The sequence below is a fragment of the Lissotriton helveticus genome, chromosome 3_1 (assembly GCF_964261635.1).
Source record: "Lissotriton helveticus chromosome 3_1, aLisHel1.1, whole genome shotgun sequence".
NCBI lineage: Eukaryota > Metazoa > Chordata > Amphibia > Caudata > Salamandridae > Lissotriton > Lissotriton helveticus.
The window spans coordinates 216537369-217690801 of NC_136061.1; the positions used below are offsets into that span (position 1 = coordinate 216537369).

The following is a 1153433-nucleotide window of genomic DNA, read 5'->3' on the forward strand; positions in this document are numbered from 1 at the left end:
ATTTTCCCCGGAGTGCTCCCCTACGCAGTAGCGTTTGTTCTCTGTACGGGGTTGCGCCCAGGGGAGGAGGGGGGCTCTCTACGTGCCTTCGTCCCTGCTGATATACCTTAGAGGTTAGTGACTTTGCTTATATGTCACTGACAGCCTGACATTTTCCCATAGGATGTGCCTATCTTTCTAGTGCCATAGGGAAGTACTGTTGAGGATAGATCGAGGGATACATCGCCCCCCAAAAAGTTGGAGGACCATTTAGCCTCCTGCAGGAAGCCCACCACAATTAGAGGTAGGTGTATTGTATTAAGGCAACAAAAACTAGGATAAGTTTGGGAATCTGGAGTTTAATTATCCTATCCTATACATATATATTTTTTTTCCTTAGGACCACCATATCCTACCATTATTGGGATTAGATTTAAACCCTCAGTGATTCCACACCGAATCAAGGTTGTGGGCCATCATCCACGATCAATATTAGAGGTGCGTCCTTAAAAGTCATCTTTTCAATAGGTTTACTCTAAATCAGGTTGTATGCTCTGAACCTTTGACGTCTTCTCCTTATAAAACAAAGGAAATACTACCACTTTTAACTATGAATAAGGATTGAAAATCGCTATTCCTTCTTGACGAGTCGTATGCAGCTTACCACGACAGAATAATAAGAGGTATTTCAAGTTAATGTGACTAAAAACATTTACATTTTACTGTGTCAGAATAGTCTGGCATATAGCAATACCCGACAGTCATCCTTGTTTAACAAGGATATACATATATTTTTTAAGGAGACTGTTCTGGTGGATTCCCTCATAATATATGATATTTCTTAAACAGGGGACATGTTGTACACTTATTTATAGTGCCTAAACGTTAGTTGGAAAAATACATTATATATATCTTCCAATATAACGAGCTTGTTCAACAGAAAGTGTGCAGAGCGAATGGTAGTTATGTGTACCCAGTAGCTTGAATGTGTTGGAAAATAGTCCTTGGGCCCTTAAATAGTTATAATATCACATCATTGACATTGGTTGTTCATGAATGATATGCTTTGTAGCATTGTTTATACGTACAAATAATAACATGTTTTTAATCTTGATGTTATTATGTGTTGTTTTGATGTTTATAATAATATGTTGTTTGATATATTTTATTATTTTTTGTTTCTTAATAGGCATATATGACATTGTGCCACAGCTAGGAGAGACAATAATAATTAATGTCCTGAAGAAGGTGGTTCATAAATAGATTGAGCCCACCGAAACGCATTGACACCCTCTTTGCATGATTAAATTCAAAGAACGTCTGAGTCTAATCACATTAGAACTGATATACTCTAACAGAATTGATTCAATCAAACTAACCGACTTGATTTTTTTTAATGTTTCACTTGTTTCTTGTCCCTCGTGTATTTTAAATATTATGTCTGTAACGTATGAATTTGTTGATACACATTTTTTAATTGGTCTATATTTGGTTTTGAATTTTATGAATTTGTGATTTTAATAAAATAATTTTTGAGATATTATACTTAGTTTCTGTCCATGTGTTTATCATTGATTCATGGGCCCTAAATTCTAAATACATTTAGTAAAATTGAATGCTTTTAGTGATTGTGTATGATTGTTTGAAGTGCAGTTTGACCTTTGTTATTTATCACCCAAGAGAAAAAAACTTTTTACATTGATTGTATTAGGTACCCTGTCTCTTGGCGAGTGGGGACACTCCCTTCTTGTTTCACAAATTTTGGGTGGGACAACATTGCAAAGGTATCCAGAGGACTTTCGTTCCAACACTCAGAGAAACATAGGAAGAGTGGGTTTTATTTTAGAGAAGAGGAAACTAAATGGTAATTATTCCTAAGCCTAGCAGATAGCTTCCATTTTGGGGCAGGGACCAAGCAAGTTGTAACATCTACGGAAGGAAAACCACCATCTTGTATAGATCCACATACTCCTTTTCCCAATTGACAACTGTTAACCTGACATGGATTCCTGGTCCTACACATGTTGAGAACTTCCAAATGCATTCACTATAAATCACACTTTCTGGGAAGGCAAGGAGTCAAGGTTATGTAAATCTGGTAATCTTTTACATGGGGAGAAGCAGCTAACCCACTAGTAGTATGGGTAAAGAGTCTGTATTATGACTAACCTTCCATCACGGATAGATAGATGGAACAGAGGCTCTGAGAAATGAAAAGAAACTTTCCTTCAGATAGATAAAACATATGCTTAATATCTTAGTGAAATAAGTGTAATGAATAGCAAACATACTAGGCATTTACGGAAGGCAGATATAAAAGAATGAGTATAGTTAGATATGCATTTAAGGATTCTTGCTCACATAACACTAGAAAGCCTACTGGGAGAGTGGAATGCCTTTATTCCTCAAACAATCAATTTTATAAATCTTTGAGTAGAGTGATCCTCTGTTCTATAATTTTTGGGAGAAAGAAAGTTTTTAGCAAAAAGTAGTCCACATTGTTAGTTTTCATGTTTATGCCTCATTTAGGAATCCCTTGTTTATAACCTCAACGAAAATAGTATCCATTAAATAGGTTTAGAGATCCCTCAAAGTCACAATATTATAGCAGTTATCCCAATATAAAAATTTATTTTTTAGTCCTAACATTCTTCTTCACCTTGTAAGAAAAGGAATTAAGTTTCAATTCAACGTATTTTTGAATGTGCTCCTGCCACTTCAATCCAGCATTAAAGGTCTGATGAAGCAGTCTTGTGCCTGTATGGTGGTCTACTTAGTTCACCTAACTTAAATCACACATGCATCAAAAACACAAACCAAATTAGATTACTGCAGATGAAAAAACAAGCAAAGATCAGAAAATAACTTGTATTACAAACTTAAAAACAGTGAGCATAAAAGTATTCCCAAAAATCGAAGTCAGAAGCAGCCAAACTGGAGAATCAAAAAGTAGAGATGGTGCAAATGATTTTGAAACGCAATTAAGCCAGCCTATGGACTTTCTCTTATATTTCGGCTACTAAGAAGGACCCTGCAAATGAAAAAAGGTATATTGGATTGGGATTAGTAAAAGAGAGGTGTCTCCATCTTAATACTTAAATGATGTGTGCCCAGCCTTCAACTGGTTAATATGAAGATGATGAACGTGGAAAAGGAACTCAACACTAAATGACCCCCATCTACAGTGATGAAGTGTGACAGTAGAACAAACTAGTTCACTAACCTTGTCACAGATAGGCAGAGGTATTAAATGTGGAAATTTGACAAGACTTTGGTTACAATGTACTCAGACACAGGTCATAAAAAGTGATTTCAAATGCACACTGACTTTTTGTAGCTTGTCTCCGAACTTGGAATACAATTTATGTATCAAAACGTTGTGTTGCATAACTACAGGGGATTTTGCAGAACAAACGACTTATTGAATATTAATTAGGCAAAACACACTGCTACTAGAATGCTACCTAATGAATATTCTTTAGGCAGACCAGACTACTACTAGACAGCTGTGATTGGTCACAAACACAGGGATGGTGGCCTGCAAGGAACAGCAGACTGTCATCCCTGTATTTGCAGTCCCAAATGGGTACCATTTCTTTTTCTACAATGTAGCTCATGTCCCTGAAATGAACTGGTGCTGCTTCAAGAAAAATAAAGTGCTTCCCATTGAAGAATAAATCGGAAGGTGCAGGACCATGGCCTGCTGCACCAAAGGACACCTGACCATATTTACGAGGAACGTGTTCCGACTAGACACTTTGCTCTTGGCGAATCAATTACCACCTCCTTTGTGTTGTCAAAAACTTATCAGTGGTTTACAACCGCAATTGTTCTCACAAATCATCGATAAAACCATTGTGACTCGTAATTAGGTGGTAACGCCTTTTAACACCCCCGCCACAAACAGCTGTGATTCAGAATGTGTCCCAAAAGTTATTTTGTGAGTTGGAAAGGCTTTTCCAACTCGCAAAATGGATTTAGTAAATCAAAAAAGTAATTATGTGGTTGCAAATAGTTTGATTTTGCCAATCACGGTTTGCTTTGAACATAAAGCCATAAATCAGATAAAACTGACCTTGAAGGAACTCCTCTGACTCCCAGTAGAACAAAATATCTTTTTCTTTACAACAACCCCACCGGAAGCATCAGAACGTACTATACGGCTCTAATTTATCAAACCTAGTATGCAACGGTTAACAGAGAGATGTCAGTGCGCACATGGTCCAATGCACCAGATCACTCTTTACCCTAAAGTTAGGGTACAGCTAAACAACCTAATCTTCTGGGAAAAACTGTAAAAAAACTCTTTTAGATAATCCTTTGTTTGTTAGATGGGCACCAGCGCCCAAGGGAAAGCAATATAACTGTCACATGTATGGGTCATCAACATCTCCAGAGAAAAATCTGCTTCCTTAAGGTTAATTATAGAATAATTGCTTTTAGATAGGTATTACTCCGGACACAGTTTTTTCTATTGGCTTCATATTAGTGAGATGCCTCTGTGTTATAGAATCTGAATAGAAACCTTTACTGAGTCCCCTCCATTATTCTTATATATTTCATAATTCTCATTGGGCATACTCGAGTTATTCTGCAAGCTACGTTCTTTAGGGTTCAGATGGTCTGCAGGTCTGGCGCCCACCTCCAAAGGGAGGCAATGCCTTCAGTCTGAAAATAGAGGATGTGTAGGTGCATGGCGGAGCTTTGGTCTTCTATAACACATGCTCATATCCCTGATCTAGCATTCCTTTCTGTTTTGAGATCTTATCCAACACAGAGCATATCATTGAGCCATGATAATGGAAGTCACCAACTTCTTGTAAAATGAAGCGCATAACTATGAATCATTACCAGAAAGCAATCTTGAGAGCCAGATGCTGGTCTTCTAGATATTAAATTAATCAAAGTAAGTTAAATATATAAATTTAGCACAAGCAAAAACTACTTCCCTGATGAGCACCAAAACACAGCAGATTGATGAAAAAGTTCCTCACGTTGAAAGCAGAATTACAATCTTAGAACAAACTGTTTCAGATTTAGAGGGCTAGCAGGAAAATGTTTAGACAGAAGTAGAAAAGCTCTAGAGATATTCTGTGGGTCAAAAACAAATATGAAGATATGGAGAACAGAGTTAGGACTATGTTGCGATTTGTAGGTATACCTGTAAACCGTAAGCCAGGAAACTCAGCGGTTGAGCTCGTCTAAGATTTGATTAATATTACATTTGTTTAGATTTTCAAGGTGAATTAACTGCAACTAGAGCTCACCACATATCGTTCACAACCTCAAGCCCTTTATCTTGTCCTTGAAATACACTGACTGGCAAATTACAGAATTAAAGAGAAAGTCCTTCAGCAAGCAATTCAGAGTAAGTCATTTAATGTAAGCCCTGTATTTGTTCTTTATGTTTTTTTCACACATGTCTGTCAAGACTGGCAGAAAGAAGTAGGAGTTAAAAAAATGGATTCACAGATTTAATAAACTGGGCATTCAGGCTACCGTGTTTCAATAAGCTAAACTATGACTTGTTATGAAGGCGAGACAACAAACTCAGATCAATAAACCTTGACAACCTCGCTGGCCACTGTAAACTTGCCCTCTCCTCCCAAGCTGACTTGATCGAGGTGCAATCACTCACTGACGCCTACAATTTGACCATCGTCAACATCAGGGATGACATTGCTACACTCCAACTTAAAAATGCCTCAACAAAAATATTCAAACCTTGGTATAATGACAACCTAAACACGGAACGCCGCAACCTTAGGGCAGTTGAATGCTCCTGGCGATCCAATCCCTCCTCGGACCAACTAAAACTCCTTAGAGATGTCAGGAGCCTCTACAAAAAAAGAGATTAAGAGCGCTAAAGCTGACCATTTCAGACTCCAACTAGACCAAGCGGCAAACGGCCCAAGAAGCTTTTCGAATTGGTCAAACAGCAATCAGTTATAGGTCCAAACCTCTCTGACCCAGGTGGTAAAGAATTTGATGCTTTCTTCACAGAGAAATCAAGACTCATCTCCACTGACCTCGCCTCTAAGAAGGCACTATTGCCCTCCTCTAGTTCTGCCTCATCCCTTGACATCTTTGAAAAGGGCAACTCAACCATCAAGAACACCAAGAACAATGTGTCATGGGGCACCTTTATCTCATTTAGTGAAAAAGACATCCACAAGAGTCTTCAGAATATCAACCCTTGCAACCACTTCGGTAAACCGTTGCCTCCGGCAATCTTCAAAGAAATCAAGAATGCACTAATCCCCACCTGAACAAGGATTGTAAATGCTTCCCTTTCTCAACGCATGATCCCCGACTGCCTAAAATCAGCTCAGGTATTACCTATACAAAAAAAAACCAATGCTGACAAATCTGATCTTAATAACTACCCCCCCATCTCCAACATCCCCACCCTAGCGAAACTCCTAGAAAAATTTGTTCAATCCCAACGTTGTGCTCACATAGAGAATTACCAACTTCTAGACCAGCATCAATCTGGTTTTCGAAAGGGGCACAGCACCTAATCGTCCCTTGTTCACGTTATGGATGACATTAACAAATGCTGCCTCCAGATCCTCCTTGACCTTTCCTGAGCATTCAACACAGTTAATCATGACAACCTCCTATCCATCCTGCAAAACAGAATGGGGTTTTTGGATATGGTGCTACAATGATTCCCATCCTTCCTTCATCACCGATCACAACTCTTTGTGAGGCAAACCACTCTCTCTTCCAGCCCTCTCCAGTACTCATGGGGATCCCCCCTTTCTCCAATCCTCTTCAACCTCTTCTTGGAACCTCTTGCTAACTCCCTAAACTCCACGAACATTCTCGTCCACATGTATGCTGACAAAACACAACTCTATTTGAAAATCTAATTCCCGGAAAGCATCACCTCACTCAACACTATCCTAACGTCTACTCAAAATTGGTTAAAGGAGAACCATCTCCTTCTCAACACCTCCAGACCGGAATTCCTGCTCATCTCCCCTCCGAACCACATCCCCAAGTTAGACCTCTGGCTGACTCACCTCACTACTTTCAACTGCAATCCGATCATCATAGAATCAGCCAAATCTCTCTGAGTCACCATGGACAAGCACCTGAATATGAATAATTATGTCAGCAATGTATGTAAGGGAGCAAACCACTTGATGAGAACTCTCAGAAATATCAAACCTTCCCTGCCACAAAGTGATTTCAAGCAGGTGGTCCAAGCGCTTGTCTTGCAGAGGCTAGATAATGGCATTGCTACCCTATGTGGCCTTCCCAAATACGACCTAGCTCCACTAAGGGCCTCACTGAACACTGCGGCTAGATTGGTTACAGGCACCAAAGGAAATGAGCACATATACCCAGTCCTAAAATATCTCAAATAGCCAACCTATGAAGCACAAATTCAGCTAAAGATCGTCGTTCTGGCACACAAAGCCCTTCACTTCAATACTCCCAGGTACCTGGCACAAATACTTGAACTATCTTGTGAGGAGAGAGCATCAAGAAGCGCCACCACTTTCCTCTTGAAACCACCCATCTTTAGCAAAAAGAGAACTTATCACCGAGCCTTCTCCGGTGCGATCCCAAGGATATGGAACTCTCTTCCGCTGGAAGTACGCAGACTCTCCTCGACGACAGCGTTCAAATTGGAAGCTAAAAGATTCCTAATGAGCAAATTGTTACCTTAAGAGGGCTAGGCCCACTTTGCTGTGTGTCATTGTCCCTGCTAACATGAGACCTCCATTTGATATGGCTCCTTTTTACTGCTTATTATTACCCCCCTTCGTTACATGCTTACACCTGTTTATTGTATTACTTTCCTTTTCCCACTCGATGTTCATTATGTCCTCCCTTCCATCCTATTGTAAAGCGCTCTGATATCCTTCGGAATCTTGTTCGCGCTATATAAAACTTAATAAATAAATAAAAATAAAATAAATAAATAATGGATATCTTGCAGGCAATACATGCAACTAAGAAATATGAGGATGTAAATCCCCTTAACTACAAATCATTTATCATAAAAATGAAAAGACTTCTAGATAGAGTTTACTCCTGCTATCCATAATTTGTCTGTTGTATAGATTAAAGTAGCAGTATTGCCATTGATTATATTTCTGTTTTCAGCCCTGCAATAGTTCTCTATACTAAATACTTTTTTACAAACCTTCCCATAACCACCTTAATATGGTAGAATAAAAGCCCCAGACTGGCATTGGGCAATCTTTGTCTTTCAAAAGAGGCCACAGGGCAAGCTTTACCTAATTGATGCCTGTATTACTTTGCAACCTTTGATGAGGTATAGCACTAAATGAGTTTGATTAATTCCCCTCCTTTGTATGATAACAAAATAGTTACTTACCAGTCGGTTTAATTTTAAAGCTTGAAGAATTTTCTGAATTCACATGCTGTGCATTATTCCACCATCTGGTGGATGATACTGGAAACTTAGGTTAGTCCTCTTTCTTTTTTGCTGGGCATCATCTTTGACCATTTGGTGCTATTTCCATCCTCTTGTGACGGAAGATGTGCACCCTGGAAACCTCTGTGCGTGGTCGCTATCTTTAGATTCTTTTATTCCCTTGGTGACTTCTAATTTTCCTAGCTTCTCGCCAATTTTAGGCATTGCAGAGTGCAACCCTCCTCGCAACGGCTCATTTTTTTGGGAGTTGGAGGGTCCCATGTGGATCCAGAAAATTCCTCAGACTGCAAAACTACTTCTATTGGTAAGTAACCATTTCGTTTTGCAGCATGAATCCTTTTATGGATTCACATTTTGTCCATTAATTTTGCAGAAGTAGTCTTCTCTTGGAGGTGGTGTTAAAATGAATTTGAGTTTGCAAAGAGTTATTTCAGCACTCAGTTTCACTTGTAACTCTTTATCCACCTTGATGTCCATGTGATAGTGCTTTCTGAAAGAATAAACTGATAACCAGGTGGATGTCATTTATATGTGACTTATTGACATGTTTACTAAGAATGGTAAGGTGATCCCTTTCTTCTTAGTGGCATGAGCGTTAGGTCTGCTTCCTCACGGCGACAGAAAAAAAGGATTTAACTCGACTGGGGTGAATGTTTGATTTGCTCTGCATTTCATCCATCATCCGTGTGTCTTTTGCTTCCTCGTAGCAGCACTCAAATATTTGCACTATCCATCATGCAATGGTGCCCTTTGTTACAGGTAATCCTATGCAGGAATCAGCTAAGGATATGAAGAACTGGTTTCCCTTTCTAATCTCTTTAGTTCTTTCCAGGTAGTACATCACTGTCTTGCAGACGTCCAGCGAGTGTAAGGCTCTTTAGGGCCTGCGTTTTTGGCTATTTGTTTGAACTGGGATAGGACTTTGAAAGGAAGTGCGGGTTTGTACGGATGATGAGTCTAACCTTTTGCATTTGTAGGTAGGGAGTCCTGGGTGGTTAGCGCTGGCAGTTAGCTGACCCTACGTAGTAATGTGATCGCAATTTGGAAGGTGTTTTTTTAAGGTCAGGTACCGCAGTTCTGCCTTAAGCAGCAGTCCAAAGGGTGCCTTCATTAGTTGTGGGGGTACAGGTTAAGGGTCCACATTAGTGTTGGTGCAGACTTGGGTGCAGCTAGGCTCCTTGCCTGTTTTAGAAACCTTTTAATCATGAGTGATGTGGGGCGGCTCCTTAGGTGTCCTCTTGTTTGGGCTACTATTGCTGCCAAGTGTACCTCCAATGAGGAGCATGGTAGATTGTCATCTACCCGGTGTTTGAGGACCTGGACTACTGTGGTGTCTTCAGTTCTGTAGTGAAGTAGTTCTATAACCATGCACCACAGATTGTATCTCGGGCATTTTGCAGAATAGAACCTTCTTGTACTCTGTCTTCTTGCCTCTTTTAGGATGTTGATTGACCATTTTGAGAGGTTCAGGTGGCCAAAAGCTATGTGCTTAGGGGCAATACTGCCAGATTATATGTGTTTACTTCCAAGTGGTGGACTTTTCCCCTTTGCGTGGAGAGATGGTTGTGCCTGGTTGGAAACCTTCTAAAAATTTTCTGTGCTATCTTCCCCATGAACAAGAACCATGTTTATTTTGTGTACTATGGAGCAATGAGGATCATCATCATGCGTGACGGCTTGCACTTGCTTATGGCCAGGGCTATGAGCAGAATTGGTGGAAAAACGTATTCAAATCTCCCTTACCAGTCTATCAACAGGGCAGTCCTTTGGAGCATTGGGTTTATGTGTTGGTGCCTGGTCGCGGTCTTGATATTTCACTTTTTCTGGTGCTACGTAGAGGTCGATCTAGTGTTTCCCAGTGCGTGAAGAGATCTTGGAGGGGTCTAATGTATTGTCTCGCTGCTGGCCTGCAGAGTTACCTGGCTGAAGAGATGGGTCCTCTGGGAAGCAGTCCTCTTACTTTGCCATGAAAGAGGATTTGTGCTGTCTGCAAGTGTTGCATCGCTGGTGGCTGCTATTGCAGTATGGTGCTAGGATGTCTGAAGTGCCGTGCCCAGGAAGCTTTCCCTCCCGGCTAGTCTTCTCATAGGGCCTTCTATGGGGGTGGCCTGGCCCTGCCATTGTCCTCCTTCAACTACTGGAGTATTTCATCCACTGCAGTGCCAGATAGGTGTTCTCCAATGATGGGGAGGGGGGGTTTATGATGCTTGCCTGCACCTTGCTTTTGAACCCCGAAATCCTTAGCCAAACGTGTCTTCTCAGTGTTTTGCCCATCACCGTCCACTGGCTTTATCTGTGGCGCGAAGGACAGATTTCAGGCACATGTGGTGATTGTCTTGCCTTCTTCCACTAAGGCGGGTGCTCATTTTTGGTACTGCTCTGGGAGGTGCTTAATGAGGTTGCCCAATTCTTCCCTTTTTAAATTTTTTTATTTTTTAAAGATCTTTATTGTCCAACATGTACAGTACACAGCATTTAGCTTACAACCCAGCCGGGCCAGCTGCGAGTAATGAATATTGTAACAAGTGTGGTAAAGGAACACAGCTTTGAGGTCGACAACCCTGGGGTTCGGCAGCGTATATCAACGTGTCATTACAGCGTACAATCATACAAGCATTCAATGTAATGAAAGTGAAGGTCTATGGGGTTTTTCTCATTTTATCTGCGAACTCAGAGTTACAGCGTTAGGTTGGCACTCATCAGCGTCTTCAGTTGAGGCAAAGTCTATTATGACACTCGTGTATCGTTAGGAAGGGTATCAGTTGAGTTCGACCTTCAGCCGGGTATTGTGTTTCAGAAATGAGGGATGAGGCCGCTCAGTGTCCAAGTGTGTTGGTGAGCGCGTATCTACTTAGTTCGCCCACCTTAACAAGGGTGACTGATGTATGTGTTGTTACTCAGGTGAAACGACTAGGTCATAACTGCCATTCCCAAAGATCTCATAGTTCATGAAATGTAATACTCTATCTGCAAGGGCTTGGTCTAAAAGGAAATAAGACCAAAGTATCAATAAACCATGAAACCGTAACACAGGTAATACAAGGGATAGGTAGGGGTGGATGGGGGTAGAGATAGCCATGTGCTCGGGGGGGGGGGGAAATGTGGTGTTAGTGTGTCGGTCGCGGTCTAGTGAGTGGGCAGGTGGGAGACCGAGGGAGGGCAGTTATCTCGTATGTCAAGTGTATAAAAGGGGGGGGGGAACTTCACCATAAGGGTTCGCCGGGCGTAGCGTTTCAACGTCATGTGGGAAGTGTTCAGTAGTCGGATCTATTGTTACAGCGGTGTATGCGGGGACGTGGGTGTGGGAGGGGCAAGACACCCGCTATTGGTAAAAGTTCAAGCAGGTGATACACGGTGGGCGAGGCATGGTGGCTGGGTACGTAGTAATCGGTGCACTGTGTGTGACTCAGAGTAACCATTACAGGGTGGGGAAGGGGGGGCAGCATGCAGTTCTTCATGTGATCCCCTGTTCCACACATCTGCTGGAAGGAGTGTAGGATGTCATCCCAGTGTTGTGCGATGGGAAATTTCCTGAGCCCCGCCGTCACCTCCCGCCATAGGACAGTGCTCTCTGCCCGCACCCAATTCACCAGCGATAGGCTCCAGTGCCGGATGTGGGGGGGAGCTGCAGCCTTCCATCGCCTGGTGAGCAATCTCTTGGCCGTAATTAGTCCGAGATCCCAGTAACGGGCCTGGACTTTGTTTAGTCGTGTGCGTTTATACAATCCCAGTATGCAGGCCTCCCATGTTTTTGGCACGTGTTCCTTGGTGCAATGTCGAAGTAACGTAGTCACCTCATCCCAATACTGCTGGAGGGCAGGACATAGCCAGAGCATGTGGAGGAGGTCTGCTCCCAATAGTGAACAGCGACCGCAGGCAGTATCAGTGACTGAAAAATATCTGTTTATCTTGTCCGGGGTGAGATATGCGCGATGCAGTATGTAAAGTTGTATGATTTTGAAGCGAGGGTCGCGGGGGATGTTCACTGGACCAGCCAGGATCATAGCCCACTCTTTGTCCGTCCAGTCCCTCTCCCTGTCTGTCGCCCACTTCTCCCGTAATTGCACTGTCGTGAGATGAGTATGGAGAAGGAGTGCCTGTGCTAGCCAATGGATTATGTGTGTGCCATTACTCATGACATGAAGGTATTGCATAAAGTGATGTGTGGGTAGTTCACCAGCCATGTCCCCCCAAGCGGCAGTCAGTGCATGGATGAGGGATGCATGTAATAGGAACTGTCCAGCCGGAAGGGATGTGTCCCTCACGAGATCCGCGAAGGGTAGAAGGGCGCCGTCAGAGTATAAATCTCCCAGTGTTTCCACCCCCGCGGTGGTCCAGCTTTGCAGCCGTCCGGGTCCCCGCCGTGGTCGGGGTGCCCAGTAGTGGTAGTATCGGGGCATATGGTACTGTTGCCCGGGTCAGACGCAAGCAACGGAGGAAGCATCTGCGCGCCACTGCGAGCAGTAGTTGCTGTGGTCGGGGAGTCCGGGTCAGTGGATGGAACAACACGTGAATCTGCAACAGGGACCAGACAGCGGCGTCTGTGGCTGTGTCTTCCAGGTTCTTGCCACCTAGCCAACCTGACACCCACTGCATTTGCGCCGCTAGATAATATAGCTCCATGTTGGGAACAGCTAGTCCGCCCGTTTCAGTAGGCATATAGAGTTTCGTCAACGCAACTCGTGGCCGGCCTGTATTCCAAATCAGGTCACGTATCAGGACCTCGACGTCCCGAAATACCCGAGTAGGGACATAGGATGGAATATTTGCAAAGTAGTACAGTAGCCTCGGTAGGACTATCATCTTTGTTAGGGCTATGCGGCTAGGAACGTTCAGCGGTAGTGTCTTCCAGAACCCAGCCTGTGCTCGGGTGGACGCGATCGCTCTCATCAGGTTCCCCTCCAAGATATCCGTGGGGTCTCGGTAGAGGTGTATCCCAAGGTACCTAAACGTCGCGGGGTACCACTGTAATCGCTCGCCCCCGATGCGTATCTCGCTCTCGGGAACGTTTGGGTTAAAGGAGTAGGCCCCTGATTTGGCCCAGTTCACCTTCAAACCCGACACCTCCTCGAAAGTGCTGAAGATATCAGTCAGGGACGCCGGAACATTACTCAGGTCGTTGACATACAACAGGAGGTCGTCATCATACAGTGACACCACATGTAGCCCATCCGCCATTGGTATACCCCAGCCCGCCCCTTGGGATCGGAGTTTCGCAGCCAGGGGTTCCGCAGCTAAGGAGAACAACAGGGGCGAAAGGGGGCAGCCTTGTCTGGTGCCTCTCCTCACATAAATAGGGTCAGAGAGCAGCGCTCCAGTACGGACCCGGACTGTGGGTCTGCGGTACAAGAGCCCAACCATAGTTTGGTAGTCGTTCCCCAGTTCGAATTTGTCCATGACCGCTCGCAGGTAAGGCCATTCCACCGAATCAAACGCCTTCTCTAGGTCTAGTACCAGGCACCCGGCTCGTGGCCACTGTCGTGTGGCGTATTCTTGTAAGCGAAATAGGCGGCGAATGTTGTGGGACGTGTGTCGCGTCGGTACAAACCCGTTTTGGTCGTGATGCACCAGCGCGGGAACCATAGGGGCTAACCTGCAAGCAAGTGCGGAGGCGAGGATTTTGTAATCTGTGTTGAGGAGTGCTAAAGGGCGGTAGGATCCCATCCGTTCGCTGTCCCTTCCAGGTTTGAGCAGAGATACGAGTGTGGCCTCATTAAGTGTCGGGGGCAAGGAGAAATCATCTGTAGCCGCAGAGTACATCCGTACCAGGTGGGGGATTAGGATGTCCGAGGTGGCCTTATAGAATTCAGCTGGCAAGCCATCCGGTCCCGGAGACTTGCCATTCGAGAGGTTAAAGATGGCATCTCGAAGCTCCTCAGAGTCCAGCGGTGCTCCGAGGTCATTCTGCTGTGCCGCCGTTAGGGCGGGCAATTGTATGGTAGAGAGATAGTCAGTGATGGCATTCGGTGGGACACGCAGTCGGGAACAGTACAGTTCCGAATAATGACCCGTGAACGCCTCGTGTATTTGGCGTTGGGAATAGAGTAATCTGCCGTCCTCCGCCTGTATTGCCGTTACAGGGGTCGAGCGATCCTCCCGCGCGATCAGCCAGTTTAACAGTTTACCAGGTCTATCACCCTGTCTGTGGACCCGGGCGGAATGTGCCGCAAAGTTGACATTACGCAAGCGGTCTAGCAGGCGGTCATGTTCCGCCTTGGCCTCCGTCAGCCGGGCGACCGCATCCCTCCCCTCAGCATGCTCAAGGTCCAGTAGTTCGGTCTCTAGTCACGTCAGGTCCTGCTCTAGCTGTCGTCGTATGTGCCCCTGTGTTCCCAAGCAGAGTCGCCGGGTCACCACCTTAAAAGCATCCCATTCAGTTTGGGGAGAGGACGCCGTGCCAGTGTTGAGGTCAAAGTATTGAGCCATCTGTGTGAGTAGGGAATCTCGGAAGGTCGCGTCTAGTAAGAGGTCCGGTTGGAGACGCCAGGTGGGGACAGGAGGGTGTGGGTCGTCCCAGGCGATGACCAGCGTGTGTGGATTATGATCTGAGTGTGTGCGGCCCATATATTGCAAGTCACGAACCAATGGAAGAAGATCGGCGGAGACCATGTATCTGTCTAAGCGTACATGTAGCGCATGCGCACCTGACCAGTAAGAATATGTTCGTGTTGTGGGGTTGCGTGCCCTCCATGCGTCGTGGAGGTCCCATTGCTGGGCCCAGTTGAGGAGGGCTTTCGTGGTGACGTGTGCTTGTGCATTGGCCGGGGGTGCAGTAGATCTGTCTAGGTGCACATCCAGGACGCAATTGTAGTTGCCTCCGAGGTTCCACGGGAGCCCATGCCAGGACGCCAATGTCGTGGAGAGGCTCTCAAAGAAGCTGCCCTGGTCAGTGTTTGGGGAATATAAGGAGGCAAGCACCACAGGGTGTCCGTCGAGCCTGCCTCGGGCCATCGCATATCTACCCTCCGAATCTATCTGTGTGTCTATGACTGCCCATGGGGTGCCCGGCCGTATCCATATAAGTGTCCCGCGAGCATAGGAGGAGTACTCCGTGGCGTATATTTGCCCGCGCCATCTTCGGCGCAGTGTGTGTATCTCAGTTTTGTTTAAGTGTGTTTCCTGTAGCAACGCTACGTGAAATTTGTGGCGCCGTAAATAAGAATAGATTTGGTAACGTCTCGACGGTGTGTGCATGCCTCTTACGTTCCACGTGCATATCCTGATCTCAGCCATACTTACTATCATGGCAAGAAATACCCACTTCACCCGCCACCCATCCCTCAGGCGGGTGCCTCCACGAGACTCCCGGTCCCCTCCTCCCACCCATATCAGACACCAATATCAGCACAGAAATAAAGAGTATGAGCAATTCTCCGAGGTTGGGGGTGGGAAAAAGAACAGGGTGTGCAAACAGTGCTAAACAGTAATGGATACCAAAAGGTCGGCTACTCAACATGTCGCCGTCCAAACACACCAAAGAGGCAATAGAACAATATTCAAGTCTATGGGGTAACGTATGCTAGTTACAGTTCTGGCAGGTAGTTCAAATCAAGAAAGGGGGTCGGTGGCCCTTCCCCGGGCCATATGTCATTTACACCATGCAGCCAGTGTCAGTGGTCAGGAAAGCAGTGCCTTCTGTCGTGGGGTCGCTTGTTTGACCAACCACGCACAGGGATGAGAAGTAGGTTCCATTTCCCAGGGCCCCGGGTTAGAAAGGTCCCCAAGCGATGTGGGCGGCTGGAATAGGGGAGAGGGGAAAAAAGCATTGCAGTATGGCCCCGCCACCACATCACCCTCTCAGTGTCCATATGTCTGTGTGGGTACTCACTGCGCCAAGGTCCCTCTCTCCGTCTCCAGGGCAGCAGGGAGTGTCTCAGGCAATGTCTCATAGGCCCAGCATCACAGTAGCTGTCTGGTCACTGGTACCAACCCTGCCGCCCCGGCAGAGTCTATGATGTTTGCATGCGTGGTTTCAATGGAGCATGTCAGCCGTTTGCGGCGTAATATCCGGTAGATCTACGGACAGTTGAGAGTCCGGTATCCCGTAGATAGCTTCATCATCGCTCGGGACCATTCGCGGGCTAGTGACGTGGATGACGTCCGAAGTTGGTGAGGCGCTCAGTTGGGAGACTCTTCGGAGTGCATCCCGTTGCTCCTGAATCATTTGGTCCGTCGGCGGGGAGTGACGCATCGATTCCTCCGGTCGGCCAGTCCATCGGTCCCTGTTTCTGCGGCGGCGGCGTGGCCCACGGGTCCGAGGTCTCATCTCAGAGCTCTGTGGCTGTCTGGGAGCCGTGTCTGTGCCGCTGTCAAGCCATTCGCTCACCTCTTCAGGAGTGTTAAAGAAGTAGGTCTTGTCGTGCGCTACTACTCTTAGTTTTGCAGGAAAGAGTAGGGAATATTTAAGGCCTGCTGTGCGGAGACGCCGCTTTACATCCAAGAAGTCGTGTCTCTGACGTTGCACTTGAATGGTGTAGTCCGGGAAGAACATCACGGTAGTATTGTCAATGCGAACTTCCCCTAGCCGTCTAGTTTCTCGCAGTATAGTGTCTCTGTCCCGATAGTTCAGGACCTTGAATAGTAGCGGTCTCGGGTTAGAGACGGTGGCGCGAGGTCTCGTGGGTACGTGATGTGCCCGTTCCACCACAAAATGGGGCGATAGTGTGTCTTCAGGCAGCATATCTCTCAGCCAGTCTTCCACTCGTTGAGCAGGACGGTTGCCTTCCCATTTTTCCGGGACCCCCACGAGCCTGATGTTGCGTCTCGCCCTCCCTTCCGCATCCTCAGCGCGGTCTTCTAGGAACTCCACTCTATTCAGGAGGTCTTGAACTTGTGTATCAGTTCGTGTGACTTTGGGGCTAAGCTCCGCTACCGTGCCCTCCAGCGTTTTGGTCCGGTCGGCCAGTTTCTTGTGATCGTCTCGTAGGTGGGTGAGATCTATGGCCACACTGTCTATTTTGGATTCTAAGGACGTCCTGGTCAGTTGGAGCGATTGTTCCATTCGCTCCATGGCGACGAGCACGCTGTCCAACCTCGCGGTTACTTGATCAGCAGCCATCTTGTGTAGCGACTTATCGGTTATTCCCTTCGGTGGGGCCCCTCCGGTTCCAGTGCGAGTTCTCACCCCCCCGGACATGTGCAAGGCGACCCGACCAGCAGTGTAGACCAATTTAGTCGGGGGATGAGGCGGTTACTGGTGCACGGCTTCGGCAGTGCCTGCGGCCCGCGGCGTGTTGTCGCCTGCGACGGTTGTCGTGGATGTAGTTAGCCGGTCCCTCGTGTGCTCTTCGTGTCTGTTCTAGGGGTAGGCTTGCGTGGTGGTATTTCGGAGCAGGTGTCTGGCAACAGTTCCGAGGGGGTCGTGCTCACTGCTGACAGCCGACCGCGCGGTAGCAAAAGGTCTTGTGGTCGTGAGAGCACCAGACCTCCCCTGGGCAGGCGGGGTAGGCCGAAAATCGCCGTGCATTTGCCGGTGAGTCTGTAAGCGTTGAATCGCAGTCTCAATGCATTTCCATGTGTTGTAGTGGAGTCAGGACCATGTGGTGGTGGGCATCTGTGTCGCAGGGGCTCTCAATGTGTGCGTGGCCCTTTCCTCCACACTGGGCCAAGAGCCTCCACCCCGTGCCTCCTGTGTCCCCGATGTGGTCGGATGTTCGGTGGGGGCGCGGTCAGTCAGCCGCCGCCAAGGCCCTGCTTTCCTGCCAATCTCAGGGAGCCCAGAGGAGGGGAGTCCGCAGCGCTCAGAGCCGGGTATTGCCTCTTCCAGCAGAGCGTGTCTCTCAATGGGCGAGGGACGTCGTTAGGGCCGCAGCGCCGCTACGCGTGGGTTATGGTGTTGAGTTCAGTCTCCCAGGAGTAGAGGGGAGTAGGGGTCGGAGTGTCCAGACGGCCCCCAGGTCGCGGCCCCGATGTGTGGAGAGGTCGTGGAGATCAGGCCGCGCGGCGAGGCCCAGGTGGTAGGCCCAAGCCGCGGTCTCTCGTAGTATCCTTCGCCGTCTGGGTGGCGGCGAGTCCCGCCAGTAGCTCTCAGGATAGGCCGGTGCTGCAGCGTCGGGTCTCCGGTACGAAAATCGGCCAGAGTGTCGAGTATGTCTGCATGGTGGTCCGCCTGCAGTTTCAGGCGGTTCCGAGGATAATTGGCGGAGAATCGGCCCGGGAAAGGGGAGCTCGGCTCGGAGCTCTACCCGGTTGCGACCTCCGCCATTGCGCGCCTAGCCACGCCCCCCTGCCCAATTCTTCCCAATGCTTATGGGCATACCGGTTTAGGACTGCATTGGAGTTTGTGATCCTCCTCTGAGTGGCTGCTCTTCCATCCATTTTTTTGTCCTACCACCTCCACCCTCTTGCTCTCTTTCTTGGGTAGAGGACCCATGGAAGTGGAAGCATTTTCTCTGTTCATTGCCATGTCACCTATGATGGAGTCTGCTGTGGCTTTCCCTCGAATGTATAGTGGGTCTCGGGAGGAGTGTTTATACTTTTTCTCCACTCTCAGGGTCACAGCCATGCAGGCTGCTGGCGCTCTGAAAGCCTCCCTTCCCTAGTACAGGATGCTGTCCCAAAGCATCTTTTCTTTCTATGAACTTGAGTGCCTTTTCCTCTGCATTGTTTGTGGTTGGAGTTCTTTTCTTTGGAGCCAGGGCCTTGAGGTCTAATGGTTCCTTCTGCCTCGCTCACTCATTCTACGACATCATGCTTTTTTCTGGGAGGAGACAACTGCTAGTGTCCTTGTATCAGGACTTGTGGGTCTTTGTGTTTCAACTTTCCTACAGTCGACAAATCGTTCGTCAAAAATGTAGTATTTTGGGCCTTTTGAGTCCAACGATTTTTGGTCGCTCCCACCTGCTTTCTCCCAAGGACCTGAGATCTTTTTTAGAGGTCTCTTTGATGGACCACGTGCCATTTCTCTGACCTCTTGGTTGCTGTCCGACCCTTTGACTTGAGGGCCTATGGTGCCATGTCCTCTGCCTCGCTGGACTGCACAAAATCTCTTAGGGATAAACTCTCTTCTGCGCTCCAAGGTGGCGAAGTGTGCATGTCCCTGTTAGGCTCTACTCCTCAGGGTTTTCTGGAAGGACTTTGAGCATGCCTCGCAGCCGTTATTGTTATGATCCCTGTGTAAGCAGAGGTTATAGAACTGATGGTTGTCCTTGTGGGCAAATTTGTAGTAGCACTTGGGCGGAAACTAAAGGGAGTGTTTTCCATTTGCTTCGACGGGTCCACTGGTCTATTGATGCATTGTCTGACAGCTTGTTCATCCTTCGATTTGTTGCTCCTGGTTCGGTGTTATTCAGTTATTTGTCCTTTTTTCTTCCAATTGTCCCTTGTGGTAGATCTTTTTCTCTGTCCTCAACGATTATCTTAAGAAAAGACCATTTTTATAAAACCTTTGTGTGAAAGCCACAGGTATAAACAGACGCAAACACAGGGTGCAGGTCTCGAAGAGTTTATTATCCTTCGTAGACAGGTCAAGAAGATAATACAAAGAATGATCTCAGCCACAGCAGGAACCTGACCGCGGCGGCGCTCGCTCAGGCGTTCACCTTAGAACCCTCGCGGCGGTGACATTCTAAGTGATGTCACCGTGGAGCGTTCCAAGGTGCGACAGGTGCAGAGGGGTGATGGCTCGTCTAAGCGGACGATACCACACATCCCCCTTCCCTACACATCAAAAGCTGTGAGTATGAATAAGAACATTGCTAGAACATAATAAAGAACATTAAGTCACATATTGCTCCAAATGTCCGGGCGGCCTAACCACCCTACGTCTAACTCTGGGGGCAGGATGAGCCATTTCAGGGCGCCTCTCGGAGTTGAGTTCACCTTGTGTCTGGGACTCGTCCACTCTTCCCTCCTGCCTTACAGAATCTTCCTTTGGGGGGTGATATCTTACTACTCTACCCAGATTCCAAATTTTGCCCTCCTGGGTCTTCACTGCATTCTTGAATAACTTGACAATCTTCGTAGGCCTGCTGTACTCTGACCAATTTGCCTTCCCTGTGGGTGCTCTGATTTTTATGTCATCTCCTACCCTGAACCCCGCATCACGGGTGGAATGTACTCTATCAAACCTTTTCTTCCTTTCCCACATGGCTTTGCTCTGCCTGTCTACTGCTTTTTCCTCTCTAGAGTGATCTGTCCAACCCTTGTTCCAACCCATCCACCCAGGTGATAGTTTGGTGTTGGGTTTTCTCACCCTGAGTAGTTCAAAAGGGGTTGCTCCCGTCGTTTGGTGTTGAGTCATGCGGTAGGCTTCCAGACGCCTTGTGACTTCTTCTCTCCAGTTGAGGCCACTGGTCCTAGCGAGTTGGATGATGTCTTTGAGAGTCTTGTTAAATCGTTCTACCATTCCATTGGTTTCAGGGTGGTAAAGCGCACATCGCTTGTGCACGATACCATAGCTCTCAAGGAAGTCCTTCATCTCCTTGGAGCATAGCTGCACTCCGTTGTCCGTCAATAAACTGCTCGGCGTTCCTTCTCTGAGGAATAACTCCCGCAGAAACTCGACAACAGTTTTGGTGGTGATATCTGCTACTACTTTCACCTCTGGCCACCTTGAGTATAGATCCACTAGGACCAGGATGTATGGTGTGCGTAGTTCCCCCGTCAGTGGGCCTATGATATCCAAAGCCACTTCGTCCCACGGTCCCGAGGGAGGTGGTCTGCAAACCATGGGGGGAGTATGTTGTTTCAGGACCTTGTCACTGACCGTGCAAGGGATGCAATCTCTCACTTTCCTTTCGATCTCAAGGTCCATGCACGGCCACCAGTAGTCCTCTCTCATTCTTTGTTTAGTCTTGGTTATGCCCAAATGCCCATCGTGGGCTAGATCCACCAACTGTTCTCTCAATACACTGGGCGGGATCAGCCTTGTTCCTCTAAATAGACATCCGTCGTTTTCAGAGAGTTCTTCCCTTATTATCCAAAATGGGCGTAGAGTTTCGCTCTGTTTGTCTTCATGTTTCCATGTCCCCTTCAGTCTCTCAAATACTCCCATCAGTAGGTTGTCTGCTCTCAAAGCCTCTTTCCACGATTCTTCACTGACGGCTCCTTGAGTGATCACGCACAAGCTTTCATTTTGGAAGTCTTCTTTGTCGTCACTACTCCTGTCCTCAGACTCGTCTTCCACCTTTTCTTCTACAAGTCGCGCGAGACAGTCTGCCGCCAGGTTCTTCGTCCCCGGTACATATTCTACAGAGAATGTGTATTCTTGCAGATTTATCACCCATCGTCTGATTCTGCTCGATATTGCGCCCAGTCCCTTCTTGCTAAATACTTCAACCAGGAGCTTGTGATCTGTACGCAGAGTGAACTTGGTACCCCAAAGGAAATCTCTGAATTTGCCCATGGCCCAGTGTACTGCCAACGCCTCGTTCTCAATCACCAAGTAGTTAGTCTCTGACTTTTTTAGTGATCTGGATGCAAAGGCTTTAGTTTCTTCACCCTTCTCTCCTACTTGAGAAAGGACAGCTCCTAGTCCTTTTGAACTAGCATCAGTGGTTACTACCGTTTTCCTGTTAGGCACAAACGCTCTCAGGCTGGGTGCTTCTGCCAGTGCTCCCTTCACCTCTTCAAATTCTTTTTGACACTCTTCATCCCATTTGAACGTGATATCTTTCTTGAGCAGGCGTCGTATGGCAAATGTCCTGCCTGCGAAGTTCCTTACAAATTTGCTGTAAAATTCCAGCATTCCTAGGAATGACTTTATCTCCTCCTTGTTCCTTGGGGGCATCAAATTTGTTATGGTGTTTTGTAACTCGGTTTTCGGGCGGATGCCATCTTGTGTTACTGTGTGCCCAAGAAAGTCTATCTCTTTGCGCCCAATCCTGCACTTTTCCCTCTTTACGGTGAGACCTTGCTCTTTGAATCTCGCCAACACCTGCCTCAACCTTCTGTCATGTTGCTCTTCGTCCTCTGCAAACACGAGTACGTCGTCCTGGTAACATAGGACGCCAGGGATTCCTTTTAGTATGCTTCCCATTATTCTCTGGAACACCGCAGCCGCAGAGACCAGCCCAAATGGCATTCTCTTGAACTTGAATGCACCCATTGGAGTCATGAACGAAGTGAGTTCTTGCGAGTCTTCGTGAAGCTTGATCTGAAAATAGGCTGAGGTGAGATCCAATGTCGAGAATATGTTTGCGCCTTCCAGCATACTCAACATCTGCGTGATATTGGGCAGGGGAAATTTGTCCACGACCACCTCCTTGTTAAATGCCCTGAGGTCGATGCATAGACGGACTGACCCGTCCTTCTTCCTCGCTGCGACGATCGGCGCAAGCCATTGCATTGCTTCCACGGGATCTATGACCCCTAGCTTGCACAGTTTCTCCAGTTCCCTTTGGACTGCTTCTTGGATGGGCAAAGGGAGATTTCTCACTTTTGATACCACTGGTACAGCATTTTCTTTCAGTTTTATCCTGTGGGAGTAGTTCTTCAAACACCCCAATTCTTCATTGAACACCTCTTTGAAATCCGTCTCGATGCTGTCTCTGGTAACTTTCACTTCTCTTATTAAAATTTGTGGGGTTTTATTGGGGTCAAGATAAATGCCCAACTCCTTTTGTGCTTTCCAACCTAAGATGTTGTCTCCTTTAGAAGATACATACACCTTCACCGCTGTGAGTCTATTTTTCTACTCTACCGTACACCAGAAGTACCCCTTCATGCTGATGGGTTGATCACTGTACCCCCCTGGTCTTATGTCCATTCTGCTCAATCTGATTTTGCCTTTGGCCACCCTTTTAAACTCTTCGGCATTGATGATCGTGATCTTTGAGCACGAGTTGAACATGGCCTCAATGCTGATTCCTTCAATCGTAATGGTGTCTTTTGGACTGTTGATTTGCCCGCTCTCAACTTTCAGGATGATTCCGTCACACACACTTTTTATGTTTTCTCTTGTCTGCTTTCTAAAACCCTGTCCACTTTTGCAATACTGTCGGAAATGGCCCTTTCTTCCGCATTTGTTGCATGTGTACTTGAGCGCTGGGCAATCTTTGTCGTTCGCCATGTGCCCTATCTTACCACACCTAAAACAATTTCCTTTAAAAGTCCATCCCACTCTTCCTTCCTTCTGATCTTTTTGACCCAACTTCTGTCCTTTGATTTCCATTACACTGTCCCCTTCTGCCACTACCTCACTCACTTTGGCCTTCCCTTCGCTGTCTTTCCCCTCATTGTCATGTTTTATCTCGCTCACACATTGCATCATGTGCTCTACCTGTTTGGCAACGATGAGTACTTCTCTTAGTGGGGGGTCATCCTTGAGCCACAACTCCTCCCGCATCCGTTCCGTTCTGCACGCTAATACAAACTGGTCTCTGATTCTCTCTTCGCTTGAACCCCCAAATTTACATGTTGCAGCAAGCTTACGCAAATCAGACACAAAATCTTCAATTGATTCCCCTTCCTTCTGTCCCCTTTTCCCAAAATGGTATCTCTCCATGATGGTGCAAGTCTTGGGAAGGTAGTGTAGGTCCAGTTTCTTAATGCTCACTTCAAACTCATTTAGTCCCCTTGCCTCTTGTGTTCCTAACTCTGGGAGGTGTTCCAAGACTTCTTCACCCTCCGCCCCCAGGTAGTAAGCTAACAAAGCCACCTTTCTTTCTAAACCGAGGTTTGGCCCACACACAACCGCGTAGTTCATGAACATTTTCTTCCATTTCTTCCACTGAATTGTAGGTTCCCCTGGGTTCACTAAAAACATGGGGGGTGGCGTCACGTTCTGCATATTCTACTCTAAAGTGGTTTCAGAAGGGCACTATTAACTATAGTATAAGTGAGGTTGTACTATACAGAGAATCAAATATCATCACAAGAATATACACATGCATTTTCACTTGTATTACATGTAGGGAAAGAAAAAAAACTGCTATGGTGCCACAAGGTGGCGCTGTTACTCTAGACCTCTTCGTGGAAAATGCTCTCAAAAGTTTTTGCCAAGTCACAATAAAGTGGAGGAGTGAGGCTAGCTTGGGGTGAGCAAGGTCTTTCTACTTCCAGCCAGATGCAGTGTGCAATGTTCACAATGTTCCCACTACAGTGCAACTCTTAATTAAACAGGATAGTCTAATGTTTTGTAGATCGGCGCGGTGAGCTCCTGACGGCTAATGGCACTTAGATCAAAATTCTTTCACTCCGGCTTGTCTACACGCCAAATGCAGTCAGTCACTTTTACACGGACAGTGCTCCGTCACTCACGCCACACCCTTGATAGGAGTCCCGACGACACGCTATGAGCTGCGTTATTTTGGGAATTCCATTTTCATGTCACCCCCGAAGCACTTCTCTTCTGCCGCCCTGGCGTCTTCTTTTCTTCCCTCACACCCGACTGCAATGTCACATTCACACGGAGAGGTCCACCTCACTACTGCTTTCATTAGGGTTACCGCACTTAGTATCTGCTAAGAGTCTCTCGAGACAGTCACCTTCTGCGCAGAAATGGGTTGCACTACGAGTACTTCTCACCATATGATTCTCTATTCTCGTGAAAATATTCAGTCACACGCTTGCAGACTCAGTGTGTCACTTGTTACTCACGGACTCCAGCTTTCAACTGTTCTATTTGTCCGTCACATCTCCTTTCAGCCTCGGCAGTCCCCTGTCACGACGTCACCGATGTCTCCTCCGCCAGGCTCTCGTGTTGAGGTCAAGGTTTCCTGATATCCCGTCCTCGTCGCCAGTGTGAAAGCCACAGGTATAAACAGACGCAAACACAGGGTGCAGGTCTCGAAGGGTTTATTATCCTTTGTAGACAGGTCAAGAAGATAATACAAAGAATGACCTCAGCCACAGCAGAAACCTGACCGCGGCGGCGCTCGCTCAGGCGTTCACCTTAGAACCCTCGCGGCGGTGACATTCTAAGTGATGTCACCGCGGAGCGTTCCAAGGTGCGACAGGGGCAGAGGGGTGATGGCTCGTCTAAGCGGACAATACTACACTTCGCTATTCCTTAAATCAATCAGATATCCCCTTCAAAAATTAAGAGGGCATGAAAACAGATTCCTTTTATTAGGTGATGTTTTAGTAACTGAAAATTAGAAATCAAAAGGATTATGTTATTTACCCTGTAAGCATCTGTTCTTGGCATTTAGTGCTTTAGATTCACATGCTTGCATAAGTCCGCCAGCTAAGATTGGGCTCGGATGATTATAAGTTGTTTTTGTTCCAAGAAGTTTTCCTCGAGTCAAGAGGCTGGGTGACTCCTCCACTTGGTAATACTGCGCATGGTCATCAACGGCATATTCAGATTGTTTTGCCGTGGGTAGATGAGAATGTACATATTAGCAATGAGATGTTCATGCAGTAGTATGTTATAAGTATATAAAGTGTATGAACTGCAACCTACACAAGGTGTTTTGGGGGGAGAGGGTTGGCGCATATGAATCTACAGTACAACAAGCCAAGAATAGATGCTTACAGGGTAACATAATCTGTTGTGTTCTATAGATGCACATGGTTTGCACAGACTGTAAAGCAGCCCCTCTCCCCAGGTAGTGGTTAACCTGTGGGAGTTGCAGTTGTTTGAAAAATAGTTCTTAGTACTGCTGATCAACATTGGCTTGTTGGAGTGCAAAGACATCCACACAATAGTGTTTTGTTAAAGTGTGGGGAGTAGAACATGTTGCTGCTTTACAAATATCAGCAATAGGAATATTCTCTAAAAATGCCATGGAAGCTCCTCTTTTTCTAGTGGAGTGTGCTTTAGGAGGAAAAGGTAAAAGCCTTTTAGCTTTTGCATAACAAGTTTGGATGCATTTAGGTATTCATCTGAAATGCCTGATTTAGAAATTGCCTTTCCCATAAAAGGAGGTGCGAAGGCAATAAACAATTCTTTTGTTTTTCTCAATAATTTAGTTCTATCTATATAATACATTAGGGCCCTTTTGAAATATAAAGTGTATAATGCCCCTTCTGCAACAGAGTCTGGTTGCGGGAAAAAACAGGTAAGTCAATCTATTGACTAATATGAAAATTGGAAACTACCTTTGGTAGGAACTTAGGATTTGTTCCAAGTAATAACTTGCCTCTATGTAAATGGAAGAAAAGTTCCTCAAGTGTTAGTGCCTGATTTTTACTGACTCTTCTAAGTGAAGAAATAGCAATTAAAAAGGCAAGTTCCCATGATAAGTATTTCAATTGACAAGAGTGAAGTGGTTCAAACGGAGGACCCATGAGTCTTGTTAACACAATGTTTAAGTTCCACGCTGGTCCAGGTAGAAGTCTAGGAAGAATTACTCTTTTAAGTTCCTCCATAAAGGCTTTATTAACAGGGATTTAAAATAATAAGTGCTGTCTATTTTGCGAACATGCTGCAATAGCTCCAATGTATGTAAGTGTATGCCAACCTTGTGGTTTGTAAATGCAATAAGTAATTATTGTTTCTACTTTAGCATGAAGAGAGTGGTTTTCTTTCAGCCAGAACATAACATTGACTTATGGTGGGTTTGCGAGCCTCTTTAAGAATGTCCATACATTCTTGAGATAGATTTAAATATCCAAATTCTAAGATTTCAGGAGCCCAATTCCAAGATTAATTTCCTTGGTATTGGGGTGTCTCAGTTTTCCTTGGTTATGTGTAATAAGGTCTGAGTTGAGGTGAAGCTTTTCTTGTGGAACTAGAGATGGTTCCAACAGTGTTGAAAACCATGGTTGACGAGACCAAGACGGAGCTATTGGTATCATGGTAAGAGATGTATGCCTAAGTTTCCTGACCACTAGTGGAAGTAGTGAGAGAGGAGGAAAAGTGTATGCAAATATCCCTGACCAGTTCATCCATAGAGCATTGCCTTTGGAATGTTGGAGTGGATACCTGCTTGCGAATGTTAGCATTTTACGTTTTCTTTTGTTGCAAAGAGATCTATTTGTGAAAACCCCAATTTCTGAAAGTACGGTAGAAGAACTAGGTGGTGGAGTTTCCATTTGTGGCCTTGTTGCTGCGTCCTGGAAAGAAAGTCTGCAATTTGATTGCTTGTCCCAAGGACAGGCACTGTTAGAAGGTGAATGTAGTGATGTATTGCTAAACTCGATATTTTCTGTGCCAACTGAGACAATTGGTAAGTGTGTCACCCCGTTTTTGTATATAATACATAGCTGTCATATTGTCTGTTCGAAATAGAACAACATTGTGTTATAGGTGAGGTAGGACGGCTTTGGCTGCTAGATGAACAGCTTGCAGCTCTAGGTAACGGATATGGAGATATTTATGTTTGGAACCCCCCCCACCCCCCGAACCGTGAGGTTTTGGAGGTGTGCACCCCAACCTATCATGGAAGTATCTGCTGTTAGGATGATTTGCAAAACTGGGTCTTTAAAAGGCTGCCCCTTAGATACATTTTGTGTATTCCACTATTTCATAGAGTGATGTGTGTGGCTGTTCACCAACACTAGATTGTAAAGTTGACCCAGTGACGGAGTCCATTGATGAGAGAGACACTCTTGTAGAGGTCTCATGTTAAGTCTGGCATGTGGAACTATTAAAATACAAGATGCCATCATGCGTAGGAGTCGCAGAAATGTTCTGGCTCGGATTTGACTCCATTTGAAACTGTTAAATTAATGTTACTATGCTGTGTATTCTGTCTACATTTGGGGATGCCAATGCTAACTTTGTGTTGAGCATTGCCCTTCGCTATGACTATATGTTGGCTAGTTTTAGATGAGACTTTTGTAGGTGGTTGGTAAACCCTAGTTGATGTAGTAATTTTAGGGTGTGTTGAGTCTTTTGTTGGCAAATGATGTGGCTGTTTGCTTTTCTCAGCCAGTCGTCTAAGACATGAATGTTTTCTCTGCGCAGATGTGCTGCTAACACTGCTAGACATTTTGTGAATACTCTTGGTGCAGTGGTATTACCGAAGGGAAGAGCTTTGACTTGATAATGTTTTCCCTGAAACCTGAGGTATTTCCTGTTTGCGGGATGAATAGGTATATGGAAGTAGGTGTCCTTTGGATCTTAAGGTAGCCACAAAGTCTCCTTTTTGTAACAAAGAAATGCTCTCTTGAAGTGTGACCATATGGAAGTGTTTTGATGTGATGTAATGATTTAATGGTCCGAGATTGAGTATGGATCGTAGTTACCCATTTTTTTGGGGAATAAGGAAGTATAGTGAATGAATTCCTGTTCCCTGAAACTGTTTTTGAACTGTTTCTATTACTCCTTTTTGTAATAGAGCTTTTTTCTTGTTGCAGGAGAATTTGATGTTGACTGGACAGTTTGTGTTTTCGAGGTGGACTATTTGGAGGAGTTGTAATGAACTCCAGACAGTAACCATGTTGGATAATATTCTACACCCACTGGTCTGTTGTAATTGATTTCCAAGTGGTGAGAAATTATTGAAGACTAAACTGACAGGTGCTAAGTGGTGTGAGGGATAAGTAAGGAAATCTTTGTTATTGGTGTTTGAGGACAGGGTATTCTTCCCTCTGCTTCTTCCTTCAAAATCTATACGAACCTCTGTAAAATGTTTTTGAAGTAGAGGTTATCCCTTGGATTTTGAACGCTGACCCAGTGGTGTCTGAGGAAGCAGATCTTGCACCCTGCTAGTAATTGGGTCTACGAAAGGAACCACGGTATGTATTTGTTTCTAGAGCCCCCATTGATTTTGCGACCTCTGTATCCTTTTTCATTTTCTGACGGGCTGTATCCACTTGGGTGAATGTTTTGTCGAATGTCCTGATATCCTTCTCCTATTGGTGAGTGAGGAGACGTATCACCTGCCGCAGATAAATGTGGTGAGTGAGGTGGTGGAGAAGATGGTGTTTGTGGGGTAGGTGAAGATGGACTAGGGATGTACAATAGGCTAGTGGCAGCATTTTTCCTCTTCTTTTATAAAGGTTGAATAGGAACATCCAAAACTTCTTTAAAAGACATTTGCTTCTTAATAGATTGTTATGCTGGTTGGAGCACTATCCTTTTAGTTCCAGGCTGAATCTCGAGTCTTTACATTTCGGTTAGAAAACGAAGCATTTCAATGGCGGGAGCTTCAGTTTAGTTGGAGCTGTGGTTGGATTAGAAATTGACTGTTTTTGTTTTGGTGCCGAGACCAAAGATCGAGGGGCTGTAGGCCCAGGTGTGGAGGAAGTTAGGGCCCCTGCTGCAGGCGGAGAACGTGATATTGCCCAAAAGCCTGCATTCCGCAACTTAGCGAAACTTTTTGCTTGTTTGCGTTCTCAAAATGCGTGTTCCCGAGATATTTCCCCCCGAGCACGCAAGCAGCGATTGCGAACAGTAAAAAAGCATCGCGAAGAAGCAATTCCGCGTGTTCGCTGAGATTTTTTACCATTTCGCAGAGATTTGCATAACGCGATTACGCAAATTCCACCCACCCCTAATCTGGACCTCCGACTACTGAACAAAATGTTAAGAAAATGTGAAGAGCATATGAGAGAAAAAGAATTTACTCAAAATGTATGCGCACAACTAACATATCAGAAAATCTGGGATTCTGAATCTATTTGATAGGACAGATAAATAGTACATTACACACTTAATTAAAACAATTACTTGACTAGCTTACTCCTTTGGCCCATAATACAGAAACTGCAAACACTTTCATGACCCTACATGCACAATGTAAGCCTTTATTTGTTTTAACAGAAGGGTTTTAATTACTTGTGCAGTAAACTATCCATTTGCCTGAAAGACCAATGTGTCAATTTTTATTTATTGATAAATCTATACCTAGATGTCATAGTGTATTGCTTATAGGTATGGCTATAGTACATTAAAAAGAAATCCTTAATTTTTCCCTTGCCCATGCAAGAAACAATTCCTTATTTTCTGTTGAATGCATTGTAAAGCCCCTTCCAGTTCAGAGACATAAGCTCCACAACTACCAAAACAGTGATGAATACCATGCATGTTTTGTTATGGTGCTTGGAAAACAAACAGACACTATGTTCAGTGAAAGTCCCATACAAAACCAGCGACACACCTACTGGCAACATTTAATACAAAACGTATGCTGTACGATTGAACTAAGTTTGATAAATGCACATTCTTAGATAAATGCAGTCTCATAGATAAAAACGATCAGCCTTTATTCTATTACAAAACAATTTTTGCAACAAAAGGTGCTCACATTTGTTAGTCTCTACAGCCAAGCAAGTTTCAAAATATGGAAAAACAAAGAAAATGTTGTTTAGGTGAAATGCACATATTCTTGGAAATTTAAGAAAAAGAACACTCCGTTCTACCATGAAAAAACTATACTTTACGCCATAATTCAACTACCCAAGTGAAGCTATAGTTAAGCAGAAGAAGCAAATTTTAAGATATCTCTGATGAAAAAGACAACATCCAGAAAGAGGTCAGTATGGCCGGTCACGCTGGTCATTTCTGTAGTCGTTTCTGAGGAAGACAAAAAGTATATGTTACAGATCTCAAAAATACTATGTTAAACATTTAAGCTTCGCACAATAGCAACCCATACATATTTTTTCCATACCTATGTCCAAGACAACAAACTAATATGCGTTTTAATCAATGTCCTAAAAAAGAAACAACCGAACTGTTAAAGGTTTGATGTTTGCAGCCTGTAAATCACAGTAGAAATAAGTAGCAAAACTCCTTTAGCTCTAAAACCACCCTAGAAACATCTCTGTCGATTTCACTGTTCCAAGGAAAGAAGGTCTCTGTATTTCTTTCTCCCATATTTATGCCCATTATCAATTATAACTTGTGGCTGGACTAATTTTAACCAACAATAATTCATTTAGGACTAAAATACCATTCACATAGAAAAGGGTGCTTTAGATGAAGAAATCTGTACAAATTTAGTGTAGAATGATTACTGGGGTAGTGTTATTGGAAGATGTTCAAAAGTACCAAATTTAGACTACACCACTACATGGAATTGTTTCAGTGAGGCACACAAGGACTAGCTTTATTCTGGGTCATTTTTAGAAAACGTCAATGTGCACAGTCACACGTTTTGCGCATTTCTGTTAGATGATTACATGAAAAAAACCAAGAAACAGGTTACTTTACCCTTGCGCAAATTCCTTCCTTTAAAATTCAGCCCTTTCCAGGTATCAACTATAAACTTATTTTTTAAGCAGTAAGCAGGTTCCTGGCACCAGACCACATTGAGGACAGAGTGATGCCCGAAGTGCATATACAGACTCAGTTATGCCCGTGTCGCCCAATAAGGATATAATAGATGGAGTACTGCCCAAATTATCCTCAAGTAGAAAGGCAGTAGGGCATAAAAATAGGAGAAAGTCATCATATCCAAAATGTTACTTACCCTGTAAGCATCTGTTTGTGGTATGTAGTGCTGTAGATCCAGATGCTCTACATACTCCTGCCATACAGTGTTGGCCCTGAATGTGGGCAAGTTGTTTTTCTTCAAAGAAGTCTTTTGAGTGACAAGGTATTTTGACCCCTTCGCTAGTTGGTAAATCGCATGGGCATCAACCCCATTCTTTAATTGTTTTCTTGCACGGCAGGTGAGGATGATTGTGGAGCAACGCAATATATAGATAGATGCCCACGCAAAACAGAAAGTTATAGAAGAGTGATTAGTGCAGCAGTCACAGGTGTCTAGGAAGGAGGGTGAGCTCATGTGAATCTGCAGCCCTACATGTCATGAACAGATAACTACAGGGTAAGTCATATTTTCCATTCAAGGCAGGTGTGGCTGTCGATATACATCTCTGCACAGACTGTACAACAGTTCTCTCTAAAAAGTGGTGGCTAGCCTGTGGGTTTTGAAGAGGACTGAAACAGCATACTGAGTACTGCCTGGTCAACAATGGCTTGTTGCCGGGCCAGCACAACCACACAATAAGTGTTTTGTTTAGGTGTGTGGTGTGGACGATGTAGCTGCCTTATAGATTTCAGCTATAGGGATGTTCTCCAAGAAAGCTACAGGGCCCCCTTGTACGGGTAGCTCTATGAGGAATATGCAAATCCTTTTTTCTTTTGCCTTGCACCTTTGGCTACATTTGTCTATCCATCTGGTTATGTATGATTTAGATAGAGCCTTCTTTTTATGGGGTTGGAAAATGCACCAAATGATTTATGCAGCTTTCTCAAAAGTTTTTTTCTGTCTTTATGCCTCATATCACAATACTCCCAACCAACCTTGCCACCGCAAGTTCCTGGTCATCCCTTGCACAAGTACGACATGGAACACCACTAGCCCCCTCTGGCCTCCTGTCCAACTAACTACCTTCCAACCCAGTCAGCCTGGTCTGAAACCACTACCCACGCCTTGCTGCATGCTGCCTATTTAGGTAGCAGTCAAGCATGCCGCTGATACATCTGAAACTATCCTAAGACTCAAAATTGACATCTGCTTTCTAACTGAAACCTGGCTGAATGACCCTTCGTCCCCTCTCATAAAACCCCTCACCCCTCCGAGCGTCTCAAAAATTTGCTGCAACTACAAGGATCGCAAGGGTGGTGGGATTAGCCATCATGCACAAAAACAATCTTTGATTAACACCCCTATGCATCAAAAAATACCCTGCTTTTGAATATTTAGGAGATCAGCTCTCCTTTAAAGGCCTCAACCCCATCGGATTTCATGACATTATCACCCTCCAGAGGGAAAACTCCCAATTCCTTTAAGACTCAACAGAACTTATATAGCAAAACTCCCTAAAAGGAAGCACAAACATTATACTAGGGGACACAAACCTGCACCTGTACAATGCCGAAGATCCAATAGTACAAGCCCTATCCACCCTCCTAGAAGCGAACAATCTCACCCAATGCTGCAATAAGCAAACTCAAGACAAGGGCTCTACCCTTGACACAATCATCACCAAACATAAAACCTTATACCTCCACTCTATACTACCCTCTGACTGGACTGACCGCCACCTAATTCTTTTCGATCTCAATACCATCCAACCTAAGACGCTCTCCAAACCATCTGCCTCAAGCACTGGGCGAGGAACAAACATCAAATACTCCAGGTTGAGTTAGAAGCATTAGTCCGCTCCCAAATTTCAGCCCCACTCACCCTGACCTCCGCTGATGACCTCACCGCCCACTACAAAACAAAAATGGCAGAACTCCTTAACACAGTCGCCTCGCTAAAACTCAAGGAATCAAGGGGTATCCCCCTCTCAGCAATCCAGAACACTAACCTCTACCCCTTGCAATGGAATAATGATACGACTTTGAACGAATTTGACTATATTCCTGAAGAAGCCCTCAAACTTGTTGCTTGCGTGAAGCTGACATCGGACATCTCCGACCCCCTCCCTGCAATGTTTGTAAAAAAAAAAAAACTTCAATCACATCTCAACAACATGGACCAAAATCATCTCCTCCTTATTGAGCAGCTCCATGCCGTCCTCCCTCAAACTCAGTCAAATCACCGCCCTCATCAACAAAACAGACGCTGACCAGAATGACAGTAACAATTACAAAACAATTACTAACCTCCCTTTCCAGGCCAAAATCATCGAACAATTCATGCCAGCACAACTCAACAGCCACCTTGAAAAATTCAACAGGTATGACACCTTCCAATCTGAGTTCAGGAAAGGCTGCAGCACATATACTTCTATATTGAACGTCACAGACCTACACAGATCTCTGGACGAAGGCCAGGCCGGCCACTTAGCCCTTCTGGACCTCTCGGCTTCCTTTAATACTGTTAACCACGACATCCTCCTCTACATCCTCTCTCACCACAGAGGTATCAATGGGCCTGTCCTTCAGTGGTATGCTTCCTCCCTGAACTAACGCTCACAGTTAATCAAATCAAACAACTCCACCTCAAAAGCAACACCAGTCTCTCAAGGAGTTCCCCAAAGGTCAAACCTGTCTCCTGCCCTATCCAACCTCTTTACGGAACCCCTTTCAATGATCCTGAAACAAGCAAGAGTTGCTTACCATCTCAATGCAGATGACACCCGAATCTACATTAACCACGGCACAAATTCTGACGCAGTGTGTGAGAATTAATGAGTGGGTGGGGCTGCGTCGGCCAACGGACGTGCGCAGCACCAGCGAGGTAGTGGCCGCCGCGAGCACGGAAGGGGTTAAAATCTCATTAAAGACATTCAGCACCTAAACACCACTCTTTCCACGGTTCAATCCTGGCTGACTGTCAATTATCTTAAGCTTACCCAAGCAAAACAGTATTGCTGTTCATCCAACCAAAAGATAAATCCTTTCCATAGATATTTGGCTTGACAACCTCACTGCATTAAATAGCAAACTATAAATCTCCAACTCTGTAAAATCTCTGGGGATTACACTTGACAAAAATTCTCCATGAAAGACCACATTAATCCCTCAGCTAAAAATGCCCTCTACACGTTGAAACAACTAAAAAAGACCTAAAGACTGTGGTACAATCCTTAGTACTCTTCAAACTGAACAATGGTAATGCAATGATCACAGGTGTCCCCAAAACACACTTAGCCCCTTTGAAAGCCACACTTCATGCTACAGCCAGACTACTGTTGGGGGAAGAGTCGCTTGAATCACATCACTCCTACTGTTAAGAAACTGAACTGGCTACCAATTGAAGAAAGATGTATTTTCAAAACTGCTTGCATAACCCATAAAGCTCTCTATGTTGAAAAACCAGTTTACCTCACAAACAAACAATCAAAAGCCAGCCAAAAGAGACCTCGCTGAAGTTCTAACACTTTGCTCCTGATTTCTCCCAAATCCAAGAAAGAAAAATTATGCACCAGCTCCTTCTCCATGAATGCTTCCAGAATTTGGAACTCGTTGCCTCAGGACCTACAAGACAATCACTAATTCCCTGATATCAAGAAGAAACAAACTTCTACTCAAATACCTAAACCCTCTCCCCTAAATGATCCTATTGGTCTGATGCTTCTTCCGTGCACCCTCCTTCTCAACTTGAGTACCACTAGGGTCCTCAATCAGCCCCATTTTATTTAATGTCTACATGCGGCCATTACTGGATGTTATAAAAGCCAATAATATAAGTGTAGTTAACTATGCCGACGACACTCAACTGATTGTGTCCTTGGATGGCGTTTATGCAGACTCCCAAGAAACTTTCCATAAGTGTATGAACGAAATGGCGTCTTGGTTGAGAAACAACGCTCTGCAATTCAACAGTGACAAGATGGAGATCTTGCACTGCGGGGTGGGTAGAGTGGCATCAGTCTTGCCCTCTGACTTCTGGTCCATTCCTACAGATATACCTCCGGTTCCTGTGACCATGGTTCGTAACCAGGGGGTTAGCTTCAATGAGAAGCTTAACTTGGAATCACATGTAAACATCGTAGTTATACATTGTTATGTGCTCATCAAAGGGTTACTTAAGGTACTACCACTATTGCCGCCACGGGTCAGAGGCTTAGTGGTCAGGAGTGTTATCCATAGCCGTCTGGATTACTGTAATGCTTTGCTACTGGAGTCTCCGTGATATTTGATCTTGCGGCTCCAGAGTATCCAGGCGCAGCAGCAAAACTGGTCCTGATGAGAATGCGCAGGTCTTCTACTCCTCAAGCCTTGGCTAACCTGCACTGGCTTCCAGTGAGACAGAGGATACTGTTCAAGTCCTTGTGTATTGCCTTTAGAGCGCTTCACGGACTCGGACCCAAACCGCTTCAGGCTAGGTTTGGATGGTATGTACCGGCACGCAGTTTGCGTTCCTCAGCAGCCAATTTGGCAATTGTTCCAAGGATTAAAAGATCTACAATAGGGGGACGAGCTTTTGGCGTAGCTGCGGCTTGCTTATGGAATAGCCTTCCCCCGGAGCTGCGGCAGATACAGGATCTGCTGCTGTTTTGTAAGAAAGTAAAGACCTGGCTCTTTCCCAGAGTTTAATAGCCGGCCAGTTATTTCCTGCAGTGCATTCTTTTCTCAGTCTACAGTGTCTTAGCGCCAGGATGCCCGTAGGGTTACAGAGCGCTTTACAAATATAAATACATACAAATACATACTACCTTGGGGAAAAACTGACTCCACTCTCCAACATCCACAACTCCCTCAGAACTATATTGTGTGCATATCCTACTGTCTGTAGTATACCTAGTTTTATATGGTAACTATGTATCCTCTATGTACTCTTTATGTAACTTGCGTAATTGCTGCTATACAATTCATGTAGGCGACTGTCTATTGAATGCCTCTTTTTATATTGTTACGATGCACTGCTACTTGCTTTTCATGTGCCTCATGTAATTGCTGCTTTATTGTTCTCATATCCTGCTGTCTATTGTATACTTTTTATACTATTACTAGGTAATGTTTTCTGCTCATATATAACTTGTGTAATTGCTGCTGTGCTAACTCCGCGAAGCGCTCTTCTACCTTCGGGTAAAGTTCACGCTATACAAAACTCAAAAGATAAATATAGTATATGAGGGCTTGTTTACATCTAAGGTATGGAAAGCCCGTTATGCAACCGAGTCAGATTCTGGAAGGAAAACAGACATTTCAATGGACTGTTTAAGATGGAACAGGGAGACCACCTTTGAAAGGAATTTGAGGTTGACGCTAAGGTCAACCCTATCTCTGTGTACTTGAAAGAAAGTCTCTTCTAATGGTAATGCCATAGCTTTGAGACTACACTAATTGCAATAGCAGACTCTAGCAGACTTGCCCTAGATGATTGCCAGCCAGCCATGCTGATTCTACTGGATTAATCAGACGCAATCGATACCATCTAACACTCAATTCTCCAACAGATAGGCTTCCGAGGGTTAGCATTGGACTGGCTGGTCGGTTTTCTCAAAGACAGGGTTCAAACAATCTCTATAGGGACAGTTCATTCTTGCACTACACTGCTGAACGAAGGTGTCCCTCAGGGATCCTCCTTGAGCCCTACACTTTTTAATATCTATGTGAACCCATTGGCTAAACTCATTAAATCCTATAGGTTTTAGACTTTCTCATATGCAGATGACACACAGTTCATCATCTCATTTGGGCAAGACATTGAGAGAATTAAACAAAAATTCCTCACCTGTATGAAAGAAATTGCGACTTGGATGTCTCTTAATTGCCTCCAACTCAATGCAGAAAAGACAGAAATTACACTGTTTGGCATAGCTCTGAGCATAGATAAGGACGACTAGAGGCCAGCAGAATTAGGACCTGCTCCTCAGCCGACTAGATCCGCAAAAATCTAGGCATAATCTTGGATGCGTTTGCTCAAAAAAATCATTAGATGGCTACCACTGAACTCACCAAGACTCTCATACAAGCTCTAATTATGTCCCGCCTGGATTATGGAAATACCTTGTTTTGCGTTGTTAGAAAATTTCTTCTCACCAAGTTACAAGTGGTCCAAAACACAGCAATACGTATGATTAAGAACCTACTCCCTAGCACCCCCTATACTCGGAGACCTACACTGGCCTCTCATAAGAAAGAGATCGCTTTTCAAACTGCTTCGCCTAAGATACAAGTCTTTATCAATACCAGGACCAAAATACTTATGCAATAAGCTCACTCCCTACATTCCAAGTAGAAACCTCCGCGCTAGCCACCTATCACTCTTATGTTCCTGAGCATTCATACAGCCAAATTCGGAGGACATGCCTTCTACTAGCTTGCCCCACTCCACTGGAATAAGCTTCCTCTTTCCATTTGCACAGACCCAACCTTGGTGGAATTCAAGAAACGTCTGAAAACCTGGCTTTTTTAACCATCTCTTACGAACCTACCTGCCCTACAGTGCCTAGATACCCTTATGCGGATGATCCGTGCGCTATACAAAGAATCAAATTACATACCATTACTAGCACGTCTGACTTAAGTGATGGCAACGAGGAATGCCACGTTCCAAGAAAGAAATTGAAGGGGCAGGAGTGGAGGGGACTTGGAAGAGGAAATCCTCTTCTATGGAGTTGACATTGTGGTATAAGACTGCTCTAGATACCTGCTCATGGTGAGATGTGGAATCATCAGGAAGTGAGGATCAGGATCTGTGTCACCTGGAGGGCCCATGTCTTAGGAGTCCCAGGCATCACCATGTGGGGGTGTAATGTAGGCATTCAACCCCCTACATGTATCCCCGTGTCTGAGTGCAGTGATCCCTGAGTTGTGGATGAATGGGGGTAAGGTGGAGAATCAGGTGGGTATAGGCAGTGCTGTGGTCTTGTTGGAGATGCTGGGGGTGGTGGTAAATCAATGTTTGGCAGAGGGCTGGTGGCTTTGTCCAATTTATTTTGATGTTTCATCAGAATGGGCACATCAAAAGCCTATTCGTAGCTCAGCTGGCATGTAGAGGACTGTGGGGCAGTCACTGATGGGGAGGTGAAGATCCAGTCCATTAGTGGGTGAATCACAATGTGCCATTGCCGAGGGTCTATCTCGTCCTAGCGTTTTTAGAGGATCAGTTTGACGGTAGTCGGCGCCAAGGGTTTTGAAACCAGAGCTTAAGTCTTTGGGACTGGTGCTCATTTCAGCCTTCGACGCAAAGGATTTTGGCTCCGACGGGCAGGTCGGTGCCGAGGCTGGAGTTAACAGCGCTAGTGAGCTGCCTTTGATGGCTTCTTCAGCACCGAGGTGAGGCTGGGTGTTGTGTTCAAAGCCGAGGCTCAGTGCCGACCATGGCCCAATGGCAGTGGCGGCCCAGGAAGCCGTCCTCTGTAGATCCAGAGATGTCGGATGACCTTTGTACTGGGCTGCTCGACAGGTGAGAAGTGTTTAGAGAAATGGAGAGGAGGAATCATACTCATGAATATTTGTGCAGGTGGAAGGTCTTCAATCTCCAGGTCAGAGCCAGAACTAACATTGGGCGAGAAAACCTCATCAGTAGTCAATAGCTGTGCATGCTGTTCACACTCGAGGTGCTGGGTACCATGAGGTCTGGGGTGCCCTCCTACGCAACATCTCAAGGTGACAAGCCATACGATCGCAGCAAGTCTTTTTTTGGAGCGGAAAGAGGGCAGGCATCCTAGTCATGCTTGAGCGAGAGGCAGAGGTTAGAGACCTTGTAGAGATTGTTCTGGGGATACTTCATGTGGCACCAAGGAGAGTATCTGAAGGGCGTCCGTTGTATCACAGTCGAGGCATTGTTAAGAAAGGAGGAGACGAAACAGAGAAGGCCCCGAAGGGCTAGACCCCATGAGGGGCAGAGGACGACCGTAGAGTCACTCGAGGCAAAGGGTCCAGAGAGAGAGCGAGAGAGAGGGAGAGAGAGAGCGAGAGAGAGGGAGAGAGAGAGAGCGAAGCTGTGAAAGTTGACAAGAGCATTACAACAGTGCTGACCCAGGGCACGGGAGCACACGTCTGAACCAAACGACAGAAAGAAAACAATCTAACAATGGAGTCGATGCGCATGACCAACAAGATAAACAACTTGCCCAGATATGGGAACAACACTAAATGGCAGGAGTACGAGAGCACGTTTATCTCTCTAATAGAATGTTACGAAAAACAAGTCACTTATTTTTCTATTGGATATTGACTTCCAAAAACTCGTTCTTTGAACTCGAACATAAGCACCACCATTGGTGGAGGGAGAGGATTTAATATTTAATATCTTAAATTAAACCGTAAAACTGCAAGGAGGTTTGTCCAAACTAAGAGTTTTTGTACAGGAACGGAGGGAGGCACAAGTCGCTGCTTCATAGATTGACTATATTGGAACACCCCTTCACAGAGCTAAAGTTGCTGACATGCCTTTAAAAAGAGTACGTACAAAAAACCTCAGGGGGCCTCGTATCTGACAATTCTCAATATTTTATACATAAAGAAAATCTGCAAGATAACCTTTTTGATCATTTCCCCTAAAGGGATTACAAAGTCAATGAACAGACCATGTCTAATCTAAAATCGGATGAACTATGATATTGTGACTCAGTACGTCCAGAATCCAGCAGGTAGTCTTTCATCCTCCTTTGATGGATGAGGTGGAGGACAGAAAGATGCTGAAGAGACAAGTTTATACCTATGAAACCTTGAAGGCATGTTCAGTAGAAATTACAGATTTGTTCTCAAAGTGGCGGTATCCGAAAAACTAGGGAATGGACAGCAGACAGAAAGGGCTTGCAAATTAATTCGTCTTAGCTGAAGTAATAGCAACTGAAAAGCAATGTTGCCATGTCCATTATTGAGGAGATCATGAATTCATGGAGTTGAAAGGAGATCCCATTAAAAAATAAAAGAACACTATTTAAATCCCAATGTTGTACCACACTCACGCTACAAACCTTTAACCCCTCCCATGCTGTCATGAGCCACGGTTCTCGTGTGCTCATGACGAGGTCAGCTCGTCATGACCGTTAGAACGCTCAGGTGCGGGGCTAATTCCCCTCCAGTGCTGGGCGTTCTAACGAACGGGTGTGGTCATGATGAGCTCAGCTCGTCATGAGCAACGAGGCGCTGTGCGCGCCCCTCCTCCCCCCAGCACAGCGGGGGGAATCGGCCCCGCAGCCAAGGGGTTAAGGATTATCAAGAATAGGAATGTTTAAGAGAGAATAAAGTGAATACAAACATGAAGATATAACAGCCATATCACCTTTAACTCTGTGTAGTTTGTGGCCCTTCTCAGCCAAGTGCACATCAAAAAGGAAGGATGTGAGATCTCAGCCAGTATACACAAAGCTACTGAGTGCACAAAAAACAAGAAAATCTGACCATGTACTTGTATGACAGTTCAACAACATCTACTACTCAATAGTACATCTGTAATTTCCTGTGGAAAGACATTACTCTTTAAAGGTATCCTTTCAAGTTCCACTTGTCTACCAAAGGAACTGAAGGCTACCAAAGGAGGGAGGCGAAATGTAAGTTTTATACACTATAGTTCCCAATCATGACTGAAAGATTGTTCCCCAATGAGGAAATCCGCCCCAACATTTGGAGTCGCAGCAAAAAATAAATAAATAAATAGAAGGGCTAACAGTTGAACTTTTCTGTCTATTGAACAAGATCATAGACTTATGGCTTCCGTATCTAAGATTCTGGAGGAGACCACCCCCTCTTCACACAGGCATTTTTCTTCTTTGTGTTGTCTCTTATTATTTGCACCAGGCATCCCCAGAAGAGCCAACCTTACATCTCTCATCTTGAAAAGATTTAGGAGCAGGAGACTTGCCCGATGCAACCATAGATCATGGATATTCCTCCTAGATGAACACTTCTCTCTAGGATGGAAGCATCTGTCATTACTGACACCTGAGGCAAGTTAAGTTAAGAACAGCTCTCCAGTGACCAGAGATGCTGATGCTACTGAGGCTAGAACAGAGACAGAGGCAACATGATTCTGAACGACCGCATCCCTCAATACTAGTCCCATTCAGCTTCAAATACTCATCAAACTGTCACATAAGTAAATTAGCGTGCAGAACTAACTGAATGCATGTTGCCATTAGAACTAATGACCCCAAAACTGCTCAAGCGGATTACAGTTTGCAACCTGCACAGCCCCTATAAAACTAATACTCTGATGGAACAAAACTCACATTCTGAACATCTATTGAAAACACTGCATCTTTCAGTATCACAAAACTAACTTTAGAGAGGAAGCTTTGAGTATGGATGAAAACCCCAACAAGGCTGATAAGCGACTGCCACTGAGAACACGTTGGTAAACTACTTTGAGGCTGAGAAGCATTCAAGTAGCAGCTCAGCAAGCCGGCAGTACTTCCCCAAAACCCCCACACCATTCTATCCAATCAGGAATTGCCTGTGCTTTAGCCTTATTGGAATGTGCAAACAAGCATCATGCAAGTAGAAAGATTCCATCCACTCCTTGAGGGGTAAAGCTTAGAGAATGAGATTAGGGTACCATCCTAAATCATTAATTTCTTAGCAACTTATTTAAGAAAATACATATCAAATACATAACACAAACCTCTATCCGTCCTTGTAATTATGAAGTATTTGGTGTTACAACCCTCCACTGTGTGTGAGCCACATGGTCAGTAAGCAGGCAGTCTGCTGTATCAAAGTGGGTGGAAAAAGAGTAAGGCTGTAGGACAGGCAGGGGGAAATGGTCGGGCAGTCTTGACTCCCAGCTCTCCAAATGGACTGCTAACTGGCCCCAGACTTGGAACATGTTGGATCCTGGAAGCTTCAGAGCGGTTTTGGTGGGCATGACATGGAGAGGGAGGAAGATGAAGAATGGCATTTGCTTTCTTTTACCTGCCCCTCTACCTCTATAGAGGAAATCAAACTACTTTTAAGGAACCCGAGGCTGAGAAGTTGCTCTGGTCTTTGAGGTGGATGGCTAAAGCTGTTAAATCCCTGCAATGTTGGTGGAAATTCCTTGAGGGAGAAGCCAGCCCAAGAACTCTAGCTGTGGCTTTACTGAACTTTAAACATTCAATCGAATTACCCATTGTCGTTCCAAAAACTCTTAGGCCATTGAAAAGGTACGCCACTGGGCTGTGTCTGTACATCACTCGAGAAACAAACTGTTCCCTTCCATGAATGAAGAGGGTGAACTGAGAAAAATGGCTGATCAGAAGGGTCCGCTTTGTACTTCTAAGAAGCAGCGTTGGCAGCCACACAACAACTAGAGTTGTTCCCATACTTCTCTGATGAAAGAAAGCAAGGACTCATCAAATGTATGCTTGGCTGTCACCTATCTCTGCAAATAAAGTTGAAGGAGGCTCAAATCATATGCCAGGGTATCTATAACATGTAGGTAGCCATTTGATAATATAAGAATGTGATAATATAAGAATAAAGTACATGCTCCTCTGTAATAGGTCCCTTACATTTTAGGAATACCAATTCTAGCAAAGTATCCAGGCCACTAGTATTCTGTAGGTCTACTAGTAAGGTAGTCAGTCAGTGGTGTGGGTAGAAGACTCTTTTGTCATCCTAATAACCCAAGGATTCTCGAACCAAAAGAGAAATGTCCAGAAAAAAAGACATTTTTGTGAAAGGTTTCCTGCTGCAAAACCTTTGGAATTTGAGAATATTACAATTCATTTTAAGTAATGACCGAGTGCTTGTGAGCAGAGCTCCCAGATCAAACTCATCACAGGTGTCTGTACGGACTTTATTGGCAAAGAGAGTAGCATCATTGTCATCAGTGTCAAGGAGGCTGAAGGCAATGACTTCGAAGTCTTGGAGATCGCGTAGCCTCAGACTAAATCGAGACAAAAACTGCAGCGGACAGGGCGCCACAACTGCACTCTTGGGAGTCTTCAGTTCCTGAGAGTCATTTTGACAAATGGTAACCAGTACGTCCTGAAAATCTTCTATCTGGGCCATAGAGCCCATGCAGAGGGAAAACGTAATAGAGGAACAAATTAGTTCAGAAGAACGAATAGTTTCTTACTGGTAACTCCAGTTCTTTCATAGGAGAATTTCCATTATAATCATAAGCACTGAATAGTCCTGCCCACGTGCATGAATCTTATAGCACTTTTTCACACTATAGCTTCTTAGGTGTAGATGATCCCCTTTCTTCAGTAAGGTCTACACAGTCACTTAAGAAAACAAATATTTTGCAGCCTAAAGGACTAGGCTAGAATTGCACAATTCTTCATCTTGTACTTAAAAAAGGGGCCAGGAGAATTATATGTGTATAATTTCATGATGTTTTAATGAAACAGCATAAATCTCTTTCACAAACCCTTTTTTGACAGACCATAGAAATGAAGGGAAGCAGGACAGAGTAGCCCCATGGGCTGTCATTATAGGAGTTAAGAAAAGAGGCTGTGCCTTTAAAAACCCAGGGAACACCAGTATATCATCATGCTGAGCAGGTGGCAGTTACTTCAGTTCTTTTTTAGACAATGCGTGATGATATATGGGGTCCATGGTTACTTCTGTGCACTCCAACGGGGAGAAGTATGGTTGCTTCTGACTATAATGGAAATTAACCTACAAGAGAACTGCAGTTGCAGGGGAAAAAAACTATTCATTCTCTCGTGGGGGTTTCCATTTATAGTCATAAGCACTGAATAGAGTAGCACGCCCATCCCTACTTAGAGTGGTGGGGGAAAAAGAGTGAACTAAGGTAGCTCTTTAAGCAAATAGATCCTAAGTAAGGCCTGCCTTACTGGAGCGTCTGCTCTAGCATCAGAGTCTAGGCAGTAATGCTTGGTGAATGTATGAACAGATCTTCATGTGGCTGCTTTGCAAATATCCTGTATAGGAATATAGGTACAGCGCATGACCCCTCATGGGTGAGTACTATGCTCTATAAATCCCTGATTGATTGAGATTCACTCAAGCAGCAGTAGCTGCTCTACCTCTGGTGGGGTGCGCTTTTAGTTTCGCTGAAAGTGTCTTGTTGTCTTTTAGATAGCACAATATATTACAGGAAACTATCCATCGGGCAATGGATTGCTTAGAAGTGGCTAATCCCGTATGAACCGGACCTGAGTCGATAAACAGTTCATTCGATCTGCGGATATCATGTGTTTTATCAAGATAAAACTTCAAAACTCTTCTCACATTTAGAGAATGAAAAGACCTTTCTGCTGGAAATGAGAGGATCTGAAAGAATTCTGGTAATGATATGGTCTGATTAACATGGAAATCCGAAATAATCTTAGAGTTGAATTTCGAGTGAGTTTTCATAACCACTTTGCTAGAGTGAAAAATAGCGTATGGTTCATGAGAGCATAGGGCTTAGATCTCGCTAACCCTGCAGGATGATGTGATCGTCACAAGAAAAGCGGTTTCCCATGACAGATGTTGTAGAGATGCCTTGTGTATCTACTCAAAAGTGTCCTGCAAGAGCCGTGAAAGGACTATAAAAGTCACCAGGGGTCTGAAGGACGCCTAATGGGAGGGAAACCTTCAACCCTTCAAGAAAATCCTTGATTACAGGATTTTTTTTTAAAAACACTTGGGAAGGACGTTTTTCTGTAAGCAGTAACTGCTGCCAGGTGAACCTTTATAGAAGAGAACTGCAAGTCAGATGCCAGATGGAGTGAGTATGGAAGAATGACATCTTCCTGGCATGTTGTAGGGTTCACGTTCTTGGAGGAATCCCGAATGCAAGATCTCTTCCACTTGTTGGCATATGCAGAACGGGTTGAAGACCGCTTAGCCTCTTTAAGGATGTCCATGTTGTCTTGCAGCAGATTCAAGTATCTGTACTATTTTAGCTCAGGAAAAAACAAGTTACTTAACTGTACACTATGGTTCTCCAGTATTGTTATCTTTCATAGATTCACAAGCTTCTATCTTCCCCATCATCATGGTGGGAGTCTCACGGTAAAAGAAATAGATAGCAGTAAAAGAAAAAACTGCCTAGGTACCATAGCTACTATAGACTTTGGTATCCCATTATCATCATTATGTGGACCAAATGTTAGCCAATGAGACGCCAGCCCTGAGATCACACTCCCCAGCAGAGCCATCATACATCAGATTTCCAGCCCATAGTGTGAGCCAAGGAAGTAATCAGAGATAAACAAAAAATGGTGTACCTGAGAAACGGGGAGGCGGGTGGGTCGCATGTGAATCTATGAAAGATATCAATACAGGAGAACCATAGTGTACAGGTAAGTAGCTGAAGAGCATTCCCCCAAGATTCTGGCTCAGGGAATCTGCTTTCAAACTGTTTGCACTTTTTGTTGTTTCGATTGGCAAACAGGTTCAGAGCTGGAGTGCCCCGTATGCGAAATATATGAAGGAGTTGATCCTTAGTCAGTTCCTATTTATGACAAACACATGTTGATCTGCTTAGCGAATCAGCTCTTATGTTGTGTTATTCCGGGAACATGTTGAACTTGCAGAGATATTGTGTATTAAAAGCCAATTCCAGATTTTTTTAGCTTGCGCTGATAGGGGCTTCGATCTTGTTCTCCCGTTTTAATAGATAAAACATTGTTGTTGTACTGTCTGTCCTGACTAGTACTGGAGAATTGTGAATCCTGGGAAGAAAGGCTTGGAGGCTCAAGATCACCGCTTTTAGCTCCAATATATTGTTGTGTAATTGAGCCTCCTGTTTGTTCCAGCATCCTAGGTCTTGAAGGCTCCCCATCCCTGCAATGAAGCATCTGTTGTCATTATAAACTGGGAGATTGAGGCTTGAAGATTAACTCTTCTGATAAGTTCTGTCTTATTCCCCACCATGACAGCACCCCACTTATTTGAGGATTGATGAGTATCCGATCCTCGAAGGAACCTTGATGTTGCACCCATTGAAGGTCTAGAAGTTCTTGTAGCGGCTGCATGTGAAGCCGCCAATTTAGAACTAAGGGGATGCAGGATAACATCATCTCCAACAAGGATTTGAATATCCTTACTGAAGTGGCCTTTCTTTTCTTTAGATGTGAAGTTAGCTTCAGAATCTTTCGGATACGTTCCTGTGAAGGGTACGCTTTTGCTTCTCTGGTTTGAAATAAGGCTCCTAGAAATTGAAGAGACTGAGATGGAATTAGAGAGGATTTTTACCATGTTTATCCTTAACCCCAGAAACTAGAAGAGATTCATGCAACATTCCAAGGACTCCAGAGTGTCTTGATACGATATGCCTTTTATCAACCAATCGTCCAGATAAGGATATATCTAATGACCTTGCTGCCTCAGAAATGCTGCAACCGGCCCCATGCATTTCGTGAACACTCTTGGTGTGGATGGGAGACCGAAGGATAACACTCTGAATTGGTAGTGGCGTCCTGCCACCGCGAATCTGAGATACCGTCTGTGTCGTACACGGATTGGAATATGGAAGTATGCATCTAATATATTCCTCTCTACTCAACATCATCAGAATTTCTTGAAGTGATAGCATACGGAAAGATTGTTTCCTGATGAACTTGTTTAAGCCACAGAGATCCATTACCTGTCTCCATTTGTTTGATTGCTTTTTCCATATGGGGAAAAAATGCGAGTAGAATCCTTTCCCTCACTGTTGAAGAGGGACCTCCTCTATTGCTCCTTTTACCAGAAGAGACAGAATTTCTGCCTTGAGGGCAGAGAGATGTTGCTGTTTCCTGTGAATGGGAGAACAATCTGGTGGTCTGCAGAGGAGAGGTGTGATCCTGGCAAATTATGTCTAGCACCCATCTGTCCGATGTTACAGACAGCCATTATTGGTGATAGGCAGAAAGGTAGTGGGTCTGATGGAGGGTGTGGAATGACAAGGCGGTTGGTTCCTTGGAATTGTCACTGCCTTCAATTGTCGTCCTGTAATTTTCATCTTGCCGATGACTTTCGTTTCGACTGTTGTTGGTTAGACGTATTTGAGGATCGTAATTGCTGTGTATTTGCATATTTACGGTATCCTTGTTGATGGTACAGCTGGTACCTATTGGACTGATAGGACGAACGCTGTTGAAAGTGTCCTCTTGATCACCTGCCACGAAAGGACCGAAATCGGCCTTGCTGCAGTGAACCTAATGCCCTCGCCGTATCTGTATCCGTCTTAATACCCTGCAGGGCATCATCCACGTGGCTTCCAAATAAATTTTCTCAGCCAAAGGGCATGTCTACTACCCAAGTTTGTACTTCCGGTCTGAATGAGGTAGCCTTAAGCCGTCCCTGCCAGCGAAGTGCTATGGCTCCTGCCATTTGTCTGAACGCCACCGCTGATATGTCCATGGCTATGTCTATGGATTCTGAAGCTGCTCTAGCTCCATCCTGTAAAATTAGTGTGGCTTCTTCTTTCTTATCCTCCGGTAGATGTGATAAAAGAGGAGCTATATCCGACTACATTTGCCTGTTGAAACAGCTAATTATGGCTAGTGCATTTGATGCTTTAATAGAAGCTGCTGCCATGACTGCAAAGCGTTCCATCAAGTTTCCTTCCTTCGTTGTCAGGAGGAGCTGAATATGTAGCCGATGGATTCTTTGATCGTCTTTGTGCAGCTTGCATCACCACAGACTCTGTCCGGGGATAACCAAGAAGACATGCCGGAGAGGTTTCAGGAGCCCGATACTTTTTCTCTAGTATGGGAACCGAGGCTGCGACGGAAGCTGGATTCTTCATAATTTTCAATCTCTCATACCGTATATGTTTTACCTCGGGAATTGTCCTTATTGATTTCCTAGAAGACTTTTTGAAATCATATTGGAAATATTCTGTTTCCTTAACCGGGTTGAGGAAGATCGGACCTCTTAGAACCTTTTTGCATGAGTTCATGGAGTTCCAGGATGTCCTCTGGTGGAGATGTCACCGGGGAGGGTGATGGCGATGGAGAAGATGGGATAATGTATTGGTCCCATTCATCGCCCACAGGCTCGTCTTGGCTCAGTTCTCCTTCCTCAGGTTGGTCTTCAACCTCATTGTCAGGTAAGTCATCTCTGATGGTAATGACCCTTACTTCTGCACCGGAGGCGGAGGCTGCACGACCGGAGCCTGCGTGATTGGTTGCTGCTTACTTGGAACTTCCACCGAAGAGGTATTATCTTCAGAGAAGCGACGATAGTAATCATTAATCATGCTCCTGAGATCCGATACCAGTGATATTGGCATAAATACAGACTCCTCTCTGACACTAGGTGCATTATCCTCCTTCTCCTCATAGTCGTAGGATTGTTGAAAAGATTCATCTTTTTGAACTGGTTAGAGGTCAATCTTTAAAAGAGAAATCCTCATGCACTTCTTGATATTCCTCCTCATCAGTGTCGTGACTTTTAATTTTCAGGATGAGAAGAATTGTATGCGACCCCAGATGGACTTTCCTCTTCAGATTCCTGCATCTCAAGAAGATTTGACGGAGGCAGTGGAGACATTTTTGTCCAAGAACAAAATTCTGAATTGCCAGATCTCTCCGTGGATGTGCGTAACCTTTTAATAGAAATCATCATCAGAGATCTTTTCAGTGGAGATTTAAAAGTTGTTGTTAACAGAGCAATCGTCAATGAAAACGATGACAGTGTCAAAAAAGTAATCGTCGACGTGGTCGTCTTCGTACCCGTCGACGACCCAACCGTCGACGGTGTCTTCGTAATCGCCGTCGACGAGGTCATCGTTGACGGAATGGTCGTAGAAACTCTTTTCTTCATCGACGGATCCGACGACGGAGCCCTCGTCTCTGAGGACTTTTTGACAGGAGTATGAGGCAGAGATGAGGAAAATGACTCCTTTTCCTTAGATATACTGATTTTTTGCTTTTTTAAATCAGATTTCGCCTCATCAGCTCCTCCTTTGCGTTTTGAAGAGGAGTGATTCTGAAGTTGCTTTTTTCTTTTGGAGCCACAATATTAGACGTGCCTCGCTATCCTTAAGTGTCTTTGCTGAGAATGTCCTACAAAGTTTGCACTCCTTAGGGACGTGCTTTGGATAGAGGCAGTATAAACAATCCTTGTGGGGGTCCTCAGGGAACAACCTGGCCTTCCCACAAGATATAGATGGTCTGAAAAGTCTCTTTTCAGAGGTTTCAGATATTTTGAAGAAAACTTGAAAAGACAATACCTCCGATCCAGAAGGAAATGCTGTAAAATACATGTCAGAAGTTCAACCAAGGGAACAAACTGAGCAAAGCTCAGGGAGACTCCTTCTCACACGACGGCGGTTGGAAATCTGAGGTATGATATGATGCTCTACTGGGGAGTGTGAACTCAGGGCTGGTGTCTCATTAGCTGACATTTGGTCCACATAATGATAATACTGGGATACCAAAGTCTATAGTATCTATGGTACCTATGCAGTTTTTTCTTTTACTGCTATCTATTTCCTTTACCGTGAGACTCCCACCAAGACGATGGGGAAGATACAAGCATGTAAATCTATGAAAGATTCCATACTGGAGAACCATGCTGCCAAATTTAGAGAGAAGAGATTGTAGTGTAAAATCTGGCATCTGAACTTCGTTAGCAGGTCTAGTCTGCTTGGCAGCTTGAGATGTGGACGGACGGACCGGTGACGGTGGTAGTGAGCCACCATTCACGTGGCCACCCCAGAGCTATTAGGATCCTCTTAGTTCTCAAGTGAGACAGTTTGAAGAAGACTGATTGAATCAGTGGAATCTGCAGAAAAACACAGATAAATCTGTCGGACCAGTTGATCCATAGTGCATGCCCTAGTGTCTTTGGCTGTACTTCAAGGCGAGCCAGCAGCATTTTTTGTTTTCTCCTGTGGTGAAAAAGTTAACGGCTGGGGTGCCCCACAGTTAGAAGATGTTTTGAACAATGTTGTGTAAGACCCACTTGTGGTATTCTTGTAGAAGCCTGCTGAGAGAGTCTGTCTGACCATTTTGGACAGCTGGAAAGTGAATTGTGGTGATCGTTTTGTCCCTGGCTCTGACCCATTTCCAGACTCGTCCCTACCTGCTTGTTGAGGTAGTACATGGTGGTTGTATTGTCTGTCTGAACAAGCAGGGAGTGGGTTTTGAACGACTGGTGAAACCACTTCAGTTCTAAATGGACAGTGCATAGCTCGAGAATGATATAAGTTGTCGCTCTCTGTGACCACTTGCCCTGAATTTGGAGGTGGTCCATGCGGGCTCCCCATCCCAGTAGTGTAGTATCCGTCACACTTGTTTGAGGAGGAGCCTCCTGATTAAATGCCATCCTTTGAAGCAGTTTTCTTGGAGAGCACTACCATTTTATGGGACAGCTTCGCTTGAAGGGATAATTCTATCCGGTCATTCCAATTGCCTGTCAGATAATCCCACTGGTCCTCCAGACATTTCTTCAGAAGTTGCATGTGGGGACGAACATTTTATGTGAGGAAGATGCAGGAGGCCTTCAACCCGAGAAGAGCGGATGCTGCTCTCACTGTTGGATGGGAGACCTTCATGAGAGTGTGACACTTCCGAAGGCTCGATAAGCATCTCTCCTCCGAAGGCTACACTCTTGCCTGCATTGTGCCGATGGAGGCTGCAAAATAATAGTAAGGTTTGAACCAGGACAGACGTTGACTTTTTGAGGTTGACATGAAGGCCTAACCTTTGAAGGTGATTGCAAGTCCAGTTGAGGAGAAGCTCAGCTTCCTCAGACATTGATTCCTTGATTAGCCGATTGTCTAGGTTGGGTAGACAAATATTTTGTGCTTTCCGAGATGGGCAGTCACCACTGTCATGCACCAGGAGAATGTTCTAGATGCAGATTGCAGATCAAATGGAGGTACTGGATACTGATAATGGCTTGCCCCACTAAGAACCTCAAGAACGTTTGGTGGTTTCTGGAGATTGGAATGCGACAGTATGCATCTTGAATGTCGATGGAACAGAGCAAATCCCCCTGGTGTAAATGGGGATAGATTTGATGTGATGCCAGTATCCTGAGCTTCTCTCGCCAATCCACTTGTTGGCTGTTTTGAGGTAGAGTATGGGTCTGCATTCATTCTTGTCTTTCTTTTTCACCAGAAAGTACCTGGAATAGATGCCTGTCCCTCGTTATTAGTGAGGAACGGGTTCCACCGCCTGCTTTTGTAAGAGGATGTTGACCTCCAACCGTAACAATGGTAGTTGGGAACTGGAAGGTTTCAGAGGGATGGACGGTGGAGGACTGGTGAACCTGAGGCAATATCCATTTTGCACCATTGTCATTACCCAGGCACTTAGTGTTGTGTTTTGTCACTCTGCCAGATAGCGAGATATGCTGCCCCCGCCCACTGGTGTGGGTAATAGAAGAGGGGGAAGAAATAATAATTTAGGGTTTTGATCCTCATGGTTGCATGCATCCTCGAACAGGCTGCTGGGAGGATCTACCCCTAGCCTGCATCCTTTGGAATGACTGATAAGGTCGTTGGTGCTGTTGTTGTCCACCACCTTGTTGATGTCCTTAAAACCACTGAGGGGTTGGAACCCTGTGAGAATAGAAACAGCGCTGGTAGAGATGGAAAGATGTTTTCTGCTCTCTAGGTCTTTTTAAGCCAACTGCCTTCAGAGTCTCTATTTCTGCTTTAATTTGAGCCATCTCATCATCTGCGTGGCTTCCGAAGAGGGTAGTACTGGAGAATGGAAGGGTTAAGATTCTCTGCTGAGACTCTAACTTGAGGGATGTGAAGCAAAGCCAAGAGTGTCTTTGTAGAGCGACAACATGGCAGTAATCATATGGCCCTAGTAGGAAAGAGTCTGCTGCAGCACAAATGATTTGATTAGAAACCAATAATCCTTCTTTCAGGATTTCCGTAAAGTCTTCCCTTTTATCTTTTGGGAGATGTTCTACAAACTGCTGCATGGATTCCGATAGTGCCCTGACATACCTGCCTAGAAGGGCGGTTTCACTAGCCGCTTTAATCATGGCTGCCGCCATACTGCAAGCCTTACAACCCATGGAGTCTAACTTCCAACTCTCTTTATCAGGAAGCACGGTCTAAGTAGAAGTAGTGGCATGGCGTTTGTTTGCTGTTACTACAACAACTACGTCTGGTGTTGGGTCAATACAGAGAAGAGCAGGATCTTGTTCAGGAGGGCAATATTTTGTCTGAAGCCTGGATGGAACTGGCTTAATGAAGGCTTATGTTAAGAAAAGATCCATAGCCGTTTCTAAGAGACCTGGCACAAGTGGCAGCAAAGGTCTTGATGCTGACCTATATTGAGGTGTTTCAAATAGCACTGATGTTGTTGGTGTTGGATTAAACATTGCAATATTATGTTTTGCAGCTCTCTTCACCAAGACCTCTTGAAATGTGGTGATATCATTCAACGGTGATATGCGTGGAGGTAACACGTCTGAAAAAGTGGACTGTATCATGTGGTAGAAGTGGAATATGAATAAGTGGTATGTTTGGATCGAGACCGTCGTGAGTGGTGATGATGGCGGGAGTGCCTGGAAGATGGAGATGAGCGCATTGGGCTATAATGGTGGCAACCTGGAATCATCAAGTGATCTGGAATGAGATCTGCGCTTCAGTGTGGGAGTGACTGATGCTGGTGGAGTTGGTGGAGGACATGGTGGTGGAGGTAGAGGAGATGGTGCTGGCGGAGGAGAACATGGTGACACCTTTGCAGAAGGGGAGTAGTTTCTGGAGTACTCTGAATCTGGAGAGAAATACATACGTCTCCTCTTCTTTCTTGCCTCTTGCCTCCTGTCACCTTGACGTTGTCGAAACGGTTCTGTGCGACAACATGCTTGTAGACGGTGATTGTTGATAGCACCTCGGTAGGGACCTCAGCATCAATCTGGATGGTGACTATAGTGGAAGCCTCGTATTCAATGGGCTCCTCAACATCGAACGAGGCCTGGGTGTTGACAGTCGAAGTAGATGCACCTTGCCTCAGCGCTGATCTGCGGTGCTTCCTCAACATTGACCAATGAATTGACGGCAAACAGGAAGGTGCAGTACCTCTCCTCCACGTAGATCCTCTCGATGTCGAAAGGGACCAATGGCATTTTTCTGCAGTTTTCTTCCTGGTGTGCCCTCCAGAGACAAATGACAAAGCCCTGGTAGACTATGTCTGTTGTCTTCTCTGCTCCTCTGTAGCATGGGAGGCTAATATTCTCCCTGTCCTTCAGGGAGCATCTCGATAAGTTTCTGCAGTGACAAGACTCAGGAACACAACTCTCTGGGAAGCAGATGATACACACCTCATATGGGTCTTTAGTCTTTTTTCTCCCACAGGCTGGGCATTTGCCAAACAGAGGTGGCATTTTTCTGTCAAAATACCTCTATTTTCTGTCAGAAACAAACAGAAAGCCTGAGAGAGACCAAAAACGTCAAGTGAAATGGTTGTCAATAAGATTCAGTTGAAAGGTTTGAGGAAAAAAGCCAATAATTGCCTAAGCTTAATCCTCCAGGGGTCTGTAAGCAGAAGCGGGAAAAAAAAGAACTGAAGCAAATGCCACCTGCAAAGCATGATGAGATACTGGTGTTCCCTGGATTTTTTAAGGCACAGCCTCCTCTGTCCTTCTTTCCTTCATTTCTATGCTTTATCAAAAAAGGGTTTGGGAAAGATGTATGCTGTTATATTAAAACATCATGAAAGCATACACATATATAATTCTCCTGGCTCCTTTTTTAAGTACAAGATGAATTATTTGGCCATTGTAGTCTAGTCCTATAGGATGCATAATATATTCATTTCTTTGGTGACTCTGCAGACTTTCCTAAAGCAAGGCAAACATATACACTTAAGAAGATATATTGAGAAAAAGTGCTTGAGGGTCCCTGAACATGTGTGGGACTATTAAGTGCTTAGGACTATCAATGGAAAACCCCTGAAAGAGAACAAGTTACTTACCTTCTGTAGCACCTTATCTGGTAGTGACTCTATCTAGCCGCAGATTACCTTATCTTCGGATTATCCCCAGGTGGTGGAATGGAACTGGAAATATTTTCATGAGCTGTACCTCTGCGTGCTGGTAGGTGGCGTTGTCCGCTCTGGAAAAGATGTTCGCGGTGCCTGTATAAGCGCCACGTCGGCGCGCCAACGTCAGTTACTTTTCACAGCTTTCTGCGCCAGAACCACAAAGTACAGTGACCACTGGTGTGAAAAACAAATCCCTCAAAGGTGAAAGCCCTGTACCTAGAACTCTGTTTGCAGAGTGAGGAGGATGGGTGGGTCAGTAAGGAATCTGCAGCTAGACTGAGTTTCTACCAGGTAAGGTTTTACTGAAGTTAAGTTACTTGTTCATCTAAAGAGACTTCCAGCTGCATATTCCTTACCTTAGAATAGATACCCAAGCAATACTTCCCCAGAGGTGGGCCTGTGAACCAAATTTACACGAGGAAGTCCTGCAAGACCGCACCGGCAAAGTGCCCCTGTAGGAAGCTGTCTCTGTATATACTATACCAAAATGAGGTATAGTGTGCACAGAGTCCAGTGGAACCCCAAAGGTAGGCAGAGGAAAAAGTAGATAGCTCCTTACTCTCTATTTGTGGTAGTGTGGGTGAGCAGTAAAGCTGTATCAGAGGGTAGTGTAAAGCATTTGTTGAACACACTCAATCAGCAAATGATGTCACACACTCAAAGACTGAACTCAGACCAATTTTGTTTGTATCAAAAATAGTATTAACTTATTTTATTTCTAGAACCAAGCTAAGCCTGGCACAGGTAAGTGAAATAAATGTTTTGCAAAATATTATGCAGCTGTTATAAGCGAATGCACGTTCAAATGCAGTTGTTTTAAATACAGGTAAGTCAAGGTATTGAAATGACTGTACAAATTACTTTTTAGTTACTTTTGGATTACTTTCTTGATTACTTTTTCTACTCAGTGTGATATACCTAGATATCACACTTGGACATTTCCGAAAAAAAAGATAACTAAATACAGTTTTGCACTATTGTACTTTTTGCAGGTTTCCATACAAATCAACCCCACACTTAAAACATTTTTCATAGAAAAATAGCCAATAGGTTCGTATAAGGAGAAATGAAGTTAACGGTTACCAGGTAAGTGTCAGGATTCTAGGCGGGTAGCGCCTACTTACTTGGAGAATGGACAACTCCCATAAGGCCAACAGAAAGGAGGGGCTTTATAACGAATGGCAGAGACGCACACAGGTGTGCGTAATTCCTTTGTGTTTCGACGCGACTCGTGGTCGCAGCGCTGTCCTGTTTCCAGATACGCCTTGCAGGAAGCGCGTTTCCTGCTCTTGTTTTCTCCAGACACAGCCGGCGTCATATCTCGGACTGGGTGCGTTGAACGATTCAGTGTTTGCTGTGTTGGTTTCAACGGTGCGGCGGCCAGGAGTTCCCTGCCTGCACACTTCCTTGTTGTTTTGGGCAAATCCCTGATAGAGCAGAATGTAATGGTAAAGGCTAACCACGCATTACCGTTCCTATGTCTTCCTTGGAGGCAATTGATTTTTTTACTCTGCAGAAGCAGAGTACCATTATGCAGTATAGAGCGGAATGCAGTGGCGAATGGTTAACTACACATTACCGTTTCTATTTCTTCCTTTTAGAGCGGAAAGCAGTGGTGAAGGAGTAATAACGCTTTACCGTATCTAGCTGCTGAACACTGAGGTGTTTACAGTGTGTCTTCGTTTACTTTCTTTTCCTTTGCTTCACTGGAACAGTGGGGATCATAATATCAGGCATATACTGAAATCCTTTTCTGCAAGGGATTGAAGCAGAAGAAGCCAACGGCTTTCAGTTCTTTTGTACGGGTGACTATTGAGAATTGACAAGGACCCTCTTCAGTTCTGGAGATACAGACACTGAATAATTCCTAGCCATTTTATTTTTCCTCATTTGGACGTATATTGCCTTTCTATGCATTATAGGAAATGGTAGGTATGTGGGCTGCCTGTCATGCCGTCCTGACGAGTTCAGAAGCGGTCGCTCCCTTCGCCCTGCGCCTGTGCGGTATCGTTACCTGCATTGTGTTTCTTGATCTGCATTGTGTTTCTTGATCTGCCTAACTGCCGCCTAACTACTCTGCATAGCGCTGCAGCGCGAGTGCCATTGCGACATTATTGGGACATTTAAAAAAGCTTCTGGGGGACTGTTGACACGGCGCTCTAAGATCTCTGCATTGGAACGCTTCGGGGGCATTGTGTTTACGGCGCTTTAAGTTGTAACTCTGATTTCAATAGCGCGACTCTGCAGTAAGCGTAGTCAATTACCTGAGCCCCAGCCTACCTCCAGTTTAGTTTTCCCTACGCTGCCGCCATTTTAAGTTTGTTGTTGTTGGTGCCTCAGAGCCCGGCCCCCACAGCCCGCCCCGCCTCCCAGCTGACCCTCCCTCGCCCCTCCCCCTCCTCCATCCATATATGACAGATGCATTCTCGCGCAGCGTCCACGCGCAGCGTTCGCGCCCCAGTCGCGCCAAAGGTAAGCCCGTCTGCGCCCGTCCGCGCCCAGCGCCTGTCCCCCTGGTCCCCGCCGCGCCCAACCCTCTAGAATCACATATGATGCCACTACTCTCCTCGCCCTCAATCCCGGACGTTCACCACTATGCTACGTAGCTACTCCTGGACGTACTCACGGCCCATTCGCCTGCCACTCCTGCAAATTCAACTGCTTCAGGACCCTCTCCAAACCCACGTCCCCCAAATACTGCTCCGACTCTAACCGCCTAAAGTGCATCCTGCTCAACACCCGCTCGGTCCACAGACACGCTACAGAACTCTGGGACCTACTCGACACTGCGTCACCTGACATCGCCTTCCTTACTGAAACATGGATGAACACTTCATCAGCACCCGACATCGCCATAGCCATACCGGACGCTTACAAGATTATCCGAAAAGACCGCACCATTCAAACAGGAGGTGGCATCGCCATCATCCACAGGAACACCATTAAAATCACAACCAGCTCCGACGACAATCTTGCAACCGCCGAACATCTCCACTTTCAGATCCACACCGACCCCAGGACCACACTTAGAGGCACCCTCATCTACAGGCCTCCAGGTACCCGCACTCAATTCAGCGATGACATCACGGACTTCGTCAGCCCACATGCCCTCGCCTCCGAGAACTACATTCTTTTAGGAGACCTCAACTACCACCTTGATAACAAACACGACAACAACACCTCCACCCTTCTGGACAACCTGGCCAATCTTGGACTCAAACAACTTGTTGACACCCCCACCCATGTTGCCGGTTACACGCTCGACCCTATCTTCACCTCCAGCAAGCACATCTCCTTTGACCGCACTACAGCTCTCCACTGGACGGATCACAGCTGTGTTCACTTCAGCTACAAAACAACCTTAACCCACAACCGTCCACAACCTATTCCTCAGAGAAAGTGGAACAAAATCACCTCAGACCAACTCCTCACATCACTCAACCATAACCCCCCCACCCTCTCAATGGACCCAAACCAAGCGGCCACCAACCTCAAGCAATGGATCACCCACAGTGCTGACGAATTAGCACCCCTGAAAAAGCACCAGATGAAATTAACCAGCAAAAAAGCTCCCTGGTTCAATGACGAACTTAAAAAATCCAAGAAGCTATGCCGCACCCTGGAGAAGATATGGAGAAAAAACCCAACCTCCGACAACTTGGCCTCCCTCAAGACAGCCACCCGCAAACACCACCAACTGATTCGATCTGCCAAGAAATCAGCATTCAAGGATCGTCTCCACAACAACACCCATCAACATCGTCAAAGAATTCACCAACCCCACCGCAGCATCTAACGACATCACTCCCTCCCAAGACCTCTGCGACGCGTTGTCCTCCTTCTTCTACGACAAAATTGCCGACATCCACAACAGCTTCGAGAATTCTCCCAGCGATCAACCCTCCCCACCCCCCTCAGATCCTACTCCGCCAACTAACAACCTTAGTGCCTGGAACTCAATCACCACTGAAGACACCATTCGCCTCATGAACTCAATCCACTCTGGCTCGCCGACCGACCCCTGCCCCCACCACATCTTCAACAAAGCTGACTCCATCATCGCACCCCATCTCCGTGACGTCATCAACTGCTCGTTCAACTCCGCCACCTTTCCAGAAAGCTGGAAACACGCCGAACTCAGCGCCCTTCTGAAGAAACCCACAGCAGACCCCTCTGAACTTAAAAACTACCGACCCATATCCCTCCTCCCATTCCCGGCCAAAGTCATCGAGAAAGCCGTCAACAGCCAGCTCGCCGCCTTCCTTGAATCCAACAACTCCCTTGATCCATCTCAATCCGGGTTTCGAGCCAAACACAGCACCGAAACCGCCCTCATTGCAGCGACCGACGACATCCGAACACTCCTGGACAACCGAGAAACAGTGGCCCTCATCCTACTCGACCTATCCGCCGCTTTCGACACAGTCTGCCACAGCACCCTTATACATCGCCTCAACAACATCGGCATACAAGGAAAAGCCTTGAATTGGATCATCTCATTCCTCGCTGGGAGAACTCAAAGAGTCCGACTTCCCCCATTTTACTCAGAGGCCACCGAAGTCATCTGCGGCGTTCCACAAGGATCATCACTCAGTCCCACCCTCTTCAACGTCTACATGAGTCCTCTCGCCTCCATCGCGCACCAACACAACCTCAACATCATCTCTTACGCCGACGACACCCAGTTAATCCTTTCCCTCACCAAAGACCCCAACACCGCCAAAAGCAATCTTCACGAAGGCATGAAAGAAGTAGCAGAATGGATGAAACTTAGCCGCCTAAAACTCAACTCGGACAAAACGGAGGTGCTCATCCTAGGATCTTCCCCCTCAGCTTGGGACGACTCTTGGTGGCCTTCCGCGCTGGGCACAGCACCCACACCCACAGACCACGCACGTAACCTCGGCTTCATCCTAGACTCCTCTCTCTCGATGTCCAGACAAGTCAACGCAGTAACGTCCTCCTGCTTCAACGTACTTCGCATTCTCAAAAAAATCTTCCGCTGGATCCCCCTCGAAACAAGAAAGACTGTCACCCACGCTCTGGTCACGAGTCGACTGGATTATGGTAACACACTATACGCCGGAATCACAGCAAAATTACAGAAAAAACTCCAGCGCATCCAAAACGCGTCAGCGAGACTCATATTAGACATTCCTCGCCAAGATCACATCACCGGACATCTAAAAGACCTTCACTGGCTTCCCGTCAACAAAAGAATTACTTTCCGCCTTCTCACCCACGCACACAAAGCCCTCTACAATCTAGGACCCGAATGCCTCAACACTCGACTGTTCTTCTACAAACCCACCCGCCAACTAAGATCGTCCAATCAAGCCCTCGCCGCAGTCCCGCGCATCCGAAAATCCACCATGGGTGGCAGATCCTTCTCCTTCCTAGCTGCCAAGACCTGGAACTCACTCCCCACCCACCTCCGCCTTACTCAGAACCACATCTCCTTCAGAAAAGAACTTAAAACCTGGCTATTCGACAAATAATTAACATAATGAAATAAGGAACCCCTTCCCCTAGCGCCTTGAGAACCTCTGGGTGAGTAGTGCGCTATACAAATGCCCGAACTTGAACTTGAACATGATATAACTAGAGAGATGTTGTCTTTAGAGGTGTTTTAATGTGCTACCTTATGCCTTGTAGATACCTTTTATAGAGGGTGTGATTCCCCTTTGTATGACGAAGAAATGGGATTTCTGTCAGATGTACCAATTACTTACCATCGGTAATGGTGTATCTGGTAATGACGATTCTAGCCGCAGATTCCTTAACGTAGAATTATCCCCAGGCTTGAGACTGGATCCGGATAACTCTTTTTTGCCACAGCATCTCTGCGCTCCTGGGGTGGCACCACGGAACTCCGCACTGACGTCGTCCGCGGGCATGAAGTCAGCGAGGTCACATAAGCCCCGGCCTGCTAACATCAGTTTGCTTCGGAGAACTTTTCCGCGCCACCACGCGGAGCCAGTGCAACCAAACAAACTGTTAGAGCATGGGAACAGTGTGAAATAAGTATAAAAAAGAAGAAAGGGAAGAAATCCCTGGTGAGCAACAGCATCACAAAAGACAGTGTCCGCACTGCAGACCAGAACACCTATGACTGAAATAAGAAACATGGCAGCAGCCCACAGGACATACCTACAAGGGGAGGGAGACACCCTCCCAGGGGACAGAGGAACTCAATGGACCTGCAAGAAGGGCAGCAGATCGAGAAGACCGCAGTCACAGGCAAAAACAATAAGGGGAGAAGGTTCTTCAACAGCCCCTCCAAACAACCCCTCCAAGCCACGCCGAGACCCCGCATGAGCGAGGGACCTAAGCACCACCCAAAGACCTCCGCCCCAAGATGACTGCTAGGAAGGAGAGAACTCCAGAAGCAGGGGGACACAAAGGACACAGGAATCCACCCCCACAAGACCAGCCAGAGCGCACAACCATCAGGAGGGAAGCGAACAGGACAGTCGAAGAGGGCAGCCACCCAAGGGAGGTGTACACAAAAATGTTAATCAAAAGGGGTGAAGACACCCGGAGAGTCCAAGCCACCCAAGGGAAAGCGAGAGCTGAAGACCCAACTGAAGAGGCAGGGCCCCCGTAGAGGCAAGACACCCAAAGGAGACCAAAGCCGAAGGCCCAACAGGATGAGCCCTCGCAGAACGGGGAGGAAGGGCGGGTCGTGAAGGAATCTGCATCTAGAATCGTCTGTACCAGATACACCATTACCGAAGGTAAGTAATTAGTACATCTGATAGACACTACTAGCGTAGAATAGAAACCCTAGCCATACCCAGAGGGGAGGAGGGACTGCGAGGAGAGCCCCCCAGCCCAGAGGAACACAGAGCCCCAACAGGGGTTGCAGCAAGAGGCAAGGGAGGATAGAACAGCCCCCACAGAGTATGGGCCACCAAATCCCGGAGGAGCGAAGAAGACTCCGCAAGAAGCCAACGACAGTAGCCAGCAACATAGAACATCACCCCCAGACCCAGCAAAGGGACCATGGAGCGGGAAGCACCTCACAGTAAAGACAAGAAAAGAGGAGCAGGCACCGCGGCCCTCTGCGGCAGAACACACACACCACTACAGTGCACCGCCGGGACCCCGGTAGAGGGAAACGGAGGGACACATAGCACTTAGAGTACAAGGCAAGCTAAGTCAAAAGAGGCCAAGAAGAGGACCCAGAAAGAATCGGCCCAGAGGCACAACCCGGGACAAACACTGGGCATCGGCTCACCGGAGCCGACACAGAAGAAGGCCAGAAGGAAGGCAGCAGTGCCAAAACGAGCCAGACCAACCGTCCCAGCAACAAGCAAGACGGGGCCATCAAGAAAGAGCCCAGCGGGGGGACGACCGAAGGGCGCCGAATCACGAGGGAGAGAAAGAAAAATAAGAAAGGCCGCCCTAGGCGGCATACACTGACCTCGTGGAACCAAGGAACCCTAGAGGGCAGACACCGCCGCCTATCGGAGAAAAGGGACTACACAATAGCCAACAAGTACCCCACCTGGGGTAGGACACGTCCCAAAACCCCACAGCAGAGGAAAAAACCAAAAGGCCAGCAGACAGCACCGCAGGCGGCTTACCAAGCAGCCAAACATACAAAAAAAGTTGAAGGGCCGAACCAGCAGCCGAATGCACAGCGAGGACAATCTGGCCTCAAAGACCCACTCCAACCAAAATCAGACACACATGTAGCCCCGAGGAGTCAAGGGAAGAACAGGAATCCAACCACCCAGGGTTGAAGGGCTGACCAGCAACCAAGCGCCGAAGGGCCACCAAGGCAGGCTGCAACCAGAACCAGACTGAAACAAAGACAGCGCCCCAACGGAGCAAGGGATAAACACCTCCCAAAGAACACACCAAAACCTAACACCGAACTCACGGAGGAGGGCGGAGGCCCACAAGAAGCTGTTGAATCGCAGAATCCGCGTGGGTGTTAAACAGAACCAAATCGATCCCGGAAGTTTTCAGGGAAGTTCCATCTCGCAACCAGGTGTGGCGCCGGAGGGCAACCGAACATGCCATAGCACGGCCAAGACAGTCCGCTACATCCAATGCGGAATGCAGAATGTACGACGCCAACTCGAGACCATCGAGCACATGGCTATGCAGGTCTGCCCCAGCCCCTTCCGCGGAGATGCGGGGCACAAGGGCATCCGTGGAATCCCAGAGGGCAGCTGTGGCCCGAGTCAGAACACAGAGCGTGTTGAGCGCACGCAGAGCGGCGCACGAAGAGGCAAAAACATTACGCCACCAAGAGTCCAACCAACGGGCCTCCCACGACAGGAGGAGCAACACCAAGGGCAAAGATAGAAAGGCAGCCTGAAGAACAAGGCCCTGGGCAGAAGGATGGGAAGAAAGGCAAGCGGGTCCATGCGGAGCCAGACGGTGGCGGCGAAGCAATGGCTGAGGCACCGGGTCCCCTGAAGCAGGGCGTCCCCAGGCCCCCAAGAGGGATTCATGGAGTGACACTTCAAATAGAAGCAAAGGCCCCCCCACCAGAGCCCTGGTGGAGAACCTCCAACAAAAGGTCAGGAGGCACCTGCACGACTGGGAAGCCCATCTGCAAAATCCAGGCAGCCTGGGGAAGAGCCCAGATAAAGGCGACGCCCACCGCCGACGGACCACGCAATGGCGAGAGCAAGTCTTCTGTGGGCGAAGGCTGCAAGCTGAGCCACCCGTCCCCACGCCCCGCCGGTGGAAGGAAAGGCCCACACAGAAGGGACTCAAACCCCACCGAAGAGTGAGGAACCTGAGGGCCCTCCGGAGAAGATGAGACAGCCGCAAGGGTGGCGTCACGCAAGAGGCGGAACCGCGGTCCCGGAACCCGTGGCTGCGGGGACGGGGTAGACATAGTCCCAGAGGGCGCTGCAGAGAAAGTAACAGGGTGCCCAGACTCCGGCAAGGAACAGGCCAGAAGGCGGTAATAGTCCAGACATGAGGGAATGTCTGGCGAAGCGTCGACATACCGACACCGAATAAGCGCCGGAGAGACCTTGATGCGTGCCGGAGCGTTCTCTACCAGGACCGGATCCACCACCAGCGCCATGTCCCCCCAAAGGGTCGGGCTCACCTCCACAACCACCTGTCGCGCAGGACAATGCGATCTCGGCGAAGCCGAGCCGCGGTGCCGAAACGGCGCCGGCACAGCCCCGGAGGGGCCTACCACTGGTGGAGAGGGATGTGGGGAGACCCCCCCCCCCCGAACCGGCCTCAACCCGCTGCGCCATACGGCCCGGGGAAGAAAGACGCTGGCGCCAGCTCGGCCTTTAGGAAGGCATCCACCTGTCCAGAAGGCCGAGGGGAACCTGGGGAAGAGCCCCGAGTCCCGGCACCCCCCTGCGACGCCACACGGAACCCCGTAGGGCTTCGCGGCAAGGCGGGAGTGCCATGGGTCGAGGAGGGGGACCCCAAAGGGCCGCACCTCGGTGACACCACATCACCCACTCCTGAAACCGCACCGAGCGGCGCCGGGGATGGATCCTCCGGCAACTCCACAGCTGGCCCCACGTAAGGCGAGAGGGCCACGGAAGTCTCAGGGGGAGGGGCGGGGCAGAGGAAGGCCTGCAGAGCCGCAGCGTAGGCCTCCATCTGAGCCTGGGCGCCCCTTCGCTGGGAAACGGCAGATAGGGGGCCGACGTCTGAGGACGCACGTCCCGAGAGGAACTTGCGCCCCCGCCAACAGAGGACCAGGCCCTGGAGGCAGACTGGTAGACTTACCCACCGGCGAGCGACGTCCAGGGGGCCGTGGGAGAGGGAGGCGGTGCAGTCGAAGGTGGTGATTCATTCGCCCAAACACCACATGCAGATGGGATGAGGGTCCGTCACCGACATCGGACGCGCACACTGATCACAAGTTTTAAAGCCCGAAGGCATTGCACACAGTTCCCCATGAAAAAACGAGGGAAGGCCTGAAAACAGGCATTAGCAGAGTAACCAGATCCGTGTAGCACGCGGAAAAGAAGAAAATATATGTCAGCGCGCCGGGGCTTATGTGACCTCGCTGATGTCATGCCTGCGGACGACGTCAGGGCGGAGTCCCCTGGTGCCGCCCCAGGCGCGCAGAGTTGCTGTGGCAAAAAAGAGTTTTCCAGATCCAGTCTCACGCCTGGGGATAATTCTACGTTAAGGAATCTGCGGCTAGTAGTCTCTATCAGATACCATATGAGAGTAGAATACTGGTGTTTGTTAATTCATGGTGATTGTTATTTGTTTTACAGGATCCCTTTCCCCGCTGTTCCCTTCCTCTCCTTCCCTCGCCTGATCGCCCTAACACTCAGTGCCAATATTCAGAGTTGAGGATGTCAGGAGGTGGACCCTTGTTGCTTCAACTGTATTCAGCGGAGTTTCAATCTCTGAAGAAAGAGATCTCTGACAGTAAGTAATCGGTCTTTGGGGTTGAGCTTCTGGGGTTAGAACAAGGGTTACCCCAGGGTCAAGGATGCACTCTTGTTACACCCTCAGCGGCACAAGAGTGGCCGGGTGCGAAGTGCTGAGGCCCAAAGATATCCACTGTAAGATATGGGTCCTCCGGTTGGTGGCTGCTTACGAGCAGGCCACTGCGTTGTGGGCGCAAAATTCCAGGTGTTAGGCTCAGGGCAAAGAGGGATCCTGTTTAGCACAAAAGGTGCACCTGCAGCGGCAGCTGGGTGCAGAGTGCTGTTTTGGCGTCTGGTGCGCTGTTATTTTCAATAGGGATTTTCTGGTTTCAACAAATACTGCAGGCTCGGGACGAAGATCTTCTGGAGGTGACCACCGGTTGGAGAGGTAATTTGGAATGCCTGGGGATGCTGGTGCGCCATCTACTGGGCCACCCAAGGCTGTGGTGCTTCGGGTGCAGGGGTGTCTTTAGGCATCGGGTTTCTCTTACCAGCACTGGTCGCGGTCGGGGAGAGTCTCCAGAAAAAGGCTGCAGGTTTCACTTAGAGATTCGAGGCAGGTCAGACATCACCATATCTTGGGTCAGAATCGCAGGGGAGACCTCCTCGTGGTGTTGGGCCACTCTAACTTGGGCCGTGGGCGACGTGTGCAGAGTGGTGCAGACTTGCGGAGTTTGCCAGAGCTGGAGTCTAGGGTTGAACAAATCCGGTGTTCACAGGAGATAAGTCTTTTCTTTGGATGGCAGGCCAGGTCCTCGGGTTCTTGAGGTTGCTGGCTGGACACACAGGAGTTTTGAGGTGGGGACAGGCCGGTAGGGCTGGGCCAAGTCAGTGGGTGCCCTCCTCTTCTTAGCTATGGCACGGCTGTTCAGTCCTTCTTTTCTTGTTGGTCGTTGCTCGTCTGAGGAGGCAAGGTTCAGGGGTGCCCCTAAATACTAGATTTAGGGGCGTTACAGGTAAGTAAAAGGTTGGGACCAATGGGTCCCTTCCTTGGGGTGGGTACACCCCGAGGAAGGGGTACACTCCAGTGGGAGGGGGGCATATGCCTCACTCTGGTTGGCTGGGTCCCCCATCTGAAAGATGGTGGGGACAGAGTTGTGCTTCACCTCGTCTCTACCACTTGAGGAGTGGGGTTGGCAAAGGTGGGCACACCTCCCTTCCTCAATTGGTTTTCCCGACGGTTCTCCCGCCCAAAGTGGGGGGTTAGAACCGGTGGGGACCAGTTGCTGGAAGCAGCAAAAGGCTTGGAGAAGCTCACAAACGCAGCAAGCTTTTAAAGCTTCTCCTTCGTGGACCCTGCCCATCCTGGGGGAGGAGGCTCGTCCCAGGATGAGCATTGTTTCTGGCCCCGAGAGCAGCAGGCTCTCGACCCAGGGGTCCAGAAACATGTCTGGTGGTAGGAGCTGGGGAGCAGCCACTCAGCCTGGACACTAGTGTTAAGTCATTTTTCAGGGGGCATCTCTAAGATGCCCTCTGTGTGCATTTTTCATTCAATCCCATACAGGCATCAGTGTGGGGTTAATGTGCTGAAAAGTTTGATCTCAAACTTCTCAATTTTCGTAATGTCAAACTCCCAGCACTATATACTCTTAATGGCATTACTTCCCTTTACAATGTCTAAGAATTGGCTTAGACACAGTAGAGGTGCAGGGGTCATGCACCTGTACCCTCACCACTGGTATAGTGCACCCAGCTAGAGGGTTGGCTGATCTATGCCAGGGCAGTGGGTTGTAGGCATGGCACACAGGGATGTGTGCCATGACGACTCTTCCCTTTGTTCTGCACCAACACACGCAGCCTGCAAAGGCAGTGTGTGAGTGTGAAGGTACAGGGCCTCTAAGGGTGGCACAATAAGTGCTGCAGGCCTTAGAGGCCCTCCCTGGTCACATTGCCCTCGGTACCTGTGGTACCATTCACCAGGGATTGACCTGTGGCAAGAGAGTGCCAATTGGGTTTGGGCACAGTCAATCAAAGTACATCAGCAGTTCAGCAAAAAGTGCAGGCAACCATGCAGAAAGAGGGCACTTTCTCACAGCCTCTCCCTACGGACCTGACTGTCCAGACAGTAGTGTTTGGTAAATGTGTGCAGGAAAGCCTACGTTGCTGCCTGGCAGATGTCCAGTACCGCAACTCCACGAGCTAATGCAGTAGTTGAAGATTTAGCTCTGGCGGAATTAGCTTGCAAATCATCAGGGGGTTGCTTTATAGCCAGTTCATAACCAGATTTTGATGCAGTGGATGATACATCGTGAGTCTTTTCTGTACGGCCCTTCCCTTCATCACTCAAACAGACCCCATGAAGAGTTGCTCGTCTGTCCAGGAACTCTTGTGTAAACCTGGGTAGAGTTCGCGGAGTTACGCCATGCGAAACTCCGCGAAGTGGGGAAAAAACTCAGCCGCGCTACGCAGAGCTCTGCAAGTGGCGGAGTGCTATAGAAAAATGCCGTAGCGATGATTGCACAGTGACGGATGCTTGTCTACACTGTGCAATCATTGTGAACGGCACTATGCACGCTGCAAGCTTTCCTTTTCTGCCGCTCGAGGAGATTGTTACTCGAGCTGCAGCGTTCTTAACGCGAGCGGTCGCAAGCATAAGCGACCACTCGCAATGAAAAACCTGACCCCCCGGCGTTGAGAAATCTCACCGGCAGGTTTAATTTCCACGCTCGCCAACTTGATGTTGACGATCGCGAACGAGGAAAAATCTCGCCGGTAGGTGGATTTTCCTAGCTCGCCAACTTGACGTTGGTGAATGCGAGCGAGGAAAAAACTCTGCTCCGTTGCGCAAAGCGGAGTTTTTCAGACCTCCACGTAACGCGGAGTGCGGGAAACTCCGCGGGCGGAGCAGATTTCACCGCCCAGGGTTACTCTTGTGTGCGATCAAGAAAGAATGACAACATCCTTTTGAGTCCAGACTTTGAAGTCACGCCTCTTCCTTGAAGGGATGAGGTGGAGCATAAAAAGTAAGCAGAGTGATAGACTGGCGTACGTGAAATGGAGTTACCACTTTCGGAAGAAAGGAAGCTCTCGTATAAAGTACCAGTTTGTCAGGGTAGATGGCACTCTCCCCGGTAGCTCCTCTGCACCTGACGTCGCCGCTGAGCCCTCAGCCTGGGTGTTCCAGGCTACTGTCTGCTCTGTGTGCTTCAACGCGGTAATTGTTGACCTCCTGAGTGTTTTTTATTGTTCTCATTATTGTCATTGGTTGTGCATTTGTATCCCATCTCACTGTGTTCTTTTCTGTTTTTCCTGCTCATTTACTTCATTGCATTGTATTCACTGCCCCTCTTGCAACCTCTCGCTGTTCCCATCTCCCTGCTCCCACTGCTGCTGACCTGCGGCCCCTCCCCCGTGCCCTCGCCCATTAACTGCCTCCCAGCTGAGCATCCCTCCCCACCCCTAAAAATGCCGACCAATGCGTGGTCGCGCCACTGGTGCGCCGAAGGAGCGCCTAAGTTAAGCCTGTTTGAGCCTATCCGCGACCCGCCGGCGACCAGTGCCGGGAACCCCGGCTCCCCAGGGCCATGCCAATATGACGCCACCACCCTCCTCGCTCTCAACCCTTGGAAGACACTCGGACTGCCAGGGCGCCTCACCAAACACCACCCATGGACCTTTCTCCTGCAGACACTGCCAACGTGCCTGCACCATCTACAGTGCCCCCATGTCCACCGCAGGCTCACGGGACGCCCGGGCAACCTAAGCCCTGACTAGCATCCTCCTCAACGTGCGCTCCCTCCACCGACACGCAGTAGAGATCTGGGACCAGATCGACAACTTCGCGGCCGACGTCGCCTTTTTCACGAAACCTGAACCAACGCCACCTCTGGCCCCGACATCGCCACCGCAATCCCCGACGTTTACAGGAGCCAGAGGAAGGACCACCTAAACTGCCCAGGGGAGGACTCGCCATCGCACACAAAACCTTCCTCCGACTCTCAACCTCCAGCATGAGTGACCCCCACTCCAGCACAGAACCCCTCCACTTCCAGATCCAGACCTCACCTAGTACCAAGCTCCACGGCACCCTCACCTACAGTCCCCCGGGACCCCACTCGAGGGCCACAACAGCAATCACAGACCTCGTCGAACCCCATGCCATCACCTCCACGGGCTACATCCTACTCAGAGACCTGAATTTCCACCTCGACAACCGCAGCGACCCCGACTCCACCGCCCTCTTCGACAACCTCTCCAACCGCGGACTGAAGCTGCTCATCAACACCTCCACGCACAGAGCAGAACACACCCTGGACCTTATCTTCGCAGGAGGGTCAAACGGCCACCCCACCCAGCCCCCCTGGACCTACCACCACTGCGTATATTTCATCTTCAACACCACCACCGCACCCAAACCGGCCCCACGCCCGCCACAAAGGAAGTGGAGCAAAATCACAGAGGACCACCTCAACTCCACCCTCCTCCTAGACCCCCCCGACCACCACGACTGACGCCAACTCCGCAGCCAAAGAACTCTATCGATGGATCTCCAGATGCGCCAACAAAATCACCCCCTGTGCCACCCTGGCAAACAACACCCCCTGGTTCACCACGGAACTCCAAGTCACCAGGCTCACCCACAGACGCCTCGAGAAAATACAGCGAAGCCGGAAAACCACAGAAGACCGAAACAACCACAGGAGCACCCTGAAGGAGTACCACCATCTCATAAGGGACACCAAACGGACCATCATGAAGAACAAAATTAACACCAACGTAACAAACGCCAAAGAACACTTCAACGTCATACAGCAATTCACCAAACCCCCCAGCGATGCCACGTATGTCACACCATCCCAGGAACTATGCAACAAGCTCAGCACCTACTTCCATCAGAAGAGCAAGACCCTCTATGACCACTTCAGCGACCAGACGCTATTCACCACCCCTTACCCCCCGCTGACCACCAGCCGACCATCACCACCTGGACTCCCGTCACTGTGGAACTCATCACCAAGACCAGGATGAAAACCCGGTCTGGTGCCGCTATGCACCCCTGATCACCACACATCTAGCAGAAGGCCACCATCGCCCCCGAACTAGGACGGACCATCAACGCCTCCTTCCAATCCGGCACCTTCCCTAACTGGAAGCAGGCAGAAATCAAGCCCTTCCTTTAGAAGCCCACGGCCGACCCTACGGACCTGAAGAACTACCGGCCCATCTCTCTGCTCCCGTTCACTGTCAAAATCGCCGAAAGAATCGTGAATGCCCAGCTGACCACATACTCGTGAATGCCCAGCTGACCACATTCATCATAGAGCACTCCAACCTAGACGCCTCCCAGTCCAGATTCTGCCACAACCACAGCACCGAGACCGCCCTCATCGCCGCCACTGACGACATCTGCATGCTACTCGACCAGGGACACACCGCAGCCCTCATCCTACTAGACCTCTCCGCGGCCTTTGACACCGTCTCACACCACACCCTCGCACCCAGACTGCACAATGCCGGGATACAAGGAACCGCCCTCAACTGGATCCGATCTTTTCTCTTTGGCAGAACTCAGAGGATCAGACTTCCCTTTCATCTCCGAACCCACAGAGATCAACTGCGGAGTACATCAGGGATCATCGCTCAGCCCCACGCTCTTCAACATCTACATGGTGGATGTATGACATTACAACGCATGCTTTTACCATGCATGCCTTTACAACGCGGTTTTTACAACGCATGCCTTTACAACGCATAGCGCTTTGGGGTGCTGGATAGTGAATAGTTTAATTTACTATTCCAACTCCAGTCCCCGTGGATAGTAGGGAAGGTGTTGAATAGTAAATTAAATCTATTCCCGATCCTAGAGTGCCCCCCAGCGCAATGCGTTGTAATGGTTTGCGTTGTAAAAGTTGCGTCGTAAAGGCACTGCGTGGTAAAAGTTGCGTTGTAAAGGATGTTTCCCCTAAATGGCCTAACTCGCCACCATTGTCAGACAGCATGGGCACAACATAGTATCCTATGCCGAGGACATCCGAGGCCTGGATGAAGGACAGCTGCCTGGAGCTCAACACTGAGAAAACAGTGGTCCTGATCCTGGGACCCTCGACCTCCACCTGGGAAGACACATGGTGGCCCTCAGCCCTCGGGAGCCCTCCCACCCTAACAGATCACGGTCTGAACCTCGGCATCATCCTTGACTCCTCCCTCACCATGACCAGCCAGATCAACGCAGTCACTTCCACCAGCTTCAACTGCCTCTGCATCCTCCAAAAGACCTTCAAATGGATCCCCCCGGAACACAAAAATACCGTCACCCAAGCACTCTTAACCAGCAGACTGGACTACGGAAACGCCCTCTAAGCCGTCATCAACAGAACCCATCTACACAAGCTCCAAACCATCCTGAATGCCACGGCCAGAGTCGTCCTCGGGACCCCACGGCACAAATCCACCTTCAAGTTTCTCACCCACACCTACAAAGCCCTCCACAACATCGGACCCAAATACCTCAACGATGGAGTCTGTTCCCATGCACCCAAAAGAAATCTCCGATCCGCCGACCTCACCCAAGCTGAGACCCCCTCCGCATTCGCAGAAGCAGCCAAGACCTGGAACAAGCTCCCAGTTAGCATCAGACGCTCCCCGAGCGCTCCCCGAATCTGCACATTTTCAGGAAGAACCTCAAGACCTTGCTCTTCGACTGAGCCGTAGCAGCTAACCTCCCCTCCCCTCCCCCTCCCCCCCAGCACCTTGAGACCCTCATGGGTGAGTAGCACGCTCTATAAACCCCCTAATTTAATATAATGAGGCATAACAAGGCCTGAAGCTAACTGCCCCCTCCGGCCAGATGTTACTGCAACCAGGAAGGCTGTATTGAGGTTAAGGTGCCCGAGTGTACAATTATGCAGAGGCTCAAAGGGAGCGTACAAAAGGAAAATGAGGACGAGATTTCAATCTCACTGGGGCATAAGAAAGAGAGAAGGTAAAAACAAATGTAAATCTTTCAGAATCCAATTTACAATAGAGGATTTAAAGAGGGATGGCTGATAAGGCAACTGCAGAAAAGCTGAAATGGTGGAGAAATATCCCTTCAGAGTACCCAGAGAAGAGTCCTGCTGGGCAAGGGAAAGGATGAACAAGGGAACCTGAGAAAGGGGGGAAGAAAGGGGATCAAGTCGCTTTCCTTTGCACTATGCCACACAATTTGCTCAACAGCAGGTGTAAGCCGTCTTGGTAGAGAGACACCTTGCTGCCAAGATAACATCAGACTTCGGGAGGAAGGTTGAAAGCTATCAACTGCTGCTGCTCTATTCCCACGCAAGAAGACAGAGCATTGACAGGTTTGGTTGAAGAACCCTCGTCCGCTGCTGCAGCAGAAGGTCCTCCCAAAGAGGCAGGCTGATTGTAGGACAAATAGCCATGTTCAACAGCTAGGGATACCAGACTGTCTGTGCCCAGTCAGGAACTACAAAGATAACTTGGGCCCAGTCGTTCCTGATCTTCTAGAGAATTCTGGGCAGGAATGGTACGAGCAAAATGGGATACAAAAAGCCTGAGCTCCACTCGAGATGAAAAGCATCTCCGGGCCAGAGCTCCTTGAAAACTCCAGCTCGCATAATTGCCTGAAATTGTGCGTTCTCGTCAAATCTAACCAAGGCTCTCCCCCTTCAGAAAGAGACCTTGCATCACCTCCGGATGGAGACGCCATTTGTGATTTGCTAGGCATCTGAGTTCGTATGCCCTGGCATTCCGAGAACCCGCTAGGTGATGAACCACTTGGGATATGCCCAGACATTCCAGCAATGTCCAGAGACGCAGGGCCTTTCGACAAAGGGTTCACAACCCCACCCTGCCTTCTCTTGATAGAGGGTAGAGAGGCCTTTAATGCCAGCCAGAATGCCCAGAGCTCCAGAAGATTGATGTGGAGTATGGATTCTGAGGTGGAGATCAGAGATACCACAGATCTCTGATCTCCAACTCTCCCAGATAGATAGCCTCCCCATCACAGGAAAGATGTATCTGTCACCACTGTTTGATCTGGTTGGATAAGGGAAACTGTTCTGCCGCTGACCCAATAGCGGTTCGTTAACCACCACCTCGGATCTTTTGCAGTTCCCTCTGAGATCTGGACAATGTTGGAGAGATTCCCCTGAAGATGCGCAAGTTGGAACCTCGGGTCCCACTGCAGAGTCTGCATATGCCAGTGGCCATGTGTCACAAGCAGGATGCAGGAGGAAATGAGGCCCAGCAGCCTCAGAGTCAGTCACACCAAAATCCAAGATAGAGGCTGAAACATCGGTGTCATAATCTAAACTTGCTATTTTGGAGAATATGCCCGAAACTGCACCGTGTCTAGAATAGCTCTGATGAAAGGGAGTGTCTGACAGGGAATCAGGTGTGACTTTGTTGATAGTGAACCCCACTAAGTGCACAAAGGTTGTTGTAGTCTTGAGGTTGGAAAAACAGCCTCGGCAAAACTCAACTTCAACAGCCAGTTGTTGAGATAGGGAAGACTGGCACCCCTGATCCCCGCAGATGAGCTGCACCCACCGGCATTACCTTGGTGAACACCCGAGGGGCGCTAGTGGGGCAAAAGGGTATCACGGCGAACAGGAAGTGCTCTTGGCCAACTGTGACCTGCAGGTAACACCTGTGGGTATGCAGGATATGAATATGGAAATATGAGTCCTGCAAGTGCCATCCAGTCTCCTGGGTCCACGGCAGATAGGACATGAGCAAGTGAGCATTTTTAACTTCTTCTTCTTGAGGAAGAAGTTGAGAGAGTGTAGGGTTTAGGTTGGGACAAAGTCCTCTGTCCTTCCTGGGCACAGGAAAGTAGCAGGAATAACAACCACAACCTACTTCTGGGGTCGGCAATTTCTCTTTGGCTCCTTTGGTCAAAAGAGCTGTCGCTTCCTGGCGCAGAAGAGAGAGGTGTTTCTTCATCAGTCTGTGGTACGTAGGTGGCATGGAGGGAGGGAGAGTCTTGAAGGGGACTATCCCTTCGGACAATCAGCAAAACCCACCTGTCCGATGTTATGGACTACCAATGGTGCAGGTGATGGCAAATCCGGACACCCACTGGATGCCCATGATAGTAAAAGTGCTCCGCAAACAAATGATGGACGGATAGTAAAAGGGCAGACTAGGAGGGTTTGAAGGCTGGGGCTGCTGGGAGGGTGGTGGACTGACCCGAGCACTGGCCACCCGAACCGAAAGTGCCAGAAGGTACCACATCCATGGGCACACAGAGACTGGAAAGTTTGCGTGCCATAGTAGCCTAGGCAGGTAAAGACATGGCTGTACTCGAAATAGTTGGGCACAAAAGGCCAACTATTTTGTTGTTGGCCACGAAAAGGAGTGAAAGGCGGATTGACGGTGACGAGTGGCCATGAAAAGGCCCAAATACCTGGCTGTAGCCCTGCTTTCCTTAAAGCGTTCCAACACCGAACCCACCTGATCTCTGAAGAGATGAGATCCATTAAAGGGTTTGTCCATGAGTTACGTCTGGACACCTCCAGAAAAGCCAGTAGTCCTCAACCAAGTGTGGCATCACAGGGTCACTGTCAACGAAACCGCTCTGCCCAGTCAGTCCGCAGTGTCTAGTCCACATCCAATGCTGAACTTAGCTGCATCCCTCCTGCATGCAACAGCCTGGGAGAGCAAAGCCTCGCTCTCCTCTGGGACAGAGGCAGCACCTACGCATACATATCCCACAGGGCTTGGAAGTAGCAGACTGAAAGGCATAAAGTGTTTGCAGAAGCAATGCTAGGCTGATGAAAGAAAACATTTTCTTGCTTAAATTGTCCATCCTCTTAGATTCCCCATCCAGTAGAGTGGCTGAAAATGCACCAGGATTTACATGCGAAGTGGAGGCTTGAACAAATAAGTCCTCTGGGGTGTGTTTTTTGTGAGGAATTTGGGGTCCCCTGGAGTGGGGCAACGGGAAATTATCCTGTTCACAGGAACCTGTGTGTTGGGCTTGGACCAGGTCCGAAGCAGGACATCAGTTAAGTGCTTTATTGAGCAGGAGAACTGGGTTTGGAAGGGCACACTCCCAATTGAAGCACTTCTGTCAGGATATTAGTCTTGATTGCCAACAAGGACAAACGACAGTCCAGGACTTCAGCTGGCCTGCGCACCACCATAGCAAATAAAGGTTCGTCCTCCGTAGCCACTGTAGGGGGAAAAAGCATGACAGTATCTGCAAAAAATGTCCTGTCCACTGGCTTCACCCATATTCTCACACCAGTCCAAGGATTCATAAGGCTGGTATTCTTCGGGGTCCAGTGATCCCTCCCATTCTTCCCCGAGTCCTAGCCCACAGGAATAGGGCTCATGCTCGGGTCTCGAAGGCATGGCTCCAGTTGGCATCAGATGGCTCCCCTTGGCTTTGTGTTGGGAGTCGGGGGATGTCGCTCCCAGTAGGCGCCAGGAGCGCTGGTCTCTGGACCGGCGCCAGGTAAAGTCGACATGGCACGACTGGCATGGAGCCAGATCCATCCTTGCACCCCTAGGGCCCTGATAGCGCTGGATCCAGTAGTGGCCCCTCCTGAACACGTGGGGTTAGAAGGCGTTCCGGAGGGAACAGTACGCTCAAATATGAGGCGCATGGCCTCATAAAACTCTTAAAGCTGAGCGGGGGCCGGTCCGGCTCTCAGAAACACGGGGAGGCACAGAGTCGCCCAGGCATTTACTCAACCACAGAGCCAGGCATTGAGTGACACTCCCTTGTCTCATCAGCCGATGGACGAGGTGAAGTTGAATCACGCTTCAACTTCTTCATTTGTGGGACTGAGACTTACCCGAATGGCTTGACGACTTATGCAACATCCACCTGGGGCTTCACGGCCGCTCCTGGGACCTTCCTCTCAATTGGGACCTCGAGTGTTGCAGCGTTGAGTTGCCAGGAGCTTGAGAGATTGGTCTATCAAGGCCTTCAGCTGCATGGCGCGACAGTTGGGAGAGATCATCATGTCACAGTTCCGTTGAAGGCACCAGAGGCAAACAAGATGAGTGTCCACCACCGACAGACAGGCGCCACAGGGCTTGAAGTTGGACTTCTGAGAAGACATTTATGCACACCAGGAGGTGAGACCTCAAAAAAGACTTTGAGAAAGCTTAGATTAAAAGAATGAATGAATTTAGGGACTTATAAAGTGTGCATCTACTACTAGAGTGTAACGGCGCTGAGTACAGAAGCAGGTGGACCAAGTTAATCACTGAACAGTTGGGTTGTCAGATGTTTACAACATTTTTCAATAACCAGGATGCTTCTCAGGGATTCAGGGAGAGCAATCCAATGTCTAGCAGCTAATACTGAGCATGCCGAGCCGTCCCATTTTTTAAATTTGGTAGGAGGGGTACACAACAGAAGGGATGAAAGGGATCTCAGAGATCTATTGGGGCAGTCATGGAAAAATCTTACCTGTTTATTTTGGGCTAGTCCTGTGAAAAGCGGTGTGTGCGACTGTGAAACCTTTACAGATAACCCTCTTCTTCACTGGCAGCCAATGTAACTGGTTGCGCTAGCGAGATAATGAAGTGCATTTAGGCAGGTTAAACAGGAGGCGTATGGCCATGTTTTGTACCTTTTGAGGTTTTTGTATCAGGTAATCCGGTGAACCAAGGTACAAGATATCAGCATAGTCAAGTTTCGACAGGATCAGAGCTTGGACCACGGTTTTCTGGGCATCCCAGGGAAAAAATGTTTAAACTTTCTTTAGCATCCTGAGATTTCAGCAAGAGGTTTTGATTATAGCTGTGATCTAGGGCTTAACCACATCAATGCTGATGGTATTCCCCTCCTATGCTGAGATTTGTTGATTCCCATTATTCATGACGAGCTGGGCTCGTCATGAGCGTGCGAGGAGGCTACTTCATGACGAGCCCAGCTCGTCATGAGTGTGGAAGGGGTTAAGGGATAGTTTAGTGGCTATAAGAACTCTCAGTTTCCAGGCCATGTCAGTAGGAAGGGGAGGGAGTGAGGGGAAGGGGGCTGTGCAATCAGCAGGTCATGCAATGCACCTGCCTAGCAGAGGATTATTACCAAACATTAGGACCTCTGTTTTATCAGGGCTGCACTGTAGGGCATTAGCCCTCAGCCATCCCATCACAGCTGATAGGTAGGCAGCACTGTTGGGAATTTTCCTGGCTCATTATTACTGTAGGTCAGTAGCAGCTGTGGGTCGTCCGCATATGAGACGACCCAGATGCCAAAGGAATCAATGCAATGTACTAAAGGTGTCATATAGATATTAAAAGTGTGGGGCTCAGGGCAGAATCCTGAGGCACTCTGTACTTAAACTGTATTATTCTGATGCCCAAAAAATTAAGCCAAACAACTTTTTCCCTATCTTCCAAACAAGACCTCATACAGAACCACGCCTTCCCTTCTACTCCAATCTGGGAGATACGAAAAAGCAGGGTCTCATGAGACATCGTGTCAAATGCCGCCGAGATGTCTAATAAAATTAACGCAACATTTGGACCTGCGTCCAGAGCAGATTCCGTACTGTGACTGGCTCTAAAGCCAGCTTGAGATGGGTGTAGAAGATTTTTACTGTCAAGGAAATTAGTTAGTTGGAGATTCACCACTTTTTCAATCGCTTTAGCTGCCCAGGGAAGCAAGAAAATGGGTTGGAAGTTAGATTATCAGGGTTTGCCTAAGGTTTTTTTTTGTAGTAGGATCATGCTTGCTTTTTTCCAAGCATCCTTAAGTGTAGAGTAGTGGTAATTAGTTTATGAAATGTAAAACCTAGGCAGTCTCCTCCGAAGCTCACGACTTCTGAAGGAATAATGTCACAGGGTGAGCCTGATTTGCAACTAGTGATTAGTTTTTCTTTGTCCTCGATTGAGGAGGAGCCGGGGTGAATTGCTGAGTATGTCCAGGATATGGAGTGTGAAGAGGTTAGTGACCTTAACTGAGTCACTAGCTTGTGCTACTAGCAGTTCATCCTGAATTTTCTGTAATTTTGCTTAAAACAGAAAAGTGCTTGGTTGAGAACAAAGGGAGGTCAGGGTTCGATGGAGGGCGCAGTGCATTTAAGGTCAGTGGAAGTGGTTACAATTTTAAACATTTCTTCGGCAACGTTATTAGCTTTATTAATTTTGTTAGTATAAAAGGTATGATGCGCCATTTTAATGTTTATGTGGTAGGTGCTGTGGACTGGTTTGGACTGTCCTTTGCTAGAGGCACTATATTCTTTCCGTAAGGTGCGCTCAAGTTTCTTACAAGATTTTCTCTCCTCTGAGTTCCCTAGGGAACCAGTGAGCAGACGGTCTGACTCTGGGGGTCCTATTGGTGGTTGTGGGCGCAGCTATAGAACGGCCTTAGATAGCCAGTTGTTGACTCTATTTATGTCAGCCATACTGTTACCTATGAGGGAGGGCCTAGAGCCAACAAGAGTTTCCTTTCATAGAGGAATATTGATATTATTCCAGGCACGATTGGTGGTAGAGTGCCATTTTCTCCCTGACTGATTTGCCAAGGCCTAGGACCAAGAAAATTGAAAAAAAAAGCGAACAGACCATGTAACCTCTTTTGGACTCTTTAGAACAAAAGAGGTGTTTGTAAAGATGGCATCTATCGTATGGCCAGATTTATGTGTATGGCCTGAACGGGTGCAGAGTCAGAAACTCAGTTAATATGGCTGACATAGACTCCTTTGAATTGTCTAATTGGACATTGAAGTCACCATGCATAGTGAAATTAGAGTAATGAATAATGTTATGGCCCAAGGCAAGGGGGATCAAGTTAATAAACTCACCATCATAGCCTGGGGACGATATACAAGGACCCCAGTAAAGGAACATTGGGCACTGAGTGAAATGATGAAACCTAAGGCTGCAATGCTGACTAACTCATCCAACTAAAAGGTGGTACATTTGAGGGATTTTTAAACACTATTGCCACTCCATCGCCTCTCCTGCCAGTATGATCTATATGTATGCAGGAGTAGTCAGGGGGCAGTGCTTGGATAGAGAGTGGACATTAATAAGTGTTGCTTTAAGAGTCTTAGAGCTATTTCTGTGTTCCTTTCATCACAGATTCCGAGGGTGAAGTTGTATTTTGCAGGCGCAGCAGCAGAGATGGCCCTACGCTTCTAAATGGCCATGGTTGTTACAATGCCAGGTGGAGGGCCGTAATGTCAATAAACTCTCTGAGGTGTAAGAGATAGGAGAGCTCACCTTTGAGGTCTTGTATTAAGTGACTAAGCGCTAGCTCTTCCCAGATGGGAGTGGAAAGAAAAGAACAGACGTCAGCGCGCCCAAGTGACACTAATATAGGCACCGCGAACTACACCACCAACTGGTGTCCAGGGGTACTGCTCATGAAAAACATTCCGGATCCAGTCTGACTCCTGGGGATAATTCTAAGGTAAGGAATCAGCAGCTAGAAGCCTCTAGCAGATGCTTTCGATAAAGATTCTGTGACTTGATACCTGGACCTCAGATGAATTACCCATTCCTTATGTGAAGGAGGAGGTGTCTTATTATGCTTTTGTCAAGTGTTGTGGAGAGTGACTTCTAAATGGAGACCGGACTTTCAGAGAGTAAGAGATTCTTCCTTTAAAGTTTCTAGAGTCAAATTAGCCTTCCGCTCTCATTTGACCAGATGTGCATCACTGGTGGGCCAGTGATGCACATCTGTTTGCATCACTTGAATCTCATAGTCTTCAGAGGATACCTGGCTGTAAAAAACTGTGGACAAAATAGCTTCAGAAGAGGAAAGACTACAGACTCCACAATGAGAGGTGAGGAAAAGGAATTAGCATCACGGGCTACAGAAGCTTTTTATATGCACCTCAGACATCAACACTAGGATAAACAAGACCTCCAGCCTCAATGTCGTGTGGTGGCGAGTAGTGTAGATGACCTGCTACTGTGATTAGAAAACATTTCAAGATCCAGTCCAACGTGTGGAAAGAGTTCAAGAAAAGAATCTGCATGAGCCAAAATTAATTTCAGCAAATCATCACTTATGTTCTAATAGATTAACATTATATATTGGTTGATAGCTTCATGACACCAACAATTAGAAACACGGATGCACGTGAATGGCAGATATAGGTCATCTTTAGTACAGGCTGTGATCTTGAGCTCTGACTTTTGGCAAACTGTCTTCTCATGTGTCAAACCTAAACTGCTCCTGTGTGGTCGGTATAGGTTCATATTACTGTTATTCAGTACTGGAAACTATACCTATTTAGGTATCATTCTGCTGCTCATTAGCAGACCTCAGAGGGTTGGAACATCTCTTGAACGTCATCCAACATTTCACTTTTGGACCAGACAACAATTCCACAGCCTACCAACCAAGTACAAAAACTAGGATAGCTTTTCACCAAATTACTCAAACATGGTAAAAAGAGACAAACAACTATTTCTTTTACATCTGCCTTCCTCACTTGTCTCTTAAGAACAGCTTCTTGTCTACCATGACAACTGAAACTCGGAACCATAAGGCACACACAACAGCAAACATATACAGGATATTATAAGCTCTCTACCAATCATGCACAAATGAAATAGCTTTTTACCTGAACATGGGAAAGTATATGTAAACATGATTTGCTTTCTTAAAGCTCCAGCTTTGCTCCAAGATTAAAGGCAGCAACAAGGTTGCTACAACATATTTTGAATATTACTTCGAATCGCAAAGACAACACAAAATGCTTCCCACATATTGCCCATTTTTAAAAACTTACTCTCTACTAACTACAGTCCACAAAAATCAAGTTATGTTTCTTTAACTACAGTTCTCCAGCGTTGGTTTTTTCAGAATTCATATGCTAGAATAATTCCCACGGTCGAGGTGGGAGTCTCACAGTGACATTAAATTGCAATATAAAACTTTAGAATACCTACAAGGCCAATGAGGTAGGAGTGAACTGAGCCTTCACTGCCACCAGAGGCCATGTACTTCATATTTTGTAGCACAATTTTGAAGCAGAGATGAAAGGGGGACATGTAGGAAAGTGCCCTTTTTTGCATGGTTGCACCCCACTTTTTGCCTAATGTTGATATACTTTGACTAAGTGTGCCCTGGTGTGAGAAGTTGGCCTGATGTGCAGTGCTCACTGTTCTAGTGATCACTATATATCAGTCCAAACAACCCTTATTGATGATTGGTTGTAAGTCAACCTTATAGACCAGCTATCCTAGTAGCATGGATACGAGCAGTCTAAGGCTAAGACTCTAGAGGGCGTGTTAAGCCAGCTGTTTCACCATCACATTACCCCTTGAACACCCAGTGAAAGGACACCACACAAGTTGTTATGAAAATAAACAGTGTATTTATTTATAACAAGACTACCCTGGCTCTTTATGAGACAGGGAGCTAAGCACACAACAAAACTCTTACGAAAATACTTTTAAGTTAGCACGTTACACAAATGCCCGAGGGGCACGAAAAACCATATACGCTAAAAGTGGAATGCGAATTACTAGCAGGTAAGTAACAATTCTAATAGGCTTTGGAATCGCTAGGACTGGACTAGGGAATCGTTAGATTACTACTAGGAGGCCCAGGGGACTCGGGTGCAGAGTGTGCACTCTCACGCGGGATGCGGGACAAAGTCTATGGAAGCTAGAATTCACAAAGTTAGTGTTCACGGGCGAACCCGACCTGGTAGGGAGAAAACGACAGTGGATCCTGACCCTTGGATAGTGAGGCTATGCTGGGACACCGGAGTGCCGAAGTTACCTAGCCCAGGGGCTGCAGCTGCATAGGTCTGAAAAGACGTCGGGGATCTCGTTGCCGGACCAGGAGCCTGGAAGGAAGAAGTTGCTGGCAGGCGACCAGTGAAGGAAAGTTCGATGGATCCAAGCCTGGATCAAGGAAGAAGAAAACCTGAAAGCAGAGGGGACCAAGTTCTTGAATCACTAGCCAGTGATTAAGTGGGCACCAGGATGGCACCGGGCGAAGTCACCGCAGTCAGGTGAGTGGGCGCTGCTGGGCTCTGCAGTCTCTCGGACCAGGAGGCGTTGTCGGCGACCAGGATGGAGGTGCGAGCTGTCCCACGAAGGATGAAGTCGTCGGCGTCGAAGTTACCCAGGATTGGGCAACAAGCCTTGGCTAATTCAAGCCCACGCGGTGGACTCAAAATGGCGTCTTGAGTGGACCAGGAGGGTCCGGGGGGCTCCTCTTCTGGAAGGGAGCAAGGGCCAGTCTGGAGCAACCAGACCAGCAGCAGAAATGTCGTCGGGCGTCGTCAGGAAGGCCACAAGCCAACGGGCTAGTAGCCAAACAACGCGGTGAGCAGCGGAAAGCAGAAGGGCCCCCACGCAGATCGTGGAGATGCTGGGGGGCTGCTCTTCGGTGCTGGAGCTGCTCAGGGTGGGGGCTTCTCGGACCCCAAAGCACTCACCAGGAATTCACTCGGCGGGCTTGCTGGAAAGAAGTCGTGCAGTCTTGCAGATGGCCGGTCCCTTGAGGTCTCGTCGCACCCACGGTTCTCAGCTGGGCTGTAGAGGTGGGTAGAGGTCAGAGGTGCCAGGGAAGCCGGTTCTCGTCGAGCTGGGCAGTCGGATTCCGGAGGAAGGACTTGCAGCAGACCGCAGTGTTCTTAGATGGTGCCTGCGGATGCAGGGTGACTACTCCTTAGTCACAAGGGAGAAATCTTAGGAAGAAGTCTTGAGTTCCTTTCGCAGAAAGTAGTTTCAGGATTCAAAGATGATCTGATTTGGAAGGGGGCCAGTCTCTACCTTTATCTGGGAAAAGGGGGCTGGCACGCGACTAGGTCCTGCCCTATGGGTGGGACCAGGAGGGGGGTGGTTACACCCACCTCCTTGGCGGGCTTTTCCCCAGGCCAGGGGCTGGAGTGCCCCTGGAACTGGTTCCAGCCAGCCTATGCACAGTGAGCACCGGGGTGCCACGTGCAGTCACCTTCCTCTAAAGCCCTGCCTACCTACAATACACAAAACCCTGTCTGGGACGGTGCTGGCACCGCCCCTGGCAGGAAACCCTTTGTCCTTATCTCCTGCTCTGGGAGGACTCCCAGCAGCAGGAGGGCAGACTTGTGTCTCGGTGGCAGCATCCATTTTGTGGATGCTAAGGCTCTGTCTGACTTTTAACCGGGTTATAGGTTACATGCATGTCGTGTCCCTCTAGAAGGGTGGAATGCTAACCCCGTCGCCAGAATTGGCGAGGGGTTAGTATTCCAATTCGTATGACACCTTACTCGACATGTTTTGATAAAGCGATACCAGAGTTGGCACATAACCGCGAGGATTATAATGCACTTAAGAGTATATGGTATGCGATATCATGGAAACGGCTAAGGGATGGATCCCGAAAGCCGCAGACAGGCTCAGCTCATGCTAGAGCACCATCTCACACGATTCCAAGCACTCTGCCTTCAGGATTGTTAAGGCCTGCTATAGGAGTGACTGATAGGAGATCTGCGTGTCCATTTTTAGGGTTAGATATAGGTATACTATATCTAAAGCAAAGGGTGAGTACACCACCTTGCCCCAGCTGTCGTGCAGCCAGTTGTGTCAGTTTTAGTTAGTCAATCCAGGGGTGGCATAATACATGCTTCAGCCCCTGGGAGACTTCTGGGTGCACCTCAGCCCTGGGTACAGGGACTTGGAGAGGGCCCAGTGCCAATTCAGTACCTGAGTACAATTTGGATAGAGAGAACAGCTAGGCTGTGGGTCTGATTAGCAGGCCCACAGCCAGGGAAAGTCGTAAACCAGTGCAGCAAAAAGCAAAAATCTGGGTGATCATAGGATTGCAGACCCTACTCTCCTACATGACCCCCCCCCCAAACTTTGGGACAATAAACTAACCTTGACCAGGTGAGTCTTCTTGCTCTAAGTGGAAATACCTGGAGAGCCCATCAGCATTGCTGTGATCAGTCCCAGGTCTATGCTCCACTGTAAAATCCATCCCCTGTAGGGAAATGGACCACCTAAGCAGTTTGGGGTTTTCACCCTTCATCTGATTTAGCCACAAGAGGGGCTTATGGTCTGTCTGAATGGTGAAGTGAGTGCCAAACAAGTAGGCCCTCAGCTTCTTCAGGGCCCAGACCACAGCAAAGGCCTCCCTCTCAATAGCTGACCAATTTTTCTCTCTGGGTGTCAACCTTCTACTAATGAAAGCAATAGGCTGATCATTACCATCAAAATTCAGTTGAGACAGAACAGCTCCCACACCCAACTCAGAAGCATCTGTTTGGACAATGAATGGCTTGGAGTAATCTGGACTCTTGAGGATAGGTGCTGTGCACATGGCCTGCTTTAGGTCATTGAATGCTTTCTGACAGCTTGCTGTCCACTGAACTTTCTTTGGCATCTTCTTGCTTGTCAGGTCATTAAGGGGGGTCACTATGGACCCATAATTTCTGACAAACTTCCTATAGTACCCAGTCAGGCCCAAGAAAGCTCGAACCTGAGTCTGGGTGATTGGAGGAGTCCAGTCCTTGATGGCCTGTATCTTACTCTCCAGTGGCTGAACCTGGCCTCCACCTACAAGGTGGCCCAGGTATACAACCTGTGACTGCCCTATCTGGCACTTTGTGGCCTTGATAGTGAGGCCTGCCTTTTGCAGGGCCTCTAACACTTTCCTCAGGTGGACCAGGTGATCCTCCCAGGTGGAGCTAAAGACAGCAATATCGTCCAGATAAGCTGCACAGAAGTCATCCAGCCCAGTGAGGACTTGATTCACCAACCTTTGGAAGGTGGCAGGTGCATTTTTCAGTCCAAAGGGCATTACCACAAATTGATAATGCCCTCCAGGGGTAGAAAATGCTGTCTTGGGTTTGGCTTCCTCAGCTAACCTGATTTGCCAATACCCAGCTGTCAAATCAAATGTGCTTAAGAAGTTGGCAGAAGCCAATCTATCTATAAGCTCATCTGCTCTTGGTATTGGGTGGGCATCAGTCTTAGTGACTGCATTGAGGCCTCTGTAGTCTACGCAAAACCTCATCTCTCTCTTACCACCCTGGGTGTGAGGCTTTGGCACTAGAACTACTGGGCTAGCCCAAGGGCTATCTGAGGGCTCAATGACTCCCAGTTCCAACATTTTCTGCACTTCAGTTTTGATGCAGTCTCTAACATGATCAGGCTGTCTGTAGATTTTACTCTTGACAGGCAGACTGTCTCCAGTGTCAACATCATGGGTACACCAATCAGTTTGGCTGGGTGTCAGAGAGAACATATGTCGAAAGGATTGCAGAACTTGCCTGCAATCCTGTTGCTGATGTTCAGTGAGGCTGCCACAAAAGACAACACCATCAACTGACCCATCATCAGGATTCTGAGTGAGCAGGTCTGGGAGAGGGTCACTCTCTTCCTCCTGTCCCTCATCTGTGGCCATGAGCAAGCTCATGTCCTCCCTGTCAACATATGCCTTGAGCCTGTTAACATGGAGCACTCTGAGAGGGCTCCTGGGAGTTCCAAGGTCCACCAAGTAGGTAACCTCTCCCTTTTGCTCAATGATGGTGTGGGGCCCAGACCATTTGTCTTTCAGAGCTGCTGGGGCCACTGGCTCCAGCACCCACACCTTCTGTCCTGGCTGGTACACAGTCAGTACAGCCTTTTGGTCATGCCAAGCTTTTTGAAGTTCCTGGCTGGCCTCAAGGTTTTTAGATGCCTTTTCCATATACTCAGCCATCCTGGAGCGGAGACCAAGTACATAGTCCACTATGTTGGTTGCAGGCTTTTTGAGAGGTCTCTCCCATCCTTCCTTCACCAAACACAGGGGTCCCCTTACAGGATGCCCATACAGAAGCTCAAAAGGGCTGTAGCCAACCCCCTTCTGTGGGACCTCTCTGTAAGCAAACAAGAGGCAGGGGATCAGGACATCCCATCTTCTCCTAAGAGGTTCAGGTAGTCCATGAATCATCCCTTTCAGGGTCCTGTTGAATCTCTCAACAAGCCCATTGCATTGTGGATGATAGGGTGTGGTGAACTTGTAGTTCACACCACACTCTTTCCACATGGCAGTCAGATATCCTGACATGAAGTTTGTACCTCTGTCAGAAACGACCTCCTTAGGGAAACCCACTCTGGAGAACACTCCAACTAGGGCTCTTGCCACTACAGGGGCTGTAGTGGTCCTAAGGGGAATAGCCTCAGGATACCTGGTGGCATGGTCCACCACCACCAGTATAAACTTGTGTCCTGATGCTGTCTGGGGTTCCATTGGACCAACAATGTCAATCCCCACTCTTTCAAAGGGAACCCCCACCACAGGTAGTGGTATGAGGGGGGCCTTTGTTGTGCCACCTGACTTACCACTGGCTTGGCAAGTGACACATGAGCGACAAAACTCCTTGGTATTCTCATTCATATGGGGCCAGTGAAAGTGTGAGACAAGCCTGTCCCAAGTCTTTGTCTGACCTAAATGACCTGCAAGGGGAATCTCATGGGCCAAGGTGAGAAGGAAACCTCTCAGAGACAAGGGGATGACCAGCCTCCTGGTTGCACCAGGCTTGGGGTCTCTTGACTCAGAGTACAGGAGTCCATCTTCCCAGTATACCCTGTGGGCACCTGTGGCATTCCCTGCAGCCTCAGCAGCAGCCTGCTGTCTGAGGGGTTCAAGGGAAGGGCAGCTCAACTGTTCCTTCCCCAGGTCTGCTCTGGAGGGTCCCCCTGAGCCCAGAAACTCAACTTGATCAAGTTCAAGCTCTTTAGGCTCAGTTTCCCTCAGCTCTTCTAGATCAGCCTCCTCAGAGACTTGATCCTCAACCTGGGGCAAGGGGGAAGGCAAAGCCTTACCCTTACTGCTCTTCTTCTTGGGAGGTGTCTGGTCCATAGTTTCAGGATCCAGCACCTGTTCAGTGGGGCATCTTCTGGCCTGTGACCTAGTCACAGCAAGCACATGGGCTGGCAAGCCTAACATCTCCATGTGAGTCCTCTGCTCCACTTCTGACCATTGTGATGACTCCAAATCATTGCCCAACAAACAATCAACTGGGAGGTCTGAACTGACTACAACTTTCTTTTGTCCCTTCACTCCACCCCAGGAGAAAGCCACAATTGCCACACTATGACTAGTAGTGACATTGCTGGCATTGGTCACCAGGAAATCAGTACCTGGCATGATCTGTCCAGGGTCCACAAAGTTAGGTGTCACCATGGTGACACTGGCACAAGTGTCCCTATAGGCCTGAGCCATTTTGCCATTAATCAAAGGTGTCTGCCTGTATTTGCCCAAAGTATTGGGACTTATCTCAGGGGACATATCCATATCCCCTGTACAGACAAGGACAGCCTGAGTGAGTGTGCCAACTAAGTTGTCAGACCCCTCAGTACCCAAGGTTAACCCAACTAATGCCTTGGGAGTGACACTACCACTACTGACTGTACTAGGGGGTGCAGTTGCTTTAGGAGCTGTAGTGGCAGGAGTTTGTCCTCCTCTTTTGGTGCACTCACTAAACCAGTGAGATTTACTTTTGCAGTACTGGCACCACCTTTTTGACTGGCCTTCTTGAGTCTTCTTCTTCTGGGAAGCCTGACCCCCACCCTCTTTGGTTTGTTGGGGACCTGGTGAAGACTTCTGGTCATTTTGCTCATTCTTAACATTACCCTTCTGGTCTGCTTTCTTCTGACCACCCTGGTTCTGGTTCTGGTTCTGCTTGATCCTTGTCCTGACCCATTTGTCTGCCTTCTTTCCCAATTCTTGGGGAGAGGTCAGATCTGAATCAACAAGGTGCTGGTGCAGCAACTGGTTCTGACAATTGTTTAAAATTTGTTCTCTCATCATTAGATTATACAATCCTGTGTAATCTGTAACCTTGCTACCCAGCAACCAGCCCTCCAAAGCCTTAGTGGCACAATCCACAAATTCAGACCAGTCCTGAGACTGAGTTTTCTGGGTGTCTCTGAACAGCAACCTGTACTGCTCAGTGGTTAAACCAAACCCATCAACCAGTGTATTCTTCAGGACCTGGTAATTGTTAGCATCCTCCACTCTTGTAGTGAGGAGCTTATCTCTACCTTTACCATCAAAGGAGAGCCACAGTATAGCTGCCCACTGACTCTGGGGAATGCCCTGCACAGTGCAGGCCCTCTCCAGAGCAGCCATCCATTTCTGGATATCATCCCCTTGCTTAAAGGGGGGCACTATTTTAGTCAGGTGTTTAGTATCTAAACCCTTCTCTCTATCTCTTGGGAGATTGCTGCCACCAGTGGGAGCTAGCCCACTCATCTGCTGCTCTCTTGCCAGGGCAAGCTTCTCTTTGGCCAGGGCAATTTCTTCCCTTTCAATCCTCAGTTCAGCTTGTCTCATCCTAGCTTCATGCTCCTTTCTCTGAGGGGAAGTAAATCTCCTCTGTGGAGGATTCCTTCTCCCCTGAGAAGAGGCATTAGAGTGCAGAGATCTATTGGAGTCCCTAGAAAGAGATCTATCTCTCCTAACTCCAAGGTTAGGCCCACTTCGGGTTAGTACTGGGGGGCCCCCAGATCCTAGCCCAAGTAAGTCTACGTTGGTCCTAGTTAGCCTTCTGACTACCTCAAGACCCTTGTCTACCTCATCCCCAGAGAGTACCTCCTGATCCTCCTCCTCAACTGCTGAATCAGTGTTGTGGAGATCTGGATCCCCAGAGGTTCCCTCTAAGGCTGGCATGTTCTCATGTAACTGAGAAAGCTTTCTGGCATCATATGTCTCTAAGAGACCTATCAGAAAGGAAGTGGTGGGGTTAGACCCCTGCTTCAGTTTTCTGGAGACACAGATCTGTCTCATCTCATGGAAACTGAGAGCTGCATATCTTGAAGTGACCTGTGGGGGGTCAACACTGACCAGGGGAGTCTCAGTAGAGTCCCCCTGAGTCGACATGCTTTTCTAGTGAGGTGTAAGTGGTGCACTTACCTACACTATATGTTTGCCTACTGATCCCTTGCTAGAGTTGTAGTTTAGGGTGTGCTAGGCCCTAGGAGCTACAACAGCTGGTTCAGTAGAACTCAGAGTATTCTAAGCTAAGTTATATGTACCTTTAGTACTTATGTGATCTTTCACAAGATATTCTTAGGGCATGTGTGGTAAAACAACAGCAAGCTCAAATCCCAACCGCTGCTCACCAATGTGAGAAGTTGGCCTGATGTGCAGTGCTCACTGTTCTAGTGATCACTATATATCAGTCCAAACAACCCTTATTGATGATTGGTTGTAAGTCAACCTTATAGACCAGCTATCCTAGTAGCATGGATACGAGCAGTCTAAGGCTAAGACTCTAGAGGGCGTGTTAAGCCAGCTGTTTCACCATCACATTACCCCTTGAACACCCAGTGAAAGGACACCACACAAGTTGTTATGAAAATAAACAGTGTATTTATTTATAACAAGACTACCCTGGCTCTTTATGAGACAGGGAGCTAAGCACACAACAAAACTCTTACGAAAATACTTTTAAGTTAGCACGTTACACAAATGCCCGAGGGGCACGAAAAACCATATACGCTAAAAGTGGAATGCGAATTACTAGCAGGTAAGTAACAATTCTAATAGGCTTTGGAATCGCTAGGACTGGACTAGGGAATCGTTAGATTACTACTAGGAGGCCCAGGGGACTCGGGTGCAGAGTGTGCACTCTCACGCGGGATGCGGGACAAAGTCTATGGAAGCTAGAATTCACAAAGTTAGTGTTCACGGGCGAACCCGACCTGGTAGGGAGAAAACGACAGTGGATCCTGACCCTTGGATAGTGAGGCTATGCTGGGACACCGGAGTGCCGAAGTTACCTAGCCCAGGGGCTGCAGCTGCATAGGTCTGAAAAGACGTCGGGGATCTCGTTGCCGGACCAGGAGCCTGGAAGGAAGAAGTTGCTGGCAGGCGACCAGTGAAGGAAAGTTCGATGGATCCAAGCCTGGATCAAGGAAGAAGAAAACCTGAAAGCAGAGGGGACCAAGTTCTTGAATCACTAGCCAGTGATTAAGTGGGCACCAGGATGGCACCGGGCGAAGTCACCGCAGTCAGGTGAGTGGGCGCTGCTGGGCTCTGCAGTCTCTCGGACCAGGAGGCGTTGTCGGCGACCAGGATGGAGGTGCGAGCTGTCCCACGAAGGATGAAGTCGTCGGCGTCGAAGTTACCCAGGATTGGGCAACAAGCCTTGGCTAATTCAAGCCCACGCGGTGGACTCAAAATGGCGTCTTGAGTGGACCAGGAGGGTCCGGGGGGCTCCTCTTCTGGAAGGGAGCAAGGGCCAGTCTGGAGCAACCAGACCAGCAGCAGAAATGTCGTCGGGCGTCGTCAGGAAGGCCACAAGCCAACGGGCTAGTAGCCAAACAACGCGGTGAGCAGCGGAAAGCAGAAGGGCCCCCACGCAGATCGTGGAGATGCTGGGGGGCTGCTCTTCGGTGCTGGAGCTGCTCAGGGTGGGGGCTTCTCGGACCCCAAAGCACTCACCAGGAATTCACTCGGCGGGCTTGCTGGAAAGAAGTCGTGCAGTCTTGCAGATGGCCGGTCCCTTGAGGTCTCGTCGCACCCACGGTTCTCAGCTGGGCTGTAGAGGTGGGTAGAGGTCAGAGGTGCCAGGGAAGCCGGTTCTCGTCGAGCTGGGCAGTCGGATTCCGGAGGAAGGACTTGCAGCAGACCGCAGTGTTCTTAGATGGTGCCTGCGGATGCAGGGTGACTACTCCTTAGTCACAAGGGAGAAATCTTAGGAAGAAGTTTTGAGTTCCTTTCGCAGAAAGTAGTTTCAGGATTCAAAGATGATCTGATTTGGAAGGGGGCCAGTCTCTACCTTTATCTGGGAAAGGGGGGCTGGCACGCGACTAGGTCCTGCCCTATGGGTGGGACCAGGAGGGGGGTGGTTACACCCACCTCCTTGGCGGGCTTTTCCCCAGGCCAGGGGCTGGAGTGCCCCTGGAACTGGTTCCAGCCAGCCTATGCACAGTGAGCACCGGGGTGCCACGTGCAGTCACCTTCCTCTAAAGCCCTGCCTACCTACAATACACAAAACCCTGTCTGGGACGGTGCTGGCACCGCCCCTGGCAGGAAACCCTTTGTCCTTATCTCCTGCTCTGGGAGGACTCCCAGCAGCAGGAGGGCAGACTTGTGTCTCGGTGGCAGCATCCATTTTGTGGATGCTAAGGCTCTGTCTGACTTTTAACCGGGTTATAGGTTACATGCATGTCGTGTCCCTCTAGAGGGGTGGAATGCTAACCCCGTCGCCAGAATTGGCGAGGGGTTAGTATTCCAATTCGTATGACACCTTACTCGACATGTTTTGATAAAGCGATACCAGAGTTGGCACATAACCGCGAGGATTATAATGCACTTAAGAGTATATGGTATGCGATATCATGGAAACGGCTAAGGGATGGATCCCGAAAGCCGCAGACAGGCTCAGCTCATGCTAGAGCACCATCTCACACGATTCCAAGCACTCTGCCTTCAGGATTGTTAAGGCCTGCTATAGGAGTGACTGATAGGAGATCTGCGTGTCCATTTTTAGGGTTAGATATAGGTATACTATATCTAAAGCAAAGGGTGAGTACACCACCTTGCCCCAGCTGTCGTGCAGCCAGTTGTGTCAGTTTTAGTTAGTCAATCCAGGGGTGGCATAATACATGCTTCAGCCCCTGGGAGACTTCTGGGTGCACCTCAGCCCTGGGTACAGGGACTTGGAGAGGGCCCAGTGCCAATTCAGTACCTGAGTACAATTTGGATAGAGAGAACAGCTAGGCTGTGGGTCTGATTAGCAGGCCCACAGCCAGGGAAAGTCGTAAACCAGTGCAGCAAAAAGCAAAAATCTGGGTGATCATAGGATTGCAGACCCTACTCTCCTACACCTGGGTTCCTGCTGACCAGGTAAACAGGGCCTATGTTCTTTCCCTAAACTGTACTGTTGTAAAACCCAATTGCAACTCTCTGGCAACATGTAAGTCCCTTGTGAAAGGTACCACAGGTACCAAGGGCACTAGACATCTAAGGACTCCAGCACTTTTTGTGCCACCCTTCGAGGCTCTGCACCGTTACACCGACACTCTGTCATTGCAGGCTGCATGTTTTGGTGAGAACAAAGTGAGGAGTCTACATTTGTGTGTGCCATGCCTACAAGCCACGCACTAGCTGGGCGCACTATACCAGTAGTGAGGGTACAGGTGCCTGAGACCTGTACCCCTACAGTGTCTACGTCAATTATTAGACACTGTAAGTGCAGAAATGCCTTAAAGAGTATATGGTATGGGAGTTTGTCATTACGAAGTCCACAGCACCATAATGGCTTTACTGAAAGCTGGGAAGTTTGGTATCAAACTTCTCAGCACATTAAACCCACACTGATGCCAGTGTGGGATTTAATGGAAAATACACTCAGAGGGCATATTAGATATGCCCCCTAAAAAATGACCTGACTCGAGTGTCCTGGCTGAGTGGCTGCTCGGCAGCTGCCACAACCAGACATGTTTCTGGACCCCTGGGTCGAGAGCCTGCCGCTCTCGGGGCCCTGAAACAAAGCACATCTGGGACTTTGTGCCAAGCATCCTCCCCAGGATGGGCTGGGTCCACGAAAGGGATGCTTTAAAGGCCTGCCGCCTTTGTGAGGTACCCCAGCCATTTTCTGCTCCCAGCACTGGCCCCCACCGGTATTGTACCCCACTTTGGGCAGGAGAATCAGCGGGGAAACCAAGTTAGGAGAGGTATGCCCACCTTTGCCAACCCCACGGTTCTGGTGGGGGAGGTGAGTTGAAGCACATCTCTCAGTCCCTACCATCTTGAAGATGGGACACCCAGCCAACCAAAATGAGGCTTATGCCCCCCTCCGACTGGCGGGTGGCATAATAGGGGTGTACCCACTCCAAGAAAAGGACCCATTGGTCTTGAACTGTACCTACCTGTAATGCCCAAAATGTATTATTTAGGAGTAACCCTGAACCTTGCCTCCTCTGACAAGAAGAAACAAGAAGAAGAAGGACCAAAGGGCTGTGCTGAAGAAGAAGAAGAGGAGAACACAAATTGACTTGGTCCCAGCCCTACCAGTCTATACCCACCTCGACCTACTACAGCAAAATCACAGTGTGCCCTATAGCCAGCAGCCACCCAGAACCCAGAGGACCTGCCCTGCCTTCCCAAACTAGACTTTCTCTCCTGTGAGCACCAGATTTGCTCACCCACAGACTCTGGCTCTGACCAAATCTGCGAGTCTGCACCTGACGCCCACGGCCCAAGTGGCCCGACACCACAAGATGGTCTTACCGGCGATCCTGACCTGAGATCTAGTAATCCCTGACCTACCTCAAGTCTCCAACCTATGCCTGCAGCCCCTTTCTGGAGGATCCCCCCGACCGCGACTGGAGCCAGTAAGAAAAACCCAACACAAAAGACACCCCTGCACCCGACGTCCCACGGCCTTGCGTGGCCCAACTTACCTCTCTAACAGGTGGTCACCTATAGAAGATCTTCGTCCCCGAGCCTACAGTGTTTGTTGCAACCCATTGAAAACAGGGCACCCTATGCCAAAACAGCTCCCTGCACCCAGCCGCCCCTGTGCCGCTGTGGGTGCACCTTGTGTGCTAAACCGGATCCCCCTTTGCACTGAGCCTAAGTCCAGGAGCTTTGCTCCCACAACCTTGTGGCCTGCTCGGGAGCAGCCACCAACCGGAGATCCTTGATCCCCCATTGGATAACATTGGGCCTCAGCACTCTGCAACCGGCCACTCTAGTGCCGCTGAGGGTGCTCTGAGAGTGCATCCTTGACCCTGGGGAAACCCTGGTTCAAACCCCAGAAAACCAACTCCCAAACTTAAGTACTAACTGTTAAGTCGATAATATTTTTTTCTCCCATAGGACTGCATTAACTGCTTTCTTGTGAAAATTGTTCTATGTGTGGAGTTGGTTTGTACGAAACCCTAGGAAACTACAAATGTACACAAACTGATTTACTTTCCTTTTCTCTAGGAAATGTCCAAGTGTGATATCTAGGCATATCACACTGAGTACAAAAAGTAACTTAAAAAGTAATCTGAAAAGTAACTTAAAAAGTAAGTCCAATTGTTTTACAACCAAATGACTTACCTGTAACCAATCCAATTGCATTCAACTGCATTCAAATTGTATTTAACTGCATTATTCTTGCAAACTGTTTTTATACTTACACGTACCAGGCCTGGCTTGGTTCTAGAAAATAAAATACAACTAAATAATATGTTTATACAAACAAATTGGTTTGAGCTCAGTCTTTGAGTGTGTGACCTAATTTCTTGCCCGAGTGTGTACAATAAATGCTTAACGCTACCCTCTGATAAAGCCTTACTGCTCGTCCACACTACCACAAATAGAGAGTAAGTTATTACCTACTTTTACCTCTGCCTACCTTTGGGGTCCCACTGGACTCTGTGCACACTATACCTTACTTTGGTATAGGATATACAGAGTCAGCTTCCTACAGGACAGGGTTACCGAAGTAAGTAACTTGTTATTTTCTACTTTTCCATTAAAAAGAGGAAAGATCACATTTGGCTTGGCCTTCAGTCTTTCCGAACTGAGGGACAATTATCAATCTGAAGAGAAAGAGAATTTGACTGGTCACCATGAAGATGATACAGACCAATATGAACAAGCCATCCTTCTTTCATACCTCAATGATTAGGGCATCCACATTATGACCATAGTAAAAAAAAAACACATTTAGGTTACCATAGTACTATTCTCTTGTCTCAACGATTGAATGTGTATCCTGGATCCCCTATTTGTGATGGTTCATCGTCTCTGGAGTAGTGTTGTAGGAGTGGTTGTTTTATACCCAATCGTGTTGCATCTGCGTTGTATCATGTAGAATGTCAAGTCCGTAGTGATTTCTCCATCTGTCCCATATCTTGTGGAATTTCCTCCTAGGCTTGAGGGTGACCCTTTCTGCTGCCATGTATATGTCCATTCCTATCTTCCACTTGTGCAGTGTTGGCAGGCCCGTATCCCCTCAGTGCCGCGCTATGTCCCTTTTCACAACCATGAGACCTAGAGCGCCCGTTAACAGCTATGGTCTATCTCTGTCTACCTCACTGGGACCTTATTCTTGAACTTCAACAAGTGATTTTTATATTCTTTTTCAAACACGCCTTTAAACCAGCCACCCCACACTATCTCAACATCTTCTGCCTGTAATCCTGGCTTCGCCACTATGTCAGGAAGAGGGTGACAACAGGGAGGATGATATTGAAAAAAAGGATGAAGTTAAGTTCCTGGTTGGCAATAAATGGAACAGTAACAGTACTCCAGCTACTCGAGTTCTAAATGATTGGTGCATACATGCCTACAGTAAATGTAGCTCGATACATTTTTTACAACAAAGAACCTCAAAGTCATTCAAACTTCTTGTTTCCACCCAAGTAATGGATGGTTTTTTGGCTTCTGAGCCTCTGTTATGGCCCCCCTACCCAAATAAAAACAACGGTCAGGGAAATCCCTAAAACTGATTATATCTGGTAAATGGGAGTTGAAGTTAAGCAGACACTGGCTACAATCTGGTCCAAGAGGGAAGTGTTGGATGTCCCTGGAGGATACTCTAGTTACAGAATGTAACCAGGCACCAGAATGGAACCAGATTTATTTCTAGTACTTGCTCTGGTGTGCGGGTAGCTGGTTCTATCGGACTATGCGACTGAAAGTGCTGCTTCAGGAAGTGATGGCTTTGAGGCACATATGGGCGCTACCTTACATGTCGATGTCAGTTTATTTTAACTCTTCTGCACTCTCAGAAACAGATCAACCATGAAAGAATGGAGACCACAGTGTTCCCATTTACGTTGAGGCGTTTTTAACCGTTGCAAGAGTCCACTTCACAGAACGGGAGGAGGAAGAGTGTGGAGGAATCTGCAGTTAGATTGAGTATCTACCAGAAAGAGTGTTACGAAAGGGTAAGTAAATTCTTCTTCTGATGGACACTACAAACCCCAGATTCCTCAACTTTAAGTATTCAAGTAGTATCTCCCAAAAGGAGGAAAGTCTGAGGAGTGAACCCACACCAAGATTCCCATAGGACCGAGCAGGGAAAACGCACCTCCCTGCGGACACAACTGTCCTAGTAGCACTTAGTGAACATGTGCACTGACACCTATGTAGCAGCCTGGCAGATGTCTAGGACAGGAACACACCTCGACAATGCTCTTAAAGCAGCCTTGTCTTTAGTGGAATAGGCCTGTATGCCTTAGGGGTATCCTTCATGGCTAGGGTATAGAACGGCTTTAAACACAGAACGATCCACCTGCACAGGGTTTCTCTACTGACTTCCCTTTCTTAGTATTGGCAAAATCCACGAAAATCTGATCACAAACTTAGTACTGTCTTGTACACTATGTAGAAGTGGAGAACTCTCTTCAAATCTAACCAGTGATGCCTCTTCTGCTTCTGCAGCAGAGAGAAAAATGCAGGCAGAATAATGGACTGACTGTAGGGTGATACGACGTTTAGCAGACATGAAGCACAAGTACTCAACACCATTGAGTCAGAGAAGGTGGTGGTGTATGGGGTTGTATTAGACAGTAAAGGAAGCTAGTTCTTTATGTAATATATCAATATTCATATATATCATGTAAATAGTCTATGGGTTCCCTTACTAGTGGACAGGGCTTGTTATGCAATTCCAAAGTGCTCTGTTAGGGGGTAGTGTGGTCAAGCAGCTTTAGGATTAACAAAGAGGTGTGTAAGACATTTGCAAAACACACTCAATGTTTAATAAATGACGAGACGCAGGAAGGAGAATCACATCAATTTATAAAAATAGAAAGTATCTTTATATATGTTTAGGCATCAGAGAAAAATTGTTCAGGGAAGTAGGTTTGCAAATATAAATTCTTTGCACTTTAAAAAGTGGACAAAGTGCAATTTCTGAGTTTGGTAATGTTATTATATGAAAGGAAGAACATGTTCTGCAAACTGGTACAGTACGTCGACTTACAGGACCAATCTCCAGGAGTTAAGGTAAGTGGCGGGCAAGGCCTAAGGCAGCACCAACCGTGCACCACCAGTGGCCCGAGGGTGGCCGGGTGCAAGGTGCAATTCAGCGTCGGGAGCCCAATGCGTTTCAATGGGGATCAGTCTCTTTAAAAAGAATCTGCAGGCTCTGGCTAGGACGCCATTCGGGCTGAACAAGCGAGTGGGCTCAGGCCTTGCGATGCTCAGGAACACCTTTGGGCCTCAGGGCGTAGGGTGCCAAGGTGTCTTTAGGCGTCAGGTTGTTTTTACCAGAGCAGTCGCTATTGAGGAGGCCTGCATGCAGAGGCTGCAGGCAACGTAGGGGAGTCCAGAGGGGTAAAACCACGATGGACTCAGGTTCTGGAGCCTTTCTTTAGAGTTTCTTCTTGAACAGGTATGCTGTTCATGGGAGTCTTGAGGCTTTTTCGAAGGCAGGCAGTCCTCCAAAGTTTCTGGAGTCAGAGCTGCAGGACAAGTTGATTTTGGCGCAATTTTTAATGAAGGCTGCAGACAAGCTGGCCAAGTAGAGTGCCCTCTTCAATCTTCTTCTGCTTTGCGGCTCCTCTCTCTTCTTAGGTTGTCAGTATCTGTTTCTCTGGTGCCAGGGACTTCCCTAAATACTGTATTTAGAGGCGTTAGGGGAGTGTAGGGTTCTGTGGGCTAATGACCCTGGGGTCACTACGCACATTATATGACCACTTCCTGTCAGAAGTGAGCATTACTCTGTCCCAGAATTCCTAGGCATGCCATCACAAATATGGCTATCTCTGATAAGTAGTGTCTACCTCGCAGTTAGCCCACCTTAGGGATGGTACACGCCTGGGGGTGGCTTGCCTACCTGCCTAGCTAACTTTCCTGCCTGTTGAGGTACCAAGGGGGCTCTGGACAGGGGCAGTGCTTCCTCTCCTGTGAGGGGGAGCCAGAATCCCATTCCAAAGGTGACGACTCCTTTGAAGCTTCCTAGCCCAGGTAGGCTAACCAGCAGTTCATTCTGTGGAAGGGTGTGTTACATCCTCTTCCTGACAGGCTTTTGTTCCTGATCTCCTAAGAGCAAATGGCTCCCACTCTAGGAGGTCAGAAACTTGTCTCAAGTGGCAGGCTATCAGAATCCAGTCAGCAAGCACACCAGAGGCTGGTAGGTTTTCAGGGGTTTGGTAAATCCAACACTGGCATAAGGGCAAATTGATCAAGACTAGATGTTTGTTACCAAACATCTCTATTTTCCATGAGGCCATCATGGAGCTGGGGAAAAAGATTAGACACAGCACAAAGGGATGAATGCCATGTTATGTTTTCACTTATGTCTGCACCAAGACACGTAGCCTCAATGGCAGTCATGCATGTGCTTGGTGATGAGTCACTGAGGGTGGCATAATTTGTATTGCAGTCCTTACGGCCCCTCTTTAGTAACTGAGGCTCTAGGTGCCATTTACTAGGAGCTTACAGAGGGTGCTAAAGGTTTGCTAATTGGGTGAACAATTGTACAGTTTTGGGAAATAGCTCTGACACTGGGGACCTGGATAGCAGGAACCCAGTGCACCTTCAGTCTAAATCACATCATACAGCAGAAAAAAGTTAGGGCAACCATGTCAAAAACGGGCACTTTAATGCAGACAGCGTCAGCAGCTCAGGAATGCAGAAGCAATTGCAATCAGAAATACTGCCTTGATGGTGAAACGTTGTACAGTGCAGCGTGAAAATGGGTTTGAAAAGTGTCACTGAAACACATATACAACTGGTGACTGTTGACTGAGAAGGCAAAAAAAGGCAGAAAAGGCAGACATACAACTTTCAACTGTGCCTACTGCAAAGCTCTGCTGGGGTTAAGACAAACAAAACATTTTATCGATAGTCCTCTAGAGGATTCGGTTGACGGACCGACACATCCCACATCCACTACTACAGCAGTTAAGTTGAAACCACTCTGTCTCCACGCATGAGGTGTAGGTAGGTAGTGGAGGTTTGGAGGCAGGACTCTGCTATACTGTTGAGAGAGGAAGTCCTAGTAAAGTGGTAGATGGATCAGTGGGCAAACTCTGCCCTGATGCGGAGAGTGGAAGTCCTACCAAAGATGTATAAGCTCAACTGATCGCCTAGTGCAGTCCAAAGCTATCAAGTAACATGAGCCTGGTCTGCCATGAAAATAGGTGTCTTACAAATCCAACACAACCATCAGTCTCCTCAGTCCAGGGCAGACAGACGTTGGGACAGGGTGAGCATTGTGAATTTGTCATTCAGAAGGAAGGAGTTCAGTGGGCAAGGATAAAGGATACGACGAAGGACTCCGTCCTTCTTCAGCATCAGGAAACAATGGAAGAACGAAACAGCCAGCCTTGATCCCTGATGCTGGCATCTCTCTGTGGCTCCCTTGGCCAAGAAAGCTTAATCCTCCCCTCTAAGTATGGAGTAAAGTTTCTCTGGGAGATGTTGAGGTGTGGGAAGCATTTCTGGGGGATGTGACAAAAAAAAGATAGGGAGTACCTGTGTTCTAAAATCTGGAGCACCCACTGGTAGAATGTGAAGCTCCTTCACCTGGGTAGGTAGAGGGTGATCCCTTACCTTCCACCAGTGCGTTCGTGAGTTGCAGAGGATGATTTAAAGAGGTTTTCTTTGTAGCAGCTGCAGGAGGGGGTTTGATCGCATGTGGCGTCTAGGGTGCCTGGACGTTGTTGGTGTGATCCCTTGCCTCTACACCAAAAGGATGGAGAGACTTGGTATAATTGTGGTACACTGTGGCGCTGACTCTGCTGGTATCCTCTGCAAAAGCTTTGAAAGGGGCAACCTTTCTGAGGGACTTCAGAGCAGGTGGCGCTAGGCCTAGAGAGTGTACGGTGGCCTTGCTCTCTTTAAAACCGTCTACGGCAGAGTCTGCCATCACTCCAAAGAGCCTTGAGCCATCAAAGGACATGTCAATTAAGGATTGGTGGAAGTTGTTTGGAAGGCTAGGTGAGTGAATCCATGCGTGGCATGGAAGCATCAAGCTGGTCCTGAATGCCCTACCCAGTCAGTCGGTAGTGTCTAGACCTGAACTATGAAAGACTTCGCTGTGTCCTGCCAGTCTTGAATGAGGTTTTGGAGGGGGAGCCCAATGTCCTCAGGGAAAGTTGGCAAGATATCCGCCACTCTAACAATGCATGCAAGTACATCTCCAGGAGGCAGCTGGTGTTGACTAGCCTTAGAGTAAGGCTGGCAAACAAGAAAATGCGTTTGGCAAATGTCTCCATGTTTCAAGTCAGTCTAGGAAGAGAGGGAGAGAAGAAGGGGGAAGACTGGAAAACGCATTGTGATCGGGACTATTTGTAGACTTCTGCATGACAAGGATTTCCAGGGCGGGGTTTGAGGTGAGGAAGTCTGGATCCCACTGGAGAGGTCTATGCCATCTTGCAATCTATCTATTGACTAGAGGGCTAGATCCAGGTTTTGCCCAGGTGCCCAGGAGTACACTTGACCGGGTCTCGTTAAAAGGGAGAGGCTTTTGATTTATCTGACGTGGGTGAAGGACCTCAGTGAAGACATTAGTTTTGACCTCGGTGGACGGTATTGTGTGGTATATCACTTCTGCTGCCCTCCGAATCCCCGTAACGAAGGAGACAAATTCCTCTGTAGCTGCAACACAGTTGGCGTTGGGGGAGGAGTCTGCCAGCGGTGACCAGACTGGCAGAGACCTGAGATCCGTAGGGGCTAAATTAACTCTAGAGGGTCTCGGGGGAGTACCACACATTTTATCTAGCGCTGATTTCAGCTCAGAAAGCTGTTGTGGTGTCGGTAATGGGAAGCCAAGGCGCATCAGGAGCAGTATGTGAAGGGGGAGGAAAACCTCTCCTCAGCCTACAGGCACTTATAGCGTCACACAACTCTTAATGGTGGAAGCAGCAGAACGAAGGAGAGCAACGTTTGGACTTCTTTGGTTTTGGAACTTTAATTTAACTGAGCTTTGTGACTTCGAAGACTGTTGGCAAAATTGGTTTCAGGAGAACGCCTGCACCATCGACTATGATAGAGACTGGGCCTTTTTTTTTATTTCCGCCGGAATTCTGGGACGGCAAGTTTAGTTTGGAGGTCGAAGATGGCCTTTTGGTTCCTCTTCATGCAACAGTCACACGACACAGAAATCGTGTTTGGGATCAAAATTCCCAAGATTCATTCTGGCCCTTGGGGGAAAATCACAAGGTGGGAATCTGCAGTTAGAATTACCAGGACCTACTGCAGAGGTCAGTCAGATCGTATAGGAGGTTGCCATACAAATCTAACCTTCTCACCAGACTTCGGGTGAGAATCCAACATTTGAATGTAACATTGTTGAATGTTGGAGCACAACTCCAGAAGTCAGACAGTATAGCCATTTAAATATACCAGCTGCTTACATGGAAATTTTAAAGAAAACAAAACACCAAATCAACAAGAACATGCTACGCAATGAAATGGAATAGGTACAGCAGATGGGACCAAAATAACAGACATGATCCAATTTCATGTCAAAAGGATGTCTATCCTTTCATACACCTTGCCCTTAACACAGTTAAAATTGTAATTTCATTTAATAAGGTCCATCTTGCTGCAATCATGGCTTAAAAGAAGGCACCAACTCAAATGTCCCTTTTCAAGGTTCCTGTAGTGAAAAAGGTCTAAAGAACTGGTTTCCTCCTCTAGGAAAACCATCACCACCTTGTGTACTCAATGTCAGAGCCAGCAGACCAGTCCGTTACTGCTGTTAAAAAAAAACACTCTTAGAAAATCCAAATATTTATTATTTATTTACACATTTGTTAAGGTTTAGCCACATCCAAACAGTGTATTTCTAGATTGACTGTAGCATGTTTTTTTTAATGCTGCACATTAGTTGAGAACTCTTTCTCGGGTAGACCGACAGTATATTCAACTGGAGGAAAAGCAGCCACAACAGTTTGACTCAGAAATGTTGCATTAGCAGATGTGTGGCAAGCTGCCACTGGAGGTCAGCGCACACATTCAATAGACACTACTGCCTAGATTCAGACAAAGAAAGTGACAGTAAAGTCAGTCAGACTACTGTGAAGAGTCTGTCTTGATAGTAATGAACTAATAATGATCTTAGTTTCCTGCTTCATAAGGCCAAGAGAAGCATTTGGAAAATTGCTCCAAGCTTGCTACTCCAAAATGTATGACTATTGATGAGGATCCTACAATGACGAAAAATGGTTACTTACTTGTAGTTATGATTTTGCATTGTAGGAATCTTCACTGAAGTCATAAAATTCCCACACATTTCCCTGGTTAAGTTATTTTGGACATCCAAAGCTTGTTATCACAGTGTCAATCATCTTTTCTCTATTTCTGACTGTAAAAAAAAATGACTGATTCTGAGAGGCAACGACCAGTACAGGGGATCATGCATAGAAGAAGCTCCTGAAGACTTGCAGACAGACAGTTTTCACAACTTTACGATATAAGACTATCAATATTTTCCCTCTATGTTACACCATTTTTAATATTTCAGATGATCCAATGCAGTTTGGAAATAGCATCTTCAAACTATACATTAGTCTGCAGTTTGGACAAATCTCCCTTAGATAGGCTTCTCAAGGGTGTTGCTCCTCATATGGCCAATAGCACCCTGTGAACATTATTTAATGGACATGTATTCGATATGAAGTATTCTGGGGACAACACATGCAATGTGGAATTATTCTAATGTTTATAACAATCAATGAAGGTCCTATGGTCTTCAGAAGAGGTTTAGTTTTCTTCCTGGACCTACTGCCCAGATACTAGAATAGAGGGTCAGCTTCTGAAGAAAAAGAAAATAAATGGTCTCCAGGGACAACAAGGTCTAAAAATGTTCCTATATGTACTATAGTAGGTTAAAGCTTCAGTTTCATCAAAAGTGGCAGTAAATCAAGTTCTGAAGTTAAAAGAAAAGATGTCTATGACAATTCCCTTTTTACTTGATGTGTGGTACAACATTTGAGCTATGAAGTCTAAAGAGGAAATTGAGTTCACCTCTATTCACCTTGGGATCCACCTATCAGCTAACAAAAAGATGGGTAAAACATACATGCTAGTATGGTAAATAGAAACAAAAATCTGCTAATTTAACATCACAACCAAAGGAACCCCAGCCTAACAATAGGGAACAGTTGACATATGTAAATAAGGGAAAGATCCAATGCTGGAAGACAAGGAACAACTTATGACAGATCAGTTTATAAATGCAAAAGAATGACTAAACATCACACTCACCTTCCACCCATTTTACCTCCATATCCACCTCCTCGGTCGCCACCTCTGCCACCACGACCCCTGAAGCCTCTATCTCCTCCATATCCTCCCCTCCCACGATCTGTAATACAAAAAGACAAAACAATTAAAAACGTTAAAAAAATAATAATAAAAAAACCAACAGGACACTAATAATTAAAGCCACAGGCGAGCTGTTCAGTAAAACAAACAAAAACATACATCCATAGTCACATCATTAAACAAAAGATATACAGTTTTCAAAAGTATATTTGGTCAACAAGACTTTTGTGACCATTTATCAATGGTAACTCCATCACTAAACCAATAACATGCTCTCTAGAACTGGATCTTTCAAAGATGCATTCATGTGCTTGATTCATTCCCAATCATAAAGGTGGGAGTCTCACAGCAAGTTTAAAACAGAAGTGTAAGGAAATGCCTCTTTTTGTATGGTCACCCTCAAGTTTTTCAACTCTTGTTGCTGGTTTTTCGACTTTGTGAGAGCACCGAGGCCTGCTAAACACACATCATTGCCAGTGCCCTGATCTTAAAGTGTATGTCAAATTGGCTATACCCAATTGGAAATGGATAACTTACCTGCAACTCCCTAGTAAATGGTACGCTGTTACTAAGGGCAGGTAAGTTAGAGGGCCGCTCATGAGCTTGCAGCACTAATTATGCCACCCTGGAAGTTCCTCACATAAAACAAGTCCTCAGTCAGTCACTAAACACTGGTAGAGCAGTCGTGCATTGCTAGCCTAACTTTGCCATTGAAAGCAATGGCAAAGCTACTACTTGCCCTGGACATGTGTGTTAAGTTACCCATTAGGCAGGCCTACCGAGCCTTAAAGGCAGGGTGCAACATATGACACAGGCAGGATATATACTTTACATGTCCTAACAGTAAAATACACAAAACAACTGTTTTTACTGTAGAAAGACTTGGTTGCCCAATTGGTGAGTACATTGGTACACACTTGACCTCTCCGCTGTGTTAACTAATGAACGGTGTGACCAAAGTGGGTACTCCAAGTTACTAAAAAACTTGTTACGTTAATCCTCACTTGTACTGCAAGTCAAAATTAATGTAACTTGTACCAGTGTGCAGCTCTAGCAAAGCTGTTACCTTGTTGCCTTTAAAACTCCTGTGCCTCCCATGGCACACATCAAGCCTGCAACATGAGACAGCTTCTGCGCTCCTGGATAGAAGAGTTAACGACTCTCAGGAAGCAGAACAATGAGGGACTGCAGGCCAGCAAGGTGTCACCTCCCTACTGCAGAAAGCCAATTGGGTGTTAGCCCCAAAAGTCAGAATTCAAAGGTGCAGCAGCCTTTGAAGGGCAAATGTGTAGCACCAGGGGGGATGGGTGCCCTATGGTTGAGGTAGACAGGCTGACAAGGTAGGCAAAGAGGAGGAACCAGTTGCCAAACAGGTTTCCCCAGGGGCACGTAGCCACACCCCCAGGGGGGAGCTAGTGAGGTCAGTACACCAGGAGTAGAGTCTTGGCATCTTGGGAGTGGGCAGAATGGTGCATCCTGGGATAGCAAAATACCACACTTCACAGACATTGATCACCAGATGGGAGGGCACCTGACAGCCTATTGGCTACCAACTGCATCCTACCTTGAGGGCACTTTCCGAGCATAAAGAGGGCACCCAAACTTCAGATCTCGACCGACTCAGAAAAAGGATCAAAGAAAAGCAGCCCTGCTGTCCTGAGGAAATAGCGAAGAGGCTGCACCGATGAGGACTACACCTGCTGCACCTGGTGGCTAGCAAAGAGAGGGACTGTCTGCCATGTCTTACTCAGTGAGAAGCCATCCCAGAGCCCGGTCAAGCCAACAGAACTTCAAGTGCCAGCTGACTGGCTTCCTGTTTTCCAAACAGGGGCACAACAGCTGAAGAAGCCTGCTGGGGCAAGATAGTAGACCAAAATCTTAAAGCTGATACCACCACCGCTGTACAGCACTGAGCGCCAAGACCCGGCATAGAGAGTTGCACTAGGGTTAGCTGATCCCAGGATTTCTACGGGAGAGTTGCTAGGACCCTCAGTAGGAAAGTTATCACTCCAGGATGGGTTGGCCTGTGACTGAGACAAATGGCGACTGGTTGTCCATTGGTGGCTGGACTTCGGCCACACCGGAGATGGCTTTGTATGACATCAACCCTGCAGCCAGGATCCCTTATCACCTTTGTGGATCAAGGAATCCCTTCAGGAAGACCCCGATCATGTCACATCCACAGCATCCTTAGAGCTTCTTCAGTATCTTTCATCCCTTGAATCAGGACCACGCCATAGGAATCCATTGCTATGCAGATATAGAGCCTAGAACTGTTGAAGGCCTGCTTCTCCTGTGAAGGTAACTGCTGTTGACTTTGTTGGTCTCTCCGACTGGCTCCCTGCCGGACTTGGTCACCCCAAGTACTTCTAACTGACCGCATCGGCACTTAGCAAAGTTTCCCTTTAAAATATTTCTAAGTGTCTAATTCATTAGCGTTCCCAAGCTTATTCATGGTTGAGTGAAATTGCTTTGATTATTGCCTGTAAAATCTATACCTCTGGAGCCCTCCGGTGGATTTTTTTCATTCTACTTTCTAAATTCTATAAAATACAGTCTATTTTTATAAATTGGTGTCAGATTTCTTGAGTGTCATGTAAATTTTTTCTTCAATTGTTTTGGTGCTGTTGAATAAGTTACTTACCTTCCGTAACGATATAGCTGTAAGAGACAGATTACTTATGGATTCCTCACCTCAGAATTACCCTCAGGCGTCAGACTGGACCCGGAGATTTTTTTTCCTCAGCAGTGCCTCTGCGCGTCGATAGGTGGCGTCGGTCAACTCCGCGTTCGCCGTTGGCATTGTGGTCGCCGGAACGACGTTGCGGTATCTACTGAGACGCCGCCCCCACTGCTGATGTCAGTTCTTTACTCAACATTCCACGCCAGAAGCGCAGTGCCATGCAAGACACTGACCACTGGTGCACGAAAACTAGGGACTTGAAAAAGAGTCCCTTACCTTAGAAGTCAGTTCGCAGAACGGGGAGGATGGGTGGGGCGGTGAGGAATCCATAACTAATCTGTGTCGCTTACGTAGGAGAGCCTCTCTTCCTCTTTAGAAGGATGCAGAGGCGGAAAGAAGGTGGGCAAAGTGATTGTCTGGTCTAAATGGAAAGAGGCAACCACTTTGGGAAGGAAAGAAGGCCTAGTACGGAGGACAACTTTGTCCGGATGAACAGCCAGGAAAGGAGGTTTTGAAGAAAGGGCTTTGAGCTCACTCACCCTGCAAGCAGAGGTAATGGCAACCGGAAAGGCAGTTTTAAGGGTCAAGAGTCTGAAAGAACAGTTATAGAGCGGCTCGAAAGGAGCACACATAAGATAAGTAAGAACCAGGTTCAAGCCCACCGGGGCATCACGAAAGGAGTTGGAGGAAACAAGTGAGTAATGCCCTTAAGGAAGCAATTTACAATAGAGGACTAAGAGAGAAGGCTGGTCAGGCAGCCGAAGGTAGGCCAAAATGGCCGAAAGATAGCCTTTGAGAGTGCCCAGAGCAGAGCCCTGCTGGACCAAAGAAAGAATGAAGAGGAGAACATCTGAAAGGGGGGCAGAAACGGGATCCACAGCCTTTGCTGCGCACCATGCCACAAACTTGTTCCATCTACAAGCGTATACCGTTTAGGTGGAGGGACGCCTGGCTGCTAAGATAACGTTACAGACTTCGGGAAGAAGGTCGAAAGCTGTCAACTGTCAGCGCTCAATCTCCGTACAAGAAGGTGGAGGCGGCACAGGTTCGGGCGGAGGACCGTCCCCTCCTGCTGCGACAGAAGATCCTACCAAAGAGGCAGTCTGATCGGAAGATCAATGGCCATGTGTAAGAGTCAGGGATACCAGACTCTTTGTGCCCGATCCGGGGGCCACAAGAATGACTTGGGCCCGGTCGCGCTTGATCTTCTTCAGCACTCTGGGCAGAAGTGGTATAGGCGGAAAGGCGTATAGAAGACCGGAACTCCACTCGCGACGATAGCGTGGCCTAGTGAGTGCTGCCTTGGAAATTCCAACGCGCAGAACTGCTGACATTGCATGTCCTCTTCGGTGGCACATAGATCTAACCAAGACTCCCCACGGCTGAAAGAGACCTTGCACCACCTCCGGTGAAGACGCCATTCGTGATCCATTATGCACCTGTGGCTGAGTTTGTCCGCCCTGGCGTTCAGAGAACCTACCAGGTGTTGAACCACCAGGGATATGCCCTGTTGTTCAAGCAATGTCCAAAGACGGAGAGCCTCTTGACATAGGTTCCACGACCCCACTTGCCCGGTTTGTTGCAGTACCACATGGTGGTGGTGTTGTCCGTGAACACCTGCACCACTCTTCCCCGAACAGAGGGAAGGAATGCCTTCAGTGCAAGACAAATCGCCCGAAGCTCCAGAAGTTTATATGGAGCCTGGATTCTGCCGGAGACCAGAGGCCTCTGAACTCCGCCTCTCCTAAGTGGCTGCCCTACCCCAGCAGTGATGCATCTATCACCACTGTGCACTCTGGTTGGGGAAGAGAGAGGGATCTGGAGTCGACCCAATCCCAGTTCGTTAGCCACCACTGCAATTGGCATGCAGTGCCCTCCGAGATCTGGACGCAATCAGAAAGATTTCTCTGATGCTGTGCCCACTGGACCTTCAGTTCCCACTGCAGAGCCCGCAAATGACACCTGGCATAGTCCACCAGCAAGATGCAAGAGGCCATGAGGGCCAGTGGCCTCAGGGTCATTCTTACTGAAACCCAGAATAGAGGCTGAAAGATCGGAATCATAGCCCGAATATCCCGGACTCGCTGTCGGGAGGATAAGCTCGAAGCCGCACTGTGTCCAGAACTGCTCCGATGAAAAGAAGCTTCTGAGAGTGAATCCGGTGTGACTTCGGCACATTGATGGTGAACCACAGCGAAGGCAGGAGGTCGCCGTAGTCTGGAGGTGGGCGACGACAGCCTAGGGAGTGCTCGCCTTCAACAGCCTGTCGTCGAGATAGGGGAAGACTGGAACCCCTGATCTGCGCAGATGAGCTGCGACCAGTGCCATCACTTTCTTAAACACCCGAGGGGCGCTGGTAAGGCCAAAGGAGAGCACGGTAAACTGAAAATGCTCGTGGCCTACCATGAACCACAGGTAACGCCGATGGGCAGGCAGGACGGGGATGTGAAAATAAGCATCCTGCAAGTCCAACACTACCATCCAGTCTGCAGGGTTGGGAGCAGACAGGACCTGAACCAGTGTCAACAACTTGAACTTCTCTTTCCGGAGGAAGTGGTTGATGTCCCTGAGATCTAAGATAGGACACAGGCCCTTGTCCTTCTTGGCACCACAAAGTAGTGGGAATAACAACCACGACCGACTTCTGGGGCAGGAAGGCACTCGATTGCTCCCTTGGCCAGGGGAACCGAAACTCCCTGTTGGAGAAGGTCAGGTGATCCTCCGACATGCTATGGAATTGAGGTGGAATGGATGGAGGGGAAGTCTCGAAGGAGAAGGAGTAGCCCCTTCGGACTATCTGCAAAACCCACCAGTCAGAAGTGATGTTGAGCCATTGGGGGAGGTGACTGGGAATCCTGCCGCCCACTTGGGATTGATGGGCCTGAAAGGTCAGACTAGGAGGGCGCCGCAGAGTGGGCTTTGGTGGACAGGCCTGCTTGCTGGCTCCCAAGGCGGTGGGATCCACGTCCCCGGTCACGCAGAGGCTGGACAGCTTGCGCAGGCCTGTGGCTCTGGGAGGAACGTGGTGGGGCACCCCTTCCGTAGCCACGAAAGGAACGAAAGGCAGACTGTGCTGGAAGAGAGGTGAAAGCGAGGCCTAAGGATCTGGCCGTAGCCCTAAAATCCTTAAAGCGCTCGAGCGCGTTGTCTGCCAACAGGCGACTGACATCAAAGGGCATGTTAAAAAGCGTTGCCTGGACATCCCCCGAAAAGTCAGTTGACCTCAACCAGGCGCAGTGTCTTAGTGCTACTGACGTGGAAATTGTCCTGCCCAGTGAGTCGGTGGTGTCCAGCCCACATAGGCTGGTGAACTTCGCTGCGTTGCTCCCTTTGGTAACAGCATGGGAAAGTACGGCACGTGCCTCCTCCGGGCAATGTGGCAGCACCTGCACAACCGTGTCCCAAACAGAATGGGAGTAACGGCCCAGTAAACATGCGGTGTTCACCGACCGCAGTCCCAAGCTAGAGGAAGAAAACATCATCTTCCCAAGGTGGTCCAGTTAGTTGGATTCCCTATCAGGTGGTGCGTTAGGGATGTTGAGGCTTGGACTACCAAGCTCTCAGGGTTAGGATGGGAAGAGAGGAAAATGGGGTCGCCTGGGGCCGGGAGGTGGCCTTGGGCAATCATACTGACCTCAGAAGCCCCTGTGTTGGGTTTGGATCAAGTGCCCAAAAGGATATCCATAAGGCCGTCATTGAAAGGCAACAAGTGCTCTGAAGAGACCGCTGCGGGCTGAAGCACCTCTGTCAGGAGGTTAGTCCTGACCGCCACGGTAGGAAGCTCTAGGTTTAAGGCCTTGGCTGCCCTACGCAACACCACTGCCTAGGATGCACCCTCCTCCATAGCCACGGCAGGGGGAGATAGCATGCCAATGTCTGGGGAGGTATCCAGACCACTGGCCTCACCCAACTCCACTCTCCAGTCTGGTTCCTCCAACTGGTCGGCAAGAGGGTCCACAGACCCCTTCCAGTCCTCCTCACTCTCTCCTGTTAGCCACTCAGGGGGGCGTAGGAAACATCAGGAGAGAACAGGGGTACAAAAGTAGTGGTTGGCACCGGTCCGGACGTCGGGTGATGTCGGTTCGGCTACGTGTCCTCATCGAGGGGGAGGCCGGGGTCGACACAGGCTGTGGACACAACCTACGTCTGATGCGGCGGTGGGGTCGTCACTGGATTCGGCACCAGAGGAGGTGTCTCAAGGTCGACCGGCATCAATCAGGATCCAGGCCTGGATCCTTGGGTGCCCTGCAGCGCCGGTCCTGAAGTGGCCGACATCAAAGGCCTAGAGCACCCAACCGCGTCTGGAGGGCCCGAGGGCGCACCGGCGGAGTTGGGCTGCCCAAAGATGGAAATGCAAGGCTTTGTAAAAGCTTTAAAGCTGGGCAGGGGTCCCTCAGGCTCCCGGGAAGGCCTGAATCAACCCAACAGGCTCTGCTGGCAGAGCCGGACGACTACCTTCTGCTTCCCGCATCGGCCGACGGACGAGGAGAACGTAAAGAGTGACGATGCTTCTTCGCCTTCTTCTTGTGCTTCGACTTACCCGAAGACTTCGATGGCGATTGATGCTGGTGGCTCCATGACCTGTCACGCGACCTCCCTCTCGACCGGGACCTTGAACTGCGCGGAGCCGACTGCCGGGACTCGAGAAGCTTTGGGTTCATGGCCCGGCAGTCGGAGTATGACTTGTGGTCGCGCTCCAGGTACCAAAGGCACACAAGGTGCGGGTCCGTGACTGACATCAATTGTCGACAGGAGTCGCAATCCTTGAAGCCGGTCCGGCGTGACATCCCTCCATGCAGCTGGGGTTGATCGCCTCAAAAAATGGTGGCGCCAATAGTCGCAAAAAGTGACGCGAGGTACTGCTCTCTCAAGGTGTGCGCTGGCTGGCGCAGAAAAAGCAAGAACTGACATCAGTGCGTGTGGGCGGCATCTAAGTAGATACTGTGTCATCATTCTGGCGACCAAGTCCCCAACAACGAACGGGGAGGCGAACAACGCTGCCTATCGACACGCAGAGGTACTGCTGAGGAAAAATTTCTCTGGATCCAGTCTGACGCCTGGGGTAATTCTAAGGTGAGGAATCCATAACTATTTGTCTCTTTTAGATTAAATGCTTAACATGCTGTGAGTTTTACAGATTAAACGTACTGGAGCTAAAGAGGTTGGTAAATATATTACACAGTGAGGTCAGACAACCAAATCATATAATACACTCCATTTCCTCACAAGCTGTGTGAGTATAACCTACCTGAAAAGGCTTTATACCAGTGGGAATTTAGATGTGCATTCCCCTCATTGAAACAGACCCAAACTGCAAACCTGTTGAGTGGAAATGGAATCCCAGAGCTTTGCTCAACCTTTGGATAATTCTGTTTTTCTTCAGATTACTACCTTAATCTTGAAGAACCTTCCCTTGGGTTTTGTGTGTGTCAGTCCACTAGTACCCACTGACCTGGTTTAGTTCTGGAACCATGAAGAAACAACTAAGAGAGGTAGCTTTTTAAGGTCTGTGAGACGTGTGGTAAAATAAGGTTCTACACAGATGGCCCTCATGAAATGTGTGTTTACAGCCAAATATTTGCACAAAATGTACTGCAAATACTCAACAACCGGGAGGGTAGGCTCCTCAACCTGTAATGAGGTTATTAATAAAACATTAACTGCCACTCCGAAAGGAGCATCCTGGAGCTGGTTGGAGGCGAGTGGTGGTTCCCTGGGAGACTAGATGAGGGACAGGCATAGTTAGTCTGTGTAACTAAATATCCATGTTTTCAGCAATTTCCTGAATTTGGGTTTCATTTTCTAGCAGTCTCAGATGGGTTGGCAACTTGTTCCATGCCTTGGTTCCCAGAATGGCCACTGTTTTTTCTACTTTGGTTTTACATCTAAAGTAGGTGATTTAAGGAGGTTGGCTGATGAGGACCTGAGGGTTCTCGATGTGATGAAGGGAGTAAATCGCTCCGAGAGGTACTTAGGTCCTAGATTGAGCGAAGCTCTGAAAGTGATTAAAAGGATTTTAAAAAGTATTCTCTTGTGGAGTGGGAGCCAATGAAGGCCTTTCAAACCTGCCGATGCTGAGGACCTACGAGGCAGCTTTAGCACTAAGAACGCTACCGTGTGTTGGACCACTTGGAGTCTTTTCAAGGTTGATTTTTTTGCTCCTGCCAGGAGGGTGTTGCAATCATCCAAACGCACGAGGATTAAATCAAATAATTTTTTCAGAGATTTAATGAGGCTGAAGTAAATCCCTGCTACTTGCATTACATGTGAAAGAAAGGATAGAGCAGTATCAAAATGTAAATCTACATTTTTGGCTACCTTCACCGTGTCAGGTGGGGGTGTCGTACCCTCTGGCCACCACTCATGTGGCCGGAATGGGACATCTTTTCCTACTGGCAAAATCTCTATTTTGTCAGTGTTGCATCTGAGGTGATTATCCTTCATCCACTGGATGACATCGGATAGGCAATGTTTAAAATTGAGTTTGGCGTTAGTGGAACTGTTGTCCAGTGAGAGAATCACTTTGGTATCATCAGCGTAAGAAGTAACTTCGATCACAAATGATGAGATCAAAAAGATGAGTGGGGTCATATAAATGTTGAATAACAACGGCCTTAGTGACGAGCCCTGTGGCACTCCTGTCGTGATGTGCCGTTCCACAGAAAGAAAAGTTCCCAGGGTCACTGCTGGTCTGCGATTGGCGAGGAAGGACTTTATCCATTCAAACGCAGTGCCTGAGATGCTGCAGGATTTCAGCCTTTGCAGAAGGATAGCGTGTGAGATGGTATCGAAGGCCGCCGACAGATCGAGTAAGAATCAAAATATAGAACCCAGGATACAGCCTGTTTTAGGGATGAGTACCATAATTGCTCCTCCGGCGCTGGAAAAGAAGGCACATAAGAGCACAAAATCCTTTAAAGCACAAAAGAAAGGCTTCTTATGCAGACAAATGGACTTCTACCTCCTATAAGCAAACTGGTACGGTGCACAAAAAAACTCTTAAAACTCTCAGAGCCTTCCCTGGAAGCGAGGTGCTCGCTGGAGCCCACCCGGGCCCTTCGGAGGAACTTATCCCTGGCGCAGCAGCAGCTGCACCATCATTTGACAGAGGAGGCGAAGGACATCTGGTTGGCGTCCCAGTATCGAATATACCAGTGGGGGGATAAATCGAGTAAAATGCTACATAGTCTATGTGAACTAAGTCAGGGCCCAGCCACGGACCCCACCATCCGAGGTGCTGATGGTGTCCTGCGTACAGTCCCCGCGGAGGTGGTGGAGGAATTCTGCACTGTATACCCGTAGGGAACAAGAGGTCGTGCTTTGGGTCCTAATGGGTTCCCTATGGAGTTCCTTCGCTCCCATATAACCGCCCTGGGTCCGCATTTATTGGGTACGATTTATGAGGCCCTTGAGCAGCAACTACTGCCTTGGGACTGGCATCAGGCCGAAATGGTCCTCTTTTTGAAGCCCGGCCATCCACCAGAGGATCTGTCCTCATACCGTCCTATCTCCTTAATAAACTTTGAATCCAATATGGCTTCATGCCGCATCGGGCCACCCAACATAACATTCGCCGGGTTCACAATGCTATGGCTTTGGATCCGGAGCTGGGACGCCCCGCGGCCTTACTACTAGCAGATATAGATAAGGCATTTGACCCCCTTATCTGGGAGAAAATTTTCCAACTCCTAGAAGCAATTAGTTTCGGCCCACATTTTCTAGTTTAAGTGCGCCTCCTTTACTGTATTGAGTGAGTGTAATTCCGGCTGTGCCCCAGTTTCGTTTTATCCCCGGCCGGCCATTTAAGATTGTTTGTATTTTCCCCGTGTCTCCTCCCAGACCCCGCCTCCCAGCTGACCCTCCCACACACTGTTCCACTACACTCGCCCGTCCTCTCTTTCCCTGTGACCGTCTGGATTCCCTCCATTACGGTCGCTCCCACAGCGTTCCTCTCGCAAAATCGAAAGCCTCCTCCTCGCTGCCTGCATTGTCTGCCCTGATACCTGCTGCCTGCCGCCCTGTCACAGCGCATAGCTGATTGAACAGCAATTGGTATCGTTTTGCGTGCGCACTGCTTGTATTAATTAACGCTTTAAGGCTGAGCGCCTGCCATCGTCTATCCTCGCATTGTTTAATTATATTTCACTGCTCATAGCGGCTGATGTAACTGTGGCAGAAGCGTCTTTTTGGGAACTTAGTATCTGTATTGAGTGAGTGTAATTCCGGCTGTGCCCCAGTTTCGTTTTATCCCCGGCCGGCCATTTAAGATTGTTTGTATTTTCCCCGTGTCTCCTCCCAGACCCCGCCTCCCAGCTGACCCTCCCACACACTGTTCCACTACACTCGCCCGTCCTCTCTTTCCCTGTGACCGTCTGGATTCCCTCCATTACGGTCGCTCCCACAGCGTTCCTCTCGCAAAATCGAAAGCCTCCTCCTCGCTGCCTGCATTGTCTGCCCTGATACCTGCTGCCTGCCGCCCTGTCACAGCGCATAGCTGATTGAACAGCAATTGGTATCGTTTTGCGTGCGCACTGCTTGTATTAATTAACGCTTTAAGGCTGAGCGCCTGCCATCGTCTATCCTCGCATTGTTTAATTATATTTCACTGCTCATAGCGGCTGATGTAACTGTGGCAGAAGCGTCTTTTTGGGAACTTAGTATCTGTATTGAGTGAGTGTAATTCCGGCTGTGCCCCAGTTTCGTTTTATCCCCGGCCGGCCATTTAAGATTGTTTGTATTTTCCCCGTGTCTCCTCCCAGACCCCGCCTCCCAGCTGACCCTCCCACGCTCCGCCCCCTCCACCATCCACTTATGGCCAATGGTCCCACGCGCAGCGTCCACGCGCTCCGGCCACGCCGAAGGTGCGCCAAAGGTAAGCCCGTCTACGCCCGTCCGCGCCTCGACCGCGCCCAGCGCCAGACCCCTTGCCTCTCGCGCTGCCCAATCCTCCCGCATTACCTACGATGCCACCACCCTCCTAGCCCTTAACCCGGATCGCGCCCCCAACTGCGTCCAAGCCGCTCCTGGACACACCCATGGCCCTCTCTCCTGCTACTCCTGCAAATTCAGCTGCACCGACAACATCTCCGCTACGACCACTCCACAGATTCCCGACCCCAACCACATACAATGCATCCTTCTCAACACCCGATCGGTGCACAGGCACGCCATCGACCTATGGAACCTACTAGACACCATCTCTCCAGACGTCGCCTTCCTTACGGAAACATGGATGAATGCTTCCTCCGCACCAGACATCACCATTGCCATCCCTGAAGAATATAAGATCACCCGCAAAGACCGTACCAGCCACACAGGAGGAGGAATCGCTATCGTCCATAAGAAATCTATCCGCATCTCAACCAGCTCTGACGCCAACCTCGCCAACTCCGAACACCTTCACTTCCAGATCCACATCGACCCCAAAACAACACTCAGAGGCACCCTCCTCTACAGGCCACCAGGACCCCGCGCAAAATTCAGTGAAGACATCACGGACTTCATCTCTCCACACGCGCTCCCCTCCAAAGATTACATCCTGCTGGGAGACCTCAACTTTCACCTTGAAAAGAACAACGACCGCAACACCGCCACCCTCCTGGACAACCTCGCCAACCTCGGACTTAAACAACTAGTCACTTCCCCCACCCACATCGCAGGTCACACACTCGACCCCATCTTCACCTCCAGCAATCATGTCTCCTTCAGCCACACTACGGATCTCCTATGGACCGACCACAGCTGCGTTCACTTCACCTACAACAAGCCGAAAACCATCAACCACTCCCAACCTATCCTGCAAAGAAACTGGAACAAAATCACCACGGACCAAATCTCCGCATCGCTCCTTCGAAACTCCCCAGCCCTCTCTTCTAACGCCAACGAAGCCGCCGCCAACCTCACCCTATGGTTATCCAACACCGCCGACACCTTAGCTCCACTGAAAAAACGTCAAAGCAAACCTGGCAGCAAGAAAGCCTCATGGTTCAACGATGATCTCAAGAAGTCCAAGAAACTCTGCCGCTCCCTTGAAAAGGCCTGGAAAAAAGACCCAACCACCAGCACCAAGGACGCCTTCAAAAGCGCCACCCGCACTCACCACCAACTGATCCGAAAAGCCAAAAAAACAGCATTCAAGGACCGACTTGACAACAACGCCCACAACAGCAAGGAACTTTTCAACATCATCAAGGAATTTTCCAATCCCTCGGCCAACTCCAACGACATCACCCCCTCTCAAACCCTCTGCGACTCCCTAGCCTCTTTTTTCCACAACAAGATTGCAGACATCCACAACAGCTTTGACAACCAACCCGTAAACCAACCCACCCTAACATCCGCTGACCATCTTTCCCCTGTAAACACCCTTAACGCCTGGAACCCAATCTCCACTGAAGACACCATCCGCCTGATGAATTCCATCCACTCAGGATCCCCCACAGACCCATGCCCTCACCACATCTTCAACAAAGCAGACTCCTTCATAGCACCGCACCTCCGAGACGTCATCAACTGCTCCTTCAACTCCGCTACCTTCCCAGAAGACTGGAAACACGCTGAACTCACCGCCCTCCTGAAAAAACCAACAGCGGACCCCACCGAACTCAAAAATTACCGCCCCATCTCGCTTCTTCCATTCCCGGCCAAAGTCATCGAGAAAGCCGTCAACAACCAGCTCGCCGCCTTCCTCGAAGCCAACAAATCCCTCGACCCCTCACAATCTGGCTTCCGAGCAAAACACAGCACTGAGACCGCCCTCATCGCAGCAACAGACGACATTCGAACTCTATTGGACAATGGAGACACAGTCGCCCTCATCCTCCTCGACCTCTCTGCAGCATTCGATACAGTCTGCCACAGCACCCTTCTACAACGCCTCAATAACATCGGAATCCAAGGAAAAGCACTTGAATGGATCACCTCGTTCCTCACCGGAAGAACCCAGAGAGTCCGCCTTCCTCCATTCAAGTCCGAGACCTCTGAAGTCATCTGCGGCGTACCTCAAGGATCCTCACTCAGTCCCACCCTCTTCAACGTATACATGAGCCCCCTCGCGACCATCGCACGCCAACACAACCTCAACATCATCTCTTACGCGGATGACACTCAACTGATCCTTTCTCTCACCAATGACCCCAGCATCGCCAAAACTAACCTACACGAAGGAATGAAAGAAGTTGCCGAATGGATGAAACAAAGCCGTCTGAAACTGAACTCAGACAAAACAGAAGTCCTCATCCTAGGCACATCCCCCTCTGCTTGGGACGACTCCTGGTGGCCGGAAGCCCTCGGAAAAGCACCCATCCCGACAGACCACGCACGGAACCTTGGCGTCATCCTGGATTCTTCACTCTCAATGAACAGACAAGTCAACGCCGTATCCTCTTCCTGCTTCAACATTCTTCGCATGCTCAGAAAAACATTTCGCTGGATCCCCTCCGAAACAAGGAAAACAGTCACCCACGCCCTGGTCACGAGCCGACTGGACTACGGAAACACCCTCTACGCAGGTACCACCGCTAAACTCCAAAAGAAACTCCAACGAATCCAAAACGCCTCAGCCAGGCTCATATTAGACATCCCACGCAACGAACACATCTCTGGTCACCTTAAAGACCTCCACTGGCTACCCGTCAATAAGAGGATCACTTTCCGACTGCTCACCCACGCACACAAATCACTCTACGACATCGGACCAGATTGCCTCAACTCTCGACTGTCCTTCTACAACCCCTCCCGCCAACTACGTTCTTCCAACCAAGCCCTCGCCACTGTACCTCGCATCAACAAGACCACCATGGGTGGCAGATCCTTTTCATACCTGGCTGCTAAAACATGGAACTCACTCCCCGCCTACCTTCGCCTCACCCAGAACCACCTAGCGTTCAGAAAGCAGCTTAAAACGTGGATATTTGACAAATAATCCTCCTCCCCTTCCTAAGCGCCTTGAAACCCTCTGGGTATGTAGTGCGCTATACAAATTTTATGACTTGACTTGACTTGACTATACCAAACCTATGGCCTCTGTACGTAAAGCTGGCCATCGTTCCCCTTTCTTTCCCATTAGCCGAGGCACACGTCAAGGCTGCCCCCTATCCTCTCTCCTCCTTGCCTTGGCTGTAGAGCCCCTGGCGGTATGGGCTCGTGGGGATCGGGTGCTCAGAAGCTTTGACTGGCCACGTTCACAACCAGACCGCATTGCGCTCTACGCAGACGATGTCCTGTTTTTTATGACCGACGCCTGGATTTTAGGCCCACGTATTTTGCAGATCCTGCCAGGTTTTCAGCCAGAACTCTGGGCTTCATACTGACCCCGCTAAATCAGTGCTGTTCCCAGTATGTGGCCATCACGGTAGAGGCACCGGGGCATCCCAGTTAAAACATGCTACAAAAGGGTTTCAATATCTGGGATTATATGTGTCCCCCTGTCCGCAGATTTCGTGGCCACGCAATATAAACCCGCTCCTCGCCAATCTCCATGATGAGACAGCTGTCTGGTCATCCCTACCGCTTTCGTTATACGGACAGTCGGCAATTTTTTAAATAGCCTCTCTCACCTGGGTCTTCAGAATTTCCCGTACCACATACTGCGGGCGTGGTTTGCACAAATTAACATCTTACACAATACATTTTTATTGGGGGGAGGGACAATTCAAGTGGCACTTCAGACCTGCATGCAATCCACCTACTGCGGCGGTATCGTGGCTTCGGATGTATACTCCTACTATGTTGCGGCTCATCTGTTAATCATTAAGAACTGGTGGTGTGATTCACCTACGGACCAGACGTTCGCACTTGAGCACTGGCCATGGGGAGGACTCTCCTCCTGCAGCTCCTTTACAGTGTACAAAGCCTTGACTTTTTGTCACACACCAGTCGAACAAAGATCTGGCTGTGGAGGTACACGGTTCGTCGTGGGTGATCCACTAAAGCACTACAAGTACCAGAGTCCCGAGGGGCGATCCGGAGGAGGGGCTAGCGGTGTGCGAACCATTGATGACTAAACACAATACGGCTCCCTTGAGCTTTGGGCCGACGGGCTCTTGGACGACGCACCTGCGTGCCGGTTCTGGCATCGAGGCCTTTGACGGTTGTGTGGCGGCCTTCTCTTCCACCCCTAACGATCTTTCTCTACTGATGAGGGAAGTTATCCCGAAACCCGAGACATGTCTCGGGCGATATCCTAAAACCCGGGACATGTATCGGGTCTAGAGATTCATCAGTCCAACAAGTACCGACTTGCACCCACCTGGGTGATCCACTAAAGCACTACAAGTACCAGAGTCCCGAGGGGCGATCCGGAGGAGGGGCTAGCGGTGTGCGAACCATTGATGACTAAACACAATACGGCTCCCTTGAGCTTTGGGCCGACGGGCTCTTGGACGACGCACCTGCGTGCCGGTTCTGGCATCGAGGCCTTTGACGGTTGTGTGGCGGCCTTCTCTTCCACCCCTAACGATCTTTCTCTACTGATGAGGGAAGTTATCCCGAAACCCGAGACATGTCTCGGGCGATATCCTAAAACCCGGGACATGTATCGGGTCTAGAGATTCATCAGTCCAACAAGTACCGACTTGCACCCACCTGGGTGATCCACTAAAGCACTACAAGTACCAGAGTCCCGAGGGGCGATCTGGAAGAGGGGCTAGCGGTGTGCGAACCATTGATGACTAAACACAATACGGCTCCCTTGAGCTTTGGGCCGACGGGCTCTTGGACGACGCACCTGCGTGCCGGTTCTGGCATCGAGGCCTTTGACGGTTGTGTGGTGGCCTTCTCTTCCACCCCTAACGATCTTTCTCTACTGATGAGGGAAGTTATCCCGAAACCCGAGACATGTCTCGGGCGATATCCTAAAACCCGGGACATGTATCGGGTCTAGAGATTCATCAGTCCAACAAGTACCGACTTGCACCCACCTGGGTGATCCACTAAAGCACTACAAGTACCAGAATCCCGAGGGGCGATCCGGAGGAGGGGCCAGCAGTGTGCGAACCATTGATGACTAAACACAATACGGCTCCCTTGAGCTTTGGGCCGACGGGCTCTTGGACGACGCACCTGCGTGCCGGTTCTGGCATCGAGGCCTTTGACGGTTGTGTGGCGGCCTTCTCTTCCACCCCTAACGATCTTTCTCTACTGATGAGGGAAGTTATCCCGAAACCCGAGACATGTCTCGGGCGATATCCTAAAACCCGGGACATGTATCGGGTCTAGAGATTCATCAGTCCAACAAGTACCGACTTGCACCCACCTGGGTGATCCACTAAAGCACTACAAGTACCAGAGTCCCGAGGGGCGATCCGGAGGAGGGGCTAGCGGTGTGCGAACCATTGATGACTAAACACAATACGGCTCCCTTGAGCTTTGGGCCGACGGGCGGGTCTAGAGATTCACCAGTCCAACAAGTACCGACTTGCACCCACCTGGGTGATCCACTAAAGCACTACAAGTACCAGAGTCCCGAGGGGCGATCCGGAGGAGGGGCTAGCGGTGTGCGAACCATTGATGACTAAACACAATACGGCTCCCTTGAGCTTTGGGCCGACGGGCTCTTGGACGACGCACCTGCGTGCCGGTTCTAGCATCGAGGCCTTTGACGGTTGTGTGGCGGCCTTCTCTTCCACCCCTAACGATCTTTCTCTACTGATGAGGGAAGTTATCCCGAAACCCGAGACATGTCTCGGGCGATATCCTAAAACCCGGGACATGTATCGGGTCTAGAGATTCATCAGTCCAACAAGTACCGACTTGCACCCACCTGGGTGATCCACTAAAGCACTACAAGTACCAGAGTCCCGAGGGGCGATCCGGAGGAGGGGCTAGCGGTGTGCGAACCATTGATGACTATACACGGTTCGTCGAATGGGTTGGCACATGCGGCTGATGCAGGTGATGCCCTTATGGCACGCTAATTATCTGCATCAAGTGGCTGCACTGAAAGGGTTCCGTCAGTGGAATCTGATTGGTATTTCCACCTTGGGGGATGTTATGCGGGGCAGCGTCCTTAAGTCATTCCAGCGACTACAGGAAGAGTTCCATCTCCACAAAACTCAGTTCTATAGGTACCTCCAACTGCGTCATGCCTTGACTCCTTCGCTTGCAAATATACCGGAATTCCATTAGTTGGAAGGCCGACTTCTTATGGGGGATCTACGGGCACACAAAATAAGACAGATATACCAGACGCTGACGTTGCACTCCAACACGGCCCTACAAAAAACAAGGAGGGCGTGGCAGGATGACATACCAGACTTGACTGATGATGACTGGGCGGAGGCGATAGCTAGTCTCCCTGGTGCCGCAGTTGCATCCAGATACTGTTTTATACAGTTTAAATATGTGCACCGCATGTATTATACTCGTCTACGTCTTTGGAGGATGGGAGTTGTGGCATCCCCCCCAGGGCTTATGATGTGACAGGGGGGAAGGGACATTTCTCCAAACCGGTGTGGAGCTGTGTGGCCCTACATCCATTTTGGCATAGGGTATCGACCGGTCTTAAAGAGGTTTTGTCATGGGACCTCCCACACAATGCCCGTCTGTTTTTACTTCATAGTACGGAAGACATAGGTAGGAACCGATATAAGCAGCATCTTCTCTTTCTCGCCCTTACAATCGCCAAACGGGATACTGCCCAACTATGGAAGGGCACCACTCCGTCGACAATGGGGAAGTTGCGATGAGAACTAGATAATTGCATGGGTGCAAAGATGGCGGTTTTTCAAGCGAGGGGTAGCACCCAAAAACATAGGAACATTTGGTGTTGTTGGGCCACCTACCGGGGCATCAATCTCCCTCCTCTATCATCACAATCCCAGTAATAGTAGTCCTATGGGAGGTTTGCAGACTACAATGTATAATGTATTGTTTTGTCTATTCGGGTGTGCGGGGGTACTGACATCTGCTTGCCAATGTGGGAGGGGTGGGAAAGTCTGTGCCCAGTTTTGAGTGTATTGTTATTGTTTTTTGTTATGCATACAAATCGTACCCATTGATATTTCCAGGTCTGGTAACTTCGTGATAATGTATCTCCATGTGGATTTTGTTGTGCTTTTGCCCTCGTGGTACTTTCTTAATCTAACAAAACATGTTTTTTTTTTAAAACAACTTTCAGAGCCATCTCTTCCTTGCCTCCCACCAAGGCACTGTAGCCCTCATAACCTGCTTCACCTTCAGTGCCGACTTTATCACCAAAGATCTCTCCTTAGAAGACCAATTAACTTGAAGCAAGAAAGCAAGCACTCGCAATGACATTAAGGGAGTCTGTCAATGTTAGAATTTACCTCCCCAAGTAGCGTGTTCCCTCAGCCAGCTGCTAAGCTCTTATAAACTGAACCAGATGAGCTATCTAATGCAGAAGACCCATTCAGACCTGCTTTCAGACCACTCCAACTAATTGTCAAATGCTAGGACACAAAGAAAAAAAAGCAGTTTTCTTTCTGCAGGATGACTTCGATACAGTGCCACAACATTTCCATCGAAAAAAACCATACCTTAGGGATGGCAATTACAGAGGGTTCTCATGGCTACATGGATCTAGCTAATAGTGGATTCCGACAACTTGCTGGATGTCATGAGTTACTTTATTTATTTTATTTTATTTATTTTTAACATTTGTAGAGCGCACTGGAACCCTGCGGAAATCCTGGCGCTGAGATATTGGGAGAGAAAACTGATATGAAGGATTACATGGCTGGGTCAGAGGGTCATATTTTGGGGAAAACCCACGTCTTGACTCTCTTACGGAACAACATTAGGTCCTGTGTTCTCCTGATTTCCAAAGGAAGACGGTTCCAAAGGCGGGCAGCTGTCACGCCGAACGCTCTTCCCCCCAGGGTTGCTTTCTTTATCCTGGGAACCCTAGCAAAACTGGCAGAGGATGAGCGAAGATTGCGTGCTGGTTCATACCATTTAAATCTGCCTTGGAGCGGTTTAGGCCCCTGCCCATGAAGTGCCTTGAACACTATACATAAGGATTCAAACAAAATCCTTTGACTCACCAGAAGCCAGTACAAATCCGACAGCGCTTGTGTCATTTAAGCATCTTATTCCAGACCAGAGATCCAACACTGTATATTAGATATGCTAGTCAATTGTGATCCTATTTGGAAAGCACTCCAACATGTAAAGCCAGATACAGATGTGGCACTATTTCATGGGGTCTTGCAGCAACAACTCGTCCAGCCATTTTGAGTTGCTAGGGGAAGACATCAGATTCTGTACTGTGAATGATACCAGGCGAACAAGTTACTTACCTTCGGTAACGATATATCTGTAAGAAACATTAGTTAGTTAGATTCCTTACCTTAGAATATCCTCGGGCGTCAGACGGGATCCAGAAAGTTTTCATCAGCAGTACCCCTGCGCGTCGGTAGGCGTCGTCTGCGGCTCCGCGTCCGTCGTCGGAGTCGTGATCGCCGGGATGACGTCGCTGGAGTACTTAGACGCCGCCCACGCGCGCTGACGTCCGTTCTGTACATAGCTTTCCACGCCAGGAACGCATAGCCATGCAAGAAACCAACACTGGTGCCATGAAACTAGGGCCCTCAAAGGGAGATACCTTAACCCTAGTTATCGGTTCGCAGAACGGGGAGGATGGGTGGGGCGGTAAGGAATCTAACTAATGAATGATTCTTACAGATATATCGTTACCGAAGGTAAGTAACTTGCTCATCTGAAAGAAACACGTTAGTTAGATTCCTTACCTTAGAATAGATACCCCAGCAATACCAACCCCGGTGGTGGGCCTGCGAACCAAGATCACATCAGGAAGTCCTGGAGAATGGAACGTCCAAAAAAGCCATCCCTCCGGACTTGACTGTCCAGGCACTAGTGTTGGGCAAACGTGTGCAGCGAGGCCCATGTAGGTGCCTGACAAATGTCCTGCAAAGGGACTCCCCGACCCAGCGCCCGTTCCTTCTTAGCGCCCACGTAGCCAACAAAGAGTTGGTCATCCACCTGGAATTGTTGTGTGCGGTTGATGTAAAAGGAGAGCGCACGTTTTGGGTCCAGATGGTGGAACCTCTCTTCCTCTTACGAAGGATGCGGAGGCAGAAAGAAGGTGGGCAAGGAAATAGACTGGCCGATGTGAAAGGCAGTAACAACCTTGGGCAGAAAAGAAGGACGAGTCCTCAGAATAACCTTGTCCGGATGGATGGAGAGGAAAGGAGGCTCAGAGGAAAGAGCCTGAAGCTCACTCACTCTTCTGGCAGAAGTGATGGCAACCAGGAAAACAGTTTTGAGAGTCAGAAGACGAAGAGGGCAATTATGAAGATAAGTAAGAACAAGGTTCAAGTCCCACTGAGGCATCACAAAAGGAACAGGAGGGAACATGTGCATGATGCCTTTCAAGAACAGGAGACTTGAAAAGAGAAGGCTGATCAGGAAGCCTCAAGAAGGCAGAAACGGCAGAGAGACAGCCCTTGATAGTGCCCAGAGCAGAGCCCTGCTGGGCAAGAGAGAGAAGAAAGAGGAGAACCTCAGAGAGGGGCAGAAAGTGGATCCACAGCCTGCCACAAATTTGTTCCACCCGCAGGCGTATACCGTACATACGCCTGGCTGCCAGAATTACATCACAGACTTCAGGAGGCAAGTCAAATGGCCTCAACTGTCACCGCTCAATCTCCTCACATGTAGGTGGAGACTGGACAGGTTCGGGTGGAGGACCGTTCCCTGGTGCTGCGACAGAAGGTCCTCCTGAAAAGTCAGACGAATCGGGGGATCGACTGACATAGTGAGTAGCTCGAGATACCAGTATCTTCGTGCCCAGCCTGGAGCCACAAGGATGACTTGGGCCCGGTTGCGCCTGATCTTCTTCAGCACTCTGGGCAGAAGTGGTATAGGCGGAAAGGCGTACAAAAGACCGTAACTCCACTCGCAACGAAAAGCGTCACCGAGCGAGCGCCGCCTTGGAAATTCCAACACGCAGACCTGATGACATTGCACGTTCTCTTCGGTGGCGAATAGATCTAACCAAGGCTCTCCCCACTGCTGAAGGACACCTCGCGCCAAGTCGGAGTTCAGACGCCATTCGTGATCCATCATACACCGGCGGCTGAGTTTGCCCACCCTGGCGTTCAGGAAATCTGCCAGGCGTTGAACGCCCTGGTGTTCCAGCCATGTCCAGAGGTGTAGAGCCTCCTGACAAAGGGTGAACGACCCCACCCGCCCTGTTTGTTGCAGTACCACATCGCGGTGGTGTTGTCCGTGAACACCTGCACTACACTTCCCCGGACAGAGGGAGGGAATGCCTTCAGTGTAAGTCGGATCGTCCGCAGCTCCAGAAGGTTGATATGGAGCCTGGACTTCGCCGGAGACCAGAGGCCTCGGATCTCCGCCTTTCCCATGTGGCCCCCCCATCCCAGGAGGGACGCATCCGTCACCACTGTGTGCTCCGGTCGGGGAAGGGGGAGGGATCTGCCACTGACCCAATCGCGGTCCGTGAGCCACCACTGCAGCTGATTCGCAGTGCCCTCTGAGATCAGGACATGGTCGGACAGGTTGCCCTGATGCTGTGCCCACTGGAATTTCAGGTCTCACTGCAGAGCCCGCATCCGCCACCCAGCAGGATGCAGGAGGCCATCAACCCCATGAGCCGCAGCGTCAGCATGACCGAAACTCGGGATAAAGGCCGAAAGATCGGAATCAGAGCCTGAATATCCCGAACCCGCTGCTTGGGAGGATAAACCCGAAACTACGCCGAGTCCAGAACCGCTCCGATGAAGAGGAGCTTCTGAGAGGGACTCAAGTGTGACTTTGGCACGTTGATGGAGAACCTCAGCGAGTGCAGGAGATCGGCCGTAGTATGGAGGTGGAAGACGACAGTCTGGAGGTGGGAGACGACAGTCTGGGGCGAGCCCGCCTTCAACAACCAGCGTCGAGAGAGGGGAAGACTGACACCCCTAATCTGTGCAGATGAGCTGCGACCACCGCCATCACTTTCGTGAACACCAGAGGGGCACTGGTGAGGCTGAAGGTGAGCACGGTAAACTGAAAGTGCTCGTGGCCTACCTTGAACCGCAGGTAGTGACGGTGGGCCGGCAGGACGGGGATATGGAAATAAGCGTCCTGCAAGTCCAAAGCTACCATCCAGTCTCGCCGGTCTAGGGCAGCCAGGACATTAGCTAAAGTCAGCATTTTGAACTTCTCCTTCCGGAGGAAGGCGTTGACGTTCCTGAGGTTCAAGATAGGGCGCAGGCCCCCATTGCCCTTCTTGGGAACCAGAAAGTAGTCGGAATAACAACCACGTCCTATTTCTGGCCCAGGAACGCCCTCAATGGCACCCTTGGCCAAGAAAGCCTTAACTACCTTCTGCAGAATTCGCAAGTGATCACCCGACATGCGGTGGTACTGCGGTGGCACGGCTGGAGGGGTTGCCCCCTTCGGATGATTTGCAGCACCCACCTGTCCGAATTGATGGTACGCCAGTGGAGTAGGTGATGGCAAACCCTGCCCCATACTGGCATTGAATCGGCCTGAAAGCTCAGACTAGGAATGCTTTGAGGAGGATGCTAAGGGGATGGATGTGGACTGACCGGGCCTCTGACCCCCCGCACCGCCACAGCGGTTACCACATCCGCGACCGCGTTGAGGTTGGTTCTGCGGCCTGTGGCTGGACGAACGTGTGGGGCGCCCCTTCCTTTGCCATGAAGGGACGAAAAGCAGAAGTCTGCTGGCGATGGCCAGACAGGCCCAAGGACTTGGCCATACCCCTGGAGTCCTTGAAACGCTCAAGCGCACTGTCTGCTTTGTCACCAAAAAGGCAACGGCCATCGAAGGGCATGTCCATGAGCATGATCTGGACATCCCATGAAAAATTGGCAGACCTCAGCCAGGCGTGGCGACGAATCGCCACCGTCGTGGAAATCGCTCTGCCTAGCGAGTCCGTGGTATTAAGTCCACATCGGATGGAATACCATGCTGCGTCCCGCCCCTCAGCAAGAGCCTGGACAAGCCGTGTCTGGGCCTCCTCCGGACACTGAGGCAGCACGTCCGCCACCGTATCCCACAGAGAGTGGGTGTAACGACCCGAAAGGCATGCAGTATTAATGGACCGCAACCCCAAGCTGACTGAGGAAAACAGGTTCTTCCCAAACTGACCAAGCCTTTTGGATTCACGATCCGGGGGAGCGGTCGGGAATGCGGTCCGGGACGTAGAGGCCTGGATAACCAGACTCTCGGGGTGGGGTGTACGAACAGAAAGCAGGGGTCGTCCGTAGCCAGGCGGTGGCGTCAGGCCACATTCTGATCCACAGGGGGGCACTGTGGAGGGCTTGGACCAAGTGCCCATTAGAACGTCAGTGAGGGCCTCATTGAACGGCAGCATAGGCTCCTAAGAGCTTACTGGCGGTTGAAGCACCTCGGTGAGGAGATTAGTCCTCACGGCCGCAGCAGGGAGCTACTGACACAGGAGACAGCTCCGAGCAGCGCCGTTCTGACGCTGTACCCGGACCGGGGCTGTAACCGGGGGAGACGTTGTTTAAGGACGGCGCCGGGAGTGGCACCATAGGGGTCGGCGCCAGCGGAGGAGTTGAGGTCGACTGGCATCGACCGTGATCCAGGCCTGGATACCGGGGGGGTCCTGCGGCACCGGTGACTGAATTCGGCGCTGGGGCCGAAGCGCGCCGGCGGGTCTCGAGGGCGGAAAGAAAGTCCTCATGGCCACGAGGAAGTCTTGAATCTTGCCCGGCGTTGCATCGAGCCCAGGGACCGGTGGGTGTGGAGTTGGATGCGACGCCTGCGGCTCCGGCGGGGCCGTATGGATGGTGCCACCCAAACCCTCGGCCGAGTTACGCGACCTGTGAGGGGAGTCAGAAGAGCCTCTTCGACTTCTTCTTCCCATGCCTCAACTTACCTGAATGCGAGGACTTGGAACCCAACGTGCGGTGGTGGTTACGGCTCTGCAAAGGGTCCCTTGACTTCCTCCTCGACCGGGACCTCGAGCTGACTGTCGGATCTCGGGAAGCTTACGGGACTGCTCCCGCCTAGCTTTCGAGGTTCAGGCCCGAGAGTCGGGGCACGACTTGTCATCGTGGTCGGCCCCTAGACAGTAGAGACACCGGCGGTGGGAGTCGGTGACAGACGTCACACGGCTTGAAACCGGGCATCCCTACCGGCACCAGGAGACAAAGTCGACTTGAAAAAGATAGTCAAAAAGACCAAAAAGTTAGTCAAAAAGTGACTAAGGGTACTAGCTGTTCCCGGATCTGCACTTGCTGGCGCGGAAAAAAGAAAAACGGACGTTAGCGCGCGAGGCTGGCGTCTAAGCACTCCGACGACGTCATCCCGGCGATCACAACGCCGACGACGGAAGTGGAGCCGCAGACGACGCCTACCGACGCGCAGGGGTACTGCTGACGAAAACTTTCCGGGTCCAGTCTGACGCCTGGGGATATTCTAAGGTAAGGAATCTAACTAATGTGTTTCTTTCAGTTATATCTCTACAATCACAGGCTCACTGTCAGTATCTCTATGGACCACAACAGCAGATTTACAAAGTGTACACAAGGCCACAACTTCCGCAAAGAGAAGGGCCAATAAAAATCCTAATGCACAGGACCAACGGACGGACTCCTTTTTGATACCGACCACCAGGCCTCCTGTTCCCCAGGGAATGGGGCCCCTAGAGGGGAAATATTAACTTTCTGACAGGAGAGTGAATGAATTACATTCAAGAGGTATACTCTCTCGAGTTCATTCAGTGCCCTCGACAAACTTACCCAGGTTCCAACAGCCATATATCCTCGCACAGATATGAAATGGGGTCATAAAGCTACTTCCCAATAATCAAAGGAATGAAGGTTTGTATACCAGATAACTATTAAACGCTTGTGATGATATCCATTTAGCGGAAGCATCCAATAATTTGGACTCTTTATCTGGAGGCGGGGCATTCCCTGTGGTTTGGGAGTTAGCCCTCTTACAAGCATTAGAAACTACCAAAGAGTCTAAAGGTAACTGGCCTTTGATGTAGCCTGGGTCATTATTTGCAGTCCTGTATTTCTTCTCTACCCTGGGAGTGATGATCCTAGCTTTGACAGGGTCCTGAAAGATATCCTCAGCATGTTTAAGCAGGGCCTAGAACAACGGTAAGGTTTGGGTAGCCCTTTGGGATGAACTAAGGTCTCTAACATGAAATCTTCCTCCAGACTCTTATGGAGCTCTACCCCGTGGCCCTAATTATGAGTTCAATATACCCAATATTATCATCTGGAGGGGAAGGTCTAGATGGATACAAATCAGGGTCATTATCAGGTTGAGGGACATTATAATGATCCCACGGATCAGGATCCTGTGGGACATCTTGTGGTGCATGAGTATCTAAATCATCATCATCATTCCCTGTATCGTGTGGGTCAGGTGATGGTCATGTTGGGAATTGTGCAGGTGAAAGAAGAGGGTCTTCAGAAGGGTCAAGAGAAGAAGAGTCAATAGCCACATTTTTCTTTTTTAGAGGAATGCGGTAGACCTCTGATAAGCCCATTTTCCTCTTTTCCGGAAATTTTGCAGCAAATTGACCAGTTTCCGGGTGGATTGCGATTTCTGTTTCAGTGGATTTTCGGTCCGAGACTCTTTAGCCGCTGTACTGTCTTTAGACATCGGTTTCAGCGTCGAAAGTTTCGGCTCTGAAGTTTTTGGCTCCGAAGATTTAGCTTTCTGTAGCGGCGGAACAGAGACCAGAAGGTGTTTCGGTTTCGACGCCGAAGGTTTCGGGTCGGCACTGGCATGGGAACAGGTTGAGCCAGAGCTGGAAGGCTGTTGTCTGTGCTACGGCGCCGAGCCTGAAGGCGGGGTGCTTGGAACTTTTTGCTGGTGCCGAACTTGTAAAGGAGATGACAGGGGAACGAAGGCTATTTACTCATGGTTCGTTGTGCCGGGGGGAGGTCTTCGGTATGAGTGTTAGCGCCGGATACGGAGACTTGCTCTTCTTCCACTATGGCATCCTGCGCATTCAATTCTTAGTGTTCGGACTCTTCTCCGAGGAGGTCCGGCGCAGACCCTCTTTGCTGGTACATTTCGTGACGTCAAGCCCGAAGATCACAGAGGGTTTTCTACAGCCGAAACAAATGGGACGCGTTGCAGTCTTTCTCGACCTGATCTGGGGATAGGCAAAGGTTGCACACTACGTGCAAGTCGGTGCCATAACTTGAATGGAGTCCGTTCAATCAACTGCGACTGATCCTGTCGCGGGTATTTCCGACAGCCTTCCACAAATGTTCCAATCGAAGACTTTCGAGAGCAAATCGATACACGGAAAGTGGTAAACGCGATCGATAAGAATTCCGTCGAGGGTAGTGGATTGCGCGTCGAATGGGGCACGAAGGAACAGTACCTAACCGGAGTGCAACAATTCACATTCGAACCCGATGACGGAAAAAACAATCTAACAATGGAGTCGATGTTCATGCGCACTATAACCTAAGGGAGGAGTCACCTACCTCCTGACTGGAAAGACTTCTTTGAAGAAAAAGAAAGTGCAAACATCCAGACCCAACACTAGATGGCGATCGATGCTCAAGCATATGATCTACAGCTCATATGCCTTGAACAAATATTTCTCTACAATAGGCTTTCAGTTATGTACTGTACTGTTCTGTTTTACTGGTGACAACAGGCTCTGTGATGTAATAGTTGGCCCCCTAGCCAAATATTACATTGTTGAGGACCTTAGAGGGTAGTTGCTTTCCAAGTAAAGAACAAGTTACTTACCTTCGGTAACAATAAATCTGTAAGATATATATATTAGTTATACATGCCATCCCTTAGAATTACCCACCAGCCCTCAGACTGGATCCGGAGGCATTTTTTCATAGCAGTACCCATGTGCATCGGTAGATGGCATCGGTTGAGACTGCGTTTGTCGTCAGCGTCATGATCGCTGGGATGCCGGTGTGGTATCTACTTAGATGCCACCCTCACGCACTTACATCAGTTCCTTACACGACATTCCACACCAGAAGTGCACAGCCATGCAAGACACTGACCACTGGTGCACAAAACTAGGCTCTGGAAGGGAGTCCCTTACCCTAGAAGTCAGTTCGCAGAACTGGGAGGATGGGCGGGAGTGTGAGGAATCTATAACTAATATATGTCTCTTACAGATATATCATTACCGAAGGTAAGTAACTTGTTCATCTGAAAGAGACTACTAGTTATAGTTTCCTTACCATAGAATAGATACCCCAGCAATAACAACTTCAGAGGTGGGTCTGCAAACTAAGTTCACACCAGAAAGTCCTGGAGAACTCAATTGCCAAAGAAGCCATCTGTCCAGACTTGGCTGTCCAGGCAGTAGTGTTGCGTGAACGTGTGCAGGGATGCTCATGTGGCTGCCTAGCAGACGTCACTGAGGGGGACTCCACGTCCCAAAGCAGTAGTGGCTGCCGTCGCCCTGGTGGAATGGGCGCGCAGTCCTACTGGAGGTTCCTTCTTTGCTAAGGAATAACAAATTTTGATGCAAAGAACGACCCACTAAGAGATGGTCCGTTTTTGTACGGCTCGACCTTCCTTGGCGCCCACATAGCCAACAAAGAGCTGGTCATACACCAGGAATTGTTTTGTGCGCTCGAGATAGAAAGATAGAGCACGTTTTGGATCCAGACGGTGGAGCCTCTCCTCCTCCTTTGAAGGATGCGGAGGCGGGATGAAGGTGGGCAAAGTGATGGTCTGGGCAAAGTGATGTTATGTCCAATGTGAAAACAGGTAACCACTTTGGGGAGGATAAAAGGTTGAGTTCTAAGGACAACCTTGTCTGGATGAACAGCAAGGAAAGGAGGCTTAGAAGACAGAGCCTGAAGCTCACTCACCCTGCCAGCAGAGTTGATGGCTATCACAAAAGCAGTTTTTAAAGTTAAGAGTCTGGGAGGACAATTAAGTAGTGGCTCGAAAGGAGTGCACATAGGGTAAGTCAAAGCCAGGTTCAAGTCCCACTGGGCATTACAAAAGGAGTAGGAGTAAATGCCCATGAGGAATCTATTTACAATACGGGACTTGAAAAGAGAAGGCTGATCAGGAAGCCAAAGAAAGGCTTTAATAGCCGATAGAGCCCTTAAGTGTGCCCAGAGCAGAGCCATGCTGGGCCAAAGGAAGGAGGAACAAAAGAACCACAGAAAGAGAAGCAGAAAGGGGATCCACAGCCTTTGCTGTGCACCATGCCACAAATTTGTTCCACCTACAGGCGTATACCGTTTTAGTGGAGGGACGCCTGGCTGCCAAAATAATATTACAGACTTTGGGCAGAATGTTAAAAGCTGTCACCTGTCACTGCTCAATCTCCATGCAAGGAGGTGTGGCTGGACAGGTTCAGGTGGAGGACCGTCCCCTGCTGCTGTGACAGAAGATCCTCCAGAAGAGGCCTCTGATCTCCGCCTCTCCCATGTGGCGGCCCCACCCCAGAAGTGATGCATCTGTTACCAATGTGAACTCTGGTTGGGGAAGGGAGAGGGATCTGCCGGTAACCCAATCCTAGTTCGTTAGCCACCACTGCAATTGGTGTTCAGTGCCCTTCGAGATCGTGATGCAATCGGAAAGATTCCCCTGATGCTGTGCCCACTGGAACTTCAGATCCCACTGCAGAGCCCGCATATGCCACCTGGCATGATCCACCAGCAGTATGCAGGAGCCCATGAGGCTCAGCAGCCTGAGGGTCATTCTGACCGAAACTTGGGCTAGAGGCAGAAACATCAGTATCATAGCCTGAATATTCCAGACTCGCTGCTCGGGAGGATAGACCCGACACTGGGCTGTGTCCAGAAACACTGAGATGAAAAGGTGCTTCTGAGAGGGAATCAGGTGTGACTTCGGCACATTGACAGTGAACCCCAGTGAATGCAGGAGGTCCGCCGTAGTCTGTAGGCAGGAAATGACAACCTGGGGCGAACTTGCCTTCAACAGCCAGTCGTCGAGATAGGGGAAAACTGGAACCCCTGATCTGCGCAGATGAGATGCGACCACCACCATCACTTTCATGAACACCCGAGGGGCACTGGTAAGGCCAAATGGGAGCACGGTAAACTGAAAGTGCTCGTGGCCTACCGTGAACCGTAGGTAACGCCTGTTCGCTGGCAGGACGAGGATGTGGAAATAGACGTCCTGCAAGTCCAACGCTACCATCCAGTCTCCAGGGTCGAGGGCGACGGGACCCAAGCCAATGTCAACATTGTGAACTTCTCCTTCTGGAGGAAGTAGTTGACGCTCCTGATGTCCAAGATAGGACCAGGTCTTAGTCCTTCTTGGGCACCAGACAGTAGTGGGAATAACAGCCACGACCAACTTCTGGAGCAGGAACTCCCTCGATAGCCCCCTTGGCCAAGAGAGCTATAACTTCCTGATTGAGAAAAGCCAAGTGATCCTCCGACATGCAATGGAAATGTAGTGGCATGAATGGAGGGGTAGTCTCGAAGGGGGGGGGGGGGGGGGAGAGTAGCCCCTTCAGACTATCTGCCTGACGTGATGGTTTGCCAGTGGGGGAGGTGATGGCGGATCCTGCAGTCCACTGGCACCTGGTGGCCCTGAAATGACAGAGGGGTTTGGAGGCTGCTGCAGAGGGGACGCTGGTGGACTGGCCCGCTCACTGGCCCCCTGACCCACGACGCTGGGTCCCACGTCCCCGACCACGCAGAGCCTGAACAGTTTGCGCAGGCCTGTTGCTCTGGGTGGAACGTGGTGGGGCACCCCTTTTGTAGCCAAGAAAGGGGCGAAAAGGGCGAGAAGTGGTAGCGAGATACAAGGATCTGGCCGTAGCCCTAGAATCCTTAAAGCGCTCGAGGGCGTTGTCTACGTTGTCGCCAAACAAGCGACAGCCATCAAAGGGCATGTCAAAAAGAGTCGATTGGACATCACCCGAAAAGCCAGTGGACCTCAGCCAGGCAGAGCGTCGCAGGGCTACCGATGTTGAAATTGTCCTGCCTAGCGAGTTGGCGGTATCTAGCCCATGCCTCCTCCGGACACTGTGGCACCACCTGCACAACCATATCCCACACAGAGTGGGAATAACACCCAAAACACAGGCAGTGTTCCCCTACCGCAGTCCCAAGCTGGTGGAAGAAAACATCTATTTCCCAAGATGATCCAGCTTCTTGGATTCTCTATCTGATGGGATCAGTAGGGACTGCGCCCTTAGAAATTGAGGCTTAGACCACCAAAGTGATGGGTGTTGAGAGAGGAAAAGTGGGTCGCCCGGGGCTGGGCAGTGGCGTTGGGCAATCATCCTGTGCTGGGCTTGGACCAGATGCCAAGAAGGATGTCAGTAAGGGCCTGATTGAATGGCAGTAGGGGCTCCGAAGAGACCGCTGCCGCTTGAAGCACCTCGGTCAGAAGGTTGGTCCTGATTGCACCGTAGGAAGCTCAAGGTGCAGGGCCTCAGCCGCCCCATGCAACACCACCGCGTATGAGGCTCCCGCCTCCGTAGCCACGGTAGGGAGAGAAAGCATACCATGGTCTGGCAAGGTATCCAGACCACTGGCATCACCTAACTTCTCTCTCCAGTACGGTTCACTCAACTGGTCAGCTAAAGGGTCACCAGACCCCTCCCAGTCCTCCTCGTCCTCTTCTGGCTGCCACTCAGGGTGAAAAGCAACGCCAGCACAGAACAATGGTACAAAAGGAACGCTCGGCACTGGATCCGGCGTCAGTCGGGCTCCGTGTCCAGATCAGGGTGGAGGCCGGGGTCAACGCCGGCTGGGGACACAACCAGTGTCGCAGGGGGCGGAGGTGCAGTCAGTGGATTTGACGCCGGAGGAGTTGTTGTATGGTTGAGTGACTGGCACCGATGCGGATCCAGGCCTGGATCCCTGCGGCGCTGGGGACAAAGCCTCCGGGTTTGAAGGCCTAGAACCTCCAGTCGAGTCCGTGGGGCCCGAAGACACGCTGGCGAAGAGGGGCTGCCCAAAGATCGAGTGAAGGGCTTCGTAAAAACTACGAAGTTGGGCAGGGGTCACTCTGGCTCCCAGAAAAGGAGGTACGCTCAGAGCCAACCCAACAGGCTCCGCAGGATGACCAGCACCTGCATCCTGCGTCACGTCGGTCGATGGATGCGAAGAACGTGAAAAGCGACAAAGCTTCTTCGCCTTCTTTTTGTGCTTCGACTTGCCCGAAGATAAAGACTTTGCCGATGAGTGGTGGTGATGGCTCCACGACCGCTCCCGTAACTTCGCTCTCGACCGGAGCGGAGTGGACTGCTGGGCCTCGAGAAGCTTTCGGGACCGCTCCCACAAAGACTTCGGGTTTATGGCCTGGCAGTCGGAGCACGACTTTGGGTCGTGGTCGCGCTCCAAACACCAAAGGCACACGGGGTGCGGCTCCTTAACCGATATCAATTTGTGACAGGTGTCTCAAGCCTTGAAGCCGTTCCATGGACGGGATATCCCTAGGTGCACCAGGAGTCGAACGACTCAAAAAGAAGTTGACAGAAGTCAAAAAATAGTTTGCAAAAAGTGACTAGATGTACCTCCGGATCTGCGCTGGCTGGCGCGGAAAAAGAAAGAACTGACATCAGCGTGCGCGGGCGGTGTTTAAGTAGATACTGCAAGGTCATCCCAGCGATCACGATGCCGAATGTGGAGCCGACCCACGCCATCTACTGACGCGCAGGGGTATTGCTACGCAAAAAAATTTCGGATCCAATCTGACATCTGGAGGTAATTCTAAGGTAAGGAATTTATTACTAGTAGTCTCTTTCAGATTGGATTTTTCATCCCAAGCCACAACCTTCCTTAATGACTAAATAAGATTCTTTCCTGGTGACCCTGGCAGAATGTAGAGGCACAGACAGGGTGCCTTTTAAATGCTTTTATTGAGCTTAGTCAGGCATTTTGAAAACATTCTTCGACTGTGGTCTCACGGGTCAGCAGAAACCATGGTATAGCTCGGGTCGTTATGGAGGAATTGGGTTTAAGCACTTCTTCTTAGGCATCTGCTCACTTTGGCTCCCATTGACAGAAGCAGAGTAAAGGTCCGTATTGTTGGCTAACCACTTTAGTGAAAAGCCTCTGAATGAGATTGGAACCCTAATTCCACTGTTTAGGAACACTGTTCGTCACCCTATTCTCAAAAGAGAAATGGTCTACTGGAATTAAGGGATATTCTGGAAAAGTAGTAAACAGCCTAGGGCATTCAAAATGTGCAACAGCTGTTAAATAATTTTCTAAATGAAAACATTCTTAGTAATATCCCTTAATTACAGCTTCCCCATGTTTGGTGGGGTGGGGTGAACGACATAATAAAAGTCAGAGTGCCACATTTTCAGTAGTTCAATATTACCTATTAGGCATAGACTGTAAGAAATACACCAAAATCCCAGAATTTTCCCCCATACCAAGAGAAGATTTAGCACAAACTAACCTCCTCCGTATGGTCGTCCATCATCTGGCCTGGCCTCGTCGCACTGATTGCAGGAATCCCGTCTAGCAAAATTTACATTACCACACGAACTAGATGGAAAAATAAAAACCTCAGTTTCACTCAATGTATATCCAAACAAACATTTTGCACACACAAAACATTATCTTACGGGTTTGGGCAGACCCAGTCTCCATCCTTTGGTCCGCTGCCACCCTGGAAACCTCCACGACCCCTAAAGCCACCTCCGCGTCCTCCGAAGCCCCCTCCACGAGGTCCTGTAGATTTAAGTAATTTGAACAGAAATCACAACATACTCAATCAAAACTTAGTGAGTGGACATGAGACTGTCCTTCAATTTCTGAATAGGAAACTCGGGTTAGGCTCTTATAATTGGCTGTTTTAGGGTAAAGTATGGAAAATGCTGCTTACCAGTATGCATCTGTTCTTGGCATGTAGAGCAGCAGAGTTGCACACTGTGCATAGATCGCCACCTAGTGTTGGGCCCGGATGTTTGCAGTTTGTTGTTGTCCTGAAAAGTACTTTGGAAGTCACGAGATAGGGGACTTCTCCTCAGGACCACATTGCGCATGGGCATCGGCTCCATCCCCAGATTGTTTTTCGCCATTAGGGAAATGATGGAGCTTTGCAAGAAAAGGAAGGATGCTCATGTAATTTGTATCTAATTAAGATAATACTGGAACAGACAAGGGTAGCTGGGGAGGCGGGTGGGCGTGTGCAACTCTGCAGCACTACATGCCAAGAACAGATGCATACTGGTAAGTAGCATTTTCCGTTCGAGCCATATGAGCTGCAGATTGCACACTGTGCATAGATTGTATAGCAGTACCCACTCTTAGCGGCGACCACCCCTATCTGTTGCAGTAGTTTGGAATAATGTATTGAGAATAGCCTGGCCCACATTAGCTTGTTGTTTTGTTTGCACATCTACACAATAGTGTTTTGTGAATGTGTGCGGTGTAGCCCATGTAGCTGCTCTGCAGATGTCATCTTGGGGAATGTTCCCTAAAAATGCCATGGAAGCCCCTATTTTTCTTGTAGAGTGGGCTTTAGGAGGAACAGATAACGTATGTTTAGCTTTGTGGTAACAAATCTGTATGCTTTTGACAATCAATCTAGCTATCCCAGATTTTGAAATGGGATTACCTTTGTGTGGTGGTGAGAAAGACACAAACAGTTGTTTTGTCTTACGAAAAGGTTGGGTTCTTTCTATGTAGTATAGCAATGCTCTTTTGACATCTAATGTGTGAAGAGCTCTTTCTGCTACTGACTGTGGTTGCGAGAAGAAAACGGGCAGTTCCACAGATTGATTGAGATGGAATGGAGAAATGACTTTGGGCAGGAATTTTGGATTAGTACATGGAACTACCTTATTTTGATGCATTTGCATAAAAATCTCCAAAGGCCGTCGGAAGCGGCGCCAGAGTAGAACCGAAGGGAACATTGGGGACGGCGTCCACAAGGGGCGCCGGGGGTGACACCCACGGGGCCGGCGCCCGTGAGGTCGGGACCGAAGTTGCCGGCGGCGCCGGGGCCGAAGCACCCGACGGCGTCGAGGTCGAAACACCCGACCCGCTAGGGCCTCCAGCGGGGCCGCTGGGCCCGAAGGCGCCACGGGACCCGGCTGAGGAGGGAGGGACCTCATGGCCATGAGGTACCGCTCGACCTCCTCCGGCGTCGCGCCATGCCCAGGGACCCGAAGGTGTGGGGCAGGCGGCGACTCCTGCGACTCAGTCGGAGCCGCGTCGGTGGAGTCACCCGACCCCCCGGCCGCATTGCGCGAGCGTCGGGGTGGGTCAGAGGAACGATGACGCCTCTCCGACCTCTCATGCCTCTTACCTGAGGACTTGGATCCCGATGACCGATGTCCACTCCCGGAGCTGCAAGGACTCCGACCCCGCGACCGGTCCCTCGACCTCCCGTGGGACCGGGACCTGGAGCGGCACGGGGCCGACTGCCGGAGCTCGAGCCGCTTGCGGGACCGCTCCCGCCTAGCTTTCGACGTCAGGGCCCGGCAGTCGGAGCAGGTACGGTCGTCGTGGTCGAGACCTAAACACTTCAGGCACCGGCGATGGGGGTCGGTAACCGACATCAGTCGGTCGCACTTGGAACAGGGTTTGAATCCGGGCATCCCTACCGGCACCGTCGGAGTCAAAGACTCGAGTAGAAAAATGATCAAAAAGATCGAAAAGTTTAGTCAAAAAAGACTAAGGGGTAGAGCTTCTCCGGATCTGCGCTAGCTGGCGCGGAAAAAAGAAGAACTGCCGTCAGCGCGCATGGGCGGCGTCTAAGTACTCCGACGACGTCATTCCGGCGCCAACGACGCCGACGACGGACGCGGAGCCGCAGATGACGCCTGCCGGCGCGCAGGGGTATTGCTGTGCAAAATTTTCCGGATCCAGTCTGACGCCTGGGGATATTCTAGGGTAAGGAATCTATCACTAACGAATCTCTTTTAGATTGAATAATTTGTCGCACCCACCTTTCTGATGTGATGTTGATCCAGCCAGGCAGGAATTGTTGAAGTCTTCCCCCCACAGGAGTGGAATGATGGGGGGGGAGGTGAGGAAAGTCATTGGGTAGGGGTGAGTTGTTGTTATTGCCTCTGCCTTTGTTGTTGTTACCCCTGTAACCCCCTCTCTTGTAGACCTTAGTGAATGTGGATTGACCAGGGGATTTGTAGGCAGTGGAGGGACTTTCTGAGGAGTAGCCTCTTGTGTTGCCTCTGTATGATGAGCGACGAAGGGAACATCTGGGAGCTTGCTGCTGCAAGGCTCCCATAGATTTTGCTGTATCGGTGTCTTTTTTCATTTTCTCTGAAGACACGTCAACATTTGGGCCAAATAAATGTGTCTCATCAAATGGCTGATTAAGGATGGAATTTTGTACCTCCGGTTTAAAACCTGAAATACGTAGCCAGGCATGTCTACGTAGTAGGGTGCTGGTATTGATTGCCTTTGAGGCGGTATCTGCAGCGTCTAGGGCACAACGGATGGAAGTATTAGTCATATTTTTACCTTCCTGTATATGTTCATTAGCCCTGTTTTTGTATTTGTCTGGTAGGTGCTGCATTATGGACTCTAGGTCGCCGTAATGTGCCCTGTCGTATCTTGCCAGCAACGCTTGGGTGTTGGCAATGCGCCAGATGTTAGCTGCTTGTGCCGCTGTTCGCTTGCTGGAGGCGTCAAGGAGCTTAGATTCTTTGTCTGGTGGTGAGGCCTCACCTGACGTCTGGGAATTAGCACGTTTACGTGCATTAGACACTACTAGAGAATCTAATTGCGCTGGACCTTTAATATAAACTGGATCTGTATGGGCAGCTTTATATTTTTTCTCAATGCGAGGATTGAGGACCCTAGCCCTGACAGGATCCAAAAAACCTCTGTTGAGTGCTTGATGACACCCTTAAGCATTGGTAAAATGGCAGTAGACCTTTGTGTGTCTATTAGGAAATCTTCCTCCACTGCACGGTGTGTAAGTCCACCCCATGATATTGTGCAGCTCTTTGGACTAGTAGGTTAAACCCTATAGTGTTCTCTGGTGGGGAAGGTCTGGAAGGGTATACATCATCTTGTGGGATGTAAGGCACATCAGGGGTGTTGTAATCATCCCATGGATTAGGTGACTGAGGGGGACTATTGGTGCCTGCTGGGTCATGTGCATCCCCACCTATATCGTCAGAATCTGTGTCTGCATCATCATCTGGATTAGTAGATGGTGTAGGTGAATGATGTGGTGGAGGAGGTGTAGGAGGAGGAACAATATGGGGAGGTGGTGGAGAAGGGGCCCTTAATGGAGAGGGGAAGAGGTGCTGGCACCTCAAGTGGTCTCTTCTTGGAGCTGAGAGTCAATTGTCCGGTTTTAGGATCCTTCACAAGAGTTTTCTGATTGGGATCCGGTGTAAAAAGTTCTTCTGCGTGGGCATCGAAGTTTTCGGCTCCGTAGGTTTTTTCGGCACCGAGTCCGTAGCTGGTGTCGAGTATTTTGGCTTAGGGGTGTGCTCTTTTGCAATGTCTTTCACCGGAACCTGTTTTTTTGGTTCCTGGTGTTTTTTCGGCTCCGACGCGTGTAAATCTGGCGTTTTAGGCGTTTTTTTACTCGGCTCCGAGTGCGCTTTCAGCATCGATGAGCCGCTGCCAGTCTTCGGCACCGTGTGCTTAGGTGTCGGAGCAATGGTCGGCGTAGTAGAGAAAGATGGCTTCTTTTTCGATGTCGGTATATTGCTGGCAACGGGAATAGGCTGGCTCGAGCCTGAGCCGCCTGAAGGCTTAGTGGGCTTCTTTGCCGGGCCCAAAGGCGGGGCGTGGGAAGCAGTGTCTCGGTGTGCACCTGGGCCCGAAGGTGAGGGTGTGACCGCAGCCTTTATTGAGGGTCTCGAGGAAGGGTTGGGGTCGACGGTCTTACTTAAGACCCGTTGAGCGGGAGTGATGTCCTCGACGGCGTCTTCGGCATCTGAGGATCCGATACTCTCTTCGGCGTGCTGGTGTTCTGGCATGTCGAAGCCATCTTCGAAGATGTCGTCTGGGATCGAAGCTGACGAGCGAGCCATAGTTCTCCGAGCTAGTCGGTCCCGAATGGTTTTCTTGGAGCGGAATGAGGCACACGCCGAACAGTCTTTGGCCTCATGCTCCGGTGAGAGGCAAAGGTTGCACACCAAAGCGTGGCTCAATGGTTAGAGCGGCAGACCCTGATGCAGAAGTCTGGCCCAGGACCAGGGTTCAATTCCCGCCTCGGTGGCTCTTGGACTCAATTTCCCCGGACCTGATAATTCTCGCCTCGGTGCCTAGTCTAATCATGGTTCAGAAAAGGGGGTGGTGATGAACAGAGTGTCTGAATTAAGCAGACCACTCTTACCCAGTCCAAAGATCAGGGCTTGATCCATCACCGTTATTTAGCTCACTAGTCTAATCATGGGTCCCACTCTGTGACTCTGGGCAATACCTTGCTTAATCTCCACAACGGCCCCAGCAGCGCTTGGATGCCTGACTTTACCTTGGGGGTGCCCAGGAGTGAACATTTCACAGGAAAGCCAGGATGGGTTCCACTGCGGTATGAATACAGCGCTACGAGACCCCTGGGTAGAAGTGCGCTATATAAAATACAAAAAATATAGACACAAATACCTCATGTAGGTCGATGTGGGGAAACTTCGACCCACATTGAGGACACTTCTTGAATGGCGTTCTTTCCATGAGCCAGAAAGCAAGGCCTAGGTAAGCCCGAAGGCCTTCGGCGACGACCGGAATCGAAGACTTCGAAGTGGTAGAAAATCGCGTCGATGTAGCGTGATCGAAACAATCCCGTGAACTGGGTGAGGATTGCGCGCCGAAGGAAATCGGTTCTAAACTGGAGCGCAGGAAACACATCCGAGCCCGATGGCGGAAAAAAACAATCTGGGGATGGCGCCGATGCCCATGCGCAATGTGGTCCTGAGGAGGAGTCACCTATCTCGTGACTTCCAAAGAACTTTTCGGACAACAACAAACTGCAAATATCCGGGCCCAACACTAGGTGGCGATCTATGCACAGTGTGCAATCTGCATCTCATATGCCTCGAACATATAGTTAGCAAAAACTATGGCACTCTCAGATTCTAGGACATGGGTACTCACAAACTTTCTCTCGGGGGCCAAATTTACAGTGTGGTTTGAGGCCGAGGGCCGCACCGGTGGGGGCGGGGTCAGTGGGGGAGGGCTAAAGCAAAAAAAACTGTGACCATGAGGTTGAACACAGGCCCCTGCAGCGGACGCCTTCGTCCACTGAGCCATCAGACCTGGCATACACACATCTCTCTCTCTCTATCCCTCTCTATATCTCTCTCTCTCTGTCTCCCTCTGTCTGTCTCCCTCCCTCTGTCTGTCTCCCTCTCTCTGTCTGTCCCCCTCCCTCTGTCTGTCCCCCTCCCTCTGTCTGTCCCCCTCCCTCTGTCTGTCCCCCTCCCTCTGTCTGTCCCCCTCCCTCTGTCGCCCTCCTCCCTGTCTGTCTCCCTCCCTCTGTCGCCCGCCTCCCTCTGTCTGTCTCCCTCCCTCTGTCTGTCTCCCTCCCTCTCTCTGTCTCCCTATTTCTGTCTCCCTCCCTCTATCTCCCTCCCCGTCTCCCTCACCCCGTCTCCCTCACCCCGTCTCCCTCCCCCGTCTCCCTCCCCCCGTCTCCCTCCCTCTGTCTCCCTCTCTCTGTCTCCCTCTCTCCGTCTCCCTCTCTCTGTCTCCCTCCCTCTGTCTCCCTCCCTCTGTCTCCCTCCCTCTGTCTCCCTCCCTCTGTCTCCCTCCCTCTGTCTGTCTCCCTCTGTCTGTCTCTCTCTCTGTCTCCCTCCCTCTGTCTCCCTCCCTCTGTCTCCCTCCCTCTGTCTCCCTCCCTCTGTCTGTCTCCTTCTGTCTGTCTCTCTCTCTGTCTCCCTCCCTCTGTCTCCCTCCCTCTGTCTCCCTCCCTCTGTCGCCCGCCTCCCTCTGTCTGTCTTCCTCCCTCTGTCTGTCTCCCTCCCTCTCCCTCTCTGTCTCCCTCCCTCTCTCTTCCTCTCTCTCCCTCTCTGTCTCCCTCCCTCTCTCTGTCTCCCTCCCTTCCACTGTCTGTCTCCCTCCCTCTGAATCCCTCCCTCTGTCTCCCCCCTCTGTCTCCATCTCCCTCTCTCTGTCTCCCTCCCTCTCTCTGTCTCCCTATTTCTGTCTCCCTCCCTCTATCTCCCTCCCCGTCTCCCTCACCCCGTCTCCCTCCCCCGTCTCCCTCCCTCTGTCTCCCTCTCTCTGTCTCCCTCTCTCTGTCTCCCTCCCTCTGTCTCCCTCCCTCTGTCTGTCTCCCTCTGTCTGTCTCCCTCTGTCTGTCTCCCTCTGTCTGTCTCTCTCTCTGTCTCCCTCCCTCTGTCTCCCTCCCTCTGTCTCCCTCCCTCTGTCTCCCTCCCTCTGTCTCCTTCCCTCTGTCTCCCTCCTTGTCTCCCTCCCTCTGTCTCCCTCCCTCTGTCTCCCTCCCTCTTTCTGTCTCCCTCCCTCTGTTGCTCTCCTCCCTCTGCCTGTCTCCCTCCCTTGTCTGACTCCCTCCCTCTGTCTCCCTCTGTCTGTCTCCCTCCCTCTGTCTCCCTCCCTCTCTCTGTCTCCTCTCTCTGTCTCCCTCTCTCTGTCTCCCTCTCTCTGTCTCCCTCTCTCTGTCTCCCTCTCTCTGCCACCCTCTCTCTGCCTCCCTCCCTCTGCCTCCCTCCTTCTGTCTCCCTCCTTCTGTTTGTCTCCCTCCCTCTGTCTGTCTCCCTCCTCCCTCTGTCTGTCTCCCTCTGCCTGTCTCCCTCTGTCTCCCTCCCTCTGTTGCTCTCCTCCCTCTGCCTGTCTCCCTCCCTTGTCTGACTCCCTCCCTCTGTCTACCTCCCTCTCTCTGTCTCCCTCCCTCTCTCTGTCTCCCTAGGCCTTTCTCCCTCCGTCTGTCTCCCTCCATCTGTCTCCCTCCGTCTGTCTCCCTCCGCCTGTCTCCCTCCGTCTGTCTCCCTCCGTCTGTCTCTCCCCCGTCTGTCTCTCCCTCCGTCTGTCTCTCCCTCCGTCTGTCTCTCCCTCCGTCTGTCTCTCCCTCCGTCTGTCTCTCCCTCCGTCTGTCTCTCCCTCTGTCTGTCTCTCCCTCCGTCTGTCTCTCCCTCCGTCTGTCTCTCCCTCCGTCTGTCTCTCCCTCCGTCTGTCTCTCCCTCTGTCTGTCTCTGTCTCCCTCCTTCAGTATGCACTTCGTATCCTGGGGTCTGCAGGATGTACACTGCCTCCTGTGCAGTGTACCCTTCAATGTGTCCCCTGATCTGAGCATTCGTTGTGTGCTCGGAGCTTTGAAGCATGGGTTGTATAGTATGTGCTGCAAACACTGTTCATGGTGCTGTACCATTACTGTGAGGCAGGCTTGTTATGAATCCCACACTGTGGCATGTGTTTCATTCTCTGGACCTTGGATTCTGAATGTGCCTCTGTGTGTCATGTTCTTCATGTGTTGTCATCTGTACATCTGACTGCACAGTATGTGTTGGCTGTCCCTTGTTCTCAGTCTGTGCTGTGTGGAATGCGATTGTATTTTGAGATTCGTATGCAGCTTTTGATGTGCAGTGCTTATGCACCACGTGTATAACATAATGAGCACTGTGTGCTGGTCAGGAAATGCTGAACACTTTCCATTATGCTATCCATACCTTGCGCAGGGTATTTTATGCTCTGCATTCAAAGGCGTGTATTATGCGGTATGTATTCAGTAACGTATATTATGTGTCATTTAGGCTATCCTATGTGTGAAAATCATCTGATGTGCACCTTACATAGCACTATATAATGCACTTTGCATATTGCCAAGAGCATCAGCACAGGACAGTGTGTAAATATCGTGTGCTGCACATTGTTCACTGTATATGTACCCTGTGCTATACATTGCATGTTGTGTACTCGGCATACCTATGGATTTTCTCTATTTGCCACATAATAGAACATGCTGCATAATTTACAGGTTTTTTCAACATAAGTTGAACATTGACAATGTCTATAGGTCTGGTCTTGGCGTATTGACTATTTTTATTTGCAAAGGTTTCTAGTATGTTGCCGAGAAACTCTGCTCTATGGGGGTCGGGTGATTCCCTTATCTTTCTGTCTCCCTCCCTGCTGTCTTCTGTCACCTCACCCCGAGCGTGTGTCAGCCCTGGCTGAGACAGCTTCCAGGCACACACCGCCGCACCGAGTACTTCACAGGTCTCTAAAAGACCATTTACATGTTAATGAGGCTTTGTTCTATTTCACCTCTTCTTAGGCCCCTGCAGCTCCACTGTGACTATTGCTGGAATCAGGGCCGGCTTTAGCCCTGTTGGCGCCCGGTGCAACAATCACTTTTGGTGCTCCCCAGTCCCATAACCGCCTCCTCGGATTCTCTCCCTACCACCTGCAAAAGTGCCCCTCATCTCTCCTATCAAAAGATATTCCTAAACACAGCACCCCCTGAGGTCACAGCGCCCCACTCCACAGGTCAGCCCTCAGTGCGGCCGCACCAGTCACACTGCCCTAAAGCCGGCCCTGGCTGGAATCGCCCGACCCCCTTAGAGCAGAGTTTCTCGGCAACCGGCGGTGTTTCCTGACACTAAAAACAAGCATTTACAATGCAATGGTCTCGGCATTATTAAAGGTAGAGCTATTGGCATTGCTCGTGACATTTTTCTTCATTTTTTTTAAAAAACATAAATAAATGGTATTGTCATTTACAATGGCAATAGGTGAGCATTAGAGAGTAGTAGAGAGTATTCACAGAGCCACACACACACACAAAGCTCCACACACACACACACACAGAGAGCCACCCACACACAGAGAGCCACCCACACACAGAGTGCCACCCACACACACACACACAGAGCCACCCACACACACACACAGAGAGCCACCCACACACACACAGAGCCACCCACACACACAGAGCCACCCACACACAGAGAGCCACCCACACACAGAGAGCCACCCACACACAGAGAGCCACCCACACACAGAGAGCCACCCACACACAGAGCCACCCACACACAGAGCCACCCACACACAGCCACCCACCCACACAGAGCCCCCCCACCCACACACAGAGCCACCCACCCACATACAGAGCCACTCACCCACACACAGAGCCACCCACCCACCCACACACAGAGTCACAAACACACTTAAACACCTCTAGCTAACACAAAGCCTTTCCACTTAGCATACATTAGCATGGACAGTGCACAGCCACAAACTGTCTCATCCTGCAGTAGATCAATGATACATGCCGCATCTGGAGCACCTTTCCATTTAACATGCAGGCACGCAGAATGCAACTGGGGAATTTCAAGTGCAGCAAAGCATTGTACTGTAGAGTACTAACGTATCGTGCATGTTGAGTACTAAAACATACCCATTCCAGCCATCATCTGGCTACTGTATGCACCACCAGTGCCCCCTGCTGTAGAATTCAGGAACACTGTCACCAATGAATAACGTGCACTGCACTAGAGACGACCCCATAGTCACAAGTGTGCACTATTCCGCACAAGCTTTCTCGTGTCAGGTGAGCCCTGCCCCCCCCCCCCACCATACACACATACCCGTCGTGCAGGCACCAACAGAAGCATGTCAGTGATGTGCGTGCAGAGCGCCAGAAGCAGTAAGAAAACCCTAGTGACAGGAGTGCACTGCATAAGCGACAACCTCCGTTACCAGTTCACAGCACCAGCACATCAGTGACAGGAGAGTACTGCAATATAAGCAGCACCCAACTTACAGGCGTGCACGGGACACTGCACTAAAAATAATCCCCCCTCCCCCAGTGTCAGTCGTGTTCTTCACTAGAGGCAAGCCTCGAGCACGGGCATGCACTGCACGATAAAAGATCATCATTGACAGTCGAGCACTATATCCGAGATAATCCACCCCGCCCCCAGTGGTTGTCCTGCACAGCACCAGAGACAGCACCTCACTGTACCACAGCCAAATCAACTCTTGCCCCCAAGTGACTGAAGTGCACTGCACTATAGATACCCCCACAGTCATAGGATTGCACTCTACCATACAAGTCTCCCCGTGTCAGGCGAGCCCTGCATCAGCGACAACAGAGGCAAAAGGGCAGTGACAGATGTTCAGAGCCCCCCGTGGTTGTCGTGCACTCACCAGACACAGAACCTCAGTGACTGCACTGTACAGCGCCAAGAAGCCCCTTTACATTACAATTGCCCTTTTTTTTTAATTAAAGACCCTTCACCCGTATCTCCACTAATTTTGGGGTATTCTGACCCCACCCTGGAAAGGAATTTATCCCTGAAATTACTTGACAAATAAAGTGTGAGTGGCGGTATGAAAGCTGGTGTTTGTGTTCCGTGGCTGTCTTGTCTTGCAGAGGGCCTGCGCGCTTCCGCTTGACATAGCAGGGTCGAGGGCAGTGTGGCTTTGTGGCTAGGAGGACATGGGGCAGTGCAGTTCATTTGAAACTCGTTTACTGTGTGACCGAGCGGCCCCTGCAGTATGGAGCATAACGGCGAGGGGAGGGTAGAATGTGGTGAGACACGGGACTGATGCAGGTGTGATATTCTTACCGGTTACAAGCAATCGCAATGAGCTATAAATTCAAGTGTTCTGTGGTCTAGGGGGGACCTTCCTGGAGATGGGGCACAAGGCATGAAGTACTCTGTTTAAGACGTGGGGAGCTACATCCGTCAGGGAACAATCTGGCTGAAACCAGACATTTTCAAGCACGCTGTTCTGCAAACAGTTCGCAACTCTGCTCTGTTAATTTTTTTTGTACTCTTTTCACGTCTGTGTGGATTTGGTGTGTTTGAGGTGGGGGCGGTACTCTGGGGAATAAAAAGGTGCATTTTGCAATCCGGCATTAGCATTGCAAAGGGCAAGTGAAAACATCGCAGGAAGCGAATCAAAATTGCGGGCCACAGCGCCTGAGACTCACCCGATCACAGGAAGGAGTAGGAGAGTACTCGGAGTGCCTGCAAAACATCCGGACAGCGCCGCTGACTGGGGAAAACGCTGGGAACCCCTCCCACCACCCCTTCTAGACAACACAGCACGGTTGGAGTCCGGTTTAAAATGTCGTCCAGGAACACAATGCAGGGCCACAACTCCCCCACCAGAACAAGGGACAGGAGTGGCCGCAACCAAACACGAGCCAGCTCATTTCAGCAGGAAGAGAATCCGGAAGACAGATCAGGTGAGGAGGACCCCCTCCGGGACAATTGAACAGAGTCTCCACTGGGTGAGAGCCTGATATGGGAGAAACTGGTGGCGGCTCCAGGGTGCGACCGTGCGGGGGACAGCCACTTACCGGCTCCGGTATGCTGCCGATCTGCTCCAGGCGCCTCTGTTCCCCGCACCGCGTTGTGGAGCCCCCCTTCAAAGGGGCTCCAGTTTCAGTGTGGCTGGGCTGGCTTCTCTCCTGGGCTGCGGGGCTCTCTTCCCAACACGGGAGCCTCGCGGCCGGACTCCTCTTTCTCCTTCCGGGTCCCACGCGGCGCAGCCTCACCTCGGAGAAGCTCCCCTTGGCTTGAGGTGCCGGCTGCCAGGGCGGCCAATCCCTGCGCGGCCCTTCAGATGAGCCTCCAGGCTCCGGGGCCTTAAAAAATCACAGCACGGCCCGGGGGCACGCTGGCCAATGGCGGCGCAGCCCTCTCGAGGAGGCCCCGGGCGGCGGCGGTGACACGAAGGGGGCACAGATGAGGGGTAGGCTCCCTCGATATTAATAATAAAGTAGCGGCAAGGTCCCCGGCGGGGTAGGCACCTGCCAGGGGACTCCTAACAGCCGAATCAAGGGAATCAATAACGCGGGCCAAATGCAGGGTGGGCACGGGGGCGGGGGCAGTGTTTTTACTCGCTAAATGGCGGCTGCAACTCCGAAAATGTCGGATTCGGGGGCGTGTTTTGGCGTTCTGAGTGACGGGTGACGTCACATTCGAAAGAATTAAAAAAAACACGCCCCCGAATCCGAAAGAGACGGGGCTTTATTGGAGTGACGCCTGTCTCCTCCAATGGCTGGCCTCCGTTTAGGAAGCCAGCCAATGGAGGAGAGAGGAGGAGAGAGGCGGGTTCAAGCCCCCATACTCCGAATCATTAAATCTTCTCCCGGAGACTGCTCAAGCGTAGCCTTTCGGTCCTCAACCTAAAAACACCAAAAAACAAAGTTACAATGCTCCGCGGGCCGCCAAGGAAGGCTTGCCCGCGGGCCATACTATGAGTACCTGTGTTCTAGGAGATATTCGAGGGATATTGAAATGACCAGAATTTCAGAAACCCAAACATGTCAGTAAACACAAACCAACTCTTTGACTAGCATACAAGGCTTGCCTGGGTTAATGCACACGATTCTCATCACTCTCTTTTTCCAAGTCTAGCAAATAAGAAAGCAAAGATATTTTAACTCCCCAGCATTCATACTGCTAAGAAACTGTGATGTTGGATACTTTCTAATCACAAAATGATCAGAATACACATAAAGGACATTAAACATGCCTTAAACGTAGTAAGCTATGAGACCTTAAAATGTGCAAACCTGATGAGCAGAAATTTGATATGGCATTCGGCCCTCTGAGTATAAAGCGTCTTTCTCCCAGGTTGCCAACTGCCTATTACCCGCTTAATACTGTGAACTAATAATTGCATATAATACTATTGTCATTGCAAACACCATTGTAAATAGCCATGCTAACTTGTTCTATTGTCCAACACTGTATTATCAGCAGATCTTGCAAACCCTTTTTCCTGTGTTGGCAGTACTAAGTGTGAATCCGGAAACGTATTATTCACTGATGTGCTTTTTTTTCCCTGTAACATTTTGGAGGCCAATGTGTTCCGTCTACGGCTTTCTTTCTTTTTCTCTTCAAGAGTGGATATTGTTTCAAACTGTAACTCGTAATAATTGTTAGATGCTTTTGTTAAAAATACTATAAATTAAGTGCATGAATTAATTAATGTGGCATTAATTAACAATGTCACCCTATTCTGAGAATTCAGTCTAAGCATATCAGACTTCTTGTAGGCTTTTTTACTACGTCACAGTCACCAAAAATTGTCCACACCCACAGAAGGCTGGTGCTACAAGGGAAACGTTGGTTATGTAACTACATGATTAGGTAAAATGATCCTAACTATTATATAACACTTTATTTACCCTCAGTTAAACCCTTTTTGATGGGTAGTCTATCTAATCGCAGATTCCTCACCTTTAGAATATCCTCAGGTGGCACACTGGATCTGGAGAATTTTAACAGCAGTGCTCCAGCATAGGCAAGTGCTGTCAAACAAGTAACTTACCTCTGGTAAAGTCTTATCTGGTAGAGACTAGCCACAGATTCAGTTCGCCGTGCTCCCCTTCAGCCTTACCAGCGCCCCTCAGGTGTTCACCAAAGGGATGGCGGTGGATGCAGCTCATCTGCGGCGATCAGGGGTGCCAGTCTTCCTCATCTCGACAAATGGCTGTTGAAGGCAGGTTCGCCCAGGTTGTCATCTCCCACCTCCAGACTACGGTGAACTTCCTGCACTCACTGGGGATCACCATAAACAAAGTCACATCTGACTACCTCTCAGATGCTCCCTTTCCACTGAGCTGTTCTGGACACGCTGCAGTTTTAGGCATACTCTCCAGAATAGCGAGTCCAGGATATTCTGGCTAAGATACCAACGTTTTAGTCTCTCTCTTGGATTTTGATGAGACTGACTTCTGAGGCTGCTGGGCCTCATGGCATCATGCGAACTGCTTGTGACACATGCCCACTGGCATATGCAAGCTCTACAGTAGGATCTGAAGTTCTAGTGGGTGCTGCATCAGGGAAATCTCTCCAGCATGGTCCAGATCTCAGAGGGAACTGCAAAAGATCTGCAGTGGTGGTTAACGAACCGCTATTGGGTCAGTGGCAGACCCCTCTTCCTTATCCAACCAGATCTAACAGTGGTGACAGATACGTCACTCCTAGGATGAGTAGGCTATCTGGGAGAGGTGGAGATCACAGGCCTCTGGTCTTCGGAAGACTCCGGACTCCACATCAACCTTCTGGAGCTCCAGGCATTTCGGTCGGTATTAAAGGCCTTTCTAACCTATAAGGGAAGGCTAGAGCAGGTGTTCATTGACAACACCACCACCATGTGTCCTGCAACAAACAGGGCAGTGGGGCTGTGAACCCTTTGTCGAAGGACATTGATGGAATGTCAGGGCATATCCCAGGTGGTTCACAACCTAGCGGGCTCTCGGAATGTGAGGGCAGATCAACTCAGACAAAAAGGCCTCTGGTCTCCGGCAGAATCCAGACTCCACATCAATCTTTTGGAGCTCCAGGCATTCAGGACGGTATTAAAGGCTTTTCTACCCTATTTCAAGGTAAGGCTAGTGCAGGAGTTCATGTACAATACCACCACCATGTGTACTGCAACAAACAGGGTGAGTGGGGTTGTAAACCCTTTGTCGAAAGGCCCTGAGCGCCTCTGGACATGGCTGGAATGTCGGGGCATATCCCAAGTGGTTCAATACCTAGCAGGCTCTTGGAATGCGTGGGCAACTCAGACGAAGATGCATAGTGGATTACGAATGGCACCGCCATCTGGAGGTGGTGCAAGGTCTCTTTAACCAGTGGAGAGAGCCTTAGTTGGATCTGTTCGCCACCACTGGGAACATGCAATGTCAGCAGTTCTGCACGCTGGAGTTTCCAAGGCAGCTCTCAGTCGTAGATGATTTTGTCTCAAGGGAGCTCCGGCCATCTGTATGCCTTTCCACCAATATCCTTCCTGCTCAGAGCTCTCAAGAGGATCAGAAACGACTGGGGCCAAGTCATCTTTGTCGCTCCGGTTCTGGGCTCGAAAAGTTTGGTATCCCGAGTTGTTAAGCATGGTCATTGGTCCTCGGGTCAGGCTGCCCGTTCGGAAGGATCTACTGTCACAGCAGCAGGGGAGGGTTCTCCAGCGAAACCTGTCAATGCTCTCTTGCCTGGAGATTGAGCAGCGGAAGTTGACAGCTTTCGACATTCAGCCTGAAGTCTGCAATGTTATCTTGGCAGCCAGACGACCCTCTACCAAGACTGTATATGCCTGCTGTTGGGGCAAGTTTGTGGCATGGTGTGCTGAGAAACTGGTTGACTCTCAAGTCATTCTCTTTATCTTTTCTCTTGCAAAGCATGGCTCTGCTTTGGGCACCTTAAAGGGCTCTATATTTATGCCATCCCAGCCTACTTGTGATTGCCAGATGAGCCAACCCTCTTCAAATTCCCTGATGTACATAGGTTCTTGAAAGCTTTACAAAACGTTTCTACCTTCGCCTAAATTAGTCCTCACTTTTCTGCTGTGTGCTCCCTTTGAGCCCTTGTACAACTGTCCTCTCAGGCTCCTTATCATTAAGACAACTTTCCTGGTGGCAATAACATCGGCCCGGAGGGTCAGTGAACTTCATGCTTTGGCATCCAAGCCTCTAGACTTGCACATTTACTCAGACAATCTCGTTCTAAGTATCAGAGCTTCCTGTCTGTCGAAAGTTGTCACTCTCTTTCATTAGGCCAAACCATCCTACTGCCTACCTTTTACGTTCCGCCACATCCCACCACTGATGAGGAGTCTCTTCACCATCTGGACCCAAAAAGAGCGTTGTCATTATATCCTGACTGCACGAGACAGTTACGGGTGGATGACCAACTCTTTGTTGGGTATGTCGGAGCGAAAAAGGGGATGGCCATGCAGAAATCAGCCATGTTCCAATGAATCGAGCGCTGCATTTAGATCTGCTATGCATTGGCCCAGATGCAACCGCCTGAGGGTTTGCGAGGTAATTCCACCAGAGATAAGGCTGCAGCCATTGGGCTACAACGCAGAGTTCCGGTCCTGGATATCCGCCAGTCAGCAACGTGGGCTTCACTAAACACATTCACAAAGCATCACTGCCTGGACTTTGCTCATTCGTTCCTGCAAGACTTTCTAGTGTGAAACGGTTTAGAAGATCCACCTTTGGAGAGCTTTTGCATGTGTATCTATTATAAGGTCAGGAATCTGTGTCTGGAAGTCTCTATGAGATGAACAAGTTCCCTACCTTCGGTAACGCCTTATCTGCTAGCTAGCCGCAGATTCCTTACCGATCCACCCATCATCCCTGCTCGGTGATCGGATATAAAGGGACAGGGCTGTTACCCTTTCAGGGCCCTAGTTTTTCACACCAGTGGTCAGTGTTCTTTGTGGCTCGAGGCATGGAAACTCGGAAAAAGAAGCTGACGTCAGCACGCTGGGGTGGTACCTAGATAGACACCACTCTCGTCGCAGATAATGCCATGTGAAGCCAAATGACGCCCTCTACCGCTGTGCACAAAAAAGATTTCGGACCCAGTCTGAAGCCTGTGGATAATTGTAAGATAAGGAATTTGCGACTAGAAGTCTCTATCAGATGTGTTGCTCTGTGTTGGACTCATACTGTCTCAGAAGTGAATGATTGGAGCCACTAACAAGTGCCATCCGTGCATGCAGAAGTCATTGTCTTGTTTCTTTCCCTTTCCATGGCCCATATGAACTGTTGGTGATAGTGTTCCAACCTCGAACATGAGACCTTTTTAGATGTTACAATGGTCATTCCATGAAAATGGAAAGTGGGAGGACAGTGAGGAATCTGCATTTAGATAGAATATCCCAAGAGCGTTACCAAAAGGTACATAACTTGTTTTTCTGATGTGACCAACCTTCCTGTAGGACCTGGCTGTCAAGGCAGAAGTGCTTTGTAATCATCCATACTGCAGCCCAACTTGCAGCCTGGCTGGTGTCAAAAACATGCATACCTCTATGGCTAACACAGTCACAGTGGCTCAAGCCATTGGAAAGATTTTGGCCCACTGCATAGCAGGTCTTAATGCAAAGGACTACACACATTGACAGGGCTTCCTTTGAACCTCCTTGCCCTTCTTTACGCTTGAAGAGCTGACAAAAAGCTGATCATCTACCCGGTGATCTTTCATTTAATGATGTACAAGATCAACACCCTCTTTGGATCTGTACGACTGAGCCTCTCATTCTCTTTCAAGAGATGAGGCAGAGTGAAGAATGCAGGCAAGGCGACTGATGGGCCAACATGGAAGGGCGAGATGACCTTACAGAGGAAAGACACCCACACCTCCCTCAAGAGACCTCCAAACCAAGTTGTCAGGTAAGAATATATTTTAAGTCAGTTGTCTGACAGCATCTCCAGCTCATTCACACAGCATGCCAACGTGATGGTGATAAGGAAAACTTCAGCATCATGAGCCATAAGGGGTACTTGTACCTCAACTCAAAAAGGATGCACACATATGGAATCTCAAGGCTATGAAAAGATCCTGTTGGTTGGGAGAAAACATGTGTCAAACAATTTAGGAAGTGCATCAATACCAGTGACTTTACCAGTCCAGCCATCCCTGTTTAGCACTGAAAGGACAGACAACCAACCCTTTCACTGTGTCCACTGCAAGGTCTATCACTGAGTGGGAGGAGACTCACCTGAGGAGTTCTAGATGATTTGGTCGTTCTTATTCAGTAAGAGGATCCATTCTCCACTGCAAATTGAAATTTGTGAAGAGTGCAATGGCTGCTTTGCAGTGTCCCAGAAGGCACGTACCATTTAGGCATTTTGACAGATAGTCACGGAGGACTACATTAAAACGAGCACCTTTAGGGTGCGTATGAGACCCATGAGAATTCTGGTCAATTCAATCGATTGATTTCTGTTTGACTCCAGGATACATATACAGCTGGGGGCGCGGGCGTGCCGAAGGCAAGCCTGTCTACGCCCGACTGCCGCCAGCCACCAAACCCCCTGTGTGTTTTGTCTTATAGGTAAGTGACGATGAAACTTCCTTCCATTATGTCTAGAATTAACCATTCAAGTGCAGAGCTCAGACTTTTAAATAAGCCCCTTATATTGAAGTAGCCCTGCCAATAATATGTAAAAAGGTGCCTCCTTTCCCCTTAGTGCAGGTCTCACCTGCAGCATCCTTCCCTAGCTCAAAAAGAGAAAGGGCTTTAGTCGATGTTTCTAAACAACTGAAGACTATTTACCTCAATGCCCGGTCCATCTCCAAGCATGCCTTGGAATTATGGACGCTTCTAGATCAGGAGAAGCCAGATATTTGTTTCATAACTGAAATATGGCTTAACGATCAGTCTGCTCCTGATATAGCCATTGCTTTTCCATCGCCATATAAGCTAATTAGGTTGGATAGAGCAGCCAGGAGAGGAGGGGGAATAGCAGTTGCCACGACGGATAAATCAGAAGCTACTATTGTAGATTCCCTGAATTTAGACAAGCCGAAATCTTAATTTTTAAACTTACAATGCAGTTGTCCAAAACATGGACAGGAGCCTTAGTTTATAGACCTCCAGGACACAAAGTCAATTTTGTGGATGGGCTAATAGAACTTATTGCGCCTTTTGTCGTGGGCGCATTCTTATTGGAGACTTTAACTCTCATGCTGACCTATTGCAGGACCCTGACCAACTGATATCACTGCAGACATTAGGAATGGAGCAATTGGTAGTGGGTCCGACCCATCTGTTCGGTCATACCCTAGGACCTTTTGTTTATAAATTCGACTAAGCTCATAGTTGATCAGCCTCTACAGCTTCTCTGGACTGACCATTATTTAATACATTTTAGTCTTTTCATGGACGATCCTATGGTCAGTCGTGTTAAGGACAGTGCTGTCATTAAGACCATGGCGGAAGGTCACCCCTGCCTCTGTTTCTACTCACTTTAATATCGCAGCTCTGTCTGACACAGATAGTATAGAAGAAGTAACAAAGATCGTTGAACATGCCATAAAATCTGCTTTGAATGTAGTAGCACCTGTGTCAAGAGTTAAGACCAAGAGTAAACCATCTCCTTGGTTCAATTCAGCATTGAAAATTGAGAAACTGCCTAATAGGGCAGCAGAACGTCTCTGGAGGAAAACACAAACTGCCAGTGATCGAATTAAATATAAAGAAAGCCACCGTTTATATGTAAATAACATTAAAGAGGCCAAAACGCTGTATTTAACTGAGAGGATTGAGAAAGCTGCCAATTCTAGCAAAGAGCTATATAAAATTTTGAAAGAGTTCACCGCTCCTGAAGCTATCCAACCCGCCCTCGTTCTTACGCAGGACTGGGTCGACAAAATATCTTTCTTTTTCGACAACAAAGTAAAAGCTATCTATAGATCCTTTCCCCAAGAAAACAACACTCCTATGCCTTCAGCTACGAAGAACCATTATCTGGTACCTTTGTTGACCAATTTTAATCCAGTAACTTGTGAACAGGTATCAGAAGTTATTGTTAAGATCAAGTCTGGTTCTCCAGCTGATCCTCTTCCCCCCCCGGATCTATAGGAAAGTAGCCTCATGGTTGACATGGACATGGTATGAGGTGTGGCGCCGCGGCCAGGGCGACTGACGCTGGAATCTGGGGACCACGGTTCGATCCCCGGCTCCATGTGACTCTGGGCAAAAGCTCGCTTAATCTTCCCGACGGCCCCCAGCGCCTAGAGACCCTTACGGGTGATTGTGCGCTTTACAAATGTGGACTTTACACCGAGGTTAACTGAGATTATTATTTATTTTTTTTTTTATTTTTTTTATTGAAAATCAAAAAACAAACAACATAATACACTTCACAAGGCAATAGTCACTTTCGGGAAACATGAGTTCACGGGGATTAGTTCCATAACATATGCATACAATACATTAAACATCAATTACGGGGGGGGCAGCGAGGAAACCGCGCGGTATATATAGTTAACGTGTGAGGACTTGGAATGTCATCTAGGGAGACAAGGGGATGTTAAGGGTAAAGTCCTGAGGGGGAGTACATACATTCCCACGATAAGCATTTAATTGAGACCAAATTCTGTTCCATTTCTTAGGTCTGCCCCGTGACAAGTACACCGTCTTTTCTCTGAACATGCACCAGTCCATGTTTTGCTTCCAAGCCGATATTGTGGGCGGTCTGTGGGAACCCCATAACTGCGCAATGTCCCTTTTCGTGATCATGTTACCAAGGGTCGCCCAACAGATCTGCGCCGTGTTATAATCATTCGGCTCCCATACATTAAGGAGACAGCGTCTGGCCTCAGGTAGGAGTGAAACCCCCGTGACCCTTTCCATGGTGGCATGTACTCGGGACCAAAACGCAGCCACCTCAGGGCATTCCCACAGTATATGGAGGAAGGTACCACTCATACCACACCCGCGTTTACACAGACCTTCCACAGCGTACCCCATCCTTACCAGACGCGGACCAGTAACATACACGCAATGAAGGATCTTGAGTTGGACGAACCGAAGGCGGGCAGGGAAGGCCACCTCCTTAGGAGAGGACACGGCCATTTGCCAGTCCTCATCGTCCAACTCCAACCCGTCAGCAGTCCATAAGGCCCTGAGGCGCACAAGCAAGTCAACTCTGTTGTTGATGAGCTTTTTATAAATCAGTGAAATTGTGCTATCAGGTACGTAGCCATCAAGGACACGGTCCTCGAGAGGCGAGGACTCAGGAATCTCCGTCCCCTTGGGGGAAGACAGACAACAAGGCGTGCCGTACCTGAACATACCGAAAGAATTCCTTATCGTCAAGCTCATATTCAATCTTATTCAGAAAAGGGGGCGGTGATGAACAGAGTGCCTGAATTAAGCAGATCACTCTTACCCAGTCCAAAGATCAGGGCTTGATCCATCACCGTTTTTTAGCTCACTGCACAATCCCAGCTCAGAACTTGGCTATATGCAAATGAGTCTGTTCCTGTCCCAGTGCATGATGGGAACAGGGCAAACCAAACTACCAAGCCAATTCTTGTACTGGGAAGGAAACAAGCTTCCGGGGACCGGTTTCTGCCATTTCAGGCGTCGTCGGCCCGGCTTGCTTGAATCCTGATGGTGCAATGAGCAAGGGACTCACATCTGAGTATACCCTTCCACGCTTATGGTGGACAAAATGATTCAGAAAAGGGGGTGGTGATGAACAGAGTGCCTGAATTAAGCAGACCACTCTTACCCAGTCCAAAGATCAGGGCTTGATCCATCACCGTTTTTTAGCTCACTGCACCATCCCAGCTCAGAACTTGGCTATATGCAAATTAGTCTGTTCCTGTCCCAGTGCATGATGGGAACAGGGCAAACCAAACTACCAAGCCAATTCTTGTACTGGGAAGGAAACAAGCTTCCGGGGACCGGTTTCTGCCATTTCAGGCGTCGTCGGCCCGGCTTGCTTGAATCCTGATGGTGCAATGAGCAAGGGACTCACATCTGAGTATACCCTTCCACGCTTATGGTGGACAAAATGATTCAGACAAGCATTTACAATGCAATGGTCTCGGCATTATTAATTGTAGAGCTATTGCCATTGCTCATGACATTTTTTTTTAAAATACAGATGACAATGGCCTTCATAGAGGATGTAACACGCGCACCACATAGAATGTATACGTCTATGTGAAAGTCAGCTTGTGTGAAAGCACACTGCATAAAGCTAGGGCATCTTACTATGAAATACATGCCGCTATGTATGCACCAGTCATCCTTTCAGGGTTACAATTATCCGTATCAGAGTCCAGCTCTCATCACTAACGACAGAAACAATAGGCAGCTCGTGAATTCCTTGTAGTTCAGACATTCCTCTGTGAGAGTTAATAAACGAGCTATTGGCATTGTAAATGACAATGCCTTTCGTTTATGTTTTGGGTTTTAAAACATAAATACAAGGCATTGTTAGTTACAATACTAATAGCTTAAACTATACCAACAGAAAAGGCGTTTCAGATATATTCAGGTCAAAGAGCAAACACCCCGACTGGCGCAGATGAAAGCACCTTAGAATAATGAACAGCAACTTCACCTGAAAGCAGACATCGTTTGTCACAAAATGAAGGGACAGGAGTTGTTAATAAAACGCACAAACAGCAGCTGCTCTTCACACAGTTGTGATGAAAGTGTGCACTTTGTGACAGGATACTCACTACACAAGGGGCGCGTGCACTATAAATCCGTTGGATACGAGGTCCGCCATTCACTGATGTGCCGAGAAGTGAACTATGTGTCTGATGTGAGGGTGGCACTCACTGCAGTGCAGGGAACAGTCAAATGCGGGAGCACTTCAACAACCTCTTTTCATTCAGTCACAGAGATTCGTCCCCACAGACAGAAAACGTGACTGTCAGTAATAAAAAACGAGATGCGATCTGCGTGCGCATTCCAAAACGAAACGAAACCTAGCGTGGGGGCGGGACTTCCGTCTTGTGCGCGAAGCCCCCGCCCACGGAGTTCCTGGTCAAGAGCAGTGCGTGATGCGGGGCTCCCATGCCGGAGAGCCCCGCGGAGGCGACAGAACACACTGGCGGTAAGTGGGCCTTGGGGGGCGCTCGTGTGTGTGAGTGTGTGTGCGCGTGTGTGCGTGTATGTTCGCTCCTGTGTGTGTGTCTCTGTGTGCGACGGCAGGGGGAGGGGGGAGTGTTTCTATCTGTGTGTCTGTCTCCGCTCGGAATGTGTACTGCACTGCCTGCGTTTTCCATGTGCCACCAGCCGCTCCGTCCTCCTTGGTCTGGAGTCTGACTCTCACAGCCCCCAAAGAACATGTATTTATGGCAGCCACTCAATACGACCGTTCTGAGGGTGCAAAAAGCCGATCGGTACCAGCAAACTCTGCCCGCCATTCGCCCAACAAATCAATCAGTGCGCCCGGCCGGCCATGTCCGCTCGTGTTTGTGCTTCCCTGGAGACAGCCAGGCCGAGCGCGGCGCGTGCCAGTCAGCGCGTGCCACTTTCAAATCGCCTCCAAGGCGATGCGCGCGGCCAGGACTGTCTCCTGGGAAGCTCACATGCCGACAATAGGGGCTCGGCGGAGACGCGCTTCGCGCGGCTAGCCGAGACCTAAAAAGGGGGTGGTGATGAACAGAGTGCCTGAATTAAGCAGACCACTCTTACCCAGTCCAAAGATCAGGGCTTGATCCATCACCGTTTTTTAGCTCACTGCACCATCCCAGCTCAGAACTTGGCTATATGCAAATTAGTCTGTTCCTGTCCCAGTGCATGATGGGAACAGGGCAAACCAAACTACCAAGCCAATTCTTGTACTGGGAAGGAAACAAGCTTCCGGGGACCGGTTTCTGCCATTTCAGGCGTCGTCGGCCCGGCTTGCTTGAATCCTGATGGTGCAATGAGCAAGGGACTCACATCTGAGTATACCCTTCCACGCTTATGGTGGACAAAATGATTCAGAAAAGGGGGTGGTGATGAACAGAGTGCCTGAATTAAGCAGACCACTCTTACCCAGTCCAAAGATCAGGGCTTGATCCATCACCGTTTTTTAGCTCACTGCACCATCCCAGCTCAGAACTTGGCTATATGCAAATTAGTCTGTTCCTGTCCCAGTGCATGATGGGAACAGGGCAAACCAAACTACCAAGCCAATTCTTGTACTGGGAAGGAAACAAGCTTCCGGGGACCGGCTTCTGCCATTTCAGGCGTCGTCGGCCCGGCTTGCTTGAATCCTGATGGTGCAATGAGCAAGGGACTCACATCTGAGTATACCCTTCCACGCTTATGGTGGACAAAATGATTCAGAAAAGGGGGTGGTGATGAACAGAGTGCCTGAATTAAGCAGACCACTCTTACCCAGTCCAAAGATCAGGGCTTGATCCATCACCGTTTTTTAGCTCACTGCACCATCCCAGCTCAGAACTTGGCTATATGCAAATGAGTCTGTTCCTGTCCCAGTGCATGATGGGAACAGGGCACACCAAACTACCAAGCCAATTCTTGTACTGGGAAGGAAACAAGCTTCCGGGGACCGGTTTCTGCCATTTCAGGCGTCGTCGGCCCGGCTTGCTTGAATCCTGATGGTGCAATGAGCAAGGGACTCACATCTGAGTATACCCTTCCACGCTTATGGTGGACAAAATGATTCAGAAAAGGGGGTGGTGATGAACAGAGTGCCTGAATTAAGCAGACCACTCTTACCCAGTCCAAAGATCAGGGCTTGATCCATCACCGTTTTTTAGCTCACTGCACCATCCCAGCTCAGAACTTGGCTATATGCAAATTAGTCTGTTCCTGTCCCAGTGCATGATGGGAACAGGGCAAACCAAACTACCAAGCCAATTCTTGTACTGGGAAGGAAACAAGCTTCCGGGGACCGGTTTCTGCCATTTCAGGCGTCGTCGGCCCGGCTTGCTTGAATCCTGATGGTGCAATGAGCAAGGGACTCACATCTGAGTATACCCTTCCACGCTTATGGTGGACAAAATGATTCAGAAAAGGGGGTGGTGATGAACAGAGTGCCTAAATCAAGCAGACCACTCTTACCCAGTCCAAAGATCAGGGCTTGATCCATCACCGTTATTTAGCTCACTGCCCCATCCCAGCTCAGAACCTGGCTATATGCAAATTAGTCTGTCCCTGGCCCAGTGCATCATGGGAACAGGGCAGACCAAACTACCAAGCCAATTCTTCACCAGAAAGGAGACAAGCTACCGGGGACCGGTTTCTGGCATTTCAGCCTCGTCGGCCCGGCTTGCTTGAATCCTGATGGAGCAGTGAGCAAGGGACTCATGTCTGAGTATACCCTGCCACACCTATAGTGGCCAAAAACGATTCAGAAAAGGGGGTGGTGATGTCATCACCACCCCCTTTTCTGAATCATATTCAATCTTAAGCGCCTCAAAAGTCTTAACATTCCCTTTAGACCAAAGATCATCAACCTTACTTATACCTATCATGTCCCATTTATCAAAACCTTTCGTCCTCCACAAATTGCCCAAACCATCTTAATCATACAACGGGGTTGCGCGGGACAATCTATCACACCATCCCAGAGCAGCAGTCGCATCACGCCACACTCGCACAGCAATTTTAGTGGGTCCAGCCAGAGTCTTATAGGGTCCCTTAGAGTATAATGCCCTGTTGAAATTCCCACCTGGCAAAAGATACTTATCCATTGCAAAGGCTGGTGTTGCATGATTGACCGCACTTAGCTGGGAGGCCCAATAATAGCGTCTGATATCCGGGAGGGCAATGCCGCCATCATACCATGGAAGAGTGAGTTTGGAGAAGGCAATGCGCGCACGCCCGTCCCAAATCAGCCGTCTCTGAAGGCCCTCCACTTCACGGAAGTAGCCAGGAGGAATAGGGTCAAAGGAGTTCTGGAGTGCATATAAAAATCTGGGGAGCGACATCATCTTGAAAAGGGCCGCACGTCCCAAGGGTGACAGAGGCAGCCGGCGCCATCAAACAACGTCAAGCCTGAGCCGCTGAAGGGGGGCTCGAAGGTTAAGGTCGTAACGAACGGCAGAATCCAAGGAAACATAAATTCCCAGATACTTAAAGCCGGACGTAGCCAACTGAATTGGGAATCTTCGGGGCAACGGAGTGAGATCTCCAGCCAAAACATAGACACATGTCTTGGTCCAATTGATGACGAGACCCGAGTTCTTCCCGAAGGAGGTCAGAACATCAAAAAGCACATTAAGGGACTTCTGAGGGGACGTGCGGTAAAGGAGGATATCATCCGCGTATAGCGAGATTCGGTCCTCAAAGTCGGGAGTCCACCGGATGCCTTTCAGCTAGGGCTCCCAATGAAGCCACTCAGCTAACGGTTCCAAAGCAAGGGCAAAAAGCAACGGGGACAATGGGCAACCCTGCCGGGTACCTGACAAACGGTTAGAAAAATCGGACGTCGGGAACCATAATGTCACTCTTGATCTGGTGTGCCCCTTTCGGCGCCACCGGGGTGCTCAGGTCGATCATCCCTTTTCGGCAAGGAATCAAGCCAGCCACTGACACTGTTCGGACGGTCAAAGAAGAAGGTTCGTTCCTCATATTCGATCCGCAGCCGGGCCGGAAACAACATAGCGTACTTGAGGCCCAGTTCTCGCAGTCGCTTCTTCACTCCCTGAAACCCCAGTCTCTGTCTTTGGACCTGAGGAGTAAAGTCCGGATAAAAGTTCACGGTGGTATTATCGAACTTCAAGGGGCCATGTTCCCGAGAGGCTTGGAGAATAGCGTCTCTATCTCGAAAATGAAAAAGCCTGGCAATAATTGGTCTCGGGGGGCACCCGGCTTCACCTTCCCGCCCAGGAAACGGTATGCACGCTCGACCGCAAAGAATTTGCTGAGTCCAGCGGGAGCGAGATGATTTAGGACCAGGTCCTCTACGAGGAGATCGACAGCAGAGTTCTCAGGATTTTCCGGTACACCAATAAGGCGCACATTATTACGCCTGGCCCTGTTTTCATGCTCCTCAAGCCGACGGGCCATCAAGTCTTGTGATGATCTCAAGTTGCCGATCTCAGTCTGTGCGTCCGTAACATCAGTGATCAGGCTGGAGGTCTTCAGATCCAACGCCTTTACCCTCTCATTAGTTTTGGCCAGATCCGCTCTAATCAGCGTGATATCCACGGCCCCAGTGTCGATTTTGGATGCGAGAGCCTCGTATTGCTGTCCCATAGAGGCCTGCATACCAGTGATGGCGCTCATGACGTCTTGGAGAGAGACCTCCGTAGGCGTGGTCGAGTCTGCCTTGGGGTCATCAAGAGCACGGCCGGTACCGCCGGGGGATCCCATCGGTTGGGTGTATCGGTCCATGACGTTAGTCTGGGTATGTCCCCCGCGGACCGGCGTCTTTGTCTTGCGCCTCTCGATTTCTGGTTTGGTGGCCATATTTGAAGCTGTGCCCCGAAAGGGACCTCTAGACCTGGTAAAAATGGCCGATCTTGGTGGGGCCAGGGAAGGCAAGAAAGAGTGAAATGTCAATAGAGCAGGAGGCCAAAATGCTCAGGAGGGGCAGAGCTCGGCAGCAGGGCAAAGCCGCGCCGAATCCGGAGTGGATCTGGGAGAGTGCCGGTCACTCGGAGCTCAGAGTAGAAAGTGAAACCGAAAGTTAGGATGAGGCCGACTGGGGAGGAATCCCTCCGGCCGTTGTTGTTCAACTACTCCCCGGCCTGTGAAGCAGCAGAGCCCCCCGGCCCCGTCCGGGGCAGGCCGAAAAAGTTGAAGTCGGTGTAAAAACAGCTCCCGAAGTCCAAATTCAATTTCGAAAAGGATGCTGAGGTCTGCAAGAGTTCATCTTCAAAAGCCCATATTCAGAGGAAGGATATGTTAAGGATATTTGCGGAAGGGCGGCACGGGTCTTGGGAGCCCTCTGCTCACGCGACCATCTTGGATGCCCGCGTAGCTCCTCCTCTTAACTGAGATTTTTAATATGTCTCTGGAACATGCTGTTGTACCAAGAAAATAGTGCAAGTCAGACCCATCCTAAAGAAGCCCACTCTAGATGCCAGTGAACCAGGCAACTACCGCCCCATTTCACTGCTGCCCTATTTTGGGAAAGTTCTCGAGGCCCTGGTAAATAAACAACTAACAAGTTATCTAGAAAGCTATAAGCTTCTTGATTCTTCGCATTCAGGGTTTCGAGCGGCACATAGTACTGAAACAGCGGTAGTTGAAATGGTAGATAACATCAGGCAGGCCTTGGACAAAAAAGAATCATCTATACTGGTTCTTTTAGACCTGTCAGCCGCTTTCAACACCATCTCCCATGACATCTAGTTACAGCGGCTCTGGGAGATGGAGGTCCGAGGGAAGGCCTTGGACTGGTTTAATAGTTATCTAAACGATCGCTCCACCACTGTGCATCTTGGTCCACTGGGAGCGTGCAGCAGACCAGTATGTATTGGAGTGCCCCAGGGATATATCTTGAGCCCTATGCTTTTTAATTTGTATGTCACCCCATTGGCCAAGATAATTAGATCCTATAGGTTTGAGGCTGTCTCGTATGCAGACAACACCCAGCTGCTGATCACTTTTGGCCCTGACCTTGCTGACACTATGATCCGGTTTCGAAACTGTATGACCCACATTGACAGCTGGATGAGCCAAAATAAATTACAGCTAAACAAGCCGAAAATTATTAGTCAAACTGGTGGCACCAGTCACACGGCCCCTGTCCATCTCCAAAACAAACAGTCTGCAATTTGGGAATTACCATCGACAATAAGCTTTCCATGAAAGCCCACGTGAACCGAGTATTGGGCACCTGCTATGCCATTCTACGGAAATTACGAAAAATCTTCAAGTTGCTATTAACTGAAACCCGTAAGCTACTGGTGCAGGGCCTTATCGTAAGTTGCATGGACTACGGAAATGCCTTATTGGCCTCTATAAATGAAGATATTTTCTCCAAACTACAGATTCTGCAGAATAACCCAGCCAGATTAATCCTGGACTTGCCCCCTAGATCACCATCCGGCCCAACTCTGAAATTCCTTCATTGGCTTCCAATTAGGAAGAGAGGGCAGTATAAAATATTGTGCCTAACACACAAAAGCTTCTAAGGCAATGGCCCTGGCTATCTCGGGAAAAAAACGAAAAAAATACCAGCCTGCCAGAACCCTGAGGTCTAGCTCGAAACCTCTCTTAATTCCTCTGCGGATCCGCACTGTGCGTAATGGAGGCAGCTCTTTTTCTTATCTCGCCCCCACCTTTGGAATAAGCTCCCGGCCCACCTCATATCCATCTCCGACAACCTTCGTTTGCGTAGAGAATTAAAAACATGGCTGTTCTCTAATTAAATGAAATAGGATCCAGGTAGTGGAACTGTCTGCAAGCGCCTTGAGACCTAACGGTGATCTGTGCGCTATATAAGACTTTTTGACTTTGACTAGTTTAGTCCTGATGAAGACCCACATTGATGTTTTTACTAATCATGTTGCATAAGGTCAAAACAACGACGATTTACATATCCAGCTTGTACTAAATCTTAAGTCAGGCAAGCACTGGAAGAAATAAACCTGTACAGTCGGGACTTATGAGTTTTTTTGTTATAGACTGGCATTTTTCCAAATCTAGTCTGTTATAGCATTTTTGAGAAACAATTCTGTTTTTACGATACTCACTGAATCATTTGATTTCACCAATTGCACTGCATGAGCATGTTTTTCACGTTATATTAGAAGCAGCCTTTTTTGTTTATGTTTTATGTAATCTTGATACAATTGTACTGAATACACCAAAGGAGCATAAAAAAGAGACCCATGTGTGTTCTGAGTCTTTTTTTGATATTGAGTGTATTGACAAAAGTGATTTATATAAAATGTATGTTTTCCTGAAGTGCATCACAAATAGTGACTAACTGAACAAGTTACTTACCTTCGATAATGATATATCTGTAAGAGACATATATTAGTTATAGAATCCTTACCTAAGAATTACCCCCAGGCGTCAAGACTGGATCCAGAGAAATGTATTCGAAGCAGTACCCCTGCGCGTCGGTAGGTGCCGGCAGTCAACTCCGCGTTCGTCGTTGTGATCGCAAGGATAACGTTGCGGTATCTACTTAGAAGCCGCCCTCGCGCGCTGACGCCAGTTCTTTACACAACATTCCACACTAGAAGCGCAGAGCCAGGCAAGACACTGACCACTGGTGCACAATACTAGGGCCCTGAAAGGAGTTCCTTACCCTTTAGGTCAGTTTGCAGAACGGGGAGGATGGGTAGGGCGGTAAGGAATGTATAACCAATATATGTCTCTTACAGATATATTGTTACCGAAGGTAAGTAACTTGTTCATCTGAAAGAGAATATTAGTTATAGATTTCTTACCTTAGAAAAGTTACCCCAGCAATACCAACCCTGGAGGGGGGTCTGCGAACTAAGTTCACACCAGAAAGTCCTGGAGAACTTAACGGCCAAAGAAGCTGTCCAGGCAAAAGTGTTTCGTGAACGTGTGCAGGGATGCCCGCGTGGCTGCCTGGTAGATGTCACTGAGGGGGACTTTTCAAAACCATTTAGCTGCTGCTGATTAATCCTCACACATTAGAGTGTAATTTGTGGTAATTTGGATGCAGGACTGCTGCCCTACTGCTAAGACAGAAGGCCCTCCTGAAGTGGAAACCTGAATAAAGGGCTAATACCCAGGCTCAGAAGCTGTGAGTTCAATATTCTCCTAGCTCAGTCTGGGGAAAAGCCTCAATCTATGATGGTATTAGTAACACATGGTTGTAGGTTTTTATTCCGGATAACATGCAACAGCCTTCCTTTGATGGACAGAAGGAAGGCTTTTAGGGACAAACGGAAGCTCCAGCAGGCTAATGTGAAGCTCTCTGCTGGAGACAAGAGTCCTCTGATCACCTCCCACCTCCATCAGTGCCTCCAACTAAGGACAGCTAGGTCTGTCACAACAGTGATCTCTGGCAGGGAAGGGAGATTAACCTGCCATGGATGAGACTCGCACCTGACATCCACTACTAGAGATCCGGCTACCTTAAGATCCGGATGGAGTGGAAGAGGCAGCCCGCTGAAAAGCCCACTGTGTTTTGCGTTTCACTGCCAGGCACACATGCACCAACTGGTATTATGGAGGAAGAGGACGCACAAGGCCAGGAAGCCTCAAAGCCATCCTCACCGATACGAAATACTGATCATCGAGCTCATACTCTGAATGACTTGGACTCACTGCAGTGGAGGCAAAGCCTGGGTCGTCCCCGAGTTCAGAACTGCCCTTATGAATTTAAGTTAATGAGTGGGAAGGTTCAGGTGGGTCTTCCGCTCATTTATGGTAAAGCCTAATGATGTAAAGAGCTGGAGGCAGTCATGCAGAGGTGGCCCACAACTGACTGTGGTGAACCCACCTTTAGTAGCCAACTGTCAAGCTACAGGAATACGTGTACTCCCGACCATCACTTTCATGAACACCTGAGGGGATCAAGGTAAGGCTAAAGGAGAGTACAGAGATTTGAAAATGTTCCTGGCACACCTTGAACTGCACAGTAGCAGAACGAGTATACGAGAATTCGAGTCTTGCAAGTGCAGAGAGACAATCCAGTCTCCTACATGTAGAACAAATGGAATCTGAGCCACTGTGCGCATTCTGAATTTGTCCTTGCACAGAAAAGACATCAACAGGCAAAGAGTCATGATAGTCTTAACTTCTATGCTCCTTCAGAATGAGGCAGCATGAAAAGTATCCTTTCTCTGAATCCAGAACCCATTCAATGGCATCTTTGGAGAACACACATATTACCTCCTGCTTCAGCATTGACACGTCCTCCGAGTTCGCTCTTAGAGCCTAGAAAAATCCACTCGCAACTGCAAGTGAGATTTTATCAGGTCGAGCTATTTTTACTACTTACTCGACCTTGCTGGTGAGTAAACTTAAGCTGGAAGAAACAAGTAAATGAGCAATTAAGACACCTTTAAATCTTGTTTTTATCGTGACACATTTGTTGACTGCTCAAGGACAGAGGTCAAATGTCAGTTTGACTTTTTACTAATTATTGCCTATCTGTTCCTGGAAAATGGTTTTAACTTTTCTTTCACTTATCACAGTTAATGGTTTTTGTCAAGTGAGCGGACAAGAAGTATGAAACAAAAGGATGTAAAATGTCAAGTATTATCTCCAACATTTAAACTGCTTGTAAATGAATAGCACAAGTATTTCAAAATATAACAGGGAACTATTTTGTAATTTAGAAGTGTGATGCAAACAAAGGTTTAAATAGGAACTAAGTAAATCAGAATACTTTACTTGGTGATGTGAAAATGACAAATATTTGCAAATTTCCAGACACTATTTTCAAACATTGTACACTATATAGTTTTAAAACCACATGTCAGTGACAAATTCTGTGGCCATCCCATTGTAACATCTGCTGATTGCAAATGAGTGTACTGCTACTTTATTCTTTAGTTATGTATTTATTAAAAGTGATAGTTTTTAAACAAGATTTGAGAAACATTCTTGCCCCCTCCCCCTCTTGATGGCAATGCAGTTAATGAACGAAGAGGCAAATCAGCGGTCATGCGTATCCTTTATGTGGCTAGATTTCTATTCTATATGGAGTTAATAATTAGTTTATTAAATCAAACAAAATAGTTTCCTGTACAGCAGACATGCTTAACTCTTGTATTTGAAGGTGCTTTCATATGTGATAAAGAAGAAAATGGTGTCTCAGTGAATTAAAATTCTTGCCAGGGATCACATAATTTAAAACCAGTTTATGGGTCAAGAGCATTATAATTAGGTAGAGTAGTGGAAACAATTATGGACCTAAGAGCCTCTTACCGAAAATGTCTTTCCTTTTGGATTCCCTACCCAGTTGTTAGGATTTAGAGTTAGGATTGCCCTCACTAATTGAGGACTGCAAATTTGGACTCTCTGGTATCGGGCGCTTAGTTAGGAAGTCCAGATCATCAAGCACAGGCTTATGTTGCCGAGCTAAAAACCAGCTAATAGGAGGGCAAGAAAAAGGCTTGGACCAGGAAGCCATCAAGGTGAAAAAGAGGGCATCATTAATTAATAGCAAGGTATCTGACGACATCAACCCTAGACAGAGGATTTGTATTAGAACTTTATTTTTCTCAATGGAGGGCATCTGCAGATCTGGCACCCCAGCTGCCCTTCGGACCTCAGCTGCAAATGAGGCACTTTTTCACAATGTTGGCCCATGGAGTGAGTCAAGCTTGTTTTCAAGGGAGGTGTCTAGCCCACTTGTATTTTGTAAATCAAGTGTAATCCATAATGAGTACAGTAAGGAGGGATGAAACCGTCAATGCCCTAATCTTCATCAGTGTTCTGGGGAACCCAAAGTGTCCCTTGCATAGGGTCAGAGTCGGAGCCAAAAAAGAAGAACTAAGCATCTGTTGATAGCTGCATCATGGCAAAGGGAACGGGTTACAGTCAAAATGCAGAATGAGGTTGTGCCTGCATGGTCTCATAGTGAGGCACTGATTTGGCTTGGGCTCCAGGAATCTTAGAGAGCAACTTTGCAGAGGATTGAAAGGCAACAGGTCAGCCCGTTTCACCCACTGTTCCTCTTCCAGGTGAGTGATGGCATTTTGCTCTGTAATATGTACATCTGCTGAAAAAGGAAAGGATTTAGCGTTATGGCCAGAGCAGATGAATTTGGTACTGGTGAACCAGGTGTATGTCTCAACATCGGCTCGAAATCCTGCGATTCTGGGCAAACCACTTAATCTCCCCATGCCTAAAATAAAAAATTATATAACAAAATGTACTAGTAGTAACTCCTTCATTTGGCACTGGAATCAACCGTGTGAAAGACACTAAGAAGATACCAACGATGAGATTTCAGAATCTTAAGACATGGAGATACAATTTCAGATTTTAATAATAAAAGATGTCTGTCCTCTTTTTGAGAAGGATCATAATGCTTACTGACCAGGAAGGACACATCAATGTGCTTGTTGGCAATTATGTTAACCATATGGAAATAAAATGTGAGAAATCCCTGAGGTAGGATTGTCTCGAAATAAAGAGAAAATTCCTTTACTTCAATGGGGGCCAATTAGAAATAACTGATGTTCTTTGTTATGGGTGACAAGTATGCCTGTGAACATTTGAATTATTCCACATGTTTAGAAGGATAGGTGAGCCAGTGTTAAAAAAGAAGAAGTTGAACCTAACAGCCTCCATATATTTCAAAAAACATATTTGTTTTACTACGCAAGATGAATCATCATGCTTCTTCAAAAGAAAGCGTAATGAAGTGTACTGCTCTCACATAGATCACAGAGTGAATGAGAATATTCCCACAAGAGCTTGACAGTGGTCTGTATTACAAAGAAACTACAAAATTGTTGTATTGTGCAATTAACATTTAATGTCTTGATTCTTGTTGAAGATAACACAGTATTACAAAGGCACTGGTTTCAACAGAAAAATCATTTCACTCAACAGTTACAGGAAAATATACTGTATAAATTAAACTCCCTTGGTTTGGAAGAGGGCAAATTGCGAGATGTGACCTACAGACTCCCAAAAACCTCTGTGGTAGTATAAAAGTAACACAATCGTGGGTCCTTGGTAAGACCACTCGGACACAGCAGGTTCAATGTAAACAAAAGAATAGTTGTAGCACCACGGGGCACTACAGCATTCAAAACCCCAGTGTGGTGATAACCTGAACCACAGAGAATAATGTATAAGTATCAAGCATAGGAAAAATCACGCCGTTGGTTCTACCATCTGGTGCCTGCTCGCATCGATTTGTATAATACATAGGACATTCATTTTGAATTGATAAGACAAGTTTTGACTACGAAATAATGTACGAACATACATGTGTAATGCTGTTGAAATGACGAAAATGGAAAATAAAGTTTAAAAAAAAAATAAAAACCATAAGAAATATCGAAGTGTCCAATGGGCCCTGTGGGCCTTGACTGGTAATACTCACTCACACATTTAGCCTTGGAATCTTCTATTAGAAAGACACTCAGAATGCACCAAACATAATAATTAAAATTCATATGAATTTAAGGATACCACCCTGGAGCAGGGGCAAGACTGATTTGCACATGACTGGTTATAAACTGAGGTGGCATGGTGGGCACAAGAGTGTTGGGTTAGAATGCTTTGCAGAGCGATTGTTCATGGGTAGACTTACTGCAAGTATTCTCCCCATCACATTTTGTGTGCTTAATTAACGAACAACTGGTTGGGAGTTCTCAGCAACTTAGTCTTAACACAGCAGAAATAAGAACCCCTTCTTTCATCTAATAATGCAGAGACCGTCCGGCTCTAATTAATGGACTGGGGAAAAGAGATCGCTAAAATGATTGATTAACAAGAAAATTCAACACCACTTTGGGAAAAGATGGTGGGTTCTCATAACTGACCTATTTGTACGAAAGACTCCCCAGCACCAATTCAATTCAAAGTGGGTAGTCCACACGATGAAATAGTTGTGATTCTGTTTTTTATTTTCAAGCTTCATGTATATCCATTGAAATACAACACCAGATTGTAGCCAACACATGTTTCATCCTACGGTAATTCAACCGTTGACTTCATCAGGGCTACAAATCAAACCTTTTTTTCTATGAGCAGAAATCTATACATTGCTCTCTCTCTCTAATCCTTCTCACCCTGGTGAGTTTTAGTATTTATTTGTGCAGTGGCTGGTGCTCAAGCCATTTTCAAGACTGTTATTCAGGATACTGTGATCCTTATAGAAAATATTGATCTGAATAAAGGCTTCAACAATGACACCCAAAGATGTATTGTGATTCATTTGAGAAAATCATAGTAAGTTCCTAAATAACATATCATTTAAGTAAAGAAAGAGAAGATACCACATTATATATATATATATTGTCACAAATCCCTCAAAGAGAGAATTAGTCCGCACTCACAAGGAGATTCTTCCCAATATACCTTTATTCGTCAAGGTTATTCAGCAATTCGGGTTACAACACACCAACGCGTTTCACAACACACAGTTGCTTGTTCACGGTAAGGTAACATTTACCCCAGCTCCTCCTATATTCTTTACAGGGCACGCCAAAAACAAACAAATTAATGCTGACCTCACTTCCTGTTGCCTTGACAGGAAGTAGGTTGGGAAATGTAGTTTTTTGATAACTCTTGCCTTTTTCAACAATCACCCATGAAAACTTTATACATTTGCTGCCCAACAGCGATTCTTATCAGCCATGACTCTGTACATATTTACATATTTACACATATAATGTTTGTCTGCTTGTCAGTATTTGATTACTTGTTTATACACTCATTTCAATTTTTATATACACTGGTGACATCTTGTTGTTATTAATCGCGCTCTCTGGTGAGCATTTTCAATTTTGTGCCCTCTAGTGGGCTTAACCACCCTCTTATTGCATTGTGTGCCCCTGTGTATCTGTACAAAAACTCTAGGTCATTTTTTCTCATTGTTAATTCAGGTACAAATTGCACTGACACAGTCTCATTAGTACCATCCTTTTCATGCTCTAATTGGCCATATCTAATCATTATTTACTATTAAACTTTTCATGAGTCAAACCAAGTCATTGTTCTTATTGCTACATTCAAAAATATACATTTTTCTTAAAAACCGATTTTTTCTACTGTTGGACTCATCATTAGGTTTAATAAAAATTTTGATTAAACACTTGGATATTGCCCTAGTCAAGATCAAAGAAAAACTGGCAGAATTGGAAATAGAGTTAGCGACTTTGGAATTAAATCCGGAACAAACGAAACTGAAAGAGGATTTGGAAAAATATGTGAGTAAACATGAGGAGGTAGTCAGAAATAGAAAACAGTCCAAGTTCCAACGCGACGAGGAGGATTATGCAAATGGGTGCATCTTTACATACGCGAAAAAGTATGATTTCTTCAAAAATCAAGGAAGTAAAGGCGCAACGTATCAAAGTGCATCTAGTGCAACATCACTAACATCCACTGGCACAAGTGAGGAAGGAGCAGAAAATCCAAACCAAACAAGTAGGGATTTTTTAGGGGATATGAGACTGGTTCTCCAACAGCGAACGTGGGAGTTCAATCAGAATCAGGGGTCAAGAGGAAGAGGCCGAGGGCGCAGATGGGTGGCAAAATCAGGAACATCTCAAAAACAAAAAAAACAACCAGAAGGGGACAAAGGAAAAAATGGCTCAGAAAAAGTGGGAACCGAAACAAGGGCCATGCGTCAGAAGAGACAGAAATAACGGACACCATGGATGGAGAATTAGTAGTACTTAACTTATCGAGTAGGAACATCGATGAGAATGAAATATCCTTATTGAAAAAGGGAATAACGTTCTGCCCAACTGAATCAATGAACATAGCACAAACCAGAATCGATATATATAAATATATCAGGAAAATCAAGTTGGCCAAAACTTTTGAAGATAATGAGAAAATGGCTAATTATGCCAAACAAAGAAAAAAGACACGCATGGATCCCACAAGTAGGGGAGATGAATTAACAACAGGGGACCTCCCAGCGTTGGTAGCATTAACCAATTTGGATACTGAGAATGAAAATGAAATGATTACTGAATCTGGAGTAATATCACAAAAAGGAGCTGGCCTAAGTGGAATGAAGGTACCATCAAAATTCTATCCTCAGCTGCCACAGGGCAATAAAATAGATCTATTCCAGGAGGCGGTCACTAAAGATATCTATAAAATTAAAAGCACCAAATATAAGGACAACCTATCGAAAGAAGAAAGAGTTGCATTGAAAAATCTAATAGATGACAAATCAATAACAATAAAGGTCGCCGATAAAGGCGGAAACATTGTTATTTTAAATACAAAAGACTAAGTGACTGAGGCACATCTTCAACTGAACAACTCCAAATATTATAGAAAGTTGGAAGTGAATCCATCAAAAGTGTTCAAGGAAAAACTTGATCAGAAATTGAATATCTGGAGTGAATCAAACTTAATTGACTTGGATGAAAAGAAATTCTTAACTACAGAACACCCGAAAATGGCGACGATATATTTCCTCCCCAAGGTACACAAGAACCCCCTTAGACCACCAGGGAGACCAATTGTGTCCTCAAAAGGATCCCTAATGGAGCCGGTGGCTAACTATCTGGATTTCTTTTTGATGCCTTTTGTGACCAACTTAAGCTCATATTTGAAAGATACAACGGACCTCCTCAAACACCTAGAGGATTTACCATGGCAACCTAATTTCCTATTGGTTACTATGGACGTTGTATCTTTATATACAAACATTGACAATCAAATTGGTTTAAATGCATGTGCATTTTTTCTTAAGGAACGTGACATTCAATTCAATCGTCATAATCAAATGTTGATTGATATGATAGAACTTTGTTTGACCCAAAATGTTTTCTTATTTGGCGAAGAAATATACCAACAAACCCAGGGCTGCGCCATGGGGTTTTCTTTCAGTCCTGCCTATGCCTGCATCACCATGGGTTGGTGGGAACAACAAATTGCATGGCACACGGACAATGACTTCTATGTGGAAAAAATTGCCAAATGGACAAGATTTATAGACGATCTTCTAATAATATGGGAAGGAACAAAAGAGGAATTTGAAGCTTACTTCCAAATCTTGAACTCTTCAACATCTAACATAAGGTTTACTTACCAGATAAGCAAGGAGAGAGCAATTTTCCTAGATACGGAGATTTATATTCGAGACAATAAGGTTGAAACAACCCTCCATAGGAAGAAGACAGCGACCAATTCAACTCTACACTTTGAAAGTTTTCACAAACCATCGGTGAAAGAAAACATACCTTATGGAGAATTCCTAAGACTGAGACGGATATGTTCAGAAGAGGAGGAATGGATTAAAACAAGCAAATCAATGGCCCACAGATTCAAGAATAGAGGATATAACAACAAAGTCATAATGAAAGGATGGCAAAGAGCCAACAATAAAAATCGAAAAGAAGCATTGACGACCAAACAGGATGCAAAAATGAACAGTGGTATCCAACAATCTGATGAAAGAAAGGTGAGATTGATTCTGGACTACACCAGAGAATCGAAACAAATTGTAAATATAATCAGGAAAAATTGGAAAATATTACAATTGGATCAAACAACTGGGAGAATAATGGGTAATCATCCCCTAGTCACATTCCCCAGAGCCAGGAGTTTAAAAGACAGATTGATACAAAGCCATTTTCATGATCATACAAAAAAGAAAAAAGGAATTCAATGGTTGAATACGAAAGGATTTATTAAATGTTTACATTGTAAAGTGTGTCAGATTGCGATCAACAAAAAAGAAGTAATGCTACCTAACAAAAAGATGTGGCAAATAAGACAATTAATTGATTGCACGAGCACCCATGTGGTTTATGTGATTGAGTGCCCGTGCTCATTAAAGTACATTGGCAGCACCAAAAATGAGTTCAAAAAACGCATTCTTGAGCACATTAGGGCGACTACAAATAAAGACAGAAATAATGCCGTCGCAAAACATATGGAGTTGGCTCACAACAGCGACTGGAAACTTCTAAAAACATATGCTCTAGAATGCATCCTGCCACATGAAAGGGGTGGAGACCAGGAAAAGGAATTGAGATGCAGAGAATCGAGGCAAATACTTAGTTTTCGAACAATGACCCCATGGGGATTGAATCAGAGCGAAGAACTTTATGTACATTTATAATCCTGACTTTGTTTTCTTCCCCCTAGGTGGGTGGATACAATTGGAGATATGAGTAGCATAATCTTTTGGAACATAGAGATGAGAGCGACAGTAGAAAAAATCGGTTTTTAAGAAAAATGTATATTTTTGAATGTAGCAATAAGAACAATGACTTGGTTTGACTCATGAAAAGTTTAATAGTAAATAATGATTAGATATGGCCAATTAGAGCATGAAAAGGATGGTACTAATGAGACTGTGTCAGTGCAATTTGTACCTGAATTAACAATGAGAAAAAATGACCTAGAGTTTTTGTACAGATACACAGGGGCACACAATGCAATAAGAGGGTGGTTAAGCCCACTAGAGGGCACAAAATTGAAAATGCTCACCAGAGAGCGCGATTAATAACAACAAGATGTCACCAGTGTATATAAAAATTGAAATGAGTGTATAAACAAGTAATCAAATACTGACAAGCAGACAAACATTATATGTGTAAATATGTAAATATGTACAGAGTCATGGCTGATAAGAATCGCTGTTGGGCAGCAAATGTATAAAGTTTTCATGGGTGATTGTTGAAAAAGGCAAGAGTTATCAAAAAACTACATTTCCCAACCTACTTCCTGCAAAGGCAACAGGAAGTGAGGTCAGCATTAATTTGTTTGTTTTTGGCGCGCCCTGTAAAGAATATAGGAGGAGCTGGGGTAAATGTTACCTTACCGTGAACAAGCAACTGTGTGTTGTGAAACGCGTTGGTGTGTTGTAACCCGAATTGCTGAATAACCTTGACGAATAAAGGTATATTGGGAAGAATCTCCTTGTGAGTGCGGACTAATTCTCTCTTTGAGGGATTTGTGACAATAATTTGAAAGCGGGGCTCTGCTTAGTAGCCCGACACCGGTGGAGAGAGCGCCAGAGGACCACGAGAAATTGAGCCAGAATTGTGTTCGATATATATATATATATGAATATCTCGTGTGACCCAACCTATTTAAGTTATTTTAGTTTAATCCACCATATGCAAAACCTGTGCCAAGACCTGTTCCATACACACTTACCCCATTGTGTAAATCAAGGTAAGTCTCCAAATATATAGCAATATGTATCTATCGTTCTAAATACTAAAGAGCTTATAAATTGTCATCAGCAAATTTATCTCATTGTAATTTTAAACAATTTATTGAAACTACCGAATATGTTCTTAACAGTTAGTATCTGGTAGCCACCACATATTTCTCATCGCTCAATCACTTGTTAATATCAATGGTCCGAGTCCAAATATATACGTAGTTTTTATAATTAATTCATAGACCATAAAACCAAAATTCCCCTCCACGTACATAAGAATATATGAGAATAAAATTAAGATTACGGTGCACTATAAAGTAAAGTGACCTATGAAAGCGGTAAATTGTACTCATATTAAACACAAAAGAAGCCTCTTCAATGGGCCCTAAGCAATCAATTGATATCACAGCATCTGCTGTAATAGTCTCAAGATCTTCAATTTAGGTCTTAAACACTCCGAGATTCGGGCTGTGTATCTGACTATATATGTAGCTTTAAATATCCAAAACTGGTCACACGCCCATAAGATTTCTGATCTCAAACCTTACCATACCAAAAATACTGGCTCAGAAGCCCCTACTAAATGTTCTAGAAAGAGAACTTTCTATAATTCTACCTGTAAACACATTGTTGAACGGCGAAATCCCCGAGAGATGATGAATGTGGCCTGTGAATAGGCTCTATGGTGGGCCGATTCATTTCGAGCATAGGAGATAATATTCTGACCAGTGGCAACACTTTCCTTAGGCCTTTCAAAATATCTTCGATTACATTTAGTTTGAAAAAGTAACTTGACCTGGAGACTTTTTTATGGTCACTATAGAGACTTTTAAGGAAGAGAACGGCAATTTGGTTGAGTCAAATACAGGAAGTAGGTAATGATAATTTCGTCTTACCATGATATTAGTTTATGTCCCTTATTCAGATTGTTTGCTCTTGTTGAAAGAGATTTTGCCTCTTTCAGAATGTACATGCATGCTGGTGGCTAGTTCATAAGCCGGCACTGTCAAATCAGTGATGTTACGATTGGATGCTGGATTTCCTCTGCCGTGTGGTCAGAAGATTTTGCCTGCATGGCAGCCTGTTGTGTGGCCGGATAGACATCTGCAGTAGATCTGGGAACCATCAATGCCTGGGCCAATCAAGTAATATCAGAAAAATACTCAACCAAGTTTTGCGTAGTCTCAACAGCGCTGCCTGGAAGAGTGGGATTGGAGGAAAGAGTACAGTAATGTCCTCGACCAGATGAGCAAAAGGGCACTGCCACTGATCGTGCCTCCGGAATCTGGCTGTGAAGTCGCTATATTTTTTGTTTTGAGCCACTGCAAAGTGGTCTAACAATAGAACTCCCCACTCATCGAAGACGTATGCATGACTTTGATGTCCAGAACCCTCTTGTAACTATCCACTTTGAATAACAGGTAGACTTTCTTATTTGATTCTTAGTATCCAAAAGCCCACCAGGTAATTGCCCACAACCAGATATTTTGTACTTCTACAGAGAGTGCTTTCAATCTGATGCCTCCCTGTTTCTTTAGTTAGAGTATTATCAAGTTATTATCTGTCTGGCTCAGTATCGTATTCATTGTGGGTCAGATGAAAAGCCCCACGGGCCAGAAGGAGCACTCTCCACTTGATAGCTGGTATGATAACTCCTCCAATGGCCTTACTCGTCCCAATCGCGCTCCCCATCCTGTAGGAGATGCATATGTGACAATTGTCTGTAACTGTATTTCCTGCTAGAATGGAACTCTTCTGATAATATTCTGTTGCCTGCACAATCATTCAAGGAAATGCTTTGCTCGACAGTTAGCTTCAGCTTGTCTTCTCTGTTGTCAGTATGACCACTGATATACATTGCTCTAGGGGTCTCATATGCAGCATTGCAGTGGGAACAATGGATACATAGGATGCCATAGAAAAGAGGAGGGAGGAGGCCTGCCAAGCTTTGATTTGCTATTGTTCAGCAGGAGATGAAATTTGTCTAAGATAGAGGGTACTATATCCGCAACCCAAAGGGGAAACATCCTAAACAACGAAGATCAAAAAACGACTTACCTGAACAACGAAGTCTGAACAACGAAGAATCACATACCACGAAGTCCAGAACCACGACTTTGCGGAACAACGACTTAAAACATTTAAAATGTTCAGAATGAATTTACCTTTTAAAGCCAGTAGATGGCACTGTTGGTTAGCATTTCACTGTGGTAAAGCCTTTCTCTTCTCGACGCGAGTAAAAACTCTATGGCTGACACATTTGAAATGGCATCAAGGAAAAGCAAGCATGGAATTCTCTAACATTAAAAGGTAGGTCATTTGTTTGAATAAATGATTTTTAAAATACTTATAATTAATTATAAGAGTATTATTTATAAAAAGAGATGTTTAACATTTGTATTTAATTTGAAGTAAAAACACTTTAACATATAAACACGCTAATAAGGGATTATTGGGGGGTGGGGGGTTCTCCCCCCACAAATAAAGACTAATTAAAGGAATTTCGTTGTACAGGAAGTCGTTGAAAAAAAAGTCGTTGTAAAGAAAAGATCGTTGTTTAAACTTTAGTGGTTTAGGAGGTCGTGGTTCAGGCAGTCGTGGTTCAGGAAATAGTTATTTAATAATACAACCCCTCCAAAGTATACACTTTTCCTTCTACATGTCAATTATGGCCAAAACAGAAGCTGCACAGGAGTTGGACTGAGTTTTGAAGACTGATATGGAGGCCTAATTTGTTTAGTAACATGGATGTTCTCCTGCACTCCTGTTTCACCTCAACGTGAGCTTTGATTTGGCAATCATCCACATACGTCTAGACAATTATCCCCTGCCTTTGTAGGTGAGCAATCACTACAACTAAAAATTTAAAGAACGTGCATGGGACTGACTTGGGGCCAAATTACTGTGTACTGGAAGTGTGAGATTCACACCATAAGGATCAGATACAGCCTTCCGATGCTTTGCTATAGGGATGTATAAGTATGTTTCTTGCACACAGGCCTATCACACGCATCCAAGCCCCTTGGATTTAAATGTCGATACAGATGCAGAGCCACTGATGGAGCGAGATAGAAAACAGAAATCTGTTTGAACTCGTGAAGTCATATTTTCATAACATGAATAATAAAATTAATAATTTGTGATATGTTTTGCTAACACAACCTAGATTAAACTCATTACATGGGGACGGTAACATGTGTGCTCATAAACGTGCATAAATGTCGCATCTTTTGTTCGTGCAAAAATAATAAAATAATGTTGTCGTTTTTGTTTTGTCATTACTAACTGCAGCAAGTTTAAAATGGCATGTGCTTATTTTGCTTTCCTTGTCTATGTGGTGTCATTTCTACTATTCTAGGTGCACATAAGATTTTATGGATTCATGAAGACTGGTAGATATAAAATGCTGCTTATTTGTTTGCTTTTGCTAGGTAACATTAGACTAATTGGGTGGGTTAATCAGTTAGTAAATGAAGGGTGGATACAGAATAAATGATATTTCTTACATTAATACTTTTCTTGTGTTTGTTTTATACTAGAAAAATAAGTTGCCTGCTTTTGGGCCTAGTTTGCTCGAGTTTTGCTAAACGATGAATTTTACTTCTGCAAGGAGCACGAGATGTCCATTTTGAAAAAGTGTTCGTCAAAGTCGCATTCACTGAACAAAAGCTGATGTGTTGTCATCATTCTGTCGGACGTGGCCAAGGTCAGAAACCGGTAGAAAAGTACAATTTTGTTAACTTGGCATCCGCGGAAGTGGAATGGAGTCAGTGAGAACAGTTGCCTAAAATTGTTGCAAACTAAGGAAGCTTTGGAACACGTACAAGAAAGACAATGGTCCTAAAGAATATGACCTAATGGAAGTTTTGAAATGTGGGTGACATGTCACTTGTCACTCTTGGACCAATAGGACATCGAGTTTTGCAGAAAATTTTCCTTTACTTAGATTAGCTAGCATAGAAAGGTATAAAAAGTCCATGCCCTAGGGTTGGGCTGGCTGCTGCTTTCTGACTTTCCGATGAGGGTGATGTGCAACTGGACTTTGCGTGGAGCACGTAAAAATCCTCAAAGAACTTTTCTTTATTTCCATTTTATTTAGCTCAGTTAGGGATTTAGGATTTAGAAATGCTAAACTTATTTTTCCTTGCTTAAACTATATTTTCTCATGATACTTTTCAAACATGCTTGCTTTAATGCTAATAAAATTACATTTATGAAACTATATTTTGAAATATCTACAATTAGTTAATAAAATCTTACTTTTGAACTCAAGCTGGTCTTGGTTATTCAGAAGCGCAGGTTACTATTAGCTAGATGTCATCGCCATGGTGGTCATTTAAATAGTTAGGTTTTGTTCATATGTTGTCATCATTTATCGCGGATGTATATAGATGTATATAATTTGTAAATAAGGTGTATATAGGTTTAATTTGACCACCTGATTCAGTAGGCCAAAATATGTCATATTTGGTTAATGGGTCCATGAGTTAGAGTGGTGTATTATGAAGTAGGTTATAGAGTTAGGTAGCGTTGTTTATGATATATTTCCTATAGGCCGCTGGATCAATTCTTCTGGTAGCAGAAATTGATGGTTGCTAAGGGTAACCAAGGTGATATGGTGGTTGCTAAGGGTTGCTAAGGTGTTATGGTATAGAAATAGGATCGATGTTTAACACATGTTGAGTTCGTTTTTGTGCTATGTGTGTACCGGTACAGATTGTGTGATGAGAAGGTAGTCACGCAAGACATCTGATCTGTTTGTGATATCGCCGTGTATCACAAGTGATATCGCCGTGTATCACGTGTTGTCGTCGTGCAACACAGTGTTGTGGCCGTGCAACACAGTTTTAGGGCTAGGTGTGAATCTTGTATAGTGAGGATTTTCTAAGAAATTAGAGCAGCATGAGAATAGGGACAAAGCGCCTGTTGTAAAACTCACTGTGATAAGAGTATTAGTTATATTCGAGCTTGAGTGAAGGGTAGGGTAACGTTGGTGCATGATTATCTATAAACAGGTGAGAGTCCTGTAGGGATACATGTTTTATATCTATAAACAGGTGAGAGTCCTGTACGGATAACGTCGTTATTTTGCTAACGGTGCATGATTTCTATAAACAGGTGAGAGTCCTGTACGGATTTCATGTGTGTTTGAATTAGGGATTTTTCCGGGTGAAAGTGCGAGTTTGTTTTGTAATTTATGTTCAAGTGGAACTTTCGGACAGTCACTTAGTTGTGCGTCCTGAGGGAAATGAGTTCATATTGTACTTGTTAGAAGGGTAGAGTAAGAGTTGCTCTACTGGCAATTGGAAAATATTCTTATGAGAATAGCGCCGACTATTCCGAAGCGTGAATACTTGAATGTATGTAAACTATCCTATTTAGAGAAACAGACAGATGAGTCCTTATTGTCATTGTTAAAAAAAAAAATAATAATTTTAACCGAGAAAGTGTTCTCAAAATGGCGCTGTGAAAAGATTTTGTGAAGGAGGGGTAAGCGCAAAGAGTGGGAAGTGAGAAACCGCAGCTGCTGTGTACGTCACAGAGACGCGCTGGGATTGGGTGACATACGTCACAAGCTGTGCTCTGATTGGTTCTTGAGCCTCTGACGAACTGTAAGCTGATTAGTTCTTCAGAAAATCTCCATTTTTATTGGTTGAGTAGAGAAGTGACGTAGCTCAACTCTCATTGGCTTGTTGGTGTGTTTCGCGCACGGATTGGTTGCTTTTGCGGAACATCCCGGAAATATTTTTCGAACGAATTTGATAATTGAATTTAACTCCTAAAAATGAGTTATCATTTCAAACACGTTGAGAAAAAGCCAACGTTGTTCCAGAAACTTAAAATTTTTATTTCGCCTGACAAGAAAACTGAAACGCGAGGTGGAAAATTACTTCATAAGTACAAAACACCTGCAGCGTATATGGAAGGTGAATATGGTTATCATACTGTTCTGTGGTTCGATAGCTGGAAACACTACACAAAGGAAGATGGTGTTTTGACTTGGCCTGATGATGGTTCATTTAATGTAAAGGTTTTGAGAAATTTGCGAGAGAAAATGAATGCTCTTAAACCCAAGCCGAGACCAACTCAATTTGAGGCTTTAGTTGAGTGGGAGGATGAAATGTACCAATTACAAAGGGAAGCAAGTGGAATTAAAAGAACTTCTAAACCTCCAAGTTGGAAGAGAGAGACACATGAAGACAGAATGCGAATGTGGAGACAGGGAAACATGAGTGAGGGACTTTTTGTAATTAGAGAAATGGTTTTAAGTTCTCCTGGTGGAAAAAGAACCGAAAAAAGAAATAGTGCCCCTTTAGAAAGTGAATCCGAAGATGCAGTCCTAGAGGAAATATACACTACAGATAAAAGGAATCAGCCTTTGAGACCTCCTAGGTCATGGTCTACTCCGGTGGTTTCTACAGAAACTTCACCAAGTGCACCTCCGATTAATGAAGCTCCTAAACTTTATCCAAATAATTGTGAAATTGTTGAAACTCCAAGAAGACCAGAATTTGAGAATATCCGTAATGAGTGTAGACATTTTTCAGTGACTCCAAGAGCAAGGGAAGCTCCAAAAAATTATGTCAGAGAAACAAGAAACGTTGAGGCTGTTGATTCTTCTGAGTATTTGAGATCAAAGGAAGAATTAATTCGACAAATAACAAAAAGTATGGAAGCTGTGACCGTTCCAGTAACTATTGGTCCTGTTCAGCCTGTTTTTGAGCAAAGAGAAGCTAATAAGACAGGATTAACTGTTCCTTTAAATGCAGAAATCCAGAAGGTTGCTGAAAAAATTTACTCAGACATATCTGAAATAAACTCTTCAAGATTGAGAATGCCAGATTTGACTTTTAATGAGGATTTATCTCCAAAAACACCGATGGGTGCAGAATCTGATGCAGAGAGTCCTGAAGTCAGGATGACTAAACCTAAGCAAATATTGAGGAATTAATAATTGGTACGATTGGTCCTGATAGTTTAAATTATTATCGAGATGATGAACTACTGTTCATTTGCAAGAGTATGCAGTGGAAAACAAAAAATAAATATGACCAGTTGGAAGAACTGGCAGCTGAACTTGAAATTGATGTGAGCAAGCAAAAGAATTTTGCAAAACATTACAGATTAGACTTTTCAGAAGGTGACATTGAAAGTTTGAACTCAATGGGAAGGATAATGCACATAAAAGACCTGATTGTTTACATTAAAAAACTGGGAGAACTGAATAAGTGGAGAGTAAAATGGACTAAAAAGAAGGAAGATGAGAAATTGGAAAAATTGTCAAAACAATTTCCAATGAGAGAGATTGCAGGTGGAGGATATGTTCATGTCCCATGGTCAAGACAGGACATACTGCTGTTCACAAATGATTTTCCGAAACTGAGGGAAAAGCCAGTGGAGTGGTATAGGCAGGTGGACAGGTTTATCAAAGTCTCAAAAGTTCTGTGGATTGATCTGGATGGATTTTTTGACATAGTTGTCCCATCAGATCTTTGGACAGAATGTAAAATATCCATAAGTTGGCCAAAAACGGAACCTGATCGGGTTAAGGAAACAGGTGCTCCAAATCCTCTTGTAATGGATTTTTATGAAAAAGTGATTTACTGGTTGAAAAACAAAATTCCACCAAAGGAGGTTGATTGGGTTAAAATAGAAAGAACAAACCAGGAAACAAAAGAATCAGTTCATTCGTTTTATGAAAGGTTACTGTTGATTTTTAAACAATACAGTGGCTATGAAAAACTAGACGAGAAAGATATGAGTCATTTCGTCTACAGATTTGTTTATGGTTTAAAACCAGAAATTGCAGATATGATCAGGAATAGCATTGTCGGATGGCAAGCACTTTCTGTTGATGACATTTTGAGAAAGGCAAAATACTGCAGTGATGAGCTAGAAGTGAGACAAAAGAAACTCAAGGAGAAAGCCATGTGGGCTCAGGTAAAAGTGGCTGAGCAACAGATTGCCAGTCTTGGTAATAAAAATACAAATTTTGTTCAAACTTCAAATTCGAATCAAGGGCAAGGGAAGTTTAAAGGTAATAATTTTGTGAGGAAAATTAATCCAAAGATTGAAGAGATGAAACAAAGATTACCTTGTTTTAATTGTGGCGAGATTGGACACTGGAGAGACGAGTGTAAGAAACCACCTAGGAATTTAAAAAGTCCATTGTTAAATCCACAGATGCAGAATGATGTTGCCTTGCAGCAACAGCTACAGATGCAACAGAGTTTAAACGAATTAAATCTTCAGCGACAGCTGCAGCAACAGGTGAATCAGGTGAATAATAACCGTCAGAATCAATTGCCACAGCCACCGTTTCCAAATTGTGGGGGAACTCAGAAATATAATTCAGGTGTGGGATTTCAAGGAGATGAACAGGTAATAAAACCGCAAAGACAAAGGGTGCAAAATGCAGCACAACAATTTTTGTTAACGGAAGGGCAGGAAAGTGATTCTGATGATTATTACTGACGGTGCCCGAGAGAGGAGGAAGAGTGTGTTGTTGGAGCCACTCTTGAGGTTGACCAGTCTGGTCCATTTGTAAATGGGAAAGTTAATGATGTAGAGATCACTTTTCTAGTGGACACTGGTGCTACCCGTTCTACTGTTAGATCAGTGGAAATTGAAAACCTACCTCTCTCTGGGGATACCATCCAAGTTGTCGGAGTAAGCAATCAACAAATCAGAACTGATTTGACTGATCCAGTACCTGTTGAAATTGGAAATTTCAAAGACAAACACAGATTCGTGGTTTGTAACAGTAGTCCTGTGAATCTATTGGGCAGAGACATATTGTGCAAGATGAATTGCAGGATATATTGTTCTCCTGAAGGAGTTGAATTACAAACGATGGAAGAAGATGGCTTGTACAGGATGACAATGATGCTGATGGAAACAGAGGAAACAAAATTGTTTCCTACGTTTGAAAAAGAGAATCTGCCAGAAGAGCTCAAGGAAACAGTAAAATCTGAAATTTGGGATTTGACTGGGAATGAGATGGGTCTAATGAAACATGTCGATCCAGTCAAAATTACACTGAAGCAGGGAATAGAATTTCCTAATATTCCTCAATACAAAATGAAAGCAGAGACAATTGAGGGAGTTATACCTGTGATTGAAAAATTCATTAAACAAGGTGTTTTAAAAGAAATTGAGAGTAGTTCTTGTAATTCACCGATCATGGGAATTAAAAAGTCGAATGGAACGTACAGGATAGTTCAAGATTTGAGAAAAGTTAATCAGATTGTTGTTCCATGTTGCCCTGTAGTTCCAAATCCAGCAGTTATTTTGTATCAGATTCCACATGATGCGGAATGGTACACTGTCATTGATCTTTGTAATGCATTCTTTACTGTTCCTTTACATCCAGAGAGTCAGGAAATTTTCGCTTTCAGATTCCAGAGTAGGACCCTCGCATGGTGTAGAATCCCTCAAGGGTATACAGAGAGTCCTTCTATCTTTAATGAGCTGTTGAAAAGATCTTTGGAGAATTTAGACTTACCTGGCAGGTCTACGTTGGTGCAGTATATCGACGATTTGTTGATAGCTGCTAAAACAAGAGAAAATTGTGTGACAGACACAATAATACTTTTGAATCATCTTGCAGATGAGGGACATAAAGTGTCTCCAGCAAAATTACAGTTTTGCAAACAAGAAGTGAAATATCTTGGTCATAGAATTGCAAAAGGAAAAAGACAGGTGACAGTTGAGAGAATAAAAATGATTCAAGCAATGCAACCTCCAAGAACACAGCGACAGGTTAGAATGTTTTTGGGAATGGTTGGCTACTGTCGACAATGGATAAGTGGATTTTCGGTAATTGCGAAACCACTACAGAGACTGACAAGGTCTGATGTGAAAGATCCAATTACTCTCAGTGAAGAGGAGATGGAATCTTTTGAGAACCTGAAAAAGAGCTTATGTCAAGCTCCTGCTTTGGGTATGCCGAATTATGAGAAAGATTTTGAACTGTATTGCAGTGAGAGAGAAGGATGTGCATTGTCTGTGTTAATTCAGAGACATGGGAATCTAAAGAAACCTATTGCATACTTCTCTGCAGTTCTTGATCCCATTGCAAAAGCATTACCAGGTTGTTTAAAAGCAGTTGCAGCTACTAGCGTCAGTCTTGAGCAGAGTGAAGGAATCATAATGGGATTTCCTGTGAAAGTTTTTGTGCCTCATTCAGGTGAAATATTACTGACAAGAGGTAAAACTCAGCATTTAACAAGCAGCAGATTGACTAAGTATGAGAAAATCATACTAGGAGCAGATAATGTTTCCATTTCAAGATGTTTGAATCTGAATCCTTCTACATTGCTGCCTGATTCGGAAATTGTTGATGAAAATGAAGTGGAACATGAATGTTTGGATGTCATGGAGTTTTGCACCAAACCAAGGCAGGACATTAAAGATGTACCTTTGCCTGAATCAGATGTTGTCTACTTTGTGGATGGCTCCTGTCTGAGGACAGAGGTAGGTGTTTTGAAAGCATCATACTCAGTCTGTACAGTTGCAGATGTGAAAGAAGCATCATGTCTTGAAGGAATTCGTTCAGCACAGGTGGCTGAATTGATTGCTTTGATTCGTGCTTGTGAAGTATCAAAGGACATAAGAGTTACCATCATTACTGATAGTCAGTATGGGTATGGAGTTGTGCATGATTATGGACAGCTCTGGTCTCAGAGAGGATATTTGACCTCAGCAGGGTCACCAATTAAAAATGCAGTTTTCATCAAAAGATTAATTGAAGCCATACAGTTGCCAAAAGAAATTGCAATTGTGAAGTGTGCAGCACACACAAAAGGAGTGGATTATATCTCAAAAGGCAATGCCTATGCAGATGAGACAGCAAAGTACTGCGCAAGAAAATGTTGTGCATATAATCGGGAAAAGAGTAAAGAAACTGATTCAAATTCATTAATGCTAACAACAGTTGTAGAAACATGGCATGAGATTAGAGATTTACAAAATGAAGCAGATGATGAGGAAAAAGATCTGTGGTTAAGATCAGATTGTAGACCACGTGATGAAGATGGAGTGTGGGTCTATAAAGATGGCAGAATAGTCTTACCAAATTGTTTGATTGCTGATATGGCTAGATTGTATCATGGCCCAGCTCACCTTGGAAGAGATTCTATGATCAGACTTTTCCGAGAGACTTGGTTCAATACTAAATTCAGAACGATTGCAGAGTCTTTTTGTCAAAGGTGTTTGTCATGCCAACAAATGAACCCAAACAGAAAATCAGTTGTAGGTACAGGGGTAATTGGTCGGGAGGGTGGTCCCTTTACCAGGTTGCAGATGGATTTCATTGAAATGCCCCTACACAATTGTTTGAAATATGTTCTTGTGATTGTTTGTTTGTTTTCAAGATGGGTGGAAGCATTCCCTACACGACATTGTGATTCAATTACAGTGGCGAAACTGCTACTCAGAGAAATCATCCCAAGGTACGGTTTTCCAGTCACTATTGAGAGTGATGGAGGAAGCCATTTTGATAACAAATTGATGAAGCTGATATGTGAGGCATTAAGCATTGAGCAGAAAATACACTGTGCATACAGACCAGAGGCATCTGGGGTGGTTGAACAGATTAATGGGACAATTAAAAACAGAATTGGAAAAATGTGTCTGGAAACAGGTGTAAAGTGGACAGATGCTCTTCCACTTGTTTTGATGTCATTGAGAAGTACACCTGATAAAAAGACAGGTTTGAGTCCTCATGAAATACTGATGGGAAGAGTCATGAGGCAGGCTTTTGTACCTGTAGGCAAATTGTTGAGCATAAATGACAGTGCTATTTTGGATTACTGTAAAAGGTTATCTGACATAGTGACTTCTGTGTCTAATCAGGTGGGAACTGAAGCACAATCAAATGAGAAAGTTCTGACACATGATTTGAGACCTGGTGATTGGGTCAGAACAAAAGTACATCGGAGAAGAAATTGTCTGGCTCCTAGGTGGCAGAAACCTAGACAAATAATTCTGGTCACTACAAATGCTGTGAAATGCAGAGGATTGAAAAGGTGGATACATCCTAGTCATACTATTCCAGTACCGACTCCTGAAAGTTCTGATGCTGAGAGTGATACTACAGACGATTCTGATTCTGAAGCAGAGGGTGAAACAATTCCGGATTCTGAAGATCGACAGGGTGGTCGAAATCTGGAACTTGTGCCTGTGAATGGAGAACTGACAAGGAAAGACCTTGAGATAATTGAAATAGATTCAGGAGAAGAAGAGAATCTATCAAAAGGAAAAGCAACTGAAGATTCAAGCAAGAAGATTAATGGAGTGAGTTCCATTGAAGACAGAGAAGCTGAACCAAAAGAAATTTCTGACCAGGAGAGTATCGAAAAGCAGAAGTTAAGCTCTGAAGTAAGGAACAGAAGTCCAGAATCTGGGAAGTTGGAGGTAATTGAAGAAGAAGAGGAAGACGAATTACCAAGTACCAGTGATGGAAGAAAGAGTATAGTTCCTGAAGGAGTGAAACTGCCGAATAGAGAAGTTCCTGAGTCAATAATTGAAGTTTCAGACTGTGAAACTGAAGAAAGTGACGTGGATGGTGAAAGTGGAAGTGCCAAGAAAAGATCTTGGAAGTCGGAGACAAATGCTCCAGAACCAAAGAGAAAATTCGTGAGAAAAGCAGATTTCTGGCCTGGTGGAAGATTGAGAGTCAGGTTGATCAAAAAACCGAAGGAGCAGGTGGAAGAAATTAGTAGTCAAAAGGGTTCTGAAAAGGAAGTTGGAGTTGGAAGAAAAATCGAAGTAGTGACAAGAAAAGGAAAAAGGATTATAAGGCCAAATCAGAAATACAAATCTCCTGAGTGGACTTATCTAGTAATTCCACCTGTTATTGACATTTACGATAATAGTCAAGAAGAAGGAGAAATTGAAGAAATTAGTGACAATGATTGAAGTACAGAATTTGTAATTGGATTTTTTTTTTTTTTTTGAAAACCTTTATTGTACAAAGAAAGCTCACAAATACGGGCCTACAACCCACGAGGGCTGGCCACCACATGGTAGATAACGAAATAAACGAAAAAACAAAGTCGCTACAGGATATGTCACCAGGAGCACAGGAGAAACAACAAAAGGCATCGAGCAATCAGCAAGAACAGAACAATAAAAGGTTAATTTTCTAATGCGGGGCGGGGGAACAGAAGAACCATGGGCCGTGAAAAAAACCAACCAGGGAGGGGCCGCGGCAAGCCGCCATCTTATGATCACAGAATGACAAAAGAGGCCATACAAACATAGATATCAAAGAGTATAAACCTAATCGGAATTTAAAGAAACGACAATGGCATCAATCAAACCGCACCTACCCGTCGCCGCCCCCACCCAAATTGAGGAGACATAATCAAAAGGGCCCACATAATAAAAGACAATACGATACGGACCCCAACAAAATAAAAGGACCCCCATAAAGGAGGAAAAAGGGGGAGAGGGAAAAAAGGAACGAAAGAAGGGACTCCCACCAAACCACGCACCCCCAGGAGTGAAAGCAGGATAATAGAGTCCGGCAAGCGACGTAGCAGAAAATCGATACCGAATTACCCAGCGAGCCACAATCAGACACACACCGGAATACGAAAGTCACAGAAACTCCCCAGGGGGATACAGGAGGAGACGGAGTCCCGAAAAAAGTGAACACACAAGAGCCATAGAACAGAAAGAGGAAATAAGTGAGGAAAAAGACCCCCCAAAACGGACAGACCCCCCCAACCCACCCCTAAAGCCCACCCTGCACCCCTGCAGAAGGCTACGGCCTACCCCCCCGCAGCGTGCCTGTCGCCCTAAATAGAACCCGAAATATAGCGGAGCAAAGGTAAGTCGGAAACAAAAGACAAAAATGGGAAGGGAAGAGAAGGAAACGAGGGATGGGAAACACACACAGACATACACGGGGGAGGGCCGGGAGACAGGAGTAAACGCACCCAGCCACCCGCCTGAGTCAAGGAGCCAAGGCCCCGGGAAGCCAAAGAACATCGAGTTAAAGTCCAGGAGCACCAGTCAGTAACACAGAGCCATACCGGGACAGGTTGACCATCCAAACCAGTGCAAGACTACCGCACACAAATGCCAGTATACATCAGCCCTGTCCTTGTTTGTCCAAAGTGGAAACGGTCCGATCCAACGAGGACCAGGCTACGAAGAGCAGGAGACAGACAGCAGGAAGATCCAACGGCAGTCCGGAAAAGGCACGTAAAGTGGAACATGGAAGATCCAGGAAAGTCACAAAGTGTATCAAACGATGCGGGCACAAGTCCAAGGATATGTCCAGAAAAATCGACCCATCTGGGCCAACACAGGAGACATCGCCGGGCAGCAGCGATCGAAAGGAAGCGGGAGATTCATGAAGGCCAGGCCCAGCAAAATCCAGCTCCCGGGCCTGAGAAAAAGAAGGTAGCACAGGAGGAGGAGGTGCCATCAAGTTCCGTACATCAGCAGACGCGGTCGGAGCCGGGGCCAATTCCGCCAGGATAACTCCAGCCGCACCCCGCGGCGGCACCATCACATCCGGCCGTGGGGGCCCCGGAGGCCCCGGAGGCCCGCCGTGAGGAGCCACCTCCGAAGCCAGGACAGGCGCGGTCACACAGAGCCGCCAGGAGAGCAGGGTGTCCAGTACCTCCTTAAGTGTAGGAAAACCTCTACAGTATCCGGCACCCGGGCCATGCAGCGGACCCCCAGCGCTCGCCCAGGCCCGGTCAAGACACCCGGGGTCGGTCGCCATTTTGAGAGTCCGACAAGACAGCGCGGCTGTAAACCTCCGCCGGGGCGGCAGCAAGGCAAACAAAGTCCCGCCGACCGGCAACAGAGCACCCCGGGCAGGAAGGAGGGCCACCAGAAGAGAGGGACTCGCCGGCCACCCAATGCCGCCGGTTCCGTTCTCCGAGTCCGGGCGGCAAAATCAAGATGGCCGGACCGGAGAACAAAGGGAGAGCAAGCCGGACACACGAGGAACTCCGACAACGGAAGGCAGCGCCTCCACCATAGGCCTCCTCCCCACGGGAATCGCCAGGAAGGACCTCCGGCCCACACGAACAACGGCCTTCCGACCACCTCCTCCGCGCCCCGGAGAGTAGATCCGCAGGCTCTGCCCGGCCCGGGAGCCGGCAAGAAGATCCAGGCCAGTCCGCCTCCGACACCCCGATACAATCAAGGGCACTGCACCGGAACCACGGCAGCCAGGATAACCGGAACAAGAGGTAAGTGCCTGCAAGGCGTCGTAGCACTACCACACAGCAAACAGGGCTTCCCGGGGCAGGATTACAGCAGGATAAATGTGAAAACCCAGGCGGGCGAACGGAGCCGAGCTAAAGCGCGGCCATCTCGGTCGCGAGCTAGGCTCCTCCCCCCTGTAATTGGATTTTTGGGTTTTAATTTTTGGCAAAAGGCTGAAGAAATCTTGTTAGTTGACACAAGGTCGAAGAAAAGTTGTTTAGTTGAGAATTTATTTGTGACATAAGGTCGAAGAAATACTGTTAGGGTTTAAAAAAAAAAAAAAAAATTTTTTAAAGGGGGGTGTAAATAATTAATTATTTCATTTTTTAAAATAGTTTTTTGTTTTCTTTTAAGGCAAAACTAATCAAAGATGCCTTATGTTATGGAACAGAATACTTCGAGATGTTCCATTTTTAAGAGATGCTGTAAGATGACTCTGGTGTGTTTGCTCATTTTAATTCTGCTCTGGGTAGTTTTAGCTGTTATTATTCCATTTGAGTTTCACAAAGATTTTCATAAAGTTAACATGACAAGCAAAGCTTCAGTTAGTCAAAACAAACATAGTGCAACTGGCACAGTTATTGATCATCAACCTAACATTCATCAGGATAAATCTATTAGTGATTTTTCAAGCAATACATTCACAAAGCTGTTGAGTGAATATGTCAAGGTAATGGATGCAAAAGACTGCTATGTCTGTGTCAAGTTACCTGCTTCTGTTTCCGAGGGAGTAACATACAATATGCTTCCTCTTACATATGGTGTGACTTGTAGTGTGTTAGCTAGTTTGTTCTATCAAACTGGACGTTTAGAATACTATTATTCAGATTTTGACGAGATTTTCGCAAATTTAAAAATTGAGGGTGCTTTGAATAAGCATAAGAAAGCGAAACAGATGAGGGAATTTTTCCTTGTTACTAATGAACTTACCTATGAGTATGCTTACAAGAACAATTTAACCTTCAAACTAAGTGCTGAGGGAAAGAAGTTTTTGAACCTGGTTGAAGAGAGGAGAGCAATTTACAAGAGAAATGAAATAGTCAAGCAGACTAAGTCCAGGTTCTGGCAGAAAGAGGATGAGAAGCTTAATGGCAAAATGCTTGAAAATGTTGCAATACACATAGACAAACCAATTAGTGGTAAGCTTTGCATTAGAAGAGACAATACACTTTTTGATAATTACTTTGTGGGTGCAAGCAATTGTGAAGATACTTATCAGATCTTGGGAGGTTGGGGATTCAAAGGTGGAAAAGATCCAATCTTTCCTGGGATTTATTTTGTTTGTGGTGACAAGGCTTACTACAACCTTCCTGACCATTGGTATGGAACTTGTTATGTTGGGATTGTTTTCCCTAAAGTGTTCCATGTTGACAGAGATTCGGAAGGATTGTTTAAAATTCACAATTATGTAAATAGGGTCAAAAGAGAAACTTTCACAGAAGTTTTGGGAGATATTTTTCAAGCAGTGATACCTTTTGTAGGTATAACCTTAAATGCAGGGAGAATCAGAAAATTGTCCACAATTGTTGGCAGATTGTCAACAGATACTGCTGATGGTTTCCAATTAGTAAATGTTGAGGTCATTGCAATCAGATCCATGGTGATTCAAGATCGCCTTGCTTTAGACATACTCCTAGCGAAAGAGGGAGGAGTTTGCGGTATTTTACATGTGCAACATTGTTGCACATATATTCCTGATGAAAGCAAGAACATTGAGATGTACATTAAGAACATCACAGAGATGCATTCTGAGATAATTCCATTAGAAGAAGAAGATTTCACTGAAAGGCTTTCAAAAAGATTCCAATCGATTAAAAACTGGTTTCATGACATTGGGAGTTCAGTTCTTGGCAAGATTTTGGCACCTTTGATTGTGATAATATTCATTTTTATTCTGACAAAAATTGGTTGTTTGTTGCACAAGAGAAAGAAACAAATGAAGGAAAAGAAAAGAATTTATAAACTCAAAAAAGAAGAGGAAAGGGAGATTGAGTTACAAGAATTACACAGAGCTCGTTATGACAATTGCAAGGCTTTTGCAGAAACAGGTTTTTAGAAATACTGACAGATGAATTTGAATCATTTTCCAGAAAGACTAAAATTTCCAAATTTTGGGTGGTGGTGTGGTGATTTGTTAATCACCAGATGAGGGAGTTGATGGAGCGAGATAGAAAACAGAAATCTGTTTGAACTCGTGAAGTCATATTTCCATAACATGAATAATAAAATTAATAATTTGTGATATGTTTTGCTAACACAACCTAGATTAAACTCATTACATGGGGACGGTAACATGTGTGCTCATAAACGTGCATAAATGTCGCATCTTTTGTTCGTGCAAAAATAATAAAATAATTTTGTCGTTTTTGTTTTGTCATTACTAACTGCAGCAAGTTTAAAATGGCATGTGCTTATTTTGCTTTCCTTGTCTATGTGGTGTCATTTCTACTATTCTAGGTGCACATAAGATTTTATGGATTCATGAAGACTGGTAGATATAAAATGCTGCTTATTTGTTTGCTTTTGCTAGGTAACATTAGACTAATTGGGTGGGTTAATCAGTTAGTAAATCAAGGGTGGATACAGAATAAATGATATTTCTTACATTAATACTTTTCTTGTGTTTGTTTTATACTAGAAAAATAAGTTGCCTGCTTTTGGGCCTAGTTTGCTCGAGTTTTGCTAAACGATGAATTTTACTTCTGCAAGGAGCACGAGATGTCCATTTTGAAAAAGTGTTCGTCAAAGTGGCATTCACTGAACAAAAGCTGATGTGTTGTCATCATTCTGTCGGACGTGGCCAAGGTCAGAAACCGGTAGAAAAGTACAATTTTGTTAACTTGGCATCCGCGGAAGTGGAATGGAGTCAGTGAGAACAGTTGCCTAAAATTGTTGCAAACTAAGGAAGCTTTGGAACACGTACAAGAAAGACAATGGTCCTAAAGAATATGACCTAATGGAAGTTTTGAAATGTGGGTGACATGTCACTTGTCACTCTTGGACCAATAGGACATCGAGTTTTGCAGAAAATTTTCCTTTACTTAGATTAGCTAGCATAGAAAGGTATAAAAAGTCCATGCCCTAGGGTTGGGCTGGCTGCTGCTTTCTGACTTTCCGATGAGGGTGATGTGCAACTGGACTTTGCGTGGAGCACGTAAGAATCCTCAAAGAACTTTTCTTTATTTCCATTTTATTTAGCTCAGTTAGGGATTTAGGATTTAGAAATGCTAAACTTATTTTTCCTTGCTTAAACTATATTTTCTCATGATACTTTTCAAACATGCTTGCTTTAATGCTAATAAAATTACATTTATGAAACTATATTTTGAAATATCTACAATTAGTTAATAAAATCTTACTTTTGAACTCAAGCTGGTCTTGGTTATTCAGAAGCGCAGGTTACTATTAGCTAGATGTCATCGCCATGGTGGTCATTTAAATAGTTAGGTTTTGTTCATATGTTGTCATCATTTATCGCGGATGTATATAGATGTATATAATTTGTAAATAAGGTGTATATAGGTTTAATTTGACCACCTGATTCAGTAGGCCAAAATATGTCATATTTGGTTAATGGATCCATGAGTTAGAGTGGTGTATTATGAAGTAGGTTATAGAGTTAGGTAGCGTTGTTTATGATATATTTCCTATAGGCCGCTGGATCACCACCATCCGAAATTCTTCTCTTCAAATTTTTGTCAGGAAAGTGAGGATCTAGAATTAACCTGTGTCACAATCAGCCGTTTCTCTTGAATTGGGAAGTACCTGAAGTAAACTCCTTGCCCTTTTTGCTTAGATGGTACCAGCTCTATTTCTTTAACAGGGAAGATGTTTCCTTTCTCAATATGGTGATTTGGTGCTCTATTGTTTTGTTTTGAAGTAATAGGCAGTGAGGGGCGCTAGAGGTCGCACAGCAAGATGGCCGCACTGCTGTGAGGCTCTGCTTGACCGAGTCATTATCCGCCCATTATCTGCTGCATCATACTTAATTAACGCTGCCAAAGGTGCTGTGGGGACTTCATATCGGCTGCTACAAATTCTGGTGTGACTAGCGACCTCTATACCCCTACCTTTGACTGCGAGCTTGAAATCTTCCCTCACCACGCTGTTTGGCCTGGAAATGGCGGCCACCGGGTCCTGGTAGGCCGCTGGACGGAGGTGCAGCCTGGGCCTCGGGAACATATTGTGGGGCCCTCCCCTTACGGGTGAGGAGTGACGTTGCATCGGCGGCCGCTGTATATGCCTCTTGGCGGCGGCTGGTACAGGGGCGGCGTTATCGGGGCCCGCCCGGCTTGAAGAGCGACCCCCTCGGTGCTGAGGGGAGCCGCGTGGGAGGCATTGCTGTTGGGGTCCGGGACTGCTGTGAAGGATCTGCGGTGGAGAGGTGTGGGCCCTGCGCCTCTGGTGGCAGTGCCCGTTGGCGCCAGATACGGTGAGTGGGTCAGTTCTGCCCGAGGCTCGGGCCGCGGAGGTGAAATCGGGCCTGGGGTTGGGGCTGCCCTCGGCTCGCTGTGTTTGTTGCGGGGCCTGGCGCTGGGGCGGGGAAGCAGCCGGCGGCCTGCGGAGATGGTAGCTTGGTGAGAGCCTCCGTGCACATCATCTTTGCGGCGGCAGCGTGGGACAGCCGTGCAGACTTGGGGCCTGCGGGGCCGGGTGATCATTCGTGGGCTTTGCTGCCTCGGGGGCGGGGGGGTCCTAGGCCTAGTGGCATACGGAGGGTGCTGAATCTCACTGCGGTGCCTGCGGTTGCGGAATTTTACCATCCAGGGCCACGGAATATTGGGGCTGAGACTCCTTCATTGAACTGTTGCACATTGCCTGGTGGGGCCCAGTAAGGTATAGTCACGCAGTGACTGGACTCTGCTGCTGTTTTTGCCGCATTTAATACGTCGTGTTTACCCGCAGAATTGACAGTTGTGGCCTTCCCTCTTCTTTTTTTCATCTACACCTTTGGGGCGGCCTGGTACCCCGATTGGATTGTTTTGCAGGCTGACGGGGGAACATTTTCATGGCTGGAAGGCTGCTTTGACTGCAGGTGAAAGTTTGGCAGGAGTGGAGTGGTACCCCAGGCCACGTGTAGAACTGCATTGCTTTCCCTTACCTATGTGTACTGCCCCTTTCCATTCCTTATATTAGCACTGATTGTGTGCCATAAGACAATGGGGAGGACAGACAAACATCAAGCTAAACTCTCCTTTGAAGCCCGGAGGGCGCCCAAGACCCCACAAAAGGCTGCCTCGGAGGCGGACACTGCATCAGAGGGGCCCCCCACATTGGAGGCAACTTTGGTGGCCATGCAGCGGACTTTGCAGTCAATTGAGGGGGCGATGGCTGCTGTTAATAATAGGTTGGTTCATATGTCCTCACAACTTGAAAAACAGAGCGCGCGCATGGGGGAAGTGGAGCAGAGGGTCTCGGCTGCAGAGGATGGCCTAACCACAGTTACGGACAAGACATTGAACATGGAAAAGGTTCTATCCCTCATCCAAGCAAAGAATGAGGATTTGGAGGCGCGGTCCCGGCGCAACAACATCCGCGTCACAGGGCTGCCGGAGTCCACAAACGTGGGCAGAATGGAGTTCTGTATGGAGCGCCTCATCACTGATATTTTTGGCATGGAACAATCGTCCAATATGTTCATCGTGGAACGTGCCCACCGCTCCTTGGCTGCTCGGCCTGTCCCTGGGGCTCCACCCCGCCCAATAATAGCTAGGGTTCTGAACTATAGGGACCAAGATACAATCCTGCGCTTGGTAAGGGTGAAAGGTACCATCGAGCATCAGGGAAATACGCTCGCGTTTTCCCCAGATTTCACGGTCGCTGTCCAGTCAGCGCGGAGGGAGTTTGGAGCCGTGAAGCAGTTTTTGCAGAATGAGGGGGTTCCATACGCCATGTTGTATCCGGCTCGACTCCGCATCGGCCGATAATAAGGTCTTCTCTTCCCCAAGGGCTGCTATGGATTATGCCAAAAAGTTAAAACGCAGAAAACATGACTCCACTGCGGCGCCTGATGAGGAGGGGCTGGGTGACACTGAGTGCTGAGAGGTCTGTGCTGGGATACATTGAGGTTCTTCTTTTTCATGAGACTCCTGGTACAGCCTAGACCCTGTCTGTGACATCCCGATACCGTGCTGCCTTAGAGGTTGGATATTTATTGCCCCCTTTTTTTTTTATTGATTTGCAGGGTTTTGCTTTTGGGCATGGGTGGATGGAGGTCCGATCGTTCACTGGTTTGCTATGTAATGGCTGGCTTGTTCATTCTGCCTTTTCTGGGTTCTGGGATGACTGTTCTTTGTGTGGGGTTCCGTTTCCCTCAGTTCAGCTTATGCCGTCTACTTTATTATGATTGGGGCCTCCGTGCTCTCCTATGCTCTTGTTCTGATTGGTGATTTAACTACAATGGTATATGGCGCCTTTTTTCAATACACGATGTATGGTTGGATATGCTGGTGTTGGGGTGGACACTGTGATTGCTAAATGCGTGATGTGTGATGCATTGTACTGTTATGATTACTCTGTTAACTCCTACTTTGTGGGAGTGTTCTGTCTCTGCGCCCCCGCATATGGGTGTACCCCAAATTTGGTTTGCTATGATGGGTGGGAGGGAGGTGTTTGCTGGGAAGTTGGTGGTGCTTTGGCATGTTGGGGGAGCTGAAGTGGGAGGGGGGTTTGGGATGTTTGGGATGAAGAGGGGGGATTGGTTGTTTGGAGGGAGGGGGGTAGTGGGGAGGTCGGGGATTTTCTTGGAAGTGATACCTTGTTGGGGGGATGGGGGGTCACTGTATAGGTGCTGTTTGGTATGTACAGTTGTTTGAAGTGTGCTGATGGTATTTTAGCTCCTGTATCTGATGGTGGGATCACTGATCTGACATGTTGCATGTTACTACACTTTGATCTATGATGGATAAGGCAGGTAAAATTACTTGGATCACTTGGAATGTCAGGGGGTTAAATAATCCAAAAAAGACTAGGCAGGTGCTGGCCTATCTGGACCGTCACAATGTTAAGGTTGCGTTTCTACAGGAAACTCACCTCACTGACCGCACTGCGGCTTTTGTGGCAAAAAATGGGCTGGGGTGCGATTGCTTCTTCTTATTCCTCGTATGCAAGGGGGGTCATGGTGTTGATTAAGAGAGATGTCCCATTTGTGAGCACCCACGAGGTCGATAAGGATGGCCGGTATATTATAGTACAGGGGAGGCTATGTGGCACGCTGATTACCATGGTTAATGTCTATGGTCCTAACATAGATGATTCAGAGTATTACAAAATGCTGTGGAACAAAGTATATAACCTGCCGGTCTCCGCGATTCTTTGTGGAGGGGATTTTAATGTTGTACTGGATCGAGATATGGATAGACAATCACAAACTAGTGCTCATGTCAAAAAGACGGCACAGGCGATGCGTGATGGCATGTGTGACTTGGTACTTGCTGATGTGTGGCAGCTGCGACACCCTGGAGTGGGGGAGGGGACATGTTACACGTATACACATAACACTTGGTCCCGCTTGGATTATTGGTTGGCGACGCGTGATGTCACTGCATGGGTGTCGCGGATCTTGCATTTGCCCTGCACCCTATCAGACCATGCACCCGTCCGGCTCGACATGCTCCTTCCTACCTATGCTCCGGCTCCATTTAGATGGAGGCTGCAGCCCTCGGCCTTATTAGATTCGGTATTTAAGGAAGGTGTAAGGGAGGCTATAGAACATTACTTTGCTGAAAATACTGGGTCTGTGCAAAGTGTGGGGATCGTTTGGGAGGCGTTTAAGGTGACCATTAGAGAGGCTTGCATAGGCCTACAGGCAGGGGTGCTCAAGTCGTTGATTGATTCCATGGGGCGGTTGAAGCGTGAGTTGGCACAGCGAGAACGACAGCATGATGAAGCGCCTACTGCAGCTACTTTAGCTGCAAAATTATCGCAAGTGGATGAATATGAATTGGCTGAGCAGGAAGTGCACCACCTAGCGCGCCGATGCAAAGCTAGATACTACGGCGAAGGTGGTAGGCCAAGGCTGCGTTGGCCGAGAGAAACATAGAGCCTTGGGCTAGGTATTGCGGGGTGAAAGCACTTACGGAAGGTGACACATCCATAACTGACACCGCTGATATACTAGAGCGCTTTGTTCAATATTACAAGGCAATGTATGGGAGTAGTAAAACCGTTAGTGAAGAGGAAATCGCGCAATATCTGGATGACATGGCCCTAGTTTGGTTGTCTAAAGGACAACACGATTATTTGACGCACCTCTTATCTGCTGAAGAAATTAGGGATGCAATCGCGGCTTTGGCGAATGGAAAGGCTGCGGGCACAGATGGATTACAGTCTGAATTTTATAAGGAATACGCTGATTTGTTACTGCCCCATCTACCAGCCATGTACGCAGAGGCGTTTGAGCAGCAACGGCTACCTGCCACACTCAGGGAGGCGTTGCTTGTCGCATCGTTGAAGCCGGGCAAGCCGCCGGATAAGTGCGAGTCGTATAGGCCGCTGTCGCTGATGAATACTGATGTGAAAATTCTCGCGAAGGTCCTGGCAACGCGACTGCGCCTCTTGCTTAATGTTATGGTGCTCCCAGATCAGTCGGGATTTATTCCTACGCGATCCACAGCACATAATTTAAGGGCGTTGTTTGCTGTACTGCATCCTCTGAAACCGGAACTGCCGGCAGTTCTGTTAGAGGCTGCAAAAGCATTTGATTCGATTGCATGGACCTACATGTTCGGCGTACTGCATCGTATGGGAGTGCCTTACTTTTTTACCAGTTGGATAAGGTTTCTATATATGGATCCGGTGGCCCGAGTACGGATAAATGGCCATGTCTCGGAGGTGTTTCCAATTAAAAGGGGCACTCGACAGGGGTGTCCGCTTTCGTCCTTGATATTTTCACCTATACTGGAGCCGCTCACATGTGTGGTGAGACAGAGACATGCTGGATCAGCGTTGCGATTTTATCAAAGGCTGTTGGCAGTGTCAATGTATGCGGATGACATGGTTCTGTATATCAGGGAACCAGAGCAATATCTTGAACAAGTTATCCGGGAATATATTCGTTTTGAATGGTTTTCGGGCCTAACCATCAACTAGAGTAAGTCCATAATCCTCCCTCTCACGCACAGTGCAACTTGCATTAACCTTACTGCCAGAATCGTCCGATTGAGGTGCTGAGTGGGAGGCGGCATTTCAGCGGCCATATTGGGCGTAGACACAGCCCCAGCGCTCTAGCACTCGAGGCTCGACTATAAAAACAGAGAATACATCTGCTCGCGAGATTTCATAGCTCTCCTGAGGCGGAAGCCGGGAGATAGACCATAGCATTACCAGCGCTTTTTATAATTATATCAGTTTGTGTTTTGAAAATCTATTTTGCGCCGCCAAGCTTTGTATTTTAATAAGATTCCTGCACAGTGCAACTTGCATTAACCTTACTGCCAGAATCGCCCCATATTCAGCCGATTGAGGTGCTGAGTGGGAGGCGGCATTTCAGCGGCCATATTGGGCGTAGACACAGCCCCAGCGCTCTAGCACTCGAGGCTCGACTATAAAAACATACGGGGATGCCTCCGCGCAGCGGACGCGGTCAGCGGGCTCGCTGGAGTCGCGCCAAAGTCGAGCCTAAGTCCAGCCCGTCTGCGCTAAGGACGGGCTGGGGGCTGCTTCTTCTGCTCCAAAATATATGCCAGGGCAGATATCTAGATTAAAGTTACTGTCACTGAACCACAGTCGCTCACAATGTCATCATGCCATAAATGTAGATAATTGGCTAGGGCCCATTTGTTGTATTACATTTAAACAAACTTTACAACCCCACCTCAGGCAGTCTAAGAAAACTATATACAGGGTCATTAATGGAGGGCTAATTAATGCACGCTCCATGTGCAAGAATGCACTACACATGTACGACTTAATCTCAGAGACCAAACTGGACTGCCTCTTAGTCACTGAAACGTGGCTCAGAGACTGGTCCAGTCCAGACATTGTACATGCACAGCCACTTGGATATCGGATACAGAGACTAGATAGACCCCTACAGAGAGGGGGGGGCTTGCTATCATACATCGAGACACCCTTAAAAGCAATATCTTGGAATTATCTGACATCAAAGGAGCAGAATGTCTAGCTTTTAATCTACAGGCCCATGACTCTTTTACGTTCTCCGGAGCATTAATATATCGCCCACCAGGACAAGCGAGCCACTTTTTGGAAAGTATGGGTGAAGTCCTCACCAATCTAACGTTAAAGGCCTCCAATTTTACCTTACTGGGAGGCCTAAACCTGCACCTTGATAGTATTAGCGACCCAAATGTGCTGTGTTTTAGAGATATTATGCATGTGTTGGGACTGACAATACTCACGGCTGATCCTACACACATAGCCGGGCATGTTTTAGATTGTATCTGTTCCAATCTTAATACAATTAGGGTTTCTACCCCCTTGCCCCTAATTTGGACCGATCATAAATTTATCGCATTCAATCTTAAAACTGAAGAAACTAAGGTCGTAAAACCAGATACAGTGAGAAACGAGAAACCGATTCCATGTTGGGCGAAAATTATTGATCACCCAGACCTACCAAATTGGGCAAAAGAAAATAAACCATCTCTGTACGGGGAAGTTGTTGCTGATAATCTTAGCTTCGAGAGATGGATGAGATCCATAGGGGAGAGACTGACCTCCGGGGGAGCTAGAAACTTAAAATCTAGACAAGGGAAAAACTCAGCTCCTTGGTTCACCAGTGAATTAAAAGATACACTGCAAATAGTGCGAAGATTAGAACGAAAATGGCGTAGGCACTATAACAACGACGACCAGGACATTTTTAAGACAGCCAGACGGAAATATCATGCACAAATCAAACGTACCAAAACGAATTATTTCACAAATCGGATTGAAGCCTCTCAGAACAATCAAAAGGAAATTTTCCGAATTGTAAACAATTTTCGAAATCCAAAATTTCTATCCCAGGAAATTTCACCCTCACAGACCTTTTGCAACGAGATTGCAAATTATTTCGAACAAAAAATTATAAATCTCACCAAAGATTTTCCTCAAATCCCCCAAACTGATGAAGACACTGTACAAGATAATAAGTCTGGGTCAGCCAGCTGGAACACCTTTGCCATGATTGGTCTTGCAGATTCTTCACAAACCATCTCAAAAATTTAATCCGGTTCGCCACTCGATCCCTGTCCCCCCTCATTGCTTCACGCAATAAAAGAAGATGTAAATCCCGTGATCAATGCCATTCTTAATACATCACTCCAATCTGGAGATGTCCCTACCTCATGGAAGACTGCTATAGTAAAACCACTGCAAAAAAAGACTCTACATGATCCATCTGTCTTATCAAATCTGCGGCCCATCTCACAACTCCCTGCCATATGTAAATGTGCTGAAACCCTTGTTAATAAGTAGCTCTCAACATTCTTGGAAACAAATAACATCCTCCATCCAAATCAGGCAGGGTTTAGAGCAAACCATTCCACGGAATCGGCACTTCTGTCAACAACGGAAACCATAAGAGCTGCACTTGATCTAGGCAAGAGGGCAGTTCTAATCCTCCTCGATCTATCCGCAGCATTTGACACGGTGTCCCATGCCATTTTATTACATCGCCTTGTCAGGGCTGGCATAGGGGGCACCGTGTTAAAATGGTTTAAAAACTTCCTGTTGTACAGAAAACAGATAACCATGCTCGGACAATTCCATTCAGAAGAGAAGAAGATTGGTTCAGGGGTGCCACAGGGCTCAAGTCTGAGCCCTACTCTGTTTAATCTCTATATGGCGCCCCTGATCAACCTTATTGCTTCCTATGATGTCAGTACTATCGCGTACGCAGACGACACTCAATTGGTCCTGGTTCTGGATGACAACACAGATAAAGCAGAACAGGTTCTGAAAGAGTGTCTGACCGCGACTTTCAACTGGATGCATGATAACCATCTTAAATGTAACTCTGCTAAAACAGAGATTTTACCATTTGGGAAAAATAACTTCTTCTCTCCACATACTTGCTGGCCATCTGATGCGGAAGCCCCACCAAACACCATCAGTGCAACACGAAATCTGGGAATAAAATTTGATGAGATGCTCTCTTTCAAACAACAATCCAGAGAAGTGGCCGCCTTTTTGTTTTAATATCATAAAAGGCCTCCGAAATTTTTCGATTTCCTGCCTCTATCAGCTCGCCGCACAGTAGCAATTGCATTAGTTACATCAAGATTAGATTACTGTAACAGTCTGTATGCAGGGGTGGCAAAATCTACCCTGCACAAATTACAGATGGTACAGAATTCGGTGGCGCGGCTGGTTCTAAGGTGGCCCAGAAAATCATCAGCATCGGCCGCCTTGGACATGTTGCACTGGCTTCCTATTCAGAAGCGTATATTGTTCAAAATTCTTGTGATCACTTTTAGAGCTTTTCACAAGCGTGGTCCACAATATCTGTTCAACAAGTTCCACAGATATCATCCCACAAGAGAACTCAGGTCAGCCACTGCTAATCTGATGACTGTCCCCAAGTTCAGACTTGCCACAAAGGGAGGAAAATCTTTGGCAGTTCTAGGAGCTAAAGCATGGAACAAATTGCCCGCCCATCTTCGCACAATTACAGCAGAACAGACCTTCAAAAAATCTCTTAAAACATGGATCTATGGCCTAGCCGAATCAGTTTACAAATCACTTGTCTGATCCTCTTGTATACAGAACATCTACAATCAGCTAAATTTTTGTTAATTTACCAGCAATGAAATCGCAGCGCCAGGATGCTCCTTGGAGCGACAGCGCGCTATATAAATACCCCCAACATCAACATCACGCGGTGTACGGTACCATTCGTGTTGAATTATCCCTTGGAATGGGATTCTGACCCTGTGCGGTACCTTGGTATCTGGGTGCATCAGGACCCGCAAGAAGTTATTAGGGCCAACTACGGTGTGGCGGTGTCTAAGCTCGAGGATCAGGTGGATCGGTGGATACGGCTACCATTGACGTTCGTGGATAGGGTTGCCTTAATTAAAATGGTGGTGTTGCCAAAAAATTTATATTTATTTGTTAATGTCCCTATTATTTTGACGCGTCATTTCTTTACTACATTGCGCTCTTTATTGATTACACTCGCCTGGGGGGGCAAGAAATCTCGCGTTGGGTGGGAGACACTGACAAAACCTTATGTGCTGGGTGGTTTTTCGGTGCCGGATATGCATTTATATTATCTCTGTGCGCAGGCACAATTTGCATATTACTGGCAGAATGCCCCACCATTCATGCCGCACATGGCTGTTGAGGCGGGCGCAGTGCACCCCATTCCCTTGAAGGCAATGATCGTGAATCCACATACAGTGTACAAGCGGGGTGAAGTCGATACGGTGCAGTGTACAGCTAGGGCCTGGGCAGAGCTTGGGAGGAGGGCGCGGTGATGACCCTTGCATGCTCCTGACATGCCCCTGTTGCATCACGCCGACCTCTCAGTGACGGGCGAAGCTGGGGCACTTAAGGTCTTGCATACCGCTGCGGTGCATGTCATGGGGGATGTTTTTGCGGGTGGGACGTTCCTCTCATTGCCCACCTTTGTACAAGATGGGGTAAATGAGGCTATGCCCACTTTTATATATACTAGGCTTCGGGCAGCATTGCAGAGCTTGTATCCAGGCTTTCCTGAAGAACCGGCCACATTGGGGGTGCTGAAGCTACTATACACAGCGAACACTAAGACCAAACTGGTCTCTCGCCTTTACTATGCCTCGCAAATAGATGAGGGTGCTGCACAGAATACCTCCAGGGCCAGATTGGTGTCTACCGCAGCCGCTGACGGATGAGGAATGGAAGGAAAGCTGTCGTATGACTGGGAGCTTTGCAGTCCATGGTAACTTTAAACTTATTCATTATAAGTTCCTGCACCAAATGTACTATACCCCTGCCCAACTGCATAAGTATGGTTTGAGAGACTCTCACTGTTGCAAGCGATGTGGTGCAGATGAGGCTGATTTTATACACCTGGTGTGGGTCTGCCCAAGAATCCTTGCATTTTGGGATGAAGTGATAACGGCATTGACTAACATGACAGGTGTGCAGATTGCGCGAGATGTGCAGGTATGTTTGTTGGGTATTGTCTCTGAAGTCCCAGCTAGAGTTCGTAAATTGGTGGTGCTGTCTCTGCCATTAGCTAAACGCAGAGTTGTCATGTGTTGGGATGGTAGGCCCGTGCCCAAGCTGGCACACTGGCTGCGAGATATGGCTTACTGCCATGACCAACTCACTTGTTACTCGGAAGGGCTACTGAGGGCGTCTAGGCCAAAGGATATATGGGGTCCATACACGGCATACGTGCTGGCACATTCAGAAGAAGATTGAATGCGTACTGAATGTATAATATGTTCTTAATGCACCGCTTTTCATCTCCTGAGCTGTTTACCCACCTGTATTGTGTGTAGCTGGACAATGTACTAGCTGACACGCTCGATGGATGGCCGCGGACACTCAGAATATGCAAGACGTCACACATGCACTGCTTTGCACCCTTATTGATATTTCTACTGTTGATACTGCCTATATCTGATCAATGTAACAGCAACCTGTTAATTATCTACTGTGATGTATGGGGGGGGGGATGTGTGCACACATGACAACTGTACTGTGTTTATGTTATTAAAATGAGAAATAAAACAAAACAAAAAAAGTAATAGGCAGTGGATTGGGCTTGAAAGAAAGATAATCTATGACTCTCAATAATTTGTACCTATCTGTGATGATTAACTGCTAGAGATTGAGGTTTTTTGTTACAATTGGTACCTATGGAGTTATTGTTCATGATATTGCAGCTGACATGGGCAGTGGGGGACTGAAGACTTCAAGGATAGTACTTATTTTCTGTCAAGAAAGGTTACTAATAAAGGATTTCATTCCTTCCAAATTTACCGATGGTATATTTCTACGAGGGTATACAACCATTCCAGAAGATTTCCTTTCTGTAGTATGTATACATTCATTTTCTCTCTCTAGTGGAGCAGTAGTCTCTGGGGTTAAAGCATGACGTTTTCTGACTGAAATTATTATGATGGACTCTGCCCAGGGCGATGCCACAGCCTCCACAACAGCTATTCCTGCGGGTGTTGTGTGTGACTACAGAGCGATGATCCTGTACCTACCCCAGGTTTAGAGAGACCAGACAATTACAAGGAAAATTCCTAGTATTATGAATAAAAGTGACAAGTAAGGTCACTGCATGACATTACATCACCACATGCATTACTTACTAATTGGCAAAAGCGACTAACGTTAATAGTGACTGAAGGGATCTTAGTCCTGATAAACGACAACGACACTGAGTGGCTGAAATAAGTTGACTTTATTTACAACAAGGGGTGGTGATGGACAGAGTCTCTGAATTAAGCAGAGTACTCTCACCCAGTCAAGAGATCAGGGCCAGATCCAACACCGTTTTTTAGCTCATTGCACCATCCCAGTTTCAGAACCTGGCTGTATGCAAATTAGTCTGTCCCTGGCCCAGTGCATCATGGGAACAGGGCAGACCAGACTACAAAAGCCAATTCTTACACTGGGAAGGAAACAAGCTTCCGGGGACCGGTTTCTGGCATTTCAGCCGTCTTCGGCCCGGCTTGCTTGAATCCTGATGGTGCAATGAGCAAGGGACTCACATCTGAGCATACCCTTCCACGCTTAGGGTGGACAAAATTATTTACAACAAGGGGTGGTGATGGACAGAGTCTCTGAATTAAGCAGAGTACTCTCACCACCCCTTGTTGTAAATATTTTTGTCCACCCTAAGCGTGGAAGGGTATACTCAGACATGAGTCCCTTGCTCATTGCACCATCAGGATTCAAGCAAGCCGGGCCGAAGACGGCTGTAATGCCAGAAACCGGTCCCCGAAAGCTTGTTTCCTTCCCAGTGTAAGAATTGGCTTTTGTAGTTTGGTTTGCCCTGTTCCCATCATGCACTGGGACAGGAACAGACTAATTTGCATACAGCCAGGTTCTGAAACTGGGATGGTGCAATGAGCTAAAAAACGGTGTTGGATCTAACCCTGATCTTTTGACTGGGTGAGAGTATTCTGCTTAATTCAGAGACTCTGTCCCTCACCACCCCTTGTTGTAAATATTTTTGTCCACCCTAAGCGTGGAAGGGTATACTCAGACATGAGTCCCTTGCTCATTGCACCATCAGGATTCAAGCAAGCCGGGCCGAAGACGGCTGTAATGCCAGAAACCGGTCCCCGGAAGCTTGTTTCCTTCCCAGTGTAAGAATTGGCTTTTGTAGTTTGGTTTGCCCTGTTCCCATCATGCACTGGGACAGGAACAGACTAATTTGCATACAGCCAGGTTCTGAAACTGGGATGGTGCAATGAGCTAAAAAACGGTGTTGGATCTAACCCTGATCTTTTGACTGGGTGAGAGTATTCTGCTTAATTCAGAGACTCTGTCCCTCACCACCCCTTGTTGTAAATATGAAATAAGTTGACAGCATAAGAGATTATAGGGCAATAATACTTCAATACCATCAGATAGAATGTTTTTAATCCTGCTAGGAGGCCCAGAATAAGTAGATAGGGACACTCAGAAGGTAGTTTTACTAAGACATTGCACAGTGGATCCCTTTGAATTTTTCTTCGAAAAACAAAAACAAGACTCTAGCGCAGGGGGTATTGTAGCATACCCTATGATGAAGCATTCCACTATTAGTGGGTGAGGGCACTTTTTACCCATCTATGGGTTCCCAGAGAGGGTGATAACTGATAATATTTGTTGTCGTACCTCCTCATTCTCATTTTGAGTGCATTAGGTTTATAGTTTGGGAGGACGTTTGAGGAATTGTACCTCTCACTCCTTCTTTTGTGTACACATTGAAAGGCAACTGCCAGTACAAAACATTATGGGTAAGTGAAGCTGAAGGAGCCTTAATGTTATTGTTGTCTGTTTTCAAAGCTTTCCAATGTAAGCCTATCATGCTGCTTTTTTTCGCTAACTGGTAGAGTTTTAAATTATTACCATTTTGCACATCAGATACTACAACGCTCTCTTTGAATAGTCTCTTCTGGACAACTAACATTCTTTTTGAAAAATCTTTCCTTGGCTTTGCTTCTAAAGCGTGCTGCCCATGAAGAAAACATATGGAAAATTGCACCCTGTGTACATACTTCCATAGACAAATATTTAACCTGAAGTCTTCTGGGGTGTATCCATGCAGGGGAAAACTATTTATGATTATCAGTGATGATCCTTTAATGGAGAAACTCCTATTCATAGTTAAGTTCTCCTGTGAGGGCACGTTTGGTGTTCCAGCATTTAGCAATTCTTTTGCAACTAGAGAGAAAAAATTCATATGGGACTTGAATTAAAAAATACCTTTCTGTACCCCCAAGCCACTCCCACGGACAGATATGTGCAGAACTGGAAATGTCAAAACTTGATCGAAATAGCATCTGGTTAAATTTAGTTATTTTGTAACGAAAGAATCCAAAAATAAGTAAAATTTTGTTTTACTGTGTTAATAAAGAACAAAAAAATGTGAATCGAAAAATGCTGCATGTCCAAAGGGTTCTGGAATCCTGCATGCAAACAATCTGTGAGAGAGTTGATGCGTCACAGTGCCAGAGAAGAAAGACTAACTAAACTAAGAAGAACAGTTACGACTAATCAGCATTCTATAATAGAAGACCAATGGGGGCAAAGATATAAAAGACAGGGCAATGTATGTAGGTAGAGAAGATTGGGGTCAAGAACAGATTCCTGAGAGATGGCCGTGTTTTAGCTCGGCTCCGTTCGCTCTCCTGTCTTGAACGACTATCCTGTCTTTTATCCTGCCCCGGGAAGTATTCTTTGATGGACTATGGAACTACGACATTTCACAGGCACTTACCGTTTGATCCTTTTGTTCCTGGGTGCCGCGGATCCTGAGCTGTGCCCTTGTCTGCTTCGGGGCTTCCGGAGCGAGCGGGCCTGACTCTCCTTGGCGGCGCCCGGGCCTGACGAGGAGCTGTGGCCGGCCCTTGGTGGCGGTTTGGGCTCGGTCGGTGAGGCCGATATGCAAATTAGACCGGTTACGGCTATCCGGGCCTGGTCCGGCGGTCCTGCGGCCTGGTGTTGGGGCGCTGCCTTCCATGGACGGGGTTGACCGTGTATTTGGCTCGTCTCCCCTTTGTCCTCCGGTCCGGCCATTTTGAGTTCCTCCGCCCATTTTGAGTTCCTCCGCCCGGACTCGGAGAACGGTGCCGGCGGCGTGTGGGAGCCGGCGACTCGCCTTCTTCTGGTGGCTCCCCTTTCTGTCCTGGTGGTGCCTCTGCCGGTGGTCGGCCGTATCCTGTTTGCCCCGCCGGTGTTCGGACGGGGGTTGGAGTTTGCCGCGGCCCCGCCGGGCTTCTAAGATGGCGGCCGGCCCCATGTCTCTCGGCCTGGCCGAGACTGGCGACGCTGGTCCGCCGCAAGGCACGTTTGCTGAATACTGTAAAGGTGGACCTACGCTTGGCGACATCCTCGCCGCCCTGCGCTCCTGGGGTACTCCCACGGTCGCACCTATCATTGACCTGGAGGAGGATCGTTTTGCCGGGCCCGCTGGGCCCCCCCCGGTGTGTGCGGCTTCATCTCTGTTGTGTGCTGCTGGAACTTTCCTGGAGGTCGTAGGCCCGGCGGCTGCCGTCGATTTGGGTGTTCAGATGTCTCCTGCCCTCCTTCATCCGGTGCTCCCTCCTGGGCTGGGGGTCCGCCGGACGGGTCCTGTCCGGACCAACCTCGTTGGATCTCCCTTTCCTTTTTTGCCTCGACTGGCCGAACGAAGATTCTGTGATTGCTCCGCCGGCTCGGCTTTCCTCATGTTGTCTTCGGAACTGTGCCTGCATTGCCTGATGTGGCTGCCGTCCTTTCCTGTTCATCCGGGTCGCGATCGATGCGGCTTGTGTGGATTGCCGATCGGACTCCCTGTTATTCACCTCCTGTTCCACATGATCTGCTTCCTTGTGCGTTGGACGACTACAGCTTGGGATAAACAAGGACAGGGTTGAGATGAACTTGCCTCGGTGGACTATTCTTTTGCGGTATGGTCGGATGATCCGTTTGGAACTGTAAGACTATGTTCCATTCTTCTTCATGTTCCTGGACTTTATCCTTGTGCTTATTCTCTTCCCGTGGGCTCTGAGTGTTCTTGGACGGGGGGGTGGGAGCTGCTGGGGTTTTGATTATATGGCTCCTCTCCCGCTGTTACTTCCCTGTTTTCCCTTCTTTTTGTCTTTGTGGTTCTTTCTTACTTTTATTTCTTCTATATTTCGGGTTCTGATTAGGGCGACAGGCACGCTGCTGGGGGGTAGGCCATAGCCTTCTGCAGGGGTGCAGGGTGGGTTGTGCGGGGTGGGGGGGGGGGGGGGTCTGTCCTTTTGTGTTTTTCCCTCATTCCCCCCTTTTTTTGTTCTATGGCTCTTATGTATCCCCCCTTTTTTCGTGACGCGGTGTCGGCATGTGGCCCCCTGGGGTGTCTTTTGCTGGCATGGGCCTTCTGGTATTCCTGCTGACCCGGTTTACTACGCATTCATTCCTCCTGTTACCACTAGCTCCTTGTGCCGGTCTATTCTTGAGTGCTTCGTTAGCCATGGGGTGCGTGCAGTGACGCTGCGTCCTTACTTTCCCCCCCCTTTTTTTCCTATGTCCTTTCATCCCCTTTTTGTCCCTCTCTCCCCTTTTTCTTTCCTCCCCCGGGTTGTTGTGACAGAGGGCTTTTTGTTTTGCAAACCTAATTTTAGTTTTGTGTATTAGTGTGTGTTCTTGTAGTGGTGGGGGGCGCTGGGCGGCGGTTGCAATTGCTATTATTGTGGGACTCACGTTATACCTTTGCCAAAATGTGACTGTTCTTTTTGCATTTTCCTGTGTTCGATACTTCTGCTTGCTCGCGGCCCGCCACGGCCCTCTGGACCTTACGGATTGCCATTATTCTGTGACACCCCTTTCTTTATTATAAAATTTAACCTTCTCTCATCCTGTTTGTGATGGTTGCTCGGAGGCTTTTTGCCTTTGCTTTTTGTAGGGACTGCTTTGATATCCGGTTGGAGCTTCTGTATTGCCTGATATGTTTCTTTCATTGTGGTGGCCGGCCTGATGGGTTGTAGGCCCGTATCTGTGAGCACTTTCTGTACAATAGAGGTTTTAAAAAAAAAAAAAAAAAAGAACAGATTCCTGGGGGAGATATATATATATATATATATATATGTATATATATATATACACATATAGATCTCTCTTTCTATATCACTATCCATCTATATCTATCTAACAATCCATCTGTATCTATCTATATAACTATTCATCTATATCTATGTATATAACTATCCGTCTATATCTAACTATCCACCTATCTATCCATATATATCTACCCATCTATCTACCCATATCTATTCATCCATCCATCTATCTATATCCTCCAGATCACTAACTTTCTAATTTACAATAGGCAGCATTAGAGAATATCGATTTTTTTACTGTACAAAGTGACATTTGTGCTCATAAGAAAAACTTTTCTTCTGAATGTTCATCCTCAATTTTTCAGTGTCCTGGTGCTTTCACCTCTACTCTGCATCTTCATGTCATCGTTTCCAGCTTTAATCTTCTTCTACTGTCTCACAGCTTTTCCATCCTGATCTTGGTTCAGACTTTTAACAACATTCAACACTGAGCTCTCAATCTCTCTTCCAAACCCAACAGCAGAAAAAGTAATCTGAAGTTGGCAACGATATATTGAGGAACTGTGGGCTTGAGTCTGTTGTTACAGCTAGTCTTTATGATGCAACCACTGGATGCTGGAATAATGCAGAGTATGTTGGACTAGAAGAAGACTGATGCTGCTATGATATTGGGTGCACAAGAGAACAGCCTTATCAGGCTGGCAATCAGCAACAGCTCTCCCCGGTGGAATGAAATGAACCATATAGTCGCCAGACACAGATATCCATAATATAATACAGAGCCAGGGTTTTTTTTGCTATGAAATCCGAAGTATAAGTACTGGCCTCTAACTACGCTCCACATAGTGTAGGATAGACTATCTTCACCTACATTTGATCAGACACAAACACCCCTCAATCATGATTTGTAAATAAAACCAACCCACTAATGTGAGACTGTCGAAAGGCAACATGCAACAATAAAAAAGATCAAACAAACACATTTATAACACTTACCTCCACCCCCACGTCTGCCTCCACTACTGCCACCTCTCATGAATTCAGGCCTCCTTGTCGCAAATGAAACTTTAATGGTAGTACCGTGAAATTCTTTGCCTAAAATAAATGGGATTATAGAACATGTGATTTACAAAGTTTTAGTGAACATGATCTCCTAAAATATAGAACACAATGCATTGCATGATTGACAGATCAAAATCAAATCATAGAAGATGAATTAAACATGACATTCGGCCTGTTACTGAAACAAGACACAAACCTGAAACTCTGTATATCATATAGGCTAGTGTTGCTTATAAGCACTGAAAATAAAATACTAGCAAAAATAGTAAGTAGCTAACAGACTGCAACCAGTGATGCCATAACTGGTGTTACCTAACCACGAAGGATTAACTGGCCAACAATCCATTCTCCTTAGTTTGTGAACACTAAAAGCCATTCTCCATTATGTAGATCCAAGCCTCTCCAGAGGTAGCAATACTGCTGGTTGCTGCGAAGGAACTCAACTCTTTGGAATAGCCTTTATGCTGGAGGTAACATGTTCTGCTGAGGTAGGTGAACTCTTCATGAAACTGATTGAGCTGCTTTAAACAGTGCCATGCGGCAGAGTTATTTTAACTTGCCACTTGTATTCGCATAGATCAGCCACCCCTTTAGCTGGGTGCACTTTCCCAGTGGTGAGGGTACAGGTGCATGAGCCCTGTACCCCTACAGTGTCTTAGCCAATTCTTAGACATTGTAAGTGCAGTAATGCCATTAAGAGTATATGGTGCTGGGCGTTTGTCATTACGAACTCCACAGTATCGTAATAGCTTTACTGAAAACTTGGAAGTTTGGTATCAAACTTCTCAGCACATTAAACGCACACTGATACCAGTGTGGGATTTAATGAAAAATGCTGCTCTCTGGGGCCTGAAACAATGCACATCCTGGGACGAGGTGCCAAGCTTCCTACCCCAGGATGGGCAGGGATCCCGATGGGAAAACTTCAAAGGCTTGCCACCTTTGTGAGCTTCACCATGTCACTTGCTGCTTTCAGCAACTAGTCCCCACTGGCTCTGACTCCCACTCTGGGCGGAAGAGCCGGCAGGAAAAACAAGTGAGGAAGAGAAGTGTGCCCACCTCTGCCAACTCCACCCCTCAGGTAGGGGAGGCGAGGTGAAGAACAACTCCCAGTCCCCGCCATCTTGCAGATGGGGGGGACTCAGCCACAAAGTGACAGGCTCATGGCCACCTCCCACTGGAGGGTAACATAATAGGGGGAGGGACCCATTGGTCTCTGGTTTTTACCTACCTGTTACACCCCTAAATCTAGTATTTACCTTGCTTCCTCAGACAGGAAGAAACTACAATAAGAGGAAGAAGAAGGACCAAACAGCTGTGCAGCAGCTAACAAGAGGAATACGCCCACTGACTTGGCCCCAGCCCCACCAGCTTGTCTCCACCTCGAACCTGCAAAACACACAAGTTGATGGACGGAATGTTGCACAATGGCAAAACATTCACCCCCAGTCACAGATCTGGGTTTAATCCATCGTTATTTTGCTCACGAAGCCACCCCAGTTCAGACATGGCCATATGCAAATCAGTCTTGACCCTGTGCCTCATGGGAACAGTCCAGCCCGAACTGCCAAGCATTGTCTTCCCTGGACCGGAATCAAGCATCCGAGGACCGGTTTCTGGCTATCAGCCGTCTTCAAAAAACAGAGAGGACCTCCCCTAGAACGCAATATGCAGTTGGGTATTAACTCCAATTCCTTTCAGATATCAACATTGTCCCACACAGAACGGTTTATTTCAAAAGTATATGTCTATTTATTATTTTTTTCATCATCAAAAAAACGATCATCGTTGCGATAGAATCATGGACATATATACAGTCAAGACTGTATATATGTCCATGATTCTATCGCATCTATGATAGCCAGGATAGCTTGACTCCAGTGGCGTAGTCCAGGGAAGACCTGGCTTGGACGTTCAGGCTGGACTGTTCCCATGGGGCACAGGGTCAGGAATGATTTGCATATGGCTGGGTTCAAACTGGAATGGCATGATGAGCAAAAAAACGATGGATTAGGCCCAGATCTCTATACTGGGATGACATTGTTCTGCATTTTGTCCATCACCTGTTGTTATTGCATTTGTCACCCCGAGTGGGACGGGTATGCTCAGACGTGAGTCCCTTGCTCACTATGCCACTGGATTCAAGCAAGCCTGGCTGAAGACGGCTGGAATGACAGAAACCGGTCCTAGGAAGCTTGATTCCGGTCCAGGGAAGGCATGGCTTGGCAGTTCGGGCTGGACTGTTCCCATGAGGCACAGGGTGAGACTGATTTGCATATGGCCATGTCTGAACTGGGGTGGCAGAGTGGGCTAAAGAACGGTGATGGATTAAACCCAGATCTGTTGACTGGGTGTGAGTGTTTGATTGGTTCAGATTGATCGATTAATCGGAGGGCTGACGGGGTTGTCGGGCGCCATCTTGGGAGTCTCCTCCCAGGTCAGCGCTCCAGTTTCCTGCGCCTTAGACCTCTTAAGCCCACCCTCATGCGCACGTGCAGCGGACGCTGTGAACCCGGGGGCAGAGGGTTCTAGGCTAGTTGCGTGTGTGCTGTGTGCGGAGTTCAGCTCTTAGCTGCACCAAATTTTAACTACTTACTTATCTGTATTTTTATCTTGTGCATCTCGTTTGGCCCCCGCTCCCCTAGCCCCGGTCCGACACGGCTTGGTGCCAATTGATCGGAGGGCTGACGGGGTTGTCGGGCGCCATCTTGGGAGTCTCCTCCCAGGTCAGCGCTCCAGTTTCCTGCGCCTTAGACCTCTTAAGCCCCCCTCATGCGCACGCGCAGCGGACGCGCCGGGGGCGCGCCAAAGGCAAGCCCGTCTGCGCCCGTCCGCGGCCGGCCGGGGCTAGGGGCCATCCACTATGCCCGTTTTATTTCTTACTCTGCCGCCCAACTTTGTTCATATCAGGCTCCCTGGCCACTTCACCCAGCCGCCCTTACACGGGTTACAGAACTCGGCCTGGCTCGGAGAAAGCCTTCATGCACTTTCCCTGTTTCCCTTCCTCCCCCAGGCCTTCCCTCTCCGGCCCCTCCTCCAAACCTTCCATCTACTGACCTTATACCCACTAATTTGGTATACCTCCTGAACACTAGGTCAGCAGTCAAGCATCAGCTTGAGCTGGTCAACCTTTTGGAGTCACATAACCCAGACCTTCTGTTCTTGACAGAAACGTGGTTCCGCGCGGACTCTCTTCCTAACATCTTAGCAGCTCTTCCCCCCCTCCTATTTTATTCTCCGTGCAGACCGTCCTGAGGGAAAGACGGGGGGCGGGGTCGCTTTAATTGCCCGTAACAACCTCCACTTTCAGGCACTTTCCTCCCCAACCATATCAGCGGTCGACTACCTAGTCGTACGCTCCACCTCCTTTCGAACCCCCATTACGTGTGTGTTAAGTTATCGTCCACCACAACCCAGCCCACACTACATTCCAGCTATTCAAGAACTACTTGCCACTCTAGTAGTTAACAATGCCTCGGTATTGATTCTTGGGGACTTCAATTTCTGGCCCAACGACCCGGCGGAAGACACCATGTCTAGAGATTTTACTCAGCTTCTCCTTAGTCTTAATTTTGTTTCTCAAGTTCACACTCCTACCCATTCCCGAGGTCACACTCTAGACCAAATATGGACTCTAAACATCCCAGTCACTACCCCCACTGCTGTGCCCTGTAAGTGGTCGGACCATTTTTTGATTTCTTTTTTTTTTTAGATCTCTGTCCTGCCACAAACGCCTTCCTCCCTAAGAACACCTGGGCTAGGAACTGGAGTAGTGCAGACATCCCCTCCCTGTGCACCTCTCTGTCTGCCTCCTGCCCCGACTTGAAAGGTTCTACCCTGCCGTCTCAAATAACCATCCTAGACGGCTGGCTCTTGAAGGCTTGTGACCAAGTGGCCCCCATGAAGCTTGTTACTATCAGAAGGGCCCACCTAGCCAATAAGTGGTTCAACCCTGACCTTAAAGCTAAAAAACTCGAAGTACGCCGAGCAGAACGTGCCTGGAGGCTTGCTTATTGTCCCACCCTCAAAACTCGTTATACTACCATCCTTAACGATTATAAAAGAGCCATCCTTACCGCCAAGACCGATACTTCTTGGACAGGATTCTTGCAGCTGAGAATCAACCAAGAGAAATCTTTGCCACAGTTCAAGAGCTGGCGTCCTCTGATAGGACATCTTCCAAGACCCCCCAGTCCCAATCTTTCTGCGACTTACTCAATGAGTTCTTCATTGAGAAAGTCGCACTTATCAAGGCCAACATACCCCCTCCCTCCCCTACTTTCTGCGACTTTTCGCTGTCACCTAATAAGTCCAACTTGACTCACATACCCTTACTGACTAAAGAAACTTATCTCCCTCTGTTAGCTCGGGTTAAGCCAGGTTACCCCGTTGACCCCTGTCCGGCCCACGTGCTACGTAGGGCCTTTTCAGATTGTTACATGCCCTCCCTTTCCCTTCTTAATGACTCACTCCGGCGGGGCATCGTCCCCGCCACTTACAAAGCAGCCACTATCATCCCCATTCTAAAAAAGCCTGGATTAGATCCCTCTTCCCCTTTAAATTACCGCCCCATTTCCCTTCTCCCTTTCCTGGGCAAGGTCCTTGAGTCTTATGTCACCAAGATGCTCAGCTCCTTTGTCGAAGACAGCGGCTTCCTTGCACCATGTCAGGCAGGCTTCCGGCCTCGACATTCTACTGAGAAGGTTGTTGTCTCTGTCATAGACGAATTACGAGAGGGGCTGGATTCCAATACCCCTCAGGCCCTCATTCTTTTAGATCTGTCCGGCGCTTTTGACACGGTTGATCATTCCATCCTTCTCTCCCGTGTCAAGGCGGCGGGCATAGAGGGCCTGATGTTGGTTTGGCTCAGCTCCTTCTTGAGCGAGCGTACTCAAGCAGTTCGCCTGGGCGATTTCACTGCCTCTCCACGCAAGGTTCAGTGCGGTGTCCCTCAGGGATCCTCCCTTTCCCCTTTATTGTTTAACCTGTACATTTTCCCCCTTATTTCTGCTCTTCAAGAGATGGAGGTCATGGTGTACAACTACGCCGATGACCTCCAGCTCATCTTCAATCTCTCTCACTCCCCTACTACCGCCCACAATCTTCAATCTGTAATGTTGTATATCAGGGACTGGATGAACTCCAATCACCTAAAACTAAACCCGGATAAGACTGAATTGGTTCTTACCGGGGGCAGTCGCAGTCCCTGGTCCCCCACCTTCTGGCCGCCCTCCCTAGGTCCCCCACCCTCACCTTCACCTTCTGCCAAAACACTTGGGATCACTCTAGATCAACACCTCACACTCCACGCCCAGATTAGCTCTGTAGTTTCCTCCTGCTTCTTTATCCTTCGCACTATCCGCAAAATTTCTCGTTTTATTTCTCACTCTGCACTAAAACTGATTTTGATGGCGATGGTTCTATCGCGCCTGGATTATGGGAATATTGTGTATAACGGTGTCCCCGCCAGTGCCCTTCGTCGCCTTCAACTGGTGCAAAATCAGGCGGCCCGCCTGATTTTTGGGTTACCTAAATCTTCTCATATCACTTCCACCCTCAAATCACTTAACTGGTTACCTATTAAAGAACGGGCCCTCTTTAAGCTGGGCTGTACAACCTTTCAGGCCCTAGCTGGGTCCGCCCCCGCGTTTATTTCCTCTGCCATCACTGTCTACCGCCCTGGCAGAGAACTACGCTCTTCCACCAAGTCCCTCCTTTCTGTACCCCGCTTTAAGAAAAGCAGGTCGGGAGGCTTGAAATTCTCAGTACTTGCCCCCACCTTTTGGAACGCACTCCCCATAGCTGTCAGATCCGCCCCCTCCTGCATTGAGTTCCGAAAGGCTCTCAAGACCCTTCTTTTTCACCAAGCCTTTCCATCCTAAATCCCTCGCCACGCTCACTGGGTTTCCAGCCTCCCCCTAGCGCCAAGAAACCGCATGGTAAACGTGCGCTTTACAAATTTCTGTAAATTCAAATTCAGATGCTCCGTCCATCACCACCCCCTTTGGTACCGCTTTGTTCGCCATAAGTTGGCAGGGTATGCTCAGACGTTGAGTCCCTTGCTCACTTTGCCACTGGATTCAAGCAAGCCTGGCTGAAGTCGGCTGGAATGCCAGAAACCTGTCCTAGGAAGCTTGATTCCGGTCCAGGGAAGGCATGGCTTGGCAGTTCGAGCTGGACTGTTCCCATGAGGCACAGGGTCAGACTGATTTGCATATGGCCATGTCTGAACTGGGGTGGCAGAGTGGGCTAAAGAACGATGATGGATTAAACCCAGATCTGTTGACTGGGTGTGAGTGTTTGATTGGTTCAGATGCTCCGTCCATCACCACCCCCTTTTGTACCGCTTAGTATACACCCTTGGCGGACGCCTCGTTCGGATTTAAAAGACCTGGTACAATTACCATCCTGGGAGATCCTAACTGGCGCGAAGAGGTCCTGATGAACGTCAGCCAAAAAATAAACTAAACACGGCTCAAGCCCCATGTCCAACAGGATGCTCCACAGCTTAGACCTGTTAATCAGGTCAAACGCCGAGGACAGATCCATAAACGCCATGTGCAAAGAGCCCTCCTTAGCCACAGTATACTTGCTAATTAATAGGTGCAAGTTGAGACATTGGTCCATAGTGCTTCTACCTTGCCTGGAACCATACTGCAGGTCTGATAGAATCTTATTGTCAATAGCCTAGTCTGTAATTTTAACTAAAACCACCTTACCCAATATTGTTACCGCCGAATCAATCAGCGATATGGGTCTATAGCACTACGGTTCCCCTCTCTGGCCTTTTTTAAAAACTGGAATGATAATAGATTGGCTCCAGGATGCCGGAAACCCATGCATAGCGGAAGCATTAGCCAATATTTTTGCCCAGCATTTAGGTTCACATTCGTATAGAACAGCAGGGACTCCGTCAGGTCCAGGGGCTTTATTACTGGAAGTCTCTTTTATAGCTCTCTCAATATCCTCCTCACTGAACACTAATGGGGCTATTGCCTGTCGGGGAGGTGGGCTAGCAATGGAAGACGTTATTGCAATGGAGCCATAAATTGCCCCAAAATGATGTAACCACTGTGCTTCTGTAATATTACAACTCTGCGCGTCATTCTCCTGAGAAGAGAAAAAGGGGGCATTTACAATAGCCCAGAATCTAGAACTGTCTTTTAAGATCTCTACAGATAAGAGGGCATTCCAGGCATCTGACTTTATTGCTGTTTTTCGAGAATGCACTACTAACTTATACGGATTTCTAAGGCTCGCTACCAAAGCCCTATCTCGGGGTATGCTTTTTAAATCTGAAATTAATAAACGATGAGCACTCAAGCACTTATCATCGAACCATCTAATGTCACGATCCCTTTTAGTCTTGGTACTAATCGTCAGATCTGCTGCAATCTGACTACATAGAACCTCAAAGGCTTTAAGGACCAAAACCTTTAGATTAGAAGAGTCAGCACACATAGCAAGGTTCCCTACCAGACAGTTAGCTCCCTGGTTTTTCCCCCTCGAACCCAAGATGCCCACACTAATGTCCAAGACTAAGATTACAGGGTTCTGGATGCTGTAAGGTGACAACCTGGCATTATAGAAAACTACTTTATCTAGCAACCTGGGGGACAAAAATATATAGTCAATAATAGTGTCTTTATTCTTAGATTTAAAGGTGGGACACCTCTCTAGATGACTAAAGCAACCAGGTTCAAAAAGATCAGCTTCAGCCAAAAGGTCCTCTAGGGCCTCCCCCCCAAGGTAAATGTTCAAAGTGAGGAGTCACCGAGTGACTATGTCCTAAGTGATCATCAATCTGACAATTTAATTCACACGAATGAACATTAAAATCGCCCATTCATAATACATGATAAAAAGTGGATTGTTTTAGCCTATATTCTTCTAAGAACAATTTAAGAAAACACAAGTGTTGATTCCTGAAAGCAGATTCCCCTGAGTTATAAAAGTTTACCAGTAATAGATTTGAGTAATTGGGAACAGTTACTTCTACTACCAAGCAGTTTGAGTAATCAACCTCTAACCTTTTTGATGAGCCATTTAGTTTAAGTGAGAGAAGGAGCACTAAACCCCCTATTGCTCTACCTACTGATGCGGGACGAGCAGGTTGAAAAAAAGACCTAAACCCATCTAACCAGAAATTAGCCCTGTATCCCAAGTTTCCTGTCACGCTATTATATCATAGGGTTTAATAAAATCCAACCAAATCGGATCATCTCTTTTTGACCTCAGGCTCGCGATATTCCAGCTAATTATGCTACAGTTTAGTTCAGTTTCACCTCCTGTGTCAATTGTAACAGGGCCCTTGGGTTGAGGATCAGCATTACTACCCTCTTTCCCATTCAGTCAATCGTCCCCGTCCAATTGTGCTAGAGGTGAAAATCTGTTTAAGAGGGGGAAGTCTCCCTCAGGCATCCCGGGCAAACAGGGTACCAGATGTGATGATGTACGTAGCCCCCTAAATTTATTCCCAAAACCGGACGTAGAACTTCTTCTGTGAGGGGGACAAGTTAGGGGCTGAAGACATCTGGTTGAGTCTGCCACCCTTACTCCATCCCCTCATCTAGAAATACTTGCTGGGGGATATAAAAAACCCAATGGTATTGCCCTGATGTCACCGCCTTTCACGGTAGACGAATACCAAAACAGCCTATCAACAATAATCCGATTATTAAAGTTGACTATAATACAATCACCAGCTATCTTTATGGGACCGGTTCCCAACCAGGCCACCCTTCTAGCCATTATGATGTGTGCAGAAATATCAGGATAGCCAGTACAATATTGGTCACACCAATGTTGCGTTTTACGTATCAGGGCCGCCGTGGATTCACTATCAGGGACCCTAACAGGGGAACCCCAACAAGAACCGCAACCAAGGGGGTGGCTTCTGGTGAAAGATTAATTCTACTACCCTTATGACTTGTTTTGTCAATCTGGGGGACCCGCTTCTCAATATCTGACAGTGACAAGCCAGCGGGTTGCATGTTATCTAAGCTAGGGATACTTTGGCAAGACTTTGCCACTGTTGCGCCTAAGATTTGATCATCCACCACTCTAGCATCAGAATTAGATTTTACCCCTCTCCCTTGGAGTTGATATAAGGGCTTGCCTAGATAATTCCCTTGCAAGATCGAACCACCCGCTACAGAAGGATTAGGTAACAGTTCCACTTTTGATATACCTTGCGTGGTATACTTTATATCCTTTTTAAAGGAGTCCAACCTCTCACATTTCTTCTCAAGGTCCTCAACACATGTATTAAGAGTATCAATAACATCTTTGGCAATGCCAGTTAATATGGACTCATACCGCTCACTAAAGAGCTCCTCTATCAAGTTCCGTAAAGTCAGTTAAAAATTTTCATCCAGCTAGGGCGACAGTTTCGTGGGTCCTTTTTTTTTACACCTTTTTGACGTTTACTGGGTTTTCTGCTGGTGCCCTGTCTCTCCTCAGGAGCCCCCTTTGTACCCAGTGTAGGTCAATCTTTATCAAGAACGGGGGTTTCTGCAGTAACAACCTCTGACAAGACAATCTCATGGGATTGGGTTTTCCTCCTTGTGTTCGGGGTACTAATCAATACCACCGGTTCCAATGGTACGGGGATATGATGTAAAGGTTCGACTGCCTCGGACCCTTCACCACAAGTTTGACCTGTACCCGAGCCCAACTCCTTTTCAGCATTAGCAATCTCCTTATTCAAGGCTACCACGTCCGAGATCAGATAAGATATTATTGAGGGAGTCTTTTTGACAAGCGTTAGGGAGGTGGCCCAGCCTCTTCCTGGCTCTTATGGGCGCAGACGGGCCCGCCCTTTGCCTGCACGCATCCAGCGCTGCTAGAGGTGCAGGCTGAATATGAAGACCTCTGGCGCCCTGTAATGACGTCCTCCACTCGCGCCGCTCCCAGGCCTCTGGGAGATGTAGTCACCAGCTGGCCGTTCCCCATACGGCTGAAACCAGGGGCAGATGCAAATTAAACAGCCGTTCCCCTCACGGCAATGGAAAGACCAAGGTTGGATGATTCACGGAGGGTAATACAGCCATACCCCTAACGGCATGAATAAAGGAGTTTTTCACGCATCACTTACACTGTCTTGCGGGGCGCTCAATCTGCGCATGCGCAATTGATCGTATCTCCAGCATTCTAGTCATTCACACATGGAGTAGAAAGGGCACCCACTTCGGCTTTTAACACTTTAGATTTTTTTTCACCATGACAATGCAACTACTTCACCTAACCACTTGGGGCACTTCTAGGCTCCAATAGTAATTCTCCTGATTGGGTTTAACCATCCCCATTAACCTGTGTTACACCATATATATACACACGTGCGATCTGGGAAAGTACTTGCACGATGTTCCACAGAACTGCTATGTTGATTGATGCACTCTATCACAGGAATGGTTAAACCAGTTTTTCAACACTAACTTTATTGTTCTTTCTCCAGTTCTTTATGATCAAGGGCCAACAGATATTGTCATTTTATTAGCCTGGTTTGGTCTATACGGTATTTTTTGTTTTGTCTGTAACGTGTATTTGTCTTGTTTGCTTCAAGTGATTCAGTCTTCACATGAGTCCAAAGCTAATAAGGTGTTGTTAGCCGAGGATACCCCACAACCTACTTAGAGAATGTTTTTAAGTCTCTATTTGGCGCTGTGAAAAAAACCTGCAGACAAACGCACAAAAACACTTACCATCAAACCAGTCGATGGCTGCTTTTGCTGATGGTGGATCATCAAATGACACTGTAGCTTCTCCTTTTGATTTGCCGGTGTCTTTGTCCGAATAGAGATTTATCATGGGCTGGCCAGTCTTCTTGTTGGTCTATAATGCATAACAAATATTTACTTAATTTTTTACACAATGACCTCTAAATAAAACTAAAATAAATACGGCATATTCCCATTCCAGTGGTTCTTCTCTTTCCCTCTCCTTCTACCAACTGTGGTGCACATTTGCAGATGCAAAGTGTTGCAAAAATAAATAAAAAAGTGAACACAAACTGGTAATCAACCTTTAGGCAAAAACATTACTCCCAAATAGATAACACTCTGAATGACTTGTGCAATAGCCTGCCACAAAATACTGCACATACTCTCAGTTAACTAAATAAAATACTATACTCCGAATCATCCTTATATTAAATATTTGGGATGCACACACCCAAAGTCCATGCTGGTCTGCAGTGGCCTGGGGGAGTCTGTAGTTGATTCATGAAGGCAAGTAATATGCCTTCACAAATGCTCCAAAAAAACAGAGCGTACACTCCCGGTCGAGAAAGTGATTTGTTCTGGTGCTTGTGGAGCAACAAACAACATTTTAATAATATTGTGTACATTGTCCAGCCTCAATTTCAAGAGCAAGAGAAAAACACAAAGACTATGAGGAGCTCAGTCCATAGACCTCGAAAAATGACTATGGCTTGAACCATAATCTGCATGTGACTTACATAAATGCATGTCCTTACTTCTGACATAAAATAAAATAAAGTATATGAACAGATCCTCATCATCCTTTAGACAGACAAAATAGTAAGGTGACTCTATAACAATACCAAGAAAAGTTGTCCTACTAGGAAATAAAGTGAAATTGATAAAGCTTTAGCTAGAAAAGGGAGACTTATTGAAGTCATGAGATACTAGATTAGCTTGTCCGTCACATGTGGGCATTTCGTTGTAGGATATATAAACTAACAACTAAGTCAGTGGATATTTATCATTACAATACAGCCAAAGTAGGAAATGTATCATGCGTCCTCTCCCAATGTAGCTGGAATAGCAGTCAAAATGTCAACTATGGTACAATCTAGGAACAAATATTTCAATACATTTCTTCTAATCCTGTATCTTCAACATTATTCGACATCTGTCTACAAGAAAGAAGGGGTAAAACAAGAATGTGGTTATGCTAAAAATAGATTGACTTAAATGTCTTTCTTTTTTTTAAAAACAGTATTTGTAAAGTGCCGTCCTCATAAACTGTTAAGATGGATAATCAACTCTTATTCAAGGTTCAATCCCTATGGTGCCTAAATCTGCAATTCAAGTATATGTCTGTATTCCACCAAACTTAGTACAAGGAACCTAACCCGCTCCCCCACACTATTTGGGTATCTCATGGTGTGGTCAATGGCCTACAATTGTAGATCACTACTTCTACTGTGAAATTCACAAACATGTCTGGCAACCGGGTAGTGTATCTAATTTTTTTATTTCTTCTTAAATGTTCCAGGATTTCTTTTTTTTCTTTGCATGATATTTTGCACTCCTAAAGTACTTTGTCTGACATAGGCAAGTGAGTACAGATAGAGTATAGTCAGTATTGAATGTAATTAGTTGAGTATGTCATTTTTCCTCCCACCCGGTAATTCATATTCATGGACACCTTTGCTATTTTACATGCCATGAAATGATTACATATGCAAAATACCTTATGATGGATAGCCATGTCATCCTTTCGGGTTTCATTAAGGTTACTCTTTACTAAATGATCTTCTGATTTCATTCTTCTATAGGTAATAGCAGGCTTGAAAGGGAGATCAGCTGCAATGAGTGGGTCAATCTGAAAGATGTGCCAACGCAATCTTAGGATTGTATAGAGTTCATGGGAATGGAAATTGTGTATAGTGATAAGCCTATTCATGGCGAATACCATTTGCTGTGTCTTTCATTATTTTTCCTTTACAGAACCATCATTTTGACTGATTTGTAGTCCTTAGCCTCCCAACTGGCTGGTTCAGAGCTCTAATAGGATACCCTTTATACCAGAATCCCTTAACTAAGCTTGGTTTGCTTCTTCAAAAATGTTTTCTTGATTACAGCTACTCCTAGTATGCAGCAGTTTGCCACATCGGATGCTCCTTTTGAGCTCAGGTGGATGATTGATACATGCAAGGAAAACACTGTTCCCCGCTGTAGGTTTAGCAGTTTCTACTTAGTCCTGTATTTCTACTAAGAAAACCAAAAACTTGATTCTAGTCAGTGCATGCTCATGGTTAATGTCCGATTGTATTAATTAGTGTTGAGATCACTGATCAATTCTTTGGGTGTTTCATTATTGTTCCAGAAGATAAAGAGGTCATCCATATACCTCAACCAATATACTACTTTATCTGTGAAATGTATATACGGTCAGACAACCTGCTTCACCCACCTACCCATACAGTATTTTTTCTATGTCTACAGGATGAGAAGAGACTGTTCATATGTTGTCTTATTTCATAATAGAAGTAAGAACATGAATTTATGAAAGTCCCTCTACACATGCAGATCATGATTAGAACCATAGTAACTACGGACTGAACTCCACATAGTGCAATTTTCACACTGAAATTGAGGTAGGGCAGTATAAACATAATTTTGAACAAGGTACCTGTGTGTGCTGAAACCCGTTAATGTTTGTGGCCCCTCCAGGATACAGCACTTCTATAACAGTGAATGCATTCTGGATATATATATGCATTGCATGGCAGGCTGAAAGCGCGAGTGGTCAAGACACCGCTCATTGGAGGAGGAGCGTGATGACAGCAGTAAGGAGCAAGTTTCCACTCACCTGCAACTCGTTTCAACCAGCACAGAGAGCGCAGAGACCCAGCAACAGGCACTGATGAGAGCCATTTGGAATGGTTTAAACGCGTCTGCCTTAGCGTTTCAAGGGGACTGCTAGCACCACCCGCATAATATTTTAATAAAACCCTTGCCCTTGAATTCCGGAGTGTGCCGTGCTTTTTCCGATGACTAGGTGGTACTGGTTTTGTGTGTTGTCAGCAAGCAGGTCGCTGACTAACGGCATACCCTCTCGGTTTGGTGCACCGTGTTGAGACCAGCATTCTTCTTTGGACATTTGCATGAACTGCAAAAAGACAGAGTCCCCCCCATCGGCTTGGACGGCCACCATGGCATGATACGCTGCATTGGGGAGAGAGGAGGAGATGCTGTTCGCCTGATTAGGATGTTGGGGAGAGAGGCTTTTTGGTCGTCCTGCTGGGCACTCAAGCTGGAGTACAGCCCATATCCAGCAACTGGAGACATCACCTGATGTGAAGTGAGGCTGTGTCACTGCACAGACACCCCTATGGACTGCATCTACTTGGCAGGCTGAAAGCGCGAGTGGTCAAGACACCACCCATTGGAGGAGGAGCATGATGACAGCAGTAAGGAGCAAGGTTCCACTCACCTGCAACTCGTTTCAACCAGCACAGAGAGCGCAGAGACCCAGCAACAGGCACTGATGAGAGCCATTTGGAAGGCTTTAAACGCGTCTGCCTTAGCGTTTCAAGGGGACTGCTAGCACCACGCGCATAATATTTTAATAAAACCCTTGCCCTTGAATTCCAGAGTGTGCCGTGCTTTTTCCGATGACGAGGTGGTTGTGGTTTTTATATATATGTATATTACATTTAATTGAAATCCAATCCAAAGTAATTAAGCCATTGTCTGAAAGAACATTACTGGATAAAGCCAGTTTTAGCAAGAGTATAAAAAATTACTATATATATATGTATGTGTGTGTGTGTGTATATTCTACATAACCTGCAGTGAAACATATGAATGTAAAAGTCATACAATCAAAGATTGCAATTTTTTGTAATGCGGTCTATGTGCTTCACCACCCAGACTCATTTTCACTGTCTTCTTCAGTCAGCATCGGAAACAACCAGATCCGGTTTAATTTTCAAGGTATAAGGAGAAATCAATATGAAAACAAATAAGGACAACCAAACATCTATGATAGGATGAATAAGGATCTTGTCAAATGCCAGTTCAAGGACATTGCCAAAGTTTGCAAAGTGGAGTAAAACCTTCAGTCTTAGATTTTCTCCCAGTGTCATGCATCAGCTTTTAGTCTCCGCTTGGTGAAATAGGGAATTGGTAGATCTGTATTATCAGTAAGTCAAGCTCTTGCATTCTCCGTGTCTCTGGATGAAGCACAATTTAAGATCTTAGCACCTTCCTTAAAAATCCTAAGAGTCATTAGAGCTTGTGAAAAGGACAACATGGCCGATTGATAATCAAAAAAAACCCTGCTGCACCTGCAATAAATCATTCTTGAAATATTTGCGAGAAAAAGAAGTGATGGAAAAATCCTGTTCTTTCTGTCAAAGTCACCGAGTATGCATGACAGCACCATGTTTAAAAAATGCAAGTTGTCATCTTAATGCCGCATCTGGGGTCAGTAGACTTGCGCACTACTCTGGAATATGTATTTGAGCTCTTGATCAAAGGTTCAATTACTGGCCTTCCACTCAGCCTTTTATACATCGGAGGTAAAAAAAACTAACTTTAAACTGAGTAACTGTTACTCAGCACTGAGAGGCCCCAAGAAGTGTATGTGTGATTCAGTAATACATGTTATTTTAATTTGGAAACCTGTCTGCTCACCTAAAAGAATCATTCAATTGTCGCCCAACAATTACAACTGTTGCAGAACTAGATGTCTGCCAGCTGTTATAAGCAACATATTTTTAAGCATAAACGTAATAGCACTTTTAAATACTCAGTAGGACACTGGTGAGATAGAATCCAGACCAACAGCGTTGGAGTTAAATCCCAAAATAACTTAGCCATTTTGCATTTCTACCCCCTTTGTTGATGATAAATTCTGCTTGTCAGGAACCGTTTTAGTTGTGTCAAAGTACCTTGTCCAATTGTTTAGAAGCACTCCTTAGAAGTCATTATTCACAGGGTTCAGTTTAATTAGCATGGGTTGTATATAGCTGAGAAACTAGTGATGGATGAAGCAATGGAAGACTGGATGTTGCAGGAAAAAGGCTACAGCATAAGCTGGGATATTAGAGAAAGGATTTAATACAACCTTAGCAGGAGCCAGCCTTTTTGGATCTAATGAGAGGCATCTCTAACGAGTTAAAGTGAACCACATATATATATATAAAAATCCCTTAGCTCACTCGCAGTATCATACAGAATGAACAAATCATAAGAGAATCATATGAGGCAGGTGTCTAATTAGAGAAAAAGCTGGAGTAGCATAACGCAATCAAAACCAGAAGTGTCTAGCCGCTATATGTATCAACAAACCATTTTGCATTTCCTAAATAGCGAATTTTAAGGAATCGCTATTTAGGAAATGCAAAACGGTATGTATGTACAAAATCGCTTTCCAATAGCGATTCCTTAGCATTCCTTAATTTGAGATTAGCAAATTGTCAATCGCAAATTACCCCTTCATTTCCATGGGCCAGGAGGCCCATAGGAATGAAAGTGCAATTTGCAATTAGCAATTTGCTGATCGCAAATTAGGGATGTTTCCAAGGGTGCAGGGGTGTCTCAAGAACACCCTGCTGCACCCCTGAAAAAGACATTTGGGGGCATATGGCGCACATACATGCCCTAAGGGCATGTATGGGCGTCATATGGCACCTTTGGTTATTATCAAAAAAGATTTTTGATAAGAATTCGCAAATTACCACCAACTAGAAGTTGGTGGTAATTTGCTAATCCTTAATGGCATTTTTTGCATTTTATTTGTTTGATACATTGCATTTAAGGAATCGCAAAATTTGCAATTCCTTAAGTGCAATCGCAAAATAAGGATTAGCAAATTTTGCTATTCCTTATTTTGCATCAAACTAGTTTGATACATTCCATTTGTCTATTTAGCATTCGCAAAGGCCGAAATTCGCAGAATTTCGGCCTTTGCGAATGCTAAATAGCTTGATACATATAGCGGTTAGTGACAACTTCACCTTGTACACAGATCATCACCCACTAGAAGTTCAGCAGTGAATGCACACATCTCTCAGGAGACCGAATGAATAATAATTCACGTAACCTCTAGGTGAAACAGAAGTAAATTGCTGTTGAAGGCACCCCCAACATAACTTTAAGAAAGATGGCTGTAAAGATTCTGAAATAGAGCCATAAGTTTGGAGACGTTTTCTGGCTTATCCCCATGTTCTAAGTGTATTTTGTGCAACTCTGCAAAGTGATTCTGGGGCCCTACACTTGTGCAGATAGAATAGCCAATGCCTTCACAATACAATCAGTCTAATCAAGGAAGCTTGACAAGAGTGATAGCTCCAAAGAAAATCTAACTTTTTGGGAATCTCCATTGAAGAAACTGCTGTCTGTCTTCCACAGGAGTGTTGTGAAATATATTTATCAAATGAATAATAGGTCTGAAACCAAACACACTACAATGTAGGTCTAATGATGTTTTAAGCTATATTATTTGAATATAAATGAATAACAGTGGCTAATGGCAACTTGCTCATTAGGTCGAGAGGAGGCTAAACTCATTTCTGCACTGGAAAAAAACAAACAGAAAACAGATGCTGCAAATGATCACTAGGTTACTAGGGTGTGAAATCCAAAAAGGGCCTGAGTGGGTGGGCAGTCACCATCTACCAGGCTTAAAGCAGTCTTTCTAAAGATGTTGGGCTTGATTCACAAAGGGTCTCCACACTCGTGGCAGAGGGGGAGTCTCCACACTCTGATTTTTTGCAAGGTCCAACCTTTCTTGATGCCCACATAGCCAAGAAAGAGCTGATCATCCACCTGGAATTGTTTTCTGCGGTCAAGATAAAATGAAAGCGCATGTTTTGCATCCAGACGGTGGAGCCTCTCCTCCTCTTTAGAAGGATGCGGGTGGCAGGAAAAAGGTGGGCATAGTGATAGTCTGTCCTATGTGGAAAGAGGTAACCACTTTGGGAAGAAAAGAAGGTCTAGTTCGAAGGACAACCTTGGACAGCAAGGAAAGGAGGCTTAGAGGAAAGGGCCCGAAGCTCACTCACCCTGCGAGCAGAGGTGATGGCAACCAGAAAAGCAGACTTCAAGGTCAAGAGTCTGATAGGACAATTATTTAAGGGCTCACAGGGAGCACACATAAGTTAAGTTAGAACAAGGTTCAAGTCCCACTGGGGAATTACAAAAGGAATAGGAGGAAAAAGGTGAGTAATGCCCTTAAGGAAACGATTTACAATAGGGGACTTGAAAAGGGATTGCTGGTCAGGAAGGCGAATAAAGGCCGAAATGGCCAAAGATAACCTTTAAGAGTGCCCAGAGCAGAGCCCTGAGGGCCAAAGTACGAATAAAGAGAAGAACCTCTGAAAGAGGGGCAGAAAGGGGATTCACAGCTTTAGCTGTGCACCATGCCACAAATTTGTTCCAACTACAGGCGTGTACCATTTTGGTTGAGAGATGCCTGGGTGCCAAGATAACTTTACAGACTTCGGGAGGAAGTTCAATAAGCTGTCAACTGTCGCCGCTTAATCTCCACGCAAGGAGGTGGAGGCTGGACAGGTTCGGGTGAAGGATCGTCCACTGCTGCTGCGACAGAAGATCCTCCCGAGGAGGTAGTCTGATCGGAGGATCGATGGTCTTGTTTTAGAGCTCGGGATACCAGACTCTTCGTGCCCAGTCCGGAGCCACAAGAATGTCTTGGGCCCGATTGATCTTCTTCAGCAGTCTGGGAAGAAGTGGTATAGGCGGAAAGGCGTATAGAAGACCCCAACTCCACTCACTACGAAAAACGTTGCCTAGCGAGTGCCACCTTGGAAATTCAAACGCGTAGAACTGCTAACATTGCACGTTCTCTTCGATGGCGAATAGATCTAACCAAAGCTCTCCCCACTGTTTAAAGAGACATTGCACCACATCGGAGTGAAGACGCCATTCGTGATCCATCATGCACCGGCGGCTGAGTTCGTACGCCTAGGCATACAGGGAACCTGCCAGGTATTGAACCGCCAGGTATTGAACCACCAGGGACATGCTCTGATGTTTCAGCCACTTCAAGAGAAGAAAGGCCTCCTGAGAAAGGGTCCATGACCCCACCCAGCCATGTTTGTTGCAATACCACATGGCGATGGTGTTGTCCGTGAACACCTGCACTACTCTTCCTTTGACAGAAGGAAGGAAAGGTTGATGTGGAGCCCGGACTCCGCCGGAGGCCAGAGGCCTCTGATCTCTACCTCCCCCATGTGGCCACCCGACCCCAGAAGTGATGCATCTGTCACCACTGTGAACTCTGGTTGGGGAAGGGAGAGGGATCTGCTGTTGACCCAATCCTAGTTTGTTAGCCACCACTGCAATTGGTGTGCAGTGCCCTCCAAGATCTGGACGCAATCGGAAAGATTCCCCTGATGCTGTGCCCACTGGAACTTCAGGTCCCACTGCAGAGCCCGCATATGCCACCTGGCATGATCCAGCAGCAGGATGCAGGAGGCCATGAGGCCCAGCAGCCTCATGTCATTCTGACCGAAACCCGGTATAGAGGCTGAAAGATCGGAATCATAGCCCGAATATCCGAGACTTGCTGCTCAGGAGGATAAGTCCGAAACTGCGCTCTGTCCAGAACTGCCCCGATGAAAAGGAACTTCTGAGAGAGAATCAGGTGTGACTTCAGCACGTTGATAGTGAACCCCAGTGAATGCAGGAGTTCCACCGTAGTCTGGGAGACGACAGCCTGGGGCAAACTCGCCTTCAAAAGCCAGTCGTCAAGCTAGGGGAAGAATGAAACCCCTGATCTGCACAGATGAGCTGCGACCACCACCATCACTTTCTTTCGTGAATGCCCAAGGGGCACTGGTAAGGCAAAAGGGGAGCGCGGTGAACTGAAAATGCTTGTGGCCTAACATGTAGGTAATGCCAATGGGCGTGCAGGCAGGACCGGGATGTGAAAATAGGCATCCTGCAATTCCAACGCTACCATCCAGTCTCCAGGGGTAGAGGGCAGACAGGACCCGAGCCAATGTCACCATTTTGAACTTCTCCTTCTGGAGCAGTTAAAATCCCTGAGATCCAAGATAGGACGCAGGCCTTTGTAGTTCTTGGTCACCCGGAAGTAGTGGTAATAACAACCATGACCTACTTCTGGCACAGGGACTCGCTCGATGGCTCCCTTGGCCAAGAGAGACGCTACTTTCTGACGGAGAACTGCCAAGTGATCCTCCGACAGGCGATGGAAAACTGGTGGCATGGAGGGAGGGGCAGCCCCTAAGGACTATCTACAAAACCCACCTGTCCAACGTGATGTGCCAATGAGGGAGGTGATGGAGAATCCTGCTGTACACTTGAAAATGGTGGCCCTGAATAGTCGGACTAGGAAGGTTTGAAGGCTGCTGCAGAGGGGGCGCTGGTCAACTGGCCTGCCCGCTGGCCCCCGACCTACGACGCTGGGTCCCACGTCCCCGGCCGCGCAGAGGTTAGGTAGCTTGCGCAGGCCTGTAGCTTATTTAAGGTTACTTGCATGAACAGCGCTGTAGGTGGCAGAGGACCAGACTATGAAGCAACAACGGTAGATCACAAAGTGGGAGATGACAAGGTACTGATAGACAGAGGTTTTAAAGCTGACTGCTTTGGGTGGAAAGGCACCAATATATCAGCTGTAGCTGCTTTCCTAGTCACTTTCAGGGGCTTAGAGTAGGAGAGGTGTATGGCTGAAGAAAGAGTGGCAGCCTGCTTTTTTGATGGACAATAATTTTACAGGTGCTTCCTTACTGAAAACCTCATAAGAATGTTTTTCTTTTTGCACCTTTTTAGCAGACTGTGCAGGAGGATCACTTCTCCCACAATCATCCAAGTAAGGGGTATCGCCAGTATTAACAGCATCTTTCTTGAAGAACTAGGGATAGGTATCACTCTTTGTTAAGAAGGGTTCTTGAAGAAAAAGTCTTACTGATGTCTCATTCGGAAGCATTACGTTTCTTCAATCCAGAAGCCAAACAGGTCTTAAAGAGAGAGCTTTTCTTCCCCTGACCCAGAAGAAAAATCCCCAAAACACACTCACTGAGTTGTAGTAGGTGAAGTTGGTTCTGCGAGGTTGTCCAGAGAAGAAAAAAATAAAATCCTGATTGAGGTAAATGTAGCAACTTGAGCAGAGCACTGTCATAGAACTCCCTCACACTTTTCGTGCAGTAAAAAGTCAGAGTTATGGTGGTCTGTAGGGGAAGTGAGTGTGCAGCTACTTGTGCTACTAAACGAACTCTGTTTTAAGGAGACTCGTCATTTTCACTTTTGTGACAATGTTAAATTATCGGGGTTTCAATGCCTGACAACGAGTGACTCAATATTCCAACTGTGGAAAACAGAAACTTCAATCCAAATATACGAGGAAAGGGTGTTTAACACTTGCTTGTGTCTTTCAACCCACCCACACAATGAAAAGGGTGACTTCTCAACCCATCAAAAACTGAAAGGGTTGTTTTTCAAACCATCTGGATATCTTTCAACCTATCTGCAAAATGAAAAATCAGTTTCTCAACCAAACAGCAACACTGAAAAGAGAAGTTTTTAAACATGCAGTCAGAGTGTTCATGCTCAAACTAGTTACACAGTATCTTGTATAGACTACCAATGATGTCCAAGCAGAAGGAACAGAAACATTTCTGACTTAACCAGTTACTTAATGTTATAATATATGTCTGTTCTAGGTATCTCTATACAGGCAGAAAGTTATGCTACACATTCCATATTGTGGTTTAATCTAAAGTAAACATCCATTCTGGGTCAGCTGTAGAGTGGTCCTTGTCCTGAAAGGCAGTAACCTGACCTCTCTTAAATAACTTATTTCAAAATCTACCTGCTTTAAGGAACCCTTTCACCTAATCACTGTAAATATCAATATGACAAAAATGTATCTTGATCACAATGTATGCCTGCCTGTAATACGCCAAATAATTATTTCCCCTTATGTCTGTTCAAGAAATAAATAAGTAGCATGCATCTTCTAAACTTTGACCTGTAATATAAAAGTTCATGTTTCTCCATCCCGACTGTAACCACCGACCCCCAACAATAGGTTATATCAAGCGAAACAGATGCAGCAGCACTGTGTGGTAACCTACTGTTGCCTTTAAGACTTGCATAGACACGTCATAAGGGGAACAGACATAGAAACTTCGACGCAACATTCTGTCATGTTCTCTCCAACAAAATATCAGCAACTATTGCTTCAGCCAGATGAAAAAGGTAGGCTTGTGGAAACATTGTGCAGTTACCTATAACTATGTTTACCACCTAAACTCAACCTATAGAGACCAAAATGAATCACAACATTATCCAACCGCCGCTGACAGTAGTACTGTCACGTCACTGATAGGGTCACTGTCGCATTCGCTAAGTTAGCATGGCGCTTGCAGCCATGATACTGCTTTTGCGCATGTTACTACACAACTTTATTTTTGCAAGACTCTGTTTATGCCTTTCACATGAGAACTGTCTGCTGTGTTTCTTCTTTGCCTGTTCCTGGAGTTTAGTCTAAAAATTGTGAGCAAGGTCGATAAACAATGCCCCTTGTTATTCTGTTCTGGTCAGGCCCTAGCACCTAGACAAAACATACCACTGCAGCCGCGGCTGATACATGTTTAGGAAAACCACACTTGGAGAGTGACCTTTCCAGGGAGAAGAGCAATAGCCACCTTCGATGTAGAAATACCATCTAAGCTCTAAGGTATAGGGTCTGCTGACAAAACCCAAAGATCTACTATTAAATGATAATACAAACTCTATCCAAGGGGAGGAAGGGGAGGAACTGTAGCCCTTTCTCCATTGTCTTTATAATATGACTTCTCCCTCCCTGCGATGCTAACTGTATTTCTGTTATGCATTTTTCTGCTTGTTGTGGCACATATACGGCATGTTAGAGCACGTTAGTTAAAATAAACATTTTAAACTTTAGTCGTGTCTCGGTCAGATCTTATTGTGGACAGGTGCAAGAGTGTGAGCGAAAAGGTGTGTCTTGTCACCACGATTCCTGAGAGATCAGGGAGTGTTGTGTTTTGGGTTGTCGAATCATTTGCTTCTCCGTGTTTGGGTAGGAGAGCGGGTGAGACACTATAGCTAGTCAGTACTGGGCTCCTGGGTACTAAGGCGGTAGAAAGGCATAGCCCCTATACATCAATGTCCCATTTTCCTGCGCATAGTTCTGTTCATGTGCAGAATCCCTGCAACAGTACATTAAGTCCAAATGGACAAGTAAAACAAGGTACTTACCTTCGGTAACGCCTTATCTTGTAGAGACTACATCTAGCATTAAATTCCTTACCTTTTGAATTGCCCCAGGCGTCAGACTAGACCCAAAAGATTTTTCATGAGCAGTACCCCTGTGTGCCAGTAGGTGGCATAGATTGGCTCCATGTCTGTCGTCTGTTTCGTCCACCCCGGAAGTGATGTTGCGGTACCTATATATGCGCCACCCAGGCGTGCTGTCAGCAGCGGCGTAGCTGGAGGGGGGTGTACTCCCCAGGTGGCATTATTTTGAAGGCGGCGGCCGCACGGCACTGGTGGCCCGTGGCGGCAGTCTTTATAATTTATTTGGGGACAGTAGTGTCAGTGTCCCCAATTAAATTATAAAGGCACCCGCCATGGGCCACCAGTGCCACGCGGCCCCCGCCCAGACATTAGTAACGTCCAGTTCTGTAAATTACGTAAGTTTGTATTGTATTGTATTACAATACAATACAATTACAATACGTAAGTGAAGTGCAAGCGCACCTGCTTGCAGAATGCTGCAGCATACGCACCATCAAGCGTAGTGGTGGTGGTGCGGTGCGCGACGTCCCGTGTTTGTGGGTCCCAGGGCCATCAATCTTGTAGCGCGCATAAGCGCTACCAATGACGGCCCTGGGCATCATATTTGTCCAGCCCCTGCACCGCGCAGAAAATGCAGCAGTGACGCTCGTCAGCACGACGCGCTGTCGACGTGAGTGGAGTCGAGTCTGGGCAATTTGTAGCAGAACTAATCCCTACGGTAGGGGCCCTGCCACCACTGTGTAGTCTACACACGACCGACGAGAGCCGGAGGTAAAAGCTAAAAACGGTTGTCCTCAACAATGGAATTTTAGGGCAAGAAAAAAGGACTCATCCCTTCAAGGTAGTAAATGTAATGTAAATTGCATTTATATAGCTCGTAAATCACCTGAAGGTCTCAGAGCGCTAGCATATCCGCCAGACAGAGAGCATAGGGCAGGAGATTTAGAAAAGCCAGGTTTTAAGGTCTTTACGGAATCTCAGATAGTTGGGTTGTGTCCTGATGAGTAGGGGCAGGGTTTTCCAGGTTTCAGGAGCTGTTTTACTGACGGCCCCATCACCGTTTCTGACAGTGCGGACTTTGGGGACCGTTAGGAACTGCTTGCTAGAGGATCTGAGAGTTCTAGCCGAATTGTGGGGTTTAAGCTTTTTTTCCAGATAAACCGGCCCTTGCCCATGGATGGTTTTATGTACTAAGCAGCATAGTTTGAATTTTATGCGATTTTTTATGGGAAGCCAATGCAGGGTCCTAAGGGAGGGCACTGATGGGGAGCGGGGAGGAAGGTCAAGCACCAATCTGGCAGCGGTGTTCTGTAATATCTGAAGTTTTGCCAGGTGGTTTTCATTTATGGAGGTTAGTAGGGCGTTCCCGTAATCTATACGGCTGATGATGAGGCCTTGGACTAGGGGCATGCGGGACAGGAGGGGGATCCATTTGAAAATTTTCTTCAGACTGCACATCAGGCCAAAGCTAGTATGCACTACTTTGTTGACATGTTCAGTCATAGCTAGCCTGTTGTCAACAATCACCCCTGAGTTCCTGACCGAGGACTTGGGGGAGGGACAGAGTCCAAGTGTAGTAGGCCACCAATCGTCAGTCCAGATCTTGTCTGCTGTTCCGAAGAGCACAATCTCTGTTTTGCTGGTGTTTAGTTTTAAAAAGTTGTTGGTCATCCAGTTGTCAATTTCAACCATAAATTTTTGAAATCTCAATTAGGTTTCAACGGGATCTGGGCCGACGGTGATCAGCAGCTGAGTGTCGTCAGCATAAGATACGGTTCCAAAGCCGTGGGATCTGATCACTTTAGCCAAGGGGGATACATATAGATTGAAAAGTGTGGGGCTCAGTATTGATCCCTGGGGAACACCTTTGTCATTTTCCTGGTAAACTATGCTTCACCTTTTAGAAAATGTTTGTCACGTCAGCCTGCAAAGTAAACGTTTGAAGTTTTTTTCCCTTTAATTCAATTTGATGCCCTCCCTCCCTTCCCCAAATGTGATTACATGGGTGCATGTATGTTTTGAACGTATGAACACATGGTATCATTTTCAGAATATTTTTTCTATATTTGAGTTTACTTTGCTTAAAATTGTAATTAACTTTTTTTACTTTGAGCCATAAAAGCGCTATCATTCAATATAGTGTTCATTTTGTCTCCTAATGGTGGGTGAATAGTATTATTGGTATAGCTCCATTTACTAGTTTTATTTTTTGACACTACCCCTTTGCCAGAGTAGAAGGAACGAACATTAGAAGCGTATACCTGATTGATTGATTGATTGATCTACATGCTTGCATGCTGAGGGCTTACTTCTCCGCAAAGCTACTGATGGATTGAATCTCACTGGATATAACAGATTCATACTTAAGGCTTTAACTGGTGGGCAGTAGAAAATATTTTAGCAGGTAGCAGACTGTTCAGCAGAAAGAATCCTATGTAAAGTAAAATTTGTGAAAAAAGTACTGATAAAAAAGACTTAGGGCCAGATGTAGGAGCCCAAATACCGGTCGGTAACGGCCGAATTCGGCCGTTACCGACCGCTATTTGGTGATTGAGATGTAGGGGCATCATTTTACAGATTCGGTAAATTTACCGAATCTGTAAATTTACCGAATCTGTAAAATAGCAAATCGGTATTTTTACCGATTCGGTAACTTCCAGATGTAGGTGGGACTCTTCTGAGTCCCAAAGGCCTTTCAGATTCGGTATTTTACCACCCAATCCAATTGGGTGGTAAAATACCGAATCCAGGTGTGCATGCACATGTGTGCATGCACACCTATTCATGTGACAGACAGACATGCCCTTAGGGCATGTCTGTGTGCCACATGGCACACATGCCTGTATTTGGGGTGCTAGAGGGTGTCAAAGTGACACCCCCTGCACCCTTGCTGAAATCGGTATTTACCGATTCTGTAAATACCGATTCGGTAATGCCCATTGATTCCTATGGGCTTCAATGCCCATAGGAATCAATGGGCATTACCGAATCGGTATTTACAGAATCGGTAAATACCGAATCTTAACGATTCGGTATTTACCGAGTCTGTATTACCTACACCCCCCCGCCCCCTCTATTTTACCACTTCTTAAATACCGAATCGGTATGATTCGGTATTTAAGAAGTGGTAAAATAGAATTACCTACATCTGGCCCCAGACCTTTAACATGAATCTTAAATATGAAATGTGTACAAGGTGCATACTTGTCACACATGTTCATCATTAGTACACAACAATGAACATAATTGAAATAGTTTCATAAACATTAAATCTGTATGTCATATGAGTGGGGTGGCCGTCATATGAGTGGGGCGGCCGTTCCTTCTCTCACACGGCTGTGAGGCTTTGGAACTCTCTTCCCTTGGCTCTTAGAGAGAACGCCAACCGGATGGCATTCAGGAAAGCGTTGAAAACTCATCTGTATGCAAAAGCGTGTTACTCCTCCCGGTAGCTAGCCACAGCAATCAGTCCAAAGCGCTGCGAGGCCTCCGGGTAGTTTGAGCGCTATATAAATATAATATTTCATTTCATGACTACCGAATTTGGTGGTTTACAGTTTATATTTCTGGGTCAGTCCAAGCTATCCTGAAATTTGTGATAGCAGCAGCTATTGTGTTCCGGTTTTCCTGAATTAACACTTATTTTGAAACACATCTGATCTTTCAGCTCCCTGGTATTGTCAAATAAAATAGGAAGGGGGTTGTAATGGTGTTTTTGTTTAAATTTCATGCTTCGGTATAATTGAGAGGTCGCACCGAGCAGTGCTTCTTACATTGTGTTTTTTAATAATTGTTTTATATAGTGCGAACTAGACCCGAGACACCGGATATCAGACCGTTTTAGATCAGCACCAGTTTCCTTACAGAAGGACATATACATTTTTTTTTGTTAGGCACGGTGAGATTAAGTGATTTGCCCAGAATAACAGGATATTGATCGTCGTTGCCAAGACTCGAACCCGCTTCCCCAGCTTCAAGGTCGACCGCTCTAGCCCTAAGGCTACATCCTCTCAAACGTGTTGCTTACGTTTCCCATGCTCTGTTTCTTTTGAATGAAGTAATACGGTTCCAATTCAACATGCTACCCTCGGTACATTCCTGCTTCTGTGACCTGTGAGCGTTTGTTTTCGAATACAGTTAACAGTGGACTCTAACCATTGAACTGACCTGCACAGCAGAACGTGAAATCAAACTATTCCAATTAGTTTCCAACATTGTGTTGCATTTAATGGAAGATATTTTGTAAATACTAATACATTAGGTGTGAAATGTTGAAGGATACTTCGAACCACACGTGATTGAGTATTCACCTTAGAGTACTCCCCAGATGCCAGACTGTACTCAGACACTTTTCTCAATAGGAGTGGTAGCACCCTGAGCCATAAGGCAGCGCCGTGTTGCCGTGAAACTCCACTTCACCTGTGACGTTTCTAAATGAAGCCACATACAAGTGCAACCCCTGCAGACTGACACCAGATATTTTCTTTCTCTGTCTTTTGACATGGATCGGAAGCTCTGCTCTCAACTTGTCGCTTTTTTTCCGGACTACAAAACTATTTAATCAGTGTTAGGGATGAATGTCCACACCAAAACAGGCTGCAAGCCATGCCGCTATTGCAGGAAGCATATCGGTCACGGACCCGCTTGTGATGTGCCTTTAGCGTCTGTGCTCATCCCAAGAACCATAATCCAGAACGAGAGACCGGTGCTGCACAGGAGGTGAATGGGGAACAGCCCTTGGAGATGACACTTTGCGCAGAGCCAGTGCAAGCGCTGCACTTATCTACGGAGGGAGGCAAGAAACACATGCTTATTTTCCGTTTTCAGTCAGTAAATGAACGTTGGCAATGTTGCAGTGATATACTGAATGCAGTGTTGGTGTATTTACGATCATTTGTTTGCTTTGAGCTTATTAAAGGCCTTTCATAGATAGTATCACTGCAGTATTGACAATAAGGATTGGGTGTTGTAATATCAGATTGAATAGTGTTTTGGATGATTAATGTCATTGACACAACAGGCTGCAGTTTTGTGTAGCAGCCTTAGGTCTGTAAAGAGGCAGTCTCAAATCGATACTGCATTTCTAGAATGAGTGGGTCCGTGCACCTTACTTCCCTTGTGAAGCCTTTACAACTGTTGAATTAATCTAAAGAAGGATTTAAGAAACACTTGCTTGTTCGCTAAGAATGAGGAGTAAGTGAAGTGCAGTTAAATAGTGAAAAATGTCTGTGTGCTGTGGTTTGGTGTGTGGGGATGGGTGGCATTTGTTTGAAAGTCACAGGAGAATGAAATGAGTCTCAAGCTGGTACAGTATTTTGTGCACAGATTTGGCATCAGCTTACTTTGAATTTAGAATGTAATTGCAAATATTTCCCAGCAAAACATGTGTAGTGAAGGTAATTTATTGCATGACAAGATGTTAATGATAGATTAGCCTGTCCCAAAAACTATTTCTTGCTTGTGGCTAAAGTCAATTAGGCATAAATCACCACAGTGCAAAAGCAATGTAAGACACGGATTGCTCATACCTCCTTTCATTATGCTCGTTGGGTCTGTTTGTTCAAGTCAATCAGACTGCAGCATTACTGAATTACTGGAATATTAAAAAACCTTACTTGAAGCTTACTTTGAAACTTGCACATAAAGCCTAACCAAACGTTGTTTTCTGAATTATCTTGCACAGGTTGTTGCTCAATTTAAGCATACTCTTCCTGCTTACAGACAAATATATTCCTTCGCTACAGCGGTAGCGTAAGAAGATATTAGGGAAATAAAACAGTCTAACAAATGGAGATTTTATACTCCCTAAACTGTTGCTTTTCGAATCACAGTTCTAATGAAGCAATGCTTAAATGTAAATAAAATGTGTTACGTTTTGCGACGGTACACTGGAGAAGCCATTGTAAGTGAGAAATGTGTGTACTCAAAGAAAGAAAACCTGAGATTTCATATTGCACTACCCTATTTCTCAACCTATACCTCTCTCAATATATCTTTTACCTCAACTCTGACTCATCTCAAACCTCTTTCTACTACTCTTTCAAATGTACTACGCTATTTCTCACCCTATACCCCTATCAATATAGCCTCAATAACCACCCATTCATCTCAACCCCATACCCCTACAATGACCCCCAAAATAGCCCTTTCGAGACTCTCCCCTACTCTACCCCTCCTTGCACCATCTGACACCTTTTTCTATACTGAGCCCCCAAAACAAGCCTTTCTAAACTCTTCCCTCTGACTCTTCCCCTCCACATCCCTTTTTACTCAACCCAGGCCTCCCACTACTGATATAACGTCCACAAAAATAATCAAAATCTTTCACTCTTGTATCCCTTCACTATCCTTTTCAATAAAAAAACAGACTAACATGTCCACTTATCAAATTTCATATGTCACTATACTAATTCACCACTAATCCTTTATGGGTTCGAGTAGCGTGCTACTCGCTGAAAAAAGCGCTTCAACACCTCATTAGGGGTAGCAAGCACCCTTTTTCCCTCTTCTATCCCTCCACTATCTTTCTCAATCCAAATAACTGACTAATATTCACCACTCAAATTACTTTCATATTTCACTATACTAATGCACCACTAATCCTTTATGGATTCCGGGGTAGCGTGCTACTCGCCGAAAAAGCAATTCAACACCCCATCAGGGGTAACAAGCGCTTCAACGCCTTTTCAGGGGTAGTATGCACTATATAAATGCAAATACAATACAATAAGGGGAGGCAAGGCTCTTTGGTGAGCGGTGAGCCTCCTCATTTTGGTGTTTAGAACTGTCCCTGAACATTACCCCACAAGAGTTCTTTTCACAAGGCTCCATTCCCAACTACCTCAGTACCAAGGGCCTCTAGTTTCAGCAGCAGTGGAGTCGAGAATAGGTTTGGTTGGTATCTTTAGGTACAGCGAGGGGGCATGCTAAGGCTGGCTTTGAAGCAGATCTAACTTTAATCTTTAAAGTTCAATGTATGTTTCATCTTTAAAGTTCATTATTTGGTGTAGCTTTTTCATCTTTAAAATTCAATGTTTTGTTTCCGGAGTGTTGTGCTTCACAATGATAAAAATGTCACAAGGCTGCAGGGCCGCTTTTAGCATTGGTGGCAGGTGGTATAACAATCTCTGTTGGTGTTCACAGATTCCCTCAGTACTGCCCTACATCTCTCCATAGCCCCTTTCTCAGATTTATTTAATTTCTCTTATAGTGCTACTCATCCCTATGTAGGGGTCGGAGAACTTTACATTACACACACATTATGCAGCAACAGTGTTTTTTGCAAGAGTTAATGAATGCGTCTCACATGAGTGTTGCAAACAACCATGTCACTGGCCTCCTCCAGGCAACAAACTATCTTATGATGTGTGCAGTCTATTTTATACTGTGTGTAATACAATATTTAAATTAATTGCATACATACTCTGTGTTTTCTGTCACAGACTGTGCCCTCATAGCACCATAAATATAAGTCACTATTCACCTAGTGCGCCAACAAGGATTCAAATCAGTGACCCTCCGGCTACAGACTTAGACATCTGAAGTGATCAAATCAACCAACTGATTTTTCTTGCAGCGCAACACATTTCCCACAGATGAGTTTACCTTGCATTCATTTTCCATTTTAGGTGTGTACAATAAGGCCGAGGTGATTGCTGGTGACTGGGGAGTGGGAAGTTAGACCTGAGGAGCGTGTAAATGTGAGAGCGATCATGAGAATGAAAGAGAGAGAAGAGTGAGAGTGTGGAAGTTAAAAAAGACGAGTAAATTTTAGTTGAAATGGGGAAGGTACTGCATGTGGAGATGAGAAATAAGGTTTAAAATACATGATATTGGGATGGAATGATGGAGTATGTCTAACGTTATGACGTAAAGTTATTCTGTGCCATTGGTGCCGGCCTGTGTCAATAAGTAGCTGTACTTTATTATTGGGTGCATTGTTTAGAGTAAAGCACACTGCAATCATTATTAGCACCTACACTTGACCAAAGAATTTCAGTTTTTTTCATTCTTATTATGACTGGTTTGGCACTTGGCCTTTAAAAATAATTTGCCCTGCCCGTTGAAAGCGGCTTTTGTCTCCAATTTTATCATATTGTGTGAAAACAAGCATGCCAAAAATTTCTGAACAAAAAAGCAGTGTGGGATTTCTCGAAGTCACTAGGCCTTGTGTGAAATGAACTTCTATATATCAATAATCAGCTGGAGGTTTTTGGCGCGATACAGCCAAGCTACACGGTTGACTCCATTGGGCTCCAGAGCAAATACGTACTTTTCCCCCAGCAACCCCTCTCCCCCGCTACCTGCCATGGGCGGCAATCTGAGGGATAGCCCCGGGTGCCAGAAGCTCTAGCTGTGCCACTGGCTGTCAGTTTCTTTTCATGACTTTCCACACCAGAAGTGCGGAGCCATGAAGAACACCACCAGTGTATCAAAACTAGGGCCCTGAAAGGGGTCCTCCCTGTCATAGAAATTGGTACACACACCAAGGAGGATGGGTGGGTCGGTATTGGATCTGTGGCTAGATAAAGTCTCTACCGGATAAGGAGTTACCGAAGGTAAGTAACTTGTTCATCTGATAGAGACTTCTAGCCACTGATTCCTTACCTTTGAATATATACCCAAGCAATAACATCCCCAAGTGACGCTCTACTAACTCATTTCAAATTCGAAAGTCCGCCAGGACTGAACGGGCAACAGTAATGTTTGGTAAACATGCGACAGGAAGCCCTTGATACTGCCTGGCAGATATCCAGGACCGGAACTTCGTGTGTTACTGCTGTGGTTGCAGCTTTAGCTCTGGTGGAATTAGCTCGCAAACCTTCAGGAGGTTGCTGCTGACCAGTGCGTAACAGATTCTGAAGCAGAGCACAACCGAACAAGATCAATGTTCGCTTCCACACCGCCTGACTTTTCTTCACACCCACATACCCTACAAAGAGTTGGTTGCCCACCCGGAACTCTTGTGTAAGGTCAAGGTAGAACAACATCCCCCTTTATGGGTCGAGGCAGTGGATTCGCTCCTGTTCTTTAGAGGAATGAATGGGGGTTGAAAAAGTAGACTGGGTGATTGATTGGCCTACATGAAACAGTGAAACCACTTTTGGTAGAATAGAGGTCTGTGTGCAAAGTAGCAGTTTTTCAGGATATACTGAGAGAGAAGATGACTTATATGATAAGGCCTGCAGCTCACTCACTTGACAGACAGAAGTAATTGCCACAAGGAAGGCTGTTTTTTAGTTAGAGAAGCCTGAGGGGACAATTGTAGAGAGGCTTAAAAGGAGCACACATTACAAAAGTCAAAACTAAATTAAGGTCACACTGAGGCATAATGAATGGTTTAGGAGGGAAGAGATGAGTAAGACCGTTGTGAAACCTATGTACAATAGGGGACTCGAACAAAGAAGGTTGGTCAGGCAACCACATAAAAACTGAAAGAGCATACAAATAGCCCTTAAGAGTGCCCAGAGCAGCACCCTGCTGGGCAAGAGAAAGAATGAAGAGTATGACTTCGGAAAGAGGATCAATATATTTTTCTGCACACCATGCCCTAATTTATTTTCCCAACGGCAGCTGTATACTGCCTTGGAGGGACGTCTGCCTGCCAAGATGATGTTACAGACTTTGGGCGGAAGGTCGAAAGCTGTCAACTGTCACCGCTCAATCTCCACGCCAGAGTAGACGGGTTCAGTTGGAGAACCCTCCCCGGCTGCTGCAACAGAAGATCTTCCCAAAGGGACACTCTGATTGGAGGATCAATGGTCATGCTCAGTAGCTCGGGATACTAGACTCTCTGTGCCCAGTCCGGACCCACATGAATGACTTAGGCCCGATCAATCTTGATCTTCTTGTGAACTGTGGGTAGGAGTGGTATGGTTGAAAAGGCATGCAGGAGGTCTGAACTCCTGCATGCCTTAATGCAAAGGCAAATAGATCTAACCAAAGCTCTCCCCACTGCTAAAAGAGCCCTTGCACACCTCCGGGCGGAGGAGCTATTAGTGATCCGCTAAAGATCTTCGACTGAGTTCATCTGCTCTGGTGTTCAGAGACTCTGCCAGATATAGAACTACCAGGGATATGCTCTGCTGTTCCATCCATGTCCGGAGATGCAGGGCCTCTTGACATTGGGTCATCCCGTTTGTTACAGTACCACATGGTTGCCCATGAACACCTGCACTAGCCTTCCCCTGATGGAGGGTAGAAAGGCTTTCAATGCCAGCAGAATCGCACAGAGCTCCAGCTAATTGATGTGGAGTCAGGATTTTGCCAGAGATCAGAGTCCTCTGATCTCCACCCCTCTTACATGGCAGCCCCAGCCCAGAAGTGATGCATCTCTCACTAGTGTGAGATCGTTTGGGGAAGGGAGAGGGTTCTGCCTCTGACCCAATTGCGGTTCTTTAGCCACCTGCAGATCTTATGTAGTTCCCTTCAAGATCTGGACCATGTCGGAGAGATTTCCCTGATGCTGCAACTGCTGGAAATTCAGGTCCCTCAGCAGAGCCCGCATATGCAATCTGGCATTTGTCACCAGTATGATGCTGGAGGCTATGAGGTCTAGCAGCCTCAGAGTTAGTTTCACTAAAACCCAGAATAGAGTCTGATACATCAGTATCATAGCCTGAATATCCTGGACTCGCCGCTTGTGAGGATAAGCACAAAGCACCGTGTCCATAACAGCTCAGATGAAAGGCAGCGTCTGAGGAGTCAGGTGTGACTACAGCACACTGATAGTGAACTCCAGCGATTGCAGAAGGTTCGCTGTAGTCTGGAGGTGGGCGACCATAGCCTGGCGCAAGCTCATCTTCAGCAGCCAGTCGTCGCAACCCTGATCTCCGCAGATGAGCTTCATCCACCGCTATCACCTTGGCGAACACCCGAGGGAGCTGGTAAGGCTTAAAGGAAGCCTGGTGTACAGAAAATGATCGTGGTCTACCATAAACTGGAGACAGCAACGGTCAGCAGGCAGGACGGGAATATGAAAATAGGCGTCGTGCAAGTCCAATGCTACCATCCAGCCTCCAAGGTCCAGGGCAGACAAGACCTGAGCCAATGAGAGCATTTTGAATTTCTCCTTTTAGAAGAAGAGATTGAAAGCTCGCAGATCTAGAACAGGTTGAATGCCTTTGTCCTTTTTGGGAACCAGAAAGTAGCGTAAATAGCAACCACAGCCTACTTCTGGCACCGGAACCCTCTCTATGGTTTCCTTGGCCAAGAGAGCTGTGACCTTCTTGCGCAGATGATCCTCCGTCAGTCGGTCATGAGATGGTGGCATGGGTAATGGGGTAGTCTCGAAGGGAAGGAGTAGCCCCTTTGGTTAATCTGCAAAACCCTCCTGTCTGATGTCATGGACTGCCAGTGGTGCAGGTGATGGCAAATCAGCTGTCAGCTGGTTGCCCATGGGGTTAAGGAGCAGACTAGTGGGGTTTGTAGGTTAATGCAGTGGGGGTGGGGTGATGATGGGGGGGCAGATGGGGGATTCACCAGACCTCTGGCCACCTGACCCGTGAGGTCTTTGGGTACTGCAGATGCTGGGGAGCATGTGTGGCATGGTGCCTGCCCGGGAATTGGCACAGCTGGAAGACTCTTCCGGAGCCACGAAAGGTGGATTGGAAGGGGGGTGGGGAGGGGAGGGACAGCTGCGAAGCCCAAGGACCTGGATACAGTCCGAGAGTCCTTGAAGTGTTTGAGAGCTGAATCTGCCTTGTCTTCAAAACAATGGGTGCCATTGAAGGGCATGTCCATAAGAGAAGCTTGACATCCCCCGAAAAGTCAAATGACCTCAGCCAGGCGTAGCTGTTGTGTGCCACCAATGTTCTTTTTGCATTTGTAACCCCGAGTGGGACGGGTATGCCCAGACGTGGGTCCCGTACTCTCCATGCCACTGGAGTCAAGCTATCCTGGCTGATGAGGGCTGAAAGCCCGAAACCAGTCCTAGGATGCTTGTTCCCAGCCCAGGGAGGACCTGGCCTGGCAGGTCGGGCTGGACTGTTCCCATTGGGCACATGGTCGAGACTGATTTACATATGGCTGGGTTCAAACTGGAATGGCGAGCAAAAAGACAATGGATTTAGGCCCAGATCTCTGTCTGGTGAGTCGTCCAGGACACTGGCATCCGCCAGCTCCCCATACCAGTAATCATCCAGATGGGCCAAAGAGTCTTCATGAGGGTCAGGGTAGCCACAAGGATTCTCACATCACACCAGTCAAAATCCCCAGAGGGCCTGTCAAGAAAAGGACACACTGTATCAGACCCGGTCAGTGCTGGCGTTGAAAGACGCTACCCCAGCTCCGTAACAGAGTAGGAGTAACTATGGTCTCTGCTCTGCCTGCACCAAAGGAATGAATCCAAGCAAACGTTGTGGGTAAGGCACTCCATAGGCGTCCACATGCCGAAATATGAGGTGTATAGCCTCATAAAATTCCTGAAGTTGGACGAAGGTTGCTCCTGGAAATTCAGGAAGGCGCGAAGCGGACTTCTGCTCCAGGTCCACAAGTGGAGTGCAGAAGCAGGGCCATGAATTGCGTCATTGTTCCTGTGCCTCGTCCGGGACTTGGACCACGTGATAAAGTCGAAGAGCACTTCTATTTTTGGGAATATTTATATTTGTGGGGCCTACCAGATGAAGACTTCGACTCTGATGACGACTGACGGAAATGACTCTGAGAATGAGTGTGTCAGGCCACCAAGATCTTTATCATCCAAATTGCCTTCAGATTCATGATGCTGCAATCAGGACAGCTCCTTGAGTTGTGGTCTGACCACAGGCACCACAGGCAAACCAGATGTAGGTCCATCGCAGACATTTGTCTGTAACAGGCCTCACAGAGTTTAAAACCCAATGGCTTCTTAGGGGACATCCCTAGGACAATGGGAGCAAAAGTGCTTCAAAGTCTGACAAAAAGGTCGAAAAACTCACAGCAGTTTGAAACTCGAAGAAAGGGCTGCTGCAAATCCAGATTAAGGTCAAAGTGGTTCAAGCTGAGGTCATGGAGAGGTTATAGCAGCTATTTCAGGAATACCCCCACACATAACATATGGTAGAAATATGAGCTACTGTGGCAGCTAGGGGTAAGTAGGAGAGCTCTGCACTTCCACCTAAAAGGCTGAAGTTCAGGTTGTTTCAAATTAGGTAAATGTGCTACTAAATAAATACTGTTCTTGACATGTTCACCCTTTTTAACAAAGTGTAATGCTTTAGTTACCAAGGGATTCTCAGCCTGACAATGTGAAATGATTCAAGCATGTGACTATATGAAAGAACCAATGCTGGCAAAGTTTAGAATCTGTGAAATGTCCTCATAATTATCCTTACAGTTCACTTGGCCTTGCACTGTGCTCCTCAGGATTGGGCAGGGCTCGAAAAATCATTTAACTTTTACTAGGCCTGCCGGTCTAATAACCTAAAAAATTTACTCGATCTAACTGAAATCAGTTTTCGGGAAGCAAAGCAAATGTGAAAAGTTAACAAGATTTAAAGGCATTTTTATTGCTCTTTCACTTTGTGAGCAATAAAGATGACTTTAAATCTTGCTATCTTGTCACATTTCCTCTGCTTTCAGAGACAGAGGTCAATAGTCAGTTTGCCTAAAAATTGCTCGCCCTAATTGAATCTGGCTCGCAAATGCGAGCAGGCAAGTGGTCTTCTTCAAGCCTTGTCCGGTCACTTTCTTCCATCCACAGTCGTGCTTCCACATGCAGGTAAGTCTTCTATTACTAAGAATATGAATATTTATTCTGGATGTGTTCCAACGGCTAATGGGTCTCTGAACTGTGAAGCAGAAAGTTGATACCTACGATCCGCCAAATAGATAAAGATTTCAATGCTCTGATTTGTAGAGCTATCAATGCTCCCTACGTTAATATTCTTTAAAATACTAACCTGCCAAAAACAAAGTTTCCTGTACTATCAATGAGAAAAAAATGAAAGCCATTCAGGTGACTGTAAATAATTGCCAGTAGCAGTATAATTATGCATACTTTAATTAAAGTATTAATTCTTCTTCTCTACCATTGTTCATCCAATATGCCTATTATCTGGTATTTGGGGTTAACAAATAGGTAGGAACATGACTGATTGTCTTCAACAATACAATCATAAAAATAATATGAATTTCTCTTAAGACTAAAAGGGTATATGAAAAAAAAACAGCGCACTATCATCAGTTTTTATTTTTTTTAATTGTATTTATTGCTTCAATGCACATTCATTACATTACCACTGACGTAACAAACAAATCTTTTAGCATTTTACACTCAGCATATGGGAATTACCCCTCATAGCGATTATGTGCAGCAATTCTTTTCCCTTTTTTAGGTCTCGCGCCTAACGTTGCAGTGCGCAGCACTGCCCGCGCAGCGAGAGACTTCATTTAGGGAGTTTCAAAACTAACCTAGGAATCGCACACGCTCGTGAGTGGGCTTTTTGTTTTGGCCCACACTATTGGCCTTTGCGTGCGTCTTTTTAACAAAGACAGCACGCAATTGGCCAAAGGCGGGCGCATTGCTCTCCCACTGGCCTATTGGTGTCGGTTACCCGCACGGCCGCCATGTGTTTTAAATTATCGTGCCCAGACATGGGAGCGATAATTGAAACCAGATGTCTAGCTGTGGCGCGCGCGCACCACTCGCAGGCTTGTTCTTTTTTAGATCCATTTCACAGGGAAGCAACTAAATGAAAGAAGGAAAGAGGTTGTGAACAGTTTCTTCAAGTCACGGTTTTCAGTAATTAATTTCGTAGGCACTCTTTGTTCCCTTCAGCACTTGTGCAGGTAGTGGGAACAGTTCTTTATTGATTATTTGTTGAGATGTAAACCTGTGGATGATTGAATCGCAGTGCACCGGGGTACGTAGCCCTTCTCAAGTACTGTGAGTACGAGTGACACGATGACTCGGACACGATGAGTACCGTGAGGGACTTGTCCCTGACTCATTGAGTACTGGTAATAGAAAGTACAGTGAGTACCAGTCAACCAGTAGCTTCCTGCTCTGAATGTAGTGAGAATCAGCAGTGCCCTGGCCCCGAACTCTGACCTCCATGCTGCAGCGTCAGGGTGATTTCATGCAGCAAACTACCCCAAAACTGCGAGGTACTGCCCCTCTCGTGCACTGTGAGTTCCAAGAACATACTGGTGCCGACACAGTGAGTATCAGCAGTACACTGACCGTAGACTCTTGAGTACTGCGCTGCACAGTCATTACATGCAGGGAATTGTTCCAAAAGAGGGACTGCTGCCCTTCTTGTGGACAGTGAGTTCCAGAAGTGCCTGCCCCTGACCACTGACTCTGAGCACCATGCAGCACAAGCACAGTCATTACATGCAAAGAACTGCCCCCAGACAGCGAGTGCTGCCCTTCGCACGCACCCTGAGTGCAGGCAGCACACTGCCCCTGCCACAGTAAGAGGCAGGCAGGCGGTGTCATTTTCTACGTGCATGAGTACCTGGGCCAGCCTTAGTGCTCACTCTATTTCACAAGTTCAATAAGAATACTGCTCCCTACACAGTTCGTACCAGCAGTACACTGACTTCAGGCTCTGAGTACTACGCTACACAATGATTAAATGTACATTCGTCACAAAAACCCTTCTCGTGCACAGTAAGTTCCAAAAAAGCGATCTTCCGAGCCCAGTGAGTACCAGCGGTACACCGACCACACCACGCTGCACACACGCAGTACACTGACCATAGACTCTTGAGTACTGCGCTGCACAGTTATTACATGCAAGGAATTGTTCCAAAAGAGGGACTGCTGCCCTTCTTGTGGACAGTGAATTCCAGCAGTGCCTGCCCCTGACCACTGACTCTGAGCCGCATGCAGCACAAGCACAGTCATTACATGCAAAGAACTGCCCCCAGACAGCGAGTGCTGCCCTTTGCACGCACCCTGAGTGCAGGCAGCACACTGCCCCTGCCACAGTGAGAGGCAGGCAGGCGGTCTCATTTTCTACGTGCATAAGTACCTGGCGCACCCCTTTGTGCTCACTGTATTTCGTAAGTTCAATAAGAATACTGCCCCGTACACAGTGTGTACCAGCAGTACACTGACTTCAGGCTCTGAGTACTACGCTACACAATAATTAAATGTACATTCATCACAAAAACCCTTCTCGTGCACAGTAAGTTCCAAAAAAACGATCTTCTGAGCCCAGTGAGTACCAGCGGTACACAGAACACCACGCTGCACACACACAGTCATTTTGTGCAGAGAACTGTGTCAGAACACAAGTACTGCCATTCACACACAATACTTCTCCGTACACAGTGAGTACCAGCAGTACACTGACAACAGACTTGGGTTCCACGCGGCACAGTCGTCACTGCCCTTCTTGTGCACAGTGAGTTCCAGAGCCATACTGTCCCAGACACGGTGAATACCAGCAGCGAACTCTCCCATACTCCGCGTGTCACCCAGCACAGGCACGGTGCTCTCTTGCAGCAACTCCTCAAGCATAGCAAGTACAAGACAGCCATGCCACAGGGCAGTGAGTCAAAGCAACTGCTCCAGATAGCTTGTGTGCGCAGCACCGTACACCAGGCACAGCAATACATGGTGCCAAGCGCAGTGAGCAGCGCCAGAACCCACACAGACTCGGGGTTTGGCTGTGAGCTGACACAGTGACTACCAGCACTGTCCCAGGCAGGCACAGCGGCGGTACCAACAGCGCAGGCGCAATGAGGATTAAACCACCCTGCTGCAGAAGTCGCCTAGATTCGCAACATTTAGACTCCTGCCTGCCAGTGCTTACCTGCAGCAATCTTCCCACAGGGAACGCCAATTGAAAACCGTCAATATAGTGAATACTGCAGTGACGGGCCTCACTCCAACCTAGATGTGCCAAGAAGCAGCCGCCCCTGGCTCTGAGACACTGGAGTAGGGTAAGGTGATGTTATACTCCGAGGATGGAAGGAGTGCAGGCTATCGAGCTAAGTTAAAGTTTTGTGATACAGGATAAGTGCACACAAAGTGCCGCGTATGAGGGTCACTGCACGTGTGTTGAAGGGTTGATGTGGTCCGACTGTGTAAGGTGTATCTTTAACAACGTGCTTTTTTGGAGTGGGTGTATTTTTCAAATTGTATTTTCTTAGTCTGCAAGTTATTGTTTATCTGTGTTAACCGCTGTTTATTATGTTTCTATATTTTGTGTGTTTGTTTTTATATGGGTACGGTTTGTTGTGCTAAATGTGCCCATGCCCATGAGCATCAAGTTATCTACTTAGAAATGTTTGTTAACTTCATTAAGTAGTGAATTTGTAATCTTAGCTTGAACAGATGTGGGAGCCGAATCCCATTATTTTACTACACCCCAAATTTACCTTCGGCGACTTGGCTCCGGCACCCTAGTTACATAGTCTGAAACGGAGAATTACTCAACTTCTAATAAGCAGTAAAAATCATGAAGTCTGGACTATCAGGTTTGCAAAGAATACTGACAGCATCTCTAGATAAAACCAGCATTTGCAATGCAATAGGTCTCGCATTTAAGCACGTTTAAGCTATTGGCATTGTAAATGACAATGTCTTTTATTTATGTTTTAAAAACGAAAACAAAAATAAAAGGCATTGTTATTTGCACTGTCAATAGCTCAAACTTGCGTAAATGCGAGACCTACTGCATTGCAAATGCTTGTTTATAATAGAAAGGGAACTAATGTAACTGCATAAACCAAGAAAACTGTGGCGGCAGTGGTGGTCGTAGCTCATCTTTCAAGGAGCAAAGTGGGTAATCTGGGACTTAGTTAACATTATTCCTTAATGGCAATCAGGCAGGTGCGTGGCAGAGGTCTGCTACTCTATTCCCCATTGTAATCTGTGGCTGTGGGTGGAAGGGTTCAGGGGTTCTCATCTGTTACCTGAGTGAGTGTAATGTCTGTGACGCTGCGTGCCAGAGGCAAGATCCCCCCAGTTATCATCATGACTCTGATGTGTGCATTCTCTCAAGCATATATCTCCATTCTTCCAGGCCTCGCTCCGCATTTTTATCTGTGCGTAAGCCCATGGCCAACCGGAGTCCCTGTGTTACTCGCTGCCAGTATGGTTGCAATCTGGCTCATGTCCAGGTCATGTGTATGAACGTGGCTGGGTCTGAACCACAGCATGGGCATTCTGGAGAGCGGCTGGTATTAAATCGTGCCAGTCTTTGTGGTGTTAAGTAAGCGCAGTGTAAGTAATAAAACTGGGTTAACTTAAACCTTGCGTTACTGGTATTCAACCAGTTCGCAGACTTGGTTGAATACGCTCTTCCATTCACCATCTGTGAAAAGGGAGGGTAGATCCAGCTCCCACTGGTCTTTGATTGTGGAGATTGCTACTGTGCTGTCTTTTTTCAGGGCTTTATATATACGCGAGGGAAATACTCTGGTGGACCCCAGATCTAGTAGTAGTCTTAATGAGTGCAACTCTTGTTGATCATCTGGGTAGGCGGGCCAGATCTCACGGACGGTGCGTACTATTTTGGCGTACTGTAAAAAATGTCCTCTAAGCACCTGGTACCATTGCCCTGCCTCTTCAAGAGTCAGGAAGGTCCCATTCATGAATAAGTCTCCTGCTGTCCTGCACCCCCCTTCTTTCATCAGTTTTAATTAATTCCTATCAGTATCCAATTTTGTCTTCACAAAGTAAACTGTATACCAGTCCAGACATGTGCAGCCAAGGATATTTTACAGGCTGAATTAAACTAAATTCACAGTGAGGTGACTGAAATATTTTTTAACCCTTCGCCATTATTTAAGATCATTACTTGACTACAGTGGACAATAACATATTGGGAATGGTGATAACATTATACACACACTGTTACAGGGCTACATCCATGTTAGCGCTCTCCGGAGCCAATAGGAGTGTTTATATTAAGAGACAGTCTAATAGTAATTTTTTGATATTCTATGGTGACAAGTGTGTTTATTTCGATGTAATTATTTTCCAATAAAATATTTAACCTTTGGCTATTGTAACCCCTTGCAAACTGCCCTGAATGCCAATTTATGTCGCTACTTTAATGCCTAAGAGTATCTATTTGTCCTGAAAAAGATTCCCAGGAGAACTGTTCAACAAGCAGAATCAGGGTAGACGCTCCTATTTTGACAATTTTGCGAACAAAGGTTTTATTAAAAAGGGCACTTTTTGCAAAACACAAAATTGGAGGTAAGGCAATTGTTTGTCAGAACACAATTCTACGTTTAAGTGACCATGTATAAATGCATTGGATTTTTTTAAAAATAGATGTAATACTTTCTTTCCACCGGTAGTGGTGTAAATAGGCATTTGCTTGAAATATCTAAAGATATGTTGTGTAGTTGAAGATAAGGTGGTTGTTTAAAAAAACATGCACTTATGTGTGTGGCATGCACGAAAAATTACAGCCTTTATTTAAACTCATGATCAGGACTTTTATTAAAACGTGTGTTTTATAGACCATGTAGTGAAGATGAAAAAAGGTAGTCACTTTGGAGACATGAAGCATGCAGACATTTTAGGTCCAAGAGGATGCATTTAAGACTTATCGATTTAAATATAACGGTGCATATATGTAATCACCCCACCAGGATCAAGCTGGTGTCCCTGCTCAACCTCCACTTGCTTCCACAACTTACTCCCGTCACACTGTCCTTCACATTCCATACGGATTGAGCAGCATTCTTACCCCTTTCTCTTTAGACAAGTAATAAGATCACAAAAATGACATGTGAAGTGTAAGAAATTAATGGCCCTTCATGCAGGGAGAAAAGGGCAGGTATGTTTCACCATTTATTTTCCAGAAATAAACCACTACTGTGGCAGATTGTTTCTACAAAAATAAAACACAATGTTGGTGTGAACTGATAAAACCTTGGTGGTCCAATAATAATCAGCATTAGTGGTGATAAAACCAACACAGATCTTTCTGAAACTGGTGCGGCTCTAAATATGGTGAGCAGTCTTCCGCCATGAGAGTGGAGTCTAGAGCCTACACTGAAAAGGCAGCCAGATGCAAAACTGTAAAAGACCCTACTTGTCTAGGATCTTGGGTAGGACTTGGGGGAGATAAGACTTTTTCGTTAGCCATCAAAGCCACATGATGATTGCCAGCTCTCGGAAATCTGGCACTGCACAGTCCAAAGCCCATCTATAAGCTCTAAGGAGTTTTAAGAGTACGATAATCTCCAAAAAGAAAGCAATGTCCCACTTTATTTGACAACCACATTGACTCTAAACAGCAAAAAGCATTGTACACCTGGAATAGTTCATCTAAACATTTGATTTGCTGTTCTTCTAGTAAAACATGCAGCATGATTCATTGTAATGTAACAGTAAACAATCTATGAAGGTTTCAAAATGAATTTCACACTTGCATATTCCCTGCACATTTTCAATGTAAAAATACAGAACTTTAAAAAGGAAATGAGGAGGAATGGTTGCTCTCTCACACCCTGCATAACTCAGTTTAATCAAAGATATGAATCCACCTACTCCTGCATAATTAGCAAGGTTATTGTGCTGTCCCAGGGAAAACAGAGGGAAACTAGTACTAAAGACTTAAAGTTGAGATGAAAGCCCTCTGCAACTGTTGGTAAAGCTGTGCACCTGCCCTCAAGTGAGACTGACAACTTACCTGCCTGCATAAGGAGCTGGAGTGTCACAGCCACGAGAAAGTGACTAGATCCACTGAATACATGCAAGGCCCAGCTGAACGGGAGGACTTGAAGGACATAATAGTGCACTGCCTGTCCAGGAGCCACATGATTCCCCAAACTTGCTGCCCATGAATCAACACCATTCTTTAGGTCAGCTATATCACCTTCACTATCAAAACAGACATTTCAATCGCCCCCGTCTCTCTCCATACCAATTATACTTACCTCTACATTCATTTTTGGGGATTTTGGGAAATTCCAACTTCGACCACAGGTATAAGGTTTCATCTAATCAGGTGGAGGAAGTGCCCTTGACTTTGGAACCCCGAGAATCAAGTGCACACTATTAAAACCGATTCCAGAGATGATATGGGTTGAATCTCCAGTGAAGTCCCTATTCTCCAGGCAGTAGCCAACTGACTACTGTACTGTCTAGTGCTTTTTGTGGGAGCTCCTGACCTATGGGCAGAGTTGGTACAGGGAAATCTCTACAACGATTGATGATTCTTGACAGAAGCTTCCTGTTTCCATAAATGACTGAAGGGACAATGGGGGTAATATGGCTCCATTCGCCAGCAACTGCGCATTTGCAGCCCACAGGCTACTGAACGTTTGCAATCCAGAGAGGGATCGTGCTCCAGTAAAGGACGAATCACCAGTGACCAGACACCATGCCATCCCTGTACACAACTGGGAACAGTCTTTGGAAGCATCTACAACTCTTTTCGGATGGTGGGCTTTTTGGACATCTGTCGGATGTGAACAGTGTGGGTTATTGAACATAATCCTTCAGTAACCAAAAAACAGAGGTAACATTAGAACCTTCAAATCCAAATGGGAAAAAACCTAACCCCCAATTGCTTCATAAAGAGTCTAGGCAGAACTAAACAGTCCACCTGTACAATAAGTACAATGATATCTAAAGACTACCACCAAGTGCTGAGGAACTACAAACACATTTGTTATTGATATTCTGAACCATAAATTCCAGGAATAAGCCATTACTGATAAACCTCACTGCATGCTACAGAGTCAAGTACTAAAAGGGAGTACCTGGTCATCCAATTTAGGTGCAATATTATGGGACCAGGAAACTAGTAATAAATGACTTCAACTCAAACGGCTAGTGATGAGTAATCACTTATTGGCTTGGAATCCCAAGAGAAGATCGCACAATAATCAACATAATACCACGAATTGGTATAGTACTAATGTTCAAAGGCTAATATCAATTACACTCATTTCAAACTCTCACTGTTTGCCTGAAATGTCAAATGGTAAACTATGCACTGTGTTGTATGTACTTTATTCGATAAAAATTATCATAAAAGCATATAGATCCCAAATTTATAAATTTAAAACAGATCATTGTACCATACAACTTAATAGATAAATTCATCATTTTTTTTTTCGTTATAAATATATTTGCTATAAAAACATTACAATTGATAATGATAAAAACAATATATAAAAAAATCGGACCTGAACACTCCCTGACTCATGCTTTTCGCTAGGAGCTTAGAACGTATTAGCCATGCACAACCCAAATATTTTGCTACACCACAGACCAAGGTGAGGGAGGAGGTGTCAGATTTTAAAATGCGTAGCGCCACCTGATAGTTCTTAGAACCCAGCTTTTTGCAAATGGGTTTGAGTCATTTGGTTCTTGCAGACCTGTATGCTGGGCATGCAAATAGGAAATGGGCGGTAGATTCAATGGGGGCTACACTGCCGGGACAAGAAGCAGCTGATGGATTATGCCGCTTCCAGGCTGCTATCATTTCTCCTAGCGGAAGAGTCCCAATTCTCAACTTCATATAGAGCACCCTGTCCCTTGGAAATTGGATGAAATCAAGAAAAAGATTCAAGTTTCCGGGCAGGTTTGTGTTCCAAGAACCGCTCAGTGAGAGTCCCCAGATTAGGAGTACGCGCCTCCTCTGCCTGTATCCATTTCCAATATGCACTTTTTAAATCTTGTTTTGGTGGCGGCGTCTGATTTGCCCATGCCTCGCCATACCCTATATCAGATACAAGCTGCCTAAGATTAAAAATCCATTTGATCCTGTTGCCTGTATCTGCTGCTATTAGTTCGCTTAGGCCAGCAGCATAATTGGCCAGCTCGGGGTCCTTCTTATACGTGCCCAAAATAGTAGGGGGCGGAGGCGTGCAATGTCCCTGATAGAGCGTTTTCCCATATCCTGATATAGGGGCTTCAATGGAGTAGAGGTTGGGAGAGAAACCAAACCTCTAAAAAACGTATTTTCCGATCTTATAAGATCGGTGGTATTCTCGAAGCCCCATAATTCGGAGCCATAGAGGGCCGAGGGAAGTGCTTTGCCATCATAAACCTTAAGGGCCGGGGCTACTGGCCTACTTACAGAGAGTTGTTGTTCTCTTAAGATTGCCCCGGACACCCGTTTGTGGTTAAGGAGCATCTTGGCCATATGGGAACTCCACTTCATAGAATTGGTGACCCGAATCCCCAAATAGTCAAAAGACTCGACTATATCAAGCGGAGTGTCATTGAGCATAATACCATTTCTAAAGCGCTTCGACGGGGATAGTGTCATCAGCTTAGTTTTGCTGGTGTTAATTGACAACCCCCGTGAAAGGCAAAACAGGCTAAACCTGTCTAAAAGTTTTTGCAGGCCACTCGGACTTTTGGATATCAGGAGGGTGTCGTCGGCGAATAGGAGGGTAGGAGATTTCTCTCCGGCCAGGGTGGGAGCATCGGCTGGGTCCTCTCTTAGATGGTCTACCACCCCATTCACAAAGAGAGAAAACAAGGTCAGGGCCAATACGCAACTATCCTAAGACAATTTATAACAACACTATGCATTAATGGATGCAAAATTATGAACTGAAGAAAATCAAAAGTAGTTACAAATAAGGTTATAGCCTCTTTGTACCTTTATGATGCCAATCTGCTTGAAGAAATCACCCACTTCCTCAGGTGTAACATCTTCTGCGAGACCTTGCACAAATATGGTATTGTTATCAGTGTTGTCCTGATCACCACCTAGGAGCAAGCACATATTTAATAGCTATTATTCAAAGACGAAGCAAGAGAATCCCAAATATCTCATGCAGCATTTTAGAAGAAATGTTCTTCAATGGACTTAGACCGAATGATAGCCATTTCAAAGTCCAGAAAATTGACCATGTCAAAGCCTTAAGCACATATTTGACAGAGCGTTGTAACTTGATTTAAGACATCTTACGTTTTCAAATTTTTTATTGACACCAGAAGACAAAACAAGAGGAGGGTCATTTTTCACATTTACAATAACAAGCACACCATTAATAATATCAATACAACATAGTTTTAACTAGATCAGAAGTAAGCATTTAATCATAAAACAGCAATACACATCAGTATAGGAAAATACATTTGTAGCCATTGCTTTCTTTTAGGCCTTAACATTCTTTACCCCCCCAAAAAAATATACTGAATTTGAGTTCAGAAAAAAGTTCCCCTAATTTTGTCCAATTTCGTCATTGATCGAACTCCTCTTATTTTAGCTGATGAGGACTCCATGATGTAAATTTCATTAACCAGTGACCACCATTCCATAATATGTGGTGGCTTTGAAGATATCCATGCCCTAGCTATAATCAATCTAGCACATGAAAGTAAAATGATGAGTAAATCTTTATGTGGGCAGTTTAACGATTGTATACCCAGTAGTAACGTCGTTACTGATAGGGATGAAAAGACCACTTGTTTTTTATTTAAAATATTTTGAAATCCAGACCAGAACTCAGATAATAATGGGCATAGGAAAAGCATGTGTTCAAGGTCTGCTGCTACCAAACCGCATTTAGGACACTTAGTACAGTCAATTGTTGAGTTATTTTGGGACCATTTTAAAATTCTTTGCGGGGTGTAGTATAGGAGACATATTGTTTTGTATAATTGAAGCCTTAGGCTGGAGGATGGTACAACATTGTTAATACTGCAAAGCGACTTAGAAATATTATGAGCAGTTATATTAACGCCCAGTCTTGTAGTCCATTTCACAGCAAGTTTTGGACAATGATCAACTTTATAATAGTTAAGGCACTTGTAACCTTCACTAATTAGAGATTTTGTCTTTTCCGTACACAGACAAGACCATATATCAGAGTCAGATACTTCTCTCAAGTTCATTTTACGTACAAAAAAATCACAAATTTGCATGTTTTTAAACCGCATATGTTCGGGCAGTTTATAAAGAAGTTTAAGTGTCTCAAAATCTAAAAAACCTGGCGTACCGTAGAAATCCCCTAAAGTATTTATACCAAGATTAGCCCATGCACTCCCAGCTCCATCGCTAAGAATTCCTGGTAGTCCCGGATTGTCCGACAGCGACAACTTGGAATGAATAAAAGAAGTTCTACCAATGATCAAGATTGAATTCCATATTCTTACCACCTCCCTAGCCGTCTTGAACTTGACCCTTTTAAAGTAATTCGGGTCATTTACTCTTGCTAGAAATTGATTAGAGTCCATACCTAACATAAATTGATGAAAATAGAATTGATTGTTAGAATTAAGGAGACTACGGAGGCGTCCAAAGAAAGTAGCAAAAAAATATATTCTGAAATCTGGAAAATTAAGCCCACCTTTATTAAATGGGAGCTTGAGTAAAGAAATCGATATTCGAGCTTTTTTATACCCCCCAAAAAAAACTACTAAAGAGCCCATCTAATTAAAAAAAATATATATATTAACACGTAAAGGAATTGACCTAAATAAATAAAGAAATTTCGGCAAAATCTTCATCTTAATAAGGTTAATCCAACCGAGAAGATTAAGAGGGATCTTATGCCATTTTTTTGAAAGGACTGACAATTGCTTCAATAAGACATCATAATTAAGTGCATTTATTTCCCCTATTTTAGATAAGATTTTCACACCTAAATATGTAGCATTCTGACAGATACCTTGAACAGGGACCTGAGGTTTGTAATTCATTATAACCTGAGTTTTGTTCAAATTTAGTTTATAGCCAGAGATGGCTCCAAAATTATTTGCTTCCTCCGTAATGGCTGACATGGCTTCTACCACATCTGTTGAATATATAGCTAAATCATCAGCATATGCTGTAATTTTAAGGATGTTCGGGCAAAATTTGCAAGGGGCAATGCGAATTTGCGTCTGGAGAGCGTTTTTAAATGGCTCCATAGAAAGCGCAAACAATAAAGGTGAAAGGGGACATCCTTGACGTGTGCCCCTTGACATTAAAAAATTAGGAGATAACGATTTAAGACATCTCAATGAGATTAGTGTTGTAAAGTAAGAGATGGTGACACTTTCCAAGTAAGAAGTTTTATTCCCCTAGCAAAGTAAAGAGGAGCAAGCAACGCCAGCAGATCTCACTGTCGCCTCATTCAATAGTCCCCCAGCATTTTTATCATCACTTGGAATCCTACGATGGAATACAACAGGATTACACACACCTCCTATTTCCGACAACCCAAAAGAACATTGTACACCATTTAGAAGACGATCTAGGAATAATAAATTACCCAATACATGCACAGATATTACAAAGTACCAATGCAGTACATGTTCCGAATATATTTCTTACACAAAAAAATTAAAGAACGAATGAAGTAGTTCACATAATTACATAATCTAGGAACCATACCGATGTTTCCTTGTTTCTTCCATCTCAAAGCCACATCAATGGAGTCAGCCCTTGAACCAGAATCAAGCTTACCATCAAGTATGTTTTCTCCTTCTGGCTAACGTTTTCCACTACCACACCGAATTAAGGAAGGAATACACTCCCCCCAACTCTATCGAAGGATTCAGATCAAATACGCAAACCCAACTCTTCACACTAATCTTACTACCTGAAACACCCTGTCTCTTCGTTTCTAATATCAAAAACAAATTCCTGATTATACTTGTTAATGGTCTCACGCACTTTGTCAAGAATTAAATCATGATTTTTTGTGATATCCTTGCTCTACTAAATGTATTTTTAAACCACTACTGGGCCAACCATGTGTTGGATTTACAGCCTTTCACAACTCAAATGGCGAAAATCCAGTAACAGAATTGGGAGTAGTACCATAGGAAAGTTAAGTAGCCATTAATGCTTTACAGTAATCTGAACTCCCACTAACTGCTAGTTGCAGACATTCTTTAATAACCTGATTGAGACATTCCAATTGGATATTTGATTCAGAATGACACAGCTATCCTTTTATGTGTTACAGCTCATCTCTCCAAATACGCTCTGAACTTAGCACTGGAAAACTGTGGTCCATTGTCTGAAACCACAAATTCGGGAAATACATCTTCTAGAAAACCAATTAACACCAAATCAAAAGTCACACTTTCCGCTTGCCTCATCTCTGGCCATATGGAGTAATATTCCATGAGAACAATGGCACACACCTCCATTTTAGTTGGCGTACAGAAGGGACCCAAGATGTCCAAACCTAACTTCTGACAAGCCCATTCAAGAAAAGAAAGTGCAATGCATGGTTTGGTTGATGTATAACTTTTGCTGCAAAGTAGTCTCTCAAAAACCAGATAGTCACCTAATTTATACCTGGCAATAAAAAATATTCACAAATAGACCATTTTATAGCAGACATGTCCAAATGTCCATTATGCCTCTTTAGTATAACAAACTGTGCCTACGCACATGAGGAGAAAGTTGCATTATCCCCACCTCATCAGTACACCATCCACCCAGGTTAGTTCCCCATAAATTGTTGCAGATTATCTAACAACCCATCTGTAAATACTTCTGGACATCGCCAAAAACATGATTTTAACATGAAACATTCAATTCGTTCACCATGTCAGACATTTTAAAAACCAATTTACTCTCCTGTTCACTCCCTGATATGGATTCACCTGGCAAAGACAATCATGACATACAATGCAACAAACAGAAAATTCAGTAATCTGGCAGTCAACCTGCCTGTCATCAATATCCCACATCCTTGAGAAAGTATATTCATCAGTGGCTTGTAATCATTTCTAAAAATACATTTTGTTCCCAATAAAAACATACAGCAGTGCTCAACTGCCCGTCTATACAATTCCCATTTCTAACACCAAATAATCCTTTTGGGAGTCCCTTAATGCTCTAGAATGGCACGCAACCACCCATGTATTTTACTCATCAGCTTGTAAACCTGCCACAAGTCTGCAACTACAAGCATCTATTGACACAATTCACCCAGTTTTGGGTTTAATATCCTATCTGGTGATACTGTTACCTACATATTCAACCTCAGAAGCTCTGAAACGACATTTCTTGAATGATAGTGAAACCCTTCTAAGTCAAGGCTTGGAGAACCATCCTCAACTGTAAATTATGCACCTGAATATCCTTCCCAAAGGCTAAATATTCAAATGGTACTACTATAAGTTTTTTGACGTGGAATGTCAGAGGGTTAAATGATCTGCGCAAAATCCGAAAAATTGTTCTTTATTTGTAGAGACATATGATGTTGTGTTATACTTAGCTTAGGTGACTTCCCTGCTACTCAGCTGGTGTGGCTCTTGGAATGCCTGATGACATAATAGAATCCTGGGTGCCTGGCTTGTGTGGAGTGGCAGTTGATGGCAGGCAGGCTGAGTGGCAGGGAGGCTGCTCCTGGTGGGGTATTTGTTATTATCTTAACTTATTTACTTGAAACTGAACTTGGAACTAAGCTTCATTAAAACCAGCGTGTGATATATACCTGGCTCTAGCACTTCGTTATGTACAACATGTTGCTATATTGCAAGAGACACATTTATCGCCTTATTCAAGGTTGCTTACAAAGTCAGTTGAGAGGCTCCTTTGTTGTGGCTGGATTTATATCACATGCACAAAGGTTCTGATTTGAGCTTGTCGTGGAGTAAGCATACAAATCCAAGAGGTATGTGTGGACCCTGGTGGGAGGTATGCTGTGGTACCCTGTCAAAGGAATAATCTTTATGTATTTTTAGTGGGAGTTTATGGTCCTAACTATGATGATCCCCAATGTTATCCTTCTATCACCAGCAAACTCGCAACTAATGTAAATATACCGCAGTTGTGGGAGGTGGGGGGTGGACTAGAACTGTGTATTGTCACCTGAATTAGATAGGTCTTGGCCACAGGGGCGGCTGCTTTCTTAGTGCTTCGGGGCGACGTCCTTCCCATTTCTTCATCATTGTACTAATCATTGTATTGCTCTCCTTAATATTACAAAGTAGACTTGTAGATTAGGATAATAATGTATTTATTAAAGTTACATGAAGCAACCCCTAGGCATGTCTACATCTGTATCAACTGCCTTCATCCTCCGAGCAGCTCCTAAGAACATTCTTAGATGGCATGGCAACCATCACTAGGTAACATTCACAACATTGATGCTGGGATACAACACATCTCCCCTTCTTAAATTTAACAAATGATTTATGTTGAAAATTACACTTGTATTTCACAAATAACATTTAACTAATGAATACATGAAATATAGATAGTACACAATGTAACATATTGTACATGAATATATGAAATATAGATAGTAAACAATGTAACATATTGTACACCAATCTATGCATATATGTGCACTGAATAAGCTACTAACATTCGTAATCATCTTGCCACTTTGGACGTTTCTTAATGTGTGGCACTCTGTTCATTGCAGGTACTTTTCCATTTCCCCCACTTGATGTTGTGCCATCTGGTTTTCCTATCAAAATAGGTATCCCTGCAGAATTGCACAATGTGACACTACGAACATTCCAATTATTTCCAACCGGCAAAGCAAGACGATTATTTAAACAACAAGCCTTCTTTCAAATCGCAGATGCTTCTTTTCTTAAATACACACGATGGCAGCCGCTGGTGCCTTCACTGTACTCCCATTCAGAAATCTGCCGCTGGTGCTGTCAAGGCACACTGATCACACACTTGTCACTAACCTCAAATCCACTTCTTTGTATCAGGTTTTCTGGTGATTTCCAAGAACTCCAAGCACTACATACAAAGGGCTTCTGGATTTGAATATTCCTTGCGCCAGGGGTTGTCCAACTCAAAATAACCAGTAGTTATAATTGTCATCTTCTTCTCCATCCCATCCTCATCGCCATTATTACAAAGTAGACTTGTAGATTAGGATAATAATGTATTTATTAAAGTTACATGGAGCAACCCCTAGGCATGTCTACATCTGCATCAACTGCCTTCATCCTCTGAGCAGCTCCTAAGAACATTCTAGGACGGCATGGCAACCATCACTAGATAACATTCACAACATGGATGCTGGGATACAACACTTAACACTAATTTTTAAAGGAGCACTTTTAAAATTAGTATTAAAAATGGCAATACACAGGAGAACTTCCACCGGACCAACGCACAGCTACCATTGTAGCTATACTGAAACCAGGGGAACCGGCGGAACAGTGTACATCATATCGGCCCATCTCCCTCATGAATGCCGAGGCCAAAATACTCGCCAAATTGTTAGCGCTGCGTCTCTCGCCATATTTATTTAAACTCATACATAGAGATCAGTCAGGCTTTATGCCCGGCAGAAGCACAGCACTCAATTTAAGAAGATTACATGGGGTGATGGAGCGTGCGGAATACCTCCAAGAACCGGCAGTGATACTCTAGCTAGACGCGCATATGGCGTTTGACATGGTCCATTGGCCATTCCTATTTGCGGTGCTGCACCATTTGGGGTTTGGCCCGCGGTTTTGTGCCTGGATCCGCCTATTATATACGAAGCCCATGGCACATGTCACAGCTAATGGCCATATATCGACATATTTCCCCTTAGCCAGGGGCACGCGTCAAGGCTGCCCGCTGTCACCACTATTATTTGCCTTCGTTTTGGAGCCGCTGGCAGAGTGGATAAAATGGGAACCGACTATTCATGGCCTTAAGTGGACAAATGATTGGGAGGATAGGATCTCCCTGTATGCAGACGATATCCTGCTGTATTTCACCTCCCCAAGGCGTTCTATAATCACCCTTTTGGATGTCTGCACGGCCTACGGGCGGGCGTCCGGTTACTCTATTAATTGGTCTAAATCCACCATGTACATACTCCATGGCCCACTGCTGCGCTACCGGACGGCTGTCCATTACAGACTGCAAAAAGCACGTTTAAATACTTAGGGGTTTACATCACAGCTAGCTCTGCAGAATTCTACACACAAAATTTGCAACCCCCACTCGAACGTCTCAAAAGGGACATACGACACTGGGAATCACTGCCACTAACCCTGCTGGGCAAGGCAGCACTTTTTAAAATGGTGGCTCTGCCCCGCTTTCTATATATTTTGGAAAATACGCCGTACCCCGTACACACCACCTACTTTAAATCGGTTGCGACGCAGGTGTCTGTTCTGTTATGAGGTCCTAAACCCGCGCGTATAGCACAGGCCAAGTTGATAAGAGGCTGGTATGATGGTGGCATAGCGCTCCCGGACATATGCCTTTATTACTGGGCGGCACAATTAAAAGTAATCAAACAATGGTTACATCTTCCGCAATCTGAACCGGCTCTAAAAGCAGACAGAGAACAGTTGGGACTGTCTGGTATACTGGCCCCCCTTTACGACAAAAAACTATCTCTCACAAAGTTTGGGCCATTGCGACACACACTCACAATATGGCATACAGCGCAGCCAAGGTTGGGGTGGCTTGGGGTATTGGCACAGCTTACTCCATTGTGGGACACAAATAGGTTAGGGAAGCTTAGGCACACCAAGGGCTTCGACCGTTGGGATGCTTTAGGCATATCTACGATTGGGGATATGTGGCAGAGAGGGGAGGTACTCCCCTATGAGACCCTAAAAAAGAAATATGATTTAGCCCCATCGGAACAGTTTAGATATATACAGATACGACACGCATTAATGACAGCACTGACACCTGACTCGTAAGTCCCAGAGGCGTCCCCACTAGAGGACAGGGTATTGACAGACAGCATGCCATCAAAAGCGACTTCCTAATTTACCGTAAGCTGGTGAATAATTTAACCGACCCAACAGGACCATTAAGGGAGAAGTGGTCTCATGACTGTGGAGAAATTCATGCTGGCACAACGTGAAATAACCTGGCATTGGAAGTCCAAGGAAGGCCCGTCAGTGAGGAGATGGAGGAATGAGCTTTTGAAGTGGGCAGGCTGCGAGAGCGTGATCAGGATGCGTCAGGCAACTAGGTCTGGCAATGAAAAATGTCTGGAGATAGCGAGGTCCTGGGAGTTAGTAGTACAAGCGTTGCGAGACTACATGACTGACGATGTGGAAGAAGAATAGAGGTAGGATGGAATTCCATGTGGATCGAATGTTTAAGTGTGGATCCTGATGGGTGGTGTGCATCAGTGCTGGAAGGTTTGTGTGTGCCCGCATTAGCAGCAGTTGTGGGGGCGGGGGGAATGTTTGAGGGGTGGGTGGTTCAGCACCGCGTAGCAATTTATTAGACCTAGCAGGCCCGGGGTAGAGATGGACAGGACCTGCTGGGAGCGTGCGAGCTTGCAGCCTGGGGCTTGACGGTGCAGGGAGGGAACTGGGTGTTGTGGGGTAAAAGCGGATGATACACGACGTTACCGACCTGTCGCCCGGACAGGGCATACACTGGGGCGTCTACCGGGGAAGGGAAATTTGAAGTGCCGCCCAGCCTCCGGGATGTGGGCTAACTGGCTGTGTACTGTATTCCTGCCATGTTACCGATGGGGATGCCACAAGTGTGTTGGTTGGTCTATTGCGTGATTTTGTTTACACTTCTGCAATAAAAATATATTAAAAAAAAAAAAAAATGACAGAGTGGCAAGAGGCGCTGGCATCCCCAAAGGAAGTAGGCATCCCCTCGCGTCTCCGTTTAGTACAATTGCGAATACTACATCGCTCCTACTACACTAGAAGCACTTTACATAAGATAGGACGGATATCTCATCCATACTGCTTGAGGAGTTTTGGTGAGGAAGGGACCTTTTACCATACCATATGGGACTGCCACAGAATAGCTGACTACTGGACACAGGTAATGAGAACTATGTCTCAATCAGAGGGCGTTTCCCTACTGCCGGAACCCAGGCGTTGCCCTTTAAATATATGGGAACCCAATGATCTTACGCGCTCGGGACAAGGTTGGATGACATTGGGTATGATGATGGCTAAGAGAAACAAAGCACAGAGATGGGGTGGAACGGAGAGGCCTACATTGGCGGCTTGGAAGAATGATATGAGGCCATGATTTCAGAGAGGGCGGTGTTTCGCTGTAGGGGCTGTCCCAAAAAAGGGAATAACATTTTGGGGGCATGGAATGCATATGGAGGAAACATCTGCGAACCTCCTTCAGATAATGACGACACTAGTTCAGATTCGGATTAGGCCCCTAGGAACAATGCATGAAGTGAGAACTCTGACCTCAACTGTTGGAATAAGGTATATAAAATACCTGACACTGTTTCTGCTGAAAGGATATTGTGCAAAATTTACGGTGTATACTTAATGAAAGTTGTGATGTATTATTTTCAAATGTGAATAAAAATATATATTTTTTTTAAATGGCAATACAATGTCAGTTCCTGGCTGGTTGCTGCTCTATGACCTTTGCTTTAGCGAGGGCCAGGCAGCCACAAACTATTTACAAGCTTGGCTTCGTGTACTTAATTTTAGCGAGCTAAGGGCTTACGTGCAACCAGCCCGGGCCTGCTGTTTTAAGGGTCTTCAGGGACCTCGCCTTGATAACGCACAAGAGTGTCACTTTTTTACGGCACCCCTGGGCGCTTTGAGCTTAAGCCTTGCACAGCTCAGGTGCCGGCAGTATGCCAATCATGCTGCTTCTGTGACGTTAACTGCCTCACTGCGCATGATCGAGATCTGTTGGAGCGTATTTTTTAAACTACTGAAGCGACTGCATCTGCAAATAGTTTACAGCTTTCCGCCTTGTCCAATACCCTCAAATATGATTTCTTGGACTCTGTTGCACAACTCCTTAATTCAGAAACTAACCTCCTTGGCAACTTCAGTTCTTGATTATGCCAGCTGTTCCCTATTTCAGAGTCTTCGTTCATCACGTTGAATGTCTAGGTCTGAAGCAGACCAGCTAAAAGCAAGTCTGAAGTATTATTACCTGACACGGTCTGAACACCAAGCCCTAAGAACGCGCTGTGGTTATAGGTAAGCTGTTTTGCTCCCCCAACAGTTCTCCTGGCAGCGCTCATGGATAGTTTGCTCCAAGAAAAGCACATCCATTCCTGCCTACAGGTTCCTGTTTGATGACAGATTCTGGCAGGTAGTTGGTGGCAGGGATGTGAGCCGTAACTTAAGAGGTCTGAGGCAAGTGCGCTGTAGGCTGTACCACAATCGTAAAGCACAGGTACTGCTCAAGGTGATGATCCCTTCCCCCCCAAAGGTCTGAATATGTCAGTAATTGTTGAAGGATGTTAAGAGGTGCATGTTTTAACTGGCAGAGTAGTGTTGAAAGGGGCGCTGACTTCCAATCATAAAATATAGTATTTCGTCAACATCCTGAAGCAGTGTAACAATGTAATGCAGTGAAATGCTTCTGCATGTTAATTAAATACTGTATTTATTTAACATGCAAAAACATTTAATTTAAGTGCATTAGAGTGACATTTATTAGAAGGGATCGCTTCTAAACATGTCATTTTTGCTCTGAACCACACTTTCAGGATGACATGCCAGTGAAGAACGAGAGAGATGATTTATCATTTTCACCTTATATGTGGCCCCGGTTGCGATCAGAGATGGGACAACATTGTGGTTTATTAGAAACTGCTAAAACAGTTTTAGTACAGCTAGAAGTATTTCTTTTAATTTCAAATAGCTCTATCAATCACATCTTCACCGCTCAATCCTGAGCAACTGGTGTATTACTCTGTGCCTCTTCATTTTTTATGATCACATTTGATTTGATGTGATGATAAAGGGGGACAGTGAAATAAGGTAATTGCCTAGGATTACACAATCAATCAATCATATCATATGTAAAGCACAATAATCACCCGTGAGGGTCTCAAGGTGCTGGGGTGGGGAATGCAGCTACTGCTCGAAAAGCCAGGTCTTGAGGAGTTTTCTGAAGGTCAGCAGGTCTTGGGTCTGCCATAGGTGGATAGGGAGGGTGTGCCAGGTCTTGGCGGCGAGGTGGGAGAACGATCTGCCGCCTGAGGTTGCTCTTCAGAAGCGGGGGACTGTAGCGAGGGCGAGGTCGGCAGAGCGGAGCTGGCGGGTGGGGGTGTAGAAGCTGAGTCGTCTGTTGAGGTACGTTGATCCGGTATTGTGGAGTGCCTTGTGTGCGTGGGTGAGGAGCTTGAAGGTTATCCACTTGTTGACCGGGAGCCAGTGCAGGTCTCTCAGGTGGGGTGTGATGTGGCTGCGGCGAGGGATGTCGAGGAACAGGCGTGCAGAGGCGTTCTGGATGCGTTGGAGCCGTCTCCGGAGTTTGGCTGAGGCTCCTGCATGGAGGGCGTTTCCATAGTCCAACCTGCTGCTGACAAGGGCCTGGGTGACTGTTCTTCTCGTTTCAGTGGGGATCCACTTGTAGATCCTACGGAGCATGCGGAGGGTGTTGAAACAGGAGGAGGCGACGGCGTTGACCTGTTTAGTCATGGAAAGGGTGGAGTCGAGGATGACCCCTAGGTTGCGTGCGTGGTTGGTGGGTGTTGGAGCGGTACCCAGTGCGGTCGGCCACCAGGAGTCGTCCCAGGCCGAAGGGTTGGATCCGAGGATGAGGACCTCCGCCTTGTCCGAGTTCAGCTTCAGTCGGCTGTTCCCCATCCATTCAGCAACGGCCTTCATTCCTTCGTGAAGGTTGGTTTTGGCGGTGTGGGGGTCCTTGGTGAGGGAGAGTATCTGCTGGGTGTCATCGGCATAGGAGAGGATGTTGAGGTCGTGCCGACGGGCGACGTGGGCGAGCGGTGCCATGTAGATGTTAAACAGGGTTGGTCTGAGGGATGAGCCCTGGGGTACGCCGCAGATGATCTCGGTGGATTCGGAGTGGAAGGGGGGAAGGCGGACGCTCTGTGTTCTGCCGGAGAGGAAGGAGGTGGTCCAGTCTAGGGCCTTCTCTTGGATTCTAGCGTTGTGGAGGCGTGTTCGTAGTGTGTGGTGACAGACTGTGTCGAAGGCGGCTGACAGGTCCAGGAGGATGAGGGCAGCCGTTTCTCCATTGTCCAGCAGGGACTTGATGTCATCAGTAGCGGCGATGAGGGCAGTCTCGGTGCTGTGGTTGCTGCGGAACCCAGACTGGGAAGGGTCCAGGATGTTGTTCTCCTCGAGGTAGCGGGTGAGTTGTTCGTTGATGGTCTTCTCGATGACCTTTGCGGGGAACGGGAGCAGGGAGATGGGCCGGAGGTTCTTGAGGTCCTTGGGGTCCGCCTTGGGTTTCTTGAGTAAGGCGTTGATCTCGGTGTGCTTCCAGCTCTCCAGAAAGGTTGCTGTCTCGAAGGAGGTGTTGATGACTTTCCGGAGATGGGGTGCGATGGATGTGCTGGCTTTGTTGAAGATGTGGTGTGGGCATGGATCTGACGGAGATCCGAAGTGGATGGTGTTCATGATCTTGATGGTGTCATCGTCGTTGATGTTGGTCCAGTAGAGCAAGCGGTTGGTGCGGATGGTGGTCGTGGGGGCGGAGGTCTCAGTGGTTGTCGGGGCGGTCGTGGCGTTGAAACTGTTGTGGATGTCTGTGATCTTGCGGTGGAAGAAGGTGGCCAGCGATTCGCACAGGTCTTGCGAGGGTGGGACGTCGTCGGTGTTGGAGCTGGGGTTGGAGATTTCCTTCACGATGTTGAAGAGCTCTTTGCTGTTGTGCGCGTTGTTGTCTAGGCGGTCTCTGAAGGAGGCCCTTTTGGCGGATCTGATGAGGTGATGGTGTCTGCGGGTGGCATTCTTGTGGGCGGCGTGGCTGTCCGGTGTTCGTTCAGGGAGCCAGATCTTCTCCAGCTTTCGGCAGGTTTGCTTGGAGGCCCGGAGGTCTTCAGTGAACCATCTGGCTTTCTTGTTGGTATGATTGTTGGAGGGTTTCTTGATCGGGGCGAGGGTGTTGGCGCAGTCGTTGATCCACTGTCTGAGGTTGCGGGTGTCGGGGTTGGTATGGTCGGCGGGTAGGCTCTGGGCGAGGGTGGTGGTTAGCTGGTCTTCGGTGACTTTGCTCTAGCAACTTTCAAATGTCACCAGCCACCACGGGTCTTGGGGACACCTCAGGCGGCCCTCTGCTGCAGCAAAGGCAATCACTGCGCTTGCAGACACTGGTGGACTGATCGATGTCAGGCAATATTTATTCCCTAATGTAGGGAATACACTCATTACTCCTCGATGCACATACCCGCATAGGTTACTGGCTCATTTCAAAGAGCCTACTTCCATATACACATGAGTGCATACATCTGCCGCGCACATTCTCTGATCATACTGCTGTTAGGCTGACTCTCACTCTCGAGGGTATGCAACCTAGGTCCCTTGCATGGCGATTTCCACAATATTCCCTGTTAGAGGCAGTGTTCCGCGAGGAACTGGCGCAAGCAATAGACTAATACGTCCACATTAATATTGGAAGTGTTCCACAAATGGTCACCATCTGGGAGGCGTTCAAGGTTTATATATGTTGGGTGACATTCTCAAAACATGCAGAGGTTCTCTGGTTCATACGGGACTGAATGCTAAAACTTGAAAAAGAACTAGCAGCGCATGAGCCAGATTTACAAAAAACATCTGGGCCCGAGAGATTGGCACTAATTAGAGGTAAAATTGATGAATACAATGAATTGGCTCAATCAGAAGTAGTTCTACTTGGGAAATATGCCACCACCAGAGTATATGGGGATGGGGAGAGACTCAGCGCTACGCTAGCAGCTCTCACTCGGCCAGCTATGGGCGACAGTGAAGTGTTGACTGTTCAAGATAATGATGGTGCACAGGTGTGGAATGCCCCACAAATAGTGTAGCGCTTTCGAGCATATTATGCTGAACTTTATACCTCCAAGAACTTAATGCAGATGAATCAGCCAAAGAATACCTGGCACACACAGCCATGAAATGGCTGACTGATTCCTAAGGGAATGGCTGATGGCGCCTCTTTGCCTCACTGAAATTATGGCAGCGTGGCAAGGATGAAGCAGGTTCATGCCCACACCTCCAACAGCATTCCTCTTCCCGCAGCTTCATTTTGTAAAGACTAATCGGGGTTCTATATTAACGGTGTAGAAATTTGAAAGGCACAAGTCCAAGTTTATAATTGGGGGATAATTCTGTCAATTGTTTGCAACAGTAACTCCATTGCTCATCCCACAAGGGAGGATCTAATTCCATGTTCCAAAGCTGAAGGATTTGGGTTGTATGATGGGGGTCTGTTCCTGCATGGCAGTATATACTAACTTCTTAGGGGAAGCCTTGGCCAAAACGGATTCCAATGCGTTCAGCGTCGGAGGGGCCTCTGGGAATCCCTCCCACATCGCGCGGCAAGCGGCCTTTAATTTATGATAGGCGAACTGCTCAGCGAAGGTCGTTTCCCGATCTTCCGTGTCTGCAGGTAGTGATCTAAATTTGCCCTCTGGATATAAATCTGCAAAGGTTAGCAGCTGTGTTCCCCCTATTTTTATCACCTTCCCTCCCTGCTCCAGACATGGTAGTATGGGGTTATCTCGCAATGGCACAGAGGGCGCGTATAACAGTGGGACATTAGCTCGCCTCTGGAGTTCCCTCCAGACCCACCGCAACAGGTCAGCAGTATCAATATCTTGCCTGGGCCGAGGTCCTTTTTTGTAGAGGGCCACTTTCAATGGCGTGGGTGCAACCGCATCCATCTCCACCGCAACATGCGGCTGATACGGTGTGGGATGAATCCAGAAGTGTAGAAATTGTGCCTGTGCACATAATGCATATAACGGCATGTCCAGAGCCCCAAGACCCCCCTGTCTAAGTGGAAGCGTCAGAAGATCCCAGGAGGCCCTGGCCTGCCCGCCAGCCCATACCAATGACAACATCTGTGTTCGCAGGGCTTTATAAAAATGCTGTGTAAGGGGGACTGGTAAATTAGTAAACAAATACAGGAATTTAGGTAATACCACCATTTTTAGCAATGCCACTCTCCCTGTAATGGACAATGGCAATTTAGACCAAATGGTCACTTTGGATTCCAGCCAGTCCATGGCCCGTCCAAAATTCAGGTTCCATATGTCCTGCAGACAGCGACTCAGCCACACTCCCAAGTATTTTACTTCCTCAGCCTCCCACTGCAAGGGGAACTCCGAGAGCACCACAGAAGTACCATCAGTAAGCGGGAATATCACAGATTTCTTCCAATTTATGGTGATACCAGATAGGCCCCCAAAACGAATACATTTGCGAAGCACTGGGTCCAGGTTGACTGACGGGTGAATGATGTACAGAGTGACATCATCTGCATACATGGAGATCAAGAGGCTCCTAGAACTGAAGCCGATTCCCCGGGCCGTGTGGTGCTGCCGAATTCTGGCTGCAAGGGGTTCCATCACAATGGCGAATAAGAGGGGCGAAAGGGGACATCCCTGTCTCGTCCCCCTAGTTATGGGAAAGCAGTTAGATATCAATCCATTGACGCGCACTCAAGCTTGGTGTTGCTCGTAGAGCAGCCTAATGCGGGCGATAAATAAGGGGCTGAATCCCATGCGGCCAAGGATTCTGAAAAGGTACGGCCATTCAAGCGAGTCAAACGCTTTAGTTGCGTCTAAGAAAATGGAGGCTGCCTGCGTACTGGGATGCAAATAATGGAGAACAGAGAACAGAGAAGAGTAAGTTATGCGAAGTTATGCGAAGTCGCTCGCCCAGGGATAAACCCGGACTGGTCCGGGAGGGCCACCATCGGCAGTAGGGGCTGTAAACAATTGGCCAGGAGCTTGGCATATATCTTCACGTCCACATTGATCAATAAAAGTGGGCGATATGAATCCAGTTCTTTTTTGTCCTTATCTGGTTTTAGCAAAGTCATTATGAGCGCCTCGCGCATGGAGGGGGGGGGGGGAAGAGTGCCAGATTCCAATGCCTCATTGTATACTGTAAGCAGACGGGAGCTAATTCCTCACTATAAGCTTTATAGAAGGCTGCGGGTAGGCCATCGGGTCCAGGAGCTTTACTCAGGGGCAAGCTCTTAATCACCTGCTTGACATCTTCAGTTGTTATGGGCAGATCCATGTATCGTCTGTGCATGTCATTAAACCAAACGAGTGCTATAGAGTCTAGGAATTCCTGCAAGTTTTCCGATTGGACCGATTGAGTAGCAGTGTATAGGGTAGAATAGAACGCAGCAAATTCCCTTAGAACACCCTCCTGCCCCGCCACGACCTTTCCATCAGGTGCATGAATAGTGTGGATGAAGGCAGTGGAGTTGGATTGTCGGACCATATTGGCAAGAGTGCGCCCTAGCCTATCGCCCTCCCCATAACGCCTGGCTTCAGCATGCTTCCCTAGAAATCTCAACTCCCTTTGAGCCTCCTCAGCAAACTCTAACAGCTTGCTCTTCAGCTCGGTCGCCAGTACTGGGCTAGCCTCAGAGCAGAAACGCTCCTCTAGTTCCAACTGTGTCATAGTGCCCCTCAGTGCCTTCAGGACCCCTGCCTGCCTTGCAATGCACTTCCCTCGTATCACCACCTTAAAGGCATCCCACAAAATGGCCTCCGATGGGACCGTACCAGAATTTAGGTCAAAGTACTCAACCACATCTTTCCTGATTTCTTCTTTAAATGCCTCGTTCATTAATGCATGAGGCGGCAATCGCCAGCTAAAAGCACGTGTAGGTGCATCAAATAGCGTTAGCGTGAGCATGCAAGGAGCGTGGTCAGATAGAGAGCGCGCCAAATGAGAAGTGTGTACCACCCAGGATGCTACGTCAGAGGACACCAGCCAGAAGTCTAATCGGGACCATGCAGCATGTTGGGCCGTAATACATGTCCCCTCACGCTACAGGGGGTGCCTATCCCTCCAGATGTCCACCAATGCCCCCAGAGAAATCAGGTCCCTTAAGGCTGCCCCAGCTTGGGGATGTAGTGGGTGAGGCGACCCCTGCCTGTCTAGGTGGTCATTCAGCACTGCGTTAAAATACACCCCCCATATTATCGTGTCACATTGTGTCGCTGCAATTCGGGGCCATATATCTCTAAAGAAGTCTGGGGAGTCGACATTCGGACGGTAAACGCCACCAGGACAACCTGTTTACCCCCTAGGAGACCATGAAGGACTATATACCTCCCTTCCTGATCTATGTGGACCTCGATGTCCCTCCAATCCAGATTTTTGCGGACCAATATAGCCACCCCGCGAGCGTAATTAGAATAGATAGCGGAATGCACTGTCGCCCAGCGTGCATGTCTAAGTCTCGGGGATGGTGTAACATTCAAATGAGTTTCTTGTAAAAAACATATGTCAATCTTGTGCCGTGACAGATAAGCATGCATGAGTCGGGCCTTCCTGTTGTCGTTCAGACCCCTAATGTTCCATGTTAATACATTAATCCTCACTGGCTGCATGATAGCAAAGTTCCCATAGTGTCAGTGTCGACGCTCCCCCGTAACCATATGGAGCTCCAATGTAGGGACCAAAGAAAGTAGAGATTGTGCGGACCAGATCAAAGAAACCAAACTAACCCCATACCACCCGGCTCCCACTCCAACCCCCCAAATAGGTTGTGTAAACCCCTCCCCAGACCCACTATAAAAGCGGGCAAAGTTGAACAATGGGATACTTACCGTGGGGGCGAGGATACAGCGGCATACTCCCCCGTTTGCACAGGATTGCTGAGGACAAGAACAAATGCCCTCCCGCAGCGGCGCAGCCAGGCCACGCACGGAACCCACTAGTTACAAAAGTGCTGATCAAAGGCCTATGCTGGCACAGCTCAAAATGTACTCACTTAAAAGACATAATATACATGGCATCAACCATGGAAATAGCAGCACAGATATGGCATCATGAGCTGGAGCAGCAAAACCCAGGCAATGGCGCGGCAATCTTAGGCTACAATACATAGAGCACTACCAATATCGCTCAATCATTATCACTTAGGCGATCAGCCGCTAGCTCCGTCCCGCCACCATTTCTCTTCGACTTGGGCCCACATATGTGTTTAGCAAATTTAAGTGCAGATTTAGCGTCTGCAAAGAAGTGGGCTGAACCATCATGCGAAACCTTAAGTTTCGCTGGATTAAGTAGAGAGTACGGGACCTGCGCCTGCATCAGCAGACGCTTAGCCGGAAGAAATTCCCGGCGAGCAGCCTTTACCGCGGGGGTGAAGTCAAGGTAGAACGATATAGTATTCCCCTTGTGGGTGATTTGACCTCGTTCCCTCGACAGTCTCAAAATGGTGTCTCTGTCTTGGTAATTCAATATTTTGGCCAGGATGGGCCTAGGCGTGCCCCCAACCGGCGGTTTTTGGCCCAGCGCCCTATGCGCCCTTTCAACTGCGAAAACTGGAGAGAGGTGAGGGTCAAAAAGTTCGTGGAGTAGGTCTGCTACGAACATTTCCATTCTAGGCATGGCTGTAGTCTCCGGAATTACAGTGAGTCTAAGGTTGTTCCTCCTCGAGCGTGCTTCAAGGTCATCGTTCTTTGGTCTTATGACCGTTAGGAGCTTGTCCATGTTCAGGAGTTGTTCTTTTGTTTCCTGACGAAATTCGTGAAACTCAATCTGCCTATTTTCCAAACTGTCCAGCCGTGTTTCGTGCGCTGTAACCTGCGCTTTTACCGTGTCCAACTTAGAGGTCAAAGTGTCCAGTTTAGCGTCAATGTTCCGTAGGCTGGAGCGCACGTTAAGCATGAGCGAGCGCAGGTCCTCCTCCTGTTCCTCCGTCGCGACATCACTCCCTGACGCGCCCTGAGTGCTTACTCCCTGTCGCGCCCTGAGTGCTTGGGTCCTGGTCAGATTGCTTGTGCCCTCGCTTGTTTTCAAATGTTATCTTGGGTTGCCTGGCGTCAGCCTTGCCCATGATGGCCGCACAATTGAACTCCTCACCTCACTGTGCGGATGTGTCTGATTGTCGTGGGGTAGTTTTCCCAAGCACAGGGGCGCCAAGCTCCCTCGACCCGCTGCCTCCGGGGGGTGTCAAAGCCCACAGGACCGAGTGTGATAGAAGGCAAGGACCCTTATAATACCAGTTGTTGCTCGCCTGCAGGGCGTTGGGGCGCCGCAAGCCGGGTATGGCCCAGGAGCCAGTCTCGCGGGTCCCGCCACCAGCTCCCAGAGGGGCCCCAATTGCTCAGGTAATGAACGATGAAGCTCGAGGGTGCAACAGGGCTCCACTGCCCGCGTAGCCACCAGCGTCTCACCAACTGCCACACAGGTCAGGGCCTCCTCCAGCAGGGGTGCCACTGCGAAGAGACGCAGCAGGCGCCCCCGCATACAAAATGGCGGCCAATAGCAGGTCCGGCGTGGATTCTTAAATGCACCAGCAGCTGCCCACAATCCCAAAGATGGCATCCACTCCCATTGGTGTTTTGAACCCCTTGGCACAGCGGCACTGCTCCGGGCCACCACAGCAAGCTCCTCGCAACTGCGAGGGCGAATTGGCCACACCACTCGCAAGCCAGCGCGTTGCTCAGTCCACAGATTAACTCACCCCGACCGAGGGAGAACTCCACAGGGCCTCCGCTTCCTCGAACAGACTGTCGGCAGTAGATCTCCGTCCCAGTGTCGCAGGCAGTACGGGCTCACTGTGAAGGACGCGGCCACGGATCTACAGCTCCGCACGCCTACTGCAAGCGACCCGGCCAGTCCTCACCCAAAATGGCCACCATCCTGGCGTTGTTCTCTTCCACCCCTCAACGTTTTACCGGGCGCAGGCAGGCCCAGGATCGCGAGCCGAGTTGTCACGTCAGCGACTCACCAACCGCTGAGCAGCAAGGTTGATCCCCGATGTGTGTCCGGGCAGATCTTCTGTCGCGGCTCCCGAGGGCAGGCCGACTCCGCCGCCCAAGGCCCGCACCACACCGAACTCGATTTTGGCGCTCCTCCAGGGCCCCGGTTCCTGCCTCCGGTCCGCCACTCGGCCCACGCACTGCACACTCCGCCACAGCGATTGCCGGCCCCTCTCGCCGAGTTTCGAAATGGAAGTCAGACGGCAGTGTGTGCCAGGGTCTCCTCTCTCGGCACAGTCCGCCACACCACCGCAGGAGCGCTATATAACAGGATTCATTTAGGATAAGTATCTCAGCCGGCGGAGCTCGCTCAAGCAGCGGCCATTTCGCAGCCCTGCTAGCCACGCCCCCCTGCCTCTCTGACATTTATTACAGTATGTCACCCAGACAGCTATGAAGTATCATTTTGCCAGTTCCTATTTCTTTGTTTCCACATATTTTTCTACATATTTTGTATGTGAAAATATTAAAATTCTGCTACTGTAATGATAAAATTGTCATTAAATGACCAAGTAAAAAAACAAAAAGTACATTCTTTGCTGTCCAATAATATGATGCATGCCAGAAATATTTAATACCATAATCCCTTCTCCATCGTAGGTTCCTCGGGAGAAGGTAAGAAGCAAGGTGGAATTAGTATGCTTGACATTTTAGATATAATGCTTAAACATGGGAGAATAAATAACTAATAAACTAAAATAAAGTAGTCACCGTTGTCAATAAAGGGCATAGTTTAGATAGTAGCAGGATAAAAGTTAAGTGACTGCCCTTAGAGTATTAATCCAGAAAACCAGAAAACTGAGGCAAATTATCTCAGTAGCACAGATGTTATAAGTGTCAAATTAAGTCACAACATTCTATTGTTGTTTTGAATCCTAAAATGGGACAAACAAGACTCCACAGTTAATACTTGGCCTAGTACAACTTGAACATCTTAAAGATCTATGGTAGAGTGGGTTGTAAAAGTGTATCAGTGCTCTACACATGCATTTGTATATTTAGCCATATATGTGTTTGAATGCCATGTATATGTAAATAAAGACCCTTTTGCACACTGGTAGTGCGTGAAAAAGATGTAGGTACCTGGTTAAAATACTAATTTTCACCACATGTATTATTCCTGACCATGACAAGTATAGAAGAGAACCATCTTGTTTGGTCTAGATGATTCACTATAAACAATGAGAGGACGAGCGGTAGGTCGGTCCGTGAAATGTCCTCTCAAACTAAGCAGCATTCATATTAAGTATGACGTTCCGAAAGATCAGTTTTTGTCAAAATCGCCAAAGAAAGCTTGTTCTGGCTACACACAAGGATAATCCCTACTTGACAAAATCCTTTTTCAGGATACCAAGACCCTTACCCATTAAAGTGGCTTGTTTCATGATTGTTTCCTGGTCCTCACTGGGTGGAAGGCTCAATACCCAATGTGCTACTGGTGGAGGACTTTGTCTAGATGTCTTTGGGATTTTTGTATAGCGCAAACTAGTCTTGAGAAATCGGGTATCAGAACGCTTTACATGAGAACCAGTTTTGTTACAGATTGACACATTAATTTTTGTTAGGCACGGGGAGATTAATTGATTTGCCCAGAATCACAGGATGTTGAGCGTCGTTGCTGACACTCGAAACCGGTGCTCCAGCTCCGAGGTCGACCGCTCTAGCCGAAAGGCTACATCCTCTCCCCTTATCTTGTGCTTATTAGTCACATTGGCATGCTCAACATCTCCTTTGAAGACACTACTTTCTGTAAATAGGAAATCTAGATTAGGCCAAAAAGGTGCTAAAATGATCTTTTGCTATCGTTAAGACAACGTATTTATTATCATTTTATTATTGGAGTCTATGAGTAAAGGACTCAAAGGACGTTATTATCTAATACGTCACTAACAAAAGATTAACCTGTTTCTTCACATTGTTGGCCTTCTATCGGTGATGCTCTGGACAGGTGATTTATGCGAATTTCTGGTCATTTTTGCATAGGCTCCAATATAACTTGTGCATTTGGAAGAGCTGTCTTTTTGAGCATCTCAAACTGCATTGAAGTCCCCTGTTGTTATGATGCTACAAAAACCAAGCAATGTGTCAAAAAAGCCCCAAAGAAAATATCCTGTGCTGTGTTGACGGAGTATAGAATGGCTACAGTGACTGCTTTGCCCAAAAATTATTAACCCTTTCGAATTAAATATCTGCTATACTTCTCTGTTTTCCTGTCTAATAGAGGAAGAGGTTATCCATCCTAATGAATAGTACCACTCTATTATGCCTATTTCTCCTGGTGATGGGTAAAAAGCTGTTGGGTATGTTCTTTGTCTCATTCTATGTTAATCTTGGAGACAGTTCGTGCCAGCTGCCTAGAATGCCGGTATTTCCATGGTGCTTATCTTGTAAGTGGGGAGTTGAATCCTTAGTACTGAAGGATATGACGTTAACTATAGCAAAGCAGATATGTAATAGTTGTATTTGTTATTGTTTCATGTAACCCTGATCATTGAAAGGTGTTCATCTCCAAAGTGTACATCGTGGTGCAAAGGTTCCCCATGGATTTATCTCTTACAGGCATATGCTAACCATGTAATACCTCCCCCATTTGTACAAAATGATAACCTACTTCTAGTTTTAAACGTAAAGGAAGAACAGAACATGTTTCACTTGTTCAACCTCTGTTGTGACACTTTTCGTTTTGAGCATCTAACTCAGTTCACAAGGGAAACTGGGAAGCCAGAGTGACTCACAACATAGGTTGTGTTTATGAATGTTAGCCAACTGCTCTGGCTATCAGTCTGTTTTCAGACTGGTCAACTTCCCCATTGTCGGGTATTCTTTGTAGTTTGGGAGTGCGCCTTTGTTGGAGTGGTGCATTATCTCTGCAGGAAGGAGCATTTCTTAGCCTGGGGCGGGTCTGTTGTCAGCTGGACACCTTCATCAGAAACCTCACAGTACTGCAAGACCTTCAGGAGTCAGACTCTGTTGCTGCCCACTGTGGCCTCAGCCCAATCGTGGGTAGCACCCCAACAGGTGAGTCACCTCGTGGAAACGGGAGCAATTAAGACACTTGCCAAACGTCTCCACCAGCTGGCCTGCTGTGGTGCAAAGTGTGATAATCAGGGAGCTGTTAAAGTAACTGAGTGCTACAAAGTAATGAAATAGGGTGGTCTGCACCTGAATCTTGAATCCTGCACAGTAGTTTGAATCCAAATGGGGTGATAAGGGGTTATCGTGCCTCAAATTACCTGAAGGAGAGACACCTGGGATAAGAGTACAGAAGAGTCAGAATATAAGGCGCAGGAGCCCGAGAGCTTGTTTAGTAATTGTACCTTTAGCGTGTTCTGTGGCGTATTAAGTTTGAGTGTGTATTAAAGTACTTTTCTTTACTAAATTAGAGCTAATTGAGCTGCTGGGCGTTTACTGAGATCTGAGCACGCAATCTACTTCCCTGAGAATTCTGCTGCCACTGAGAATCAGATGCTGACAAGGTTTTACTTGGCCCAGTTTTGCAGAGCCACAGTAAGACATACACGTACATAGCAGGTTCCACATCACATCAAGGTTTGCACCAACAATTGCTCACCAGGCTCAGTTCAGTTTGAAGAGCTTGAATGGATTCTACCCATGACACATTACCATCAGTGTAACAAGACTGGGTAGGTGGAAGGGGCACTTATGACTTCACAGAAAATACATACAATGCAGAACTAGGATTACAAGCATTGGCTCTTTCTTAATAGTCCTAAACTTCACAATGGGTAAAACAAGCAGATTCCTAATAAAGCACAGCCTCAAGTAGTGGGTGGCAAGTTGTATGGATGAACAGAGAAAGCAAAGAAACTAACCAAAAGGTTCTTCAAAGCAACATGTCCTTCTATTGTGTTGGAGTTGCACCTAAATCTAAGCGATAGTGCTTTGCGAAAATGTGGATTAACCTTGAACCAGATCCTAAATATATTTCACCAAGGGGTGCGTTTCTGATCCATGCGACAGTAGCTACTTTCTATTTGGTAAAACGAGTTTTGGGATTGTAAGGCATGGCGTCATTAGTTAACTGTGAGCAGAAAAATTTACAGGATACAATCAATCCGACAACAACTGTTAGGAAGTCAGAAAATGTGTCTGGATAGGGTCATAATTGGCCAAGAACTAATTGGATATTCTTTAGTCTTTTGTCTTACACAAGTAAAATTGTAAGACATTCCTAACATTCAGCGAAAGCAGAGATCTATTTGCTGAAGTGGTCAAGTGATTGAAGAACATAGAAAATAAATGGTTTACTAAATATGGAATTTAGAAAAATTCGTACAGTAGGGCTAGAGTATCATTGCTACTCTATGTGAATTGGACATAATATAGGGTTTGATCTGTTGTAAACAATTATTCCTGTTTTGTTGTAGTAAAGCAGTACAAACATATCTATTTTTCTTGCTATGCCTTGGTATGATTTGAAATAGGCTGGACTTTGTCACTATGTCCAAAGGATACAAACAACTGATCTGAATTTTGGAAGGTGCTGCTGGTACAATTTAAGGCACATTTCAACTAGAACATTTAGATTTGAGGGAAAAGTATGTACCTCCACCTGCCGGTGCAGATGAAAGCTTGTTACTGATTTGTGAATGCAGGATGGATTTTATTTCAGCACAGTTTCTTCTTCAGAGAGAGCTTATATTGCAATAACAATCAGTGTTAAAAATCTGGCTAAGACTTGTGCACTAATCTATGACATGATTTTAGTCTACTATTCCAAGGGTTCATGTTGGAGCTTATTCATAAGGCATCATTAGAGCACATTTCAAGAGAAGCAGCCATCCTGATAGCAATTTATTGAGCACTCAAATAGGGACTCACCCAGTTTCCCTGCCAAAGCCGATCTATGATTTTCATATCAATCAAATTATATATTTGCTTACTTTTTGTTAAATTACAAATTATTCAGCAGAAAGCTCATCTATGAGTAGGGTGTGAGGAGGAATCAGTTTTCTATTTACCCAAACAAATAAGAGAATCACTTCAAATCAAAGGTGATACGTTTGGTTGATAAATCATCTTTCAGGAGGTTTCTAATCTTATGACTATGTCTTCTAGAGTTCAGACTGGTACAGAAAACATTTTCCTGAGTAGTAACTCTTTAGTGCTGTCAGCTGGTGCCAAGCAGTTGCCATTGTTGGGACGTGACTTCACCAAACATATTGGGGTCTAACATCAGAGGGGTAATCATACATACATCAATGGGAGCCTCACTGAGGCGTGTAGAGGAATCTAAATAGCCAACAAGCAACAGATACGGTACAAAACATGTTTAATTACCTTAGTATCTTGTTAGTCATGACACTAGTTTATCGGCTAGTGGGAAGGGCAGTGAGAAAAAATATGTCCCCACTAAAGAGATTAAGTTACTTACACTGTAAGCATCTGTACGTGACATGTGGTGCTGTAGATTCACATGTTCTGCATACTCCTGCCATCTAGTGTTGGGTCCAGATGTGTGCAAGTTATTTTTAGGTCTCGCCTACTCAGCGCGCATGTGCTGCTTAGGCAAAAAGACCTTTTGCCGTCGCTTAGGATTTTCAGCCAAAAACATGGACGCGTTCCAGTCCCTTCAATGGCAACGCGTGCACGTGTGGCGTTTCACTTGCGGAGCGCGCGGCGCCATAAGGAAGCAATTACTGCTCCTTGTACTGCACGCTCCCGCAGGTGAAACGCTTTCACTCGCCCCTCCCCCTGCTGGAAACGTTTTCTCGATAACCGGTTACTCATAACATCTGTATTGCTGACTTTAGCATTACAGAACCCGGTTCGAGCCCCGGCTTCGACTCAACATCCTGAGATTCTGGGTAAATTACTTAACCTTCCAGCGATAAACACAGGTCTTGTGTGTCTTCATAGTTTGATATTTTTGCTAGTATTAGATATTTTCACATATTGCCTCTTGGTATATTAAAAAAAACAAAGGGGAATTGCTATGAGGGCACAGTTTTTTTCAGTTGTCATGTAAACTGTGTGCTTGGCAAACAAACGCGATGCAGTGCCTTTGCCTTCTTTGATATGCTGCATGGTGCTGGGCGGGCCGCTAGGTAGTGTGGGCGGGGCCGGAGGTGCGCGTCGGTATTGCTCCGGCATTGCGGCCTGCAGCAGCTGCCTTTTTTTTCTTAAGCCGGTGTCCACAATGGTATTCAGTGACAGGCTTGTGCAGGGGAAACAAGTCCTGTGCTTTGAGGCGCTTGTCCTCCTTTGCTTTAATAAAACTGATGGGACCGCATACCAGCCAGCAGCATGATGAATGAAAACCTATGTGCGCTACTGAGAGAAATCCTTATTTTATTAATCAGGGCAGTGTAGATCGATACCGCATCGCCGGCCTCAGTCGCAGCACTGTGATGTTCATGCCTGTCATTTTAAGCTGATCCTCTGGGGAGAGAGGTTGGCGTCTTGCACCTGCTGGTGTTCTCACGCCGCCATCCTGGTGATTGCACGCTGAGCCCTAAAGCCCTTTGCGGAATGAGCCCTGCATGAGTCATTTTGGAAGGGGGATAAAGGGTCACGCGATGTATGCTTCGCAGTGGGGGTCCGTATTACTTGTTTTAAACTGTAGTGTGGGTGTGTACATGCACAATCATGTGCATGCTCAGTCAGTGCACCATGGGCGCTAGTGCAAGAAAGGAAGTGGGCTTTGTGGTGGATGTTTACAGCAATATTCAGGATTTGGTGGGCCTCTTAAGCCTCTGGGCCCCGGTGCTTCTGCATCAATCAATCAATCAATCAATCATAGCATTTATATAGCGCACTACTCACCCGGAGGGTCTCAAGGTGCTGGGGGGAGGGGGTCCGCTACTGCTCGAACAGCCAGGTCTTGAGCTGCTTCCTGAAGGCGAGGTGGTCTTGGGTCAGGCGGAGGTGGGTCGGAAGGGAGTTCCAAGTCTTGGCGGCCAGGTAGGAGAAGGACCTTCCTCCTGTGGTGGCTCTTCGGATGCGGGGGACGGCGGCGAGGGCGTGGCTTGTCGATCGGAGCTGGCGTGTGGGAGCGTAGAAGTTGAGGCGGCTGTTGAGGTATCCTGGGCCTTGGTTGTGAAGGGCTTTGTGTGCGTGGGTGAGGAGACGGAAGGTGATTCTCTTGTTGACCGGGAGCCAGTGCAGGTCTCTCAGGTGTCCGGAGATGTGGCTGCGGCGGGGGATGTCCCGGATGAGTCGTGCTGAGGTGTTCTGGATCCGCTGGAGTCTCTTCTGGAGTTTGGCGGTGGTTCCGGCGTAGAGGGAGTTGCCGTAGTCCAGACGGCTGGTGACGAGGGCCTGGGTGACCGTCTTCCTGGTCTCGGTGGGGATCCATCGGAAGATCTTACGTAGCATGCGCAGGATGTTGAAGCACGACGAGGAGACGGCGTTGACTTGTCTGGTCATGGAGAGGGATGAGTCCAGGATGAAGCCCAGGTTGCGTGCGTGGTCTGTGGGTTTGGGTGTGCTGCCCAGGGCGGGGGGCCATCAATCGAGGCTTCGCGCGCGCATGTGTATGTGTGTGCTGGATGCCCAGTTTCAATACTGATCCTTGACGGATAGATGCGTGTTTGTTTCGCTCCGTACATGAAACTTCTAAATATGAGATTAATGAAGCTACAGTGTATGTCTGTGTGCACGTGCTGTTCGTCCAAATTAACGTCACAGGTTCGGATTCTCTCTGTGGAACACCTGGCCTTTCAAATTTTGGGGTCGACGGAATGAGTACCATTGAGGGGGGGGGCAGGGGGGAGGTAACTTGTTCAGCTGTTATTTCCACCAACAGAGCATAACGCAGCAAATACTTTGTAAAACAAGGTGTGACTTTTGATACATTTATTTCTTTGATCACGAATCCACGTTGTCACCTTAAAACAAAGCAGTGCCAGGGACACGAGCGTCTTATGAGGCTGGGATGCCTGGCAAGGGCAAACTCCCCTCTGCAATTACCTCGTCAGCAGGACCTGGGCAACCCTCGTTGCTGTAGCAGGTGCAGTGGCACCGAGCCCCATGGGGGTGAGTGGCCCACCCTTATTATGACTCTTATTCGACTAGGGGGCAGAGGAGCCCGTTATCCTCGGCAGTAGCGTTGTCTACGACACCATTGCTGCGTCATTACACCTCTGTTACAAATAAACAAAACAAGAAACATCAGCCAGTGAATCCTCACGGAAATCCTAAGATAAGAGAGCCGAGGCACCCCCCCCACCCACTGCCCCAGCACGCGCTACACCCTGCATCTGGGCCCAGAAGCAAGCTGCTAAGTAATCGTGAATGGGTAACATAGCGCCTGCTGCTAGCCGAAGCCAGCTTCGAAGCACTGTAAATAACAGGTGAATTGAAGCTACTTTTATCGATATCCTAACAATGAAAGCTGTGTCAGCCCCACCCACAGAGATGTAGCCGTGACCCACTGACCAGTTTCGTGAAGTAATGGCCACCAAAAAGATAGTCTTCAAGGTAATTAACTGTAACTTAAGGGGCTGAAACAGGCATGCCAAAAGGGGTTGGAGGTAACAGATAGGTCATCCCTTAAAGGAACCTCATTGCAGTGGGGGATTTGAACATGGACAGTTGGTCTGGGAGACATAGGAACAGTGACAATGTCATCAAGAACCAGTGCGCACCCTCTCTGAGCCAGGAAGAGTGCGAACCTGTAGGACCTGTGGCAATCTGGCTTGTAAAGGAACCACATTGTTGTCTGCACACACCTTGATATAAAACTGCTTCACCATCCAGACTACACAAATTTTGTGGAGGGGTGATATGCTGTGAAAACATCTACCTCCACTATTGGGAATTGAGAGGAACCTTGAAGTCCCCACTTAATCTCTATGGCTGAAGGTTAAGACATCATCACAAAAACCAGAGCAGAGTTGGCCACAGGACGACTGCACTGGTGCTAGAGATGTAAAATATTAGTGCTCAAACACTTGCAGTTCCACTGCTCGGGAACCACCGTGCAAACACTAAAAACTCTACTATAGAAAGAACACCTAATCTGTTTCATAAAAATCTTATTCTGAAAGTTCAGAGTACTTCACAAGTTCCCCTACATGTTTTTCTTGTTTTAGTCCATATAAGAGGAGGAAGCCATATTACGAGTTCCAAAAGAACGTCTTTATTTATGTTTCATCAATAATTCGCACTCCAGCCCAGCCAACGCATTTTGTCCTGAACAGGACTTCATCAGGGTTTGAGAAATTGTGTATGACTATCTGGAATCGGATTAAGCCAGTATGAGTATGGCATTAAAGGAACAGTTTCTCCCAAGTGAGTTCTGCAGAGTAATGCAGACAAGCATGCAACTGTGCCGATACCGAATAACGAATCCAGTATTGGCACCGTTGCATGCTTGTCTGCATTATTCTGGCTCAGTCTAGGCAAATCTTCCTCAGAACACGAGAAATCAAGCCTGGAGCGAAATTGTAGTGCACCAGAACGTTAGACCTCACATGAAAGCAATCCACAAGCTTTCCCTTAATGGATACTAGACAATCAAGTCCACTTTAGAAATGCCCCACTTGGCAAAGATGTCCAGGCCAACTTCCAGCAGAAAATGCTACTCGTGATCAGAAAGTTAACACCAGTTCAAGCTGCTGACTGACATTCAGAGACCCCGCCAGGTGATTGGCTGATGACTAAATCCTGGTGGCGCCCAACACCACTCCTTTAACACCTCTGGGCACAAGAGTCAAGATCCTACTCAATATCATGCACCAACGGGCATGCATGATCAGCAGTATACAGGAACTTAGCAGTGTAAGGACTGGGAGCCTTGCACCTTCCATGAAGGATGAGACTATCCTCTAGATGCCATGTATCCTATGATAAGGAAGAAAGGCACGGAGAAAAGTGTTGAGAACAGACCCTATGAACAGGAAATGCTGGGAGGGCTGCAGGTCAGATTTGTGTATGTTTATTGTCGAACAACAGAGTTGCAACTGACTGAAGCGGATGCAGCACCAACTCAGGTGACTTAGCCTTGAGCAGTCAGTCGTCCAGGTACAGATAATTTGGAATACCTGATCACCTGAGATGAACTGCAACCATCACATTGGTGAAAAGTCGAGGTTCTGAAATCAAATCAAGAGGAAGTACTGCAAACTGGTAAGGGGTAGAACTCACCACAAAAACCTGCTACTTCTGATATTACTGCAGGACCAGGATAAGGAAGTAGGCATCCTGTAAGTCGAACAACACTATGGAGTTCCCTGCTTCCAATGCTAACAGGGCCTGGGTTAAATTCAGCATCTTGAACTTTTCCATCTGGGAGCTAGAGGTTCAGGACCCTGAAGTTTATGATAAGATGTTGACAGCTGTCCTCCTTTAGAAGAACAAAGTATTACCAATAGCATCCTTGTAACCTCTCCTGTTCTGGCACTAACTCCACAGCCCCCTTCAGCAGGAGCACTGTCACCTCTTGTTGGTCTTGATTTTCTTTGGACCTTGGAGAGGGCCACAGAGGGCAGGGTTGGGGAGGGGGTAAATGAAAGAAGAGCCTGATAGTTAAGGGTATGGAACCTTTATATTATCTGAATGACATACTGGTATGAAGTAATTAACTTCCAGGCTGCCAGAAAGGACAACGCACCTCTCACAGGCCCTAGATGTGCTGGAAAAAAAATACAAACTAGGTTTGCTTAGGCTGCGGGGGATAATGAGGAGGCAAGTTGATGAATAGAATCATTGTCCTTTGTCTCTAGCTCTTTCTGTATTGCTTGATTAGAGGGTTGTGGGGCTGTTGTGCATGTGACTAGAGTGACTGCCGAAAACGAACTACATAAGCCTCAAAAACGATGGCACTGTCTGTAGTCTATTTGAGCCTGAAGCTGCTGGAGGCCCTAGGACCTGGCTGTAGCTTTTTTGACCTGTCTCACTTTCTCGCCATATAAAGACCTTCAAAATGGAGATCCATAAGAGTGACCTGTACATCTGAGAAAAAAACTGATGTGCAAACCCAGGAATGACGGTGGACAGCTAATGAAGCCCCCATCCCACACACCATTGAATCTGCCATGTTGAGACCGGATTTGATGATAAGGCAGCATGTAGGAAGCCGGCTCTTTATGTGGTATACCAATAACTAGGTGTATCGTATAAAGAGTCCAGCCATTCCCCCAGACGTGTACAGGGCTCAATGTAAACCCAAAGTGCTCTATTTGTGGTAGTGTGGTCGAGCAGCCTTAGGCCTAACACAGAGAAGTGTAAGACATGCGTTATGCACACAATGACAAATAAATGACACACAATTCAAAAAGGAGATGAAAAAAAGTTACTTACCTGTAACTACGGTTATCCAGTATTGGTATCATTCATAGATTTACATGCCTGAATCATTCCCCGTCGCCGAGGCGGGAGTCCCATGGTAATAATATATACAAAAGCAGTGCCTTAGAATTTTTGTTGTTGTAGGCTGACAGGACTATAGGCCCCAAAAGGCCCCAAACTTAGCAGCCCATCTACCTCATTATATGAAAAGAACTGAAAGCAGTTTCAACCAATCAGCTGTCAGCACCTTCTAGAACCTACCCGGCAGAGGCAGTTCTCCTCAGATTTTCCCAGCACAAGTGAGAAGTATGCATCCCTAATAAAGAACTGCTCTGCCGGGAAAGAGGGTGGGTGCATGTGGATCTATGAAAGATACCAATACTGGATAACCGTAGTTACAGGTAAGTAACTCGTTTTCTTATCCAGTATTGGGGTATCTTTCATAGATTCACATGCCTGAATCAGAATAGCAAGCAGTAAAACCATATCTGTCGTTTGCGGAAGGTGGGAGACAAAGCGTAATTATACATATCCCTCACTCAACCAGAAGGTTATAGAGAACTAAAAATGTAAATATACATAGATGCAGAAACCTTCTGAAAGAAAATAATTATATTCAGATAACATAGTTCATATTAAAGACAGCATTTGACAAACAAAACATTACAGAATATCACGCATACTCTTATGTCATGAATATAATGTGAGAGACCTTTTAAAAGTCTAACCTTAATGAAGAAGATGCTGCAGCACCGCTTGTCCCACTGCTGTATCATCCTGTGATGCCGACTGCAAGCAGTAATGCTTTGTAAATGTATGGACACTTTTCCATGTAGCAGCTCGGCAAATGTCCTCCAGCGTGACCCCAGCAAATAAGGCTGTCGACGCCGACATCATCCTGGTGGAATGTGCTTTAACCTTTCAGACTAAAGGTATGTTAGCTTTTTCGTGACAGAATTTTATTACTGAGGATAACCATCTGGCTATTGTTGCTTTCGTCACGGCTTGTCCCAGCGTGACCAGACCATAACCAATAAATAACTGGTTAGATTTTCTTATGTCTTTAGTTTTTTGAAGATAGAACTCTGGACATCGTGTCACATCAAGAGAGTGCAGGGCCTTTTCTGCCGGTGTGACAGGATCCAGGAAAAAGTCTTTAACTTTACCGGCTGGTTTATATGAAATTGAGATGGTACTTTAGGAATGAACTTTGGATTGGTTCTCAGGGTGACATAGTCCTTAGAGAAATGAAGGAAAGGCTCTGAAATTGTGAAAGCTTGAATCTCACTAACTCTCCGGGCTGAAGTGAGAGCTAGTAAAATAGCCACTTTCCAGGTTAAAAGCTTTAGTTCAGCTTTGTGAATAGGTTCGAAGGGCCTCATTAACTGTGACAAAACGATATTGAGATCCCATTCAGGAGGTGGAGGTCGGATTGGAGGAAAAACCCGAAACAATCCTTTGAGAAATTGCTTTATCAATGAGGAAGAGCATAGTGATGGTTTGTTTGAACTTTTTCTGAATCAGGATATAGCGGCCAGATGTACTTTGATAGAAGAGAATACTAGACCTGCTTTGGCTAGTGATAGCAATTAAGGAAGGATATCCTCAGGTGGAGCCTGGAGCGGATGAATATTATTTGCTTCACACCAACAACAGAATCGTCTCCATTTAAAAAGGTACGTTCTGATAGTACTCTGAGCACGGGCTTGAGACAGAATTTCTCTACAGTCTGTAGAAATCTTGAGATCCTTAAACTCTAAGAAGTCAGGAGCCAGGCGTGCAAGTGAAGCGATTGTGGATCCGGGTGTAAAATCTGACCTCTTCCCATGTCAACATTGAAATTGTCGGTTTGGGACGAATTGGAGGCTGCTGAGATAGCAGGAGCAGTTCTTGGAACCAGTACGGCCTTAGCCAGAGAGGAGCAATGAGGAGAAGAGTGCAAGGTTCCCTCTTCATCTTTTGCAGTATCCTCGGTATTAAAGGAATCGGGGGAAAAGCGTATGCATAGATTCCTGACCATCTCATGGACAGGGCATTTCCTCTTTACCCCCCCGTTGAGAAAATCTGCTGGCATAGTAAAGGCATTTGCTGTTCTGTTGCGTCGCAAACAGATCTGGAGTTGGCGTGCCCCATCTCCGAAAGATCCTGTTCACCTGATCCTGTTCCAGTTCCCATTCGTGGCAACCTGTGAGAGATCTGCTGAGGTTGTCGGCTAGAGAGTTTTGAACTCCTTTTACATGCTCCGCTCTGAAGGTTATGCCGTGTTGTATAACCCACTCCCACATCTCTTGAGCCTCCTGCACGAGGGAGAGAGATCTCTTCCCCCCATGCTTGTTGATGTAAAACATGCTGGTGGTATTGTCCGTACGCACCAGCACTGAGGAATTTGCAATTCTCGGGAGGAAAGCCTGCAGAGACAGGACAATGGCTCTTAACTCTAGACTGTTGATGTGTCTCTGCCGATATTGGTGAGACCATCGTCCTTGACTTTGGAGGTCCTGGAGATGACCTCCCCATCATTCCATAGATGCGTCCGTGGTCAGGATGAACTCCGGAAGGGTTTGGAGAAACGTGAGGCCTGGTGACAGATTGTTTTCTTTTGACCACCATTGAAGAGCTTTCCTCATTCTGGATGTCACCTTTATGTGATCGTCGAAAGACCCTCCTATTTGTTGCCATTGTCGTTGTAATTCTTCTTGCAGCGGCCTCATCCTGAGTCTTGCCAATGGGACTAGACTGATCGCTGAAGAGCACATCCCTAGAAGAGACGCATATGTTCGGACAGAAAGTGACTTTTTTGTTGAGATTAGTCTTGCTAGTTTTTGAAGTTTGTTCTGCTGTTCCTGAGACAAGAACGCCTTGCACTGTTGGGTGTCCAGTGAAGCTCCCAGAAAGGTTAACACTTGGAGGGGTTGCAGTTGAGATTTCTTTGCATTGAGAGTGAGCCCTAGGTTTGAGAATAGACGGAGAAGCTATTGACCGCTTGTCTTGTAACCTGTTTTGATGGTCCTTTGAGCAGCCAGTCGTCGAGGTATGGGAAGACTTGTATTCCCTGCGACCTCAGTGCTGCAGAAACTGGGGCTAAACATTTTGTAAATATTCTTGCTGCCGATTTCAGCCCGAATGGGAGCACCTTGAATTGAAAGTGGATGCCAGCCACTGTGAACCGCAGGTATTTGCGATGTTTGGGGTGTATAGGGATATGGAAGTAAGCGTCTTCCAAGTCCAGAGAAGCCATAAAATCCCCTTCGTTGAGACAATTGAGCACATCTGCCAACGTCACCATGCGAAAACTTTGTTTCTTCAAGAATTTGTTGAGTTTGCGCAAATCCAAAATCGGGCGCCACTCTCTGACTTCTTCTTTATGAGGAAGAAGCGAGAGTAGAATCCTTTTCCTTTTTGCGAGATGGGAACCTTCTCTATCGTATTCTTATGAAACATGTTTAAGGCTTCTTTGAACAGTAAGTGAAGACGAGGGGGAGGGGGACCCTTGGGCGGGTTTGCGGGGCGGTTTCTTTAAGAACTCCAGAGTGTGTCCTTTAGTGTGTCCTTTTTCCACTAGGTCGAGGACCCACTGATCTGATGTAATATTCCGCCATTGTTGGTAAAAGGCGGAGATCTTTGGGCCCACAGGGAGGGGAGGATGTTGGACTGGCGTCCGGCATAGCTCATTGACGTTTGTTGGAATCTCGTCCCTGATTATTTGATCTTTGTCTTCCTCCCTGACGAGAGAAATTGCTGGAGGTAGATTGCCTGTATGAAGACTGGTAATACGGCTGTTTGTACTGAGATTGGTATTGCCTGTTCTGTTGGTTGTGGTAATGTCCCCTAGAAAAAAAAACACGACCCCTTGCTCCTCTAAAAGAGCCTCTCTTATATTGCAGGGTACCAAGTGATTTTGCAGTGTCAGTATCCGTCTTGATGGTAAGTAAGGCGTCATCTATGTGCTTACCGAAGAGTGAATCCCCGTCGAAAGCCATATCAAGGATTTTTGTTTGCACTTCCGGTCTGAAGGAGGTTGCTCTGAGCCAGCCTGTCGTCTGAGGACTGCAGCAGCTACCAACTGTCTAAAGTTAGTGTTTGCTATGTCTAGGCCGCAGTCTATTATTTCTGATGCCGCCCTCTCTCCTTCCAGCACTATTTTACGTGCTTCCTGCTGACGATCTTCCGGTATCAAATCTATGAATTCCGACAGATCCGACCACATCTGCCGGTCATAGCGGGCAAGGATTGCCAGGGAATTCGCTGCTTTAATGGAAGCTGCAGCATTGGTGGAGAACTTTTTTCCTATAAGGTCCAATCTCCTGCCCTCTTTGTCCGGTGGTGTTGAGATTGGAGTGGATGGATTTTTGGACCTCTGTTGGGCTGCTTGAGATATTATAGAGTCCGGACGTGGATGGCCCACCAGACAAGATGGAGTTTCTGGCGGTGCTCTATACTTTTTCTCAATACGAGGAAGGACTGCAGGGATAGAAACGGGCGTCTTCATAATCTTAAGACCTTCCTTCCAAATGAAATCTATAGTGGGTATAGCCCTGGTGATCTTCCTATACCCCTCTTCGAATTCGTGTAAAAAGCAGTCCGACTGCTCAATAGTAACTGGCAGTTCAAATCTTGTAGCAGCCCTTTGCATGATATTGTAAAAGCCGCCAATGTCCTCCGGTGGAGAATCCGAGGGTTGCGGCAAAGGAGGTGAAGGCATGGGGATTATGTATTCATCCCATGGATCTGCAGGTGTGCTGTAATTAGGCAGCTCGCCTTCCTCTCTTCCATCTTCATCCGAAGAGGAAGTATCCTGATCCTCTTGTAGTGTGGGGTCCACAGTGTGTCTTGGCGACACTGGAGCCTGCGGTGTTGGAGGCATGGGTACATCTGCTGGTACCGAAGGCACAGCTGGCGTGGACGGTGTAGGCGGGAACCTTTGGCGATAGTCTGCCAACATGGCCTGTAAGTCCTGAACCAAAGAAGGAGGGAGATGACTTGTCTCCTCCGAACGTGGAGCTCTGTATGGTTGTCTATAGAAAGGTGTAGTTAAATTCTCCTGATAGAAATGATCCTGCATATCCTCTTCTTCAACCTCTTCCTGACATTTTATTCGGAATTCTGATGGATGCGTACAATTCCAAAGGGACCGTCTTCGTCTCCATCATCCTCATCCGATTCCTCCTCCTCTACATATGTTTCCAAAATGTGCGATGGTAGTAGCGGGGAAATATTAGAGTAGGCCTGCCTATGATAGGTCTTCAACTGAAAGTGAGTGTATGCCACAGGTGAGGCATGAGACACTTGCGGTAGAGTAGGCCAGGCTCTTGCAGGTGGCGTCTTGGTAATAACTGGACTCTTCATTGATTTAGGCGTCTTGATAAGATGCCCTGGAGGCGGCTGGCTCATTGACGGAATTGCCGTAGATGGACTCGTCGTCGAGGGGATCGTCGTCGACGGTGGTACTGTTGACGGGACCGCCGTCAACGGGGCTGTCGTCGATGGATTCTTCGTCGACGGGGCTGTCGTCGACGGGGCTGTCGTCGACGAGGCTGTCGTCGACAGGGCTGTCGTCGACGAGGCTTTCGTCGACGAGGCTGTCGTCGACGGGCTCCTTCTTGATGATTCAGTCGTCGGCGGGCTCTTCGTCGACGAGATCTTCGTTGTCGACGGGCTCTTCGTCGAAGATGACTTCGACGTCGATGGGGCTTTCGTCAACGAGGCTGTCGTCGACGAGGCTGTTGTCGACGAGGCTGTCGTCGACAAGGCTGTCGTCGACAGGGCTGTCGTCGACAGGGCTGTCCTTGACAAGGCTGTCGTCGACAGGGCTGTCGTCGACGAGGCTGTGGTCGACGAGGCTGTCGTCGACGAGGCTGTCGTCGACAGGCTCCTTCTTGATGATTCAGTCGTCGGCGGGCTCTTCGTCGACGACATCTTCGTCGTCGACGAGATCTTCGTCGTCGACCGGCTCTTCGTCGACGATGACTTCGATGGGGCTTTCGTCGACGATGACTTCGTCGACGATGGTATCGTCGTCGGCGGAATAGTCGTCGACGATGATTTTGAGGAAATTGAAGAAATGTCCTTAGCCCCAGAAGATTTCTTTGAAGAAACCTTGGCTGACACAATAGGTGAGGTGATAGAAGAAGTAGACACCGTAGCAGAAGAGCTTAAGGTGGTAGAAGTCACAGATACTGTGTGAGAAGACACCAGAGAAACAGTTTTTGCCTGGGCTTTACTCACAGTTTTAGTTGAAGATCCTGCGGGCGGAGAAGATGGAGATCCAAGAGGAGGAGACGATGACCTCCTCGTGGGTTCTGAAGCTCTATGAGAGGATTTGTGATTTTTTTCCTCTCAGGAGAAGAGCTATCTCTGGATCTGGCTCTTTTGCTGGAAATAGAAGCTCTGTCCTCATCATCTGTAGAAGATGATTTTAGCCATAGAAGAACCCTTGACTCCCTGTCCCTGATGGTCTTGGCAGGGAAGGTGCGGCAAATCCTGCAATCCTTCACAATGTGAGTGGGATGCAGGCAGTAGATGCAGTCTTTGTGCTGATCATCTACATGGACCCTCCTTTTATCACAGGTCCTGCAGGCCTTGAAAAGGGCTTTCTTCTCAGACATTCTGAAGAGAAAAGTAGAAAACTGAGTAGGCACTCAGGGAGACTCCCTTCCACACGACGTGCGGTGAAAATCTGAGGAGAACTGCCTCTGCTGGGAAGGTTCTAGAGGGTGCTGATAGCTGATTGGTTAGAACTGCTTTCAGTTCTTTTCATATAATGAGGTAGATAGGCTGCTAAGTTTTGGGCCTTTTGGGGCCTATAGTCTTGTCAGCCTACTACAAAAAAATGTTTAAGGCACTGCTTTTGTATATATTATTACCGTAGGACTCCCGCCTCGGCGACAGGGAATGATTCAGGCATGTGAATCTATGAAAGATACCCCAATACTAGATAAACACACCAATTGTATAAAAATAAGCTTTTTTAAAGATTGTTTAAGACCAAGAGGTACGTTAAAGGGTAAGTACATTTGTACATAAAAATACTTTTCACTTTCACAATTAGACAGTGCAATTTTGCAGTTCAGCAATGTTAACCAATGGAAGGAAAACAAGAATGCAGTTTTTCAGTTACGTACATGACTTACAGATTCAGTCTTCAGGGTTTCAAGTAAACAACAGGCAAGGTTCAGGTTTTCACCAAAGCTGCACCACTGTTAACCAATGGAGGCTGGGAATGATTGAAGATGCGCTGTTTACAGGCAAGTAAAGTGGTGTTGGGGCCAATCTCCGGGGGTTTAGACAAGCACTAGAGGGGCTACAAAACAGCACCAAATATACACCCTCAGCTTCGCAGAGGCAGACGGGTGCAGAGTGCCGACGCAGCATTGGGCACCAAATGCAAGCCAATGGGGGAGATCGCTTTCAGAAAAGCGCTGCAGGCTCTGGTCAGGAGTCCGGAGGAAGAAAGCCCACAGCTGTCCAGGTAAGTAGAGATGCTCGGGAATGTAAGGGACACTGTTGGTCGAGCTCCCCAATGCTCAGGGGCCTCAGGTGTAAGGGTTTCCTTAGGCGTTGGAAAAGAGTTACAGGAGCAGGTTGTGGACAGGGGGGGTCTTCGGTTTGAGGTTTGCAGGCGTTGAGGTGGAGTCCGGCAGGGGTTAACCCACGGTTGACTCTTGCTCAGAATCGCTAAGGAACCTCTGCTGGACTGGTGGGCCAATTGAACTCGGGCGTGGGTGTCCGGTGCAGAGGGGGATACGGAGGCTGTTTCACGGTTCCTCAGGCTTAGTTCTTTTTCTATAGAGTTGGTGTCTTCTGTATAGGTCCGCAGCCATGGGAGATTTAGAGTCTTTGTTGAAGGCAGGCTGGGTTTTGGAGGTCGCTAGGCCTCCAGGATGAGTCCACCCAGGGGTCCAGAAACAGGTTCGGTGGTGGCAGGCGGCCTAAGGCCAGCCAGAGACCACACCAGAGTTGGTAGGGTTTTAGAGGCCACCTCGGAGGTGCCCTTTGTGTACATGTTTTAATAAATCCAACACTGGCATAAGTGTGGGTTTAAGAGAGTTGTTTGGTACCAAACAATCCTAGGGGTCAGTAAAGCCATCATGGTGCAGGTAAACTCGAGATGTCGAGTTTCTAGACATGCACTCTCAATGGCTTCCCTGGCACGTACAATGTTAAGAATTGACTTAGATGTTGTAGGGGCATATCTGCTCATGCCCATACCTGAGATATAGTGCATCCTGCCTTAGGGCTGGTAAGGCCTGCTAGAGGGGTGACTTACCTATACTTTAGGAAGTGCTGCTTGTCATGGCACACAGGCAGTGTGACATTTAGACTTTGTTGTTTTTCTCTGCACAATGAAATGGATGCTGCAGTGGGAGTATAAATGGCATGGGGAGGGGTCCTTAGGAGACCCTCTTCAGTCTCAATGCCCTAGGTACCGGATTATCATTTACAAGGGACTTACAGAGGTGTCTGAAGTGCCAATTGAGGTTCAGTTTTAGTGAATTAGTTCTGGCACATTTTCCATACAAAAAGAGGAGGGCTGACCATGTCAAAAGAGGCATTTTCTTCAACAGCACTCAGATTTCAGCTCCATATTGTCAAAGGAAAAGACTTTCTTGACCTCAAGCATCCATGTTCTTCTATTCTCTCTCTGAATGAGCGGAGAGGATAGTCCCTCATATCTGGCCCAACGAGCAAGAAGCCTGGATGACTAGACTCTCTGGACACAGATGAGTTGACAGGAAGGGAGGATCCACTGGGGCCAGCGAATAGCGCCTCTACTTGCCTATTCACTGCCGGACTGAGGCAGGCTTTACACATGCAGCCATGATGGGTTCCAGCAGGACATAATTAAAAGGGGGTAGATGCTCCGATGTCAGTGCTAAGGGCTGGAGTACCTCACTGGGGAAGGAGGAAATTTAGGTTTTTTAGTGCACAAAGGAAAACTCATCTCCACCTCTGGAGAAGCCTCCAGACCCCTGGTAGAAGATACTGCAACTAATTGAGCTATTTATTCCACAGCTTTCTCCAACAACAAAAGTTCAAAGGATCCAAATTTGAGCCAAGGAATTCATAAATCCTGTTGCCTCTAAGTCTAATGTTCCAGACTTTAGTTCTTAATCCAAGGGTCTCAGGAATTCCCGTCAGGACCTATGCGGAAGTAGGGGCTATGTTTTGGAGAGAGGCTGTGCTACATGTGTCGAGCTGGTGCTGGTGGAGGTGACGCAGGTAGAGGCAGAGATGGCCTCGGTGCACCATACCTTTTTGCTCTGAGTGTACTTACTACCACAATACACTACCTATCCCTGAACCCTAAAAATACAGTACTACTACTACAATTCACTACCCACCCCTGAACCGTAAAAGATCTCCTTACTAATCCTACACTATCCATACCTGAACAATAAAATACCCTTGCTTCCTCTAAACACTATCCATCCTTGAACCCTAACAGCCCTTTACTCCCCCTCACTGAAACCTAAACATTCCTTGCTACCATTAAAAACTACCCATTGCTGATACTTTAAAATTCCAAACCACACATAAAAACAAATCAAAAATGAAAACCAATACTAAAATTAAAATACATATTTACAAGCGTTTAATATATATATCTTTCTCTTCATTGGAGAAAAAAGTTTAACGTGCTGTTATAGTTAGGTGTTGAAATAACAAAAACTAAAGTTTTAAAACCCCAAAAACACTGAGATTCACCAGTGCTCTCACTGTGCACTACTTATCACCTCACATTACTTCACTCATGACATCTCAAATTAAATCACTGATGATTTCACCCAGTCATTGTTTTAGTGTCCTACAGAGTTTGTAGACTTGAAGTAATTCAACATGCTACAGCTGTGGTCCAACCCATATACCCAAATCCACATTTTATTTTTTTTAAAATTATTTTTGGGTACTACAGTACTGGCGCTCAAGTGCCACCCCCATGTTACCACAGTATTATGCAAGCTTCTCACGGTGATGCTAACTTAGTATCGCAGTACCATCAAGTGGAAGCTCGAGTGACGGAATTAACGTGGGAAATCATGGGTTGGCCCTCCTTCCCTTTCTTGGCCCCCACTTTTAGTAGCACCATGAACCTTTCCAAGAAGGAGCTGAGGTAGATTTCATTTTTGGGGAAAGGTTCGTGGAGTTTCGGCTAACAGCACCTAAGTTATCTGCAAAACAAAAAAAAACACTCTTTCGATGGAACCCTGTGACCTAACTATGAATACACAGTTACGACCACCATTGTGAGATACATACACACTTTCCAATACTATCCGAATTATGTTCAATATAGTTCATAGTAAAGGTAATCTGAACTAATGGTAACTCCAAATGTATTAATTTATTATTAATTGTATGCCAAATTTAAAATAGGGCATACTCTCCCCGTTCTCCTACAGCGAACAATGATAACCAAATGATGTTGCTACTAAGGATCCAAGGGTAGACAATTAACAGTGACTTTGCATGCTGTTACCTCTTGCCATGTTTGATGCCTGTAATTGACCTACAGCTTTTCTTAATCAGTCCCAGCATTAGTTATTGGCCAGCTGTTTCCCTGAAGTAGATCACACAGCGTAACCCAACACTTAGTTGCTCTAAGCTGTTGTTTCTCTATTTAGATTGGCCATAAAGATCAGCCATCACTTGATATTTAAAAGCAATAACCCCTTCAAGGATGTTTAGCACACTTATGTATATATTTGCCTGACATTTGTTTCTCAAATAGGTTATATTCAATGCGTTTCTTCACAACTGGAAGGCGTTCTCTGTAAAAATCAGTACTCCTAGTTTCAAACTTCTTCAAGCATGTTGTCTAAAAATATTCCACGAGTCAACGGGGTAGTAAAGCCCATTTAGAGATATCATTTGAACATATTTTTAGTGGGAATTCTGTTCTTTTGTTATTAAACCAGAACTTTGGTTCTTAAGCCTTAGTAATACAACCTTTGCTTCTTTGAGCTTACCAGCATCCGATCTGTGCCCATGATCTCTTTCACCTGACAGCGAAAAGGAACATACCAAGGGGGTACCGGCAAAGAAAACAAAAACACAACATTATGTGGTTGTTAAAGCTCCTCTCCATCTCTCCCCAACCCAACTGAATATTGATCTTTTGTTATCGAGCAGCTAATGATCCCTCAGTATTACTGAAATTTTCAATAAAAAGCTTTGCTTTCTGCAGTCCTTCCGCACTTAATATAAAACGAGACTACCAATTCTTTTCTTTAGCTGCTACCCACTCAATACTACTATTTGATAATGATGTAGCAAGAAATATAAAATTACGCAATCAAATAGCAAAGAAAAATGCGATAAAACCTTTATTTTAACTCTTTTCTTTTGTCCTGATTTCACTAGTTTGATGCATTTCTCAAGCCCAAAGATTTTCCAACCACACCGAAAATCTAAAGCTGTTGGAATTTCTGATCTTGTTTGTATATTTTCCTTTAGATTCAAAGAATTGTCACTGAAACGTCGATACTTGGCACTTACCACCACCAAAATTTGTGAAGCCACCACGGTCACCAGCACTGCAGAGAAAAATTGAAGAAATGATTTTTTTCTTCTTCAAGTGCTGGATATAAAGTGATGCTTTTCTTGGCACACGTTCAGAGGAGAATGGCTGAAATACTCACTGGCAGAACATTACCGGGGCGTCCCATAACAGTGCTTCTGAACATGGCATCCAACTGAGTGGCTTTCATTATCCTACTGCTTCAGCAGTTCTCAACATGCCAAACAAAGTTGACCAATTTCCACAGAATACTTCTACATTAAAGGTAAAAGACTTAAAGCCTGTCAAGCTATATGTGATGTTATTTTAACCTTTATAACAAAGGAGCACAGTAAAATAACCAATACAATAATGTAAGACACATCATCAATTATAATCTGAAAAAACGTGGATAATTAAATGTGTTGATCAGAAAATTAAGCAATTTCTGCAACAGGTCAAATGAGTGGTTAAGCAATATAAACATGATACAGAAAAGCTGGAATGAGTGGAGAGTGTAACTTGCACGAACAAACTAACACTTCATTTTTATGAACCATACTATTTTTTTTTTTTAACAAGTGTGGTCAAATTTCCATAGACTCATACCACCACCCATTAGACTTTTCCTACATCAGAAAGCTTACACTGGCCACATAAAAGTTTATACTACACCAGTACTTATAAATAAAAGCATGAACAAGTCTATGAGTGTGCGTAACTTGCCACAGTTCACCGTAAATACAGCAATGATAAGAATGATCTCCTGAGGCGGAAAGCCGGGAGAAGCTGCAAACTGTATTTTATCTGTGCCTAAATCTTTGTTTTTAAACTCTTGCCTTCAAGCCTTGCTCTGTGTACATTTGGGCGCCGTGCAGCGGAGCTAGCGCTGTCACGTGACCCACCTTCACTCTGCTCCTACCGCCGTCGCCGAGGCCGTTGGCCACGCCCACTTCTTAGGCCACGCCCCCTCCCGCCCTTTTGGGATTCATAAGCGCTGACTACAAGCGCTCTGCTTAGACCTTATCTCCTGAGGCGGAAAGCCGGGAGAAGCTGCAAACTGTATTTTATCTGTGCCTAAATCTTTGTTTTTAAACTCTTGCCTTCAAGCCTTGCTCTGTGTACATTTGGGCGCCGTGCAGCGGAGCTAGCGCTGTCACGTGACCCACCTTCACTCTGCTCCTACCGCCGTCGCCGAGGCCGTTGGCCACGCCAACTTCTTAGGCCACGCCCCCTCCCGCCCTTTTGGGATTCATAAGCGCTGACTACAAGCGCTCTGCTTAGACCTTCTCTCCTGAGGCGGAAAGCCGGGAGAAGCTGCAAACTGTATTTTATCTGTGCCTAAATCTTTGTTTTTAAACTCTTGCCTTCAAACCTTGCTCTGTGTACATTTGGGCGCCGTGCAGCGGAGCTAGCGCTGTCACGTGACCCACCTTCACTCTGCTACTACCGCCGTCGCCGAGGCCATTGGCCACGCCCACTTCTTAGGCCACGCCCGCCCTTCCCGCCCCCACAGATTCATACTTCAATGTGTAACTTCAGGACGCGCAGCGGACGTGCGGAGCGGGCGCGCCGTCTGCGCGCCGAAGGCGCGCCTAAGGCAAGCCCGTCTGCGCCCGTCCGCGGCCAGACGGGCCCAGGGCCTTGGGGCGCTGCCCCTTCCATTACTTACTCTCCTGCCACACTTAGAGGTCTACAGCACCCTCCCTGCGCCCTTCGGTCTACAATCTGGGACCGCCTTGTATCCCTTGGCATTTCGGCTGACACACCTTGTCCTAGGCTCACCCAAAAATCCTTGTCGGCCCCCACCTCGTCCGAGACCCAGATTCGTATACTATATCTTAACACACGTTCCCTCCCCCAACATCACGTCGATATTTTTCTCCTGTTGACAGCTGAGAACCCTGAAGTCTTGTTGCTTACTGAGACCTGGCTGTCTGATCTCTCCCTCCTCGACATCCTGGCTGCCCTACCTCCTAACTACTACATGTTGAATGCCAACCGGCCTACAGCTCGTCGTGGCGGGGGGGGTGGCGGCAATCATACGTAAAGATCTGACACTTATTGCGTCTTCTTCGCTATGTCTCCCTGAGGTCGAGAATCTTGTCATCAACCTAGCAACGGAAGCTGGTGCCTTGACCCTTATCGTCTTATATCGCCCCCCCATCCCTATGCCCCTGTTCCCCGCTGCCCTTAGTGAACAGCTCGCCGCCCTGATGACCTCTTCTGCTCGCATCGCCATGTTTGGTGATTTCAATTACTGGTTTAACCATACCGACGCCGGCCCCCACGCCACTGAACTGTTTGAGGCACTCCTCAGTTTAAACCTGTCCCAGCATGTCACCACCCCTACTCACATCGGGGGCCACATTCTGGATCATATCAGGACGCAGGGGGTATCGCTCTCCTGTCCGAGTATCTCCCCCTGCATCTGGTCTGACCACTCGCTGATTGAGTCCTCTATTTCTGTAAAGGGCCTGGTTAAGCCACCTCCTCTGGAGGGTGGGATCGCCCGGAAATGGAACGCGCTTGATTCCTCTGCCTTTCTCTCCTTTCTTGTGGAGACTCAGCCCCTACCCAGTAATGCTCCTGGCGTCAATATACTGGACGCCAATATCGCCCATTGGCTTACTACTGCCAGCGACCAATTCGCCCCCCTGTCCCGTTTCCCTCGTTCACGCCATAGCAAATCCCACAAATGGTTCAACTCAACACTAAAATCACAACACCTCAAGCTACGCCAATTGGAGCGCAGGTGGAGGCGCAATTATTTTAGTGCAGACAGGGAGGCGTACGTGCTCGCACGCAAAGCATATAATAAAAGCCATCATCTCAACTAAGTCTGCTTTTTTTTCTGAGAGAATATCAACAGCCCCCAATAAATCTAAAGAGATTTTCAAGGTTCTCGGTGAATTAACATCGGACACCAGGACACTCCCGAATTTGCCTCCTTCCGCAGAGTCATGCAATGCCTTGAACACCTTCTTTATTGACAAGATCTCGGCAATTAAAAAGTCTATCCCTCTTTCCCCTCTCTCAGCTATCGCTGTAGTCCCTCCCATCAACACCTCCACTCTGACCTGTTTTCCCACACTCGATCCCGACTCTTTAGCCAAGTTGGCTACTCGGGTGAAATCTGGCTCCCCTAAGGATTGTTGCCCCCCTTCTGTGTTTTGTGACATTGGTCATGCTCTACCGCACTGTATTCTACCCCTACTCAACACCTCCCTTAATTCTGGCACAGTCCCTAGTTCTTTCAAGGAGGCCGTACTGGTGCCCTTGTTAAAAAAACCTGGCGCGGACCCAGCGGTCCTCGCCAACTACCGGCCCATCTCTCTCTTGCCTTACCTGTCTAAAATCTTGGAGGCACATGTGACTACTTGCCTCTCGCAATTCATCGAGAAGTCCAACTTCCTGGAAATGAACCAGGCCGGTTTCAGACCAGCCCATTCTACCGAGGCTGTGATCCTCGCCGTGTTGGACAACCTCAGATGTAATGCTGACAGAGGACGCCCCCAGGCATTGGTCCTATTGAATTTGTCGGCGGCATTCGACACGGTGGATCATAACATCTTACTCCACCGTGTCGAGTTCGCCGGAGTCCGCGGGCTCGCCCTGTCCTGGGTTAAATCCTTCTTAGAGGGTAGATTTCAAGCAGTTAGTTTGGGTCCCTTCAGCGCCACCAGTGCACCATCACCCTGTGGGGTTCCCCAGGGCTCTTCTCTGTCCCCCCTCCTTTTTAATTTGTATCTTCAGCCTCTTATTCACTCCCTGGGTAGTTGGGACGTCACCGTAGTTAATTACGCTGACGATTTACAAATTTTTTTTCCCCTCTCCTCCCCTGACGCCGTCACCAACTTTAAGGCGGTCATGATTCACATCCAGCATTGGATGAATCAAAATCAATTAAAGCTCAATCCTGGGAAAACTGAGCTCCTCCTCCCTGGGAGAAGCGCTTCCCACTGGGGCCCCCAGTATTGGCCATCGAGCTTGGTCCGTCTCCTTCTCCTGCTGGCTGTGTAAAGAGCCTCGGTGTCATTATTGACTCTGAGCTCACTCTTAAGGCCCAGGTGAGCACCGTAACATCTTCCTGTATGTTCCAGCTACACAGGATACGGAAAGCTGCCCACCTCTTGACCCCTGAAGCTTTGCTACAAGTTCTAATAGCATTGGTGATGTCCCGCCTGGATTTCTCCAATTCCTTGTATCTTGGCCTCTCCAAATCCCTGCTGTCTAGGCTACAGATCATTCAAAACCAGGCTGCCAGACTGGCATTTAAAATCCCCAGATGGCAATCGGCCAAACCTTTATTACATCAACTACATTGGCTTCCAGTTAGTGAAAGAATAGCCTTCAAGGTTGGCTGCCTGGTCTTTAAAGCCTTGACTGGTCCCTCCCCTGCTTTCTTGAAGTCCCTGGTTACCCCCTACTGCCCTTCCCGTACCCTGAGGTCCACTCACCTTCAGCTTCTAGTCACTACCCGGTTTAAACTTATCAAATTAGGCGGCCGCAGCTTCTCTCATCTAGCTCCCAAATTATGGAATTCTTTTCCACTTTCACTCAAGACTTCATATTCCCTCTTATTATTTAGGAAATCTTTAAAAACTCTGCTCTTCTCACACTCCCAATAAATTCTCTCCTGTACAGTCTCAGTGTCCTATCAGCGCCAGGAAACTCATGGTGACAGTGCGCTCAACAAATGCCCATTAACATAACATAACATAACATAACATGATCTACAATACTGTAGGCTCAATAAAGTAGTGGGATGCACAAACAAAAATAGTAATGGTGTGTTTCGATTTGCATAGCGTATCTGAGAAATGGTGTGTGTGTGCGTTTACTGAAAAAGCAAAGGTTAAAGTGGCAATAACACATGCCCTTCAAACTCAATGGACACGAGCCACTCTTTTTTCTAACTGTTTTCCGGATCGCATCGCCCCAAAAAGAAAAGGTTTTAGCTGAGGGGAAAGGGGGCACCTTTCCGATGCCCCAAAAAGGTGTAGGGGTCAGGGTACCACTACCCTGCCCTGTTATACCTTATTCTTACTTTTTTGTTTAATTTTCAGAACACATGGCCAGAGCTCCTGAGTCCTGTAATGGCTGATGCAACATTTCTCTTCATGCCGTGGCCTGCCAATCAGAGTGCAAACTCCTGCGCAACTCCTGGAAGCCTCTTCCCAGACTTCACTCCTATGGTTCAGGAAGCACAAAGATAATTTCTTGAAGTAAAAAAGCAGCTGCCGAAACGATCAGTCAAATATTCAATGCTATACTCCACTAAATGTAGAGTGGTACTCTTTAGTAAGACTCACTTCGCTACGCAACGAAAGGTGGCACTAGACTACCTGGAGACTTGCAAAACAGCTGGCGAGATGACAGAAAAGAGTGCGACCAGACAGGCAAATAGTCAGCGAAGCTGGAGACTGCATTCTCCCTGTACCAATAACGACTAACACTGATAGTGTATTCATCAACCGCCACACTTGCACTTGTGGCAATAACACCTTGTTAAGAACTGACTAATTTGCTGGATTTTTGCCTCAGTTAGTCACTTGTAACATACAAACTGCTATAGCTCTCTAGACCACTTCCTACCAGGGACAGCCTTAGCAGTATTCATTTACACACTGACCCACATTTGCCACTGTTGCATGGGTGGTGGATGGATTGCACTTTATCTATATAGGCGGGATGAAGGGACGTTCTGGTGAATGGATACACTTATTTATATATTAAAGGTCACCCACTGGATGCCCGGGTTGGACGCACGCTCTCTGGCTCCCTCAAGCGTTTAGGGCGCAAGCCACGGTTATGAACACTGCTGCTAGCCTATTGGTATGTTTCTTATTTGAGGAGGGAACTTTCGATATTGTTTGTTACTGGCAATTGCAGGGAGAGCAACAACAGATCATACTAATGTAAGTGTCAAGAAAATCATATATTGGATTGAACTATCCCTGATGGTGCACGGGAATGTAATACACACTCTCAAACTGATAAGCTGGAATGTACGTGGGCTGAACAATCCCTGGAAATCATGCCAAGTGCAGGTTTATATGGGCCTACACGGGGCGGACATCCCTTTTCTTACAAGAACGTCATAGGTTACCTAGAGCGCACCTGGAGACAACAGATATTTTGCATCATGCTCGTCTTTTTTCCAGGGGGTAGCTATACTCATCTGAAAAACTAGACCCTTCACATTAAAAGAGCAGGAGGCAAACACCCAAGGCCAAGGGCTGTCAGTGGTGGGATATATCAATGACACATCTTTGGTCATCCTTTACATCTACTCCGGACTTCTCTGATGACCTGATAGCTAAAAGTCATAAATATGCTGGTCTTCCTAGGGACTTTAATGTGGCGCTCTCGATGAGCTGTGACCTTGCCCCGTTGATGCACCGACCAACCCCCTAGGGAGTTGTGGCACTAAGAAAAATTATGGAGTTATATGAGCTGACCGGTGCTTGGAGAACTACGCACCCTCAAATGAAGATTTATACCTTTTGCCCTGCAACTGGGCATTCCCTGCGAATTGCGGCTGCACAGAAAATCGAGGCTGAGGAGGGGTGAGCTGTGCCACCCAGTATTCCTATCTGAAGTGCAGAAGGTTTTTTACAATGCTTCAAATGTAATAAGGCGTCAGTGTCCATGCTAAGCGTACTCTGGGATTAATTTAAAAGTATTTTTCTGTGGTGTTTGCTTATCCAAAAGCTCAGGCATCCTTAAATCAGTTAAGTCGCAGCTAGATGCATTTGAACGGGGCCTTCAAACAATTGCAGTTTGAATATAACAATTGTCGTGACCCCTCCCTGCTAGTACCCTTGCAGCTGAACAGCGGAGATTTTCACAAACCAAATGATTGCTGGTTCTACACTGAAGAAAATAGGTAAAAATCCAAACACCCAGAGAGAGGGAGAGAGAGGGCAGAACATTAGCATGGGTGCTACAAGCAAACAGACTGTACACATAGCTGGAATGTCCAGTGCAGATGATGATATCAAGATGTGCACCACAGATATTCTAAAAGTATTTTGAGACTCTTATAAGGGCTTATACTTTGCAGGGGAGCAATATGCATGACCTGACATAGCTCCATTTTTAGACAAAGTAGCCTTGGCGTAGGTGGAAGTGGACATTCAGAAGTTGCTCAACTACCCAATAACGCTTGAGGATTTTAAGCTGGCAGTGACCAATGGGAAGGCACCGGGCTATTATGGCCTCTGGGTAGGATTTTATAAAGAGTACATGGACATACTCGTACCGCGACTCCTAGATGTGTACAACAAAGCAATAGCCAGGGGCGTGTTGTACCAGCGGATAATGAAAGCTGTGATCTCAGTCCTCCCACAACGGGGACTGGACCCTGTGTTGCTCCTCCTATCCACCATTGTGGCTGTTGAATGTGGATACCAAAATATTTGCTAGGATCCCTAGAGACTACAGCCGTTAATGAAAAGGTTGGTATTTGCGGGTAAGGAGGGCTTTGCACCACAGGGATATACATCCTCCAGAAACCAGATGACAACACAAGCACAATCATTAGAGACATACATCGATTTGAAGGATAATCAGGCCTCCAGAATAATTAGAACAAATCAGAGATATTCCCATTTAGAGCCTGTGTTAATGCCTGGCAAGGGAAATATCCAATTTTGGACGGGGTCAAATATATAGTTCACGTTACTAGGAATATGGGGAAGTTGGTAGGGCAAAAATCTGGTGTAATACTTAAGTCATTTAAAGCATGAATAGACAGATGGATGCAACGCCCCATTACGATGCTCAGGCGAATCTCCATTATTAAGATGGATATTGTCCCAAAATTATATGAATGCCTCAGTGACAATGTCCAGAGACTTTTTTTAGGCAACTTCAACAGTTGCTGAGCAGACTGATCTGGGGTGGGGAAATAACTCTGTATATGTTGGAAATTCTTGACACAACCCCATGAGAGTGGGTCTAGTGGCCCCAGACCTCCATCCATGTTTTGCATGCGAGGTAAATTATGTTTCCCTGATGGCGTGCAAAACCTATGAGATGGGAAAATGTTTTAGCTTGTTTTTGTATTTCAATCTATCGCAAGGGTTAACGTGACGATACAGGTATGTGAAAATGTCAGTTTAAATGAAACACTTTAAAGTAAAAAATAAAAAAACACACATTGAAATCCACCAGTTAGAGTTAATTCACCAACTACATTTAACTCAAGCATTGGCACAGCCGATAATTCTGACTTTGGGAAGAATGTATTTTTTTTTTAACTCTGCTAGCAAAAGAAATATGCAAAAACTTAGCAAACATAAAATATATTTTTAAAAATGGCCCAGCAGCCCAAGTACCCCAGCCCTGACTTTGAAGTGCACTCCTTTGCAGACGACTATGAACGTGTGATCAGGATAAATTCTGTCACTCAAAGTCCAAAATACCCAATGGATAAAGTGGGTTAACCCCTTACCTCATTTTGGAGGCTATAGACGCAGAAGCAGAGTATAAATGAAGCTAGAACAGATAAATAATGAAGACAGATGCCCAAAAGCCCCTCCTTATGTATTGAATATGTATGGATATTTATTATGAAATTTTCGAAAACTCGAGTTTGGTAAAAGAGCTAGATTTATCCTTATGTCAGACCTAAAATTGTCTTTACATTAAAATTAAAGTTAGTTGGTGTTTTGGATGGTATGCGTTTTTCTGTTCGCAGTGGTACTAAATTCATATCATTTGTTCATTTATTTCAATGAGTCCCATTAAGGTAAGACCATCCTTGGAAATAATCTGCACATTTTGTAAACATAGATAATATTTTCACACCCAATATATTTTCTTCAATAACCATCTTTATGACAATAAAATTACAACACTAACAAAGTGCGTAAACGATTTTCCATTTTTATCTGTAGAGGACAAAACTATTATTTTATTATGTAGTAAGGCAAAAAAAGCTACCTGGATGAACTGGAAGCTGCAATCCTCTTCACTAAGAAGTTGCACACATCATGAGGTAGACACAATCGATTAGTAACAAAGCATCAGCCCTGCATTCATTAGGAACCTGTCTTTGGTGGGTGGAAGTGAACTTTTAACAATGCCTTTAGTTCACCCCTTCACTAAACACTTCAGTGTGGAAGTCATCAGGGTTTATGCCAGAGTTGGCAGAACAGTCCACCATGATGCTTATATTCAAATCAGCTTTTTCGTTCTATTTTTAAGTACACCGCTGCATCTGGGGTACTGCATTCTAATTAATTCTAAAGTAAAGGCTATATTGCGTGGCTATTCCAAATCAATATAGAATTAATTTAAGCCTCGCATGCAGGCTTTCGCTACCTCACAGTAAACGTCTTTCCAAGCAGAAGAAATGGCGGCACTAACAAACATCATAAAACAAGAATGTAGCAAACAGGTTTCATGGAACTATGAGGCCAAATCTGGATTCATTAGAATGAGATGCAGCCTTTGAATAATACCTGCAGGTATGCATAGAGTGTTCCGCCTCTGTCATACAGGAACAAATGAAATAGCCACCAATTCCACTTTACCCATATTACAATGGATCCTAGCTCATCTAGAGGGGCACCAGATGCACAATAGCCATGCAAAATAGAGAATAATATTTACCCTTTAACAGTAGCTGATTTGTCCACCACAGATGGCACTAAAAAGGCTAGAAGTTCAACTCAGGAAGAAGCTTTAAGTTGCTATGCCTTTTTTTAATGAGACAGACAGTTGAATGTATTTCATCACTGTTTCAGCTGCCTGTAGTTGGGCACACACGCCTCCTTTCTGCAGTTCAACAGTCTATCTCCAGCAGTCATGCTGCTTGCTCTAGGGCCTTTTGAAGTTGATAGATGAAAGCTGCAACACTATCATCCCCCAATGATTCCAATTTTCTGCTCTACCATTCCACTTTAAATCACCCAAGCACTAGGATGTGTCGTTTTATTTTCATTAGCTCTTATTTACATAGTCATCTAAAAGGGTTTTCTTCCCTTGCACCTCTGCTCACCGAAGTATCTTGGTCCCCATTCTTGGTTGGTTTTGCTCATTTTCCTCGACCTGCATGCAGGCTAGCCTGTTCAACTGCAGCACTTAGACTAAGTTTCATGATATGTTTAATTTCATTATAGCAACTTTTCTTGATTTGCTTGCCTTTCTATTTCTTTGCCTGCAGCTGGGCACCATCTGCTTCAACTTTCCATCAACTTTGCATCTTGGGGGCATCCGCTTTTCAAGTCATGTGACCTGCACTGAGGTCTTCCACAGGATATAAAATGGCTACTGCAACACATATGAGCAGATGACACACCTATTAGGTCTATCTAAGGCAAACCAATTTACATCAGAGCCAAACCGGCTGGTCCAACCAGACAAAATTACTATTCTGATGAGTTCTTGAGATTACTTGTATCTCTTTACTACAGCCTGACCACGCCAGCCAATGGATATTTTCAACCCAAAGACTTGCATAAATGTTACCCGAAAAAAACACCTGATCTTCATTCAGTCCCAGCTGCCAGTCACTAAAAAAGTGCTCGTCTCCGATATAGGGTTTCCTTATTAATTACCACTCAGTCAGAAACAGCTACCATATCTTTTTAGTCAGCTTTTTTGTTACCAAACACAGATGTGATTGTACAGCGGTCGTAAAGTCACATTATATGAGCGCACCTGGGTGGGGCACTTCAGGCATCTTTTGCTGATCAGGAAGTTGTCACACAACAGTAACTGTTCTAACAACAATAAACAGCCCTCAACTGCTTGTGAGAAAGGGATGGAGAAGGGCAGCCTGTGTCATGGTGAGTACAATGTGAGCATCAGGGTATTCTGAAGGTGTTAAATTGCCTAGCTTAACAGGAAATTCATGTGGGGGATCATGGGACTGTGGGGTCTTGGGTGTCATGTTTGAGAGGTTTCTTTGGATCTTCGAGTGCAGTAGAGAGTGTTTCGTTGAAAAGCTCCAATGCCGTATGGTGAGGGCAATGCATGTGAATTGAGGTAATCAGTGGTTTCCACCTTCCTGTGAATTTCTTTTCTGAGTACGATAGGTTGTGATTTACTTATTCCACGGCGAAGGTAAGTCAGAGTCTATTGAACCAGAGAGCGATAAAAAAGGCTGCACCTTTTTTATCCAGATAGAGCAATAAGTTGCTTGGCTGCTTCACCATCATTCCCTGTAATGTGTCTGTTTTAGTCCTTGCAGAGCACCAGGGTCCACTACGACTGGATGCCCCAGTGTTCACACCAAAATGGTCTAACCATGTACCCTTGTTTTTAATTATGAGTCTAGCCTAGAGTAAAGTTGCATGTGATATGCCATATGTCACTCATTTTTAATTGATTTCTTAGGGCCAGATGTAGGTCGGCAAATACTGGTTGGTAACGGCCGATTTCGGCTTAAACAGCCAGAGTTTACCGTAACATCATAATGCCGATGTACACGCGAGAGGGTGCAGGGAGGCCGTTTGTTCTACTCAAGGTAAGGAGTTGTTACAATGTGTAACCGACCGGTTGGAACCTTTAGCCTGTAGTTTTAAATCACAGAGTAGTACCTGAGCGGACCCGTTTAAGACGTTAATTAAGGCATAATTTTGCAATCATTAAGCCGAGCGTGCCCAATGCGAGACTACAATGTTCTTGGTAGTTTTCTGCATTACGTGAATTGTATTTAGGATTAAGCTTTAACTTTGACCTACAGACCAGATACATTGTAGGTCGCAGAAAGGCCCGCAGAGACATTGTATTACGTAAACATTCTGCTGCGATAAGTTTCATGCATACGTGAATTGCACTTAGGACCTAGTTTTACCCTAGACCTACGGACCAGACATATTAAAGATCGCAGAAAGGTCCGCAGAGACATTTTATTACTTAAACATCCTGCTGCGAAAAATTTAACGGCGTTTACAAAAACAAACCCGCCTTTATAATGTTTGGTTCCCTTTCGAACACAATAGCGTTATACCGCTGAGCAACAGGAGCATAGCGCAAAACAGCAGTTGCCATGTGGAGTTCAAATTGATACAGCTAACCCGGCTTTTTGGAAAATACCATAAAATCTGAATACTGGTAATTCAACCATACTCTATACTTATCCTTTCCACCAACAGATTGAATTTAACCAATCCCGACTCCATACTCCCAAGTAAGGAAACTTCGCCGAGAAAATAAGAATATCAGCAAATAAAGCTGCAGCGGCAGAATTTTTTATTGACACGCGTTTACTCCTCAGTTTTTTTGGTAAGTGCTTGATAAGACATTTGGTAAATAAATTTCCTAGGGAGCCGAGAGTATGTTTTTAATTATACGACATTCGGAAAAAAAAATTGTTTCTTAGATTGTAACTTGAAACTGACTACAGAAATCTGTGGCCCCTCTGTAAGACGTGAAGTGGAAATAGATTCGGATCTTAAGGTAATATAATACCTGAGAGTTGTAGTGTACTGAGAGGATCTCTCCAACTTTTGGAGTGAGAGTATAATAGGCATTCCTTTTTGTTCCTTTAAGGAAAGAACTCTCTCTGATGCGAGCAGCAGGATTGAGCTGGCACATCCGAAACCAAGGGTTCATTGTGTAAAAAAACCTTTGTGTCATATTGAACAAATTCATCTTATTTAAAACCTATAGCTGAGGTATGTGCTTAAGAGTATATGTTCGATATTTGTAACAACCTAATAAACTCCATATAGAGTGATTGCTATAAATGCCTTTTATACAGATAATACACATTCGTTATCGTAGGGACTATAAGTGAAAACGTGCCCGACAAGAGTGTTCTCTTACATTTATTTCTTATTAAGTGGAACTGATAACGCAAGAAAGACTAGTTACAGACAATGTATATTAGAATGTTTAAATGTTAATAGATGTGGTAAACTGCCATTTATGTCAAAAAGATGTTTTTATTGTTGTAAATACTGCCTACTGACCACTAGTGACTATATGTTCTATCTATTAATTGTTACAAACTGTCATTGGATTTGTTAAGTAATTATTTGTTCTCTGTTATTTAGAAATTGTCCTGATGAAGGTGTAAGAATTTGTATATACACCGAAACGCTGCGTCGACAACTCTTTTCTCACACAACGCCACCTGTATTATAAAAATTATTTTTATCTTTTGTGATGTATTTTAACATTTGTTTTTAACCATGTTTTTTTAAAAATTAATTGTGAAGTCAATATTGATTACTTATGTATTGTGTTTTGAATAAAAGGAACAAATGTATTTTGACATAAGGAACAAATATCTTTATTTCATCATATAATATAGTTTTGCTCACAGTGGTGTATTATTTCAGTATGGCAGTGGTATTATGTTTGTTGTATAGATTATCATTGGTTCTATTTGCTTTTTAACTGTGGATGGTTTTGGGACAGTGTATTTTTCTGACTTATCTACCCCTAGTCCCGGATTGGATTAAATAGGGGACCTCTCCAAACTTTTTTCATGTTCAGAAAGAGTTACATGGTACCTAGGCACCGGTCCTGAAAACAATCACACCTGGACATATGGTCCGACTCTCAGTTTTTGCTGGAACATGACCTAACCCTATTCATGGGTAATGTGCCCAGTGACTCAGTTGGAAATACTGGAGGCCGGTTGCTTCAGAAACATGGAATTTTTGTTTACACTGTTTGAAAGTACTTTTTGACACCACCCTAAAATGGATGTCTTAGGACTTTGCATTCTCCCACCGTCCACTCTTGGAAAGATAGGCGAGCCATTGCTGGGACGAAGTCTGGGTTAAGGGACATAGGAGTATTAGGTGAGCTCCTTCTTGCATACCAGCTGGTCTCAAATCTCAAGGACCGTACTTTTTGAATTACCAAGATAGGAGTCTATTGGTCCATGTTTGAGCGCAATGCAGGACAGATCACAGAGGGCTTAGCAAGCTGTAGCTCGATCCACATGGATCCATCTCTCTTCACTTATTCCTCACCATGCATTCAAAGATGTAGCTTAAGTGTGCCGCACAGCATTAACCCACCAGATTTGGACATGCCAGACCCACCCTCCCCCTAGGGGCCATCAAGAGTATGGCCAAGTTGCAAGGCTTCTTACCCTCTAAAACACATGCAATTTTTTTTTTTAAGTGAAAGTATTTCTCTGGGACAGGATAGGCATTGAAAGAGATTGAAACAGATACAAGAGCATAGGGAGATTGCACTGCCTTGCTTCAGGCAATATATATCGAGAGGGTGCTAGCGCCGGAGGTCCTTTAGGACTTCTCTACAGAGCTCGGGCCAGTTAGCTTTGTTCCAGGCATCCAGCTGTTTAGCAGTGCTAAGGTCTGGATATCTAATGCAGTGGCGGGCCAAGTGAAAGGGAGCAAGGTTTTGAAGCCTGGGCATCGCCGAGGCCAGGAACATGATCTTAAAAATGTTTTATTTTTGCTTGTTGACCTTAAAACCAGAGACCAACCTGAAGCGATCGAATAGGTCTGCAACCTTGGGGAGGGACTTGGATACGTTGGTCAATGTAAGGAGCAGGGCATTAGCATAAGTACAGGCCTTACGCGATTCTCCCCCCAAAAGCAATAGCCAACACTGTCCGGGAGGTCTTACTCTGTATAGTCAAGGCCATTATGCTGTTAAAGAGGCTTCTGTTGCAATAAAAAAATATTCTCAGTGAAAGCGTTCTGCTGCTTTTTGGCACTAGGAGTTTGTGGCATCTGTTGAATCTAACCCTTCAAAAATATTTATGTTTTTGTCCAGGACTGGGTCCCCTGACCTATTCACCCCCTCTAAGAACCCGATAATAACTATTTACTTGTGCATGCAAGAGTGAATGAGTGTGTAATAGGAAGTGGGGAAAGAAAGGCAGGTGACCTCGCAGCTAGAGAAAGCAGCCTGAATGGATTGATGCAGCCAAGGAAGTTGGAATTTATTACCACCACTCTTTCGATAGTAAATTTAGGTCACACACATGTATTTAGTGATCCATTTAGATTTACAGAAATCTTTAAATCAAAATACCAACAGCTTTTATGTAAATTCAGAATTTTTAATTTGATGAATTGTTTTGCAGTGTAAAATTAAACATACAGTGGAAAATTAAGTACTGCATGATGCCTACTGACTACGGTAGAAATACACAGCAAATGGGCATGTGCATCATTTACCTCTTACTTACCTTTGATGACCTGGAACAGTCCTCGCTAATACTGGTCGCAGAGACAGAACATTAACATTACTTTCACCTTACCTTAGTAAACAATTACAGGGCATACCATAACATACCACACTATAAAACGACGGGCCATACCAGCCATACCATACTATGGCAGGTCATACCATAAAATGGCAGGTGATACCATAGCATAGTATAGAATGACAGGCCATATTATACCATACCATACAATGACAGGTCCTATCATACAATGCTAGGCCAAATCTTACCATACTATACAATTGAAGGCCAGACCATACCACACCATACCGTATTATGACAGACTACATCATAATACATTATACAATGCATACTATACCATAACATTCTATACGTCGTCATACCATACTGTACTATGACAGAACATATCATACTATGCTATAGAATGACAGGCCATATTATCCTATCTCATACCATACTATACAACGGCAGGGTCATGTTAAAGCATATGATACCATACAACACAATGAAAGGCCATACCAAACTACAAAATGCCAGGCTGCACCATACTATACAATGACAGGCCATACCATCTCATACAATACCACACTCACTATACAATGGCAGGCCACACAATACCCTACCATACTATTCAATGAAATGAAATACCATTACTGTTACAGGCCATACTATACCATATCATACAATTACAGGCCATACCATACTAAGCAATAACAGGCATACCATACCATACCATGCTATGCTATGCAATGACAGACCTTACCATACGATACAACAGAAGTAAAAAATAAAATATTGACAAAGCCAATGTTTGTTAATACTTTCCAGTGAGCGGCCATGCTCTTCGTTTCTATATAGAGCCAAAGGAAAGCAAAGCAACAACAATAGCGCTCAAGAGTTACTCCTGTTCTCTCCACACTATCTTCTCAATTCAAACCTTTAAAAGTGTTGCAACAAATCTATATAATTCGATTGCTCTCCCTAGGGGTAAAAAAATATTTTATACATCAGCTTTAAACACTCATGTGGTAGCCAACAAGTAAGAAGGTATTCTTGTCATTGTGCAGATAGCTGTAAAAAAAATGGGAGACCTTATTGAGCATTACCTAAACATTTTGTGATTGACTGGCGAAGCGAAGAGACGATTGTGGCTCTGTTAGGAAAGATCGTACTCCAGCTAAGTATGATGGCCCTTATTCAATCTTTAGAAAAAGTGAGGTTGTGGTTTGGTGATAATTATGAAAAGACAGTACAAAGGCAACCCTGGAAAGCATATAGAACATTCTGTTCGTGTATTAAGCAACCTCAGCCTACACAATGATATCTAACAATTATGCTGAATATCCCGCATAATAGTCAAAAAATCTCCAACTACACTGATGGGCAATGTAAAAATTCACTTTGACCAACCATTCCAAGTCCAGACATCACTTTACCTATAGTTATTTGCCTTTTTACATTAAGTGAAATATTTGCCACTCACTTTCAAATGTTACTCTATACGCAATTGACCAAACTACAGAACTTCCATGGGCCAAGCTTAGTTGTCTCTTACAGCGCAAACAGGTCCATAAACATGATTAAATATGAAAATTGGAAAATGTTGTGTCAGAAGCTCTAATTTCTGTCACAGATAAAATTCTTACAGAGCCACAAGAACCGCAAAAATTGCTGAATACGTAATCAAATATACTGAAAAACACTGCAGATGCAATTGTCCAAGTACCAAATAAACACTTTAATAAATTAAGTTAAAAGAATCTCGGAATCACTCCCGAAAAGGCATGAGAAGACAACTTAGGGTCCCTCAACATCTCTGGTGCATAGATCACTTTACAGAACCAAAGGCATAGTTCCAAACACAACATTGTAATCATAATGCAGTCGTAGGAGAGGCCAAAGTTGCCTTTTATCCTGAAACAACATTCTAACACTAGAATTTAACATTTGCCATTTTTTGCAATTCTAAGAGAACCTGCACAATGCAAATGAATGCCTGTTTCTCAAGAGAAATGTAACAAAGCAATAAATCACTTTGAAGAGAGGATTATGTTACTTACCCAGTAAGCATCTGTTCTGGGCATGAAGAGCAGTATATTCACATGCTTTGCATACTCTTGCCATCAAGTGTTGGGTCCGGATGTTTGCAAGTTGTGTTTCTTCAAAGAAGTCTTTCAAGTCACAAGGTAAGATGACTCCTCCTTTCGGTGATAACGAGCATGGGCATTGACTCCATTGTTACATTGTTTTCCCACAAAAGAGGGTGAGAATGGGGTGAGTGAGTGTAGTAACAGATGTCTATGAATAGATAATGTAAATAAAGAGGACTGCAACAACTACAGGTGCCCGGGGAGGTGGGTGGGCGCATGTGAATCTACAGCTCTACATACTAAGAACAGATTCTTACTGGGTAGTAACATAATCTGTTCGAGGGGTGTGTGCTGTAGATACACATGCTTTGCATAAACTATATAGCAGTATTCTCCCAAAGCGGTGGGTAACCGGTAGATGTTGCAGCTGTCTGGAAAAAGTGTTTTTATCACTGCCTGTCCTACATTGGCTTGTTGGCTTGCTAGTACATCTACACAATGTTTGGTAAATGTGAGCGGTGTAGACCATGTTACTGCTTTACAAATGTCAGCTATAGGAATTTAACCTAAAAAGTCCAAAGATGCCCCTATTGTGTGAGTGGAATGAGATCTAAGGGTTATAGCTAACGTTCTTTAAGCTTTTGCATAGCAAGTTTGATTGCTCTTAACAATCCATCTTAAAATGCCAGATTTAGAAATAGGATTGCCTTTGTGAGGTGGTGTAAATGAAACCAACATTTGCTTTGTTTTACGAAAATCTTTTGTTTTTTTCATATAATACAATAAAGCTCTTTGACATCAAGTGTATGAAGAACTCGTTCTGTTACTGAATCAGATTGAGGAAAGAACACTGTCAGGGGGTCCCTACCTGCCACGAGTTCGAACCTGATTGTTGTCTCTCTTCCTTCCCGCCTCGACGCTTACAGGAGGACCGTGTTCCCTTTAAGGCGGCTTGGCTTTCCCAGGAGGGCGGGGCTGCCTCTCTGACATCACCCCCGTTTTGCCAATCAGACAGGACCTCGACCCTGATAGCGGAAGGCCGGGAGAGCAGTGGCGCGAACGCGGCTGGAGAGGAGGAAGTGCCCCAGGAGTCCGTGTTCAAGGAGGAAGCTGCCGGAGCAGGATTTCCGTCCTCGGAGACCGGAGTCGAACTAACCAGGAGGTTAGCGCCGGAGAAGCCGGGAGGCCAACGTTTCCACGCTGCGCCCAGCCACACTTCAACTGGAGAAGTGTGGCTCCGCAAGGTACGGGCTAAAATAAGGGGAGTGTTCTCTTAGGAGGGAGGAACTGGCTAAAGGGCGGCGGGGCAGTCACAGAGCGGGCATGCATGAGTGTAACGCGCTATCACCCTCACTGAGAGAAAGTGCACTAAAACGGTTAAGGTACCCGGTGATTCCCTTCACGTCCTCCCTTTCCCCTCCTGCCATTTCGCATCGTGGTTCTCGCCAGTAATACGGCGTATTCTTTTCTTTCTTTCTTTTGTCGAGGAAACACGCCCCTAAGGACCTTCTGAAGAATCCAACCCCGGGAGCTTTGTAAAAGAAGGCATCCGGAATAAGACTGTCCCTGTACTCGGACCCACGAGACTTGTGTTGTTTTTTTGGAACTCGCCTGTGTTTAAATAAACTTCCTTTATCTACACCAGACGTCCTTGGTCCTAGCAAGGACACCCCCCCCTGTCAAGCCTTACAAACACATGTAACTCAACGGATTGGTTAATATGGATAGCAGAAACCACTTTGGGAAGGAATGTGGAATTGGTGCGAAGAACTACCACATTCTTGTGGAGCTGAAAGCAGGGTTCTTCTAAAGTTAGTGACTGTAGCTCACCAACTCTCCTTAATTAAGCGACTGCAATAAGGAATGCAACCTTCCAAGAGAGAAACTGTAAAGGACACTTGTGCAGCGGTTCAAAGGGTGGACCCATAAGTCTTGTAAGTACAACATTGAGATACCACACTGGTGCCGGTGGAATTCCTGGTGGTATACCTCTTTTTAAGCCCTCCATAAATGCTTTGATGACAGAAACTTTAAACAAAGATAAACTTTGTCTGTTTTGCAAATATGCAGCTACTGCTGCAAGGTGCAATCTAATAGATGTGTAAGTTAGACCGCATTGCTGTAAGTTTAAAAGGTAACCGACAATGTTCTGAACAGAAGCATCTAGAGGTAGAATTATGTTGTTACTGCAGTAAATGACAGATTGTTTCCATTTTACTGCATAGCAAACTCTGGTAGTAGGTTTTCTTGCTTCTCTCACAATAGTCATACAGTCTGGTGGTAAACTTAAAATATACAAACCCAATGACTTCAGGAGCCAAATCGCTAAGTTGAGCTCTTTGGGATATGGATGCTTGATTTCTTCATGGTTCTGAGTGAGGAGACTGGAGATGAGATGTAGCTTTTGATGTGGAACTACTAAGAGCTCTAAAAGGGTGGTGTACCAAGGTTGTCGGGCCCATATGGAAGCTATCAACATAAGTGAGTGATGTTTGCCTGAGTTTCCGAACCAGAAACGGAAGGAGTGGGAGAGGCGGAAAAGCATAGGCAAATATGCCTGACCAATTCATCCATAGGGCATTGCCTTTGGAGAGAGGGTGTGGGAACCTGGAGGCGAAGTTTGGGCATTGCGTGTTGTCTACTATGGCGAACAGATCTATTTGTGGGTATCCATATTGTTGAAAATATGAAAGGAGAACTTGGGGATGAAGTTCCCACTTGTGTATTTGCTGTCTCCTTATACTGAGGAGGTTGGCAATTTGATTGTTCACTCCCGGAAGGTGTTCTGCCAGAAGGTGAATCTCATTTTGAATTGCCCATTTCCATATTGTCTGAGACAGGCGTGATAGTTGGAGAGAGTGTGTTCCCCCTTGTTTTTGTACACAGTACATCGCTGTCATGTTGTCCATGCGGACTAAGACAACTTTGCCTGTGAGATGAGACAGAAAAGCATTCAGCACTAGAAACCCTGCTAGAAGCTCTAGATAGTTGATGTGGAGACATCGGTGTTTGTCGTCCCAGAGACCTTGGATTGTGTAATGATGGAGATGTGCACCCTAACCGGTGAGAGCTGCGTCTGCTGTTAGCATGACTTCTGGAACAGGGTCTATAAAAGCCCACCCTTTTGATACATGTTGTGGCTCCCACCACTGCAGAGAGCGAAGAGTGCGGCTGTCTACCAACAGTAGAGCCGTTAATTGACCCTGTGACTGATTCCATTGACGTGCTAAGCATTCTTGTAATGGACGCATGTGTAGTCTTGCATGAGGTACTATGGCAAAGCAGGACGCCATCATTCCCAATAGGTGCATTAAAGTCCTGGCTGGCAAGGTTTGGTTGGTTTGTAACTGCAGTAGTAGAGTTTGGATACAGGAAATTCTGGCTTTACTTAGGGGAAGGCTAGAGCCTTGTGAGTGTTGAGAGTGGCTCCCACATGGGATTGTATCTGTGAAGACTGTAGGTGAGACTTTTGAATGTTTGAAAGTCCAGTGTGGACACAAAAAAAAATTGCCTTGCTGTAGGAGCGTTACAATATGGAAATGTTCTGACAGTATGTAGTGGTTTAACTCTCTGCAAACAAAAATTGGTCTTAAGGAACCGTCCTTTTTGGGAATCAGAAAATAAAGAGAGTAAACCCCTGAACCTTGGTAAGGCTCTCTTTAAAAGGAGAGATTGCACCTCTTTTTGAGTTACTGCAAATGGCCTGACGGCAATTTGCGAATGTGAGGTGGAATGTTTGATGGATTGTAGTTGAGCTCCAGGCAATAACCATGTTCGATAAGGTCTAGCACTCATTTGTCTCTTGTTATAGATTGCCAAATGGGGAAAAACTGTTGAATTCTTCCCCTGACAGGTGTTGAGTGATTGGGGGGGTGAGGTGATGGGGGGTGGGAGGGATGGAGGGGAGTGAGCAAGTCATTGTTTACTAGGAGAAGGGGTGTTACTTGGTGTGGCGCCTTTACCCCTCTCTCTGGAGTGGTTTCCTCTCTATCCTCCTCTGTAGAAACCTCTAGAGGGAAAGAATTGATTGTTGCCTTTGTAAGAGGAAGCATTTGGGTCTGAGGATGTTGTTTTGGACCATACTTTGTAAAATGAGCGAAGAAAGGAGCCTCTATTGAATGGGGACTGGAGCGTTCCTATAGAAGTGTCCTTTTTCACTTTTTCTAAGGATCGGTCAACTACGGTGCCAAACAGGTGTTCCTTATCAAAGGGGGTGTTCAAAATGGACTATTGAACCTCAGGCGGTCCTAAGCCATGCATGCCTTCTAAGGAGAAAGCTGGTATTCATTCTCCTAGCTGCAGTGTCGGCTGCGTTTAAAGAACATCTTATTGAGGAGTTGGGGAAGAGTTTACCCTCTTCAACTAACTGCTGTGCCTTATTTTTGTGTTCCTCTGAGAGATATTGGAGCAGTTGCTCCATCTGATCCCTGTAGGTCCTGTGTGTTTGTGATTCACCAGTGGTTAGTGGCTTAAACAGCTACTCGTTTTCCAGAGGCATCGGTAAGAATGGATTCTTTGTCTGGGAGAGGTGCATCCCCAGAGCTTTACGAGTTAGCTCTTTTGCGAGCACTGGACACTACTAGGGAGTCAAGAGGAAATTGTCCCTTAATCATTAGGAAGGAATTGAAGACATGGCTGTTTGTCTCAATATAATCTGATAATGTAGATCGCACCATTTCCACTTACATCAGCGCCAAGGCGCCACGACATTTGAGCGCTATATAAACTCATATCCTATCCTATCCTATCCTATCCTATCATATCCTAATAAACACAGGATCTGATGGTGAGCGTTTATATTTTTTATCTACCCTTGGAGTTAAAATACGTGCTCGGACAGGATCTTTAAAGATATCTTCAGCATGCCTCATAAATCCTTTAAGCATAGGCAGTGTTTGATTTGACCTGTATGTGGATTCAAGTGCTTCAAATAAAAAGTCCTCGTCTAATGTTTCTTTATGTAATGGCACCCTATGATACTCTGCCACTCTAGCATTAAGCTGTTGATAAGCCATATTATCATCTGTTGGTTATGGCTTTGCTGGTTAAAGGTCTGGCTCATTGTCTACTGGAGGGTCAATGATGTGATCATTCCATGGGTCTGCAGGCAAATGAGTATCATCATCACCATGATCCACATCTGGCTCTGTATGTGGAGCCCCCTGAGGTATTATGTGTAAGGGATCTTTAATTATTAACTTTGGAAAAGATGATGGAGAGGGATGTGGGGCAGGATAAACAGGGCTAGTAGCCATGTCCTTCAGTAGTGTCTTCTGCAGAAAGCTTGTGTTTTGCTGGAGTTTTAGCAAAAATATGTCCAGTGTCAGGATTAATATAAAGTCTTTTCTGTTAGGGATCCAATTTGGCCTTAAAGATGTCTAAAATTGGTTCTGGAGGCTCAGAAACACTGACCTTAGATTTCGGCGTCGAAATCGACCTCTTAGGTATTGGACTGTTTCGGCTCTGAAGCGTATTTCTGTTTCGAAGTGAGGGTTTTGGCTCCTAACACCATTTGTCATTTGAGCCTGATGATTTTGGGCCCGAAGGTAATTTTGGCCAACTCGTTCCTGAGCCCGAAGGCTTGACGGTGTGTTTTGGTGCTGAGCCGAGAGGCAGAGCATCGGAAACATTGTCTCGGTACCGACCTTAGCCAGAAGGCAGAGGTGGTGCAGTAGCCTTTTAAGTTTTGTAAGATGATCTAGGGGGCAAGGGGTCTTCGGTACTCATGGCACCCTGCACCGGAGGCTCATCTTTGGATTCCAGATCGATCTCAGAATCAGACTCTAAAACTAAAGGCCCTCTTTTTCTGCAGCAGACACTTCGGTCCCTTCTTGGTTGGATTCTTGCCTGAAGGTATCCGGAGTGTGTAGATGCTTTGGCGTTGAATCTCTTGTCGTCGAGCCAGACGATTACATAGAGACTTCTTGGACCGAAACGACTTACAAACGTCGCAGTCTTCCTTCTTGTGCTCCGGAGAGAGGCATAAGTTACAAACTTGATGTAGGTCGGAGCATGGATATTTGGCGAGGGCAGACTTGGAATGGAGTTTGTTTCATCGGCAGAAGGGTGAACTGACGCGGGTAGGCCCGACAGCCGCCCACGAGGTTTTCAATTGAAAATGGAGAGTTTGTCAAGCGATATGATACGGGGAGAACAGAAAAACATGTACGGAAACAATGCCGTCGAGGGCAGAGTGGATTGCGCACTGAGGGGAACCTGAAGAATGGTTTTCGACCTGGAGCGCAGCAATACACGCCCGAACCTGATGGCGGAAGAAAACAATCTAACAATGGAGTCGATGCCCATGCGCACTATCACCGCAAGGAGGTGTCGTCATACCTCGTGACTGGAAAGACTTTTTCGAACAAAAACAACTTGCATACATCTGGACCCAACACTACATGCAGGAGTATGAAAAGCATGTGTATCTACAGCACACATGCCTCGAACATATAGTTGCGCTTGGAATCTCCTTGGGAGCTCGAAATGCCCCAAGGATGTTGAATTTTCAATCCCTGCACCAAAGACTTGCATTTCCTGTTTTAAGCGGCTTGAAGTTGTGTTTACTGTAACTGCACAGGTCTGCTGTTCGGCACAAAATAAGCAGTCAGCTAAAATTTACCAAAACAAAATTCTAATATCTAAAGAAACGCCCAGGCAAAAATATTCAAACTAATCTAATCTCATCCTCCCCTCTCTATTTCTCTAATAAGTCCAACAACTTTTTTTGTTTTGCTCAATTTTCTGTTTTTCTACCCTCTTTCTCTCTTTTTTGTATGTCCATGTTACACTGAATAAATGTATACCTCAGTTTTCTCCCTATTAAGTTTAAGGCTGCTTGTCGCCTTCCACTCCACAACATGCTTGAGACATGCGTTAAGGGGGAGGTCGAGGTTTTGTCTGTTTGATGTATGAGGGAGATGATAAACAGAGTGTCATCAGAATAGGGTGTAGCAAAGAAACCATGGCAGGTTAGGATTTCTGCCAATGAGATGACAGACAGATTGAACAGTGTTGAGCTCAGTGAGGACCCCTACGGTACCCCACAGTTATGGGAGTACGTGTTTCACAGAGTCACATTTCGTCAAAGGAAAGCAACTATGTAAGAGTAGGCATGTAAGAAATCCTGCAGCAGTATTTCCTTGATCATGGACACCAACATATGTGGAGTCTTAAGAAAAAAGTTGAACTCGAAAGCAGCTCTAGCTAGGATGGCATGTAAAACTGCAATATTGTCAACTGGCTAGATCACTGATGAACAGCTTGGTGGTGATCGGAGTAGAAGAGGTGAATAATGAATCCCAATCTTAAAGACTATGATCATTCCTGGACAGAGTTAGTGTATGACACCGCCTTTTCTTTTCTGGCCATGTACTAGAATTGATAGACCTAATTCGTAACCTAGGTATATCTGGCCATGGCAATTCCAAGTCTTAAGGAACATTTACTTGAAGAGAACTAGCAGATCAAGAAGGTAACAATGATGGAAGTTCTAGAGATTGAAGAGTGGTTTGAAAAGAATCCCCTTAAGGCAGAGGTCTTCAAACTTTTTTGCTCTGAGCCCCCCTAAGCAAAATGTTTTAATGTCAAGCCCCCCGCCCCCCAAAAAAAAAATGTACGGCAAAGATTGGGTGAGGGCTGAGTGCAGGAGGCATGGCTCATGAGATCATTTCAGGACTACTTTTTGTATAGCGCATAAGCCACACTAAATATGAGTCTTTTAAAACAGCAAATGAATCAAACAAAAACAGTTATTGACCCAAAAATACTGCCACCTATAATTGAGGTGTTGTGATCCCCTCCCACTCCTGGTCCTCAACGCAACTACATTTGCTGCACAAATAAAAACTTCTGTCCTGAGTTGCAGGCTATCTCTAAATCTAATCTTAAAACAGGCCCTTTCAGAAAAAAAGAGCTCCCACATGTTGTCTTCCTTTATCTGCAATGGTTTCCTTTGTTCTAATATTAGAAAATAAGCTCCAATATACCTTTTTTAAAGTGAGGCAGTCATAATTGGGATGCAGTGAGCCCCAATGACCCCTAGGCCCCAGTGCTGCTAAACCTGCTTCACTAATGTTAGCTACTGTCTCATGGACATGGACTCCCATCTAGCCACAGACCCTTCTCTGCCATCTCCCTGAGGCCAAACAAAGGTGTCTCCACTGCATTAATATTTCCCCTCTCATGGGCTATTGCTCTGAGGCCCAAATCAACACTAGCAAGTCTACTGTGGGCCCTAATGCTAAGAAGGAAGGATAGTAAACAGCCATATTTAAGGTTTAGCTGGCTCCTCATACCTCTGATTCCTGGTGCCACTGTACGTGCAGTACCAGTGATTCTTTCTGCCCCTTTATGTTACAAAGCAGCAAGGGTGACCTGGGCTCTGAGACTAGCAAGGAAAATAGGCATCCACTCCACGGTAAGAAGGCCATAATTGAGCAGCAGTAGCAACTTACACACCTAACAGCGTTACTTGCTGCACTAATGGATGGCCTTTTATATATAAAAAAAAACCTTATATCTTCCTCTTCCTTGAAGTATCTGTCTGAGGAAGCAGTCTCTGGCCATTTGTAACTATAAAAATGAGGCCCCCACACAGTGCTTTCTCTTCTGGGCCATCTCGTTGACTATATTTGTGAATCTGACTCTTTTCCTCTTTTCCTGGACCAATACTCTGAGGTCCTAGGGGTCAAGAGGACCAGAGTACTGCATCGGAATGGAACTCTGCTAACTTCCTCCCTGCTAACCCCTGGGCTCATCTTTTACAAAAACAACTGCCCCTAAATGGTTAGCGTTGACTCTGAGGTGCCTCTGCTTGAAAGCATGGGTGGGTTGGTAGTGCAAACAGTTACAGAAGAAACAAGGCTTTTTTGTGTGCATTTTTATTTGGCGCATACTTGACCCAAAGGTATCAGAGCACTTCACATGAGCACCAGTTGCATTACAGACAGGCATGTTAGTTTTTTTGTCAGTTGCAGGGAGATTAAGTGATTTGCCCAGAATCACAGGATGCTCGAGCACCCCGTCAAGACTCAAACCTTGTTCCCCAGCATCAAGGTGACCACTATGGCCGTTACACTACATCCTCATTAATTGATTAGTCACTTAAAGCCAGGGCCAAGGGAAGTAGGAGTTTGAGGCAGAAGCGTTTTTTTGCATTGTTATGGATTTACCGCATTTGTTTTATAATCCATCATCTGTTGCATAATCTGCAGATTTTAACAAAAAAAATTGATTCTTATTCAAATGGATAAAAAGTACTTAAAGCATGGCTGGTGACATGTTCCAGAGCAGTAGAAGTCCCTTCATAAAGGTTGATTGGTCATCTTGCAGTAGCTTATTGGTGTATTTGGGTTCTAAATTGGTACTAATGAGGGATAATATATGACAGTGTTACCATCATTAAAAATATTTAAAAAAATATTGCTAACCACTAAATTGTGTCAAACTATGCTGCATAATTTACCTTTTGTTTTTGCATTTAATCAACCCTGTTGCATAATTTAGTCCTCTCTTGCCATATAATTCCAGTGGCCCTGCTTAATATATCAAAGTGACAAAGATTTTTTTTAGAGGTAATGTTATCTCATACTTATAAAAATGCTTACAACAGGTACAGTCTGATCACTTATTACCAAAAGCTATTTTTTGTAGGAAGTGCTTTTATTTCAAACAGTGCATCATTTTGCAGCAGCCTATGTTAGACTGTGTGTAATGCAACTTGATTTTATTTTTCAATGAATCTGTTTGCTCATTATTTTATATGCCGTTAGCGGACGACATAAAAACAATACACTCAGACTGGTTTGTTATTTTCTTTTAGCCAACTTCTTGACACCCAGTGACCTCTCTTCACAGCACGCCGGGCTACGTGTAAATGAAGACAGCCAGGAAATGCAATAAATAAATAAGACAGTTCCAGGCCATCTTCATTTACATGTAAGTGCAGAGACATTCGCGCCCCCCTTGGAAACCCTCCACGGACCCCCATGGGGGCGCGCCCCACAGTTTGAAGACCTCTGCCTTAAAGAATAATCAGTTACGGTAGAGAAAAAATCAGAGGCAGCATCGCAGTAGGCTGAAACAAGGTCTACTGCTGCCAAGACAGTTAAACTTATTGTACCAATAGCGAAGATCTCAGAGTCTGTTGATTGATGGAATATTGATCTGGGTAACAGTGATGTATGCGATGACTATCTGTGTGGGTAAAGTTACAGTGATAAATGCCTCAATGTTGATTGAGGTCTTGACCAGAGGATCTTGACAATGAGCACCTGGAATGGCTCAATGATGAATAAATCACCATCAAGTCCATTTCAGCCCCATTCCATGATTCGGAATTGACTGATGTTTGTCTCTCAGGGACCATAAGGACTACTTAACCATTTCCGATGGCAGTCATACATGTCTTTGTCGCCGAGCTGATTGACAAGCCTGAAAAGGACTTCTCTATAATAAATCCCCTTAGATCTTCCTCTTCTGTAGTGTCTTGAAAGAGAGGTAAGATTGCAGTACAAGGAATATCTTCTTTGGCTTCTCTGTGGAACTTCTTTTGTTCTTCCTGAGCTTCAGATCCTCCTGCTTCGTTCTGAGGCAGACACTTGCCCTGTCTTTGAGAGTTAATTTGGGCAGGTTTTAGAGAATGCACACTCTTTAGTAGTTTGGGAGGAAGGAAGGCAAACCAAACAAATGGAGTGTGGATCATTTGCTGCGTTTTTCCTCCCAGCGGCGAAGCACTTCACACAGAACTAATGCATATTTTCCCACAGGCGGCACAAAATAATACTTTTAAGTGGGAAAAATAGGAGGAAACCCTTCCTATGTGCTTAACATGTCCAATGAAAAAACAACAGTTGATGGACAGAATGCAGAACAATGTCATACATTCACCCCAGTACAGAGATCTGGGCCTAAATCCAGATCTCTGTACTGGGGTGAATGTATGACATTGTTCTGCATTCTGTCCATCAACTGTTGTTTTAGCATTTGTCACCCCGAGTTGGATGGGTATGCTCAGACGTGAGTCCCGTGCTCTAAACACCACTGGAGTCAAGCTATCCTGGCTGATGGCGGCTGATAGTCAGAAACCGGTCTTAGGATGCTTGATTCCGGTCCATGGAAGACATGGCTTGGCAGTTCGGGCTGGACTATTCCTATGAGGCACAGGGTCAAGGCTGATTTCCATATGACCATGTCTGAACTGGGGCGGCTTGGTGAGCAAAAAAACAATGGATTTAGGCCCAGATCTCTGTACTGGGGTGAATGTATGACATTGTTCTGCATTCTGTCCATCAACTGTTGTTTTAGCATTTGTCACCACGCGTGGGACGGGTATGCTCAGACCCGAGTCCCGTGCTCTCCACACCACTGGAGTCAAGCTATCCTGGCTGATGACATCTGATAGCCAGAAACCGGTCCTAGGATGCTTGATTCCGGTCCAGGGAAGACATGGCGTGGCAGTTCGGGCTGGACTGTTCCCATGAGGCACAGGGCCAAGGCTGATTTGCATATGGCCATGTCTGAACTGGGGTGGTGTGGAGTGCAAAAAAACGATGGATGTAGGCCCAGATCTCTGTACTGGGGTGAATGTATGACATTGTTCTGCATTCTGTCCATCAACTGCTGTTTTTGCAGCATGTCCAATGAAGCTTTCAAAATAGAAATCATAGAGAAAAAAAATGCCTCACAAATGGTGCTAAAATACCAATAGTGTTTAGAGATCCTTGTCAGCCAAGTATCAGCACAAGGCATACTGGGATAGGGAGGCAGCTGGAACACAAATATTTGATCAGCCTCACAGTACTATTTATCCGGTTGCATTTTCCTCTATTTATCCTTAGGTTTTCTGGTAAGAGGAACAAGTTACCCACCTCCAGTAATGCTCTTTCAGGTAGAGACGATCTAACCACAGATTCTTTACCTTTTGAATATTCTCAGGTGTCAGATTAGACATGGAAACTTTTCAGCAGTACCTCTGTGCGCTGGTAGGTGGCGTCATAGGGGTCGACAGAGATGGCATTCTGTTCTTGAAATGAAGTGCAGAGCCTATGTAGGCGCCACCCCGGTGAGCTGACTTTAGCTGTTAACGCTGTTCACACCCTCATATGCAGCAAAGTGGCTTTGACCAGTGTGTAGATTTCTAGACTGGGAATCTTATCATCGGAGAAAGCGCGATTCACAGAACAGGAGGATATGAAGGTCGGTGAGTTATCTGTGCTTAGACCTCCCCAACTGCAGATTCTTCAACTTTTGAATAGATAATATAGCACCTATTCAGAGATAGGTCTGTGAACAGGCTCAAATCAAAAAGTCCTGTAGGATACAGTGGGAAAAGGAATATGCTACTTACCAGTATGCATCTGTTCTTGGCATGTAGGGCTGCTGACATTCATATCTATGCATAGATCGCCGCCTAGTGTTGGGTCCGGATGATTGCACCTTGTTGTCCTGGAAGAGTCTTCGAAGCATCACGAGATAGGTGACTCCTCCCCTGGACTACAGTGCGCAGGGGCATCTTCTCCATCCTCAGATTGTTTTTCGCCATTGTGGCAAAGATGGAGTATAGAAAAGTAAGAGATGTCCATGTAAATGTATGTAGAAAAGTACTGCAGCTGTGACAGGCACCGGGGAGGAGGGTGGGTGATATGAATGTCAGCAGCCCTACATGCCAAGATCAGATGCATACTGGTAAGTAGCATATTCCGTTCGAGGCATGTGGGCTGCTGAATTCATATCTGTGCATAGATTGTATAGCAGTATCTCCTCTAGCGGTGGTCACCTGTACCAGCTGCAGCAGTTTGGAAAAGAGTTTTAAGGACAGCCTGGCCTACAGCAGCTTGCTGCTTTGATTGCACATCTACACAGTAGTGTTTAGTGAAAGTGTGTATGGTAGACCATGTAGCTGCCTTGCATATCTCTTCTAGGGGAATGTTTCCCAGGAATGCCATGGATGCCCCCATTTTACGCGTTGAATGTGCTTTTGGGGGAACTGTTAGAGTGCGTTTAGCTTTTTGGAAGCATATCTGAATGCATTTAACTATCCATCTGGCTATTCCTGATTTTGAGATGGGATTCCCTTTATGTTGTGGTGCAAAAGCAACGAATAGTTGCTTTGTTTTCCTGAATGATTTGTTTCTGTCAACGTAATATAGCAGAGCCCTAATTACATCTAGTGTGTGTAGGGCTCTCTCAGCCACTGACTGCAGGTTTTGGAAGAAAACTGGCAATTCTATGGACTGATTGATATGGAAAGTGGATATTACTTTGGCATAAACTTAGGGTTAGTACGAAGCACTACCTTATTGTTATGTATTTGCATGAAAGGTTCTTGAATGGTTAATGCTTGTAGCTCACTTACTCTCCTAAGGGAGGTAATGGCAATCAAAAATGCCACCTTCCAAGTTAGAAATTGTAATTCACATGAATGTAGTGGTTCAAACGGAGGTCTCATAGGTCTGGTAAGTACTATATTTAAGTTCCAGACTGGTGAAGGTGGGTGCTTTGGAGGGATTATCCTTTTAAGTCCTTCCATAAAAGCTTTGATTGGGGGTACTTTAAACAAAGACATGTGTTGTCTATTTTGGAGGTAAGCTGCAATAGCAGCAAGATGTAATCTTATATAAGAGTATGCAAAATTGCATCTTTGAAGATGCAATAGGTAACAGATAATGTTTTGGATGGAAGCATCTAATGGGTTGATTTGGTTATTTTTGCAATAAATTACAAATCTCTTCCATTTGGCTGCATAGCATGCTCTAGTAGTTGGACGTCTTGCCTCCTTGATAATGTTCATGCAATCAGGAGGCAAATTAAGGTACCCAAACTCTAAGACTTCAGGAGCCAGATCGCTAGGTTCATCTGATTGGGATCTGGGTGCCTGATTTCTCCATGGTTCTGAGTTAAAAGATGTGGCGAGAGGCGCAGTCTTTGGTGGGGAACTACTGAAAGTTTTAGGAACGTTGTGTACCATGGTTGTCTTGCCCATGTGGGAGCAACCAGGATTATTGTGAGTGACTGCTGTCGTAGTTTGCGTGCCACCAGCGGAATCAGTGGGGCTGGTGGAAAAGCGTACGCAAATCTGCCTGGCCAGTTCATCCATATCGCATTGCCCTGTGACAACGGATGTGGGAACCTGGCGGCAAAGTATTGGCATTTTGAGTTTTCGATTGTGGCACACAGGTCTATCTCTGGATGCCCCCATTGCTGAAAGAATGGTTTGAGAACCTGAGGGTGAATCTCCCATTCGTGTAGCTGTTGGCTGTGCCTGCTTAGCAGATCTGCTACTTGATTGTCTTTTGGAATTGCCCACCTCCATATGCTCTGTGCTAGGTGAGATAGCTGTGGAGATTATGTCCCTCCCTGCTTTTGTATGTAATAAATGGCAGTCATGTTGTCCGTCCGGATCAACACAGTCTTGTTGTACAAGTACTTCTGAAAAGCTTTCAGTGCTAGAAATACTGCGAGCAACTCTAAGTGGTTGATGTGCAGTGTTTTTTGTTTGATTGTCCATAGCCCTTGAACTGTGAATTGAAGTAGATGGGCTCCCCAACCTGTCAGTGATGCGTCCGCTGTTAGTACTACTTGTGGAACCGGCTCTTGGAACAGTCGCCCCTTGGAAAGGTTTTGTGGGTTCCACCACTGCAGAGAGTTGTAAGCGCGACTGTCCACCAACACTAGGTCTTTTAATTGTCCTTGAGCTTGGTTCCACTGCCTTGCCAGGCATTCTTGCAGTGGACGCATTTGAGGGCGGGAATGAGGAACAATGACTATACAGGAGGCCATCATGCCTATGAGCTGCATGAACACTCGAGCTGGTAAGGAGTGTTGTGGGAGAAACTTTTGAATGAGTGTCTGCATATTGGCTATCCTGGCTAGATTTGGATATGCTTTTGCTACTGAGGTATCTATTGTGGCTCCCAGATATTGCTGTATGTGGGAGGGCTGTAGATGTGATTTTGGGTAATTTATGGAAAACCCCAGACTGTGCAGCAGCTGGAGTGTTTGAGACGTATGGCTTGCACACTGTGCGTAGGAGTTGGCCTTTATTAGCCAGTCGTCGAGGTATGGAAACACGTGGATGTGTTGCCTTCTGAGGTGTGCTGCTACAACTGCTAGGCATTTTGTGAAAACTCTTGGGGCCGTAGTTACCCCGAAGGGGAGAACTTTGAATTGATAATGTTGCCCTTCTATTGTGAACCAGAGGTATTTTTTGTGAGCTGGATATATAGGTATGTGAAAGTATGCGTCTTTGAGGTCTAATGTAGCAAGGAAGTCGTTTTGCTGGAGTAACGGGGGTACTTGCTGTAGAGTGATCATATGGAAATGCTCTGAGAGTATGTATTGATTTAGCGGTCTGAGGTCTAGAATGGGTCTGAGGGACCCATCCTTCTTGGGAATTAGGAAGTATAGAGAGTATACTCCCGTCCCTTGATGTTGAAAAGGAACTGGCTCTATGGCTCCCTTTTCTAGCATGGACGCGACCTCTTGTAACAGTGTGATGTGTTCTTTGGACATAGGACGATGTTTGGGTGGTATGTTGGGTGGAGTAGAAGTGAGTTCCAGGCAGTAACCATATTGGATAATTTGTCTCACCCACCTGTCTGTGGTAATGGCATTCCAGACAGGTAGGAATTGTTTTATTCGGCCTCCGACCGGTGTTGAGTGGTCCGGAGGGAGTGTGATAAAGTCACTGTTTGGTGGCAGTGGAGGCTGTGGTGTTATTGCCTCCACGTCCCCTGCCCTTGTTATTGTTTCCCCTATAACCCCCTCTGTTGGAGCCTTTATTAAAGGTACTCTGGGTGTTACTTTTGAATATAGAGGAAGCCTGTGATGTGTTGCCACTTGCGGAGCCTCTGTAGGAGGTGCAGCAAAAGGAACCTCTGTGTTGTTGAAACTGAAGTGCGCCCATAGACTTAGCAGTTTCAGTATCTTTTTTCATTTTGTCTAAGATTGAGTCTACTGCTGGACCAAACAGGAAATCTGGGTTAACTGGTTGGTTGAGGATTGTGGATTGCACCTTGTTCTTAAAACCAGAGATGCGTAACCACGCATGCCTGCGTAGCAATACACTAGTACTAATGGATCTTGCTGCTGTATCAGCTGCGTCAAGCGCACATTTAATGGAAGCATTAGTTATAAATTTGCCTTCCTGAATGAGGTCGTTAGCTTTAGCTTTAAAAGGTTCTGGTAAGTGTTGCAGCAGACCTTCAAGTTCATCGTAGTGCGCTCTATCATAACGTGCTAATAAAGCCTGTGTGTTTGCAATCCTCCAGGAATTTGCAGCTTGTGAGGCCACCCTTTTGCCTGAAGCTTCTAGGATCTTAGACTCCTTGTCAGGAGGGGGAGCATCTCCTGTTTGTGAGTTGGCTCTCTTTTGGGCGTTTGCCACTACTAGTGAGTCTAAAGGCAATTGGGATTTGATATAGGCGGGGTTGGAAGGGGCCGCCTTATATTTCTTCTCTACTCTGGGATTGAGTACAAGCGCTCTGGCTGGATCTTTGAATATGTCTGGTGCATGTTTGAGTACCCCTTTTAACATAGGTAGTGTCCTGACATTTTTCTCAGAAGTAGGAAAGGTGTCAAATAAAAAGTCCTCTTCTATGGGGAGAGTGTGCATGTCCACATTGTGATATTTTGTTGCCCTATCTAGCAATTGATTGAAAAGAATGGTGTCATCAGTAGGCGACGGTTTTGTAGGGTTTGTGGAGGTGTCTGGGTTGGGCTGTGGATCATATGGATCGTTTTGGTCATCCCCTGGGTTATTTTGTGTGTCAGGATCTTGTGCATCTGGATCCTGTGGCTTATCAAAATCGTTATGAGGATCTACCCCCATGTTCTCTTCCTCATCATACTGTGAATGTGTAGGAGAGTAAGGCACAAAAGGCATATTAGGATAGAGAGGAGGAGGAGTGAAAGGTCTAGAGGGAGATGTCCCAAAGTCTTTTTTCTTTGGAGGGACAGGGAAGGAGTGTCCGTGTCCAATGGTCTCTTTTTCCGATGATAAACTGTAACCTTTCCTGTTTCAGGGTTTATGTACAGTTTAGATTGCTCCTCACTCACTGGAACAGGATGGAAGAGTTCTTCCTCAACTGTCCGTGGCCTTGGTGCCGATGTTTTTGGCTTGGTGACTAGTCCGTGACCTTTTGGCTCGAGAGCCTTAGGTCGAGAAGCTGTGTCTGTTCGACTGTTACCTTAGGGTCCTAAGCCTTTTTCGGTTCGAGGACTTTGTGCTTGTCGAAGTTCTAAACAGTCTTTTTTGGTTCGGCGACCTTCTTTGGATCGACAACCTGTTTCGGATCGAGCGGAGTCTTTGGTTCGATACGTTTATCTTGTTTTTTGTGCTCAACGACTTTTTTCGACTCGATGTTTTTGTTCGAGTCGGCGGCTTTTTCCGTGTCGACGGGCTTTTTCTGCGGGTCGAGTATCTTCTTTGGATCCAACGACCTTCTGTGGCTTATAACTCTTTTTCAGTTCTAGAGCTTTCGCTTCAATAGCTTTCTTCGGTTGGCCGACCTTCTTTTGTTCAAGAACCTTCTTCAGTTCGACGATTTTTGGGTCGACAACCTTCTTTGGTTCGATGCCCTTCGGTTCGACAACCTTTTTTGGGTCGACAACCTTTTTGGGGAGAGTGTTACTCGGGCCGGGTGTATCGAAAGGCTTAGTCTTGGGCTTCGGAGCCGAGCCGGAAGGCGGGGCTTCTGAAGTAACTTGTCGATCTCGGCTAAGGCCTTTAGGCGATGCGTCGATCGGAGCCTTTTCTTTTGGAATGAGCGGGGTTGGGGGCTGGGTACTCACTTTTTGCCCCGGCGTGATCTGGTCATCGGAGTCCGACTGGTCCTCGACGGTGACGATTTCTAGATCAGAGTCTTCTGCTTCCGGGAGGTCGTGTTCGTCATCGAAGATGTTCTCCGGTTCCGGTGCTTGCGGCTGCATCTCTTGCCTAGCGGCCCGTCGATTCCGGATAGTTTTCTTCGAACGGAATTGGGTACACGCTGAGCAAGTTTGTTCGTTGTGGTCTGGTGATGAACACCTGTTGCATACTGTATGTTTGTATGTATGCGGGAATTTGGCGTGGCATTGTGGGCACCTTTTGAACGGACTCCTTTCCATCGACAGCAATCCCACGTGGCGTCGAAAAGGCCCAACGGCCCGCGTCGACCACCAGATAGTGATGGAAAGTTTGGTCGAGTCAAGAAGTACCGAACGAGAACAATACCGTCGAGTTAGAAGGCCTTTTGGCCTTAGAAAGTAGGTTAGTTTCGATTCCGAAGTTAGAGTAAACAATCTGAGGATGGAAAATATGCCCATGCACACTGTAGTCCAGGGGAGGAGTTACCTATCTTGTGATACTTCGAAGACTCTTCCAGGACAACAAGGTGCAATCATCCGGACCCAACACTAGGCAGCGATCTATGCACAGATGTGAATTCAGCAACCCACATGCCTCGAACATGCCTTTCTCTGCAAACCTGGCTAGCCAGACAATACTGCTTCATGAATGTATGGAGTGATGTCAACCTAGCTGCCTGGTAGATGTCCAGGACAGGAACGTTGTACCTCAACGCAGTGGTAGCAGCTACGGTTCTGGTAGAATAAGCTTGCTGTCCTTCTGGAGGCCATTACATAGCAGATTTTGATACAGCGTACCATCTAGGAGATACTCTGTTTCTGCATGGCCTTGCCTTTTTGTGCTCCAGTGAACTTCACAAATACAGATAAGGAACGGTGTCACAAGTTTTGCAAGATGGGTACTCGCGTCCTTAGAACTAGTTTGTATGGGAATAAAGGGGTGTACTCACTTACTTTCCACGCCAAAGTGATGGCAATGAGAAACACTGTCTTTAGAGTGAGGAGCCACAAAGGACAGCTGTGAAGCGCCTCAAAGGGAGTGCATTCAAATACCTGAGGACCAAGTTAAGATGTCACTGTGGCATTAGAAAGGGAGCGGGAGCAAACCGGTATTATAGGCATTTCAAATAATGCATAACAACAGGTGATTTAAATAATGAGCAACAATAAAAAGGCTGGAACCTTACCAAAATAAAAGTCGTGCGGGGTGAGAGACAAATCCAACAGAACATCAGATAACTTGGCCCGAAGGGGGTCAAGCTTGCATGTGCCGTACCAAGCAGGCTATACAGATTTTGTCAAGGGACATCTGCCTGCCAGGTTGAAAGAATCACCTTCAAAAGGGAGGTCAACGGTGTTCAGCTTTTGCTGTTCAATAACCATGCATGAAGGTGAAGATACAGAAGGTCCAGGTGAAGAACATTGCCCTGTAGGTGTGACAGCAGATCCTTCTGGAGGCGTAGCTTGATCAGAAGACAGCTGCTCAAACCCAGGAGCTCTGTATAGCATACTGTTTGTGCCGGATCTGGAGTCACTAGGATGACTTGGACCCAGTCAGTCTTGATTTCCAGAACTCCGGGCCCAGTCAGTCTTGATTTCCAGAACTCCGGGCAGAAGAGGCAGGAAGGCATACAGGAGTCCAGAGTTGTCGAAAGCGGCGTCGAGCGAAGCCGCTCCGGTGTTGGAACCGGACCGAGGGGGGGGACTGGGGACTGCGTCGACCGTGGTCGGCGACACCCTAGGAGCCGGCGCCGGCGAGGTCGTAAGGTCGACTGGCGACGACCCGGATCCGGACCCAGATCCAGCGGGGGCCTGCGGCGTCGGGACCGAAGTCGCCGACGGCGCCGGGGCCGAAGCACCCGACGGCGCCGGGGCCGAAGTCCCCAGCCCGCTTGGGCTCCCAGTCAGGGCCGCTTGGCCCGAAGGCGCCGCGGAACCCGACGGAGGAGTGAGCAACCTCATGGCCATGAGGAAGGCCTCAATCTCCCCCGGCGTCGTGTTCTGCCCAGGGACCGGCGGGTATGGAGCAGGCCGCGATGCCTGCGGCTCCAGTGGAGCCGCGTGGGCGCTGTCACCCGAACCCCCGGTCGTGTTGCGCGAGCGCCAGGGGGAGTCGGAAGAGCGATGACCTCTTCAACTTCTTGTGCCTCTTACCTGAGGACTTGGAGCTCGAGGAGTGGTGTCGATCCTCCGAGCCGTGATGACTCTGGCCCTGCGACCGGTCCCTCGACCTCCTTCCGGACCGGGACCTCAAACGGCGCGGGCCGACTGCCGGATCTCGAGGCACTTGTGGGACCGGGCCTGCCTAGCCTTCGACGTCAAGGCCCGGCAGTCGGGGCACGACTTGTCATCGTGGTCGGGCCCAAGGCAATGAAGACACCAGCGATGGGGGTCGGTAACCGACATCAGTCGGTTGCAGTCGACGCAGGGCTTGAACCCGGGCATCCCTACCTGCACCGTCGGAGTCGTTCGACTTCGAAAAATGATCAAAAGAGATCAAAAAGTTTAGTCAATAAGTGACTAAAGGTACCACTGTTCCCGGATCGGCGCTTGCTGGCGCGGAAAAAGTAGGAACTGACGTCAGCGCGCGAGGGTGACATCTAAGTCCTCCGGCGACGTCATCTCGGCGCCAATGACGGACGCGGAGCCGCAGACGACGCCTACCGACGCGCAAGGGTACTGCTACGCAAAAGTTTCCGGATCCAGTCTGACGTCTGGGGGTATTCTAAGGTAAGGAATCTAATACTAACCTGTTTCTTTCAGATACGTAGGTCACTTCTGTCAGCTCTGGCTTGGACAACGAGAGGGGTCTCCCACTGACCCAATCTCGGTCCAGTAACCACCACTGCAGATCTTCCGCAGTCTCCTCCGGAATTTGAGTGTGGTAGTAAATGCCCTCTTGATGTTGAAGCCACTGAGAATTCAGATACCACTGTAGAGCCCGCATATGGCAACTGGCATATTTTACCAGCAGGATTCAGGAGACCATCAGTCCCAGCAACCTCAGATTAAATATCACTGAGATCCAGGACAGAGGCTGAAAGACCAGGATCATAGCCTGAATGTTCTTGAGGGTCCAAGGGAAAGTCAGGAAATAGAACAGGTCTAAAATGTCTTAGGTGAATGGGAGCATCTGAGCAGAAGTCGGATGTGACTTCAGCACGTTGATAGTGAACCCTAAACATAACAGGTGGTTTTCCATAGTCTGATGGTGTTGACAACTGCCTGGGGCAAGCCCATCTTCCACAACCAGTCGTTGAGGTAGGGTGAGAAAGGGACTCCTGACCTCGAAGGTTTCTACCACCACCATCACTTTTATGAACACCCAAGGCGTGCTGGTGAGACCAAGGGAGTCCAGTGAACTGAAAATGCTTGTGTCCCACCTTGAATTGAAGGCAGTACCGATGGGCCTGCAGGACGGCTGTATGGAAATAGGCATCCTGTAGGTTTAACACCACCATCCAGTTTCCGGGGTCAAGGGTAGACAAGACCCGAGCCAGTGCGAGCATCTTGAATTTTTCCTTCTGGAGAAAGGGTTTGAGAGGACACAAGTCTAAAATAGGACGAAGACTTCCTTCCTTCTTCGGCACCAAACACAAGCTAATTCTCACTCTGGCACCATCTCAATAGCCCTTAGGCCAATAGGGCTTCACCGTCCAGCTGTTAACTGGACAGCTGGTCCTCCGTTAGTCATTGCGAGACTGTGGAAGGTGCGGCAGATTGGCAATAGCCAAGTTGTACCCCTTTCAGACTATCTGCAGGATCCACCTGTCCGATGTTATAGTCTGCCAAACTGGCAAGAATCATTGGATCCTGCCTGCAACCAGGTGACTGTGCTCCTCTAAGGACAAGCTAGAGAGTATTTTATTTATTTATTTATTTATTTGAAAGTTTTATATAGCGCGAACAAGATCTTTGCAGATATCAGAGCGCTTTACAAAGAGAGGGTACATGAGGGAGCATAGTCAAGCAGGTAAATCAGTAAAGCTAACAATACAAATAGATGGGGTCAAAGCTAATCATGTAAGGCAATAATACAAGTAATACAAATAAGCAAAGGGGTCGAACAAGTAGTACAGATCTGTGCAGAGTCTTTAAGAGTCCGAAATAATAGTTCAGGTGTATTTAGCCATGAGGATAGCTTTTACTTCTTTCTTAAAACGTATTGTGGAGGAGATGAGCCTGATTTCAGGAGGGAGTGAGTTCCAGATTCTGGGTGCCATTCCTGAGAAGGAGCGTTTATAGGTTTTTTCCTTCCGAAATCTTCGAGGCTTCAGCAGAAGATTTTTTGTGCCTCTAGTGCTTCTAGAGCCGCCAGAGATTGTCAACTTCTGAGTGAGGTAGCCGGGTGAGTTAAGGTGTACCGCCTTGTGTGTCATGCAGGCAATTTTCAGGTGTATTCTGTCTTCAAAAGGCAGCCAGTTCAGGGATTTCAGGTCAGGGGAAATATGAGAGTGCTTTTTTGACCCCGTGATGAGTCTCGCTGCAGCATTTAGGGAAGCTCTTAGGGGTGCAGTAGTGGTAAGGGGGAGACCGCAGAGGGCGATACAGCCATATTCTATTCGAGGGATGACTAGTGCTTGTACTGCAGTTTGGAAGTCTTTGGCTGGGATGAAGGGTTTGAGTTTCCTCAAGGTATTGATTTGAGTATTGGCAGATGGGGCTGTGGGACGGAGCAGAAGGGAGGGGGGGAGCAGTGGAGTGTGTGCCTCACTGACCATGACTGTGGGAGTGGTGGGCATTGAAGACTAGGACGGGAAACTGCAGGGCACCCCACTGAGGCTGAATTGGCTGCTGGCACAGGGGACCCCTGACCAAGCCATGAAAGGAATGGTAGGCCTGATGAGGCTGGCAAGGCAGGGCAGGTAAGCCCAGGGAGAGTGCTGTGGCCATGCTCTCTTTGAACAGCTCCAAAGTAGAACCTGACAGGACCCCAAAAAGGGAACTCCTGTCAAAGGGCATGTCCAAAGATGATTGGACATCACCTGAAAAACCCGCTGACCTTAGCCAGGTTTCGTGGCGAATGGCAACGCTGGTGCAAATAGCTTTCCCAATGGAATCGGTGGTATCCAAGATGCAAGGAATTGTGAACTTGGCTGCGTTACAACCATCCCGCATAGCTTGGGTCAGAACATGTTGCAGATCTGGGAAATCTGGGAGGGCTTGAGCCACTGAATCCTCAAGAGCTTTGGAATAGCGGCCCAGAAGGGAACTGGCATTCACGGAAATTAGGGCCAAAGTGATGGAAGCAAATACACTCTTCACAAAGACTCCCTATAAGGGGAGGAGTTGGGAAAGGAATTCAGGATCATCTGACTCGTACACGCTTGCACCACCAATCTTGCAGGGGGACGGGTGCTGAAAGAAAATTGCTGTGTTGCCCATGGCAGGGCAGTGTCAACTCTCAACTTAGCAACTGACTGTGGGACCAGAGCAAGGTTTGGCCCAGGCCCCTAACAGTATCTGCAAGAGCTTAATTGGAGGGTAGGAAGGGCTCAGTAGACGGCTGCCATAGCAGGAGCTCTTCCATCAAGACATTTGTTTTGACCTTTAATGTGGGAAGTTGGAGGTTTTGAACTTCAGCTGTCCAATGCATGACCATGACAAAAGATGCACTCTCCCCAGAGGCCTGGCCTGGGGGTGAAAGAAACGCTGGTAGTAGGGGGAAGTGTCGATGCCACTGAATTCTTGAAGGACATCACACCAGTTTTTCTTCATGGTAAGGTTGCACCATCTCATCACCTGCATCATAATAGTTCTCAGAATCACACCAAATAAGGATTGCATAGAATAGGTTCTTCCTTGGGAAGGTAGCAAGTCAAGAGGAGGTGATTATGTTTATTCAGAAATAGAGCGCAGCCTCAGTGGGGGTCATAGCGGCAGCAACTCTAAGTCAGAGAGAAAAATGGGCCTCATGTGCTCCGGTGTTAGGGCTCTGGGAATCAGTGTGGAGCCGGATGAAGGGTAGGTGCAGGAGCCATGGGAGGCAAAGCGGTGGATTCGGAGGGTTCAACTGGCACCGAGGTCAAACACGCAGGCAGTTTCCCAGATGGAGGGTGCCTCTGCTCCCTGGGGCCTGTAGACACATCAGAGGGAGTCGTTAATGAGCCAAAGAGTAGGGCCATGGCCTTGTAGAATCCTTTCATCTGCCTCTGTGTCGCAGACAGCCCTCGAAACTTGGGTTGTGCCGGGACAAGTTACAACATGGACTCTGACATTGACAAACTTCAGAAGAGAGATTGAGAGGCATGGTGATGCCCTTGCACCTTCACAGAAGAATTTGAGATGCTAGAAGAGGCTGCTGAGTCCGGCTTGGATTTTTTATATTTTTTCTTCAAACTTAACTGGAAATTTAGGCGCGTGCTAACAATGAACCTCAGGATCCTGTGACTTTTGGCCCTGGACTGGTCTTGCCGCTGAGCCTTACGTTGCTTGTAGCATATGGTTTTGCTTCACAGTCTCATATAGCCTTTGGTTTCATCAACGCGCAGTCCCTGCAAGCACCACAAGCATACATGATGAGGACCTGTCACAGATATTTGTTTGAGACCATCCTTACAGGGCTTAAAAAAGGTCATTTTGAGAGGCAACATCACCTTTGCCCACACAAAACAATCGATGTGAGTTGTCTGAAAGTTATGAGCGGTAGCTCTGGATCCACACTTGGTAGCGCAGAAAAAAAAGGAACGGAGGCCAGAGTATGCGAGTGGCATTTGTATAGGCTCTGCATATCATTTCCAGAGTGGAACTGTGTCAGTGCTCAGTGATCTACCATCGCGCTGAGGTACCTTCTGGGTCCAGTTTGACTCCTGGGGAATTTAAAAAAAAGTAAGGAATAAGTGGTAAGTCGTCTCTACCTAGGTTTTATGCTGTAATGATTTATGTACCTTTGTGACTTTATTTAGCCTTCAATTTCTTCAAATAAGTCTTGAAAATGTAGCCTTAGTTTGGCTATGATGTTGTTAACTGCATTTTACAATGTCAGATGTAAAGTGATGCAAAGTAATCCAGTTCGCAGTTATTATAACATTTACGACTATCAATTAAGATCCTACAATGGAGAATTAGAGACCTGCGCAGGCAGTGATAAAACTGAGACAATATCAATTTAGCCCTGGCTGACAATGAAATTATAACAGTTGAAGATCTTGAGGTGCAGAAAAGGCCTCATGACCCAAGGTATCAAAGATGTGGCCGAGTCCTACAATGGTGTGATCCTTTGATAATACTACAGACAATGGGTCTGAATCTCCCGATGGGAGATTACTGAAAGATATGTGGAAACAAGATATTCAATATTTTTTTTTTGCCAGTCGAGAAGACTTATACCCTGCAGAAAACTGCTTCCTATACTCTGCCATCAATGCATTTTATAGAGATTATACAGGAACACGTCATACAGATTCACCTGTACCCTTATTCCTTGCCCTTCATCAATTAAGGTCTCGGGCGTTCAATATTTGGCCTAATGGAGAATCACTTACGTATGCTCCTCCAAATGATCAGTATGTAAACATTAGACGCCCTATTTTAGAGGGTCGTCTGCATGAAAAATAAGCTGCACTTTGAAATGAGTTGGCCTATAAAACAGATCCAGAAAGCCACTGATGACAGATGCCAGTATAATTAAAACTTTAGCAGCGAGCAGACTAAGTAGCCTATCAGAGGGTATACAAAAAAAATAAATTTTGAGTAGAAATAGCTACTATACTCTGCAGCTTTAAGCAGCACCAAAAACCTTACTCTGTAAGGGCTCATTTACTCAAAGTGCATTAAAAAATCTTAGGAGGTTCTTCAGAACACATCCACTCACTGACTAAGACGAACAAGTAAATAGGCGGATATGCTGCTAAAGATACAAAATCTTATTGCTTCTTGAGTTAATATAATGAGGTTCCTTTGCCAGAATTTCGCTATCCACATTTAATGACAAAAATAACAAGTTCAATTATTACAGAAGAATTGGAAATTGTTCTGGAATGCAGCTAACATTGTGGCAAAGATGGAAAACAATGAATAAACTGGATTTTAAAAGAAATTGCTTAAACAATGGGGAAACACATGGGCATTTGGGTTGGTTCAGAAAGCATGGCATGTGCAAGCCACATCATTCAGAGTTAGGCCAAAAGTGAACAACTTGCTTCTGCCACGTGTAGGTCAACAAATGCATTCCACTCAATCAACAATGGAAACACACTTTGTTCACAGACTGGCTAACATGGGCGACTCGCCCCACCAAAATATTGCCCAGATGGACAAGTCCACTTCAGCAAGATTACCTAGCAGGACGCCTTGCAAAGCTGAAATGTGGCAGACTGCCAAAACCAATATGAAGGTGCAGCATGAAAAATCGCTGGCAAGAGTTAGAGCAACTAAAAAAAACAATATGTAAGAAGATCAATATCAGAAGCTAGAAGTAGTAAAGGATAAAGCAGAAGGTAAACTCGTAGGAGACAATTGGTAACCTTATGAAACCAGAAAACGTGCAGTTCAGCTACGCTAACCAAATAAAGAATGTGGAAGCAAAAGTGACCAGAGACTATGCAGCACAAGCATCCCATAAAAGGTGTGTTAACCAACATTGTCCATGAGGGAACTGTCAAAATGAGAAACTTGAATAAACTAGAATGCAGCATAAGCCACCAGCAGCAACATGGAACCCCAGCAGCACAAACAGCCAAAGAGATCACAAGGTTATTTGAGCAGCTACAGGGCCTAGAAATGATCAGAGGATGCCTAAACCAGTACAGCATTAGCATGCACATGTAGCCAGATAAGTGTAATATGGGCCGCCAGCGGCAATATTACACACTGAAAAATGGGCACTGCACCATGATGCTCAACAAGGAGCCTGAGGTGGCATGAAATAAAAGAGCCAGAGGAAAGATGTTAGCGTAGTGCAAGTAACAAACAGCTGCCAGATAGCACAGTCTACATACAAAAACAAGCATTTGAAATGCAATTGGTCTCGCCTTTGGGACCTTATATGTATTTAGCTATGCTAAAACATCTACTGTTCTTTATCATGGAGGGAAAGTAAACACCAAACTGCATGACATGCCAGGCATGGGAACACATGGAGAGAAATATTGCCTTTCAGCTGGAATTGGTATGGTCCACAGCAATGTTTTTAATATAAAATCAGGGCCTTCTGTGGTCATATTACTAAAATACAAGATTTGAAAAAAATATTGTCTAAGGGTGCTCGTGGAAGACAATTTCTATGGACAGGAATCTAGAGAATGCTAAAGTGATTCTGGTATTTTACTGACCTCTGCTGGTCGTTTTCTATCAAAAAAGTTGAATAGAATCCCGAAGCCGGGCAAACCACCTACTGAGTGCGGGTCATACCGCCCGATATCGCTCCTCAACGTGGAGGCCAAAATTTTAGCGAAACTGTTGGCCACCAGGTTAATGCCATACCTCACCCAATTGATTCACCCAGACCAATCGGGCTTTATGCTACACAGGAGTACAGCGTTGAACCTCCGTAGAGTACATGGAGCGGTGGCGCGTGCACCACTGCTGACAGAACCGGCGGCCATTCTGTCCTTAGATGCCAGGATGGCATTCGATATGGTGGAATCTCTTCGCAGTACTGGCCCATATGGGCTTCGGTCCTAAATTCATCTCCTAGATACGGCTCTTATATAATAGCCCGGTGGCACGAGTGACGGCTAACGGTCACATCTCCCGTGAGATACCACTGAATAGAGGGACAAGGCAGGGATGCCCGCTCTCACCGTTGCTGTTTGCAATAGTCTTGGAGCCTCTGGCCAAAGTCCTTAGAACCACCCCATTACTCAGAGGGGTCAGATGGGGGGACAACTGGGAAGATAGAGTTTCCCTTTATGCTGATGATATGTTGATATATCTGACAGACCCAGAAAAGGGCATCCCAGAACTCCTCGCACTGTGTGAAAAGCACGGACAGGCGTCTGGATATAAGATCAACTGGACAAAATCAGCGATATATGAGCTGAGAGGTCCCTCTCCAAATCTTCCAAGCGACTGCCCACTAGAAATAGCGGACACATCATTCAAATACCTGGGGATATACGTAACACGCAATGCTGCAGATTTCTACGATCGGAATCTATTGCCACCATTAAACAGACTGAAGAGGGATGTCGGACACTAGAAGACCCTTCCTCTGACGCTGCTAGGGAGGGCAGCATTGTATAAAATGATGGCACTACCACGGTTCTTGTACGTGCTGGAGAATGCTCCGAGTTTGGTGCCACCACGCTATCTACAGAGGGTGACAGCAGTGGTGAATAGCTTGCTATGGGGCGAGCGCCCAGCGCGAATAGCACATTTAAAACTCAACAGAAGCTGGTACGACGGTGGGATAGCCCTGCCTAATATACAACTATATTATTGGGCGGCTCAACTTAAAGTTCTCAACCAATGGTTACATGCCCCGCAGGACGACCCGGCTTACCTAGCAGACAGGGCGCAGCTGGGCACACATAGTCTACTGGCACCGCTATACCACAAGGGTTTGGCGGGAAAACTAACGGGTCCAACCAAACACACAGCGACACTCTGGCACAGAGCGCAGGCGAGGCTTAAATGGAGGGGAGTCATAACGAAACTAACTCCTTTATGGGACACCAAGGCACTGGGTCACTTGCGGCGCACCAAAGGATTCACCCAATGGGACAATATAGGAATTTCCACAGTGGGAGACATGTGGTTAAAAGATGGGGTGGTCCCGTTCTCGCACCTTCAACAAAACTATAACCTGGGTCCCAATGAAACATACCGATATATTCAAATTAGGCATGCACTAATGGCAGTGATACCAGCAGGAACTAAGGTCCCAGAGTCCTCTCCATTGGAGGACCGCCTGCTTACCGATTATATACAGACTAGCGCCACTTCCCTTACATACCGTAAACTGCTGAATAACATGCCGGGCCCCCTAGATATGTTGCGGGAGAAATGGGTGAGTGAACTGGGAGACATGGGTGAGACGGAATGGAACGCGGCACTGGCGTCCCCGAGAGAAGCTGGCATTTCAGCAAGGTTTCGTCTAGTGCAACTTAAGAACCTACATCGAATATACTTCACGAGAACCACACTACATAAACTGCACAGGGCGGACCACCCGTATTGTCTGAGGGGCTGTGGTGGGGAAGGCACATTTATACATACACTCTGGGAATGCTCCATTGGCACAAATTATTGGCGACAGGTGCTGCGCACCATCTCTCAAACACTAGACACAACATTGGTACCCGACCCCCGTACAAACCTACTAAATGTGTGGGGCCCTACTGAACTGACATGTCAGGGTCAATTGTGGGCCATTGTGGGTTTCATGGTCGCCAAACGAGATATAGCTCAGAAGTGGGGTGCGGTGAAAACTCCGACTCTGGCCCAATGGTGCAGGAATATGGATGCGCTTATGGTAACTGAAAGGGCGGTGTACGAAATGAGAGCTAACCCGCGCAAATGGAATAAAGTATGGTTACCCTGGAATAAATACCGGGGAGACCTATGTGACCCTCTGGCAGAGGACGACATAGAAAGCTCAGAAGATGAGGAAGAGGAGGGATGAGAAACGGTAATTAAAATTCCATAACGAAGTAAAGCCGAGTAATCGGCGGACAATACACAACCAGGCAGGTACACGGGGGGACACCCAGAGCAGGGATGAGGAATGTATGCGCCTAGACTGGCCGCAAGTAGAACTTCACACAATTAGGTGCGATGCTATAAGTTGTCTGCAACACTACTGAGTCAAAAGTTTAGTTATGTTTAGAAAAATACAAAAGTAAGAGAAAATATGATTTCGTGGTAAATGATGTTATGGTTTTTAGTGCCGTCCTGGTTAACTTGCTGCCGGACCGGAGGTTGTCGGCTGAACAGCTGTGTAACGTGCATCTAATAACAATATTTACGAAAAGCAGCCGGCCCCAGGGTTGTAGGCATAAAGCTGTGTTTTGTTGGCAACTATCAATAGAACTCTTATGAACCAAAAAAAAAAAAAAGTTCAATAGAGGCAGTTGCCAGAATTTTTTTCTAAAAGTCCCGCAGCAGAAAGCAATTCTGGTATTTACTGACCTCTACTGGTCATTTTCTATCGAGACAGTTAAATAGAGACAGTTGAACAAGCAGAAAGCAATTCTGGTATTTTACTGACCTCTACTGGTCGTTTTCTATCAAGGCAGTTAAATAGAGGCAGTTGAACAGAAAAAAAGTCCCTAAGCGAAAGCAGACAAGTCATAGGGATGATCTCTAGAGCCCACCAAGTACATACACATACAAGTATATACTGAAGTATATACAAGAGGTCTCGAATGCTTGACCAAAAAAGGCAAAAACCTAACACTGCAGAAATGATAGCAGATGACAGCTAGAGACATGCCTCACAGCACCAGGCACCTTGAGATACTGCAACATAAGAGCTGCAAAAGCACATAGCACTAACGTCTAGGGACACCACAGTATTAGCGGTCAGGAATACTCAGGAGGTGGCAGTGTAGAGTAAATCAAGAAGAAAAAAAAACAGCCTACGGCAAATTATGTGGCAAAGCATTAAGCAGGCCCCAGCAACTCGACAGCAATAGCACTATGTAGAAGGCAGCAAGAGCATGGCATGTGCAGCACTGGATATGTGGAGAAAAGGTACAGGCTAACATGTTCATAGCTTTGCATGAATGTATACAACATGTAAAAATGCTTCCAGCCTTCTGCATTAAGCAATGGCATGAGAAGCATTTAATTTTAAACCTTTTAAATCAATGGATGACTTCATATTTAATGGTATACTTTCAGACAACAGGATTGCTGAATTTCACACCTTCAACTAATACAAAATGAAAAGTAAAAGAGTAAGTAATACTACAAAGACAAACACGACAAAGCAGATTGTTAAACTGTAAAGCCCACCTCATTCCTCGGTTAGAGCCTCTTCCATCCGTGTTGAATCCACCACGCCCTCGTCCTCCCTGTGACCCACCATAGCTTCCTTCTTCTCCATACCTATTCATGTCACGTCGGTTATCTCCTAAAAAATAATAATAAATGCCTAAAAGGAAACCTGTGACTTTCACACCATAAAACTAGTTGATTCAGTCATTAGAAATGTTGATCAAATGCGTCCCACCCCGGTTATCAATAAAACCACACACAAGTTGTCCACCTGCTTAAGAGGATGATCCTTACAATGTTTGGTACAGCGGTTAATAATTCAGTAAAATAGGAGCACACAAGCAGTACATTTAGTCTCCTGTGTTACAAGAAGCAACAGCACATCACCTTCAGCTTCCACCACCCCTGAGGAAACAATTGTAACTAACCTGTAATTGTAGTTCTCAATGCAAAGACTTTACAATTAACTATAGTTCTCCAGCACCAGTATCTTGTATAGATTCCATATACCAGTATGTAACATGTTCTCTAGTAGGATCTTTTATAGACTCATAGTCTTTGAACAGATTATACAGGTCAATAAAAGGCACAAAACAACGCTAATCTATAACCCATATTTTGATCCTCCCTATGCAAACAAGGGGTGACCTTCAGTACCTGTTCAAAATGCTATAAATAGCTATAGCTTCTTTGTATGGTTTTTAGTCCAGTCAATCAAGAATTTATTTGTTTCCACATTCTCATTTTAAGTAAGAAACTAAAAGTTTAATAAGGTCCATTATCAACATTGAGGAAAGGAGAGGAAACAGAAAATGCACTGAACTAACTGGATAGTGACCTGAGGAACTTATGCAAAACAAAAGATTTGATGAGGACATCTTGAATATTACATTCTTACTAGAATGTTATTGGACCCCAAGGGTATGACCCAGTAAAGGGCCAGAAATCGCGGAGGGAAGAAGACCTGCACAAACCATTTACAGACCAGGAGTGGGAGGCTGTGCTGGAGAACCCAAGGTGTTTCTCTAGGAACATGTGTTTCACGCTAATATATGCTGTTCATTTAAGACTGTATGGGATAGCTATATGAGGGCTTAAGACCTCACAAACACCCAGGTGTTAGAATCAATTTAGCCACTGGCTCAAGATAAATACTAAATATGATGGGGTCTAAGCACAGACCTGTGTAACCCCATAGCAGAGTGGTTTGGCAGCTGAGGTAAAAGGATGGAACTAGACCGCCTTAGTTATGTCCTTTAGGTAAGAGTTTATCCAGGTATAAAGCCTGTCCTTGGATCCCAAGCTTCCTCAGTCTGTTTAGTAGGACTGGATATGACACTGTGTCAAAAACTGCTGACATCTATATATATATAAAAGCCAAAGTATGTCAGTTTGTCCTTTATGCATTACTACACTATTCATCCGATCGGCATGAAACTTTGGGAAGTTATTGAGTACACTCCTGCGAAGGTTTCTGGCTAAAAAAAAAAAAAAAAAAAATATTTAAAAAAGAAAAAATTGTTTAAAGTTGTTGAGTACACTCCCGCAAAGGTTTCTGGCAAAAAAAAGAAGAAAAAAAAATGTGTTAAATATTGGCCCCCCGGCCACCCAGGGCCCTCATAATCTTTTCAATACTGAACGCTTACAGTGCGACTCGCTTTTGCAATGACCATCAACAAAGCACAAGGACAATCGCTGCAAGTGTGTGGACTAGATTTGGAGAATCCGTGCTTCTCACATGGACAACTGTATGTGGCCAGCTCAGGCGTCGGAAAACCTTTTGATTTATTCGTGTACGCACCAGACGGAAAAACAAAAAATACCGTGTATCCACAAGCACTCGAATAAATAAACAGAATTAAAACAACACTTTGAAATGATTTCCATATTAAAATGAATACGTTTCAATAAAAATGACACAATGTAAATTGAATGTTATCATAACAAGTTTCCTTAAATTTCCTTTCTTCTGAGATCGCAGCAACGCGCGACGGGTAAGCTAGTTTCCAATAAAACTGTCAAAGCTGAAGTACTCTGATCTAACTAACTTTTAAATCATCCATTTACTTCAAGTGGGGCTGACTGTGCAAACTTTGAGGTGGAAACCTGATTTTGAATCATTGAGAAGATGATTTCATTAAGGGTAATCAGATAACTTGCAGGTTAACTAATTTTACCCAAATCTTAAAAATTACATTAGAAGTAATATTGTTCTAAAATTGCTCAGTAGGGTTAGATCTGCATTAGGCTTCTTCAGTAGGGGAAGTAGTAATGCCTGTTTTCAACAATAAGGCACTATGGCAGGTTTTAGAGAAATATTCAAAATATCATTTAAAATTCTGTTAATTGAGGTAGATATTAAACTTAAAATGTGAAGGGGGGGGCAAGGATCTAATAGGGATCCAGATTTACAATTGTTTAGTTTCTTAGCCGAGTCTTCTAGAGATATGGCATTAAAAACCGATAATATAGGGCCAGAATATATCTTTAAGTCACTTGAGTCTGTAAGAAAGCCTTTCTAAAGTTCACCTGCCTGCCTCCGAACCTGCCCCGCACCCGCCAAGACAAGCACCAGCAGCAACCACCTCAAGTGCATCCTGCTCAACACCCGATCCGTCCAAAGACACGCCGTGGAACTCTGGAACCTCCTCGACGCTACATCACCGGACGTCGCCTTCCTCACGGAAACCTGGATGAACGCCTCCTCTGCACCCGACATCGCCATCGCCATCCCGGACGGGTACAAGATCATCAGGAGGGACCGCATCAACCAGACCGGAGGAGGCATCGCCATCATCCACAAGAACACCATCCGCATCACGACCGACGCCAACGACTCCTTCGCCGCAGCCGAACATCTCCACTTCCAGATTCACACCGACCCTAAGACGACCCTCAGAGGCACCCTCGTCTACAGACCCCCGGGACCACGCACACAATTCAGCGAAGACATCACAGACTTCATCAGCCCGCACGCCCTCCCCTCCACTGACTACATCCTCCTCGGGGACCTCAACTTCCACCTGGAGAACAACAAGGACAGCAACACCACCGCCCTGCTGGAAAACCTCGCCAACCTCGGACTCAAGCAACTGGTCAACACCCCCATCCACTACGCCGGCCACACGCTTGATCCCGTCTTCTCTTCCAGCAAGTACATCACCTTCAGCCACGCCACCGGACTCCACTGGACCGACCACAGCTGCGTCCACTTCAGCTTCAAAAGATCCACGACCCACCTCCACCCGCAACAGGTACCTCACAGGAATTGGAGCAAGATCACCGCAGACCAGCTCACCACCTCCCTCAGCCAGAGCCCACCCGCCAACACAACGGACCCCAACGAAGCAGCCCGCAACTTCACACAGTGGCTGACCGCCTGCGCCGACGACCTCGCACCACTAAAGAACCCTCCCAGCAGACCCAGAAGCAAGAAGGCATCCTGGTTCACCGACGACCTCAAGGACTCCAAGAAGACCTGCCGCGCCCTCAAGAAAGCCTGGCTCCTCGACCGGACCACCGACAACATGACCGCCCTCAAACACGCTACCCGCAAGCACCACCAGCTCATCCGCACCACCAAGAAGAAATCCCTGAAGGAACGACTGGACAACAACGCCCACGACAGCAAAGAGCTCCTCACTATCGTCAAGGAGTTCTCCAACCCCAGCAACGACATCACTCCGTCACAAGACCTCATCGACTCCCTCGCCTTGTTCTTCCACCGCAAGATCGCCGACATCCACAACAGCTTCGGCGCCCCACCCACGCACCCAACCGTCGAACCAACGCCCCCCACCGCCACCCTTCGCACCTGGACCACGGTGACCACCGAAGACACAGCCCGCACGATGAACACCATCCACACCGGATCACCGACCGACCCCTGCCCACACCACGTCTTTAACAAGGCCGACTCCACCATCGCACCCCAACTCCGGAACATCATCAACGCCTCCTTCAACACCGCCACCTTCCCGGAGAGCTGGAAGCACGCCGAGATCAGCGCCCTCCTGAAGAAACCTACAGCGGACCCCACCGATCTCAAAAACTTCCGCCCCATCTCGCTCCTCCCTTTTCCTGCTAAAGTCATCGAGAAGATCGTCAACAGACAGCTGACCGCCTTCCTCGAGACGAACGGATCCCTCGACCCCTCGCAGTCCGGCTTCAGAGCCAACCACAGCACCGAGACCGCCCTCATCGCAGCCACCGACGACATCCGGACCCTGCTCGACAAGGGGGAAACAGTGGCCCTCATCCTCCTGGACCTCTCCGCTGCGTTCGACACGGTCTGCCACCGCACCCTAGTCCAGCCCCTCAGCAACATCGGTATCCAAGAGAAGGCACTGGAGTGGATCATCTCGTTCCTCGTCGGAAGAACACAAAGAGTTCGCCTCCCCCTGTTTCGCTCCGAGGCCACCGAAGTCATCTGCGGCGTCCCGCAAGGATCTTCACTCAGCCCCACCCTCTTCAGCATCTACATGAAACCTCTCGCAGCCATCGCACGCCAGCACAACCTCAACATCATCTCTTACGCCGACGACACCCAGCTGATCCTCTCCCTCACCAGAGACCCCGACACCGCCAGAACCTGCCTACACGAAGGGATGAAAGACGTCGCCGAGTGGATGAAGGACAGCCGCCTGAAACTGAACTCGGACAAGACGGAAGTCCTCATCCTGGGATCTTCGCCCTCCGCCTGGGACGACTCCTGGTGGCCCCCAGCCCTGGGCACCGCACCCAAGCCAACCGACCACGCACGCAACCTGGGCTTCATCCTGGACCCCTCCCTCTCGATGACCAGACAAGTCAACGCCGTCTCCTCATCGTGCTTCAACACCCTGCGTATGCTTCGCAAGATCTTCCGCTGGATCCCGACCGAGACCAGGAAGACTGTCACCCAGGCACTCGTCACCAGCCGACTGGACTACGGAAACGCCCTCTACGCCGGAACCACAGCCAAGCTACAGAAAAGACTCCAGCGCATCCAGAACGCCTCCGCCCGACTCATCCTGGATGTCCCCCGACGCAGCCACATCTCCAGCCACCTGAGGAACCTGCACTGGCTCCCCGTCGACAAGAGGATCACGTTCCGGCTCCTCACCCACGCACACAAGTCTCTCCACGACCTGGGCCCCAAGTACCTCAACGACCGCCTGACCTTCTACACGCCCACACGCCAGCTACGGTCCACCAGCCTCGCCCTCGCAGCCGTACCACGCATCCGAAGAGCCACCGCCGGAGGAAGATCCTTCTCTTACCTGGCTGCCAAGACTTGGAACTCCCTCCCCATCCACCTTCGGCTGACCCAGGACCATCTCGCCTTCAGGAAACAACTCAAGACCTGTCTGTTCGAGCAGTAGCATACCCCTCCCCCCAAGCGCCTTGAGACCCTCCCGGGTGAGTAGTGCGCTATACAAATGGCATGATTGATTGATTGATTGATTGATTGGACGTGGACTTGTTACACATGCTGTGGGGCTATCTGCGCTTACAGGGATACTGCAGTGCTGTAGTAGAGGCCCTAGCCCGATGCATGGAGCGCACACTCCCCTACGAATGGGAGACCTGTTTTTTAAATCTTTGTCATAGAAGTAAGCGTCATAGGGGGACCTCCTGTTTTATTGACTTAGGAATGGTAGCGACGAAGCGGATGATGACGAAAAGGTGGAAATTCACAGAGCCCTCTCTGTCATATTTCGCGAGCATGTGTAGAGAGTACGACTGTCGCATCGATTTGGTGGACGGAGCTATTGTACCATCTTGTAGGGTATACGCCTTACCAGTCCCTGAAACAAAACACCTGAAAGACTATCTGGAACACTATATAAACATAGGCTTCATTAGACCATCCCGTTCTCCCGCAGCCTCATCTTTGTTTTTCATCTCAAAGGCCAATGGTGAGTTGAGAGCGTGCGTAGATTATCGCAGGTTGAATAAGATTACCATTCGTAACAGGTATCCCTTACCCCTCATCACTGTGTTGCTGGATCAGGTCCGCAACGCCAAGATCTACACTAGACTCGATCTACGAGGGGCCTACCATTTGGTTCGCATCAGGGCAGGGGATGAGCGGAATACAGCATTTAAGACCCATTATGGCTTGTACGAATACCTGGTGATGCCGTTTGGGCTTTGTAATGCCCCTGCTGCATTTCAATTCTTCCTGAATGATGTCCTAAGAGAATATATAGATGTCTGTGTAGTGGTGTACATCGATGACATCTTGATATATTCGGAAGAGGTAGAAACTCACAACTCTCAGGTCATGCTTGTGCTCCAGAAGTTGAGGGAACACAAATTGTACTGTAAGCTGAGTAAATGTGAGCTTGGGGTGTCGTATGTTGAGTTCCTGGGGGTTATGCTTCACCCGGATGGGTTGCGTATGTCTGATAGAAAGGTCTTAGCAGTATAGAACTGGCCCACGCCCAAGTCCCTGAAAGAAGTACAGAGCTTCTTAGGGTTTGCTAATTATTATAGACGATTTATTTTGCAATTCTCACAATTAGCAGTACCTTTGACACGGTTACTCCGGAAGGGAGTAGTATTTCTTTGGTCACCAGAGGCTAACAACGCCTTTGAACACCTGAAAGAGGCTTTCACCTCTGCTCCTGTTTTGGCACACCCTAAACCTGAGTTACCCTTTGTAGTAGAAGCTGATGCTTCTGATGAAGCAATAGGGGTCATTTTATCGCAAAGAGACCCACAGACTGGACAACTACATCCGGTAGCATACCTGTCCAGGAAGTTGAATGCTGCTGAAAAGAATTATACCATCTCAGAAAAAGAACTGTTGGCAGTAAAAAGGGCCTTCCAGGAATGTAGACAATATCTGTGGGGGGCCGTGTACCCTGTCACGGTATACTCTGATCATCGAAATCTCCAGTTTATGAAGACTGCCCGACACCTGACCCAGCGTCAGATGAGATGGATGTTATTCTTTGCAGAGTACGACTTTGTAATAACCTTTAGACCAGGGTGCGACAACAGGAAGGTGGATGCCTTGTCCAGACAAGAAGAGGAGAGCCCCTCGACTGTACCCATTCTTGAATCGATCATAGAACCCTCTAAGGTGGTTTGTGTTTTAAATGCTGAAAACTTCCTAGACAAGATACGGAGTGCTAGATCAGCTATACTCTGGGATTCCTGGGCTGCTAAGGAAGGAACACGTATCATCAAACAGGGTTTGCCTTTTGTGACTAGCCAGCTATTCCTGCCCTCAATCGTATTGCAGAAGGAGGCTTTTCAATGGTGTCATGTGTCTCCCTTGGCCGGGCATCAGGGGGCGCTCAAAACCATTCACTTGGCCCAAAGACACTTCTGGTGGAAAACGCTAAAAAAAGGATGCCAACTCTTGGGTAGCGCAATGTGATGTTTGCGCCCGCTCCAAGAACGATTGTGGAGGGAAGCTCATAACGATGCCAACCCCTCGTAAACCATGGCAAAACATCAGTTTAGACTTCATTAGCGGTCCCCCACCTAATCAAGGCAAGACTGCGATTTTAGTGGTGATTGACAGTCTAACTAAACTGGGACATTTCATTCCATGTATTAACCTTCCTACGGCAGGACAGACAGCGAAATTGCTTCTCTCTGAGGTCATTCGGCTGCATGGGGTGCCTGAAGTGATCGTTTCAGACAGAGGCCCCCAGTTCGTCGCTAGATTCTGGAAGCACTGGTGCCACGCATTGTAGATAAAGTCCTCCCTGTCCACGAGCTTCCATCCGCAAACTGATGGCCAGACCGAAAGGTTAAACCAGACTCTAAAGAAATACCTCCGTTGCTATGCAGCCTCGGCTCAGGACTCTTGGGTATCCTTGTTGTGGATGGCTGAGCTGGCATACAACAACGCTTGGCATTGTTCTGTGGGGGTGTCCCCTTTCTATGCTACATATGGGATTGACGCTAATATTCTTCCGGTGTGTCTGCCTGAGAGTGTGTCTGAGCAGCCCACGGTATACAGTAGAATGAAGAAGTTGCACACTGTGCAGCAACAGCTCACCAAACATTTGATCAAGTCCAAAAGTGTGTATAAGCGATGGGCGGATGCGCACCGTCGTGATGATCCTGATTACCAGGTCGGGGATAAGGTGTGGCTCTCGACCAAGAACATTCGGTTCAAATTGCGTAGTGTATTCCATCCTCGTTTTATTGGGCCCTATGTCATTGTAAAGAAGGTGAAGTCTGTGGCTTTCAAACTGAGGTTGCCTGCTTCGCTTAGGATCCACCCTGTCTTACATTGCAGTCTCTTGAAACCTGCATTGTCCTCGGTGCGGAGGGCTCCTCCTCCGGTCCTTATTGATGGTGGCTATGAGTACGTTGTGAGGTGCATTCGGGACTCTAAGTGGAGGCGTGGTGCTCTGTGGTACCTGGTAGCTTGGAAGGGGTATTCGGCTGAGGATGACTCGTGGGAGCAGTGTGACAATGTGCATGCCCCTGCAGCTGTACGTCGCTTTCATGCGAGGTTCCTGGCCAAGCCTGGGCCTAGGAGGCGCTGAGGAGGGGGGCCTACTGTCAGGTTTCGTGAGCATGTGCGCCTGCCTAACGTTTAGAACTACAACTCCCATGAAGCTTTGATGTAGGGAGGTACTTTACGGGGAAGCGCGCTGAGACGGATGCGCGTAATTATGTGTTCCTTTCTGAGTTCTCCTGCGTCCAGGATTGCCTTGCCTCGCTGTCTTTCTGGTTTCCTGCGGGCGGATGTTCTGCAAGGAATCCTCCTTCCTGACCGGAGCCTTCGGATCGTCCGGTGAGTCCGGTTAAGCGCGGCTGCGCTTAACGGTAGAACGGAACGCTGTGTGTCGGCCGATCACGTGTTACCGTTCCGAATTTGACCCAGTATTGCTGTTGGGTGCTGCGGAGCACAGTAGTTATCTGCTACGTGTTGCCGTGGCGGATTTGACTGCTACTTTGGATAAGCTAATTGGATAGCAGCGGAGCGCAGTGTGTGTTCTGCCACGCGCTACCGTTTGCCAGTGCTGTCTTGTATTTCGTGTTTTACCGCGGAGCTACGTGAGTCGGGTTGGCCACTAGCTACAGTGTTTCTTCCTTTGCTTATTCATGTGAGAGTGGTACAGCGGAGTTCAGTAGTGTCACTACGGGCTACCGTGTGTATATGAATACCTTTGATCCATGACAGGATTAACTTTACTCTATAAGGATTATGATGATACAATATTCCTAGAGCAACCAGAGTCCTGTGATTCCAACAAGACGTTTTCTTGTACTTCCACTCCTCTGGATGGTACTGGGTGTCAGTACACAGTAGAAAAAGCCTTGTTCTCTCGCTTCTTGATTTGGGACTATTACGTATTGATTTCTGATACTTTTCCAAGGAACTGCTTTTACCATTTTGGCTAGTACTGAAAGGAGGTGTGCTTCTGGTTACTTTCAGGTATTCCAACATCCTAGTGAGACCATAATGAGAGTAGCATTTGTAGTTGCATATGGTGTATAAATGTGTCTCATGTTTATGTCTTTCAGAGCCTATAATCCCCGCAGTTCCTTCCCCTTCCCTCGCCTTATGGTTCGAACTCCCTGTTACTAAAAATCAGGGAGCTGGTAACATAAGGAGGTGGACCCCTATATAGCAACGATCGGATCCTGTGGAGCGTAATCCTGACACTCTCAGGTACTAGCCTGGCAGAACTTAGCAGCACTTATTACAGGCATGGGAAGGCAACATTGCACCAGGAAGACACATAGGGCCTCCGCAAGTTCCCAATTGCAGCAAACTGGGACACCATCCTAAGAGACTTCCGGGGGGAACATAGCACCGTCGCAGATATGGGGTCTGCTACAAGCTGACACGCCTGAGAGACACTCACAGTACACATTTGCACACACACTACACTCCAGAACATAAGCAGCAAATAAATATATTGGGTGGAGGTTCGGGTGTTGCTCCAGTCACATTATTACCCGCCTCCCAAGTTAGTAGATCATCACACAGATGCCTGGACAGGCACATCAACGTGGCATTGACATAGATTTGAGCTCTGCATGAGGCAACATCGATGAATGAGAGAGTTAAGTAGAACACCAGGAGACACTGGTAAATATAATATACAGGCAGCTGTTACACTGGAACATGCACTATTATTTTATCATATGCTCAAAAAAAGGAAATGTAATAACATGGAATGACAAATGTGAATGTCTACTTGTGTTAATGAAACTTCTAATAAAACAGTTTAAAAAAAACAGAGGCTCACGTCATTGGAACAGATCTCATAATACTGCCTGCCTGACCACTGCATCACTGTAGTGTGCTGACTCAAGCCAATAATGCTGCATGAAAGAATGTACACTCTCCCAAGTTGCAGCACGCCAAATCTTCTCTAGAGGAACGTATGCAAATAGGGTTGCTGATGTGGAAATTGCCCTTGAAGAGTGTGCTCTCGGAGTAGAAGAAAGCGGTTTGCCCGCCTTGGAATGGCAGAATTGAACAGTGGCGGACATCCACCTGGGTATGGCGGCTTTAATCACATGTCTATCCAGTTGAGATGGGCCAAAGGCCACAAAAACTTGAGTTACGGAACGGTTTGGTGTGATGTAAATAGTACTTTAAACATATCTATGTCCAAATTGTGCAAAGACAGCTCTGCTGCAGTAGTCGGACTGGGAGGAAAGGTACAAAGGATAATTGGTTTGTTCAGATGAAACTGTGTGGGCACCTTTGGTATGAATTTTGGGTTCATCTGAAGGATGACTTTCCTCTGTAAATCAGAGAAAAGGCTCCTGGATAGTAAATGCCTAAATCTAGCTCAACCTTCTAATGGATATCAAAGCTAGAAAAGTGGCTACCTTCCACGAGAGAAATTTAGGTCTGATTTATGAATTGGTTCAATCTGTGGTTTAATGAATTGAGAAAGGACAATATGAAGGTGCCACTCAGGTGGAGGAGATCGCACCATAGACAAAACTCTGAAAAGGGCTTTCATGAACTGTTTTATTATCCTGGTCGAGCACAAGGATGGACCCTGAAGGGACCATATATATCTAGATATTGCAGCAAGAGGCACCCTAACAGATGTACGTATTACACCTGAACGAGCCAGAGAAAGTAGATATAGCAAGACTGGCTCTGTAGTTGCTTTTAGCGGGTGTAAATTGTGTTATTGGCAAAATAAACAGAGCTTTTGCCACTTTAGTCTGTAGGTTTTATTGGTGGATTGTGCTCTAGCACTTGCCAAAATGTCTTTGCAATCCTGAGGAATGTTTAGGTGATGGAATTCATTGAATTCAGGAGCCATGCGTATAATCGGAGAGAGCGTGGATCCGGCTGCCGGACTTGGCCCTGGTTCATTGTGAGAAGTGTTGGTTTGGTCCGTAGTGCAACTGGTATGGATTCTGATATTAAGATGAGTTGGGTGATTGAGTACTGCCCAGGTCACTGGGGAGCAATTTAAATAAGTCGGCATCTCTCCAACCTCATATTGCTGACAATCCTCAGGATCACTGGGATGAGTGCAAAGCGTACGCTTAAATCCCACACCATCTTATCAAAATTTAATTCCCTAATGATCCCGGGAGCAGGTACCGACTGGAGGCATAAAACCAGAATTTGTTGTTGGGGTTAATGATCCAGATGCGATTTGAGCCAAAGGTTAAAGATCAGATCTTATCTAACTCCTGCTGGTCTAGTTCCCAATTTGTGGCAACTTTCTAAGTATCTGCTGAGGGTATCCGCTAGAGTATTGTTTGTTCCTGCAACATAATCCGCCTTAAGAGTGATGTTGGTAACTGTGAGCTACTCCCACAAGCTCTGATCCTCCAAGGAAAGAGGAAGGGATCTTGTCCCTCTTTGCTTGTTGACATAATGCATGCTGGTCATGCTGTCGGTCCGAATCAGCACTGACGAGCCAGGAATGCTAAGGCAAGAAAGCTTGGAGAGTGAGGAAAATGGCCTTGAGCTCCTAGAACGTTTATACGCATTTATTTCTGGTATGCATATAAGTGAAGACGAGGGGGTGAATCCATTGGAGGATTCTTCGGAGGCGTCTGAATGAACTCGAGGGTCTGACCATAGGTAAGGAGATCTAGTACCCACTTGTCCTTTGTAATCTGTGCCCATTGGGGTAGATGGCTTGTGATGTTCGTACCCACAGGGAAGGGTGAAGGGATAGTAGCTGGCATGGAATTGAGGTCATTGTTTTTGTGGGACATGCTGGTTGTTTGTGCATATTCGATTGTTTTGAGTAAGCGGCAGAAGGTGGATGGAGGTATTGCTGCTTTTGATGTGGAGGGTAATATTGGGACTGGGAAGACTGATATTGGTGGTATCGCTGAGATACTCCTTTGTAGGAAGAAAAACCCTAGCTTCGAGCTCCTTGAAAAGGATATTTGCAATACTGCAATGGGCCTAGGGATTTAGATATGTCCGTGTCAGTTTTGACGGCCAAAAGGGCGTCATCAATGTGTTTGCTAAATAATGTATCATCATTGTATGGTATATCCAATATTTTAGACTGGACCTCTGGTCTGAATGATGATGACTTCAATCAACCTTGCCATCGCAAAACAGCAGCTCCTGCCAACTGACGAAAACCAGTGGAAGCAATGTCCATTGTGCAATCAATGATTTCAGATAAAGTGCGCTCCCCTTCCTGTAATATCTTTCTTGCTTCCAATTTTTTATCTTCTTGCACCAGGTCTAATAATAACCCTATATCAGATATTTGTCTATTGTAGTGGCCTAGGATAGCTAAAGAATTAGCTGCATGAATAGACAAGGCAGACATTGAAGAGAAGCGTTTCCCGAATGCTAATCGTCTGCCATTCTTATCGGGAGGCACGAATATTGGTGCGAAAGTATTTTTTGATCGGTGCTATGCCGCTTGCATGTCCGCTGAATCAGCCTTGGGGTGGCCCATGAAACAGGCAGGAGAGTCGTCAGAGGCTTTTTAATTTTCATCAATATGTGGTACCACGGCTGCTATAGTAGCAGGGTGCTCATGAGCTTGAGGTCTTTGTCCCAGTTATGAAAAACTATAGGGATGGCTCTGATTGATTTGCATACCTGCTCCTTAAAATCATTTAAAAAGCAATTGGATTGCTTTACTGACATAGGGAGCTCAAATCGTGGGGCAGCTCTTTCCCTTAAATTATGGAAATACCCACTGTCCTCAGACGGGTTATCCAATTAGTGCGCAGGTGGTGACGGCTTAGTTATCACAATCATCCAACTCATTTAGAGATGGATGAGTGTCATGTATCTCGCCCTCTTCCCTCTTATCGTCAGAGGAGGAGGAAGATGGACAATCTCTAGGAGGCAGAGTAATGGTAGAAGCAGGAGGCATCCTGGGGGTTGGCAGAGGCATTTGTTAATTTTGTGCAGCAGTCCTGCAACATCGCCTGCAAGTCCTGCACCAAAGAATCAGATGTTTGTTCTTGTGGTGGAGGATGAGGATGTTCCTGGATGTAAGAATAATAGTGCCGGCGGGGGCGTGGCTAGCAGCCGTGAGAGATGGCTGCTGCCTAGAGGAGCTCTCGCCCGACCACGGGATAATTGTTGCTTTCCCACCGTCCAGATCCGAATCCCGGGAGCAGAAGCTGGAGTCAGAGTCCTATTGAACCACCCCCCCCCACCTGGATTGCGAACTGGGGGCCTATAGCCCCTCAGGGATATCGCGGACGAAGTGCGGGCCTGAAGAGCTGTGGTGACGACAACAGCATGGCGGCGCGGCCCGGAGGACGATGCCTGCTGTGACTGGGCTGAGTGCGTGGGCTGACCCTCCGAGGAGTCCTGGGAAGCAGCGCCGGAGATCAGCGGTGAGGCGTATGTGAGGTGGTGAGGCCCGGCGGGGGAGGAATCGGGGGCCGTGCAGCCCTGACAGCCAGCGGAGCAATTTCATACTGGGAGAGGAGCCGGGGACGAAGTCACTCGAGTCCCCGGCTTTGAGGCCTTCTCGCGGCGGTAACGGTGCACTGAAGGAGAGACACGGGTGTTTCCCTATATCCCACCCCTCCCCACCCACCTTGGCAGAAGACCCGGTCGTCGCGTACCCGCACCCCTGGTGGAGCGACGGAGGAGAGCGGGGGATAAAGTGCCCAGACGGGCCGGAGTGCAACAGAGGCAGCCACTGCAAGGGTGGCACAGTAAGCTTCCACAAGAGCAGGCATTTGTGAGGCCCGTGGGGGATACCCCTGATACAACGAGGTCCGAGGGGAAGTCCATCATCAGGGAGAGATCTATTAGGGAGGAAGGCACGATTGAGGACTGGGAAAACGCCTTCCCCCTCCCCCCCTCGCTTGAGCAGAAGCAAGAGTGGCACCGCAAGCTGAATCAGTGAAGGTTCTACTGTTTAGGCCTGGAGGTGAGGAGAAGTGAGGCCTGAGGTCTGAGATACACCTAATCACACAATCTTTGACTGCACTGCCCTACCCCTCCTCCTACTCATTGAATGCAACCAGAAGTGTGCTGAACCACATGTGAGGGAGCAGATAAGTGGTGACTGCTCTGCCTGGCGAGAGCATGCCATAGGGGCCCCACTTGTGGTCGTGACTGTCGATCTGGACCGGGATTAGACCGCACAACGTCCAAACACAGGGAGGTCATATTGGACGGTCGTGGGAGCGACAGGTGGTGGCCGAGACTTCCTGGGCTGCACAGACACATATCAAAAACTTGCCAGTGACCCGGCAATATTAGCGCCCTTAGACTGTAGACACGCAATACCAGTCTTAGAGATCGCCCGGGATGGCGGCGGGCGGTATGGGATCAAGGGCCAATGCCCAGAAACAGCTGGCGAAGTACGCCTGGGTTAAAGGTGGAGAAAAGTGTGACTCACCTAGCAAGGAGAAGGAGGGCCTGGGTACGGGACAACTGCATGCCAAGGAGCCGACTCTGCATGATGTTATTGCGGCTATAGGGGGAATGCGTGCCTCGGTGGACCCAGCTACAGTGGAAGTATCACTACTCTGAGCAGACTTCAGGAAAATGGATGAGAAGGTCCGGGAGCTGAAAATCGTGACGAAAGCTCTACAAACGGACGCCTCGGAATTGCAGGGTCAAATGCTCAAGATGCAAAAAAAGAAAGACAGGATGGAACAGCAGCTGGATGATTATGAAGGGCGGGCCCGACGAAACAACATTCGGATACTAGGGGTTCCAGAAAAAACAGAGGGGCCTGCAGCAGATTTATATGTCGAAGACTTAATCACGAAACACTTGAAGCCAAAGTCGCTATCTAACTACTTTTCTATTGAATGTGCTCATAGAGTGCCGGGAGGCAGGCCAAAGGTGGGTGCACCTCCGAAGCAGCTCATTGCAAGGGTCTTTAATTATCGTGATCGAGACTTACTACTGCAGACATCCAGAACTGCCCCCCCCCCCATTGAAAATTGATAATTACGAAGTACAGTTTTTTCCTGATTTTACGGCCAAGGTTCAGGCCCAAAGGCGGAGTTTCCAGGCAGTGAAACGGGAATTGAGAGACCGTGAAGTGAAATACTCAATGTTTTTCCCGGCGCGGCTCCGAGTGGAATCGGATGGCAAATTTTGGTTCTTCGACTCTCCTGAGGCAGTCTGGGACTGGATCGAGGGATGGACGAAGGTGGACCGCCGGAGGGGGAATCGCCCCGGCAAGCAGGGGACGCTGACGGACACTCAATCGGAAACGCCGGCTACAGAAGCGACCTCGGAACCTAGCGGACTGGAGGAACAGGACTGATTTATCTAAAGACTGGATTGCGATGTCTCACTCTGCATAAGAGGCGCAAGTAAAGGGTCTGGGGGGGAAAGGGGGTGTTGTTGGCTGTATTACAGTGGCAACTATATATGGGGATGTTCGAGGTGAATGATGTGAATAATGTGCTGACTAGATTGATATGACGTGATATTGTTTGACCTTAGTTCTTTAAGCGCGGTGGTGATGATTATATTTACTTGATCTGTGGTTACCGTGGTTGGGAGAGGGTTGAATCCCCCTGCATTTCTAGCATGTTCAATGGGGCGAGAAGCACTCTGCTGAGTTTGGGGGTGGGTAGTTTTGAATGCACAGGCAGGGTAGCAGGGTGGGGGGAGTTAGGGGGGTTAGACGGGGGGTGAGGAACTGGGACATAAATTGTTGTTCTTGCCCTGAAATTGCCTTACTAGAAACACTTGAAGTAATCATACTGACAGCCAGACTCTGTGGCACGAATTGTTTGTTGTATTGTGTTTTTTTTCTATTATTCATGTTTTAGTGGCAGACTTCTAACCGATATTGATCTTGTTCTCTGTAAGATGCTCATAACAATGTGGACCTTATATTTGACCTGCAATGTGATGTTAGTACTCTTGACCAATAGTAGTTGATCGTGAATCAGTGCTCTCTGTACTCACCTGGAATGGGTTTGGGGGATGGGATTAAGAGGGGAATAGTACAACAGTACCTGAAAAGGCAAACCCCGGATCTGGTACTCCTGCAGGAAACACATCTGGTTGGCCATAAATGTAAAGCCCTCAACAGGTGGGGATATAGGCTTCTTGTGCATGCAGGCTACACTACTGGCTCCAGAGGTACATTAATCCTCGTTAAGAAAACCATTCCATTGATTGTACTTAATACGCGGTCAGATGCCGCAGGACGGTTTGCTGTGGTTGAGGCTCAATGGGAGGGAAGGGCTTTGAATGTTGTATCAGTCTATCTGCTGCCAGCATTAGGTAGGGAAGCCCTTGCGGAACTGGGTCGGGTACTCGCGGATCTTAGGGATGGAGTTTTGATAATGGGGGGAGACTATAACATGACGATGAATGACTTAACGGACAGACGTCCAGTACGACAGAATGTGCGACCAAATGAACTAATGGCTGACTTTACTACGGCATTGGGGCTCACGGACGTGGGACAGGAGTTACAGGGTGACTCGATAGATTTCACGTACTTCTCCAACGTGCATGGCAGCCTCTCCCGGATCGATTACTTTTTAACATATGCAGCCTCGGTAGGTAACTTCAGGAGGCCCGTGACGTTCCCTAGAGGCCTATCAGCTCACTCCCCTGTGGGGATAGACTTCACGCATGGGGCCAAACAGCAGAGTCGTACAATAGTCATTAATCCCTGGATACTTAAGATCCCTGACATACGCGAGGAGCTTGTTAAGCAAACTGGCTATTTTTTGGAGGACAATTTAGGATCCGTAGATTCAGCACAAACGATTTGGGAGGCATATAAAGTTGTTATAAAGGGACATGCTCTCTCACTGAAATCACGATTTGTAGCAAAACGGCAGGAGATAGTGAGACAGCTGGAAACTGAACTTAAAGACCTTGAATCGGAATATGCGCTCGACCCCTCAGAGGAGTCGCTACATGCACTGACACTTAAAAAGAAGGAATATACAGCCCATTAAAAGCTCCCACTATCTGCCCTTCTGGGATCAATTGTTTGTTAATAAATAATTGTTTGCAGTGGTAAAATGGTATCAGCAGGTTTTCTGATTAGTTTTCATTCAGTAACCTAATAAAACTGTAACCCAATCGGCTTCCAGTGAGTCCATACCCATCCTTACTCGGCTCGTCAGTCCAGGAAATAGCAAGCCATCTGCTTCAAAAGGAAGCGAGGCCAAGAGGAAGCGCAGTCTAATTGCGCATTAACCTTCTCATAAGGAGGCAACTTAGAGCTTCAGCAGAATCGGTCAGAGCCCGAGGTTCACAATTGTACAGTTCCAACTTCTGCAGGATACATATTTATGCTGAAAACTGCATTTTTCGGCCACTGGGATGGGTTGCAGCTACAGTGGGTGGAAACATAAAAAAAAACTGAAGTGAGATTTCAGACAACTGGATGAACGGGGTGGGTTGCAATTTCTGACTGAACACTGGGCTGGTAGTGCATGAACCACAGTGTGCTGATGTGAGATTCTCAGTGTACAAAGAGCAATAGGGCCACTCCATCAGAAATGCAGAATTTGAATACCCAACTCAAAGCGAGCATTACAGAACACTCTGGGTAGGAAAAACCTGTGCTTTGGAAGCTTATGTGCTATGCGATAACACTCCAAACACAAGGGGGCGACGCGTAGAGGGTCTCAAGAATCAAAGGTTTAGTGCATTTGAAGGCATTTTATATAAACAGGAATGTAATTGCATAAAGCCATAGGGGGCCCACAGAGGCCCATCAACAATTTGTTCAAATTCCATGACTTTCTTGTCCAATAAGCACTGGGGCTTTGTTCATTGGCAGTGAAAACAAAAATCATAAAAAGGTTCTAAGACTCGGACCACAACACTGTATGTAAGAGGAACAAAATGTTCACTGCATTAAGGACTTTTGAGACAATGAAATATTTAAATCAACATCTATTTTTTTCTGGCACTTGGCTCAGTGGAGGAGGAGCGCTGAAGGATTCTCAAAACCTAAATCTAAAAAAAGTGAGGTAATTAATAAAAAAAAAAAGCACGTGCTTCAGACAAATGAGTCAAACACTATTGAAGCAGAAAGTAAGGTCAGTGGGGCATTAAGTCAACCCCCACTTCCTAAATTGCTCCCCATCTCAAATATTCTGCAAATCAGTTGGTTGGCTTCGCTGTGGTATTTAAGAACTGGTCTCCAAGCTTGGATAAGAGGGGACACTTTCCAGACTAATGCTGCAACATCAAATGCTGCAGTCAAACATCAACAAATTAAAAAGTTATACTCTTTTTCTGTATATCAAGTAGAATTGAAATCCACCAACGTCCAACTGTATACTGAGTGGCTAGGAGAGTCATAATGATGTGGTATGTCAAACAAACGCACCATCATCTGCCAGCACAGCCTCCACTTAAAGTTAAGGAGTTCTAGAGGAGGAGCTGGGAACAGCTTTGCGGTAACTTCATTTGGGCTTGGTCTCTGCATCAGTCACTTGGCGAATGTATATTGCATCTTCTGGGTGATCAACGTCATCCATCTCGAACATGTAGGAGGCAGCTATAGCCAATGTGGTTCCATCGTTGCTGAAAGCAAGTGAGGCGATGCTGGTAGGATAGCGATGGAACTGACACAGTCGCTTCTTATTAAAGGGATCCCAGATGTTAACAAACCCATCAGAACCACCTGTTGCAAATGTGTTGTGCTGACTATGGAAGGACACAGCATTGACAGGATAAATCTGTTCTATTCCATTTTCCTTCAGCCTGTGACACTTAAAAGCATATTTCTTCTTCTGGACTTCAGCACTTGGATCCAGGTATTCCACGGCCACTCGTCCTTCGATGGAGCTCAATACGTAACCCTGCTTGTTTGGAAAGGCTCGGATACAGCGTGTCTGATATTTGAGGCTGGACTCTCTTCTCTGCTGGACGTAGCCCATGTTCCTGAGGTCCCACACCAGAACTCTGCGGCCAGCAGTCCCCACGATCAGACGATCTCCGCACACAGAGAGCATGTACACCTTATCAGGCTGAGAAAATGTGCCTGCATTGCATGGAGTCCTCGGGTCCCAGAGCTTTACTGTCTGATCCCAACTACCAGTCACAATGACGTTCACCTCTGGGCAGAACTCCACACAGCGGATGAGGCTGAGCAGGCTGTGGCTTCGGAGAATAATTGCCTGCTAATTGCAATGTATTTAAGCAGGCAGCTATTTGGACCTGTTTCTATCTGTAAATTAATTTTTGCAACATTAACAAGGTTTCTTGGCATATGCCTTCTCCCTTGTGCCCACTGAAATGTCCCGTGGTAGCTTACACTCTAGTTGCAGTAATGCCTGCCAGGGAATCATCTTAAGGTCACTGATCTACTTTCTTGCTGAGTGCTTTTGAGTATGACTACCTTCTAGTAGCCATTCTGTGGCCAGAGATCTCAAAGTGAGATAGCCACGTAAGTGTAGTTTGTGGCCCACACTGATGTTACCCTTGGTTGTAAAAGTTTGCTAAGTAACATCACAAACTTCTATTTGTAAGTGTATAATGTTGGACACCGCAGACACATAGAAGTGCCTGCAACTTCTGAGCTTTTTATTGTGATTAGTTGGGGTTCAGGGTGTTGGTTAATACTGCAAATGCTGGCAACCTTCACCCATCACTTCCACCCATAAATAGTAGTCTTACCAAGTTCTTTCACAAGTATGAACTAGCGGGTTATTGAATTCCAGTATGAGGTATGAAAACTTTTGTGTCTGATTATATATATTTTTTTCTATTTGTTCAGCCATTTGTTTTTCTTTTGTGTTGAACCACTTCTGTAGCTTTCTTTGTTTTTACTCTTCTTTCAGTAGTTTTTGTGAACGCTAAGACGACTCTACCTATGTCCACTGTCTGTATGTGACATTTTATAATGTACAGTTTTGAATAAATACATGACCTTGTGTTTAAAATGTAAAAAAAAAAAAAAAAAAAAAAGAAGTAATATAAGCGAAAAGCTCAGGAACAAATGATGGTGACGCAGACAGCTGCCCATCATAGACTGTATGAATTAGGAGACAGGGCGGGAAAGACGTTGGGCTGGCTGAAAAAAAAGGAGCAAGGTTCAAGGTGGGTGCCCAGATTGCAAACTCCTCAGGGGGACTTGGTATCCTCCCCGGAGGATGTAGCAGAGACGTTTGCGGCTTATTTTGAGAAATTATACTCGCCCTCCGTGGTTTATACGGCTGAGGAGTCACGTCAACTCTTAGAGGAATGTGCGCTACTTACGATGTCGGCCGAAGATAGGGAGTCCTTGGAGGCAGACCTATCGGATGATGAAATTAGAACGGCCATAAGTCGGATAAAGTCTGGTAAGGCGATGGGGCCCAACGGTACCCCGGTGGAATTCCTTAAAGTGACAGCCACCCAAATGGGCCCACATCTGAAAGCTATGTATCATGAAAGTTGGGAAAAGGGTACCTCCCCGCCAGACCAGAGGTTGGCAAGCATAGTTGTTATCCACAAAAAGGGCAAGCCAGTGGAAGACTACCGTTCCTACAGACCGATCTCATTTTTTAATGTGGAAGCGAAGGTTCTAGCTAAAGTACTTGCCACGCGTCTGGGAACGGCGATATCCTCCCTAGTACATCCCGACCAGTCCGTTTTTATGCCGGGAAGAAATACAGCTCTAAATATCCGTCGTTTACATAATGTGTTGGCCCGACAGGTATCATTAGAGGAAGACGCGGCTATATTGTCCCTAGATGCCTCTATGGCCTTTGATTCCATCGAATGGTCCTATATGTTTGAGGTACTAGTCAGAACAGGATTAGGCCCGAAGTTCCTGAGATGGGTACGCCTGCTATACACAGATATAGCTGGACAGGTGAGAGTGAACAACTTCACGTCTAGGCAATTTTCTCTTCGTAGGGGCACTAGACAGGGCTGCCCCCTGTCTCCACTAATATTTGCATTAATGTTGGAACCCCTGGCGACCTGGGTGCGAAAAGATGTCATGACCAGAGGGCTACGATGGTCCCCAGATTGTGAAGACAGAATATCACTATATGCTGATGACATAGTGTTGTACCTGACATATCCCTATCGCTCCATTCGAGTGGTCTTAGACATTTTTATCAATTTTGGAAAGTATTCAGGATATGCTATCAACTGGGATAAGTCGGTACTGTATATGCTCCATGCTCAGGTTCCTCGTCTTCCTGGAGATTGTGCCTTGGTAGTGGCGACGGACGGTTTTAAATACCTTTGAATTTTTGTTACACCAGACCCGGCTCTTTTCTACAAGAGCAATTCGGCGCCCTTATTGGCGCGGCTGCGGGCGCACGTCCAACATTGGAGATCCCTCCCCTTGTCACTGATTGGCCGGGCTGCACTGTATAAGATGCTTGCCCTTCCTCGCTTTCTATATATATTACAGAACAGTCCGACTAAAGTTCCCGATACCTTTTTTACAGCTGTGGAGGGGGAGATACATACATTATTGTGGGATGGACGAACTCCCAGAATAATTTGACGAAGGGGTGGTACGATGGAGGAATTGCGCTGCCCGATGTACGGCTGTACTATTGGGATTCGCAACTGGTTACGGTAAATAGATGGAAATATACCCTACCAGATGACCCGGCGTTTGCCTTGGACAGATATCAAATGACTGGAGCAGGCTATCTCGAGGCGCTTTATTCGTCCCCACGGAGTAAGAAGTTTGTAGGTCCCACCCAACATACTTTGCAAATCTGGAGACTGACGAATTCCCGCCTTGGCTGGACAAATAGACTCACTCAGATGACACCGCTGTGGTCGTCACAAAAGCTGGGCATGCTCTGTCGACATTCAGGGTTTGACAAATGGGACATGATTGGTATCTCGACAGTAGGAGATTTGATCAAGAGGTTAAGATCCTTCGGTTTGAGGAGCTGCAGAAAACATACCAGCTGGCTGCAAGTGAAGTCTTTAGATATTTACAAATCAGACACGCCTTAATGGCCGCGTTTCCTAATTGCGCAGATATACCAGAATACTCCCCGTCGGAAGACCGACTATTGGACGGACAACTGCCCTCACATATAGAAAGCTCAGTAACAACATGCTGGATACCTTTGGGCGGCTCAAGGAGAAATGGGAACGAGAGTTAGGGCCAATAGAGGAGGAGGACTGGAGGCAGGCATTGATGTCTCCGAGAGAGGCTGCCATCACACTTAGGTACCGCCTTATACAGCTCCGTATATTACACCACTCCTACTTGACGGGGACCACTCTGGCGAAGATTGGGTCCAAGACGGATGACTTATGTTTTAAGGGATGCAGACAGTCAGCTAGCTTCTATCATATGATTTGGGAATGTCCTATGATACATGGTAGATGGGACAAGATTGTCACACACCTACAGTCTGCTCTTGGCAAGACAGTCACACTGACACCACGACTGGGTTTGTTAAACATATGGGATGCTACGGACCTTATTGAGACGGACAACCGTTTGCAACGCTAGGATTCACTTTATTTAAGAGAGAACTGGCTAGGGGATGGGGTGGCGCCAGACCGCCGGGAGTTGCTACATGGAGTAAGGAAATGGATAAATGTATGGTGGCCGAGAAAGAAGTCTTTATCTCATGCTGTTATTGCTGCCAGATGGACCTTAATAGAGGAATACTGTAAACCTGCTTTGGCCAAAGAAAGTAAGTATGGTAACAGTACCTGTTCCTGACCTCGAATCGGGTCATGACCCTCAGCAGCACACCACATAAAAAACAGCTTCCACTTGAAAGCATACGTCTTCCTTGTAGAAGCTCTCCTTGCCTCTCTTAAAATATGCATACAGTCCTGCGAGAGGCCTAGATGCCCATACTGGACGAACTCAGGAACCATACTGCTAGCTTCAGGGACGGCAGGTTGGGATGGAACACCCTGCCCTTCTCTCTCGTCAGCAGATCCGGACAGCAAGGAAGCCTCCTGTGCTGTACTTTGGATAGATGCAGGAGATCCGGGTACCACCCTTGGCGAGGCCAATCCGGAGCCACTAGAATCATGTCGGTCTTCGACTTGTACAGTTTCTTGATCACCAAGGGAATGAGTGGAATCGGTGGAAAAGCGTAGAGTAATGTCTCTGACCAGTCCATCCATAGAGCATTCCCCTTGGACCCTCGTTGTGGGTACCTGGACGCGAAGACGCGGCATTTTGCGTTGTCGGCGTCCGCGAAGAGATCGATTTCTGGTGAACCCCAGGCCTGGAAGACATCTCTTATCACTTCGTCTTTTAAGACCCAGTCGTGTGCTTCTGCGAAGTGTCTGCTTAGGTCGTCTGCTTGAACGTTGAGGACACCGGGCAGATGGACAGCTGAAATTGTCATACCCCGAGCCAGAAGCCACTTCCAGATTACCTGTGCTTCCAGCGACAGAGGCCTGGATCTCGTTCCGCCCTGCTTGTTCAGATAGTACATCGTTGTTGTATTGTCCGTCTGAACAAGCAGAGAGGGTGACTTGAGCGCTGGAAAGAAAGCCTTGAGAGGTAGATGGACAGCTCTGAGTTCCAACATGTTTATGTGATACAGCTTTTCTTTCTCTGACCACACTCCTTGAACTTGAAGGGACCCCAGATGGGCGCCCCATCCCTGCAGGGACGCATCTGTCACCAACGATCGACTGGGCATGTCCTCTTGAAAAGGCACTCCCACTACCAGATGACTCCGCTGCATCCACCATCGAATGGAGATTCGCACTGACAGAGGTAGCAACAGTTTGTCTTCCCAACGGTTTGAAAACTGGGACCACTGATCTTCCAGGGACTGCTGCAGAGGTCTCATGTGCAGCCTGGCGTTCGGAACGAGGAAAATGCAAGACGCCATGGACCCTAGCAGAGACGAGATCTGTCTGGCCGTTGGTCGAGGAGTCTGTAGTAAGGTTTGACAATTAAGGAGAATGGAGGATAGTCTCTCCTCCGAAGGATACGCTTTTGCGTCCTTTGAATCCAGAAGTGCGCCCAGATAGTGTATCCTCTGTGTGGGGTTGAGGATAGACTTTTTGAAGTTCACGTGCAGGCCCAGCCTCCGCAGCTGATGTATGCAGAACGTGAGATGTTGCTGAAGCAGACTCGGAGACGTACTCTTTAGCAGCCAATCGTCTAGATAGGGATAGACGAAAATATGTCTCTTCCTTAGGAAAGCCGCTACGACTGCCATGCACTTTGAAAAGGTGCGAAGAGCTGACTTTAGCCCGAAGGGCAAGACTGCGAACTGGTAATGGCTGGTTTGTATGCAGAACCTTAGAAATTTCCGATGCTTTGGGGCAATGGGGATGTGAAAGTAAGCATCTTGAAGATCTATGGAGCACATCCAGTCCTTTTGATGCAAAAGTGGAATTATTTGATGTAACGCCAGCATTCGGAACTTCTCTCGCCGAATGAACTGATTGAGGCGCCTGAGATCTAGTATGGGCCTGAACTCCTTGTTTGGACCTTTCTTTGGAACTAGAAAGTATCGGGAGTAAATGCCTTGTCGACGCTGTGCCCTCAGGACCTCCTCGATGGCTTTCTTTAAGATTAACGTAGACACCTCCTGCATCAAAAGATGAAGACGATGGAACACAGACTTTTGAGGAGGGATGGAAGGTGGAGGAGACTTGAATCTGATTGCATATCCATTTTGCACAATATTCAGCACCCATTTGTCGTTTGTGATGTTTTTCCACTCGTCCAGGCAAAAACGAACACTTCCCCCCACCGGAGTGGGTAACGGGCTCAGGGGAAGCAAGCACTCACTGTTTTTGTTGCTGCTGCTTGTTTCCAGGTGCAGACTGTTTGGAAATGCCCCCTCTTCCTCTACCAGGACGACGCTGGGAGAAATGAGATCTTCCCTGATTCTGTTGTGACGACCATTGAGGGGTCTGAACCCTCTGCTGGTTCTGCCTCCGATCATAAGGACGGTATTTTTTCTTAAAGTTGTCCTTTCTTTTTTCGAGACCAACAGCTCTCACAGTATCGAGCTCCGTCTTCATTCGTGACATCTCATCGTCAGCATGAGACCCAAAGAGCGATTTACCATTGAACGGCAGATTAAGAATTCGGTGTTGCGCTTCAGGTTTAAGACCCGTAAGCCTTAGCCAAGCTGAGCGTCTTGCACAGAGTCCATGAGCATAGCCATGTGTAGACAGGTCGGAAGCATCTGCAGCTGCGCTAATCACCTGGTTAGCCACTAGCCCACCTTCATGAAGGATTTCAAGGAAATCATGCTGGTCTTCTTTTGGAAGCTTTTCTGCGAACCGGGACAAGGAATCCCACAGTGCGCGGTCATAGCGACCCAGTAAAGCGGAGGCGCTGGCAACCTTCATGTAGGAAGCAGAAGTGGCACACATTTTCTTTCCTACTGAGTCCATAGCTTTACTGTCTTTATCAAGAGGCACAGAGGATGATGCCGCTCCTGTCTGATTCTTACGAGCCGCTGAGACGATGACTGAATCAGGTTGTGGCTCAGTCCTCAGAAATAAAGGATCATTGTCCGGAGCCTTATATTTCTTTGCGATCCGCGAAGGAACCGCTCCCAAAGATGAAGGAGTTAAGAACTTGTGCTCCGCGGGTTCCAACAGACCTGGAACCAGAGAGAGTAAAGGCCTTGATGATAACTTCTGATGTAAGGTCTCGAAAATGACCGTTGTCTTGGCAGTAGAGACCGGCATTTCGATATTAAGTTTCGCTGCACCACGACAGAGAACTTCATTGAAAGTAATCACGTCATCAATCGGTGAAATCCTACTGGGAGGAGTTGATGACAGCGTTGGCGAGTAGTTCCTTTTTTAATTAGAAGACCTTGTCGAAGATCTAGCATCGCGTCTTCTAGAAGAGTGATGACGCGAAGACCTAGACGCCTCCTCTCCGATGGAGACTTTCTCGGAGGAGTACGCTCACGTGTTCTTGGAGAGTGTACCACCTGTACAAGAGGTGACCTTGATCTTGAAGCAAGTCTTACAGACACCGGAGACCTGGAACGAGACCTTGGAAGGTAAATTTTTCTTATCTTCCAGTCTCTGATCTCCCTCCAGCCATCGTGGCGAGATATTCGCCCCTGTAGGTGAAGGTGCTCTTGAGGGCTCTGGAGAGAATTGTACAATCCGCAGCCCAGGGCAGGAAGAGGCACTCCTGGAGGGCACAAAAGAAACCTTAGACCGGTCTTTGGACACCGTTCTAGGCCTCTTTGCTGCTGGAGACGTCGACGACAGCCTCTTCGACGTCGATTTTTCCAACGGCGACTTCCTCGACGGCGACTTCCTCGACGGCGACCTCCTCGGCGGCGACCTCCTCGGCGGCGACCTCCTCGGCGGCGACCTCCTCGGCGGCGACCTCCTCGGCGGCGATCTCCTCGGCGGCGTCCTCTTCGACGACGATTGCCTCTTCGGCGTCGACGTCAGGCGCCTCGACGGCGATGATTTTCTCGGCGTCGTGTGCCTCGACGTCGCATGACTGGGGCTCTTCGACGTCGAAACCTCTACTGCCCGGTTCGACGTCGACGTCATGGCACCGCTCGACGGCGACCTTGACTGATGTTTCGAGCCCCTTGACGGTGACCGTCGACGTCGATGAGACGACGTCGAGTCCCGCCCTCTTGCAGTCGCAGGCGAGCCAGACCGGGACCGCCTACGCTCATGTCGCTTCTCACCTTGCTTCGACGGCGAATTCTTCTTCGACGGCGAGGGATGCTTCGACGTCGACGTATGCCGCGATGGTGATTTCTATGCTGATTTGGAACACAGGTACCTTGGAAGAAGAACTGTCCCTCGAAGTTGAAGGAGACCGATGTTTTCTCTTCTCCCCTCTGTCCTTGCGCTCTTTGTGTTGAGAAGAAGGCTTCCTGGATTGAAAATCTTCTCTTCCACTCACAGTTCCTCTGTCATGCAGGGGCTGAAGCATGCTCTTCTCTCTCTCTCTCTCAAAGTCCTAGTTGAAAGCTTGCTGCAGTGGTAGCAGAGTTCTGGCTTGTGAGAAGATGGTAGACAAGCTACACAGACCGAATGAGGGTCTGTCTTGGCCATTTTTTTACCACAGGCCGGACACTTAACAAATAAGGCCGGCATTGTGACTGGAAAAATAGCCAAAAAACAGCAAAAAATTGTTGGATTAGTCAGATAATGACCAAAGACGTCGAGTAAAGACGAAAAAATTAGAGAAAAAACAGAAGAAAGTGAAAATATATCACCAACTGGCGAGCTCAATGCTCCAGGATCCTCACAGAAGGAGCCGGAAAAAAGAACTGACCTAACTGTCACCTGTGGTGCATGATGGGAGCCTGGAGGCTCACAGAGGTCTTAAAGGCAAGGCGCCAGATTTTTCTGTTGTTACAATGCAGCCTATCTAGGCTAAAGCTGCCTCTATGATCTTGCCTGTTTTTACCTTTGAAAATAAAGGTTATGTGTTTCAAAGAAAACCAAGGCAGTGTTTTCTTCTTTGCATTGTCATATAAGGTTATTTATATGTTTTATTTAGCAAATGTAAAGATTTTACAGGCAATAATGGCAGTTTTTGAGCCTAGTATGGTGTATATTGGGCTGCATATGTATATGTATATGCATATTATCTATATATATATATATGGTTATTTTATGCGTATTTATATGTATTTATATATATATATCGCAGCTCCAAACATCCACAAACAATCTGTTTGTAAGGAAAGCAGCACACGCAGGGGGTAGTTCCACATAGAATTTATTGGGGAACCTCACAGCATACGACGCGTTTCGCCAGAGGGCTTCGTCAGGATATGCAAAGAGCCGAGGCGCTCAACTCATTTAAGTTAACAATCTTACATCCGCTGTAATGATGGAAAGCAAAAAAGGACTATGTCCATGGTCACAAATTAATCGGCCATCTTAGGACGGTATAATAAGACATTGTGAAATCACATTCTTAAAGTAAATTAAACGTGTGTAAAATATATATACAAATGAAAACTATTAACATGAGTCCCACCATAAATATACTGGGAATTACATGAGTTATCAAGCCCTTGATGGGCACAAATAGTCCAGTAGTCCTTATATGCACATAAACGCCCTGTATGGGCATACCAACAAACAGGTAAGCAGTACTGAAAATTGAGGTGCAAATAAAATAAATCAAAACACTAAGCAATACGGAAAGCCTTGCGAGCACATCTGTGTACATGATTGTAATATATAACCAGAATAAAAGTGCTCTAAATACAACGGTTTCCAAAGACAGACAATCCTGTGATTATATATAGATGCACCTCTACTAAAATTTGCAAAATAGCAATTATGAATGATGCCCAGGATGGGCATATAAAATACTGCTCCTGTACGAAGGAAATCAAAATGACATGGGATGCAAGCACAAATAATAAACAAAATTTTACGATTCAGATATCTAAAAACCAGAAGTACTAAGTATATGTATTGACATGAAAGGGACCTATCAAGAATGAAGTGCTTATGCCCAGACGAATGTCCATGATAAGTAGAGATTCACAGAATTAACCCAAATGAACTGAAAGTTCTTCATGCATATTAAGACCATTCGGGTGTTTGCTCTGTAAATCAATTATATATCTGGACTCAAGCCTTCGAAGTTTAAGAAGGCGGTCACCACCCCTGATGTTAGCTGCTACACTATCGATACAGATATATGCTAACAGATCCCTGTTACTCTTGTGTTTCTTCTCGAAGTGCCTCGCTACGGGGTAGGTGACATCTTTTTTGGCAATGGCACGCATGTGCTCTAATATTCTTAATTTAACTGCATTGGTGGTACTACCAATGTAGTTTAAGCCACAAGGGCAGATGAGACAATAGATGACATATGCAGTTGAGCACGTTAGGAATTTAGTAATCTTTTTCGGTGTAGAGAGACCTGGAACTTTATAAGCCAGCGTCCGCTTGCTATGTTTACAGGCCTTACACCGGCCACATGGGTAGAAGCCATTCAGAACAGGAAGTTTGGATTTTTTCTCAGGGGCAGTATAGTGACTAGAGACCAACTGATCTCTAAGCGATCTGGCCTTCCTGAACGTCACAAGGGGATTACTGGGCAAGTCAGCTTTGATGATGTTATCCGACATAAGAATATTCCAATTCTTTTTAAGTATCTTTTTGAGTTGCCCAGCATTACGGGAAAAAGTGGTAATGAGGCGGAATGCCCCATTCGTGGATTTGACAGTTTTCTTGGGTTCCAACAACGCCTTCCTTTGCATCTTGTTGGCTCGGTCAAAAGCACTAGTTAACACTTTTTCACTGTAACCCCTTAACCTAAATCTTTGAAGACTAGCATCCGCTGCCTTCTTGAAATCATCAGGGCTGGAATTATTGCGCCTAAGCCTCAAAAGTTCACCATAAGGGATACTTTCGACCAGTTGGCGTGGGTGGCTACTGGTGGCAAAGAGGGTGGAATTACCTGACGTCTCTTTCCTGAATAATTTGGTTTGCACCATTCCCTTGTCATCTATGTATACCGTCAGATCAAGGTAGTTGACTGAACTCCTGCTGATATGACCTGTGAATTTTAAATTCATGTCATTGTTATTAAGTACGTCTATGAACACACTAGCAGTTTCTATGGGGCAGTCTAGGATGATGAACAAATCGTCGATATAACGATGCCATCCTATAATGCTGTTGTTCCACTCCGGATTGGTTAATTTCCAGGGAGCCTGCTCCTCCCACCAACCTACGAAGAGGTTGGCAAAACTGGGAGCCGAGCAAGCTCCCATGGCAACTCCAGAGATCTGCCTATATAGCTGTTTGCTGAAAAGAAAAATGTTATTTTTCAAGCTAAAATTCATAAAATCAAGCAACATCTTATTGTGTTCATAGTAACGTATGGGACGTTTATCCAGAAAACTAGCCATTGATCTCAAACCATCGTCATGTACTATACATGTGTATAGACTGGCGATGTCTAGTACCATCATGCAGTAAGTCTCTTTCCAAACAATAGTGTCCATGAGGGTCAAAAAATGTTTAGTATCTCTAAGATACGAGGGCAATGACATGACCAATGGGGAGAGGAACGTGTCCACGTAAATGGAGAGATTTTCGGTGAGGCTGCCGTTAGAGGCGACTATCGGCCTTCCCGGTGGATTAAGTATGTCTTTGTGTACCTTGGGAAGGTAGTAAAAGGTGGGGATTACTGGGCTAAGGCAACGCAGAAACAAATATTCATCTGTGCTGAGCATATTGTTGTTGTACCATTTGGATATCATATCGTGGTACTCACCCACACTTCTATTATAGTCTTGCTCACCCACCATAGTGTAGGTTTCGGTGTCTCCAAGCAGTCGTTTGGCCTCATTTTCATATTGTTCAGCAGTCAAAAGCACAATATTCCCCCCTTTATCAGAGGGTTTACAGACCAAGCCTGAATCTGAGCACAAAGTGTGTAGAGCAATTTTTTGTTTGTTGGTGAAATTGTCATTGGACCAAGTGTACTGTTTCACCTTGCGTAGTCTGGTAAGGTCTCTCAGAACAGCGTCCGAGAAGATGTCGATGGCGTCAGTGCTCATGATGGGCATGAAAGTAGATGCCGGTTTGAAATCACTGCATCCTCCTTTTTGTTGGATGTTGGAAGTGGCCAGTATCTGAGTATATGTGACTTCACCTCCCTGGCCCAAGTTGATCTCTTGATCGAGGCTCTCCATAGCCTGGAGACCCCCTAAATCACGGCATCTAAGACTTTCTACGGTATTTTCACTCCCAGACACGGTGCTCTCAATGTGCGGTTTTAATTTGAAGAATTTGTGTAATTTTAACTTTCTCGTGAACTTAAAAATGTCTATTCGAGTCTGTGCAAATTCGAAATTTCTTTGAGGGCAAAAGGATAAGCCCAATTGAAGGATGGAATTTTCTTCGGTGGTAAGTACCTTATCAGTTAAATTGATGATGGTTAAATTATCAGATTTAGTGGAGTATTCCGGGTTCAAACTTAGTTCTTTTTCTTTTGATAGTTCTTCTTGCTGCGTGTTACTGGAGGTGAACCTGGTGGATTTCTTCCCGCAGCCCCCCCGCCTCGTCTTCCTCTTGGTCCTTGGTTGTCCGGGGGTTTGCCCCTGCTGCCTTCTAGCAAGTTGTTGCGCATGACCTGGTATTCCACCTGAAAAGAAGAAGCCTCTTCACTCCCATCTTCACTGATCGCATCATCTGCGTTAGTGTCGGATTCAGAGGTTGGGGGTTCCTCAGTGTTTGGACCACTTGCCTTTTTCTTCAATTGTTTCCTGGTATGGTCATATTTTTTGGCAAAAGTTAACACTCTTCCTATTTTGTAATCATTTTCATCCCTGTCGAATTTTTCTTCTTTTCGTTGTTTGATTTTATGTTCATATTTTTTCAGACGTTTTTTAATTAGTTCACGCTTTTCTTCCAAGCCGGTCTGATCCTCTTCCTTAAGTAACTCGTCCTCCATCTCCTTGATCTGAGTCAGAGCTGTATCTCTATCACTCCAGGCAAAGCGGACTAGTATTTGCAGACTGCCCCTGCAGGATGCCGCTGTGTGTTCTGCCCAGGCATCCAATAATTTGGGGTCCGGATTCTCGTATGCTGGGATCGTATATATCCTTAGTCCTCGAGGGACACGGTCAACATCAATATAATTTTGCAGCGATGTTGCCTCCCACCACTTTCTAATTTCTCTTTCTCTTTCGTAAAGCCGTTACAAAATGGCGATCAAGGAGATGGAGGACGAATTACTTAAGGAAGAGGATCAGACCGGCTTGGAAGAAAAGCGTGAACTAATTAAAAAACGTCTGAAAAAATATGAACATAAAATCAAACAACGAAAAGAAGAAAAATTCGACAGGGATGAAAATGATTACAAAATGGGAAGAGTGTTAACTTTTGCCAAAAAATATGACCATACCAGGAAACAATTGAAGAAAAAGGCAAGTGGTCCAAACACTGAGGAACCCCCAACCTCTGAATCCGACACTAACGCCGATGATGCGATCAGTGAAGATGGGAGTGAAGAGGCTTCTTCTTTTCAGGTGGAATACCAGGTCATGCGCAACAACTTGCTAGAAGGCAGCAGGGGCAAACCCCCGGACAACCAAGGACCAAGAGGAAGACGAGGCGGGGGGGCTGCGGGAAGAAATCCACCAGGTTCACCTCCAGTAACACGCAGCAAGAAGAACTATCAAAAGAAAAAGAACTAAGTTTGAACCCGGAATACTCCACTAAATCTGATAATTTAACCATCATCAATTTAACTGATAAGGTACTTACCACCGAAGAAAATTCCATCCTTCAATTGGGCTTATCCTTTTGCCCTCAAAGAAATTTCGAATTTGCACAGACTCGAATAGACATTTTTAAGTTCACGAGAAAGTTAAAATTACACAAATTCTTCAAATTAAAACCGCACATTGAGAGCACTGTGTCTGGGAGTGAAAATACCGTAGAAAGTCTTAGATGCCGTGATTTAGGGGGTCTCCAGGCTATGGAGAGCCTCGATCAAGAGATCAACTTGGGCCAGGGAGGTGAAGTCACATATACTCAGATACTGGCCACTTCCAACATCCAACAAAAAGGAGGATGCAGTGATTTCAAACCGGCATCTACTTTCATGCCCATCATGAGCACTGACGCCATCGACATCTTCTCGGACGCTGTTCTGAGAGACCTTACCAGACTACGCAAGGTGAAACAGTACACTTCGTCCAATGACAATTTCACCAACAAACAAAAAATTGCTCTACACACTTTGTGCTCAGATTCAGGCTTGGTCTGTAAACCCTCTGATAAAGGGGGGAATATTGTGCTTTTGACTGCTGAACAATATGAAAATGAGGCCAAACGACTGCTTGGAGACACCGAAACCTACACTATGGTGGGTGAGCAAGACTATAATAGAAGTGTGGGTGAGTACCACGATATGATATCCAAATGGTACAACAACAATATGCTCAGCACAGATGAATATTTGTTTCTGCGTTGCCTTAGCCCAGTAATCCCCACCTTTTACTACCTTCCCAAGGTACACAAAGACATACTTAATCCACCGGGAAGGCCGATAGTCGCCTCTAACGGCAGCCTCACCGAAAATCTCTCCATTTACGTGGACACGTTCCTCTCCCCATTGGTCATGTCATTGCCCTCGTATCTTAGAGATACTAAACATTTTTTGACCCTCATGGACACTATTGTTTGGAAAGAGACTTACTGCATGATGGTACTAGACATCGCCAGTCTATACACATGTATAGTACATGACGATGGTTTGAGATCAATGGCTAGTTTTCTGGATAAACGTCCCATACGTTACTATGAACACAATAAGATGTTGCTTGATTTTATGAATTTTAGCTTGAAAAATAACATTTTTCTTTTCAGCAAACAGCTATATAGGCAGATCTCTGGAGTTGCCATGGGAGCTTGCTCGGCTCCCAGTTTTGCCAACCTCTTCGTAGGTTGGTGGGAGGAGCAGGCTCCCTGGAAATTAACCAATCCGGAGTGGAACAACAGCATTATAGGATGGCATCGTTATATCGACAATTTGTTCATCATCCTAGACTGCCCCATAGAAACTGCTAGTGTGTTCATAGACGTACTTAATAACAATGACATGAATTTAAAATTCACAGGTCATATCAGCAGGAGTTCAGTCAACTACCTTGACCTGACGGTATACATAGATGACAAGGGAATGGTGCAAACCAAATTATTCAGGAAAGAGACGTCAGGTAATTCCACCCTCTTTGCCACCAGTAGCCACCCACGCCAACTGGTCGAAAGTATCCCTTATGGTGAACTTTTGAGGCTTAGGCGCAATAATTCCAGCCCTGATGATTTCAAGAAGGCAGCGGATGCTAGTCTTCAAAGATTTAGGTTAAGGGGTTACAGTGAAAAAGTGTTAACTAGTGCTTTTGACCGAGCCAACAAGATGCAAAGGAAGGCGTTGTTGGAACCCAAGAAAACTGTCAAATCCACGAATGGGGCATTCCGCCTCATTACCACTTTTTCCCGTAATGCTGGGCAACTCAAAAAGATACTTAAAAAGAATTGGAATATTCTTATGTCGGATAACATCATCAAAGCTGACTTGCCCAGTAATCCCCTTGTGACGTTCAGGAAGGCCAGATCGCTTAGAGATCAGTTGGTCTCTAGTCACTATACTGCCCCTGAGAAAAAATCCAAACTTCCTGTTCTGAATGGCTTCTACCCATGTGGCCAGTGTAAGGCCTGTAAACATAGCAAGCGGACGCTGGCTTATAAAGTTCCAGGTCTCTCTACACCGAAAAAGATTACTAAATTCCTAACGTGCTCAACTGCATATGTCATCTATTGTCTCATCTGCCCTTGTGGCTTAAACTACATTGGTAGTACCACCAATGCAGTTAAATTAAGAATATTAGAGCACATGCGTGCCATTGCCAAAAAAGATGTCACCTACCCCGTAGCGAGGCACTTCGAGAAGAAACACAAGAGTAACAGGGATCTGTTAGCATATATCTGTATCGATAGTGTAGCAGCTAACATCAGGGGTGGTGACCGCCTTCTTAAACTTCGAAGGCTTGAGTCCAGATATATAATTGATTTACAGAGCAAACACCCGAATGGTCTTAATATGCATGAAGAACTTTCAGTTCATTTGGGTTAATTCTGTGAATCTCTACTTATCATGGACATTCGTCTGGGCATAAGCACTTCATTCTTGATAGGTCCCTTTCATGTCAATACATATACTTAGTACTTCTGGTTTTTAGATATCTGAATCGTAAAATTTTGTTTATTATTTGTGCTTGCATCCCATGTCATTTTGATTTCCTTCGTACAGGAGCAGTATTTTATATGCCCATCCTGGGCATCATTCATAATTGCTATTTTGCAAATTTTAGTAGAGGTGCATCTATATATAATCACAGGATTGTCTGTCTTTGCAAACCGTTGTATTTAGAGCACTTTTATTCTGGTTATATATTACAATCATGTACACAGATGTGCTCGCATGGCTTTCCGTATTGCTTAGTGTTTTGATTTATTTTATTTGCACCTCAATTTTCAGTACTGCTTACCTGTTTGTTGGTATGCCCATACAGGGCGTTTATGTGCATATAAGGACTACTGGACTATTTGTGCCCATCAAGGGCTTGATAACTCATGTAATTCCCAGTATATTTATGGTGGGACTCATGTTAATAGTTTTCATGTGTATATATATTTTACACACGTTTAATTTACTTTAAGAATGTGATTTCACAATGTCTTATTATACCGTCCTAAGATGGCCGATTCATTTGTGACCATGGACATAGTCCTTTTTTGCTTTCCATCATTACAGCGGATGTAAGATTGTTAACTTAAATGAGTTGAGCGCCTCGGCTCTTTGCATATCCTGACGAAGCCCTCTGGCGAAACGCGTCGTATGCTGTGAGGTTCCCCAATAAATTCTATGTGGAACTACCCCCTGCGTGTGCTGCTTTCCTTACAAACAGATTGTTTGTGGATGTTTGGAGCTGCGATTAATATAACGGGTACACCCCCGTTTGGTGTGCACCCGCTCACGTGTGCAGCTAGCTGGTGTTTGGAGCTTTACACTTATATATATATATATATATATATATATATATATATATATATATATAGATATATGCATATTATTGGCTATTGCTCCGGGGTCCCGCACGTGGGCGGGACTATTCAGTGCTTATGACTATTGATGAGTATCCCGTGGAAGAGAAGTGTGTGTCCCCTTCGATAGACCTAGAAATGCGGAGGGGTAGAGTAAGAGAGCAAGAACTGTAATGAATCCATGTATTGATTATGTCGGTCATTATGATTGGTATAGTGAAATAACTGTATCAGTGTCAATGGTCTGTCACTATTGCAAAGTTCAAATACAAATATTTTTTTTTAAAAAGAATAATGGTGCCTAACATTATAACAGTGTCCATAGTAAGGGTCTTCCTCGTCATCTGCTTCCTGATATTTCATTCATAATTCCGATGGGCTACGACAGCCCAAAAGGTCCCTCAACATCTGAATCATCCAGCTCATCTAATAAATGGCACGGAGAAAAGGGAGACACTTTGCTGGGGGAAGTTTCATGAGGCTTCAGAATTGCTGTTGAAGCTTTCATTCCCATCGACATCAGTGCGGAGGGAATGACTGTCTATTGACGGTGGCTTAGACGGCTTTGCCGATGAGGCATCAGACGTAGACGGCTTCTTTGGCAATATGTTTGACGACAACAGCTTTGTCGATGGTGGGGCCGACTAGTACATCGTTAATGGGAATGGTAGCGTTGATGGATTAATCGTCAATGGTGGAACCAACTTCAGAGCCGTCGGCCATGAGATGACAGCACAAGGTGCCGTTATGGACGTAGAGGTTTTCATTTGTGCTGTCGACGGCGCTGAGGATGTCACTGTAATCATGGTTGACGTAGTGCTTGTTGACGATGGAGACGACAACGAGGGCACTTTCGTCTACGGCACTTTCTGTACCTTGTATTTCAACATTGATGGCTCTGATGAAGTCTAAGAGCATTTTGAATACTTGGGAGGAGGGGATGTTGGCTCTGAAGAGACATTTTTGAGAGATTTTATGAGTTTTGAGCTTTTTATCAATTATTTTGAAAGACCCTTAATATGTGTGGTCTTTTGAATATTTCTGTCGTGCTCAGAGGTTTCCTGGTCGTGGGAACTATCCCTCTTTTGAGGTTAATAGTCACTGTCCTCACCTCTACACTCTACATTCCTTAACAGCATGATGAGGATGAAGACAATAAAGGCATTCTTCATGCGGGTCGCCCACATACAATCTCTGCTTCCCACAGGATTTGCAGGATCTGAAGAGTGCGTTTTTAAAAGAATCAGAGATGCTGGAGTTTAAAACAGGTGAAGTAAAGAAAAAACTGAGCTGGGCTCAGGGGGACTTCCTTCCACGACATGCAGTAGAAAATCTGAGAATAACTGTCTTTGTTAGGAAGGTTCTAGAGTGCGGTGTCGCTTGATTGGTCATAGTTCAAGTTTGGTTCTTTTTTTATTAAGGACGTAGATAGACTAATAAACAAACCTTTTATTACCCTTATAGCCTATTGCAAAATTATTTACTGCTCTGTTAATATACTGTGGTACTTCCACTTCGACGACGGGAATGATTTAATCATGTGAATCTATAAAAGATACAATACTGGATAATTACAAACTACCTCCAACAACACTGAAGGTAACTTACATGGGGATTATGCTGGTGATTCTGAATACCAGGTTTGAGGTTAAAGTGAAAAATGGTGCAGGAACTGAACAATATTCGGGAAGTTTCATCTAAAGTACCTGACATGAACATTTCCAATAGTTTGAAACAGTACCATTTTGTCCACTGTATACCTTGAAATCAAACAAGAGAATGTTAGAAGATTTAGTCAGAGCATCGAAATTGCATTTGTTGGAATTTGCAGATTTTCACAAAGGGAAGAATAAAAGTGGTTGTATTTGCAGTTCCTGAGGTCAGTGATGTAGGGCCATATGTATCATCAACCTGATTTGCGATTCTGAAATAGCGATTTTTTAGAAATCGCTATTTCAGGGCATGTATGTGCGTCACATGGCACTTTGAAAAACGCAAAAATGTGCATTTTTCAAGGAATTCGCAAATTACCACCAACTTGAAGTTGGTGGTAATTTGCGATTCCTTAAGGACAATTTTCATTTTTTTTTGCTTCATACATTGCATTTAAGGAATCACAAAATTTGCGATTCCTTAAATGCAATTGCAAAATAAGGAATCACAAATTTTTCGATTCCTTGTATTGCACCAGATTTTCCTTAATACATACCATTTGGCAAATTTGCATTCGCAAACGCCGAAATTCTGCGAATTTCGGTGTTTGCAAATTTGCTTGATACATATGGCCCGTAATCCCTTAAGATTTTGCAATGAAGTAAGTAACAAGTCTACCTGCAACAAACCATGCTGGAGAATCAAATTGGGCGGTACTATGCTAATAGCAATAAGAAAGTAGCAAAATACTTTTAGTTGTGTAAAATGCACCGAAAAAAATAAACTTCTTATGTTCCCAAACATGAGCAGACACAACATAATGTAATATCTGACTAGCCGAAGTTGAAATTGAGGTCTCAACCAGGCAGTCAGTCTGAGCTTAGTGCAAGCCAGTAAGACTTGTGTCCTCTGAGAAACTGAAGAAGCCCGAGTGTTTATGGAGAAGATGCTGCAAGAAAGTTGCTCTGACAGCATGACAGATCTGTTGTTACTTGCCCAAGATAAACTCTGGAACCTAGCCCACTGTTTGCTATGGTGGGATTTTTAAAAAGCAAAAGACATTTAGAACTTTGAGTTAAGGGTGAAAGAGATCAGCACTGAATATAATTTCTGGTATATTCCGCCTTCTTCCCTCTCCCTATTATGTCTCAGATCGCTGGATGGTCAAAGGAAGAAGGTTTGTGCTTGGTGACAACAGCTTAGACCGAGGGCTCGACTGCATGCAACAGAATAAATATAGCAATTTAAAAGGAAAACACTGATTCATATTTGGGGTCGAGTGCAGGTGTAGAGATTATTTTGCAGGTGCAGACAGGCTTTTGTCATGGCTACTTGCTCGCAGCCGCTCCTACTAAGTCACTCGTTGTCTGTAATTCAGCAGGAAGTGGAAGCACCCTTGAAGCAATTTACAGAGGCGCAGACAGAGGGATGTCTGAGGCAGAGATGTGGTGCAGCACAAAATAAAGAAAGACAATGAAAAAGGAAAATGAATATTTTCAATGATGCTGCTGGATTCCTAAAAGGACCAGTGCCATTTTCATTATCAAAAAGACAGCAGCATATCTCGCTCAACAACCCATTAGCATGGTGCTTGTCCTTAAAAAAGTCTGTGAAAGATGAAAGTCACTTTTTTTCTCTACTACGAACATGGTTAAATCAAATTGGTTCTTTTTCAATGAAAAAGAAAACAATATTCAGCCATTAAATCAAGCCTGTTTGGATACCTATCTTTTGAAAAAAACACTTGACATTTGTAGGTTTATATTTTTAGAAGTAATCTGGGAAGGAAAACCATTTGATTCTAATGACCATCTATATCTACTATAATAAGAACAGAATTATATCCATGGCCAGTTCCAACAGTCTCGAAACCAAGACATCAGAGATCATAACAGTCAGACGTCTATCAAATAGAATGTTTTGCTTTTGTAGCATCATTCGCCAGCACCCCATTAAAGATAGTAATGTTGTCCCACAGTGAGACAGTGTAACCGCAAGAGATACAATCCAGAAGATGGCTTCATTAGTGAGTTCCTTCAGGAATCGTTTATCAGGTTGTATTTTGAATTTTCAGTTCCTAAGCATTTCATGAGGAGGTGGCCTAATCTTCCTCTAATAAGAGCTTCAAGGTCTAGGTTATGTGAAATTCTGTTCCTCCAGCATTTAGTGCTAGGAGGAATTAATCAGAGTTAGTTTTTTTTTATCCTTGACACGGAAGACAATAACGTTGCATGTCTATTGGATAATGTCCCTTACCCTACCTCACCATATTTTCAAGTCCATCTAAAAGAATTGCCATTATGGCCAGTATTTTTAGCATAGAAGAGAGTACAGGGCACTAACATATTAATGTCAAGTCCTTTGACAGAGATATATTGTCAACTGTCAGAATGCCTTGGCTAAACTGATTTCACAACTATTGCAAGGCAGGGAGCCACATCAAATTAACTCGCCTTTCGTGTAAACAACAAGTCCAGGGCAGGCAATTGTTCCTCCATAGAAATGGGGAGTTCCTTTGATTGAGTAAAAAAGTAAAAACACTTTTAAAAGTTCTCTTTTTAAAGTTGTATTGCAACAACACGTTCAATTGCTGCAATGATGACAAAAACAAAGGAGTTATAAATTGCTTGTTTTACCTCGGGAAGAGTGACTGTAGTTTTCCTTCTGTGACTGATAAGACGGAGGCTTTTGTCCAGGTGAATTTTGATGCTGACCGTAGTTTGATTGCTGGCCGTACGAACCTTTTGTCCAGAGACACAGGAGTGAAACTGGGTTAGTTTGTTTATAATGCAACAGGAATGCAAAACCAAAGCTAGCATGCCTTATGCAATAACAGGAATAAGGAAAAATGGCATTCACTGTTTCTGGTAAACTTAGTTCTTGCTCTCCCTACTGGATACCTGATTGAGAATGCCTAAATAGTGTCGTCCTACAAGTGTACACGTAAGCTGTCCTGTTTTCTGTGTTTATTTTTTGTGTGGATATCAGTGGTGTTTTCAGAACCTTTTCAAATAAGTGCTTATCAGTGTTTATTCAGCATCCTAACCCCCCAAAATAAACAAAAAAACTATCTTCATCCAGTGTTTAGAAAACATATTTTCTTGCAGGGAGTGATATGGAGCACATATTTAAAGTAATGCATGGTATGTTGAGTCTTCCCATTGGCAAAATGTCCTTATGCTAGACTGTGTTAAGCATAGAACATCTGTGTATTACAATCACATCCTGTTACCCTCTCTCCTATCTCATTACATAGCTCACTAACGCTGTCAGGTTTACAGAGAGATTAATGGATTAAAAAATTAAGTATGTGTGCTATATTCAAATGTTTTAATAAAGACATTTCTGGACACAGTTGGGTGTCCCTCACCTACGCCTCACTGATTATTACGATATTGCAGGGGAGGTCAACCCTACCGTCAGCATAGTACCTTGCAAAACCGTAAACTTTTGAGTTACAACAGATTAATTTGTAGCACTGAATTCTAAGAAACCTGAAACTTGATGCTTAAAGTATGCTTTTCACTACTTTTCTGCACTCTTTCCCTCACTACATTAAGGTGGTGCTGCTGTTGTTGTTTGGAAATTCATAGCTGTGTAGTGTCCCCATTGCAAATGTCAGACTTTGAGTCCGTCCTAACCTATTAACAGACATCCCATTGTTTCTTGGACTTGACATTTTTTTGTTAACATTGAATGCTGAAAAACTATGGGACACCTTGCAGCTATGAATTTAGTAGTATTGTGGTAAGTCGTGTATCCTGTTTTCATCATTATCCTATGTGCATGGTGACAGCACTCTTCACAGACACCGGACACTACTCCTTGCTTTAAATGTTTACACCCTGGGGTGTTTGGCAGGTGAACTCATATCAATACTGACTTGTTAGAACAAAGGGGCTGCTCTACCAAAGGGTTTTCCCCTTTTTGAGTCTGAAATAGTACACAAATCAGGAAAAGACAAACACTGCCAAACGATCAAATAATATTTTGATATTCCCAGATTTTCTAGAGTATAAAACATTTGATCAGTCCTAAAAACAGGCTTCTACACCCTGCACCTTTAATTGAAGCACACACAACTGGACAACATAAAAGAAAGAATAAACAATATTTTAGTGACATTCCTAGACAACAAAACTCAACCACAATAATGTGAGACCAGTCGTTCTTGCGTATACCTTGTATAACAAAGCTACATTGTGCAGGCCCCTTACGAAAGAAATAACAAATCACTCCTTCTCTCACACTTTCCTTCATCTAAATGGTATTTTAGTTTGTGGTTGTGTAGGTGTCTATCAGTAGTTATATGTTTACAATGATGATGGCTGTTTCCCTTTTGGTTAGGTTTTATCCGTTATTATAGGTTTAAACCTAACACATAATAGCTGATGTACAAACAAGACCATCTACCCATGCATCAGTAGCAGTCCCTGCACAGTTCCCCATGTTTCATTCCGACATCATAGGTATAGTAGATGCTCAAAAACGGGAGTAGTGAGTACTGTGAAAGGAGAGCAAGAACAAAATGCAATGGAAACACCATGAACATAATTTTTTTTACTCTTTGGATCAGACTCCTCCTTTGTTCACATACGGATGGGAACACCATTCAAGGATCAAAAACCACAGGGTAAGTTGCAGCGGGTGTATTGAAAAGGCAGTATATGTCACTAGTCAAACAGAAGGGAACTTCCTGGCCAAAGCTGCAGTCTTATAGAAGATGTATCCAGAGAATAATGCTTGCAAATGGTATGGACAACAGTCCAGTTAATTGCGCAACAAATTTCAACAGTGGATGAATGCCCGGGAAAAGACACTAACACCACCTTATTCGGTGGAATGAGCATGTAGTTGGCTGCCAGGTCCCCTGGAGCACACCCACTTTTAGTAAAATGAGGTGCCTTAGACTTCTGAATTAGAGGGCCTTGGACATTTTCTGTTGGAGAGGAGTCTCCTCAACTGAAGAGATACAGGGTACAGATTGAAACCTGAAACACTTTCTGGTTAAGGTAAAATTCTGTCAAAAAGAGATGACAGTTCTAAGTACCATTTTACTGTAAAATAAAGTGGACAGGACAACTAGCATTCTTGCTTATACCAACAGACACCAAAAGGGTGTTTTATATGTCAAGGGACCAAAGTAAAGACTCTATTGAATCAGTGTGTTAGGTCCAAGTTGACATCTGCCTAGAAAATAAGATCACTAACTGGAGGATGTTAACTGAGATGTTTACAACAGAAATGCTTTATTTTATCTTGTAGTAAAATAAGGCCAATAGGAAGCAGTAGCTAATAGAACAAGGGATAGAAAGTAAGAAAGTAGGCAGTATGATGTTCCGCCTGACGTGAAAAGAAAGAGGCACTAAGGTAAAAAAGTTGTGTATTTTGGGGGGACGGGGTAGTGAGGCGAGAGCACCTGCTATTTTCTAACCATCCTGGCAGATGTTATAGCCACAAGAAGGATGTTTTGATGGTCAACAGTCTCAGAGAGCAGCCGTGCAAGGGTTCAAATGGTGATCAGATGACGAAGATGAGGAATAAATTAAGATCCCATTGGGGCATTTTGAAAGGCATAGGAGGAGCATATGTTGTAAACCTTTGAAGAAAAGAGCCAAAGAAGGTGAGGGAAAAGGAGGGGACAAAGCAAACAACAAAACTTTAGACAATGTTGCAAACGGAGGATCAAACATTTTGAAGCACACCAAGCCCTAAACGTATCCTATCAGCAGGCGTAAATGGTTTTGGTGGAAGGATGCCTGGCTGCCAGAATGACATCATAGACTGCAGGAGGGAGGTCAAATACTCTCAACCGTCACCGCTCAATCTCTATGCATGTAGATGAAGAGTATGCAGATTCGGGTGCGAGAAGCTACCCTGCTGTTGCAGCAGGAGATCTTCCCGGCGGGGCAGCCTGGTCGGAGAACAGATGCTAATGCACAGGAGTTTAGAATAAAATATTATCCTTTCCCAATTGAGAGCCGCTAAGATAACTTGGTCATTCCTGGTCTTCTGACGAACTCTGGTCATGAGTGGTGTCAGTGGAAAGCGTTACAGGAGTTCTGTGCTCCAATAGAGACTAAGGTCCATATGTAGGTAACTTGGAAATACCGATTCCTAAATACCGAATTTTACCGATTCGGTATTTAGGAATCGGTATTTCATATGTAGGGAATAATTCAGTAAAAAATATCGAATCGTTAATATTCCTTATTACCGAATCGGTAATACCGATTCGGTAATAATGAGTCACCTACCCATTCATTCCTATGGGCTGGAGGCCCATAGGAATGAATGCGAAGAAATTTGGTATTACCGAATCAGTATTACCGATTCGGTAATCGTGGGAGGTATTTCAAGGGTACCAGGGTGTCCAAAGGACACTCTCTGGCACCCCTGAAATGTACATGTATGCACGTGTGGCGCACATACATGCCCTAAGGGCATGGATGTGTGCCACATGGCACACTTCAAAAAGCAAAAAAGTGCTTATTGAAAGGAAATCGCTATTTACCACCAAATAAGAGTTGGTGGTAAATAGTGATTCCTTAAGGCTGAAGTGCACTGTTTTAAGTGCTACCTACATTGCATTTAAGGAATCGGTATTACCGATTCCTTAAATGCAAGGCCATAAGGAATCGGTATTAAGGAATAGGTATTTACCGATTCCTTAATACCGAATCCTCCCTACATCTCAAATGCCTAAATACCGGTCGGTAACGGTGAAATGTAACGAATTTCACTCTTACTGACCGGTATTGGGCCACCTACATATGGCCCTAACTATTTTGCCAAGCAAGAGCCGCTTTGGAAACTCCAGCACACAGAGCTGCTGACATTGCTGGTTCTTGTCAATAGCAAATAGATTTAACTAAGGTTCTTCCCAATCTTGGAAGGGTTCTTGCACCACCTCTAAATGGAGAAGCTATTCATGATTCACAAGGCATATACTGCCAAGTTAGACTGCTCTGGCATTTTAAGCCTTCAAGATGTTTAACCACCAGGAATATGTCTTGACGTTCCAGCCAAGTCCAGAGGAGCAGGGCCTCTTGACATAGGGTTCACGACCCCACCCCGCCCTGCTTGTTGCAATATACACATGGTGCTGCTATTATCCGTAAACACCTGAACAAGCCTTCCCTTGAAGGAAGGAAAGCTTTCAATGTCATGGGAATCACTCCAGAGTCATCTGGTCCCAAACTCTCCTACATGGCTGCCCCAACACAGAAGTGCACATCTGTCACTACTTTGAAATATGGATGGGGAAGAAAGAGGGGTCTGCCACTGACCCAATCGTGGTTTGTTAGCCGGAGTGAGCTGCAGTGATGACTGCAGGTCTTTTGCAGTTCCCTTCGTTACCTGGACTTGGTCGGAGGGGTCGCCCTGATGCTTCAGATCTCACTGCAGAGGCATGTTTTTCCAGAAGGCTGTAGGAGGCTATAAGACCCAACAGTCTCAGAGTTCATCTTGCTGAAATCCAGGAAAGAGGCTGGAATTACATAATCATAGCCCAGATATCTTGGACTCGCTGTTCTGGAGGGAAAGCCTGAACATGTACTATATCCAGAATAGGTCTGATGAAAGGGGGCGCCTGAGAAGGAGTCAGGTGTGACTACGGCACGTTGTTAGTGAACCTCCGCAAATGCAGAAGGTCCACCGTAGTATGGAGGTGGGAGATAACTGCCTGGGGCGATCCCGCCGTCAACAGCCAGTCATCAAGAGAGAGGAAGACTGCAGCCCTGTGATGTGTTGCAACCACCGACATCACTTTGGTGAACAGCCGAGGTGAGCTAGTAAGGCCAAAGGCGAGCACAGAGAACTGCAAATGCTCCTTGCCAACCATGAACTGCAGGTAACGCCTGTGGGAAGGTAGGGCGGGATATGGAAGTAGGGGTCCTGCAAGTACAGCGCTACCATCCACTTTCCAGGATTTAGGGTAGACAGTACCTGAGCAAAAGGGGCTATCTTTCCTTTTTCCTTTTTCAGGATGTAGTTGAGGGCGCAGTTCTTGGATAGGATTAAGGCCTCCATTATTTTTCGACACCAGAAAGTAGAAGGAATAGCAACCAAGGCCTACTACTGATACTACTGATACCGGCACCCTCTCAATAGCTCTTTTGGCCAGAAGAGCTAATACGTACTGCTGCAAGTGAGAAAGAGGTCCTCTGGCAGCGAAATCATTGGATGGTGGTCACATTGGTGGGGTCTATTGGAAAGGTAGGCCGTAGCCCTGCTGGACTATCTGAACTGTCAATTTGTCAAAGTGATTTCCCACCATGGAGCAGGTGGAGCTGAATCTTGTCACCCTCTGGAGGGCAAACTAAAGATGGTTTCATATTGTAGCAGCCTCACTGTGGCAGTAAATGGCAGTGGCCATGCTGTCTTTGAACACTCAAGCACCAAATCCACCTTCTTGCCAAAAAAGCTAGTATCATCAGCCAGATGTCTCCAGCCAGTTATAACTCTGGAGAGCCACAATGGAAGCCATGGCTCTGCCAACCAGTCAGTCATAACCAGTTTGCATCCGATTGTGAGCTTTGCAGCATCTCTCAATCAATCGCTCAATTAGTTATTTATTAAGTGCTGCTCTTCACCCCAGAGTTATCCCGGCGCTGGGGTTCAGCAATAGCTTGGGAGAATAGGGATTGGCCTCCTCCGAGACCATAGACAGCACTTGCACAACTGTATCCCACACAGTGTGGGAATAACAGCCCAATAAGCATGCAGTGTTTCTCCGATGGCATTTAAGGAAAATTGGGCCAAGTCGGCGCTGCAAAGAACGTCGAACAAAGCAGGTCCAGCTCTGTATCGGAGTCGGGAATCACAATGGGGTTGGCGCTGCTGAATCGAGTCCCGTGAAAGAGATACCGACCTCTCTCATTCTAAGGTATGGAGCTGATTAGAACCTAGAGAAACCTTTGGCAATTCTTGGCAGAACTAAACTATAGTTATAGACAGCACCTACTTCTTCCCTTGTACTAGACCTAGGTTAGGTATATTGGGGTAGGCGTATTTTAGAAGCACCAGTTGAGTATTTTAGCCTGTGATATTTATGTATGTATTTTTATATATGTCATAGCAACAGACCATGCTAGTACAGTATTATTTTAAATTACTGTTCACGCTGTACGCATTATACTTCGCATTCTGTCTAATGATTGTAGCAGTTCACCTCTCTTGCATGAGAAAGAAGACTGTTCAATAAACCCTTTTATTGAAACGCCCGTCTCTCTATTTCTGTGCAACACTCTGTAAAAATGAAGCAAGCACGATTGACTGAGTCAAATAGTTATCTATTGTTTCCACGACTCTGAAGATATTGGTCCGGTTCTAGGGGAAACAAAGTTGTCATGTTTATGCGGTTGTCAGAGACTAATCCCTTCTTGTTTATTCGAGAAAGTTTCTAGTGACCTCTGAGTTAGTTGGCACACACACAATACAGTTTAATGTACTCGATAGAGACATACTGACCTCAGTCCTTTGTCAAATCTATAGTGTATATTTTCCCAATGCGCAGAGCCTATTGGGAATATAGGAACTACACTACACCCCAGTACATAGATCTGGGCCTAAATCCATCGTTTTTTTGCTCACCATGCCATTCCAGTTTGGATCCAGCCATAGGTAAATCAGTCTCGACTCTGCGTCCAAGGGGACCGAACTGCCAGGCCAGGTCCTCCCTGGACTGTAAACAAGCATCCTAGGACCGGTTTCGGGCTATCAGCCCTCATCAGCCAGGATAGCTTGACTTCAGTGGCATGGAGAGCATGGGACTCACGTCTGAGCATACCCGTACCACTCGGGGTGACAAATGCAAAAAGAACAATTGATGGACAGAATGCAGAACAATGTCATACATTCACCCCAGTACAGAGATCTGGGCCTAAATCCATTGTTTTTTTGCTCACCATGCCATTCCAGTTTGGACTCAGCCATATGCAAATCAATCTTGACCCTGCGCCCAATGGGAACAGTCCAGCACGAACTGCCAGGCCAGGTCCTCCCTGGACTGGAAACAAGTATCCTAGGACCGGTTTCGGGCTTTCAGCCCACATATGGCCAGGTCTAAACTGGGGTGGCATGGTGAGCAAAAGAATTATAGATTTAACCCAGATCTCTCACTGGGGGTGAATGTTTTGGTTTGTTCTGTATTCCGTCCATCAATTGGGTGTCTTTTGCTTTCTCGACGAATCAAGCTACCCTGGCTGAAGAGGGGTGAAACCCCGATATCGGTCCTAGGATGCTTGTTTCCGGTCCAGGGAGGACCTGGCTTGACAGTTCGAGCTGGACTGTTCCCATGAGGCACAGGGTCAAGACGTATTTGCATATGGCCAGGTTTAAACTGGGGTGGCATGGTGAGCAAAAGAATGATGGATTTAACCCAGATCTCTAGACTGGGGGTGAATGTTTTGATTTGTTCTGCATTCCGTCCTTCAATTGTGTGTCTTTTGCTTTCTCGACCGGAGGGAGTCAGCAGCACCATGAACACCGCTACTGGACCGGTCGCCGGAGGAGGTTGTCAAATTACACCCGGGGCAATCTAGATCTACCAATGGATAATGAAGGCCCGTTGGCACCGAGGGGCAGACATGCTGGTGGCGTCCCAGTCAAAGTAACTGCCGAACACTTGGGGCCCAAAGGTGCTGTAGAGGGGTCCGTCCACCCAAAAATGAGGCTCATGAAGTCATAAAATTCACGAAGTTGGGCGGTGGTTGCTCCGGAAAAGGTGGGGTAGCACGGAGCAGACAGTGTCAGACGCGGATCCACAGGGGCCTGGATTTGGGATAAGGTTCCATCGTGTCGTCCAATGAATGGTATCAATGCAGAGAAGTTAAAGTGATTCGACTTCTTGGATTTCTTGTGGGACTCCTGAAGAAGAAAACAAGTTACTTACCTGTAACTTTGGTTCTCCAGTATTGGTAACTTTCATAGATTCCCATAACTTGTATCATTCCCCGTCGTCAGAATGGGAGCCTCGGTAAATAAAACTTACCATAGCAGTAGGTACAAAAGAAAAAGAAAGTCCTAGGCCTCATCTCATTTTGTAGCATATCCACCTCTTTTTGTAAAAGAGACCAAAAACATGCAACAACCAATCAGATTAGCCTCACCCCCTAGAACCCTCCTGAGAGAGCCTCAGATTTTCGTAGCCGTTGTGTAACAGTAAACACATTTGCTGAAGGCTGAGCTTTCCCAGGGGAAGAGGGTGGGCGCATGAGAATCTATGAAAGTTAACAATATTGGAGAACCAAAGTAACAGGTAAGTAACTTGTTTTCTTACTCCAGTATTGGAACTTTCATAGATTCCCATAGCTTGTATCAGAGTAGCTAGCAGTAAAGCAATAAAGCACATTTTGTGACATAAATATTGAAATATCTCAGTATCCATACTTTCATAAGAAGTAAACAGACATTCAAACAGTAGTCAGTAAACATTATCAGATACAAAATGGGTAGAGGGAAAGCTCACCGCTCATTGGAAAAGATTACTCATGACTGCTTGTCCGACTGCCGCCTCACTTCTTGTGGAAGAGTCCAAGCAGTAGTGCTTTGTGAAAGTGTGGGCACTGCTCCATGTAGCCGCCCTACAAATGTCCTTGATATTAACCCCAGCATTCGAAGATGAAACTGATCTCGTGGACTGAGCTCGTACATGTCTTTCTAGCGCCTTACCCGCCGATTGGTGGCAATAGTGAATTACACTTGAAATCCAACGTGAGATTCCTTGTTTTGAAAGAGGAAAACCTTTTCGAGGAGCACTAAAAGCAACAAAGGGTTGTGAAGATTTACTGAAACCGTTTGTGCGTTCAAGATGACATTTCAGACCTCTCTGGACATCCAAGGAATGAAGAGACCTTTCTCGTGGAGTCGTAGGTCGAGGGAAAAAAGATTTAAAACTACAGGTTGGTTCAAATGGAATTAGAGGGTCGTTTTTGAACTGTAAAAAAGGTTCCCTAATGGTGAGAGCTTGCAGTTCCCCAACCCTCCTAGCTGACGTCAAGGCTAAAAGGAGGGCCACCTTCCATGATAGAAACTTCAGATCCACTCTATGAATACGTTCAAACGGAGGTCTCATGAGATGAGTCAGAATCAAGTTGAGTTGCCATATTGGAGGCGGAGGCCAAACTGGAGGGAAAAAACTAAAAAGACCTTTCAGGAATTGTTTGACAATCCTAGCGGACCAGAGAGAAGGACCAGAGGCTGTCCGCCTGAATCTAGAAATAGCTGCCAGGTGTACCTTGATGGAGGTATGTGCCAGGCCTGACTTAGCCAGAGATAGAATGTAAGGCAATATCTGATGAGGAGCAGCAGAGAACGGATGGAGGTTCTCTCGGTGGCACCATAAGCAGAAGCGTTTCTATTTCGCGCAATAGGTTTTGTACTTGGTGCGCAGGCTTGAGTTAAAATCTCTTTACACTCCTGAGGGATATTCAAACTCTGGAATTCTCGGAGCTCAGGAGCCACGCTGTGAACTGGAGAGAGCTCGGATCTGGGTGCACCACCTGACCTTGGGACATTGTCAATAGAGATGGAATGGGACGTAGGTGTAAAGGCTGATCCTGAGAGAGCAGGAGAAGCTCTGTGAACCAGAATTGGCAGGGCCACACCAGTGCAATTAAAATCATTGTGCAGGGTTCTGTCTTGAGTTTCCTGAGAAGCCTTGGAATTAGGGGAATTGGAGGAAAGGCGTAAACAAATGCGCCTGACCAGGCCATCGAAAGAGCATTCCCCAACTAGCCGCGATGGTGATCCCTGCTTGCATAGAACCGGCATTTCCTGTTTTCTGGGGTAGCGAATAGGTCTATGGGCGGAGTGCCCCAACGTGTGAAGACCCAGTCGAGAGTGTCCTGATCCAGTTCCCACTCGTGACAGACCGATTTCAGACGACTCAATGCATCTGCTGTCGTGTTGAGGGTACCTGGTAAATCTTCTGCTGAGAGAGAGATTTTTTGAAGAATTGCCCATTCCCAGATCTCCTGGGCCTCTTTTGAAAGAAGTTGAGATCTCTGTCTGCCTTGTTTGTTCACGTAATGCATGGCCGTCGTGTTATCCGTACGGCCCAGGACGGTGGAGTTCTGAATCCTCGGAAGGAAAGCCTGCAAAGCCACACGAATTGCCTTGAGCTCCAGAAGATTGATGTGGAGAGTATGCTGTTCGGGTGTCCAGTGATCGCTCACTTGTAGGTCTTGCAAAACAGCTTAGCATTGCAGCGAGGCATCCGTGGTCAGAATTAAAGGAGATGGAGCAATCTTGAAAGTGAGACCTTTTGAGATATTGTCTTTGATCGTCCACCAATTGGCTGCTTTTCTCATAAGAGGAGTGACCATTAACTTGTCGTTGAACCTGCCTTCTGCCTGGCACCATTGCATGTCCAGCTGTTCCTGCAAAGGGTGCATACACAGTCTGCAATGCGGAATTAAGGGTATGCAGGATGAAATCGATCCTAGGAGAGACTTGTAGACGGACCAACAGAGATTGTCTTTTTTGCAATTGACGGGCAGAAAGAATCAACTTTTTCGGTCTTTCCTCTGATGGAAAAGCTTTGCAGCACCTCGTATCCAGAATGGACACTAGAAATTTGGCAGACCTGGATGAGTTGAAGACCCAGATGATTGAAATGCTGAATGCAACTTTTGACTGCTTTTGCAGTTGCTTGAGAAGATGGAGCTTTTATCAACCAGTCGTCTAGGTAGGGAAAAACCTGTAGAGACTGCTTTCTGAGAAACGCTGCCACCGGGGCCAATACCTTTGTGAATATCCGCTGAGCGGATCTGAGTCCGAAAGGCAGGACTTTGAATTGACAGTGGCTCTTGGCTACTGTGAAGCGTAAAAATCTCCTGTGAGCTGGGTGGATCGGAACGTGGAAGTATGCGTCCTCGAGATCCAGAGTCGCCATGTAATCTCCTGGATTCAGAAGGCGCAAAATATTGTGAAGGGATACCATCGGAAACAACAGTTTTATGAGATAGGTGTTGAGCTCCCTCAGGTCTAAGATTGGGCGTCATTTCTCTTCTGTCTTGCGAATCCAGGAAAAACCTGGAATAGAACCCTTCTCCTCGTTGAGATAGAGGTACTGGCTCTATCGCTCCTTTGATGAGCAGTTGATGAGCTTCGAGACGTAGAAGATGTAGAAGTTTTGATTCAGTGGCGCGAGGGGCTCTGAAAGGTGGGAGGTTTTGAAACTCTAATGTGTGGCCAAACCGGATGATATTGAGGACCCACCGATCTGATGTTATGATCTTCCAGCTGCAGAGACACTGTGATATCCTGCCCCCCACTGATGTTACCAGGGGTGAAGGAACAGTAGACAGAGCCGAGAAGCCGCTATTGGTGTTTGGAGGAATCTCTCCCCTGACGCCCCTGTCGACCTCTTGAAGGTTGGCGAGAGAAAGACGCCGACTGGCCTTGGCATTGAGAGTACTGAGGTTTGTATGATTGCGAAGATTGTGAATAGGAGTAGCGTTGTTGGTATCCTCCTCTGTAGGTAGAAAAACCTTTTCCTCTTACCCCTCGGAAAGGCACTTTGCGACATTGTAATGTTCCCAAGGATCTTGCCGTTTCTGTGTCCTTCTTGATGTCTTGTAGAGCGTAGTCTATATGCTTGCCAAAAAGCATGTGTCCATCAAATGGCAAATCCAAAATTGTAGTTTGTACCTGGGGGAGAAACCAGGTAGCCTGAAGCCAGCCTTGTCGTCTTAGGACAGCCGAACCTGCCAAGGCACGAAAACATTTATGGGAATGTCCATCGCACAATCGATAATTTCTGAGGAAAATCGGTCTCCCTCCTCAAGGACCTTCTTCGCGTCAGCCTAAGAACTGTCTGGCAGTTGATCCATAAATGGAGACAAATCGCACCACATTTGGCGATCATATCGTCTCAAAATTGCAAGTGCATTGGAGGCTCTAACAAGGAGGCTGGACATAGATGAAAACCTCTTGGGCACATTGCCAAGGCGCCTGCCCTCCTTATCCGGTGGTGTGGTAAGGGGTGCAGATTGACTTTATTTGAGCCGCCTGAGAGATAACAGAGTCCGGCTTCGGTTGACCAACCAGGCAAGCGGGACTATCATCAGGAGCCTTACATTTCTTCTCCAGTCGCGGTAGAATAGGATTGACGGTAGCTGGAGACTGCATCACCTTTATTCCTTCACTTCATACGTGTTCTACAATGGGGATAGAACGGATGGATTTTCTATAAGGCTCCTTAAAATCATAGAGAAAATAGTCTGATTGTACTATCGGAATGGGAAGGCTAAACCTCTTTGAAGCTCTCTCCATAAGGTTATGGAAACCTCGGATGTCTGCTGGAGGAGAATGCATAGGATCCGGTGATGGTGAAGCAGGATCTGGAATGATATATTCGTCCCATTCCCTATCTGGATCCGGGACATGTTCTACATTCCAGTCATCATCTGATGAATCTTCATCATCCTGCCCGTGATGATATTCTGCCGTTCCTCCAAAGGTTCCGGTTACGGCGGTTGAGCCATAGAAGTAGACGGAGGTGGTGGCGGTGGTGGCGATTGCATGGATTCAGAGGCCTGAGATGGAAATCTCCTCTAATAATCCAACAACATGATCTGCAAGTCACTTATAAAAGAAGACGGCATGGCCACCATACCTTGATGTGATTGTTCTTGAGGTCTATCCCGAGGAGGGAATCGTTGTTGTTCTATGAAGTAATCATCAGAATCTGAGTCCTGGTATTTCACCTGGAGCTGAGATGGACTGTACGAATCCCCATAAGGACCTTCTTCCTCCTCTGAGTACTCTTCGTCCAAAAGCAATGATGGAGGAAATGGTGTCACCCTCCGCGGAGATGTCATATCCGGTGTAATTTGGCTTCTTTTAATAGAGATGTTGACTTTTTTATTTTTCGACGGAGTCGTCCACGATGTCGTCATCAAAGGAATCGTCCCCGGAGAAAGGATCGTCGACGACGATGGACTGATCGTCAACGGTACCGTCGACGAGCTCGACGTCAGTACCATCGTAGCCGGTGTCATTGACATCATCGGCGACGTTGTCTTCGTCGACACCATCGTCGGCGTCATCCCCATCGACGTCAAGGTTGTTAACATGGTCGACAACACTTTGACAGAAACCTGCAGCGTCGACGAAGTCATCGTCGAAGTTGTCGTCGCCGCTCTCGACGTCAGGACCGTTGACGGAGCTGAAATCGACGTCTGGTGAATTTTAGCTGTCGTTGTTGACGTACCTGATGATGTAGTCGTCGACGAACGGGTTTTCTTCTACGATTTTCCCTCTTGAGGTACAGATGTTGTTTTTTTTAAATGTTTTGCCTTTTCAGTTGGAGGAGAGGCAGAAGAAGGTCCATGGCTCACCTTCTGGGCCGAAAGTACCTCAGGAACAAGTCCCTCCCTCTCCTTTACACCTCGGTGAGGAGATTTTTTGGGACTGGGCCTGTCAAACCTATCAGAGGTCTTTAGAGAGGCTTTAGCAGGAGGTTCAGTTGACGTTGAAGGGGAAGACCTACCCCTCTTTTTAGACGTCCTAGAAGATGTAGTTGAGAAAGAAGATTCCCTGTCACTAGAAATTACCTCTTTCCGTGACTTCATCTTCTGTAACCAGGTCAAAAGTCGTCCTTCCCTGTCTCTCAGAGTCTTGGTAGAGAAGGTCCTGCAGATTTTACAATCAGTGGCCTTGTGTTCAGGGTAAAAGCAATAAATGCAGTCCTTATGCTTGTCTTCAATATAAAGCCTTTTTTAAGAACAAGTAGCACAGGCCTTAAATAAAGCTTTCTCTTCCTTATCTGACACCCTGAAGAGAATATAATTGAAATCCAAAAGTTGTAGAGAAATCTGAGCAGAGCTCAGTGGAGACTCCCTTAGCACAACGTGCAGTAGAAAATCTAAGGCTCTGAGGCTCTCTCAGGAGGGTTCTAGGGGGTGAGGCTAATCGAATTGGTTGTTGAATGTTTTCGGTCTCTTTTACAAAAAGAGGTGGATATGCTACAAAATGAGATGAGCCCTAGGCCTTTCTTTCTCTTTTGTACCCACTGCTATGGTATTTTTTATTTACCGAGGCTCCCATTTCGACGATGGGGAATGATACAAGCTATGGGAATCTATGAAAGTTCCAATACTGGAGTAAGTCTGGGATTACAATGATGATCTATGTGGCAACTCCAGGAGCGGTCCAATACATCCCTCGCCAATGGGACTTGGAGCAGTATTGAGTCGTGTGCTGAGTGGCCAGAAACTTCATGGCCTGGTCACGGATGGCCTTAAGATTCATGGTCCTACAATCTGCACAGGCTGTGGAGTTGTGGTCCAATTCCAGGCATCACGGACACACCACGTGGAGGTCTGTCACAGACGTTTGCCTGAGATAGGCACCAATAGGCTTGAAACCAGTGCTTAATTTGAGCCAGAGCTTTCCGGTGCTGAGCACCGGCACTTAATTGATGTCTGGTGCTCGGCACCAGCACATAATTGTCAACACCACACTTAGGGCAGTCAGCTACAAGGTGGCGCTGCTCATGTAATTTAGAGCTGAGCAGTATAACAGTTGTTTAGGAAAACAATATCAGTTAAAAAACCACCAATACCTGCCTCCTCAGCCATTCCTTTAGCTTTGGGGACCTGTAATAATCTGAACTGTCGCATTTACATGTGAGAGAGATGGTTAATAGTTGTTTTGGCAGCGATGACGAGGCGATGGGTGGTGTAAGGTGCATTGGTCTCCTGGTCAGAGTCCTGGCAATTAATATTTTACAAATTAAGCACTGCTTGAAACCGGTTGGTTTCTTAGGGGCGCAGTCTAAAAACGTTTTTAAAAAAAGGGCCACTAGACAAACTCGACAAAAAGTTGAAAAAATTCTGTCAGAAAACGACTGAAGGGAGCATGTTCGGATATGCGCGGATGACACGAAAAAGAAGGAAATGAGGTCTGGTCACTGTGGTGCGCTTTTATACGCACCTCTTCCTTGAAATTTTTGGCACGACGATGCCACGCAGAGCCGAATGATGCCACTTACCGGCAAGAGGATTGCTCAAAAATTCTGGATCAAGCCTGATGCCTAGGGAATTTTCCACAGTAAGGAATCTGTTCCTAGAAGTCTCTATCAGATTATTATTTTACCTCACTGGTTTGTAAGAGGAAGTAACCAACCCCAAACCTTTGCCTGTTAGGGTACAATTCCATGTAACAAAATGCCCATCTATCAGTGTTAAAATAGTGTATTAACAATTCACCCTGAAAGAAAATGGTACTTTTTGTAGGTTTGCCCCCAAGGTTTTCGAATGATGCTGCTGGTTTTTCGACTCAGAGCCTGCTAACCAGACCTCAGAGCCAGTTCACTGGCCCTAAAGTGTATGTCGAATTCGCTATCCCCAATAGGAAATGGTTAACTTTCCTGTAAGTCCCTTACATGCCCTGGGTTCCAGGTAACCCTTTAAGTTAGATGGGGTGCTCCAAAGCTTGCAGGACTGACTGTGCCACTCTTCAGGTCGCCTAAGTAAAGCAAGTACCCCATTCCGCCACCGTAGACCGGTAGAGCAGTCGTGCACTGCAAGCCTGACTTCGCTATTGACAGCAATGGCAAAGCCACCAATTCCCCTGGACAGGTGTGTAAGTTGCCCCTTTGGCAGGCCTACCTACCACAAAAGGCAGGGTGCAACATATGTCTGGGTCTGGTGGCTTAGTGGATTAATGTGCCCACTGTAGGGGACTGTGTTCACCCTCATGGTCACAGGTTGAAATCCCGGCGGGTCCACTTAGCCGTTCATCCTTTTGAGGTCCATTAGATGAGTTCCATTGAGTTGGGTAACAAACATCTGTCATTCAGCGCCAAGATACCCCTGGGTGAACATGTGCTTTAGAATTACACGTTATGTCATATGACACAGGCAGGACAGGTACTTCACATTTTCTGACATTGAAACACACAAAACAACAGTTTTTACTGTGTAAAGACTTGGTTACTCAATTGGTGAGTACAGAGTAACACGCTGACCCCTCAGCTGGGCAGACTCCTGAAAGGTGCAACCACAGTGGGCACTCCAAGGTATCAAACAACTCATTAAATTAGGACCAACTTGTATCTCAAGTCGAAAGTAATGTGTCTAGTTGCAGTGTGCAGATTTAACAAAGCTGCCACTTTGCTGCCTTTAAAACTCTTGTGCCTTCCCGAGTATACATGGAGCCAGTTCCACAAGACAGTTTTCTATCCTCCCAGAGACGTGCTAATGACTCCCAGGAAGGAGAACGATGAGAAACTGCGGCCCAGGAAGGTATTACCTACCTCCTGCAGGACGACACTTGGGTGTTAACCCCCAAAGGGCAGGCTTCAAAGGTGGAGCAACCTTTGTAGGCCAGAAGTGTAGCGCTAGGGGGGAGGGCTGCTCCATTGTTGAGGTAGACAGGCTGGCACAGAAGGCAGAGAGGGGAAACCAGTTGCCAAACCAGTTTCGCAAGGGGAGAGTAGCCCTGCGGTAGCCACACACGGGGTGGGCTAGAGAGATCTATTCAGTAGGAGGAGTGTACTGCAATCTTGGGAGTGGGCAGAATGGTGCTTTCTGGGATAGCCAGATGCCACACTTCACAGGAAGTGGTCACTAGGCAGGGGGAAACCTGGTAGCCCATTGGCTATCAACCGCATCCTGCCATGAGTGCACTTTGCAAGCACAAAGCACCCAGACTTCAGATCTTGATCTACTTGGAAGAAGGGCAGAAGAAGGACTGCAATGCTGCACCGAGGGACCAGCAAAGAGAGCCTGCACCACTATAGACTGCACTTGCTGCACCTGGAGGCTAGCAAAAAGAGAGACTGTGCCTGCCTGCCTAAGGGAGGAGCTGTCTCCGGTGCCCAGTGAAGCCAACGGAACTTCAAGGGCAAGCTGACTGTCCTCCTGATCGTGAGCATGGGGACACAACAACTGTATAAGCCTACAGGGGAAACTTGGCAGCCCAAAGTCTTCAAACTGCCATGCAGCCCAAGGACTAAGACCCAACGCACAGAGTTGCACCCAAGTTTGCGGAGCCTGAGTGCCATGGGCGAGTTGCTTGAAGCCTCAGAAGGAAAGTTATTGACCCAGGAAGGATTGGCCTGTGACTGCGACAGCTGGCTACTGGTAGTCTAGTGGCAACTTGACTTCCGCCAGATCAGAGAGGACTTTCCGGAAAATCGACCCTGCAACCAGGTCCCCCTCAGCATCAACCATGTCGCATCCATAGAATCCTTAAAGCATCTTCAGCATCATTCATACCATGCATCACGAACACTCCAAAGGAATCAATTGTAATGCAGCTAAAGTTCCTGTAACTGTTGAATGACTACTTCTCCTGTGAAGGTAACTGTTCTTGAGGACCTTCCTGCCCCCCCCTGACTAGCTCTCTATAGGAGTTGGTCACACCTAGTGATTCTAACCGACTGCATTGACACTTAACTAACTTGAACTTGAAAAAGGTTTCCGTTTCAAGGTATCTAATTTGCTGATTTTGACAAGGCTTGTTCGCTGTTGGGTGAAATTACTTTGATTTATTATTCTGGTTCTTATAAAAATACAACCTATTTCATAAATTGGTGTTAGATTTCTTGTGTGTAGTGTCGATTTCTTCTACAATTGTTTTGGTGCCGTTTAAATGCTTATCACTTGTTCCGCTGTGTAAGCCTTGCTGCTCAGGGCCACTGATAACCAGGGTTGAGCTGAGGGTTCTACAGACTAAACCTACGGAACCTAAAGGGGTTGGTAAGTGTATTACACAGTGAGGTCGCACAAACACATCATATAATAAACACCATTACTTCACACACCCTTAAAAGCCTATTGGTTTTAAAATACACTTTCATAATATACAGGTCAGACCTACTGTCTCGATTTTAACTTTTCAGGAGAGGCAAAATGCACCTATGGCTTCTTCTAACCGATATCAGTAGGTTCTCACCAAAACTAAGGCCTTTTCAATGGGTCATAAGCCTTCCAACCACAAAGTGCTATATGAAAACTGTTTTTTAAGCAGAAGCGCTCAACACCTGCCCAATTTAATATTGTAATAAGACAGATCAATATGGAGAGGGAGTCAAAGCCCTCAGCGGTGCTTCTTAAGCTCCTTTGTGTTGCTCACATAAGTTTAACAGTAGCCGTCCGGTCACACGAGACCTCAAAAGGAACATGATTGCATATTTATAATCTTCACCAGCAGCGTTCCCCACACTGAGGAGAGCCCCCTTATTGCATTGCCTCTAGAACTCAAATAAGGGGACTGAATCCAATTATAAATTACTCTTGACACATTCGTCCCATATTAATCAATGAATTTATTAGTTTATCCAATCGTGGTGTTGGGTAATCTTCCTTCTTCCCAACATAGTATTATGTCATTCATAACAAGAAGAACTCATTGTTTCATTCACAAATGAAAACGATCCCATCCCAATGCATTTCGGGTTGGAGTTGCCCTTTATCAGGAGATAATGAATCTGCAAAAAGTTTTATAAAGCAGGTCAAAACGAATACCAACCAACAACCAAAATTAATAATGTTCATGGCTTTGTAATCATAATGGCCTCTCTACTGGAGGTAAAAAGTCGTCAACCAATAGTGTCAAAGATAAAACCAAAAGAAAAAGAAGCTGAGTCAAAAGTGTCAAGCCCACTGAACGAACAGTTAATCCACAAGAATGGTGCACCCAGGGTAAATCATACAAACAAAAATAGTGAATGGTGAACCACGTATGGGTGAAAAGAAATCACGCCATTGTTTCTTAATTTTAGACACATGTAAACACTGCACATTGAAAACCAATGGTGCACCCAGGGTAAAAGGGTGCAAACAAAAGAATGAATGGTGAACCAGGAGCAGGTGAAAAGGAAATCATATCAATGCTGTTTATTGTCAGACATATATATATATATACCCTGCTTGTTGAAATTTTGCCGAATCACCGTGATTAATGAAGCAAAACTTCGTGCGGATGATAAAAAATGAGCATGTCCTATTATGCACAATCGATGTAAAATCATTATAAACTTCGGTTCCTCACAATTTAGGGATTGAAGCGATTTAAATACTTTTAATTGAATTTTGAGTTGGACAATCAGTTGGAAATATTTTTGATGGAAATTTTACAACTCACACTGTATCGCACCTATTTTTGCTGGGACAACAATTTCCATTTATGACTCACAGGCACTTCCATGGGCAATGAGCCCATGCACAACTGACTACTCTAAAATGCTATAAGTAAATAAACAGAAGAAGAAAAAATAATTAACCTTACAAATCTGTGCAGACATTGAGTATTACAATGCACTATTAAGTTAAGAGTCAGGCCTTTCAAGTCTATTCAGAGTGCTAAAGTGTAGAAAGTTTCAAGCAGATGTAGAAAAAGATGAAAATAAAATAGACTGGTCACATTTTTAGAAACATCTAATTTTAGACTAAAATGTATCAAGAAAAGGGATTTGGTGATTCAAGGAGGCTTGTGAGTCTGTAGAAATTCCAGTTTGCTTACTGGATACTACTTCAGATACCAAATTAAGGTAATTAAAAATGCTAGTCTCACCTTGTGAGTCATTGCTATAACTGTCCTTCTGGGCTTGATAAGAATGCTGCTGATTAGATGAATTTTGTTGTTGGCGATAATTTGATTGCTGACCATATGATCCTTGCAAGGAAAGAGTAACAAGTCATCATTCTGCAGTATATAAAGCAACAGTTTTTCAAGAATAAAATCTATAGGTCCAGACTAAATTGCACGTGTGACTTACTGCGACCACTGAAAACAGATAAATAGGGTGCAAGATGAAAAAGGAAAGGAAAATGCTACTTACCCAGTATGCATTTGTTCTTGACATATAGAGCTGTAGATTCATATGCTTTAGCATAGATCGCCATCTGGTGTTGGTCCCGGATGTTTGCACTTTGTTTTTCTTCAAAGAAGTCTTTGTAGTCACGAGGTAGGTGACTCCTCCTTTCGGTGATAGTGCGCATGGGCATCGACTCCAACCCCCAGATTATTCTGCCGTAAGGGTGATGATGGAGTTAGTAAGAGTAGAAAAAAGATGTCCATGTATAGTGTATCTAAGTAAGATAATACTGCAACAGATAAATGTACCCGGGGAGGCGGGTGGGTGCATATAAATCTACAGCTCTATATGCTAAGAACACATGCATACTGGGTAAGTAGCATTTTCCGTTCGAGGCATATGAGCTGTAGATCATATGCTCTAGCATAGACTATACAGCAGTTATCTCCCCAGTAGTGGCTAACCTGTATCTGTTGCAGTGGTTTGAAATAGTGTTCTTAAAACTGCCTGGCCCACACTAGCTTGTTGTTTTGCTAACACATCTACACAATAGTGCTTTGTGAATGTGTGTGGTGTAGACCATGTTGCAGCCTTGCAGATGTCATCTTAGGGTATGTTCCCTAAGAATGCCATAGAAGCCCCTAGCTTGCGTGTATAGTGCCCTCTAGGGAGAATTGTTAAGGTGCGTTTAGCCTTAAGGTAGCATATTTGGATGCACTTAACTATCCACCGTGCAATACCTGCTTTTGAAATGGGATTGCCTTTATGTGGTGGGGAAAAAGCAACAAGGTTGTTTAGTTTTTCTAAAAGATTTGGTTCTTTCAATGTAATAAAGTATCGCCCTTTACACATCTAATGTGAAGAGCACGTTCTGCTACTGAGTCTGGTTGAGGAAAAAATACGGGTAACTCCACAGACTGGTTGAGATGAAAGGCAGAAACTACATTGGGTAAACATTTGGGGTTAGTGCTAAGAACCACTTTATTGTGGTGAATCTGTAAAAATGGTTCTTGTATGGTTAGTGCCTGGAGCTCACCAACTCTTCTAAGAGATGTGATGGTTAGAAGGAAGGCTACCTTCCAAGACAGAAACTGTAGTTCGCATTTGTGCAAAGGCTTAAATGGTGGGCCCATGAGTCTTGGAAGGACTATATTAAGATTCCTCACGGAAGAAGGACAAAGTCAAGGAGGAATGATTCTTTTAAGTCCTTCCATAAAGGCTTTGATAGAGGGTATACGAAACAATGACAAGTGTGGTCTGTTTTGTAGGTAAGCCGCTACTGCGGCAAGATGTAATCGTATAGACGCATATGCTAAGTTAGCACGTTGCGAGTGTAACAGATAGGAAATTATGTTTTGAGTTGAAGCATCTAGCGGATGGATTTGATTGTTAGTACAATAAATTACAAATCTTTTCCATTTTGCTGCATTGCATGCTCTTGTGGTAGGGCGTCTAGCCTCTTTAATGACGTTCATGCAGTCTGGCAGGAAATTAAGGTAGCCAAACTATGATTTCAGGTGCCAGATCGCAAGGTTGAGTTGACTGGGATCTGGATGCCTTATCTCTCCATGGTTCTGAGTGAGAAGCTTGGGGGAGAGGCGTAACTTCTGATGAGGGACTACTGATAGTTTCAACAGGGTTGTTAACCATGGTTGTCGAGCCCATGTGGGAGCAACTAGGATCACTGTGAGGGAATGTTGCTTGAGCTTCCGAACCACTAATGGAATTCGCGGGAGAGGTGGAAAAGCGGAAGCACATTTCCCTGACCAGTTCATCCATAGCACATTGCCTTTAAACAATGGGTGTGGATATCTAGACGCGAAGTTTATGCATTTTGCGTTGGTGTGTGGCGAACAAACCTATTTCTGGGTAGCGCCACATCTGGAAGAATGGGAAGAGTACTTAAGGGTGTAGTTCTCATTTGTGGATTTGTTGCCTTTGACGACTGAGCAGATCTGCAATCTGATTGTTTACTCCTGGGAGATGTTCTGCAAGGAGATATATCTTTTGAGGTATGGCCCATCTCCATATGCTTTGAGCTAGGTGTGAAAGCTGTAAAGAGTGCGTCCCTCCTTGTTTTTGTATGCAGTACATTGCTGTCATATTGTCTGTATGGGCTAGGACAGCTTTGCCTACTAGATGTAGTTAAAAAAGCTTTCAATGCTAGAAAGATTGCTAGCAGCTCCAGATGGTTTATGTGGAGTTGTTTTTGTCGTAGTGTCCGCATGCCCTGAATGGTATGTTTTTGAAGATGAGCTCCCCAACCAGTGAGCGATCCGTCTGCTGTTAGCACTATCTGTGGAACCGGGTTCACGAATGGCCGCCCTTTGGAAAGGTTTTGTATATTCCACCACTGCAGAGAGCAATGGGTGCAGCCATCTACCAACACCAGATTGGTTAACTGACGTTGAGCCTGGTTCCACTGAGAGGCTTAGCATTCCTGTAGGGGACGCATTTGGAGTCTTGCATAAGGAACAATTCGAATGCAAGAAGACATCATTCCGATCAATTGCATGAACACTCGAGCTGGTAATGAGTGTTGAGGCTGAAATTGTGATATCAGGGTTTGCATATCATGATTGGGGTATGCTAGAGCTTTGCAAGTGTCTATTGTGGCTCCTAGGTACACTTGTGTGTTGGAGAGTTGGAGATGAGACTTGGTGAGGTTCACAGTGAATCCCAAATCGTAAAGCAGCTGAACTGTTTTGTGAACGTGGTGTATGCAGTTGTGTTGTGACTTGGCTTTGATTAGCCAGTTGTCTAACTAAGGGGAAACGTGAATGTGTTGTCTTCTTAAATGAGCTGCGACTATTGCCAGACATTTGGTGCTGTAGTTACCCCGAATGGAAGAACTTTGAATTGGTAATCTTGTCCGTCCGCCAAGATATTTCCCGTGCGCGGGTGAATGGGAATATGGAAGTAGTCGTCCTTTAAGTCTAGAGTGGAAAGAAAGTCGTCTGGCTGAAGCATTATGAGCATCTGTTGTAGGGTGACCATGTGGAAGTGGTTTGATTGAATATAGAGGTTTAGCTGTCTGAGCTCCAGTATGGGCTCGAGAGACCAGTCCTTTTTTGGAATAAAAAAGTATAGGGAGTACACTCCTGTCCCTTCATTATATAATGGGACTGGTTCTATCGCATGTTTTACTAATAGAGAAAGAACCTCTTGTTTTAATAGGGTGAGATGTTCAGGTGACAATGCACGTTCTCTTGGAAGGATAATTGGTGGAGTGCAGGTAAGTTCCAGGAAATAACCATACTGGATAATTTGTATTACCCACTTGTCTGAGGTGATTGAATTTTAGACCGGTAGGAACTGTGCGAGACGTCCCCCAACAGGTGTGAGATGATCGGGGGTAGCGGAGGGAAGTCACGGTTTATTGGCAGGGGAAGTGCGGGTGGAGGTACCTCTGTTTCTTCCCTTATTATTATTTCCTCTGTAGCCTCCTCGAAAATAACCTCTGGAAGAGGTAGATTGGTTGTTATTTTTATAGGAGGAGGAGGGATTCTCTGATGACACTGTTTTTGAGCCACCCCTGTAAAAGGAGCGACAAAAGGAACCCCTGTTAGAAGGCAATTGTTAGGCCCCCATGGAATTAGCAGTTTCGGTTTCTTTTTTAATTTTTTTCTAGTGAAGTCTGGACTGCAGGCCCGAAAAGATGTTCTTTATGAAAGGGCTGATTAAGTTGCGAGGATTGGACCTCTTGCTTGAATCCAGAGATTCGAAGCCAAGCGTGCCTACGCAGTAGTATGCTGGTGTTGATGGCACGAGATGCTGTGTGTGCTGCATCTGGTGCACATTTTATGGAAGTTTTGGTGATAAGCTTACCTTCGTGAATTAGGTAGTTAGATTTGGTCTTATGCTCATCAGGCAAGCGTTGCATGAGTTTTTCCAACTCATCATAGTGAGCCCTATCGTAGCATGCCAACAGTACCGGAGCATTGGCAATACGCCAATGGTTAGCAGCTTGCGAAGCCACTCATTTGCCTGAGGCATCAATGAGTTTAGACTCCTTATCAGGAGGAGGGGCATCGCCTGTAGTTTGAGAGTTAGCTCTCTTGCGGGAGTTAGATACAACAAGAGAGTCTAAGGGCAACTGGCCTATAATATATGCAGGGTCTGTAGGAGCGGGCTTGTATTTTTTATCCACTCTGGGTGTAAGTATTCTGCTCTAACTGGGTCTTTGAATACCTCGTCTCTGTGTTTCAACAATCCCTTCAGCATTGGCAAAGTATTAGTAGACCTTTGCGAGTGCATAAATATCTCCACAATGAAATCCTCTTTTAGAGGGTCTGTATGGAGCTCCACCCCGTGATATTAAGCAGCCCTGTTGATAAGCTGCGTAGAGCAAATGTTGTCATCAGGTGGGGAAGGTCTGGAGGGATACAGGTCAGGGTCATTATTTTGATCTGGATCCTTATTATAATCTTCCCAGGGATCAGTGTCCTGAGGTATGTCTTGTGGTATATCCTGATCTTCATCCCCATAAAATTCCTCCTGTGTTTCAGGTGAAAGTGGATGTGGTGGTGAATTTGATGGTGTAATCAGTAAATTGGGATTGAGAGGAGGAGAGGGAGGTATGTAAGGGGGAGAAGGGTTAGTACCCATGTCATTTTTCTTCAGTTGTATAGGAGAATCCTCTGAGAGATCTAGCTTCCGTTTTTTAGGAAGAGTGGGCAGAAGGTATCCAGTTTTAGGGTCAATACTAAGCCTTTTTTGTTTTGGATCCAAACCTGTGTCTTCAGATGGAGGCTCCTTGGAAGGAGTATCTTTTTCTTTAGGAGTGGATTTCAGCGAGGAAGAATTGGGATGAGAGTCTTTGTGCGCCGAATGTTTCAAATCTGTGTGTTAGTTTTAGCCTGTTTTGGGTTTAAAGCTTTCAGAGAGGCTTGTTTCAGCTCCGAAAATTTCGGCACGGAGACTGTCGGCTCCGAGCTTTTAGGTGTCGAGGATTTTGGCTATGAGGATTTTGGTTTAGATGATTTCGGGTCCGAAGCTTTCAATTTGGAGGATTTCGGATCCAAGCCCTTCGGTGTTGAAGGTGTCTTTGGTGTTGAGGGTGTAGGGAGTGGCACATGTTTTGTTTTATGTTGCGGTGCCGAAGGTGTTGGTTCGGCACTGGAATGGGGCCGGCTTGAGCCCGAGCCGGAAGGCTTGTCCCTATGTTTTATAGCCGGGCTGGAGGGCAGGACATCTGAAACTTTCTCTCGGTGTTGACCCGAGGGCGAGGGTGATACCCGTGCCTTAGATTTTTGTAGTATGTGCACATGGGGATCTGTACTCACGGTACGTTGACCCGGAGTGACATTCAGGTCTTCGTCCATGTTGGAGTCGGCTTCGGACACGGAGACCAGATCTTCTTCCTCGGCTTCTGCGGCTGGATGTTGCAGTTGTACATCTTCGTCGAAGATGTCCGGTACGGAGCCGCTGCCCCGTTGCACCTCGTGGCATCGAGCCCGACGATCACGAATGGTCTTCTTCGATCCGAATGATTGACACGCTTCACAGTCCTCCTTGTTGTGTTCTGGGGATAAGCAGAGGTTGCAGATCTCGTGCAAGTCTGTGAGTGGAAACTTAGAACGACACCCGGGACATAGCTTGAATGGAGTCCGTTCCATCGACTGCTGGCGTGGTCGGCATGGGTAAGCCAGGCGGCCCGCCTCGAAGTTTCCGATCAAAGGTTTTCACAATTTACACAATGCGCATCAAATGGAAAAACGCGATCGAAAGACAATACCGTCGAGGTTAGAGGATTGCACGTCGAAGGGTTTCGAAAACAATACCGAACCGGAGCTCAACAATACACATCCGAACCTGATGGCGGAAAAAAACCAATCTGGGGATGCAGTCGATGCCCATGCGCACTATCACCGAAAGGAGGAGTCACCTACCTCATGACTACAGAGACTTCTTAAAAAAAAAAAAAAAGTGAAAACATCCGGGCCACACACCAGATGGCGATCTATGCTAAAGCATATGATATACAGCTCATATGCCTCGAACATACATTTACAGCATAGCATAGTCAGACTGGCCGCGTACCACTGACTGACGAGGAGAACGCAGAGCGTGTAGGGCGTGCTGACGTGGTGAGGTGAGGCACAGCTGGTCACAGGTGGGAGGAGCTGGGTCGTGTAAGCAGAGCAAGCGGAGGTCAAGGAGTTGCCGGAGCCGTTCTTACGCTACCAGGACTGGGGCTTCCGCAGACCCGGGGACGAGGCGGGGCGAGGTGACGGCGGTGCAGTGCTGTGTGGTGAAGCAAGACCAAGTAAGTCGACACGCGAGGGGTGTGAGCGGCGCCGCTCCTAAGGCTAAGTTCAAGATCCCCTTTCCCCCCAGTCGCATGGTGCTTCGCCCTGCCCTGCCCGCTTGACTTAACCTGCCCCCGCGTACTCTCCTCAGGTCAACTACAGAGGGCACCCACCAGCTTCCGGTTATTACCGTGGCCTGGCCAGGTGTAACGGGTACCAGCCCCTCTCGGCTCTGCGCGATCCACCCCCATCCCTCCCTCACTGCCAACATCTACCTCCCCTGCCGGTTGGCCGCTTGGGCGCTTTGGTTAAGCCTACCAGCTTTGGTTCTCCTCCCCCGACTCCCCAGGCCCGACATCCTGCTGGCCCCGCTGAGGGTTCACGAATTCACCCCTAAGTGTGACCCCACCTGGCTGGGGGGTGTGTCTCTGAGCCAAAGCACAGATCCTTGACCTCCGGTGTGGTCGGTTCGGCGGACAGGTGGCTGCGAGCGGGGGGGCCAGGGTAGGGAGCAAGCGAGCGGGGGGGTGCCCTCATGCAAAGCACCAGTAATAGCACCAGTAATAGCAGCAGCATTGGATACCTGACCTTGCGGCCACGTGAAGATAAGCCAAAGACAAAGCCAGATCATAAACCTCGCCGGGGAGACACTAGGGTTCCTCACGACCCGTACGATTCTGCCAGAACCTAGTAGAAACACCTCAGTACAGGTCTGGAAGAAGGTCCCACCATATTGGCCCCTATATCAGCTGGCTTTGAATAACCACGTCCATCAATAGAAAATGAGGAGATCTGGGAAAATAAGAAAAACTACCACTGCATTAAAACGGAAGAAATCAAAACAGTCGGCAACCGTTGAAGAGCGTCCCCCGGCTAACCACATGAGCCCTCCGGCCCTCCAGGATACACTGAAGGCTCTAAATGGAAGGCAACTCACCTGTAGCAGCAGCATGTCCCTTCCTTGTGCACCAGCGCCGAACGGTCTAAAACCCTTGACCCTCTTGGAGTACTTTAAAAAAGCTCCGGACATGGCAAAGTCCTCCTCTCTCCCCCAGCCCTTGGAGGTAATCAGGCCCTGTGTCTCGGATCAACCAGCAAAGACAAGCACGTATCTGCCGCAAACGCTGTTAACAACAACCAAAAAGCCTGCTTCACCTCCGGAAGTTTACATCTTTGGGTCCGCATCTAATGAACAGACAACTGCCCGGGAGGGCTACGTGAGGACCACTCAAAATCCCCCACCAAGTTATCTACCCTCACTGAGTCAGTTTCTTCCTCCTTATGCTACTCATAAGCAAGAGGTCTGCTCCACTCAACCGCCTCCAGTGAGCCCTACTCATAATATAAGTCCCATCGCATGGCAACCATCGCAATCAGAGATCCCATCAACATTGCCACCTCAAAACTCTGCTGCGCCAAAGGAGGTTACCCCAGTCCCTCCCCTTCAACTTATCTTCCCACAAATTCACGCGCAAAATGACCACGCTCCCAATAATGACATACTCAGGCCTCCCCTACTACATCCCAAGCTCCTCAAAGGAAAGCTTGGACTTGGCCAGTCTCCAACAATGCCAATTCTCACCACCACCAGCAGCAATAACAACTTTACTAAAATCACAAAAAAAACCTGACTCAAATGATCAATTTTTATCGGACCTGTCCTTCTTTTTCAAAAATCCTCAAAACTCTCCCAACCGGACTTCAAAGTCGAAGTTACATCAAGAAGCCCCCACAATATAGAGTGTCTGGCCTCAACTATTCCAAACCTTTCAATTGACAGTCACCGCCTTAAATTACCACTCTGATAAATTAGACACGCAGGTCGACCTACTGAACACTTTAGCATTGTTCACAGCAGGGATCGACAATTTTTATTTTATTTATTTGCTGGTTTGTATAGCACTTGAATCGACTCCAACTGGAGTATCTCTGCGCTTTTGAGGCCGGTAATAACAGAGGTGGTGGATGAGTCAGGGAAACTAGATCTTATTTGTGAATAAAACAGTTTTCAGGAGTTTCCGAAATTTAAGGTGTTCTTTACATTGGATAATAAAATTGGATAAATTGAACAACTTAATCATAGGAGCACAATCATCTTCAAAACTAGTACAGTCGGTTTGTTGTTGTTCACCTATCATTGACTCACTCTCTTCGCTTCCAGCCTTTTTATCCACTGTAATAAACGAGGTTAAACTGCTGAAGGGAGGAAGTCCATCTGACACTTCCCGCCAGCAACCCCAAAAACCCTTAAAGTTGATTTCAGAACTAGTTAACCTCCCGACAACTCCTGCAATTGGGACTCAGTCGAGTGGGGAACAAGAACCCCGATCAAGTCAGACCAACAACCAAACAAAGCCCGACCAACCTCAATGTCTTCCAATAGCATCAGCGTCGATCGAAGCATCGGCCCCTAATGCTTGGTTCGCAAGTGGGCAAACACACTCCATCGGCCCCAATGTGGCAGGGCTGTCTGTCAGCCCAGCTGCTCCTGCACCTTTCAACCACAAAATACTGCCTGTCCCCTTGCCACCTTGTAGTAAGAGAGAGCGCAAACGTCAGCGCAAACAAATAAATAAATTAAGAGCAAATCCAACAGCCGTTCCTCCGAAACTATTTCCTCTCTTCTCATCGGCATCTAACAAAAAAGCCTCAAGCGCTCCACAACTACCACCAACTTCAATAAACCCCAGTTACAGCCAACCAAAGGGGGACTTACCCCCAAGTGCTTGTCAACAGACCTCCGGTTGTAGTCAGGACTCAAACATCACACCCGCTGAAACTGTGGCATTAGAGCCACAGCCTGTTATAGAAAAACTAAGGCCTAAACCCAATGAACCAATCACACCGAGGACTACAGTCACAACAGCACAACTCCGATCAGCCCTTGCAATAACCCCACCCCGGGTGGGAAAATTTAACATTGGAACTAACCTCTCAAAAACAATCTATAATCAGAAATCAACTTCACTTACAAATAGCCAGACACTGAGGCAAGGCTCTCGACATCTGCCCCAATCCCAATGGGGACCAGACGCAGGTTCCCAAATCGACAAAACCACCCAGTCTAACCCAAGCTCACGTAGCAAGGGGACCAAACGCGATTTACAATATACTAACATTCTCCTAGCCCCCAAATATAAATCAAAAGGTCGGCATGACACCCTTAATAGGTCGAACATAATAAAATTAGTGAATGGCACCTCGTGGTTCGAAGCATTGACATTGGACGACAGAGTCCATCGAATTCCTTCCACCAAGAGGCACACAACCATTCGAGGTAACCCTGGTGTCATTTAGGTCGGCCTCTTGGGCAGGAGTATTTTTGGATCACACGGATACCTTCTGGGACTGGGGCATCAGAATCTACCCTTACTCCATCCCAGGTTACCCCACAGTGTTACTAAACCAGTCAACTACCCCGACAAAAGTTGAAAGCCCTAGATCTGGACTTAAAACCAGGCCGCACTCAATTTTAAAAAACGCGTTAGGAACAACAGAATTAAAAACATTTCCTCCAACTGGTGACCACAACCCTGATAAAAACCCAAGGCTGGGGATGGCTTCCGGCTGTCTTGTCTAGTAAAACAAAAACAGACTGACCACATGCAGTTCACCTTGTGGACCAAAACTGTAAAGCATTGGCACAAGCAAGATCTAAAGCATCTCCACCGGTAATCGTTTCAAATCCCCAGGGAGATCTTACTTTTGCATTGTGCTCATGGAACATCAGTGGTCTCCAGCAGAAAATAACCAACTCGGAGACATAGGCACATTAGAGTCTTTAGTTTGGTTAGATATCACCCAGAAAAACCCAGGGGGCTCGTATGGTCGCCTTTTTAAGGACTCTATTCGCGAAATGTCGGCGGGTGACCTATGGACCCTTAACCCTAGCACGACAGTATTTAAAACCAGTATTAAAAAATGCATCAGAATGAGATCCCTTATTATCGTCAAGGCTCATTTTGCTACACGCAGTCATGCATGGGCAATTATGAATTCTTATGGGCGGATATCCCCCGCTACCTATCTCTCTTGCACTTACTCACTGTATTTAAAACATAGCTTCATGGCTATCAGAATGGGTGATTGGTGATTCCTAAAAGATCTGCCCCCTTGGCGGCGCACCACGGAAGACCCAACGCGCAGAGGGTGCGGGAAGACAGCCGAAACATTGGAGCACGTGGACTGCCTAAGCCCCGCCCTCTTGTTAGCTTCGGCACAGCTGTTAGGTCCTTCTTCTATTCTTGTAGTTTCTTCTAGTCTCCGGAAGCAAGGTTCAGGGGTGCCCCTAAATACTAGATTTAGGGGCGTTACAGGTAGGTAAAAGGTTGGGACCAATGGGTCCCTTCCCTGAGGTGGGTACACCCCCTATTATGCCATCCTTCAGTGGGAGGGGGCAAAAGCCTTTCCCATCTGCAAGATGGCGGGGACAGAGTTGCGCATCACCTCGCCTCCCTCACCTGAGGGGTGGAGTTGGCAGAGGTGGGCACACCACTCTTCCTCACTTGTTTTTCCCGCGGGTTCTCCCGCCCAAAGTGGGGGGTCAGAACCAGAAGGGACCAGTTGCTGAAAGCAGCAGGTGGCCTGGGGAAACTCACAAAGGCGGCAAGCCTTTGAAGCTTCCCCTTCGTGGACCCTGCCCATCCTGGGTGAGGAGGCTTGGCACCTCGTCCCAGGATGTGCATTGTTTCAGGCCCCAAGAGCAGCAGGCTCTCGACCCAGGGGTCCAGAAACATGCCTGGTGGTGGCAGCTGAAAGCAGCCACTCAGACTGGACGCTAGTGGTAGGTTAGATTTCAGGAGGCATCTCTAAGATGCCTTCTGTGTGCATTTTTCATTAAATCCCACACTGGCATCAGTGTAGGTTTAGCCTGGTGGCTGCAAATAGATGTAAATGTTACGAATATGTTGCTCAAGAATAAAAAAATGGGAAGTTCTCAGCTTGACTGATCTGTAAAGAAACGATCTGGGAAGAGCTCATCTCACCTTGGTTAGAGTGGCTGTAGTTATCTTGTGGTGGATAAGAAGATTGTTGCTGGCCTGATGAACTTTGCTGCTGGCCATAACTTGACTGCCCATATGAACTGGGTCCTTAAAGATGCAAAGGTATTAAAAAAAATGTAAACCTGTATCATTCTCAGCTTCAAAACAATGCAATCAAGTCAGAACACATTAACAACAGAACACTTAACCCCTTCAGTGCTCATGACGGAACGGTTCCGTCATGAGCCTCGGTTGGCCTGTGCTCATGACGGAACCGTTCCGTCATGAGTCCATAGGTTCTTTAGAACCTTCAGCACCGCAGAGGAATTCGCGCAGCACTGAAGGGGTTAATAATGCAGCAGTGCATATGTGGAAGAGAATAAATATCCATGAATGGGCTTAAACAACAATGGGTACGCAAAAAAAAGGATTATGGTTCCTATACTGCACTTTGCGAACTCTACTAGAGTTCGAGTATACAGTTCATAACTCAAGTACATGCCATTCATTACCTTAAAGCGCAATAGTCTCTTCATGCTCTGCTGAATGGCCGCATAAAACTCCCCTGATTGGTAAATATATTTCCAATTTGTTCATTGATCACAATATCCTTGTTTGTTTTGTATCATTCAGGTTTTACGTTTTATTATTTTGCACTTGTAAACTGACATCAGATTAAAAGTGATCCCTGGCTTTTATCAGTTATCCACTCTAGTTCTTCTGCCTTCCTTAAGATGGTGTATAAGGTTTAAAAAAAAAAAAATATATATATATATATATGTATGTTTGTATGTATGTATGTATATGTATATATATATATAAATATATATTGATTATAGGATTATCCCATGCGTATTGACAATCATCCAGCACTCCACGGTAGGGTTGAAAAAGTCCTTTTATTTAAAAATGACAAATTACATCGACGCGTTTCTGGAGTCAAGCTCCCTTGTTCACGATGTATTTTTATATATCCTCCCAAATCAGAATAAGTACTTATACTCAAATAAGGCAGAATAATTAGACTGGATAGCTGATAGGACCAAAGGATTTGGAAGAACTGTGGACCATAGATGTGAACTCTTGCTCTTTACTTCTATTCCCCCCTCTGAAGGTATAGCGGCAGTACAATGGACACTAATTAAGACTGAGCACGTCAGTGCAAACTAAGTATTTTTGACTGAATTGATACATTTTTCATTATATCATAGTTATTTTTGTTGAAATGGTTTCTTTTACCTATACAAGAATGGAACCTCAGCGGGTATTCTAGGTGTACTGAGCAACACCAACAGTTTCGTGGCAATGTTTGAGGTGAAACATATTTACAGAAATGTAAAATGACAATATGGTCTAACTATCTATTTAAAATACACAGAGGATCTTCTTCATGATTTGGCGCAGGACCCAAGAGTCATTGAAGAAAAAGATTACCAATTTGAATGGTAATGAAGTCAATATTGAATTTAGTTTTAAAACTGATTATTCACACATACTTTTTGGTTATTTCGGTTGAGTTAAACAATCGGGGTATACAAACGCGAGTATATTCTAAAGCCACAGATAAAAACAATTTACTAAACCTTCAAAGCTTTGACCCTGGTACCCTAAAATAAAAAAGTTTATTTTCACAATGAATAGATATGAAAAGGATCACCTTAGATAATTTAACAAAGAAGCTAAAATTGAATATAGTGAGAGGAAACAAGATGTCATCACACAAGCCACTGAACGAACAAATACACAACCTAGAAATTAATTGAAAACGTTTGAAGGAAGGACTCAATAAGATTTAATTTTCTCTCTAAATAGTCTACCATAAACAGTGCCATAAAAAGCTTTTTAAGAAATGATGAGAAATATTGCAACCTGAAATTGGTTTTGGAGATTTTCATCAGATCCGCCAAAAGGGCCTCCTTCAAAAACTGCCTAGCCAACAACAAACACAACAACAAAGAGTTCTTCAACATTGTGAAGGAACTCTCCAACCCCAGCTCCAACACCAATGACGTCCCACCCTCGCAAGACCTGTGCGACTCGCTGGCCACCTTCTTCCACCGCAAGATCGCAGACATCCACGACAACTTCAACGCCATGACCGCCAGACAACCACTGAGACCTCTGCCCCCACGACCACCATCCCACCAACCGCCTGCTCTCCTGGACCAACATCAACGACGACGACACCATCAAGATCATGAACACCATCCACTCCAGATCTCCGTCAGACCCATGCCCACACCTCATCTTCAACAAAGCCAGCACATCCATCACACCCCATCACTGGAACGTCATCAACACCTACTTCGAGACAGCAACCTTCCCGGAGAGCTGGAAGCAGGCCGAGATCAGCGCCTTACTCATGAAACCCAAGGCGGACCCCAAGGCCCTTAAGAACTTTCGGCCCATCTCCCTGCACCCGTTTCCGGCAAAGGTCATTGAGAAGACCGTCAACGAACAACTGACTCGCTACCTCAAGGAGAACAACATCCTGGACCCTTCCCAGTCCGGGTTCTGCAGCAACCACAGCACAGAGACTGGACTCATCGCCACCACCAATGACATCAAGTCCCTGCTGGACAATAGAGAAAAGCCGGCCTTCATCCTCCTGGACCTGTCAGCCGCCTTCGACGCGGTCTGTCACCACACACTACGAACATGCCTCCACAACGCCGGGATACAAGAGAAGGCCCTGGAATGGACCACCTCCTTCCTCTCCGGCAGAACACAGAGCGTCCGCCTTCACCCCTTCCGCTCCGAAGCCACGAGATCATCTGCGGCGTATCCCAGGGATCATCCCTCAGCCCAACTCTGTTTAACATCTACATGGCACAGCTCGCCCACGTCGCCCATCGGCACGACCTCAACATCATCTCCTACGCCGATGACACCCAGCTGATCCTCTCCCTCACAAAGGACTCCCACACCGCCAAATGAATATGATACTTACCAGTATGCATCTGTTCTTGGCATGTAGGGCTCCTAACATTCATATCTATTGCATAGATCGCCGCCTAGTGTTGGGTCCGGATGATTGCACATTGTTGTCCTGGAAGAGTCTTCGAAGTATCACGAGATAGGTGGCTCCTCCCCTGGACTACAGTGCGCATGGGCATCGACTCCATCCCCAGATTGTTTTTAGCCATTGTGGCAAAGATGGAGTGCGATAGAAGAAATGATGTCCATGCTAGTGATGAAATGCAAGAAGTAATCTGCAGCTGCTACAGGCGCCGGGGAGGAGGGTGGGCGATATGAATGTTAGCAGCCCTACATGCCAAGAACAGATGCATACTGGTAAGTAGCATATTCAGTTCGAGGCATGTGGGCTGCTAAATTCATATCTATTGCATAGAATACATAGCAGTCCCCTCATTAGCGGCGGCCGCCCGTGCCAGCTGCAGAAGTCTGAAAAAGAGTTTTGAGAACAGCCTGTCCTACAGCTGCCTGCTGTTTGGAGTGCACATCTACACAGTAATGTTTGGTAAATGTATGTGGTGTAGCCCACGTGGCTGCTGTACAAATGTCTTCCAAAGGAATGTTACCTAGGAATGCCATGGAGGCCCCCAACTTGCGTGTGGAGTGCGCCCTGGGGGGACCGTTAAAGTGCGTTTAGCCTTCTGATAACAAATCTGAATACATTCAACGATCCACCTGGCTATTCCAGCTTTGGAAATAGGGTTGCCTTTGTGCGGTGCTGAGAAGGCAACGAAAAGTTGCTGTGTCTTTCTAAAGTGTTGTGTTCTGTCAATGTAGTACATTAATGCCCTTTTAACGTCCAGCGTGTGGAGCATTCTTTCCGCTACTGTTTCTGGGTTTGGAAAGAATGAAGGCAGTTCAATCGTCTGATTGACATGAAACTGTGACACCACCTTTGGAAGGAACTTGGGGTTAGTGCGTAGCACTACCCTGTTTGAATGGACTTGAATAAATGGCTCTTGTATTGTGAGCGCTTGTAGCTCACTAACACGTTTTAGAGACGTGATGGCAATGAGGAAAGCCACTTTCCATGTCAAGAACTGAACCTCACAGGAATGTAGAGGCTCAAAAGGTGGGCCCATCAACCTAGTGAGGACCACGTTGAGATTCCATACTGGAGCGGGTGGGGTCCTGGGAGGAATGACCCGCTTCAGCCCTTCTAGAAAAGCTTTAATGGCAGGCACCCTGAAAACAGAGAGATGCTGCCTGTTTTGAAGATAAGCCGCTATGGCGGATAAGTGTATCCTAATGGAAGCGAACGCTAGATTGTATTTGTAAAGATGCAACAAATAGAAGATGATGTTAGGAATGGATGCATCTAGCGGGTTTATGTTATGTGCTGTAAAATAAATGACAAACCGCTTCCATTTTGCTGCATAGCAAGCTCTTGTAGTGGGCTTCCGTGCCTCCCTGATGATGTCCATGCATTCTGGAGGCAGGTTAAGGTAGCCAAACTCTAAGACCTCAGGAGCCAGATCGCCAGATTGAGCTGGTGCGGATCTGGATGCTGAATGTCGCCATGGTTCTGCGTCAAAAGTCTGGGTGTGAGGTGCAGCCTATGATGCGGTACCACGGAGAGTTCTAGAAACGTGGTGTACCATGGTTGGCGTGCCCACGTTGGAGCAACCAGGATGAGTGTCATCGAGTGTTGCTTTAGCTTTCTTGCCACCAGCGGTATTAGAGGTGCTGGGGGAAAAGCGTACGCAAATCTGCCTGACCAGTTCATCCATATCGCATTGCCCTGCGATTGTGGGTGAGGTAACCTGACGGCAAAGTTTTGGCATTTTGCGTTTTCCCTTGTGGCAAACAGGTCTATCTCTGGATGACCCCACTGCTGGAAGTACGGGCGGAGTACTGATGGATGTATCTCCCACTTGTGCATTTGATGGCTGTACCTGCTGAGCAGATCTGCCATCTGATTGTCCTGGCCCGGGAGGTGTTCCGCCATGAGGAAAATGTTCCTCTGAATAGCCCACTTCCACATGCTCTGAGCCAGATGAGACAGCTGTGGAGAGTGCGTACCCCCCTGCTTCTGGATATAGTACATGGCAGTCATGTTGTCCGTCCGGATCAAGACGACTTTGTTGCACAGATGTACCTTGAAGGACTTGAGTGCCATGAAGATTGCCATCAACTCTAGATAGTTGATGTGCATCTTCCTTTGCTGCGTCGTCCATAGTCCCTGCACCGTGTAGTGGAGCACATGAGCTCCCCATCCCTGGAGAGAAGCGTCCGTCGTTATGATGATCTGCGGCACAGGCTCTTGGAACGGTCGGCCCTTGCAAAGGTTGTGTGGATTCCACCAATGCAGAGAGCTGTATGCCCGACCGGTCACCAACACTAGGTCTTTCAATTGTCCTTGAGCCTGTGTCCACTGATGCGCCAAGCATTCTTGGAGCGGACGCAAATGCAACCTTGCGTGCGGGACTATGAAGATGCAGGAGGCCATCATGCCTATCAACTGCATAAACATTCTCGTCGGGAGTGATTGTTGCGGTCTGAACCTTTGGATGAGTGACTGGATGTTGTCGATCCGCAACTGGTTCGGCTGAGCTGTAGCAGTGAAAGTATTTATTGTCGCGCCTAGATACTGCCGCACATGGGCTGGCTGAAGGTGCGACTTTGGATAGTTCAGTGAGAACCCCAGACTGTGAAGGAGGTGAATTGTGTGGGACATGTCTGCGGCGCACTGCTGTTCCGACTTTGCTTGAACGAGCCAGTCGTCTAGGTAAGGGTAGACATGTATGTTCTGTCTCCTGAGGTGCGCCGCCACAGTCGCCAGACACTTTGTGAACACCCTGGGGGCAGTGGTCACTCCGAAGGGTAGGACCTTGAACTGGTAATGCTTGTTTTGTATGGTGAACCTGAGGTACTTTCTGTGGGATGGGTGGAGTGGTATGTGAAAGTAAGCATCCTTGAGGTCCAAGGTTGCGAGGAAGTCTCCCTGGCTTAACAATGGAAGAACCTGCTGCAGTGTTAACATGTGGAAGTGTTCTGAGAGTATGTACAGGTTGAGGGGGCGTAGGTCCAGAATGGGTCTGAGCGAGCCGTCCTTCTTTGGGATCAAGAAGTACAGGGAATAAACCCCTGTGCCTTCTTCCTCCACCGGCACGAGCTCTATTGCGCCTTTTTGCAGCATTACAAGAACCTCTTGCTGCAATAAGTGCAAGTGCTCTGCTGACATAGGTCGTTGTCTTGGGGGTATGTTGGGTGGAGTGGACGTCAACTCCAAACAATAACCGAACTGGATAAGTTTCCTCACCCACCTGTCTGTGGTGATGGACGTCCAGACTGGCAGGAACTGCTGGAGTCTCCCCCCGACAGGTGTTGGACGGTCGGGGGGTAGGGACAGAGAGTCACTGTTTGTTGGCAGCAGAGGAACGGGAACTATTGTTGCCTCTGCCTCTGCCCTTGGCGCTGTTGCCTCTGTAACCACCTCTATTCTGTTTCGGGTACGGGGCTTGGGCGCCTCCTCTGCCGAAATGTGACTGCTGTGCCAAGTGTCCTCTGGTAGTACCCCGCGCACTTGAGCGACGAAAAGTGTTTCCTCCGAATTGCTGAGACTGAAGCGCCCCCATGGACTTAGCCGTCTCAGTATCTTTTTTGATCTTCTCGAGGGTGGTGTCAACCTCCGGCCCAAACAGTCTGTCTGGATTGACGGGCTGGTTGAGGATAGTCGTCTGTATTTCTGTCTTGAACCCTGAGATGCGGAGCCATGCTTGACGCCTTAACATAACACTTGTGTTGACTGCTCTCGCTGCTGTATCTGCCACGTCTAGCGCACATTTAATTGCAGCGTTAGAAATGAGCTTGCCCTCTTGTATCAGCAACTCAGCTCCTTCTTTAAACTGGTCTGGAAGGTGTTGTAAGAGCTTCTCTAAGGTGTCATAGTGCGCCCTATCATACCTGGCTAATAGGGCCTGTGTGTTAGATATGCGCCATATGTTGGCTGCCTGCGCAGCCACCCTTTTGCCCCCTGCCTCCAGCACTTTGGACTCTTTGTCCGGGGGAGGAGCTTCACCCGTCGTCTGCGAATTCGCCCTTTTGCGGGCATTTGAGACCACCAAAGAGTCAAGAGGCAACTGGCCACGTATATAAGTAGGGTCCCCAGGTGCCGGCCTGTATTTTTTCTCAATGCGCGGGTTCACAACCCTCGCTCTGGCGGGTTCCTTAAAAATGTCCGTGGCATGCTTGAGAACCCCCTTAAGCATTGGAAGTGTTTTCACAGTTTTTTCTGATGCAGAGAAAGTATCAAACAAAAAGTCAACCTCCACAGGGTCGGCATGCATCTCCACCCTATGGTTTTCAGCCGCCCTTTCAATTAAAGCGTTAAACGCCGCAGAGTCTTCAGTTGGAGAAGTTTTCACCCCATACATCTGTGGGTCACCGACTCCCTGCTGGTCCCCCTGATCACCAGAGTTTACCCATGAGTCCTGCTGCGCATCAGGGTCAGTATTGTCTGGGAAGTTATACCCCTGATCTTGTTCATCCTCATCTCCATGTGAGCAAGTGGGTGAAGGGGTAGGACTCCGCCTAGGCCGTTGTGGAATGGGTTCAACAAGTTCTGGCGTGTCTGGTGTAGGCTTTTTCTTCTTTAGAGGTATTACATATGAATCCACAGGCTGGGATGTAATTTTCCTCTTGTAGAGCGTTAATCTACCCGTGTCGGCTTCGATAAAATGCTCCCCTTGTTCGTCAGATAAAGGTGGTCGACCAAAACCTCCGCTAAGCTGAGTCTGCTTCAATGGCTCCGAGTCCTTGGGCACCGTACGAGGTGCAAAAGTCTTCGGCGCCACCTTTGGTGGTAGCGTATAGAGGATCGGCATGGAAGTTTTCTTCAGTGGAACACTGGTCCTTGGTACCGAAGGTGTGGTCGGCTCCGACGCCTTGTCTCTCAACCGCTTCAGGGAGTCCGAGACTTGCTTGGTAAAAGAAGCGAACGGCTTCGTCGATCCGACCGACGGCCTCTGTCCACCCGCAGGGGAAGAGCCGAGCGTCGATATTTCCTTGGATGGCGGAGGCGCGGACGCACCTTCGACAGCTGCGCTCTGCTTCACCGTCCCGGCCTTAGTCTTCGACGTCGCAGACTTCGGAGCATCAGATTTATCCGACTGCGTCGAGGCTCCAGACTTTGGTTTGGCGTCCTTCGATGACTTCGCTTCGACTGTCCGTTTGCCTGTCGGTGCGGCAGGCTTGGTTGAAGATGTCTCGACAGTCTTCTTCGACTTCGACTCGACCACCTTAGTCGACACTGGCTCGACGACCTTCTTCGAGCCGGCCTCCTTGGCCCCTTTCGGTGCCTTAGCCTGCTCGACAGCCTTCTGCGGCTTCGAGGGCTCCGAAGACGACGGTTTCGATGTAGACCCAGACGTCTTCGATGTCGATGGTTTGTCGGCCATCTTTGTTGTTTTCGATTTCGATGGTTTCGGTTTCGGTTTCGATTTGTATAGTGGAGGCTCCGCTAGTATGTCTGTAGCCGGGCCAGGAGGCGGGGCCGAGGACTGAGGAGTAGGGTCGTGGGTAAGGCCGTGTGGCGATCCCGTGACCTGAGCCTTAGTAATTGTACGTACGGGGCATAGCTCTTCCTCCGAGCTATCTTCCACGGCCCTATAAACTTCCTCGTCGTCCCCTACCTCCTCGACGTATTCTTCTAGGTCCAGGACCTCAACGGGTTCTCCGTAGTCGGCCTCGACCTCCGCCGATGTAGGTGAGATCTGCAGTTGAAGCTCTTGCTCGTCTGCTTCGGGGTCGCCAAAGATGTCTTCCGGCGCCGATCGCTGGGCCTCGAGGCGCGCCACGCGCCTAATCTTGAGCGTCTTCTTCGACCTGAATCTCGAGCAGGCCATACAGTTGGCCTCGTTGTGGTCCGGCGACAGGCACTTGTTGCATACAGGATGCACGTCGATGTGTGGGTACTTCGATCCACACACGGGGCAGTACTTGAACGGGCTCCGTTCCATCGTAGCGTCGTCCGGGTCTTGCTGCGTCGACAGGGCCTCGATGACCGAAGAGTCACCCGACTCCTCAGATATCCGACTCGAAGAGTTGGAGTACACACGAGACCGAACGCGAACAATACCGACGAAGTAAAGAAGGCCTTTTGGCCTTAAAGAAATTGTTTTATCAATTCCGAACAGGAGACGTCGAAATCACATCCGAACCGAATGTGTCTGTGTGCTTTTTATGATTTTTTATTAATCGAAATAAAGCGGACTTGACTTGACATCCGAACCCAATGGCGGAAAAAACCAATCTGGGGATGGAGTCGATGCCCATGCGCACTGTAGTCCAGGGGAGGAGCCACCTATCTCGTGATACTTCGAAGACTCTTCCAGGACAACAATGTGCAATCATCCGTACCCAACACTAGGCGGCGATCTATGCAATAGATATGAATTTAGCAGCCCACATGCCTCGAACACCAATCTTCACGAAGGAATGAAGGCCGTCGCTGAATGGATGAGGAACAGCCGACTGAAGCTGAACTCGGACAAGACGGAGGTCCCCATCCTCGGATCCACCCCTTCGGCCTGGAACGACTCCTAGTGGCTGACCGCACTGGGAACCGCTCCAACAACCACCGACCAACACCACAACCTCGGGGTCATCCTCGACTCCACCCTCTCCATGACTAAACAGGTCAATGCCCTCTCCTCCTGCTTCAACACCCTCCACATGCTCTGCAGGATTTACAAGTGGATCCCCACTGAAACGAGAAGAACGGTCACCCAGGCCCTCGTCAGCAGCAGGTTGGACTATGGAAACGCCCTCTATGCAGGAGCATCGGCCAAACTCCTGAGACGGCTCCAACGCATCCAGAACGCCTCTGCAAGCCTGATCCTCGACATCCCTCGCCGCACCCACATCACACCCCACCTGAGAGACCTGCACTGGCTCCCGGTCAACAAGAGGATAACCTTAAAGCTCCTCACCCACGCACACAAGGCACTCCATAACACCGGACCAATGTACCTCAACAGACGTCTCAGCTTCTACACCCCCACCCGCCAGCTCCGCTCCGCCGACCTCACGCTCGCCACAGTCCCCCGCTTCCGAAGAGCGACCTCCGGTGGCAGATCGTTCTCCCACCTCGCCGCCAAGACCTGGAACACCGTCCCCATCCACCTACGGCAGACCCAAGATCTACTGAACTTCAGAAAACTCCTCAAGACCTGGCTTTTTGAGCAGTAGCAGCATTCCCCACCGCAGCGCCTTAAGATGAGTAGTGCGCTTTACAAATGATATGATATGATTGATTGATTGATTGACAAAAAGAGAGACCAATATTTGCATTTCAGCAATTCATGGATATCAAAGAGATAGTAACAAGAAAAAATAAACAGATAAATAAAACTTATTTGGGGATTTTTCTTGATAGAATTGCGTACACTGTAATAATGCAATTAGGCCAACTATGTTCGACATACTGGCATCAAGCAAACTATCACAATAGCAACTACATTTTCTCAATTAATTTATAAGTTGGAAAGCCAGTGCGAAAATTGAAATTTTGGGTTTCAGAACACAAAAGCGACATTCGCAAAAGAATGTTAAGTAAAGTGAGGCTGTTCACTTTCATGTAAAGAAACCTGTTAGCCAAATGAAAATTCAAGTATTATAGACCCTCAATCCCTCTCCAGGTATGGATATTCAAAAATGTTAGCTTCAAAGGAAGATCACCAGGATGAAGATGTTGGACACTATTCAAACCAGGTAACTGTTGTGTTTCATACAGATACCCCGATATAGGCTCAGGTAGTAACAAAATCTTTCGCCTATATTTCCCCTGCCATTACACTACATAAGGGTTCTTGGTACTTACCTTTTACCTAGTTACGGTCCTGCTTAAATGACATGGGGTGTTCTCCAAAAATTAGCCTCATTCATTATGCATGAGGATTCTTGGAATCTCAGCAGTATGTATAAGGGTCATTCCTTTCGTCATCCTAAGTCTGACATGACACAGCAAGGTAGATCCCCTGGGGGTACCACTTTGGGTATATAAGCACCATATCTTTAGTGAGGCGAGAAGAGGCGAAAAAGGATTTCCATACGGGTACACTGACGCAGGACGCTGAGGTTCCTGCATGCAGACACTCCAGCTCGCAGTGGTCGGACATCCCTTGCGGGGTGTCCATCTCGAAACCAAGACGGGGTCCCACAGCCTCTCATTCAGGTAATGGGGTTGGCTTCAGCCTAAGGGGATTCTTGGCTCAACACCTGCATACATGCTAGGTACATGTAGGTACATCTAGTTAGGGTTGCCTAGTAGGAGTATGCATTATTACTGTCATGTATTTATATACCTGCCTGTATTCATTGTTTTAGCACTATGGTAGGAATCTACCCTCCTTTTACACTGTTGGTGCTTATAATCATTTATATATTTTTCCGTCTTATGGTTGTTTCAGCACACCTATTTTACACTAGAATGACGCTGGCTCAATAAATGTTTATTGAAAATGTCCTCACCGTTTATTCTGTGTATCTCTCTGAAAAAAAAGTGAGAACGAGTGACTGGGCGAAAAGTATTGTACTGTTTCCACGATCCCTGATGGGACAGAGTTGTCATGTTCGATAGTTGCCAAGAACTATTCTCTACTTAGTAAGAGGCGTTTACAGTGGCACTGTGAGCTAGCTGGTATACAGGTAAACATACCCGGTGGGGGTGTCTGTAATCAGTCTGGACCACAATCCCACAGTCTATGTTGTCTAAACGCGAAGATCCTATATAGGTTTATAGGAACTACACAGCATGACTAAATATAACAGAGTAGACATGTTGTGTTTCTTTTGATAAACCTGTGTTATATACTTTTCTGATTTTTTTTTAGACCATAACTAGGATACGGTCTAAAGTATTAACTGAAATCACGTGGGATCTTTGATATATAGAGCACCTATCTTTCTTTAGTATCTAGTATTCTTGATCAACAGAGTCTTATCTCATCCTTTCTGGTAGCTTTACAAGCTCTTACATATGCTTCACATATAACTTTAGTTCAGTCACTTGCAGCAGTTCTTTTGCTAATTTTGTTTTGCAGCTTATATTTACTCTTCATATTTTCTAAAGCGTCCCTCATTCGTGTCTAGAAGTAGCTGCCATCTGTTGCCATTCTAATTCTATGACTTGAAAATAAGTTTTATCTGTGGTTGCAATTTGGTCGCTAAACTTTCAGAACATTTTCTCCATGCTTTTTAAAAATTCCATTTCTTGTTTAGTGTTCCTTTTCTTGTTGATACCTCGAGTTACATTTGGAGGACTGCACAAACATGGCTGTCTTTGCATAGTGTTATTTTCCAGTCCTTTGCTCTTGTTCATGACCATGGAACTCTGTAACCTGAATCATAAAGACTAGCTTGTGACACAACATACCACTTTGGGTATAACAGAATGTAGAGTATGGTGTGTATGCGCTAACAAGAAGCTGTGCAAAGCACAGGCTAACTGCACTGATTTCTTCAGCAGATGGCAAACAACGGAGGTTATTACTTTTGACTCTGGGTAGTAACCAATGGGCCCTTCCAGTTGGTTGACTGTTGTTTTCATAGTACTATTGAAATATTGCATTCATAATGCAACACTGTTTTCTCTCCCCAGCAATCAAATATGCTTTTCAAACAAGTCAAAATATTTATAGTTAACTGATCAAGTCAGATGAATTTATTGTTTGGTGTGACTATGATGATTCATCTAAAGACATGACACATTCATTCCATACACATTATTTACAATAGTTCACGACTGGTTGGTCATTCCAATGTAATTTGTTCGTAGCATATTTGTATTTTAGTATATGGTGAGATATTTGGGACTTTACAGCTATTCAATGGTTGACAATATCAACATCTCAGTGAGCATATAGATACTACATGATTTTCAAGCAGTTTTCTATACGTTGGTCTTAACCTAGCGATAGAGAAAAGCTACACTGGAGCAGCATAAGAAAAGAACTGCCATTTCCAGACACGTGGAGTTCGGACACTTACGCTTCCTTATTAGATAACAAGCACTCACGGTGATCCCTTTCTGGTTCATGACACTACTAACAGTTTGCTTTCGGAGCTGATTCGCAATTAACAACGTTAATATTCTTTATGGTTTAACTTGCTGTTACTTTCTCATACAGACAGTACATCCTGAAAAAGAACTTAAAAATGCGAAATGCACTGCGGTCAAATTTAAATATTACAAGAAAATATATTATTAATTCCAAGAGAAAATATCAATGTTGGACAACAGATTAACAAATATTTTTAGAATAATGTCAATTTGGAAGTACAAAATGGTACCAAAAAACTGTACAACACAAAACAAACAAGGATATTGTGATCACTGAATAATATGTACATTTATTACACAATCAGGTACAGATTCAAACAACCATTCAGCAGTGCACAAAGAAATTGTTTATCCTTTAGGGGACACCATGAACTCAACCTAAACCACACTACATGTAAATGAAGGAAAACTGGATGGGGTAAATGAACAAAGTAAACAAGTGAACACTCCCTTTTAGGGATGTCTAACAAAAACAGTGCAGTTGCAATGAAGTAAAGCAATAGCTTCTTTTTTTTTAAAGCTAAATGAAATTTTGGAGATTGTGTAGTTAGTTGAATCTCCACTACAAATCCTGTAGAATAAGTCAGTCTTGTCTTCTTCCAAACTGTGCAGTCTCACCTTGTGAGGAGTGGCTGTAGCTGTCCTTTTGTGACTCATAAGGAGGAGGATGCTGCTCAGATGAACTCTGCTGCTGGCCATAGGTTGATGGCTGACTATAGGAGCCTTATACACAGTGGCAATTGCAGAAGAAAGTGAAAAAATGTAACATTGTGCTACATAAAAGCAAGTTCACTGCAGGAGAATGTTTTGAGATGCATACCACTACAGAAGGTAATGAAGGTAAACCAACAGCACAGGTGATGTACTGCCAAAACTGCTTGAAACAAGATCACAACTTCACATTTATTAAGTGAATAATAATACAGATATGGGAATCAAGGGTTATTTGCTTGTATAGTCGGTATCAAGGATGGGTATACTCTAGTAAAGGTTTTTTTTCCGAAACATAGCTAGGTACCGATATGAGTGACTGAGAAGGCATAATAAAGTAACAAAGTGTTGAAAAACATGTTCTAAAAAGCATTCACTAAGTTGCAATACAATTTTTGTGTTGAGATTGTGTATTTGTCCACATTATATTGTAAAACGCGTCTGCAATTTAACAGGATCATTATATCAGGGATTACTAATTTTGTTGTAGAAGAAATTGGGGCATATTACAAAATAATTTATGAAATCGTGTTCTGTGAATTTACATTTTCAGAAAAATGTAAACTAAGATGTGTTTAAGCACCAGGAGGCTATGTAGTTGGATAAAACTATGCTACATAAATACACTGTAAGTAGCAAAACATAAAAAGAAGTCAAAAGGTGAACATCAGTGACTTAGTTTGAGCTTTTTGTCTGAGATCATAAAAAGTAGACATTTAGCTAACATACTCATTAGTGACATCATACACCCCCAAACACCCCAGTATAATGTAAGTGTCACTATGAATTTAATGCAGGACAAAATGCAGCTCTTCGTCAACCTGAGGTAGAGGGCAGTAAGACAAAGTGCCTGCATTGTTCTGCCCTGCTCCTGATTAAAACATTTCTGAGGTACCCGGTATACTACCAGCACACAAGACTCATACAGGTGGAAGCTAAATGGCTTCCGCCCATTTCATTAATCCACCTGGATTTTTAGCTTTTGTGATCACTAGGTTTTTGGAGCTTTTCTCTGGGGAGTCTCACCCACGGAACTCACATTGTAATTGGGCGTGTTTACCGCGAGTTTAAGATAAAGCCGCTGAGACGCAGCTAGGGTAAGGGGCACTGGGCTGGTTACAAATGAAAATGTGCGCACATGCCTGTGCAGGCTGCGCATGTGAGATTGCGGTTGTGCACAGCCCAGTAATAGTGCACATGTAGCCTGGCACAGAAGGGACTCTGTGGGGATTGAAGTTGGTCTTGGGTAGGCCTTATAATATTAGTGGACACTCCTAGATAGGCCAGTTTAGTTTACTAGATTATCTGTAGTCTTGCTGTATTATACACATGGGGGAATTCTGTCTTAATTTGCAGGTTCGCTCCTCTCTTAGGCCTTTACAGATCAATGATCTGTCCAACTGGGGTGGAACATGCACCCAAGTTTGAATACGCAGGTCCCAAGAACATACATGTACCCCGAATGGGTTGTCCAGAGTTGTCATATTTCCCTGAGGGGAACGGCCATTGACGAACTACATCTGCAGGCCCCCAGTGCCTACAACTTCCAGGGGGGCTGTGGGAGGCGCGCGCATACCGCGTCAACTGAGGGTGCCGGAGGCCTTGAAAGCTGACACGGCCCTCCCGCAGCGCGGAACGTGCGCGGGTGTGCCTGGGCAAAGCCCGGGCCAAGGGTGGGCCCGTCCCGCGCCCTTCAGCGCCAGAAAGAGCCAGGGCAGGGCCACCCCCCTAAAATCTTCTATATTTTAGCTCCAGGTGCTTCCAAACGAAGTTTGGACTGACGAAGAAATCCGAGGAATGTACTGTTTGCTTGTTTAAGCTATTTTCCCCCCTGTTGAAATTATCCACTGACTATTTGAGGACTAATTGTGTTAATTGTTATTGCACGACGCCCTTTAGTGCCAATAAGTGAGGAGTTCACTGATATAGGCAAACGCGTCAATGGAAGGGGGATGGGGGGGGGGGGGAATCTGAGACCGCTATCCCCCCCAAACAGAGAAAGGGGAAGAAAGCCAAAAAGATGCTTAGACATGCTGCTTCTAATTGTATCCTCGATCGTATTGATTCCCTTGCTGAAGAATGTGAGGAGATTCTGATTACTGGAAAAAGTGTACATATGGGTGGGCCTACTGTCCAGCAGAACAAGGGAGGTTTGGGAGTAGAATCTGAGGATATTCCATCTCGTTATCCCTGCTATGTTCCGCACAAAACAAAAAGTGATAGATGGAAGCAATCTGGATGTAAGGGAGTCAGTAGCCCCGTTGAGAAAGATCACTGATCACAAGGGCACTGACAAGTCCATTCAAGCAAATAGTAGCCATTCATCTGTGTCTGATCTACTAATACCGTGTACTAATAAATTTTATGTTCTGGCGAATATACACAAGGAGAACCCTGTTCCACAAATACCACAAATCACTAGATCAGGAGTTGCCCCAGTTCTAAACTCTTTATCAAGCCATGTCTTAGATCCCCATAGCAATAAGGACAGAACTGACTCACAAGACATTAGTGATCTGATGAACTTAGTTTCTCTTCTAAGAGATGAGATTGAGTCCATGAAACTTTTGATTACAAATTTAACTGCTATGGTTGGACCTACATTGGATGGGGGGCTACGCACTCTTTCTAATATTAGTACAACTAAAGTTCATTTCTTCCCTTTGTAAATGTAAATGTGCTGGACTTGTAAAGCGCACAGCTGCCCGTAAGCGTCCCGGCGCTTGCTTAGGGAACCCGTCCTGGTATTCCCCTGTGAGAAACCCCGGCAGGGTGTCCACAAGGTGAAAGCCAGGCATCCCGCCGCGAGGGGCCGTAGTGGAGATTAAGCAAGCTATTGCCCAGAGTCGCAGAGTGTGACCCCGTGAGTTGAGTAGGCACCAGAGCGAGAATTGTCGAGTCTGTGGAATTTTTGAGCCCGAGACCTGCCGAGGCGGGGAATCGAACCCTGGTCCACGGTCGATCTCAGCTTCCGGGTCTGCCGCCTCTAACCACTGAGCCACGCTTCTCCACTTAAAATCTTTGAAATCTCGATCAGAAAATTACATGGCTACGGAAAAGGCAGGGGCCGGTGGGCGTAAAACCATCTCTGTGCCCACCGAAGTAGACAGGGAAAGTAGGTCCTTGGCACCGCTGAAAGACCAAAATAAGCCACCACCATCAACACCAATTAATAGGCCAATGTACCCGAAGTCGATATCAGATCAGGAACATCTGCCTGCCGACACTAGGGGAAGTGGTACAGATAGGATGGCAGATAGGATGGCAATAAAAAATAACCCACATACTAGAAGGGGGAGTTTGTACATGAACAGAGCACACAGTCCAAATTAAAATGTATATGACCAATGTCCCTAAGTTAGCTCTGGGGCGAAATAGTAATAGCGAGAGTGGCGACTCCTTAACTAACAAAGCGATTCACTGGCTGCGACATGTCAGAGGATGTCGCTCGGTAATCAGGGAGGATATTACCAAAGCGAGAAGGCTAAGTTTTCCCTCTGAGCAATACGATTCCATTGAGCTAATGTTACGGACAGAGCTACTGGCTGAAAACCTGTTTGCCCTTGAATTTAGAACTAGTCCGCCAGCACATTCACGCATTCAGTTAAGGAAGCTTTGCCTCTCACTCCAGGTCCCCTTGGTCCCCAGGCAAAGCAAGTGGAGTAGGTCTGGCGGATCTGGGTTGGAGACTATCGATTGACTCCCTCATGACTTGGCTGTAAGATCCCTTAGTGACACAGTGGGCGACCATAATAGGGGAGAAATTGTCACCCTCATAACTGATAAAAGATGTAGAAGTAGCTATAGGGACAAGGATCAACATGACAGTGTGAGTACCCCTAGTAATATCATGGATGAGGCCTCTCCTATAATTCACCCAAACATATGTCTCAATCCGGAACTGAAGAGGCAGCCCAGTATAAATCCGTCAAGTGAAGGAAATATTCGATCATTCAAGGATCATAGCTTTGGGGGGGGGGGGGGGGGGGGGGGGGGGGGAGGGGGCATGTTAATCTCGTGGAATGTAGCAGGTCTGTGTTCTAGATTACAATCGCCGGAATGGCTCACATTCATAAATGATTTTGATGTCTGTGTCTTTCAAGAGACCTGGTCATGTGAACTACACTTTTCCCAGGGCTATTTAAATTTTTTTGTTCCGGCGATTAAAGGGGCCAAAGGGCGCACGATGGGTGGTTTAACCATCTGGGTTCGCCCAAAATTATCTATCACTATCAAGGAGATATCCACCAAGAGTAATGATATCCAGCTCTTTAGATTAGATTTGGGCCTCTTGGGTTGTTTGGATATTTAGAACGTGTACATGAGGGGGACTGGGGGGGGGGGAATCCCAGGTTATAGTGGCCCTGGACTCCCTCTTCGAACACCATTCAGTAGAGAAAAGTGTAGTCATTGCGGGAGATTTACATTTCACATTTGAACCTCTGGCTGCTCATGACTGGTTTCTGGGAGATGATGATGAGGACAGACAATGGGGGGTACCGAAATTGGATCTTAAACCTGTAAAAAAGTGGTCAGAGGCTGTCATCCAGATTAATGCTATTTGTTACGAAAGGGGACTGAGGGCACTCAATGGCAGAACTTCGAATGACCGGGCAGGGGCTAACACATTTGATAATGGGCGTAATAAAAGCAGGATTGATTACGTCCTTTGTAGTATGAAGCTCTGGCACACGATCGTGGACATGATGGTCAAGGTGCAATTAGAAAGAGATCATAACCCCTTGTGTGTAATGCATCTGTGGTGGAGGTCAGAACAATTAGGGGTAGATATGGCTGAGCACGGTCTCCCTGAAATCGTCCCCTCAAATGATATGCGCCGGCTTAAATGGTCGCATGTCATGACTAACCAAAAGGCCCTGGATAATATTAGTAAGGAGGTTGAAAAAGCCATATTGGACCTAGATCATGCAAATAGATCTGGAAAAGACCCGAGATGCGTAACTAAATTGCATGACAGTCTTTTTGTAGGTATTAGGGCCCACTTTTTTATACTGGCCAAAAGCAATAAGGCTATTGCCCCTAAACTGCGTAGGTGGTACAATGATCACTGTAGGCGTGCTAGATCTGCACTAGGCATTGCTATCGGGGGGGGAGGGGTGGTGGGGAATGGATGTTGTCCGCTTAGCCAGACAGGTGTACAAAAGGTGTATATACGAGGCCAAGAAATTGTGAGATGAACTCCGATGGCAAGACCTTAAGGAAGCAAGTGATAGCAAGGATACTAGGCTATTTTGGAATATTGTCAAGTGGAGTAGGGGGGCCAGTCCGAAAACCACATTACTCAGGAAGGTTGGGTAAACTATTTTAGACCGCAATATGCGCGTAACCCTTCAGACAATGTGACGGAAGATTTTAGACTGTTTCATATATAGATAAACCTTTGAATGGTAATGATGTCTTAGTGGCTCTTAACGCAGTGGCTGGTGGTAGAGCGCCGGGACCAGATGGGGTCCCAGCGGACCTCTTTCTCCATGACAAAGTACGCTGGGGCACGTACATTATGTTATTGGCTAATGCTGTGGCCCAGGGTGCACCAGTCCCGGTATCGTGGAAAGGGGCGGTGATAATCCCAGTGCACAAAATAGGTGCTAAAACGCAGCTGGGAAATTATAGGCCTATTAGCCTGATAGACACCATCCAAAAGGTGATTGGGAGGATGACCTTGAATAAGATACTAGGCTGGGTCGAGGAAAACAGTATATTGTCCCCTTTTCAAGCGGGATTTCGCAAATACACAAGTACGATCGACCAGGTTTTTTGTTTCACCCTACTTCATTGGAAGACTGTGGCATTGGGCAAAAGCAGCCTTTATGCTGCCTTTGTCGACCTACGTGCAGCCTTTGACCTCGTCCCCCGGTTACAGCTATGGGCAGTTTTAAAAAACTAGGTCTATCTGAAGAATCTTAACTCTGGTGATGAGGCTTCACAAGGCTAATTATGCCAAGATACAGTGGGGTGGACAGGGAAAGGTCACTCCCGAATTCCCGGTAGAGCGTGGTGTGCGCCAAGGCTGCGCAATGGCCCCTACAATCTTCACATTGTACATAAATGGAGTAGTCGACCGCATGTCCTTAGTAAACACAGATGCTCCAACCTTAGCATGCGTAAAGATCCCGATTTTAATGTTTGCGGATGATACGCTTATTTTATCCAAAACTCCGAGTGCCTACAGCGTGCCTTAGTAATATTTGAAGAGTTTTGTTCTGACCGTGGTTTGTGAGTTAACGTGACAAAAACTAAACTCATGGTTTTTAATCCGCATCATAGTTTTAGAGGGAAGCTTTTTATGAATGGTCAGCAGCTGGAAATGGTCAAGGCTTTTACTTATTTGGGGATAATAAATGGGACCAACACATAGATATAGCTGCCCTAAAACATCGGCAAAATGCGTGAGCTTTAAACTTGGAGCATAAAAAATCTTTAACAAAACCGATAAAGTCTGTACTCAAAGTTTATGAAGCCAAAGCTCTCAGTTCTGCGCTCTACGGCGCAGAGCTATGGGGGTTTGAGAAATTGATGCCATTAACTCTTTCAGAAAATACGTTTTTTCGCAGCATTACCGGTCTTGCCCAGAGTACCCCATTAAAGCCACTCAGATATGATCTGGGTAGGAAAGCCATCGCGGATGTAGCAAAGCTTCGCCCTATTTTATATTGGCGTAGGCTATGGACTACACCGGAGCTCTCTCATTAGGCTGAAGGGTTCATTGATGTTATAAAATCTGATGACTTCCACAAGATTAGCTGGCTAAGGGGACTCAGAAACACTCTGGTGGGTTTGGGCATGCAAATGCTGTGGGAAAATCCTGAGGTAGCTTCGTTTCCATCTAAAAGTGCTTTAAAGGAGATGTATTGGAAGCAGGTTGCATATCGCACCTGGAGTGGCACTGATTCTTCCACTATGGCAGGGGGGGTTCCTTGAGGCAAAGCTTATCCCCAGGTTCGAATTGTACTGGGATGTTATTACGAAACCTGGAGATAGGAAGCTCTATTTCCAGCTAAAAGCTGGATCTTTGCCTCTCAAGTCGTTGACTGGCAGGTGGGCTAGTGTAAGTAGTAACATCTGCCATGCCTGTGGGAGCCAAAAGGAAACTTCCGCTCATTTTCTGTTGGTTTGTCCTGTATATGTTATCCCAAGGCGTGTTGGCTAACCCCAATGTGTAAATTATTGGGCACAAACAGTAGTGCCAAAGCGCTAAGATATATACGCACCAGCACTTTACCATTCATCGCAATAGCAGTTGCTAAATATTTGGGATGGGCATGGGTGTTAAGGCAGAACCCTAAGTTGTGATTATTGATTACGTGCCTGTTGTGTTTTTATGAAAAATTATATCTGCCTAGTATGACCATGTAACAAGCTTGACCATAATTTGTTTTAATAGTCTTTTTGTATCTCTAGAAGAATTTTACTTCTTCCGTCGTTTTAAACTTTCTTTTTATTGTAAATCATTATATGTATATAAATAGCAAATTGGTATTGTACATATATTTGTATAGAATGTGGAATTTTTATTTTCATGCTTTTATGAGTACATCTCGAATAAAGCTAAATTGACTGACTGATGTGTGCTTTTATGGCCTTTGGCCGAATAAAGTTTAGTTTGACTCGACCCACTGGAAGAAACCCTTAAATATTTTGCTTTGCAAGGTAAAGAAGCCATAAGCGTAGTAATTTCAAAAAAAGCAAATGATCACTCAAAGGCTAAAAATTATAGACATATGCTTATTAAATATGGGAGCAAATATAAATGTAAACATACTAGTAGAATGGCTAGAACAACTTATCAAACAATTATTAAATAATACCCAAACAGGGTTTATTAAAGGCAGACTTGCCAGTGACAGCATAAGAACATTCTATCATATCAAAAAAGCTTGTCTGGCTATTCCTGATGCAGAGAAAACCTTTGATAATTTGCTGTGGATGTTGGCTTAAGCAGTTCTCATAAAATAATCTTGGCAATACATTGATCCAATTGTCATTATACACTAAACAGACGGAAACAATTCAACTCAATGGCTCTCTTTCTGCAATATTTATAATCGATCAGGGTACAAGCCAGGGTTGTTCCTTTTCATTGTTCCTGTTCCTTCTTTCCAATGATCCATTAATACAACTACTAAATAATTTGCAATACATTAAGGACTACTGTTTTAATTACATGTCTTTCAAAACCGCGGCAGATATCTTAAAATTCTTGGAAGAAGCAGATAGAGTTATCCCTGCAACTTATTTACCAATTCTCTGAAGTATCTGGATATACTTTTAATAGGGATACGACTGGAATATTATCTCTTAACTTACTTTCCTTGCCTTCCCATCTTGGCAATTCGGGCCTCATGTGGCAACCTAAATATATTAAATACTTAGGAATTTGGTTTTGTAATGACCTAACTGAATTGGTTAAATAGAATGAACAGAAAACAATACCAATTGAAAAGACTAAAGATCTTCTAACTACCTGGTCCCCAAAAAATATATTGTGAAAAGGCCAAGCTGAAATGTTAAAAATGCGGATCACTCGTCTTTTAAATTTTATTTCCAGTGTGCAATCCATTCATTTAGCAAAATCCTTGTTCTCTCATATTGATAAAGTCATTAAGTACCCCCTTCCATACCGCTTCCATATTAACTAGCTCACAATTTGATTCTCCACACTCCAAACAAATATTAATGGGCATTACAAAGCTTTAGGTATATTATACAAGAAAATGGTAAGCCCACTCTCTAGCTCAAATGTAAATTCCCCTGGAACAATTGAAGATTAGTTCCGAAAATGTAATGCTATTGAGCTCAAATGGGCGACAACAAGAATATGTCTTGTGATCCCAATCTGCTTTTGTTTAAAAGAACCCCAGTCAACATGTGCTCTAGAAGACCATTTTTTATGATTTTCTGAAAATTTAAGACAGAATCTCTAAACGAACCCCTCTTTGTGATCAAGATATAATTATCTGCCTAAAACAATGGCATTCAGATGACACCACACACTCCAAAATGTATATAATCATTAATAGTCTCACACAGAAGCCCTTCACCTGATTCAAGTGAAATGGGTTAAATAATGTGCTATCTTAATAAAGGAAACCCTATCAGGAGAAACATGGAATATAATTTGTAGAAGAGCATTGTGTAACAAGACTGTTCCCCTCTCTAACACTATCGAAGTTATACTCTATGCATCTGTTACACTGGACATCAGGCAAACACACCAACTGCATTTAGTAGCTACAAATGTTGGAATTCAAGTATGCTGGGGAAATGCAGATTATGTTGTAACTTGTACGTATAATAAGCCAGAAAAGTACAAAAATTGCTGTTCAACTCACTAAAATATTTCAAATTAAAATCAAGCTAGATTTCTCAGGTATTAAGTCAATTGTTCTCCTCTGTAGCGTTGTGACTCTAAGAAACCACCTTCTGGATATTATTTTAACTGTTAAAATTATCCTTACAGAATGTAAATCATCGACTCACATAGCACACGATACCTGGTGGACGTGGGATACTTCTCCCTCCCAGGGAACCTCAAAATATCTCAGAGTATGGTACTCATTAGACAGATTTATAAATAACAATCCTCCTTAATAAGTAAATAACGACTTACACAATATACACAACAGCCAGTACTGTATACCACTCTAACTTATTTATCAATGAACCACTTTGTTCCCGTCATCCCCATTGTGATTTATTCTCGATATATCATTTTGTTTATTACTTTTCCTTTGGATACAGTGTGCATTTAATATTTAGAATGGTAAAGATCATGATCTTCGGTGCCAGATTACTGTGTTTCACTTAATTTTGAACTTTTATATTGTTTCAACTCGAACACATGTATATGTTCACTGTCTCCGCTAACACAAAAAGTGAGAGATCTGTTCGAAATAACGACAATATAAAGTTCTTCTTAGAGTCTCTTTTAAACCTTTGTGTTTTTGTTCATATTGTTTTATAAACATCTCAATAAAAAAAATCTCAAAGAGGCGCAGAGGGAATGAAACTAATTCCTATCTTAAAAGGTTCTGCACAATAGTCCAGCCAAATCAAACAGGCCAGCGCACAGCCACCAAGCCTCTGCATTAAACAGATCTTCAAACAGTAGAGTATGATCTATTTTATGTCATTTGACAATTATTCCTATCTTTTACGAACAGTCGATGGCTTGACCTTTATATAAAACAGGTTTAGGGCCAGTGTTGAACCAAACAGATATTATAAGTAGGTTGTGGTCGCTGGTACAACTGAGCACAATGTTAAAGTTGAACATCCATAATGAAATAGCCTCTGAAAATACAATAAAATCAATTGAGGTGCCCGATCCACAACCAGTGAATATAGGCACGAAATAATTTATAGGCGGGCAAACATTAAAGGCAACAACCAAATTATGTTTCTTTAAAGTATTATTAAAAGCCTTGCCATATGGGTCAATTTGGAATATTGCCTGCCTGCCTCTCCCCAGGTGTACTTCAATTCAGAGTTCATTCAAAACACCTTGCAAACTTAAACCTCTGAACTCAAGCGCCAGTGCTTCAGAGCATTTCTTGTGTTAGCATTAGCATTATTCACAAGAGTCTGTCTACACAGGGACACAACAAAGCAAGTGTCGCTGCACAAAAACGTACCAAAAATTATTGTAAGGAACAAAGCCCACTTTGCCACATTACTTTCTCAGGTTAGAGCCAGAGGCAGGGATTATTTTCAAGGCCAGATCATTTTTAAATAAATCGTTGGAAAAAGCAGGCAAAAACTCCAATAGATGTTCACTTTTACTAACCTTTAGAATTTCACAGCAGTCAAAGGTACCGAAAGCCTTACAGTAAATTTGCTTTTTAAACAAAACATCCTTTGTTAAGTGCACAAATTGTTGCTGTGCTCACCTTGCGGAGCCTGACCAAAATTGTCTTTCTGAAAATGCTGCTGGCCTGCTGAATTTTGTGGCTGACCACTGTAACTTGACTGCTGTTCATGCGAAGGACCTTTTCCACCATAGCTACAACAGAGAAAAATACAACACTAAAGTAAAAAATACAAGGCCCAGATATAATCCTGGCAAGTCAGGATTCGTTTTGAATTAATACAGCCACAAGAAATTATTTAATCACTTTAAAAGCAAAGACAAATTAAACGAGGAATTGTACCAAGACAAAGAGAGTTATATTCAAATGTGCATTTCCAAGTTTGGTGGGAGTTAGTTCTATACATCTGGCGCCACATCTGAGAATGTGCAATGTATTATGGTAGCTATTCATGAACTGACTAGGTCCTCACTCTGCATCCACAACTTTAAAGCAATAAGATAAATGTTATCCAAACTGTAAAAATAAAGAGTTCAACCTCGATGCACCTCCAAAATCATACAGAATATCGTTCACAGATGAGGATTAGCCATAATCCTCAATTTAAATCATGGGAGTTTCTATGAATTCCTAAAGATTAGACTGTCTTTGCACAAACACGAGATCTAAGGTTTCAACTTTTACAAATATATTCAATTAAAAATAATTTACATCAAAACACAAATGCCAGTCTTTTTCTAATCATGCAATAATAAAGTACATATGGCACCACCTTAAAACAGTTTCAGCAAATCTGAAAAGCCAAGCAGGAAATGGTGCTCTGATACAGTAGTGAAAATCTAACTGCCCTTTAAGGATTGTAAAACTACATTCCAAACATTCCTTGCAGAGTCCAACAGCTCGTATTAGGCGGACTCAAAGAAAAAAATAAATGATGTAAGCGAGCCACTATCTAAAAAAGATCTTCCTGCATGAGACAGGCAGGTGGGATATTTTTGAAGTCAGAGGAAATACGTATGTTGAAGAACAAGGATTACCAAGGATTACATTTTCTTCTCCATCAAAGCATCCTCTTTGATATTCATGAGCAGCAGAATACAGAGGAAAGTTTATCCACAAACTCAGAGAAGGGAACCATAAATCAAATGAGATGCAGATGAAAAATATGTGCAAAAATATTACACTAGAAAGTCTGAGCTACTAGTGCATCTTGTCCTGGATTCCAAACTAATGATCCATAAACATATACAATGATCTACACCTAGCAGGTGAAGGTTAACCAGAGCAAACTGCACAATAAATAGCAAAAAGTGTTTTCAATTTATAAATTACTCTGGTCTCATTGAAGTAGGACCTTCATTAAACCTGAGGAGTGGGGAACATATCTGCCTTGCTGAAAGTACTAGCGAAGCAGGTTGCCAGGACAATTGTCAGATTACACGAGTCTTAAATGTGTCAATAGAAAACAGGTGACATAGTCCTATGTAAAAGTGTAAAAGCAACAATTCCTGACGAACCTGAAACCGGTTTCATTTCCTTGCAGGAGTAATAGCTATAAATAAAGCACCTTCTAGGAGAAGTGATGAAGGTCTGAATTGTGTACAGGTTTAAAGGGAAGGTTTGAAAAATTTGCACAGCACAATAAAAAATGTAATTATTCAACTGCCCGGAAGAACAGTCTTCTAACTATGGAAGACCTTCAAGATAGAGTTCCTCACTATAATGGCGAAAAGGGTGTTTGGGACGGATCCTTACAATAGCAGGTGATAGCTGCTAAGTTTACTTAATATGTGAAATTTGGGACGAGATATTCCTAAATACATATTTTTTATTTTAACAACTTTATTTTGTGGCTTGGGGTGTACAGATGACATGACACTGTATTACATTTCGATTGATCATCTTGTCTACGTAATTGAAGAACAACAATTATGCTTAATGGCACAAACCAATACAGAAGATTGTAAGACATTGCTGAATCCATCTGGATTTAAGGGTTAGGTGAAAACACCTTAAGGTCCGACACCCTGATGTAATTCTTCTGTTATTTCGGAGTCTGCCCTCCAGAATTACATCCACCACAACTGCCTAGGCTGATAGAGCTTTCTGGAATAGAAAATTCTGGAATAGAAAATTCTTAACCATATTCCTCTTCTTACACCGCCATGAGAAACACTGTAGAGTAAGATCAGTCAGAGAAATGGCATTTCCCCAATCTCCCATTGAAGCGTTCCAACAGCACACAACAATACTTGTGTGCTTTGTGCTTGATCTGGTGATAGCTGTATGTTGATGAAATGAATCACATTTACATTGTTGTTTTACACTAGCGCAGAGTTTGTTGAAAGTACAAAACAAAAGGATATGAAGGCTAGCTAAAACACCATGAGCTCCAAAATCTTGATATGATTCTTCTGTCCTTTTGGAAAACTTAATTTGTATTAAGAGTTTGCTCACATAGTTTCCTTAACTCGCCAAAGATAAAATCAGTACAATTGTTAGAGGTTGAGGAGTTTCCTCGAAAAAGACTTTCTGAAGCAAATTCCTCTTCTTACACCAATATACTAAGTAAGGCAGAGACAAATCAGTTAAGGAAATCTGTTATTCCTAATCTCATTTTGTGTGAAGCCATTAAACATCTGGACATACTATAAGAAATGCACATGCACTGTACTCTAGTGTCCACATCTATGAAAATACACAATGTAATGGAATATAAAAGAGATGAGACCTCTCTGATTGCCAGACAAGCAGTTGTCTTCTGTTGCAGACATTTGTCTTGAACAGGGCAAAGCATATCCTAAGAAGGAAAACCCTTTGTTACTTCTTTCTGAATGTTCTAAAATACTGGATTATCAGTACAGAATGAACATTTTTTTTCCAAGTGACATGTAGACCTATATCCTGCAGAACAAACGGGGTTAGACACAAGTCTTGAATCATTTTAAGCTTGGATGACACCTTGAGTAGTGATCGAGTCTCTGAGTGCAGCAGTGGTGTTGGGTTCCACACGCAGAGTGTCGTCTGCACATCCACTCGTGAAATAAAATGCTTTCTAGTGGCATTATTGTTAGAAGTAATTGGTACACGGTCGGTGAATATTCCTGGGAGTTAACAGTAAGCAGGCATGATGCCTCCTCTATGGTCACATTCCGAGCTTATCCTGCCTCTGCCCTCAAAATGAGCCTGCCAACCAGTCGCGTGGTCATCTGGAGCCGGCCTGGTAGCCACAGACTACCCTGCCGCGGGAAACATCATTTACCACGAAGGCATTACCACTACTAACATTTACCACGTGACACTTACCACGCAGGGTGCCTTCCACGCAGGGTGCCTTCCACGACGTCTTTACCACGGGCTGGGGGGGAGATGTGGTATTCCTTCGAGTCGTTCTGCGTGGGCTTGGGGGGCAGAGGGGGGTTGGGGGGGGTCTCCCCCCCAAAAAATAACAAGCGGTGGGCAGAGGGGGGCTGGGGGGGGTCTCCCCCCCAAAAAATAACAAGCAGTTTACTTTAAAAAAAAAAAACGAACATAATTTTAAAAGAAAAAGGAAAGAGCCTCCCCCAAAGACGTGCCGTGTATGTCAAAAAAACAGTCCTTTTTTTATTTTGGTATACGTGTTTTGACGCTTGTTTCAATGGAGGATGGAAGTAAGGGCTCGTAGAGAAAGACGTGCAGGTAAGACGTTTCTAGGCGTAGTAAAATCCTACGTTGTAAATACCAGCGTGGTAAAGCCACTTGCGATGTAAAATTCGCGTGGTAAAGCCATGCGTGGTAATTGAAATCGTGGTATAATCATATATTCCCCTGCCGCACACTCGATCTGGCATCGAGGGACTGAGCCCAGTGAAGGAGTAACAATTATCAACTGTGACTCCCCAACCAGAAGTGGGAACGAGGCAAGTGGTAAAACCACTGCTTCCTTGTCCGCAGCCCCACAGCTCCACAGAATGAGAACTTGACTGGTCACAATGGTTCCTGCTGGGCTCTCACAAAGCTTCCACAGCAAACCTGATGTCGGGCACAGGCACAGCAGACAGCCATAACAACCAAGGGGAGGAGTAAGCTGCTATCATTCTTCACTATGATGAGAGACAAGCACAACACACAGCTAAAAGCTTTCTAGCATCTACACATTTTCAGGAAGAGACTTGCATATGGAGATACATTCCTCACCAAGTGCCTACAAGTACGGTCCGCTCAAGTATTTTAAGAAACATAAAAAGCTGGTTCGACAAAAACAAATCACTAACAGCATGAAAAGAGTTCACAGATCTCATATATCTTCGGCATTAAATAGTATTTTCTCATCAGTACTATACCCAGCTAGACAATTGTTTTTGCCCCTCCTTACCTGCCAGAGGATCCTTGCTCATAACTGCCATACTGCTCTTGCTGACCATAGGCACTCTGCCTGCCATTATTCTGCGAACCTTGCTCCTGTGTTGGCTGCCCATAACCTAATTCAATATGAAATATCACTATTTAATTTTTAGGACAGGAATGACTAAGAGATCAAGTAATATTAATAAAGCAAATAACCTCACCGGGTTGATTCTGTTCGTATCCTGCATTGCCACTTCCATAGTTCTGTCCATAAGAAGGGCCATCAGAAGAATAGCCCTGCAAAAGAATGTAGGAATGTGTTAATTTATAGATTCAGTTTTAGCAATTTATCTTAGCTCAGACAATTGCCTTTATGCTCCAATGCTTCAATAACTATAACAACTAATCCTACAAAATAAATTTGAGTGCATTGCAATCAATCAACAAAACATGCATGACGTCTTTCACCTATAATTATACACTGCAACAATGGAGTATAACACTCACCCTGGCCAGCCGCTCCTTGCGCAGACGAATTAACTCTGCCGCGTTGGGGGTTGACTCGTTCCCGCCCTCCTCTGACGAGATAGCCCCGCCCATCTGGCTACTTAACCTCCCGCCCTCCCACTCGCCTAAAGATCCAGTGACTGAGACACCTCTGAGGCGGAAGCCGGAGGTCTGTTAGCAGCGATTTTAACCTGCTTTGCATTTCTTTTAAAGTGTATTATTACTGTGCTTTGTAAACTTGTGCCATTCTGTCATAACGTTGCTTGCACTCACCCTGGCCAGCCGCTCCTCGCGCAGACGAATTAACTCTGCCGCGTTGGGGGTTGACTCGTTCCCGCCCTCCTCTGACGAGATAGCCCCGCCCATCTGGCTACTTAACCTCCCACCCTCCCATTCGCCTAAAGATCCAGTGACTGAGACACCTCTGAGGCGGAAGCCGGAGGTCTGTTAGCAGCGATTTTAACCTGCTTTGCATTTCTTTTAAAGTGTATTATTACTGTGCTTTGTAAACTTGTGCCATTCTGTCATAACGTTGCTTGCACTCACCCTGGCCAGCCGCTCATCGCGCAGACGAATTAACTCTGCCGCGTTGGGGGTTGACTCGTTCCCGCCCTCCTCTGACGAGATGAGCTCCGCCCTTTCCCACCCTAATACAACACACACCACGTGCAGCGGGCGGGCGCAGCGGGCAAGGAAAGCCCGTCTGCGCCCGTCCGCGCCAGGCCGGGCCCAGGGGCCAGCCAAGCCGTTTACCCTATTTCATACTCGGCTGATGCCCTCAGGGATCTACAATCCCCCTACCTCACACCTTCTCTCTCCACAATCAGACGCATTATTACTATCGGCATCAACTCGTCTGATCGGCGCCCCACCAGTCGTAGCACACCCCCCTCCAAACCGGCAGAGAGCGACACCACCATCCGGGTATTATATCTGAACACCCGCTCCCTGGTCAAACATCATGCCGATATCTTTATCCTTTTTTGCACCGAGAAGCCGGACGTACTTCTTCTTACCGAAACCTGGTTGACTGCAGACTCTCTCCCTGACATCCTGGCGGCCCTCCCCCCAGACTATTACATCCTCCGCGCCGACCGGCCTGGTAATCGCTCTGGGGGTGGAGTAGCTGCCATAATATCCAAACACCTCAATTTCATCTCCACCTCTTCTCTCCCCCTTCTCGGGAGTAGACAACCTTATCTTCAGCCTAAAAACTGATATAGGGGCCTTAACACTTCTCCTTTACCGACCCCCCAACCTATTCCCTCCTTCTCGGCCACCCTGACCGAACAGCTGATCAATCTTCTCACCTCTAATCCCAGATTCGCCCTCTTCGGCGACCTCAATTACTGGTTCAATGACGCCAACGCCGGTCCCCATGCCTTGGAGGTCTTTGAGGCCCTCACCAGCCTCAACCTGATTCAACAAATCACCTCGCCCGCTCACATCAAGGGCCATATCTTGGACCAGATCTGGACTCAAAATCTCACTCTCTCTCCCCCATCCGTCTCACCCTGCCTCTGGTCAGACCACCACTTAATTGACACCACCCTTACGATCAGTGGCAGAATTTCCGCCCCATTGATGGCTGGCAGCTTTTCTCGCAAATGGAGTTCTTACGACTTCCAAGGATTTCTTACGACCCTTTCCGACTCACGGCCTGCCCTCAATCTGTGCACCAACATCGACAAGCTTGAAAGTGACATAGACACCTGGCTGAAGTCAGCCAGCGACCAATTTGCCCCCTTAATCAAATTCCCCCCGACCAGACACCATAACTCCCACAGATGGTTTACGGACGACCTCAAAAAATTTAAACTAAAGGTACGCCAGCTGGAAAGGACATGGAGACGCAACTACTCTGAATCAGATAGATTGCAATACATCTCAGCCCGCAGAGACTACAAAATTGCAATCGCCTTAGCTAAATCAGCCCACTTCTCTAACCGAATCTCATTTTCGGACAACAAATCTAAAGAAGTTTTTAAAATTATGAACAAACTTCCCTCCGATGACAGAACTCCTCCAGGTCAAACTCCCACCCAAGAAACCTGTGATGCTCTCAACCTTTTCTTCATTGAAAAAATTAATAAAATCAAAGCCTCGATCCCACCTCCCCTCAGACCACCACCCCCGATACCCCCCTCAATAACTGATCCATCTTCACCGATTTCCCCTCCCTCAACCCTGCCTCCTTGGCACAGCTTGCGTCCCGGATAAAATCGGGCTCCCCGAATGATGGCTGCCCTCCCCCGGTCCTACGGAGCGTTTGTCACTCTCTACACGAATGCATCTTACCCCTTCTGAACGGCTCGCTCAACACAGGCATCGTCCCCAGCTCTTTTAAACAGACCATCTTAGTCCCGCTACTGAAGAAACCTGGCGCGGACCCAATCGAACTGTCCAACTACCGCCCTATATCGCTTCTGCCCTACCTCTCTAAATTACTCGAAGTACATGCCACTCGATGCCTCTCCAACTTTATCGAGACCTCATGTTACCTGGAGCCCAATCAGGCTGGCTTTAGGCCTTCCTTCTCCACCGAGGCTGTCATCCTAGCTGTTCTTGCCACGCTGAGGATAAACGCCAACTCGGGGACCCCCCAGGCCCTCGTACTCCTGGATTTTTCGGCCGCGTTCGACACGGTGGACCATAACATCTTACTTCACCGTGTCGAACAGGCTGGTATCCAGGGCTCCGCCCTCAGCTGGATTCAGTCTTTCTTGTCTGGCAGAACTCAAGCTGTCCGGATGGGGCCTTATATAGCACCCAAAACCCCCACGACATGCGGAGTCCCCCAGGGCTCCTCCCAGTCACCTCTACTTTTCAATCTTTACCTCCGCCCCCTGCTTCACTCACTCCGTAACTGGGACATCACAGTCTATAACTATGCTGATGATCTGCAGATCATCTTTCCTCTCAACTCCCCGAACGCGGTAGAAAATTTTCACTCGGCTATGCTTCACATCCAGGATTGGATGAATTCTAATCAGCTGAAATTGAACCCTGGGAAAACCGAGCTCCTTCTCCCAGGTTCTAGCCCCTCTTTTTGGGGAACCCAATTCTGGCCCACTGAACTGGGCCTTCCACCGACCCCCGCGAATTCTGTAAAGAGCCTCGGCGTGACCATCGACGCCGAACTCTCCCTTCGATCTCAAGTCAGCTCTGTAATATCATCCTGCTCCTTCCAACTCCGGAAGATTCGGAAAGTCAGCCACCTACTTCCCCCAACTGCTCTGATCCAAGCAATCATTTCTCTTGTGCTCTCTCGCTTGGACTTTTCCAACTCTCTTTATTACGGACTTCCTTAATCACTTCTCCACCGCCTTCAGGTAGTCCAGAACCAGGCAGCTCGCCTCATTTTCAAATCTCACAAATGGCAATCGGCCAAACCCCTGCTGTACAAACTGCACTGGCTGCCTATAGAGCAGAGAGTGGCCTTCAAGCTGGGCTGCCTCACGTTCAAGGCTCTCCACTGCCCCAGCCCCGCCTTCCTGACCTCACTCATTAATCCCTACCGTCCAAATCGCAACTTACGCTCTGCCTATCTTCATTCGCTTGTCGTACCCAAAACCAGAACTATTAAATTCGGCGGGCGAAGGTTTGCCCTTTTGGCCCCGAAGTTTTGGAATTCCCTTCCCCTGATCATCAAATCAAGCAGCTCCCTCCTCCATTTCAGGAAGCAGCACAAAACCTTCCTCTTTCCCCCACCCTGCTAACCCCCCAGTCTGTGTCTCACCTCTGCTCTACAGCGCCAGGAAACCCATGGTGTCAGCGCGCTTTACAAGTTTCATTTAATAATAATAATAATAATAATAATAGATACCAAGACACTACCTCCCAAGGCAGTCCTGCAGTACCAAATGGGCAAAATGACTCTCGAGACAGACCCGACAACCTTTCTATTGCGCCTTTGGTCAAAAGGACCTGGACTTCCTGCCGTAAAACAGAGATGGTTCTGCCGCAGCCGTCCTGAAAATGGTGGAAGATGCAGCAGGGTAGAAGAGGAATGGAAGAGCACAGTCCCGGCAGACAATTTGTAGGACCCACCTGTCTTGTGATGCCCTGCCACACCTGTAGGAAATATTCGATCCTGCCTCAGATAGGGTGGCTGTGTGCCAGCAAGGACTCCTAAAGTGATTATTAGGTTAAGGCACCGGATGGGAGGGGGGTTGAGCAGTAGGTTCCCCCTGCTGACCTCGCGGTCTCTGGGAAGGATGATCTCTTCCATGATGAAGGGCTGAGAAGCCTGGTGAATTGGAGGAGTCAAGCACCGATGGTGGAAAAACCTCTAAAAAATCTACAAAACGGTAGACGTTGTTGGTTGAATTGCCTTCGGGGGCAGACTGACCCAAGGAAACTGCTGTGGCTATGTTAGCTTTGAACTGTTCCAAGGCTGAGTCAGCTTTATCCCCAAAAAGGAAGGATGAGTCAAAGATCATGTCCATTAAAGACGCCTCAATGTCCTGGAAGAAACCTGTGGATCTCATCCAGGCATGGCAACAGAGAGGTCATGGCACCTCCCATACAATTAGCTGCATCCTGTCCTAATATATCACAAATGTTGCCTCTTTAATGACGTGAATGTGTGTGACACTTCCATCTGATCGATGTTGGTGAACACAGTTGGCAAATATCATCCTTTGGCTGTTGAAGCAGGAACCCCTTAACAAAGACTGCGGCTAAGGGCATTGTCACCACTATCACTTCAACAAAAGATAAATTGAATGTCTTCCATCCACCAGCAGTGTCAGTGTTAGTGCTGACAGACACGAACTAATAGAGCTACTAAAACAGGTTCATGGGCATTTTGTGAGAAATACATATTTCCTGATTACCGTATATCTGCAATTCCCATCAAATCAGACATATTAAGAGCAACAAAAATGTTCACTGCTCGGAAATCAAACTCTACTTGTAAAAGGATGGACTGGAAACAGATTATTTTAAGTGTTGCTCCAGTTATGACTGGTTGATGGTCAGACCATAACTATCACTGTGTGCTACAGTAAGCGGGTCCAGTGAGTCTAGTATTCATGTCCACTTATAACTTCAAGACATTCTGTGCATAAGCCAGATCAAAACATTGGCCCAAGTTCATGAAGTCAGGATGCCCACCCACAGCGTTGGAAACAAACTCCCAGTATGAGGACCTTGAATGGGTTGCTATGATTTCAAGGAGATAAACTGTCTTGTGTGCTGAGAACCTCCATTAGACCATCTCAAGGACTACATGAGCAGCTGCTTCAAATATGTAAAGACTACTGTCAAAGAAAGAAGCTGCTTAACCAACACCATAGACCTGTCCTCATAGCCCAGCCCGAAATCAAGGTACTCAAAATTCAAAAAGGAGCTCAAGCTGCTCTCTCCACGTCTTCCTCAAAGACAAGGAGATTGAGACACGTACAGCTGAAGTACCTCCACAGAGTATACTATAGCCCAACAAGGCAAAGCAGCATGAAAGAGTTTATATCAGTCCAGCCCTAGGTGTAAACTTGAGCCTGGTACCTTTTATCATAAGGTGTGAACATGTCTAATTGTAAAGCGATATTGATCACTTATTCACTCAACCGCTACTGAGGCTGTGGGCAGAACGGTAGCAATAGATCCCCAGAAGGCACTGCTGGGCTTGATGGATGAAAGGGGTGGCAAAAACCACCAAACTTATGGTGGCAATGGGGCTTTTCATTGCCAAACTGGACATAGCCACCTATTGGCGATCCGAGAAGTTCCCTACAATACTGGAATAGATGCATGGTATTGACTGGTGCTCCAGGGCTACAGAATGAATCTATAAATCACAGGAATACCCATATAAGTATGTGAAATGATGGAGTATGTGGTTGAATTATTCCCCAGACATGGGGGTGTAGGCATGAAACAATGTTCCCATATATAAGAGTTGATACCAAGTCTTCAATGAAACAATATGCAGCTGTACATGAATGTCCACTGTTTGTTTTTGTCTCTGCTATTAATACCACAATAAAAAGTGTCATAAGAAAATAAACAAGTGACAGGGTAGGTGGAATCTCAGTACGCGATGAAGAAAGTTCCTTGAAAGGCACAAATGTGTTCAGTGAATATTCAAACTCCAGGTCCACTCAGACGCTCAAATACAATCTGCTGCATAGAATGAAAACCATCCACCAGTAAAAGTGGAAATAGATTTAACAAGTGCAGGTATCAGTGTAAAACTGCTGAGCTTTTGATGATAAAAAGAAGGAATCTCCACCGAAAGACTTGGCACCGAATTCATTACAAATTAAATCCCATACTGATATTGAAACTATTCTTTCCTCCTTTATTTTATGGGGCAATTACAGGGCATCAGTGAGTAGAGAGAATTTTTTCAGGCTACCTGGTGAAGAAGCACTAGACGTACATAATACGTAGGTAATGCGAGGATGGCAACTCATCCAATGGAAGGGTTTGGAACCATTTACAAAGCTTTGTGAAAGATTCAGCCCTAAGCCAGGGAAGTGATGTGTTCCATTGTGCAACCCAGGGTTCTTTGTTTGTGCGCGTTTGCAATCATAATGTTTTGTTTGTCATGCAACAAGGAGTGTTAACTTATGGTTTGCAACAGTTCAGACACGCTCCTTATACTTCAAATGGTGTCCTATAATCTTGCTGATCAGTGGGATTAGAAAATGTGAGACTGAAGATGCTCTTTCATCCTCTTTTGGCAGTTATATTAATATAGTCTGTAGTGCTGGCAGCTGTGCTACCGTGAATTGGGACTATCTGAAGTCCGAAGTGACAGACTAAACCTGAAATTCTATAAGCCGACCCAGTGGTTTACTGAAAAATGGACATTCACTCACTCATATCAAAACAAGAATGTCCGTTTTTAAAGGTGCGGAGGACAGCAAGACCAAGGGCCTTACGAAGCTCGAATTCTGTAAGGGAGTGCCGCTCTGGCGCACATAGCTTTGCATTTCAAAACTTCCAGGTACTTAGCGCAAAAGCTTGAATTATCATGTGGTGGGAGAGCCTCAAGAAGTGCAGACACTTTCCTCCTGAAACCACTCATCCTTAGCAAAAAGAGATCTTGTCACCGAGCCTTCTCCGGAGCTGCCCCAAAGATATGGAACTCTCTTCCACCGGATTTACGCAGAATCTCTTCAACGACTGCTTTCAAATTGGAAGCCAAAAGAATCCTAATGAACAAATTCTTAACTTAAGTTGACCTAGGTTTCTCCTGCTCAAATTCATTACAACCATTGTACCTCATTTAATGCAGCTCTCCTTTACAGCATTGTGTGTCGTCCCCCCTCGTAGCCCACTATATTCTTGTTTATTGTATTACTCTCCTGATTCGATTGTCTGGGAACTATGTGTATTGTGTATTCCTATTGTGTATTCTTACTGGATGTCCTATTGTGTATTCTTACTGGATGTCGATATTGGACTTCTGTCCTTCCTTCCATTCTTTGTAAAGCACTCCGATATCCTTTGGGATCCTCATGAACAAATTCTTACCTTAAATTGGTCTAGGTTTCTCTTGCTCGAATTCATTGATCCATTGATACAACCATTGTACCTCATTTGCTGCTGCTCAAATGCATTGATCCATGGATATAACCATTGTACCTCATTTGATGCTGCTCTTCTTTACAGCATTATGTGTCTTCCCTCCTAGCCTGCTATATTCCTGTTTATTGTAGGACACTCCTGGTACGATTGTATGGGAACTATGTGATTATTCGTATTATGTATTCTTACTTGATGTTGATATTGGACTTATGTCCTTCCTTCCATTCTTTGTAAAGCACTCTGATATCCTTCGGGATCATGTTTGCACTATAGAAAACATTATAAATAAATTAAATAAATAAACTAACTAGTAATCACAGATGCATGCTATAGGGTGGAGTGGACCCCCACACTAATATCGAAAAGCAGAGCTAGAACAGGTGGTTTGCCTGATCCTGAATTCCTCTTACCTAAATTCAACAAGCAGGGTCCTTTTACAAATTTGCTACTTTTGTCATTTTAAGACACAGCCTCGACCTGTCTCATCCACAGTGAATTTGCTTGGTTCCTCACAGTAAGGACATGACCTCAGGTGGAAAATAGACTAAAAAGATATGCAAGCCTTGTGAGAATCAGCTACAGATAAGAAATAATTGTACTTCCCTTGAGAGTGTCCTGCCCTTGCTTCCTTTTGGGACAATTTCTGGCAAGCACCCTGGCGTGTCCTTATCAACATCGACTTACCCTTGATCATCTTTGGCTTGGCAGATAGTGTTAGGGGCCCTGCTAGATCACTGGTTGTTTATGCTATTCTCCTAGCTAGGAGGCAAATTTGTATAAGATGGACAGATTCCACTACCCCCTCCTTTTTAGATTGGCGGACTTCAGCCTTGGCAGCCTCTAAGCTAGATCTTATGAGATCAGGCAGCAAGAAAAAGAAAGCATTTTGGAACCTCCTGCAACTCAGATGGGGCTCAGAGTTGATTGACTGAGTTGTCTTTTTTTTCCTTCTCTCCGAGTCCTATGATTATGCTGCCAAAACACTCTTCGGACTAAGTCGGATACTCTCAGCTTGTTACTGGTAGTTTTACGACGAGGGCCATCTAGCTCTTGGAGCTTGGCAGAAGAGTTATTTCAGCTAGTTCTTCATTAGCACCCAGGCAAGTTCTGGTAACGGTAGGTGGGTCTCCACCTCCAGTCGCCTACGCCTCTCAGCTTGCTGAGTGTGGGTATAGACAACTTCAGTGCAAACTTGGTGGAGAATGAGGACTAAAAAATAAAAAAATATAAAAAAGAAATAATTGAACTGTTTGTACTGCCTGAAGTTCAATGACACGCACAGGAGAGCAATTTTTTTAAAGGCACTAAATAGCATTGTGGAGACAGCCACTCCACAAAGATGGAGGATTAACAAACTAATCTCTCTACAAACAGAAACTAGGCGGGATAACGGATGAGACATGGGTAAATGTTTGGACTGGTGCATGTAGGATAAAATCTAGGCCAAGTCAATATGCAAAAAATTAGAAGGGACAACCATTTCTGAAAAATGAATTTTTCGGGCCTGTGCAAAAGGCACAAACAGAACAGAGTCGCTAGTGGCAATTAAAACAGAGAATAAAACCCCCAAAATAAAAATGTGAAAGCGTTAAGGTGGTCAACATTAAACATGGGGAATGGGCTCCCCAGAAGATCTCTGAAGAACGTGCTTACATTCAGAAGAACTTACTTTACTGAAGTGGTTTCAAGAAAGAACCAAACTCTGCCCCATCAATAAATGTAGCTTACCGCTGGCCCTTGTCCATAGTTCTGGTTACCTTGTCCACCATACCCAGCATAGCTAGAAAAATAGAATACAATTTCACATTTTTAAAACTCTTCTAGACCGATGATTCCAAAGTAATTTAAATCAGATACAGAGCATAGGACAGAGAAAAAATTGTGCCTACAAACTCAAAAGACGTTTTTCTACAGTGTGACTGTTTCATAACAAGTTGGCTATATTAAAAGTGACATTGAATAAACTCATCAGGAAACTTCCAAAATATAAACGACAGCATAAAACAAGTTATTTTATGAGTCACTAGCTTACCTGTCGCTCGTTGCTGCGATCTCCGAAGAAAGGAAATTCAAGGAAACTTGTTATGATAACATTAAATTTACATTGTGTCATTTTTATTGAAACTTATTCATTTTAATATGGAAAACATTTCAAAGTGTTGTTTTAATTCTTTTTATTTATTCGAGCGCTTGTGGATACACGATTTTTTTTTCCCGTCTTGTGCGTACATCAGTATTTGAAAGATTATGAGGGCCCTGGTGGGTGGGGCGATATTTAAAAAAAATGTAGGCCAGAAAACTTCACGGGGGTGTACTCAACAACTTCCCAAAGTTTCCTTGCGATCGGATGAATGCTGTTTTAATTCTATTTATTTATTCGAGTTCTTGTGGATACACGATTTTTTGTTTTTCCGTCTTGTGCATACATCAGTATTCGAAATATTATGAGGGCCCTGGGGGGCCAATATTTTAAACATTTTTATGCCAGAAACCTTTGCGGGAGTGTACTCAACAACTTCCCAAAGTTTCATGGCGATCGGATGAATGGTGTTTTAATTCTATTCATTTATTCGAGTGCTTGTGGATACACGATTTTTTGTTTTTCCGTCTGGTTCGTACCTCAGTATTCGAAAGATTATGAGGGCCCGGGGGGGCGCTATTTATAAAAAATGTATGCCAGAAACATTCGCGGGAGTGTACTCAACAACTTCCCAAAGTTTCATGGCGATCGGATGAATGGTGTAGTAATGCATAAAGGACAAACAGACAGACAGACATACATTTGTTTTTATATTTATATAGATTATAAAGGCTTCCTGAGTAAACAATACAGATATAGTAACACTGTTGAAGAGTAATATAAAGGCAGGTTATTGGACAGTAAAATTGTGAAAAGGCTAATTCAGCATACTAAAACCAAGTCATTTGGATTTGTTCATCACAACATTGTATTTGAAATTAGCTATGAACAGATCAACTAATTTATTTTATTTATTCGCTTGTATAGCGCAGGAATTTGACCCCCGAAGGGGTATCTCCGCGCTATCCACTGTTTCACCTTATGGTTGACTGGTGAGCTCAATGTCCCAACCCTTCAAAAAGTAGGGAGGATACAAGAACTAATTGGAATGGTCTGTAATGATAATTTAAGGATTAAACAATGTGAACTATTTAAAAATCAAAAAACATAAGTGTGAGGAAATGGAGTATATTACATAGTGTGGTTGTGCAAACTGACCATGCAACATGCTTATCAACCCCTTTAGTGTCCTTAGGTTTTGTTTGTCAACCCAGGGTAACTGGGGCTCTGAGCAACAAAGCTTACATAAAGGACCAAGTGCAAAGCATTTAAATACCACCAAAACAATTGAAGAAGAAATCGAACAGACACCAAAGAAATTGGACACCAATTTATAAAAATAGACTGTATTTTTAGACACCACAAAGAAAAAGATCCACAGGAAGGTTCCGGAGATGAAATTTACAAGGTCAAGAAAATCACACCATTTCACTCAACCGCAAACACGCATCATCAAATTCAGCAAATTTGACACTTAGAAGATTATTGAGCAACAAACTGGGCAAATTGTAATGCGGTCAGATGTAGTTATTTGGGGTGTCCAACTCTGGCACGGAGCCAGTCAGGGGGACCAGCAGGCCCTCTGAAACGGTTACCTCCTCAGAAGGAGCAGTCTTCCAGCAGTTCCAGTCACTTTATCCTTGTTCCATTGATTCCTCTTATAGTGGTCCTGATGCTGAGGATGCAGGATTCTTAAAGATGCTCAAGGATACTGTGGATGTGACATGCTCGATGAAGGCCTTCCTTTCTCACAAAGGGGATGAGGAGGTCCTGGAAACAGGTTTGATGTGCTATTAGGTCCTCTCCGGTCTGGCAAAGTCTAGTTGCCACCGGACTACCAGTCATCCAACGTTGTGGTCACAGCCAAATCCTTCTCCGGGCTGTAGCTTTCCTCTTGGGTAATCAAGATGAACCCGGACAACTGTCCCAGGTCCAGCAGACCTTGGTGCAACTTCTTAGCATCAGGTCCTGGTCTCTGGTACTGCACAACAGCGGAAGCAGTGATCTGAGGATCTGGGCTACCACTCGCCCTTAGTAGGCTCCTTAAGCTTTTGTGTCCCTTTGCTGCGAACTGGTCAGTCGGTTGGCCCTTGGAGTCCCTTTGCTTTGGCTGGGCTCTGGAGATGACTTTTCTTTGAGCACAACACAGCAGACACAGTTTCCTCCCCTTTGCTAGTTATCAGGTGCAGTCTCTCTTCACTGGGAACTTGGTGCAGCAGGGCAGTACTCCTTCAGTCCTTCCTCCAGTCCAGTCGAGATCTGAGTTCTGGGTGTCAGGGCGCCCTATTTATGTACAGAAAGTGCCCTCAGGGTAGGATGCAGTTGGCAGCCAATGAACTACCAGGTTTCCTCCCTGCTAATGACCACTTGCTGGGAAGAGTGGCATCTGGCCATCCCAGGATGCACCATTCTGCCTTCTCCCATGATGGTAGTACTCTTCTCTCAGCATCCAAAGCTCCCGAGACCAACCCAGAAGTGTGGTTACCATGGGGGTTGCACGCCCCAAGAAAACCAGTTTGGCAACAGGTTTACCCTCTCCTTTCCTGGGTGACAGTTAATCTGCCTAAACAATGGTGTTGCCCTTCTCCCAAGGGTTCCCCATTTGCCCTTCAAAGACGGCTTCAGCTTTGAAGCTCACCTTCTGAGTCAAAACCAGTGTGACTTCCTGCAGGAGGTAGGTAACACCTCTCTACAGTGCAGGCCCCTATAATGAATATGCTACTTACCAGTATGCATCTGTTCTTGGCATGTAGGGCTGCTAACATTCATATCTTTTGCATTAGATCGCCGCCTAGTGTTGGGTCCGGATGATCGCACATTGTTGTCCTGGAAGAGTCTTCGAAGTATCCTGAGATAGGTGGCTCCTCCCCTGGACTACAGTGCGCATGGGCATCGGCTCCATCCCCAGATTGTTTTGAGCCATTGTGGCAGAGATGGAGTGTAAAGTGTAAAGGATGTCCATGCTAATGATTGAATGCAAGAGTATGTCTGCAGCTGCGACAGGCACCGGGGAGGAGGGTGGGCGATATGAATGTTAGCAGCCCTACATGCCAAGAACAGATGCATACTGGTAAGTAGCATATTCAGTTCGAGGCATGTGGGCTGCTAAATTCATATCTTTTGCATAGAATATATAGCAGTCCCTCCGTTAACGGCGGTTGCCCGTGCCAGCTGCAGAAACTTGAAAAAGTGTTTTAAGAACAGCCTGTCCTACAGCTGCTTGCTGCTTGGAATGCACATCAACACAGTAGTGTTTTGTAAAGGTATGTGGTGTAACCCACGTGGCTGCTCTGCAAATGTCTTCTAAAGGAATGTTCCCAAGGAAAGCCATAGATGCCCCCAATTTGCGTGTGGAGTGCGCCCTTGGGGGTATTGTCAAGGTACGTTTAGCCTTTTGATAACAGATTTGGATGCACTTAACAATCCACCTGGCTATTCCTGCTTTGGAAATAGGCGTTGCCCTTGTGCTGTGGCGAGAAGGCAACAAAAAGTTGTTTTGTTTTCCTAAAGTGTTGTGTCCTGTCAATATAGTACATCAACGCCCTCCTGACATCCAAAGTATGAAGCATTCTTTCTGCCACCGTTTGTGGGTTTTGGAAGAATGCAGGCAAGTCAATAGTTTGGTTGAGATGAAACTGTGACACCACTTTCGGAAGGAATTTGGGGTTAGTACGCAGTACCACCCTATTTGGATGAATCTGAAGGAATGGCTCTTGGATTGTGAGCGCTTGCAGCTCACTAACCCGCCTCAGTGACGTAATAGCTATTAGGAAAGCTACTTTCCACGTTAGGAACTGGAGTTCACACGAGTGTAGTGGCTCAAAAGGTGGTCCCATCAGCCTGGTGAGGACCACATTGAGGTTCCACACCGGAGCTGGCGGTGTTCTTGGGGGAATGACTCGTTTCAGACCTTCAAGAAAAGCCTTAATGGCAGGCACTCTGAAGACAGAGAGATGCTGCCTGTTCTGAAGATAAGCTGCTATGGCGGATAGATGTATCCGAATGGAAGTGTATGCTAGATTGCACTTGTAAAGATGTAACAGATAGCAAATGATGTTAGGGATAGATTCCTGCCATCGGGTTGATGTTATTGGCTGTACAGTAAATGACAAAACGCTTCCATTTTGCAGCATAGCATGCTCTGGTAGTAGGCTTTCTTGCCTCCTTGATGATGTCCATGCATTCTGGAGGTAGGTGAAGGTATCCAAACTCTAGGACTTCAGGAGCCAGATCGCCAGGTTGAGCTGTTGCGGATCCGGGTGCTGAATGTCTCCATGGTTCTGCGTCAAAAGCTTGGGCGTGAGGCGCAGCCTTTGATGCGGCACCACCGAGAGTTCCAGAAACGTGGTGTACCATGCTTGGCGCGCCCACGTTGGAGCAACTAGGATGAGTGTCATTGAGTGCTGCCTTAGTTTTCTTGCCACCAGCGGTATCAGGGGGGCTGGCGGAAAAGCGTACGCAAATCTGCCTGACCAGTTCATCCATATCGCATTTCCCTGCGACTGCGGGTATGGGAACCTGGCGGCAAAGTATTGGCATTTTGCGTTTTCGTTTGTGGCAAACAGGTCTATCTTCGGATGACCCCACTGCTGGAAGTACGGGCGGAGTACTGATGGGTGTAACTCCCACTCGTGCATTTGATGGCTGTATCTGCTGAGCAGATCTGCCATCTGATTGTCTTTGCCCGGGAGGTGTTCTGCCATGAGGAAAATGTTCCTCTGAATGGCCCACTTCCACATGCTCTGAGCCAGATGAGACAGCTGTGGTGAGTGGGTGCCCCCCTGCTTTTGAATGTAGTACATCGCGGTCATGTTGTCCGTCCGGACTAACACTACCTTGTTGCACAGATGTACATTGAAGGACTTGAGCGCCATGAAGATTGCCATCAGTTCCAGATAGTTGATGTGCATCTTCTGTTGCTGCGTCGTCCATAGTCCCTGCACTGTGTAGGTGAGCAGATGAGCTCCCCATCCCTGGAGAGACGCGTCCGTTGTCAGGATAATCTGTGGCACTGGCTCCTGGAACAGTCGGCCCTTGCAAAGGTTGTGTGGATTCCACCAATGCAGAGAGTCGTACGCCCGACTGGTAACCAACACTAGGTCTGTCAATTGTCCCTGAGCCTGTGTCCACTGATTTGCTAAGCACTCCTGGAGCGGACGCATATGTAAACGTGCGTGAGGGACTATGAAGATGCAGGAGGCCATCATGCCAATCAACTGCATGAACACTCTCGCTGGAAGCGAGTGTTGTGTTCTGAACTTTTGGATCAGAGACTGCATGCTGTCTATCCTGACTTGGTTTGGCTGGGCCACGGCCGTAAGGGTATTGATCGTCGCACCTAGAAACTGCCGGACATGTGCCGGCTGAAGATGCGACTTTGGGTAGTTCAACGAGAAGCCCAGGTTGTGAAGGAGGTGAATGGTAGTCGACATGTCCGCGGCGCACTGTTGTTCCGACTTGGCTTGAACGAGCCAGTCGTCTAGGTAGGGGTAGACATGGATGTTCTGCCTCCTGAGGTGCGCCGCTACTGTCGCCAGACACTTGGTAAACACTCTTGGGGCTGTGGTCACTCCGAAGGGTAGGACCTTGAACTGATAATGCTTGCCTTGGATAGTGAACCTGAGGTATTTTCTGTGGGACGGGTGTAGTGGAATGTGGAAATAAGCATCCTTGAGGTCTAAGGTTGCTAAGAAGTCCCCTTGGTTCAACAAGGGAAGAATCTGTTGCATTGTAAGCATATGGAAATGTTCTGACAGTATGTACAGGTTGAGGGGACGCAGATCCAGAATGGGTCTGAGAGATCCGTCCTTCTTTGGAATAAGGAAGTACAGGGAATATACCCCTGTTCCTTCCTCCTCCACTGGCACGAGCTCGATTGCGCCTTTTTGCAGCATCACCACTACTTCTTGCTGCAATAAGTGCAAATGCTCTGCGGACATAGGCCGTTGCCTTGGTGGAATGTTGGGTGGAGTGGACTTTAACTCTAGACAATAACCATACTGGACAAGTTTTCGTACCCACCTGTCTGTGGTGATGTTTGTCCAGACTGGCAGGAACTGCTGGAGTCTCCCCCCGACAGGTGTCAAATGGTCGGGGGGCAGTGACAGAGAGTCACTGTTTGTTTGGGGCAGAGGAACGGGAATTGTTGTTTCCTCTGCCACGTCCTCTGGTGTTGTTTCCTCGATTACCCCCTTTGTTCTGCTTGGGGTACGAGGACTGTGCTCCACCTCTAGAGAACTGCGACTGTTGACCCATCTGTCCTCTGGTGACTCCACGCGCACCTGAGCGACGAAAAGTGTTGCCCCGGAACTGTTGTGATTGTAGGGCCCCCATAGACTTAGCTGTTTCGTTGTCTTTCTTAATCTTTTCGAGGGTGGTGTCAACATCAGGACCAAACAGTCCATCAGGATTGACTGGCTGATTGAGTATGGTTGTCTGAATGTCCGGTTTAAACCCCGATATGCGGAGCCACGCTTGTCGTCTCAGCATAACGCTAGTGTTAATAGCCCTAGCTGCTGTGTCTGCGGCATCAAGTGCACACTTTATGGCTGCATTGGAGATTAGTTTGCCCTCTTCTATAAACAGTTTGGTAGCTTCTTGAAACTGCGGAGGCAGGTGTTGTAAAACTTGCTCTAGGGTGTCGTAATGCGCCCTATCATAACGTGCCAATAGTGCCTGTGTATTTGCAATACGCCAGAAATTGGCAGCCTGCGCAGCTACCCTTTTGCCCCCTGCCTCTAGCACTTTTGACTCCTTGTCCGGGGGAGGAGCTTCACCCGTTGTTTGGGAGTTCGCCCTTTTGCGGGCATTTGCAACCACAAGGGAGTCAAGTGGCAACTGTCCCCGAATGTATGCAGGGTCTGCAGGTGCTGGTCTGTACTTCTTTTCGATGCGTGGATTGACCACCCTCGCCCTGGTAGGTTCTTTAAAGATGTCCGCAGCATGCTTAAGGACCCCTTTGAGCATAGGCAGTGTCTTTACTGTCCTTTCAGACACTGAAAAAGTGTCAAATAGAAAGTCTTCTTCAACTGGGTCAGCATGCATGTCCACATCATGATTAGCAGCTGCCCGTGAGTGCATGAAATCCTGCAGAATCTTCTGTTGGGGATGCACGTGCAATGAAAGGCTGTGGGTCCTGCCCCACATTTTGGGTATCTTGGTCACCTATGTCGTCATAGGAATCTTGATGTGCATCGGGTTCATTGATGGGGAAAGTGTATTGGTCATCTTCTCCATATCCCTCACCCTCAGAGTGTTCGGGGGAAGGTGTTGGGCTCCTTCTAGGAGGAGGCTGTATAGGTTTTATCAGGGCTGAAGCGTCCTGAGCAAGCCGTTTCTTCTTCAGTGGGATAACATAAGAGTCCACTGGCTGTGAAGTGATCTTTCTTTTGTAAAGGGTCAATTTGCCCGTGTCTGCGTCGATAAAACGCTCAGAATCTTCTCCTGAGTCGAGTAGTCGACCGGAAAGTGCTCCAGACGTTGATGATTCCGACGTCTTTGGCGCCGTCGTTGGCGCCGTCTTTGGCGTAAAGGCCTTCGGTGCCTCCTTTGGCGGCAGAAGGAAGAGAAGTTTACCAGCAGGCTTTGCCGGCAAGTCCATCGGCTTCTGGTGCGACGGCGTCGGAGCCGACGTTGCAGAGGCCTTGTCCCGAATTCTCTGTAGTGAAGAGACGATGGGGGACGCGTCACTTATAGCGTCACTTGGCGCCGCCGAGGAGGCCTTCACCCTGCCTTCGGATCCGACGTCTTGTTGGCCCTTTTGAGTCTTAGACGTTGATGCTGCAGCCGTGGACACAGAGTCCTTGGACCGATGTGTTGAGCTTTCCGCTTTCGATCCGTGTGATTTTACAGTCTGCACTGGAGTCTTGTCGCTGACTTTGGCGGGCTTAGACGGCGTTGCACCGGTCGACCCGTGCCGAACTCCCTTCTTAGAGGAAACCTCCTCCGCCGACGATTTCGACACTGTCGAATCGACAGTTTTCTTCGACTTCTGTGGACCGGAGGCCGACGGAGTCGATGAGGCAGCAGGCTTTGGTGTTTTTGGTGGAGCGGCCGCCATTTTAGGGACGCTTGAGTCCGTAAGTTTCGGTTTCGGGTCGGCCATTTTAGGTGTAGTCGATACCGTTTGTTTCATTTTCGGTTTCGATACGGGCTGCGCAGCAAGTATGTCCGTGGCCGGGCCTGAAGGCGGGGCCGTGGCTTGCGGTGCGGGGTCTTGGGTAAGGCCGACTGGCGATCCCGTGACCCGAGCCTGATCCGTGTAACCTTCGGGGCATAGCTCATCCCCTGAGCTATCTTCCGCGGCCCCATAAACTTCTTCGACGTCCCCTACCTCGTCGACGTATTCAAGGCCTTGACCCACGACTCCGTCGTCGTCTTCCGGATCCGCCTCGATGTCCGTCGGGGGCGGTGAGATTTGAAGATGATGGCTCTGGCCCTCCTCTCCTTGGTCGCCGAAGATGTTTTCTGGATCCGGGGCCGCTTGTCTGGCCTCAAGGCGCACCGCGCGCCGAAGTTTGAGTGTCTTTTTTGACCTGAATCTTGCGCAGGCCATGCAGTTGTCCTCGTTGTGGTCCGGCGAGAGGCACTTGTTACAGACCGGGTGCACATCGATATGTGGGTATTTTGACCCACAGAGGGGACAGTATTTAAACGGGCTCCGCTCCATGCTAAGAAGTTGCGGTCGTGTTGCGATGAGAAGGCCTCGATGTCCGAAGAGTGATACGACTCCGTAGATTCCGACTCAAAGAGACGGAAGAACTCGAGACCGTACGCAAACAATACCGTCGCAATGAATCTAAGGCCTTTTGGCCTGAAAAAAGCTAGTTTTCTCGGTTCCGACAGAGAGACGTCGAGACCGCATCCGAACCCAATGGCGGAAAAAAACAATCTGGGGATGGAGCCGATGCCCATGCGCACTGTAGTCCAGGGGAGGAGCCACCTATATCAGGATACTTCGAAGACTCTTCCAGGACAACAATGTGCGATCATCCGGACCCAACACTAGGCGGCGATCTAATGCAAAAGATATGAATTTAGGGAGTCATTAGCACGTCTTCCCAGGAGGGCGGAATGCTGTCTCGGGTTCAAGCCCCATGTGCAACAGTTAAGGTCACAGGAGATTGAAGGCATCAAAGTGGCAACTTTGTAAAAGTTACACACTTTAACTAGTTACATTCATTTCAACTGGAGTCAGGCTTCATGTAACAAGTGGTTTGATACCTTGAAGTATCAACTATAGTCGCACCTTCAGGAGTTAGCACAGCTGAGGGGTCAGTGTGTAACCCTCCACTTGCCAGCGTTGCGACCAAGTCTTTCCACAGTAAAAACAACAGTTTTGTGTTTTTACAGTCAGAACATGAAAATTACATGGTTTACCCATCTACCCATGAAATAGGCTGCAGCCTTCCTTAGGGCTTGGTAGGCCTGCCATAGGGGTGAAACACACATGTTTCAGTGGGACAGTTGACTGTGCTGTGGCTTTCACAAGTGAAATACTGCATAACAGTAACTTTGATTTGTGCTGCTCAGAGTCAGGTCAGATGCAGCCTGCCACAGGCATTTGTGCCCCATACAGACTCCAAAAACCTTGGTGTCAAGTCAAAAGCTTCATCTGTCCAGAGCAGCATGCATTTTTTATTGAGAGTGTCCATGCTCCACTGAGGAAGGTTCTCCGGGGAAGAGAACTGCCTTGAAAGAAAAGATAAAATACATAAAACTAGCATTTTTTAAGTGGACTAGTAAGATTGAAAATATCTGCTCTTTACCATGCAAGCTATCCCCTTCATGATATTCCTCATTATCATTACTTCAGGGATGGCTTTAAAATGAGATGGGATCCAAACCAAAGAGGTGGTGAAATATTTGAAAAGTCTTTTATCTAGTGGCATAGTTAGTATAAAGGACGTTTCCTTCTCATAAACAGTTCCCAGACAGGAGCCTAGCAAATTATAAAATTACCTGTTTTCCCAAATGACTTAATCGCAGTTGGAGCAGACAATGTTCTCAATGTCACAATCACCGAGCGCAGCCCTGAAAAGGCAGCGGGTCACAGGTCTACTTATTGCAGACTCTGGCTAAGTCAGAGGTTCTTAACCTGTGGTCCGGGCCCCCTGGGGGTCCGTGAAGCCTACTCTCGTGGGCCATGACTGCTTGGAAAATTATATATTATTAACAGATTAATAAAATGTAAGTGAATAAAGAAGCAAAAATTAATTGAAGGCTAAAAATTAAGTAGGTTGCTAGGAGCAGTATAAGTGCATCAAACAGAATATAATATGGGCAGTGAGTGGACTCAATTGAATTTATAAAAAGCTCCAACATTGCCATTCAAATTTCAATTTTTTTTAAAACAGGTTTTATTCATCAAACGACACATTTGGAGCAGGGCTGTGTAACCCAGAGCCCTCTGCACAATCAATATATAACATCATGACTTTGACTTTTTAGGAGAGAAAAAATATAGCAAGGATGTAGAAAAGCAATACCCTCTTGCCATGAAGATACAGACCTCTAAGCCCATACAAAAGTTCAGGCCCCTCTTCCATACCGACACCAAGGGTGGCGCCGGCGCCTTACACGCCTTGGCGATATCCCTCCTTGCCAATGTGAACCCCAACAACATAAGATGGCGTTTAGAATGTTGCCCCCAATTCGCTCCAAGACATCTAGCAGCACTAACTTTGGTGACTGGGGCAGGTCCCAGCCCAGCACCTCTGAAAGGCAGGAGACCTAGCCCCGCGCTCACTTCATCAGACAAAGCCCGAGGCGAGAGGTCATCCAGGAACCGGTCAATCTCGTCTTCACAGTGACATTCTTTGGGGGCATTCAGCTCTGTAAAATATGTAGAGAGCTTTCGGCTATATCTAGGGAGTCTGTAAGAGGCCTTCCATCAAGGCCCACTATCCCACGAAGAGGCTGAGAGTGAAACAACCCCTGACAAAGTTTATGGAGCATCTTACTAGATTTATCTTCCCAGTCATAGATTCGGCTGAGGGTTGCCAACCAGGCAAGTCGGGCCTCATCCATGAGAAGGGCTGCATAATTCTGTTGCGCTAGTAGCAACTGCCACCGTATATGGTGCCCCCCCCGCCCCGACTACGATGCTCGAGTTCCCCAATGTTCGTCTTGGCTTGTAACAGGGCCTCCCTCCGAGCCTTACGAGCACAGCGCAAAAGGAAATGTCCCCACTCCGCAGGGTAGGCTTCATTGCTTCCCATATAGGTTCAGCCTCTGAGACCAACCCCACATTAAGCGTCAAGTATTGATCCTGCGCGCTCTCAAGGCACTCCCTATAATCTGTCTTTGGCAGGTTCCAGGCCGAGAGACGCCAGAAGAAGGGCCGCCTTGCCCAACCCATCTGCAGCGCAAGAGTAATCAGCGAGTGATCGGACAGACCCCTTGGATGAATATCTGCCTCCACCATCCGGGCCGCAACTGTGCGCGGAACAAATATATAATCAAGACGGGAGAAGGAATTGTGAACCGCAGAAAGATAAGTGTAGCCATGCGTCCCGCGCCAGGGGTCTACCCAGTCAAGCCCAGATACCAATGCGGAACGTTTTGTGACATGGCTAACCACCGCGCCCTTCCTGGGTCTCCAGCGATCCAAGGCCACGTCTAAGACATAATTCGAGTCCCCCCCCTATCACGGACAGGCCGTCCGGCATATCCGCCCATTGACACATTCCAACACCACTGGTTCCTCCCTGATCGTGCACCACAGAAACAAATAGCGTCCTTGGGTGTCGACCCACATCTTAATGTGTGTATACAGGACTCTGCAGTGAATCAAAATCGCCACCCCCGTGACCCTCGTATAAATCCGGCATGAAAAACCTGACTATAACCAGATCTCTGGAAGCAGAGTACCTTCGAGCCCATAAGATGCGTTTCCAGTAGCATAAGTATGTCAACGTGGGCCCTCTTAGCTTATTGGAGAATAGCCCCCCGCTTGATTTTAACAAGGGCACCCCTGACATTTGAGCTTTCCACTTTGAGAGTGTCAAGGGAATCCCGGCCCCCCTCAGGTGAACCAGCCATTTGTAATCCCAATGGAGAGGAGAGGTGCAGAGAAGGACGTGTGGTGCAAGCCCAGTGGTCTAGTAATATAGCAATGAAGAAAGACTTGGTGACAAAAGCATCACATTTCTATTTTTAATAGTTATTTGTGAATTAAATAAAATATTTCATCATATGTGTATTTGTTTGATGAAGGCTTGTCTCTGTATTTTGTGTGTATATTGTTTTCTGGTTCAAATTATCAAAAATGCTTAGTCTAGGGTCCCCAGCTTTCAATAATTATTCAGTGGGGGTCCTCGGATTTCAGTAGCGATTAAGAGGAGGTCAACAGAAGTCATAAGGTGAAGAACCACTGTAATTAGTTCAACAACAGCTTTAACTTAGGCTGTAAAAAGACAAATCCCAGGGCCGTAGCCACTAGCGCCACAGGCTTTCGAAGAGAGAGTATGTAACAAAAATCTATTCCCGGCCAGCATGACTGGCGTGAACCCAAAGTTACATGGAGATCATATGCTGCAAGAATGCCATTCGTTTTTACAGAAACAAAAAAATCCTTTTTGACGAACATCAAGAAAAAAAAACGAGAACTCAGTGGCAATTTTAATTCCCATGTCTATGAAAGCTCAAAAACAGAAACTAATATCACCGATGTCATTAATCCCTTAAATACTACACGGATGCCAGTTGCAGTGTTCTTGTGAACCTGCATTTTACTCTCGCTCAGTGTCATCTGGTGCTAGCTATTACAGAAAGTTTCAGGATCTGGTCTAGCATCTTGAGAGAAGGTTTACATAAGGAATCTGTGGGAGAAATAATCCATTAGAAAGGAAGGATTGCAACTCTGGGTTTTAGCTCCATTAATTATTGCAGCCCCCTTAAATCCCTTCCTCAACAGTAAATAAGCCAAGCATCTAATCATTAGTTTCCTATATTGATGAGGGTTGGGAAAGAGGGGTCCTGACAGAAGATTGGGAGCTACCTTCTTGAGCGAAACTTTCCCCCTGTCCCTGAGCAAATTAAAAACAATTTGTCACAAGGAATGTTTGTGCCTTTCGTCATCAGAGAAAGGGCCTGATACTGTGGTAGCCAAGACTGCAATATTTATGGGAAAAGGCAAAACGGAAAGAGAAAGACTTTTCTTTTTCTAACACTGCCATTCCTATATTATTAAGTGGGAGCGGCAGAGCGATTGCCAAGCAGGGATATTTTCAGAAAGCACATAATCTCCCACAGAGGTTCCTGATTAGGGACAGCAAGCAGTTCTACTCTAATCCCTGAGCAGGAACCCAAGGGGCATTTCAGTCAAATAAACAAAGATAGTCTAGATTATGGGACAAGGCATGCCTTTTTGCTTTACAACCCACAGCACTTCGATTCTGTTGGGGGCAAAAATGTCAGAGGTGTTAACCAAGATCTACCCACCTCAGAAACCAAAAATGGCCCTGGACACCAAGGATAAGTTGGTGTCAAACAAACAAACAAGCATTTACAATGCAATAGGTCTCGCAGCATTAAAGTTTGAGTTACTGGCATTGTAAATGACAATGCTTTGCATTCATTTTTTTTTTTTAATTTGCAATTGGTATATAAACATTGTTTGTGAATGGTTAGCTGTTGCTTATGCTAAGCAAAGTTGGCAGTAATATAGAGTGCTAGTCTTGCTTGTTATAAGCATGCTGATTTAAAGCGCTCTGATACCTGCGGGTAAAGTTTGCGCTATATAAAAGTGAAAACTAATAAATAAATTTAAAAAAGCCTACCTGTACCACGTCCGTTCTTACTCTGCGATGCCACATATCTTTGGGGCCCTGTACTTATTAACTGCACCCAGCTGTGGGAAACCACCATGGCAGGAACAACGTGTTGCATGGCAGGAACAACGTGTTGCGGGGCAGACACAGGCAATGTAGCCACTGTCCTGTGGCTGCACCGTGGGGTAACAGTGTAGAGCCATGAAGGCAGGCAGTTGGTAGTGCTGTGCCATAGCAGTGTAGTTCTCTGTGTATGCTGGGCAAGGGGGTTGCTATTGGCTGACAAGAAGTGGTGAGGAGGTGCCGGTCCGGTGTGCCTGCTTCCGGATCTTGGGCGACAGGTAAAAAAAAGAAGGAGGCGGAGGACATGACACCCAGTGGAATTAAGGTACAGCATGCACACTAACCTCATTTTGAAGACTCTCTGGAAAGGCACTACATTGGAAACACCGACTGAGCATATTCATTTCCCAAGTCAGTTAAGTGGTCTGAAAAAGGCTCAGGACCTATAGGTGCTTTACAAAAAGCATCACTTAAATAAATGCATAAATACACTATAGGCACAATGCTATGAATGACGAACATCACTTAATGTGAACCCTTTTCCTGCCGTTCCATCCAGCACTAATCCCATAACTTAAGGGAATCTAACGTAGGTCTAGGAGGGCCTGGTGTATTTCAGGATATGCACATAAATTATATTTGCATGCGTTGAATATCAATAGAAAACATTACCAAGTCGGTTGTTGTCCTCAAAACTTGGCATGTAACTGGCCCTTGGATATCTATATTATCACTAAAGGTACCTCAATGACTTAATAACATAGGATGTGTTGAACAATTAAGGGTTTTCATTTAGATGTAGAAACACGCATTCAAACTGCTGTCTCGGACTGTACATGCGTACAGGCATGTATGCAAGACATGCATCGCTTTGTTCTAGTTTCCTCACTCTTCTGGACGTAAGCATCCATAAGTACAGCGTCCATCCCACCTCTTTAAGCCCCCCTTGGAGCCATGGTCATGACATCACACTCCTTCATTCTAGCCTACCATTCAGTTGCATACCTTTGTAAAAGTTTGTGTGTGCTCTGGTAGTAACTTGTCAGAAAGGAATATAGGCTCTGGATAGCAAGCATTCACTACTGGAGAACAGGTAGGCGCTATCCTTCAACCGATCTGAAAAGGAGTGTGTTCCGCGGGATGACACTGGGGCAGAAGTGTGACTTGTAGATAAGCGGTAACTTAACCAACATAGGAGGCAAACCTACAAACACCCACATCCTTTATTGGGAAGACCCCAAAACATTCTGAAAAGGTAGAGAATCTGCATAAATGAACACAAATATGTTAATGTACAGCACCGCCCTGCAATGTTCCCCTGGAGCAATAGCTGATAACAGCTCCGTTGGTTAAGGTTGTACTAAAAATAAAGCATTGCAACACGTGAACCTCGAATAGCTCCGACCGATTGGCTTTGCCAGTCCTTGTTGCTAAACGAGTTTGGTTGAAATCAGACTAGCCGTCACTAGGAGAAAGTTGTTTACTTTAGGGGCTGTATTCTGAGAGTACGTTGCCAGGTATGAGCTAATTATTAGCTGACATAAGGTAGTTATGAATAGCAGTCTTTTCTGGGCAGCATTCTTCGGTGCTGGGATCACAGATCGAACTGCCACTTAGCTCATGCCAGACATCCACGTCTCTTACACCGTGGTCTGAAATTAACTGCATCGTCGTAATAATTCCATGCATATTACCCATCACTTCCTCCCTTTGTGTTATAACGCGTTGTCGCATGCATAAGCTGGTTTAGAGGCATTGCCTCATTTCATTTGTTCACAGCATTGCGAAGTCAGCATTCCTTAATGGCAAACAGCTATCTCTCTCCCCTTGTGCTAGCATCCCCCTCCTTCGTTCCCTCGCCCTCTCTTTATCTGTCTGCTCTGCTGTCTCGCTCTCTTTCTCCCTCCTCCCCTCTCAGCCATTTCCACCTTTCCCTTCCTCCCCCGCCTCCTGTGATGTGGAATGCTGCATTGATGCAATAGCTGCTCGCCTCAGGCTCCCACCTTGGTTCCCAGGGGTCCGTCCCGCAAAATGAATCATCAGCCATCCTGAGCAAACTGATGAAAATGAAAATGGCAAGGCACATGTCTGGGAGGACCAGGCGCTGAGCCTGGCTGCCTGTCTGGCAGGGCTGCTCGGCTCCAGACAGCATCTGCAAACAATGCCTGGCTGCTGCTCTTCACTGTAAGGGCACGCCTGCGTGCATGGAACGCAAAGTGCATATGGATTTCAACGTGCTTTGTTTCACAGTGCACTCGCAGGTGCTATACACAATGCAGCCAGCCAATGCATACATCAATAACAAAAGTGATCGCGGTGTGGTATTTGTGTTTACTCGATTCGAAGGAGGCAATAAGTAATCGAACAATGGAAATATATCTACATAGGGGATTGGCTTGCTGACACAGTGCAACACGTCTTGGACACAAAACGCCTGTGTCTGCACAGTTTTTGGTCATATTTTTTAAAAACTCGTCGAAATGTGCAGTAGCCCCGCTTCTCAAAACGTTGTTCTCTGATTGCACCGATTTTAACAGCTATAGACAGTGTTATAATGTGATTCTACATTCACAGCAGACATACAAATGGCGAAAATACATTTGGTTTTCCGATTTTTAAACACGTAATTCTCAATAATTATTCGTAAGTACCAATGAGAAAAAAAACACACTACGCAACACAATTCTCCAATATGCTTCTCAGTGCATCCACTGGCGTTTACTTTTAAATAAGAATCTAACAACACGCGAAGCATTACAATATAAACGTTTAAGATGGTTTTTATTCCCTCCAAGGAGTGTCGTTGTTTTCATCAGGCGCGCAATCGTCAGCCTTGTCCCCTTCACATTGTCCCGTCTCTATTTTTATCTTCTCTGGAGCAAGATTTGCTTCGGGTTCACAGACAAAGGAAGGCTGATTTCCTTTGGCTCCTTCCCACTGCGGGGCCGCTCCCCCTTCCTGTTCCTTCGCCCCAGTGCTGCAGTGTGAATCAGAAATCAATAGAGCTGCTCTAATGGCGGCTCCCCTCAGCGTGCAGCCACAGTCTGCGTCGTCCGGCGTCGGAGGAGGGGGCGAGGGAGGGCTGCTGTGATGTCAGCCTCGTTCTCGGAGTCCATTGGCCCCGGCCTCGGATGTTACGCGCGCCTGAGGGCGGACATAATTCACGGTGACGCGGGGCTCCCATGCCCGAGGGAGAGCCCCGCGGAGGCTACAGAACACCGGATTGGCGGTAAGTGAGACTTAGTTGGGGGGCGGCGCGCTCGTGTGTGTATGTGTGCGCGCGTGTGTGTGTGTGTGTATATGTGTGCGACGGCGGGGGGGTGTCTGTATGTGTGCGTGCGTGTATGTGCGCTCGTGTGTGTGTGTCTCTGTGTGTGTGCATGCGTGCAGGTGGAGGTGTGCCTGTGTATGTTTGCGCTGCCCAGGAGACAGGAGATGGCCACGGCGAGCGCTTTCTCGCGCGCGCGGCCCGCTCTGATCGCCTTTTGCAAGATGCGCGCGGCCAGCTCCTGTCTCCTGGGAAGCTGAGTCGCTGACAATAGGTCTCTGGCGAGACCGCGCTTTCGCGTGGTTAACGCCACGAGACCTAAAAAAAGGCCTACTAACACAAGACTTCTCTATTCACCATCTCCTTTCGTGCTCTCTGCGGAAGAAGATATGGGGTGTTAATTTGATATGCATTTCAGTTGCTTTTGGGAGATTACCTTCGGAAACTGCACACTCAGAGGACCTAACATGCCCCATGGTCAACAGGAATTGTTTTTTCTCAAGTGAAATAATAGGAATAGAATGCAGAGACATTCTCTCAGGCCATAATCCACTAACTGAATTTCAACTGCCCTGGGGAAGACCAGTGTACATATTGTTTAGGGTAGCCAAGACCAAGTAACGACAAGGTAACATGTAATACATTGTTATACAATGTATAGATATATACATGCATTTCATAACTAGGCAATCTGCAAGATACGTCCACCAAGGACATCTCTCTCCTCTTGTGGCACACAGTAGGCGGACGCAACTGTTGAATGGGGATACATGTACCATACGAGTCTGGTGGTGACAGAGATGGGGTGGGAAGGAAACTGATGCAGGGAAAGTCAGTGACATAGCACCCTCCTTCTGGATGCTGTATTCCTGCACAGGTTCTGAGGATGGGACGCACTGCGCATCTGTTCTGAGCGGCACGGTAATCAAACCCTATGCAGACATCCAAAACGAATTTGGGTTGGAGAGTACCCAGTTTTACCGCGACTTACAACTTAGATACACCCTTGGGCCCTATCTCACCACACTCACTGAGTTGCCAGAATTCAAACCCTTGGAAGCGAAATCGACAATGGGACTCTTTCCCCCAGGAGCTGACTATCTGTGCTATTCAAATCCCTGGTAATACAGATCCCTGACTCCTGCCTGCGGCTACATAAACACTGAGAGGAGGGTATGGGCCCGCTAGGAGAATGCCTCTGAGCAGAGTAGGAATTTCTCTAGGCTTTTTACCTAGACTACACTCAGCACTCATGACATTCGTTAATCCACACTTACCTCAGATCGATCCTTGTGAAGCTAAAAGTAGAGAAGGAAGTTCATAAGGAGCTGTACACACACACACACACAACCCATTTCATTTTTAGTGTGGTTAGGAAGAGAACTAGTTCATAGCTTGAATTACACCACTCCTTATAAAGCCAGAGTTTAATATAAACAAACAAATTCTATCATACAATCTCTAACACTACCTGGCTTCTAAATCTATTGCAGAAGTGAGCCACTCTTCAGATTCAAGCATTTGGGCAACTAACAGTATTGGTCTACTTTTAATCCAAATTTCACCATCATAAGAGATTAACAGAAAAAACTGTAACTAATGTGCAGTCCACTTTTTAAACGCCTGTACTCGGGAGATATGGCACTCTTGATATCGCTGATCTCCTTGTGTCTCGTAATATCATTTATCAACCCACTTTGCTAAGAAGGCTGTCTGAGCTGGGAGCAGTATCCGGACCTCCTTCAACTTTCGGATTATAACAAAAAAGTAGTGGTCGACCATTAATAGCCCAAAACAGTTTGTTGATTGTCTTCCACAGTATTCCTGCTTATCTGCTTACTGTCGCTCCTGTTTTTATAAACATTCAAGCAGTATACCGACTGCCTGTCACTTTGAATATCAGCTTTTAAAATTGTACTGATGGCACTTTCCCATCTATATCAAAGTCCCGAAGCTTGTACTGAGAACGTTACTGACATTTTTGGCCAATCATGATTGGGTGACTGCAGAGGTTTCAAGTTTTAATTCTGCAGCGGCAGAACTCCTACTTACCTGAACTAACCATTAGTTGAAACACCATAGTTAAGACCTTTACTCCTTTCCATCAGTGGATCGGGTAATTAAGATGAAAAGCAAAGTGAAAAAATCTGGGGCTCGGGTCAACTAAAAACTTTTGATGTACAGTCATGAAAATATTGTTTAACTTTTAGCGGGACACAATGAACCTAGCATTACCAGGGCAATTATTGGGACTAAGACGGACTGTGTCAATCTATTGCTGGCACGGAAGACTAATTTGAATTAACTATAGTTGTTGCACAATTAGAATAATAAAATATTTTTAATTTGCCTAGGCATGTAATCATCATTAATTAAGCTGCATTCGTTTCTAGTCAGGTTACCTTTTATTTTAAAACCATAACCCCAACACATAAGGTTCCCTTTAGCAACGTCCTAAACTACATCAAAGACTGTTTAACACCATACTTAGAATGACCAGGCATCCGGATTTGCTGGGATTATCTTGGTTTTTCATCAGCTCCACAGGCAAAATTAGCAGGTTAGAATGGCATGCTAAATACATACCAGTCATATATAACCAGAGGGCCATTTTTTAATCATTGCAATATACTGTAATATAATCTATATCTTGAAAGTATTAGATGAAAAAACAGGATATAAGGAATTCAGTAGTAACAACAGCGCATCCTAAAAATAGGAATCATTGGTAACATTCCTAGCATCTGTAAAGTGGGGTGCATGTCCACGTCATAAAATGACTAAACGCAAGAATATTACTGAAGGTTTACTAGTCATCACCACACTGGAAAAACGTTTGTTATGAATTCATAGTGGCCAGCAAATGTCATACTACATCTAAAATAAAGCAATATTTCCTTACATGTAAATTGTAAAAGACAGAAATTTGTCCCCAACATCAAATGTTCTAACATCCTGCGATCCCGCAACTCTCCCACTAAATTATAATCTGACTTTATGATTGAGAATAAACTAAAATTAAGTCCATGTAGACTATACCCCATTTTGCAAATCTATGCATGTCATATTCCCGGTTTTGGTCACTTCCGGTACGATATTAGATGCTATTGAAACGTTTGGTGCCATTTGTGTTGCAGATGTTTAGCAATGCAGCATGGTAGGATATTTCCTATTTTAATTCCACTAGCATTTTACATTTGTACTGCAATCGCACAGAAATACTTTTTGCTAAAGCTCCCTCGAAATTGCAATGTATCATGGCTGTACTATGACCATGTAATATTGCAATCATTACACTGTGGCAGTATACCTGCTAGATTGTATTGCTGCAGTCACATTATGTACACTTGACAATGGTTGTACAGATTGCATCACTCTGTTTATGTAAACAATGTGTAGCTAAAACTCATATTGTGAGTATCTCTGCTCTTGTAGGAACGACTAGTTGTTTCTCGTTTTGATACACTCAGACGTTCAATGGCTAGACATGCCTGACTTATGATCCTGTGTGTTATTTACAAAACGGACTTGGATAGTAAAGGATTAATGTATGAACTCTCTCTGCCCCTTAACATTGAAGAGCTAAATTTCTCTAGACCTGGTAACAAATGTCTTATTAATGCAAATTTGCACTATTTTATTGATGCAATACAATATCTTGAGGTACACTGATACAGCAGGATAAACAGCGAAAAATTTGTTTATCAAGGTAACACCATTTGAAAGATTTTCTAGGATTAGTTACATTACAGCTTGTGCATTGTTCAAGAAAAACAAACCTACATATAACATAGGATGGCCTTGTGAAATGGCAACTCATAAGAACATACCTCTGCTGCGAATATCCGCCACTGGAGTTACTATAATTTCCAGAATCTATAATTAAAAAAAATTACAAAATATTTTAAGTCTTCAAAAACATCTTTGATTTCTTTCCGTTAAGCAACAGTCAGCACAAACCTCAAAACTCCTGTTAGGGACCGGTTTGCATTTTTTGCAGAACCAGCATAAATGTCATGAGAAACAGCACTGGCTTTTACAATTATAATTCCCCCAAAATAACAAAGGCCCACAATAACCATAAATGACTGGTATAAGTCAACAACGGAAAAACATGTTAAATATAAAGTGAACGGGCACTAGGGGAGCTTCAGTCAGTTGTTTAGGCGTTTCCATGCATCATTACTTGTCCCTGCTCTAGACTCTGGGCTAGTGTGTTTAAAGATTGGGCATTGCTGCTAGGTTTCGCATGAACTGTATTTTGTGAAAGCTGAATCCATAGAAAAAGGATCCTCTGAGGGATGGTTTGAGAAATTCTGCAAAGCTTAACAGGGTTTCAACAGGTCCTTGTGTACCCATGAGTGACCATCTCTGGAGAGGAGATGTCCACAATTACAAACAGCACCACAGTTTTCGGTACCAACTTTCTCTGGAGCAGGAATCTATTGTACTGAATTAAACACACAGGTGTAACAGAAAATAATTACCATAGAAACCACAATTATATGAAAATATTCCAATGCTGCAGAACCAAGCAGAATGCCAAAACTCAGACAAGTATAAGTATCAAAGAGCATAAGGAATACTCAACAAATGCAAACTGGTTTTGCTTGCCCTGACTGGCCATCACCTTTGTATGAAGGCATGCATGGTTTAAGTATTTGTATTACATTACGAATAGTCAGAGAAACTGAAAGGCAGATGTGCAGAGTCCAAAATACAATTATTTCCCATAACGTGAAATAAACAGTATTCGAAATGTTGAATCTGAACTTCACAACAGTGAAGAAGGTAGAACTGCCTGAAATTATTCAAACTGAAAAGTGAACTCATTCTAGCAGAGATATAATTTCACTTTATTTTCGTATTTCTGTTCTATATGGTTGGTGTCTGGCCCATCATAGCATGTCCTCCTCAGGCCCTGCAACAGTGTTTGGATACCACCATGGTCTTCTGTACAGTGCCAAGAAACACAAGGTTTATTTTGATCTTGCTAGAACCATTGCAACTTGACACTTGAAGGTACGGAACAAAGTTATAATAGGAGAAAGTTGTACTGCCCCAAATACACTTGTCAATCATAGAATTGTAAAGTGCTGTTTTGCATATACAAAGAGAAATCAAGGGAACTGGTAGACCGCAAAACTCAACACTAAAGCCAATAAACTCCTAAACTGATCGAAATACATTATCAAAATTCAAAAATGGGGATCCCCAGACAGCAAGTCTTAAGTTGTCATGTGTGGTTTAGCATTGTGGACATGACAGAACATTACTTAATTTCTCTGAACACTCTTATTGTTGCATTATGTATGTGCTGTGCTGGTGTGACTGCCTGTCCACCAAGCACAATCCCTGCACCTCGCATATGTTGTTTACTAAGTGCCCAAAATAAGGTGATTGGGGTGGGAGGTGGAATTATGCAAGGACTGATGAGCTTTTCAGGTCTATACATTGCTAAAACTTGTAAAAATTAGAGATATTTTACACTACCATAGGTATATCATGGAGCAATTACTATCTCCAGTAATTTTCCACAAAGATTGGTTCCAAAACCTTCCATCAACCCACAAGTTATACTGTGACTGGAAGAGTATGAAAAAGACACAGCAAGATTCAAGTGGGGGAAGACTGGGTAACCCACTATAGCAGTGTTGCTACAGGTGACAAGCCCCTCCATCGAGAATCATAGCGCCAACTGTGAGCAGGTTGGTGTGTTTGTTGTCCCAGAAAGGCTGCTGCTTGCCGTCCGCTAATTGTCCTTTTTTCTGGTTCATTTCTTGTGGCAAAGGAGAACGCAGAGTACAACCATGGTCTCCCGAAAGCATCAAAAGCTTGGACACTACATGGTGTTTCAGGAAGTCTCCAATCATCATCCCAAGTCTACCTTGCAGCTGTTGAAGGTTGGAGGCCATGGTACCAGGTTAGAAACAAGAGTTCTCTTGTGTGCCACAAAGACTGGACAGGACATGCTGCTTGTACTCGGCAATGCTGGTGCTGCTTGGTGTTCTGCTGCACAGTATTGCTTCCCATTGACTCCCTGAGTTGTGAGTGTACCTTGTGTGTTCTCTTGATGGGCATTAGAAGCATTTGTTGTTAAGTTGAAAGGTGGTCCTCTGGGGGAGAGTGGAGGGAGACGCTTACCTTATTAAACTCCCACTGAAAATCAGTGCTGTCTCTAACGCCACTGCAATGACATGCAAATGTGAAAGTGAAGTAAGTGGACCGGATAAATGGTGTACAGGCTAACTGGTTTTTTTCCTGCCATCCGTCTTATTTCCTGCTGATTGCCACTGAAGGTTAAACATTTTTATAAACAGCTGGATTTGTTTAAGTATAGTGGTACTAATCAAACGGGATACTAATAAAACCTTAAACATGTCACAATACAATGATTAGACAAGAATCTCAGTGAGCTAGCTTGTAGAGATAAATTTAGTGGCCATATGTCTCAGGCACACAAAACAAAAACACAAGAGGGCAGTGAAAGCTCCTACAGAAAAGTGGACAGCCATGTTGAAAACTGTAGAACTTAAAATTACTCTCAGGCACAGACTCTCCCATGGTTGAAAAACTACAACCCCAATCTGTTTTTGATCATCCTGCAAACAACTCTCATGAAGCCGCCTGTATCAAGTGAAGATTCTCCCTATGGTCAGATAATCCATATTCCTCAAACAGGGATATTGGAGGCAGTGTGGCTATGAACACAGAAGAAAACGAACTTTGTACTTTTGAATCCAGACAGAACACTTCACAATTTTGTCCACAGAACAAGGAGGTCAAAGAGAAGTTATTTTCTTCTTGGCAATAAGGAATGCACAACTAGGAACCAAATACAGCTTTTGACACCCCTGATGGATCAACAGCTAAAAGTTTAAATCAGGTGCTTCCTGTCATCAGAGGCTTCGTGTTCGCCTCTACAGAATCAAAAATCTAAAGCAGTTCGATCAAACTACACATTCATACCCTATTTAAGAAGAAAAAGAACAATGATGAGGCTATCGAAAGAAGGAAAACGAGTGCACCTTCCCTGAGTAAATCAGCAAAGTAGTTACTGTCAGGGCCTATATATTAGTCCAACCAAATGTCAATATACTGCCCACTAGAGAAGTTTGACGCTCTCCTGGAAAAATCAACATCTTCTAGCTCTGAGTGGCAAACAAACTCCTGCCAAGTCACCTCTCTTGTTTTTATGGTGCTTCAATTTGCGATATAAAAAGAGTCGCAAAGAGGGCTCTCTTGATGAACTAACCCGAAATGTTTATTCTTCAGATTAAACTTGACAGACCAAAGACTTTCAGACTTGGAAAATCAACAAATCATCACCTGAAAAATATATTGGCTCGAACAAAAAAAAGAAAAGAAAAAGGTTGCAGAACTGTAAGCCAGGCAAGAGGACTTGAAGAACAGGTCAGGGCGCTCCAATTCACGATCTGCCAGTGCCCCAGAGAAACTGTTCAAGTCTAACTCTAGCACTGATTCAACACTTATTCAAAGGTGACATTCTGCCAGACTCCGAAGGCAGATACCTACCATGAGAGCACCAGTTCCAATTGCCTCATCTGGAAAAACACTGTTTAATGTTGCTGATTTCTGAATAAAAGAGAAAAGTTATCCCAACAAGCGATCAAGACTAGATCATTGCAAAGGATAAAAGATTTGTATATACCAATTCATTCTGATAAGACTTATGACATTTTTAAATGAGCAGAGAGGACTTAAGCTCTTGATTACAGAATTTAAAACTGCTGGTGCTCAGTCTTACTTTTTCAAGCAAGACAATTAAAAAAAAATCTTAAACCAGAAGTAGACAATCTTCTCAGAAGTATCAGAGGCAAGAAAAATCCTGAAACGTAATGCTTGATACAAAGGGAAAACAAATTGCTCCCCTTTTCTTTTGAGTGTACCTGTGCCAGACAAAAAGTGCACAACATGGTGCCAATCATTAGATTATTAGGAAGGAGTGGGGAGCTACTGAGTGGGATGTAGTCCCTGGAAGGGGAGGGTTGGTGGTGGCTGGTTCACAGGGGTGACTGGGGCTCTTGGGATTCGCCCATCAAAGAAAGGACAGGGAATCATTATGTATTTGCATTATGAACTTTATGAAGGCATTTAAGCACTTTATTATGGCTCAAACACTTAATAGCACTTCCTTATAAAGCACTACAAAGTAAGATTCTAGCCCTAAGGCTCTTAGGGTTCGGCCATCAAAGAAAGGACAGGGAGTCCTTTTGTATTCGCATAATGAACTTTATGAAGGCATTTAAGCACTTTATTATGGAGCAAATACTTAATAGTACTTTAAAGTAAGATTCTCACATTTTATCTCCCCAGAGGCAATGTATGCTTGACAGGGACAGTATGATGTTGGGCACTTTAGCACTCCCAAACATTTTTTTTGTTTACATTTTTTCAAGTAAAGTCAGAGGCGTTGTTAAAAGGTCTTTTTGAGCTACGAAAGAACACATTTCTACCAAGCGAATGGCTTTTATAACGGCTGATTATCAAAGCTAGTTTTTTCCACAATCCTGTAATCAACTGCTCTCAAGAAACACATTCATAACAATAGATTACAGAATTTGAATATGCTTAAATCAGTCTATTTTTAGATTATTTGCCTCTGCCAACAGTGCCCATGAAGGAGTAGTAATTTGCCTCTCCAAAAAACCTTGACCTAGAAATACACAAATGCCAGACAATGAGGGTCAATGGCTTTGGGCCAATTTTACCATTTCTTAAAAACAGTTCGTTTTCGGAACTATGTATGCCACTATGGAAGAGAACTCCTCACCATTCATCCTTTTCATATGGGTTTTAAGCCCAAAAAACTACTCTATAATGGTCAACCACTCCTCTCTGGTGAAAATTACCTCAAAATGCTGAACAACTGCTTCAATATCAGAGAGCCTTTATTTATAGAGTTCCTCTCTACTTTCTGGCCACATTGTATAGTCAAATGCCTGAAATCCTTGAACTGGCATGCAAGTACAATTTGAAAACCTCTCATCAACATACTTAACAACACTGTCAATGTGCTCACATCACTCAACAAAAACCCTCCCACCCTCTCATTGGACCCTAACCAAGCGGCCACCGATCTCAAGCAATGGATCACCCTCAGTGCTGACGAATTAGCTCCTCTGAAAAAGCACCAGATCAAATCAGCCAGCAAAAAGGCTTCCTGGTTCAATGATGATCTCAAAAAATCCAAGAAACTATGCCGCACCCTGGAGAAAACATGGAGAAAAAACTCAACAACCGACAACATGGCCACCCTCAAGGCTGCCACCCGCAACCACCACCAACTGATTCGATCCGCCAAGAAATCAGCATTCAAGGATCGTCTCGACAACAACACCCACAACAGCAAGGAACTTTTCAACATCGTCAAAGAATTTACCAACCCCACCGCAGCATCCAACGACATCACCCCCTCCCAGGACCTCTGCGACGCGCTATCCTCCTTCTTCTACAACAAAATCGCAGACATCCACAACAGCTTCAAGATCGCTCCCAGCGATCAACCCTCACCACACCCCTTAGATACCACTCCGCCAACTAACTACCTTAGCGCCTGGAACACAATAACCACTGAAGACACCATCCGCCTAATGAACTCAATCCATTCTGGCTCGCCAACCGACCCCTGCCCCCACCACATCTTCAACAAAGCTGACTCCATCATCGCACCCCATCTTCGTGATGTCATCAACTGCTCGCTCAACTCTGCCACCTTTCCAGAAAGCTGGAAACACGCCGAACTCAGCGCACTCTTGAAGAAACCCACAGCAGACCCCTCCGAACTTAAAAACTACCGACCCATATCCCTCCTCCCTTTCCCCGCCAAAGTCATTGAGAAAGCCGTCAACAGCCAGCTCGCCGCCTTCCTTGAATCCAACAACTCCCTCGATCCATCTCAATCCGGATTTCGAGCCAAACACAGCACCGAAACCGCACTCATTGCAGCAACAGACGACATCCGAACACTACTGGATAACGGAGAAACTGCGGCCCTCATTCTACTCGACCTTTCCGCCGCTTTCGACCCGGTCTGCCATAGCACCCTTATACAACGCCTCAGCAACATCGGCATACAAGGAAAAGCCTTGGACTGGATCATCTCGTTCCTCGCCGGGAGAATTCAAAGAGTCCGACTTCCCCCATTCAACTCAGAAGCCACAGAAGTCATATGCGGAGTACCACAAGGATCATCACTCAGCCCCACCCTCTTCAACGTCTACATGAGCCCACTCGCATCCATCGCACGCCAACACAACCTCAACATCATCTCCTACGCCGACGACACCCAATTAATACTTTCCCTCACCAAAGACCCGAACACTGCCAAAACCAATCTTCACGAAGGAATGAAAGAAGTAGCCGAATGGATTAAACAAAGCCGCCTAAAACTCAACTCAGACAAAACTGAAGTGCTCATCCTAGGATCTTCACCATCTGCCTGGTACGACTCTTGGTGGCCTCTCGCGCTGGGCACAGCACCCACTCCCACGGACCACGCACGTAACCTTGGCTTCATCCTGGACTCCTCTCTCTCGATGTCCAGACAAGTCAACGCCGTCTCATCCTCCTGCTTCAACGTTCTTCGCATCCTCAAAAAGATCTTCCGCTGGATCCCCCTCGAAACAAGAAAGACTGTGACTCACGCACTGATCACAAGTCGGCTGGATTATGGTAACACTCTATACGCCGGAATCACAGCAAAATTACAGAAAAAACTCCAACGCATCCAAAACTCATCAGCGAGACTCATATTGGATATCCCTCGCCGAGATCACATCACCGGACACCTAAAGGACCTCCACTGGCTTCCCGTCAACAAAAGAATTACGTTCCGTCTTCTCACCCACGCACACAAGGCCCTCTACAACCTAGGACCCGAATGCCTCAACACTCGACTATCTTTCTACAAACCCACCCGCCAACTAAGATCGTCCAATCAAGCCCTCGCCACAGTCCCGCTCATCCGAAGATCCTCCATGGGTGGCAGATCCTTCTCCTTCCTGGCTGCCAAGACCTGGAACTCACTCCCCTCTCACCTCCGCCTTACTCATAACCACATCTCATTCAGAAAAGAACTTAAAACCTGGCAATTCGACAAATAATGAACCCCCTTCCCAAGCGCCTTGAGACCCTCTGGGTGAGTAGTGCGCTAAATAAATGCTCGAACTTGAACTTGAACTTGAACTCACATTCCCGTTTGCGTGTTGCTGCTGGTGGGCATGGTCCAGACACCTTTATTTCCCAGCCATCAGTAGGAATGTTTCCAAACGTATTTTCTTCAGGGTGGTACAGTTTCCTCTCTACAACCGGTGAAACATACAATAAACGTAGTTCATTAGACCGAAGGAACGCTGAAAGCTCAGACACTGGCTTCAGCATATCTCTCAGACTGTAAAGGTTTTTTTTATAAATGAAAGGGTAGTTACAATGGAGAGGTACTTTTTGCCTTAGAGGAGGAATCATCATTCCCAGCTGCAACCTGTCCCTGGTGTAGAACCACTGTCTGTAGATTTTGTTGCATGGCTGCCATAGCCCTGGTTTTGCTGGATACCCATCGACCTGTTTAATATCAGTCAAATATGCAACGTTTTCATCAACTGTTCTTGAAATTTCTTTGCCATCTCTTCGCCTCTTAGGATTTTTCTAGTAAAATTTGAAAATCCATTTCAAATTTGTTCAAACTTACAAATAGAGGGACTGAATTTAACGGCTACTAGAATGCCAAGCTGAAGCTTGTGAGTTGCACAGTGGAACGGCAAAAGAAAAGGAATATCTTTCTTTAGGAGTGCTGCAACCCCTCCCTTAGAACCCATAATAACTGCAGCACAATCAAAATTGGCAGCTATTACTGATGGACCTGGATGTTCTGTAGACCTCATACCTACTAAATCCAAAGATAACCTCTGGATTCATTTAACTATACCATTCAGAATAAGGGGCGTGGCTTGATGCCGATGAAGTAGGAGGCTCGGAACTACACTCCCGGTTGCTAGCCCCTTTCCAGTATCATCCTGATTACGTGGACAAGCCCTGGGGACCACTGCACGAACGATTGATCCCTGGGGACAAGGGGCGCTCTGCTCGAGGGTGTGTCGCAACCTCAATAGCTGCTGGAGCTGCTTGTGGCGACTGGTGAGAGCGGCTGGGTAATGAAACAAAATGGTAGCAGAGGCCACCAACTGAGAACTCCAGCAAACTGCTGAGCACGCGGGCCCATGTGAGTCCGGACTCAGGTTCCGCCCTTGGGGAGGCCCCTGTCAGTGCAAAAAGACAGCGGAAGGCAAGGAGGAGGTCCGGAGTTGGTGCTGAAGTCGGCGTCCGCGGGACCTGAGAACTGAAGCAAGGGCGGCCACTGGAGACAACACAGCCCGCACTTTGTGCCTGAGCCACACTCGGTGCATCTTTGCGGGGCAGAAAAGACTGGCGGCTCCGGCTGGCCCAATAGGCTTGCAACCAGCCCACTGCAGGGATTGGCATCAGTACGGACTGGAACCCACTGCGACCCCCTACAAGGAATCGCCTGGGAAGGCAGGATCGCGAAGGCAGACCACAAGGCCGCTGAGATAAGAGAACTGGCAGCAGCAAAGAGACAGAGACCCCCTGGGCCAGTGGCTCTCAATCGGACGGCGTGAGTGAGCAGGAGAAGCCCTATTCCTCTGGTGAGGTTGAAAGACTACAGGTGAGCAGGCATATCAGAGGGGCTGAGGGAGAGGACCAGAGCGCTGCACACCCGCCTTAGAGAAGGGCATGAATTAGAGTTAATTGTGGGAATTAAGACCAGAGAAGCAGGACCCCCTGGAAGGGCACAGCTATCAGAGGTAAAAGGAGACTTCTCTCTGAGGCGAGAGGCAGAGGACCTGCACAGAGACAAGACAGCCGGCCTCGTACCGAGATCAATGTAAATCAGGAAACAGACTTACAAGGGGAAGATACCGAATTATGGTACAGCAGCCAAGCCCACACTGGCCATATCTGAAGAGCCTGACCTTGCTGAAAGGTGCCCATAGACTCCGGACTGGGAGAGACTAGACAGTGAGGCAAGCTACAGACCTCACACGCCCTGCTCTGAGAGGCAGAGAAGTGGGACCACAAATTACAGGCACAGGGCGGATAAGGGGACGAGGAGGGCATAAAAGTGAAGCAACCCTGAGAGAAGAAGATCCACCATGGGGAAGACTACTAGGAGGGGGGACCCAGAACTGGTGGACCAGGACCCCGAAAACATGCAGGGCTCAGGGACATGAGGCAAAGGACATACGGATCAGCAAGAGCCCCCCCTTCCCAGGTCTGACGCTCCAGGACATACTCCAAACCATAAAAACCTCAAGGATGGATGTGGAAACCAAAATAAACACTGTAAGAGAAGACTTGGGACTCCTTCGGGCTGACTAATGAGAGCGACATCAGCAACATGAGGCTGCTGATAAACACTGCAACAGACAAGCTAGCAGAGATGGAAAAGCGGGTGCACACCCTAGAGCTCAGAGCGGAGGACACCGAAAATAGATCGCGGCACAACAATCTGAGGATTTTGGGTCTCCCGGAAAAAAATTGAAGGCAACGCCATGGTGGTATACCTAGAAGGATGGATATGAGAAAATGTACCTGAGGAAGGGCCTCTCCCCCTATTTTGCCTTGGAACGGGCCGACAGAATTCCAGCGAGACCACCCCGGCCGTGGGGCCCCCCACGAGCGGTAGTGGCGCGCTTCTTGTTCTATAAAGACCGGGACTATGTGCTCTGCCAGGCCAGACTGAAAGACCACATAGTGGTGGACAATAGCAAAATCAGAATCTTTCTTGACTTTTACAGAGAGGTTCAAAAACAACAAGCATCTTTTCTGGCGGCGAAACGAAAACGACTCCAGATGGTAACCCAATACTCAATGATAATCCCGGCTAAACTGAGAGTGACGACCACAACGGGGTTGCGGTTCTTTACTATGTCACAGGAAGTATGGGACTGGATCGATCACCAAGCACCTACCGGGCAAGACCGGCTTCCACTGGAAAGACGGGAGAAGATATCGGACCGACAAAAGAGGAGCAGGGGGAAGACCAGGAGGGCCCCTACAAAAGCGGAAATCCAGTGGGAAAGGGACACAGTGGTGGCGGTGACTGCATCACTAAGTGCCTCAGCGGCCGGAGACACATCCTCACAGACAGGGATGGATCTGGAGACTCAGACCATAGCTCCAGTACTGTGGATGGCCTTAGCTTGGAACTCCCAGATGTATCCCCGGGGACGGCAGATTGCATCATTTGAACTGTATCCTGCAAGCAAGTATCAGAGATGGTAGTTGGGGGCGAGGGCAGGGCTGCTGGAGAAGCTGCGACTGAATGGCTCCTGGGAAGGTCGCACACCAGGTTTATGTAAAGTACTGGATGGGTGTAAAGCCCCGGGAGGTCAGGTGGGTTTGGCTTGCCTTCCACCTAAGTGGCTTCCATGGCCCCTGAAGCATTACTCTTTTTATTTCAATTGTACAGTTTGTATAGAGATTGGATGGGGGAGAAACACTCACTTATCCTGGGATGTGAGAATTCGGGGATTATGAAGTTAAATAGGGAAACTGCAGAGACCATACCTCAATCACTGAGAGGTCCGAAACTGGTGAGAGCCACACAGGCATGAACTGCACTAATAGATACCACGACCTATAAGCTTACGTCCTGGAATGTGAGGGGAATGCACACAATGTGGACGCTACAACGTTTCTCCTATCTGAACAGGAGGGGGTTCATATAGCCCTTCTACAGGAAACACATCTCCTGGCTCCCGAGGGAGCTGCACTACGTAGATGGCGGAGACAGGCATATCACGCTTCATTCTCTGCATTTGCTAGAGGGGCGCTAGTCTGGATAAGGGCAGGGTCCCCCTTTAACACTCAGGAGACTGGGCCGACACAGAGGGCCGATACCTGGTGGTCACGAGAAGATTGGATGGCCAGGATAATCAACCTGTATGGCCCTAACTCGGACCAAAGCACATTCCTGGCCAACACGTCTGGCACCCTACCCGATGCATTCCACAGTCCTGGCAGGAGACTTCAACTGCATAGCGGACTTGACACTGGACCGCTCCCACCCGCCGCTTAGGGATTCCCCGGTCATCAGGATAGCGAGAGCCTTCACAGAGTGGCAAACCAGATGGGGGTTGCTGGATACATGGAGGTGCACACACCCGTCGAATAGGGACTATTCCTATTTCTCACACGTACATGATCTACACGTTCGGATAGACACCTTCTTGTGCTCCACTGATATACATTCCTCGGTACAAGGGGTGGAATATTTGACGTGTACGATATCAGATCATAACCCGGTCCTGATGCGACTAAAATGAGGGCCGGGCCGACAGTCCATTCCTACCTGGGGGCATACACAGGAGTCACTGGAAGATCAGGTATTCCTCAAGGATACTATAGGCCACATAATACACTACTTATTGGTTATTACAGACACTACCTCGTCCAGACTGACAGAATAGGCCGCCTTTCAGGCAGTAGTCGGAGGACGATGCATGGGGACTTTCATTGGGGGTGCCTAAACATCCATCGATCCTTCTGGATCTCCTAGATGAAAAAGAGAAAGTAGCAGCACAAGAGGAATGGCTGCGCTGTTTTGACTATAAAAGATATATGTAACAGACCCATACGGAAAGGGACAGGTAGGGATCCCTGTTGGCCTGGCTAGCCAACCCAACCCGTAGAGGTAGCTCTAAATAGCAGATCACGCCGGGCGCCATCTATAAAGACAGGAGGAGATCGTTGTCAGGTTCATGGAATATTATGTGTCTCTTTAGATGCATTGATCGACTTTCTTGCTCCCCTCCCCACCCCAACAGAAGAAAATATCACGATTTTTGGGGCAAACATTACTGAGCAGGAAGTGCGGAGGGCCATTAAATATTAAGCAAATCCTAGCAACGAGACTCCTCCCATTCATGACTACACTAGTCCACCCAGATCAGGCGGGGTTTATCCCAGGTAGATACACAGCTCAACATTAGATGATTGTTGTCTATACTGAAGGCAAGCGACCGAGGAAATGGAGATGGAGCGGTCTTTGTCATTGATATAGAGATGGCTTTTGATAGCCTCGAGTGGGGATATTTATATGGAGTTTAGGAGCGAATGCGACTGCGGCAGGGCTTCCTACGATGGGTAGTTACTAAATATGGAGCCCTGGAAAGAGTGCAAACGGGTCGTACTATTTCAGAGCATTATAGAGTGGTGAGGGGGACATGCTAGGGGTGCCCCCTTTCCCCATACTGTTCACACTGGCTACAGAGACATTGGCTTGCCTTGCTCAATCAGGAGGAAAATACCTGGGCCTGCAGATAGGAGGAATACCCATCACATTGTACTATATGCAGATGACCTGATCCTCTTCTTGGGCGATTTGGGAGGGGAATTGCGAGGAGCTTGGGAGATTATGACAGACTTCGCTGTGCTGTCGGGGCTTAAAGTAAACTGGGAGAATTCCCAGCTTTTCCCACTAGAGGGGTGCAAGGAATCACCAGAGGGACTGGAAGAATTTGTGTGGGAACCCCACTGCCTACAATATCTGGGTGTTAACATATACCACTCCCAATTAGACCTCCAGGAGGGGAACAAAGGCAGGATGGTACATCCTTAAAAGACAGCATGGCATCCTGGGGGACGCTCCCTCTAGCAGTTGCCGGCAGAGTGGCGCTACTAAAAAATTATAGCCCTTCTATGCCCATTATACTTGTTTACCACATTACCCTTTTGGATACAGAGAGCCCAATTCATGTACATGATCTACACGTTCGGATAGACACCTTCTTGTGCTCCACTGATATACATTCCTCGGTACAAGGGGTGGAATATTTGACGTGTACGATATCAGATCATAACCCGGTCCTGATGCGACTAAAATGAGGGCCGGGCCGACAGTCCATTCCTACCTGGGGGCATACACAGGAGTCACTGGAAGATCAGGTATTCCTCAAGGATACTATAGGCCACATAATACACTACTTATTGGTTATTACAGACACTACCTCGTCCAGACTGACAGAATAGGCCGCCTTTCAGGCAGTAGTCGGAGGACGATGCATGGGGACTTTCATTGGGGGTGCCTAAACATCCATCGATCCTTCTGGATCTCCTAGATGAAAAAGAGAAAGTAGCAGCACAAGAGGAATGGCTGCGCTGTTTTGACTATAAAAGATATATGTAACAGACCCATACGGAAAGGGACAGGTAGGGATCCCTGTTGGCCTGGCTAGCCAACCCAACCCGTAGAGGTAGCTCTAAATAGCAGATCACGCCGGGCGCCATCTATAAAGACAGGAGGAGATCGTTGTCAGGTTCATGGAATATTATGTGTCTCTTTAGATGCATTGATCGACTTTCTTGCTCCCCTCCCCACCCCAACAGAAGAAAATATCACGATTTTTGGGGCAAACATTACTGAGCAGGAAGTGCGGAGGGCCATTAAATATTAAGCAAATCCTAGCAACGAGACTCCTCCCATTCATGACTACACTAGTCCACCCAGATCAGGCGGGGTTTATCCCAGGTAGATACACAGCTCAACATTAGATGATTGTTGTCTATACTGAAGGCAAGCGACCGAGGAAATGGAGATGGAGCGGTCTTTGTCATTGATATAGAGATGGCTTTTGATAGCCTCGAGTGGGGATATTTATATGGAGTTTAGGAGCGAATGCGACTGGGGCAGGGCTTCCTACGATGGGTAGTTACTAAATATGGAGCCCTGGAAAGAGTGCAAACGGGTCGTACTATTTCAGAGCATTATAGAGTGGTGAGGGGGACATGCTAGGGGTGCCCCCTTTCCCCATACTGTTCACACTGGCTACAGAGACATTGGCTTGCCTTGCTCAATCAGGAGGAAAATACCTGGGCCTGCAGATAGGAGGAATACCCATCACATTGTACTATATGCAGATGACCTGATCCTCTTCTTGGGCGATTTGGGAGGGGAATTGCGAGGAGCTTGGGAGATTATGACAGACTTCGCTGTGCTGTCGGGGCTTAAAGTAAATTGGGAGAATTCCCAGCTTTTCCCACTAGAGGGGTGCAAGGAATCACCAGAGGGACTGGAAGAATTTGTGTGGGAACCCCACTGCCTACAATATCTGGGTGTTAACATATACCACTCCCAATTAGACCTCCAGGAGGGGAACAAAGGCAGGATGGTACATCCTTAAAAGACAGCATGGCATCCTGGGGGACGCTCCCTCTAGCAGTTGCCGGCAGAGTGGCGCTACTAAAAAATTATAGCCCTTCTATGCCCATTATACTTGTTTACCACATTACCCTTTTGGATACAGAGAGCCCAATTCATGGAGTTAGATACATACCTGGTGTTGTTCATCTGGGAGGCGGGCCGTCGGAGAGTGGCCCTGCCGACATTAAAACGAGCAGCAGAGGAAGGGGGACTGGCGGACCCCGACTTTGAGTCATACTACTCAGCGGGAAAACTGCAATGGATATCAAGGAGGCTGTCACTGGAGGGAGGGTTGGGGTCTTTGCTCCCTGCATGAGATGTGCTCCTACGGAGGCTACTGTTAGGGGAGAACCACAGGAGTGTACCAATGAATTGCAAGTGATACAGCGCTGTTGGAGGAGATGCCTGCAGAGGACACAAACTCGAGTGCCCTACTCACTGGACCTCCCAATGAGGGTGCTGCAGGCGCTCCCACTTGAGGGGGCTAATAGAGAGATCTGGAGGACTGGATACAGGCAGGAGCAACTAAACTGCAGGATCTATATGAAGAAGGTGAGTTCCGGCTGTTTGCAACATTTTGGGCAGATTGGGACATCCACCAGGGCCAGTTTCTGTTGCATGGAGCAATAACAACAGCGATCAGGAAACACTGGGGGACAGGTACTGTAGAATCCAAAAGCCACGCTACAAGCGCATACATACATGGTCTTGGACTGCCGGCCACCTCCCCCCTTTAACACTGACTGAATTACCCAATTCAACCAGACAACACATGGGGGTCTTTGGAAGTCAAGGGGGGGTACAGGGCCCCCCCCCTGGCCGTATTTATTAAAATATAAAACAAATCAAAAATTTTAATCAAATAAACATTTCTGACAATTATTAAAATGCACACTTTTCAGAAGATTAGATTGACATCCGTTTCGACATGGTATGATGGGCTAACCTTAACAAATAGCTAGTACAGCGTGTTTCCTAACGTAATCTAATCATCCTGAAAATTAAACTGCATTCTAATATTTTTAATAAAGTCCTACGGCAAGGTCGCCAACCGGTGTCAGATCCTTTTACAGCTGCGCTCTCACGTTGAAGATGCGCATGCGCAACCCCAGGGCACGTTACACCCACGTGCGCTCCCTGAACTCCATTTAACCATAACAGGAGGGCCCAGACACTCGCGCACCTTAGTGACGTCATAGTGTTGTGAGGGGTGGCTACCAGCCTGAGGAAAGCGTAGACTCCCTCCCCCGCACCCTTTAAAACGGGATATCATATCCTGCCCCTGAAGTTCTGAGAGAGACCAATGGCCCCTCCCGCGGGCGGCCCCTTTCGTGAATGGGTCCGCCCCCCCGTAAGGACCTTAAAATGCTGCTCACCGATTAATGACCTTACCGCCAGACACACATAATAAATACGACATTGCTATTCTAAAAGGAAAAAAGGCCTAAGGAGAAAAAATTGTTAATACACAGCAAAGCACAAAACATATACATATACAGATACTCCTGTAAGCGGGAAAAAGGCCTAAGGAGAGAATTAGTTAAATATCACGGCACTGCACAAAATATTTACCTCTGTTCTCCCTTTGAGTAAACAGGAAATTCAAGGCCCGCTTTTACAAGCCCCCTAAACCTATAGTCCGGGACATTAACAAACCTGATACTTACCATTTGCCAGGCCCCAAAGTCTGCTAACAAGGGATGGAGGGTGGGGAAAATTACACGGCCCCACGGTGGGGCGAGGAGCGAGCCTGGGAGCGCGGGCACAAAGAGGCCGCTTCCCGCGCTCCCCAGGCTTTTAACCCTTTCGCTGCCGCGACCCCGCCCCCTCGCCCCGGAAGCACACCAGTACTTCCGGGGCGAGGGCGCGGGGCAAGCGGCCCCGAAAGGGACGGGGTGTGGGAGGGGCCGGGCCCCGCCATGCTTGCGTGGGGGCCTATTGGCCCCCCTTGTATCATGGTCTTGGACTGCCGGCCACCTCCCCCCTTTAACACTGACTGAATTACCCAATTCAACCAGACAACACATGGGGGTCTTTGGAAGTCAAGGGGGGGTACAGGGCCCCCCCCCTGGCCGTATTTATTAAAATATAAAACAAATCAAAAATTTTAATCAAATAAACATTTCTGACAATTATTAAAATGCACACTTTTCAGAAGATTAGATTGACATCCGTTTCGACATGGTATGATGGGCTAACCTTAACAAATAGCTAGTACAGCGTGTTTCCTAACGTAATCTAATCATCCTGAAAATTAAACTGCATTCTAATATTTTTAATAAAGTCCTACGGCAAGGTCGCCAACCGGTGTCAGATCCTTTTACAGCTGCGCTCTCACGTTGAAGATGCGCATGCGCAACCCCAGGGCACGTTACACCCACGTGCGCTCCCTGAACTCCATTTAACCATAACAGGAGGGCCCAGACACTCGCGCACCTTAGTGACGTCATAGTGTTGTGAGGGGTGGCTACCAGCCTGAGGAAAGCGTAGACTCCCTCCCCCGCACCCTTTAAAACGGGATATCATATCCTGCCCCTGAAGTTCTGAGAGAGACCAATGGCCCCTCCCGCGGGCGGCCCCTTTCGTGAATGGGTCCGCCCCCCCGTAAGGACCTTAAAATGCTGCTCACCGATTAATGACCTTACCGCCACAGGCCAGGTAGTTGACCGACTATCTGGCCCCCCCCAACCTAGGTCATATCTTCCTAATCAAGAAACCCTCTACCCCTGCTAGTTTGTTCCCTATCCCTAGGACATTCCTTGACTGTCAGCTGGACCTCCCACCCTGAGTAGAGACAACCCCTCCAATAATCGTCCCCTCTTCATTATCAGCCGACTGGCAATTACTGTGTTTGAACTAATTTCTCAAACCAAGTGCTGATCCTCTTTATCGAGTGATTCTTCACCGAGTGACTCCGTGCACTCGCCTAGTCCCACCCCCCTTGTACGTGCAGCCTGGGTAAAAAACTGCCCCCTTATGGTGCAGTCTGAGTCCTACCCTCGTTACCCCATGTCCTAATGCATGAGGGTGTGGAGGCACGCCTAACGAGGATCCCTGCAGATGCTGTGACCGGAGGTATCCTGGTACTATCATTCTACCCCTCCCACTGGCATACTGAACAGTCTGCTAACCATCCACACCTAGCCACTACGCTCTGGAAAGTGTTAAGTGTATGGTACTACTTTTACTATGGAAGTCACCGCTTCCTGAACAGGGGAAATGAGGCGTTGCATAGGCCTATCATTCCCGGGGTTGCCGAGGCCAGGACTGCATACCCTTGTGTACTGTCCCATCTCTACCGTTGTCACTACCAACTGGTGATCTATGCATATATCATGCTGACACTGGTGGCCCTGCGTGCACAGGCGCCATTACTGTAGGTATACAATTTCCTGTTAGGGCAAATACTGCCATTCTTTGTGAAGCAACATTCTGCTACCAATTAATGGCTTACACACCAAAACAATCAACTCTGTGTTGGCACCTCCTGCGTCTTTTGATCGCTCGCCCATCCCACTTGCGTTGTTGCTTGCCATCCTCTACCTGACGTAAGCATTCCTTGGGCTGTCCACCTGTAGTAGCTGTTGTGATGTGGAGCACTCCAGATATCCACCGTGGACCCGGCCATACATACATGGAAAAGATAAACACAAACCATTAGTGTTTCTGGCGATAACTGCTGTACACGTGCTTAGTCTTACATTGCCATTACTTGCTAAGTTTAGATAAGACGCCAAACACATACTCATTAACACTCCCAACTGCAAGTGCTCAGCACAGCCTCAGTTTGTGTCCCATGTAATGTGTTTCGATTAGTGTTACGGAGAGTGCCTTGTAGAATGACCTTCATTAGAGAATAATATCCAGTGTGCAGTACAGTGACCCCGTGCATGGGGCCCACCGTGATTACCATAGCGCCCTCATGACTCCTCAAGGACGATACACAGTGTGAAGTGCGGTGCCTACGGCACATACAAGGTTACTACAATTCTGTAGCAGACCAGGACATCACCACCTATTCCTGGTTTTCTACCCACGTCTTTTGGCGATAGGCACATACATGGTTATTACAATTCTGTAGCAGACCAGGACATCACCACCTATTCCTGGTTTTCTACCCACGTCTTTTGGCGATAAGTTTGAAAGGGACAGTCTGCTTGGCACAAGAGCCTCTTTAGTTCCCCACTTTGACTTCTGGTAAATACCATCCCAGTCAACCAGACATGATCGCAAGCATCCCCAGAATCTTAGTGCTAACATGAGATGACCTGTGAGATAAAGGATTTTCCTTCGCGTGGGCCCCCATGTGTCACTACTTTGGGTTCTTCCTAATGGCCCCCCGCTCTAAAGGCTCCAGGCCTTGTCAGGATGCCTGCCGTGGTCCGTATACCACTTACTTGATATATGGTCCGGTACGCCCCTAGGGCACTACGTATACTGTGCTAAGTTACTGCGTGTTAAATAAGTTTACTGACTGTAATTCTTTGCCTCATAGCCTCCTAATGGGATCAGAGGGATGTGTTTAGAATAAATACCTATATTTAATATCCACCTCGTGTGGTATAACTTTCATTCCCTCGCTCGAGAGATTTTATACTGGTAAAACCAAGCTGCTTTTACCTCCCTACCAGCCTTAGCCTGACGGCTGGTCTCCACAGTTACCACTAGGATAGCTTTACTACTAAGGTTGTCTTTAACCTGCCCTCCTTAAGGGTCGTTTGGACTGGTGTAATGTGCCCCCTAGAATAGTGGGCAGCGTATGTCAGGGAAACCTTCCCACACTATGCTCACATAATTTGTCTCCCTGATCTGGCTGGATCAATGTTTAAGGCCTTCTGAGCCGTCTACAAATCATCTCACGGAAAAGGAGAAACACTGCAATAAAATGTAAGAAATGCAGGCAAAACAGTGGTAACGCCTCAGATTCCCACTCAGGTTTCAATAAGAAATCCACTTGCGGGCGCCCTTTTTTGGTCCCAGTGGCCAAGCCCTGGAAGTCATCGCCACCTAAGATTCGTTGCATTCAGTAATGCATAGAGTTCAGAAGAGAAGAGTTGCTAGGATAGCTTACTCATACGGTTGTCTTTAACATGCCCTCAATAAGGGTCTTTAGACTGGAGCACTGTGCTCCCTAGACTATTGGGCAGCATATGTCAGGAAACCCTCTCGCACTATGCTCACTTAACTTGGCTCCCTGACCTGGCTAGAACAATGTTTAAGGCCTTCTGAACCACCCACAAATCATCTCAAGGAAAAGGAGGAACACTGACAAACAACTGTGAGCAGTGTAGACAACAAGAGTGGCAACACCTCAGATTCTCACTCAGGTTTCAAATAAGCAATCCACTTGATGACTCCCTTTTTTGGTCCCAGTGGCCAAGGCCTGGACGTCATAGTCCCCTAAGACTCGTTGCATTCAGTAATGCATAAAGTTCAGAATAGAAGAGTTGGATGTTCATGGGATAACCACATGACGCACCCCCCCTAAGAATGAGCAACATTCGACTCTTAATACCAGAGCCACGGCAGAATGCTAATCTAATCCCTATGTTAGGCTTTCTGCCCTGAGTTGCAACAGAACGTGGTTGACTTCTGTGCTTGGCAGAGAAACAGATTTTACTAGGCCATGTCTTTTCCTGAATGTGTCACCTGTCTTATTTGACTAAATGAGCACGTCACAGTCTGTTTTACTGGTATCTGTTAAGGAAATTGGTTTACTGGCACCAATAAGCAACCCGTAGGCCAGTTCATAATGACTTCGCTAGTGGGAAGTTGCTAAAAGGCGTCAGTGTGCATATCGCACGTTCCATATACAAACCCTTCTTGGACCAGGTCATGATCGAGTTCATACCTGCCCTTTCTTTCTCCTAGCGCTGAACTATGAAGCAAGATGTTTCGGATTTTTTAGGACGGCTGCCTTGGCCCTGTACCCCGAAATATATATTGTGTGACATAAATTTTTTGGACCATCTGACGTCCACTTTCAATCGTGCAAGGGAATAGTTTCTGCTTCTCAGTGCAACCTTGGGGTCTCCCCCTCACGCGAATAGAGGTAGAGGCCTCGTGTCACCCGAGACACCTTCAGCCACTCCTGGCTTTTTCCCCAACCTGAAAATTGCATCCCGGGAAAATGTTTCCAGCTCAAACCTGCACAAGCTAACGGTCAAAAACAAAACCCATGCCAAAACAAAACCCATGTCCCACTTGGCACTTACAGTTCCTTCTGCCTATAATATCACCCACGTGCTGCTTGTCAGGCACGAAAACTGTGCAGATTGGCACCCTTTACAGTTTATTCAAATGAAACCTCGCACACAATTGTTCTTGTTGCTCCTCCCTGAAATACCCAGCACTCCTCTGCGACCCACGTGTGATAAAATAATCACAAACCAACACTTTGAGCTAAATGATAAACCGAGAGCTTCATTACTTCAATAAACCAAAGTTAAAAGTACGTAACACATTTGAAATTTACATTGGAGGCGCCTCTCCTTCCATTTTCAACTTTAAATTCCACCCCGTCCATGTTTGCTCTCAGAGTCCCTACTCTCCCCTGGTTAGACGAGCATTATTGGCAGCAGCTCCCAGTCTCAGCTTGTGGCCATTTTGAAACTATTAGAAAGCGATAGCGGGGCACCATGGCAGCAACAGTCTACACAGACATCAATCTAATTATTCATTCAAATGATCATGTTCTGGATAATGCAAATGAGGTCCCAGATCGGTGCACACCGAATTATAGCAAGCTGCAGTGAGATTTCTCGCACGGTTACACTGCTAAGCACTTGCAGACGTTCCTATGCGCAAATTTGCAATGAAGGTTGTAACTTGACTTGAAGATACAAAGCTTGTTACGCAAGTATGCATTGTTAAACATTTTTGCCTTGGGATGATGTTATCTACTCAGCAGCCCTTGACATACGCTAATGAATGCTGCCTAATTTCACCACGTTAAAACAATGCACAGCACTTTTCCATAATATTCCTGGCGCAGTTTCCATGAACGCAGTTTCCATGATCTTAAACTCAGCGCTAACTACATGCTTCTATGATTTGTAAATTGTATATAAAACAGCGTCCCCTTCAGTACAGAACGAAACGTTCACCACTGCATATTGCTGTTCCACACTCCCACGGCTTACTTGTAGATAAGGCATGCTCTCTGGGCATTACTAAAGCATTATAGCCCATCGCAAAAAGTGCTACTGTAGCTTTCATAACACTTATTGGGTGCATATTATAAGGTCTCCGACTGTGTTCAGTTTTTTAGTAATTCTGCACTCCCACATCATTATAAACTGTTTTGTAGACTCTAACACCGCATAAAACCGTGCTAAACATTTAAGTAATTCATTAAATATATGCTCAATCTTTTCATGGCACGAATATTTTATAATAACTAAATAACGATGTTAGAACTGCAGTTCTGCAGGCCTCCTTTCTAGAAGGGCTGTTGTGTGTGTGAACGCCTGTCACCAACTTACTCATACACATAAAACATTCGAGAGAGACAATTGTGTGACCAAATCAATTGCATCCTTATTTGCCCCTAGGCCATGCAAGCACTAACAATGGTGCCGACAGCACAGTGCTCAAATGAGACATTGCTGGGAACTGTACCCTATGATACACCCATACATTCAGGGCTGCCGAGGAAGCTTTAGCGGCGCCCTCTCCCCCCTCCGCACGGCCCCGGCACTAGTATTGCAAAACCCCCGGTATGTGCCCAAGACAACAAACGTGCGCCATGGAAGTAAGCCCTCGCAGGTATCAGCGCACCGCAAAAACCACCCACTCTAATGATGGCAGCCTTCACTTGTAGCGTGCCCTCTCGAGGCAACTTAACTTAACAATGTTCCTGTATCTCCGAGGACGACGCCGCTGCTCTCCCTCGGACCGGAGACCTGAAGCCGATTCACCCGCACTTCACAGCACTTCACCCTCGCGCGCCATGATTCACCTGCAGCTTCGGGCCACTCCACCCACGTTGTCCGCTCCTTCACACGATCTAGCTCCTCCGCCATTCCGGGTGACTTGCTAGCTTCGCTCCCTAGTAGGAGACCGCACACCTGCAGAGGGGACAAAATGAAAAGAGATTACGGGCCGCTGGGGGGGCCCGGGTGCTGCAGCATGTTCCGTGGGCAAAACACTCCACCACAGTTGTCGCCCCGATGCACGTCGCTCCACGTTGCCCGCTACTTCCCAGGGCACCTGAAATGAAAAACGAGAGAAAATAACCGGAGTCCTCCCGCTGTTCTTCCGCCGTACGTCGGCTGAAAACCAGGCGATCACCGAAGCCCTTAGAATCCGCCGGCACCTGAAATAAAACAAGAGAGAAAATTACACGGCCCCACGGTGGGGCGAGGAGCGAGCCTGGGAGCGCGGGCACAAAGAGGCCGCTTCCCGCGCTCCCCAGGCTTTTAACCCTTTCGCTGCCGCGACCCAGCCCCCTCGCCCCGGAAGCACACCAGTACTTCCGGGGCGAGGGCGCGGGGCAAGCGGCCCCGAAAGGGACGGGGTGTGGGAGGGGCCGGGCCCCGCCATGCTTGCGTGGGGGCCTATTGGCCCCCCCTTGTATGGAACGGCGGAGCAAGGTCAAGGAGATAACGTGCCTATATAGGGCGATCGGTAGGAACTCTCTCCAACCTCTGACTGTACTGAGGGACAGAGGGGCAACAGATTTGGGCACTCCAATGGAAGACAATCATTGGGTAAACACGTTAGATAGAACTTATAAGATTTCAAGATATGCTTGATTCAAAAAATGTTATATACTTCATCGGGCCTACCACACCCAGGAACATATTAACAGATACGTCCACAGGCAGGATGCGAACTGCCCAAGATGTGGAGAAATTGAGGCGCACATGTTCTGGAATTGCCCAATTCTACATGTATATTGGCAGGAGGTTACGGCCATAGTGACGAGAATAAATGAGTGAGTGGTTCCCTGTGGACCGGCGCACTTTCCTTAGTGTATTTCCCCATGCATCTAAAGCGAGGGTTACTGATAGATTCCAAGACCTTGCTCTCATACTGGCCAAGTGAAATCACGGGACACAGGAAGACAACGGGGGACTCGAGTAGCTGGGTGGAAAAGAGAGCTAGAAAGTTGGACAGGATGTGAAAGTAGGGTACTACTCAAGAAGGCACGCAGGGGGATAGGGACAATGGAAAGAGCCAGAGTATGGGAGGCACCGGTGAAGGGAATGAAAAACCCGGAGCCAGACTCTGGTGGGTACTTGCTTTTGACACACTCACATCAGGGCAGTCCAACGCGTCACAATCATTACAGGGGTATACAATGAGCACACTGAAATTAATGAATACAATCAGGGTGATGCTGCGATAATAAGGACCGGGTACAATGGGGGGAGGGGGCGAGTAAGTAAGGAATGTGACTTGATCAGAGCTGTGGGAAATCAACTAGCTGAACATTAAATGGAACCTTCAGTAAGGGGATGGTAGGGGGAGTTAGTAGAGGGAGGGTCATGAAAGAAACAGTATTTGGTTGACAATGTTTATTATGCACAAAAAGAAAAGAATACCAAGGTAACTGATCATAAATAATGTGTATGACAAAACTGTATAAGGTTGAAAAGCAATAAAATCGGTTTAAAGATAAATATATACCATCAAGAATACTGGGGTGGGGGATTTATATGGCCCCAATGATGTAGATTTTTATAATGGGCAAGAAGATGTAATGTCTATTTCATCCAATGGACAAGTAGACATTAAATCACTAAAGATATACGAGCGGTGGAAACTCTGGGGGTCACAAGCCAATTAGAAGTTCTGTCTGAACGCCAGATAAACTTTGGCTCTGATTGGCTAGAAACCCCATGACTGGGCTCTAGTCAGTGATTCGCTGGGAGAGTCTTGAGCCAAAGTCAGTGTCTTGTGTGAAAAGCGCTGTATCCAAACACACGCAGCCGACCCGCTCTCGGACTCCGCTGTCGAAAATGCAAAGGAGGGCCCCGAAGCAGGAAACACTTTCTCCACTGCCTGGTCAAAGCGGTGTGGGCCGGGCAAACTAGTAATTTCTCCGCTTTCGTGCGTGGCATGATTTCCCTGTCCCACAGTATCCATCGTAGCCTTGCATCCCGTCCAAGGCAGGCCACTCGTATTTGGTACACTTTCTGGAATTGGGAGCGGCAGGTCGGCATCTCCGACACCCTGTTTGCTCCCACCGCAAGTGAGTCAGTCTGTTGTAGATAGTGGCTTATGCAGAGGTCAAAGCATTTGAAACATATGTGAACTGTGATGCGGCAGGGTTCAGTGAGCATGGGAGATGGGTCAATCGTACGGCATTTTAGCATAATTTCAATGACTTAACGTAATTTACAATAACCAGATTTAGACAAAATGGTATTGCCACCTGGCTCAATTAAAATATGTGCTTTTGATAACTAACTGCTCAAAATATCTTTGCATAGCATGTACCAGCATAATTTCTATGAGAAAGGCACCATAAACCCAGTTCCAACGGAGAACAAGTGGACGATGATTAAAAAGGGAGCAGCGCCTCCATGTAGCAGTTAGAAGAGGGGCAGCAGCAGGCACAGAGCTGGCACGTCAGGGAGAACTGGCACTTGCAATGCTTGAGGGCATAGAGTCTGAAGCATAATTTGGAATGTCTCCTAGGAATCCTCCCTTATTCTATTCAGAAAAAGAGATTTGCTAATCCCAATAATGTACGTTAAATCTGTCCTCACATGTGCTAATTTGTATCTAATTACATAGACTGAAGTACTTGAACCTATCCGCAATCAAGTGTCACTCAAAATAAGATAGTATCTAACTAAATGTAACGCATAAGCATGCAAGAAACCACTCAGATGTCACACATAAGCTATCTGAAAACTTGGCAGCTATTTAGTGACGTGTATTTTTAGTGCTACAAGGTCCCAGCCTGTGACTGAAGCCACTGTGAATATGCAAGTCATTATTTTTAACTTACATTACACAGCATAAGATAGAATGCTACAAAAAGCGCAAAAAGGTTTGAGATAAAACTATGCTTCCAAAATATAGATATTAGTAACGCCCATTTGTTTTATATAACTGTTCTTTAAAAGCCTGCACTTCACAGCTCATCTGGTAAATCCTTTACACTACCACTGAAGAATAAATCTTTGTCATCACAAAAGTTTCATGTGATTCCAGCAATTAAATCTAGTAGTGGCTCCCAAGCACCCTTTACATTTGTAGACTAACTTCCTCATAAATGCGTGAGCCTAGGAAATGGACTCATTGTCATGCCTGTTTGTTTTTTGCTCTTATTTTTATGATGTAACATGCCATCGCCCAAAAAGCTTTTTACTGATGCTGCACCGCATTGGCAAAAAGTACTGGCCAAGCTAACAGGTTAGAAAAGGTAGACCTATTGGCTGAGTAAGCGAACAAAAGGTGATGATGGACGGAGCGCTGAAACTTTTCAGACACTCACCCCCATTCACAGATCTGGGTTAAATCCATCATTGTTCTTTAGCTCATGGGAACAGTCCAGCCCGAACTGCCAAGCCATGTCTTACCTGGACCGGAAACAAGCATCCTGGGACCGGTTTCGGGCTAACAGCCCTCATCAGCCAGTCCCAGGATGCTTGTTTCCGGCAGCACCAAACCATATGTAGGGCTTTGAAGAAAGTAGGTGTGGATATAGGAGAAAATTATACAAACCACGAAAAAGCATCAGAGTTCAGAATATGTGAGACAGCTATACTTCGACAGGACATCAAAAAAATAGTTTCAAATTCTTGCTTCATCCGCATTATTGCTGAACGAAGCACAGATAGTGGCCATCATTGAACAGAAAACTGTGCTAATGAGAGCAGTCAATGGTGGAAAACCCTGCACTCTATTTGTAGATTTTGTTGTACTCGAACATGCACATTCTCAAGGTCAAAGAATAGTTTGTCAGAAATTAAGATACTGCCAATTTTCTATGGCCTTTGATGCCTTTCAGGAAACTGTGAAAGAATACATTATTGCTTATGATTCAGCACATCGAAAAAAAATAACCTTACATCAGTCACCTCTATGACAAATTTGTTCCCACAATGCCCCACGGAATAGAGTTAGCCTTGAAAAAGCACAGGAGATTTGCTGAGGTTTTACAAGGAAACTTGTTTGAATGATAAAACTTAGCTCCAAAAATGAGATGAAGAAAGTAAATATTCCAGGGAATTCCTTTCTTGGTCAGCAGAGGAGAAATGTCAACAAAATGTAATTAAAATCAATGAAGTGTCCATACATAAAAACCATACCTTGTTTGAAAGAATGAAATGCTTCTAGATCAGTGTAAATATATTTATAATACACAGCAGGTTGTTTACTTGGTTCACTTGCAGACTTTCTCACACCTTCACCTATTCCAAGTTTACTTCCTGATGTTGTTTCTGGTATTGAGAGTGATTCAAGTTTCCGAATCGTAATACGCCGCTCATCACTGGAGACAGCCTCCATTACTTAGAAAATCAGTCATGTACTGTGTCCTAGAATAAGCCTATTCTGGTATGCATTTTTTAGTCCAGTCAAGTGCAGGACCAACCTGCACACCAAAATCTTGCCCAGACTTTTGTAATCCATATCCAGGATTGATATAGGGTAGTATGAGAAGATTTCCAACGGATCTTTTGTTTGTATATAAATATACAGTATTTCTAGAACGCACACTGTGACGGGGCGGGTCGGCACCGTGAGGAATCTGAGGATACACGAGAATGGTGGTCGGCAATACATCTCTTACCTTCTCTTGTCCCCTCTCAGCAGGACGAGTAGCTAACATAAACCCACAATTTGTTAAATACCGACGAAGAACAAGGAGCGGGTGCCTTTAACTGGGACTTCCTCCAGGACGAGACTCCTCCCCCGAATGACATCACCACGCCCAGGCCGTCAAAGGAAGAGTATCCCCGGAAGACGATGTACGGCGTTACCCGTGAGGAGGAAGATTTGGAGTGGAGAAGCAGAGTGTGAGACCGGAATAACGAGGAAGAAGCAAACGAGGAGGAGCGGAACATCGCCACGAAGCCAGGAGGCCCACGACACTACGAGTCGCCCTGCCACGTTCCCAGGGGAGGAGCGTGGCTGGAACAGGCAAATTAGCGGCTGGGTAGGGAGAGACCGCCCGAATGTATAGTATCGAGTCTGTTTCACCGATCGATATTCCCTGTATATATACCCCCTGTAAATACAACCTTCCCCCCCTCTCCCTCTCAAAAGCACTAGAGCACCGAACTTTGCCTTCGTGGTGTGTGACACAGTGTGCACTTGGGAGCTTTTCTTCCTCACCCTCGGTCCCTGGTTTAAGAACCAGATTATAGGACGGTTGTCCTGATATTTCTTTTTTTGTGCTTTCTTTTGGTTGCGGCTACCAAGACGGCATACCCGACTCTGGAGACCACGTCCTCAAGAACATACAGAGGTCGACAAAACCCTCCAGACTGGCTCCCACTCGCAGAGTCAAGACGGATCCCGCAACATTTGCCGAGGAAAGACTAACAAGTAGACAGAGAAGAGTGTTGAGCAAAATAAAACCTTCTCTAAAACACCTTGGTCTGCTCTCTATTTCTGATACCCCGCCACACACACCTAGCCATAAGGCACCTGAGCGCTATACGTGGTAAAAGAGTAGCATAAAGTGAACGAGTAAGATCAAGCTGAGTTGAGGGCGCTTAATGCATTGTGATGTCATCTTTAAAGAGATAAGGTGTCAACTTTCGCATAAACTGGAGTAGCAATGGATCTTTTCAGGTCACAGGTAGAGACATTACAAGTGCTTAACACGCCATGGGGAGCAGACCCAGTTCAAATGTTTCAGCAGACAAAGAAGACAGTCTAGACGAGACGGTCTACTTAAACAATACAGAACACATGAGGTGGATCTTAAATTCATCCTGGATCAAGAGGGATACCTCATATGTTTGTCATGTTTCAAACATGTTCTGCTAGAGGCTTTATACGTAAAGCAAATAATATCAAGCATTGGCAAAGCCAATAGGTCTCGATGTTTGGACACATAGGCTTTGACAAAGCTGTGCAGCATAGACTAAAAAAAGAAGCAAAAACAAAATCCATCATCGCATTTTATTTTCCATTTGCTCAACAGAAAAAGTTTAAACACGGGCATTAAAAATAATGTTCAGACAAGCAAATCTGACTTTGCACCCCGGCTTTTATTGTATGTGCACTGAATTTCTGCTTTCCTATTTTTTTCAAAATAAAGTGCCAAATCTATGAACCAAGAAATATAAATAGTCCCATATTTTGAGAAGAGGGCATTCTTCTTCTCGTTTGGTGGTACTAAGCCCAGTGTGTTTTCGTTTGTGCGACGTGAAGTTTTTGAATGGGAGTGCTGTTCAACTACTCAGAAATATTTCTGCAGTTTGTTTTTGGTTGTGGCATACTGCGTCAAGGCCATATATGATATATAAAGGGAGAGGCTGAGACTGGCGCTTGAGAGATAGGCAGGAACGTTCAATGGAAGAGAGAGACGAAAAGCAGACCAGAGGCAGAGACAGGCACATTATAAGTCAGAGAAACTGGGGCACAGAGAGAGGCAGAGAGGCAAGTTGTGGAAAAGCTAGAGATGCAGATAGAAAGACGCCCTGGAAAACAGAGAGAGGCAGAGACTGAGGATGGTGGAGAGACGGACCGACCTTTGAAAAAGGCAGCGACAGACAATGTGGAAAAAACAGAGACTGAGACACAGATAGATAGAGACAGAAGTGGGGGGGATATCATGTGAACGTCATCACAATATATTTTACAACAAAGCATCTATGCCACGATCATGTTAATACCGGAGTAGGGTCCTACACGACACACACCGCCTCATCAAGGGGACCATCGCTATATAAATGTAATTATCATTACACACATAATATTTCATGCCTTTTGACACTCAAGTGCCAATAAACGAAACTGAACACAGCACAGGAAGGCAATGTTCTAAAATGTAGAGCACCCAGCTGTGAAACTCGTATATTTCAGCACAACAGAAGCATTTAACAAAGCTTGTTTGCTTAAAATTCAGTGGGGAGGCGTTCAGGGGTGCTTCGAACACAGACTGAGTCAAGGAATGCAAGTTTGTGCTACAATATCACCTGCTGGAAGTACAATTATGAGACTATCACAATGGAGACGTCTGTGTCAGACGTATAAGAAATGATGCTTCTGTTGATTGGCTGCACGGAGGCCTGCAAGAAAGATGGGCTGTGGCATCAGTGCTGTCTAGAGAATAGCTCCTCAGTCCATTTAAGAGATCCAGCGTTTTAGCTATACGTTTTAATGTTTAGATTAAAAAGAGAAACATTGTTGTAGAACTGGAGAATGCGCAGTGCTTTTTTGATGACACTAAATAACTAACAGCTCCATTGGAGTAGTGGGGGAAGGCACAAACAGACAAGGGGGTGTGGTGCTGGGGAGACAAGGAGGCACTGCAGCTGCCGGCCTGCACACCGCTGCTCGCTCCCGCAAGGGAAACACTGTGGGAGTGAACATTTGCAAAAGAGGTGGGACATGCACCCACCTTTAGCCATTTGCAGGCTACGATAACAAAATGACACAGGCAGCAACCAACCCGATGCGTGGGGGAGGGAGGGGGGAGTCAGACCTACACAGAGTGGTTTCAAGTGCTTACAAGAATCCTCGCAGAGCAGCGCATGCGCGCTCAGGCTCGACCGAAAATGGAACATGGGCTTCTTTCAAGAGTGCCCTGGTCAGAGAGAGCCTTGGATCTTGTTTCATGTTTATTGGTGTATATGTATTACGGTCTGTGACCTATTTTCTGCATCACTTAGGTCAGAAAAGACCAACCCAGCCGGTCAAAGATTTTCTAAAAGTCTAATGAGGTCTGTTTTTTTCTGCATCTTTTCATCCACATGAATTGTTCATTTTGTATTATCATGGGTTTGCCTTGAGGCTACAAAGCCTGTCTGGTCTGCGTCAATTACACCAGGTGGATATCTTGTCCAGCTTATCTGAAAGAATATTTTGCTATGTTATTCACTGCAAAGGCCTATAGGATGCCTTGTTTGGTTATGATAACTTCGTTGACTCTCCCATTTAGGGCGTATACCTGAAAAGTGATTAGAATTTAGGGGTTAATATAGTATGTTTTGCAGAAATCACTGGTGAAGTCGTCCCGCCCAGGTACTTAATTTTTTTGTAATGTTTGGATAACATGTCAGATTTTATCACCTGTATTTGGGGCGTCTAACATTTCTCTGTGCTCTAGATTTATCATTCTTTTTAAAATTACATTTTATTAGCTTTAGTAACACTTTTTGCGAATATGCTAGTGTTCTGTCCCATTCCTTGTCATCTATGACATATCCTAGGTTCAACTCCCATTTCATTTTAGCCATTTTCAGCCCCCTCAGAACCTCACCAAATGTCTACTGTTCATTATCGACATGAGGACCTTATGTTGTGAGGGTTTGGCAATGCCATAATTTCTCAAAGGCACACACCAATGCGCCATAGTTCAGATATTGTTGAGGTACTAAACCATAACCCTCTACAAGTGTATCTAGAAGAATAACCATCCTATCTGGAATCTATTCTCCCACCTTGAACAACCACGACCTTGGTCGGTATGTATTAAAGAATAGGTTCTGGAGGCCTATGGGGTAGTGCTGAAGCACAGAAAAGGTTTGTAGGCTTTTTAACACATCATAAAGCACCTTAACGCTATAGCCATTAATATAGTATGATTTTGGGGTCTACTGGATCACTGCCTTAAGAGTGTGTGACGGGGTGGGTCCCCGGGGGCCCCTAGAGGGGGGTCAGACGACAGACTGGTGGTCCGACCCCGCTATCTCACCTGACTCCGTTCCCTCTCCACAGCCGCCTGGCCATGACGTGGACGTGGATTGGAGGACCGGAGACCCTGATTACTGGTGGCCGACGGCGGACCAGAGTGACACCTATTCCTTTAAGGATTTGGATCTTGCACGGGTAGCCCCGCCCGCAGAGGATGACGCGCCGGCGTCAAAAGGAGCCCGGATCAAGGAAGCGACGGACAGCGTCCCCCGAGAAGCAAGCAGAGTAGGAGAGGAGCGTGTAAGTAGCGGCAACGAGGAGTCGGAGGACAACAGACCGAGGAAAGCGGAGGAGACGGAGAAGCCAGGAGGCCAACAGAACTGCGAGCCGCCCCGCCACGTTCCCACGGGAGGAGCGTGGCTACAACAGGTACGGGGTCGTATGGCAGGGTGGATGGGAAGTCGAGTCCCGCCTGTTGTCGAGTAAACTGTACAGCCCGTGTAAAGAGTCCCTGATCCCCCTTCACGAGCACTACCTCACCTTATACGCTCTGTGTATAGACCACGTGGCACGGGTTTCCCTCACTCCCGGTCCCTCACCGTGTATATGCATACCCGGTCCTGATACTCCTCTGTCTTCTTTCTTCTTTTCTTACATACGGAGACCCCAAGTCCGGAGGACGTGTGGAACCATCTCCAGAGGCAAACTGGATCCACCCCGCACCCAGGCCTATGACCCTGCGGCGTTCGCTAGAGAATGCATCACCAGCCAGAGGAGAAAGACCTATGCACAAATAAAACCATCTTTGAGAAGTCTATATAAATTCTCTGCCTCTCCTTCCATTGACTTGCCCGTTAGCGCAGTAGAGGATAGTTTAAACCCCGAGTCCCCAGCCACCCCGGGACAACTGGTGTCAGAAGTAGGTTCAGAAGACCAGACCATCTGTACCCCAGAGATGGATGCCCTAATCCAGCACATTATAAAAGGACAAGAGAAACTCGAGTGGGCAGTCGAACGGCAACTATCTTCAGCACATGCCGACCGTGAGTTGTTCAAATCCACGATCACTGCCCAAATCGAGAGCCTGAAGAATTTGCAAACGTCTTCTCTGATCTACCCGGACACACCAGCCTAGTGGAACACCGGATCAACACCACCTGTGGGAAGGTGGTAAAACAGAGACCATACCGGATCCCCGCTGCTCGACGAGCAGCCGTGAAGAAGGAAGTCCGGGAGATGTTGAACCTGGGTGTTATCAGGCCCTCGAGCAGCGAATGGTCCTCCCCGATCGTGATGATCCCGAAGCCCGACGGGTCCAAACGTTTTTGTATGGACTTTCGCGCTCTGAATGCGATCTCCTCCTTTGACACGTTCCCGATCCCAAGGGTTGATGAACTGATAGAAAAAAATCGGTGATGCCAGGTATATCACCACTCTTGACCTCACGAAGGGATACTGGCAGGTTCCCCTTCGTGAGGAAGACAGAAAGAAAACCGCCTTCGTGACCGACGATGGCCTATATGAGTTTACCGTCCTACCCTTCGGCCTCCATGGGGCACCGGCAACCTTCCAGCGCCTCATGAACCTTGTGCTGCAACCCTATCTCTCCTTCAGTTCGGCCTACCTGGACGACATAGTCATATTGAGCAGGAGTTGGGAAGAACACCTACAACACATACAAACCATACTGGCCGCTCTACGTCAGGCAGGACTCCATATCAATGCCAAAAAGTCCTGAGCCGCTTTTTCCAAAGTGAACTACCTGGGGTACGTACTGGGGGAGGGTCATATAGCCCCACAGACCGAGAAAGTGAAGGCCATAACAGAAGTCCCCTTTCCGTCCACGAAAAAGGAGTTGAGGGCCTTTTTAGGCCTCATAGGCTACTACAGGCGCTTTATACCCAATTTTGCTGAAGTAGCCTCTCCCCTGACGGACCTGTTGAGGAAAGATGTGAGGCCCAGGGAGCTACAACAACCATCCCCGGGTACTCTCGCGGCCTTCTCTGTCCTTAAAAGCACAATGACCTCTGCCCCTGTTTTGATGTCCCCCGACTTCAACAAACCCTTTGTTCTGGCCACGGACGCTTCCAATGTAGGGGTGGGGGCAGTCTTGTCCCAGAAGGGTCCTGATGGTCTGGAACACCCGCTATTGTACATCAGTAGGAAGCTGTTCCCGAGGGAGGCCAGGTATTCTACAATAGAACGGGAGTGCTTAGCCATCAAATGGGCAGTGGAGAAGCTACGTTATTACTTGGAGGGACAGCCATTCATCCTCCATACCGATCATGCCCCATTGAGATGGATGCACCAGAATAGCAGTAGGGACCCGGGTACTCCGTTGGTTCCTCTCCCTACAACCCTATTCCTTTTCTGTCCTGCATAAAAAGGGGAAAGACAATGGAAACGCGGACTTCCTTTCCCGGGTGTTTCCTCTCCCCGTTTGGGAGAGTCCAGGGGGGGAGGAGTATTGACGGGGTGGGTCCCCAGGACCCCTAGAGGGGGGTCAGACCACGGACTGGTGGTCCGACCCCGCTATCTCACCTGACTCCGTTCCCTCTCCACAGCCGCCTGGCCATGACGTGGACGTGGATTGGAGGACCGGAGACCCTGATTACTGGTGGCCGACGTCGAACCAGAGTGACACCTATTCCTTTAAGGATTTGGATCCTGCACGGGTAGCCCCACCCCCAGAGGATGACGCGCCGGCGTCAAAAGGAGCCCGGATCAAGGAAGCGACGGACAGCGTTCCCCGAGAAGCAAGCAGAGTAGGAGAGGAGCGTGTGAGCAGCGGCAACGAGGAGTCGGAGGACAACAGACCGAGGAAAGCGGAGGAGACGGAGAAGCCAGGAGGTCAACAGAACTGCGAGCCGCCCCGCCACGTTCCCACGGGAGGAGCGTGACTACAACAGGTACGGGGTCGTATGGCAGGGTGGATGGAAAGTCGAGTCCCGCCTGTTGTCGAGTAAACTGTACAGCCCGTGTAAAGAGTCCCTGACCCCCCCCCTTCACGAGCACTACCTCACCTTATACACTCTGTGTATAGACCACGTGGCACAGGTTTCCCTCACTCCCGGTCCCTCACCGTGTATATGCATACCCGGTCCTAATACTCCTCTGTCTTCTTTTCTTACATACGGAGACCCCGGGTCCGGAGGACGTGTGGAACCATCTCCAGAGGCAAACTGGATCCACCCCGCACCCAGGCCTATGACCCTGCGGCATTCGCTAGAGAACGCATCACCAGCCGGAGGAGAAAGACCTATGCACAAATAAAACCATCTTTGAGAAGTCTATATAAATTCTCTGCCTCTCCTTCCATTGACTTGCCCGTTAGCGCAGTAGAGGATAGTTTAAACCCCGAGTCCCCAGGCACCCCGGGACAGAGTGCAATCAGGGGTTCACGATTCAGTTATTTCTCCATTCACCGGTACACTATTCAGTTTTTCTCCATCCACCCATCTATTTGGTGTTTTCTCCTTCTAACCAGAGCCCTATCTACTGTATTTCTGTCACCTGACAATATAGTTTATTTAGGCCTCCATTCAAAATAGGGTGTTAAAAACGTATCCAATGGAAAATTATGACTATCCACATCCCAGACCAGAGACCTGGACAGTGCACTCAGATGTCTAAACCAATTTGCCAGTATCCAGATGGGTAGGTTAACAAAGAATATAGTAGACGCCTGTTAAAGCTGCTCCTGAAGGGGACCTGGGATCCAACGCCATCCAGACTGCACCTTGGTGCCCCCCTTGGCCACAGCTGAGGGAATAGAAAAAAAGTCTGATAGACATCTGCGAATGCCTGTGTGGTTGATGCCTGGCGCTGCATGATGGTGCAGGGCCGTTGTGATCAGTGGCGGCCCATGAGAGCAGGGCCGGAAGGACTGCGATGGGAACCAGCAAAGTATACAAAAACTGTGAGCGACCTGTAAGGGATGGACCTCAGTATCACACCCCCATGCTGCGGAACTGGCGGGGAGTTCTGGGTCACCTGGTGGCTTCCACGGCATGAACAGCCAGTGACACACCAGAGGCTGAGGTGAAGTGGCCTAATGCAGTTAATGCAGCCGCTGCCACAGGGAAGGGCCACATAGCAGATACAAAGTGCCCGACCCCCATCCCAAAGGGGTGAGTGCCTGAGGAAGAAAAGCAGTGGTCCCTCCTCCCCCTGGATGCCGGGCTGCACCTAGAACAGAAGAGCTAACAACGACCTTACCATGCCACCCCATACCCCCCCTTCTCCATCACCCTGTCATGAGCACAGACAACGCATACTGCTGTCCCGGGGAGCAAAAACGGAGCCAGGTACATCTGCCGTACACAGTGGGGTTCATAATCAATTTGTCCGCGACAGGACCCCTACCCCTTCCATGATACAGGGGGCTATTTCCTACACCACATCTGCTGCCCATTACCAGGCGTTGCCCCCCCACAGCCACCCAGATACGAGTTGACTGCGTGCCTCCCCAGATTGGACTGGACTCACTCTTATAAGCTGGGGAAAGCGTGCGTCTCCTTAAGAGGAATGTGACATGCCACCAACATTGTCACTGTGGAATACTTAAGGGCACTGCCTGCTGGTCTGCCCCAATTCCACGAGGGACCCATCCAGCTTGAGGGACTGCACATGCCTCCCCAGACTGGTAATGTTCCACCCAACAGCTCAGGGAAACCGCGGATCCTGCTCTACAACGCGGTCAACCTCACCACCTCCCCTCCTGTGAGCTACACACAACATGCCTCAGCACAATTTGGGTATGGGACTTTGTCGGGCTGCCCATTTGGGGCCATCTCAGGCTGTATCCAACACCACAGGTCAGGAAATGCCCCCAACCTTCAGGATACCCACGGAACAATCCCAGGCTGTGGAATACTCCACAGAAGCGAAGCTGGACAATGTATTCGCAGCCATTGCGGCCTCCAGATAGGATAACGGGGGCAGGTTAGATGCGGGGGCAGTGAAACTGGGTCTACAGCGGGAAGCACAGAGCGAAATCTCACAACAGAAATACACAGCACAAAACGGCTATAAGAGACCTACAACTGCAGATCTCACCAGCCATGCCACTGAGATCTCTAATAAAACGTACTTCCTAAAAAGTAGAGTTAAAGACACTGAAGATGGATTGCGTTGCAGCAACCTTCGTATAATTGACTTCCCACAGAGTGCAGAATCAGCGGACCCCACCACCTTCTTTGAGATCTGGATGTCCACCTTTACAATGCCCACAGGGTTATCGCCTTTCTTCACAGTGACATGGGCGTACCGAATGCCAGCTTGGCGGTCCCTACCCAGCACCCCCAAATACCAGGTTGTGGACAAAATGCAAAACTTCAGGAATAAAGATACGATCCTTAAAGATGCTTGTCACATGAGCCACATTGCCTTTGAAAACACACAGATTCTCCTCTTCCCAGACTGCACGCTGGCAGTCCAGCATAAGCAGGCTTCCTTCATGGGAGTGAAAAGTAAACTATAGGATGCCTGACTCATTTACCCCCTGGTGTTCACTGCAAAACTTAAGGTTGTTGCAAACCAAAAGACATACTTCAAAGAGCCCAGCGATGTCTGGGATTGGGTGGCACAGAGGCGGTATGAACAGTCAGAATAGCACCCTCCCACCCCACGCCAGCGCTACATAAGCCCCCAATTCAAATGCATGAAACTACGCTCACTCTCCTGTTATCTCTTAGAGTACACCTTACATGTATACATATTATGCTTATGAGGCTACTTGTATTCTTCTGTTTTGTTACAAGTAGAAGCTGTATCAATTAGGCCTGGGCGGAGTTTGCAGAAAGTGGCAAAGAACTCCACCAAGCTATGCGGTGTGCATTACCTGTGTTGTAAAATCAGTGCAAAAAGCATCACGTGCAGCGCAAGAGGGCGCTGCTTCTTCCTTCCGCTTGAGTAGAAGTTCTACTCGAGCTGCAGCTTCCTCAATGCGAACAGAAGGTTTCTCAACATGAGCCGTAGCGACCAACCACGACCACCCCCGTTAAGAAATCTCGCTGTTGGATTTTCCTCACTTACCGTTGACGAGCAAGAGTGAGGAAAAAAACTCTGCTCCAGAGCGAAGTTTTCCGGAACACCGCAAGCTCCGCGGAGTACGAAAAACTCAGCAAACTCCGTGAACGGAGTTGGTCACAGGCATAGCATCAATATGATTTGAAATTTCCTAGTTCACTCTTAATTGTCCAAAGTCTTGGTCAAAGATCTCAGTTCTTTACACATATACATATTAAATTTAATTGTTTCTGGTTACTCTTTTCTTCTCATAAGGAATCACCACTCATAGGAAAGGAATATTGAATCATGTATGGGGTGTTTACTAGGCTTCCAACGATGCTCAATCACATAAGAAATTGTTGCTTCACAATGCTCTGTGGAAGAGTAGTGTTCTAAATTGTTAGTTTGGAAAACGATGTTGAAGCTCTTCAGTAATTCAGAGTTTGAACACTACCTTTCTTAGGAGATGACAACATTTCACTCTAAGTAGGTGCTTTGCTGAGACACTGCCGAAGCACATTCCCTGTACATGTGCGGGAACAAAGACACTGTTCACATGACGAAGTAACAAGGAGAAATATTACCTGAGGGAGAGTGTGGAAACAAGTCAAAGACTTCCTTGTCAAGTCATTTAAAGTGTGCAACTCGCGTTACTGGCTTTTGAGACTCAAGAAGCAGGATAATCTAGACCACTGCCCTGAATTGGTTTACACTACCGCCACCATCTTCGAATTCATGCAGTAGCTGGTCTGTAGGAACTTCAATAGTTGTCTCAACAGTTTATTCAAGTAAGTTCGTCCAAGGGTACAGTGTGGGTATTTGCGTACTCCAGCCATTTTGGAACTCATAATTGACCATAATTTCTTAGACCCGACACTTGATACCACATTCCTGACACTTGGGCATATGATATCCCCCTCCCCCACAACACGAATTGCAATACATCTGTCACAGTGGATTGCACAATGTTACTTGATTTGACCGTTGGCTGACCCTGCATCTAACTACTCACGGATCTTCCTTTTTCTGCCCAACACACGATCACCACGATAGACTAGACAGTTTCCTCTGTCACTCCACCACAACTCCTAGTCACATTTGTGGGGTACCTCAGGAAGACCCTATCAGATCATAATCTGCTTCTTCTACGACTTACGGGGCGGAGGGTATACACAACCAGTACCCACCTGGAGATTACAGCCCGCAACTCCAGAGGATCCACTGTTCCACAAACCAACCCGCAAAACCATCCCAAACTACACAGCTGAAAACAGTAACACAACCGCCACGGGCCTAGTAGAGTGGGATCCTTTAAAAATAGTGGTACGGGCTAGCAGCCGAGCAAGATGGCTGCTGACTAGAGGAGCTCCGGGGGTAACGTAGCCTTCCACGCCGATCCGCAAAATTATCCGCTGAATTTATGCACCCCAAGAGCCTGCCCTGACGACCAGGACCAAGCGGTGACTACCGGCGCAACTCTGGTAAAAATCCGACATCGGGTGCAAGTGCTGGCCGAGAGCGTACTGCCGCGGCCTACTGCCCGAGTAGAGACCGGGACCTGGATTGGCGGACCCTCCCGGTGCGAGAGGCGACAGTGGCGAACTGAGCCGCACAGCGGAGCAAGCACGGGGACGACCGCGGCTTGCGGCGGAAAGAGGCACACCGCATATGAGCGCAGGAGCACATGTAAGTGCCTAAAACACCGAGATCTTGGCACAAAGAGGAACGGAGGCAAGGTGGGACCTAGCAGCAGGAGCACAGCCGGGGACTGAATTAAATTGAAGGCCCAGACATCCGAAGAGCCCGGGAGTGTGGCGGCCCACATATTAGCGGACGTCTCAAGCTATTCACGCTGCCACAGGTGGTAGACCACAAAGCATCAGCACCCCCCCTAACTGCCCGCCTGACAAGCGATCCCTGGTGCTGCATGAGAACCTTTGCAAAGACTGGCTCTGCATAGTTGGCACAATTCTCGCAAAGGGGAGCGCAACGCGATCCACTGAGTGAGCGCAGTCACAATCCTTGAAGAAGGGGGGTCAGTTAACGACCCCACCCTCCTGCTACCGCCCACTCGGGGGGCCTTTTAAGACCTTGCTATATCGAGGGGGGAGCTCTGAATATTCCTAAAGTGGCGCTATGGCAGGACGGGGCCACGCAATCAGAACACACAGTCCAAATTGGACAAATATGCCTACGGGAGGGACTTTCCGCCACTTCCAGAGGGACGGAATTACTCGGGGAAAGCCACAGAGGGCGATGGGTCCCACAAAGTTACTTTGGACGACATAATGGCGGCCCTAACAAATGTTCAGGCCACGGTGGGATCCATTTTCATGGACGTGTCCCTGCTGCGGGCGGACTTCCAGAAAATGTCAGCCAGGGTTATGGACATCGAACAGGTCAACAAAACCTTGGTGACGGACACTACCACGCTGCAACAAACGGTGTCCCGGCTCGAACTGGAAAATAAGTTAATGCGGAGAGGCTCGACGACCAGGATGGACGCTCTCGCAGAAACAACGTTCGCATTCTTGAAATTCCGGAAAATGAAGGCGCTCAAGCTACGGACCTCTATGTTGAAGACCTGATAAAGACCCGGATGCAGCCCAAAGGACTGTCCACTTTTTTCTCTGTGGAAAGGGCACACAGAGTCCCAGGCGGCAGGCCCAAACCGGGAACACCCCCCAGACCGGTGCTCTCGCGTCTGTTCAACTTCCGCGACAGAGACGCCATATTACAAACTGCGAGAGTATCCCCACCGATTCGAATCCAGAACTCAATAATCTCTTTTTTCCCCGACTATACAGCAGCGGTTTCACGGCGCTGACGAAGTTTCTTGGAAGTCAAAGAGTTGAGGGCTCAAGAACTGCCCTACTTCATGTTATTCCCTGCAAAGCTCAGAGTGGTGGCGGAGGGCAAGACGTGGTTTTTTGAAAAGCCGGAGGAAGCCCATGACTGGCTTGAAGGATGGCGACGAGTGGAAAGACCACGCCACGGGAATAGAGACCAACGCCGCAGAAACGAGACAGAAGCACCAGACAGCCAAGATCCACGACAATCGGACCTGGAGGGCTCGCAGCGGTCGGACACAAACGATCCTGGCCACTGATGAAAATTCAAATGTTCGGACAGCCACGTGAGAACCACCCACGCATAGACACAGCTGTGGTCGTGTCAGCTTTGGACACTGGTCGGAAGCGGGCTTTGGAAGGGAGGGAAAGCCTTCACCCCCCTTGGACTTCTTAACCCCGGCAAGCAAGTACACTGTTTTGGGGAGGGATGAAGCACTCTGCTGAGTTGGGGTGGCGGGCGGTTTTGAGTCCGTCAGGCAGGGAGGCAGGGAGGCAGGGCGGGAGGGTGGAACACAGGGTTGGGAAGTTTGGGTTAACTTTTTCTTTGTTCTAATTTGTTACGGCACACATGACATGGCGAACTATCCTCGGATTAACAAATCCCCACTTATCACAATTAGGAAACGGTTCACGCTCATCAATCACCACATCCATGGCAACACACACCCCAGCTGACCTCACCCAGGACGCGACTCCTGAAGCTCAGGTGACTCCCCTCACGCTATTGACCTGGAATGTTCACGGGCTAGGAGACAAAATTAAGAGGGGACTGGTGCTACGGGCCCTAAAACGCCAAGCTCCCACACTGGCACTCCTGCAAGAAACTCCCCTCACGGGCACGCAATGTAAGGCGCTAGACAGGTGGGGGTACAAGATGGTGATACACTCAGAGTTCTCCTCGTGTTCCAGGGGCGCGGGCATCTTGGTCCGGAAAAACTCTTCCTTCATAGTACTACAGACCAGGAAGGATGATCAGGGTAGATTTGCTGCACTACAGGGTCAATGGGAAGGTAGGCTTATTAATGTGATATCAGTTTATATTCCCCCGGCACTCCACGCGGTGGCCCTCCGAGCACTTAGTGACTTTTTACTTACCCTGCCGGAGGGTGACCTCCTTATTGGAGGAGACTTTAATGCCACAATGGATGCTAACTTAGACAGATATCCAATCAAGACACATGCACTTAGAGTCTCTCGCCTGCAGAGCTTTACGGAGGCATTAGGGCTTGTCGACATTTGGAGATATACCCATCATACAACACGTCAATACACGTTCCACTCTAACGCACACAACAGTCTGTCTCGGATAGACTACTTCATGATGTTGGAATCAAAGCTACAGAATGTTGAGGACATTACGATTAGGCCCAGAGGCATATCAGACCACTCACTAGTTGTGCTGACCATCTCTTACCGCCATAAATCCCATCGAAGATTCTACCCTATCTACCCTGGGTACTTACAAATCCCCAAAATTCGGAAAAAACTCCGTAAAGACACTAAATATTTCTTTGCCGAAAACGCTGCATCGGTCAGTTCCCCATCGGTGGTGTGGGAAGCTTATAAGACGGTCATTAGGCGGCAAGCGATAGCAACCATTACGGGACATAAACGGGAAAAACAAAGAGAGCTAACGGACTTAGAACTAGATTTACACACAGCCGAGTCAGACCAGGCGACAGACCCTACACCTGAGGCGGCACACTTTTTACATCTTAAGCAACAACAATATAGGGAGTACCTGCGAAATGTAACAGTATCTGCCCTTACAGCAACAAGGCATCGGATATATGATATAGGGGATAAGGCAGGGAAACTCCTGGCATGGCTGGACAGACAAGAGAGGGAAAATAGAGGTATAGTGCAATTACAGGCGGCAGCGGGACAACTCACGACAGACCCCCGGACCATAGTGAGCGAATTAGCCGAGCATTTCCGAGAGGTATATACGTCGACGTCGGGGATATCAGAGGCAGAGGCCGCAGCATCCCTAATCAATATAGAAATTCCCAAACTGATGCAGGAAGCTTCTCTAGAGCTGGAAGAGGATCCTACAGAGGACGAGTTGCAAGTAGCAATCAGTTCGCTGCAATCAGGAAAGTCGCTGGGACCCAACGGGAACCCGATAGAATTATACAAACAGCTGGCGGAAACTGTTAGCCCACACCTACTGAGAATGTACACCGAGAGTCTTGAGAAAGGCGAACTCCCGCTTGATCAACGACTTGCCACAATAGTAGCTATCCCAAAGCCTGGTAAACCTAGAGGCTAAAGATCTAGCTAAACTACTAACAAATAGATTGATAACACACCTCCCACAATTAATCCACCCGAACCAATCAGGCTTCATGCCAAATAGAAACACTGCCCTAAACCTTAGACGCCTGTACGGGGCACTGGCTCAGGCACCATCTCTATCAGATCCGGCGGTTCTCATGTCCCTGGATGCGAGGATGGCTTTTGACATGGTGGAGTGGAACTACCTTTTTGCGGTCCTCCCACATCTGGGATTTGGTCCTAAGTTCTGCGCATGGATCCGCCTCCTCTATGCAAAACCTCTGGCACGTATAACAGCTAATGGACACCTATCGGAGGCTATACAGCTGTCGAGAGGGACGCGTCAGGGTTGTCCTTTGTCACCGCTCCTCTTTGCATTAGTGTTAGAACCCCATGCGACCTGGATTAGAGGTGCACCATTATTGAAAGGCATACGGTGGGCGGGTGTGTCAGGTGTGTTCCAGGTCTAGGAAGGTGGTCATCCAACATTAGGACTCCATTTTAGGAGGTTGTGTTTTAGGGCAGTCTTGGAGAAAGGTCAATGGGCTGGAGTTCAAAAGGTAGCGAGGTGTAGTGAAGGTCTATCATGAGGGTAAATAAAGGTTCAGGAACCTATATGTAGCACAGGACAGTTTGTATGCAGTCATTTAAGAAACAAAAGGCCTTGCATAGTTTTGTGCATGTGTGTAGCGCAGTGACATATGATCTTAAACAGCGAGTAACTTTTTCAGAGTTCATACCATTTCTGTCTGACTTTTTTCATGTGCACTGTCTTTAGAAAAAATTCTATCTCATTTTCAACCCTAGAATAAATCTGAAAACTTGGATTTTCACGATTTACACGGACATAAAGACGTTTGATACTGAATGTAAACAAAATCCACCCTGATATCCCTGCAGTAAGGCAAACGGCCGTATCAGAGCTCTAGTCGTGAGCATTTTTGTTTATTGTAACAACCTATTCATCAGCTTAGCATGAATATGCCTCCTTGCTTCGGTATGATGTTATTAATTGTGCCACCCAAATCCTTTTCAACTTTCAAAGACACCTACTTATCTCCTTCTTTTTCTCATCAGTCTGTAGAGTTGTAACTCACCAAGCAGGGTGAAATAAGAAATCACTGGCATCCTCTGAAAAAAAATGCTTTTGGACCATCCTTTATCAGTGAGGAAAATATTTCCTTTTGAACTCCAAACATCACTGCTCAAAAAGACCATTAAGGAACTGAGAGGTGCACAAGTACGAACTTTCCTCATCTCGATATTCATGGGGAACTTCAAGTCTTTCTTCATTACACAATCCAGCCTACCAGAGCGTGCAAGCTGTCCGGTTGCAAAAGATTTATTGAGGGCTTAGCAAGAACTTACCTTCACCAGTAAGTAAAATAGGGAGTGGTGGGGGGGCGTGGCCAGGCGCCGAAGATGGCGGACACGTTCTGCTACCGCTCCGTGCCTAATTCCCAGATTACCCTGAACATCCTGCTGCCACGGGGCTTCATCTGGCCCCGGTGCTTACCTACTAGGCGTGCCTGGAGTCGCGCTACCTGTGGAGGGATTCCTGAGACCTGTACTCGTCCCACAGCGACCCTGTGAGCTGCTGCCTGCTACGTTGGCGGAGACCTGGGCCAGACTGCGCTGCCGCGCAGCACGATTCTGCTGCCTCCGTGTGGGAGGTGACTCCACGGGGATCCTGGGTCAGCCTGGAGCTACCGCGTCCTGTCCTGGCAATATCGCAGGAAGTTGACTACGGGAGGCGCCCCGATCCGGCGCCCTGCCCCGCGGCTGTGGCGATCACTGGCCTAGCGCTGCACCGGTCCGGGGAGACTTTCCGGCGAGGTAGGCCCGCGTGGGGCGCGGCAAGGTGTCTTCTGGTGGCGGTGGGGGTCGATCGGGCCAGGGCCCCCCTGCTAAGCTGTGCTGCTGAAGTTGTCTCCATGTGGGGAATAGCTGCGGCGCTGTCGTGCCTGCCTGAGACGGCCGCATCCTGTCCTGGGGGTCCCGCGGGAGGCGTTGGAGACCCTGCGCTTCTGTTGAGTCTCTGCCTGGGAGCTGACTGCGGGAGGGGCCTGGAACAGGAGACTTCTGCTGCGGCAGTGGGCACTACTGGCCTACCATTGAAGCTGATCAGCGGGGCCTTCCGGCAGAGGTAGGCCCGCGAGGGGCGCAGCAAGATGCTTTCTGGTGGCGGCGGGGGCCCACAAGGGTCGGTCGGGCCTAGGGCCCTCTGCTAAGCTGTGCCGCGGTGACCGGTCGGAACTGGGGCCCCTGCGACGACTGCTGCTCGGGAGCGAGAGGCGGATCCAGCGATTGTCCTTGTGGTGTGTCGGCCACATGGGTTGGGGGTCGAGCGGACCTAGGTGCCCTCACCTGCACGGGGGCGACATTTGCGGTGGACCTAAGAGGGTGGCCACGCTTGGACCTGCGGCACCCAGACTTTTCCTTGCCATCCGGCATTGCACTCCCTCCTGGAGTGAACGCAGCCTGCAGTGCTAGCGGCGGTGGCCCCTCCCGCGTCCTGGCAGTATGGCATTTCGCCAGCGCTGATCTGGAAGAGGACGGGGCTCTGTGATGGGTCGGGTGCCTGTGTGGGTTTTGCTGCAAAGCTGATCTTGCTGGGGGGCCGCGGTGGCTGGTCGGGCCCGGGGCCATTCAACATCTTGGCAGTGTGAACTTCTCACTACCGTGAGTTGGTTCATCCATTGCGCTGTCCACAGTGGCCCCCTCTGGTCTACTAGCCACCTGGACGCCCGATGCAGGGAAGAGACTGCTGCACACCATGTCCGGCCTTTGCGAGGCGTAGCTGAGGGTGAGCGGGAGAGTCCAGCACTGATCACCCAATTGAAGCTCTACACTCCCTTGCTGTCCTATCTGTGCAACGCCAGCGGAGGGACTCATTTCGCGTCTGGAGGTCGGGGCTGAGCCTGGGGACATCTTGACCGCCACATATTGCTACCCGTTGGCCGGGTGTCGCCTAGTGGACGCAGACACATGTGCTCTTTGCGGGACTGCTCTTCTTCTGGGACTACTACAGGGAGAGCCTTGCCTACTGGAGAGGTCCCGGTGGTCACTAACCGCACGGTGGGGGTCATCGTGTGCTGGCGGGAGACTGCAAACCAGAGGGGCTACTCTCGATCGCCGACGAGGCCTCTGTGTTGGGAACATAGTGGCAACCTGGCGGCCCAGTCCTACTCCCTATGAAGAGTGCGCAGCAGAATGTCATGGGCCGCTTACGTAACAACCCCTCTTGTGATGTGCCCCCTGGGGGCCAGGTTGGGGCATTACTCACGACCCCTGGGTCGACCACTGTCATTAATCCACCTGATATTGCTACCAAAATGGACTCGGTATTGGCAGCAGTGGAGCGCATCAACAGCTCCCTGGTTCAGACCCGCACATCCTTGGAAGGTCGCATGGACACTATCACCTCATATTTTACCCTCCTTTGGGCCGACCACCACAAACTTTCAGACCAGCTTCGTGACGCGGAAACCACGCTGGCGGATCTCCGGCCCCAGTCTCAGAATTGCTCTTCCGCACTCCAAGATCTGTTGGATCGAGTTTGCACCCCGGAGGACAAGGTGGATGATGCGGAGGGCCGCTCTCGCCACAACAATGTACGCGTTGTCAATCTTCCAGAAGGGGCGGAGGGACAAGCCCCGGAGACCTTCACGGAGACCTGGTTGAAGGAGCTCATGCCCCCCCGGAACACTCTCCCCGCACTTTGTGGTGGAGCGAGCCCACCGCATACCTGCTCGCAGGCCCCCTCCTGGGGCGCGCCCTCGCCCCTTCCTATTCCGATTCATGAACTTTAGGGACAGAAACGCCATACTACGGGAGCTAGGCAAACATCCAGGCCCGAAGGTCCAAAACGTCACAGTTTCTCTCTTGCCCGATTACACGGCTCAGATGCAAAGGAGGCGGACCACGTTCACTGCCGTCTGTGAGAGCGCAGGTTTGATATACAAGCGAGGAGGCTGGAAGTATTTGCCAAAAGATCTGTTTTTATTGCCAAAAGTAACAACGGTTTGGGATTCAAGAGGGTTTTCTTCAGGTTATCCTTCTGATGGTGTACTCGTTGAGCTGGATGGAGAGGTAGAGGGCGATGTCATGTGCTCCTCGTCTTCTGAATCACGGGGGTCTCCCTAGAGGCTCATAAGAGAGGGAAAGAAGAGCCGTCGGAATACTATATCTTGGGTTATTTCAAGAAGTTACACCCGTCACCACACCTTAAAGTGTTCACAGAATGTCCTGCTCAGGGTAGATGGTGACAGCAGCAATCGGTAAGAAGTCCCTAGAAAAGGGACTAGGTGAAGGGGAGGGAAGGGGTTAGGAGAAGTTAAATGGGACCGTTCTATTTCAAAACAACCAAAACAGAAGTTGCACATTCAGTGCATCAGTGCTACACGGTAATCACTTGTCCGTTTATTGGCCCTTAATTTAAGAGACAGGAAAAACACCAGAGCACCCTACAAAATGCTCGGGTTTGCGCTCACTGGTTTGACAGGGGCCGCTACATGCGACCAGAAACGAGGACCCTGCTCTCTTAAATGAGGAAAGAAAAAAACAAACCCACAATCCTAAAGGAACCCCTGGTTCCCCACCTGCCTCCCTCGTTCCCCCCCTTTCTTCCCGTGGGAAGCTGTTACTCACCGGTTCTGCTGGCCGCTCTACAGCATCCTCCGAAGGACTCCACCACTCCTCCAACCAACGCTCGTCCGGTCGCCGCTCCTTTGGTCTTTAAGGGTGCGCCGCTACATGGTCCGTCTTCTCTGCTTCGTACTCCCGACGTCCTTCCTCCTGGTTCCACGCCACCGGTCTGACCACCACCTTTCCCGTCGTCTCCTCTTTTCATTGGTGGAGGAAAAGAACTTCCGGGGTATTCTCTGCCCCCTTCCGGGTTCCCGTCAGCGTCTCTCTGTGGAGATACAGGATAGCGGTATGGATGTCGTTTTACTGCGGGATTTTGTGGGTGCCGTCGGGAGAGGGGCGCAGGTGTCTGAAGGGGAGAGTCCTCATTGGCTCTACGCCGGTGAATCCCTCCTCACACCGCCAAAAAACAGCTCCGCGACCTGGACCTTCACTACTCCCTGCTCTTCCCGGCCCGCTTGCAAATTATTAAGGATTGCTTTACAAAGTACTTTGACTCCCCTGCTGAGGCTTGGGATTGGCTTGAGGAACTTGGTCTAGCATTGGCGCCCAAATCATCTGATGAGTCCCGGCTCCGCGACAGTCCTTGTGGAAGGCGACGTAGAGGGTGCAGGGCCAAGACCACGGTACATGCAGTGTTTCAAACCCCAGTCCTGACCAAAGCAGATTGGAACGTCAGGGGGCCCTCCAGATCTCCATCTCCGGCCGGCTCTGCTACCTCTCCACCCAGAACCGGAGCCCCCGGATCCACGCCGGAATGGTCCTTAGATGCAGATTCCCCCCCACTTCAAGGTGTCACCCCACAAACGGCGGATGACAATATCTGATATTTAATCTACATCAAGGACAGACTACTATACGGATCCTAGACAAGCCTGTTTGTTAATTGCCTTTTGTGCAATGCCTCCTCTCTCTCTTTCCTCCCTTCTTATCCACATGCTTTCTTAGAGGTATTTTGAAAGGGCCAAATTATGCCTTGCTTGCTTCCCTCCACAGGTCCCCTTCTCTCCCTCGAAATCCTGCCAGTATACTGACTTGTGACCGGTATGCACGTAAGGACACCTTAGTTTTTGCTGTGATGTCCCATATTCTGTTTTACTACGATGGGGATGGGCTTTGCGCTGTCTCATTTCATTTGTTGGTCACACTCTGCCTTTCCCCCCCACAGACAAACAATGATGACAGATCCATAGCCATGAGTTGGCGTGATTGTTTGGATAGTTCCTCACGTTGGGGTACCGCTACTTTCCAGTTAAGAGGTTACAGAAGTCTACACCCTATTACTTTTCTCCCCGTTTGAGTCACTAGCCCTGCAGAACTGCCACCTTCTCACCCTCCCCATCCAAGGGAGCCCCCCGCACGGCGTGTCCCCACATCACCCGGACTGGGCACATTAATCTTAACCGCCTTGATGACGGACCTTAACGTCCTCACTTGGAATGTCAAGGGCATCCAGACACCCTCCAAGCGATACGTCATCTATGCCTATCTACAGCGTCACAAGACGAGTATTGCATTTTTACAAGAGACACATCTGACAGCCTTGGAAGCTGCCCGTCTGCGCGGCCATATATAAAGCACTCATTTGTCGTCCATGGCTAGAGGGGCCGTGATCTGGGTTAAGGCAGGGGTCCCATGGGAAGAAAAGGAGGTTCTGACAGATCCAATGGGGCAGGGGGAACGTCCTGATAAGTGGCAGACTGAATGGACAACCGATTTTACTGGATTCCCTATACGCCCCCAATGTTGCCCAGGGCACCTTCCCGAGTGACCTCTCAGGGGTTCCTGGGGGGGATTTTAACGCAGTGCTTGACGTCTCCTTTGATCGTTCCTTTCCCCTCTCACTAGTACTGCAGCCTCCTCCAGTGCTCGCCTCTTAAAAGCATGGATAGGTAATTGGGCCCTCTCAAATGTTTGGCGGGAGCGACACCCTCACTCCAGAGTATACTCCTTCTATTCCCCAGTCCATAAGCTACATGTGCGACTTGACCGCATACTCGCATCCGCATCCCTCCTCCCTTTGATACAAGCGACGGATTATCTTGGTCGGACACACTCCGATCATAATCCCTTGCTGATACACCTGGCCTGGGGAGCGTCTCCTCCGGCTCCGACCTGGCACCTACAAACTGCAGCCTTGGAAGACCCCCTCTTCCGAAGCTCACTGGAGTCCGCAGTGGCCACCTATTTTGCACTTTACACCTGTTCCACAGACTCGAATCCTCACTGAATGGGACGCCTTTAAAGTGGTGATTTGGAGCCATTGCTTGGGCCAGATTTGGAGCATTCGTAGGCAATTAGACACCTCCCTCACCTGCATTGCGGTCTGGTTACTTCAGCTCGAGTCGCAGGTCGTCACCGACCCGGCACACAGCAACGCCTCAACACTGCCCATCCCGAACGAGAGACACTCAGACTGCCTACGCTGCCATAACTATTTGGCACATTTGATCCGTTTTCACTCAGTCGCAGACAAAACCAGGAGACTACTAGCCTACCTGATTAGACAGACACACCCCCAGTGACCCATACATTTCCTCCTTGATGACCTCGGTCAAGAACACAACACTCAGGGAGACATTCACGCGCTGATGACTGACCATTATACACACCTATACGACACTGCCCTGACAAGTAATGCTCATGATGTGAGCTCCTTTCTGTACACAGTGGAGTTACCTACTCTATCATTAGATCAGACCCTGGATCTGGACACTCCTATAACAGATGACGAATTACGGGACGCCTTGCGTGCCTTGTCCTCGGGTAAGACTCCAGGACCGGACGGACTCCCAACTGAGTTTTTCAAAACTTATGTTCAACATTTGGTACCGCAATTACACTCAGTGTTCCTAGTGGCAATCTCGGAGGGGACTCTGCCTCCATCTATGTGAACGGCTAATGTGGTGTCTTTGTTGAAACCTGGTAAGGACCCCGCATCTCCTGGCTCCTACCAACCGATTGCTATCTTGAACTCGGATTATAAGATCCTGGCGAAGGTTCTTGCCAATCGGTTAGCCTTGCTAGTCCGTGATCTGGTACATTCTGACCAGAATGGATTCGTCCCACAGCGTAGCACGGCCCTGAACTTACGCCACTACTTCCGTGTGGCGGAATATGCCCCAACTGTCTGGCCCCGTTCTGGTTGCATGATATTAGACCTAGAGAAGGCCTTTGATTCGCTGGCCTGGAATTTCCTCTTTCCGGCCCTGACCCGCTTCGTGATTGGTCCCTGCTTCCTCGGCTTAGTACGGCTGTTATACTGTAATCCATCAGTTCGGGTTCGGACAGGCCCATATCTCTCAGATCCGGTTCAAGTACGGCGAGGGACACGGCAGGGGTACCCGTTGTCCCTGTTACTATTTGCGTTAGCAGTGGAGCCGCTGGCGGCTCACATCGGCACTCACGTAGATAAGGGGATTGAGCTAGGCGATGGCGTACATACCATTTCGCTTTACACAGATGACTTATTAATATACGCCAGAGATCTTCATGATATCCCTCCCTCCCTCGACCGAGCCCTTAGTCTTTTTTCGCATGCTTCTGGGCAGCGGGTCAACCTGACTAAGTCTATACTCTCCCCTTTCTTAGGGGACATCTCAGATCCGGGCTGCAGACTTGGAGGGGCACCAGTGGCCTGGTGCACCGATCCTTTTCGTTATCTAGGAGTCCAGGTCTACCGCGCCCGAGCTGATCTCTTTGATGGAAACGTCCGCGCTACCACTGCGATTCGGTTTATGTTGTTCAGTGAAAAACAACACGAAGAGAAGCTATGGGGCAAGGTAAGAGGTAAAGATATTGGAATGTAGAGCGGTACATATGGAAGTAAATACTTATCTATATAAGTAGGTGTATGTTTCCTTGGGCTTATGTTCGGACAAGAGTTAACAGATCCAAAACCAAATTTATAAGCCTGGCTTTGACAAAACGATAGAGGGATGAATTGGAGGTTGCCGTGGGCTCCTGATCTAGGGAGATGGAAAGTATACTTGTATAAATTTGCCAGGGCTGAACAGGATGCAAACTTGCTTAAGGTGTAAAGCATGCCCAGGCCTTAACTCACATTTGAGCCGACACTCAAGGCTATAAAACTTAAATCTGACAAACCACCCAAGAGGAAGAAAGGGCACTCATGATAATGGCTGCTATCTGTATATTATGCACATTTCATTGTATAATTGTATTTCACCCAGTGTTATCAGAGATATACGAGCTTACATCTTGATATGTACCAAAATGTTAACTAAAATGTATCAGATACCAATACTACTGGCTGGATAATGCAGAAGGGGAGGGACCTAAGTGTGTAAGTACTTTTGAAGATGTTTGAAATCAACCCTATAAACAAATAATGAAGCAGCCTGATGATACTTTTATGGCTGGAATCAAAACATGGAAGTGCTCTCACCAGCAACAAGACTGTATATTTGTTGCGTTGTATGGTTGAATATGAAAATGATTAGGCACAACTAGTAAAAAAAGAAAACTTCACATTTATGCATTATATAATATTCTGTGTATGTGATTGCTCTTTTAGAAGTGAAACTTGAATAAAACATTTTAAGAAATATAAATAATATTCTGTCTATTGACATGAGTGAGGGTAGGGGCTACGATACACAAGATGGCAAAGAATCAAAGGGGTGATCATGCGCACTGAGCTAAACTCACAATAAAGATATCTTGCGACACACAGTGGGCGAGACACTGGAAGCTCAAGCCAGATATCGGGATTAGCTCGAGGTACTGCTTTAACCTTGAGCCCAAAAGGAGCCAAGCTTTTAATTGCCTTCCTCCATCGCTATACCCTTATGCACAGAGTCCAAAGCAAATAATTAACATTTGACGTAAAAAAAAATAATACAAATAAATACTCATCTAGGGCTACTTTGAACAAAGTGGAACCAGAAAACATGTGATTAATATTGGCTCCCCTGCTTAACCAAGTTGTGTGATTTTAATTAAATATTTTATTCCCTTGATCCTCTTTCTTCCTTACAGCATACGAAAGCGCCTTCAAGTATCCGAGTTTAGAACACAAGCTGAAACATAATGTTTAATTTAATAGGCTATAATGTTGCTCTGCAAGCATGCTGTATTTGAGTATGGACTTAAAGCTCCGCCCATATTTTCATTGGCGTATGTCATTGTCCTTCGGAAATGGTGGTTTCTGACTTGTTAGTAGACTTGTTAGTCCTTCCTTAGTACCACCTTGTCTTCATTTGGAACTTACCATGAGGACTGGCCCTTTTACTTCTGTTGTTTCACAGTATGTCTTAGTTGGAGGCACAACATGTTTTCGTGCATTTCGAGCAGCCCAGGACAATGGCGACCACTTTTTTTTTAATGAAATAAGTCTTGCATTTACAAGAGTTTGAGCTATTGGCATTGTAAATGACAATGCCTTTTATTCATGTGTTAATTATCGAAACAGATAAATAAAAGGCATTGTCATTTAAAATGCCAATAGCTCAAACTCACGCAAATGCGAGACCTATTGCATAACAAATGCTTGTTAAAATTTGAAGACACTTTAATATATTTGATGTCATGTTTGTTGCATGATTTCCATTAAAACAGTTACAAGGGCTCAGCTCTTGCACGGACTCCAGAGCCAAGCCCGAGCTTTTTGTTTAGCCCGAACTTTTTGTTTACGTTCGCCCTCTTAATTTGTTGGCCTCGCCCACCTTTAACTTGTGACTATTTGCAGAAATGTTACCTTTGTAAAGTCACAAGATCATGGACTCTATAAACCAGTAAGTACACAGCATAACTCTTAAGTCAATTAACGAGCATTAGTACTAGTTGATCTAAAATAGGTGGTGGGCCACATCTATTCGCAATATAAGCAAAAAAGGCATTGAATATTATATATTTATATATATGAGGCAACTCATCAACACAAGGACGTGCACCGCAGCAGAAGGAAATAACGCATAGCGGAGCTCTAGAAAACGCACTGAGCCAAGGCTCTCCTCTCGTGGGCGCCATTTTGAAGAACACCCTACACCCTCACTGTGTCGGCGGCGAGCACTAGGAACGTATGCTTTCCACCTGCGGTCACTTCGCACCTACCCGTAGACATGGCTGAGCAGACTTTCGTCGCCGCCAAACACCCGAACTTCACTTTCGCTGAACAAGTAAACAAGAGCTCGGCGCAGGAGAGACTGACTGACAGTGGAAGGAGCTGACGCTATTACGTAATGATACCAGTGTTGCCAGATTTTTAGACCAGTCCCAAGCCCAAAGCCGCTCAAATATAAGCCCAAAATAAGCCCAATCAGACCAGTTTCAGCCCAAAAACCAGCCTAAACTTGCAACTCTCAAATTATGCAGAAATAGTCACCATAAACCACTTAAAGTATGAATCTAAATTCTATTCAATATACGCATAGTGGAAAGGGCTTAACTGGGTACCTGTGTTAATGCTACTCATTTTCATGACCCGTCACCACTGTGACAGTGCATAGCTGACAAGGTTTCAGATTGCTTATGTGTGACATTTTCATAATTTCAGTGTAATTATGAGTGACATTCAACGACTATGAGTGACACTTTCTTGTGTGCAAAAATCAAAGCCAACCCTCTGCAAACTGTCAGTTCCACACAACTGGCGCGCATCGTGATTTGAATGCATGCCAATGAAAATAGCTTTGTTGTTTCTACAATGACGGCAGACAGACGTGAATGAGCATTAGCCTTGACGCCGTGCCACCAACAAAATTATTTTTGGAACTCAAGTCATCATTCTATGTTTCAGTCACCCACGTTACCTCATTTGAGGTAAGAACATAGACATCATATGTGCATATATTTCAGCGAAAGGAGTAGACACACAAAGCGGCAAAAGCCGAGGCGCACCAGCATATTAATTAGAATAAGTGCTTAATGAATCGGATAACTACATATGTAATCATGTACAATGTTTCACGCACGTCCATCAGCATATAATTGTACGAGCATACAATTTTACACATACATTTATGTATCAATACTTTTATTCGGAGTGGCTGTCTTTAAGTTGGGTATGTTTTTCTGCGCTTGTATGCTTTATTCATGAAGTCTGATTAATGCATGGCTGTGCATTTGTGTCTATGTTAAGCTTGAGTTTGAGTGGGTATACGTGTGCCAGTGTATATATGTAAGTAAATGTGAGCATTTGTATATGCTCGCGTATGTGTTGCTGTAGGAATGCAGCTATGTAAGTCACTCTGTAAATGTGTAGTGAAGGAATCAACAGGATTGCAGTGTAGATATATATATATTTATTAAGGAATATAATATAACAGGTGAGAGCCAGGGAAGCGATGTCAGCGATGTCTCCCTCTCAACCGCTCTGCATCCACACTAATGTTCCACAAGGAACCTCAAACACTACACACTCTATGTTCCATTCACGAGCTATTAAAGAAACATACATAACAAAATGTTTATACAAATGCCTGTGAGCTACATTTTTTCAGTATAGTTATGTGCATGTCGGGTAGGTGTATGTCCTGTGAGGTTGCCAGTGTGTTATAGGTCTTAGGTCAAGGAAGGAAATCTGCCCCTTGGCCGCAACTTGAACTGTGAAATACAACAACAGCCAGGGTTCAGTGAGCCCTCCCGGGCCTCTGTCCCCGGCACCACTCCACCTGCTAAACCAATGGAAGCAACACCCGTGTAGGTTTGTAAAGACGGGGCAAGGATAAGCATTTACAGAAGATGTCAGAGTACGTATGTATGCTGATATATGTATGCATATTGACATATGTGACGCATGACTGTCAGAATCTAGGTAAACATTGCAGGTCTCGGTCCACAACATGCGCATTGCTGCACTCACCAGAAGACCTCGTTGGCTCATATGAAGGTGAGGGTGCACAAAGGCCTATGCCAGAACCATGCATGCAGCACCAAGGCGGCCCGTCAGTCGCCGCAGTGACCCCCTGGACAGGCTGCCCATCCTTGCCATTGCCAGGCTCACGCGCCTCCTCCGCCTCCCCCATCCACGATCAAGAAGATAAGAACAGTCAGTGCTGCGCAGGGCTGTCAATCATTGGTAGCCCTTTCGCGCGCTACAAGATTGACAGAGCACAGAGACAGCCTTTCAGATGCTAATCAGAGCATCTAACTGCTAATGGGTTAAAAATAACACTGTTTGGCAAAGTGGCAAAATACATTGTTACTCCCCAACAATTAAACGTGCCAGGAGGCACAGTGAAAGGAAAAATAACTTCCGGTCACCCTTCTTCCCTAGCACACCCTGGACCTAGAAAGCTGGTGCGCTCTGTGTTGAAGTGCATGCAGCACATGCAACAGGTGCGCCTCCATGAAGGAAGACAGTGATGTGCGTGGACATGGAGAGGTGTGTGGCGAGAATAAAATGAGCTCCATTAACTTTTAAAACAGATACGTGGTAAGAAACAAAGAATCATTACCTAAAGGGAGTATACGTTTTATGTTGAGAAACATCTGAAATTGAAATGGACGTTTGATTGTGTTTATATATTGTGGGGATAATATACTGTTTACTTGTATTCCGCGCTCGGTGGTACAAAGCGCCTATGCGTGCTTCACAGGACAGTAGAACACGTAGCACCTAACTGCCAACTTGCAAAACCTTTGTTCCTGATATCAGGTTTAGTGCTAAGACCTACCAGAGCCTCCTTGCCCACAGTGAGGATGGATGTGTAGGACTCCAGGTAGACCCGGCTGCACTGCTTGATAACCTCCAGCCCCTTCACTGTGATGTCTGAAGCGTCGCCCAGACCCAAACCCACGAGGTAGAGCATACTGGAGTCAGCGGGGGTCAGCGCGTTCCCCACAGTGAGGAGTGCACCCCGGGATCTGAAATAGTATGGGCTTGGCACCAGTAGACAGAGCACAGTATGATGCTGACAGCTGTCAGTGTTCCCACTTCCAGCCCGGCTCTCTTGATACGAGACACGGTGTCTTGGCTGCACTGCACAGCACTTCACACAATTCACACGAGTGTGGGTGTGGTCTTGGGTCCTGCACCAATCATAAGCATTGTGCTGCTCTGATGTCAGCGCGCGCTGCACGCTCATTTGTCACCGGACCTTCTGGCCACAGTGATAGGGGCACGCCACGGCCTCATCGTGGTCGGCGCCCGCCCAAGCCAGAAAAAAACGCACACATGTTTAATAGCAGCCCAATAATTATCCCCCCGCCAGGCATGGGTTTTTCCCGCACAATTGGAAAAAATGTCGCCCAATTGTGCGGGAAATAGCCCAATAAGAGGACTACAACTATTGAAGATTTTACCAACGAAAGGCCCGATTGAGGTGGCCATCTTTAAATGGCATTAATTTGGTAAACAATACAGTCGAAACCATTTTCTTTACGAACTCTGGATTTTTTGCCAGTGTTTAAAAACATCCACACATCACTAAACTAGCATAGAATTACTAAGAACACTGAATGTAGTATTGCGTCAAAAATACCTGACCAGTGCATTTGAATCAAGAAAACCTGAGCTCTGTCTATGAACTATAAAAGAGCGTTTAGAATACACCGACGTTGGTATTCATACAACGGAAACGTGTAAAGGTCAGCTAGCTCTTGTGCGCCTAGTAGCCCTCAAAGATTGATAGCTATGCGGTATCGTAACAACTGCTCATCACAGTATCATGTTCTTCGTGTTTTGCCCTCAGTCGTTCCCTCGGGGCAGCGCAGGCTCCCTCTGATTACCTAACACTAGTCTTGCTCCCATAGGCTGCAGTTGTGGCAGGGTACGCGATTGGTTAGAAATATAAGTTTTAGTAGATGCCCTATGTGTACAGCGGGCATCAGCGAGATTGGCGCCTTTATTTCATAACAGAGAATCTGTTTGCCGTAGCTTCTTCAACCATTGCACCCTTCGGTCTCCTGGCCATAGAAAGTGGATACTTAAGGGCTTAGGTAGCCAAGTACTGACAAAGGTAAAGAGGAAACTGTAGTATGCTCTTTATGTCTATCTTAGGTTGGTTTCATGGAACTTAGAATGCTTAGATGAAGAGCATTCTTATGTATTCAGTTACTGCTTGACAGCTGATGGTGAGGGTGTTAAGAATAAACCTGACTTTAATCTACAATTTATATCTATGTTTATTTACGACTTTTCATTGGCGACGAGGACGGAATTGACTGGAAGAATAAAGAAAGAACACCCTAACATCAAGCTAAGTGATTTGTCACGTTTTTAAGCTGTTTTCTGACTTTGGTAGGAATTCGAATGAAGATTGACATTATTTAAATAACTAAAGAAGCAGGAATATTTTGACGTATAATTTTTTTCATATACTAACTTTGAGCTTCCCCAGCGGCAGTAAATTTAAATGGGAGATTAAATGATTTCCCCAGCGGCAGTTAATTAGCAAGAGGAAATGTGCAGAAGGATTTATGAAAAGTTAAAAAAATTAATTCTGTCGTGAGGAAAAGTGAAATTCCATCCCCTGCGGCTGCAAGTAATAAAGAGAGATTCATAATTTTGACAGTTTATGAAATAATGAATTGTGACCTCTGTGTTTAAAATATGGGTTGGAAAGGAATGGAAATCAGAGAGTGAAAAGCAGCGTAACCCTGAAAAATAAATTGCTGTTGGTTTCAAAGCGTGACAAACGGTGAAATCTGTTACCGTTTTTCTTCCTCGTTGAGCAGTTAATCAGCGGTGTGAGCTCCTTCTTCCTCGGAGTATTCTCTGTTGTGATGACGTGATGGAATGTGGAAAGGGAATCGGCGAGAAAATACATAACTCATCGTGAGACTTCAGACGCGAGTTCAAAGGGCATGCGTCAGTCTTTGGAGAGCAGGAGCGGCAGTTTCTCTTCGCGCTGAAAAAGGAAACCTCAATTTAGAAAGGTCTCATCTCTTCGTGAAATTAAAAGTGTTTATTTTCAAATGCGTGGAAGTTTTACTACGCGATGCAACGCAGACTAATGGATTTATAAGAACAAGTGAGGAAAGTGTTGTTGTATAAAAAAAACCTGCTGTAGTTATATATATTTATTTAATTTTCTTCCTACTCTGCAATTGTTGGTTTTAAACTCGTGTTCATTTTGATGGGGGAAGTAAGGTCATGTCAAGAGTCTTAGTGTGTAAGGTATACGAAGCTTGCTAAGGGAAAACAAAGTTGTCGTATTTTTTTTTTTTTTTTAAAACAAGTTTTGTATAGATCTGAAGAAGTAAGCAAAGGTAGTGCAGTTTGGGGCAATGATAAATAGCTGTAAGAGGAAAATAAGTAATATAAAATTGGCTTAATAGCAATTGGAAGGGAAAATTAAAATAAAACGTGGTGCACTGTAATTTAAGTGGTACAAATTACAAGAATGCAGAATGTAACAACACCTCCGTTCTTTTTGAGTGATCCAGGTGAGCCAAGGGTGAAATGGAGCAAATGGAAAAAGATTTTTGCGCACTATGCGAGAGTTTGTGGCGCTAACTTAAGTGCGGAGAGGAAATAATCTTTATTAATGCATTGCCTTGGTGGGGAAGGGCAGGAGGTTCTAGAAAATTTGCCCGCTTTGTCACATCAAGAACAGAGAGGTTTGGATGAGTATGAGGTCTGTTTGTTGCAACTAGACAAACATTACTTACCTCGTGTTAGTACCATAATGGAAAGATATCATTTTGGAAGAAGGGAGCAAGGTAAAGAGGAGTCAGTAGAGGAATATCTGACTGCTTTGAGAAAATTATCTTCTACTCGTAAGTTTGGTCCTGCCAACGAGGAACGTTTGAGGGATCAGCTAGTTTTGAAATGCAGAGAAGATAAAATTAGAGAGGAATTATGGCTCAAAGATGAACCACCTCTTGACGAGGTGGTAAGCATAGCCAAGAGGGTTGAACACATGATCAAATGTGTCGATGAATTAAAAAATGACAAAGGGAAGTCTGAGGAAAAGGTGGAAAAGTTAGAAGTGAAGGAGGATGTAACACAGGTCAAGGAGGTGAAAGATAGTAAGACCTCGGTATATGAGAAGGGCAAAGAGGAAGCTTCATCGTCAGCTGTAACTTGTTATAGATGTGGAAAATCTGGCCATAAGGCGAATTCGAAGTTCTGTGCTGCCATGAGTTTTCTCTGTCATGGGTGTGGGAAAAAAGGGCATTTTGTAAAGTTTTGTAAATCTAAGGAAAAGAAAATTGTAACCAAAGATATAAAGGAAATTATATGTCAAGTGAAGGATAAAGAAGAAAAGGATTATCCAACTGATTTGGTTAAGATTGAAGGAATTGATCTGGAAATGAAATGTGATTCCTGTGCACGAATAACAATTGTTTCTAAAGAGTTTTATGAGAGATGTTTAAAGGATAGAAACAAATTAACCAAAATGGATGTATGTGCAGGAGGATATGGTGGTGCACCTATAAGCATGATGGGATATTTTAATGCTTCTATTGAGTTCAGGGAAAGAATTATAGTTGGGAAGGTTTATGTTTCAAAAGTGGGGGATTGTTTAATTGGGTGGCCACATCAACGTTTGTTGGGAGTCATTCTCAATCCAAATCCTCAGATACAAATTCAGGAAGTTGTGTCAAGCGATAACTCTTTTATGGAGGAGTTTCCCAAACTCTTTCAATCTGTTTTGGGTTGCCTTAAAGGCTATAAACATTGTATAAAGTTAAAGAAGAATGCTGTTCCTCTGGTTGCTAAGGTCAGAAGGATTCCAATAGCAATTCAGGAAAAAGTTGAACAGGAATTGAGAAAATTGCAGGAACAAGATATAATTATTTCTGTGGAGGCAACTGAATGGTTGGCTCCTATTGTTGTCGCAAACAAGCCCAATGGAGAAATAAGACTCTGTTGTGATTTGAGATCTCTCAATAAGGAGGTTGTGGTGGATAAATTTCCATTACCCAATATTGACGAGTTACTTTCATCTTTGGGTGATGCCAAGATTTTTACGACGCTTGATTTAACACAGGCTTATCATCAGATAGAATTGACGCAGGATTCACAGGATCTTACGGCATTTATCACTCCGATGGGGGCCTTCAAGTATAAGAGAATGCCGTTTGGTCTTGTGTCTGCTGCGTCGGTTTTTCAACGGGTGATGGCATCCATTTTGAAGGGTGTAAGAAAGGTGAAATGCTATCAGGATGATTTGTTGATTTATGGTGTGAATCAATAGGAGCATGATAGGATTTTAAGAACAGTTCTAAAAAGGTTAGAAAATGCAGGTTTGACTTTAAAATTTGGAAAATGTAAGTTTTCAGTTCCTGAAGTGAATTACTTAGGTCATACCATATCTGCTGTTGGTATTTCACCAAAGAAGGAGCTGGTTGATACAATAAGTAACCTGGCATCACCAAGGAATAAGGAGGAGGTTGTTTCTTTTCTTGGAATGGTGGAATATTATGGAAAGTTCATCAGAAATGTAGCTAGTAAATCAAGGGGATTGAGGGATCTTTTGGGAAAAAATAAGGAATTCAAGTGGTCGGATGTTTGTCAACGTGAGTTTGAGGACATCAAGAGTGATTTAGTTGCAGCTCCTGATTTAAAAGCTTTTGTTCCTTTTGAAGAGACTTATGTGATCACTGATGCAAGTTCAAAGGGTTTGGGAGCAATTCTAAAACAAAGAAGAAATGGACAGGAGAAGCTTATTACCTGTGCCTCAAGAAGTTTGAGAGGAGCAGAACTGAACTATTCGGTTATTGAAAAAGAAGCTTTGGCCATATTCTGGGCTTTAAATAAGTTCAGAAATGTTCTGTGGGGTCAGGAGTTTAAAGTTTGTTCTGATCATAAACCACTAAGGGAGATTTTCATGGTGAAAGGTTTGGATAATGTTTCTTCAAAGATCAGAAGATGGGTGATTGGTTTACAAGAATTTTGTTTTGAAATTGATTATATACCTGGTGTGGAGAACGTATCGGCTGATTGTCTTTCACGTCTTGTTGATGATTCTTTTGAGGTGGTTAATGAAGAAATGGATGGAGAAAGTGCAGTTAATGTTTGTGAAATTACTTCTGGAGTTATACTTGAGGAGGAATGGTTGGAAGAGTGCAGAAAAGATTGTGAGATCGTTGGTGTGATTGCTTCTGTAACGAACAATACTGATTTTGAAAAAGGTCTGTCTAAGGTGTGGCATTTGGTCAAGAATGAGTTATCTGTGGAGAATGGTGTTCTTTTAAGGGGTTCTAAGTTGATTCCTCCGAGTTCTTTGAGGAAAAGGTTGATTGAAGAGGCTCATCAAGGTCATATGGGAATTGTAAAAACTAAAGAAAGGATTCGTTGTTCTTTTTGGTGGCCAGGGATGGATTTGGAAATTGAAAGGGAGGTGCGAGAATGTTTGCAGTGTAAAGTAAGCGATAAAAGTTTAGTATCTCGCACTGCTCCCATGGTTTGTCGTGATCTCCCATGTGGACCTTGGGAGGGCATTGCCATGGATATTGTTGGTCCGCTCTCAGGTGAGCATCGTACTCCCTATTTGATAGTGGTGATTGATCTCTATTCAAGGTGGGTTGAGATTTCTTCTGTTTCTGAGGTAACCTCTTCTTCCGTTGTTGACTTTCTAAAGGAAATTTTTAAAAGGGAGGGTTTTCCTAAGTCCCTTTTATCTGATAATGGTCCTCAGTTTTGCTCTGGTATGATGGCTGATTTTTTGTTGTCCTGTGGCATTAGACATAAAAGATCTTCTGTTTATCACCCAGAGACGAATGGGACTGTGGAAAGGTTTAATAGGGTGATAAAGGAGAACTTTCAGCTTTCAAGAGTGAATGGGTTAGATTGGAAGGCGGAATTGCAGAAATTTATTTTGGCGCATAGGTTTTCACCACAGATGACAACCAAGAAAACTCCATTTGAACTGTTTAAAGGAAGAACTCCCAATACCAGTTTGAGTCCGGCTTGGATGTGCTGGGGAAAAGGGGTAAAAGATAATAGTATTGGTGAATGGAGAATGAGAGAGATAGAACTACGTCTGAAAAATAAGAAGTGTTTTGATGAAAGGAAAAGGGTACAAGAAGGGCGGGTTGAAGTTGGGGATGAAGTTAAGGTCAGGGCTCCTGTTGGTTCTTTGTCCTGGTCCAAATACTCTTGTCCCATGAAAGTTATCAAATGTTTCAATAATTCTGTGAAGTTGGAAAATGGTAAAATATGGAATTTAAATCGTGTTGCAATTGTAAAGAAATGCAATCCTGATATGGATGTTTGTGCCAGTCGGACCATCTCTACTAGTGGCACAGTGGTATCTCCTAGAAGAACAAGTTCACGTGTTAGGAAGGTGCCAACTTATCTCAGTGATTACACCTCTTAATAATCTCTTCATTCATTTATGTGTCTATTTCTATTTCTATATTTTTGTGCTGAAATGTAACTTTCATGCTTGCTTATTTTGTTGTTTCATTTGTATTACACATGTAAGTTTAATCTTAATATAAGAAAGAGGATGTGTAGTATGCTCTTTATGTCTATCTTAGGTTGGTTTCATGGAACTTAGAATGCTTAGATGAAGAGCATTCTTATGTATTCAGTTACTGCTTGACAGCTGATGGTGAGGGTGTTAAGAATAAACCTGACTTTAATCTACAACTTATATCTATGTTTATTTACGACTTTTCAGAAACATACTGGATACATTTGTGGAGAACGCTTATATTCCAGATTTATATGGGCACTCGTTTTTTTTTAAGAAGTATAATTACAACTTGCAAACCTTTTCTACCTTTTAATCCGTTCCAAAACAATAAAAGTTAACGTGGAACACCCACAAAATGGGGGTGCTAGTTGCATACAAGCCAACAGACCTTATCCAGGTGGGAGACTCCTGTTATATTCATACATAACCTTATTGTTGAAAAGCATTGTATATTATTAATATGTGCTTGTTCCACCCGCCCCGTGTTCGTGCTTATAATGGTGGCTTCTCCCTCGTGCCTGCTCCAGTTGTTCGCGCTGGAAAAATTCTAAGCTGAACATCACTGTCTCACACAAGGCCTGTGTAACGGAAAGAATACATCTTGTTTGTACCTACCTCACTTCCAGTTTCTTATTGCAACATTCATTTTGCGATATGGAAAAGGAGGAGACTACTCATTACCATGAAGACCCTACGGCTGTTTCGCCTCATAAGCTAATTTTGCAACCACCTTTAAGTAAAACTCTTGGATCTGATCTAAGAGCGGGCGGTAAACTCCGCTCCGCCGATTGAGTCTGCTGAGTTTTGTCAATCCGTGCTGTGCTTGGTGCACGGAGTTGGGAAAATCTCTGCTGCGTAGCAAAGTATTAATGGCACCCACTCCTACCCTAAGGACGTGAAATGAAGAGTTTGTCATGAACAGACCACGCAGTGCACCTGCTGCTGTTGGAACGATGCCTCCGCCATGTCAGCCTCCCGTCCAGAGTGCTTTAACACGACCACACCCTCTCCCAAAGCAGCTACTGGGGGCTATGCAGAGCTGTAAATAGGCCACAGTCTGTCAACGTGAGCCCGTTCATCACATGTAGTTAGGAAGCTCCGGCTCAGACTCTACAATTAGGAACCCACGTGGAGGCGGCAAAGGCTCAGATTATAGGGCACAGGGCTCCTGCTCCTCACCAGGCTGAGGAGGGGGACAGCAGCGGTTCCAGGCCAATGGCGGCCGGGCCCTCCCCAAAAAAACAGTCATTGCACTCTCTCTTCAGCCACAGCCAGGGGGGTGGGGATGCGATTTACAGCAGAGGAGGAGCTTGCATCACTCTCTGTATCTATATACATGAAGGAGGGGGGCTATATATTCATGAAAGAGAGGGCAGCAGGCGCCATGATCCAATGAAATAAATACTGTGGCCTGATCCTATGTGACTGGATGAACTATAGGGCAGGGCTGGCTGGGTCAGACGAATGAGCTCTCGTGTGACAAATATCTGGAGAGGGTCTGGAATTATGAGCAGAAGAGCAACTCTTTGAGGCAGTAGCAGTAAGTGATGCCCATGTTTTTCTTGAATGTCAACAATGGGGGTTTGGACTATTAAGACCCAGGACACCTGCAGAGTGTATGGCTCAATGATTTACATGATTACATCCAGGTCTGGTGCCCTCCAGCAAATTTTTTCTGGGACGTCACCTATCTGAGCGGCAACAGTACTTATTTTCCCAGCATGCCCCAGGTGTCTCTCTGACTCTTGCTCCCTCCCAGCATTCCTCTGCCGCCTCGTCCGCTTTGAGTTCCGGCAGGGGCCACACGGTTGTGCGACTTGTGCGAGGTGTAGGCGATGCGGGGGTGGAAAAAGGGTGTAAGCAACCAGGAAACTGACTGACTGGCGCAGCGTGGCCTTCAGACAGAAGCTGGTCAGCCAAATATGAATTAGACGGATACTGAGCTTATAAAAAGAAAGAGGCAGCCTGGAGGGGAGAGGGTAATCTTAGAGCCCAGAGAGGTATGGTGAATCGCCATCTCCCACAGCAGACTCACTGTCAGACTCTACAACAACGGCTTACGGGGAACCGCCTTTGCCTGGATCCGCTCTTTCCTCACTGGCTGAACCCAATGCATCAGACTCCTGCCCTTCCTCTCTGAACACATAGTCATTACTTTTGAGTAACCAATGGATCATCGCTCAGCCCCAGCCTCTTCAATATCTAAATGGCACCCCACACCACCATTGTCAGACAGCACAGACTCAGCATAGTATCCTACTCCGACGACTCCCAGCTCATCCTGTCCCTCACAAAGGAACCTAACACCACCAGACTCCGCTTCCAGGAAGGAATGAAAGACTTTGCTTCCTGAATGAGCAGCAGCTGCCTGAAGCTCAATTCAGAGAAGACAGAAGTCCTCGTCCTTGGACCGACCTTGTCGCATCGGACAACACCGGGTGGCCTATCTCCCTCTGCAACCATCCCACACCTACGGACCACACCTGAAACCGTGGCATCATACTCGTCTCTTCCCCCACCATGACCCGAAAGGTAAACACCATCTTCTCCACATGCTTCAACACCCTCCGCATCCTCCCCAAGAGTGTCATATGGATCCCCCTAATCCAGAAAGACGGTCACCCAAACACTCATGACCAGCAGACTGGACTTCGGAAATGCCCTCTATACCGGAACCAACAAAAGCCTGCTCCGAAAACCCCAGACCATCCAGAACACCGCCGTCAGACTCGTCCTGAGCATCCCTCGACAAGACCACATCACCCAGCACGTTTGAGACCTCCACTGGCACCCAGTCGAGAAGCATGACTTTCAAGCTACTCACTCATGCCTACAAATCCCTCCCTCCAAAACACCAGACCCCAGTACCACAACAAAAGTCCCCTTTTACGCACCCAAGAGAAGCCTCTGTTCTGCAGACCTTGCCCTTGCCGATACCCTTCGCATCCACAGAGCCGGGGGAAGAGCTTACTCCTACATCCTAACAAAGACCTGGAACAAACTTCCGGTCAGCATCAGACGTTTCCCCACTCTGCATGCCTACAGGAAAAACTTCAAGACCTGCCTCTTTGGACAAGATGCAACTGCACGACCCTTCTCACTTGCCCCAGCACCTTGAGACCATAGTGGTTGAGCAGTGCGCTTCACAAATCCCTGATTGATTGATTGATTGGCCGAGCAATACTCCATTCGCACATGGAACTCAGTGGAATTCTATGGAGTTTTTTAGGAACTCCATTGTAATTGTAATTGTAACTGTGTTTTGTATCGCGCCAAATCACCGACAGGTCTCAAAGCGCTACTGACCAAGTACAGCAACAAAGATGGAATGAAAGTACGTGGGTGTCTGATCTAAATAGCCGATTATTGAGATGGAAAAGCGTCCTTGAAGAGTAAGGTTTTCAGGGACTTCCTGAAGTGGAGGAGGTTGGGTTCTCTGCGAAGCGCCTCTGGTAACTTATTCCAGGTGGTAGGGGCCTGAACTGAAAAAGATCTGCCTCCTTTAGTTGTTAGCTTGAAGCGTGGGCAGGATAACAGAAAAGATCCGGACGATCGCAGGGCGCGCTTTGGTTCGTATAGCTTGAGCCTTTCTTTTACATAGGCTGGCGCCTGTCCGTGGACTGCTTTGTGACAGATACACATACTCTTGAATTCGACTCTCTGCGCTATAGGCAGCCAGTGTAGCCTATAGAGCAGAGGGGAGGCATGAGACCTCCTCGGCAATCCAAAGATCAAGCGTGCTGCATCATTCATGATAACCTGAAGACGATTGATGGAACTCTTTGGGAGGCCGAGGTACAGCGCGTTGCCATAGTCTATTCTAGACACTATGGTGGCTGATACGATGGTTTGCAGCATATTTCTCGAGAGCAAGGGGGCGAGTTTACGTAGTTGTCTGATCAAGTTGGTACAGGAGCCAACTACGGTGGATACTTGGTTGACCATCGAGAGTTCCTGGTCGATTTTCATGCCGAGGCTCTTAACACTGGGGCAAGGCTTTGGGGTAGGCCCTAACTCTTGTGGCCAAAACAAATCATTCCAGGGGGAAGTAGTGGTGGAAACTACAAGCACTTCCGTCTTATCTGGATTGATTTTCAGCAAATTGGACGACATCCAATTCACTGTAAATCGTAGAATGTCTTGGGCCAGGGACTGAGCCGATGGAGTATTATCGATACTCAGCAACAGCTGAGTATCGTCGGCGTAGTTGAAGACTTTACAATTCATATTTGCCAGGGATTCAATCAATGGTTGTAAGTACATGTTAAATAAAAGCGGAGAGAGTGCCGATCCCTGCGGGACTCCACAGGCCAGCATGCCCATATCTGAGACCTGGTCTGCCAACTGGATCTTCTGCGTCCTTCCTGTCAAAAAAGCTGTTAACCATTTAAGGGCTTGCTCTCCTATCCCACACCTAGCCAGTCTGTCCAGGAGCAATGCATGGCTGACGGTATCAAACGCCGCTGAGAGATCTAATAAAATCAGGGCGCTTGGCTTTTTACCGTCAGCCATGCATCTTAGCTCATCTAGTACCGACAGCATTACTAGTTCTGTGCTATGGTGGGCACGAAAACCAGCTTGCCGCTCCTGGAGAAGATGGTGAGATTCCAGGAGGGATGACAGTGATTTTAGTACATGCTGTTCTAGTACCTTTGACAGAAATGGCAGCTGGGAGATTGGCCTGTAGTTCTTCAGGTTAGTAGGATCTGCTCCGGGCTTCTTTAACAGGGGTCTGACGCGTGCCTCTTTGAAGGAAGATGGTAAAGTTCCAGTGGCTAATGAGGTATTTAGAAGGTCTAAAATTTGATCTTCTAGGAGCGGTATTGCCAGCCGAAGGATGTCAGGTGGGCAGGGATCGGCGGGGGAGCCTGATTTGGTGGATAATACAAGTTGTCTCAGAGTGGTGGAATCGATTTCAGGGAAACTAGTGAGGACAGGGGATGGAGGGTGTGGAGGAAGTTCGGTATAGGAGACTGGGTTGTCCTTCTTGATATCGGACAAGATGGTCGCTACTTTTTCCAGGAAATAACCCTGAAAGGTCTCACACTCAATCAGAATATCAGCCTTTCCTTCCTTCTTACTCAGCTCTTTCAGGATTTGGAAGGTCTCTCTCTGGATGTTGGTAGCCTTATTGATGCGTGTCTCATAATAATCCTTCTTGGCTGATATAATGAGCTTTTTGTATGATTGAAACAGTAGTCTATATGATTCCCTGTCGGTATCCGTTTTGGATTTCCTCCAACATCTTTCAAGGTAACGAAGTTTCCTTTTTTGTACACGTAAGCCTTCAGTGAAGCAGGGGGCTCCTTTCTCTGCACCTTTTACTTTTTGTGTTTTTTCAGGGGCTAGCTCATCGAGTGATTGCCCAAGGGTGGTTATTATTGCACCATACTTTGAGTTTAAGTCGGAGCTATCAACGAGGATAGAGGAATTCTGTTTGTATTTGGGCAGGACTTTGGTTAAGGTCTCAGAAGTTACTTTCTTCCATTGGCGTACTCTTTTTGTTTTTAACGGTAGTTTGGCCTGGTGGATATTGTGCAGTAGATCGTATGAGATAAGATGGTGATCCGACCAAATACAAGGTAAAATACTTGTGATGACTGCTCTTGGTATCGAGGACCAAATGAGATCTAGGATATGGCCTTTTATGTGGGTTGGAGCTTCCACAAGTTGTGTTAATCCAAGGGCGGTCATGGTGGTCTGTAATGTCTGGACAGCCGGAGATTGATCACTTTTATCCCAATGAATATTAAAGTCACCCGTTACCAAGATGTTTTTATAACGTGTGCATAGATCAGAAATAATGGGGATAAAGAGATCATTAAACATGGGAGTACTTTGGGGTGGACAGTAAACTGTTAGGATGATGAGACAGGAGTTATTCGAAGTAACTTTTATCCCTAGTAGGTCGACGATATTTATAGTCTCTGCTAGGATTTTGGTTACCATAAATTGCTTTTTGAAAATCGTTGCTACTCCCCCACCTCGGGTCCCCTCAGGTCGATTGTGCCAGATCATATCATATCCGCTGGGAAGGGCGGCAATGATATCCGGGGAAGAGCAATCGCTCAACCACGTTTCAGTGAGTGTTAGGATATCGATAGTCTCGTCCTGTAAGAGAGTGAAGATTTCCAGATGATGTTTATGTAATGACCTGGTGTTGAGGGTGGCTAACTTTAGAGGGGTTGAGCGGTTTAAATTCTTTCCGCTAGGAGGGTGCAGTATATGATTTTCCTTGAGAGTGGTACATATAGTAGGAGATGGAGTATACCTGTCAGATTTCAGTGCAAGAAGGTCCGCAGAGGAGTAGCAGGTGCGAGTGCCAGAGTCCCTCAGCCCAGAGCCCGGTCGAGTGCGGACGGGTGCAGACGGGCAGGACTCTGGCACGACTCCGGCGCAGATCCGGCGCGTCCGCTGATCGCGTCCGCTGCGCGGACCCATGACCGTCTGTTTATATAGCGCTGTCAATGGCCTCAGTTACCTAGCCCGACCCAAGATGGCCGCCAAACCGGCGCCCAGCGCTCTCGGCGTCAATACTCGGCCGAGAGCGGGACCGGAGCTGTAGGGAAGGGGCAGAAACAATTTCTAGGCGCTGCTGAGCGCCGGGGGGTCCCAAACACCTATCAGAATCAGGTGTGATAAATTGCCAAATTGCGAGCAACAATGGTGTGGGCTTTCGGGTGGGTTGTCCAATAAACTCACTGATACGGGGTTGCGAGGCAAAGAGGGTTTTATTATTTTATAGAGCCTCCTCTTTTGAACTGGTACTCGATAGAAAGGCAAAGGAATGTCAATGTCCTCTTTAACTTGTTTGGCGGTTCCCAGTCTCCGACTTTCCCGGTGCCATCTGGGCGTTGTAGTTCTTGCCTCCGCCGTCTTGTCTCTCGTTCCAGATTCGACCACAAAAGAAACAGAAATAAAGAAACCACTATTAGATCGCGGTTTTGGGGTGTTTGTCAGGGAAGGGAAGTGAGGGACCACACGTGCTCGTTGTTCTCAAAGTGCCGGTGAAGTGAAGGGAAGGTAACGGTGCACTGAGGGTCGGTTGCTTGGTCTTACGGTGGTTTACCCCACTTACGTCCCGCCCACCCCGTGAACTTTGACCGTACCTGCTCGAGCCACACTTCGTGTGAAGTGTGGCTGGGCGATGCGCCTCCTCGTTGGCCTCCCGGATTGTCGCGGTCGTCACGGGTCTTTCTCCCTTCGGTTTCCCCGTTCCGTGGTCCGCTGCCTCCGTTGTCACTGGGCTCCGTCCTCCGATGTTCCTCTAACGCCTCCTCTCTCCGCTGGTCCGCTCTCCAGTCCGCTCCCGGTCTCCTCCTCTGCTCACCCGCCTCCTGCCGTTGCTGTGCTTCGCTTGCGTCCTCTTCCGTCCTCCACTGCTCACACGCCTCCTCCAGCCGATGTTCCTTGCTTTCTTCGCCTCCCGTCCTCCACTGCTCACACGCCTCCTCCAGCCGATGTTCCTTGCTTTCTTCGCCTCCCGTCCTCCACTGCTCACACGTCTCGTCCTCGTCTTCGGTTCTCCTCCACTCTGCTCCTCGCTCACGCCACCACGCTCCACTCCCTCCGGGTGTAAAACACACCTGGGATCGATTTGGGCGCACCTTTACCTCCTGTTGGGGGGCGGTCTCCGGCTCCAGCTCCGCCCAGTTAAAGAAACACGGCTCCTCCGGTTCCCGGGACGTTTGGGGCCAGTCCGTTACGGGTTTCCAGGCGTCTGCGTGCTGGGTGACAAAAGAGGACACAGGTAAAGGTAAGCCGGGAGGGCCCGGGTCCGGGTCCTCCTCGTCACATCCCTCCCCCCTACGATTCTCCCGATCGGGGAGAGGATACCGTGACAAGTAGTCCGCATTGGCGTTGTCCTTCCCCTTACGGTGACGGACCTGGAACCGGAAGGGTTGCAGGGCCAGGAACCACCGCAGGACACGCGGGTTGTTCGAGATGTTTCGGCTCATCCAGGTAAGCGGGGCGTGATCAGTATAGAGGATGAATGAATGCCCCTCCAGGTAATATCTCAGTTTGTCTATAGCCCACCTGATCGCTAAACACTCTTTCTCTATGGTCGGGTATTTAACTTCCCTGGGGAACAGTTTGCGGCTGATGTACAGTATGGGGCGCTCACTGCCGGATTCGGATTCCTGGGACAACACCGCCCCAATACCGAAATCAGACGCGTCCGTGTGTAGGAGAAAGGGCTTGTTAAAATCCGGAGAGGTAAGGACGGGACTGGTCGTGATGGCCCGCTTCAGTGTGTGAAATGCGCTCCACATGGCTACCGTTGGATTCAGTAGAACCTGGCTTTTGGTGTGGTTCTTCAATGTGTCCGTCAAGGGGGCGGGTATATCCGAGAAGGAGGGGATAAACCTTCGATAGTAGCCTACGAGGCCAAGGAAGGCTCTCATTTCCTTCTGACTGGAGGGAAAAGGGGTATCTGCAATTGCCCGGACCTTCTCAATTTGTGGTTCAATGACACCATGTCCCAGTACATACCCCAGATACTTGACTTTTCGAAAGCCTACTCTGGATTTCTTTGAATTGACGTGAAGCCCTGCTTCCCTCAGTTGCTGTAGTACGTTTTGTAGATGCGTCAGGTGTTCTTCCCAAGAAGGACTGAATATAATGATGTCGTCCAGGTAGGCCGAGCTATATTCTTGATGGTTTCTTAGTACTTCGTTCATGAGTCTTTGAAAAGTGGCCGGAGCCCCGTGGAGGCCAAAGGGAAGGACGTTAAACTCATAGAGTCCGTCAGGAGTGGCGAAGGCCGTCTTCTTCCGATCTTCTTCTCTGAGAGGGACCTGCCAGTACCCTTTAGTTAAATCAAGGGTACTGATGTATTTTGCGTTTCCCAATTTCTCGATCAGTTCATCAATGCGGGGTATTGGGTAGGCGTCGAAGGATGACACTGCATTCAAGGCCCTAAAGTCCATGCAGAACCTGCTACTACCATCTGGCTTGGGCACCATTACGATGGGTGAAGACCATTCGCTGCGTGAGGGCCGGATGACCCCTAGCCTCAGCATCTCTTGTACTTCGTTGCTTATCGTGTTTCTCTTGGCTGCTGGTATTCTATAGGGTCTTTGTTTTACTGTGACGCCCTCGGGGGTTTCAATCCGATGTTCGGTTAGGGTAGTGGCCCCTGGGGTGTTTGAAAAGATCTTCTTGTAGGGACGTAGAGTGGTTTGTAGTTCGTCTTGTTCTCTGTCATACAGTTCCTCGCTTATCACCAGTTCGTCCAGTGTGGTACTTTGATTATTGTTTTTTTCCGTGAGGGTTACCACTGATACCAGAGGGGCTGGTCCCAACCATTTTTTTAGGAGGTTTATGTGAAACACCTGGTTTTTCTTCCTACTCATTTGTAACCGATAAGTAGTTTTCCCGATCGTCTCAAGGACTCGAAATGGGCCTTGCCATTCATTCTGGAATCTTTTTGACATCGAGGGCAACAACACCAATGCCCAGTCACCTACTGCCAGATGTCGCCACTTCTTTCCTTTATTGTAGTGGGTCTGCTGTCTCTGTTGACTGGACTCCAGTTGGGTGAAGGCCAGCTCCCGTATTTTCCCAAGTTTATTCCGTAGATTCTGGCTATACTCCAGCAATGATCTTGTGTCACCGTCACTTTCGTTCTCCCATACTTCTCGGGTCATCTCCAGCAGGCTGCGGGGTTGTCGCCCATATAACATCTCAAAAGAAGAACAGCCTAAGCTGCTCTGCGTTTGGCCTCGTATGACGTATAATGCTAATGGCAACAAGAGGTCCCATTCATTCCCGTTAACAGTGAGCATTTTCTTCAACAGGGTTTTCAGGGTACCATTGTACCTCTCCACCAGTCCGTCGGTCTGGGGGTGATACACTGATGTACGGATCTGGTGGAGGTTCAGGAGTTGACAGACTTCTTTCATGACTCGGGACATGAATGGGGTGCCCTGGTCCGTTAGGACTTCTTTGGGAAACCCTACCCTGGAGAATAACTCTAGGAATTTCTCGGCGATATTTTTCGAGGTGGGAGCTTTCAGGGGAAATGCCTCTGGAAATCGCGTGGCATAGTCCACGATTACCAGAGCGTATTGATGCCCCTTCCGGGTTTTGGGGAGAGGGCCAATCAGGTCCATCCCGACCCTCTCAAACGGGGTCCCTATAATGGGGAGGGGTTGTAGGGGTACTGCAGCTGGTCGATGGGAGTTTTTCCGTTGACAGATGTCACACGTCTGGCAGTGGCTTTTTATATCTTGGTACATACCCGGCCAGTAGAAGTTACGGAACACATTCTGAGTTGTCTTCTCACTGCCGGTGTGTCCTGCCAGTAAGTGTGTATGGGCATAGAACATGATTTGCTCGCGAAAGCAGGTAGGTACCAGGAGTTGTATTGGGTCGTCTGCTTTAGCTTGTCGATACAAGAGGTCGTCTTTGATAAGGAATCTAGGGTATCTCACGGGGAGGATGTCTTGTTCCGCATGGGCCTTTTCCCACGCATTGAGCAAAGTGGAATCATTCGCTTGGGCGAACTTGAAGCTCCTATCGTTTTCCCAAGGGTCAGGGGACAGCAAAGCCGGGACAGGGGTTTTATTCTGGGATTTGTTTTTCCTTAATTGGTCTTCGAACAGTTCTAGGAAATGGGGATTGTCGGTACCCAGTATGAGTGGTTCCGGTAGAGAACTCATTACCCCCACTTTCACTACCAATGGACCCCGGTCTTCTAAGTCTATGGGGACGTATGCCACCGGATACCCCTTCACATCCCCATGGACACATTTTATGTACACTTGGTCGTTGGGCATTACCTGGGGAGGCATGACATAAACATCCCGCATGACTGACTGCTTACACCCTGAATCCAGCAGGGCCTGGATTACAGTCCCATTTACGGTCACACTCACGTGATATGCGCCTCCCAGTTCGGCGGAGTACAGGACAGCTTTTGGCATATATCCCACTTCCATCGGTTCTTCTTGACGGCGTTTCTGTGGGCAGAAGCGGGCTATGTGGCCCCAGGTCCCGCAATCAAAACACTGCGGTCCTCGGAACGGAGGAGCCTCCGGACTCAAGAAACGGGGGTTTGGCAATCCAGGAGGGGCTCTGGGTCTGCGTTCTGGTCTAGGGAGTGCCTTGTGGGACTTTTCTGGTTCACTGGGCTGTAGGCGGGGCTGGGCCCGGACGAACGTGGTAGCCATCTCCATAGCTTGCTGGGTGGTTAGGTTGGAATGCTGTCGCAGCCAGCGTTGGGTCCCGTACGGCAGTGCCTCTAGGTATTGCTCCAAATATATCTTATCCATAATGTCTTCTTTGGAACTGGTTGAGGGGTTCAGCCATTTATCCGCTGCTGCTTTCAGGCGGAAGAATAGGGTTTTAGGATTGTCCCCCCCCTGACCCCGTTCCTTCCTAAAGCGCACGCGGTATGCTTCCGCATCTAAACCAAGATGGTCCAATATGATCGTTTTGATTTGTCTGTAGGGCGTCTGTCCACTGCTGTTGGCCACCTGATAGGCGGCTTGGGCTTCTCCCGTCAGTAGGGGTGCCAAAAAGAAAGGCCACTTCTCGACTGACCATCCGCATGCCAGTGCCACCCTTTCAAAATTCAATAGAAAGGCATCCGGATCTTCTCCAGGGGTGTACTTTTGTAGTGAGATGCCTGCCGGTGTAGGCGGTGGTCTGGCTTCGCGCACAGGGTTACTCCCGGGATCAGGAGTGTGTTGCAGCCCTTCTAGTTGGGTTACTACTGTGGAGCGGAAAGTGTCCCGGTCCAGTTGCGCGGAGGCGAGCTGTTGCTCCACAGCCCACCCCAGCTGTTCTTGACCTTTTATTAGGGCTTGCAACATGGCTTCCATCTCTGTGTCCTGGATGGTTTCTTCTATGCCCGCATTCTCCACCACTTGTGGGCTTTCGGGTGGGTTGTCCAATAAACTCACTGATACGGGGTTGCGAGGCAAAGAGGGTTTTATTATTTTATAGAGCCTCCTCTTTTGAACTGGTACTCGATAGAAAGGCAAAGGAATGTCAATGTCCTCTTTAACTTGTTTGGCGGTTCCCAGTCTCCGACTTTCCCGGTGCCATCTGGGCGTTGTAGTTCTTGCCTCCGCCGTCTTGTCTCTCGTTCCAGATTCGACCACAAAAGAAACAGAAATAAAGAAACCACTATTAGATCGCGGTTTTGGGGTGTTTGTCAGGGAAGGGAAGTGAGGGACCACACGTGCTCGTTGTTCTCAAAGTGCCGGTGAAGTGAAGGGAAGGTAACGGTGCACTGAGGGTCGGTTGCTTGGTCTTACGGTGGTTTACCCCACTTACGTCCCGCCCACCCCGTGAACTTTGACCGTACCTGCTCGAGCCACACTTCGTGTGAAGTGTGGCTGGGCGATGCGCCTCCTCGTTGGCCTCCCGGCTTGTCGCGGTCGTCACGGGTCTTTCTCCCTTCGGTTTCCCCGTTCCGTGGTCCGCTGCCTCCGTTGTCACTGGGCTCCGTCCTCCGATGTTCCTCTAACGCCTCCTCTCTCCGCTGGTCCGCTCTCCAGTCCGCTCCCGGTCTCCTCCTCTGCTCACCTGCCTCCTGCCGTTGCTGTGCTTCGCTTGCGTCCTCTTCCGTCCTCGACTGCTCACACGCCTCCTCCAGCCGATGTTCCTTGCTTTCTTCGCCTCCCGTCCTCCACTGCTCACACGCCTCCTCCAGCCGATGTTCCTTGCTTTCTTCGCCTCCCGTCCTCCACTGCTCACACGTCTCGTCCTCGTCTTCGGTTCTCCTCCACTCTGCTCCTCGCTCACGCCACCACTCTCCACTCCCTCCGGGTGTAAAACACACCTGGGATCGATTTGGGCGCACCTTTACCTCCTGTTGGGGGGCGGTCTCCGGCTCCAGCTCCGCCCAGTTAAAGAAACACGGCTCCTCCGGTTCCCGGGACGTTTGGGGCCAGTCCGTTACGGGTTTCCAGGCGTCTGCGTGCTGGGTGACAAAAGAGGACACAGGTAAAGGTAAGCCGGGAGGGCCCGGGTCCGGGTCCTCCTCGTCACAAATGGTTAAAATACACAGTTAAAAACAGGGAAAGACAGGAGACCTCCCGGCTTCCGCCTCAGGAGGGGGAAAGGTGCATGCAATGTCAGAATTACCGGCTACCTATTCCTGGCGCCTTTTATAGCGCTGTCAATGGCCTCAGTTACCTAGCCCGACCCAAGATGGCCGCCAAAACCGGCGCCCAGCGCTCTCGGCGTCAATACTCGGCCGAGAGCGGGACCGGAGCTGTAGGGAAGGGGCAGAAACAATTTCTAGGCGCTGCTGAGCGCTGGGGGGTCCCAAACACCTATCAGAATCAGGTGTGATAAATTGCCAAATTGCGAGCAACAATGGTTAAAATACACAGTTAAAAACAGGGAAAGACAGGAGACCTCCCGGCTTCCGCCTCAGGAGGGGGAAAGGTGCATGCAATGTCAGAATTACCGGCTACCTATTCCTGGCGCCTTTTATAGCGCTGTCAATGGCCTCAGTTACCTAGCCCGACCCAAGATGGCCGCCAAAACCGGCGCCCAGCGCTCTCGGCGTCAATACTCGGCCGAGAGCGGGACCGGAGCTGTAGGGAAGGGGCAGAAACAATTTCTAGGCGCTGCTGAGCGCTGGGGGGTCCCAAACACCTATCAGAATCAGGTGTGATAAATTGCCAAATTGCGAGCAACAATGGTTAAAATACACAGTTAAAAACAGGGAAAGACAGGAGACCTCCCGGCTTCCGCCTCAGGAGGGGGAAAGGTGCATGCAATGTCAGAATTACCGGCTACCTATTCCTGGCGCCTTTTATAGCGCTGTCAATGGCCTCAGTTACCTAGCCCGACCCAAGATGGCCGCCAAAACCGGCGCCCAGCGCTCTCGGCGTCAATACTCGGCCGAGAGCGGGACCGGAGCTGTAGGGAAGGGGCAGAAACAATTTCTAGGCGCTGCTGAGCGCTGAGGGGTCCCAAACACCTATCAGAATCAGGTGTGATAAATTGCCAAATTGCGAGCAACAATGGTTAAAATACACAGTTAAAAACAGGGAAAGACAAGAGACCTCCCGGCTTCCGCCTCAGGAGGGGGAAAGGTGCATGCAATGTCAGAATTCATGTAATTCAGCTGTGTGCAACTCCGCAAGCTCCTCCCAGGGCTAGTAAGTGTTTCCTTGTGAGTAACAACCTATGGTTGGAGGATCCTGTTGCTAAGGAAAAAAAAGATAAATACAAGCAGCAGACATTTATAAAGTGGATTTAGTACTGCAAGTTAGTAAGAGGAATTACTTAGCTCAGTTGTATCCCAGAAAATGCAATTTGATCCTCCACAAATATTTTTGCAATTTAAAGGGGAACCACCAATCCTTTGGAAAAGGTGTAAATAAGAAATGTAGGGCCTACTTGTGACAACTAAAGAAGATAAAATGTCATCTGAAAGGAAAAAAATGCACATTAATGCGTGCATTAATGTGGAAAAGTAAATTCTGCCATGTTCTGTGTCCCTACGCGTCCTCCATCATATGTTATGTGTGCATGATTAAATATGCATATGTATTCCCCATGTTCGATTAAAGACGCAATTTTAGTTGTGTCCATCTCTAGTATGTCTATTTCCAGTTCTCGTGAAAGCTACGAATATCAGGCCTATGTAAAGCTACGTTGCCACGTTTCTCAGTGTGCACGTTATTTCATTATAAAGTCCCCGTTCCTAGGCCCCAAAAGGGCCCGGACACCAGATTTCAGCTTCTGTCTCCTGAGCCCTCGCTGAAGAGCGATACAGCCCCCACCTGTGTTCCTGACCCTTCACTTACTTCCTGCCTCACAGTGCCCGGCTCAGCCTGGCTCTGCCTCTGAGTCTGCCAAGAGTATGTTATGATTCTAGTTATCAGTCCAGCCCTCCTTCTCTGCATTCCTAAGCTACTGAACTGCATCAATAGTTTCCGTCATTGTCTAGCCTTTACGTCTCCATGTAAGGGAAATACTGTATTAATGGTCATTTAATATTCTTCATCACGCACTACATGTAGAATAATGCATGCTCCAGTCTTAGAGTCCGTTAGCCTTTACCCTGATAACTTTTGGATTCTATCAACATGTTCTCTAAACATCAGATACTAGATACTGCTTAGGTACATGTCGCCCTGACTCTCCAGACTCTCCAGACTTCAGTCTCTGCTCCTAGCACAGAGTTCGTAGCCCCCCAGCTTCTCCTAGTAACACGTCATTGCCAAGTTTGCGCGCACCACCAGGTTAGAGGTCCCGGCTCCTTAGGTAGCCCCCTCCATGTTTCCGCCCCATTCATGACATATTCTGTTACGTTTGCATCACATGTCTATGTATACGCCTCTGTTACACCTACTTTCACCCTTATCTTTCGCGACTGCTATTGACCACACCCACTGCTCCGCCTATCGTATGTATTGTAATGCAACTGTTTTAGTATATATGATCGTGTATTGTTATTAAATGTTAGCGCGCTCATCCCAGATCCAGCCCCGGCAGCTGCCGGGCTCTGCCATCCTATTCCTGTGCAGGTTGTCCTGTTCCTGTCCTTTATGCTGTATTAAACCTGCAAACTCCTACTACCTCGAATCTTATTTATTGAGCTATCTGTTATTCATTTATCCATTCAAAAATAGAGGTATTATTTATTTATTTACCACATTACGATTAGAAGGACAAGAAGCATTTAGATCGGATGTATGACGTTACAACGCAGGCTATTACAACGCCTGCCTTTACAACACGGTTTTTACATTGCAATCCATTACAACGCATAGTGCTTTTGGGTGTTGGATAGTGAGTAGTTTAATTTACTATTCCAACTCCAGTCCCCGTGGACACTAGGGAAGGTTATTGGATAGTAAATTAACCTATTCCCTATCCTAGAGCGCCCCCAGCGCAATGCGTTGTAATGGTTTGCGTTGTAATGACCGCGTTGTAATGGTAGTGTGTTGTAAAAGTTTCGTTGTAAAGGTTGTTTACCATTTAGATCACTTCCCAAAATAGAAAACACCAAGGAAGATGATGAATACGGTGAGTTTTTAGAGGCGTTAATGAGTTTATAGGTCAGATTTAAACCAACCGTTAGCACCACATCACAATGCTACAATTTTTACACAAGAGGGCAAGAAAAAGGCAATTCTAGGAACAGATTTCTAACTACCTTGCAGTGTCTTTCAAACACCTGCAATTTTAGAGTGAATACTAATTAAATGAAATGAGACCAGCTTATGGTAAACACAAACAATTAAAGGATTCCATAAAGATTATAATGGATCCCAAGAAGATACAAAAGAGAGAGACGTGTTGGAAATAGAACTTTCAGCTATCGAAGCGAAAGCCCAATTATTTAGCCTATGCAAGTTCATGTCCAGCCATCAGCAATGATTGTAGCATCTGTGGAGGAAGGGACACTTTGCAAAGATGTGCAGGGAAAGTAGTAAGCCAAGTCAGGCAAGGTGTCTAGTATTAAAGAAGAAACAGCAGAGAAGTCAGAAAAAGAGCAGATGAAGAGAGTGATGCTTAAGATTATGGTCCTAATGCTAATAGAGGAAGCTGATGAGAATAACGACGAGCCGGGAGAACTTCAATGTGTTCATGAAGTGGATTTATTGGTTAAGGACAATTCTGGATCTCCACTCACAACCCTATCCAAGTCTTGTTTTGATGCAAAGATGACAAGGGTGGTACAAGATCTGCTACAACCTGACATTCAAGCTGTCACCTTTGATAGTAAAATAATCAATTTTATAGGTCATTTCGCTGTTCAGACTTATTTCAACAGAAGATCTGCCACTATTAAGATTTATGTAGCACGCAATGAGGCAAATGTGCTTGGATGAAAAGACCAGACGCTCTTGAAGATTATTCTCAAACCCAATTTTGGAGATTTCCTGTACTTATTGTGAATTAAGTTAACTTCAAGGAGAAATTTGTAGCTTCCATTCCCACAAGTATTTTGTCAGAAGATGGGAAAGTGAAAAGGATATATGCATGAAATAAAAGTGAAAAGCTGGCTGAATCAGTAAAGCTCAAGTTAAGAGGAGTGCGATTAAGCGTCCGCCAAGAATGTCAACAGCTATTGGATTGGGTGCAAGCTAATGGCATCATTGAGAGGACCGAGCTTTCCGATTGGGTCTCTCCTATTGTAATCACCAAGAGGAGTACTGGAGAGCTTAGACTGTGTGTTGACCTCAATCAATCAATCAATCAAAGACATTTATAGAGCGCACTACTCACCCGGAGGGTCTCAAGGCGCTAGGGGGGGGGGGGGGTGCTGCTACTGCTCGAACAGCCAGGTCTTGAGCTTCTTCTTGAAGGAGAGGTGGTCCTGGGTCAGGCGGAGGTGGGTCGGAAGGGAGTTCCAGGTCTTGGCGGCCAGGTAGGAGAAGGACCTTCCTCCTGTTGTCGCTCTTCGGATGCGGGGGACGGCGGCGAGGGCGTGGTTGGTCGATCGGAGGCGGACCTAAGAGCGCTTAACAGTAACATAATAGTAGATCGTCATCTGTTACCCAGGATTAACGATTTACTATCCATGCTTGATAGGGAAACATTATTATCCACTCTAGAACAAGAGGAGTGCTTACCACCAAGTAGATCTCTATCCAGTACATCAGTTTCAGAGGATGCCATTTGGCCTAGCATCGCCATCCTCAGTGTTTCACATGATCAAAGACATGGAAAGGCATGTCAGTTCTTTCCAAGATTACATTTTAGTATTCTCTAAAGACCACGGCGAACATGAAGAATTCTTGTCGGATGTTTGTAGGGTAAGAGTGTTTTGGTTCTGAGTGCGAACAAATGCTCCATAATTGAGTCTCAAGTGGATTTCTAGGGCACACCATTCCCCACAAAGGTGTGATCACAAAAGATTCTTTGGTGGAAGCTATTTCAGATGCCCCAACACCTGACAATAAGGAGAAGTTAATGTTTTTTATAAGGCTGTGTGAATATTATAGCAAGTTTGTGGAGAACTTTGTATCCACGATGGAACCTCTGAGACAACTACTAAGATATGGTGCAGATTTTGTGTGGAAGGATGAGCAACAACAATCCTTCAATTGCATTAAACAACAAATCAATAAACATCTGTTATTCAGTGCCAAAATACTCCTTATGGGGTGAGCTTGTGCTTTACAAATACACGTTATGTTATTAAACAATAAATCAATAATGCACCCGCCTTGCAACTATTCAACTAAAGGGTAACATCTCGTCATCACAGTAGATACAAGGGCATATCAATCAACCAATCAGGGATTTATAGAGTGCACTACTCACCCTTGAGGGTCTCAAGGTGCTAGGAGAGGAGTTACGGGCATTTCGTGGTCATCCGAAGAACTAGGTCTTGAGATCTTTTCTGACTAGTGTCGGGCTTCGTCTGATGTGGAGGGGGAGTTGGTTCCAGGTCTTGGCTACGATGTAGGAGAAGGATCTGCCACCCGTTCTGGCCCTGCAGATGTGGGGGTAGTGGCTAGTGCTAGGTCGGCAGAGCAGAGGTTTCTCTTGGTTGCGTGGAAGAAGATTCTATCGCTGAGGTTTTGAGGTCCGGTGTTATGGAGCCCTTTGTAGGCGTATGTCAGCAGTTTGAAGGTTATTCTTTTTTCGACAAGGAGCCAGTGGAGGTCGCAGAGTTGATGGGTGATGTGGTCATGTAATGGGATGCTAAGGACAAGTCTGGCTGCTGCATTGTGGACGGGCTAGAGTTTCTGAGGAGTGTTTTGTTTTGTCGTGCTTGCTTCCAATTGTCGCAGGAGTGCCACGGAGCCTGATGCCTAGCCCTCAGTTTCGCCCCTATCACCTCTCAGTGTTAGAACGGATAACTAACACTTAAGTGATGACTTGGGGAAAACAGGGGAACACAACAAGGTAAGGAGGGGAAGACACTGCACTCGTCTTGACAGGACAGGTTTCTATTTGCACCGGAACTGTATCTATAAGACAAAGCAAATAATTAATATAGTTCTGTTCTCCCTATCCCACTCATGTGGTGTATAGATCTGGCTATGTGTCTTTATACCTAAGGGAAGTTGTGTATAATCTCTGTCCCCTGTTATATTGAAGAGTCTTTATCTTCCAAATGATGTACCTAGAAATAAGGTCACAGGAGATTAGGTATAGCCAAGAGAGGTCTAGGTCATAACTATAGACTTGTATATAAAATGTACCTCTTAGCATTAGAGGATACACGAAAGAGATATCCAAAGTTGTACAATCCCTTGTTATATCTCACAAGGAATGTATATATCCACACTAGGAATAACGGGGCGCCAAGAGGAACCCGACGCCACTGAGTGAAACAAGGAAATAGCTCAAGCGAGCGACCATGGAGAGAAGTCTACAAACAGAGACTCGACTCTAAACCACAAACAACAAAAGGGCAAATGCGTGCTAAAGAAAAAGAGAAGGGAAATAAAGGTGACGAATCAGCCGACTCGACACCCACAATAAGCAACCAGACTAGAATACAGAATCAAGAAAGGGAAATAAATCCCGCACTCACGAACCGCAGCAACAACGCCGATGGAGGAAAACGCCAACCACTAACTCCTCGGACGCTCCCCCGTGACCCGGAACGAATTCAGGAACACTAGCTTAACGCGAAGCGCTTCCGGGAAAGTGAGGCGGTCCTAAATGCTCCGACAATCTTCCTGCGCATGTACATTACTCTCGCCTTCAGATGAGACGTTCTTGCCAACCACGTCCATCTTGCCAACCACAGCGTTTGGTTGTGACGCTGATTCCGCTCCAGGTAAGCAGGCATGACAGAATACCCCTCCCACAGCACCCCCTACCGGTTTCGGCTTCCGAGGATAGCGTCTATGGAAGGCCCTGAGTAGACGAGGGGCATGCACGTGGCTAGCAGGTTCCCACGACCTTTCCTCAATACCATATCCCTTCCAATGCACCAAATATTGGAGGCGACGACGCACGCGTCGAGAATCAAGAATAGCTCCTACTTCGTATTCCTCCTCATCGTCAATCAAGACAGGAACAGTAACTGCTGGGATACGAGTACCAGGCACAACAGGTTTCAATAAAGACACATGAAAAACGGGATGTACTTTCATAGACGAGGGCAAGGTCAATTTCAAAGCTACAGGATTTACCACTTTTGATATCACAAAGGGACCTACATACTTCGGTTTAAATTTACAGGCGCCCTTGAGATTCAGATGTTTGGTGGAAAGCCATACCTTGTCTCCCGTTTTATAGTCTGGTTCTGTCTTTCTATGTGCGTCCGCTTTGTTCTTGTACACCGTCTTGGCCCTATCAAGATTGTTCTGAATCTGGGAATGAACAGATTGGACATGATGCACTAAATCAGTCACAGCAGGAAGAAGACAGTGTGTAGTAGGGACAAAAGGCAGAATTCTAGGGTGATAACCATGGGACCCATAAAAAGGTGTAAACAGGGTAGAAAAGTGGTGGCTGTTGTTGTATGATAATTCAGCAAGCCAAATTAACTCATCCCATTCCTTTTGGTCTTGCAACGTTTGACATCTGAGAAATTGTTCCAAGCTCTGATTCACCCTCTCAGTTTGCCCATCTGTCTGGGGGTGGTGACTTGAGGAAAGACGTATTTCTATGTGCAGGGCCTCACACAACGATTTCCAAAACTTGGAGACGAACTGAGTCCCCCTGTCTGTGATCAAAACGGCCGGTAAACCATGTAACCTGACAACATTGTGCAAAAAGATCGAGGCCAATACTTGTGATGAGGGTAATTTCTGTAGTGGGATGAAGTGAGCATATTTGGTAAACAAATCAACTACTACAAGAAGAGTGGTATGACCTTTCTTCGTGCATGGCAATTCGACTATAAAATCCATGGACATGGTATGCCAGGGTTCAGGGGGGGTTGGGATAGGCTGTAGTAGACCCACTAACCCTTCATGAGACGGCTTCCCCTGGGCACACACATGACATGTACTAACAAACTTTTGCACCTCTCCTGCCATATTAGGCCACCAACAGTATCTCCTCACCAACTCAAGAGTCCTTTTATACCCAGGATGGCCCGCTATTCCTGAGGAATGACATAACTCCAGGACGTGTTGTTGCAAGGGTTGCGTAGGAATCACCAATCTACCCAGAACATAGAGCAATCCCTCCTTAACCACAGGAGATTGAGGAGCTAACGAGGTTAGAAAAGAAGGGTCCTGCTGAGCACTACGTATTTGTTCAATCAACTGCTCTTCTGAGGTAAGCCCACAAATAATCTTGCAAGGGCCAATAATCTGGGGAGGCTCCTCATCAATGGGAACTGGATCAAACCCCATGCGGGACAATGCATCAGCCTTCCCGTTCTTTCTCCCCGGCCTGAAATGGATGACGAAATCATACCCACTAAAGAACTGTGTCCATCTCATTTGCCTCATGGATAATGCCCGAGCAGTTTGTAAATACTGTAGGTTTCTGTGATCCGTTATGATGGTGACCGTGTGATGGGTGCCCAATAGGTACTGTCTCCATTCCTCCAGAACTTTCTTAATAGCAAGAAGTTCTTTCTCCCCTACCGCGTAGTTGGATTCAGCAGGAGTGAGTTTGTGGGAATAGTATGCCACGGGATGTAATTCCCCTGTAGGAGACGCAGCTTGGGAAAGGACTCCCCCAACTGCCACCTGGGAGGCGTCCACCTCCACTATGAACGGACTGGTGAGATCAGGATGTTTCAGAACGGGTGCACAAGTAAAAGCTGATTTCAGTGTTTGGAAGGCTTTCTCTGCCTCTGCAGACCACACAAAAGGCACCCCTTTACGCAATAGCTTAGTGATAGGGGACACTATATCAGAAAAGAGGTGGATGAAGCGCCTATAAAAGTTAGCGAACCCTATAAACTGTTGCACCTCTTTGACTGTTCTAGGGGAAGGCCAATCCATCACAGCAGACACCTTATGAGGATCCATTTGCAATCCGTGCTCGGAAATCAGGAAACCTAGAAAGGCTACTTGGTGTCTGTGAAAGAAACACTTGTCAAGTTTACAAAACAATTGGTTCATTTGTAATTTGTGGAGAACCGTTTGTACATGTTGAAGGTGTTCAGGGTAGGTCTTAGAGTATATGAGCATGTCATCGATGTTTCCTATGACATTTACATCGAGCTGCTCTTTCAGTACTTCGTTAATAAAGTACTGAAAGGCTGATGGAGCGTTGCACAGCCCGAAGGGCATTACTAAATACTCATATAACCCGTACTTCGTACAAAACGCTGTTTTCCATTCATCTCCGTCTTGAACCCTGACGAGATGATACGCCCCTCTAAGATCTAACTTGGTGAACCATTTGGCGTCCTTTATTTGGTCCAAAAGGACAGAGATGAGGGGAAGAGGGTATTTATTTTTGATTGTAATAGAATTGAGCGCGCGATAGTCAATACAGCAGCGTAAGCCTCCCTCCCTTTTGGGTATAAAAAAAAGAGCTGACGAGGTAGGAGACCTAGATGGTCGTATAAACCCCAACTCAAGCATATTGTCCAGATATTCTCTGAGGTACAAGTTCTCTTTTTCAGTGAGTGAGTATACTCTACTTGTGGGTATTTTGGCTCCGGGTTGTAATTCTATGCGGCAATCGTATACACGATGTGGGGGTAATACGGTGGCCTGTTTTTTATCAAACACAGATTGGAATCCACTGTATTCTCTGGGTAGTTCCACATCGGGTTGTTCCACATTCAGGGAAGAAACAAAAGGAAGGGTAACAGAATTAACCTCCTTGTCTGGTACTTTGGGACATGACACAGAGTCTTCTGACACTGTTACGCTCTCAGTGGTATTGGGAGTATTTCTAGCCTTCATATGAGGGCAGCATCTGTCTCTAAAGGAAAGCGTCGAGTGTTCCCAGTCTATCTGGGGGTTATGTAGGCGTAACCATGGCAACCCTAAAACCACCGGAAATTGGGGGGAATCAATCAAGTCAAATGTGATTTCTTCCCAGTGATTGGGTGACATAGTGAGTTCCATTTTAATAGAAGTCTGAGTGATGGGTCCGGATTTTAAAGGACTACCATCTATGGTATAAACTTCTTCCCTGTAGGTCTTATGTACAGTTGGAATTAACTGGTCTAAGGCCCAATGAGTGTCCATGAAGTTCCCGGATGCTCCGGAATCTATCATGATAGGTATGTCTATCGTACTACCAAACCAGCTGAGTTGAGACATGATATAAAAATGTCCGTTGTTTATCAAAACAGAAGAGACCATGTGTTTGATAGGACCCGAGAGAGCAGTCTCAGACAGTCTCAGGTCTACTAGTTTTCCGCCCTGCGTGAGGATTTAGGTTTAACAGGGCATTCCCTGAGGAAATGACTTGCTTTCCCACAATACAGACATAATTTGTGGTCTCTTCTCCTCTGTTTTTCAGTTTCTGTCAGGGGTCCTTTAATGCTACCTATCTGCATGGGTTCTGGTTCGTCTGTTTTTACTTCAGTCTCTGTCTTCTTTTCTCTCGGACCTAGTCTAGAAAAGTCGTATCTTCCTTTATCCCTTTTTCTTTCGTTTAACCTGTGGTCAAGTTTTACCACCAAGTCTATCAACTCAGGGCAAGTATCGGGGGGATCTACAACATGAGCAAGAGCGTCTTTTAACTCTTCTCTTAACCCCTTATAAAACAATGCGCTACGTTTACCCTGTGGCCAATCCGCCTCTACAACCAACCTATTAAAGGTAGAGATATATGTAATAAGATCTTTGTTTCCTTGTTTAAGGTGCAGGAGTTCAGTGTCGGCCGCATGGGTGAAGGTATGTTTATCAAACATCTTTCGTAATTCCCTTTTAAATCGATTGTAATCCACCAAAAGCGGATCATCTCTTTCGATTAAAGGAATTGTCCAATTAGCAGCCGAACCTCCCAAGTAAGAAAGAACAAACGCCACCTTGGCCTGATCATTCGGAAAACATGCTGCCTTACATAAAAAATGTAGCTGACATTGCGTAAGGAAAGCAGCACATTTATTAGGGTCTCCATAGTATCTTTCTGGAGGGGCTAATGGTATAGTTTGAGGAGTGACTACTTGGACTACTGGGCTAGGGGAACTAGTTCCTGCTCCTCCGTCTCTTTGTCTTTGCAACGCTTCTACCTTATCAGAAAGGGATTGGTTCTCCACTTGGAGATTGCCTATCATCCCGGCTACGTCTGCTAGAGTAAGGTCCATGGCACTCGGGAGACAAATAAACAATGGGCTTCGCGTTCTGTCGTGCTTGCTTCCAATTGTCGCAGGAGTGCCACGGAGCCTGATGCCTAGCCCTCAGTTTCGCCCCTATCACCTCTCAGTGTTAGAACGGATAACTAACACTTAAGTGATGACTTGGGGAAAACAGGGGAACACAACAAGGTAAGGAGGGGAAGACACTGCACTCGTCTTGACAGGACAGGTTTCTATTTGCACCGGAACTGTATCTATAAGACAAAGCAAATAATTAATATAGTTCTGTTCTCCCTATCCCACTCATGTGGTGTATAGATCTGGCTATGTGTCTTTATACCTAAGGGAAGTTGTGTATAATCTCTGTCCCCTGTTATATTGAAGAGTCTTTATCTTCCAAATGATGTACCTAGAAATAAGGTCACAGGAGATTAGGTATAGCCAAGAGAGGTCTAGGTCATAACTATAGACTTGTATATAAAATGTACCTCTTAGCATTAGAGGATACACGAAAGAGATATCCAAAGTTGTACAATCCCTTGTTATATCTCACAAGGAATGTATATATCCACACTAGGAATAACGGGGCGCCAAGAGGAACCCGACGCCACTGAGTGAAACAAGGAAATAGCTCAAGCGAGCGACCATGGAGAGAAGTCTACAAACAGAGACTCGACTCTAAACCACAAACAACAAAAGGGCAAATGCGTGCTAAAGAAAAAGAGAAGGGAAATAAAGGTGACGAATCAGCCGACTCGACACCCACAATAAGCAACCAGACTAGAATACAGAATCAAGAAAGGGAAATAAATCCCGCACTCACGAACCGCAGCAACAACGCCGATGGAGGAAAACGCCAACCACTAACTCCTCGGACGCTCCCCCGTGACCCGGAACGAATTCAGGAACACTAGCTTAACGCGAAGCGCTTCCGGGAAAGTGAGGCGGTCCTAAATGCTCCGACAATCTTCCTGCGCATGTGCATTACTCTCGCCTTCAGATGAGACGTTCTTGCCAACCACGTCCATCTTGCCAACCACAGCGTTTGGTTGTGACGCTGATTCCGCTCCAGGTAAGCAGGCATGACATGTTTATTCTGGCATAGAGGGTGGTTCCATAGTCCAGTCTGCTGCTGATGAGTGCATGGATGACGGTCTTCCTGTAGTCGGGGGGATCCAATTGAAGGTCTTGCGGAGTAAGTGGTGGGTGTTGAAGCATGTGGAGGGCAAGGCATTGATCTGGCGATTCATAGTGAGTGAGGAGTCGAGTATGATGTTGAGGTTGCAGGTGTGGTCCGTAGGGGTAGGAGGTTTTTCAAGGACGGGGGCCACCAGGAGTTATCTCATGTGGAGAGGGTGGACTCAAGGATGAGGACTTCTTTGAGTTGAACTTAAGGCAGCTGCTGCTCATCCAAGATGCAACGTCCTTCATTCCTTTTTGGAAAGTGTGCCTTCTGATGTCGGTGAGGGAGAGGATGAGCTGGGTTTTGTCGGCGTATGAGACTATGTTGAGACGTTGAAGAGCGTAGGGCTGAGGGAGGATCCGTGGGGTACCATGCATCTGGTCTCTGTGGGTTCGGAGAGGAAGGGCGGAGTCGTATTCTTTGTGTTCTGCCTGAGAGAAAAGATCAAATGCAGTCTAAGGCAGTTCCTTGGATGTCGGCGCCGTGGAGTCTGGCGGCTAGCGTGCAGTGGGAGACTGTGTAGAAGGCTGCTTAGAGGTCTAGTAGGATGAGGGCTGCAGTGATCGAGAAGGGTGCGGATGTCGTCAGTGGCGTCTGTAAGGGAGATATTGGTGCTGTGGTTGCTGCAGAATTCGGATTGAGAGGAGTCGAGGATGTTGTTGGTTTCTATGAAGTGCGTTAGCTGGGTGTTGATGACTTTCTCGATGACTTTGGTGGCAAAGGGGAGAAGAGAGATGGGCCTGTAGTTCTTGAGGTCTTTTGGGATTGCAGAGGGCTTCTTGAGTAGGGGTTAGCATTTCCCGCTGTCGGGGTACGTGGCTGTTCCAAGGGCGCAGTTGAATGTTTGTTGTGGTTCGGCGGCGATGGCGGCCCTGTGAAAGATGTGCGGCGGGCAGGGGTCAGTGGGTGCTCCAGAGTGGATGCTTTTCATAGTCTTTGTGGTGTCTTCTGTGGTGACCAGGTCAGGTGAGGTGGGTCGGCTGGGTGGCATCGCTGGTGGGGGGTGTTGGTTTGGGTCGGGTCTTGGTCGTCGAAGTTAGCGTAACGCGTCCTGATCTTGTTGTGGAAGGAAGAACTGAGTTTGTTGCAGAGGTCTTGGTAGGAAAGGAGGTCAGTACTTTCACTGTATCTTCAATAGATTCCATACTTTAGGGTATCCCGTCTACCTAGTCTCGAAGGAAGTGCTGTCCTTTGTAGTCACACATTCGTCAAAAGGTAACCACGTTTGGTTACCTACATGTACGCAGCTCCGGACCACTGGCACAGTCTGGAGCGGACTATAAAGGACACCACTCCCTTCCAGACCAGGAAGCCTTTACCCCCTAAAGTATAAGGAATATATTTAAGATTAGAAGCTGAACCAGGTAGGATACACCTGGGTTTTAAAGGTCGTTCACACCTTCTTTCTATTTTTCATTCCATTGACTGTTAGAAGTCACAAATACTTTGGAAGCGGTCCATTTGCCCTGAAGAATACCCCAGTCCGCGTTGGCTATTATCATTGGGGAGAAACATGTTGGCAGCTGAGGAACGGGTTCGAGCCATTATCCTTATTGTACCCTTTCTAGATTGTTTTTGTGTTACACGGTGTCCCTTCCACTAAAGGTAATAACCTAGTAGCACAGAGGTATTTTTTTATCATTGGGCAAAAACATGTCGGCAGATGAGGGACGGGTTTGAGCCAATACCCTCATTATACCTGTTTAAGATTGTTTTTAGTGATTCCCGGTCTCCCTTCAAATAAAGGTAATGACCTGTTGGAACGGAGGTTTTTTTTTTTAAAAATCTTTTTATTAACTGTGCTCAAAGTATCATACTTTACAAGACAGTGTTCATATAGCATGTGGTAGAATAACATTTTACAATACAAAGTAAGGCTGTCGTGGACACAAGATGGGCATTAAATTGTTAAAAACCTCACCCAAATCCACCCCCATCACCCTGTATTTCCATCAAGGCCCCCAGACCTTCTTCTATTTCTTAGTGCACCAATCTAGATCACGCAACCACTGGTCCCACTGCGGAGGAGCCTGCACACCCCAGCCACTGGCTATGTTTGCCACCCCAGCTGCCAGTGCCAGCCAGATCTCATTATATCTGGACCAGTCAGTGGCACCCTTGATCATTAGCAGTAGCCAACTGGCTCTAGCGGGAACGGTGAACCCACAACCGTCGCCATCGTGTCCGCGACCTTAGTCCAGAAGGGCACTATCTCAGGGCACTCCCATAAGATATGGTAGAATATGCCTTCACTCCGATATCCCCGTGCACAGAGAGCCGACTGACTTCTTCCCCAGGCATATAAGAGAGTGCGGGATTAGTATACTCGATGTAGAATTTTAAGCTGACGTGAATTGCTATCTCTTTGCAGGGCATCCTGCCAATCGTCTTCTTCTAAGGCACCTATCTCGTTCACCCATCTTTTTCACAATGACACCAGTGGGTCAGGCATGTTATTTATGAGTTTGTGGTAGATAGTGGATGTGGGGTTTTCCAGTATGGGGTTAAGGAGCAGTCGATCCTCCATATCGGAATACTGCGGGACTGACATGCCGCTCTGTATTTGTGAACGTAGAGCGTGAGTGAGGCGTAGGCAGGGGTAGTGCTGTGAGTCATGAAGATCGTATTCTTTTTACCATATGTCTCCCAAATACTCAATGCCTATTAGTTTCCACCCCCGAAAGCCATTAAACCGAGTCACTTCTACTAGCTGATCACCAAGCCATTGAGGGGTTCTGCCCGGCAGGGAGCCCATCCACCCCGGGAACTTATTTGCCTCCCTCCAACACTGAACCACCACCCTTGTGTGCGAAGGCCAGTCCTTCCGTGGCTTACGGCCGTAAAGCAATGGCTCGCAGTATCCTCCTGGCATAACCAACCGGTCAACTCTATAGGCCGGTTCCGACCGAGCCGCGTATACCCAGTCGTTGACCACCTGTAGCTGGGAGGCTCAATAGTACAATTATGTCTGGAAGGGCCAGCCCCCCATCATACACCCCTCTCGTCAGCTTGCGCAACGCTATCCTGGGTTGCCACCATCCCAGAGCAGATATTTTTAAATATCTGTATCCTGTCTTCGTCCAGTTAGTCTTATTCAAGAACTCCCTCCCTTCCATTTAATTTTTTGAGGAGGTTGAGTCCACCCTGGTGGTATTTACCTACCGGGTTGGGGAGAGGCTGCTGAGGAAGCATCACTATTATGTGTGTGAGGTTTCCTCTTCTATGAATAATTACTTTCTTTACGAACACAGCATACGCCCAAAGTCTTTGGTTTCCCCTCTGTTCCTATAATTAGTAGGCAACTAGATAGAGGGATTTATTTCTCCCACACTCTCATTGATGCTACCATATGGTATTGTGGTAGGTTTCAGTTTCTGGAGAGACATATGGTGGCCTACCCTCCTCCTCTCTCTGTGTGGTTTGGTGTGTGAGTAGCTGCCCCAGTCTAGGTTTTCTCTTTTGATTCTTGTGTTTGTAACCTTGTTTATCCCATTATAAACCCAGACTACAAGGCCCACAATTCCAAGGAAAAACATGGATTGGAGTCGCTAGAAATGTATGGACCTGAGAAACTTGCCAGCTATTTGGGGAGGGTCCCCACATTGTGGAAGCAGAAGAACTGGGTTGGTAAGGACTACCAGGAAGGGGCTGATAATGGGCAACCTGGAGTGGGAAATGACTCAGAGCACTCCAGTGTTATATGTTATGTTATTAGCTATTTCTAAAGCACACGCTCACCGGGGAGGTCTCTTGGCACTAGGTCTTGAAATGTCGTAAAGCCCTTGTTACTGATAAGCCTGTATAAACAGCCAGGTCTTAAGGAGTTGCCTAAATTTAGTGTAGTGGGATGACTGCCTAATTTCTTATAGGTGCGAGTGACCAGGTATTAGAGGGACCAGGTAGTAGATGTAGCTGTATCACAATTCTCTTGTCGGACAGTATTTTTCAATCCGATCTTTCACAAAACCTGGGCAGCTCATATGTAATGCCTTGAATGCCATGCTGCATAACTTGAACCTGGATCTTTGCGCAATAGGCAGTCAGTGAAGGTCCTTAGTCACCCGCGAGATGGAGCCCCCTCTGGGCAGGTGAACTATCAGCCTGGTGGCCTGGTTTTGAGTTAGCTTAAGCACAAGGGATTTCTGGAGGTCCAGATAGAGAGAATTTGCGTAATCCATTTTGGACATAACCAAGGCCATGATAACTTGGACCACGGCCTCGCTCGTGAGGAACTTTCTAATCTTTTTTTATCTGACCCAGTTGCAAAAAACAGGCTGAGGTCACTGCATTGACCTGCTGTTTACATGAGAGATCCTCATTGATGAACACCCCCAAGCTTTTTTCTGCTTTATTTAGAGTTGCGGGAGAGGGCATGGGGGAGCCCATCTCGCTTGGCCACCACATAGGGTTCCAACAGGCAGTTCTATTTTGGGTGAGGACTATCTCTGTTTTATCCGAGTTTAGTTTCAGATGGTTCTCGTTTATCCAACCCCGGATGAACCGCATGGAGTTTTGAAAATGCTGCCTGGTTAAGACGCAGTCATTGATCGCAAACAACAGTTGCATATCGTCGGCGTAATTGAAGATGTTCACTCTCATCTTTTTATATAGATATTGAACAAATGGGGGGAGAGAGAGGGCCCCTGGTGCACACCACAGCTTACCTTGACCTCCGTAGAGGTGTAAGGGAAGAGCCTAACCAATTGAGATCCATCCTTCAAAAAAGAAATCATCCAGTTCAATGCTGCACCCCGTAGCCCAGTGGCCCTGACTCGGTCAGCCAACAATGAGTGGTCAACCGTGTCGAAGGCCGTCGACAAGTCTAGTAGTACCAGAGCTTGTGTGTTCCCATTGTCCGCTTCCCTATGCATTTTGTTCATCACTGATGTGACCACTGCTTCTGTGGAGTGAGCGGGTCGGAACCCCGCCTGACTAGGGTCCAAAAACTCAGACTTCTCTATAACTTCACAGAGATGATGGGCGTCATGGGTCTACAGAATTTTAGCTAAGTATGGAAGAAGGGACACCGGACGATAGTTATTCATGTCAGAGGGGTCTGCTCCCACATTCTTAAGGAGCAGCACTGTAACGGTAGCGGTAGGAAGGGGCAAGAGACGAGTCTTCGTTAAGGGTTGCTTTATTTTAGATAACAAGAAGTCGGTGCAAGTAGGGCGCGAAGATACTCTTCTTAGGGACCGACTTCGGTCCGTTCGTCGTCTTCTTCTTGAAGCGTCTTCTCCTTTGGGAGGACTGGTAGGGCTTCTTCGGTATACCGTCTCCTGTGACTCCGTGGCGCCCTCAGTACGCTCGAGGCGGTAAAAAAAAAGAAGAGGACAAGTATCAGGACAAGCGTCCAGAACAAGCAGTGCAAGGGAAGGGAGTGAGGGATCCACCAATAGTGATAACACGTCTACTAGTGCAAGTGAAGGGCAGGGCAGTGGGGGAACAGTTACACCGGCAGTTCAACCCAGGGCAGCGGTCACGTCACAGACCCTCCCTTGCCTCTCACCCAACCTGCTATACGGCCACGTACCTCGCGGAGCCACACGCCTCCTTCTAGCGTGCGGCTGGGCGGCTCGTGATGTCGTTGGCCTCCTGGCTCTCGTCGTGCCGCGGGCTCCTCTCCTCCGTTCCGGCTTCCCGTCGATGTTACTTCGGTTCGCTCCTCAGCTCTCACCGCACCGTCCAAGGCTCCGTCTTCTTCTCGCCACACACCACACGTCCCGTCTCCTTCGTTCTCGCGTCCTCCGGTGAACAAGCACACCTGTTCCGCATTCACCTCGGCTTTTGACGTGGTGACAGGCTCTGCCCACTCTCCTGCCGCCGTCCAGTTAAAGGAACCACACTCGTCTTCGTCCTCGGATTCCGGCCACGGCATGTCGGGCCGCCACCACTCCTGCTGCTGCGTGGGTGACTGTGGAGACAAGAGGGGCGAGTCATGGTTGGTATCTCCTGTCTGATGTCCGGAGACAGTTAAGCGTTGGGGCGACAGGCTCCCCCGGTTACAAGCACAATAACTGCTTTTTAAAAAGATTTGGTTACCAGGCCCGAATCAATTGAGTGGTTAAGAAATTGTAACAAACAGTCTCCACAGGAGGAGGCTACGCCTCTTACGACCTCAGGGGGGGAAGTGACCTTGGGTGATCCTGACTTGACTTTCGCCATCAACTCCGTGAGATTGTCTTGAGAAACATAAGGGAAATGCGAGAGAGTGTGACTGTTCATGTTTCCTGCTGATGGGATGGTAGCGGAAGAGCTCAGAGGGATGCTCTTTTTTTATGGCATCAATCTTAGTCACAAAAAACACGTTGAGGATGTCACACAAACTCTGTGATGATATAACCGGAAGAGTCACCCTGTCTAAATTGGATAGTTCATTAACGATCCTAAATATCTCCTTGGATTTATTAGGGGCCTTCAAGATTTTACTTGTGAAGTAGCTTACTTTGGTTTGCCTTACATGTGACTTATATACTTTGAGCTGTTGGAGTTATAGGGTTCTCAGATCTGGCGAATATTCAGACCGCTATTTCCTTTCTGCTCAACGGAGGATACGTTTCGCCCTTTTTAGATCTTCCCAGAACCATTTGTTGACCTCATGGCTTCTAGTCTTTCTGGAGCTTTGACTGCGGGCGTGGATGTCCCTAGCCCCCTTTAGCCAGTTGGGGACATTTTGCTCATAGCCATCAGTATCATCCAGAAGAACCAACAAGGATTTCCCCAAGTCCCCACAAAAGTCAGTGAGATTGACCCGGGCCCAGTTCCTAGATATCGTAACCGGGCCACTAGGAAGGCCTATCTCCCCAGGCCTGACTACTGAAAAGAAGATCAGATGATGGTCTGACCACCCGCACAGAACTATGCTCAAGTTCCGCACCGGGAATTTCTAAGTCCAAATTTGTTCCAGTATGTGGCCTTTAATGTGGGTCGGGAGATTCACTAATTGTTCCAGGTACATATCGCTTAAGGCTTCTGTAAGATCAGAGGCTTGGTCCCCCCATTTTCATCATTTGTCCAGTATTTTAGGTCCCCAATCTGGAGAACATTAGCGTAGTCTACCACTAAAAGGGCTATGGCCTCTGCGAAGGTCTGAGCAAACTCCTGCATGTAATAAGGAGGCCTATATACAAGTACGCACACAAGGGCCTCAGCCGCGGATTTCAAGTGGACCACTAACGTTTCTACAGCTGGTAAATCCAGCAGATACAGCTTTGTAAAGGGATTTTTAAATTATAGCTGCGATACCCCCCACCCCCCTTTCTTTCGTTTCCCTGTTAGCTGCCAATATATAATACTCATTGGGGAGTGCTGACAGTATGTCTGGGGATGACACCTCCGTGAGCCACGTCTCCGTTAATAGCAACAAATCTGGCGACTAAGACTCCAGAAGGTTGAAGATTTTCTCTTGGTCCTTTGCCAAAGAACGCGTATTCAGGTAGATAAGCGGGGTGTTTATCAAATCTCTTTCTTCCACTGGTCGGATGGCACTAGTAGCAATGTTGTCCAGGTAGAGCAGTGGTTCCCAAACTTTTTTGACGCATGGCTCCCTTGACCTAATTGGCAGTTGGCCGTGGCTCCCCACCATTTTTTTACCGGCGCACTGGGGTGCCACAGCACACACTTTGGGAACCACCGCAGTAGACCTTTGTACTCTCTATCATTCCTATGTGACTCCTAGAGTTTATCCATTTGTATCTCTTCCTTGAGTGACTTTACAACCGGTACATTTGCAATTTTTTCTATTTGTCTCTTCCCTGTATGACTTTGCTACTTGTACATTTGCAATTTATTTCTGTTTATATCTCTTCCCTGTGTGACTTTATAACTTGTTTTTTGAAAAAGTATACGCCCAGGCAGACTTTAGCTACAAGAAACTGGCTAATTCGCAACACATTTTGTGAACAACATATGATGAATAAACAAGGAATAAAACAACAATTAGTACAATAGACTGTTATGATATCAAAAACATATTTTTTAATCTCAATTTTTTTTAAAAAGGTTAGTAAATATCACTGTGTGTATTTGATGTATACAATAGAATATTTGATACATTAATTATGAATGACAATTCCATGATACATTATTAAAACCAAAAGAGAAAAAATGATTAAAAATTAATCTTTTCGTTTAAAAATATTTCTCCAAATATTGATAGACTTGGGCTGTGTCAACGCGTTTCGACAAATCTTTTGTCTTCATCAGGACTTTAGAAAGTGGCTGCACATTCTAAAGTCCTGATGAAGACAAAAGATTTGTCGAAACGCGTTGACACAGCCCAAGTCTATCAATATTTGGAGAAATATTTTTTAACGAAAAGATTAATTTTTAATCATTTTTTCTCTTTTGGTTTTAATAATGTATCATGGAATTGTCATTCATAATTAATGTATCAAATATTCTATTGTATACATCAAATACACACAGTGATATTTACTAACCTTTTTAAAAAAAATTGAGATTAAAAAATATGTTTTTGATATCATAACAGTCTATTGTACTAATTGTTGTTTTATTCCTTGTTTATTCATCATATGTTGTTCACAAAATGTGTTGCGAATTAGCCAGTTTCTTGTAGCTAAAGTCTGCCTGGGCGTATACTTTTTCAAAAAACTATTGTTTCCCTGACCCAGGAGTCGATCCTTAACAGGGGGTCCCTGATACTTACCCAAAATGACTTTATAACTTGTACATTTGCAATTTTATCTGCTTGTATCTTTTATGTAACGCATGTAATCCTAAATCTTTATGTATCGCAACTGGTTCTTATGTAAAGCACTCTGACACCTTCGGGTAATGTTTGCGCTATATAAAATAGCATTAAATAAAAATAAAACCAAAGGGTGTACGTTCTGATACGTATCTTATTGTAGTGATTTTTCTGCTTGGTTTTAATTGCAATTACGTTTCACTGTCTCTCATGAAGCACACTTAAACCCTAGGAACCCTAGGAACCATGTGATATATGCAAAGCGATACTCTTTTGCGTCTTGTCCCGTTTTGTAAAATTGCACACACAAAAACACAATGGTCATGTCTTACGAATTCATGTAACTTTTCATTTCAGAGACAAACACGTGTGCCCAAGAAAAACCTATCTGTTCGCGCCGAGTCAGATGTGCAATCTTGGGAACGCACAAGTTCAATTAATCGTGCTTCGGAAGTCGAGGAGACAAAGTCTGCATATTTTATGTGATACAGCATTTTATCTATCTCTTCCATTAGGCAGCTGCAGTTTTAGCTATTTCGCCCACTGCGTTATTTTCTGTCTAGAAGTTTAGGAACACGCTGCACAGGTGCTCGTATTTCCATTTATGTGATGGCTTGCTACAGCCATGCTCATTTCCTATAATAAGACCCTCCATATACGGCCAACTCTTGCGCTCTTTCATAAAAATGCCAGCAAGTAAGCTACTTGCGTTAAATTTATGTGACAGGGCAATGTCTCGGAATGAATAATAAGCGTAAATAAAGGTAAATTGAAAAGTCATCCATGAGCTTTGGAAATACATTTGCATTACCTTTGTAGACAGCTTGCAATGCTTAAGCGCCACCTCCTGTTTCATTGATGAAATAGTTAAAAAGTGCAGTAGTCCAGTAAGTAGTCTTCATAGTACATTTAATGATATTTGCAAGCTGCAGAACAGTATTAAGAGTATCTCGAGAGACTAGGCGTGAATTACGAGTAATTACAACGCTTGAAAAGTTATGACGGAGACGTGGCCTAAAGGCCAGAGAGGTAGACTTTGGTACTGCGGAACAAGGCTCAAGTCCCAGGTTCTGCTCAACATTTCAGGGCAATGGGTGCACTGTCAAGATGTCCACAGCACTCTCCGTAACCTCACCGAGCTGTTAATTGAGCCATTTAAATGCAGAGGGTGAGGGCTGAGATCACGTACAGCACAAAGGAGGGGGAGGAATTTCGGCAGCAATTTCCACAACCTACATCCTGGGCGGAGGCGTCGCGCCCCTGGCTTCTCATCACGGTGCACTGAGGTGCCGCGGCGCACACTTTGGGAACCACCGAGGTAGAGGCTAACCTGGCAATCGCCCTCTAGGTCTTCCTTTCTCGGGGAACTCAGTAGCCCTGCTTCCTTTAGGGATATCTTGAGTGTGCTAGGTATAGTATGAGTTTCCCTGTTTAGAGCCAGCAAATATTTCAATATATCATAGGAGATGTAAGGGGCATAGTAACTGGCCCCGGCCTGCCACGGATGGGTGCAGATGGTCTTGCCTTTGGCGTGCCCGCTGCACGCGTCCGCTGCGCGATCGCACCATGTGAGCTCTTTTGCACTTAAATACGTTATCCAGTTGAGGCTTTTCTTTGCATTCTGGGTCCTTTAGCCCTATGTGTTCCATTATACATTCAGTACTTCCAGAGCCATAATTAAATGGAAAAAACCTGGTCTACAAACAGGCAAACTTAAGAGCCCTGGATGTTCGTTTAGAAAAGTGATTTGATGCCCCTTACAAAACACAGATACTCAGGTTCCTGAAGAGAGAGGGAAAAAATAAAGCAAAAACTGCACCCTACCCACATCCCCCAAATGGAATTGAGGGAATTAGGTGGAGGAATGCACTCTAAACAAAAAATCTGCAGGACCTGAGGAAACTGGCAATAAGAACCCGGAGGAAAGGTGTAGAACTAAAAAAAATGTAAGAGTGCTAGCTGTGGTGGAGCACAGAGGTCCTACAGGTGAGGATACGATAGGATTATGGTTTGGGCTACTAAAGGAACTCTGAAAGAGTAATTAGGCAACCATATTAAAGTTAAATGACAAGTAGAATGGTGAGTAACCCAGGAAAAAGTTGGGCTCAGAGCCCCCAAGGAGAGGTTGAAGACAAAATCAGGAGAGGGGCTTATTTAAGGGTCCCAAAAGTGGGGGTAAGGCAACCACAAAAGGTGGATCACTGCATTTAAGTGGGTTGGTACAGCTAGTGCTCAGCATTGGCAAACCGAAAAAAATACATTATTGACAACACTTCTTCTCATCTTAACATATCAAAAAAACTCCAGGAGGTGGTAGCTGACTGACATCAGTGCGGTGTCTGGAGTGCAGGATGCTGTGATGTCAACCTATACTTTACTAGATTGTTAAGCGTACAGATTTCCTGAGATGTCAGTTACCCCTGGCTCTTTGGTACGGGTTGACGCCAGGCTGTTATACTTATTAAACCTTATTTAAATCACCTTGTGCAATGTCCGAATCATCTTCCTTCCCAACATTTTGGCGACGATTATTGTACGGTTCGGGACTGGAAGTTACAGCCTGGGTAGCCCTGAGTTTGGGTGCCACTTCATGGGACCTATCGGCACAACGTGTTGGCACGACGTCGAGGGACGGATCCCAACGGCAACCGTAGGAGAAAGAAGATTTCTAGCTGAAGCAAGAAATAATCTCAATTTAAGTGTCTCCTGTCTATTTTAGATTTGGAGGAAGTTGCCAGCCTTACCGAGTTTAGCTCAAGGACAGTGTGCGAATACTCTTCCAAGGTACTGAGCACGCAAAGCTTCACACGCATCCATGTGTGAAGCTTTGCGTGCTCCGGCCTGTGAGGTCGTGTTTTCTATGTGTGGGAAAGATGTTGAATTGATGGTTGACACTGATTCAATGTATACCATCATTCCGCAAATAATTTTTAAACTACATTGGAGTGATATACAGCTGCTCCCTGTAGATATTAACCAGCGGGATACCAAGGTGAACACATTAATATTGTGGGGTAAATGAAGGATAATATCCGGTATGGTGAGCGAACCATGAGGGGTAAAGTGAATGTGTCAGTGAATAGTCCACCGATTTTAGGTTGAATGCACCAATTTGATTTGAACATTATGATCAATCCCTGAGCGTTCAATCAAATTATGGTGGTTGAGGACACCACCTTAGAGGCTTCCATTAATCCATGAGGAGGAGCGGCGGAGAACGGAGACCATATCAGAGGTCCCGTTTCGCAATAACGCGAAGAAAACCACTATACACGCCGGTTATCTCCCGGAGCGCGCTGACCCCCCTTCACCTTGCAGTTCCCCTAAGGGGTCCAGGATCAACATACACCTTGACTCTTCAAAGTTGCACATCTCAGCTAACTCGGGGGACTCGAACAACCATTCCACTTGGACCTGAGTGTCAAGCTTTCTCAGGAACACGCTGTGGTCTACTGTGATCATTCTTCACACCAGCTTCCTAAGAGCAACCTCATCTAGGACTATCGTATCAACTTGACTATTCAGTATATGCCCTGATGAAATTCCCTAGGCACGAATGGGAATGAAACGCGTTGGCTGTGCCGTTGTATGTGAAAGAAAATAAAGAATATATTTAAGAAAAGAACAGAAGACCTACATATTTAATGGACTCTTTGTGTTACTGACTTCATTGAGTGCGCCTCTCTACTCTTTTATTCTATCACCTTAGAGGATGTACTAACACGTTCCAACGTGGTATTTAAAGAGCCGCTTGGATGTTTGAAGTGGTATGTGCATAAGATCTTACTGAAGGAGGGTGCCATACCTGTGTAGCACCAACTTAGGAGAGTGCCACTTGCTGAAAGGGAGAATGTTGAGTCATTGTTGGATAACCTTCTTAAAGACTGTATCATTAAGTCTGTAGAGATTTCTCCATGGATTTCCCTGGATGTTCTTACTCAAAAGTCCGATGGCTGACTGATATTTTATGTGGACCTCGGGGCACTCAATCAAGAGTTAGTGGCTGATGTTTTTCCACTCCCTAATATTAATGAATTATTGTCTTTGGTGAAGGATGGTAGATATTTCTCAAAATTGGATTTGAGAAGTGCCTGTCGTCAGAGCAGATTGCATGATGATTCTAAGGCTTTGACGGCCTTTATTACAACTGAAGGCACTTTCCAGTTCACTCGCATGCCTTTCGGTTTGGCATCGGCTGCAAGTGTTTTTAGTGGATGATGGCTAAGATTTTCAAAGGAGTGAAGGATGTACTATATTTCCAGGATTACATTTTGGTGTTGGGAGGTACAGTGGAGAAACCTAATGCTACATTGAGGCTGGTGTTGAAGAAAGTGAAAGAATTTGGTCTCACCGTGAACAAAAATAAATGTGTATTCTTGTCTTAACAATCGAGTACTTAGGATACACTATATTCAATGGATGGTTGAGGCCAAAAATGTCTCTGTTCAAGGCAATAAGAGGAGCACCCGCCCCCATCGAGAAAGATCAGCTCCGGTCCTTTTTCGGGCCTGAGTACTATTCAAAATTTGTAGACAAGTTTGCGGAGAGGACAGAACCTTTGAGGAGATTGTTTCGGAGAGGTGAGAAGTTCTTGTGGGGGAAGTGAGCAACAAGAGTGTTTTGATGCCATCAAGACAGCCATATGTGAAGCAAGCATTTTATCTCTGTTTGACAACAAATTGAAGAATATACTTACGGTAGATGCCAGTGCCACAGCATTGGGTGTGATACTATCACAACTCCGTGAAAAGAATGAAAAGCCTGTGGCTTTTGCCTCACGCACCTTAACCAAAGCCGAGAGGAATTATTTGGTGATAGAGCATGAGGCATTAGCTGAATACTTCAGAGTCTATTTGTCGGGGTTGACATTTATCATGCAGACAGACCACAAACCCTTAGTCAAAATGCTGTCGTCTGGTGGTGCTGGCAAAGGGTCAGCTAGGTTTGCTAGGCTAGCGGAGTGCCTGCAGGAATATTCTTATGTTGTAGAATTTGTGCAGCGGTGGTGGAATGTTCAAGCAGATTGTTTGTCTAGGCTAGCTTTGCCATGGGAGTTTCTAGATTGCAAGTCTTTTATTCATTTTCAGGCAGAAGATGCAGTGCCTTATATACAGTATGTTGTGGGTTGTGGTTGTGCTGCATTCACTATGGTTCAGTGGGAGGATGAGATGAAAAAGGACAATTTCCTTCACAAGGTGTGTTCTTTGATTAGCCATAGAGCTTTTAGGTACTTTAGCGCCCTCTGTACAACCGTATTTCAAGAAACTTGAGGAGTTTTCAGTGTGTGCTTCCAATGTCATTATGAGGGGTGATCGTTTCATTCCTCCATTATTTGATATAGCACATGCGGGGCATTTAGGACAAGGTTTGACTTGTAGGAGGTTCAAAAATAAGTTTTGGTGGCCTGGGCTTGATGATCAGATAAAAAGATGGGTGGATTGCTGTGCTGTGCTTGTTGCAAAGAGAGAGAGAAAATGTTGAGAGTGAGGAGTAGGTGTGTTCAAGGGTATATTGACAATCCGCGCCAACCATGGCATACTGTGTGATTGGATTTCATTAGTACAATGGGGGAATTATCTGGCGGGATACGATTTGCTGCCATCAGTGAGGATGTGTATTCTAAGTGGATTGGTGTAAACTTTTTGAAGGGCATCACCATGAGAATTACAATTTTTATGCTTAAGGACAATTTTCAAGAAGATGGGGTCCCACATGTGTTGATGACTGATAATGGTACTCAGTTGATTTTGCATGAGATGACAATGTTTCTTAAATTGAGTGATATCAGACATTCTCGCACTTCACTTCATAACTCTCAGGGAAATGGTTTGGGGGAGAGGGTTGACAGGTTAGTGCAGGGTAACATACAATTAGCCATTTCTAACCAGAAGGATGCGGGTGCCATGGTTTGTGATAGGTTCTAGCTTATCGTACCACTACACATAGTATGCAGCAAAGAATTCCTTTTCAAGATATGCGTGGTCGCTTACCAGGTAGCAACCTAGTGCCCTCCTGGTTGAGAGAGTGGTTTCAAAATGATGGTCAAGTACAACCTGGGGGTGTGTCGAGTTGCAGGTTTGGTTTTGGGGACTAGGTCATGGTTCGGTCTGGGAGGATTGTGAGGGGCTTTTCCAAATTTAGAGGTCCTTTTCGTGTTGAGGCAATTGGCAAGTTGTATATTACTTTGAACAGAGGTGAGAAGTGGAATCTCAGGAATGTTGACCTGTATCAAAAAGGTTAACACTCTGTTAGAGAAGTGGAAGAGGGGTGTTCTAGTGCCATGTTTTTAGGTGATCATGAGGTGGTTGGTGGTGATGGGAATGTTGGAATGAGTCCGGTGGTGAGGAATGTACATGGTTCTAGTGTTGGTGATTGAGGGGATACTAGGCGGAGTACCAGATCTTGGAGGGCACCCATCTATCTGGAAGATTATGAGGTTTGATCCGGGTTGGTACTGTGGATGGGTGTATCTTTGTGTTGTGCTTTATTTCTTGTTCTTTTGGGGAAGGGAAGGGGATGTGTTGTGATGTCAACTTGTTCTTAACTAGATTGTTAGGTGTACAGTGTTCCAGAGTTGTCAGTTACCTCTGGCTCTTTTGTATGGGCTGCTGCCAGGCAGTTTATCCTTATTAAGTCACCTTGTGGAGTGTCGGGATCATCTTCCTTCCCAACACAGGACAAGAGAATTAACAAGGAAGACCAGGCAGCTAAGAGCAACAGGGGACACCAGGAAATAGTTGAGATAAGACAACAATGTTGAGAATTGGTAGAAGAGATTTAGTAGGGCCAAAAGGACAAAGACCATGAGGTCAGGGAGGAAGATTAGAAGGGCCTGGACATGGACGATCTTTCGGAGAAGCCCATGAAGTAATAATACCAAGAAGAGAAGGAAGAGCAGAAGGAAGGTTGAAGAAGAGAACACTGTGAGAAGGGTGTAGACCAGAAAGAAGCCAGTATGACCAGTATCAGGAGGCCACAGACTAGGAAGTTCTCTTCATGGGTGGCAAGGTCCTACTGACGGACCATCAGGTTAGGCTGAATGGTTGCAAGGTTTGTCAGGGAAGAAGATGTTCAGCGGGTGATGCTGAAATGTAGTTAGTGGGTGCTGGGTTTAGGATTGTGGATCATGAGTTTCTTATGTTGTTTACTGAGGTTTTCATGGTGAAATCAGAGATCCTAGTGATGGAAGTGCTGTTTGTGCTTGTGGGTCCCAATACCTGACTGGTGAGTTGAAAGACCTGGCTATTGGATCCAGCGGTGTGAAATACATCTAGTGGCTACCAATATCCAACTGGTTAGTTCTGCTGTCGGGGTGGTGGGCTCTGATGCCTGACAGGTATGACCTGCTGTCTGACATGGATCCTGGGGCTTGGCGTTTTGGAACCTGAGGCTTCTCTGGTGCACGGAAAAAGATTGGCTAGCATGAAAGGAAGGGCTGCTAGTTGGGAGGGAAATGATGATGTGGTGGTGGTTAGGCTAGTGTGGGGCAGGGCTGGACTGGGCTGGTGTGGTGAAATAAGGCTAGTGTATGGTGAGGTGTAGAAGATGAGACTTAGCGAGTGCTAAGGTCTAGCAGGCAGGGCTCGAACAATTCACTCGACCGCTCGCATTTGCGAGTCAGATTCATTCAGGACGAACTATTTTAAGGTCCTACTCGCCCTTTCTGGTGAGAAGGAAGACAAACTGACACTTGGCCTCTGAAAGGAAAGGAAATGTGGCAAGATAACAGATTTAAAGGCATCTTTATTGCTCACTAAGTAAATGAGAAATAAAAATGCTTTTAAATCTTGTTAACTTGTCACATTTGCTCAGCTTTCAGAGTCAGAGGTCAAGTGCATTTCAGTTAGGTCGAGGAGATTTTGTAGGTTACTAGACCTGCAGGTCTAATGCATTTTTTATGATTTTTCGAGCCATGCTAGCAGGGGAATATTTGGGTGGTGGGAGCAGAAGTCTGCTGGTGTTTGCTGAGGGCTGGCAGATGGGTCAAGAGGTCTCTGGTGGGTGGGGAGGCCTGGCAGGTTGGAGCACACATCTGCACTGTTTTAGTTGAGATTTGGCTGTTGGATCGTGACATTAAGCAATTGGGAACTGAGGTCTGTCTAGAGTGTCCTGCAGCCTGCCTTGTGAATCCTGAGGCCTGACTCGTGGGTGATAATGTCTGACTGGTGTGCCACTGAGTCTTTCAGGTGAGGAACGAGTTGTGACTGATGACAGTTGAGGTCTGACCAGTGAATCCTGACATCTTGCTGGTTGGAGTTGAGGCCCTGTTTGGGGTGCAAAGGGCTGGCTGGTATTTGCTGGGATCTGCTAGGTTGGGGGCTTTGACAAAGATCTAGCTGGTCAGTTCTGATGCCTGGTTGGTACATCCTGATTCCTCGCTGTTCTATCTTCATGTCTGGTTTATTATTATTGATGCTTAGTGCTTGACAAGGGCTGATTGGCGCATTGTGTGGCTTGGCTGGTGAGTGGCTAATGCATCTGCACTCAGGCTGGTGTGTCCTGATGCACGACAGGTGGGTGGTGAGATATGTCTGATTTGTCACAAGGTTTGCCTTGTGGGCCACAAGCTATGGTGGGAGAAGCCTGAAATGTTGCTGGTTAAAAGTGTAGTCTAAATAACACACAAAGGGGTAGGGAAGAGGAGAAGTATCTAAATAGTGTATAGATCGCAACCAAAGGCACGTGTCCAATGTGGAAAAACTGCTCTCACTCACAAAATTGTGACATGCTTCATCTTAGGACGTGCTACATACACTCCCGCGCAGACCAATGCCTGGGGTTGAGCAACAGGGAGGGGAAGACAATACAAACAAATACACTGTATAGGGATCAGCCAAAAAAAAGTGTAGCCAATGAGTGTTAATAGTCATCCCCACATCTGGTCTTCTTGATGGAAGGGGTGCATACGGTAGCCTGGAATGCCATCCGGAGGTGTCTGGTGAGTTGGTAGAAGTTGAGGCGGTGGATGAGATGTACTGATCCAATTTTTGTGGAAGGATTTGTAGGTGTGTTCAAGCAGCTTGAACTCACATCTTTCCTGGACTGGGAGCCAGTGGAATGCGTTGAGATGTGGACGTTTTGTGGAATGTCCAACATGAGTCTGGCAGCACCGTTCTGAGTGGTTTGGAGTTGGCGTAAGACGCAGGCTGGGTTTGCTGCTTAGAGGGCGTTTCCGTAGTCTGCTTCTGATTAGAGCCTGGGTGACTGTTCATCTGGGGTTCCTCTGGATCCAATTGAAAATCTTGCGAAGCATTCACAGGATGAGGAAGCATGATGAGGAGATGGCGTTGATATGTTTATTCATGGTAAGGTTGGTGTCTAAGGTGATTCAAGGTTCTTGGCATGATCAGTTGAGGTGGGTGGGGGCCCACTTCAAAGGACAACCACAAGGTATCCCTGTGGGAGTGGTTGTTTCCGAAAATGAGGACTTCGGTTTTGTCTTAGTTGAACTGGAGGCAATTTCTCATCCATGATGCAACATTGCTCATGCAGTTGACAAAGTTGGTTTTGGCAATGCTGGATCTGTCATGGAGAGAATGAGCTGTGTCATTAGCGTATGAGACAATACTGATACTGTGCGATCTGATGAAGTCGGAGAGGGGTGCCGTGTATACATTGAAGAGCGCTGGACTGAGGGACGAGCTTTGAGGGATACCTCAGAGGATATTTTTGGGATCTGAGGTATATGGTGCATTGTGTTCTTCTTGTGAGGAAGGACGATATCCAGTGAAGGGCTGGCCGGCGGATGCCCATGAGGTGAAGCCTTCTGATGAGTATGTTGTAGGAGATGATCTGCTTCTTCAAAGGAGGGGTGACTTCTGCATTTTTTCAGTTTACCTGGAAGGTGGCGGTGGTTAGGGAGGAGTTGATGATTGTGGTGTGAACAGGGGTGATGATGTTGCTTCCTGGGTTGTAGCTGAAGTAGGGGTCAGAATTGGCACCTGAGTGGATGGTTTTCATCTGGGTGGCAGTGTGTTTGTTAATCAGGGGTTTCCAGTTGTTGATTTACTGTTTGGCGGTGATGGTCAAAGTCCGGCTGGTTGAGGAGATTCGGGTTCGTGGGCTGAGGGTCGAATTTGTTGTAAATCTTGTTGATCTTTTGGTTGAAAAAGTTTGAGAAGTCAGCACAGAATGTTTGGGATGGGTTGATGTCGCTGTTGGTTGTTACTGAATTGGAGAACTCCTTGACGATGGTGAAGAGTTCTTTGCCGTTGTTTGACCTGGTTCGAGTCGGAGTATTAGGGCTCTTTTCTTTGCATCTAGTAGTTGTTTGTGGTAGAGGTTGAGGGCGGCTTTGTATGCAAGTCTTGAGTGTGGTGTTTATCATTATCCTCCATTTTCTCTCAAGTTTGTTTGGAATCCCTGACGTCGTTCGTGTTCCAGTTGGGACGTTTGGCATTGATACGGTGTGTGTGTGGGGGGGGGGGTGTTTGGTGCATGATGTCTGGGTGGTGTGCCTCAGGCCCTGGCTTGTGGTTCTTAGGCCTAGCTATGCATCCTGAAGTCTGACTGGTGAGTGCTGAGGTGTAGCTGTTTTTTTGTTGGATCTGGATGGTGGATCACCATAGAAAGTTGAGATCTGGTGATTTAATTGTGAAATTCTTCTGGTTGTAGGTCCGCTGGAGGCGGAGGGAAGCTGAGGTATTGGTCTTGTTCTTGATTCTGCACCTACACAGAACTATGTGCAGCAGGAAAACAGGACCTTGGCGTATAGGGGTCTACTAACCTACCACCTTAGTGCCAAAATCCCTAAACCGACTAGCTATAGTGTCTCATTCTTTCTCCTCCAAAATCACAAAGCTACAAATAATTAGACAACCCAGAACACAACACTCCCGACTCTCTCAGGAATTTCGGTAGCAAAATATACTCTTTCGCTCACTCACTCGTACTTGTCCACAATAAGAATTGGCAGAGTCACTGTAATAGTTTTAAATGTTTATTTTAACTATCGTGCTCTGTAATACAGTGTACGAGCCACTACCAGCAGCAAAATGCATAAACTCAAAACAATTAGCATTGTTACAACTCCATAGAGTTCGAACGGGGTTGACATTATATAAAGACAGTGGAAAAAGGACTATAAGGCCTAACCACCCTCCCCTTGAATGGAATAAGTTTATTATATAAAAGAAGATATCTGGACTTTGTCAGCAGACTCCATACCTTAAAGCCTAGATGTAAGGTTTACATCGTAGGAACAGCAAAGCTCTTTTCCATGGAAAGGGCTCTCTCCAAGTGGGTTTTAAAATAAGATGTTGCCCCGTAATATCAAAGTACGAGCATGCCAGCTGTGTTTAGCATGTTTTGTCTAGGTGCTAGGGACTGACCAGAACAGAATAACAAGGGGCATTGTTTATCGACCTTGCACATCGTGTTCAGACTAAACTCCAGCAACTTAGCAGAGAACGTGAAAAGCAGACAGTTCTCATGTGAAAGGCATAAACATAGTCTTGAAAAAATAAAGTCATGTAGTAATGTGAGCAAAAGCAGCATCATGGCAGCAAAGCTCATGCTAACTTAGCAATGTCGACAATGACCCTAATGGCCATATAACAGTCTGGCTAGCATCTGCTGAGGGTGGCTAGGTATAGGGGCTTTGACATTGGGCCTGATGCCAAGATCCATCTGGTATGTCCTGATTCTGCTGTGTTTGGCTGGTTGGAGTGTCACAAGGCTTGGCTGGTGCATGTTTGGGGCTGACTGGTGCACTCTGAGGCCTGACTGTCGAGATCTGATTCGTTTGTTGTGGGATCTGACTAGTGGGTTACGAGCCGTGACTGGTAAAATATTTTCTAGAAGTTCGATCCTGACTTGCTAGTGGGTCAGTCTGATTAGTGTTGATGTCTGATTGGCATTTGCCGAGGGCTGCTAGGCAGGTCAGGCAGTCTGTCAGGGGTGCTTTCACAGTCGCTAGCTCATGCCAAGATGTAGTTGGTGGATTCTAATGTTAGTATGGTAGGTCTTCAAGCCTAGCTTATGTTTAGATGTGTGGCTGGTATCTTATCATGCTTGGATGAGATGTGCTGATGCTTAGGTCGTAAGGCCTACAGGGTGTGTTGCACTGCCCAGTCACATGGGTCGTAAGGCCTGGCAGGTGGATCTGTGACCTGGCTGCTGAATCCTGCTATCTGGTGAATGGTGAGGGCTGGCCAGTGTGTCATGGGATTTGGCTAGTGTGTCATGTGGTCTGGCGTTCTGGCTGGTGTGTATTGGGGTCTGCTGGTGTGTAATGAGATATGCATGTAGGTTATATTGCTTGTGGAACCTGAGGTCTAACTGGTCAAGTTTGACATTTGACTGGTGGGAGCTGAGGTCTTGCTGATGATTGCTGACGACCAGCTGGTAGGTGGAGGGTTCTGAATGGTTTGACACAATTAATCACTGGTGGAAGTTGAGATCTGGCTGGTGCATCCTGACATTTGTCTGGTGAGAGCTGAGGGCTGGCTGGCATTTTCTGAGGGCTAGTAGGCATGGGCTTTGACATCAGGCAGGTGGATGCCAAAACCTAGTTGAGTTCTGCCATTCGGATGGTGAGTCCTGACACCTGGCTAGTATGTCCTGATGACTGGCTGGTATTTGCTGATATTTGGCATGTTCTAAGTCCTGATTGGTGTACACCCAGGCCTGTCTGAGATGCCACAAGATCTGGCTGGTGCATCCTGTGACTCGGTTACTTGGTAGTGAGATTCAACTCCTATATTGCTTCTTCTCCCTGATGGGCTATGAGCTATGACTTTAAAATTAAGGTCGGGCTGGTGAATTGTTACAGTTGGCTTGTGGTAGCTGGCTTCCAGGTGTTGAGAGCTGAGGTATGGCTGATGGGAGGTGAGGTCAGCTGGTAGATGGGGACATCTGGCTGGTGTGCTCTTACATTCAACTAGTGAGTGCAGGGGTCTCCAAACCTTTCTATAGTGAGAGCTACTTCTGAGCAATGAAAACCTTCATGAATAACTGTCTAATACAGGGATTAGATCAGGGTATATGAAGGCGAAGCAGTTTAATTGTTTCCTTGTGTTAAAGCTAAATTGAAAATATGTTTCAATGTGATGTAAGTTCTCTATGGCCTCATAAACATTGGCAGCATTATCAGGGTTATACATTCAGCATGAATAATCTTGCACCCTCGTACTTTTTGTGTGAGAATTATGTCAAGGCCTGCACAAGCACAATTCTTAAGGGCAACAATATGTGTTGGTGCTAATTACATGGTTAATTTACCCAATGCAGAAGTTGTCTCATTTTTTGTTTGCCCCCAACAGATGACCCATCCTTCTGATCTCACGAGAATTGAGCGTTATACCTAATAGGTGTATCATTCCCTTTCCACAAGTCACTAGCTATCTGTGCGGAGGTGTCCATCTAAGAGACCTTCCTTTACCCTCCTGCATGATGTCATACCGTCACATCCTTTAGTTAATGTGCTTTGGTGTGGTGCCATATTCTAGGGAAAACCAGCTCCACATATAACAAGACGCGGACCAGTCCCAGAACAATCCCGACCAGTCCCAGAACAATCCCTTACAAGCATTCTACCCACACATAAAATTCACCTGTTCCCCTCTATACATAGGAAAAATGTATCTAGATTAATTGGTCATTTTAATTGAAGTATTTAAGGTAATATGACCAATAGAAATATTTCAATTGCTTACTATACAGGTGGGACCAACACTTCTATTAGTGGCTATTGCCAGGTGCGTGGTTCGACGATCTGTTATTCTGCCTATCATAAATCCATTGTGTTCCAAGGAAGTTTCATTCACCTCAAATAGATAATTACATTTGAAAGGAATTCTCATGTCTACATCTGTCCGTTTGTCACATCCTTTTGGCTTCATTATTTCTTTCTGGTATCTGTTATAGTGGGGCAGATCTACCAAGTTAGCCGCCCCTGCTAATACCGTGCCTAATACACGGCCATGGAGACCAAAACAAGAGGCATTGTAAGTCAAAGGGATATGTAGCATGGGCATGCCCTTTTGGGTTGTGGACAGTAATTTAAAACATATCCAACAGTTAGTAACATTCATTTCTCTATGGTATTCATTCATCATCCGTACTGCCACATTATCTCTATAGTAATTGTGATGGTGTCGGTGTAAACCTATCAATGGGGCAGTAGTTGTTACAGATCGGGGTTCCTGTTTGCCAGTAGGGGCAATTTATTTTGTATATTACTATTGCAAGGGAGAGGGCTAAGCAGCGCAAAACAATAGCAAACATAACAAGAGGAGGGACACTTATGAGTCTATTCTTAAGCTCAAGCCTACATTCTTTCTTAGCTGAACATTTTCTTCCTTTCCTGAAAGGTAATAACTATGCTGTAGGGGTCCACATCTTCACTGTCACTAGGACCCCAGAGGTCACCAGTACCCGTGGGGCTCTAAAGCCAATACTTTAGTACCATTGGTTGGGTTTCGAAGACACTCTTGGTCTAACAGCAGTACATCTGTTATGCGCTCTGTCTGCTCATGACACTTTGGTGCTTTCTTCACATGGCTTGCATGAATCCAGTTCTTATGTTCTTGGCATTTCACAGCTGTGTTAGTGTGCAGCGCTACCTGAGTGGGGCCTTCCACCTCTGCTGGAGACAATTATTGCACTAGAAGTTCTTATTGTGTACCTAGTCCCCTGGATGGAGATCGTGTCCTTCAGCCATGGATGATGCAGGCAAGGCATCTTTCACCTGGATTATAAAAGATTCAGTCGCATGGTCAGAGCAATGCAAAAGTCTCTCAGCGTTGCGTCACCAATGTGTACAGTAGTATTTTCTTGGGGAGCCCCCCATGTTGCCATCAATATGCCAGTCACAATCTCATGAAGGCTCAGCTTAGTGGTGGCAATCAGAGTATAGCGCATGCTTATTAGTGGTATGGGCAATACATCTACTCAAGTCAGTTCAGTCTCCACACATATCTTTGCAATTTTTGCCTAAGAATGCATTCCTCTTCTTCATTGTGCCCACTGCCTGAGGATGATACACACAAGGGAACTTTTGTTGTATCACAGGGCTTTACATGCCACTCTACCACCGTTTTTTACAAAGTGTGGGCTGTTATATGATGAAATCCGGCGTGGGCCACGAATCTCGGAATCAGATCCTTCTGCAAACATTAGCCACTATTTGTGCATCATTCTTCTTCGTAATCTAGACCTCCAACCAGCCAGAGAACAAACAGACCACCATCAGTGCCCGTCGAAATGTGTGTGTTGGCCGGAACTCCACAAAATGCATTTGCAAATGTATACCAATGCACCTCAGGAGTTGGAAAGTGTCCTGATGTTGTGGGTGTTCCCTTACCACTGTTAAATAGTCCACAAGTAACACAGTTCTGACATATGGTCTCGGCATTATTTCTAAAATTCTCATTATACTAACATTTTGAAAAGTATCTACACATAGCATCACGTCCCAAATGTGCAGGACTATGGTTAGTAAGGGCCACATTATATACCAGATCACTAGGCAGCCCTGTCATTTCATTTGGTCCTACCCAAATGCCATCACCCTCAGTACCCTCCATTTACCATTCAACCTTTTCTTCCTTAGTTGCATTCTGTTTTAACGAACAGAGATCCATGTTTACATTGCATTCTGCTTGTAGGTTTTGCTCTGATTGGGCAACATACATAGTATTTGTCTCTGTTTGAGCTGTAGTTTTAACAGTTTGATGAGAAAAAGTATTACCCCTACTTACATCATAGGTCACTTTCTGATAGGCAGCACATTTAATTATTGCTAAAGTCCTGGGCATAGCAATTGCATTGAGGAGGCACACAATTAAGGTACAGTGTTTTATTTTAGCACCGTTGGAAGTCAAAAATCTTCTTTCATCCCAAAGTCTACCAAAATTGTGCTTACTGACCCTAACCTAGATACTAGCACATCTACCTGCTGCACAACATCCTTGCAGAGTCTACCTTAGTACCAAAGTATGACAACAAAGGGAAGACCATGCAGGGTTGAGTTTTAGTCTCAGGCCAGAGCTTCCACTGAGGACCAAGAAGAGGCCAGAAAGAGGGGTCTAGGTCACCACTTGCACCATCCACCCCACAATCTTTTCCAGTCATCAAACCTCTAAGAATGGTGCGCCATCTAATGAAGCAGGGAATAAAACAGGAGCATCCTACATTTCAGGCCCAGTGATCAAGGAAGCTGGGCAGCGAAGAGGCTATCTGGAGACACCCGAAGGGTCACTTTATGTCTTCAAGGTTTTTGAAGACCAGTGTCTAGAAAAAACACAGCACAGAGTCTCACTCCAGTGTAGGGAACTCCACTTTTCAATTATCTTTGTAATCTTATCCTGGATGGAAGACAAAAATCTTTTGTGGCGTGGAACAGGTCTGAACGAATGTAGACTGCCTAGTTTATATATATTCATCTGCCTTCCCATTGCCAGTTGTGGACAAACCTAGAAGCAAGTTTTCACTTGCAGAAAGGTTTGTAGTAGGATATAATTCCATAATGTACCACCACTTGTCAGAGTAGAGTGTGTTTTGTGAGTAATATTTGAATTTTACCGACAAAATGAAATCTCTAAAGGGATTCATTAGATATCTCTATAAAATGTAAATCTTATTACAAAATATTAGATAAGTGTTTTTTAAATAATTTATTGCCTACTGCCTCAATCTCCTTGACACTTAATTTATGGAGTATGTCACCTATTTTTCTGATGGAACTGGTATCCAACACAAACCGCTATATGTATCAAGCTATTTAGCATTCGCAAAGGCCGAAATTCTGCGAATTTCGGCCTTTGCGAATGCTAATTAGACAAATGGAATGTATCAAACTAGTTTGATGCAAAATAAGGAATAGCAAAATTTGCTATTCCTTATTTTGCGATTGCACTTAAGGAATTGCAAATTTTGCGATTCCTTAAATGCAATGTATCAAACAAATAAAATGCAAAAAATGCCATTAAGGATTAGCAAATTACCACCAACTTCTAGTTGGTGGTAATTTGCGAATTCTTATCAAATATCTTTTTTGATAAAAACCAAAGGTGCCATATGACGCCCATACATGCCCTTAGGGCATGTATGTGCGCCATATGCCCCCAAATGTCTTTTTCAGGGGTGCAGCAGGGTGTTCTTGAGACACCCCTGCACCCTTGGAAACATCCCTAATTTGCGACAGCAAATTGCTAATTGCAAATTGCACTTTCATTCCTATGGGCCTCCTGGCCCATGGAAATGAAGGGGTAATTTGCGATTGACAATTTGCTAATCTCAAATTAAGGAATGCTAAGGAATCGCTATTGGAAAGCGATTTTGTACATACATACCGTTTTGCATTTCCTAAATAGCGATTCCTTAAAATTCGCTATTTAGGAAATGCAAAATGGTTTGTTGATACATATAGCGGAAAGTCTCTAATATATAAAAAATATCTTAACAAAAGAAGTGTGGCATATATTTTGTGTACATAAATGTGTATTTAGTATTCAAACTATATGTAGTATAAGCTGCTATTTTGCATAGTAGTTATCAACTAGTCTCTACTGATTTATTTCCCAAAGACATCTTGCTATTTTGCACTAACGAAGCTCACGCAAATTATTATCGCACCTCTGCATGTTGACAGAAATCAGTCTTGGGAATGTTCTTTGATATCCTCCATTGATACAAAGTGTATTATTTCTTTTCTATCTTTTTCTGCCTTCACATGCTGCTCTACTATCCCATTTGTTTAATCTTTTGCCTCACGCTAGTTGGAATGTTCTTTCTGTAAGGTAACGATACAGGCATCAAGCTGCTGTAACAGAAACAAAGGATATCAAAATCAAGGATGTCAACAGCTAATGATATGAAAACAGATAAAGATAAGTATTTTTTTCTAAGACTATTAAACTCCAAGGATTAAAAAAACAGGGATTTAAAAAACAAAGTATGTAAAGACCACTATAAATAAATACTGGCCTCCTTGGCATTGCCTTTAATATACTATACCTTAAATAGTTTTAGAAAAAGGTTTCTCTGCATACATTCCTGTTATGACTGGCTACCTCAGGGATCTTGTTTCTCCAACCACGAACCCCTCACATCTATGACCATTTTAGCAGAGTATTTTCACTGGAAAAGAAGTTGTGACTATGTTTCCATCCCCAGTGTTCCTAATTGTTTTTAACATAGATTTCAGGCAAGGGAATCAGTGACTGGAGTTTTGGGAGGTGGAGGTCAGGCTCCCTATATCTTTTAGGAGAATTATAAATGTACGGGGCAATGATAAGCAGGAATAACTTCATAATGATGTACCAACTTAAAAAAAATTACAACTTATACTTTTATCAACTGCTGCACTAGGCACGTATCAGGGGGACTAAGAATAAAGGCAGTCGAGGGATGACTCGCCTGGAAACCTTTTTTCTCACAGCCTCACATTTAGAATGGCATCGCTAATCTCTACATCCTGTTAGGTAACTCAAAACCGATCAAGATGCCATTCAATTATAAGCTGCGGCGAGAAAGAGATCTAAATATGGAACTAACTGAGGAAGTTTGGTTCAACGTCTAGTCCAGAGTGGCAACGCTTTCTATATGCTGTGAGCCCACAGAAAACACATATAACGCCATAATGTTCTGATGGTTCTAAATTGAAGGCAATGTTTACTGGCTCAGATGCTCATTGGAAAGGATGCTGGTACAGGGATGTGGAATCCTATCGCCCAACGCCAAGAAAACATTTTTTGGGTGAAGGGCATCATGTTTTCATGCGTATTTTGTCCTTGGGACAAGTAGGCCCAACCCCTTACAGCACAAACCCTTTGGTTGCCCGTTTACAGTAATATTATGGATCATGAAAGGGCATTGTCTACACTTGTTATATGTTATGTTATGTTATATTTCATTTGTACAGCGCACAGCTACTAAAAGTGTCCCGGCGCTAACTTACGAAAGTCCAATTAAACCACACTCCACACTTAAGGTAATATTTGTGTCAATGCTATTCAAACTTATTTATGGTTCACTAATTTATTATTATTAGGGTGAGCACTCTAAGTAAATGTTGTAAGCTTGGACTGCACTTCTGACCGTGGTTTCAGTATAAAAATGTGTACACGTTTTCAAAATTTAGCAATATGAGGCTATGTATAATGCACTCTGATTAGATGCAAATATTTACCGAAGCTTGAAGGCAAGATTGATGAGTCTTTGCTTTCAAAATAAAATGTTCACAAAAAATAGGAGTAGGAAAAAAACATTTAGCTAAACTTCTGTAAAGTTTTAAGTACCATTTCTTTGCAGCATCATTTGGTAAAATGTGTTGATGTATGCTAGCATTTCCCAAAGAAATTCATAATGGAAAATAAATGTAACCAGTGTCAATAAGATTATGGGAAACAGAAAAATAAACACGCTTTGGCAAAGCCAGCAGGTCTGAAATTGGTGGTCAGTCTTTTGGTTTTGTCAATGTGTGACTTCTTTTGGCATGGTTTTTGTAAAACCTTATTGGTATGGGAGCTGCCAGGCCCTCACCATTATAACATTGGCACAACCAAACATTATTTTAGGTCTCAAAAAGCACACATTGCCACAGTAGTTCCTGGCACTGAACAAAACTGCTTTGTGTGCTGATATGCTCCTTGTTAAAGAGCAGAATGCTGTCACTCACAGTGAAACTAGCAGAGAGATATAGAGAGAGACATAATTGTAAAAAAAACAAAAGGTCATGGTTAATGCCAGACCTAATTAGGGGCCCATTTATGAAAGAAAGTCTCACAAGTGCACCCTTGTTATGTGCATTTGCATTAAGTGCAGATACACAACTTTCGTGAATTCAAAAGAATTTACAGAAGTCGACCAAGAAATAGTACTCCTAGAAAACCTTTGTTTACCTCAATTTAGCATGAGCAAATATGCATTGTAGATTTGCTCATACGAAAATCCCTCCATCCACTTTTTCCCCAACCCTAGAAGAAGTTTAACATCTGCCATTGTCAGGAATAAAGTACCAACCTTTCTCAGTATGGGAAAAGATTAGAGAAGGGTTGGTGAAACCCCTTAAAACATGCAAGTTAGTAGGTTTGCACAGACTCAAAGGGGCATTCCAACCCTGAAACTATTTCTCACCGCAACCTTCATCCCCAATATGTAGATCTGCAGAAATGTGGCAACATAAGGCAACTGCTAGTATTCAAACCCTACTATGGTATGAACCCTGGCATAATCAAAAAAGCTAATGTCAGAGCTTTTATATAATGAGATTGCTGTCTAGTTTGTCACTGCATTACATGGCACAAAAGGGACAAGTGGATTTTATTACAGGATAAGTACATTTATGAAGCAGCCTTCCCCATGGGCAAGTAGATATTTAATTAAATTCCACACCCCTGGGGTGGACTCACTCCTATACATGTAGGTAGTGGGAGTGTACAAACACACAAACATTGTGGAAAGAAATGTTGTCTTACATCAGAACTCTGACAGGCATAGAGCTCCTGCAAAACCCAGTAATTCTACTATTGGGGGATTTAGGGAGATTGCCATCTATCTTACGACATTGACAGGAAAGATACATACACATGTCCCTAATAGTGTCCAGGTTTATCATAGCTTATACTCGGAAGGCCCCTGTGGCTTCCACAGTTGCACTGTGGTGGATGAAAGTGTGGACATTTTACACCATGGAGAAGTTGTGTTTTATGATTAACAACATAGTAAATACATTTGAGAAAATCTGGCTTCTATTCAGGGCATTCATTAAGAGAGATCTGCAAATTTTAACGTGTGCCACATATTTCGACTGTGCTGCATGTCTCTTTAGCAAGGATGGCATTGTCTTCAGAAAGCCTCAGTAGCGATAGCACTAAGATAATATGACAGTGTAATGTGAGGCAACCGGCACTGGAGAAATGCTGATATTTAAACAGGAAATACCTCTTATTAGTTAACTATTCCTAGTATGAAATCTGGCATAGAATGTAGTATATAAAATGAAGTAGAAACGCAATCTCCATAACAAGTGCAAGGAATACCTTGAACTCTAATATATACATAAAACTACCCTCAGTGTTTCGCAGACAGTGTCCACTAAATGAATGATTCTCTATGCAAAACGTTTATCAACTTTAAAAGAATTAATACACATTTATATTGTGCTTTCACTCCTGACAATGAGTGATCAACCAATTTAGAGTAGGTCTACTTGGTGACAGTACAGAATATGTCTTCTTTCCCAAAGAGAGGACCTGCAGTTTTTTTTTGCAATAAACCTAGATCATCCTGGACTTCAGATTGTATGTTACAACTAGATTAGGATGAACTCAAAAAGAAAATTGAGAAAACTCCTACTTCCTCAGAGACAACAAATGAAGACAGAACAAAACCTCACAGGAAAAGCAGGCAAGATAGGTCATGTAAGTAGCAGTGACTTGGAAGAACTGAAAAAAGCTGGAAAGAGAAGCTCTAAAGAGGATCAAAGTGAGCAGACAAGGAGTGATGGTATGACACACTGTTTAACATTTAGGACTGATTAGATTACACCTCGGAAGTGTGCACCACAAGAAGAAAACGGTAGCTACAATGGGATGATGGGAAAAGCCATACAGTAAATCCAGACTGGATTAAAGGGGCTCTGCCTCAGGGCAGTACATTTTCAAGTCTACTACATATTGTAACCCACCTGACAATTTGTGCATACAAACTCTTACGTATTTCATATTAATGTTCAGTATTTACCTGAACAGAAGCAGTATTTAGAGCATGACATGTTTTTGCAGATCTAGGTTTTAATAAGGGTACATGAACAAGAATATGAATTTTCATAAACTGGCAATTTAAATCAAACTTTTACAGGATTCACAACTTGTTCATCTATAACTGGATCAACTAACTTTAGCTGTTACTTGGAGCCTTCCTCAAATGTGAATCGGTCGTGAACAACTAGACTTTTTCACCTATGGTATACTCAGGTCCAGGGATTCTTTTCCTGTCAGCCTATACCGTACAATTAACCTCGGATTTTCTAAAGCTTTTTGTGTAGACGTCTGAATTCTCTGAAGTTCAGTTAAATATTACTGTATTGAAGGAATTGATGCAGACAAAAATTAACCTAATGGCAATATTGTCGTTTACGTCCATTCAGAAAGAAGAAAGGTGATATTTTCAGTATTATCGTAGCTTAAGTCTGCTAACCATATTGCCTTACGCCAATCCTTTTCTTGCACTCATTTTTGATACCCAGTGGCATCTTTAAAGATTTGTGAGGCGCACGTTTTATTTTGGGGCTCCCTGCTTGGAACAATTTTGGAATTTATAACCCATTTTTCGCTCATTCATCCCTCAAGATGTTTGACAATATTGAATTATACCTTAATCCTTCAGAAACAGTGGCAGGCAAAAACAACCAAGAGCTCAAGCTGCCTGGTGTCTGGCAGCCAAATCGTATCAAAGGAAAGATTGATCAAGCATTGATAATAATCCATTTTTTTTCAGTGTACCAGTTTGTTACTCCAACAGTAGGAAAAATATGATAAGGATGACTTTTTTTAGATGATTAGCAGATTAGCACGTATGCACCTAGGGCATAACATTGTAGCTTTGGCTACCAAAATATTTATGATCACAAACATAATACTCTTCATTATTGGCGTTCTTGCTGCTACAGTGAACATCAAAGCAATGTTCTTAGGATTTTGACAATCCATTAGTTAAAATAGAATAACTTTCTCCGGCCCTGTCTTGTCCTTCTTCTCTGGCTAGATAGTCACCTAAGATCCTGCTGAGTAAGACAAATAAGTCTGGGTGAGATACAATAGATGAACTGATCAATAAAGAGAACACTTTAGCTTGCGACGTAAAGTAAAGGGAAAGAGGGATGAGGATAAGGATGGTGTATATACGTAAGGTATGCAGAGAAGGATAGAGAGAAAGGTGAGGTAGCCATAAGGAAATATAAAGAGAGGTAGAAACAGGAAGATGTAGGTAGTGAAAAAGAAGCAGAGAAACAGATCAGGTAAAGAGAGTAGTGGGGAAAAGAGAAATGTAGAGAGAGGAGTTAATGGCAGAAAAAGAAATGTGGGGTAAAGCAAAAAAGATAGGTTAAAAGATACCGGAAATCGAGAAAGAGAGGTGAGGTTTATGCATATGTAGAGTTGTGAGAAAGAGATGATGAGGTAGTGAAATCTATAAAGAAAGAAGTTTAGAGAGATAGTTGATGTGGAGGGGTGAGTTGAAATAGAGAGGTTCTATCCCTCCGTTTTTTGTATCTTTGTTAACTTGTGTTGCTATATTCTCCCCTGATTTTAAATTGGTGGCGACGCTTACCTGCACTGCTGTCCTCATAACTTGCACCATAATTGGAATATTTCACCGCATTTCGCGGGTCCCTCGCCCTTGGCACGTTGGCGGCCATCTTAAATGAGGGGTCATCCATTCGACGGTCTAGTCCTCATTTAGGAGGCTCGGCCAGTATAAAATCCAGCCATGCCTACGCGCAGCGTCATCGCGCAGCGAGATCGCCGGACTTCCGTCGGAGTTACGCCAGAGTTCAGCCCGTCTGCGCCCGTCCGCGCTGAGGCCGGGCTGCAGGCCGGGCTGGACTCGGCCTCTACACCGCCATTACTCTCTGAGGTAAATAGGCGTTATTCCATGTCGGAAATCCTCTCTTTCAAACCAAATTTTCAATCTTGTTCACATAGGTTCTCGCCTGAAGGTATACTGCACTCCTATGGCTGTAGGACCTGCTTAGTCTCTTTTCAATATCCATCTATCAACCCTATTAAGCCCTTTCTCCCTCAAAAACAGTCTGCTACTTCTCTGAGATCTGGCTTCCTTATTAACGCACGTTCACTCATTAAGCATAATGTGGCCTTTCATGATTTTGTGGATGAACGTCAGCCGGATTGGGTGTTTATTACGGAGACCTGGGCCTCTGACATCTCCGGTCACGATTCGCTTATGGCCATCCCTGATGGCTATTCCTTACATAGGCAGGACAGACTGGTGCGCAGAGGTGGAGGAATAGCTATTCTTTCAAAATCCTCCCTGCCCTGCACGATTAAACCTCTATCCATGCCTCAAGACCGGTTTGAAGCTCTTTATTTTTGTATCACGTGTACCCCCTCGGCCTCCTTTACAGGGATTCTGATCTATAGGCCGCCGGGCTCTAGGTCTGGCTTCTCTTCGGACTTATTAGGTGATTTTAATTTTCACCTTGATGAGGCCAACTCAAAAGATACGTTATCATTAGTTGAATCTCTTGGAGCCTGTGACTTTTTTCAACTAGTAAATAGCCCCACTCATAAGGCTGGCCATATACTTGACGGGGTATTCTTTAATGACCGGAGACTCTATACTGGCCCCCCTCTGCCTCTGGTCTGGACAGACCACCTTGCAGTGCCGTTGAAACTTGCCCTTCCTGCCCCTTGTTCCGGCCTTCAAGCTACCCCCTCACTCACTCTTAGGAGAAATTTCAGGGGTATTACGGATGAGGCCCTTGCCTCTCTGGTCCCCTCTACTGAATCTCTCTCTCGGGGAGATGCTGCTGAGGTAGCTCAAGTTTTGATGGATTCTATCTCCAATGCAGTGGAAAAGCTTGCCCCTGCATCACTGCGATATGTAGCCCGGCGTAAGCCTACGGCACCTTGGTTTTCTGACCAGCTGAAACTTCTGAGGCAGGGATGCAGGAGTAGTGAGAGAAGGTGGAGAAAATCTTGGGACCCTAAGGATCGAGAGGATCACAAGTCTGCTCTGCGGGAGTATAAACACAGAGTGGTAATGGAGAAGCAGGAGTACTTCTCCAATCTTACCAGCTCTCTTACATCTTCCAGGGAGCTGTTTAAAATCGCTGACTCTTTATGCTCCCTTCAACTCCCGGATCCTGTAGTCAGTTCGCAGGAACTTTGTAATGACATCTCAGACTTTTTTCATAAAAAGATCTTCGATATTCATGTCTCTTTGGAAGCCCATTGCCACTCTTTGTATCAGAGCATTTCTCCTGTCATATCAAATTTCGAGTCTCTAGGCAAAGATCCGCCTAAATCACTTATGGAGTTTCCTCCCTTGTCTTTGGAGGGACTGAACCTTTTACTTGACAGGATTAAATCCGCTTCCCCCATGGATCCTCTACCTCTTAAAAAACTTAAAGAGTGTAGAAGCAGCATTCTTCCTCCAATGCTCGTGGCTATGAACAAAGCCATTGTCCAGGGCTCTTTTCCATCTATATGGAAGAAGGCTATTGTGAAGCCTCTCCTCAAAAAACCGTCCCTTGATCCTGGTCTTCTTAAAAACTTCAGGCCTATCTCCCTTCTCCCTGCTCCAGCAAAAATTTTGGAGGCCCATCTTAACCTCCACCTTTCCTCTTTTCTTGATGAGTCAGAATATTTAGATAAAACACAACACGGATCCCGAAAACACCACAGCACTGAGTCCGCCCTCACGCTTGTGGTCGATAACATCCGGCGCAAAGTGGACTCTGGCCATACTACAGTCCTGGTCCTGCTTGATCTCACGGCCGCGTTCGATACCCTGTCTCCCTCCATCTTAACATCTCGGCTTAGGGAGGCTGGGGTTACCGGACCGGCCCTGAGTCTTCTGAACTCCTTTCTTCTTGAATGGGAGCAGAGAGTGATGCTTGGGAACTACCTCTCCCCTGCCAAGTCTCTGCAATGTGGGGTGCCACAGGGGTCGGCATTGAGCCCGACCCTGTTTAACATCTATGTGGCCCCCCTTGCTAGACTGGTAAGATCGCAGGGGATGGAGGTAGTGTCCTACGCCGATGACACTCAGATCATGGTGTCTCTGGCTCACTCCTCTGTCATGACATCCGCCACCAGCTTCAGGGTTTGCATGCAGTATGTGGCAGACTGGATGACCATCAATTCCCTTAAGCTTAACGGCGAAAAGACATAGGTATTGGTTTTTGGGAAGGACCAGGATGTTTGGTCGAGCGAGTGGTGGCCTTCTTCTCTTGGCACCTGCCCCACTCCATCCCAATCAGCCAGAAATCTTGGCGTGATATTCGACACCTCACTCTCCTTTTCCCTACAAGTCAACAGGACAGTGGCCACATGCTGGGGTGTGATTAGGATACTTAATAGAATCCGTGGTTATCTCTCCCCCCAGGCGCGCAAACAGGTTGCAGTCGCTCTTGTTGGCTCCAGATTGGACTACTGTAACTCTTTGTACATGGCGTCTAACAAGAGCCTTATCCATCGGCTGCAAATTGTGCAGAATGCTGCTGCACGCTTTGTTTTGGCTTTGCCTAAGACATCATCTGCCACTAAGGCCAGGAAAGACCTTCATTGGCTTCCTGTGCAGCACAGAATTTCTTTTAAAATTCTCTGCTTGGCATATAGAGCAATGGCGGAGGGACCAACGAATGCGATTGGTTTTCTACTCACTCGCCACGTTCCAATAAGATGTCTTCGATCAGCTGGACTTTTCCAACTGACTGTGCCCCGTTTTAGGTTGATGAGATGGGGAGCCAGGGCTTTCTCAGTGGTTGCTCCGCAGCTTTGGAACTCCATCCCAATTGAGATAAAAACGCTACCCTCAATTGACCTGTTCAAAAAGGAACTTAAAACTTGGTTCTTCAGGAGGGCTTACCTATGATAGAATGTTACATGGAGCTGTTATTTTGATATAGGCGCCTTGACGCCCATTGGGCAAAGTTTGCGCATAATAAGAATCCTTTCATTCATTCATTCTATCGAAAGTTATGTGTTTGATTGTGCATGAGAGATAGCGTGAGAGTTAGAGAGAGGAGAGCTGATTCTAGTGAAAAAAGGGCAAGAGATAGAGGTGGCCAGGAAGAAAGAAGTAAGGCATTTAGGGCCAGATTCATCAAACCAAAATCCGCTCGCAAAGGGCCAGATTCTGAGAATCTGGCCCTTTGCGAGCGGTATTTTTGCATTTGGGATGCATCATCCCAAATGCAAATATCGCAATTTTAGAAATCGCTACATTGCGATTATTTGCATTTAAGGAATCTCAATTTGAGATTCCTTAAATGCAATGAATGAACCATTTCAAAATTGCGAATTCGCAATCTGGGGCCGCTATTTACCGCGAAGTCTAACTACGTGGTAAATAGCAAAAATTTCGAAAAATGCAGTTTAGTGCATTTTTCTAAGTTGTATGTTACACACACACATGTCCTTGGGACATGTGTGTGCGCAACACCAGTGTACATTACCATTTCAGGGGTGCAACAGGGGGTCCTTTGGACACCCTGGCACCCTAGAAATTGCTTCCTTATTTGCGATTCGCTAATTGCCAATCGCAAATAAGGAATGACTCCCCATTAATGGGAAAGCCATTCCTTATTTGCGATTAGCAATTAGCGAATCGCAAATAAGGAAGCAGTAGAAATGTCTAAAAATATTGCGATTTCTACATGCATCCTGTTTTGCGAGTCCTTAATAGCGAATCCTTAAAATTCGCTGTTAAGGACTCGCAAAACATGACTTTGATGAATCTGGGGGTTTGAGATGAGAAGGAAATGGAACAGAGGTAAAATGAGGTAAAGGGGCGGTGGAGAGGTGAGGCAGTGAACTAATGTTGAGGTAAACTGAGAGGTGAAGTAGTAAGAGAGAGTAGTGGGATGGTGAGAGGTGAGAGAAATGTGAAGTAGAGTGAGAAATGAGATGGGGAGGCAGAGTGGTGACCTAGAGAATGAGATGAGAGAAAGAGGTGAGATAGAGATATGGAGAGAGGTGAAGACAAGATATAGATGAGTTTGTGTGAGAAGTGAAGTAGATGGATTAAAGGGAGGTCAGATGGAAAGGGAGCAACGAGGTACAGAAAAGGGATGAGGTAGAGAGATTTGAGGTACAGAGAAGGTTTCTTGTTCTACCTTTTTAAAGCAGAGATTCGACAATATTCTTCTACAGGTTGTAGGGATAGTCCTAAGTTAGGCTAGTCAGCATAATTATCCATTGATTTGATGATTGCCAGTTGGTAAGACTGGTAGTGTCAGTTGTAGTATTTGTTCCACTTAATCCTTTTTTATTAATGCCAGGTTTTCTTCACCCTAGGAGGAGCATACAATATTAATTTGTGTGGCAGCCTGTGCTGGTATTCGAAGGTATGTTTTCTGGGGATAGTGATCACTTTTCTGTAGGCACTTGATTTTATAGTGCAAGCATGAATCGCATATGGCTCTGCTCACGAAAGTGTAGCCCAGGGTCAAGATTTCGCTTGAGGAGTGTAGGCTTTTGGTGGACTGTCTTGGGGGAAAGCGGGGCAGGTACAGGGAAGTTAAATTAGATGTTGATAGGCACTCCTTCATTTTGTTAGCTAAGTTGGTTCTGTAAGATGTTGGCACATCCACTACTGGTAGATGACCTAATTGGGTAATGTTAAAGCATCCATCATTATCACTTCAAGGAAGAATGCCCGCATAGAAGGTCTTCTAAGGCATCGCAGAATGTTTTTAACTGCTTGGTTGTCTTGTGTAAATTTAAGTAAACATTGATTAGTAAAATCGATCAAGGTTTGCCACCAATATGACGTCCATTCTGTATTGCAGGCTGTATTGCTGGATTATCTGTATCAATTGGTCTTATTTCAAGATCAAAAGCAGTAGATGTAGATTGACAAGCCTCCAAATGCACACCCAAAATGGCTATTTTCGTGGCTGGTTTCTGTAATTCGTAGAACCCTGATAGAGTCACAGCTTTGATGGCCCATGTTTCCTAAAAGCATATTATGGCCCAGTTTGTTATAAATCTGGCTAAGAGAGTATGAGGTAACGCTACCCACGAGCAAGGCTAGATTTACAACGCGCTTTAAGCGTTCTATGCTGGTGATCTGTTGAATTAGTGCATTAGCGCGGCATCGCGTTTTTAAAAATTGGAGAACATCGTTTTAATACTGAATAGTGCTTTTATTAGCAATTGCCCCTTACTTGCACATTAATTGGTCCTTCACCGCTGCTTAGCGGGCCCTCGGCACACTCAGGATCTTTTTGGACGCCATCTTTGGTTGGGAAGGGTCTGGACGCCGGGTGGGCGCCATCTTGAGACAACATTTGAGTTGTCAGGCGGTCTTCTAAGACGCCTATTTAAGACGGGCTCCTCGGCAGGCTCGGCTGTATATGGTAACGCTACCCACGAGCAAGGCTAGATTTACAACGCGCTTTAAGCGTTCTATGCTGGTGATCTGTTGAATTAGTGCATAAGCGCGGCATCGCGTTTTTTAAAATTGGAGAATATCGTTTTAATACTGAATAGTGCTTTTATTGCCCCTTACTTGCACATTAATGTGTCCGCTTTAAGCGTTCTATGCTGGTGATCTGTTGAATTAGTGCATTAGCGCGGCATCGCGTTTTTTAAAATTGGAGAATATCGTTTTAATACTGAATAGTGCTTTTATTAGCAATTGCCCCTTACTTGCACATTAATTGGTCCTTCACCGCTGCTTAGCGGGCCCTCGGCACACTCAGGATCTTTTTGGACGCCATCTTTGGTTGGGAAGGGTCTGGACGCCGGGTGGGCGCCATCTTGGGACAGCATTTGAGTTGTCAGGCGGTCTTCTAAGACGCCTATTTAAACCAGCCTCATGTTTACGCGCAGCGATTTCGCGCAGCGATTTCGCGCAGCGAACGCGCCGTGGGCGCGCCGGAGGCTAGCCCATCTGCGCCCATCCGCGACCTACCGGGCCCCGGGGCCACAAACCCTGGTCATTTCCTCAGGTATAGCAGATCTGAGCTGATGGCTGTTCAACAGGGGAACTGGAAACTTAGTGGGGATTGTCATACACTCCTAGAGAGGGAAGGGCTACTTAAGATTGCGCCTGAACAAAGATACGTAAAAAGTTGGAAAGCGGATAGGACGCTTGGATACGGCCTATTAAACACTAGATCACTCCAGAAACACAATCTAGAAATCTTCACGCTATTACAAGATGGGGAGATTGATATTCTGGGGATCACAGAAACTTGGCTGGAAGACTCATCCATGCCAGACGTAGTGGCTTCTCTTCCCCCTAACTACTTGGCAATTTGCCAGAATCGAGTCAGTACCAAGAGAGGAGGGGGAGTTGCCCTTCTCTATAAGAACTGTTGGAAGGCTGAAAAAATCTGCGCCGAGTGCTTGGGAGGTGCTGATATATTAGGGGTTAAATTTGAGGCAGATAGAGATTGCTTGGTCATCCTGCTGGTGTATCGTCCTCCTAGGGCTACCCCCGACTTTGGGGATGGTTTTGTGGAGTTGGTCCATGACCTTAGGTCTCGTTATAAGGACCTATTGGTCATGGGAGACTTTAATTTCCACTGGGAAGTTTCCCCCAAGGAGGGGCAAGCTAGCCATATAGAGGAAGCGCTAACTACGCTTGGATTGACTCAACTTGTTTTAGGTCCCACTCATGATAAGGGCTACACGTTAGATCTGGTATGGTCAACTGACCCTGGAGCCGGGACGATATCTGGTCGACCCTGTGCGTGGTCTGACCACTATCTGATTAGGGGACAGAAAATAGCACCCAAATATGGAGAGAAATCTAGGCCGATGTGGAGAACTGTGAGGCGATGGAACACCATAAATGAGGAAGATCTGGTGAAAAACCTACTTAACCCCGTCGCTACAATCATTTGTGACGACAAACTCGAGGTCGTCTCCCCAGAGGGTAGTGGATAAGCTAAAATCCACCATTGACCTAATGGCACCGGCCAGAAGGGTGAAAATGGTGGACAAAGGAGCAGGAGCACCCTGGTACAACGATGAGTTGAGGGCAAGGAAGCAGGCTCTGCGGAAGACTGAGACAGCTTGGAGGCGGGATTATTGTTTGATGGCACGGAGTTTATACCAACAGGAGCTGGCTATGTATAAAAAGGCCATCATAGCACGAAACTCCGAGTTCTTCGAGAACAGGATTGCCACAGCTCGCAATCCGCAGAAAGAAATCTTTAAGATACTCTCTGAACTAAGGAAAAACAAGGAGCAGAAATTTAATTTCTCGCAGGAGGATTGCCAACTTTTCCAGGATTTCTTTATTAAGAAAATTGAGGATATCCTGTTAGAAATTTCGTGCACTCCTGCTCTGGAATGTTCGCTCCAAGTTGAGTCAGTCATGCCTAAAGCTGATAACCCTCTGCAAATCATCCCCTTGATTACGAAGGAGATGTTAGCCAGTCTGATAGGGAGGGTAAAATCAGGCTCTCAGGCGGATCCTTGTCCCCCTAGTGTCTTCAAACTAGCTATGCCAGGGATGGAGGAAGATATTCTTCACCTGCTCAATAAGTCCCTAGAAATTGGACAAGTCCCGGTCATGTTTAAGGAGGCCCGGCTGATTCCATTGCTAAAAAAGCCAGGGGCGGACACAAAAAATTAAAAAAACTTCAGACCCATCTCTCAACTACCTTTCTTGGCAAAGGTCTTGGAACAACATGTGTTGTTACATCTCACTAAGTATTTGGAGATAAATTATCTGCTAGAGCAAAATCAGGCTGGCTTTCGGGTGCACCACAGCACGGAGTTGGTGATGGTGTCTATTTTAGACGAATTAAGGTGCAGAGCCGATAAGAGGATCCATGGTGCCCTTGTGTTACTCGATCTCTCCGCGGCTTTTGACACGGTATGTCATAGTCAACTGCTGTCGCGTCTGAGAGACATGGGCATCAGGGGGCACGCGCTAGGTTGGCTCACCTCCTTTCTGCAGGATAGATCGCAGAAGGTGCAGTTGTCCGACCTAGTCTCAACATCAGCGGCCATTACCTGTGGAGTGCCGCAAGGCTCTGCCCTCTCACCACTCCTTTTTAACATCTACCTGCAGCCACTAATTTCAGCTCTGAATCAGATGGATTGTCAGATTTTTAACTACGCTGACGACACGCAGATCATTATCCAAATAGAAGACTCTCCAGGCGCCCAAACCAGGTTGCACAATATCTTAAGGTTCACAGTAAATTGGATGACTGCCAACTCCCTGAAAATCAATCCGGACAAAACCGAGGTGCTGCCCATAGCCATCCAGGGCAGTCCGTGGAATGACGGCTTTTGGCCCAGGGAGTTGGGCAAGACACCGGAACCAGCAACTGTGGTGAAGAGCCTGGGAATCCACCTCGACAACATGCTGTCCATGAGTAAACAGGTGTCTGTAGTGGTAGGAACATGCGTCGGTCTTCTGAGACAGATTCGCAAGATCTCTCATTTGCTGTCTTTCTCCACCTTAAGAAGCGTTGTGTCTGCCATGATTTTAGGACGCCTGGACTACGGCAATGCGCTGTACATAGGGCTTCCCCAGCGATTATTGACGCGGTTGCAGACGGTCATGAACGATGCAGCGAGACTGATTTTTAAGAAGCCTAGGACAACGCGTGCTTCGCCTCTCATGCATCAGTTACATTGGCTCCCTGTCAGACAGAGGGCACTGTTCAAAGGTCTGTGTATTTCACACAAGGCACTCTACGGTAATGCGCCCAGCTATATTAAAACCAGACTGGCTGGATACATCCCGGGCAGGGCATTACGATCCTCTGAAGCCACTCTTCTGGTTAACCCACGTTTCCGCCTGTCCACAGTTGGTGGACGTGCTTTTTCCACTCTGCTTCCTACAGCATGGAATAAACTTCCAACTAACCTTCGGAAGGAGCCCAATCTTTTGCTCTTTCGCCGAATGTTAAAAACAATACTTTTCCGGGAAGCATGGGGTGTGTTGTAAGTCTTGATATTTGTTATTAGTGGGACTGGTTTCTTTTTGTACAAGCGCTTAGAGACCCTGGGGTGATAATGCGCGATATAAATTGAAATAAATAAATAAATAAATATACGCTTGAGACCCGCAACAGAGCACTACACCTAGACCACTCTACTCGCCTCTACAGACAACATCTGCACCCTCCTCCACCAAGGCCACACCGCAGCTCTGATCCTACTCGACCTCTCTGCAGCCTTCAACACCGTCTCCCACTGTACACTCACCGCCAGACTCCATGACGCCAGCAAACAGGCATCCGCCCTCCACTGGATCCGCTCCTCCCTCACCGGCAGAACCCAAAGAATCAGACTTTCACCCTTCTTCTCCGAACCCACAGAGATCAACTGGGGAGTACCCCAAGGATCTTCGCTCAGTCCCACGCTCTTCAATATCTATATGGCTCCCCTCGCCGCCATCGTCAGACAGCACGGACTCAACATAGTATCCAATGCCGCAGACACCCAGCGCATCCTCTCCCTCACCAAGGACCCTATCACCACCAGACTCAGCTTCCAGTAAGGAATAAAGCAGTTGCCTGAAGTTCAACTCAGAGAAGACAGAGGTCCTCGTCCTCGAACCCTCCCCCAACCCCAAGGGCCACACCCGGTAAATCCGCATCATACTCGACTCCATCACCGCTTCCTGCTTCAACACCCTCCGGATCCTCCAGAAGACCTTCATGTGGATCCCTCAAGACATAAGAAAGACTGTCACCCACGCACTCATAAACAGCAGACTAGACTACGGAAAAGCACTCTACGCCGGGATCAACAAGTCTCTGCTTCGCAAACTCCAGACCATACAGAACACCGCAGCCAGACATGTCCTCGGCATCCCTCGACAAGAACACATCACACAACACATGCAGAACTTCCACTGGCTCTCCGTCGAGAGGAGAGTAACTTTCGAGATACTCACCCACGCCTACAAATGCCTCCACAACTCCAGACCCCAATATCTCAACAAATGAATCTCCTTCCACGTACCCAAGAGAAACCTCTGTTCCACCGACCTCGCCCTCGCCAAATACCCGCTCATCCGCAGAGCAAGAACTGGCAGAAGAACCTTCTACATCGCAGCTAAGACCTGGTACGAGCTCCCGATTGACATCAGACACACCCCCACTCTACACATCTTCAGGAAGACTCTCAAGACCTGGCTCTTGGACTGACTGGAGCTGCCTCCTCTTCCGCCCCACCCCCCAGCGCCTTGAGACCCTCGCGGGTGAGTCGCGTACTTCAAAATTCATGATTGATTGAACATTCCACAATATTAATGTTAACTCTAATTTGGGAGTCGAGGCACTACTTTTGTGGCTGACTGTGTAAAGACCTGATTGTCCACGGGTCACCAGATGTAGAAGGGAAAGGATTACTTAAATATAGTGTACTAGCCAGCACCAATGTTGGCTTTTTCCTGCAGGAGCATCGACTAACACTATGCGCTTCCCTGAGTGATCGCTAGGGCACTTGACCTGCATCTTTTTAAGGGCGCCAGGATTAGGTGCACTATGTGAGCTTCTACAAATGCTGGTGTGCTGTTGAATCTGGTGCACTGGCACAGTCCAGCATGCAGGGGTATTTCTCTTGCTCTGTTCATTTTGCAAAGGCAGTTCGTTCTTTTAAAACTAAGAAGACATGCAAGGGAGACCTCCGGGTGACTATATTCTCCTCATAGTGAATGGGGTGATGAGATGGTTCAAATTGGACTCTATAAATAGCTTCTGATAGTAAATGTTGTAAAGAGGGAACACGTTAAAGTAGATGTAATATATTTGCCCTGTTTAGTATGTAATTCTTCCCTTTGGGGATGTATCGCGGACAGAGGATGGTTGGCAGCTTATTGGGTTTGAGGCTTACTATGCCCCATGGACTTAATACCTTGAGATCCTGCCAAGCATGGAGAAAGTCTCTGGCTCTCCCAACATGTCTTTAGTAGATCTGGAGTTGAATGTCTGCTGCTGTTAGAAGTTAATTCAAGAAGATGTGACCTGAAGTGGTCCAACTGGTTCTAGGTTGCTTTGCAAAGTAGTCACTTGGTTGGTTGAGTAAATCTGTGAGGTGGTCACAGGTCGCGAAATAAGGATGTAGTTTTGCTCTGGTGATGTATCCCCGTTGTTGCTTGTGTGTGTGACATTGATTTTGAGTAGTGTTATTTTTCTGTGCTTTACATGTTTGCAGTGTGGTATTGACCGTTGTGTGTATGGGGGATTTGTATTCAGATTGTGAGTCGTGATGACTTATTTCTTCTTTTGAACTATTGTTCAGACTGAGACCTGTTGTTTTAAGCTCACTGATGTCTCACTTATTCCGTGTGCATATAGATGGAGTGCCCTTCCCAGGTGGTGGGGCTTTTGTAGGTTCAGCCACTGTTTGTGTGGAAATCGTAGCAGTGCCAAAGATTGTGTCATTTTTCAAATGTGTCCAGGATCATTAACCATTTGGTCTGGTCTACGTGCCCCCCACCTTGCCCAACGTTTCCTGTGGATTTTCTTTTGTTTTTCTTCAGCCTCTTTTTTTCCCTTCTTGTGAGTGGTTTATGTGAGTATGATGCGGACATGTCTTATTTAAGTTAGGTTGCTGCTGAGCTATCACACCTCTTGAGGCAATATTGGAACTTGTGTGTCCGCTTTCTTGAGCTGTCCAGCCAGCCAGTTGAGCCTGGGACACTTCATAGAATGTTGCTATATTGGATGCAGGAGAAGCAAGTCTGCCTGCTACTTTGTCATCTAGATTGCTAGTGAGTGGTTCAGTTGATTTAATTAGTATTGTTTGTTTTCTGGGGCCTTGTACTTTTTAGGTTTTCCAATAAGAGTAACAGTAACTCAGGGAGTCTCCATTATGTATCTCCAATGGACGTGCATGAGCACTATTTGCTGAAGTGCTTTAAATGGGCCGGTACTGAGTACCATCACTTCTCTGTTTTCTCACCCTGAGTACCGGAACTTCTTTTCAGGCAATGAGAGTACCGGTACTCCCAGAAGCAGCAGGGCTCAGGCCCTGAAGTACAGGTACCTGCAACGCTAAAACTACTGAAAATTATGTATTCAGATGGAGCGTGTTTATGTGCCACTCTGGCAGGCAACGGGTTAGTGTATTCCTGCACTGGGTTGCTCCTTCAGTGTTAGGTTTTATTTGGCATTGCAACAAGACTGAGGATGTGGCCAGAGCTGTCGACGGTGGGAATGGCGAACTAGGTTCGCATCCCGATGTCAGCTTCTCATCTTGTGATTCTGGGCAACTCACATAACCAACGGGTTTTTAAAAAAGTAAGCTTTAATGCAAATGTTCTGATTGTCATTTAAAGCGCTCTGATGCCCGTGGGCCAAATTCGCACAATATCAAACTGCCAAAAATTAGGCCCTGCACGTATGACATAGAAGCTGATGCTTGCCATGTCTCCTAATGTACGTGTTGGGAGCTGAGTGTTCGGTGACCTGGCTGAGTAAGGAGGTAGCGAGCTGAGGCACAGAACACATAAACGGGACCGCAGCTACAGCTATAACAAAAAATTCATTTAAGGTTGCCTCCAATGCAGACTTACATTTTCTTGAATGTATGCCTGTGTCTGCTGTCACATGCCCACATGTAGTGGCAGAGCTGGAAGAGACAAGCTGGCACTCTCACGCCCAATAGTAGAAGGATTAGAATGTGGATCTCATGGTGACAGTTTACAACTATCGAGACTACACCCTCTCAGCAGTGCTACATCTTTGACGTTTTGTTGTGCTATACAATATTTGTTTGAATGGTTCAAAGCTCACCAACCTCTGATCCACGCAAAAAAAAATTGACTATTGTTAAATGCCTGGCTCACAACCACACCCCTAACTCCCCACCCAGTCTAATTAGTGAGTACCGGCACTTCTAATTTCCCATTTAAACCACTGATTTGCTGGTGATAAGTTGGTTAAGAGTGGTTACGTTTAAATTGCGGTCCAAGCACCTTCGTTGTTGGGGGAGGCATGGCTTAACCGCCAAAGATGGCGGTCGCAATTTAACTCAGCTCCAAAGTCTCAACCCAACATAATCCTGCACCATCTTTCCAATAAAGACCCTCTAGCATGTCTCTTCTCCCCTTACTGATGCAGGGGAGGCCACCTTGTGAGTGATGCTGAAGGGGCAAGATTAATAGGAAAGCTAAAATGCAGCCTAGTGACCCTTGGGATGCGATGCAAGTCTCTTTTGAATGTGGCCCCAAGGCAGAAGGGACAAGGACTAAAGGGGAAGGCTGGTGGCATCTACTGGTCTACCAGAGGGATTGACGCGCTGGACACGCCAAAAACTGGCCTAGCCTCAACCCTGGGGCTAGCAGATTAGCATACAACTGCCCAATTGCCAGTGCAGCCTCCTCTTAAAGGATCACCGGAGGGCTGGCAAGTCAGCATGCGGCCTAAACCAAGGAGCCCGCGTAGCTAAGTATAAGAGTAGCTTTCTCAAAGACGAGTTGTCCCACAAGAGGAGGAAGCCCACTGGACAAAGACCCACTGGGGAGGCGGTGTTCCCCCCCCTCCCTTCCGGGGACCGGTTTCTGGCATTACAGCCGTCTTCGGCCCAGCTTGCTTGAATCCTGATGGTGCAGTGAGCAAGGGACTCACATCTGAGCATACCCTTCCACACTTGTGGTGGCCAAAACTATTCAAAAGGGGGGTGGTGATGGACAGAGTAACTGAATTAAGCAGAACACTCCTACCCAGTCAAAAGATCAGGGCTTGATCCATCACCGTTTTTTAGCTCACTGCACCATCCCAGCTCAGAACCTGGCTACATGCAAATTAGTCTGTCCTTGGCCCAGTGCATCATGGGAACAGGGCAGACCAAACTACCAAGCCAATTCTTTACTGGAAAGGAAACAAGCTTCCTGGGACCGGTTTCTGGTATTACAGCCGTCTTCGGCCCGGCTTGCTTGAATCCTGATGGTGCAGTGAGCAAGGGACTCACATCTGAGCATACCCTTCCACATGCATGTGCCGCCTCCTTGGAATGTGAGAAAAATTTGATTTTTTTCAACAAAATGTGAGGTTTGCAGTGGATTCTGGGTAGGGAAATGTTTGGGGACCCACGCAAGCCATACCTTGATGGACTCACACGGGTCTCTAGTTTTCAGAAATGTGTGGGTTTGGTAGGTTTCCCTAGATGGCCGCCGAGCCCGGGGCCAAAAATTCATGGGACCACCCTTGCAAAAGCAGGTTCTTTTGTGATAGGTAATTTTGATGTTGCCTCAATAGGTTTTGGGCCCTTGCCTGTCGCAGGTACTTGACCCACCCACGCGAGTGAGGTACCATTTTTATCGGGAGACCTGGGAAAACACTGGGTGGTAGGAAATTTGTGGATCCACACAGATTTCAGAATTTTCCCACACAGAAATTTGAGAAAAAAGTGATTTTTTTCAGCTAAATTTGAGGTGTACAGGGGATTCTGGGTAGGAAAATGTTGGGGGACCCATGCAAGCCATACCTTGCTGGACTCCCCCAGGTGTCTAGTTTTTAGAAATGTCTGAGTTTGGTAGGTTTCCCAAGAAGGCCAAAAACCCAGGTGACCCCCCCTTGCAAAACCAGGTTGTTTTGTGATAGCTCATTTTGATGTCTCCTCAATAGGTTTTGGGACCTTGCCTGTCGTGGGTACATGACCCGCCCACACAAATGAGGCACCATTTTTCTCGGAAGACTTCGGGGAATGCGGGGTGAGGGGGAATTTGTGGATCCACACAGATTCCACCACAGAAATGTGAAGAAAATGTGTTGTTTATTTTTTACAAATTTTGACGTTAGCAAGGGATTCTGGGTAACAGAACCTGGTGAGAACCAGACAAGTCACCCCGTCCTGGATTCCCCTGGGTGTCTAGTTTTAAAAAATGTATAGATTTGCTAGGTTTCCCTTGGTACCGGCAGAGCTAGGGTTCAGAATCTACAGGTGGGCACTTTGCAAAAAAAGCGTCAGTGTTCACTGTGAAAATGTTGTGTGTCCACGTGGCGTTTTGGGCCGTTTCCTATCGCGGGCACTAGGCCTACCCACAGAAGTGAGGTACCATTTTTCTCTGAAGACTTTGGGGAATATGGGGTGTATGAAATTTTGTGGATGCACGCAAATTCCAGAACTTTCCACCATAGAAATGTGAGTAAAATGTGTTTTTATTTTACAAAGTTTGAGGTTTGCAAGGGATTTTGGGTAAAAGAACTTGGTGAGAGCCAGACAAGTCACCCCATCCTGGATTCCCCTGGGTGTCTTGTTTTCAAAAGTGTGTAGGCTTGCTAGGTTTCCCTAGGTGCCGGCAGAGCTAGGGTTCAAAATCTATAGCTAGGCCCTTTGCAAAAAAAGGGTCAGTTTTCACTATGAAAATGTGGTGTGTCCACATTGCGTTTTAGGCCTTTTCCTGTCGCGGGCACTAGGCCTACCCACACAAGTGAGGTGCCATTTTACTCTGAAGAATTTGGGGGATGTGGGGTGGGTGAAATTTTGTGGATCCATGCAGATTTCAGAACTTCCGCCACAAAAATGTGAGGAAAAGGTGTTTTTTTTAACTACGTTTGAGGTTTGCAAGGGATTCTGGGTAACAGAACCTGGTGAGAGGCACACAAGTCACCCCACCCTGGATTCCCCTTGGTGTCTATTTTTATAAAATGTACAGGTTTGCCAGGTTTCCATATGGGCTGGCTGTGCTAGGTCCCAAAATCCACAGGTAGGCACATTGCAAAAAACAAGTCTGTGCCTAGTGGGCTTTCAGCTGCCCTGAAGGGGGACTCGGGGCGAGGGGGGTTTCCCCAATATGCTCCCAGAGCAGAAAGACTGGCTATTTTTTGGGGGGCTGGGGGCATTGGTATGCCCATTCTGGGCTGTCCCCACCCCACACATAAAAAAAGCCTGCGTAATCGATGATGCCTAGTGGGCTATCTTCCCCCCGGGGGGGAGCAGAAAGACTGTAATTTTTCTGGGGGGTGGGGTTATTGTCATGCCCATTTTGTGCAGCCCCCAACCCTACATGAATTTTTTTTAAATCCCTCGTTTCGAGTGGGCTTTTTGCCCCCCCCCCTCCCACCCCCGAGGGGCAGATTAGGGCTACTGCCCATCAGGGGGGGCAAAAAGTCTGGAATTTTTGCAGGGGGGGTGGCAGCATTGGCATTCCCGTTTTGGGCAACCCCCACCCCTACTTCAAATTGGCAAAAAAAAAATCCCTGGCATCTACAGGGCTTTTTTCCCCCGGGGCAGATTGGGAGCTACTGCACCCCAGGGGAGACAGTAAGGCTGTAATTATTGTGGGGCGGGGGGCATTGGCATGCTCGTTTTGGGCAGCCCCCACCCCCACACATAAAAAAGCCTGCGTAATCGATGATGCCTAGTGGGCTTTCTTCCCCCCGGGGGGGAGCAAAAAGTCTGGAATTTTTGCAGGGGGGGTGGCAGCATTGGCATGCCCGTTTTAGGCAGCCCCCACCCCTACTTCAAATTGGCACAAAAAAATCCCTGGCGTCAAGTGGGCTTTTTGCTCCACCCCGGGGGGTGCAGATTGGGGGCTACTGCCCCCATCTGCCTCCCAGGGGGAGCAGAAAGGCTGTAATTTTTGCCGGGGGTGAGGGCATTGGCATGCCCATTTTGGGCAGCCCCCACCCCTAATTGTACTTGCCAAAATAAATCTCTGGTTTCTAGTGGGGTTTCTGCCCCTCAGAGGAGGCAGATTGGGGGCTAATGCCCCCATCTGCCCACGGGGGGCAGAAAGGCTGTAACCTTGTTGGGGTGGGGGCATTGGCATGCCAGTTTTGGGCAGTCCCCACCCTAATACAAATTGCCCCAAATAAAATCCCTGGCGTCTAGTGGACTTTTTGTCCCCCCCGGGCGTCACATTGGGGGCTGCTGGCCCCATCTGCCCCTCAGGTGGGGCAGAAAGGGTATAATTTTGGCGGGGTGGTGGGGGCATTGGTATGCCCATTTTGGGCAGCTCCCACCCTCATTGAAATTGCTCCAAAAAAAACCTGGCGTCTGAGGGGGGTTTCTGCCCCCGGGGTGCAGAAAGACTAAATGTAGCCAATTTTATTGGGGGGGGGGAGCAGAGGCAGTTGCCCAAGAGGCTGCTCCCCCCTCCCTGGTGCCTAGTGGGTACCTGCCTGCTTGGGGATCGCCCTCCTGGGGCGCTCCCCTAGCAGGGATCCACTGGGGAGATTCTCCCCTTTCCAACAATACCTCTCCTGACTTTCTACGTGCTCAGGGGGCTGAGATAGCCCCCTGAGAACGTAGAAAGCTAGTCTGAAATGGGGCTCTAGGCTCATTTCAGTTTCGGTTTCACTGAAATTACGTCAGCGCGACGTGCACGGTGATCGTCATTTCAGGGAAACCATGCAGGCAGCCTCTGGAGCTGGGAAAGCTCTTCCCAGCTCCCGAGCCTGTTGGGGGTAAAGGGAATCCCTTTGGTGCCCGCACCAGAGGGATTCCCTGTGTGATGTGCGAGGACAGTCGGGGGCCGTCCTACATAAAAATAACTTTTTAATCTGTACCATGCGACTTGCGTGCCGCTCGTAGATGGCAGTTCATAGCTCACTGTGCTAAATTACGAATGTAACTCATGAACTGCGCAGAAACAACAGAATCACAATGACAAAAGCAGTAACCCACTTGGCTATCCACAAAAAATATTGTTCTTTGATTTGCATGATACACGTTCTTTGTAGCAGGCATATTGACCCTCTACGCTACATTAGATAAATGAAAACTGCTCCTAGACAAAACGCCCATCTCTCTGCAGTAGGTACATTACTAAATGACTAAAGTTAACTTGACACTTTTATTGTTGCCCGAAAACTGCTGAATATACAAGAAACTTTGCAGGATGTTTAAAACTGCTGCACTGCTACAAAACCGCCCCCACTAACAAAACCTGCCCTCCATCCTTGCACCCTCCCGGTAAAACGCCCACCCATCGCCCAATGCCCGGTATGGCCATTCTGGCCTTGGTGGTGTTACAAACAGACATTGTCTTGTTGGCCTGTCTAACAGCACTGACCGGCATGAACATGCTTTAGCTATACGGATGCAGTGTTCGACATAAAACAATGGCTTTTAATGTGTTATTTATATTACCTAAACTATGGCTAGACTGCTAGAAGAGTTGAACCTGAAATGTGTGCTCTTCAACAATCATTTCTGTAGTTTTGCAGATCAACTCCAAAAACAAATAATCTTATCTTACTTTATTTGTTGCTTCTGTCAGAGGTTTGCCTAGGGTCCGCAGCTCAATAGAGTCACAATAACCGTCACCACCACAAGCAGGAGTAAGACAGTAGAGACTAAAGTTGAGTCGATGTGTAGACTCAGTCAGTCTCACTCTCACACGACCTTACCTGCCCCACGGACCACCCGAGATCCAACTGTCCGACTCGGTCAGAGAGGAACAATTAAGTGAAGCAAGTCACTCACAGTCTGGTCCCAACCTCTAGAGCAGAGTTCTTCAAACCTTGGGGCGCGCCACCCCACGGGGGCGCGCCACCATCACAGGGGGGCGCGTACTTGACCCTAACATCTTACTTTTGTTGTCCTCCACTGTTCCCCGCGTCGCAAGTCTTTACCCATTTCAAATGGGAATTTCTTTTCATTAGGGAACTCCGGTGACAGAGGGTTGGAGGGGGGAGGGAGGGGAAGTCACTGGTCGCGCCGTGCCTTGCTTTTGTCTGCTAAGTGCTAAGAGTTCACCGTGCCAGGATGGGGTTAATTGGTGGAGCTGAAATGCTTCAGCTGCAGTGGGAGGCAGGAAGTCTCCTTTGCTAAAAACGAAAGCAAACAAAGAGACAGTCCTGTTCCTTCGTGTTCGATTTCAAAGCAGAGGAGACTCCTTGCCTCCCACTGCAGCTGAAATGACTGTTCCATAGCTGCCACGGTTTCAGATTGCTATATGTTACACTTTTATCATTTCAGTGTAATTATGAGCGACGTTTCAACCACTGAGTGACACTTTTCTTGCGAGCAAAATCAAGCAGTAATGACTAGGGAAATTTATATAAACATTAGAAATGACACACAAATTGGAGCATCAATTCAATTAATTCACTTGTATAAATTCTAGACCGCCTTGGCTGCGGAGTTTACATGAGTTATCAGATCTTTAAAAACAATGTCTGTAATATCAAAATTTGTATTGTGTTGCTTGGCTTTTGAATTCCATAGGATAACTCTGTTATTTAATGACAGAATCATACATTGACTTGAAAGTCATAATTGGCTAAATATATTTACGAACAAGCTACCTGAGAGCTTTAGAATATTGAATGGCTTTTAAATGTGACATATTGCTTTCCGTTGTCATGCTGCCACTGGCATTCCTATTTGATTATATTTTCCGAAATTCAAATGCTTTGTATGATCGTGGCGGTATTTAATTCACAGTTCTTCTTACCCCCATGCACAGTCCTCCTTCCTGTCACCTCACTCAGGTAAACTTGTGTGTCATTCTGCTCACTGTCACTTGGATCGCAGGTGGAAAAGGCCTAACGCCACTGTATGTCGATTGGATAGTAAAGACTGTGGGCCTTATAAAGTTATTTGCTGCCTCGTCACCACTGTAGCAGACGCAGTGTCTCTACCACGCTGGCGGTGGCTGGGCCGCCAAATCTACAGTTGTCTGCTGTTAAACAGACCCATACATACATGGGTAAAAGATACATCATGGCTGCAGGTCAGCCATGCCAGCATGGTGTTCTTGTCATCACTTGTGGTTCCTGATTATAGGCCTCCCAAAGCAGAAGGTGGTGAGCCCATCCTAAACTAAAATCCCCCATGCTGTGATAGTGTTCTTCTGTGGCGTGGTGCTTTTCTGCCCTACTACTAGTACTACGCAAACCTAGTCACGTAGCTCAAAAAAACTGTAACAGCAATCTATTCACGGCAGCAGCGGATAAGTGTTTAAAAAGATGTAGTTGATAACTACAGTTTAGTTAATAGATTACCTGCTCTATCAGGAACGTAATAATTATTCATGATCGTCACTGGATAGCAGCTGAGCCCGGATGTAGCCCGGTAGGCTTGGTCCCTCCCAGTCGCATGGTATATTACCGCCACAGATGTGCCATCAGTCATGCTGCAACCAATGAGCACAGCAGCTTGCTGCACCCACTCTCACTGCGACTGCCCCCCCCATTTCCCCCCGGCGCTGCACAGTGACCCTGACTCGTGAGCCAGCCAGCCTCTCTAGCCCTGACTTTGGCTGACTGGTGCAGGTGGGATCGATACCACATTGGAACCATCCATGAGCCATCTTTACCGCAGATGGTCGACGGTGCCCTGCATTGACAACGGTAAAAATCAGCCGCAGCTGGCATTAAGTTACTGTTGGAAACACCTCGGTCAGCTGCGGTCAGAGCGGCGAGTTCAGGAGGAGCAGGAGCTGCACATTTTAAGGTAAAAAAACACAGGCGGCAGCAGGAGGACCGTCGGAAGTGACGCACATAGCCTAGTATTGTGAGTCTACTTCATCATTGGGCACTAACTGCAGTGACGTTGACACTTTAAGTTCGGCGCCATGTGTGTCAGCCCGGCCTGGAAGAGTGTCTAACTTGAAACTACAGTTACATTGTAGCAGAACTAACGCGCAAGCCGCAGAGCTGCAAACAGATCTAGCAACATTATTTGTCGGATATGGCCCGTGATATGCATGTGGCGGTCGATTCCAGAAATTTCTGTCAGGTGGTGGGAAGGCCCAACATCTAAAAAAATTCAGATGGTGGGGCTCAACCTACAAAAGTTTGAAGACCTCTGTTCTAGGGTCTGGTCACCCACGCAGCAGACTTGAATCCAACTCGACTCTGCTGCCATGTAACGTCAGCGTGGCTTTTACTGCCGCACAGATGTTGGGCAATAATTTTTGCCACGGCTGTCATCATTGGTAGCGCTGGTACCTGATCGGCAGTCCCAAACACGGTGGTACTCATACCGCAGCAGGCACCACATCCCTATTGTAGGGCACAGCAGGTGCACACTTGCATTTACAGACACACACACTGCTAGCTGTAGCATGTGTAGTTAGTTACTATCCAATCATGCCCAGCCATGCTGAGCATGCTTCGTGCTCATTCACTCAGCTTCCTGGCCCTAGCCCGCAGCAGATATATACAATGTATCAAATCAAGGACTGCACCAACTGGCCCGGGGTCACCATAGCAACGAGGAAGACGAGTTCTTTCCCCCAACCAGGTCCAGCTTGCATCTTGATATCTCTGCAGGCAAAGCTTCAGCACAGAAGTGCAAGCAAGTGCTGCTCACACTGCAGCTGATTTTATTCCACCAGAGAGCTTGCTAAGGCTGACAAACAGCTCCTAATTGTGTGAGGAAGCTAAGACTATGCCGGGATCTATTAAGATCTTTAGTATGTTCTACTGTAACCCAAGATGTGTGGCACTTGGCACGGCAGGTAGGAGGTAAGGGGCACCTACTTGCCTGTGTCTACTTACCCAACAGTTGCATGGCAGTTAGTCTTGCCTAAAGATGCCACCTGGACGTTTTTTTAATGTCCAGGCTGGTACAAAAATTGGAAAAATCATTGAAAAACTGTATTTTTCCCCATATCAGTGCATACTTCAAACAGCAAATATAAGAAAACACTTTAAAAAGGGCTCTAGAGCTGCCTTAATTAGGGGTGGGCGAGCCAAAAGATTTACAAGGAGAGACGAGCCAAGAGTCTGGCTCGGATCTTCGTGCCAAGAGTCTGGCTCGGATCTTCGAGCTCATGCATGAACTGAGCCCTGAAAATGTTTCCTATGTAAATCACAGAAGAAACATCACGTAAAATCACTTCAAAATTCTAGAAAGCGTATTTCCTTAACATGTGAAGCTTTGACATTAATAACTCACATTATAACATTGCACTGAGAAGTACTTATTAAAAGTGATAGTTTTAAAACATAAACTGTTATTAGTGCACTAATATTGAAGACAGTCTTGTAAACACTGTTCATGACCACGATTATTATAGAGCTAACTTTCAGTCTATTAAACTAAGCACAATAGGTATTTGTACAACTGGTATTCTGAATTCACATATTTGAAAGTGTTTTCATGTGCGGAAATGAAAAAAATGTTGGTGAAGTAAAATATCTGACCAAGATTACACAATTCACACATATCAAGAGGTTAAGCAGCACTTTATCCAGGTTTTGTGGTTTCACCTTGTAAAAATCAGACAGGAAATGGGTATCGATTTGTATTTCGTTAAGGATTGTTTTCACCTCTTTGTGCATTTATATGCAATTTGTATATACGCTCGACCTGAAGGAGAACTTTACATGAGGAATAGCTGCATTACACATGGTCAAGTTCATTGTGTATAGGCGGGGGAGATTAAATTATTTGCCCAGGAGAAACTCAGGATTTTAAGCTGACACCAAGACTAGAACTTTTTTTTTTTTTGCATATTTTTTTATAGCGCGAACTCGACCCGAAGGTATTGGAGCGCTTTACATGAGCACCGTATTTACATTACACATTCAGGCACGGGGAGATTAAGTGATTTGCCCAGAATCACAGGATGTGGACGCGACCTTGAGGCTCAAACCCTGGTTTCCAGCACCAGCGCCGGGCGTTTATGCCAACGGACCACATCATCTGGTTCCCTAGTGACAAAGCGCAGCTCTCTGACTGTAAAGCCTAGGTAGAGGGAGGGAGGCCAGTTCAAAACTCAGCTTCTTATAGCCGAGGTTCCAAACGGACATCTTTGGAACCTCGAGCTGAGCCAGGCTTTAGACTCCAGCCTGGCTCGATCTTTCAGTGGCTCTAGCCTAATGATAAGTGAAGTGAAAAGAGAGGGAAATATAACGTTACAAATTAATACAGCTGACTGTATATGAAGTTCTATTTACATATCACGAGGCGCAGTCTCGCGCTATGAATCCAAGGAAGGATACTGAGTGCGTGATGGTTCTCGAATCCTACGGTGAAGAGATGGGCCATGAAGGCGCAGTCTCGGACAGGGATCGGCGATCGCGGCAGCTGCCAAACTGCTAAGGCGCATCTGGTACCAAAGAGCGCGGGGCTCCCTCCATGGAGCCCGGGCCCCTAGGTCCCGCCAGAGCCGGACGTTAACACCGCCTGAGGCCCACCTTCTGCTACCTTCACTTCCAGCCGTCTTGCCCTCAGCACAGGGATGCCAAATAACTGTGAGGCGATATGAGGAGGCTTCATCTTACAGCCACTCCGCTGCTGTTGCCTCTCCGTATTACCAGGTACAGGGGTGCAGTTTCGGGAATAATCTCGACATTACAGTGTGACGTTCCCGGGCTTTTCTTTGCTGTCTTAACCTGGGGGGGGGCGCACCGTCCTGGACTGCGTCTCAGGCACCCACACGGTCTTCCACAGACATTTGGCGTGCAGCCTGAGGGGCGTGCCCGTGAGACCCAGAGACTGTGCCTTCAAACATCCTCGGCGACTCTGCTGCCCAGTGGTCCCTGTGCGTTTGCCCATCTAATTGACTCATTTTGGTTTTGGTGGTCCCCCAATCCCTTTCCCTCCTTGCTCCTGTGGCTGCCCCCCTCTGCTCTGCTCCTTTATTCATGGACTTCTTTACTTTCTTTTCTTTTGTCCTGGACGCCATTTTGCTGCTGCTCTCGGCCTCTTTGTTCTCCTGACCCTGGCCCACCATCGTGTTCGTTCCCTCGGCCTTTCCCCTCTCCCTAGTTTCCCCCTTGACGATCCTCAAATGTTTCTGATTTGCCTTTTTCCATACCCCAGTATCCCTCTCACCCTCCCTACTCCCACCCAACCAAAGACAAAAAGGAAATCATCCTGGAGTGATTCTGAAGTCATCTGATGACTTCAGCCAGGCTATTCCTGCAATTGACTGGGGAAGTCATCCAAAGCCATCCTGAAGTATGCCCACAGGGCAGATTATTTTAATGAGATGACTCCTCGAGTCATCAGAGAAACTACTCCAGGATTAGTTCCCGAATACTTCAATGGAAAAGATGTGATGATCTTGTACTACTGTAGGTTGATCCCATGATGATTTCTGGATTAGGGTGGATTACTCCAGGATGGGTTCCTGATTACTTCAATGGAACACATTTGACGATAATGTACTACTCCAGAATGATCCATGATGATTTCAGGATTAGGCAGGATTACTCCAGGATGATCCTATGAGTATTTCAGGATGGGGCTGTATTATTACAGAATCATCTTGTGATTACTTCAGAATGAGGCTGCATTACTCAAGGATGATCCAAAGATAACTTTAGAATGGGACTGAGACCGTACGAGCTGATTAATTCATGATGGGGATGTATTACCCTAGGGTAGGCTGTGATACTGCATGGCGGTTTCAATATGCAGATGCATTACTGTAGGATGACCTTGATTAGTAATACTTGATTGACATACACAGGATGTTAAGAAATAGTTTTATTCGTTCGTTAGCAGAGCAAATTATTGCTACAAAAACAAGCATTGGTAAAGCCAATAGGTCTTGTCTTTTTGACCATGTGGCTTGCCAATATGTTCTGCCGATGGACTGCAGTATCGATTAAAATGAACAAGCATTGACAAAGCCAAAAGGTCTATCCTTTGCAAGAGTTATTGGCTTTGCCAATATGTTTTAGCCATATTGTACACGAGCATGGTTGTTGTTCATCATGGCTAAAAGTTAGTGGTGTGAAGGAGAGTTGCATGTCGCAAAGTGCAATGTGATGAAGTAGCATCGATTGTAGCGGCAGAGTGCCATGGAGTGGTGTAGGGCAGAGTGGCGTTGAGTGTTGCGTAGAGTAGATTGCTGTGGAGTGGCATACGTGGAGTACTGTAGGAGAGTGGAATGGCAGAGTGGAGAGAAGTGTTGTAGAATCAAGTGTCAGGGTGGAGTGGCGTAGAGTAGAGCGGAGTAGTGTGTTGTAGAATAGAGTGGAGTAAAGTGGCATGGAGGGGGTTACGTAGAGCGTTGTTGAATAGTGTTGAAGGTTGGCAAAGCATGGAGGGGTGGAGTGGCATAGAGTCGAGTAGAGTTTAATGGAGTAGAGCATCACGGAGTGGAGTATTGTAGCTTATAGTGTTGTAAGTTGAGTAGCCTAGATTGAAGATGTGTAAAACACAGAGGTGCAGAGTAGACAGGTGCAGAGTGCACTGGTTGAGTAAAGTGATGTAGATTGCATTGGTGCAGAGTAGAGTGACGTAGAGTGCAGAGTAGATTTCAGTGGTGTAAAGTAGATTGTTTCAGAGAAAACTTGCGTAGAGTGGAGTGGTGCAGGGTAGACTGCAAAAGTGTAGAGCAAAGTGCAGTGACGTAGAGTGCAACAGTACAGAATAGATTAGAGTGGCCTGGTGGGATGCAGAGTGCAAAGAGCAGTGACTTAGAGTGCAGTTGTGCAGACTATTGTAGGAAAAATCTCCATATGGTACCCTTTCTTTACTGCAGAATCATTAGCAATGAGAATGGCACCCTTGACACTAATAGGACTCCTTGCCACCAAATGGGATTTCAATACAAGGCAAGAAGGATACCTGAATCATAGCTTTATTTTAAGTCTGGTATTTTATAAATACACACACGCATATACAAATGCATATATACAGATACATACACAAACATATATATATACACATATATACACACACACGTATAAACATAAACGCAGACACACATATACATATATACACACACATATACATATATACACATATACACACAAACACACATATATACACATACACACACATACACACACACACATACATACACACGCATATATACACACACAAAAATGCACACACATATACACACACACATGTACACACACATAGCCTTTATATCACATGTACAAGGTGGAGACAAGCATACAGAGAAAGGAAGTACAGTGGGGAGGACATGTGGAAGATGAAGGCCATATAAAAATATAGCAGATAGCACATGTTTAGTATAGAGGACGCATGTCCAGGATGGAGAGCAGATTTTCATGGTGAAGAGCAGATGTGCAGGAATGTGTGGATGTAGCAGGCAAAGACTTTTTGTGGAGTAAAAAGTAGATGGCAGATATAGTGGACACTCAGAGAATGTAGAGGGTAACAAGTGGATGTAATTTCAAAGAGTGCAGAGAGTGGAGATGGAGATCAGATGTACATGGTTGCCTACGAACCCCTGCGAAGCCACTCCGACTACCCCACCACCCCGTGGGGTTTCGGTTTTGACAGAGCTATAAACTCAAATTAGGCTCACCGCAATAGAACCTTTCTTGTATCCTCTCTTCACCCTTTCTTTCCTATGCTCTCTCCTTCTATCATCCTTTGGCTAATTTCCCAGCAAGTCAATTTAGAGGGGTTTAGCTAAACATGTATACTAATGTAGCTGTATTTACTGAAACATAAGTTAAGTTTGGCTAAACCTTGGAACAGAAATGCTAATGTACTTGTTTATAAAAGTCAGTAAAATACTTTGAAATCCCAAAAAAAGAAAGTGGAGGCGGACTTGGACATTATTGTAGCGTGGGGGTGTGAACAGGCTGGAGACTTTCTATCGGGGGATTATGAACAGGCTGGAGACTTTGTTTGCGTAATGAGGGTTTTATTCGGATAAAGGTTTTACGAGTCCTGAATGTCAACCTCTTACTTGCAAAGTCTGCCCAGTCCGCGGTGGCGTCCGTTCTGGCCGAGGATGTCGTGGCCTTCCTCTTTCACTCCAACCCGGGGATGTTATTGTCTTCTTCTAGAGCCAGCACGCCGGTGGATGTGTCTTCTACTGCTCTGGCTCAGCCCCGAAAAGAGATAAACCAACAGAGGGATGCCGTCAGTTTTACTACCTGATAATAGGTTGCACCACGGGGACCGAGTGACTGTGAGGGAACTCCAGTGCTCTACAAGTATATACAGTGCTCTGTGCTCTAGGAGTGAGTGAGGAACGAAAGGGAGGGAAAGGAGGGTAGTAGGTTGCGGGACGCGGGAAAGGAAAAGGCAGGAATATATACAGTATTATACACGGGCCCCCTTACTCCCGACCCAGGCTGCCCAACGCCGCCGTACCTGTGACTCCCTCGGGAGTGTGGCACGGCGGTTCACCGGGTCGTTGGCCTCCTAACGCTCCACAGTCCTCCGCTCTCTCTCCTCCGTCCTCTCCACGTCCTTTCCACCGCTCGCCGTCTTCTTCGCTCCTACTCCCGTCTTCCGTCCACCGCTCCGCTTCCTCCTGGGTGTCGACACACCCCGAATAGAGGGCTTCCGGGCATTTGTCCAGTCCGGGTCCTCTGACGTCCTGTGGGGGCGTGGCTACATCTCCGCTGAAGGCCCAGTTAAAGGCGCCCTCCTTCATTTCATCTCTGGGGTCAGTAAATAGCGGACGGTTGTCCCAATCAGTCTGAGGGGAAGGAGGTGAGGCATAGTCAGCGATCCACTAATCGACAGGGGTTACCGCTCCCACCCCGTTACATTCCTCCCCCCCTGGATTCTCCCGATCGGGGAGAACAGGAGTTCTGGACAGGTAGTCCGCGTTACCATTTTCCGACCCCTTTCTATGAACAACAGTAAAAGCATAAGGCTGTAGGAAGAGGAACCATCGTAGGACTCTTGAATTCTGGGACTTGTTCCTCTGCATCCCTTGGAGGGGTGCATGGTCCGTATACAACATGAATGGCCGACCCTCCAAATAGTATCTTAGTTTATCTACAGACCAGCGGATCGCCAGGCACTCCTTTTCCACTGTAGGGTACTTTCGCTCTCTAGGATGTAGCTTCCTACTGATGTACAGCAGCGGGTGTTCTAACCCGTCCTCCCCCTCTTGTGATAACACCGCCCCAATCCCCGTGTCAGAAGCGTCTGTGGCTAGGGAGAATGGTTTTCTAAAGTCAGGGGGAATAAACACTGGACTAGAGGTGATGGCTTCCTTTAGGGTCTCAAACGCCCTTCTTGCTTCTTCTAGGGGGGTTTTGATGAGGGTGTTTTTGACGTTCTTTTTAAGGAGGTCCGTCAAAGGCGTCGCTACGTTTGCGAAGTTCTCAATGAACCTCCTATAATAGCCGATGAGGCCCAAAAACGCCCTTAGTTCCCTTTTTGTGGAGGGGAAGGGGGTATCGGTTATCGCCCTGATCTTCTCCTCCTGTGGGGCTATCACGCCCTCACCCAACATAAACCCAGATATTTTACTTTGGGAAAGGCGGCTCTTGATTTTCTTGCATTGACATGTAGTCCTGCTTGCTGTAGTGCGTTTAGGACTCTGGCTATGTGGTCTAGGTGTTCCCTCCATGTCGTACTAAAGATGACAATGTCGTCTAAGTAGACTGAACTGTACTTGGTATGGGGGGCCAACACCTCATTCATCATCCTCTGGAAGGTTGCCGGGGCCCCGTGAAGGCCGAAAGGCAGGACGTTAAACTCGAACAGGCCATTATCGGTGGCGAAGGCCGTCTTATGCCTATCCTTTTCCCTCAATGGCACCTGCCAGTAGCCCTTGGTCAGGTCCAACGTGGTGATGTATCGGGCCCCGCCTATCCTTTCTATGAGTTCGTCCACTCTTGGTATAGGGAAAGCATCGAAGGTGGATATTGCATTCAGGGCCCTGAAGTCCATACAAAACCTGGTGGACCCGTCTGGTTTAGGGACCATTACAATAGGTGAGGACCAGTTACTCCTGGATGGCCTTATAACCCCGAGTTCAAGCATGTCCCTTACTTCCTTTTTTACGTCTGCTCTTCTAGCTGCGGGTATTCTGTAGGCCCTCTGTTTTATCACCTTTCCCTCTTCGGTGTCAATGCAGTGTTCTGCCATGTGGGTGCGGCCTGGGGTGGCAGAAAACAGGTCGGAAAAGGGACGTAATGAGTGTAGTAGCTCTCTCTGTTCAACCTCGGATAACTCCGGGTTAATTGGGAGGAGCTCTAGTGTCGAGCTCCCATCCCAACACCAACACCAAGTGGGTTGTTTTTGGAAGAGGACCTATCCATTTTTTTAAACATATTTATGTGAAATGTCTGTTGTCGAGTGGGAGATATCTGCACCTTATAGGTCGTTCTGCCTATGGTTTCTACGATTTCATACGGTCCCATCCACTCGCTTCTGAACTTCTGTGTGCAAGAAGGAAGGAGCACTAAGGCCCAATCGCCTTTCTCCATAGTCCTCCACTTCTTCCCCTTGTCATAATACTGTTTTTGTTTTTGTTGGGTTCTCTCTAGGTTGGAATAGGCCAGATCTCTAAGTTTACCTAACCTGGATTTTAACTGCTGTTTATATTCCAATAACGATCTTTGGTCGTTGGCCTCCTCCCGCTCCCAGGCTTCCTTGGTGATTTCCAGGAGGGATCGTGGCTGACGACCATAAAGAAGTTCAAATGGGGAGTATCCTAAACTACTCTGCACCTGAGCTCGTAAGACATACAGGGCTAGAGGCAGAAGCCTGTCCCACTCCTTGTTTTCTGCAGACAGCATTTTTTTTAGCGTGGCTTTTAGCGTCCTGTTGTACCTCTCTACCAGCCCATCCGTTTGTGGGCGGTAGGCTGAGGTGCGTGTATGTCGGAGGTCTAGGGTCTTACACACCTACTTCATCAACTTCGAGACAAAGGGTGTCCCCTGATCCGTTAGGATCTCTCGGGGGAACCCCACCCGTGAGAATAGTTCTATCAACATTCTTTGTAGTCGGGGAACTGAGTGCAAAGGCCTCGGGAAACCGGGTGTTATAATCCACCACTACTAACGCATAAGTATGACCCCTTGTGGTACGTGGAAGGGATCCGATTAGGTCCATTCCTACCCTTTCGAAGGGATTCCCTATTACGGGTAATGGTTGGAGGGGAACCGCTGGTGGTCTGTTCATATTTTTCTTTTGACATACCTTGCATTGCTTACAGTATGTTTCTGCTTCTTTGTATATACCGGGCCAAAAGAAAAGTTTTACAACGTTGTGTGTTGTCTTCTCTGCCCCTGAATGTCCTGCTGTCAAATGGGTATGAGTGTAGAAGAGGATTTGTTCCCTGAAGACCTTTGGCACTACCAGCTGAGGAGACTCTCCTGCTTTCCCTTCCCTATACAACAGATCGTTGTCTATCCTAAAACGTGGATATGCAGTGTCAGGGTTGTCCTGTGCTATGTGAGCCGCTTCCCACGCATTAAGAAGGGTAGGGTCATTGGCCTGAGCAAACCTAAAGCTACAATCTAATACCCATGGTTCTGTTGTCAAATAGTTACCCAGTGGTTGCTTTTCTCTCTGGTCTTTTATCTCTCTCCGGGACAGTGACAAAAAATCAGGGTTATCTACCCCTATGATAAGGTCCTCTGGTAGTGATTCCACCACCCCCACCTTACTGAACAGGGATTTCTGCCTAAAGGATGGAGTGTGAGGTGGGCCACCGGGTATGGTTTTACGTTCCCGTGCACGCATCTAATGTGTACCAAGACATTGAGACCTAGTTGGGATGGATGTACAAGCCTTCCCTGGATCACTGACTGTCTACAGCCTGAGTCCAAGAGCGCCTTTACACATCTCTTGTTGACCATAACCCTTACATAGAAAGAAGGCCCCATCTCTGCGGTGTACAGCACTGCCTTGGGGATATATCCGACCTCCATGGGTTCTTCAACACTTCTTTTCCGTGGCAGAGTCGCGCTATGTGTCCCCACTCCCCGCACTCGAAGCACTGGGGGCCCTTCATTGGCGGCGTTATCTCCATTTTGAGGGGTCGTGTCTTCATGGGTTCGAATACTGGCTTGTTCCTTTTTTCCTGCCTTGGTGCAGGGACAGGTTTGAGTCCCTTGTCCGTTTCCCATGGGAATGTTTGTGGCTGAGCCCTTGCATAGTTGGATGCCATCTCAATGGCCTGAGCAGCGGTGAGACCTGAGTGTCGCCTCAGCCACCGTTGGGTGCCATAAGGCAGGGCCTCCATGAACTGCTCCAGATAGATACTTGACATGATGTCCTCCTCACTGCGGCTCTCTGATTTCAACCATTTATCGGCAGCCATTTTCAGATGCAGAAACAACGTCTTCGGGTTTTCCCCGGCTGTCCCTTTCTCTTTTCTGAACCGCAGCCTGTAAGCTTCGGCGTCTAGTCCCAAGTGGTCCAGTATTACCTCTTTTATGTCAGGGTATGATGTGGTTCCTGCGTGGTTTGCGTCTTGATACGCCGCTTGGGCTTCCCCGGACAACAGCGGAGCCAGAAAGAAAGGCCACTTGTCTTCGGGCCAACCACAGGCACGGGCTGCCCTTTTGAAGTTGGTGAGAAATGCATCAGGGGCTTCTCCCGGCACATACTTTTGTAGAGCACAGGGCAGATTATTTTAATGAGATGACTCCTAGAGTCATCAGAGAAACTACTCCAGGATCAGTTCCCGAATACTTCAATGGAAAAGATGTGATGATCTTGTACAACTGTAGGTTGATCCCATGATGATTTCTGGATTAGGGTGGATTACTCCAGGATGGGTTCCTGATTACTTCAATGGAACACATTTACCGATAATGTACTACTCCAGAATGATCCATGATGATTTCAGGATTAGGCAGGATTACTCCAGGATGATCCTATGAGTATTTCAGGATGGGGCTGTATTATTACAGAATCATCTTGTGATTACTTCAGAATGAGGCTGCATTACTCAAGGATGATCCAAAGATAACTTTAGAATGGGACTGAGACCGTACGAACTGATTAATTCATGATGGGAATGTATTACCCTAGGGTAGGCTGTGATACTGCATGGTGGTTTCAATATGCAGATGCATTACTGTAGGATGACCTTGAGTAGTAATACTTGATTGACATACACAGGATGTTAAGAAAAAGTTTTATTCGTTCGTTAGCAGAGCAAATTATTGCTACAAAAACAAGCATTGGTAAAGCCAATAGGTCTTGTCTTTTTGACCATGTGGCTTGCCAATATGTTCTGCCGATGGACTGCAGTATCGATTAAAATGAACAAGCATTGACAAAGCCAAAAGGTCTGTCCTTTGCAAGACTTATTGGCTTTGCCAATATGTTTTAGCCATATTGTACACAAGCGTGGCTGTTGTTCATCATGGCTAAAAGTTAGTGGTGTGAAGGAGAGTTGCATGTCGCAAAGTGCAATGTGATGAAGTAGCATCGATTGTAGCGGCAGAGTGCCATGGAGTGGTGTAGGGCAGAGTGGCGTTGAGTGTTGCGTAGAGTAGATTGCTGTGGAGTGGCATACGTGGAGTACTGTAGGAGAGTGGAATGGCAGAGTGGAGAGAAGTGTTGTAGAATCAAGTGTCAGGGTGGAGTGGCGTAGAGTAGAGCGGAGTAGTGTGTTGTAGAATAGAGTGGAGTAAAGTGGCATGGAGGGGGTTACGTAGAGCGTTGTTGAGTAGTGTTGAAGGTTGGCAAAGCATGGAGGGGTGGAGTGGCATAGAGTCGAGTAGAGTTTAATGGAGTAGAGCATCACGGAGTGGAGTATCGTAGCTTATAGTGTTGTAAGTTGAGTAGCCTAGATTGAAGATGTGTAAAACACAGAGGTGCAGAGTAGACAGGCGCAGAGTGCACTGGTTGAGTAAAGTGATGTAGATTGCATTGGTGCAGAGTAGAGTGACGTAGAGTGCAGAGTAGATTTCAGCTCCCACCCCGTTACAATTATATAGAGAGGGTTCGCAGAGGGTGTGCAAGGTAGAGAGCAAATGTTGAGAGTGGACAAAGAGCAGACTGAGGATAGAAAGGTGCAGAGGGTCAGACACTTATTACTCAACAATTCTTCTTAATAACTCAAATATCCAGCCAGTGCTTTACTGCATAAACAAGCATTGGCAAAGCCAAATAGGTCTCGCCAATGAGAAGTATTGCTTTGGCAACTATTTTTAGCCTGCTGTACAGCAGCATGGCTTAAAATAAGTATTTTTTTTTAAAAGAGTTGTTATGTGGCCAACACTAATGTACTTTTAATTGGTGGAGTGTGTAAGAGACGAGGCAACATGGAGGGAGGGAACGCACTCAAGAAGGATGCTGGTGGGGAAGAGGACATGCGAGAGAATTGAGAAGCACGTGGCGGGCAGCAGGAGCTCTGGAAGCACATGGGAGGGTGGGCAGGAGCAGCTGAGTGGCAAATGGACAACAGAGTGTGGGCAGAAGGGTAAGGAGCAGCAAATGACAATTGAGTTTGGGCATAAAGTGATGGAGTGGGAAGCTGAAAATGGGCCAGAGAGGCTGGGGCAGCAGGCTGACCATAGATATAGGGAAGCAAGCTAAAATAAGAGGGTGGACAGGAGTTTCTGGGGAAGTAAGTAAAAACTGAAGGTGGTAGGAAAGGCTAGGGCAGCAAGCTTACAATGGAGGATGGGCAAGAGGGGCTCAGACAGTAAGGTGACAACAAAGGGGGGATGGGAGGGGTTAGGGCAGTAAGCGGACAACATTGCTGGTGCAGCACTGACAATGAAAGGTGGACAGGAGGGCTGGGGAAACATTCTTACAATCTAAATGGAGAACTGCCAGGACAACGGAGGGTGGGCTAGCAGTTCTGGAATGCTTCTCCCGGACCACATGCCCATCCCCCATTGTCAGCTTGCTTCTCCATCCCCTCCCATCCACCCTCCGCTATCAGCTTGCAGATACAGTCCCTTTCACCCACTCTCCATTGTCAGCCTGCTGTCCTTGCCCCTCCCACCCAGAGGTTGGACAGACGTGGCTAGAGAAGCAACGAGGAGACAGGCCGTATGCTGACAACTCAAGGTGGGGAATCAGCTCTGGTTAGCAAGTGGATAATGGAGGGATTGAATGGGGAAGTACGTGGACAAAGGGGTGGTGGGGAGCAAGAACAGCAAGGGAAGGTGGGTGAGGAGGAACCAACAACAGCAACTGAGAGAGGGTGAAAAAGAGTAATACGGCAGGGAGAGAAGTACAATAGAGAGACAGCTGGAAAGCAGAGGTACCATCAGGGTGCTTCAACAAAGCAAAAAAAAGTAGCGTCTAAAACGTGAGTAACAAGCCCATGCTCCAGGGTAGGAACAAACACAAAAAGTATAAAGAAAGCCTACAGACGCCGACTAAAAACATAAATAAGAGGGATAATGAAGGCAACCAGGGTAGGCGATGGGTGGGCTCTAAGCCTACTGCAAGCTAACAAAATGTCTCGCAACAGATAGAGCATGAGCTAGAGTACCATGGATCTCAATGCAGAAACAGAAAAAGGCCTGCTGCCTTGTTTAAGTGCTGAAACAGTGTCATGATTAGGGTGCAGATGCCCCATACCCCGTCTGGACATCATTGCTACTGCACCTGCTGCATCATTGATGATTTGCTCTGTTGTGTGGAGAGTGCACATGGTGGTTGAAGAAGCACATGGAGTGTGTGGAATAGAGGGAGGATCTCGAGTGGAGGTTGGAAAGCAGATGTACATAGTGGAGAGCATGGGTGGACAGTGCATCTAGATGGGGAGTGTATATGTGCAGTGGAGACAAGGGAAAGAGGATGAACAGAATGAATAGTAAATGTCCTGTGTGACAGCAAAATGGAGAGTTAATGTGGACCATGGAGTGCCGATGTTCATGGTGAGAGAAAGGATATACAGTCTGCACCGTAGATGTGGTGAAGTGGTGTTGAGAATGGATATAAAGTGGTCCACGGAAAGTGATGGTATAGGGTTGAGATTGATGGGTGCAGAGGACATGTGGTATGTTGAAGTACAGGGTGGAAAGTGGACTGATTCTGGGTGGTTTAGAGAATATATCAGGGGAATGCATCTGCATAAGGGTAACAAATATACAGGGTGGAAAGCAGATGTGGATAGAGGATACTGAGTTCCTGCACAGTATGGAGAGAGCAAACGATGGATAAAGAAAAATGTGCAGGCTTAAGAGCAGATGAACACGGTGTAGACTACAAGTACAGGATGGGGTACAAAAGTGGAGACTAGAGCACTGGTACTCATAGTATGGCCCGTGGGCCACCAGCGGCCCGGCATGCCTACACTTGAGGCCTGCGGACCTTGCCTTGCAGTTTCCACGTTCGTCAGTAAACACAGAAGATGACTGCAGGAGCATACCAAGTGAATACGTAATAAATATGTATTCACTACGTATGCTCATGCAGCCATCTTCTGTGTTTACTGGCCGCCTCTGTGAGGTCAGGGCACCTTCAGAAAGCTTCCCAAAAGGCCCTTTAAAAGTCAGCTGTAAGCGCTTTCCCAGCTCACTTTTAAGGGCGTTTTGGGAAGCTTACTGTTTGGACAGAGACAGATAGAGATAGATAGAGGCAGAGAAACAGACAGAGACCGATAGAAACAGACAGAGATAGAGATAGAGACAGGGACCGACAGAGATAGAGACAGGGACAGACAGAGACAGGGACACAAAGAGATAGATAGAGGCAGAGAACAGATAGAGGCAGAGACAGACACAGATCGATAGAGGCAGGGACAGACAGAGACAGATAGAGGCAGAGGCAGAGACAGACAGAGACAAATAAACAGGGACAGGCAGACAGAGAGACAGATAGAGGCAGAGATAGATGCAAGGACAGATAGAGGCAGAGACAGATAAAGACAGGGACAGAGACAGATAGAGACAGAGACATATAGAGACAGAGGCAGAGGCAGATAGAGGCAGGGACAGACAGACGGAGAAGTAGACCGACAGAGGGAGATGGAGAGAGGGAGACAGAGGAAGGGAGGAGGGAGACAGAGGAAGGGAGGAGGGAGACTGACAGAGAGATGGACGCAGGAAGACAGAGGGAGATGGACGCAGGGTGACAGACGCAGGGTGACAGACATAGGGAGGAGGGAGACAGACAGAGGGAGAGAGAAAGAGAGAGAGAGAGAGAGACAGGGGGAGAGGGAGGGAGACAGAGATAGGGAGACAGAGAGGGAGACAGAGAAGGAGGGAGACAAAGAGGGAGGGAGGGGTAGAGTGGGGGAGGGAGACTCAGAGAGAGGGAGGGAGAGAGACAGAGGGGGAGGGAGACAGAGGGGGAGACAGAGAGGGAGGGAGACAGAGAGAAAGGGAGAGAAGGAGGAAGACAGAGGGAGGAAGACAGAGAGAGAGGGAGACAGACGGATTAAGAAAGAGGGAGGGAGACAGATGGAGAGAGAGAGGTGTGTGTATGCCGGGTCTGGTGGCTCAGTGGACGAATGCATCCGTTGCAGGGGCCTGTGTTCAACCTCATACTCCCAGGTTTTTTTTGCTCTAGCACCACCCCCCTCTGACCCCACCCTTACCGGTGCGGCCCTCGTCCACAAACCACACTGTAAATTTGGCCCTGAGAGAAAGTTAGTGAGTACACCTGGGTGGCAAGTGATGTACATGGTAAACAGTGGAAGTACAGTGGAATTTCACTGGAAAGTGATGTGCATGTTAACAGTGTGGGTACAGTGGTGTTGATCATGGAGAAAAAATGTAAGAGTATGTGGAAAGTGGAGAGATTGTGTGGAGACTGCATGTAAAGTGCATGTGGGGGTGAAAAGCAGCTGTGTAGGACAGAGGGTGAATTTACTCAGCGGTGAATTAATGTTCAGTGTGTAGAGTGTGTAAGTGGAAAGTGGAGAACATATATGGAGCGTCAAGACTGCATGTGGTCAGTGGACAGCCCATATGAAGGATAAAGCCCATGCAGGTAAACAGCAGAAGTACAGTTTTTAGAATAAATGTGATTGCGTGGGTAGTGAGTGTGTAGAGTATAGGGTGCAGATGGAAGAGCATGCATAGAAGTTGGAAAAGCAAGCGGAGGATACATGAGAAGAGTCACGATCAAATGTGGAGAGGTTATGTGAGGATGTACAGGATGCACAGATCTAATGTAAATAGTGGAGAAATGCATGGATTAGGGTAGAAAACATATATATTACCGCTAGCTAGCGTAAAGGGAGAGGATGTGGTGTTCTGGCTGCAGACTTTAGATCTGGCTATAACCAGGTTTGAGTCCCAGCATCGCTCAATATACTGTGATTCTTAGTAAATCACTTAATTGCATTGTGTCTAAAAAAGGAACCTATCTTGTGTAATATAAATAATGCTGCTGGCGCTCCAATACCTTCGGGTCATACTTGCACTGTTCAGAAAAAAAAGTTGAAGGTAAAGAACAGGGTAGATTGTAGATAGAAAGATACTATATGTATTCGGATATGGCTCAGAGCGAGTATCTCTGTGCCCTCTTTTTTAAACTCTCACCTACGGCAGGGAGGTGTAAAGGATGCCTCGTTCGTCTCAGTTTCTCCCTACTAATCTCACGACACGCAATCCCTTCCTGTCGGTTCAACATCCTGCACCTTTCCCAATTTAATCGCAATAATAATAATAATAATATCCACATTTGTAAAGCGCACAATCAGCCGTAAGGGTCTCTATGCGCTGGGGGCCGTCGGGAAGATTAAGCAAGCTATTGCCCAGAGTCACATGGTGCTGGACTAATCTGCCGCCGGTGCCGGGTATCGAACCGTGATCCCCAGATTCCGGAGTCAGTCGCCCTGGCCGCGGCGCCACACATCTTCCTCAACAAATACAGATACAGCTGGAGATCTATGTATTTCCTCAGGATAACTCCACAATGCTCTGCTCGAATCCTCTGCCTGCATTTCCCTCGGTTTCAACAACATGACCTGGAACAGAGACCATAGGACGCGTAACCTGCCTGCTGGACTGACCACAACAGTCCCCTTGCTGATTGGCCTAAACAACCTAGAGGCGGGGAGTGGTCACAAGGTTGGTTGAAGGGGAGCCGGTGCCCATTATTCAACAATCTTTGTTGAAACGGAGAATGTAACAAAAAGACAATCAAACAGTGGTGGCCAGTTTAATTAAAAGTCACACATTCTACTGTTTTCGAAAGGTTTTGAACTTTCAACAGCACATTGGCATTTTATTTACCTTGAAGGAGTAAGGTACATAGATGTTTTGGGTGGCATGTGATACCCTCGGGGACTGGCAGCACAAGAAACCTACATTCCCGGTCAGGGCTACACAGTTTCCGGGCAGAGCATGATACGTCTGCACGGACTCGGAAAGCTGCCCACAGTAACTTATGGAAATATGACACCCACGTGCAAAACATAGTAAGTGGGCAGTAAGTTGCTCAGTAACGCAAGTACAGACCTAAGCAGCGTGCTTGGTGCATCGCACGCTATGACAGGTTGTAAGTCCCATTTGCCTGAATTGTGTGCTCCTGAGCAATACGTGTTTTTTCCCCTTATCTCCCTTATTTGCCTAAATTGCAAACCCTTGGAAACCACTGGCTTTAAGCACTGAATAAAAACACACAAACGGAAGATCTGTTACTTCATCAGATTGCAGGCTCCCCAGACCCACAAGCCACAATAGACACTTGAAGGATGAAAGGCACAAACCACATTTGGTAGGAGTGGGTCCCAATTAATGTAGATTTTCAATCGCACAGACGGTTATTTCTGTTAATCTATGCAAGCACATCAAGGGCTGCAATTTAGAGGGATAGATTTCGGACTTCTTCCTAACGTTGGTGAATCTGTATTAAATGCACATTTTTACCTGAGCATAGGGTTTGAATCAGCCGAAGTGAAACGTTTAGACGCTTAATGGGGTAGGTGTTCTTCTCATGTACAAGGCTAATTAAAAATTTGCTAACATTCGTGCCAAGAATTTTCAATTCTATTAAGGACAGGAGGCGAGGATTATGCTTACTCTATTTCTTTACTGAAACACAGCAGCGAATCAGCACACAGTAAAGAAGAAAACTACAATACCCATGAGTGCACACAGTATAAATAGGGTCACAGAGGTCACAACTTCCTCTTTCTTTGTCCATAACAGTTAAATAATGAAGTCAAAATTGAAGGAAAAAAAACAAGGATCCATGAAGAACATCTGGCCGCACGTCATCCACAAGTCAAGTAGAAAGGCAAATCCGAGGACCAGAGGGACGAACCAAAGCAGCAACCGGAGACGCCGGATCCAAAGTTCATTTGAGGTCGGAACCTGAAATAGCAAAACATTGTCGTAATACCTACACCCACAACTCAATAAAGTAGATAACCATGATAGGGCGGGATACATTGCATAAACATTGCAGAAGATACTTCAGAAACAACAATGTATAACATAACTGTAAAGAACAATGCAATTATCAATCAGGAAAAACAAGGGTGGGATAATCCTCGCCTCCTGTCCTTAATAGAATTGAAAATTCTTGGCACGAATGTTAGCAAATTTTTTATTCTATGGCAGGACGGAGGCTCCGATTATGCTTGTTTAAAGCTTAGCCACCACAACAGATGCAACATCAACAATTGGTTTAAAGTAAAACGTCTTGAATACAGATTCAGAAGACCAATCCGCAGCCCTCATGATGTCATGAAGACTGGCACCCAAAGAAAAAGCTTTGGAAGCCATAGCATCAATGCCCGCTTCCTGCATGAGCCAACGTAACCAACGCGCTAGCGTAGCTGGAGTAACCGGTTTGAAAGGCTTCTGCAAAGCAATAAGGAGCTGACCTTGTAAATCATGTCGAAAGGATGCAGTGCTTACCTCGTAATCCTTGATACACTGAACCACACACAATTGAGGATTGTGAGGAAAAGAAGGATAAGAAACGGAGGAGGTGTTGCATTTCGTCCGTTTAGAGATAATAAAGGTGACACCCTCAGGGGAGAAAGTGCGAACGGCGAGGTCCAAAGCCCGCACATCAGAAACTCGTTTGCAGGAGACCAAACACAAAAGCATAGCCAGCTTGGCTGAAAGTTGCTTACGGGTCAACAAAGAATTGGAAGGCCAAGAAGAAAGGAAACGTAAAACAACAGACACATCCCACAGGGCAACATACTTGGGGCAAGGAGGTTTTACCATCCGAATGCCTCTCAGCAATTTAGAAATCAAGGGATGTTCTCCCGCTGGTTTGCCATCAATAGGAATATGACCCGCCGAAATGGCAGAACGAAAGATGTTAACCGTTCTGTAAGCCAGTCCAGAAGAAGCCACAGAGGCCAAAAAATTGCTAATCAAAGTGAGATCCGCTGAAACGGGATCCACAGACCGTTGTGAGCACCAATCACACCAGCGTTTCCAACTTGACGCATAACGCTTGCGTGTGTTGGGGGCCCAAGCTTCATTGATAAATCGGGTAGCGTCTCCCGATAATCCTGGGACTTGCCAGCGTCCCCCGAAATCCTCCATGCCACCAGCAGGAGCTGACCTGACAGCACCAGGGTATGAGGTTCGTGAAGAGGATCCAAAAGCAGGTTCCACATGTGTGGAAGAAGGAGCGGCATCGAGCAGCTCATCTCCAGAAGCACCGGACACCACGCCTGAGCCCTTCAGAGAGGAGTGATCAGAATGAGTTCCGAAGAGAACTGACGTGCCCGGGCCAGAACCCGGGGAATCATTAGGAACGGAGGAAACGCATAGCACAGGAGAGGAGGCCAAGGCTGGAGAAACGCGTCCGTGGCCAGGGCCTCCGGATCCGGGCGCCAGCTGAAGAATTGGGGAAGTTGGGCGTTGAGACGGGAGGCAAACAGGTCGAGATGACAAGTCCCCCAAATGCGAGATAACCTCCGAAAGACCCGAGGATGAAGCCTCCAATCGCTGAAGTTGCGAAGATGGCGAGAATTCCAGTCCGCAACTAGATTGCATGAGCCCGGCAGGTATTCTGCAATAACTGTGATCCTGCGTTGCAGACACAGGTACCAAAAGTCCTTTGCAATCTCCGACAGAAGCCTGGATTTGGTCCCCCCCAGTTTGTTCACATAACGAACTGCAGAGATATTGTCCATCCTGAGAAGAATGCAACAATTCGTCTGCTGAGGAGACAGACACCGGATTGCGAAGGAACCCGCCAGAAGTTCCAGGCAATTGATGTGCAAGGACAGTTCCTCCGGTGACCAACGACTCCCCGTCGCCACCGTTCCGCATCGGGCCCCCCAACCCCAAAGGCTGGCATCGGACTCGATCACAACATTGGGAGTCTTCCCGAACAGCGCCCGGCCATTCCAGGACTCCATGTGGTCCAGCCACCACAACATTTCTGTGCGGGCATCCTCCGAAAGGGGAACAAGATCGGAATACCGCAGACCCCTCTGGAGGTGTCTGATCTTTAGACGTTGAAGCGCTCGATAATGCAGAGGACCCGGAAAGATCGCTTGGATTGAAGAGGACAGAGGTCCTACAATCCGAGCCACGGAGCGCAAGGAAACAGTCTGTTTGGCTAGAAGTAGTCGCAAGTCCCTCTTGATGGACCTGATCTTCTGACTGGGCAGGAGGAGGAGGCAGGAGACAGAATCTATCCGAAAGCCCAGGAAATCCATCGATTGAGACGGAGTAAAGTCGGATTTCAGAGGGTTCACCAGGAAACCCAAAGATTGTAAAAGATTCATGGACCATTGTAAATGAGTACGAAGAAGAAGAGGACATTGCGCCAAGAGGAGGACATCGTCTAAATAGACAATCCGTCGAACTCCGCACGACCTCAGAGACTCCATCACAGGCCGAAGAAGCTTCGTGAAGCACCACGGAGCTGAAGAAAGGCCGAAAGGAAGGACCTTGTACTCGTACCATCTCCCGAGCCATTGAAACTGAAGGTAACGTCGATGAGGGGCATAAATTGGCACCGAGAGATAGGCGTCCTTTAGGTCCAGACGAACCATCCAGTCGCCCTCCTGAAGCAGGTCTCTTAGGAGATGGATGCCCTCCATCTTGAAATGGCGGTAAACTACCCCGCCGTTGAAGTCCCGTAAATTGAGGACCAAACAAGACCCTCCCCCTTTTTTCTCGACGAGAAAAACATTGCCGACGAAGCCACAGGGATGAGGAATCGTGGACACGATGGCTCCCTTGGTCAGAAGGGAAGCGATCTCCTCGGAGATAACCCCCTGATCGTGTTGGGAAAAAACAAGAGGCCGAAGATGCTGGTGCGGGCGAGTGTAAAACTCTATCCTGTACCCTTGCACCGTCTCCAGCACCCAGGCATCGTTTGAGATCAAACGCCAATTGTGGAGAAAAAACTGCACTCTTCCCCCCAACACCACATTGGAAGCGAGAATCAGGCTCACCTGAGGCGGAATCCTGTCGTCCTCCTTGGTTACCGTTGTAACCACCCTTGCCGTACTGTCCTCTGCCCTTTTTGGAGGGGTATAAATTGGAATTTCTGGTGGAGAAATTTTGATTTCCTCTCTGGGACTTGGTGCCGCGTTGCGAGGCTTGATCCAAGCCACGGCCGGACGAACGCCCCCTTCGCTCCGGCCCTGCCAAAAAGTGGGCGAAAAGCTCTACGTAAATTGGCCTGGGCTTTATCTAACCCACTGAATGTGGACACAAACTTGGTCAACTCTTTTAGAAAAGGAGCTCCAAAAAGCAAACCCTGTGCCTGGGAGCCCGATTCGGAAGAAGCCAAATCAGTTAGCCTGGGATCTAACTTCATCAGAATAGAACGACGACGTTCTGAGGACAAAGCACAGTTCGCATTCCCCAGAATCCAAACTGCCCGTTGGGACCACCCGACTAGTTCGTCGGGGTCAATCAAAGCTCCAGACTCCTTGGCTCTGTAACCCATGTCGAGAATTTTAGTGAGAGGCCCCAACATATCCAAGAGCTTATCTTGACAAGAGAGCCAAGACCGATCCAAACCTTTAGTGGGATCCTTTGAATACTTCTTCATATAGGTGATCATGGTCGGATCTACCTCAGGAGTGACTGCAAGTTTATCGGCGAGGTCCGGGCGAGGACACTCAGAGCGCAAACGCGCCCGCACTTCCTTCTCGAAAGGGGTGTGAATATGGGCTTGAACGTAGTCTGCCACTTCAGGGGAGGGCAGCCACAAGGTAGAGTTCGGATGTATAATGTCCGACGGGTCAAATGTAAGGACCTGAGGCGTGGAAGGAGCATCCACATAATGCTCCTTTCTTGCCTTCTTGGAGGGAGGCGGCTTAGCAGGCTCTGAGGAAGAAGTAGATGAAGAAGATCCGTCGTCTGAATTAGATGAAGGAGTAGTACGAGCAGGTGCTGTACGCTTCCTAGCTGCAGGAGTAGAAGATAAGGTCTTCGCCAACTTGGCAAAATCTGAATGATGGGGGTTTTTGGGCGACTTCTTACTGTGCCCAGAGGAAGGAGGCAACCAACCTTGCTGGCTAGCGTATTCAGACAAATGCCGCTTCAAAGGCGCAATCGCCTGGAATAACGCCTGACCCATGAAGTCATCCATGGATGCAGAGGGCTCCTCCTCATCATAATAATCATACCCCTCTCCGTCATAATAATCAGCCATGGCGACAAAGTCAGCCCAGAAGTGCCCACAGGTAAGTATAGCAATTAACTGGCCAAAGCCTAATTTGGGGGAGTGGTACCCCTAATGCAAGCTGAGAATGCAGGCACGAAGCCTGTCAACAAAGGTAAATAAAATGTTGAGGGAGGGCTTGCACCTGAAAAATATAGTCTTGTCACTCTAGACAGAGCCTATGCAAACATTTATACAACCCTTGTTAATAAATCATGAAAGGGCGTAGAGGAGCTCAAGCGACAGGTAAGGGCACGCTGCGGTTGAAAAACCGGGTTTCTCCTTCTGAGGCGAGCGCTAATAGAATGCGCGCCGTCAGAGGAATGTAAACAAACGTTGTCGCGCATGCGCGAACAACAACCTGCCGATAGGAGAGACGCGCGAGCCACACGCGCGACTCTCCAGCTCCAAATCTCCCACTCCACAACAATAGAGACGCAGACACAGCGCGTCTTAGGAAGGAGGTGACACACACGCTCCCACTCGCCGCGGCAAAGAAAAGCCGAAAAGCAAAGAAACCCACACGCGGCAGAGCCGAACACAGCTGAGCAGGCGTGGTGAGAACGAAGCGCCGAGAGCCATGCTGAACAAAGCGGCAAAGTCCAAACAACAAGCGCACACAGCGTATAACAAGGCAATAACAACAGCGCCAAAGTAAGTACCAGTAATAAGAACAAATGCACTTAACTGGCTGCGAAGCAGCAAAGAAAGAGGAAGTTGTGACCTCTGTGACTCTATTTATACTCTGTGCACTCATGGGTATTGTAGTTTTCATCTTTACTGTGTGCTGGTTGGCTGCTGTGTTTCAGTAAAGAAATAGAGTAAGCATAATCGGAGCCTCCGTCCTGCCATAGAATTGGTACATCGGGGTGAGGGTGTGGCGTAACCACTAAAAGTGCTGCCTTTGGCTTTTGGAACTGAGGAGCCAGGTTCGAGTCCTGGCGCGCCTTCAACAGAAAGTGATTCTGAGCAAATTACATAATCTACGCGGCCTAAATCCATGTACAATTAACTTGTGCTTTGGGCTGAGGTTGTGCTACAAATATCTATATGTTACTGGCAAGAAAAAATCTGAGCGGCAACTTGAGGTGTCAGTCTGTAACATGTATGTAGCTTTAGGGCTTTTTCTTTGTTCTTTCTATTATGTCATAGCGTCTGTAAATGTAGTACATTTGAGTGGCAGCTAACATCACCATGAAGGAATAAGTTGCACTCTGAAGCTGAATGTGCTTTCGAGTGGTTTACTCCAGAAATAGCAAAGAAAACAGAACACATAATTAAATGAGGATTCAATCTAGGAAAAGTAAAAACAATTATGTTACTAATGTCAGAAACCAGACACTTTATCTCATGGAATAGGTAAGGTGTCGTAAATTGCTAGCAACGTTGCTGAGAGCGCTGTAGTGATGTATTCTGTGATTTGCAGATCACGAGTTTGAATTCTGGTGTGCCTGTTCAGTGTTCCATATTTTTTCCTTTCCAGGTCGAGAGTGTGCTGTGGAAATTCATAGTACTGGCATCTATTTTTTTTTAACTAGAAATCGAAAAAGTCTGTTTTTAAAGGCTTCCACAAAAGTTGTTTTTTACTTTCTATATATGCACCAAACCGCTTTAGTCTTAAAATGCTAACTACCAGACAGGCTAATAGTAATCTGTGACAAAAGCATGTTTTGGTCTGGCAATGCAATTCTAGTACCAATGTCTTTTGATTGTTGTTACATTATACTAAAACATTTGCCCTGATATACCTAAATCTATTAAAACTGGTAAAAATACCACACTGCAAATTACCTTTGACTCCTTTTTCTGAAGCACTTCGTTTGCTCATTTGAACGTTAAAGGCATGTCATGTTCTAGCTAAATAGTTTTCACTGTTCAGTAATCAGCCAAAAGGCCCAGCATTCCTGATGCAAATGCAACCAAAATAGTGAACAGAAAATATCATTGTGTTAAACCCTCTGAAGCAATCAGATAGTCATTTTTAAATCATCCTGAAGTAATCAGGAACCATCTCGGCCTAAGAAGTAATCCTAAACTAATTTTCAAATCATCCTCAATTCAGGAAGATTCTTATCTTGTGAAGTATTCAAATGGTCATTTTCAAGTCATCCTGAAATCATCAGGCTCAAGTTTCTAAACTTTGCTAATGATCTTAAGAGCTTGATGATGTCTGATGATGTGAAAATTACCTCTAATGTAGTTGGATGATTATCCAATGACTCTGGGATGGCTTCTAAAGTAATCCTGTTTGACCTGGGATCTACTATTTGTATATATGCATATAGAGATAACTCTAATCACTAGTATATGCTAGACCATTGTACTCTCTACCATTCGTATGTGACGCTTAGAGTCTATCCATTTGTATCGCTTCCTTGAGTGACTCTCTTCCTTGTGTGACTTTACAACTTGAACGTTTGCAATTTTTTTTGTTTGTATCTTTTATGTGATTGCGACACACATAATCCTAAATCCTTATGTATTGAAAATGGTTCTTATGTAAAGTGCTGTGATACCTTCGGTAAAGTTCGCGCTGTATAAAATAGCAATAAATAAATGCGCGCTTCAGGCCTGTCCCCGTGTGACCCGTACAGGCCAGCTAGAAGCATTAACCTCGGTTGTGGGCGGGGCTTGTTTAGGGCGTCTTTCTCGTGAATGCAGTTCACAGACACGTACTGTTTAGCGCCTGTCTTGTGAGGCGGTTGGGCTTGCATCCCGTCTGTCAGGCAGGTGGCTGTTCCTTGGTATGGATCCACCGGCCCCCGCTGCTCCCTGGAGTTGGGCTCGCACTCTCTGCTGCTGCCCCCGGCCGCAGCCTTCGGCGGCTGTGTTGCTCACCCTTCTGGGCTGTTTGGCCGCCTCCGCTCCCACCTTGCTGGGAACACCGGGGATGGAAGAGACCACTTCCTGTTTGGACCTGGAGCCTGGAGATGTTGCCAGCCTCCGTGATGGTGAGGGGGGTTAATGGGGGTAGGAGGGTTAGTTGGAGATCTGGAGCCCGGGGATGTTGCTTGACTCCGTGACGGTGAAGGGGCGATTAAAGATGTAGGATGGTTAGTTGGAGACCTGGGGTACCAGTGTCTCTGTCTAGTGGTTGCTAGGGGACCTGTGGAAGGGGGCGGGGGGAATAGTTAGTTGAGGGCGACTGTACACTTTAAAGAAGTGGGGTAGGCATGCCGTCTGCACTAGAAGCAAAACCCGCAGTTTGAGCCCACCCATATAGCTTAACCCCCCCGAAACCCACCCACCCCGGGAAATGTATTTCTCCAAAAGTAGTTAGAAACCATACAAAAATTAAATGCGCTACACATGCACAGCCTTGTAGTTTATAAGGAATGTTAATAGAACGTATTGTTTCCCAATTTATAGTCTGTCATACATCCCCATGCGTATTTATACTTGGCCGCATGATTCGCAATTCTGTGTTTTTGGACCTCGGGGTTGTGATAGATAGCAATCTTTATTGCATACTTCTCAACATTTTGGCACCAAAATGAGATATGAATTTTCAGTTTTCAAAAAATGCCATTTTGACAATTATGACATCACTGGAAATTACGTTACGTTGCCTTTGGAAGTGATTATGCCATTACATGAAATTACTTCACGTGACTTAGATTAGATCACAGAAAAATACAATGTGGCCTTTGATACAGAGGGCATTGCTTAGGTGTGGGACGACGATGCTGAACTGATAGAAATTTGTTTTTCAGCCCATAAATAGATGGCACCCAAGGAGAACAGCTGGTCTCACCTCCCTCAGCCATTTATTGCCCACTCTTTATTTCCTGACCATATATGGGTTCCAGCTTTACCCTTTTCTTATCTTGAGCTCTGTTCCTTCCCTGTGTAATAGGGCTATCGATTGAGCCCATTTCCAACCGACTCGTTACTATCGGACCCGCCGGTCTCCATTTTCACCTCTCTTCACTGTAGCTCTAATGTTAGTTGCTTTGGGCCATATGCATGAACACATTTTCCCATAGACACAGAATGGACAAAACCCTTTGATGCATCTGGCGCTTTGTGCCTTTAAGAGTACTGAGATAGGTGGAGTATGGGGTAACTCATCAGAAAAAAAAATAAAGGGGAGTAGTGTGGAAATGGAAGTGGGGAAGTGTGAAGAAGCAAGGATACCTTTGATAGACGGGAAGATGGCCAGTCTGCCAAAGAGCAGCCAATGAGGGGGGAAAAGTGAGGGGAGCAGGAAGAAGATGGAGACTTGGGAGGTGGAAGGCAGATGACTGCAGTAGGCATGAAGTGGAAAAGAAAGATAGTAAGAAGGAAGAGGCAGGAAAAAGAAGGGATAAGAAATGAAGTTAGCAATTATATTGCTGGAGAAAAGTGGACCAGGATCGAGAAAAGATGAGATGACAGGAGAAAAGCAGAGTGAGGGGTAAATAGATGGAGGGAAAACGAATTTGGTTTTAGTGAGAAATGACTGCAAGAGTTGGAAGAGGTAAGATGTAGAGAGAAGGTTTAGAAGGAGAGAACAGTGATGGAGAGAATGAGGGATGTAGGAAAAGAGGTAAATTGACAAGAGTCTGAGATTAACATAAGGCGGGGGTGGTGAGGGATGGAGAGGTGTGTAAAAATCCCCCCTTTGCTAGCTCTATAGACAATGCAGATAAAAATGCACCTTTTGTGTTATGATTACCGTTTCACGGGGAAAGATCCTCTTTCTGCCAAAACAATAGGCATATTCATATTGAAGGCCTATATTGCCTGTCATGGGCCACAATTGCACCACACAGTGACCTCTGACTATGTGACACTGAGATGCTGAACATCAGACAGGCAGTCTTCTTACCAGTCACCTGCACAGTTAATGTGGACCAAAGTTGTTTTAATAGTTCCTACAAGACTAGGGGGTTCTGGTGCACACACCTTTTAGTCTTCCCTCTGCCTCACACTCTCGGAGCCCTTCCAGGTTGCATAGATTGGTTTAAGGAAAACGGTGCGACACCTAGCCCCATCTACATGACCCATGATTGGCTGGAAGCACTGTGAGCAGCTGATTTATGTCTCCTCAAAGTCTCCGGCAGCCGTCCATAAGCTGCATTGAGGTTTGTTTTCAGTTTATCACTATGACAAATGTCTTCAAACTGTGGGGACCCCTCTTCCTTGGGTTCCGTGGTTTTATTCCCTGTGGGATATAAATGCCTCTTCAAGTACTTTTTAATGAAGAAGGCCTGGAAGCACAACCTTGTTAATTTGTGGCTTTCCAAGCTGTCTTCATTTACAACTCTTGCAGTGCATAATAAAGTATGGTAACTGTGATGCTGAGTGCCATGGTGGCAGGGTCAGAGTGTGGTGGTAGTTAGACGCATGAATGAAAGAAAAACATATTTGACAAATATTTTGTTGTTCTTTCACCTTCAGGTTACTGCATGCAAAACATGGCACACATTTTAATCATTGGGGAATGCATTCTTTTACGTTATGAAACCTCAGTTGGTTAATCTGATCACTTCAGATGTGTGTGTGACCAGAGAGTCATATAATTGAATGCTGGTCGGTGCAGTGGGGAATGGTGACTTGTGTATTTTTAGTGCTTTAGCAGAAAGCACTGTGAATATGTAATTATTTTAAGACTGTATTGCACACCGTATAAGATGGCTGTTACAAAATGATTTAGAGTTTAAGATAAAACAAGTACCCTTAACAGTATATATTGTAGTAATACATTAGTACTGTACCCAGTGCAGACATTTTTAGAAGTGTCCATGTGAGGATTTGGGTTTATTTTATGGAATGGTTGGGTGTCCTTACTGTGTAAAATACTCGCAAAAACTGTTTTGGGTCCAGTCAGGCTAATTTCTAAAACCTTCAGCTCAACCCTGGGTAGTTATGGCTTCGAGCAGCAACGCTTAAACAAAGGAATTAGTGTAAATCATTTAATAGTTCCAAACAACGAAATAAGAAAGCCACACAACATGAAATAAATCTGACATTAATTTGTAAAAGGTGAGTATACTTTAATACATTTTTAGAGTCCAAGATGAGCAAAATTCACCAGAGGATTCCAGAGATACACATTTTTAAAGAAAACTTAAATCTCAGTTTAAAAGCAAACACGCATTGGTGACCGTAAAGTTTGCAAACATTTGAAAAGTTTGTTAGAGTTGTGTTGTGTTGACTACTCTGGCCTGACTTGGGTGATCAGATGCAATAGGGTGCAGGTCTGGGGGTGTATTTGGACATTTACTAGCCACCAAAGCGTTTTCCAGTCTAGTTCCAAACTTTACTACATGACTGCCATATACTTCAATGGAGTGGTCCTGATGTTGTAGATGCAGGAGATGAAAGATGCTCAAGGATTCTCTGGGTGCCGTGCGGTCAATGGAGATGCCTGTACAGTTATTCCTTGATACCTGGCGACTGTGGCCACAGAAATCAGGGTCCCTCAAAGTCCTCTTTGAGCTAGTAGAAGACCATCTGCTCCTGGGCTACCAGTCTATATCCACTTCAGGCCCACCAATATCTGTTGGTGGAGGCTGATGTGCCTCTCGGGCAACCAATCTGGACTTAGAAAATACTCTTGGGTCAGGCAGACTTGCGTGCAACTTTTGGCCATAGAGGATCGCTCTCTTGGGTCGCTCAGCTGAGCTACTTCAGCTTTGATGGCTCTGGTTCCAGGCAGTCAGTTAACTGACTCTTGAAGTAACTTCCATAGTCTAGGGCTTGGGAACAACTTTTCCCCAAGCCAGGAGCCACAGGCACAGTCCTCACTTCGTTAGCCCAAGGTGAGGCAGTTGCAGCACAGCAGATGTGCAGCCTTTCTTTGTCAAGTCCAAGGGTAAGCAGGGCAGTCCTTCTTCGGTCCTTTCTCCAGTTCCTGTGTGATCTACGGTTCAGGGTGCCTTGGGTGCCATAATTATGCCCAGGAAGGGCCCTGGGAATGATGATGCTGTCAGTAGGCAATAGCATACCAGGTCTCCTCCCTCTCTGTGACTACTTTCCAGCTATGTGTGGCATCTAGCTAACCCAAAGTGCATTATTCTGACATCTCAAGATATCTGAACCCTTCCTCGGATGTTAGGAGTTTGGTAGACCATCCTAGAGGTGTGGCTATCTTTGGGGTACACTCCCATGGTAAAAACAGTTTGGGCACTGGTCTTCCATTTTTGTCCTCTCCTCAGCATGTCTACCTATGCCAAGGGTAGCCCCTCAAGAGTGGGATCACCATTTACCCACCAAAGGCAGCTTCGCCTTTAAAGCTCGTCTTTTGGGCTAACACCCTGAGTGCCTTCCTGCGAAGGGAATGGAACACCTCACCCTGTAGCAGACTGCTATTGTTCCTAAGTGTGGGAGTCATTCACACTACAACCCAGAAAGGCAGAAAGCTGTCTGGTGGCCAGAGACTGTGTGAGGCCACTGGACAAACTGGGTCACAGAGTGGCAACTTTGTAAACATAACATTTCTATAATAGTGACATTAAATTTGACTTGGGCATCAAGTCGGATTTAATGCCAAGATTAATTTGATACCTTACAGTATTCATATCAGTAGTCCCATTCAGAAGTTAGCTGGGCTGAGTGGTCAGTCGGTAACTCTAGGTTAGCCAAGGAGGCTACTAACTCTCCCACAGAAAAACAACAATTTGGAAGTGGTGCTGTCAGGACGTGTATATATACACGTCATACTTAAATAAAATACAGCTTCATGCTTTAGGGCTATAGAAGGGAAGTGGGGTTTGAATAGCTAAGTCCAACTACTAGTGTTACCACTGCCCTTTCAGCCTACAGTGACAGGCTGTTAGCCATTTTGTACTTTATCACACACAGGGTGGCACAATCATTGCTGCAGCCTTGGGTGGACGCTCTTCCTTACATGCACTAGGTACCATATACTAGGGACGTATAAGTAGTCAGCCTCTGCCTAGGGAGCCAATTCGACATGCATTTTGTAAAGGGTTTGAACACTGGCTCTGAGGTCTGGTTACCAGGCCCTTGTGCACTCTGAGTCGAAAAACCAGCAGCATCAGTCCAGAAATGTGGGGATGAACATGAAAAAAGAAGCATTACATGACCTCCCCAACCCCCTCCCCCCGATAGATCCAAAGTCCCGGGACTTCTCCTAAGGCCTTTTGTGATTGAGTGGAGACAAACCCCCATTGAGGGAGAACCAGCATTGCTGCATGAGTCATTCTCTCCACCTCTGCCCAGGCAGAAGTTTCAAGGTTGTTGCCCCGCAGACACTCCACTGAGAGGGCATAGGTACTTTCTTAAGGTTGTATCCCCTTACCCACTCAAAGTCTGCAATGTTTTGGGCTTTTTTCCCTTTTTCTTTTTTATATACAAAGATGCAGACACCCTCATGTGGGCCTCCGGTCTAGAAGTGCTGGCACAGTAGGGGGCCGAGGAGGCAAGGCTATAGGTATCATTGATGCTGCAGGTGCAGTAACACCAGGGCCCATTGGTGTGAGGGAACAGCTAATCCCCAATTACGGCTGTGTTACTATCCTTTCCTCCTTGCATTAGAAGTTGCATTAGAGCCCAGTGCAACTTTGTTGTGTCAGTGTTGCTTTAGGCTACAGAGCAATGGCCCAAGATAGTTGAACATTGAAACGGAGGAGACATCCTAGCTGTGGGCTCAGAGAGAGGGTGGGGTGGGGAGTGGATGGGGCAAGATGGGGGCCCATGTTAAAAAAAAAAAAAGGCAGACAGATCTAACTTTAGCAGTCAGCAGCTGTTGCTTTCCATGCATTGAAGTGGTATTTCAACAAGGTCATTTGGGATGTCACTTCAGTGGTGGCCCCCATTACTTCAAAGTCCTGGCCACTCTATTCCAGTATGTCCTCGAGGTCGAACAGCCCCACACCGAGAGTAGTTAATCCGCACAATTCCTCACACCCCAAACAACAAGACCAGGTCTCGTGTCCCATTCACTACTGCCTCCCCCTGGTGAAGTGATGTGCGGTGTATATATTTTCCCTTTCGGGATGTTTGTCAATCTGTATCACCCATTGGACCGAATCTGCCTCCCAACTGATCTGGAGTGCATGAAGGATGTCTGGAGTGTAGATAAACAGCTCATTTAAGCACACAATATTTTTTTGTGGGACATGGGCTATGGAGACCTTCTCCTCTAACACGTTTATCTGGGGATGTTGTCTATCCCATCGGGTGCTCTGGGTAAGCAGTAGGTACCTGAACTCCTCTTGAACCTCTGAGAAGTGTCATTGAAAGCTTTGTCTGAGATTTGATTCCCAGTCTAAAGACACCATGTACGTCCCTGCCTCTAAAACCCTCTAGGGGGGCTACCTGTGGCAAAGTTGTCCCGCCCACAGGACAGTTTCTTGTGCCAGCAATCTTAGCCACTTGGTTTCCCTTGCCACATCTCTCCAAATACTCATTCCAGGCTTAGTAGCTAGTGGGAAACCCGCCCTATCCCGTATAAAAAGTGTTGTCGGTTAGTATGCCACAGAGCCCATTTCTCGCTATAAAAGCTGGATTCCCCCAGGGTTTGTAAATGTAAATGTTTTTGTACTTGTATAGCGCACAGCTACCCGCAGTGGGTTTCCCGGCGCTTGTACGAATACCGCAAGCGAACCCTTTCTGGCTTTCCCTGTGAAGTGTCCACTCCTGGGCACCCCCATGGTGCAGACCAGACATCCCTCGCGTTGTGGGGGCTGTTGTGGAGACTAAGCAAGCTATTGCCCAGAGTTGCAGCGTGGGACCCATGATCAGAACAGGCACTGAGGCGAGAATATCCGGTCAGGGGAATTAATGAGCCCGAGACCCGCCGAGGCGAGAATCGAACCCTGGTCCCTGGCCAGAGCTCTGCATCGAGGTCTGCCTGCTCTAACCATTGAGCCACACTTCTCCACTGTAAGTCCAATCATTGATAACTACCAAATTGCTGCTCGATAGAAGGCAAGGAAATTAGTCATCCCAAGTCCTTCTTTAAATGTGGATTTAAAACATATGCCCATACTGACCCAGGGTATCCCATTGTGCCATAAAAAAAAGAATGGACCGACTCCATAAGGAGCCTGAAGAATTTTCCGGGGACTTTATGCTGAACGTTTTGCAGAACATATAATACCCTATGTAACTCTCCCAGTTTAAACAGGGCGCTCGACCCAATTGAGATATGGAAAGGGACGTCTAGTGCTGCACGTTTCTTTTATCAAAGAAGAGACATTGCTGACCTCATACTGAGCAGGGATTGGATCTCTCCATACTAGAGTATTTAATTTCTGTAGTTCCCAGCCATACTTGTGTGGTCTTTCCAGTGATTTGTGCCCTTTCCCTATCTAGTAAAGGTTAAATTTGTCCCAATTAAACATTTGCAACTTTGATGAGTTCGCCTTCCAGGTAGTGGTTGTGTTTTAATGAACTTTGTGTACGTGAAAAAGAGTGTTTAATTGCAATGAGTGAGATATTTGGTGTAGAGGGGTGGTGCGCTTTTTATGACTGGTGTCTGTTAAGTGTGGTTATTGTGGTTTAGACCCTTTCTTGTGAATTGTTTATGATCAACCTGTTCTTTAACCCGTTGATCGCTGCGCGAATTCCGCCACGGTGCGGGTGAAATAATGGGTGGGCTTGGTTCGGACGGCCCCCGGCCATCCTCAGCACACGGCCACAGTGACGTCGGACGGCTGGGGGCTGTCCAACGCACTGAAAGAGTTAACCCCTTGGGTGCTAAAGACGGCCTGGAGCTGTCCTTGCACCAGTATTCATCTGGGGGATTTCCTTTCCTTTCATTTATTTTAGCCTAGGACCTGGTGAAGAGTTTCTTTCGCTTCTGAGGCAATTTTGTTTTTCTATGAAATGACGATTGGCAAGCTGAAATCATTCCAGAGAAAGTGAAAATGAAATGAGCTAATTTCACCTGCGCTGCTTCTGTGCTCCGAAGCAGACAGGAGAGGCATAGTTGTAATGGTGAGAATTTCCCCTCGCCAATGGTATCTTTTCCTAGTGGATCCCTGCATGGGGATCGCTGCATGAGGGTGAACCCCAAGCAGGGATCCACCCCAAAAGACACCAGGGCCAATTTATTTTGCTGTTGGGAGCTGTCCCATCGCAGTGGGCTAGTGCTCCCCACTAGACACTAGGGATGTAATTTGAAGGGCTGAATAGGTGGGTCTGGTGCTCCCATGCATTGGGCCTAGCCCCCACCTGGGCAAATATACCCCAGCAGTCATTCTGCCCCCTCGGCGGGGGCAGATAGGAGGAATTTTCCTCCTATACCTGTACCAAACTTAGATATTTCTGAAACCTAGACATCCAGGGGAGTCCAGGGTTATAGGTCTTGCTTGGATCCCATAAATATTTCTTACCCACAAAGTCCTGTAAACCTCAAGTTTTGCCTAGAATTGCACATTTACACTCCATTTCTGTGACGCAAACATCCGGTTTCAGCAGTTTTCCACAAAATTCCTACCACCCAGCGTTCCCCCACTTGCAGGGGCGGCTCCTCCGCTAAGGCAGCAGAACGTCGCCCCACTGCCTTTTAGCACGGCAAAAAAGGAAAAATGAAATGATAATAACGCAATGTTGTTATCATTTTATTTTTCCGTGCTGTGGTAGCTTTGTGGGGCGGGGCTGGGCAGTGCATGGGGGGGGAGAAGTGGTGGCACCCTTCTAAGTACGCATGAATGACTCGGCATGTTCTCCACCCAGGTTGCATTACAGCCTCGGTGGAGAACATGCCCAGGCTCCCATTGTTTTAAAAAAATATATATATATATATATATATATATATATATATATATTTTTTTTTTTTTAGAGTTTTATATAGCGCAAATTTTTCCCGAGACATCGAGTATCCGAGCATTTTACATGAGCACCAGTTTCATTACAGAAGAACACATTGATTTTTGTTGGAGATTAAGTGGTTTGCCCAGAATCACAGGATGTGGAGTGTCGTTGCCGAGACTCAAACCCGGTTCCGCAGCTTCGAGATCGACAACTCTGGCCGTAAGGCTACATCCTCTCCCCCATTCCCTGTCTGAGTGCCAAACCACGGCGCTCAGACCAATTGCAATGCTGCATTGCAGCGCTGTGATTGTCCTAGGGGAGCATGGGTGCTTCCTGTTCGAACAGAAGCCAGGAAGCATGATGGAAGAAAGGTGGCGCCAGCCAGCTGGCTGGCAGGTGAGTGATCTTTTTGTATGTTTTTGCACCCCAAGGCCCGCTCTTCCCCCACCCCACTGCTGCTTCCCGTGAGCAGCCGTGACTACCCATATTTTCCGGTCAAGTGGAGTATCTCTCTTAATTTGATTCTTGCTGATCCAGACTTTTTTAACCAATCACTATTTTGCTTCAGCCCCAGAAAGTGAAGGCAGAGTGAACCCTAATTAGGAAGCAGAGCCGGGGTGGGTCTTGCAGTGAACGCCGTTCCACGTCTGTGACGCTAATTAGCATTCACTCTGCCTTCACTTTGGGGGGCTGATCCATAACCCAATTCGGGATGGTTTTTACCGGACTCGAGGTACGTGATTTACCAATGCGACGAGGAGCTATCCCAATGATGAAGCATGGCACCCACTTACGTGTGTGAGGGTTCCTGCTCCTATTGGAGGTATTACCCCATCTGAACTGCATACTCTTGTTTAGTTTCTAGATGTTACTGGACCTATACCTCGCCTGGTCCCCCCTCTTTTTACATAGTCACAGTATTGGCTAACCTCGGTAACTCTAGGCAGTATGAAATAGTGACTAATGTGTGGCAAAGAAAAGAAACGGGATTGCAGGAGGCTTAAAGGTTCATGTGTTCCCCTATTTAGGCAATACAACATTTATGTGAAGAAGAGACTTGAGGATTGTCAAGAAGGAGATGATTATCTTGGGTATAGATGCCTCTTTTTCAGCTATGTTGGTTGTTTGCTATGGAGGGAAGACTTTCCTGTTTGTGAGTTCTGAGGCTGCTCTAGAATATTTGACGTAAAGAGGTCATTGAGGTCAGGCTGGAGAGGAGCACTGACTATGTTTGCGGACTTATCTTTGAAGTCCTGCACTAGTGTGTTCGGGTCAGCCTCTATAATATTTGAGATGTTGGTTATGCAGGTGTTTGTACATATGTTTCTTTATCCCCAGTACCATTTTTTTCTTCAACTAGGGTGAGTATCCAGGGTAAAATAAAAATAATTTAACTTAAAGATTGATAGCCTCTGAAGGCCTTTTGTGGCTGCCAGGCCATTTCTAGCAGCAGTAGTCCCCTGTTTGGATTTATGTGGTTTACATCTAGTTTACATTTTACCTTTTCGGTTTAAATTAGCATTATTTTCTAATGGGGGTTTTCATGTTTCCCCTAATGCGAGAATGTGTCCTTGCACACACTTATTCCCGATCGACATTGTCACACTGAAGTCTGCATGTTTAGTTCCAGGGCCGCACACTTCAGAAAATGATGCATTTTTTTATTTTCCGGGCTCGTAGGAGACAACTTTTCTACTTCTGACTAATTAAAACGTAGTTCTGCAAATCTGGCACAATGTGATAAGCTTGCTGTTTTATTATTTAAAGAGCACCAATGCTGAAATCGGTGAGAGGATCACTTGCTGCCGGAGTCATCATGAAATGCTGATGTGAGCTGTCGCTGAGATGAAGTTTCATTGTCCCGGACCTTCATTCTAAGAAGGAAGATAGCTGAGCGGGGAGTATGCATCCCTGCACACTTGGGCGGAAGTGCATTTGTTGCACTGAGGCCAGCTTCAGATATACAGTTCCAAGATATGGGATGAGGTCATTCCAATAGGCCTGGCAGATGGGTACTCCAGACATGCTCTCTTTAGCAGTTAGGAGCTAGTAATACATAGGGGTTAACTTAGATTTACTATGACAAATTAACACAGTTGGAATGTTTGTGATTTTCACCATTCTTATAAGGCTTATAACAATGATGTCTCATCTTTCTAATAATCGCAGCTCATGTTTTATTTACACGGATTAGAGCTTTTCAATAAACATTTGGAAATGCAATATTGTTTCTTTTCTTTGTAAACACCTTGAGTATGCAAAGGTAACAAACGAAAGGGTTAGATCCGTTTCCACAACTTCCTTGGGATTTTTACAGTCATGTTCTAGGTTACCAAAAACATCTATGACTCTGTATGTTTAGGGGTTTAGATGTGGTACTGTGAGCTAGCGAACCAAATAAACATTTAATGATTATATAAGAAGACTATGTCTCTGTATTTGGATGTTTTCTTGATCCAAATGCACATTCCTACTAGATTAGTTGAAAACGCATAACATTGGGACTTCGCTCAGGAAAATGCAAAGCAGAGACTGATTTTCCATTGATCTTGGCCCATGCCCACAGTGCCCACCTGTCACTTGAACCATTGAGTATGGCTGCCACATTCACTGGCCACGGGAACTTTAACATTGGAGCAGTTCTATGACACCCAAAATCAATCATTTTTTTCCATGGGTGGGTATCGCAGATCTCTTGGGTGATGAATTTTTGGGATATTCTCAAACCCACTTAGTTGCCCTTCCACCGACGTGGGTCATGCACTCCAGTCCACCCAGAAACATGGACAAAGGCTAAACATATGAGTGCCTCACGAATCCTCCCATCTGAGTGGAACCTTTGTAAGTTCAATGTGGTGTTATATGGAGATGAGCAAAAGTATTAGCTTGGTTACAAACGGTCTGCTACCCAGCTCAGTATTTAAGCGGACTAATCTGTCCTGTGGCCATATAGCAATGAATGAGTATGAACAAGAAGTCAACACTTTTGCTAGTAGGCAACCCAAAGTAGAGGTGAGCTATTCTCTTTGGCTGGCAGCACCAGGACCTTCTCTGAGAACTATGTACAAGGTAAAGTCCATGTTCATCTATTTGGACATTAATCTTTCCTTCAGAAAATTGATCTAGTCAGTATCTTCTGAGTACTTTCATACTCTTCACCTGTTGGGCAAGATATTTTATTTTCTTTGTTTCACAAAACTACACAGGAATGCCTATATTCGACTGCATCTGGGTTTTCTGAGTTACCCTTTAATGAAACTACAGAGAACTTGGCTGTTCAGAGAAATTGGATAATGTGTCTGGAGCTTGAATGGCTCTCGAATAGCTTCCCATACCACAGTGACAATCATTAATGTCCTGTGCCTGATGCATTGTTTTCCATGAATAGGAATGCTCCTCTTGAAAGACACTTTAAGATTTTTTTCCCGGTCATTTGCTGTGCTCGCTGGTCTTCGAGGCATGCTGAATTCAGGTAGGGACTTGAAGTTTTGCCTACTCTCCGCCTATATTTTTCATTGGCTTACTGTAAACTGTGTCTGTTAATTGGTCAATAGGCTTAGTAGTCCCTCCTTAGTACCGACTTGTCTAATTTTGTAACCTCCCATGGCGTCACCCTGTGTTACATGTATGTTACTCAGTAGGCTTTAAATACAGCCCCAGAGCACTATTTTCTCAAATAGCTTTGTCCTGCCTGCTTTTTCAGGCAGGCACGCTCTCTTCTAATACTTTTCAATTTTTTTTACAACAGGAACGCATTTGCAATTCAATAGGTCTCGCACATGCAAGAGTTTAAGCTATTGGCATTGTAAATGACAATGCCTTTTATTTAGCTGTTTTAAAACTAACACATAAATAACAGTTTACAATGCCAATAGCTCAAACTCTTGTAAATGCGAGACCTATTTCATTGCAAATGTTTGGTTTCTTTCCAGCTACCCCGGACTAACGTCCGATCAAATTTTTGAGCCTTGGGTTGTTTAGTTCCTAAAAGGTGGAATGACCTCCACATCCTATTTCCTTACCCTTGGTTATCACCTAAGATTTAGAAAGACCCTCAGCAGAGAATTATAGAAGAGGCTGTAAGAACCTACATAAAGTGCGGCAAGACTTGGCACTGGAGGGCAATGAAATACTGCGCATAAGTCACCTCCCGGAGTCTTAAAGGTATCCTTCCTGGCTAGTCAAGGGAGCCCCTCGCGCGCTGTTGCGCCTGTGGAGAACGTGCGGCCCTGAGGTGGCGTGACTGTAGAGGTTGGGCGCAAACGACAGGGATCCTGGAGAGGCCTCAGCAGGAGTTGGCCACCCCGTGCCAGACTGTAGCACCAATGGAGGCGGCCCTTGGTGGGAGCAGCGGGGAACCACGTCCGTGGAGCATTTCCTGAGGGACGCCTGCCGAGACCGCCCCGCTGCGATCGAGGACCTATCGCCCTCAGTGGTCACACCCCTACCGGCTGGTGCCTGGACGTGTGGCACACGACGCCACGTCCTAGAAGCAATCGACAGTGTGGAGTGACGAGAGCGGAAGCCCGGGGTGTGCATTACACATAGGAGGACGCTAACCGGTGATCGCTGTTGGCATAGTGGCAGCCTCTGCGGAGTACCCTCGGAGTGGGCGGAGGCTGTCCTAGTTAAGCGCAAATGATAGCAAAATCCTGCGGTTTGCACATCTGACGCGCAGTCACTGGAGAGGCAACCGCCCGTGCAGACAGCCACCCCCGGAGCCTGGCACACCATTTGAACTGGCATACAACTGCGCGGCCTGACAACTCCACACCCAGGCTTAACAATCACCGTGATCCGCCGCCACAACATTGCTGACCAGCTTGAGTCGGAGTTCATCCACAGCCCCCACGAGTCAACATCTGAGCCCTGGCCGCACACAGCGGGGTGCATTCACTGCGCCTTGCCCCACCGGACCATATCCACGTGCAGCTGTCGCGGGAGCGGCCTCCCCTGTCAGTGACCCCCTTGCTGGCGTACCGCCTCGGCTGGTGACCACCTGCGAATGCCCACGGCGCAGCAGCTTGTGATGGGCTGATTGAGAACCAAGATGCAGCAGGAGCCATTGCGTGGGAACGCTCTGGATCCCCTGAATCTGAGCATTGGAGAGGCCACGGATCCCACGTCCACGGCCCTAGCAGCCAAAATGAACTCTGTCTTTGCAGCAGTGGAAAGGATAGGTGACGCGCTGGAACACACCAGAACCTCCCTGGAAGTCAGGATAGACAAGGTTACCTCGAATTTCACCCTTCTACACGCTGATCATCGAAAGCTGATCGAAAAAGTCACCACGCAAGGCCAAACAATTAAGGAGCTCCAGCCTACCACGCGAAGCCATGCTGCTGCGCTGCAAGACCTAATGGATCGTGTTCACTAACTGGAGGACAGAGCGGATGATGCGGAGGGCCGCAATAAAGTTCGCGTGGTGGGCCTGCCAGAAGGTGAAGAAGGTAGACACCTAGAGCAATTCACGGAACGTTGGCTACGCGATCTCCTGCCTCTGGGAATACTGTCACAGCAGTTTGTGGTTGAGAGAGCCCACCGCATCCTAGCGCAGAAACCCCAACCGGGAGTCAGACCACGGCCGTTCATCTTTAAGCTGCTCAACTATAGAGACCGTGATGTGGTCCTATGTGAAACACGCAAGATGTAGGATCTTAAAGTGGGCGGCAACCCAGTTATGCTATTTCCTGACTATACAGCTCTAGTGCGGAGGCGTAGGAGCAACTACTCAGCGGTGAAACGACCACTCCGTGCCCTAGAGCTACCTTACTCATTGCTGTTTCCAGCCCGCCTGCGTGTTGTAGCTAAGGAGAGGACCCACTTTGACTCCCCAGAAGAGGTGTGGGACTGGCTCGAAGAGTCTGGACTGTGGTCTGGCGTGAGGCCTTCGAATTCAGATAGAGACGCCTCGGCAGGCAGGAGAACCTGAAGACATCGGCGGCGTGGGACGATGATCGCCCAACCCGGGACAAACGCCCGAGCCAGGGAAACATGCGAAGGGAGAGAATGGAAGCCCTAGAAGCGGTCACCACCCTTGGCTCCCCACACGCCCATGATCAATTGCACTCCCATGTGAACACCGCCCTGGTACCTAGTGACTCCTCCTCGCCATCCACGATTGTTTCAGAAGACCTCGGATTACCAGTGGTGACTCCGCAAACTACCGATGATATTATCTGAACTGACTTTATCGAGATAGTCATCAGCATAGACCGTTTACGCAAGTAGGTCATTGTCGGTTCATTCTGTGTCTTAGCTCTGGTTGGGTGTAGGGGTGGACCTACTGCACTAGCGGCACTGCCCGGTCTCCACGGTGGCCCGCCCGTCACCGGTTGGGTTCAGGGAGGAGGTGAACTTGCGGGCCTGTTGGTCCCAAATGGCAACATCGGTGCTCCCACGGATGACACATAACACGTGCAGGTGCAAGGGGGATGGCTACAGCACGACACCGCTAGCGCGCGCACCCCCATAGACACCCCACTGACATCGTTCACGCTACTTCGCGGTTACAGAGGTTTGGACAGACACCGCGCAATGTCTGCCCCAGATGTTAAACCGTTCTTTGTTCATCAGTTATGTTTTTTGTTGCAGCACACAGACATGACACTGTCTGCCCCTGTTCCCACGCCGCCTATGCCTGCACTGGCACCTGCGCCTTCAGTGCACTGACTCACCCGGGATGGCGCGCACTGACATAATCACATGGAACATACGCGGCATGTACACACCACGCGTCGCTACTCCATCTTCTTCGCATATCTTAAAAGACACTCCGCTGCTATTGCCCTCCTACAGGAAACACATATGACGCAGTCGGAGCTAGACAGGTTGCATAAGCTCTGGAGGGGCCAACTATATGGCACCACATACTCGGCACACTAATCTGGGTGAGGGCGGGTACCCCATTCATTTGTACCGATACAGTGATAGACCCTGCAGGCAGGCAGGTACACTCTGGCTCGTGGAACGCCTAACGGTCAACAAATACTGTTGGGCTCCATTTACGCTCTGAACACTGACCAACCCTCGTACCTGGCGCAACTGTCCATGTTGTTAGCCCCCTATGCTGGGCTCCCCTGGCTGTTGGGCGGAGATTTTAATTTGGTACTGGACATACACTTAGATAGGTCCTTTCCGCCCCTCCATACCACAACGGCTGTTTCGAAAGCACAGGCCCTCACAGACTGGTTATCGCACTGGGCGTTGCTGGATGTGTGGCGTAGCCTACATCCTGATGACCGTATCTATTCTTATTACTCCGCAGTACACGACCTTCACGTGCGATTAGACAGGGTGGTGGGTTCCCAAGCACTAACCCCGTTGATTGAGAACGCTGAATATTTGGGGCGTACACATTCTGACCACAATCCCCTGAGGCTGCGGTTGAACTGGGACCCCGGTCGCCCCCCTATCCCGACCTGGCGTCTCCAACTGGCTGCACTGGAAGATCTGGAATTCTGTGCGTACGTGGGGACGGCTATCCTGGAGTATTTCGAACTGAACGACGGGACGGCGAGTAAAGCATTGGTGGAGTGGGATCCCCATAAAACGGCTATTGGGGGCCACTGCCTTGGTGCAACGTGGAACATATGCAAACATCTGATGTTGTCACTTACTCACCTCGAATCGTAAGTACTCAAATACGAATAGGAAGGCGAGGGCGGAGGTCCCCAGTCAGTCCATCTGGCACGCCTTTGGGCGCAACATGCAGACCTTATGGAACGCCTGCGATACCATAATTATACAGCCCACACAGCCCGCACTCCTACCAAAGCTGACAGGGCGGGCCGCTTGTTGACTTGGCTGCTCAAACAGGAGAGCACCCATGCCCCCATTGGGGCTATACACACGCCGGAGGGGCCACTGGTATACACGCAGCGTGAGGTACACAAGGTGTTGTCCGATCATTATGCGCAACTGTACCGATCCGTGGGGTGCTGCGCTGGGCCCGAGCTGGACAGATTCCCGGAGACTGTTCGCCTGCCCACGGTTCCCGCAGACCACCAATAGTCGCTAGACGGTTCCCTCACTTTGGAGGAAATCGGGGAGGAGACCGGCTCCTTGGCCTCTGGGAAGGCGCCGGGGCCGGACGGCGTCCCCGGTGAATACTATAAAGCCTACTGGGAGTCCATGGTGTCGCAATTGCACACCCTTTACTCCACAGCTCTCGAGGAGCACACCCTGCCCCTTTCAATGTGTGAGGCCTACCTGCTGTCTCTACTAAAACCAAACAAAGATCCTTAGAATCTAGGATCATACCAACCCCTGGATCTGCTTAACGTGGATTATAAAATATTCGCCAATGTGTTGGCGGAGCGCCTGGCGTTGGTAGTACCTGAGTTAGTACACAGCAATCAGAATGGCTTTGTACCTAACCGCTGTACCTTACTGAACTTGCGGTGGTCCTTCAGGGTGGCGCCTGTTAGCGTGCAGGGGTGGCCTAGGGCAGGTTGCCTTGTGCTGGACGTCGAAAAAGCCTTTGATTGTCTGGAATGGGGCTACCTCGCGGCAGTGCTGATGCGCTACGAGCTGGGCCTGGGGTTTCTCCAGATGGTCGCACTCTTGTACAAGAACCCCACAGTAAGGGTGAACACTGGGCCCTACATTTCTGAGGTAATACCAATTTGCAGGGGCAACAGGCTTGGGTGCCCGCTCTCGCCCCTCCTGTTTGCGCTGGCAATTGAGCCCCTAGCTGCGGCGGCACTGCATACGACACTCGGAGATGGTATCCCCTTAGGGGACGCAACGCATCAGGTGCCGCTGTATGCGGACGACCTCTTGGTCTTCGTAAGAGATGTGAGTAGCATTCCGGCCAAGCTAGAGCACATATTGCTCTACTTCGCCGCTCTATCTGGCCTTAGGGTGAACGCCACCAAGTCCTGCCTCTATGCGTTTGGTGGAGACATCCAGGACCCGGGCTACATCCTGGACGGCGTGCGTGTGCAGTGGGATGCAGACACTTTCCGATACTAGGGAATTCAGATATATTGCCAACCGGCGGACCTCATTAAGGGCAACCTGGGCAGGGCTGTAATGGCAATTAAGTCCCAAATACGATTCTGGAACACGCTCACACGAACAGTCACTGGCAGGGTAGTCTTATCTAAGATGGTGATTCTTCCCCGCCTCCTGTACTACTTTGCCAATCTACCAGTATATATCACGGCGGCCTTTTTCACCGCACTCACACAGTCGCTCCTGGATTTCCTGTGGGGTAGTGCGCGTCACAGTGTAGCGTTGCCCAAGTTGTACTTGCCCACTGATCAGGGAGGCCTGGCTGCCCCGTGCTTTGAACATTATTATCTGGCAGTGCAGCTACAATGGATAGCCCGCTGGCTAGCAGACAAAGGACGCGAAGACACCGCGACCTCAGCACCTCCCCTCTCTAGCTGACATTACCAAACTCTTTCACCCTGCCACGAAAGCCCCAACGCTAACACCACTCCTCATGGTGGTGCCCTACAAATGCTACCGCCACAGTCTACACCTAAACAGTACTCTGGTCCCCTGCGCTCCGGCCATTCCACTGAACGGCTCCCCCAGCAGGCTGGGGGCGCTAACATCTTCTGAGCTTGTGGAGTGGCACGAAGCGGACATACAGATCCTGGGAGACCTCTATCAGGACGGCAACCTCATGACGTATTAATCCTTGGTTGACGAGGCGGGGCTACCACCTGGACAATTCCTGATTGATACCCTGACCGCTAGCTGGGGATACATGAAGGAGGAACCGAGTCAACACCTTACCATACAGTATCTCCATGTTATGGGGGGAGGTAGGCACTTGATTCGGTGGATTGCGGCATCCCTGCGCACACACGGAGCAATCAGCCTGGAACCCCTCCGCCACACATGGGAAACAGACATAGCACAGCCACAAGAAGATAAGGAATGGGCCAAGATACTACAGAGTCTAGCGCGCATACCGAGAAACATGTGGTTCTGCCAAATACAGCTGCTTATACTTCACAGAGAATAGCTTACACCCGAAACAATCAACAGATACTTTCCTCGCACAGATACGGTCTGCCCTCGCTGCGCGGAGTTGGGAGGAGAACTAGTGCACATGCTGTGGAACTGCTACAAGCTACATCCGACTGGGAGGCAATTCACGAGGCGCTGCATACGTGCACGGGCCGTACCATTCCATTTGAAAGGTCTGTTTACCTGCTGCACCCCTTTCGCAGAATGCCGTCCACGAAAGTTATCTCCCGCCTCCTCGACTAGGGGCTGGTGGTGGCTAAACGATTACTCACTAAACGTTGGAAGGCGCCAGACCCGCCGCACATACAGGCGTGGAGGTATTCGCTCCAGGCATGGGCCAAGGCGGAGGGAATAGCTCTCCTGAGGGAGGAAACACTGGGTCTCTGGAAGACAGCTATTGTGACACAGTGGGAGGGTCTCTTACAGGCATTGACGCAGATCGGGGGGACACACCGCGAGGGACATCCTGTACATGGGGCAGGCGCTCTCCTGGGGATGGCTGAATATACCACTTGGGATCAGTTGTTCGTCACGTAGATGCCTGTGTACTATCTGACGCTCAGGTCAGTGCTGGGCTGGGCTCCCTGACAGTTTTGCCCCCCCTTTTAATGTTCTCTTTCTAACATCTGTACGTGCATGTATCCTGAAGACTTTGCGTAGACTCACTACACCATACCACTGGACCTATATTTCCAAAACATGAAGCCGTTTATTGTATCGCGGTTCAAACTGCTGCAAAGTCAATATTGACATTGCTGTATGTTGGGGGAGGGTCTCCTGGCCCACGGTCATGCTCATCCGTTAATGCCTAATACTTTATGGTATGGTCAATGTAATTTGATGACTATTGCCAGTCTACAGGTTGTAAACTCTGCAAAACAAAAAGAACAGATTTATCAAAAAAGTTGGTTAGATAGTTGATATACTATTATGATCTCTTGTACATTCTGCTATAGCTACACCAAGGTGTTTGATCTGTTTTTAAGTACCAAGATGCCACAGTAGGAACATTACACTATGTATGCGACAAATCAAACTATCCTAAACAAAGCCGTAGTATGAGAGTTGAATTCTGAAGGCTTTAGCATTACTGTGTATGTATGACTCATTCCATTTTCTAGCACCTGGGCTCCTCGTGCTGTGTGTCAGTGTGCTCTATAATTCCTTTGATTCATTCTAGGCTTGTGAAGACTGTCAAGATCGCTGCCTACTTTCCCCTTAAAATAATATTGGGTCCTGTGTACAATACCTTCCTGAGTGAATGTATTTGGCCTTATCTCTGCTCCATAAAGCACTAGGACCTTCCAGTTAATTTTTATTGTTCATGGTTATATGTGCCCAACATTGAGAGATTCAAATTAAGCTTTATTCGATTTTTGATTACAAAATCATAAAAGCATATATTATAAAGCAATGTTAAAAATATCTATACAATTAAAAGTAAGGAATAATAAAAATACTATGATACAATTCATACAGCATCATGAGTTATTACAAGAATCACTCTGCACGATTCATAACATTTGACCAATATCAGGGTAGGAATGATGGAACATTTGTAAGTACATATTCAGTTTAGAAAATTTACAATTTCTTTATACACTATGTACAATCTTTTAAATCATTTTCCAAAGCGAAGTAATTAAACGTGCATGTACATTATATGGTGCTCCGGAAGCTGATAAGGAGTTTTAAAAAGGAGGATACTGCCTTAGTAACATATTCATTTTCTAGCTGTTTCAACTTAAGAAATGCAGCTCCGTAGCCCCCAGGCCTTAAAAATGGGTTTCAGAAACCTTTTCCTCGGGGTCAGGTAAAATTTACAAAACAAGGTGCAGTGGATGTTTGATTGGTAGGAAGTATCATCACATGGGCAAATTGCCAAATCCTTTGACCAATCATTGCATTCAGGAAAAGTTATCAGTCCAAAAAATGTATCAGTGCGAAAACGGGTCAACAACATACGAGTATAACAACTTGGATCTAATAACAAATGGTGGTAATTAGCTGATTTTCCACAACTGTACGTTTGCCCTTTTCCGAGAGCCACCTTTTATTATCTAGATGTTCCAAGACCATCTTTTTCAATGTTCTTCTGGGCACTGCTTCCATGCTTTCTGGCTTATCAAAGAATTCTGGGTGCCCGATCTCATTCATCATATGTTTCACATAATTAAACCATTTTATATTGGCCGCTCCATCTAGATTAAGGCAATCTATGATGACGTCTCTATTTAAACTTGTCTCAGGCGTTACCCAGACTTTATGCCACAAAAGTAAAGGGGAAGTTTTGATGATATCAGAAATATATGGTAGGCCCACTTGGCTATGGCAGATGTAAGTAGCTGTGGATTTGGGGGCTGCCAGTAGATAGCGGATGAAATAGTTCTCATAGAGTTGAATCTGCTCCGCTTGTTCAATCCCCCCGAGACCTGCCCCGTAGGTACCGGTAGAGACACATTTGGATTTATAAATTTGTGAAAGTTCTCTTACTGGTCTCCCACCCAATCTTTTTGCGAAGTTTATCAGAGCTCTTGTGGCCCTGAAAAAAGCTAGTTTCCTTGCGGTCACTGCTGCCTGCCATGTTCCCTTTCTATCGAAGTTAATTCCTAGATAGGAAAATCTGTTGATGCTCTCAATCTTATTCCTATCCAGGAAAATCGCTTGGGTGGTCTTTATTCTGTTTCCACAAGTCATGGAATAGGTTTTGGAAACATTAACTTTCAACCCTCTACAATTCATATAATCAGCAAATTTGGTTACCGCCCTTTGGAGGCCAATCATGGTCCGTGACATGATTGCGGCATCATCCGCGTAAAGGAGGATTGGTGCAGGGGCACCCCTCACAGTTGGGTAGTCATACTGGGATTCGCTAAGTTGTTGACCTATGCTGTTAATATACAAGGTGAAGAGAAGGGTTGCTAAGATGCACCCCTGTCTCACGCCTCTCCTTATTTCGAACTTTGCTGAGCACTCACCCTTCCTACTGTACCGTACCCTAGCACCCGCCCCCCTGTACAATTCCTTTATGAATGAAAGGATTGTCTATCTACGCCAATGTCACTGAGTGTCATCCATAATTTTTCATGATCCACGCAATCAAAAGCGGAACTTAAATCAACAAAAGTAACAAAAAGGTTTCCTTTCTTAGCCTGCGTGTATTTAGCTATTAACAATGCTAGATTGAGGCCCTGTTCTATTGTTCTATTGTTCCTCTCCCTGCCCGAAACCCATACTGAAGGTTGTAAATAACATCCTTCTCCTCCGCCCACTCTTGTAGCCTGTTTAAAATTATCCTACCTGCCACCTTCATTAGGGCGTCCAATAACGATATTGGACGGTAACAGGTAGGATCATTCCTGTCCCCTTTTTTAAAAATCGGGATCACAATGGCGTCTGGCCAGGTTGAGATGAATCCCACTTTATTAGAACAGTTTAGCACATTAGTTACAAAGGTGCCCATAGGTCTGTCTCAAATTTATAGACTTCAATCGGGACGCCATCCGGGCCTGGTGCTTTTCCTGGGGAACTTTTCTTAATTGCCCTAATAACCTCCTCACACTCGAATACAATTCCCAAAGGGAACGCACTAGGTGAATCATTGTCGCCAGATGTACCGGTTGAATTTTCGAGTACTTTTTCAAAGTCACCTAGGTTAACCTTCTCGTAAAGGCCCTCAAAATGTGTCACCCAGGTTTCACCTATGATGGCTAAGTCGATTACATCTGTGTCCTTATCTTGTAAGAACGGAGCGTTAACCGCTTTCCAGAAAGCTGTATTATCGTTTCTTTGGCAAGCTTCATGTAAAGCCTGCCATGCTTCCCTTTTTAGTTGTTTTTTCCTACTAGTTATGGCGTTGTGATAGGATTTTCTAGCATGCCGTACTAATTCTGTTGATCTTGGGGAATTATGTAGGGCACGTTTCAACTTAGTACAACCCTCATCAAACCATCTATGGACTTTATTAGTGCTATGACGATATTCCCTTGTTAATATTTTTATAGTTTCCTCTATGATTATTAAAGGAATCTAGGATTATGTGGCTTTCCTCTGTTTGTGAAAGACAAATTTCCATATGGTCGTAAGTATTTATCACTAGAGTTTTAAGAAAAGCCACAGGTTCAACTTTATCCGATTTAATGTAATATCCGTTTCTACTCGCCAAGCTAATCGGAGGGTTATAAGAAAGGTTTCCCTTCATTTTTTGTTCCACCCCTTTGATTTTTATTCCGAGGTAGATAGGATAATGGTCACTCAACATAGTATCTAGTATTTCCCATGATGATACGAGTCCCGAATGTCTCAAGGATAAAAGTGCAAAGTTGATAAAAGAGTTGCACCCTCTGCCATTAAATGTAGGCTGAAAGGGTATTGAAGGTGAACATAGTTCGTTGACATATGACAAATCGAAATGAAAGATCAAGTCCCATAATTTGGATTGAATGAAGTGGGTGGGGTTATCTTCCTTATTATCCCCTAAGCCGCAGGTACCAGAGGCGCTGCGTGGGCATAAGGTACAGTTGAAGTCGCCCACCCAGAGTAAAACCATGTCTCCAATCACCTATATACCTATAGACACCTATAAGTCACTCCTATGGCAGGCCTTAACAATCCTGGAGGCAGAGTGCTTTGTTTTTAGGTCTCGGCCTGATTCAGCGCATGCGCTGATCTCGGCCGAGACATCTAGTAGGGCTCTGAGAAATGCTTACTTTGGGGGCGATCAGCTTGCTGGAACGCGCACAAGAGCGCGCGCTGACATGCGCATTATAGCAAGCTGATCACCGTTAAAGTAGCACTTGCGGTGACGCGCGTGCACACCACGCGCCTCACAACTCTCGTTTATTTTTTATTTCATTTTGCGGCCGCCAATGCTTGTTTTAGTTAGCTGGGAGCACTTTTCTGCTTACTCTAGGGTCACGTTTTAACATTTTCAGACATGTAACACACTGAAGCTGTTAACCAAAGAGTCAGATTTATTTATTTATCTGAAATTGCTGGAATGTAAATACAGCCCCGTTGCAAAGTGCTGTTCTGGGCCTGGAAGTACAGTCACTGCACTTCCCCGGCATATGGTAACATTTTCTGCCATGTTAAGAGGTGGAGGGTGTGTTTATGTAATGGCTCCAAAGTGGCTTCATAGTTCTTTGCTTTGTTAGGACTTCATTTAGTCAATTTAAACAAAACGTAGCCGAGAATCCTGTGTCCATAAACAGGGTCGCCCTGTCTGTCCTGAACCAAAGTATACATCCCCACCTTCGGTTTGAACTACTCCGAGAGGCTCATATGAAAACACCCTCATAACTGACAAGCAACATTCGACATCATCAAGTGCGATCCCACATGATTCATGGGTCACCAGGGAAACAATATTATGATTTTATCAAAGCAATACGTTTTAGCTTAACAGCTGTTTTACAGAATCCACACAAAGTCTAGTTCTTAATTAATGTACATAGTCTGACGACAAAAAAATTCAAAGAAAAAAAAAAACGGTCCCACTGATTTTATTTTCTCACATCATTCACAGCTTGCGCCTGTATTTGCAGTTGTTTCCAGAATACTTCTGAGGCCAGTTTATGGTTTTAGCTAATTTTCGGTTCCGTTGGCATTAACAAGCATAATAATTTGACAAATTAAAAAATGTCATTGTTCTCAATCAATAAGTGGTCTCGGGCCTGTGGCATCAGTATTTTTTCTAAATGCCTCGAATTCTATGTGTCATGTCGTAAGTGTCACCAGTTGGTAGGAAGACCAAAAACGGGTTCCTAAATGTTGGCTCTACTTCAGGACTGGAGAGCCTGGCATGTTTTGCTTGACTTGTGTCCTTGCACTGGGCTCTGCTGTCAAGCACTTAAACCACCTTAACCACTGTGTATATTCTTCCCAGTCCCCAGCTTTAGCATCCAGATGAATTTACTGACCGTCTTAGCACTTAAAAAATATGAATTCAAAGCCTCTACGAACGAAATGTGCTCACTTTGCTGTTTTGCCACAAACGTGCTGTTGTTTTTGGTTTTATTCGATGGTTTTGTTATTTGTGATGTGCACTTTACACATGGGAAACTAATGGCAGCACTTCATTTGTTGCCATCTGGGTCTTTTCAGAGTATTTATGGCCAGATAGCAGGAATCGCACCAGTGCTTTGTCTTCGTTTTTGGCAACTGACCTGGATGCCTTTGTCAGCCTAACACTTCAATTTCCGCACTTCCCAAATCTAGCAAGAACTAAAGTTTACATTTTTTAATGATATTGCTGCGTTACCTCATGTCTTGGTAGTACCTATTGACTGCACACACGCAATTGGTGCCACCAATCACTGCAACATCACACATCTCCCGAAATAGGAAGTACACCTATTCCATAAATATCCAGGCTATTGTGGACTCTCCCACAACCCCTACGCTCTAGCTTTCTGGCTGTCCTTCTCTTTTTCTCTATCAACCCATCCCCTCTCTCTCCCCTATCCCTGTCTTTTCACTTACATCAACAACCTCTTGATCTCCTTACACTCCATTCTTTCTTGTCTAGATATTCTGTTGTCTCACTCCCCATTCCCTTACACCTTGTGTTCTCTTGTCTCCCCATCTCGCTCTTGTACTTCTCACGTTTCACTTGTTAGCACATCCATCCATCCATCCATCCATCCACCCATCCATCTTTTATTGTTGTCCCTGTATCTGGTCTCGCTCTCTGTTTCTCTTCATATCTATAACCTTCTCCTCTCACACTTCCCCTCTTATTACGCTGTTGTCGCTCCTCTGCAATGTTCTCTCTTCATTCGCCTGCCCTTTGTTCTATCTCTTCCCTTCCCTCTGTCTTTATTCCGTCTAAAACACCCCTCTCTTCTCTAGCTTCCGTCTATTTGGCCTATATGCTTTGCATCCACAGCTGTAAATGCACTATACACATGGCCACTGGAATATGCATCAGGGGAGGGCCAAATTATGCAACAGCCTTGAGTAAACTATGCAGGAAGAAAAGGGAAGTGTTTGCCACTGCGCAGCAACATGCGTGATAGCTTTTTGTTGTAGTAACTTTTGATCCATTTGAGTTAGAAACTAATAGTGTATTGTTAGCATCTGCAAATTAAGAAGAAAATGGCGGATTGCATGGCCTATCTATAATTATGTGGAAACCGTCAAATTTCTAGTGGCCCTCGCTTACCCCCTGCCAAGACCTATTAACTTTGCCAGTACAGTTTACTACATACCCTTTAAATAACAAGCATTGGCATAGACAATAGGTCAAGTTTCATTAGCATGACCTCCTTTCACACTCTTTGTTTTTGCACAACGCCAAGCTTTTAGGGCACCCTCAAAACCAGGCGCACAATATAGGCCCATGCAGGGTGCGTAGTTTAACCCTGTGGCTTCTGGTACCCACATCGGCATGTTAACAGAAAGCACAACAGCGCCACCCATGCAGGGGGCTTAATTTAAAGTGGTGTCCCATGCTCCCAGAAAGCCACAGGTGGGGGAGCTTTGACACCAGCCACAGACCCTTTTCATCCCAGACAGGTGCCTGGAAACCGCCGAGCTGTAGTAATTGCTTTTTTAGATGGAAGAAATCCCAAAAGCTCAAAACGTCTCTGCTACTACCCTGCAGGTAGCCTGTCTTTTCAAGGAGCACTCGTCTCTCCCTTCACAAATCAATACACATTCCTGACTGGACATGGGCTCTCTGCTAAATATTTATGTTTCCACTTTTTGAGAAGCAGCGTTCTATTGTTCCAACCATTGCTGCTAAATATGTTTACAAAGATACCTACAGCGAGGCTTCTGGAGTGAGCAACCTGCGCAAGATCATACATGCTACCCAGCAACAGAGACTGCTGCTTACAAATGTCAATGCAGACAACGTAAAAAGCCCCTCCATATGCAAGTCCCTATTCCTAATGGGAGTGACAGCATCCCATATAACTCAAAATACATACCAATTAGCACCAGTCTATAAGGATTAACACAACAAACACATGAAATAAACACAGCAGAATGCATGAACACATAACAAATTAACCCTTATACAGGACTCTATAACTAGTATTAGGCTCCCATAGTGTGGCTACCTCTCCTCCAGTAGCCTGACCACTCTGGCTCTGCTCGCTCTACTCCTCCTTAATCTTATCTTGTAACATTTGCATTTCATTCACACTGCAAACATGTCAGACTTTGTTTCCCCGAGGGCACCTATTTCCTTTTCTTCCTTCTCTGATTTTAGAGTGGGAGAACGCCCCCCCCCACACGCTGTTTGTCCTGTGTTCGACTTCTACGAATACCACACGCCCACCTGGTTTATTTATTTAGCTCTATTGTGGTTGGGAGGAGTCCAGCAGGATTCCGGTGCAAGCTACTAGACCAGCACTTATAAAATTCAGAAAATATTCATACAACAAAAGGTGAGTTGTGGAAAGAGGGCATTGTAGTGGATGCTGCTGCATTATTTGGACATGGACATGTTGAATATTTAAATATTGGTTGGGTGTGAAGTGGCATAGGACAAATTCAACCCCCCCATCTCCCCCCCCAATCCCACAGCCTAAATAAACCAGCCCAGGAGAGTTTCGTCCCCTTGAGTCACACACTTCTCATCGGGTCTGGAGCGTGTGCTTCCTGCTCAACCACACATACATCCAGACACAACCACACACAGACACAACCACACACAGACACAACCACACACAGACACAACCACACACAGACACAACCACACACAGACACAACCACACACAGACACAACCACACACAGACACAACCACACACAGACACAACCACACACAGACACAACCACACACAGACACAACCACACACAGACACAACCACACACAGACACAACCACACACCCACAACCACACACCCACACATCCACACACAACCACACATCCACACACAACCACACATCCACACACAAACACACACAACCACACGCACACACGACCGCACACACGACCGCACACACGACCACACACACAACCACACACACAACCACACACACAACCACACACACAACCACACACACAACCACACACACACAACCACACACACACAACCACACACACACAACCACACACACACAACCACACACACACAACCACACACATACAACCACACACACAACCACACCGTCAGTGCACACTTTCAATAAGCACAGACACCATCAGTCGTCAGTGCACGCTTCCACCAGGCACACACCACCAGACGTCAGTTGCATGCTTTTACCAGACCACACACACCACCAGCTGTCATTGCACGCTTTCACCAGGCACACACACACCACCAGCCGTCAGTGCACACTTTCACCAGGCACACACACACCACCAGCCATCAGTGCACGCTTTCACCAGGCACACCCACACCACCAGACGTCAGTGCACACTTTCACCAGGCGCACACACCACCAGCCTGCAGTGCACACTTCCACCAGGCACACACTCCATCAGCCATCAGTGCACAATTTCTACAGGCACACACACCACCAGCCATCAGTGCACACATCAATCGTTAATGCATCCACAATTAACTATTGTAGCAATCGCAGTATGGCGCACTTTACTTTTAAACATATTCATCTAAAGCGCAGCATGCCACCATTGCTACAAAAATAAATACACTTTTTTTGTCCTAAAATTTATAGACTTTTGTTGCAATTGGTGTTGCAATATTTAGCAATGCCAATAGCACAAACTTAATTAATGCGCGATCTATTGCATTGCAAATGCTTGTTATATGAGAGGGTGCCCTAGTATGAGCTGAGCCCCTCTACAGCTTTCGGAACCATTTCCTTATAGCAGTTCAATGATATAGCCATACCATGTACTCTTAAGTGCATTATAATCCTCGCGGTTAATGCTAACTTTGGTTTGGCTTCATCAAAACATGTTGTGTAAGGTGTCAAATAGTTTGGAATATACCCCCCGCCAGGCCTGGCGGCGGGGGTAGCATTCCACCCTTCTAGAGGGAGAAGACATGTAGTTACTGCTTTACCCGGTTAAAGTTAAACAGAGCCTCAGCATCACAAAATGGATGCTGCTGCCACAGACACGAGTCTGACCTCCTGCTGCTGGACGAAACTCCGGCCGGGGAGGCCTGGACAATACGTTTCCTGTCCAGGGAGGTTCCAGCACCTCCCCAGACAGGGTTTTGTGTATTGGGGCAGGGAGGGCTGCATCAGCAGATGCTTTTCCAGACACTGCCTGGGGCACACAAGGTGCATCATGCATAGCCCGGTTCAAACCAGGTGCTGGGACACTCAGCCCCAGCTCTGGCGCGAAACTGGACAAAGGGAAAGGGGTGTAACCACCCCCTTCCCAGGTCCACCCATAGGAGGGACCTAGCCAGGTAGTACAGCCCCCATCCTTAGTATAAGTATAGGAGCGGTGTCCCTAGGACTTTAGATTACCCTGGACGAATCTTTGAAAGACACATCCTAGACCTTAGATGTTCCATTCTGACTGGAAGACGGAAGATATCTCCCTTGTGGTCAAGGAGTGACCACCCTGTTCAAACAGGCACCAACAGCAACTTTGCCGGTCTGCATTTTCGAGGCTCCCGCCGGATCCCGAAGAATCTGCGACACAGGACCTGGACTTCCAGACATCTCTGACCCGACCCACATCCACAGCAAAGCTGAGACACGTGGCGGACACGAGAGACGTGGGACCAGAAATCCTGGACATCCTACATTTTGCAAGCTGCACTCCTTCAGCCAGGTATCTCGAAGTTGTGCTTTAAGGTGCTTGAAGCCCCAGGCCTGAGCACCATTTGCACCGAAGCCAAGGCCCCCACACTCTGTCAGTGTTCCGTGGGCCCCGCTTTTGCATTTGAGCTCGGCGCGTCTTCCCGGTTCCTAGTCCATTGGCTAGTGAGCCCCCTGAAGACTCCATTTTGAAACTAACTCACTTTCCTGGTTGCTCCAGGCTTGCTCCAGCTTCCCTGCAAAGGAGAAGCGCCACAGACCTTGCTGGTCTGCAACAGAGCCAATCTCGACATCCTGCGTGGGTTGCGGTTGCTAAGGCTTGTTGGGTCCAATCCGGATACCGACACCGCAGTAAACTAGATCCATCGTGGGACAGCTCGAATCCAGCGCCTGGTCATCGTCGATGCCTCCTGGACCTCGTGGCTGAAGAGACAAGTTCGACTACTTCTCCTGAAATCACCCGACATCGCCTGGTTCTTTCCTGGTCACTGGCTAGTGACCCAGACTCTGTCCCTTCTGCTTTCAGGTTCTTCAGATCTTCGATCCACCCGGAAACTTTTCCTCTGGTCGCCGGCAGCACTTCTTTGCAGCTCTCCATAGAAAACGACGACGAAACCCAACACGAAAAGACACCTATGCACCCGGCTTCCCTGGGTGAGGTAACATGAGTACTTCAGTACTCCCTTGGGTCTTGACTCTCGAAGTGTCTTAGTTTAAAAGGGTTCCATCCTAGTCCATCCGGAAGTGTCCTTAAATTGTATATTTGTAACTTTTAAGTTTCCCATAGAAAGTCAATGGTAACCCGCGCCTGTCTTTAGACACTGCACACGTCTCCCGTGGGCCTCCGACTTCCTATCCTTTGGTTGTCTAGAGTAGCCCCAGCGATTCCACAGGCCCCAGGCCTGCTTTCTATTTCTCTCGTGGTTCTTATACCACTATTTTAATATATGGTTTGTGAGGCCCCTAGGGCATAATGTATACTGTGCAACTTATCGTATATTAATTGTGTGACTTGTATTGTATTTTTACCTCTGAGTACATAAAGAGTGCAGAGGGGTTGTGTTTAGATTAAATACATATATATTTGATATATATACCTTGTGTGGTGTCATTTCATTTGGTACTCATGGGATTATAATTGGTAAAACAACTTGCTTAACTCGCCTACTGAAGTCTTAGCCTGATGACTGCTGGTTCATGCTACCACTAGGATAGCTTTCTATAAGGTTGACTTTACAACCACCATCAATAAGGGTCGATTAGACTGGTGCAAGGTGCCCACTAGAACTAGTGGACATCATATGCCAGGCTAACTTCACACAGAGGAGAGAGGCAGGCGGGAGCCGGAATCACAAGAAGCATTTGCAATGCAATAGGTCTTGCATTTGCGAGACTTTGAGCTATTGGCATTGTTAAATGACAACAGTGCCATGTGTTGGTTTTTAAAACATAATTAAAAGGCATTGTAATTTACAATGTAAATAGCTTAGACTCTCGCTAATGCGAGACTTATTGCATGGCAAATGCTCGTTATACAAACTGTCGCAGGTATGTGCCACCGTGCTGGTGAGGGCTGATCAACCTGAATGATCTGCTGTTCTTAGTCATCCATCCGCATTATCAATACAAGTCTACCCCTTGGGTTGTCTAGACCAGTCTTTCACTACCCCATGTGGAAACCACTGCGTGTCATCCTAGGATCCATGAAACGGGTCACTGCCAGTAATACTTAGCACTGGCCTACCTGCAGCCAAACCACTCCTTCCGCTGGCATAGATGACCTGGTGGGTAATACAAGTAAATCTGGGAGGTGAAATTGCTCCTCCGGCCCATGGTTGTGGATGCCAGGACAATCTGCCTCAGAACCTTGCACTTTCCTATGGAGAAGTGAGAATTTGATTGTAGGGAAATAGGTTTCTTTGCATTTTTGTTATTTTCTGCCACTTGTACTAACATGACAAATTGTATGCATAGAGGAGAATACAAAAGCTTTAGTCCTTATCTAGTTTCATAGACCTGCTGTTGTAGTGTAGTTCCTATATTCCCAATAGACTCTGCACATTGGAATAATATATTCAGCAGTGTAGACGTAGGACTGAGGTTATCTAGGTCTCTACTGACTATATTAGACTTAAGGTTTGCCAGCTAGCTCAGAGGTCACTAGAAACTTTCTCGAATAAACGAGGAGGAGTTTAACCTCCCTGGATAGACAAGAAGGGATTAGCTGCTGACAACCATAAAACATGACAACTTTGCTCTCCCTGAATAAGAGTATATCTCTAGAGTCGTGTGAAAACAATAGACAGCTATTTCACTCAGTCAAATGTGCGTACTTAGTTTCACCAGAATGCAGAGAAAAGAGAGACGGGCGTTTTTCAATAAAAGGTGTTATTTATTGAGCAGTCTTCTTCCTCATACAAGAGAAATTAATTGCCACGATTGTAATGCTCATGGTGAAGTAAAGTGCGTACAGTAAAAGGAGGATTATAAAATGATACTGTAAAAGCATTGATATGGTTTCTTAGCCATATGATACTTTAAAATAGATAAAATATATACATACATATATACATTGACTAATCGTACTCAACTGGTGCTTCTAAATACGCCTACCCCGGTGTACCTGACCTAAGCCTAATACGCGGGAAGGAGTAAGTAAGTAGCAGTTTAAGTTAAGTTTGTGTTGCCAAGAATCTGACTCAAGAATTCTCTGTAAGGGTTTAGTCAGTTCCGTACCTGGGTAATAGAAAGCAGGAGGTCTGGTATCTCTCTCTCAGGACTCGATATCCCAGCAACCCGCAAGGGTAGGCTGGAAACGCCGGAGCTGGATTTCTCGGCAGGAGAAAAGACAGCGTCTTTCTCAGCGCGTCAAAGAGGAGGGGCAGCGTCCGTGGGCTCTCGCATCAGCTGGGCTTTCGGGCAAGTAGATAGCTGCTCTGCTCCAGATTCACCACCGTGTGTTTGCTTAAGGCAACGTTGGTATATTTATACCTGAAAGGTGCCTGGGTTTGACGTAAGGTTGGACATAAGACGTCAATAAAGATGTCACTAAGAACTGGCCGTTCTTACAGTGCTTTACAGGAGTTCTAGGATGAAATCAAAACAAAAGCAAGGGGGATTTCCCAGGTTGCTGGAGGCTTGGTTTTGTTTAGAGAACTCGGTGTGCTTACTAGGGGGCTGGAGAAGTAGCCTTGCTTAATGTGACAGCACGTGCTACGACTGAATTATGGATATGATTATTATGCCGTTGTATGGATATTATTGATTATAACCGGACAAGGGCATAAAATAGGAATATCGATTCAGGTTTCCTAGATAAAACACTACACCCACTCCACGAATTAATGTCCATCATTACTAAAACTTAAGCAATAGTAAACATAAAAGGTGCATGTGTATACCATCCCACCCCAAAATACATTTTATTTGCATTTGAAATGGTGTATGCGAAATACATGAAAATGATTATAGGTACTGTACGCTTTTCAAGCAGTGTAATCATTCTACCACTGAAGTCTGACTATCTAAGTCCTGAATATGCATTCTAGTACCGAACAATAGTTCATACGGACTGAAACCTTTTAGAGAATTTCTTGGCAGATTATTAAGACTACGTTGGACACTTGTTAAATGTTGGACCCACCCATCACCCGTACCTAATACCCTCGCCGTTATAGATTGCTTTATGTCTCGGTTTTTTCTTTCCACAATCCCGTTTCCCTCAGGATGGAAGGGACAAGAGTACCGCAATGCAATGCCCATGCTGGTCATGGCCTCCTTATAAGCTCGCGAGCTAAAAGCAGGACCCTGGTCAGAATGTAGCATGCCAATTGCGTATGTGCCGATATAGACTCGCAAATCTTTTATAACAGTTCTGGCGTCAGCCGAGCGCTGGTGTCTACATTTTAAGTGAATCTAGTCTTAAATAATATACATCGGGACGCATGTTTCCTGTTTAATCATGCGTATAGATCGCCTTATGCTTTCTACTAGGTGTTCTGGCACTACTTCGGCCGGTTCGCCACTGCGATCTCTGTTGCAGTTTTGACAGCTCATTACAAATTTGTAATGTTGCAGGCTCATCCCCGGCCACCAGTATTCTGATTGTAATTCTGTCAGAGATTCCTTGATCCTTCGGTGCCCTAGACCTTCACCCATGTGCGCGTCTGCTATTAGCAAGACTCTCCTGTTCGTGTTTGGAATCACTCTATCCCCCACTCCAGGGATTCGAGCAAAAGGAACAGAGTTTGCATCGATTATGTATGTATAATTGAGTGGATAGTACACGGGTAATGCTGCACAGTCGCCTTTTGAAGACGTTTTTACCGCCAGCATGGTTTCCCCGTCTATGTATTTTTCTGAACGCTTTTTTGTGGCTACGGAAGCCGGATTAGTTGCTTCCGCTGTGGCTGTTTCAGCCAATGAATTCCCTGCAGCGTGAACGCCATCACGCTGATGACTCAGTGTATGTATCATGTGAGTCTTTTGTAGTTCTTTCTTTACAAGAACTACTTGTTCCCAAAGCTATTTTTGCTTAATTGTGGCACCTGTGTCATCTTTGTAACCGTTTTGAACCCATTTCTGCAAGTCATTATTGTATGATTTGACGCAGGAATGCGAATCGCACACTATTAGTGTCGGGAATTCGCGATCGGCAATGTCGAGCGCCATTTTTAAAGCTATTAATTCAGTTTGTTGACCTGAATTGTCTTTTACAGATTGTGACATTGTTACCAGTGGTCTCAATTTACCTCCACGCCACCGGCATTTGACAACCTCGCACGTAGCGTTATAAGCTTGTTTTCCCCAAACTGAGGATTGTGCATATCCGTCTGTATATATTACACAGGCGTACTGTCGTAGGAGCAGAATGTCGTTAGGCAGAGGATATTCTTTTTCATATGTTAGATATTTCAATTTTTTCATTTCCGGGTCAAAATAGTATTTCACTTTTTCTGTAGCAAGAGAATTCTCCCATTGTATCCATTTTGGATCTAATGCCACGGTAGTTAAATTACATGGGCTTGTTAATGCCTCGAAGGCTGATTATGCAGTAATCCGTCTGCCTTGGGCCTGGGCATTTTCTTTTGCTACAGCTGTTTGAACCGCATTTACAACATTTTTCGCAAGACTGAATGTTTTTTCAGCTTGTGAGTACAAGTGTGATTTGTATGCTATTGGTACCTTTTCTCCCTCATTAGAGGTCAGGTATGTGAATCCGCATCTTCCTGGGATGACTCGGATTACAAGGTTGCGTGTATTATCGCGAGTTTGCAATTTTGTTTTTGCTAACATGTCTGTTTGCAATGATCTCAAAATTTCTGTGTGTTTTTGAGTCCAATTAATTGGTTTAAAATCTGGTTTTATTAATTCATAGAGAGGTTTAACCCTCTCTGCATAATTTAGAATGTAAGTTCTTCCGAAATTCAGGAAACCTACTATTGATTGTAAGTTCCTCAGCGTTTTTGGTGCTTGGAGTACAGCACACTTCTCTAAGAAATTGTCTGCTAGGCTTTTGCCTTCACTTGATAATTCATATCCTAAAAACAGGACAGTTAGATGGGCAATTCGCGACTTTTTAAAGTTGAATTTGTAACCTTCTGCTGCGAACCCAAGTATTATGGTGTTCACTCTTTTCAAGTGAGTATCCAAGTCATCATCTGTTAGATAGATGTCATCGACATAGGATCATGCCTCATCATCATACATTTGTAGTAACTCTGTTACTCTTGCTGAGAATAATCCTGGGCTATTCTTGAACCCCTGTGGGAGTCAACAGAAATTTTTCTGCGAGCCCATTATTGAGAAAGCGGTCAAATACCTGCTTTCAGGTGCAATGTTTTGACAAAAGAATCCATTAGAGATGTCTAATGTTGTTTTGTATTTTTTGCGCACGATGTTATTCATTAGTGCTGCACTATGTGAGTTTTGTACTGCAAATGTCTTGCAACATGAGTTAAGGTGTCTGTAGTCCAAAACTAGACGGTATGAATCGTCTGGCTTGGAGACAGGAAACAAAGGATTGTTTATTTGTGAGGTGCATGTTTCAATCACCCCCTGGTATTCAAGTTGATCTAAGATCTCCCTGACCTGTTTTTTAGCTTCTTGCTTAATTGGGTACTGCCTTTGTGCAGTTGGTTGACATTTTAATTGGATTTTGTGAGGAGGAGAGTCCTCATCCCATCCTACATGATTTTTATATAATGCAGGAGCTTGGGCTACTGCCCACTTTCTTGCAAGTGTATATTTTGTATGAATTGGAATGTGATTTGAGAAGGCAGGCATAATCATTTCTTCGCCATGAGGGCACTCCCTGACAAACTCTGGTGGCCAGTCCTTTTCAGCTAAAAGGATGTCATAGCCTTTGGAAAGGTTATCCCAAAATAGACCCCTTATTTTCCTAGTCTTATCTCCTCCCTCTATACGTAATGTTATCTCGTATATTTTATGAGGTTTGCTAACTCTGCTGTCTGCAGTTTCCACTTGAATGTATTCATTCGTGTCCACTGTCTCCAGATGATTCATCAGGATCTTGCGAGCTATGGTCACTTCTGCTGCGCTGTCTAGCACTGTCTCGGCCCACTCTCCATTTTTCAGCTGTGTCCTCAGTATCCTCGGCATGTTTGACTATTTTAATGCTGGCTACCTTCTTTCTTGGAAATTGTAATTTTTTACTTTGATGAGCAGGTTCTTTGTCTTTGGACTTGACGTGCTCTTCCCTTTGTTCTGATCGTCCTCTTCTTTCCGATTTCTGCAAGGAAGTCTGAAAAGATCGAGAGGGACGTGTATCAATATCTTGATATCTATCAGGTTTCTTTAGATTATCCCTATTTCTAAGGTTGTATCTTTTCTCAGAGGGCTCCCTCTGGGGAGACTTGTGTCCTTGGTCCCGGAGATCTTTCTCTCCGCCGAGGAGACCTTCCTCTGGACTGGAATCTTTTTTCTTTGGGAGTGGATTGTTTATTTCCATCCCAGGTCTTTTTTGGAGTGTTTAGATTATTTTTAATAAATATTTTTCAGGATTTTCAGTTAGTTGGGGTTTTACTGGTTTCCCACCCAAACTATCTCTTCCTAGTTCTTCATAGGATTTTTCTATGATTCTGGCAAGTTCAAATGGTTGTTCTGCTATATCTGTTTCTATCAATTTCTGGCGGATCGCCACAGATGCTGCTTCCCCTTTTATGTTGGCTAATAATATAGCCGAGACCTGCTTGAAGTCTTTTAGTAATTTCATACCCAGAGTTAAAGCAGGTTCTGGACCGTATTCATTTTGAATCTGTCTTAGCACATCGGGTATTACCGCCATGGACGGAACACCATGTGTTTTTGTGTAAATGGAAGCAAAGACTGTGCCCCAAGTGTCACAGTCCTCCACATGTGGTGCGATCCCCATTGGAAGGCAGATAGTCAGAATTCTGTGTTTCTCAGTAGGGGTAGTATCCGGAAATACTGCCTCTATTTGAGTGATTTTTTGTGCTAACCAGAATGGAATTTGTCCCCGTTTTATTGGTACTTTACCCAGACATGATTGTATGTTCGGTGGTGTAATTTTGTTTGTGTTCCCCTGATGAGGGGTCAGCTGTGGAATGTTAATAGCTGGTTGGACTGTTGAAGTCCGCATTACATATTGGACTAATTGTCTATGAATTTTAATCAGTTGTTTTAGCTGTGCTAAAAGTTCTGGTATTGACATTTTTTCAATGTCTGGATGTGGTGTGTAGCTGGCTAGAACCGGCCACGTTGCTCCTGGTCTACCTAGTGGACCAAGCCTGGTGATGTGATTATGTTTTAGGGCGCCTTTAAACCAGAGTAGGTGCTCTTGGTATTTTAATGGGATTTCCACCTCCTCGAAAGGAGTGTATTCATCCGGTGGTTCCTCTATTTTGTAATAGTGGAATTTGTGTGTGACAGCGTTTGCTGCTGGAAAGTTTATCCATGAATAGAATACCTCTGTCTGCCGATATTCATGTGCCTCAATTACGAATACGACTGTACCACCTCTCGATGTTAGTCCATTTTCTATAAGTTTAAGAGTTATAGTTTTTCTTATGTTGACCGGAATGAGTATTGCATTCGGGTCATGCTGTAGGAGACTTGTGTCATCCTCTAGGAGTCGAGCTGCTATTCTAGCTATCTCCCTCTCTTCTTCAGTTTCTGACATTTTTACTGACAAAGGTTTTTGTTGCAGATCAGGTTTCAAGGAAACAAAGATTAGGTGCACAATATTTTTGGAACACTGTATCCTTCAACGTTGACTAAACCAAAACTATACATAGAAATCTCTTCCTACTAAGTTCCGGCGGATTTTTAACCTTTTACCCACTCCAGACGTCTTTTGGAGTATTTACGGGAAAAAGGGTCTGTGTGAAAAAGCACGACTGAGTTACTCTAGTGTCTTGCGTTAGATTTACCGCCTTACCAAACGTTGGGCGCCATGTAGTGTAGTTCCTATATTCCCAATAGGCTCTGCACATTGGAATAATATATTCAGCAGTGTAGACGTAGGACTGAGGTTATCTAGGTCTCTACTGACTCTATTAGACTTAAGGTTTGCCAGCTAGCTCAGAGGTCACTAGAAACTTTCTCGAATAAACGAGGAGGAGTTTAACCTCCCTGGATAGACAAGAAGGGATTAGCTTCTGACAACCATAAAACATGACAACTTTGCTCTCTCTGAATAAGAGTATATCTCTAGAGTCGTGTGAAAACAATAGACAGCTATTTCACTCAGTCAAATGTGCGTACTTAGTTTCACCAGAATGCAGAGAAAAGAGAGACGGGCGTTTTCAATAAAAGGTGTTATTTATTGAGCAGTCTTCTTCCTCATACAAGAGAAATTAATTGCCACGATTGTAATGCTCATGGTAAAGTAAAGTGCGTACAGTAAAAGGATTATAAAATAATACTGTAAAAGCATTGATATGGTTTCTTAGCCATATGATACTTTAAAATAGATAAAATATATACATACATATATAAATTGACTAATTGTCCTCAACTGGTGCTTCTAAATACGCCTACCCCGGTGTACCTGACCTAAGCCTAATACGCGGGAAGGAGTAAGTAAGTAGCAGTTTAAGTTAAGTTTGTTTTGTCAAGAATCTGACTCAAGAATTCTCTGTAAGGGTTTAGTCAGTTCCGTACCTGGGTAATAGAAAGCAGGAGGTCTGGTATCTCTCTCTCAGGACTCGATATCCCAGCAACCCGCAAGGGTAGGCTGGAAACGCCGGAGCTGGATTTCTCGGCAGGAGAAAAGACAGCGTCTTTCTCAGCGCGTCAAAGAGGAGGGGCAGCGTCCGTGGGCTCTCGCATCAGCTGGGCTTTCGGGCAAGTAGATGGCTGCTCTTCTCCAGATTCACCACCGTGTGTTTGCTTAAGGCAACGTTGGTATATTTATACCTGAAAGGTGCCTGGGTTTGACGTAAGGTTGGACATAAGACGTCAATAAAGATGTCACTAAGAACTGGGCGTTGTTACAGGAACAGGAGTTCTAGGACGAAATCAAAACAAAAGCAAGGGGGATTTCCCAGGTTGCTGGAGGCTTGGTTTTGTTTAGAGAACTCGGTGTGCTTACTAAGGGGCCGGAGAAGTAGCCTTGCTTAATGTGACAGCACGTGCTACGACTGAATTATGGATATGATTATTATGCCGTTGTATGGATTTTATTCATTATAACCGGACAAGGGCATAAAATAGGAATATCGATTCAGGTTTCCTAGATAAAACACTACACTGTCAACCGGGCTAAATTCTATATAATTTATTAGCGTGTTAATATGTCACCTATAGCTTTGAGTGCATACATCTTGACATGAGGACTTCTAATGATGGTACTCTTGAACAGCCTTTGTGAGTGTGACAACTAAAACCAGCTTCTACTGAATTAAACATACTTAACAGCTGTGTATGTAGAACATGCTTTGTTTTCTCTATTTTTTTTTCCTTAACAAGCAGCCCTATTTTATTATATTGTAAAGCAGCAGTTCCATGCAAGGAAACACACTAGGAAGGGACTGAGAGCTGCCTACAAACTCTACCCTTATGCTTTTTAGAGGCTCCTAAAAGATACATTGCTTGCAGGTGAGAAAGGGCAGTGCTAGTACTGACAGAAGCACAGAAGCGGGTAGTAGTGGGTGGCCCTAGGAGCAGCCTAGTAAGAAAAAATTGGGCACAGGCCTTTATTTCCCTTTTGGCAAATTGAGCGCTGTAACAGTCTGTATAAATCTGTCAATTTGGGATGATTTTCCAGGGAATAATCTTAGTCTGGGAATGGAGCAGTTCTGCAGTAATAATGGCGAATGATGAATTAATTACCTGCTGTAATTGATTAATGTTAGGAATTGAACACAGGCTTGTTCTAATAAAGTCAAATCCTGTAGTAAAAGTGCATGCCTAAGACTGAAAGCTTGGGGTGAGCTGGCAAGGTTACATGTAATACAAATACCATGGAAAACGCAAACACAAACACACACTCACTCACACTTACACCCTCTCTCTCTCTCTCTCGCAGTAGAGATCCCCTCTATTTCTCACAGCTCCCCCCACCCACTCTATGAAAAACACTATGTATGCCATGGTCAGCAGCACCACAAGCAGTCCTTCAAAAAACATATAGTACTGTAAGGATGGGACCAAGAAGTCTTTCTTCACACACAGCTCATGTAGACTAGAGGTAGCAGCAGTATATGTATGAGACTATAGCCTCGAAACATCTCAGTTGCAACGCACGACACAACCCCCTCTTTCTGTTATCTTCCCCTTCAAACTAACGAGCTAGCTCAAATATTACAACCCGCATACTGAATAAAATCCCCATACCTGCTGACCCACTCCTTCACAGGGATGTGAGCAAGAAATGAATTGGGATAATTCCCTCAGCAACGTTCTTAGTGCCTCACCCATGCAGCTCAGCCCAACCTCAAAGTTATCTTTTATAATTAGACTTATGGAAATACACCTGCTGGCCCTTAACATAGGGTGACCAGATTTTGAGAAGGAAAAACCGGGAAAGACAGGCAAAAATGTAGGATTAAAAGCCTTTAGCCTTACTTTTATGTCTGGCCTGTCCCGATTTTGCTTAGCCTTGTAACTGTACATAAACACACACATACACCATTAGATATACAAACAAACTCGAGTCTGAGCTCATCCCCCGAGGCGCTCTCCATCCCCACACTGTCTCCCCATCTGCTGCAGATGACCTGCTGTGCTTTGTGAAAGAAACAAATACACTTAAGCAGAGCACATCTTTATTTCTCTTTTCAGGATGACCTGAACTTTGTTACAAAAACCAGGACATAAGTTTAAAATTAAGGAAAGCGTCGGGACATCACGACTGTCCTTGGAAGACCGGGACTGTCTGGGTAAATAGGGGTGCCTGGTCACCCTACCTAAAGACCCAATTGATTACCATCAAGACTCTTGTGTACCGTAGCTCACTAAAATTCTTAAGCTCTTCATAGATTTGATTGGTACTTTGAATGAGGGTCAGCCCTAGCCTTTGTCAACCGGTTCATCTCTTGGGATCTGGTCGACAGCCAGTTAGTTCTCTAAAACCTTAGTGATTGAATGTGTGTCTGGGTTAAATTTTGGCAGGATTGAAACTTTTTCCATCAGCCAATGCCAGTATATTGGTGTAGTTACTGTCTGGTCATGCATGTTGTGAGTATTCTGTGGATTTCTGCAGAGATCCTCCTTGTGACCTCACTGTCTTAGAACTTCAAACCAAATCCCCTGCTTTCATATGTGTGCTCACTGCCCTTGGGTTTAGCTGGAGGACGGATATGGGACATCTTCCCAGTGCATAAATTCGTCCACCAAGGAGGAGGGACATTTTGCTGTACCACAACAAAATAATTTGGTTATAGTTCTTAGTTGCAAAGTTGAAACCAGCCTCTTTTTTTTCTTGAAAAAGTTATACACTTTGGTATTCGTTACAGTACAGCACTCATCGCTTTTTAGATTGAACATTCAAGACCTCTTGTATATACTTTAGTATATATTTATATGTGAATGTACTTTGTGGGCTCTGGAAATCAGCCCTAGGACTTGTCTGCTTCCGCTTAGGGGCTTTCTTTTCTGTTCACCTGCCTCTATTTAACTGTCTTAATAGAAAACGACCAGTAGAGGTCCGTAAAATACCAGAATTGCTTTCTGCTGAGGGACTTCCTTTTTACATTTTTTTGGCAACTGCCTCTATTTAACTTTCTTGATAGAAACGACCAGCAGGGGTCAGTAAAATACCAGAATCACTTTAGCATCCTCTAGATTCCAGTCCATAGAAATTGTCTTCCCCACAAACAATAATATTTTTTTCAAATCTTCTATTTTCAGTGATATGACTACCGAAGGCCCTGCTTTTATATTAAAAACAGAGCTTTGGTCTATACCATTTCCTGTTGAAAGGCAATATTTCTCTCCATGTGTTCCCATACCTGGCGTTTCACTTAGTTTGGTGCTTACTTTCCCTCCATGTTAAAGAACAGTAGATGTTTCAGCACCCAGGCTAATGTGCTGCATAGCTAAATACATATAAGGTCCCAAAGGTGAGACCAATTGCATTGCAAATGCTTGTTCCTTTTCCCCGCGCTACCAAATTAAATTTCTTACGTCTAACTGTTTTATAGAACCAGCATTATCTTTCTTCCTCTCAGTACTAGACAGTTGTAACTTTGTGTCCAAAAACGAGAGATTATAAAACATGATGCCTCAATCTGAAAAGCACAGACAGTGGTCATCAATATACTGTGCCTTACATATCATGTGAAGACTTTAAAAGTCTCCAAAACCTTCCTCCTTTACACTCAAGCCCCAGCCAATTGGCTCTCATTTGCCAGAATAGCTGGGCATACACAATCTGGAGAGGACCTGCAAATTGGGTGTAGCGGGATATTAACTGTTTGCTTCTTTTTCTTTTAAGTGCAGCACATGGAAACGAATATATTGTATGTAGCCATGAGTGCGGCAAAAGGCAGAAAGTAAAAAATGCACAGAACGCATCCTGCCTTTATAATAGAGCGCTTCTATTTCTGTACGCCGTTGTGTACATTGATCCAGCTAAGCTCTCCAACAACCCTCAATACTCATCCTACCCAACCCAGGAGCAACTTTACCTTTACTCATCGGTGGGACCCATAATACCGCGAGTCACACATTCACACACTATAACGCTCCTGAATAAGTGAAATGAAAGGCGAGCTGCTGGTTAGCGGGGTACCTAAGATATATACTTTATACATTATATACATTTCAAAGTTATCATCTGACCTGAAATAAGAAGGAAAACAATACATCAAGGTACTCCGCTATTCGGTCGATGGACCAACTAGTAGAAGTCAGTTGATGGTGATTAAGTCCAGCTCAATCACAGAATTCCTTATAACTGTTAACATTTAATTCTGTCATGACTTTATTAAATTAAATGAAAACAAACTTGAGGTTTTAAGTTTCAATAGTTTATCTATTTCGTTTAGGAAAATGAATTTAGCATATTCTTCAGACAAGCAAAATGTAAGCATTTATTCAGTACACGTTAAGGAAGAAATACAATTTAGAAAGCATATTACCCATCCGTCATAGGCGAATGACTGAGTCGCATTGATTTGATTTGAGGGTTTTATATAGCGCGAACAAGACTCTTGCGAGTATCAGAGCGCTTTACAAGACAAGTTTAAGAAAGAAACCAAAATGTAGCAAACAGGAACTAGGTGCAACCAGGGTACACAACTTAAGACATGTAAAGTCAGTTATCTTGGCGGAACAAATGTCAGCTAATTGAGGACAAATTCATAGAAAGGTACAATACAACCGGAGCTAACAAAACGGTCAAGATCACGTGGATTGAGCCATGAGGATCGCTTTCACTTCTTTTTTGAAGGAGGCAGGGGGCCGGTTCATTCTTGTTTCCGTGGGCAAAGCGTTCCAAATCCTAGGAGCCATACCAGAGAATGAGCGAAAATAGGTTTTTTATTTAAGATGAATTCTGGCTTCAAATGGTACCCAGTTGAGGGCTCTGAGGTCGGGTGATATGTGTGAGTTTCTCTTTGAGCCAGTGATGAGTCTCTCAGCAGAGTTGATGTTGGCTCTTAATGGGGCTGTCGATGACCTTGTGAGGCCGCATAAGGTTACAGGACCATATTCCACTCTAGGTATTACCAGGGCTTGGACAGCTTGTTTGAAACCAAAGCTGTTAGAAAGGGTTTCAATTTTCGCAGGCTCCTCAAATGGAAGTTGGCTCCTTTAGTGGAGGCGCTGATGTGCTTCTGCATCTTTAAATTACTGTCAAGAGTTATCCCAAGTGATTTCGCTAAGTCGACGATGAGTTGTTGACCTTTGAGAGCTGTTAGGTGTTTCAGCCAATCAAAGATAGTGAGAGTTTTGTTAGGGGGGGGCGATTAGGAGGAATTCCGTTTTGAGGGAGTTTAGTTTCAGATGATTTTCGGCCAGCCAGGTTTGGGTTTTTTGTAAAGTAGAGTTGAGTGATTTGATGTCATCAAGTGAGTGGTTCTTGATATAAATTTGGGTGTCGTCTGTATACATATGGAAGTGAATCTTGGTGAGGCTGAGAAGATCAGTAAGAGGTACCATAAAAAGAATGAAAAGTGTCGTGAGAGAGAGGAGCCTTGAGGAACTCCAAGAGTTACAGGCAAAGGATTGGATAGGGTTTGGTTGATTTTGAATCTTAGAGATCTGTTTTGAAGGAAGGAGGCGAACCAATTAAATACGGTGTCGGACAGTCCCATTCTGTGTTTCAAGAGTTCAAGCAGGTTGTCGTGTTCGACGGTGTCAAAAGCAGACGATAAGCTCCCCTCCCCCTCATCAATGCCACCTGCAACATCCGTTCGGTGGCACTCCCAGCCAAAAGCTGCATCTCCCACCCATCTGCATCCGCGAACCACCTCGCTGCCGGTAACAGTTGCTCTGCATATTAATATAAATCAAACCTCGGAGCGTCCAGTCCACTTTCCTCCCAGCTCCGGACCAGGGTGTGAAGCGCAACCCGGCTACGTCATCCCGCCCAAAGCAGAGACGTTAGCAAGGTATTGAGGGTGCGAAATATTCGCGGTGGAATAGGGCAGAGCGAATTCTGGAGGACATATAGTGTCCTGGGAAGCATTACCATCTTTGCGACAGCAAGCCGTCCCATAAGGGAGAGCAGCAATGTATTCCAGAAGGTCACCGAACTTGTAAGGATGTGAGTATCCGACTGATGTTTCGAGCTAGAGCCTGCGAGTCCGTCGGGGCCACCTGAATCCCCAAATACAGAAAGGCCTCCTGTTCCCAGCGAAGGCCAAGGTCTGGGACGCCCGCCGTCGGTCGATCCCAGTAACCCGCCAGAGGAAATATCAAGGACTTGTCACGATGGTCAAGCTGACCTTGACATCGCTCACTCCGAGCACAGGACGTCCGCTTACATTTCTTAAACAATACACATGTGTGAGGGCCATCTTTTCTGGAGTTTTTCCATTATTTCAGTAAACAGCCATCTTTCAGGCTAGGCCGCGCAGGCCTCAATGGGAACTAATGCGAAAATAAAATAACAGGAATTCGATTAAGAATTTTTGCCCTTCTGTTTACCTCCCACTATTCAAATTTTTCCCGTTAAATGTTACCTAGCAAAAGCGAACACGTAAGCGTCATTTTACTCACCATTTGTTTTCTCTTTTTGCCACAAAAGACTTTCAACATGAGCACAAATACACACTTATTTAGTCCAGAATATATTATCACAGCTCTGTTAGTATGACTCATTTTGTTTTTGTTAGTATATTATTTTTGCAAAATAGCAATTAGTTTCTCCATGTGTAGTGTCAACGTTTTACATATATTTGTTGATTAGTTTACATGCTTCACGCCATTAGTGTTATTATGGTTATGGGAGATTAACTTTACAAGGGGTTCACAAAAATGTTTGGCTCGCCCCTGCTCTGTCAACATCAGCGTTGGAATGAGCATATATATCCGGTTTACTGTAAATAGATGCTAAACAAAATATTAGCTTTTGCATTCTTGTATTCTAGATAATCGGCTGCGTAGGCTGATCGTTCTAACCTAAACGTACAAAAAGAACAATCTGTGTTTGTAAATGTAAAAGTGTCATGCCTGAACAGAAGGAGACCTACATACATGTAATTTGATCAGTTAAACCTCTGGGGAGAAATAAGCAACTCAAAGCCGCATCTGGCTCCCTAATGATTTGTAAAATGACAGTAAATCAACAAACAGAATATCGTGCAGAGACTCTTAGAGAAGTATGAATACTATTACCTGAAGATAACATTCTTAGTTTGTGTCATTTTCGTTCAATAGATGTATCCTTCTTTGGTGGCAAAGGATGCGGTCTCTTTTAATATTACAAGGTGGTTGGAACTTTCGGTCACTGGGTGGGACCTAGTCTTTTTGGCCCCAGAATTAGTGAAAACTTGACGTTTGATCTTTAACTTTTATAACATATTTTATGTCTCATTGAAATTGTTTTATAGAGAAATATAGCCAAAATACTTATGTCACTGACAAAATATGCTCACTAGAGCTTCAAAAGAGCTGGTTTACAGGTATTGGTCTGCCACTGCAAGAGAAAACCCTGCCGTCCAATTTGTGTATCTGACATAAGCATCCCGGTTTTATTTTAAAAACTAGGGACACGTCAGTAAGTTGGTTTTCCCCACAAGGATTTCCTATACATTTTGTCTCAGCTAGCCTAACTCGTTTGTGGGATTACTTAAGCCAATCATAGCTATTTGCACAAGCATTTCTCAATGTTTTTCTTTCTCTGATTCAGTTCACAGGTTGTTGACTTATGCATTTTACCACGAAGACTGGAATTCGTTGTTCTGTAGCTACCTGATCATCTGGTACTTTGGAGGTGGCTTTGAGCAGAGCGTTGGCACAGTGAAGTACTCCCTCCTCACCCTGGTGTTCACTGTCTCCTCTGCACTACTGTACCTGGCGCTCCATGCTGGCACGGCAGCCCTTGGCCTTGAGAAGAAGGAACGTGTGCAAGGGTTTACCACCGTAGTCTTTGCAATGATCAGTGCCTTCACCATCAGCTCCAGACTGCGACGGATCTTGTTCATGGGGTTCCTGATTCCCACCAAGGTGCTTCCTTTGCTGTTCCTGGCCATATCACTCTTCCTTCCGCACGCTTCCTTCCTCAGCAACTTGTGTGGAATCCTGGTTGGCCTTGCCTGTATCCTTAAAGCATTCAGAAAGTCGTTTCCCATTTGTTTGTAGCATTGCAACGTAGCGCAGTCAAATGAAAGGGTGTCTGTGCTTGCTTGACGCATAATCATTTTTCTTTGGTCGGCATGGCGCAGTATCTTCAACTCCTTTCGAAGGCAGTGCAGTTTAGCTGTACGCTGCCAGATCAGGATTTAGTGACTGCAGGATGGTTGTGTGAGTTCAATGCAGCTGAAACATGGTGTAATCTGTAGGCTAGAAGTCCGAATGCCAGCCAGACCATTCGCCCAAGGTCGGTAGATTGAATAAATATTATTAAATGTATTAAATGCTCCAACACTTGTTAGTGACATTTTAGAACATGCATTAGTACAAAAATTGTGGAGTCATAGGTATTGTATTTATTTGTTGGTATGAGTTTTGGTTTGCATTGCTTTTGTGCTCATTATGGATTACGAAATTAATCAACGTGCGAATTTAATTGATTTCTAGTTTTAATTCATAACTATAAGTGTACTTTGACTGTGGTTTCTCAAGAAATAATTCCGATGTTTTCAACTTACTTTAAGTTGACACAACCCAATGAACTATAACATCACTTTAACCTCATTTTTTCTAATTTTTTTTTATCATGTACTGCATCCAACGTCTATGAAAGTATACTATACTCCGCTGTGCATAGCCTTCTCCTTTGGCCAGGCCCAGTGTTTTGCCCTTGTGTGTAATGCCCATGAGCTCTTGCTTGGGTTCACAGACCCCATGGCAGGGTTGGACATTGGAGCCATGCTACGGATTTACAATCCCTGCATGGTGTTCCATGAATTCTGTGATAATAATCTCTTTTTGAAAAAAACTTTTAACTTAAGGAGTGGATCTCTTGAAATATCCCACACCTTAGTCTAGTGTGTTAAGAGATGCTCTTCCTGCCCCTTTATGGCTCCTTTATTTTTCATTTTCAGAACTGGTGGTCTACTTGCTCAAGCGTCCAGTCCAATCAGCTTTGCTTATTTGGGTCTGCTGAAGATTCATAAACTCGACATCGCAGACCTCTGCGGAATGACAGTCCAGATATCTCGAAATGTTTAAACCTTCCATGCCTGCTGTTCGACCGGCTATTTCTGGTAGGCTAAGGCTGATGCCAAAGCCAGGCAGAAACCACCATTCTAGTCAGGGCAAGGAAGTCACACGCCAAGATAACCCCAGCTCACCCTCTAGGTAGCTTGGCACGAGCAGTCTAGGCTAAACTCGGAGGCGATGTGTAAAGCATTTGCGTCAGCGCGCAACAGCAACCACATACTAGGCACACCACAAAAGAGACTCCACACAAGGTTATATTAAAATAACTTTTGTATTGTCAAAACATAGCAGATAGAAATCACACATGTACATTGTGCCAACTGGCACGGCAATATTCACAAGGGATTATTTACACAGGACAGGGCCACATGGGCCACTGTCATAATCAGCACTTATAGAAATAGTACTTATAGAACTTAGAATAAAAGTGTATAAAATCACTGTAACACAAAGTAACAGTTATAGCTCACATCCAGTAACTACTGGGGACAGGTAAGTACCACCTACGCAACCCTAAACCCCTTAGGAGACTGTCACGCAGGGGACCAGGACCTCACTAGGACCACCTGTACTAAAAAGAGCAACCACCTAAGTATCACACAGCATTTAGGGGTCTAAGTAAGAACACATTACCCATGATGCATAAATATACATTCAGAGGAGTAATAAAGAGAAACACATAATGCATAAACCTACACATTCAGCGGTGTTAAGAATAAAGCACATGATGCAATAAAAATACATTCAGAGGTACTATAACAATACAGTAGCGCAAAAGTCACATGATGTCTAAAAACATTCAGAGGTGCAGGAATAAAACATGATGCAAGGAAATACATTCAGAGGTGCAATAACCATACAATTGCGCAAAACCTACATAAGCCACCACCTGTGGCAGTCCCTAGGCCAACTGGCCTTGTTGGGGCTAGAACGCCCTGAGTCTCAATGTCAGGGGCCTAAACGATGCAGGGGCCCACTACTTGCTGGGCCCCTGGGAACACTCACAAGGGCCTAAACGCTGCAGCTGGCACTAAGTGCTGCGCAGCTGTGACTGGCGGGGCACCTCTGTGCCATCTCTACCCCTCTCAGGGACTCCTTCTCCATCTTGCGCCTAAACGGTGCAGCTGCCCACTAATTGCTGGGCAGCTGGAGAATCATCAAACCCGTGCCAGGGCCCTCACTGGCCCTCAGGCGCAAACTGCGTCACGCTGGAGCCACACAGGCTCTACAAACACCTATGTCCACGTTGGAGCCACCCAGGCTCTGGCATTATACGTGCCCAACATTGGAGCCACACAGGCTCTTGAAAACAAAGGTGCCCCCCCTACCTAAAACGAATGACACCCCCGCGCCGCACGGCCACCAGCTGCTGCGTGTGCCCCCTCGCTGTGCCTAGCTGCCTCGCTGCCTGCCTCGCTGCCGGCTGACCCCGCTGTCGTTCGTTTTGTTTGTTTTTCCAATCATTTGTGCTTGTTTTTATTTCATAGTCTTTTTCCCGTGTTAAGCGTGTTTTTCCAATCATTTGTGCTTGTCTTCATTTCATAGTCTTTTTCCCGTGTTAAGCGTGTTTTTCCAATCATTTGTGCTTGTCTTCATTTCATAGTCTTTTTCCCGTGTTAAGCGTGCTCTGTTTACCATCTGTGCCTGCTCCTTCGTAATCTCTGCCCGCTCTGTTTCCCGCCTTCCTCGCCGCCCCCGCTTCCCGCCACTACCGCCGACCCCGCCCCTTTTTTCCTTCTGTTCCCTCCCCGCTCCCGCCTCCCAGCTACTCCGCCCACCCGCGCACTTCGCCTTATATGGCGACCGTGCGAACGCGCAGCGTTGACGCGCAGCGGGCACGCCGATTGTGCGCCGAAGGCGCGCCAAAGGTAAGCCCGTCTGCGCCCGTCCGCGACCGGATCGCGACCAGCGCCAGGACCCCTGGCCCCCACCGACGGAAGCCGACCCGACGAACCTACAACACCGCCGATCTCATCGCTCTCAACACCGGCCGCATCCCAGGATGTCATCAAGCCGCCCCGAAGCACACCCACGGACCCTTCAGCTGCCACGCCTGCAAGTTCACCTGCATCCGGACTCACCCTGCACCAGCACTCGCCAAGCCGAACACCAGCAGCACCCACCTCAAGTGCATCCTGCTCAACACCCGCTCCGTCCACAGACACACCGTCGAACTCTGGAACCTCCTCGACACCACAGCCCCCGACGTCGCCTTCCTCACCGAGACCTGGATGAACGCCTCCTCAGCACCCGACATCGCCATCGCCATCCCGGAGGGCTACAAGATCATCCGGAGGGACCGCACCGCCAACCAGACGGGAGGAGGCATCGCCATCATCCACAGAGACACCATCCGCATCGCGACCAACACCGACGACACCCTAACCACCGCTGAACACCTGCACTTCCAGATCCACACCAACCCGAAGACCACCCTCAGAGGCACCCTGATCTACCGACCCCCGGGTCCACGCACACGATTCAGCGAGGACATCGCCGACTTCGTCAGCCCGCATGCCCTCCCCTCCGCCGACTACATCCTCCTGGGGGACCTCAACTTCCACCTGGAGAACAACAACGACCGCAACACCATCAGCCTGATCGACAACCTCGCCAACCTCGGACTCAAGCAACTGGTGACCACCCCCACCCACCTCGCCGGACACACACTCGACGCCGTCTTCTCATCCAGCAACGACGTCACCTTCAGCCACGCAACAGGACTCCACTGGACGGACCACAGCTGCGTCCACTTCACCTTCAAAAGATCGACGATCCACCACCACCAGCAACAGGTTGCCCGAAGAAGCTGGAACAAGATCACAGCCGACCAGCTCACCGCCTCCCTGAGCCAGCACCCTCCCGCCAGCTCAGCGAACCCCAGCCAGGCCGCCGACAACCTCACGAAGTGGATCAACAACTGCGCGGACGAACTCGCCCCTCTGAGAACCCAACCCAGCAGACCCTGCAGCAGAAAAACACCATGGTTCACCGACGAACTCAAGAGCTCCAAGAAGAACTGTCGAGCCCTCGAGAAAGCCTGGAGAAGGGAGCCAACCACGGACAACATGACCACCCTCAAGCTCGCCACCCGTAAACACCACCAACTGATCCGCGCCACCAAGAAAAATACATACAAGGACCGGCTGGACAACAACGCACACAATTGCAAGGAACTCTTCAACATCGTAAAAGAGCTCTCCAACCCCAACGCCGGAAACAACGACATCACCCCGTCGCAAGACCTCTGCAACTCCCTCGCGTCCTACTTCCACAACAAGATCGCGGACATACACAACAGCTTCAGCAACCAACCAACGCAAGCCACAACCGCAACAACGCCACCCACCACCACCCTCCGCACCTGGACTGCGATCAGCACCGAAGACACCATCCAAACAATGAACTCCATCCACTCCGGATCTCCGACTGACCCCTGCCCTCACCACGTCTTCAACAAGGCCGACGCTGTCATCGCACCCCACCTGCGGGACATCATCAACACTTCCTTCGACACCGCCACCTTCCCTGAGAGCTGGAAGCACGCCGAACTCAGCGCTCTTCTCAAGAAACCCACAGCAGACCCCACCGACCTCAAGAACTACCGTCCCATCTCGCTCCTCCCGTTCCCGGCCAAAGTCATCGAGAAGACCGTCAACAAACAGCTGGCCGCCTTCCTCGAGACGAATGGATCCCTCGACCCCTCACAGTCTGGCTTCCGAGCGAACCACAGCACCGAGACCGCCCTCATCGCTGCCACCGATGACATACGAACTCTGATGGACAACGGAGAAACAGCGGCCCTCATCCTCCTGGACCTCTCCGCGGCCTTCGACACTGTCTGCCACCGCACCCTAGTACAGCGCCTTGGCAACATCGGAATCCAGGACAAGGCACTGGAATGGATCACCTCCTTCCTCGACGGAAGAACACAGAGAGTCCGCCTACCACCGTACAAGTCAGAGGCCACCGAAGTCATCTGCGGCGTCCCTCAAGGATCCTCACTGAGCCCCACCCTCTTCAACGTCTACATGAGCCCCCTCGCGGCCATCGCACGCCAACACAACCTCAACATAATCTCCTACGCCGACGACACCCAGCTGATCCTCTCCCTGACCAACGACCCCGCCACCGCCAGAGCCAACCTGCTCGAAAGGATGAGAGAGGTAGCCGAATGGATGACGACCAGCCGCCTGAAACTGAACTCGGACAAGACGGAGGTCCTCATCCTGGGCTCCTCGCCCTCCGCCTGGGACGACTCCTGGTGGCCCCCCGCCCTGGGCACCGCACCCAAACCGACGGACCACGCACGTAACCTTGGCTTCATCCTGGACTCCTCCCTCTCCATGACCAGACAAGTAAACGCCGTCTCCTCATCCTGCTTCAACATCCTGCGCATGCTACGCAAGATCTTCCGGTGGATCCCCACCGAGACGAGGAAGACGGTCACCCAGGCCCTCGTCACCAGCCGACTGGACTACGGCAACGCCCTTTACGCCGGAACCACCGCCAAGCTCCAGAAGAGACTCCAGCGGATCCAGAACGCCTCGGCCAGACTCATCCTCGACATCCCCCGACGCAGCCACATCTCCGGACACCTGAGAGATCTGCATTGGCTCCCGGTCAACAAGAGAATCACCTTCCGTCTCCTCACCCACGCACACAAAGCCCTACACGACCAAGGCCCGAGCTACCTCAACAACCGGATCAACTTCTACACTCCCAAGCGCCTCCTCAGACCAACCAGCCACGCCCTCGCCGCCGTCCCCCGCATCCGAAGAGCGACAACAGGAGGAAGGTCCTTCTCCTACCTGGCCGCCAAGACCTGGAACTCACTCCCGACCGACCTACGCCTGACCCAAGACCACCTCTCCTTCAGGAAGAAGCTCAAGACCTGGCTGTTCGAGCAGTAACGGCACCCCCCCCCCTACCCAGCGCCTTGAGACCCTACGGGTGAGTAGTGCGCTCTACAAATGACCTGATTGATTGATTGATTGATTGATTGAATGGCCCCGAACCATCTCAGGGCTCTACACAAGCATGGCCCCCAAGCCCCTCACAGGGACTTCTGAGACAACTACGGGCCCTCGGTGGAGCCTCTCTGGGCTCTAGACTACGTTGGGGCGACCCGCTGCCAACCGGGGCCGCCCTGACTCTGTGCCCCGAAGCGGCACCAACATCCAGCCGTGCGGCCCTCAGGAACCCCTCGCGGGCTCTGCAACCCCGGTGGGGGGACCCACTGCCATTCGGGGCCGCCCTTCGCTCAGTGCCTCGGCCGGCACCACACGGAGCTTCCCCCCCGCAGCCCTTCACTCACCGGGGCCGGGGCTTCTGTGCGGCGGGGGCGGGCTTCGGCGGCATCTGCGGAGCTCCTGCTCCTCGCAGTCTCTCCTCGCTTTGCCCGGTCCCCCGTCTCGGGACCGGGACTCAGGGTGGAGCCAGCAAGGCTGCCGGCAGCAGCCCCTTCTCGCGGGGGTGAAGGCGGGGCTCTCCCGATCACATGGGAGCCTCGCTACTCCCGCGCCGGACTTCTCCCTCTCTGCAGGGCTCCCTCGGCACACGGGAGCCCTGCCAACTGGCTGCCTCTTCTCCTCGGGCTCCCTCAGCCGAGAGGAGCCCCGCGAACGGCCGCCATCTCCCGCGCCTTCTCCTTTCTTCCCAGGGCCACCTCGACCAGCCAATCCCGTCGCGGCCCCCGATGACGAGTCTCCTCTCCTCCTCCAATCACGGCACGACAAGGACCATGACGCTGCGCCGCACGGGCCTATCCCGTCGCGGCGTTGGTGAGGGGGCTCGGCTCTCTCAGCCAATGAGAGCGCGGCGCCTTCGGTTCTTCAGGCGATTCCAAGCCCGGGCGGCGGCGGTGAATTGGAGGCAAATGCCGAGTGGGCACCGACTTCCTTAAAAAAAGAATAAATCGAGGTAGGCACTCGATCGGCCCAATCCATCAAATAAACAGAACACAATAAAGCGCTCCTAAGCGCTATGGCCAAGGATAAAGCGCTCCTACGCGCTAGGGGGAAATCAAGCGCTCCAAAGCGCTAGCAAACAGGCAGAGCGCTCAGGGGGAAGCTCAGCGCCTCCAGGCGCTAGAAACACAGAAAAATGCAGCTCCTCCATGCTGCAACGGTCCCAGAGCTTCCCAGGGGTAAAGCCAAGTCCCCCCATCAGCCCAGGTAGGGCAGAGGGGTCCCCCAGGAGTCCAGGGATCCAGGAGAGTCCATCAGGAGTCCTCCAGGCATCCAGGGGCTGGGCAGCGCCCGCCCCTGGTAGATTCAAGTCAGAAGAAGAACAAGACAAGAACATTTTGGAAGGGGCCACAGCCCCTTCTTATACACAGAAAAGGCTTTGAAGTCTTTGTGAAGCGAACCCTAAGCCCTGGGTGTATCTGGTTTCCCTCTCCTGTCAGCCTCAGGTCAGAGGTGACAGTGGGCCATCAGGAGGGAGAGGCAGCAGGGTGGGCTGACAGGCACAGCCCGGCACCACCAGAGCTCTTCCCTCCCATCTGTGACAGCAGATGGGGGCCTTTCATCTACGGCTGACTCAGACCCCCTCCTCCAGGGCCCTGCAGACCCCGTCCTACTCACCAGACAGTCCATCTACCAGCAGGCCCAGGCACTCCTGGGCCAGGCCCATCCGCCAATCACGTGCCAGCAGACTCACTACACAATTATGCCAACTTCTAAAAGTGGCGCTTTTAGACTAGACACAGCCATGCCGCATATACCATTCTGCAGCATTCATTCTCATGAGTTCACACATATCAAACTCGACCCTGCACTCCCCACGCATCAGGAATCTACCAGGGGCATACATATTCCCCATTCATTCCTATGGGAGGGCCGGTCACTCACCACACATACACAGAGAGCACACGCACTTTACACTGTACCACAGTGAAAAAGTGCGCAGAGGCCTAAAAATCACCAACCCAGGTTCCAAAAACAGGCTGGGAAAAAGCAAAAAGTCTTGGGGTGAACCTACCCAAAGGACCGGGTCCAACACATCCCCCTTCCAGCCAAAACGCAGGGTAGACCAATCACTCCACTGATGGCCTTCACTGCTTTGGGCGACAAAAACCATGGACACGGGCCTGCACGGCAGGGCCACCTTCCAGTTTTTCGCCACTCTGAACCCACATAGATTTCCCTCAACAACAAAAAACTCTCTGGCACAACTAGGATACCCCACTGGTACACACTAGTCATCCACAACCAGGACCAGGCCCTAGGCCATCCAAATATCACAGGTCCTAACCAATCCACAGAGTGGGGGGGCAGTAACCCCTGGCACACAATAGCCAATCTCCACTCTCTCTCTCAGTGTAGCTACACAACCACTGATCCTTCAACCTAGAGACCACACCCCCAGGCTTACCAGAGGTCACGGGCAAGCATGCCCCAACCTACCTCTACTTCTGTGTTCCCGCACCCTCACAGGGAAGCACTGACCAGAACACAATTCTCCTACCAGATCAGGACCTCACTCCGTCACTGGTCTACCACCTGGAAACTATTCCACTTCTGAGGTACAAAGCACACAGCACAGTCCCTCTTCAAGCAGGTGGGGGGGACACAGCACACAGCAAAGCCCCCCTTTTCTCTACCTTAGTGGAAACAACAAACTGCAGGTGGGCCCCAGAACACACAGCAAGGGCAGCCCCCTCAGTCTCTTCAGCTGATCCACCTTAGTAGAGATTCCTCTTGAACTAGAAGTTTCCTAATCTCCTAACCTAGGATCTAAACCCTCAAGTTGCACCGGGGTCAGAAGTACACAGTCCTTCTGCACCCCCTTCCAGTTCCATGACTACAGGCCCAGTATGTCTCAGGCTAGACAAAGCACACGCCAGCGGCGTATCAGCGACACACTCTCCTCCAGTACTCCCTATCACAGGGTGATTCTCAGTATGTTCCAGGCTAGACAGAGCACACGCCAGAGGCGTATCAGCAACACACTTTCCTCCCACCGGGGTCAGAAGGACACCGCCCCTCTGCACCCCCCTCCAGAGTTCTGCACCCTCTCACCATGGAGCGGTACCCCTGGAAGCCAACAACCGGTCAGGACACTGATTACCGATGCCCTTCCCTCCAGGTCAGGCTGAACCTGAACCTGGCCTTCCCCCTCCTCGGGGAACAACCTCCAGAGGCCCCAAAAAAAAATGGTCAAGCACTCTAGACGGTCAAATGCCCAGCGAACCAGGACTTCTGCACCCTCCACTTAGGAGCGGTACTGCCCAACACTAGGACCGCCGGAGTTCTGTTTACAGACACTCCCCGTCCTCTAGACACAGGAAGATCCTCCTCAAATGACTTGTAAGTACAGCCTAGGCCCCTGACCTGGCGCTCCCTTAGGGAACCCTCCAGGCCCTGAGATAGGGTTTCGGGCTAACGTGGGAAACAAAGGCCCACACTCACTCCGCCTCCACTGAGACAGGACGTGAGCCCCTACACCCCTACCATCCTAATGGGACATAGCTGGGCTACACATGAACCTCTTCACCTACACAGGATCATCAGATACACAAGCCACTACTTTTAGAATCACTCCCTAATGCGTCTGTAAGACATCTAGCACACCGCCAGACATCCACCTTCTTGTCCAATGCCTCTGCAGGACCTCCTGCACACCACCAGAGGTACACCTCACGTGCAAGCTCCTTAAAAAAACCTCACACCAACTCCTCCAGTTCAACACAGCACTCATCCACACACTCCCCCACCAGACTGGTGAGACAGTTCCTCACTGCCTCTGACTCTCAACCTGTCACCCTCTTACTGAGCACCAGGCACCATACTCTGGGAACTGGGAATGGGAATTCACGCACTGGACACATTTAAGCTGCCACCACTGGATCCTACCATACTGGGGAATCCAGACACACACACTACACTCAGGGAATAACCACCCTCCTGAGCAAGCAATTTCTCCTCCACCCTCCCTCTCTTCCATCTACCCACACAGGGACAGGAACAGGAATTGGACACTGGACCCAGCAAGAGATTCCTAATCTATGGGAACCTCCCCTCTCTACTGGCGTCCCGCCCTGTCATTTTCTCTCATCTGCCACTAAACATAAAGCGCAGGAACACCATCTGAAAATGACACTCTTGAGGAAAACCAAAATCAAAAACAATAATCCCAAATATGTGACTATCTGAAAAACGCAGAGTTTTTGTAATGTAGCCTGTTGTTGCTATGGCACTGCGCAAACACACGTCCAAATCCGCACCGCTGACCCACCAATGTTAGAACCGGCTATTTCTGGTAGGCTAAGGCTGATGCCAAAGCCAGGCAGAAACCACCATTCTAGTCAGGGCAAGGAAGTCACACGCCAAGATAACCCCTGCTCACCCTCTAGGTAGCTTGGCACGAGCAGTCTAGGCTAAACTCGGAGGCGATGTGTAAAGCATTTGCGTCAGCGCGCAACAGCAACCACATACTAGGCACACCACAAAAGAGACTCCACACAAGGTTATATTAAAATAACTTTTGTATTGTCAAAACATAGCAGATAGAAATCACACATGTACATTGTGCCAACTGGCACGGCAATATTCACAAGGGATTATTTACACAGGACAGGGCCACATGGGCCACTGTCATAATCGGCACTTTTAGAAATAGAAATAGTACTTATAGAACTTAGAATAAAAGTGTATAAAATCACTGTAACACAAAGTAACAGTTATAGCTCACATCCAGTAACTACTGGGGACAGGTAAGTACCACCTACGCAACTCTAAACCCCTTAAGAGACTGTCACGCAGGGGACCAGGACCTCACTAGGACCACCTGTACTAAAAAGAGCAACCACCTAAGTATCACACAGCATTTAGGGGTCTAAGTAAGAACACATTACCCATGATGCATAAATATACATTCAGAGGAGTAATAAAGAGAAACACATAATGCATAAACCTACACATTCAGCGGTGTTAAGAATAAAGCACATGATGCAATAAAAATACATTCAGAGGTACCATAACAATACAGTAGCGCAAAAGTCACATGATGTCTAAAAACATTCAGAGGTGCAGGAATAAAACATGATGCAAGGAAATACATTCAGAGGTGCAATAACCATACAATTGCGTAAACCTACATAAGCCACCACCTGTGGCAGTCCCTAGGCCAACTGGCCTTGTTGGGGCTAGAACGCCCTGAGTCTCAATGTCAGGTGCCTAAACGATGCAGGGGCCCACTACTTGCTGGGCCCCTGGGAACACTCACAAGGGCCTAAACGCTGCAGCTGGCACTAAGTGCTGCGCAGCTGTGACTGGCCGGGCACCTCTGTGCCATCTCTATCCCTCTCAGGGACTCCTTCTCCATCTTGCGCCTAAACGGTGCAGCTGCCCACTAATTGCTGGGCAGCTGGAGAATCATCAAACCCGCGCCAGGGCCCTCACTGGCCCTCAGGCGCTAACTGCGTCACGCTGGAGCCACACAGGCTCTACAAACACCTATGTCCACGTTGGAGCCACCCAGGCTCTGGCATTATACGTGCCCAACGTTGGAGCCACACAGGCTCTTGAAAACAATGGTGCCCCCCCTACCTAAAACGAATGGCCCGAACCTTCTCAGGGCTCTACACAAGCATGGCCCCCAAGCCCCTCACAGGGACTTCTGAGACAACTACGGGCCCTCGGTGGAGCCTCTCTGGGCTCTAGACTACGTTGGGGCGACCCGCTGCCAACCGGGCCGCCCTGACTCTGTGCCCCGAAGCGGCACCAACATCCAGCCGCGCGGCCCTCAGGAGCCCCTCGCGGGCTCTGCAACCCCGGTGGGGTGACCCACTGCCATTCGGGGCCGCCCTTCACTCAGTGCCTCGGCCGGCACCACACGGAGCTTCCCCCACGCAGCCCTTCACTCACCGGGGCTTCTGTGCGGCGGGGGTGGGCTTCGGCGGCATCTGCGGAGCTCCTGCTCCTCGCAGTCTCTCCTCGCTTTGCCCGGTCCCCCGTCTCGGGACCGGGACTCAGGGTGGAGCCAGCAGGGCTGCCGGCAGCAGTCCCTTCTCGCGGGGGTGAAGGCGGGGCTCTCCCGATCACATGGGAGCCTCGCTACTCCCGCGCCGGACTTCTCCCTCTCTGCAGGGCTCCCTCGGCACACGGGAGCCCTGCCAACTGGCTGCCTCTTCTCCTCGGGGCTCCCTCAGCCGAGAGGAGCCCCGCGAACGGCCGCCATCTCCCGCGCCTTCTCCTTTCTTCCCGGGGGCCACCTCGACCAGCCAATCCCGTCGCGGCCCCCGATGACGAGTCTCCTCTCCTCCTCCAATCACGGCACGACAAGGACCATGACGCTGCGCCGCACGGGCCTATCCCGTCGCGGCGTTGGTGAGGGGGCTCGGCTCTCTCAGCCAATGAGAGCGCGGCGCCTTCGGTTCTTCAGGCGATTCCAAGCCCGGGCGGCGGCGGTGAATGGGAGGCAAATGCCGGGTGGGCACCGACTTCCTTAAAAAAAGAATAAATCGAGGTAGGCACTCGATCGGCCCAATCCATCAAATAAACAGAACACAATAAAGCGCTCCTAAGCGCTATGGCCAAGGATAAAGCGCTCCTACGCGCTAGGGGGAAATCAAGCGCTCCAAAGCGCTAGCAAACAGGCAGAGCGCTCAGGGGGAAGCTCAGCGCCTCCAGGCGCTAGTAACACAGAAAAATGCAGCTCCTCCATGCTGCAACGGTCCCAGAGCTTCCCAGGGGTAAAGCCAAGTCCCCCCATCAGCCCAGGTAGGGCAGAGGGGTCCCCCAGGAGTCCAGGGATCCAGGAGAGTCCATCTGGAGTCCTCCAGGCATCCAGGGGCTGGGCAGCGCCCGTCCCTGGTAGATTCAAGTCAGAAGAAGAACAAGACAAGAACATTTTGGAAGGGGCCACAGCCCCTTCTTATACACAGAAAAGGCTTTGAAGTCTTTTGAAGTCTTTGTGTAAGCGAGCCCTAAGCCCTGGGTGTATCTGGTTTCCCTCTCCTGTCAGCCTCAGGTCAGAGGTGACAGTGGGCCATCAGGAGGGAGAGGCAGCAGGGTGGGCTGACAGGCACAGCCCGGCACCACCAGAGCTCTTCCCTCCCATCCGTGACAGCAGATGGGGGCCTTTCATCTACGGCTGACTCAGACCCCCTCCTCCAGGGCCCTGCAGACCCCGTCCTACTCACCAGACAGTCCATCTACCAGCAGGCCCAGGCACTCCTGGGCCAGGCCCATCAGCCAATCACGTGCCAGCAGACTCACTACACAATTATGCCAACTTCTAAAAGTGGCGCTTTTAGACTAGACACAGCCATGCCGCATATACCATTCTGCAGCATTCATTCTCACAAGTTCACACATATCAAACTCGACCCTGCACTCCCCACGCATCAGGAATCTACCAGGGGCATACATATTCCCCATTCATTCCTATGGGAGGGCAGGTCACTCACCACACATACACAGAGAGCACACGCACTTTACACTGTACCACAGTGAAAAAGTGCGCAGAGGCCTAAAAATCACCAACCCAGGTTCCAAAAACAGGCTGGGAAAAAGCAAAAAGTCTTGGGATGAACCTACCCAAAGGACCGGGTCCAACACCTGCCTACATAGACTATCAGTCATCAGTCTCCTTTCTTTTCAAAGGGCTGCGGGGAGTTAGAGTTCATTGTAATTTGTGGACGGGCCTGGCTCCACCTTGATCGTAGTGTCACAAAGTGACGTCTGCTTCATTGCAAGGGTACTCCTTTTAATGATTTTATGATTTCTTTTTCTTCTATTTATTTGAGCTTATTTTTGGTTCCCAGTACATAATGCTAGCAAGGGAGCTTACAGGAGCAGCTGGGCTCGAGTTTAGTTTTTATTTTCCCCACTTCCTTTTCATTGGACTTGCATTCTGAGTCAGCGCTCCAGTCTTTTTCATGCACCACCCCATCCATTGGCAGCCTACCTAACAGATGCTGCTGTGCGTCCCTGCAGCATAAGTGCCAACATCACAGGCAAGCTCGTCCATCCATCATGCTCAACATCTGGCCTACTCATCTGAATGCCTTCACACTCTGAAACCACAAGGCAAGTTATAAGGCAGCCAGTATCTGCCTTCCCATTCTCACATGTTGTTTTTCCTGTTAATGCTCTTACTCCGCATAGTGTTGATTAACATTACTTTAACTTATGTTAACTCCTTGAAGGCCGCCGTTTTATCATCTGCCCTGAATTGTTACTCGTTCAATGTTCGCTCTTTCCTCAGGCATTTGTAAGATATCTGGGATTTTACAATGCATAAATCGAATGTACATACCTTCCCAGAGACAATGGCACTTCCTTACCTTGGCACTGACATCGCAGTAGCTATTTCAGTGAGATCTACTGTGGTTCGTCACGGCTGACCCAATAGGCTGGGTATTGGACTGGTTGTTACTTATGAGTTCACCTTTCATTGCATAATTACTGAGAATCCTACTTTTTCCTCGGTGGAATGTCTCATTTTTTATCTCCGGTTTAACTTCGTAGCATTTCTTTTCTGTACTTTGGTATACCGGCCCTTGGCTCCTTATCAGTACTATACTATCAGATCATAATGCGTATTGCAGTTTGAAGGCCTACAAGTTTAGTTTACGAACCTGAAAGACCTAGAACACCTTGGCCCTCATTGAGGACATTGGTATTGCACGCCACTTTTTATTAGTCTATAGTGTCCCAACTGTTACCCACTTGCCACTTACGTGGACCAATAATGACCCAGTTCCTTTTAGCTTGCCACTTACATCAACTAAGGATTCCTCACGGCACCACACTAAGACTGCATATTCTAACTTCTCCACTGTCCTTAGAGAAACCCCTTTGGCCTCCAGTTCTGACTTATCTAAGGCCAGATGTAAATGTTCTTAAAGTGGATCTCTTGTTCCTTAATATTCACTGTGCCATGTAAGAGCTATTGCTCACATCACAGATCTCCTTCTTCCCCATGGTACTCAGACGAGTTACAAGCTGCCAAGTGTCACTGTGAAGCAATAGATCATAAACGTAGAAACTCGTATTCTGTTGAAGATTAACTATAGAAATACTATTAGAAACTCTCCGCATCTGATTTGTTTGATTTATAGATTCTACTTTACCACTAAAATCAACACTTCTGGAAACTGTTCCTGAGAAATCTTTGCAGTAGCGAACAGTTACATGCAGCCAGAAGTCTGTAACATCAATGTAAAGCCCTCCCAGGAGTTATGTTCCAATCTCTCCTCATTCTTTTCAGATCGCAAGATACCTTTGGTCTACAACCTCCGCTAGTGTTTGAAATATCTCTCAACTGTCCATAACTGTGGCTCCCTTGCAGCATTCATCTGCCTATCTGAAAATTACATCAATTTTAACTTCTCTACTGCCAAGTCTCTTTGGCTCCTTACATTATACGATCCTGTGCATTAGCTCTTTACACTCAACTTCACTGGCTGGAGGCTGGAAACATGCTCTGGGTTCACCAATTTCAAAAACAAATGTCGACAGACCCCAGAAATTCAGCCAGCTATCATCACCTTCAGCCGCACCTCTGATCTGCTTTGTACCGACCACCACTGGGTACACTACTCCTTCACCAAACCCATTGTACACAATCAAGCCCATCTCTACCCTCTAAGAAGCGGGAACAAGGTCACCGAAGAACAGCTCACCACCCACTCTCCGCAAAACCCCATCACCGACATCCACGCACGCTAACACCTCCGCAAGCAACCTCCATCAATGGATCTCCAACTGCGCTGACACACTGGCTCCCCTAAAGAAAGCAGCAGGCAAGCGACACTCCAAGAAAGCCAGCTGGTTCTCTCCCACCCTTCATGAGTCCTGTCGCACCTGTAAATGGCTTGCGAAGAGATGGAGAAGCAGCAAGACCCCGGAAAACCACTCAACCTTTAATACATATGTCACAGAACACCACCACCTCATTACAACTACAAAGAAAGTAGCTCTACAAGAAAGGATTAACACCAACACCCTTAATAGCATACAATTCTTCACCGTGGTCAAAGAATGGCTAAACTCAGCACAGAAACAGGAGACATCTCACCCTCCCAAGACCTCTGCAACAACTTTGGCATCTTTTCCCACTGCAAGATTAAGGAGAACTATGACAGCTACTGAGGCCTGGATACCCAAGACCCTGCCACCCTACCCGCAACTACCACACCCGACGACACTGGACCCTTGCAGACCCTGCTCAACTGGACTCCCTTCACCGCTGATGACACCCTCAAGATCATAAAGGGTATCCACTCAGAGCACCCTCGGACCCTTGTCCGTACTACATCTTCAACAGAGCCAGCAGTTCCATCGCCATTGAACTCTGGGGCACCATCAACAGCTCCATCATCGCCGCCACCTTCCTGGAAGACTGGAAACACATAGAGTTCAACTCCTTGCTGCAGACACCCTCTGCTGACCCGACTGACCTTAAGAACTTTAGACCCACTCCCCTTCCCAGCAAAGGTCATCTAGAAGGCCATCAACCCCTTACTCTCCGAGTTCATAGAAGCGAATCACATCCTGCTCTCCCAATCTTTCTTCCTTAGCAACAACAGCACCGAGACCGCCTTCCTTGCCCCCACAGACGATAGTCTCTCCCTCTTGAACCAAGGCGATACTGCAGCCCTCTTCCTCCTGGACCTCTTAGCCACCTTTGATACTTTCTCCCACTGCATCCTGTGCAGAAGACTCCACGAGGCCGGCATCCGCAACAAAGTCCTGGAATGGATCCGCTCCTTCCTCAGGCAATCCACCTCAAAGACCTGAGGTGGATTGCCTGTCCACCACAGGCAATCACATTAATGACTCCATTCAGGAGGGACCTTAAGACCTGACTCTTCGACTGAACCACAGTGCTTTTGACGGACCAGCAGTCCTCCCCCCCTCCCCCTCCCCAGTGCCTTGAGACCATTACAAGTGAATATTCGTGCTCTACAAGATGATTGATTGATTGATATGATATGTCTTCTATCTCCTCCATAGAAAAAGAAGTTAACAAACAACTCTCCAACTGTCTTGAAGTCAACTCCCTCCTTAATCTCTGTCAGGATTCTGACCTTCTCACAGCACCCAAATTGCTCTACTTATCGACCTCAAAATAATTCTGTGGATTGGCCACCCTGGTCTTATTTGACATCTCAGTGACATTTAACACAGTATCGCACTCTGCTTTCCTTTCCTGCTTGATTATCTTAGCAGTCTGTAAAGAAGTTCTTATGATTAAACATGATTTTAGACCAAGTTTGAAGCTTTCAGGACATTTTGTATACAAAAACTAGTGAGATCCATAAAAGCCTTACCACCTTGAATTCCCCTGGGATTATAGATTTCAAAAATTCCTTGTGTTTGTAGGGTTCCCTGGTTTCTGGCTGACCAGAGCCCAAATAATGCGGTCATTCTCCTTGGCACGTGGTAGGTTGGGTAATGGCCTGATGTGACTTAGCCCCCACCACAGCCTGCTTGAGTTTAGTGGTCCACTGAGGGAGGGGTTCGGAAAAAAAACAGCTAGGCTTGTACTGGAGGAGGGGGACAACGCCTAGGCAGGCCACCCCAACCCCCTTTTTATTTTATGTAAAACACTTATTCCTGGTGTTGAGGCGGATTCTGCCCCCCTAAGGGCAGATTGGGTGTCAGCCTCCTAATCCTCTTCAGGCAGCAGGAGGGGGTTACAAAAAAAATATTTACATTTTTAGGTGAGGTGGGGGGAGCAGTTACCCACAACCCAAATTACTTCTGTGGTCTAGTGGGTGGATCCCAGCTTTGTAATCCCCGTCCTGCGGCGAGCTACTTGAGAGAGGTACCAATGGAAAGGAGACATTGTCCCCTTTCCAGTAGTACCACTCATTCTTGTGTCAGTGCTTGGGTGGGCTGAGATATGCCCACACACACGGCGATAAAAGTAAAAACGTGTCGGCTGGTAATGGAACTGATTGATTTATCTTTCAATCACTTTGAAGCTAGCGTACTGAGTGCATTTTGCGTCACGCTGGTAAGAAATTATCCCAGTATGCGAGGAAAGCGATTACCCTCTCACCCACACCCCCTCCCGCCTCTGTCCTGACATTTTTTTTAAATGAAAGCTCTTCTGGTGTTTGCACCACAAGGATTGTGTGCTCAATGTGCTAGATGAGCTTTTCATGCTCACCACACTGAAGGCAGTGCCGTGAATGTGAATAGTTCGTCCACTTAGTCTATTGCCCTGCCTCTGCTGTGCTTTACGTTCTTCACTCTTTTGTTTGGCCACTGTACCTCGCATCATTCAATGTCAGAGTGACGACTGTTCTTTCTGTTACTTTGCAGCCAAAACTAGAATGCTACGTGTTAAAAAGACGCTCGCAAACTATAAGTAGATTTCAAGCTTTTTATTTAGAGTCTCCTCTCCCCGCAACTCCATGATACCTCTCAGCTCAACCGTGACAGGGTAGATTCTCACCAACATTCTAAGGGAGGCTTGAGAACAAACTAGAAAAATGTGCCATATAACAGAGAAAGAGGGAGGGGAATACCATTTGTAAAAATGTAAGGAGGAACACGTGTAACTTTCTAAATTAACACTAAATAAAATGTTATTGTTTGATTACTAAAAACCATAACAAAATGTTAAAACCATGTGACTCATGAATACATATACAAAGATTTTAAAAAGAAACAAAAAAAGAACCCTGGTTAGTGCAAGGGCAGTGCAATAATCTTGCGATAAAAGAGTTTAAATAAAAAATTGGCCGAATATACATTTGTCTTTTACGGATCAGGCTCATGGAATAACGTAACAATTACGGAATGATATTTTAAAAATCTAGAAAAGGGGACAAAATAAATACGGCAGCTAGTTTTAAAATGCTGAAACAGTGTCCATATAGGCCTGGCGTAGGGAACCGGTGGCCACTAGAGTTTTTATTACATAGAAATGGCAAGGACGACCTGCGGGGGTATTGCTGCCTTCTCTTTCCCCAGCACTTTAGCAGCTCTGATGACAAATTTGGTGAACCGAATGTTCAGCTTTGTATTTTCTTGGTACATAGCTGCTCTTATGGCCTGACGACATGTGCGAGCTCCTAGTTTGTTGCACTCCTCTCGCAATAGAGTCCTTCTGTCTTTTAATAGAGTTGGGCATGTGCAGGCTATGTGCTCCAATCTTTCGGAGTGGTAGCCGCATTCCCTGCATTCGATATTGAGACTGAGGCGCCGACATTGTGGTAAATACATTAAAAAGGGCCACTCGCCTAGCCTTAGGGCCATGAACGCAACCTTCCAAAAGAGGGAGTGTGTGCTTGATAAGTGGGATGACTCAACCCCCGGTTTATAATCAGATACTACAGCCCAGGCATGTTTTCTTCTGGATAATTTTGCCCTGTCAGAGTGGAAAGACCAGAGCCGAACGTTTCGCTTAATTGCGGTCTTCAATGCCTGTTGTGGTGGATTTGTTCCCCAATATTCCGTGACTCCGAAAACGCTGTAGGGAGTGGGCCAAGTGGTGCCGATATTTTTGGCCAAATATGCTGGTCGATATTTCATTCCAGAGTTTAGACTCAAAACTGCCATCCTGGAAGTTGCGCAGTCTGTTGCAGAACTTGATAAAAGCACAAGCCTCAACGCCTTGGTGATCTAGCAAGCCAAGTTCTAATGTGACTTGTGCCTGAGATGAAGACCTCGGCAGGCGCCATGCTCGCTTGAAGATTCTGCTGGTTGATTTATTTAAAATGATGTTTGTTGAGCCCATAATGATCTATTGTCCATATGATAAAGAATTGCTGATCTTCGCCTTCATCACCTTAAGCAGAGGGGTTAGGCTTGGCCCCAGTAAATGTTTTGAAAGTTTTGATGACGCAACCTCAAGCGACAGTGCTTTAGCCTTGACGGTGTCTTTTTGTTTGGCGATGGAACCTCTGGAGTCAAGGAAAATTCCCAAATATTTATAGTGGAGCACTGTATCGATGCTTTTATTATTGAAGAACCACCTACTTTTCCGCAGCTTCTGTTTGCTGAAATGAATTATTTTTGTTTTTGACAATTTGAGGGCATTGTCAAGAGTGGAGGGAAGGAGTTTGTCAAGAAGCCTCTGCAGGCCTACCTTTGTGTGGCTCAGTAACACAAGGTGATTGCTGATGTGGGTTCCGCCCAGTTGAGGCGGGTGGGAGTTAACCATGTCTAGTGTGGGAGACAGGTCCGAGATAATCAGGTTAAAAAGAAGGGGCACCAAGACGCAGCCTTGTTTAACACCGCTTCCTGTTTGGATCTTTTTTGAAACATGGGACCCGTCGCCCAACTTTATTCTTTTCCTGGTCTGCGTGTGGAGTTGGATTATGGCTTGTAGCAGGGCGGGGGGTATGCCCCAGCGGTCTAATTTTTGCCCTAGGTGGCCGCGTGGCACTCGATCAAACGCCGCCTTGAAGTCAACGAAGCAGCAGTATAGTTGCATATGATGAACGTCTGCCTTCTCCATCAAAATGGTTAATGTCAATAGGTTGCTGGTTGTGCCTGAATTAGCTACAAAGCCGGTCTGATTGAAGGGGAGGCGCTGTGATGATTCAGCCCAGGTTACCAGTTCTTCTAGTAAAATGCTGGCGTAGTATTTGGATTCGATATTGAGAAGGGCTATCATTCTGTATTTTTTGCATCATCTCTTTTACCACTTTTGTAGATGGGATGAATGATGGCACCTTTCCAGAAATCCGGGATGTGGTCATTGAGCCTGCAGTGTAAAAGCAGTGGTGCAAGGAGACCTGACAACAGCGTTTTGTCTGACTTGAATAAACCCTGAGGTAGACCGTTCGGGCTGGGGGCTCCGTCGGACCTGCCTTTCCTAATTATCCGGGCAATGGTGTTTATTAAAACTCCATGTGTCGTCAAGATCTCTGGGGTTGAATTGTTTCTTGGCTCCTTGCTCTCAATTATAGGTGAATCCAGGATGCCTTTAGCTGTAGTAGTGGACCCCATGCTGTCTGTGTAGTGGTCTCGGGGAGTGGTGGCCAAAGTTTGCATGTCGACTGGGGACTGGGGTGCTCTGTCCTACTTAAATGTTCTCTAAAGTGATTAGATAGAAACTCAGTCCAGTCGTCAGCACTTATGTTTGCGCTGCTTTGTCCTCTGCCTCCTAGTGGGCCACTGTTCACAAGAGACCAGAATAACTTTGTGTTGGACCTTTTGCTGGCGTGGACTAACTTTATCCAGAACTGGTCTGACGCCGATTGTTTGTCTCTGTGAACGGATGCCTTGAAAGCTTTTTGAGCTTGCTTGTAGTGGTTAAATAAAATTACATTTCCCTGGCTTTTTCTGGCCCGGCGTAGAGCAGCGTTTCTTAGTAATTTTAACGTTTTTGTTGCTGGTGAAATGCGAAATTGTGGTGGATCTTGCCGGGGGTAAGATTTGGATGGAAATTTGTTTAATAGACAGTTTACCACCGCTTCACAGCCGTTGATGATAGACACATTTTTGGCACATTGTAAACTTAGAAGATGACCGCATTTTTCCATGACAGTGGGGGCAACGCTGGACGACCATTTCATTAGTCTTAGATTCTCCGAGTGGCTGTATGATGTTGTGTGAGCAAGGGCATGATGGTGAGGCATATGTAGGGATCACGTTATTATTTGAGGTCGATGGTCGCTTTCCCCCAGTTCTGCGATGTAGTGGCACTCAATTAAGGAGAGCATTTTGCTGTTTCCTAATGTAAAATCCAAAAATGAATGGGTTTGGCCGTTGGTTCTTGTCCAGGCCAGGGGGTATCTGTATATGAGCGACCGTTCTTACTATATAGCCTATTCTGCTAAATTGGAGGACTGCATATTCGCCCAGGTAGCTTACATTTTTCTTCGGCAATTGTTATAATGAATATAAAATGAAAGATTATAACACATCTTCCTCCTAATAAATTAGGAAAAAAACAGGTAAACAAGAGAATGATAAAAAAAATTCCACATGTGATAGTCTTAATGACATTTTGGTGAACTTTCAAGTTTTTTGAACTTGGGATTATTGGAGGTCAAGTTTTCATGGAATTCAGGCGTGGTGAGGGAATTATCGGTTATACTGGTGTAGGGTGGAGAGTATTTGGCCAACCTGTCCATACTCCTCTAATGCCCATTGTCCATGACCGCTGAATTATGTTTGATTTCAACAATTTGCATTGGTCTAAAGAATTTAGAGTCCCCAATGTCCCTTCCTGAAGGTTTCTTGACATATCATTGTCACCCACTTCCATTTTCTGTGTTTTGGTGCCATGTTTGTGGTCCTATAACTTTTTGTATTTGTTTTGCTGAGATAAACTTTTGCTTTTGGCAGCGAATAAGTTGTATTCCACTCTTTCGCCTCCAACCATCCAATTAGGAAAGAATTTTGTGCTAGACTTCCTCCTTTTGAGAAAAGAAAAAGGTGATATTCGGGTGACCTGGTTAAGAGTAGTGTGGTATGCCCAGAGCATGTCTTGTATAGCTCTCTCAACCGAGAGTGGATTGGCACAGGCTAGTTGTATACACGCTTGATCATTCTATTAATTATTTCAACCAGACCATTGGCCGGGGACAGTACAGATCAGTCTTAAGATGTGTGATGGCTAGTCTTGTAAGAAAATCGGTCATAAGTGTTGAGGTGAATTGCAATCCATTATCCGTGACAAGGGTGAATGGAATGTCTTCCGTTGCGAAAGGTTCTCTCAGGAAATCAATGAGTATTTCGCTGGTGACTTGGTTCACCATTCTTGTGACTACCCAATGGGATAAGTAGTCTAGTAAAAGAAATGTAAAACGTTTTGATACACCTTTGCGTTTTTTGGGGCCAATGATATTCAGAGCAAGCTTTTCCCAGGGTTTATCGGAGATAGAAACTGGGTGAAAGGGAGTTTTACAAACAACTTTGGAGTTGTCACTATTAGCACAATTGAAACAGTTGTTTGGATTCTACCATTTAATCCATGTTGGGAAACCAATAGCGCTCTCTTAGCCTAGTTCTAGTTAAGCGCCTCCCAAAAGTATCTTCATGCACTAGGTCAATTACCTTGTTCCTTATGCCTACGAGGGGGATATTATTTAGTCATTCCTCATCATTAGGTTCTGGTTTAAATTGATTTCATGATGATCTTCCCAGAATGTCTTGATTTCTTCATTGTAAGACGTGGGCCAACCCATTACAATGTATGTCTTAAGATGGTCAAATGTTCCATCTTTGACAGAACATTCCTCCCACTCCTTGGAAGTTATGGCTGAAGAGTTGATTTCCAAAATAGGGTACTCTGGCATGTCATATTATTCCACTTTATTTAAAAGAGGTCTAGATAGAAAATCAGCTGCAGTGTTTAGATTGCCTTGGGCATATTCTGCTTTAATACAAAAACCTTCTAAGCCCAGAACCCACCTGGCCATGCAGGTCATGCTGTTAGAGAATCCCTTGTAGCTGAACATGTCTGTGAGTGGTTTATGGTCGGTGGGAATACAGAATAGAACACCCCGTAGTAAAAACTAAAAATGCCAGCCCAGAAACATGCAAGGGCTTTACTTTCAACCACTGAATAATTCATTTCAGACTTGGAAGGAGTTTGTGAAGCGAAGGCCACAATCTTTTCTTTGTCAATTATTTGGGAGAATATGGTACCTAATCCTTAACTGCTAGCATCCGTGGTTAATATAGTTTTCCTACTAGGGTTAAAATTACATAGATGCCGAAAGTATAGCCTCCTTGATTTTCTCAAATGTGGATTGATGTTCTTCTAGCCATTTGTAGTGTGTATGATTTTTGTAATGAAATTTCTAAGGATACTAGTCCAGTCCGTAAAATCTTTCAAATACTTAGCCATGTATTCCGCAAGTTGTAGGAATGACTTGAGTTCATATTTTGTCTCTGGAGCCGGAGCATCCTTATTAGCTTTGAGTAGACACATTTTGGGTCTAAACCCATCTTTAGAAATTGTGTGCCCCAGGTACTCCACTGTCCTGACACCTATTTGACACTTATTTTTTTTTATGTTAACTCTGCATCTTTTAGTTTAGTGAACACTTTTGTCAACAATACATCATACTCCTCCACAGTGGCTCCGTATATTAACACATCGTCTTGAAAACACAGGGTTTTAGGTATTCCTTCTAGGATCAGTTGGATCATTTTTTGGAACACTGCAGCCGCTGATGCAAGCCCAAATGGCATTCTGCAGAACATGAACATGCTCATAGGTCCGTTAACCATCTAGATATGGGGTGGAGCTCAACTTGATGGTAGGCCATGGAGAGGTTCTGTACGCTGTAGCTTCCCCCATTGTGCTCAACATCTCATGGATGCGAGGTAAAGGTTGCGTAAATCAACACCTAATCTGATATGCCTTTTTTGTGATGACAATGGGGACAACCAAATCGGAGCAATCAATGGGTTGTATGATACCTAAATCTTTCAATCTCGTAAGTTCCTTCTTTAAAGGGCTTCAAATAAGATGTTGTATGGATCTAGTTTTATGCACCACCGGTACAGCATTGGATTTTAACTTGATCTTAACCTGAAAATCCTTAAGCACCCCTAATATTTCCCATAAAAAACTTCAGGGAACTCGTCACATATTGATTATCCTCTGATAGATTGGCGTATGGTAAAGACCTGTTCAGAATTATTGGGGTCTAGCTTGATCCCCAATTCTTTTCGATGTTACCATCCAAGGAGGTTTGAACCGTCCTCTACAATACGATATACACTTTCCCAACTTTAAATCGGTCCTTAAATGTGATGAGTTTTAACCCTCCCTTTAAGAGGAATAGGATCTTTGGTGTACCGACTGGGAGATAAATCAGCTGTAATTAAGTTTTCCTTGATACTATTTGTCATGGATTTATAATCTGAGAAGTTAATTAATTTAAAGGGAGAGCATGAATCAGCAAACATTTTAATGGGATTACCATCTAGGAACACCCCACATTCGGGATATTTGATTTGGCTGCAGGAATTAATATCATTCAATTGGAGTATTATTTTCTTGACAGATTGAGATCTTTCCTCTAAACTTTCATTACCTACTCCATGCGTTTTTTAGAAATATTTCTGCATGCCCTCGTTAAGTGGCCTTTCTTATTGCATTTCCTGCTAAAAGGCAGATCTAGCCTGATATTTCGGGTGATTAGCTAAAGGGTTGCTCCTTCCATAGCGATAACATTTAAGTTTTTTATCTTCCGACTCACCAGAATGGCGGAATCCTTTGTTAACCTTAACTTTGCACACAGTGGTTTCAGGATCTTTGTCTATTATTTCTGAAATGTGTTCATTGGTGGAAGGTGTTCTAATCTCTATTAAGCACAAGGCTGTGTGCTCAATGGATTTCACTATCTCAATAGTGTCTTGAAGATGGGGTTGTTTTTGTAAAAGCTTTTCCTTTATCCTTGCATTGTTAGTCCAACACACAAACTGGTCTCTTATGAGAGCTTTGTTTAATTCAGCAAACTCACATAACCTACTTAATATTCTAAGTACATCTACCTAGTTAGTCACACTTTCATATTTACTGTGGGGATGGCTGAAGAATTTGTGACGTTCTAGCACTATGTTGATTTTATCCCCAAAGTTATTTTCCAATTTGAGTCAAGTGGTTTTGTACTTACCATATTCTTCTACGTCGTCCTCCCGTTCAACACAAGGTACCTGAGGGTCAAGTAGAGTCTCAAAAATTCTCCTGCCATGTGTGCCCAAATTATGCAATAATATATGTTGTTTTCTTACATAACTGAACCTTTCTCCCCCAATAGCAATTAAATAGGATTCAAATATGTTTAACTATTCATTCCACTGTTTCATTTAGAAATGGTGCAGGCTGTGACATGCTTGCCGCTGCCATGGTGGAATGTTACGAAATAAGATAAGTGCAATAGGAAAATAGAGGAAAATGAAGGCACTCTGCAATAGAATTGATAAATTAAAGTACTAGCTAAACTAACCTAACACAATGATACTTGGGACATTGGCTATTAGCACAACGATTGCCCACCCATTGGCACAGGCAATATGAATTCTGTAAAATGTATTACAGTATTGTATAATTAGCAATAAAATAACATTGACCGAAAAGAAATCACTGTAGAATAACACGCAAAATATAATGCAGAATAGGAACTGTAAAGGAGCACAAAATGTCCTCTGAGACGAGGAAGTAGAGCAAAATGGTGTGCGTATTATCGAGAGGATCCGTACAAACATGGATCCAAAGCCTGGCGTGGTGTGTGCATGACCGAAGAGGGATCACACAGAAACGAACAATAAGAGGTTCTAAGCAAAAATGGGGGAGTGCTACAGCAGAGGGAGGCTGAAAGTGTGCGTGTCATTGTATAGTACACGCTCGGCGAGAGGCTGGATAAGAATATTGTGAAGGACGCGCGGCCAAAGTGTGTGTGTGTCACAATATAGGACACACGCCTAAAAATAAAATCCTCATAGGGGTAAGCGAGTCACCGCGAAGACACTGGAACCAGCTGAAGACTCGCACTGGGAGGCTGAAAGTGTGCGGGTCACTTTGAAGGACAGACTCGCTGAGAGGCTGGAAAGAGTATATTGAGAAGCACGCAAGGCCAAAGTATGCATGTCACTGCTCAATCACTGGACCCAGCTGAAGGCTCGCAGGAGGGGTGGAGCCATGAGTCCGAGAGGAAATGCAGGATACACCTCGCAGGGTAGGAGAGTGACACCACAGAAAGCCTAGGACCCTGAAAGATGAAGAATAACAGGGAGGTCTGGCTTTGTAAGCGTATCTTCCCAGAGGGGCCGGAATCCACACCTCCAGGTTCTTCTGAAGAAGACTCTAGAAGCCATCCGGAAGGAAGTTGTTGACGGGAGAAAGGGCAGCTGGGAGCTGAAGATGCATGTACATACCAAGCCCTCAAAAAGAAAGAAAAGCGCTGCAATTAAGTTAAGATACAGGGCAGTGCCTGCAAAAGATCCGAGGCGGTGGAAGTGAGGTAAGGACAGCAAGCACTGGAACACACAACACAGTACCTTAGCCTTTGCATGCACAAGGTTTTAAGAAATTGAAGAAAAGTTCAGGTCCCAGCAGGCACAGGTCAGGAACAAGCGGAGGATATCCAGAAGGGGAGGAGACCGTAGTTTCTGCTCCCTTACGCAGAACGTCACCAGTGCTAAAACGACGCTCCCACACTTTATTTAGAGTCTCCTCTATCTCTGCAATTCCATGTTCTCTCTCAGCCCAAGCCTGACAGGATAAATTCTCACCAACATTCTAAGGGAGGCTTCAGCGCCTGGGCCGACTTTAGAGCAGTGCGACCGGTGCGGTCGCTGACCTCAGGTGGCGCACTGTGTTCAGTAATAACATGATTGGAGAGATGAGGGGCACTTTATCATGGTGGTAGTAGGAGAAACAGTGTATGCGGTCATGAGGTGTGGTGGTCACCAAAAATGATTGTCGCACCAGGCGCCACCACCGCTAAAGCCAGCCCTGTTCGGCACCAACTGAAAGAATGCACCATATAGCGAAGAATGAGCGGCAGAGGGAGGGGAATACTACCTTTTGTAAAAATGTAAGAAGGAAAACCGGGAACTTGCATTATTCTTCGACAATTGTTATAATGAATATAAAAGGATAGATGATAACACTCTAGCTATACATCAACTGTCTATCTATAATAAGTTCAAAATGAAGTTAAAAAAACTGTGAGCCTCTACTGGCAGTATCGTTAGCACCAAGATGCTCTTTTGGGGGTAACTGCAGAGCTTACCGAAACTTACATCATAACACCCAAAACTGTTTTTAAGTTATAATTTATTAACCTGCTGAGCAGATTTACACTAAATAAAGCACATACGCTCCCTTAAGCAAAATTCTACTTTATTGTCAATTTGGTGTAGTTTCGTTCAGCTTTGTTTTCTTCATCAAAGAGCAAATATTCCAGTGGGAATTAATGTAGGAAAAGTTTCTTTTTTGACACCTCCTCCCTTTATGAATATGCATGAAATGTGCAATGCTGAACTCAAATCGGATAAACTGTTTTTGGGAGGTGTTGTGCAGATTAGTCAAACAGCACCAGAGTTCTTAAGAAAAAAAAAATTGTTGGAATCACAGGCCGAACCATAACTGTAGTGGAGCTAACACGCATGCACTGCGTAATCTCCTATGTATTACCTTTGTGACTCATGAGACTAGGGTTTGAGTCACAATGCCACTCCACTCCCTCAACGATGGTAAAAATAGCCTATAACACCCTGCACATCTGCATGCATGGTTTGTGCCCAAAACCATGCTGTGTTTTTCTTTATGTAACAATTTGAAACAAAGGCATTTACCAAAATATGAAATTGCATGTCTCTGTGCTGAGTTTTTTAATGTTTTTTTTTTAAGAAGGCTTTCTAAGCTTAGAAAAATGTACTTCCCTCTAAGGAGGCAATGTGTATCTGACAAAGAGAATCATCGAACAGCGTTGGTAGCAGTATATGGAGACCATTCAATACACTGAGCCTGTACTTTAAAAAGGGTAACCATTTTGAACGTCTTGGTTTAAAAACTGTTTCTAATTTTATTTTGTTCGTATTCTTAACCTGCATCCTTTAAATTAATTGAAGTCTCCCTTTCGCTCTGACCTGTGTTCTGTACACTGGTTTCTTCTTTCTTTCCTTCTGCCTTCAACGGATGTATAGTTTAAATAATTCAAGAAAGCTTTTTATTTCCTCCTAACATGATTCCGTTTTGTTTTCTGTCACAATTAGTCCTTCTGAAAGCTGCAGTTTGCCAGACAAATTAATGGTGGCCTTCCAAGAAGATTCACAACTTGTTAACAGAAAACTGTTGGAGAATTATCACTGATTGATGGTTAAATTAAGGAGTTTTAAAGTTACTTTTAGGGCGGAGTATAGGCATAACACGGCAAAATACTTTTGAATTAGACTAGAGTAATACATGTAGGAATGTTGGTTTATTAATACACTTGCTCCAAATACGTTGTTTTATTAGGCTACATGTCTTTTTTAACATGGTGAAAATGTATGAGTATGTTACATGGTTGACTCACTATTTTTCTAGACCCTCTGGAACCCTTTTGTTGTTGTGAGTATGTTACTTCACAGGAGTAGTTTTCCATACAGTAACTCCAGGATTTTGTAATTTGCAACGCTTGTAAAAATCCCTACAAAATCTTATAAAGACGCTGGGTTTTGGGCTTCCTTTTACTGGCCAATTAATGCCAGGCTTGGCCAGTAAAAAGGGATCGAGCAGAAATGAGGTGTTTTCTTTCTTGCTCGCTCGCCTGGCTGCTCGGCTATGAGCACCTAGAGGAAGCGGAGCCCACTTCTAGGAAGCTCTAAACAAGCACCAATGGGAGGACATGGCCGCAGGAGACGGTCTCCCAGCAGGTATGTTAATGTTCTGGTCTTCTTTAGTAGTATCCTCGTCCCTCGCCCGTGACATTTTCCTTTGGCTCACCTTCACCCCTGACCCCACCGTCGCTGTTGGTTTTCCTTTGTGGTACTTCCCTCCCATGCCTCTTTACATTAATTGCTTTCAACCCTCTCCATGCCTCTATCGCCGATTACCCCTTCTCCCCACTGCTTCACACCTATACCACTATCTCTCACATTTAGCAGCGTGAAATTCATCGTGCTGCAGAGAGCCCCCACCGCCCTGCTCCCACTTTAATTTAAGATGGGGGTGGGGGGACGAGGAGGTAATATCTCCCTCCAACCCTATGTATTTGACGCTAGAAAGTAAGATGGCAAGGTGGTGCCAGAGTACAGATTTGAGATTTAAATCTGTACTCTCACTGGCACCAAAGCTGCTCCTTCCCAGCTCTCTCCTGCTGTGCAGTGCTGATCTCATCTGTGCCAAGGTATTTTAGTGTCGCAAAAACACCCCAAATTAAGAATCTTGTGCTGCAGTGTTTTTATTCAGACCAGACGGCAATATCATGACATGTCTGACCAGAGACAGATAAGGAAGTAAATGAGGGGCCTTACAAATCTTCTCTGATCAGCAAGGCCCTATGTTTTACAGTCACATTGTACTCGGTCACCAGTTTTATAATATAGGGCAGTGTTTGGGTGTTCCTGGGGAGAGTTTACTTTGTTCTTTACTATCGGGCTCAGTAGAAAAGCAAGTGAGACTAGAGTTACAATGTAGTTTGTTTGCTGTGATACATCTGGTACTCTGCTTCAGTGGCTCATGTGGCTTCAGAAAATAGCGCCCAAAAGTACAGTGACCTCCAAAACTAGACTAGGTGTCCATCCGGTTCTTGAACGGAGTGTATGTAGCCCAAATGGAGTCCTAAAATCTCTAAGTTCAGTGGATGGCTTTGGAATCCACAGGGCTGAAGGCACCTGTTTGGGCAACTAGACTTTGCCAGCTGCAAGGGGTGAACTGGACTTCAAGATTGTGGTCCAGCTGAGGGTTCGAACCACATTAACCCTGAAAATCATAAAAGTTAGAAAAACTGTAAAAGCTATTCGGATGGTTCCAAAGTCCTTGTGATGGACTGCAGCCAATGGGACCCCACTGGACACTGGAGGATGTAATCTTTTTGAAAGGCCCATGTGCTTTTGGACCTTGCTAGCGCATTCACGAATGCTGTTGGAAGGGTAGGCATAACTGCAGCTCTGCATCTCCAGGTGACTATCTTCGTTAACTGATGCTAGAATGACAAGGTCTGAATTCCTCTGGTGGGCTCATTCCCTTGATAACCTTTACCTGATCTTCAGTCAACTGAACCTGGTATTGTTCTGAACTTCCAGTTGAGCCTGCTCCTTTGCTCTCAGGGCAGTTCAGAGTCCTCTTCCTCAGCCACAAGGGTACTTTCTGCTCTTGAGGATATTGAGAAACGTTTTAACCAGGTCCTGTCCAGGCAAATTGCAAACCTCATAGCACTGCTGTGAACAGTGCTCTTTGATGTCCGGACAGATTAGGAGATATAGACTTCAAGGGGGCTGTATTTATCCCACTTTAATGCACCAGCGGCAAGCTTAGATCAACCAAAGTGCACCTTCATTCAAAGTTCATAATGTTCATCGGTTCTGAGTAAGTGTTTGCAGCATGTACATGTTGTAACTTCCCATGCTTTGTTTCCTGAGTGAGTATTCAAGTCGCTGTGCAGCCAGAGATTGGTAAATGGCAAACAGGAACATATGCAAAAAGCAACTCTCACAAATTCTTTCCCAACAAAAGGGATTACGTATCCACCCCCACCTTGCACTTTCGCCAGCCTGTAACTCCATGTCTAGGAAGGGGGTCCTAAATGATAAAACAGAGAGGTTGTCACTGCCACTATGTACAAAAGGCAATCTGTAAGGGGAGGTGTAATATTGTGCAGTCATGCACATGGTGATCAAATGGATGCCTTCTATTTAGGTTGAGCGCTAGTGTATCTTGCCCCCACACACCAGGTCACCAAACCTGACACCACCCATCATCAGCAATGCATTGGCAAGGACTGGATGGAATATTACAGGCACGAGCCAGTAGGCAATCTCTTCAGCTGGTAGAAAGAGAAACCTCTACATTTGGACAAAAATGTACTGCCACCACCACCACCAGTCACCTCCTAGCCTGGTAAGCAGTGGCCTTCGCCACCCTCGCCGTGGTTTGGGGGTACACCTTCAGTGTATCCCCTTTCAACATAGCTGGACTGTGTTGTCGAACTTCTTTTGTGGAAATGTGGAACACCTTGGGTGGGCTCGATGATTGTCAAGTCAACTGAAGGAAAAGGATAAAAGGGCCCGGAAACGACCAGACAGGTTGGCACATTGTGTTTTAACAACCCGTGTAGTGGACACTGTACCACACGGCAGAGATCCCTCAGTGGATTCCTGTCATGATGAGGACTCATTATCGAGCATGGCCACTTTTTGACAGACGTTGAAACATGATTTTCCTAGACTGGCTGCCCATTTAAAAAGCATAGCCATACTAGCCTCGATACTATAAGGTCATTTGCTTTGACCCCCAAACAATCCTCTTCTCCTCTCCCAATCTTAAATAAACCCTCAACCCTATCACCTCCCTTAAAAGCAGCGACCGTTGTTTGACAGTCGTGACAATTGAAACTCCTTTGATACGAAGAGCTTAGCATCTGCCTGAAAAGATGCACTCTGTTCTTGTGATTTACCGGCAGAGGGCAGCACTGCTCAATCAATGAACCTGTTTTCTAAAGATTTTCCCGCGCCTGTGATGGCGCGGGAAAATCCAATAATGAGAACTTTTTTTATCATGCAGAAGTACTGTACTGAGGGGGTGAACCGGGCCTGCAAACTAATGATTTTAACGCTGTCATTGGCAATGGTCCATGTTATTTATAGGTGACTTACAGACACCTGACATTCTTATCACTCTACTTCTTATAAGGTACATAATTTATAAACCATGTGGTCCATGTGGACCTGGTTCGCTAGTCTCCATTGCACAATGCAGGTAACTATGGATACTTATTGACATGGTGCAAAATACAAAGGGGTGCACTGCCAGTTTAGAAGTTACTCAACAGTGCCTACTATGTTACCACATTACATATATAAGATGTGGCTGGTATGTTTAACAATAACCTAATACTCCATAAAGGAAAGAATATTGTGATGAAGAAATTATTTAAGAACAATCATTTATTGGTTTCAGTGTTATGTGGGGGCCACACAGTTACACTCCAGCCAACATTTTACCCAATTACCGCTAAGCCATTATGTCATAAGGCTGATGATTAAGTGAGGAGCTGAGCAGGAAGTTGGAGCTTTATTTTAGTATATGTTGATCTTATTAAAAAGCTCGAGGACTTGAGATGTTGTACCTTATATTGCGAGAAGTGCTTGAAGCTAGAAAGGTGGTTGTTCAGCAATTGTTAATAAAAGATAACTGCAAAACACGTGTTGGCTAGATTGTGGTCTCCACCTGCCACTGAACCCATTTAAATAAACTGATCTTTACACATTTTTTACAACTCGTCATTCTTTCTGTTATGGAGAATTGGTCGTTGTGAATCATGAGCTTTTTTCTATATGTGTAAGTTAATGAGTTGTTTCAGCTTGTCTAGTAAATATGGTGATGGCATTTGGCCCAGAAGTATTCTGGATACTTTTAATTTAAGATTATATAGATATGGGATCAAGAAGTTCTTTCTTGCATGAGAGATGCATGGCCTGCGCCATTTATCCCAAAAGAGTATTTCCATCAATTTTAATCTTGTTGTGACACCACAAAGACGTCATTGGGGACAATGGCCGTTTTCTTGTGAAGCGTTATTAAAGCCTGGGTTGTATCGAGTAAGATGCTTGGAAGTTTTACACTCCGTGGCCATGAGAATGGTAAAGTAGGCATCTTTTAGGTCCAACTTAACCAAACAATCTTCCTTTAGCAACATATCTCTTAAAAGATGGATCCCTTCCATCTTGAAATGCCTGTAGACGAGGAATCTTTTCAGACATCTTATGTTTATCAGATAGTCTTAGGCAGCCTCTCACTTTTCCCAGGGAAGTTGATGAAGGTGAAATCGTACTACTCACTTTGGTAACCAGCTGAGCTTTGGCCATGTGACCTATTCCCTCTTGTACAATTGAAACATTCTCTCTGGGGATAGGTCAGAGGTGCTCCAGCTTGATAGCCTCTGCCAAAGCCTATTTGCCTGTAGTTTAGAAGTGGGACCGCTGGGAGCCCTGCCTGGCAGAAAGTCCCCTTCTGCCACCGAGCCAGTCACCTAGGCTGAAGACTCAGCACATATTAGTCTGGGCCTTGTTGACGGCAGCAAAGGTTGCGATGTACTTGCCCAGGGTCGTGATCATACCTTTGCTAAAGAGAAGGCCCTTTGGGTTTACAGAGGCTTCTTTCTCTGCTCTATCCCCAAACTTGGGATTTATCTTCATCAGTACTATCACATGCCTCTGAGCAATCATCCCAGCATTTGCATTTCCGAGGAGAACCATAGCCCTTTGGTTCCATCCCCAGAGGAGGTCTATATCCAATGGGGGTTGTTGACATGTGCCTCTTTGGCCATGTTGATTATCCATGCCAGGGGCCCGACCGCGACAAGGAGGTGGTCCTGGCATGATTTGAAGGACCTCTCAAGCCCCTTCCCGGGGTCTCTACACATCTTAAAGAGGAAGGTGATTAGCTTCGGGTCCAGGTTTGGGGTAAGGCTCACCTTATCATGGATAACAGGCCTTGAACACTCAACCTTTAGGGCATTCTGGGCTTCTTTCTCTAGTGGATTCCTGATCCATCATTTGATAAACTTGCCCACATGGTCAAGGGGCCACCACTCGGCACTCCTGGGGTGCTTAATGTTGTGCGTCGAAAACATCTCCTCTCCTAGAGGATCTTTGACTACGTCCTTGGGATCTCATCCTCTGTAAAAAGATTGTCCCAATCAAAATCCCTCTGATCAAGGTTCAATACATATTCGTATAAGAGCACCGTAGTCCGTAGTGCCGCATCGGAGACTTCTCAGTTTTGTGTCACCTATAAAACCATTCCCCTCCGAGGTGCTTAGACCTCCCATCCTTTATGAGGTGCTTGGACCTCCCATCCTCTTAAAGGATATGGACCCTTTCTCAATGTGTTTAGACTTCCTCCATCTCTAACCTCCTTTGTCCTTGCAATTGGAGTCTCCCTCCGAGATAGACCCATAGTCCTTATCAGAGCCTTTAGATCTTTTCTTAACCCCGACCTGATCAATTGTTGCACGTACACAGATACACATTTCATGTTGTATTCATTTTTTAATCAGCTCTTCCTTAATCTTCCCCTGTGAAATCTCAGGGGATTCTCTCCTGATCTGACATTTCACTATAATGTGGGGGGTGGGGAGGAGTCGGGAAAAACGGAATGCACCATGTAGGTATTTCTATGAAAAATGTGGGGGGGGGGGCAAAACTTTACTTAAGCGCTTCAAATACAAAAAAACCCAAGGTAATAAGCGGTGCTCTTTAGGAAACTGCTTTATAAATGTGCTAAATGTATAGGCTAAACACCTGTGTGCGATCAGCTGATCTCGCAGACAGTGCATCTGTCAGCGGGAAATTAAGTGTCTCTCGACAGCTGTACAGTCTACATTGAAAACAATAGGGCAAAGCCGAAACAAAGATGGTAGGACCTTGTGCGTAGGGACAGCAAGGCCGTTGCCCAACCTGTTCTTTCCTCGGGATACGGGCCGGGCAGTTGCGGTCTATGACAGGAGTCCCACAGGGACCGGAGTAGGCTGCGGAGCAACCAGCAATCTTCTACAGCAGCCACTCTGTAGGGGCCTGCTGTAGCCAAAGGCGCTCCTAATTCAGGCGACTCAGTGGTTTGCGCCCAGGATTTTTGAAGCAGCAAGGGAAAGGTGCGGGCGGCGCACCGCTCCGATCGAGGTATGCTACGATTCGGACATAATTAGCCACTAGGGGTGAGAATACACCACATGGTTAGGTTTATGGGCTCTTTTAGGGATATTTTATGCCATATTTTAGAATCTAAGCTACCTCTAATAACAATAACTTAAAGGGGCGAAGAAAGGTTGAACCCAAAGTGTAACAGCGTGACAAATACCATATATATAGCAAAACAAAGTTAAACAGTGACTTTTAAAGATAAGAAATAGAAATATACTTATCTATGACGCACAACGTTTAAAAGAGGCAAATTGTTCTATGCATGGACGTTCATGTTCTGAATGTTCTATTCTAGACTGTTTGTTGTATGATGTAAAGTACTTTCAACTGCTGCATGGAATGGCATTAAAGGAATGATGCATAATTGTATCCTCTGGTAATGTAATGAAATCCTTAGTTAGAATTTTCTTATTCATGAAAATGGATACTGTTCGATGTGGAACTAATAAGAGTTTTTCAATTTCCTGTCATGTAGGAGGTTTGAACAGAACTGCCTGTCTTATTAAAACCCCTTCCATGCTGATGGCGAGCTCAGCTCGTCATCAGCTTTACCTACCCTGTGCGGATGACAAGGTGAACTCGTCATGGAACAAAGAGATTTGAGAAATCTCAGCACAGGACGGGAAAAGCCATAGCATTGAATGTGTTAAGTAAGAGGTATGGTAGGTGAAGAAGTTTGCCAGTTTCAAACAATTGAGTTTGTTCATGGGTGTAAGTTTGTTGGCCGAAATTTTGGATTTCTTGTTTTTCACTGGAATTTTGAGATTAATTTCTCAATAGATAGAAGAAATCACTTGACAGACAAATCTGGAATATGCTGAGAAGGTAATGCACAATAGATATTTACATCGTCATCCTATTTTCCTTTCTTCCATGCCAAGTTCTGGTGACAAGGAATCTAAAAGAGCATTAATCTTGGTGATCATTATATTTTCAGTATAAATGGCAGGTACCTGTAAGGATTTACGGCATGAACCTTTTATTTGCCTTTATTACGGCTATGCACCCACAGAGCATGGATATTTATGATGTCAAGTTGTACAGGAATAGAATGGTCAAATTCTGCTGTGTAAATCGGTGTCATCAGCACAAGCTGCTGATTTATATGCCTGAATACCAACTCGGATACCGTACAACGAATCAACATTTCTAATCTTGGCCATTTAGAGTTATATCAACAGCAGGAAAACAATGTTGAGCCCTGTCTCGTAATCTGTCCAAGATCGAAGGTATCCAACAAAGTAGCATTCACTCTCCCTTTGGCTCTTTGATTACTATATAGGGAAAGGACCATCTTGGTAAATGCAACCCTGCATTTGAATTTGGTTAGCACTGAAATCAGTACACATAATACTGTGTTAAAGCTTCCCCAAATTCAGTGCTATAGCAGCCGTTGGTGAATCGATGTATTTAGCGTTTTCAATAATGTGGCAAAGAGCCTTTTTGTTGACACTTCAGGTATCTCCCCATGAAGGATCTCATTTTTGCTAGGAGCATAAGAATATGTAAATGTTTTTCAGACTGCTAGCCAGAATTTTGGCGTAAATCTATCAATGTAGATTAAGATATGAGCTGGTTGTTTTTTGGGAGGATGAGCAGTACTGAGGATGAGTCTTTATCTTCCTGATGTGTTACTACAATGGTAGCATCTGCAGAATCTTTCAATTTTACCATTATAGAGAAAGGTAGATATAGATCCATGAGGGCAAGGTACAGATTGTTTCTGGCGCACTTGGGCCAGGTGCTTTGCCTTTTGGCCTGAGAAAAATTGCCTCTGGGATTGTTTATGTATTTGAGATTAACCAATTGTCTGGTTTCTTCTGAAAGTGAAGGGATGTCAGTAATGTTCCTGCAGAAGTCGGAGTTGAATATTAGCTACTTCCTTGCGGTTTTAGAATAACCATGCTATTTTGTTGTTTTTCTTTTGGTAGTGTTGTTTTTAGCTTCCCTATACTTCCCTTCTCTCCCCTCCCCCCCCCCCCCCCCTCATCCCCTCCCCCCCATGCATGGACCACCATACTTGTGTTCAGCCAACTGCCCACGATATCATTATATGATTTTGTGATTGTTTGGAAAGGATCTAGATCATTGTTCTCTGTTCAGATGTCACATTTTTGATTTTGTCTGTGGATTGCCCAGCGTATTGGAGATAAAAACACTTCAGTTCATTTCTCTTCTGGTAGAAGTAGATGGGGGCCCATCCATTAGGATGCAATTTGTTCTAGAATAGCTTTGGTGTGGGAAAGAATATAACTTCTGGCCAGAGGGGATGCATACCCTCCAAAATGGTTCAGTTACAGGTGGGAACGTAGCTTTTTAATTGCTTTATGAAACTTTGATGGATGAACTTGGTACTGCCATTGTCTCCAAACGATCTCATGCATAAGGAGCTTAAAGTCACCCCCATATGATTAATTTGGTGTCTTTCGGTACTGCTGCTATTTTCATTTTCGGATTTACCCTAGATCTAGGTTGCCTTGGGCATGACCATGTATGTTCATGACTTGTAAGCCTACACCTTTTCTACAGAGTTTAGTGAGGAGCCATGAATAAAAACAAATTATACAGCACACAGCCAGGGTGTTCCAGTGCGAGTCTGCTCATATCAGAACAGCCACTCACAGTAGGTTCGAGAAAAGATGTGGTTTGAGTTCCTTACTTCTTAAAGCGAGCCTCACACAGCAAGTGAGTTTTCATTCCATGCCTTGCCTGCCAGCACCAAAAGGAGCGCATTCATTCATTATTTTCATGACCTATAAATCTTTACCGCCTCTACAGAGTTTAGTGAGGAGCCATCTGCCTTCATCATCTGACCTTACAAGTAAGTTTTTAGTTTTTGGAGGTCATAGTGAGGAGCCAGTATTTCTTGTGCTTGTTTCTAGGTTGTCAGCAGATGACTGTCTTACTGTATTTATTTCTTCCTCCACCATAAGGCTAAGTCTTTCTTTCTACTTGAAGTTCAGCCTTATGCCATCTTGTGTTCATCTGGTCTTACTCTCTTAATTTGAAAGAATGCTTTGCGTAATATTTAGCATTCCATCGTGACTGTCGAACCTGCTGTTTTCCTTTTAATTTCTTTCATAGCTGTGCACGTGCAGCACTTTGGATGAAATCTCTGTCTGAATAACACAAATATAAATATATTCTATGATTGACAAGCTTATTTAAGCAGAGCACTGTAAGGCAATATTGCAAATATGTTCAGGTGATGTTTTCCCAAGTGGGGGTACTGAATGTTACAGCTTTCAATATGCCCCTGTACAGTTGAAGACAATTATATCTTAACCGCGTTGACATGTAGGAGTTCGCTCTACCAAAATCCGCTATACTGCAGGATATACCATTGCAGCTTACAGTAATATCAGGGAAAAATAACTTACTACCTTGTACTGCCACACGAGTGCCTCCTGCAGAAAAGTGTGGGAATTGACGCCCCTGCGGGCCAGGGGACTAAGATACAATCTATATAGTTAAAGAAGCAGGCTAGGCAGCAGAACATGATTGTGCTACGTTTAATGACTCCTGGTAAACTACAGACTTGAACTTCTAAACAAGCAGGTACCCTCCCCCCCTCTCCCATCCACCCTTTCCCCCCCCCCCAACCATCAACTTGAAATTTTATCTAATGCTAAGTTAACCTAAGTTTGAGGCTACATCTGATGGGGGAAAAAAAAAATATCTCAGTACATACTCATTGCTTTGATGTTCTTGTGGGACTTGCAGAGCACCTGCTTCAGCTCAAGCATGGTCCTTTGTGTATTGATGAGACTTTCATTGAGAGCCCTCTTTGATCTGGAAGGTATCCTAAGCTGAAACTGGTATTTTGATGCTGGGGCAGTCCAGATGAATATTCTGTTTGACATGCTGGTGAACGCTAAACCTATCATAAAAGTCTACACTTTTGCAGCACAATCTCCTCTATTAGTATTGATTCTAGTAGGCGCACCTGCCTTGACCGGGCTTTGTTAATGTGCAGCTCAAACATGGCATGATTCTTCCAGCAGCCAGAGAGCTTTATTCGTGTTTGAGTTTGATCGTTGCTTCCCTTAATGTGCTCAGATGGCCTGGGAGGATGTTCTTTCCTGGATCTCCCCGAGCCGGTGGTCACCAAGCTTGATCGCAAGCTCCCCTTCAGTGCATTGAGGAGGATACCAGCCTTAAACTATATTCCAGGATCCACAGCAGAGCGGAGGGCTTCCCAAAACCGGAAGTAAGTCCATCATTCTTTCTTTTCTTGCAACAGAGAAAGCTAAGATTTTGTGTTCTTAACATCTGCGGAGGCACATCTAGGACATTTGGGGATAACTTTGGTTGATTCTGGCTGATGGAAGCACTGTAAATTACACCGCCGTCAGAGTTTCTCTGTAGAAATGAGAAGACCATTGGAGTTGGACTGTGTCAATTTCCAATTGAAAACAATTGGACAATGTAAGTAACAAGGGTCGAGGTTAAGCAAAAAGAAGTCACTCCTTAGCTGAAAATATGGGCAATTATAGACCTTAGATGAATGAGCAAACACTCCTTTTTAAACCGCTCACAAACAGAGATTTGAAAGTTCTGGTAAGCGTGGCACAAAGTTGAAAGTTAGAGGAACACAATTTCTATAATGCTGTGCACGCATAACCTCTATTGCACAATTACTTCAGTACCCTTGTGTTTTAGACCTTTATATATTATGAGTCAACACCCGGAGTATCCTTTGTCTTCTTTTTTTTGGCTTATCAGAGAGATGTTCCTTAAATACCACATTGCTCTTTGTACACCTGCATGGCACATCTCATAACCTTTTGCTTTATTGATGTGTATTCTTAAATATCAACCATGCTGTCATTCATTTATTTGGTTTTGAAAACTACACAGTTCACAAAGCAAAATATTAATTTTCATGAAATTAATGAAACTCCTAAGGGGTACATGTAGAGAAATTGATGTATTTTGTTACGAATTTGATACATTCCTCCAGCATTCAGAGATCCAGTCGAGCCTGGGCGTTTATTTGACACACAATGTGCTCATGGGCAGAGGTAGATTAATTCCACTCCGTAAGTGTTCCGGACTGGAAAATTGGGAGGGGAGTTGTTTGCTTTCTAGTCCAGATGGATTGCCTGTCGACATCTTCTGTGCATGGGCGTTTTACTGAATTATTCCATTCTAGTCATTTAAACAATGCATGACACAGACATAATCTGAACAGTTAACAAGAAATCTCGCATTCTGACAGTTTTCAATAGCTCCCAACCTACCCTTGAGAACAAGACTTGAGGAAGTAGCGTGCACACATCCATATCATCGCTGTGCTTCTCTTTGCTGCACTCCAAATTAACTTTTCTGGGAGCCTTCTCTTCGAGTGGTGATTAAAAATGGGTGAAAACCTCCTTTTCGCATCTGCCATGCCTTGTGGAGTAGTTTATTTCAGCCTTTGTATCTGTGTGCATGTCTTTTAAAACAGCCTTTAGGGCAGATTTTTCACATTGAGTGAATGATACATTATAACATATTCCTTTTTTTTGAATTGTCTTATTTTTCAGACTGAACCCACCTCCAGGCTCTTACCCCACTCAGCAGTATTATCAATACCCTCCACAAGGGCTTCAAGGCTCAGCTACGCCTGGATTGGGGCACACCCATGTGCCTATTCAGCATCACCATGGGCCACCTTCTTACCAAGTCGGGGCACCCCATTGGCCAATTCATGGACCCAGTTCTGTGCCAGTCCAAGGACACTGCTGTAGTCATTCACATGCCAGTGCCTCGCCTGGAGGGTACCCTTCAGCGCCTTGGGCAGCCCCTATGAGTGGTCACACCGAAGTCTTGCAGCATCACCAGAACGTTCCTCCATCAGTAGAGCCAACAACAGCACAATTTGGGCTCACTGGTGTGGAGACTCGCTAGGACTCTCTTGGGAACCCAGCAGAGGCTGCCATCACTTTTTGGGATCCGAGAGGTCCTCTTCCTGAATGCATCGACAGCTCCAGCAGGGCTCCACCAAGGGCTTAGTGTGATAACCATTCCTGGTTAGAGCTGGTTTCATCAGAAGTACGTGATATCACAGCATCACTGAGGTGTTGGATGGACAACATAGTACAGGATTTGACACACTTGTGAGGAGGTAACGCACCCATGGCTACATGTCTTGTCACGCTTAACCGTGAAGAAATGTAATGCAACCCGGCGGCATGTTGGCACATTCTTTCTCCAAAACACAAATAGAACATAACATAATGTGCATGTGAGTCTGCAATTTAAAGTAACACACCCAAAAACAGGTGCTCATGCCTTGGGACGGGCAAAGGTCCAGCTTGCATATCTGTCATTAAGCCTACAAGGTAATCACAAGCAGTGGATAAAGACTCGCGCACTTAAAGAGTAAACACTATGTCGTTGTTTTTATTGTTCACATACACACCTTTCCAAATAAGATTAAAAAAAGACATCACATGTCACCGTGCAATGCCTGTGAAACCTGTACTGCACATTTAAGACAGTGTACCCACGCTAGGGTTCCAAGTCTCACAATCCTGTGTGCAGCGTCTGGCCTGATTCATTTTAAATCATGGAAAGAATTGCATGGAATCCAACTATGACTATATAACTGTATGTAATGATTTTATATGTGTGGTTTACGAATGCACAGTAAGTAAAATTTTATGGTGTGGTTGTGGGACTTTTGACATTCTGCTTCACGTCCGCACACTTTATGGACAATGTTTTTTAAGCTGAATAAAATTGAACATTTTGACTTATTTTAAACTTAGTTGCGCTGCTGTCCTTATTCTCCTCTTATTCTTAGGACGCTGTTCTGTGTGAATGCCATTACTGGGGTGCATTAATCCCTGCGATAGTCTATTTTATACCTCACGTGTCTCTCTTTGATTAAACGGTTAGTACTTTACACTAAATGATGATTTGAGATTACTTTTCGAGAACGTGCTAGGATGGCAATACTGAAGAGTCCTCTTTCCATACATTATCTAATACTAAACACACATTTCAACAGTGATTCTCGGTGCTTTTCTCTTAGCGCGGATAGTGCGGTCTTTTTGTTTTGAATCTAAAATTACACTGCTGAATTCTCACACTTACCCGTCTTGAATTCTGCCAGTGACAGCCCCATCTCCTTATGCTTCTAATACTTCACCCTGATGCGGCACGTTGGTTCTATCTTGGATTGTGGTGTGAATGGGCATGCGCTTTCAAGTGTTTTAATTTCTTTTTTTAATTTCGGTTTATTGAAAAATAGAACAAAAAGTTAAAAAAATATATATATATTTCTTCATTAATATATGTTTGATATACACAGGATAGTACGTGGCAATCCTATCACAATGCATTGTTACCAATGGTTCTCTGCCCAGGAGAAGAGACCTCAATGAGGACTCAGTTTAATGGCCAAGTGTTCCAGGATGCAGCAGTACAATGCAATGCAGGATTCCGATTACAACCCAGAAAAAACCCACCATTTATTTAAATAACATACACAGTTATCAGATAACTGTTCTGGTATAACACTTGATCCCTCCTACCCTCAGCCACTCCTTCCCTTCAGCTTCCATTTAGTTGCTACTGTTCCTCTTGTAAGCACTCTACCTCGCAATTCTGAACCCTTAAAGTACTGGACCCCTCGTGTGTGTTATCCATAAGAGCCAAATTGTTGTGCAATCCGATCCTGCCCCTACGTCCCGTCTGCCACTCCACTAAACTGCTCAGGTGTGGGTTGACCTGCTTGAACCTGGGGGCTCCAGCAGTGTCTGGGTCATTGCACTCCAGATTACACCAGTCCCTTCTCATCTCTTGTGGCCCGACTCATATGGGCCTCTTCCGCCACTGCCCATTCCAGCAATTCTTTCTACCATACTGCCCGTGTCAGGGGCTGAGGGCCTATCCATTGTAATGCTATGTGCCACTTTGCAGCAGTAAGGCCTAGAACAGTAAAACGTCTGCTCAATCACCGCTTCGGAATCTCTGGGGAGAGGACCAACAGACGCTTATTAACTGTGCTTGGGACATCTCACCCCGATTCACGCTTAAACTGGGTTAGAATCTCAAGACAATAGGAGGCTATGACAAGGCAGTGCCACATCATCTGTAAGAAATCTGCCTCCATGGCCTCGCAGCGAGGGGAGTGCCGGTCCCTGGATGCATATATGGTGTGAAGTCGTTTGAGAGGAAAGTAGGTCATATGCACTATGTTATACAGTATATGTTTGAACCTAGCGCTCACCAACACCCGCATGTATCCAGTCCAGTCCCTGAGGATGATCGGTTCATCACTGAGACACTGCCATGTTTCCTCTATGCTTATTTGCTTTACTTGTCTGTCTGTACGCAGTGCATGATATAGATGAGGTATAAGCCTGCGATCCCCTGCCATTGAAAGCATAGCTACAAGTGTACGTGAGGCAGCAGGCACCTTCGGAACGTCAGCCATAGTTGGAGTGTAATGGCAGTGATTTTTGCATAATGAAGAAATTGACCAGGACCCAAATCAAATGTCTTAGTTGCATCCTGAAGGGTAACATATCGTCCGTCTGGGTAGATGTCTTAAAGCATTATGCACCCCCTTCCTGTCACTTTTCAACTGACCTTATCAGGGGCTTTGAAAACCTTTTTACCTCCCCACCCAGGGTAGTCTAGTGCAAGTGTTTATGGACAACACCACCGCCATGTGGTACTGCAACAAGCAGGGCAGTTTGGAGTTGTGGACCCTTTGTCAGGGGGCCCCCTTTTCTGGACATGGCTGGAACAGCAGGGCATATCCCTAGTCGTTCAATAGCTGGCGGGTTCTCTGAATGCCAGAGCAATAAACTCTGCTGAAGATGCCTAGAGTATCACAAATGGAGTCTCAATCTGGAGGTGGTGGAAGGTCTCTTTCAGCAGTAGGAAGAGCCTTGGTTATATCTGTTCACCACCGACAACAACGCGCAATGTCGGCAGTTCTGCGCGCTGGAGCTTCCAAGGCAGCTCTTGCTCTGAAACGCTTTCATCTCGAGTGAATCTCAGGCCTCCTGTATGCCTTTGTGCCCATACCACCCCTGCCTGGAGTCCTCAAGAAGATCAGGAACTACTGGACCCAAGTCATCCTTGTGGCTCCGAATTGGACACAGAGAGTCTTGTATACTGGGCTGTTGAGCATGGCCATCGGTCTTCTGATCAGGATGCCCCTTCCGGAGGATCTTCTATTGCAGCAGCAGGGGAGGGTTCTCCACCCAAACCTGTCAACGCTCTGCCTTCTTTCATGGAGATTGAGTGGTGAATCAATCAAACAATCAATTAGGATTTGTAGAGCGCAACTGATCACCCTGTGGGATATCCAAGCGCTGAGGGTGAGACGATTAGTCGGAAAGCCAAGTCTGAGTGTTCTCCTGAAGTTAGCGAGGGTGGAGGAGATCCGGAGGTGGAGGGGCAGGTCGTTTCAGGATTTGGCAGTGAGGTAGGAGAAGGATCGTCCCCCTCCACAGGCTTGACAGATAAGTGGGATGTGTATTAGGGCTAGATGGGCTGGGCGGAGTTGGCTGGTGGAAGGTCAGTCGGTGGTTGATGTAAGCTAGTCCTATGTTGTGGAGGGCCTTGAAAGTGTGGGTGAGTAGTTTGAAGTGACATGATGAGGAGCCAGTGGAGGTCTCTGAGGTGGGATGTTATGCATGACCGTCTTGGGAAATCCAGTAGTCTGGCTGCTGTGTTTTGGATGGTCTGGAGTAGTTTCAGTAGTTGGGAGGAGTGAGATGGGGCAGTAATTCTTGAGGTCATTGTTGTCTGCTGCGGGTTTCTTTAGGAGGGGTCTTACTTCTGCGTGTTTCCGGGAAGGTGGCAGGTTTGATTGCCGAGTTGATGATGTGTGTAAGTGGAGGGCCGATCTCTTCCCGTCCTAGGTTGAAGGAGTGGTGTGGGCGGTGGTCTGTTGTTGCGCCTTAGTAAATGGAGGTCATGATTGTCGCAATGTTCTTGGTGTTGAAGGGTGTTCAGTCAGTGAGGTGTTTGTGTGGCATGTCGGCGGAGGTCGTGGGAGGAGTGAGCTCCATCGGTTGAGGGTCGAAATTGCCATAGATGTCTGCTATCTTGTTGTGGATGTAGTTTTGTAGGGTTTAGCAGAGGTCCTGGGTGGGTGGGGTTGTGTTTTTTCGATGGCCGTTGGGGCAGAGTATTCCCTGATGATGTTGAAAAGTTCCTTAGAGCAGTTGTTACTGGTTTTGAGGCATGATCCCAGGGTGACTTTTTTTGGCTTCTTTGAGGGAGCGGTGATAATTCCTGAGGGCAGATTTCAGCGCACAGTGGTCTGTAGAGTTTCTACTGGAGCACTATCATCTCTATTCATTTACATTCTTTTTTAGAGGACAGGCGTTCTGGGGTGAACCAGGTGGCTTGAATATTGGACCAGTCGGTATTGGGTGGATTGATGGGGCCGATTCTGTCTGCGCTGGTGGTGATCCAGTCTGAGACATTTTGGGCTTCCTGGTTCACGTTGTTCATGGTATAAAGGGTAGTGGAGCTGAGGGTGGTAGTCCATTGGGTTTGCGTGACTTTGTTCCAGTTGCGTTGCGCAGTCGTATGTGGTGGTGGTGTGCTGGGGTGTTTCCGCCATGGTGAAATGGACGATACTGTGGTCCAACCAGGTGACACTTCAGAGGTGTGGCTGAAACGGATTCTGTCACTGGTGGTGAAGATTGGGTTGAGGGTGTGTCTGGCGCTGTGGGTGGAGCTGGTAACAATTTGCGTTCTGCCGATCTGGTGCATGTTTTTCAGGAGGCTGGCAGCATGTGAGTCAGTTGGTCCGTCGAGATGGACGTTGAAGTCTCCGAGTAAGAGGTATTGATTTGATTTGAGTTTGGGGTGGTGATGAGTTTGGTGACGTCATTGCAGAATGCTCGACAGGTACCTGGGGGTCTGTAGGCAGAGGATGCCCATTATGGTATTGGCTTTCATATGCATATGGAGGTGTTCCATGATAAGAGTAGAGTCATCCTCCGTGGTGGTGAGTCTGATGGAGTCTTTCTGGATGATATCTATACCTCCTCTGGTTTTGTTGGGGCGGCTTTGTGAATCATTTTGTTGCAGTTGGGAGTAGCGTTGGCTATGTAGGAGCTGAGGCTTACTTGAGTCAGGTTTCGGTGATGAAGACTACAGTAGCAGTGGTGTCCCAAACTTCCTCGACATACTTGTCGAGGGATCTGACAGTGACTAGCATGCAGTTAAGCCAGTACTGGGCTTTGGTGGTGGGGAGAGTCGTCTGTGTGGTTGTGGCAGTGTGGCAAGTCAATATGTAGACATGGCAGGCAAATAGACCTGTTTTCCTGGTGCTTGGGCCCAGCATCCGGTGCTGGGTCTTCTGAGGTTAAGGGATTGGAGTGCTGTGCTGGAGTAGCTGGGTCTCTGACGAGGACCAGAAGTCCTGGCGCTGGGCTGCGGTCCAGGTGCAGACGGGCACAGACAGGCTTGCCTTTGGTGCATCAGCGGTGCAGCGGTGCGGCGCTTTATTAAATAGTCACAGGGATGGGCGGGCAGTGGGCGGGTCCTGGTGGGAGGTGGGAAGGAGGAGTATATCCAGGCAATGCTGAAGCTTCTGTGGTCGCTAGGCAACACTGGTGGGAGAAAGTTGCCTAGTGATCCGATGAATGTGGCGGCTTGCTGAAGATCAGGGTCAAGTCTTAAGGGCAGCGGAGTGCAGGAGATGAAGTTTCTGCTCGGCCCAGAGAGTGGGAGTGCTCTCTGACAGTTAAAAGCCTTTGACCTTCCTCCTGAAGTGTATTATATTATCTTGGTAGCCAGGCCTCCCTCAACCAAGACGCCTGCCATTGGGCAACATTTGTGGCATGGTGTACAGAAAGATATATTGATCCCCTTTCTGCCCCCCTTTCTTAGGTTCTCCTGTTGGTTCTTTTCCTTGCCCAGCAGGGCTCCGCTCTTGGCACTGTTAAGGCATATTTTTCTGCAATCTCTGCTTTTCTTCGGTTCCCTGACCAACCTTCCCTTTTACAAACCCCTAATGTAAATGGGTTTTTGAAAGGTTTGCAACATATGTTTCCTCCCACTCCTTTTGTTATGCCTGAGTGGGACCTTAATCTGTACCTGACGTTCCCGATGTGCACTCCATTTGAGCCCTTGCATAACTGTCTTCTCAAGTTCCTTACCATCACATCAAGATGGCATTCCTGGTGGCAATAACATCTGCCCAAGGTACAGTGAGCTTCAGGCCTTGTCATCCAAGCTTCCTTACGAGAGCATCCTTTCTTCTGAAAGTGGTCATTCCATTTTACATAGGCCAAATCATCACCCTACTTATTTTCTACTCTCGGCCTCATCCCTCCATGGAAGAGGAGCAAATTCACTGTCTTGACCCCAAAAGAGCTTTGTCATTCTACCTTGGCCGCATGAAAGAGTTCCGGGTGAATGACCAACTGTTCGTGGGGTATGTTGGAGTGCAGAAAGGTCAAGCAGTACAGAAGAGGACACTCTCACGATGGATTGTGTGCTGTATTAAAATCTTTTATACATTTGGTAACAAACAACCCCCTGAGGATTTACGTGCTCATTCCAACAGATTTAAAGCTGCAACCATTGCGTTAGCGTGCGGAGTTCTGGTCCTGGACATCTGCCGGGCAGTATCGTGGGTTTCTCAGCACACGTTTACCACACTCTACTGCCTGGACAGTCAGGTTCGTATATATGGGCATTTTGTCTGTCAGTCCTGCAGGACTTCCTCATGTGCGATTGGTCTACTTGAGTATCTATTCAGAGCTAAGGAATCTGGGGCTAGAAGTCTCTATTGGACAAGTTACTTACCTTCGGTAACGCCTTATCAGGTAGAGGATCTATCTAGCTACAGATTCCTTACCGAACCACCTATCCTCCCTGCTCTGCGAACTGATTTCTAGGGACTGGGCTTTTTCCCTTTCATGGCCCTAGTTTTTCGACCCCAGTGGTCAGTGTACTTCTTGGCTCCGTGCTTCTGGCATGGGAAGTCTTGAAAAGTAACTCACGTCAGCATGCCTGGGTGGCCTCCATTTAGGTACCGCGGATGTCACTTCAGGTGCGGATGACGACATGCTGAGCTACACCATCTACTGGCACAAAGGGGGTTCTGCTCACGAAAAAGTTCCAGATCCGGTCCCATTCCGGTGGACAATTCTAAGGTAAGGAATCTGCTGTTTGACAGAGTCTCCACCAGTTAAGGCGTTACTAACAGTAAGTAACTTGTTTTCAGGGCTATCATTTCTCAGCTAAACAAATGAAGAGTCATTTTATCATCATCTTACTTGGATCACGTTCATTTTATCCCGTTCTGTTGCTCCACATCTGATATATCAGTGTGTTCACTTTGTCAGGATTGCTTTTTCTCTCTTTCTTCATTTGGTTTACTTCAACAGTGTTCTATACACTCCTACATTTCTCAAACACCCTTCCCTAATTCAAGGATTCCCAACAATCACTTTCCACCTATTTGTCACTTCTGCCCGTTCCGGCACCACAGTAGGGTAGCGGTGGCATAATAAACCAGCAAGTCGCCTGCTTTAAGAGGTTCTTACACACATGCCATACACAGTTTGACAATTTCCACTATTCTGTTTGGGGGATGCCCTTTACTCACCTACCCTTATTTCCAATGGAAATAGATTGCACACTTTTTTACTTCAAATAAGAATTCTATCTGTGCCTGCACTAATATTGTATCATAATCTCATAATCCGCCGTCCACTAACCCACAACTGTCCCACACGCAATCAACACTTCTCACTTGGGTTTCTCTACATTTTACCATAATATATATATATATATATATATACACACACGCTCCAATTTCCACCAGTGTCGGCGCACTCTTCGGGTGCGGAAAAGGGCTGTGGATGCCGCTACTATTACTGCTCCCACTCCTTCCTTATCACAAAAGAGATTTCCGCACTCTTAAGGGTCTTTCAGCATGATTTTATTCCAGTTTGACCAGCAACGACCGAAGTGGACGCGTTTCGGCGAAATGCATTTTATATGCATTCAAGATAAGTGTAGGTAGGGCAAAAGGAGTGACTGCAGGGTGAGTGAGGTGACCATATGAATTTGGGTGCGGATGTAAGTGCAGAGTGGGACGAATGAATGCATGGTTAGTGATGGGCTTATTTGAGAGATTGCAGATTGAGCAGTGAGGTGGACAGGTGTGTAAAGTATCACATGAGTGCAGGCTGAGTAGTGTGCTCATGTGACTGCAGGGTGAGGTACAGTGTGAACAACACTAGTGTATTGTGAGTGCAGAGTGATCCCTGTGAGTGCCGGGTGAGCGGGTGAATTGTGTGAGGGCATGATGATCAGTGTGAGTGCATTGTGATCAATGTGATTGCAGGGTGAGTGGGAAAGTGAAGGGCGAGAATAAGGAGTGAGTTGTCTGAATGCATATGCAGGTGCATTCCCAGACACAGACAGTGTATGACATGAAGGTGTGTGTATGTGGTGCAAGACTAGGAGAAGTTGAGAGAGAACGTTTGTCAGTGTCTATACATTCAATGGAAATACAGTAATGGCACATCGTGTACTGTACAAAAGCTGAACAAAAATACCCAAGGCCTCTGGAATTCTGCAGCAGAGGAAAGCACCAAATTATGCAGCAGTGTTGGCTAAATTATGAAACAAGAATAGGCGAATTATGTGGGATAATACAGCACATACTTTCATAGTTACATCATTCTTTTATAATTTTTTATACATGGTAATCCTGTCTGCGCAAATATTTCACCTCCTTAAGACCGGTATAGAAACCAAATACAGATGTAAGCAACTGAAAGATGCCCAGCCAACCTTTGTGAAGGGCCTTGCATGCACGCAAACACATATCTCAGGGAACTTTTGATCTTTTGATTTGTTTAAGCTAGAAGCTATTTTATTTGGTTTAAATCTACAGATTTCTGTTTCAGATGATGGATTATGTGGCAAATCCATAATTATGCAAATATGAAACATAATTCAAGTGGCCCTGGTAATACCTTATACTTGTGATGCTGCAATGTGCCATGTGCTTAGGAACAAGCAGACCTTCTACTCTGTAGCACAACATGGTTTCACATTAAAAGAATGGAAGAGTATAGGAAAATATGTATGCTACCCTGAAAACTATGGTAAGAGCTATTCCTTCTGCTGCAAATGGTGGTGGGTTATGTAAAGCAGGGACTACTGGATGAGGCTGAAAAACAGGTAGGCTTTAGCGCTGTTTGCTCCCAGTGTGACAATCATTTTGTCAGCCCCCAACTGACGACCTTCTCCATGAATTCCCTTACTACCATCCTCCAACAGTACCCTTCACATCTCCAAAGCTTCTCTCTGGCAAACATGTATCTTTTTATAGGTCTACTCATTGTTCATTCACACTCAGTTCTGTGATCATGGTACATGTCAGTCACGCGTTCTTTGCAGCAGGCACATGAACCCATTGAGGGTTCCAGCAAGAGCATTAATCACTGTCATTATATAGACATTGTTAATGTTGCCTCCAGACTGAGGACCACCCAAAGAAACTAGCAGCACCTGCTTTCAAACTCAAAAGTTATTGTAAAAACACAGTGACCCTACCCCACACACCTCACAAGGTCAGTGCAAGGTGTGACTGCACTAACGTCCTAAAGCTGTCTCTGATTTAACTCACACACTGCAACGGCATTAATCCATCCTGTGTTATGTAAAACAAAGAAAACATTAAAAAATCAGCTGTGAGCTTTTGAATTACAGCACTATTCACCAACGTCTTTGTGCTGGTCAGTACATGGAACCGGCTTCCAGTCCTATGGGAAAAAGTAACAATTTAATTATTTTATTGTTAGCAGCTTCGACCCGAGAGAGGCATTTGTACAGCACACTTTCACAAATTTAAGTGAAAAGCAGCCCCAACCTACATTGTGAACAGGCTTCAGGCCCCCCACCCTCCCTGTCCCCCTCCTGACCCCCCCCCCCACCCGTCGAGTGGGTCTTCCCGCTCTGAGACGCTTCCCGGGCACACAAACAGCCACTGCCAAGTACTTCACAGGTCTTTAAAAGACCATTTGCTTGATAATGAGGCTTTGTTGTTTTTCACCCCTTCTTAGAGCCCCTGCATCTCCACTTTGCCTATTGCTGCCAACATATTTATGAGTACCCCCCTCCCCACAAATTTGGTTGTAGTTGCGCCTCGGATTGTGAACATGGGCCTACAATTCTCATTGTTTCCTGTAACATGCCCGAACACCTGCATGTTACAATCAGTGCAGACTTACCGAAATGTCAGGTAAATATTCCTTGTGAACCAGGGCGCCACTGACACTTAAAGCAAAAACGGCATGTATAACTGCTGCCTACTCCAGGCTGTGTTAAGGCATTCCACAGGCCAATGGCAAGAGTAAACTAAAAGTCATGCCTGTGCCGTAATTCCACTGCGCTTCAATTAAGAAAAGACCACACCTTTCACAGTGCTCAAATGTAAACGCCGTGGCTGGTGCACTTTAATCAACTACGTGCGCGCTATGCAAAAGTCTGTGCACGCTGGTTAAATGCACTGTGCGCGCACGCTCATGCGCGCAGGTTACAGGGAACGATGGTCGCAAACCCTCCGATTGGGAAGGAAACTGGGTTTGCCACTGCAAAAAACATTTTACATGCGTACAAAACCAATTTTACGACTCAGAAAAATAATTCCAAACAGCAAAATTATTTTGGAAAAGATAACAGTTTTGCAATTTGTAAGGGGTGTGAAATCATGAGTCTGTATCATATGTATCAATGGTTTGTGTCCGTAATTCTGGTTGCAAAACATTGATCAGTTACCGGCTCCCAATTTGGGATAGTAACTCATTCGCAAAGAGAAAGGAGTCCCCTTGAGACCTCTTCTGCTTTTAGAATCCGAGTGGCAATTTCTGGGCGAGGAGGCAGTGATCCAGGTCCACTGCTGACTTGAACTGAAGTTTAAAAAAAAAAAGATTTTTTCAAACATCCTAGTTTTCTTTAAGGAAATTGTCCTCCTTTACAAAAAACAAAAGCACTTTCCATTTTGAATTGCAGTGACAGGGATGGTGGTCTGCAGTCCCTTACGGACTACCATTCCTATCATTACAGCCAATTGGATGGGGTCACAAATTGCGACTTAAACATGTTGTTCTGTGACCCCGCACGATTCCTTATTTTACAAATCATACAAATCAACCCATTGGCGCACAAAGGACTTTTCAAAATAGAATACTGGTTGCAAAAAGTCGGTGCACTGGTTTTGACCAGTATGTTAGTACATTTGGCCCCAAGTTCTGATTTGATATGCAATGCAAGGCCACTGGAATTTTGTAGTTCAGCAGCACTTTCTCCATAATTATGGATTTGCTGCTCTTTCCACATAATCCATGATTTTCTAAACATTTGTAGGTCTCAATCAAATAGATCAAAAGTTACTAAAACGCTATCACAGTATTGCTGCGCAGTGGCAGGCCTTTTGTCGCACAGAGAGAGGCCATCTTTTATTTATTTATTTATTTATAACGTTTTATATAGCCAGAATTGATCCCAGATGCTGATTGTATTGTTTAGGTGTTGAACTGATATTAATGAAGTGAAACCTTTGCCATTACAATGCCAACACGTAAAAATGGCCAAATAGCAAAGTGATACCGCTTCAAAATATGAGGCACTACTCTGCATATTTATTTATTTGAGAGTTTTATATGGCGCTAGCTAGACCCAAGGGTTTCAGAGCGATTTACAATAGTAAATGTTCAAAGATAACAAGTCTAGACAGAGCACCTAATTTGCCATTTCTTGTTGCATGATTTAGTCAACCCTGCAGCATAATGTGGTCTTCCCTGTTGTGTAATTCCAGTGACCTTGCATAAGAAACCATTAGAAAATGTCGACTTAATAAAGCAAGAATAAGCCCAGATCCGTTTTAAAGTGTAAATCCCCTCGAAATCCTAAAAACCTGAGAGGACAAAATCAAAGCCCCAGCCTGAGAAAGGGGCAATACATATGTAGTCCTCTGCTAAGGGCTTAAGCAGAGCTTACATGGTGAGGGCTGAGGCTACAGGCCTCAAGCAGAGGCAGAGCGCCCTCGCCCATCTTCTCCTAAACTTAGTTCGTTTGTAGCGTAGGCTGGACTCTTTATAGTCTTGACAGTTCATCAGAATGCACCTCATGATTACCTCAGGCGTGCTTCATTATTCAGTTGTTGATATGAGTAGACGTTTTATACATGATCAACATTTAATATTTGTTCTACAAATACACACACACTTGTGCCCACCCTGCTTCATGGCCCACCATCCCACCCTGCCTTGGGTGCTGATAACATGGTTTCTGCCAGGGCTGGCTGAAGGGGCAGTGCAGCCGCACTGGGCACTGACCAGTGGAGGGGGGCGCTGACCTCCGGGGGCGAGCTGTGTTTAGCAAAAACTTATGATTGGAGAGATGAGGGGCACTTTTGTCTAGTGGCAGTGAGAGAATCCAAGGAGGTGGTCATGAGGAGTGTGTGGGGTGGCAAAGATGATTGTCGCACCAGGCGCCACCAACGCTAAAGCTGGCCCTGCTTCCACAGTGGTTCACGTTAATTTGTGACAATGCTCTGGCTGCATGCAGTCTGCAACAGAGAAAGCATGGCAGCGGTTACACAAAAGCACCAACTACTCTCCAAATGTAATCTGTAAGTAGTGCCATCCTGCCCAGGGCACAGGGTCTGCTCTATGCATGGGCATTGTGGGCACCTGCACAGGGCCATCCTCTTGCTCAAAATCAGGGAGCCCCGCACCAGAGCTCTGGCTTTAAAAATATTTCAGTGTTACGAGGCCCAGGGATCAGCAAGCGGTGGTGCAGTGCTGCAATGCCCAAGGGATGTGAGATGTCATCTCATTAGTACCAATATACCACCCAAATCTAGCAATAAGCAATAGAAAGATTACCAGTTGACCTTTGTGAAGGGTATTTCACTACGCTGCAATATGTGTTGCTACATTTTTTAGTAACCGTTGATCCATCTGAGCTAGAATAAGCAACAAAGTAAGAGGTTGGAGAAAAAGTTAAAATATCTTTGCACTAGTGTGTGCTGCTAAGTCTGTTGAGCATTTTGCAAAAGTTTCCTATTCGCTATCTCTTTATTTTCCATGTAAAAAATATAAAATAAATTGTCTTAGTTTAGAGATGCATGTGTCACCCTTCACAAAGCGTTGTGATTTTGTACCTTCCTCAATCTGTCTGCTGAATTTCCACTTGCTCTGTGTATACTCTGTTACTCCTCTTGACCCATCTTTTAAATCTCGCCCCGTGGGACCTTTTCCTGCTCATAAGATCATAGCTGTTGCTCTGACCTCCCTTACAATATCTTGCTACCCTATCATCTGTACCAATGTAAACAAGCATTTACAATGCAACGGTTTCGCCTTTGGAGAAGTTAGAGCTATTGGCATTGTAAATGACAAAATTTGTATTCATGTGTTGGTTTTGAAAACAGATAAATAAATGGCATTGTCATTTACATTGCCAATAGCTTAATATCTCGCAAATGTGAGAACTATTGTACCCTACGGACAAGCTCAGCAGACCACACACACACACACACACACACACACACACACACACACACACACACACACACACACACACACACACACACACACACACACACACACACACACACACACACACACACACACACACACACACACACACACACACACACACACACACACACACACACACACACACACACACACACACACACACACACACACACACACACACACACACACACACACACACACACACACACACACACACACACACACACACACACACACACACACACACACACACACACACACACACACACACACACACACACACACACACACACACACACACACACACACACACACACACACACACACACACACACACACACACACACACACACACACACACACACACACACACACACACACACACACACACACACACACACACACACACACACACACACACACACACACACACACACACACACACACACACACACACACACACACACACACACACACACACACACACACACACACACACACACACACACACACACACACACACACACACACACACACACACACACACACACACACACACACACACACACACACACACACACACACACACACACACACACACACACACACACACACACACACCACACACACCCACCCCCCACACACACACCCCACACACACACCCCACACACACACCACACACCACACACCCCACACACACCACACACACCACACACACCACACACACCACACACACCACACACACCACACACACCACACACACCACACACACCACACACACCACACACCACACACACCACACACCACACACCACACACACACCCCACACACCCCACACACACCCACCCCCCCCCTAAAATCAAAAGATTAAAAAATCCCTCTCCTACCAGCAGAGGGCGGCCCTGACCGCAGAGTAAAACAAGGTGCTCAGTAAAGAGTCGAACTACTTCCGCTTGCGTTGTTATTCAGGCTCAAAACACACTATCATAGGCACGAGCAGTTTCTCGGACCAATGATCATCGCCAATAGTTTTTATACACCAATCCCAGTCAACGTCGCAATGTGTGGGGACTACTAGCAAATGAATAGCTGTAACAGACACAAACAGAACAAGGTCAATTTGAGATTCGGGCATGTTTTTCGCCCTCTCCCCTTCCCATTGGCTGTAAGGTAAAATTCCAGCCAATGGGAAGAGGAGAGGGCGGGACTTAAAAAAAGACCCAGAAACGCCCCCGAATCGCGTCAAGGCGGGCCCTAAACTGAGTGACGCTCCTCTCCTCCAATGGCTGGCCAGCATTTACGAGGCCAGCCAATGGAGAAGAGGGGCGTGTTCAGGCCCCCATACTACACACATAAGATTTCGGCTCCGCCCACTGCTTACGCAGTGCGACGGTAGCCGAAACCTAAAAAGAAATAAAATAGCTATGGTTGTTGCTCTGCTCAAAAGAAACCTTCAGCAAGCTCAACATTTCTCATCATCTTCTGACATTGCTTTGCTACCTTTTTCTATAATTTCTCACAATATTTTTAGGTATACAGAATATAGCAAAAGTATATTGTGAGACCTTTACTTTGGGTCAGGGGCAATAGGTTTTCTCTGAAGGATACTATCGTTTTATTATTGCTGTTTCAGAACTATTTAATTTGGTTAATAGATATTCCTTTTAGAAACTTGTCTCTTCAAAAGTGACAATATCAAGCTGTTAGAGCTTACTTCCAAGAGGTAATAAAGGTATTGGAACTCCGATACAGTACTCGATTAGCACCGTATTCAACCAGCATGTCTTTTTAAACGGACAGATTTAGAGTAGGTGGTTGTGGAATAAAACACCCAAAAATGTATTCTGTGACTAATTGCCCCCCCCCCCCAATACCCAAAAAGCATCTTACAATGTCTCCGTGTGTGCAAAGTGTTCTGGGAAGTGATAATGGACAGTAGCCCATCTTGCAAGACTTAATCGATGTGAGGCCTATGGAAGGAGCTAGGCTGAGTTAGGAAAGGCAAAAAATCCACAATTAACTGGAGCGCCTATGGCAGGGCCAGTTGGCGAGATTGGTTTTATATTACTGTAGATAAACTGGGCCCCTTAATAATAATAATACCAGCATTTGTTGAGCACACAGCTACCTCAAGCGAGGTGTCCCGTTGCTGGGGGCCATCGGGAAGATTAAGCGAGCTATTGCCCAGAGTCACAAGGTGCTGGGCTAACCTGCTGCCGGCGCAAGGAATCGTACCAAAAGCAAGCATCCTGGGACTGGTTTCAGGGTATCACTCCTCATCGGCCAGACTAGTTGACTCCAGTGATAGGGTGAGCATTGGACCCACGTCTGGGCATACCCTTCCACCTTAAGGCGACAAATGCAAAAAGAACAATTGATGGACGTAATGCTGGGTCTACACTGGGGTGACATGGTGAGCAAAAGAACGATTAATTTAACCCAGATCTCTTGACTGGGGGTGAATGCTTGATTTGTTCCGCATTCTGTCCATCATTTGTGTGCCTTTTGCTTTCTCCTCCTAATTGTTCCAGGTATCCTCAGATGTGGATCTGGGGCTCACAGTGCCACTGGATTCAAGGTAGCCTGGCTAATGAGGGGCGATACCCTTAAACTGGTCCCAGGATGCTTGTTTCCAGCCCAGGGAGGCCATGGCTTGGCAGCTAGGGCAGGACTGTTCCCATGAGGAGCAGGGTCGAGACTGATTTGCATATGGCTGGGTCTACACTGAGTGGCATCGTGAGCAAAAGAACAATGGATTTAACCCAGATCTCTTGACTTGGGGTGAATGTTTGATTTGTTCCGCATTCCGTCCATCATTTGTGTGCCTTTTAGTGAACATGTGCTTTGCACTACTCACAGCTGTCACTGGCTACGTTTGCTGATGTTTTAGGGTGTGCCCATTTAACACTTCCGATAATCGGGGGTGCGTGACCCAAAGCTATTTAATCAAGATTGAATCTCATAGCGAACTTGGCATAAGACGTAATATAAGTCTGGCCACTAACGCCCGAGTCAGGAAAAAAAGGTAAAACATTTCCCAAGAGCTATTTTAAAGATAAGATTAGTGTCAGCCTGGGCAGGCCTTTCCTTTTACACAACAAATCGCTCCAAATCACACCAGGAACAACGTGTTCTATTGCCATACATGAAAACACACAGAGAGATCTATTTTCCTTATATTTTTGTCCTCCTGTTGCCTCAAATGAGCATACACCCAAGCTATTATTGCTTACAATACTCACAGATGGTTTTAGTAAGGGGCCAATACTCTCCTTGTGATACCCAAGGGCCATTATTCTGAGTTCAGCAATGGAAGTATAATCATTGGACATTATTTCATTTATGTGGGTGTCCCAGATGGAGAAGCTGCGTGGGTGGCTCTCTTTACCCTCAGTTTTTTTATCAACCCCATAAACGTAGGTCACTGATCTTCATCAATTCACCCATATAGGGGGCCCTGATTGGGACCATGTCCTGCATATCTCCCTCCTTTGCCAGGAGGATCAGGAGGAACTATAACTTGGGTCGAGCCCCACTTGACCGCTTCCCCAACACCCCAAACAGTATCAACTTTAGGAATGTCTTCACTGCCTGCCTTAAATTGCCTGAAATAGTCTTACCCAGCTGACTATCTCAGGCAGCTGACAAACATATGAATATCCTCTGCATCTTGACTTCGATACCTTTTACATCTGGGTCCCTGTTTTCAATGACCTCCGTGAGCTTCAGGTGAGTCCAGTAGATTTCGTGAAGAGTGGACAAGTGGTTTTTCTTAAGAGAAGCAGATTCTGCTGTGAATACTTTCCAAAGCTCCTGTTGCTCCAGAGGTAAGTAATCTTCCAACACGCCGGATCCTGGTTTCCTGCTTGCTTCCACTGTTTTAATAGGTGTAGGTAGCATTTGGCTACTTCCTTCTTTTCTAACTTGGTATCCTGCAGCTCCATTTTGATGACATTAGGCTTGCAATTTGCCCAGTCTTTGGTCTTGAACCATGAGAAGAGCGTATTTGAATCTGTCGATGCCCAATTTCACGGGTATTCATCCCATGGCAATAATCTGTCACCCTCCATTACCTGCTCCCATCTTGTAATCCTAGAATTCTTCAAGGGGCCCGCTAAGCAGTCCTATCAAAGAGATAGTTGCCTCTTTCCAAGATGGTGGAAGGGGAGAACCTTCCGACAATATTGAATTGAGCAAGGTTATCTAGAAAGGAACTACTTTAACAGCTAAAGTGATATAGATTTCATTTAGGATTCCAGTTAGGCCATCTTCCTTCCCCTCTAACTTTTTAATTGTTGCTAACACCTCTGACCCACTAATCTCCTGATTTTGGAACTCCTGCTACTGAGAGAGGGAGGGTAGCCCTTTAACTTTGTCAATCCCATAATTTGTCTGGGTCTAAAGTGGTGGATTCTGAGAATACCTTTTGTAAGAAGTTCACAAATTCCCCTTTAATCCCTAAATTATCCTCCGTTAGTGTCCTAGTTTCTACATCTTGTATTCTTTTATGTAAATCCTATTTCTGTCTCTTCTAGCCATCCATGTCAACATTTTCTCACAACTCTCTCAATATTCAAAACTTCTCACTTTACTAACTTCCCATTGCTGTTTATCCTTGCCCTGAATTCTGCTTGATGCTGATATAACTCTTGTTCCATTTTCGTTTGCACCCCTTTCCTCTATCAATACTGACTTCAGCCTTCCCTCCAACTTAGCCAATCCATCCTCTAACTTGGTCATCTCAGTTCCATCTTTTCTATTCTTGGACACCACTAGGCTTTGTAATATCCCACTTAGCTAGGCTTATATGTGTCCCACAATACTACTATCCTTGCCATCCCCTTGTTGTGTTCAAAGAACTTGCTGTTCTTATCTGGATCGCCAATACCTTATCTGAATGGAGGAGGAGCTTCCTGTCTAATATTCCATCTTGTTGCTTTGACAGAGCAACAGGCATAATTAGGACAACGTTTTTCAGAAGGAAGGTGTGGGACAGGTTTTAGACAGTCAACAGAGATGCAGCCATACTAGAGTTATGGGGACTGCTCCGAGGCTGAATCAGCTACTGAGACTGCATCTGAGGGAGTCATTTTCTAGTAATTCTGAGGGACATGGTCATGGCAGTCGTGATCTCCTTTCTGCAGCACAATCTGTGCAGCGGGGAGACAGTAGCAACGTAGATCAACCCAGAGAGAAAGCATGTGAGGCAGCAAAAACAGACTGAGTGCTCTCTTGGAAGCCCTCCATTTTAGTGCAGCCCTAAATTCCCCCATTCACTGCAGACATTTGAAATAAAGTCGATACAGCAATTATTTTGCTGACTGATTATGTACATCTCATTTTGGATGATGACTTCTTGAGGAAATTGGGCACCAAAAATGTGTACAGGGAAAAGTTTCTAATGGAGGCACTCAGGCCTCATTTTAGGGCACACTGCTAGTGGACTACCACTTGGGGACTTGAAGACATTTCTGGGCCTTACGCTTATTCTTGGGCTAGTGCCTAAAGCGTGTGTAGAGTCCTACTGGCCTACTCACACAGTTTCGGTAACACCAATCTTCGCACTGGTCATGAACAGAGGTGGTTTTTGCTATTGCAAGACATGCTGCATTTCAGTGATAATTCTGATGCTTCACCCCAGGAGCATACAGATCATGACCCGTTGTTCAAAATTCAGCCTGTCAAGAAACATTTGTCCGACAGCTTTACAGATATTCCACTGGAAAAAATATAGCCAGCAATGAGTCCTTGATGCTGTACAAATGGCGGCTGCTATTCAGACAGTACGTACCAAGCAAAAGAGCTCACTATGGCATCAAGCTGTACATGGTGTGGGAGAGCTCACTGGGTATACATACCGTCTGAGAGTTTATATGGTGAAGGCCTTCACTCTAAATCCCGTAGGTTGCCCTTTCACACTTGGAGTCATGGCAAACATTGTATGGGAGCCTGTCCAACCACTCCTTCATAAAGATTATAAGCTTTATGTGGACAACATCCATACATGAGTTGAGCAGTTCAGTGAGCTGAACAAAGCTGGTACTGTGGCATGCGGTTCAATGTCTTCCCAAAGGAATTCCTCCGGAGCTTGTGTACAAGAAGCTCCAAAAACTCCGGGGCACAGTGTTGTGTTCCAAGAAACTGCTCACAGTCTAATTCTGCAATACCCAAGATTTGAACATACTTACTACAATCCACGATGAGAGTCCTTCCCTGTCAGTTTGGCATCAGTTGGCTGCAGTTCAGAAGCCCATCTGTATACTTGATTACACCAAGAACACTGGCGGATTGGATACCAATGACAGGTACTTCAGCCATACAATGCAAATGCAAAAACAACAGTTGATGGACAGAATGCAGAACAATGTCATACATTCACCCCAGTACAGAGATCTGGGCCTAAATCCATCGTTTTTTGCACTCCACACCACCCCAGTTCAGACATGGCCATATGCAAATCAGCCTTGACCCTGTGCCTCATGGAAACAGTCCAGCCCGAACTGCCAAGCCATGTCTTTCCTGGACCGGAATGAAACATCCTAAGACTGGTTTCTGGCTATCAGCCGTCATCAGCCAGAATAGCTTGACTCCAGTGGTGTAGAGAGCACAGGACTCACGTCTGAGCATACCCGTCCCACTCGGGGTAACAAATGCAAAAACAACAGTTGATGGACAGAATACAGAACAATGTCATACATTCACCCCAGTACAGAGATCTGGGCCTATGACGCAAGTCATAACTCGTACATGGTGTAAAAAACTGTCTGCCCAAGAGATCCCGCTGGCAACATACTATGCGTGTGTTGTTCCACCACAGAAAGACCAATGTCTTTTCTTGACTTTCAGTTGACCGTCATTGAGCAATAGTCCCCACATCACCTGCTGTGGTGGAAGTAGCAAGGCTTCAGGATTGTAAATGTACTGGAACCTCGCCAGGTCCTAACCCAAGGTGCACTTATTTGCTGTGCTCCTTGGGTTAGGACCAGGTGCATATATATGAAACAGATTTTTAGTCGCAAACGCAATTTGCAAAAAAGCAGCATTTGCGACTAAAAATTCGCAAAACGCAATCTATCAGGAAAATCGCATTGCAATATTAAGGAATCGCAAAATGTTTGATTCCTCAATTTTGCGTAAGCATTTACGGAATCGCATATTGCGATTCCTTAAATGCTATGTATCAAGCACCCAAGTAGTGCGATTTCTCCTTAGGAAATCGCAAATTACCACCAACTTCAAGTCGGTGGTAATTTGCAATTTCTGTCAATAATGCACTTTTTGGCATGTTTCAAAGTGCCATGTGGCGCACATACATGCCCTTAGGGCATGTATGTGCGCTATATGCGCACACATGCTCATTTCAGGGGTGTATCAGGGTGTCCTTCTCAATATGCGATTCTCAAACTTCGAATCGCAAATTGAGAATGATTTCCCATTCATTCCTATGGGCCTCCTGGCCCATCGGAATAAATGGGAAGGTATTCCTTAATTGCGATTTCGCAATTTGCTAATCACAATTAAGGAATACTAAGAAATCTCTAAATATTTGCAACTTTTTTCAATACATCCCGTTTTGCAATTCCCAAATAGCGATTCCCAAAAAATAGCTGTTTGAGAATCGCAAACATGGATGTTGATACATATGCCCCTGATGAGGTTCCAGTACATTTACAATTTTGCATCACATGCACAGAAGGAGCGCGTTCCAAGGTGGCACGCAACATTTATAACGCCTTTGAGCATCGAATTTTTTTTTATAACACAGGCAATTAGGTGTGCATTATGCAATTGCTGAAGAATTGACCCATGAGGTTGCCGGATTGGCACTTTGGCACTGCATTCTCGCACAGCATGAAAGACTCAACCATGTTGTCGTTGCAGAGTCTGCTCTAATCAAGGAAAGAGGCAGGAGAATCTTGTTTACTGTCTCCAGTATTCATCTAAGCCAGGCCTATATTTGCCAACTGGCTTTACCTTGTACCATACAAAAGTGAAGCATTGGAAAATTGACTAACCTGGAGCTGTCCTAAGTATATACCTTTCAATGGCTGTGCATGGATTTATACGTTACATGGGCTTCTACTTCACTAGGGATGTAGCCTTTCAAATTGTTTCCTTTCATTGAGAAAATCTTGGACTTGATTAAGGTCTGATTGACACCTTTTTCAGTTGTCAGAATGCGATAGATATTCGGTTTTCTGTATGACAACTACGTTATAGTCACCACACAACAGTGGATGGAACATAGGCCATGTTGTCACACAGTACCCTGTGTGGGAAATCCTAAAGCCTTTATTAGTTTTTGAAATGCTCTTTGGGGAAGTTAATATACTCTTCCCCAGCATGTTTTTTTTTTTTTTTTTAGAAATCTTTTTATTAATAATAAACAATGAAAGAAATAGACAAAACAAATTAAAGGCCTCCGGTGGAGTCCAGTTTCACCAGTGGACAAGGACACAGTCTCGTTTATACAAAATTATTAAAAACAGTATTTAGGCATCTGTATCACGGGGATTCTTGCGCTTCCACTTCTACTCGCCGCGCCGGGGGAGTGCATATCTCTCCACGGTAACTATCCCAGGTTCCCCAAACCTTCCCTCATTTCTCGGGACAACCCCAGGCCACATATACCGACCTCTCCCGAAACATACACCAGTCCAAATCCTCCACCCATTTGGAAACCCGGGGTGGCTGACTGGCTTCACACAACTGAGCGATATTTCGCTTCGCTACCATACACGCCAGTGTTACCCATTGTTTCCCGTATGTATTTAAATCTGTGGGTTCCCACACATTCAGTATACATCTCCGGGCATCCTGCCGCAGCTCCACACCCAAAGTGCCTCTCTTCATGAATCTTTGTCCAATACTCCTGCACTGCCGCGCAATGCCAGAGAATATGCATAAAGATGCCGAGCTCTCCACACCCTCTTCGACACTCACCACTCTCCATTCGCCCCATTCGTACCAGCTGTGGCCCTGTGACATATGACCTATGCAATATCTTTAATTGTACCAGTCGAAGTCGCATCTAGATCGCGACCACTCTCGGAGAGGAGATCGCCTCCGTCCATTCTTCATCATCTAGCTCCTCCCCTTCTGCACTCCACTGTGTTCTCATACGCCCCAGTGGGTCCTCCATGTTATTGATAAGCTGTATCGATAGAACTCGCTTTCGTGTAGGTTGTTGCTGCCTGAGAGAAGCAAATGTGTGTACTGTGCCCCCGCTCCACATATCTTTAATCTGAGTGATCCCGATAAGATCCCTTAGTCTTCCACAAGCTCCCTAGTCTCCGAATTCCACAGGGGGGTGGCCAAGGTGAGTCTCCCTTCCCAGGCTAGATATCTATTGGCCGCGTGCCACACGTGAACAGCATGCGCCGTTGGACCCACTAGGGAAAACCGCCTAGGCCTGGCATACAGTGCCCTGGTGAAATCACCACCTGGTGCCAGCCCATGGTCCATGGCATATCCTGGATCCCCCAGAGGTCCGTAAATAACATGGTTCACTGCCGCAAGCTGAGAGGCCCAATAGTATTTCCGCAGGTCTGGCAGCCCAATCCCACCACCGTACCATGGAAGTGTGAGCTTCGAGAATGCTACCAGGGATCTTCCATCCCAAAGAAGCTTCCTCTGGAGGGCCTCCATATCTTTGAAATAGGAGGTCGGTACCGGGTCCATTGTATTCTGTAATACATATAGAAATCGGGGAAGGGCCATCATCTTAAACAGAACTGCCCTACCCAAAAGTGAAAGTGGAAGAGCCTTACAGCGCTCCACGTCTTTCTTGAGCCGGTCCAGGGGAGGTCCCAGATTATTGATCTATCGTAGCTTCGGGTCAAGTGTACCATAGATACCGAGATACTTAAACCCTATCGGCTCGATCTGCGGGAGCACTGGCGGCTCACCCCTGAGGACGAAGAGCAACGATTTCGACCAATTAATTGCAAATCCAGAATATCATCCGAATATTGCAAGTATATCTAGAAAGTTGATCAAAGAGCCCCTGGGGGTGGTGAGGTAAAGCAGGATATCATCTGCATACAGAGAGATTTTATCCTCCCAGCGAAGTGTTCACCGCAGGCCTCGTATTGATCGGTCCCATCTAACCCACGCCGCCAGAGGTTCCAAGGCTCGAGCGAAGTGAAGCGGGGACAGAGGGCTTCACTGTCTCATACCCCTTCAGAGGGGAAAGTTGGCAGACCTGTGGTTATTGACTACTCTGGCCAATGGGGTAGCGTATAACAAACGTACCCAGCTTACGAACTCTGGTCCAAAGCCCATCTTCTCCAATACCGCGAAGAGATAGGACCACTCTACTCTATCAAACGCCATAGTGGCGTCTAAGGACACTAGTACCGCCGGCTCCTGAATCGACGGAGAACCACCCAGCATCCTGTGTAACCTACGCAGATTGAGAGCAGTATTTCGGCGTGCCATGAAGCCTGACTAGTCCGGGTGTATCAAGGTGGCGATTACCTTAACCAGTCTGGTAGCTAGCAGCTTTGCCAGGATTTTAGGCTCGGCATTGAGCAGCGAGATTGGTCTGTATGAGGAGCAAAGAGTCTTAGGTTTTCCCACCTTGTGTATAACTACTATGTTCGAGACCCGCTGGTCATATGGGAGGCGACCTTTCTCTTTACTTTCCGTGAACATGGAGCGGATATATGGGGCGAGTTTATGGGCATTTAATTTATACAGTTCTATTGGGATGCCGTTCGGGCCTGTCGCCTTCCCGGATCTTACCCCTCTAATCGCTTGTGCCACTTCATCATCCGTGAAAGGGGAATCTAGATACCCCTTATTGTCTTCTGACAGTGCAGGTATATGGATGTCTTTTATTATATTACTGTTCTGAGCCTCTGTATATCCGCTGTCCGAAGTGTATACACCTCTGTAATATTCAGAGAACTCATCAGCCACTGCCTGGAGGACTGTAACCGTGATAGAATCCGCTCCTCGTACCGCCGGCACAAGCCGCGATGCCCATTCCCCACGTTCGAGCCACGCAATCAATTTACCAGCCTTATCACCATGCTCATATATTCGACTTTGTGTGGCCTTATTCTGAGCTACCGCCCTGTCTTTGGCAAGGCCTCTGTACTCATCCTGTCTTAATTTTAAAAGATGCACGTCCGCTGGAGTGGCTGTCTTGGCCACTAATTCTTCCAACCAAGTTACATCTGCTTCCGCCCTCTCGACCTCTGCCTGGTGCTTCTTGTTCTTCCCCGCTATCAGGGACATGACTTCCCCTCGGACTACCGTCTTCAAATGCTTCCCACAATGACTGTGTCGAGTCGACAGTGCCTACATTTTCTTGGAAATAGCCATCTGAAATCTTGGCAATCTCCCTCTTAGTCGCAGGGTCCCTCAAGTGCCATGCGCCAATAGGAGCCACTCTACCAACTGCCGGCTGCCCGAGTTCCACACTCAATAACATAGGAGAATGATCAGAGATCCCCCTTCCAAAATATCGTGCCTCTCTGACCGTACCTGCCATAGCCCCGGGTATCAATATGTAATCTAGTCTTGACATGCTGTGATGCTCGGCGGATACATGTGTGAAGTGTGCCTGTGTCAGATTAGGTATCCGCCAGCTGTCCACAAGCCCCATTGTTTCTAAAAAGTCTGAGAGCCACCTATGTGCTGGTCGGAGTATTCTTGCCGGGTGACTGTCGATCTCCCTGTCTAGTACTGCGTTAAAGTCTCCCCCCAGCGCCAGAAGGCCCATGGGCAGGGTGAGAAAGACAGCCCCCAAGTCGCGGAAAGTATCTGATTGAAGGCCAGGCGGGACATAGATAGAGAAGAAGGTAACCGTCTTATCCCCCCATTGACCCAAGATACCGACATATCGACCCCTACAGTCGGACCACGTGGCTTGGATTGTAAAGGGAAAGGAGTTCTTCACTAATATTCCAACCTCCCTAGACCCTGAGGTGAACCCAGCATGCGCCACTTACCTATATCCTCCTTTATGGAGAGCCATGCAGCGATTACCAATATGAAAAGTCTCCTGCAATAGTACTACATCAGGAGAATGTCTTCTCATCAACTGATTAACCATTCCTCTCTTGATCCCGTCACCAAGCCCAATCACATTCCAACTCCGCACCTTTAACCCCGACCCCTTGCTAACGGTCGACATTTGACCAACATAAATATTTTCTGACTGTTACATTGCCACCATTATGCTGATATGGAATCCACATTGTCAATACAATCACTGCACTTGCCCCCGATGTCAAAAAGGAAAAAAATAAAATAAAAAATAAGACATTCTGCAAGCAATTCTTAAAACAAGGAAATCTCAAACCGAAAAAACCCCTTCGGATCAAAGTCCCACCCCATCTCCCTGCACCCCTGCATATGGCCAGTGCCCATCCCCAACTAGCAGTGTGCCTGTCGCCCAACATCCCAACTACAAACTAACTAAAGGTAGTCATGAGAAGGAGGCCCATGCCCCGCCCCAACCCCCAGCCCAAAAAAAACATGACCCCGGAGCCCCGGGTCTCCCGTAGCTGTCTTATTATCAAGGATATCAAGGTGACCCTGGCCACGGATCTACCCCGCTACCAGATGCACCAAACCATTGCGCAGGTTCTGACGGCTGGATTCATTCCTGCTCCCGTTGACCGCTAATATCTCCACTGTCTCTCCCTTCTGGACCATCTGCATGTCTGCTGTCCAACCAGTCCGAAAAGACCTCCGGGTTGTCAAAAAACCAGGCCCTCCCCTCGAGTTCTATGTGCAAGCGAGCCGGGAACATCATTGCATACTTTAGTCCCTTGTCTCTGAGCCTCTTCTTTACCGGGAGAAAACTCTGCCGTAGTTTCTAAACGGTCTGAGTAAAGTTAGGGAAAAAAGAGAGCGTGGCATTCTCATACCGCAAGGGGCCGCCAGTGCGTGCTGCCTGCAGAATCGCATCCCTGTCACGAAAGTTGAGCACCCTCGCGATCATCGGGCGAGAGGGGGCCCAGGCTTTGGCCTCCCCCTGGCACCCTATGGGCACGTTCAATTGTAAAGAAGTTGCCCAGTCCCTTGGGCTTCAGATGGTTGAGTATAAGATCTTCTACGAACAGGTCAGGGGTCGGCCCCTCTGATTTCTCGGGTACCCCAATGATGCGGACATTGATACGTCTGGCTCTCCCTTCATAGTCGTCGAGTTTCCAGTTTGCTAGATCCCTAGAAGTCTTAAGATCACGTACCTCTTGCTGCAGCAACTTCATGTCGTCAATTAAACTAGCTGTTTTAATATCAAGCGATTTGACCTTATCGCTTGTCTTCGTGAGGTCGGCACGTAACAAGTTAACCTCGATGGTGACAGTATCGAGTTTATTGTCCAATGCCTGCATCTTCTGACCCAGGGAGGACTGGACCCCTCTGATGGCCGCCATAACGTCAGTGAGCGTTGGCTCCGCAGATGAACCCATAGTCACTGTCCACCACCTGAGAATGCTTCGACTCCATCTGGGAATTTCGGGGTATCGTGCAGCGATCTAGCTTGTTGGTTTGCGTTTGCTTCAACCCCTTCGAGGATCTGGATGAGGATTTTTCAGTCTCCGGCTTGGTTGCCATCCTGACATCCGCCGCTCTCCACCACAAGACGCGATGCCCATTGGGCACTGAACAGCGCTGATTCACAGGCTCAAACCCGGGGGGGGGAGACTCAAAACTGCACTGGTGGAAGCCAAAAACTCTCAACACTCCAGGCACCACAGGATTTACTCATGGGATGCTGGCCGGCTCACCATACTCCTGGTCAGCAACTCTGTATCTCCCTGTCCGCCCAGGCCTGCTTTCAACCGGTATCTTCGGGCAGGGACCGACCAGCCAAACGTGCACGTCCTCACTCCTCAGGGGCATTCCCAGTCTCTCACCAGTGAACTGGGAACTGAAAAGTCACATGGGGTGAGGGGGCCATCCCGGGGGGGGGAGGGGTGCACACGGCGCCCCCGGTCCACGATGAGAGCGCAAATCGGCGTCCGCTATTTCACAGGTGTCACCTCCAGAGGATGTCATGTGACAAAGGGGCTCCAAAGACACACCCCCCCCCCCTCCAAGGACCAATACCACCAGACAGTCCTGCCACCGGTGTCCGACTTATGGATCCCACAGTGTCACTGCCCTGGTGTCCAGGGGCAGTTATAGCCACAAGTCGCCGCTCGATGTTGCCCCCAGCCGCACCGGACCTCGCTCACCTCCTCTGCGGTTTCCGGTATGCTCCCAGTATGGGATCCCCCACCGAGGGCAATAAGTGCAGTCTTCTCCTCACTCTCCGGGGGCGCCAGCCGGCACGCAGCGCATCAGGGCTGCCTCTAGGTCTTCTCCCCTTCACTCCACAGGGGCTCTCAGTGTTCACAGCACCCGTGGGCTCTCCAACGCGGCTCTCCCGCCACGTCCCGGCCGGGCGCACCTCTCGTGGCGGCTCCCGGACGGCTCCCGGGCGCCCGGCCGCCGGCCGCCGGCCGATTACTTTCGGGGCTGGACTGGCAACTTCCGGTTCCATGCTCTGATGTTTATCGCTCCCTCCGCGGGCTCAGTGATTACTCCAGTCCCCGGCTTGGGCGAACAGAAGGCCGCTGTTTCTCAAACGGTGAATCTCGGGCCCCAGACGCCGCCGAGGAACCGGGATCACCGTGACGTGCGTCGCTCTGTATCCTGTATCTGGCTGCGGGGCTTAGGTGCAGGATTTCAATCAGGATGTTAGAGCTGGGGCAAGTGGTTGACGGAACTAAACACTCACGTGGCCATCTTGGGCCAGCGTGTGACTCATCCCCTTCCCCCGCATATTTCCCATTGTTTCAATGTTAGAGATGCTCACTCAGTTCAGGCAATGTAGGCCTTAAGCCATCATTGTAGCCTCCATAACTTGTATCCTCAACTTGGAAGGAGATGGATTTAGCAAAGCAAGTGCGCTGAAGGTGCATGAAAGACATGTCTTCTTCAGCCTCAAATAGCTGCCACAGGTGGCGTTAGTAAAGGTTCACTTGGCAAGTATACGGTATTAGTCAGGTCTTTGAAGGAGACAGACATGAACAGGTAGGATAAGCTTAGACTAGGTGCAATTTCATAATGGGTACAGGCGTGGCTGGCACAGGTAAGGGAGGTAGGTCGGGGTGGGGTGGGGTGAGTTGACAGACGACGGGATAGGTACAATTAAATAAATAAAATAACTTACCGTGCACTTGTCACATCACACCCTGTAGTTTTCATGTGCATAGTTTTTTTGTTGACACCATTATGTTATGGTCTGGGCCTGGCGATTATACAATCAAGAAATGAGTTAGCAGTCATGGTATGAGTCTGGTGATTATACAATCAGGAAATGAGTCAGCCAGAACAAGTCATAGTATGAGCCTGGTGATTACAACCATGAAGTGAGTCACTCACTTAGCAGCCATCTTAATTTGACCGGGACTATAAAGGCCCTCCCTGCCTGCAAGGAAATCAGGAATCTGTGCGGTCTCTTTCGCATCTTCAGAGTAGTTTTGGTGGCAGTCAGATTTCATGATAACGGTATGTAGTAGATCCTGAGTCACAAGCCTGCAGAGGACATCGGAGCATCATTCTGTGTCATGAGTCTGCAGCAGACATCATCATCCCGTGTCACGAGTCTGCAGTAAACGTCAGCATGTCATCCTGTGTCAAGGACCTGCAGTGGATATCAGCATGTCTGAAACTGGTCAGTAAATCACGCTGCCAGTCGCGCACCCCAAAGGGGGCATCTTTAGCGCCTCACAGTAGAATCTTGCCACAACAGCTTTTGGCAAAGGTAACAAGTTAGTACATACAGGACTACAACTGTAGTGCGTACGACACTGCCCTCAGCATCTCATGCCCAGCTTGCTGCAATAGTTAGGGATACCCACTAGGGATAGTTGGACGGTGAAGCAACTCGAAGGATAATCTGCTTCAGATCTGTACATGTATTTATATAGCGCAAATCACCGACACGGTATCTAAGCGCTTGCTTAGGGAACCCGTCCTGGTATTCCCCTGTGAGAAACCCCGGCAGGGTGTCCACAAGGTGAAAGCCAGGCATCCCGCCGCGAGGGGCCGTAGTGGAGATTAAGCAAGCTATTGCCCAGAGTCGCAGAGTGTGACCCCGTGAGTCGAGTAGGCACCGGAGCGAGAATTGTCGAGTCCGTGGAATTTTTGAGCCCGAGACCCGGCGAGGCGGGGAATCGAAACCTGGTCCACGGTCGATCTCAGCTTCCGGGTCTGCCGCCTCTAACCACTGAGCCACGCTTCTCCACTTCACTCCACAGATCTGGACAGTTCATTATTGTGGAGCATGCGTGTAAGGGGCCTCTCAGCAGTTTCAGATTGGAAAAGGGGTTCTTTCCTTCAGGTGATTATTCAGTGACTTAACTGAAGGCAACAGCCAGTCGTCCTCCTGAGCCAAGCTCCTAGGCTACCTGCTGATACAGATACTGAAGTGAGTGTGGTGGGATGCGCACATGAGTGCTTGCATTAAGAGTGATTATTTGAGGTTGGAAACATCCATACCAAAGCAGGCATTACATTGTAATGCCTTTACAACACAGGCATTACATTGTTAGTGCCATTACAACGCATGATTTACAACGGATGTGCATTTACATCGTATGCCTTTACAATGTGTTTTTAAGGTACGTTTTTTACTTTTATATATTATTATTTAAAGTCTTTTATTTTTTGTTTAAGTAGTTTCAGCTTCAAGTAGAGCATTGTAAAAATATTTTTGGCGGTATTAATTTAAATGAATACTTAAGGTATTTAAAAATTTAAATTATATAACTAAAATTCTTATGGGATGCCAGAAAAATAGGGGTAATAGGTGGGGAAGTGTATTAATACTTGCGCATTCTTTTTAATATCGAGGTATTACGTTTTTACATTTATTACTTTTTAATGTATATTTAATTTATAATTATTAATATTTTAAAAGGGTTTTGACATCTTTTCTCTGGCACGGGATGCCATAGAAATAAGAGTTTTGGGTGCGGAAGTGTATTAATATTAGGGTATTTTTTTATACCCAAGTATTATTTCTTGTAACATTTATACATTTTTTAAATACATTTAATATTTAATTATTAATATTATAAAAGGGGTATGACACCTTTTCTCTGACAGGGGATGCCAGGGAAATAGGGGTTTTGGGTGGGGAAGTGTATTAATATTTGCTTATTTGTTTTAATACTCAGGCATTACTTTTGTAACATGTATTACTTAATTTTTTTAAATATATCATTATTTATATCTTTAAAGGGTTTTGACACCTTTTCTCTGGCACGGGATGCCAGGGAAATTGGGGTTTTGGGTGCAGAAGTGTATTAGTATTTAGGTACGTATGTTAATACCCAGGAATTAATTATGTAACATTTATTACATAATTTTTTTTATATATAACTGTTTATGTCTTAACAGGGTTTTGACACCTTTTTTCTTGCACGGAATGCCAGGGAAATAGGGGTTTTGGGTGGGGAAGTGTATTAATGCTTTGTTATTTATTTAAATATCCAGGTATTAATTGTTTAACAAATATTATTTTTAAAAAAGAGCTGTAATAAGGAAAACATTTATTTAAACATTAAAATGTAAGATTTGTTTAAAATGTTTAATAAAACCTACTAATGTAGTATTTTTAAAAATAAATTATTAAATACAAGGGCCAGTCATTTTATTAAAATAATAAATTTAAAATATGCCAATTTAAAGAAATGAAACCTATAATTTTATAAAAAAGTATTTATGTACTCAATAACATTTTAAAATAAATTTGATTAACTTATAAAAAATTAATAAACATGGTGGCGTGGCCACAGAAGTGATGGTGTGAGATGTGCATCTGGTTTGCTCCATCTCCTTGGGGCCCGCTGTACGGCGACATAAGCACTTCGGAGCAGCAGCGGAGACCTGGAGCACCTGTACCTGCATCCAGAGCTTGGGGTGGATCACTTGCTGTCTGGTCGTGCCCTGGGGGACTGGATCCCAGGCGATCAAAGGAGCGGAGGTGGTGACAGTCAGCCACCATTTTGCGAACATCGCCCAGGACTCGTGGACGAGCGCTAACTGCCTCTGGAGCCCCCGGGAGCTCGCAGAATCTTGCTGAGGCCCCTTGATTTACAGCCTACCTCTAAACCTGAACTGCCTGACATCTGGTGCCTGTGGATTGGGCAAAGCTGCACGGGAGCGAGATTCCGCCATCTTGATCAGGGACCCGCGGCACAACCCCTCTCCTCCATCACATAAGTGCAAACACTTCCCTGATGTCCCTGGGCTGAGTCTTGGTGCACGTCCTCCTGGGGTTAGTCCCTGCCCCCTGGACGAATAGAGGCGCATGAAAATTCAGCATAGTAAGAGCCAATCCCACGACCTCCTGGCAACACGTTGACTGGGCGAACTTCGCTGCAGTGACTATCTCCCACGTTACTAAATTAACAAGAGGGGGAGAGAGAGATTAAAGGTGGATTGGTTCTCCCTGGTCAATAGTTAATAAACAAAAGGAATCCACTGAGGGAGGGTTTCCCTACTCAGGTTGGGAACACCCTGTGTTGTAAAATACCCCTCGCACACCAAAAGGACCCTTGGTGTCATGCTTCATCATTGGGGTCTTCGCACCCCTCTACGGGATGCGACGTGCTTCTACCAGCGACTACGCAGGAGCACATATTTAGACTATGTGTGGTGTGTGTGGAGGAATTATTATGTGCGTGAGTAGTGAGGTTATACGGTGAGTGAGGTTAAAAAGGCCTGGCTCGTGGGGTAAAAAAGAATTTTAATCTGCCCCCGGGCTGGCGCTATTAAAAACGTGCAGTCAATGGAGGTGTAAATGCAAGACTATGTGCACTACCTCCCATGTGTGTGTCGATATGTTTCGGCGACTAAGCTCCTTCTTCAGGACAGGGTACACAAATCCCACCTTACTCACGTATCTCTACTTAAAACTTGTATTTATTTACAAAAGTGCAAACTAGTGCAGGTCCTAATATGTACCTACAAGATGAGAAAGTCGCAGATTGTTGACCTGTAAAGGAAGGGGACAAAAAATATTTTCTGGTGGTCCGCTCCTTTAGATAAAACATTAGGCGCAGTGACCTTTGGAAAAATATAGTGTGGGCTCTGATCACTAGATAGAAATGTCATTCTATTTGTGAATTCGTGCCTGGCGTGAAAAAGGACATATACAAAACATACAATACACTCAACATAAAACACACACTCTAAGAACGAATTCTTTGTCCATTCCTTTTTGTGGTGGTGACAATATTCAGGGTTCAGAAAAAGTGAGAGGAAAAGTAAATGAAATGCCATACTGTTATTAGTCAAATCCAATGCCTCATGAGCCTCAGGAACGTAGGGGTTAACATGCAGATTCGCTACCTGTGAAAGGATGCATAATTTAAGTTTTCCTTGGTACTTACATATTCGTTGCGTGTTCACCTTAGTTTGTAAAGCATACTCACGAAGTCTAGGAGACACTGCTGCCTGACTACCCCTTCCGCGGCTCCGCTGAGAGTGCGGTGGTTCCCGTGGCTTAGTCGATTTTACACTGCCATTAATTGATAATTATTCTCCTTGATTGGCCGGATATGCCCAAACATGGGTTTTCCGGTTCATCTCAGTTAGCTGGCAGTCAGGTGTGCGTGTCTTTGCAGAACACCGGCTTTCCGCGCATGCACCCTTTCAGTGGTGGACGTTCTTACTTACTGTGCATGGCTTTTGGCGAGACGCTGCTTCTCGGTCGTGCGCATGTGCTGTTTAGTGCGCAAGGATGTTGTTGGGACACATCTGTCTGTTCACGGTCGCATACATCAGCGTTTTTAAATACAGAAGAAGGTCCAATCTTAATTTAAAGAATGCGCACAAAAGTATGTGTTTCAAAGGATCTTATAGTAAATTGAATAGTAAATTAAAGCGCACATTTTGTAACATACCAGTTTTATGATGTTGTCATTTGAGGGGCATTAACAGTTTATCAGAGTTAACAGTTTTAACATTGTTAACATTGTTAACATTAACAGTTTATTATATGCTACCGAGAGTGTTTTAGGCCTATATCAAATATATTAAATCATACAGGACAGCGACGCAATGTGGAAACCTGCAGCCCATAGTGTCAAAATATTCAGCAACCCCCCAATCCGGATCATAGCATTACAGCCACCCAAGCTGATGATCTATACGATACCCATATCAGTCATTGTCACGAAGGTGACCAGTTTCCGACATCTCAGCTCCCCGGAGTTCTTTGTTTTTCTTCCCTCCGACATGTTTGTCAAATTTCTGTGGAATAAGGGATCTGTGCCTGCAAAAGGATACGCTTGGGAGAGAGAAATTCTCGACGTGCTGCTTGTACAGCAGGGGAGTCCGGGTAGAAAGAGATGGTGTTGCCTTTGTGTGTAATCTGACCCTTCTCTCTAGCCAGCCGCAAGATAATATCCCTGTCCTGATAATTAAATAGCTTCACCAGGAGGGGTCTAGGCGTCGCCCCGACCGGAGGTTTTGGTCCCAGGGACCTGTGTGCTCTCTCCACCACGAAGACAGAGGATAGATGAGGATCAAAAAGTTTGTGCAGTCGATCCGTTACGAAGGTCTCCGTTTTGGATATGGCAGTTGTTTCCGGGATACCTGTAATGCGTAGGTTGCGTCTACGTGACCTTGCCTCCAAATCATCATTCTTAGCCCGGTTAATTCCAAGTAATTTGTCCATATGTAGTAGCTGTTCTTTAGTTTCAACCTGAAATTCATGGAATTCGGTGTGTCGGTTTTCCAGGGCATCAAGGTGGGTCTCATGCACATTAACCTGGGTCTTGACCGAGTCCAGATGCGCAGTCAGGGTATCCTGCTTCGTGTCTATATTTCGCAGACTAGAGCGCATCTTCAGCATGAGGGTATGCAGGTCTTCACCCTGATCTTCCGCGTGCGGGTCTTGTTGGCCGTCCACCTGCGCATCTGGTTCCGATTCAGTAAGACGCGCGGGACGCTTATTTTCGGAATTAAGTTTTGGTTGCTTAGCATCTTGCTTACCCATGATTCAGAGGTACGGGGGAGGTATATATCACAAGAATGGTCAACTTGCACCGGACACGTCCCTTCAGCAGCAGCCTCTAACAAGAGAGACGCCGGTTGTGCCCGGTTTCTTCCCGTCTTCGAGTGCTTCACAGGTTACCACACGCCTCGTGCCACGCACCAGCTCGCCACAACCCACCAGTAGCTGTGCGGGTATTTCATACCTCCACATGTACCGGTATGGGAGCGCACCACAGATGCTGTTTGCCTCCAGAGGGCCACCCCACACCAATTAGTGCCAGAAGGACAGCTCGTCGTACCAGGTCTCATGGGAGATAGATGGGCACCATCCACCAAGGGCCTCCAGGGGTACAGATAGGATGTCAAATACCAACACTTGTAATCTGCTATATGGGCAGCTAGCTGGGGTTCCACCCACTCATCCACAGGACCCCTTCACGGACATCCACAATGGCACACAGCACAGCTTCCTTTGAGTATCACGTGCCCCCGCCGGGTGGTCCTCCTCAACTATATATCTGGTCTATGAGTGACGAACTCTCCGGCGAAAGCACTACACACCTTCTAGTGCTCTCTCCCTCAAGACAAGCAGCCACGTTGGAGCCTCAAACCCCCTCAGTGCAGGCTTGGTGAAAGTAACGAGACCGGGCCTCAGTGCATGCCCCAGGCTCCGACCCTCACGGCAGCTGCAGATCTCAGCCGCAATGCAAAGCTGTTCCAAAATGGTGGCACAGGGTTCCGGGGGAGACGGCCTACCTCTCCTCACACGCTGCAGTAAATAACAGCAGCCGCAAGTAAACGATGCGCCGGCCTTTCGCCCACTTCAGGCTGCGCACATACCTCGGAGCCCCGGCTCACACCGGCGGGGGGAATTCTTCCGTCTCTCCCAGTGCACGGCGAACGGCCCTTCAGCAGCCGCGGGCTCGATTTTCAGGCTGCCTGCCCGCGGTAATCTGACCACTGGATCGTACTGTGGGCGGGCAGCCTGAAAATCGAGCTTACGGCTTCTCAAAAGGTCGCTTAACTCAGCCGCAGTAGATCCACAGGACACAGGAACGGCAGCATCAAGGTCCGCAAGTGTTCCGCCGCCCGTGGGCAGTAGTAGCCTCCTCAACAGCTCTCCATATGCACGGATTGTACAAGGATTAGGTCCCGGCCAGCAGGGCTCACTCACAGAGCGGCCATTCCACTGCGCGGCCGACCACGCCACCAGAAGTTAGATTTAAAAGTTTTGCTGCAAACGTTATTGTTTTCACAGAACAATCAGGATTTCATCATAGCCTGAAACTTGAATTTACTGAGCAGCACTTGGGATGTCAGCAGAGTTAGATTTGACTTTCACTCACCTGTAGTTTCAAGGCTGGAATGAATTCACATCAAATCCAACATTTCCGAAGTAATAAACATACTGATTTAAGGTTTTAAGATTTTGTGAATTGTTTGAAGTAAAAAACTATTTGGATATGCAATAGTATCAAATCGGGGACTCAGGAATAGTTTGCTATAAATTGTAAGTCAAATGTATATATTTACTATTGCATGAAAATTTCAGCATATATTGAGTATATTCTGCAACGAGCAATAGAATGCATCATTATACTCTTTTCACAAACATGGGCGCACTTGAAAAGTGTTAGAAGTGCTTGAAAGGATGTACTTTCTTTTGCAACAGTTAAATTAACACACTAGTGTGGATCAATGCACGACAAAATGACCATAAACATCTTCCATTATCTTCATTGTCAGAGTTTTCCATTCCCTACATCAGCTTTCAGATCATCAAGCCACACAATACACACTATTTAGTTTCAAGTTCCTACTGTTCGCATGGATTCTTCCTAATCCTTTCAGCATCAGTGCCATAATGATGGAATTCCCAGCTACTACTATCTAAGCAATTACATATTTTCCTCCCGTGATACTACCCACGACCTCCTCCAGAATCCCGGTCTCTGCATTTTCAATTACCACATTATCTCTTTGGTGTTACTCAGTTCACTGACTTCAAGATATGTGCCTTCTCTTTCCTTTTCTATCGCAACTGTAGTTTGTCTCCCTTCTTTATGGATTATTGCAAAATACTAGAGAGTGAGAGAAGGTGTAGCGGAAACACTCTTGGTCCCCCAGGTAAGGTAGTATAAACAACAGGGCTTTCCATAAAAATCTAGTAAGATTTTCCATGCTCCCTTTCTTCTTATTAAGTAGTCACACTCTTTTGTTATTGCAAAATACTCCAATACTTCTGGTTGAGACGGTGCTATGTAAGAACACTAGAACCAGTAAATTAGTTTACCTATTGATTTAATGTTCATCTAAAAAAAACTATTTATTACTTCCTCCTTTGTACCTTCTAGCATGAACTTTTCGTTACTTTGCATACTGGAATAGGTTAACACACCTTTCACTGAAAGACACCGAAAAAGGCAGTGGCGACTGTTTTTGGTGTGTTATTTTTAAATTTAATAGATCCTGAGCCTATTGGCTGAAAATCCTCCTGTCTACACTGCCTCACGTGTGTGTCTATATCGGGCTTCGAGTGTACATTGATCTGCTCTTAATCCTATACATACAATCATGTGTAAACACTGCACAAATGGCCATGTAGGGTCATCTACTAATATCCTGTGATTATACCCAGTGGTGCGTTCTAGGGCATTAATGAAGTGGTCATAAAATAGTGTGAGATCTTCTGTAAAATAATGAATCCATTGTGAGATTGCTAACATTATCATTACCTTAAAATGAGATCTGTATAGTGAGTTATATAATGTATATCTTATTGTGTAACCTTTGATGTTGTCTGTAATGCCAGCATGTTCAATTAAGAATAGATCTACTTTCAAAGTTTGATTTCCCTAGCGTTTATCTTTTATGAGGTTTTATGTTTGTATATGTAAGTGGTCAAAAAATAAAACTATAATATTACGCTTTTCCTTACAAAAGTCAGGTATATTTCATGTATAGTTATTTCTTCTGCAATGCATATAACTAGTTTGCTATTTCAGTATATATCTGTGCATAGTGTGTTCATGCCACCTAAATTCAAATTGTTAAATAGTAATCCCATAAATTAGAATAGTGTAGACCGTAACATCATTTATTTGGGGACATCCATTATAACCATCATGGTAAAAATATTTTCTGCCCTACTGGGGAAAAATGAATTTCTATAAATGATTGTGTTGTGATTAAGTAAATCACTGAATTTAAGGAAACCAAAATCTAGGACATTAGGATGGTGTTCGAATCCTGCAACCAGAATACATCATGTTCCAGCCTTCCTAAAAATAAATCACATCATAAACATGCAATAAGAACTTGCCTAACTTAGGTGACCCCCGACTTGGTCTCCTGATTCTTGACCAACCAGTTATAAAAAATATTCCTTGTCAATGCGTGTGTTGTAACCTTATGCAAAAGCGCTTAACTTATTCAGTGTGTTTATTTATAAAAATAATGTAATAACTTGCATTTAATATAGCACCTCATGCCGCATTTCTGCAATTTGTAGGTGCTATAAATAAACGGTGTTGCTATTATCTAATTTAATGGTCCTCAGAATATTGCCCTGCCGGGATTCGAACTTGTGAAATGTAAGTCACTGCCTCACTTGTGTTCAACTCACTGAGACATTACCCAGTTTATAAACTTCCAGCCTCATTTACTGGGCACCAATAAGGTATGCTACCCTGATTTAAAATCTCTGTAGTGTTACAAGGCCAATAACACCTTAAACACGCTGCTACTAGTGAAATACATGGATGCGTACTAAGATTAGTTTGATGAGTGGCATACACAGCTTATTTTAGTAGGGTTCAAAACACTAAATCCAAACATTCAACACCCTGCACACCACTCATGTTTAAGGACACCCTTTTCATCCTCCAACAGAAAGTGAAAAACATGAAAATGGAATCATAAATATACTAACTGAGCCTCCTGAGCAACTTCTCAAACAAGCATTGGCAATGCCAAAAGGTCTTCCCTCAGTGACATGGAGGCTTTGCCAAAAGTTTTTAGGGTGAGTCAAGTTTAGGCGCCTTTGTTCTTCTTAGCTACCTCTCAAGTTGAATTGGTAACTAAAATAAAAATAAAACGTGCAACATAAAATTTTTTTTTAAAGCGAGCATTAGAGAGGGACAGAAACAGGACCACTGAAATAATATCGAGGGAAAGAATATCGACCAACAAAAATATAGTTGAGAAAATATCGAGAGACAAAATATCGAGTTTCTATCTACAAACAGGTAAGTACAAAAATATCGAGTAAAAAATATCGTTTACAAAAATATAGTTGTAAAAAATATCGACTTTAATAAAAACAATGTTTAATTACATTAATATAAAAAATGAATTACTAAAATATACTTAACAATACTTAAAATAACTTTTAATAATTAAATAATTAATGAAAGTAAAAAAATAATATTTTTGTAATCATATTTCTTAAAACATATATATATATATATATATATATATAGTAACAAAACTGTATTAAATAATAGCCAATATTATTAACGTACAAATACAAAACAGTAAAAATTACTATTCCCACTCCAGTGGGTGCAACAGTAGGGAAAGCGTTGGATAGCGTAGGGGTTAAAATTACTATTCCCACTCCAAAGAGTGCAACAGTGGATATATGACGTTACAACGCACTACCATTACAACGTAAGTATTGGTAAGTATATAATAATTTTTATAATTTAAGTTATTTAAAATTAATTTAATATAATTTAATTTCATTTCATTTCATTAAATTAAATTAATGTAAATGTTATTTTACTTTATTTTTACACTGTACCCCTGTACCCCAAAAACCCAAAACCGACCCTGAACCCTAAAAATAAACCCTTTACCCAAAAACCCCAAACTGACCCTGAACCCTAAAAATACCCCTTTACCCAAAAACTAAAAACTGACCCTGAACCCTAAAAATACCCCTTTACCCAAAAACTGACCCTGAACCCTAAAAATACCCCTTTACCCAAAAACTAAAAACTGACCCTAAACCCTAAAAATACCCCTTTACCCAAAAACTAAAAACTGACCCTGAACCCTAAAAATACCCCTTTACCCAAAAACTAAAAACTGACCCTGAACCCTAAAAATACCCCTTTACCCAAAAACTAAAAATTGACCCTGAACCCAAAAAATACCCCTTTACCCAAAAACTAAAAACTGACCCTGAACCCTAAAAATACCCCTTTACCCAAAAACCAAAAACTGACCCTGAACCCTAAAAAGTCCCCTTTAATTTAACATAATTAGCAATAAATCAATTAAATTAAATTAATTACCAATTACATTTTAATTAATTAACAAATATTTTTTAATTAACAATTAATTAAATATTACTACCAATTATTAAATTTACATATTTAATTAATTATAATTAAATTACTTCCCACCCTATTCCCCTATAAACCCACAACCCGCTACAGGAAATAAATTATTTTAATTTACATAATTAGCAATTAATCAATTAAATTAAATTAATTACCAATTAAATTTTAAATAATTAACAAATATTATGTAATTACCAATTAATTAATTATTACTACCAATTAATAAATTTACATATTTAATTATTATTAAATTACTTCCCACCCTATTCCCCTATAAACCCACAACCCGCTACAGAATACAATTACACAATAGTTTAAAAAAAATCATTAATTAAAAATAATTATAACATAAAATGACACTTTTCACACATATTATAACATAAAAACACTATAAATAATTAAATATTATTTAAAAAACGATATTTTTTACTATCTAGATTATATACTTGGATATTTTCACTTTCTATATTATTTACAGTCGATATTACTTCACTTACCTTAAAAACGATATTTTGGCTGTCGATATTCTGTCTTGTCGATATTTTGTCCAAACGATATTTAAAACTCGATATTCTGTCCAAACGATATTTTGGAGTCGATATTATGTCTGTGCACCACAGAAACAATCGGGCGGGGGTGGAAGTAACACAGGCACAATGGATAAAAGCAGAAGCAACACTAGTGACGGCTCCTTCGCTATAGCGGAGGAGCGTCGCTCCCACTGCTTCCAAGCAGTGTAAATAAAGGAAAAATAAAATGATAATTCATGACATACATTATCACTTTATTTGTTCCTGCAGCTGGGGATTGGCAGGGCTGCCCTGCTCTCGGAGCAGGGCAGAGGAGGATGGTTTTCCAACTCCTAATTGCACATGACTGAGGGCCAGCCAAACTGTCATGCACACTTTCCTTTGTTCTCCATGCAGGCTGCATTATAGTTTTTGAGAGTAAGGGGTAAAAGGTCCGATCCCTTACTGGCCGTATATTGAGCAAAAAGTCTCTCTTTTTTGGTACGCTTGCCCTTGACAGGGGGGATCCTCTCTGCCTGACCATGACGATTCGTACTGGCATTACGCCAAAATTACTGAGAATTTTAAGGATTCCAATTTGAATAAGGACGACCTGATAAATTGTTTAACCATTTTTAAAACGCCCTGAGGAAGTCCCAGGCCGGATGGCCATGTAAGGGGTGAAACACGTGTTGGCTGTTTTCCTACTCACTATCCAGAATATTGTGACACCTATATCAAAAAACTACAAAATGAAACAATGTGTATTCAGAATTTTTTCATAAAAAAATACAAGAAACAAATCTTGCCCTGACAAACCCTTCGCAGGCTGGATTATAGCCTGCATGGAGAACATACCCAGGCTCCCTGTACCTGGCGCTTAGACTAATCAAAACTCTGTATTGCAGCATTGCGATGGTCAGAGGAGCTTGGCTGCTTCCTGAGCGGAAGCGCAACGCAGTGGCGATGAGGTAAGTGTTTAATGTACTTCTTACATTTTTATATTCCCCCCCCTCCTTTCCCTCCACTCCAACCCCCCAATCACCCTAGTTCTACTTCCCGCGGTCCCTGCTGGCCACCACTGAGCAACACAGAGGAGGGATGCCAAAGCAATAGGGTGACTGGAGGAGGGCGAAGGTAAACGACTCAGAGGGAGTAGGGAGGCATTGCGGATAAGCACTTGGGTGATCTCAGCAGGAAAGTGGGCGGGGAGAAGGACTCTAGAAACAGAGAGTAACACAGAGTACAGGGGAAAAGAAATACACAAAGGAGCCATTTCGAAAAACACATGCGCTCTTCTGGAGTGTGTTTTACAAAAAAAGGGGGGAGTGTGGCCCATTCGGACATGAGTGGGGTAAGGGCCCATGTAGTTTATGAAAACAAAGAACCCACACTCAAAAAACTTTTCACACCGTTTTAACTCAGGATGAAGAAAGATAAACAAAACTGAATATGTTCATCTCGGCAATTACTTACGCCGTTTTATTCAAGAATTTTTGAAGTGAAAAAATGATTTATATCAAGAGAAGTCTCAATGTCTTAAACTTAATTGCCAAACACGTAAAATTATACAAATTCAAAGAAATACGTGAATGAACAAACATGTGAAAAAGTACATATGAGTTAAAGACTCAAATCCAACATAACATAATTGCGCAATAATTTGACAAAAACAAACATTTAAATTATGCAGGGCATAAAACAAATATGCATTACAAAATAGGTGCAAAGGGAATACTCATTACATCATCATATGGTATTCAAAAAATAATTGACCGAAAATGAAGCCTTTTGGTGTGCTTCCATATAACAAAACAACCTCTCGGTAGCAATGTTAACAGGCGTAATGTTCCTAACAGTCCTAATTATTTCTAAACTTGCTAGGATTTAATCCTGCACGCCTACGCATTTCGAGTTTGGGAGGGGTCTTCTCAAACTCTCTTCAGGGCCAAATATATTCCATTCCCCTTTCGATGACCTATTAATAAAAACACAAAAGTTGAAGGTACTTATTACTGAAAGCTCCCCTCAACCTGCTCAAGCTGTCTCTTTTGTACAACAATGAAAAAGGGGACGTACCTCTAGGGATTTGAGGTAATTCAAATCGTCCAGAACAATCTTGCAATTCAATACGGTCTGTGCTGTACTCTAAAAAAATTTTACACAAAATTTAATGTAACCTTGAAAGTCGAATAGGCCTTTCAGTACTGGATTAAATGTCAAAACGGCGTGTAGTTCCTACCTGCTTAACAGATGCAAGAGAAACCAATTTGGGCTGTAGTTCTCAAATGTGTAGATATCCGTATTAAGCCTGGCGCGCTGAAAACAAATTGAGCGCATTACATATATTAAAAGCGGTTCATAATGAGGCTGTCCAGAGATTCATATATTTTAAAAAAACCATGACTTACTGGTGGCGCTTTTGCTGTTTTGGAGTTCAAGCGTCTATTAGTTCACGGTGAACTCAGTAATTAATCCGGGTTCCTTTCATTGTAGGTTTCTCTATTTCCGCGGTTCTGTGTAAACAAACGCGGGTGATTGTTAAGAGAGCCTATTGTATTGTGCGGGCGGTTAAACGCGTGCTGACTATCTAATGGCAACAAAGCCGCGGTGCGGTTTCAGAAGATTATGATCGGCTAGCATTGCCGAACATGAGATATTTAATAAAAAGAACGCGCGGGGCAGCCCAGCAGCAAGCGCTGCTGTTTCCAGTTAATCAGACCTGTCAGCGTTCTGTGTGAACAAGCGCGGGTGATTGTTAGTAGAGCATTTTGTATTATGCGGGCAATTGGACGCGTGCTGTCTATCTAATGACAACAAAGCCGCGGTGGGGTTTAAGAAGATTATTATCGGCTAGCATTGCCGAAAATGAGATATTTGATAAAAAGAAGAACGCGCGGGACAGCGCGGCAGTAAGCGCTGCCGTTTCCAGTTAATCATACCTGTCAGCGCCGCAGCCAGCGTTTCTGCCACATTCCTTCACACAGTGAATGCGCGTCAGTGCTCTCAGAAGCATGAAAGGACCCTCCTGATCAGGCTAGGCCAATCAGAGTGGGATTAATTTTGTGGCGCCGCAATGGGGCATTATGGGACATGTAGTGCATCAAGCTCATTGTCAGATTCATGTCTCCTGAATCTATCACCATTCACGGGCTATGGGTCGAAAACCGCTGTGGTGCGGGGATTAAAACCTAGACAGCTCACTCATTGAATTGAGGCCGGTATTGATTGTATCGAACCGCATTATTAGGTATGCCTCTTTACGCAACAAGGCTTGCTCTACGTTAGGCGATTTGTGTTGTGGATCCATTCCAGCCAGAACGGTCCATTTGAAGTCAGTTTCTTTGTGGTTTGCATGGGCAAAATGTTCAACCATTGGTGCATTTGGAACCTTTTTCTTAAGCCGTGAGCGATGTTGGGTTATCCGGACATTCACCTGTTGGCATGTTTTGCCTATATACAATTTGTTACAAGTACACAGGATCCCGTAAATTACATTTTTACTCTTACAGTTTGTGTGTAAACTGTGTCTCCATTTCGTGCCATTGTGGCAAAATTCATCTCCTTCTACAACACTAGCGCAGGCCACGCAAGTACCACATTTATGGTGGCCTGTGATGGGTTTGAGGTTCCATTTGGAAATTAGATCACTTTTGGGTTTTTGGATGAAGCTATCTGCTCTTATGATTTGTTGGCCAACGCTCAAATTTTTCTTCATGGCAAAAATGGGTTTTCGTAAAGGGAAACCCATCCCCTCCAACAAATGCCAATTGCGCAGAATAATCTGGCGAAACTTATTCGTGTGTATTCCATATGTAGTGACACAAACGAGTTTGTCCAAGTCTTTCTTAGTTTTAGTTTTTAGGAGTTCTTCTCTCGGGGTGAAGCGTGCTTGTTTTTTTGAGTGTTTCAAAAGCTTTTTGGGGTAACCTCTTTTACTTAGCTCATCACAAAAGATGTCGGCATGTGTGTTGAATTCATCAAGGTCAGAGCAATTGCGCCTGATCCTGAGTAGCTGCCCATACGGGAGGTTATCCTTCAAACATTGGGGGTGGGCACTCTTGTAGTGTAGAATAGTGTTTTTGTCTGTGGCCTTCTTGTACAGAGTGGTGGTAAACTTACCCCCTGCTGTCCCCACAGCTACATCAAGAAACGTCATTCTCTGATTGCTACTGTCAATAGAGAATTTGATGTCAGGGTGTCGTAAATTCAGCCATTCATAAAAAGCCATTAGTTCAGTCTGGCTCCCCTGCCACAGGAGCCAGACATCATCGATGTAACGTAGCCATTGCTTGATGTTTGCCCCATAGGGGTTATCATTATAAATGAATTTCTCCTCGTACTGTGACATATACAGCACCGCCATCTCTGGAGCATAGGGACAACCCATGGCTGTCCCCTTGATTTGGACAAAATACTCGTTTTCAAATTTGAAATAATTGTTTTTGAGTGTAATTTGAGCCAAGGCCAAAATGAAGGCCGTTGGAACTCTATGGGGCCTTACGCGTTGCTCTAGATAAATTTCCATGACCTCAAGAGCCTCATCTTGGGGAATTTGAGTGTACAGTGAGGTAACGTCTAGCGTTACCATCAACTGCGTTTCAGAGTCAAACGTCATTTCTTGGAGTCTATTAATGAAGTCAATGGTGTCTCGTAGGTACGATTTGACCCCTTCCAAGAGTGGTTTAAGGAAAAAATCAATATATTTTGAAGCCGGCTCTAATGCTGAATCACAGCCAGAGACAATCGGCCTTCCCGGGGGTGTTGTGCTGTTTTTGTGTATCTTCGGTAGGAAGTAGAGAACGGGTGTTCTCGGCGATTTTTTATTTAGAAATTCATATTCTTTAGGACCCAAAAAGCCATTCTCCAATGCCTCTTTGGTGATACAGGAAATTTTATTTTGAATTTCTCTCAAAGGGTCATCTTTGACCGCTCGGTACCATTCAGGATTGTCGACATGTGACCTACCTTCCGCAAGATACATTGTGCGTGGCCATACCACGACTGCACCACCCTTGTCAGCCTGCTTGATGATGATAGAAGGGTCTGATTTCAAATCTCTTATAGCTTTAAGCTGACCCTTGCTGATATTGTGGCTAATGAATGACTTTTCTTTTTCTAGTTTTGTCAATGATGACAAGACCGCTTGCTCGAACGCGTACACTTGTTTGGGAATATTAGTAGTGGGCGTAAATTTGGACTTTACTCGAAGGCCAGTGGTTTCCATGCTTATTGCAGCTTCACTGCCGGCAAAGTACGTTTTTAATCTGATTTTTCTACAGAAGTCCAATGCCTCAAGCTTAAGTTTTGTAAAATCAGTGCGTTGCTTGGGGACAAATTTGAGACCAAAATTTAAGATCATGTTCTCGTCATCGGTGAGGGTTTTATTGGAAAGGTTCACTATTGTGGATACTTCTAGTTGTTGTAGTATCTGTTTCTTGTCCGCATTTCCCATGGCGGTTGTTTGAAGCGGACGTTTTGTTGTCCGCCCTTTCCTAAAAAAGGTTGGTTAGTGCCCTTTTTATTTTGCTGACCCTGGTTGGAATCAGGGGAAGATCCAGAGGATGAAGTAGATGAGAAAGTGGTAAACCTCGTTCTTGATCTACCCTGGTACGAGTTTAACGCTCTCTTTGAGTCAACGCTAGTATAGTAACCCTCCTTCAGGAAGGGGTATACTTGCTCTATTTTGAATGACTTAGAGTCTTTCTCGAACTGGGCTGTTTTAGTATTGATAGTTATATCTTTGAAGGTCTGGATTTCCTTCTCAATTTTGTCAAGCAGGCTTTTGGCCTCTACCTCTGTTTTATTATCAGCAATTGCTTTTAGTAATTCTGCAATTTCCTTTTCTTCCTCACTGCACAGACGTTGAGCGGTCTCAATTGTAGGGACCATTAGGTCGCGGCTGCATTTAGTATTTATGTAACTAAAGCCTTTCTTGTATTCCGGATCTTCCACAAAAATCACTGGTATATTTTTCACCTGCAGGCCCCAAGGTATTGTGCCCGCCCGCAAATGTTGTAGAAGGAAATGTCCATGCAGTTCTGTCCTTATATGCTTTTTTTGGAGACAAACTAAACAAAATAGTGCTTGAACGCAAGTAGATAAAGCAAAGATGGCAGTCAATCAGAGAGATGGTAAAGAGGCAATGATCCATGGGAGGAACAAACACAAGATTGAAAGGTTTGCACACATTGGAAGCAGTCAAATAAGAGTGATGGGAAAGCCAACCATGATAAGCAACGGATGAGCTCCAAGCTCCTCTATGTTCTTGGGATGCCACAATATGCCTCAAAACAGAGTATACATGAGCTATCAGTTAGGTTCGACCTAAAACGTTCAGACATTTTTTTTTGAGGGGATGATATGTATGTCTCTGTTAACAGTCCGGCCCCTGTAAATTCACTCTCTCTAAATTGCGCTCAGAGGCTTAAGACATCTCAGCAGTTGGTGGCTTGCTGTTTAGGATCGGAAACTCGGATCAATGATCAGGACCTGGAGGCTAACAATTGTTTATTTTCGTTATCTGATGGAACAGAATGGACAGTGGATGGCTCTGGTTCTCTCACGGAGTCTAGTGACAATGATGTAAATGTAAATGTCAAGGTATTTGTAGAGCGCACTGCCACCAAGCAGTTTCCTGGCGCTATTACTCATACCGCTGTGGAACCCTTCCTGGCTTTCCCTGTGAAGTGTCCACTCCTGGGAACCCCCAGGGTGAAGCCAGGCATCCTAGCGCTATTGGGGCCGGTGTGGAGGTTAAGCAAGCTATTGCCCAGAGTTGCAGCGTGGGGCCCATGATTAGAATAGGCCCGAGGCGAGAATTGTCAGGTTCGAGGAAATTGAGCCCAAGACAAGCCAAGGCGGGAATTGAACCCTGGTCCCGGACCAGAACTCTGCATCAGGGTCTGCCGCTCTAACCATTGAGCCACACTCCACAATAGTGCTCAAGACACAAGCGGAGGTGCTCCTTCCATGATAGCATGCAAAGTGGTTAAGAAGCTGGGTAATGAAGCATCGGGCGGTAGTGATCTGAAATGGAATTACTCACCAGCTTATCAGCTAGGTGGCAGCCTCACCGCACCCCCTCATATCCTCTTCCAGTGGACACCATTCTTCAATATATTATGTCACATTGAGAGGAAATGCGGCTGGATGGCCGCAAGTCTAAAGCTGCAATACGAAAACTGTAGGGGGCGGTAAGAAAGGTAGCCATGGCATGTAATACTATAGGTGAATGCCTAGCAGATCTCGAAACAAAAGTCTCTGCCATTGAAACTGATTTGGCTGGTACCCGCAGGCAGACAGAGACTCATGAATCACAGCTATAGATATTCAATGGAAACTTGATGATCAGGAAAATCGCCAACGACGTAACAATATGCGGGTATTGGGAGTGCGAGAAGGCAACAAGGGATTAGATGTCCTTGCATATGTGGTGGAGTTGCTATGCACAGCCACCCCAGAGGTAAAAGGATGGATGGAATTGGTTCCAAGAGGAGCAACTGCCTCATACGGTGCTTTTTGTCTTAAAACAGCCTATAAGAGAAGAATCGAAACAGCAAGCTATTTTGGTATATTTTGGTAACTCCTTCATCAGACAGTCAATCTTCAAGAAGGCCAGGCCCGGAGCTAAGTGGACCAGAGGAGACGTCTCATTCTTTGTCAGGCCCGACTTTTGCCATCCAACTGGTGAAAGGAGGTGGCACTTGCAGCAATTAATCACACCAGTTCAAGACAAGGGGGCACAGGCGTATTTGATAACTTCTATACATCTGAAGGTGATCTAGGGGGACCAGACCCGGTTCTTCATGTCGGAAATGAAGGAAAAGGAATTTTTAATGGAGACTAGAATATAAGGAGGAGACTCTTAGACCAAATGGGGCTGCTCACCTATCTCTTTTTACAAATACCCATTTCCTTATGATAGTCCTCTTTTTCTTTTGCTTTACGTCTTTCGAGTAAAGAATATGGGAGCAGGTAGACGCAATATTTTGATAAGAGTGTTTTCACAAATTGAGTAAAGGGTATAAGAAATAGGTGACTAAATGGCTTGTTTGTATTGATCAGCTCATTGGTGGGAGAGGCTGCTTTCATCTCACCCAGACCGATGAGCAGTCTGAAGGCTTTTCAGGGTCTGGAGGGAAAGGAGGAAGGGGTCAGTGGGTCTGTGGAAGGTAGGGGGGATTGGAAAGGTAGTAGCAGGATTATGGGTGGGTGGGGGAATAAGGGTTGGGGGAGCTGGGAAGGAAGCGGAGGGTTGTAGCGCAGGGGGTAGCACATTGAAGAAAAAAAACAGAGAAGTAGAGAAGAAGGTTTTCCTGAATTTTGCAGAAGTATGATCAAAAGAATAAATGGAACGTCACTTGGGTAGAATAACTATATATTTGGTCAATGTGTGTGAGCTGAACTACAAGGCCAAACGGTTGAGGGTAGGTGAGATGCTAATATCAGTGGCCCCAATATAATATGCCAGCAGGAGACACATATATCATGGGGTAGGAGAGATATGCTGTCAATTAAGGGGTATATCTTACTGGCTTGCTCTACTCAGACCCCCGACATTAGGGGATTGCTATCCTAGCCAGAAATAAAAAGGGGCTAGTAAAACACAATTTGGTGGATAAATGGGGTAGATAGGGCATGGTGGAGCTGGATATAGGATTAACAGCCTGTACCATTGATGGCTTGAACTAGGACGATTGTAAAGTTTTGGAAGATTTGGAGGTGAATTAGCAAATTTAGCCAGACCCTCTGATAATCGGCAGGGATTTGAACATAACCCAGGGAGTGGGTATGATTAAACGAGCAGATATTGGGGAACAAAATGCGAGTTCATAGGGCCCTGACTTCATTCAGCCATGGTCTGGTCAATGTGTGGGACGCTAAGAATTCTTCTGATCCAGGACACATGAATTGTTCTTGTCCACATAAAACATATGTTAGATTAGATTATTTTATGGTTTCTGGAATAATTTTGGACAAAGCAGGGATTATGAAACTACCGAAGCTTGTGTCGGATCATAATCCCTTGGTTCTGGATTTTGTGGTCCAAAGGAATTTTAATGGACCTTTGATAGAAAATTACTTAGAACAAATTGTTTATTGAGCATATGAGAAGTTGGGTGGCTGGTAACTTTGATACTAACAGGTATAATGCCTCAAAGGATATCGTTTGGGATGCTTTCAAGGCAGGGTTGAGGGGGGAGATTATTAGTTTTGTGACGGGCAAGGAAGAAGCAAAGAGGCCGAGAGTAAGGGTTTGATGAAAAAAGATTAGCAATGTTGGAAAAAGAGCATATGGCAATGATAAACCAGGGGCTGGAAAAAGCACAAATTCAACTAGAAGTTGCAATGGTAAAGGCAGAGATAAATAGCGTTTTCCCCCGAAGTTTATTGAAGGGTTTCAGGCATATTAGACTGAGAGCTATGAATACGGGGTCAGTCAAGAGACTTTTAGCGTTAAGTACAAGACATCCTTTGTTTATGTGACAAGTTTTATCGAGAATTATATCAGGATGATTGTCAAGCATCCTTGCTGAGGGATAGGGGGAAGAGGGGATGGTGCGAGAGAGAGATAAGCCATGGGAGGAACCTGGGAAAAATTGACCTAGTAGTAAGTCTGGAATGGGAAGCTGACACCTCGTTGGAGGAAGTTTTAAATGCATTCCATCTTTTGACTTCAGGGAAGGCAGCAGGCCCTGACAAAATTCCATTGGAACTACATAAGGTGCTCCAAGTAGAATTAGCTCCACTCCTTTTAGATTTGTTTTTGGGAGTACTACAGAGTGGGTTACCTCCTCAATATTGGCAAGGATATAGCAATTTTTCCCCAAAAAGGTAAACCCATGGATAGCCCAGCCTCATATCAACCAATGTCCTTCATAAATTTAGATGCCAAACTATACCCTAAGATTCTAGCGGTATTTTTGGGGAGGATCATAGCTCATCTTGTTGCGCCATGTGAACGTGGATTTATATCAGTTAGGGGAACAACTGATCATGTAAGGCGTGTTATATCCCTATTTGATAGCTCAAAAGTGACCGGTTGCCAGACAGCATTTGATTGAGTGACATGGAAATATTTATTGGGGTGTTTTGGAGCAAAAGGGCTTTGGCCCTCGTCTGATCACTGCCATTAAGGCAATGTATGTGAATCCGTATGCAGGACTTTAAATGAAGGATGAAGAATCTGGCAGAATAGAGTTAGGTAGAGGGACAAGGCAGTGGTGTCCATGTTCTCCAATTCTTTTTGCCCTCTACATTAACCCATTCATTGAACAATTTTTGCAAAGTCAGGCAATAAAACTGGTCCATATGAATGGTTATGATATGAAGGTACTGTAATATGCAGACAATATTGCCATAGTAACTACTGAGTTTAAGAGTGCAATTATTGAGGTCGAAGTCCTGGCTGGAGAATATAGGCGATATTGGGGTATTTACTGAATAAGGAGAAGACGTAGATTATTTTTTACAGAACATATCATCTGCTTAGATACTTGCAGAACCGATACTGCCACGTGTCTCGGGGTTAGGATCAATTCTTTTTTATTTTATTTACATTTTATTGTCATTTTTAACTGCGTTCACATCTGAATACGATTAATCATGAAAATTCCATCTTCCCCTACATCCACCCACCCACTCACCCGCCCGAGCCCACCCAGCCCCACACAGGTCAACAGTTGTAGACAACAATCCAGAGAAAATCTTTTTGTGTAGATTACTACATCTTCTATATACCACCGAATTCATAGAAAGCTGGAAAAGTGGAAATAGTTTTTTAAGAACAGTACATGAAACACAGAGTCCTAAAGTACTGAGTGCTAAGAACCAGCTACATGTGCATCTAGCGGTATGTAAAGTGTCCTGTGCAAAAGTACAAAGTGCAAATATGGCAACTTAGAGGCAAAAAACTATCTTTGAATCTCACACATATAAACAGACTGATATGCACAAAATGTAATATTCATTTCTTAAAGTATACAGTACTTATTATAGGTTTGTTTGCCAAGGCTCCTTATTTATCAGCAAAGGTTCCCCCCTCCCTCATTATGGTTATAGCTGGCGAGACCATTTAGACAGCGGTTCCCAGATTACCAATCCCTTCTTTTTGGCGCAAATGCCCTTCTTGGCATATATCCCTTTTTCCAGATTATAAATTGAGAGTAGAAGGGCAAACCACTGCTGAAAAGAAGGGGGTTTGTGATCCAGCCATGCCGAAGCGATACATCACCTATGTTAAGCCATACCAATAAAAATCAGAGCCACTCCCTGATCTCTTTCTATAGTATCCTATACTCCCAATAAAATAGTAGAAGGAGTTAGCAGGACATCTCGGGATAAAACTATCTTAAGAAAGCCAGCGATATTTTGCATCAAGGGACCAAGCTTCACACAGGTTGCAAACATATGTACAGATTCTGCACCCTGTTCGAAACACTGGGGGCACTTAGTGCCTTTACCAACCCCCCAATTTACAATTTTACTCAGGGGATAATACAAAAAAAACACGTTTTATAAAACTGGGCTTGCAAGTTAGCTGAAAGTAAATCGCTTTGTGAAGAGAGGAGAGCTAACATTATCATTATTAACATCAACATAACATTAGTAACTAACATTATCCGTAATGCCCAATTTCAGCTGCCATTTCCCAGAAATCCTAATCAAGTCATCGGGCATTACGCTATTAAGGATGCCATAGACAGTCCCGAATCGTGGTGCATTTGGCTCGGATAGTTTCTCCTTAAGCTCACATTTGACAAACCCCGCGGGCCCCACTGCCTTTCGTTGTAAAAAGTTCCTAATTGATAAGTATTTAAAAAACTCATTGACATTTTATTTTAAGGTCTTCGAAGGCCATAACCCCATCAGGGGAGTAGAAAGCCCCCAGTTTATTGACTCCTGCTTTAAACCAAGTTGAAAAGTAGTATCCCCCAAATATGTCCGGCAGCTTCTTGTTATTTCTGGTAGGAGTATAGTAGTTCAATCTACCAAGCCCTAATAATTTGCAGATGGCAGTGAAAGCCTTATAGGTCCCCATAAGGGTCTTGAACCTTACTCTCTTAAAATATCCATATTCTAGTTGGAGCCACAAACATGCCCAAGCTTCTGGGCCGATTAAAAGCTCAAACGGGGAAGGAGGTTCCGTCATTCGTGCTTGGGGGTGATCCTGCAACAATAGGGGGCATATCTGCATGATGGTGGCCCCCATAATATAGTTTTAGATGTGGGAGCACCCATCCACCTCTCTCCCTAGGGAGTAATAAATACTTTAAAGACCTTCTAGGCTGGGAGTAGGCCCATAAAAACTGTGAAAAAAGATCAATTTTTTTTATCATTGAGTTTGTAAATTCGAGGGGGATAGCTTTAAAAAAAAAGTATAAAATCTTCGGGAAAATAATTATTTTTAAAACATTGCACCGGCCCACTAGAGAGAGATGTAGATTATTTAGCCGATGCAATGACTTCTTCATCTTTGAGGCTAAAGGGGCTAGATTTTGCTCAATAATCGTATTAGTATTGACCACACTATTTACCCCAAGATATCTAGCCTTACTTAACCACTCTATTGTCTGTCCATTTAATGTTCTCATTCACGGTTATCTGTGTTTTTTTCCTTGTTTAATGCATAGCTCGAGAACTCCCCATAGTTTTGAGTCTCACATTCGATTACCTCAATTGCCTTTGAGGGATCTGTGGTCACAAGCGCTAAATCATCAGCATAAGCCATAATTTTGCTGTTAAATCCATATCTATCTATTGAGGGAATCCCCTGGTTCATTTCTAACTTCTTGATGAAAGGATCAATGCACATTGCAAAAAGCAACGGGGAACAGGAGCAGCCTTGGCGAGTCCCCCGTGTGATTGCACATTGTTCTGTCTGCACCCTGTTTATCACAATCCTAGCCATGGGATTTATATATAAGGCTTTAATAGCCTGAATAAAACCCGGCCCTAGTCCCATTCTCTGCATGATGGTCCACAAGAAAAGCCAGGAGACCCGGTCAAAGGGCTTTTCGGCATCAAGAAGGATTAAAGCCATCAGGTCTCCTGTAACCTGTGTAGCATCAAACAATGTAATAGATCTCCTTATATGACCAGTAGTGCTTTTTTTAGGAATGAATCCATGTTGCCATCTTGAGACTAGTCTTTCAATAACTACCGATAGTCGATAAGCTAGAATTTTCGAATACATGTTGGAGTCCTCCTTATTTAAGGTATTTTGGAGTCTCCGTTAATTAAGGTGGGATTAGGATAAATTCTAAGGTAGACACAATAAACTATTTTCATTTTGAGTCTCTGATTAGCAAGATTTCTACTGATTTAGGTCATATGAATGGGCTACATCTGTCAATAATTGGTAGGAATAACGTTCTTAAAATGGGAACGCTACCGAAGATACTTTATTTGTTTAGATATATTCCCTTGGAGATCGAAAGCCCCATGTTCAAGAAATTGGATTCCATCCTTATAAACTTCATATGGCAATATGTAAAGTTTAGGTGTGCTCTAAAAGTTTTAACCCTCAACCCTCCTGCAGGAGCGTGGTGATTGGGCAGTCCCTAATCTGATTTATTATTGGTCAGTCCTTTTACAGCAGATGGGAATATTGTTTTTAGCCGAAAATATGAATATGGAAGTTCAAGAGAATCGATCGCCCCCCTACCATTTATGAGCTCGCTATCAGGAGAGCAGCACGGGGTGCGTTGCCTCAACAACTAGAGCCGAGCTACTTTAAAAAAGTTTGATTTGATTGTGTATTTAATGCTTAGAAAATTTGGAGTAAGGCACAAAAATTAATGAAGATTAAAAGCTATAACAAATCTCCAGTGGCCACTAAATATAAACATTGTGTAGTATTGGGAGATTTTAATATCCATATGGATAACATGACAGATCCAGAGTCAAAGAACTTGTTCACCTTCCTACGCATGAGAAGGGTCATATCTTAGATCAGGTATTTTCTAATATTACAATTGAAACGGATACCCTGTTTCCTGTGGTGTGGCCTGACCATTTTCCTTTATGCTGTAGAGTCTCCAAGATAGTACTCCACTCTCAACTGCACGGCACACCTCACCTTTATTGTATTAGACCTTTTTGCCAAATGACGTCCAAGGCCATTAAGGCAGCCCTGAATCACCACCTGATTCCTTTCTGTGGTGATCTCGAGATTGATGCTCTTAGCCTGGAGAACTGGTTAGAGCGCTGTGTTCTTGATTTGGCCCCTCTTACCACTCGAGTGGCCAAACCGACTTGCGCCTCTGCTCCTTGGTTCACTGAGACTCTTAGGAAGAGCAGAGGCGCTTGTAAACAGCTAGAGAGAGTGTGGATGATTACTTTCGATCCTCAGGACAAAGTTAGATACAAACAGGCCCTGAAAGTCCATTATAGCAGAAATCGTGAGGAGAAGAAAAAAAATTTCTCCGCTAAAATTCAGGTAGCAAGCAATAAGAGTAAGGAAATCTTTAAAATTGTTAAAGATTTCTCTTCCCCGAGCGTGGTGGGAATTTCGTTTACCCCCTCTTTTGCTTGAGTAAACCACATTGCAGACTACTTGCACAATAAAATCTGTACCATTCAAAAGTCTTATACAACTCTATCTCCTGCCAAGGAAGAGAGTGCAGGCCTCCGAGTCTGGCCAGTCCTGGCACTAGCTCCTCCTTCACTCAATTTTCTCCTATTTCTTTAGAGAAATTTCTTGAAATAATGAACTCCTTCAAGCCTGCTCCCCTTTGGACCCCTGCCCAGCAAGAATACTGTCTGCCACTGCAGAGACCCTAAATCCAGCCGTCAACTTGGTTTTGAATTCGTCACTACAAGAGGGGCTGACCCCTAGTTGCTGGAAAATGGCCAAAATAATTCCCCTACTGAAGAAACCCTCTGCAGATCCCACAGTAGCCAATCATTATTGTCCTTCTTTTCTAAAGCTCTAGAAAAGTATGTAAATTTCCAACTGACGGAATACGTGGAGGCCAATCATGTGATAGTCGATCAGGTTTCAAATCCCATCTGAATTGGCTTGGTAGTTTGGTCTGCCCTGTTCCCATGATGCACTGGGCCAGGGACAGACTAATTTGCATATAGCCAGGTTCTGAGCTGGGATGGGGCAGTGAGCTAAATAACGGTGATGGATCAAGCCCTGATCTTTGGACTGGGTAAGAGTGGTCTGCTTAATTCAGACACTCTGTTCATCACCACCCCCTTTTCTGAATCGTTTTTGGCCACTATAGGTGTGGCAGGGCATACTCAGACATGAGTCCCTTGCTCACTGCTCCATCAGGATTCAAGCAAGCCGGGCCGACGAGGCTGAAATGCCAGAAACCGGTCCCTGGTAGCTTGTCTCCTTTCTGGTGAAGAATTGACTTGGTAGTTTGGTCTGCCCTGTTCCCATGATGCACTGGGCCAGGGACAGACTAATTTGCATATAGCCAGGTTCTGAGCTGGGATGGGCAGTGAGCTAAATAACGGTGATGGATCAAGCCCTGATCTTTGGACTGGGTAAGAGTGGTCTGCTTAATTCAGACACTCTGTTCATCACCACCCCCTTTTCTGAATCGTTTTTGGCCACTATAGATGTGGCAGGGCATACTCAGACATGAGTCCCTTGCTCACTGCTCCATCAGGATTCAAGCAAGCCGGGCCGACGAGGCTGAAATGCCAGAAACCGGTCCCCGGTAGCTTGTCTCCTTTCTGGTGAAGAATTGGCTTGGTAGTTTGGTCTGCCCTGTTCCCATGATGCACTGGGCCAGGGACAGACTAATTTGCATATAGCCAGGTTCTGAGCTGGGATGGGGCAGTGAGCTAAATAACGGTGATGGATCAAGCCCTGATCTTTGGACTGGGTAAGAGTGGTCTGCTTAATTCAGACACTCTGTTCATCACCACCCCCTTTTCTGAATCGTTTTTGGCCACTATAGGTGTGGCAGGGCATACTCAGACATGAGTCCCTTGCTCACTGCTCCATCAGGATTCAAGCAAGCCGGGCCGACGAGGCTGAAATGCCAGAAACCGGTCCCCGGTAGCTTGTCTCCTTTCTGGTGAAGAATTGGCTTGGTAGTTTGGTCTGCCCTGTTCCCATGATGCACTGGTCCAGGGACAGACTAATTTGCATATAGCCAGGTTCTGAGCTGGGATGGGGCAGTGAGCTAAATAACGGTGATGGATCAAGCCCTGATCTTTGGACTGGGTAAGAGTGGTCTGCTTAATTCAGACACTCTGTTCATCACCACCCCCTTTTCTGAATCGTTTTTGGCCACTATAGGTGTGGCAGGGCATACTCAGACATGAGTCCCTTGCTCACTGCTCCATCAGGATTCAAGCAAGCCGGGCCGACGAGGCTGAAATGCCAGAAACCGGTCCCCGGTAGCTTGTCTCCTTTCTGGTGAAGAATTGGCTTGGTAGTTTGGTCTGCCCTGTTCCCATGATGTACTGGGCCAGGGGCAGACTAATTTGCATATAGCCAGGTTCTGAGCTGGGATGGGGCAGTGAGCTAAATAACGGTGATGGATCAAGCGCTTATCTTTGGACTGGGTAAGAGTGGTCTGCTTAATTCAGACACTCTGTTCATCACCACCCCCTTTTCTGAATCGTTTTTGGCCACTATAGGTGTGGCAGGGCATACTCAGACATGAGTCCCTTGCTCACTGCTCCATCAGGATTCAAGCAAGCCGGGCCGACGAGGCTGAAATGCCAGAAACCGGTCCCCGGTAGCTTGTGTCCTTTCTGGTGAAGAATTGGCTTGGTAGTTTGGTCTGCCCTGTTCCCATGATGCACTGGGCCAGGGACAGACTAATTTGCATATAACCAGGTTCTGAGCTGGGATGGGGCAGTGAGCTAAATAACGGTGATGGATCAAGCCCTGATCTTTGGACTGGGTAAGAGTGGTCTGCTTAATTCAGACACTCTGTTCATCACCACCCCCTTTTCTGAATCGTTTTTGGCCACTATAGGTGTGGCAGGGCATACTCAGACATGAGTCCCTTGCTCACTGCTCCATCAGGATTCAAGCAAGTGGGCCGACGAGGCTGAAATGCCAGAAACCGGTCCCCGGTAGCTTGTCTCCTTTCTGGTGAAGAATTGGCTTGGTAGTTTGGTCTGCCCTGTTCCCATGATGCACTGGGCCAGAGACAGACTAATTTGCATATAGCCAGGTTCTGAGCTGGGATGGGGCAGTGAGCTAAATAACGGTGATGGATCAAGCCCTGATCTTTGGACTGGGTAAGAGTGGTCTGCTTAATTCAGACACTCTGTTCATCACCACCCCCTTTTCTGAATCAAATCCCATCTGAGCACTGAAACTGCCTTAATGAAAGTTTCTGAAACCATAAAAGAGCAACTAGATAGAGGGGGTAGTGCTGTTCTGATATTATTAGATTTGTCTGCTACTTTCGATACTGTGCCCCATGACCGGCTCCTACAAAGCCTGTCAGACTGCGGGATCGGGGGCACAGTACTTAAGTGGTTCACCTCTTTCTTGAATGACCGTCGCCAGGAAATTTGGTCTACTCCCTTCACGGCTCCCATCCCGCCTATGAAGGTAGGGGTCCCGCAGGGGTCTTTCCTAAGCCTGTCACTGTTTAAAATTAATATGGCTCCTTTTGCACTTCTAGCTGAGTCCCAAGGTGCTAGGATAGTGTCATATGCTGAAGACACTTAACTGTTGTTTATGTGCGACAAAGACTCTGGTTTTAGAGGCGAGGAGATTAACACCTGTTTTACGGAGGTTTTCTCCTGATTGCGGCTTAATCAACTAAAGTGCAACCCAGAACAATCCGAGATTATCTTTTTTGGTTGCCCGCCTTTTTGAATCATGGCACCAATGGTGGCCGCAGGATATGTCCCCTCCTATTGCTCCTGTCTGCATTGTGAAGAAATTAGGGGTCATGCTAGACAATACCCTAACAATGAAAGCCCAAATCCAGATCGTGGTGGGCTCGTGCTTTGGCATGTTGAAAATGTTAAAACATTTTCTTCCTTTGCTATTGGTCGAGTACTGGAAGACAGTAGTCTAAACCTTGATTACATCCAGGTTGAATTATGTTAATATCTTATACCTGGGCCTTCCTGAGAATTGATCGAATCGTCTACAGGAGGCTCAAAATGAAGCGGCTAGAGCCATCCTTATGGTAGGCCCCAGAGCACACATGACAATCCACCTGAGGGCCTTACATTGGCTTCTGGTAAGTAAGAGGATCCAGTTTAAAGCGCTGGTTCTAGCCTTCCGGGCCTTTCATGGCTCAGGGGCTGTGTATCTTAGGAGAAGGGATCAACCCTATGTGCCGCAACGGGCCCTGAGGTCCTCAGGCCAGTCATTAATGCACGTTCCCAAGTTTGCCCGCTCTCGTATAGGTGGTCGCACGTTTCAAGTGCTGGCCGCCTGCTTGTGGAACAGTCTGCTTCCCTATCTTACGTAGGTCGAGGACTTGATGACTTTTAGAAGACAGCTTAAAACCTGGCTTTTTCAGCAGTAATTCTTTGTTCAGCCATGGCTTGTTTTGTGAGCTCAGTTTCCTGTCTTTCGGTGGTCCATTGTCAGAGCCGGGACACTCTGTGGAGTAGCCATGCGTTTTACGAGTACCAATTTTCATTTAATTTCATTTACACCTTTGTGGCGATCTCCACTGTTTCCACCTCTTTTTTATGATGTAATGGGAAGCAAATGGGAGCAACTTGGTCTTATTAGGATTGGGGTTATGTTTTCGGCAGGGCATCAATGTTCATTTTTAGATCTGCCACAGGATTTTGGAACAGCTGCCAGCTCTACTTTAAATATTTACAGTTAAAGGAATTTTATAACCAGCTCAGGGCAGACATTTTTTTCCTGGATAAAATCCCCCTTTTAGAGGTGATCAATTGTAGGGTAAGGCATATTCATAAGATTCTATTGGACAGTATGCCGATCGATCTTGAGAAGACTAAACAAATTGGGCTAGGAAACTAGAGGAAGGAGACACAGATCTATGTATTTCACTTGGACTAGCATCAAAGATCTTCCTCTCAGCTAACTTGAAGTCCAAACATTATAAGACAATATTTAATTTGCATTTGAACTGGCTATGCTATTTGGGTGGGGCAAAAGAGAAGTTGATAAGTGCCCTAGGTGCTGGGGCGGTCCCGCTGAGTTTGCCCACATGTTCTATCGCTGTGATAAGTTACAGCCCTTGAAAAACGGGTTGGAGATATTTTGGGGAAAATGGTTTGATAGAAAGATTTGTGTCGCGCCACTAATGATGGTACTTGGGTATGACAATAACTGCAGATTAGACTAGACTCAGATTAACTTTATTTTCATTTCTGTCGCAGTTGCTAGGTCATTAATTGCAACAAGTTGGCAAGATCCGAGCCTGCTACGTTTCAGGCATGGTTGGGATGATATATAACCAAGAAATAACCAAGAAAAAACTTAATATAACTGTAAGGGTAGATGGGTCTAAGAAGTGGGGACATAAGATCTGGTCTCCCATGTCTAATTGGCTGACTGGTGACCTCGGTTATAGACACTGGGTGCCTCTGACTCTTTAAAAAAGAAATTAGGGTGGAAGAGTTAGTATGGATTGGCGGCTTGCAGTATATTTGTTTATTTATATAAGTCCCTATCCTATGTAGACCTAAGTTCAACCAAGGTTGGAGATCTGCCCTTTTTGCTTTTATAATCTTCGTTGCTATGGCATTATGTATGAAACATGGGTTATTATACATTTTTTAAGCTGTTCTTTTTTATTCTCCTATGTATTAAGACATTATATATGGAATTTGTGGTCACCGCTCACTTTTTATGTATATCATAATGCATTTTTTTCCTTATTGTGTTTATATTTTATTGATCTGAAATATGATTGTATGCTCTTAATCTCTGGAGAATAAAAAAGAAACTTTCTGGCACTGCTGTAGACTGTTGTGGATGCCTCAAGGCTTTCTAGTCTTGATTTTATTTTATGTCTCTTTCATCTACTAACATATTTATCATACCCCTTTATCTCACTTTTGCAGATCCTTCATCTGTGATTTCGCCCTCCGTAGCTGTTTTTCCATCTTTCTCTTCTTCTTTTTACCCCTTTGCAGCCTTCCCATCTCTTCTTCGGGGTCAAAGTATGATAATTAAAAATAAGCCCTGGTCCCCAAAAAAGAGTGCTGGTGAACACTACCTACAAACCATCAGCTCAAATTTAGAACTAAATTTAGTAAAGAACTGAAATCACCCATCTTTAAGGAACATTACTTCACAGTATAGTAACTGTGCACTTCTGCTCCTAGAACCCAGTTACCTCTTCAATCACTCTTTTTGAATTCTTGCCTTTGACTCTGTACAGGGTTCGGCAGCCTTTTGGCTAGGTTTGTACACAAATGCCACATGCATTCATAGGCTAAACCTTTGCATGTTTCACCATGTTCTGCTAGTCATGTTTCGCTCTCTCCTAATAGACTGTTGTCATGCGTTTATGCAGAAAAGTATGTGACTCCTCTTTAGGTAGAAGCCAGGGCTTGTTTGGATTGATGGGTATCTCATGCAGCCTTTATACTAGTCTCTCTCAACATTATTCTGTTTCATGCACGGTTTTGATTTTCTAGAGGTCTAGTGTTATGTAATGACTTCCTTTTTCAGATACTTCGCTGTTACGGATATGGGCCCAAACCAGTGTGTTGGAGGACCTTACAGGCTGTGGATTGTCTGATGGAAAGCTTTCATAAACTCGAATGTGAAATAATAAATGGTAAAATCCAGCTTAGAATACCAGTAGTATGGTTTGTGTAAGGATGCGTGGTGTGCTGCAGAACATGTCTGTTGTACATTGCCTTGCCTCTGAAGTTTGTTCCCACGCGATCATCCTAGCACATACATAGCTTTCATGTAGTTTTGGTATTCACCCCTTTCCTGTAAAGAACTGCTAAGGTTTAGGCTTGAATTGAGAAACTAATTAAAACATCTGGAGCAACAGTGCACACAATTTTCCTCAACCACACCCCACCCAGCATAGTTGGATATTAACGTACCTACCTCCCCTATTATACCCTCTGTCTTCATTCACAATCCACTGAGGGATGCACATCACCCTCTGAAGAAACAAAGTTTGAGTTATTCCTTCCTGGTTTTAAATATGGCTTGAGCATTACACAAGTCTTACCAGAATTGGAAAGTGTGACATGCATTTTGGACATGAGCCTCTGTAACTGAAGCATGTATCCATTAGTATTCATTTGTGTGGCCTGCAAATTATAAAGACACAGTCCTCAGCAGACACATTAACCACTTGAGTTGTGTTGCAAGCATTGAAACTAGGGACTATGCAGTAGACACATTTACAGCAACACTCTCCAGCAGACATATTACCCACCTGAGCTTTATTAACCATATTGGCTGTAGACCTATTGGATACACACAGTACTCTGAAGTAGTCACTTAAATCGCCTCAGCTATACCACCAGCTCATAGATTCGGCCAGAAGATAAATCTTAAAATAGCTCATATTCTTACTGCGAAAAAATACAGAGAACTTATAACCCCTTTTAAAACTACTAAAATGAGTACCACTAAGTCGGGTTGTATTAGCATCTAATATTTGCAAAAACACAAAATCGGAAGATTGTTATTATGTAAAAACACTTCTGAAAGAGTTGGAAAAGCTGTGAATGTTAAACAGTTCTGTTGCAGCGGAAGCCCGTTACACAAACATAACCTTAACACTCCTACTGGGCCCTGACGGGATTTCAAACTCAGGTGCAATACTTCACCTCAGAGGTGATGGTCCTCCAATGGACCTTTCACTTTTGTAGTGAGGGGTGAAGAAACAGGATGTCCAACTGTCAGCTACCCAATCAGGGTTATTAATTGGTAGCCAACTCACAAATTGGTAATAAGGTTCAGATAATTTACTGGCCAAACCATGCTATAGGGATAACATTTGCCAATTGATAGACCAAACCTCCTAAAGAAGTTTAGTCTTACAAGAATCATGCAAATCAAAAGCTTTGCTGTGGCTACACAGAAAAAGAGCAAAATATCCTGATGTTCTGAAAATAATCTGTGACTATCTCTATTATACATTTATAAATTAGCACAGTTTCTGTAAAGAAACATTGGACACAATAAGATTCAGACAACTTTAGAGAATTTAGTTATTTTATTAAAGACCCAGAATCAGTGTTTATAAGTGACATTTTAGGAAGCTCAGTCATGAATCTAACAGTTTGAAATATAAAATCAAACAAGCATTGGAAATGCAATAGGTCTCGCAGCATTAGAGTTAGTGCTTTTAGAATTGTTTATGGGTTTTTTTTGTAAATCTTTAGCATTTTTGTTTCCTGTAGCCAATGCTAAAGAATTTCAAAAAAAAAAAGCCATAAACATTTCTAAAAGCTCTGAAATGCAGTCTGAAATGCTGGATATATATTCAGTACAGATACACTATATTGTTAATGAAGACATAGGATATAATATGTTGTACTGTATACACACAATTAGATGGGAACGTGCTGTGTGTGTCAGCGATTGAAAGAGACTGCACTCAGAGTTGCTGTGCGCATCAGCGAAAAGATTGCAGAGTAGACACGCAATACTTGTACTAAAGTGTTGTGCGATTGTACTGTAGGCACGCAATTTAAAATCCAGCTAAACGCGTCAGCAGAGTTGCTGTGCGCATCAGCGAGTGAACTGTAAACTAGACACGCAGTTTTAAAATCAAGATGTGCGTATCAGCGAAAAGATTGCAGGGTAGACGACCAAATACTTGTACAAAAGTGCTCTGCGTGTCAGCGAAAGAACGTAAAAGTCTGCACTGGGCACTGCTGTGCGAGTCTGCAAGAAAGCATGGAGCTGCTGTGCGCATCAGTGAGTAAACTGTAAAGTAGGCACGCAATTTAAAATCCAACTGTGCGCGTCAGCGCCGCGGAGTTGCTGTGTGCATCAGCGAGTGAACTGTAACTTATACACACAATTTTAAAATCAAGCTGTGCGTATCAGCGAAAGGATTGCAGGGTAGACATGCAAATACTTGCACAAATGTGCTGTGCGTGCCAGCGAATGAGCATTAAAGTGCACACAGCGTCGCTGTGCGCGTGAGCGATAGAGCATGGAGCTGCTGTGTACATAAAATGGACACAAAGCTGGTGTGCACGTTAGTATTGGCACAAAGCTGTTGTACACGCTGTTGTCCGTCTGTAAAGGCTGCTGGGTGTGTCAGCCAAGGAGAATGAAGCTGGTTTGCGCGTCAAGGTTTCTAGGTGCGCAATCAAAGAGCAACGTCGGGTCAATGCGTTGCACGTTGCGTTCCAATGACGAATTTCTGGAATGCCACAGTTATATGGAGAAGTCCTAAAGTTCACAGAGGAAAGCACAGTGCCAGCACGAGGACGGGCAGTCACGAGCAGGTAGTTAAAGAAATAACATGGAACCACCCGGACAGCGGTAAAGTTAACAAGTGAAAGCGGGATGTAAGTAGGGGGGAGGAGAAGTCTGGGCAGGCAGGATGACTCAGGGGAGGGGGCGGAGCGGGGCAGAGCGGCATGTGGGTGTGAAGAAGCCGGGCCTTTGAAGTGAAGCTAAGCTTCACTTCAAAGGTGTCGGAGGAATGCGGGCGGCTGTGCACGCGCTTTTAAGCTCAATGCACATGCGCATTGAGCTTAAAAGTCACGGGCACTGCAAGGAATCGCCACGATTCCTTGCAAGTTGGATAAAGAGTGGATAAGCCCCCATAGTCTCGCAAGCTCGATGCGCATGCGCATCGACAGGCGAGACCTAAAAACTAGTTGAAATAATCTATTCCTAAATAAAAGAATCAATAAGAGGATGGTTTTTTAGTAAACCACACAATTTCTATCACCAACAAAGCAAGAAGTAGGTTTGCAAAGGTTCTCTTATCATGGGCAAGGGAATCAACTTAGAGTGCACTAGGGGAAAAGCCCATGGGAATGGGCAAGGGGGAATGGAGAATTAAGCAGGAAATTGCAAGTCTGGTATCTCGCCAAACTGCTCCAAATTGTCCGACAGGCAGGTTCATCAGCAAGGGTAATAAGCAAAGGGCATAAAAGTAAGTTTGGCAGGCAAGTTGGAGGCAAGGAATAGTGAAATGGGGTCAGCTGAGCTTAGGCAAAGCTCTCCTCAAAGCGCATCAAAAGTATTCGCTACTCCTCCTGAACAATGTAGCTATATGTTCATATTCGTCAACATGACATTAATAGTCAGTCCACAATGGTCTGATCATCATGTGAACATCCTCTCAGGTACAAATTGTTACTCTGGCATATTTTCTCACGCATATCATGAGAAACAACTGTCCTTCCACCCTCACAGGTTAGTTGGCAAAGAGCTTGTTTATCTGCGACTTTCCACTGATATAGGGGAAAAGTCATTTTCACACCATTCACACTCAAAGGAGTAAAACTAAAAGGTATTTGTTGTCAAAAGCAGCCTAGGGAGGACAGGTATCTCAGTGTGTTAAAATCAACATTTCATATTTCAGTATAGCAAACTCCTAATTAAGTTTAAGCATAGCGAAATAAATCACACATCATACATAAGCATTTTTTTATGTTATCAGGTTTGATTATACCGAAATGTTGTACTTTAAGTATGGCCTACTGCCACTATTTCAAAAAGTAGCAAAAAAGAATTCTAAAAATCATTAAAATAAAATTGTTCTTGATTGCAAATGTTCCTTATCATGTAAGGCACTTATGGGGCGAGGCCTGCAGGAGCAACATGGCGGGTGTGTATTAGAATCGCGCCAACCTCTCTTTATCCACCAAATTTACACACAAGACAGTGGCATCCACTAAGGCGAGGCTAAATAATAGCTCCGTCAGTCCATGGGGGCCTGCTCTGCGGCGGCGGAAGCTGCAAAACCAAAGCTTGAAGTATTGGGCCCTGCGTCCGGCACTGAGGTAGTGAATGTGCCCAGAGCAATGATTGCGAAAAGAACATATGGCAAGTGGCCTACACTGGGGAGGTGAGCCGTGCGGAGTGACGGTGCCGACATACCTGGGGTGGACTGGAGGATGGACTGCACGACTCGAGGGGCTGCTGGAGCGAAGGAGCCCGGGATAAGCGGCTGCGGCCCGAGGCAGGACTGTCTGGTGAATCGTGAGTGACGCAGCTGTGGCAGGCCACGGAAATAGTCCACAGCATGGAAGCTGGCAGCGGCGGACCTCTTGTTCAGGCCCCAAGACTGGCAGACAGTTTGGGAGTGCTTGAGAAATTCAGGGCAGAAGCCGGACGGTAGAGATAGGAAGGAGAATGTGGGAAACAACTTGCCGGGCGGTGGAGATTCCTGCCGGGCCTTACAGGCGATAAGGTGCGACAACCCCAGTGCGACAGCGCGTAAGCTGTGAGATTTTCATCGATACGAGGAGTACAGAGTAGTGGCCTATATTGAGAACTGCAGCAGCATGAACAGATGAGGCCCAAAATATGCAGTAGCTGAGATACCCGCTCCCTGTGGCTGATGCCTGCAGACTAGGCCGGTTGGGGAGTTGCAGGCGACACTACGGAGGCGGGCAGAGGAAATGAGCAACAATACAAAGGTCAGTGTTGATCGAGCCTCAGGCTGGGCCCTGAAGCAGACATGCAGCTGGAAGGTGCTGGGGCAGCTTACAGTATGAGGCAGGTCGAGGAGGCGAGAAAGAAGACGAGGGACACAAGCTAATGAGAGAAGGTAGCCCATGCCTGGCCCCGCTGACACTGCGACGCGTTAATACATTTCCAAAGGAAAACACAGCAGCAAAACCTTTGGCGGGCCGGAGAAAGCAGAGTAGTGGACTGCATTGAGCATCTTTGCGGACTGACGGCAGGGGCCGTGGGCTGCCATGCAGGGGCAGCCACGAGACTGAACCAGTGACTGGCGGAGGCGTGTATCAACCAGCGAGGTGGTGAACTGTGGGATAAGGAATTACATGCCTGTCAGCATACCCTGCTAGACAAATAATAGACCATGAACGAACTGCTGCTGCCCAGGAGTCGCTAGAGATCGAGTTTCCATGGAGCTCTCTGCCTCAGGAGAACAGCATTGACCACAGACTGTCTAATAGTGGACCTCGGAGAACCTAGTGGTGCACCATCCTGATTCCGGATTGATGCTGCATCGCTCCCCTGTAGAGTGGTGGGGGCACCCTCCTGCTTCCGGGTGCCTCCTGGGTGGCATTTATGAGCGGGTCACTCAGGCTATCAGCAGGAGACATCAGTATCAGGTGGTTGGTTGGAAAACCATAAGTCACTCCCACGGCACTGTAATCCAAGAGAACACGCCATTAGCAGGAATTGACGGCCACACCACTTGCTTCAACCACAAAGAAGCGAGTTCAAGGGATGGACCGCAAGAGGGGCACTGGAACCCATGACCCCTCACACTTCTAAGGTATGATGGACACAGAACACCCAACACATATGAACCCCCCGAAGGACTGATTAGACGCAATACTGAATGCCATTGAGAGATCCCACGCGTCACTGGAATCTAAAATAGACAGTGTGGCAGCCGACCTCACGCTCCTACATGCTGACCAAAAGAAGTTATCATATCGGGTGAAAGCAACGGAACGTATCCTTGAAGGACTCAACTGTAAAACAGTAGAATTAACAAGAAGCCAGAATTCGGTACCTGGAGGACAGGGTTGAAGACGCGGAGGGCTGCTCGAGGGGGAACAACATCCGCCTGCTAGGTCTGCTTGAGGAGGCTGAGGGACAGGACACAATTGCATTCGGGGAACAATGGATTAAGGACTTGTTGATTGCTGCCTCTCTATCTCCCTTTTTCACAATTGAGCGAGCACACCGTATCTCTTCCAGGAGACCAACGCCTGGAATGCGGGCCCGCCCATTTATTTTCAAGGTATTGCACTACACGCACATGGATGCAATATTACATGAAACAAAGAGACTTCAAGACATCAAAATAGAAAACACATGTGTGATGTTCTTTCCGGACTGAACACTGAGAGTGCAGTGTCAGAGGGGATCCTTTCTACAAGTGAAACAGAAACTCAGCCAACTTAGTTTCCAGTACTCGCTGCTCTTCCCAGCAAGACTTTGTGTGGAGGCGGTCGGGAAAACAAGATTCTTCGATTTGCCACAGGTTACATGGGACTGGCTGGAAATGACTGGCCAGTTTTCCGGACCTCATCCCTTTGGTGAGACAAGTGTCGGGAACAATGCAACGAATGGACGTAGCGGGCGCAGCAAGAACCGCCCACCAGGTCTGGCAACAGTACCACACCTGGAACAAATTATTAGGAAGCACCAGAAAGCAGTAAATGAAGCGGAATACATAGCAGCCACATCGGAAACCTCTGGGAGTGAGGTGACACAGACCCTTTCATCAGAAGATGAATGCTCATCAGTGGGGTCCCCGTCTGATACCAACTCTCTGACTCTACCAGACATCACGCCACAAACCTCAGACAATATTATATGATAAAAGTCGTGTTTTTCTGTGGCTTGTCACCCTCAGTGGGGACCCCACCACTCCATTCGTAGCCATAACAAATAGACTGCAATACCAAAAACTGTGGGGTAATGAGTTCCAGCTATATACAGCTACCACATCAATTAGTTATTAACTGATAGTCATACTGCATGTAAAGGTAACATAATCTGGGAAAAACTAGGGGATGTCATGTTGTCAGGATCTGCATGGTTTCACTCCCCCTTACCCCTTCTTTAATTTAGGGATTTGTTTAGTTCCGCAGAATTGCTGATTAGGTTTGGGTAGCTCCACCTTGTTTATGGAGACCGTTCTTTTGCTATTCACACATTGCCAAGTTGGCTTATAGGTTTTACTCCAAGTTGCATGGGCCTATGAGAAGGGTGCGCCTTTTAGCGACTGTTGTCACCTATATACACATATACCCACAAGCCATGACTTTGGAGTACTCACAACCCCCCTGTGACAATGACATGACATCTCAAAAGATACTTACTTGGAATGTACGGGGCCTCCGAACACCCTCCCGCCGCTATACGGTATATTCCTATCTCAAAAGGCACAATGTGCACATTGCTTTACTGCAGGAAAGGCACCTGTCATACTCTGAGACGGCTAGACTACAGCGGAAATGGAGAGGCAGAGTATATGCCACAGACCTCTCCTCATACGCCTGGGGAGCCCTAATCTGGATCCAACCAAACATTCCCTTCCTGACAGAAGTAGTGACGGACAAGGAAGGCAGATACATGTTTATAAAGGGTAAATTGGGTGGTCAACATCTCCTACTGGGCAATATTTATGCCCCCAACACAGATCAGGGCTCCTTCTTGGGGTCGCTTTCACTGGTGCTGGCTAAGTGGTGTGGCACGCTATGGCTGATAGGGGGAGACTTCAACAGTGTCATGAACGTAGACCTAGACAGATCACACCCCCTTGCGCTGTGTGGCAGCATCCTTCAACATGACCATGCTTAGAGACTGGGCACAGGAGCTGGTGGACATATGAAGACACCGCAACCCTACACCCCGGATATATTTATTCTACTCTTCGCCACGCACACTACATGTCCGCTTAGATAGATTCTTGTGCATGCCTTCCTATCTCCCCTCCGTAGTGGACACAGACTACTTGGGACGTACCCATTCGGAGCGTAACCCATAGTTTGTCACCCTAGCATGGGAAAGCAGCGTCCCTCTAATCCCCACATGGCGATTGCAACCAGCGGTGCTGGAAGATGCCGTATTCCTAGACTCCCTTAGCACAGCGGTAGGGGAATACTTTGGGTGCAACACAGGCACAGCCACATCAATACTAGTGGAATGGGATGCACTAAAGGTCGCGTTGCGAGGGGAATGCTTCGGAATGGGAAGTGTCATGCAGCGACAAATAGAGTCAGACCTACTGGAGGCGGAATGTGCTTTGCTATAGCTCGAAACACGCGAGGTAAAGACACACCTATGTACAACAGCATTGTCTCAGATGTGCAAGAAACACTCGGCACTAATGGAACGTCTGAGATGCTTGAACTATTCAGCACACACAGTGGAAACACATGCACAGGTTGATCGCTCAAGGTCCCTTCTCACCTGGCTGATTAAACAGGAAAGGCCGGCAAGCCCCATCACAGAGCTTAGGTCCCCTAGCGGTGAGATGAAATACACACAACATGAAATACTTAATGAACTGACCCTCCACTCTTTCCTAAATGGCCCAGATGTTCCCAGTCTCATGCCAGAGCAGCACTTGGAGCTAACTGTCCCAATTACGGTAGAGGAAAAACGAGGAGCAATCCGCGCTTTAGCCTCTGGAAAGGTACCTGACCCAGATGGCTTTTCATCTGAATTTTACAAAACCGACTCTGACCTACTGGCCCCACAGCTGCACTGGGTTTACATAGAGGCATTACAATATGCAAGGTTCCCAATCTCTCTTACTGAAGCTACGTTGATCACCCTCCCAAAATCCGACAGGGATCCCACACAGTTAGGCTCATACCACCTGCTAGTGCTACTTAACGTGGATTATATTATTCTGGCAGGGGGTCCAGTTGGCATTACTAACACCACACCTCATTCATGAGGATCAGAATGGGTTTGTCCCAGCCCATAACACCTCTCTTAACCTATGCAGGTTGTTTTGGGTAATGAAACACACCCAGCATGACTGGCCAGAATCGGGTTGCATTGTACTGGACTTGGGAAAAGCCTTTGATACTGTTAAGTGGCCATTTCTCTTTGCTGTGCTTCCATAGTACGGTTAAATTGCTATATAGGGTGCCTACGGTGCAAGTCCAAACTGGCACCCTGTTCTCACTCCTATAAAGATCTGCAGAGGACCAGACAGTGATGCCCCCTTTCACCATTAAACACAAAATGAGGGAAGAGGGTCAACCATATCTACATCTCTACCAACCCGAACCCCCTGATATCCAATTGTACACACGTAGAGGGATGGAGAGAATCAAAATCAAAATCAAACCCAAAACAACCCGTACAACAAAACAAAAGTGTTTGTTTTGAAAATACTGCCCTCACTCACACACCGAAGTGTGTGACATGCTTCATCATCGGGTCTGCTTACAATACGCCCAGGTGTAGCCACACTCTGGACGGAGCATAGGGAAGGGGGTTTGAACATAAAAGACCACTGGACACAATATAACAACATACAACATATAAACATAAACAAATATGTGATCAGTGAATGTCACCCTGTGACTGGAACTAAAGTGCAACACGTGCAGTTAATCAGGAAGTGTTAAAACTGGTTTGAGGATACCAAACAGAAATTTATTAACAGGTTCCGCAACCAGGATTAAAAGAAAAGAAAGGATGGTGATGTTTCCAAGAGAAAATCAAGTTCTCAAAACAACCCACCTTATAACGCTATTGTCCACATGTTTCGACCGACTTACTGTGCCATCACAATTCGGTCAAAGTACCAATTTAATTGATCACCCTGCATTCCAATCGAATCAGCATATATGGAGGGGATCCCGACAACACGGGAAACATAAACTGGAATATAATAATTCCAGATAAATATGTTGTAAATGGGGATGTGCACACACCATTGTAACATCCCCCTGGTTCTAAAAAAGAATCTGCATATTGGTCCATTAAACTCGACTATGGGCGTATCATGTTCATCACCCAACAATATCAGTGAATTAAATATATAAGCAATGCTATAATCAGATAAAAATTAATTAAATACATCTCTACATAAATGAGGGTCACATATTCGGTGCTGGTAATATCTACAAAGGAATATGCCCCACGTTCAAGATCATAGATCGTGGTGTAGGAATAATGCCATTTCAAAAACTCACCGAGTTTATTGCTAATGTAAACTCGACATGGCGTCCTGCAGGTCTGTCTCCCAAGAACACAACCTGTATGTACAAGGAAAAATTAAACAAAGGTAGTGTCCCCAACGGACTCTGTCAGGTAGTAGACATTCGTCATAGCATAAAAAGGAATGAGGTAAACCCATAGGATAGGTATCGTAAGCAGCGTGTGAGCATGAAAAACACACAAAGAGAAACGCACATCGTAGGCCATCAGAGGTAGATGGTATCTCGAAATAGAATGGTTGTCAGCCCCCCTGGTCACTCCTTACTGTTCCGAGGAACAACCTCGTCCGGTAGCCTGCTTTCGAATCGCCGCGTAGGTGACAGCGGCTTACCGGAATCCATTAAAGTACCCGTGGCATTCTCTCGAATGTTCACGCCCTCGGCGCGTCACTTCGCGCGCCATCTGACGTCAATGCGTCATGCCTGAGGACCGCGGGATCTTGGGAAATGGAGTTCCCAAACGCGGGTACTGCACTAAACAGTCGGAAAGGCTCTTCCATCGGCCTCTCATTGATTAAGTGATTCGTGAAGTATAGGAAAAAAGTACAATACGGGAAAGCAAGGGACATTATGAACCCTACAGTGAGAGAAGGTATTTTGAATTTTGTCAAGTAAGATGGAATGTGAGGAGATGGTTCCATGTACATATATGTGTGTCCCTCCAAAATCATTGTAAACCAGGGCAGCCTAATAAGATGGTTAGTAAAGCCATGTTTAATATTATAGTGGCAACCCATGGATTCTCCCACTTGAAAAAACAATCAAGGGAAAATCTTAAAAGGTATACATGACACTATAGACAGGAGGCGCAATAATAAATGTATCTAGTCTCAATTCCCTTGGCCGATACAAGTCTATCATACACAGGAGCCATCATCACAAATGGCTTCATACGCAAGGGCCATCATTACATAGGGCACCAGCCGTCTAGTCATAAACGGAATAGACACGTTGGTTCAAAAGAGATTAATTTCTGTTGTGTCCGCCCATCCATTACAGACATATTAGTGCCTGCCCAGTGATTGCCAAGGAATATCATCATTGAGCCCTGTAATGTGGCTTCTCAAGCGGTACACCCATTTTTGTTCTCTATGAAGTAAGATGCGTTGTTCATCTGTCATAGATCTACCTAGATTTAATTTCTCAATGACAGTCCATCTTAATTCATCCGCTAGGTGTCCCATTTCAGCAAAATTTGCTGTCAGTTTGGTATTTGATCTGCCACATCGTATCGTACTTCGATGTTCGGTGATTCTTGCGCGTACTTTTCTACTTGTCATCCCCACATAAAATTTGTTGCAGGGGCATGTAATAAGATAGATCACAGCCTGGGAATTACAATTGGTGTGAGATCTCTGTTCCCAGGGTATACGAAGGCCCAGATCAATTAGTTTCGTGTTTGAAGTCAATGTGCATACACTGCAGGAACCACATCTAGTGTGACCCATCGTTTTAGGAAGGCCAGTTACTGACATGATATCCCTGTTCATATTCATAACTCTAGGTCTCGTGTGGACCAACATGTCCTTCAGATTCTTGCTTCGTCTAAATGAAAAAAGAGGCTTTTCTATGTGTAGACCCCCTGTGTTAAGGATTTTCCAATTCCGCAGCACTAATCTTCTAATCTGCTGGGAAGCTGTATTGCAGGTCGAGACAAATACAGTTGTATTAGTCTTTGATCTGGTGGTTATGGCAAGAAGGGAGTCCCTGTTGGCATTCAATGCCCGTTTCTTAGCTCTTTTGATGGTGTTTGCTGGGTAACCCCTATGTTGTAATTTCAATGAAAGAGCTGTGGCTTCTGTGGCAAAATCAGCACGATCCGAACAGTTTTGGCGAATGCGAGAGAATTGGCCCACCGGTGAGTTCTCCCGGAGGGACTTCGGATGGAAACTTTTGTATGTCAACAGAGCGTTTTTATCTGTGGGTTTATAGAAAACCCTTGTTTTCAGGATACCCCCATCTGGTTCTAGCAACAAGTCCAAGAAGGGAAGACTGGTCTTCGTGACAGTCGAGGTGAAGTGGAGGAATGGGTTTCTCTCGTTTAGCCATTCGAGAAAAAGGCCCACCGAAGTCTAATCTCCTCTCCAAATCACCAAGACATCATCAATGTAGCGACGCCATAATCTCAATTGAGAATGCCAAGGGCTCGTGGTGTCAAAGATGGTAAGTTGTTCAAATGCCCCCACATACAACCCAGCCAGGCTGGGGGCAAAGCCACTTCCCATGGAAGTACCATGGGTTTGTAAATACATCGTGCCCTCAAATTCAAAAAAGTTTTTTGTTAAGGCTATTTCTGCCAAGTGTAGTGTAAAGGCTCTGGGAGTTTGGTATCGCCATTCCTCCTCAAATAAGAGGGTTTCCAACATACGAAGAGTTTTTCTTTGAGGAATGTTAGTGTATAAAGCCTCTATGTCCAGGCCTATAAGAAACTCAGTTCTGGGGTCAAATGGGGTGTCTTTTAGTAAGTTCAAAACATCCAGAGCCCCCTTTCACCACACATTTTCTCTCTAGCTATAGAACCTCTAGTGCTAGCTATATGCAATTCTGCGAACCACTGGTTATCCTGCTAGGTGTAGACACACACACCATATCGCAGACGACATTCTACTATATCAGAGACATCCCATTGGTTCCGTTTGTTATCACTCTTAATCTCTTTACAATGCTGTCAGGGCTAAGAGTAAACTGGGTAAAGTCATGCCTGTTTCCCTTTGTCCCCCACACAACAGACCCTCATCTATTTACCACCACCCTTTTTCCGTGTGTTAGAGGGCGCACTTTGGGACATAATATGGAACAAAACGTGTTGTAGAGTCGAACTCGTAAAACTGACCCAGTGGGGCTTGGCCGTACTGAACATGGAACATTACTATTTGGCGCCCCAATGGCAATGGGTAGCCAGGCGGGTGTCACATCTTTCACCCATGCTCCCGACCACCCAGGTCCCTCCCTTTGTTGGTGCAGGTAGCTTATAGGTGTATCCGCCGGAGGCTGTTTCTCATCAAACAGACCACACCATATGCGTCTGCTCTTCCAATATTAGGCATACCAAGGGGATTGGTAGCCCTGGGGTGACTGAACTTGCAGCTTGACACGAGGCAGGCATTCACACGAAAGGAGATTTATATAGTGACGGTGTGCTCCTATCATACAAACCTTTGGTGCGTGAGGAGGGGTTCCCTCTAGGGCTCTTTATCAGCCATGCCTCATGGGTAGGCATGATGCGGCAACACTGGGGAGACATCAAGCGGAACCCACAAACACATCTCCTGCTGCAATACATACACGTGTTAGGCATAGGGAGGCATCTCACCAAATGGTTTGCAGAAGCACTTCGCACAGACTCCACAACAGGTTTAGCTCCCGTGAAAGACCTCTGGGAGGTGGACCTGACTCGCCCATGCGCACCCAAAAAATGGAACATGATCTTGTCAAGCCTCGCGTCAGTTCGTAAGAATGCAATGTTCCGCCTAATCCAGTTCGATATGTTACATAGAGCATACCATTGCCCAGAAAAAATCAATAGACATTTTCACAGGCAAGAAGAATGCTGCCCAAGCTGTAAGCTTACTGACGCCGACTTCTTACACATGATGTGGGCGTGCCCTGCATTACTCATCTATTGGGAGGGAGTGATACAACACTTAAACTCTTGCACTGACAGAGCACTCCCAAACAAATGGGAGGCCTGTATACTACGAATGTTTGCCAGGGACAAACAGAACCGCTACCCGATTTCTGGACTTAGGCCTGGTAGTGTCCAAAAGGCTTATCACTAAACGCTGGAAGCCTGAAGGACCCAATAGGCTTGGTCTCACTCCATTGGGGAGAGGAGTTGGCCTAACGACTAGGGCGATCAACCTCAAATCTGGGGAACTGGGTTCGAGTCTCGGCAATGACGCTGAACATCATGTGATTCTGGGCAAATCACTTAATCTCCCCGTGCCTACAAAAATTAATGTATCCTCATGTAATAGAACTGTTGCTATGTAAAGCACTCTGATACCCGATTCGGGTCAAGTTTGTGCTATAAAAAACTCTGTAAAATAAAAAATACTGAACTGGGCCAAGGCGGAGGGAACTGCCCTACCCAGGGAGACACCCTAGGCCTGCGTAAATACCAAATCTCGTCCCAGTGGAATATAATACTATCGACACTCCACATTGCGCTGACTCCAGGAAGTGTCACTGACAGCCCAAATGAAAGGCATCCCAAACCAAGCTTGTACCTATGATGGTACCCACATGTAATCTGATCATGTGCACACTACATACACCAGTTGTAATAAGATGTGGTGATAGCCCAAGGCAAGGGCGCAACTAGACCCGAACTTCGAGGAGGGCTAACACTCTCAGCCAAGGCTGGCCCTAGCACTGGTCGCACATGGTACACCAGTCTTTTCCTCCTTCTGCATCAATTCCCTCAGTACCACTCACCAACAATGCACCTCATCGGTCTATAGCACCTTTCTGAGAAATATTTAATTTTTTATAGAGCTACTCATTGTTTACTCACACTCAGTTCTGTGATCTGCATGGTACACGTTCTTTGTAGCAGGCACATTAACCCTCTGCGCTGTGTGGGTGGTAGGAGGGCCCATGTGAGTGCACAGTCAGCGATGCGACAGTGTGAGAGTAGGATAAGAGGAGTGACTGCAGGGTGAGTGAGGTGACCGTATAAATTTGGGTGCAGAGTGGGACGAATTAATGCATGGTTAGTGATGGGCTTGTTTGAGTGAGATTTCAGATTGAGCAGTGTGGGGGATAGGTGAGTGAAATACAGGGTGAACAGCGCAAGTGCATTGTGAATGCAGAGTGTATCGCTGTAGGTGCAGAGTGAGTGAGTAAATGGTGTGAGTGCATGCCGATCAGTGTGAGTGCATTGTGATCGCTGTGAGTACAGGATGAGCGTGAAAGTGAAGTTCGAGAATGAGAAGTGAGTTGTCTGAATGCAGGGTGCATTCCCAGACACTTGAAGTAACTCAGAATGCTATTGACAAAGGCATAGGGTTTCAGATATAAGTTTAACTATGGCTATTATCCAGGACTTTAAGTGGGGTGAAAAAACCGGGGTCTTTCTCATGGGGACATGGACTTAAAACATTTATGCTAAAAATCTGTGCTCAACATAATGTGCCGCCCAACTGGTATTTAGTTGCTTCTGTTATTGCCTCCATATAAGTAATATTACATATACAACAAGTCAGGACTATTGGCTTTGTCAAAGGTTGTTAGTTGCATTAGATAAAAATACTACATGCATACATATAACTATGTCTTTGTTGTAAATCATATTGAAAATGCTTTAGTTCTTGCACAAGAGGTTGTGGCTTAATGTCTAGAGCTGCGAACTTTGGAGATGAGGAAGCAGGTTTGAGTTTCAGCGTCGGCTCACATCCTGTGTTTCTGGGCAAATCACTTAATTGTCCGTGCCTACCAAAAATAAATGAAGATGTCCTAGTTGGTGCTCATGTAAAACACTTCGAGTTTAGAAATACAGAACTTAAAAAACAAGCACTGGCGTTGCCAATAGGTCTCGCAGTAGGAAAGTTGGAGCTATTGGTTTTGTAAATGACAAAGCCCTTTATGTTTTTAAAATGAAAACAAAAATAAAAGGCATTGTTATTTGCAATTGTAATAGCTCAAACTCTCGTGAATGCGAGACCTATTGCATTGCAAATGCTTGTCTGTATGGGGATTGCTGAGAAATGTACACCGTACGCTGGTTTAGATGTAAAAGAACACACGTGCACCTCCACAGTGGAGCATCTATCCCCAAAGACAAGATGTATTGTTATGAACGACCTGGCACTTAAACTGTATAAATCTACAAAAGGTGCTTTAAAAAACACCTAAAGAAATATTAGTGCCTGCTTCGTTCATGCACCAAACAGAGGCCTTGAACTAAAGAAGGGTCACCAATACAACGAGGCAGCTGAGCGGCGTGTACAGCCCAGTGTAACTAGACACCCCCAGAGGCAGTGGTGATCGGTTGGGGCACTCAAAGGCATTCTCCTTGGGGAAGTCCTTACAGCGTCAATCACCCGGCTGTGAAGACAGCGCAGCTCGGGTAGAATGAGGGAATAAAGGTGCGTGTCTCTGCTCAGAGTGTGACCGGCCGAGGTTCAGGGAGTGTGTGGTGCGTGAGTCACCGGCAGGTCAGGTCGTGCACGCGGGAGGAGGCAGAAGGCTCACGAGGGTACTGTGGGGGCTTCATTTCACCGTGGTGTTTTAGCATCCACGGCCCCTGGTGTGCACATTTGGTGCTGGCAGATAGCGCCCACATGACCGCCCACTTACTTCAAGGAACTCAACTCCTGGGAGAGATATTAGTCAGTGAATGAGGGTGGCGATAGAACTGAAACCTAGATGGCGGAGATAGGACTTCTAGATCAGCAAGAGGGGAGAATTTAGTCTGACGTGAACGGAATGCGAGTAAAGGTGAAGACATGGGAAATTTCGACGAGATAGAAGGGGACTAAACATAACGGAAGAATTGGGTTTAGATGAGTAACCGGGGGTGGGATGGAAGTGGACAAAGAAAAGTATAGAAAAGCACAAGGGAGAGCAAACGATGTGAAAAGAGACGAGGGGGAGCCACGGCAGATGGAAGTGAAGGGACTACAGGAAGAGGAATGGAAGTAAACAGATGGTTGGAGACGGGCTACGGGGGATGAATTGAGATCGGCAAAAAGACAACAAAAACATAAAATAGACTCTGAGGATGGGGAAAAACTGGAGGCAGAGATTCTGACTGAAAGGACACCTATGTGGAAAGACGCCATGGAGTCATAACAGTGACACTAGAAAGAACGCGATGGAGGCCTGACAAGACGGTGTTGGGGGGAAAAGAGGCTTTTAAGCGCTGGAACTGGAAGTCTAAGAGGCAGGGAAGCGATGAATCGGCGAATACCCATCGTGGGTCTAATGCGTTACAGCAGAGATATGAGCAGGAGCCGGGAGGTGTCAAGAGGTGCAGCCAAGCGGGGTGAGAAATGGAGGCGCCAGGACAAATGGAGGAGGAAGGAAGAGGGCAAAGGGCAAGACAGACTCAAACAAGAAGGACTGGGCGAGAAGGGAGGGGGGATGCCAGCAGGGAGAGAGGAGGAAAGGTGGGAGGGAACACGGCCTGGGGGAAGCTGGCTGGGGAGGGGGAGGAGAAATGCAAGTAAGGCTGTGCGCAGGGAGAGAGAGGGGAGGTGCTGGAGCTGGGGAACAGATGGCCGTGAAAGTTTATGGCCCAAAAGCGCGTGCCTGTATAAATATAGCCAATAGGTCTCGCTTTTTGGACCCTATAAGTATTTAGTTATGCAGCAGAATATCCTTGGTGCAACAACACCAACTGTTGCATGGCTAAACACTTATAAGGTCCCAAATGCTTGACCTATTGGCTATGCCAATGCTTGATAATCTTGTTAACTATCCACTCCCAAGCTGCGTGGCACCACATCCAGGTTTGAATCTTTCAGTCTCTTTGCTCTGTTGCGTTTGTACACAATCTAGCGAGTTCTAAGTAGCCACCTCACTCTCCTCTTTAAAACTTCACTCATAGTGCACCTCACTTTAATCAAATGGGTGGAATGCTGCTTATTGAGGGCGACCCCTACACAAAGAGAGCCCTGGCACAAAACAAGGAAAAAATACATTGTAAAAGTGTGCTACACAAAAGAAGGGAAGGGAGGGAACGGAAGAAGGTAGATAGATGTAATAGGAAGAAATAGAGAAGAAGGAAGAAAGAAATAGGGGACGAAGTGAAAGAAACACAAGCCAAAGAAATAGGAGTAGGAAACAAAAAAGAATGAAATAAACAAAAAAATAAAGAAACAGATGGAGGGGGAAAAAGGAAGAAGAAAAAAAGGAGAGGTGAAAAGGGAGGGAAAGGTGGAAAGGCAAGAAGATGGAAGTGTGAGAAATAGAGAGAACGCTGATGTCGTACAAGTTCTTGAGACACCCTCTCCTCAGCACCTTTCTGGTAAACTCTGTCAGAGGAATGAGGAAGCGAGCGGCGTGCTGAGTGCTGCACTCGAAGCATGCAGGGTAACAGTGTGAGGAGCAGAACTGAGGAGAGACAGACAAGCAGGCACAAATGAGAGACACACAGGCACAGAAGAGAGACAGGCACAGAGGAGCGGCTGCATGGAGAGAGGAGAAACGATAGGGGGGGACAGCAGTGGAGAGGAGACACAGGGGCCGAGGATAGACAGACAGGAGTGACAGATACAGTGGGGAGAGATGGGGCAGAACGAGAAGCACACATGAGAAAGAGGCACAGAGGAGAATAGATAAGGGGGTGAGCCACAGAAGAGGGCAGCAGAGAGGCAGCCGAAGCCGAGAGTAACATGGAGAATAGACGGACACAAGGAGAAACGATAGGGGGGGACAGCAGTGGAGAGGAGACACAGGGGCCGAGGATAGACAGACAGGAGTGACAGATACAGTGGGGGAGAGATGGGGCAGAACGAGAAGCACACATGAGAAAGAGGCACAGAGGAGAATAGATACGGGGTGACCCACAGAAGAGGGCAGCAGAGAGGCAGCCGAAGCCGAGAGTAACATGGAGAACAGACGGACACGAAACGGAATAAATAACAAGCATAGCTAGAGAGCAGCGGAGTGATCGAGGATAGACAGCCACAGAAGAGGGCAGCAGAGAGGCATCCGAAGCCGAGAGTAACATGGAGAACAGACGGACACGAAAAGGAATAAATAACAAGCATAGCTAGAGAGCAGCGGAGTGATCGAGGATAGACAGACAGGAGTGACAGATACAGTGGGGAAGAGATGGGGCAGAACGAGAAGCACACATGAGAAAGAGGCACAGAGGAGAATAGATAAGGGGGTGAGCCACAGAAGAGGGCAGCAGAGAGGCAGCCAAAGCCGAGAGTAACATGGAGAACAGACGGACACGAGGAGAAACGATAGGGGGGGACAGCAGTGGAGAGGAGACACAGGGGCCGAGGATAGACAGACAGGAGTGACAGATACAGTGGGGGAGAGATGGGGCAGAACGAGAAGCACACATGAGTAAGAGGCACAGAGGAGAATAGATAAGGGGGTGAGCCACAGAAGAGGGCAGCAGAGAGGCAGCCGAAGCCGAGAGTAACATGGAGAACAGACGGACACGAGAAGGAATAAATAACAAGCATAGCTAGAGAGCAGCGGAGTGATCGAGGATAGACAGCGAGATAGGCAAAAAGCTTTCAATAAAGAGCGGCCGGGAAACTGAAAGTACGGCCGGCCAGCCATGAATAATTAGGGGAGGAGAAGCCGCAGAGCACACGCTGGGAGAAGCCCTTTGATGTGGTGGCGGCCGTGAACAAAATGCAATTAGGAGGGAGGGAGGGAGGCTGATGCGTGTGCTTGTTTGGTCACGTGATTCACGTGAACTCAAAGAAAACCGCACCAAAAAGCCCTTGGTTTCACGAGGATTTTGAGCACTTGAATTCTCTCCATTTCCCATTCCTTCGGAATGGAAAAGGCGAGACCTAAAAAACTTACATCAAAACAGTGAACTGTTGCAGAGTTAAGATTTATTTTTCCATTGGGAGTGTGAGGGTGAAAATGGAGAGCCCGATAAGGACCCCTCTCGGCGCCTGCTTTTGTGAACTATCGTTGCTGAGCACAGCCCACTTAAAGCCCTGCTATTATGTCATTAATCAGGGAACCGAGGGTGGAGGAAATAAATATTGTGCAGATCCTGCAACAAACTTCCAGTCTTATGATTAGGTTTGCCAGCACGTTATTTTGACGCCCCAGACGGTACAAACATAAGCAGTAACCTAAAGCCGTATTTTCAGCACTTATCAGTGTATACTTCGAACAGCAAATATAAATGAAGCCCTTTCAGCCCTATGGGCGTTGCGGGCCTGCCTTAAGGTCATATAGGTAAATTATCCAAGATGATAGGACGCCACAAGAGGTTTGGGCATACTCCACCGTTGTTTAGGCCCTATTCCTCAGTGTTCCAATTGTTCTTTTGATTTACGTTGTTAGATCTGTGGTTACCAGAGGTGCAGTACTGATCCAGGATAGTACAGGTGCCTCCGCATCTATTACATGATCACACAGACCGGTAGTTACCACATATAGCACAGCGGCAACTTGATGCAAGCACATATCAGTCTATTATATGAGTTCTTCCTTATTATTCATTGTAGTTTTGCGGAGTGGTTACGTACTTGAGCAGTCTAATCCTGTTGTCCAATGGATGGAGTTGTATGTGTCTGCCATATCCCTGTAATGTAATATTCTTTAACAGCTGGAAATGTATGTTACTTGTGTACCCTCCAAAACGAATAAAACACACCAATCAAAAAAAATCATGTAAGGTTCTTATACTGAACATTTCAGACATCTGACACATTTAGTTTAGCAACTGCACCAATTTCGAGTTTGTTAGGACACTCTGCAATTAAGTCAATAGCAATGCTAAGTTATCATCAAATTTCATGACATCTCTTGCTAAGAATATATGGTAACCAGTCACTTAGTTCACTATTTGATTAATCCTACTGTTTCCACCTAGTCAAGCATGCATTTACGGTGCTGGTACATCAACTTTTCTAAATTTCAGTAATATTTTTCTAAATGTGTGCAAGGTGCACTTTTATGTTTTCGTAGGCGAGATATGTTTTAGTGTTGTATAAGGTTAGATCTGTTTGGTTGCTGAATCAGTACCAATATCCTGTGTTTGGGAAGCTGCCATCACTCGCACCCTATTTGAAAAAAACAAGGGAACCCAGGGCGCAATAAGCTAAGGACCTTGGGTGGATACTTAATTTTCAAAGACAACGGTCCTTAGACAGTGGGGGAATTTTCAGAAAAATAAATATAGACCAAATGGAACTATATTATTACAAGAATTGCCCAGCAGGGCAATTTATTATCCTGATAAAAACAATCATAGAACAATAAGACACAAAGTGTGATAGAAGCAGGACACCAGCCGATGTCTGGCTACCACACCAGAGAACCACAAACAAGGGAAAAACTTTTTAACAGGCAAAAATTAGGTCATCTGAATATTGCAAATCATAAAACAGACAATCCACAATAATACACATATGCATATAAAATTCGTGTCAGCTATGCATTTAGTGCATTTCAGGTCGACGTTTCGAACCATAAACAATATAGGTTCATCCTCAGGACAAGAAATAATTGCCTAAAGCGTTTTGCAATCAAGGATTTTTCAACCGGGGGGTGGGGCTGTGAAGAATAAGAGCGCAGACCACAAGATAGGGCTGTCCTCGGTTTGGCAGAGTCCAATTCTGTATGCCGCAGATCCGTGAGGAAAATGCCTTCGTGTGGATATCAGGGAATTTCTTGAGCAGGTCCGCAATGGGGTTCCTTGCTAGCGTGCAAAATAAACACCTTTTCCTGCTTCTATCACACTTTGTGTCTTATTGTTCTATGATTGTTTTTATCAGGATAATAAATTGCCCTGCTGGGCAATTCTTGTAATAATATAGTTCCATTTGGTCTATATTTATTTTTCTGAAAATTCCCCCACTGTCTAATCACTCACACCCAACCTTCTCAGAACACAATCAAGCTGGGGTGTAAGTTTCAATCCATTCTAGAAAGGGTCTGATCAAGATGAAAACAGCATTGGGGTTCTTCACACCAGGGCGCTGCAGGTCTGGAGAGATCGCCGTCAGGTACAGCGGGTACGTTGTGTTTGAGCAAGTAACAGACGCTCCCATCTCAATCTGTTGGGGAAGAGATTGTTGTTTGTTTTATTAAGGGAAATGAAACAGAAATATAAAAAGCAAGCTGATAGGGGCATTTTTTTTATGTCCACGGGAGGAGGGCCCCCCTATCTTGGACCACTATTGGCCCCGGGGACATCATGGTGCCTGGCCAGCCTTTCATTTTTTGTAGGGGGCCACACGGCCCTCCTCCTGAGGCCATTTATGGCCCCGGGGACCCCATCCCCCGGGGCCTGTCCTGAAGTTGGGGACTGCGGGGGGAGTCCCAATGCCCCGGTGGTCCCTGCCGGCTCCCCGTCTCCTGTGGGAGCAGGAATTGCTTTTGGACAAGGAGAGCTGCTGACATGCAGCTCCCCTTGTCCAAAAGCAATCTGCTTCGCTTCATGGAAACTAGAGCAGGTTTTCTACTCTTGTTTCCATGAAGCAAAGCATAGTTTGCAATGACAGGGCGGGAGCACCCCAGGACTTTGCTGGAGCCGGCCCTGGGGGTGGTGGTCCCCAGGGCCATCTAGGGTTCCAGGAAGGGGGCCACGCAGCCCCCTCCCTTCATGAAAAAAACCCTGTGGAGGTGGTGGTCCCCGGGAGTCCGCAACAGACCCCCACATTATCTTAATTAATGCACCAGGGAGGTGGTGGTTCCCGTGGCGGGGTGGGGGGGAGGAGCACCCCCACACTTATTTATTTAAATTTAATCCCAGGGGAGGTGGCGGCCCCTGGGGCAGTGTAGAGTGGCAGGTGGCCCCCCTACGCAGTTTAAAAAAAAAAAAAGCCCAAGGTTTTTTTGGGCCTGGGTGTCCCTTTGGGACCCTCTGAGCAGGCCTAGTGGGTCAGGGTGATTCTACCCTGCCCGCTTTTCTTGTTTTTTATCTTTTTTTAACTGTTTTCTTGTGAATTGGTTTTACCGAGTCACAAGATGACTGCCAACACTTCTTGGTTTGCAGTGTTGACAGCCAATCAGAATAAGGCTTGTGATCGGCAGGGTTGCAATTCTCCTTGGTCACCAGATATTGATATTTTTTATTTTTTCATTTTTTAGGACCTACGGAACCGATTTACACTATTTAAAGCAAAGAGTGTACTCTGGACCAAAAGCTACCTCTCTGCCAAATTTGGTGTAATTCCGTTCAGCAGTTTGGGCTGTAGCCACAACAAAAGTTTCTATGGAAATTAACATGGAGAAAATGCTTTTTGGGACCCAATTTTTTCTCGCCCCCCTTGACGAATCACCCCGAAACTTTCAAGACAGGAGCTGATCGGAGCTGGTTATTAGTTTTGAAAATGTTACGAAGATTCTATTTTTAGCAAAGCACTTTGCTGTTTTTCCCACTGCATCCTCCATTAAAGAAGCGGCGAAACAAACTTCCTTGTGTGGGCCCTCTCCTTACAGGCAACACTTTGTTGGATATATATTTATATCTATTACCATATTTCACCCTGAGATGAGGACGCACTCCGCAGTAGGTGATTGAGGAAATCCTTTATTAGAAAAGAAACCAGCATTTCATTAATCTTTTCTGCCTTCTGCATGACGTGTTTCTGAGCATCCAGACCCTTAATTATAGTTGAACAGTGAAGATCACAGCATTGTTTGCTACCAGCATTCCCTGCATGCTTCTAATTTCATAGGCTTCCGGTGTGCCTCGCCAATGAATTCTATTTTACGTGCATGTTGGAACTTGTAGTTTTCTCCAAGCTGCAGAGTGCATCCTCATCTCAGGGTATATAAACACTTCATCAGGGGTATTGGGCTTGAATGTCAAAGGACAGTCATTTTGGAGGCAACTTAAGTATCCCAACTCCCCGCCTCCGTGGGCGTGACTACAACTGTGGCCTTCTGGTAGTTGTAGTGCCGTCATACTGCTTCAGTGAGCTGCCGGTCCTTGACTTACACAGTTTTCACTAACCGACGATTCTGCTTTTGGAACAGGTGCCGTTTCTTGAGGCATACAAGCAGTGATGGGGCAACATAACCTGGTCTCACAATCCACTGAGATGTTTAAACTGTTTTATTTGAAAGTCCTTCACAAGGAGGCTCACTGAAGAAATACGGCGGGACTACAATTATCAATAGGCCACAGCGCATCCAGGAGGGGTTTGAACATTTATAGACGCCGCCAACAGTGCCGAGCAATTGACTTTTTGCCCATAGCCCCAGAAGAAGTGTTTGATCACGAAACGCGTCTGGCTGTACTGGTGACCGAGTGAGCTGTTGTGATTGTGCCCGCACTGCTTCCTACAATAAACAAATGCGGCAAATTACTGGCCAGTTGTGGGCTCACCTCTAAAATAAATATATATATATTCAAACGAGAACTTTGAAGTCTGAAGTGGAGAAGGGTTCCATGGGAACAGCAGTTGAACATGGGTCAGTCGGTCCTATGTATCTCTATAATATATATATATATATTACATTCCTACTAGTGGTTGGTAGCTCTAGTTAGGATGTAGTTTCCATAGGAAGAGCGTTTTTTGATTTGCCAATAACTTTGATGCAGTTTAACGAATCTTCACGAAATTTCCAAAACTATGGGGGCAATCACTTAGCTGCTGTCTTGAAAATCTTGGGTTGTTTTCTCAAGCGGGACCTGAGAAAAAAGTGGGGTCTGAAAACGCTTTTTCTCCACGTTAATTCCCATATAAAACGTATGACACGACTACAGCCCGAACTGCTTAACAGAATTAGACCAAATTTGGCAGAGAGGTAGCTGTTGGTCCAGAAAGTGACCTTTGTGTTAAATGGTGTAAATCTGTTCAGTAGTTGCTGAGAAATTTAAAGATTTCTCAGATATACAACTCAGGTCACGGTAGATTTGTGACCTCTCCCGATCTCGAACCTGAGATATGATTAGCTGGCAACACTTCAAACCAGGAAGTTTTGGCAGCAATCTGGTGACTCGGTTGAACCGAGTCACAAGCAAAAACGTTTAAAAAAAAAGAAAAGGGGGCAGGATAGACACTCTCTGACCCCGTGATTCTCTTGTGAGGGGGATGGAGGGGTCCCACAGAGACCCTACCGGGGCCTAAAAAAGCTTTTTTGTATTGTTTTATTTCAGTGGGAGTCGCATGAATAATTGGTGCATATTAACAGGTCAATAGATATGCATTACAAAATTGTTTCTCACAGTCAAACTGTCCAGTTTTTCACTTTTCTGAACATTAGAAGGCTGGGAGCAGGCTTTTTACAGGGGGAGATCAGCACTTGAGGGAGATAGAGCAGAACAGCCAGACAGACAGATACATTGGCAACACAGATACACTGTTTGATGGGTAGAACGACTGGTAGGCAGAGTGACAGGCAGAAAAGAAATACATGGAGAAAAATGTACTCATAAAGTGACAGACTGACAGAGAAACAGGTAGCTTAACAATTAGACTGGCAGATAGAGCGACATAAAGATTAAAAAACCAATCAAACGGCGAGGAAGGTGTACAATTTGATACCACAACAGGTATTCAGATTGACAAGTAGGCATGGCAGCAGGTACGCCAGATGCAGATAGTGACGGATTAAAAGAGTTAGAGAGTGAGATTGGGGCAAGAGTTTACAGGTAGACAGACACAGTGACAGATAGGCAAGTAGACAGAGTGACAGGCAGACTAGTTACCGATGGAACAATTGGTGACAGGTGTAAAGATAGACAGAGAGAGAGAACTAGAAATATTTATAGGCAGAAGCCTTTGTTGATAAAACATTAAGAACACAGATTAGGAGGTAGACAGGTTAGCAGATGTGCATATTGTTTGTCTGATAGACAGATCATAGTAAATGGACAGATTGATAATCAGAAAGAATGGTGATTAGGCATCATGCCAGTAGGCCTAATGAAAGGTAGACAGCTTGATGGACAGACACTGAGTGGCAGATTTGAATCTAGGTACATAGGCAGAATAACAGGTAGGCAGGCTGAATGGAGGATGCATTGATAGAGTTGGACTTACAGAAGACAGATAGATAGACACAGAAGGGACAGGGAGATTAGACACAGAGCCGGAGCTGACAGCATTTCAGATACAGAGATACCCTGAATACCGATTGGAAGTCATAAAGTGGGGGTTGGGCGGACAACATTTTAGTTGGCAGATCCTAGCAGCTTTTAAAGTGTGAACCAGGCCCTATTTATGGTTACCTGGTACCCCCTAAACAAAACAACTGTTATTTGTAATGTTTTCTGCACCTATGATTTACTAGCCCGTGTAAACATTGGCCTTACAAGATACGGCCATTATAACCCCTGCATTCGGTGCCTGGAAAACGTTGGCCTGCAAAAATGTGCTATTCACTTCGTAACTTGTTGTCTCTCGGGAGTGCTTGAAGTAAATAGGCTCTACAGTGCTCACAATATAAACTTTTGTGTTTAGCCTCTGGCTCTCGTTTGCACTTTGTAGGTCCTGCCTTCTCTTGATGCGTATGGATTACCTGGATCTCCTCTGTGGTAGTGGGTGTCCAGCAGATTGACTGGTCCTGGGATACGCCAGTGCAGGTCTCATACAAAGATATCGTCCCTTCTTCTCTCTTGAATATTCTTGTACCACCTGAGGGAAAGCACAGAGACCACGGTGTTAGCATTGTCCCTGCAAAAGCGTCTGTAGAGGTCCAGAAGACAACAGGGAGGACATGAAGAAATTGCCTCATCATGCACATCCTGGCGCTAATGTTATTCCTGGATCTCATGAACACAATACCATAATGAGCTCTCGAGCTGAGGGTCTAGACCTGCCATGCACACAGTGTGGATTTAGAGGGTCTAGATCTGCCATGAACACAGTGTGGATTTAGAGGGTCTAGACCTGCCTTGCAGGCAGTGTGGATTCAGAGGGTCTAGATCTGCCATGAACACAGTGTGGATTTAGAGGGTCTAGACCCGCCATGCACGCAGTGTGGATTTAGAGGGTCTAGACCTGCCTTGCAGGCAGTGTGGATTCAGAGGGTCTAGATCTGCCATGAACACAGTGTGGATTCAGAGGGTCTAGACCCGCCATGCACGCAGTGTGGATTTAGAGGGTCTAGACCCGCCATGCACGCAGTGTGGATTTAGAGGGTCTAGACCTGCCTTGCAGGCAGTGTGGATTCAGAGGGTCTAGATCTGCCATGAACACAGTGTGGATTCAGAGGGTCTAGACCCGCCATGCACGCAGTGTGGATTTAGAGGGTCTAGACCTGCCATGCACACAGTGTGGATTTAGAGGGTCTAGACCCGCCATGCACGCAGTGTGGATTTAGAGGGTCTAGACCTGCCTTGCAGGCAGTGTGGATTCAGAGGGTCTAGATCTGCCATGAACACAGTGTGGATTCAGAGGGTCTAGACCCGCCATGCACGCAGTGTGGATTTAAAGGGTCTAGACCTGCCTTGCATGCAGTGTGCATTCAGAGGGTCTAGACCCGCCATGCACGCAGTGTGGATTTAAAGGGTCTAGACCTGCCTTGCATGCAGTGTGCATTCAGAGGGTCTAGACCTGCCTTGCAGGCAGTGTGGATTCAGAGGATCTAGAACTGCCATGCACGCAGTGTTGATTCAGAGGGTCTAGACCTGCAATGCACGCAGTGTGCATTCAGAGGGTCTAGACCTGCCTTGCAGGCAGTGTGGATTCAGAGGGTCTACATCTGCCATGAACACAGTGTGGATTCAGAGGGTCTAGACCCGCCATGCACGCAGTGTGGATTTAGAGGGTCTAGACCTGCCGTGCACGCAGTGTTGATTCAGAGGGTCTAGACCTGCCATGCACACAGTGTAGATTCAGAAGGTCTAGACCTGCCATGCACACAGTGTGGATTCAGAGGCTCTAGACCTGCGAGGCGCACAGTGTGGATTCAAAGGATCTAGAACTGCCATGCACGCAGTGTTGATTCAGAGGGTCTAGACCTGCAATGCAACCAGTGTGGATTCAGAGGGTCTAGACCTGCCTTGCAGGCAGTGTGGATTCAGAGGGTCTAGATCTGCCATGAACACAGTGTGGATTCAGAGGGTCTAGACCCGCCATGCACGCAGTGTGGATTTAGAGGTTCTAGACCTGCCTTGCATGCAGTGTGCATTCAGAGGGTCTAGACCTGCCTTGCAGGCAGTGTGGATTCAGAGGGTCTAGATCTGCCATGAACACAGTGTGGATTCAGAGGGTCTAGACCCGCCATGCACGCAGTGTGGATTTAGAGGGTCTAGACCTGCCGTGCACGCAGTGTTGATTCAGAGGGTCTAGACCTGCCATGCACACAGTGTAGATTCAGAAGGTCTAGACCTGCCATGCACACAGTGTGGATTCAGAGGCTCTAGACCTGCGAGGCGCACAGTGTGGATTCAAAGGATCTAGAACTGCCATGCACGCAGTGTTGATTCAGAGGGTCTAGACCTGCAATGCACCCAGTGTGGATTCAGAGGGTCTAGACCTGCCTTGCAGGCAGTGTGGATTCAGAGGGTCTAGATCTGCCATGAACACAGTGTGGATTCAGAGGGTCTAGACCCGCCATGCACGCAGTGTGGATTTAGAGGTTCTAGACCTGCCTTGCATGCAGTGTGCATTCAGAGGATCTAGACCTGCCTTGCAGGCAGTGTGGATTCAGAGGGTCTAGATCTGCCATGAACACAGTGTGGATTCAGAGGGTCTAGACCTGCAATGCACCCATTGTGGATTCAGAGGGTCTAGACCTGCCATGCACACAATGTGTATTCACAGGGTCTAGACATGCAATGCACCCAGTGTGGATTCAGGGATCTAGACCTGCCATGCACCCTGTGTGGATTCAGAGGGTCTAGACCTGCCATGCACACAATGTGTATTCACAGGGTCTAGACATGCAATGCACCCAGTGTGGATTCAGGGATCTAGACCTGTCATGCACACACTGTGGATTCATAGGGTCTAGACCTGCCGTGCATGCAGTGTGGATTTAAAAGGGTCTAGACCTGCAATGCACCCAGTGTGGATTCATAGGTTCTAGACTTGCCTTGCACACAGTGTGGATTCAGGGATCTAGACCTGCCATGCACACACTGTGGATTCATAGGGTCTAGACCCGCCATGCACACAGTGTGGATTTAGAGGGTCTAGACCTGCATTGCACCCAGTGTGGATTCATGGGGTCTACACCAGCCTTGCATGCAGTGTGGATTCAGAGGGTCCAGACCTGCCATGCACGCAGTGTGGATTCAGGGATCTAGAACTGCCATGCACGCAGTGTGTATTCATAGGGTCTAGACCCGCCATGCACGCAGTGTGGATTTAGAGGGTCTAGACCTGCCTTGCATGCAGTGTGGATTCAGAGGGTCTAGACCTGCAATGCACCCAGTGTGGATTCAGAGGGTCTAGAACTGCGAGGTGCACAGTGTGGATTCATAGGGTCTAGACCTGCCGTGCACGCAGTGTTGATTCAGAGGGTCTAGACCTGCCATGCACACAGTGTAGATTCAGAAGGTCTAGACCTGCCATGCACACAGTGTGGATTCAGAGGCTCTAGACCTGCGAGGCGCACAGTGTGGATTCAAAGGATCTAGAACTGCCATGCACGCAGTGTTGATTCAGAGGGTCTAGACCTGCAATGCACCCAGTGTGGATTCAGAGGGTCTAGACCTGCAGGGCACCCAGTGTGGATTCAGAGGACCTAGACCAACCATGCATGCAGTGTGGATTCAGGAATCTAGACCTGCCATGCATACACTGTGGATTCAGAGGTCCTAGACCTGACATACATGCAGTGAGGATTCAGAAGGCCTAGACCTGCCATGCACGCAGTGTGGATTCAGAGGGTCTAGACCCGCTATGCACGCAATGTGGATTCAGAGGGTCTAGACCTGCCATGCACGCAGTGTGGATTCAGAGGGTCTAGACCCGCAATGCATGCAGTGTGGATTTAGAGGGTCTAGACCTGCTTTGCACGCAGTGTGGATTTAGAGGGTGGTCTAGACCTGCCATGCACACAGTGTGGATTCAGAGGGCCTACACCCACCATGCACGCAGTGTGGTTTCAGGGATCTAGATTTGCCATGCATGCAGTGTGGATTCCGAGGGTCTAGACCCGCCATGCACACAGTGTGGATTCAGGGATCTAGACCTGCCATGCACAGTGTGGATGCAGAGTATAGACCCGCCATGCACGCAGTGTGGATTCAGAATGTCTAGACCCGCCATACACGAAGTGTGGATTCAGCGTGGGGGTGGAGGCCAGGGGCTTTTAAAGCATATTTCCACACGTCTGTAGTGCAGTACAGAAATGGTCCATTCCACGGACTACTCGACAGACTGTTTTATTACTGCAGCTCCACTAGTTCATGTGCAATGTATGGTTTCAAAATATGAACCATATTATTATTATTATTATTATTATTATTATTATTTATTTTTGTAAAGCGCGTAGTCACCCGGAAGTATCCCAGCGCTGAGGAACCTAGAAGACAGGAAACTGAGGACTAAGGCTGAGTTTACGGGAAGAACATAGGGGTTAGGGGAAAACATGTGTCTTTAAACGTTTCCTAAAACGGAGGTATTGGGGATCCAGACGAAGATCCCGAGGGAGGGAGTTCCAAAGACGGGCCGCATGGACCGAGAACCGTCTTCCTCCTGATCGTGCTTTCCTAAACCTTGGGGCATTGATAAGATTTTCTGCATTAGAGCGAAGGGATCTTGTGGCTATATAGGGGGTAATGAAATTCCGGAGAATTGGAGGGCCTTGATTGTTCAAGGTTTTGTGCACCAGACACAGGGCCTTAAATTTAATTCTCTCCCTTATGGGGAGCCAATGCAGGAGTTTGAGGGCAGGCTTGGCCGATGATCTGGCCGGGGTGTTGGTAATGATCCGGGCAGCAGTATTCTGGATCCTCTGCAGTTTATTCAATGTTGCTTCCGGTGCACCCAAATAGATCGCATTACTATAGTCCAGTCTAGATATGATAAGACCCTGGACTAATAGTTTTTGCGATTTCGGAGGAAGGAGGGGCAGGACTTTCCTCAGGGATTTTAGCAGACCGAAACAGGTCCCTACGACCTTTTTCGCTTGTGGGGCGAATGAGAGTTCCGAGTCGATCCAGACACCCAAACTTTTCACCTCTGTCTTTGGGTCTGGGGGAGGTCCTAGACATGTTGGCCACATGTCTAGAGGAAGTGAGGTTCCTTTTGGGCCGAGTACAAGGACCTCGGTTTTTGCCCCGTTTAATTTTAGCATTGAAATGTTCATCCAGTGATGGACCTGCGTGAGGCAGTTAAGAAGATCGGCTTTCTGTTGTTTAGGATGGGACAGTGACACCACTAATTGTGTGTCATCAGCATAGCTGATGACACTCACTCCGAAAGGGGTGATGACCTCCTCCAATGTGGACATATAGATGTTGAATAATGTAGGGCTCAGGGAGGAGCCCTGAGGCACACCACATTGGAGGGGCATTTCGGAGGAACGGGCGTTCTTCTCCCAGATCTGATAAGATCGTTGTGTCAAGAAGGATGAGAGCCAGGATATGGCTGTGCCTTCTAGACCAACTCTTGCAAGCCTTTCGATGAGGAGCTGGTGGTCAACAGTGTCGAACGCTGCACTAAGGTCGAGGAGGATCACTGCCACTGATCCTCCACCATCTAGCAGCGTTCTGGCTTCCTCTACCGCCGCCAGGAGGGCGATGTCCGTGCCCTGTCCAGGTCGAAAGCCCGTCTGGGAGTTTTTCAGTTTGTTGTTAGCCTCTAGATATTGCGAAAGTTTCTTGTTGATGAGTTTTTCCGCAATTTTACTTACTCCTGGGAGTAAGGAAATGGGACGATAGTTCGCCAGGTTTTCGGGGTCCAGAGTGGGTTTCTTCAGTAAGGCCTTTACCACCGCCTTCTTCCAACTCTGGGGCACAACTCCCTGTTGAAGTGACGTATTAATCAACTGAGTAAGGGCCGGGATGATAGAAGGGGCTACCTCTTTAAGAATCCGAAGAGGAGCAGGATCTCTGGGGGAACCACTCTTCATAGAGTTAAGCGTCGTCCGCACTTCATCTGGGGTGACCTGGCCCCATGTGGATAGGCCGGTGGGAGAAGTCGGATATGGAAAAACGGTTTCTTCCCTCGGGCACAGGGGAGGAATTGAATCCAGGATTAATCGGATTTTGTCCTGGAAAAAGTTAGCCAGTTGTTGGCATTTCTCTTGATCAGCTTTAGGGTCAGAGGGGGGTCCACGATCTTGTTCTGGTGGTTTTGAGAGTTCTTTTAGGATAGCAAATGCTTCCTTCCCGGAGCCACCTGCTCTCTCTATTCTCTCCTGGAAAAACACGCTTTTGGTATTCCGGATAGCTGTTTTATAATTGAGAAGAGAGATGGAGTAGATATTTTTGTTCGCTCCTGTTTTATCACGTCTCCACGAGCGTTCGGTCTTTTTACATTCTTGCCGTAAGGCTTTAAGCTCTGGAGTGTACCACGGAGCAGGGGATATCTTTTTAGGTTGTTTAAGGGTAGTGATTTTTGGAAGCAGAGTGTCAAGAGATGACGTAATCCAGTCACTGAATTGTTTATCGGCCACATTTGGGTCCGAGGAAAGCTCGGGAGTGGAATCGGTAAGAGAGCGGGCCCACATATCAGATGACAATTTATGCCATTGGCGATCAGTAACCTGGGTTTTAGGAATAGAGTGATTAGACATGGGAGTTTCCCAGAAAAAGGGGATCAGGAAGTGGTCAGTCCATGGAAGGGTCACCGGAGGGTCGGTGGTCATCGTTGGAATATTGGTAAAGATGGGATCCAATAGATGGCCCTTCTCGTGGGTGGGCTCGTTATTAACCAGACATACCTCTAAAGCTGTAAGGTCATGTCTAATGTCTACTGCCACACGATCCGTTGGGTCAAGGAAGTGGAGATTAAGATCACCTAGTAGCAGGAAGTTGGAGGTGGCGGAGGCTAGTTGGGAAATGGCTTCAACTAAAGAGTTGGAGAAATTGCCTGGGGCCCCAGGGGGACGATAGGTCAGAAGCCCCGCTACAGTGAGGGCTGGAGTGATTTGGATGGAAAACTGGCCGCACTCACAATCCTCAATGTCAGCGTTCGTCATCCTACAGACGTATCGTTGTCTGTGGATTATGGCTATCCCACCTCCCCTCCCTTTAGGTCTATTTAGCGTTTGGCAGAGATAGCCCGTGGGGAGAGCAGTAACAACATCCGGATCGGTGCAATCAGAGAGCCATGTCTCTGTTAGGAACATTAAGTCGTAATCCTGATCATGAATTAGGAGGTTTATTTCGGTGGCGTGTTTCGGAAGGGAGCGGCAATTGAGAAGTCCGGCTTTCAAAGCCGGTGTAGTGTTTTTAGGGGGGGGGACCGGATTGCAGTATGGACAAGTCGTAAAGACCTTACCTTCTGTAACCGTGTGGTAGCAGGTCAGGGTGGCTTTTGGACGTAGGGCTCGTAATGTGTCAGCTGTATACGTCACTCGCTCCTGAGGGTCACCTGGCAGAGTAACGGGGCCAAGGGCCATCCGGGTCCGGACGGGCCCAGACGGGCTTGCCTTTGGCGCGCCTTCGGCGCGCTGACGGCGCGCCCGCTGCGCCCGTCCGCTGCGCGTCCGGTAATTGCACATTGTTTTAAGGGGTTAAGGAGGGGGGTGGGCGTGGCCTCAGGTAGGCGTGGCCTGGCTTCCTCGCCGTAAATGGCGGCGGGAAATTGTTTTTCAGGGGTTTGCTCGTTGCAGCGAAGGAGTCGCTGTTTCAGCGTGTCTCTAGCCCGCTATGACAGTTTGCCGGGTGAGTGCGCTTTTAAAAGTACAATTTAGGTAAAGTGACACAAAATACAATGGTGATAGTTTTTAAAAAGGTTTTCAGCGTTCTCCCGGCTTTCCGCCTCAGGAGTTTCTAGATTCTGTCAGTTACACGCTTCAGATCGCGTATATATGCTGAGGGGGGTGGGCGTGGCCTCAGGTAGGCGTGGCCTGGCTTCCTCGCCGTAAATGGCGGCGGGAAATTGTTTTTCAGGGGTTTGCTCGTTGCAGCGAAGGAGTCGCTGTTTCAGCGTGTCTCTAGCCCGCTATGACAGTTTGCCGGGTGAGTGCGCTTTTAAAAGTACAATTTAGGTAAAGTGACACAAAATACAATGGTGATAGTTTTTAAAAAGGTTTTCAGCCTAAAACCACTGGTGAAGTTGCTAAAACATGTGCAACCAGAACACAGGTCTGCTCGATTTTTATTTTTTTTAAATATATTTTTATTGCAGATAGATGAGGCATATAATCTTTCTGTTCAACAATCCTACTTCCGACAGTTGCAGTGCTCAGGTCACTTATCCAAACTTTACACGGCCATTTAGCCCACAACCCGGAGGTCGGGCGGCGGTAATCAGAAAAACATTAAAAGCTTAAATGTACCAAGCAGTAGCAACTGTACAGCAAAGAGTTTTGCATCTGCTTTTCTTGTTCTCCCTCCTGTCCCATCCCCATCGCAAAGCTGAGATAATCCCTAAGGGGTAGTGGCGAATTGTCAGTGCAATCATAACGCGGTGGATCGTATCCAGCCTTACTCATTCCTTTCTATATGCATCTCCACATGCTAATTTCGGTATGCCTTACCCTAGGTGGCTAACAGGTTGTCCCTTATCCCTCCCTCCTCCCCGGGTCCTCATCCTCTAGGTGCAGGAGACATCAACTCAAATGGTGCGGATGTGCAGGAGTCTCTGGAATGGTGTCAAGTGATGCAATGTTCCTGGGAAGCCTCATCTCCTGTTTGCAGGTCTCCCTGATTGCCCTGTCTAGTATAGTCGCACAACGCTTGCGTTAGTGCGTCCCATGCCTGGGCAGATTCTAATGCCTTCTCGTTACGTTGGCGCTGCGCAGTTTGGAATCTGACCTTGCTCTCTCCATTCGCCCACTTAATAAACTCGTTCCTCCATCTCGTGCTATTCGGGCCTATTGTCGCCTTCCAGTGTCGTGTAATTTCTCGCTTGGCTAATACTATTCCCATGTCTATAAGTTTGCTGGTAACCTTATTTTTAGGAGTGTGGGGGAACCAATGTAGTATACCTACTGCTATGTCAAACGATAAACCCCGGTCTGTGACCGAATTCAGTGTGTCTCCCACCTCTCTCCAATATAGGTCTAGTGCCGGGCACGACCATAGCATGTGGCCCAGTTCCGCACCGACTAGTGCGCATCTGGGGCAGGCCGCCTCGTCTACATTGAAATATTTTTGGACCCTTCCCGGCGTGAGGTACGCCCGGTGAAGGACAAAAAAGTGTACCAGCTGGAATCTAGCGTTGCGTGTGCTTTTCTGGGCTCTCCTCACAATCTGCGCCCAGGTTGTCTCAGGTGTAGGTCGTTCTATCTCTGTTTCCCACTTCTCTTTGAGCGTCGCTAAAGGCGGTAGATTCTCGTTAACCATTCTGGTGTAAAGACAAGTAACTGCCTTGTAAGTTCCAGCAGAACTCATGGCATATTGACAAACCATGGTTGTTTTTGGTTCAAGGAGGCCTTCCTTCCAGTGCATTTGTATCGCTTGTGTTAATGCAGCATGGAGTAAGAAGTCCCCCCTGGGTATGTCGTACCGTTCTAGGAGCGTCGGGTAGGGCATCATGGCTCCCTCCTCATATAGGTCACCCACCATCTGTATTCCTGCTTCTTCCCAGATCTGTAGTCTGGACCAGTCTTCGCCATGTGGGAGTGCGGTCAGCATCCCCAATGGCATCTCAGGGGCGTACGGGTGTAGCACCCCCGCCTTGCGCTGAGTGCGGTTCCAGCACAGTCTTATCGTACGTTCCTCAAGGGTTAGTGTGTTTAGCACTAATTTCTGCTGTAGCGCTATGAAGAAGAGAACGTGTCGAAGGATGCCTCGGCCTCTAGATTGGTCTGGGCCTCTGAATTCTCGAACCACCTCTTGTGTATAAATCTGAAGATGCGCTGCTAAGTAATATGATTCGAGGTCAGGGGCCCCATCCCCCCCTCCAGTTTGGGTCTTATTAGAGTCGTCAACGCCACTCTTCGCCGGCCCGTCCCCCAGAGAAAGGACCCAATCATGGATCTCAGGTGTCGAAAGGTGGCAGCCGGGATCCACACAGGGAGTGTTTTAAAGTAATACAGGAAGCGTGGTAGCGCCACCATTTTCAGTAGTGCTACCCGGCCCGCTACGGATAATGGTAGTGTGGCCCAAAAGGCCATGCTGCTCTTCAGAGCTCTCATTCCGCGTCCTATGTTTCCTTCCAATATATCGGCCGGTGAGTGGTATATATGCACTCCCAGGTATTTTAAACAGGTGGGCTCCCAACGCACTGGTCTGGCCGTGAGCGGCTGCAGATCGCCGTGGCGGACCGGGAATAAGCATGTCTTGTCCCAATTTACTCTGAGTCCCGATATTCTGCCAAACCTCTGTAGCAAGCCGTCGGCGACCTCCAGCGCCCCCTCGGTGTCCTCAAGAAAAAGAAGGAGATCGTCCGCGTATAGTGAAATATAGTGGTGCCCAGTCCTGTCCCTCAATCCGGCATAATGAGCTCCTGTTCTAACCGATATCGCCAACGGCTCTATCGCCAGGGCGAATAGTAACGGTGACAACGAGCATCCCTGCCTCGTGCCCCTTTTAACTGGGCATTGCTGTGATATTAGGGCGCCCGTTTTAACCCTGGCTACCGCCGATGTGTAGAGTACTGAGGTCCATTTCAGAAAGTCTTCGCCTACTCCAAAACGCCGCATCACTGCGTAAAGGTATTCCCACTCGAGACTGTCAAAGGCCTTCTCAATGTCTATTGATAAGATCACTGGGTGACGGGCCTCTGGGTGGTTCTCCCCCAATATTCGGATCAATCGGCGCACGTTCGAGGTCGTGTTTCGCGACGGGATAAACCCAGCTTGGTCCGGGTGCACCAATGTGGTCATGTGGCTCAATAGGCGAGTTGCTAAAATACTGCTCAGTATTTTATAGTCAGTGGTTAGCATTGAAAGCGGCCTGTAAGAGGCTGTGTTCCCGCTCTCCCTACCCGGTTTCAGTAGGGGTATTATTAACGCTTCCCGCATGGAAGGTGGTAGCCGTCCCAGGCATTTCGCCTCTTTGTAGACCTCAAGTAACCGTGGTGTCAAGAGGTCGGCATGCTGGCTGTAGAATTCTATTTGTATGCCATCCAACCCTGGGGTTTTGTAGCGCGCTATGCTTTTAATGGCGCCCCGAATTTCCTCCGCTGTTATATCCCTGCCCAATGCCTTGGCCTGGTCCCGGCTCAACTCCGGAAAACAGAGTCCCTCCAGAAAGGCTTCCACTGCCGGGGCCCCCACCTCCAACCTGCTTCTATAGAGGGACGCGTAATAGTTCTCGAAGCACTGCAGCACTTCTGCCTGAGCGTAAACTTCCCTATCGTCAGGTGTACGGATCGACACTATGGGGGTGCTCCTTTTTGTGGGATTAGCTAGCCAGGCCAGTAATGTCCCGGCTCGATCACCCTCTGCATGCGTCCTGGCCGTATATGCATTGTAGTCATAACTTCGCAAGCGCTCTGTTTCAACCGCCACCAGTTCTTTGGCCCCGGCGACAATATCTTGTAGTTACGAATGGCCGGGCCTGGAGAGCTCCCCCCTCCCAAACCCTAAAACTAGAACTGAACAATCCCCCCATTCCACCCCCAGAACAGGACCTAGAAATCTCCATCTAGCACCCGTCCAAACAATCCCTTTGAGCAACATTGATTAAACCCAACAGGGGTCACTGTGGGTATGCCTTAAGGGCTTAGTGAGGGTGTCGGTCGCCAACGGGCAGCCGCCCAAACCTCAGGCTCGGTGTCGAGCGATCGAACCTCAAACAGTTGGGTGTCCCACCGACCATCCTTCCCCCCAATCTCAAACCTGCCCACTGCCATCCACAGCCAACCATCCGCCCCAGGTCCCAACTGGAGCCCACACATCTCACCGGTTGCGCTCAGCCTTCGTCCAGCATTCCTTCCGCCGTAGCCGGAGTAACCACCGGCAGCGCATGCTGTCCGTTTCGGAGCGCTCTGTGTCAGAGTGTCCGTCGCCTTTCTCGGATTCTTCATCCTCCTGCGATGGCGTGTCTTGAGTGCCCGAGATGACCGAAACGAGGTCCAGGACCTCCTTTCGCTCTGCTGTGGTGACGGATTGCGAAGGTTTTCTCTGACTAATTTGTCTATTCCGGATGCGTCGCGATTTTCGTTGCGGCAGACCTACAGGACCTTTGCCGGATGGATGTTCAAGGATGTCTTTACCAGATTTATATAGCTCCAACCAGGCGCATGCATCCTCTGGATTGTCGAAGAACTTGGTAGAATCGTCAACGATTACTCGGAGCCGCGCTGGGTAGAGCAGTGAGTACTGCAATCCTCGGATCTTAGCTCCCTTTTGACCACTAGAAAGGAGGTCCTTCGTCTCTGTGTTTCGTACGTGTAGTCCGGGAAAATGTTAACTCTGCTATTCTCCACCAAGGGGCCGTTTGTGCTCGCATTTTGGAGCAGCAGGTCTCTGTCCCTGTAATGTAGGAGTCGGGTGACCACCGGGCGCGGCGGGCGGCCCTGCTGAGGCGGTCTGGCCGGGACTCTGTGAGCTCTCTCCAGCGTGTAAAAAGTGGATAATCCCTCTGGCGCCACAGTCTGTCGGAGCCAGTCCTCGAGGTATTTCACCATGTCTCGTCCCTCCACTTTCTCCGGCAGGCCCACTATCCGGATATTATTGCGACGATTGCGCCCTTCTGCCTCCTCCGCTCGCCGCTCCAGTGTGTCCACGCGGTCCATCAGATCAGTGACGGTTGCCTTAATGTCTTTTTGTGTCGGTTCTAGGGTGTGGACCGCGTCTTCCACGAGCTTGACTCTGTCAGCCAGCTTGCCGTGATCGGCATGAAGCCGCCCCAAGCCAGTGACCACTTGCGCAATATCCTGCTGGAGCGCTGATCTCGTGTCCGTCAGTGCCGCTAAGATTTTGTCTAAGTGGAGCTGTAGCTGAGGGTCCTGCAGTTTCCCGGGGTTCGATTGGTCTCCAGTGTCCGTCGGCTCGGTATCCGTCTGGGGCGAGGCGCCGCCTTTAACTCCCTTGGGTTTCCCCATCCTCGGGGAGCGTAGGCGTCCTCCCCGGCAGAAATCCAACCGCCACGTCGCAGATCCGGGGGACGTGTGTCAGTTGTGCTTAGGCACGATCCCCGGGGGGGGCGTAAGTCTGTTCCACCAGCCGGCGGGGCGGAAGGACCCCGCCCGCAGTCCCACAGCGTCCGCTCTCGTAGTGGGTATTCGTGCCACAGCGCCTTGAGTATGAAGGAAGCGCGAGGCTGTAGGGTTCCCAACAGCGACACCAGCGAGTGAGTGCGAGTCTCAGGTTCAGTGTGGCAGGCCCCGGGGGTCCCCAGAATAGCATCCAGATAGTCCAACCCCCAGCCTATCACCCGCACCCCGGCTCTGGGGGAGCGTCGCCGCAGCAGCTCAGTCCGCAATCGCCCCTCGTCCAGTCGGGCCCCGGCGGTCCCCGCGGCTCTTAAGGTAGTTCTCCTCCGCGACCGAGTCGCTCTGGCGAGGGGTTAAGCGACCATTGAATCTGCCGCATGCCTCAGTTTGGGGGATCACAGGCTCGCCGCCACAAGGGTTCCAGCAGTTACCCCCGTGATCTGCAGCCTGCAAGTGGGGGTGGGGGGAGGGAGTCCCTCTCACTGCCCAGCGACCGGGCGGTCCTCGCGTTAGCGTCCTCCGGGCAATCCCCAGATAGGCAGCCACTCGCTCCTCAATCCTCACCACAGCTCTGCGTGCAAGCCGCTAGCCCTTCTCACCTCCGCAGGGCTCGCGCACAGCGCCGACACTCACCGGAGCTGGAGCTTCCCGCACCCGTGCCAGGGCCCCAGCGCAGTCTCTCCCGGCAGCATTTGCCAACGCACGGGTCAATAGGGATTCCCCCAACCCTCAATGTGTCCGGGGTCAAGCCAGTCCTGCCTCCGCCATTTTGCGCTGTATTCGGGCTTAGAGCTCGGGCGTAAACGCAACCACGCACCTCTTCGCTTGGGGGGGCAGGGGGGCTCCACCGTGTAAAGGATTCCGCGCCCCCGCCGGCCAGGCCGCGGATCAAATCTGCCCGCACTCGGAGTCCGATAAACTTCTCCTCCAAAGGGCTGCAGCCTGTTGCGCAGTCGCCGGACCAAGCACTGTGGCAGCCGGGCGCAGGAGCCCCCGCTCAGGTGTCCCCGAGCCCCCACCTCGTCCGGGGCGGGAGCCTCGCCCCCCCACCGCCGTCCCGGGGTCTGATGCGGTGTCCGGATTCTATTTTTAGCCGTCGGCAGCCCGGGAGTCAGCACTCTCCCACGGCCGCCATCTTGGTCACGGCTCCGGCCGGGGCGGCTGAGCCTCGCTCCGTCTCGCTCTACCTCACCCAGCCCCGCAGGGACGATCGTTCGTGGCCCCACTGGCGAGGAGACCCTTCCCACGCGATGTCAGGTGGGTCAGGGGTCGGCAGCTACAGTTTCTCAGGATAATTGGGGTTCGATCGCGGAGCCGAGCGCTCAGGCGACCTCCTCCATTGCCCTCAAGCCACGCCCCCAACACGGGTCTGCTCCATGATAAAGCATGCAATACCTGCCTACTTTTATGTGAAAGCTAAAAAGAAGATCTTGTTAGGATAAAAGTTGTAAACAACATGTATTGTCACAATGGGTCTGCTGAGGAAGCAATGTTGAGGCAATCGGAATGCCTGACGCAGAGTCCACTGTGAGTGAAGGTGCCTGCAGGGATCTGATTGCTATATTCATGAAGAGAGGACTAGTTATAATATATACACATAATCTGGAAGCTTACAGAGACAGAGCATGGTGCCTGTGTGGAGAAACCTATGGGTCTCCTCTTCTGGGCCATTGGCTATCATGAGTGGCATTAGTGACAGGGAGCTGATAAGAGCTTCCTTTGAGATAACCCCAGGCTGCAGCCATGGTGTTGAACTTGTTCATGACATTGGCCCACAGCCACAACACACACTTTATCATTTTCAAATAGGAATGTAGCGCAAAGCCTGCAATTTAGGTGGAGTTCTTTAGGGACTGATCTCTCACCTACTCATTGCCGTATTTTAGCATATTGCTACCTGAGAGTAGGCGTAAGACATTAGTAGTGGCGCCCCCAACTGGAGTGACTAGAGATTTTAAGATTGTTGTGTCGCTTGTGTGAATGAGGGTCACAAGGTCCAGAATGAAAGGTACTGGTTAGCATCAAAACCCAGAGGGTGGGGTATTGTATAGTATTGTAATTGTATTTATATAGCGCTTACTACCCCTGACGAGGTGCCAAAGCGCTTTTTCAGCGAGTAGCACGCTACTCCGGGACCCAAAGACGATTAATGTTGAATTAGTATAGTGAAACATGCAAGTACATTTTAAGTGGTGGATAGGTTAGTCAGTTATGGTACTTTATGCAGATGTTAGGAAACCAGGACTCCATTTCTAATTCACGCAATGGCCAGACGATGACTTAGCTGTTTGTAAAATGTTGTTGAAACTTCCTCCTTTTCATAAAAATCCTGAACTCTGGCATTGCCCGCTTGTAAGACAATCCCTCAGACCAACCATTAGCCTGGAGCCCATGCTGAGCTGGCCGCCTTAGAATTAAGCGAAGTTGGTTGTAATGAGAAGCATAAATGAAAAACACACAATACTATCAGAACTGTACATCTCTCGCTCACCAATCCCAATATGATGAAATTCAATATTCAGAATGCTTTGTTATCAGCAGCTCATATGTTCTGTAGTCTGCGTGAGATGGGTGGAGGGTCTCTCTTCAGATTCCAGTAAGAAAAAAGCTAACTTCACAAACCAGCTGGCACACAACGCTCATCACTATTGTGAGTGTCAGGCAAGATACAATTCTTTGAATGAGGGTAGTCTGAGCATCCCTTACACCACCCACAGCAGGGCTGGTAGGCATTTGTAGCAGGGTAGATTTCTTGGTACTGTTGTGTACAACTCAAAATCCAACACCTTTCAAAAGCACATAGTGTGCACGAGTAACTAGAAGAGAATTATTTTGCTGTGTGCACTGTGCAAACTAGGTTGCATATATACAAGCCCCTAATGTCACCAGAGTGTTGCTTTTTTTGACGCTCCGGTAGCGTTGCGCCATTCCCCATATTTACAAGGTGGTGCTAAGCTATTAAATTGGCTTAATGCCACCATGTAAATATGGCCCTTACTGGCGCAATCTGCTGTGGCAAAGAGGCAGGCAATGGGTGTTGCTGTGGGCGTTCCACCACAACACCCATTACTTTTTGACGCTGACCCTCATTTATAAGGCTGAGGTAGTGCCCTAAACTAATGCCAGGTAATACCTGGTCTTAGATAAGCCGATACGAAGAGAAATTAATAATTTCTCCTCATTGTTTGCTTCTTCTATGTTAGCTGCATTCTGCAGCACACATAGAAAGAGCAAATTGCCATTATTGTTTATGTGCAGCAAGGTGTACCTTCAGTGCCACTCAGTGCAGGCACTCTTGCAACATGGCGCAATGTTGCCGGGGCTCGTGCTAGGCAGCTTTTGTAGTGCCAGGGGAAACGCAGGGGTGCGCATTATTTTTGTAAATACGGCGCATCCCTGCATTTTGAAAATGTCAGAATGCGACATTGCCAAATTTGTTCTAACAGCGCTCTGGCATTTTCCTGTAGATACCCCCATTAGCTTCTTATCAATCAAGGATGGCTGCTAAAACTAATCAAACCATGCAGGCTCAGCATTTTCACCATTCTCACTCGGGTAGCTGGGAAAAATGGAATGGATCGTTATATGAGCAAAATTTCAGGTATTCCTTACTGCTAGTTTCACTCGATGCCGCAGCCCAGCACATCGTGTTTGCTGGCGGAGCAGGCTGAGCCAGAGGTGCGAGGCAGATGGGAAGCACAGTAGATCCAAACCACACAATCTCCTCCAGCTGGATCAAGGCGATATCATGGGAGTCCAGAGAGGTGCTGTACTCAGGGTGCACCATTATCCGCTTTACAAGATGAGACATTTTGGAGGTGCTGTTGCGAGCACCCACTTGAACAGAGTACCAGGCCGGATAACTGTGTGAAAAGGAAAGCACAAGGAACTGGTAAGCCTGGTATTTTGGAAATTGTCTGGTCTGGCTAACCTTGAGAGTTGAAAACTAGTCCTTCAATATCAATAGAACAATTTTAGAAGCAGGATGATCCACTTTGATCTATGACTTGGCCTACGAATCTAGTAATAATGGGGCTTAAAGTATTTAACTTTACCATTAGACAGTAGCAAAACATTTTTAGATGGAATACTTCACTATGGCTTCCAACAGAACTTTCCATGACAAGCAGGAAGCGCCATTTCTGAAATCCTAATTTAAATTTTAAAAATAATTTCTGACTCATCATTAAACAGCAGTGACGTCCCACCAGAGGATGTTGTGTGCTTGTCGTCAATGTGGACAGGGTAGGAGAACTAGAGGCACTGGATAAAGCGTTGCATTAGCATAGGGGAACATGAAAGAAGGCTTAGAGCAGCATTCAAAGCTGTCTTCTAAGTCAACACAGTCAACGCAGATGCTGATCCATCACATACCTGGGCGTGAGGCAGCTGGCCACACTCAGCACCAAGCTGGCAGAGATGAGGCTGCCAATGCACACCTGAGAGCCGTTCTGCATCACTCTGACCTGCCATGGCCACTCCGCTTCAAGGTGGAGCAGTCGTGGGAGCGGTAAACATGATCCATCATCTGCAAGGAGGGAAGAGGAAAGTTTAAGTTAGCGCCCAGTCCAGCCAGTGCCAATACTAGGGCAGACTCCTCAACTTGGGATTAAGTGTCTGTCTGCCTCCAAGGACCGCTACGGGTCACAAGAGAGGTACTGTAAGCATATGACCGGGAACCCCGCCATGTTATATTTACTGCTATCAATGTTTGGGTTCATGAAGACACTATTTGAGGTTTGATCTCACTACTCCACAGAGTACCTCCAAACTCCACTGCACCTCACCCCAGCCCTCCCCATAGTGCAAATATCAGATCACTATTATATCGTTTTTTTACGTCGGCTCAATTGAGATCCAGCAATGGAGAACTTTAATAGGTTTACTTATTTATTTATTTTCCAGGTTTCATAAAGCCTATCCCTTAAAAAGGACTGCATCACAGTCTGAAAAAAACCCTTTATAACTCATGGAGACTGAAGAATGGCGACCCTTATTAACATTCCCATTCATCCATAACGTTTTTTTTAAAGTTGCCTTAGCGAAAGTATGTATAGCCACAAGGATAGAGTGTAATAGGTTTTAACATCAAGCACAACCTCCTATAACATCACTTCACAAAAGGGTGATTGTTTCTGTAAAGTCGCTCTAAACGACTCATTCTAAATTTATTGTTGGCAATTGAATAGGATAAGTGAACCACTGTACTTCACCACCAACCCTTCTATTGATTATTTTTCTGATCATATTAAGGGTACCCGTAAAAAAAGATATTTAGGGTTTACCCCTAGATATTTTTAACACTGCATCCCTGCTTTTGTCCAGAAAAACAATTATATAGGAACTCCCTACATGGTTGGCCTGCCCGGGTGGTATTCGCCTACTCGGGTGTGGAGAGGATTTCTATGATGATGCATGCCACGCTGAGCAGTGGGTGAGGTTTCTTCTTTAATATCCTTTGAATACCTCGAGTCTGTAGAGAATATTACAAATTAACTTAGAATGAGCAATTTAGAGCGACTTTACAGATTGAAGCATCTATTGTGAAGTGATTTACAAAAGTAGGACCTTTTATAAAGATAACTGGGATGTTCAATCCCATGCAGTTTTTGAATTCGCCCAGTTAAAACTCAAACTGTATTGTTAAATGTGCTTCTCTTTCATGCACCATGTACACCATACACCCCCCATAGACACAAAATCTAGACCAGTATGCACAGAGTAAAAACGTTCCCTGTGCCCTGTTGCGTCTTCATCTAAGTTCACACTTTTAGGTCTTTTTACTTATTTCTATTCTTAATTGAAAGAAATCTACTTTGTGAAATGTACATGTTTTTATTTTTTGGAATTAGATCAAAAATAACATTATTCTCATACTAGTGGATTTTCTAACATGAAGGAAGCATTACTAAAGAAAACCACTGAAACAGAAAAGAAACCAAAGGCATAAGGAGTTGCAGAAGTTTGTTCAGTTTGAGGACTTGGTCAATGCTGAGATACTCGGCTCCACAGTAATAGGCACTGGTCATGGAGACCTATGTGACTAGATTCAACATGGCGGCTCTTGGTTTAACTGTATTCACCCTTTGAAGCTATGCTGAGCTTGCGCCCGCTGCCATTCGTCTAGGTTCGCGATCTACAAACACTACATTTATACCATTTACTAACATATGTATCGCAAGATGGCGTTGGTCTTTGTAGACCACGCATAGTGGTGGTTATTTGAAAATGATCAGAATTAAACCTTTTTTTTTCTTCGAGCGCAAATCTTATACCTGTATATTAAGGCTCGGTGCTTCATTTATTTTATGCAGTCAAGACAACATAAATGAGGTTCCGGCAAGCACTGCAGCACTGGACAGAGAACAGCTCAGTGCACTGGAAGTAAAATACAAGGCTGTTGGACAGTGTGGTATGCGAGGCTAACTACCAAAGGCTGCGTGTGAGTGTGGGACACTTAGTGTGACAGTCCGCATTAGACAATATACTCAACATATGCGTTTTCCTCCTCTTGTTTACATTAGACTACCAGACATGTTTACAACGTCACACCCAGGGACAGGATGTGATCTGCCTATAACCACCCTACTGAAAGGCGGGATTAGAACTTTGGTCTCCGTGTCACAGGTCAGCAATATATCTGCATCTTCCCTTTGTACTTTACAAGATCAGACTCCTGGGCCAGAAGTGGTGTGCCAGTATCACCCTATCTGAAGGCGGGGTTGGAAACTTCGTTTCTGGGATCAGAGGTCAGCAATTCAGTCACTTAGACCACACCTCCTCCTTTCTAGAGGTGTGTGTCACTGCCTAATCAACACACCTGATGCAATTTAACATGTGATGCAAAGGATCTGCAAACAGCCTTGCATTAGGTCATCCTCGGTGCAAAGTCTACTCCTTCCCTTAGTCATCTCCCTCGTGCTCAAAGTGATAACGTCAGGTGTAAAGTCTTGCTCTCCTGGCTCTTACTAAAATGTTGCACAACAGAGGAAACATCAGTTCTTTTCTTGACTCTTTAGCGATCTCCCATTCCTTTGCACATAAATATTAATGTGTATTTTGGACCAGGTTCAGAAACTTCGATTTACATATTGATAAAGTTGATGAGATCATGGCGTGCAACCTCGCGCTACCGATATGTATCAGACTGTGCCCTGTTCTCGCACACACCCATCTTACTCGACTACACTGTTAGTGGTGATGAGATTGTGGCCGGCTTCTGTGCACATCCACCGTGTTCTACCACACTGCTGGTATTGTTGAGCTCAAGAACTGTCTCGCCTTGCACTTTTACACTACTTGTGTTGATCAGATCAAGGACTGCTGATGGGACTGCTGCCTTACTCTATGATCATCCGGAGATTGCTCGTGGCAGCTATCAGAGACGATTGTGATTTTCACTGAAGACAGACTAGGAGACAGCTAAGATATAGTCAGATTCAACTTTATTGTGAAAAATATTGCACCACGGTTTGCAGATTATATCATGGCTCGTCTCGTTCACATTCAATTTGCACTAGAAGACAGTGTGTACTGATGAACTCGTATTTTTTGCCTCAGCATCTTACTCAATAAACTGCATATGGACTGCACACTCCGCTTGCACATGCTAAAGAGATTAAGGCCACTACCTGTGCATACTCATCCTGAACAATGTGGTCTGCTCCTATACATAGGCTATTTACGCTTCTTATGTTGTTGCGTGTCGATTTAGATACCGTATATAGGTTTCCTGATTCATGCCCTTACATAGGTACAATTCACAATGCCCTTGTTTAGGCATAGCAATCCAACCCTTATTTAGGCATTGCTCATGCTAACCAAATACAGGCATGGTCAACCACATCCGATCCTCTGCGTCTCAATGAGTTCTTGGAAAACCAGACTCCTAAGCCTTTAGGACTTCCCCTTGCCTGGATATTGATTCCTCCAAGAACTCATTTATTATGCATGGACATCTATTCCTTAGGGGTTCATTCATGGCGTTCATATGCCCGATTTGTACGTCAATATGGGCATTCCTAAACACCTTCAAGGTATAAATATACCTTCACTTGCTATGGCAAAGCACAGTGCGGTTCGGCTACCTACTTGCACGACGCGGCTTGCAACAGCAACTCCCGAAGGAAGTCAAGTCCCCAACTGACGCACTGACCAGACGCTGCCATCCTCCTCGCTGAGAATCCAGCTCCAGTGTTTCTGATTCCCCTTGCGGGGTGTTAGAGATCGAATCCCGGAAAAGAGATACCAACCTCTCTCATTCTAAGGTATGGAGCTGATTAGAACCTAGAGAAACGTTTGGCAATTGTTGGCACAACTAAACTAAACTAAACTATAGCAAAAACAGCACCTACTTCTTCCCTCGTACTAGACTTAGGTTAGGTACACGGGTAGGATTATTTTAGAAGCACCAGTTGAGTATTTTAGCCTGTGTTATTGATGTATGTATTTTTAGATATGTCATAGCTACAGACCATGCTATTACAGTATTATTCCATATTACTGTTAACGCTGTACGCATGATACTTCGCATTCTGTCTTACGATTGTAGCAGTTCATATCTCTTGCATGAAAAATAAGACTGTTCAATAAACCCTTTTATTGTAACGCCTGTCTCTCTATTTCTGTGCAACTCTGTAGAAACGAAGCATGCACGGTTGACTGAGTGAAACTGTAATCTATTGTTTCCACAACTCTGAAGATATTGTTCCGACTCTAAGGAAAACAAAGTTGTCCTGTTTATGCGGTTGTCAGACACTAATCCCTTCTTGTCCATTCGAGAAAGTTTCTAGTGACCTCTGAGTTAGCTGGCACACACAAGTAATTAATTAAGTTTAATGTACTCGATAGAGACATACTGACCTCAGTCCTATGTCAAATCTGTAGTGTATATTATTCCAACGTGCACAGCCTATCAGGGGTATAGGAACTACACTACAACGTAATTAGATCACAGCCTGCCTTTGGGCATGCACCTTGCACTATCACAGTGCTTTTTATTGACAAGTTCATGGCCTCTCCTCTGCTACTTCATACAGCACCACAACACTGCTTGTGTTGAAGAGAACAAGGTGTGCACTGTCACAGCGCTTACATTGAGGAGATTGTGCTCTGCGGATGTGTATCATCACCTTTCACTATTAATCTGAACACACTGATGAGATGAAGCCAAGCCCTATGTGCATGTCTTGCACTATTGTACTGCTTGTGTTGGAGAGATCAAAATCTGCCCTCTGCACGCTCACCGTGCACTATCACACCTCTTGTGCTATTGGAAATGGCACATTTGCTATGTACTCTTGCCATATACTATCACATTGGCTGTTTTGTTTGGGTCGTAGTTTGATGCTTTGCACAATCAACTTGCACTAGCACACTGCTGGTGTTGATCAGAACAAGGCCTGTTCTTTGCACACACCTCTCACTATTGCACTGCGAGTGTCCATGAGATTGTGGCCTGTCCTTTGCACACTCACCTTTCACTATCACAGTGCTGCTGTTCACAAGGATGGCGGCTTGCCCGATGCTGCTGTAACTGTTCACCAGTGCCTGGGTCACTGTGTCGCTGCGGAGGACCGCTCCACTGGCGCTGGAGTTGCAGAACCGGAGCTGAAAGTGCACCGTGAAGGGACTGGCGCTGCAAAATATTTCTTACTCATTATTTTTTCACTGATACAATTCCAAATAGGAAATACAATATTTTCTAAATAAAGTAAATCAGCATATATAGTTCATATCTTCTATTATATCTATTTCATATATTTTTTCTTTTAGTTAACGTCCCCGAGTTGCTGAAACATTGACTCTCAAAACCTTTTAATCGAGGCTTGTTGAAATAATATATACCAAGGAGCCACACCCTTTACCTATGTATGAAATTATGTTAGTTGTCGCTTGCCATCTTTGCCTTCCTTTCAGGGGTGATGGACTATACCTTATTTACTGGCTGTAAAATGTGTGTACATCTTAAAATACATCACAAAATCTAAACATTTAAGAAGCCCTTTTTATTGCAGATTAATTGAACTTTCAAATCTGGTTATTAAACCCTTATCTTTGGCCAGCTTGCATGAAGGACTCAGCATTGTCACTATGGAGGTTTTAATTACCTAAATTACTTGTAAGCTGTAAGAAAAAGTTTGTCGTCAGACAGAAACAAGTACTTAACTCACTTGACACATTATTTGGTTGCAGGCTCCTATTAACTGAATCCAAAAACAACGAGGGAGGGAAAAAGTGAAAGGATGGCAGGAATGGATGAAGAAGTGCGAAGCAGGGAGTGGGAAACAGAAAAGACCATCCTACCTGATTGCAAAGATGGATGCATCCTTATAGATATCCTTCAAAAGACTCCCCATGAAAACTTGCTGCAGCTGAAAGACAAAGTGAGGCTAAGTTAGAGCGTACTGCTTATGACGCCAAGCAGCATGGAGAGAAGTCAAAGCAGGCACAGTTTGGGTCGGAGGATCTTCATTACTTATCTCCATGTTTGTTCAAGTTATTTGGAGGACCACACCCTATTCTTTCACCCCTAGCCCACTGTAAGCCAAGTCTGGGATTGCAAAATGTTTCTTTGCCCAGGGCAGCAAAAATCTGAGAATGCAGATCTTCACAGGCCTGTGGAAGCCATGATTTCCACATAGTTCTAAAAAGCCTAGAAGTTGCCTCACTCCGGGAACTATGACTTCACCAAAGAAAACACGGATTTGTATATATATTATTTGTGTATCTTTCACTTTAGTTGTCACCCCTAGTACTCACTACCCAAGTCCCACCAGCTATATACTAGGGCGTGCACTATATGTAAGTCAGCACTATAGAAACCCTCAAACACACCACAGTAGCGACATCATTTTTGCTTGACAAAAATATAGATCTTGCAGCAGCAACACCTGTAAGGAGCATAACGTGGGGCGTGTCATACCAATTAAGAAAAACAGCCCACTCAATACTGGTCAGGATACGACATAACCCTGACCTGATCATCTGACCTTAATCAACCGAGTTAAACAACCTCTCTAAAAAAAATATAAAAGGCACCTAGTGTCAAACATGTGATGGCCTTTAAATAGTGGTGGTGTCCATTTACGAGTCATCTAGAAAGGTCAGCAGAACCCAGTGTGTGGATGGGTGAACAATGGTATGTATATCTGAGAACGTTCCCTTAGAGCGGAGGACAAGACAGCTGCACCCACTTGCCTAATGTATCTTAGGATAGGTGAGGAGACACACAATACCAAAACGGTTTTTCTGAAACAGGATGGAGGACAAAATCACCCAGACCTTCTGGAAGTGGTCTTTGGTCAAAGACTATATACATATCCGTACAATCCACACTCATCCATAGAGGCCCTTGTAGTTCTCCTTATGACACTGGAAAACATGTCTGCTTATCCTACGATCCTTGCAGAGTCCCTATTAGGCCTGCCCTGAAACCATAGCAGAAAGAACATTAGGGCAAACTAGACTCTGCAGGGGCTGAGGGTCTATCTTGAGTCAAACTACACCTTTTTCTCCCTTTCTAGCAAAACCAATTCAGTATTTGGTGTGGAACCGCTCTTATACCAGCATCTGTTTAGGCCAACAACTGCTGTGTCACCAGATCTGTGGGTAAAAATCCATCCAAGACTACATAGGGCTCTATGTAATGCCCAGATATAAACCCAGGGTTGATGTCCCCAATGTGTTGTCCACATACTGCTTTCATCCAGAGTACGAGGAACCCTGTCATTGATGAGTCTAGTCAACTTATCCATTGGAGTGTTGGGAACAAGGCTACACTAACAAACATGTGGCAGTGACTCACAAAGGACTTAGTTCCGATCAATCGTTCTCATGGACTACCCCAGGTTCTGTCCAAGCCTTGGGGGTGCCCATCAAGGAAGCGCCCAACCTGCCCCCCCCTAGGAACTCATTCCTGAGGTGCTAAGCACTAGACTCTCTGGGGGCCTTTACCTCCGTAGGCACTCTTTCAGCTTCTCCCTTTGATACATTCTCTAGATTTTCTATAGACACAGATTTTCTTGTCACTCTGATGCTAAGGACTTATTCAATGTGCCAACCCAAATCAGAAAAACTGTTCTATTGTAACCAACCCACATTCCTCTGAGCAATATTTGAGCAAGATATGTTTCTGTCATTGTCTTATGTTATGTTATGTTATGTTAAAAATTTATAGAGCGCTCAGCTGCCACAGCAAAGTGGCGTCCCGGCGCTGTAATGAAAGATAACACAACCAGAAGAGAAAGCCAGAAGAAGCACAGAGCAGATTTAGGGCCAGATGTAGGTAATTTTTATTTACCGACCTCTTAAATACCGAGTCATACCGACTCGGTATTTAAGAGGTCGGAAAATAAAAATACCGAGATGTAGGTAATTGCAGATGTGCAATTACCGAATCGGAAACAGTCGGTAATTTCCGATGTGGTAAATACCGACCAGTTAATGCCCATGCATTCCTATGGGCTTTGAAGCCCATAGGATTGATTGGGCATATACCGGTCGGTATTTACCACATCGGAAAATACCGACTGTCACAAGGGTGCAGGGGGTGTCACTTTGACACCCTCTGGCACCCCCAAAAGAGGCTCGGGTGCCATGTGGCAGGCATACCTGCCCTAAGGGCAGGTCTGCCTGTCATATGGCATAGGTGTGCATGCACACATGTGCATGCACACCAGAAACGGTATTTTACCATCAAGTAGTATTTGATGGTAAAATACCGATGTGGTACTGCTTGTGGGACTCAGAAGAGTCCCACCTACATACCAATTGTCCGGAATCAGTAATGATACCGACTCGGTATTTTACATACTCGGCAAATTTACCTACCGGTAAATTTACCGAGTCTGTAAATTACAGGGACCTACATGTCAAATTGCTTTTACCGGGTGGTAACGGCCGAATTCGGCCGTTACCACCCGGTAAAAGCCTACCTACATCTGGCCCTGTGAGAGGTGGAAACAGAAAGGTCTTGATGGCTCTTCTAAAGGATAGGAGATCCGGTAGGGCACGGATGTCGACGGGCAAAGTGTTCCAAAGACTCGCTGCCTGTACGCCAAAAGAGCGACCACCAATTCTGGCTTTCCTGAAGCGAGGGACACATACTAGGAATTGACCCGTCGATCGTAAAGTTCTGGAAGGGGTATAGTAGGAGATTGCCTGTGCAAGGATAGGGGGAGAAGAGAGCTTCAAAATCTTAAAAACCAGGCACAGAGCTTTGAACTTTATCCTCTGTCCAACGGGCAGCCAGTGTAGGTCATGGATGGTACGTCTAGCAGAGCAGAATTTAGGCAAGCCAACCAGCATTCTGGCCGCTGCGTTTTGCACGCGCTGAAGGCATGTAAGTTCAGCTTGGTTAGCGCCCAGGAGAAGCGAACTGGCGTAGTCCAATCGGGAGAGCACCGTGGCTTGGACAATGAGTTGCCTTGTAGGGGCATCGAAGAATTTAAAAATTGGTCTGAGGCTCTGATGGACCCCAAAGCAGGTGCCGGCAACTTTTTTAGTGTGAGGGATGAAGGTCAAGTTGGAATCGAGCCAGACCCCAAGGTTCTTAGCTTCAGTCACCGGGATAGGGGCTTGACCCAGCTCCGGGGGCCACCATTGGTCACCCCATAGATGAACCTGTTTACCCAGGACTAGGACCTCAGTCTTTGCTGTATTGAGTTGGAGACAGTTCTCCGTCATCCAACTAGCCACCTCCTTGAGGGCCGTCTGAAATTTAGGGGCCTCAACCGCAGGGTCCCCATTTAGTGCAACCGCTAGCTGGGTGTCGTCCGCGTACGACACCATAGTTAGACCCCATCTCTTAGCGACAGCAGCCAGCGGTTGCACATACAAGTTAAAAAGGGTCGGGCTAAGTGCCGAACCTTGCGGGACCCCTTGGGAAATGTTACGTGGGGCAGATTCAAATGGGGGAGTGGAAACTTTGAAGGTGCGTTCTGATAAAAAAGAACGGAACCATTCCAATGCCACGTTCTCCACACCGGCCTCACGTAGCCGTTGGAGAAGGATGGAGTGGGAGACAGCCTGGGTTGGTTTCTTATGCTACTTATCGGCCTCAATTGCCTAGTCTCCACAGACTTAGGGCCCCATTAGGATCAGCACCTATAACCTGTAAGCAGCACCCGCCGGAATGCCAAAGATGCATGTTGTGCATTGCCATGCACAACGTGACAGGCACCGCGCGGTGCCTGCCACCTTGTGCATGGCAATGATGGGGGATACCATAGGTACCCCCCAAGTGCAGCCCCCTCCACCCCCCGGCTGCCCACCACAGACACCCACAGCAATTGCCGCCTGCCTTTCAATGGCAGCATCGCCGCCATTGTAAGGCCTGAACGGCCCGGCATCATAATATGGATGGCGGTGCCTTCAAGGCACCGCCACCACAGAGTTCCGCCCGGCCGGCAATCGTGACGATTGCCGACTGGCGGAAAAGCCATGGTAATATGGCGGGGGTAAATGAGGTTGTGATGGCGGGCAGATCAATCCGCCCGCCATCATAATGGGGTCCAAAGTCTGCAAGAGATGAGAGTAACCATTCCAGTAGCCACGATGCACTGACACAGGAAAGCGCATAGCAGACAGTGCCTTCCAGAAGAAGCAACGAGAAAAAAAATAGCCCATGTGCAAAAAAAAAAAACAACTCTGGAAAGCTGCGATTATTTGACCCTAGAAAATGGCAAGTCCCAAAGTCTTCGCCGAACGCAATCTTTTCAAGGCTGTAAAATGAACCATTTTCAAGAAGAAATCGATGATGACTAACCCAATTCCACTCAGATGGAGGTAAGTCCATGAAGAAATCAGTGGAAATAGTATGCCAAGCCTCCAGTGGTACTACTTGTAACGGTTGAAGGCATCCATATAGATTAGAATGTGAAGTTTTCCCCTGGAAACACACTGACTGGACTAGAATTAAGATAACGTTTAGAGTCTTCCCACATAAATGGCACCAAAAAGAATGAAGTATAAGTTCTAAAGTGGATTTAACATCTCTGTGATCAGCAGCAATCAAGTCATTACACATCTTCAAAACCTCAATACTTAGTTCTTTGAAAGGAATAAATAGGGCAGTTCCTTTAAAGGCTAGATTTTCTTCTTTACAAACCTTCCCTTGTAAGTCTTCACATGTTTTCCTTGAGACTTTGGAATGTACAACTTGAAGCTTCTCGAGGAAAGATTGTACCACCCCTATAATCCTTTGTGGCATTCTGCATTCAGCCCATCAGCAAGGGTTTTTGTTTATATTTTTTTTAACTCTTTTTATTTAACAGGCTCATCAATCATACATTTCAGATCTGAAACGGTTTCACAAGCACATCTTCAATATTCAACTCACATGCTGCATTACAATGTGGTTGGGACGGGAATCCGTAACAACACAAGAGTCATTTGGTGCTTTTCTTCACTGTGCGGGGCGCAGGCCCTTCTCACTTCACGCTAACTCGGGACCTAACATTTGTTCCAGCTTACAGGTGGATTCACAACCTAGCAAGAATATTTCTTGAGCCAGGAATATGAGTAATAGAAACATTGTATTGATTGAAAAGGTAGGCTCCATGAGCCTGTCGACTATTCCTGCACTGCATGTTCCTGAAACTTTGCAAATTCCAGTGATTCGTTCAAATCTCATAGTGCTCTGTAGCTCCCATAAAAATATTACTCCACGCCAAATTCAAAGCCAGGGGTTCTTTTTCAAGAACTGACTGATTTCTTTCAGAATCCAAAAGAACATGTGGCAATTGAAAAATGTAGTGTTCCAAACCATTGCCACCTTGAACCTGCAAGAGGATTTGTTATATATACAATCACACACGCGCTCACAAATATGTTTACATTCTAATACCTCGCGCACACACTACACCATTCTAACACATGCTCATTGTGCGCGACCCGCGCGTGTATTTCCTTTTGAATACTCCGCGAGTCATGTTATGAATCAAATATACACGTCTCGCTATAGATTACTGTTGATTGTATTAAATAACATGCATGTATAAACTGTTACTGGGATCAGTTACCACGAACGACTGGAGCCTCCAGATGTATTGTTCGAGTGCTTCTTCATTTCTGAATAAACTCAACTTAAACATAATATAAGTTGTGGATTCATTCATAACAAATTGGCGACGATGGACGGAGAAATTTAAACCCTTCAGAAGAAGCATTTCGGAGCATTTCACGACTGATCTTCAAATTGAAAATCACCTTCATTTAAATAATCGCCGGAGCATCTCCTTCACAACGAAAGCTATCCAGTCTAGAATACCGTTTTACAATTTCTTACTTAAAACGGAGCGTCAAAGCGGCAGACTTCTTACAGCGCTGAAGAAAATTTCTAATCCGCCCCGCATTTGAACAACGGAACAGGCGGAAGTGGGAACCACACTTCCTTCCAAGACGCTACTCACCGTAAGTTTAAAAGAGCGGCAGACTTCTTACAGAGCTGAAGAAAATCTCTCATCCGCCCCGCGTTTGAACAGCGGAACAGGCGGAAGAAGGAACTACACTTCCTTCTAAGACGCTACTCACCGTAAGTTTGAAAAACACTAAAGAGGTGACTTCGTTTTCACCATCTACACGGATTTTAACGACGATTCTCCAATCACAGGTAAAAAAAAAAAAAGACTGAAATTCATGACACAATTGGTGAACTACATTATCTAAAACAAGAAAACTATCATTTAATTACCACATCGTTGGATTAACTCTCCTATTTACAAGTAAACCTTGTTATTTGATTATATCTTTGTTACAAAACAAACATTAACTCAATTAATTACTACAAGCATATTTCATAAATACTTTACATAATTTGAATTAAATTTTCTCCAGTATGTGTGCTCAAGGTTACACGCTATCACCACCACAAAGCTATTGGACAGCTGGTAGCTCTCCTTGTATGCCCTGGATTGAATGGAAAGCATATTTTTTAAATTATATTGAGACTTTGGATGCCAATGGAAAAATGAAAGCCCCAGAAAAGAAAGGCATTTTCTTACACTGCTTGGGACCAGAAGGATTAAAAGCCTTCAATCAATTACCAGTTTCACTAGCAAGCGGTGATATGAATATTTTTGATAAAGCTATATATGACTTTGATAAATACTGCTCCCCTAAAGTATGTATAGGAATTTCGAGATATAAGTTCTTTCAAAGAAAACAGTTAAAAGAGGAATCTGTTGATAATTTTGTGTCTTCTCTTAAAACATTAGCATTGGATTGTAAATTTGGTAACTTACAAGAAGATCTCATCAGAGATCAAGTAGTTATGCATTCCAGTAATGACACAATTCAAGAAAGATTGTGGATAAACGGTGATGAAAATTTAGATTTCATATTATCTATTGTTAGAAAAGCTGAACTTTCTTGTAGGAGTGCACAACAAGTTAAACCTAAAGAAGTTTCCATTAGTAGAGAAATTGTTTCCAAGATCAATCATAAATATGATAACAAAAATAAGGATTTCTCCAAAAAGAAACAAACTATTTTCCCAAAAGGAAATTCTGAAGATTTTAAAAATAACTTAAAATGTTATAGATGCAACAGCAAAACACATTTAGCAAATAGCAAAAGCTGCCCAGGTTTAAGACAGAAATGTACAAACTGTGGTTTAATAGGGCACTTTACCTCTGCATGCAGAAGAAATAAGACCAACCAAAAAGTGAAATGTATTGAATTGAGTGACAATAGTGATGATGAAAATTTTACAAATGATTCTTATGTACTAAACATAAAGGAGTCCACAATCTTAAATGTTAGTGACACGACCATTAAGAAAAAGCCATTGTGTGATATGATTATTGGAGGAGTGAAAATCAATATGTATGCTGATTCTGGCTCACCCTATTCTATTGTATGTGAATCAGTTTGGAAAAAAATGTTTGTACCAAGATTAAGTAATCACTTAGAGAAAAGTGACATCAATCCTGAAGGATATTCTGGAGGGAGAATAGACATTTTAGGTTTCAGGACCTTAGTTTTCAGATTTAAGAATAGGAAATGCATTGCAAAATTATATGTTTCTAAAAAGGGTCCTTCAGTTCTCAGCTGGTTTGATTGTGGTAAACTCGACATTGTACTTGACCCTAATAGCCCCAACCCTGTCATGTTGATTGATGAACAAAATGGAATATCTTCTTTAATGTTAAATAAGTTTCCAAAAGTTTTTTCAAAAAAACATTGGAAAATTAAATAACTTTAAACACGAAATCCGCTTAAAAGGAAATGCTTGTCCTAAAATACACAAAGCCAGGAATATTCCGTTTGCTGTTAGGGATGAAGTTAAAAGTGAATTAGACATGTTAGTCAAAGCAGGCATAACAGAGAAGATAGAATCATCTGAATGGGTTTCGCCCATAGTTGTTGCCAGACGAACCAATGGCAAGGTGAGACTCTGCATTGACCTTCGCCACCTCAACAACAACATTATTGTTGATCAATTTCCACTTCCCCGCATTTCAGAAATGTTGTCTGTTGTGAGAGGATCAACATTTTTCTCAACAATTGATCTATCAGCAGCGTATCATCAGATTGAGTTAAACGATAAAAGTAAGGATCTGACTGCATTTATTACACCATTTGGATGCTTCAGATTCAACAGAATGCCATTTGGTTTAGCATCTGCAGCAGCAATATTTCAGAGAGTTATGCAAGCCATTTTAAAGGATTGCAAAAATACCATCTGTTTTCAAGATGACATATTAGTGTTCAATGAAGACAAAGATAAACACATTGCTGCTTTAGAAGAAGTTTTGGGTGCACTAAATACACATGGCCTTACCATCAAACATGAAAAATGCAAATTCGGTGTTCATTCTGTAAATTACTTAGGCCACGAACTATGTGAAGATGGTATTAAACCAAAGCCTTCACTTTTAGAAGCTATAGAATCCGCTCCCCATCCTCAGTCCAAAGACGATGTAAGATCTTTTTTAGGTTTAGTCGAATTCTACGCCAGATATGTACCTGAATTCTCATGTAGAACGTATAATATTAGACAATTAATCAAAAACAGAGTTACTTTTGACTGGACAAATGAATGCGAAAAAGAGTTTTGTGATGTAAAAAATGCTATTTGTTCCGCTAATGCACTTTCTTGCTTTGATCCTTCTCTACAAAACATCATTACCACTGATGCCAGCTCAAAAGGTTTGGGTGCTGTGTTTACTCAGAAAACCGTAGAAGGAAAAGAGGTTGTCATTGCACATGCTTCCAGAGCACTCACACCAGCTGAGGAAAAATATTCCACAATAGAAAGAGAAACATTAGCATGTATCTGGGCGTTAGAACATTTCAGAGTTTATGTTTGGGGTAAAGAATGTATTCTAAGAAGCGATCACAAACCCTTAGTAAAACTTCTCACTACAGAAGGTATGTTAAGAGCCTCAGCTCGCATTGCACGCATGTCCATGCGTTTACAAGACTTCATTTATGACATTCAATATGTACCTGGTAAAGAAAATGTTTCAGCAGACTTCTTGTCTAGAATGCCCTTACCCATACAAGAAGATCTACATAATGAATGGGATGATTTCCAAATTGCTTTAATTCACGATGAAGGTCCCATTTCAATTGATCAATCTCTATGGAAAAAGAAATATGAAGAAGATAAAATTTTGAAAAATGTAGCTATATATGTCAACACTGATTGGCCAGATAAGAAGTGCTTAGATTCTGATTTAAAAAGCTTCTGGGAAGTAAGAACAGAACTTTCATGTTGTAAAGACATCATAAAAAGAGGAGAGCGCATTATTCCACCCATAGGTATAAGAAAAGATATAGTACTACAAAACCATGAAGGACATAGTGGTATAATCAGAACCAAGCAACAAGTTAAAAATTTATTTTGGTGGCCAGGTATGGACATGTTCATTGAACGATTGATCAGAAATTGTAGCGTGTGTGCAAATTCTGATAAATCATTAGTAACTCTTAAACCTAATATGAGTACACACAACATCCCAAACAATCCATGGGAGACTATTGCTATAGACATCATGGGTCCCATAGGTCAAGAATCCAAATACGTCATTGCAGCAATTGACATTTTTTCAAAATGGCCCATCATCAAAATTGTTCAGAAAATAGACACCGATTCTGTATTAAGTTTCCTAGATAGAGTTTTCATTGAAGAAGGATTACCAATAAGAATTATTTCAGATAATGGTGTACAATTTTGTTCTAAGAAGGCCAATGATTATTTTACCAGACTTGGAATTATTCATTCCACCACTTCCTTATATAATCCCAGTGGAAATGGTACAATAGAAAGATTCAATAGGGTCCTCAAGAGTGCCATACAATTTACCAATGGTGATGAAAAAAGATGGGAAATAGAAATATTCAAAAAAGTATGGATGTACAGGACAAGTGTAAATACAATGACTGGATATTCTCCTTTTGAAATAATGAGAGGAAGGATTCCCAGAACTATTGCGAATCCATCATGGTTGATTAATTCTACTTCTTCAAAAGTTGATCTAAGTGTAGTTAAAGAAAATCTCATTCGCACTCAATGTACAAATAAGAATTACTTTGATGGAAAATTTGGCTCAAAAATAGACCCTATAGTAGAAATAGGTATGTTAGTCAAAGTAAAAAAAACATGGAAAGTCAAGAAAAGAGAAAGTTCATTCATGGGTCCTTTTGAAGTAACAGAAGTTCTAAAGAATTCAGTAAGATTATCAGACAATAAAGTTTGGAATCTCAATAGAATTGCCATTCTCAAAGCAGATAAAGATATCTATCATAAAGAACCAAATCCTAGTCATCCTGATATGTCATTTTTAGATAAAGAATCAAATAAAGACATTACACCTTGTTGTTCAAACAATGATCACACTAAACAGAGTTCAACTACAAAAACTAATAGTCAAATAAATGACATCAACACTCAAAAAAATGATACCCAAATTGATATATCTGAATCAAAAAGAACAACTAAAAAACCAAAATGGTTATCAGATTTTGTTGCCTACATATCTGGCAAAAGTTAAATAATATATATATTTTATTGTAATTTTCTTGTAAATATTTTAATGTTTTATAAGAGAGGAAGGTGTGTTATATATACAATCACACACGCGCTCACAAATATGTTTACATTCTAATACCTCGCGCACACACTACACCATTCTAACACATGCTCATTGTGCGCGACCCGCGCGTGTATTTCCTTTTGAATACTCCGCGAGTCATGTTATGAATCAAATATACACGTCTCGCTATAGATTACTGTTGATTGTATTAAATAACATGCATGTATAAACTGTTACTGGGATCAGTTACCACGAACGACTGGAGCCTCCAGATGTATTGTTCGAGTGCTTCTTCATTTCTGAATAAACTCAACTTAAACATAATATAAGTTGTGGATTCATTCATAACAGGATTGCACCAGTAGCTCTCTCACTGGCTAGTGGCTAAGGAATCACCTGGCTGACACCCCAGGGCTTCTACAAAAGTACACACTAAGGCGCACGCATAGCCACCAGACTCCTGAGGCGTGAGCCGGGAGCTTAGATAGCGATTTTTAAAATTCGAAATTCATGCTCAGAATTTTTTTTAACTGTTCCGTTTTGTTTCTCGTTCTGGGGAACTGAATTTTAATTCCTCTCTTACCGCGCTGGGTCCTTGTAGTGGCTGCATTCCTAACATCTCTTGGAGCCACTGATCGGGGCAAGGAAGGGACTTTGGGCGCCATCTTGGGTGAGGGGGATCTAGCGAGGTCGCTGGCTAGTGGCTAGGGAATCACCTGGCTGACACCCCGGGGCTTCTATGAATGTACACACTAAGGCGCCCGCGCGCCTAAGGCAAGCCCGTCTGCGCCAAGACCGCGCCAGACGCCAGGACCCCTGCATCTTCTAAGGGCGAGCCTCGCAGGTACACTCGCGACGAACTATTGGGTCTGGACACTAGATGCTCATCAGCACCGTGGGCCTTTCAAGAGCCTTCTTTTGAGTGTAATCTCTGTACTTTCAGAGTTAACCCGGAAAGGCATGATATCCGTCCATCTAACTACACCACATTCAATTTTCTTAGCTTAAACTGCCGCTCTTTGGTGAGCCATTACGCGGATGTGTTTGATCTTTTAATGGCCGAGGCCCCAGACGCCCTGTTTGTTACAGAAACCTGGCTAACCCAGGATACTGTGGCGGAGCCAGGGCTTGCCCTTCCTGACGGCTACATGATATATCATGTCAATAGAGAGGGGGGCAGAGGGGGGGGCATCGCGGTAATTGCTAAGACAACAGTCATGGTTAATTTAGTAAAAGAAGACATCGCGGGTTGTGAGAGTGCTCTCTTTAAACTAAAGTTGAGCTGTAACCTGACCATGTCTGGCCTTTAATTTATAGACCCCCGGCCCTTCAGGGAATTTTTGCGAAGATCTAGCAAATAGAATTGGACGTATGGCTAGCAAAGCGGCCAACTTCACTATTCTAGGGGATCTCAATCTGCACCTCGAACTAGAGGATAAGGCAAAGATTTCTCATTTCCTAGCTGATTTAGAAGCCTTTCAGCTGCCCCAATTAGTCTCGGAGAGCACACATGTGGCTGGGCATTTGCTCGACCCCATTTTCTCCAATCTTACTTGCCTAAATATCCTCCCCCCGTCCCGCTAACGTGGACTGACCATTCAGTCATTCCATTTTCTCTACTGTGGCAGAGTAGAGCTGATGTGCTCCGCATGGCTATTGTGACAAAACGGCCATGGCATAAGCTTGAGCAGGAGGAGCTTGCTAAGCGATTAGCGGAATGTAGATCTCAGCTTCCCTCAGACATCGAGAAAGCGCATGCGTGCTTTTAGGACTGGCTGATAGCCGGTCTGGATAGCTGCATCCTGGCCAAGAGGGGAGAGAAGGGCCATGGACTTTCAAATCCTTGGTTCTCTGACCTCTTAACATATGCAAAAAAGGGGTGCAAGCAGTTGGAAGGCGCCTGGCGTCGCTGCAATGAACCATCGGCTAAAGCTGTATACCGTAAGGCAGTAAAGGATTACCACAAGCTTATCCGTAAAACACGGGCAGAATTTATAGCTGACCAAATCCTGACAAGCTCGAACCCCACTAAAACCATTTTTAAACTGCTTAAAAACATGAAGACTGCCGGTCAGGCCAGAGCTTCCCCGTTAACTTCTAACCAGCAGTGTGAGGCTTTGGCACTCCACTTTGTTGGGAAAGTGGGTCAGATCTATTACAACCTCTCCTCTGGGAATACCCACACGGAAAGCGTTGGGGCAGCAGGACTAGCTAATGCGATGTATAATGGTATGATGACCCTGCCCTTGGTATCGCCGGACGAATTTCAGATTATAAGTGTTAAGATCAAATCTGGGTCGCCGGCCGACCTGTTGGCAGCGAGTCATTTCCGCCAGATTCTACCTCTCATCTCCCAGGTGGCCTTGGAATTGATCAACCTCTCGCTGAAGTCAGCCACCGTTCCCAGGGAATGGAAGCACGTTAAGATCATTCCACTATTGAAAAAGCCATCCTTAGACCCAGAGGACCCAGGCAGTTATCGCCCAATATCACAGCTCCCTTTCATGGCGAAAGTGATAGAGGCCCACATAAATGCCATCCTATCCAACTACATTGATGAGCATAACATCTTCGACCCATCTCAACATGGATTCTGCCCCGCCATAGTACGGAATCCGCTCTTTTGGCGGTTACGGAGTCCATTCGCAGTAGGTTGGATGCGGATGACTCGGCGGCCTTGATCCTATTGGATCTAAGTGCCACATTTGATACGGTGTCCCATGAGATTCTTCTGCATCGTCTTTGGACGATTGGTATTAGGGACAATGCCTTGGCATGGTTTCGGTCCTTTTTGAATGAGCGGTCGTTCCAAGTGTCTGTTCCGCCGTTCCACTCGCACGACCATGCTTTGTGCAGGGGGGTTCCTCAAGGTTCCATCTTGAGCCCCCTTCTGTTTAATTTGTATGTGGGACCTTTAGCGAAGGTGGCCAGAGATAGGGGGCTGTCCTTGGTGTCGTATGCCGACAACACCGAGTTGGTGATTGCCTTCTCCAAAAAACGTAGGACCAATCTGGAAAGTTTCAAGGAGGATCTAACAGCTATATCGGCCTGGATGAAGGATAATTATCTCCAATTAAATGCCAGCAAGTCCGAGATTTTGTTGTATGGGAAGGACCAGGGTCTCTGGTCAGAGCAATGGTGGCCCGATCATTTGAAGCCCGCATCGGTGCCTAAGGAAACGGTGAAGAACCTGGGCGTCTGGTTCGATACTGGTCTAACATTTGACAAGCAGACAAAAGCTGTAGCCGCAGTCTGCTTTGGGCTTCTGAGAGGACTGAGACCCTTGCTTGGTTTCTTTCCTCCCAGAGTACGTCAGACAATCTTGCAGGCTTTCATCTTGGCGAGGCTTGATTACAGCAATGCCTTATATCTGGGTGCTAACAAGGCGAGCATCAAACGCTTGCAGAGGGTCCAGAACGCAGCTGCACGTATGTTAGTGGCTCTTCCCAGATCGCACTCTGTGGCCCAAGTTCATGTGAAGTTGCACTGGTTGCCAATTGAAGCATGCATCCAGTTCAAGGTGCTCTGTATTGCGCACAAAATCTTGAGATTTCAAGCCTCTGAGGACTATCGGGCCTACTGAAGCCATACTTGCCTAATAGAGTCCTACGATCGACTAATCAAGATTTGGTCTGTGTTCCCCGTGTTAGGAAAGCAAGGGCAGGGGGCCGGTCGTTTGGCCACATGGCGGCCGAACTGTGGATCTCTCTTCCAGTATGTATTCGTGCCACCCCCAATCTCCTGACATTTCGCAGGTCCTTGAAGACTTGGCTATTCCCCATTCTGTGACATCCCTCGCTTGCTACGCTCTCCTGCTCCGGTTAAGTTTCTGGTTGCGCTGGGACGCCTCGTCGCTGAGGCAGCCATGCGCATTATATATCCTGTAATAAATAAATAAATAAATCTCTAAGGCATCTGTCTCAACTTGCAAGCTGGGTCAGGATGCTGCAAAATTGGAGCTTGAGTGGAAACTTGTTTCAGACCCTAATACCACCGGAAACATCGAATGAGCATCTCCTTTATTTATTTTTTAATAACCAGGTGATGATACTGGTTAGGTAAGAGAAGGTATCAATAAAACATTAATAGAAATTGGTGAATCCGAGGAAACTTTGAGTCTACTTGATGCTGGAAGGAATTAGCCACTCTAGAATTGCTGACACCATTTAAAGAGTAATTTACACACCTTGACTATTTATTCAGAAACCCAACCTCATGAAGATCAAATTCACATTTTTCTGGCTTACAAAAGAGTTGATTGTGTTGAAGCATGCTGACTTGAAAATGCATTTTTGGTTCCTTAGAATAAAGACGTCTTGTTGCAATGATATTATTATCATGCCGTAATGACCTATCTAGTTATAATTTCAAGTGTATGTTATGAATCAATCCCTGTGTCTGCCTATTTTGTTGTTTTGCCTATTTTTCATGTTATGAACTGATCAATAAAAAAAAAAGAAAAAAAAAAGAATAAAGTAATGTTATCATCTAAATAGACGACTATAAATTGTCTCTGTATACTTGATCCATAAAATGCTTAACAATAGCTGATTCTGAAATTGTATCCGGAAAGCTGTTTTCCATTAGTCCACTTCTTATACACAAAGATTACTTGCTCCTCATAGATGAAATTTCGTGAAGTTCTTAGACCTTCTCACAGAATCCAAAACATACTTAATATAAGGAAGGGAATATCTATCATTGACAGTGATTTTGTTCTGTTCCCAATATTCTATGCAAGAATCCCGTTCCTTTGATTTTCACACTCAAAAAGCATTGAAGCTACAGGGTGAGATGAAGATCGTGCTGTAAGTGCATTGTGCATATGTCCTTGTAGATTTTCTCTAAGGGCTTCCTTTTCTGATTCTGAGGTGGAATAGATTCTTCCAAATGTCACAATAGCACCTGGTTCAATAGGAACACCACTGTCAAATTCCCTATGGGCAGGCAAACTTATTTTTTTGGGTTTTCTGCAATAAACCAGGATATTGGACTGGACAAGAATTCCATGAGGAGAATTTATCATTCTGGCATCAGAGTGATTGTCAGGCTCAATTTCCTTAGGAGTCCAATAGCTCTCAGTAGGATAGCAATGTATATGACAAAATTGGGAGGACAAAGACATTGTTCTAGTTTTTCAGTTTATTATGGCGTACCAGTCAGAGAACTCCTACAGTTACACTAATATTAGGTGAAGAAAGAATTTCAAGCAAGACAGTTTATTGGTGAGAACCAAATGTCAATTTTAAAGGTATCTTCAATTCTGTGACTAGCTCAGAGAAGAGTTCCATCCACCATCTGTACCTGCACAGGAGATTCCTTTGTGATTCGTGGTATACTCTTTCCTTTGCCTATTTGTCATCCAATTACATCCCGGTAGCTTCATACTAGAGAAGTTTGAGACCTTAATCAAACTTTCTTCTGGCAACTCAACGTGGACTGGAAGAAGAAAAAAGTGAGGCATGGGAATCCTCAGAAGCTCAGATTAAAGGAAACTGTGAGAGGAGGAAGGACAGAAGTACATCAAAGGACAAAATCTGACTTTTCTCAAGGGTTCATTGAGAACGAATTGAACAGGCTTGAATCAGATGTTCAGAAGAGCTACAACACAAGCAAAGACCATTTCTACTACAATCTCCCAGTCTCCAAAAGAGCCACAGTTGTTGCCAATCTATAAAGACTGAAGATGTAGACCGTTCTTCAGAAGAAGAAAATTCTATTTAGCAAGTGTTTTTTCAGAAGCCTCTAATTGTTGGGGCAACTTGAATTTTCCGTCTCTCAAATCTTCTTTTTTGCAGATAATGGTTGATTATTGGTGCTTGATCTATAATTTCAGAAATGGTCTACAGCCAAGGAGAGTGCATTAGCTCATCTCTTAGACCTCTATAAAATAAAGTTATCAAAGTCTGCTTTACCTATGTAGTCTCAGCTGCTAACTACTGGTTATAACGAGTAACATAGATTAAGACATCTTGCCCCCCTGGACAAATGTCACAAAGCTTTCTCTTCAGCTGAAAATTCGAGGTCCGGTCTTTCGAGCATAAACTCACTGGAAGTCAAACAGGTGGCCTAGATTGAAAGGCTAGGATCTTCGGGGTTACTAGAATGGTCGCCCAAGCTACTGGTGGTCCAGACAAGGCACTTGATATCCCACTTTAGGCTGATCGAGTGACAAATTGCACTTGATGAAAAGCAAAGAAAACAGTCAAGGAATTTTGGAACTCTTTCAATTTATTTGGATCACTCAAAAAAAGGTTGAACGGTGGGAGAAAAACTACTGGAGTATGGGATGTTCTGAAAATATAGGCTTGAGGCAAAACTTAGTTTACATCACGCAATTGTTGTAATTCCTGCATCTGCTGCCAAACCTTAGGCTAAAGCTTGTGTTTGATCCAATTCATCCAAGATCATCTGCGGCGTACCCCGAGGCTCCTCGCTCAGCCCAACCCTCTTCAATATCTGCATGAGCCCCTCGCCACCATCGCATGCAAACACAACCTCAACTTCATCTCCTATGCCGACGACACCCAGCTGATACTCTCCCTCGCCAAAGACCCAACCACCGCCAAAACCAACCTCCAGGAAGGAATGAAGGAAGTCGCGGAATGGATGAAGCTCAGCCGGCTGAAACTGAACTCAGACAAAACGGAGGTCCTCATCCTCGGACAATCCCCATCCGCCTGGGACGACTCCTGGTGGCCCACTGCGCTGGGCACCGCACCGTCACCCACAGACCACGCATGCAACCTGGGATTCATCCTGGACTTCTCGCTCACGATGACCAAACAAGTCAACGCCATCTCATCCTCCTGCTTCAACACCCTGCGCATGCTCCGAAAGAACTTCCGGTGGATCCCCACAGAAACCAGAAAGACGGTCACACAGGCCCTCGTCACCAGCCGACTGGACTACAGTAACGCCCTCTACGCAGGAACCACAGCCAAACTTCAGAAACGACTTCAGCGAATACAGAACGCCTCCGCTCGACTCATCCTCGACGTCCCTCGCCACAGCCACATATCGGCCCACCTGAAAAACACTGGCTCCCCGTTAGCAAGAGGATCACATTCAGGCTCCTCACCCATGCACACAAAGCACTCCACGACATGGGCCCCGAATACCTCAATAACCGCCTCTCGTTCTACTCTCCCACCCGCCAACTCCAATCCGCCAGCCTCGCCCTCGCAACCGTACCACGGATCCGCAGAGCCACCGCCGGAGGACGATCATTCTCCTACCTAGCCGCCAAGACATGGAACTCCCTCCCCGCTCACCTACGACTGACCCAGGACCATCTCACCTTCAGAAAACACCTCAAGACCTGGCTATTCGAGCAGTAGCGGCCCCCCTCTCCCTCAGCGCCTTGAGAACCTCGCGGGTGGGTAGACCACTCTACAAATGTACTGATTGATTGAATTCGGAACTAGGTGACAGGAGTTGCAAACTGTCATGGTCTTGAAACCTGAGTTGGTTTCTTACTCTACCTCATAGCCTCCACTGCCTAGTCTTCACAGACATGATCTGTCAGAGATAAGGGTGACTCCTTCCAATAGCGGCTATTCCACTGACACTGGAAAGCGCATAGAAGATAGTTCCTTCTAAAAGGACTTGACTCCAAAAAATGTCAAATGGTGATTTGGCGATAAGTTGGACAGATGGAAACTGGAGTTGCCTTCTAGAAAAATGAAACAGAAAAGGCAATGTAGGGAGTAGAGGAGTAGAAGACTACACAGGTGCAGAGTAATAAGGGAAAGAAAACGATCAGCGGTTCAAGTCCATGAGCTGCACTGATAAGTCAGGGAGCAAAGGCTAAGTGCCTCTTGTCTCTGTAGCCTTCAATTGAGACAGGAGGTATGATTCTGTATGGCCTGTCCCAGTGTTGCCTGGCCTGAAGATTCCCCTCTCCCCTTCACACTTTGTGCTTGACATTTCTAACATAATTTCACTGTTACAAATTCCTAGCAACAACATTTAACAAAATGTTTCCTGATGCTCTTCAATTATTTTCATTCTACGAGACTGTGTTCTTTTGAATAAAACAATAAACGAGACATGTAGTTATCAACCTTTTAGAAACTCTTTGAAATAATAACAAGTTAATGTAAAATGAAGCAGTCGGCGTTTCGATTAAATACTACAAATATATTCAAGTAAGCTTGAATCTCATTGCAGATCATATTATAAACTAAATTTGAATCACATAAATCACACACATTCAGCTTTTTACTAATCATATTCACTTCTTGATCGATTGATTAGCACATTTAATTTAAGCAGGGAAAACCCAGAATAAAAAAGTCGTAATAGTCATAACACCTGTAAGAACACTTTGGGGTCTATTAGAATGTTGGGCGGATCGCCACCGCTCGCATGGCGGTGGCGATCTGCCCGACATTCTCCTCCGCCCGCATGCCATTTATCCCCGCCATATTAGTATGGCGGGGGGACACTCGCGGACGGAAAGCCCGTCCGTCGGTTTTCCGCTGGTCACACAGGTGACCAGGCGGAAAGGGGCCTGTTATGGTTGCAGGTGTCTGTTAGACACCGCCATCCATATTATTACGGCAGCAGGAAGCAGCCTTTGCAGTCTTTGTGGCCTTTGCGGGTGCTGCTTAAAACAGCACCCGCCGCAATGTTGAGAATGCGGATTGCGACCGCCAGGGTGGCGGTTGCATCCTAATTGGTGATGCGGGACCGCTGCACGTCTGGCGGCTGGTCCCAGCACCGAAAGGATGGCGGGCGGACTAAGGTCTGCCCGCCATCCTAATGACCCCCAATGTTCTGTTGCAGAAAGCTGCCGACCCTCACTGGGCGGCGGCAGCGTGCAGGCATCAGAACCCGCAATGCATCCAACAAACTCTCCCCATCAAAGGAATACACATCATGCCTCATTCTAGGAACTTGTATGGTAGGTATTTTATTTTCAAAAGGCAGAAAAGTGTGAAAATCAATCTGACGCGATTTAACTCCTCCTTACGGGCCTTAATCATGGATAGATTCTTTGCTAGCACATGATGCTTTTAATGGTGACTTCTTAGAAGAAAAGCTATTGTCTCCATATCTTCCAGTATTTCTTCAATCCTCCTTTTACTGACAGTCATATCTTATATATATATTATTAAATCTTATTTAAATTCTAATTAGGATATACCATTTTAATTTTATAATAACATTATTTTATATATGTTTTGTAAATATTAGGGAACATTTTTGTTGGTTGTAAATAAGTTTAACCTTTTCATTATTTTAACTCACTTTTTAAACTAAATGTATTTGACAAAAATGTATAATTATTGCATTATGAAATAATTGAAGAAATTATTTCACATTTGATTTTATATATTGTAACATTTTAAATGTATTACATTAAAGTTTATATATATATATTTAAAAAAACAATATTTAGCTGTTTTGAATGAAATTTACTATCATGATGTTTTTAAAAAAACCTTTTTATTGTTTTGAACCCACAATTAGGACATAGTAAATAGCATAATACGTAACAATACGTCATAAAATAAAGAGTAAGCAGTCATGACAGCAAATACAACGGTACAAAGGTGCCTCTGAATACAGACACAATAAGGCAGTCCCTAGGCAACTTGGCCTCCTCCTGTGCAACTCAGGGCCGCACCATGGGGAAGTAGGCCCCTGTAACCGAACCAGGGAGGAAGCAGACCGGGTTCCCATGCAATACCCCTACGGGCAACCCAGACTTTCCAGATCTTGTGGTGTTTCTGGGGGTATGCCCTCGTTAAGTACACTGGGCGTTCCAGGCCTATGCAGTGATCCATACCCGCGGCCCATTTATTAACAGAAGGGGCCTCTATGGTCTTCCACACCTGTGCTATGTCCCTTACAGCAATTACCAAGTCCAACCAAAGCAAAGCCCTCTGATACCTGTTCTCCTACGTGTTCTCTGTAATATGTAGTAGGATTTGCTGAGGGTCCCTGGGTATCCTCCATGCCAAGATTCCTTCTAAAATACCCAGCACGCCACTCCAGAAGCGAGAGGGGACAGGTCAATGCCAAAATATGTGTAAAAGGTTTCCTCAGGGGCATCACACTGTAGGCATGGGATCATGGCAATTAGGTCTATTTTGAACAGCCAAGCTCAGGTAAGATAAGTGTGGTGCAAGAGTTTAAGTTGGATCAATCGAAACCAGCATGCTATCAATGCCTCTCTAGCAGCTGCCTACGCCTCGATCCAGTCCTCATCCTCCAGCTGTCCCAAGTTCCTCTCCCATGACTCCCTAACGTCCACCATAGGGTTCAACATGTTCTGGAGTAGCATGCGATATATTTCTGAGAGTCTGTGACAGAGAATGTTGATAAGTAGGAGTTTAGCCTCCAAGGAGGAGTACTCAGGAATTGTGGTTGCATACTGTATGTCGGGCATAATTGCATGCCGTAGTTGGAGGTACTGAAAGAACTGTCTGGGTAAGGTGCAGGTCAAAGTCTGACAGCAAAGCTTGAAAGGACTTCAACGAATCACTGCTCATCACATCCCCTAGCACAGAGATGCCAATGGTATCCCAAGCAGAAAAACTGTGAAGTGCTGCAACCTGTGGGAGAATGTTCTCCCTCCATAGCGGTGTCTCTGTAGTAAGTTTGGTCACCCAGCCCATGGACCTCAGTGTGTCAGACCACATCAACAGCACAGATTTTGTGGCAGTGGGTGGAGGAGCTGGACTGGTGCCTCTATAGAGCAGGTGAGGGAGATTACTGCAGCTCATTTCCAATCTTTGAGCAGCGTACGCCGGATCATCGAACCCTTCAAACCACTAGTCATTTAACATGAGAAGGTGCACTGCCTGGTAATCAAAGAGCATATCGGAGTAGCTAACCCACCTTCAAAGGCCAGGCTGCAGCACTTCCTGAGGAAAATACGCTGAAGTCCCCTATATCATAATAGAGTACGAATCAGGGTGTTAAGCCTGAAAAAGAAAGTGAGATGCACCTGGAACAGGTAATTCTGCATTTGGTAAAGGAGTATCAGTAGGGAGACTATCTTGGAAATGGACAACTGGCTAACATGGACAGTGGTAGAGCGGACCACAATTTCACATCTCTAGTGAGTCTGTCTAGCTGAGTCTGTAAGTTGGACTCATATGCTTGGGCTCTGTCTGAAACTATAAAGTCCCCCAAATAATTGAAGCCCATTGGTACCACCCGCAGCTCAAGTGCCCACGGCATGAACGGCGGACAGGGGGCAATAGGAAAGATGGAGGATTTGCTCTTGTTCACATGGAGGCCAGAATAGGATTAGAAAATCCATAGAATCTCCAGAGATCGAGATCCCAATTCATCTGAGCCACCCACAAACAGCAGGACATCATCTGTGTAGAGGGATATTCTTTCGCTCACCTATGGAGACCACTGAAAATCGTGCATCTGGGCATCCATACTTATCCAGGCTGCTAAAGCCTCGAATACTAAAGCAAACAACAAGGGGGAGAGAGGGAAGCCCTGGCGAGTGCCCTGCTTGATGTCAAGCCATTCAGAGACGACTCCCCTGACCCGCACCCCCACCGTGAGAATTATTTAGAGTAGTCGCCCCGAGCTGATAAAAAGGAGGCCGAAGACATAGCTGTGTAGAAGAGGGAACAGATAATACCATTTGACTGAGTCGAATGCCTTCCTAAAATCAACCATAGACAGCCCTTAGTGAGCTGGCAAACTGCTACTCTAGGTCTATGGCATTGTGTACCTTACGGATGTTATGCTATGTGGCCTGTTGAGGCATGAACCCAGATTGATCCAGATGGGCAAGGTGGGAAAGAACTCCCACCAGCCGAATGGCTATCATCTTGGCCCTGATTTTGACTTTAGAGTTCAGAAGAGAGATCCGCCAGTAATCTTCGCATTTGGTGCCATCCTTGGTGTTACAGAGCTGTGGGCCCCAGGATAAAATGTATATCCCTGCTTGGTTGGGTGGTGTGCCTTCCACACATCTTTGGCGGACAGGTTGTAGAGGAACGTAGACAACAGAGTTGGGCGCTGTCTCACAGTGGTCGGCACGGTAGAGCAGTCTAGACCGAGGCCACACACAGCGTTAAGGTTACCTGCCAGGATCCGCGGAACGTAAAGCAACTCACCTTATAGGCTACCCAGCTTGCCCAGGAAATTGACAGCTAGTGGCAGGGAGTACTTCCATGATATTTTTGACTCATTATTTTTGTCAACTATACTTGTTACCAGGATATGGTGTCAGTGAACAGTTCATGCTATAGAAATATCACACACATATAAACATATATATGGAAAGCCTAAGAAGCTCACAACATTGCCAGTTGCAACAGGATAGGAGTGTTTGTGCCAAGAAAGCCTTGAGCATGGGAAAAGCCTTGTCCCCAGATTATCTAAGACCGCAAGAGCTGTGTTAAAGTAGAGGAGAAGGGTAATGGCAAACATTTTCATTTCTGACTGGCTGCTCCCCATACTAGATTCAACACACACATTTCTAAGAAGGCAAAAAGCAAGCGCTAGCCTGTGTGCATAAACAGTCGTGGCCAGTGCAGGTTAGAGTGGTAGGGCGGGGGGGGGAAGTTGACAGACAACAATGAGGGAAAATAATATCAAAAGAAAAAAGAAAACCACTTAACTTGCGCTCGCCGCATCGCCGACTCGTCGATGTGGTGAACTAAAGGTAAGTAGTTTTCTTTATTTTATTTTCACTCGTCGTCGTCTTTCAACTTCCACCCTACCCTGCCTTGCTCCTGCCCCCGCCCTGCCTCATCGCTCTTACCTGCACCAGCTGCGACTGTGCATAAACATTTTGAGATTGAAAGAAAGACAATCTTAAGCATCTAGGCAACAGTTAATTTTGGAGTTGAAAGAGAACACTGCCTTTTGCTGTAGATGCCTGCTTCGACAAGCATTCTCTAGAGTGCATAATCTTAATGGGCATAAATTAATGGAAAATGATAGAACTGTGACTTAAAGTCCAAACATAATAAGCAATCTCTGTATTAAGAGAGACTCCTTTTGGAGTTGGATACGTGTAAGAACATTCTCTGCTTGCAGTCGTACTAACAAACCTCACCCGAGAGGGAGACGTCCACTACAACGCAGGCATTACATTGTAATGCCTTTACAACCCAACCTTTACAGCGCAACTACCATTACATTGTATGCCATTACAACGCACGTGCCATTACAATGCATGCCATTACAACGCATACCCATTACAATGCATTGTCAGTTAGGTAATCATTTTATTTGAGGTAAGTTTTTTTTGTTGATAATTTTTAATATTTTAAATTGTATGAGTAATAGTAATTGTCATTTTTTAAATTATCTCAAATATCTGCGACAAGCTGTATGGGAAATTGGGTTTTTGTGTGGGGAAGTGTATTAATACTCAGGTAATATTTTTAATACTAAAGGATTTAATGATAAGTAATTAATATATTAATTATTAAAAATTTATTTAAAAAAATGTAATTAAAATATATATATTATTATTGGAGGGGGTGAGTAATAATAATCATGTTTATTTTCAGAATTAAGAGTATTAATTAAAATTTTAGTTTTAATTATTAGAGGGGGTGAGTAATAAAAATCGTGTTTATTTATAAATTGAAGAGTATTAATTTTAATTGTAAATTTTAAATTAGTAATATTTAAAAAAATAAAAATAAAACATTCTAATAAGGAGGAGAGTATTTTAATACTCTTGATTTCAAGTATTAATGCAAAAGAATTAAAAATAATCTGTAATCATTTTTAATGACATTTTTTTATTTTAAGTTTGGGAAATATTAAAAAATATATTAGTTTTAATACATTAAAAAAAACAATTGCACCTATCCACTGGGACGGGTTGCAAGGGAAACGGGGGTTTAGGGTGGGAGAGTATTTTATTACTCCGGTATTAATTTTGATACTAGAGTATTATTTATTGTTCATTTTCCAATTATGAACATTTATAAACTTTAACATTAATATTACAATAGTTTATTATGCTCATAATTAAAGGGTGATTTTTGAGAGTGGGTGAGTTGATATTAAGGGAAAAATATAATATATTAAAATAAAATTACGAAATTATTATACTAAAAAATATAATATTACAAATTCATTCATAATAAATTTGTAAAAGACATTTTTAAAATTTAAAAATATTAAATATAATAATCAATCAATGGACAGATTAATGATATTGTAAAATATTTTTATTGTATTTATTAAAAATATAAAGCATTATAAATAAAAAAGTAAAACAATCTCAAAAAATATTTTATGAACAATATCATTTTATAAAAATAATTATAGAATTTTCAATGTATTAAAACATATATTTTTTAATTTCTTTGCAGGTTTTCCCACGGTTTCCCATTGAAGTCAATGGCTAAAATTGTCCTTTTTCCTTTTTCCGGAAAGACATGACATTGTCGCGTATACGTAACTTTCGTCATTGCGAGGATCTTCGCCCACTGGATCAGATGCAAGGGAGAGCTCTGTCCAGGTAAGTCAATTTTTAATTATTAAAAATAGATTAGTGGTGGTAAAGTTTAATGTAAGGAGAGGAGGGAGGTAAATAGAAATAAGAAAGGTCTTTTTTGTAGATATTGTGTGTTTTAACATAAAAATTTGTTCCAAAACCGAATATAGGCCCACGTCGGGTTGATGGCTTTGGTAAAACTTTTTGTTTAATAGAATATATTAAATAATATAGATTATGAATTCTATTAAACAAAAGTGTTTTGAAAAAAATATTTGTAATTTTTTTTTTTTAAGTGACGCGTTCTATTGTAAATAAGTAATTGCGTTGTTGCGGTTTTCGGGATAGGTCGTAGGTACATGGAGAAAGAATCCGCGTTTTGAAAAACTATATATTTGGGTCATTTTTAAACCATTGCCATATGGATTTTTGTACTTCGAATGGACTTTGGACGAGAGAGGACTGCAACAATAGATTTTTGGATGGCTATTTTTTTTCAAAATATTACTACTTTTTCATGGTTTTTCGGAAATGGAATGCAAACAAGATTGGATTGCATCAATGGAATTTTGTTGCTTTTTTTGACAAACAATATTTATGTTTCGGGATTTTTTTGGTGTGCGGTTTTTGTAGGTGTGCACAGTATTTTTTACAGTTTATTTTTAAACTGCAAAAATATGTTTATGCATAACTGTGCCCTTTTTTGATAGTTTAACTCGGGTCATGGATTAAAGCAAGGATTATGGACTATTTGCAATGGTTTAAATGACTGCTCATGACTCTTGGTGAAAAACTGTATAGAACGTAAGTCCAAGAGTTGAAAAAAGAAGACATCTGAAGGTAAGAAAACCTGATTTTTTATTATAATTTAATGATAATTCCGGAAAAATGGCAATTGAATTAGGGGGATTTGTTGTCAAAACAGGCAAGTAAGGAGTTATAGGAGATAGGGTAGATTAGAAATGGAAGATGTGTGCAATATTATCGAGGTAGTCTGAAGCCACCATCAACGAAAATTTCCTTTGTCCTTTTAGAAATTTGTGGGTTCAGACTACCAGTTAATGATTGCGAAATTCTAATTTCTTGGAAACTTTGCTCCTGCCTCAAAATTTCCCCAAAATTATTGAAGTTAAGATGTGGTTTCCCAATTGATTGTTTGAAGGAGTTGTGCCACCCCTCTATGGCATTATTTGTTTTTGTTCCTCCCTCTAAGCAGGTCGAGTGGCAGTTCCACCACTTCACATGGAAACATGGTTTCCTCCTGCAACCTGACCTGCTTAGATGGCCAATCCATGTATCTTCAAAATAATTTAGAAAGGGTGCCAATTTGTCTTAGCTTACAGTACAGTATTCAGATTCTGTAATATATGTGTAGTATTTATCTACACTGTCAGGAGGAACAAAACAAAGTGCAGTTCGTTTTTTTAAGTCAAATTGAGGTATGCTGTCTGATATATAATCCTCAACTAAGGATATTTTTTAATTTTAGACCAATATGCCTATGGAAAGTGAAGAAAACACCATTGAATTTGGGTATCCGTGTACGTTTTGGTAATTGTGTTAATCATAGGTAATTCAAAGTCAATTAATACTTTTGTAGGACTTTTGTTCATTGTTTTAACTTTTATTACTGACAAAAATTCAGTATAGGTTTGGGGATTGTTGGCATACAACTTGTTACATTTGAAGGAATATGTTGTGAAACCTCCCTCAAAACTGAGCCACAGGGTTCATTGGAGGTGGATGCAAGTGCTTTAATTTCAAACCTCTATCTCCATTGCAGACACAGAGTGGTTATGCTCTGTGGTTGTTTCAACAGAGTCACCAAGAGTAACCGCTCTGCCTGTGCAATGGGATGAGTAATATTGCACACACCTCCAATGACACTTGGGCTTAGATAATCTCTCCTTACAATAAACGTACCCACTGTGACTTAATAGTCGGTTTCCTCGGCTGGACTGTAGTGTAGTTCTTATTATCCCAATAGGCTCTGCGCATTGGAATAATATCTTCAATAGTATAGACCTAGGGCAGAGGTTAACTAGGTCTTCTACCGACGATATTAGACTTAAAGGTTTGTGTTTGCCAGCTAGCTCAGAGTTCACTAGAAACTTTCTCGAATAGACAAGGAGGATTTTAACCTCCCTGGATAGACAAGAAGGGATTTAGTTTCTGACAACCATAGAACATGACAACTTTGCTCTCCCCTAATCAAGAGTGTATCTCTAGAGTCGTGTGAAAACAATAGACAACTTATTTTACTCAGTCAGTACGTGCATTCTTAGTTTCACCAGTTTGTAGAGAAATAAGAGATGGGCGTGGTTCAATAAAAGATGTTATTTATTGATCAGTCTCTTTTCTCATACAAGAGAAATGAATCGCTATTATTGCAATACTTGTAGTTAAGTAAAGTGCATACAGTAGAGACAGAATTATAAAATAATACTGTAAAAGCATTGATATGGTTTCTGAGCCATATGATACTTTAAAATGAATAAAATAGATACATACATATATACATTTGACTAATCGTACTCAACTGGTGCTTCTAACCACGCCTACCCCAATGTACCTGACCTAAGCCTAATACGTGGGCGGGAGTAGATAAGTAGCAGTTTAAGTTAAGTTTGTTTTGCCAAGGGACTGATTCGAGAATTCTCTGCAAGGGGTTATTCAGTTCTGTACCTGAGATCTAGAATGATGGAGGGCTGGTATCTCTTATCCCAGGTCTTGAGATTCCAGCTGCCTGCGAGGGCTGCATGGAAGCGCCGGAGCTGGATTTCTCGGCAGGAGAAAGGCAGTATCTCGTTCTCAGCGCGTCAGGAAGGCGGGGCAGCGTCTGTGGGCTTCGCTCTCTGCTGGGCTCCTCAGCACGTCTCGCTGCTCCGATCTCATCACCACTGCATGTGTTTGCTTAAGGCAATGTCGGTAATATTTATACCTGAAAGGTGCCGAGATTGACGTATGGATGGACATATATACGTCAATAAGGATGTCATATGAACGGGCTCGTTCGCACATTCTTTTGCTGAAGTTCTCGGTGAAATCAAAACAATGGTTATGGGAATTTCCCAGGTCGCTGTAGGTTTGATTTGTTTTGAGAACTCCGTATGCCTTATCAGGGGCTGGAGGAATATCGCTTGTCTAATTAGATGGCATGCGTTATGACCTAATCAGATAACGCGCTTCTGTGCCGTGGTGTGGCTTAATCAGATAACGGTTTTTGCACCGTTGGATGGCTGCTAGTTAATTATTAACCAAACCAGGGTCAGGAATAGGGGAATCGATACAGTACCTATAGGAATACATCACACCCACTCCACGTAGACTATGTCCATATTTACAAATCTAGGCATAGTGAAACCAATAGCGTTTGTGTATACCGTACCACCCCAAAATACAATCATATGTATTCAGAAAATTGGAATTATAAAATATATGAAACACAATCACATGTACTATCACGTGTACTATATGCACAAGCAGTCTAATAATGCTAAACATATAATGCATATTTTTAAATTCAGCATGAATAAATGCGAAAACCACACATGAAATGGCTCTTAATACAGAAAAAAGAATGCGAGACCATTTCATCACAATCATAAAGTTATGTATAATAGTGCTAGAGGATAGCGAATGTCTCGTGACTACCTAAAATAGAAATTTAGTTCTCTAAGAATAATGTCTACTTTAAGCAGAAGATAAGTGTCCCAAAAATCGTAAATATTTTGGAATTGGGGAAAAAAGTTCTTGCAGTCTGAAAAAAATGATGAGAACATTTTTCATATCGCTTTTCTTTAAAAAGTTGAAGGCCAAATTCAGGATGTGGGGAACTCCGAGTGCTAGTTTGCTCAAAGTTATTCCTGCTGCTCTGGTGAAAACATCATATCATTTAGACTGTTGAAAAAACTGTCAACAGCTTCTTGCGTAAGTTCCACTAATTCGGAAAAAGTTGTTACCATGCATTCATGAGCCTGAGCATGATTGCCTCCATTGATGTTTTGATCAGCATAGCTGACTGAAGGTCGTACCTGATTGATGCTGCTTTCATCTTGTACTTCACTACCCCTCAATCGTAGTGGTGAAGACTCCACGAATGCCGTTATCAGGATTGGTAGCCGCTGGGGACAGCACAATGCATGAGCCGTTACCGGACCCAACAAGGTATCTGCGTCCATTGGCACATCCGATTGTAGTGCCAGACAGGTGTCCAACACGCATTCTTCGCCGCATAGCAAGCACCTTAATACAGGCATAACACAACTTTGCCACATTGGTCTAAATGAAAGAAACCAGGTCATGTTCAGGTCTCTAAGCCGGGATAGTCCAAGGATTTTAGTTACCCGGTCCCGGTAGCCAATGGCTAGGATCATTTCTTCCCTTGTCGCAGGTGTTTTGTCTGTGACATGGTTTGCCATAGCGAAATAACAGGATCAAAAATAGAATACCCGCTACTAGTCCTAAAAGGAGAGGAAGTCCGCCAAAAATGGAATGGACAAAGTCTGGAAAAATACCCAGGATGGCTTTGAATGGAGTTAAAGCACCCGAAAACACTGCTTTAAATACACTGTAGATACCAGTGGTATCAGAAATATTTAAGATTTCGTTCAGTATTTCTGCGAAATGTATGGGGGAATTAGTTGATAATAATGAATGAATCTCTTCTGTTGTCCTTGCAACTTGGAGATCATACGTTTCTTTTGATGACGTGAGCCTTGTCGGCGTCTGTAGGAGCACAGTCTTCATTCTGCTTAAAGTATCTATTCGAATAGAAGCAATTTTCAAATCGGGCCATAACCTTGCCTCCCTGTCTGGAGAATCGCTGGGGAACAATACATGTTCACAGCACATGACCTTCCTAGTCACAGTTATGAGATAAGGTTTTCCGGGCAGCAAACGACAACATCTGCGATCTACTATTAGAATGTAACTCCCGTTCGAGAGTCTCCTAAAGAATGGTTCTATTCGTGTTGCAGGTGTGCCTAGCTGGTAACATGAAAGGTTATTTGAAGTCCCTTCACAGGCTCCGTGCAAACTAATACCCTGACACAGAAGTGTACCACTTAGTGATCTTGCACAATTATCGCCATTGAGAAACACTTTCTGGCCTTTATTACTTACACATTCGTGTGTATAGGGCAAGTTCCATATTGACTTAATGTATCCTTTACCCAACCTTTCATACTGGCCTGCCTGTATATATTTTTGGCAGAATTGAAACTGGAAAGTAGTTATCGGAATATTTATTATTCCATGTATTATCCATTCAATGACAGGTCGTTCTGACATTGTCAATGGTAATCTCTCAAGTTTTTCAATGCTCAGAATTGTATAGTCAGCACCCTTCTGTGCCAAACTGATTTGTTTATCAGTGAGGTTAAAGATATTAAATAATGACGTTGTGTTGATTAAACGCCAGGGCACATAGCCAGAACGCAGATTTTGTAACGTCCAGCCAAGCTGTACAATAGAACGCAATTGGGACTGACCGTGTTGTAACATCAGTAAGTCTTGCGATATTATATCGATTGCTGAAGACACAATGCTGTCCAGAGAATATATTCTGGAGGACAGAGTCATTAACCCATTGTCCACCACAGAAAGTGATTTTTCCAAATTAATACTGTCAATTTCCCGTATTTTTTCTGCTGTCTCAAATTGAGTTACTTTCCAAACTTCGTTATAAGCTGCATATATAGAGGCCGCTATGAAACTTTTTGACGCTGTTTGCGTGGTCCCAATATGAAATCACGCAAGTCAGCACCTTCTGTAAGTAAAGTTAGGTGTTGCTTAATTTCAGCCAGTGTGGACGTTTGTAGCCATTGAAGGCAGAGCTTGCCCACGCTGTAGGTGGTTACTATCCCTGGATGTTGTCTTTGGGAATATCTAGGGTCTGGCCTAGTCAATGTGAACCCCTGTATTTTGTTCAGGAATCTGTCTTGACAGTTATTTGTATCTGTGGGCCAGATCAACCATTTTTTCCATTCAGGATCTGTTCTGTTTTGGTTTAAAATATGGTTTACGTCTATCTCAACATCTTTAGAGCTATTACTGTACACTGTTGGCTTTGGAATAGACGGTTTGTTCAAATCTTTGATTTTGGCTAAGCCAAGACAGGTAGTTTGTTGAATAGTGTCGTTCAAAAATATAATTTGTTCTGGGATCATGCAGGCTCTAAACAATGATTCTATACCTTGTACTTGCCAATCTCTTGTACCCCAAACAGTTTTTGCTTCAATATTATTGTTCCAGAAATCAAACCCAAATGTATTCATTTGTTCAAAGAATGAATCGGAATATATCAATTTTGTGTTTGTAAGCATGGTCTTCATACCTGTCTTATTTGACAATTTGAAATAAAATGTTTCTGCATTACTTGTGTTAAACCCTGAAAAGTATGAATATTTATCATAAAATGTTTTCGAGCTATCTTTTGGAGGAGTAGCACAATGTTCCCATTGGTTATAATTCAAAACATTTCTAGGTTGTGCAGATTTATGTAGACAATGGTTACCATAGTGGTTATAGCAGAACATCTGATCATAATTAGACGAACCCTGCAAATAATCATGTTCTGTGAATTTAGCAGACATCACAAGATCAGACATCATATCATTAATACTTTCAAAGTCCCAATCATCAGCAAATGAGCTCGGTTTTACAAAGTCACTCAATGAGATCTTGAATTGGTGTGGATACTTCAGGATTTCAACCGGACCATAGATTTCATAATCAGTTTTGTCCCATGCTACACCGCCTGGTATAGGATTGGCTGTGAAGTTCACTGAAGAAAGTTCTCTTTTCTCGATGTGTGAAGATGTGTGTGGTTTAAGGACCAAGCTGATTTTCTGGCTTGCTGTGTCCATTTTAGCATATTTTCCTTCAATGAAATGTCCCAAGCATAGTACTAAGATGAGCCAAAGAACGAGGATAAATGCACCGAAGGCCTACCAAAATTCAATCCATGGAGAAATCAGATAGGTTTCTTTCAGCTGTTGAAAAAGTTCCTTAGCTTTGTCTTTAAAAGTTTTTGCTGATGGCTGTTTCTTTGCTTCACTCAGGTCTTCAGATGAATCATCGAAGTTGATGAAGTAGCCGGATGCTGTTCTGTCAATTGTTCCAATTGCTTTTGGATTTTGCTTTGTTTCATTGGCAAAGTCTGCAGTTACATCATCATAGGTTGTTGTTTCTTGATGAAAAGTTTTAATTTGGGTTTTAAGAGGTTCAAGTTCCATTGCTTTGTTGCATAGTCCTTGTTGATTCACTGTAGATTTTCCAAAGGTGATCAGTCTTCCAGTTTGAGCCTCTGTATTCGTAGCAAACATTGGTGTTCTGCTACTTCTTGGGAGTCCACTTGGCCTACTGTTTGTTATCGGCCACATGATTGTGGTTTAACCAGGTCGATGGATACAACTCGGTTCTCCTTTTTACCAGCAAGGGGCGGTAGTACTACTGATCTTGTCCCGTTGATAGACAAGACAGGAACTGCTTTTCTGTAAGAAGGCCCAAATTCCTTCTTTACCGCGATCTTTTCTCTGACTAGATCCCCGACTTTTGGAATCCAGACAGGCCTTGCTGGGACAGGTGGTTTCTCTTCAGTGGTTGTTGGCTGTTGTTTCAGCTTTATGTTGCTCAGGTCTTTTCTTGTTTCATTTAAGTCCTGTAAAATAGCCAAACGATCTTTGATATCAAAGCTTTTGTCTTTAACCACTGAAGTCTGACTATCAAGATCTTGGATCATCATTCTAGTCCCGAACAATAGTTCGTACGGACTGAAACCTTTCAGAGAATTCCTTGGCAGGTTATTTAGACTACGTTGGACACTTATTAAATGTTTGACCCACCCAGCTCCCGAACCTAATACCTTTTCCGTTATAGATTGCTTTATGTCTTGGTTTTTTCTTTACACCATCCCGTATCCCTCAGGAAGGAAGTGAGAAGAGTCCCGCTATGCAATGCTCATTTGGCCATGCTTCCCCATAAGCTTGAGGGCTAAAAGGAATACATTAGTCAAAACGTAGCATGCTCCTAGCGTATATGCCATTATAGACTTGCAAATCCTTTTATAACAGTCCAGACGTCAGGCGAGCGCTGGGGTCTACATTATAAGTGAAAATTAGTCTTTTTATGTTAATATAGCGCTTTTTTCATGATGGGTGCTTTCTTATTGTTGTTGTTTATCTGGAGTGAAATGCCATGGCAATAGTCCTCCTCGCTCGCCACTGCGATCTCTGTTACAGTCTGGGCAGTTTTTTACAAAAATGTGAGGATGCAGGCTCATGCCTGGCCACCAGTACACTGATTGTAATTCTTCCAGAGAATCTTTTTGCTTAAGGTGTCTGAGACCCTCACCCATATGTGCGTCTGCTATTAACAAGCCTCTCCTGTCCATGTTTGGAATTACTCTATCCCCCACTCCAGGGATTCGAGCAAAAGGGACTGAGTTTGCATCGATTATGTATGTATAATTGAGTGGATAATTGATCGGTAACGCTAAGCAGTCGCCTTTTGATGACGTTTTCACCGCCAGCACAGTTTCACCGTCAATGTGTTTTACTGTACGCTTTTTTGTAGCTACGGAAGCCTGTTTAGTTGCTCCCGCTGTGGCTGTCGCAGCCAATGAATTCCCTGCAACGTGAACGCCATCACGATGATGACTCAGTGAATGTATCACGTGAGTTTTTGGTAGTTCTTTCTTTAAAAGAACTATTTGTTCCCAAAGTGCTTTCTGCTTTATTGTGGCACCTGTGTCATCTTTGTAACCGTTTTGAATCCATTTCTTCAAATCGTTATTGTATGTTTTGACGCAGTAATACGAATCGCACACAATAAGTGTCGGGAATTCGCGATCGGCATTATCTAGCGCCATTTTTAATGAAATTATTTCAGTTTGTTGTTCTGAATTATTTTCCACTGAGTGTGTTTTTGTAAGTAGAGGTCTTAATTTACCTCCGCGCCACACTTCTTTCACAATTTCGCATGTGGCGTTGTAAGCCAGCTCTCCCCAAACTGAGGGTTGAGCATACCCATCTGTATATATTACACAGGCGTACTGTCGTAAAGGCAGAATGTCGATTGGCAGAGGGTATTCTCTCTCATATTCTAGATATTTTAATTCTTTCATTTCTGGGTCAAAATAGTATTTTACTTTGTCTGTAGCAACAGAATGTACCCATTGTATCCATTCTGGATTTAGTGCAGTTGTCGGTAAATTACATGGTGTTGTTAATGCCTCAAAAGCTGATTCTGCTGTTCTGACTGTAACCTGTCTACCGTCTGCTTGGTATTTTGCTTTTACTACAGCTGTTTGAACCGCATGAACAATATTTTCTTTAATGCTGAACCTTTTTTCAGCTTCTGTGTACAAATGTGATTTGTATGCTATTGGTACCTTCTCTCCCTCATTAGAGGTCAGGTATGTGAATCCGCATCTTCCTGGGATGACTCGAATCACAAGGTTGCGTCTGTTGTCACGTGTTTGTAGTTTTGTTTTAACTAACATATCTGTTTGTAACGATCTCAAAATTTCTGTGTGTTTTTGAGTCCAATTGATTCTTTTAAAATCTGGTTTTATTAGATCATAGAGAGGTTTAATTCTCTCTGCATAATTTATAATGTAAGTTCTTCCGAAGTTTAGGAAGCCTAGAATTGATTGTAAGTTTTTCAGTGTTCTAGGTGCTTGGATTACAGCACATTTCTCTAGGAAATTGTCAGCCAGGCTTTTGCCTTCACTTGATAGTTCATATCCTAAAAACAGGACTGTTAGATGGGCAATTCTTGACTTTTTAAAGTTGAATTTGTAACCCTCTGCTGTGAACCCAAGTATTATGGTGTTCACTCTCTTCAAGTGAGTATCCAAGTCATCATCTGTTAGATAGATGTCGTCGACATAAGATAATGCCTCGTCATCATATGTTTGTAGTAATTCTGTTACTCTCGCTGAGAATAATCCTGGGCTGTTCTTGAACCCCTGGGGCAAACGACAGAACTTCTTTTGCGTTTCATTTATTGAGAACGCCGTCAAATATCTGCTCTCTGGTGCTATATTTTGACAAAAGAATCCATTAGAAATGTCTAATGTGGTTTTGTATTTTTTGCGCACTATGTTATTCATTAGTGCAGCACTATGCGAGTTTTGTACTGCAAATGTTTTGCAACATGAGTTAAGGTGTCTGTAGTCCAAAACAAGACGATATGAATTGTCTGGCTTGGAGACAGGAAACAAAGGATTATTCATTTGTGAGGTGCAAGTTTCAATCACCCCCTGGTATTCAAGTAGATCTAGGATCTCTTTTACCTGTTTTTTTAGCTTCTTGCTGAATCGGGTACTGCCTCTGTGCAGTAGGTTGTGATTTTAACTGGATTTTGTGAGGAGGAGAATCCTCATCCCATCCCACATGATTTTTGTATAAGGCAGGGGCTTGAGCTACTGCCCACTTTCTTGCAAGTGTATATTTTTTATGAATTGGAATATGGTTTGAGAAGGCAGGCATAATTATTTCTTCGCCATGTGGGCACTCCCTGACAAACTCTGGAGGCCAGTCTCGTTCAGCTAGAAGGATGTCATAGCCCTTGGACAGATTATCCCAAAATAGTCCCCTTATTTTTCTAGTCTTATCCCCTTCTATACGCAATGTTATTTCATATATTTTATGAGGTTTGCTAACTCTGGTATCTGCAGTTTCCACCTGAATGTATTCATTCGTGTCCACTGTCTCCAGATGATTCATAAGGACTTTGCGAGCTATGCTCACTTCTGCTGCGCTGTCTAGCATTGTCTGAGCCCATTCTCCGTTTTTCAGCTGTGTCCTCAGTATTCTCGGCATTGTTGATTACTTTAATACTGGCTACCTTCTTTTTTGGAAATTGTAATTTTTTATTCAGATGAGCAGGTTCTCTGTCTTTGGACTTGACGTGCTCTTCCCTTTGTTCTGATCGTCCTCTTCTTTCCGATTTCTGCGAGGAAGTCTGAAAAGATTGAGAGGGACGTGTATCAATATCTTGATATCTATCAGGTTTCTTTATATTATCCCTATTTCTAAGGTTGTATTTTTTCACAGAGGGCTCCCTTTGGGGAGACTTGCGTCCTTGGTCGGGAGATCTTTCTCTCCGCCGAGGAGACCTTCCTCTGGACTGGAATCTTTTTTCTTTAGGATTGGATTGTTTATTTCCATCCCAGCTCTTTTTTTTAGTGTTTAAATTATTTTTTATAAATACTTTTTCAGGACTTTCAACTAGTTGGGGTTTCACTGGTATTCCTCCCAAACTATCTCTTCCTAGTTCTTCATAGGATTTTTCTATGATTCTGGCAATTTCAGATGGTTGGTCTGCTATATTTGTCTCTTTTAACCTCTGGCGAATCGCCACATTTGCTGCTTCTCCCTTTATGTTGGCTAATAATATTGCAGAGACCTGCTTGAAGTCTTTCAGTAATTTCATACCGAGAGTTAAAGCGGGTTCTGGACCGTATTCATCTTGAATCTGTTTTAGCACATCTGGTATTACTGACATGGATGGTACACCATGTGTTTTTGTGTAAATGGAAGCAAAGACTGTTCCCCAAGTGTCACAGTCCTCCACATGTGGTGCGATTCCCATTGGAAGACAGATAGTCAGAATCCTATGTTTCTCAACAGGGGTGGTATCTGGAAACACTGCCTCTATTTGAGTTATTTTTTGTGCTAGCCAGAAAGGAATTTGTTCCCGTTTTGCGGGTACCTTACCTAGACAGGACTGTATGTTCTGTGGTGTAATTTTATTTGTGTTCCCCTGGTGACTGGTCAACTGTGGAATTTTAATTGCTGGTTGGATTGTTGAAGTCCGCATTACATATTGGACTAATTGTCTATGTATTTTTATTAATTGTTTTAGCTGTGCTAAAAGTTCTGCACTTTGGGATATGTGGTTTACCTAGAGGAAATGGTCTTGAGGCAATGGGAGGCGTTAGGACCACGGGGGAATTGGGAGGGAGAACACAGGGGTGGAGGACTTTAAATAGCGTGGGCGGGAAACGATTTGTTATACCGGCTTGAGTAATCAGGATGAGGACGGGAGACGCTAGTAGTTCGTAGAAATGGGTAAGTGTCAGGGGGAATGAGCAGTCATTTATGTGGGAATCTAAGTAACACGTAACAGTGAAAATAGACTTTACAATCTGCAGCATGTTGTTTAAAGTGAAGCCTAGCTCATGTGGAACAGTTAAAAACCTTGGTATAAAGCAGCGCGTGAAGTTTCACTAACGGAGGCATCGCGTTTGTAAACAGAGGGGTACAGGAGGGTTTCTGTTTTGTGATTACATTAGGTGGGAGAGAAACAAACTGACACTGCAAGCAGGAGAACTATTATGGTGAACATTTGGTTTCATACCCCGCATATTGATGATTAAGCACATGATGATTTTAGGTATAAGAAGGGTAAACACAGGAACACAGCGCATCAGGGAGAAATGTTATAATTATCGTGAGTTAAGTTCAGCGTTAAAAGTGCGTTGTAACATGGAGTCTTTTAGATACAGAATGTGATTAACTTGTTTGTATTGTTATTGATTTGTAGTGACCCCCGAAGAAGGGCACATGGAGGCCCGAAATGCATTGGGTTTTTTAACTACATAATAAACGACTACTTGTGAAGGACTTCTTGCATTTAGCGCATTCTTTCATGAAGGCCTGGAATGGCACAGTTTGAATGTTAAAGATTGAAAATTGGCACATTACCCGATTGGTGGATCGAAACAATGACTTAAAATGTCAAATAAAAGCGTCAAGATATGGATAAAAATGGTTGAAAAAGTCAGAATGGACTAAGGAGAGTGAATATTAAGTGCACGCAAATTCAGCGGCACAGAGCTGTGCATTTGGATACGGGGCTGCGAAGTCCTACTTCTCACATGTTTCTTAACCGATGGCAACAGGGCATGCCTTCAAATCTCATTTGCACGCAATTCAAGCGAAGGATGGATTAAATGGAAGAATAAAAAATGTTGGTTATACCTGGTGTGCATCCCCCACTTTCATGATTCGTCTTAACTAAAGCCCAACCCAGGGATTGCACCCGCACAAAGGAATTTATGACGAAGTGGTGGAACACAATTTGATGAAACACACAATTGGAGCAAACATCGGAGTCCCTCGCAAGAGAACCAATCACACGTATTGACCTTGCAAGATTTCAGAATTGAGTTGACACACCTAAGTGACTTTTTAACCTCGCATGCTCACGTACAACGTTAACCTCTTTTAAAAATGATGCACTTTGGGATATGTGGTTTACCTAGAGGAAATGGTCTTGAGGCAATGGGAGGCGTTAGGACCACGGGGGAATTGGGAGGGAGAACACAGGGGTGGAGGACTTTAAATAGCGTGGGCGGGAAACGATTTGTTATACCGGCTTGAGTAATCAGGATGAGGACGGGAGACGCTAGTAGTTCGTAGAAATGGGTAAGTGTCAGGGGGAATGAGCACTCATTTATGTGGGAATCTAAGTAACACGTAACAGTGAAAATAGACTTTACAATCTGCAGCATGTTGTTTAAAGTGAAGCCTAGCTCATGTGGAACAGTTAAAAACCTTGGTATAAAGCAGCGCGTGAAGTTTCACTAACGGAGGCATCGCGTTTGTAAACAGAGGGGTACAGGAGGGTTTCTGTTTTGTGATTACATTAGGTGGGAGAGAAACAAACTGACACTGCAAGCAGGAGAACTATTATGGTGAACATTTGGTTTCATACCCCGCATATTGATGATTAAGCACATGATGATTTTAGGTATAAGAAGGGTAAACACAGGAACACAGCGCATCAGGGAGAAATGTTATAATTATCGTGAGTTAAGTTCAGCGTTAAAAGTGCGTTGTAACATGGAGTCTTTTAGATACAGAATGTGATTAACTTGTTTGTATTGTTATTGATTTGTAGTGACCCCCGAAGAAGGGCACATGGAGGCCCGAAATGCATTGGGTTTTTTAACTACATAATAAACGACTACTTGTGAAGGACTTCTTGCATTTAGCGCATTCTTTCATGAAGGCCTGGAATGGCACAGTTTGAATGTTAAAGATTGAAAATTGGCACATTACCCGATTGGTGGATCGAAACAATGACTTAAAATGTCAAATAAAAGCGTCAAGATATGGATAAAAATGGTTGAAAAAGTCAGAATGGACTAAGGAGAGTGAATATTAAGTGCACGCAAATTCAGCGGCACAGAGCTGTGCATTTGGATACGGGGCTGCGAAGTCCTACTTCTCACATGTTTCTTAACCGATGGCAACAGGGCATGCCTTCAAATCTCATTTGCACGCAATTCAAGCGAAGGATGGATTAAATGGAAGAATAAAAAATGTTGGTTATACCTGGTGTGCATCCCCCACTTTCATGATTCGTCTTAACTAAAGCCCAACCCAGGGATTGCACCCGCACAAAGGAATTTATGACGAAGTGGTGGAACACAATTTGATGAAACACACAATTGGAGCAAACATCGGAGTCCCTCGCAAGAGAACCAATCACACGTATTGACCTTGCAAGATTTCAGAATTGAGTTGACACACCTAAGTGACTTTTTAACCTCGCATGCTCACGTACAACGTTAACCTCTTTTAAAAATGATGCACTTTGGGATATGTGGTTTACCTAGAGGAAATGGTCTTGAGGCAATGGGAGGCGTTAGGACCACGGGGGAATTGGGAGGGAGAACACAGGGGTGGAGGACTTTAAATAGCGTGGGCGGGAAACGATTTGTTATACCGGCTTGAGTAATCAGGATGAGGACGGGAGACGCTAGTAGTTCGTAGAAATGGGTAAGTGTCAGGGGGAATGAGCACTCATTTATGTGGGAATCTAAGTAACACGTAACAGTGAAAATAGACTTTACAATCTGCAGCATGTTGTTTAAAGTGAAGCCTAGCTCATGTGGAACAGTTAAAAACCTTGGTATAAAGCAGCGCGTGAAGTTTCACTAACGGAGGCATCGCGTTTGTAAACAGAGGGGTACAGGAGGGTTTCTGTTTTGTGATTACATTAGGTGGGAGAGAAACAAACTGACACTGCAAGCAGGAGAACTATTATGGTGAACATTTGGTTTCATACCCCGCATATTGATGATTAAGCACATGATGATTTTAGGTATAAGAAGGGTAAACACAGGAACACAGCGCATCAGGGAGAAATGTTATAATTATCGTGAGTTAAGTTCAGCGTTAAAAGTGCGTTGTAACATGGAGTCTTTTAGATACAGAATGTGATTAACTTGTTTGTATTGTTATTGATTTGTAGTGACCCCCGAAGAAGGGCACATGGAGGCCCGAAATGCATTGGGTTTTTTAACTACATAATAAACGACTACTTGTGAAGGACTTCTTGCATTTAGCGCATTCTTTCATGAAGGCCTGGAATGGCACAGTTTGAATGTTAAAGATTGAAAATTGGCACATTACCCGATTGGTGGATCGAAACAATGACTTAAAATGTCAAATAAAAGCGTCAAGATATGGATAAAAATGGTTGAAAAAGTCAGAATGGACTAAGGAGAGTGAATATTAAGTGCACGCAAATTCAGCGGCACAGAGCTGTGCATTTGGATACGGGGCTGCGAAGTCCTACTTCTCACATGTTTCTTAACCGATGGCAACAGGGCATGCCTTCAAATCTCATTTGCACGCAATTCAAGCGAAGGATGGATTAAATGGAAGAATAAAAAATGTTGGTTATACCTGGTGTGCATCCCCCACTTTCATGATTCGTCTTAACTAAAGCCCAACCCAGGGATTGCACCCGCACAAAGGAATTTATGACGAAGTGGTGGAACACAATTTGATGAAACACACAATTGGAGCAAACATCGGAGTCCCTCGCAAGAGAACCAATCACACGTATTGACCTTGCAAGATTTCAGAATTGAGTTGACACACCTAAGTGACTTTTTAACCTCGCATGCTCACGTACAACGTTAACCTCTTTTAAAAATGATGCACTTTGGGATATGTGGTTTACCTAGAGGAAATGGTCTTGAGGCAATGGGAGGCGTTAGGACCACGGGGGAATTGGGAGGGAGAACACAGGGGTGGAGGACTTTAAATAGCGTGGGCGGGAAACGATTTGTTATACCGGCTTGAGTAATCAGGATGAGGACGGGAGACGCTAGTAGTTCGTAGAAATGGGTAAGTGTCAGGGGGAATGAGCACTCATTTATGTGGGAATCTAAGTAACACGTAACAGTGAAAATAGACTTTACAATCTGCAGCATGTTGTTTAAAGTGAAGCCTAGCTCATGTGGAACAGTTAAAAACCTTGGTATAAAGCAGCGCGTGAAGTTTCACTAACGGAGGCATCGCGTTTGTAAACAGAGGGGTACAGGAGGGTTTCTGTTTTGTGATTACATTAGGTGGGAGAGAAACAAACTGACACTGCAAGCAGGAGAACTATTATGGTGAACATTTGGTTTCATACCCCGCATATTGATGATTAAGCACATGATGATTTTAGGTATAAGAAGGGTAAACACAGGAACACAGCGCATCAGGGAGAAATGTTATAATTATCGTGAGTTAAGTTCAGCGTTAAAAGTGCGTTGTAACATGGAGTCTTTTAGATACAGAATGTGATTAACTTGTTTGTATTGTTATTGATTTGTAGTGACCCCCGAAGAAGGGCACATGGAGGCCCGAAATGCATTGGGTTTTTTAACTACATAATAAACGACTACTTGTGAAGGACTTCTTGCATTTAGCGCATTCTTTCATGAAGGCCTGGAATGGCACAGTTTGAATGTTAAAGATTGAAAATTGGCACATTACCCGATTGGTGGATCGAAACAATGACTTAAAATGTCAAATAAAAGCGTCAAGATATGGATAAAAATGGTTGAAAAAGTCAGAATGGACTAAGGAGAGTGAATATTAAGTGCACGCAAATTCAGCGGCACAGAGCTGTGCATTTGGATACGGGGCTGCGAAGTCCTACTTCTCACATGTTTCTTAACCGATGGCAACAGGGCATGCCTTCAAATCTCATTTGCACGCAATTCAAGCGAAGGATGGATTAAATGGAAGAATAAAAAATGTTGGTTATACCGGGTGTGCATCCCCCACTTTCATGATTCGTCTTAACTAAAGCCCAACCCAGGGATTGCACCCGCACAAAGGAATTTATGACGAAGTGGTGGAACACAATTTGATGAAACACACAATTGGAGCAAACATCGGAGTCCCTCGCAAGAGAACCAATCACACGTATTGACCTTGCAAGATTTCAGAATTGAGTTGACACACCTAAGTGACTTTTTAACCTCGCATGCTCACGTACAACGTTAACCTCTTTTAAAAATGATGCACTTTGGGATATGTGGTTTACCTAGAGGAAATGGTCTTGAGGCAATGGGAGGCGTTAGGACCACGGGGGAATTGGGAGGGAGAACACAGGGGTGGAGGACTTTAAATAGCGTGGGCGGGAAACGATTTGTTATACCGGCTTGAGTAATCAGGATGAGGACGGGAGACGCTAGTAGTTCGTAGAAATGGGTAAGTGTCAGGGGGAATGAGCACTCATTTATGTGGGAATCTAAGTAACACGTAACAGTGAAAATAGACTTTACAATCTGCAGCATGTTGTTTAAAGTGAAGCCTAGCTCATGTGGAACAGTTAAAAACCTTGGTATAAAGCAGCGCGTGAAGTTTCACTAACGGAGGCATCGCGTTTGTAAACAGAGGGGTACAGGAGGGTTTCTGTTTTGTGATTACATTAGGTGGGAGAGAAACAAACTGACACTGCAAGCAGGAGAACTATTATGGTGAACATTTGGTTTCATACCCCGCATATTGATGATTAAGCACATGATGATTTTAGGTATAAGAAGGGTAAACACAGGAACACAGCGCATCAGGGAGAAATGTTATAATTATCGTGAGTTAAGTTCAGCGTTAAAAGTGCGTTGTAACATGGAGTCTTTTAGATACAGAATGTGATTAACTTGTTTGTATTGTTATTGATTTGTAGTGACCCCCGAAGAAGGGCACATGGAGGCCCGAAATGCATTGGGTTTTTTAACTACATAATAAACGACTACTTGTGAAGGACTTCTTGCATTTTAGCGCATTCTTTCATGAAGGCCTGGAATGGCACAGTTTGAATGTTAAAGATTGAAAATTGGCACATTACCCGATTGGTGGATCGAAACAATGACTTAAAATGTCAAATAAAAGCGTCAAGATATGGATAAAAATGGTTGAAAAAGTCAGAATGGACTAAGGAGAGTGAATATTAAGTGCACGCAAATTCAGCGGCACAGAGCTGTGCATTTGGATACGGGGCTGCGAAGTCCTACTTCTCACAAGTTCTGGTGCAGGCATTTCTTCAATGTCTGGATGTGGTGTGTATCCGGCTAGGACCGGCCACGTTGCTCCTGGTCTACCTAGTGGACCGAGCCTGGTGATGTGATTATTATGTTTTAGGGCGCCATTAAACAAGAGCAGGTGCTCTTGGAATTTGAGTGGTATTTCCACCTCCTCGAAAGGAGTGTACTCATTAGGAGGTCCCTCTATTTTGTAATAGTGGAAGTCCTTTGTTACAGCGTTTGCTGCTGGAAAGTTTATCCATGAATAGAATACCTCTGTCTGCCGATATTCGTGTGCCTCAATTACGAATACGACTGTACCACCTCTTGGTGTCAGTCCATTTTCTATAAGCTTTAGGGTTATAGATTTCCTTATGTTGACCGGGATGAGTATTATATCCGGGTCATTTTGCTGCAGAGTATTATCTGCTTCTAGGAGTTCAGCTGCTAGTCTAACTGTCTCCCTTTCTTCTTCACTTTCTGTCATTTTACTGACAGGAAGGTTATTCTGTTTGTTTGCAGATCAGGAGTCTATGGAAGCAAAGATTAGATGCACAATATTTTGGAACAGTGTATCCTTCAACGTTGAGTAAACCATGAACCATACATAGGAGTCTCCTCCTGCGAGGTTTGGCGGATATGACCTTTCACCCACTCCAGACGTCTTTGGAGTATTATGGGAAAAAAGGGGTTCTGTGTGAAAAAGCACGACTCAGTTACTCTAATGTCTTGCGTTAGTTTTATCGCCTATCCAAACGGTTGGGCGCCATGTAGTGTAGTTCCTATTATCCCAATAGGCTCTGCGCATTGGAATAATATCTTCAATAGTATAGACCTAGGGCAGAGGTTAACTAGGTCTTCTACCGACGATATTAGACTTAAAGGTTTGTGTTTGCCAGCTAGCTCAGAGTTCACTAGAAACTTTCTCGAATAGACAAGGAGGATTTTAACCTCCCTGGATAGACAAGAAGGGATTTAGTTTCTGACAACCATAGAACATGACAATTTTGCTCTCCCCTAATCAAGAGTGTATCTCTAGAGTCGTGTGAAAACAATAGACAACTTATTTTACTCAGTCAGTACGTGCATTCTTAGTTTCACCAGTTTGTAGAGAAATAAGAGATGGGCGTGGTTCAATAAAAGATGTTATTTATTGATCAGTCTCTTTTCTCATACAAGAGAAATGAATCGCTATTATTGCAATACTTGTAGTTAAGTAAAGTGCATACAGTAGAGACAGAATTATAAAATAATACTGTAAAAGCATTGATATGGTTTCTGAGCCATATGATACTTTAAAATGGATAAAATAGATACATACATATATACATTTGACTAATCGTACTCAACTGGTGCTTCTAACCACGCCTACCCCAATGTACCTGACCTAAGCCTAATACGTGGGCGGGAGTAGATAAGTAGCAGTTTAAGTTAAGTTTGTTTTGCCAAGGGACTGATTCGAGAATTCTCTGCAAGGGGTTATTCAGTTCTGTACCTGAGATCTAGAATGATGGAGGGCTGGTATCTCTTATCCCAGGTCTTGATATTCCAGCTGCCTGCGAGGGCTGCATGGAAGCGCCGGAGCTGGATTTCTCGGCAGGAGAAAGGCAGTATCTCGTTCTCAGCGCGTCAGGAAGGCGGGGCAGCGTCTGTGGGCTTCGCTCTCTGCTGGGCTCCTCAGCACGTCTCGCTGCTCCGATCTCGTCACCACCGCATGTGTTTGCTTAAGGCAATGTCGGTAATATTTATACCTGAAAGGTGCCGAGATTGACGTAAGGATGGACATATATATGTCAATAAGGATGTCATATGAACGGGCTCGTTCGCACATTCTTTTGCTGAAGTTCTCGGTGAAATCAAAACAATGGTTATGGGAATTTCCCAGGTCGCTGTAGGTTTGATTTGTTTTGAGAACTCCGTATGCCTTATCAGGGGCTGGAGGAATATCGCTTGTCTAATTAGATGGCATGCGTTATGACCTAATCAGATAACGCGCTTCTGTGCCGTGGTGTGGCTTAATCAGATAACGGTTTTTGCACCGTTGGATGGCTGCTAGTTAATTATTAACCAAACCAGGGTCAGGAATAGGGGAATCGATACAGTACCTATAGGAATACATCACAGGACTATATGCATTTGGCTTGTTTATTGGATTCCATACTCTGAAAAGAATTGAAAAAGAGAAAAGAAGTGTTTAATTTATTTGAAGTGTTGTTGTTTTCCTATAAAAAAAAATGTTAGTGAAAAGTTAATGCACAATATTTTAACAGCTCAAACATTAGGCAGTATGAACCTTGATTTTATTGTTTTAGCTTGTTGATGTTGCTTTGGAACAGTTTGCTTATTATTTTTTACCTACAAATGAATAATGGTTATGTTTTAATACAGAGGAGTTATTTGCAAAGCGTACCTGTTGGACTTTGGCCCTTAGGGCAGGTTCACCCCTAGACTTTTTGCTTGAGGTGGTGACCTGGAGATGGTGATTTTTGGATTCTGCGCACTTTCACTGTGTCCCAGTGGAGAGTGCGTGCGCACTCTGAGTGCATGTGCTGAGCTGGGCCTGCCCGCCCATAGGAATGCATGGGGAGTGTGTGTGTCCCTGGTAGTTCCTGATGCGTGGGGTGTACAGGCTTGAGTCTGGTATGTGTGAACTCGTGAGAGTGAATGCTGCGCAACGGTGTATGCAGCATGTATGTGTCTAGTAGCGAAGCGCCATTTCTAGACATGGCTGTACGTGTGCGGTGAGGGTGCTGGCGTGTGATTGGCTGGAGCTGGCTGGCATGCCAGGCTCCAGGAAGTCTGGATGGGTCTGCCCGGTGGTGAGTGGGAGATTAGCATGAGTGATGTGTGGGAGGAGTGTACCTGTGTCCTGGATGGGCTGGGTTTTCCCCACACAATGCTGGCTCCGCCCCCCTGTGGTGTGTCTAATGACCCAAGCCCTGCCAGTGAATAGAGAGGGTGGTTGAGGTAAACAGAGTACTCAAGAACCAGCTGCGACTGGTTCCGCCCCCACTCTGCACCCTCAGACAAAGGAATGCACTGTATAAAAATGGGGCTGTGTCCCCACTGAAGTTGTTCTTTTCCAGGATCCAGAGGGGGCTGCTGCTGCTGCTGGGCCAGAGGACCGCCACTTGGGGTGTCTCCCTGCCTGGAGACCCAGTGAGCTGGCTCTGGGCCCAGTCTTGCCCCCCTGCCTACCAAGGAGGACTTCTGCTGGGCTTATTAGCCCCTAGCGCCTGGGAGCGCATTTTATTGACTTTTGGCGCTTGAGGGCGCTTTGCTGTGACCCAGCGCTTAATAGCGCTTGAAATTGCCATTTTAGCGCAGGGAGCGCTTTAAATTTCATTTGGCGCTTGAGAGCGCTCTGGGTGCTTTTGCCTGCTCTATTTGCCAATTTGGAAGCCCCTGGCGAGTGCCCACCTCGCCGGGGACTGTACCGCTATTGTCGTGGCCCTAGCGAGTGCCACCTCGCTGATTTGTAGTTACTTTGTCGCCGGGCAGGTGCCCACCCTGCCAGGGACCTTGTTGCCCGTTTTCGTTCTTCCCTCGAGGGTGCCGACCCCTCGGTAAATTCGTCCCCCGCCTAGAAGGGCTGGAGACGGGCCGCCGCGCTGCCCGCGACGACCCGGAAGTGTTCCTGCCGGCCGGCCAATGAGGGAGTAGGCCGACCGGAAGTCCCGCCCCGCACCCGCGACCTGGAAGTCAGGCAGGCCGGGGGCAGGACAGAGAGGCAGGCGGAAGCTGCTGCCTGCAGGGCGAGCCCCGAGGGAGAGACAGAGCCTGGACGTGTGCCCCGGGCGGAGCACGAAGGAGGAGTTCCCCGCCCGCCAGGAGCCAGAGGCAGACAGTGCTGCAGCCTGCAGAGACCGGTGAGTGCCCGGGAGGGGAGGGGGCGTCGGGGCGCATTTTCGGTGCCCGCCCCTCCCCCCTAGTAAAAGGCTTGTGGGGGCCTTACCTGTTGTTGGAGCCGGCGAGGCTCAGGGCAGCAGTTGTTTTGAGAGCCCGAGAGGCTCGTGTGGGCATTACTTGGTGCACTGAGTCCCCAGGAGGGGGACTCCAACTACGCCCCCATTTTGTGTCCGGAGCCCGGAAAGGGGCTCCAGGCCTGGTGTGCAGAGCCCAGTGGGGCTCAGGGGGGCATTTGTTCTTCGAGGCGCAACGAGGCTCCATCTTTTTGGGTTTGAGCCCTGAGAGGCTCCTGAGTGCCCACATCGTGTTTCAGAGCCCAGAGAGGCTCAGTGGAGGCATGTGGTAGCGTGAAGAGCCCAGCGAGGCTCAAGGGGAAACAAGTGCTTTTTGCAGAGCCTGAGAGGCTCCAACGTTGTCCCCCCCCAGCATTGCTTCCCAGCTGCCCAGCACTTTGTGGGCAGCTGCCACGTTTAGGACCCTGACACTTTGGACACAGGGACAGTCACAGGTGGTGACTTACGTGGGTTTGGCGCAATTGTACTTTCTGCACCTCTGAATGTGTTTTGATGCGTCATGTGCCTTACACCTCTGAATGTATTGTGATGCATCATGTGTTTTCCTCCTTACACCTCTGAATGAATGTTATGCATTGCATCATGTGTTTTCCTCTTACACCCCTACAGGTATTGTAATACATAGGTGGTTGTTTTCTCCCTAGTACAGGTGGTGCTAGTGAGATCCTGGTTACCAGTAATTACTGGTTGTGCGCTCTATTGTTATATTGTGTGCTATTTTGTGCTAAAGTAATTTTACTTTCTGAAAGTGCTACTTCTGATTCCTGACAGTGGTCCAGGTGGCCCTGTCTTGTACATATCCCTTGTAAATTCTGCCCGTGCCTCTGGCACATTGTAAAGTGTGTGTTTTATCTAATGTGTTTTGGTGTAATACAAAGGCTATTTTTATATAACCTTGTGTGGAGTTTCCTTTGTGGTGGGCCTTTGGTTGTTGTTGCTGGGGTGCGTGCGCAAATACTTAACTTACATCGCCTCCAAGTTTAGCCTTGCTGCTCGCGCCACGTTACCTAGAGGGTGAGTAGGGGTTATCTTGGCGTGTAACTCCCTTGCCCTGACTTGGGTGTGGTGGTCTCTGACTGACTTTGGCGAAAGCCCTGGTCAGCCGGGGATCCCATTTCCAACAGTACCTTTTTGAGTGTTTTCTTTTGTTTATTCAGAAATTTCTGATGTCTTTTGTGGATGGTTTTGTGTTTGGAGGCTGTGCTTCAATTTGGCCATTTTTGATGTTTTGTTTATTTTGAAAAAAATTATTAGTGAATAAGAATTATTTTTGAGAGCTTTTAATATTTTCTATTACCCTGCAATTTAAAAGATTGGTGGTTTACAATGTTTGTGCAGTTTAAAGTTTTACTAGCTTTTTTTGGGACATTTTACTTTGGTTTGACAGTTTTACTTATTTTGAAGCACTTAAAACTTTATTTAAACAAGCATTTACAATGCAACGGTTTCGCCTTTGCCAAAGTTAGAGCTATTGGCATTGTAAATGACAATATTTTTATTTATGTGTTGGTTTTGAAAACAGATAAATAAATGGCATTGTCATTTACATTGCCAACAGCTTAATCTCTTGCAAATGTAAGACCTATTGTACCCTACTGGATTTCACTGAAGAAATTCAGAGTCTGGTCTGCAGGTGTCACGTGACAGATGCCCAATTGACAGCTGAGGGGGTTAAATCGTGCTGGGGTGGCACATTAAGGCAACGCTTGCTGAAAGCACTACACTACCCTACTGGAGTGTCAGTCTTTTTGGACATTGTCCACTCACTCATTGTTAGACGGGGACCTGGAGGGTCGGCCGAGCACAGTGATCGCACAGACAGGTAACTTCCCCCCCACAGATGGACACCACACAAAGCTTATGGTAACACCTTTTATAGGCACTTCGGGTAGTAGAGTGGTACGATACAGGGCGATCAGGACACGATGATCCTCTCAATTCTAGTCTCTGGTAAGGGAAGGGGGTAGCGGGACAGTCTTGGTACCCACGGGTACGGGTGTGTAACGGTGATAGCTCACAATCCTCGAGCTCGGTGTTCGGATGGGTCAGACCGCGGCAGCGCCGGCAGGTCCCGAAGAGGTCGTAGGTGGCACGGGCCGCGGCAGCGCCAGCAGGTCCCAACGAGGATGAAGGTTACAACGGGCCGCGGCAGCGCCAGCAGGTCCCACGAGAATGCAGGTTGCAACGGGCCGCGGCAGCGCCAGCAGGTCCCACGAGGATGAAGGCTGCAGAGGGCCGCGGCAGCGCCAGCAGGTCCCACGAGGATGAAGGTTACAACGGGCCGCGGCAGCGCCAGCAGGTCCCACGAGAATGCAGGTTGCAGAGGGCCGCGGCAGCGCCAGCAGGTCCCACGAGGATGAAGGTTGCAGAGGGCCGCGGCAGCGCCAGCAGGCAGGACAATAGTTCACAAGGCAGGGCTGTGGCAGCGCCAACAGTCCGTCAAGGATGAGTTCGTCGCGGTGTCTCTCGACTCCAGGATACAACTGCCTTCCTGTCCTGGGGCTGCCTCAGTTATAGGTCTGGCGCCCTTTGATGTCCGGACCCTCGCTCTTGAAGGTCGGGAGGTCCGGGATGAGGGAGTCCAGACACCCAGCAGGGGGGTGGAGCCAGCGCCCGAGGAGGCTGGGGGTGCTCGGCACCTGGCGGGGGAGAGCCATCGACACTTCGTACTCCCATTGACCTGCCAAGTGGGCCGTTCACCTCCTGGGTGGAGGGTGGTGCCGGGATGTCGGGGCCTGGCCAGGCCCAGGGTTGGGGTCGGGCTGAGGCCGCACGGCCGCGTGGTGCCGTGTCCAAGATGGCGGCTGGGCCGGGCAATGGTGCTGACGGTGGCCCGGGCCCTGTCCTGCGGGGAGGGAGCGAGCCCTTCATGTGGCCTGTCCAACATGCGTCCCCCCCAGCTGAAGGCGGGGAGAGTCACCCATCTTCTTGGGGACTTTCCTCGTCGAGGCGGAAAAAGCGGGACAGGCCATCCGCGTTGGCGTGGTCTTGGCCGGGTCGATGTTCCACAGTGAAGTCCATCCCCTGCAGGGAGATGGACCAACGTAGTAGTTTCGGGTTTTCCCCCCGCATCTGCATGAGCCATTGCAGGGGTCGATGATCGGTCTGGACCCGGAAGTGGGTGCCGAAGAGATAAGGCCGGAGCTTTTTGAGGGCCCACACCACGGCGAAGGCCTCCCTCTCGATGGTGCTCCAGCGTCCTTCTCGGGCCAGGAGCCGTCTGCTGATGAAAGCCACTGGCTGGTCAAGTCCTTCGGGGTTCAGCTGGGAAAGGACTGCCCCAACGCCGGTGTCGGAGGCATCTGTTTGGACGATAAATTCCCGGCTGTAGTCGGGGGCCTGGAGCACCGGGGCGGAGCACATGGCGGCCTTTAGCTTCTCAAAGGCCGCTTGACAGTCTGGGGTCCAGTTGACCTCCTTGGGTTGGTTTTTAGAGGTGAGTTCCGTGAGGGGCCCTACGATGCTGCCATAGTCCCTCACGAACCGTCGGTAGTAGCCTGTGAGTCCCAAGAAGGCGCGGACCTCGGTCTGGGTGATGGGGGACTGCCACGACTGGATGGCAGCGATCTTGAGTTGCAGAGGGGCCACCAGACCGCTTCCCACCTGGTGCCCGAGATAGGTCACGGACCCCTGGCCAATTTGGCATTTGCTGGCCTTGATCGTGAGGCCAGCTCGTTGGAGGGCCTGTAGCACCTCTCGGAGGTGGTGGAGGTGGTCGGACCAGTGGTGGCTGTACACAGCGATATCGTCCAGGTAGGCGGCGCTGAATCCTTCGAGTCCTGCCAGGACCTGGTTTACTAGCCGCTGAAATGTTGCTGGCGCATTCTTCATGCCGAATGGCATGACCTTGAAGTGATAGTGGCCATCAGGGGTAGAGAATGCCGATCGTTCTTGGGCCCGGGGTGTGAGACCGATCTGCCAGTAGCCCGCTGTCAGGTCGAAGATGCTGAGGTAGCGGGCAGCTCCCATGCGGTCGATTAGTTCATCTGCTCGGGGGATGGGGTGTGCGTCTGTTCTGGTGACCGCATTCAAGCCCCGGTAGTCGACGCAGAACCGGAGCTCCGGCGTGGCGCCGGGGGCGGCCGCTTTGGGGACCAGTACCACTGGGCTGGCCCAGGGGCTGTCTGAGGGCTCGATGATCCCGAGTGTGAGCATCTTGGCCACCTCCTCTTGGATGCAGGCCCGTACCCGATCTGGTACGCGGTAGGCCCGATGGCGGATAGGGGGACTGTCTCCAGTGTCCACGTCGTGTAAGCACCAGGGGGTGACCCCTGGGGTGAGGGAGAACAGGGTGGAGAACTGGAGCAGGAGGACTCGGCAGTCTTGGCGCTGTTCCAGGGTGAGGGCCTCCGAGAGTCGGACCCCGTCCACGGAGCCGTCCTTCTCCCGTGACCGTAGGAGGTCAGGAAGGGGTTCGGAGTCCTCCTCGGTTCCATTGTCGGTTGCCATCAGGAGACTGAGTTCGGAGCGTACAAAGTGGGGTTTCAGTCTATTAGCGTGGAGGACCCGGAGAGGGTTTCGGGAAGATTCCATATCGATGAGATAGGTGACAGGGCTCTTGCGCTCGATTACTTTGAAGGGCCCCGTCCATTTGTCTTGCAGGGCGCATGGTTCGGTGGGAGACATTACCCACACTTGTTGGCCGGGTTCAAATTCGATGGAGGATGCATTTTGATCGTACCACCTTTTCATGTCCTCCTGACTGGCCTCCAGGTTTGCTTTTGCCATCTCTCTGAACCTTCTGGTCTGGTTGCGGAGGGTTAGGAGGTACTTGAAAACATCTGGAGTGTTCTTTAGAGGGGGCATTTCCCAGCCTTCTTTGACTAGGCTGAGCGGGCCTCGCACCGGGTGTCCATACAAGAGTTCGAAAGGGCTGAAGCCGAGGGACTTCTGGGGGACTTCTCGGTAGGCGAAGAGAAGGCACGGTAGTAGCACATCCCACTGGCGACGGAGGGGCTCTTCCAACCCCCCAATCATCCCTTTGAGCGTGCGGTTGAATCGCTCAACCAGTCCGTTCCCTTGAGGGTGATAGGGGGTCGTGAATCGGTAGGTGACCCCACACTGTTGCCGGAGGGACTTCATGTATTTTGAGATAAAGTTCGTACCCCTGTCGCTGACGACTTCCCGGGGGAAGCCCACTCGAGAGAAGATCCCCATCAAGGCTCGACCCACTACTGGGGCTGTTATCGTACGAAGGGGGACCGCCTCAGGATAGCGGGTAGCGTGATCCACCAGGACCAGGATGAAGCGATGTCCCTGTGCTGTTCGGGGGTCCAGGGGCCCCACAATGTCTATTCCCACCCTTTCGAACGGGGTGGTCACCACGGGGAATGGTTGTAGGGGTGCCTTGAGTTTGCGGCCGCTCTTCCCACTGGCCTGGCAGGTCGGGCAGGACCGGCAATGGTTGGATACGTCATTTCTCATTTTGGGCCAAAAAAAGTGAGTCACCAGGCGGTGGTAGGTCTTGTCTTGGCCCAGGTGCCCGGCCAGGGGGACATCATGGGCTAGGTTCAACAGGAAGTCTCTGAAGTGGAGGGGCACCACCAGCACTCGCCCGGCCCCCAGTTCTGCGATTTTCTGTTCGCTGTACAAGAGATCATTGTCCCAATAAACCCAGTGGGCCCCGGTGGTGTCTCCTTGGCTCTGGGCGAGCGCTTGCTGTCGCAATCCCTCGAGGGAGGGGCAGGTCTTTTGCTCCTGCCGGAATTGTTCCTGGGTGGGCCCCCCTTCTTGACGCCACTGAGCCAGGTCGGGAAGCTCGGGGGGCTGTGTGGATCCCTCTGGGGTGGGGTCCGGGTGGTCGGTCTGGAGGAAGTCTTCTTCTGGAGTGATCGAGGGCGGAGGTGCTGCCCATTCTGGTTCTTCTGGTCTAGGGATGGTGCGGGTGGCCATGGACCAGGTGGTTACGCACGCCCAGTCCGGGAGACCCAACATCCCCAGATGCTCTCTTCTTTCCACAGCGGCCCACGGGGAGCTCTCGAGATCGTTCCCCAGGAGGCAGTCTACGGGGGCATCGTCACGGACAGTTACTTTCAGCATGCCGGACACTCCTCCCCATTCGAAGGGGACGCAGGCCATCCGACACAGGCTCTCCGAGTTATCTGTCGATCGGACGGGGCAAAGTACGTTTGGTAGGATTTGTTCTGGGGTCACCAGGTGACAGCGGACGGCCGTCACACTGGCCCCGGTGTCACGCAGGGCCTCGGCCTTGCGCCCATTGATGCTCACCCATTGGCTGTACTTCCGAGTGTTGGCGGGCAGGGGAGTCCGCGGGACCATGTCTCTTCCTCCTAGGCATGCCAGGGTCATGGCGGCGGGTTCCCACTCGAACTGCTCCGACTCATAGGTCTCCGTGTCTTCGGAGACTTGTTCTTCTCCCAGGGCGGCGGCCGCCATCTGGCGGGGCCCGGGGGCCTGGTTCTTCGGGCAGGTCGGGTCACTGGCATAGTGGCCGACTCGCTGGCATCGATGACACGTCACGTTAGCTCGGAACCCCGAGCGCATCGGGGGGTTTCCCCGGCCTGCTGGGGCCGGGTGGGCGTTAGTGGGTGCGGCCGGGGCGGCGTCTCTGCCCCGGCCCGGGCCTCCTCCTCCTCCTCGGGGACGATGGTGACCTTGGTTGGTTCTGTTCTGCTCGTTCGGCCCACTCCGGGCCACTCGGGTGCTCTCCCACCGGTCAGCCTCGGTGGCGAGCTGCCGGGGTTCAGTTAATTTACTGTCGAGGAGGTGCTGCCTGAGCTCGACAAAGCAGTTGTTGGAGAGGTGCTCCCACACAATGAGATTGAAGAGTTGTTCGTAAGTGGTTACGTTGTTACCCTTGATCCACCCCTCGAAGGCTCGGCTGAAATAGTTCACGTATTCCAACCACGTCGTACCTGGGATCCTGGTGCAGTTGCGGAACCTCTGGCGGTACATTTCGGGTGTAAGTCCATATCGACTGAGGAGGGCGGCCTTCATGTGGTCATAGGACGTCATTTGATGGTCCGGAAGTTGCAGCAGGGCATCACGACCCTCGTTGACGAATCTCCCCCATAGACCGGCTCCCCAGTCACTTCGAGCGACCCAGTGGGCGGTCATGGCAATCTCATAGGCCTTGAACCACTGCTGTATGTCGTCGTTCCGGTGATATTCTCGGACCACATCCTTGGGGATGTGGACCTTCTGCTCGGTAGGACCCGGGGAGTGCGGTTGCTCGGGCACCCCTAGGTTTTTGTTCAGTTTGCGCATTTCTATCTCCGCTAGTTTGCACTCGTGCTCGTATGCCAGTCTTTTTTCTTCGAGGTCTCTCTGTCTCTGTTTTTCCTCTCGCTCTTCTCTGAGCCGTAAGTGTTCTAAGTTTATTTTTTGTTCCGCCAGTTTCAATTCTCCGTCTAATCTGAGTCGTGCCAAGTCTAACTCGTGTAATCTATTTTTTTCCCGCTCTTGGATCTCTTCATGGGAGGGGCCTGTTCTCCGTTCCTCCGTCCGGGTGGTGTTGACTTCCGGGGCTGCGGGGTCCCGGGGGGTTGCGGTATTTGTCTCTGTCCAGGCCTCTAGGGCGTTTTTGAAGTCTTCTTTTGTGCTTAGCCCGGTGGTAGCAATGCCTAAGTCCATGCAAAATTGCTTGAGCTCTCGGTGGTTGTATTCTTCCAGCTTTTCCATCTGGAACTTCTCTGCCGATCCGCTCTCTTTGGTCGTCATTGTGGTTTTAGTTGTAGGGTGAGTTACTGTCTGTACGGTACGCGTTGGTTCGGATCGCGCCGCTAGCCACCAATGTTAGACGGGGACCTGGAGGGTCGGCCGAGCACAGTGATCGCACAGACAGGTAACTTCCCCCCCACAGATGGACACCACACAAAGCTTATGGTAACACCTTTTATAGGCACTTCGGGTAGTAGAGTGGTACGATACAGGGCGATCAGGACACGATGATCCTCTCAATTCTAGTCTCTGGTAAGGGAAGGGGGTAGCGGGACAGTCTTGGTACCCACGGGTACGGGTGTGTAACGGTGATAGCTCACAATCCTCGAGCTCGGTGTTCGGATGGGTCAGTCCGCGGCAGCGCCGGCAGGTCCCGAAGAGGTCGTAGGTGGCACGGGCCGCGGCAGCGCCAGCAGGTCCCAACGAGGATGAAGGTTACAACGGGCCGCGGCAGTGCCAGCAGGTCCCACGAGAATGCAGGTTGCAACGGGCCGCGGCAGCGCCAGCAGGTCCCACGAGGATGAAGGCTGCAGAGGGCCGCGGCAGCGCCAGCAGGTCCCACGAGGATGAAGGTTACAACGGGCCGCGGCAGCGCCAGCAGGTCCCACGAGAATGCAGGTTGCAGAGGGCCGCGGCAGCGCCAGCAGGTCCCACGAGGATGAAGGTTGCAGAGGGCCGCGGCAGCGCCAGCAGGCAGGACAATAGTTCACAAGGCAGGGCTGTGGCAGCGCCAACAGTCCGTCAAGGATGAGTTCGTCGCGGTGTCTCTCGACTCCAGGATACAACTGCCTTCCTGTCCTGGGGCTGCCTCAGTTATAGGTCTGGCGCCCTTTGATGTCCGGACCCTCGCTCTTGGAGGTCGGGAGGTCTGGGATGAGGGAGTCCAGACACCCAGCAGGGGGGTGGAGCCAGCGCCCGAGGAGGCTGGGGGTGCTCGGCACCTGGCGGGGGAGAGCCATCGACACTTCGTACTCCCATTGACCTGCCAAGTGGGCCGTTCACCTCCTGGGTGGAGGGTGGTGCCGGGATGTCGGGGCCTGGCCAGGCCCAGGGTTGGGGTCGGGCTGAGGCCGCGCGGCCGCGTGGTGCCGTGTCCAAGATGGCGGCTGGGCCGGGCAATGGTGCTGACGGTGGCCCGGGCCCTGTCCTGCGGGGAGGGAGCGAGCCCTTCATGTGGCCTGTCCAACACTCATCTTGAAACAGGAAGCTCGCCACCAGTTCCACAAAAAATACCGTCATTACATCTTTCCTTTTTAAGAGTTGGACATTTCAGTTGGCGTCTGCTCTAAGTCACGCTCGTCTTGTCGCCCATTGTCAATCACGCGCCTCTCTGTGCCTGGCTGTCAAGTGCCGGCGCCATCCTAGTGCGCATCTTCAGTCAGCCACGGTGTGCTAGCCAACCGAACTGCATTATGGGATGGCATGGTGGGTTAAAGAACCTGTTTTACAAACATGTGTCCGTGCTTGTGAGGAGGTAGTGCACCTGTTGAGGGAGAGAGAGTGTGTTTGCATATGTGCGTGCATGCATGTGTGTGTGTGAATAAGCACTTCCAAGATTTAGTGGGACTAGAGTTTTTATCTACAAATCATTGTTTTCAGCTGTGTTCTAATGGAATCAAAGCAACACTACACCCCCCATAATGCATAGTGTGATCACATAAAAGTACAGAACTGGAAAGAGTGTCCATAATGACCAGCAAGACGGTTTTCACCCTAAGAAGGATGTGCTTCAGTCTCCAGTGCCACGGGCGAGTGGAAACACACACTGTGCTGGTGGAGAAGTAGAAGAAGTACAAGTGTCCATAGAAGAGAAGTAGAGGGGATGCACTCTCCATTCCCTATGCACTCTCCACTCCCTATGCACTCTCCACTCTCCACTCCCTATGCACTCTCCACTCTCCACTCCGTATGCACTATCCACTCCCTATGCACTCTCCACTCCCTACGCACTCTCCACTCCCTACGCACTCTCCACTCTCCACTCCCTACGCACTCTCCACTCTCCACTCCCTACGCACTCTCCACTCCCTACGCACTCTCCACTCTCCACTCCCTACGCACTCTCCACTCCCTATCCACTCTGCACTCTCCACTCCCTATGCACTCTCCACTCCCTATGCACTCTCCACTCCCTATGCACTCTACACTCCCTATGCACTCTCCACTCTCCACTCCCTATGCACTCTCCACTCCCTATGCACTCTCCACTCCCTATGCACTCTCCACTCCCTATGCACTCTCCACTCCCTATGCACTCTCCACTCCCTATGCACTCTCCACTCCCTATGCACTCTCCACTCTCCACTCCCTATCCACTCTGCACTCCCTATGCACTCCCTACGCACTCTCCACTCTGCACTCCCTATGCACTCTCCACTCCCTATGCACTCTCCACTCTCCACTCCCTATGCACTCTCCACTCCCTATGCACTCTCCACTCTCCACTCCCTATGCACTCTCCACTCCCTATGCACTCTCCACTCTCCACTCCCTATGCACTCTCCACTCTGCACTCCCTATGCACTCTGCACTCCCTATGCACTCTGCACTCCCTATGCACTCTCCACTCCCTATGCACTCTCCACTCTCCACTCCCTATGCACTCTCCACTCTGCACTCCCTATGCACTCTCCACTCCCTATGCACTCTCCACTCCCTATGCACTCTCCACTCTCCACTCCCTATGCACTCTCCACTCCCTATGCACTCTCCACTCCCTATGCACTCTCCACTCCCTATGCACTCTCCACTCCCCACTCCCTATGCACTCTCCACTCCCTATGCACTCTCCACTCCCTATGCACTCTCCACTCCCTATGCACTCTCCACTCCCTATGCACTCTCCACTCCCTATCCACTCTCCACTCCCTATGCACTCTCCACTCCCTATGCACTCTCCACTCTCCACTCCCTATGCACTCTCCACTTTGCACTCCCTATGCACTCTCCACTCCCTATGCACTCTCCACTCCCTATGCACTCTCCACTCCCTATGCACTCTCCACTCCCTATGCACTCTCCACTCCCTATGCACTCTCCACTCCCTATGCACTCTGCACTCTCCACTCCCTATGCACTATCCACTCCCTATGCACTCTCCACTCCCTATGCACTCTCCACTCCCTATGCACTCTCCACTCCCTATGCACTCTCCACTCTCCACTCCCTATGCATTCTGCACTCTCCACTCCCTATGCACTCTCCACTCCCTATGCACTCTGCACTCTCCACTCCCTATGCACTCTCCACTCCCTATGCACTCTCCACTCCCTATGCACTCTCCACTCCCTATGCACTCTCCATGCACTCTGCACTCCCTATGCACTCTCCACTCTGCACTCTCTATGCACTCTGCACTCCCTATGTACTCTCCACTCTTCACTCTCTATGCACTCTCCACTCCCTATGCACTCTCCACTCTCTATGCACTCTGCACTCTCCATGCACTCTGCACTCTCCATGCACTCTGCACTCCCTATGCACTCTCCACTCTGCACTCTCTATGCACTCTGCACTCCCTATGCACTCTCCACTCTGCACTCTCTATGCACTCTGCACTCCCTATGCACTCTCCACTCTGCACTCTCTATGCACTCTGCACTCCCTATGTACTCTCCACTCTTCACTCTCTATGCACTCTGCACTCCCTATGTACTCTCCACTCTTCACTCTCTATGCACTCTCCACTCCCTATGCACTCTCCACTCTCCACTCCCTATGCACTCTCCACTCCCTATGCACTCTCCACTCCCTATGCACTCTCCACTCCCTATGCACTCTCCACTCCCTATGCACTCTCCACTCCCTATGCACTATGCACTCTCCACTCCCTATGCACTATGCACTCTCCACTCCCTATGCACTATGCACTCACCACTCCCTATGCACTATGCACTCTCCACTCCCTATGCACTATGCACTCTCCACTCCCGATGCACTCTCCACTCCCTATGCACTCTCCACTCTCCACTCCCTATGCACTCTCCACTCTCCACTCCCTATGCACTCTCCACTCCCTCGAGCTGCACTCCCTATGCACTCTCCACTCTCCACTCCCTATGCACTCTCCACTCCCTCGAGCTGCACTCCCTATGCACTCTCCACTCCCTATGCACTCTCCACTCCCTATGCACTCTCCACTCCCTATGCACTCTCCACTCCCTATGCACTCTCCACTCCCTATGCACTCTCCACTCCCTATGCACTCTCCACTCCCTATGCACTCTCCACTCCCTATGCACTCTGCACTCCCTATGCACTCTGCACTCCCTATGCACTCTCCACTCCCTATGCACTCTCCACTCCCTATGCACTCTCCACTCCCTATGCACTTTCCACTCCCTATGCACTCTCCACTCCCTATGCACTCTCCACTCCCTATGCACTCTCCACTCTGCACTCCCTATGCACTCTCCACTCTGCACTCCCTATGCACTCTCCACTCTGCACTCCCTATGCACTCTCCACTCCCTATGCACTCTCCACTCCCCACTCTGCACTCCCTATGCACTCTCCACTCCCTATGCACTCTCCACTCCCCACTCTGCACTCCCTATGCACTCTCCACTCCCTATGCACTCTCCACTCTCCACTTCCTATGCACTCTCCACTCTCCACTCCCTATGCACTCTCCACTCCCTATGCACTCTGCACTCCCTATGCACTCTCCACTCCCTATGCACTCTCCACTCCCTATGCACTATGCACTCTCCACTCCCTATGCACTATGCACTCCCTATGCACTATGCACTCCCTATGCACTATGCACTCTCCACTCCCTATGCACTATGCACTCCCTATGCACTATGCACTCTCCACTCCCTATGCACTCTCCACTCCCTATGCACTATGCACTCTCCACTCCCTATGCACTATGCACTCCCTATGCACTATGCACTCTCCACTCCCTATGCACTCTGCACTCTCCACTCCCTATGCACTATCCACTCCCTATGCACTCTCCACTCCCTATGCACTCTCCACTCCCTATGCACTCTCCACTCCCTATGCACTCTCCACTCTCCACTCCCTATGCATTCTGCACTCTCCACTCCCTATGCACTCTCCACTCCCTATGCACTCTGCACTCTCCACTCCCTATGCACTCTCCACTCCCTATGCACTCTGCACTCTCCACTCCCTATGCACTCTCCACTCCCTATGCACTCTCCATGCACTCTGCACTCCCTATGCACTCTCCACTCTGCACTCTCTATGCACTCTGCACTCCCTATGTACTCTCCACTCTTCACTCTCTATGCACTCTCCACTCCCTATGCACTCTCCACTCTCTATGCACTCTGCACTCTCCATGCACTCTGCACTCTCCATGCACTCTGCACTCCCTATGCACTCTCCACTCTGCACTCTCTATGCACTCTGCACTCCCTATGCACTCTCCACTCTGCACTCTCTATGCACTCTGCACTCCCTATGCACTCTCCACTCTGCACTCTCTATGCACTCTGCACTCCCTATGTACTCTCCACTCTTCACTCTCTATGCACTCTGCACTCCCTATGTACTCTCCACTCTTCACTCTCTATGCACTCTCCACTCCCTATGCACTCTCCACTCTCCACTCCCTATGCACTCTCCACTCCCTATGCACTCTCCACTCCCTATGCACTCTCCACTCCCTATGCACTCTCCACTCCCTATGCACTCTCCACTCCCTATGCACTATGCACTCTCCACTCCCTATGCACTATGCACTCTCCACTCCCTATGCACTATGCACTCACCACTCCCTATGCACTATGCACTCTCCACTCCCTATGCACTATGCACTCTCCACTCCCGATGCACTCTCCACTCCCTATGCACTCTCCACTCTCCACTCCCTATGCACTCTCCACTCTCCACTCCCTATGCACTCTCCACTCCCTCGAGCTGCACTCCCTATGCACTCTCCACTCTCCACTCCCTATGCACTCTCCACTCCCTCGAGCTGCACTCCCTATGCACTCTCCACTCCCTATGCACTCTCAACTCCCTATGCACTCTCCACTCCCTATGCACTCTCCACTCCCTATGCACTCTCCACTCCCTATGCACTCTCCACTCCCTATGCACTCTCCACTCCCTATGCACTCTCCACTCCCTATGCACTCTGCACTCCCTATGCACTCTGCACTCCCTATGCACTCTCCACTCCCTATGCACTCTCCACTCCCTATGCACTCTCCACTCCCTATGCACTTTCCACTCCCTATGCACTCTCCACTCCCTATGCACTCTCCACTCCCTATGCACTCTCCACTCTGCACTCCCTATGCACTCTCCACTCTGCACTCCCTATGCACTCTCCACTCTGCACTCCCTATGCACTCTCCACTCCCTATGCACTCTCCACTCCCCACTCTGCACTCCCTATGCACTCTCCACTCCCTATGCACTCTCCACTCCCCACTCTGCACTCCCTATGCACTCTCCACTCCCTATGCACTCTCCACTCTCCACTTCCTATGCACTCTCCACTCTCCACTCCCTATGCACTCTCCACTCCCTATGCACTCTGCACTCCCTATGCACTCTCCACTCCCTATGCACTCTCCACTCCCTATGCACTATGCACTCTCCACTCCCTATGCACTCTCCACTCCCTATGCACTATGCACTCCCTATGCACTATGCACTCCCTATGCACTATGCACTCTCCACTCCCTATGCACTATGCACTCCCTATGCACTATGCACTCTCCACTCCCTATGCACTCTCCACTCCCTATGCACTATGCACTCTCCACTCCCTATGCACTATGCACTCCCTATGCACTATGCACTCTCCACTCCCTATGCACTCTCCACTCTGCACTCCCTATGCACTCTCCACTCCCTATGCACTCTCCACTCCCTATGCACTCTCCACTCCCTATGCACTCTGCACTCCCTATGCACTCTCCACTCCCTATGCACTCTCCACTCCCTATGCACTCTCCACTCCCTATGCACTATGCACTCTCCACTCCCTATGCACTATGCACTCTCCACTCCCTATGCACTATGCACTCCCTATGCACTATGCACTCCCTATGCACTATGACTCTCCACTCCCTATGCACTCTCCACTCCCTATGCACTATGCACTCTCCACTCCGCACTCTCCACTCCCTATGCACTATGCACTCCCTATGCACTATGCACTCCCTATGCACTCTCCACTCCCCACTCTGCACTCCCTATGCACTCTCCACTCCCTCGAGCTGCACTCCCTATGCACTCTCCACTCCCTATGCACTCTCCACTCCCTATGCACTCTCCACTCCCTATGCACTCTCCACTCCCTATGCACTCTCCACTCCCTATGCACTCTCCACTCCCTATGCACTCTCCACTCCCTATCCACTCTCCACTCCCTATGCACTCTCCACTCCCTATGCACTCTCCACTCTCCACTCCCTATGCACTCTCCACTCTGCACTCCCTATGCACTCTCCACTCCCTATGCACTCTCCACTCCCTATGCACTCTCCACTCCCTATGCACTCTCCACTCCCTATGCACTCTCCACTCCCTATGCACTCTGCACTCTCCACTCCCTATGCACTATCCACTCCCTATGCACTCTCCACTCCCTATGCACTCTCCACTCCCTATGCACTCTCCACTCCCTATGCACTCTCCACTCCCTATGCATTCTGCACTCTCCACTCCCTATGCACTCTCCACTCCCTATGCACTCTGCACTCTCCACTCCCTATGCACTCTCCACTCCCTATGCACTCTGCACTCTCCACTCCCTATGCACTCTCCACTCCCTATGCACTCTCCATGCACTCTGCGCTCCCTATGCACTCTCCACTCTGCACTCTCTATGCACTCTGCACTCCCTATGTACTCTCCACTCTTCACTCTCTATGCACTCTCCACTCCCTATGCACTCTCCACTCTCTATGCACTCTGCACTCTCCATGCACTCTGCACTCCCTATGCACTCTCCACTCTGCACTCTCTATGCACTCTGCACTCCCTATGCACTCTCCACTCTGCACTCTCTATGCACTCTGCACTCCCTATGCACTCTCCACTCTGCACTCTCTATGCACTCTGCACTCCCTATGTACTCTCCACTCTTCACTCTCTATGCACTCTGCACTCCCTATGTACTCTCCACTCTTCACTCTCTATGCACTCTCCACTCCCTATGCACTCTCCACTCTCCACTCCCTATGCACTCTCCACTCCCTATGCACTCTCCACTCCCTATGCACTCTCCACTCCCTATGCACTCTCCACTCCCTATGCACTCTCCACTCCCTATGCACTCTCCACTCCCTATGCACTATGCACTCTCCACTCCCTATGCACTATGCACTCTCCACTCCCTATGCACTATGCACTCACCACTCCCTATGCACTCTCCACTCCCTATGCACTATGCACTCTCCACTCCCGATGCACTCTCCACTCCCTATGCACTCTCCACTCCCTATGCACTCTCCACTCTCCACTCCCTATGCACTCTCCACTCTCCACTCCCTATGCACTCTCCACTCCCTCGAGCTGCACTCCCTATGCACTCTCCACTCTCCACTCCCTATGCACTCTCCACTCCCTCGAGCTGCACTCCCTATGCACTCTCCACTCCCTATGCACTCTCAACTCCCTATGCACTCTCCACTCCCTATGCACTCTCCACTCCCTATGCACTCTCCACTCCCTATGCACTCTCCACTCCCTATGCACTCTCCACTCCCTATGCACTCTCCACTCCCTATGCACTCTGCACTCCCTATGCACTCTGCACTCCCTATGCACTCTCCACTCCCTATGCACTCTCCACTCCCTATGCACTCTCCACTCCCTATGCACTTTCCACTCCCTATGCACTCTCCACTCCCTATGCACTCTCCACTCCCTATGCACTCTCCACTCTGCACTCCCTATGCACTCTCCACTCTGCACTCCCTATGCACTCTCCACTCTGCACTCCCTATGCACTCTCCACTCCCTATGCACTCTCCACTCCCCACTCTGCACTCCCTATGCACTCTCCACTCCCTATGCACTCTCCACTCCCCACTCTGCACTCCCTATGCACTCTCCACTCCCTATGCACTCTCCACTCTCCACTTCCTATGCACTCTCCACTCTCCACTCCCTATGCACTCTCCACTCCCTATGCACTCTGCACTCCCTATGCACTCTCCACTCCCTATGCACTCTCCACTCCCTATGCACTATGCACTCTCCACTCCCTATGCACTCTCCACTCCCTATGCACTATGCACTCCCTATGCACTATGCACTCCCTATGCACTATGCACTCTCCACTCCCTATGCACTATGCACTCCCTATGCACTATGCACTCTCCACTCCCTATGCACTCTCCACTCCCTATGCACTATGCACTCTCCACTCCCTATGCACTATGCACTCCCTATGCACTATGCACTCTCCACTCCCTATGCACTCTCCACTCTGCACTCCCTATGCACTCTCCACTCCCTATGCACTCTCCACTCCCTATGCACTCTCCACTCCCTATGCACTCTGCACTCCCTATGCACTCTCCACTCCCTATGCACTCTCCACTCCCTATGCACTCTCCACTCCCTATGCACTATGCACTCTCCACTCCCTATGCACTATGCACTCTCCACTCCCTATGCACTATGCACTCCCTATGCACTATGCACTCCCTATGCACTATGACTCTCCACTCCCTATGCACTCTCCACTCCCTATGCACTATGCACTCTCCACTCCGCACTCTCCACTCCCTATGCACTATGCACTCCCTATGCACTATGCACTCCCTATGCACTCTCCACTCCCCACTCTGCACTCCCTATGCACTCTCCACTCCCTCGAGCTGCACTCCCTATGCACTCTCCACTCCCTATGCACTCTCCACTCCCTATGCACTCTCCACTCCCTATGCACTCTCCACTCCCTATGCACTCTCCACTCCCTATGCACTCTCCACTCCCTATGCACTCTCCACTCCCTATCCACTCTCCACTCCCTATGCACTCTCCACTCCCTATGCACTCTCCACTCTCCACTCCCTATGCACTCTCCACTCTGCACTCCCTATGCACTCTCCACTCCCTATGCACTCTCCACTCCCTATGCACTCTCCACTCCCTATGCACTCTCCACTCCCTATGCACTCTCCACTCCCTATGCACTCTGCACTCTCCACTCCCTATGCACTATCCACTCCCTATGCACTCTCCACTCCCTATGCACTCTCCACTCCCTATGCACTCTCCACTCCCTATGCACTCTCCACTCCCTATGCATTCTGCACTCTCCACTCCCTATGCACTCTCCACTCCCTATGCACTCTGCACTCTCCACTCCCTATGCACTCTCCACTCCCTATGCACTCTGCACTCTCCACTCCCTATGCACTCTCCACTCCCTATGCACTCTCCATGCACTCTGCGCTCCCTATGCACTCTCCACTCTGCACTCTCTATGCACTCTGCACTCCCTATGTACTCTCCACTCTTCACTCTCTATGCACTCTCCACTCCCTATGCACTCTCCACTCTCTATGCACTCTGCACTCTCCATGCACTCTGCACTCCCTATGCACTCTCCACTCTGCACTCTCTATGCACTCTGCACTCCCTATGCACTCTCCACTCTGCACTCTCTATGCACTCTGCACTCCCTATGCACTCTCCACTCTGCACTCTCTATGCACTCTGCACTCCCTATGTACTCTCCACTCTTCACTCTCTATGCACTCTGCACTCCCTATGTACTCTCCACTCTTCACTCTCTATGCACTCTCCACTCCCTATGCACTCTCCACTCTCCACTCCCTATGCACTCTCCACTCCCTATGCACTCTCCACTCCCTATGCACTCTCCACTCCCTATGCACTCTCCACTCCCTATGCACTCTCCACTCCCTATGCACTCTCCACTCCCTATGCACTATGCACTCTCCACTCCCTATGCACTATGCACTCTCCACTCCCTATGCACTATGCACTCACCACTCCCTATGCACTCTCCACTCCCTATGCACTATGCACTCTCCACTCCCGATGCACTCTCCACTCCCTATGCACTCTCCACTCCCTATGCACTCTCCACTCTCCACTCCCTATGCACTCTCCACTCTCCACTCCCTATGCACTCTCCACTCCCTCGAGCTGCACTCCCTATGCACTCTCCACTCCCTATGCACTCTCCACTCCCTCGAGCGGCACTCCCTATGCACTCTCCACTCCCTATGCACTCTCCACTCCCTATGCACTCTCCACTCCCTATGCACTCTCCACTCCCTATGCACTCTCCACTCCCTATGCACTCTCCACTCCCTATGCACTCTGCACTCCCTATGCACTCTGCACTCCCTATGCACTCTCCACTCCCTATGCACTCTCCACTCCCTATGCACTCTCCACTCCCTATGCACTTTCCACTCCCTATGCACTCTCCACTCCCTATGCACTCTCCACTCCCTATGCACTCACCACTCTGCACTCCCTATGCACTCTCCACTCTGCACTCCCTATGCACTCTCCACTCTGCACTCCCTATGCACTCTCCACTCCCTATGCACTCTCCACTCCCTATGCACTCTCCACTCCCCACTCTGCACTCTCCACTCCCTATGCACTCTCCACTCCCCACTCTGCACTCCCTATGCACTCTCCACTCTCCACTCCCTATGCACTCTCCACTCTCCACTCCCTATGCACTCTCCACTCCCTATGCACTCTGCACTCCCTATGCACTCTCCACTCCCTATGCACTCTCCACTACCTATGCACTATGCACTCTCCACTCCCTATGCACTCTCCACTCCCTATGCACTATGCACTCCCTATGCACTATGCACTCCCTATGCACTATGCACTCTCCACTCCCTATGCACTATGCACTCCCTATGCACTATGCACTCTCCACTCCCTATGCACTCTCCACTCCCTATGCACGATGCACTCTCCACTCCCTATGCACTATGCACTCCCTATGCACTATGCACTCTCCACTCCCTATGCACTCTCCACTCCCCACTCTGCACTCCCTATGCACTCTCCACTCCCTATGCACTCTCCACTCCCTCGAGCTGCACTCCCTATGCACTCTCCACTCCCTATGCACTCTCCACTCCCTATGCACTCTCCACTCCCTATGCACTCTCCACTCCCTATGCACTCTCCACTCTCCACTCCCTATGCACTCTCCACTCTCCACTCTGCACTCCCTATGCACTCTCCACTCCCTATGCACTCTGCACTCCCTATGCACTCTCCACTCCCTATGCACTCTCCACTCTCCACTCCCTATGCACTCTCCACTCCCTCGAGCTGCACTCCCTATGCACTCTCCACTCCCTATGCACTCTCCACTCCCTATGCACTCTCCACTCCCTATGCACTCTCCACTCTGCACTCCCTATGCACTCTCCACTCTGCACTCCCTATGCACTCTCCACTCCCTATGCACTCTCCACTCCCCACTCTGCACTCCCTATGCACTCTCCACTCCCTATGCACTCTCCACTCCCTCGAGCTGCACTCCCTATGCACTCTCCACTCCCTATGCACTCTCCACTCCCTATGCACTCTCCACTCCCTATGCACTCTCCACTCCCTATGCACTCTCCACTCCCTATGCACTCTGCACTCCCTATGCACTCTGCACTCCCTATGCACTCTGCACTCTCCACTCTCCACTCCCTATGCACTCTCCACTCCCTATGCACTCTCCACTCCCTATGCACTCTCCACTCCCTATGCACTCTCCACTCCCTATGCACTCTTCACTCTCCACTCCCTATGCACTCTTCACTCCCTATGCACTCTCCACTCCCTATGCACTCTCCACTCCCTATGCACTCTCCACTCCCTATGCACTCTCCACTCCCTATGCACTCTCCACTCCCTATGCACTCTCCACTCCCTATGCACTCTCCACTCCCTATGCACTCTCCACTCTGCACTCCCTATGCACTCTCCACTCTGCACTCCCTATGCACTCTCCACTCTGCACTCCCTATGCACTCTCCACTCCCTATGCACTCTCCACTCCCCACTCTGCACTCCCTATGCACTCTCCACTCCCTATGCACTCTCCACTCCCTATGCACTCTCCACTCCCTCGAGCTGCACTCCCTATGCACTCTCCACTCCCTATGCACTCTCCACTCCCTATGCACTCTCCACTCCCTATGCACTCTCCACTCCCTATGCACTCTCCACTCCCTATGCACTCTCCACTCTCCACTCCCTATGCAATCTCCACTCTCCACTCCCTATGCACTCTCCACTCTGCACTCCCTATGCACTCTCCACTCTGCACTCTCCACTCTCCACTCCCTATGCACTCTCCACTCTGCACTCCCTATGCACTCTCCACTCTGCACTCCCTATGCACTCTCCACTCCCTATGCACTCTCCACTCCCCACTCTGCACTCCCTATGCACTCTCCACTCCCTATGCACTCTCCACTCCCTCGAGCTGCACTCCCTATGCACTCTCCACTCCCTATGCACTCTCCACTCCCTATGCACTCTCCACTCCCTATGCACTCTCCACTCCCTATGCACTCTCCACTCCCTATGCACTCTCCACTCCCTATGCACTCTGCACTCTCCACTCCCTATGCACTCTCCACTCCCTATGCACTCTCCACTCCCTATGCACTCTCCACTCTCCACTCCCTATGCACTCTGCACTCCCTATGCACTCTTCACTCCCTATGAACTCTTCACTCCCTATGCACTCTTCACTCCCTATGTACTCTCCACTCCCTATGTACTCTCCACTCCCTATGCACTCTCCACTCCCTATGCACTCTCCACTCTCCACTCCCTATGCACTCTCCACTCTGCACTCCCTATGCACTCTCCACTCTACACTCCCTATGCACTCTCCACTCCCTATGCACTCTCCACTCCCCACTCTGCACTCCCTATGCACTCTCCACTCCCTATGCACTCTCCACTCTCCACTCCCTATGCACTCTCCACTCCCTCGAGCTGCACTCCCTATGCACTCTCCACTCCCTATGCACTCTCCACTCCCTATGCACTCTCCACTCCCTATGCACTCTCCACTCCCTATGCACTCTCCACTCCCTATGCACTCTCCACTCCATATGCACTCTCCACTCCCTATGCACTCTCCACTCCCTATGCACTCTCCACTCCCTATGCACTCTGCACTCCCTATGCACTCTGCACTCTCCACTCTCCACTCTCTATGCACTCTCCACTCCCTATGCACTCTCCACTCCCTATGCACTCTCCACTCCCTATGCACTCTCCACTCCCTATGCACTCTCCACTCTCCACTCCACTCCCTATGCACTCTGCACTCCCTATGCACTCTTCACTCTCCACTCCCTATGCACTCTTCACTCTCCACTCCCTATGCACTCTTCACTCCCTATGCACTCTTCACTCCCTATGCACTCCCTATGCACTCTGCACTCTCCACCCCCTATGCACTCTCCACTCTCCACTCCCTATGCACTCTCCACTCTGCACTCCCTATGCACTCCCTATGCACTCTCCACTCTATGCACTCTCCACTCTGCACTCCCTATGCACTCTGCACTCCCTATGCACTCTTCACTCTCCACTCCCTATGCACTCTCCACTCCCTATGCACTCTCCACTCCCTATGCACTCTCCACTCCCTATGCACTCTCCACTCTCCACTCCCTATGCACTCTCCACTCTCCACTCCCTATGCACTCTCCACTCTGCACTCCCTATGCACTCTCCACTCTGCACTCCCTATGCACTCTCCACTCCCTATGCACTCTCCACTCCCCACTCTGCACTCCCTATGCACTCTCCACTCCCTATGCACTCTCCACTCCCTATGCACTCTCCACTCCCTCGAGCTGCACTCCCTATGCACTCTCCACTCCCTATGCACTCTCCACTCCCTATGCACTCTCCACTCTCCACTCCCTATGCACTCTCCACTCTGCACTCCCTATGCACTCTCCACTCTGCACTCCCTATGCACTCTCCACTCCCTATGCACTCTCCACTCCCCACTCTGCACTCCCTATGCACTCTCCACTCCCTATGCACTCTCCACTCCCTCGAGCTGCACTCCCTATGCACTCTCCACTCCCTATGCACTCTCCACTCCCTATGCACTCTCCACTCCCTATGCACTCTCCACTCCCTATGCACTCTCCACTCCCTATGCACTCTCCACTCCCTATGCACTCTGCACTCCCTATGCACTCTACACTCCCTATGCACTCTGCACTCTCCACTCCCTATGCACTCTCCACTCCCTATGCACTCTCCACTCCCTATGCACTCTCCACTCCCTATGCACTCTCCACTCCCTATGCACTCTTCACTCTCCACTCCCTATGCACTCTTCACTCCCTATGCACTCTCCACTCCCTATGCACTCTCCACTCCCTATGCACTCTCCACTCCCTATGCACTCTCCACTCCCTATGCACTCTCCACTCCCTATGCACTCTGCACTCTCCACTCTCCACTCCCTATGCACTCTGCACTCTCCACTCCCTATGCACTCTCCACTCCCTATGCACTCTCCACTCCCTATGCACTCTCCACTCCCTATGCACTCTCCACTCTCCACTCCACATGCACTCTGCACTCCCTATGCACTCTTCACTCCCTATGAACTCTTCACTCCCTATGCACTCTCCACTCCCTATGTACTCTCCACTCCCTATGTACTCTCCACTCCCTATGCACTCTTCACTCCCTATGCACTCTCCACTCCCTATGCACTCTCCACTCTCCACTCCCTATGCACTCTCCACTCTGCACTCCCTATGCACTCTCCACTCTGCACTCCCTATGCACTCTCCACTCCCTATGCACTCTCCACTCCCCACTCTGCACTCCCTATGCACTCTCCACTCCCTATGCACTCTCCACTCTCCACTCCCTATGCACTCTCCACTCCCTCGAGCTGCACTCCCTATGCACTCTCCACTCTCCACTCCCTATGCACTCTCCACTCCCTATGCACTCTCCACTCCCTATGCACTCTCCACTCCCTATGCACTCTCCACTCCCTATGCACTCTCCACTCCCTATGCACTCTGCACTCCCTATGCACTCTGCACTGTCCACTCTCTATGCACTCTCCACTCCCTATGCACTCTCCACTCCCTATGCACTCTCCACTCCCTATGCACTCTCCACTCCCTATGCACTCTCCACTCCACTCCCTATGCACTCTGCACTCCCTATGCACTCTTCACTCTCCACTCCCTATGCACTCTCCACTCTCCACTCCCTATGCACTCTCCACTCTGCACTCCCTATGCACTCCCTATGCACTCTCCACTCTCTATGCACTCTCCACTCTGCACTCCCTATGCACTCTCCACTCCCTATGCACTCTTCACTCTCCACTCCCTATGCACTCTTCACTCTCCACTCCCTATGCACTCTCCACTCCCTATGCACTCTCCACTCCCTATGCACTCTCCACTCCCTATGCACTCTCCACTCCCTATGCACTCTCCACTCTGCACTCCCTATGCACTCTCCACTCTGCACTCCCTATGCACTCTCCACTCTCCACTCCCCATGCAATCTGCACTCCCCATGCACTCTGCACTCCCTATGCACTCTGCACTCCCTATGCACTCTGCACTCCCTATGCACTCTGCACTCCCTATGCACTCTGCACGCCCTATGCACGCCCTATGCACTCTGCACGCCCTATGCACTCTGCACGCCCTAAGCACTCTGCACTCTCCACTCCCTATGCACTCTGCACTCTCCACTTCCTATGCACTCTGCACTCCCTATGCACTCTCCACTCCCTATGCACTCTTCACTCCCTATGCACTCTTCACTCCCTATGCACTCTTCACTCCCTATGCACTCCCTATGCACTCTGCACTCTCCACCCCCTATGCACTCTCCACTCTCCACTCCCTATGCACTCTCCACTCTGCACTCCCTATGCACTCCCTATGCACTCTCCACTCTGCACTCCCTATGCACTCCCTATGCACTCTCCACTCTCTATGCACTCTCCACTCTGCACTCCCTATGCACTCTGCACTCCCTATGCACTCTTCACTCTCCACTCCCTATGCACTCTCCACTCCCTATGCACTCTCCACTCCCTATGCACTCTCCACTCCCTATGCACTCTCCACTCCCTATGCACTCTCCACTCTGCACTCTCTATGCACTCTCCACTCTGCACTCCCTATGCACTCTCCACTCTGCACTCCCTATGCACTCTCCACTCCCTATGCACTCTCCACTCCCCATGCACTCTGCACTCCCTATGCACTCTGCACTCTCCACTCCCTATGCACTCTCCACTCTGCACTCCCTATGCACTCCCTATGCACTCTCCACTCTGCACTCCCTATGCACTCCCTATGCACTCTCCACTCTCTATGCACTCTCCACTCTGCACTCCCTATGCACTCTGCACTCCCTATGCACTCTTCACTCTCCACTCCCTATGCACTCTCCACTCCCTATGCACTCTCCACTCCCTATGCACTCTCCACTCCCTATGCACTCTCCACTCCCTATTGTTAGACGGAGACCTGAAGGGTCGGCCGAGCACAGTGATCGCACAGACAGGTAACTTCCCCCCCACAGATGGACACCACACAAAGATCAGGGTAACACCTTTTATAGGCACTTCTGGTAGTAGAGTGGTACGATACAAGGCGATCAGGACACGATGATCCTCTCAATTCTAGTCTCTAGTAAGGGAAGGGGGTAGCGGGACAGTCTTGGTACCCACGGGTACGGAGGTGTAACGGTGATAGCTCACAATCCTCGAGCTCGGTGTTCGGATGGGTCAGACCGCGGCAGCGCCGGCAGGGCCCGAAGAGGTCGTAGGTGGCAACGGGCCGCGGCAGCGCCAGCAGGTCCCAACGAGGATGAAGGTTACAACGGGCCGCGGCAGCGCCAGCAGGTCCCACGAGAATGCAGGTTGCAACGGGCCGCGGCAGCGCCAGCAGGTCCCACGAGGATGGAGGTTACTACGGGCCGTGGCAGCGCCAGCAGGTCCCACGAGGATGAAGGTTGCAGAGGGCCGTGGCAGCGCCAGCAGGTCCCACGAGGATGAAGGTTGCAGAGGGCCGCGGCAGCGCCAGCAGGGCCCACGAGGATGAAGGTTGCAGAGGGCCGCGGCAGCGGCAGCAGGTCCCACGAGGATGAAGGTTGCAGAGGGCCGCGGCAGCGCCAGCAGGCAGGACAATAGTTCACAAGGCAGGGCTGTGGCAGCGCCAGCAGTCCGTCAAGGATGAGTTCTTCTCGGTGTCTCTCGACTCCAGGATACAACCGCCTTCCTGTCCTGGGGCTGCCTCAGTTATAGGTCTGGCGCCCTTTGATGTCCGGACCCTCGCTCTTGGAGGTCGGGAGGTCTGGGATGAGGGAGTCCAGACACCCAGCAGGGGGGCGGAGCCAGCGCCCAAGGAGGTTGGGGGTGCTCGGCACCTGGCGGGGGAGAGCCATCGACACTTCGTACTCCCATTGACCTGCCAAGTGGGCCGTTCACCTCCTGGGTGGAGGGTGGTGCCGGGATGTCGGGGCCTGGCCAGGCCCAGGGTTGGGGTCGGGCTGAGGCCGCGCGGCCGCGTGGTGCCGTGTCCAAGATGGCGGCTGGGCCGGGCAATGGTGCTGACGGTGGCCCGGGCCCTGTCCTGCGGGGAGGGAGCGAGCCCTTCACGTGGCCTGTCCAACATGCGTCCCCCCCAGCTGAAGGCGGGGAGAGTCACCCATCTTCTTGGGGACTTTCCTCGTCGAGGCGGAAAAAGCGGGACAGGCCATCCGCGTTGGCGTGGTCTTGGCCAGGGCGATGTTCCACAGTGAAGTCCATCCCCTGCAGGGAGATGGACCATCGCAATAGTTTGGGGTTCTCCCCCCGCATCTGCATGAGCCATTGCAGGGGCCGATGATCCGTCTGTACCCGGAAATGGGTTCCGAAGAGGGATGGCCGGAGCTTCTTGAGGGCCCATACCACCGCGAAGGCCTCTCGCTCAATGGTGCTCCAGCGCTGTTCTCGGGGCAGTAGGCGTCTGCTGATGAAGGCCACTGGTTGGTCCACTCCTTCGGGGTTCAGTTGGGAGAGGCCGGACCCAATACCATGGTCGGAGGCATCGGTCTGCACGATGAACTCGCGGCTGTAGTCGGGGGCCTGGAGCACAGGAGCGGTGCACATGGCGGCCTTCAGCGTCTCGAAGGCTGCTTGACAGTCGGGAGTCCAGTTGACTCTTTTTGGGTGGTTCTTAGACGTGAGCTCCGTGAGGGGCCCCACAATGCTGCCATAGTCCCTTACAAACCGCCGGTAGTATCCGGTGAGCCCCAGGAAGGCTCGGACCTCGGTTTGTGTCTCGGGGGATTGCCAGGACTGAATGGCAGCTACCTTGAGTTGGAGGGGGGCCACCAGACCGCTCCCCACTTGGTGTCCGAGGTAGGTCACGGACCCCTGGCCGATTTGGCACTTGCTGGCCTTTATGGTGAGGCCGGCCTGTTGGAGGGCCTGCAGGACCTCTCTGAGGTGGTGGAGGTGATCCGCCCAGTGGCGGCTGTATACCGCGATGTCGTCCAGGTAGGCGGCGCTGAATTCTTCGAGGCCCGCCAATACCTGGTTCACCAGTCTTTGAAAAGTGGCTGGAGCGTTTTTCATGCCGAAGGGCATCACTCTGAAATGGTAGTGCCCATCCGGGGTGGAGAAAGCGGAACGTTCTTGGGCTCTGGGGGTGAGGCCGATCTGCCAGTAGCCCGCTGTCAGGTCGAAGATGCTTAGGTAGCGGGCTGCCCCCATGCGGTCGACTAGTTCATCTGCTCGGGGGATAGGGTGAGCGTCGGTTCGGGTGACCGCGTTCAGACCCCGATAGTCAATGCAGAACCGGAGTTCAGGGGTGGTGCCCGGGGCCGCGGCCTTGGGGACCAGGACGACCGGGCTGGCCCAGGGACTGTCCGAAGGTTCGATGACTCCGAGGGCGAGCATCTTGGAGACTTCTTCTTGGATGCATGTACGTACCCGATCCGGTACTCGGTACGGCCGGTGTCGAACAGGAGGACTGTCCCCCGTGTCCACGTCGTGCAGGCACCAGGAGGTGACTCCGGGTGCGAGAGAGAACAGGTTTGCGAACGGCAGCAGGAGGGCCCGGCAATCTTGACGCTGCTCTGGGGTCAGGGCCTCAGAGAGTCGGACCCCGTCCACCGAACCATCTCTTTCCCGGGTCCTCAGTAGGTCAGGGAGGGGCTCGGAGTCTCCTTCCGCGCCACTGTCGGTAGCCATCAGAAGGCTGAGCTCTGAGCGCACGAAGTGGGGTTTGAGTCGGTTGGCGTGGAGGACCCGGAGGGGGTTCCGGGGGGACTCCAGGTCGATGAGATAGGTGACGGGGCTCCTGCGCTCGATCACCTTGAAGGGCCCCGTCCATTTGTCCTGCAAGGCACATGGTTCGATGGGGGACATCACCCATACCTGCTGACCCGGTTCAAACTCGATGGAGGAGGCATGTTGGTCGTACCACTTCTTCATGTCCTCTTGACTGGCCTCCAGATTGGCTTTAGCGATCTCCCTGAATTTCCGGGTCTGATTACGGAGGGTCAGGAGGTATTTGTAGACGTCCGGAGGGGTCTTTAGGGGGGCCATCTCCCATTCCTCCTTCACTAGGCTGAGAGGCCCGCGAACGGGGTGTCCGTACAGGAGTTCGAAGGGGCTGAAGCCGAGGGACTTCTGGGGGACTTCTCGGTAGGCGAAGAGGAGGCACGGTAGTAGCACGTCCCACTGGCGGCGTAGGGGTTCTTCCAGCCCCATGATCATCCCCTTGAGGGTGCGGTTGAACCGCTCGACCAGTCCGTTCCCCTGGGGGTGATAGGGGGTGGTGAATCGGTAAGTGACTCCGCACTGCTGCCAGAGGGATTTCATATACTTTGAAATAAAGTTCGTACCCCTGTCGCTGACGACTTCCCGGGGAAAGCCCACTCGAGAGAAGATCCCCATCAAGGCTCGACCCACTACTGGGGCTGTTATCGTACGAAGGGGGACCGCCTCAGGATAGCGGGTAGCGTGATCCACCAGGACCAGGATGAAGCGATGTCCCTGTGCTGTTCGGGGGTCCAGGGGCCCCACAATGTCTATTCCCACCCTTTCGAACGGGGTGGTCACCACGGGGAATGGTTGTAGGGGTGCCTTGAGTTTGCGGCCGCTCTTCCCACTGGCCTGGCAGGTCGGGCAGGACCGGCAATGGTTGGATACGTCATTTCTCATTTTGGGCCAAAAAAAGTGAGTCACCAGGCGGTGGTAGGTCTTGTCTTGACCCAGGTGCCCGGCCAGGGGGACATCATGGGCTAGGTTCAACAGGAAGTCTCTGAAGTGGAGGGGCACCACCAGCACTCGCCCGGCCCCCAGTTCTGCGATTTTCTGTTCGCGGTACAAGAGATCATTGTCCCAATAAACCCAGTGGGCCCCGGTGGTGTCTCCTTGGCTCTGGGCGAGCGCTTGCTGTCGCAATCCCTCGAGGGAGGGGCAGGTCTTTTGCTCCTGCCGGAATTGTTCCTGGGTGGGCCCCCCTTCTTGACGCCACTGAGCCAGGTCGGGAAGCTCGGGGGGCTGTGTGGACCCCTCTGGGGTGGGGTCCGGGTGGTCGGTCTGGAGGAAGTCTTCTTCTGGAGTGATCGAGGGCGGAGGTGCTGCCCATTCTGGTTCTTCTGGTCTAGGGATGGTGCGGGTGGCCATGGACCGGGTGGTCACGCACGCCCAGTCCGGGAGACCCAACATCCCCAGATGCTCTCTTCTTTCCACAGCGGCCCACGGGGAGCTCTCGAGATCGTTCCCCAGGAGGCAGTCTACGGGGGCATCGTCACGGACAGTTACTTTCAGCATGCCGGACACTCCTCCCCATTCGAAGGGGACGCAGGCCATCCGACACAGGCTCTCTGAGTTATCTGCCGATCGGACGGGGCAAAGTACGTTTGGTAGGATTTGTTCCGGGGTTACCAGGTGACAGCGGACGGCCGTCACACTGGCCCCGGTGTCACGCAGGGCCTCGGCCTTGCGCCCATTGATGCTCACCCATTGGCTGTACTTCCGAGTGTTGGCGGGCAGGGGAGTCCGCGGGACCATGTCTCTTCCTCCTAGGCACGCCAGGGTCATGGCGGCGGGTTCCCACTCGAACTGCTCCGACTCATAGGTCTCCGTGTCTTCGGAGATTTGTTCTTCTCCCAGGGTGGCGGCCGCCATTTGGCGGGGCCCGGGGGCCTGGTTCTTCGGGCAGGTCGGGTCAATGGCATAGTGGCCGACTCGCTGGCATCGATGACACGTCACGTTAGCTCGGAACCCCGGGCGCATCGGGGGATTTCCCCGGCCTGCTGGGGCCGGGGTGGCGTTAGTGGGTGCGGCCGGGGCGGCGTCTCTGCCCCGGCCCGGGCCTCCTCCTCCTCCTCGGGGACGATGGTGACCTTGGTTGGTTCTGTTCTGCTCATTCGGCCCACTCCGGGCCACTCGGGTGCTCTCCCACCGGTCAGCCTCGGTGGCGAGCTGCCGGGGTTCAGTCAATTTACTGTCGAGGAGGTGCTGCCTGAGCTCGACAAAGCAGTTGTTGGAGAGGTGCTCCCACACAATGAGATTGAAGAGTTGTTCGTAAGTGGTTACGTTGTTACCCTTGATCCACCCCTCGAAGGCTCGGCTGAAATAGTTCACGTATTCCAACCACGTCGTACCTGGGATCCGGGTGCAGTTGCGGAACCTCTGGCGGTACATTTCGGGTGTAAGTCCATATCGACTGAGGAGGGCGGCCTTCATGTGGTCATAGGACGTCATTTGATGGTCCGGAAGTTGCAGCAGGGCATCACGACCCTCGTTGACGAATCTCCCCCATAGACCGGCTCCCCAGTCACTTCGAGCGACTCGGTGGGCGGTCATGGCAATCTCATAGGCCTTGAACCACTGCTGTATGTCGTCGTTCCGGTGATATTCTCGGACCACATCCTTGGGGATGTGGACCTTCTGCTCGGTAGGACCCGGGGAGTGCGGTTGCTCGGGCACCCCTAGGTTTTTGTTCAGTTTGCGTATTTCTATCTCCGCTAGTTTGCACTCGTGCTCGTATGCCAATCTTTTTTCTTCGAGGTCTCTCTGTCTCTGTTTTTCCTCTCGCTCTTCTCTGAGCCGTAAGTGTTCTAAGTTTATTTTTTGTTCCGCCAGTTTCAATTCTCCGTCTAATCTGAGTCGTGCCAAGTCTAACTCGTGTAATCTATTTTTTTCCCGCTCTTGGATCTCTTCATGGGAGGGGCCTGTTCTCCGTTCCTCCGTCCGGGTGGTGTTGACTTCCGGGGCTGCGGGGTCCCGGGGGTTTGCGGTATTTGTCTCTGTCCAGGCCTTTAGGGCGTTTTTGAAGTCTTCTTTTGTGCTTAGCCCGGTGGTAGCAATGCCTAAGTCCATGCAAAATTGTTTGAGCTCTCGGTGGTTGTATTCTTCCAGCTTTTCCATCTGGAACTTCTCCGCCGATCCGCTCTCTTTGGTCGTCATTGTGGTTTTAGTCGTAGGGTGAGTTACTGTCTGTACGGTACGCGTTGGTTCGGATCGCGCCGCTAGCCACCAATGTTAGACGGAGACCTGAAGGGTCGGCCGAGCACAGTGATCGCACAGACAGGTAACTTCCCCCCCACAGATGGACACCACACAAAGATCAGGGTAACACCTTTTATAGGCACTTCTGGTAGTAGAGTGGTACGATACAAGGCGATCAGGACACGATGATCCTCTCAATTCTAGTCTCTAGTAAGGGAAGGGGGTAGCGGGACAGTCTTGGTACCCACGGGTACGGAGGTGTAACGGTGATAGCTCACAATCCTCGAGCTCGGTGTTCGGATGGGTCAGACCGCGGCAGCGCCGGCAGGGCCCGAAGAGGTCGTAGGTGGCAACGGGCCGCGGCAGCGCCAGCAGGTCCCAACGAGGATGAAGGTTACAACGGGCCGCGGCAGCGCCAGCAGGTCCCACGAGAATGCAGGTTGCAACGGGCCGCGGCAGCGCCAGCAGGTCCCACGAGGATGGAGGTTACTACGGGCCGCGGCAGCGCCAGCAGGTCCCACGAGGATGAAGGTTGCAGAGGGCCGCGGCAGCGCCAGCAGGTCCCACGAGGATGAAGGTTGCAGAGGGCCGCGGCAGCGCCAGCAGGTCCCACGAGGATGAAGGTTGCAGAGGGCCGCGGCAGCGCCAGCAGGTCCCACGAGGATGAAGGTTGCAGAGGGCCGCGGCAGCGCCAGCAGGCAGGACAATAGTTCACAAGGCAGGGCTGTGGCAGCGCCAGCAGTCCGTCAAGGATGAGTTCTTCTCGGTGTCTCTCGACTCCAGGATACAACCGCCTTCCTGTCCTGGGGCTGCCTCAGTTATAGGTCTGGCGCCCTTTGATGTCCGGACCCTCGCTCTTGGAGGTCGGGAGGTCTGGGATGAGGGAGTCCAGACACCCAGCAGGGGGGCGGAGCCAGCGCCCAAGGAGGTTGGGGGTGCTCGGCACCTGGCGGGGGAGAGCCATCGACACTTCGTACTCCCATTGACCTGCCAAGTGGGCCGTTCACCTCCTGGGTGGAGGGTGGTGCCGGGATGTCGGGGCCTGGCCAGGCCCAGGGTTGGGGTCGGGCTGAGGCCGCGCGGCCGCGTGGTGCCGTGTCCAAGATGGCGGCTGGGCCGGGCAATGGTGCTGACGGTGGCCCGGGCCCTGTCCTGCGGGGAGGGAGCGAGCCCTTCACGTGGCCTGTCCAACACCTATACACTCTCCACTCCCTATGCACTCTCCACTCTGCACTCCCTATGCACTCTCCACTCTGCACTCCCTATGCACTCTCCACTCTGCACTCCCCATGCACTCTGCACTCCCCATGCACTCTGCACTCCCTATGCACTCTGCACTCCCTATGCACTCTGCACGCCCTATGCACTATGCACTCTGCACTCTCCACTCCCTATGCACTCTGCACTCTCCACTCCCTATGCACTCTGCACTCCCTATGCACTCTCCACTCCCTATGCACTCTCCACTCCCTATGCACTCTCCACTCCCTATGCACTCTCCACTCCCTATGCACTCTCCACTCCCTATGCACTCTCCACTCCCTATGCACTCTCCACTCTCCACTCCCTATGCACTCTCCACTCTGCACTCCCTATGCACTCTCCACTCCCTATGCACTCTCCACTCCCCACTCTGCACTCCCTATGCACTCTGCACTCCCTATGCACTCTGCACTCCCTATGCACTCTGCACTCCCTATGCACTCTGCACTCCCTATGCACTCTGCACTCCCTATGCACTCTCCACTCTCCACTCCCTATGCACTCTCCACTCTGCACTCTCCATGCACTCTGCACTCCCTATGCACTCTCTATGCACTCTCCACTTTGCACTCTCCATGCACTCTGCACTCCCTATGCACTCTCTATGCACTCGCTATGCACTCTCCACTCCCTATGCACTCTCCACTCCCTATGCACTCTCCACTCCCTATGCACTCTCCACTCTCCACTCCCTATGCACTCTCCACTCCCTATCCACTCTCCACTCCCTATCCACTCTCCACTCCCTATCCACTCTGCACTCCCTATCCACCCTGCACTCCCTATCCACTCTGCACTCCCTATCCACTCTGCACTCCCTATCCACTCTGCACTCCCTACCCATTTGCTGTTAATCACCTTTGCAGCACGTACTTTATGGCCTCTGATGCTCTTCAGCGCTTTGCAGTGCGGTTAGGATATGAAGCGCTATATAAATTCAACTGTAATGCATTACGAAAAATGCCAAACCATGAAAAAACTCCCTGTTGCAAATCTTATGAGCAGTTTTACAAGTGTCTCACGAGGGGCACGAGATGCTTAGCCCATACGAGTCTATTTAGGCCGTTTGGGTACTGGACACCCGCAGTTTTAAGGACATTATTAAAACGGACTGTAAAGTCGAACTGAAAGAATGAAAAGTTATGCATGCTGCAACAAAGGGGATCAGCCGAGCAATTTCACATCAGACAAACCACTGCGGAGTCCTCACTACAAATAAAGGGGCAAAAACTACTTTTAGCGCCCATGCACTTGATGAACAGCCAGATCGTGGCCTGTGTCTTCATCATGTAGTTTTAACCAACGTACACTGAATTCAGGTGCTCCACCACTAAAAAACAAGCACTCACCTGGGCTTCCTCGCATGGAATGACCAAAACAAACACAGAAGGAAAAAAAACGAAACTTCGCCCACCGCCGCGATGACGACATCGCAGAGGCGGAGAGGGAAAAAATCGCGGGAACGCCCCCGAATCTGGTCCGGCCTTGACGGACAGATGCGGCTCCCAATGGCTAGCCTCCATTTAAGGAGCTAGCTAATGGGAGGTGGGGGACGTTCCGATAGCCAATATGGTAAACAAAAGATTTCACCTGCGCGAACTGCTTGCGCAGATCGCCAGGTCGAAACCTAAAAACCATATGGCTAAATCTTTACCTTGTAAATATGGTTTTCTTCGCAGGGGCAGTATTTAATTTGTTGTTTTAGGGTGGTTTTATGTATTCTTTATGGCGTGTTCAGATTTCCCAAAAGCCTTGAGAAAAATAGATTTTGCTTTGTAAATATGATTGAAAGACATTTTTTTTTGCAAGAGTTTTTCATAGTTGTGATGCAAAGATACATAAACACTACTTAAAAATACTTGTGCACTTATAACCTGCAAATGTTTATTTAAAAAATAAGAATATTATTACCTTGCTTTCTTGTTCATTTCCTTGCTTTCTTGTTAATTTTCTTGGACAATTAAGGCATATCGTTAGTTTCAGCTGGTAAGTGTGTCCTCCTCTGTTGGTATTGTTTAATCTTTATTCTGTGGAGAAAATGTACTGTTTCTTTAGTAATTAAGGCCCCGATGTAGGTAAAATAGATTTACCGATTTTTAATTACCGAATTTTACCGATTCGGTAATTAAAAATCGGTAAATCTAAGGGGTGGATATGTAGGAACATCCAGATGTTCCTTTTACCGAATCGGTAAATATCTGTATTTACCGATTCGGTAAATACCGACCAGTAATGCCCCATTCATTCCTATGGGCTTTGAAGCCCATAGGAATGAATGGGGCATTACCGGTCGGTATTTACTGAATCGGTAAATACCGATTTTGACAAGGGTGCAGGGGGTGTCACTTTGACACCCTCTAGCACCCCCAAAAAAGATTCGGGTGCCATGTGGCAGGCATACCTGCCCTAAGGGCAGGTCTGCCTGTCATATGGCACAGGTGTGCATGCACACATGTGCATGCACACCGGAATCGGTATTTTACCATCAAATATATTTGATGGTAAAATACAGATTCGGTAAGGGTTGTGGGACTCAGAAGAGTCCCACCTACATATCGAAATTAACGAATAGGTAAAAATACCGATTCGGTATTTTACAGATTCGGTAAATTTACCGATCGGTAAATTTACCGAATCTGTAAAATATGTGGCCCTACATACCGATTTGTAAATACCGGTCGGTAACGGCCGAAAATACCGATTTTCGGCCGTTACCGACCGACCTACATCCGGCCCTTAGACATTTAGGGGTCTTTTAGAATGTCGGGCGGATCGCCACCGCCCACATGACGGTGGCGATCCGCCCGTCATTCTCCACCCGCATGCCATTTCGCCTGCAATATTAGTCCGCCGGGGGGACCCCGGCGGACGGAAAGACCGTCCGCCGGTTTTCCGCCAGCCACACAGATGACCGGGTGGAAAAGGGGCCTAATATGGTGGCAGTGTTTGCTAGACACCGCCATCCATATCCTGATGGCAGCGGGAAGCAGCCTTTCCGTAGCAGTCAATGGGGTAAACCGGGTGATGGGCAGGACCATCAATCAAAGACCGTTGCTGTCTGGGTAAAAGCACACAGGCTTTTGCAAGTTTTGTGCCAACAGGCATTTGGGGTTGGTTTCTACTCTTTCAGAGCAAAGGTCTTTGGGACCCGAGTGAAATGGGCAGTTCCCAATTACCTTGCCCAGGGACGCTCGATGCAGGAACACGTGGAATTGTCCATCACCGGGGCGGGTGTGCTCTAACATGCGCCTTGGTTGGTCTGTCAATGAATGCGGTCGTGCCAAGAAGTTTTCTGCGATACTGTCAACACCACCAAACAGGAGGTGCAAAATCACAGGATCTGGGTCATTTTCGACATCGGTTGCAATTGCTGTGGTGTGCCCTCTTAATGGAGTGAAGACTGGAGGGGTTGGTGGCCGGACAGGCTACCAACAAACCTTGGCTGCAGCAAATGAAGTTGATAGGGACCTCACAAGCTGGAGGTCATTAGGATTAAGGTTGGGTCTCGGAACGTTAGTGAGAGCCAGCTACCACTCTTGGAGTGCTCTTGCCACTTTGCTGTGGGTCGCCACCTCGATGGACCCAACAGCGAGCACTTTGTTGCTGTTTTGGACTTGGCTTGCGAAGTGCAGGGGACTGGTTCCGCCAATCCAAGTGAGTTTCTGGTCCTTTGACAAAGGCAGGCAGGTCTCCAGAGTTTCTGGCGTACAGCTGCAGTACAAGTCGGCTTTGGAGACAACGGGCAGGCCAGCAGGGTCGGCGCCAGGTCTGTCACATGTTCTCTTCTCCTTGCTCTATGTGGCTCTTCGATGTCCTTCTTCTGCTTAGGTCAGCAGGATAAGATGTTCAGGGTCGAGGGCTGCCACCTAAATACGAACGGCCAGATGTACTATTCTAAATTGCGGTCGCAAACGGGCATTCGGCACATTTGCGACCACAATTTAGGGCATGGCCATGTACAAACCTAATTTAGCGAATTGGTAAATTTTAGCGATTCGTAAAATTAGGTTTTCCGGCTCGCTATTAGGAAGGGGCATGCCAAGGGCGTCCCTTCCTAATAGTGTCTCTCATTTGTACAAAGAAATGTTTTGCGGTCGCAAAACACTCGCAATTTACTACCTACTGCAAGTAGGTGGTAAACCATTCCCAAACAATAAGTGTTCGCCAAGGGACCCCTTCCCATTTGTGAGTGGGTCAAAAAAAATGTTTTCATGGCAGTCAGTGGTCCCAGGGACCACTGCCTTCCCTTAAATAATAAAACTGAAAAGTTTATTTTTCTTTTTTTTAAATGCAGCTTGTTTTCCTTTATTTAAAAGTAGTCACAGACATGGTGGTCTGCTGCCCCCAGTAGGCCACCATCCCTGTGAGTGCTTACCATTCCTAATGGGGTCGCAAATTGCACCTGCCTCATTAATATGACTGAGGTATGCAATTTGCAACCCCATTGGGAATCGTAAACAGTGTCTGAGACACTGTTGTACATTCCAATTTGTCGCAAATTGGTGGGTCGTATAACTGGCCCTAAATCTAGGGGCGTTGCAGAAAATGACAGTATCCAATGGGCTACCTGCCTTTAGGGTGTCTACACCCTCTATGTGACCACTTCCTATAGGAAGGGAGCACAAACCCTGACCCAACCCTTACCCAAATTTGCTAATTCTCTCCAACCCAAGATGGAGGAATCTGAGACCTGGGGTGTACATTACCTGCCCCACTTTATCGGTGGTGCTGGCTGAATGTGGGCACACCTCCTGATCTTATCATTTTCCCGCCTGTCCTCCAACCAAAAGTGGGGTCAGGACAGGTGGTTTTGGCATCCTCCACTAACTGAAGAAGCCTGGGTCGCATTTCAAAGGTGCCATCACTTATGAAGCTTTCTGCCTTGGAATGCAATTCCAGCCTGGATGAGGTGTGAAACACCTGCACCCTGAGCATGCATGGTTCCCAGCCTCAGAGAGCAAAGGCTCTCACCCAGGAGGACGGAATCATGTCTGGTGGTGGCAGGCTGGCTGAGACCAGTCAGCACACTAGTAGCTCGTAGGTTTTCAGGGGACCCCTCTAAGGTGTCCTCTGTGTGCATTCTTTAATAAATCCACCACTGGCATCAGCGTGGATTTATTAAGACGAGATGTTTGGTACCAAACATCTTGGGGTACAGTGAAGCCATCATGGAGCTGGGGTACTCGTAATGACGAGTGCCCAGCCCAGGCAATCTCTATGGCTTCTCTGCACACTTACAGTCTCCAAGAATAGTCTCTTAGATTGTAGGCTCATATCTGCTCATGCAGATATGTTCACACGTAGGAAATAGTGCACCCTGTCCTAGGGCTGTAAGGCCTGTAGTAGGGGTGGCTTACCTATATCTCAGGCAGTGCATGGGGGTATGGCACACATCGAGGTGTGGCATGTCAACTCTCTGGTTTTGTCGGCAACAAGACATACAGCCTGCAGTGGCAGTTTGCATGATCTTGGTGAGGGGTCACTAAAGTGGCACAATTCGTCCTGCAGCCCTGGTGGTCCCTCTTCAGTCTCAATGCCCTAGGCCAGAGGTCTCCCAACTAAGGCCCGCTGCAATATTTTATCCTGCCCTCAGAGTCAGCCTGGCTGCAAGATTTTATCTGGCCCTTGGACTGTAATACACCGCTGGTCTCCTCGGCTTCATATTGATTGATTAGTTTACGCATTATTCCTAACCTTAAGAACAGCAGAAATAGCGTGATGCTTTACCAGTTTTAGCCACAAGGTGTCAGAATACGACAAAGTTGGAAAAATAGAAAGAATACTTTTTTTGTTTGGCCTTAATTCTATAGTCCATATTTCTCTCATGCACCACTGCAGCTGCTGTTTGATTGCAATGTTTATTTCATAAACCAGACCCTGCTCCTAAAAGCTGCACCCTCTGTTTTGTTGCTGAACCAACCAGAGTCTCACCACCTCATGATGATCTATGCGGAGAGCCCCCTCCAGCAAGGGTCACACGTGATAATGCTGTTCATCCCAAAAGTCCCCTTATGTCTTGCACATTCACGAAAAGTACCTGCCTAAGCAAGCACAGAGATCCCCCAGTGCCACAATTTTCACACACACAAAGTTAAAGTTTCCACTGCTTAAAAGAAGTCAAGAGTGTCCAGCAATAACCTGTAGAATTGAATACGGAATACAATATTTAGGGGTGGGTATAACTTTTAAATATGGTGGATGGAATTCTAAAGTAGGCTCTTGGTCTTTTTTTTGACTGGACGATATTGGGAATGGGAATAAGGACTGTCCAGTTGCCTTGAAGCTCCTAATGCCCTGGAGAACTGACCCACCCTATCTTAGTCCATGCTCTTTTTTTCCTCCCACTTCCACTGGCTGAATTCTGTACCTTACATGTTTGAATCCCAGCAATGCCAACCAGTCAGGACAACTTTCTGTCCTTCAAAGGTCCGTAAACTGAGTACCCCTATCTAGGCTTCTAGTAACAACTGTTATTTACAATACTTACAGATAGCCGAAGTGCGTAATGGGGTTCTGTATAAAAAGCACGTTTTTATTATTATAGTGGGCTGGTGCACCCTGTGCGATGTTCTTTTACAATCATCTATCATTATACCATCAGATCTGTGGAAGCCAACCTTGACACTGTCAGCTTTCATGCAGCTCCAGAAGGGTTCCGTTCAGCTGTCATATGGGTTCAGCGCAGTCAAAAACATGGGACTAAAGGCGCCAACCAATCTCCCTCTGTGTGTCAGGCAGTGAAAGCTACTGGGGGATCAGGTATGGTGCCCAGACTTCTGTAAATAGTCAGGTGCAAGGTTCTGCAGGTATCTGGGCTATTTGCAGCAGGGGGCTCTGTGTAAGGTGCAGATTACCTGAATCCTTCTTCACACTAGGCAGATCAATGTTGTCATCATTTTGTATGTATAGGTACATTTTTGCTGCTTGATTTTGTAATATTTGCCACCTGTTGATGAATTTCTTTCATTGACCGCTCTAGGTGATAATCTACAGAAGTCACACCAGGGTCCTCATTTCTTCCACTCAATACAAGAGTAAGGAGAGTTGCAGTGTTAGGCTCTTTGATTATTTGGTTACCAAACAAGTTTTTAGGGTCAAAATCAGCTCACATTTGAGAGATGAATGTTGGTGGTTTTCCAAGTTTGCTGTCCCGCTCTGAACGTCCCAGCACCAACATCTAGGTTTTGTCTCTGTCTGTGCATGTTTCTCTTTAATTTATAGAAACACACAGGCCAGGCAATTCCACCGACTCAACCGAACTGCTTTCTTTAGCATTTTTCTGCAGCGCTCCTGCACCGACAGAAGTATTCTGTTGCTTTACTTTCTAACACAAACCATTTGTAACCATAACACTGAGCTAGAGCTACTGAGGTACATAGGGTATGTCGGAGATATCGAGAAGGACACATCTATTTTAGTAATACCCAAGAATGTGGGTTCTTAAATGTCTTCTAGAGGACAAGGAAGAAGGTTTAGTCGACAAACTGACATGAAGGGTTTCCAGAGAGCTGAATCCGGTTCTCATCTGAGATAGTAGTGCCAAGATACACCAACCTGGCAATCCAACAATCCGATCCAACAGGAGCGATGTAAGCTTCCACGCTTCTCCAAGCCCACAGCTAATCTTACATTAAGAAGATATAGGTTAAAAGTAGAGCCATGGAAAGGGGAATGGACAAGAGAGAGAAACCGAGACATTGGACATTGTCGCGCTGCCTTGCTGCACACCTAGGATCTGCACTGCAGGAGCATCTTAAGATAAAGAAGTTTTCTAGTATGGCTGCAGTATACATATTAGCAATGTTTACATATTATATATGATATACCTGCTCTCTTATTTGCACTATAATTAAATTTGTTATCTAAACTGCGAATATAACATCCTGACCTCATGCCTATTATTTGCTAAAATGCTACCTTCATTATTAAGCAACGGCGTCTATTGATCTGATTACATACATTCAAACGTAACTACTGATAGCTGCAACATGAAAAATATTATAAGGTTATTTTAAATACTTCAACAGTCATATACTATTTCTAAGCCACACTTAAATACGAAATAAAAACAGTTTTCTGTCAGATATCATCCCACTGGCTCCCGTTATGGAAGCGACTTAAATGAATATGGAGTTCCTCCTATTAAGTCTCCTTGTAGAATAAGCAAGTGCAAAATGGAGTATGTAATCCCGATGAATACCGTCTCGAGAAAGTAATAAATGGTAAAATACAGGTTCATTTGCTGGCAGAAGACTCCTTTTGAAACCTAGTATGATCAATGATTCCTTGTAAAGGTATCAAAGTGCAAGATATGTGTTCCTATCTTCACGGTAGACTTCTTGAGAAAACTAGTAAGGTACAAATATGCGTCGATATCCTGGCAGTAGATTCCTGGAGCAATATATGAGTTCATGTCGTACTCCTTGTAAAAACGACCAAGGTGCACAATATAAATTCATAGTCCAGTTGATGGAGAAGTGTGGCTCACTGGTTAGAGGAGGCAGACCCTGAAGCAGAGATCAGACCCGGGACCAGGGTTCAATTCCTGACGCGGCAGGGTCTTGAGCCCAAATGTCCACGGACTCGACAATTCTCGCTTCGGTGCCTACTCGAATCACGGGTTCACACTCTGCAACTCTGGGCAATAGCTTGCTTAATCTCCACTACGGCCCCCCCGCGGCGGGATGCCTGGCTTTCACCTTGGGGATGCCCAGTACGGGTTATCTCACAGGGAAAAAGCCAGGACGGGTTCCCAAAGCAAGCGCCTTGAGACCTTGCGGTGATAAGGCGCTATATATGAACCTTTGACATTTGTGAATACTAGCAAGTGCAAATACAAGTTCATAATGCTAATGGATTCTCTTAGAAAGATAAAAACATTTGTATCCTTATAAGAATGTGGCACAAGTTATACTTTTCTAATTGCAAGAAGTGATTTGATGACTTATGAGAGTTCCTTGTTAGTAGGAATCCAACTTCTGCATAGCAATTCCATGCTGCAGCAACTATGTATTATGATTGTCTAGGGTAAAAAAAGTCTGCCACCATCTGTAAGTCTCATGGTAGGCCTGTAGTTCCATGGGACCTGTGGTCCTTCTTAGCTTAATTGAGGTGTTTAACGTAGCACCTCCCTCTCAAATGCAAAGCTTCTGCCCACACTGCACACTTCTCCACCTTCTTCATGTCTTGAAGACGCTCATGTTCAGAAAATTCAGAGTAGAGCACCATGTGGAACCAACACGAAGAGGTAAGCATGTCCCGTACCACCTCCTGACTGATAGTGAGCAGGCTTGAAGGAAGGAAGATGTTTCACTTTATAAGCCATCCAATTCTAAGTTTCGTTGTTGCCTCTATGTGGAGGCATGTATGTGTATATTTTCTACGTGCACAGAACAAACCTAACTAAAAGATAGCGGAGTTCTGTTTGGGATCAAAGGCAATGATACAGTCAAAGAGGCACTGTGAAAGGGTTCTAGGAGTAGAAGTGAACTGTTAATTCATAGTGATGTAGTGTTCTTTAAAGTGTAGTGTCTCTTCATTTCTTCCTAAATTGGATGAAGGTGTTTTTCGATCTTGATGGAGACGGGCATCAGGGCTGGCCTTCAGCATGTGCAAGCTGGGTCCATGCCCATGGTACAGACCTTAGAGGGGGGCTGGAGCTGCCTGCAGCAGTCTCCTTCCAACATGGATGCAAAGAAAAGTGCATTTAAACACTGTTTTTGGAGGCTGCTGGTGCCAGCGTCTGCATCTTAACTGGTTTTCTTCTCATGGCTCTTCTTTTGCTTCTCCCTTCACCATCCCCAACCCCTGCCATTTGTTTCCACACACAGTCAGTTAAAGACGACCAATGGGAGGGGTGTGTCAAATTTGGTTTCACCGGAGGAAGCGCCACATTTGGTTTTGCCCAGGGCCCTCTCTGAGCAAAGGCTAACTCTGACAGGCATGTTGTTCAGATCCTGGGTGCATAGATGGAAAAGGGCTGTTTTACACTTCTTCAATTCTAGTCTGCTTGATTCCTGGTTGCAGGTATTTCAAGAGCCACCAGAACTAGTTAGGTTGTCGGTCAGTGAAGTGGATTGTGGTAGTGGCTGTCATAATGGCTTTGTGTATGATAAAACTAGTTTTGGAAAGGATGTAGGCTGGCAAGGGTTGCCAATGGAATTCCAACAGAGTGTGGCTAATGTGTCATATTTCCTCAGGCTCCTAATAAGACACGCTTTGGTGTTTAGGATGCCCTTAATGAGGGCACTGTAGAAACTGGGAGGCTGTGGAGCCGGGCGTGGCTCCATCCAGATGCTAGCATACAATGACTTGAATTACAGTTCTTAAATTGCTTTCTGGGAGGAACTATTTCACTTTGTTTAGTAGATAGTTTATACCAACCTGTCTTGTTAATGTCTGTTTGTGTATTAGTATTTATGTAGTGTGAACCTAACTGTGTAGCAAACGCAGCGCTGTACATCATGTGAGGGGTAGGGTAGCGATCTTTATGTATAGAAAGTGGGGATTACACAAACACATTTATATTAACGGAGATTAAGTGGTTAGCTCAAAATCAGAAGATGTTGAGTCTAGCGAGAGCCAACCGTTGAATCCAGGTTTCAAACCTGGGTCCAAAGGAAGTAGCTGGAGCCACTACGCCACATCTCCTCTCATCTTGGTTCTCTTGGTGATATGGGCCTCAAGTGTGGAGAAGTTTGTGTCCTGGATTAATCTAATTGACTTGACTTTAGGTAAAGGTTGGGATTAAAATACATCCAGATTCACGTTGATGCCCTATTTTTAGATTGTTACTAAGGAATCTTGTGGTTAATAGCCAACTTGATTTGGTGCGGTTGACGTTCAAGAAGGTGTTGAACATCTAGTTCTGGATTAGGTGCAAGGGTTGTCTGAGGCATTGGATGTGTGGATCAGAGGAGACTTTCAAGTAGAGTTGTGTGTTACATATTTATTGGTGGGATCTGATATTGTTATTGGTGAGCAGAGTACCAAGTGACCCCATGTAGAAGTTTTTTTTATAAACCATATTTTATTGGCATTTAAACAGTGTCGCCACACAGGTTCATTAGATGTACGGATCTAGTATCAATTGCACACAGTGTGTCATTGGCATTCCCTGGTATGCGTTCATCAACAGTCCCGCGAAAACAAAACTATTTCCCCTTCCCCCTTGAGTTGGATTTGAGAAACAGGTTGCAGTGTCTACATGCTACTAGGTTTTCGTGTGCGAGGGTCCCAAAGATCGTGTGGCATAATGCTATACCCTCTGTCTGTTTTAGGCTGGTTGTCCCTCTTGTCCATCGTCTGGGTCTGGTTCTGGTATCCTTGGAGAGCCCGCCTCACTAATAGCGTCCTGCTCAGTCGCCACCAGTTCACATACTCAGCTTTCCCAGGTTCTGCCCTTCCCATCTTGTCTATTCCCCGGTTAGCCTCCTGGAGCAACAATCTGCCTTCTGCTCCCGCCCACCTCTCGAGCTCCCTCCTCCAGGTGGTGATCAGTAGCCCTCCCGGCGTCTACCAGTTCCTGGCTATTTCCCTCTTGGCCAAGACATAGGCAAGATCCTAAAACTTTCCCGTCACCTTATTTTTTGCTGTGTGAGGAAACCACCCAAAGAGAAAGTGCTCTGAATTCTGCGGAAGCTCTTTGTCAACCAGGTCGCCTTTTACCTTCCATATTTCCCCCCCCCAAAAGATTTGCAATAGTGGGCAGTCCCAGAACATATAGAGTTTGTGTGCCTCTCTTTCTCTGCATCTTGGGCAAGCCGCTGAATCCGCACCAAAATACTCCTAATGCAGGCTGGTGTTAGGTATGCTCTATGCAGCACATAGTAGTTAATTAATTTAAATTGCGCATTTCTAGATACTTTCGGGGTACATTCTAGGATTTTATCCCACTCTCTTTCTGGTATCTGCTTACCTAGGTCTTCCTAGCCATGAATTTTGGTTAGATCAGTGGATAGTGTGCGAATGGCGTGTGTTGTGGATGTTTCATGCAGTCTTAGGTGTCATCCGCTTATTGGTATATGTAGAGTCGTAACCCCAGTGGTGCTGAAACAATTTTCTGAGTGGGGGTGCTGCCAACAATGTTACTTGCAAAAAACACAGTTGATGGACAGAATGTAGAACAATGTCATACATTCACCCCAGTACAAGGATCTGGGCCTAAATCCATCGTTTTTTTGCACTCCACACCACCCTGGGTTAGACACTGGCTATATGCAAATCAGCTCTGACCCTGTGCCTCATGGGAACAGTCCAGTCCGAACTACCAAGCCATGTCTTTCCCAGACCGGAATCAAGCATCCAAAGACCGGTTTCTGGCTATCAGCCTTCATTCAGCCTGGATAGCTTGACTCCAGTGGTGTGGAGAGCCCGGGACTCACGTCTGAGCATACCCAGCCCACTCGGGGTGAAAATTGCAAAAAACACAGTTGATGGACAGAATGTAGAACAATGTCATACATTCACCCCAGTACAAGGATCTGGGCCTAAATCCATCGTTTTTTTGCATTCCACACCACCCTGGGTTAGACACTGGCTATATGCAAATCAGCTCTGACCCTGTGCCTCATGGGAACAGTCCAGTCCGAACTACCAAGCCATGTCTTTCCCAGACCGGAATCAAGCATCCAAAGACCGGTTTCTGGCTATCAGCCTTCATTCAGCCTGGATAGCTTGACTCCAGTGGTGTGGAGAGCCTGGGACTCACGTCTGAGCATACCCAGCCCACTCGGGGTGAAAATTGCAAAAAACACAGTTGATGGACAGAATGTAGAACAATGTCATACATTCACCCCAGTACAAGGATCTGGGCCTAAATCCATCGTTTTTTTGCACTCCACGCCACCCTGGGTTAGACACTGGCTATATGCAAATCAGCTCTGACCCTGTGCCTCATGGGAACAGTCCAGTCCGAACTACCAAGCCATGTCTTTCCCAGACCGGAATCAAGCATCCAAAGACCGGTTTCTGGCTATCAGCCTTCATTCAGCCTGGATAGCTTGACTCCACCCTCACACTAAGTGTATCTAACTAGGGTCATCCCAACAGTGATCGTGGAAGGATGCCCATCAGTCACCACACGGAACCGCCCTTCATCATCTGGGATTCCATCAAAGACTACCACTGGGATAGCCCTTCAACTCCAGATCCAGATGTTAAGAAGGAGCACCACCGCCGGTCAGTTGGATCTATCTGTTTTCTTGTTAACCATATTATGGAAATTTTGATGTCAAAAAAAGGGAGGGGGACTGATGTTGCAGTGCTCAAATAAGTGTAAAGAAACTAGAAAAAGTAAGTGATAATAAAATAGGATGGGGGGGTTACTTATAACTTTATTCTGGTGTTCCCCGACCTTCTGATTTTAAAAAGTAGTCAGTGACAGACACAAATTTATAGACTGTCTGAATCTTCTATCTGGTCGACATGTTTCAACAATTTGGAGACAATTTTGTCATTGCTTTCTTCAGGACCATTCAGCTGATAGCTACTGCAACTCGTGATGTGAGAAAACAAATATGTGCTCAAATCAAAAATTAGATACAGAGATCACCTGATACCACTAGGTGTTCATCTCCCTCTTCTCGTACTCATACTTGTAAGAGGTATGGACCTCACCCCACCTGGCCACGGCTCAGGGAAAGGGGAAGCACCGCTCTATCCGTCGGTACTCCAAATCAGGCGTCCGAGCCGATCGGGGAGGTGAGACCCACCAGCACTTATTTTATTGGACCGGAATCTTTTCGTACCTCCTGCAGGCAGTAGTCTTGTTCACAAATAATTATTTAGGGAGGCTGCTGGTCCTGCAATGCCCAGCTACCTTGGGTGAAGCATTACCATTGTACCACATCACTCAGTGGAACAAGATCACTTCCTTCCTCTATCACTCCACTATCCCATTTCAATCCAAATAAACTCAAATGTCCACTGCTAAAATTAATTTCATATCTCCCTATACTAATTCACCACTAATCCTCTTTGGGATCCGGAATAGCATGCTACTCACTGAAAAAGCGCTTTGACGCCTCGTCAGGGGTAGTAAACACCATATAAATGCAATTATAATTTAAAAACACAAACATATCTCACTGTAAAGGGCGCCACCCTGCCAGTGTCTGTGTAAGTTTAAATTCTCATGACCCGGTGTGGTAAGCATGGAGGGAACAGAGAGCGGGTGTGCACAGCAGGGAATTCTGTAGAGCTTTGCATTCCCAGGAATCCTGCTTGCCAAATATTTACAGTTCTCCATGACGCATACTTTAGTCTCCACAAAAGCCCACGGAGAGTCTTATCGTCGCTGTTCCTAACTACACTGTGCCGTGTACGGTGCATCAGCCAATGGCTAGAGGTAACCTGCAACAACCCCATTGCTTGGTGACGGTGCCAGGGCACAGCAGAGGCAGCACAATCTCTGCACTGTAGGCAAAGCTATCTGGCTGTCAGCTGCAGTTTACTTCTGAGGACAACCCTGGCAAGCTTCCCAGGCTCCTCAAAGCTTCTCTGCATTCAGTGACTTGTGATCTCATTTATCCCATTATAAAACCAGAACTACTAGTCCCAGACTGGAAAGCAAGAATGTGAACTGGAGCAGTCACGGACCTGGAAACGTCACAGCTATGTGAGGATGCACCTTTAAAAGTCAAACGTGAACAAAGGCTCAATCCGAAGGAACTTGGGCGGAGTTTGGTAGGGAAACGAGAAAGGAAGTTTTGAAGTCTAGTCGCCAGTGTATAAGTATTTAGCAGTAAAGCATTTGCAGCATTGGCCTTTATGTAGCGCATTTTGAACCATTGTGAGACACAACGCCTTAGATCTCAGTTCTGAGCTGTACAAAGTGAGAATATGAACAGAGAGCATGAATCTTTGAAACACTGGCTGGGTGGGACTTTTTATACAATGAAAGACTTTGCTATCAAGCAATTCTATTTGTAAGGAGTTTAAGACATCAACTTATGTAAAGCAATCGTTATGACTCTAGTTAATATTGAAATCAAACAGAAATATCTAAGGCACCCTTAAGTCTAGAATTCCTTTTAATTATAGATTGAACATAACCTCTAGGAATTAGGGCCTGGGTAAAAAGGGAAGAAGGGAAATGTAAAAAAAAAACATTGAATATGCGAGGCTCTGAACGCCGCTCCCCACCTGTAATCGAAACACATTACACAATCATATTTCAAAACATTTCGTAGCAATTTGCAATCTAGATATGTTTGCAGAGTCAGACATTTAGTCTCGGTTTACAACTCACCACCTGGAGTCTAAGGGTCAGATTCACCAACAGAGTGAATCTAAGGAAAACTGGATGAATGCAGCTGAATGAGAAAAAGCAAGAGATAAGAACCTACAGCAGATTATAATCCCTAAGGGAACTAACCACGTGAATGCAAAAAACATTAAAAGTGAAACAAAAGTGAATCCGGTTTCACAGTCTAACGAAGTGCAAACAAGCCCACCAACATGCACAGTTGCCAGGCATAGTCCATCTGGAAGTGCAGTCTCTTGTATTGTCCTGCCTACTTTGACCTGTAAGAGGAACCTGTTCGCCATGTTGGATAGGTATGACCCCTTTTCACTGCACAGTGACCCGTTGCCATCTTTGACTGGTTGAGCAGCTTACAGCTCTGTGTGCTACACTAAATATGTTAATTGCAACAACAATTGTAAAATTAGGAATATGGTGGCAAAGGATACATGTTGTTGCCATTGTGAGGCAGAACTAAATAATGAAGAATACGTATGCTTTAGCAAATATATCTCTCCTATTACAAGCGCTGAGGTCTCTGCATCTTGTATTAAAAATGCTCCCAACAGTCCCAGCAGGTTTCAGAGTGGTGGTGAATTGAGTATGCTCTACGTAAAGAATTTCAACTGCAGATGACAGGCTCTAAACACAAAGGACCTGCTTTGGAGCTTGACAGACATGTAATTGGTATTCCATCGCAAATGTGAAGAATTACTTTGCACGCCAAACCCTTGATCTGCCCACCTTATTTAGAGTTGGACAGACCATAGGTATGACATCCACAGAGCCCCTGCTGGCCAACAGCTCAACAGCTTAACCGAGTAGGGGCCATCAGAAGAAGAACGTTACACCTTCCGACCTATTTAGGGTGGACAGTGTAATGTTGTTGTATGACTTTATTCGATAGAATGTATCATAAAAGTGTACAAGTTCATACATCATTTTAAAAACAGAAATACATCCCCTTTTTCCATAAATAGAACAAATAATAGCGTGTTGTCATACTTACAATATAGAAATAGAATTTAAAAGACAATGTGTTTTTAAAAACAGTTAAAAATCCATAGAAAAACATTGATTTTAAACAATTAACACGCAAGGATACCATAACAAAACAGAGGGCATTGCAGGGGCTCCATAATCTGCAACTGATGCGCCTAGGAGAGCTTGGATCTAAGTAACCAAGCACTTCCCAGATATTTAGCTGTCCCACATACTACGCTGGGCACAGACGCTGGGCAATCTGTCTATTGCTACATTGCAATCCATAGTGTCCGCTACCATCATCTCCCGATTGGACTATGGTAATGCTTTGTATTTAGGCCTTCCTCAGAAACTCCTGAGGAAACTACAGGTCGTGCAGAATGACGCGGCTAGGTTAATCTACTCCCTGCCGAGGAGTTCTCATGCGACTCCCCTCCTCCTGAAGCTGTACTGGCTGTCTATTAAATTTAGGGTGCAGTTTAAATGTCTCTGTGTGGCCCATAAAGCCATTTTTGGCAAGGCTCCTAAGTACATCAAAGAGCGATTGAGGAAGTACACGCCAGGGAGAGCCCTACGGTCAAGTAAAGCCTGCAAACTGAGTGTACCCAGATTTAATCTTAAATCTAAAGGGGACAGAGCTCTGTCCGTACTTGTTCCGCAACTCTGGAATGAGCTACCGGCTTCTTTGCAGGAAGACTCGCAACTACTATCCTTTAGGAAGAACTTAAAGACCCATCTGTTTAAAAAGATAACAGCTATACCCTAAGGTGGTTCTATGGCAGAGGATGCATTTGGGGCTGTGTCAGGTTATGTACCTTTTCTTGGAAGCGCTTAGAGACCAGTGGTGGTTTGCGCTATACAAAAACACTGTAACATAACATAACATGTAAGAATGCGCAATGCCTCCCTATGATGTTTTGTCCCTAAATTAGAGCACATGGGTTTCAGCCATCTCCGTCTCGCCTGGCCATAAGCTGGACAGGCGAAGAGGAAGTGGGGGATGGATTCTGTGGGGGAAGCACAACCCAAGGGTTTCCACCCCGCAGTGAAAGCATTCACAGGTAGTGTGCCTAACCTGAACTTCAAATACAAAGCCCTCTCTCTAGGGGATTCAATGAGGTCCATGAAGGGTTCCAGTTTGGGGGAGGGTTTAGAATCTAGGAACTTCTCCGTCAGGGAATCGTGCTTCAAATTTCGTATTGCTTCGTTGGACACCCACTCCCAATAGGCCTTCTTAACTACCTGCTTGGGTGGCGGAGACTGGCTTTCCCAGGCATCTGCTAGCTCAATTTCCCCCATCAAATACTTAAGATTTGAAACCCAGGGTATCTTGCGGCCTGTGTCCATGCGAAGCAATTCAGTCAAACCGGAAGCATAGTTATATAGTTCGGGGGTCCTTCTGAGGCGTACCTAAAATAAGACAGGGCGCAGCCTTGCTATGTCTCTGATTGAGTGTCTACCAAAATCGTGTCGAAGAGGGACCAAAGGAGTCGATGGGGGGAGCGAGACCAGGTCCCTGTAGAACTTGTTTTCTGATTTCGTTAGCTCCACAATGTTCTCGAACCCCCACAATTCTGCCCCATACAGGGATGAGGGAAGGGCTTTCCCCTCATATACCTTGATGGCAGGGGCAACAGGCCGGCTGTGGGAAAGGCGCTGATGCCTTGCTATTGCCCCCGACACACGCTTATGATTAAGTAGCATCTTTGACAAGTGAGAATTCCATTTCATCAAGTTGTTGATCCGTACACCCAAATAATCAAAAGCCTCCACTAATTTTAGAGGGGAGTCATCCAGCTTGATGGAATTTCTAAAGCGTTTAAATGGGGCCAAAGCCATTAGCTTGGTTTGGTTGTGTTTATACATAGGCCTCTGGTCTTGCAAAACTGACTGAACCGATCCAGCAGTTTTTGTAGGCCCTTCGGGCTTTTAGAGATCAGGAGGGTGTCGTCTGCAAAAAGCAGCATAGGTGTTTTTTCCCCTGCCACAGTTGGTGCGTCGGCAGGATCCTCCCTCAGGTAGTCCACAACCCCGTTGATGAAAAGTGAAAACAGGGTTGGGGCCAGGACGCACCCCTGGCGTACCCCTCTCTCTACCCTGACTCTCTCCGTCAAATGGCCCTGTCGGCCCCACCTCACTCTAGCGTAATTCTCCTCGTGAAGACGCACAATCAGACAGTGTAATGAAATTTTTCCCTGTCCGTCACCTCCAGGAAAAACCTGGTAGTGATGGACCAGATAAAACACAATTATCACCCACACACACTAGGAGTAAACTCCAAGGGTGTGGCGTCCCACGTTGGGAATTTGTTTTTGAAAAACAAAAAATATTTGAAAAGTTGGACTTGTGGCTTTCATGGTTGACAGCACCATCTGTCAAACTTTTCCTATACGGACAGAAACCGCCATGATAGCAGTTTCTATCAATGTAGAGATTAGGTCTTCAGACAGTGGGGTACGCTGCCCCGGGGGTCCGTGGATATGTACTGGTGGAGGGATGCAAATGACTCAGTAAGTACTTGTAAATGAATATGGCCTGCAAACCCAACTTTGTTTATTTTTCACGTTTACATGCTGTCTTCACTTACATGCAGCATCTGAAGTGCCTTTAAAATGTGGGGAACTGTTATCCTGAGCACCGGAGTCAAGGAGGTGGCTAAAAACAACAAAATGTTCTACAGGTATTTTGGTGTTTTTTCACCTTTAGACAACTACATATAAAATAATAAATACATGTTAAATTAAAAATAAATGCAAATCAAAGTAATCAGTGGGCGAGGCCCTCTTACATTATGAACCCACAATTATTTAATGCAGTCACACTGGTTGTCTATTTGTGAGACCAGAGAGGCACATAACTGAAACCTTGTTGGCGCAATTTGGAACAGTGACGTGGATGTATAGTGTTATGAGGTCCCAGCCTGTAACAGAAAGCACTGTGAATGCTTGTCAATATTTTTAAACTGTATTACTGACAGTATATACAGCACAACTTGAATTATGTGGCAGGGGAGGACCACATTGTGCAGCAAGGTAAGACAAATTATGTGGCAATATGCAGCCCATTTTGTGATGCTATTACTTAATCTTTTGTCCTTTTTACACATTGTACACTGCCTGGACAAAGATTTTACCTAATTAATACCAGTTTAATATCCAAATATAACAATAAGCAATTGGAAGATGATCAATCAACCTTTGCAAAGGCAACATTGCTGAAAAGAGACAAGCAATACTTGGGGGCTCCTTTTTTTACCTAAAGGGATAGAGAGTCTGTTTCAAGGTTTTGTGATAGTCAGGCATGGTGGAGAAGGGGTTAAAGAGGAAGAAGAAGAAGCCTACCTCTCAGGGCCACTGTTATCATAACGCCAGCGGGGGAGGTTGCATTGGAGCTCAGAAGTGTGAGGGGCTCATAGAATGCTTAAAGAGAGAAATGTTTTTGTTCAGTTTCTGTTTTTGTTTGATGTATTAGTTCCTTTACAAGTCTCATTTAGTGTGGATTGTTGCCGAATAAAAATTCATAAGCCTCACCCCATTTGATCAGCCCTGCCCCTTGCGCTCTCCCAAGTCTTGTCATAAAGTTCTGGAGGGATGCCCGACTTCAAAGCATTTTGCCTAGCGGGGCTTAGAGCAAGAATGTTTCAAGACCTCTAATGTAGAGAGATGTTCATTGGCTGAAGTTCATTGGGCTGGTAGACATTTCTCCATTTGGTGTCCAGGATGTCCATCGTACTAACAGACAAGAATCTGTCTACCAAACTCTAAATTAGACCCAAAAATAGCCCAGGTGGTTAATGTTTTTATGAGTGTATTAGTATCACAGACATACTTGATTCTTGAATTTCGCTTTTGGAAATTACATGAAATGAGGACTATTCACCCTCTCCCATTATAGAATTAGAGGGTTATTCACTATCACAAACCATATATACTATAGAGGAAAAAGGGAAAAGGGAAAAGAGAGAATAATTGTTTTAATGTTTTAAATCTTCTCTAGGTCTCAGTCTGCTTTTGGTGAAGGCTATCGGGGGGGGGGGGGGTGTTAAAAAAAACAAGGAAAAGTGCTTTATTAATTTCCATCAGTGCTTCTGTGGCATAATATATAGATCAGTAAGTATTATTGTGAATACCTTGAAACACAGATTCTTGTTCTCAGCTACTGTCACTTTATTTGCTTTGAGAATGTACCTGGAAACAACATGTTAAATATAAGTAAAACTCATTACTGACTCAGTTCTCAAAAAATCTCTTGTTCTGTCAACCACTTCGACTTGTTAATTATAGAAGAGCTAGCTCACAAAATGCACGTTATGGACAGCAAGAGTTCTGTAGCATTGCCTCACACCTTACAAACTTGGCGTAATATGATTCTTGGCTCCTTTTAGGTTGATCCGTCAATTCCATAAAACATGTTTATGGAAAAGAAATTGAAGGGTGCCTGTGCGAAAGTGCCATCTTTCTTGCCTTGGTATGCCCCCACTTTTTTCTGAACTGCTGATGTGCTTTGACTGAGTGTGCCCTGGGTCACTGCCAGTCAGGGACCCAGGGCCTGTGTTCCTTCCCTAAAAACTATGCTGAAACAAAATACCTAATTGGCATCTCTGGCCCCCTAGTAAATGGTACCCTAGGTACCCAGGGCATGGTGACCAGAGATGACCCCCGAGGGCTGCAGCACTGATTGTGCCACCCTCAGGGGCCCTGTACCCTGGTACCCACACTCTGCCTTTGCAGGCTGAGTGCCTAAGTACAGAACTAAAACAAGAGTCGACATGGCACACATCCCTGTGTGCCATGCCCACAGAACCCACTGCCCTGGCATACTTCAGTCACCCCTCTAGCTGGGTGCCCTATGCCAGAGGTGAGGGCACAGGTGCATGAGCCCTGTGCCCCTACAGTACCCAGGACCATTCCTGGGCACTGTAAGTGCAGTGATGCCATTTAAGAGTATATGGTGCTGGGAGGTTGTCATTACGAACTCCACAGCACCATAATGGCTACACTGAAGATTGACAAGTTTGGTATCAAACTTCTCAGCACATTGAACCCGCACTGATGCCAGTATGGGATTTAATGTAACATGCACGAGAGGGCATCTCAGAGATGCCCTCCAAAACCTGAACCTACAATACACATCTTGGCTGAGTGGCTGCAGAGGCTGCCACACAGCAGACATGTTGCTGGACCCCTGGGTGGAGAGCCCCCGCTCTCCTGGGTCTGCAACAAAGCACATCCTGGGCGAGGTGCTATGTCTCCTCCCCCAGGATGGACAGGGGGAAGCTTCAAAGGCATACCACCTCTGAGAGCTTCTCCAGACCATTTGCTGTACCCAGCAACCAGCCCCCCACCAGTCCTACCCCCAATCTGTCGGGAAGACTGGCGGGAAAAACTACGTCAGGAAGGTGGGTGTGCCAACCTGTGCCAACTCCACCCCTCAGGTGGAGGAGGCGAGGTGAAGCACGACCCCGGGCTCCGGCCATCTTATAGATGGGGAGTCCAGCCCAATCCCAGCTAGGCTCCTGCCCCCCTTCCACAGGAGAGGAGCAGGCTAGGGAGTGTACTCACCCCAGGACAGGGACCCATTGGTCCCTGCCCTTGCCTACCTGTAACGCCCCTAAATTTAGTATTTAGGGGCTCCCTGAACCTTCCTTCCTCGGATTCCGATATCAAAAAGAAGAAAGAAGATCAAGAAGAAGACCCGCCGTGCAGCTGCTAACAACAGGACAACAACTACTGACTTGGCCCCAGCCCTACCGGTCTGTTGATCCTGGAACCTGCTCCTGCCTAAACCCGGCGACCTCCGTGGACAGCAACCTTGGGACATCCAGAGGACCCCCCTGCCGTGACCGTCTTGATGATTGGGATTCCCATCAGCAGAGGCTCTGCTGCAACAGCCCACCTGGTGCCCAATAGAAGGCTCCGGACCAGCCCACTCTGCACCAGCCGAGCCCGCTCCGGGCCAACCCGAACCAAGACCACGAGGACGTCCCCCCGGCGACTGGGACCCAAAGTCCAGTGCCCAAAGACCCTCCTCGACGAACCAGCCGACGCCTGCAGACTCAGAACCAGGGGCCACCCCAACCGCGACCAGCCGAGGGTAAGCTTTCCCGACCCCCAAAGACACCCCTGCACCCGGCGCCCCGCGGCCCCCTGTGCCTCCCTTTGGGGTACCTACCTGTACTCCAAGATCCCAACTTACCTCTCGAAGTGCTGGTCGCCCCTGGAGAGTCACCGCCCCCGAGCCTGCAGCCTTTGTTCCTTTTTCAAGATCCTCATTGGATAACATTGAGCGCCCGATGGCTCAAAAGCACCCTGCACCTAGCCGCACGAGTGCCGCTGGCTGTGACCTCTTTGCCCTATCCTACTTCCCCCCTTGCCCAAAGCAAGTGTCCAGGAGCCCAGCTCCCAGAGCCGCGTGTCCTGCTAGCCAGCAGCCACCAACCGAAGGCCCCCTTTCCCTCATTGGATATCATTGGGACTACCTACCTCTGCACCCGGCTGCCCCTGTGCCGCTGGGACTTAACTAACTGTACTCACCTAACCCTGGGGGACCCCTGAGTCTACGCCCAGAACCCTAACTGCACCAATAAAGTACTCACCTGGAAACCGTTAATTCACTTTCCTGCCATTGGATAACATTGACCCATTTTAGACTCGAAAATTTTCTAAGTGTGAAGTTTTGAAAACTGAAAATATTCCTATAAAATCAGCCAAAAATCAGAATTCGAAAATACTCACCTGTGATCAGGGGAGAAGCCAGTACTGTACCTTTCAGCCCAGTACTGAACCGCAAAAGTAATCCTTAGCGGGTTTACTAGTAACCTGTATTTTCTCCATAGGAACCCATTGTCTGCTTTTCTATGAAATTTCTTTTAAGTGTCTACTTTTGAAAACTGCAAATATTCTAGTGCTGGGTTACAAAAGTCACGCAATCAAACTTTACCTGTAACCTGAATTTCCTCCCATTGGAGAACATTGTCAGAATCATCTTGAAAAGTTTCTAAGTGTGAACTTTTAAAACAGCTTTATATACAGGAAAATTCATCTCAGTAACTAAAACGTTTTTGCTAACCTGGTTTCAGCTTCTAAGATCTAGTCCTGGAACTACCAAAGTAATCCATAAAGTAATCAACTGTACTTTCCTATGGAAAAACCCAGTGAGCTCAATGCTAAAGTGTGTTTGAGAACTGTATTGCTTATTAGCTATCCTGTAATTATTGTGTGTACAAACGTATTGCTCCTCTGCAAAGTATTTACATGAGAGTACTCGTATCTCGAAAAGTATATTTTTATAACTGTTGGTTCTAAAAATAAAACAACTATATCTGAGGATATAATAACAATTGGCCAGGAGTTCAGTTCTTGAGTGTGTGAAACCTTTTGCTGACTGAGTGTGTACAATAAATGCTTTACACTGTCCTCTGGTACTGCCTTACTGCTCGACCAAGCTACCACTTTGGAGAGTAAGGTCAGTTCTGACTTTAACCTCTGTTATATCTTTGGGGTTTGTGGACTCTATACACACTGTACTCCCTTATTGTCCAGTATATATAGAGCCACTTTCTCACAGTGCCCTAATACCATGTGATAATTCAATCCAAGGTTCGACACAAACACTTATTCCAAAAAATAGCCAAGTACTGACTTCCCTGTCGAGTCCCAAAACAAGTCATGAAGTTCTCCATGCAATATTTCCAGAAACAATAATTCTCCAAGCAATCCTCTACACAATGGCATGATAGCTATTTTACCTTGCGAAGGAAGACTGGATGCTGACTTCCTTCTAAAATAGATTCTTACCCATTCGCTTCAAAGCTGATATTGTCAATTTAGTAGCAAGGTCTAATACCTAATATTGTTAGTGTCCGCTGCATGTTCAACACACACTGTCCTAGACAACCCACATCAATACAGAGTACTGACTACTTCATTCACTAGGTCTAAACATCAATTCCATTCAAAGCAGGCATGGGACGCTAGGAACATTATTTCTCCAAAATTGTTGATCAAGAATGAAACACAAGCTGGAAACTGCAGACACTATCACACACTACAACCTCCCTCAACATAATGGACCTTCTACTTCCTTCAAACTACTCCATCATCAGAAAGGAGTGTGTAGAGAGAATGGAATGGGGGGTTGGAGCCATCTTTACAGATTCCTTACATTACAGAGAGATACCAATTGGCCAATTTTCAACATTTCAATGCCTAACTCTGGATGTACACATACAACATCATTCACCTTTCAGAATGAATTATATTTATCACTCATCAGTTGATAATACAGCTTTTATGAAGAAATACATGGTGTGCAAAAAATTCTAAAGTGGCAAAGTGATCTTTCTGAGAAACTTTTATCTTTATCAGAGAATCGCAGAAGACTCAGCAGTCAACCATTTTGCATCTTTTCCCTCTGAAAATGATCTGATCTCACATAACATGAGTCCAACACAAACCAAAGGATCCATACTTGATTTAATAATCTTCAGAGAAGATCTGCTCTACCAGTAGCCTGGTCAGATAATTTTTTTTATTCATTCTTTCTGCAGCTCTCCCCTCCGTGACCCAGGGCCCACTGAAAAGAGAGATAACCTGTTTTAGTGAACTAAGAACATTGACGTTAACATACTTAGCAACACTGTACAGAAGGTACTGATGCCCATGAGCCCCATCAGGGATATCAAGGACTCGACTGCCCACTGTTGTATCTGTCTCTCAGATCTACTGGATGAAATAGCTCCACTCCAGAGCAAAAAAGAAAATACTTAAACCTTTATCTCCCTGGCTCAATATGAGAAATCAAATTACTTTAGATTCCTCCTCGACTCGACCTGTAACTGACATAAACAATTCTTTGATATGGTCAAAACTGCTAACAGCCATTCCATGTTCAGGTCCATCAACTTTGATAATTCATCCATAAAAGCAGAAGGATTCACACAGTTCTTTGACTCCCAAGTAAAAAGTTGACCGTCCTAACCTTACTACTATGCGTAGATCAAAGAACACTTGATTGCCACTTGACATAATTAGAGGGGAAAACGTACTTAACGGCATCACAAAAGACCAAACATTCAAATCCCTTTGTGGACACACATGAACCCCTAACTTGGCGAATCTCTCACTCAGCCAAGAAATATTTCCTGACTGCCTCAAGACAGGACCAGTTATCCCACTCCTCAAAAACCCTCTGCAGATACGAACTACCTTAATAATTTTAACCCCGTCTCTAACCACCTTTCAAAAATCAATGAGAGGTGTGAGGTGGATCAACTTACCTAGCACATCAAAGACAACTGTCTAGATGAATATCAATCTAGTTTCAATTAAAGCTGCAGCACTGAAACAGCTCTGCTACAGGCAGTCGATGATGCACTTCAGCTCTAGACTCTGGCAACTCCTGATTCTTCTCGACCTGTCTGCAGCCTTTGATACAGATACTAGATGCTACTTAATACACTGAAAACTAAAATGGGCATTGATGGCGTGGTCCTCAAATGGTTTGTATCATTCCTCATGGGCAGGTCACAGAAGATAACAATGGGTGATTGTTTCTCAACACTGATGGGCACTTCAGGGATCTATCAAAGCTCAAACCTTATTTAACCTTTTTAATGAAGCCTCTTGGTTTTTTAACAAGAGAATAAAGGATCTTCTATCATCTAAATGCAGATGAAATCCAACTGTGCTTAAAGGTTTTCATTCCAAATCACATCTGGCCAACACACGAAACAAGGTTCAAGGCTGGATGACTTCACATCAGTTTAAATTGAACCCTTCCAAAACTGAATTCATTTTCATCGAAATCACCGCCTCCGGTACAATCTTAGATGGACACACTCAACATCCTTACTAGCAAGCGGCTACTGTTGACAGTGCCAAATCTCTAGGAGTCATCCTACATTAAAAGCTCAACCTACAATCACAAATCAACACCATGTCCAGAAATGTGCAATATCAATTGTATCTGCTCTGGGGAATTTGCTGCTACATTTCAGAGCAAGATCTGAAAACTCCTGTTCTTTCATTGGAAAGTTCCAGAGTCGGCTACTGTAACCCTCTCCTGGCTGCTTTTTCCAAGACCTACCTCACACTTCTTAAATCAATCCTACTTTCAGCAGCATGTTTCACCTTTGAGGCCAAATTAACCACATTTCACCTATGGTTACACGCTGCTGGCTGCCCATTGGAGGAAGGGCCATAATGCAAGCCAGCTTGTTTCGCTTATCAGGCTCTACACACATCCAGTTCACGTTACCGGGCTGACAAACATAAGCTATCGGGGGGCACTAAACAATTGCAAAATGCAAAAGTACTGCTGCTGCAACCCCCCATCTTTAAAAAGTTAGGACTCATGTCTCAGTTGTTCACAGGAAGCACCAACGTAATATGGAACACCTTTCTTCTTTAACTACACACCACCACTTCAAAAGTTATCTTTAAGTCAGAACTAAAAGCCCTTCTTCTTTAAAGACATTTTAGCTAACGTCTCCTCCCCAGTTTTGACCTCTCTGATTTAGTCTCTGCCCTGATTGGTGGCTTGAGATTTACTGTGCGACCTCCATTTCATTAGATTTCTTATTGAACGTAGCACCAGTCGATCCCCTGTTATGGTATTTTATAACTGTTTCAATATACACTCTGCTCCAATGTTTGTGTTTTTTTAAATGTGCCTACATCTTCAGTTACTGTAATATTGTGACATGTATAATGATAATGCACATTTTTACATTATGCAATGATCCCTTTCTACTGTAGCACCTTTGGATAATGTCCATGTTATAGAAAAATGCTTAAACAAATAAATCAAATTCTGAAAACAAAGAGCTGCCACCGTGCAAAGAAAGTCTTGTGTAAAGTCAGTGTTCACTATCCTGTCCCTGGACTGAACAGCCATACTGGCCGCCATCTTGGCAGTTCTGCCTGATTACATTCTGCACATACTGCCAAGGTGAAAGTTACGGAAGGAGTACAGGAAACAACTTCGTAATTTTTAAATCTTCCTAGCCCATCTATTTCTATAGTTCCTTGTTATTTCTAATGCAATTGTGTGGACTATTGTGACAATTTGACATTTTTCACAGCACAGTCAGGAATGTTTGTGCATTGCCACCATAAGCTCAGGGTCGACTGGGATAGAAAATAGAACCGGCACCAAAATAAAAGCGCCCATATTAGCGAATCAGATAGCTAAAAAAAGAGTGGCCCACATTTGAAAATAGGGAAGTTTTGCAAGGCATGCATTTTGCGCTTGGTGCAGGCAATGTTTGTGGTGATAGGGAAATCAACAGTAAAAATCAGCCCACCCGAACATAAAAGAGGCAAACAAGCCTAAAAAAAATAGCACCGCCCACACATTGATCAATGAGACCAGCCCCTTGGGCACTGCCTGATTGCCCTATAGTCTTGTCCGACCCCACATAAGCTCTCAATCTAGCATCACCTATAAGTATTTTCTGTACCTTATTCCCAAAGTGCCTAAAAGTAATTCATTTTTTATTTGCAAATCGAGTAACTCACTGAGACAATCCAAACCATATCAGTGGAGCTGACACACAGCATGGAATAAGAAAGGGGATTATTACTCATTGATGCATGCCGATACTCCAGCCACATCAGCATGACCACCATTCAACCTAAAAACAACGCATCATGGTCATCCTTTGACACCTACTCTGAAGAAACAATTCACAAACTGCTCGGCACCTTGAAGCCCTCTAATCACTGCATAGACCCCCTACCTGCCAATGCAGTAAAAGACTTCACCCCCCTGCTCCTCCCACTCTGGACTAAAATCATTAACAGCTCCCTTCAGCAAGGACTCATCCCAGACTCCCTCAAGGTTGGGCAAGTCACGCCTATACTCAAGAAACCAACAGCTGACCCGGCTGACCTACACAATTACCGCCCTATCACTAATATCCCCACCTTGGCCAAACTGCTGGAAAAATGCGTACAACTCCAACTGACAAAACACATTGATCAGTTTGACCTCCTCAACCCTCATCAATCAGGCTTCCGAGCGAAACACAGCACGGAAACAGCTATGACGCACATAATTGATGACGCATTCCAAATCCTTGATCGCAATGATTCCTGCCTCCTCATCCTTCTTGATCTCTCCTCAGCCTTTGATACTGTCAAACATGAGAACCTACTGGAGCTGTTATATACCAGAATGGGTCTATCCAGGACAGTTCTCAAATGGTTCACTTCCTTCCTACACAACCGGTCTCAGAAGTTCAAGATCAACAACGTACTGTCCTCAGCTGTACCTGCAACTTTAGGCGTCCCACAAGGATCTTCCCTATCCCCCACATTGTTCAACCTCATCATGGAACCTCTCACCACCGTGCTGCAAGCATCTAATGTACACTTCCATATGTATGCCGATGACACTCAACTGTACCTCAAACTACAATCCCCGGAAGACATCAAAATTCTGAATTCCACACTCAGTAACACCCAATCATGGCTGGCCGATAATCACCTCAAACTAAATGCCCTGAAAACTGAGTTCCTTCTGATCTCACCTCCTGAGAAAATCGCCATCACCCAAACCTGGCTCAATCACCTAACTGCCCTCAATGTCCAACCCACTATTGTGGAATCCGCGAAATCCTTAGGCATCACACTTGACGCCAACCTCAATATGCAGCAGCACATTAGCAAAGCAACTAAGGGAGCTAATTTCCAAATCAACACTCTGAGGAAACTTAAACCCTTCCTCCCAGCTAAGGACTTCCAAACTGCTCTGCAAGCCCTAGTCATCCCTCGCATAGACTACGGAATTGTGGCCCTCAGCGGACTCCCCCTTTCAACAACCGCTCCCCTAAGAGCCTCCTTGAACGCTGCTGCGAGACTCATCACGGGCTCTAGAAAACATTCGCATATATCCCCTGACCTGAGATTCCTGAACTGGCTGCCTGTTGAAGCCAGAATTCAGCTGAAAATTGCCTGTATGACACACTCGGCCATACACCACAAGTCCCCCAACTACCTCACTCAAAAATTGACTATATCTGGTGGCTTGAGATCCAATAGAAGCACAAAAAATCTCCTCCTGAAACCTTGAAGATTCCGGAAGGAAAAAACATACAAACGCTCCTTCTCAGGAATGGCACCCAGGATCTGGAATGCACTCCCTCCTGAAACAAGACTTATCTCCTCCACTGCATTTTTTAAGAAGGAGGTCAAAGCCATCCTCATGGCCAAGTTCACATGAACTCTATTATTGTTGGATCTATGACTCTGCACCGTTAGTGTATTATTGGCACCTATCGTTTATTGGTATTATATTGTTATTGGTTTACTTGTTTGCTATCCTATTTTGCTACTCACTCACGATCGCCTACTGTATTTTACCCAATAGTTGGTTTCACCCTCCTGTTGCGCCTACCCCTTGTTTCTGTAAAGCGCTCTGATATCTGCAAAGATCTTGTTCGCGCTACATAAAACTTTGAATAAATAAATATAGTTCTCTGCCCCCACTGAAGATGCTTCTGGAGTGTTAGTGGGAGGCAGAAACAAGCATTTGCAATGCAATAGGTCTCGCTTTTAGGGCCTTATAAGTATTTAGCCATTCAATATGGTGACTACCCGCCTTTCTTTTCTATTTATTTAATTTTGTAGCATTTGCGGCATGCCACGCTTTAAATTGATATGTTTAATGCTAACATGCATACTACAAAAGTGAATTAATAAAAATGGAAGGCGGGAGGCCGCCATGTTTATAGGGAGGCGGAAGCAAGTGTTTGAGGGCTGCTGGAAACCTCATTTGTACCGCCATATTTTATATATGAACATGAAATAAACCGAGGGAAACTCAGATCGATAATGGCAAAATGATAAATAATTGAATTCCCTTAATAATATAAGAAAGTGAAATTTAATCTGTATGTTCCAGCCACACTCGTCCCATAGAGAAGAAGTGCGGACACAGATACATACTTAATAGCAGTCTTTCCAAAAAAAATGAAATAAATTACACTAATTGCTTGTACAATAAATAGCCGGAAGAGATCCATTACCCCAGTGGATTGGAAAGGTTTGCTTCCTAGTGTGTTTTTCTGTTATCTCGCACATTGTAAAAGCTGATCGCAATCATACAGAAAAATGTTAATATTAATTTTCTGCATTTATTTCCATTTATTGAAACATTTGTTAATGTATTTTCATGCAAATTGAGAAAGCACTGCATATATATCAAATATGCACATCAGGATGTTTTAACCAAACAGCACATTATTCTGTAGACCTCAACGCATCTGCATTGTGAGGCAGAGAAGACTCTATGCGCATAGTCTAGTTTTAAATTGAGCACCATGAGAAAAATGCCCTGAGGTTCCTTCCTGCAAAAAAACAGCATTGCGCTTCTTCAAAATGTATTACCCTGCTCTCCAGTGACACTTTACCCGTCACGGGTGGTGGTGGTGAACGTGGTGGACATGGTGGGAGTGGTGGTGGACGTGGAGGTGGTGGACTTGGTGGTGGATGTGGTGGTGGTGGACGTGGTGGACATGGTGGTGGTCGTGGTGGTGGACGTGGTGGATGTGGTGGTGGACGTGGACATGGTGGTGGTGGACGTGGTAGTGGATGTGGACATGGTGATGGACGTGGTAGTGGATGTGGTGGTGGACGTGGTGGGGGACATGGTGGTGGTGGTGGACGTGGTGGTGGACATGGTGGACGTGGTGGATTTGGTGGACATGGTGGTGGTGGATGTGGTGGTGGTGAATGTGGATGTGCTGGTGGTGGACTTGGTGGTGGTGGATGTGGTGGTGGTGAATGTGGATTTGCTGGTGGTGGACGTGGTGGTGGATGTTGTGGTGGTGGTGGAAGTTGTGGTGGTGGTGGACATTGTGGTGGTGGTGGTGGACGTGGTGGTGGTGGATGGGGTGGTGGTGGTGAACGTTGTGGTGGACGTGGTGGTGGTGGACGTGATGGTGGACATGGTGGTGATGGTGGACGTAGTGGCTGACGGGGTGATGGTGGACGTGGTGGTGGTGGACATGGTGGTGCTGGACGTGGTGGTGGTGGACGTGGTGGTGGTGGACGTGAAGGTGGACATGGTGGTGATGGTGGATGTCGTGGTGATGGTGGACGTGGTCGTGGTGGTGTATTTGGTGGTGGTGAGCGTGGTGGTGGAGGTGAATGTGGTGGTGGAAGTGGTGGATGTGGTGGTGGTGGTGGATGTAGTGGTGGTGGTGGAGGTGGTGGTGGTGGTTGACGTGGTGGTGGTGGATGTGGTGGTGGTGGACGTGGCGGTGGATGTGGTGGTGGTGATGGTGGACGTGGTGGTGGTGGTGGACATGGTGGTGGTGGACGTGGTGGTGAACGTTGGTAGTGGACGACTATTGGGTAGGAGGGTGCTGGCAGAATGCGGAAGAAGAGGAGGATCTCGAAGGGGGCACATGGAGAGCAGAAAGAGGCCGAATATTAGAAACAAAAAACGGCAAGTAGATAGAACACAAAACAGATTGAGCGGGGAGGTTCCTTCTTATAGCGCATGCGAATGTTCCTTAGCACCGCGTTTTTGGTAAACAAGGGGAGATTAATTGATTAATCACGCATGATGATCACGTGCGATTAATTGATTAACCACGCAGGATGATCGTGTGCGGAAGGAAGCTGGTGTTACAACATTTAGTAATCTAAATGTCAACAAATTAGGTACAAGGAAACATCTCACGGGAGGTGTGGGAAGACCACTGCTTTCACTTTTCAAGCACTCGCGCTTGTGGCGCCATCCACCTTGCGGAGCGAGCAGTGGCACGGCCACATTAATTACATACAGCGCCCCACTGCTCGCTCCTTCAAGGTGATGGCCGCCACAAGCACAAGTGCGAGTGCTTGGACAGTGAAGACCGATTGCTAAAGGCCCTCTCCTAGTGCAGCGCATTCGCGCTACCTAAGCGAGACCTAACAAGTAGCGTGGCGGGACGAGTGAACAACAGGACAGGAGCACCAGGAACAGGAGGGGGAGTGGGAGGGGCTGCAATGCCTCTTGGCATCACGGAAACCAGGAGCAACGTACTGACGGTCTGTGCGCTGCAAAAAGCAGAGCAAAGTTGGGGTAAACAAGCGGTCTTCACTTTTCAAGCACTTGCACTCGTGGCGGCATCCACCTTGCGGGAGTGAGCAGCAGCCATATGTTTGTAATTAACGTGGCCGCGCCACTGCTCGTTCCCGCAAGGTGGATGCCGCCACAAGCACGAGTGCAGTGCTTGAAAGGCTAAAGGCTCTCTCCTAGAGCAGCGTATGCGCGCTGCCTAGGCGAGACCTAAAAAAACAAGGACAGTGTTTCAAAGAGAGAATGTGGCAAAACAACTAGAGTTGCAGACTTTTATCGTGAGGAACCGAGTTCGAGTCTCTGCATCGCATCTCCTTGTGCCCACAAATCGCAAGGGTTTTTTTTTGCACGGTGTATTTTACACCAAATGAACCTAATATTAACGTAAGGATGAAGTGGCGCCGTGCTAATAAAGAGAAACATGCATGAGGACCTTTGAACAGCTGTTCAAAATAGCAAGCAAACTTGGATGCTACTACTCTTGTTGTGTGATCAACGGAGGAAGTAGGGATGTAAAAAAAGAACCTGAAAGTGCGAGTCCAAGGGGTAGGGAGTGCCTGTTGGTGAAAGAAAGAGGCACCATGTGAAACTATAACTACGCACCCTTGGAAATTCGGACCCCTCCCCCTCATGTTCATAGCACCGGCCGCAGGCTTTTTAGCCAATCTTTGGGTTCCGGCACTTAGTGTTTTACAAATTAAGCACTGCTTGTATCCCTAAGCAAGCAGTCAAAAAGTTAACAATGAAAGTTTTTTTATAGTAAATAAAAAAAATATTCACTCAGCGTTGCTGTTTAGAAAGTGAGGGAGGAACCTAACCGCCATAATTAAAGTGTAGTGGAGATCATGAACTCTGAATATGTTTTACCTTCGTTAAATTTCATTGGCTTTCTTTGTCCGGATTGGATCTTTAAATAGTCGTCTTTCTTAGGCATGTGATGCTTTCTGTGCAGAGACCGCTGAGACAAAACACAAAAACAATAAAAAGCCCAATGTATTGTAGAGAGAATGTGGCATAACAATTTGAGCTGCAGACTTTGCCCTCAGATAATGGAGTTTGAATCTTTGCATCGCCTTTCCTCGTGACTACAAAACAAGTTTTTGCACTGCGTATCTTAAATTAACCTAAAAATAACATAAGGATGAAGGGGTCACCTTGATAATTAAGAGGAACACTTGTGTAGACCTCCGAACAGCTCTTCAAAATGCGGCATGAATGACTGAAATGCTACTACTGTTGTGTGAGATAGCCGACCAGGAGGAACAGGGAGGAGGGGACCTCACGCGCTACGCTGGGCCAGAAGCTTGAACACGTTGAGATGGACAACCAAATGAAACAATGAGTGAAATCGCCTAGAATCGCAGGGAGGGAACCAAGCCCCCAAAGGAGTGAAAATGCACCAATAAAAAAGCAGCATTTCTGATTGCCACAACAGAGAACCAATGGCAATCCATGGGCTTTGTTAAAGCCCGTGTTGTACATACATCAGATCTTGCAGACAGTGCATGCGCGCTGTCTAGACTCAACCTAAAAAGGACAGGAGGACACCCATAAACTAGTTGATACCTGGGTAACTTATGTGTAACAAACAATATCTCAACTGGTAATACTTATGGAAAAATAGATGGAACGCAAAGAACCAATGCCAAATCTAAGACAGCAGAGAGACAAAAACAATTACATTTGAAAAAGGTGGTCTGTATTGACATTTCACAATTATAAATTATGAACTTTTTATCAGCACTGTTATAATGCATGTAAATGTATCCAAACAATGAGTGTGCAGAAGGTGAAAGGTGCAAGTGAACACGTGACAAAGTGAAAAGACTGCGATAAACAGTGCAACAAATAATGACTTTAGAGAATGGTTACAGAACATCTGAGTCAATGATACAATTAAATTAGGAGCATGTTGAAAACCAAAAAATGGCGCTGTTTGGAGTGTTAGTGGGAGCACATAAGGGCTTGGACTCTATGCATGCAGGCAGCACCAGTGGTGGAAATGGGCCACGCCAGCGGTGGCAGTGGACAGCTGCTTCTTAAAAAAAGGTTTGTGCACCTGCACTTATGTGGGTTTGCACTGGATGTAGATCCGGTTGTTAACCTAGGAAGGTATTGGGATATGAGTAACTGGTGCCTCGAGAGTACTAAATGACAGGAATGATGGGAGCCACAATGGAGGCACATCTTTGAAGCAATCAATGCTCTGAATATAAAGCAGGAATCAGGGTTCTGTAGTGGGGAGACTGTGTGTACAGCTCTATGACTGAATAGTGCTATTTCAGGTACTGTTCCTGGAGATTAGGCTGTAAACAGTAGTGGCTCGACAAGGTACTAAGAGGCATATTTACTAATGTTTCATGCTTCGTGGTTCAGCAACCAAAGGCGCTGCACTGTATTGCGTGAACCTGATACAGTATAAAATGTTCCATATGTACTGCGATATGGCACATTTCGGTTCCTTCCTAGTGCTGTGTGCTGCCTAGCACCAAAACAGGTACTCTTGCACCATGCTGCACAGGTGTCTGCGTTACAGCCGAAATTGTGTTTGTTCAGGAAGGGAAGCCTTTCTAGACAAATACAATCCCTACAGACAAGGTCCTCTTTCTGTGTGCTGCAAAATGCAGCACACATGGAAAGAGGAAATAACAAGGAGCAATAAATGTATTTATCTTTGGTATGCCTCTATGTGGTAGGTGCACCGTTTTTCTACCTTTAGTAAATCTCGGACTGTCATATTTCATGGATGGGTGCACAGGAAGGCCCCTGCTTCACCCATGGAACACCTACCACAATTAAATGTAATGCAACACAAAGCAAGCTGCTGCATTGTGGTACATTTATTTACAAAGTCACGCATGACGGCACAAATAGCCTCTTACTTGGCTTTGTAAACATCATTCACAGAGTTGCGTTGCCTTGCAACGACTTGCGTCACTCAAAGACACTGCAAGTCCATAGAAAATCAGGCGCTCTTGAGGTCTATGGGCATCAGACAGAATAACTGCAGTAAGGCAGATAAGTTATCAAGAAGTAAACCAGTAATTCAAGTAAGTTCCTGACTACGGTTGAGGAAAAAGTTTGTATCTCTTGTAAAGTGAGACCGGTTACCCCACCCAAGCCTGTCAGCCTTCCCGTAGAGTGTTGTACTATTGTAGCGGAGAAGTAGAAAACTATATGGACAGTGTTTTCTTTTCATCACTCACTGTAAGTTACACGCAAGTCACCTGCAATTTGAACTGAAAAGAAAGAAAACACTAATGTAGAATTCATCAAGGATAAAAGACAGAGCATGGTAAGCAGAAGGCACGCTAACAGAACCCACGGGAATCTGCCTCACCAGCTGAAAGAGCCATTGGTATGAATGGAACTACATACACTTCCAAGGCGGTGTGGAGATGCTTATTCCTTCTCTCCGAGAGACACGGCCAAGAATAAAAGACAAGACAATGGGCCAGTTTAGCAAGTTTGAGGGCACAAGGCTGAGTGTGGGGTACTCTGAAAAAACGGAGATCTTTGCAGACTACATACTCAGGGATTCCCAGGCGAAGTTCCACCATGTGCCAGTATGTGATGTGAAGCTAGTGGTATGTTGCTTCCTAATCACTTAAGGCCACACCCTGCACAAGCTTGGCAGTCCCACTCTGTCCCATAAACTATCTATTAATCAGAAAAACAATTACTCCCACTAAGCACCTGGGTTCCCAGGCTGCCACGATTTAAATACTAAATCCGAAGAAAAGTAGAGGGATTAACAAGGATTTCTGTCTGCCACACCCATTTATCCGATCCAGGCTGGAACCAAACGCCACAACAGGTTGTAAACCAATAGCTGACATAATATACTACCTTCTTATATGGACCTGTTTGGCAAGAGGTAATTATTTTATTCAAGTAATCCCAAACCATGAGCTATTGTAAACAAGAGTTAATGATAAAATACTTAATTATAAACGCTGAAACTACAGAGAAAAGTCACATAAGACTCCAATCAGCACCTGCAGAGCTCAGAGACCTGGCATTGCTAAGTGGCCAGGAATACATAGTACTTTCAACAGGCCCAGCTCAGATTTTCTCTGATGAAGCTAACACTTTTAGCAAACAACTTAAACCACCCTTCCCATTACTAGCTGAATAGTCCTGAGATCTCAGCATCCAAGGTGACAGAGGAAGGAGAAGTAAGGAGATCTCAGGTGGATTTTACTCCACGGGATCAGCTACACATTGGAGAATCAGTTACCGCCCCAATTTAGGAGCCGGTAATGAATTAATGATTAGTAACCACATTTCCGTTGCAAACCATGATTTATATTCCCCTTCCAGTCGCTGCAGCACACAAAGCATCTGCTCCCATTGGGCCGCTATAGGCTCCTTCCTCAACCCCATCTTATCCGCCCCATGGATGGCAGTCCCCTCTGCCCTGGCCCATGCTTGGAATGAAGAACTCCATGCCCTTATGTGTGGCGGGTCGTGCGCCTTCCACCTCTTTGTAAGGAGGCGTTTCGCTACCACCAGTCCGAGGTTCAAGAACCGGGGATCTCACCTTGTCACTGGGGGCCCTTTTAAAATGATGTAAGATGTACTCCGGCCAGCCGAAGGGTATAGCACGACCCGTGCTGCCCTGCAACAGCCCGCCAATCGCACACCAATAGTTGCCCAACCCAGGACAGCTCCACAGCATATGCAGAAACCCCGCCCCCAGCTCATGACACCTAGGGCACAGTGCATCAGTATGGTGAAAGTACTTGTTGATCAGCTCTGGTGTGAGGTAAGCCCTATGGACAATGAATAATTGAATTTGGCGAAAACGCATATTTCTGGGGATGTGCACAGGACTTTTGAGTATCCTTTCCCACTCCTTATCCACCAGTGGCCGCCCCAGGTCCAATTCCCATTTGCATCGTGGCGGGCCTAGCTGATGGCTGCATGTTCCCTCAGTGACGCCGCAAACCAGCGAACCAGGTGCCTACCTCTCCCATGACGTGCAGGTATTGCATGGTTAAGTGCTGAGTGGGCTCCGTGGTCATGTCCCCACATTTAGCAGTCAATCTCGCTATCAGGGAGCGATGCGCCAAAACCTCTCCGGGCGGGAGTCCTTCCTCCGCCACCAGGGTCTCGTATGGTATGAGCTCACCATCCCGATATAGATCCCCAAGCGTACAAATGTCGGCCTCCGGCGCAGGAGCCGTGAGCACCCCCTGGCCATTCGGGGAACCCCCCAGAGGTATGGCCGGTGCATACGGGACAACAGTACGGGCGAGATATAAATCCCTTCGGTAGAACTTATATCACACCTCCAAGAGGAGCGGCATCGGTCACGCGGCTATAGCAAGGGGGTGAAAAAGTCTGGTTATTTGTTCTAGTGTGAACGGCGGCATTGTTGTGGCTGTATCATCTCTGCCCCTGTCCGCCAGCCAGCGAGCAGCCCATTGTAGTTGAGCAGACAGATAGTAGTGCTTGAGGCAGGGAGCGGCCAGACCACCCCGGTCCGTCTGTAGGAATAATTTAGCAAGCGCCAGCCTGTGCCTAGCGGTGCCCTAGAAAAAGTCCCGCAGCATCCTGTTGAGCATGTTAAAGAAGGGGGCCGATATGAATAGCGGCAAATTAACAAAGTAGTACAGAAGGCGGGGCAATATAACCATTTTGGCGAGTGCGACCCTACCCATGGTCGTCAGCGGAAGTGTTCTCCAAAAGCGCACCTGCAATTTAAGCGCCGCGACCGCCCTCCCCAGGTTCCCATTAAACAAGTCAGCTGGGCTACGGTAGATTTGTATACCCAGATATCTGAAGGTACCCTCCTTCCACTGGACCTGTGTGCCGTTGAGACAATATCCTGGGTCTTCTGTCCCTGCATTGAAAGCGTACAGACAGGATTTACCCACGTTCACACGAAGCCCCGAGATGGTGGCAAAAGTTTGTAGCAGCTGGGCCAGTCGCCCCGGCATGCGCCCCACGTCTCTCACATATACCAACAGATCGTCAGCGTAGTGCGACACCAAGTGAACTGCATCCCCTAGTGGTATACCATCCCCCAGAGTCGCCCGGATAGCCACTGCAAGTGGCTCGATGGCCAGCGCGAATAGCAACGGGGACTGAGGACACCCCTGCCGAGTGCCCCAAGCCCACCGGTACCGCTTTGGAGACATATGGACCCAACCTCACGCAAACTGTGGGATTCTTGTAGAGCAAGCCAACCATATGAAGAAACCCCTCATCCAACCCATATCGTAACAGCACCGCCGACAGATAACCCCGTTCTAGACAATCAAAAGCCTTCTCCACATCCAGGATCAGACAACCCGCCCTGGGCCACTTCTGCGTGGCCTCGGCTGCCACCCTGGAAAACCTCCAAAGATTCAAAGACATGGACCTCGCAGGAACAAACCCGTTCTGATCTGCGTGTACTAAGTGGGGGGGTGCCAGCTGCTCCGCCAGTACTTTGGATTTTATAATCCGCGTTAAGCATCGCCAGGCACCTATAGGAACTCAGAGTCGTAGGGTCTCTGTCTGGCTTAGGCAGGGAGACCAGGAACGCCTCCAGCATTGAGGGGGGCAACGATCCCACCTCCATCGACTTGTTATAGAGCGCATGAAGTAACGGCACCAGGGACACGATAGGCTTTATAATACTCAGCAGGCAAACAATCTGGCCCGGCATTTTACCGGATTCAATCAACTGGATCGCCTCCCCGATTTCCACTAATGAGAGAGGCGCGGTGAGTGCCTCCATGTGCTCCTCCGAGGGTGCAGGCAGTTGGACAGGGTCTTAAAACCCCTCGAGGAGGTGCCTGGGGCCAACTCCTTTGGCCTTATACAAGTGCTTGTAGTGGTCGGTAAAGGCCCAATGAATTTCACGCTGCGTGTACACCAGCATCCTATTCACCCCTCGAACTGCCCCTATTGGGGCACGGCGTTTGTCCTGCCGTATCAACCAGGCCAATAGACGGCCCGCTCTGTCCGCCCTAGCATGTGTTCTGGCTTTGTGCGCTGCATAGTTGTGACACCGGAGCCTCTCCAGGAGCTCCACATGTTGGGCGCGGAGATCCTGCAACCTGCGCGAGTGTCTACCCTCTCCTTCACCCTCCCTCTCATACCGCAGCAGCTCATCTTCCAAGCGTGCCAGGGAGTCAGAGAGCGCCCTAGGTATATTCCATGTGGCCCCCAAACAGTGGCCCCGGACAGTCACATTGTGTGCGTCCCACTCCACCAATGCGTTGCTCGCCGTACCTTCATTGACGTCAAAGTACGCTAATATGGCCGTACCCAGGTGCGAGCGAAACTCTGGATCCTCTAACACGCTAGGCTGAAGTCTCCACGTGGGCACCGGTGAGCGATCCGCCTCCCAGCCTATCTGAAACCACAAGGGGTAGTGGTCAGAGTGTGTCCGCCCCAGGTATTCTGACCGTGTAATAAGCGGGAGTAGTGATTGGGAACCCACCATCCTATCTAACCGGACAAGTCATGTACTACTGAGTAGTAGGAGTAGATCTTTTCTGTCGGGTGGAGGATGCGCCACAGGTCCTGCAGCGCCCAGTGTGCGAGCCAGTCTCTAAACGCCTGCGCATTGGACACCATCACCGCGGCACGCAGGGGGGGGTGAAGGACCTGTCCAACTGGACATACAACACCATATTAAAGTCCCCTCCTAGCAACCAAGGGAGCCCAGCATAAGGGTGCAGGAGCTGCGTCAGCCGCGCTAGAAAGAACATCTGGTTCACATTAGGCGCGTATAACGATCCCAGCAGCATCTCTTGACCGTTTAGTTTTCCCCGCACTACCGTGTACCTGCCCTCCCGATCCACCTACACCTTGTCACAAATTAAGGTAATGCCCGCCCGCACCCAGATCAGTGTACCCAGCGCATGCGCCGAAAAAATTGTGCCTTACATTTGCCCCCTCCAGCACCTGCAAAGTTTATCCAGTTCTGTCTGGGTCATGTGTGTTTCCTGCAGTAGGGCAATTCCTACTGAGTGTCGCTGTAGGTAGGAAAAGATGGAATAGCCCTTCGACGGTGTGTACGTGCCCCGTATGTTCCAAGTCACAATGTTAGTGTATGCCATCAGAATTCTAAGTGATTAGGCGCAGGGCAAAGGGGCCGCACCAGGGGGTTTCGGTCTGGGGGGAGCATTTCATTGTGCTGCCATGTAAACAAATTAACAATTGCAAACAATATAACTAATGGGGCGGATCCCCGAAGGGGCATTTGTCCGAACCTCGAAACAATACAGGTAGTAGTGAGATATCCCAGTATAGTGCCTGATTGGGTGTGTGTGGTGATGGTAACTCGTCTGCACTATCCCCCTCCCACATGCCTCCTGTACTTGCGGGAGGTGCGCAGCGGGTCATTTTGTAAACTAACGTGTAGGTCCAGGGCAAGCCACAGTGGTGGGGAGCCTGCGTGTGTAGTTCCTGTGCCGAGCGTCCCGTCCCTGCGCAGCAGGTTGTCCCCTCCCCCCCCCGAGTCTTGCGCAGGCTCCGCACTATTTGCCAAGAGTGCCTCCAGTGTACAGCACAGTTTAACAACGACCTGAGTTCAGGCATATAAACGACAAAGCATTGTCTCAGCGTGTGCGTGTGAGCGAACCATGTACAGCACCTTGATATCACATGAGTTGGTCAGCGGCCTGGGTGCCACCACAGGTGGATTCAAGCCTCCGGAGAGTAGCTGCGCCGTGTGTCCCACCCCCACGCTGCAAGCTGTCCCTTAGTCGTGCGCATGCGTCCCACTATCTACCCAGGGCGCCTCCGATGCACAGCACAGTTCAACAGCATGAGTGCGGGCATATGTAAGACAGAACAGTTCACAGCATATGCATATTTGTAGGTCATATATAGACTTCACACAAAGCTGCAATATCACATCAGCTGGTCAGCAGTCTGGGGCGTCACCACAGGTAAGTTCAAGTCCTCAGAAATCACGGTGGATGGAGATGACGAGCCACTGGTTGCCGGTTCGCTGTTTGTGTGTGTCTCCATGTGGCCATTATTGTGCACTGTCCCAAAGGTTGCCACCGCCTCAAGAACTTCCTGTCGCTCCATCCTGATTTTCTCTGGACTGGGCGCAACCGGACCCAGCCTCGCAGCTTGGTTTAGCCCCCGCCGTCTACGCCGTCTTGATCTCCTGTCTGGCCGCCATCATTCGAACCTGGAGGTCTAGTTCCTGTCCACTGTCCCGACTCCTCTAGCCAGTCCCACACTTCCGACGGGGAGTCGAAGAAATGAGTTCCCTCCTTCGTGACCACTCGCAAGCGGGACGGGAACAACAGGGAGTAAGGCAGTTCCCTGAGTTGGCGCTTCACTGCCATGTAGGTACTTCTCCGTCTCTGCACCGTTGCTGTATAGTCTGCGAAGAACATTACCTGACTGTTTCCCATGGTCAGGTCACCTGATTTCCTGATTTCACGTAGCACCAGGCAGGGAGGGCACCCCTCAGTGTGCGTCGACCCGAAGCCTGCAACCCGATCTGCAGAAGTCCGACTTCCTGTCCTGATTGCCGGGGAGCCTAGCCACTCCCAATTCCCGTGCTTCTCCCCGCTCCAATAGACTAAGCTTAGCTCCACCAGGCGCTTCAGACGGACACCCACCGCAGTCTCCCTGTGGCACCTCCTATCTTCCGGGCCTCTCACAAAATGGCGCTGCCCCCAAAATGGCGCTTACGTCTTAATGCACCCGTTCGCCGCGTCTCAGGCCCTGGAGACTGGCTTTCCTGGCCACTATCACTGCAGCGTCCCGCTCCGCCAGGCACTCCAGGCACGACTACTCTCGGTTGCTCGTACACTGGGATGCCGCCCCTGAACTGCCGCGCCAGGCGCAATGTGTCCACCCACTTACTTGCTGGCCGGGGGCGACCGTCCTCTCCACTCGTAGTGCCCCGCTCCTGGCCTACACAGGCCCGCTGTTCACGGGAGCTACCTGTAGGGGCCCGCTGTTCCAAACAATGTCCACAGCAGGTATTCCCCCGAAGCACAGGTGGGTACTCCGCTACAACCTCAGGCCCGTAGGATGTTCAGGCCTCACTCCATACCACACTGCCTACTGACTGCACCAGCTCCCGCAGCCCTCCAGATCCTCAGCGACCCGTCTCTTGCACAAGCACTCCAGAGCCCTCATGCAGTGCAGGGCCGTCCCAAGGCCCGAGCCCCAGCTCGCCTCCAGCAGCCTCGTTCTACAATTGCAGGCTCCAGTGCCAGCCGTTACCAACAGAGTCCAGGACACACTTTAGCTTCCCGGGCACGGCCGTCAGCAGGTCCCCAGGCCACAGATGCCTACTACGTAAGGGAGCGGCAATGGTTTCTCCAATGGCGCCCCACCACCAGCACAATCACGCTGCCTCTTCTTATCTCAGCACGCACTGGCAGCGGCAGGCAGCAGCAATTGCCGGCTCATCTCCGGTACAATCCCCCCAGGGCGCCGTGTATCACAGGGCGATGCAGCGCCAGCCCCTCCACACGCCCCTGGCTGTCTCACAGCTCCGTCGCAGGCCCCGACAGCAGCCGTTATCTTCTAGGGCTGTTCGCGCGCCTTTCGCCTCCTAGGCCCCGCTGCACGGTCGGGTCGCAGCTCTCTGCCCAGCGCCTCGCAGTCAAGGAACCGCCAGGTTGTAGTGGCTCCCAAACTTGTCCCCGCACCGGACCCACTCAATGCAGGCACTGATCACACCTCCAAAAGGAGAAATGACAGGATCAGCAGGGGTAAACTAACGGAGCTTCAGCAACTCGCGTCCGCCATGATGAACGGCTGGCCACGTCCCCGTTACTCGGACATGTTTTCGGTTTGCATGATGCACTGTTGACAAATCCCGTCATGTTTAATGTTCCCTTTAGAAGTTGAGAGAGCAGCAGTTAAGAAAAACTGTAGAAGTGCACCATATTTACAAGCACGTTGTATTAGTTTAGTGAACAGTATATAAGAGTGTCGAAATTATAGAGTGAAGGTACATAATAGTGTTTAATTTGAATAGAATATTCATATAGAGTGTTTAACTAAATGTAGAAAGCATATATCTGTGTGAGAACTAATGTAGAATTGTGTAGAAATAATAAGATGATGTTGGAATCCTACGTTATGTGGCTGTGGAGAGGGAAAATGTAATTCTGCTAAACGTAGAAATGTGTAGGCCACATGGCAGTTCACAAAGAGTACAAGAAGCTGATGCATTTCCACATAATCTGGATTTTAATGTTATTGTAATTCAAAGTAGTATTGATCATGGAACTGAAATATATTTTATAGAAGTGTTTTTCATATAATTCGTGTGTGTAGTAATTTAGAATACTGTTTAACAAAGAGATTAAATGCTTTACAGAGTGCATAGGCTTGTTTCATGTAATCCTAATAAGCCTAAAAGGACAAAGTCATTCCTTTGATCTGTATGTGCTCGTTAGTGAAAAGTCGTGCTAGACACTAACTATGAATCCTGTTACATGGTTTACGACTTTAAGATATGGTGGAGGCCGGAATTTGGGGCCTACAGAGAAAGTGTCTTTTGCAGGTGCGAGGGGGTCTAATCAGGAAAGTGATGAATAGACTTTTGTTCAAGAGAGCCTAGCACAGGCCTGTAGGAGTCTTCAGGAATTTCTAGGGGGTACCGTCCTGCCGGAGAGAAGCCTGGGAAGCAAGGTCAACGCTAACGATGGGCCTAGAAGGAGTACCAGCATGGAAGTTGCCGCCAGAACCAACACCACGTGAGGGGCGTCTCTAGGGGCGTTTCTAATGTAAATGTGATTTTGTATTAGGGACAGCACCCCGGGGTGGAGGCAAGGCAGATGATCTGAGGAACTTAAGAGAGCGGATGGGTAGGCAGATAGGGAACTGCGAGACTTCAACTTTGAAACCAAGACTAAGGGAAGTGTGTGATCTTCTTTGGAAGTCACCACTGCTGACACCTTTTTAGGTTAAGATCTTGCTAAGTAGGGATGTCACTTAGTCTAGAGTAGGGACAGTCTAATCTGATTTTCTTCTTTTCTGTAAATGACTCATAAGCTACAGCTTGTGTTCATCCTCATAACTTTACTAATTCTAGAATTGGTTTTGGTGATATTCTTTTGCCGACTGAAAGCATTCAGAAAATGTATGTTTGTATTGATACCAGTATATCTCTTGAATCTTATTTTGAGATGTTTGTATCTCCAGTTAAGTTTGGCTTTGTAATAAACTTTTTAAACTTTTAAGCTTCAGTGGTTCTTTAGAGTGGAGTAAGTCTTTAACTGATTAACCTAGTAGTGGATTGCCTTTTACTCAATGACAGGTACCAACGGTTCAGTCGACCTGAGTTGGAATCTAGATCTATAACTATAGACTAGAAATTCCGCGTTAACAGTTGGTAGCAGAGTGAGGATGGTTACCTTCTTGAGGAAGGTGATCTAGACTAGGTTAGTTTACCCCAAGGTCCCTAGAGCTCGAGAGGTGGCCTGCCGAAGAAGGCACTGACGGTGCGAGAGAAAAGCAGCAGTATCGGACGAGAGTGAGTATAACAAGGGTCATGCGTGAACAGATTGCGGTGTTTTGTGTTGTATTTGTATTGTAATGTCATGCGGAGTTGAATGCCTGTAGTGTGATTGTGAGAAGGTTGTGAGCGCACGCAACCTGGTAAAATCTTACGTTCGGGGTAGAGCTTAAGTGGTTCGGGTGTATCGAACATCCAGAGTAATTGTCGACCAGAGTAAGGAGGTCATGAGGTACCATTGACCGCCGCAGGACCGAGAAAGGGGGAATGCAAGAGTGCGTGTGTGGGTAACGGACGCAGGTCGTAAGTTACCGTGTGCAAGTAACCTATCAGAGAAGGCGATTGTCTGGACGTACAAGAAAAGACATTTCGCCAGTTAAGGTGACAATTACAGTTAGACTGTGGACGTACAGTCAGAGAAAGGTGATTGCTTGGTCGGAAGTAATCATTTTTCAGAGTATGAATGGGACGCATGCATGACCGGGAGACGAGCGGAGAAAGGAGGGGAACTGCTGCAAAGGGGGACGAGTGACATCAGCGAGAGCCGCGCTGAGATAGGTCGGTCAGTGTGAAGCTGCGCGGGGACGAGAAACGTCAGCAAGAGCCGCGCTGTGATAGGGCGGTTGGCGTGACGACGGCTAGAGCCGCGCAGTGATAGGGCGGTTGGTGTGACGTCAGCGAAGAGCCGCGCTGTGATAGGCCAGTTAGCGAGAACCGCGCTGAGATTGGTGGATGGTCATCAGGAAGTAAACGAACGCGGAGAAAATAGAAATTTGTTGAGTTTGAACATGAAGTGTTTTAAATGTTTGAGAGGGATTTTTAAGAGAAAAAGAAGAGAATCTTATTCCGGGGAAGAGGCACCGCCAGAGGGTACACCAGCTCACTATATGGCAACGAATGTTGGGTTGCACACCCTACTGTGGCTCGATACTTGGAGTTAGATTACAGAAGGGAATGAGGAATTGACCTTTCCGAAATACGGAACTTTTAGGCTAGAAGTGTTACATCAGCTGAAAGCAGTCATGTCCTCACTGAGACCTTTGCCTAGACCAACACAGTTTGAGGCCCTTAATGCGTGGATTAGGGCGGCGCACGACAGGAATCAGAACAGACGCCAAGAAAGGGTAAGGCGATCAGTAAGGGCAGTACAAGATGCTAAATGGGATGAGGAAGCCAAGAAATGGAGGGTACGGACGATTGAAGTAGACAAGTTGTACCCCTTAAGAGAGGTTACGGGTGGAAAGAAACCCATGGAGGAAGATGATGAGAGCGAGTCGGAGGACGGCCTCATAAATAGGTTGTTGATAGATAGACCACCTCCAGGCAATGGGGAGACGGAAGGTACGGGGCTCCCAAAAGAAGACAGGGTTGGCATAGAAGGGTATAGGTCATTCCCTATAGCGGATTGGGTACCTACCAAAGGTGAGGAGACACCTCAACAGGGTCCGGTACAGAGTGTGGTCGGAAGGTTTGTGGTGCAGAAGGTGCCAGAAACAGAGAGGGTTGAGTCTCATGGATTGCCAGATGCTCTTCAAGTACCTGTTACCATAGGTCCTATACGGTCGATTTATAACCCAGAGAAAGGGAGAGAGGAAAACCAGGTACAGATAGACAGAGAAAGAGTTGAGATGGAAGGAAGGAATAACACGACCAATGCCTGGAGACAATTGCCAGGACCAGTAACTTGGAGCACCCCATTGGATTCAGCAGTGGGTCCCGTAGTAGAACAGGGGGGTCAAAGAGGACCGATGGATCTGAGGGGACCACGGCCGAAATCTTACAAAGAGCTGAGGGCTGACTTGAGAGAATGGGATGCGTCGACAGAAGCACAGAGCAACAGGTTAAGAGCGGAAGCAGAATGGGGAAGTCGAGGCAATGGAACTTTGTCTCACTGCGGGGCTAGCGCAAGCAGTCAGGAGTGGGATGGTAAAAGTCAGGAGAGTAGAGGAGTCATACGTCATACAGACAGAGGAAATGAACAGGAGCAGAGAGGCAGAAGTATGGAGTGTGGGGAAACATCTTGTTTCATTCAAAGTGAGGGAGACCGAAGGACACATGAATACAGGGATAAGTTTAGGTGCACTCACCATGCACCTAATGATAACATACAGCATTGGAGCCGTGGGAGCATAGGGAACAGTGAAGGATCTTGCCATGGGTCGAGAGATCAGAGGCCACCGGCAAATGCTGAAGAAATGGGGAATAACGGAATGTCTTACCATGCACCTAGGGAAACCATGCAGGATGGGAATTGTGGGACTGTGAGAAATGGGAAAGTGTTTCACCATACACCCAGAGAGGATGGAACTGCATGGGACCTGGAGAGATGGGAACATGGGAGGACTCCCCACAACTCGCCTGAGCCTAGACGTAGGACTCAGAGCTGTGATGGGAGAGATGTACATAGACTCTCTAGAGATGGCGTACTAAAAGCTGTGATAAAAGCCAAAAGACTCGATGTGACCAGTTTAAGATCTGATCTGAACGATATCATAGACGGTACATTGTCTTTAGAAAGGATCGACATGTACGAACAAGATGAGCTACTGTTTATGGCAAAGGACATCACTCGAAAAGCCAGAGAAACTCATGAGAAACTGACAAGTGGCAGACAAGTATATGGTAGATTTGTCCAGAACCAAGGCATTACAGGGTAACCACAGGTTGCAATATTCAGATCAGGACTTAGAGGAGAGGAGGACAACTGGATTAAAAACACACATAAGGGAACTGATCACAGGAATAAGAGCATGGAGGGACCTGGACAAATGGGAAGAGAGGTGGTCCAAGAAGGGAACTGTTAGGCGGAGTACGAATGTGATGTCTCCAGAGGGAAGGCTAATGCAGATGGAGGCATTCCCTTTGCGGGAAATCTCGAATGGGAATTATGTACATGTGCCCTGGAGTAGGGGAGATTTGGCTGCATTTACCAACTCATTTCCGAAATTAAGGGAGAACCCGGTCGAGTGGTACAAGCAGGTAGAGAGGTTTGTGAAGATCTCGAAAGTATTGTGGATTGATTTGAACACCTTGTTTGACATTGTGGTCCCAGGAGACTTGTGGATGACATGCAAGGTTAGTGTCGAGTGGCCAAATGCAGAACCAGAAAGGAATCCCCGTACTAATGGCCCGTCAGAAACAGTAATGTTGAAATACGATAGGGTAATGACATGGCTGAAGGAAAAGGTGCCACCACAAGACATAGATTGGGTAAAAATAGACCGAACAAGACAGGAACCAAAGGAGACAGTCCATGAGTATTATGAGCGATTGCTGAAAGCATTCAAACAATACAGTGGACTAGATGTAATGGACCCCAAGGATATAGGACAGTTTGTATCAAAGTTTGTTTTGGGGTTGAGACCTGATATTTGTCTGATGATTCAGCAGCATCTAATTTGTTGGCAAAACAAACCCTTGGATGAGATTTTGAGATACGCAAGATACTGTAGTGATGAGATAGAGTCCAAAGCAAAGAAATTAAAAGAAAAGTTGATGGTAGTGCAGATGCAGTCAGCTGGAAAGGGTGGACAGCACCAACAGGGAACAGGGACAATGGGACGAAAACCAAACGGTCAGAATAGAGACAGCGAGGAAAACCCGAGACCTAGAATAGACCTTGCTACGTTGAAGAAAACGACAAAGTGTCATCAGTGTCACCAGGTGGGACATTGGAGACGCGAGTGTCCCTATAACCCTGAAAATGGAGAAATAGAAGTAGAGGAGGAAGTTCAGGAAGTTTCAGTTCAAAGGGTGACGGTGTCAAGAAATAATGTGGCCAAAGGGGGGACTTCGGCTCCACGAGCTCAGTTCCCTCAGCCACCAAAGATTGCCACAGGAGAAAAGGTCTATAGACAAATGCCTTTGTTCACAGGTAAAGAAGAGTGTTACTACGTTGATCCATTGACGGGACGGCGTGTAAGTAGGGAGGAGGACTGCACCCTCGGGGCAGTTCTGGAAGTGGATCAAAGAGGACCGTTCGTTGAGGCAGAAGTGGCTGGGTGTCCTACAACATTCTTGGTGGATACTGGAGCTACTCGATCAACTTTGAGATCGGCAGTGGTTCCAGGTCTACCAATGTCGGGGGAAACGATTCAGGTGGTAGGAGTTGCAAATAAGAGAATGAATAGCCCTTTGACGGAACCAGTGTCAGTGAAAATAGGAAACTACTCGGATGAACATCAATTTGTGGTATGTGATTCTAGTCCTGTGTGTCTGTTAGGAAGGGACTTATTGTGCAAACTGAACTGCACCATATACTGCACACCTCAGGGAGTAGAGGTAGAGACGACAGATGATGACGCTACTTTCAAAGTTGTAAATTCGAGAACATGCATAGAACTGTATCCTACACTGACAGTGGAGGAGCTCCCATGGGATTTACGAGGTGCAGTGTCATCCGAGGTATGGGATTTTACCGGGGAAGAGATAGGACTGATCAAAGGAGTAGAGCCAGTGAAGATTATGGTTAAACCAAATGCGGAATATCCAAGAACGCCCCAATACAAACTGACCCCAGAGACGATTGCAGGAATAAAACCCGTGATCGACTCTATGATTCAACAGGGAATACTGAAGGAAATCGTGGGAAGTCCATGCAACTCCCCGATTATGGGTTTGCAGAAACCTAGTGGGAAATTTAGAATAGTGCAAGATCTTCGAAAAATTAACAACATAGTTGTTTCATGTTGTCCAGTGGTACCGAATCCATCAGTGATATTGTTTCAGATACCATTCCAAGCTGAGTGGTTCACAGTGATAGATCTTTGTCAGGCTTTCTTTTCAATCCCCTTGGATGAAGAGAGCCAGTACCTTTTTGCTTTTAAAATGGAGAATCGCGTTTTAACATGGTGTCGAATTCCACAAGGGTTTACAGATAGCCCATCAATCTTTAATCAGATACTGAAGAAAAACCTTGAAAGTCTGGTACTGCCCCATAACTCGGTTCTGGTCCAGTACATAGACGACCTACTTGTTGCGTCAGAAACAGAAGAGGCTTGTAAGACAGATACCATTGCCTTGCTGAACCATTTAGCTGAAAATGGACACAAGGTATCTCCGAGCAAATTGCAGTACTATCTGACAGAAGTACAGTACTTGGGGCACCGGATAGAAAAGGGAAAGCGCAAGGTGTCACCAGATAGGATAGAGGTGATAATGAAAATGAACGCACCTACGACACACAGAGAAGTCAGGATGTTCCTAGGAATGGTTGGTTATTGCCGACAGTGGATAGCTAACTTTTCACTGAAAGCAAAACCCTTACAAAAACTGACGCACAAGGAGGTGAGTGATCCGGTACCATGGGACAATGATTGTTTGATGGCGTTCCTCCAGCTGAGAGAAGACTTGTGCCGTGCTCCGGCTTTGGGAATGCCAGATTATGAGAAACCATTTGCACTCTTCTGTTGCGAAAGGGAGGGTTGTGCTTTATCAGTTTTAGTGCAAATTCATGGAAATGCCCGTAGACCAGTTGCTTACTTTTCGGCTACCTTAGATCCAGTGGCCGCAGCGTTGCCCGGATGTCTCAAATCCGTTGCTGCAACAGGTGTCAGCATTGAGCAGTGTGAAAATATAGTAATGGGACACCAGTTAGTGGTGTATGTACCGCATTCTGTAGAATTGTTGATGGCCAGGACCAAGACACAGCACATGACCAACGGTAGGCTCACGGGCTACGAGCAAGTGATTCTTGCTGCGGAGAACGTGACCCTTAAGAGGTGCTCTGTTTTGAATCCTGCCACTCTGATGCCACTTCCTAATGATATAGAAGGCGAAGAATGTGAAGATCATGATTGCCTTGATGTGACTGAACTATGCACGAAACCAAGACCAAATATCGTGGATGAGCCATTGATCGACCCCGATGAAATTTTCTTTGTAGATGGCTCATGTTTAAGAGACGATACTGGTCGGTTGAGAGCAGCTTATGCTGTTTGCACCATTACTGGAGTTGTGGAAGCCGCTTGCCTGGAAGGAGTACACTCCGCTCAGGTAGCAGAAATCATTGCATTGACACGTGCCTGTATAGCAGGAAACAAGATTAGAGTCACCATCTATACAGATAGCCAATACGGTTTCGGTGTAGTTCATGATTTTGGGCAGTTGTGGTCTCAGAGAGGTTACATGACCTCCTCTGGTTCGCCTATTCGAAATGGAGAATTTGTGCGATTACTGTTAGAAGCATTACAAGGTCCAGCTGAAATCGCAATCGTTAAGTGTGTAGCCCACACTAAGAATACTGATTTTGTGTCACAAGGTAATAGGTATGCAGATGAAGTTGCCCGCTATTGTGCGGAGCAAGGATATTCTTTCACGGAGGTGGAAGTAGGTGGGGTTCAGGAAAAGACCGAATTAAACATGATGCTAGAAACTGTGGATACTTGGGAGGATTTGAAAAACATGCAAGAAAATGCACCAGATTCTGAGAAAAAGGCATGGGAAACAGCAGGGTGTGTAAAAAGTGAAATGGATTTCTGGGTTTCAGCAGATGGAAGAGCAGTGTTACCTGAGGAATTAGTGAGTCCAATGGCACGACAGATACATGGTCCAGTACACCTAGGAAGGGATGCCATGCTGAGGGTATTCAGGCAGACTTGGTATTGCCCTAAGTTTAGGATTGCAGCAGAAGCAGTGTGTAGGAGATGTGTCACATGTCAGCAACTGAACGTAGGGAAAAGAACACCGGTTACAATGAGTCACATTGGGAGGTCTGGGGGGCCTTTCAACAGAATGCAATTAGATTTTATTGAAATGCCAAAAAGCAACCACCTCAGGTATGTTCTGGTGGTTGTATGCATATTTTCCAGATGGGTCGAAGCATACCCTACACGCAGGTGCGACACACTCACAGTAGCAAAGTTGTTGCTTAGAGAGTTGATCCCGCGCTACGGGGTGCCAAACTCCCTGGAATCAGATCGAGGAACTCATTTTAACAGCGAAGTTGTGAAGATGCTTTGCTCTGCATTGAACATTGATCAGAAGTTGCACTGTAGCTATCGACCAGAGGCTTCAGGTATCGTGGAGCAGATCAATGGCACGCTGAAGTCCCGAATAGCCAAAGTATGTTCATCGACGTCCTTAAGCTGGCCTGATGCTCTGCCCTTGGTAGTCATGAGTATGCGTAGGACACCAGACAGGAGGACAGGTCTCTCTCCGCATGAGATCCTGACGGGGAGGGCAATGAGACTTCCAACTGTCCCAACCACTGCTTTGTTGAACATTACAGATGACCTAATCCTGGATTACTGCAAGGGACTGTCTGACGCCATTCATTCTGTGTCCCTCCAGGTGCAGGCTGCTGAGGTTCCATCTTCCAGAGACCTGTGTCATGATCTGTGCCCAGGAGATTGGGTGCTGTTGAAGAAGCATGTCCGGAAGAACTGCCTAGACGTGCGCTGGAAGGGGCCCTACCAGGTCATCCTTACCACGAATACCGCTGTGAAGTGCGGAGGGCTGCCAAACTGGATCCACGCTTCCCATACTCAAAGAGTTCCAGCACCCTTAGAAGAAACAGCTCCTCTCGCAGATGAAGATTCAGCTGTGGACGGTGAGCCACTAGAGAGGATCAGTCAAGCTGTGGGGGTGTCTGAGGAAGTTGGGAGCGCTACAGAACCAGAAGAAGAAGGGTAGAACGGCAGTGAAACTGAAGTTGCCACAGAAGGAGAAAGCTGCTGTGAAAACAACTCAGACACAGAACAAGTCCAGAGTGATCAAGAACCGAGTGAATGGACAAGGAATAGGAGGACAAGGCGTGGAGCAGCTACTTGGCCTGAAAGAAAAAAGAGGTCAAGCTTGAAGCCAGCTCTAGAAGAAACTCTTGCTCCTATATCTGAAGACTCGGATCTGGACGAAGGTGTACAAGGTCAGGAACAGGAAGGTCCAAGGAGGTCAAGGAGGGTGCGAGTGCCTTGCAGAAGATACTCTACTCCTGAGTGGACCTACCTCGCTACAGATGTCCGAAGCACGCAGAACTGGGAGGGTGAGGCAAGTGACCCTGACCAGAGTTGACCCCATCATAACAGTGGAAATAGAGTTGTTGATACCAGGATTGGAGGTCGAAGGATTGCTGACTCTCAATATCGTCTATCCTCCTCTCCTGAGTGGAATAAGAGACTTGGTTTTAAACACAGTAGAATTTCCGGTTTGTTGTTCAAGGAGTCCAATACTCGAGGAGCTCCTTCTTCGTTTGGAAATATTAGAAGGAGTGATGAGAGTCGTTGGAACCCGTATAATTCCAGATTGCTAAAGGATTTATAAAAGACTTTGTAAATAAATTAATGAAGAGATAACCTAGCGCCAAGTGAAAGAAGAAAGTAGGAACTTCCATTTAGAGGACGGAGAAGGGCTAGGGTTGTCTGTTGCTATAGTAATCAAAGACTGACCTTGCGGAGAAGATTTCCAGCTTCCAGTGGTGGTTCGAAAAGAGACTTTGTGCTGTGAAAAAAAAAAAACTGGAACTATACGATTTGAGATCATGGAGGTTGGCAACCCGAACCGCAGGGCCAAATGTATATTAGGCACACTTTTAGTGGGAGTGATTTTTCTTATAGCTTTAGTAGTTACTATATCATATGTAGTGGGACATGAAAATGAAGAGAAAGCAACAACAAAGACAAAAATGTTATCGACACAGAAACCTACTATTGCTAGTAAAAAGGGGGACAATGCAGAGAAAGATAAAGCTTTACTATCAGCAGAGACTCGTAGGTTACATATAGATGAGTCACAGGGAAATTTTAGGTCGAATGCATATGCTAAATTGCTATACGAATATGTTGATGCTATGGAGGCCAAAAATTGCTACGTCTGTATGAGGCTGCCAGCCTCTGTAGACGAAGGTATCAGATACCATCATCTTCCATTGACTTATGGAATCACATGTAGTTTGCTGCTGAGCATATTTTATGAAAGGGATGGGTTCGAATACTATTTTTCGACCTTTGATTCAGTGCTACCAGAAGTGCCGAACTACAAACATTTAAATAAATGGGATTATTATAAGAGTGAGGACAGATTACAGAAATTTTTCCTTCCATGGAAAACTTTAGATACTTCACATGCCCGAAGAAATAATTTGACTTGTAAAGTGTCAGAAATTGAGAACAAGTTTGTAGGGCAGGTAGATGATCGATACAGGAGACAAAAGATTTTAAAATCTTCAGGTCAATGGAAAACAGATTGGACCGAAGAAGAAAGGGCACACCAAAGAAAGGGTAGTAATGGTCCAATAGCTCTAGATCGAGAGAAAAAGGGGAAACTGTGCATACATAGAAGTGAAACTTATTACGAGAATGTGTTTGTGGGGAAAGTAAGTTGCGAACATGCTTTCCAATTAGAGTACTATTCGAAGGATTTCCTGAAGGAAATGCAGGTGATCCCAAATGTATATTTTGTCTGTGGGAGAAATGCATATGTGAAATTACCAGATAATTGGTATGGATCATGTTATTTGGCAATTGTTTTTCCCAAAATATACCATGCTGAGGATTTGAAAATCATAAAGGGAGAAACACCAGCTAGAGGAAGAAGGGATGTAAGCGCTGAGGAGGTAGTTGGAGACATATTTGGTGCTATGTTTCCTATCTTAGGAATAGCACTAAATGATGTCAAGATTAGAAGATTGGCAACAGTTGTAGATAGGTTGTCCGCCAGTACTGCTAGATCACTAATGCTGGTGGAAGGAGAGATGCAATCGATAAGGGCAATGGTTCTTCAGAACCGACTTGCTCTAGATGTTCTGTTAGCTAAAGAGGGAGGAGTCTGTAAGGCTTTGAAGGTCCAGGAATGTTGCACTTACATTCCAGACAATTCAAAATCGTTAGAGAAGTACATTCGAAACATTACTGAAATACACCATGAAATAGAGGATTTGACAAAGGTAACAGTGTGGGAAAAGGTAGGTCAAGGAATGGGTAAAGTTGGAGGCTGGTTTGCCAACCTAGGAAAGAATATCATTTGGTACATATTGAAACCCATCATCATAATAGTGATTTGTATAATCGCTTTGTGGGGATTGGTGCGGCTGTATCAATGGTATAGATCAAACAAGTTGCAAAGAACCATGAGAAGGCAAGAGAGGAGATTGACTGCTATGCAGGATAATCAGTACCGGAGTCTAAAGGCTCTAGAGACAATGAAACAAGGGGGTACGGAAACGACTTCAGTTTGACTCAGTCCATACCTCAGGGATGGTGTTTTGAGGGTGATGACTACTGAAAGTCATCAAAGGGGGGATTGAGAGAGCGGCAGTTAGGAAAAACTGTAGAAGTGCACCATATTTACAAGCACGTTGTATTAGTTTAGTGAACAGTATATAAGAGTGTCGAAATTATAGAGTGAAGGTACATAATAGTGTTTAATTTGAATAGAATATTCATATAGAGTGTTTAACTAAATGTAGAAAGCATATATCTGTGTGAGAACTAATGTAGAATTGTGTAGAAATAATAAGATGATGTTGGAATCCTACGTTATGTGGCTGTGGAGAGGGAAAATGTAATTCTGCTAAACGTAGAAATGTGTAGGCCATATGGCAGTTCACAAAGAGTACAAGAAGCTGATGCATTTCCACATAATCTGGATTTTAATGTTATTGTAATTCAAAGTAGTATTGATCATGGAACTGAAATATATTTTATAGAAGTGTTTTTCATATAATTCGTGTGTGTAGTAATTTAGAATACTGTTTAACAAAGAGATTAAATGCTTTACAGAGTGCATAGGCTTGTTTCATGTAATCCTAATAAGCCTAAAAGGACAAAGTCATTCCTTTTGATCTGTATGTGCTCGTTAGTGAAAAGTCGTGCTAGACACTAACTATGAATCCTGTTACATGGTTTACGACTTTAAGATATGGTGGAGGCCGGAATTTGGGGCCTACAGAGAAAGTGTCTTTTGCAGGTGCGAGGGGGTCTAATCAGGAAAGTGATGAATAGACTTTTGTTCAAGAGAGCCTGGCACAGGCCTGTAGGAGTCTTCAGGAATTTCTAGGGGGTACCGTCCTGCCGGAGAGAAGCCTGGGAAGCAAGGTCAACGCTAACGATGGGCCTAGAAGGAGTACCAGCATGGAAGTTGCCGCCAGAACCAACACCACGTGAGGGGCGTCTCTAGGAGCGTTTCTAATGTAAATGTGATTTTGTATTAGGGACAGCACCCCGGGGTGGAGGCAAGGCAGATGATCTGAGGAACTTAAGAGAGCGGATGGGTAGGCAGATAGGGAACTGCGAGACTTCAACTTTGAAACCAAGACTAAGGGAAGTGTGTGATCTTCTTTGGAAGTCACCACTGCTGACACCTTTTTAGGTTAAGATCTTGCTAAGTAGGGATGTCACTTAGTCTAGAGTAGGGACAGTCTAATCTGATTTTCTTCTTTTCTGTAAATGACTCATAAGCTACAGCTTGTGTTCATCCTCGTAACTTTACTAATTCTAGAATTGGTTTTGGTGATATTCTTTTGCCGACTGAAAGCATTCAGAAAATTTATGTTTGTATTGATACCAGTATATCTCTTGAATCTTATTTTGAGATGTTTGTGTCTCCAGTTAAGTTTGGCTTTGTAATAAACTTTTTAAACTTTTAAGCTTCAGTGGTTCTTTAGAGTGGAGTAAGTCTTTAACTGATTAACCTAGTAGTGGATTGCCTTTTACTCAATGACAGGTACCAACGGTTCAGTCGACCTGAGTTGGAATCTAGATCTATAACTATAGACTAGAAATTCCGCGTTAAGAAAGTCATGTGTGCTTAGTTGTTTTCTATGTTTTCTGCTGTCTTATCTGTCAATTTAAATTGTCTGAAGGGAGAAAAGTGGTTACTATTTTGTATGATAAAACTAACTACACAGGTGAATTCTTTCTAGGCACTCTTGAGGTCTATTGCGTTTGTGAGATGTTCTGAGAGATGTGCATTGATGACCTGTCAGAGGTTTTGGTGGTATTGAATTGTGGGGTGGGGAGCCATATTACAGCCCACAATAAGGTACATAGGTCCAGGCATGTGGCAGGTTCTGTTTAATGTGTGCAAGTTTTTTGGAAAACAGTGGTTTAGATTTCACATCATTGGGGTGCGCATGCGTAAATTAATAATGAGTAATGTAACGTAGCGTGAATGTGTGTCTACCCTTTGGCCCAAGACATTGTCCCTTGGTCGTATGTAAACAGCTATCACTGGTTCAGAGGTGAAACACTGCCAGAGTGGGAAGCAGCCTTCTGATCAGCTGCCCCTTTCCTCCACCCTTCAGCATTTATTTGTCCTTCGCCCCTTTCCATGGAGGGACTGATGACGTCAGCAGAGGCCCAACCCTGCCAGCTCATGACCTTAGGTGATGGCAGCCAGCAGATAAGATCATAGCTGTTGTGAAAGGGTGAACCCTTCACTGGTCAATATGACATTCCAAGTTCACAAAGAATCCTTGTTTGTCACTCGAATAAACACTGAACAAAGTCTAAATATGTCCGAGACGAGACAGGAAGCTGCAAGCTACTTTGACTCAGAAGAGAAACAATTGCACGTGTAACGCTGATGATCACTTCAGAGTGCTCCATCGCGCAATAACCACTCCACGCTGTTGTTAAGCGTAAAAGGCCATTTATTAGGACCAGGCTGCACAACACAAAATACATAACCAATAAACATCAATTAACCAATAACAATACTTAACATCAACCTTTTCATCCACGCACTCCCTTCAAGTAGCTCCCAACTCGCCTCTCATTCCACTCCATGACCCTTTCAGTTCTTCATCCACTTATTCAGCATCCTCCCCTGTATCACTTGCCATTGCACTCATGCATCCGGCCCCCCATCATTCACTCTTCCCCCCAGAGGGATGGGTGCGCCTGTCAGTGACTCCCCCCACCTCTCCAAAGTACCGCCATCTACCTGCAACCTGTCTTAAACTGGCACACTCTGCCTACCCAGCTCCTCCACCCCAATAACTGTAGGGTGGGCGGGTGGTTCTTAATTAACTCCTTAACCCTCCCAATGGTGTTAGAATACAGGAAGAGGAAGTTGCCTTCCTTCCCTATATACTTATACCCCTCCCTAACCCCACCCCTTAACCCCAGCCTAGTCCTTCCTGCGTGAAAGACCCCGGGGAAGACTAGTCTGTGACTTTGCTTCCCCCGGGGCCCACCATCACGCAATAACTACTCCAAGCTATTATTAATCGTAAAAGGCCATTTATTAGGTCCAGACTGCACAACACAAAATACATAACCAATAAACATCAATTAACCAATAACAATCCCCAACATCAACCTTTTCATCCACTTACTCCCTTCACGTAGTTCCCAAATCGCCTCTCATTCCACTCCATGACCCTTTCAGTTCTTCACCCACTTCTACACTTCTCTTCGAGCATCCTCCCCTGTATCACCTGCCATTGCACTCATGCATCCGGCCCCCCCATCAGTCACTCTCCCCCCCCCGAGGGATGGGTGCACCCGTCAGTGACTCCCCCACCTGCCCTCCAAGTGTCATCCTGTGCACCTTTCGCCGTAATCTAGAATAAGTTGCAAACAACCGAAAACTGCTGTCAGTGTGACTTAAACCAATGCACTAGGTGATTGCTAGTTTGGAAGTTGGTGCTCTTTATATACCCAATATATTAATTGCTCCCTAAAATATTTGGGCCAGATGTAGGTAATTCCTATTTACCGACTCCTAAATACCGACTCATACCGAATCGGTATTTAAGAGTCGGTAAATAGGAAGGAGGCAGATGTAGGTAAAAAATTACCGAATCTGTAAGAGTCGGTATTTACCGAATCTGTAAATACCGATTCAGTATTTCACATTGATTCCTATGGGCCTTGAAGCCCATAGGAATCAATGTGAAATACCGATTCGGTATTTACAGATTCGGTAAATACCGAACCCTGCAAGGGTGCAGGGGGTGTCACTTTGACACCCTCTAGCACCCCAAGTACAGGCATGTGTGCCATGTGGCACACAGACATGCCCTAAGGGCATGTCTGTGTGTCACATGGCACAGGTGTGCATGCACAGATGTGCATGCACACCTGAATTCGGTATTTTACCACCCAATAGGATTGGGTGGTAAAATACCGACTCTTAAGGGCCTGTGGCACTCTTAGGAGTGTCACCTACATACGGATTTACAGAATCGGTATATTTACCGATTAGGTAAAATACCGAAGTGGTAAATTTACCGAATCGGTAAATATACCGATTCTGTAAATTCAGACCCACCTACATCTCAAAAGCCAAATACCGGTCGGTAACGGCCGAAATCGGCCGTTACCGACCGGTATTTGGCGACCTACATCTGGCCCTTGGTGTTGTGTAAAAAGGTGTTTTTCATTTTTTTGTGAGATTTTGTGAAAAGGGGTGCACTAGCAACAACAGTCCTAATTATGTTTTGAAAAATAAATGGTACAGTATGTGTAAGTGTGGTATCTGTTTGGTGAAATGGGTTATCGTTCTAGTTGCAGACGTGATGTTTATTTTGCGAAGAGCAATAGCACACTGACTATAATTGTGATATTTGTTAAAGAACAGACACATCCAGTGAGAGTCACTTATTGAACTTATCTTTAAAGATTCTGTTAAGAGGAAGCTTGTTGGTTTGGTTTTACTTTGAACGGACCAACCCCATGAAGTTTCAGGTCTAGTCTTTTAATAGGAAAATCCTAAAAAAAAATTACAAGTAGAATGTTCGTTGGGCTTCTTTTTTAAAAGGTCTATCCTTGAAGTGGTATTCAGTCTCCTTTTCTTTAATAGACCTGTCCTGTAGATCATAGGTGCACATGTCTGTGGGGTGCTTTTTCTGTACGCACCAAGGCCTTCCATGTTACCAAATATAAAGTATCTCTGGCATGACTGACCATTACTACAGCAGACCGGAAGCCCACAGGACTTACTTAAGAGATCAGAAATACACTTAGGGAAGGAAGCGTGACTTGGCGCCAAGCAAAATGGCTGACTGACAGCATGACTTCCGGCGTCCTCGTGCTAATAATAATCCCCTTTTAATCCGGGTCCTGGAAGTGACCAGCTGATGTGGCTGACGGCGGGGGACACTGGTGGCTATGGGTAGACCTGCCGGGGAGCCGAAGGACCAAAATCACCAGCGGTGGAGTGTGGTTGGTGCTGAGCCTCAGGTAGGAAATCGCCCCGGCCTCCCTTTGTGCAGGGCCCTGCCTGTGGAGCGTTCTTGGCTGGATGGGACCATGCGGCTGGGGTGGGTCATTAAGAGGTGGTGTGAAGGCAGGTGGGAGGTGGCCCCTATGCGGACATGCGACCTGTGTGACGGAGAGGTGCCTCCCCCACCCCCATGGTTGAAACACCCAAGATGGCACTGCCGAGAATCAAGGACGACACAGGAGGAACGACAGAGGCCAGGGAGCCAGCGGAAGGTGCGGCCTGCATCATGCCTCATTGTGCAGACTCCCACCTGGATATACTTCCTGGCTGGCTGAAGCATTGCAGTGGGCCGCAGCGGGTACCTGAGAGGTTAATGAAAACCCTGACGGATAGGGTGTAGAGGCGACCACACAGACTGGTGCGAGACAACTTATGTGGCGCTGATGGCTGCTCAGGAAACAATGGGAGAGATTGTGGGGGCTCGGAGGAGCCAAAGTGGAAAGTGCATACATCCACTGCGGCCCAAATCCGGCCCCTACCTTCCCACTTGGGGTGCAGTTGGGCTTCAGGCTGTAGTAGGGGGGTGGGACCTGAAGGACTGTGGTATTTGAAGCAGCAGGCCACCACCCACCTGCCCGCTTCTCCTTCCGGACTGGTCAGCGACAGAGGCAGAGCTGAACTAGAGAGCTCTAGTATAAGTGAGTGGATTTTACCTGCTTGGACTCCCAATGGTGGGTGGCAGGGCATCCAACATAAGGAAATGGATTAATATGTGGTGGCACTGCGGACACCTGTGGTGAGCGCTGAAAAGACTTTGGCCTCTAAGGGCGGAACTCTCTCTGTCTGACATCATAGCTACGGTAAGAGGAGTCAAAGCGGCGCTAGAGCCCAAAAATGAAACAAGAATGCTTGAAGTGTCCCTTCTGCGGGCAGACCTCCAGAAAGTCAGCAAAAGGGTCACCTACACTGAACAATAACTGACTGCCCAACATGACACCACTAAAGCACTGCAAGAGACTGTAGCTCAGCTCACTCCAGACAATGAAACGGTAATGGCGAAACTTGAGGACTATGAGGGGAGAGCAAAAAGGAACAACATTAGAGTTGTAGGTGTCCTGGAGAAGGTGGAGGGGCCAAGGTGGAACCTTTTTGGAGTAACTGATCACACACACCCTGAAACCCAAGAGACTGTCACGGTTCTTTACGGTCGAGCGTACACACCTGGTCCCAGTCCCGCCCCACCCACCCGGGTGCCTCACTCTGGACTATTATTGCCTGCATATTTAATTACCAAGGCTGTCACGCAATACTCCAGGAAGCGAGAACAAGGGGCGATGTCCAGTTTGAGAACTCCAACATTAGATTGTTCCCAGACTTCACAATGAAAGTGCAACAACAAAGTAGCTTCGATGGAGTCAAGAGGGCCCTCAGGGACCAGGAACTAAAAAAACATTCCCTGCCAGGCTCCTGGTGGTGGCGAAGTGGACATTGCTGCATTTCAATTCACTGGATGAAGCTTGAGACTGGCAAGAGGGTTGGATTCCGGCTGATGGCAGCCCATTGCAGGATTCGAAGCAGCGGCGCGCCAAGCAGGCCACAAGACCTGACACCTCAAGGCCTCCCAGGGGCACTCTCCGTGACCACATAGGGCACAGCCTGCCAACGGTCGTATCCTTGATACCAAGGTGACACTATGAATAAGTCGAAAGCATGGGGGAGGGCACCAGATGCGGTATGTGCATGCACTTGGACAGAGAAAAGATGTCCAGGAAACAAGATGAAGCAATGCAGTTTAGGGGGAGGGGGCAGCTGGAGTTGAGGGCACCTCCATGCACCCACCTGTAAATCACTTCCAGTTTCTGGGGCGAGAGGCACTCCTGCAAATTGGGGACGTGGGCAGGTCGGAGCCACTCCAGCACACTTTCAATCACACACCAGATTGTTATTGAAGGGGTATCTAATCCTGAGGCTGGTGATGAGACTAGCTACAAACTCCAGCCATGGTACATAGGGAGTCCCAAACGGTCCTCTCATGGAATATCAATGGCCTGGGCCATAGAATTATACAAGGAACGGTCCTACAGTAGCTCTATAAAGTCCTGTCATCTTGGCAGCTGCTGCTAAATATGCTCCTTGAGGCTAAAAGAAATTGACCTTCTCCCTTAGGGACCAACAAATGGCCACTTGGTCATACCTAAAGAAGGCAAAACACCGGATAAATGTGCCTCTTATTGGCCAATATCATTACTAATGCCAAGGCCAAAATTGTTTCCAAGGAATTAAACATGTGACTTAAACTAAGATTCCTGATGCTAGTCCACCCGGACCAAAAACAGGTTTTATGCCCAATAGAGGAACTAATCGCAACCTGTGTCACCTATACGGCATGCATTGTGATCTTGAGTGCCAAGGGGTCACGATCTTATGTTTATGTTTATGTTTATGTTTATGTTTATGTTTATTCAATTTGTAATGCGCACAAATACCCGAGGGTGTCTCGGCGCAGAGGATTTGAACAGTAAACTGAAAAGAAAAAAATATTTATTGATCAAAAAGCCATGTTTTGAGCTGTTTTCGGAAAATAAACAAGGTTGGACTGATTTTAATACAAAGAGGAAGGGAGTTCCATAATCTCGCCGTAGCTACCAGAAAACGTCTGTCTCCCCAAGTAACTGTTCTGGTGCGAGGAAGGGGGAGCAGAAAATTAGATGCCGAACGAAGAGACCTGCTAGGGGTGTAAATCCTGAAAGCATTTCTTAAAAATTGAGGGCCTGAGTTATGTATTGCCTTGTATGCAATACAGAGGGCCTTGAATTTTATGCGGCTTCTAACTGTAAGCCAATGGAGTTGACGTATGGCAGCTGCAACAGATTTATACTTGGGAATGGAAAGAAGTACCCTGGCCGCTGCATTTTGGACTAATTGCAGTTTATCCACAACCTGCTGTTGGGCATTCAGCAGGAGGGCATTGCAATAGTCCAATTTCGAAAATATAAGTGTGGAGATCAATGTCATTCCTGCAGCCAGGGGTAAAAAAGGAAGTAGTTTTTTAATTTTCCTGAGGATGAAGAAGGAAGCTGAGGTCACATTATTGACATGATGGATAAAAGTTAGTTTGGTGTCAAATGTGACCCCCAGGTTCCTGACCTTGGCAACCGGTACCGGTGGGGGGCCGAGTTCTATGGGCCACCAGATGTCAGACCACACCGGAGACAGGTTGCCAAAGGTCATCACCTCGGTTTTGTTCGAATTTAGTTTAAGGCAGTTCCCCAACATCCAGGAACCTATGGCTAGTAAAGCCTCCTGAAATCTTGAGGCAACTGCCAAACCATTCTTATGGACCGCCAACACCAGTTGGGTGTCGTCTGCATAGGTGGTCAGATTCAGTCCATAAGTTTTTATGACCCTCGCCAAGTCCGACACATAGATGTTAAATAGTGTCGGACTTAGCGAGGATCCCTGGGGTACTCCACAGGGTAATGTGGTAGTAGGCGAGTAGAAAGTACCAAGTTTCACAGCTTGGGAACGGTTCGCCAAAAAGGAAGCTATTAGGTCTCTGGCTCGAAGATTGACCCCCAGTGCTGAGACACGGTCGATCAAAATAGAGTGATCGACCGTGTCAAAGGCGGCTGAGAGATCTAGCAGAATGAGAGCAGCTGCCCCATTATGATCTAAAATAGCTCTGATCTCATCAGCCGCCTTTATCAGCGCTGTTTCCGTCCCATGGTTCCTTCTGAAACCAAATTGGGTGTCATCCAGCAAATGATGTTGTTCAATGAAGTCAGACAGTTGGTAATTCATGATTGCTTCACAGATTTTTGCTGGGAAAGGAAGAGCAGCTATGGGTCTATAACTAGCTGGTTCTAAAGGGTCCAGAGAAGGTTTTTTCAACAAAGGTTTAATTATAGTTCTCTTCCAGATCTCAGGGTACTCGCCAGTAAGGAACATGGAATTACAAATCTTGGTAAGAGGAAATGTAATAAGTTCACTGAGTTGATTAAATACCGATGCAGGGCACGGGTCCAGAGGTGAGCCTGAGGTAGTAGTGATAATGTATTTGTTAATTGTTTCCGTAGGGACAGGGTGAAATAAAGAAAAAAATAGGGCTAGTAACAGGATTTGAAGTGTGTTGAGAATCAGGACCTTTAGTTTGAACCAACGATGTAAAGGTGGCATAGATACTAGTGACTTTGGTGGAAAAATAATCAGCTAGGGAATTACAAAGGTCTTGGGATGGCTCAACTACAGGGACAGAGGGAGGGGTGGATAACAAATTGACTATTTGAAAGAGTTTCCTGGAGGAATTTTGTGCGGACTCTATTTGAAATAGATAGTACGCCCTCTTGTGAGAGATTATGGCACGTTTATAAATGGCTATAGCAGCTTTATAAGTTTGTTTGTCGTGCAAATTATAATCTAAATAAATATAATTATATCTTGCCGAATCTGCTCCCATTGTGCCGCCCCCTGCCTACCGACCGTGTGATCAGGGGCACCACCTCATTGGTATACGAAAAAAATATTTAATAATTCCTTAGATGTCCTGCATAAATAGAAGGCCGAATGGGAGTGAGATCTTAGGGATATAGAAGAGGAAGCTCTCCAAGGCCCAACAGAAATCGCCATATGGGTGGGTTTCTGGCTCGTCCAACTCCAGATACTACACAGAGCCTATTATTCCAGAGTAACTTTACACAGGATGGGAAGAATGAATGAATGAATGAATGAATGAATAAAGTATTTAATAAAGCGCACGGTGGCCAAGCGGCTCCCTGGCACTTTGCAAATGTGCGCTAGGAAATGTGGGCAGGTGGGCTCCTTCTTTAACATAGTGTGGGACTGTCCCAAACTGGTGAGTTTATGGTGGGGAGTGGCACACTGCATCTCGTAGGTGGCAGGTCTCCCTGTTGAGTGAGCAGCCAAATGGTTTGTGTTAAATGTATAGTACCAAATAACCCTAAACTGTGGATGGCACTGGGCCTCATAGTAGCAAAACAGGACGTAGCTCAGCGTTGGGGCCGAACACAGTGCCAAAACTGATTGAATGGGAGAGGGTCACGGATTGGTGTATGAAGGCAGAGAGGGTAGTGTACGAGAGTTGGGGATGCCTCAAGAATTGGGACAAAATCTGTCCCGCTTGTTGGAGACACAGAAGACTATGACAGACAAAAGGAGAAATTAGACCAGCGTGGATCTACGCCCAGTACAAAACCAATATGCTTACAATTGGTATATATTACAGTTGTGAATGTAAACCCAATAAAAATAATTATTAAAAAAAGACACTTAGGGCCCGTTTCACAAAGGTAACTTAGACTTTTGAGTAAGTTTACTACTTTTGGGTATTCACATTCTCAAAGTGTAAATTTACTACAAAAATGTAAATTATATGTCTCCAGCCCATATGTATTGCAACTTCTTACTCTTGTGTGAGTGGATGATGTCCCTCTCTACACCTCTCCTTAAGCCTTCTTAAACCCCTTACTCTTCCACAATCCATCCCCCTTCGTAAGTATATCCCCTTTTAAAACAACCCGCCTGTGTCAGACCCACATTTAGTACTAAAATGTATACTTACGTGTGTGGAGACTCCGTAGTCAGTGCAGTTCATAAATCGGGCCCAATGTCTAGCCAGCCACAATTAACCAAGTTAAAAGTTGATATTCAGTTAAGATGAGAAACTACCTGTCACATATATTGTTCAAACTGGAGGATTCGAATATGGTCCATCTCAACCAACAGATATGCTGTGCACAGCTGGAGTCTTGGAGGCATATAAAACAATCCATTCCTGAAGGTCCAGACATCCAATATTGTAATTTAACACACTGTATGGCATACTAACGCACACATAAGGCAGATCTCGTCACCATCCTCTTTTTACCCATCTCTAATCCTGTTTCCAGGCATCACTTCATGGAGGATCCAGAATCCATCCTAGAGTTGACCCTATCTTCAACCCCCATCACCTTAACTAATTTTGTCGCTTTTTACTCTAATTCACTGAGCCACTACATCCCATTATCGTTGCCTCTCCATCGGCCCTGAGTCTGCCGGGAATCCTGGGATGAAATTTGTCTGTTCCCAAGCTAACCCCGTCCTCATTGCGGGAGGTCTGTGTGGTTGCTGTTAGGGCTCTGCATAGGTCTGTTGTTGTGGGATATCTGCTGGTCAGGGAATGAGAGCCATTATGTTCTTTCCACATTCCCCACAACTGCTCAAATTTCTTAGGACAGCCCCAAGCTGCATTCACCTCTTTCTCTGCCCCCAAACATATGTCCATCCCAGCAAGTCACTGGGCTTTGGTAGGCGAGGTAGGCAACCCCCAAGACTGTGTGATATCCCTCTTCACCACCAATCCCAGTACACCAAAGATGAGCTGTTTCCTAAGGAGCTCAATGTCTCCCAGGACTCTCAGGTGTATGACTTGGGGGTTGAGTGGCATCTCCTCCCCCAGAATAGCGCTAAGTTGTCACAGTATTTTGCCCCAGTATGCTTGAATCCCCCAGGCAGCTCAGAGTGTGGCTGAACAAGCCATCAGTCTCTCTGCATCTAAGCATTCGGGTGAGGGGGTCTTCCCTATTTTATGAAAGGATGCATCAGGGTGGCCTCCCAGTCCACGTCCTACATTTCACCCAGATCTTGTTTCCATCATTACTGTGGGGCCCCTAGATTATCTGGGGTATTATGTATAATGGTCTTGTAGAGTGAAGAGACTGCCCCTCTTCTCAGTGGTTCCTGGAACAGGAGAACCTCCAAGGGGACAGACTCAGACAGGATCTCCCAGTCTATCCCTAAAGCATGTCATAACTGTGTGTATTTCTGTGCTTGGGAGAAGTGTGTGAGAGGTCGCAATCTGCCTGGAGGCTATCAAATGACCTTAGCGCTCCATTTTCTACACCTTCCCTGATCCTTGAGATCCCAATTAAATCCCATCTGGCAAATCCCTTAACTCTGGGCACTTCCTTAAGTACTGAACCCATCCACTGAGACGTAGCCATCGTGACCCTCTCCCTCCATCCCTTGTGGTTTTGCACTCTATCTCATGTCGCCCGTGGCACCCGAGCCCAGGAAGCGACCTCCTATCTTTGCTGTTATAGATATAGTGTTCCCAGGTGGGCTCCCCACATAGCGCACCGATCTAACTGGACTGGTGTTGGGGCGTGGACCCAATCATTAATAGTCAGAAGCTGGGAGGCCCAAAAATAAGCCCATGAGTTTGGTAGAGCAAACCCCCCATTTTACACGGATCTATAGAAGGTTTTCACGGCTATCTGAGGGGCTGCCCTATCCCACAGCAACAGTTTATCTCCCTGTCCAATTTTAGAAAGTAGGATTCGGGGACCAAGTAGGGTGTGTTCTGCATGACGTACACCAGTTTTGGCACAGTGATCCATCTGAATGGGCTGATCTGCCCAGTAGTGTCAGATGTCAAGGAGGTGACCCAGCTTTGTTTCTGGATCTGGAAGATCGCAGAGGATTTCATCGACGTACAGGAAGATAATGCTTTCTCCTACTGCATAATGGTGCCACTCTTGTTAGCTCTGCATATGGATCTAATCCAGACTGTCAAAGGCCGAACAGGAATAGGGGTTCCTGTCTTGTCCCACGCTCCAGTGGAAAGATCTCAGACACCTCTCCATTCACTCGTACCACCGTTGTGGGATCCGTCTATAGGAGGACCACCCAGCTACAAAAAAGGGGCCCAAATCCGAAACATTTTAATGCCTGTATTAAGTAGGGCCAGTGAATGTTCTCAGCATCAGTAGACACTATAGCCGGGGAGTATCTACATCCTGCACAGCATTCAGCAAGTTATACAGTCGCTTTAGAATCAGCTAGGTGGGCCTGCGGGGCATGAACCCATTTTGGTCACAGTGAATGAGAGATGTAATGACTTTGAGTCTACGGGTTAGTATGGCTGCAAGTAGTTTGGTCTTCACATTAAGGAGTGTGATGGGGCGGTAGGATGCACAGTTTCTTCTGGGTTTCCCTCTTTATGTATTACGGCAAGTACTGTGCGTTGAAGGTCCAGCGGGAGCCGACCGTGTGTGCATGCCCACTCGAACATCTATAGTAGATGTGGTCCCAGCAGCCTGCCATTCTTTGGAACAGTTCTGCTGGCAGTCGGTTGGCTCCCGGGGTCATGCCATTCTGTATTGCCCTGACTATGTCCATGTGCTCCATAAGAGTCAAATCACTCTCTAGTAATTGCAGGCCCTCCTGCGATAGGGTCAGAATGTGCATTCTCACGAGGAAGCGCTCTGTCTGGTACAGAGCACTCTTGTCACCATTCTGCTCTCTCCATCCCATTTGTACTTTCACCCCATATGCCCCTTGCCCACATCCCAGGATAACAATGGCTTTCTATGACATTGAAACACAAATGCACGCATATTTATGCAGATCTCAACACTCAGTAAGCCGCCTTCAGCCCTTGATTCAATCAGATCAGTGTTCTTCCTTGTCCTAATTTGTGCACTCGTATCCTACCCGCAGAAATTGACCCAAGAAGAGTCCATGTCCCCTTCCTAAGGTTCCTCCTCCAACCTCCTACTGCTCATGTCCTCTTCCTAACCGCGCTGCTCACATCGATTCCTCCAATCTGACCTCTTTGATAGAACCAACCAATATCCTCGGCACTGCCAATCTCTCCTGCACTCCCTCTAACCCCTTTTTTCTTTTAATTGCTAAACCATGCCATTGCTATCAACCAGTGCCATTTATTTCTTTGCCTCTGTGTTAAAGCAGTTTTTCTTCCCCTGCCCACACTCAGAATACATGTAGTCTATGGTCATCTTGCCCCAACTCAAAACACCAACTGAACCCTCATCCCTCGCCCCATGCCAGTTTTACAAAATTCTTTACTCTGCTGGTGTTCAATTGACTCACTAATTATCGCTCCTCCTTCAACCTGTTTATTCTACTACTATGTGAATTTCTCAAATTAGTTTTTAATTAAAGTTGTTCGACAGATCAAACCTCTCAGCCTTGCCCGTTATAATAATTTCTCATCCATTCTTAATTTCCAAGACATTTGTGTTGTCTTTGATATTGTCGACCCCACCTCAATGATCATAATCCTTGCCTCTGTAGGTGTTACACAGACATCATCAGTCGGATTCTCCTGCAGGGTCTATACTTTTTCTCTGTCTCCGGGCACATTTTGCTGTCAACATCGACCCCTCTCACAGGAGTTATACCCCTGGATTGGTCTTGGCGTTTATCCTGTTTGGCACCCTACTTTGCCCTCCCTAATGCCTTTCTTTGTGCCATGATACCCTCCTTTGGATTTTTGCATCTTCTAAAAAACAACAAACCAACATATTTTTTTCCTTTTCTTCCTATATGACCCTTCTCCAGACAACATTTTCTGACTGGCTATCAGCCACTACTGCTGAGTGAAGACAGAATACCATTATATCCCTACTTCAGAAGGCCCCAATACAATCCGTCCTCCTAAAACACATTACACCATACTCTTCTCACACATTACTCTTCCCTATAGTGGAGGTTAGGAATGCAATTCAAATCTTCTATGCAACTAGAAATTATTATCAAATCCACCACCAGTGCTGCTAGGTGCCAGCTACTGAACATTAGTAAAATGTGTCTGCACCTCCTCTTCCAAACAGCCAAGCCCCTGGTCAACAGATTGGTAATGAGAGAGAGGGAGCGAGAGGGAGAAAGAGAGAAGAGACTAAGGGCCAGATGTAGGTAATTCCGATTTACCTACTCTTAAATACCGACTCATACCGAATCGGTATTTAAGAGTAGGTAAATTGGAAGGAGGCAGATGTAGGTAAATTTAATATTACAATTACTGATTCTGTAAGAGTCGGTATTTACCGATTCGGTAAATACCGAATCGGTATTTCCCATTGATTCCTATGGGCCTTGAAGCCCATAGGAATCAATGGGAAATACCGATTCGGTATTTACCGATTCGGTAAATACCGATTCCTGCAAGGGTGCAGGGGGTGTCACTTTGACACCCCCTAGCACCCCAAGTACAGGCTTGTGTGACATGTGGTACACATACATGCCCTAAGGGCATGTCTGTGTGTCACATGGCACAGGTGTGCATGCACACCTCAATTCGGTATTTTACCACACAATAGGATTGTGTGGTAAAATACCGACTCTTAAAGGCCTGTGGCACTCTTAGGAGTGTCAGCTACATATGGATTTACCGATTCGGTAAATATACTGATTCGGTATTTTACTGAATCTGTATATTTACCGAATCGGTAAAATTACCGATTCTTAAAATAACATGCCCCTACATCTGAAAACCCTAATACCGGTCGGAAACGGCCGAAATCGGCCGTTTCCGACCGGTATTAGGGCTCCTACATCTAGCCCTAAGAGGCTTGATTCCTCTTCCCAGTGTTTGTAAATATTGCAATAGAGGCAACCCCAACTTTTTACCAACGAGGATACTAAAAAGACTCTTACCTACAAGAACCTCCTGGCGGCATGCTTCATTGAGTCCTCTCCTAGATACCTTTGCATATCTGGGTGGGCTCTACCATGAGCTTCCAATGAGCACTTGTGTGTGTGAAGGCATCTAAGAAGATAACAATTGCCTGTGGGATACCTCTGAACCTAATTTATTTTGAGGACCGTTGCCAGGTTAAAAACAACAACAATGCTCTGGAGGTATAATTACTCCAATGTCTGTGGGTCACCTTTAGGGTGTTCTTGTTGGTAAAAAAAATGGAGACTATGCGTTAACACAAACATTGCAACAGCTTGATTGTGGGATTCTACTCTTACCCTCTTAGCAGATAGCTAATTGTATATCACAATCACTAGTGCACATCTCTAGAACTCCACTGACACCAAACTAGTTGGTTATCCAACAAAAAGAGCACAGTGCAAGATGCTCACCCTTGTTTCTAAAGCTTTATACAGGGCCGACCCACATACCTCTCTTAAGTGGTCACACATCACACTCCATTAGGATTCATACATTCTTGAGAAAACGATTTCCTTTTAATGTGTTTTATGGGCTATATATATCTATATAAGCCTAAATGAGCACCTAGGGGCTTATTCAAAAACTGCATCTGGTTGGTTCGTGAATAGCTTGTTGTAATACATGACTACTACTGTGATAGTACTACTTCATGTGTTATAATATGCATAGAGGAAATACACATGGCCAACAAGGGCTTAAATTGAGCAAGGATGTCTCGAATAGATAGGCCAGAACAAGAAATATGATACCTGATTATTAAAAAATATATATTTGTTTCCAATATGTTAGGAGGGGTAAAGGTGAAGAACCAACAACCACAAATGAGTATGTCTAACATCCATTTTAGGACCAATTGGAAGTGCATAGTTAAGTAACACAGAGTTGACCATCCTTGTTAACGCTGTGATGTATTTGAGTAAAATTGATACACAGGCCAAGTGCAAGTAAATTGGATCACATTTGAAACTAAAAGCTAAGAGAGGATTTGTTTGGGCATCAGAGACTAAAACGTGCATATGAGTGCAAAATGCCATGGTGCAATTTTAAAGGAGAGTGTGCTTTAGTCTGCATTAAGGAAGTCGATTCTGTTGCATTAGTTTATAAGTGGAAACATATTAGCAGTCACAGAGGCACTCCACTAAGGCAGGAAGGAACGAGGTTGCAGAAAGCTGTATCTCTTTACCATGCCAACAGATGGACTTTTGAACAGATCACCTTCAGAGTCCATGCTCGTTCCGCCCACCAGTTAATTAATAACCTAATATATTCTGTAAATAGGAATCTTGGTTGACCTCCGTTGAACGAATGAGAACCAAGTACTAGATTGACGTAGCGTGTAAGCACCAACATGCTGCATCCTGTACAAGTGAAGCCCAGACCTCGGGCTACACTAGCCTTGTATCTAATTGGGCGTTTCCATGGTGAGCTGCGGCCTTCGATGGCCTTTTTTTTGGTCACACTGCTGGTGCATGTGTCACTCAATTAGAGCAGGTGCCGTGTGGGCGACAGCTAACAGAGAGAGGAGAGAAAAGAGAGCATGGCGTGAAAGCAGAGAGAGAGGGATAAGAGAGCGAGGATGGAAGAATAGAGAAAAAATAGATAGGTGGAAAGGGAGAGTGGGGAAGAAGTGACTGAGACTAGTTTGAACATTCTTGCAACAGCTGCTTTTGGTTCCCAGTCCAGCGGTGCCAGAACTCGGAGAAGGTGTTAACACTGACCGAAAATCTAATGACCCTACATCAGTGTGTTTTATGTTTTGTTCTAAAAGTAATATCAGTGGCTGGTAAGCGACTAATGACATTTAAAAACCATAAGTAATGTTTTGCATCCTTTGTTGAAACAAGATTGGAATGGATACGATTAAACTTGTTGTTCATCTTCCTATAGGCCGCTTTAAAATAGTTACCCAAACTCCAGAAACACGCTTGTTGATTCTACGGCAGTGGTGAGATGTTATAAGAGACTGAAAATTAGAGAAGCTACAAAATCTGTAATCCATAATTGTAAAGCGCAAACATATCACCCCTTAAGGTTTCAAGGCACAGGGGTCCACCGGGAAGATTAAGTAAGTTATTTCCCAGAGTCACATGGTGCTGAGCTGAGCTGCCACCGGCGATCGAACCGTGAGCCCAACGGTCTGGAGTCAGCCGCTCTCGCCCCTGTGCCACACCTCTCCCTCAAAGGAGTTGAAGAAAGAAGCTGAAAAATCAACATAACCATGGAAGGCATGGTTCTGCATGGCATTGACTTGAAACTGCAAAAAGAAATGGCCTTACCATGCTCTCCACCTCCTCAGCCTTCAGCTGAAAAGCCTCTGAAGAGGAGTCATTGTAGTGGTCTTGGTAGGTCTCCTTCAGCGCCTGGAAGGAGCCCAGAAAGACCTGACACACGGTCCCCTCCACAGCCACTGTAGAACTCCCTTGAGTAGATGTTAAGGACAACTGGGTGTTCGAGCCGCCACGGACCCTGGCTTTGGTGGCTGAGGCTTTGTTGACTGCAGAGACTGCGATGGATGCAATGGTGGTCAAGTTGGACGCAGTGGTGGTCAAGTTCTGTTCAGCAGCTGGGGTGGTGGTTATCTCTATGGTATAGGCTGGATTCATAGTTGTTTTATTCTTGTTTGCAAAGTTAGGCGCCAGATGCCCATTGATGATTGACGGGAACTCTGAAATATAAAGAACAGTACACAGTAGATTTAAAGGAAGGTACACATCCCAGAGTACACTGCAAACAACAAATCAAACCGTGTTTAATCACCAGTGAAACATCCTTCATTTACATGGATGGAATATTTTCTTTTACTAAATGTGCTTTTGCATTTAACTCAAATTGCTTTCTAGAAATGTACTTACAAGCCTTTGTATGCGGAGCCTTGTCTGCCTGTAGTAGTTCATGTCTCACTTTAACTGGCTCTTTGGTTGGAACAACTAATTATGACTTTTTTGTATGAACTTCATTCATATTGATTAGGTTAAAAATAGTGTTAACATTATCTAAAATCTAAATATATGACCAAAGAAAAAGACAAGTTTTATCCACAGACTAAGTACCCAAGCCAGACCTTAACCTAACCTCTAAAGCCTGTTTTTAAAAACGTAACTGCAATCCATGAAGGATGCAACCTTAAATCGAAGCCGAACGCACATATAAGTCCCTGGTTAAATCTAAATCAGAAAAAAATAAAATATATATATTTATATATATTTATTTATTGAAACATGCAGAAGCACAACCCCTTAATCTCAGTCTAAATCTTTAAGGTTAAGCCTATCTTGAAGGATATGGATCTGTAGCACTAGCCACATAATCCATCATCTTCTGCATAGTTTGCAAATTTAAACATAAAAGTTGCTGAACGCACTGCCACACTTGTCGCTGCGCAGTAGCAGGTCCTTCGCCGTCAGAGGCAGGTCACCTTTAATTCTGGAACCTATCCGGAGAGAGGACGCCTTACACACGCGTCACAGGTACTGATGCCGGGCCCATACTTGGGAGCCCCATCATGATACATCTTCAGTTCCTAATATAACTGATACTGGTTCTCACACATGGAACACGGGGTGATAGTGCGTTCAGTGTACTTGTACTTACCTACTATTTCCGACACCCCATTATTGGACCATCTACCATCTGTATAATTTTTAAGCCCTGATGAAGTTCAATTCTTATTGAACAAAACCCCTTTGGCTGGAGCCTATTTTATGATATCGTTGAAATAAAGGATATAAAATACAAAGGAATTTTTGTTCGTCTATATCATTTGGAAAAGACAACCTAGTGGTGCACCTCTCCACATTCACTCACTTCCTGATCTGCTTCGCAGTTTGCACCCAGCAACGGCAGGTGCAGGATTTGTATGTGCACACATCTATAGACTCTCTAACAAACAGTTCCTAAAGGAACATAGCACTGAAGTGCGGCTTTCGTAGTCCTCCCTCGGTTTGTCCTTTTCCAGGTCACCTTTAAGTTGGTGATTGCTGTATTAGGTGTTAACCCCATCCTGCCTTACCGGTGCCTGGTCTTCTGTCCTTGCCTGGCCCTTTCGGACCTCACTCTGTCTCAGCTTTCCTCTGAGGCCTGCGTCTTGCTCTCGCTTGCCTCTCTTCTTGTGTTTCTCTTTCGACTTCTCACTTTCTTTTCACTCTCATTCTGCTCTTACTTCTGTACTTTTCATGCCTTTTGCCTTGTTGTCATTTGAAGTTTTGTCTTTGCCTTTTGTCTCCTTGCATTTTGCTGTTTTCTCATATCACTCTTGCACTATCATTACCTCTACGTCCCTCGTCCTCGACCCAGTCATCACTCATGAGGTATTCCACACAACAGGAAACAAAACAGGAAACGCTTTTAGGCTCCACCCCCCCTCCTGCCAGGTGCTATATCACTACCAACCACCAGAAGCACATCCTGTTTTGTTTCCTGTCGGTGGTTTACTTGATGGGAGACGCTGGGGTGGGTGCCGGGCACTTACCTCCATCTTTTGTCCTGTGGTTCCTCCTCTGCTGGGCTCTGGGAGGCTCCCATGGACCTTCGTGGGATTCTTTGGAGTGGGGCTGCTGGGCTTCCCTATCTCCTCCTTGGTTTGGTTGACCTGGGCTGCTGGGCTTCCCGGGTCTTCCTGCTTCTCCTTCGTTCCTGGACTCCTGATTTCTTCTGGCTGCCAGGTAGGGGTAGGGTGCGCTGGTCTGCCTCTGCGCGCCCCTCCTCGGGGTGTTCTTTTCCCCCCTGACCCCTCCCTCCGGGCCTCTCTGTAGTTGTGGAGGCCCGGGGGTGTTTTCTTCCCTGTGGGGTGCTTGGTTATGAGCGCTGTTTCTGTGCGCCCTCTTTTCCGCCCCCCCCCCCCCGTTCTGGTCCTCTGTGCTGTGGGGGCGAGGGGCGTTTGGTGCTCGTTGTGTCTCTGGTGGCCCCCGGTTCAGTCCCCGGCATTTCCCGGAGGTTTCCGGGGACGGCGCTGGTTTCCTGGGGCCGGGCGTCCTCGTTGTTGGTTTGCCCGGCCTCCTCTCGCGATGCGTGGTTCGCGCATGCGCGGTAGCGCTCTCCCTGCCTGACCTTGCAATGGCCGGTCGCCCGGGTGGGCTCCGGGCGCTCCGGTGTTTTGGATGGTTTTTGGGATGCCCCGTCGCGGGTCCTGGGCGTTTTCGGCGCCCCTGCTTCCCGCTTCAGTCATGGACCTTCCGTTTTGGATGAAGGTCAGTTGTGCTTCGTTTTGGCGCGCGGCTGCAATTTTTGTGTTTCTATCCCTCCCTCTTCTCCGGCCTGGCCTGTTGGTTAGTGGGGAGGTGGGGCCTTGCCTCCCGATCGGTGTGTTGGGCCTATCCCGGTCCTCCCTGTGGGGGGTTAATTGCAGTGTGCCCATTTTCTTTATATGTGCCTCTGGGGGGTGGTGTTTGTGTGCTCTTGTGGTGTTTCCTTTGTTCCTGTTTTGTGCTTTGGTTGTTTCATCATGGGCTAACACCATCGCAAGAGGAAGCATTCCTCCCCTGTGCCTCCCTCTTCCTCGGATTCCGGTGGGGACTCCTCTCCTCCTCCTGTGAAGCGTGCCAAGGGGGATGATGATGATAGGATTAAGCGCCTTATCATGGAGACACTTTCTGATATTAGGGCGTCCAAGAAAGGTGCTGCTGGTCTTTCTGGTTCTGCTGCGCTTTACTCTGATATTTCGTCCTCTTCTGGGTCTGATGAGTCTTCTTCAGCTGCGGTTGAGCTTCAGGGCAAATACATTTCCAGGGATCTCTTGCCTGACGTCCTTTCCCATGTGCGTGTTAACATGGGGTTTCCTGATGTTTCTACGCCCAGTGTTTCTCAGGATTCGCTCTTGCCGCAGTTTAGGAAGCCTGTTGCCTCTTCCTTGCCGGTACATCCCTTTGTCTCTGATGTCCTGCTGAATGAGTGGAAGGACCCTGATCATATTTCCATGCCCAGGTTTATGTCCAAGCTTTATCCCTTGCAGCATATGGCGGAACATTTGCCTGATTCCGTTCCTGTGGACTCTGTTGTGGCCAGTCTTGTGGGACGTCCTTCTATGGCGGATGATAACATTCTGAAGGATGGTGTGGCCAAGAAGGGAGATTCTGCCCTGAAGAAGTCTTATGCTGCCTCTCACCTGGTGATTCGTTCTGGCGTTTATGGGGCGTATGTTGCCCAGTCTCTGCTGACTGATTTCAAGTCCCTGGTTTCGTCTATGCAGGAGGGTACCAGTTGTCCGGAATTGCTGGAGTCTATGGAGCGCCAGGCGGAATTCCTGTCGGACATTGCCTTTGATTCTGTGAGGGCTTCTGCTATGTCCTGTGGTTCCTCTGTGGCTGCCCGTCGTAACCTGTTGCGGAGAGATTGGAAGACGGATGCGGCCCAGCGTTCCATGGCTTTGCGGTTGCCTTTCACTGGTGCCCGTCTCTTTGGTGACTCGCTGGAGGAGAAACTGCACAAGGTCTTCAAGGAACGCAAGCATTCTTTGTCCTTTCGTGATCCTCAGCCCCGTAGGGGTTCCTCCTTCTTTGGTGCCAGGTCTTTCCGTCAGCCTTCCAGGTTTCAACAGTCTTCATTTCGGAGTCAGCGGGGCGCTGGCCGGTCTTTTCCCCGGAAGTTTCAGAAGAAGTCCCAGCGTGGTGCCGGGTCTGGTCCGCAGCGTTCCTGACTATGCCGGCCTGGGGGACGTTCTCGCTGGTGGTCCGCCTCTGGTTGGTGGGAGGCTTCGCCAGTTCCTTCCTGCTTGGCGCCGGACGACCTCGGACAGATGGGTGCTGGATGTCTTATCCAAGGGCTACCAGATCGAGTTCTTGTCCCCTCCTCCCCCCTCCGGGGTGGTGGTGACCCCTTCTCCTCGGGATGCCTCCCGCCGTCTGGCCTTGTCGGACGGGGTTCGTTCTTTGGTCAGCAAGCTTGCGGTTGTTCCTGTCCCTCTGGCGGAGAGGGGGTTGGGTGTCTACTCCATCATCTTTGTGGTGCCGAAGATCAAGGGGGGCTTTCGGGTGGTCATCAACCTCCGGGGTCTGAACTTGTTCGTAAGGAAGATCCCGTTCAAGATGGAGACTCTCCAGAAGGTTCTCCCGCTGATCCAGTCCGGTTGGGTGTTCTCCACTCTGGACCTCCAGGATGCGTACCTGCACGTCCCGGTGGCTGTGAGGGATCAGCGTTTCCTGCGCTTCTGCCTGGAGGGCCAGCTCTGGCAGTTCTGCGTCCTTCCCTTTGGTCTTCGGTCCGCCCCCCGGGTGTTCACCAAGGTGGTGGCTCCCTTGGTGGCCCATCTCCATCTCCTGCGGGTGTCGGTGTTCCCGTACCTAGACGACTGGATGGTTCAGGCTCCGTCCCTGGAGGTCATGTCTCGCCACCTTCTCTTGACCATGTCTACGCTCAGGGACCACGGGTTCTTAATCAACTTGCCGAAGTGCCACCTGGAGCCTGCCACTCGGAGGACCTTCATCGGTGCTGTGTTCGATTCCGTGTTGGGCAAAGTGTTCCTGCCGGAGGCCCGGATCCACCGCCTCCAGTCTTTGCTGAGGAAGTTGTTGTCACTGCCCTCGGCTCCCCTCCTTCAGTGGCTGGAGGTTCAGGGCCACATGGCTGCTTCTGTCTTCACCGTGCCCTGGGCCAGGGTTCATCTACGCCCTCTGCTGTGGCATGTGCAGCGGTGGGTCCCCTTTCCTGTCCTGGATTATGCGGTTCCTGTGCCTGTGACTCTGGACGTTGTGTCTGCTCTTCAATGGTGGCTGGATCCTTGCCACCTTTCTGTGGGGATGTTGTTCCGTCTGCCTCCTCCTCTGGTTGTGACCACGGATGCCAGCGCTTCCGGCTGGGGGGCGACTCTGGACCATTGGGCTGTGCAGGCTCGTTGGCTCCCGTCGGAGTCTCGCAGGTCGTCCAACTGAGGGAGTTGTCTGCGGTGGAAAGGGCGCTCCGCTTTTTCCATCTTCATCGGAGGGGCTGCCATGTCCTGGTGAGATCGGACAACACGGTGTCTGTGGCCTACATCAATCACCAGGGCGGGACCCGCAGTTCTTCCCTGAACCTGGTGGCCTGCTCCATTTCGGACTGGGCGGAGGAGAATCTTCTGGCCCTGTCTGCTCAGCATATATTCGGGGTGTGGACAACATGGTGGCGGACTCTTTGAGCCGGAGGTTTCCTTCGTCTCTGTCCCTGTGCCTGGCTCCCCTGACTTTTCGCTTGCTTTGCCTGAGGTTCGGGACTCCTTGTCTGGACTTGTTCGCCTCCCGGTCCAATGCCCTGGTTCCCCTGTTCTGCTCCAGGTCCCCGGAGGTGGGCGCCTGGGGAGTGGATGCCTTGTCTCTCCGGTGGCCTCCTTGACTTCTTTATGCCTTTCCTCCCTTTCCTCTGATTCCGGCCTTCTTGCTGAAGGTTCAGCGGGAGGGGGCTCAGGTGGTGGCTGTTCTTCCGCACTGGCCGAGGAGGTCCTGGTTTCCTCTGCTGCTGGGCCTAGCGGTGGGCCCTCCTTGGCTTCTGCCCCGCTACCCCTCTCCTCTGAGGTCCCCGTCCCTTCTTCTGGTTCCCCTCTCCTTGGCGGTCTGGAGGTTGAACGGTTGTCTCTTGGGGTACGTGGTCTGCCCGACCACATCATTTCTGTGATGCAGGCCTCTCGTAGGCCGTCTACTTTATCTTCTTACTCGAAGCACTGGTCTTCTTTCTCGGGGTGGTGTTCCTCTTCTAGTTTGTCTCCTACCTCTTGCCCTGTGTCTTCTATCCTTCAGTTTTTTCTGGATGGCTTTCAGAAGGGCTTTGCTGTGTCTACCTTGAGGGGCCAGTGGGCTGCTATCCGGGCCTACCAGGACCCGGATTCTTTTCTTTCTTCAGACGGCCTGTTGGTTTCTCGTCTGTTTCGTAGTTTTTCTCTTTCTTCCTCTTCTATTCGTTCTCTGGTTCCGCCTTGGGATCTCTCTTTGGTGTTGGGTGTTTTGCAGTCTTCCCCCTTTGAGCCTTTGGAGACTGTGGACCTTAAAGTTCTGTCCTACAAAGTGGCCTTTCTGGTGGCCATCACTTCTGCGAGGCGGTTGGGGGAGCTTACGTCCTTGCGTTGTTCCCCCCCCCCCCCGTTTTTGCGTTTTCTGGATGACGCTGTTGTGCTCTCTTTGGATCCTGGTTTTGTCCCCAAGGTCCGCTCCCGTTTCCATTCCTCTCAGGAGCTGGTTCTTCCTTCTTTGTGCCCTTCTCCTTCTTCTCCTTCTGAGCTGTTGCTTCATTCTTTGGACCTGAGGCGTGCCTTGTCTGTTTATGTGGCTCGTTCTGGGGAGTTTCGCTCTTCTGACTCTCTCTTTGTCACCTTTGGTTTGGCTGGTAAGGGTAAGGCTGCTTCCAGGCTCACCTTGGGTCGTTGGATTAAGGCTGTCATCACTCTTGCCTATCGTGGTGCTGGTTTGCCTTGTCCGGCGGGGGTTCTGGCGCGTTCCACTCGGGGCGTGTCTGCCTCCTGGGCTGCTTACCATGGTGGGTCTCTTGATGAGATTTGTCGTGCTGGGACCTGGGCCTCCGAGTCCACGTTTGTGAGGCACTACAGGTTGAATTGTGCCCTGTCTGACCGGACCAATTTTGGTCGTGGGGTGTTGCAAGCTGTGGGGGTTCCCCCTCCTCTCTGAGTTCTGTTTGTGTATTACATTTTTTCTCTTGCTGCACTCCTTTGTGTCTGGTCTGTGTTTTGCTGTGTTTGGGTTGCCAAAGGCCTGTTTGGGCGTTGCTTTGGTATGCCTCATGATTGATGACTGGGTCGAGGACGAGGGACGTAGAGGTAATGCTATGATTACGTATGGTAATCCCCATTACTCTTAGTCCTACTCGTCCTCGACCCAGTCATACTTCCCACCCTCCCTCCCTGTCCAGGCCTTTGTTGCTTGGTGTGTCAGGATGTGCTTCTGGTGGTTGGTAGTGATATAGCACCTGGCAGGAGGGGGGTGGAGCCTAAAAGCTTTTCCTGTTTTGTTTCCTGTCGTGTGGAATACCTCATGAGTCATGACTGGGTCGAGGACGAGTAGGACTAAGAGTAATGGGGATTACCATACGTAATCATAGCATTCTTGTTTCCTCGATCAGCTTTTGCCTTTTTGCCCACTTTCCATTTTAGCACTTCCGTTTCCAGGTTCTGCCTCTCTACCGATTTCACAATCACCCTTGCATTCTTTCACGCTTTTTGCCCTTTTGTCTCTTTTTTAAAAATTACATCTTTTTATTAAAGCATTTTATACTTTTACATATACTGCGTAATATGTAGCCCACAAGTATAAATAACATACAGTTAACAGTGCCTTTAGACAATACACTTCCGTTAATAGCACAGCACATAATGCAAAGGTTGTAGCTGAGCTTACATTTATCCTCCATTTTAACTTTTCATTTTTAACTTAGCGTCTTTTTCTAATGGTGTTGTGCACATATTTTCACTAACTCGAGAATATGTTCTGCACACATTTTTTCCTGATAGACATTGTTGCGCTGGAGTCTGCAGAATTAGTTTCAGAGCAACGCATTTTAGGACATAATGCTTTGTTTCCCTTTCTGTGCTCATTGGAGACGACTCTTCTGCTTCAGAATTATTAAACTTGTTGTTCTGCACCTCTGGCACAGTACAATAAGATTGCTGTTTTATTATTTAAGTACCGTCCATGCTAAAGTTGGTGAGAAGTTAACTTCCCACTGGAGTTATCATGGAGAGCTGCTGTGAGTTGTGTCTTAGATGCAGTTCCGCTGTCCATGATCTTCATCCTGAGAAGGAAGATAGCCACGCGTGAGATGTGTGCAGGCCTGCACACCCAAGACAGGGTGCATTCGTTAATGTACTAAGGCCAGCTTCCTGACACATTGTACAAAGTATGGGGTTAGATCATTCCAAAAGGGCTGGCAGAAGGATACCCTTGATATGCTCTCTTTAGCATAGAGATATTAGTGATAGGAGTAACTTTAGTAATTTTATGAATAATTACCATGGTTGAATTGTTTGTGTTTTTCACCATTTTATTAATGCTTATAACAATGATGTGTCTCATCTGACTAATAGTCGCAGATCACACTTTAGTTACAAAGATCAGAAATGCTCAATAAACATTTGAAAATGCATTCTGGTATCTTTTCTTTGTGACACATTGGGCCTGCAAAAGTGACTAATTAAAGGGTTTGATCTGTTTTCAAGATTTCCATAGAAATCTGAGTGGTCATGTTCGAGGTAACCAACAACATCTATAACTCAGTATGGATAGGGGTTTAGATGAGGTACTGTCAGCTAGCCACACAAACCAACATTTACTGATTATAGATGTAGACTCAGTCTCTGTATTATGAAGTTTTGTTCTAAATACACAGTCCTACTAAATTTGTAGGACCCGTATATCAAGGTGTGCAGAATAGTTGATAATAGAAGTACGAAGACTGTGCAGTCAGATTGGAGGGTGCATAGGACGGCTAAAGTAATAAAAAGATAGAACACATCTCAGCTTTAAACAAAATAACTACCTCATACCTGCACAATAAACTAATATAACTGGTACAATATTAGAGCATGGAAGTACATGTTAGCAGAGGTGGGGGGGTTGGGCATCATCACTCAGAAATGAATGTGCATCAGTTAAGTGGGTCCAGGTGGAGAGTTGAGAGAGGGTGGGTGATTTCTATCTGCGAGTAATTAATCATAACAGTGGGCCAGGAGGGTTGTGATGCCCAGCCAGAATTGGGAGAGTGCAGGGCATGTCCAAAACATATGCAAGAAATCCGTGCCTGGCAAGAAGCAGCGGGGGCAAACAGCATCTGCACAGTTAGTGATTAATTTTGTCTGGAGTGAGGTAGGCCCTGTGAAATATAGAGCATTGAATTACTTTAAAATGAGTGTTACAAGGCACCAAGGCTGGGTATGGCAGGATGCCCTGCCACTCTTTATTCAAACAGGGGAGACCCATCTCTCTCCAAGTGGTGAGGTAGTGATGTAAGAGGCGCTGCAGCGTGTGGACCTAAAGAACTAGCAAACTATTTTATTAGATGGTGGCCTGTCCCCATGATATGCAAATATTGAATCACTAGGTGCATTGTGGGTTCCTGTTGAATTGCGTCCCAGTGCACCCCCCATCGCCCTGCTACGGTAGTTGTATATTAGAAATTGACCCGGATGAAACCTGCTGGTAGTGATGACTTCCTCCAGTGGAACTCGAATGCCGTCCTGATAAAGATCACCAAGACTAAGGAGTTCTACCTCATGCCAAGGGTCCACCTCTGCAAGAGAAGTGACCATCATACTTTTAGGAGTACGAAGCAGCAGGCGAACCAGAGCATATGGCATCACCAAGCGAGTAGGGAAAAGGCGTCCCTGGAAGCAATGGCATGTGACCAACATGAGATGAGAACGGGGCAATACCGTCTTGGATAAGGGATGAAAAAGGTGTAGTATTAGTATTCCCATGTGGGGGATGTAGTTGCGGTGTCATCCAGCTGGCGACGTGACAACTATCTGGCCACCCACTGTAGAGAAGAGGTGTTGTAATGTACTAATTTCTCAATGCACTCTCCCTACAGAAGTTCTCTGCCTTGCTGCTCAGCCTATGATGAGGTCATATAGAATGTTGAGTGTGTTTGTATTGGAAGGGAGAATCAGTTGAGGTGGAAGGGCTGAGCAGCGAGGAGGCTGTTCCTGGTGGGGCACTTTAAAGGATCTACCTAACATCTTGTAACCTGTAACCAAGAAGTGATCTTATTAATAAAGCTGTGATCCTGTTCTACATCACCTGGTCTAGTATTACACTTCCTTGTAACAAGAGGCCAGATAGTAATGCTCAATATTTGGAGCTCCCTAGGCCCGTTCATCATGCAGGAGATAAAGCTTAGTAAGTGCAACCCTTCGTCGCGTAGCATGCCAAATAAAATCTCCTGTCAGCTGTTCAAGCGAGCGAAAGAAGGGCCTGGTGACATAAAGAAGGAGATTAGCAAACAAAATACAGTAAGCAGGGTAGCATCACTATTTTCGTGAGGGTGATGCGACCGGCCACTGATATCTGTAGGGTCTGTGCTTGCAGTAAAGTCACGGCTGACGTAGGATTGCCGTCTAGGAGGTCCGCAGGAATATGATACAATCTAAATCCTAAGTAACGTAATGTGAAAGGTTGCCAGGATGGGTTAAAAGGGCACCATTTATACTAAGGACAGGATAAGTCATGGCAGCGGCCAATGGGAAGAGGCAGGATTTAGCCCCAGTTAACCTTGAGGCTTGATACACACGTAAACGTATTGAGTGTCTCCTCTATATTTGACAGAACCTCATGTATGTCCTTAAGGTAAAGGAGCATATCGTCAGCATACAGAGAGACTGCATGAGTTCCGCCTCCTAGTGGAATTCCCCAGTGTTGACCTTACATACGGAGGACATGAGCCAATGGTTCCATTGCTAAAGATAAAAGTAGGGGGGGCAGTGGTCATCCCTGATGGGTGCCTCTGTCAATTTATATAGGTTCAGAAATAAGACGGCACATTTTTACCCTAGAGGAAGGTTGGGTGTAAAGGTTTTGAATCAAGCCAATGAAGGGGGTACCCAGTTTTGTTGTTCTAAATGCACAGTCCTATTAAATATGTAGGAGCCGTATAACAAGGTGTGCAGAAGAGTAGATAATAGAAGTATGAAGACTACAGCATCAGATTGGAGAGTGATAGGGCTGCTAGAGTAATAAAAAGATAGAACACATCTCATTTTTAAACAAAAAAACTAGTTCTTGCCTACACAATAAACAAAGATAACTGGTACAATTGTAGAGCATGGAAGAACATGTTACCTGATGATGGACGTTTGGGCATCATCACTCAAAAATGCATTTGCCAATCAGGAAAACTAAGAACCGCAGTTGATCATAAGGCAGAGTAAAATCAAGCAGTATTTCAGAAGTACCTCAAACAAATAGGTCCATTCCAGGGAATTAAAAGCTTTTATCTAAATCTAACACCAGGCAACCTGCCCGGTGCCTGATAGCGGCGGCAGACTATAGTATGCAAAAGAACCAGTGCAAATAGATGGAAGTATTTCTGGCTGTTACAAACCCAATTTAGTCTGGATGGAAAAGATGTGGATCTGGGGGTGGGGGGTGGCAGACGATCTGCTAGAATCTTAGCAAGTATTTTGTAATCTACATGGAGGAGGTTGATAAGACTCCAGCACAGACGAATCCCTGTCAAATTTAGATATAGAGATATGAAGGGCTTCACAAAGCAAGGATGGAAGACGAGCAGCTTTCATGGCCTCGTTGTAGAGCGTCTTCATACGCAGGGCGAGATGGGAAGCGTACGTTTGATAGATTTCAGGTGGTAGCCAGTCAGGGCTCGGACTTTTGCCATATTCAGAAACACTTATTGCCTCTTTGATCTCAATAAGTGAGATTTCTCTATTAAGGTCTTCCCTCTGGTCCGATAGATGCATGGGATGCTGATGTGTATAGGGAAGTATTTTGCTGTGTGAATGCACCGTCTATATCCCGCGGAGTGTGTATGAGAGCCCCAGACTCCGCTAGTATGGCGAGTAGGCGACGTTGTGGCTGATCTTCCTGGACAAGCCAGGCAAGCAGCGAACCCGACTTATCTGCCTCAGAGTGTGTCTTCTTGGAACGAGCTGCATAGATGAGGCAGCTAAGTCTCTCCAATATAGCAGCATGGTCACAACACGCACCTTGTCCTCTGCAGAAGAATGAGCCTGCGTCTCATAGCTGAGCAGTGCCTTCTCCACTTAGGAGATTTCACTATCAAGCTGGCGGTGCATACTCAGGACACTGCCCAGGCAATGCACCCTCGTTGCTACCTTGAATGCATCCCACTTGACCAGATGGGACGATGCAGTGTCATCATGAATTTCAAAGTATTCTGATTTGCTGTTGCTGAGGGAAGCTTGAGAGGGAGTTTCCTCCAGTGCCACCGACTGTAGGTAGGTGCTGGGTTTTGAAGGAGAGGGGCAGCAAACCCAACATAATCGTGGGTTTTGGGGTTTATGATGTGAGTGGGCTCTTCCAAAGCAATCAATGGAAACAACGTGTGGGGAAAAATCCGGTGTGCCAACCAGGCAATCAATTCAGACATGAAGATCATGAGAACATGAATAGAATGAATAAACTCTTGTTGATACATTCTGAAATCACCAGGAAGCTCCAGTGATTTAGACAGCCAGATAGCATGTGTCTGTTGGAAGTGGCTACAGAGCGAGAGAGTGGTGGAAAGGAGCAATCTAATGTAACCTCCAGGACACTATTAAAGTCCCCATTGATTAATAAGGGGGTCCGCTCCAGCATGACAATATCCTGGATAGAGTATACAGAAAGGCTGCCTGCACAGAGTTAGAAGAAGTTATTGCTCCAAGCAACATATGACGGACCTCTAATCTGCCCTTAATAAAGATATAATGCCCCTCCGGGTCCGTAACTGTGGCATCTGCAATAAAAGGAACCCCCGCTCTTATCCAGACTAAAACCCCATGAGCATATGTGGAATCGTTCATAGGAAATATCTGGCCTCTTCGAGGCTTTTGCAAATGTACAGCCTCTACCTTAGTTAGGTGGGATTCTTGTAGAAATGCTATGTGTGTTGCCCTGTGGCAGCGATAGGAGTATACCGCATGGGGTGGGCATGCTTCGAATGTTCCAGTTCAATATATTAGTGTCAGTCATTGTGATACCTGGCCCTGAACAGGGTTGTGGTGCAGAGCTCATCTATGAGCTTAAGGATAGATTAGGTATGGGCGACAACAGCGAACCAATGAAAGCCAACAAAGGAAAATTCATAATACCATTGAGAGCAGAGGAACAATAGGTTTCTGCCCAAACTTGTTAGCAGCTAGTACCAGATAAGGCATACTAATGAGACAGTGGGTGGCAACACATATGGTGTGCGAGGGTGAAAACCCTAATACCAGGTGTCTTGGACAAGCCTAGATCTGCATGCTAGCCAGCACTGGGATAGTAGACGAAATAACACATGTCAACAAAACAGGGTCACACGTGTGATTAACACAGTATCCAACATGTTGGCAGTCTAAGTCAGATATGAACAACAAATGCATCCTTCAGCAGCTTTAAATCACAGGTTTGGATACTTAGACCAAGGGGAGACGAACTGGGCAAATCCCATAAAAAGAGCAATATGTAGGACTAGGAGATTGAAAGGCAGACAGCTGTAGTAGGAATATGCACCGCACATTGGAGGATGCTGTAGGGAGTTGCCTGCTGAGTGCCACAACCTAGGACGACATGTATCACAGGAATAGACCCCTGAGCCGGCCAGGCCTAAGAGGCATGTTCTTTAGAGTGTAATCTGTACAATAGTGTCAGAGCTCCTGCAATACTATAAGGCTAGAAAACTAGAGTTCCGCCTGCATGCATGTTAGCGGCAAAGCGTTCATTGTACATGATTGCAAAAACACTAAGGAACTATTTCAGTACAAGCAACAGCCGCTAAATTAGACATACATGCATTCAGAGAATTAATCCCTGAGAAACCATGAAGAACCTGATGTAAAAATAGTTTACATTACAGCAAGGACATGTGAAGAGAAGAAATAAACATAGAGATGCCCCACCACCAGGAAGAATTTAAAGGATATTGTTTGCCGTTTGTAGAGTCACTTTGGTGGTGTGACAAAGCTCAAAAGAGAAAAGTAGGATCCCTTGTTGCTGAAAGATTTTGGCCCATCTCCATCATGGTCCGAAGACTGAGCAGGGTCTTGGAATGCTGCGTCTACTTGCAGTGCCTGCCACCTTTCCTGTATAACACGCTTTTGATTGGGTGAGCGGGATGACTGTGACAACAGTTGTGGCTGGCAGTTCCTATGGCGCCAATGGCTTGCAACCATTCTGCCAGTGACTGTGACGAGGCAGCATCTACGGCCCTGTGCTGCTCCTCCCAGTCCCAGGCCTCTTCAAGATCTGTATGGACGATCAATTTACCATCTTTCACTACTCAAATCCTTGCTGGAAATAGAAGAGGGTATTTAATGTTGGATTCCTAGAGTGCATTTGACAGTTAGAAAAGAACTCCACTGACGACGTACTGTCAACGTATAGTTGGGGTAAATCATCACTCTAGCATTATCCACTGAAAGGGTGTCAAGCTTGCGTGCCTCTCTTAGGATCACATGATGATCCCTGAAGTGAAGCATTCGGACCACCAGTTGCCTCAGTGGGGCGCAAGGGCGGGGCCGCCTCGTAGGCACTCAGTGCGCCTGTTCAATAGAAAAGAAGGGCAAGAGTACAGTGGAGGTAATAAAACTGTGGAACCATGCTTCCAAATAAGTCACCACATCCTGGCACTCCGCTTTCTCTGGGAGGCCCATCGCGTGGACATTGTTTCTACAGGAATTGCCTTCAGCATCCTCTGCCCTCTCCTTTAAGAAGCGAACCTGATCATGTAATGTGCACAACTGATTCTGCGTGTCCTGAATTTGCAGTTGAAGAGTAGCTAGCGACTGTTCCACAGTAGTGACTTTGCCAGCTAATTTGAGGTGTTCATCACATAATAGATTGAGATTTGTCAGTACTGTGACAATGTTGTTCTCTAATGATACTCAGGACTTTTCTATGGCATCAGGACCATGTCCAGTTTGTTGTCTACAATGATGTGCGCAGTGGAGGGTTCCGATGAGAGCACCTCCTCTGGTCAAATGAGGGTGGGGCTGAAGGGCGTCAGGGTGGAGGAAGGATTCTAGTCCAAAGATGCCCCATGGGGGCTGAAGGAGCATTAGTAAATCCAGAGATGTAACAAAACTCACACTTAGATGCTTGTGAACGCCTGAATAAGATGGAGCGCTACACAACACGAACAGCCGAAAGTTTGTATCAATCCTCAAGAAATCGCAAGCAGCCAAAGGTTTAGATTCCAGGAGCTGTGTGACAATGAATAGACTCAGGAATATGGGATCTAGTACCGGTGGACTTATGAGTTCGAGCTGGGCAGAGGGCGACAACTGCCCAGCAAGTGAAATTAGAGGCAATTGTAACTGGGAGAGTGCGGCACAGGTTACACCAGACAGACACTGAGTTGACAGAGCAACTTAGCTTCAATCTAAAGTGTGAGCCACAGCAGACAGTACACTTCTATGCTGAGAAACAGTGCTGTTGGGCCTTAATTAAGCTTTGAAAAATTAATCTAGATATAGTAGTTCCGCAACGCACAGGGTAGAGGCGCGTAGTTGTAGGGTCAACAAGAAACCTAGGAGCTTGTGTTGTCCCTCAAGCGTGTATACGCTACATTAGAGACCGACTGTATGCTGACCAAGTAGTAGATTTATTAGTGATGCCAGATAATGCACAACAACCCTGTCAGGAGTAAGAAGTCTGAACCTGCACTCTAGTGCCCAACAACAGCATCCAGTTAAGTGGAAAGCGCAACCACGTTGATCCAGGCCTACCAGAGTAAGCCCAGGCCAGTTTACAGTACCTCTGCACAGGGCTGCAAACAGGAAACAGAGCGCCCCACTCACTCAACAGCTGCAGAGAAGCTCAATCCAGAAGCTGAAGGAAGGGGCATCACCCCACCAGGGAGTGCTGGCTGCTTTACATGCCCTTGGCTCATGCCCCAACCACTCTCTTCTCTGCAGGGACCTTCCGATCAGCGCCTGGGGCATGGCTAACAGGCATCCAGACAGGGCTGAAAATGGTAGACTATGTTGCTTCACACCAGCCAGCTCTCATGGACCTCTCTGCAGCTGTCCAAGGGGCTGCAAACACCTTCTCAGTGCTGCCACCATTAGATAAGCGTTATCCTATGTAGCATGAAGTCTGATGGCAGCCTTAGTGGGTATAATTGAAATGGATAATGGTGTTTGACACGGAACTCTGTTAGAAAACGTCCACAATTTTGGCTCATCAGGCCACACCCCTTGACCTCTTGTCTCTTTTTACCCGTTTTTACTTTTTACCCATTTCTCGCATCTTCTTTTGTGCTCTTTTTTCATATTCTAGTTGTGCTCTTTTTGTCTTTTATCTTGCTCCACTGTAGCCTTCTCTTTCCTCCTTTTTGTCCCCTTGCACCCTCCAAGTCCTTCAAGTCTTTTCCTCCACTGTGCCACACACTGACCTGTTTTCCCACTACTTCCTCTTGCACCTCCCAGCCTCACCCATTTCCCCAGATGTCCACCCTCCTCCTGGACCTACTTAATGAGGGATGCGCTGCTGGCCCTTCAATGGCACAGCTATCTACGCCCCTTAGCACCTTCCCCAAACCCAGTGCAAGGAACCCTGGTTCTCCCTCAGATCACCGCAGTCCCAGATATTACTTGGCTACCAATCTCTACGCACTGATCACCGGGTGACCCTCCACTCACTACTCCAATGCCTCCCCCTCCAACACTGAAGGTTTGATGCCCTATGACACCTGCAAATTCTTAGAATGCCCTACTACCTGTCCCCCCTCTTCAACACCCAACACTCTCATGCACTACAGCCCCCACACAGACACAATCCTGACATGCCTACTCCGCAACACCCCCTTGTTCATCAGACACACCATCGAAGTCTGAGACCTCCTGTATGACCTCTCACCAGAACTCTTTTTGACCAAAACCTGGCAAATCCTAGAAACGCAGCAGCTATCTCCACCAGATTCAAGACTGAAAGACAGGAAGGAACCTGCAAACCTGGAGGAGAACTGGTCATCACCTATAAAGGAAACATCACCTTCTCCATCTCATCTGCAAACTCAATTTACCTCCTGGAAGACCTGGCCTTCAGGCTACATTTCACCAGCAATATCACGCTGAGAGAGGACCTTCTCTAACTACCTACAGCACCATGATCCAATTTTGGAAACACCTTCACGGGTTTCATCTCCTTGCTGGTGCTCGACTCCAGCTCCTTCATCCTACTCCGCAACCTTAGATTCCATCTGGAAGACCACACAGACTGAGCAACACCAGTCTCCTGGATGACCTGAACATAAATGGACTCACCCACAAATTAAGGACCCCAACCAGACTGTCAGACATCTCCACAATCCTATTTTCTCCAACATTAAAGTAGACAAGCCTAACCCCCTCACCTGGAACAACCACTCCCTTATCCGCTTTAACCTGCTCATCCCCACCAATGCAGAACTGCAACTAGAACAGGATCACCAAAGAAACATGGACCACAGAGCCCTCAAGCCCCCGTCTGTGACACCATGATGACCTCCCACAATCCATCATCAACTTCAGTGCCTGGATCATCTGCTGTGCCGACTCCCTGGCCCAGCTCAAGACCATCACCACCCCAAGGACAAGACCACAAGCAAACTAGTACACGCAAGCACTGAAACTCACCATACGCCACTGCAAGCAATTTGAATGCTGATAGAGATACACCCGCAAGTACCCCTGTCATCCCTGGCTGCATCCCTCAATGTGGTCCTGGACATATTTCAGGTGTTTGGTAGATATGCTGGCTATTCTATAAACTGTCCTCTTTGGAAACAGACCCCCACTCCCTCGGGGATATCAACTAGCGAAAGCTACTGACGGCTTCAAATACCTGGGGATCTGGGTCTCTAAAGATTCGTCTAGATTTTACGATCGCAATCTCCTGCTGCCTCTAGTGTGTCTTAAATCTGACGTCCTACATTGGAAATCCCTTCCGTTGTCCCTCTTGGGGCGTGCCGCCCTATTCAAAATGATGTCCCTTCCCAGATTCTTATATGCTCTGCATAATACTCCGCACCCTGTTAAATCCTCGTACTTTAAAGAAATCTATTGCATCATACTGGACCTGCTGTGGGAGGGTAAGCCACCTTGTATCGCAACACATAAGCTCACGTTAGGGTGGTTCGATGGGGGCATCGGACTTCCAGACATACGGAAGTATTATTGGGCGTTACATCTAGTGGCGATTATACCCTACCGCAGCCGGAACAAGGTCACCGACACCGACACAGCCGCCCACAACTTCAGGTAATGGATCGACGACTGCGCCAACACACTCGCCCCGATCAAGAACCCCTAAATCAAACGCACCGACAGAAAGGCCAGTTGGTTCACCACCGACTTCCAGGAGTCTAAGCGGACGTGCCGAGGACTCGAGAGGAAGTGGCGCCACAAACAGACTCAGGACAACCACGCAGCCCTAAAGAGCGCCAGCCGCAAGCACCACCAACTCACCCAAGCCACCAATAGGATCACCTTCAAAGAATGCATCAACAACTATGCACACAACAGCAAAGAGCTCTTCAACATCGTGATGTAACTCGCCAACCCCAGCTCCAGTGACATCCCGGCTTCGCAAGATGTATGCGACTCCTTAGCCACCTTCTTCCACCGCAAGATTGCAGACATCCATGACAGCTTCAACGCCCAGACCCTCCCCACAGCCGCGGACACTGCAGACTCCCCACCCGCAGGCCTTACCAATCGCCTGCTCTCCTGGACCCACGTCAACGATGACGACACCATCAAGACCATGAACAACATCCAATCCGGCTCACCATCCGACCCCTGCCCTCACCACATCTTCAACAAAGCAAACCGCATCATCGCACCCCAACTCCAGAAGATCATCAACCGCTCCTTTGAGACCTCCACCTTCCTGGAAAGCTGGAAGCATGCCGAGATAAACGCCCTACTCAAAAATCCCTCAGCGGACCGAAAGGATCTCAAGAATTTCCGGCCCATCTCCCTGCTTCCGTTCCCGGAAAAAGTCATCGAAAAGATCGTCAACAGGCAGTTGACCCACTTACTCGAGGAGAACAACATCTTGGACCCGTCCCAATAAGGATTCCGCTGCAATCACGGCACCGAAACCACCCTGATCACTGCCACAGACAACATTAGGACCCTACTGGCCAACGGCGAAACTGTGGCCCTCATACTCCTGGACATATTGGCCGCCTTCAACACCATCTGCCCCCGCACTCTATGCACACGCCTACACAACGCAGGAATACGCGGCAAAGCCCTGGATTGGACCTCCTCCTTCCTCACCAACAGAGCCCAGAGGGTTCGCCTCCCCCATTCCCTTCTGAAGCCACCAAGATCATCTGCAGCGTGCACCAAGGATCAACCCCTCAACCCTACCCTTTTTTAACATCTACATGGCACCGCTCGCCAACACCACCCGCTCACACAACCTTAACATCATCTCCTACGCCAACGACACTCAGCTGATCCTCTCGCTCACCAAGAACCCCGCCACTGCCAAAACCAACCTCCACGAAGGAATGAGGGCCGTAGCCAACTGGATGCTGAACAGTCGCCTGAAACTCAACTCAGACAAGACAGAGGTCCTCATCCTCGGCTCCACCCCCTCCGCCTGGGACGACTCTTGGTGGCCAACCGCCCTGGGAGCTGCACCCACACCCACCAACCACGCATGCAACCTGGGGTTCATCCTGGACTCATCGCTCTCAATGACCCAGCAAGTCAACGCCGTCTCCTCCTCCTGCTTCAACACCCTCTGCAGGCTCCGCAAGATCCACAGATGGATCCCCACAGGAACCAGAAGGATGGTCACCCAGGCCCTCGTCAGCAGCAGACTGGATTACGGTAATGCCCTCTACGCAGGAACCACGGCCAAACTCCAGAAAACACTGCAACACATACAGAACGCCGCCGCACACCTTATCCTCGACATACCCCACCACACCCACATGACCGCCCACCTGAAAGACCTGCACTGGCTTCCAGTCAACAAGAGGATCACCGTCAAGCTCCTCACCCACACTCACAAAGCACTTAACAACGCCGGACCAGCATACCTCAACAAACATCTCACCTTTTACACCCCGAACCGCCAGCTTCGCTCCGCCGACCTCGCCCTCGCCACCGTTCCATGCATCCACAGGACCTCCACCGGCGGCAGATCCTTCTCCTACCTCGCCGCCAAGACATGGAACACCCTACCCACACATCTGCGACAGATCCAGGACCTGCAGGAGACTTCTCAAAACCTGGCTGTTCGAGCAGTAGCTGCACACACCCTGCACCTTGAGACCCTTACGGGTGATTAGTGTGCTTTACAAACGTTGATTGATTGATTCATAGAAACCGGCCTACGTCATGGACTTATTTAGCATTCGCAGAGCCAATCAAATTCTGGGTAAGAATAGATAGCGAGGAGTTACCCAAAATGCCATTTCTATGGACAAAAGAATGTGTGATCAGTGAACTTATTTGAGCAAGATCAGCCAGAAGAAGAATCCTAGATCTCTAAGATGCTAACAATAGAATGTATGATACACCGGATAAGGATGAGTAAAAATGAGCTTAAAAGGATAACTAAGCAGGTGGCTCGAGAGGAAGATCTAAGTTTTTTTAGGAATAAGAAATCAGCATCCCTCCTAATGAGTTCATGGATGGAGGGGGAGACCTTTCCTTAAAAGGAGAACGTACCCAATGTGTGATTAAGACGATGCTTATTGCAATGTAGATGTGGGGTAAACCAGGTCCTAAACTCTGGCATCCAAGGCTCCTTGTTAATAAGGATAACATTTGTAAACTTAATATAAAAGGAGATTTAAAGCATGTTTCAGAGGATTAGCTGTGGTTTTTAGCCCAACGGACGGAAGTCTCTATTGAAGCCAGCTATTATTATTTTATTTTACAAGTTTTGCATCTGCTGGCAAGAGGGGGTGAGCGGGGTGACAGTCCTCCGCCATAACGGATGAGGCACTGCTGCCATTAGCCCCAATACAAGTATGAAAAACTGGCATAGCTTGATACTGTAACACAACAATAATGGTGGTGATGGGCACTTATGTCACTGCATCTAGTGCACTCATTATAGCTGGCGCTCTCTACTCCCCATAGATTGCCGTGGGCGAGGCGTTGCGTGCGTGGCCAGATGTTTATTGTGCATGCTACAGAAGTTGCAAGTTTAGTGGATTGACAGTGGCTTTGTTTCAGTAGGTGAAGAGTGTCAGACATACCTCGTGTCACCTATTCAGTGGACAGACTGTGCCTGTAAAGACATTCACAGTGAAATAACAGTACCTCTGCGCCACAGGCACAGCAAACTGGGATACTTTTGTGGGTGCTGCAGGCACCTGATGTCTGTTGCCTACGTGTGTCGCCAGTGCGATGGGATAGCAAGGTTTGTGTAACACTCCTGCAGATACTGCAGTGCCTGTGGGTCCTGTGCTCCAAGCACAATAGATGGCAGTGCCCCTTTTTTGCCATGAGTTAGCATGGTATGTGCTGCAGGCACACTGGATTTTGCTGTGGCTGTGTGTGTTCTGGGGTATATGTATTTTGCAGTTACAGTGCCAACAATGCTTGTACGCCTCATTGAATTAGCAGGATCTGTGTATGTCACAGCTACAGCAGAATGACAGTGCCTGTGTGTGTCAGCTGTGCTTTTATATGTCACTGTAGATTAATACTGCATGTGACTGGCATGCATAGTGGGTAGGAAGGGCCTGCATTTGCCATAGGCACTGTGGGCGGACAGTGCCTGGGAGCATAGCAAGAACACAGAACCAAGACTATATGCATGTGGCAGCCACAATATCTAAATCAGGCCCTACAGTATGCATACGAGTAACTATAATATGCATACAATAACTATAATATGCATACAGGAAGTGACATGCTAAATAGGACGGCGCTGTCTGTGTTTGTCACAAACCCTGCAGGTAAAGAGGGCCTGTTTGTTTCACAGCCGTGCTGAGGCCGCAGCTCCTGGGCATGTCTCTGGAACAGTGTGGCAGCCACCTCTGGGGTCAAGAAGTTATGGGTTGACCATGTCTCTCCCCAACGCTGTGTTGGCTAGCAGTGATGGTGTGTGACAATTGCAGCCAGCTTGCAGTGCCTGTGTGCAGCAGAAACAGCAGTGTGCCTGTGTGTTTCATTCGCCCTTTGCGTAGGCAGCTGTGTGTCTTAGGCTTGGCGGGCCTGCAGTGTCAGGCACAGTGTGTTAGTGTGTACCAGGCACAGCGGCCCGGCAGTGCCTGTTCATGGCACCGGTGCATTAGATCAGCAGTGCCTGTGTGGAAGGAGAATCAGGTCACTGGTACGAGTACACGTGCATCACAGGTGCAGCGGGTCCAACATGCACGTATTTTGTAGGCACGTTAGTAAGAGGATGTTTTGCACAATAGACTTTTCTGTCAATCAAAATGCATTGAGTAACAGGCAGGCATTAAAGAAACAGACAAGCGTTACAGACACAGGCAGGCGTTACAGACACAGGCAGGCATTACATATAGAGGCATGCAATACAGCTGCAGGCAGTCAAGTAGAAACCTCAAAAGCCGCAAATACTGTGTGCTCCATGACAGCCCTTTAGGTCGCCATTGTGAGTTGTGTGGTTAATTTATTTATTTAGTTTTATATAGTGCCGACTAGACCCCAGGGTATAACAGTTGAGTTTGGGTGGTGAACTACGCTCCGCTCGCAGAGTTTGCAGAGTTTTCCGTACTCCGCATTACGCGGATTTCTGAATAATTGCGCTCCGCCTAGCGGAGAGTCGTTTTTTTCCTCACTCTTCAACATCAAGTTGGCGAGCGAGGAAACTAACGCCCGGCGAGTTTTTCCCCATTCACGTTTGCCAACATCAAGTTGGCGAGGGCGAGCGAGAGCGAGGGAAATCAACCTCCCGGCAAGGTCGGATTTCTCAATGCAAGTGGCTGCTTATGCTTGCGACAGCTTGCGTTGCAGAGCAGTCTGTTCACGTGGAGAAAGCTGCTGTCCAATTAGAAAACCTACTCAAACAGCAGAAACAAAGCAGCACCCACATTGTGCAGTTCGCGATAATTTCCCAGCGTTGACACTTGGCGCTGAAAATTATGTGAACGGCATTTTTTGTAACTCACTCCACTGTTAATCACAGAACTTTACAAGATATGTGAATAGATACAATTGAACTACATACGAAAATTCATGTAGGTCAGAAAGTCAAAGTATAGAATAATATAAAAATACCGTACTGCAGTTAGCAACAGTGTAAACTCTGAATGAGCCAGATGACAGTTTGGGGGGATCCTGACGATGGGATTGGATCTTTCAGAAACGTCGATCCGCTTGTAGAAGTAGTTGGTGCCTCCTTTTTAAGGACTAGGGGCTCAAGGGTCATGCTCACTAAGGGGATTGGTCTGAAGGCCATCTTATCTCGGATGCAAGAGTGGGTCCAAGACCGCGTCTTCTTTGTGACATGGATTTCAAACGGCATCTGATCTCTGGAGTGAGGGGACAACAGTGTCTAACTGAAACCTTTTGTAATGTCTGCCTTCTGACTGAGGCATGGACCTATCCTTACTTAAATAGTGAGGTTCTGAGACACTAAGATTGTCTCCTAACTAAGTTGCTGGCCGGGGTCCAAAAGATATGTTCTTGCTAACTCCCTGATTACCTGGGAGTCTTCTCACTATGGGAATGGCTCCACTCCAGGCTCCTCCATCTCTGAGACATCCGGCGCCACAGTATCCCTTCACTGAACATGCAGTTCGTGCAACACCTAATTTCTGTGACATTCATTTTCTTAAGTATGATGCATTAAGCATATTAGCTCACTGAACAGTGGAGTATCAAGAATGTTTGTCTGACTGTGGTGTTGTCTCCCCAGAGTGTCGTCACCGTGAGCTGTGTGATCTAAATGCTGTCCCTGCACCATCTCCGGAATGCATCTCCTCACTGAAGAGGGATGTCCTTTAGGTGTTTCCTTGCTAAGGGAAGGGAGTATCCCATAGCATCTTTTCAGTGAGATGTCGAATCTCAAGAACATCTCCTCCATCAGGCAAGGGGTCTCAAGGAAACCGCCTCCCTAAAGCCTATGTTCCAGGGGCATCACCTCGCTTTAGTGAGGGAATCAAACGTTGTACCTTCACCGAGCTATGAGATTCAAACACCATCTCTTCACTGAAGTGTGGGGCTGTGGCATTTCATCACTGAGGTGTGAGTTTTTAAGAAACACCACACAGGTGCCGGTCCTACAGATAGCGCTTTACTGTGGTGTGGAGTCCAAAACCCGTTCCTTACTGGAGTTCGGCTGAAGGTCTCTCTGTGGTGTGAGGACCTAAGGAGTTAATTTAAGTATGTAGCTAGATGTTTACTGATGCACTGGGTTCTAAGTATCCTCACTGTTGTGTGAGGCCTCTATGGCAGTGAGGTGTAGGGTCATTCTGCCATGCCTTTGATGAGGCATGGGTCCTATGGTTGTCTCCTTACGGAGGATTGGTTCTCGAAGGCAGTCTTCTCAATGAGGTATGACTTTCCAGTGGTATATCCTGACTGAAGAGTGAGTTTTAAATCCTTCTCCTCAATGAAGTCTATGGTTGAAAGGACAATTACTTGATAAAGTCTGAGGTACACAAGCAGTTATCGTACCGCGGCTTGCGAAGGAAGGGCCTATGTTAACTGAGGAATTTGGTCTGAATGTCGTCCCGTCAAAGTGCACCCCCCCTTTCAATGTGGGGTCCAATGGCTTTCCCCTCACTGAGATATGGCATTCTAAGTGCACCTCACTACAGAAACTTGGGATCACATGATATTTTTTCACTAAGGCATTTAAGTGTATCGCCTTCCTAAGGCAAAGGGTCCCAAATCTCTTACCCCACGAAACATAGATTCTGTATGTCTTCTCCATGTAGTATGATGATTACGTACCCCGTACACCCGCTATTCCCGGTGGGTGTCTAAGGGCATTAATCCCCCAAGTGGCCATGCTGCAGTTGGAACTAATAACATGCAAGTCACATAGCAGGAGGAGAAGGACAATTGGCTAGATCCCTGTTAGCCTGTCAGTCTTAGGGTGATCTTCCCCCCAACGTTTTGCCTTCCTCCTTCATTTATTAGGTCTTGCCTAGGCAGTGCTTATCCTGTCCCTTCGAGACATGCTGTGTTCAGGATATAGGCTTAAAGCCCATCCCGTCTTTTCTAAGCCCCTCCTATCTTTTCTATTGGCTCCTCTTGCTGTCCTTGGACTTTTCATTGGTGAAATAGCTTACTAGTCCCTCCTTTTCAAATTTTATAACCTCCCATACGTACTGGCCCAGTTACATGGGCTCTTACGCTGCATGTTATTTTGACACTTGTAAGCACTATTTCTTTAGCTGTCCTTGTGCAGCGCTGGTGCTCAGCTGTCCTTGAGCAGCGCTCGCCATTTGCCTTTTATTTATTTATTAAATGCGCCCATATGTTGAATTTTTTCTTGGCTTGCAAACAAAACAGACCCCTCCCACCTCTCACACAGCATTGAGGAGTGCTCACTGTGCTCCTTTATGTAAATATTAACGGCGCCTGTATGCTTATTTTTTTCTTGGCATGCAAATAAAGCAGACCCCTCCCACCTCTGTCAAAGCAACGTTCTGCGCACAATGTGCACCTTTATTTATTTATTATTTGCATTGTAAGAGTATTTTTATTTGGCTTGCAAACAAAGCAGACCCCTCCCACCATCGAGCCGTGCTTGCAGTGTGACTTTAATTATTTATTAACGGCTTGGCTTGAAAACAAAGCAGACCCCACCCACTTCCAACACAGCATCAAGCAACGCTCGCTGTGAAACTTTATTTAATTTTTAACAGCACCAGTATGCTTATTTGTTTCGTGCCTAGTTACTATTCTGCCACAAGAGTAATAAATTATAGTCATCTGTGCAGTATTCACAACGAGTCAGATAAGTGGAAATGTATCTTATTCGCTGTCAGAAAGTATGATGCTTTAGGATTGGTTATGGAAACCCTTATCATCTAATTGGCTAAGGAACCTAATGCCATCTTATCACTGACGCTGCAACTTCACTAAATCATTGATTCAGATAGGCTATAGATACGCTTGCCGTTTGCTCATTGGGCGATTGAGCGTGCTCGTGTCCCCGCACAATAATATTTAGCTGCAGCGTTTCTTCCCCTTTACGTATAGTAGTGTTGGTGAGTGTCGAGTGACATTTAGAGGGCCTTGTTTACTGGTTAAATGCTTGTTTACCTAATCGAAATGTGCTCTGAAAGGTAGGAGACAAATTTCAGTGACTTGTGTGAGACGAAGGCAATCCGTTGACCCGAGCTAATTTCCTAGGTGCGATGGCTTGCTTCCAAGCACCTAATATGTAATAGCGTTACTTACCCATCTTCACCTGCGTTTAGTATGTACTCTGAATCTTCATGCATGCACGCCAACAGACCCAATTAAGGCAAGAGACTCCCAATTTATAAAGCCAAAATGGCTTTGTCTCCCTCAAAAAATTTGTTTTGTTTCAATGTTCTTGTGTAACATAACTGGTACTCATCTAAAGCGCTCCTATACCCTCCTTTCAAGTTTGTGCTATATAAAACCGTTAAAAAAAAAAGATCTTCAATTACTGAAAGTTTGAGCTATTGGTGTTGCAAAAATTAATGCTTGTTACATTTTTTCGTTTTACAAAAAATATCCCAGCAGTAGCATAAATAAGGGTGCAGTACCTTATGTGGCTAATAGTGGCCCCTTTGCCACTCCACAGGGACACCTAGTAACAGCCTGTGGTACTGTACACTTTACTTGCTTCGTGGATTTCATTTTATTACTTATGGTACTACTGGGATATTTTCTAACAAGTAAAAACCTATCAAACATTATCATTTGCAATGGCAATAGCTCAAACTTTCAATAATGTGAGACCTATTGCATTGCAAATGCTTGTTTTTTCTGATCTTGTTTTTGCTGGCATTAGGACTCTGCGCATGTTAGCAGTGCTAAAGTGCTTGTGCTGTCTCCTGTAAATGTGGTAATATTGATGTATCCCCAATTGGCACATTTAATTTACAAGACCCTTATAAGTCCCTAATAAAGCGGTACTATATGAACCCATGGTCTGTAAATTAAATGCTACCAGTCGACCGACAGCACTGGTTGAGTAGCCCTTTAAACATGGCTCAGGACTGCCGTTGCATAGCCTAAGTTGGCAGTTTGAAAATGCCATTTCGACCTGGCAAAATAAACCTTTTAGAAAGAAATGAAATACAGTGCACTCTTAGGATACAGTCCAACACTATTAGACAAAAGTAAACAGAGAATGTGTGCCATTCTGGAACAGAACCTGCCTATGTTCATAAAAAATTGAGCGCATCTAGAAAACCAGAGGGTTGACTAGTGCCAGAACGCACAACAGAAAGCCTATAGGGAAGGCTTGAATCAAAATCCTCCAAAATTATTAATGCAAATACCCATTGCATAATTTATTTTATTTAAAACAAATAGTGCCAGGGCTCTCTTCAGGAGGCCACTGCATCTTGCACCAATCATTGTACGTGCCATACAGCCCATGATAGTAACAACATAACTACTAACCATCACACTCCTACAAGTGAGACTATTTTAGGCCCCCAAAGCTATTAGTATGGCTGGGGGATCAGGTAACATTTACTTTTATTGTATATTGAATGAATAAATAACAGTTGTTGCGATAATTAAACGCCTGTGCTGCTAACGTACGTTATTCAATATCCAGAAGATGAGGCAATGGTTTACAAAAATGTTACTCATTACATAGTAGTGAAAGGTGGGGAATGAAAAGGAAGCCGCGGGAGATGTATCCAAACTGGTGGTTTGGAGGATTTTGATTCAAGTCTAGCCCACGGGATTTCTGTTGTGCGTTCTAGCACTAGGCATCCTTCTGGTTTTCTAGAATCGCTCAAAATAAACCTTTTGCCAGGCCCAAACCTTCCTTTTTAGTACATTTAAGTCACCCCTGGGGTAGGCCCTGGATAGCCCAGAGGGCAGGGTGCACTGTATTTTAAAAGTAGGACATGTACTTTTAAGTTTTACATGTCCTGGTAGTGTAAAACTCTTACATTTGCTTTTCACTACTGCAAGGCCAATCTCTCCCATAGGATAACATTGGAGTTGCCTTGTTATATTTTATAGGTGTAATTTCCAAAGGGGACGAGATAAGCCGTTCATGTAAAATCTTAACTTATGGTGAAGTTGGATTTTAAATTGCAATTTTGAAAAGGCCACTTTTAGAAAGTTGCCATTTTACTGCCTTTTCCATTTAGTTCCTGTCTTGAGTCAGATGACTGGGTGTAGCTGACAGTTGGACTATGTGTATTCCTCCTAGTCAGCCACACACAATCAGGAGCTTATGTATCCCTGGATGGACTATGACTGGCAGGATGGGAGGAAGGAGCTGGGCGCAGGACCAATTACACCAGACTAGGCTGTATCCTGACCTCAGATACCAACTCTTGAATTTACTTCTGGACCTGTGGATACTCTGCAGGAAGGACTGCTCTACTGCTGAAGGACTGCCACTCTGGTGGCCTGCACTCTTGCTTTGCTGTGCTGACCTGCATCTCTTGAACCCAGAATCCATAGTGACTCCAAGGGCTAGTTGGCTGGACTGCTGATTCGAAGCCTCCGGGACAAAACAGGCTTCCAATAACCTTGTATCGTCATGTGTACTCTGCCATCTATGAGTCGGTCCTGCCAAGTGGGGCCACCCTAGTCCTGGACACTTGGAAGGGGGATTTAGGTGCTTTGCCACCCTCTGTTGAGCCAGCAGAATCAACACATCTCCTCTGCTACATGGCGTAACCCTGAGCAGTATAAGTGCATCCTCACTGCTGAGTGGATTAGGATTAGACCCATCGCAAAGACTTGCATCACTGCCACAGCCTGTATTGCCTTTGGAACTGCCATTGCATGACACATCCTTTACGCAGGCCCTCGCATCGTCTGTTGACGGTAATCTCGACGATGCATCATAACCTCGGAGCTCCTCGGAACTGGCACATCGTCCGATTGCGCAAAACATTCCCAACTTCGGGCTTCATATAGCAAGACCTTATTGAAGGGATCCTCAACGTCAACAGAAAAGACCTCACACCACAGCCTGACCACATCTTGGAACCAATGCACTGCATCTTCAATGTGGATCCACGCAACCCTCCGCAAACAAGGGTTTAAGTTACTCTGTTCAGCTGGCCTAACTGGGTCCCTGCAGCTGGCCTATACTCCATTGCGGTTGGCCTGAACTTGTGACTTTGTCCCAGTCCAGCACAAACAGATATCCACAGTTTCTTTAAAAACTTAAAAATTAAATATCTCTGATTCTACTAATTGGATTTTTGTCTTTGAGGTTGTTTTTTTAAATAAAAATCACTCTATTTTCCTAATACGTTGTGGGCTCCTTTTGTGGGCTGTTTTTACTGTTTTTACACATTGCCTCTAAATTAAGCCTGACTGCTCTCGGCCAAGCTACCAGGGGTTTGAACACAGGTTAATTTGGGGTTTGCGTGTGCCATACCCTGACAAGGACTGTGGTTGCTGCTTTGCCTGGGCACACACCCAGGGCTGGACTGGCCGAAGCGGGTACCGGGCAATCCCCCGGTGCGCCGCACGGGTGGAGGCCAGTTTTGGGCCCCTGGGGGCCGATTTTGTTACAGGGCCGTTTTCGCTGTATAACAGCAAAATCGGCCCTGTAACAAAATCGGCCGAAAACCGGCCGTGGCAAAGAGCTCTGCTGCACCCCCAACACCCTTTTTTTATTTTGAAAATTCTGTCAGTGGTTATGAATGCATCTCACTAGACATCTACAGGTATATAGACTGTATTTTGAAAAGATGCATATGTCGCTTAATGTAAGTCACGCAAAGATCGCATATGCACTCTTAAAGTACCGCGTGAGTAATATTGCGAAAATCTATTTGACAGATACATTGTTTTAAAGTATTTGTAATATTTGTTTTCTGTGATTTGATATAGACATTTTGCAACATATATGGGTCTATTTCTTTTAGGACGGTTACATAGCCCCAGCCCGCACGTTTTGCCCAATATTAGTAAGGGTTTTTTCAAGGCGATTATCGCCCGACTGGATTTCTAGAAACGTGATGTTTCCTGGATCACAATCGAGAGCACAAGCTGTGTCCTGGGTAGGCTTTGATTTATCCCATAATGGATTGATATATTTCACTCTGTCCCTTTAGCTATAATCCTGATTCTTGCCAGTGATTTGAAGAAGTTTCCTGACAATCATATTCGAAAGCTGGGATTGGTGTTAATGGTTCAAGTGCTGCACACATCAGGTCAGTGCCTGTGCCAAGAGTCCCATGTGGTCTGGAAACACAAGGATCACAGTAAACCAATATTACAAATACTCTACAAAAGGTAGCTATCTCTGTCTAATTGATTTTTATAATACTACTCATATTTAATATTATAAGAAACTTTCCAGAATATATATATGCTTGTGATCTTTTTGTGACATATTAAGTGGTAAATGCATCCTTCCTAAATACACACACTCTGCAAGCAGCTTCACAATATTGGGATTCGGAACCTTCACCTGTAGGGTCTGCACAGGTCTCAACACTGAATTACAAAAAAGGTGATGCCAAGGTATTTACTACAAAAAAAGTTAATTCTGAGAACAAAAACTGTCAATTATTTGTCTCTTCACAACCTAAGTTGCATGATATATATCTCTCATCTGTTAAGACGTTCATCCGAGGGTTATTATCAAATTACAAGTACAAATAAATAAAGAAAAAACCACACAACAAAACAGTAATACAGTTTGTGAATTGGTCTCAACACTGGGCAAGTGCATAGATACGTGGAGCCTTCTTACTAGAATCAAAATCTGTCACCTGCATGTTACAGCCAGATTTCTGCGGCAGATGCACTAATCCTCGGAGGTACCTTCTCGAGGCTAAAATTTGTAATAGGAAATGTAGTATCCTTGCTTAAACCGTAATATGCAACCCGCAGGATAAGGATACATTGTCAGTTGCAGCCCTAGGTGGTTAATGGCTTTACCTCACTCACCAGAGTATAAGATTAGACTGTCTACTGAGAACTGGAGTCCAGGACCATTTATGGAGAATGAGGGTACGAGATGGTGGGTGTCAAGTGTGACGTAAGGCCTAGGGCAAGTTCCCATCCAGTGCAATAGTCCTTGCAGCAACCCAGCTAGGCCACGTGATGCACCTCTCTGCAGCTATGACAGCCACCACCAAAAGCCACACATGTGGCACCAGCATGTCTGCGCTGGCTAGTATGTGATGCTTTGTAATTGTATGATTACCCGTGCAGTGATCCGATTACAAAGCAGCTCAAATCGCAACAGTCCGCGGCCTGACAAGCATGAATACAGCCTTTCAGTCACTAGCATCGGTGCAGGGCATGTTGGGGGTCCCTTTTCCCCTGTACCAGTTACACCACTGAAGCTACGCCTGATCCTTCTTAGTTCAGGCCCCTCGTACTTGAGAAAATCAGAATAGAAGACCACCAGAAGGTAGAAGAAGAGATGTAGAAGGCACATGAGCTGCTTCTGTGTGTGAGGCTTTACCTGGGCATATCAGGCTGTGCAAAGGCATTTTAGTCAGTAATTGTGCATTGAGGCATTGTGTCACCATCTCAAGAGTTGACTTGACCCACGCAGGTTATGCCTGAACATCAGCGCATGTGCCTAGGCTGATGATGACTGTGCTCGGCATTTGATACTGTGAATGGGCATCTGGGACTGCGTCTAGGATTTGATGGCTGCGCCTGGCCATTGGAGGACTGTCATATGAGGAGTGTGCCTGGAGAGATGATGCCTGTGCTTCGGCATCTGAGACGTCAGTTCGGCATTTGAGTCTTTCACCAGGCACATGAGGTTGTGTAAAATGGCTACACCCTGCGCATATCACGGCTAAACCCCTTGCGTACCCGTTATAATTTCTAGTGTTTACGGGCCATGGCTTCTTGAAGGCATTGATCATTACTCACACGTACAAGAGGGAAGCATAGAAGTGACCATTGAAGCCAACTTTGACAGAATGTATGTTTGGATGTGGCTAGGTAGCTAGGTATTCTACTCTGAGGACTGTTTGGATCTGTGTGGGATAAGTGGGGCTTTAGTCAAGCGGTGTTATGCTTGGAGTACTTGATGAGGCCTGAAAGCAGACTGAGATACCTGTTGAAGAGGAGGAGCAAGATGTAAGAACCTTGAGGTACTGTGATTTGTTGTGGAAAGGAACTGATGGGAAATAGGTGAGTGGGATGATATTTTAACTGTCAAAGAGATAAGAGGAGTTCCAGTCTAGGATGGTTCTTTGGATGTGAATATGAGGTGGACTTTGGCTGGACTGTGTTAAAGGTGGCAGATTAGTCCAGTGTTTTCACTGTCTGTCACAAATGTAAAATTACACTAACTCAGGCCCTAACTCTTTGGTTGGGGTGATAGAGCTTAGATGTATAGAGAACAACACAACTGCCAGTACTGGACATCACTTTCTCATATTTATACTGACCTTTATGAGTAAAACATACCGGTCCGTTTTTTAGTTTCCGTCACTAGTTTATTGTTTCATTCTTTCACTAGTGGAACATTATTTTTTCATAAACATCTCATCAACATTTTTGTGCATGTACATACAAATATAAAACATTACACTTAAGTACAACAAAAATTTCAATATACAATACATTTACAAATTTTCAACACATCTTACCCACATTCTGGCCAATCCATTCGTCCTTCCCTCATACAACCAAACAAACTCTTTGGACCTATTGTCAGCGATGAATTATCTATCCATATAGATGGTTTTGTACTTCCTAATTAACAGTCTTATTTGGTCAGAAAAGTCATTTGGCAGATTAGTCCAGTGTTTTCACTGTCTGTCACAAATGTAAAATTACACTAACTCAGGCCCTAACTCTTTGGTTGGGGGTGATAGAGCTTAGATGTCAGCATCTGTGCTTTCGGCAAGTGGAGTAGACTCTAGTACTACTGTAAATGTTAAAACAGTCTCCTCTATGTTAGTGAGCAAAAGAACAACTGGATGCTGAAGAACACAAGTCCAGTAGTAGAGAAAGTTCAATATTCGAGTCATGACTTCAGTGGAGTCTGATTTACTGAAGTTGTCATTGCACTCCCTTTCGTCGCTGTTAGAATCTCTCCACGGTAGCTGGCGATCAGTGGTAGTATGTTCCACCTCCCTTGCCACGTTTGTCTGAGAAACTTCCATGCTGAATTATTTTATCATGTTTCTACTCCTGATTTGTGTGATTCTTTTTTTTTATCTGCTTATTGTTTCTAGTGTTGTTTTTAGTGGTTTTAATATTGATAATTTGTATGCTTAATCATTTACATGAGTATGCTATGTATTTATTTCTGTTTGCCGATATTTATTGATGAATTGTCTTGCTGCACCACCGATTTTTGATTATACTGATGCCTGAACTGTGCGGTCTTTTCTCTCTTATTGATGCTGTTTTAGTCTGTTGCACAATATTGTATTTTCCTTGTGTCTTTTATGGCCTGTTTGGCGAATAAAGAATGAATTATTGATTGAACTTCCATGGCAATAGGAACAGCGTTTAAAGAATTTCTTAGAAACAAAAACACTTAATGCAGGTTTGTATAGTGTTAAAATCGTAGACCAAACTGCTCTCTGGGGTGCATGTTTAAAATATGATATGTAGTCTTCTATGTTGCCCACATTTGGGTATTAAGTGCTTAGTGGGACCAGTATACAACGATTTATTTCCTGATGCTTTTAGCGTGACAATTGCCAACTTTTTAGATTACAATTGCACAACTAGTGTCGACACTTTACAAAATGTGTCAGTTAATGTATGCATTGTATGGGGCTATGCTGAGTGCTGTGTTTGGAAGGTGCTATTGGGCATGATACAAAACACCACAGTTGTGCAGATGTCACACACAGTAAAAGCACCACACAGTAAACGGCAGGAGGCTATGGCAAAAAAATGTGCTTTTGCGGCAGAAGCAGGTAGTCCAGCGGGAGTACAGACAGGTTGTCGCAATACTTGCACACGGTACCATCACAGATGCAGAAATAACACAGTAAAAGCTCCAGACTTTGGCCAAGAATAAACTTAGTGCATGTATTCAGTGCAGCAGAAGCAGCAAGGCGCGAGCGAAGCGGGCGGCTGCGAGGCATCAAGCACGACCAATTGGTTGTCTGCCCTTACGCCCCACTACTTTCAAATGTCACCAGCCGCCACTAGCTTGGAGGCAAAGTCCTGGGTTATTTATGTGATCCAGTTTGTGTGCATGTTTATGAGAGTGAACGTGTGTTTATGAGATTGTGCGTGTGTGTGCGTGCGTGCACGCACATTCGTGAGTGTACATGCATGTGTGCTTGGCGGGGCTTTGAGAAGTGCAGAGGGAGAAAGTAGGTTGATATTATGAGTGACAGGTGGTTTGTTTAGTAAGAGTTGATGGTGGGACTGTGCACTGCAATGGGCTATGGATGAATGGAAGAATGAGAGGCTAGGGACCTGTCCCAAAGAGCTGTGTTTGGAGTAGCTATTTACAGGTAGAGTTGGAGGATTGGCAAGTTTAGGCACTCTCACAATCTAAATAGTGATTGATTAATGAAGAGATGCCTATCTGTAGCTGCCCTTAACTTGGTGCCTGTTTATCCCAAATGCCCAAACATGGGCACCCAGGTGCCCTTTCAAAGTATTTCGCTAGATGGAAATACCCACTTTACCTGGTTGCTCATGCCAGTAAGGCCTAGTTGTGGGGTGTACTGACATGTACTGCTGGCTAACTCTCTCTCACCTCACAAAAGATCCATCAGAATAACGCCTTAGGTATATTTTAGGCTTCATTCATACCTCTAAAACATTGTCTCTAAAATAGTTATGTAATTTTATTTTAATTTAATGTATTGAGCACATATCTGCAATAATTCATGGCACTGAAAGAAAGAAAGAACAAGGTAATCTCAGATTAATATTTACATACAGTAAAACTATCTTACAAAATGTTTAACACATTTTTTTTATAAAAGCAAACATTTCAGGTATTTCGGTAAGTGAACAAACTGACATCTGCTTGCAGAGACTGAGGGAGACTGTTCCATAACTTATCACATTCCACTGAAGAAGATCTGACTTTCCTTTAATCTTCCTTGCTCGAGCAATCACCTGTCAGCATTGGGGGACAGTGATATATATCCTCACTGAATTCAGAATACCTTTCTGAAGGATTCATCGACAGGGGAGCTAGTATTAGTACAATAACATAGGCTAAGATATCAAAAACAGGATTACCCCCCCCTGTAGTCTCATCGACTTGTCACAAGCTTGTCCCTAACTTCTATTTCATATTATTGTCCGGGTGTGGCATGGTGAGATATGACATAATGTTACATCCCAAGATCCAGAAAAAGGACAACTCTTGGGATGTTAAGCACTACAAAGCGCTGTCAAAAATGGAAACTCTTTTTCAAAGCAAGCAGCATTTTATCAATCTTGTAAATTAATCCCTCACCCAAGAAATATCTTGTAAGAAAGAAAAAAGTCGCCACCACCAAGAGGAAGATGAATCCGCTTATAACTTCTACAAAGGTGAGACAGCAGCCAGAGCAGCAGCTGGGACAGCAACTCCGTGACTTCTTCCTAGGCTGAAAAAAGGAAGCAGAGAACTAGTGATGCAAAGGTATGCATTCATTAATATACATCAAACATTTAAATAACATCGAGGAGAAGAATTTGGAACTCTTTTTTAGAATCTGGATCCCTGAACCAGGTTACAAACAGCCCTTTACACCTGGCACTTGCACAAGTTACCCATTAGGTTTAGAGGAAGATTCCGACCTATTTTTTTTAGTAGAGAATTACTATATTTGTGCCACAGGGTAGGGTGCAATTGCCATCTATCCAAGCTAGCATAGGATTGCCACCTTCTAAGGGAAGGGTAGAGTTTCCACTCAATGTGGTTATTGGAGAAATGCCACCTGTTGGGTGTTAGAATAAGGTTATCAACTTCTAGGATATAATTTCCACTTGTTGGGTAGGATGGCCTTCTGTTAAGGTTATATTATATTTCTCCATTTTGCAGCTAGACGATTACCACTTATTAAATGATGGTAGAATTGCTGCTTGTATGAGTTCGTGTAGGATTGCGACAGATCTGCCACCTGCCACATCGGAATGTAGTAGGTGCTCATGAGTAGAAAACGTGCAGAACATGCTGTTGTGTCCAGCCATCTCCAGGTGTTTTACCTTTCTGTGAAGGAACTGCAGGTTGCTGCTGCTGCTATCTGTGCGCATTCCCATGGAAGCCATTGAAAATTCCTTCTTCTACAGCAGAAACGTCTGTAAAGACAATAAAATCATATAAATCAATCATAAACAGAAGTATAATCCTACCACGTGAATATGCTCTTAATTGATCTTACACCCTCACGGTGATAGTAGTAATTTGTGTCAAATGAAGTTTTTCTGATAAAATATACGACTAACAATAGCTTGAATTTAGTTTGTGTTTACTCTTTGACCTTGTGTTAAAGCAAACAAATGATGGACGGAATGCTGACAATGCAAACATTCTCCCCCAGTCAAAAGATCTGGGTTAAATCCATTGTTATTTTGCCCACTACCCACCCCAGTTTGGACCCAGCCATATGCAAATCAGTCTTGACCCTGTGCCCCATGGGAACAGTCCAAACCGAACTGCCAGGCCAGGTCCTCCCTGGGCCGGAAACAAGCATTCTGGGACCGGTTTCAGGGTATGTCACTCTTCTTCAGTAAGATAGCTTGAATCCAGTGGCACAGTGAGCAAGGGACCCACGTCTGGGCATACCCACCCCACTTAGGGCGAAAAGTGTTAAAGCAAACAAATGATGGACGGAATGCTGACTCTTTGACCTTGGCAGTTAAGATTCCTTACCTCCAGCTGTTAACTAAACTTCCAAGTCGATGTAACTCTCACAGGGTAAAAGAGAATGCCTTACTTCCATCATTTTCTTTAGCCTTTCAAGTATTCGATAGCACCAACAGCTTTGCTTGAAATACTTTGTACACGTCAGCTTGACTCATCCATGAGTAGTGGGGCTAACATATTTCCCTCAATAATCCAGGGCTTGCTTTTTTCAGACCCATTTTGAATGCATGACTGTTGTGCTACAATCAATTTCCAAATGCCCTTTCCTGGCTCCGCCATCACTCCCTTTTTTTTTTAAGACTTCTTATTGAATTTTAGTTGTACAAGTGACCAGGCCGTTAACATAGACACAATTATACTTCTGTTACAGCCAGGTACAGATAAGGTGTGTGTCAAGCAAAAATAGGCCTGCAAAAGAAATAAATAAACAAAACTAAAACTGTAGCACAGGTAGTACAGTGCACTCCCCATCCTCATGGAAATTGAATTTAGGTTGATAAAGGGCCAAGAACAGTATAGAAGAGGGGGTCGACAACTGGAGTGTATGCTGCCCATCTATGATGGATCCATCAGGTGTACAGAGGGTAGGTCGATGCCCCTGTATGTTGCCCATGGGCCCATATATTTTTTGTGCTTCCGTGGGCAGTCCCTCGCCTTGAATACTACCATTTCCAATCCCATACAACGGTTCAAGCTGCGCTTCCACACCCTGAGAGATGGAGATGTCGTTCTCTTCTATTGTTGGGCAATGTCCCTCTTTGTCCAAGAGAGACCCAGAAACAAAAGGCTTTAATGTGGTTCCCTCCAATCCCCTCAGTACTATGTAATAAAAATAGTATAGGTTCGGGGCAAGATGCCAAGACAAGACCCATCCCAGGCATGTGGCTACCTTTCGTTAATATGGCTGGAGGGCCTTGCAAATCCACACAGTGTGGAAAAAGGTCACCTCGTCTTCGCACCGAAGACAGACAGGGGACTGGATAACCCCCATACGCCAGAGCTGCGACCGTGTATAGTTAGATCTATGGACATATTTGAATTGGATCAGGCGGTAATGCATCGCTATTGCTCCTCCCCGCGGCCTCGCCAGCTCCTCCGCCCAAGTCATCATCAGTGAGGCCTGGGATATCTGCTTCCCACGCCAAATGGGTTGCGTTTAAGGTCGTGTTGTTGTGTGTGACTAAGGTTTGTTAGAGCTGACCGATTTTATGTGCACCCAGGTCTCCCATTAAAAGACGGCCCTCAAGAGGGTGAAACTCCGGTAGCTCCTCTAAGGCAGAGATCGTTGGGGATAGTGCGTGCCGAAGCTGTAGGTACCTGTAAAATTGGTTGCAGTGGAGATGAAACTCCGATTGGAGCTGTGAGGAGGATTTAAGGACGATGCCCCACATAACATCCCCTAGTGTTGAAATACCAATCAGGTCCCATGTACGGAAAAAAATGGAGCCACTGGCCGGAGGTACGTTCCCTGCCACAGTGGAATCGTCTGCGTCAGGCGGCCCCTCCATACCATCACTCTCAGCATGCACTGCCAGATTTGAATAACTACTTTGCACGCTGGGGGCAAGTGATCTAAGTTTAATTGGCTTTAGAGGAGACTCAGAAGAGACTCTGTACCCATTGCACGCCTCTCCACTGTAAAAGCCGGGTCCGCATGCAAACTGTACCGCCATTCATTTATGTATAGGAGATGGGAGTCGGCGTAGTACACATAAATGTCTGCAGCCGCAATGCTGTGGCAGTATGTCGATTGTGTGCAGGTTCGCAGGGCGACCCTGACTGCCCCGCCATCCAAAAGGAAATGGTTAAGGAGTGCATTGACCTTTCGGAACCATGATTGGAGGATCTCGTAGGGCTAGTTCTGAATTCGATATAGTATGCGCGGTAATGACACCATTTTGAAAATGGCCGATCTACCATTCTAAAGAAAGGGGTAGGGGGGACCATCCCCTCGTCTCGTCCCGAATACGGGGCAGCAGTGGGTGAATATCATGGGACCATGATATAAGTGGATTTCGGGATATAAAAACGCTGTGATATTGGAACCCCTCTGTAGCGTGGGATAGATGCGCAGACCAGGTACCTCACCCCTGATCCCCGCAGACAGAGAACAGCACCAACTTGAATGGATTGTTCCTGAGACCCAATGTTTCCCCGAACACTCAGAGAATTTGTATGATTCTGGGGCCAGAGAATCCCAGATCAGCAAGGAAAAACAGCACATCGTCAGCATATAATGCAATCATATCCGATGTTTCAGCTGACCAATCAAATCCCGGTACCAGGGGGTCACGCCTCACCCATGTAGCCGGGGTCTCAATGGCTAGGCCAAATAACAGTTGGGAAAGCGGACAACCCTGTCTAGTACCCCTATCAATTGGAAACAATCTGGATTGTGTGCCCGCTACCTTTACAGAAGCTGGGATATCAGTATATAGGAGCTGAATATAGGCAAGAAACCGCAGGCCGAAGTTGAGAGTCTTTGGAGGAGCAGGAAAAGGTAGTCCCAGCTCAGAGAATCAAATGCTTTATCTATATCGGCCAGCAAGAGGGCTGTAGGACGTCCGAGATCAGGGGCTTTCGCAATGGTGTTATGGACCTGCCTAATCTTGTGCCTGGTAGACCTGCCAGGCATAAAGCCAGCCTGGTCAGGGTGGATCAACTTGTGGATATGCGCACAGAGGCGGTCCACGAGGACCTTACCCAGTAGTTTCACCTCAATATTCAACAAAGAAATGGGGCGGTATGAGGATGGCTCCTCCGGAGGACACCCTGGTTTGTGGAAGACTACAATCTCCACATGGCGCCAGTCCTGAGGGAGAATCCGCTGTTCCAAGGTTTCTTGCAGTACATTTAGGAGGTGTGGACCCTGAAGCGACATATATGATCGTAGGAAGTCACTCAGGAACCCATTGGGATCCTGGGGCGCAACCGGGGTGTATGCATGGTCCAGTAGAGCCCTTGGCGGAATATCCCTCAGAAATGTTCCTATCTGTCCGATGAAATAATCTCCCTTTTGGCATAAAGGGACCTATAATATGGTGCGAAGGCCTGAGCGACCGAGCCCTGAGAGGTACACAGAACGCGCTCTGCACCTCGTAACACGGGCACCGGGAGGGTGCATGCATTTCCCAGCACAGACGGTGAAGCATCTTACTCGACTTGTCTCCCCACTGATAAATTCCAGACTGGGACTCTAACCAAATCTCCCGGGATTTGTCAGTTAACAGCTGATGAAGTTGTTATTGGGCTAGAAGAAGGTCCCATTCAGCCCCGGGGTCCCGACTATCACCCACTCTGGCCTCCAGGTCTCGCTGGCGATCCTCTAACTCGACGACCTGTGCCAGGCGGCAGTGCTTCTCCCAGGTGCTGTACCGAATACCTACTTCTTGGATTGTGGGTTTCAGGGCTTCCCAGAAAGTGGTACATGAGGGTGCCATGGTGGCAATTAAGTCCAGGTAGTTTGTGATCACCTTCCGGATGGCATCCTGATGGGTGGGATCATGCAAAAGCCATGGCGCCATGCACCATCTGAGGGGGGTTTATGGGGGCCTACAAGCAATTTTAAGGTAACCGGGGAATGGTCAGAGAGCACCCAGGGCAAAATAGAGACAGCTGAGGCCCTGTGAATATACGTGCGTGGGATAAATAAATAGTCCAATTTGGAAAGGGAACCGTGCACAGCTAAGATATATGTGATTTCCAGATCTGTGGGGTGGTAAGCTCACTACGCGTCAGCCAACCCCAGAGTTGTGACCAGTTGAAGTAATTTGGGGTCCCCCGAGTGTGGGCTGGGGCACACCACCCGCTTTCGGTCGATCTGTGCCATGATAGCATTCCAGTGTCCCCCCCCTCACAGATATGCCCTCTGGGAGTTCTCCCCATAAGCCTGTAACCTTATCTATTAATATCTGCCCCAGGGGGAGCAGGGCGTAAAAGCTGCCTAGCGACAGAGATTCTCCATGTAATGTGCTTATCACAATAGTATTGTATGGCCTACAGGAGCAAAACCCATCAACCGCGTTGGGATTGGGGTAAATTATATTGTACAAAAATATGGTATCCCAACTGGTATTAGTTAAAGACAATTTACAATGGACATGTTAAGAAACATTATCAGGAAGGAAAGAGGAGACTCGTTTGTTAGTTATAGATGTGCCTATGGCATCATATTTATCCAAAACAAGGGTAAAACTAATTACAGTTGTAGCAGCACTGTAAAAAGAACAAATGGGTACAACCCTAATTGTACTTGGTGCTCAATGGGTGCAAGTGGTGTGCACGGAGGCGACGCAAGTGACAATGTGAACAGCAAAAAGGTGGCGCAAGGTGATTGGTGCATAGATATATACAGTGAGTTATGGCAATAATGTGGTTCCAGCTGAATTGTGGTACATTTGGAGGCTGGCAATAGTCTTAGGTGAACCACATTGCATGATCGCGCCTTCAATTGCGCTGCATGGTCGACGGCGTTTTCGATCCTCCTAATCCGGGATCTTCATTAGGACTGGGTTGGTTAATGGACAGTCTCCTATAGTAAAAATCTAATGTTTAGTGAGTTACATAGTCAGTTATTTATTGGTATCCCTTTATTCAGGTTAATGTTGACTATTTATTTTTATCATTAGAGGGAGTCGATTATTTTATATGAATTTAAAAATTCCGTTTTTGGTTCATAAAAAAAGGGTCAACAGCATGTAATGCGAGCCACATCTGGGCATTACGCATTAATAGTGATAATTCAATCACATAAAGTTTTTTAAGGCAAATGTCCCCTAGAAAAAGCTTTTTAAACCAGAATATCCTAAAAAATCATTCTATCGTGCATATATGTACATGGGCTCCATCTTGAAGGTTAAAAGCACGATATTTTCCCATTAGCCAGATTCAAAAAGCTGTTTTTAAGCTTGAATATATAAATCATTAGTTTAAACAACATTTTTAAGTGGTGTTGCGAAATACACGTGGAATTAAGAAATTTTATTAATTTATCTTTTTTTTTTTAAATGAGCATCATATTTCTAGCGGTCATGTCCGAGAATGCGGGCGCCATTTTAGACGTTCCGACCATGGAGCTTTTTTCTATGATTTAATTCCAAAAATGCTGTTACAAGTTTATATAAAGAGCACTATCCGCCCATACTTTATACTATCTTAGATCAAGAGATGGACTATGTATCTATTTGAAGGAGGATTTTCTCTCCTGTTTATGGATCTTTGGAACTAATTCCTTTAAAATTACCGGGGAGATTATTGGTTCATCTCTTGCCTAATGTGAATATCTTCATGATGTCACAAAAAGTCAAAGGCCAGTTTAATTTTAGCCGGGTTTTTGCAGAGTTTTTGAAGGATATTTTAAAAAGTCATTGGAACTGTTTCCTTCTGTGCTTTAATCAGAGGGCTTTATTAGTTCTAGTTGTCAGAACAGGAACCCTAATCTTATTAAAAGAGTAGTTGTAGACAAATGCTCCTAAATTTTATCCTGTGAATCATTCAGTCATCTCCTGATTCTAAGTTTCAGAGGGTTAAATGACAGTTTATTCATAGAATATAGTGAAATTCACTATTGACATTAAGGCCACGTGTCACACATCTAAGCCTACAGATCCATCGCAATTCCATCTGTCTTAAATGTAAGGTCCTGTCTCCACCTCTTACATTAGCATCAGTACAATCGATCGCATGAAAAGTAATATCCCTTTCTTCTGGATGACTTTCTAGGATATGTTGTACTATCGGATTGCTCGTATCCCCATGTCTTATGTTTCTTACATGATCCTGTATACGGACTTTAAGACATCTTACACTACTTCCCACATAGATTTTATTGCAGGCACAGATAACATACACTGTATGTGTCGTATTACAATTGATGAAAGATCTTATTTGATATTCTTTAGGGTCATTGTACTTGAAGGATTGATTTTTGTTCAGACCAAATTTACACTCAGAACAGCCCCCACAAATGTGGAAGCCTTGTGGTTTCTCTGGTAGCCATGGATATAATGTCAAACTCGTTTTTTTTACATGACTTGGGCATAATACCTTTTTAACAGTACAACCCTTACGATAAACAATTTTGGGTTTTTCTGATACAATATCCGGTGGCAGGGTTTCAGACTTTAAGAAATGCCAATTTTTTCTTAATGTATTATAGATATGGTTGCTGTAAGTACCATACTCCGTAATAAAGGTACACTGTCCCTGAATATTTTTATTATTGGTACCTCTGTTTTTTTACCAAAGTGTCCTTTCTTTTCCGGTTCCTGATTTTACTTTCTGCTTTTTTGAGACATGTTTCATCATAACCTCTAGCTTTGAAATCTCTTTTAAGGCTGCATATATTCTGTTCAAAATTATCTTCCTCGCTACAATTATGGCAAATTCTCACCATTTCGCCGTAAGGTATAGCGGCAAGTGTTGACTTTGGATGACAGCTTGATGCATGCAGCACACTGTTACATGTAGTAGGTTTTTTGTAAAGGTCACTATGAATTTTCTGATTTTTTACATATAGTCTTAGATCTAGAAACGTGATCTCATGTCTAGAGCTATTTATTGTCAACTTTATATTCCTTCTATTATTATTCAGGTAGAGGAAATATTTATTTAGTTCTTCAGAATTCCCTTTCCAAATCAGGAAGATATCATCAATGTATCTAGTGTAGAAGAGGATACTATCCATCCAGTCTTTAACGCCTGGGCCCCAGGCATGCTCCATCTCATACATTCCCATAAAGAGGCTAGCATAAGATGGAGCAAACCTAGAGCCCATGGCCGTCCCTTGCTTCTGTAGGTACCAAGCCTCTTCATGTAGGAAGGCAGAATCATTTCCGTCATTGTCAATAGCATTTGCGTGTGTTCTAAGTGACACGCATTGCGTTTGTACAAAAAATGTTTTAAAGCTCTTAATCCGTCTTCCAACCCTATACAAGTATAAAGACTCTCCACGTCCATCGTAACGAACGTGAAGGTATTATCTTTCCATAACAGATCCTCTAATTTGCAAAGAGGTTCCCTGCTGTCCTTGAGGTATGATGGGAGATTGTGTACAATGGGTTGTAAAAAAGTATGGTGAAAATGCTTGCTCATGTCTCAGATCCAGCTGATAAGACCTGTCTGGTGGTCTTGGCCTTGAAAAGGTGTTTACAGCTTCTCTGCACACCCAATCTCCCGCTCCCAGGAAGTGTGAAGAATCCTTTCTCCCTAGCACTTGTTTGTTATTAGCTTAATCCTGTTCCCGGGCTGTTTTGAAAAGAGTGGGACTCTTATTGAATTTTATTAAAAAAATAATCAACATATTGCTTCTTTTTGAGTATTATCAAAATTAATAATCAACATGCACCTCTAATTATTCTTCTCTCAAAGAAACATTGACTATTTGGTTATCATATATAAACGGCTTAACTGTCAAATCATACTCAAATAAACTATAAACATGATATGTGTATAACAATATGAATTTTTAATTGAAAATGTGTACTAAAAATTAATATATAAAATGCAATGGGGGTATATAAGCAGGACATACCTAGATTACATAACTACATTATAGACTTTTAAGTTCAGCTTTACAGCAGTGTTTTTGTTTGATTATAAATAACCATTTGGTTACATACTTACAATATGTGGCTTTATTTCTCTTTTGTTAGCAGTAATCATGTTGTTTCATCTAGCTTGGACTCAAAGTGGGATGTTAACTATCCCCACAAAAGTCTTTGAAAAGCGCAATATCCGATATGCTTGAAGTAAGTGAGACCCTTGGGCGAAGGTTTACACAAAGGATCAAGTAGGCTGCTTTGTCGGGTAATGAACACCACAGAAAATAAACACACATTGGAAATTAGACACACACCACCCTGAGTTTTCCCTGCGTTGTACCCACATCTTTGTGTGTGAAGTGATGCGTGTAGTATATTGTGAGAGGAGTGTCTGTAGCCTTACATAAGAGAAAGGCAAGGTGGAAGTGCTACTCAAACATTTCTCAAGTGGATTTTCTTATTCATAGACAGGGAAATGTGCTGAAGGGTACTAAGATATGGGCCAGTTCTTAGTGAATGCTATAAAATTCCCACAACACAACTCTATAAATCATATGTCCTCTCGGAAGGTCTTATTCTTGGCCATTCTTCAACAAAGATAATGCATGCGGTTAATAAAGTTTGGGGAGCTCCTATATTGTCGTCATATATCTCAGAAATATTGTGTTATTATCAAAGAAGCAGACTAAGCTGCATTTCTATGTATAACGTGGCCATGCTGTACTTTTTCTTACATTCCCCATGATGGGTTTAAAGAGAGAATGTTCTGTTATGTATTTATTTGATGCAAATTGTAGACATTTTAACATCTGTATCTGTTCCCCTTAGACATGCATGAAGACAGCCATGTCTCCTCGGCCTAAATGTCTTTAGTTTCTCACAGCAATGGTACAGAATTTGGAAAGACAGACTTTCACTGGGCCACAATATCATGACCAGAATATTAAGGGACAAAAAATGGAAAAGTACGTTTGTACAGATTTTCTATGCCCAACTCCACATCTACGTATACGTACCTACCTTGAAAAAAAATCTATAAAAAATCTATATCTATATCTATATATCTATTTATATATATTCACTGAAAAAAGCAAAGGTTACAGAGATGCTTTTTCCCTCGTACAAAAAAGAGAAATTTAGCAGTTATAGTTACCTGAGCTAACTATAACTTAAACCCCTGTAATGCACTGCATATGACCTCACATATTACATCACACATGACATGGTCAGTGACATCACTGATGACATCTCAAATGATATAACTGATTACATCTTCCACGGAACCACTCACACCCCTATACATCTCTCATACACCCACTCAAACACCCACACAACCACTCAGGTACCCATTCACAGACCATACAAGTACTCACACAACGACTCACTCCTCCATAGACCCACTGACTCATACAGCCACTCTTACAACCATTCACTCACACATGCAGCCATAGTCTGGGAGTGCCTGCATAGGTGGCTCACTGGCTGAGTGAGTAGGTGCATGAGTGTCTGAGTGGGTGTGTGAGTGTCTGAGTTGGTGCATGAGTGGGCCTGTGAGCGGGTAAGCGAGTCTCTGAGTGGCTGTGTGAGTGGTCAGGACACATATGAATGGGTTTGGAGGGCCGCACAGCCCCCTTACCCGGGCTGATTTTGGCCCGGGGAACCCGATCCCCTGGGGCCCACCATAATTCAATGGGGAGGAGAGGGCTGCATGGTGCCCTGCTCAGGCTGATTTTGGCCCCGGGGACCCCGGCCACTGTGGCCTGGCCACATTTAAAAGTGGGAAGAGGGGCTGTAAAGCCCTCCCAGTCTGTTTTTGGCAATGAGGATCCCACCCCCCAGGGCCAGGCCTTAACTAAACGGGGGCCATGCAAACTCCTCCCTGGGTCGATTTCGGCCCGAGGACCCCATACCCCGGGGTCTGGCTATATATATATATTTGTATTTGTATTTATGGTATTTATAGAGTGCAAACAATCATCCCCAATGGGATATCACGGCGCTGTCCTGACAGTAGTGAATAGTTAACAGATAACAGAGTGGGGATTGTGTTTAGTCAGATTTTGGAAAAAGAAATGTTTTTAGTTGCTTCCTGAAGGACAAATAACAGTCTGTTAGTCTGAGTTCCTGCGGCAGCTTATTCCAGTAATTTGGCGCCAGGTGGGAGAACGCCCGTCCACCCATCCCAGCTGTTATATATATATATATATATATTAAACACGAAATGCCCAAAGCATCGAGAAGGCACACAATTGCGCCCCCGCACTCTGGCGTGTAGATGCAGCTCGCTCCATTTTCCCATTTAGTTATCCATGCCGACGCGTTTCGAAGCATTGCGCTTCCTCATCATGGGCTGCCAAACAAGTATTGGGAATGCTCGCAAACTTGGTTTTTGAGACTTCATTTATTAACACAACCCCTCCCATGGGCGTATGCTCAATTCATTGTCCATAGTGCATTGTGGGGCTGGTAGTCATCGTTGCGATTGTCTTTAAGCCTTTAAGTAAGTTCCCAATTGTTGTTTGTGAATAATTGCATTTTTCTACCTTGAGTAGGCTGGGTTACCTTGGTGTGAGCTCTTTTTGCATGTGGGTTGCAATGCCTCTCGGAAATGAAGTGTTCCGTTCCCGAAGCCTCTCCGTTTCGGATGGTGCTCTTCTCCTCGGCAGGGCGGCCGAGTAAGTAATTAAACACGAAATGCCCAAAGCATCGAGAAGGCACACAATTGCGCCCCCGCACTCTGGCGTGTAGATGCAGCTCGCTCCATTTTCCCATTTAGTTATCCATGCCGACGCGTTTCGAAGCATTGCGCTTCCTCATCATGGGCTGCCAAACAAGTATTGGGAATGCTCGCAAACTTGGTTTTTGAGACTTCATTTATTAACACAACCCCTCCCATGGGCGTATGCTCAATTCATTGTCCATAGTGCATTGTGGGGCTGGTAGTCATCGTTGCGATTGTCTTTAAGCCTTTAAGTAAGTTCCCAATTGTTGTTTGTGAATAATTGCATTTTTCTACCTTGAGTAGGCTGGGTTACCTTGGTGTGAGCTCTTTTTGCATGTGGGTTGCAATGCCTCTCGGAAATGAAGTGTTCCGTTCCCGAAGCCTCTCCGTTTCGGATGGTGCTCTTCTCCTCGGCAGGGCGGCCGAGTAAGTAATTAAACACGAAATGCCCAAAGCATCGAGAAGGCACACAATTGCGCCCCCGCACTCTGGCGTGTAGATGCAGCTCGCTCCATTTTCCCATTTAGTTATCCATGCCGACGCGTTTCGAAGCATTGCGCTTCCTCATCATGGGCTGCCAAACAAGTATTGGGAATGCTCGCAAACTTGGTTTTTGAGACTTCATTTATTAACACAACCCCTCCCATGGGCGTATGCTCAATTCATTGTCCATAGTGCATTGTGGGGCTGGTAGTCATCGTTGCGATTGTCTTTAAGCCTTTAAGTAAGTTCCCAATTGTTGTTTGTGAATAATTGCATTTTTCTACCTTGAGTAGGCTGGGTTACCTTGGTGTGAGCTCTTTTTGCATGTGGGTTGCAATGCCTCTCGGAAATGAAGTGTTCCGTTCCCGAAGCCTCTCCGTTTCGGATGGTGCTCTTCTCCTCGGCAGGGCGGCCGAGTAAGTAATTAAACACGAAATGCCCAAAGCATCGAGAAGGCACACAATTGCGCCCCCGCACTCTGGCGTGTAGATGCAGCTCGCTCCATTTTCCCATTTAGTTATCCATGCCGACGCGTTTCGAAGCATTGCGCTTCCTCATCATGGGCTGCCAAACAAGTATTGGGAATGCTCGCAAACTTGGTTTTTGAGACTTCATTTATTAACACAACCCCTCCCATGGGCGTATGCTCAATTCATTGTCCATAGTGCATTGTGGGGCTGGTAGTCATCGTTGCGATTGTCTTTAAGCCTTTAAGTAAGTTCCCAATTGTTGTTTGTGAATAATTGCATTTTTCTACCTTGAGTAGGCTGGGTTACCTTGGTGTGAGCTCTTTTTGCATGTGGGTTGCAATGCCTTCTCGATGCTTTGGGCATTTCGTGTTTAATTAAAATATATATATATATATATATATATATATATATATTACCTACTGTCGATAGCCAGTAGGTATATATAGTTAGGACCTAGCTACCATAGGAAATCCGCAACATTCTATTGGGAATAACTTTGGCGCCGGTTGCGGAATTTGCGTGTAATTTTCCCAAATTTTGGCCAGCTCCGCTGCACTCCTTCCCTGAAAGTTTCGGGGGGATTCGTGAAGTGGGGGCTGAGAAAAAAGGGGGGTCCCAAAAGGTGTTTTCCCCATGTTAATTTCCATAGGACGATCTGACAAGTCTACAGCCCGAACCGCTGAATGGAATTACACCAAACTTGGCAAAATTGTAGGGACTGGTACGCAGATGTGCCTTTGCTATATTTGGTGAAATTTGCTCCAGTGGTTTTTATGAAAATTAACTTCAAAAACACATATTTATCTATATGAGCTCACCCTAAGCTTACCGGTACGCGTACCGTACGCGTAAGGTACGCATACGTACGCGTACCCCTACGTGCACGAGATGCATGCTGATTGGCTGCCACTGTCTGTCAACACTCTAAAACAGAAATTGTGGGCAGCCATCTTGTGCCTCGGTAGAGTGAGGTACAGGAAAGCAGAAATACAAATGTGTAGAACTCAAAAAGGGGGCAGGGTAGAAGCACCCTGACCCCCTAGGCCTGCTCAGGGGGTCCCACAAGGACCCCCAAGGCAAAAAAAAAAAAATATATATATTTTTTTTTAAATGTCGCGGGGTACGCGTACTGTACGGGTACCGTACGCGTACATACGCGCACAGTACGCGTACCCCCCTTGTGGGACCCCCTGAGCAGGCCTAGGGGGTCAGGGTGCTTCTACTCTGGCCCCTTTGCGAGTTTCACACCTTTGTTTCACTGCTTTCTTGTGCCTTGGTTCTAACAAGGCACAAGATGGCTGCCAACACTTCCTGGTTTGGAGTGTTGACAGACAGTGGCAGCCAATCAGCATGCCTTCCCGAGAAAGCTGCATAGTCATTGGCTGTCAACACTTCTAACCAGGAATCAAGCGTTTCTCTATTTTTCATTCTTAGGAGAGCGCTCTGGATATCAGCATACAGGCTCCTTATGTATTATTGTTACTAAATGAACTAGGTTCGCTATCAGCCAGCCTTGAAGAGCCTTTTTTACTGCTCTTACATTGATATAGTGTTAGAATCAGAGATCTGTTACTAACTGTGTCTCACTCTCATGGCAGCCCTTGTAGTTGCTGTCTGTCATGTACTCAGAAACAATGCCTAAGTTTTTAGCAATTTGTGCCAGTGAATCATTAGTATGGATGTGATCTAACCAGACACCCACTATTTTATTTCACGAATTAGAGCGGGCCTCCAACCCTGAGCAGTGGCCAGGATGAGGTGAGGCTTTCTCCCAAGCATTTTTGAGTGAGTAAAAAAAATAAAAAAAATATCTCTATCGTTTTGGAGAATGACCTATTGGCATAAAGAAACATATGGCGCAAAAATAATAGAAATGTGTGTCTGTGTTCTACCTATTTGTTGTCCCTTGTTGTGTATCTTCCTTTTTAGGAAAGAATCCTAAATACTTTATGAAACAGACATCCCCCGTCTGGAAAATCCAATGTACGGTAGGATGTTTTGTATCATTAATTTGTGTTAATTTTTGCTTTTTCACTAAGCTTAGGTCAGGCTTAATTGCAGTAGTGTTCAAGAGGTCCTGACGAAAGCCCGGTAGGCTTAACTTTCCTACAATGGCTGAAACATGTTGACCAAATACCATCCTTAATAGACAGTTATTGTGTCAAACTGTCTTACACTCATTTTAATTTTTTTTTTTTTAGTTCAAATAGAAGTTTATTAAGATGAACAGATAATCGTATTACAAAAAACCAAGTGAAAACAGCAGGAACAGCATGGATAATAACTTAGGACATCATAAGAAGTGTCAGAAAATAAAATAGGGGAAGGGGCAAGAAAAAAGGGAAGATGGGAAAAAGAAAAAGGGAAAGGAAATAACAATGAGGCTAAAAATTGAAAAATTTAAATATTTCGTTCAATGAGGTTATATAACATGAGAGGCATTGCACAAATATGCGGATAAATGAACATTAGTGAAAAAGAAGGAACATAAGGTTATTCATGGGGGCTTCGAAACTTCCTGCTGAATTGGGGGTAAATGAAAGGACCGTTGAGCACAAGCATCCAGGTAAAGGGTGATGGGGAGCCATAACGCTAGTCTTTTCGGGGCAAGGGTAATGGGATAAACAAATGCAGTATCCAGTCTATGATTATAACATACATTGAACCACCAAGCTTTAAAAGTAATGCCCTTGGAGTCTTTCCAGTTAACAGTAATTTGCTGAAACGCAACAGCTAATAACAAATCAATAATATGAACATTTGCTTCAACATCAATCCAGGAGGAGGAAAGTGAGCCAAGGAAAATATCAGTGATAGAAAAGGGAGTGGAGGTCTGGAAGATAGAATTAATTTGATTCCAGACTTTAGTCCAGAAAGCGTGCGTGAGAGGACATATGAAAAGCATATGAAAAAGTGTGGCGTTAGGGGCGGAGCAAGACCAACAGAGATCCGGAGTCAAAGGGAATCGTTTATGAAGGAGAGACGGCGTGTAAAGAAGTCGATTGTAAAGGAAAAAAAGTGTTTGTGTGAGAGAGGCTGCCCTGGAGGACTTGCGAAGCTTAGTCCATATTTTATCCCACAAGGATGTGGGCCAGGAGACTGCAAGATCAGATTCCCATTGCTCTTCAACTTTGGTTTTAGGCCTAGGTGATGGGGGATTGTGAAAGGAATGGTATATGGAGGACGCTGATGGGTTGGAGCGTAATCGGGTGTGCAGAGAAGAAATGGGAGTAGTAGAAATCGCAAGTGAATTAGAGTGAGAAAGGGAGTCATATGCAGACATAACTGCATTCTTGAGTAAGATGTATTTATGGACAAAGGAGGCAGGGAGAGAGAATAGTCGACTAAGAATTGGAAAAGGTGTGAAGACAGATCCAGTAAAAAGTTGGGAGACCCAGATTAAACCACGCTGCCTCCAAGTTTTCCAATAAAAGGGTTTCAATTTGATAAGAATGCTGTTATTATACCAAATCGTGGTGGCGAGAAATTCAGTAATGGAAGAGGGAGGAACCGGATTATTGGCTAAAAGTAATTTCGCAGTATATTTGTGGATTGAAGTGGATAGGAATTGGGGCTTACGGGAAAAGGAGAGATACTCAGCAAAGGAAAAGGGAGAAAGAGAAAGGCGTTCGAGTTCAGCCCAAAGAGGAAGAGGGTCAACAGGATCCTTGAGCCAGATAGCAGCCTGTTTCAGGAGGAAGGCTTTATGATAAGCAGGAAAATTTGGGAAGTTAACTCCGCCCTCCGATTTGGGGAGGCGAAGGCGTGATAGTGACATACGCGGCTTCTTCCCAGACCATAAAAAGGAGGAGAGTGTGGAATTGATTTTAGTGAAAAATTTGGCAGGGATGGAAACCGGTATATTAGAAATAATATAAAGAACGATTGGGGAAAGCATCATTTTTATGGTATCGAGGCGGCCCCACCAAGAGAGGTATAGGGGGTGCCATCTAGAGGTGAGGTCAGACAGCTTTTGAGTGCATTTAGTAAGGCATAACGAGATAGTATCTGAAACAGAAGGAGTAATGTGTAAGCCGAGGTATTTGATATGAGATGAACTCCAAGTGAAAGTAGATGCAGCAAAATCGGGTTTAAAGGTGAATTTGGTGAGAGGCAGGATTTCACATTTATCGCTGTTCAGCTTATATCCAGAAAGATGGGAATATGTATGAACTTCCGCAAGGAAAGCTGGGATGGAGACAGCCGTATTCGAAATGAAAAGTAAAATGTCATCTGCGTAGGCAGCTAACTTAATTTGCGATTGAGCAAGAGGAAAGCCATGAATGCTCGGGTTTTGACGTATCTTGGACAAGAAGGGTTCCAGGGCGAGATTAAAAAGAAAGGGGGAAAGCGGACAGCCTTGTCTAACGCCTCTTCCAAGACCAAAAAATGAGGAAATGAGACCATTAGCACAGATCGCTGCTCTGGGATTTGCATAAAGAAAGGAGATGAGGGAAATGAAATGAGGACCAAATCCAAACCACTTTAACGCGGAGAAAAGAAATGGCCATTCTACCCTGTCGAATGCCTTCTCGGCATCCAAAGCGATTGCGGCCAGGGAGCTATTAAAGCGTGACGACTTAGATAAAACATTAAAGAGGAGTCTGGTGTTATCGGAAATGAAGCGGCCCTTAACAAATCCGGATTGTTCAGGGCCAAGGAGATCAGGGAGAAATGGATCTAGTCTAATGGCTAAAGATTTAGCATATATTTTGTAGTCAATGTTGACAAGGGAAATCGGTCTATAGTTCTTGCAATGTTGGGGATCCTTGCCCTCCTTCGGTATAATGCAGATATAAGCATCTGAAAAAGTGCCCAAGGAGGCATCGCTGGTCTTGAAGGAATCAAGAAGGCGAAATAATTTGGGTAGTAACAGATTGGCAAAGTGTTGATAAAATTCGACGGTAAAGCCATCTGGGCCGGGAGCCTTATCTTTTTTAAGTGAATGAAGTGCCTTGTGAAGTTCGCGAATGGTGAGGGGAGTTTCAAGGGAGGCCAGGTCGACAGGAAAGTTAGGAGGAGGATGAATGCTGGAGAAGAAAGTGGAAATAGAGTGATCAGAGGGTTGATTGCCGGAAGAGTAAAGAGTAGAGTAGAAGTGAGAGAAGACCTCCAGGATGTCCGCATCTTTATGTTGCAATAGTGAATTAACATCAAAAACAGATTCAACATTCAATTTGTTTTGTTTGACTTTTAAATAATTAGCAAGAACCTTTCCCGCCTTGTTTTTCCCACCATAAAATTTCGAACTGGATTTCAGGAGATACAGTGGAGCGTCAGCAGTAGACTGTTTGTTATAGTTCATTTTCGCAGTAACAAGAGCTGTCAAACTTTCCTCAGTGTGAGAGGTATAAAAGGAATGCTCTAGGGTTTTAATCTGAGACAAAAGATCATTAGTACGTTGACGAGCAAGTTTACGTTTTGCCGCAACATGTCTGAGGATAAAGTCTCTGGCTGCTGCTTTGTAAGCGTCCCAGACAGTGTGAGTGGGTAAGGAGGGAGTGTCATTAATAACAAAAAATTCATTAGTAAATTCAATAAAGGAGGCGGTGAATTTGGGATCGAGAAGAAGGGTATTGTTGAATCGCCACCTTTTAGGACCAATGGATTTAGGTAAAAAATCAATGTTGATTAGGACTGGAGCGTGATCGGAGAATACAATGGGACCAATCTCCGCCTGGGTAAGGGATTGGGAGAGGTGATGGGAGAGGAAGATATAGTCAATGCGGGATTGAGAATGATGGACCGGAGAATAGAACGTGAATTCATTATCGGTTGGGTGACAAAGTCGCCAGGCATCAATTAATTTGTGTTGGGAAATGGCGTGAGTAAAAAGCTTATGGGATTTATTAGGAACAAACAGAGATTTGGAACGTCTATCTAAAAAGGGATCCAATGGTAGGTTACAGTCACCTGCTAAAATGAAGTTATCATCAATACAATCAGTAATACGAGAGGCAAATGCATTCCAGAAACTGGGACTTCCACCTGCAGGGGCATAGACATTGAGCAAGGAAAAAGGGACACCTTTAGAAGAAAGTTTGACAAATAACCATCTGCCTTCAGGGTCAAAGTCAGAGTGCAACACTGAATGAGTAAAAGTTTCCGTATTAACAAAACAACACCATTTCTTTTGCCATCACCAGGGGCAGAAAAAACCTTGCCCACCCAACCTCTTTGGAGCTTAGCAGCCTCACTATCAGATAGATGGGTTTCCTGTAAAAAGGCAATGTCAACATTAAATTTAGCTAAATGAGAGAGTATCTTTTGCCTCTTTATGGGCGAATTTAAACCTTTAACGTTCCAAGAAACAATGCGTACTGACATCAAGAACAAATAAAAAGGGAGAAGGTAGAACAAAAGTGGAAGCAAGCCTCATAGAAGTCGAGAGGGGGAAAACTAGAAAAGGAATAAAAAGAAGAAAGTGCAAGGAAGAAAATAGGCAGGGAAACATTAATAGGGAAGAGCAAGAAGCAGAAAAATTCTATGAGAAGAGAAAAAAGTCGCATTGGGAAAATGATAGGAAAATGGGCGAGAGAAAATACAGTAAAGAAAGAAGTCGAAAGAAGGGAGGTGAAAGATTTTGTGAAGAGAGGACCTAAAAAGGAGTACGAAGGAGATAGAAATGGTGCTCGAAGTAAAGTTATAAAGGAAAATAGAAAAGGAATGGGAGGGATAAAAAACAGTTGATCGACAATAGAAGAAACTGGTAGTAAAAATAAAAAAAGACAAATCAGGAACGGTGTAAAAGAGAGTGATCTCAGAAGAACTAGTGATAACAAGGAAACAATCAAGACAAGAACTAACGGAAAAGTAGGGACCATGGTAGCAATAGAAAAGGAGAACACGGGGTAGTACTTACAAAAAATGATGAGGGGTGGACGTGTTCAAGGGGCAGGAATCAGAAGGGGAGAAGTGGAGATGAGAGGAGGGAGGAAAGGCCAACCAACGGAGGACAAGCAGACGGGGTCACGGGACGTCCCACCGGAGAGATATGACGGAACACAGGGAAACAATCTGTGAGAGAAAAGAAAAACAACGAGATTAGAACATGCAAACGACTAAATAACAGGAGAAAACGTAAGATTAAACATTTGGAGAACAAGAATAAGCCAGCATGGGCGGAGAACAGGTAAGTTATGCATTAGCTGAGGAACCTGTGGAAAAAAAAGAACACAGCGTCACCTGAGCAACAGAATATCGTAAATATCAGGGAAATCAGGAAATATTAGCAACAAAGTCAAGGTGGGAATGAAGAAGAAGGGCCAGAAAATTCCATGTCAGCTGGACCACAGGAATTCAGGAAACTGCGGAGCCGAAGAGGATCTTCAAAAGTCATGGTTTTGTTGTTATGAGTGACTTTGAATAAACAAGGGTGAAAAAGTCCATACTTGGCTCCAATGGCACGTAATTCTGCTCTCATGTCAAGAAATGCTTTGCGTCGAGAGGCAGTAGCTTTGGCATAATCCTGGGCAATAAACAAGGTGGAATCCGACCATTTCAGATGAGGTATTGCTTTAGCCGCGAAAAGAACCTTCAGCAGATCAGTATATTCGAGAAAGTACATTATTACACCTCTTGGCTTCGTCGCAGGAGAAGTATTGGAAGGAGGCCTACCAAGCCTATGTGCGCGTTGTATGTTAAGAGAGGTGCCCTCAGGAAGATGCAGAAGCTTGGGCAAGAAGGACTTGAAAAAGGCGATGGCATCATTCCCCTCGCAACCTTCCTTCAGGCCGTAAAGACGTAGGTTATTACGCCTATTCCTATTTTCAAGGTCCTCCACCTGTTTCTGGAGGGTCGAAATACGCATATCCATATGGACCGTCTTGGTAGCGGCTTCCTGGAGAGATGACACAGTCTTTTCCACTTTGGAGACCCTGGTGTCCATTAAGGACCAGTTATCAGTGAGAGTTTGCAGCTTTAAATTTGTCTCCTCCATAAAGGGGCGCAGTGCTCGTATCTCCTCAAGGAGAAGCTCCATGGAAATGGTTGACGGTGACTTTGGGGGAGACGGAGGGTTGTGTTTCAATCTCTTAGGAGTGACTTTCGCACCTGGCTGAGGAAGAGAGTCCATGGTGAGAGATGATACGCAACTGGAGGAGCCTGCAGTGGCTTCTAATTGAGCCAACGCAGTAAATAACTTCGAGTTCTTAACAAAGTTGCGTTTAGAGGTCTTGCCAGGACCCTCCGCCATGGAAGTATCAGTTAATGGGAATCCCCAGTAATGTAGAAAGCAGATGAGCACTACAGGTATGAGGAAAAACCAGCAGAGTCAGCCACAGAAGGAGATTACTTGAAGTCCTAGACAAGTCAGCCAGAAATAAGAAAGAAGCGCGCGCAAGCTAAGCAATACCAGGTGAAATTAAGAGGTAGTGGACCAGCTGAATTAGTAGAAAGCCCAAAATGGCCGCCAAAGTTGAGGAGAAAGCTTTAGTCCGAATAAAAAAGGAAAAATACAATTGTAGAAGTAAAATAAAGTCACCTTTGGAGATTGTTGCAAACTGCCATCGTCTCCTGCAGTTTTATGCCATGTCCGTGAGGTGCGCTCGTTGTTGCAGGCGAGATGCGTGACAGGCGCGCTCCTCAGACGAGCGCCGCCTGAAGCATCAAAATGGCGGTCGCGGCGGTAGCAGAGCCGCGACCGAAGCAAAACTGAAGCTGCTGGGCAGGGACAAGGAGCTCGGTTTCACCATGTGGTCGTGGAGGTTGCCGGAGCGTTCCGTGGTCGTTCGCTGAGGAGCATTGCGGTAAAGGAAGGCTGGAACCGCCAGAAATCCCCGGCGGGAACGGAGCCTCACCCCGGTGCGTCCATCCGTCTCGGGCGCTTAGCCACGCCCCCCACTCATTTTAATTTTGACACCATGATTTTCCCTAATAAAGTTTTCCTTAAATCATGGTAGCCAATTTTACATCTCACTTTTTGATTCTTTTTGTACACATTTTTTCTCACTGCAATTTAACATCCCACACCATTCCAAACTGATTTGACTTTTGGTATGATTCATCACTGGTGGTTCCTTGGGTTTGGAGAAGCACATAATTCCAACAGGTATGTGGCTACCTAACCGGACCATCATTGGTTCTATCCCAGATGATGAAGCTCTGCCATATGGGTGGGCTGATGGGATTCATTTCCTTTTTGTTGTACACACTTTATAGGTAGACACAGAGTCCGTCACATTTTTCTTTGCCCGTATTAGTTGAACAGACCAGTGACAGTCCTTTTGTATTGTTTGACCCACAGGGGTCCCCAGAATAAAAGTTAAGAACCACTGCTCTAGTATATATCAACCAATATTGGCCCCCTGCTGCTGCACTGAATTCAATAAAGATCCGAACTTTCCATCTGTAGGTAGGGGCAATAAAATGGCCTTCAATGGTTGGTACAGCCATGGCGGGAGGCCAGAAGGCGGTTTTACCATTTCACCCAAGAGGCTAAAAGTGCCTGCTGTGATACAGAAGGTTTAAATTCCCAGCCTGCTTTCAGCACTTCTTGCTTCTTCGATAGGTCCTGCTGTCAGTTCATGTCAGTTACTGTCAAGGGGTGTGAGCCACTTGCCAGTGTGAGTGACCCGTCACACACTGACAGAGAGGAGCCTCAGGAGACCCTACCTCGCCTTCTTTTCTGCCATATTGGTTTGCTTCATTTGGAAAGGCAGACTCACAAGCTATGGATACCGCCCTCAGTTTTCTTGCGTGGCTCATGCTATCACTACATCTGTACACCAGTGAGAGTGTGAGCGGTGGGAGCATGAAGTTTGAAGGCACCTCACTCCTCTGCAAGGCACCACATATCCTTAGATCAGACAGGAGCGCTGGAGAGAAAGAGACTATGGACAGGATCACCATCAGGTTGGTGGCATCATGGCAGTGGGTCTGTAGCCCATTCCCATTCCATTGTATTTATTGGAGATGTTTTTGTAGCACAGTATTCTTGCAGTCGATAGCCTGATATACGGCCAGCAGCACAGCATTTAGTCTAAAGCCTGTGGGTGGAAACACCTGCTGTGGTACTAAAAGGATAGAAGTTCACAGATTTGTTTATAACAAGTAGAAGAAAATCTCCACCTACTTAATCCTCGCCTACATAGTAGTCAGACACTCTGAGCTGTAGTTTATACAGGGCAAAGATTTGGGTGGATCTGCTGGGGAGATTTCACAGATATCCTTTCCAGAAGATATGATGATGAGGGCAGCAGCACAATCTCCCGCCTGCATGAAAGTGGCAGTTGTAGGAACAGGTACCACCGTTAAATAGTGCCAGAAACTAGTAACCTTTAAACCCCAACTGTAGAGGCAGGATATGGCATTCAAGGTGTTTTTTTTAATATACTTTCCAATTTAAACAGAGCAATACATAAGTCAGATTTGAGTGGGAAATGTTTGAAAGCCATTGAGGAAAAGGGCTTTTAGTATTTTAATATAGGTGGAGGCATTTTCTGCAGAAGGCATAGCCATTCTGGGTAGCTGACTTAATGTTGTTCATTAAGTACTGGAAGAGCAAACTAATCTGCTTGTTGAGAGCCCTACCTGAGACAATTAAGGGCTGTAGTGAAAAACAGTGCCTGATTAACTATTTCCACAAATGGGACAATTTTGAGAACTTGCAAAACTTTTTCCTATTGAATGCTGTTAGACCAAGGCTCAAGGATGGCGAATGAAATAAATGACTGCACATATGAGATTCCAGATAACAAACACACTAAGATTGGCTAATTTTTCAAAAGAGGACAGAGTGAGCTAAAGTCTGCGGCTCCTGAGCGTTCTTATTCGAGGGTTGTAGTTACCCGCAGAGCGCGCTTACAGGTGCGAAGATTGGAATGATCAACCAAGGAATACAAGAAACACAGCACTGAATGTACACAAAAAGTACCCGAGCCCCCCCTTGGAGAAGAGCATGATAGCCATTGCCCTAAAGCACCATCTGCGCTGTGGAGATAGTCACTTTACTCACTCTAAGGAGGTCACTATCTTCCAGAGGAGCATGTAGCTTTTCTGAGGCTCAAATGCTTCTGTTAATCTATAACCAACATAGAGACATCCGCTGGAAAACAAATCGGAGTGTATTTGAAGACTAAAGGAGGCATTTTGTCCCTTTCCACCACTAGGATGGCTCCAACAGGGTCTCTTGATAAAACTTTCTTAGAGCCACAAAGGGAGTGAGCGACCCATGGTCTGTGCTACGTCAGGTTTGGGCAAACACTTTAAGAAACCTAAAAAATCACTTATCACAGTAGCTTCAAAATAACCCAGTCATTCACTGTGTTCACCCTTGCATGGAGCGACCCCTAACCCCGGAAGAACTAGGCTGAGTTGCTAGGGAAAGGCCAGCACCCTTTATACAGCGTGAGGTGAATGTATTCCAAAGTTGATCTAGGTTTGCTGAATTTATCTGGTTTAAGCAGCCAGTCACAATGCTTTTCACAAACCTCGAGTGTAGAGAATGATTCACCAGAGTGAGTTCATCACTTTTGAACTGAGAAAGCTCAGGAGCGTTGATCGCCCACAAGCCAAACACGTGTCGGCAGCCACAAGTCTCAGATCTAGGACGGCTGGACATTTGAGACATCACCAGATAAAACAAGCTTGAATTTTCCCCAAAAGGCCCAGAACTTGGCACAGGTGTGCTGAGTTGGCAGAGTCTGGCAGGGCCGGGTTTATGGGTTATCACAGTCATTATTTATTTTAAGAAAACACACAGAAAACTATATCGGCGTTAAAACATTTCCCTTGCACTTTGACATATGCGCTCTTAAAAAAAAATCACCATAAAGAGCATTTTTCACTACCAAAAATGTTTTGGGCCAGCAGTCGCAGCTAGCTATTAACCAGCTCAAAGCATTTGCCCACTAAACGTTTCCAGTTCTGAAGTTCAGTCTGTTCCACCATCTCTTCATCTGCACGTGCCTCTGAGTTCCCGGACTATCAGTTCCCGCATGTTATGTTATGTTAAAATTCATTTCTGAGCACACGTTATCCGAACGGTTTCTTGGCGCTATGGGCAGAACGGTAGCAATACTAGAAAGTAAGTGGGTGTCAATTGTAAGTGTGGGAGAAGAGCCTAGTTTTGAGTGATTTCCTAAATTGAGTGTGAGAGTCCGCCATGCGCAAATAGAGAGGGAGGGCGTTCCAAAATTGAGGGGCCAGGGACGTGATCTAAGGCCACCATGTTTCTTCCGTGTAAAAGAATGGGAGACCAGCAAGTTCTTATTAGATGCGCACTGACAAGATTAGACAAGATTATTTTCATTCTGTTCGCAGGTAACGGTTCACGTACACACACTTTTCTCCATCTCAAAAGAGCATAAGACACATATAATAGACAGCAACATCCGGATAGACTGAACAGACGGGGGCGTAAGGGAGAAGGGGCGGTTGGATGATTTGAACATCGGCTTGTGTTATAGTATTCAAAATGCCTTCTTGGAACAATGTGAACTATTAAACTACGTCATTCAAAAGGGCTGTTCGAGCTACTTTGCTTTTGTGTCTGACAGTGCCTGGGGCACCTCAAGAAGGGCCTATTTATGTGTTCTTACAAATAAAAGTTAATGTTCTTTCTTACTGTCCCCCACTGCAGGGGCCGTCATTTTTGCTTCATTTAATGTAACGTTTGCTTTTGTATTTTGCTCACTTGTAATGTTCTCGTGTATCAGTTCTGTTCCTATTGTTAAGCGCTCTGACACCTTCGGGTAAAGTCCGCGCTATATAAAATCGCATAAATAAATAAATAAATCCCCTTCGATAAGTGTTCTTGTCACTCTGAAGAGAAGATTTAGCTCAACAAAGGCGATATGAAGTCGTTCCCCCTCCACACACCTCCCTCTCCCTTTATTGCTTTTTTTTCCCTGGACAGCCATCTGTCCTCGGCTTGGCTGCCATGACCGATTCTCCTGTTTACACCGTCTCTCCCCAGCCACGCGTTCTTTCGCTGGAGCTGGACCCTGACCTGCACGCGCCCTTCACTAAGGCACGAGCTCTGATAAGGGTAGCTGGGTGGAGAGCACGCGCTCCCACGAGCTGGGGGGACGGGAGAGGGTGGTTCTCTGAAAGCACCTTGAACAACTTGACACTGTCGGTCGCCATGACTCCTGCCTTCTTGAAAAGCCCTGCTGATACAAGGAGGGCCTCATAACTTACGTCCTTCCTCTGGGGGGTGACTGCTGGGGAGCTTTACTGAAAACTCTTCTCTCGCAATGACGTTTTTCTCAATAACACTCCTCGCCGAGCTCCCCACCAGGCATAGGGCCTTAGCTGCATTAAGACTGTGGCAGTTGGACCGCCACGGGACCGCTGCTGCCGGCAGGGATCCACCGCCAAGCATATTAGGAGTTTCCTCACCACCACATCTTTCATGGAGGTGCGACCCAGGCCCGGACTGGCCGTTGCAGGCACCGGGCAATCCCCCGGTCGGCCGCATGGGTGGGGGCCGGTTTTGGGCCCCAGGGGGCCGTTTTTGTTACAGGGCCGTTTTTTGCAGCATAGCCCTGTAACAAAATCGGCCGAAAACCGGCCCTGGCAAAGAGTGCGGTCGCACCCCCAGGGTAGAGGGGGGGCCGGCTGAGCACTTTGCCAGGGCTGATTTCGGTTCCCAGTCCGGCCCTGGTGCGACCGCCATGAAAAGTGTGGTGGTGAGGAAGCAAAGGAGGCCCTGCAGGGCCCCCTTGTGGCTCACGCCTTGGTGCATGCAGGGGAGCACCTGGTGTGCCCCCTGTCTGCATGCACTCCCATGTTCCTACTCGCAACGAAATGCACAACATTGTGCATTTCAGTCCATGAAAGAACATGCTTTGACGTTCCCATTGCAGTGCCTATTTTAAAGGTACCGCCGTGGGAATGCCAAAGAACTGCCTGCCAGCGACTTAACAAGTGTTAATCTGGCGGGCGGTCTGTTGTGGCTTTGCCAGTGTGGGAGCGGGGCCACAGCCTGGCGGCCCGCTCCCACACCACCAAAGTCATCATAAGGACCATAAACCCTCACATTTATTGGCATGACCCTGACAGTAATCACACAAGAAGGAGGGGTGAGAGGAGACCATCCCTCCTCGACCTCCCGCTTAATATCTTAATCACAATATAGAAGAGGGAATACAAATCTTGATGATAGAGTGAATGTGGGGGGGAAACACACAAGGGAGAATAAAACTGCCCTCACACACAGCAAGCTGTGTCACGCTTCATCATAGGTCTGCTAACACACCTCCGTGCAGACCAACGCTCGAGGTGGTCCCTCTTCTATATTGTGATTAAGATAATGACCCTGACTGTAACATGAAACATGACACCCTCAAGAGCTATAGCGACCTTTATGCTTCAACTCTGTAAATATGTAATATGTATTTATGTAACCCTAAGCACTTTCACCTTTCTAAACGTCATTTTGTATTGAATATGTAATATGTTAATATGCAAGTCTCACCATGAGTAACCTTAGTAGCTACATGTCTTGTTATCTACTACCTATTTACTCTAAATTCAACATGTAATGTTCTTTCACTCTATTATAAAGCGCTCTGACACCACTGAGTAATGACCCTGCTATATGAAAACGTATCAATAAATAAATACCGACGCTACCCCATCTCTATCTCTCAAGCGTGTGTTCTGTCACAGCCCTCTCCCTCCGGAGAAGGTGCTGGGTTCGGTCTGAGAGGATTTCAGACTTTTGCCCTCTTGAAAACGTAATAGGGTAAAAAGTGGTTGGAGCTCCGTGGGCCAGTGGATAAATGAGTAACACGGGCCTCATTCACCATAATCGCGTGTAAATTACATCTGTTTAGGTAGTCACTAAAATTTCTATCACATCAGTGTGTAAATAATGCATGCTGTAGTCTGCATATGTAAGGGCATTGGTATAATGAAGACAGAGGCTCTAAGCATGTTTTCTGTTGCCAGATGTTCTCAATGGATGCCTTTAAGATACACTGTGCTCGTCTAGAGTTAGGAATTTCACTCAGGCACAACTCATTTACTTTTACTTCGGAGTAATTGACCCCCAGATGCATCAAGCATCCGTTTTGCGATACCTTATTAGCGAAAAATAAGGATTCGCTAATAAGGAATAGCAAAATGCCATGCATGAAGAACTCGCTTAAAAAATAGCGATTTCTTAAAATTCCTTATTTGCGACTCGCAAATTGCGAGTCGCAATTAAGGAATACCTCCCCATTCATTCCTATAGGAATGAATGGGAAGACAATCTCAATTTGCGATTCTCAATTAGAGAATCAAAAATTGAGATTGCAATTTCAAGGGTGTCAGGGTGTCAAAAGGACACCCTGTTGCACCCCTGAATCTGCATATGGGTACATCTTGCACACACACATGCCCTAAGGGCATGTCTGTGTGTAAAATGGAACTTTGAAAAATGCACTTTAGTGCATTTTTCAAAGTTTTTGCAAATTACCATGAAGTTCAACTTCATGGTAATTTGCGCCCCCTAAGAGCGAAACCGCAAATTTATTAACTTTAATGCATTGCATTTAAGGAATCTCAATTTGAGATTCCTTAAATGCAATAGTAATTTAAGTAATCGCAATTTTGCGATTTCGTAAATTGCGATTTTTGCATTTAGGATGATGCATCCCAAATGCAAAAATACTGGTCGCAAAGGAGCAGATTCTGAGAATATGCCCCTTTGCAAGCAGTTTTTAGCTTGATGCATCTGGGCCTAGGTCCTCAGGTAAGTGCATTGAATCCATGTTTGAGGTTTTGTGAATAACCTTGAAGTCAATAATTGGTGGTTGTTTTTGGGTGTAGGTGCATTATGAGTAGCCCAGGACTTTTCCCATTATCTAATTTGTCTGTCTTCTACGTCCTAGCCCTTACATATAGAGTGTTACTGTAGAGTTTATAAAGTTAAATAATCCAGTTACATTACATAATGATTAGCACGTGAGCTGGAATGTCCAGACAGAATGTAGAGTGTCTTGTTTCAGATATTCCATGTGAGAGTCATTACTATTTGGCAGCGCTGTGAGCAGGACTGCTGTGCTGAAAATATCCATGTAACCAGAATAAACAACTTTAAATCTTCCTTCTGGAGGTATAATTTCTACAGTTACGCCTCTCACGCACAATATGCCCCAGATAAAAAAAAATCATCAACTTGTGCCCCTCCAAATACGATCCTACCCTGCTGCACATACAGGATGGAGCGACCCAGTACATCCTTGTTTATGTTTGTGTTTCCCGGCGTGTCTTCACCCAGAAGATAACGTAAGTCGAAATTTCTTTTAATTTAATCAGGTTTAGTAATGCAACATTGTCTTTTGTTTCAAGAATGTGTTGGCCTGCTCCACGGACTTTCGCTTTTCATAATAAGAAATCGGGACCATCTCCTGATTTTGTAATAATGTCTGATTGACAACTGAGCAAACTACCTCCTCCGCTGGACGATTAATAGGTAGCCGCTGCTCCAGCCTCTTTGCATATTATTTAACTTTTGAGCTAGACTGCTTTGCCTGGTCTAAAGATGGCGGTGGTCCCACAAGATATGGAGGATATCGTTGCTTAGCAACGGGATAACGTGAGAAGTACTGTCATGATTTTTAGGTCGAGCCTAGCGTCAGCGAGCATTCGCTACTCGCTCGGCGAGACTGCTGTAGTAGAGTATGGTAGAGAAGCCGCACCCACTCTCCTCCCATATTTTTCATTGGCTCATGTCATTTTCTTTTGTAAATACTGCCTTTGGATTAGTTAATAGGCTTGTTCGTCCCTTCTTGGTACAGCCTTGTCTTCATTTGTCCCCTTCCATAGAGACTGGCCCTTTTACATCGGTTGTTACACGGGACCTGTTATTTAGTATGTACGCACTATTTACTTTATTGAGTTTCTCTTACTGCGTGCCGGACAAGCGCTGCTGCAGCTGAAACCCCTTGTGTTTTTTTAAGCAGCACGGCTGCCCCCATAACACGGGCGCCTGCTTTCAATCACTTTAATCCGGCATTATCTTGTGTCTGTTTCAACCCTCCCCAAGTAAAATGGATTTAGAAATGATTAGCAAAAGTCATGTGAATTCCAGGTAGCACATAATCCTGTGCTAATGGCCTGAAGATGACAACAGCACATCTGTGTTGCATGTCATCTGTACTAAAGCCACCTCACAGGTTGTTTTTAAAAGTCTGTTATATTAACAACACCACCATCACCAATACCACCACCACCGCCAAAGCCATCTCCAATACCACCATCAACACCACCACTATCAACACCACCAATACCACCACCACAACCAATGCCACCACCAATACCACCACCACCACCAATACCACCTCCACCACCAATACCACCTCCACCTATACCACAACCAATATCAACACCGCCAATACCACCCCAATGCCAATACCACCAATACCACCACCATCTTTCTTTTACAGAGACTCCCTCACAACCAGAAAGAGAGGATTTCTTTTCGCAGTACAGAAGAAAGGGGCCAGGTACATTACCAGAGTCTTCACTAGTCCATAAGGGAGTTTTATGCAGAGAGTGGGCTATTGTTGAGAAAACTAACTTCCAAAAGTTTCTAGCCAGCAATAATTCCTGCAAGGCTTTCCAGAAGAATTCCCTTCATCGGTAAAGGTTGATTCCCTCATAGCTTGTATGGCATTTAGCAGAACGATATTTTCAGAGCAGGGATCACCCTCTGACCAGATAGAAAAGAAGATGGAAATTGCTGTGAAGATATCCTATTCCTCTTCCAATTTTGCCATTAGAGCGGGTGCATATGCGACCTACACAGTGCAATTGCTTTTGCAGGATTTTAAAAACGTTGTGGAAGAGATTCAACGTGGAGAGGACAGTAATACAATATTGTCCATGATTAAACAACACATCAGCTTTATTTCTGACATTACCTTTGCCCCTCTTTTATCCACAGCACTAGCATAAGGATTGGCTATTTCTGCCGGAAGACATATCTGGTTGCATGTCTGGAAGGCTGACAATGCTGAAAAGGTTCTTCTGAGTCACATTCCCTTTAGCGGAACAAAGCTCTTCAGTACCCAATTGGAAGACCTGGTGAAGATGTCCGTTGAGGATCTTACTATTCTCTCTCCTTATCTTATCTTAGGGGGAATTTGTATAGCGCGCTGACACCGAGAGGTTTCCTGGCGCTGTAAAACCTTCCTGTGGGAGTAGTGGCTTTGGTTTTCATAGAATCTTTGGTCAGTAATTTACTTTGAGAGGAGTAATCAGCCCACTTGAGACAGGGGTCATTGCTGTGGGGGTCCGTCTGTCAACAAATCCTGGCGATGAAACAGAAGTTGCTTTTACTGCAAGGCCACTTGCATTCTGACCAGGATACCACACAATCCACTCAGAAGCCAAATATTTTTAAAGGGTACACAGGACTTATTGTAGAAAGGAGCAGTGATTCCGGTCCTGCCACAGGAAAAGCTCTGATGCTCCTAGTACACAACAGTTAGGGAGAATATTGTCCTGTCCTGGATTTAAATGATGTAAATTGGTATATTCCCTATCAACGCTTGAAGATGGTGAGTCCTCAGTATATCTTACCTTCTGTATCTCCAGGCAAGTTTTGGTTTCTATTGATCTTTTGGATGCCAGATTTCATGTCCCTATTGTTAGACCTGACAGCTTTAGGAAGTTCTTCCATCAACTTTTTCCCTGCCTCCCTCCATTTTTCTGCACCCATTTTTGCTGGCTCTAGGACTCTGTAAAGTGAACAAAGTATTTGTGCTCTCTCCACTAAAACATGGTAACATTGGATTGCACCCAATTGGCATATTTAATTTGCTTATAAGTCCCTAGTAATGTGCACTACAGGTGCCCAGGGTCTGTAAATTAAATTCTACTAGTGGACCCGCAGGACTCATTGTGTCACCAACGTAAGTAGCTCCCTAATCATGTCTCAGGTCCTCCTTGGGCAACAGGTTTATCCTGGTGGACCATGCCACCCACTACCCAGAGGCTATCCCTCTGAGGACAGGGACTGCACCCGCGGTGGCCAGAGCTCTGATGGGGGTCTTCACCTGTGTGGGGTTCCCACAGGATGTCATGTCTGACAGAGGCACGAACTTCATGATAGTGTACATGAAGCACCTGTGGGAGAAGTGTGGTGTGACTTTTAAGTTCACCACCACCTACACCCCAAGCCGATGGTTTGGTTGAGAGATTCAACAAGACCTTGAAAAGTATGATTATGGGTTTCCTGGACCTCTATGCCTTAGCAAGGAAGGGGTGGGAGCAAGCTCCCAGGATTTCCCCCCCCCCCCAGGATGTGGTCAGCTACATGCTGACCCTCTGGAACCAGATGCACCGCTTTTGGAAGCAGGCTAAAAGTACCCTTGAGGCTTGCCTAGAAGTGATGAAACTCTGGTACGACCAGAAGGCCACACTGGTGGAATTTCAACCTGGCCAAAAGGAATGGATCATGGAGCCAGTGGAACACCAGGCTCTCCAGGACCACTGGACTGGCCCATATGTAATCAGGAAGGGGAAGGCTACCAACCTAGTTGACCTCCAGACCCCTATGATCCCTCTGTGGGTGCTTTGTGAACAGGTTGAAGCCTCACTTCGGGAGTTCCGATGTGAGCATGCTTCTAGTGACAAATGGGGGAGTGGAAAAGGACAGTTCACTTCTCCCTGACCGCCTCTCTGCACAGGAATACGATGGGTCAGTGGAGGGTGTCAACCTTTCTCCTTCCCTGACTCTCGAGCAACAAGGTGACTGTTACCAGTTGCTGGGCAGTTCGCTCCCTTGTTCTCACTAACCCCTGGACTCACACATCTGTGAAGGTATAAGATTGCCCCTGGAGACAGTCTCCCTATAAAGAACAATCTTTACACATTGTCAGACCGGGTGTGAGCCAGCATCAAGGAGGAAGTCTCCAAGATGTAGCCTTAGGGGCGATTGAGCCCTCTGACAGTCCCTGGTCCAGCCCAGTGGTGTTGGTACCAAAGGTGACCCTGCCGGGAGCCGAGCCACAGCTTCAGTTCTCTGTGGACTACAGAGGACTCAATTGCATCACCACAACTAACACACACCACATCCCCCAAGCTGTTGTGCTTCTTGACCGGTTGGGCGCTGCAAGGTTCATCAGTACCTTTGATTTGACAGCAGGGTACTTGCAGATCGCCTTAACTGAGGGGGCCAAAGAAAGGTCCGCATTCTCCTCCCCAGAGGGACATTACCAATTTTGAGTGATGCTCTTTGGATTGAAAAATGCCCCTGCTATCTCCCAAAGGTTGGTTAACAGGGCCCTGGCTTTCAAGGAGGTGTTCTGCGCAGCCTACTTACAAAACATCGCCGTCTACAGTTCCAGCTGGGAGGAACACCTGCACCACCTCGAGGAGGTGCTTCAGGCCCTGCAACAGGCAGGCTTGACCATCAAGGCCAGTAAGTGCCAGGTGGGGCAGAGTTCCGTGGTGTATTTGGGACACCTGGTAGTTGGGGGGAAAGGTGCGACCCCTCCAGGCTAAGATTGAAACCATCATGGCCTCGGAAGCCCTTAAAACCCAAACAGAAAGGAAAGCCCTCCTAAGCCTCACTGGCTATTACCGCAAATTTGTTAAGGGATATGGCGCCATTGCGGATCCTTTAACTGACTTCTAAGAAGCATCCTAGGTTGGTGAATTGGACAAACACTTGTCAGGAAGCCTTTGATTCCATCAAGGCAGCCATGTGCACGGCACCAGTGCTCAGGGCCCCTGAATTTTCCAAGGAGTTCATTGTGCAGAAGGACGCTTCAGCGCATGGAGCATTCTTAACACTGCTGATTGAGGAGGGCCTAGACCAACCAGTAGCCTTCCTTAGCAGTTCGCTACCTCCACGGGAACAGAGGTGGAGCACCACTGAAAGAGAAGGTTTTGCTGTGGTCTGGGTCCTGAAGAAATTGAGTCCATACCTGTTTGGGACTCAATTCCTAGTTCAGACCAACCACAGGCCCCTCAAATGCCTTATGCAGTTGAGGGGGGAGAATCCTAAACTCTTGAGGTTGTCCATCTCCCTTCCTGCAATGGACTTCAACGTGGAGCATCGCCCGGGGGCAGACAACGCCAGTGCTGATGGTCTCTCCAGGTTCTTTTATCTTAGTGAAGAAAGCTCCCTAGGGTTTGGGTATCTCTGCCCACTTTCAGCTGGGGGAGACACGTTAGACCTGACAGCCTTTTTGCTGGTTCTAGGACTTTGCGCACTTTACAGCTGCTAATCAGAGCTAAAGTATTTGTGCTCTCTTCCGTAAATCATGATAACATTTGATTGTAACCAACTGGCATATTTAATTTGGTTGTAAGTCCCTGGTAATGTGCACTACAGGTGCCCAGGGCCTGTAAAGGACAAGTTACTTCCCTTCGGTAACGATATATCTGTAAGAGACATAGATTAGTTATAGATTCCTTACCTTGTGAATTACCCCCAGGTGTCAGACTGGATCCGGAGAATTTTTCATCAGCAGTACCCCTGCGTGCCGAAAGGTGGGGTCGGTCGGCACCGCGTTCTTCGCTGACGCCGTGTTCGCCGGGATGACGTCACGGCAGCTACTTAGACGCAGCCCTCACGCGCTGAGGTCAGTTCTTTTAGACGACATTCCACGCCAGAAGCGCAGAGCCATCCAAGATACTGACCACGTGTGGACAACACTAGAGCCCTGAAAGGAAATCCTTAACCCTAGAAGTCAGTTCGCAGAACGGGGAGGATGGGTGGGGCGGTAAGGAATCTATAACTAATCTATGTCTCTTACAGATATATTGTTACCAAAGGTAAGTAACTTGCCCATCTGAAAGAGACAATTGGTTATAAATTTCTTACCTTGTGAATAGATACACCAGCAATACCAACCCCGGAGGTGGGTCTGCGAACCAAGTTCACACCAGAAACTCCTCGAGAACAGAACGGCCAAAGAAGCCGTCTCTCTGCCCTTGGCTCTCCAGGCAGTAGTGCTTTGTAAACATGTGCAGAGATGCCCACATAGCTGCCTGACAGATGTCATTGAGAGAGACACTCTGTCCCAAAGCAGTGGTAGCTGACGACGCCCTGGTGGAGTGGGCCCGCAATCCCACTGGAGGCTCCTTCTTTGCCAAAGAATAGCAAGCTTTGATGTACAAGACGACCCACCTAGAGATGGTCCGTTTGTGCACGGCCCGACCTTTTTTGGCAACCACGTAGCCGACAAAGAGCTGGTCATCCACCCAGAATTGCTTGGGAAGATCCAAATAAAATGAAAGCCTACATTTTGGTTCCAGACCGTCGAGCCTCTCTTCCTCCTTAGAATGATGCGGAGCAGTCCTGCCAAGTATAACGCATCACGCGTTAGACTAACGCATTTCAGTGTGGTACACCTCATTACCGCACTGAAATCAGACCCTCCAGCATTTCGCGATTCACGAAAAAATCGCAAAATCAGCTGGTAAGCGCAATGGGTGCGATATTTACCAAACTGCCCGCGAAAATAACTCTCCCGGTAGGCATGAGAAAATTATGCAATTTTATTACATACATCATGCCATTTATACGTCATCCCGTGAAACGGCGCTTTACAACCGTATTAGATGCCTGCTTCCTCGATTATTTACAAAAGTTATGAAAGAGGAGCGAGGCGAGGAAAGTATCGCTTCTCTTCTCTTCAGCTTGCAGGCTCGACTGGAAAGAATGTCAAAATTACAATTCCAGCGCCGGGACGGAAGGGGCGCTCAGAGAAGGGAAATAACTGTCTTTTCCTTCTTGCGCACAGAATACACTGTCTCTTTGCCGCTTCAACTGCCCTCCCCCCTTTCTTTCTTCCTCCCTTTCTTTCTTCCTCCCTTTTCTTCGCCCTCTTTGTGTAGCAGCTTGTCTTACTGAAATCCCTGCCTTCAGAAACGGTTCTCCCCCTGTCTTTTCTTCGTTCGGTGATTTGTTTCCTTGTGAAATGGATCCAAAAAAGAAAAACATTGTAATTGACGTCTTTTTGTGATATTTTACAATTCCAAAGCAGTGCTTGAAATGTATAAATAGAAGTGCCAGTACTCTCTCTCTCTATATAAAAAAGTGCAGTGTACTACGTAATGGACAGTACCGGCCCAATGAAAGAAATGTTCCAAAGTGAAGTTGTGGGAAAGAAAGGTTCAAAACATGAAAAATACCTAAATAAAGCCAAATCGACTGATAGCAAAGTGGGCAGATTGATTTTATTCATACCTAAACACATTTGCGCCACTCTACAGAGTTTGCCAGTGAAGCTCTACTTTTGTTTACTTGTCTTCCTTTGAATAGCGTTGTTTTCCCCCGGGCGGGGAACTAGTGCACCAGTGTTGGAGGCACTGCAACACATGGATTGGAAAACAAAATATGTACTGCGTCTGGGTGTTCAGGGAATTAATTGGTCTTTTTATTATACTGCTTACATTCTGTAAGGATATAAGCAATGGACATTGAAATGGGTCCATTCCGTGCCCTTAACTTTTCAGGCAAAAGCACTCACTGATTTCTGAATAGTGAGTGTAAAAGCGTTAAAGTAACCATGTTTTTCCTGCTTACATTTCACATGCTTTACTTAATTTTGTATTCCCTATGAGTATTTGCTTTTTCCAGGATAATGTTACTTTTTTTGTAGGCAGGATATTGCTCTGTCTAGTGTGTAATTTAAATTGAGCCGCATCCAGGTGTTTATAGCGGGCACAATTGGGTTATAGTTGAGGCAGTGCAAGTTTCTCTCAGTGGGAGGTATGGTGTTTAGTGGGGGAGAGGATGTGACACCATGGTCAGAGCTACTGAATTTGGAACTGGGGAACCTGGTTCTGAAGGATGATTATTGCGAGATGTCTGTCCAGTCAGCACTACCCATAAAAGGGAGTCAGTGCACGCAACACAAGAGGAGGCTGTACCTCTGCACCCAGGGAGCGATGGGGGGTCTGTGTGACTGCACCCAGGGAGCAAATGGGGGCTGTGTGACTGTACCCATGGAGAAAAGGGGAGCTGTGCGACTGCACCCAGGGTGCGGTGAAAGTGGTCCCCCGGCAGGGGTGCACTCATGGGCGCTAGAAAATCCCAGGGAGAAATACGCCCCTTCCCACAAGGTTAGTAGGTTAGTAGATTGGAGCTGTGCTTCTATAGAGCTGCAGAAACTTTAACCATGCCTATTTCAAAGAGGAATACTATGCTAAAACAGGTTCCATTGATTTAGGGCTGAAAAGGAATGATTTCGAGTAAAATAAAGTGCTGCAATAATGCCGCTAAATTTAAATTTTTGTGCCGCAAAATTTGCACTTTTATGCCGCTATATCCTGGGGGGTCTGTGAAATGCATTGTCACGCATATGCTGTGTGGCGGCTGTCATAGAAAGCACTGTAAAAAAACCAGAGTTAAAACAGCGTCTGTGGCTTGCCCGTGACTTGCGCATGCTGCTAGAGCAGGCTTGAGGTTCTCAGTTGAGCTAACGCTCCTGTCAGCCTCACTCAAACTGTTACAGGGTATCATGGTGATTTCAATACCGCGGCGAGGCTCACTGTCAGCCGACTTCATCGCAGGGGATGTCGCTTCCTACTACTGGAGCACGGGGAGTTTAGGAGAACTAAAAAAGGCGGCTGGCTAGAAAGTTTACCGTGGCCGGAGGGAGGGCTGTCTATAATCATGGCCGGAGGGAGCGCTGCCTATAATCATGGCCGGAGGGAGCGCTGCCTATAATCATGGCCGGAGGGAGCGCTGCCTATAATCATGGCCGGAGGGAGCGCAGGATAATAACGTGGCCGGAGCACTACAAATAACCATGGCCTAAGTGCTACAAATAATCACAGCCGGAGCGTAGTACAGATAATCATGGCACCCGGCCGTGATGCCTGCAGCACTTCCTCCAGCAGCTCGCACAGGCCTGGGTCGCCGTGTGCTACCAGCTGCTGCTATTTTACTCCCACCCCACCCACCCCTGCTGAATTCAATAGTTTACGGCAGCCGAAGACTGGCCGGGCCTGGCTAGGACTCACAGGAGGCAGGATAGTACAGCGGCCTCGACCCGGCTTTCACTGGAGGCAGGCCTGGGAGCCAACTAAGTGCCGCCGCCTGCGGTGGCTCAGGCCTGGCTGAGCCTGCCTTCAGCCAGCTGTGTAGACTAGAGAAAGTGGCCTGGATGGCTTTCACTGGACTGGAGGCGTTCCTGGGAGCCAACTTGAATTGCCACGGCCCACGGTGGCTACAGCTTGCCTTCAGCCAGCTCTGAGTGTAGACCTGAGTCTACCTGCAATTAGAGAGCGTGCAGAGCCAGCATTGGTTAAAGAAGTTATAGGAGCCCTGAACCAATCTGCTGCTTCTAACGGTGTCCAGGTTACTCTTGAGCAGGCATTTGACATGCATACCTGGAGGATGGTAAGATCATTGTTTCTTAATATTGTAATGTGGATAGTGAGATGTGCTAACCTCGAGCTTTGCGAGGGAAAGGTTGGTGTTTTTCCTGGATAGAGGTCCCAAGTATAGTGACTGTTTCCTAAATTCGTTTAAATCAAGATCTGTAATATATTTTATTAGCTCTTCTGCTTTGGCATTCACAATCATGAAGCACTGTAGCACTGAACATCGTACCTGTATTAGAGTCATTTAGCAATATCATTTGAAAGGTAATTCCTGCTAAATACATGCACAAGAAACTATTTAAAACAGTGCACATTATATTTTATCACCCAGCATCAGTCCACAGACCTGCAGGTACCTGAACTCACTGTCTCTGGAGTGCTGCTCTCTTTGATTCTCTCTTTGTGATTGACGGTCTAGCTGACAGCTCTTATGTGCTATAGTACATACATGATATGTTTCCCTCATCTTCATTGCTTGGTTTTGCTTGTGAGAAAGTGTCACTCTTAGTCCTTGAAATGTCACTCATAATTACACCCAAATTGTGAAAATGTCACATGTGACAATATGGAACCTTGGCAGCTATGGGGAGGCAGAGAGATGGTGGGTAAGGTGATGGTGTGACCAATATGGAAAGAAGTAACCACCTTAGGAAGAAAGGAAGGTCTGGTTCTTAGGATGTCCTTGTCCGGATGAACAGCCAGAAAAGGAGGGTTGGAAGAAAGAGCCTGGAGCTCACTCACCCTGCGAGCAGAGGTGATGGTAACCAGTAAGGCAACCTTCAAAGTAAGAAGTCTGAGAGGACAGTTATGAAGCGGCTTAAAGGGAGCGCACAGAAGTAAGAACCAAGTTCAAGTCCCACTGGGGCATTACGAAGGGAACAGGAGGCAAAATATGAGTAATGCCCTTAAGAAAGCGATTTACAACAGGGAACTTGAAAAGAGAAGGCTGCTCAGGAAGCTTAAGAAAGGCTGCAATTGCCGTGAGGTAGCCCTTTAGAGTACCCAGAGCTGAGCCCTGCTGGGCCAAAGAAAGGAGGAACAAAAGTTACCTCAGAAAGAGGGGAAGAAAGGGGGTCCACAGCCTTTGCTGTGCACCATGCCACAAATTTGTTCCATCTGCAAGCATATACCGTCTTAGTGGAGGGATGCCTAACTGCCAAGATAACAGACTTCTGGAGGAAGACCGAAAGCTGTCAACTGTCACCGCTCAATCGCCACGCAAGGAGGTGGAGACTGGACAGGTTTGTGTGGAGAACTGTATCCGGCTGATGCGACAGAAGATCCTAACGAAGAGGCAGTTTGATCGGAGGATCGATGGATATGTGTAACAGCTCTGGAAACCAGACTCTTCGTGCCCAATCCGGAGCCACAAGGATGACTTGGGCCCGGCCGCGCTTGATCTTCTTCAGCACTCTGGACAGAAGTGGTATAGGCGGAAAGTCGTATAGAAGACTGAGACTCCACTCCCGACGAAAAGCGTCGCCTAACGAGTGCCGCCGTCGAAATTCCAATGCACAGAATTGCTGACATTGCGCGTTCTCTTCGGTGGTGAACAGATCTAACCAAGGCTCTCCCCACTGCTGAAAGAGACCTTGCGCCACCTCCGAGTGAAGATGCCATTCGTGATCCATCATGCATCTGCGGCTGAGTTTGTCCGCCCTGGCGTTCAGAGTACCTGCCAGGTGTTGAACTACCAGGGATATGCCCTGATGCTCCAGCCATGTCCAGAGACGGAGAGCCACTTGACATAGGGTCCATGACCCCACCCCACCCTGTTTGTTGCAGTACCACATGTTGGTGGTGTTGTCTGTGAACACCTACACTACTCTTCCCCGGACAGAGAGAAGGAATGCCTTTAGTGCAAGACAGATCGCCAGGAGCTCCAGAAGGTTTGTGTGGTGCCCAGACTCTGCCGGAGACCAGAGGCCTCTGATCTCCACCTCCCCATATGGCTGCCTCATCCCAGAAGTGATGCGTCCCTCACCACTGTGTACTGTGGTTGGGGAAGGGAGAGGGATCTGCCGTCCACTGTAATTGTCGTGCAGTGCCAGCCGAGATCTGAATGCAATCGGACAAATTCCCCTGATGCTGTGCCCACTGGAACTTCAGGTCCCACTGCAGAGCCCGCATATGCCACCTCGCGTGATCTACCAGCAGGATGCAGGATGCCATGAGGCCAAGCAACCTCAGGGTCCTTCTGACCGAAACCGGGGATAAAGGCTGAAAGATTGGAATTATAGCCGAATATCCCGGACTCGCTGCTCGGGAGGATAAACCCAAAACTGCGTCGTGTCCAGAACCGCTCCAATGAAAAGGAGCTTCTGAGATGGAGTCGGGTGTGACTTCGGTATGTTGATAGTGAACCCCAGCGAATGCAGGAGGTCCGCCGTAGTCTGGAGGTGGGAGACGACTGCCTGGGGGGAGCCTGCCTCCAAGAGATCGTCGTTGAGATAGGGGAAGACTGGAACCTCTGATCGGCGCAGATAAGCTGCGACCACCGCCATCACTTTTGTGAACACCCAAGTGGTGCTGGTAAGGCCAAAGGGGAGCACAGTAAACTGAAAGTGCTCGTGGCCCGCCGTGAACCGGAGATAACGTCGATGTGCCGGCAGGGCAGGGATGTGAAAATAAGCGCCTTGCAAGTCCAATGCTACCATCCAGTCTCCCGGGTCGAGGGCAGACAGGACCTGAGCTAGCGTCAACATTTTGAACTTCCCCTTCCGGAGGAAGCGGTTGACGTTCCTGAGGTCCAAGATAGGGTGCAGGCCTTTGTCCTTCTTGGGCACTAGAAACTAGTGGGAATAGCAACCACGACCTACTTCTGAGTCAGGAACTCGATTGATGGCTTCCTTGGCCAAGAGAGCCGTAACTTCCTGTTGGAGAAGGGCCAGATGATCCTCAGGACATTCGTTGGTACTGAGGTGGCTTGGTGGGACAGGTAGTCTCGGAAGGGAGGGAGTAGCCCCTTCGGACTATCTGCAAAACCCACCTGTCTGACGTGATGGTGCACCAGTGTGGTGGTGGTGGTGGTGGGGGTGGTGGTGGTGGTGGTGGCGGCGGCGGCGCGATCAGTCCCTCGACCTCCCGCGCGACCTGGACCTTGAACGGCGCTGACCCGACTGCTGGGCCTCGAGAAGCTTTCGGGACCGCTCCCGCAATGACTTTAGATTCATGGTCTGGCAGTCAGAACACGACTTGGGGTCATGGTCACGTTCCAACCACCACAGGCACACGCAGAGCGGATCTGTCACCGACATCAGTTTTCGACAGGAACCGCAAGCCTTGAAACGGGGCATCCCTAATGTGCACCAGGAGTCGATCGACTCAAAAACAGTGTCGACAAAAGTCGCAAAATGGTCAGTCAAAAAGTGACTGGAGGTACCGCTCTCTCCGGATCTGTGCTGGCTGGCGCGGAAAAAGAAAGAACCGACATCAGCGCGCGAGGGAGGCATCTAAGTAGCTTCTGCGATGTCATCCTGACGACCACGACGCCAACGACGAATGCAGAGCCAACCGACACCACCTTTCGACGTGCATGGGTATTGCTGACGAAAAATTCTCCGGATCCAGTCTGACACTTGGGGGTAATTCACAAGGTAAGGAATCTATAACTAACTGTCTCTTTCAGATTTAGATGCTACTAGTGGGCCCGCAGCACTGATTGACTGCCCAAGTAAGTAGCCCTCTAACCATGTTTCAGGCCTGCCATGGCAGGGCCTGGGCATGCAGTTCGCTGTCACAATGACTTGGCAGGTTAAGCTACATATTAAGCTCTGAACTCCCCTTTTATTATATATTACATAGCCCTAAGGATGGCCTTTGGCCACCCAGGGGCAGGGTGCTCTGTATGCAAAAGGAAGGACATGTGCTTGTCTGCTTTACATGTCCTGGTTGTGAAAAACTGCCTATTTCATTTTTCACTACGGTGATGCCTACTCCCCTCCTAGACTAGCATTGGGAGCTTCTATACATACTTCTAAGTGTAACTCCTGATCCGAAGAGAGTAATTTTTCATGTTTGGTATGGGTGGAATAGTAGTGATAAATGCACTTTGCTGGTAAGTTTGGATTCAACACTACTAGTGCAGAAATGCCACTTTGAGAGAGTGTGTCTTTTTTTGCTCCTAACTTTGCCCTATTTGACCTCCAGCCTGTCTACAATACACATCTGGATGGGGTGGTAGTTTCCATTTGTGCATTCTTACCCAATAGCCATAAACCCATGGCTGAACACCCCTCTGCAAAAATCTGAATTCCGATGGCCAGCCTGGGCCGATGGGAGGAAAGGAGGCTCCTCTGGGACATTAAGGTGTAATGATCTGACCCCACCCGAGTGGCTGGTGATCCCCACAGATAACCTGGTAGACAGGACTGGCTTGAAAGGAGTACTTGTGCACCTCAAATCCACTCTGTAAAGTTTTCCCCACACCTGACCTTCCCAAAAGACACACGTTTGGACCTACACAGAATCTCTATCAGAAGAACTGCGGTGCTGCTCAAAGGACTCAACTGAACAATTTTTCTAAAATGACTGCTTTCCTGCTTGTTGCCTGGCTACCTGCTGCTCTCTGACTCTGCTGGAAGGAGAGCTGGAGTCTGCCTTCCCTCCAAAGTGATCTCCAAGGGCTTGTTAGCTTGCCTCCTGTTTCTGAAGTCTCAGGGACACAAAAGACTTCCTGCTGGTGCTGCTGGACTCTGCCTTCTGTGAGCCCTACCCTTGCCTTACGTGCCTCCTCCAAGTTCTGAGCCTCAGAAGTGAGTTTGCAGCTGACTGTCTGCCAAATACGATAAAGTGTCAGTGCCCAGCAAAGCCTCGCCGCACAGCTGACAGCTCTCGAACCTGACACCAGATGACCCGAAGCCTCGAAAAGCCTCACTGCACAGCCTCTCGAAATTGAAGCTGGATGATGCAAAGCCTTACCGCTGTGACAGCGCCCAGGAATACAGAGTACTGTGTTCAGCGGCTCCAAGTGTGCCCCTGTACCCAGCCCGCGCTCCATTGCGGTCAGCTTGAACTTTGGATTTGCCCCGGTTCGTCGCGATCTGCAGTAACCTTTATAGCGCTACCTACTTCTAAGCACTTTATTGCATTTACTTCAACATTCAAAATCTCTACTTCTACTTGATGGATTCTGATAGTTTTGGTATAGTTTTTCCTAGATACATATTTTCTATCTGTCTAAACTGTTGTGGAGTCTTTTTGTGGTGTATTTACTCTGTTGTTGTATGAGTTATCACACAAATACTTTACACACTGCCTTCTAAGTAAAGCCTGCCTGCTCTGTGCCAAGCTACCAGGAACATTTGAGATTGTGTTGTGAATTACCTTGACTAGGATTTTGGTCCCTACTTGCACACAGTGCATACTTCTGCCAACTAGAGACCTGATTTCTTACACGTATGAATCCTAGGTCTGAAAAAATAATCAGGGCTCATGCTATAAGTCAACATTAGCAGTTTTGGGTGCATCCTTTTGGCCTTTTCCGTGCTCAGAGGGTTTTTACAAAGGTTCTAGCGCCATTGGTTGGCAGCATGCATTCCCTAGGAGTGTTGGTTTTCCCTTACCTAGATGACTGGCTAATATTTACCTCTTCTTTTTCTAAGGGTCAAGAAATGGACCAGCTTGTGTGTGACTGTGTGGCAAGCCACTGTTTCCTTCTCAATTTAACCAAGCCACATCTGGTGCAGTCCCAGGCACTTCATACATAGGGGTGTTGTTCAAGACCAATATTGGGAAGGTCTTTACCCTCCCTCGCATCAAGAAAAACTGATGTGACGTCTGAATAACCTTGTAGACTCCCAAGAAGCCCTGGCAAGAGAAAGGTTGTCAGTACAGGAGAACATGGCAGCAGCCTTACATCTGGTTCCTTGGGCTGCCTCCATCTATTTTATCTGGTTTACCATCTTCTGGCATTCTGGGATCTGGCCTGGCAGAGCTAAGAGACTGCATCCCAGAAACTACAATGGTGGCGGCATGGTGGCGGCACTCCCAACAAACCGAACAAAGAAATATTGAGGTCTCCGCCCCAACATCTGACAATCACAATGGATGCTTGCAGGTTTGGATGGGGTGTAACAATGGAATGCCAATTGTTCCAGGCCCTATGGTCAGCCAAGGAATGCATCAATTCCTCGAACTGGAAGCAGTTCACAGAGCCCCATTAGCGTTTGCCCCACGGATCAGAAGCAAACATATTCTGATTCGCTCACACAACCAAGTTGCATCAATCATTGGGGAGTGCCAGGGTCCATCCTTTAGGACATGTGCAAGAACAGATTGGTGCTTGGTCAGAGAACCTGATGGATCTGCGGGGAGAGAGAATGGGCACACCGATCTGTTGAGCCACACATTCCCCTTCTCAGTGTCCATGTCTCTGAGTTCGCAAATCTTTCAGGAAATTCTGAGATGGTTCGGAGCTCAATGAAATAATCTGTTGTGCATTGTGGTACCCGGAGGAAGTGCTCTCATTCACAACTGATACACACTTCTTGAAAAACAGCCTCACTCATTTGGTGTAAGGCCTTCACCTGGGGCATAGTCTCATTCACTGAGTGTAAGTTTCACTTCTTGCATACAATATTATTGAGTGGGAGGCTCACTCTCACTCTTTGGGCGTGACACTCAAGCCTTGGTCTCACTCATATGGAGTGAATCGCACGTCTTAAGGCATAATCTCCCTCATTGGGTGTAAGTAGCACTTCTTAGAGCAAGGTCTCACTCTGAGACATTTTTTGTAGTCCAACTGGCTTTACCAAAGTTGTGCTCCAGGAAGTGTGATCGAACCCTCCCGCCAAATCTCACTCTTGGGAACTCCTAGGCTTCATCTCCGCTCCAAAAATACAACAATAAGAGAAAACTCAGGCAGAAAAAAAGAAGTTCAAAGCACTTTTACAAAAAACAAACAATAACATATAGAAAAGTTAAAATAAAATAAGTAAAATCACAATTCAAATCAAAGCGCAAATCTTAGGAACAGTGTATAATCGCAGGCCACGTCAAGAAATCGGTTTCAAACAGTGTCTACTGTCCCCGCAGATGCTGGAAGAGAAAGTGCCCAAAAACACCCCTGTCCTCGAGGATCAGGCCGGCCTCTGGGCACAGGAGGCATCATTAAGAAAGATCAAGCTTGTCAATGTGGGAGCAGCACAAAAATAAAGCGCTGATAATCCATAACTATGCAGTTATAGGGCTCAGGCCATTCGGACCATTGTATGTGACTGAAGGTTTGAAACATTAAGCACAGATCGGGCCGGGGAACGTGGACTCATGGGGGAGGGACCAGACAGAGGGAGAAACAGCAAGAAACAGATAGAAAGATGGGGATAGGTAGAGAAATGTGCATGTACACACACCATGAACTCACGTATTTCAAAGTGCTCTCGAATACAATAAGGAACAAGCATTGACATAGCCAATAGGTCTCGCTTTGGGACCTTATTTAGTTATGCAGCACAATATCCCTGGTGCAAAAACATCAACTGTTGCATGGCTGAACACTTATAAGGTCCCAAAGGCGAGACCTATTGGCTATACCAATGTTTGTTTCTATAGTGGTGGCCATGGTCAATACATAATACATTCCCAAGTGTAACTTAAAGCGATTTTGTCAAAATTTGCCCTGTAAACTGCACCTTTTGACTGACTCCAAGAGTTGCCATAAAGCAGCAGGCTGTAGAGCTTCCTGCCATCTTGACGGCACGAGAAGTGTTCACGCGCTGCTCCGTGCTGAGGGTTAGCTCCACCTCTCCCTCCCTAGGATCATTACACGTGCTCACATTGTCATGGGGTCGCACTAATGCCTCCACCCAGGGCATTATCACCCAGCGCACAGTACGTAGAATTGTGATGAATGTCTCCGCCAATCAGCTTCCCTGAAACTCAGCCATCAATTACCAGTGCGAGCTTGCAGCCCCTGACAGCCGAGAGGCCAAGTGTCCAGACAAGGGCCGGGAATGCCGGGCTGCTTGCATGGTGAAATGGTGGTGTGGGAAATAAAACGTGCACTTCCAAACAACCCCAGATACCTTAATTACGCCAGGAGCAGTTTGACTGGGCAGGGGGGGGGGGGTGGCATGAATCGATGGCAACCCTCGCCTGCCTGGACAACTTCTTTCTCGTAGTTTCATAAACTTAGGTTTGAATGTGCATCTGTGACAATTGGGAGCAGGTAATGTCGTCCACTCATTTCAGCAAGTATTTTTTATAAGAAGTAAACTTAATATGCAGTCTCCATCAGTAATAAATAGTTCAACGTCCATGAAGAAAGACGTCTGCCATCAATTGACACAGTATAAACCATAGACAACTGCCCAACTGGGCCGTACACCAGGGGAATGTAATAGAGTCAATCTGATGGCATTACCAAGAAAGGCTTGACCTGACCGCCAACCCCTGCAACCCCACAGGAGGCCACCAGTATCGATATCACAGTGAGTGGCAGAAGCTAGCATTTTGCGCCCTGTCTACATTTTAGAACCAATCAGTTTGTCGCATTGCCACAGCTGTCATAGCTTACATCAGATGCAGTGGAGCGGCGCACTAAGGGGAGACGAAGATGAGGTATGACATATGACGGAAGCAAGGCGGCATACAAGAGGCTGCCAGACAATTTCTGCATGGACGTTGTTTTTTTTAAGGGGACACGGTTGTGTGCCTCGTGTACAAATCATTGTGTAAATTGATTATGCTATAAAATTCAGGAATCACAAAGAACTCAAAAAGAAGTCCACCATGAATTCTGACCTGGCAGAAGGGGTGAACAACGTGCCTATTAAAGAGTTGAAATTTCCCGATATCAAGACGAGGTGATGTAAAATGACGTCACTCATAAACCACCAACCAACCTAACCCCATCCTTCAACTCTGCTCTCACAGCTAGCTTGTCACGTTTAAGGGTGAGATAAAGACCAGTCAATACGTGTAATCTTTACCCCAATCTAGCAAGATTTAATGGAGCACAGTGGCATTTTCAGAAAGAAAAAAACCTCAACCCCATAGCCAAGAAAGTAATTACCACACAATTAAAATAACCAAGAAATCTATAAACTTCTTTACTTTTGGTGGTAGGAGAGAGCCGCAGGAATCTTGGAGGTTGTGTAGGTTAAGGGTATTCTTCCTCGGTAACAAACAGACTATAACAAGCACAAGCGTGTGCGCGCATCGAGCAGCAGCAGGGGGTGAGGAGAGAGGAGGGGGCCTGTGCCAGATTCCCTTGTGGGAGGGAGCAGCAAGGCACGATAGTTGCTAACATATGGCGCCGCTGCTTGCTCTAGAAAGGGAATCGCCAAACGTGCACTCGTTGCCATTCAAAGCAATGCAACGTGTGCACGTTTTTGCCTGCAAAGCTGTGGCCATTGCTAAAGGTCTCCTTCCTATTCAGCGCATGCGCGCTGCATAGGCGTGACCTAAAAATAAAGCAGGGTGAAATAAAATATTTTCCTAGGATCGCACAATTTGGTCTAGCCCGAAAAAATAATAGGTTTTCTGATTTCACACTGTGCCGTTCAGCCTCTAGATGGGTATCTATATCCCTCTCCTGTTTTATATCCGCGATTAATTAATTAATTTATTTTTGGAGTTTTATATAATGTTTTTTTAAAAATCTTTGGCACCATGGGTTAGCTCGTGGGAGGCACGCAGAAACCACATAAAAGCTGGGCTCCTTTTGGTCTTTAAGGTCCAAGAGGACTTCGAGCTGAGCCAGATCTAGTCATCTGGCTCAAGCCTGGCTAGAATTTCAGTAGATTGCCCACATCCGTCCATCCATCTAAATACATCTGCTGTTTCATCTGTCATTGCTTTATTTCACTGTCATGGTATGTCTCTGTGACGTCTCTCGCTGAGTCTCTGGAGCATATTTACAGGGGATTGCACCACAAAAACGTCACTTTTACCGATGTTCCTGAGGCGCAATGCCCTGCTCCATATTTACAAAGTGGCATTAAGCCACTTTTTGTGGCTTAAGACCGCTTGTAAATATGTCCCATTTATTTTTGATGCTGTTCCAGATTTACAAGGATGTGTAAATCTAAGGCAGCGCCAAAAACTAACGCCATGCAATAGCAGATGTTAAATGGCGCAATACTATTATTTTTCCTTGTTTGTGCTTTATGTGTGCTACATTCTGCAGCACACATAGAAAGAGCAAATAATTGTATTTCTTTATTTGAGTTTTATATAGGGCTGTCTTAGCAACTTTTAACTTCCAAGAAGCATGTGGCCTATATACTATTAATCCACAAAATGTACCTACAGCTTTCGTAATAGGATTGCATTGTAAGTTAATTATGCACCTTTATTGATGTGCTTTTTAGGTTTCGCTGGAGGGCGGAGCTTAGCTCCGCCTCCAGAGAAATCTGTAGTCTTCAGTATAAGGGACACTTGAATCCGCCCTCTCCGCCCTCTGTTTCATTGGCTAGCTCCATAAATGGAGGCTAGCCATTGGAACAGAGATCTGTCCGTCATTCACGGACCAGATTCGGGGGCGTTCCCGCGATTTTTTCCCTGGGCGTTCCCTCTGTGTAGTCATGCGGCGGTGGGCGGAGTTTCGTTTTTTTTTTGGGTGTTTGTGTCCGTCATTATGCCGACCACGGCCGCCGGAAGAAGTCCAGGTGAGTGCGTTCCTTCCCCCCCCCCCCCCCGCTGTCCATGCGCCGTTCCCCCCCACCCCTCCCGCTGTCCATGCGCCGTTCCCCCCCCTCCCGCTGTCCATGCGCCTTTCCCGCCTGCCCCCCTCCTGCTGTCCGTACCCGCCCCCCCTCCCCGTGTGCCCGTAGGTGCTTGTTTTCTTATCTTGCTGGTTCATGTCTCGCCTCCCTCCCCTTGCACTCGGTAGCCCCCTCCGCCCGGCGCAGGAGCTGATGCCTGTCTCGCAGCCCTACCTGTTGGCTGACAGCACTCTCCCTCCTGGGTGAGGGGAGGTAGGGTTTCTTTAAAAGGCTCCGGGAGGTGCAGTGAGGCAGTGACTGTAGGAAGGAGGGCGCTTTGAGGTCACTCAGCAGATGGAGCCAGGACCCTGGAGGCCCCCCTACCCCTGGCACCCTGCCCCACTCCAGGAGAGGTGCCGGCCCCCTGCAGCGCTGTCCAAGCTCACCATCGAGGTCCGAATACCCTTTAAGGGCAAAAGTTGATCCCTGGAGAACTGTCGCCCCGAGAGACCCCGGACGAGCTCGGGGACGCGGGAATTTCCCAGAAGGGACATTAAAAGAGGGGCAGGAGAGACATACACAGGGGGCCGGAGGGACTGCCTACGAGAGACGTTCAAAGAAGTTGCGCCTCCTACCTGCCGAATCTTACCTCTGCCACTATCTGATACTTTGGACGGTGTATGCGCCTAGAGTCGAAGCCCGACGAAGTCGAGGAGCATCAACAGCGCACTCAGAGGACAAGTAAGCAGACGAGGTATAATAATCGTAAATAAGTCCAGTAGCCGAGGTGTAGATAGATGATGAAGGCTTAGTGATGATGTTCTGATACCACATTGGGTGTGTGTGTATGGGGGGGGGGGGGAGAATTGTAGGTGAGCCTAGGGGTAGGTTTATTGTGGGGGCAAACCTACTTCCAGGGTTCGTCGTCTTCGCTCGCTTAACTGTAAATCTTGTAATTGTTTTTTTTAGCAACTCTAGCGCTCGCATGCTTTCCAGATTGCCTCTCAGCGCTAGGGACATACCAATCACTGCCAAGGGACAACTGAAGAAGCGTTTTTGCCAATTTAGGTTGAATTTATAAAATTCACACCCCCTCCCGCTCTAAATTTTAGAGCGTGAGGACCACAGGGATGGTGCGGCTGTCTTGCAACAAATTATACGGCATGGAAAAACAAATTATGTAGCATGCAATGCGATTAAAGGCAAATTATACAACATTGCCTGGGACGGTGTTCTGCAGCTATTTACAGTTTTTTTCACACACAGCTACAAAAGAGATCTCCGTGCCCCCCAAAAAACCTGCCGATTTCTTTAGAAAGAAAGGTACACATTATTCAAAATATCACTCACACCTACATTTAACTTTGTCGTGCATGGAAGGGAAGGGCAAAATTCCATTAACAGCCCCGCAGCACAGTACTGTACGTCAAATATTTGTTCTGTATGGGCCTGATTTTGAGTTCGACGGATGCGTCACTTCGTCACAAATGTGACGGCTATCCCGTCCGTCGTGCATTGTGTTCTGTGGTACTTGTAAATACGAGGGACAGAATAAACATCACGTTTGTGCCCCGGGCCCGGAGTAACGCATGCGCTGAATCATGCACCGGTGTGTTTTACTAGAAGGCACTTTAGGATTCAAGACATTGAACTTTAAAAGAGATTAATCACATACTTTCTGAAATGCCTTCTGCTTTGAGAACTTCGTTTATTATGTAAAAATGAATTTGCGTGAATACTGAAACTAGGCATTTTCATGACAAAAATGAATTCATATTTTGCCCCTGTTTGAATGACATTTAAGCATTTGATATTTGGTTTCCTGCTCAATCAAAAAAAGTTCCATCTGATCACCGCATGAGGGCTTTACACTATGTGTGACTTCTTTAAATGACAGAATACTGAGTCTGCAGCTGTGGGAACCTGTTTGGTAGTCCTAGGGCAGAGAGGGGACACAGGGCTCAAATGTGTGATCCAGAGCCTTTTACCACTGGTGTCCCGAGGCTTAACCTTAGAATTGAACGCAAACTGAGTGCTTTAAGTGAGCCGGGGCGGGTCCTGCTGGATCCAAGACCAAACAGTAATTAAAACAGACTTTTGAAACGGGTCCCTTTCGGGCTCTACATTACTGTCCTTAACTTTTCCGACCAAAGACTACGGTTTCTCAAAAATGACTGTAAATACCCTTAATTACCCCAAAGTGACTGTAAATACCTTCTTAACACCATTTCACTGATGCAATCCCTGTTTATATTTCACATTTTATTTCATCCTGCATTGCCTGTTTTTGAAGATTCGGTGTTTCTGCATTTGTTTTTTGCAACTTATGATCCTTGCATAGTGCATATTTTGAAATGAGCAGCTGCCAGGCGTGAGTGACTCCAGATTGAGGGCTTCAGCTTATGAAGGCGAACAATTAAGAGCTTTGAAGTTGAGGCTGAAGGCAATGCGAGTTTCTCCCAGTGCCTGTCAGTGTGTCATAAAGGAGTGCACATCCAATCCTGGGCCTCTCTGTAGAGCGCACAGTGTGATAGTTGCATATATGCCAATGGCAGTTGTGGGAAAGAGTGGGATAGGCAGATGGAGGTTTTCAGAAAGATATAGAGTGAAAAAGGACCTAAGTGTCTAACAGAGAGACTGTAGAGGAAAGTGGTATGAAAGGAGAGTGCGAGTGTCTGCAACCCTCTGAAGGCCACTACCCCTTCCACGGACCTTAGTAATGTATACGTTTTTATTAATTTATCCCACACAGCTAACAAGCAGTGGCAAAGCCAATAGGGCTGGCTTGTTTTAGGGATATATATTTATTGTTGTGTGACATGTCTGCGTCTAATAACAGAAAACTCACAGAGAGGCACCATAATATTGTGCAGCCTGCACACTGTGAAGCACAGAATGTCGTATACCGCGCCCCTCAATACATTGGCCTTGCCTGTGGGAAAGGATTCCTAGTTTCACTTTTTTGGCCACACCCCTTTTAGAGAACCCCCTTCTCCCCACAGTTTTTTCATCCTACTTAAAGTACTGGCAAACCTAAGCAGTAAATGCGCCCCTTGAGCACTTGATTCTCAGAGTAGCAAAGTCAAGCAGTCCAAAGCTTACTCAGGCAGGTGGTGCGGGGCTAGAGACTCCGAAGTTAACAAGTCAACTAACGCAAGTTAATGACTGAAAGCCCAGCCAGAGTTTAGTCTTTTGAAAGGAAAACACAATTTACCTTAAGTTTACACACAATGTAATACTGTGCATAAATATTTCAGGAACAATAAATTACAGGAGGCTTACTCAGGCTTTCATACTACCATCCAGTGTTCACGTGGGTGGTCGCCTAGGCTACTCCTGTGATTCAACCTCATAGGGCGCGATTTGACCTACAATTTCCCCCCTTGTAATCTTAGGGCTTATACAAAATCAAGGGGGTAGCAATGCCAGAGCTCAGCATCGGCTTAATCCTCTCCAGCGATAAAAATGAAAAGTGGTCCTAGACGTATACTTTACACTGGTGCAGCTGGTGGGGGTGCTGCCTGGGGCTCCTGCAGGGTGCAATGGCTGGTGCACTAGTGCACAGACGGGGTGTCGTGCAGTGGAAGAACACTGGTGCATAGCTGGGGGGTGCTGACTGGGGCTCCTTCAGGGTGCGATGGCTGGTGCAGTTGTCTATGGTGCTTTGTAACACTTTAATGGTGACAAAGCTGCACATGTGTTGTAGTGCTGGATAGATGTGTAGTGGGGTCTGATGCAGCTGCAATAGGTCTCGCATTTGTGAGATTAAGCTATTGGCATTGTAAATGAAAATGCCATTTATTTATCTGCTTTCAAAAGCAACACATAAATACAAAATTTGTCATTTACAATGCCAATAGCTCAAACTTTTACAAAGGCGAAACCGTTGCATTGTAAATGCTTGTTTTGGCATTGCAATCACTGCTGTCAGTTCAAGCGCTCTGGAGAAAAGTAGGCCACTGGCGTTGTATGATGGTTCCCATAGTAACCACAGAAGAAGAGTAGGCTGAGGACCTTTCCTCCCAGGGCACTTTGCAGTGCTGACTGCAAAGTTCCACATGAAGTTCAACGAGAGGAGCTGAGTGAAAAATCCTCCTTATGTTTATTTCACTCAATGAAAGCCCAGTAAAGAGGATTCACATTTTTTAAGCTACTCTCAAATGAAGCCCATATTTACTGTGCCTACGTCACACTGTCTGGAAATATTAGAACAGTACACATATTGTATTCATTTATTGCTACATTTATGTATTACTTTTAAAGCCCTCTTGTACTCTGATGAGGTCGTTTAACTGCAGCAGTGTGTTCTGCCTGGCCATAGGTGTATAATGGGAAGGAAAATTAAGAGCTGTTAACGCCCAGTATAGATTTTAGCGCATAACTTAAGTATACACTAACACTCTCCGAGAAGGAGAAAGTGTTTGCACTGAGGGATGTGGTCTTCTTGTAATTCCAGCAAGTTGGGTAAATGTATAATCTAGCCACTGGCAACCGATAGATGTTTGTGAGCCCATGGCACAGAGCAGTTGTGTTATCGATACAGGGGATAACAGGTTGCTCTGGGGTACAATAAACATGATCTGACACAGTAGGAAGTTATTTCGGGATTCAAGAGAAGTGCACGGGGTTTTAAAGGATGACTAGGCACGGAAAACTATACTTAGGAAAGAAACTACATAATCTTAGATAAGGCAAGCTTGTGAGAAGGAAAGTGTTTTCTTCTTTAAGAACTCCCAGACTTAATGCATGGTTTATCTGTATGGGTAAATTAAGCATGGTTGGACTGTACAACATACAAAAAGCATTGTACTGCCAGACCCTACGTGTCCTCATATATTAGTGAGTTCTACACTAACAATGGATATACCAATTTATTTATATATTTAGTTTTTGAGTTTTATATAGCGCTGGCTAGACCCGAGGGTATCACAGCACTTTACAAGATATGCGAATAGGTGCAACTGAACTCTACATGCGAAGATTTATGTGGGTCAGAAAGTAAAAAAAAGTATAGAACACTACAAATATAAGGTAGTGGTTTAAACTCTGAATGAGTCGGGTGACTGCTTCGGAGGATCCTGGCGAGGAGATTTGATCTTTTGGAAACGTGGATCAGCTGGAGAGCGTGTAGAAGTAGTTGTTAAGCAGTCGAGGCTTGAGGCCATGTTTGAAGCTGGAGAAGGAGGGATACAGAATAGTGGTACACATATGTGTATCTGCATAGCATCAAATTACAAACCATTAACAGTGCGTACATACATTTTACAGACTAGAATCATCCCATTCCGGATATACGCGAGTGTATCAAATATTTACATTGCTAGCCCACAAGTTACAGTATAGGTGGCATTAAGAATAGCTGTCTAGTTCTAAGAATGTACTAATCAGTGATTATATGTTACTGTTCTCTGGACGACCATCTTTCTGCAAGGGCATCGTAAGGTGCTATCCCTAGAGGGTCGGGAACAGGTGCTTCTACGTTATTTGCCATATGAAGTATTGGAGAGGTGTTTTATCAGTCTAAATCTGTGTAGGCAGTGAGGACTTCAATCAACAACTCCACAGTGGCTTCCTTCAGAAACCCTTTAGTTCCTCGGCTTGTATGGCAGCCCCCTCAGCTGTGGCCCAGGTTGCCACCTCAACTTCCATCTACTGTGAGTCAGCTGCCTGGTGACCACCAGTTTCGCGCTATGTCTCTGTGGGCTATAATCAGGGCCAGGTAGAAGAATCTGTTGCTCACTTTTTTGCTTGTCCTCCTTATAATAATAATCCACATTTGTAAAGCACAAACAATCACCCGTAAGGGTCTCCAGGCGCTGGGGGCCGTTGGGAAGATTAAGCAAGCTATTGCCCAGAGTCACATGGTGCTGAACTAATCTGCCGCCAGTGCCGGGGATCGAACCGTGATCCCCAGATTCCAGCATCAGTTGCCCTGGCCGCGGCGCCACACCTCTCCCCTGTGTAGCTGCCCAGAATACAAATCTCTAGAGTGCGTAGGTCACGTCTATTTAGCATGAGCTCTATGTCTCCAACCACCCCTGGAACAGAATCTCATCACTATAGGGCAACCCCATACCATGTAGTACCATGTGAAAGAAGTTTGCATCTGTCTGGGCACAGCGAGGACAGCATATGGAGCCCATTTGATTCATGATGTGAGGTAGGTATGATATAAAAAGTTGAATTGTGTATATTTTAGCATGTGTTTTGGGACACTCTATGCACCATCTCCATGGCGTCCTCCCATTCTTTGCCCCTAAAATGTCTTTCCAGATCAGTTTCCCATTGGTTTTGCAATGCAGGTATATTGTCCATGGTCACGGATAAGGTGGTTCGGTAGTCCAACACACAAGTTGGCGGCCACCACCAAACGTCAGCAAGATCTACAACAGATCAAGTGTGTAGGGGTCTCTGCTGTGCCCATCGGCAAGAGAAGGCCCATGGACCTTGATAGGATGGCATATGTCAGGAATTCTGTCGGTTGTTAGCCCTCTTGCCTGATTAGATCAACAAGCCCTGTCTTCACCGTCGCAGTCTCCCATTGTTTCAAGACCAGCAGTATTCGACTCCTGTAGCCTGTGTTCTGTAAAAAAAAAGGGGTACATCAGGTGGGGGTATATCAACTAATGGAAGTGAGGGTGCATACAGTCATGCCTGTCAGAACACGGTGTTCCAGCATCGGAGTGCAAGGCCGAGCAGCCCAGTGCCCTGTACGCTTTTCAGTCGTACTTCCAGAAGAAGTGTCATAAGGGTACTCCTGCAACATGGGTCCCCACCTCTGCCAAATGGCATCTGGGCAGCCATCTCGCCAGCCATTCTAACGGAGTGGACAAGAAGTACAGTTCAAAGTCCATGGCTCCTAGCCGCCTCCTTTTTGTCAGGTGTCTCAGGACCTCCAGTGAGACCCGATGCCTGACCCATCCCATATCAAGTCTCTCATCACACATGCAAAGGTTACACCACAATACAAAAGGATGCTGGGACAGGGGGCATTCCTGATACAACCCTGTGTGCACCTCAAACGCTTCTGAAATGCACCATCCTGTACGGACACAGGCTCAAGTACCAGAGTACAATAGAGCATCCTGTACGGACACAGGCTCAAGTACCAGAGTACAATAGAGCCACCCATTAGTACCATACTAATCCCAGGTTCATGCGGTGCATTACCGTGCTCAGGTATGTCCAGTCCAGCATATCAAATGTTTTGCAAGTGTCCATACATAGTATCATCACCGTGGTTCGGTGCTGCAGGGGGGTGTCAACCAGAAACCTCCTCAGGAGCCAGATGTTGAGGGTGGTACTACGATGAGGAATGAAGACATTGTGGTCATGATGGACCAGTATATTAAGTTGGGGCAGTAGCCGGGTGGGTAATGCTTTGCTGAGAATCTTGTGCTCTAGATTCATCCAAGAGAGAGGCCTACAGGCAGAAACATCAAGAGCTTCTCTCCAAGTTTTGGGATCAACACTATGAGTGCTTCCTTTGTGGAGTCCGGCAAAGTACCACTCTTCAGAGCTCTCACACACATTGAAGTCGATTTGGTGCAAGGGTCGCAGAGTAGCTGCAATATAATGTGTCTGGCAGCCCATCGAGACCCGGAGTCTACCATGTGCCATATCTGCTTTGGCCTCCTTGATTTCTTGTTCCGTGATGGGTCTTCACAGGGCCTTCCAGACTCCCCAAGTGCAGAAACGGTGCCCTATTTAAAAAATCTCTGTCTCTTCCTTGGGTACCCGCGGCTGAGCCCCATAAAGCTTTTTACAGTGATTGACAAAGACCTTGTATATGCCTTTCTGTGAGAACTCTACTTCGCCCATCGCTTTTTTTTTTTATACGGGTAACTGAGCGACCACAGTCAGCAGGCTGGATAAGCCATGCCAAAAGCCAGCCCGCCCTGCCACGCTCTGTGTGATTGAGACGCATGTAGTCTCGAGTCCGTAGTACACGTAGCTGTGGCATGTTTCTCTCCTTCTACTGAAAGTCTGGGTCTAGCAGATGTGTCCGTGTGGAGGGCCTATTCTAGCACATGAATAGACTCTCGAGAGTCATTAATTCTTTTTCTAGCCCTTTCTGCACCCCTGCAGCCTGACCTATACAGAAGCCCTTTCTAACGACTTTAAACCCCTCCCATTCCGTGTTGGAGTGTCAGCCCGTGCCTTTGTTAGCTTGAAAATGACTCCTGATGGTGTCGCCCAAAGGTTCCCTAAAGGTCTGGACCTCTAGTTGGATGGGAAGAAGTTGCCACGTGGGGAAGGAAACCAGGATTCGGCCCCTTGTCATCTGCTGGAGCAAGGGGTTATGGTCCAACTCAGTGAGCGCTAGGTATTCAATATGCACCACATCACGCAGGAGGTCGGTGGCGCACATGATTTTGTCCAGCTGGGCGTGCTAGCCATAGAGTGGTGAGTATAAAGTAATATTCCCAGCTCATTCCATGAAGTAATCTCCAAGCATTTGCCAGCCCGAGTTCCCAGCCCATTATCTAAAACCCACTGCCAATTTTATAATAGGCATATCTGCCAGAGGTGGTATCAATTTATCAAGGTCTACGCATTGTAATCACCCCCCCTCCCACACCCCCAGTATCAGCGATTCGCTGTCAGACTCAGCAGTGGTAAGAGCGAGTCCAGAGGTTGAGTTTGCCCGACATTTGGGCTATAGATACTGCTCTGTAATATTGGAAAGTCATTAGGTTGAACCCTGAGGTGGAAATGTTGTGCTAGGAAAACAAAGTATGAGAGAAAAGGAAAGGAGAACAGAAAAAACTCCCCATCTCCCCCACCCCAGGTTGGCAGTGGAATGGCACTTTGTTCAAAACAGGCTAACTTATCAAATAAGCGGAGGAAAATAGAAAGCCATAATCGGTCAATAATGAACATTCATAAGACTGAGAGCCAAGGAAGAGGGATGTGAGGGTGCATGGCTATTCGGGGAGTTAATATGTAGTCGGAGGCATTATGCGGAGCAGCAACTGGGGCTCCACCAGCGTACCCTCTGAGCCAGTGCTGTTCGTTGGTATCTCAAAATTCCTATTGCTGGACTTTTTCTTGACAGGAGCCTAAATGAGTTTGCAGTTTGTATGCTTCCACCTCCTTTTCTACGTGATGCTGGGAGGGACATGTTTTTTTTTTCTCTCTCAGCGTCTCCTCATCCTGTGCTTGAGCGGTACAGAGCTCTTCTAGGATGCATCTTGTGGCCAAGTGTGATGCTGGTTAAGCTTGTCCCAAGCACCATAGGGAGTGTGGAAGAATAGAGCACACTCATCCACCATGATTTTGAGGTTGGCACGGCCGGGTCTGGTGACTAAGAGGAGTAATGCGTCCACTGTACGGGCCTGTGTTTAACTTCATGGTCACAGGTTCAAATCCGTTTGGGTCCACTCCGCTTTTCACCCTTCTGAGGACGAACAAATGAGTACCATTGAGGTGAGTTCTATTATTAGCTCATATAGCTAAGATACCCTTCTGGGTGAACATGTGCTTTACAAACACACATGATATGCTAGGGAATAGCAGTGCGTACCGAAGTTGTGCTTCTCGTAGCGCTTTCTTCACTTCTAGGAAAGAAGCCAGATGGCACTGAACCTCCAGACTATAGTCTTGGAAGATGGCCACAGTGGTATTGTCTGCAGCAAGTCAACACTGCAAGATGAGGTCTCTGTCTTGGTAGTGTATGAGAGAACTGGCAGAAGCTGTGTCCCCAGAAGGGGGCAGGAGGGTCTTGTGGGAACCTTGTGTGCTCTTTCTAAGGCAAATAAATTAACCAAGCACTCAGGAGCCACCTCACTGACCAGCCATTATTTGAGGAAGGTTATCATGTTCGTACCCTCCAGCTCCTCAGGCATGGCCACAATCTGGATATTGTTTCTGTGGCTGCTCACTTCAGAATCTGAAGCACGGTGATCCAGTATGTACATCCTGCGCATAAATTCTGTCAGCTTCTCCTGCACATCATGGCTATTGCTGGTTTAACATTAGCAGGTATGTCCTCATGGATTTTGACCTTGCTGGCCAGTTTGCGAAGGTCATCTCGAAGTAGTCTGAGGTAATTGGGCCACCTTCTCAATTTTATGTTCCAGGACTTCGTATGATTTGCTAATGGCATCTACGAAGTGGGTCAGTGACACAACAGAGTCTTTTGCACTTTGTTTCACAGTAGAAGGCTCAGGCGGGGCAGAGCCATTTGCCAGGTGAAGAGGGGTACTGTCCGCTTCAACACAACTGCTCATCTTCAAGCTCTTTGGTGGCCTGGGGGCAGCCTTATCACTTATATGTCTGATGGCAGAACCATCTGTCACAAGAAGGCACCCACATATGCCCAGGCAAAGTAGAGCTGGCAAGACGCTGCAGCAGCAGATCAGAATAGGGCCGCTTCTTGGGGGTCTTACTAGGGGGCTGGTGATGGAGTTTTCCAAGATTTAAGCAGGCCCTTCCCTCCTACCAATCTCAGGGGCATGCCAGGTTCATGTCTCACCCAGATGAAGTTGTACATTCTAGTAATGTCCCTCTTCGTAGGCGTGACGTGCTCCTCTGTGGCCGGGTGCAGCGACTATGAGAAGTGTAGCTTTTTAGGGCACTAATACGTTTCTTCCACACAGGAATGGGGAAGGTTTAGCAGCCCGGCTGCTGTCAGTTTGCACCAATGCCCTCTCCTCAGTCTGCTGCGAGCATGAGGCTCCATCCTCCACCGTCCATGGGGCACCCAGGCATATTAAGCCTCCATCTTTTTAGGCAACCTGCAGCATGTGAGCTCAGGTCGATGTAGAGGAAGGTGGAAGGGCAGCCATCCAAATCGGTGCCAGGCCACCACGCCACAGAAGCAGAGAAGCAGAGAAGCAAGAGAGAGCTAGGGAACAGAAACCTCAATAGCGTGAGTGCACCTCCTCCGCTCCATCGACACAAGTGGTAGTCAGAGCCACCGTCCCAGTCCAGCAGGCGTGTTGAGCGCCAGAGGCGCCTTCCCAGCTGTCATTCTCCAACATGAGAGGGCAGGTCGAGCTGGCGGCAGGCTCCTCAGCCTGTGAGGTCGGCAGTAGCAGCATCCCGTGGGTATCCCACGAGGTAAGCTGACTCAACTCACTCACTGTTCGGTGGGCACGGCCTGCGTCCTCGGGAATAGACATGTTGGCCGCCATCTTGGAGGTTCATCTCCGTGTGCTGGCTTTTGAGCTGCAGTAATCTCCTTGACTCAATCGGGTGCTATGTTACACTCTCTAGGGTCCCAGAGGCATGGTGGGAAGATGCGGCAGTCTCCTGCTCCAAGCCTTTGGGAGGGAGATGGGTATAACAGAGCAGCCAACTGGAGCTCCTCACAGTGCGGTCATTTTACTCCATGGTTGGCCATACCCCTCATGCAAAAGTGATTGTCAAACCTCGTTTCAAGGCCGCAACAAGACAGTAAATATTAAATATGTCCTCATGGTGTTCAAGAAACCATACAGGAGAGGATGTGGTGGGGTCTATGTTGGCCCCGACTGAACGAATGAACAAGCAACACCAAGAGAGAGTGGTACTTGTCTATAAGCAAACATAGGTACTAGAAGGAAGTAAAAGGAGATATGTTTAGCCAAACAGCAAAAATTAATCTTAGGACAACTACCAAACTTATGATCATAGAGTGGGTTGATAAAATAGCTTTTAGTGGACTGTAAACTTCAAACCCTTTCAATTAAAAAAACATCACCTTCTACAGGACGCTGTTTCACAAAGAGACTGTGATTCCTGCAAAACTGTACACACCCAGCTTTGAAGATGGGAATTTTGTAAGTGAATATTTAGAATTGACTGCAATAACAAGAAAGCACTTGCGCAACGCCAGAGTTTTCATGCAAAGAGAAGGATATGGGAAGGGGTAAACATCGTTTGCATTTGATTTAAATCCCAATATGGAACGAGGCGAACATTATAACGTGATCTAAAACTGAAATCTAAAAGCTAAAAAACATTTTTAGCAAATACCTTGCAGCGAATGTGAATATGGTTGTATGGTCCTCTGTGTTTGAGAATGTAATCCAAATCAATCACGCCAGAAAGATTTTGTTTGGCTATCTTTTAAATATTGTAAAAAAAAAATAGACCCACTTCAAATTCATGATTTCTCAAGCAAACATAACTACGCCAAGAACTATTTTAGTTGCTTTTTATATTTGACACCTGGCTTCTAGAAGTCAGGATACAAAGGCTGCTCACTCTTGTTTTGTTTTTTTAACAACAAATTTTATTTGGTTTTTAGTTGGAAAGATGGGCGAAAGCCCTACAATGACCTGTAAGAGAAAAAGACTTAATATCACAATAATTCCAGCATTTTGATCAAACATGCCCAACATGCAGGGGGTAAAACTCAAACAGAGTGCAGACATTGCTAGATCTCAGGACATGCGTACATGGTAAAGTAGTATAGGGATCTAATTCCATCTTAGGTGGGATATTCCAAGCAGTATACATTAGGAAGTGAGGCACCAATCAGGGGTCAGTAGGCGGCAAGGGGGGAGCTCGATTCCTCGATATGACGCCCAACGGGTCCAAATTTTCCTATGTTTAACGGAGCAACCACGAGCAAGAAATACTGCCATTTCGTCTCCCATACATCTATCTAGTTCGGTCTTCCATTTACCCATCGTCGGGGGAAACGTCCCTTTCCATAATGGTGCTATGTCTCTCTTGGTAATAGTGAGAGCTAAAAACAGTAAATGTTGCTTATAAACATTTCCTCCAGTGTCATCTGTGCTATGTAAGAGGAAGAGTCGCAGGTCCAGCGGGAGTTCCCACACTAGTACCTCCTGGAGGCATGACCTAATTCTGCGCCAAAAAGATTGCAACACTGTGCAGCTCCAAACTGTATGTAAGAAAGTCCCCTCCTCTCGCCCACACCGCAGACATGTGGAGGATTGAATCACTCCCATCTGCCAGAATCTAGTCCGTGTATAGTAAGCCCTGTGCAAGTATTTAAACTGTATCAGGCGGTATCTAGTAGAGACCGTCGCACCCCACGGGCTAGTGATGTCTTCGGCCCAGTTATCGTCTGTCAACTCAGAGATGTCAGCCTGCCGCGCCTTGTTGAGCGTTGTCTGTGTGTAAGTCGTTAGGGTCTGATATATCTGTCTAATCTTGTAGAGGCCTAAATCTCCCATCAACAGACGACCTTCTAATGGATGGAATTCTGGAAGGGTCTCAAGCGAGCAAATCAGGGGGGTGAGTGCATGGCGGAGTCCGAGAAATTTGTAGAATTCTGTTTTGTGCAAGTTGTATTCCGGTTTCAGTTGCTGGTAGGATTTCATGGCCTGCATCACATCGCCATGGGTCGATATCCCCACCAGGTCCCATCCCCGGATCCCCCCCAAGGCGGCCACTGGGCGGAGGTACGTTCAATGCCATAGTGTAGTTGCCCGGGTAAGCTTACCGTGCCAAGACATCTGTTGGACTGTAGCCTGCCAGAGCAGTATTACTACTTTACCGGCTGGAGGCATAAAATCTAGGCGTACAGCGCTATATAAGAGGTGGAGGAGGGAGGTCCGCTCCATTGCAGCATGCACGATCGCATATGCTGGGTCAGTAGGGGAGTTATACCACCATTCATTTAGATGTAACGCTGCATAATTTGAATAGATGTCCGCCACCGCGATTCCTCCGCAGTACTTATATTGCACGCACGTGCGAAGAGCGACCCTAACCGCTCCACCGTTCCAGAGAAATCTGTTTTGTATGGCATTGACCTGTGCGAACCAGGAGCGCGGGATGTGATAGAGAGGTTTTGGAGACGATATAAAATCCGGGGCAACGATACCATCTTGAAGATGGCCGAGCGCCCATACAGGGACAGGGGAAGGGAGGACCATATTGCAGTTTCACTATTGAGGCTAGCTAGCAGCGGAGTGATATTATGTGCCCAGGAAATTTTGGGCATGGTGACACGAAGATGCCAAGGTATTTATAACCATCTGTCTCGTGGGATAGCTGCAATGCACAAGTATCTCTGCCTTGATGACCGCACACAGGAAACAATATGGATTTGGTGGGGTTTGTGTGTAAGCCCGTAGTTCCCCGAATACCCTCGATCTCCAAAATGCGAGGCCCGGAGATCCACGGGTCCGTGACGAAAAATAGGACATTGTCCGCGTATAACGCGATGCGGACTGAACGCAACTGCGACCATTCAAAGCCTCGGAGAACCGGGTCATTTCTAACCCACGCTGCCAAGGGCTCAACCGTGACGGCAAACAATAATGGTGACAGGGGGCAACCCTGCCTAGTGCCCCTTTGTATAAGGAAGGGGAGTGAGCGATGCCCGGCTATTCGCACCGACGCTGTTAAGTTTGTATATAGTAGACATATATAAGCAATGAATCGTGGTCCGAAATTGATTGCCTCAAGCAATTGAAAAAGGTACACCCAACTAAGGGAGTCGAAACTTTGTCTATATATCAGCTAAGAGCATTGCAGCCAGCCGGCCCAGCACTGGGACAGCTGCTAAAGAATTGTGTACTCTACGAATATTATGACAGGTTGTTCTCTGGGGCATAAATCCCGACTGGTCAGGATGAATCAGATACAAGACACACATAAGGAGGCGATCTGCAAGGACCTTACCCAACAGCCTAGGCTCAAAATTAATGAGGGAAATGGGGCGGTAGGAGGTGGGGTCCTCCCGAGGGCGACCGGGCTTGAGGAAGAGAACTATTTCTGCATGTCACCAATCTTGGGGCAATATAGAGGAACCTTGCAGTGCATTAAAATGGCCACCCCCCGGGAGTCCCTGGTGAACCCTGCGTGATAAATGTGATGGAAACCAAACCTGGCCAAGCAAGGGACCTTGGTGCCTAAAAGGTGGGTTTCCTGCAATAGGAGGCTATCCGCCCCATACCTCTTGGCCTGGCGTAGGACCGAGCCCAATTTTACCTTATTCTGGAGACCTCGAACATTCCATGAAACCACAGTTAGGTCCCCAAGAGGGGTTACATCACCCAATGCCATTAACCTGTGTCGTAAAAGATGTAGCAACGGAGAGATCGTGATCCGTATAGCATGTCTACATATAACATATGTTGGACTTGGCCCTTTTGGAAGGTTCACCCCAAAACTTTTTGCATTCTCCTAGCCTTTTTCTGTAACCTGGTGTTGGTGATTTTAGGCCTCTGAGCACTTTAGCACTGAGCTCTCTGTGTTACATTGGTACGGTTGGCCTGCCCTCCCAATGGAATACATGGGGGATTCCCTGATAAGGTGTGTCAGTGGTAATTCCTGTTATGATAAGAGCAGAGTGGTCAAGTTTAGTATGTATTAAATTGTGAGAATAAATGCTGCGTGATGGTGTGCGCAGATTTATTATGGCTGGTGCAGAAATGCCACTTTTAGAAGTTGGCATTTCTGTGTGCTATGTGTCTGCCTGCCTGATGTGAATTACATGTCTGGCTTGTGAGTGACAGGGGCTGTGAGGTGTGTGTGGCTCGAGGAGGGGCAGGGTGAGACACCTGGGCTGGGAGTAGTGGGAGGAGTAATCCCCTGACTCTGAATCGGACTGTGCCCAGCCTGTACAATGCTGACTGTGCCCCCCTGTGGTGTGTCTGATCACTGAGCCCCCTCCTCACAAAGGGGAAGAGGAGCTTGCAAAACAAAGTGCTCCAAATCACCCCTGAACCAGTTACATCTGGTTCCCCAAGCCCTGCGCTGCAGACAAAGAGATTATGGAGTATAAGTATAGGGGCTGTGACCCCATGAAGTTGTTCTTGTTCTGTTCTTGGGTGCTTGTTCCTGACCAAGGGGGCATGCTGCTGTGGGCGCCCAGGAGGAACCGCCATGGGGGCTTACCTCCCTGCTGGAGGGCCCTGTGTGCTGGCCACCATGTGCCCAGCATTGCCCCCTTCATCTCCCAGGACTTTGGACGAGCACTCTGCGAGCGCTTTGGGTACTATCCTGAAGAGAGTAGAACTATATTTGAATTTTCCCCAGCAAATGGGAGAGCGTGGGCTTCGCAGCGCGGCACTGCTGCCCTTGGAGAGGGAATCCCCATAGTAGGGATTCCCCCATGATGCTGTCCAAAGCGGGTGCCCACGGAGCGGGTGCCCACCCTGCATTTCACTCTCACTAATTAGCGGGCGCCCACCCCGCTTTATATTTTAAATTAAGAGGGAGCCTACCCCTCATTGCCGCCAAGAGAAGGAGGAAAAGATAACTGCTGTGATCAGCGGCCTACCTAGTTGTGGGCGGGGCCTTGTGGACAGAAATGGGAAAGCCAAGAAGAAGGCAGCGTCTGCTCGAGCAGGGCTCCTGTGTGCCGGTGGGCGATATGCATGTGCCCATGAAGTCCCGAGTCCCAGGAGGGGGTCCAGGTGAAGTGAGGAAAGGGGGAGAGCGAGGCAGAGAGTGAGGAGAGAGCCCCCGAGGAGCCTGATGTAGGAGTCCCGGACCCCAGGAGAGGGCCCGGGTGAAGACCGGAGAGCCTCCCCAGACCAGCCTGGTGAGTGGGTCACAGATGTGAGTCCGGCGGGGGGAGTTTGTAGAGGCACATTGCCGGTACTTTCCCCCTGCAGTAGCGACGTGGCCGGGGCTACCGTGAGCTGAAGAGAGCCCCATGTTCCCGCCTGAGAGTGCCGGTGAGTGAGGGATTTGCCTGGCACCTTGTCAGTGCCCATTTCCCGAGCGGCCCGCAGGAGAGCGGGCCTCTCCAACGAGGGGGCACATTTGTTTGCTTTAGAGCCCCATGGGAGTCCAGAGGGCCCTTGGGTGCCCGTGCCTTTTGTTTTAGCCATCCTAGCTGCCCAGTCTGACAGAGGGTAGCTGCAACGATTGGCCCAATTTTTTAGGTAGAGCCTAAGTAGGGGGTTCCAGAGGGTTCTGTGGGTGCCACTGTCTGCCCTTATTTTAGGCACAGATGTGCCAGGGCCCTTTTCCTTTGTTTTATTCTCAGCTGCACTGCACCAGCACGTACAGCTTCAATGTTTTTGCATATTTGTCAGAGGGCACAGGGAGTGCCCAGGCCCACGTCTTGATCCCAGCTGCCTCGCAATTAGCGGGCATCTGCTACGTTTAGTTCAGGGTGTAGTGAGGAGCCCCAGGAGGCACCGTGGTGTCCCCGCATTGCACACTTTTTGCTTTAGCTGCAAGTGGCAGCTTAGCGCCCTGACATTCTGGACAGAGTGCATTTGAGCCCTAAAGAAGGCCAGTTGGCCTGGGGTCATTGTGAGTGAGAGGGGTGGAGCGCCAGGCTCTACAAAACTACACAATGTGTTTTATGCCCCTTGTGATTGTGATTGCATAATGTGACTTATGTGATGTGACGTATGCACCCTGTTTTTATGCCTCTAATAATGTTGATGCTCATGAGGTTATGGCGTAATGTGTTTATGCTGGTGAGGCCTAATGCGTAATGTATTTATGCTTAGGAGGGTGTTTATGCTGGTGAGACCTAATGCGTAATGTGTTTATGCTTAGGAGGGTGTCTATGCTGGAGAGGTTTGGGCCTAATGTGGATTTATGCTAATATGACAATGCTTAGGTCATTATGGTACCAGTAGTTACTGGTTGTATTCTACGTTTATTATATGTCCTACATTTGCTAAGTTCACTTTGTGATGGTTCTGACAGTGGTCCCAGTGGCCCTGTCAGGCGTATATAATCCCCTGTAGATATTGCCCAGTGCCGTTGGCACAGTGTAAATGTGTGATTACTATTCTATGTGTTTATGATAATACAAAGGCTATTTTTTATATAACTTTGTGTGGAGTTCCTTTTGTGGTGTGCCTAGTGTGTTGCTGCTGTGTGAGTGTGTTGCGTAAACGCTTTACATATTGCCTCTGAGATAATCCTGACTGCTCATGCCAAGCTACCAAAGGGGGGAGCAGGGGTTATCCTCAGTGTATAACTCCCATGACCTGACTAGAGTGGTGGTTTCTGCCTGGCTTTGGCGTAAGCCTTAGTCAACCAGAAATCCCATTTATAACAACATATAAAACAACCTAACACTACATTCCCTTAACATCCCACCACCGCACACCCGACACTGACGTAAACTAAAAGCATCAGTCGCGGCATGAGGCACACCAGGCCCCCAACAGGGGAACCCCGAACCCCCACACCAAGAGTACCCAACCCACCCACAAAACATAAGAAACTAGGGGGGACCCAAAGAGTCTTTGGCCTGGAAGTCTCATGGCTTAGCATCCATGCCCACTCAGAGGAAAATGCATTCGAAGAGTCTCAGTGAACAACTAGTAATGTCAACTTGCGATTGGCAGCCAGCGGTGCGTTAAACAGCTCAGGGGGGCCGCTCTGGGCTCGTTGACAGTCTGTCGGATCCAGAGACATGCCGTCTCTTAGATTTGGTCCAGTGGGACCTATTTTGTCACGATCCGCTTGAGGAGTCTGAGTCCAGTAACCACGGTAAGCCTGGCCGGAGTCGCGGGCGGTCCTCGGCCCAGGCAAAGACCACCTCCGGAGTATCGAAGAAAAACGACTTGGAGTTAAAGATCACCTTCATCCTGGCTAGATATAAAAGCATATATTGTAAGTTCATGTCCCGCAACTTTCATTTTGCAGCCGCGAAGGACTGGCGTTGCTGCTGGACCAAGCGTGTATAATGCGAGAATACCATTATGGACCTCGATTCATGTTGAACGCGATCTTTGTGTGTCCTGGCATTCCGCAAGATGGCATCCCGGTTGGTGTAGTTCAATATTTTGGCAATAACCGGTCTGGGATTTTTGCCAGGAGGAGGTTTTTGAGTCGAGGCCCGGTGGGCGCACTCCACCACAAAGCAGGAGGAGAGCAGGTCCCTAGGCATGAGGTTGGTGAGCCACTCTGTGATGAAGCGGGTCATAGAGGCACCTTAACTCCCCTCCGGCAGGCCCACAGTGCTCCTTCCGATGTGAGTCGGTCTGAAGGGGGTCAGGCCACCTCTACCACGCGAAGCGCTGCGATCATTCCATGCAGGCACCGACCGAAGAGGGGCTACAAGCCAGGCGGCGCTGTGTCCTCCGGCAAAGATATGGTCAATGGGGGCGACCCCCACTGGAAATTGCGCCTTCCTGTTAGGATTTTCTCCGGACCCGCACCAGCCAGGCACGGCACACAGGGAGCACCGGCCGGTCGACTCCTCAGTAGCCGGTGCAGCAGCAGAATCCACCCGTCCGGGTTGACAGGAAGATGCGGCGGGCTGTGCCAGGGGATCTAGCAGCAGTAGGCTGTGGGGAAACTCAGGCACAGACCCCCTTCGCCATCACTATAGTCTGCTAGGTTGGGGTGGGGGGGTGTCGCCAGCAAGGTATGGGCAGGAGGTCGATGGTGGCCACAGGGGGAAGGGGGCACCGGAGCCACACCGCAGTCCAGCACCTCTGCGACGTGCTCTCCTCAGGGGCTGCGGCCCAGCCCCGGTCATCTCCGATATGTCTTGCTCCTGAGGCCGCTGTCCACTGGCTGTCTGCCTGGCCACACCATGCACGTGGCCCTCGCAGGGATGTGCTGCCCAGAGTTGGATGTCGGAGCCTCATGCTGCGAGGACAGCCTCTGTGGCACGGCAGCAGATGGAGGTTGTGGCGCAGCTACGGAGCCTCACAGGAGGATTTCTGCGCATCGTCTCACCAGCAATGGCAACCGATAACAGAGTCCCAGGCAGGAGGAAGAGGGCAGGCCCCCACTGACACTTGGCCAGATCCCTCGACGGCTCTCATACTCAGGGGCGCCAGGTGTCAGGCCGCTCCATGCCACACGTCCAGGCCAGGTCTCGCCCCGAGATCCGCCGCGGTGATTCCACGTTGCGGTCTGGGTGCCGGAAGGGGGACTCGGCCACCACACCTCGGGAGACGAGGCAACCCCACGAGCAGGAGCACAATCCCCGCTGATGGAGCACCTTTGAGCAGGATTAATTGCAGATTTTGGCATCGACGCGCGGAGCCCGTTTAGGCTGTGTCCGCCATGTTGGCTATCCAAGCCACGCCCCCCCCTCACTCTTGTTTTTAACACAGATTCACACTACATGGTAGAAAATCACTGGACAATTCTATTTAAGATAGACATGAGTCCCTGAACTGGCTGCCGTTTGAAGCCAGAATACAGCTGAAAATCGCCTGTATGACACACTTGGCCGTACACCACAAGTCACCCGGCTACCTCACTCAAAAGCTGACTATATCAGGAGGCTCGAGATCCAATAGAAGCACTAAAAATCTCCTCCTGAAACCTCGAAGATTCCGGAAGGAAAAAATATACAAACGCTCCTTCTCGGGAATGGCACCCAGGATCTGGAATGCACTCCCTCCTGAAACCAGGCTTATCTCCTCCACTGCATTTTTTAAGAAAGAGGTAAAAGCCATCCTTATGGCTAAATTCACCTGAACTCTATTTTTATTGGATCGAAGACTCTGCACCATTCTTGTATTATTGGTTTTCTGATTGTCTTTTTGTATTATGTTTTTATCTGATTGCTATCTTATTTTGCTATTCACTTACTACCGACTACTATACTGTACCCAATAGTTTGTTTAATCACCCTCTTGTTTCCCCCAGCCCTTGTTTTCTGTAAAGCGCTCTGATATCTGCAAAGATCTCGTTCGCGCTATATAAAACTTTGAAAATAAATAAATAAATAAATAAATGGTTGCAGTGCTTGACAGCCCTGCAGCATTTCCTGCGCACGTCTATGCAAAAAGCTATAATCGCATATTTAAGAAAGTGCAAAATTGAAAAATATACCAAAATACAGGTCCAAGATATTCTCTTACTCTCTCCATCAGATCTCGTTTGTAGGCCATATATTTAATTAGCAAAATGTTATAGGATAGGTTTTGAAATTTTGTAAAACTGCATTTGAGCAACCTAGCGAATAACAACATTCTTATTTTTAAATATGTGAATGAAAACACGCCCCACATTAAGCACAGCTAAAAGAGACTGCACAGTTTGTCAAAAGTGTATAGCCATGTAAGGTGAACTTCTGCACAATGTTGTATCTGTAAAATAAAAATGTTAAATCTGATTACGAGGTCTGCATCATTTATTTACTTTTATGCATGCATATTTAACCTGTAAAATAGGATGTTCTAAAAGATGCCAGAAAAGAGGTGATAATTTACTACAGAAATGAAAACATAAAATGTTAACCGAAACATAACTATAAACATATATACACAAGTATTTAAAAATTCTGTCTTGCTGGAAAGTGTCTGAAGAAACAGTAGACAGTAAGCCACACCTTCATTTTGATAACATATTTTTTAGATTCCAGAGGTAAGTCCTCTGCGCTCCTTTCGGTGATAGCTGTGGGAAGAAAGACAAAGTGGGCTTTGGAAGACTATCAGCTGGATTGCCCAAGATTTCCAACTGTCAGTGTTATTATTACTAAAAGATGATCAAAATAATATAGTTCTGAGGAGCCACACACAGAAATGTTCCAATCCTCTTGGAAATGTCTGACACAATAACATTTGGGGTGCGGGAGGGCTTTGATATGGTTGTACTTGTCGGAATCTACTAATGGCCAGCCTATGTAGAGGAATCTGCCTTTCTCATTCTCGGATGCAATGTCTTTAGCGGCAGTTATTTTACTTAGCAACATTTGATTGGGTCTTCTGTAACTTTGATGAATATTTCTTAAACGTTCCTCAGCATAAAGGTTTGCGGTAGGTGGAGGTTCCTGAGGTGGTGGATTTTCAGTGTCAGTGGCAAACTGAGTCAACTTGCTTCTTTCATTCCATCCTGTGACAATAATATTTAAAAAAAGGTTTTGTTTTAAAGGGGGTTTAAACTCGGATGTTTCAGTATTGCTTTTGCTGTGCTCTATTCGCTTCTTTCCTTACTCTTTTCTTCCTTTCATACTATCCTTTTTCTACTGCCACCATGGACACTCTCCACACACGACTCGTTTCAGACGTATGTCATTACCTGACGTAGCTCCTATTACACACGTCCTACCACCGGGAACAGAAGTATATTGCGTAACTCAGAGGTCTCGGACTGACCCACTTAGCCTGAAAAAACAATCAACCGTTCCTAACCCTATGATATGTTTGCCCCTACACATATATCTTTTTAATCACTGTCATGACTCCAGATAAAAACTTAGCGGCTTCTCTGAATGTAGCCTCCCTAAACGTTAAAGGGCTTAATCACCCAGTCAAACGTAAAAAAAATACTAGACTATCTAGCTAAAACCAAAGGCGATGTAATTCTCTTACAGGAGACCAAACTATCCCTGGAAGATGCGGAATTCTTTAAACAACACTGGACTTCCCATACGTTATGCTCTCCGGCTACGCATAAAAAAAGAGGAGTGATCACTCTTATCGCTAAAAAATCAAATCTAGCTTTGACCTCTCACACTACCGATGCTGAAGGCAGACTAAGTATCGCTCACCTACAAAGAGATGAGGACCATATACACGTGGTGAACATATATGGTCCAAATACAGACCTCCCTGAATTTTGGGAACATGTTTCGAAAAAACTAGAGAACATCCCCCAAGAAGAGCTCCTAGTGGTGGGAGGGGACCTCAACCTACCACTTGATCCACTACTAGACAGGCAATCTAAAAGTTCTTATCACCCCACACGATCTCATGAGGCATTGTTAAGATTATGCTCTAAATTCCACCTACATGACTCATGGCGACTACAGCACCCAGACGGTCGTGATTACACCTTCTACTCCCCACCACACAACTCCTACTCGAGAATAGATTATTTATTGATCTCCAACCCATTCACACACCTAATTGATGAAACAGATATAGCCCCTATTTTGGTGTCAGATCATTCCTGCATACAAATGAAACTAGCAGGGTCACACACACTTATCCCCCCGAAGCGGTGGCACCTAAATGAAGAGATTTTGCTGGACCCTGAAAAGAAGAGAACTATAGAACACGCCATACAAGAATACTTTGATATAAACTCTAGCTCAGACTCGGATACAGCAATGGTATGGGACGCCTTTAAAGCCACAATAAGAGGCACGTTGATAGGAATTAGGGCTCGAATGAACAAGGTCACCAACTCTGAATTAGACTCCCTAGAAAAAGAAATCAGACAACTGGAGGCTTATCATACCTTAAACTTAAATGATAAGACAACTATTGACCGCTTGACGAATCTGAAGTATAAATATAATGCAATCCTAAGCAAAAGGGCAGGAGTATGGATTAACAAATTCAAGGCGCAAAAACTCTGCGAGGGTAACAAAGCAAGGAAACTCCTGGCATCCTATCTCAAACACAAAAGGAAACAATTCCATGTCACCTGTATTAAAGATCAGGCCAACACCACCTTCACCAAACAGAAAGATATCCTACACACCTTCCAATCTTTTTATGAGGACCTATACAAAAACAAGAATAAATTCAACTTAGAGGATTGTTGTACTTATTTAAAATCAATGCACCTACCCCGTATTTCTGAGGCTAATAAAGCTAAATTAGGGGCCCCACTCACAATTAAAGAAATCTCGGACGCGGTCAGATCATTAAAGAACAACAAGGCTCCAGGACCTGACGGCTTTACAGCTATGTTCTATAAGACCTTTGAAGACCTACTCAATCCCTCACTGCTCAACCTGTTTCAATCCTTCTCACAAAACAATAGAATCACCCCCTCGATGAGCGAGGCCACAATCATAGTGATACCAAAGGACGGAAAGGACCCACTACTTCCAAAGAACTACAGACCGATCTCCCTCATAAACTTAGATTGTAAGATTTACGCGAAAATATTGGCCAACAGGTTAAATTCCATCCTACCAACTATAATTAATAGCTCCCAAGTGGGATTTCTAAAACACCGGCTATCCAATGACAACACAAGGCTTCTTTGCCACGTGCTAGAGAAATCAAAAATCTCAGACGCCCCCGTAGTTGCAATTACTCTTGACGCGGAGAAGGCGTTTGATAGGGTGTCGGGCCATTCCTGCGCCAATGTATGCATACATTTAACCTGGGAGACACGTACATCGACATGGTCATGACGCTATATGCCTGCCCTTCCGCTAGAATTGCCATAAATAGCTCACTCTCAGAACCTTTTCAACTAGAACAAGGGACCAGGCAGGGGTGCCCCTTGTCACCTGCCCTTTTCCTGCTAGCGTTAGAACCACTCCTTCGCGACATACAGCAAAACAACAGAATTAGCGGGATTACGTTTGGGGACAGGAGAGTTAAGCTTGCTGCCTATGCTGACGACATCCTGGTGGTTACTGAGCAGCCAGAAATATCAATAACGGCCCTAATGGAATCAATCGTATCCTACTCAACACATTCGGGCTATAAATTAAATCGCGATAAATCGGAGGTCAAACCTCTTAACATCTTCACCAACAAAGAGGTATTAGGCGACTCAGGATTAGTTTGGCAAAATAATTACATCAAATATTTGGGTATAGAGTTTGGCAGCTCCACTATAGAGACCCTCCAACACAATGAGAACCGGACACTTGAAAAAATAAACAAACAGCTAGAAAGATGGTCTCCCTGATTCATCACTTGGTGGGGCAGGATTGAGACCATCAAAATGATGATTACACCACTGGTAAATTACCTAGTCACCATGCTCCCTCTATTACTGTCCCAGGAATTCCTCAACAAATTAGACAAGGCCCTTACCAACTTTCTCTGGAAAGGAAAAAAAGCTCGCATCAGCCTTCAGAAACTTAGACTGGATAAATCCATAGGTGGAGTCAATCTTCCTGACTTTAAGAGATACCAAATTGCTTTCTTGGCTAAACAAGGCACCTACTGGCTGTCCCCTCCCGCAGATTATTCACCTGTGTGGTTAGACATAGAAACTGCCCTACTGGGGGACATCCACACCATCTCGATCATGTCAATGAGAACAAATCAAATCCCTGGCTCAAAATCCATATTCATTAACACTAAACTAGCCCTACTTAAAATTGACAAATTACTAGACGCATCGATAAGAAGATCTAGATGGGAATCGATCTGGAAGAACCCTAACATCACATATAAAGGCATACAGCTGTACAACCACACTTGGATTAAATGTAGCATCTTCTTCCCCCACCAACTCTACGAGGGCACCTACCCATTACCCTTTACAGCACTCCAAACAAAATTTGGTATTGATGCTGCCGAATTTTATACATTCCTAAACATTAAAACAGCCATTACAAAAGCGGGATTATCCCCCACGCCTCCAGCCCTTCCACCGTTCTTATCCAATCTAAATAAGCTAGGCCACCAGGTCTCCAGACTATACAAATTGTTAAGCCCCCAGTCCTCCAGATTAAATGAAAAATCTACACAATTTTGGTCCTCCCTCGCCTCTTTCCCCATCTCTGAGTCGGAGTGGTCAGCGACGTGGAAATCCTGTATGAGCCATAAAATAAGCCCTACGTTGTCACAAACCAAGTTCTGGCTCATGCACAAGGTCTTCTGGACGCCCGCTCGCCTATATGCCCATAAAATCAGCCCCGACGCATTCTGCTGGAATTGCAAACGGGCTGAAGGAGATCTGGACCATCTTGTCCTTCAATGCGACTGCGTCTCATTCTATTGGGACAGAGCATTTAACTTCATCCACAACCTGTTCAACATCAAACCCCTCAAAGAACTCCCCTACCTTGTTTTTGGCTTCATTAAGGAACCCCAACTCCATGAACGAGACAGAGCCCTACTAGATCTCCTACTCATGGCGGCTGTTAAGGTCGTCCTAAATAATTGGAAGGACACCAAAAAGGCAAGTTATGCTTGCTGGTTAAACTGGGTGATTAACCTCAGAGGAGCAGACAACATCATTCTCCAAACCACACCATGGCGACCCGCGCGAAGGAGAATGTGGGACGTACTAGATAACTACTTTGAAACCCATAAACCCCCATGATCTACCACCACTCCTGACTTCCAGATCGCCACGAAGTCCATAGCAATCGCACAGAACATACACGCCTCTGGGTATACTGGAATGACCAGAACCGTGGTGCTCCATTGTGGCGCTCTTCTTCTTCTCTTTCTCTTGTTCCTTCCTTCTCATCATCTTCTACAACTCTATTCTTTCTCTCCTCTCTTCCTCTTTGATCTCCGACTCAATAAAACTTCTTGAATATAATATGTTATCTGCAAGATCCATGGTGACATCTGAATGTAACAATAACTACCATGGTCAATCTTTCTAAGATGTGTCTGCCATAATTGTCCTTCTGACCCTACCCCTACCCCTGTTCAGATGTACTCTCATCCGCACATGCAATATATTCAAGCTGCTGTACTGAAATTTCTGAAATAAAAAAATAAAAATAAAAAGGTTTTGTTGAACAGTTAAATAGAAGTTGGCTTTTTGGTGAGGTTTTTAAATCTGTACAGTTCAAAATGTCTTTAATCAAATCATGCAGGCACTACATTTCGTTTTTCCCAATGTCACATTCTTTGTGAATGGGTGTCCCTAACTTTTCAAGCTGTGCTGAATAAGTACATCATCTGGGCATGTTCATTCGGTTTATGCATCCTAAGATGGTGATTATATGTAGCTAAACATAGCAAGAAGCCTATAAACCCACCTTACTGCTTCACCATTGTCTTCTTAGAAAGTGAGCAGGTGGGTTTATTAATGAGCTTTGTAATAAGATGACGTTTCCTTTCCAAAATGTGGATCTGGCACTCTGAAATCAGGATGTTACCTTTTAGAATGTTTAGCAACAGCTCTGAAATTGAAGCCACTAAATTATTTGAAGCTACAGATAGGGGCTAAATTCGACTAGCAGTTTTAGCACGGTTAGAGTAGATGCACTGATTTAACTGATATCTTCTACTAAAAGGCCTAAACATTATGGCCCATGTTTATCATTTTTTTTACACAGCACAATGCTGCAAGCCACTTTGCTTTCCTGAGATGCATGAAAGGAAAAAATCAGGACTGCACTGTATTTAACATTATACAGCTAATTTCTGCCCTTTCCTAGCGCTGGTGCACTTTTGGCTGCAGAGAGCCAGTGCAGCCACGCTTAAGTCATGATGCAAGGGATGCCTGCATTGTAGGCAGCATTGTTTGTGTGCGGGAATGGACACCTTCCTCGGAAAAACAATCCCAAGAAGCATTTTCCTCTTTCTATGTGTGCTGCAGAATGCATCATATCCATCATCTGCTGCATAATCTGCATATTTCAGCAAAAATTAATTGTAGCTAAACTGGATCAAAAGTTACTAAAAATACAGCAACATGTGTTGTCGTGGAAGGACCTTCACAAAGGTTGACTGGTCACCTTTCTGATGCTTATTTCTGTATTCAAGCATCAAAGTGGTACTAATGAGGTAAAACCTTTGTCCAGAAACTGTTACCATGTATGGGAATGCCAAAATAATTAAATAATATTAAGAGAAAAATGTGCCACATCATGCCACATAATTTGATTTTCTTGACGCATAATTGAATCACTCCTGCTGCCTAATTTTATCCTCCACTGCTGCTTAATTCCAGTGGCCCTGGCTTTAACAGCTATCTGCTGCTTGTCACAGGGTTTTTTTTAATACTGGGTCGGAGGGGTTCTGATAAGTCCATCTTCAATTACCAGGTTTACTCTGCTTTGTAGTAGAAAATCATTGATGGTGAAAATAGTCAGAATTCCTTCTAAACTTGTATGTGTGATAACTTTCAGGATAGTACTGTGTAAAGATCTTGCTAGCAAACAGTGTTGGTTGGAGTTTGGGTTAAAACACTAGGAGTATTTTCTAAAAGTTTCTTTATAAAATGTATTTTACCGTAATTTGAACAGCCAGGCTAATATGCAAGAGAATGGGTGCTGCAGTCTGATGTCAATAGCTGAGTCAAGGAGCATATCATCATCAGTACCAGCACAGCAGTGTTTTGAAATAGCTCATCAGCATCTGTTTATTAAACAATATGCAAGGTTTTATACAAAGGCATAGTTGTAATTTCCCACCTTTTTTTTACCCGACGATGCAAGGCTGTTCTACCCTAATATATTTTCATTTTCACAGTCAATTGCAGCAGAACATTGGTTCAGGAGATCCTTTGCACTGTTTAAATTGATTTTGATGTTGTTAACATTTAGCATGATACATTTGATTTTCATACAGAATACATTTTTGGATGTGGAGAATGAGGAACTCTTTGGAAAGACTGACACTTATTCAACTATGTGTTCATCATGATCTAGCTCACTGATCGATTCTTCAAAATATCCCTAAGCTGTACGTCTTTGACCCCAGGATTGCTCACAAAAATAATAGTCTGTTTGGTGATACAGACACCTGTCCTGAAGTTTATCCAGCATATGTAAAGCTCCAAATGAGCATGAGCAGTTGTGAAATACGCTATGAAGATGTTTATATAGTTACATGCTGTTTGGTGCTCTATTGTGCATTTAAAACACAAAGTAGTGGTTTGGTCATGTACAATCTCACAGCTGGACACTTCATGACACAACCCGAAAAGATACTTTATACAGTTTGTCAGGATCTGTGATGATTGTAGAGTCTGACTAGTTTTTTTGTTGCCCATATTTTCCCCAGAGAGAATTCAGGCAAAGTTTAACTAGCTGGCATATGGCGAGGTAAACTTCAATGTATTCAGGTCTCAACTGAATATCCTTGTGAGGGTAGTAATCATCAATATATTTTTGCTTTGTGGCCTTGTTGGTTTACCTTTCCAGTAACCCTGACTCTTCCTGCTTATCTCTGAGAAATACGTTCATTTGATCCCCCCCAAAAAAGTTCAAGCGTAGACAAATACTCTGATCTGATTACATGCCAAGTTTACCCTCCCAGGAGGCTTTATTTCCATTTTATGCCAAGCAGAGTCAAGGGTAAGATAATGTTTCCTCTGTGTTGCACGTGGGCAGAAAGTAAACAGACCACTGAGTTTAGACACTCAGACAAGGAAAGGTCAATCATAGGTGCATGGTGTACCGCTGAGGTGCAAGCTGCCCTGGAGAAAGGTTACAGGCTTGACACATACATGAAATATGGCACTTTGAGCAGACTGCGCTTCACTTTGCAGTGGCCACATCCCAAACAGTCCACTTTGGGGAGGCATGGAATCAGACCCTCACTACCCATTTGGGGCTGTGTAAAGCAGTTTTGTGTATTAGAGAATAGTTTACAGCACGGACATTTCACTTTCGGAGCAAGGTCTACGATGCACTCATCCCACCGACACATTTTACAATACATTTCACAAGAATACTGAATACTGTGTGTTGTAGATTTGATTACAATGCCTACACATGTACTTAGTGCCCAAACCCCCTTCAGAAGATGCCCTTTAGATTCAAGATATCATAAAATTGATTTTTACTTCTCACACACTTTCCGGATGTGAAATACTTGCACAAGCCGATGTGGTACAGAACTTTTAAGGCCATGTCGAAGTAAATTTCATACAAGCACAATTCTACAAAACCCACCAGTCTGCCCGGGTTTCTTTCAAGATCAGCGTGGGATGTTAAAAATATAGTTGCACAATATATATATATATATATATATATATATATATATATATATATATATATATATATATATATATATATATATAAATATATATATATATATAATGACAAATACATATTAAATAAAAATAATTTAAAAAAGTAGATTTAATATACATTTTAACAAATATGACAAATAAACTTAATTAAAAAAGTTAACACACATACATGAAAATTTTATATAAATATACATAAATATATATGAGTATATATATATATATATATATATATATATACATATATATAATATATATATATATATATATATATATATATATATATATACCAATAATATATATTGTATTAAAAAAACATTTGATTATAAATTAAAGCATTAACTTATTTAAAAAGCTTTAAACTTAAATGTACCATTCCAGCCAGTGCAACAGTATAAAAAGTGTTGGATTCCGGAGGGGAAACATTTTTATTCCCACTCCAGTGAGTGCAACAATAGGGAAAGTGTTGGATAGCAGAGGTAAAAAAGTACAGTAGAGAAGGGTTGGATAGCGGAGGGATACAATTTATTATTCCCACTCCAGTCAGTGCAACAGTAGGGAAAGTGTTAAGGGATGAAAATGACTATTACTACTCCAGTGAGTGCAACAATAGAGAACGTGTTGGATAGCGGAGGGGTAAAGATGAATATTCCCACTCCAATAAGTGTAACAGTCCGAAAAGTGTTGGATAGTGGCGGGATTAAATTTACTATTCCCACTCCAATCAGTGCAACAGTAGGGAAACTGTTGGATTGCGGAAGGGTAACAATTAGTATTCTCACTCCAGTCGGTTCACAATTAAAAACAAACAAAATATTAACTGAAATATTTTTAAAACATAATAAATGAAAAAATATATAAATATGTTAAAAATTAAAATACACATATATTTAATTTTTTTTTTTTTAAATATGTTAAATTCATATGACAAATACATACAAATATTATATTAAGTAAATTTAAAAATAATTATCTAACAAATAAATATTTTTAATTAGAAATTATTTAGAAACATAAACATTAATTATTACATAAATTTTCTTTTTTATATTTCGTACCCTATAACACCACACAATTCACAACCCACATCTAAATTTAAAAAAAATGTACTTCCATAATTAATTACCTCTCACTCCATGAATACCATTCTGATGTTCGACAAATGTCTGATCAACAGGTTGTGAAACCAGCTCAGAACACCTTGTGAGGTATTCCATCCACGCCACCTATTAAGACCCACATTCTACTTGGTGTTGCTGTTGGGGGTCTAGGAAATGGGAGTGTTTCAAAATCTTTACCTGCTAGTTATCGAGTATACATGTGAAGTTTCTGGTCTATAATGGAGTCCCAATATTCAGGATCTAAAGCAAGTTGTGAATAACAGGACTTGAGAGCTGCATGTGGTTGATCCTAGTCACTAACATGAAAATTCAGAATGTAGGGTGTGAGGCTACTGGGGTGGGGTCTAAGAAGGCCGTTGTGCCCTGATTAGACTGCGGAGTAGAAGTGTCTACAGACGACAGACCTGCCACTACATCTGCTCCAACCCTAGCACGAAGGAGACATTTAGGTGTGGTCTGGGAACCCTATAAGGGGTACAGCACAACTCAGGTTCTCAGTTGTGGAGTGTTTGCTTAGAGTATTAATTTCATTGGATGAGTCTGCACAACATTACTCAGGTTTTTAGTTGTGGAGTGTTTGCAGAGAGCATTAATCTAATTGGACATGCATATAGGTTTATTGATTAGAATTAGGTCTAGCAGTTTATTTTTTTAGGGAAAGGTCTAGCAAGATATTTGGCTCAGAATCTGGGCAATCTTTGAGACTACCCTACTCAGAAGTAAAGTTCCAGTTTGTGTACATCATGTATGTATGAAGATTTACCATGCAAAACCGAGCAGGGGGGCAGAGCACTTACTGTCACTAACATCATCACTTTTAATTGCTTGGAATGTTTTATTTACTTATTTATTTTTGAGACTTATAAAGCGCGCAAATGCCAAAGGGGCCTCTCCGCGCTGCGGACAGTGGCAGAGTGATAAGCAGGTTATTGGTTAAACAGCCATTTCTTTATTTTCCTTCTGAAGGCCAACAAAGTTTGAGAGGATCTAACATTAAAGTGCCATTATGAGCTTCCAGAACAATCTGGATGTTTGTGAGGAAATGCATCAACATTCCATTTTCAATATTAAATGCTAGTTTAGGAATACTCACGAACTAGTGGGTGTCTGGTGTAAGCAGGCAAAGAGACACTTGGAGGGGTCACTTGATGAATCTTTAAACAGGGCTTATGTAATAAGACTTGATATTTTTATCTGTGGAATATGCTGTACAAACAAACCACAAACAGCTGTGATTGAAAGATGACATCCCAAACACTTACATGTATCATGCTGCAATTTCTAAGACCCTTTCAAAAGGCGATATAACAAGGGCATTTGCATCTTTGTGGATAACAGAAGCTTATTGTTATAGAAGTACACTGTAATCTTTTTTCGACCTCTGAAGGATGAAGAGCTATTTAGCTAATAAGAGCTTTGAAGCTGTGAGTCATAGGTTGAGTACAGATCCACGGATACATTTTGCCCAGACCACTGACCACCATAAACAATACAAGCTCAAGCAACATACTAATTTATATTTATAAACTAAATGACCTGCATCAGTGGTACTGAGTTTAGCATCTGTATTTATCACCAAGCTGAGAAGCTTCGTGATAATTGCATATTATAAACAGGCTTGCAGGTCCTGCTCATCAATGAAATATGAACACATTATTTTCTCAGTCCACTTCTTGAAATATAAAACACAGCAACACAATCGGTTCACAGGCAGGGCCGGCTTTAGCGCAGGTGGCGCCTGGTGAGACAATCTTTTTTGGCATCATCCATGACCTTCTCCTTGGATTCCCTCACTACCACCTGGGAAAGGGTCATTCATCACTTCATAGCCCTTCTCTCACATACATTACATTTGTTTTAAAATTATGGTAAAGACTGGTTTTACTAATCCACTCAGTAATCCACATAAAATACAGATATGTTCTTTGCATCAGGCATATTAACCCTCTGCACTACTTCATGGCGAGTCAAATTGCCTCTAGACAAAATTCTGATCTCTCTAGCAGGGAAATTTATCACAAGAGTTATCTTGGCATTTTTATTGCTGCCTGAAAGCTGGATGCACAAGGAATTCAGTAGGTGCTTTTAAATCATAGGTGTTTGCTAAACACAGCACCCCCACCTCCAGGTGAGCGCCCAGTGCAGCTGCACCGCTCTAAAGCCAGCCCACAGGAAGCGCTAATCCTAATAACTATTTTTGACAAACAGCAAAACAGAAATAGCTAAAATACACTTCAGAGCTACTAGTTCCTATTGTTTAAAACCAACTCTGCAGAGTATATATTTATGAGCCAAATGAGAGTAAAAAACTCGTACTTCATACAAAACAGGCTGGCATACAATGCAAAAAAGTGCAATATATAGCCTATATACACCGTATCTAATTTTAGCATTTCTTCACATTTAAAGTTTTGTAACATTGCGCCCAACTCAATCTCCTACAGAATCACAATTAAGACACAATCACCCCGATCAAGCATATTAAAGCAGAATGTCAGGCGCTGCTCACTAACTAGGCCTGGGTTAACATTTCAAACTGTGTAAATTGAAAACTCACAATTGAAACGAAGTAGCCTGGCATAAAATGTAAAACAGTGTAAATTATATAATTCACACAAAGTTTCCAACTTTAATGTTTTTGTCTTTTTTTTTTTCAAATAGTTTTATTAGGTTTTTGAAAATGCAGAACGAAAAATGAAAATTGTGTACAGAGTAAAAAAAAGAATGCATAGGGTGGTGCATCTAACAATAGCCAGGCATGTCGTCGAATAAATCCTGCCATATAAAAGCTGACATTGATTCTGAGTGAATTATTCGTAAATGACATTTACAGCGTTGTTAGATTTCTCAAATGCTGGACACCAGATCAAATATCATTTAGCAACAGTGGACTTAGAGCCATACATCTTGTAAGGTACAGTATTTTCCTGGCTTAGGCATAGGTAGAGAAACAAAAGTCTACCATAGAGAATAGTAAACTACAAAAAAAATAAGAGAAAATAAAAGAGAAAAGAACAGCCAATGGAACATCATGACGTCCAAGGGAGATATTAGGAGGAATCTGTAACAGGTCTTATGATGAGTATCATTTGTCACCCAATGTGTAGTAAGTGTGGAGCGCGACGCATGCAGTGTATATTCAGATACTCAAGGGGGTTTAAAGACAAAAGAGCAGTCCATAGAAACCCCCAATTTTTTGTTGGATGAGCGCCATGCAGAGAGTTGTAGTGATATGTTGTCTGCACCTCTCAGAAAGGTTAGCCATTCTTGCCACATTTTGAACTATATTATTTTGAAGTTCTTCCAATTACACTGGATTATTTTACACACCAAGGTAAGCATCTAGTCAAGCAAGTTGTGGTCATTATTATTCCCTACTTGTGAGTCTAGGGATCCCTGCAGGATGTACGAGAACTCTCTGGTCGGGTTGATAAGGTTTGTCTAATACATTCAAAGATCCTATCCCAAAAGGATTGTAGCATCGGGCATTGAAATAGCATGTGCGCTAAATCGCCTTCCTGTGAATTACAGTTTTAACAAAGTGGTGATTGAATAAGGTTAATCTTATGTAATCTGGATGGCGTCCAATAGGCCCTATTAATAATCATATATTTTGTTTGGGAGAGTGCAGGAGAGCTTTTGTTCCTGAAGGGCATCATGTGTATGTGTTTCCATTCAAGAGTGATTGCCTTAGAGTTGGGTTCTGCTTCCCATTTCCTCTCATTTTCTGTATGGGTTTTACATGGTTCAGAAAGGAGTAGCTTATATAATTTTGATACCATATGTCCAACCGTAGTAAATTGGGATAGTTTGAGGGGTAGTGAAGGACCGATCGGTTTTATGGGCAGTTCAGGAATCTGGATTTTAAGTTTCAGGAATTAATATGTCTATTTCTGCCAGCTTTCTCTCTGTTTTTAGATTTGAGAAGGTCTTAGGAGAGGCGTCGTCATATAGACTTTGATCGAGTTTATGTTTCTTTGTGACTAGTCATGTCACAATATTTGTTGGCCATCTATTTTTGTTTTGGGGTTGTACCATATCGCTGCCATGTTTGAGGAGCCTAACTTAATATTGGAGTGTACATCTAAGCAAGAAAGTTCTTGCTTTGTGTTTTGAATTATATATTTGGAGTGAGGTAGAATCGAGGTGTGCATTGTCATTAAGGCTGGAAGGGGGATGTCCTTAATAAGGTTTTTTTCCTACATCCAGCCAAGGAGGTCGATAGACTGGGTTTTCGACGAACCAAGCCTCACCTTGTTTGCAATGAAAAGCCTTTTGGTAGATTTTAAAATTTGGTAGGCCAGCCCCTCCTTTGCTTTTGGCTAGTTTGAGTTTCTCTAATCTTGATTTCTTTCCTTGCCATAAAAAGTTATTGAGAGCCTTGTCTATTTTCTTGGGGACGTCTTCTGATAGAATCATTGAAACCCTACTAATAAGGTAGTTGATAAGTGGGGTACTCATCATTTTAATTGTTTCTACTCTACCCCAACATAATAGAAATTTTGGAGACCATCAATTCAGTTGTTCAGTTATTTTTTTAATATACAATATTTTCCTACTCTTCTAAGGTAGTGATAAGGTCATTAGAGAATTCCAGACCTTAGTATTTAATCGTACCTGGTTGCTACGCCAGACCCATGTCTATTATTATTTTCTTGCCCCGATGAATATTTTCTTGCCCCCATGGATATTGGACTTCTGTCTTGTCTTTGTTTACTGTATAGCCTGAGACTTCAGCAAATTCTTGTATCGAACTCATAAGGGATGGGATAGCCCGGTCAGCATCTTTTGAGACAACCAGTACTTCGTCTGTATGAGCCGCCACTTTGAAGATTGCACTACCAAAATCTATGCCTTTTATGCCCTGGTTTTCTCTCAAATGCTGAAGGAACGTTTCTATCGCTAACAAGAAAAGTGACGGGGATAGAGGGCATCCTTGTCTGGTCCCCTGTTTTAAGGGGAGGGCAAGGAAATAGCCCCCCTGCTCTGACTTTAGCTTTCGGACCATGGTATAGAGCAATGATCATACGTATAAAGGTATCTCCAAAGTTGAACTTTTCAAGTGTCATACGTAGAAAAACCCAGTCTACCTCATCATCCTGGTATTATCGCTAGAAAGTCTATGTTTGAGGAAGCCTACTTGGGATGGATGGATACGTTTTGCAATATGTTTTTGTACCCAGTTAGATAAAGACATGGTGTATAATTTACAGTCCAGATTTATTAGGGAGATCGACCTATAGTTTTTAGTGAGGAGAGGGTTTTTACCTTCTTTAGGTATAACTGTTACAATGGCTTCTGCCAGTGTACCTGTTATTTGTCCGGAGGATGCAAACTGCCTGAATACATTTAGCAGTGGATGTCTTAGTTGGTCAGCAAATGTTTTTAAAAAGGTGGAGTTGTAACCATCAGGGCCTGGGGCCTTGTCAATTTGAGTTTTTTAATGGCTGTAACTGTTTCTTGCAAAGTAATTGGGCCTTTAATGGAGATCATTTCTTGGTCAGATTGTTGAATGATATCCCATCTAGGTATTTCTTGTTATCCAGACGGTTCAGATTTCGATTAGATTCATAACGTTTTTGGTAAATTTCTTTAAATGTATCGGCTATCTTGTGTGAGTTAGTGTGGACTATACCTGCATCATCCTTGATGGCATTAATAGCGTACTTTTGAATTTTAGATAGGAAGCTAACGACTTTCCCACTTTGTTGGCTTCACATAGATGTAAACTTTCCTGTTTGTTTATCCACACCCGTGCCCTAGTGCTGATTATTTTTTATTGTATTCATACTTTTTGTTTAACATTTTATTTAATATGTGGGGGTCATTCTTTAGTACACGCAACTTCTGCAATTTAGAGATATCCTTCTCTAAGGTCAGTAGTTTTGCATTTGTTTCTTTATTAATATTTGATTACATTTTTATTACTACTCCCCTAATTGAGGATTTCAACGCTTCCCATCTAGTAAGGTGCGAGGTCTTGTTTTCTTTATTTTGTAGGAGATCATTTTTAATCGCCTCTTTAATTCGTTTTTTATTTTGCGGTGTAGAGAGGACATCACCGATAAATCTCCAGAGGGTTTCTTTAAGGGGGGTAAGGGGGTTGAGTCTGAGATAGTTAAAATAATGCAGGAGTGGTCAGAGACCACCCTCGGCTCTATTGTTGTTTGGTCTATCCTGCTAGTTTAATTGCATGATATTAAGTAGTAGTCAATAAGGGAATATGCATTGTGCGGAAAAGAGTAAAACATGTAGTCTCTTTCTGTCGGATTTCGCAGTCGCCAAGTGTCTATCAGGTTATATTTGCTACAGAGGTTCTTAAGGGCTTTATGTGCTTTGCTCGGCCTGAATTGACATGTGGACTTCCTGTCTAGGTTGGGGTCTAGGGGGAGATTGAAATCACCGGCAACTATCAAAGTAGCGGGATCTGGAATTGATGGAGCGAGATAGAAAACAAAATTTTGTTTAAACTCGCAAAGTCACACTTTCCATAACATGAATAAAATTATTAATGATTTGTGATATGTCGTGCTAATACAACCTAGATTAAACTTTACACGTGGGGGGACTAACATGTGTGCTCATAAACGTGCATAAATGTTGCATCTTTTTGTTCGTACAAAATAATAAAATAATTTATTGTTTTCGTTTTTGTCATTACTAACTGCTGCAAACTTAAAAGAAGCATGTGCTTGTTTTGCTTTTCCTTGTCTGTGTGATGTCATTTCTACTATTCTAGGTGCATATGGGTCTCATAGAATAACGGAGACTGGTAAATATAAACGCTGCTTTATTTGTTTGCAATGGCTAGGTAACATTTTGATTAATCGGGTGGGTTAATTAATTAGTAAACCATGGGGTGGATACAGAATCTACTTTATTTCTTACATTAATACTTTTCTTGTGTTTGTTTTATACTAGAAAACATAAGTTGCCTGCTTTTGGGCCTAGTCATTTGAACCGCAGAAAAAGAGCTGACATATAATTCTGCAGAAAGTCACGAGACGCCCATTCTGAATTAAAACGTTTATTGAAGCTACATTCACAAAGCAAAAACTGATGAGCTGACATCATTCTGTCGGACATGGCCAAGGTCGAAAGTGAACATTTTGTCAGTCCTTAACTTGGCATCCGCGGAAGTATAATGAAAGTCTATGGAAGCTGCGAGGATGACTTAATACATAGTTGCAAACGCAGGAAGCTTCTGGCTTCACGTGGAAGAGACAATGGTCTTTATGAGACATGATTTTGTGGAACTTTTTGAGAAACGGGTGACATGTCACTTGTCACTCTCAGCCAATGGGACGTCGAAGATTTCTGAAAACTTTCCTTTGCGTAGTTAGTTAGCGTAGAAAGGTATAAAAAGTCATGCCCTTAGGGTTGGGCTGGCTGCTGCTTTCTGACTTTCCGATGAGGGTGATGTGCTGCTGGACTTTGCGTGGAGCACGTAAGAATCCTCAAAGAACTTTACTTTAATTTCTATCTATTTAGCTAAGTTAGGGAATTAGGTTTTAGAAATGCTAAACTTTATATATTTTCTTTAAATTTGATTCACTTGCTTAAATTGTATTTTTCTCATATTTCATTACAATCATGCTTGCTTTAATGCTAATAAATTTCATTTATAAAACTTTCAACTTATATACCATAATTTAGAAAATAAAATCTTACTTTTGACAAACAAGCTGGTCTTGGTTATTCAGAAGTGTAGGTTACCATTAGCTAGATCACGTCGCCTATGGTGGTCATTTAAATGGTTGGGTTTTATTCTAATGACAATATTCTTTCTGCAAATGTATAAATATGAATAATTAAACCAAACCAGAAATACAAGTCTCCTGAGTGGACTTACTTAGTAATTCCACCTGTTATTGACATATATGATAGTAGTGAAGAAGAAAACGAAATCCAAGAAATTAGTGACAATGATTGAAGTACAGAATTATTAAATTGGCAAAAGGCTGAAGAAATCTTGTTAGTTGACACAAGGTCGAAGAAAAACTGTTTAGTAGAAGAAAACTTATGTATGACATAAGGTCGAAGAAATCTTGTTTAGGGTTATAAAAGAAAAATATATTTTAAAAGGGGGGTGTATATAAATTTTAAAATTTATTTTTATTTTTGAGGCTAAAACTAACCTAAAAATGCCTTATGTTAAGGAGAGCACTTCAAAGTGTTCTGTTTTTAAAAGATGCTGTAAGATGACTCTGGTATGTCTGCTCATTTTAGTTCTGCTCTGGTTGGTATTAGCTGTGATTATTCCTTTAGAAATGAATAGAGAATTACACAAAGTTAACATAACAAGCAAAGCTCTGGTTAGCCAAACTAAACATAGTGCATCTGCAAAAGTTATTGATCATCAGCCTAACATTCATCAAGATAAATCAATAGGTGATTTTTCAAGTAATACATTCACAAAGCTATTGAGTGAATATGTAAAGGTAATGGATGCAAAAGACTGCTATGTCTGTGTTAAGTTACCTGCTTCTGTTTCTGAGGGAGTAACATATAATATGCTTCCTCTCACTTATGCTGTAACATGTAGTGTATTAACTAGTTTATTTTATCAAACTGGTCGTTTAGAATATTATTATTCAAATTATGATGAAATTTTTGCTAATGTTAAGATTGATAATGCTTTAAATAAGCATAAGAAAGCAAAACAAATGAGAGAATATTTCCTTGTTACTAACGAACTCACTTACGAGTATGCTTACAAGAATAATCTAACATGTAAATTAAGTGCTGAAGGAAAGAAATTTTTGAATATGGTTGAGGAGAGAAGAGCAATTTATAAGAGAAATGAATTAGTCAAGCAGACTAAGTCAGCCTTCTGGCAAAAAGAGGATGAGAAATTAAATGGCAAAATGCTTGAAAATATTGCAATTCACATAGACAAACCAGTTAGTGGAAAGCTTTGCATTAGAAGAGATAATACACTTTTTGATAATTATTTTGTAGGTGCAAGTAACTGTGAAGATACTTATCAGATTATGGGAGGTTGGGGATTTAAAGGTGGGAAAGATCCTATCTTTCCTGGGATTTATTTTGTTTGTGGTGACAAAGCCTACTACAACCTTCCAGACCATTGGTATGGAACTTGTTATGTGGGAATTGTTTTTCCTAAAGTGTTTCATGTTGACAGAGATTCAGAAGGATTGTTTAAAATTCATAATTATGTAAATAGAGCTAAAAGAGAAACTTTTACCGAAGTTCTGGGAGATATTTTTCAAGCTGTAATACCTTTTGTTGGTATAACCCTAAATGCTGGGAGAATTAGAAAATTGTCCACTATAGTTGATAGATTATCAACTGACACTGCTGATGGGTTTCAATTAGTGAATGTTGAAGTTATTGCAATTAGATCTATGGTAATTCAAGATCGTCTTGCTTTAGATATACTCCTAGCAAAAGAGGGAGGAGTCTGTGGCATTTTACATGTCCAACATTGCTGTACATATATACCTGATGAAAGTAAGAATATTGAAATGTATATTAAGAATATTACACAAATGCATTCAGAGATAATTCCTTTAGAAGAAGAAGATTTTACAGGGAAACTTTCAAAAAGGTTTCAAGCAATTAAAAACTGGTTTCATAATATCGGAAGTTCAATTCTTGGCAAGATTCTGGCACCTTTGATTATAATAGTATTCATTTTTATTTTGACCAAATTAGGTTGTTTGTTACATAAAAGAAAGAAACAGTTGAAGGAAAAGAAAAGAATCTATAAACTCAGAAAAGAAGAGGAAAGAGAGATCGAGTTACAGGAGTTACATAGAGAGCGTCATGTTAATTGCCAAGATTATGCAGAAACAGACTTTTAGGTTTACTGATACAAATGAATTTGAATCGATTTCTTAAAAATTTAATTTACCAAAATTTTGAGTGCTGGTGTGGTGATTTGTTAATCACCAGATGAGGGAGTTGATGGAGCGAGATAGAAAACAAAATTTTGTTTAAACTCGCAAAGTCACACTTTCCATAACATGAATAAAATTATTAATGATTTGTGATATGTCGTGCTAATACAACCTAGATTAAACTTTACACGTGGGGGGACTAACATGTGTGCTCATAAACGTGCATAAATGTTGCATCTTTTTGTTCGTACAAAATAATAAAATAATTTATTGTTTTCGTTTTTGTCATTACTAACTGCTGCAAACTTAAAAGAAGCATGTGCTTGTTTTGCTTTTCCTTGTCTGTGTGATGTAATTTCTACTATTCTAGGTGCATATGGGTCTCATAGAATAACGGAGACTGGTAAATATAAACGCTGCTTTATTTGTTTGCAATGGCTAGGTAACATTTTGATTAATCGGGTGGGTTAATTAATTAGTAAACCATGGGGTGGATACAGAATCTACTTTATTTCTTACATTAATACTTTTCTTGTGTTTGTTTTATACTAGAAAACATAAGTTGCCTGCTTTTGGGCCTAGTCATTTGAACCGCAGAAAAAGAGCTGACATATAATTCTGCAGAAAGTCACGAGACGCCCATTCTGAATTAAAACGTTTATTGAAGCTACATTCACAAAGCAAAAACTGATGAGCTGACATCATTCTGTCGGACATGGCCAAGGTCGAAAGTGAACATTTTGTCAGTCCTTAACTTGGCATCCGCGGAAGTATAATGAAAGTCTATGGAAGCTGCGAGGATGACTTAATACATAGTTGCAAACGCAGGAAGCTTCTGGCTTCACGTGGAAGAGACAATGGTCTTTATGAGACATGATTTTGTGGAACTTTTTGAGAAACGGGTGACATGTCACTTGTCACTCTCAGCCAATGGGACGTCGAAGATTTCTGAAAACTTTCCTTTGCGTAGTTAGTTAGCGTAGAAAGGTATAAAAAGTCATGCCCTTAGGGTTGGGCTGGCTGCTGCTTTCTGACTTTCCGATGAGGGTGATGTGCTGCTGGACTTTGCGTGGAGCACGTAAGAATCCTCAAAGAACTTTACTTTAATTTCTATCTATTTAGCTAAGTTAGGGAATTAGGTTTTAGAAATGCTAAACTTTATATATTTTCTTTAAATTTGATTCACTTGCTTAAATTGTATTTTTCTCATATTTCATTACAATCATGCTTGCTTTAATGCTAATAAATTTCATTTATAAAACTTTCAACTTATATACCATAATTTAGAAAATAAAATCTTACTTTTGACAAACAAGCTGGTCTTGGTTATTCAGAAGTGTAGGTTACCATTAGCTAGATCACGTCGCCTATGGTGGTCATTTAAATGGTTGGGTTTTATTCTAATGACAATATTCTTTCTGCAAATGTATAAATATGTATATAGTTTGTAGATAATGTGTATATAGATTTATTCTGACCACCTGATTCAGTAGGCCCAAAATATATCAGGTTCATAAATGGGTCCATATTTAGTTTAGAATTTTGTTTATAGGTTATGAAGTTGGGTAGCGTAGTTTATGATATATTTTCTATAGCCCGCTGGATCAGAATCAACTTGATGTGAGCTACTAGATCATTCCAAAATTCAGGTTCATCATTCGTGGGTGGATAGATCTTTGCTATAGAGAAGACATAGTTTTGTTTTTCTCATTTTGATATAACCTATCTAACTTGTTTGCCAGCTAAGTAGCTGTAGTTGAGCAGATTCGGTGACCATCATGCTCAACGGTTTGAAATGTTTAGTATGTAAATGAGAAAACTAGAGGAAGCGGTCAGGGGCGGTGGGTGACAATTGAAAGTGGTGGGCGTAAAGTGATTTCCATCCAGCACCGTAGCGAGCGAGCGCAGCGAGCGAGCCCGAACCCCAATAGGGGTGTTTGGGGGGATAACCCCCCCCAAGAAAATTTTGAAAAAAAACAAGAAAAATCGTGCCTGTTCAAGCAAATTTGAGAAAGCAGGAAGGTTAATAAAGCAATTGTGAAAGTGCAGTTATTACATTAATAGATGGCATAACATAGGTAGCTGCTTATTCAGTATAACCACAGAGCTTCATACACTCACACTTGTAAAAGCCTCTAATGTGAGCCATGATGTCTTGCCTAAGGCACAAACTGGACTGATTAAGGTAATGCATTTTAAATATAAATTGGAAATGTGAAAGGAGTGTGTAGGAAGACTTCATGGACATTGTTGGTAATTTAAACACCATTATTCAGCTCATGGATATCTTCTAATAGTTATGCGCGGCAGCTTGCCTCTCTAAAGGCATAGAAAATCCTCTGAAACATCACACATGATGAATTCTAAAATGTTACAAGTCATGCACTCAATGCCTCTGTATTTCTGATGCAGGTCATAATATTGCTGTCATGCTCTTTCTGCACACTTGATACGGGTGGAATTTTTATTGCCATATTGTTGCAGTGCCCTTAACATGCTGATGGAACAACATTCAGCATGTACTTTTCTCTATTTGAACTATACTGTTACGCCAGCTTTAAACATTAGACATTTAAGGCTTTCATCAGCTAGACCAACAAAGATGTACCAGGATTTTCAGAAAAGTATGGACATAAGCCTTTGAATTTATTTATAGGCGCCACCACCCACAGGCCAACCTTCCTAGCATGCATAAAGGTGCACATCAGATCTGCTCAGCCTACTAACACCGTTCATTCTCTAAATTCTATCAATTCTAGGACCAGCGCTTAATTGTAAAATAGTTAGTGCAGGGGGGCAATGGATTACTTGGGAGCCCACTGCTTTACTGTCAAACACCAGGGTTGCCAAATGAAAAGGCTGCTAGTCTTGATTCTTTCTACCTTGTTCCTCTTTCTTCCACATTCATTACTTTCTTTTAATCCCATGCTTGCAGGTTCTTTCTCATCTCTGCTTTCTACCTATGTCACTGAATTCTGTCTTTCTCTTATTCGTGCTTTCTCCATTCTTTGCTTTTCCCTCTCTTGCTCTGGGTCAACGTCTGATAATGAAAAATAAGTCCCAGTCGCCCAAAATTTGCACCGGTGCCCACCACCTGGAACCTAAGCTATTACTAGGACCATCTTCAGAGAAAACAAGCATAGTATTCAACAACCAAATTCACCCATGCGCCAACAGGAAACCCAAGAGCGACAGTCAACATCACGCTGTAAAAGGGCCCTGAAGAAACAGAAACTGCAAGTTGACATGGTAGTACCCCTACACAGTGAGGGTACCCAAACCACCAGTCACTGTGGGCCACACTAAAAGCCATGCCCCGCTAAACAAATCTCTGTTATAATAGCAAAGCATAAAATAACATAACATGACCTAACATAACAAAACAAATAAATTGATATATAAGCAATGGTACCAAGATGTCTCACTTAAAATTTTAAAGAGATATTAAAGGAAAAGGAGACTGAGACTCTAAACAAGCGAGTATGCCGTGCATGCATCTTTTAAAATTATGAAAAATGCATGGATCATTTGACAAATTTGTATTAAACAACAATGTTTACACAACAGCAGAATGACAGGACAGTGCAGAACATAAGCGACATATGTTGTAGAACTGCACAATTGCCCTAGTTCTCGGCTAAAATAACAAACTCATTAAATTCTCTGCAGAGATAGATAGAAGGCTTCTACAGTGATTGGTATCTTATTCTGAATTGGAAGTATCAATGAAGAAAAACATGTTCTACATTTCTGCCCTGCTAAGGAATATGCTCTGCCCTCCACTTGTGCGTGCCAGGCAATTCTTGGAAAGCAGCTTCCCGTGTGTAGCTGTAGATAACAAAGGAGGCCTGTGCATGGAGCAAAAACGCGCATGGGGCATACTTCAAGGGAGCTGGCTAACCTCTTCTGCCTGGGGAAGTTCAGACCGCTCTGACGCCGAACAAGCAGGATTTTCTAGGCAGTAGAGTGATGATGCAGATAAGAGTGAACTGAAGTAACACTAAATATCTTTACTCCCAACAGAGTGCATAACTTCAACACTCTGAAACACGTCGCTTCATAAACATGGGCAAGAAACTTGATGGAGCTGTGAGGTCCTGCAACAAAGGCAGCGTTACTCTTCCTATAAGCCGGGAAGCTTAGTGTTCCTGAATGACATGCATACATGTGTACCTAAAGTTGTGATGTACCCGTCAATAAAACAAGGTGTATAGCGCATGCTTAGGTAAAACATACTTTCACCGATGGCTATCTTAACGCAGAAAAGCGGATGCTATTGTTATCCAACTCAACTGTATTTATTTTATCGACCTTAGAAAAATGAAAGGCTAAGTGGGCAAGCTAGGATTGGAACATGTGATCATGGAGTCCAACAGAGAGCTATGACATAAATGCTTTAGACCACAGACCATCGCTGTTTTGGAGATGTGTTGGTTGGAGGGGCAGAGAGGGCATGGCCACAGACTACTACTGGATAGTTTTGCATGTCTTAAATCTAAGTAATACTGCAACACCTAGAGACAAGGCCACTGGAATTATGCGGCAGGGAAGGACCAAAGTATGTGGCAGGGTTGGCTGGATTATGCATCAAGAAAAGTCAAACTGTGCAGTGTAATGTGCCACACTCTGTGATAGTATTACTTCATAACTTTGACAGTTTTACACATGGTAACGGTGTTAAGGCAAATATTTAACCTTACTAATCCCCAATTATGCGGAAAACGCTGCGGCAACAGAATCGCATAATTCTGGTGGTCTTGCCTATAGGTGTGAAACAAACTAGTGATGCAGAGACCTTGTCTGAAAGTTGCAAGTGACCTCTAACCTTCAGAGCTCGCAGTGTCACTTGAACTTTGCCAGAGACGTCCAGAGCATTAAGCCTCTGCCCAAATGCAGCCAGAAATGGACCATCAGACTCCCAGTAGGCCCCGCTCAATGCCATTTGAGCTGTACTGACTCCGAGCAAGACCAGTGCAAATGAGCATTGACTTACGGAAACCTATATTAAAACTATTGGCTACAGAAGAGAACATTAAAACACCATAAGATTAAACAGACCCTCAAGCAGGGAAGGAGCTGTGGTGAGCCTAAACCATCACCAAATGCACCGAAAGCTGCCTTACATGAAAAATAACCATAAGGGCCCCGAACCAGTCAAAGCCCAGGGTTCCATGGACAGATGTACACAAACAAAACAGGATGTGGATTGGAGGAGTCCGTCCTTTATGAGGTCTGGGAGGGGTGTGGTGTATTCCGGAACTGTGGCAAAACTTTGTTATCAATATCAAGACTTAGGGAGCTTGGAAAATAGTGCCTGGCCTGAGGGGATGGACTGTACTCATAGAGTAAGGAATGGAACGAGGAACGGGATGGAGAAGTAAGCATTTGTGAGTACATCTCATGTAGTGCGTCCTCTGCAAGAATTAAATGGAAGTGTTTGTCATTTGTCAAAAGTGTAATTTATGAGCACGCTTAAACTTAATTTAAAATGTATATAAATGACCCATGTTACCCCTTCATGTTTTTAATCTACCCCAGTGTCTTTGCCATCATGGTATAGTTATGTTCCTACAACATTCCATTTCTCTCTACAAGATTCCTTTTGTAGGACCCCACTTTCCATCGCTCAGCCTCAGTCGCCAGGCCTTCTCTTCCCTTTCTTCGCTCCCTCTCATTCTTTCTTCCATAAGGCCTCGCCTTTGCTCATCTATTGCCCTACTCACCGCATGCCCATTTCTTCTTTGCTTTCTCTACACAGCTTTCCACTACTGAACCTATTTTTTCTCTCCACGTCTACTTCTAGGGTGGACCTTTCTGCTCAGGATGTACTATTAAAGAGCACGGTTTGTGGCATCAACCTGCGGTGATTTGTTTCTGAAATCAGGCCCTGCTTGAACAGTTTCCCAAATCAAAGTCTTGATGCGAGGCCGAATACAGTCTTCTCACCACCGACACCCTAGGGAACAAAGCCCAATTTTTGCGACTCACTTCCTCATAAAATGTCGAAAGTAGCTGCACTGTAAACCACCATAGACCTACCACCTGCCCTGTGCATCTCATGTTCTCTCTCAATACTGCTTTACAGAGAAATGAAACTCAGACCTGAATGTTGCTCTCAGAACCATACAGATTCAGAGATTGGTCTAGAAGCAGCCGCTTAGTGGGCAGGCAGCCTAAGATTAGTAACTCATGTCGCTAGCCATGGCCCAAACCCAAACCCAGTTCGAAGTCATCCTGAATTTCATGATCCTGGACATTCATTTAACAATACAATCCATCCACGGAGTTGTGGTCCTGGTTCACTCTACTCAACCTGCTGGACAACAGTTCTAGATTGCAAAAGGAAACAGTGATCTGTAATATAATGCCTTTTCTTTTTGAATCAAACAATTTATTAAATTGCAGAAAGACCCTAGCGGACACGGCCAGGCACACTCGAGGCATTTGCTCTGTCTGTCATTGGGTCAGCCTTAAACCAGCACGGGCTTGGTTCATTTTCTAGGTCACCCCAGGACACTGTCACTGGGTGTTTACGCCTTTTTTGCGCACGTTTATATTTACCACTCGGTGGTACCTCTGCTGCGGCCGGGGCAATAGCGCCTGAAAACACCCAGCTGAGCGCTAAATAGCCGCAAATATATTTCCCTCCTCTTTCTGCACTAGCGCTTATATACATGAGACCCACACAAATGCTGTTCACCTTATGCAGCCTGGAAAGGAACGTAAAAATAGAAAAAGCTTTGTTAGAGTAGAACAATCACTGAGAGAATACTTTAAAATGGTCACAAACTAAAGTGGTGAAAATAATTGTTTTCAAAATAAATATTGATGCGAGAGGAGCTACGTAAGTGCACGCTACAAGGAATGCATTCTTGCACCCTGCGGAGTGTTGTTTTTGAAGTGGCTCAGGGCATCAGATGTTCAGAGCTCTTACATACGTTTAACCACCACAACCTGTGCATTAATGTTTTCAAAAGTTGTGTTCCCTTTAAGAACCGAGCAGCAGATTTCGATTAGATTCATAACGTTTTTGGTAAATTTCTTTAAATGTATCGGCTATCTTGTGTGAGTTAGTGTGGACTATACCTGCATCATCCTTGATGGCATTAATAGCGTACTTTTGAATTTTAGATAGGAAGCTAACGACTTTCCCACTTTGTTGGCTTCACATAGATGTAAACTTTCCTGTTTGTTTATCCACACCCGTGCCCTAGTGCTGATTATTTTTTATTGTATTCATACTTTTTGTTTAACATTTTATTTAATATGTGGGGGTCATTCTTTAGTACACGCAACTTCTGCAATTTAGAGATATCCTTCTCTAAGGTCAGTAGTTTTGCATTTGTTTCTTTATTAATATTTGATTACATTTTTATTACTACTCCCCTAATTGAGGATTTCAACGCTTCCCATCTAGTAAGGTGCGAGGTCTTGTTTTCTTTATTTTGTAGGAGATCATTTTTAATCGCCTCTTTAATTCGTTTTTTATTTTGCGGTGTAGAGAGGACATCACCGATAAATCTCCAGAGGGTTTCTTTAAGGGGGGTAAGGGGGTTGAGTCTGAGATAGTTAAAATAATGCAGGAGTGGTCAGAGACCACCCTCGGCTCTATTGTTGTTTGGTCTATCCTGCTAGTTTAATTGCATGATATTAAGTAGTAGTCAATAAGGGAATATGCATTGTGCGGAAAAGAGTAAAACATGTAGTCTCTTTCTGTCGGATTTCGCAGTCGCCAAGTGTCTATCAGGTTATATTTGCTACAGAGGTTCTTAAGGGCTTTATGTGCTTTGCTCGGCCTGAATTGACATGTGGACTTCCTGTCTAGGTTGGGGTCTAGGGGGAGATTGAAATCACCGGCAACTATCAAAGTAGCGGGATCTGGAATCAACTTGATGTGAGCTACTAGATCATTCCAAAATTCAGGTTCATCATTCGTGGGTGGATAGATCTTTGCTATAGAGAAGACATAGTTTTGTTTTTCTCATTTTGATATAACCTATCTAACTTGTTTGCCAGCTAAGTAGCTGTAGTTGAGCAGATTCGGTGACCATCATGCTCAACGGTTTGAAATGTTTAGTATGTAAATGAGAAAACTAGAGGTAGCGGTCAGGGGCGGTGGGTGACAATTGAAAGTGGTGGGCGTAAAGTGATTTCCATCCAGCACCGTAGCGAGCGAGCGCAGCGAGCGAGACCGAACCCCAATAGGGGTGTTTGGGGGGATAACCCCCTGCAAGAAAATTTTGAAAAAAAACAAGAAAAATCGTGCCTGTTCAAGCAAATTTGAGAAAGCAGGAAGGTTAATAAAGCAATTGTGAAAGTGCAGTTATTACATTAATAGATGGCATAACATAGGTAGCTGCTTATTCAGTATAACCACAGAGCTTCATACACTCACACTTGTAAAAGCCTCTAATGTGAGCCATGATGTCTTGCCTAAGGCACAAACTGGACTGATTAAGGTAATGCATTTTAAATATAAATTGGAAATGTGAAAGGAGTGTGTAGGAAGACTTCATGGACATTGTTGGTAATTTAAACACCATTATTCAGCTCATGGATATCTTCTAATAGTTATGCGCGGCAGCTTGCCTCTCTAAAGGCATAGAAAATCCTCTGAAACATCACACATGATGAATTCTAAAATGTTACAAGTCATGCACTCAATGCCTCTGTATTTCTGATGCAGGTCATAATATTGCTGTCATGCTCTTTCTGCACACTTGATACGGGTGGAATTTTTATTGCCATATTGTTGCAGTGCCCTTAACATGCTGATGGAACGACATTCAGCATGTACTTTTCTCTATTTGAACTATACTGTTACGCCAGCTTCAAACATTAGACATTTAAGGCTTTCATCAGCTAGACCAACAAAGATGTACCAGGATTTTCAGAAAAGTATGGACATAAGCCTTTGAATTTATTTATAGGCGCCACCACCCACAGGCCAACCTTCCTAGCATGCATAAAGGTGCACATCAGATCTGCTCAGCCTACTAACACCGTTCATTCTCTAAATTCTATCAATTCTAGGACCAGCGCTTAATTGTAAAATAGTTAGTGCAGGGGGGCAATGGATTACTTGGGAGCCCACTGCTTTACTGTCAAACACCAGGGTTGCCAAATGAAAAGGCTGCTAGTCTTGATTCTTTCTACCTTGTTCCTCTTTCTTCCACATTCATTACTTTCTTTTAATCCCATGCTTGCAGGTTCTTTCTCATCTCTGCTTTCTACCTATGTCACTGAATTCTGTCTTTCTCTTATTCGTGCTTTCTCCATTCTTTGCTTTTCCCTCTCTTGCTCTGGGTCAACGTCTGATAATGAAAAATAAGTCCCAGTCGCCCAAAATTTGCACCGGTGCCCACCACCTGGAACCTAAGCTATTACTAGGACCATCTTCAGAGAAAACAAGCATAGTATTCAACAACCAAATTCACCCATGCGCCAACAGGAAACCCAAGAGCGACAGTCAACATCACGCTGTAAAAGGGCCCTGAAGAAACAGAAACTGCAAGTTGACATGGTAGTACCCCTACACAGTGAGGGTACCCAAACCACCAGTCACTGTGGGCCACACTAAAAGCCATGCCCCGCTAAACAAATCTCTGTTATAATAGCAAAGCATAAAATAACATAACATGACCTAACATAACAAAACAAATAAATTGATATATAAGCAATGGTACCAAGATGTCTCACTTAAAATTTTAAAGAGATATTAAAGGAAAAGGAGACTGAGACTCTAAACAAGCGAGTATGCCGTGCATGCATCTTTTAAAATTATGAAAAATGCATGGATCATTTGACAAATTTGTATTAAACAACAATGTTTACACAACAGCAGAATGACAGGACAGTGCAGAACATAAGCGACATATGTTGTAGAACTGCACAATTGCCCTAGTTCTCGGCTAAAATAACAAACTCATTAAATTCTCTGCAGAGATAGATAGAAGGCTTCTACAGTGATTGGTATCTTATTCTGAATTGGAAGTATCAATGAAGAAAAACATGTTCTACATTTCTGCCCTGCTAAGGAATATGCTCTGCTCTCCACTTGTGCGTGCCAGGCAATTCTTGGAAAGCAGCTTCCCGTGTGTAGCTGTAGATAACAAAGGAGGCCTGTGCATGGAGCAAAAACGCGCATGGGGCATACTTCAAGGGAGCTGGCTAACCTCTTCTGCCTGGGGAAGTTCAGACCGCTCTGACGCCGAACAAGCAGGATTTTCTAGGCAGTAGAGTGATGATGCAGATAAGAGTGAACTGAAGTAACACTAAATATCTTTACTCCCAACAGAGTGCATAACTTCAACACTCTGAAACACGTCGCTTCATAAACATGGGCAAGAAACTTGATGGAGCTGTGAGGTCCTGCAACAAAGGCAGCGTTACTCTTCCTATAAGCCGGGAAGCTTAGTGTTCCTGAATGACATGCATACATGTGTACCTAAAGTTGTGATGTACCCGTCAATAAAACAAGGTGTATAGCGCATGCTTAGGTAAAACATACTTTCACCGATGGCTATCTTAACGCAGAAAAGCGGATGCTATTGTTATCCAACTCAACTGTATTTATTTTATCGACCTTAGAAAAATGAAAGGCTAAGTGGGCAAGCTAGGATTGGAACATGTGATCATGGAGTCCAACAGAGAGCTATGACATAAATGCTTTAGACCACAGACCATCGCTGTTTTGGAGATGTGTTGGTTGGAGGGGCAGAGAGGGCATGGCCACAGACTACTACTGGATAGTTTTGCATGTCTTAAATCTAAGTAATACTGCAACACCTAGAGACAAGGCCACTGGAATTATGCGGCAGGGAAGGACCAAAGTATGTGGCAGGGTTGGCTGGATTATGCATCAAGAAAAGTCAAATTGTGCAGTGTAATGTGCCACACTCTGTGATAGTATTACTTCATAACTTTGACAGTTTTACACATGGTAACGGTGTTAAGGCAAATATTTAACCTTACTAATCCCCAATTATGCGGAAAACGCTGCGGCAACAGAATCGCATAATTCTGGTGGTCTTGCCTATAGGTGTGAAACAAACTAGTGATGCAGAGACCTTGTCTGAAAGTTGCAAGTGACCTCTAACCTTCAGAGCTCGCAGTGTCACTTGAACTTTGCCAGAGACGTCCAGAGCATTAAGCCTCTGCCCAAATGCAGCCAGAAATGGACCATCAGACTCCCAGTAGGCCCCGCTCAATGCCATTTGAGCTGTACTGACTCCGAGCAAGACCAGTGCAAATGAGCATTGACTTACGGAAACCTATATTAAAACTATTGGCTACAGAAGAGAACATTAAAACACCATAAGATTAAACAGACCCTCAAGCAGGGAAGGAGCTGTGGTGAGCCTAAACCATCACCAAATGCACCGAAAGCTGCCTTACATGAAAAATAACCATAAGGGCCCCGAACCAGTCAAAGCCCAGGGTTCCATGGACAGATGTACACAAACAAAACAGGATGTGGATTGGAGGAGTCCGTCCTTTATGAGGTCTGGGAGGGGTGTGGTGTATTCCGGAACTGTGGCAAAACTTTGTTATCAATATCAAGACTTAGGGAGCTTGGAAAATAGTGCCTGGCCTGAGGGGATGGACTGTACTCATAGAGTAAGGAATGGAACGAGGAACGGGATGGAGAAGTAAGCATTTGTGAGTACATCTCATGTAGTGCGTCCTCTGCAAGAATTAAATGGAAGTGTTTGTCATTTGTCAAAAGTGTAATTTATGAGCACGCTTAAACTTAATTTAAAATGTATATAAATGACCCATGTTACCCCTTCATGTTTTTAATCTACCCCAGTGTCTTTGCCATCATGGTATAGTTATGTTCCTACAACATTCCATTTCTCTCTACAAGATTCCTTTTGTAGGACCCCACTTTCCATCGCTCAGCCTCAGTCGCCAGGCCTTCTCTTCCCTTTCTTCGCTCCCTCTCATTCTTTCTTCCATAAGGCCTCGCCTTTGCTCATCTATTGCCCTACTCACCGCATGCCCATTTCTTCTTTGCTTTCTCTACACAGCTTTCCACTACTGAACCTATTTTTTCTCTTCACGTCTACTTCTAGGGTGGACCTTTCTGCTCAGGATGTACTATTAAAGAGCACGGTTTGTGGCATCAACCTGCGGTGATTTGTTTCTGAAATCAGGCCCTGCTTGAACAGTTTCCCAAATCAAAGTCTTGATGCGAGGCCGAATACAGTCTTCTCACCACCGACACCCTAGGGAACAAAGCCCAATTTTTGCGACTCACTTCCTCATAAAATGTCGAAAGTAGCTGCACTGTAAACCACCATAGACCTACCACCTGCCCTGTGCATCTCATGTTCTCTCTCAATACTGCTTTACAGAGAAATTAAACTCAGACCTGAATGTTGCTCTCAGAACCATACAGATTCAGAGATTGGTCTAGAAGCAGCCGCTTAGTGGGCAGGCAGCCTAAGATTAGTAACTCATGTCGCTAGCCATGGCCCAAACCCAGTTCGAAGTCATCCTGAATTTCATGATCCTGGACATTCATTTAACAATACAATCCATCCACGGAGTTGTGGTCCTGGTTCACTCTACTCAACCTGCTGGACAACAGTTCTAGATTGCAAAAGGAAACAGTGATCTGTAATATAATGCCTTTTCTTTTTAAATCAAACAATTTATTAAATTGCAGAAAGACCCTAGCGGACACGGCCAGGCACACTCGAGGCATTTGCTCTGTCTGTCATTGGGTCAACCTTAAACCAGCACGGGCTTGGTTTATTTTCTAGGTCACCCCAGGACACTGTCACTGGGTGTTTACGCCTTTTTTGCGCACGTTTATATTTTCCACTCGGTGGTACCTCTGCTGCGGCCGGGGCAATAGCGCCTGAAAACACCCAGCTGAGCGCTAAATAGCCGCAAATATATTTCCCTCCTCTTTCTGCACTAGCGCTTATATACATGAGACCCACACAAATGCTGTTCACCTTATGCAGCCTGGAAAGGAACGTAAAAATAGAAAAAGCTTTGTTAGAGTAGAACAATCACTGAGAGAATACTTTAAAATGGTCACAAACTAAAGTGGTGAAAATAATTGTTTTCAAAATAAATATTGATGCGAGAGGAGCTACGTAAGTGCACGCTACAAGGAATGCATTCTTGCACCCTGCGGAGTGTTGTTTTTGAAGTGGCTCAGGGCATTAGATGTTCAGAGCTCTTACGTACGTTTAACCACCACAACCTGTGCATTAATGTTTTCAAAAGTTGTGTTCCCTTTAAGAACCGAGCAGTTAAAAAAATAGCGAGCTATTTCAGTGACCTCCCAGAGATTTTGCAGTTAATCTCCCCTGATTGGGGTTTGTTTGCCTTCAGGGCATCCTCTGTACTGCTTCAAGGGCCTCGTAGTCTGTTTTTGCTGTAAGTTGGAGGCCTTTTCAGTTCAGGCTAGACCAACAACTACTTAATCATCTGTATTGTACTCAAGCTAAATTCTGTGCTCACCCTACTTACAAGAGAAGCAGGGACTGGACCTTCTAGGATCAGATTAGTTCAGTATGGTAAACAGGGGACAATAGCCATTTTCCATCACAACTCGAGGACAACCGCCACTGCTATTCCGTTCTGTGGGCAGCAGTCTGGCTGTGATTGAGAGGACAGGTCCGGAGGAGGGGGCAGCAGGGCTGTGACTGACGAGTGCTCTGATTAAGCTTGACAAAGGCACTTACCTCCCTCTCCCATTCTCCCCCTAGTCCAGTGCTTAATTTGTAAAATATGAAGTGCAGGTGCTCAAATGTTTGTTGGAGGCCACACCTACTTTTCTTCAGCTCCACCCATTTCCTCCACTGGCACCAGTACTGTGTGTGTGTTGCATTATCATAGATATTCCATCCATGCTCAGTCGCATGCTTGCAAACCTTTTTTGCAATAAGTGCCTTTAGAACGAAGGTGCTGGACTGCCGGTGTGTGCATCATGTGTGCAAAGGGTTTCAACTTTAAAGCCTGCCCAGCCTGAGCCACTGCCAGTAAGCCTGATGGATCAATCTGGAATATGCAGTGCTGGGAATATGGCCAGTCAGGAGGGCTGGTATAGGATGGCATGCCGCCAAGCCAGCCCTGAGCCCACCAAGCATTTGGGCGAGTGACTAAGTGAGGACGTATTTTTAAACGTCCGAACAGGCGGCTTAGTGGTTTTACCGGCTTTGGCCTGTTTGAACTAGAAGCGTTTTTTATTTAAACCTGCAGTTTATGCAGTAAATTGTGAAATATGCAGCAACAATTGGCAATTCAAACGTGGAAAAAGCAGTGGAATCACGATTCCTGAAGAGTGTAGCAATTTTGCTTGACTGTGTATCTTGGACACAGGACACAAAGCGAAAGCAGAAGTTAAAACCACAAAACAAGGCGCTTTACCAAAATGGGGGGCTGTCATCACTAAGGTGCCTATATAATAAATGTATTTCTGCTTAACCAAGCGCTGGTTTGGCCGGTTTTACCGACCATATCTGTGTGCTGTGTAATCTCCACTCCAGTTGTGCAAATGTGGCCTTGTGCGTAGCTTTGTGGTAGAACTGAGCATGTTCAACAGTTGCCTGGTTTTTCTACGAATCTATAGGCACAGCCTGTGTACTGTCATCACGCAGACGCGGTGTCGATGTTACTCACTGAATACCTCGTCCAGTACTACTGATCTTGTCACGCCTGGCGCATCTTGAAACAGTGTCACCCTCGGCGAAAAGTAAGCCCCCCACCCTGGAGTACTCTCACCCCCTTGGAGTGCCGCCCCACACTCGAGAGCAGAGCTCCCTCTCTGGAGCACAGCATAGTCTGTCACACCCTATGGAATGCCTCGCAGCGCCCCTCTCTGGAGCAGCACATTATCAGTCCTTGGAGGGCAGAGAGCTTGTAGCGGTCTAGTTTATGCACGTCACGTAGACGTGACGTGCGGCGGCCATGTTGGCGGGATGCGCGCGCATCCCATTGCGCGCTGAGAACGGGACGGAGAGCAGCGCCGGCCGGCGCTCCTCGGACACACATATGATGTATTAAGAATAAACGCAGTTACACTAGCCACCTGTTGCCTGTGATCATTATAAGTAATATTACAGTGGCGACGAGGTCGGGAGGCACCCCCAGGCAACCACCACAAAGAAAAAAAAAGAAAAAAAACGGACCTCCACGTGGGAATCCAGACACAGCAGTTGGGCCCATCCGGACAGAGGCGAGGAACACTGCACCGCCCTACCAATAGAGACCGATCACGAGGCCACGGAGGGACACGCAGGAGGTACGGAGAATCCGAGGAGCGTGGCAGTGCCATAGTTTACCACAGAGGTGGCGCATAGGCCAGAGCAGCGGCGCGACCCCCCGCAGCTGCAAGGACACGCACGACACCCCAGAGTAACAACGCAGGGGAGGAATAGAGCTGGCTACCAAGGGGGAGGAGGTGGGGACCAACACCAAGAGTCCCCAGAGAGAAGCGAGCACAGGACTCAAAGACAGCACCCCAGGCAGCCCCTCCGGCAAAGACGCTGACCCAAAAGTCACCAGGGAGGTGAAAATGAGCGCACCGGCGGGGTATGCAATAGCCCCTGTGCAATTTCTACTGAAACCCGGTGAACCACTGATGAAGTGGGAGGATTGGAAAGAATATATTGATAATTTCATAGGGGTCCTGGAGGACGAAAATGAAGAAAAATTCACCCCACAAAGAAAGAAACGTATCCTGTTGCTGAACCTGGGACCGGAGGGACTCAGGATTTACAAGAGTTTGGTGCCCAAAAAGAGAGAAGACACCGATGACGACGTGTATGCCCATGCTGTGGAAGACCTAGATGAACGGTATCGCCCCACCATCTGCGTGTCAGTGGACAGATTTAATTTCCAGCAGAGAAAACAACGGGCTGGTGAAACAATAGAAGAATACGTAGCGGCCTTGAGGAAGCTGGCGACCCCGTGCAAATACGCACTGTGGGAAGATGAATTCATCAAGGATCAGATCGTGATGCACACTACGAGCACAAATGTTCAAGACAAGTTATGGGCGAGCGGCGACACCACACTTAAAGACGTGATGGTCATCGTAAAGAGGGCGGAACTCGCACGGCGATGCGCTGATGCAACCAAGAAAGACGTAGCCACCCCTACCATGGTGAACAGGATACAAGAGGGAGAACACCGCAAGGACCAGAGAGGCAAGGAACCTATGGCCAAAGGAACCAATAGATGGCAAGGGAAGCAAACGGGCAATGATGGCAAGAAATCGTGCTACAGATGCGGAAGTTGGTCCCACGACGCACGTGATAGAAGATGTCCAGCGTTCCGAGCCAAGTGCCTACACTGTGGCATCTTAGGCCACTATGAGAAAGTGTGTAGAAAGAAACAACCCAAGGGCATGGTGAAATGTGTCGATCAAGGCGAAGAAGATCTGGAAGAGGTCGCAGAGGAAGAGGTGGTCACCGTCTTATGCATATATGACCAGGTATTGAGCGTAGAAGGGAAGAAGTCAACGAAACCTGTCCTGGACATGTCAATGGGCGGCATCACCATCACTGTGGTGGCAGACACCGGATCTCCATTCACCATCGTCCAACGGGCAGTGTGGGAAGAAGCGTTCAGACCCAAGTTGGGCCCAGAGTTGGAGAAACTAGACATTCGGCCGGTCACGTACAATGGCGACCGCATTCCAATGGTGGGGTTCCGACGCCTGTTGTTCGAATTTAGGGGCCGATCAGCATGGTGCAAGCTGTACATTGCAGAGAGAGGACCCTCCGTCCTAGGATGGCTAGACCAGGGCGACCTAGGAATAAAGCTGGATCCAGGAGGAAAGGAGCAAATACTAATCACAGAGCAAGAGGAATGGCCGGACCTGAACAAACGGAAGGAGAACTACCCAAAAGTGTTTGGAGGCACGGTGGGAAGGATGGAGAAATTCCAACACAAGATCGTGCTCAAGGAAGGGGCCATCCCGGTAGCTCACAAAGTGAGGAACGTACCAATTGCGGTAAGAGAAGCAGTCCAGATGGAACTCCAAGAATTGGAAAAGAAGGGAATAATAGAACCGATCACCTGCGCAGAATGGTTGGCGCCCTTAGTGGTCGTAATGAAGCCCAATGGGAAAGTCCGGCTCTGTGTGGACCTGAGAGAACTGAATAAAAATATTGTGGTGGAGAAATTTCCCCTCCCCAGAATCGAGGAAATGTTGGCCAAGACCAGAGGAGTGAGGTGGTACTCCACTATCGACTTGACCTCGGCCTATCACCAAATAGCACTTCATCCGGACAGCAAAAGCCTCACATCCTTCATCACTCTGTTTGGGTGCTACCAGTTCTGTCGTATGCCGTTTGGGCTGGCCTCGGCAGCTGCTGTCTTTCAGAAGATGATGCACCAACTGTTCAGGGACTGCAAGGGAGTCCAGTATTTCCAGGACGACATCCTGGTGATGGGGAGTGACAGGCAGGACCATGATCAGAAACTGGAAAAAGTGCTACAAACGTTGGAGAACAAAGGCCTGACAGCAGAGTGGACAAAGTGCAGATTGGGCCTGCAATCGGTAACGTACCTAGGCCATGAGATCGGACAACAGGGCGTCACACCCAAGGCAGAAAATGTAAAAGCCATCGCTGAAGCACCGCCCCCTAAGAACAAGGAAGAGGTCAGGTCGTTTTTGGGGATGGCGGAGTACTACAGCAAGTTCGTGGTACACTTCGCCTCAAAGACCCACAACATGAGGCTGCTGACTAGGGAAAGCACTCCATTCCAGTGGACTCCGGAAGCACAAGCAGAGTTCGAAACCATCAAGAAGGACGTCACAGGAGCTGTACCTCTCAAAGGTTACGACCCACAAGGCACTACCGTGCTAACGACTGATGCCAGTGACAAGGGGTTGGGCGCTGTGCTCATGCAAGACCGAGGAAGAGGGGAAATGGAGACAATCAGCTTTGCATCCAGAGCATTGACGGATACAGAGAGCAAGTACAGCGTGATTGAGAAGGAGATGCTGGCGGTGGTATGGGCCACGACGAGATTCCGGCAATTCCTTTGGGGTACCAGATTTCTACTCAAAACAGACCACAAGCCGTTGGTAAAGGTACTAACATCGAGCGGACATGCCAGTGCCACCCCCAGGATATCCAAAATGTCTCTGAAGTTACTTGAGTTCAGGTATGATGTGGAATACATTCCTGGGAACCGGAACCGAGTAGCGGATTATCTGAGTAGAGCAGCCGCCATGGAGCCAGGAGAGGAAGACCCTGCAGGCAGTGGAGAGTTGGTAGCTCTCATAGAAGATCAGGAGAAGTTAATCAGCCAACAGGAATGGGCAGAGGCATACGAGGAAGACACCGACATGAAGGAAGTAAAGATGCACATCGTCCAAGGGTGGCCAGACAAAAGAAATGTGAGGGTGAGTCTCAGGCCCTACTACGAAGTGCGAGAAGAACTGTCGGTAGGAGACAAAGGGGTATTCATTTACAGAGGAGACAAGGTGATCCCCCCAAGGAAACTCACCACCAAACTCTTGGACCTGCTACATGAGGGCCACCTGGGCATAGGGAAACTCAAGGCAAGAGCTAAACAAAACTACTGGTGGCCAGGCATGGACATGAGAGCCGAAAGGCATGTCAGGGAATGTCCACAATGTCAAGGAGCAGACAAGACCCTAAAACCTTTAAGGCCAGCGTTAGGGAAGTTCACGACCCCCTTAAATCCGTGGGAAGAACTATCTGTAGACATTTTGGGACCCGTCCTAGATGACCAGGGCACACAGAAATATGTGTGCGTACTCATGGATCGATATTCCAAGTGGCCGGAGTTGAAAGTGGACGAGTCCATGGACACAGAGAACATCCTGAAGTTTCTGTCAGAGACCTTCACAAGGGAAGGAATCCCCAAATCCATCCTGAGTGACAATGGCCCCCAGTTCACGTCGGAAAAGTGGAACAAGTTTATGCAAAGAAATGGCATCACTATCAAACATACAGCAATCTACCATCCAGCCGGTAATGGCCTGGTGGAGCGATTCAATAGGGTAGTGATGGGAGCCATACAAGCCGCCATATCCAGCGAACAGAACTGGGAGAAAGCGCTAGAGAACATGGTGTGGGCCTACAGAATAACTCCCACCGGGACGGGCTACAGCCCATTTCAAATATTGAGGGGGCGAGAACCATTCACGCATGACAACAGGATCTGGAAGGAAAAGGTCATCACCAGCGAATGGTCCCCTGCAGTGGTACAGGCCAACCTGGAAAAAGCACAGACAATCTACACCAACCACTACAACAAACGAAGGAATGTGAAAGGGACAGGCCTGGAAATAGGAGAGTGGGTGAGAGTAAAGCTAGCCACTCTACAGAAGAAAGGAGACAGCAAGTATAGCAAGCCAATGCAAGTCAAAGAAGTGTATGATCGAGCTGCCTTGCTGAGCGACGGAAACGTGTGGTCCCAGGACCGCATGGCCCGGTGCAACAAGGTATTGAGATGGGAACAACATGAAATGGAAGGGGAAGATGTGGACGAATTGAACATGGAAAGGCGACAAGAAGAAAGTGAGCAATGCGATGGAGCAAGTACGGAGCAGGAGAGAGAAAGTGAAGAATTGAGCGAGAGTCAAGGGGCTGAGGTGGACCGGCCAGAGAGAAGCGCAAACGATGAGGGAATGGCGAATGAAGAAATGGAAGGAGTCGGTATGCAGCACCACGGGACTCTGGGGAACCCCGTCAGGGTTACAAGGAGCGGAAGGCAGGTGGTGAGGCCTTCCAGATTTCGAGACTTTGAGTTGGACAGTGATCGTAAGTGACTAATTAAAGTTCAGTAAAAGGGGGAGATATGTAGCGGTCTAGTTTATGCACGCCACGTAGACGTGACGTGCGGCGGCCATGTTGGCGGGATGCGCGCGCATCCCATTGCGCGCTGAGAACGGGACGGAGAGCAGCGCCGGCCGGCGCTCCTCGGACACACATATGATGTATTAAGAATAAACGCAGTTACACTAGCCACCTGTTGCCTGTGATCATTATAAGTAATATTACAGAGCTGCCCCACAAACAAACTCCTCTTTAATAAAAAACACTGACTGAAAGTGAAAGGGCCAGCCGCTGTCATCATGATCAACAACATAATTATTAATTTGAATCTCCCCTGACTTGGGCTCGCAGCTCAGCCTGGGCAGGCTAAGTCACAGTGACTAAGAAGAGTCACAGCCGCAACAGTAACTCACTCGGTCGGGAGGGAGTACAGGGGAAATTATAAAATATACATCTATCATCATGCAATATGTGACCTGTGCAGCAGATGCATGTAGACCCGGCCCTAATAATTAAGTGCCGGTGCTAAGCACCGGCACAAATTAAGCACTGCCCTAGTCTCTCAATCTCAGGGGCTCCGAGTCACTGCGACACCTGGGAACGGGGGGAGGAAGGGAACGAGTGATTGTATCCACCAAAAACACCAAAAACATTCCAAATCCCAAGACTCACTCATTTTCACAGCTCGGGATTTCAGTGGCTCCGGTTTGCGCTGGCCTTCATGCTCTATGATGACCGATGGGACCTGGGCAGATCAGCCTGTTCAGGCTGCCAGTCCGAGGCGACCTCAGTCTTCCTTCGCACAGCAGCCTTGGTGTGTAGGGAGACTAGCACGTGATCTAATGTGCCTGGTTAATCACTGTGAAGGCAATATTCGCAAAAAGCCACTCACCTGCTGACTCGCTACTGATGGTCTAGTGGAGACTCGGATATTCTCGGAGTCTCCTTGGCAGTTACAACGTGCGCTCTCCGGATCGCCTCGCCTGTCGCCTGTCTGGTGATGATGACACGCATACAGACTGTGCCCCCTAGCCAATCCTGGCGTTGCATGCAGCCCCAGGATTGGCTAGGGGGGCACAGTCTGTATTCGCCCTGAATCGCCCTGAATCCTCCCGGCCCTGGCGGCCTGAGCAGCACCCCTGGGACCCGCTGGTACAGTGCGCTGCGCATGCTCGAGCTGGTTACAGCCCTGTGTCACTCAATGGCTACACCAGCTCGAGACTTAGGATGCCGGCCCGCCCCCGCCCCACCCCCTGGCTTCAGCGGCATGATGCAATTGTATTTTGCCTGCTTAGTGGACGGCTAAGCAGGCAAAAATACAATTGCTTTTATTTTGCCAATAGCGTGCGTGCGTCCATGTGGCTTGGTGGGGCTACGCCCCCACGCCCCAATGGACGCACCGCTGCTGGTAGCGGTGAACAAAACGGTAGCCACTTGTATGGCACTGCTCTGCTCGCTGCGGAAGATTCTACCCTTCTCATGCCAGACCAGAAGTAGTGCGAAGCATTATTTTAAGTCGTCTCGACTATTGCAACGCACTGCTTCTGGGGGCGCCGGTCACTCTACTGGGGAAATTACAACGTGTGCAGAATTTTGCTGCAAAACTTGCATTGTCACGCCGCCGTCTGGACTCCTCTGCTGAGGCTCTCAAAGACCTGCACTGGTTGCCAATTTTGCAGCGTATTGATTTTAAAGCCCTGTGTCTGGTGTTTCGGGCTCTTCACGGTCAAGGCCCACTCCCACTGCAGAACCTCTTCTCCTGGTATATCCCAGGCAGACCACTTCGGTCAGCCTCTGCCTATTTGGTATCAGTACCTAAGATCAGGCGCTCCCGGATGGGAGGTCGGGCCTTCAGGTTCACCGCAGCAAAACTGTGGAACTCTCTTCCTTTGGACCTGAGGGGTTTGACTGATCTTCCCTCTTTTAAGAAAAACCTGAAAACTCACTTATTTCCCAGAACATTGCACTAGACTTTTTCGGGTGCTGGTAACACCTTGTATGTCATGATTATCTAAGCGCCAGGATGCCCGTTGGGTAACAGCAAGCGCTATACAAAAATATCTATACATACATACATACAGAAAACCCATGTAGCAGGAAATAAACCTCTGACAACCTCTGAGCCTTAAATATTGGGTGTCGTTTGTAGGGGTTGTGTATCCAAGAGTATTGATAAAAGTGATCACTCATAATGAGATTAAAGAACATGTGTTCCAATAGAGAAAAAAAAACCAAGATTTAATTGAAGAACAAATCAAGCCAGGTAAAGCTTCTCCGTCTGAGAAGACATGTGTAGTGCCTTGAACTACCAATTGATATTTTGACGGACCTGCAAAGGAGAACTGGTACCCCAATGCTTTCATCGTAGGGCGAAGAGCAAGAAAGCTTTTCCTAGTATTCACCATTGCTTTTGAGTAACCTTGTGCAATAACATTTTTGTTGTTGCCCCAGATGATGTGGTTGTGATTTCCCATGAAGGATAGGATAAGCTCAACATGCTGATATCTTAGCAGTTTGTATACAATTGGCCTAGCATGTATGTGGTTCGCCATTCTTCTGGCGGGAACTCTGTGGGCTCTGTCGAGTTCCAATGGTTTCTCGAAGTTTAGCTTTGTAACTTGCGGTAACCATTTCTATAGAAAGGTAATGCATGAACCCGCCTCATTTTCAATTCTTTCCAGCATCCCAAATATGCATAGATTTCCTCTTATAATCCTTTCCTCCAATTCGGTTAGTTGTTTGGAGAATGCATTTGAGACAGATTCAAGTTTTGTTACTGTCTTATTTGTACTTGACGATCCATATTCTAGTTGGCTTATTCTGTTTTCTGCCTCTGCGATCCTACTATTGGTTTCTCTGATATATTTGCGGATTGCAGAGATCTTAGTTTGCATAGAATCAGTGTTTTCCTTGGTGGATTTTGCCAGGTCATGAACTTCTGCAAGTTTCACTAAAATTGTCTCCATCGTAGTGTTAATATCCTGCTTACTTTTGACCAGTGAGTCCGGATTTGGCAGGTTGGCTTTTACTCTCTTGAGATTTGTTTTATTTTATTTATTTTAATTAAGAAGTTTTGTATAGCGCTAGCCTGACCGGAGGGTATCGGAGCGCTTCACAGCAATTGTATAGCAAGACATGCGAGAGCATAACATAATACAATAAGCGAGCAAAGGGAGCAAACAAATAGCAAAACAGTGAGACAGTCCGGTGTGAGTCGGAGTAAAGAGGATGATGAGTGGTCATCATCCATTACAAGGACTTGTTATCTCACAGCTGGGGGGTACAGTGTCCTTTTCAGCATTCCGGTGGATCCTATCTGATCGCTGGAGATCGATCGAGGAAAAGGATTTTGAGCTTTCTTTTGAATTTGGTGAAGGAGGGAATAGTTCTGATGTGGGGGGGATAGAGTTCCATATTTTCGGCGTGTTGTCGGTGAAGGATCTGGCTGCGGTTTTCTGTTTTTAGGTTTTAGCGGGATAAGCAGTAAGGTATTGGAGCTTCTGAGGTTCCTGTTCTGACCTGCTTTATTGAGTTTGGATGGGGTTTGCCTGTGTGGAGGGCTTTGTGGGTGAGGCAGGCCGTTCTGAAGTTTGCCCGCATATCTATGGGTAGCCACTTGAGTTCTTTGAGGGCAGGAGAGATGTGGTCGAATTCCTTCAATCCCGTTAACATTCTAGCCGCCGTATTGAGGGTTGTTTTTAGCGGAGCAAGGTGTGTTTTCGCAATTCCAGAGAGGACTGCATTTCCATAGTCCAGTCTTGACAGTACCAATGCTTGAGTGGCTTGTTTGAGGTCGTTAGTAAGAATGAAAGGTTTTATTTTGTTTAGTAGCTTTAGATTAAGGAAGGCGCTCTTGGCCGAAATCTTAATGTGTTTGGTCATGTCCAGTTTTGAGTCTAGCGTGATGCCTAGTGATTTGACAGATTCGACCAAGGAGAGGTTCCCGTTGAGCGCATCCATCTCCTTTAGCCACTCCGCCACTTGAGGATTCTCTTCTTTGTTCGAGATGAGGAGTAGTTCGGTTTTGTCCGGTTTCAGTTTTAGATGGTTGCTTGATAGCCAACGTTGCGCATCTCTGAGTGTTTCATTTAGGCTTTGTATGTCTTTGGCAGAGGAGATTTCCAGGTAGATTTGGGTGTCATCAGTTTTGAAGAAAGAACCAACAATATGAAGTTGAAGAAGTTGGTTTATTGTATAGATGTAGGGACCTCTGGGACACAGCTTCACCTTCCCATGTAGGCTTGGAAACAGTCATTCCAACCCTCCAGCTCCTGTAACCTAGTAACCCCCAAGATTCTACATGCTCTGCACAAATCATATGAAAACAAATATGCATGTGAATATAACACATCTCCCTTCTTAAAATAAAGAAAATAAACAACCTACAAAATACAAAGGAAAAAAAACATTTTACACATAAGAAAAACATTTCTATGCACATACATAGTCATCAAATCTTTTAGGTCTTACATGACTACATTCTGAAGATCTTCTAATTAAGGTATTGGAAACATCACGAGCGTGAGCAGATGATTCATTTTTATCACGCATTCCACCAAGATAAGAACACGCTCCCCGATGATTGACCAGGATTTTGTAAGAAAAATGGTGGTGCAGGAATAATTTGAGAAGACATAATCATCTAATAATTGATGTGTTTCAACTAGAAACTCCTAGAGGGAAAAATAATTAAAACACAAAGGAATACTAGACAATTTAACAATAGTTGCACAAAAATTATAGTTATGTCAGTAAAATTGATATGGTGTGTATATCACCGTTGATAATAAGAAACACAAAGAAATGGTAGAGTGTGAATCTCTGAGATTCCGAAAGTTGTTGATGTGTATTACCACGATGAAAAGTGTACTTAAATAAATATTCCAAAACTGGTGTGCGTATCGCTAAATAGTCACAATACCTTTGATACGCAGTGAGCGTATCACTGAAATTAAAATCGAGGAGAATACTGTCTTTAAATTGAGAAATCTCCGAAAGAAAATTTCTTCCAACAAGTTCGTCGTCTGTTGCCAAGCGCTAAGAAGAAACAAAACAGAGATGTTTTACTTGTTGACGTTGCTAGGCGCCAGGAAGAAACAAAGCAGAGATGCTCTAGTTGTTGACGTAAATGATGACGAACACGAAATGCACGCATGCGTCGGTAGCGTAATGAAGGCGTCTTCACTCCACACTGCGCACATGAAGAGATCTCGTGCAAAAACAGAAGCATCGATCGTTGCTTGGTGAATTAAAAGATGCACAGGTAACCGATTTTCTTTATACAGATGAAGAATGTCAAAACTCACTCGTTTTTTGGAAGTCAAATCAGGAGACAACACGCCGTTCTTCACACATTATACGCACAACTAGACAGCAAAAGGTTTAAAATAATTCCAAATGCTTTAAAATTGTAATCGATGAAAGCGCAATAGTTTAACTTAGCTTATAAATCAAAGATTGTTAAACTTACAGCTTTTCTTCTGCTGGTAAAAGACTTTGATCCGGAGCGAACTAGCAGAAGAGTATAATCAATGATAACCACAGTAGGATATTTAGAGTAGAAACAAATCGTGATAAAAAGCATTTTGTGTCGAATTACCTTATCCAGAGGTCACTTTGAAGTTGAAATTTTCAGAAACGAGTTGTAGAGAAAGAAAAAAAAATTCAACCTTCAACAAAGGTGTTCTTCATTGAAAAATTAACATCCCATCCTCTGTCGCCAATTTTGAAGAAAGAACCAACAATATGAAGTTGAAGAAGTTGGTTTATTGTATAGATGTAGGGACCTCTGGGACACAGCTTCACCTTTCCATGTAGGCTTGGAAACAGTCATTCCAACCCTCCAGCTCCTGTAACCTAGTAACCCCCAAGATTCTACATGCTCTGCACAAATCATATGAAAACAAATATGCATGTGAATATAACAATCAGCATATAGGTGAAAAGGGATGTTAGCTTTCCTGAGTAAGGCGGCGAGGGATTCCATATAGATGTTAAAGAGTATGGGGGAGAGCACTGATCCTTGGGGGACTCCTCTCACGACTGGTTGCAGGTCGGATTCAAAGCATCTGATTTTGATTTTCTGGGAGCGATTGAGAAGGAATGAAGAGAACCATTTAAGGACCACCTCGTTTAAACCCGCTCTTTCTTCGAGAGCTTTGAGGAGAAGTTTGTGGTCAACTGTGTCGAATGCTGCCAATAGGTCTAGGAGAATAAGGAGGCAGCATTGGTCTGAGTCCAGTGATTTGTGAATATTATCAATTATGTTGAGGATTGCGGTTTCAGTGCTACATCCTTTCCTGAAGCCTGACTGATGGGAGTCAAGGAGGTTGGTATTGTCAAGGTGTCGAGTTAGTTAATGGAGTACGCATCTTTCCTGGATTTTGGAGAGATGAGGAAGGTTGGAGACAGGTCTGAAGTTGTTTAGGTCATTTATGTCAAGGCCTGTTTTTTTTAGCAGTGGTGTGACTTGACCCACTTTCAGACAGTCTGGAACGATTCCGGTTTTTAGGGAGCTGTTAATAATCCAGCACCAGAGTGGAGCAAGGGAGAGTTTACATTTTTTGGTGAGTTGAGCCGGGAGAGGGTCTAGGGTGTGAGATGAAGTTTTAGAAGTGGAAATAAGTTTGACTATCTGTTCCTCTGGAATGGGTTGGAAGAGTGACCAGGATTTGGTGTTGTGAACGGGAGCGCATCTGAGCACCTCGGCTGGGCTGCTCAGGTGAGGGGAGGAGCAGTTGGTGTCTAATAAGCGCTCGATCTTGGAGATCTTGTCACTGAAGAAGGTGCTGAATTTGTCGCACCGTTCTTTGGAGGCTTCTCCCAGGGACGTTTCAGGTTTGGAGGTTTGTTGTCTGATGATCTTGAAGAGCTTCTTGGGTCTGTTTTCTGCGCCATCCAGTGCAGAGCGGAAGTATACAGATTTTTTGTTCTTGATATGACTGTTATATTTCTTCCTGATAGATCTGAGTTGATCGTGGTGGAAGGAAGTGGGCATGCTCCTCCGACGTCTTTCTGAGGCCCTTAATTGTCTCCTTTCGTCGTTAATGTCAGAGTCGAACCAGGATCGGGACAGGATGACTCGTTTTTTTTTAGTTTCAGGGGTGCTAGTTGGTCCAGCAGGGATGCCATATTTGTGTTGCATAGGGAGGTGCAGTCATTAGTGGAGAGATCCTTGTCACTGGGTAGGATCAGCTTTAGCCTTTCTTCCATCATGTCCAGGGGGATTTGGGTGAGGTTTCTAGACCATTTGGGGGGATCATGAACAGGAGGCAGGGATAGAGCTTTTTTGTTGATGTGAAACAGGATCATGTGATGATCTGACCAGTCCTGGAAGAATGTTGTCAATCGTGATTCCGTCCCGATGGGCAATAATGGCATCCAAGGTTGCTCCTTTATTGGGAGTTTCTTCTGAGCAGTGTTGAGCCAGGTTATTGTCGCAGAGGAGATTATTGAGAGATTGAATTAGTGTATTGTTAGCTTAGTTCCAGTGGAGGTTGAAATCACCCAGGATTAGGCAGTTAGTGTCATTGAGAGCGCAGTGGGCCATCAAGTCAGATAAGTGATCCCCAAATGTGTGGGTGTCACCCGGAGGGTGTTAAAGCAGGTGACCAACTAATGTGCAGCTGTCCTTCATTTTGATGTTGACAGTGAGACATTTGAATGAGCTATATTTGCAGGAGTCCGTTACAGTGATGTCTATGCAATCGTTATGTGGACACTTTTCCCAGGACGGCAGTTTCGTACAAACATGAGTGTTACTTACAGACATAGAGATGCAAGGATTAAAATGTCACTTACTACCCCAATACGGCCTTGAACTCCTGAGTATGATGTTTAGATCAGGCGTAGGAAGGCAAATGCCTGACTGCAGCGATTGATGCAGAGTGCGCGTTTTGTTTCTGAAGTATTCTGAAACAGGGATGCCGTTTTTGAAATTAGACCTAGACTTTACTTGAGACCTAGTTCAGGACCGAGTGCACATCAGGGTTTATAGAAACCTGATCTATGAGTGAACTATGAATGCCGCATTTACATAGCGTTACATAGAGTTACTCCACCATCATCATTAAGTCAGGCATGTGAGTTGATCACCAAGCCTATTTGCATGAGGCACTGTCGGAAATTAAAGCCCTCATTTTCACAAGTCTCATTTGTGAGCAAAACACCGCACACATCACTTGTATCAGGGGTAAAGCGATTCCTGAGCGTGCAGATGTAAGACACTATTTTCATCAGATATGGAGAATGAAGAATGATCAGTGATAGGACGTATTAGGCCGCCAAGTAGATGTCGGGCACCTCACATGTATTCACTCGCAGAGGCTTCCACTCATCCCGCGATCCACAGAATAGAGGGTGTAAGTAGTAATTGTGATCCGTTAACCGACAGCAGATCCCTGTTTCAGGTGCGGATCCACCCAGGGCATTCAGCGCACAAGAATAATCAGGAATGGCCGCCATGTTAGGGTCAGAGCCCGCGTGTGTTAGTCTTCAAGCGTTTCACTCACCCTTCTATCTCCCAGAGTAGAGGAAGAGGAAGGCAGTAAGTAGCTTACTTGATTCTTGATCTACGTGATATATACATCCGCTGCATTTACGTCCTTTTTAGCAACTGTCTGGAGCAGGGCTACAGCTTCGGAAGCCCAGCTGGGGTCTTTATGGTGGCCTAACTATGCGGTATAACCATGTGGCGCGGTCCTAAGATGCCAGTATCTTCGTTCTGTTATAAGGTTGTAGAAGCAACGTTTTTTTCTCTGTTCGCTTCCTATCTTTCGTATGCCATTACTCGTCTGGTCTGACTGTATTTTCTGCTACGCAAACTGTGTGCTGGTAAATCAAGTTTCCCTTCGCGATGGAGCTGCAAGCTCACACCACCATCTTCCTTGCGCTCCAAACCACGCCCCCTGTTTTTGTCACTTTTAACCACATTTGCAGTTTGTAACCACGTATAGTGAAACCATGCTACTGAGGCAGAACATTTAAGAAAAACCAAACACATAAAGCTGAATACAAATGCCTCGACAAACCCTATTCTTTTAAACCTACAGTATTTCTTTACAAGCAAGGTAAAATCTAATGCAGACCTAATTAGACAAAACAGGCCATAACAGTTCCTAATGATACACAAGATGCTACTTTCACACCCCAATTTCATGAAGTCAAGCTTCAAACATCTGGTTGTAGCAGAATGTTAGCGTACAATTTGTGGCCTACATTTCGATATGAAGTTCAGTGTTCTAGGATTGTATTTTACTGGAAACTCCCAATATTGGTATAATACAATAGCAGTAGAGGCCTGATGAACAGGTGCGCACACAAAACATTTACATTTTCTGCATCACTATGCAATTTGAATGTAGCGACAGTCTCAGCCCCTCTAAAGTCCGAGTATCAATGATGGAATCCTTCACCTCCTAAGAAAGTTCCCAAATCAAAGATGACGAGCAATCAAAGTACATCCAAGGCATAATGCAGGCACCATGAGACAAGCAACATTTTTTTAACCTACAGCGTTCCTTTACAATCACAGAAATAGAAAAAACGGGCCGAAACATCAAACGTGCAGCACAATAGATTGGCCTCAATTAATACAATCAATTGGCCATGCCACTATAAATACATTTCTAGAATACATTATCAGCACTCCGCAATGCCACACTCACTGAAATGAAACATACTGACCTCTCAAGCAAAAATAACAAGCATTGACATTGCCAATAGGTCTCGTGTTTGGGACCGTATACGTTTTTAGCCATGCAACACATTATCTTGGGTGTTATCGCACCAAAAACCACTTGATCTGCTCTCTGCTCAGCAAGGCATGCCCCCCATCATCAACTTCTCAGAGTATGACTCAAGCAGTGGCCACTGAGAGACCTGCAGTGTGCCTGCCTCTCACCTAAGAAAAATCCGCCCTGCAGCAGAGGCAGTGTAATGCAGGGGGTTGAGCACACCAGTGGAGAAATTACACCCCGCCCAAGCATACTTGAGTGACCTCAAAAGTAATAAGCAACATGAAGGGTATGGATGGGGACATGGGCACAAAGGCGCTTTTGTTTTTTACTCAGAGCCCCCAATCAGCGTCGCAACTAAAATAATCAGTGAGCAGTATGAGTGCCAATGCACGACGGCTCACAAAACGAAAATGATTCTCAAGAAGGAAGACTGAGAGAGAGGGAGGGGGCCCACATGGCATGGGACAATCGCTGGTACTTAACTGGGCATTTGGCACAATTATTCTTTTAGACTTTTATACAAGTCGCACTAGTTGTGGTATCTGCTCAGCCCCTCCACAAATAATGTTACTTTGCTGACAATGGTTGCACTAAGCAGTTCTTTTGCATTTAGGTAGGAAAAATGCAGACCAGGCAGCCCACTGTCAGCTTGGCCACTTTGGGAGCTGGGTTTGTGGCAATGGCATATATTAACAAGCACTAGAGTTCGTAAAAACAAGTCCACAATAAGCCCAGACTAGGAACATTTACCTGAAACAAGCACATCTCCAAAATGATGTTATTATGACACTAAAGGCAATCTTGCATTAAAACAAAACATTTACTTTTTAGGTT

General features: G+C 46.3%; 3 protein-coding genes across 7 annotated transcripts; 1 reads left to right on the top strand and 2 right to left on the bottom strand.

The window, feature by feature from the left end:
- Positions 1 to 30402: 30402 nt before the first annotated feature.
- On the bottom strand, positions 30403 to 620022 carry TAF15 (TATA-box binding protein associated factor 15). 4 transcript variants are annotated; one of them, XM_078679622.1, is made up of 19 exons: positions 534543 to 534677; positions 481499 to 481544; positions 460214 to 460265; positions 450661 to 450736; positions 450468 to 450573; positions 446195 to 446307; positions 421538 to 421642; positions 410058 to 410159; positions 390164 to 390268; positions 350003 to 350120; positions 302029 to 302066; positions 301500 to 301532; positions 259344 to 259453; positions 223528 to 223657; positions 212759 to 212857; positions 136072 to 136177; positions 135903 to 135991; positions 102818 to 102917; positions 30403 to 30743 (listed from the first exon to the last, which is right to left on the bottom strand). In XM_078679622.1, the coding sequence occupies exons 1-19, from the start codon at positions 534550 to 534552 to the stop codon at positions 30704 to 30706; spliced, it is 1578 nt and encodes a 525-aa protein (XP_078535748.1). In that variant the 5' UTR covers positions 534553 to 534677; the 3' UTR covers positions 30403 to 30703. The 4 variants fall into 4 exon arrangements, with proteins under 4 accessions (XP_078535748.1, XP_078535749.1, XP_078535750.1 ...); XM_078679623.1 differs by lacking the exons at positions 446195 to 446307; positions 534543 to 534677 and adding an exon at positions 619963 to 620022; XM_078679624.1 differs by lacking the exon at positions 446195 to 446307 and having other exon boundaries at positions 534543 to 534613.
- Positions 620023 to 647208: 27186 nt separating this feature from the next.
- RHBDD2 (rhomboid domain containing 2) lies at positions 647209 to 736227 on the top strand. Its single transcript, XM_078679626.1, has 4 exons — positions 647209 to 647495; positions 693714 to 694121; positions 733537 to 733687; positions 735006 to 736227. Exons 1-4 carry the CDS (start codon positions 647291 to 647293, stop codon positions 735367 to 735369), a joined length of 1128 nt encoding a protein of 375 aa, XP_078535752.1. The 5' UTR covers positions 647209 to 647290; the 3' UTR covers positions 735370 to 736227.
- Positions 736228 to 816983: 80756 nt separating this feature from the next.
- On the bottom strand, positions 816984 to 891000 carry LOC144822295 (tryptase-like). Of its 2 annotated transcripts, none has more exons than XM_078679627.1 (7): positions 890756 to 891000; positions 845751 to 845818; positions 844922 to 845082; positions 839820 to 839973; positions 839058 to 839308; positions 822793 to 822908; positions 816984 to 818375 (listed from the first exon to the last, which is right to left on the bottom strand). In XM_078679627.1, exons 2-7 carry the CDS (start codon positions 845801 to 845803, stop codon positions 818214 to 818216), a joined length of 897 nt encoding a protein of 298 aa, XP_078535753.1. In that variant the 5' UTR covers positions 845804 to 845818; positions 890756 to 891000; the 3' UTR covers positions 816984 to 818213. The 2 variants fall into 2 exon arrangements, with proteins under 2 accessions (XP_078535753.1, XP_078535755.1); XM_078679629.1 differs by lacking the exon at positions 890756 to 891000 and adding an exon at positions 873618 to 873873.
- Positions 891001 to 1153433: the final 262433 nt, after the last annotated feature.

Coding starts and splice junctions, on each gene's coding strand:
- LOC144822295 (XM_078679627.1), bottom strand. CDS start 845,803: ATGGGGAGTCTTTTGAAGGATATCTATAAGGATGCATCCATCTTTGCA. Junction 839,974..844,921: donor CAGCACTGTGATAGTGAAAG/GTGAGTGTGCAA, acceptor CCCTCCTTGCAG/ATGATGGATCATGTTTACCG. Junction 822,909..839,057: donor GGCATCGAGTGAAACTAGCA/GTAAGGAATACC, acceptor GCTTTCCCTCAG/GTGGTACAAGAATATTCAAG.
- TAF15 (XM_078679622.1), bottom strand. Junction 450,574..450,660: donor ATACGAACAGAATCAACCCG/GTGAGGTTATTT, acceptor ATATTGAATTAG/GTTATGGGCAGCCAACACAG. Junction 410,160..421,537: donor CTACAGCCACTCTAACCAAG/GTGAGATGAGCT, acceptor TTTCCTTGCAAG/GATCATATGGTCAGCAATCA.
- RHBDD2 (XM_078679626.1), top strand. CDS start 647,291: ATGGATCCACCGGCCCCCGCTGCTCCCTGGAGTTGGGCTCGCACTCTC. Junction 647,496..693,713: donor TGTTGCCAGCCTCCGTGATG/GTGAGGGGGGTT, acceptor TCTCTGATTCAG/TTCACAGGTTGTTGACTTAT. Junction 733,688..735,005: donor AGGGCTTCCCAAAACCGGAA/GTAAGTCCATCA, acceptor CTTATTTTTCAG/ACTGAACCCACCTCCAGGCT.